Below are 993,040 nucleotides of genomic sequence, written 5' to 3'. Positions count from 1 at the left end.
GCCTGGAGTCTTAGCCACTGGACCACCAGGGAAGTCCCCTAAGCTCTTATTCTGCTGAGCCAAGGAGACAGGACATTTGTCACTGTCACCCTTGAACCTGAAGGACATTGAGGCCCAGAGGGGTTATGTGGCTTGCCTGAGGTCACACAGCTTGTAAGTGGCAGGGCGGGGAAACCAGGTCTACGGGATTCCAAATTCTGTTCCCTGCCAGAGGTGCTGTAGCTGCTGTGCCTGGAGTCGGATTTGTTCTTCCTGAGAGGAAGTGCTTGTGGATGGAGCTGCTGGAGGAGTCCCAGAGCCAGAGCCTGAGCTGGCTGCGGGGACAGTGGGAAGCCGAGAGCCAGGAGTCTGAGTCCCTGGGGGCCCAGATTGACCGGGTCTGCCGGGTCCCGTCCCTTTCTGTTTTTGGAGCCTGGGCATGTGAGGAGCAGGACTGCTTCCTGACGCACAGTATGCTCCATACAGTTGGTTCTGCTTCCCCTGGTGGCTTTGAGAGCTCTTTGCAGAATCCAGTTTGTATAGATGACCCAGGTGGAGTGCACTTCTGGGAGACCCTGGGCGCTCCGGTCCATCCCTGAGCACAAGGCTCCTTGGGGTTTCTCTGTGCACAGGGGCTGTGGAGCCAAAGGCCAGCTGTGTAGGTTTCCCTTAATAGAACGATGCGGGTCTCACCCGCCCTCAGCTCAAAGGTGTGTATCACTTACGCATCACTCACCTGTTCAGTCTGCCAGTCATCACCAGACATTCACTGAGGGTTTATACTGTGACCAGTACTGGGTCGAGGACTAGGCCTGACGCGTGGATAGCCATGGGTCCTGCCCTCAAGAAAGTGGTCCATGTCCTTTATATCATCATAATTACGAGAGAGAGAGAGAGTGTGTGTGTGTTTGTGTACAATGCATGTGTGGGGTGACAGACAAAATATACTCTGTGCTCTGACCTGACTCAGAGGTACACAAAACGTACCTGTTTCTAGAAATCATCTCATTTTCCACTGCAAAACTGGTGGCCGGAAAAATGTATTTTTTAAAAATTTGCCCATTAAACCGAAATCATTCTCTCCAGATTTAAAACAGGCTCTTCTGGATAAAATAGTCCATTAAAGTTCAAACTTCAGACAAGTTTTGTGAGAATTTCAAAAGGCACCTCTTCCTCCAAATAGGTGCAGCTCTGCACCAGGAGAGTGGAGTGTAAGCAAGATTTCACCCCACACTTGCTCCCTCAGCCAGGCCTTCTTGGATGGTGAACAACCTGCACAGCTGTCCATGGCAGACTTGTCAAACTCCCCACTGAAAGTGTCTTGTCTCAAGAGGTCTCCTTTCCCCCTCATCCCTCTTCTTTCCAAGCTGGCTTTTGGGGGGAGGCAGACGTCTTTATGGGGTTGGGGGAGGGACATCCAGGTCCTGTGTTGGACTTTGGATCCTCAGACTAAAAGGCCACTATTAGATGATCCTGGTCCCCTCAGGACTGAATATCCGAAACCAACTCAATCCTGTGTCTGAAGCTAAGTGTGTCTGTGTGCCATACCCTTGCCTGTGACATCTGACCTTTACCATCCCCACCAGGACACAGCAGGTTGTCACCGGCGCCTGAAGTCTCCGCCTTCCCGTCAGCAGAGTAGAAAATCAGAGTGAGTGGACTTGAGGACTCGATGCTGTTTGGTGCCACCGCAGTTAAGTGGGTGGTGGAGCAGCTCCTGCCTTTCCGACCCTCCCAGGCCGGGGGGTGGCCTGTTGCCCTGGGGCAGGCCTCAGGCCCCTGTTCTTGAGCCTCAGCTTTCCTCCCCGACGCCGGGGACGCCGGGGACCGGGCTCGGGTGACTCGGCCGCCTCCCTCCGGTCCACCCGGGCCCTGCGGGTTAGGGCTTCCCCTCCCACCTTCAGCCACCCCCGGGGCCCAGCTCCCACCACTCTTCCAGACAACTCTGGAGAGGCCATGGCCGTAGAAAAGGGAGTTGGCAACAAGAAGTGAGGTCAGAGGGGGCAGAGCCGGAGTTCTGGCACAGATGGGCATCAGTCCTGCTGGTCAGTCTTGGGCAACAGGCTGGCCGCTGCCCACACGAAGCCTCGACCCATGTGGCCCCTGAGGGGTCGGCTGCTCACTGGCTGGTCTTCAGCAGTTTGCACGTGGTGACAGATGACGGTCCCCATCCCCATCCTCACGCTCCGTCTTCTCTCCGGCCCCTCTGCCCACCAATCCAGCCTCCCAGGGGCAGAGTTTGGGGTCAGCCCTGGCCTTGCATTCTGAGGGGGCAAAGCAGGGAGAACCAAGAGTATTCGCTTCCCTAGGGAGGGGGCGCTTCATGGCCACATGCAAACAGCCTCACCTTTCAGTGCAGACCGGCAGGACTTGGTGAGAACAGGCTGCCCGGGGAACCCTTAATCAGGCTTGGAGCTCCACTATGAGGAGCTAAACTCCAACCGCTGGTCACTCCTACCCCCTGCCTCTAAAATCTCCATGTCCCCCACCACGCTCTGCCTCCTACTCCAGGAAGCTACTTGACTCTCTCCCAAATTGGAATCCTAGGTCGGCGCATGTGATGGCAACAGGGAGACTGGGACAGGGAGGCTGGGACGTGTGTATTGCCTTCTGTGCCGGGAGATGGACTCATACTGCGAGAATTTCCCCCAGATACAAAGGCTATTTAAAAGATGGTGGGCAGCTGCGTGTGTGACCTATGCCCACTAGATGGCGACACAGGCATTTCTGGATCCATAGGACTCCTCCAGCTAGACCCACTCCACAGACCCTCCCCTCAGGTATGACAGTGTGAGGGGCTGGCCTGGGGACCCCGTCCTCGGTCTTCCCCTCCCACCCCCGCAGTCCCAGGCCCTCTGGAGGTGCCAACGCACCCAAAGAGGTGGGTGCCTGGGAGCTTGGTGGAGCTCAGAGTCTGTCTGTTCTTGTCGAGGTCCTGAGAGTCAGGTTCGGACAGATCTGGGTTCAAGTTCACATGCTACTGCTTCCTAGATGGAGGGCCAGACCCTAAACACTGGAAAAAGTGTAGTGTCAACACCCCACCCCCAACCCCAAAGTAATTAAAAATAAAAACAATACTAAGTCAATTATACCTCAATAAAACTGAGGGAAAAATGAAAAAAAAAACCAACAACCCCACAATACTAAGTCATAGAATTAGATTTAATATTGTGAAGTGATGCTACACTTGTCTGTGGGCTGATTTCTCTCTCTTGTGCTTCCACGCACAAGTCAGTCAGCCCAGCTGTGTGACCTCAGGCAAGTCACTTAGGCTCTCTGGTCCTCAGTCCTCAGCTGTAAAGGGGAGTTAGTATGAGTTCCTCCCAGGGTTGTTGAAGGACCACATGAGCTGATGGATGTAGAGTATTCAGCTTCAAGCCTGGGTTGCAGTAGTTGTAGTAGAACAGTGGTCCTTTGGGTTGTTACTGATACAGGCTCCTCTGGGCCGTTGGGGTGTGTAACCCATAGCGCAGAAGGCCTGGCTTTGGCTGGTCAGCAGCAGTCGGGGTGATTGGGGGTTCAGCTGATACTTGATTGGAAAAGATGGAGACAGCTTGAGCAAAGTGTCAGACACACGGGCCAGGTGTAGACATGAAGCAGGTGTCAGGAGAGAAGATGGTCCCGGGCTGGGCATCCCCCCAGGTCCCTCATGCACTCCTCATGCCCCTGGAGAGGTGCATGGTTAGCCTCACTTTCGAGGCAGAAGCTCAGATGCTCAGAGACACAGCAGGTGGGGCTGTGAGCCCAGGTGTGGTGGCAGCTTGCTGGTCAGCCCTCTCCTGCCACGTGTGACGCAGATGGGGCTCTTCCTGAGCACCCCTCGCCCACAGTGCTGGCCCTGGGGTCCAGGGATTGTCTGGGCAGGTCCAGGGGGGCTGGTGGAAAGTGAGGCTTTCCCGGGCTGTCCCTATGGCTGTCTGTTGCCTCCAGATGCTCTGCCCTGTTCTGCATGGCTGCCACCCTGGGGACACAGCCTGTGACTTTGACACACACATGCACATCCACACATACCGTCTGGGAGAGCAGGAATTATCTGAGGAGGCAGAGAGCACATGGCCTCCCCAGGAGGTATTGACATGGCCTCCCTGGTCACGGCCAAGTTCAATGCCCGTGTTTTATAGCTTGGGAGCCCGAGGCCAGAGTGGGGAACGAGCCAGATATGAGAGCCAGGGTCGAGCCAGGATTAGAACCTAGGATCCCAGCTCGCAGCTCAACTCTCTCCACAGCGCCCCTGGGCACCCCTGGGAGGGGTCACCATGGTAACAGGGGGCGTCAGGCAGCCCAGGTCATTGGGAGGAATAGGCCAGGGAGCTATCATTTCTTGAGAACCTACTAAGTGACTGGTTTATTGGGGCATTTAACTCATTGGAGTGTAAACATGAAATGGTTTCATTTCTTAAAAAATAAGGAGACAGCATAGCTACAAGCCTCGGAATTTCAACTGCCAGGGATCAAATCCTGGCTTGTGCCTCTTGCTGTGTGACCCTGGGCAAGTTTCTGAGCCTCTCTGCCGCAGCCTCCTCATCTTTGAAATGAAGATAATAATAATATAATGATTAATATAATAACAGTATTATAGGGCTGTTGTGAAGGTTAAGAGAGTTACTAAATCTAAATAAAGCACTATGGGGCTTCCCTGGTGGCGCAGTGGTTAAGAATATGCCTGCCAATGCAGGGGACATGGGTTTGATCCCTGGTCCGGGAAGATCCCACATGCCGGAGCAACTAAGCCCGTGCGCCACAACTACTGAAGCCTACGCGCCTAGACCCCGTGCTCCGCAACAAGAGAAGCCACCGCAATGAGAAGCCCGCGCACCGCAACAAAGAGTAGCTCCCGCTCGCCGCAACTAGAGAAACCCTGCGCGCAGCAATGAAGATCCTACGCAGCCAAAAATAAATAAAATAATATAAATAAATAAATAAATATTTAAAATAAATAAAGCACTAGAACGCTGGCTGGTACACAAGAAGTGGTGTATATGTTAGCTGCTAGCATTGTTATTATTATTGTACTTACTGTATTTTTATTATTCACATAATTGCCCTCAGCTATACCCCGTCCCTCAGTGCCATGTTGGCCTGATTCCGCAGCTTCTGGTCCCTTTCTGTGGGAACCGTCTCATTTCCGTCGTAGGCTCAGGCCTGCATGTTTCCAAATCTCAGTCTTCAGTTCAACTCAGAGCTCCGCCCCTCCCCTCGACCCTGCAAACTGCCTGCAGAGGGGTCCCACATACGTCATGGAGCGGAAGCCAGCCTCACCTGGACCCCACCATGGTTCAGTCTCCACCATGGACTCAGCCGGGAGTCCACACCATGTCTCAGTTCTGTGGTCCCAGGAGTGGTCCTGAGACCTCCTTTCCTCCTCTAATCTGCTGGGGATAAAGAGAGTCCTTTCCCACCCTTCTGAGGGCCACAGAGAAGAAACGCGATTTCCCCTGGTCTCCGGAGGCGCACACCACCACAGGCCCTTCAAGTGGAGATCATTTGTGGGCCAGGAGATCATCTGTGGGCCCCCTACAGGGGGCCTCTCACCTTCAGAAGTCTCTGGGCCAGAAATGCCACCGACGCCAGGTTCCCAAGTGCACCCCCAAACTCCAGGAGCCAAGCCCTGTGCAGTGGAGCCCTACGGGCCCCAGTTCTTCACCCCTCCTATGCCTGCCCTTTGTCTGTGGCTTCCAGCTCCTCCCACTACAGAGGAGTGTAACTTGGGTTTGTCCATGGACTTTCCTTGGCCAGTGAGGTAAAGTAAAAGTGTAACCAAGCAGGACCTATGAGGCCTTCCTAGAATAGACCCCTACCCATGTCCTCTGTCTGCCTTTTGTCTGTAGAAAAACTTTAGTCAAAGAATAAATTTAATCAGAGAAGTGAGAAAATGCAGAAAGAAAGGGAAACGGTCAAGCAAGACAATATAATAATACTTTAGCCATTAAACAAAGTCAAGGACTTTTAGTTCTTCCTCAGGGACTATAGATAATATTCTGAGCCACGTCCTTTGAGCTGTTTTACAGATACTAAAACTCCCACCAGGTGGAAGAAGTTAACTGTATGCTGTCCACAAGCGCGTAGACCCCAGACCAGTTGGAACCAGAAGGTTGATGATGCTGACTCCTGATTACCTCACCGCCAACCAATCAGAAGAACGTCCACGAGCTGACCACACCCTGCTCCTCGAACACTATAAGACTCCTCACTGGGCTTCCCTGGTGGCGCAGTGGTTGAGAATCTGCCTGCCAATGCAGGGGACACGGGTTCGAGCCCTGGTCTGGGAAGATCCCACATGCCGCGGAGCAACTGGGCCCGTGAGCCACAATTACTGAGCCTGCGCGTCTGGAGCCTGTGCTCCGCAATAAGAGAGGCCACGATAGTGAGAGGCCCGCGCACCGCGATGAAGAGGGGCCCCCGCTTGCCACAACTAGAGAAAGCCCTCGCACAGAAACGAAGACCCAACACAGCCATAAATAAATTAATTAATTAATTTAAAAAAAAATTTAAAAAAAAAACAAAAAAAAAACTCCTCACTACCCGCTCTGGGGTGGGGCACACAGTTTTGAGGGCATTAGCCTGCTGGTGGCCTCCTTTGCCTGGCACAGCAGTAAAGCTATTCTTTTCTACTTCACCCAAAACTCTGTCTCCGCGCTTCTATTCGGCACTGGTGAACAGAGGCCGAATTCCGGCAAAAAAAGTGACAGCATGTCAGTTCTGACCTAGACCTTCAGAGGCCTCGTGCTCACTTCCTTGTACCTCTACTATTGTCATGAAAAGAGTAGGCCTGGACCACCCTCCTGATCCCAAGAGGAGGATGAAGGACCCACGGGGAGGAGCCGAGGCCAGCCCAGGTCACCAACACGAGTCAGCTGCAGCCACCTGAGCGAGCCTGCCAAGCTCGGCAGAGCTGCCCTGCAGAGCCCAGCCTCGGTCACCCCCAGACAGGTGAGTAGGCCGAGCTGAGATGAGCAGACCCCAGCCAACCCTCTGACATGAGAGTGAGTTCGGCTGAGATCGTGGAGCTGCCCAGATGACCCAGCTGAGACCAGCTGACCCCAGCTAGCCCCTGGACATGTGAGTAGGCCCAATGGAGATCAGCAGAGCTGTCCTAGCCAGCTCATTCTAGATCATCCAACCCCGGTCACTGCAGATTCCTGAGCTAAATACATGTGTGTTGTTGATGCCACTGAGGTTTTGTGGCTCTTTGTTACACAGTGTTATCTTGGCCTTTAGTTAATTGCTACACACCCCCACCTTCTACCCCACAATGGAGAAGGGCTGAAAATAAGGATTCATTACGCACTTCCGTGGGCCCCGAGGAAGCTCTCTGCCCATGCTTCTCTCCTGTAGGGGCACCAATGTGGGCCTGTGGAGCCCCTACCTCTGCCAGCATCCAGCTGACAAACAAGATGCCTTTCCTTAAAGGCATCCCCAGTCTGTCTATACAATTCTCACAGAGCCTCCTTCTATTTAGAACGTGGGATCCTTGGCAGCTTTGGTCCTTGGCTTCGGACCTTAGCTGCTAAGCACGGACAAAACAGGAAAAAAAGTCTCATTGGGTGGCCTGTTACCTGCATATTATCTGAATTAACGTCCGCAGCACCAGTGAGACTGCCGCCGCTTTACAGATGAGGAAATGGAGGTCAGTATGGTAAATGTAAATCCACCAGAAACTGGAAGAGGCAAGGAAGGATCCTCCCCTGGAGCCCCTTGGAGGGAGCGTGGCCCTGCCAGCACCTTGAGTTCAGAGAGAATACATTTCTGTTGTTTTAAGCCGCCCAGTCCGTGGTACTTTGTTATGCAGCGCCAGGCAGCGGAAATAGTTCTGTAGCGCCAATACCCAGAACAGGGCCTGGAATGTAGCAGAGCAGGGGGCAGCAGGCTTTCCCTGGAAAGGGCCAGAGAGCAAACATTTGAAGCTCTGTGGACTGTGGGCCTTACGTCTCTGTTGCGACAGCCCAGCGCTGCCCTGGAGCCTGCAAGCAGCCACAGATAACACGGAAATGAATGGGCACGGCTACCTTCCAATCAAACACTGTTTGCGGACACTGAAATTTGAATTTCATATAATTTGCGTGTGTCACAAAATATGATTCTTATTTTGATTTTGTTTCGACCATTAAAAAATGTAAAAACTGGGCTTCCCTGGTGGCGCAGTGGTTGAGAGTCTGCCTGCCAGTGCAGGGGACACGGGTTTGAGCCCTGGTCTGGGAAGATCCCACATGCCACGGAGCAACTGGGCCCGTGAGCCACAATTGCTGAGCCTGCGCGTCTGGAGCCTGTGCTCCGCAACAAGAGAGGCCGCGATGGTGAGAGGCCCATGCACCGCGATGAAGAGTGGCCCCCGCTTGCCACAACTAGAGAAAGCCCTCGCACAGAAACGAAGACCCAACACAGCCATAAATAAATAAATAAATAAATAAATAAATAAATAAATAAATAAAAATTTTTAAAAAATGTAAAAACTGTTCTTAGCTTGTGGGCAGAATGCAGCAGGTGGAGGGCTGGATTTGGCCCATGCGCCTTGGTCTGCTGCTTCCTGTAGCAGATGCTCGATGGGGATTTGTTGAAGGATTGGAACATCAGAGACGGCAGCTGGATGCTCTAGTCAAGTAGCCCAGAGACCAAGATGAAACCATTTGCAGACTAAGCGCCTGGAGGATTAAAACAGACTTGGATTCTGGGGCCCTGCAAACTGCTGAAAGCAGAGGCCTCACCCCAGGATCTTCAGCCACAGGGAGGAACGAGGACGTCTGAGGGCTGATTCGGTCACTCAGATGCCTGGCTAGGGAGGTGGTTCCCAAGTCCTCAGTGCTGGTTGGTGCCCTGGTGGCTGGAGCGATGGAGGATGCAGAAGGAGGCAATGACGGCTCCCTACAAAGATCAGATGTTGAGCTGTGGGTTTTGTGACAGTGGATCCCGGGATAACGATCTGGTGGAGCTCTGAGGACAGTGGAACTAAAATTCTAACCCAGTGGTGGCAAACTCCATTGCCTGCTGGGATTAGGCCAGGGATAGGAATGAGCAAAGTAGATCTGATGTAAGACAATAGGGAGTGGTGGGGACTGTGGCAAAGTGGGGAGACTGTCTCCTATCTAAAACAGTTACTCAGTTCCAGCCAGTTCTGCCAGCTGGGAATGCAGGCCCAGTGCTAGCAGACTTTTAGATTGTCCCTAAGAAGTTGGAGAATCCAGTTATTTGTATTTGATCTCCTGATTTAAAATCTTGGCTCACATTAAAAAAAAAAATGTCGTACCAGGAGTTTTCCACAGGTTAAGTGGACACTGTCATACCCATCTTACATTCAGAGGGGCTAAGTTGCTTGACCAGCAACACACATCTATGAGATGGCCAAGCTGGATGTGGGTGACATAATAGTCTTCCAAGTGGGGGCTTTGTGTGGCCCCATTCCCTGAGCAGAGTGGTCCAGAGGGCCCAGGGGGTCTCTCCAGCTAGGAGGTCTGGGTCCCTGATGCCTTCAGTCAGAGGGGGAAGGAGGGGGGTGTTCAGGTTCCTGGAATGACATAGCCACACTTGACCCTGCTTCTTGGTTGATGGAGAAGTGGCTGGGTACACACTCCCGTGTCTGATGGAAGCAGCTGTCGCTCGTGTCTGTGAAGGAGGTAGTTTTCTGCGAAGAAACCTTGGGAAATTGGATGTCGCTGCTGTGCCTGCATTCTTAGGGGCCTGGGAAAGCACTTCGCATGCAATTAGCAGATTAGACAGCCCCTTCTGCCACCCCCCATCTGCCTCTTCCCCTGTCATTTCACAATTCCATCAGGACCGGCGATGGCGGTAGTGGAGAAGGATTTGCTCTTAATGGGTCTGCCCAGAATTGCCTTGTTTTCTTGACGTTGACAAACTATATCCCTTAATAAAAGTTTCATGACTCAGTTTAGTGAGGGAGACATGTAATCCCAGCCCCTCCTGTCCTGATCTCAAAGATTATCCCTGGGCGTAGGTCCCAGGAGCATTCCTGTGTTTGACATGAGCACTGTCTCTAGGGGCATCGCCTGCTGAGTTGCCAGGGCACCCGTGGGCAGAAAGATCCACCCACTGCCTGGGAAGGCCTCTCTGCCATTGCTTCCCTCTGCCCTCTCGTGGTGGTCATTGGCCATTTTGGCCATCCAGAATCTGTTCCCTTGTATCTGCCCTAATCACCTGTGGGGACTGTTTGCAGACCTACCAGCCCTTTGCAATACTCCCTCTCCCTTTAGATCTGGGCAGAAATGCTTAGACCAATAGAATGCATGGAAGTGACTCCATGTGTGTGCCTAGGGCAGAGCTTAGGAGGCTTTGTGGCTTCCACCTGTGCCTTCTAAGACCGCCAAGGCGCACGCAAAACAGGAGCCCCGTCTAGCTGACTGGAGGGGAGGGCTCACGTGATGAACTAAGGCACCCCCACCAAGCATAGTACCAACTTCCAGGTGTACAAGTGAGCTCCTCATTGATCCTATGGCCCAGTCGAGCCATCAGAAGACTGCAGCCCATGAATGGTACCAGGAGAGAGAAGTATAGTTGCCTAGATTCCAACCCACAGGATCATGAGAAATAGTAATTGTTGCTAAGTTTTGCAAGTTGTTAACACAGCAATAGATAATTGTTGTAGCCACCTCTCTCTCAGTCTCATCCATGATGTTTGAGCAGGGACTGACCCCAGATGCAGCTCCAGGGGTGGGTCCTGACTGTCTTAAGCCAGTCGGAGCATCCCGTTCTCTCTGTCTACAGTGAGACGTCAAGAGCCATTTGCTGGGGCTTCTGGGAAAGAGAAACTTCCTCATCATCTAAGAAAGAGCTGGCGTGGTGTGAGAATGTGAGGTCAGGAATCAAGGCAGGTTGGACTTGGCGAGGGAGCTCTGTTGGTCTTGGCTGGCTTGGTCACGTATCTGGGAATCAGTTGGGGGGGCTGTCAATCAAGGTCCCCCTCCTGGGGCCAGCAGCCTAGCCCAGGTGTGTTCTGATCGCGGCGACGACAGAAGTGCAAGTGGGAACTTGCAAGATCTCATGAGGCCTAGACTGAGGACCAAGCCACCAACATCTTGACCTCATGCTCTTGGCAAAGCCGCGTCCAAAGTCAAGAGGCAGGGAAGCAGGCCCCACCCACTGTGGAAGGACAGTCTAAAATGGCAAAGGGTACAGATACAGGATGGATAAAGAATGGGGGCCAAGGATGGGATCTACCTCATTTATTCATCTCAACAGCCTAAATCCACCCCCTGTGTGCCCACCTTTGGCTCACAAACCCCAGCCAAGTTCCTTCCTGGGGCAGCCTCCCCTCAGGGGTGCTGGTCAGGTGGTAGATTTTCTCTTCATGATAAACTTACCCCAACGAGGGGGCTCTCTCCCTTGCACTGGGTTGAACCCAGTGTTTGGTTTTCCTCAATCCTGGGGAGGCAGGAATGGAATACAACCCACTCTTCCTACTTCTGTTTCTCCATGCTTCACTGCCTTCACATATTTTAACAAAACCCTCTTCTAACTCAGTAGAATTCTTTCCTGCTCAAAAACTCTACACAATGTTACATGTCAAATTTATTCCATTAGAAAAACCAAAAAACAAACAAATAAACAAAACCCCCTCCCAACACACAGAACAGAGTTGACCACTCAGAGAGTTGCCAGGTGGAACTTCCAGAAGTGACGGCTGACAGGTCAAGGTATCCTGGGCCACAGGAATGGGAGTCACATACCTGGGGTTGAACTCTAGCTCTGCCATTGACCTTGGGCAGGTCAACTCCTCTTTCAGCCTCAGTTTTCTCATCTATAAAATGGGGATACAAGGGCCCCTGACTCATAGGGCTATTGCAAGGAGAAAATGAGGTCATGCGTATAAAGGTCTGGGTACACCATATGGCACTTAGAAGATGTTCAATAAATCGTCTTTCTCTTTGCTTTACTTGGGAGACTAAACCAATAAAAGGAGTGTCAGGCAGTTGTGTATGTGTGTGTGTGTGTGTGAGCATCTCCACTGTTTAACAGATTGTGTGGTAAAGGTAAGAGGCTCCAGAATATATGTCTTGATCAGAAACCTGAGGAAGATAAGGCAGTGTGAGCACAGGCAAGATTCACCCTTTTTCAGTGAGTTCTGTGCCCCTCACATCCCATCAGAGTGCGGGTGTCCCTTGTGGGCTGTGCCGAAACCACAGGCCTGGACTCAAATCCGCTAGGAGCTCATGGTGTCTCCTGGGTGGTGGGGGGAAGCTCTGATTCCCAAGTTTGAGGGTCCCCATGTTCTCACACTGGCCCCATCAACAGTCTCCCCTTTGCCAGTATCATCTGTCAGAGTCACAACAACGATGTCCTAAATATGCTGTCCAGTTGGCTTCTCATGGTTTTGCCAAGTCCGTGCCATAGTTTCTCCATCTGTCAAAAAGGTCTAGAATCGTACCTGCCTCACAGGGTTGTTCGTGGATATAGTAAGTTAATCCGTCTGAGCCCGCTTACATAGTGCCTGACACAGAGTCCCTATTCTCTATCATCGTATTTATGATTTATATTATTACTACTAAGAACAAGACCTTTGCATATAAGACTCTTCAGTGATACTTTGTTACGAGATGGGGAGGGACCCTGAGTGTGACTTCAAACAGCTGCTGAGCCTGGAGATGAGGCTCATGTATTTAAAGACAAGCGCCCACATTCGCTGACCTCTTCTGGGGTGACACGAGACTGTCGACTATTTATCCCCCTGAAAACAAAGCACCTAATCTGCTCCTCTAAGAGGAAGGTAATTTTTAAACAATGGGAGAGAATGTAACTGCTTTTTTACATCTTTGGAAAGAGAATTTTGAAAGCAGATGTTTGGAAATGTTTCCATTGTTATCAGCTTGTATTGCCAAAAAACTAGGAAAGTATGTTCCCCTTAGAAACTCTCCAAGTCTGCACACTTTAAGAACTTGAAAACGGGGCTTCCCTGGTGGCGCAGTGGTTAGGAATCTGCCTGCTAATGCAGGAGACGCGGGTTCGAGCCCTGCTCTGGGAGGATCCCACATGCCGCGGAGCAGCTGGGCCCGTGCGCCACAACTACTGAGCCTGAGCTGTGGAGCCCGCGAGCCACAACTACTGAGCCCACGTGCCACAACTGCTGAAGCCCGCGTGCCTAGAGCCCGTGCTCCGCGGCAGGAGAGGCCACCGCAATGAGAAGCCTGCGCAACACAGCGAGGAGTGGCCCCCGCTTGCTGCAACTAGAGAAAGCCAGCGCGCAGCAACAAAAGACCCAACTCAGCCAAAAATAAATAGATAAATAAATAAAATTTAAAAAAAAAAAAAAAAAAAAAAAAAAAAAGAACTTGAAAACGGAAGATTCCAACCAATTTCAAAAAGCTTCCAAAAAGAAAACTTTCAGGGGGTTTTGAATCCGTTTGTTAAAAATACATGAATACTAATCTTCTGATTTGTTTGCCGGACTTAGTGATGGATATCTAGAAAGATGAATGTAGATTAGCCAGATTTCACCAAAAAACGGTTCCCTATTTTGAGAATGGGACTAAAATATGAATATTAGTATTTAGAAAGCACAGCCCATGAGGTGCTTCTTTCATTTGGATTTAGAAATCTTTGTATAAATCCAAATGAAAGCGCTGTTTTCAGCTCTAACAGCCAAATCAAGTATGGAAATAACTCTACATAGAACCAGACTCCTGAATCACAACAGCACAGAGTGTTAACCCATGCTTTTCAAAAAATTTAAGAAAGCATATGCAGTTGCATTGCTAGCTGTAAAAATATATTATTAAGAATGTTTAATAAAAAAAAAAAAAGAATGTTTAAAGGAAGGTCAAAAGGTCTATCATACTGTTAGTAAATAAAATAAAAACATTTAAAAGCCGTGTTTATTTAATCTTTATGTCCTCCTTTAAATTTTTTTAGTTTTTATATATGCTTTATACTGCTGGTAATATATTTGTAATTTATAAACTTTTACACCCAGTTGGAGACCTCTGCTCTCAATCACCTAATCGAGTCCCAGGTGTCCCTCGGGTCGCTGTGGAGGCAATTTTAGCTTCTTGGTGGAGGGTGGATGCGGAGAGAGGGGGCTTTCTTCCTGGTCCAGGGAAGCAGAGCCTGCTGCCCCATTCTCAGCCTCTAGGGGGCAGAAGAGGGAAGCAAAAAACAACTTGGGGGGAAAAAGCAGACTCACAAAGCCCAAGAAGGGCTGGTTTCAGGAGACACCTTAGAATGTCTGTTTTCTCCCCGGCCTTCCTCACTGTCCCTCCTCAAGACTGGAGTAAAACAAACCAGCTACAGCCCCTGAGGACTGAGAAAAATCTGAGTGCTGGAAACAAGGAGGGGAGTCAGTGGGCTATGGGGCTTTCACCTGGACACTTGATTTACCTGAAGATGACAGTCAGCCAGGCCCTGGACTCCGGCCCCTGCCCTGCTACTTCTTGAGCCTCAGTTTCTCCAGCTGAGATTAAGAATTCCATAAGGGTTCAGTTACATCCCTTTGGCCAAAGTGCCTGACGTGCCCTCGGTCCTAAATAAACGTTCCCACGCTCTTTCTTGTGATTCATTCATGCTCCATCCCCCTGAGATCGTCCCTGGCCTGTCATCCAGAGGACATCACTGCTGATGGTGGGGACCAGTGTGAGGGCCTCCTGTCCTCCTCCCACTTCTCTCCAGGACTGGCTCACTTCCCTCCTGCCCCGGACGTCAGAGCTAAGGTTCATTTGTTGGTCACCCTATGGCTGTGGTTTCTGAACACATTTTTGAGCAGATGTCCTGCGGTGCACGTGTGCCCTAGCCTTGTTCTCTGTGAATGTGGCCAGATAACAAGCCCAGGCTTCCGTCTCATCACCAGAGCAGGTGTGGACCACAGCATGAGCCTCCTGACACATCTCCAGGACTCCTTACCTCCCAGCCACCCACCCTGCCGGCCCCCTGGGCAACCTTCCAGAAACACAGCCCTGGGTGTGTCATGCTCTAGGCTCCACAGTCATCACTGGATCCTCATCGCTGATGGGGTAAGATCTTAGCTCCTGGGTTGATGTTCAAGGCCGTGGGATAGGAGCTCTCCCCAACCCCCTGCACTCCAAGCCTCTTCTCTCTCCATGCCTCAGTTTCCTCATCTGTCAAATGGAGGCAACTAGCCTCGTGAGGGTTGAGAGTGACAGGGGATGGAAGTCTCCTCCTGTGGTGAGGACGCTCAGCACGTGTTGATGTCCCCTTCCCCTCCCCATTTACAGATGAGAAAACTGAGGCTCTGAGGGGTAGGGGTGGCCCAGATGTGGCAGAGCCAGGATTAAAATTCAGACCTTCCACCCTCGATCCGGGACATCTGCTAACACATCCCAGCTCAACCGTCCCTCCTCAGTGAGGCCCCTGGTTGCTGTCTCCTGCATCCTGTTTTACCATCTGCAATTATTGAATGTATGAGCGGTTTCCTTGCTCATTATTGTCTCCTTTTCTAGAACATAGCCCCATGAAGATACGGACCTGGTTGGTCTTGTTCATTGAAAGCCTAGCACAGAGCCAGGGCCTGTTAAATTCTTCTTGAATAGTTGTTGGAAGAGTTAAGACAGTTTCAAAGAAACTCCAATTGATCACTTGCTAATGAAGTGGGTTCCTTTCTCTTCCAGAGACCCCACACCTTGGGACTTCTTTGATTGCACACAGAGCTCCAGGGTCCCTTCCTCCCCTGGGAACGCTGGCCCCAAGCAGTAGGCAGCCTCATAAACACACCAGCGGCCCGAGGCTTTCACTGAAGCCCTGGAGAGGCATCTGAACCAGGGAGTAAAATGTGTATTAGGCTTAGATACCTTGGGAGTCAATGTTTAAAAAACCTCACCAGTAATTGGAAATTGGCTAATCCCTTGCTATAATTAGGAGGGCCTGGAGGCCGGAGATGCTCTGGTTTCCCAAGCTTTATTTTGAAGGCTTAGAAAACAGGAAGTGACTGGGCTTCCCTGATGCCGCAGTGGTTAAGAATCCGCCTGCCAATGCAGGGGACACGGGTTCGAGCCCTGGTCCGGGAAGATCCCACGTGCTGCAGAGCAACTAAGCCCATGCACAACTACTGAGCCTGCGTTCTAGAGCCCACGAGCCACAGCTACTGAAGCCCGCGTACCTAGAGCCCGTGCTCCACAGCAAGAGAAGCCACCACCATGAGAAGCCCGCACACCGCAACGAAGAGTAGCCCCCACTCACCACAACTAGAGAAAGCCCACACGCAGCAGCGAAGACCCAGCACAGCCAAAAATAAAAACAAATAAATAAATTTAAAAAATAAGAAAAAGAAAACAGGAAGTGACTTAGGAGGTCCAGAAGCTGGGGAGAGTGTTGGCAGCAGCCGACTCTAAGTGGAAAGTGAGATGCATTTGGGTCGTGTCCCTTCAAAGCATATTCATGGTTCCTGAAAAGTATGAATTTCCTTATTAACAGCAACAGTTTTTCTGGTAAATTTTGTTGAATATAAACAAGGGCACAGTTCCCAACTGTATGGCTCAATGAGTTTTCATAAAGTGCACACACCTATGTGACCGGCCCCCAGAAGCCCCACCCCCAGGGGCCCCTTTCAGTCACAGAGACTGTAACCATCACCCTGACTTTCAGCACCACAGACGTGCTAAGTGGTGAGACGTGCTAAGTGGTGTTATCAAAAATGTTTGCGGCCTTGCTTCCAGGTTCTCAAATTTGAATGCCCCCAGGGGCTCCCCACATGTATCCCTAAACGATGGAAGGGCCCAGTGGGACTGTGGTCTCTTGTGATCCGCTTTACGGGGAACTTTGGCAATGGTTGCCGGGCAAAAATGCAGGCCCAGTGTCGGCAGGTAACTTGATCTTGCCAGAGAAGCTGGAAGTCTAGATTTTTGTGTGAAATCATGATTACTGAATGTTGGCAACTCATGAAAATTTAGCACCCTGTGGAGGCCAGTTCCAACCAGGCCAAACAAAACACGCTCATGGGCCAAACTTGGCCTGCAGGCTGCCGGTGGGGGTGACCTTGAGGGACCCCCAGGCCCGTGGGGGAGATGAGCGTGAACACAGACATCACAGCTCAGAGGAGGGGTGATGAAGGGCCAGACGGAGGAGGACAGAGCCAAGGAAGGCTCTGTGGTGCGTGGAGCGACGTGTGACCAGCACTTTGAAGGACGCACAGGATCAGATCATCCAGGCAGAGGGAGGGGGAGGGAGGGAGGTGCGCGAGGCCTGGGGGCCTGTCCCAGCCCACGGTGATCAGGAAGCGGAAGGTGACTTGGTGTGTCGGTGGCATGGGAGGGGCTGAGATGTGCGCAGGGCCAGCCGTACAGGACCTGGAAAGGACTGGACTTTCCAGGACTTTCTAGGACTGGGGCATCTAGACTTTGTCCTGGGGCCGGCAGAGGGCAGTACTTGGAGGAGGTTAAGCAGAGGCATTGGGGGAATTCCCTGGTGGTCCAGTGGTTAGAACTTGGTGCTTTCACTGCGGTGGCCGGGGTTCAATCCCTGGTCGGGTGTCTTGGGAGACAGGAGGCCTTGGCCTCTGACAGTGTCTGAAGAGGAGGGGACAGGGGCTTGGGCCCACCTTTCTGGCCTCCTAAACAAGCTCCCTCCCCACCCCAGCCCCACCCCAGACAAAGACCCTCCTCGACCAAGCCTTAGTCGGGCTCCTCTGAGCCCTCTTCTCAACTAGGCCCTGACCTTGGGCTCTGTCCTTGGCCAGCTGACTCCAGTTTTAGCAAGAATCCCTCATCCTTGAAACCCAATCAAGTTCCTCATTCCCCACTCCAGACAGCTTATCCTCCTGGGCCGCCTTCAGCAGGAATCCTGTCAAGTCACTTTAGCCAGAATCCCCCCAGCCCTGAGGTTTCCTCCGTCCACTGACCCCCCCCACCGCCCCCCGCTCCTTGGCTATAAATCCCCTCTTGTCCCTGTGTTCAGAGTTCAGCCCAATCTCTCTCTCCTGTGGCAAAGCTCCTTTTGCAGTGGTCCCTGAATAAAGGCTGCCTTACTGTCTTAACAAGTGTCATGAATAATTTTTCTTTAACACCTGTCCACACCCAAGGCAACTGTATCATTATTTGAGGATAAAAATACGTATCCTATCCAAGGGGCTCGCTCATGAGTTTGCATTCGGTTCCGGAAGGGTGTGTAGACACATGCAGTGGCTCCCTCTGGTGGCACAATCTCCACCCCCTCGTCCTTATCTTCACTTTGAGTACAAGGTCCAGGGCAACATCAGTTAGAACTTTGGAGCTTCCCCGCGCCCCACCCCCACCTGCTCCGGCTCAGCACAGGGCAGCTCTGTCCTTGCAGGAGCTCCTGCCAAACACCTCAAAGGCGTCTTACACATCCCACCTCAGATCCTGCTGGATCTGCTTTTGAAAACTGACACAGATGCAGAACCTCGCTGCAACCACTCTGGTCTGAGCCGCTGGCATTGCTTGCACGGATTCACTCACTAGCCCCCAGCTGGTCTCTGTTTCCCCCTTCTTAATCCAGCATCTAGAGTGGTCCTGTTACACTCCAAGTCAGATATGTCTCTCCTCTACTCAGAACCTCCCCAGGCTCCCACCCAACTCAGAGTAAATGCCGGAGTCCTTGTAACTCCACACACCATGACCTGTCCCCTCCCCCCATCACCTCTCTACTCTCCCTGCTCACTCATCTCCAGCCACACTGCTTTCTCAGTTATCCCCTACCTCAGGGCCTTTGCACTGGCTGCTCCCTCTTCCTGGAACCTCCTTTCCTGGGATATCTCCGTGGCCTGCTCCCACCCTCCTTCAAGCCTTTGCTCCAATGTCAACTTCCCGGTGAGATCTCCTTGAAGCCCTGATTTAAAATCACAATCTGCTACCCTCACTTCTGTCCTCCTCCCTGCTTTATTGTTCTCCCTGGCTCTTAACACCTGCCGGCTCTACAACGGACTTATTAATGCTGTTCGTGCTCTTTTCTCCCTGGTGCTGAGCATCCGGTGGGCACTCAGAGAGTGGAAGAGTGTCTTAGATGGAAATTTCAAACCCCTCTGTGCTTCCTCTGGGTATTTCTTAAGAGAGTGTGGTCCCTGAGACATATGTCACTTGGGCTCTCCTGGCTTTGAATGTCCAGGACAGGGTTCCCAGCCTGTAGGTCCCTGAGTGCTACACACATGCACATGAACCACCGTCTCAAGCCAACATCTGAGGGACTGGTTTTCAAATGTGTACAGATACTCCTCCGATGAATATTGCACGGCCGTTTAAAAGTGTCACTGAATTCTTTTTAGCTGTTTGGCCATGATGTATTTTCTCCCTCAACCAATACCCTCAATACTGAATGGAGGTCCTCCTCAAAATAGTTGGGAACACCTTGCCTAGGGCCAGAAAAGGGATCTAATAAACAAGTCTGGAGACCCTTGGCCATCTTTCATATGGGTTCCTGCCAGGAACGTTGCCCACAATTATTCTCACCTACCCCCAGGCAAAGTAGCAGCAGCTGCCAGGGAGCACAGGCTCACCCACTAGAGTAAGGCAATTCATAATCCGTTCACCTTGAATTCTGCACGCCCTGCCACTCCACGAGCAGGGGGTTGTTGGAGAAGTTCTCAGCTTGGGCAGAATTCAGATGAGCTCTTGTAATCAACATGCAATTAACTGTTGCACATCCTGGGCATCTGGGCACCCTGTGCTTTGCAGTGTGACGGGGCTTCAGGGGACATGGTTATTTTAGAGCAGAGGTGGGGATGGAGCGTTCATAGTTGGGCAATCCCACCTTGCACAAGAGATCCTGAAAAGGTCTGTGCGAATTTAGTCCTCTGATCTTGGTTCAGATGTTAATAATAATAATAATGGCCAGTGTTTATTGAGCACCTACTATGTGCCAAGTGCTTTTTGCAGGTGTGATCTCATTATGACAGCCCAATATTCCTCCTCCCTTTTATAGATATGGAACTGAGACTCAGAGAGGTTTAGTACAATAACTTGTTCAAAGCCCACAGCTGGTTAAGCCCCAGGGTCGCCTGACCCCAAAGTCAGTATTCTTGACCTTTCTGTTCCCACCTCCCACCTTGGAGATTCTGGGCTGGCAGCCTCTGTAGGGCACCCCTGCCTGATAACTGCAACAACTTTGTGTCTGGTGTGGTACCTCCTTGGGTCATACTGCTAAGGATCTCAGGTGGGTGGGGATGCCTGCATGGGGAAGTCCCATTCGTCATATGCAACACTTGGCATCCTGTGTGGCACACTTCTTTGCTACCCTTCGTGCTGTACCATGCCATGATAAGGAGCCCGGGTGACTGCAGCTTCATCCTGCCAGGGGAGCCTGTCCTGTTGGTTCACACAGCCCAAATCTCCCTGGGAGACCCCCAGGGGAAGCACAAGCCCTTTAGACTCTACAACCCCGCATTTCTGGTGAGGTACCCCTCCTGACAGGTCCTGCAACTCCAGGATCAGTTAATGAGGCATCCTTCTCAGTGGGCCCTGCTGCTTCTTGGGTGTGGGAAGCCCAAAAAACTCAACTCTGCAGCTCAGACTCTTTGGGGCTCCTTCTTGGGGCTCCCTACCGCGCCTCCGGGGGAAGGTGCTGCTGGTCCATGTTCCTCGTGGGGAGCCTCAGCAGGCTCTGCCCTTCTCTCCAGAGGGCGGGACTTCTCTGGCTCCTGCGTGAGATGACCCCTCCCGGCTGGTTTTGTTGCCTCACGTCCCCGGTGGGAAGCCTCTTTTTCCGAGAGCGCCTCCTGGCACTTTCTTTGCTTCTCAGGCTCTCCACTCGGGTGCGGGTCTCTTTAGGGGGCACCCTTCTCTGCCGGGCCCCCGCCAGCGCCCGGCGTGGGGCGCCCCCTCTCCCAGTGAGGGCGGGAGCCGGAACAGTGTCGCCGGCCGCCTGCAGGTGTCTCCCCACGGAGGGGCGCGCGTCCCTGCGCCGTGGCCGCTGCCAGGCGCCAGCGGCTCCTCGCCGAGGTGCACTCGCGCTCCGGACTCCGGGCGCGCAGGAGCCGCTCCGCCGCCGCCCGCCCCGCGCGCCCCCCGCGCCCCCCGCGCGCCGCGCCCCCACCCCGGGGGCGGGGGCATGGGCCAGCGCCGCGTCCGCCGCCGCCCATCGCAGGCGCCCGAGCCCCGGGGCGCGGCGGGCAGCGGCTGCTGACGCGGGGCGCCGGCTGCCAACTTCGCGCGCGGAGCTCCCCGGCGGCGCGGTCCCGGCGGCGCGGGCGGCATGAAGACGAACCGCCGCGGCCGAGCGCTCCTGGCCGTGGCCCTGAACCTGCTGGCGCTGCTCTTCGCCACCACCGCCTTCCTCACCACTCACTGGTGCCAGGGCACGCAGCGGGTGCCCAAGCCGGTCTGCGGCCAGGGCGGGAGCGCCAACTGCCCCAACTCGGGCGCCAACGCCACGGCCAACGGCACCGCCGCCCCCGCCGCCGCCGCCGCCGCCGCGGGGAACGGCCCCCCTGGCGTCGCGCTCTACAGCTGGGAGACGGGAGACGACCGCTTCCTCTTCAGGAATTTCCACACCGGCATCTGGTACTCGTGCGAGGAGGAGCTCGGCGGGCTCGGTGAGTGAGCGGCGGCGCCCCGGGGCTCCGCTCCCGGCTTCCCCGGGCCGCGCGGCCCCGGCGCCCCAGACCCGAACCCGCGCTCCCTCCTCGCGCCCGGGCCGGGGACCCGCGCCACCGCCAGGGCGCCGTGCCCCGCGCTCCGCAGGCTCGGCCGAACGTTCGGGGGCGGGGAGCGCGGTGGGCAGGTCCGGGGGTGTCGAATGATGGCGTTCGGGACGCTCCGCCGTTTCAAGGTTCGGGCAGAGCTCGTGCCCCTTCCGAGCACCAGGCGCCTGTGGGGACGTCGCCGCGCCTTGGAGAGGCGAGTCTCTCGGCACCCACCCCGTTCCTTTCCGAGCCAGAACTCATCTCCATGCTCGCCCCTTCCCCCTCTTCCTTTCGCGGGGCACTGGCTACTCCCATCCATCCCTTCCCGCCTGGGCTGGCGGTGGTGTTGGCGCAGGGACTGTTGTGTCAGCCGCCCCTTCCACCGCAGGTCCACAGAGCCAGAAGCCCAGGCGCTCGTTCTTCCACCCCCATCCCCGGCCCGCACTAAACCGCTCCCGGACCGGGTTTGGGCAGCACGGCAGTGAGGAGTGGGGGCAGTCCGGTGGGTTCCCGGCAGGGAACCCTTCGTGTCCCGGCCCCCGCCCGGGAGAATATGCGGCGGGAGGGAGAGGAGGCCGGCGGGAAAGCGGGACAGCTCGGCGAGGCTCGGGTCAGAATTGGGGCGCGGGGTGGGGGGGACTCTTCAGAAGGCAGATCAAACTGTTCCCTCGGCCTCGCACCCTTTCGTGGACCCGCCGCCGGAGGCAGCCAGGGCCGGAGTAAGTGTCCCCGAGGCAGGCACTGAGGCTAGGGCAGGGCTCAGGGGAAGGCTGCCTGGCAGTGGTTGTACCACATGCTGGGGATGCTGGTCCACACCACCCGGTACCTCCCAGACCATGTTGCTCCGAGTCCAAGTCTGGGGACCCTCTTTGAGTTGAACTGACCTCTTTGCCCAAGGTTAAAACTCCCCGTGCCTGCCTAGCTCTTTGATGTCAGCGTGGGCTATGTGTGTAGTCTCATGTAGACAGGAGTGGGCCACAACCGCTAGTTTGCCCTGAATACGGCGTTGGCCTGACTGGTTTAAAGGACAGAGGGAGGAAGGTGTGAAATAAACCCGGGGAGGCTGCTGACTCTGCCTGGAATGCCCTTCCCCACATCTTCCCTGGCTGGCTCCTCCTCAGCTCCAATGCGACTTCCTGACCCCCCTTCCCAGGCCGGGTGCCTTGGAGAGAAGACCTCCCTATCCCTCTTTGGAGGCAGGGTCTCCCCATCTTTGTATCTCATCACCATTTTTATCTCCCCCATCACACTTGGCACACACCTGAAGTTTTCTGGGGGCATGCCTTCGGTCACCAGCTTCTTGTCCCCCCTACCCATAGGATGTCACTCCATGAGGGCAGGGCCCCAGCCGTCTTGTTCATTGCCATGCCCAGTCTCTGGGTGCTGTCTAGTGCATAGAAGGTCTTCAATACCTATTTGCGGGATAAATGTTGGATGAGGCTTCGGGGCCATGAACCGGAGGTTTCCCGGGGTGCTCCCTGCTCTGTCTTTCCTGTAGGGGTGCCCCACTGAACTTTTCTGGGACCACCTGCTTGATGCTGGCTGTTTGCCAAAGACACTCCGAATAGGGTCCCACCCCTGACCAGTTTCACCCCATCAGACTCACTTCTGGTGTGCACTCAGGACTTGAATTTATTTATTACATCTGGGATGTAATAATAATAATAATAATTTAATGATTTAATAATAATTAACCTTAAAAGACATCTTGGCTAAAATTCCCTGCTTTCCGCTCAGCGCAATCCTCTCCCATGGAGGCCTCGGAATGCCTCGTCCTGGGAAATATCTGCACCGTTTGGGGTAGAGGTCCCCCCACCTCACCTCCGCCTCTCACCAAGTTTCTCCTTTGTGTAAAAACGCAGACTCCCTGCCCTTTCCTTTATGTACACACTTAAATCCAATGCTGTGTCCTGCAGCGGAGTTGCCCTGTCTCTGCCCCATGGAGTGCCTGGGCCCTCACTGGCCAGCTGAGCCTCTCAATTGTTTGAGGTCTCTCCTAGCTTCTTCCTGAAGGTCACGCCCCCCAGCTCTTGCAGTTATTTCCCTGTAGCTCGTCCCTGTAGCTCCTCCAGGGCTTGATACAGGATGTTTAAAACTAAGCATTAAAAAAAGTATTAATTAAAAACAATGCTAGCTCACATTTATTGAGCCCTTCATGTGTACCAGACATTGTTAAAACTTCTCACCGGCCGGATCTTGTTGAATCCTTGTCAGCACCCTTGTGGCAGGCACTTCTATGGTGCCCATTTTTCAGATGAGGAATTTGAAGCTAAGAGAGGTTTTCGTCTGGCCTCACAGCTGATGAGGGGGCCTGAATTGTCTTCATGGGGCACAAAGGGATCACGATGAAATGATCAGGGAAGAGAATGGTGCAGTTGGGGGTCAGAGAAAGGGGTGATCTGGGGGGCTCAGCATAAGACCCTCACCCCCAGTCCTTGGTTAGTAAAAACATGGATGGTTAGTTTGTTGGGTAAATAAACCAAACCCACAGTTTTCTCTTTCCTCTTGATCACTGTTGGCTAGAGATCGCCCCTCCCAGAAAATCACAATTTTCCTCCCTGGGAGCTTGGAAAATAGTTATCAGCCTGTCAGTGCTGGTGAGAAATTTGGGAGGTCTGAGCCAAGCTTTGGATGGTTTCCCCCACTGATCCTACAGTGCCCAAATCCTGCCCCTCCACGGTCACGGTACTGAAAGGGTGTCAGGAGGTACCTGGCCTCAAACTTTTGTTGCTATGACAACCTTTCTTCTGGGTTCTGCGACCATTTTAAAATTTATTTTCTACTTGAAGAGAAAAAAAAAAAAAAAACACCCCAACACCCCTCCCCCCCGAACAAAATCCTGCCCTCCCCGCCAGAACATCAAGGACCAACTTCCTTCCCTCACGCCCATGAAACTACAGGGAAGGCTTTCTTCCTTTCTCTGCATTTTATGTTCACTCCAATGAAAACACCAACCACGAAATCCTAACCTCTCCGTGAGAAGCAGCTGCTAAATGTTCCTTCCTCTCAAACGCCTGTTTGGTAATTTCTTTCTGTGCTCAGAAAAACCTCTCCCCATTCTGGGCAGCCACAGGGAAATCTAATAAACCCTTTTCCCACACGAAAAATCTACAGCTTTCACAAAGAAAACTGCAGCCTGTCCTAAACAGACACAATTTCCCCAGACCCGGCACAAAGGAAGCTTTTCTCCTTCCTCCAAGAAGGAGCATCAGCTCCTTCAACAAACAGAAAGAGAAGTGTGGCCTCGACACAGAATTACCCCAAGCCCTTCACGCAAATTGGGTTTCTCTTCTGGATTAGATGCCCGGAAGGCTCGGGTGGGTGCAGACGCAGGCATCGGGGTTGGAGGGGCAGCAGAGAAAGGCCTGGACGGGTCACGAGTGAAGGTCTGGAGGCGGGCGAGGTGGGGATGGCAGGCAGGTGGCTATGCTGACTGGGAGCGCAGGTGATGTTGGACTTCAGTCTCAGGGAGTGTGTGTTTGAACCTCAGGAAATGGGTGGCTCCGGAGGATTGATGGGGTGGCGGGGTCTAGGAGGGCTTGTGAGGGTGGCTGGAGGGAAGTGGGATTGGGGAGGCCAGAGAGAGGGGAGAGACCAGTCAGGGGGAGGAGGAGCTGGACGTTTGGTGTCCCGACTCTAGACCCACTCTCTCCCCTGCCATGGGTGGGACAGTGCCCACTCTCTCGTGAAGGATGGATGCCACGCGCTGCCTCTTTTTAGCAGTGTGGTTTGGGCGAGGGCCTCAGTTTGCTGCCCTGTAGAATGGGGTCAGGGAGATCAGAGCAACTAGCAGCTGCTCATGGTGCAAGGATTCAGTGAAATAGTGCAGGGAAGTGCAGGGCACCTGTTAGATGTGTGAGTGCACCGGGTCACCTCTGTGATGCCACCTGTCTGAGCCACCCACGTCTCTCCTGTGGACTTCTGCAGCAGCCTCCCCGCTTCCACCATTGCCCCCACCCCTGCCAGTCCCCTGTCCACCCTACATCTGAGTAATCATCAGATCCTGTCTCTCCTTTGCACAGCCCGCCTCTGACAACTGCCCCCCCACAACTTAGAGTCAAAGCCACACCCTCCCCAAAGCTTGAGGCCCTGCGTGAAGGTGGCCCTCAGCCCCTCCCCGGCTACATGGCCTCTCTGCCTCTCTGGGGTCCTCTCCTTCTCCCGCCTGGTCACTGGCTTCTGCCACACTGACTCCTGACACCAGGCACACTCTGCCTCAGTGCCTTTGCACTGCCTTTCCCTCTGCCTGGAATGCTCTTCCCCCAGTTGGCCACAAGACTGTTTCCGGAAACTTCTTGAAGTCAGCTCTTTCCCAGCACCCCATTCAATATTGATCTCCCCACACTTTTGCTGCTTGATTTTTTTGCAAGCATTTGCCACCATTGACTTTTCCTCAACGTTCCTTGTTTGTTTTGTGTGTGGTCCACCAGCTCCGTGAAGGTGGAGGTTGAGTTTATCTGTGTTGTTTCACGGCTGGCTCCCCAGTGCTCAGGACACTGGCAGCAGTAGGTGTTCAGTCAGCATTTGTGGGTTAGATGTTGGTTGTTATGTCTGTTGTTCTTTGTGTCCAGTTCTCTGCCAGGCTCTAAGTGTCTTCTTATGCTGCAGGGAAGCAGGGGGCCCGGCCGGGGACCCCTCCCCTTCCGCTGAGGCTTCTGCTACATCTACCCCTCCTTACAAACACACACACACACACACACACACACATGCACGCATGAGTGTGGGGTGGGCCCATAGCCGCTCAGGAGAAGACCCCTGCCACCCCCATGCCTTTCTTGCTTCCCCTTCGTTTCTACAGAAAACCCCAGCTCTTCTGTCCGTCCCTTATATCATGCTGCTACATTTCCACAAGTATGAGGACGCATGTGATGTCCCCAACCTGGGGACTTCCGGAACTTGGGAATACGTTGGTGTAATATTAGACAGGCCAGGAGCAGCTGATACATGAAGAGGTGGACTTTGAAGAGCATGGCTTGAGCCCCCAAAAGTGTTACTTCCTTTTGTTTCCATAACAGCCCTATGAGGTAGGTGCCATGGTTACACCCGATGAGGAAACCAAGGCACAGAGAGGTGAAGTGACTTGTTCAAGGTCACACAGCTTCCAAGTGGCAGAGTTGTGATATGCAGAAGGCTCCAGAGCCTGGCTCTTGCCTGCAGTGCTGTGCTGCACCCCGTCCCCCCAACCCAGTTCATGCAGCCTCCCCAGGCACCTCCAGGAGGCCTCACTGAGAAGGGCGCTGCACCAGGTGTCATGAACCCCGGGTTCAAGTCCAGCCTCCAGTGCCAACTTGCTGAGTGACTTTAAACAAGTCACACTCCCTCCCTCTGTGGGCTTTTCTTTCCTTATGTGTACAATGAGGGTTTGGTTTTGTTTTTCGTCTGGGTGATGGAGGCGGCAGAGCACCCCATGACCACAGGCCTTGTGGTCAGACAGTTCAGGCTCCAGCCCCCATGCCACCACTCCCCTGCTGTGTGACCTCTGGCAGGGGCTTGCCCTCTCTGGGCCTCAGTTTCCTTGGCTGGGACAAGAGGACGATGATATCTGCCTCATGATAGTGTCCTTGGAGTTAAAGCAGATAACGTGGATGCTTGGCTGGTACACAGCAATCACTCAATAATGGAGCTTTTGGTGATCTGACCTCGTGTCAGAGGCTGCAGACCCATGGCCATCGGGTCAGATCCAAACTGTCCATCTGTTTTGTTTGGCCCTGCAGTGTCTTCAGCATCTTTGAATAAGTTGCCAATATTTGAAAATTGAGACACTTCACAGAAACATCTGGATTTATGGCTTTTCTCAAAAACCTGGCAGATCCATCAGCGCTGGGCCCAGGTTCCTGTGGGAGTGGCAGCTGCCCCTTCTGGGAGTCCATCGCCCGCCCCTCCTCACTATTGAGGTAACTTTGCCACCTTCCAGGCGCTCAGGACCCAAGCCTTGGGGTCCTCCTTGGAGCCTCTTGCTCTCACATCCCACGTCTCATCCATGGGTGAATCCTGCCAGCTCTTCAGTCAGAATCCAGCCCCTGCCTGATCATGTTCCTCCAGCTCTGCCCTGGCCGGGCCCCTGGTGCCCCTCCCCTGGACTAGGGCAGTGGCCCCTCCCTGGGCTCCCTGCTCCTGCCCTTGGCCCCCACCATCTGCTCTCCACCCAGCAGCCAGAGGAATCCTGTTAAATCCGAGTCAGGTCACTTCCCTCCACTGCTCAGGGCCCTCCTGTGCATCCCATCTCGCTCAGTTACAGCCAAACATCCTCCAAAGCCTGTGGGCCCTTTGAAATTTGCCCCTATTGCCTCTCTGACCATCTCTCCCCGCAACTGCTCTGCTCCAGCCATACCAGCCTCCTTGCTGGTCCTTGAACAGGCCAAGACCCTCCTGCCTCAGGGCCTTTGCACTTGCTGTTCCTTCTGTGTGGGAACTCTTCTCCCAGATGTCTGCCAGGCTCCCTCCCTTCTCAGGCAGGTCTCTGCACAAATGTCCTCTTCTCAGTGAGACCTTCCCAGACCACACGATGTATATCAGTGACCTCACCACCCCCAACCACTTCTCCCTCCCTCCTTATTCCCCCATCACTCTGATTATTGTCTTACCCACTACATAGCACACTCATATATCTTCTTTCTTTCATTAAAAAATTTTTTTAAAATTTTTATTGGAGTATAGTTGATTTACAATGTTGTGCTAGTTTCTGCTGTACAGCAAAGTGAATCAGTTATACGTATACATATATCCCCTCTTTTTTAGCTTCTTTTCCCATATAGGTCATTACAGAGTATTGAGTAGAGTTCTTGTGCTAAACCATAGGTCCTTATTAGTTATCTATTTTATATGTAGTAGTGTGTATATGTCAATCCCAATCTCCCAATTTATCCCTCCCCCCCTTTCCCCCTTGGTAACCATAAGTTTGTTTTCTATATCTGTGACTCTATTTCTGTTTTTCACTTGTCTTCTTTATTATGTCTCTGCCCTGCATGGATGCTAGCTCCATGGTGGCAGGACTTGGTCCATTTCACGTACTGCCATATCCCAGAAACTAGACGAGCTGGCATTGAGTGAGGGTTTGGTGAATATGTGTTGAAAGCATTTGGGATTCTAGGACCTTCTCAGGACTTGTGTGTGCTGTGAGAGGCCCCAAGCTCTGTGCCCATCATTCCCATGGACTTGTCAGATGTCTTTCTTCCCTCTTCCCTCCCCTGTTCTGCTCCCAAGAAGAGGTATGTAGTGGACTGCTGTGAAGGGCTGAGGGGGTTCACTGTGGTCATCCTCCCTGTTTAAATCCTGGTGTACCAGACTCAGACCATCTTGCAGGGATGCCGTGACCTCGGGCCTCTGCCTCGGGCCTCTGTGCTGCCTGTGGGACCATCCGTGGCGGTTAAGCTCTTCTGGTCCCAAGTGACAGAAGCAGACTCAGGCCCACTTAAGGATAAAGGGGAGTTTTTAAGAAGGATGCTGCTGCTGCCTGCAGAATCCAGGCAAAGGCCTCGGAGGTCAGAGCCAGGACCTCCTGGGCTCCTGGAGGCCAGAGTGGACGAGTCCTCCCTCAGGTCTAGAGCCACCAACTAAAATCCTACAGGGGCCAGATTGGAAACCAAAGAGAGTAAACATACAGGGAATGGAGGGGACTGTGGGGAACTGGGAGCGTCTGCCTGGCCTAAAGCGGTAGCTACTGTTCAGTTCCAGGTGACCATTCTCATTGGGGAAGGGGAGACCACGTGGTGCTAAGTTGTCCACTTTGTCAACACTCCAGGTTTTTATACCAAACCTCTTATTTTTAGTAAGAATTGATACCTGCCACTTTTATTTGTTTTATTCTTTCTCTGTTAGGAAAACATTAACAGGAGATGGATATTTATTCATTCATTTGTTTATTTATTTATTTAAACATCTTTATTGGAGTATAATTGCTTTACAGTGGTGTGTTAGTTTCTGCTTTATAACAAAGTGAATCAGTTATACATATACATATGTCCCCATATCTCTTCCCTCTTGTGTCTCCCTCCCTCCCACCCTCCTTATCCCACCCCTCTAGGTGGTCACAAAGCACAGAGCTGATCTCCCTGTGCTATGCGGTTGCTTCCCACTGGCTATCTATTTTACGTTTGGTAGTGTATATATGTCCATGCCACTCTCTCACTTTGTCACATCTTACCCTTCCCCCTTCCCATATCCTCAGGTCCATTCTCTAGTAGGTCTGTGTCTCTATTCCCGTCTTGCCACTAGGTTCTTCATGATCTTTTTTTTTTTTTCCCTTAGATTCCATATATACGCGTCAGCATATGGTATTTGTTTTTCTCTTTCTGACTTACTTCACTCTGTATGACAGACTCTAGGTCCATCCACCTCACTACAAATAACTGTTTCGTTTCTTTTTATGGCTGAGTAATATTCCATTGTATATATGTGCCACATCTTCTTTATCCATTCATCTGTCGATGGACACTTAGGTTGCTTCTTTGTCCTGGCTATTGTAAATAGAGCTGCAATGAACATTGGGGTGCATGTGTCTTTTTGAATTATGGTTTTCTCAGGGTATATGCCCAGTAGTGGGATTGCTGGGTCATATGGTAATTCTATTTTTAGTTTTTTAAGGAACCTCCATGCTGTTCGCCATAGTGGCTGTATTAATTTACATTCCCACCAACAGTGCAGGAGGGTTCCCTTTTCTCCACACCCTCTCCAGCATTTATTGTTTCTAGATTTTTTGATGATGGCCATTCTGACTGGTGTGAGGTGATACCACTCTGTGGTTTTGATCTGCATTTCTCTAATGATTAGTGATGTTGAGCATCCTTTCATGTGTTTGTTAGCAATCTGTATGTTTTCTTTGGAGAAATGTCTATGTAGGTCTTCCGCCCATTTTTGGATTGGGTTGTTTGTTTTTTTGATATTGAGCTGCATGAGCTGCTCGTACATTTTGGAGATTAATCCTTTATCAGTTGCTTCGTTTGCAGGTATTTTCTCCCATTCTGAGGGTTGTTTCTTCGTCTTAAAACTATGGTATTTTATTAGTCATTCACAGCCTAAGTAAACTCAGTACGTGGGAGGCAGCTTCTCCACAAGTCAACTGGATCTGTACCCTTGTCGCCTCTGGGACACACTAGTGGAGCCTCCCCTCCCCTCTGTCCTGTTTGTTCCCCCTTCTCTCTGGGCCTCTGTCCACCCTGCTTTCTCTCTCTGAGGGTGCAGCTCTGGAAGAACTCCCGTCCATCCCTCCCATGCTCTCGGCTGCTGGCTTTGTCCCCTGCTGCCCCACTCTGCCGAACCCCACCTCAGGAGAAATCTGGGTGGCCCTGGAAGAGGCGCAGAGGGAGGGAGACCCTCCCCAGACACAGTCGGGGTGGGAGAGGGTGGACACAAGTCTCAGTGTCTCCACTCAGTTGATACCTCTGCTTGGAGGTCTAACCAGCATTTCCAGTGAACAAGCCCTCAACCCGCCGCCTGTTCTTCTGCCCTCACCAGCTGGGGTAGGCTAGGTCACTCTGCCCTGATCATCTGCAAATCTGGGAGCGTTCAAACAACCCTGGGGGCTCTGTTCCCTGCTGTCCCCATCAGGGACTCAGGTAAAAGAGCCTCTGTCTCCGGGTTCCTTGGCTGTAGAAGCAGGAAAGGGGGATGAGTTTCTGCCCAGAAGTGGCTCATGCCATTTGGCTTGCATTTCATTGGCCAAGGCAAGTCACATGGCCATAGCTAATCTCCTCGGGGGCTGGAGTGTTGCTATCCTACCAGGTGCCTAGAAAGCGGAGGACTGGGAAGATTGGTGACACCATGAAAGGCTACCTCACCCTCACCTGCCCCTCTCAGCTCCATCTCAAGAAACAATAAAGGACAATGCCATCTTTCCCAGGCAAAACCTTGGAGTCGTCTTTAACTCCTCTCTCTGTCTCCCTGTCTGTCTCTCTCTCTCTCTCTCTGTCTCTCTCTGTCTCTCTCTCTCACACACACATACACACACACACACACACACACACTCCACCGCTACCACCACCACCACCACCATTCAATCCATCAGCAAATCCTGTTGGCTTCTTTTAAAAATACCTCCAGAGTCCAACTGTTTCTCCCTGTCTCCTCTGGCACCCTGGTCTGAGCGAGCACCATCTCTTACCTGGACGACTCCAGCCCCGCCTCACTGGTCCTCCTGCCTCACGTGTCCCCACAGTCTGCCGAGGGATCCTACTACACATCAGACCTCATTCCTCTGCTTAAGCCCTCCAGTGGCTCCCATCTCACTTGGGTGTAGCCAGAGTCCTCCCAGTGGCTGCAAGATGTAACTTGTCCCTGATGTCCATCTGCCTCGTCTCTCACTACATACTTTCTTGTTTCCTCAGCTCCAGCCCCGCTATCCTCTGGGCTTTTGCACAGATGCCCCAGGCATGTTCCTGCCTCAGGGCCTTTGCACTTGCAGTTCCCTCAGCCTGAACGCTCTTCCCTGAGATTTCTGCCCCCTCACTTTAATAAAATGCCTCCTTTCGTTCGAGATCTTTTCTGGTCACCCTATTTAAAATTGCGAACCCAGCACACCCTCTTCCACCACTCAGCTTAATTTTTTTTTCATAACACTTTTCCCTTGTGACATTCTCCCTTGTGACATTCTATCAGTCCCTGGACCTACCTCAATGCCCCAGGGATCTGCAAGCCACACTCTGAGAACCACTAGCTGCTTAACTCTGTTTTATGGCCAAGGACACTCAGGTCTCTGCGGGGGAGCAGACCTCCTGTAAACCACACCTGTCACTAGCAGAGCTGGTGCTGGGTCCTGGACTGCATCCCCCTCAGCCCCGGCTTCTAGTTGCTGGTCCTCGATTATCTCTTGAAGATCCACAGACCTTGACCTCCAGTTTCCTGACTTTTGCTCTATTTGTCAGAAGAGCTGTTGTTTAAAAAATGGCACTCCCCGGCCTCCCCAAAGCCACATTTCCTGGGACTGGTGGGAAGTTGGAAAACTTCAAATTTTTATTCATTCTTTCATTCATGTTCATGAATACCTACTATGTTCTAGGTTTTGTTTAGGTGCAGAGATTATGGCAGGAAACAAGACATGAAGCTTTTAATCTCATGGAGCTTACATTCTAGAGCAGGGAAAGAGACAGTAAGAGGTTGTTTATATATTTGTGCATTTAACCTACATTTACTGAGTCCCTGTTGAGGCCACTGTGGCTTCAGTGGTGAACAAAACAGACAAAGGCTCTGACTTCATGGAGCTTACGTTCTAGAGGGGACAGACAATGAGAATAGTTTTATCGCTCATCGTGGCTTATGCAGCACCAGATTCCCTGGGACTCAGGGGTCAGGGAAGCAGTTGGACCCCCTGAGGGCTAACAGGCCACTCACTGCTTCCATGTGTGTTCTTAATTGCATAAGCCAGTCACATCTCTGTGACTTTTCAAGCCTGCTTTTTTTTTTTTTTTTTTTTTTTAATTTATTTTATTTATGGCTGTGTTGGGTCTTCGTTTCTGTGCGAGGGCTTTCTCCAGTTGTGGCAAGCGGGGGCCACTCTTCATCGCGGTGCGCGGGCCTCTCGCTATCGCGGCCTCTCCTGTTGCGGAGCACAGGCTCCAGACGCGCAGGCTCAGCAATTGTGGCTCACGGGCCCAGCCGCTCCGCGGCATGTGGGATCTTCCCAGACCAGGGCTCGAACCCGTGTCCCCTGCATTGGCAGGCGGATTCTCAACCACTGCGCCACCAGGGAAGCCCTTTTTTTTTTTTTTTTTAATTGAAGTGTAGTTGATTTACAATGTTGTAGTGGTTTCTGGTGTACAGCAACATGACTCAGATATATATATATATATATAAAATATATTTTATATATATAATATATATATAAATATTTTTTCTTTTTCAGATTCTTTTCCATTATAGGTTATTACAAGATATTGAATATAGTTCCCTGTGCTGTACAGTAGGTCCTTGTTGTTTATTATATTTTATTTTTTAATCTGTGGTAGAGTCAGAATACTCACTGTCTTTAATGGAGTTTTTTAAATTGAAGTATAGTTGATTTACAATATCGTGTTAGTTTCAGTTTCAGGTGTACCACACAGTTATGTGTGTGTGTGTGTGTGTGTGTGTGTGTGTGTATTCTTTTTCAGACTCCTTTCCCTTATAGGTTATTACAAAATATTGAGTATAGTTCCTTGTGCTATATAGTAGGTCCTTGTTGGTTATCTATTTTATATATAGTGGTGTGTATCTGTGAATCCCAAACTCCTGATTTATCTCTTCCTGCCTTTCCCCATAATTTAAGTTTGTTTTCTATGCCTGTGAGTCTGTTTCTGTTTGGTAAATAAGTTCATTTGTATCATTTTCTTTTAGATTCCACATATAGGTGATATCATATGATATTTGTTTTTCTCTGTCTGACTTACTTCACTTAGTATGACAATCTCTGGGTCCATCCAGTTGCTGCAAATGGCATGATTTCATTCTTCTTTATGGCTGAGTAGTATTCCACTGTGTATACGTACCACATCTTCTTTATCCATTCATCTGTCAGTGGACATTTAGGTTGCTCCTCAAGCCTTTTCTTCATTCCCCCTCTAATGGTGTTGGAGTAGCGTTTTGAGACCTGTGGTCATCTTCCCATATATGAACCCTCACCTGCTGGCCCAGTTGTCCTGACCCTTGAAGTATTTTCCAGGATAGTTTTTTCCATCTTGAAAGATTGGTCCTCCTTTGTAATAAGAGGTTATTTGGAAGGATTTTCTGGAAGCTATCCTCTTGTCTTCTTTGGTTTTCATTCATTCAGACATGTTTTTTGAGCACCTACTCTGTGCTGGGTCCTTTCCTCTATACCAGGAATACTTGGTGAACTCGATGAATGAGGTCCCTGCTCACAAGGAGCTCACATTCCAGTGGAGAGAGAGAAAATAAATAAGTTAAAAAGGGGTAAAGCAATAGTTTCATTTATTATCAATCAATATAGACCTAAGTGCTATGAAGCAGGGTCATGAGGTAGCACGTGAGGGTGGAGTTCTTGATGGGGTGTCGGGGAAGCTTCTTTGAAGGGGTGACATTTGAACTGAGACCTGAATGACTAGAATAAGGTGGCCACTCAGAGTTCTGGTGCGGGGGAGGGCATTCTAGGCAGAATAAGTTCATCCGTTTTCTACTTCTTGAGTCAATTTTTAGTGGATTGTGTTTTCTCTGAAAATAATTTATTCATCAAGAGATTCGAACTTATTTGCATAAAATTTAGCAAAGTATTTTCTTATGATTAGAAGAAAAAGTCTCTCTTTGATGAGTTTCCTCTTTGTACTCCTAGTCCTGTGTATTTTTTTCTCTTTCTCTTGATTTACCTTGCTGAGATCTGCTGAGAGTGATATGGGTCCTGGTGAAAATTGCTTCTCAGACCTTCCAGAAAGAGCAGACTGGCTTGAAATCTTTACATGGGATCTGAACTGAGATGTCATATCCTCGGGTTGGAGGCTCTGGTAATTTGTTCCAGCTTCCTCCCTTGTTTTTGGTCCAGGTCTTGCCAGCTAGGCTGTTTTATTGCCCTCCCCCACTTTTTTTTTTTCCCCAAAGAATCCGTACTCTTGTATTTATAAATTCTGTTTGTTCAAATTTCCTAATGCATCATGAAATTTCTTTTGGCTTACTTTTCTGAGGTTTGTTTTGTTAGTGTTTTCAAGTATTTGAGTTGAAAACTTTGTTTCCATAGTTAAAAAAAAAAGAATGTGTTTAATGCTATGAGTTTGCCTATGAGCACCACTTTGGTCATATCTTGTGAGTTTTAAAATGCATGGGACTTCCCTGACGGTCCAGCAGTTAAGCTTCCGCGCTCCCAATGCAGGGGACATAGGTCTGATCCTTGGTTGGGGAGCTAAGATCCAACATGCTGCATGGCCAAAAAAAAAAAAAAAAAATGCAGTGCCTTTTTCAAAATTGTTTTCTAAAAATTCTGTAATTACAATTTTGTTTCTAGCAGTTCTGAAATTTCAGTTTTGTTTCTTCATTGATCCAAGAATAATTTAGTGGAGCATTAAACATTTCTTGGTGCTTTGCCTTATTTGCTTAAATTTTTGTCATTAATTTCTAGTTTTACTGAATGTTGGAGGAGGTGGCCTGTGAGGTTCTACTTCATACTTTTTCTGGTAAAAGTTTTACTTGAAAAAGCAGGTAATTTCCCTGTATGTAAGGGAAGGCAGCTTTACAGAATTTAGAATTTCAAGGATCATTTTGTTATTTATTTCTCTTTGCTTTCTTGATCTGTCAAAAGCTGGATGAGGTAGGTCAAAGTCTTTCTCTTCAATAGAATTCTTTCCATTTTTATTTGTGTTTCTGATAGTTTTTGTTTTTATAAAGTTTGATTCTTTGTTATTCATCACAAAAAGATTTGTGACAGTTATATTTTCACTGTGGAATTGTGGATTTTATCTTTTGTCAAGATAAAATGACTATTTTCCCCTAGTGAATGCTTTTTGCCTTGGCTTCTATTTTTTCATATTTTAATATTGCTATCCCAGTTTTCTTTTATTTGTGTCCTCTTGCTGTATCTCTTTCTAGCCTTGTTATTTTAACTTTTTCATGTCTTTCTGTTAGGCGCATATCTGGTAAGAACAGCATAGTTAGATTCTGTCTTTTGGTACATCCTAGGGGTCTTAACCAAATGACATTTATTTCTACAGTCAATAAATTTGATCTCACCTCTCTCTTTTTGTTGAATGCTTCAATTCTTTATTCCTTTTTCTTTAAACGTTTTCTTTGTTTTTATCCTTTGGTATGTGGATTCGGTTTTGTTTCTTTTTTCTTTACTAATGATTTAAAAAGTATACACATTGCTGTTAATTCTGTTTTTAAAACTTGGGTTTCTATTTCTCTAATATCTTCCATGGTAGGATGAGATTAGTTGCTCTTGATTTCTGCTTTTTGCTCATATTTGTAATAATAATTGTAGCTTGATCCCTTGTGTAACTGGTTTCAGTACTAATTGCAAGTCCCTTTAGTTCATTTTCCCGCACATTTTATTCATATCTTGGTTGGCTTTGAACACTAGATACGATGGTGTATGTTCTTGCCACCAGCTGTGCGCTGGATCCCATGCTAGATGCTGAGATGCAATGGAGATGAGGCCAACGAGGTAGGTTCCTGCCCTCCTGGAACTTCTAGTTGTGTATATGTGTGTGCACACGTGTGTGTGCTCATGTGCTCATGTGTATGTAAACAATACACAAGGAAGCAAACCCATCTCCCTCTGAGGAGGGGCATCTAAGTGAGACTTGAAGAGTGAGGAATAGTTGGCCCTGAGCAGGCAGAGGCAACAGCCGTGCAGAGCCTTTGCAGAGGGGGACAGAGCTTGGTGAGTGGGAAGAATGGAGAGAAGATGGATGTGGCTGGAGGGTAGTGAGCTAGGGAGAGTGGTGTGGGGCGAAGTGGGAGAGGGAGCAGAGACGAGATGAGAGCTTTGTAGGCATGGAGGGCTGTGCTTTATCCCCAGTGCACATGATCTACTTCTTAGCTCTTGTTTATTTAAGAACAGCTCTTTGTGACCTTTGGCTATGAATGACAACACCATGGCTGGGTATAGAAGCCACAGGTTTAAACCTTTGCCCTCAGCATCCTGTGGGCATCGCTCCATGTTTTCTGGCATCTAGCGTTGAGGAAGAGATGCCTGAAGTCAGCCTAATTTTTCTCCTTTGTAGGCAACTTGTTTTGTTTTTTCCTTAATTCTTGTATGATTTTTTCCCCCATTCATCCTCAAAATAGAATTTCATCACAGAATAAATAAATCTCTTTTTAACTGGCCAGGTACCTGCTGCGATCAGCTTAGGAAAGCTTAATTGTATTATATTTTCAACTATTTCTACTATTCCATTTGTCCTGGGCTCTTCCTCAGAAACACCCACCTCTTATTTATGGGATTGCTTTCTGTTCCCTGACCTCTATGGCTATTATTGTCTGTCACATAATCTTAATGTTCTTTTTGGCTCATTATTTTGGAATTTTTCCTGTTTGGTATTCTCTGAGCTTCCTGGATCTGTGGTTTGGTGTCTGATGTTAATTTGGGAAATACATATATATATAAAATATATATATTCTTTTTCATATTCTTTGCCATTATGGTTTATTATAAGATATTGAGTATAGTTCCCTGTGCTATACAGTAGGACCTAGTTGTTTATCTATTTTATATATAGTAGTCTGTATCTGCTAATCCCAAACTCCTAATTTATCCCTCCCCCACTTTCCCCTTTGGTAACCATAAATTTGTTTTCTATGTCTGTGAGTCTGTTTCTATTTTGTAAATAAGTTCATTTGTATCATATTTTAGATTCCACATATAAGTGATATCATATGATATTTGTCTTTGTCTGACTTACTTCACTTAGTATGATAATCTCTAGGTCCATCCATGTTGCTGCAAATGGCATTATTTCATTCTTTTTTATGGCTGAGTAGTACTCCATTGTATATGTGTACCACATCTTCTTTATCTAGTCATCTGTCAATAGACATTTAGGTTGCTTCCATGTCCTGGCTATTGTAAATAGTGCTGCCCTGAACATTGGGGTACATGTATCTTTTCTTTCTAAAGTTTTTTTTGATCTGGACTATTTTTAAAGTCTTTGTTGAATTTGTTACAATATTGCTTCTGTTTTTTATGTTTTGGTTTTTTGGCCAGAGGCCTGGAGGATCTTGGCTCCTTGACCAGGGATCAAACCCACACCCCCTGCACTGGAAGGCAAAGTCTTAACCATTGGACCACCAGGGAAGTCCCACAGGGGTGCATGTATCTTTTCAAATTAGAGTTTTCTCTGGATATATGCCCAGGAGTGGTATTGCTGGATCATATGTTAACTGTACCTTGTAATTTTTTTCTTAATAGCTGGACATGATGTGCTGGGTAAAAGGAACTGCTGTAAATAGCCTTTAGTAATGTGGTGGTGAGGTGTGGGGCAGGGCAAGTGTCCTATCGTCCTGTGACTTAGGTCTCAGCCTTTTAGTGAGCCTGTGCCCCTGGGCTGTGAGTTTCCCAAGTGCTTCTCAGTCCCCTATCCTGTTAGGTGGCATAGGATGGCTGGAGTTGGGTATTTCCCTTCCCCCAGGTCAGTTAGGCTCTGATAACACCCCAGTAGGTTAGGCTCTGGTTAACTAGTTTGTCCTGAGGGCAGGCCTTGTTAAGAACAGAATGCTCTGATGAATTTCAAAATGGTTCCTTTTCCTCCTCCTGTCCTGAAGCATGAGGGGATTTTTCTCTGCTATTCACTGTGAGGACCTGGTCGAGCTTCTGGAGGTAAAATCACAAAAGTGTGAGGACCCCTGATGACGGAGTCCCCCCGGGAGTTTTCATCTCTCAGACTTGTCCACACTGAGCCTCCAGCAATTCGTCAATTACAGTTCAGGATGCATTAAGCTGGTGCTGGTTGCCACAGTGGTTTCTGCTGCAGTACATTGTATTGCTCTGAATCCACCTGAGTCTCCAATTTTGTGGGCAGCCGTTTGCCCTGTGCCCTCACTTCTCTTAGGGCTCTAAGAAGAGTTGTTGATTTTTCAGTTTGTTCAGCTTTTTTACTTGTTCTTTGGATGGATTGGTGACTTCCAAGCCTCTTACATGCTGGTCCAGAAACCAGAAGTCCTGTCTCATTCTTTTGTATGCCAAAGTAGTTTAGAAAGTTTGTTCTCCAGCTTTTGGAATCTCTGAATGCTCAAGAGAGTGGATTCCAGACCCTATATCCTTGATGCTTTTTTCCTCTAGTGATCACGGTTAGACCATGCTTGGGCAGCTCTGAGGGTGCCTTGGTCTAGTCTGAGAGGTCCCCTTGCTTCCTCTTCCCTGTGCCCAGACTGATTCTGTTGGGACCTCGAAGGGTGTGAAATGTGGCGTATCCACCAAAGCAAGAGGAGGCTCCAGGCCCTAGTTTCAATTCCAGCTGGGAGGAGCAGAGACACAAAAGAAGATTCTCTCTGCCCTTGAGCTGTGCCTCCTTGTGTCCCTAACTCATATCAAAACATCTCTTCTTGGGCAGTGGTGTAATTTTCTGGAGCTCAGTGTCACTGACACGCTGCCATGTCGATTCCATTTTCTGTAGGGTTGAGTCTGCTTTTTACTGCTTCAGATGTGTATTTGGACTCTGTTTTTTGCATCTTTAGTTCCTTATAGTCCTTTCTTTCACTTAGACTGCCTTCCTGGAGGCTCTTCTCAACTAAATCTGTTGTCTTGGTCTCCAATCTGTTGAGTCTCAGTTATAGAGTTTATATTTTCTCAGGGACACAAACAAATGCTTTCATGAATTATCTTGGAATAAGTACATTTCAAAGATGTGCTTCTGTTCCTCTTTTTAGGTTGTAGAATTATCCCCAATGCCCTATTTGTCATTGTTTTCCTCATCTTTGGGTCTGGAAAGGTCTCTCCAGGCCTAATGTTTACTCTAAAATGGGATGTGTGGATTCTCTTCCATCTGTCTCACGTTTTACCTGGCTGCTGTTAGATTCTTCCTCATGTATCTTAAGCGGTACCTATGGTTGGCATTTATATCCTTAAGCCGATTTCTGTTTTTTTCAGAATTTATTTACATTTTGTGACTCAGCTTGCTGGAGGTGGGACCTCCCTTTCTTCCTCCTGGTGGTTTGAGTATGGAAAGGAGGAATGACCTTCTTGTTCTATGCAGTGCTTTCTAGTTCTTTTCTTAACAGAAATGGCTGATGTAAAACTCCAATTCCCACAGCACGCCATTCCTACATTTCTTCTTGTCTTTGCCCCATTTTACTTCAACTCAAGATGCAATGCACTGTTGCTCCTCCGTTCAGACCCTCGCCATGTGCCCTCACTGGGCATCACAGATACCAGATGGATGGAGGCCGGGGACTGAACAGTCCCGTGGGTCCTGGGCTACAGAGGGTGGGCACCACCTCTACCAGACCTAGTGATGTCACTGCACTAGGGCGGTGGGACCCCTTTGGTCTTCCTTCTTGGCTGCAAAGATAAGTCGACTAATAGAAATTCCTTCTTGGTCTGGCAGAGATCATTGACTATAAGCCCAATTTCTAGTCCCCTTGTAATATTTCACTACTTCATGTGTCTCCCTGAGCATTTTGATTGAAAGATGGGTAAAAGGGGCAAGTCATACATCCCTGGTGTGCCACCAGTCTTAACCCAGAAGCCCTGCACCCTCTGTTGAGTGTAGGTTTTGATAAAGAGGAGGGGAAACTTGATCTCTATTGGATTTAGAATAAGAAGATGTGAATTGGAATTGTGGCTCAGTTATTCATTCATTTACTCTCTCGTTCATTCCACGACCATTTATTAAGCGCTGAATTATTAAGCTCATATTATGTCAGGTGCTTACCTGATAGGTACTAGAGATAAAAGACGGCTAGCATTGGGTCTTTGTCCTCTGAGGAATTCTTTCATTACCAGCTCTGTGTGATCTTGAATAAATGACTTGACTTAATGGTACCTCATTTTACCCATCACTAAAATGGCCATAAAAAACCCAAACATCTGGAGGGTTGTTGTGAGGTCGAGAGGACGCAGGCAAGGAGTGCTCTCCCACAGCACTCGGCATAGGCAGGTATGTGCACATTTGCTACTTTCAAGTCTGAATAAAGCACTTGGAATTTAAAGCACTTGGAGGGCCTGGGATGGGAATACTGTTGAGAAAAGAGAGTTTGGGTAGATCTTAACTGGTTCCAAGGAATGCCTGGGAAGCCAGTCGGCACTGCTCTGCCTGGGGGGTGGGAGGCCCTGGAGCTACCTGCAAACCCCCCACCTGCCTGAGTGTCCAGAGGGGCCAGAGCTCAGCGGAGAGAAGGTTCTCAGTTCTGGGGCTGTGAGACTGTCTTCATCTCCTGGGTCTTACCCAGCAAAAGGGGTCTCTTCTTAGGTTGCTGGAAAGGCATCTATCCTTGAAATTTCATTCATTCATTTATTAGAAAACATTTTGAGTGCATGCTGCTTTTTTTTCTTTTTCTTTTTCTTTTTTTGGCCATGCTTCGTGGCTTGCAGGATCTTAGTTCCCCAACCAGGGCTTGAACCCTTAGCCCTTGGCAGTGAAAGTGCGGAGTCCTAACCACTGAACCGCTAGGGAATTCCCTGAGTGCGTGCTGTATGCCAAACGCTGTGTGTGTGTGTTTTGTTTTGTGTTTGTTGGGATTTCGTGGGGGTAACGAGGAGGAGACAGTGGTGAAAAAGGTCTCTACTCTTATGAACTTTTAAATCTCTTTAAGGGGAGGGATGAGGCAACAAATGAGTAAATAAGATGGTTTCAGAGAGTGAGAATTACAATGAAAGAAGGAAAAAAATAGTGATGGACTGGAGGGTAACTGAAGAGCTACTTTAGCTCGGGTCATCAGGGCAGGGAGGCCTCTCTGGGGAGATGATGTTTTTCTTAAGACCTGAATGTCAAAAAGGAGCCTCCCAGTGAAGATCTGGGGAAAGCAGAACAGGCAGAGGGAACAGCAAGTGCAAAGGGCCTGAGGTGGGAGCAAGGAACTGAAAAAGGTGGGTATGGCTGGGGGTCCAGTTAGGAGGCAGTTACAGTGGTCCACGCAAAATGGTAGATTGAGCTGGGGTGGGGGGCCTGGAGGAGGGGTGGGTGAGTGTGGGAATTGTTTTGCAGGAAGAAACATCAGGACTTGATGTTGAGGCTCACAAAGGGAGGAGGAGAGTCAGGGATGAGCCCTAGGATGTTGGCCTGACAAACAGGTGGTGCCATTTCCTGAGACGGAGGAAAAGGAGGGGGAACACGTTTAGGGATAAAATCAGGAATTTTGTTTTTTGTCATATTAAGGTCTAGATACTCATGTTGACATCTGACCTGCTGAGGACCAAGGACGGAAATCCAAACTGTTGTGTGTGTGCGTGTGTGTGTGTGTGTGTGTGTGTGTGTGTGTGTGGTGTGTATGCGTGGGTGTGTTCTGCTTCTGCTGAGGGTTTCTCAACCTTGGCACTGTTGACATTTTGGACTGGATCATTCTTTGTTGTGGGGGACTGTTTTTGCCTTGTACAGTATTTAGAAGCCTCATTGGCCTCTACCAACTAGATGCCAGTGGTACCCATCCCAGTTGTGACAATCAGAACGTCTCCAGGCACTGCCAAATGTCCCCTGGGGGACAAAATCGCTTCTGGTTGAGAACCAACATGAAACCTTCTCAGGGACGTTTGCCGTTGTCATAGGAAGAAATGGAAAATACACAGTACAAGTGCTAGCACCACCCTCTCCCTTACCCGTGGTCAACATCCTTAATTGATCACACTACTTTTTTCCTACAAATCTCGATACCGCCTCAGAATCCTTCTTAATACAGCTGACCAGTAGCTCTTATCCATGACTGGGATTGGTAATGAGGGGAAACCCATTTATTCTCCTTACTCTGGGGTTAAAAGGAAAAAAAAAAAAAAACCTAGAATGCTCTCTGTGGCCCACACAGTGATTTACAGTAAAATCCTAGACAGCAGCCTTTATCCATCTGTGCCTCAGTGTCCCTCCAAGTCAGATGAAAGCAATTCTAACTGCTTTCTATGGATCTGACAGAGCCTTAAGTGGGAGGATCAATGAGATAATCTTGGTAACTCAATTTGAGTTTTTGGAGGCGGGCAGAATATTACAGAAATGTGCAGTGGGATCATTATCTCATGGGGTGCTGTGAAGGTGAACCTGTAAATGATTAGAAAACATTTAGCTGTTATCAAGTGCCATATTTAATAATGGGAATAATGAAAAAGGAAGGCTCTCAGGAGCGGGCGGGCAGGTTGGAAGGCCCTGCAATTGGCTGTCTCAGGCTGTTGCCAGGAGGAGGAGTGGCAATGCTCAAGGCTACGGTAATCTGTGTGGTGTATGATGTTTTGTTCAGGTTCCGTGTAACCATGGAGACAGACATTTCCCCCCCCCTTCTTTCCGTGGAGCTGATTCCACACTCCTGCACATATGTACTCACCGCACACGCACGTTCCCTCTTCCCTCTACCCAGACTCCTTCTGGCTTGGGCAGAAGTGAGGAGTCAGAGGACACCCTAGAGAGGGACAGCACTGTGGAATCCGGACGCCAGGGCTGTGGGTTCAAGTGCTGGCACTGCCCCTTCCTGACATGTGACTGTGGATAAGTGGCTCAGCCTCTGGGAGCCTCCGTCTCCTCATCTGTGAGATGAAGATAAAGTACTCCCCCCTCCCCACAAAGTTATGAGAGGATCAAACTCCATCTCCAGTGGGGGAGAACCCTGTGAACTCTCAAAAAGTCTTAGAGTGTGGCCTCACTTGCTGTATTGTTAATATGGACCTCAGGAACCCAGAATGATAGGAATCTAAATCCTTGATTAAAAAAACACAAACAAATGAACACACTCAACAAAACCAAGCCTGTGGTTCGTGCTGTCCTCTCGCCAAAGGTCAACGTGTGGCCTCACTGTGTTTTATTTATGTGTTTGGTAAGAACCCTTGAGAATGAGACTACCCAAGAACTAGACCATGACTCTGGCAGCCGGCAGCTTGGAGCCGTGCTGCTGCCAGGTTGGGCAGCCTGCCTGGGCGCGTCTCAGCTCTAGCCTTACTGCATGTGTAACCACACGTTATGTAGCTTCTCTGTGCCTCAGCGCCTCAGCTGTAAAGTGGGATAATAATAGTACCTACCGCAGAGTTGTTGTGAAGATTAAATGGATTGAGATTTGTAAAGCTTTTAGGACCGTGTCTGGCTGTGTAAGTGTTCGTTAAGTCAGTGAACTTAACGGGACTTCCCTGGTGGCGCAGTGGTTAGGAATCCTCTTGCCAATGCAGGGGACACAGGTTCGAGCCCTGGTCCAGGAAGATCCCACATGCCGCAGAGCAACTAAGCCCGTGCGCCACAACTACTGAGCCTGCGCTCTAGAGTCCGCGAGCCACAACTACTGAGCCCACGTGCCACAACGACTGAAGCCCACGCACCTAGAGCCCGTGCTCCCCCGCTCGCTGCAACTAGAGAAAGCCCGTGGGCAGCAACGAAGACCCAATGCAGCCAAAAATAAATAAATAAATAAACTAATTTAAAAAAAAGTCAATGAACTTAACAAGCCTGATATGATATCCAGTTTCTGTAGAGCTTGCTGCAAAGCCATGGCAAGATGGGGAGAAGTGGATCAGTTGTGCGTGCGGGTGTCTGGGCGTCCAGACCATTGGACCAGGGGTTTAGAAGTGGTGGTGAGGATCTGTTCTTGGTGCTGTGTGGACACATTTAATCCATGACCTGCGAGAGGGATTGGGGGCACTCTGACCAACCGTGTGTCTGTCAGACAGTAAGGGGAGGGTTCACGGTACAGAGAGATGGGGAGAGGATGGCGGTGGCTGCATCCCACTAGGGGACATATTAGATGGAAAAAGGTAATGTGAGGCACTCAGGTCCAGAGAGCAAATGACAGGATCTAATGCGCAAGTCCGGCAACATATGAGAGACTCAGCAAGGCTTTGGTTAACTGTGAATTTGGTATAAGAACAGGGCCTGGCACATCATATATATATATATATATATAGTACTATATATAGGTATATACTATATACCTATATATATATACACATACATATATATACTATATATATATAGTACCTATATATAGTGTGTGTGCATATATATATATATATATATATACACACTATTGTTATCTTTGCTGCTGCTGCTATTATTGCTACTGTGATTTTTTGCCAACAGTGAAAAATGGTTTCCCAAAACCAGAATGTGACCTTGGGTTACATCACTAGAAATATTATATATAGCATGAGGGAGGTGTGGCCCCTCTCTTCTCCGCTATAGTGGAGGCACACCCAAAGCATTTGGCCTTAAGAGGGACATTAATGAACTATATCATGGGTCTTCTGGAGAGGAACCAGGAGGGTGACTTCTTCACAGGGAAGTGGAGGCTGTGTCTTGTTCATCTATTAATGGCTTGCAGTTCTAAGAATTAAGAAAGATACAAAGAGAAATTCTGCCCTCATGGAGTGTACACTCTTCTAGGGAGTATAAACCAGGCCCGTGATTCTCATACACAATGGGAAATGCAATGAACACTGTGTGTGTTGGGCGGAGGGTTTCAACTGTGGGGAAAGGCATTTTAAGCCAAGGAAAGAGAAACAGGGAAAGGGGAGTGGTCTGGGGGCATCTGGGAGCTGTCTTGAAATGTCTCAAGGGCTTCTGTGGTGAAGAGAGCCCTGACTTGTCCTAGGAGACCCCAGAGTCACCATCAGAGGGAGACTGTGCTGACAAAAGCTAATGGAAGGAGGCTTAGCTCAGACCAGCCTGGGCTGCTCGGCTACTGCCTTAGAAGCCAGCTCTGAAATGAGGACTTGATTTGTGTGCCTGCAGTTTATTTGGGAGGGGGTTCCAGAAGTCCTGGTGAAGAGGGGGTGTCATGAGACGGGGTAGGGAGGGCAGCTGGTACAGTGCGTGTTCCAGTGCGGAACCCCACGGGGGACTCTGGGGGACAGCTTGAGACGCGGGGGAGTCAGGCATGTGCCCCACCAACTGCCATGGGCTGTCGGCTGAGGGCGTCGCTGACTTCTTCCCCGCTCTGGGTGCTGGCTGAGCATGTGCTGGGGCCAGAGGAAGCACCGGGGGGTGGTGAGTGCCAGGGCACAGGGGCGGTGTTGGGAGCTGGCAGTGAGCCTCCTGAATGGGGTTAGGGAAGTAGTGCCTGGATGACTGCTGGTGAGGAGTTGGGCTGAGTCTGCCCTGGGCGATGTGGAATCTTGAAGGCATTTAGTCCGTGTTGCCCACTTGAGAGATGCTGTAATCCCAGCTCTTTATCCCACAGGTGATTGGGGGAGTTTGGAGGTGGGTGGACGTGGAGGAAGAATAGCTTTTAAGGCTGGTTTTCTTTTTCCTAACCCACCATTGCGGCCTCACTGTCAGGCTAATTCCAAACACGGGAGCCCACTCAGATGCTCAGTTGTTGGTCAGAAGTGCCCAGTTTGCTGACCCAAACGACTCCTACACTGATTAACGGTGTTTTCCCAAAGGAGTGTGGCTGGGTGGCACCGAGATGGCCCAGTGAACCAGGGGACCAGGCTGTCATCCCAGCTTTCTTGTTGATGAGCTGTGAGACTTCAGACAGGTCACGTCCCCTTAGGTGGAAGGAGCTCAGATTTCCCATCTGAAAAATGAGAGTTGGATGAGGAAATCTCGAATTCTAGAGCTGACATTTCCAGTCCCTGGAAAATCTTGAATAAGACATTAAAGCAATTTATTATTTGAGCTGCCATTAAACTACAAAGACCCTGTGTGGAAATCGGGGCTATTATCATGGTGTGTGGCGAAGTGCTTCCTAATATTTTATGAATTAATCGTGGCCCCATTAGAGCCCCCCTGTGAAGGGGCACCCGTGTGCTATAAAACTGGACCTGTATGTATGTGGGGGTGAGTGGATGATAAATAATTACTGTCACTGAGACGGGCTACTGAAAAGCTGGCAGTTGGGGTTCCCACGAGAGAAGGATCCTCACCTATTTTATTTAAATTAAAAAGGCACCATAGAAACCCATTTAGGGCTTCCCTGGTGGCGCAGTGGTTGAGAATCTGCCTGCTAATGCAGGGGACACGGGTTCGAGCCCTGGTCTGGGAAGATCCCACATGCCGCGGAGCAACTAGGCCTGTGAGCCACAACTACTGAGCCTGCGCGTCTGGAGCCTGTGCTCCGCAACAAGAGAGGCCGCGATAGTGAGAGGCCCACGCACCGCGATGAAGAGTGGCCCCCGCTCGCCGCAACTAGAGAAAGCCCTCACAGAAACGAAGACCCAACACAGCCAAAAATTAATTAATTAATTAATTAAAAGAAAAGACTTTATTTTAAAAAAAAAGAATGTGCTCAGCAGCAGATCACTGAATGAATGAATGAATGAATCCCGAACAAAAATGCAACCCAAGACTTTGATCTCATCAGCCCTTGACCTCATCCAGCCTACCAAATTCTGAGAGTCAAGGCAGAAGGCCAGAGGTCCCCATCATCCCTTCTCCTGACATCAGTTTAGGGTCCAGTCCAAGTGGTGGACCTAGGAGAGAAGGAAGGCACTTCCTTCCAGAACCAGTCCTCAGCACCCACTGGCCTGGACGAGGGGCCACCAGGGCAGCTCCTCCCCAAGGCTGGCCCAGGACCACTCAGGGCAAGGGAGGAGGTCCTTCCCCGCACCCATTCTATCCCAAACTCCAAGTTCCATAGAAGCGCAACCTTCCGGAAATAGCCTGAAATAGACACACAATTCTGTCGCAGTTTCTCCATTAAAAAAAAAAAAAAAAAAAAAAACCCATTTAATATACATCTTCTTTAAAAAATAGAGCTGTTGGGACTTCCCTGGTGGTCCAGTGGTTAAGAATCTGCCTTCTGATGCAGGGGACGCGGGTTTGATCCCTGGTCGGGGAACTAAGATCCCACATGCCGCGGGGCAACTAAGCCCGCACGCCGCAACTACTGAGCCCGTGCGCCGCAACTAGAGAGCCCACCCACCACAACAAAAGATCCTGCATGCCGCAAGGAAGATCCAGCGTGCTGCAACTAAGACCTGATGCAGCCAAATAATAGAATAAAAAAATATATAGCTGTAATTAGTGTATATAAAGGAGGGGAGAGAGTTTACGTGCTAGGCACTCTCCCATTTTACAGTTGGGGAAACTGGCAGTCAGAGAAGTTCAGAAATTTGCCTAGTATAGGGGTTCTCGGCTGCGGGTGGGGGCTGCTACTGGCATCCAGTGGGTCAGGGCCAGGGATGCTGCTAAACATCCTACAGTGCACGGGACAGTCCTGACAACAGAGAATTATCTAGCACCATATGTCAACAGTGCGGAGGCTATGAGACCCTGGCCTGCTATCACCCTGCTAAGATCTCCTGGAGTCCTAACCCTGCCTTTGTTGCCATGCCAGTCCTGTGTGGGCACCCTGTGAGCCTCAGTTTCTGATCTCGAAGATGGGCCCATGCTTAGAGCTGAGATGTTACCAATGTTTTCTGTGTTGCACACGCCCTGGAGAAAGTGATGAAAGCTATGGGCCTTCTCTCTTCAACAATTCGACAGTATTTTCCCTTTTCAGTATACTCTTTTAGAGTCTGCTTTTCCATTATTGTCATAAATGTTTCTCCACATTTCTGCAGTCTTTTTAAAATTTTATTTTATTTTATTATTATTATTATTTTTTGGTTTTTTTTTTTGGCTGCGTTGGGTCTCTGTCGCTGCGCGCGGGCTCTCTCTAGGTGCGGCGAGCAGGGGCCACTCTCCGCCGCAGTGCGTGGGCCTCTCACTGCGGTGGCCTCTCCCGCTGCAGAGCACGGGCTCTAGGCACATGGGCTTCAGCAGTTGTGGCTAGCGGGCTCTAGAGCACAGGCTCAGTAGCTGTGGCATACGGGCTCAGTCGCTCCTCGGCATGTGGGATCCTCCCAGACCAGGGCTCGAACCCGTGTCCCCTGCACCGGCAGGCGGACTCTCAACCACTGCGCCACCAGGGAAGCCCCTGCAGTCTTAATAATGATCATTATTAAGTGCTTCATACTACTCCGTCCTATTCACAAGGCAGTATTTCCTGTGTCCTTCCTGTGTTGCTGGGCATTTATTTTATTTTTAGTTTTTGGATTCCTTGTAGTTTAACACCACAATGATTGTTTTCTTGAATAGAACATTTTTGTTTGTGGAATTATTTCCTTAGGACAATTTCCCAAGAGTATTTCTCTCTCTCTCCCTCTCCCTGTTTTCTTTTTCTCCTCTCTCCCTCCCTTCTTTCCTTCCTTATTTTATTTGATTTAATGAAACATTCTGGAATAATAATATATGCACATGATTTAAAATTCAAAGGCATTAAACAATGCACAGTAAAAAGTCTCCTTGTTCCCAGCCACCCACTTCCTCTCCCAGGGGTGACCTCTGGTAGCACTTTTCAAGTATTTGTCTATATTCATGTCTTATAAATGGTGTCACGCTCTGCCCACTGTTCTGCTTGTGGGCTTGTGTGGGAGTAGATCTCCTTTGGACCGGAGGGGAGGCAGAGAAGGCCTCTCTAAGGAGGTGACATTTGAGTGGAAGCCTAGAAGATGGTAAGAATGGAAGGAAGAGTGGTATAGGAAAAAGAGGCAGCAAGTGCAAAGGCCCTGGGGTAGGAATGGGCTGGCAGATTGCAAGGCCTCGAAGGAGGTCAGTGGGGCTGTTGCGGAACAGGAAAGGTCAAATTGCTTGGGAGGGAACTGGTCATACAGAGCATTGTTGGCGGTGGTATAAAATTTGGTCTTTATGCTAAATACACTGGGATGCCTTTGAGGGCTTTTAAGCAGAGAGGTGAAAGGATATGATTTGCATTGAACAAAAGAGCATTTTGACTGATGAGTGGAGAATATTGGCTAGAGGCAGGAATAGGAGGCTTAACAGGTGATGGGCCAGGTGAGAGATGCTGGTGGCTTGGCCTCGGGGGGAGGTGGAGAGGACTGGATGGATTCAGGATATAGCTTGATGATACAGCCAACAGGATCAACTGACAAATTGGAGGTGGAGTGAGGGAAAGGAGGCACTGAGGACAACTCCTAGACTTATTGTTCTACACACATGATTGTGTCCACTATTGGGATGGAGAAGATTGAAGTGGGAACAGATTTTTGTTTTTATTATTTATTATTAATTTATTTAGCAGGAGGGGAGGGAATCTTGAGTTCAGACTGGCCGTGTTAAGTTTATTGTGTCTGTGTGACAGCGCAGAGGCCATGTCAAGTAGAGCGGGCATGGTAGGGGTGATGGGGTGAGGAAGGGAGATGGCGGGGAGGATGGGTTGAGGTTACCCAGGAGGGCTTAGTGCATACATCAGTGTAGGAATCTGTTCGTTTCACCCTAACTATACCAGATCTGCATGTTATCATTCATGTTTTTTATTTTGTAACTTGCTAATTTTCCAAAGCAAACGTGGCCTGTAGTGAATTTAAAGACATCGGTTGGCTGCTTGTATTTGGATTTTAGGAACTCTCTTACTTGTTTCAGTAGCTTTACCTAATCTAGGGGAGAATCAAATCTGCCGGATACCCAAATCAAGAAAACAAGCCTTTCTGGGTTTCTCATTGAGTTCATGCATCTCCAGACATTTCCACCCTGAAAGCCAGGGGTGCTCATTGGAGAGGAACCTTCCGGTATAGAGCTGGAGCTGTCTCTCCTCTTCCCTGTGTATCTTGAAAACCCAAGAGACGCGGCTCCCTGCTGATCTTGACATAATACATTCTCGTTGCTTTTTCATTATAAATCCTAATTTTCTCTATTTCTAGATTATTTTCCTTTCCAGCAGGGTTGTAATTCCTCTCAAGGCTCAAAAAGCCCCAGGATGCATTTTTTCCCCCTGTGACGTCAAGGCTCTCCTTGGAGGGGCTGCTGATGGAAATTGGCACGGAGTTCACCTTCTGTGCTCTGCACATCCAGAAAGCGAGTCTCGTATTTATGTTAACATTTATGTAAGGTAGCATTAACCGATTCATCAGGCAGCTATTTATAGAGCACCATCCGCGTGCTGGGGTCACAACTGTGCTTATCTCTCAGGTCACATCAGCTTGCTACAAAGAATCTGGGATCTTAAAGTAGGCAGGAAATTAAGGTCACCCCTCTGGTGAAGCCTCTTATGAATGGACAAATGGACACATCCATTTGGAACCTAGAGGGGCCTCATGTTCTTGGACACCTTGCTTTGGGAAAGTTAATGGATGAGCTCAAGCAATAATGTTCATACTAATGAACAACTACAGCATGGCCTATGCACAGTTACCATAAAGGGCAGGGCTGAATCCCATCCCTTTCCCAGTCCTGAGTTCCTGGTATGGGAATTGAGATACAAAAATGAATAAGGCAACTTGTTTGGCCACAAGTGACAGAACTCAAACTGGTTTAAGCAAAAAGACTTTGGGAAAAAGAGGTTTAAGCAAACAAAATTTTATTGGCTCACACAAAGGAAAAGTATGGCTTCAGGCTCAGTTAGATCCAGGTGCTCATATGATGTCAATGGGATTCAGTGTCTCTCTTTCTCTCCACTTCCCTTTGTTTCTCCTTCTGTTTCTGTTTTTTTTTTTTCCTCTCCATTTCAGAATTCTTCTTTTTTTTTTTGTTGGATTCACTCTATGGTAGCCCCCAACGGATCCGTGTTTTTTTTTTTTTTTTTTTAAACTATGAAACTCTTTTTTTTTTTTTTTTTTAATTTTTATTTATTTATTTATTTAATTTATTTATGGCTGTGTTGGGTCTTCGTTTCTGTGCCAGGGCTCTCTCCAGTTGCGGCAAGCGGGGGCCACTCTTCATCGCGGTGCGCGGGCCTCTCACTATCGCGGCCTCTCTTGTTGCGGAGCACAGGCTCCAGACGCGCAGGCTCAGCAATTGTGGCTCACGGGCCTAGTTGCTCCACGGCATGTGGGATCTTCCCAGACCAGGGCTCGAACCCGTGTCCCCTGCATTGGCAGGCAGATTCTCAACCACTGCGCCACCAGGGAAGCCCCGGATCCGTGTTTTTATTCCCCCCAGTTTAGCACCAGTAAACCTCCCAGGCAGGGCTCGTTAGCCAGGTTTGGGTCACTTGACATCACTAACCCTGCCATTGTGAGGAATGTGGCCCTGATAGTCTAGGCCTGGGTCACCTGCTCACCACTGGAGTGAGGGGTGGAGTCAGCCCCAACAGAATCTCACACACTGAGGGTGGTGGTGCCCCAAGGAGAGTCAAGATGCCGCTACCAGAGTTATGGTGCTGGGCCAGCAGAACCACAGACAAGCACCTTGCTACATCTTTCTTCAAAGAGCTTCTCCATGCCTCTGTGTCTTTCGCAAGCACTTCCCTTCTGAAATGGCCCCCACCCGGTCCTCCTGGAAAAGTCCTTCCTCCTCTTGCTTCGAGGTTGTGCAAGCGAGGCTCCCTCCATCTGTGACCTGGTGTGCCTCATCTCGCCCTGTACTCTGTCCCCCCAGCTCGCAGAGAAGTGCGGAGTCATCTCTCCGCCCACACTCTGTCATAATTACCTGTTCACCAGTGAAAGTGCGGTATGCATGAGGGGGGCCCCGGTGCAGTCAAGCCACTGTGAGTCATCTAGGGGTCACCCACACGTCCTTTGAGCCTAATTCAAAGTCAGTGCTGCTTCCCTGATGAAGCTTCCTTGGCCCCTGTAGGTGGGGTTAGCTGCTCCCGCTTTGTGCCCCCATCACTGAGGTATTGAGAGGGGCTGGGAATTAGACTGCACCAGGTTACTACCTGCTGGTCCCACCTCTGGCTCAAGGAGGGCCCCAGAGACCTACAGTGAGGCAGACAAATACTGAGACTAACCCATCATAGGTAGGCTGCCTGGAGGACAGGCCACTCCAGGTAACTGAGAATTCTGGTGAGAGGCCAGAGCTCTTGGTCCCAACCATTCTTGAAAATCCATTTGAGATAAATCAGTGCCCCTTGGGGCTGGGCTGTGCTGAACTGCACAATGGATGCCTTTTGGGGACCTTTCACCTTGACCAACCTTACCTGCAGCCTCTTGAACACAAGCCTTCCTTGCATTGGTCTGGGAGCGTAGCTGGCGTAGGAGACTGGGGAGAAGGCAGACTCGCAGAGGGCATACTCCGGAAGTTATTTTAAAAAGTACATTTTAGGGAGCAACCAAATGGTGCCAGGCCAGGTGTGTGAGTCCGTCAGTCCTTCCATGCCCAAGCTGGAAACCAGCCCCGGAGGCCGCCCGGCACTTAAAAAAAAAGTACATTTTAATTTGAACTTTTTTTTCACAACCCACATTCTCTGCCAAATTCTCCCTCAGGACAGCACAACCAATACACACACACACACACACACACACACACACACACGTGCTCCCTGTGCCTTGAGGGTTTTGGGTATTGGGATCTAGCACCAGAGTAAGATTCTGACCCAGCCAAGAGTTGCATCCTAAAATTTCAGTTTCATCACCCATCCCTCCTCCATCCATTTATCCATCCGTTATACATCCATCACTCATAAATACATCACCCACTCATCCACCATCCATCCATTCATCCATCCATCTTTCATCCATCTACTATACATCCATCACCCATCAATCCTTCATCCTTCCATCTGTCCATCACTACCCATCCATTCATCCATCCACAATCCATCTATCCATCATCCATCCCTTCATCCGTCCATCCATGCCCCCATACTCCCACACATCCTGTTCTCCATTTATCCATAATCCATCCATATAACAAATATTTGTTGCTGTCTCTGCTGTTCTGGGCACTGCCTTAGGCAGTGGATTCCCCAGATGGGTAAGAAGATCCCTGCCCTGAGAGAGCAAGAGACAGATACAAAAAAAAAGAAAATTCAAAAAATTACAGGTGCTCCCATCTCACCCTAGCGTCAGCCATTTACTTTGTGCTGATGATTCCTACATGTAAATAATACACTTGTACTCAAATAATAAAAATGGCATCAGTTCATGTTTATTCAGTTCTTTACACGGTGCTTTCTCATGTATGGCCTCGTTTGTTTCTTAGGACCATTCTTTGGGGGTAGGTATTGTTATGTCTGTTTCTCAGATGAGGAAACTTGAGGCCCAGAGAGGGCAGGGAACTGCCCAAGGACCCTCACCTTGGTACTCAGATACGGGCCTTTGGCTTCTGATCGCCGGCTGTGAGTCAAGGCACTTTCTGCAGCTCCACTCACTGCGGGCTGAGAATCTGTCCACCAGCTGATGCAGGCTGTATGATGTCTGGTGGTGTCACAGAAGGCTGCTGGTCCCCCAGTGCCCTGCCATCCATCACCCTCTGAAACTTACCTGGGCTGGGAATGAGAGCCTGGCAGACTGGGGGTCACTACCACAGGCTCCGAGAGCTCCCTGAAGCCGAGGCCTCCCCTCTATAACTACTGCCTTTCTGGCTACCAGGAGCCATAGTACCTCTAGAGAGAGGGAATTCCTGCATCTTCTGGAGGCATATAGCATAGAGGTTAAGCATAGGGCCTATTAGATAGTAATAAATCCTCTTTAGATAGTATGGTCGGCTTTGAGCCTTAGGCTGGCTGTCTCTGCGCAAGTACTAGAGAGGCATTAAAGACACATCAGCACTAAGCTGGGACTTCCTCCTTGGTATTGATAGAAGGACAGGAGGAGCATTGAAAAGGGAATAATTTTCTTTCTCTGAGAGTTAGAAGCTTGGGCTCTGAGGCAAAACCGCCTGGGATGTATATTCCTGGGCATGCAATGAGTGCTAGAGCTTATTAATATTAGTCTTGTCATGACCATGGACAGAGTTTAAAAGCCACAGACAGCATAATGTGGTGGTAAAGAGTTTACATTCTGGAATCCTCTAGGCTGATGTTCCATTCCTGGCTTTGTCACCTTTGCCACTTTGCAGGGTGAGCCTCAGTTTACTCACCTGCAGGATCAGGATGAAAATAATAATAAAAAAAAAATAGTTAACACTAGGGACTGTTTGCTACGTGCCTGGCACTGTTGTAGGCAATCCACATCTAATAACTCACTTGGCCTTCACAGCCCTTCGAGGTAGGGATGACCATCATCCCCATTGGACAGATAAGGAAACTGAGGCATCAAGAAGTGCATACCTTGCCCAAAGCCCTACAGCCAGTACTTGGTGAAGGTGGGACTCAAGCCCAGGCCGTCTGGCTCCTGAGTTCCTCATGGGCTTACTTAGAAAGGTCAGTGAGATGACACATGTATATCAGCTGAATGCCTGGCACATAGTAGGGCAAAATAAATGGAGGTGATACTGCTGCTGATGACATTACTTGAGACTCTTTCCACTTCTGATGATGGAAACCCTGCTAGCTTAAGCAAAGTGAAGAAATTTACTTGCTCTTATAAGTGACAAAGTCATCAGGTTCAACCTGATGGGACCCGGGGTCCCCCAAAATCATAAAAGGCTCTTCCATTTCTTAGATGACTCTATATTGGTTACATCCAATACGTTAGCCACTAGCGACCTATGGCTATAAGATTGAAATGAAAAATGAATTAAAATAAAATAAAATTTAAATTAAACCCAAAAGAAAATGTAAACTTCAGTACCTCATCTGCACCAGCCACAGTCACATGTGGGCAGCGCAGAACATTTCCACCATTGCTGCCATATTGTACTGTGCTGCTCTCTGTGGAGATTGGTGTGGACACTTGTAAGCCCTGCACTCACACCCTACCTGCTTAGCAACCCCAGAGGGAAGAGAACATCTTTCCTGGTAGCCCTGGCAGAAAGGTCTCAGGGAGAGCTCTCATTGGCCTGTTTACAACACATTTCCATTCCTCAACCAATCATCGTGGCCTGGGGGTGTGAATGGGATACTCCGATTGGCTGGCCTAATTCCTCTGCCTACCCAGTGGTGGGGATGATTAGGTCTGCTCACACCACATGGAATATGTTTCCGGAGTGGAGGAGAGGGGAAGCTGGAGAGTGAAAAAATAACATACTGTGCTCCATAGTATTATTTATTCACAATTATTCATTTCCTCTCCACCATTACCATGTGTCCCTGGAGGCCCTGTGTACTTCCTACCACCGTTGACTTTGGAATGGTCATGTGACTTGCTCTGACCATTGAAATGTGAGCTGATGTGGTGTTTGCCATATCCAAGCATGGCAAGCCTCTGCCCTCCTTTAGCTTCAGACCCCTGTCATGAGAACACAGAGCCCCAGAGAGTGGCTGTTTCTTCTCCCTGGTCCCAGAGAGAGGACACGCAGAGCCCAGTGCAGCCAAGCCCAGCTGAGCCCAGCTGAGCCTGCTTGAGCTGTGGCCAACCTGCTGCCCTTGTGTAACAAGCATAAGAAATAAATGTTTGGTACTGAAAGCAGCTGAGATTTTAGGACTCTTCATCATTGCAGCAGAAGCTGCCTCATACACATCCTGATCCTCTTCCTTCTGTCCCATCCTGCTTCCTGCTCTCATCCACTTTGGGATCTGAAGCCCGTGGCAGCATCAGACTCCAGTGAGGACCAAACTCAGGCCAGGGCAGAAGGGGCTCCTCTCCTGATTTCTCTTGAGCTTGCTGCCATTCACTCAGTCAGAACCACTTACTGAGCTCCTGCCATATGCCGGGGGCTGGAATTGCAAGATCTTAACAAGATTCAGTCCCTGCCCTCCAGATGCGCACAACTGGAAGGGAGAGTGATTGGCAAGCAAGTGACGAAGGTGCAGCAGGACCAGGGAGGGCTCTGGTAGACCCAGGCCCAAGACGACCTGGGAGCTTGGCTTGGTTGAACACGGGGCTGGCCTTGGACCTGGAGCACCGTGTTTGTCTGATCAATTCCTTTAAAAATGACCCTGGACTAGAAGTGTGGTCCTACAAGCACAGGTGGTCCAGCGAGACTGAAGGCCTCTAGAGATCCTCTCTCTGTGGCAAGGAGCATCCTTCCCCAGCTCATTATCCTCCGCGCAGGGCCGGCCATGGTATGTCTCTGCCTTGGCTGTGGGTCACATTTTACTCTGTTGTAGCCCTTGGGGCCATCAGAATGACAGGCACATCACGCCTAACTGTCAGCGCTCTCCTGTCCTAACACACTATTCTCTGACTTCAGACCTCACTGGTCCTAATTATAAAAGGACAGGCAAGGATGGGGGTCCCCGCTCTTTCATAGGGTCCTAGAGGAAGGCCAGGCGCTCGCTCTCTCTCTCTCTCTCAGTCACTTATTCATTAATTTATCAGACAGATAGATAACCAATTATGTCCAGTTGGGGGGTGGCGGTTCCAGGGAGAATAAGACCCAGTTAGTCCTTCTAGCCCGGGACAGGTGTGCGAGGGCCTGGGGGAGCCAGGGTGGTGGCATTTGAGCTGGGTCTAGGAGGATGGGTGAGATTGACAAAGCAGAGAGCATTTTAGGCAGAAAGAAAAGCACAAAGACATGGAGGTTGGGGCGGTCCTTTAGAGGTGGGGCTCCAGTCCTCCCAAGCCCTCCCCTCCTGGGAGTTCCCGTATGGGGAGTGTCAAGCTCTCCTATCACCTTGGCTTCTCGCCTACTTCCCTGCTGATGTGGCTCGCCAGCAGCTCCACGGCAGGCACAGGACACAGCAACTCCTGGTTCATTTGCACTTACTGGAACTCCAGCTCTTCTTACATGGGCTGCTGGGGGAACACGACTCATTCCGCTCAGTCCTGCAAGGTTTGCTTTCAGGACCCTTGCATGGGGACTTTCTCTTGGTCCTAGGAGAGGAGGTCTTGTTACAGACACCGTCAGAATGGCCTGAGCCCCCAAGTGGGGAATCAGGTTGCTGTGATCCTAACACTCCTATTTATCAAGCACCTGCTATGTGCCCAGCACTTTCAGGGCTGTTGCAGCACACGGCAGGCTCTGGCAAAATTGAGAAAGCCTCCTGCTCGGGCATGGAGGATGGGTTTGACTGAAGTCCCACTCACAGCCTCAGGTACATGTCCTTGTTTGTGCACAACCTGAACAACTGTGCTTAGCAGCCCTGGGCCCTGTCTAGTCACTATCTCATTTAATCCTCATAATAGTGCTAGGAGGTCGTACGTGCTGTTTTCATTCCTATTTTACAGTCAAGGAAGCTGAGTCTTTGAGAGCTTCAGGAACTTGTTTAAGGTCACTTAGTCAGCAAGTGTGGGAGTCTCTTCACGCCCAGGCATCTCTGACTGCAGGTCCTGTCCTCTCTGCCACTCTTCACCATCTCCTGCTGCCAGCTGCGCAGGCCTCCAGTCTGATGGGCTCTTAGCTGATTTTCCAATAATTCTCCCTTGCTGCTCTGGGGCCTGTTATCATTTATTATTGCGTTTTGTAGCTTCATAGATTGTTTTATTTTTTACTCCCAGTGGCTTGTTGCTCGGGAGCAGCTGAGAACCTCGTGTTCCCATGCTCTAAATGCATCGTGTCAGATGCAAGTGTATCTAATTTACTATCAGAGTTGGCGGTGGCACCTTGTCAATTCCATTTCGAGCTCATTTCCTCCCCGATGATTTCCACGCAGGTGGTGGTCTACCTGCCAGCCCCTGGGCCAGGCTCCACATGCATCACACCTGGTTGTGACCTTGGGGACATCAGGTTGCCTTTAGCCCCTCGGTAGGGGGTATCCATGGCATATCTCAAGAGCACCTGTTCTTTAAGGATCAAAACTCCACATCTTGGCAAGAGCTTGGGTTTGGAGGCGAAAGATCTGAATTCAAGTCCTTGTGTTGCAACTTCCTTGCTGTGTGGTCTCAGGCAAATCACTTAAGTTCTCTGAGCCTCTGTTTCTTCATCTGTGAAATGGACAATTAGGAGGCACTATTTTCCTTCCCCGAAATGGCCAAAAAATGGAGCATTTTGAGGATATCATGAGTTGGTAAGGATGAAGGAACATGGGAATCCTCACATGATGCTGGGGGGAGATGAACCAGTACAACCACGATGAACATTATTTTGGCAACGTTTATTAAAACTATCAATGTTCTTACCTTTTGCCACAGCAATTCCAACTGCTGGGGTCATCCCTAAGGAAATGCACATGTCCACAAAGATGTTCACTGCAGTCTTGTTCAAATTTGAAACAAACCAAATATTCATCAGTAGGGAATGGCTAAGTGAAATTGTGGAATATCCACTCTGTAGTATATACTGCAGCTGTTAAAAAGAATGAAGTAAATTTTCAGGTGACAAATGGATAGACTTATTGGTGAGTGAACAGAAGCAGTGTTTAGAAAGATAGAATGAGAAATTTGCTATAAAACAGAAGTAGAGAACACATAGTTTCTTAAACTAAGCCTTTTAAAACTGTGAATTGTACTTACAGAAAGGTACACAAAACGAAAACGCCCAGTTTAATAATTTATCACAAAGCCGACCCTGTGGAACCACCTCGGAGGTCAAAATAGAACCTTGCCACCACCCCAGAAACTCCTCTCTCACCTCTGCAATGACCCCCACCTTTACCTTGAGAAGTACCCACTGCCCTGGCATTTCTGGTGGTCACTGCCTTGATTCACTTGATAATTTGGCCACCTAAGCCTACAACCCTAAACACCATAGTATAATTTTGCCTATGTTTTGTATTTACGTTAAAGGAGTCACACAGTGGATTCTGTTGTGACTGGTGTCCTGCTCAACATTATTTCGTGAGACTTCACTCCATAGTTGTTCTGCTGTGTAGTTTTTGGGGGACATAAACATGAATATAAATGACTAGAAAAAAAGATCTGGAAAGGTACCCACCAAACTGATGATGCCAGTTTGGGAGAGGGACCTGGATGTAGGAATGGGAGTGCTCTGAGGAGATTTAGGAATCTTACCTTCTAATTGAATTTTATTTGAAGGAGGAATGCATTGATGCATTACTTGGCTAATTACATTTTAATAGAAAGAATAAAATGGAGAGAATATTACATGTTTGCCAGAGTGGTTGGGAGAGTGAAATGAATTAATATAGGTAACACTGGGAACACAGAGCAGGAACTCAGAGAAAGGGAGGTGGATACAGTTAAACACAAGCTGGATCTCTTTTGGAAACAGCCAGAGGGGTGGTATAGTGGAGTGGTTAGATGCAGGGGCTCAAGATGGCATGGGTTTAAATCCTGGCTCCACTACTTGTCAGTTAAAATAAATATACAGAAGTTTATTTAACTTCTGTCTCCCTCCCTGAGTTTTACCACCTGTAACAGTTATCTATTGCTGCCTAACAAATCACCTCCAAAATCTAGTGGCTTAAAATAACAATAATTGCAAACTATCTCTCTTGGATTCTATGGGTTAGGAATCTGGGAGCAGTTTCGTGGGTGGTTCTGAGTGGGGGTTTCTCATGAGATTGCAGTAGACGAAGGTTGGGGCTGAAGTCATCTGAGGCTTTCTTGGGGCTGGAGAGTTGGCCTGCAAGGTGGCTCACTGTCTTGTTGCCAGGCTGGCACTGGCCAGTGGGTTCCTTTCCACATGCATCTCGCCATGGGGCTGCTTGAGAGCCCTCACAACATGGCAGCTGGCTTCCCCCAGAGCAACCAGTCCAGAAACCAAGTCAGAAGTTGCAGTGCCTTTTGTGACCTGGCCTTGGATGTCACACACTGCCACTTCTGTAGTAGTCCATTATCCCTGGTTCATGCACAAGGGTGTGTAGAGCAGGAGGTAAGGCTCCCTGGAGTCATGTAGGGGCTGGTTACCACATCCCATCTGAAATAGGGATAGTAGTACCCACCTTCTAGGGTTTTTGTGAGGATTAAGTGAATTAATCTGGGTAAAAGCACTTAGAACAATGGCTGACACGATAAGCTTCATAGGAGCCCTAGTTGTCATTATTATTTCAGAAATGCTGCCAAATGCATCACCTTCATGAATTTTTCTGGGCTTCATTTTATTTCCTAATTTTGTAACTGTAAGTCGGTGCTCAGGTTTTCTGGAATGACACACCATGTAACAATAGTCACGAAGAGCTGTGCTTTGGAGTAACCGCCAGAGCAGCATTTGAGCCAGTGCGCGGAGATGGCACCCCACGTAGCCATTTTGCATGTCAGCTTCACTGCATGGACTGATGCCCAGCAAGATGGTAGGGCTGATTTTCATCTCTTTGGGAACAAGCATTGAGTCTGACTTCAATCATTTACCGCATTAATGCCCCAGAGCGAATGAAGGCATTGATGTGAGAGTAGACTTGTTACTTTCACCACAGAACAGGAAACTTGACTGTCTTCAGTGCTTTAGTTCAAGGATCCAAAACTCAAGTGTAAGACCAGACAGGTAACCCAAACTTGGGAAGTGGCCAAGGGCAATAAGAACCATGTGAGCGTGATGATAAACAGCAGTCAACCCCTGGCCTCAGTGTTGGAGAAACAATAGGGAGCGGTGGGGACTGTGGCAGACAGGACAACAGATGCCCTGTCTCCAGGGCCGTTGTATTTCAGGTGCCAGACAGTCATTGTCTGCAGGACTGTAGGCCAGCACTGCCTGGATTTCTGCTCCCCGCCTCAGTGCTTTGCTGCCATGGCCTACCACCGTAGTGAACTTTTGGGGCCTCAAAGCTCAAGTTTCCAGTTGATTTGCAACCAGTGGGTAAAGTGGCTAGTGGCCTCCCCTGACTAGCTTCTCCCTTTTCTATAGGGTCTGGCATTGGGGTCATCACCATCATACACCAGAGTTCCAAATGACCAGATCATGACAGCAGGAGGACGTGCTGACTTACTTCATCATCTGATAGCAACTGTTAATTGATTGACAAAGTGAGGTTTATCACTCTGAGCTGGGGTGGGGGCTGGAGAGCAAACGCATTTCAGAGCACCCCCCTCCCAAGAATCTCATGGAGGAAACAGACACATCTCAACTGTTCGTTTTGGGGCTGTGTGGTATCCACTCCAGTTTCCACGTGAGGCATGGTTTATTTGACAGATCTGAAGGCATCAGTGGTGGGACAGATGTACTTCATTTGCCTAGAGGTGGGGGTGGGTTGGGACAGGCATTATGGTTTCCTGCCCAGTGGGCATTCCCTCTCCTTCCTTGTCTATCTGACAGGGAGGCTGAAAAGGGCAGATATTTACCCAGCCTCCCTTGTGGCTAACAGTGTTTAAATGACCCAGTTCTGGCCAGTGAGATGTAAGTGGAACTCTGCTGGGACTTTTTGGGAAATATTTTCCCCTTGATGAAAGGATGTGGGCATATGAGGGAAGTCTTCCTCACTATCCTGGCTCCTTCCCTACTTTCTACTTCTGGAAGTGGTTGGGTGAAGATGTGATGTCTGGAGCTGCAGCAGCCATCTTGTGCCTCTAGGAGAATTTCAGAGAAATGCATCACTCAGCTACTTGATCAACCCTTAACCACCAACCTTCTTGTCATGGGAGATCATTGAATGCCTTTATTATTTAGGCCACTTCTAGTGGAGTTTTTGATTTCAACCGAAAGCTGCATTCCTAATATTATAGGGAGTGCTTGAGCATGTTATCTGAGGCTATGGAGAATTGGCTACCCCTTAAACATCCACAGGGTCTTGAATTTGCTCTATCCTACCCCTAGGCCATTTTCTTTCTTTCTTTTTTTACTTCTAAACCTAAAAAATTAAATTGTGAAATATATCATTTATGCAAAAGAGTGTTTAAAACATAAGTCTAACGAATAATAATAAAAATACCCATATACTTACCACCTAAGTTAAGAATTAGAACATTACCAAACCTTAGATACTCCCTGTGTGTCCCTCTCCATCACACCCTAATTCTCCCCAAAGCTCACTACTATCCTTAACTTGATGCTAATCATTTTCTGCTGTTCTTTATAGTTGTTTCACCCATGTGTCCACAAACATATGATGTTTAATGATGCCTATCCTTGAACTGTATATAAATGGAAGCATTTGGGATGCTTGCTGTTCTGTCGCCATTGCCAACAAGGCTGCTCTGGACATTCTTGTCCATGTCTCAGGGTGCACACGGGCAAGAGTCACTCTGGGGCATATGCTTTTGAGTGGAGTTGCTGGGTCGTAGGAATGCACATGCTACCTTGGTTAGGTAATGCCAAATGCTTTTCCAAAGTGGCTGCACCCATTTATACTCCCCCAGCAGTGGCTGAATGCTCGTGTTGCTTACACCCTCACAGACATTCGGTCCTGGGCACGTTCTCTTCTGAATGGCCCTGTGGCCAAGCAGAGTTGACCTTTGATCTTTAAAGGTGCTCTGCCCCATTTGCCATTAAATATCAGCTTTCATACTTCTTTAAGTGATCACCTCCAAGTGATTTTGGGTGCCTTAAGGCCATTGCTTCACTCATGGCTTTATCTCTGGGTTCTGCTGATTTTAGAGTTCACAGTGAGGGTAAAACTGATTTGACATCCTCAGTCATCAAAACTGCCTCTGGTTCAATTTCCCCACACATCTGCAGGAACTTCTCTTCAAGGTCAGCATCCAATTTCTCCCTTGGTTCTCACTATGTATTTTGAATAATCAACTCTGCAGGTGGAGGCACATTCTAGGATTCTCAGGCGTGCGTGCTGTAGGGAGGTGAGGACATGGGGCAGGCAAGGAGATTTGAAAGGACTCGAGAGGGCCCTCCCTGGCTCTCATTACCAACTTGGGCAGGTCCCCTACCCTCTCTGAGACTCAGAGTTCTCTTCTATTAAAATGGGGATGATAATATAGGATTACTGGGCTTCCCTGGTGGCGCAGTGGTTGAGAATCTGCCTGCCAATGCAGGGGACACGGGTTCAAGCCCTGGTTTGGGAAGATCCCACATGCCGCGGAGCAACTAGGCCCGTGAGCCACAATTACTGAGCCTGCGCGTCTGGAGCCTGTGCTCTGCAACAAGAGAGGCCGCGATAGTGAGAGGCCCGCGCACCGCGATGAGGAGTGGCCCCCACTTGCCGCAACTAGAGAAAGCCCTCGCACAGAAACGAAGACCCAACACAGCCCAAAATAAATAAATAAAAAAAATTAAAAAAAATATATATATAGGCTTACTGTGGAGAGAGGGGGTGTATAAGTCCTTTAGCACGATGCCAGCGTCCAGTAAGTGCTCCATGAATGTTAGCAGCCACTATTGGTCGTAGTTCTCATCTAGAGTGGTGCGGTGTGCTTGAGAAAAGTTCCAGGTGTCACTGCTCTCTTGCCATAAATGCGCTCCTGTGAGACATTGTGATCTGTATAATTGTGCACTAATAAGAACAGGGCCAACGAGAAAAAAAGAGTTCGGGTAGATTGCTCAGAATCTACCAGAGCACCACAAAATCAATACCAATTCTAATAAACACTTGAGCACGTGCAGACTCCCAGGGGCATTTGAGCCCAGCTGCACACTCATTCACACGTTTCGGCCTTAAACCCTGAGGCTCCCTTTGCCTCCTGAGAGGGAGGTCCTGGGGGGCAGTGGCTTCTAATCGGGACTAAAAATATGATTGAAAGGATAGCCTTCGTCATTAATCCATTGTCTCAGGAGAGGTAGTAGGAATGACTTTATAGCTTCTTCATCTCAACTTGCCATGTCCCCACATTGCTTAATCCCGTGACAGCATGGAGGTCCTTGGAGCCACTGATCCAGCTACTACTTATAACAAGCGAAGGCACTTCTACAGAATTCTAGTCTTTTCCTTAAGTTCTTTAAATCCTGCTATAGATATTTTTTAAAATTGTGCTTGTTCCGGACTATTTAAAAATACTAGCGTGCTGGGGAAAATCATGTATGGGCACAATTTCCCTGTTATTTCAACATCCTTTCCCTATTTACCAATCACAGATGAAGTACCCTTGTTAAAGGAACCTGCCTTATAGCAGAAGAGACTGTGTCCTCGGAGGGTCTTTCCAGCTGCGATGTTCTAGAACAGGGGGTTGGCAAACTACAGCCTGGGGGCCAAATCCAGCCCACTGCCTGTTTTTATTTTTTGTTTTTTAATTTAAATTAAAATTTTAATTTTTAATTGTAAAAAACCATAATATAAAATTTACCATCTCAGCCATTTTTTGGCCGTGCGGCATGCGGGATCTTAGTTCCCTCACCAGGGATTGAACCCATGCCCCCTGCAGTGGAAGCGTGGAGTCTTAACCGCTGGACTGCCAGGGAAGTCCCACGTCAGCCAGTTTTAATGTACAGTTCAGTAGTCATAAGTATATCCACGTTGTTGTGCCCACTGCTTGTTTTTGTAAATAAAGTTGTATTGGAACACAGTCATACCTATTCGTTTTATGTATCTCGTGTGGCTGCTTTTTTGCTACAACATCAGAGTTGGGTAATTGTGACAGGGACCAGATGGCCCAAAAAACCTAAAATATTTACTCTCTGGCTCTTTACAGAAAAGGTATTCTGACCTCTGTTCTAGAATTATGAAAATGGTCAACTTCCTAGGTCCATGGCCTCTTCCTGCTCTGAGGTCCCAGGACCCCATCCCTTTCCCAGAAGCCAGCTGCAGTTGTGATAAAGGTCTGCAGCTGTAACAAAGAGGCTCTACCATACAGTGAGTACAAGTTCGCCATTGCCAGCTGGGCTGCCTCAGTTCCTCCCTGATGGCCGAGGACAGATCAGATGTGAGGAGTCCCTAATTGAAGCAGCTGGGATTCATCTGGCCACCTTTTCCGTGGGTGGGCTTCCCTCTCTGAGTCACCATCCATCCTGTACCACAGGAGACAAGGGACCCATCCTGCCTTTGACGGGATGTTGCCCAGGCCTTCCCTGATTAGCCATGGCCTGGCCCTATGAGGTCACATTTCCTCGCTCCTGGCCCAGGCAGAGAGGGTGAACTCCCTGCCTCTGAGACTTCTGTCTCTGGGAAACCACTAAGCTCAGACTTGACTAACTGGAAACTGATTCCTGACCTCCCTGTACCGGAACCCCTGAGTCCCACACTCTGAGGACCAGTAGTTACACCAAGGCCTTCTTCCAGAGCTCACGTCCTGGCTGGGCAGGGTAGGACAAGCACATTTCCAATTTGCTTTAGAAATACAGGAAAGTTTTATTATAGTGTGATAGGTATTCATCGTCAAAAGATACAATAGCCCAGTAAAACAGAGAAGTGAAAATTAAGAAAATCCCTCTTCTTCCCTTGTGCTGCGGCCCCACTCCTCAGTTTAGCCTGTATTTTCCCCATTATTTTCTCTCCATCTACAACCACATTCTTCTGTAGAGCAATGGAAACATGGATGTATGCACTTTGCCTTCTTCTCGTAACAACAGAACTCAGGCATTTCCCCATGTCTGCACATATGGATCTGCCTCATTGTCTTTATTAGCTGTTTAGTATTGCCACAATGGATACACACTTATTTATCTGGAATACAGACTTCCTGAAAGCCTAGTGCAAATGCCATCTTCCTCCAGGAAGTCTTCCTTGATTCCTGCAGTACAAAATGGCCACTTCCTGCTCCAAACTCCTAGAACCATGTCTCTTATTCAGGTGCTGTATTAGTCAGGGTAAGGCTATGCTGCCGTAACAAAGAGACCCCCCCCATACAGAGGCTTATGGAACCGAGAGGCTGTTTCTCTCTTAGGTAATAGTCTCGGTTGGTGGAGCAGCTCTGCCTCTGCCGGTCATTTCAGGAACTTGGTTCCGTGCAAGTCATCACTCTGCCAACACTTAGGGCACCCAGTTGTCTGCATGGTTGAAACTGGGCCACCCAGGAAGCTGGGAAAGAGTGTGGAGGAGGCCTGCCTGGCGTCTTCATCCCTGACCTGGAGTGTGGACTCACAAGCCTTTGGCAAGAGCTTTGCGTGGCCATGCCTGCTGCCCAGGAGGCCTGCGTGGCGTCAGTACCACGGAAGAAAGGAAACAGGTTTTGGTGGACAATGGCTAGTCTCTGCCACAAGCCTTGAGCCTTAACCTCATGTTTGGGGTCCCCTATTCGTGCTTCCTGGCTTTGGGAGTGGCAAGGCTGAGGACATGACCCAGGACTGATCCATGTCTGCATCTTCCTTCAGTCCCACGCAGCACCTGGTGTGTGATTGGTGCTTGGCAAACACGCAGCCAGTGCGTGGTAACGTGTTAGTCATTGAAACAGAGGATGGTGGCCTCTGAACAGAATCTTTCACTTGTTTAGCAGATACCTGTCAATGTTTGCTACGTGCCAAGCGCGATCTGGGCCCTGGAGACGCAAAGACACGGCTGCTCTGCTCTCAAACATCATTATCATTACCCTGTTGGGTTCCTGGAAAAGGACGTTCTCTTCCTGCCTCAGGGCCTTTGTATATACTCTTCCTTCTTTCTGGGACTGCCTTCCCTGCAGCTCTCCTCACTGGCCTAGCCAGCCCCTACTTTACGTCTCTTCATAAATGCCACCTCCTCAAGGAAACCTTCTCTGACCCCCTCCCCCAGACTAGGTTGGATCCCCCCGTTTTTCCACACATGGTACTTTTCCTGTGTAAATTTAATCACAACTGCACTGAGGTAACTTCTGTTGTATAAGATTTCTTTCAAGGCAGTCCTTACCGTGCGTTTGTAAGCTTCACGATGACAGGTGCATTTTTGTATGCTCAGCACTTAGCAGGACACCTGGCACGATAGATATTCTGTCTCTACTTGTTTAATCGGTATTCTCACCAGTTCACCGATGAGGAAATTGAGGCTTAGAGAGGCTGAGTAACTAACCAGCCCTAAGATCACACAGCTTGTGAGTTTGGGCACTGAGATTTCAGTCTGTCTGCCTCCAGAGCCCTGGCTTTCACAGCTTGATGCAATTAGAATGCCACATGATGTAATAGGGTATTAATAGGGTATGTTTAAGGGGTGGTGGGAGGGCAGAGGAGGGCATGACTGACTCAGCCTGGGGGAGAGGATGGCTGCCTGGAGGAGGCGGTGACCTTGAAGGCTTAGAAACTGGGGGTAGTTTGGAGTAGCTATCGCGACTGCGTGGGAGTCTAAAAGATGGAACCAAATGTAGGGCTGGTTGTGCAGGCCCTGCTTTGGGGTTCCAAGGAGTTTGGACTTAGCCGAGCTGATGGGAACTCTCAGAGGTTCGTAAACAGAGGAGCCACATGAGCCCATAGGGTCCGTTTAGAACATCACTTCAGGTCAGGGCTGCAGACTGGCCCTGGCTGGCTGACAGAGCTGGCTGGGCTCACTTAGCCTCCTACAGCGGAATTTGGGGCCAACTGTATTAGTTAGGATTTTAAGTCTGACCGCTGAGCCAAACACCCCAAAATAACAGCAGCTTACATGTGATCGAAGCTTTTTTTCCTCTCTCACATAAGAGCCTGAACTAGTCAGGCATCTCAGCTCCACACTGGGGACCCAGGATACTTCTAGATTGTCACTGTGGCATCCCCAAATACTGCCCTCGTCCACATGGTCCGAGATAGACCACGGTCATGGCCAGATTCCAGCCGCCAGAGGAGGAGAGGGTGGATATTGGGGCTGAATAAGAGTCTCTTTCACTTCAAACTGGAAAGATCAGGAGATTTCACGGAAGCATCAGGGTTCAGGCTCTTGGACAACAGGAAGACTCCAGCAGTGGTGGGTCACACAGGGCCACACAGACATGAGTTGAATAGCATCCACCCTTTTGGACAGGGCCTGTACTCTCAGTTCTCCACAGTCCCCACCACTCCCTTTTGTATCCCTGACTGTTTGTTGGTGTCAGCCATCTTACATCTGCTCCTTCACTCACCTGCGTCACCCACCTGGTCCCTGAGGCATGTGAGTTCCTTGCCCTGGGAGCTGGCTTTCCCCGGGGGTCCCCACGCAGGGGTGAGAGTGGCTGGCCCAGCAGAGCCCCCTCCTCAGCCCTGCCCTCAGAGGCTCCCAGACCTGCTTTCCCATCCCCGAAAGGGCTGAGGCTGGCATAGCAGGAGCCTTTTGGCCTGGGATGCTGTTCAGACTTCCAGCCAGAGGCAATTGTGGGCCGTTAGGCTGCATATGGATTTTGCAGTCGAGGCCCCATGGAAGCTCTAGATTATATTCTTTCCACTCTTGCTGGTGGACCAGTTGCCAAGGAATGACTTCCTGTGTCGGGATGTTTGCCGCCATCCATCGGTATCCACGATTCCTGACACCGACGCCTCCGTAGCTGGGACTATCAGGCAGGAGGGGGATGAATAGGTCTCCTTTTAGGGATGAATGTTGATGAAGATACTCAGGTGGAGCTGGAGAGCAGAGAAACTTGCCTCCCAGGGGCTGCAGGACTCCTGGAGACCAAAGGTCCCTGTGGGCAGGAAAGGGCATTGCCACCTCAAGGTCAACTAGCACTCCACAGTGTGGAGAAGGCTCTCCCATACCAGTAGGAGGAGTCTGGTCTAATGTGCTCTTCCTGAGCGCCATCTCTCAGCTGGGACCTCTGTCCCCCTGGAGAACCAGGTCCATCTGGCGCAATTCTCCACAAAGCATACGGTCCCTGGGGCCCACCCCCTACCATTTCCAAGTTCCCAGAGGCCCCCTGTGCATTCAGGGTCTGGGTTTCCCACAGCTGACTCCCCTAATGAATGGGGTTAGCTCCAAGATAAGATGCTGTCCTTTCCTTGGTTTCCATGGTGACAAACCCCTCTTCAGAGAGTGAGAGCGTTGGGGGATTTAGCTGACTTTACTGAAGATCCGTGGGAGGCTACAGCGCACAGTGTGGAGCTTCTGGCATCTGACGGGCCCCTCCTTCCCCCTGGGTTTCCCAAGATGTACCTGATGCCTCTCCCCTGAAGCCTTCCCCGTTGGAGCCAACATACAACCTTGTGTGTGCACGTGTGGTGGGACACTTACCTTGTACTCCAGCACTCATCCAAACATTTTGCTCAACAAAGTCATTTCTATCCCCCAGAGGGATTCTGGTACTGGCAGACTGGTACTGGTCGTGCTGCTCACAGCTGTGAGGTTGGCTGAAGTAAGTCATCACCCCCATTTTACAGATGAGGAGACCGAGACTCAGAGAGGTACAGTGAATCTCTCAGGGTGACCCAGCTGGATGAGGTGCGCCCTGGGACACAGTTCTAGGCCCACTGACTCCCAAGTCCAGCGCCCTTTCTGGGGCACCTCTGCCTTTCCAAAACCTCTTTGCTGGAGCGTGGTGCTGAGTTTGCTTCCATTGTGAGCCTTTCTGGTATGAGCAGAGATGTGGGTAACGGCAAAGCATTCGTTTACTCATTCAACCAACATATGATGTGCCCACGCTCTGTGCCAGGAACTGTATTAGGGAATTAGTGGTGAATAAGACAGAGGGGACCCGCTGCCCTCACGGAGCTGAGAGTCCGTGGAGACAGACGATGAGCACACACAGCACAGGAACAAAGGCGTCTGTTCCCACAGTCAGGTTTGAGTGCTGATGAGCCACGTCCGGCAGGGTCAAGGGGGCAGGGGCAGAGTGCTCTCTTATAATGGGGGTGAGGCCTTTGAGAGTGCAAACCCCACAGATACCAGGGGGAAGAGGGCAAGCAGGTGCAAAAGTCTGAGCCTGGATGGTGTGGGTAGCAGCACAGAAGCCACAGGGTTTGGAGTACAGTGAGTGAGGAGGTGGGGGAGGGGCCAGCTGTGACAAATTGCCACAAATGTAGTGGCTTAAAACAACACAGATTTATTATTTTACAGTTTTGGAGGTCAGAAGTCTTGTACAATCTCACCCCCTTAAACTCAAGGTGTTGGCAGGCTGTATTTCTTTCTGGAGGCCCTAGTGTAGGCTCTGTTTCTGCTTATTTTGATTGTTGGAAGAATTCAGTTTCTCAAGGTTGTAGGACTGAGGTCCCCATGTTCCTGCTGGCTGTAAATCGATGACTGTTCTCAGCTTCTATAGGTCACCGTGTTCTTGGCTTGTGACCCCTTCCTCCATCTTCAGAGCCAGCAATGGTGACTGAGTCCTTTCACAGCGGGGAAAGGTTCTCTGCTTTTAAAGACTCGTGTGATTACATTGGGTTCACTTAGATAATCCTGGATAATCTCCCCATTTCAAGATATGCAATTAATTACGTCTGCAAAGTCCCTTTTGTCGTGGAAAGTAATATACTTACAGGTTTTGAGGATTAGAGCATGGACATCTTTGGGGGCCATTATCCTGCCTAACACACCAAATAATGATAATAAAGATTGTAATGTGTCTCACACTTAATAAGCATTTACAGCTTGCCAGGTTTTATGTTTAGAAACTCACGAATCCTCAGAATGATCCTCTGAGGAAGGTAGATGAGAAAATGGAGGCACAGAGAGGTTAAGTGATGTTATGGGTTGAATTGTGTCCTCCCAGAATTCATATGTTGAAGTCCTAAACGCCCCAGTACCTCCGAATGTGATAGGAGGTTGGAGATAGGATCTTACAGAGATAATCAAGTTAAAATGAGGCCATTAAGGTGGGCCTTAATCCAGCATGACTGGTGTCCTTATAAAATGGGGAAGTTTGGAGATGCACACGCATACGTGGAGAACGCCATGTGAACGTGAAGACAGCCATTTATGAACCAAGGAGTGAGGCCCGGAACAGATTCTTCACTCACAGCCTCAGAAGGAATCATTCTTGCCAATGCCTTGATCTTGAACTTATAGCCTCCAGAACTGTGAGGCAATAGATTCTTGTTGTTTAAGCTGCCCAGTTATTGGTACCAACAAACTAATACAAGTGACTTGTCATTGGTTGTGGTGCCTGGATTTGAACCCAGGCAGCTCTCCCTCTTTGACTCTCCAGTGGTTTTTCTCCTTGCTTCTGTCTCCATCTCTCTCTCTCCCTTTGGTTTCTCTGGCTCTGCTTACTCTGTCCTGATCTTTCTCTCTTCTGTCTTTTTCTCACTCACTGTTCCTCTGTCTCCTCACTGCTAACCCTCCTTAATCCATCTCTCTGCCTCCCTCCTTCCCTCCTCTCCTCCTGGCCCTGCAGATGAGAGAGGACCCCTCCCAGGTCCCCCATCCCCCTCCAGCCACCGTTCCTCCCAGAGCGGCCCTCTGTATTGCACCGCTGACTAATCAAGGCCCAGACATGCCCGGGTCCCAGGGTGGCTGCACTGTCTCAGCTTGGGGCCCTGATGGCAGCAGCACTGAGCTGACAATGGAGATACCTCCCTACCTGGGAGAGGAGGCACCTGAGCCACAGAGGAGCCAAGCTGAGCCCCCCGCTTTCTCTGTGCTCCCCGTGGGCTCTGTCCTTTCTCCTTGAAACTGCCTTGCACACATGAGCCTCTGGCAGAGTGGCTGTCAGCCCCACCAGGCCTGGCTGGCGCTTCACACCAGCCATACGCACCAGCAGCTGTTCTGGCAATCACCCGGACCCTGCCGCACTGACTCTTGTTTGTCTGCACCTGATTTCTGGTTCCAGGGTCTGCAGAGTAGCCTTTCTCCCTGTCAGACCCCAGCCTCAATCTTTAGGATTTGGCCTGTCCCCTCTGTTGCCCCTGCTTCTGGAGTCCCCTGATTCTCTGAGTGTGAAGCTCTCCCACTTCCTAAGCCCCAGGGAACTTCGGTGGTCTGGCCAGCCCACGGTCTCCTGCAGAGTTGGGGGTGGGGACTGAGATGGAGACTGGAAATGCAGGAAGTCATCAAAGGCTGCCGAGAGGGAATTCTGGGGAACCACCAAGCAGAGGGCACTTGGAGGTGTCTGCCCAGCCCTCGTCTCCGGGAGCTTCCCCACCTACAGTTGCGGCCACTGCCGGCAGCCATGTTTTCCTGGGCAGCCTCGCCCTTGCCGGGGGCTGTGCTGATTGGCCACTGGGTTGGACACGTGGTCTGAGCTGGGCCAATCAGCCTCAGTCTCCTGGGCATTTGGAGGACTGGTCAGACTCTGTAGGGCTGGATGCAGAGCAGGGGCCAGAGCACGTGCTTTGGGCCTGTGGTCTGCGGAGCAGAGAGGGGTTGAGAAGAGAGACCCCGGAGCTGAGATGGCCAGAGAAAGGCTGCCCTGGCTCCCGATGGCCCCCAGCTCCGTGCAGTCCCTGCATCTGGGTTCAGCAAAATACTATTGTAGCCTTTCAAGTTAACAAGCTTCCGTGCTTAAGCTTGTGAGCTGGTTCAGTCTTTTGTAACTACACAGCCTCCAGATAGAGCTTTTTAAAAATGCAAATCAGATCACAGCACTCTGCTGCTTGGATTCCTCCAGTGACTTCCCAGAGCCCCAGCATAGCTCCTCAGCCTAACCCCAGCCCGAGGGCCGCAAGACCCAGCCCTGCTGACTCCTGCTTCTGTTCACCCGGGACTCACTCAGTCCCAGGCCCTCCAGACTCTTGGCTGCTCCTGCAGCCCTCCAAGCGCATTCCTGCCCCAGGGCCTTTGCACTTGATGAGCTTCTCTGGGATGCTTTCCCACTGGACCCTCACATGGCTGGCTTGTCTTCATCAGGTTGCAGCTGGACTATTCTTTCATTAGAGAGGAGGAGATCACTCTGTCAAAGAAGTCTCACCCACCCCAGTCGTTCCGTCCTGTTTTGTTGTATTCAGAGTGTATATCACCATCTATTATTTACTTATTTGTTTACTTATTTACTGTCTGTCTTCTCTGCTGGAATGAAATGTCTTGTTTACTGCTGACTCCTCAGTGCTTTGAATAGTGCCTGACACATCGTAGGGGCTTGTTGATTGAATGCAAGAAAATGGTAAAAGGACTGAGGGTTAGATCAGCTGGAGCTTGGCTGGGGTTGCTGGGAGAAAGGTAAAGGACCCATTTCGTTCTCCTCACATAGGACCCCCCACCTCTTGCCCATTGGCTGCTCTGACCCAGTAGATGATGGTTCTAAAGGTTCCCAAGCAGTGGGTGGAGACTGGGCTGCCAGGCGGCATGGAGGTGGTGAGTGCAGCAGAGGTGGCCCAGTTGTACCTGCACTGACCTTGGGTCCCCTACTGGGCTGACGTGCACTCTGTCTCCTGGGCCAGTGTCTGTTCTTTCTCTTGTGGGCCCTGGAGACGATCTCCTCAAGTGGGTCCCCTGTGTTTCCTAGAGTCCTTCAGTAGGGGACCATGGTTCAGATTCTCTAGGAACAGGGGCCTTGGCCTGGGGAAGGGCCTTGTGTCAGAAAACAAGCCCCTTCTTGGGTCAGCTGGCAAAGGAGATGATTTCATGCGAGGGTGAGTTGCCTTCCATCTGTCTCTCTCTGCTTTGTTTTTAAAAAGTTCATTGCATTTATTAGATAAGCCATTACACATTGATCCCTCGACATATTTCATGATGTAAAGAGACAGCCCCTGCCATCAAGCTGTGCGCCGTAGCTGACAACACGCTCACAGCTCACACAAGTGCACGTGCTGTTGTGAAGCGTGCAGACATCACAGGCTGGTGGGAGCAGCCTTGAGGATGGGAGATCCAGTCTGGTACCGGCCATAGCTCCCTTCTCCTTTCTGTGAAAATGATTGTAAACATCGAATTACCTGTGTGATTGGGGAAGAGGTAGCATGAGCAGATGAGTCCAGTGTCTGAGTTGCCTCCTTGCCAAACAGAAATGGCTGACCAGGAACTCCTCTTGGTGGCTAAGCGTTTGGCAAACTTTCTTTTCCTTTCTTCCCTGCTGATGGAAGTGCTAATGAGTGGTGCCAGGCCCACAGGGAGGGGGGAAGCTAGAAGCCCGAGGAATCCACTCCCTGAATAATCAGCCCTGAATAATTGCGAATTGACTTATAATTGCAGTTGTGTCAGCTGAGATGCTGATGCTAAAAGACAAGGAACAGGCAGGCTAGAATGATAGGATCTGGAGAGAGGATGCAGGATCTGGGATTGATGCACGGCAAAGCAACTTGGGGCCGGGGTTAGGGGAAATCTTTTTGTTACAATTTTAAACTGCAAGGGCAAAGGGCTAACGCCGTGGGGGAAGGTTACAGGGAGGAGGAGAGGAGAAACATATACAGGAAGGAGCGATGTTTCTTTGCAGACAGTAAACAACTGCCAAATAAACGCCAGAAATGACACTCAAAGAGAACGTCTGTGGGAAGCTTACAGAGCTGCTTGTCCTGAAAGAGTTGTTGGTTTTGTTCAAGCATCATCTGATGCTCTCTTAAAAAAATAGATTTTGTTTCCCCTCTTGCAACAGTCTGGAGGGGAAAATCAAGCACAAAACATCTGCCTCGTGTCATCATTCAGATGCTTATGAATAAACTGACACTGGAGGGGTAAGGAAATAGATGGTGGAACTGGACCCGGCCAACTCCCGATTATCTCTGTGTGGATTATCCGATATGGGCATTGTCCAGAGGAAATGTCCATTCCAGGGTGGGATCCTTCCTGCCACTCAGCAAGGTCCCAGGCAGGCCTTTGCCCTCTGTGGTGGCCTATGAGCAAGCAGTGGTTAAGAGTGTGGTCTGTGCAGGCAGACAGACCTGGGGTTGAATTGGTCTCCTCCACACACTAGCTGCAGGGTCTTGGGCCATGTCTCCATTCCTCTGATCCTCTGTTTCTCCAGCGGTAAGATGAGGCAGGTAATAATTGTGGCAGTGACTGCTATGCTTATCAGTATCCATGAGCTCCTCTGCATTTCCCAGCCTCCTTTGCAGTTGGATTGGCCATGTGACTGGTGTGGCCAGTGAGGTATGAAAGGAAGTGACATATGTTCTCTTTGGGCTAAGGTGGATAAGTATCCAGTGTGCTCTCCCCATGCTTTCTCTCCCTCGTCGGTGGTACAGCTGCACCATGGAAGGAGCCGGGGTCCTTGAGTCACCTCGTGGATGGGAGTCATGCAGGAGAGACATCTGAGAAATAAGCCTTTAGGATTTTGAGGTGTTTGTAACAGCAGCTAGTATTCATTACCCAGCTACTGTAGTAGTCCTTTGAGAGTTATTGTGGAAAAAATAATGAGGGAGGCAGAGCTTATGAAAAGCTTAGCCAAGTGCCTGGAATATAGAAAAAGTTCAATAAATATTGGGTTTTCTTATTAATTTATTTACGCAGCAAATATTTATTGAGCTCCTATCATATGCCAGGCACGTGGATTGACAATAACAACAACAATATACCTGTAACAACAACAGACACATAAAATCATATTTGGATTACAAATTATATAAATATCAATAAGTATATGTATGTATATATATATACACACACATATATACATATATACATATATATACACATATATACATACATATATGTATTGTACATATATATACATAATATATGTATTTTATATGTATATTTATATATATTTTTCAGGCCACAGTAAAATAGAAAGGATTAAGTCATTCATCCCTTCAGTGTTTGCTAACCCTACTGTGTGCCAGGCATCATGCTGAATGGTGGGGATGTGTGGTTGAATAAGTGTTCACTCTTAAGTTGCTTGCTGGCTACTGAGAGATGCACATATAGGCAAATAATTCAAATGCCAAGTGACAAGTGTCATACAGAAGGATCTTTCCAAAGTGCCAGCAGTGTCCCTAATTCTGCTTGGGGGAATCAGGGAGAGCTTCACAGAGGAGGGGGCTATGGAGTTCAGCCTTGAAGGTTTGAGTAGGAGTCTGGCAAGTGAGAAAGAGCATTTCAGGCAGAGGGATGGATACGAGATCTTGGGTTTGATGAGATGTGACCAGTGCCTTGGTGGCTGGAGTCCAGAGTAGCCACGGTGGGCAGAACCATATCCCCTCCCCAAGAGGTCGGCATCAGACTCTCCATAACCCGTGAATATGTTGCCTTAATGGTGAAAGAGACTTCTTCAGATGTGATTAAGTTCAGGATTTTGAGTTGGGGAGGCGATCCTGAATCTTCCAGATGGGCCCAGTCTAATCACGTGAGTCCTTAAAAGAGGAGAACCTTTCCAGTTGTAGTCAGACAGGGAGCTGTGTCTATGGAAGAGGAGAGATTCAACACGGCTGACTCTGCAGATGGAGGAAGGGACCGAGAGTCAAGGAGTGTGAGAAGCTAGAAAAGGCAAGGCTAGGGAATTGTCCACAGAGCCTCCACAGAGGAGCACAGCCCTGCCAGCACCATGATTTTAGCCCAGTGGGACTCATGTTGGAATTCTGACCTATAGAATTATAAGGTAAAAATTTTGTATTGTTTAAGTCTTTAAGTTTGTGGTAACTTGTTATAGCAGCCATAGGAAACTGATACAGTATCTGAGGGAGAAGATTGAGACCACACTGGATAAAAGAAGGGGCAGATAGAATTGTTTAGATTTATTCTGTAAGAGCAGTGGGTCTCAAACTTCAGCGGGGTATCCACTTTTTCATGGAATATTGACATTCTGTGCTCTGTATTAATATTAATTAATATTAATAGTCTGTGTTAATATTCTGAGAGGGAAAGAGCTACCTGTTTGTTTTAATGGGCGTGAATAATCCATAAATTGAATGTATATTTCTTATTTAATTCATGGGAATTTAGATTATTTCCAGTCCTTTGTTATTAAAATAATGATGCAACAAATTATCTTGACCTTGTGTTATTTTGCACACGTGTGAGTATGTCTGTAAGGTGAATTCCAAGAAACGAAATTGTTGGGTCACAGAGAATATGCATCTTTGGGAGTCTGCATTTTTTTTTTTTTTTTTTTTTTTTTGGCTGTGTTGGGTCTTTGTTGCTGTGCGAGGGCTTTCTCTAGTTGCGGCGAGTGGGGGCCACTCTTCATCGCAGTGCGCGGGCCTCTCACTATTGTGGCCTCTCTTGTTGCAGAGCACAGGCTCCAGACGCGCAGGCTCAGTAGTTGTGGCTCACGGGCCTAGTTGCTCCGCGGCATGTGGGATCTTCCCAGACCAGGGCTCGAACCTGTGTCCCCTGCATTAGCAGGCAGATTCTCAACCACTGCGCCACCAGGGAAGCCCCCATGCATTTTTAATAAATGTCTGAGGGCACGATGATTCTGGTGAGAACTGAAATTAAGTGGAGGCTCCTGAACAGAATTTCAGATCTGGGCTCCATAAACATCCCTGTGGCTGACAGTGTGGAGGCAGGGAGGCCGGAGGAGAGGCTGAGGCAATGGACCTTGAGAGAGATGAGTGTGTGTGTGTGAGAGAGAGAGAGAGAGAGAGAGAGAGAGAGAGAGAAGTTTAGGACTGACCTGGCATGGGTGAGTGTAAGTTGATTTTCTTGTTTTGTTTGTTTATCAACTTGGGGAATTCATAGGACATGAGAGGCTCTTTCTCAGTGACCCTGGGTCAGAGAGCCATATTGGGGTCCCTGGGGACAAGTGAGTCCATGTGTTCACATGTCAGGCCTGAATTCTAATCTCCTTTCCCTTCTGCCCGGTCATTTGACTCTGGGTATGTGGTTACCTTTGTGATTTGGGGGGGTGGGGAGGGGAGGAAAAAAATGTGTGCTTGCAGCCTTTAAACAAGGTGTTTCCAGTATTAGACCCCACCTGAGAAACATGAGAGCACCAGCATTCCTACTGCTCTGACCTCCTGATTTTTGATGTTTGTATGAGTTTTACAAAGTCAGGGTTGCATTACAGCATCTGGCTTGTAAGCCCCTGATATCTACAATAGTTTCATTTTGTTTGTGTGTTCACATAGATTCCTTCCTCATCTTGGTGATTTTACTATGAATTCTCCATTCTTGAGTTGATTTTGGTTCATCCCCGGGGGAGCTGGATTTCAGTGTCAACTAGCTATTCCAGGAATGGTTCACGGACTCTATATTCTCCAATTGCCTTTGTGTCTGAGGACGTCTGCCCGCTGCCTTTGTAGCTGAACGTGCAGCTCACTTGCCATTTATCTTCCTGCTGCATCCCCTGAGGAGAATCCCGTGCCTTGGGTTCTTCCATTCATCCTGAGGATGGGTTGGGTGCCAGCGCTGCTTGGGCAGCCTGGGGACCCCCCGAGCATGGGGACATTGTGGGAAGATCAGAGAGTGCTATGATTTGGAGTGAGGAACTTTGACCGCCAATTTCAGGGCGGCTCAACAGAAGATTACTTCTCTTTTATCCTATGTTTGGTGTATTTATTACTCTAAAAATATCCATGGCTGCTGTGTACAGCCACACACGCTGTGCACTGCATGACTCCAGGGAATCTCATTTGTATAAACCACGATGTGGACCGTGCTTCCAGCATTGTGCAGGGTGGTGACCCTGCAACCTCTTAGCCTGGAGTGGGCCTAGAAGCACAGAATGCTTTTATCCCAGTGTTTGCCAAACTTCAGTTATTCTTATAACACCTTTATGAATTTGTTCTTAGTCACATCCTCCTGTTCTACTATGAATTTTTTTTTTTTGCTCTATATTGGCTCATATTTTCCTTACATAAATGAAGGGGAGCTTTCAATTCCAACTGGAAATAGAAAATCAGTGCGGCTTGCCAAAAATAGAAGAAATGTATACACGTGCATATGTGTATGCATACAAGACAACAATCTATCAAATTCTAACTGGATATTTTTGCCTTTTCTCCTTTTTCAAAAGAGAAGATTAGCAAGTGTTAGAGCCATGTTAAGGACAGGCTAGCGCAAAACTGAAATGTTTTTCCTGGAAGTCATCTTGCAGGGTTGGAAGGGAATTGGGAAGGGAAATTGTTTACCCATGATGTGATTCAGTGTAATTTAGTGCCACATCCCCCATCATAAACCACCTGTGGGACACGTGAGGAAGCACTGGCTCAGTCTGATACCCCACTGGCTACTTGAATCTCTTGGCAACATCTCCACGTGGGAATCCAACCCTTTCTTACATCCTCTCAGCAATGGGAAGTTTGTTTTTGTTCTTGTTTTGGCCGTGCCGTGGCTTGCAGGATCTTAGTTCCCCAACCAGGGATCGAACCCGGGCCCCCTGCAGTGGAAGCGCAGAGTCCTAACCACTGGACCGCCAGGAAATTCCCTCACCACTGGGAAGTTTAATGCCACCTTGGAGGGGCCTTTTTTATGGCTGGACTCTTCTTTGGTTGTGCCAGGTAGAGAGCTGCTCCTTGGGCCCACAGGGTTTAATTCTGCTCCCTGGAGTCAAGCAGAAAAAAAACAACAACAAATGCTTCCTACAAGTTCCATCCCTCCAAACATGATTAAAAACGAAGCTTCTGGAATTGGAGTGTCCTGGGTGGAATCCTGGATCCACCACTTACTATCTCTGTGCCTTTGGGTAAGATACTTAACCTCACTGGGCCTCAGTTTATTCATCTGATAAATGGGAACAGCAATAGTGTCTCCTTCCTATGGTTGTTATGAGAATTAAAGAAGGTGGTGCATATGGAGATTTAGAACAGTTTCTGGCACCTAGTAAGTGCTCAGTAAGTGTTGGCTACTGTTATTTTCTGTAGCCACAGACTGTGGGGCCCCTGTCCTCCCATCCCTTCTTCTGGATTAGAAGGCAGAGGACTTGGGTTCCAGCTTCAGCTCAATATCTGCCTGGTGATGAGGTCGTAAGCAACTTACGAGCCCTACCTGGGCCTTGGTTTCCACGTCCGGAAGCTGAGGGTGGTGGGATTCATGGTCCCCAAGTCCCCCCTCCCATCTCCAGCCGGGGTGGAGACTTCTGTGTTGAGGAAGGAGAGAAGCAAAATGGGAACACAGATGATTGTGGGCCATAATGTCCCTGTGTCAGCCAGAGTGTGCCCCCCAAAAACTACCCATACCTTCTCCCTCCTTAATTTCTCTCAGGACATTCTTTTGAGGAGTGACAATGCATGAAGGATTCCTGATAGTATCAAAAAAAGGGTGAAAATAAGACTGAGGTATCAGGAAAAGCAGCTTTGCTTTGCTTTAACTAAACCCAACATAAGGGATGACATAAAAAAAAAATCACAATATCCTTTATGTATCAAGCTCCCTTGAAAGATGACAATAATAATAATTGTGAACACTTGCTGAGTTCTTGTCATGCACCAGCTGTCTCACATGTATGGTCTCATTTGATCCCCAACTATGTATAAGGCAACAACAACTGCTGTAACAAATAAACCCCTGAGATGGCAGGGGATTAACACAGTAGCTCATGTAACACTTCGGTACAGGTGATGCTCGTGGGTGGCAGCTCTCCTCCACACAGTGATTTGGGGACCCAGCAACTTCCATATTGTGCCTCTACCACTTCCTAGGACCTCGGAGGCCTCTGCATCTGGGCGGAAGAGGAAAGACAAGGCACTTCTACTTCATAAAAGCCCACCCCAGGAAGTGCCACACATCACTCACACTCACATTTTATAGGCAAGAACCAGTCACATGACCCCAGCAGGATGTAGGGGGTGCTGGGAAATATTGTGCCTGGTGGGGCAGCCACTTTCTAGCAATAACTCCACACTACAGAAGGAGTAGCACATTTTTTGGTGGATAGCTAGGTAATTCTGTCACAGCCTATGTGGTGGAGAAGACAATTATACCCATTTTACAGATGAGGAAACTAAGACCCAGAGAGTCTGGCCTGGGTCCCAGAGTTTGTAAGTGGCAGAGGCTTTGTGAGTTCAAAGCTCTTACATTTAACCACTATGGTGTTAATTGTAAATAAGCATTTAGGTTCCTCTGGCTGTAAAATTCTTCAGAACAAATTATTCCCTTCAGTTTACCCAGAATGCCCCCAAATGCCCAAGCAAGGTACGTCTGGAGGCCATGGTGATGCAGTCATGATGCCAGGCAGGATTTTAGTTTCCAGTGTTTCATCCACTTGGAGAAATGATTATCTCCAGAAAGTTGACCCATATTTTGAACTTCTGCCAGAAATCAAGGCCTGGTACCATCTGTAAGAGATAAATAAATCAAAATATCATCAGCAGATAAGTGTGTGCCATCTGCTGCCCTGTCAGTTGAACTGGCAGAGGCCTCCGGAGAATTCCAAGGAAGTGCTTGCCAAGGCTCTGCCGCCAGCCTGGATAGCGCGAGGAGAAGCTTCATGCAAGATCTGCTGGCATTTTTCTTTACTCCCCGCTCCCGGTGCTGAATTCCTTGAATCCAGCCCAGTGAAGGTGTGTGGATTTTCACCCTTGCCAAACAGTTAAAATTGTTTCTTTTGGCCACATTTGTTGGGGGCCAGGACTGTTCTCCTCTGCCCTCCCAGCAAGTTGAAAACTCCTACTATAGAGAAAACTAGCCATGCACCTGCCCAGAGGTTGGGCTCCGTGGAATCTGGGTCTCAGAACCAGAGTCAAAAGCAGAACCAGCCATGTTTGGGCATCTGGCTGGACATCTCGAAATGCAGCCACATCCTGATGGATGCTGATTTCTCCTGCCACATGCGGAGTCCTCTTGGAGGGCATCTGAGACTTCCCTTAGAAAGAATAGATTTTTCTAGAACCTGCTTACTCTCCTAAGAGGCAGCACAGGGTAGTGGCCAAATGCAAAGGCTCTGTGGCGGGTTGTCTCCATTTGAATCCAGGCTCCACCATTGGCTGTGCGACCTTAGACAAGTTACTCAGTCTATATCTGTGCCTCAGTTTCTTCATCTGTAAAATGGGGGTGGTAGTTTGTAAAGCATGTTGGGCCTAGCCCCTCACCATGGGGCTCCCTCTGGGTGCCCTCTCCCTACCTTACAAGCCACAGAAGCCTCAACTCCACCATCAGATGGGTTGTGAAATTAAGTCACGAACCTCAGACCCATGATCTGGGGACCCAGCCAAGGACACTGGGCTCCCCAGTGCCCCTTCCTCTTGCTGCCCGTCTTCCCGCTGCCAACCAGATCTGGCTCCTGCGTGTTCATGCCGAGGGCAGCTTGGCTGACCCTCAGCACTCCTCACCCTTTTGCCAGCCTTGGGCATCTGCCTCTGGCCACCTCCCTAGATTCTGCCCGTGGCCCTGCCAGGCTCCCCCCACCTGCTCCCGCTGAAGTGGCACAATTACAGCCTCCTGCTTCTGGCTCGGGAAGACGTCCAGGCTCTCCTTAGGAGGAGCGCAGTGTGACTCTAACTTAGGATCCAGGGATGGAATCAAAAATAGCGCTTATTTACGGAGCTGAGCACGGGGCAGGCATTTTCTCACACTCCCTTCCGTTTTCATCCTTTTTTGCAAGCCTGGAGGGCAGAACTGAAATGACTTTCATTTGGCACCCGAGGAAAAGGCTCAGATTTGTGAAGCCACTTCCTGAGGTCACGGGGCCAGGGGGAGGCAGAGGAGGGGTTTGAACGCACGTCTTGTGGCTTCTGAGCCCAGACACCTCCGTTTGCCTTCAGAGCACCCCCTTTTGAGGAGGGAGCCCAAGAGCTGTGATGAATGACGGGCTGGGGATGTGGGTGTCAGCACATCAAGCTGATCCCTCGCAGGTGTTGCCTGATTTAAATCCTAACTGAAGACGTCTTGCTTTATACCCGTTACCTCATTTAGCCCTCAAGCAACCTCGTGAGGCTGGGATCATCATCCTTTACTGGCCAAAAAACCCAACCAAACGAATAAAAACGATGGTTCCCCCAGAGTTCTACGGCTAGCAGGTGGCAGAGCTGGGATTTGGCTTCAGGTCCGTGTGAAATCAGAGCCCAGGCTTTTCACCAGGGAGCATAGCCTGCCTGGCTCCCATGGACCCCAGGCTACCCGCCTTCCTTGGCCTCCACCACGAGTTTCTTTCTCAAGTAGATCGGACCTGGAGGAGGGACCTCGGGGTGAGATTCCTGGAATGAGGTGTGAGTGGTGAGCCAGAAAGGAGGCAGCTGTGACCTTCCCATTGTCTCTGGTGTGGATTCCTAGAAGCCTGGATTCCGCCGAGGGCCTTGCCAGGTGTTCCCCTTGGTGGTGGGATTGGAGCGCAGGCTGCCAAGCTGAAGATGCTGTGTTGAGGGCAATTTCTGAGCCCCCTCACCCTTAGCTCGGCCAGGTCCCGCAGACAGTGGGTCAAAAGGAGTCAGCAGCTAGGGCAGGTCAGGACCTCTTGGGTTGCATGTTTTGTTCCCGTGGTGCTAAAAGTTAGCAGCCCCATAGGGTGATGCCAGAGTGTCTAAGAAGAAATGACCTTCCATTTGTCTTTTCTGAGCAAGGGAGCAAACCCTTCAAAGAGGCATTTAGATTCAAACCTCTGGGATTTGTTTCAAGATAACCCCACTAGTGGTGGGCTGCTGGGTGCGGAGAGACAAGGTAAGTTTCCAAGCTGGGCTGCGGACATGGGACTCTTCATACTGGTCTCTCTGCTTTTGTAAAAGATGGGAACTTCCCGTAATAAAATGTTAAAAAAAGAAAAAGATATTTCAGAGACAGTGTTGATTTGCTGGAGTCTAAACAAGCTGGTCTGGTCATGGAATGTCCTGAGTCCCTGTCCCCCTCTGGACAAGTCAGTCCCTTGCATGATGGAAAGAGCTTTGGAAAGACACAGACCTGGGTCCAGCTCCTGGTTCTGCTACTTCTTGGCTGTGTAACCTTGGGTAGGTCGCTTTGCCTGTGCGAGCCTCAGTTTCCTCATCTGTAAAGTGGGGATGGATATTGACCTCATACAGTTGTGATGTGTGCCATGCTCTTAGCATGGTGCTTGCCCTGGATTCTCCTTGGGTCATTGGATCCTGGATCTTAGGCAACATGACAAACTCAAGCTTCCACCTGATGGTGGGTAGATCTGCTATTAATCAGCCCAAAGGGGGCCAAAACGGGCCAAGCTGTGCCCAAGGTAGAAAGTGACCGTATCATGGGAGATATGATAAAACACTGGGAATTCAGAGCGGGGAGATATCTCTTCGGGGTGGGGCAGGTGGTTGGTGAACAAGACAGGCTTCACGGTGGGGGAGCTGGTGGGTTTGAAGGCTGGGGCTGTGTCAGACATGGGGAAATGGAGGGAGAGAAGACGTCGAGATTGAGAGGTAGGAAAAGGTAGGCTGTAAATCTGAATCAGCAGGCGCAAAGCAGCAGAAAAGGAGGTGAAAGGCGACCATCAAAGGCATCACGCCCAGGCTGATCTCCGGGCTCCTCTGCGTCGTGGCAGACGTGAGGCTAGGCGTGGCTGCTCTTCCCTGGGTAGTGAAGACCCCCCCCACACTTTCTGTTTGCCTCTTCCCTCTCAGATGGGCCCCGAGACGCTCCGGAGCTCAACTTTCATTCTCACCTCTGCCTGCAGGTGTGTTGGCCATACCTGTAGGGTTCTGCAGAGTGGCCCCCCTTTGGTGTAATCCTTAATAAAGGCAATCTGTGAAATGCTCTTCATTTACTCGTTCCACCATCATGTCCGAAGCACCTGTTAGTGTCCCAGGCTTTGAGGACACAGCAGCGAATGAGACACCTGATCACAGAGCTTCCGTTTGTCTCAGAGATGCTGTCTGGGCACTGTTTACGTATTTATTTTTAATTTTTCAATTGATGTATAGTTGATTTACAATGTTGTGTTAATTTCTGCCGTACAGCAAGATGATTCAGTTATACATATATACACGTTCTTTTTTAATATTCTTTTCCGTTATGGTTTATCATAGGATATTGGATACAGTTCTCTGCGCTATACAGTAGGACCTTGTTGTTTATCCATCCTGTATATAAAAGCTTACATCTGCTAACCCCAACCTTCCACTCCATCCCTCCCCCAACCCCCTCCCCCTTGGCAACCACCAGTCTGTTCTCTATGTCCATGAGTGTTGTTTCTGTTTCATAGATAGGTTCATTTGTGTCATATTTTAGATTACACATATAAGTGATATCACATGGTATTTGTCTTTCTCTTTCTGACTTACTTCACTTAGTATGATAATCTCTAGTTGCATCCGTGTTGCTACAAATGGCATTATTTTATTCTTTTTTATGGCTGAGTAGTATTCATTGTATATATGCACCACATCTTCTCTATCCATTCATCTGTCGATGGACATTTAGGTTGTTTCCATGCCTTGGCTATTGTGAATAGTGCTACTATAAATATAGGGGTGCATGTATCTTTTTGAATTAGAGTTTTGTCTGGCTATATGCATCTGGGCACTGTTTAGATGAGCTGGGGAACGCCCTCTTTTGGTGCAAGGATTCCAAGTGGTCTATACATACACTTTAATATTAGAACAGCAGCTCCGCAAGGGTGGGCACTTGCCTTCTGGTTCACTGTTGCACCCCCAGCACCTTGAATGGTGCCTGGCGTGTAGGTGCTCAATAAATGTTCATTGAATATAAGTGCGTGAATACTAAACACTGATATTGGGAACCAAAGAGAAGTATATTTTTAGGGATCAAAATTAATTCAAACATGGGACTTCCCTGGTGGTCCAGTGGTTAAGAATCTTCCTTCCAATGCAGGGGACTCGGGTTTGATCCCTGTTTGGGGAACTAAGATTCCACATGCCGTGGAGGAACTAAGATTCCACATGCCATGGGGCAGCTAAGCCTGCACGCTGCAACTGCTGAGCCCACGCACCCTGGAGCCCCTGTGCTACAACTACAGAGCCCACGCGCTCTGGAGCCTGTGCACCACAACTAGAGAGAAGCTCGTGCGCCAAAACGAAAGATCCCGCGTGCCGCAACTAAGACCGGATGCAGCCAAAAATAAACAAATAAATAAATATTAAAAAAAATTAATTCAAACATCCCCAAATATCACTGCTTGACGTGATTTGGATTCCTCGGATTCAGAGAGAGAGAGCGAGAATCTCATCTTCACTGTTGCATCACTGTGTGCAGCCTCCAGCCTGGTCCAGAATGTGGTCAAGCCCACAGCCTATGCATACCTACATTAAATACAACCCACAACAGAGGAGAAGTCCGCACACATCCTGTAGAGGACACATAATAAACACGTGAACAAATGCATACACAAGATCATTTCAGATAGTAATCGTGGTAAGACTATGAAAGAGACAAGCATGCAGGGTGAGAGGATGAGAGTGATGGGTGAGGAGGGGTGAGGGCCACCTGGGGTAGGGTGGCATGCTGGTGGTTCGCCGTTCACCCCTCCACGTCTGTCCACTGCCCCCTGAGCCTTGGGAGACTGCCCTGTGCAGATGCAATGGCCCGGACTCCTGCGTCCTCTGGTTTCTTATTGGTTCTGGCCAGTGGGAGGCATAGGAAGGAAATCAGAGGGCGGAAAGGGAGAAAGGTCGGGGTGTTTCCCCCTCCCCTGCCTCGTTCTTGGCCTGTTGAGGTTTTGACAGTGACTGCATTCCTCTAAGGACTGGTTCTAAAGTGTGGTCCCCAGACTAACAGCAACAGCAACCCCTGAGAATTTGTTAGAAATGCAGATTCTCAGGCCCTGCCCCAGAATTTCTGATTTTGATGCTTGCTTCGGTGCAGCTAAGCTCCGAGGGGCAGTTCCTCCTCTGTGGCATCATCTCTCACAGCCTCCTTTCCCTCCGCAGCTCCTTCAGGCTGGAGGAGGTGAGGGCTCCCCACTGTTGCTCACCCCTCGCCCCTGTCCACACGTCTATGAATAGGCCCTTCACTCAGCAGTCTTCGGTGAGCCCTTTCCAGGGTGCCATCTGTTTCCTGCCGGGATCCTGACTGGTCCAGATGGCCAGGATGTTAATTCATATTCCTTTAGACAGGGCACACCTCCTCCAGGTTACCCAGCCCCCACAGGCTTCCCCAGTCATTGCTGGGTGTTGAGATCTCACGTATTGGCCACGCTTGCATTGGGCACTGGGTTCCAAGTCCCATCTGTTGACTGCGGACCTCGGAGCAAGATGCAGTGATGAGGAACCTTGTGCAGGATGTTTCCCTTTGAGGCTATGGTGGGTCTGAATCGGCACGCCCCCTTCTTACGGGCAAGGTACTTCCCATTAGTTTATTCCTCTGGTCTAATGGGACTGAACGTCCGTTCTCTGGGATAGTGAGAAATTCAGACCTCACATAATGAAGGTTCCCTCACAGCCCTGGGGTGATGTGAAGTTTTCAGAACTTTTGGGAGAACCTCTGGTCTTCTCCTGCCCCTCTTCTCCCCATTGCTGATGGTCTCCTGGGCCCATGGGGGCCCTGAGACCCTCACTGGGGTACAGGATTTTTGTTAAACCTGTGACCTCTGACCCCAAAGTCCAGCTTTCCCAGGCTGTTTTCCTAGAAGGTCCTGACATCTCCGTAGGGGGCTGTGGCGGTCCTGTAGCTCATGGACCCCCAAAAACTTCTCCCCAGGGGTCTGCTGGCTCTATCCTCCTCCTGCACAAATTCCCTCCTCTGCCCCTCCCTGAAGTGGGGCAGCGTTACCCTCCAGGGGGCCTCTGGGAACACAGTGGATCTTTAGGGAACTCTCCTTCCCGGGGAGGAGAGGCTGACACCCATTCACCCTCTTGATCTTGGTAGCGCATTTTGGGTCAGAGGGAATCAGAGTGGGAGGGAGTGATGGGAGAAAGGGCATCTTCACGGGGCAAAAATGAGGCAGTCACCAGGCAATGTCCAATGGTTAGGGGGAGACAACGGAAGGTGCAGGGCCGTAGGGGAACCCATGTATCCCTGCAGCTGCCACTTGGCTGGACTCCTGCCTGCTGAGCTGTCCTAGCTGTGTCACCTGGTGGTTGGCACCAACCCCTACAGATCCACCCTGTAATAAGCACTACAGAAACACTAGCATTAGTGATTTTCACTTTTTATAGGTAGGGAAACTGAGGCACCAAAAGGCTAATGTTGATGTTACATATCTAGTAGGTGGTGGAGTCAGGCTGAACCCACGCAGGTCTGGCTCTAGAGCCACATACCACCACCCCCATGGTGGTCCATGCACCAGTCTTGTCTCTCTTCCCATGATGTTCCATGTTTCCTCTGACCCCTGTGTGGCAGGTGATGATTATGATGGTGATGAGAGCCACCATCTCCTAAGTTCCCACTCTGTTCCAGGCATCCTGTCTAAGTTCTTTGCCCATGTTGAGTATAACACCCCTGTAGGTGCTGTGCCTATTTTACAGACGAGGAACTCAAGGTCCAGAAAGACTGTGAACTCACATGACAGGAAGTGACAGAGCCAGGATCTGAACCCACCTCTGCTGATTCCAGAGCTCAGGTCTTGGCCACTCTGCTATCCTGCCCCATAAACACTGTTGCTGGAAGGAGTGTCCTGTGCGATAGCACCAGCTGTCACTAAAATGACTTACTATTGCTTTTCTAATGTTGAAAATAGTTGTTTTTACAAATCAGATTGGAATGTGAATCTCACCCTGGCTGTGACTGGAATCACCTGGGGGCTTTGAAAACCCACTGATGTTTAGGCCTCCTGCCAACCAGTTAAACCAGAATGTCTGTGTGTGGGGCCTGGGCTTCCCAGGGCTGAGAACCACTTACGTTGGATGACCTTTAAGATTCTTTCCAGGGACTTCCCTGGTGGCGCAGTGATTAAGAATCCGCCTGCTAATGCAGGGGACATAGGTTCGAGCCCTGGTCTGGGAAGATCCCACATGCCACAGAGCAACTAGGCCTGTATGCCACAACTACTGAGCCTGTGCTCTAGAGCCTGCGAGCCACAACTAGTGAGCCTGTGTGCCCCAACTATTGGAAACAGCGTGCCTAGAGCCCGTGCTCCACAACAAAGAGAAGCCACCGCAATGAAAAGCCTGCGCACTGCAACGAAGAGTAGCCCCCACTTGCCACAATTAGAGAAAGCCTGCATGGAGCAGCGAAGACCCAACGCAGCCAAAAATAAATAAATAAATTTATTTAAAAAAAAAAAAAAAGATTCTTTCCAGCTTTCTAGTTCCACGGTGCAAGGAAGGTATGCTGCCATCAGGTGGCGGTAACAGGCCACAGCTCCATGATCTAATTGACAAGTTTTGGTCTGAAGAGATAAGTGCACTTTTCTTCAGTTTTATACCCAAATGAAATCCCTTGTTGAACATACAAATATAATAATAACTTATAAAGATGTTAAAGTTTTAAGGGCCACTTCTAAAAGCAATTAGCCAATATGGTACACTTTGATATCTTTCTCACAAATGGTTAGCTAACCTTTATCATGGAACTAAGGGTCTGGAGCCAAGAATCTCTTCTGTGTTTGGATTTTAGTTATTAGACTTGGTGACCATTGAAATATCCAGTTGTCCTTATGTCATTACTATGATTTTTCCTTAAACCTCAGCTTTGCCCTGCACAGGCAGTGTGGGCCAAGTTTGACCATCTCTGCTCAGACATCTTCTATTCGGTCTTGTCCATGTAGCAGAAATAGAAGCGTGAGAGGCATTTTATTTAGTCCCTGGTGGATTTTCCCTATCTGCATGGAGGTATGTTCTCAGAGAGTTACTTTTAGGACCTAGTAGCTCTGCACAGTGGGAATGGCTAGCTGCAAATGGGAATAGATAGCTGGAAAAACTTTAGGGCATAGAGTTTGGAGTCTATGGACTGGGTTGAGTCCATCACTGACTGGCTATGTGGTCTTGGGCAAGTCACTGAAAGCTCAGAGCCTCAGTTTGCTTGTCTCTAAAATGGGGACTCTCAGAACTACATTGTAGGTTGTTGTGGAATTAAAGAGAAAGTAAACACACTTTTACAATAAAACTACTCAACAAACTAGAAATAGAAGAGAACTTCCCCAACCCGATAAAGAGTATCTATGAAAAAGAGTACAGTTAACACCATACTTGTGGTACAAGAATGAATTCTTTCTCTTTCATATCAGGAACAAGACAAGGATGCCTGCTCTTGCCACTTCTATTCAACATTATACTGGAGGTTTTGGCCAGAGCAATTAGACAAGAAAAAGAAATAAATGACATCGAGATTAAAAGGAAAAAGTGAAACTATATCTATTTGTAAATTACATGATCTTGTATATAGTAAATCCTAAGAATCCACTAATAACTATCAGAACTAATAAATGAATTCAGCAGGATTTCAGGGTACAAGGTCAGAGCAAAAGCCCATAAAATGTTTTAATTTCTTTCAGAATCAGAAGAAAAAAAACCTTTTAGGTGAAGAAAAATTTTAATATATAATGTTAATATATTAATCTTTAACCAATGCATTTGTAAAATATAATTTTTAATTTAATTTGTTTTTATTGAGGAAGAGACCCCAAAGGCAAAAGAGCCTAGGGTCCACAAAAGTCTTAATGGGGCCCTGGCTGCTGGTCTGAATTTGGCCATTAAAATTTTCCCTCTCTAGCTCTGAGAAAACAATATAACATAAAGAAAGTTTAAGATGATGCATTCAAAATCCATCTATCCTTAGCACACTACCTATTCTCATTTTTAAAAATCCTCTCTTCTGGTTCTTGGCTGTCAGCAAACATCTCTTTATAACCTCAGTACCACTGACTTGCTGTGTGGTCCTGGCTGATCACTCAGTGGCCCTGAGCCTTTTCTATAAAGGAAGGAGAGGGTCCTACATCTCAGTATAGAGCCTGGGGAGGAAGCAAGCACGATGGAATCACAGGAGCGGCATCCATCCACCTGTGGCCTCATGATTCTTTGGAAGGGGTGACGTATATAAGAGAGGAATCCACTCCTTAACTCAGCACTTAAGACCCTTCGTGATCTGGCTCCAGCCTTCCTTCTCAGCCTCATCTTTCACCACTCCCTGATATCTGCCTTTGCATTTATATGGGGCTGGAAGGAGGTTCAGGAGCCCAAATGGGCTTCAAGGGACTTTCTTAGAGGAAAACTTAGGAAGCTTCAAGCAGACAAAAGAATTGAGAATGCTGGAAGCTTCCAGATTCTTTTCATTCCCCAAGCTACATTGACTCCATTTGGACTCAAAGTCTATCTCCTTGTTGGGCTCAGCAGTGAAATCTATCTCTTGCTGCTATGCTCAGCAGTAAAATCCTTGACCTAGGAGTTGCAAGCTCACCCTAAATGTCAGCGAATCTAGTTTCTCAGGGACCAGTGAGGTCTAAGGTCTAGGGGTAAAGCAACAGGGTGTGGTGGGGACTGTGGCAAAGTATAGAGCACGTGTCCCATCTGAGAAAGGACCTTAAGGCTGGGTCACATCTTGCTCTCACTGCGTCCTTGATGGCCAGCATAGGGCCTGGCATCAAGGAGGCTGGGAGGAAAGACTGAAGAGTTGAAGTTTCTTATAGGCATAAAGTTTGGGTGGAAGGCATTCGTTTGTTCATTCATTCACTTACTCATTCATATACCCCTTCAACAAATATTTATTGAGCACTCTCTATGTACCAGGCACTGTTCTAGGTGCTAGGGGTCCAGCGGGAAGAGAGATGGGGAGAGTCAGGGAAAAGGTGTTTGGAATATTAAATAGACTAGTTAGGAAAGGCCTCCCTGAGAAGGTAAAACTTGGGGAAGGTGATAAAGGAGAGGAAGGATAAACCATTCAGCCATCTGGGGGAGGAATGATCAAGGGAGAAGTAACAGCACGTGCAAAGGTCCTGAGGCAGGAATGTGGCTGGCACATTTAAGGATCAGCAAGGAGGCCAGTGTGGCTGGAGTGGAGTGAGTGAGGGGCAAGCCAGTAGGAGATGAGGTCAGGGAGGTGATGGGGGCACAGATCACACAGGGCCTTATAGGCCATGGTAAGGACTTAGGTTCTGACTCTGAGTGAATTGAGAACCATGGGAAAGTTCTGAGAGGAGACGTAATCCATCTTAGGTTATAACAGGACCCTTCTGGTGACTGTGTGGATAAGAGCAGAAACAGGGAGACCCATGCAGAGGCTACTGCAGTAATCCAGGGGGAGATGATGGGGCTGGGACCAGAGGAGGTGGTGAAAAGTAGTTGGATTCTAAGTATATTGGGAAGCTGGAGCTACAGATCAGATGGGGAGGTGTGAGAGAAAGAGAGAAACAAAGGATGACATCAAGGTTCTGGCCTGAGCATCTGGGAGGGTGGAGGTACCATTTTCTGAGCTGGGGATGAATTGAAGATGTGGTACCTGCCTTCACGGGGCTTCCAGCTTGTGAACCATCCATCTGAGAATCACACACAAAATGATAAGAGTTATAAGGTGACTAGCTGCCCCCTAGGAGAAGGCCATGGTGCCATGAGAGCTTCTAATAGGGATGAAGTGTGTTCCCAGTCGGGGGGTGGGGGGAGGGAACACGAAGAGTATAGGAGCTGAGAGGAGGGGAGGGAAGGAGGGGCGGGGAGGGGGTGTGGATGGAGAGGCCAGTGGAGGCCAGTCCTGGATCCATGTGAAGGAATTTGGGCTTTATTTTGGGATAAAGTGTTTTGAGCAGGAGTGTGTGTACTTGTGTGTGTGCATGTGATGTAATCAGAGCTGCGTGGTTTGAAAATATCCCTCCAGCTGCAGTGTGGAGAGTGGATCCGACAGAGTCCAGAGTAGAGGTCCAGTGAGCCCAGTGACGGCTTCTGCCCTTGTCCTGCTGGGCCTGGACGGGGTGGAGTCCGTGGAAAGGGCAGGAGGGCTTTGAGGAGGTGGGAGTGACAGGGCTGGTTGGATGGGACTGGGAGGTGACGGAAGGAGGCATCACGGGGACTTGCGGCTTCGCCATCCACATTCCTCAGGACGTTGGCTTTCTGGGAATTAGGGTTAGAGAAAGATGCTGCTCGGGTTAGAGATGTTTGGGCCCCCCTACCCCCAGATCCGTACAGGGCTCGTGGGAGGGGGAGAGGCGAAAGCCTGAAGCCCTCACTTCCTTTCATATTCTGAAAACCTTTCTTTCTTTTTTTTTTCAAAGGTGAAAAATGCCGCAGCTTCATTGACCTGGCCCCAGCATCAGAGAAAGGTAGGTGTGGCCCCAGCTCAGGTGTGCCAACCTTGCCCACTCCAGGGACACTTCCCGAAGCCCTGGGTGATCCTGTCCTTCAGCATCCCTGGGTGATGGTGCCCCAGGGGCCAGAATCCTGTTGCAAAGCTCTGAGTTCCTTGAGCGGTTAGTGCAGGGGGAGAGGCAGGTGGAGGGACATCATCCTGCCCTCCCCCGTTCCCCCCCCCGCCCCCCAAGTGGGATGATTCTGAGAGTCATTACACTTCCCTTACTTCCAGTGCGTGCTGGGACTTTGGGGGAGGTAGGATGGGTGTGCGGAAGTTGGGACCAGGCAAGACCAGTGTTGGCATTGCTTCCAAGTGTAGGATTTGACCTTGGGGGAGGGAAGCCAGACGTTCTGTCTCTGTCGTCTCACAGGTGTGGGGAGGTCCAGCCTGATCGGACACTGCCATTCAGAAAGGACCCGTTGGTGTGCAGGGCTTGACAGCAGAGATTCTGAGCCCAGTGGTGCTCAGATATGTTGATTAGGAGCGGGCTGCAGCTTGTGTAGGGGGCAGAGCAGTCAGGATTAGGTTTCGCTGCAAGTAATGGCGACCCCAAATAACTGGCTTCAGTGGAAAAATGTATTTATTCCTTTTAAAAGTTTCAAATCCGGGGTGGCTCTGCTCCGTGCAGTCTTCAGCATCCCGGCCCCGGGGGACTCTCTCCATCATCCCTGTGGCCTTTGTCCTCATGGACTAACAGGATGGCTAGAGCTACAGCTGTCACATCTGCACTCCAGGCAACAGGATAGAGGAAAGGCAAAGAAGAAAGGGCAAAGGTTGCATGTCAACAGTAAGGTTCCCGGAAGTTGCCCCATGACACGGGCTTATATCCCCTTGGCCAGAACTTGATCACAGCTGCAAGGGAGGCTGGGAAATGAGGTCTTTATCCTGGCAACCATGTGCTCAGCTGAAAGGCAGGGGTTTTATCATTATGGAAGAACAGGAGAATGGATACTGGAGGATGCGCTGCCACAGGAGCGTAGGGCATGGCCACCTCCCTACTTCCCTACCCTGCCACCAAGGAGGACCCTTGCCAAGAGAGAACAGGTGTGCAGGTCTCTTCAGACAGCCTGGAGATTAGGAGAGGGCTCTGGTCCTGGGAGTCGGGGTGGGGAAACTGAGACAAGAGTTCAGCCCTAAACTGTCCCGACGTGGGGGGCCTTGGTGGGCCGAGGCTCAGGGGAAATTCTTAAATCCAGGATGTGCGGTCACCCACGCCCCCTGCTGGTGGGGCTGAGTTTGCAGTTCCCCTGCAGTGTCAGGAGGTTCAAGGGCCTGAAGTGCCCCGTCTCTGACCTGTCCAGCGTGTTGGGAGAGGCGGGACAGGCAAGGGGGCTGCGTGTCTTTGAGGCTGGTGACGTTCCTGTCTCACAGATGCTGTCCCCTTGAAGAGCTCCAGCCAAGTGGCAGCTGGTGAGACTGAGGGGCATGTGACAGGGAGCCCATAGTGCTCTCGGGTCCAGGAAGAGGCTGGGCTCCCCCTCTGAGCAAGCTTTTGGCAGTGGGAGCTACCTCCTCTGTTTCCTCTGCTTCCCAGGGACGATACCCTGTTTAGTGGCTACTTGTGGCCATCCCTGAAGTTTCGAGCTGAGCAACTTGGGCCACAGCTGCCAAACTGAGTTCCTCAGAAAATACTACAGCTGCTAATAAACGGCTGATACTTACTGAGCAGGTACGACGTGTTAGGCACTGGGCCAAACACTTTAAATGTATCAACTGAGAAACCTCCCCACAACCTTGCTAAGAAGGGGCTGACCTTCTCACCCCACTTGACAGATGAGAAAACTGAGCCCTAGAGACATTAAGCCACTCACGTCTCACATCTCATAAGGAGCAGAGCCCATGCTCTGTACCCCTCCGTTGTACTGCATCTGAGAAGGCAATACCTGTAGGCAACCTCTACGTTGCTCATCCCATAATCCCCAAGGCCTTGGAGTTCCTGGGTCACCTCTGCTCCAAATCTGGCTTCCAGGAAGCTGGGCCCGTGTGTGCACATGTAAATGTGTGTGCATGTCTGGTTGAGGGCGAGGGTATGCATGCATGGGCAGGTGCTCCTGTGAGAGTGTGCACATGGGTCTCATGTGTGTGCCTGCATGCACACTCGTGGGTGAGTGTGGGCACGGAGGCATGTACACATGTGTGCACATATGAGCGTGTGGATATGTGTACATGCGTGTGTGTGTCCACATACAGTGGCACGTGGGTTGCTCGTGCCTCTTGCTAGTGGCTTATTCCTGCCTCGTGTATGAGGACCGAGGCCGCAGAGGGGTTGTATCTTTGTGTTTTACTGGCCTCGTGACTTTACTTTCAGGGATTGGTGGCCACGCCAAAGACCTGGCTGTGTGTATAAAAATGTTTATAAGAAGCCTGAGTGGGCTGGCTTTGCAGACCAGTGTTCATGGACTCACTGCCTCTCAAGCACTTAGGCTCACCTTTGGGGCTGGCGGGATTTGGTCAGGCAGCTCTGTGGCCTGTTCCCGAACCTCCCGGGAGGCCCAGCCCTCCCAGGGGCACCTGCAGGAGCCTGGTGTCCCCGGACCCCTCCGTGTGCTCGCCGAGTCCTCTCCACACTGTCTGTTTCACAGATGAGGAGCCCAGGCTGCAGAGAGAGGGGGACTGGTTCAGGGTCACACAGGGAGCCCGGGCCGATGTTGGAGGCCAGGCGTGTTCTCTCCCAAAGAACACTCTTCTCCCAGATTCTGGTGGCACCCGGTCCCGCTGTGACTTCCTTCCTGCTCTGCAAAATCCGATCATAATAATTAGTGTTAGGTGACACTAACACAAACTGGCTTTCATGCGGTGCTTACCACGTGCCAGGCGCTGTTCTGAGAACTTTATACCTGGTGGCTCATTTAATCCCCATTTTACAGATGAGGAGACTGAGGCCTAGAGAGTTAATTGACTTGCCCAAAGTCACACAGTTAGGATGCTGGGATTTAAAACTGAGCTGTCTGGCTCTTAAATGCTTGGTTCTTCTGCTGAAAAGCTAGGCCTTCCGAGCCTCTGTGTGTGTGTGTGTGTGTGTGTGTGTGTGTGTGTGTGTGTGTGTGTGTGTGTGTGTGTGTGTGAGTAATTGAGGCCCTTCTGAAATGGGCCCCGTCTTTGCCATTTTCTCCAATACCCTCTGTCCTTTCCTCCCTACCCTCTCCCCTGGCAAAATATGTGTCTGTCATCAGTGTTTTTACCATGGCATATTTTTGTTAGTTCTCCTGATCATTCTAGCTTTGTGCTTCACGTGGGAAATATCTTTTCATTTTAAACTAGCCTAAGCCACAACCATTTTTCATCTAGATTCCTGCCACAGTCTCTTAACTGGTTATGTCCTTCCATTTTTGACCCCTGCTTCACTGGTAGCCAGAATGATCCTTTTAAAGCATAAATCATCTCCTGTGGCTCCCTGTTTAAAACCCTCCCTTGGCTCCCATCTCGTTCAGAGTAAAAGTCATTGTCCTCATCTTGGCCTGTAAGGTCTGGGGGATCTGGCCCTGTACATCCGGGACCTCATCTCCTGTAATCTCCCCTCCCTCGCCATACTTCAGGTCTCCAAAATCTTTACTGTTCCTTGAGTCAGCCAAGCTGGTGTGTGCCTTGGCACTTGCTGTTTCCTGCTCCTGGAACACTGTTCTCTCAGCTCTCTGCACAGCTGGTCCCTTCTCATCACTCAAACGTCACATCTTCAGGGCAGCCTTCCTCGAACATCCTTAGAGCAGCCCTTCCTCCTGCCAAGTCCTTCTCTACTCTCTTCAATGTTTAGTTGTCTTTACATCACATATGAAATGTACTCAGTGCTTCTTTGATTAACAATGGTCTCCCCTAAAAGACGGTCAGCTCCATGAGGGCAGGGATTTTTGTCTTGTTTGTGACTCACTGTATCCCCAAGGCCCAAAGCAATGCCTGGCACTGTTGAATTAATGAAAAATGAACATTGATTTTTAACTGTTTACACTCTTGTTATAAAAATTATAACAATGTTTAAATGTGTAAATGAGAAACGAAAGTCTCTTATAAGCCCACCCTTAGATATTCACTGGTAATGGTTTGGTTTATTAGTCCCTGAAGAAAGTTAGAAGGATGAAAGATAGATAGGTAGATAGATAAATACACACACATACGTATATACACATATATACTTATACACCTGTATAAAATCATAGATTGCTTTTTATATCAATACATAGAACTCACTCATCTTTTGGAACAACTGTATAATAGCCCATCACATAGAGACAATTTATTTAACCAAGCCCTATCACTGGACATTCAGATTATGTCCCCAGTACACATTGAGAATCTTGTATCACAGCTGAATAATAGTAACCAGTACACATATCTTTCTCCCTCACAAGAATGGGGCCCTCCGAGCAGTGGTTTCTTATTTACCTCTGGGCCTCCAGGGCCCAGCCCAGCACTGGAGCCCTACTGGCAGAGCAGAGTAATAAGTTCTGTGACAAAGATCTGCCCAGCAGGCCATGAGAGGCAGAGGAGGAGGAATGGATTAAAGACGCTTGAGCAGTCTGTGAAGATAAAATGTGCAAATGCAGATAAACAGCAATGTCTGTGTATTGTGAACTTGATACTGAAAATGCAGAGGAAAAGCTTTTTATGCTTCCTAATCTTCCTCTTCAAAGTTTCCCTTGTCTCTCCAAATCTCAACCTCTTATCCCCTGGGGCCAGATTCTCCTACCAAATAATTGTGACCAACTGGATACTTTTCAAACCTAGTGTATTGGTCAGCAATAGTCACTATAATGCTGTGTAACAAGCCATCCCCAAACTCAGTGGCACCCGGCATGTGTTTTTTTGCTTGCATGTCTGGGGGTTGACTTAGGTTTAGCTGATGTAGGCTGTCTTGGTTCCAGGCTGCAGACTGGGCTCAAGTCCGCTCCATGTGTATTCTTTTTGGGGGCCAAATAGAGGGGACAGAAATGCAAGGTGGCTAACTGAACAAGTACATTTAAAAAAAAAAAATTATTCATTTATTTTTTTTTGGCTGAACTGTGTGGCATGCAGGATCTTAGTACCCCGACCAGAGATTGCACCCATGCCCCCTGCCGTGGAAGCGTGGAGTCTTAACCACTGGACTGCCGGGGGAGTCCCATGCACAAGCACATTTAAAACCTTTGCTTACATCCTATCTGCTAACATCCTATTGGCTAAAGCAAGTCATGGGGTTGCATCCAACATCAATGGGGCAAGAAATACACGACCCACGTGGAGGGTGGAGTGGGAATGAATATTTGCTGAGTGATAGTCTAATCTGCCACCCCTGGGCCTCACCACAGGCCTTAAGGATGATTGGCAGCTGGCTGTGCTGGAACTGGCCCAGCTGGATTTCTGGGTGTATGTGCTTAATTTGCTTATCAAGGTCTTCTCTGGTCATTGTCATCCCAAAGTGACTTATTTATTTTTCCAAAAGTAACCAAAATATTTGAGGGAGGTAATTCGTTCCTTCCCCAAACAATCAATTGAGCAGCCTCTGTGTGCCAGCCATCTGCACCCATGCCTTCCAATTCAACACATATTTCCTGAGCACCTGCTATGATCCAAGTTCTGGGCTAGGTATGGGGGGCAACGCAAGGACGAATGAGGTGAAGGTCCCTGCCCTACAGGAGTGGGAGAGAGCTACGGAAATGGTTATCAGGCATCGTGGGAGGGCTCCAGCCGAGGAACAAGGAGGCCACCCTCCAGTGCAAAAGGCTGGGGACGTGATGGCTGCCACCTCCGATCCTGCCGTGGGGCGGGGGTGGGGGGGTCCATGAGGATTTTTGGGTTTTCTGCCCTTTGTTATGTTAACTGGACCCCCCCAGTAAAGACCTGTCCCAAGTCATTTGTCAAGGTGTGGTATGGGGAAAATTCCCAGTTTCTAAATCCCGGGTTGGAGCTTCCCCTCACAGGTGGATGGGTTCTCACTGTGAATGAATGAATGAAGAATGAAGGAAGGAAGGAAGGAGGGAAGGAATTGAACTCGTCCTGATTCATATTTGCCAACAGGGCTGTACTGGTAAATCACTGTGATTCCTCAATGCCCATCAACACACACTGTGGAGTACTGTGCAGTCTCCAACTTCTCTCAGCGGTATGGATGTTGGGCAAATGAAGCCAGATTTAAAAGAATACACAGTATGTGATTCCATTTGTATAAAACTGGAAATCAGGCAAAACGGATCTGTGCCGTCAGAAGTCAGGACAGGGGTTACCCTTGAAGAGCGAGTGTGACTGAAAGAGAGCCAGTGCAGGGCTCTGGCAGCTGGCGATGTTACGTTTCTTAAGCCGGGTGCTAGTTACACGATGTGTTCAGTTCATGAAAGTTCATCAAGCTGTACGTTTGTGATCAATGCCCTTTTCTGTATATGTGATACTTCCATAAAAAGTAAGACAAAAATTTCCCACACTGAATTCTAAATTATCTTTCTAAACTGGAAATCCAGCTCCATCAGCCTCCTGCTTAAAAGCCTTTCCTGGCTCCTAAACATACACCATGTAACACGGCACTCGTGGCCCTTCGTGATCTAGTGTGTGTCTGCCTTTTCCACTCCACCTCCTGTAATCCCTCATGTGGACCTTGTGCTCCAGCCCCGCCTCCTTACTTGCATACATTTCCCCCCCAAACTCTCCATCATATCTCATGCCTCTGTGCCTTTGCATATTCTCTTCCCTCTGCCTGACCTGCCTTTACCACCTCTTGTTTGCCATGAAAACTTCTGTTTATCCTTCAAAACCCAGTTAAGACATGACCTCTTCTGAAAAGGCACCTCGGACCCCAGAAGTACTCACGGTGACTGGTCCTATTAGCACCCATCACACAGCCTTGAGATGATCTCCTCCACCAGACTGGACACTCCCTGAGGACAGGCACTGGATCTTGTCTTTCCAGTGGCTCCCGTGCCCCAGATGGGGTTGGCACACAACAAGAATTTAATAAAGTTTTGTTGAATGAAGGAAAGAAGGAAAGAAGGAAGGAAGGAACAGGGGTCATGTTATAGATACTGGGTATCCCATTTGGGTTTGGAAATCTGGATCCCGACTCTGGAAGCCGTGGTCTCCTCTGTCCCGCCTGGGCTGAGCTGTGTTTTAAGCCATCCCGGCTCCCTGCCCCTCTTTCTCAGGGAGCTGGGATTTTGGGCAGCTACCAGCTGGCAATTTTTGTGAAACAATCTCCTAAGCTTGTAGGTTTCATTTGTTTAATATTTCAGGGATATGCAACAGTGTGGTGGCTCCGTGGCCACAATCCCTAGTCTTGCGTGAGTCATTTCTCAACTGAGTTCCTATAATAGTCTCTTGTTGGTTCCCTCAACCTCTCTGTTCTCCGTCTGAAATCGATTTACAATTCTGCTGCTCACTTAATTTATTTAGTGCATTTTATTGATTTATGTCATAGAACTGAAAGGTGCATAGATCAGAACATGCCGAACAGGGAAGGGAGAGGGGAACCAGCTTCCACAGCTGCCCAGACTCTGACATCGAGCTGCAAGCAGGTCAGCCTGCTGGCTGCAGCCTGAACACACCGAGTCACTGGTGCATCCTTGTGCCTGTGCATTAATCCTGGGTGATCCTTTCGCCCTGGCTGCTTGGGGAACTCACTGTCACCTTCACCTGCCAACCCAAAGGTCCTGCCTCTGCGAAGTCCTCTCTGGCCCCCAGGCTGAGTTAGTTATGCCCGCTCTGGGCTCCCAAGTCACCGAGTACATGCCTGTGGTCCAGGGCCTGACAAAAAGGGAACTCTGATTCTTTCATCCCAACAAGACAGACAATTCAGGACACAAAGAGGCAAGAGACTGGCCTGAGTGGTCCACACGTCCATTTTTCCCGCTCACCTGCCATTCCCAGACAACACTGAGCTAGTTTTTGCAGCCCTCTGACCGTGGGTGGGAACCATCGTTTGTCTGAATGGCCCTGGTCCTTCTGTGGAGACAGCAGAGCTCTGGAATCCTCCGACAGAAGGAGATCATTTCCTGGCCATTCTCAATAAACTCACAGCACAGCCACCTCACCTGGAGCCATTTCATTCTCGGAAGCAGGGCAGGCTGCAGCCTTGTTTTCGGGGAAGGGCTGCAGGGACCTTTGTCCACCTTCCCTCAGGCTAGTGGGCAGCATCCCTCGGTGCCAGGCTGTGTGCCAGGAGCTGGGTCAGTGAGGAGGATGCCTCACAGCTTCCGATCTTGAGGCGCCTTCTAGTGGGGGAGACACACAAGGAGGTGGAGAGTCACGTCTGTGAATCAGGGACCCATGGGGGAGCCCAGAGGCCTGTGGAAGGAAAGATGGCAGTATAGGAAGGCTGTGTGGAGGGTTCCATGTGGGGAGGGTCCTGAAGGATGAGTGGCATTCCTTCTACTGCATAAGGGGGACGGCGGTGGGGGGGTGTCATTCCTGGTAGAATGAATGACATGTGCAAAGACGTGAGACCCAGTATCCTTGTGCCAGGCACGTGACAGAGGTGCAATAGACACTTGCTGAATGACTGAAGAGCGGAAGGAAGGTGTAGCCCCGAGAGGTTAACTGCCTTGCTCAAAGTCACACAGCAAATTTAGGTTAGAGTCAGGCTCACCTGCCAGGATCCTGAGGGCTTTTAATCAGCATCCCGCCCACCCTGCCAACACCACCCATCGTTTCTCATCTCACCTTTCCTTCCCACCCATCCCTCCAGCCTCATTTTCTCTAGCTTCACACATGGTCCTCCCACCTCCCTCATTCTGAAGTGCTGGTTCTGCCACTTTAGTTCTGAAATTCTGGATTCCTCTAATTACGTGCTCTTATTAAAAGTGATTAAACCCCCGTGCCGGTGGAGGACTGCTCCCGGAGATCACAACATCCAATAATTGCTTTAGTTGCTCTAATTCCAATTATTCAAGATTATCTTTCCAGGTAATTAGGTGTCTGGGTAGTCTCGCCTGTTCGCTCTCTCAGAGAGTGTCATATTAACCCCAAACGGTGACCAGCTTTCATGTTTCATAATTGGAAACAGTTTCTCCATGGTGAGAAGACTCTGTTAAGTGTAAACAGTGGTAATTAACATTTCGAAATGACTCTTCTGTCTTATCATACTTTGGTGTGAGAAATTACCTCGGATGCTTAAATCCAGCTCTTTGCCCCTCTGAGCAGAGGTTTCAGCAGCATTGGGGAAATAGGGCTTGCTGAACTGCACGGGGGCGGAGGAATTTGAAGGATGGCTCCTTTGCACATTCTAGGAAAGTCTTTGCATGGGCTGGTTTCCTTCTGGATCTCTGCCTGGATGGGAGGCCTTGGGATGGAATTTGCCATAAGACCCTTCCATTTGGCCCAGGCTTTGCATTCACACAGGGCCTTCACTTTAGACAAATGATGAGTCCTTCAAATGAAGTTATACAATCAAGGCCACCAGGTACAGTTGTGTAGGTTACCCACTGTGCAACTCTGGGGGTCATGATTCATCTACGTGAGTGGCATTGGGTTGGGCAGTGCACATCCTGTACGGCTGTAGGCAGGGGCCGGGGATACACAGACTGGGTTAAAAGAAGACAACATTCAACATACAAGTCTATACCTGCACCTCATTGCTGAACCGCACTGCCTGTGATGAGCAGGGAATTTATAACCCTATTTTGTCATGTTTCTTTTTTTTTTTTTTAATTTTATTTATTTATTTATTTTTGGCTGTGTTGGGTCTTTGTTTCTGTGCGTGGGCTTTTCTCTAGTTGCGGCGAGCGGGGGCCACTCTTCATTGCGGTGCGCGGGCCTCTCACTGTCGCGGCCTCTCGTTGCGGAGCACAGGCTCCAGACGCGCAGGCTCAGTAGTTGTGGCTCACGGGCCCAGTTGCTCCGCGGCATGTGGGATCTTCCCAGACCAGGGCTCAAACCCGTGTCCCCTGCATTGGCAGGCAGATTCTCAACCACTGCGCCACCAGGGAGGCCGTCATGTTTCTTTTTTAATTGATATAATTTCATTTATATAATATACAAAGAGTGAAAAGTACAGAGTTTAAATGTACAGTTCAGTGAGTTTCAAGAAATGCATACATCCATGTCTCCCACATGCTTGCCAAGATGTAGAACCAGGGCCAGCTTCGTGGGCACGTGACCTTATAGTCGCATAGGGTTCCGTGCACGGAAGGGCCCTCCATTTGGTTTAATGCTATACTGTAACTGTCTTGAAATTCTTTTTTTTGGAGTTTCTGAAGCAGGGTTTATTTATTTATTTATATTTTGGCCACGCCACACAGCTTGCAGGATCTTAGTTCCCTGACCAGGGATCAAACCCACACCCTCAGCAGTGAAAGAGCGGAGTCCCAACCACGGGACCACCAGGGAATTCCCTCTGAAGCAGGGTTTAAATAGACTTTACTGTTACAAGGGAGGCCCTACGGAGCAGGGCCTTCTAAATGGATACATGTGGTCCCAGGATGTCAACAACATGGAGAAATGAAGAGGTCATGATTGCAGAAGAGGTCACTGTAACTGAAGGACATGATCCCGGGAGGCCAGCCAGGAATGCAGCAGACATAGTCAGGACAGGCCGGGGTGGTCAGGTCACAGGGTGAGGGAGAGGACAGCTCCTGTCTCTCCCGCTTCTTGTAGTTCTCCGGGTGTGACAGGACCCAGCCCGACGGCAGGAGGAAACACAGGAAGCAGGAGGTGAGCCCAATGGCGATGTCCATGGTTCCGAGCTGCTCCCGCGGCGGCTTGGGATGGATCTGGGCCCGCGGCACGGGGAGCCGCCGGGCCGGGCCTGTCAGGCCCCTCAGCGGCAGTGGAGTCAGCACAGACGTGACCGCACGGAGTAGACTGCAGGTAGCAGGCAGCCGGAACCCAAGGCCGTGAAGTCAAAATCTGTCTTGAAATTCTTAATAATTTTTTCAACAAGAGGCCCTGAATTTTCTTTTTTTAAAAAATTTAATTAATTAATTAATTTATTTATTTATTTGGCTGCGTGGGGTCTTCGTTGCTGTGCACAGGCTTTCTCTAGTTGCGGCGAGCAGGGGCTACTCTTCGTTGCGGTGCGCGGGCTTCTCATTGCAGTGGCTTTTCTTGTTGCGGAGCATGGGCTCTAGGCGCGTGAGCTTCATTAGTTGTGGCTCGGGGGCTCTAGAGCGCAGGCTCAGTAGTTGTGGCGCACGGGCTTAGTTGCTCTGCGGCATGTGGGATTTTCCCGGAGCAGGGCTCGAACCCGTGTCTCTTGCATGGGCGGGCAGATTCTTAACCACTGTGCCACCAGGGAAGTCCCCTGAATTTTCATTTTGCACTGCCTTCCCGATTTGGGCTGTATACTGCACCCCCATATTCTTATTCACTTACTATTTCTCTTTACATTGATTCACTTACAAAGTCGAATTATTTTCTCCCCATCCTGAGCAAATGAGATCTGTCAATTCACGGTTTTTGTGTGCCATGTTATTTTTTTCCGAGGTGCTTTAAAATAAATAATAATAATACCAAAAACTTATTTCTGTTTTGCCAATGTGTCAGACCCAGCTGATTCCCCCAACAACTCAGTGAATTTGTGCTGTCGTTAAACTATGTGATGGGTGGGGAAACTGAGGCCCAGAGAGGTTAAGTTAACTTGCCCAAGGCCATATGGGTTGCGATGGTGGAGCTGGGTTGGAACCTGGGCAGGTGGGCTGCAGAGTCCTTGTGCTTTACCATTCCACTTGCTGCCTTGATGCGAGCTATTAAAATAGAAAAAGAATCCCCACGGCTAGGGAAGGACTAAAATCTAATGAAAGGAAAGGATGAGGTAAGTGTTGTCTGGTTGGGGCTGGGAGGGAGAAAGGGCCGTCATACCGCATGGGGTGACACTTGTCATGCTCCAAAGCCCTTATGACTCATGCATCTAATGCTGCTTCCTTCTTGTTACCTCCTGTTCCAAGACAGGAGTGTAACCATCACACATGGGCTGTCAGGTGGGAAGGCCTCAGAGAGCTGGTCTCACCTGCTCCATTTTGCAGATAAGAAAACTGAGGCCCTGAGATAAAACTCTTCGTGGCTGCCATGGCCTGAGCGCAGGTAGACCTCAGAGATATTGCGGGTTCAGTTCCAGGCCACCGCAATGAAGCAAATATCGCAATAAAGCAAGCTACACCAATTGTTTGGTTTCCCAGTGCATAGAAAAGTTATGTTTACACAATACTGTAGTCTATGAAGTGTGCAACAGCATTATGTCTAAAATACAATGTGCATACCTTAATTAAAAATACTTTATTGCTAAAAAATGCTAACCATCGTCTGACAATGCAAGATTGCCACAAATCTTCAGTTTGTAAGAAAAAGCAGTATCTTCAAAATGCAATAACAAGGTGTGCCTGTATAATGAGTGTACAAATGGCATACAAATCCCTAAGAAGTGGAGTCCCCACTCTGGGGCAGCCTCCCCCAGCCCAGCCCTGGCAATACTTCGAACACTTATTGAGCACCTGCTGCATACCAGTCCCTTTCAGACATATTATCCCATTTAATCCTCTCAATAGCCCACAAAGTGGGTTTACTGTTATCCCCCTTTTCAGATCAGGAAGCTGAGGCTCAGGCTAAGACACTTGCTCCCGGTCCAGGGAGGGGCAGAGCTGGGATTTAATCACAGAGCTGAGTGCAGTGTTAATGCAGAGCATGGGCTCTGGATTCAAGTTGTGACTCTACCTCATTAGCTGTGGGACCTCAGGCATGCTTCTCATCCTCTTTATGGCTCACTTTCTTCATCTGAAAAATGGGGATAAATAGCATCCACTTTGTGGAATTCTTCCGAGAATCAAATGGAATAATCCACGCGAGGGGTTAGCACAGGGTCTGTCTCAATCAACACTAGCTTGAATGAATATTCCAGCATATTTCCGCCATCTCCTCAGTTCGGCCCAACCAGCTGGAAAGCTAACTTGGAAAGAACTCAAATTTGTGTTTACTTCTACTCAACTAACCTTCATTGAATCATGCACAGAATTCCATTCCCTGCTAAATACTTTCACATCTCTTGGTTCATTTAATTCTTTTGACAGCTCTTTGAGGAGGTGCTATTATCTCTGGTTTACACCCAAGGAAACAGACTCAGGGAAGTTGAGCTACTTGCCTGAGGTCACACAGCAAAGCACTGTATCCCATCAGTCACGTGCTATTTCTGCCACACCTCACAGGTCTTTCCACCCTGCCTGGGGCCTCCTGGCCCCTCTTCCACTCCTTGGGCCCAGGAAATTCTTTGGTTGGCTTTGCTGCGTGTTCTGACCCAGCCAGGTGGCCCCATTGGCTCACAGCTGTCAGGGGCTGCGTGGAGCAGAGGGAGGTGGCAGCTAAGGGGACCCATGGCTGCTCCTGCTCCTGGCACCCTCTGCTCCTCACGCATCACATCTGCTGGCTCCTGCAGACTCGTCATTTGCAACCATCTGCCGGGCTCCCTGGAGGCGCTAAGTCTGTGATGTGACACAGAATCCCCCAAACCCACTGCCTTTAGCCTGTGTGAGGAGCAGAGGGGTTTAAGCCCCTGAGACCTTATCTATATCTTGAACCCACTAGGAACAATGGACTTAAGTTAGAGGCCCTTTCAGGCCCTGGAGGGCTGAAGCCCCTGCCCTGGTTTGCTACCCAGGAATTTGCTCCTGCAGACCTCGTGCCGGTTCTGGAGCCAGCCTGACTCCCACGGGCTCTGCTTCGCTTAGGCTTTCCCCTGAAATTTCATTTTAGTTTAAAAAGTCCTGTGTCTCTTGGCAGGGATGCCCTGGTCCCCTGCTCGTCCACAGAATCTCTGGCCTCGTGGGCTTCTGGTATTCAGCGTGTGTTTTGCCAAAGGCAGAGGAAAGCCCAGTGTGTGTGTGTGTGTGTGTGTGTGTGTGTGTGTGCACGCGTGCGCGCGTGCACTTGTTCCGGAGACACGAGGAAGGAAAGTGGTTTCTCCGAAGCTGGTGTCTGTCTGTTGGTCTCATCACACACTCCCGTTCCCTGGCCCATCTCTGGTGGTGAGGGCAGAGGCTGTTGGTTTTATTCATTAGTTAAAAATTTTTTTGATTGGGGGGTAACAGCTTTTTTGAGATATAATTCACTTACCATATGTTTGTCCCCTTAAAGTTCAGTGGTTTTTAGTGTATTCACAGAGCTGTGCAATCATCACCACTATGAATTATAGAATATTTTCATCACCCTGAAAAGAAACACTGTTTCCTTTAGCCATCATCCCTCAATCCACCAGATCCCACAGACTCACACAACCAACGATCTCCTTTCTGTCATTGTAGATTTGTCAATTCTGGACATATATGAACAGAATCATATAATATGAGGATTTTTGTGCCTGACTTCTTTTAATAAGCATAATGTCTTAAAGGTTCGTTCATATTGTAGCATGTATCAGTACTTCATTTCTTTTTATTGCCAAATAATATTTCATTGTGTAGATATTTATCAACCCTTTTTAAAATTGGGAAATACAGCACGATTCCAAAAAGTACATGAAATATATAGCTTAACAAATAGTTGAAAGCAAAAACTTTATTACTACTGAGGTCAAAGAAGAAGATCATTGCCAGCATGCCATGTGCCCCTTCCTGAGCACTACCAGCTCCTGTCCCCAGAAGAGAGTAGTCACTGCCTTGCTTAGCTGTACATCAGGGGCTGGCAAAGCATGGCCCGCTACTTGTTTTTGTAAATAAAGTTTTCCTGGAACACTGCTACGCTCATTCCCTTATGTATATCCCTGGCTGCTTCCATGTTACAATGACAGAGTTGAACGGTTGTAGCAGAGATGGTATGGCCTGAAAAACATAAGCTATTTCCTCCCTGGCTCTTTACAGAAAAGGTTAGCTGACCCTGCTTCATAGTTTACCATCAAGTATGCAAACTTAAACACAATAGATTTGCTTGTTTTTGAACTTTCTACATAAATGTGATCCAATGATGGACCTTTTTTGTGTCTGGCTTCTTTTGCTTAACATTATGTTGATCATTATTGTAGTTCATTTGGGCTGCTAAAAACAACAGAAATTTATTTCTCACAGTTTTGGAGGCTGGAAGTCCAAGACCAAGGCATCGCCAGATTCAGTGTCTGGTGGGAACCTGTTCCTTGGTTCACAGATGCCTGTCTTCTTGCTGTGTTCTCACAGGGCACAAGGGGTGAGGGAGCTCTTTGGGGTCTCTTTTATAAGTTATTAATCCCTTTCATGAGGGGTCCACCTTCATGATCTAATCACCCCCAAATGCCCCACCTCCAACCATCACATTGGGAGTTAGAATTTCAACATATGAATCTGTGCGTGTGTAGGGGACACAAACATTCAGTCTATAGCAATCACGTAGCTGTGGTTTGTTCATTTTTATTGCTGTGTAATATTCCATTGTGTGACTCTACGACCTTCTGTTTGTTCGTTTTACTCTCAGTGGATATTTGGGACATTTTCAGTTTTTATTGTGAATAATGCTGTTAGTTCTTCAAGTGTGGTACCCGGCCCAGCAGCATCAGCATCACCTGGGAGCCTATTAGAGCTGTAAATTCTCAAGCCCCACCCCAGACCTCCTGAACAAGAAACTCTGGGTTGGGGCTGGCAGTCTGTGTTTAACAAGCCCTTTGGGTGATTCTGATGCATCCTCCAGTTTGAGAATCGCTGCTGTAGTGTTTACCTAGACATAGAATTACTGGGTCAACTCTGTATATCTTTAATTTTACTAGTCGTCTTGTTTTCCAAAGCGGGCGTACCAATTTATGCTCCCAGGCACGTGGTATGAGAATTCCCATTGTTCTATTCTCGACAATGATTCGCTTTATCAGATTTTTAAAATTTGCCAAATGGATGGATGAGAAATGGTATCTTATTGTGGTTTTCAATTTGCATTTCCTTGGTTATTAAAGGGGTTGAGCATCTCCTCATGTTTATGGTTATTTGGGTTTTCTCTTGCATGAAGTGCCTGTTCACATCTTTTGCCTATTAGATTGTCTTTTACTTATTGCTTTATAAGGGTTTTTTTTTTTTTTTTTTTTACATATTATAACCCTTCGTTGCTTATAGGTATTACACATTCCTTTTGTCACTCTGTGGGCTTGCTTTTTCACAGATGTCTTTTGATGAATATAAATTCTTAATTTTGAAAATTGTGATAAAACATCCATAACATAAAATTTACCATTTTAACTGTACAGTTCAGTGGCATTAAGTACATTCACATTGTTATGCAACCATCACCACCATCCATCTCCATACCGTTTTTATCCTCCCAAACTGAAACTCAGTATCCGTTAAACATTAATTCCCATTCCCCCCTCCCAATCATCATTCTCCTTCTTGTCTCTATGAATAAGACTGCTCAAGGTACCTCATATAAGTGGAATATGCAATATTTGTCCTTCTGTGCCTGTCTTATTTCACTTAGCATAATGTCTTTGAGGTTCATCTAGGTACCTCACTGTGGATGTGTCAGAAACAAAATGTTTTGGTGTGGTCTGGTATATATACTATATTTTGTTTATCCATCGGTTGACGGACGTTTGGGTTGTTTGTACCTTTTGACTATTGTGAATAATACTGCTGTGAACATTGGTGTACTGACATCCATTCAGATCCCTGCTTTCACTTCTTCCACCCAGAAATGGAATTGCTGGATCATATGGTAATTCTATGTTTAATTTTTTGAGGAACCACCATACTGTTTTCCATAACAGCTGCACCATTTTACATTCACAATGCACAAGGGTTCCAATTTCTCAATGTCCTCACCAACGCTTGTTATTTTCTGTTTTGATAACAGCCATCCTAATGGATGTGAGGTGGTCTCTCACTGTGGTTTTGATTTGACTGGTGATGTTGAGCATCTTCTTGTGCTTTTTGGCCATTTGTGTATCTCCTTTGGAGAATGTCTATTCAGGTCCTTTGCCCATTTATGAATTGGGTTGTTTGTTTTTTGTTGTTGAGTTGTAGGAGTTCTGTATATATTCTGAATATCATTCTTTACCAGATATATGCTAGGCAAGTATTTTCTCCCATTTTGTGGGTTGCCTTTTCATTCTGTTGATAGTGTCCTCTGATGCACAAAAGCTTTCAAGTTTGATGAAGTCCAATTTATTTGCTTTTTCTTTTGTTGTCTGTGTTTTTGTTGTTGTACCCAAGAGATTATTGCCAAATACAATGTCATGAAGTTTCCCCGTTTCCTTCTAAGAGCATGAACACACACCAAAAACTTATTCATCCATCCATCCATCCATCCAATAATTTTGATTCTCCAGCTGCATGCACATCCTTCTGGCCTCATGAAAAACACTCCAAGGCTGTCCCAGGCCCATTTGTCTGGAAAACCTTAGCAAACATTCATTTGTTCCTGCGCTGTACTGGGTGCAGGAGAACTCTTGAGTCTTGCTACTCTCCTCGTCTTCCTTGGGAGATTGGGTGATTTCTGCTTTAAGATTTCCTAGTCTGTTATTCTCTCCCTGGCAGGATGGTGTGTGCATGTGTGTGTGCGCGCACACGTGTGTGTGTGTGCACGCACGCGTGCGCGTTGGCAGAGGGTGCAGGGGCCCCCTTCAGTGATCCACTCCAGCATCTGTGCTTTCTTGCTTCCCTTGAATTAGCAACACTAGCTGCTGTAACAAAGAAACCTCCAAATCTTAGTCGCCCTCTGTGATAAGAGTTGGTTTTCCCATCATGGGAGGTCCTGTGCAGGTGATCCCATGGCCGACCCCCTTCCTCCTGCTCATCCAGAGCTCCAGGCTCCTTTCCCTGCAGGCTTTGGAGTCTTCTCCATCCAGCCAGAAGTTGGGGAAAGAGGATGGTGTGGGAGGTCCCTATGGGCCAGGCTGGGCTGGGAAGTGGCTCCTTTCATTTCCACCCACATTCCTTTGGCTGGAACTCAGTCTCATGGCTGTACTCAACTACAAAGGCTATAGGGAAATGTAGCTTATTTGTGTGCCCACGAGGAAAAGGAAATGGGCTTTGGTGACACATGGAAGTCTCTGCCATACCCTCTGTCTTCCCTTTCTCTGTCCCCCAGGCCAGGGGAGCTATATTAAGTGTGGGATGTCGGGGGGAGAAGGGGCAGGAGAGGGGAGGTAGCCCAGACCTTCTTCTCTTTTTCTAAATACAGTATTTACAGTAAAAGTTGTGGCTTTTAAACTTAAAAGTCCAGGATTTTGCAGCTCAGAAGCCTTGCTCTTGTGTCCTGAGACCTGGCCCTGCTTTCCCCTGGACCCCCTCCCCTGCAGCAGTGGATACAGGTGGGGAAGGACAAAGGGTTCAGGAAGGCTGTGGGAAACCTTACCTAATGTCTCAAAAAATTATCCTGCTACTGTTAACTCAAGAATCCAGTTGTGTGTCTGCCACCCTTTAGTTTGCAGATACTAGTTTCTTGCACTTTTTAAAAGCAAAATGCCCATTACCTGCTTTCAGGTGCTTGATTCCTCACTGGTTCCACAGGATTCCCCCCTGCACAGCAACAAAGGGCCACCAATCCCAGGTGGGGGTCCCTGCACCCTGGACTGTGTTTATTTGCGTTGGGGGCTGATTCAGAAAGCGCAGAACTTCACTTCCCTTTGGACTTTGGCTCTACCTTGCCAGTACTCACTCTGCCCTTTTCACTTTAACTTATCCTCTTTCGTGCCACAGAAGTCAGAAATAAAGCAGAATTTGGGGAGTTCCGATCGCTTCCTGTCATGCTTTGACATCGGACTGTTGGCCCTGAGCAGCCTGTTTGTTCCTGCCCAGTTGTTCTTGTTCTGAACGGAACTGCAGAGCTCATTTTTGCTCTCACCAGCAGTTTTCACCAGCTCAGTCCCTGGTGGTGGGCGCCTGCCCATCCCGACAGGATCCTGACACCCTGCCTACAGGGCCTTCGAGATTTCCTTCCCCATTAGGGCATCTGCTCCCATCCCTGCTGGACTCCAGCCCGTGTCGAGGCATGTTTGCCTCGATGGAAGCCTTTGGGGAGCATAAAGTTTGGACTCTCAGAAGGTCAGTGGTCATCCTGCATGGCGCTGTGCTCTCTCAGGAGACCATCTCCCTTGTTGACAGGGGGATCTGAAATGGGCAGTCTACCTCTAGATCATTCTCCTAGTGAGACAGACCCAGGCAATCGCTCAGTGCTCCCAAAATCCTTGGCACCATTGTTGGACCGGGGACTGGTGGGAGGTTCTAGAAAAGAAGGAAGATTGGCTGCAAGAGCCAGAAGCCTGCTCAGACCAGCTTAACTACAAAGGCGGTTTTGACAGGACAACCCCACAAAGTCCGGATGAGAAGTATTTAAAGACCAAAACTTAGGACATGAGAAGGGGACTGACCAGGAGTCTTACTTCTCTTCCTCTGTACATCTGTTTCTTTTCTTGTGGCCTCTCCTGCGTGATGACCGTAGCCCTATAGTAGTCTACTAACCTTCCATCTGTTAACTAAATCTCTAGGTCCCACTTTCAAATACTTGAGGACAGAGAATCTGATTGGTCCAGCTTGGAGCTGGGAACAACTCAGATTGGGTGAGCTGAAGCAGGGGGCGGGATCACCCAGGACGCCCCAGGGTTGTGGTCAGTTTCAATAAGAAGGTGATGTGGTCAGGGAGGAGATGATTGACAGGGCTACTGTGGCGGGGGGATGGGGAGTGAACCATTGTTTGGTTTAGGAGAAAGAGGAGGACTTTGAACCAGAGAAACCCAAGATCTGGGTTCAAATCCCAGCTCTGATTTGCATGCCAGGTGACCTCACCAACTCTGAACCTCAGTTGCCTTATTTGTAAAATGGTCAGGATCATCCCTCAGTTAAGAGTATTGTGAATATTAGCACCTCCTTTTCCCTTGCCTGGGTTGTGATGGCACTGGGCATGTGAAATCCTTAGTGTCCTGGGCAGGCTGGGTGAAGGTCAGGTGGGGTCCTGAGCGGGTGGGGTTGACCCTAGGGTCCTGAGATTGAGGGGTCTTAGATTATGGCACAGTGTGGGTCCCAGAGCTAGGCCTGACCATGCTTGGGGTAGGGATCAGATTATCAGGTAGGGGTTACTGAGCGGTACCATCTTGATGCACCTTGCTGGCTTAATGGTTAAGGTAGGGAAAGGCATTCCAAGTGGGAGGATCAGCAGGGGCAAATTCAAGGAGATCGGATGCCCGTGGCCTGTTCTGTCTGCAGCAGCTACTGGCTTTAGCGGGACACTGATGAGTGGGGAGCAGTGAGGAGCCAGGCTAGAGGGGTCAGCCGGGCTGGGTCGCAACAAGCTTCAAATGTCATGTCAAGAAGCTTGGTCTCTATCCTGGAGGCCACCAGAGGGTCAGCAACAGGATCAACAGTGGCAGATCCGACCTGAACTCTGGAAACTGATTCATAGCTACCCCTAGGCAGAGGGGTGGCATTGGTTGCAAGCAGCAGCCCCTAGAACTCTGGGGGAGCTTGGGGAGGGCCTGAGAGGGGGGTCTGTCTCTCAGATGTGGCTGAGAGACTGGCACTGAGTTAGCTGTCAGGTGAGATTCTGACTACATGTCCTACGGATTCAGAAAGAGCCCAGAATCAGAGCCTGTGTCATAGACTTCAGGTGTCATTGGGAATAAAGGCCCAACTAAAGCCCCCATTGCTGACTCTGAAGCCCTCCTTTCCTCCAATACGGTGTGAAGAGATGAGGAGGTGTGGCCAAGGCCGCTTTTGGAGGACCTGTGGGCGGAGTCTTTCTCAGCCATCCTGGCTGCCCTTCCCTGGGGCAGGGGGCACTGTTTGCTGATGAGAGTGGGGGGATCTCTTCCTGCACCCTATTTGCACCAGCACTTCCCACATGGGCATCTTCCCAGCTTGCGATCTCACCTCAATGTTCTCTCCTCGGAGAAGGCTTGCCCTGCCAGCCTGTCTGAAATGGACACCCCCATCTCTAATCACTCTGATTTACCCCTTCTGCAAATCCCTAAAATGATCTTGTCGGATGCGTTTACTTGTTTTCTGTCTTGTTTCCAAAACACCTTGAGCTACACGAGGGCACAGCCTAGCCTGCCTCATTCAGCGCTGAATCCCAGCATGGTGCTTGGCGCCCAGCAGGAGCTCAGCCAACATCAAAGGTACATTTTGGAGGCTCTGCTGAGCCAGGCGTTGTGCACAGAGCATCTCACTGAATTCTCCTAACAGCCCCATGGGATAGGGGCGATTCTTGTCCCCATTCTATACATGGGAAAACTGAGGCTCAGAGAGGCTGAGCACACTGCTTACACACACACAGCTGCAAAGTGACAGCATCGGGGTTCAACCCGGGGCCGCCTGGACTCCAGAACCGGCTCTGTGGTGGTTTCCGAGCCATTTGCTCTGGGTTTCCTCTACTTTTTGGTCTCTTCCGAATCTAGTTTCCTTGGAAATAAAATTCATAGCTCACTTAAGTCCTTCCCTCTCTGCACCTCAAGGGCATTCCATCCTGAGGTTTATTTAGAGTTAAATAAGCTGAAGAGGGAGGGGCCCTTACAAATGGACCGGTAACCTGCTGGGCACAGAAGGCTGCCCTGCCTTCCTGGCTTCCCCTCTGCTGTCTCATTATTTCCCGTGGAGTTCTCATCAACATCCCTTTACGACCGAAGTTGACAAATAAACTGGCTGAGACGGTCAGAACGATTTAATTTAGTTTAACTCTGGCCCTTCCCCCTCCTGCACTCATGCCAACGGAAGGACCTCTGAGGCGGGGTTCAAAATAGGGCCTTCACCTCCAGCAGATCTGGGGCCAAGCAGGGCCAGCACCCAGGGGACCTTGGACTTGCTTCTGAACCTCTCTGAGACCTGCAAGGTAAAGGTGACAAAGACCCTCCCTCCAGGCACTTGAGTTTTGCATTCTGACAAAATCGTGTGAACCTTTCTTCTGGAAGGGAGGTTCTGGGGTTCCGGGAGTCAAAAAGGCTTCAGATTTTTGATCTTAGCCATTGGTTCAACGGGTATTTATTGGGCACCAACTGTGGACCCCACCCTCCCAGGGTTATTTTAGGTCCCTGCCCTCCTGGGCTTGACTTTGTTGAGGCAGAAACTCAGGGGAAGAGAGTGAGCCCTTGTTACTGCTCTGACCAAGGCAGTGACCATCAGTGGTCCGTGCGAGTACACGACTGATTGATTGATTTCTCTTTATCCCCCGTACCCTCCTCCCATTCCCCTCTCTTCCATACTGGCAACCCTCAGTTCTGTTTCAAGTATTTATGTTTGTATATATTCTTGCACATGTGTCATTTTTTTGCATCCTTTAAATTTATATAAATAGTACGCGTACTACTATTTCTGCAGTAAGGCTGTACTATAACAAATCACCCCAAAACTCAATGGCTTACAAAAACAAGCTTTATTTTTCTTGCTCGTGGGTCTGAGGGTTGCGTGGTGACTGCTGTGGGTTGTGGGCTGACTGGGCTTGGTTCCAGGCTGTGCCTTGGATTCAGGTCTGCCCTGGGCGTATCCTGTCATGTTGGGGCCGGCATCTACCCGGAGGATATTCTCATGGCGAAGGGATGAGAGAAATCTGTGATGCCAGACATAGAGAACAGACTTGTGGTTGCCATGGGGGAGGGTGGGTAGGGGAGGGAAGGAATGGGAGTTTGGGATTAGTAGAGGCAAACTATCATATATAGGATGGATAAACAACAAGGTCCTACTGTATAGCGCAGGGAACTATATTCAGTATCCTGTGACAAACCATAATGGAAAAGAATATGAACAAGAATATACACATAGGCTTCCCTGGTGGCGCAGTGGTTGAGAGTCCGCCTGCCAATGCAGGGGACACGGGTTTGAGCCCTGGTCTGGGAGGATCCCACATGCCGCGGAGCAACTGGGCCCGTGAGCCACAACTACTGAGCCTGCGCGTCTGGAGCCTGTGCTCCGCAACAAGAGAGGCCGCGATAGTGAGAGGCCTGAGCAACGCGATGAAGAGTGGCCCCCGCTTGCCACAACTAGAGAAAGCCCTCGCACAGAAACGAAGACCCAACGCAGCCATAAATAAATAAATAAATAAATAAAAATTAAAAAAAAAAAAAAGAATATACACATATATGTATAGCTGAGTCACTTAGCTGTACAGAAGAAATTAACACAACATTGTAAATCAACTATACTTCCATACAATTAAATAAATAAATAATTAATAAATAAATAAATGAATGAAAGTCCCATTCACGCATGAAAAACATCAAGAACAAAAAGGAAATCCTAAAAAAAGAAAAGAAAAGAATCTGTGGTGCCTTTTTAAGTCTTGGCTAGGGAATGGTGCGTGGCCACTTCTGTCCATATCCCAGTGGACAAATCAAGTCACACAGCCAGGCCCAAAGCTAGTAGGGTGGGCAAGTATCTTCTGCCCCAAGAAGGAGGGGTGTGACTGTTTGCTGAACAGTAATGCCGTTGATCGCAGTATCTGTTTTAGGTCTCACTTTGTTTCTTAAGTTTCCATTAAGCACTACGTGTTTAAGCTCCGTCCATGTGGCTGTGTGCACACCTAGTCCAACACCTGTGCCTGATAGGCCAGGTTGAGCATCTCCTCTGTGTGCTATTTGTTCTCCTAGAGATGGACACCAAGGTTGTTTCTCACTCTCTGTCACCACAAACGATGCTGCAAAGAACATCCTTGAGTCTGCCCTGTGAGGACGTCCTTGAGGTGTACACCCAGGAGCAGAATTACGGGGTCGTAGGGTAGGATACACTGTTACTTTGCAACATTAACACCAGTGCCGCTGGAGGGTCCCACACCCTCCACATTCGGACCACCCGGACTCACATCCGGGTATCAGCCAGCTTTCTAATGTTCACCTGTCTAATCAGTAGAAAGCCTAAAGTCATGTCTCCTTGCCTTAATTTGCATTTCACTGATTAGTAATGCGTCTGAGTGTCTCTTCACATGCCCCTCAGGTTTGAGTTTCCGCTTCTGGAAACTGCCTCTTCACATCCTTCGCACTGTGTGCTTCCTACCAGGAGAGAGAGGTTGGGAGGTGGGGGGGGCTGGGAAGGGGGCTGGGCGGGGGGTAGCGGTGTGCAGGCCACCCATTTGGACGTGTTGGGCTGAGGTCAGAGCAGGGCATCCATGTGGCTGAGTCCTCAGTGGGCACAGGCAGGAGATTTCACCTGGAAAAAGTCCAGGCTCATCTGCTTCGTCCCGGTGGCATTAATTATTTAACCTTTATTAGCACCTCTGAGATAGGAAACCTGTTGTCCCTTCATTGGCCCCATGAAGAACCTGAATGAAGAAGCAGATGTCACATTATTTGCTGTATTGTGAGTGACCTCAGAGGCACCCCCAAACCCTTCTTTCTCAGGTTGCTATGGAAATCAAGAAAAGAGCATTTCTGAACCACGTCAGTCGAGGACCTACTATGTGCTGGGGGCTGAAAGATAATGATATCACCTCAGGAATGATACTAGGACCTTGTGAAGACTGAACTCGTTCATTTAGTCAACAAACATGGATTGAGCACCTACTATGTGCACAGCGTATGCTAGGCCCTGGGATACAGCAGTGAATAAAAGGAAAACAATTCTACCTTCCTGCAGCTCGCCTTCCAGTGGGGAGTCAGATAAGAAGTGAGTGTGGATCTTGTAGAGTATTTAGGTGGTTGGTGTTAAGTGCTAAGGAGGGAAGCGGGGCAGGGTGAATGCACTTGTAAACAGGGCCGGAGGAAGGCTCCTTTGAACAAAGACCCACAGGGGATGAGGGGGTCGACCACGTGGGGTCAGCGAGGCATTACAAAAAGGCACTAAGAGTGGCTCCTGACACCTAGTAGGCCCTCTGTACAACGACTGTAGTTTATACATGAAGAAGCGGAGGTTCAGGGGGCTCTTGTGACTTGTCCAGAGGAGCTCCTCTTGCCCACAGGAGCAGGCTGGGACTAAGGTGAAGGGCCTTGGGTACAAAATATAAGGAGACCCTCACTCTCGGAGGCATGCAAGTCCCAGCCCTGGTCAAGAGGCGAAGCTGGGCTCAAACCTGCTCTCTAACACGCGGCATGGGGCACTCAGTAAGTGCTGCACATGTGCGGATGGCCGGCTATGCAGGGCTTGGCTACTGCTTCATCACAGAGAGTCTTTTCTGGGGTGTGATCTGGGCTGTAGGGGACCCATAAGAGCAGGAAGGATGAGCGTGTGAAAGAAGAGAACAGAGAGCTGGGACCCTGCCCACCCATTCCTCATTCTCTCACTCTGAGCTGGGTGCCCTGGGCATGTGGAATGGAATCTGGCCCACAGCCTCACCTCACCTCACCAAGCTCACCATGGAGCGGGCAGACTAATCCCAACTCCAGCCATCAAGACTTTTAAAAACCATACAAGACAGAAACACAACTCAGGCAGGCTGAAAGGGAAAAGGAAATTCATGGGCCCAAGTAACTGGAAACAACCTTCAGGCATGGCTGGATCCAGGACTCACACTACATCTCTGGAATCTATCTTCTTTTCAGCTGTTGGCTTTACAGTTCCTCTGTTATGGCTTCATTATCTGGCTGACTCTTTCCAGGAGGTGGCCCAGTGACTGCTGGAGCGTCCATACATAGCAATCCCAGAGGAAAGGCAGCTTTTCTTTCTCAGCAGTACCCACAAAAGCCCCAGGCTGATTCTCAGTGGGATGACTTGAGCTACTTGCCCTTCCTGAATCAATCACTGTCATTAGGGAGATGGAAAACTCTGATTGGCCAGGTTTGGGTCATGTGACTATCCCGGGGCCAGCAGTGAGACTGTCCCAAACCAAGGGATGAGAGTGGAGGAGGGGTAAGGAAAACCAGGCAGCTGTTACCAGAAGAAGGGAGGATGGACTGGGTGACTCCACTATGATTTTACCCTCTGTCACCTTCAAGGAGCCATTTAACCTCTTGTGCAGCGGTTCTCAAGTCTGGCAGCAGGTTAAAACCACCTGGGTAGATTTTAAGAAATACAGGTACCTGGGCCCTACCTGGATAGACACAGGTCTGAGGTAGGACCCCAGCCCCATTATTTTTTAAGTGCTCCTCTGGCAGGCAGAGCTGAGAATCACTTTCCTGGGTTCCCACTCCTTAATTCACTCCACGTATTATCATTCTGTGATTAGGAAAGATTTTTTCAGTCTCCCAGTTCAGAAGGAAGAAAGTTAAAAGGGACAGAAATCCATAAGCAGACTCTAAACCCCTTAGCCAGTCTCTGGCTTATATTAAACTGAGCTCCAGGCCAGTGTCCGGGTCTCCAGGGATGGAGGTCATCAGGGTGAGTTTCATCAGAGTGTGGCTTCTGATGGGCATCAAAGCCACCGAGGTTAAAGTCCTACTGCCCGGGCCGCGGGCCACTCTGAGGACCCTCTGAGCCAGGCCTTTGTTGTGCCCTCCAGCACCAGCCAAGTGGCAGCAGGAAGATCCAGGTCAGCTGAACAGAATCCAATTTGATGCCTCTCCCTGGTGCGCAGTAGGCCTGACACATGGAGCCCTGGTCTTTGTTTTGTTTCCTCTCCACTCACAAGGGTTTTATTTTCCTTAGAACTGAGCTCGGGGGTGAAGAGGCTGGGAAAGACTGAGTCAAACACTGAATCAGAGTCTCCCTCGGGGCGGCAGCTTCACAGATGTTATTTTTTACCATGATGTGAGGAGATGGGCAGGGTTGGGTAGGGAGAAAGTTCTGGAGTCAGATGGACCGGGGCTGGAATCTACCCTCTGGGATTCGCTTCTCTTTGTGATCTTGATCCTGGTTTGAGACTCAGTTTCCCCATCTGTCAAGTGGGGCTAATAGGAATTCCCACCTGATAGGGTTTTTGTGAGAATGAAGCCAGGCAGTGCACGTGAAGTCCGCGGGCCTGGCACACTCTGGCTGCAATGGTGATCCTCACCCACAGAATAAGTATTATTGTGTGTCTACTTTCTCAGGAACTGTGAGGGGTGCTTGGGGAAACCCTCTGCCCCCATGGAGCTTATAGTCTAGTGGAGGAGACAAACATGAATAAGATTATGATTTATGCATTGAAGCAATTATGATGAGGCACTGATTCTCCACTGTGGCTGTACCTGGGGAGATTTTCCCTATACTGGGAAGTCAGGGAGGGTATCCTGGAGGAGGTGACAGGTGGGCTGAAGGATGGGTGTGAGCCAACTAAGGCAGGAGCTTGGTGGGAGTGAAGGTGAGGTAGAATGCTCGAGACGGGGGAGCATGGGCAAAGGCCCTGTGGCATGAAGGAAGTTGGCATTGGGGAGGGGGTCTGAGAAAAGGCCAGTGTGGCTGGAGCACAGAGAGGATGAGTGTGGAGACATGGGAGGGGCCAGACTGCACAAGGCCTTGAAGTCCATGGTGAGGAGTCTTTCCTCCATCTGAACAGTAAGGGAAGCCTTTGAAGGATCCTGGTGGGAGGTGACAAGGTCAGATTTGCATTTTCAAAAGATCCCTCTGGCTGCTGTGTGGAGGGTGGATTGAAGGGGGATCTAAGTGGACATGGGAGACCCATCAGGAGGTTACTATAGTCATCTGGGTGAGCAAAGATGGAGGGTTGGATGAGGGAGTGGCTCAATGTAGAGGTCAGGGGCTTGGGTTTGACATCAGTCTCTGACATGTTTCTTAACCCTTCTGAGCCTCAGATTCCTCATCTGAAAAGGGAGGATAGTAGTAATAGCCACTTCACTGGATTGTCATGATCATTAAATGGGAGATAATGACCTGCCTCCATAGTGGACACTTCACTGAGGTCAACCTTCTGTGCTACCCTCTCACTCTTCAGTTGTCACCCAGATGGCACGTCTTCCAGCTCGTTGCTTCTCCACTGGGATTCCTTGTCAATGCATCTTATCAGCTTGTCTTGTACTCATCTGCATCCCCCACTAGACTGAACACGAGCTCTGCAAAGGCAGGGACCGTCACTGCTTGGATCATGGCTCTCTTTCTATGATTCTTTTTCATGGTTCTTTTTCTGTGCCTGGCACATAGCATGCACTTAATGTTTGTGGATAAATGAATGAATGCCAAGAAGGAACAAATACATGGATAACTCCTCCCGCATTTTACGGAGCCAGGACTGAGTCCAGACTGACCTATGGTCAGGGTTGTGGAACCCTTCGGTGATGGCGTCCCACGCTTACAATCTAACGTCCAGGGCCTTTCCTTGGAGAAGATGGAACCATAATTGTAGATTAGGCTTTGTCATTCCTTTTCTCCATCTTGTATTCGTGAAGCCCGTTTTATTGAAATCCAATGAGAAACCCCACTTCAATTAATGCAGAAAAACTTTCACGGAGGATGCCTCTGGAACTTTAACAACACACACCATTTCATTCAGCTAATTTTTCCCCTTCCTCTCCAATGTTGGCATAAATGCATTTTTGTTTGGACTTCCTGGGCTGCTCTCTGCTGTCGCCATTTGAGGTGCTGGCACATAGCCTGGAAATCTAGGACCCTATGCATGCCGCAGGTGGGGTAGTATTCTTTATTTTTGCTTCTTTACTGGCTTAGTTAACGATGCCATCATTCATCTCATCACCCCCTGCCCCTTGGCCCCTGTCCTAACATGAAAGCACCGCTGCTTCTCTGGATCCCACCTCCCTGGATGGGTAGACTCTCTCACCTCCTTCCCATGAGCGCTGCCCTGGGGTGAGCCTATGGTATTACCCTTAGACGACTGTGCCTTGTTCCTAACCGGTCTCCCTTCACCCACCTCTCTCCTGCCCTGCATCCTGTATCTATGCCCAGGTTTTTCCCCCCAAAGTTCAGCTTTTCTGTGTTTTTATTTTCTCTGAAAACTTCAGTGGCTTCCCATGGCCCCAAATTCCGAGTCCAGCCTTCTTCAACTAGCATTTAAACATTTCTTCCAATTTGACCTCAGTGTAGCCTTACATTCCACCCCTCCTCACTTCTAGCAGCCAACATCCCAATTTCCTTGGGACATTCATTCTTCCTGGAAAATGCCCCACAGTTTACTGCACCTCTGACTCTACTCATGCTGGAACTTCAGCCTGAAATGTTGGCTCCTCCCACACTGTTGACGTTTACACATCCTCCAAAGCCCAGATCAAATGTCACCTCCTTTAAGCATTTTAATCCCTTTATTCAGACTTAATTGCTTCTGCAAGTTGGATGTAAGTGAAACGTCCAAACAAGGAACAAGGCAGATACGTTAACTATCTCCCCACTATCTGTCCGCCCTACCTTTCTTCTTCCAAAGGAATTGGTTTCTGTTCAGCTATCCACGTGTATCCACTTTTGGGGAACGTAACCCTATATCCGCAGCTTAGGAATGAATCCCAATTGGTCTAAATCAACAAGGTTGTCCTGTCCCCTTGGCAGTGATTGGCTTAGAAGTAGGTGTGTGACCCCGTTCTGCTGGGAGACAGTGGAAAGCTTTTCCTACTCTTAAGAAGAGACATAAGAATCAGTCCCTTCTTCCACTTCAGCCCGGATCGCTGCAGTCGTATTATGATCGTAAGGGTCTTAGGACAATCCATCATCCATCACCTGCAGATGGCAGAGCCCAAATATAGAAAGGATTTTGTGATGATACTGTTGAGCTGCCAAATTAATCAACCCCAGAGATGCTTTCCTTCCAAGGTTTCATTTATGTGAGATAAGAAAATCCCTTATTGTTTAAGGTAGTTGAATCAGGGCTTCTTGTTACTTGCAGCCTAAAGCACCCTAGCAGATATAAGGGCAACAGCTAAGTCAATCCGGGTCTATCTACTCATTGGAGTATTATACAGCCATTAAAAAAGGAACTCTAAGGTTGTGTAGTCACATGAAACAATGCTGATAACATTATTTATGCCCAGAAATCAAGACACAAAAGTGTAGGTCCAGCATGATATAAAAATGTATGCAAATGAAAAAAAGATCAGAAGAAAAGAATTTAAACAATGATGATAGCTGTTAGGGTAGTGAATCTGTTCATTTCTACCCCCACTTCCTGCTACCTTTAGTAATGTGTACACACACACACGCACATATACATTATACTAAGTATACTGTATAAAGTATAGTATATAGTGTACTATAATGACATATAATATTGATTACATAGTTCAATAAGTATATATGGTATATACTAAGTATATATGATATATATAATGATACATATTTGTGTATGTATAGGTGTATATTCATACATATATATAATTTTGCTCCTACAGATTAAACACTTTATAAATATAAATATTATATTCATAAATTTAAACATTAAACATTAACACACTGCGTTAATCCTCACAAACCCTCTGAGGAATGTACTATTATTCCTATTTAATAATACTTTGAGGAGATTGAGGCCCAGAGAGGTTAGGTAACTTGCATAAGGGCACAAAGCTAGTATGTGGGGGGAGCAAAGATTTGAACACAGATAGCTGGGCTCCAGAGTTTGTGCCTTTATTTTTTTTCTTTTTACTGTGCTGCATGGGCGGGGGATCTTAGTTCCCCACCCAGGGATTGAACCTGGCCACGGCAGGGATAGCGCCGTCCTAACCACTGGACTGCCAGGGAACTCCCCAGAGTTCATGCTCTTAATCATCATGGTACACTCCTTGTGAGTGTCCCTGAAAAAATGGCTTCCACAATACTCTTTGTAGTTGGTCTTCTGGAACTTTCCTGAAGCATGCCGTGTACCATGGATTTCTGGTGAGGTCTCCCCCTTTGCAGTAGGGCAGGGCATTGACAGAGTGTATCAGGGGTGTAGAAATGAGAGGTGGTCCTCATCCTGGGGGTGTCTAGAGCCTCTTGGGAGCACAGGGACAGAGGCAGAAGCTCAGCAACAGTTGCCCAGATGGCCGTGGTGTGCTGAATACCACATAGAGCCTGACCCTAGCCAGGGGCAGCAGAGCAAAGCTTGATGATCATGTCCAGCCCATCTCCCAGCACCAGGCTTTACCCAGCCAGTAAATACTGGTCCAATTTGTCAAATCTATATATGCAAATAGTATGTTTAAATGGTGATATGTTGAATCAGTTGTGGAGAATGAGGGGGGATGGGGAGGTTCAGGAGCATCAGCATGGGGTGCCTCCACTTGTCTGTGTTTGGGGAGAAGGCTGTTGTGTAGGATTGAGTGCCATCCACCTTTGGACTCCGAACCCTGGTGTAAATGGTGCTGGGGAGCTGTCCGGTGGGCAGTGCTGAAGGCTTGGGTCATGAGAGAAAGCAGAATGCCGAGTGAACAAAGGAAAGGAGATAGGGAGGGAGTCACAGAGACTGGGAATCAGGTCAGCATCTGCATCAAAGAGTCCCATCTTCCCCTAGAGGTGATTGGTAGCATTGATCGGGGCCAATCTATTGTAATCGAGTAGGGAAACTTGTTAGGTTTAGTAGTAAGTATATAAAGTGTATTTGGTTATAGGTATGTGAAGGAAAAAATTATAATTATATGGCCGTGTGTGTTGGAAAATGTTTTATAGGCCTGTTTTGTTGGGAGAAATAGAATATATTGGATCAATGGAAATAGACAACTATCTTGTGCAGCAGGATACTTGGAGACACAGGCGTGATAAAGAGGGGAAAACTGCAGTTTTGACATTCTTGTGGCCACAAGAGAGATGGAGGAACTAGAGTAGTGCAGAGGAGAGAGAAATAAGTCATTTTCAGGGTGAAAAGGATGAGTGATGGATAAAGGAGATGTGTACAGGCATGGTCACAACAAGGGTAAATAAATGTAAAGTTGATAAATTTGTTTATTATGTTTGCTCCTCAGCACAGCTGATTGATTAGAGGACATGGTCGATGGAGGGAAGGCTGGAGATACTCTTCTGGTGGTCTTTAGGGGGTTGGCTTGAGTTATTATATAGATACTGTGACATCCTGATGCCTTGGTTTCCCTCCCTGTCTCTTGCTGCTGCCAAAAAAAATGGGTGACAGGTACGATCAAGGTAGAGTCCTCATCTTAGGAGGCGGCCAAGTCTAAGTCTAAGACACAGTCTAAGACACATCACCAAAACAGAAACTTGGAAAAGAAATCAAGGCAGAGATCTGGTTATACACAGAGCAGAATCCAAGCTATCAAGCCAGTTCCTCAACTTGCAGGAAGCTCAAGTGTATGAATTGGGGCAAAACTGAGAAGGCTTGTGAAGGATGTGTAGGGGTTTTGAAGGAAAGATGAGGGAGACCGAAAGCTAGGTAGGGAGAATGTGCCTTGTTTAGTCTTGCTTGGGGAATGGTGGGAAATTCATGTTACTGGGGTTCATGGTGATTGTGTTGCGAGAGATAAGCCCAGAAAAGTTAGTAGGAGCAAGAGTATAAAAGAATATGCCAGATGAAAGGCTATGGACTTTAAATAGTGGAGAGTGATATTCAAAATCTTTTAATAACACTCAGGCACCAACCATAAGTACAGACGCTGGCCATGGTGCTGGAGAAAGTCTTGGAAGGGAAAACTAAGGGTCTTGGAGAGGGGTGAGGACAGTGCATGTATGTTGGAGGGACACTGGAGACAGGGAGGTGGTGCTCAAGATAGCAACTATTTACCTGTATGAACTGATATGAAAGTATTTCAGTATTTGAACCATCAGAATGGCTGTACTGGTGCATATCAGCTGACCAGCAGACCTGAGTTGGGAGCAAGGGAATGATACAATTGGATTTATGCTTTAAAAAGTGGCTCTGGTCACAGCAAATGTTTGTTCACCAGGTGGATTGATGGGTAATAGAATTTTAGAATGGGTAGGGATCTGGGCTGATTTCTTTCCACCTGACAGAATATAAAAGTTTCCAGTCCTTCTCAGCCTGGGCCTGGCCAGAAATCACCTGCTTCCATCTGGCCCCTCATTCCCTGTGACTAAACGTATCCCCAGCTCCCCACATTGTCTGCTCTTGACCACTGCAGCCCAAGCTGCCTCTGTCCCTGGCTGTCTGTCTCTGCTCAGCCCTGTCTGGACATGCCTGCTGTGCCTTGCTCTTCTCTCCCCTCACCAGCAAGAGAATCGGCAATCTTCTGGGATTTAATTACAGGTTCCCTGAGGGCTTTTCAGCCCATCACAAGGCTCCTGCAGGCTGTCACTGGGAGGGTGACAGGAACATGCGGTGATGAACAGCGGCTTCCCGGCATGGTGGCTGTACCCAGTGGCTGGCCCACGCTCCTTGGGCCGCTCTGTGTTTTCCCGAGCAAAACATGTCTCATTCCCATTTTGCGAGATCAGTTAGCAAGCAGGGAAAACGCTTGCAAGCAGAAGAGATGATAAAAGAGAGAGAGCCATGCAGCCAGGGCGGAGGACAGAAAGCACAGCAGTTCCCCTGGAGGTGGTACGTGCTCCCAAGGACTTCTGGAAACTCTTTAGATCTGTTAAATAATGACTTAGTAATTCTGCTCACTTTAATTACGTCAGCCTGGTGTGCTGACAGCTCAGGTCCAGGGGGGATCTTTTTGGCCTTAGGCAGCCACTCTAGAGTCCAAGAAAGTTGGTAGACTAGGGACAGCAAATACACAGCAGGCATGCCATTGTTTCCCACTCCTCCGCCCACAGCAGACATTGCTAATTGATCATGGCACCAGTAAGCCTGAATGTTACAGGAGCGTGGATGTGAATGTTGGCTGTTCAGGGCTTGGGGGTATCTTAAAATAAGACAATGAGAGATCTTTTTTTTTTTTTTTGGTCCTTTTGAAGTACAATGGTCATGTCAGGCCTCAGCAGGCCTCAGAGAAAGACATTCTGATCATGGCTAAAGAGGTCCCTTCCCTGCTGTCAAGATTCCCCAGTATTTCACCAATGCAGCCCTCTCTGAATATGCCATCTGCATGGAGTAGGATGGACCCTCATCGGGAGAGATAGGATAAATCCATTTACCTTTGCACTCTTTGTTCTTGGTCCTGGGAAAATAAGCATCCAAACCTCCTGTCTCTCAGGTTTCTCCTTCCAGGTGAAAACCAAATGATATGGACTCTACATTACCAGCTAGAGTGTCTGTGGAGCCCTTCCTCCCTTCCTTTGCCGGTGTGCTGTAATTTCCTCATGGGCAACCACCTCTCCATCGCTGTCAGTCTGCGTGATCAGGATGAGGCTGACTACTCTCCAGGGATTCAGGATCCAGGCCTGGCCAGTCAGCTTTCCATCTTCTTGGCTGCCACAGTGGGTTCTGGAGTCTAATAGGCGAATGAGACTCAGGCTTAGGGGTTTTGCTGCACTTAGTGGAAAAGTGGAGCTCTCCTTCTGTGGGGTTTGTGGGCTAAGCTGGTGGGATGTTAGGCTGGAGCTGCTGGTGAAGGTCTTTGTCTCCCCTTGCGGAAACCTTTCAAAGGCACTGAGGAGTGTCTGAGCTTGGTATTTTTTTTTTTTTTAAAAACATCTTTATTGAAGTATAATTGCTTTACAATGGTGTGTTAGTTTCTGCTTTATAACACAGTGAATCAGTTATACATATACATATGTTCCCATATCTCTTCCCTCTTGCATCTCCCTCCCTCCCACCCTCCCTATCCCACCCCTCTAGGTGGTCACAAAGCACCGAGCTGATCTCCCTGTGCTATGCGGCTGCTTCCCACTAGCTATCTATTTTACATTTGGTAGTGTATATATGTCCATGACACTCTCTCACCCTGTCACATCTCACCCTTCCCCCTCCCCATATCCTCAAGTCCATTCTCTAGTAGGTCTGTGTCTTTATTCCCGTCTTGCCACTAGGTTCTTCATGACCTTTTTTTTTTTTTTCTTAGATTCCATATGTATGTGTTAGCATACTGTATTTGTTTTTCTCTTTCTGACCTACTTCACTCTGTATGACAGACTCTAACTCCATCCACCTCATTACAAATACCTCCATTTCATTTCTTTTTATGGCTGAGTAATATTCCATTGTATATATGTGCCACATCTTCTTTATCCATTCATCCGATGATGGACACTTAGGTTGCTTCCATGTCCTGGCTATTGTAAATAGAGCTGCAATGAACATTTTGGTACATGACTCTTTTTGAATTATGGTTTTCTCAGGGTGTATGCCCAGTAGTGGGAATGCTGGGTCATATGGTAGTTCTATTTGTAGTTTTTTAAGGAACCTCCATACTGTTCTCCATAGTGGCTGTATCAATTTACATTCCCACCAACAGTGCAAGAGTGTTCCCTTTTGAGGAACAAAAAGACAGGATGTCCGGGGCTGGAGGGTGAGGGGAGATTTGTAAGAGGTGAAGTCAGAGAGAAAGGCAGGAGCCAGCCTATGCAAAACCTTGAAGGCTATGGTAGGGAATTTGGAGTTTATTCTAACAGTAGTGGGAAGCTATCACCACTTTGGGCATCTCCACACCCTCAAACCTTCTTTGCTCCTGACTCATCCCTTCATATGAGTCATCTTGGATATTACCAGGATTAATTAGGAGTTAGAGGACTAGGGGCGTCCCCAGGCTCTGCTGATGACTTGCTCAGTGAAATGGGCCAGTTGCACCCTTCTCTGGGCCTGTTTCCACTCTGGCTCATGATGGAATTGGACTAGTTCAAGGATAACAAAAAGATTTCATCTTTCATCCCTTCTCTGTTCGCTTGGTAGTGTTTGCCTGGACAGCTATGGAGAGAAGGATTGTGAGTATCACCCAGGCTCTATGGGAGAGTGCCATGACCCATTAGCAATGTCTGCCGTGGGTAAAGAAAAAAGGAGTGGTGAATCATTCATCTCAAGACCACATGCTCCCGGAGGTGTCTTCTATAGCATTTTATGGGACTTTAAGTCAGACGTATCAGCAGCTTGGAGCACCAGACCAGGAATAAAAATGTCTAGCAAGTTAGGAAACTTACACAGGGCTTCCCACTTTACAAAGAGTTTCCATGGCCATTTTCTCATTCGAACCTAACAATCTATTATGTTTGTCTCACACCCGGCATCCCTCCTTCTGGTAACCATACTCTGGTTTTTTTCTTGGGCACCAGTCCCTTCCTGTGCTCAGTCTGTGTGCTTTGGGGCTGAGGATAGGATACGAGAACCAGGCCTCTACCATGATAGTCACCTCATCATGGCAATGGGTCAAGTGGTGGACCCATGACCACACAGAAGTTATGAGATGTAGTGAAATATGTGCTGCAACCCCTGGGGAAGGCTACTGTGCCCGTGGATTTGAAGGTGTTAGGATATAGGCCTAGGTGTGCTGGGGCTGTTTCCCATGTTCTTAAGAGCTCATTTTGCACCTCTTCTCAACTTGACATTCAGTGATGTCACACTGGTAGCTCGAAGTCAGCCACAGTGGAAGTATTTGCCACAAATCAGGGACGTTCTTTTCCCTGAGAGCTGACTTGCCAGCACTCCGCTGGCCTGGGGGCTGCCAGAAGCTTTCGAGCTACTGCAAAGAGCCAGAGACCCAAGCCACAACGTGGGAGGTGGAGCCAAAAGAGAGAGAACCGAGTCCTGAATCCAGTTGAGCCTGAAGCTACACCTGCCTTTATATTTTTCAGCTGATAAATGATTCTTCTGTTTAAGCCTATTTGGGTTGTATTTTCTGTCTCTTTCAACTAAAAGAAGACTGCTATAAATTTTATATTTCAATATGCAAAAAACAGATGGTTTAGTATTCATCTCTTCAAAACTTTGTGAATAGTTCTCCGCTGCCTTGGGAGGAATGTTCATGTTCTCACCCAGCATCCAAGATTTCCCATAGTCTGGCTCCACTCTCTCTCTCTGGCTTCAGATTAAGGTATCCTGTGTGCTAGGTTAATTGGACTTTCAAACTGCCCTCAACCGTCTCCTCCTTTCCTGCCTCTGTGCCTTTGCTCATTCTGTTCCCTCTGCTTGGAACATCCTCTCTTTCTCTTCACATCTACACTCCTGTCACTGTTTAAGGTCCAGCAGCTCTCCACCCCTAGGCTCCCCCAGGTTTCACCTGCCCCTCTCTATCAGCACGTTCTAGATTGTAGAGTCCTGATGCTAAGGCTCGCTGCCTCTTCTGGATATGAACCCTTTGATGTGAGGTTCATCTTTGAACCCTTCCAAATACTTGTTATACTGCCTTGCACAAAACAAGCCACCAGGAAGTACTTGTTAAGCCAACAAATCCATTCTTAACTCATCAACCAGAGTGATCTGCAGTGTAAATCAAATTAGACTACACCCTTACTTAAAACCCTCTGAGGTTCCAGCCACACTGGCCTTCTGTTACAGGAACAAAGCACTAAGCAACATTATTCCCACCACAGGGCCTTTGCACTTGCTGTGTGTGGATTTCTCTTCATCCAGCTCTTCACTTAGTTGACTCCTTTCCATCACTCAGAGTTTAGCTCAAATGTCACCTCCTCATAGACACTTTCCCTGGACACTTTTAACTACTGTAGCCCCTTAGACACTTATTTTGCATTAAACAATTTTATTTTTTTCTTTAATAATTATGAATGCTTAAATAGCACTTGTAATGTGCTATCCTAAGCACTTAAAAATATATTAACCTTATTGTGGTAATCATTTCACAATATATACATATATCAAATCATCACATTGTATATCTTAAACTTACACAATGTTATATGTCAATAAATATTATTATTATATATCTCAATAAAGCTTGGGGAAGAAAAGAAATATATTGATTCATTTAGTCTTCAACAACAATTCCCAGAGAGAAGTGCCATGATAGCCTCCATTTACTGATAAGAATGAGTGTCTTAAGCTAGGTTCCCTAGAAACACAGCCTAAGATGTGTATTCTGGTGCCCAAGGTTTTTGAGAGAGGCATTTTCAGGAGAAGGGGTGTGAAGGAAGCAAGATGCTGCAGAGAAGGGCTAAGCGAGGATGTGGCCTCTGAGAGACTGGCTTCAATCTGATCCCGCGGGGAGTTTTGGAGCATGAATTGCACCGCAGAGCTGGTCCCACCTTCAGACAAAGGGGGCGGGCCTTTTCCCCTCATTGGCTGCCTCAAGAATTAGAGGGAATGAACATGACCTTCCAGGTGAGGTTGCTGTAAATCGGCCAAGGACATCTGCAAAAGGGGGCAACGTGAAGCCACGTGAACATTTAGTGGTCCACAGTCAGGGCAGCCAGGGATGTGGGCAGAGCACAGGTAGCATTCACTACAAAGAGCTTCAATGACTTGCCCAATGTCCCTACCTAGCAAGTGTCAGAGCCAGGATTTGAACCCAGGCCTTCTGGCTCCAGAGTCTGTACCTTCAGCCACTCTGCTCTGGCTGGCACTGTCTGAAATGATCTCATTTACTTCTTTTTTTTAATTTTTAATTAAAAAAAATTTTATTTATTGAACTATAGTTGATTTACAATATTGTGTTAGTTTCAGGTGTACAGCTACAGATTCTTTTCCATTATAGGTTATTACAAGATTCATTGACTTCTTAAAGCTTGTTTATTTTCAGTCTCCTCAAGGGAGCCGACTCATCGTTTCGAAAGAAACAGCTACATCCCCAGTGCTTTGAACAGTGCCTGGCACATAGAAGGTGCTCAGGAAATGTTCCTGGTGTGAACGAGGACTGGTGGGGCCATGAGCCCAGGAAGCCAGTTGACTCTCCCCTGTGGTTTGTCTGCTCACTACCGTGCCCTGTATGCCCGATCTTTATTTACGGCCCCAAAAGGCCTCCTGCTGTTCATGGATTTCTTTGCTTTCAAATATTTTTTTCCTAACTGAAATAGGAGTCTGGCAAACGCTCCCTAAATCACCAGACTTCCTGGGCAGCAGGTCACGTGTTCAGACCCCATCCCATCCCTCCCTCCCTACTTCCTGTTTTGGAAACCAAATTTGGATGTGCTTGTGTGTGTGCATGCGTGTGCACACACATCCTCTGGGGGAGAGGATCACCCCATCACTCAGCTCGGATCTGCCTCAGCTCCGATCAATACCTGCGTAGTAGCGGCTCAGTTCTGTCTGCAGTCAAGAGCCATTTGCTCCTTTTTTGGTCGCAGGTATGTTCTCATCAAAGCCCATTTGTGATCAGTCCTTCGACAAATGATATGGAAACAGTCATCACAGGGCTGCAAAGCTGAGCCAGAAGAGTGCCTCCTGCCACTTTGCTGGGGCCCCTTCCAGAAGCTTGTTATTTTTTACTTAAGTGTGGGTGTAGCCAGGGGCGATCTTCAAAAATTTAGCAGCTGGTAGGATGCAGGACTGACCTATCAGCCTGATTATATCCTCTTTTCCCCATTTATATATTATTATTTTTAATTATAATAGCTCTAGGACAGAGGATGCAGGCCATTTGTGCTAGATGCTTCCAAAGCATCATCTCCTTTCATCCTCCTAAAACAACTCTGCAAGGTATTGTCTCCACTTTGTAGATGAGGAAACTGAGGCTCTGAAAGACAGCCATTTTTCCATTCCTTATGATATTCACACTTCATAGCTAGAGAATATTCCATCCAATAATGTACCAAGTTCCTATAATGATTCTCCTACTGCCAGCCCATTCATCTTGTTTCCAGTCTCTTTGCTGGTATAAATAATGCAGCCATGACAGTCTCCATATCATTAAGAATTCCTTGAAGAATTCATTTTGGATGACTATATATTTCATATTGTCAACAAAAATGTGTGTACAAGGATACTAATTGCATCATTACTTATAATAGCAAAAATTGAATGTAATTAAGCCACACAGAAAAATGCTTCTAAGATGATATTGAGTGAAAGCAGCAGGGTACAAAATTGCATAATCAGCGTGCTGCTGGTTATGGGGGGGTGGGGGGATGAACAGATGCATAAAAAAAAGGAAGGAAATACCTCCCAATTTTCCTAATGGTTATTGCTGGGTGCTGACCTTATATGGAAAACTGCTATTTTTTTCATGTTGCCATATTTTTCAAATTCTTCACAATGAGCATGTATCACTTCTAAATTAAAAAAATAAGTATAAACATTTAAAATAATTAGTTTAGTGTGTGAGTTTGGCTCAAGGCTGTAGCCTAGGGTTCAGCAAACTTTTTTTGCAAAGTGGCCACATAGCAAATATCTGGATAGTAAACATTGGCTTTGTGGGTCTGTGGTCTCCGTTGCAGTTAGTCAACCTTGCCATTGTAGTGTGAAAGCAGCCACAGACAACTCATAAACAAATGGACATGGCTGTGTTCCAATAAAACTTTATTTGTAAAAACAAGATGTAAGCCACACTATGGACCATAGTTTGCCAACCCTCCTTGCTCTAGCCTTCCCTAGTTATTGTTTTCCTTTTTTTAGTCTTTTTTTAGCCATACCGTGTGGCATGTGGGATCTTAGTTCCCCGATGACCCGTGCCCCCTGCAGTGGAAGCATGGAGTCTTAACCACTGGACCACCAGGGAAGTCCCTGTTTTCCTTGTTAAAAACACCTGATTTCATTAAATATTGGAATAGATACAAAAGAATATTCATGAAAATAAGTTCAAAGTACCAGTAATAAAAATGCAGTGAGGGACTTCCCTGGTGGTCCAGTGGCTGGGCCTGGACCCCAGGCAGGCTGGGAGCTTGGGTGCCAGATAGTGGGACAGTGGTGGCTGTCAGACCCTTGTAGGATTTGTAGGAGCTAACCAAGCCTCAGCCTGAACCTCCACAGTAGGTAGTCAGCAGTTTGTAGCTTGAATTCAAAGCTGGCAAGTGAATCATTTGTTTATTTGACAAATATTGAATGTCTACTCTGTGTTAGGCACTGGTCAAGATGGCAAGGGTTCAGTGGTGTAAAAAGGGACAAAAATCCCTGCCTCCATGGAGCTTACCCTCTTGAAGAGAGAAACAAACATTCAAAAAGTAAGTCATCAGTTACATGGTTTTCTTAGGTGGTGATAAGTGTGGAGAAAAAGGAGGGAACGGGGAGCGTTTCAGACCTCACTGAGAAGGTGACATCTGAGCAAAGATCAGAGGGAGGTGAGGGAACAAGCCATGAGGATATCTGGCGGGGGGGAGTTGGGGGGAGAATGTGCTAAGCATCAGGAACAGCAGGTGCAAAGGCCCTGAGGCAGGAGAATGCCCAGTATGTTCAAAGAACAGCCAAGCAGCAAAGAGACCATTGTGCCTGGAGTAAAGAGAGAACAGAGGAGAGTTAGGGAGGTGAGGCTAGAGAGGAAAGGGGCCAGACTGTGCTGGGCTGTGCAAACGGCAGGCTTGATTCTGGCTGCCAAGAAACTCTGAGAGAGTCCAATCAGGCTGGTGGGGGTGGCAGGGTCTGGCAGCTGCTGGGGAGGAAGTGGTCGGTATCAAAAGAGACTGTTGGGGCCCCAGCCCTTGCCTGGGGTTCTGCGCAGGGAACTGGAGTGTTTGGTGGAGACAGAGGCAAGCTCCCACTGTGTAAGGCAGGTTGACAAGGTGTGTGTACCTGTATGTGTGTTTGGGCATCTCTGGTGGGAAGACTGGGGATCATTAGTATTCATTTCCTAGTCTGGGGCAACAAGACTAATGCCAGAACTCACAGGCTGGTGGGGCTCAGGTAGGGGTGAGGTTGAGTCTGGAGGAGGTGCCAGGGCGGCCAGGCTGAGCCCAGAACAGGGCAGTAGCCATAGGTTGAAGTGGTGCTGGGGTGCCCTCTCCACCTCTTGGATCCTGTCTTCCGTGAGAGCCCGTCAGCCTAGAAAGCTCCATGGCACCAGGCAGCCTATTCAAATCCCAGCTCTGAGATTTACTAGCTGTGTGACCTTGAGCAAGTCAATGAACCTTCTGTGCCTCAGTTTCCTTGACTGTAAAATGGGGATAATCATAGTCATACCTCAGAGAGGTTTCTGCAAAGATTAAATATGCTGAAATAAGTCAGTTGATTAGAACAGCACCAGTAATATAGCAAATGCTTTACAATATTAGCTGTTATTATTACTTATACCAAAGAGAACCATTCACTTTTCTTGGATATCACAACATGTATCTTTGTCCCAAATATGGACAGGACAGGAGGGGCATGTACGTCACTTAATTGCTCTGTGATCATGGGCAAGTTATGTTGCTTCTCTGCATCTTGGTTTTCTTAGCAATGAAATGGGACTGTTAATGCCCTCTTCAGAGAATCAGCAGTGCCAGCTCATCCAGAGCTGGGTCATGGGGGGTGTTGGGTCGCTTTACCTTTTCTATCTTTCTATGGTCCAGGCCACAGGCAGGTGGTGGTGAACAAGGTGTGGCTCCTGACTTCTAGAGCCCAAATGCCTTCATGCCTTGATGAGGGAGCCAGATAATTGCACTGTGGTGTGATAAGCACCATGGTAACAAGAATAACAGCTAGGTATATGGTGCACTGAAATCTGTGCTCCTGTGGGTTATCTATGAGGCGGGTGCTGTTATCATCATCTCGTTTTTCAGGTGAGGAAGCCGAGGTTTAGTAAGGTGACATGATGGGTCCAAAGCCCCCAGAGCTAGTGAGTGGTGGCACCAGGACTTGACCCACACTGTCTGACTCCAGCCTGTTTTAACAGAGGGCTGTTGCAGGGGCACAAAGAAATGAACTGTCTTGGGGTGGGACAGGAGGAGGAAGTTCCTGAAGGTCTTCATTGGATGAGACACTTGAGCTGAGTATTGAAGGATGTGTAGGAGTTGGCCAGGCAGATCGGAGCGGGGACGGGGAGGTCTTCCAGGCAGATGGAAGAGCCCTTGCAAAGGCTGGAGGTGTCTGGGGGACTTGGAAGATGTGTCAGTGATCTCTTGCCGAAGTAATGACATGTGAGTTACGTGTCGTATGTGTCAGTTACCTCTTGCCACGGGCATGACCTTGTGGCAATAATAGAGGTGCAAGCAACAGGGCACACCTATGCTTGTGTCTCATCCACTCGAACCCCATTGGCCAAAGCAAGTCACGCGGTGGAGCCCAAAGTCCCAGCAGGGGGGTAGCGCAGAGGACACAGACCCAAGGAGGGGTGAAGAACTGGGGCCATGTCTGCCATCTATCGCACAGGGAGTTTGGGGGATTGGAGAGCTGGAGTGTAGCTGCAGATGAGGCAGCAGAGGTCGTCTGTCTTGTCTTGGGGACAAGTTTGTGGAGAATGACTGGAGGGGCCGACAGGAAGTGGGGAGGCGGCTGCCGCAGCCACGGGAAAGGACACAGGCTCGGACCACGGCAAGAGCGGTGGGGATGGAAGAGATTGATTATGCTACTTTTGTCCTATAAAAACCCAGGCAGTCAGGCTGAGGTACTCGGTCTGTTACACAGATGTCACAGATGGCCCGGGGCTATAATTGGCCTTGGCCTCTGCAGAAAGGTTAATTGCTCAGATCACACAGTCTGAAGCTTCTCTACTGGCAGAACAGCTCCCCAGTTAGGGACTCAGAGCTACTGAGCTTTCGGTCTTCTCTGGTCACTTGGCCAGGGCTGTGGAGGGCAGTGGAGGGGCAGAGAGGCCACAGGCCCTGCTGGGGGCTGCGGGGAGCTCACAGCCTGAAGGGACACTGGCCAATAAGCAAACATTCCGGGGGCTGTGACAGGCATTCTTACAGGGCCAGTGAAGGCTGAAGGCTGTTTTGCTTGCAAGAGACAGACGACTCATTGCAACAGGCTTGAGCCAAAGGAAGAATTTGCCGGCCTAGGTAACCCAGCAGTCGGGTAGATCTTCAAAATGCACAGCTGGGTCCACTAGGGAGCAGCTTCTGTCTCTCAGCTTGGTGTTCCTGTCAGCTTCATTCTCAAGTGGGTTATGTAGTGGCAGAGATGCCCCGGACAGCTCCAGCTTTCCATCTTCCCCAGTTTAGCAACCCACCATGGAAGAGGAACACCTTCTTCCCGAATGTTTCAGCAAAGCTCTGGGCTGACTCTGATTGGCTCAGCTTTGAGTCATGTGCCCATCCCTGAACCAATCACTGTGGCCTGAGTCCCAGCCCCACTGGAACTGGGAGGGGGGGTGTCTGTCCCACCCATTCCAGGGACTGGAGTGGGGAGCGGTGGTCCCTGGAGGGAAAAGCAGATTCTATTCCCAAAAGGGATGCTGGGCTGGCCAAGGGCACAGGAGCGGGAGAGGTGGTGGAAACGGGGTGGGGTTGGGGGAGGGGGATGGGCGTGGGGGTCAGTACCTACCACGAGTCCCACAAGTCATGTCACAGAGGAAGGGCCCTTAGGAACTGTTGAGTCCAACTGCCCATTTCACAGATGAGGAGACTGAGCCAAGGATATGATCATTTCAAATGGGAAGGCTGCTAGGAAGATGAACAAGATGTTAGAGTGGGGAGGGTTTGGGGAGAGGAAGGTTGGATTGGTGGAGAGACTGGGACCTTTCTGGATCCTGTGTGAAGAGATGACATCTGAGCTGAGAGACCTGAATGGAGAAAAGGAGTCAGCCACGTGAGGATACGGGGAAAGAACATTCCAGAAGGAACAGCTAGGTGCAGAGGGCCCCAGGCTGAAGCAGACTTGGTCTACACACCAACATCTCAACCTGTGGTCTCCCACACTCCCTGTAAGCAGGGGTGAGGGCTACAGAGGTCACATGCCAGCTTTTCTATGCATTTCCTCAAAAGTGATGCATGTTTCTGCTCAGAGCACAGTGGCCAGGACAAGTCACACAGCCCTTCCTATCTGCAAGGGGTCTGGAACACCGGGGATCACATGGCTATTGAGTAAGAAGTGTTCCTGCAAGGGAAACCCACTTTCCCTTAACATCTCTGGCCAGAAACTCTTACCTGAAAAACCTTTGCTCAATATGCTGGTTAGAAGTGCTATTTCATGGATGTTTTCATTTAAATTTTACTACTAATGAGGTTGAATCTATTTTTCCATAGAATTTTAACTACATTCATTTCTTCTTTTGTGAATGATCTGAAAACCTAACCTTTTGGGCCTCTTTAAAATCTGCCCCCGCCCGCCTTTTTTTTTAAAGCCTGAAATATGAGGCATTTGGAAGCTGTGATCTCAAAGGCCCCGTCCAGCTTGCATATTCTCTTGGATTCTCTGATCTTTAAAAATACCAAAGGAAATGCCATTTATATTGGCAAAAGCTTTGTGGGTGCCTCCCAGATGAGAGAATAAAGCCCTGAAGTTGGTAAGTTTAGGTATTTTTAGAATCTCTGCTAGAGTGATAAAACTAGGATCCTTTTGACCAAGGTGGTGACGGCGGGGTGGGGGGGGTGGGGGGGTGGAGGGAGGGTGCAAGAGAAAAGATGCTGTCTGGCTCCAGGGTAATAAAATAGAGATTCCAAGTGCAAGGGAGACTCAGGCGGAATCATGCATTACTCCGCCAACCCCCGCCATGATGAATGTCCTACTCAGATAGAAGAAGCCCTTCCTTTGTGCTAGAATAGCCCTTCTCACACCCTTGCAGATAAGTCCTAAAAGATTTCTGCCCACAAGCATTTTTTTTTTCCCTTATTCCGTGCATGCCTTAAAGGTGTTGACATGAACTTGACTAGCATTTTCCCCTTTGTGTGGTCTAGTCTAGCATTGTAGGAGTTAAAGACATGTCTGTTAAGAATCAGAAGTCCTGGATTGGAGTCCAGTGTGCTGCTGTGTGACCTTGTTCAATTATTCTTCCCTCTCTGGGGTGAATTTTTACCATCTGAGTAATGAAGTGGAGAGGACTCAGTTATGATTGGGTTTTGAGTTCTGTGAAGGATGCACACTAGTGTTCTAGGACCCCGCCACCGCTCATCTGTGTTTGACTCACGTGGTGTTTGGAAATGTTAGAATTTGTTGCTGGTGTTTCAGGATGGGGAGATTTCACATTAAAAAATCAGGATTCCTGGCTTTTGAAAAGTTGGAAGATCTGGCAACCCTGGTTACACCCTCCCACCAGATGGCTGAGTTGAGCCAGCCTCTCCTTTTACCTGGGGTAGGGCCCTCCAGGTGGCTGCAGTTGCCACCCTGTTGCCCTCTTGTCTTCCTGACATGGAAGCCGGGTGTCAGTTCCATTTATTATTGTGCTTGTGCCTTTACTTAAGGAAGAAAGTAAGACATTTCTTGCACCCATGTTTTCTGCCAAAGGTAGGGAAAAGCATGTGCGAAGGCCCTGAGGTAGGAATGAGTTTTGTGCATTTGGCTCAAGGAGGAAGGGAGATCAGGCCCGACAAGGGGGGCAAGGGCCAGATTATTTAGGGTCCTGGAAGGAACTTGGATTTTATTTTGAGTGTGATGGGAAAACATTGGAGCATTGGAGGGCTTAAAAGAATGAGATTCCATTTACATTCTAGAAAGATCCCTGTGGCTGCTGAATGGTGATAAGTACTAGAGAAAAAAATAAAATGGGGAAGGGGCCAGGGAATATTGGGGAGGGGTGTTGACAGTTTTAAACAGTGGGATCAGGGAAGACCTCACTAAGAAATAACATTTGGGCAAAACTTAGGGGAGGGGAGGGAGATCCAGGGGAAGGGAAAGACAAGTGCAAAGGCCCTGAGGCGGGTGTGTGCCTGATGTATTTAAGGACCAGCAACGAGGCCAGTAGGAGTAGAAGGAAGTGAGCAAGGGGGAGGAGGGTAGGAAATGGGGTCAGGAGGTGTGGGGGAGTTAAAGGCTACTGTACTGCTGCCCCCGACAGGCGACAGGCAACAGGCAAGTGAATGCTGAGCCCACTGGAGGATCTCGGACTGGCTTCATGGAGGACCTCGGAGGGTCTGTGTCTTGGCTGGGCCCTCCTGGGGCCAGGACTTCCAAATGGGAGCTTGGGGAGGAGGGTGGAGCTGCAGTCTGTCCACTGAGCCCCGGACTCCTGGCCTGCTCTGCAGGGGTTGGTGCCCTGGAGGCTCATTCCAGCTTTGAGGCTGTTCTCTGTCCACAGCCCCCAGGATGAAGTCTCAGCAGCTGAAGTCCCCTCCCCCCCGCACTACGAATAGGCTCCATCTGTGACCCTCAGCCGGCCGTGATGGAGTTGGGGGAACAAGGGTTGATGGTGTCAGGTGGGAGTTTGGCGGCCACCTCAGGTACTTGTCCTAGTGGGACATGCATCAGATTAACTCGCCCTGGAGTCCTCAGGGGTGAGCCCTGTGGCTGCCTTGGTCACACTATCCACCACTGCCTTCTGGATACCCAGAGTGGTCTCCCCACAGGTCAGCATCGACTCCTCCCTGCCCTCTCTGCGTGGCACCAGCATGAACTTTTGGACACTAGATCCCCGTTGCCCTCGAGATAAAGTGGCCTCCTCTGCCCAGCCCCAGCCCTTTACCTCTCGGCCTCTGCGGTCCAGCCACACCTGAGGTTCCCTGTGGTCCTAACTCCTGCTCCTCCCGGCCTTTGCCCTTCCCGGTCCCCTCTCGTCCTTCAAGTCCCATTGGAGGCAGCGTCTCCTCCAGAAACTCTTGGGACTTCCCAGCCTGGCCACAGCCCCTGCTTACAGGCTCATGCGTGGACCAGCCGTGCTTAGCTGGTCTTTCTCCTCATCTCTCTGGTGTGTCCTGAGAGTGGCCTTTCATCCTGACATTCCAGCTCCATCACAGCGCCGGCACATTTAGGAAATAAAAGATTGCACTTGCTGGGCGCTCACTGTGTACCAGGCTCTATTTCCACATAGGTCATTGAATCCCTTCTACAACCCTCGAAATGGGCATTGTAGGCATTCCATTTTACAGATAAGGAAACTGAGGCCCAGCAGGATGTAAATAACTTGCCCCAAATCACACAGCTGGTACGTGGAGGAGGTGGGATTTGAATCCACTCTGTCAGGGCTCCCAAGAGCCCCGCTCTTTTCCCCTGGACTCCTGGACTGCTCTGGCGGGATTGTCCCTCCTCCCCTGAAATTGAATGAATGACTCAGGCACCCACCCAGGCCAGATGACCAAACCTCCAAACTGGCTGCCTCCCCTTCTCTCTCCCTCTGCACTGAAGCTTGAGCAAACCTCCCCCGGGCCGGCCGGTTCTCATCATCAAAACCCAGTGGGTCTGCACCGCCAGCCTCACCGCCCACTCCTTCCCTAGCCCCTCAAGTCAGATTCCCCTTGGCATCGTCCCCTCTGAAGACTCTGCCTCTCTCCCCGCAGATGTCACTAGAGGGGCTCAAATCTCCAAAGCCCATGGCCTTTTTCTCATCTCCTGGTCCTCGTTTTTTCCTGACCTTTGGGTGGCATTCACAGCAGCAGCTGCCTCATCCTTGAAGCAGTTTCTTCCCTTGGCTTCTTTGCAGCTGAGGGAGTCTGGCCGTCTCCTCCTTTTCCTCTTGGCTTGTGTCCTTTCTTAATTATTTATTTAACAACTTTTTACTTAGTGTCTCCCGGGCCAGTGCCAGATACTGTTCTAGGAGACAGCGCTGAACGGTCTGACAAAATCCCTGCCCGTGTGGAACTTTCACTGTGAATGGAGAACAGACCACACATGTTAGCCAAGAGAAGACACCATTTCAAATAATGAAAAATAAAACAGGGTGAAGGATAGAAAGTGACTGTGTGTGTTGGGTGTGTGGCTCATTTAGATGGAGTGGTCTGTGGCGTCTGATCTGGGAAGCAGTCAACCAAGCAGCGCTGGGGGATGAGCATTCTAGACAGAGGGCACAGCAAGTGCAAAGGCCCTGAGGTGGCTGGAGCACGGTGGGTGAGGAGGCATCAAAGGGTAGGCAGAGGCTTGACAATCTGGGGGCGGGGCTTGAAAGCTGGGCAGGAAGTTGGGGTTTATTCCAAGTGCAGTGGGAAATCTCCAGAAGGTTGCAACGAAGAAAGAGACTTCATGGTATTTGTGCTTTTGAAAGACGCCTCTTTCTCAAAATATGGCCTATGCATCAGAAGGACCTGGGGTGCTTTTCACAATGCAGAGCCCAGCCTCTTCCTCGTCTCTGCAGCATCAGCTTCCCTAGGGCCAGCCTGGGAATTGCATTTTAGCAAGCACTTACATATTTGAGAACAACTGCTTCAGGCAGAAATGCTTAACCTGGAAATTCCCAAGGGGTCAGTGGTCAGAATTCAGGGGATCCCAGAACTTGGGTGGCAAAATATTACATCTTTACTCTCACTAGCTTCTAACTGGCAGTTAAGCATTCCTTTCCATGATATGTGGAGTCCTAGCCCCACCTGGGACTTTGTCGCCAGTTGGAATCACAGATTTCATAACACGTTACAGGGTTTGCAGAGGTCTTGAAAATATCACTTTCTTCCTTGCTCCTTCAAAGTTACCGAAGTTATTAGACTTGCACTAGATCTTGTTATTCTGTGCATTAATAAAAAAGCACGTAGTTTAATATTATACATTTGATTTTTAAAAATGTCTTGATAACCCCATTTCAATATAATTGGTTTCCTTTGCAACCCTGTATGTTTGTTTTATTTTAAAACATTTTTCAGAGAAAACTGTTAGGCTTCATCAGATGCCATAGGGGTCCATGGCCCAGAAGAGGGGCAGAGCCCCTGCAGAGAGCTGGAAGGGGGCTCAGACAGAGCTGGGCACCACTCATGACTCCTCCCCTTGCCAATGCTGTGGGGCCTTGGGCAAATCACTCTCCTTCTCTCTGCCTCAGTGTCCTCATTTGTAAGATGGAGCCTGTATCAGCTGTTTTGAATGCTTGTTGGAAGGGACCAGGCAGGCCACCCAGAGGTTATCAGGAAGTGCCCTTTTTTCCACTGGCTCACCAGACCTTGAGGCCAGCTGGGCTTGGTAGGCAGGGGGATCTGGGCTGGCTGGCCTTTGAATCCCAGTTCTGTCACTTATTAGCTATGTTCCTGGGCTCGGTAGTTAAGCTCTCTGTGCCCAGTTTCCTCTCATCTATAACTCAGAGAAAATAATAGCACCCAAGTCATAGGGTTGTTGTGGGTTGAAATGAGCTTCTCTTTGCCAAGGCCCCAGCATGGTGCTTTGCCCTCCTTAGGTGATGTATAACGTGGTTGTCATTATTGGGTGTATCTCAGCCCTCAGGTTAAATTTGGGGTTCCCAGAGGGCTGGATCCAAGTCTGTTCCCCTCTGCATTCCCCATAGTGCCCTCTGCAGAGTCTGGGTTTGGGAAATTTGTTCAGTGCGGAGACTATGGTTTTTCAGGTGAGTTTAAGGGAAGAGGGACACTCTAGAGGTCAGGATTGGGGAGGGCAAGTCAGAATGCCCTTGATTGAGCAAGGGGGCCACAGGGAGGCCAAAGGCAGAGGGCTAGACTGTGCTTCTTCTTGACATCCTGGGCAAATGTTGAATCCAGATCACCCGGTTGACAGTACCTCCCCACTACCCACTCGGCCTGGCTCTGTCAGGCTTGAGACAGATGAAGTTTTTCTTCTTCTTTCCAAGTCTCAATGTTCTCATCTGTTAAATGGGGATAGCTGGCATATATTGAGGCCTATCATGAGCTGAGCCTGGATTATGCCTCTTTACATGTCTCATTTAATTCTTACAACCACCCTCTGAGGCGGAGGAGGAAACAGGCTCAGAGAGGTGAAGTAACTTGCCCAAGGCCACACAGCAAGTGATGAGATTAGCAGAGATGAGATTTGCCTGTAGGTGGTCTGGCTCCCCAGGCCATGCCCTTAACCATTGGGCACACTACCATCTCACAGCAGATAACCGTTTCCTTCTTTCCCCGCCTCTGCAGTGACCAGCCCCATTCTTTGTTCACTGTGAACGCTTTGTTCACACTTTGAAGCTGTGTTCTTCAGGGTACTACTCCTCCCACCTGGCAGCAGGTGGCAGCTGGAGTAGGAACCAGCTGGTGTCTGGGAGGCCCTTCTGATGCAGTACCTTTCCCAGCATCCCCTGCCGACCTCCTCCCCCAGCCCTGCCCATCTCTGTCCCCTGGCTGCACACCGCCTGGCATTCCCCACCCCCCAACGGCTTTCTCCCAGCTCTCATTGTAAAAGAACCTGCCTGCACTCGGGGGTGATTCCCTGGGCTGTAGCCCTCAGCCTCCAGGGCAGGAAATTATAGGGAAGGGTGAGGACTCTGGCAAACTAGAGAGAAACTGCCTGCAGGGAGCGACCACCACCGGGCTCCAGCCATCGTCTTCCTGTAGGAAGGTGGCCCTGGTCAACCAGATTTCCAAAAGAATCTAGATTTTCATGTGATTTTCCCATTTTTCAAATTCATTTTTCTAATTCAAAATTTTAAAAATACCACATATAACAAGAGAGGGAGAGACAGAAAGACAGAATGACAGAGACAGAGAGACAGAGACAGAAAGACAGAAAGAAAAAGAAAGAGAAGGAACCAGACCAAAACAAAACACCAACCCAGGAAACACAGCAAAAAAATCTCAAAAACTTGTCTTCAAGCCAGTTTGCAACTTCTGACCTACCTCGTCCTACTTCCTTTGCCTACATAGAAACCCCATTTTAGAGATGGGGAAGGGGGAGGCCCAGAGCGATGAGAGGACTTGCTCAAGTGATGGGAGGTCCGGGTGGGATGTAGTGGCCAGTACTCAACCTCGCACTTCTAAGTTCTTCCCACCACGCTCCCCCTCCCAGCCTCCTCCCCAGGCCCCGGCTTGTGTGAGCCAGAGATTATTTTCAAGGCCAGCTTCTGGGTCCTAAAGAGAGAGAAAAATCATTGTAGCCTGATGCTGAAGGCCAAGGTCACCATGACACATCTCAAATGCTCAGTGACTGTCCCAGGGTTCCAGCAGAGGCATTTATAAGGGCATGTCTGCCAGAGTCATTTCTAAATTGACAGGAACTGGAACCTTGTGGAACTCTGGGGGCAACAAGACATTGTCAAAATCCATTCCAGTGATAAACTCGTTTATCAATTGTGAGCTCAGAGGAGAACGACTCATTTCTCCGGGCCCAGCCTGTCAGCTTGATACACAACATTTACTGAGGACCTACAATGTGCCAGGAACTGGACTGTTGGGGGGTGGGGGCGGGTTTGCAGCCACAATCTCATTTAACTTGCCCAGAAAATGTGTGAGATTGTTGGTGTTGACTCCATTTTATAGCCAAAGAGACTGAGGCTCAGAGAAGTTAGGTAAGGGTCCAAGGTCAAGTCCAGACCTGCTTGACCCCAAGTCCAGGCTCTCTCCATCTCAGCGAGGCATCTACCTGGAAGTGATGGAGAAGCTTTCTTGTTTGCTGAGGTCTGTCTGGGGGCCGCAGTGGGGGCTAGGGTAGTCAGGAGAGGCTTCCTGGAAGAGGTGATCTTGAACAAAGAAAGAAGATGTATTAGTTTCTTATTGCTATAGTAACAAGTTAGCACAAACTTTAATGGCTTAAAATAACATCGATTTATTCTTTTTCATTTTTATTTATTTATTTTTTGATGTGGACCATTTTTAAAGTCATTATTGAATTTGCCACAATATTGCTTCTGTTTTATGTTTTGTTTTTTTGGCCATGAGGCATGTGGGATCTTAGCTCCTCGACCAGGGATTGAAACCGCACTCCCTGCATTGGAAGGCGAAGTCTTAACCACTCGACCTCCAGAGAAGTCCCTGGATTTATTATCTTAAAGTTCTGGGGATCAGAATTCTGAAATGAGCCTTATGGGGCTAAAATCAAAGTGTCGTCATCCCTTTCTGGAGGCTCCAGGGGAGAACCTGTTTCCTTGCGTTTTCCAGTTTCTAGAGGCTGCCTGCATTCCTTGGCTCGTGGCCCCATATCACTCCAACCTCTGCTTCTATTGTCACATCTCCTTTTCTTGACTCAGTCCCTCTTGCTTCCCTCTTATAAGGACTCTTGTGATTACATTGGGCCCATCCAATTAATCCAGGATAATGTCCCCATCTCAAGATCATAATCACGTCTGCAAAGTCCCTTCTGCCGTATAAGGTAACATACTCATAGGTTCTGGAGATTAGGGCGTGGATATCTTTGCCGTTATTCAGCTGACCCCAGAGGAGGACAACACTCCAAGGGCCAGGGCCATGCTGGAGGCACAGGAGGGCATGGAATGTTCAGCAAGCAGCCAGTGCTGAGGTGGGCAGGGCTACTTAGGACCTGCTTGTCAAGGATGCGGGTCCCATATTAAAACATATGAACTTCATCCTCTAGAGCAGTGCTCCTCACACTTGAACGTGTGTTCGGGTCAGCTGGGGATCTGGTTAAAATGTAGACCTTGAGTCAGTAGGTCTGCTTTGAGTAGAGAGGCTCTAAAAAAGGACAGTTCTGGAAAAGATGGTGACTGACACAGAAAACAGCCCCAGCCAGGCCCTGTGTTTCCAGAGCAACGCGCTGATGGGCGTTTGAATGGCATTCCGTTCCCAGGCGCTCTGTTACCCAATGTTTTTTGCACGTCCACGAGAGCAGCCACCTAGGGTCTCCACCATGACCTCCAGTCAAAGCCTAAAAGGTTCTATCTGACTCATGAAAGGAAGATTCCCAGTGTCGTGACCTCGGGCCACTCACCGGCCCTCTCAGGCCTTCATGGACAGGATGTAGGGCTGGGGTGGGCAACATGATGCTTGGAAATAGCGTTCAGACCCATGCTCTTGGCTCCGTTAAATCAATCTGGGCATATTTTTAGAGCTGAATGCCTTTCCTTTGAACCTGACTCTTGGAAAATTGGTACCCTCATGTGTGGGGTAGCATGGTGTTTGCTAGAACCCCCCATCCCTGAGGAAGTTGGATAACTGTGACTTTGTATTTCACTCCCGCATGTAAATATCAGGGAGGACCATACAGGGTCTCAAAATGTTGCATCGCTGCGGAGTGTCAGGGATAGAAATGACCTTAGACAGCATTGTATGGGGGGCTGTAAACCCAAATGCTCACGAGTGCTAGGAAGGAACCATGAAGGGGTGAAGGGCGCTGGCTGGGGTCTGGGCTGCCCTGTTTGAGGGGGGCCGCCCCAGCTCAGCCTCACAGTCATCATTGTATGGGGATGCGGGTCTTATATTGCTGCATCCACCCATTTTGCAAACAAATCCAGAAATCTGGATTTTTATGCGAAGTCTCCTATTTTTAAATGTTGATAATGAATTCAGATATTTTTAAAATCCTGTGTGGGCCAAACAAGACAATTTTGCGGACTGGCTTCGGCCTGTTGGCAGCTTGTTTGAGAATCCACTTGTTTTACCAGGAGGGAAACTGAGGCCCCTGGAGACACGGGGCCCCTTCCAGAGGTCCCCCGGCATCAGGGCTGGAACTCGGGGCTACAGACGTGCGATGCGGCCACCATGTTCAAGGCAGCCCCTTTCCCCTAAAATCTCAATCCCAGTGCCTGTGATAGAGTCACCCCAATCATGCAACATCGAGCAGCCTGGGAGGTGGCAAAGCCACCCCTACCCCAATCTGCCCCCAACGTGCTTTGTGACAGGGGCACATCCTAACTCCTCTCTGGACTAACTTCTCATCTGCAGATGGAGGGCTGGGGTCTCGGTGACCCCCAAAGTCCCTCTCCACGGTTCTTCGAGGCCTCTGGCTTTCTATTCCCATCCCCTGTGCATCTCTGCCTCTGAGCTTCCAGTATTGACATTTCGCAAGCAGCAGCTATCATGGAGCTGTTTCCAGCCTCAGAGGTCCCGGCCCATGCCATTTACATGATTTAACATGCTGGGTTTCAGGGGGCGTGTCACCGAGCACACAGCCAGCGGCCACTGCACCACGACTTATTGATTTGACGTATTAAACTGATGGATTTGGGGAGGAAAAATGTTTTCTCTTAAAATGCCATTGCATCTTGGGATTTCATATGATTTTACCACAGTCCCCCTGTGCACCGCCCCCCCCACCCCCCGCCATAAGAGTTTTATTTGTCCGGTGGCTGAGATGCAATTGTTCCAGGCTGCCTACTCCTTGGCTACGTCCCATGGGAATAACAACGATGACAACAATAATAGTGACAGTAACTAACACTTATGTTAACACTTGCTATGTGCCAGGCACTGCCCTTAGCACTTATCAATTAACTTGCTTTATCCTCACAACAGTCCATAAGTGGGTACTAGATCGATCCCCAATTTATAAGCGAGAAAACAGGTACAGTGTGTGATACCACTTGCTCAGTCTCCCAGCTAGTAACTGTCAGAGCTAGTGTCAATCTAGGTGGCCTGGCCCACGTCTGGCTCTTCACCCCTATGCCTCACTGCCTCTTGTAATTATTGTAATTGCTAATAATTATACTAATTAGGAAGTGATAGTAATACTTAGCTCTCTTGAATACTTTCCAAGTGTCAGGCTTGTGTGACTTAAAGATGTCATCTCATTTAATGCTCACAAGTCTATCATGCCCATTTTTCAATTGAGGAAACAGAGGGCAAAAGGTTAAGGCCCCCAGCCAAGGTCACACATCCAAGACGGTTCCCGCCTGTGACTCTCCCCTCAGCCAACGAGCTGGCCCTGGAAAGTGTCTTAGCAAGGGAGGGATTCCCGGGCAAAAGGGAAATGGTTCTTGCAAACCCATCAATTGCATCAGTGGAGGGTCAGAGCTGGCGTCATGAAGATGTTTTTTAAAAAGGCAAAAAGTGCAGCTAACAGGATTAGCTGTCACCCCACAGGCCACGCACCTGATGAGAAATCATTTCATTTCTTCTGCCCTGGGAGGTCACCAGTTCTCAGCTGCAAATTGAGCCATTAGCAGCAAGTTTCAGAGACTTGAAGCAATCATCTCTGTGATTATTGAGCCTTTCCGGGTGTCACCAAGGCTCCCCGCTGGTCCTGCCCAGAGGCTGCCAGTCCACTGTCCTTCCCAGCTTCCTTTATTCACACGTGCATGCGTTCCATAACACTAATAGTGGGCATTGATTTTAGACCAGACACTACGCGATGATTCCCGATTGTTTCATTATTCCCATTATACCTTCTCTCTGTTGGCCAGACACCAACACCTACGGTCTAGCATTTATTGACTCAATCCCCTCCCCCGCACAAGTCGACTCTCTTTTTCCTACATACATTTGAAAGGGGACTTCAGATCAGTGATGCTCAAATTTGAATGTGCATCAGCATCACCTGGAGGGCCCACTAAGACACAGATGGGGGACTTCCCTGGTGGTGCAGTGGTTAAGAAACTGCCTGCCAATGCAGGGGACACGGGTTCGATCCCTGGTCCGGGAAGATCCCACATACCGCGGAGCATCTAAGCCCGTGCGCCACAACTACTGAGCCTGCGCTCTAGAGCCCACGAGCCACAACTACTGGGCCCACGTGCCACAACTACTGAAGCCTGCGTGCCTAGAGCCCGTGCTCTGCAACAAGAGAAGCCACCACAATGAGAAGCCTGCGCGCTGCAACTAGAGAAAGCCCACGCACAGCAACAAAGACCCAAAGCAGCCAAAAATAAATAAATAAATAAATATATTAAAAAAAAAAAAAAAAAGACACAGATGGGTTCTACTCTCAGAGTTCCTGGATTCAGTAAGGCCCAAGAATTTGCATCACAAGTTCCCAAGTGCTGCTGCTGCTGCTATTCGGGGCCTACTCTGGGACCACTGGCTAAGATCACTCCTCTAATTGGATTCCTTGCCATAAAAAATGATGTGCCAGGGAGGCTCTCTGCGGGAAACAGAATCTCCCAAATGGTTCAAATGAAGGCACTTGAATGAAAGAACTCCTAACAGAGGCATGGAAAGGGTTAAGAGAATCTGAGGCCCCCAAGGGCTGATGACAGAGGGGAGCCGTTACCAGCCTTGGACAGGAAGGAGAAAAGGGCAAGAACGGTGTTCTGGGGTCTGTAAGAATAGCAGCCGTGACAACGGAGCTGTAGTCATGGGCAAGAGGATGAAGCTGATGCCAGAGAAGTGGACAGAGAGAGAGAGGGAGCAGGGCAGAAGCACGCTGACCTCTCTCCTCCCATGTGCCAATTTCCAGCTGGTGCCCCCCCTTGCTGACTCAGAGGGCCAGGGAGCCTGGGGATGCCCTTCTAAGGAGTCAGTCCCCTGGGGCCCAGAGTAGGGCAGAGAGGGGTGGAGAGCTGTGGCCTGGGAGGGGAGGGAGAGGATGGGGGTGATGGAGAGTCCCCAGCACAGAAGGCAACTGTCAAAATGTTCTGCAAGTCTGCTTAGGAACTGCCGAAGATCTGAGCCCTCTCGTTGTTTTAAACAATTAACAAGTGTTAGGAAAGTGTTAAGGACATATTATCGCCAAGCGAGACTCTTTTGATCGGGCTGATAAGAATTTTAAAAATAATGGAAAAGCGATAGCGTTTTCACTCTTTGATGGAGACAATTTAATGTTGTGGTTCTTCACACTTAACACCATCTCTCCCCTGGTGGTGGTGTTATTGAGTCCACGCTTGTACTGCTCATGCATGGCAGGACAATAGATAGAGTTGCTGGGGCAAGGAATAGCGACTTTATTCCGAAAGCCAGCAGACTGAGAAGATGGTGGACTCGTGTCCCAAAGGACCATCTTCCCCCCAAGTTAGAATTCAAGCTACTTTTATACTGAAAGGGGAGGGGGTGTGGTTTGTTGTTGCAAACTTCTTGCTAGGGGAATCCTTTGTTCTTGCAACTGTCCAGGTCAGGTCAGATGTTCTTGTAAACCTCCAACAAGACAAATGTTCTTCTTTGTTCTGCAACTTTTTATCTCTACATGAATGGATAAGTGTTACACCTATAAAGGTCAGAACCTTGAGAATGGGCCATCCTGTGTATTTCAGGCTATAGGCGATATTCTTAACTTGTAGCAAAAGCAATAGAGTATAAAGGTTAAAGGAAAAGAAACCAATCCAGTATGGAGTCAGATTTGTTCTTCCCTATTACAGTGGGAAACACACATATAATTTGTACTTATTCATCAGCTCACATCAGGCATTGGTTGAGGGCTGCTGCAGAGGTGCAGGGCAGGCTGGTGTCAGTCTCCCAGCAGGTGGGGAGTAGGCTCTGGTGACCAGGGCAACCCCTGGGGCAGAGAGGTGCTGGCAGGTGGCAGGTGCGTTGAAGTGCTGTCGGCAGGGATGGGTGGGACACCCACAGTGTCACTACACCTTCACAGCCCCTCCCCACCCCTCCCCTTGAGTATTAATGTTCCTGTGGATTCTACTTCTTACCCTTTTCTCTTTTGCTCTAAATGCTTTTTTGGGGCATCCATCTCTTTAAGAATCACAGCAAACATTTAGTGAGAGCCCATGTCTTGCCACTGTCCCCACATCCCTGTCTGAGCTCCAGCTGCCTCCTGCACATCCCCACTGGAGGTCCTGCAGCTGCTGCAGACTCTGCACGTGTAGGAGTGGCCTCACCACCTTCCTGCCTTAGCACCATTCTCACTGAGGAACGATGACTGTCTGCTCAGATGCCTGCGCTGGAGATATGGCCCCACTCTGGACTCCTCCCTCGCCTTTGCCATCGCATTCATGGGTCAGCAGGCCACGGAGCCCAGCCCTCTGGAGTCATCAAGCTCCCCACTTGTCCTCACTCCCCATCATTGCCACGGCCCAGGCCACCACCATCTCTTCATGGAGCGCGGCCCAAACCTCCAGCGGGTCTTCCAGCCAGCCCCCTTCCAGAGCAAGCCTCCCTGCATGTCTTTCCCTTGCTAAGCCCTTTAGGACTGCACCTGCCTCTGCAGCATGGGTCAAACCCATCTTTTCCAGCCTGGTTCCCAGTGTTACCAACCGGGGTTCTTGGCCTCCTTAATCAATAGAAATTGATAAGAGGCCAGACAAGAAATTCAGGCAAGGCTTTACCGGGATCCCTGCTACAGCAAGAGGGAGCGTAAACAAGCAACAGTTAGTTTCCCTTGCTCGCTGGCTCCCGGAGTGGGGGTGGGGTGGGGGTGGGGCCAGCTGGTTCCTTATATGGGGTGAGGGTAGGGGCGGGTCCAGGGGTCGGGCCAGAGGCGTGGCTTAGGTGGTCTGCCCACCCCCTTGGTGGTGCTGTGTGCAGGGGCATGCGCAGTACTGTGCTTTGGCTCCTGGCTCTTCAGAAGTAGCAGTTGGGGTTTTTGTCTCTTCGTATCTTGTTGTCCATAATCATAATTTGCCCCAACTGCCAATGCGCACAATTATTTTTAGTCCTTTATAGTTTCTTTGTGTTTTGTTGCTTGAAGAGGTTTTGTCCAGGTACGAGCATTGCAGCAAAGGGTCCCAGGTCCCAGGTCCCAGCCTGAGTCACCAGCATCCTCAAGAGCCATCTGCTCTTCCCTGCGACCTCCTTCCCCACCACACCTGGTGGCCAGCTGGGCTCAGGATCACTGAGAACCCCCTCCCCCACCATAATCCCACTCCGTGGCCATCGTCTTGCGAGAATTCTGATGCAGAAATTCTTTGGGATGCTGGAGTGCATGCAGATGAGAGCCATCGCCAGGGAACCCAACTCACCCGATATGACTTCAAAGTGGCCATTCTATCCTGATAGGTTACAACCTCCCCACCCATGATGGTTTCTGGAGTCAGAGAGGCCTGAGTTTGAACCCAGATTGACTATATCACTCACCGTCCCGCTGTGTAGACCAGTGGTTTAATCCCTCCGAACCTCAGTTTGCCCATCTGTGATATGGGTGCTGCATTGCTGCCTTGCAAAGCTGTCAGGAAGATTGAGGGAGATCATGCACGTGAATGCTGGTGTTTGAGGCCAGAGTCCCTAGAAACAGACTCTGGGCTGAGGATCCATGTGCAAGTCATTTATAAAGGAAATGCCCCAGAGGAGAATGGTAAGGGAATTGGGGGGAGCAGAACGGGGAAGGGAGGAAGGCAAGTGAGGGGGTGATGTCAGGCCAGGGCCCAGAGAGGGCAGCTTCAGTTTTGGCCCCGAGGGAGCTTTGCAGTGTGGGTCACCACCCAGGGTGGTCTCCACCAGAGCCATGGGGCAGGACTACCCCAGTCGGCCACTGGTTGACGACAGAACAGAGAGGAAAATATAAGCTTCCAGGCACTTTCTGAATGAATATGGGCAAGATGTAGTCCAGTTTCCCAAAGACAATCCTGCAAAGACAGAAACACTAAAAAGAGGTGCAAGGACATTGGGTAGAACATTAACATTGTCCAGTATGACTTGGCACGTGATAAACGCCTAATATCCCTTGGCCCTTACTGTGACATTGTTGCTGCTGTTAGCATAACCTCAGCAACAATTCCGCTTCTTACTATAGTTATTAATTTCCTTGGCTGGGGTGGGCTGTAACTTGCAGACAGATGCTGTGAGCCTAGTTGTTGCAAATTCACCCTGTTGAGGCTCCGCCCACCCGCAGGGCAACGGCAGCTGGAGGTGAAGGCTGCTGGGAGGGAGAGCAGGCCTCCCCGAGGGCAGCCGCCCCCCTGCATGGCCCAGCTCACCCTGCACCTCCTGCCTTCCTCCTCGCTGCCCGGTGGGCCTGGGGCCAGCGAAGGGCCTCAGAGGCTGCGAGTGTACGGTGCCAGGGGATGTTTTAACAACATGCAGGCTGCCAAGAGCACGTTATTCTCTCACAGAAATCCAAGGGATTGCCCAGGAGAAGCGATATTTCTGTAGCAAAAAAAAAAAAAAAAAAGAAAAGAAAAGAAAAAAGTTCTTCAAAGCCCTGAAAGCCCCGTTGCATTAGGAATGATAGTGGGTGTTTGAGAATCTGGATCCTTCATCACGGAACAGACAGGGGCTCAGACATTGCTGTTTGTTTGCTTCCTTCACTGAATGGTGTATATCGGGTGTCCCTAGGGCACTAAGGTGGAAGGAACAACTTGTGCAAAGGCAGAGAGGTAGGGAAGGACAGCTTCCGAGAAAAGAAAAACTGAAGATCCGGACTGTTGGTTGTAAGAGACAGAAGTTCTACCCCAAACCGGCTTAGGCAAAGACAAGGATCTCTTGGTTCATATGATTGAAAGAACAGATGACTGGCAGCTTTAGGCGTGGCTGGATCTGGGGGCTCAATGTCACAGGACACGGTCTTCCTCCATCTCTTGGTGCCGCCTTCCTTGGCCTTGGCTCTGCCCTCAGGAAGGCCCTTGCTACTTGATGCAGTCACTTCCATCCTTCCATCTTCCCAGCCTCAAACCCAGTGGAAAAAAGGAATTTTCTTTCCCAGTAGTTTCAGCAAAAGTCCTGTGCCTGACTCATTGAACTGATTTGCGTCATGGGTCCATCTCCGGCTGGCCAGGCCTGGTCCCTCCATTGTCCCTTCTCAAAACCCATGGTTAGTGTGGCTTGGAAGGTAAGTCACATGATGTGCTCCATCTCCTAGTCGCCACCCTTTTTCTCAGAAGTCGTGTCTGCTCCCACAGTGTCATTTCTCCCTCTTGACTGTCTCTAGCCTTGACCTCACTCAAGGACCCCTCGGCTCCATTTCCAGTCCCCACCGTGTTCCTCCCATCCAGCAATGGTAATGATGCACATGAACTGAGCTCTTCTATATGCTAAGCACAAGCTCATTACATTGCTGTGTGAATCCTCGCAGCACCACAGTACTATGAGATAGGAGTTATTATTATCCCCATTTTATAGGTTAAGAAACTGAGGCACAGAGAGGTTCATTCCTGAACCAATGACTAGAGTCAGAAGGACACGGAGTTCTGATTGGACAGATACGAGTCATGGAGCCAGGGTGTGAATCTGATGCAACTAAACTGCACAGACTGAGAGGGGAAAGGGGTTCTTCAAATAAAAAGCATGTAGGAAGAAGGAAGAATAATGTAGGATGGGAGAAGTAGAAGATGCCCCCTAAATTAGGTGGCAAATGATGGTAACCCAATTTGGACCAATTTGGGGGAAGAGGGAGCTGTGCTATCTTAGGGAATAAAAAGAAGGTTTGGATAGCCAAAACACTGGCAGGATGGGGTGCAGCTGGCCTTCAGGAACAGCTGGAACCAGTCGCTCATACTGACAGAGTGCCTGGACTCCCATCTGGGCCTCTCTTCCTGTCTACTTCAGTCGGTTCCAAGCACAGATTACTGGAGAAGGGCCTTGACTGGCCAATTCTAGGTCACGTGATCACATTGGATCAATTAGCTGTGCCCAGTGGGGTGGGACCACAGCAGAACATGGCAGCTCCCAAGAGAACCACAAGGTTGAAGCTGTGGGAATAGCAGTGGTGGTTTCTAGAAAAAAGTGGAGTAGGGAACAGGGTAAATAAAAATGTAGGTGTACCTTGAGGGCAAGCATGATGTGTGTAAGAGTTGGGATGCTTATAGCTGCAGGTAACAGACAACATCATACTGGCCAGCTTAGCCACAGGGAAGCTCTCGGGGCTGGTGGTTGCGTGACCCAGTGAGGTCATCTTTGCATTGCTCTGCTCAGCAACCAGTGTCAGCTTCATTCTAAGGCAGGTGCTCTCTGGGCCATGAGATGGCTCCCAGTGGCAGTCATGTAACAGATGAGAAGAGAAAGAGAGCCTCCCATCCAGCCACAGGATGGAAGTTCTTCCCTCCGATCTGAATGGACCCGCTTATTGGTCACATGCCTCCCTGGACCAGTAACTGTCATCCTGAGAGTGCCACGCTCCGGCTGACTTAGGCTGGGGTTCCTGAGGCAGTCCTGGTGAGGAGGATGGCTGGCCAGGATCGCCTTACCTAATCAGGACCCACCCTAGAACCGAGGTCTTCTCTAAAACGACTTGATCCCCCAACCCAAGGGTGTGGGGTGGAACGAACCCAGGGAGAGTCCGCCCTGTGCGTGCCCATCTCACGACCTCCCTGCCTCCTCCGTGCAGGGGTCCTGTGGCTGTCGGTCGTCTCCGAGGTGCTCTACATCCTCCTGCTGGTGGTTGGTTTCAGCCTCATGTGTCTCGAGCTCTTCCACTCCAGCAATGTCATCGACGGGCTCAAGCTCAATGCCTTTGCGGCCGTCTTCACGGTGCTCTCAGGTAAGGCAGAGGGCCTCGGGCAGTGGGGCAAGAACACACCGGAACCAACCCTGTGCCCAGAGCAGAGGGGAATGCGGGAGCTGGAGCCACCCTCGGGCGAAGTCCTGATTGGTCCACCTAGGTGACCGTGGGCCAATCACTTCTCTTCTCTGAAGCTCAGTGTTACAATTTGTAAAGTAGGATTTGTCTGCTCCCCTATTCTCTGATTCAGCATGTGTTTACTGACTGTCTCGTGTGCCAGGTCATGTGTTTAATAAGTATGGGGTTATAGTAATGAACGGAAACAGACAATTCCAGTGCTTCATGGAGCTTAACACACGTGGGAGAGAGAGATGGGTTTGCTGGAGATGTATTCAGGAGATGAACGCCACATGGCGGGTGATGGATTGGATTTGTGGCTCGAGGGAAAGGGAGATGGTCGTGAAAATGGGCGGACGGTGGTGTCTTTCACAGGGATATGAAAGGGCAGCCTGCTGGGGGTGGTGGGCACATCACTCATCTGCTTTATCTTATTTGCCCTTGAGACCTCCATGGGGAGATGGCCAGCAGGAAGCTGGATGAACAAACACATTTGGAATCTCAGTGGTGAGGGTGGGGTGAACAGAGATTGTGGACAAAGGCCAAGGATTTTGAGGGTTTTAGGAAAAATTGGATGATCGGTGGCGGCAGCATGACTCAGGGAGGTGGAGACGGAAGGCTCCAAGCAAAGGTCATTGGATTAGGTGGCCAGGTGCCCCGAATAGCCTCAGCAGACCTGGGTCATGAGGGGTTAAGCCAGGAGTTTGCCGGAAGGGAGTCAAAGGAGCCTGTAAACCATAACTTCAGGAAGCCTGACAGAGCAGTGGCTTGGCTGTGTACGACATCTGTTCCTAAAAAGCCAAATGTAAACTGAATTTCTATAAATCTAATCGTATTCTTCATGCACTGGAAGAACTCTCTATTTAATGAAACCGAAACGATGAGCCTTTTGGTAAAGGGAAATAATCGCCCCCTAATTGAGGTATGTGTATATAACAGAAGGCTCTCCCAAAGAATAGAGAGCGGAATTCAAGAAATTATAGCATGCTGCATAGATCAAAACATGCGCATTGTCATTCCCAGGATGTGGGAAATCTAACCAGAATAGTAAAGGGAAGAAAAGAAAAACAGTGCGATCCTCACAGCACAGTGTCGATTTTGGTCGCCCTCCCCTTCCCCCGTGACCCTGTTTTCAGCTATTCCAGATCGAGAGATGGGTTATTCTTTGTTTGCTGTTATTAAATGCGTTTATTATGCCTGAAATCAGTTTTTTTTTTTTTCATGTTGTATTCATTTACTCAACCGACACTCACTGAAGGCCTCCTGGGCTCCGGGGTCGGTACTAGGTTTGGGGGAGTCAAAGAAAAAAAATGACTCAGTCCTGGCCTCCTGAAGTTTGCCATCTTGTAGCGACACAGACTCGTCAAACCCTTGTAACGTGGCAAGTTGACCTTCATGAACTGGGTGTGGTGAGCCCTGCAAGGGGGCACCTACATTTGCCCAGGGGGTGCCGATGGGTGGGGTGGGGCCTGAGGAAGCAATCATTAGAGCTGAGACTTGGAAAAAAACTTGAAGAGTTTGCCTTGATGGACAACTCGGGGAGGGCATTTTGGGTGGAGGGAACAGCATAGGAAAAAGCTTAGTGAGGTGGCATATTCTGGAAACTTCACGTAGTTCAAAATAATGGGAACGTGAAAAGTCAGGCGAGTAGGAGTGTTGAGAGATGAGGCTGGAGAGCTGGGTAGGGGTCTTGGTACTTTGCAATGGTCTGTAGATTTTATCATGCAGGCAGTAGGGAGCCATCGAAGAATCCAGAGCAAAGGGTGATGCGGTCAGGTTTGCATTTGGGGATGAGGGTTCAGGGTGCAGCACGGGAGGAGTGGAGCCAGAAGGGAGGTGAGGAGGCCGGCCAGGAGGTGAGAAAGGGTGAGGCCCCAACCCCATGCAGTGGCTGTGGGGATAGGAGATGCAGGCACAGTGCCTGCAGACTGATTAGGAGAGGTGGGCGGGAATGAGTGGGTATGGAAACACCGAGACTCTAGGTCAGAGGTTCCTAGTGTGGAGTCCACAGAATTCAGGGAGTCCATGAACCTGGATGGGGGAGAAGTTACATCTTTATTTCTCTAACTTGTAACTGACATTTAGAATATCTTTCAAATACGAACGGAGGTAATGCATCACAGTCGTGGGCGGCACCTGTGACGCAGTCACCAGTAGGAACCACGTTTTTCATATGCACATATCTTGAAATGCACTCCTTCAAAAGGGCAGTACTTCTGAGAGCTTCCGCTGAATCTTATCTAACATGCTAATGAAGAGGCACGTACATTACTATACAACACATTTGTTTGAATATTTTGCTAATTGTATTTCAGTATAACTGGTTTCTTCTATAATCCTTTTATTTTATTTTATGGAGCTGAAAACATTATTCTGGGGAGGGACCCCTAGGTCCAGATGGCCAGACCCCTGATCTGGGCTGGCATTTGGCCAGGATGGGATGGTACCACCAAGATGGGGAAGGTGGGGAAAGAGCAGGTGGGGTAGATGATGGGTCCCTTTCGAACAAGTCGGGTGTGAGGTGCTGCGGGGTGTCCAGGCTCCTCTCCTTGTCAGTGGTTTCATCTCTCCTTTTCTTTCTCTCTACCAAGCATCAAAGAATCCCCTCCATTATCCCAAGCATCCAGCCCTCCCCTCAACCTGCTTACTCCTGTCACAAAACAAAAGCTGGTGGCCAGCCCAAGGCAGCTGTCTCTGGTTCTTCAAGCCTCTCTCGTGGGGAAGCGGGTAGGGCGTTCATTCCCCCTACCTCAAAGGGCTTATCAAAGTTTTCACCCCTCAAAAAACCCCAGGTTCCTTCTAGCGGGGAGTCCCACTGCTAAAGAAAATAAGATCATCTCCGTAATTTCAGGCAGACAAACAATGCACGGCTCAGGGAGGTTAACTGACTTGCCCAAGGTCACACAGCTGGTCAGTTGCGGAGCTGGGGTTAAACCCGGCTCCTGCTGGCTTCAAAGCCCTCTGCTGTTTTCTCAGGATCGTACTGCAGGAGTGACCGGGCGGGCGGGCAGGGAGGGAGAAGACTTTTAAGTCCTCAGAAAACAGTAACTGAGAAGGATGTAGCAGCCAGATGATGTGATAAGCCAGCGGTGGAGAGAAAGGATTCTGTATTCATGCCTGGGAGAAACATGAGACCAGGAGAGAGCCGAGCCCCTGACTTGCCTGGCCTGGAGGAACCAGGAAGCTGGCCTTTCAGGAGCCGCTTGAGAACAAGGCAGCTGGGGGTGGGGGAGCAGCTGGGGAGGGTGTGTTTGGGGAGGGTGAGAAGCTTGGAGGAGGCGGGTGGGCTTCTGGTTTGTTGCTGTGGGAGGGGAAGGAGTGGGCGAGCAGGGTGGGGGAGAGCCCATCGACTGAGTCCATGTGGGGAGAGGGTTGGGCTCTGCTGCTGCCAGGGCTGTGATGCTGCCGGACCAGCTCACGCCGAGGGGTCCTCAGCCCAAGGTCAACGCCTTCTAGGGTAGCGGAGAAAGCAGAGGCAGGGCAGCCCCTACGGGAGCCAATTATTATAATTAATTATTATAATGAGCCAGTGGGTTAGGATTAATCGTAATTGCCAACACGGACTGAGATGCCATGCTGCACCAGCACTGGGCTGAGCCTGCTGCACGTGTTAATATCTTCATTCCTCAGTGTCCTTGTGGGAGGGACATTACGTCCATTCCACAGATGGGAAAACTGACTTGCCAGCAGTCACATAGCTAGCCAGTGGTTGAACCCAGAGCCTGCCACATGGAGTGCTTTGAGCAGGGCTTGGCCCCCAGGGCTTCAGGTTGTCACTGTTGTTATTATTATTCCTAGATGTCCCTGAATAAACTGAAGGGCAGATCAGGGCCCCAGGGACCAGCCCTGTCACAGTGAGGCTGGGGTGAGGGATTTGGACTCTATAGCCGAGGGAGAAGGGGTGGTGGGGCAGGGCCAGCAGGGCTATGTTCCCAATTCTGGCAGGAGGGTGGTTGTACATGTTGTTGGTCCGCTGGTCCAGAGCCTAGAGCTCCCGGTGCTTCTAGGGACCCACAAAGTGCTTTAATTTTGACTGCTTTTAAAATCAGAAGAAAAACATAGAATAATAATGAAGGCATAAGAATGAATCTAGACTGGACTGGTGTTTTTTATACCACTGCCATCATAAAATGTAATTTTTAATATTTCTTTTATGGAGGAACGGGCCCATGAAGTCAAAAGTGCCTGGGGCCCTTGAAAGTCATAATGTGGTCCTGCGCTGGGCCACGGCTTTTCTCCGTCCCTCAGGCCTGAGCAAGACTAATTCCAGACGGGGGTGCGGCTCCAGCTGCCAGGGTCCCCCCCGCCCACACTGTCCTGTGGCTTTAGCAGAGGTGCTGGAGAAGATGGGGCTCCCTGTGCCACTGTCTCTTCCCCCAGCGGCCAGGGTCTTGTATCTTGGAGGGGATGTGAAAGCAGGCTGGAAGATGTCTGTTCTTCCCCAGTTTCTCCGAAAAATGAGGCTGATCTACTTAGGAAGAAAAGAAGGTCATTTGGAGAACTCCTGAATGGTCAGGCTAACACAGGTGGGCTTTTAGTAAAAACTGCACTGGAATGAAGAGGAGAACGTCTGTTTCCAGGAAAAAATCAGACCTCATGGAGAAGTCAGCAAGAGTCTATTTTGTTAAGTATCGAGAAAAGGAAATTTTGCGATAAAACGAAAAATGACCAAGGATGAGGTAGCTCTTTGAATCCGGGAAACTAGAACCTTATCTTTTATGTAATCTTGGCATATTTGGCTTCATCATAAAGCGTATATTTCACTGCACAGTACACCGCTCTTAATCTTGTATTTAATTTCTTAACCTTGTATACATAATGTGTGATTTGAAAATTTTTATTTTAATTTTCTTTTTTAAAAATACAGAATATCTTAAACTTGAAAGGCAATTGAATGGAGTATGATGGGACTGGAGATGTTTTGATGCTTTTGTGACCAAAAAATACAGGGCTAGTGGAAACTTAGGTTAGGAATTCAAGTTAGAATCTTGTATGTTTTTCTTTGAAGGAATTCTAATCTCATGCATTCAGAATGACTTCTAAGAATGCTGATTGAGAAGCATTAAAGTCTTAACCATTACATACACTTTAAAAAAATTTCAGGGGCTATTTTCAAGGTGAGGTAGGAGTTGAAGGGCAAGCCTGCGAGGTGGACACCTACCCGTGGGTTTTGGATAGACCTTTGGGGATCCGGAGGCCTGGGGCCTGAGGGACAAAGCAGGCAAACCCCACTGCGCTGCAGACACCCGTGGGACCACCAGAATCCTCAGGAACCAAGCTGTGAGGCATGCAAAGTGCTACCTGCTCCTCTGGACCCACCTCCAGCCCCATGAGCCATGAAGCCTGTGAGTTCCAGGAAGGCAATTTTATAGAGCCATTGGCCCTACGACCTGGTCTGAGGCTGCCTTCTGTGAGCGAATGTAAGCTGGTTAACCCATCGGGTTTGCCTTTCACTGGCTGCCAGGAAGCTTAGATCTGTTTGTTTTATGTTCAGTCATAGCAGCTCCCCCCAAGCGAGGTTGCCTGTGGTCTTGAATTCCTCCCCAGTCCACCCTTCACTTCATTCCTTGGCTCTTCCTTAGAGCTTACTCTTGGTGTGATGATCTGTAACTTCCTACTGTAAACTGCCATTGTATTTTAGGGTGAGTTTCCTGAGACACTAATTCCACTAGCTACCCTGCCACCTTGGGCCTGTGCTAAAAAGAATCTCCTGCCCATAGCTGCCTCTGTTCAGTTCTTCTGCCCTGGCCAGACCGGGTCTCTTGCTCATAACTGAGAGAGCAAGTACTTTTGTGTATTTTTGTGTCTAAAAGTGCAGAGGGTCTAAATCAGAGAAATGAGTTTTCAATATCGTTAAAAGATTCTTTTGCTTGCAAGTGACAAGAACCCAATCAAATTAGCTAAAGGAAGAAGTTGGTGGGGGGCGTGACTGAACTCTGTTGATTCATGTAATTGAAAAGTACAGGGTGGTTACACTTCAGGCGTGGCTGCATCCAGGCGATCATGTCATCAGGAATCTAGCTGTATCTCCAAACTCTGACTTCTTTTAGCTTCTGTCTCAGTCAGGCCCATCCTTGTGGAGAGTGGATAGTCACAAGCAGCTCCAGCCTTACCTAAGATTCCAGAGGCAGAGAGGACTCCTTTCAAGTACCTCCTGCAAAACTCCAAGGAGGACTATGATAAGACCAGCTAGGTTCCTAGACTGATTCCTGAGCCAGTCACCACGCCAGAGGATGAAATACTGTGATTAGCCGGGCCTGGGTCTCTAAGCACACCTGTGGCGTGGGCTTAGCCATGGACCAAGCAGGATTACTATGCAATGGTGGACAAGTGGTTGCCCAAAGGCATCGTTGACTGGAAGTCCCAGTGGTTGGGAATTGGTTGGCTTGTCAAGTTGGGAGATTATCAGGAGGTCAGCGGTGGAGCTAAAGGACTCAAGAGCCCCAGGAATGGTAGAGGTCTTCATTTGGGTTCCTCCAAAGCAGACCCTAAGGTGAAGATATGGGTGCAAGTAGTTTACTTGGGAAGTGATCCCAGGAAGTATGGTCGGACAGTGGATTTGTAAGACAAGAAGGCAGGAGGGCCAATAAAGGGAATGTTGGTAGGCGGGTGACCACTGGGGGCAACTGGGTTTCCCTCCTGCTGGGGACCCTCTGAGAGACTGTGTAGGACACCCAAGGGGTGAGAAAGCAGTGGAATTTATTCACCATCTCTCATCCATCACTGGTTTAGGGGGCACTCCTGAGTCAGTAACTCCCCCAGCATTTCTAGCCTTCGCCACCTAAGATGGAAAGTGTTTGAGGAAGGAAGCCACCAACATGCACTAGAGCTGCCAACTAAAGCTGCAGGTGACCTCTGGTGCCGGCCAGTGTGGGTATGGGTGAGGACAAACCAAGGCAAAGGGTGTTGTTCTGACATTAACTTGTGCCCTGCAATACAATTCTGACGCTATTTGCCATCAGATGCCACGGTCCCCAGCAAGACTGCCCCACTGCAGGTGCCACCTGTAAGTTCAGGGGGTCCCCGGGCTACCCTCACCTCTAACCAACTGGCTTCAAATCAGCTTTCTCATGACCCTCTTAAGTTTGATAATTCATTAGGACTACTCACAGAACTCAGCAAAGCACTATACTTACGGTTACAGTATCGTCATAAAGGATACAAATCAGGACCAGCCAAAGGAAGAGACACCCAACGAGGTCTGGGAGCTAAACCAAGGACAAGGTGAGGTTTTGTCCTCTAAGGCTAACCTGGCCTGTGTGATTCTCATACCCTGAATCCAGGCATGCAAGGAACACTGCATTTCTTTCATTTCTGGAAAAGAACTTCATTTTGATTCTGTGCTCCCATCCTCCTGGGCTGGTAGAAGATTTATTGTCAGAATTTTGAGGGGCTTACTCCCTACTGCCTTTGCCTGGGGCTGTGCTGCAATTGTCTGGTCTTATGCAGTGTCAGACAAAGAGGGGGTGGGGTTTAATCTTTGTCATTATCATCTTCATCATACAGCTGAGTCCCTGATCTGAAACCCTTGGGGCTAGAAGTGTTCCAGAATTTGGAACTTTTCAGATTTGGGCAGGTAACGTAATGCATAAACCATCCATTACATAACACCCCAGTAGGGGCTGGGGCAGCACTGTGTAAGCAAACACAGTGAAACCCGTGAATATTCATTCTAGGGGGGATAAATAAAGACGGTCAATAGCCTCACGTCCATTCAGGTCAGGTTTTGGTGCTAAACGAGTTCAGGCCAAGTCAGATTTTGTGGCCAGATGAATTATGAAGAAGCTTTTGGATTTCAGAACTTCTGGGAATTTGAAATTGCAGATAAGAAATTATGGGCTCAATAGCTTCCATTTATTGAGCATTTATTATGCCAGACACTGTTCTAAACATATTCCCTCTGTTGAACCCTACGATGGTAGGTGCTATTATTATTCCCATTTTACAGTTGAGAAAACTGAGGCACAGAGTTAGTATGTGGCGATTCTGGCTTCAGAGCCCATGTGCTTTACTGTTACATGGGTCCATGTAGGTTGCCACTGAGCCTTCTCTAGTGCCCTGTTCACAGGGTCCCTTCCAGTCCCCAGAGCTCTTTGCTTCTAGGGCCAGATGGGAGGTGGGAGAAGGGGGCTGGTGACCTCAGTGCCTGTGGTGGCATCACTCCTGATCAGAGGTCTCAAGTGCAGTGCCTACAGGGACCATGTAGGTGACATAAGTGAGTCAAGCTGTCCAGATGTAACACAGCAGTGGATGTGGGGATGGCGGCAAACTTGGGAGTGCACGCCCCATCAGCACCCCATTGCTGCCGTGGGGGAAGATGCACGGCATTCAAGGAAAGCCCAAAGCTGGTTTTTTTATAGGAAAATCTCCTGATTTTTAATTCAAAATGTTTTTTAAACAGCTTTATTGGGATAGAATTTACATATCGTAAAGTTCACCCATGTAAAGTGTATAGTTTAAAGGCTTTTAGTAACCGTCGCAGAATCTAATTTTAAAATCTTTTCATCACCCCAGAAAGAAACCCCATACCCGCTAGCAGTCACTCCCTATTTTCCACCAACCCCCACCCCATCTTTAGGCAACCACTGATCTACTTTCTATCTCCATGGATTTGCCGATTCTAGACATTTTATATAAATGGGGTCATACACTATATGGTTTTTTATGACTGGCTTCTTTGACTTAGCGTGATGTTTTCAAGGTTCATCCAAGTTGTAAGATGTATCACCACTACATTCCGTTTTATTGCCGAATAATATTCCATGGCACAAATACACCACATCTTATTTCTCTGTTTGTCAGTTGATGGACATGTGTGTTGTTTTCCACTTTTTGGCTAGTACGAATAATGCCTCTGTGAACATTCATGTCCAGGTGTTTGTGTGGACATATGTTTTCCTAGGAGAGGAATTGTTGGGTTACCTAGTAACCCTAGGTTTAACTTTTTAATTCAAAATGTTTTAAAACATTGTATTAGCCAACAAAACATCACTGCAGACCCTCAGCATCCTCTCCCGCCCCAGACAAGGACAATCCAACCCTTTTTCTTTTGTTTTTTTTTGGGGGGGGCTGTGTTGGGTCTTCGTTGCTGTGCACGGGCTTTCTCTAGTTGTGGCGAGCAGGGGCTACTCTTCATTGTGGAGCACGGGCTCTAGGCGCGTGGGCTTCAGTAGTTGTGGCTCGCGGGCTCTAGCGCACAGGCTCAGTAGTTGTGGCCCACGGGCTTAGTTGCTCTGTGGCATGTGGGATCTTCCCAGACCAGGGATCGAATCCCGTGTCCCCTGCATTGGCAGGTGGATTCTTAACCACTGCGCCACCAAGGAAGTCCCCAACCCTTTTTTTGTCCTAAGGACTAGAAGACAGCTCACTCTTTCTCTCCCTGACTCAGAGGTCCCTGTCCTAATCTCCTTGGTAAATTAAGGCTTCTAAAGATGAAAGCCAGGAGGGAAGGATTTTGCAGATGGGTTTCCCCTCTTTGCTGCAAAACCTCTAGGACGAAGAAGTCCAGAGCCTCTTACTGTTTGAAGCGAAAGGAAACGGGGGGAAAATACAGGGGAAAAAAGCATGAATTACCATCTAAAAATATTCCGCCACAGCTATTTGCCAAATGGTCATTTTGCATACTTAGCAACTGACCTCAAGTTGATACTCATCAAGTGTACGGCTCTCCGTGTGATAACGTTCCAGCTCCTTTAGAGTTTTAAATATAGAAGGCTTTTTTCTCACTTCGCCTCATTGGACATTTTAGGGGATTTTTTTTTTACAAAGTCTGTTTTTGTCATTTCTAGTTGGTATTTGTCAAATGTTACTTTTGTAAACAAAATCTAAACTCCATCCCAAGACCACAAAATGTGGCCTTTGCCGTCCTCTCTAACTTCATCTCCTACAATCAGCCCCTCCTTGCTGGTCTTCACGCTCTCTGAGCTTGGTCCTGCCCAGGCCCGTGGTCCCCTCCGTGGGGCTGCCTTCCCCACATGAGCCTGGCTCACTTCCTCCTTCAGCCAGCTGTCACTCAAATGGCATCTCCTTAGGAGCTCTTTCCTTTCCCCCAGTCGTTTCCATCCCCTCCTGCTTGTTTTTCTTTCCTTTTTAAAAATATTTCTTTATTTCTTTATTTTGGTTGTGCCGGGTCTTAATTGCGGCATGCAGACTTCTTAGTTGCGGCATGCAGACTTCGTAGTTACAGCATGCATGCAGGCTTCTTAGTTGCAGCATTCGGACTTCTTAGTTGCGGCATGTGGACTCAGTTGCAGCATGCACGCGGGGTCTGGTTCCCCGACCAGGGATCGAATCCTGACCCCCTTGCGTTGGGAGCGGGGAGTCTTACCCACTGGACCACCAGGGAAATCCCCTGCTTGTTTTTCTTAATGGCACATACTGCTTTCTGAGCATCACCTAAAACATGGTGGGCACTCAATGAATATCTGTTGAATGGATAAGAGAACTTACATACTAATTTGCTTGCTTGTCTGCCACCCCATCTCTGCTCCTCAGACCAGGTTTTCTCAACGGTGGCACACTCTTTGCTGGATCGTTCTTTATTGTGGGGGGAGAGAGGCTGTCCTGTGCGTGGTAGGGTGATGAGGAGCCTCCCTGGCCTCTACCCACCAGATGCCAGAGGTGCCCCACCCAAGTCGTGGCAACCAAAAATGTCTCCAGACATTGCCAAATGTCCCTTGGGAGGCAAAAATCACTCCTGCTTGAGAACCACTGCCCTGGACAGTGGGGTCCCTGAGAGCCGCGGCTGTCTTCTTCGCTGCTGTATCCCCAGGGCCTGGCCCTCAGAAAATTCTCCTTGAATGTAGAAGTGCACCGTAGAGGCGACACGCGGGGGCCAGACCCCTCACACTGGGGTTGCTAGCGTTTGAGCTTTGGGGTTTGCAACTCGCCCCAATAGGACAAGCAGGGACTCTGAAACCAGACAGATCAGATCAAACCATAGTTGGGTCCCGTTGAAACTGCGTGGTCTGCCAACTTACTTACAGCATCTTGTAGCATCTGCACAAGATGGGTTTGAGTGATGAAATGACATCCCCTGAACCACATGAAGAGCCAGTGCAGCGGGTAGACACGCAGCACGTTCTCGGTCTTGTTTGTTGAAGAGTTGGGGTGAGAACAGTGACACCGATGGGATCGGGTACAAGGCTCTACACTTCTGCGTAGGCGACCGTGTGTCCAGGTGTGCCCAGGACAGTCCCAGCGGCATTATTAACAGGGCCCCTTTCACTCCCAGAAGCGCCCTGGTTCGGGTGATAAACTGTCTGCTCACCCACTTTTGGGGGCTCTGCTCTTGCCTTATTCTCTGAGTTTCTTCTTAAAAGAATCCACATCTTCCCCTCCTCTTTCCTAAGGCAGAAATCACCCACCCCAGTGCCAGCCCTTTCCGGCTGTCACTCCTTTGAATTGTTCCTTTTCTCCTAGTCCAGTGCTTGGTCTATTTCCGCTCTGTTTCTCTCGGCTTGCTGGAACAATGGGGCTTCTTTTTAAAAAAAAATTTTTTTTTTGACTCTGAGTTGCTGACTTTCATCTGGACTTTGTTTTTCTTGTGGTTGTTGACAGCTGGGCAGCAGGGAGGGAGGCCAGGCAGGGTGGGGACTGTTTGGAGCTGGGGGATGGGGCTGTGCCAGCAGCCTCTCGCCGGGTGTAAGTGTTAGTTCCACCCTGGGGCTGACAGACACTTAGAGAAAGACTCTCTTAGCCTTAAAGGATGGGTGGAAAGGTGTGAAAACCCTTGCCGGGGAGGAAGCAGGATGACAGATGCAGAGGCCGGAGGGACACACGGCATCCATCCTTCATTTCTCCTTCCTTCTTCCCTTCCTTCCACAAAGAGTCTTAGAGCGTTTCCTCTGTACCAGGTACCAGGAAAACAACCAGGCAAGCTGTCTGCCCTCGGGGGCTTGTGTCTAGTGGGGGAAGCAGTGAACTAGTGAGCAGTTGGGACTGTGATATGAAGAGACAGTCCCAAGGCTAGAGACCACGCGCTGCTGGGGGCTCAGGGGCCCGTCCAGAGGCCCTAAGGATGGGAGGAGTTAGCTGGGTGGGGAGGCAGCGGGGGTGGAGGGGGTGAGAGAGAGTGCTCCAGGCAAGGGGGCAGCAAATGCAAAGGCCCCATCCAGGCGGGATGTCAGAGGATCTGTGAGAAGGTGGCCATGGGAGGAGACTGGGAAACAAGGGAGCGCTGGGGACGAGATGCAGAGGCGGATGGTGCAGGGCTTGAGTTTTCCTAGCAGAACAACACGGAGGAAGCCAGGCATCAGGGGTTTTCAGTAAGGAAGTTTCAGGGAAGGTGACTCCCTGGAGTTGCTGGACATGGGTGCGCTGGGCAAGGGTGGGGAAGTGGAAACTTGGGTCTGATTGTGACTGGCTGTGGATGCCGGGCCAGGAAATGTGGGCCTTGCCGGAGTGGGGGTGTAGTTGGGGACCTCTGAGGCTTTAAGCAAAGAAGTGGTAAGGTCAGGGGCGAGTTCTAGAAATACGGTTCTTGGGGTAGAGAGAGGGGTGGGCACAGATCCAGGAGCCCGGCTAGGAGGCTATGTGGGTGTCTGGCCACAAGGAGATGGTGGCAGTGGGAACAGAGAGGGATGGGGATGGATTTGAGAGAAGAAGGATTGGCAGGACCTGGAGGGCAGGGGTGGGAGTTGTTGATGTGCCCGGGTTGTGACTATGATGGGGACGTGGGGAGTCATGCCCTGAGGTCAGGAAGGCAGAGGGGTGCATTCTGGGTGTGTGAGGGCTGAGACGGGTCCTCTCATGGGAAATACTTGCTCATCATGTCTCAGTCTGTCCAGGGCTAGGAGGGAGGGGGCGGGGAAGAGAGGAGAGTAGAAGGTCCCTGATAAGGAAAGAGATGGAGCAGGAGACTGGGGGAGGCAGAGGGAGATGGACAGACCCACTAGGATGGAGGGGGACACACACACAGGGAGAAAGAGACAGGCAAGGGGGTGGGGGGAAGGAGGGAAGAGACACAGCAAGAAAACGGTGGCAAAGACACTAATTTTTACTGAGCCCCTACTGTGTGCTAGACCCATGATCAAAGTTAATCCTACGATTAACCCCCTCTCCAACTCAAAGACCTTGGGGACCCTCTACTGTTGAATAAAGTCTGGAATACAGTTCTGTGTGTGTGTGTGTGTGTGTGTGTGTGTGTGTGTGTGTATCTTAATGAATTACAACAGTAGAATTCCGAGAATAGCGATAGCAATTATTGGTTCATTCATTCATTCAACCAATGTTTATTGAGCTCCTACATATAAGACATTGTTCTAGAACAGGGTCAACAAACTCTTTCTATAAAAAGCCAGAGAGTAAATATTTTAGGCTTTGCAGGCCATTGGGTCTTCCATCAGAGTCACTCAACACTGCTGTTGAAAGCAGCCGTAGACAATATGTAAATGATGGGCACGGTCATCTTCCAAAACAACTTTAAGAATGGCAGTTCCTAAAAAAATTTTAAATAGACCTACCATATGATCCAGTAATTTCACTTCTGGGTAATTCTTGGAAGGAAGCGAAATCACTGTCTTGAGAGATATCTGCATTCCCGTGTGCATTGCAACATTATTTACAATAACCAAGACATGGAAACAACCGAAGTGTCCATCGATGGATGAATGGATAAAGAAAAATGTGAGATATATACAAACACACACACACACACACACACACACAGTGGAATATTATTCAGCCATAAAAAGAAGGAAATTCTGCCATTTGTGACAGCATGGCTAGACCTGGAGGGCATTATGCTAAGTGAAATAAGTCAGACAGAGAAAGACAAATACTGTATGATCTCACTTATATGTGGAATCAAAAAAAAAAGAAAAGTAGAACTCATAGATGCAGGGAACAGGTTGGTAGTTGCCAGAGTAGGCAGGTTGGGTTGGGTAAGATGGGTGAAAGTGGTCAAAAGGACAAACTTCCAGTTATAAGACAAATAAGTCCTGGGGTTGTTAATATACAGCATGGTGACTGAAATTAATGATATGGTATCATATATTTGAAAGTTACTAAGAGAGTAGATCATAAAAATTCTCATCATAAGAAAAAATCATAGCTATGTGAGGTGATGGATTTTAACTAAACTTATTGTGGTAATCATTTTGCAATACAGATCTTCCTCAACTTGTGAGGGGGTTATGTCTTGATAAACCCATTGTTTTAAGTTGAAAATGTCATAAGTTGAAAATACATTTAATACACCTAACCATCAAAGCTGAGCCTGGCTTGCCTTAAACATGCTCAGAACACTTACATTGGCCGGCGGTTGGGCAAAATTATCTAACACAAAGCCTATTTCATAATAAGGTGTTGAATATTTCATGTAATTTATTGAATATTGTACTGAAGGTGAAAACCAGAATGGTTGTCTGGGTAGAGAATGGTTGTAAGTGTATCGGTTGTTTACCCTCGTGATTGCATGGCTGCCTGGGAGCTGAGGTGGCCACCGCTGCCCAGCATCACGAAAGAAGCACGTATCACTAGCCTGGGAAAAGAGGAAATTCAGAATTCTGAGTGCCTATCACTTTCACAACACCGTGAAGTTGAAAAATCATAGATTGGGGACCATCTATACATACATCATCACGTGATTTGATATAGCAAATCACCAGTTACCTCAAACGAATACAATGTTATCTGTCAATTATATCTCAGTACAACTAGGAGGAAAAGAACTTTGTTTACAAAAACAGACTACCAGCCACGTTTGGTGGGTGGGCCATAGTTTGCCAACCCCTGCTCTAGATCTAGGAAATACAACAGGGATCAAAACAGACAAAATCACTGTTCTTGTGGAGTGTACAATCTGGTGGAGGAGATGGACATATAATTAGATAAACAAAGATAATATGATGATATAATGTCAGGTAATGATACATGCTTTGACAAAAATAAAGTAAGGGGATAGAGAGTGGTGGAAGGAGGGGCTATTGTAGACAGGGTGGTCAGGAAAGGCCTCCCAGCAGAGGTATTGTACATTTCAGTAGAAACTTGGAAGAAGTGAGGGAGTTGTGGGACTATCTGGGGGAGGGCATTTCAGAGTGAGGGGACAGTAAGTACAAATGCCCTGGGGTAGCAGTGTGTCTGGTGTTTCCTGAGGAATGGAAGCCACCTGTCTGGGGTGGCATGAGCAAGGTGGAGAGTGTTAGAAGGTCAAGAAGGACCAGGAAGACTGGGGGTTAGATTGTGGAGTCCTTGTCGGCCGCTTTATCCTTGATGAGGACTTTGGCTTTGACCCCAAGGAGGCGGAGAGCCATTGGAGCGTTCTGATCAGAGAAGCACGATCTGATCTATTCTTAGAGGGACCACAGTGGCTGCTTTGTTGAGAAGGGCAGAAGCAGGGAGACCAGTGAGGAGGCTACCATGACGGTCCAGGTGAGAGATGTGGGTGCTTAGATTTGGGGGGGCAGTGGTGGAAGCGTGAGAGGTGGTTGGCTTCTGGATGTGTTTCAGAGGTAGAAACAACAGGCTGCACTGATGGATCAGATGTAGGGGAGATGGAGATGGACATTAAGAGAGAGATTTAGAGAGAGAGGGATTTGAGCCACTGAAAGGATGGAGTCTCCTTCAGTCAGGTTGGGCAGACTGGGTGAGTGGAACATTTGGAGGGATCAGGAGTTTAGATCTGGGGCATGCTAACTTGAGATGCCCGTTAAATGCTGCAGGTGAGTAAGATGCAACCCCTGCCTCCAGGGAACTCAGAGTCTAGCCTGGAGAAACCATCCAGGACATACCTTAGTGACAATCTGATGTGTTAAAGATGCCATAGAAGGGTGAACACAGCATTGCAGGCCACCTGGAGCACCTGGAAAGGTGAAGGAGCCTTCACAGAGGTGACAAGTTGAATGCTCTTTGAAGGAAGATCAGGTAAAGGATCGGGGGAAGGCATTTCAGGCAGAAGGAACAGCAGGTGTGAAGGCAAGGAGGCATGGCAGAGCTTGGAGAGTGCAGGTGAACCTGTAGTTTCCTGCAGCTGCAACGTGAGTGGTGGGCGTGGGCACTGTGGGTTGAGATGAGGTTTGAGAGGCGGCCATGCTGGGCAGTTCAGACTCTCCCCCGGAGGCAGTGGGGAGCCAGTGATGGTTCTAGATCAGAGGAGTGAGATGGTCAAAGTGCCTTTTTGGAAGGTCTGCTCTGCCAGTCAGGAGGCCTCCCTCTGACTCACAGGTGGAAGGCCAAGATGTGCAGCCAGGACAGCGTTTCTCAACCTTACGTTCATTCTTGTTCCACGTTTTACACTTTCTTTTCCTAACTGCCCCTCCCTTCATGAAATCTTAACTCCACAGATACACTATGTATCTGTTTACACACATGATGTACATCTGTGCTTTCTACACAGTTAGATTTTTTTTTTCTTGCGTGTGCTAGGATGACAGTGACCTTTTAGGCTGAGCACTTTCACGTAGAGCCTGCCTGAAGGTGAGTTAAACCATGGCCCTGGGACCTGGGGGCCTGGCATCTACCCTCCTCTCTAACCGACTTGTTGGCTGTGGGTCTTTGCTGACTTGCTTAGACTTTCTGTGCAATTTAATTTCCTTCACAGAGTACCTGCTATGCCCTGTGCCTATGCTGGACCCAGGACTGCAGGCCTGATTGGGGCCTGGCCCCCGATTTCTATGAGCTTATGGCCTGGGGGTGGCAGAGGGAGGAGACAGGCATTGTCCAAGGCTGACAATGATGGGATGCCAGGGTGTCAAAGTCCTGGGGTGACACAGAAAGGCTGAGACTGCAGAAAGGTTGGGTTCCCGGTGAGAACTCTAGTTTTTTGTTTTTAAATAAAAGTCCAGTTATCAAGAAAGGTGATCACCCCGTACATTGTTGGTGGGAATGTAAAATGGTACAGCCACTCTGGAAAATAGTTCAGCAGTTATTTTCAAAAGTAAAGATGGATTGACCGTAAGACTTACCAGGAGACCCAGGAATTGCACTCTTGGGCATTGATCCCAGAGAAAAGAAGATTTATTTTCACACAGGAACTTGTACAAGAGTGTTCATAGCAGCCTTATCTGTAATAGCCCCGAACTGGAAACTAACCAAATGTCCTTCAGTGAGTGAGTAAATAAACAAATTGCAGCACATCCATCCCACGGAACATTACTCAGCAAAAAAAAAAAAAAAAAAGAACCACTGCTGATACACACAATAGTTTGGATGGACCTCAAGGAAATTGTGCTGAGTCAATAAGGCCAATCTCAAAAAGATACATATTGCATGATTCCATTTATGTAACAAATGTATCTCCAGAGATGGAGAACAGATTAGTGGTTATCAGGGATTAGGGATGGAGGGCAGATGGGTGTGTCTAGTAAGAGGCAATGTGACCGGTGTCTAGTGATGGTGCAGTTAAATATCTTGATTGTGGTGTTTATGCCAGGCTACACAAGTGAACACACACACACACACACACACACACTTACGGGTGCATGCAGAACTAGTGAAACCTGAGTCAACGATGGATTGTGCCATGGTCAGTTTTTTGGCTTTGATATTGTACCCTAGGACCATGCAAGGTGGGTAAGTGTTAACACTGGGGGAAGGGTGCACGAGACGTCCTTGTACATTTCTTTGCAACTTCCTGTGACTCTATGATTATCTCAGAATAAGAAGTTTAAAAAAAAATTCCAGTAAGGGTTACAAGGTGGCTTACAGATGATATGGTTGGAAACCTCCCCTTCTTATGTCCCCTACACTTTGTGGTCTGCATCACCTGTTGCCTTGCTCTCGCCTGTCCGTGGCAGGTCCCAGGAGATCAGAAACACACCTGGGACGTTCCTGAGTCAGGAGCCCCATCAGAGCAGCCAGTGCCAAACTCAGCAGGACTGGGAGACCCAGAACTGGCTGTTCCTCTCTTCCCTGCCTTTGCTTGGGCTCTTTACTTGTCCAGGCTGCCTTTCTCCTTCCCCGCCTCCCCCTGCCCCCTCTTGGTGAACACATGCCGATCTTTCCTGACCCAGCTCGAAGCTCACTTCCCCTTCCAAGCCTTTCCCCAAGCCCAGGTAAAACTGACCCCTTCTCTCCCTCCGGTCCTTTCCAGGGGTTGAAAATGTAAATGCCTTGAGTGGCCTGGAAGGAAAAGTGGATGCATGAGTGGGTGGGAATATTACAGGGTTGGCAAAGGCAGCGGACAGGGAGACGGTGGCCCCCTGGGCACCTTGTAGCCTGTGAGGCTCGGCCACCACAGGTCCTCACTAAACAGCATGGCTCTGATCAGCTCCAGCTGAGGGTCACCGAGGGGAAATGTGGACCCAATGTTGCCACAGTTTCTGATTTTTACCAGAGAAGGCCAAACTCCCATATTTTAATGGAAATCCTCCAGATGTTTAAATGTTGGCCAAAAAAAATTCATCATTTTTTACAGCTCTAGCCAACATCTGCAGGTTGGATTCAGCTCATGGGCTGCCAGTTTTCGACCGTGGTTGTATGTATTTCTATTTTGGTATTTGTAATCATTGATTTTCCTTCACTATTTATGTTGTCCTCCTCATTAGCCTTGGGGGAATGGTCATGCCGTAGTCACAGCTGTATCCCCAGTGGCTGATCCAATGCTTTGCATATAGAGAATGCTTCACCAATGTTAGTTGAATGAATGAGTTGGAGTGTTAGAAGCAAGTCAGGGACCTGCAGAGGGGTCTGAAGATTCTAGAAGGGAGCCAGGACCTGTCAGCTGGGGGGCAGCCAGTGTGTCTTCAGGAGGTAGGGCTGAGGGCGCAGACTGTGTCTGTCCTTGACCTTGCTGAGGCTGGTCGCGGTGATTGAAATTCTGCCACATCCTTTGCATGCTTTTGGAAGCGAGGACTCGGGGAATGTGCAGCCCACTGGGCCTTTCATACGAATGAGGCTGGCCCCAGGCACAGAACCAGGCAGCAACTGGGCTTTGGGGGGCATAGGAGGAAGCAAGAATTTTAATAAGTTTAATAAAAATTGGAAGTAAAACCCACAGTCCTGGAACTGCTTGGTTCTAGTGGTTTTAACCTACTTAGCAGAGTGGGTGTAGCAACGGATGCCAGGGGCTCAGGGGCCTGGTCTCTGGGGAAACATGAGGGGGGCCAGGCAGTGGCCCAGGGGAAGCTGGACCCTGAGGGACGTGGCCGGGAAATGGAGGTTGTGCATATCATCCTTTATATCTGAACTGTGACTAAAGCAGTAATGTTAAGACAGCCTAGGAAAAACATCAGTTTCCTAACATTAACAATAGGAATGGTTCATAAAACCCTGCAGCTCTATCCTGATGCTGCATGGCGCTTATCTTGTGTGGTCCTAAATGGATTCGTGTAAAATAGTTCTACTTCCTCAAAAGGTACCACTGACCATGTTGCAGATGCTGCAGTTGCCCTTCAAACCAGATGTGTATTTAACTCTGTGTTGTATACCTTCTGGTTCCTTTAGCCAAGATGCCTAGTCCATAGTCCAACTTGTTTTTTCTCCAATTAATCACATCCTGGGATTGATTATAAATCCAGTATTGCATGTCTTGTGCATAACTGTTGTAAAGAATCTTATTTTATGTACTATATGGATGAGAATAGTGTACGTTGCCATGTAATGTAAAAAAGAAAAATCGACATAAATAACGCAGACAACTAAGTGTTATACCAACTAAAACAATAAATAAACCTTGAACAGTGAAACAAAACAAAACAAAACACAACACCCCTCACTTGCCTCTGCTCCTCCATGGCTCGCAGACACAGCTGACTCCCCGTGGCCTGAGGGTCCCCCCAGCCCTAATGTCTACTCTCAGCACCCGGGGAGCCCCAGTGGGGGCACCTGCCTGAGTCCCAGGCCTTCCTTGGAAGAGGGGCTGCAAAACCCAGTCCCGTCCGAGGGAGGAGCAGAGGAGAAAAGCTGAAGGTCTTAGGCACAGGGGCACCAGGGCTGATAAGAGCAAAGGCAGTGGTGTCCGGCCCCCCCGCAGTGATGCTCGAGCGACACATCCTGTCCTCCAAGAGCGCCCCAGGCAATCCCAGCCTCTCACCCCGAGGGAGCTCTTAGCGCCGCCGGAGGGTGACTGGGGCAGCCCCTCGACATCCAGCTCCGGGCTCGTTGCACTGTCTCCCTCCAGCTCTGTCCTCCCATCACCCTGGCCGTGTGTGGCCGGGTCCCAGTCTTGAAGGCTCCCATCTTAGCTCCTGTCCCAGGACAGAAGTGGGCCCACTGGGGCTTGCAGTCCATTGGCATCTGGGCCCCTCTGAGTCCCCCTGAGCCAGGTCAGCAAGGGGGCCCGCGGAGAGACCCCCAGAGCCAGCATCACTCACGAAGGAGGAGGGGCTGATGGTGCTCTGCCCCTGCCTCCTCACAGCTCGTAACCCCACCTCCCTGCCGCCATGGAGATGAGGCTCCTGCCCTCCTGGCCTCCTGGACTGAGGACAGCTGGCTTCCTTCCCATCTCCAGGCCTCTGTGCTTGCCCTCTTCTTCGCCTGGGCCTCTCTTCCCCAAATCTTCAAAAAATTCAGGTCTTGGTTTAAATGTCACCTTCCTACACATGCCTGCCCTGACTTCCTTGACCAGACTAACTACCCAATCTCTGTTTTCCTCATGCCCCCTCTTTTCCTTCACAGCATTTACTAAACTCTGAATTTTATTTTATTTTAATTTATTTGTTTTAATTAGTTTTTTTATTTGGCTGCGTTGGGTCTTAGTTGTGGCACGCGGAAGCTTTGTTGCGGCGTGCGTGATCTTTCGTTGTAGCGAGCGGGCTCTTCGCTGTAGCTCGTGGGTTTCTCTCGAGTTGTGGTGCGCAGGGTCCAGAGCACACGGGCTCAGTAGTTGCGGCGTGCAGGCTCTCTAGTTGTGGCACACGGACTCAGTAGTTGCAGCGCAGGCTTAGTTGCCCCTTGGCGTGTGGGATCTTAGTTCCCCGACCAGGGATCGAACCCGCGTCCCCTGCATTGGAAGGCAGATTCTTAACCACTGGACCACCAGGGAAATCCCCTAAACTCTAAATTTTAGATATGCTTCTGTGTTTATTTTCTATCTTCCTTCATAAGACTATCAGCTCCATGAGGGCAGGGACCTTGCTTGTCTTACATACTCCTTTATATGCTGAACCATGAAGAGAGCCCGGTACAGAGTAAGTACCTAATAAATATGTGTTGACTGAATGAATGGATGGAAAGGGCTATGATGGAATGGTAAAATGTCTGGACTTGGAGTTGGGCAGACCTGGACTCAAACACACTCCTTTCATGCTGTGCTTTGCTGGGTGGATTGCTCTACCTCTCTGAGCTTCACTTTCTCATTTGTTAAATAGGGTGTCACCAAACCTAGCCTTCTTGGGATGAGGCAAGGATTATATGAGATATGGGACAGTTGAGTGCTTTACAAACTGTAGAGTCCCCAGGGAAGGGAAGGGCTGTGCAGAGGTTTTGTTCTCTAGAGGTTCTGCAGTAAGGCATCTCATTTTCCTAGTGCACGGGCAGCTTCCCAGGCAATGAAACTAATTGGATGGTATCATAGCTTCGCTGCGGGGAAGTTGGAAGCTCAGAGCACTTAAGATCTCACCGGCCAGAAGAGTCGGATTTGCATTTCAGCTAATGTGACGGAGGCATGGAAGGGTAGCCCTGGGAGGAATGTTCTCGAGGCTGCTTATGAAGGTCTTCGCTCACTCTGTGCTGAGGTGGAAAGAGTCAGCGGGCAGGGGGTGAGGTGTGGGCCTGAAACTTCAGCCCCAAACCCACCCCAGGTTTCTCTGTGAAGGCCAGGGTCCCTCATGGGCCAAGTGGGAGCGGAAGTGGAGGCCCACTGCATGAGACCTGAGTACAGTGACTATTCCTGCTTATAACTTGGGCTCATGTAACTAGATATTCCTGGGATAATGAGAAAGTGAGAGAGAGAGAGAGAGAGAGAGTGCCAGACACAGAATGAGAGTCAAAGGCAGAAATAGAAGAAAGAGGGAGACAGAGCCAGAGGTAGAAAGAGAAAAAAGCCAAAAGGAGGGGGTCTGCCTAGCGGCCCCTATGAACACGTACCCCAGAAGGACAGTGAGATGGGATTGTCCAGCGTGCTGGCCCTGCCTCCATTGATTCAGGGCTCCCAATGCCTTTCATAACGCGAGCATCTTGCCTCAAAGAGTGTGCTTCTGGTGTTTAAAGATTCTTATCTTTCGTACCACTTGGGCCCCCAAAGTTTAGCCAATTCCTTCTTCTGGTGCCCAACCCAAGAGAGAAAATCTGTTGCTAGGCAGGAGGAAAGCTGGCCTTGAACTCCAGAGGGAAAGGGTGTGCTCTCCAGGATGGCATGCCCTGGGGGATTCCCAAGCATCTCACACACACACACACACACACACACACACACACACACACACACACACACCAGCCTTCAGCTCCCTTGGGTGCCACACGCCCCACTCTCACCTGACTCAGCATTTCTCAGCCTGGGCATTCTTCCTCCACCACTATAGCCACATCCATATGCCATTATTTACTTAGCATTTTTTACCTCTTAATCACTCACTTGTTTTGAAATTTAAATTTATCCAGCAAGGAAGCTTCAGATCACTTTTGGAAATAAAAAGCCAATATCCCTTGCAGTAAATAGAAGGGAATTGTAAATCTGTAAAAATAAAAACATTACCATTGTAAAGACGTTTATGTAGCATTTAAAACGGTGGTCTCACCCGGGGGTGATTTTGCACTCTCAGCTCCCTCCCCACCCCCGGGGCCATTTGGTAACATCTGGAGACATTTTGACTATTTATTTATTTATTTATTTGGCTGTGCCGGGTCTTAGTTGTGGCATGCGGGCTTCTTATTTGCGGCATGCGGACTTCTTAGTTGCAGCATGCGTGTGAGATCTAGTTCCCTGATCAGGGATCGAATCCAGGCCCCGTGCATTGGGAGCGTGGAGTCTTAGCCATTGGACCACCAGGGAAGTCCCAACATCTGGAGACGTTTTGGGTTGTCACAACTAGGGGAGCCGGGAGGTGAATGCTCCTGGCATGTAATGAGTAAATAACCTGCCATGCACAGGGCAGCTCACCCCCGCAGCTAAGGGTTATCTGGCCCCAGATGCCAATAGTGCTGAGGCTTAGAACTCCTGATCTAGAATAAGCTTGAGCACCCCAGGGAGGTATGCCCCATACTTGGGCAGCTCTGACCTGGTTAACTGCGTCTCATCCTTCAGGCTCAGCTGGAACACCCGCCCCAGGGATGCCTTCCCTGACCCCCGGAACAGAGGACTCCAGATGTCAGGTCCTATGGCCCCTGACCCTCCCACCTCCTAACTCTCTGACCCTTGGCAGTTGTTTTCTGCTTGTGTCTGTCTCCCCAACTAGACCTTCAAGCAGGCAGGGGCCACGTCTGTCTCATTTATCTCTTTCTCCAGCCCCTAGCACAGTGCTTGCTCATAGTAGGGGCTCCATTGTTACGTGCGGAAAGAAGGAAAGAAGCAATGAAGCAAGGAAGGAAAGAAGGAAGGTTTGGGCAAAAAAAAAGATGTGGATTCTGTTCCCGGATTCCCCACTGTCGGTCAGGCACGTAACCTCTCCTTGGTGAACTTTTTTTTTTCTCACTTGTGAGATGGACACCGTAAGGGGAGTCTGTCCCCATCAGAGAAACAGCAGGTGTAAAAGTCCTTGGCAGAGGGAAAGCCCTCGGTAAAGGTTAGGGGCATCCATAGGTAGAAGGGGGATCGCTGGAGAGATTGGGGCTCATTCTCTCATTCATTTATCTACCACCATTGTCAAGAGCCTGTATTCCTCTTGTCCCAGGGTAAGTTTTAGTTACATCCCCTTTCATCTCAAAGGTGTCCTGGCTTGGGCACTCAGTGATACGGTCCCTCTCACTCTCAGCCACTGTATCTAGTAGGGCAGTGGAGAGGTGAGCAGTAATTAAGGCTCAAGAGGGCCGTCTGCCCTGGCTGTCATCTCCTCCACCCTATCATCTGATCTCCTCCACCCTGTCATCTGATCTCCTCCACCCTGTCATCTGATCACCTCCACCCTGTCATCTGATCTCCTCCACCCTGTAATCTGATCCTTGCTCCCACTGCTGCGGACCCTGCACTAAGCGCTCAGGGATCCTCAGGGATCTCCGTTTAGCAGCAGGGCCTAGAGGCTGCAGGTGGGGCTGGCTGGGAGCCTCTCAGAAGGTGCCACATGGCAGACATGTGGCTGGGAACATCATGCCCAGGTGAAGCCGAATCCGGCCTCTGTACCCCAACACCAGATTAAATCTCGGAGACAGTTTGGGGTGAAGTAGAAAAGAATAACTTTGCTGCTTTGTTAGGCAAAGGGGGCCACAGCAGGCTAAGGCCCTCAAAACTGTGTGTCCCGACCTGGAGGGGGTAGTGAGGAGTTTTACAGTAATGGTTCAAAGAGGGTGTGGTCAGCTCATGGACATTCTTCTGATTGGTTAGCGGTGAGGTAACCGGGAGTCAGCCTCATCAACCTTCTGGTTGCAACCAGTCTGGGGTCTACATGCTTGTGGGCAGCGTACAGTTAACTTCTCCCACCTGGTGGGAGGTTTAGTATCTGCAAAACAGCTCAAAGATATTCTTATGCGTATCCCTTAAGGGGGAACCGGGACCCTGCCCCAAGGCTGCACTATTGTTTCTTGACTGTTCCTCCCTTGTCTCCCCATCCGCTCCCTTCCCGATTTAGCAACTGTTTGAACCTACCCTTTGGAACTGAGGGAAGGTCATAGAGGCTGAATGAAGCCTATTTCCTGTAATCAAGAAATGGGGGACCCAGAAAGGCTTTTGTGTCCAGGAGCCCCACAGGGCCCTGCTCAGTTTCGCAGGGTCAGGGCTGTTCCCCACAGAGGCAGCCCAAGTCCAAGGCTTGGGTGGAATGTCAAGACCCCGTGCCGTGGCGCGTGGATTTCCGGGGTGGAGACATGGGAGAGGGGCAGGACGGTGACTTGGGTGTGCGTATCTGTGAAGGGGGCCTCCGGCCTCTGCCTGGGTGTCTGTGTGAGGTTCCCAGCGTGCTTTACTCAGTCCCGCCCAAGCACGGGCTGGGGGACGTTCTCCTCTTCCTCGCACCATCATCCTCTAGGCCAGAGGGCCGACCCTCCATCCTGGGGGGCTTCGGGGCATCCAGGGCTGTCACAGTGGGGTTGTCCACGCGAAGAGTCACACGGGAGTCGAGGGCCGGGACCCAGGCAGACAGCAGTCGTTCTGAACAGGAGGTACTGGCCCTGTCTGTGAGCACGTGGCCAGACTCCCAGGATGTTCCCGGTCCACTCAGATGGGGACAGGGCCCTTCGTGGAGGCCACTTCACTCCCATGTGTTCCCGGGAATAAAGAGGAGGCTGGGTCCCCTCGGGGGCTGCCCTGCTCACGCCTGCATCGTTGCATCCATTCTCTCCTGGGACCCGCTATCCTCTCCTCCTCCTCCTCTTCCTCCCACTTCCCCCAGGCGGGCAACTTTACCTGGTCTCCAGGTGGAGGGGAGGAGGAAATGGCGCTGCTTGATCATATATTCTTCCAAACCTTTTCTTCGAGCACCTGCATGTAGGCTTTTGAAATCCCCAAAGCCAGGGGTTTGATTCTTGTTTTCTCAGTCCTCTGTGATAGCCAAGGCCATCGAAGTCTTATATCTAGTTACCCTAATGAAGGAGGGTATGGGGACATACCCACTAATATAAAAAAATCATCCACCACCAAGTTGCCCCGGGCCACCCCAAGATTCACTGGGAACTGGGGGCGTGGCCTCAGGACTCATTCTAGACGCCCGCCCCCCGGGTGAGAGGGCTGTCTTAGCCCATTCATCGTCCCAGGGCTGGATGGGGGTAGCCGGGTGGACGAGGATGGTGAGGGTTCAGTAAACCTTGGTCCCTCATTGAATGCCACCTCTGATTTGGGCCACTTCACCTGAAAAGGCAAATAGAGAAATGGGCAGAATCCAATCAGGAGTGGTGCTGATAACTCAAGGGGCCCAGAAGGAGACCTTTGAAGCCAGGGCAGAGTAATTGGAATGATCTAGTGCCGAGAAGACAGAGTTGAGGGGTGACTCGGTAATTGCCAAGCTCGGGGAAGGTTCTTCTCAGGAAGATGCCAACCAGCTCACTCCCCAGCCCCCTTGTCCTCAGAGGGCAGAGCAAGAAATTAGCTTCAATTGGCGCTGGAAAGATTTAGGTTACGTGTAAGGAAGAACTTTTTAAACCCTGAAATATGCTACCAAGAGAGGCTGCGGATTCTCTGGAGAGTATCTAAAAATAGCCTGTTCTTTAAAAATAGATCTGGGCAAGCTTTAAACAGCATTAGCTTAGCTTCTTGGGGATGGTTTTATGTGCAGGCGTCTGCAGCGGTGTGGGGTCCTCTCCTGGGCCAAAGGGCAGAAGGGAGAGTCAGCCTTTAGCCCCTGTCGGGGCAGACATCTGGATGGATGTTTGAGATTTGCATAGGTAAGGGATTTCTTTTTCCATCTGCCCCCAGTTGATTGGTGTCATGAAATACCAGCCCTTAGGATCTCAGAGTTTTCTTTCTGTGGGAGGATGTTATAGGGCTGATGTTAATTGGGTCAGTCCCACCAGCTTCTCCCAGTCCGTCCCCATTCCTGAGTCAGGGCTCTCCAGTGCCCTGAGGCCTTGCTGGGAATCCATCCATCTCAGCGGTGCCAGACGTGACTCCCTCCAGCCACCTGCTCGCCCACCTCTTAATCTCAGCACCCTTGGCCTGGCCTCGACCTCTCACTGCAGCTGCCCCTCCCGGACCTCCCTGCTCCCACCTTCCTGCCAGTCCGTCCTCCACCAGCAGGAAGAGAGGGCTTTAAAAAAAGGCCGCCTGGTTCTCGCCCCCGAACTTACAATTATGCAATTCCTGCCCATTGCCCTCAGGAGAAAGCCTGAACTCCCAGGATGGCTTCAGAATTTTCCGTGCAGCCTCTTGTTTACCCTTCCAGCAGCCGCTCTCGCCACCCACATGCCCTACCTCACGGCCCATTACGGCCCCACCAAACCCCTTTGCCTGTGGGCTCTGCTAGAGCTGCTCCACTGCCTGGTCCGCCCTCCTGCTCCCGCTCAGCTTGGATGTCACCCCCTCTCGACGCCTTTCCTGACCTCCCCACCTAAACCTGGCCTAGGAGCCCGGCTAGGGTTCCCGCAGGCCCCTGGCCTCCCCCGTTGGCTGCCCTGCCACACAGTCGTCCCCAGTTTTCTGTCTCTCACCTCCCTGAGAGCATTGAAAGCCAGGTCTCTCATTCCCAGGCATATTCCCCCAGCTAGAAGGAGGCCTGGTACACAGCAGGTGCTCAGTACGTGCTCAGCGACTAAAAGTCAGGCTGCCCTAGCAGGGGTTTCCCTTTGCTACCTTTGTGCCCCACCTCATCTGGTTTCAGCTTCCTCCAGGTCCCCACCGGCCCCTCTGTCTTACGTCCCTGACATGACATGCATGGGATGTTGGCAAATCCAGGCCAGTGCCCACGTACACGGAATGTTTGTTTAGACATGAACGCTCCCCGAGTGTTCTGAGTAATAACTTCTTGAACAGCATCTTTAATGATAAACTCTATTATAAATTAATTCATCAGCTGATTCCTCTGCCATCTCAATTAAATGGAGCATGCCACTAACATAGTACATACAAACCCTGCAAAAGAGAAGAGAAGTGGGGCTGGAGGCAAGAGGAGTTCTGGAACTCAGTTGGGCCTCATTGCTCCGTATCCCTATCTGGGGGGAGGCACCATGGCTTGGCCCTCCTGTGTGTCCTCCAGACCCAGGAGGCACCACTCTGCACGGCCAGGCCGGCTCCTCTCCCCTCACCCGAATCCCTTGGCCATGCCGCCCGGTCTCACTTTAAATTCCTGAGCTCAGGCCTCACGCACAGCAGCACTGCCCCGCCGGCCACACGCACTGCCTCGGTTTTTCTGTGCTTTCCCACGCTCTGAAAGGACCATTCCACACCATCTCCTGGTTCCTCAAAACTCCTACATCCGCCGTCTCGCTCTCAGCTGGTGGCCTGGCCTCCTCGGGGAGAGGGACAGGCAAAGCCGCCCCGGTACTGGGATCTTCACTCGCACGCCCTGCTTCCCGTTCCCTTGGGCCAAGCATCCCTGCTCTCATCTAAAGCCAGCTCCTCCGTCTTCCAGAACCTTCTCTCTCCCTTGCTTCTACAATTGCTGTCTGGCTCCTCCGCACCCTCAGGCTCCCCCTGTCTACTCGAGCACTCTGGGTAAGTGCAGGAGCGTCCTATATCTCCCCTCTTCAGGATCCCTCCCTGAACCCCAAGCCTGCTCCAGCTATCACCGCATTTTTCTGCTTCTCCATGCAGCAAGTTTGGACGTCTTCTCTCTAACTGTTTGGCTGTTTTCTGTCCTCTGCTCAGCGTGTTCCATGGAGCATCTGTCCCCCATGGCCTCCATGTTGGCAAATCCAGCAGTCACTTCCCTGTCCTCATCTCTGATCTAACAAACCACTTGCTCCCCCGCGATATGCATCCTTCTCCGCGATATGTGTCCTCCTCCGCGATATGCGTCCTCCTCCTCGATATGCGTCCTCCGCCGCGATATGCGTCCTCCGCGATATGCATCCTTCTCCTCGATGTGCTTCCTTCTCCGCGATGTGCGTCCTTCTCCTCGATATGCGTCCTCCTCCGCGATGTGCGTCCTCCTCCTCGATATGCGTCCTCCTCCGCGATATGCATCCTTCTCCTGACCTTGGCAGTGCCGCGCTCTGGTTTTCCTCCTGCTGCCTGGGCCTCTGGGCCTCATCCTCCTCTGCTGGCTCCGCCTATTCTGCTCAGCACTGGATGTTGGCTCCATCCCGGCCCCTCTCTTCTCTCCCTACAGGCCTCTTCTAGGCCCATGTCCGTACGCCAATGACTCACGCATTTAAATCTCCAGCTCTGACTGTCCCCTGGTCCCCAAACTTGTACACCCAAGTGCTGGTGTGTTGTCTCAGCTTGGGTATAAAATAGGCATTTCAAATTAATGTAGCCCACATGGGGTTTGACCCACCCAGACCACTTCCTCCGTCTTCTTCATCTTCATGAGTGGCACCATCGTCCGCCCAATAGCCCAAACGCAAACCCCAAGGTCATCCCAATCTCTGGGTAGCCCTGGTCCCTCACACCCAGCCCACCAGCAGGTTCTGTGGACTCCACCTTCGAAACCTGCCCCAGAGCTGGCAACAACTTTAGACCAAGCAGCAACAGCTCGGCCTGGGCGCCCTTCTTTACCCCAGCTTCCACCATCTGTCTTCACACAGTAATCAGAATGATCTGAAAACATAAATTAGGCCCCTGCTTCAGCCCTCTACTATGGTTTCCCATAGTACTTAGAAGAAAGCCAGATCCCTCACTGTGACCTACAAGGTCCTGGATGAGCTGGTCCTCAACTGCCTTCCTGACCCGTCTCTACCCCGCCCCCCGCCCCGCCCCTTTCCCACTCTGCCGAACCTTCTCTCCCCTTCCCCCTAAGGTCAGGCTCTGGTTGCCTTCAAGCCTTTGCCCCAGCCGGTCACTCCTTCTGTCTGGAATGCTCTTTCCCAGACCTCTCTGTGGCTGCCTCCAGTTCCCCATTCAAACCTCTGTTTAAGTGTCACCTCCTCCGAGAGGCCCTCCATGACCTCCATGACCGCCCACTCTGAAGTGAGCCCCAGGCATTTGCCCTATTTTATTTTCATCACCACACTTTTCACTGCCTGACTTTTTCTTGTTAATCAATGTGCTCATTGTCTGGATCTGTCCACTGGAACCTGAGACCTCTGAGAGCAGACCCCTCCCCCGCCCCCAGGAACAGTGCCTGGCATGTGAAAAGCAGCGATAAATATTCATTGAATGAATGAATGAATGAATGAATGATAAATAAACAAATGATGAGTCTGACATTTGTTCCTGTACAGAGACAATTTGCTCTCCAGAGTTTTCAGATTTGGCCCTGTCCTAGCTCATTCCCATATCCCAGACCCTGGACCTTTACAGCAGGCAGTGCAGCTCTCCCAAGCACCTTGCAATCAGCATTGAATGGAACGAACCATCTATTCATTTAACGAACACGTATGGAACACTTACTGTGCCAGACCCTGGGCTCCGTGCTAGGGATTCAGTGGAGAGAAAACAGACCTGGTCCCTGGACTAGTGTGCGGTCAAGCAGGCCTACACAGTGAGTCTCAAACATACATTCATTCATTCATTCATGAAACACTTACGTAGGGCTTATTATCTGCCAAGCACTATTCTAAGTGCTTTACAGTATAAGCCACTTAATCCTCATATCAATCTATGAGGTAAGCATTATTATTATCCCCATATTACAGGTGAGGAAACTGAGGCACAGACGGGCAAGGTAATCTACCCAAGGTCATATAGCTTGTAAGAGACAGAGCTGGAAACCAGACCCTCTCTTTCCCTTTGTTTCACCCCTGCTTTACTGTGGGCTCACCTTTTGACTCTCCTGACTTTGGCTCTTAATTCTGGCCCCGACACCAGCCCCTCCGGCCTTGACAACAGATTTCGGCTTCCTCAGTCTGACCAGCGGAGGGCAGGCCTGGGAGTCATGGCAGCTCTTTTTGCCTTGGGTTCTGGGTGGCATCGCACCCAGCCCAGCTCTGAGCTCTCAGCCAGCATCCCCCACCGGTCAGTGCTCTCCAAGGTCCCGCAGGGGCAGGGAGGAGCCATGCCTGCCTCACCACAGGGGCTGAGAATCCCATTTATGGTGTCAGGAGTTGGGAGGTTCCAGAAACCACAGGATGAGAGATTTACAGCTGTGAGTTTCGTGGTGTAAGTCCATGCCAGGAAGCAGCAGAAGCAGCACAGAAAGCTGCCTTCGTTCAGTTGCCACTGATTTAGGAGGTGCCATAACTCAGCAGAAAGTCACTCTTTAATTCAGAGTGAGCTGGAAACAATTCCTTCTGCTGAGGATTGTTACAGCAGATGCTACTGGTGGTGGACCTCACTTTACAGAACAAACATGCTTCCAGAAACTTGATTGAGGGCTCTATTTTTTAAGCAGAATCGTTAGAATGCAATAAGAAAATCTCACCAGCCTATCTTTGAATGATTTGTAATTTTCATTTATTGAATTTTCTTAAAGCATGGCCTTTCATAATTGGGAATAAATGGGATTCAATTGAGAAATCAATGCATTTCTAAACTAACAATTTGGAAAATTAATTATTCTGCCAACAGGCTGGGTCCAGCTTCTGGGTCTGGTTGGTAGTTTTTGTATTAAAATACTGTTCTGTCCCCACTGTCCTAGTACATGGAGCAGTTGTTCTCATGAACGTTTTCCTTCTTCAATGGATGTTCTCTGGAATTACCTATGTCTACTGTTATCCCCACTTTATAGATGAGGGAACCAAGGCACTGACAGGTCAGATAACTTGAATAGCATCTGGACAGACATGGTGAGGAAGAAGCTGAACGTTACAACAGCTGAGTGTTTGGAGAGCAAGTCCAGCCTTCAGAAAGGGACCTGGGCAGTGGGTGGGGTTGGGGGGTGGGGCTAAAGAAGGGGTCCTGCCCCACAGAGGGAGCAAGGTTCTGGGTAGGGTAGCACTTCTAGAGGGAATGAGCAATGGGCCGAAAGGAGGAGACACCTGTCCTTCCAGCTAACAGACTCCACCGTAAGTTACAATGATTAAAAAAAACAGGGGGCGGCAATTCCCTGGAGGCCCAGTGGTTAGGACTCCGAGCTTCCACTGCTGGGGGCCTGGGTTCGATCCCTGGTCAGGGAACTAGGATCCCACAAACCATGCGGCACAGCAAAACAAAAAAATAGTGTGGCATTGTCACAGGAACAGAGAGAGATCCATGGCACAGAATGAGAATTAGGAATAGACTCATGTAATGTGAGGCTTGGAATGTGGTATAAACGTGTTATCAAAAATCATTGGGGAAAGAACGGTCCCTTCTATACGGGTTCAGAGCAATTAATGACTCATTAAAAAAAAAATTAAGTTAGATCCTTACTTCACACCATTCACCAAGATAAATTCCAGATGAATTAACATAAATATCTATAAGTATATTAGAAAAAATATAGGATAATGTGTTTATGGTGTTGGTTTTCCTAAAGTAGACACAGGAAGCAAAAACCAAAAAGCAAACGACTGCTAAATTTGACTGTATTAAATATCAAAATGGGGCTTCCCTGGTGGCACAGTGGTTGAGAATCTGCCTGCCAATGCAGGGGACACGGGTTTGAGCCCTGGTCTGGGAAGATCCCACATGTCGCGGAGCAACTAGGCCCGTGCACCACAACTACTGAGCCTGCGCGTCTGGAGCCTGTGCTCTGCAACAAGAGAGGCCGCGATAGTGAGAGGCCCACGCACCGCGATGAAGAGTGGCCCCCGCTTGCCACAACTGGAGAAAGCCCTCGCACAGAAACGAAGACCAACACAGCCATAAATAAATAAATAAATAAAAATTAAAAAAAAAAATCAAAATGTATGACAAAAGCAGTTTTGTTCATAATTGCTAAAACTTGGACGCAACCAAGATGTCCTTCAATAAGTGATGCATCCATATGGTGGAATATTATGTAGCAATAAAAGGAAAAGAACAAACAAGCCATGAAAAGATAGGGGAGAACCTTAAATCCATATTGCTGAGTGAGAGAAGCCAATCTGAAAAGGCTACATACTGTGTGATTCCAACTACATGACATTCTGAAAGCACCCCAACTATGGAGACAGTAAAAAATCAGTGGTTACCAGGGGTTCAGAAGGAGTGGGGAGGGAGGGATGAAGAGGTGGAGCACAGGGGGTTTTTAGGGCCATAACTATTGGACACAGTAATGGTGGATACATGTCACTATGCATTTGTCAAAATCCATAGACTGTACAACACAGAGAGTGAACCCTAATGTAAACTATGGATTTCATTAATAATAATATATCACTGTTGGCTCATCAACTGTAACAAATATACACTCTGTTGAAAGATATTAATCATGGGAGAAACTGTGAAGGCAGAGAGAGGGGGCATTTGGGAGCTCTGGAACTCTCTGTATTTTCTGCTTAATTTTCTGTAAACCTAAAACTGTTCTAAAAAATAAAATCTATTAGTTAAAAAAAAAGTGCTTTTTCCCTTGTGCTGTACAGGGGGAAGGACAAGCAGTAAGCTATTTGGAGTCTATACAATAGACAGGTTTAGTATCCAGAATACATAAAGAATTTCTATCAATTGATAAGGAGAAAGATTTTTAATAAAAGGAAATTGACAAAGGAAACAGTCAAGCACAGTCATAGAAGAAGAAATTAAAATGGTTAATAAATAACATGAAAAATGCCCAAGCTCACTAGTAATGAGGGAAATTATAAAACTTAAAACAATGTTGAGGTGTCACTTTTTACCATGCAATGGGCAAAATTGTTAATGTTTTATAATATCAAGTATCAGTGAGGATTTGGGTGAGGACTGTCACAAAGCTGGCGGAAGTACGACACGGTACCTCTGCTCAGGAGAGCAGTTCACTGACACTGATTAAAATTTAAAATGCACACACTTTACGACCTGGCAATTCCTCTTGTTGTTCACGCTGGAGACGTACTTGCTTGTCCGCACAAAGAGACTTGTAGAAACGTGTTCATTGCAGCATTGCTTAGAGAGCAAAAAGCTGGAAATAACTTAAATACCATCAACTGATTGGATAAATAAAACATGGTGTAGCATTATCAGGGAATCTTATGCATCAGTTCCAAAGAATAAGGTACGTCTGTTATGTACCTCTTCACCAGTTCACCAGGAATTGTGTCAAGTAAAGATAAATAAGATACCCACGTGGCTCAGCCCTTGTCTCCTTCTAACAAACTGAGCCAAGGCAGAGGGGACCTGAGAGGCTTCTAGCATACCTGCCGGGGTATGACTGAGGATGGGGTCTAAGCCTGGCAGAGACAGCTGGGGAAGGCTGAGCCTTTAGGGGATCTTCAGGGGCCTCAGCACCTGTCACAGTCACCCTCTCCCTGGATTTCCTGACTCAGGTGCTCCCCGCCAGCCCTGGAGAGCAGCTCTCATCTGAGACCAGAGGTCCATGAGGGGCTGGCCCCGGCCCAGAGATACAGGCAACCAGCGCTGAGTCCTCTGTCTCCGTGGGGCCTGGGGTCAGGTGACTGGAAGGTGACAGGTGTGCTGGATCCTGCTGGCTCAGCTCCCGAGGCCCAACTGTGCACATCTCTTCTCTACTCCGCTTTCAGTGACATTACACAGGTAGCTTGAAATTGGCCATGGTGGGATTATTCACACCATGGAAATTGGCAAACGCTACAAGTCATAGCTTTTTCTCTCTCTCTCTCTCTTTGGGGAACCTGGTGTTAAACATTTACCTTCACACCATGACAACACAGGATGTCCCCCTTTGCCCTCACACCTGCCCGCAAGGCTGGGTTTCAGGACTCGGTACCTCACTGCCTCTTTACTTCTGTCTTTTCTTATCTCTACCCCTTCTCTCCTTATCTCCATCTCTTCTCTCGTCTCCACAGGGGAAAGGGTGACTGGGGCAACAAGGGGAGGACAGACGCATTCTAAGCAGCGTGGGAAGAGCCCTGGCTTTAAGGACATTTGGATCTGGGCCCCTGTCACAACTAAGCCATCTACTCCCTTTGTGACCTGGGACAGACTTGACCACTCTGAGCTTCTGTTTTCTCACCTGTAAAATGGGAATAATCATATTCAGGACTACTATATACAGCCTTGGAGGTGTGGTTCTGCTTCAACTCCAGGGAGTGATGTGCGCATAGACTGTGATGTGAATGGAGCCGTATGGAGATGCGCAGCGGGCAGCCTGAACAGCGGTACATGGCCCACATCATCATACTTACTTCAGAGGGTTGTCATGAAGATTAAAAGATAATACTGTAATGGAGGTGAACGATTCTGACAGAGGGCCTGGCACACAGTAGGTGCACATGCATTGTTGGTTTCCTTCCTTCCTCTTGTCTCCTATCTCTTCCCTCCTCATCAATACTGTATCACTCCATCTGAAAATTAGGTCCACGCCCGTTAACCCACAAAGGCTCCAGATGCCATAGTCCACACGAGCAGTGTCCCCAGGTTCATAATAATCCTGGTAACTGTAACGACTGCATGCCCGCTAGGCAGCAGACGTGGAGGCTGCCTCGCTTCGTTTCCGCCACTTTTCACCTTGTCATAATCCTCATCTTAGGGTTGAAAGACTTGAAGCTCAGAAGAGCGAGGTGCCTCGCCCAGGGCCGCGCAGTGGAAACGTGGTGGGAAAGGATTCCCGCTCAGATCCCTTGGAATCAGAGTTCTCCCAGCCAGTGGGCTTCAAGATTTTTGACATGACCATGGAAAAACATTTCATATTACAATCGCTATACACACGCACGTGCGTGCACGCGTGGACGCGCACATGTATACAACTGAAAAGTTTCACAAAACAATATTTACTTCTGCTACATTTGATGGTATCAGATATCTATTCCATTCCACTCTTGTTTATTTTTTTAAATTTTTTAAAATTAATTAATTAATTAATTTATTTTTGGCTGTGTTGGGTCTTCGCTGCTGTGCGCGGGCTTTCTCTAGTTGCGGGCTTCTCATTGCGGTGGCTTCTCTTGTTGCAGAACACAGGCTCTAGGCACGTGACGCACGGCATGTGGGATCTTCCTGGACCAGGGCTCAAACCGGTGTCCCCTGCATTGGCAGGCAGTTTCTTTTTTTTTTTTTAAAGATTTATTGATTGATTGATTGATTGATTGATTGCTATGTTGGGTCTTCGTTTCTGTTCTAGGGCTCTCTCTAGTTGCGGCAAGCGGGGGCCACTCTTCATCGCGGTGCACGGGCCTCTCACTATCGTGGCCTCTCTTGTTGCGGAGCACAGGCTCCAGATGCGCAGGCTCAGTAGTTGTGGCTCACGGGCCTAGTCGCTCCGCGGCACGTGGGATCTTCCCAGACCAGGGCGCGAACCCGTGTCCCCTGTATTAGCAGGCAGATTCTCAACCACTGCGCCACCAGGGAAGTCCATGTTTGTTTGTTTTAAATGCTGGTTGCAATCCATGCAATCCATGAAGTTGATTTCACAATCCACTGGTCTAGTGAGTCAAGACCTGCAGTTTGATAAACATTCTCTAAGCAACTTCTCCCAAATGACCTTCTAACACAGGTATCAGCAAACTCTGGCCCACAGGCTAAATCCAGCCCAACGCCTGCTTTTGTAAATAAAGTCTGATTGGTACACGGCCACGCTCATCCCTTTATGTACTGTCTACGGCTTCTTTGTGCTGCCACAGTAGAGTTGAAACCCACAAAGCCTAAAATATTTACTTATCTGGTCCCTAACAGAAAAACTTTGCCCATCCAGAAGCAGATCTGACTCTGTGTCTCCCTTGTTTACATTTCTCCAGGGTCTCCCTTTGCCCTTGGGCTCAACTCAAGCTCCTTGGCAGGCTTAGAAAACCACCGCCCTCTGGTCTTCTGTGTTTCAGTCCTGCTGACTGTCCTTCCCTGGGGGTCCATGCTCTCCCCAGCGCTAACAGGCCCCTGCTGGGTAGACAAAGCCCCACCTTGCTTCCTGACACCTTGTCCTGCTCCCCCCTCACAGGCCTCCTGGGAATGGTAGCCCACATGATGTACACGCAGGTGTTCCAGGTCACCGTGAGCCTCGGCCCTGAAGACTGGAGGCCCCATTCCTGGGACTACGGGTGGTCCTTCTGGTAAGTGGCTTTTGACTTTCAGACACCAGAGCCCCGAGGCATGCTGGAACTTCAGTAGCTCAACCCAGTTGGGAAACAGAGGAAGGTGGGGCGTCGGGGGGAAGCCCAGAGTCCAAAGATGCTTTGAGATCCTAGAGCTGAGGTTGACGAACTATGGCCTCTGGGCCAAATCCAGCCCATCACCTGTTTTTATGTACCCCTCAAGCTAAGGATAGTTTTTACATTTTTAAATGCTTGAACAGATAAATCAAAAGAAGAAAAATATTTGGGGACATGCGAAAATTATGGGAAATTCAGATTTCAGTGTCCGTAAAGTTTTCTCGGGACATAGCCAGGCTTATCGTTTACATATTGTCTACAGCTGCTTTCACGCTACAATGGCAGAGCTGAGTGGTTGTGACAGAGGCTGAATGGCCCACTAAGCCTAAAATATTTACTGTCTGGCCCTTTAGAGATAAAGTTGGCCAGCCTCTGCCTTAGAGGCTGCTCTGGAAGGTGGGATGGAAGCTGTCGAGAGCCTAGTGAAGGGCTCTGGCTACAGGGAGCAGGGGCCAGCACCTCAGAGCATGGTGTGCAAAAGAAAGGCAGAATCCGTCAAGGTTCTTTGGCTTGTGAGTGATAAGAGTCCCAAGCTTAAGTAAACAAGAGGTGTGTATTAGTTCATGGAACTGAAAAACCCAGTTGGCTCAGCTGGGGGTGGGGGCATGGATTGTAACAGAAAAACCCACCCACCTCAGTCCAATCAATAAGGAAATACCTTGGTTCCTGTAAATGGAAAGTGCAGCTTGGCATGGACTTCAGGGAACGTTTGATCCAGAGTTTCTCATGTCATCAGGGCTGAGTTTTTTTCCTCTGTGGTCACCTGAGCATTGCCCACTCCCCATGTTAACTCTGTCTCTGGGTGGGCTTCCCTCCTAGTGGTGAGAAAGCTTCTTTGAAGCTGGTGCTTCTTCCTTCACATACAGGGGGAGAAAGAGCTCTTTCCCTAACATTCACTAAAGTCCCAAGCCTCCCTCTGATGAGCCCAACTTAAGTCATTTTCTCTCTTCTGAAACGTCACCATGGCTGGGGGAGAGTCATGAGCACATTGGCTCAGCTGGACCTTTCCTCTGGAACGAGGAATGAGTCCAAAACTCTCAAATGGTAAGTGGGTGGAATGGATGCTGGGCGAGCTACCACAATGTCTGCTTCAGGCACAGCTGGATCCAGGTGGTCAGGTGATTGATCAGGAACTCAGTCATTCTCTCCCCACTTCTGACTCCATTCTCTTTGTGGTGGCTTTATTCATAAGCAGCTTTTCCCCAGGTGGTAGCAAATTTGGTCACCAAGCCCAGTTCTAGGCTTACATGTTACAAATGTAGCAATACCAGCAGAGAGATGGGGCCTCTTTCCAATATCGCCAGGCAAAATCTTGGTTATGACTTTCACTGGGTTAGCTTAAGTCATGTGACCATACTGCAACCAATGATTTAGACCCTGAGGAGACTCAGCTGCTCTAATTGTCTGGCCTAAGTCATGTGGTGCAGAGGGTGGGGTTGCCCCATCCAAACTCTTGGACAGGAAGATGGAGGAGAGGTCCTCTAATGGAAAACTGGGGGTGGGGCAAGGGCGGAGTGAGGTGTTCTCAAAAGGAGGAATGTGCAGTGGAAAGACAGTGACCACAGGTGTCTGTTACGCAGGGCATCCAGGTCCGGTTCTGGTGCCTAGGCGCATTTATCCACTCAGTCATTGAACACGTATTAACCGAGTGAGCACTTATTTGGGGGCAGCTGGTGCTGGGGCTCCTAGGTGCTGGGGGTACAGCAGTGGCTGAGACAGTGTGGTAACAGGGGATTAAGACAATGGACAAGCAGTACTTTGAGCCATGCTACGATGTGGGTGGTTGGCTGGTGGGGGGGTGGGGAGTCACAGACAGCCACGGAAGCACAGAGAAGGGGTCACTGACCCAGCTTCCCCTGGGGAGGGTCCTTGGGGGAGAATTTGGTCAGGCAAGCTGGTGGAGGAGGGAATAAGATAGCGTGTTGGGCAGGGGAATGGCAGGTGCAAAGACTTGCCAGTGAGAGGGCTTCTTGGGGGGAAGGTGGTCAGAATGGAGCAAGAAAGGCTTTGATTGTGACCAGTGGGGACTCCTGCTGTTTTTCTGCCCCTTCCCACTCTCTGCTTGGCTCCGCCCCCTTAAAGCTAAAGGCATGTGCCCTAAAGGGACCTGGACCCATCAACACAGACCCTGATCCCTTTAAGTAGAACAGTCGTGGGGAAACCTCACAACAGTGCTATGAGGTAGGTGGTTCATGGAGGGGAAACTGAGGCACAGAGAACTTAGGTAACCTGTCCAGGGTCATCCAGCTTGTGAGCAGCGGAGCTGGGATTTGAACCCAAGCAGTCTGGCTCTGGAGCCCATGCTCTCAACCTCTATATTCTGCCTCTCGGAGGGGATGGGCTAATAGTAAGACAGTTCATGTGTGTTTAGCACATGGCACATGTAAATGCTCAGGGAACACTAGTTCTTCTAATATTATCGTTACTGACATGAAATTTAACACGCACAATAACCCCCTGTTGCATATGTAGACACTGAGGCTCAGAAAGTTTGGGTCACTTGCCCAGGATTCCGAACCCCCTCCCCCCACATGCCTGTCTTTCCAGCAGCCCCTGGCTCTCCACCTGGCCTGGAGCCCAGGCTGCTGGTCTCCCACGGAAACCTTTCTTCCCCTGAAAGCCAGGCCTCCTGCCTGCTCCTCAGCTCCCCCCGGACCAGCCTCTCAAGGGGCACCCAATTCCCATTTGACTTATTTAAGGCCGGTGCCCAGTGTGCGGCCCCTATTAGGTCTGATCCATTTCTCCTTGTCACTGAGGCCCGCAAGATGGATCAGCCCCATTTGTCATCCCTCGCGTCTGGGGGCCTTGCCAGGGCTGTGCAGCGTCATCTCTCTTGTTTAATATGTGTGCGGCCATTTGTCAAAATTCTGCCCCCAGCCCCCAACCAGGGAGGAGGCCAGCTCCACGGCAAGACAGCACCAGCCTCTGTCTCCTGGCCCAGCAGGAGAGGAAGAATGGGCTGCAGGGGCTTGTCGGCTGGGGCTTCTGAGGAGCTCAACGGATGTTGGGGACCAGCTTTCGAGAGCCACACCTGCACGGGAAGGCGAAGTTTCCACGATTAGGGGTCCACCAGCCTGGGTTCAAACCTCACGCTGCCGGGCACTTCCGGCCACTGTGAGCAGCATAAAGGGGTGGTTGAGGGGCGGCCTCTGGAATCAGACAGCTTGGGAGCAGATCCTGACCCTGACCTTCACCAACTGTGGGCCTGGCCAAGTCACTTACCCTCCCTGCGCCTCAGTATCCTCAGCTGTAAAATGGGGACAGCCTGAGTTTCCACGTCATGGGGCTCTTGTGAGTGATGTTCTAGTTCTCTGTTGATTTATCAAACGTCATCAGAAAATTTAGTGGCTCAAAATAAAAAATGTCTTATTATCTCTTATGGTTCAGCGGGTTGACCCAACTCAGCTGGGTGGTCCTGGTTCGGGCTCTTCCACGATGTTTCAGTCAGATGCTGTCTGGGGCCAGTCCTCTGGGGCCCCGCTGGGCTAGGCATCCAGGGTGGCCGCTCACAATGTTGGCAGTCAGTGCTGGCTGGCACTGGGAACTCGGCTGTCAGCGAGACTGGCTTCTCAGCCACGGTGGTTGGGTCCCTGGAGAGTGTCCCAAGAGATCCAAGTGGAAGCTGCAAGTTTATTTCATGACCCTGCCTCAGAAGCCACGCAGTGTCACGTCTGCTGCATTCTGATGGTCAAGAGCAAGTAATGGGGCCAGAGTCAAGGAGAAAGTGCTGCACAAAGCATGAACCCCAGGAGGTGTGTCTCAGGGGTGGGGGGCATCTTTGGAGACTGTGTGAAATAACGCACATGAGGCACTTAGCACAGAGAATGTGCTCGATGCGTTTTGCTATTAAAGGCAAGCGACCCATCCTCTCCGAGTCTCAGCTTCTTCATCTCTGGAGTAGGGATCACAGTAATGCAGGTCTAATGGGGTTATTGTGAGGGCCATGTGACACCAGCTCTTAAAGTGTGTATACACAGTAACTGCTCCGTTAAGTGGCAGTGATTATAAATGGTGATAATGACATTGGGCCTTTGGTAATGCCACTGTCACTTTTTGAGAGACATGTGACCCAAATGTCCAAGAGGATGACATCCGGTGGGCATGCAGGCAGCCCCTTGCGCTCCGTTCTCCCCAGTCTCCCCCGACTTGCTGCTTACGCTTGTTTTCAGGACTTTAGTGTTTCCTTGAGATCCAGCCCTGGCTGCACCCTCCCCTCACGCCCAGACTCCCCTCCGTGGGCCCCCACTAAGCTGCGGAACCCCATCCCTGCCCTGCACCCCGGTCCCTCCAGCTCTCCTGCCTGCTCCTTTTTTTCAGCTCTTTGTCTTAACTCTCTCCAGGTCCTCCTATGACAGTGCCAAGGCAAGACCCTGGGGGGTGGGGGGCACGGGGACACAGCAGATGCTTGGTGTGGGGAAGGGGTGGATGAGACCAAGGTTGGTCAGCGCCTCCTTTGTACCAGGCACAGCAGGAGGCACTTTACAAGCCCTGAGCTTTCCGGTCCTGCCATTGACTCCCACTCGGAGGGGTTGCCATGCATATTTGAGGGATGAGGACACAGGCTCAGAAAGGGCAAAGGCCCAAGTCACACAGTTAGCTTCAGAGGCTCCAAATTACATGAAGTCCAGGGCTGGACCCAGCCTGTAGATATTTTGTTTGACCTGCCACAGTGGTTTTATTTTTTTTTAATTTGCATTTATTTCTATCATTCAAATTCGTAAAAAACTTTACATAAAAATCCAGGTTTCTGGCTTCTCTTGACTGTTGGAAGATATGTCTGTGTCTAGCCTGCATTGCTGCATGGCAGCAGGCAGCTTCAGCTGAGTAGAGGCTGCCCCCTTTAGATGAGGCACCTGCTCTCTACTTTACCCCAGTCCCCACTGCTCGCTATTGCCTTCCCTTTCCTTACAATTTCCTCACTTAGTCATTTGTCTGACCCTGCAGGAATTGGAGTTTGTGACCCCAGTTGGAATGTCAACATGTCAGTTTTCCTGGTGATGGTGGGAGAATGGAAAGCTAGTCACTTTCTACTTCCGTTTTGCATTTGATCAAAATGGAGAGGGGTGGATAAAGAGGCCCTCCTACCCTAGCACACGTGGTGAAACCCCAATCCTGAGCATTCACGTGACAGAATGAGGGTAGTAGAACATCATGGAGTTGTAGTTTACAAAAGCTGGACACCCAGAGAGGTTAAGTAGTTTGTCCCAGGTCACGCAGCAAGAGAGTAGCAAGTTAGGCCAGGTCCCAGGAGGGTGGTGCCTCTCTGTTTGCATCTGTGTGTCATGTGGTGGCCTCACCACTGTCCTCCTTTCTTCCCCTCCCCTCCTCTTCAGTCTACATGACCCTGTGGAAACAGCAGGCTAGCCCTTTCCCTCTCTGGGGATCCCAGGCTGCCCTGCCCTCTCTGCAGGGTCGAGCTGGCATTTCAGCAAGTTGATCCCTTGCAGTGGGAGGAGGGGGATTCTGGAAGAGCCTTGGCTGCAAAGAACCACTGGACAGGGTGTTTGCTGGTGTTACCGAGAGGCTGTGTGGTCAGCAGGAATCTCTTGCTCTTACTCATCCCCCCCTCCCCAGGCAGGTGGCACTGGCCTCCTTTTCTCTAAGACCAGGGCAGGGAGAGAGCACTGTGGTGCCCAAGGGTGCCCTGCTGCCATGGATGGACCAGCTGGGCCCCCAGAACCTGCTGTCATCATCTCCTGGCCCCTTCAGTTCACAGGCACTGAGGATGGCCTACATTAGGAGCATCTGCGCCATGTCCTGCCCCACACAGTGACTCTATGCCCATCTGGCCTGCAGGTGGACGGGGGCTGTCTCCCTCAGTGACCAGGTACAATCTTTCCATCGAGCAGGGCCTGGGGTGGATTTCAAGGTGGCATCCATGCATCTCTGAATCTGGTCCCCTAGCATCCCCCGACCCACCCCTATAGCTCCCAGAAGACAGAGAGTTAGCTGACAGCCACCCCCTGCCCCTCCCCCATCCGTGTCACAGTGTCCACTCTGTCCTCGTCTCCAAAAACCAGGCCAACCACCCACGTACCTCACTGTACCAGTCCAGCCATGTAAGCTGCAAACACCAGCGGGCGTTCCAGACTCGAAGTTTTCAATCTGTGCCCTGCATGGGGGCCTGAGAGCTGGGGGTTTTGGGGAGCAGGGAAGTTGAAGACTCACAGATGCACCCCTGAACCCCTCACCCACATCAAAACCAGAACAGTTTTTTTTCTATCTGTTTTTATTTTATCTGTATTTATTCATTCTACAAATATTTATTGAGCACCTACTATGTGCCAGGCACTGTTTCAGGTGCTAAGGATATAGCAGTGAACGAAATAAAGCTCCTGTTTTCATAAAGCTGACATTCTGGAGTGTGGGGGAAGACAATCCGAAAACAAATAATAAGGACTTGCACTTCTGGGAAGATGGAGCAGACACACTTCTCCCTACCCTCCTGCTAAGTACAACTGAAATCCCGGACATTATACATAAAACAAACATAATAAGCCTCTGAGAGGTGGAGGGAAGACAGTAGGCTGGCTAAGGACCCAAGGGATAACACACTGATGAGTACTTTTTGTCTCCTACATCCCAGATGTGGAGCTGAAGAAATCAGCAACTCAGAAATGCCAAAAGGCACCGACCCCCATGCCCCCCTACAAAAACGCCTCTAAAAGTCTGCTTTCTAGTCAAAGAACCAGAAAAGGGCCAGCCTACCAAGACAGAAAACTTTCAGCAATAACTGCTCTACCCAGTCACCCATCACAGGAAAAAAACAAAAACGAAACAAAAAAATCCCAAAACAACAACAACAACAAAACCGCCCTGTGGCTCTACCCCACTCACGCCAAGTTTAGATCTCATGTCATCAGGCTATAATGAGGCACTCAACTGCACGCCCACGTCCTGCCGAGCTGGTACCAGAGTAGGGAGCTGTGACTTGCGCCCTGCTTGACGGTAATATGCCCCACCCACCCCTGAGTGTCAGTGGAGGTCACCTGGAGAGCCTGGACTCCCACCCCCAGTAGGCACTAACAAGTAAGAACCCTCCCTATCCCTGCTGGAGTGGTGTCAGAGGAGAAATAGTGGAGAGTCAGGATTTTCACCACTGCCCAGTGGTGATGAAGTCATCCCCCTCCCTGTGGTGTCAGTGGAGGCAAACTGGGGAGGAGTAACGAGGCACTTCTGCCCCTCCCAACCAGAGTTGTATCTGCAAAGGCCTAAGGGGGTCAGAACTCCCACCCCTGCCCAACAGTAACCAGGAACCTTTCCATCTTGAGTGTCAGTGGTGGCCCAGTGGGAAACCTGGACTTCTACTCCTACCTGGCATTAACAAGGCAGTGTTCCCCCTTCCTGTGTCAGAACAGTGTCAGAGGAAGTCAGCTAAAGCAGAAGGTTTAAACAAGATCCAGAGTCTCGTAAAAAAATACCCCAAATGTCAAGTTTGCAACTAAAAATCACTCACCATATCAAGACCTGGGAAGATCTCAACTTGAAAGTAAAAAGACGAGATCCCAATACTGAGATAACAGAGATGTTAGAATTATCTGAGAAAGATTCTAAAGCAATCATGAAAATGCTTCAACAAGCAATTACAAACACCCTTGAAACAAATGAAAAAAATAGAAAGTCTCAGGAAAGAAATAAGTCTCAGGAAAGAACTAGAAAATATGAAAAAGAAACAAGCGGACATTTTAGAACTGAAAAATACAATAACTGAAATAAAAACTTCAGTGAGTGGGCTCAACAGCAGAATGGAGAGGACAGAGGAAAGAATCAGTGAACTTGAAGACAGAAGTCACCTGATCTGAACAACAGAGAGAAAATAGACTTTAAAAAAATGAACAGAGCCTCAAGGACCTCTGGGACTATAACAAAAATCTAACATTGGAGTGCCAGAAGGGGAGAGGAAAGAGGGTGCCGAAAAAATACTCAGAAAATAATGGCTGAAAAGTTTCCCAGTTTTGTAAAAGATATAAACCTACAGAGTCAAGCTGAGTGGATACCCAAACAGGATAAACCCAAAGAAATCCACACTATGATACATCTGTGTTTTAAAAAAACCTAAAGTCAAAGAAAAACAAATTGAAAGCAGCAAGAGAGAAACAATACCTTAACTGTAGGGAAAACCAATTTAAACAGGGAATTTTGCATCAGAAACCATGGGGCTAGAAGGAAGTGACATGACATTTCAACTCCTGAAAGAAAAGAATTCAGAATTCCATTCCTAGCAAAAATATCCTTTAGGAAAGGAAAGGGGGGATCAAGACATTCTCAGATGACGGAAAACTAAGAAAATTTGTTGTCAGCAGACCTATCCTAAAAGAATGGCCAAAGGAGTTCTCTAAACAGGAAAAAAAAAAAAAAAATTAAAGAAGGCATCTTGGAATGTTAGGAATGAAGAAAGAACATTTTTACTTTTCCCCTTGAGTTTTCTGAATCATGCATGATGATTGAAGCAAAAATTATAACATGGTCTGATGTGGTTCTAAATTACTCAGAGGAAATATTTAAGGCGATTATATTATTAATGGCAGAAGATTAAGGGACATAAAGTGAAAACCACATAATCATATCAATCAATGCAGAAAAAAGTTTGATAAAATTCAACATCCATTCGTGATTTTTTAAAAAAACTTGCAGAAAGCTAGGAATAGAGAGAAACTTCCTCAACTTGATAAAGAGCATCTACAAATACCTACAGCTAACATTATACTTAATGGTGAAAGATTGAATGCTTTCTCCCTAAGACTGGGAACACCACTCTTACTCAACATAGTGCTGGAAGTTCTTGCCAGTGCAGTAAGGCACAAAAAGTAAATAAAAGGCATAGAGACTGGAAAGGAAGAAATAAACTACACCTATTTGCAGATGACATGATTGTCTCTGTAGAAAAATCTAAGAAATCTACCCCCTCCAAAATGCCTAGACCTAATAAATGAGTTCAGTATGGTTTCAGGATACAAGATAAAAATACAAAAAATCAATTATATTTCTATAAGCTAGAAAAAACAGTTGGGCAACAAAACTAAAAAACACAATACCATGTACACTTCAAAAAGTGAAATAGTCATAAATCTAACAAAACAGCTACTTGACTTGCTTGTTGAAAACCAGAAAATGCTAATGAAAGAAATAAAAGAAGATCTAAATAAATGGAGAGATACACCATGTTCATGGTAAAGATGTTGATTCTCCTCAAGTTGGTATAGAGGTTTAATGCAATTCTCATTAAAATCTCAGCAACATTTCTTGTAGGTTTAGACAAGATTATTCTAAAACTTATTAGGAAAGGTAAAGGAACTAGAGTAGCTAAAACAATTTGGAGAAAGAAGAATAAAGCGGGACAGATCAGGCTACCCAGTTTCAAGACTTACTATATAGCTACAGTAATCCAGACTGTGTAGTACTGGTGGAAGGATAGGCCTACAGATCAATGGAACAGAACAAAGAACCCAGAAATAGACCCACACCAATGTGCCCAACTGATTTTTGACAAAGGTGTAAATCCATTCAGTGGAACAGGGAATAACTTTTTCAACAAATGAACAAACAAACAAAACCCAATCTTGACCTAAATTACTACTTTATATAAAAAGTAACTCTAAATGGATCACTGTCCTCAATATAAAATGTAAAACTATAAAATTTTTAGAAAAAAATTAGAAGAAAATCTTTGGGATTTAGACCTGGCAAAGAGTTCTTAGACTTGGCATAAAAAGCGTCAAAGGAAAAATTGATAAAATGGATTTCATCAAAATTAAACACTTTTGGGACTTCCCTGGTGGCGCAGTGGTTAAGAATCCCCCTGCCAATGCAGGGACATGGGTTCGAGCCCTGGTCTGGGAAGATCCCACATGCGGCGGAGCAACTAAGCCCGTGTGCCACAACGACTGAGCCTGCGCTCTAGAGCCCACAAGCCACGGCTACTGAGCCCGTGTGCTGCAACTGCTGAAGCCGGCACGCCATGGAGCCCGTGCTCCGAAACAAGAGAAGCCACCGCGATGAGAAGTCCAAGCACTGCAACGAAGAGTAGCCCCCGCTCACCGCAACTAGAGAAAGCCCGCGCGCAGCAACGAAGACCCAACACAGCCAAAAATTAAATTAATTAATTAATTTAAAAAAATTAAACACTTCTGCTGTGCGAGAAACCTTGTTAAGAGGTTGAAAAGATAAGCTACAGACTGATAGAAACTATTGGAAACCACATATTTGACAAAGAACTAATATCTAAGATATATAAAAACTCTCAAAACTCAATAGTAAATAACAACAATAGCAAAACAATCCAATTAGAAAGTGGGCAGGACTTCCCTGGTGGCGCAGTGGTTGGGAGTCCGCCTGCAAATGCAGAGGACGCGGGTTTGAGCCCTGGTCCGGGAGGATCCCACATGCCGCGGAGCGGCTAGGCCTGCACGCCACAACTGAGCCTGCGCTCTAGAGCCCGCGAGCCACAACTACTGTGCCCGCGTGCCACAACTACTAAATCCCACGCACCTAGAGCCCGTGCTCCGCAACAAGAGAATCCACCACAGTAAGAAGCCCACGCACTGCAATGAAGAGTAGCCCCTGCTTGCTGCAACTGGAGAAAGCCTGTGCACAGCAACTAAGACCCAACGCAACCAAAAATAAATAAATAAATTTATAAAAAAAAAGAAAGTGGGCAAAAAACGTGAACAGCAATTTTACCGAAGAGGATACACAGATGGCAAATAAGCAAGTGAAAAGATGTTCAACACCATTAGCCATTAGGGAAATGCAAATGAAAGCCACAATGAGATATTTCTACATGTCTCTCAGAATAGCTAAAATTAATAAATAGTGACAATGCCAAAAGCTGGTGAGGGTGTGGAGCAACTCATACATTGCCCTAGGAATGCGATTCAGCAATATAAAGGAACAAATGCTTGATACACACAACTTGGATGAATCTCCAGAGAACTATGCTAAGCAAAAAAACGCCAACCCCAAACATACATACTGGGTGATCCCATTAATACAACATTCTTGAAATGACAGGATTATATGGATGAAGAACTGATGAGTGGTTGCCAGAGGTTGGGAGCCATGTGGGTATGCCTATAAAAATGGCAACAGGAGGGGTCACTGTGGTGATGGATGGAAATGTTTTGTATCTTGACTGTATCAGTGTCAATATCCCGGTTGTTACTATATTTGCAAGATGTTACCATTGGGGGAAACTGGGTAAAGAGTACACAGGGATCTCTCTGAATCACTTCCTACAACTGCATGTGAATCTGTAATGATCTCAAAATAAAATGTTTAATTTAAAAACAAAGAATAAAAAAATAATAGATAAAAAGACACAAGAGAAGTACAGGGTGTTATGAGGACTGCGGTGAAATTAAACAGGCGTATGTGGTAGAATGTGAGGCTCCATCTTGGTTGGGTCATCGGGGTTGAGAGTTAGACCTGTTCGGAGTAAAGATCCCTGGTTGTAAAGACTAGAAAATCACTTCAAAAGGAACTTATGCAAAAGAAGGGAATTTATAGAAAGTAATTGTATAAAAACTTTTGTTGCCAGTGAAAGAAACCCAATTCAAACTGGCTTGAGGGGGGGAAAATATCCAAAACAGGAATTTGGGCTCCTATAATTGGAAGTCCAGGAGTAATGGCTTCAACTCAGGGATCTAGCTCCTTTTTGTGGCTCTGCTTCCTTTTGAGTCAGGTTCATTCTCAGGGTTGGGGGGGGCGGTCAAATGGGCTCCAGAAGCTCCTGGCTCAAATCCCACCAGCTTGGCACCCCAGAAAAAAGATGAGCCCTGTTTCCCAACAGCTTCAGCAAAAGTCCTGGGAATGAGTCTCGATAGCCTAATTAGGGTGTCACATGTCCATCCCTGCACCAATTACTGTGGCCAGATGGAAGTCTCTCACTGGCCAGGCCTAGGTCATGTGTACACCCCTAAAGTTTGGGGGTGAGGCCAACCCCCCATGAACCACACGGCCCAAGAGGAGGGGAGTAGTGGTCCCTTTACAGAATGGGTGCTGGTCAGGCCAAACCAACAGACGTGTACTCGTGGAATCCCAGAAAAAGCCTGCTTCTTCATTCTCTGTCCTCATGTTCTGAATTTCCATCACTCTAGTTCAAACAGACATCCCAGATTGAGCTAGACTCTTCAGTTTCATTGTTCGGAAGAGAGAACAATGTATCTGACTGGACCAGCTTTGGCCAGATGTTCGGTCCTCCTCCAATCATCTGTGAACAGTAGGGTGGGGTCACCTACTGGGCCCTTTGATTGACAAGGCAGTTCTTAGAGGGGCCAGACTGACACCCTGCAGCTGTCTATTATAGATACTCAGAGTTTCTAGAGGATCTAAATTAGTTTCTTATGAAAAAACAGGGGACTCTCCTAAAGGGTTTTTTTTTTTTTTTTTAAATTATTTATTTATTTATTTATTTTTGTTTGTGTTGGGTCTTCGTTTCTGTGCGAGGGCTTTCTCTGGTTGCGGCAAGCGGGGGCCACGCTTCATCGCGGTGTGCGGGCCTCTCACTGTCGTGGCCTCTCTTGTTGCGGAGCACAGGCTCCAGATGCGCAGGCTCAGTAGTTGTGGCTCACGGGCCTAGTTGCTCCGCGGCATGTGGGATCTTCCCAGACCAGGGCTCGAACCCGTGTCCCCTGCATTGGCAGGCAGATTCTCAACCACTGCACCACCAGGGAAGCCCTCCTAAAGGGTTTTGTGATAAGGGATAGATGATGAATGGGGATCCCTGGGAGAAAGGCGGAATCCTCAGATTTCCCCTTGCTTTCCTTCCGGGTGCTCTGAGGCTGACACAGAGAAGAGCAGTGGGTATGGGAGGCGGGCTGCACTGACCTTGAGGAATGCAGGGGCGGTGACGTTGAGAGACCCAGTGGGTGGCTGGTGGAAGGGGAGGCTGGAGGCCCTGAGACAGTGCAGCGTTGGCAGCAACAAAACTGAGCCCCTGATGTGGAGGAAACCAGTTATCAAGACAGAGACTGGGGGACTTCTCTGGTGGCGCAGTGGTTGAGAATCCGCCTGCCAATGCAGGGGACACGGGTTCGAGCCCTGGCCCGGGAGGATACCACATGCCGCGGAGCAGCTAGGCCCGCATGCCACAACTACTGAAGCCTGCATACCTAGAGCCCGTGCTCCACAACAAGAGAGGTCACCACAGTGAGAAGCCCACACACCGCAGCGAAGAGTGGCCCCCGCTCGCCGCAACTAGAGAAAGCCCGTGCACAGTAACGAAGACCCAATGCAACCATAAATAAATAAATAAATAAAAATTAAAAATTAAAAAAAAAAAAGAGACTGGGCAACAGGTACCTGGGAACCAGACCGGGTGCAACTGGAGCAAAGCGGGTACCCCACTTCTGGTTCTACATGTTACTGCACGGTCTTGATCAGAGGAAGCAGGCAGGAGGCCATTTCTAGAGTGGGCGCTGGAGCAGAGAAGACCAGCATCCTGGCCAGCTGACTCTCCTAGCTCCACGCCCCCCTTCCCTTCTCTCCAGATGCAGACAGGACAGATTCTCCAGCTCTGGTTGACATCCACATCAGGTGAGCGCAGCCAGGAGTCCCCAGCTGTGCACAGAGGAAGTGTGAGCAGAGAGCCTTAATCTAACAGAGAAAGAGCCTGGAAACCAAGTCAGCTAGATTGGGAGATTGGGACTGACATATATACACCAATATGTATAAAATAGATAACTAATGAGAACCTGCTGTGTAGCCCAGGGAACTCTACTCAGTGCTCTGTGGGGACCTAAACGGGAAGGAAAGCCAAAAAAGAGGGGGTATATGTATACATACAGCTGATTCACTTCGCTGTACATCAGAAACTAACACAACATTGTAAAGCAACTATACCCCAATTTAAAAAAAAAAAAAAAGAAGTGGGTAGTAAGGATGTTGATAATAGTGATGGCAGTAACGAGGGCAAACCTTTCTTGAGTGCCTACTATTTCCAGGCACTGTTCTAAGATATTTTTAATGGGTCGTTTCCTTTAATCTTTGCAACAGGCCTGTGACATGGTACTCTATGAGGCAGAGAGGCGAAACACCTTTGCCAAGGTCACTCGTGAACAAGGGTAATTTAGCTCTCATGGAAAATCAGCTACTAGGGTATCTGACCCCCCCTCTACTTTTCCATCATCAACTCAACTAACCTCCTCACACCCCCTCACTTGGCACCCCAAACCTCCTACAGTTTGTGGAGGGCTTCCTACTGCCTCCTGTCTCCACGCCTTTACACATGCTCTTCCCTCTTCCTGGAATGCTGTTCCCCCTAGTAAACTCTCACTCATCCTCCAAGACCGACTGCAAGCGTTGTTGTATTCTGGTCACTTTCCCTGATGCCAACCTGTGGATGGAATGACTCGCTCTCTTCTTGCCTCCCAGTAATGAACTCTGTGGTGTCTGCATCACAATGTACAGATAATGCTGTCTCCCAGGCCAGACCACGGGTGGGGCAGGGATCAATTCTTACTCTTCTCTGCGGCGGCACATGCTCAGGTCTGGATATCTGGTGGGTGTGGTTTTCTGTCCCCTGCCCACCCTCACCGTGGCACCTCTCTCCTCGTCTCTTGGCAGCCTGGCGTGGGGCTCCTTTACCTGCTGCATGGCAGCCTCTGTCACCACGCTCAACTCCTACACCAAGACGGTCATTGAGTTCCGGCACAAGCGCAAGGTCTTTGAGCAGGGCTACCGGGAGGAGCCGACCTTCATAGACCCTGAGGCCATCAAGTACTTCCGGGAGAGGTCAGTGCACATGGGGTCACCTCTGGCCACCACTGGGAATCAGAAGCCCGAGGCCCGGCCTCAGTGGCCACAGGGTGCCAGTCAAAACTAGAGTGATCTGACGGAAGTGTTCTGGGGGGTTGTGGGTTGGAAGGGGCAGGCTGGGTGAGGCAGAGTTTGGACCCCACTATGTTGGAATTTCTGGGACATTTTAATGTTTTATGGGTCATGAGGTTGCCTTAGGCTTATGTGAATAGAGCCTGAGAAACCAAGAAGGGAATCAAGTTTGAGTGTTTGCCCTTTGGCCCCATGCTTCTTAGAACCAAGATAGGGTCACAGAGAGGCAGAACCAAGGTTTCCTTCTTGGGCTCTGTCACAGCACTGAGTGAAAAAAAGACTCAGCGGTGGGATCGGTGACGGTTGCTAGAGGAGGAGGGCTTCTCAAGGTCAGGGACCACATCTGATCACCTGAGTCCTTAGAGTCCAGCTGGGAATAGAGAAGGTGACAATAAATAGTGGGTGGATGTATGTATGTATGGATGGTTGGGTGCGTGGATGGATGGATGGACGGTTGAGTGGATGGACAGATGTATGTATGGTTGGGTGGGCGGGTATATGGACGAATTGATGGATGGATGGATGGATGGATGGATGGATGGATGGATGGATGATGGATGAATGGATGCTGGATGGATGGATGGATGGATGGATGGATGGATGGATGGATGATGGATGAGTGGAAGGACGAGCAGATGGTTATCATATTTCCTGGGACCATCTCCTAAATAATCTACCTGTACCCAAATCTTTATCACAGCTTACTTTTGGGGAGCTGATTGGACATGCCATAATGCCTTTTGGTGGCAGGGAACTGAAAGGTTCTCAGGACTGATGACAGAGTCTGAGGAGGAAAAGGGGGAAGGAGACTGTGGAGCTGGGTAGCGTTGAGGAGTTGGACTCTCCGTGGGGCACATGGAAGGGTTTAAGCCAAGAAGTTGCACGGTGGGGAAGGGTGGGGGCCACACCGGAACCTCCCTCTGACTGCTGCAGACCCCATCATCTCTCCCTTGCCCCATGAGCCTCCTTTCTATCTCTTGAACACTACAAGCTCATCCCCACCTCAGGGCCTTTGCACCTGCTGTGCCCCCTGCCTGGAATCCTCACCTGGCTGGCTCACTCAGGTCTTGGCTCAGATGTCACCTATTCAGTGAAGCCTTCCTTAATCACTTCATCTAAATTTGTACACCCCCATACACCCTGTCCTAGACACTCTTTATCATTGCTATTTTTTCATAGCACCTACACAACCTGACATTATTTTATTTGTTTATCTGTTTGATAGTTTGTAGACCGTGAGCTCCATGATGGAAGGGCTCTTCTGACTTCTTCCCCAGTGTATTCTGAGCACCGAGGACTGGGTCAGGCACCTAATAGGTGCTCATTTAACATTTTTTTAGTTAGTTTGGGGGGTGTGTGTGTGTGTGCGCATGTGTGTGTGTGATTGGCTGAATAACTTCTCTTTGGAGACCTCAGCCCTGACTGCCTCATCCACTTTCAGCTCAAGCCCCACCATCCCAGCAATGTTCAGCATCCCAGCGCCCCTTCATCAAAGTCCCAGGTCAGTTGTCCAGTCCTGGGCCTGTCACGTGTGGTCAGGGAGGTCAGGCCAGCCTGGCACACAGGCCCGCCTTGCCCATGGCTGTGGACAGAGCACGTCCACTAGGAAGGTGGTGATGACTGGCAGAGCACGGGACCCATAGTAGGTGCTCAGGAAATGTTTACAGCAGCTACATGAGCAGCCTGGTGTCTAAAGCTGCTCCATTAACACCGCATCCGCTGTTACCTGGGCTGTGGGAAAGCCCGGGGCATCCATGGGCACCCTCGTTTTGCTGAGGCAGAAGACAGGACCTCTTTGTACCTCATCAGCAAGAAGCTGCTGTTCGCTGGTCCTGAACAGCTCAGGCCCCAACGACGTGGGAGAAGATAAATGCTTCCCAGCATATGTGCAGAATATCACTTTACACGTTCATAACTTGAACATTATGCAGAGGTTCATCAAATTTTATTTCCCTTCCTCTCCAAGGAGAACGTTTCAGCTTAGCTGGGCTGTTCATTTTTTTTTTCTTTTTTTTTTTTTTTGTGCCTTCTCTGCAAAGAGCTCAGAGCACACAGACAGATGTCTACAAAGGTCTGTGGGGACCCAGCAGCAGGGCTGAACTCCTGCAGTGGCTGGAGTCCCCGAAACCATAGCCAGGGACGTGAGGGAAGAGATCCTTGAGCCCCCCTGCCCACGTTTCTTACTCCTTGGGGATCAGGGCGTGCTGTGGAGAGAATAGGGGTTTGAGGGCCCCACTGACCTGAATTTTCCAGTTCTGTCGCCTCACTGCTATGTGACTTGGGGCAAGTCACTGAGCCCCTCTGGGTCGATTTCTGCTGACCTACAGTAGGAGAACCCAGAGCTCTCGTCATCTTGGGAAGGCTCAAATTGGACCCAGGTCATGTGGTAAGCACAGTGCGTGGCACATGGAGGGCATTTCATGTGTCCCTTCTGCGACCGATGCAAAGTACAAAGCTTGGGACTGACTAGCTTGGGATGGAGGTGAAGACACAGTTGTGGATATTGGGAATCTAATAAGCACGTTAATAACCACAGCAAACAGGTGGGTGAGGTGCGAGGTGGGCTGTGAATACGGAAGAGGGGTGTGGGATAAGACCTGCCCTTGGAGAGGGTGCAGGTTTTCCCAGGTGCGCCCCCCCGCCCCCGCCCTTGCCATTCCTATCAGCGGGAGAGGCACCCCTGACTGAGGACAAGACGGTGCCCTGTGGAGGCTGATGGAGCCGGAGGGCCCGAACTGCCACCCACCCCACTGCACCCCATCCCTGTCTTGCTGGATTTTTCTCTGCAGGAGCCAGTTGTGAGTCTGAAGAGTGATTGGGCAGATTCTGAACCGTTTTCAGAGGTTTTGAAATGTAGTGGTGTGTGGAAGAAAGGCATGGGTGTGTGTGTGTGTGTGTGTGTGTGTGTGTGTGTGTGTGTATGCATGTGCAGGGGCCAGTGTGCCCCCGTATGTTGGGCTTGTGGGGGTGGGCGAGTCTGCTAACTCTGAACCGCCTTGCCTGTCCCAGCTCTGAGAAACGTCTGGCATTAAACCCCCCCAGCCTCACCCTGCCTGTCGTCCCCAAGGAGGGCGTCTTAATCGGGCCTCCCAGGGGAGGGTCGGAAGCTGCAGGACGAAAGGTAAATATCTGCACATCGGGGCTTTCTTGAATGCTTGATGTTCAGATCTCGTTTAACAATGCGGGGAAGGAAATGAAACCCTGTTGGATTGGACTCCAGGGGGAATTCAACTGAGCCAGCATCTCGCTCCCGGGGAAGCCGCCGTGGGTGGGTGGGAGCAAAGGGCCAGGGCCTCCAGGGAGAAGCGCAGCTGCCCTCCCCAGGGTCAGATCCCCCCATCACATGCCCTTGCTCCAAGGCATGAGGCGCCTGTCCCAGTCTCTGAACTTGTGCGTGCACTTTATCTGCCTCCGCGCCAGAGCAGTGAGCTTTCTTGGCTTCCGCTCTGTCCCTGACACCTAGAACCACAGATGCTCAACAAGTTATTAACTATCCGTAGTAATTATATTGTTCATTATAGTGGTGCAGTCCCCCCTGTTGCAAGCACTGTTCGCGGGCCTTACCTGTACACTCTCACTTAACCCTGTGGAAGCCACGAGGAAATAGACCAGGGCTGGAATGAGCTCTGCAGTTTATTAGCTGTGAGTCCTCAGGTGAGTCACTCACCTCAGAGCCCTCCAGCCTCTTCCATCGCCTGCCGGCCCCCCAGCTCTGGTCTAGGGAGTGCAGCAAATGACCCTGGGTGCCGCGATGGGGTCTCCTGGAGGTCACTCCAGGTGGAGGGCTGGGCACCCCGGGGAAGGCAGAGGCTAGAGAAGCCTTCACAGACGAGACCCTCAAGCCAGGTTTTTAAAGGTACGCACAGCGCTCGTGGCCAGACGGGCAGTGGGTGGGAGAAGGCGTTCCCAGGCACAGGCAACAGGGCGAGCAAAGGCCAGGACGGGCAACACACAAGGGTAGTTAGGAAAATCTAAGCAGTTTGGTGTGGTCTGAGAGTAGGGTGTGGGTGGGAGTTCAGCCTGGCTTTCTCATCTCTCGTCCTTCCACAGCATTTGGGGCGGGGGGCTGGCGCAGTAGCGGACTGGATGTTACTGGGATGAGAAGGCGGCGTGGGGACCGTCCCCAAGCCTCCTTCCTGGGCGCCAGGCCTCACGGGGCTCTGGGCAGACGCAGAGCAGCTGCACCCCAACCTGGGGGCGATTGGCCTGGACATAAATCGCTCTGGCATAGTGGAGGACCACCCCCTCTTTACCCATCCCCGTGACTGGAGCAGAAAGGGCCTTAAGGACCCCACCCCCCACTGGCTCTGCTCTCTCTCCTGTCTGTTGTAGGGAAACCTTTGGAAGGGCTGGTCTTCACCTCCTCACCTCCCCTCATGGCTCGACCCACTGCAAGCTGCCCTCCACCCCTGACTCTGCTGAACCAGCTCCCAGAGGCCTAGATGATGTGCACACACCCTCCCCCCAGTTCCCACCAGCCACGCTTCTGGGCTCCAGGCAGCCCCTCCCACCCCCTCCTCCTTGTTCTGTTAAATGGAGATGCTCCTGAGGTCAGTTCTGGGCCCTTCCTCGACATTAGCCTCAGCGGCCTCACGTGCGCCAGGACTCCTGAGTTCTTAGTCCCCTCCTGACCCCCAGCCCCGTATCCAGCCGCCTCCCTGGTGTTTCCACTCAATCCTCAAAGGCTTCAAAACTCAACATGGCCAGTGCCCACTCATGATGGTCTCCCCCAAACCTGGTCCTGTTTCCACGTTCCTCTCCAGGGTGGTCCTGCTTGTGCAAGCAGACACCTGCACATCATGTCAGGACACCCCAAATCCAGTGCTTTTCCCCTACGGGTGGGTCACTTCTCTTTGTCTTCACTCCCGTCTTCCTCGTCCAGGGCGGCAGCTCTCACCTCCTACGTGGAGGTGAGATGTAAATCCCACATCTGTCCTCCCCCAGCAGCCAAAGCCTCTTCACTATGCTAATGTGATCAGGGTGCCTCTACCCTCATCTTTCTGCTAAAACACTGCAGTGCCTTCCCACAGCCCCAGGACAAAGGCCCAGCTCCCCGCCATAACTTATGAGCGCCTCCCTGCGGACCCGGGCCCCTTCCCCTGCACACAGCTGCCCCTCCCCTGGAAGTTCCCCAGACAGAGTCGTTCTGCTTCCATGTAGCCTCAGGATGGCTGTCCTCTCTATCGGGGTGCCCCCCATTCTTTGCCTTGTTGATTCTGGGCCTGCAGATCTTACCTCAAGCATCGATTCTTTTTTTTCTTTTTTTTAGAATCAATTTTACTTATTTTTGGTTGCGTTGGGTCTTCGTTGCTGCACACAGGCTTTCTCTAGTTGCGGCGAGCGGGGGCTACTCTTCGTTGCGGTGCGCAGGCTTCTCATGCGGTGGCTTCTCTTGTTGTGGAGCATGGTCTCTAGGTGCGCAGGCTTCAGTAGTTGTGGCACGCGGCCTCAGTAGTTGTGGCTCACGGGCTTAGTTGCTCTGCAGCATGTGGGCTCTTCCTGGACCAAGGCTCGAACCCATGTCCCCTGCATTGGCAGGCGGATTCTTAACCACTGCGCCACCAGGGAAGTCCTCAAGCATCGATTCTGAACTGGACTGAATTCCCCCGCCCGTCCTCTCTCAGCACTGGCCACGGATGCAAGTTCCACGGGGCAGGGATGCAGGTCCACTCCTTTATTCCCAAATAGGGGATGGATGGAGAGGGTGACAGAGAGCAGAGAGGAAGGAGCCTTGTGAGGAGGTCACTGGTCAGTTGGCCAAGGTGACCTTTGTCCTCTAGGAGCTGCCAGTGGTCTTGCTTGCATGACCTTTCCCACACTGCTGCTGCCATGCTGGACAGCACCCTGCTCAGGTGCGCTCACCTCTGCTCACCTGGTCTTTTGACTTTTGAGATAAGTCAGGTGTAGAGGTTTTCATGTTGTCAGGGGCCTTTGGAACTGTTGAAGGCGGGCACGGGGTGCGGGGGTAGGGGCTCCACTAATGCTAGTGATTGTTCTTCTGAGTAATAATTTCTAGCCCATGCTGTTCCCAAAATAATCTCAAGGTGCTAATATCTAGAGGTCTCTTTTTAAAGCCCAGTAGAGAAACAGGAGGTAGAACTGTCAACCACACACAAAGATCAGGGGAGGGCGTTGGCACCGTGGCTATTTCTCTTCCCTGTATTTTCCAGCTGTTCTGTATCATGATGATCTTACTCACAAAATGTCAAAAGAGAAAAAAAAAAGAATCTTTTAAAAAACCCATTCATTTCCCCCGTCTTGGAATGGCACTTCTGCTGGGATGTTATAGAATCTTAATCTCCTACCTGTGGTCATTTATTTGCCAAATTTTCTTTTAATTTCATCCTCCATTCCATCGTCAGTGCATCATTTAAAAATCATTGTGTTCTTTCTCCTCTGTGACTGTTTCTTAGACATTTAACCTCTGAGACGTGCTTGATCACAGCTCCCTCTTACCTGTCTGTTTCCACTCTCGCTGCCTGAATATTACTTCTCAGGGATGCCTCGCACCTCTCGCGAGGTGCCCAGAAATTGGAGATGGCGCCATGGAAATTTCACGGCCCTCCCAAGATTAGCTCGATGACCAACACTGTGTGAAAGGAAAGCAAAAAGAACAGAGTGGTCCTTGAACTGGAAATGACCCTGCAGGACAGCTGCTCCCTGACCTCCATGTTTTCTCCAAATATCAGCCCAGTGGAGGCGGGAGGGCTCCGGGTGCCCTCCTTCCCCCCGTCACTACTGCGGGCTCTTCGGTGAAGCTTATTTGCAGCTGGGACTGTGGGGAGGGCACTGGAGGCCTGGGCCCACTGGATGACCGCCCAGGACGTAGAGGGTGACGGGGCTGACACTTTGCGGAGCCTCACAAGTGCCCAGAGCCCAGGGTCCAGTGCCTATTTCCTCAGATGTGATCTGGGGCCCAACAGCATTGGCCCCACCTGGAAACCTGTTAGAATGCAGGCCTTGCCCCAGACCCACTGCCCCAGACCCACTGAACCAGAATCTGCATTTTAAAAAGCTCCTCGGGTGATCTGTGGGCACCGACACATTTGGGAAACGTCGGGCTAGAGGACAGAGCAGATGCAGCCCGAGTACGGGTCAGGAGGTGGACATGGCCAGTACAGGCCAGTGGATAAAGAAGGGTTCTACACCTCAGTGCTACTCAAAGTGTGGTCCCTGGACCGGGGCCCATTTGCAAACGTCCATGATGATATAAGGAGAGGAACTGAGACACGTGTTTGGAAACTTTCATAGTGAGTTGATATCGCTGGTACGCCCAAGCTTACCTTTTGTGTGTGTGTGTGTGTGTGTGTGTGTGTGTTTCATTTTCTAGCAACTCATTTTTATTGTATTTTATTAAAAATTTGGTCCGAGGTAGATTGAAAATTAAGGGGGAAAAACCTAGTCCTTTATCAGATGGTTTGAGAAGCACACCACGTAGACTGCCACATTATACGAGGAAGTGACTGGAGATTTGGGAAACAAGCCAGCCTGGGGCAGCAAGAAAGGGTTTGGCTTTGAGGATGGCACAGAGAGGGCCACGGCAGCTGGAGAGCGTGCTGGGAGCTGTGTGCTGGGGAGGCCTGGGGCTCCCGCCACAACAGAGGTAAGACCCGGTAGACCCCTTGCCAGTGCCCCAGCTGCTGTGGCCACACTTGGCTCTGGAATTAGATGGGCAGGTGCCAGGGGTCTCCCTGTAAGACAAGACATTGGTTCAAACCATCAAATCCTTGGAGCCTCCCTGCTCCATCGCTTGCGTCCTTCTCTTCTCTCAAAAAGAGCAAATGCCCAGGCTCAACCCGATTCCAGATGTTGTGGGTCATTGGAGCAGTGACTCTGTGACAGTGTGGTCACACCCCTCACTGCCATTTGCACACCTGCTGGCTGTTTGGGAGAGCCCGAGTTGGATGGTGCCCAGCCCCACTTTCCACTGGGACCTCATAGTGTAGGTGTACCCATGGTGAGTCTGACAGAGCATACCTTGCCAGCCGGGAATCTGCAGGGCACAATGGAAACAGGCTTGGGCCTGTTTCCTGATAAACCTGAGCTCAAATCCCTGCCCTGCCACCAGGCAGCTGCCGGGGTGGAGCTGGCCCATGAGAGCAGGGTGTACAGATGCCTCCCTGGTGCCGCGTTCAGTGACATCACACCTTCAGTGATGTCCAGAGGTGTTTGACACTTTGAAGCCTTTTCCCTGCTTCAGATCAGCTGTGCTGGGAGTATTCACCCCACAGAGGTCCACAAACACCACAAAGCAGAGCATATTCTATTGTAGAGCTGGTTGTTGATCTTTACCAGCACATCACTAGACTTCGGGCAAGTTACAAAGTTTTCACATCTGTAAAATGGGGATGACGGTAACGATGATGACGATGGTAGTGCCTCTGTGGTTGGGATACAGGTGTGAATCAGTGTAAATATACCCCAAATAATGAGGATTTAAACAATGTACAAGTTTATTTCTCTCTCCCGTGAAAGTCTGAGCAGTTACCTCTGTTTTTGTCGCCTTTCCCTAGGGCTCATTCACCTTTCTGCACATCACAGCATCGGCTCACTCAGCCTCTGCTCTGACTCTCCTTGTCCCCAGTTTGGGGAGACTCTTCTCTTCTGGGGCATAAGGCTGTGCTGTGACTCCCTGTGGTTCCCTCTGCCCTGAACCCAGAGGTGTTTCATACTTTGAAGACTTTTCTCTGCTTCTTGGAAAACATCCCTTTCCTGACGCAATGAGGTCAAAATGATGGAATGAAAGGAAGGGGTGTACGTGGGGTTTTTTGAGGGGGAGCATTGGTTAATATGTTAAAATAATAACCTTCTGCATCAGGAGCTGGGAGGTGGAGTCACAGAGTGACGGACCGCAAAGGCCCCAGCGATGAGGATAATAACAGTTGTGACAGTAGCAAGTGCAGGCAGTGCTGTAAGAACGCGAAACACATGGAGCTAGAGCATGTATTATTCACTGAATCCTTATGACAACCCTAAGAGTGGGTACCTTATTATGCCCATTTATCAGATGAGGAAATCGAGGCTTAGGGATAACAGGGACGTGTCCAGACTCAGAGAGCTAGTACATGGTGGAGCCACCGCTCCACCCCCTCACAGAGGAGACGCTGAGACCCGGAGAGGAAGGTGACACAGCAGGTGTGTGGAGGGCCTGAGGGGCCCTGGGACCCACCCGCTGCCCCTTCTGAGCACTGCTTCACCCCAAGCCTCCCCCGCTAACCCTTCAAGGCACTTATTTAGATTCGTGGGTCACCCCTCACACCACCATCAAAAAAAAAAAAAAAAATAGCCTGTCTTCAGAAAGCACATAATATTTCCTGCAGGAAGTACTTCAAATTAAAGAAGATAGTCATCTAGTGACATTTGAGTATTTCCTTTTCTTTCAATACAAAGCTCAGCCTCCCTGGATGAACCTGGGCTGCCTCCCCCGTGGTCTGCTCTTAGCCTTGGCTGCTTTTCCTCAATTCCCTGCCTCCCTACCTACCCCACTCTCCCTTCCCTCCCTTCTGACATTCTTTGGGATACTTTGTGCCATCGCTGTGCTAGACCCTGAGACTACAAGTGGAGAAGGAGATAAACTCCATCCTTCTTCTCTCTGAGTTTAAAATGTTTGCGGGAGACCAACGATTAAACAGATTGAAAACCAGTAGTAGTGCAACTCTGTTCTGAGCCCTCCCTCTGTGCCAGGTCCTGGGCTTCTGACCTCACAACAACCAGTGGGGCGGTGGTAGCTGTCTGACGGTCATTCCTACCACCACTGTCCTGCCCGTGGCCACGTAGAAAACTCCGGATCACAGAGATTCAGAGCGGGTGAGCTGTCCATTCACAGCAGAGCTGGGCTCGGCCACGATCCCGCCTCACTGCAGGGCCCAAGGTCTCAGCTGTGCCCAAAGCATCCTCTTGTCCTCACGTGTTTTCTGCCAGGAAGCACGAGGGTAGGGGGACGAAGGGTCACAGGCGTTGCCACTCACCAGACAGCTGCCAGGACCCTGCAGACCGTTTATTTTCATTGGCGAAGCTGGTGGAGAGGGCTGCATGTGTGCAAGGAACCAGCTCTTTCCAGAACGGCCACACAGCACAGCAGAAAGACAGGGAGACCTGGGCTGGATCCCAGCTCCCTCTCTGAGAGGCGAGCGCGTCCTGTGGCTTTCAAGATGCAGCTCCAGCATCGCTTCCTCCTGTGAAGCCTCTGCTGGTCCCGACACAAGTGAATCTCAACCCTGGCTGTACACTGTGATCGCCGGGCAACTTGAAACTCCCCTGGTGACTTCAGGGGGCCTCCACATGGAGAACCACTGGCTAGACCAGAGGTTAACATACTGTCTCCCGGAAGCCAAGTCCAGCCCACCGCCTGCTGTACATAATCGTCTATTAAACAATGTGCCCGTTTGTTTGCATATTGTCTGCGGCTGCTTTCCAGCTGCAAGGGCAGTTGAATAGTTGTGACAGAGATCATGTGGTACGCAAAGGCTCACATATTTACCATCTAGACCTTTAGAGAAAAAGTTTGCCAACCCCTGGTCTAGACAGACAGTCACCCTTATTCAGCCTTCGTAATGTCCTTCTAGCTTAAAACTTAGTACATGAAGTTGTGCTTATTGGTTCATGTGTATAGCACGTGTGAGCATCTCAAGGGTGGGGACTTCGAGCTGTCTCTGTGGCCCCCAGCGCAGCAGGTGCCCACTAACTGGCAGGTGTTCTTATATGTTGACTATTGAACTTTGGGCTTCTTAGCAGCAAGGTGACCAGGGATGGGGCTTACCAGGCCAGGTGGGGCTGTTCTCTCCTAAAGCATCAGCTCCTTTGCTCACTGGCCCCTCTCCCCAGGGCAGGGCTCCCAGCAGAGCCTAAGGAGGTGCCCAGCACAAGGCCTGGAGGAAGATGATCTCAGGATAAGAAGCTATGAGAACTGGGAGCCTGGAGTAGATCGAGGAATGGGTTCAAGGTTAAGGCTGTGAAATGCAGGAGGATGTGGGAGGCTCAGTACTTGGCCGGGCTGGTATCTATTGACCCAGAGGTTCTAGCCGTGGCCGGGCAGGTGGTCTCCGGGATGAAATGGGCTCGGTTATCTGCTGCAGCCTCCTATCCAGTGTTTAAATCCAGTTGCACCTTCTTATTTTTATTTTTTAAAGTAAATTTATTTATGTATTTATTTTTGGCTGCATTGGGTCTTCAGTGCTGCATGCAGGCTTTCTCTCTAGTTGCGGTGAGCGGGGGCTACTCTTCGTTGCGGTGCGCGGGCTTCTCATTGCGGTGGCTTCTCTTGATGCAGAGCACGGGCTCTAGGTGCTCGGGCTTCAGTAGTTGTGGCATGTGGGCTCAGTAGTTGTGGCTCACGGGCTTAGTTGCTCCACAGCATGTGGGATCTTCCCGGACCAGGGCTCGAACCCGTGTCCCCTGCATTGGCAGGTGGATTCTTAACCACTGCGCCACCAGGGAAGTCCCCAGTTGCACCTTCTTGACTGGGCATTCTCCCGCCTCTAGCACCTCTGCAGAGGGGAAACTCATCCCCTTGCTAGATACACATGCACCATTACTTGGAAGAGTGAAAAAACTGGAAAACACTGAAATGTCTATCAGTAGGTTATTGAATATTCATTATTCTTTCATGTACAACTATGAGGAAAGATGAGTGGGACTTATGTGTACTGATATAAAAACACATTGGAACTTTAAGGGTAAGTTAAAAAATCAGATTACAAAAAATCTGTTTAATTTGAGGCTATTTATGTAAAAAAAGTATTAATTCTGAAACCCTAAACTGCTATCAGTGGTCATCTCCCTTCATGGAGGTTTAATTATAGGGGGACTTCTGCTCTGTCTATAGGGTTGGAATTTTTTAAACAAGCCTGTGCTATAAGGAAACTAACAAGGATGTTTCCACTAAAAAACAAAAAAACAAAAAACAAAAAACCAACCAACCAAACAAACAAAAAATACATCTTCCCTTATACTGAACCTCCCTTGAACCTTCCTATAGCGTCAGTTATCTAAAGGATATCTGCCTTCATATAGCATCTACACTCAGGCCTTTGTTCCGCCATCTGGGGCTTCCTAGGCCACAGAAGGTCCTTGTTAATAAGATCTGTGTTCAGAGTTTGTCTCCTGGGAAGCACAGGCCTAGCCCCTGGTACAGACATTATCGTAGGCTATCCTGAAGTGTGTTATTTAATGCATGGCATTTTCTAACTCGTGTGCATGCTTGACTTCCTACTTGACTAGAAGCTCTTTGAGGGCAGAGACTTATGAAGTAGACATTTCCACCCTCTACAGCATCTGGTACAAACTACACAGAGCAGGGCCTCAGGAAATCCCTGCTGAATGCGTGGATGAACAATGTTAGGAGACCCAAATTATCACTGCAGGAGTATTTCTTTCCCTTCTACTGGGGACACTTCTGGCATTGCTTGCTTGTCAGTCACCGCCTGCCCCCACGTCTCCTCTAGCCCCAAGCTTCTGGACACAGCTCTGCAACTAGGAATAAGAGGTGATGGGAAGAGTCAGAAAACAGGGGTGGGGCATTTGCTCTGGAAAGAATTGAGACATCCTTGCGTGAGAGAAAAGAGGAGAGCAGTGGAAAGAAGAGGAGGGTGGGGAAAAGGGAAGACACCATGCTGGGGGCACTGGAGAGAGTGTGGGGAGGCACTGAAAGTGAGATGTGAGACGAGAGAGGTTCTAGGACAGCTGCAAGGCAAGTAAAAGCAGAGCAAGGAATAGAGGACCGATGTCAAGGTGCAGGGCCACAGATAAGGAATTGGGGGTGCTTTCAGTGTTCTTTAGGACATACAGTAATGGTTGGAATTGTTTCTACTTTGGAGGCCTAGGTTATGTTTGTCTAAAGGTGAGGCACATGTGGACTGGACCTCGTGGAGCTCTGGAATGTATTTGGGTTACACGTGGATGAGTGCCATGTGGGACTATGGCCCTGCCCATTCTCTGGCTCAGTCATTGGTGGGATGGGGGTGAGGGTCTAGGTCCGGAGCTGTGTTGGAGAATCTGCAGCTGCTTTCACTCTGACCCTTCCTCTGCCCTGTGCTTTTCATCGCATCCCCGGCCAGGCCGGTAGAGACAGCTCCCTCTGGAACTGCAGTGATCTTGAGATGCCAGAGGAGAAATTCTCACAGGTGTTGGTGGGAAAGAGCACTGTGGCAGAGGTCAGAAGACCAGGGCTTTGCTTCCATGTAGAAATGTCTTTAGGGAATGTTTTGATTTAGTTAAAGAAAGTGACACAGCTAATAGAAGTCCTTTGCCCCCAAATCAGAAAATAGGGGTAAGTTCAAAAAGAAGGTTCTAGATTTAATCCGCTATATTCTCATTATCTGGGGTTAATCACCACTAACCCTTTGGTATATGTTCTGGCAAGTAATGTTTTGTGCATATTAGTGTGTAAGTTTTAAGCAAATCAAACTGTACACATTCTCGTGTCATATGCTGTTTGCACGTGATTGAACATCTTTTTGTGAGAGCACGTAGGTTTACATCCCTAGTCTGCCTCTAATTTATCAGTTGCATGGCACCTGATTGGTCACATCACCTTTCAATGCCTCAGTTTCTTCATCAATAAAATGGAAAGATAACGATGCCCATCTCACAGGGCCGTGGGAAGGATCCCGTGGGACGATGGTGCCAAGTCGCTTTGCAAAATGTTCTCCAGAGGGGCGGGGCTGCACTTTTCCGGGTCCCGGGTCTCTGCCAGCTCAGCCTGCTTTTTCTTACACCGGCTTTTGGCTTCTTTTCTTTCCAGGATAGAGAAGGGGGATGGGAACGAGGAGGAGGACCTTCGCTTGGATTGCCGCCACGAGAGATACCCTGCCCGTAAGTGGCCTCACCTGCAGGAGCCAGTGCTGCAGATTCGTGAGCCGTCTGAGAAGAGAGGACCCTGGAGATGGGCCGAGCCAACTTCTCCCTGCCCCCCTGCATTCTCCCCCAGACACACACTGCAGATGGCGAAACTGAGGCTGGGGTCTTAGCAGAGCAAGTCTTCCGCACACAGCAGCCATGGCCCTTGCAATGGGGTCGGAATGCTAAGAAAGCGAGAGGGACATGGGGGTGCCTTAAAGACAGGCAGGTGAACCACAGCTCCATCCAGGCCGGGGTTAGCCATTGGCTGGAAGGGACAACAGCTCCGGGGCAGAACTAGCCAAGTCAGGGAGGTGATAGCTCACAAGATCTGTTTGAGCAGCGGATACTTGCGGCAGCTCAGAATGCACTGACTTCCTATGCCTCACTGTGGGGGTCAGAATCTAGGGCTCCTATTCAGAAAACAAATGTCTGGACCAGAAAGCAAAGGGGAGGTCAAAGGAGAGAAAGACCTTGCTCTGGACTAAAAAGAAAGGAGCTGAGACGAGAGTTAAAGTGGCAGAATCTCATCCGAGCCTGCTGAATGCCCACCCCGTGCTCCCTGCCCACCCCACTCTGTACTAAGGGCTTTTTATGCCTGATCTCCTGTTCTTGCTGACCGCCAACCCCTACAGCCAGGATTACTAACCACACTTTGCAGAAATGAGGGCTCAGAGAGGTGGAGCAGCTTGCCTAAGGTCACACAGCTTAGCTAGTCAGTGGCAGAGCCGTTAGAGCAGGTGCTGTCTGTGCCCTGCCTGTATCTCTCAGACCTTTTAGGAAGCTACGGTGCCTCCCAGCTGCCAGTATCTGCATCTCTGTGCCTGGGGGCTTGCCCCACCTCCACCCACAGAAGGCAGGAAGTACCAGGGAAGCTGGCATATAGATACCCCAGCTCCCTTGCCCCTTGAGTGGTATCGCCCCGAGGTGTGTGATTTGCAGGATTAGCCAGGTTTACCAAGTCTAGCAGCTGCCTGGGTTGGCCGCCTTCCCTCCCCTGGGCCACGTCCCCCCTCTGTCAAGTTTCCCTGCATCTTTGTAGTGTCACCCGTTTGCTCCAATTCCTATCTCAGGGTTTGCTTCTGGGGAATCTGAACTAAGACAGCAGAGATTTAAACTCAGGTTTGTCTGCCCCCAACCCCTGGGATCCTAGTAACGGAGTGAGAAATGGCTCTGCTGAGAGCAGAAGATGGAGGTGGGTGAAGGAGCCTGGGAGGAGGCCCAGCTGGAGAGGAGGAGAGGGTCTGGTCTTCACGGTGAGGGAAGAGGCTCCTGTAGGAGACACCAGCCCAGGAAGATGTCCAGAATGCTAACTGCCTGCCCGAGGAACTGGGGTGGATGCTGGGCCCACAGACTGTGGTTTCATGGCAGGTGTCAGGGTGGGGGGCTTCCTGGAGGAAGGGGTCAGGAGCCAGGGCATGGGGGAGGCTGGGGAGTGCCTGCCTCAGGGATAACAGAAGAGAGCAGGAATCCACCAGAGGGGTTCAGGAACACAGGCTGAGAGCCCAGGCACGTTCCAGAGTGCCACTGACTCCCCTGCTTGGGCCGGAGCCCCCTGAGGCCCCTGCAGAGTGGGCAGGAAGCCCTGGGTGGAAAGAGGTCGTGGGGCTTGTCTTGGGGGCAGCTAGGGAGCTGGGAGGAGGAAAGGCCAGATCCCTGAGGGCTGAGGATGGAAGAAAGAATCCAGAGAGCAAATCTGGCCCTGAAAGCGAGCCGTGGGATGGAAAGTGAGGACAGCCAGCGTCGGGGGAGCCGCAGAAGCCCTCCACCCCCAACGCAGCCCCTCACCTTTGTCCTGGCATCCACTTCACCTCCCAAGCATCAGATGCATTCCCCAGGTCAACAGCCTGCAGAGAATTCCATCTTTCGTGCCCTCAGCAAATACTGAGCTGTGCAGACCCTCCGTGCTGGCACTGGAGATGCAGCCGGGAGCCAGAGCAGGCAAAGGTCCTGCCTTGTGGGGTGGGAGTCTAGAGGGAGAGAGAATCAAGAAAGAAGTGAACTCAGAAACAAACATGGTGATCTCAAGTGCTAAGGAACGTGATGATAAAGAGGGATCGGGGGAGGCCTCTTCAGAGCCATCTCTTTGAGGAGCCGCTGGAGCTGGGGCCTAAGGAGATAGAGGGAGTCAGCCAAACAAAGAGCCTTCCAGGCAGAGGGGCCTGCAGGTGCCAAGTCTCCAAAGCAGCCAGCACTGGAGGCCACGTGGCTGGAGCAGGGAAGGCGGTGGGGGGTGGGGATTGGGATGGGGGAGATGGGGCTGGGGTGCCCAGGAGGCAGGACCATGGGAAGGAGCTGGCTCTGCAGTAGGGGGCAGGGGGCATTTTGAGCGCAGAAGAGACTTGCCCAGATTATTTATCTGTATCTGTATCTATATCTGTATCTATATCTGTGTCTACATCATCTTTATCTATATCCACATCTATCCATCCCTCCTTCCATCCACCTGCAATGTGGGAAAAGGATGGGAGGGGAGGAAGAGTAGAGGCCAGCAGACCAGCTTAGATGCCGTCCCCTCATCGCCCGGAGTGACGGTGGCCTGACCTGTGGCAACAGAGATAAAAGTGGGAGGATTCAAGAATTTTTTGCTGGAAGAGTCATCTGAGTGCTTTGTTTGTGCTCCTCTGGAAGCAGATCCTGGGATAAGGATCCAACAGCAAGTACCTTATTGGGGTGATCCCAGAAACTACAGATAGGTGCCAGGGAGGCAGACTAAGCAGGGAAAGGCAGACGGCAGGTGGAAGCCACGTTCCAGGCTGGTTTTCACTGTAGGCCCTGCTGGGTGACTTGGGGAGCCAGTGCAGAGCACACGGTCTGAGTTATCCCCCGAGACATGACAGTAGCTCTCCTCAGGCGTCGTTCGAAGGCTGCTGGGCTAGGGTGGGGTGCATGAATTCTCCTGGGGCGGGTGGGGGAAGCTCTGGCGCCGTAGGAGGTCAGCAGCCTGCTCCACTGGGAGGGAGGGCGCACCCACAGCATCAGCTTGTCTGACTTGAGGTGAGGGATGCAGGCGGCCAGGAACCTAAGATCTGCACAGAACTTTCAGGCCAGCAATCAAGGGCCAGATGTCACCCACTGATGGACCTGGAGAGGACGAGTTTGAGGGGCGTGTAGGGTTGAGAACAGAGATAGTTGAAGCTGGGGGACTTCTGAGACCGTCGAGGGAGATTGTGTGGGGTGGGGAGAGATGGGGAAGCCACGAGGTCCTAACAAACACCCTGGGGCTCAAAGAGAAGCATGGAAGCCGGTGGGGAAGGGGCTGTGGCTCCCACAGGTTTTCCAAGTCCCAGCCTCTCGGGGAAGAAAGGAACCGCAGAGTCCCCAGCACCTCTGCCAGGTGTGCCTTTCGTCAGGTAGGCGAGTTATCCGGATGACTGTCTTTCCCCGGGGACCAGCGGAGGCGCTGGGGACTCAGAGTCACAACAGTGAGGAAGAGATAGACCCCCATCTGCTGTCGGAGCTGAGCGGGGAGGCCCCCGCATGTGGGCTGGGCACACCCCATCTGCCAGACCCCAGGCAGCGTTTGGGGATGCGGGGCCCAGCCACGTGTGGACTGGGTCCTCACATGGTTCATGGGCTGGAGATCAGCCTCATCAGACCGTCTAGGGAAATGACACCATCTCCAGAATGCGGCCTCTTAGCTGCTAGTGGGATTCTGGCCAAGAAAATGTTTTGGAAAGGCCTGGACAAGTTTTGCTATATTTCTCTACTGAGCAACTGCTCAGATCTGGTTGGTGGACTGACTTGCCAGCGGGACGCACGGGGGAGGAGGAGTGCCAGGGAGCCTGCATTATTAAGCACTTACTGTGTGCAGGTCCCGCTAAGCACTTCACAGCCGTCTCATCTAATGGCTGGCACAGCCCTGGGAAGGAGGGTTGATCGTTGTTATTGTGTAGATTGACAGGCTGAGGCTCTGAGACGCAGATTGACTTTGTTGAGATCTCTGGTCCCCCGGGCAGTACAACTCAGCTTGGCGTGTAGATCTATCCCCTTATCCTGGGAACCAGGCCGTTCCTGCTCTGGCCCCCAAACTCTCCACCTCATTTCTTCCCACTCTCCCCTCCCTCATTCTGCTCCAGCCACCCTGGCCTTTCTCTTTCTTGAACATACAGAACTCATTCACTCCACAGGATCTTTGCACATGCTCTTCTCTCCACCTGAAATGCTCTCCTTCTAAATCTTTGCATGGCTGGCTTTGTCTTCTCTTTTTTTTTTTTAATTAATTAATTAATTTTTGGCTGTGTTGGGTCTTTGTTGCTGTGCACGGGCTTTAGTTGTGGCGAGCGGGGGCTACTCTTCGTGGTGGTGCGCGGGCTTCTCATTGTGGTGGCTTCTCTTGTTGCGGAGCACGGGCTCTAGGCGCACGGGCTTCAGTAGTTGTGGCTCGCGGGCTCTAGAGCGCAGGCTCAGTAGTTGTGGCGCACGGGCTTAGTTGCTCTGTGGCATGTGGGATCTTCCCGGACCAGGGCTCGAACCCGCGTCCCCTGCATTGGCAGGCGGATTCTCAACCACTGCGCCACCAGGGAAGTCCCTTGTCTCCTCTTTAAGGCCACTTCCTCAGAGAAGCTCCCCTGACCTGCACCAGCTTCCCCAGTCGACCTCATATCACTGTGTTTTCTTTTCTTCATCATATCTGTACCTCTCTGAAATTATACTTACATACCTGGTTTTTGTTTTGTTGCCTTTCTCCACTGGGTTCCATGAGATTAGGCACGCTGTCTTTTGTTTTGTTCACGCCCGTATCCTGAGAGCCTAAAACAGTGGGTGGCACACAGTAGGTGCTGAATTGCCTCTCTAAACCTCTCATTTTCTCCCACCATATCCCACCCGAGAAGCCACTTTTACATAAACAGTTACATGAACTTTTGGTTATCTTAACTGTTCCAAAAGTTGCTATTTTTTCTTGGGCTACTGTGATATAGATTCTGCCACATTTTTTTTTTTTTTTCTTCTTCCTGAGGAAAGAGTTTGCCTTTGAAACCTGCCTTTGGGGCTTTGCAGTGCCACCAGCTAGCTCGGGGGCACATCAGATGTGACATTTGATGGAGGTAGTGCTGCCATATGGTCCAGGTGTCTGCATCTTCCTTTTAGGGACAACTGGGGTTCGCAGCTGATTGCAGCTGTCCAGTTCAATGCCCGAGACAAGCTTTTGATTTTGCCAGGTGTGTCCGTGAGGCTGGGCTGAGTGAGAGGCTGTCACTCGCCAGGTACAGAGGTGGCTTCTGGGAGCTCCGTCTAGACGAGTCTCTGCCGCTGCTGCCCTCAAAATAGCAGAGGGAATTTCAAGGAAGACTTTTCTGGGCTCAGAGCAACTTGGCATTTTTATTAGATCAAAATCAAATCCAATATAGCACTGCTTGAGTCTGCTTCCTTTATTAAAATGGAAACAGACGATATTTCTGAAATAAATATCAATGCCAACTTGCTGGGCACACAGACAGCCACGCAGCTTGGCGATATCCGAGACCCTGGCACTGGGGTAGAGAGAGCCGAGCCAATGTCAGCGTCAGAATCCCCTGGAGGGCTCCCGGAAACACAGATTGCCCGGTCCCAGCCCAGAGTTTCTGGCTGAGGAGATCAGGGTGGGGCCTGGGGTTCTGCATTTCCAGAGACGCCGCTTCTGCTACTCCACAGACCAAATTCTGAACTGCACTTGGCCCTGGGCTGCTGCCAGGAGGGAGTCTGCATTTTGTCACCTGTTTGGGCTCTTCAGCAACTTCTGGATGGAAACTGCTGCCTCTAGGGCCGATTCTCTTCCCATCCATCTTCCTAAGACACAAAATCATGTCTTCTCCACCCCCTCCCAGCCCCAAACCTTCCTGTGAGAGCATCCCTGGTGGGTGTCAGGTCCTGTGCCGGCCCCTCCTGGACCTTCCCCGGGAAGCCTTCTCCGGCCATCCCATTCGTGCTTCAGCTTTCTTTCAGTCAGTCATCACTCTTGGAATCCTCCTTTGCTTAACTCTCTCCCCACTGGAATGGAAATGTCATGAAGACCAGGACCTTGTCACCACATTTGTGTGGCAGCCCCAGTGCCTAGCACAGGGTTGGTCCTCAGTACCTTTCCAGTGAATGGTTGAGCTCACTTTGTCTTCATGGGGTAGTTGCTCTGAGGACTATTTCCATTTTACAGGTGAAGTTCCTTGGATTCCGAGCAACAATGTCATTTTTCTTGGCTCAGAAGTCTGGGCGACTCTAAGCTCAAGCTGTGTCATTGTTCTTTATGCCCATTTTTGCCCAAGGCAGTGTTTCTGCAATCATCCCCGATCCTAAGAAACACTTGGGGACAGTTGTTAAAATACAGATTTCCCTGGAGATTCCAATTCCTTGGTTTGGGGCAGGCCAGGAATTGGCTTCAGGTAAGTCTGATGATACAGCAGAAACCCCAGGTGCAGGATAAACCCTGTACCCCCAGGGGCCTGCCGGGCCATTTACACCTGGCACCCAGCGTCTTTGCAACTGCAGCCTTCCACTCCTGACCCCTCCAGCCCCGTGTACTGGGCTTTCCAGCCTCACAGACCATCTTGCTTTCCTCCAACCACCAACATCATGAGGTTTTTCACACCTCCTGTAAACCTCATTTACCTGCCAAGAACCTATTTCACACCCTGTTCCTTCTGCCTGAAATGACCTGCTCCCTGCCTCCGTTTGGCAAAAAACAAAACAAAACAAAACAAACCCTACCAGTGGAATTGTGAGCTTCACCGTGCTTTACAAGTCTAGCTCAGGTGTCTAGCAATAGTAATCAGTCCCCTCTCCAGCCCCTAGCAGAGGTGGTGTGTTCACCTCTGCATTTCCCTTCCCTGGTGCTCGAGTAGATGAGGGAGAATTTTATAGTGGTTACAAGTCCAGCCTGTGGAGTGAGGCTGCCTAGGTTCAAATCCCAGCAGTAAGACCCTGGACAAGTCACTTAACCTGTCTGAGCCTGAGTTTCCTCATCTGTGAAATGGGCATAGTAATGGCACCTAACTCCCATTTCTGAGGATTAAATGAGCCAGTGAACACGAGGCACAGTGAATGGCTCCTGACACAGTGAGAGCTGGAGGCATGTTTGCTCTTGTCATCTCTTCCCCTCACTAGACTGTGAGCACCCAGAGGACAGGTCTGCATCTGACTCCTGTCCGCAGACCCAGCACCCAGATGGAGGCGGACACACAGTAGGTGCTCAACAAATGAGGAAATGAAGGAATCAGTGGCTCTGGGGAGACGTGGCAGGTTCAGTGGACTCAGCCTGATCCCGAGTGTGGGAAAGGGATGGAGAGAATGTTATGGCCCAGGGAGGAGTCCCCAGCAGATGGACTCTAGTGAAGAGAGGGATGAGACCCCCATTCGATCTCCTAGGACAACCCATCCCCAAGGTAAACCAGAAAACCCAACCTTCCCCTCCACATGGATCCCACACAAATCCTTCCCAAATCCTCCATCGTATTCATTCACCAAATCTACGCTCTCAGCACTGTGTGTGGAATTGTGCTGGGTGCCGAGGACACAGCGACGAATAAAAGCAGAGCTAGTCTGTGTCCTCATGTTACATACAGCCTAGAAGAGGAAAACGGGAGGAAACAAGTAAACAGATATTACCAAATATGATGGAGTGTCTGCAGCGCCCTCAGCATGCAGATTTACAGAGCACGGTTGACTTGGAGAAGCAGTCAGGGCGGCAATGGAAGAGGAATGATGGTGTCACTAGCTGGAAGGGTCTCCAAAGCCAGACATCTCAGTGCCAACCTTGATTCATCTCCCCATCTCTCCCCACATCCCAAGTCTTTCTAGAGGTAAGAGTTCAAGGTTGGGCAGCCAGACAGTAGGCTCTGGATGGGCCCATGAGTCCTGGAGAGAGTTCTTCAGTGCCTTGGACAGCGGGTGGAGAGGGTCCATATGGCTCTTCTGTGATAGGCTGAGCTCCTATGGGGTCAAGGACGGCAATACCAGCCACCTGCCCACCCTCACTAATTCCTCTACTGGCTTTGGAGCACCTTGGACAAGTCACTTCCCCTGTGATCGCCCCCATTTCCCTGTCTGCACATTTGTGATGCCGCTCTTGGTCTTGAAGGACCCTTCCAACCCAATGAATCCATTTTGGAACAGTGGATGTGATTTCACACAATCCAGCAGAGCTAAGAGCTGATCTCCCGGGATCTTGGTGCCTTGGAGAGAGTTCGAGACAGTGATTTCCCACTGAGGGATTGAGATGTTAGGACTGGAAGAGGCTGAATGTTAAAAAACTTCATGTTTGATATTTGGACCAAAAATGGAAGATAAATCACATCTTCTGAGAATCTCCTATGGGCTGAATACTCTGCTAAGCCTGGGAGGTTCCAAGGGAATTTGAAGCACAGTACTTGCTGCCAACCCTCTGAGTGAGACCTTGGATAGATCTCTTCCCACCTCTGGGCCTTGGCCACCTCATCTGTGAAGCGAGGTGGTTGAACCCAAACCCCCTCTATACTGGCATTTTAAAATTTTCACATCTCTCTGAGGTCACATAATGAAAGGCTTCTAGCAGGGGGCCTGCAGGGTCTGCTGACTCCTTTGTAACTAACATCCATTTGTGGGCCCAGAGAGGTGAAGTTACTTGTCAAAAGTCACACAGCTTTAAAAAAGAATAGGTTCACTCAGCTTGTCAGTGGTGGAGCCCTGGATTTGAACCTTTGACTATCAGACTCCAAGTACAGTTCCCCGCCCTGAGTCTGTACCCAAAGGAGGAGAGGCTGAGCAAAGAGACTCTCAAATGTACAGAATCTCAGGGAAGGTGGGCCGAGAACATGCCTCCAGCTCAGGGATCACTCCTTCTCCTCCTGCATGGTTTCTTCATTTGTTATAAAAAGTCAGCTCAGGACGTGCTCTGTGCCCAGCCAGGTGCTGGGGGCTGCGGGCTCCGGGATGAAGCAGACCCAGTCCCTGATGGCACTGAGTCCCCAGGTTAGTTGGAGAGACCCCGACAGCACAAAGGGACATGCACAGGGAGAGAAGGACGTGCAGCTTGCCGTGTGGGCACAGAGGCCCATGGAATGCTTCCCAGAGGAGGGCGCATTCAAGTGAGGAGTGGGAGACTCAATGGCCAGAGGACAGCAGGGAAGGGTGCCCCGGCCGAGGGACCAGAATGTGTGAAGCCACAGACTGGAGTCATGGGACAAAGACGCCAGCCGGGAAGTAGTCAGAGGTCAGAAATGGCCTCCTGTGGGCTGAGTCCAGCCTGAGAGATGCTGTTTGGCCCACAGACGGTTTTAAATGCTTTAAAAGCCTTAGTTGTCATCATTCAAAAGCCAGGAGATTTGATTTCAAAATTCCGATTTTCAGTTTCTCTGATCATTTTGGGAGATCAGAGCCCACATTCCCCACGGCAACAGTTGACCAAAGCTAAGGAAAGGCTGCTTCTGGCCACTTCACCCAGTTATGTCATTTGCTTGGGCCAGTAGACATTTTGAGGTGGGATTCTCTGATTTATAGCATAAGCTTTTTTTTTTTTTCCTGGCTGGTGACTGGCCCCAAAGTAAAGGAACCAGGAGAAGGGAAGTGAGTGGGGAGTCGTGGTGGGTTGGTGGGGTGTATGATGAGGACAGGGCCCGCTCACTGTAAATGGCTCTGGGCCCCAAGCCCCTCCTGGGAGGCTAGAGAAGGGAGGAGGGCCCCAGTCATCAGCGAATTGACCTGATTTTGACTCACAGAAGGATAAGGATCACGGCCCTTCTTTTTCCTTAAAATCACATGATCACTTTCTCTCTGTTCCAACAAACTCTCCAGGGTTCTGCCTGTTGGCAACGGTAAGCAGGTACAATCATTTCTAAACACTCATTTAGAAAAACAATCAAGGCTTTCTGTGCACCAAATATTTGCTTTTAGATTTTAAAAAAAATCCCAACACCTATATCTTGGCAGCAGGCACTTCCAAAGAATGCAACTGTTTCAGTGACTGGGGCCAAAACAAATGTTTTTCCTGAGGCCAAACGATTCCAGAATGTTTGGCAAATGTATCCCACCCCTTTTTAAAATATAGTAAAGTTAGCAAAGCACCAACATTAAAGAATATTAAAAACAGAAGAAACGCCAAAGGAAAAAAAAATCACGCGTGCACACTCCCCACCATTGGTACAACCATCCTCATCTTTGCCTGTTCCCTTCCAGCCTTTGTTATGAGGAAGAATCTCCCAATAGTCAGAGCTACTTTGGGGGTGGAGGAAGAGTGATGAGCTGTCTGTCCTTGGAGGAGTGCAAGCAGCCGCTTGGCTTCCGCAGGAATTCCCACCTCAAGGGGCTTGCTGTGAAGGATGTCTGACCCTAAAGGATGAGAAGTATATCTGAGCATCCTTTAGAGCTCGGAGGGGGAAACAAACCAGCAGAGAACACATTTCTTTTAATGCTGAAGTTTTCGAATCAGGAAGAAATTAGTTCAGCCCAGCAGGCTTGTAGCTGTGAATCCTAAGGCAGCTGCTTATGTTGGCTGAGTCTCAGTTTCCTCATCTGTAAAATGGGCTCAGGCTTGCGAGGACAGAACCTAGCAGGGTGTGTAGACTATAAGCACTCTGTCACTGTTAGTTTTCCCCCTTGCCCTTTGAGCCAGTCCCACCCACCATGCCACGCAGTCTCTCCTCCCTGTGTTCCCCTTTGTTCTTATCTTTCTGGCTCCATTGATTCACCATGGAATGTTCTCCAGGGGTTGAGCCATTTCTCTCCTGGGCTCACAGTCTAATGCTGGTGGGGGGGGGGGGGGGTGCTGGCAGAGCATCACTTGGAGTGGATGCTCCAAGAGAGGGAGACCCCTGAGGCTGGAGAGAGGATGTCCAGAGGGCTTCCTGTAGGAGGAGAAACTTGAGCTGGGCTTTGAGTGTTCAATTCAGCAGTAGGTACAAGGGCATTTTAGGCAGGTCCCAGCTTGGAGATGGAAATGGGTCTGGTGTGTTAGGAAGACATGAAGGAGGTGCTTGGGTGAAGGCAGGGGAGCAAGCTTCCGAAAATCAAGAAAAACAGAAGAGTGAGCATGTTGGATCAGTCGAGCCTCCCAGCCCCTGTGCTTTCCCAGGCCGTCAATAGCAGAGGGCTGTAGTGGGAGGCGGTAGAGTCTCTGCCCCATGTCTCGGCCCAGGGAGCTGCTGAGGGCCAGCTTTGGGACGTCCACGTACTTGCTCGCTGGCCTGAGGTCAAGTACAATTGGGGCCCAGGAGTCATCTACACTGTTCTCCTTCTAACCCTTCCACAGCTCCTCGAGCACGTAGGAGCACACAGCGGAGCCCAGGGAAGCCTGACGGGGTGGGTGGCTGGGGGGCAGGTGAGGGTGTGGGTAGGTGAAGGGGGGGATGGAAAGTTGGTGGGTGGATGGCTTGGGTGGGTGAATGTCAGGGCAGGTGGGTGTGCAGGGTTGGTGGTGGGGCAGTGTGGGATTGTTGGATGGGTATGTTGGTGAGTTAAGGGGTAGAGACTTGATGAGTTAGTGGATGTGTTGGCAGGTTGGGAAGCAGATGAGTAACCAGGTGAGTTGGAGAGTGGCTGGGTGGCTGGATGGGTGGATGCTTCAGGTTATGGGTAGATGTGTGTGGGGGAAGCCAGGCTGGTGGGAGTATTATGGGGTGCTGGGAGGCTGGATGAGTCAATGGTGGGCGTATGGTGTGTTGAGAGGTGGGAGATGCTTGAGTGGGTTCTAGGGCTGTGTGGGCTCGTGGGGGGATCGTGTGTGAGTGGATGGTGGATATCTTGGTGGGTTGGTGAGTGGATGGCAGCGGATACTGGCAGGTGGATGTCTAGGTGTTGGTGGACCGGTGGGCAGATGGGTGGGTGATGGGGGCGTGGCAGAGGTGGAGAGCTGGGTGGGCGGATGGTGATACAGTGAGTGGGACAGTGGGTAGAGAGCTGGGTGCAGCTTGATAGATGGCTGGGTGGGGAGCTGGCGGGGGTCGGTGGGCAGATGGGGTGGGGATGGAGGAAGGCAGCCGTTGGCACTGACCACGCCGTCTCTCGGCAGGATACCAGCCACACATGGGAGATTCCTGGCCCCGGAGCTCTGCACAGGAGGTGCCGGAGCTGAACCGCCAGTGCTGGGTCCTGGGGCACTGGGTGTGACAGCGACCAACCTGGCTCCAGGCCTCGGGCCGTCATCGGCACCAGCCCCCTGCTGCAAGACCACTGGTCTGGCGCCTTTGGAAACCTGGCCTGTGTGGGACACATGTGGCCTGCCCTGCCCGCCGCTGCCTGGGTCTCAGGGTCCTGGAAACGGGGCCAGGGCAGCCGGAGGGACTGCACAGAGCTGCACAGCGTGACTCTGGGACAGCAACTCTTAACTCTCGCCACCGCCACCTGCAGAGCCCTGCTGGGTGCAGCTGGGATGCCGGGAAAGACACGGACCTCGGCCACTGAAAACCTGGGACCCACGAGCCAGCGGGGAAGTTCAGCAGGTCCCCTGTGTGCGGAGCCCTGCGGGGGGGCAGGGAATGGGTGGGGCTTCCTGGAGGAGGGGCCGTGGCACTGGCACCAGGGGGATCACACAGCAGGCACACAGCAAGGGCTCAATAAATGCTTGTTGAATCTGTTTCCTTGCCGTGTGTGGAGGCCAGTTGCTCTCTGGGCTGTGGCTGCCCCCTCATGGCCCCCCCCCATCAGGTCCCTAAGGAACCTGAAGATGAGACAGCCCTGAGTGTGCTGGTCAGGGCCAGACACTGAAGCATGGGCGGGTGGGGCACAGGGGGGAACCTGGAGCTGAGGCTAGGTCTGGGGGGCGGGGTCAGGATGGGGCCAGGCTGGCAGGCTGCCTTGGATTCCAGAGGGTGGGCGAGCTGGGGGCCGGGCAGGTGGGAAATTTGGCTGGACAAGAGACAGGCCCTCAAACCCAGGCGCTAAGCTACCCTGCCTCCCACAGGGACCCTTTACCCTGTGTCTAGAGCCACACATACATCGAATCTCAAGGCTTAGGTGACTGGGGAAACATTCCTATTGTGAAGACAAGGGAACCTGGGGTCACAGAGATGACATAACTTGCCCAAGATCACAGAGCTAGCAAACGGCAGATGAGGGTTTGAACCAGGACTCCTGACTCCAAGAGGCTTCATCCCTTCCCAGAAGGATTTCTAGAGCTTTCCCTCAGGTAGAGAATGTTTTTCATTCTTTCATAAACCCATCATCCAACCATCCATCATGCATTTTCCATCCATCTTCCATCCATCCATCCACCTATCCAGCCAGCCAGCCACCCATCCATTCATCCATTATCCACCCATCAGTGGTCTTTCTTCCTTGTATCAGACATCCATCCGTCATCCTTTCATGCATCACCCATCCTCATTATTCAACCATCCATCCATCTGTGTATCCATCTATCCAATGATATAATTCATTGTGCCCCTACTATGTGCCAAACACTGTGGTAGGCACCTGAGACAGGATACTGAACCATCCAGAGAGGGCGTCTGTCCTCACAGAGCTCACAGATGGGCAGGACACATAACTAGACAGATGATCATATAGGACAGTGTGTGAAGTGCTCTGGGACCAGGCAGCCTGGATTCAGATCCCCGCTCCTCCACTTGAGACCTTGGGCAAGTTACCTGACCTCTCTGTGCCTCAACCCCATGGGCACATGGGGCTCACCAGCACACCTACCTCTTAAAACTATTCTGAGGGTTAAAGGAGGGAATGTATGCGAAGCATTTAGAACAGAGCCTGGCACACAAACGCTCTGTCGGTGTTTGCTGTTACCTCAATGAGGGGAACTGAGGGGGGGAAGCTGCAGGAGCCCAAAGGCAGCACCTGCTTGTTGGGGGTGGTGGGAGTGGTGGTCAGGGGAGGCTCCTGTGGGAAAATGACATTTAAGCTGAGACATGAAGTTGTCTAGATGTCGGGCAGGCAAAAATGTAGAGGGGAAGAAAGTTGGGAACATGATAGGAACTTTAAGATAGTCTAGATGGCAGGTGCGGAGAGAAGGGAGAGCAGCGGAGGTGGTGAGAAATCTGGCAGCAGAGGTCGGTGGGGCCAGAGGGACTCTGAAGCCTCTTTGGGACGGAGCAGCGGGGGATGCTTTCAGCAGAGTGGGAAGCGCCCAGCTGTGCATTCCAGGAAGGTCCCCGCAGCTCTGGACAGAGAACAGATGCGAGAGGATGGCTCCCTTCCTCATCCTCACCACACCTGAAGGGAGAGAAGCGGGTGGGCTGCTTCAGCACGGAGGCCCTGGGATGGGACAGTGAGAGCAGATTCAGGAGCTAGTCAGCAGGGAGAACAGGCCGAGGCGGGGGGAGGGGAGGGGAAAGTCAGCGATGACTCTCAGGTTATGGGCTGCGGGAGGCGGGGGCAGGGTCAGATGTCTTGAGTCTCAGTGCCTGGGGGACACCCAGGTGGAGGTGTGTGCTATTCATTCATTCATTCATGCAGCTGTTAAGTCAGTGATTCATTCATCCAGTGAATATTGCAGACCTACCGTGAGGGGTGGGAGCTGGGTCTGGGAGACAGACTGGCACCCAAATAAAAAGGCTTTGAATGTCAGGACAAGAGGGTCAGGCTTTGGCCTCTGGGCGAGAAGAAAGTACAGCAGCAGTATGAGGCTGGGCAGGGGCGCGTCCAAAGGGAAATCTGGCCCAGGGCCCCTTGGAGCTCTCTATTCTCACCCAGGATCCTTTCAAAGTTACAAGTGGACCACAGAGGTCCGGGAGATGATTTTCATTGACACATGGGAAAAATTCTAACCTATTTTAACAGTTGTGTTTATGTAAATGTGTATTAGGAAAAAAATGTGTAACGGGCACATTAGTGCCATGATTTCACAGACGTTATTGCTTAAGATGAAACCAAAATAGGCATTTAAGTTAAAAGAAAAAAGTTGGCTTAAAGAAAAATATTAAATAAATAATCGTGGAAGTGGTATGTGATTATGGTACGCGGACGGCTCAAGCGAGGGCCATTCTTACCCTTTGCTCAGGCCAGAGAGGGACGGGGAGGAGGGAGGAGGCCCATGGGACCACTCAGGCTTCAAGTCCTTTCGGGCACCTGCTGGGCGGCGGGGAGAAGTAGCTGTCTTCCAGTCTCACAGGTTGCAGCAAGAAGGCTGCAGGTTAGATTAAAGAAAGCACTTCCAGGCAGGCCAGGTGAATGATCCCAATGAGTCCCTACTGAGAGTTACTGGAAGGGTTGTCTTCATGCAGGGAACAAATGTCACACTGTCTGTCTGAACCTGGGAGGAGGAAGGACCACCTGGTTTGAAAGCAGGGGTCCTGAGTGAGCACACAGAGGCTTGGATGGGGAGGCAAAGGCGGCCTCCTCCCGCCCCGGCAGACAACTTTCCCAGCTCCATCCCCTGCAGTGAGCAGACATGGATAGAATGACCATCCGTCTGTCCATGGATAGAATGGCTGTTGACCTTGGATGTTGACCTTGACCCCCATAGGTTGGCCTGACCCACAGCCCAGAGTAGTTATTATGCAGCCTGTTCTGCCCTGGGCACCTGCTCCCAGCCTCCCTGTAGCCACACACCCTGGGCTTGTGTGCACACGCCAACCTCGACATTGTATAAGCTTGAGTTAGCAATTTGTACGTGCACAGCTGCTAACCCACCCTTGCCTGTGTGCTGCCGCTGGCCCTGAGCACGCGCTCATGTGGGCACGTGCTGGCCCTGGACCCGTGACTGCACATGCCCCGTGCCCTGAAATGAGGCTCTGCCCTTTTGTTTGCTCACATCACCCCCTTTCTCCCCAGGTGCCCTTGGGGCCATGGTCCTTGCCCTGCCCGGGGGCTAACGGGCAGGTCCAGGCCTCTGGAGGTCACTGGGCTGACTGCCCTCTTCGGCTGGTGGCTGTGATGAGCCGTCCTCCCCGCCGCCAGCGCCAAAGCCGGCCCATCCTGGCCACACACTCCCTCAGGTAATGGAAGCGTCAACTTGATTCATGGCCATTCGTCCGCGGCAGCCAGGCCTGAGGACAAGGCTCGCCGGGAGGCTCATCTCTGGGAAGAGCCGCTGCTTCCAAGGTGCCGACTCCTTGTTTGGGAGGAAGTGGGGACAGAGGAAAGCAGCTGGGGCTGCAGAGTTAGTTCAGATCCTGAGACCACCGCTGACCTGCATTGGGCCTCATTCGTCGATAACTATTTGCCGAGGGGCTTCCGTGTGCCAGGCGCTGAGTGTGCACTGGAGCTGCCACGGTGAGTCAGAAAGACACTGACTCTATCCTCATAGAAAGGATATTCCAGGGCGGAGACAGAGATGACTTTAATAATTCTAACAAAAATATCAGTTCAGCTTCTGGGAAGCGCTGTGTAGGCGAACCACGGAAAGACCGGATTTAAACTGCAGGGGTGAGGGCGGGCCTCTCAGAGGAAGGGCCATGGCAACAGGGATTGAAGGATGAGGAAGGAGGCAACGAGGCAGTGTGGGCAGAAGTCACAGCATGTGCAAAGGCCCTGGGGTCGACACGAATGCCGTGTGGTTGTGTGTGACACCGGGACAGTGTGCCTGGAGCTCCAGGCGAGGGCATGAGGCCTGCTACTGAGCAGGCGTCTGGGGTCAGAGTGTGTGGGGCCTTGTGGATTATGGCAAGTTTGGCCTTCACCTGGAAGGCTGCAGGGGACCTCTGATAGGAGGGTTTTAAGAGATGGACACATCAGCTCTGCGTTTTGGGAAGTTCACCCAGGTCTGGGAGATGGGGTGCAGGGCAGAGGCAGGGTGACCAGAGAGGAGCTGCTGCAGGTCCTGGAGGGAGATGGGGAGGAGCGAGGGGCGCCTGGACTGGGCTGGCCTTTCTCGGAGCCTCCCTTTGGGGCTTTGATACTGTGCAGGCAGGGATGCTGTAGGCCACATGAGGCCTTCGTGGAAACCAGGAAAGAGTGTCCTCTGAATGGACGACTTAGAAAAGCTCCCGTCCCCAAGCCACGAGAGATGGGGCCCTGGAGCACATAGCCTGGGAGGCCTGGAGTTTAGCTCCTCTCACCCCTCACCCCTCACCCAGGGCTTCTGGGCAGTGAACAAATTACACCGCTGCACTGGTGGACAGCCCCGCCGTGGGACCGAAGATAAACTCAGCCCAGCCAGACCACCAGTCATGAGGAAAAACCAGTCTCCTCCGCGCGGGGATTTACTGCATAGACAGACAGGAAATCACGGCCCGGGACCTCTTCCCTGTGCCCGCACAGCCCGGCCCACCATTCCCTGGAAATTGCTTTTCGGGCCACATTTCACCCCGGACGGACGCTGTCTGAGCCTCTGCCTTTGGGGAGGCCGGTGGCTGGGGGATGGCCAGAGGCCTGGCAGGGGAGCAGGCAGCTGCCAGGACTGGCCAGGACATTGGGGAGGGAGGGGCCCTGGGACTCGGGGGGCGGGGAGCGGGAAGGGGCCTCTGCCTGGGAGAAGTTCCAGGGCATGAAGCCGAGATGGTGAGTCAGTGCACCAAGCCCCCTTCCCTGGACCCTGCTGACCCTCCCCCAGAACTTCCAGGGTGAGTGGGTGGGTGTCAGGGGTGGGAGGTGCAGGCAGGGTGGGTTAGAGAGAGGAGGCGAGGGAGGGGCTCAGAGCAGGGACAAGAGCTGGTGGGGGAGGGGAGACAGCACTCACTCTCTGAGGCCGGTGCCCTTTGAGGACCGACCAGCTGAGGCTGGAGGGCATCCCGGAAGTTCAGGTGGGCGGAGCGGGAGCGAGCGCCGTGCTGCTCTGGTGAGGAGCCTCAGCCCAGAGCTGGGCAGCCCTGGGGTCCCATCTCAGCCCCCAGGCCACTCTCTTACTGTGAAAGCCTCAGTTTGCACACCTGTAAAGTGAGGGCAATCATAGAGCTTAGCCAGCGTGCCCTCCCTCCCAGGAGATGCCCCAAGGGCACGCAGAGCGACTCCATGGAGCAGGCATGGCTGGCACCCTGCGACCTGGGTAAGGAAGCTGAGGAGGCACGGGGCATAACGTCACTCGAGAAGGTCGCACAGCTAGGAGGTGGTGGGGCCCACCCTTGAGCCCTGGCTGGCTGGCCCCAGGGCCGTTGCTCCCATCATCAACACGCTGGGGAAAGGGTACCCTCGAGGTCTCGGTGTCTAACAGTGATACGCACCTTCAGTGACGAAACCCACAGAGCATCCAGCTTGGTATGGGCTCCGTATGCATTGGCTGTTATTATTTTTGTTGTTATTATCACAGAATGTGACTACCGAAGGCTGTCCCTTCGGCAGGGGCTGAGTGGAGCAGTTTCCCAGAGGCTGGGAACCTGGAAGTGGTGTCGCGAATGCCGCGTAGAGGTCCAGGGACATGCCTGACCGCCAGCCCCATGGCACACTGGGACACACAACCCATTGGTCAGACGCCTCGCCTGCTTCCCCTGGCCCCCTGGCCTGGGCCTGTTGCCTGACTGGATGTTTGAAGCTTGAGTCCCAGGATGCCAGGAGAGCTCTCTGCGTGCCTAGGAGGCTGAGCCCCACCCCTGCTGGGCCCTATAGCACTGTCACCCCGTCCCCTCCTGCTCCTCCACATAATCAACCTGTCTCTGTCTCAGGGGTGCAAAGTCGGATGCCTGTAGAATTGTGATGTCGAGGCCAGTGAGGCAAAAGGGGCTGGTGGGGACTGCAGTGATCCGGGGAGGACCTGCCGGGCTCAGGGCCAGCTCTGGCTTTGGGGACCATCTGGTAATGTGGGATGAGAGATGCCAGAGCTTCCAGTTTTTCCAGAGAAGCAGGGAATTGCCAGACCAGGGCAGCCAACCAACCCCGAGGAGGCTGAGCCTCCAGACTGTGAGCTGCCGTTTCACTCAGAGGCCAGGGGGTGCCTGGAGCCTCGGGAAAGGACCATCCTGGCTCCAGGTGGGGTGGGAGGTGAGGCCTGCGGAGGGACCCAGGGCGTCCCAGCAAACATGTCTGGGCATGGGGCAGCTGTCACCTGTCTGGCTATAGAAACAGCCTTGGCAGGCTCTGCGGGACCCTCTGGGCCCTTCTGAGGTCATGGTGCCAGTGTTGGAACTGTCTGGAGCCAGACAGACAGACAGAAGCCGGTCCTTCCCACTGAAGAGCAGAGAAGGCAGGTCCCCAGGGCACGCAGGCCTGCGGGGAGGCTCCCCTGGGGGGCTGTGCCTGCTCTGCCTTAACCCTCTTGTCAGCTGTGGCCAAGATTCATTCCCAGCAGACCATGCCTGGGTGCCAACGAGCCCCTGCGTGGTCTGTGTGCCAACTGACAGCTATGGTTTGGGGCTGATTTACACCCCTGTGTTTTCAGGGTTGGGGTGAGATGCAGGGAACAGGGAGCGGGATGTGGAGAGAGAGGGAGGCCTCTGTTCTCCAGGAGGGCTGGGGCTGGGGACTGCAGCTCCAGTTGGCATAGGTTACCCCACTGACCCCTGCCTTTCTGCCCCTGGGGATTGAGGGGCGGGGCTGAGGTCTCAGGAATAATCCCCTCCCTCCCTTTACCTCCCTGGAGAGGCAAGAAGGGCTGAGGGGGTGGAACCAGCCCTGGGCACTCATGGAACCAGGGATCAGGGACTGAAACCTCCCGGGGGCCAGGAAGGGAGGGGGGCTGATGTTCAGGCTGAGCTGGGGTGGGAGCCGGGGTGGACGGTCGGCTTCACAGGACTTGTAACCGGATTTATTTGGCTCACTCAATGTTTACTTAACTTAAACAACAATTTAGAGGCAACATTTAAAAGTCAGATTTCAGATTAAAAATAATTAAAACACCTGGATTCCTGGCTTCCCTTAAAACCCCTGAAGATCTGGCCTTTCGGGCCCCTGGGTGCTGAGCTGCAGCTGCCCCCTAGAAGGGGCCCGTGCTGCCCTGTTGACCAGGTCCTTGAAGGCCAGCTTTGCTCCCCGACGTTGCTTGCCTGGCTCCTGAGCAACAGGGACCCAGGCCCAGGGCCCTGGCTGGTGGCAGGAGAGGCTTAGAAGTTGGGATGCCCAGCCGGCCTCACAGCCCACAGCTGGAATGCGGGAAGGGCTGGCCTGCGTTTAGGGTCTCCAGGGCTGGCGCAGAGACACAAGCCCTGGCAGCACCAGGGTGGCTGGCAGAGCAGGGCCCTTCTGTCTTCACAGGAACTCAGAGGGGAGCAGGGGCCGGGGCAGGCCCCCTAGAGGCCCTGCCATTTTCCCTGCATTCGGGCAGGACAGAGGCCCTCTCCCCTCTCGCTGGTTCAGTGGAGGGAGGTGGGGTCTCCAGAGGGCCCTCTTACCTAGTGCCAATGCAATTGCTGGCAACCGAGCTGCAGTCTAGACCCCTGGCCCCTTCAACTGAACCTTCTTCCCACTCAAGGGCTGCTTTATCCAGATGCCAACGCTCACCCCTAAAGGATGCAGGGGCGTGGGGAACCGCAGGAGGAGCCAGCAATCCAGCATCTGGGGGCTGGGCTTTCAGAATCCACACATGCTGAAGGGAAACCCCTGGGCCCAGGGAATTTCACCCCGTCTCAGCTCTCCCTTGGTTATCTCAGGATTTGTGTATTGACTAATAGCTCTCCAAGCTGTGTGTCTTGGGCAAGTTACTCAACCTCTCTGTGCCCTGGTTCCCTTGTCTGTAAAAGGAGGCTCATAATCATACCTACCCTACAGGGCTGCATGCGGATGAAATGAGTTAGTTCCAGGCAGGTAATAACCACTATAAATGTACGGGCTTCTATTACCTGGCCAGGACCACGACCCCATTTGCAGGTGGGAAAAGGGAACAGCCAGCCTCCAGCGGACTCTGACTCAGTTCTTGGCGGCAGCACAGGCTCCCTCTGTCTGAGCCCAAATCCAGTGCATCAGACCATATTCTTAACAACATCTTTTATTGATTTTGCAAGAGAAAAAAATAGAGAGTTAATGCCTGTACAGCTTTTTTTCCCCCGAAATTGCATGGTACATACAATTATTCTAAACATCAACTGAGGTTCCGGGAGCAAGAGTGTGCGGTGTTCGTGCAATCTCCCGGACACGTCTGACCTGTACACGTGCCTCGGCGGGGATGGAAGGCTGGGCTCCCTTGAAAGCCACGGCACTGGTTTTTGTCACTAAAAGCTGGTCAGGTCTCCTGGGAGCCCCGAGGCCCCGGAGGCACTTGCCACATCTGGGATGTGAGCAGGGCAGCCGGGGGCTAGCAAGCTACAGAAATGATGGATCTTCTCCGGGAGAAACAATTCCTTATCTTCACATCAGCCCCACGCTCCAAATGAGAAGCTCATTTGCATAGCTGCTCAGCTGAAGCTGCAAAGCTCATAAAGTATTTGCTGGGGCTTTTGGTTGCATAGGAACTACTTTGAGTACAGTAACGCGGCAGGGCTGGGCCGGGCGCCAGGAAAACAACGGATTAATATTTGGAACAAGAAATTACCCACCACTGGGAAACCAATTAGGTCCCTGATCCGAGCTTGTTACACAGGTGGAAATAGATGCGTTTTGGGCTTCACGCAGCTGGGGATGCAACCCTATTTCCAACTTGCTGGGAAGCTGCTCGATGAGGGAGCAGGGGTGGGGACCCCCGGCACCAAGAACCTCACTGCCTGATGCCCAGGACACGGGGTCAAGGACAGATGGAAAGGGAGACAGCAAGCGCGAAAAGCCTGGATCAGACCGAGGGCAGGGACAGGCGGGGAGTGAGGGCCCCGCCCCCTCCAGGCTAGTTCCAGCGGAAGGGGGCGGGGCCTCTGGGGCCCGAGGGTGGGGCCGTGGCCCGAGGGTGGGGCCGTGGCCCGAGGGTGGGGCCGTGGCACCGGTCCTCTGTCTCCGGGCCCTGCATCCAGAAGGCATCTGGGTGGGTCCTACTGGCCCTCTGGGGTATGACGCTGCCCACCTGTCCTATCTGGGCCAGGCAGCTCCTCAGGGACAAGGCCCCGCAGGCCAGGGTGGGGCCGGCTCTAGGCCTCGGGTGGGTTCAGCTCCCTCCGTTGCTCAGCAGGACACATGCCCTTGGCAGATCCCTTCTTGGGCTTGACCAGAGGACAGAGGCCCTGCAGGACCAGCTCCCCTCAGGGGATCCCTCCTTCTCAGCTGGGCCTGGGCGGGACCCAGGATGGGTGAAGGGGTGGTAGCAGTCCAGGCTAGACATCTAGGGGGGTCCAGGGGAAAGTCCCACCTGCTCAGCTGGCTCCGCAGCCCCCAGATGAGGCGGGGATGTGGTGGGGGTGGGAGCTGCTGGCCCCTCAGCGGGGGCCTCGGAAGGCAGGACCCCACGCCTGTCGGTGTTGGTGTCTGACGCCTGGCCTCCTTTGCCCGCTCAGCCATACTCCAGGCCCTGGCACAGCTGGCCATGGTACCGTCCTGCCTGGAGTCAGGCTGAACCCGCGGATCCCACGACAGGCCTCAGCGGACTCGGGCCCTGCTTTGCTGGATCTCACGGTAGAGCCACGGAGCCAGGGGACCCCGGGCTCCCTGCAGCTGGGCCCAGGACCGCGGGGGACAGTGGAAGGCCACACCACACCCCTTCTTCCACCTGCCCAGAACTCCTGTATTTCCCAGGGCCGTTCACCCCTTGAGTCCCTTCTCTCCAGCGGGCTCCCTCCACGCTGCAGCTCCCTTCCAGCTCTTGGGGTCCGGGGTCTGGGCTGGCCCACACAGAGGCCTGAGGGCGGGGGACATGGGTGCTGAGTGGGGGCCGGGTGACGGAGCCCCACCCCGGCTGAGAGGACCAGCTCCCCCTCCTTCAGCGGTCAGCACCGCCAGCGTCTCGCTGTCTCCTTCTCGCTGATGCAGGTTTTGGGGCGTAAGGCTGTCGAGGGAGAGCACAGAGGGAGCAGTGTCACCCAGCCACCATCCTCGAGGGCTGCCCCATACCCTTGGGGTGAAATCCAGGCTGACTGGGGTTGCCATTCACGGCCCCTGGAGACCGGGCCTCCGCCCCCAGCAGCCTCGAGCTCGGAGCAGGCTCCGCCACGCTGTTCCCTCTGCCTGACCGACCCTGAGCACCTTTCAGGATCCAGCTCGAGCATCCCTCCTCTGGGAAGCCCTCGCCCTGCGCATCCTCTCCTGGTTTCCCGCGGCCCAGGGCAACCCTTTCAATATAGCGCTTCTGCCCTTCATGGCCCTTTTCCCTCTGTACATGCAAGGCTTGGCTTCTGGGAAGCGCACCACATTGCTCCCGGGGTTCTGCCCCCATCAGCCCCCCCGCAGCCCCCTGGGGAAGGCTCCTGGGTGGAGGAGAGGGGTCTGAGGGCTGGCAGGGGCGAGAGACGGTGTGTGATGCTGCCAGCTCCTTCTCTGTTCCCACCAGACTCCTGAAGGCGGGTGGGAGGGGTGCTCTGGGCAGAGAAGGAAACTGACCTGGGTCAGCTGCATTCTGCTTCCTTTTCGAGTTGGTAACGATTTGGTTTTCATTCATCATCTGCACGTCCTGATCCTCCACCTGGTTACTGCGGGGAGGGAAAAGCCAGAAGGTTCCATCAGGCTCCAGGCCGCGTGTCCCTGCCATCCTTCCTCGTTAGGGCCGGCAGGGGAGGGGAGCACGGAGCCGGCTCAGGGCGCACCTGATGGCGGTGTGCTTCTCCTGGTGACAGATGTCCGTGTCCTCGGTGAAGAGGATGGTGTGGTAGGGTACTGTGGGCTCGCACGTGGGCAGGATGCCCCTGACCAGGTGGCCCACCATGGCCAGGATCCCATTGTACACGAGCAAGTCATCCACCAGGAGCTGGACAGACAGAGGAAGGCCTGTGTGGCGTGTGGTCCATCATCCCCCTCGTCCTTCCCACGTGTGACCTCGGGCAAAGTGCATCACTGCTCAGAGCCTCGCCTACTGGGTGCGCGGCCTCAAATCTTCAGGACGACCAGGAAAGGCACCTGGATTAGCCCCACATTGCAGATGGGGAAGCTGAGGCTCAAAGGGCTAAAATCTTTCGCCCATGTGGCAGGGCTGGGAGGCAAACTCGGGTCTCTGGTCCCCCAGGGCCCTAGCTCTCCCTACCCCAGAGTCGCCTCCGGCAGGAAGAGCTCCCTACACCAGTAGGATTCGAGAAGAAAAGATGAAAGAAAAGCCACTCTGTTTTTTTCGGGGTGATGATTCAAATCACTTGGAGGTTTTGAATTCACGGCTGGATGGCAAATCTCCCTGCCTCTGAGGACCAGGCACTTGTGTCTAAGGTTGCGGCCGAGAGAAGTAAATCAAACTGCGACAAATGATAATTGCCGGCAGCCTAATTACCAACGAGCATAATTATCTCCAAAAACTCAGCCAGTAAGTACTTACGCCAAACTCCTTCACCCCTCGATGGGGTGTTTTCGCGTAATTCCACAGTTTGATCATTGACACCGTGGTAGGCCGATCGAAAATCACATAAACCCGGTTCACCTGTCAGAGAGAAGAACTAATTAAAACAGGCATGTTTGGGAACAGAGGCACTGGGTGGGCCGGGGCGCGAGGGCGGTGGGTGCCCGAGGCAGTGCCGGCCCAGGTGAGCCGCCTGGGCTGCTCGGGACCGCTGTGCGTGGGGTTCCCGCCGCCTTTCTTCTCCTTGCAGCCCATCTTGAGTCAGGTCACGTGTGGCTGCGTTTGCAACAAACCGCTGAGCTGGCTGTTGAAAGGCCTGTTTTCCGGGCCTGGCATGGCCGTCATTCAAATGCCCGTGGAGAACTGGGTGCGCCCTTCCCTTCCCTCCAGGTCAGGTCCAGAAACACAGTCTGGGGCTCCAGGGGCCAAGGGAACGGTCCCCAGCTCCAGAGTCAAGAGGCACGACCTCCGAGCAATCAGCATAGCCTTGACCCCTGTTTGTCCTTTCTCCAAGTCATAAATGAAAAGCACAGCTGAGTGGCCCTGAAGGCACTGCTGGGTGATTTTCAGCGGAGATCTCTGAACCTCTGCTGGGGGAGGGGGAGGGAGGTGTCCCAATCTGTGGCAGATCAGCTAGTAAAGTGGGACCCAACAGCCTCCACCAGTTCCTCACCCCCAACAAAGACTCGCAAATATTAGGGGGCCCCTTGCAAGACAGAATAAAGCAGTAAGAATTCAGTGTTGGCCACAGGCTGCAGACTTCGTTTTGTCCCAGCCCTGGGTCTCAGCCCCAAGAGGACGTAGGGGGATGTGGAAAGGGTCTGCCTTCTGCTTGTACCGTGGAAATAATAAAGGTCTAGAGGAGGGTCCTCAAACTCAGTTGCCCACAGCGTTCAACTGGATACAAATGTTTGAGTCCAGCTAGAAGAGGGAGAGACGGAGAAACTGCTCTACACCCAAAGGCCTTCATGTGAAAGACGTTGGCAAATGCCTGCTGGCCAAGATCAAGATGGCAGCAGGCTGGACTGGCCAGGGGGCCACCAGTTTGCAGCCCCAGGTCGGAGGGCTGATAGATCTATGTGGTTCCCCTTTGCAGTGGTGGGGCTGAGAGGTTTGGCCTCTTCTCAAGGGAGGCTGATGGACCATTGAAGGGGTGCTGCCCCTTCCTGTGAGGGTTTTGAGAGGAAAATGTACCCCTTATCTTCCCACCCAGTGGTCACAGGACTAGATGCCCAGCCCCTGCTGCACATCTACCCAGGCATCTGGCCCCGTGACTGAGAGGCTAGGGGGTGCCACCCAACCCGTCCCATCTCCTGGTCTCTCACCTCCCTCTCTACCACTATCGACCAGGCCCAGGCGGGCAAAGGCCCACCCCTAGGTTCGCCATCAGGCCTTGGAGCAAAGAGACAGGCAGGACCAACTGCAGAGTCTGAGACCTGGGAGACTGAGTCAGTTGGTTGGAAGAGCTTACCAGGCAGGTCTGAGGCCAGAGAGAGGGCAAGGTTGGGGTCAAGTGCCCAGCGACATAAAAAGGGAGCAGAAACAGTGAATGTGGAGAGGCTGGGGCTGGGAAGAAGAGGACAGAGTGGACTCTTCAGAGAGAGGCAGGGGCAGAAAAGAGAACCAGAGAGGGATGTCTTGCAGGGATCGACAGATGCCCAAGCCCCCAGGACCGCTGCACTGGGCTCCTGGCCTCAGAGTCCAATGTGGCCCTTCATCTCCCTGGTGTCCCCTTATAATATGCACCCTCAGAGCAAAGGGAAAGAACTCTGGCCAGGAAGAGCCAACCCGTCAGATGTGTTAGCAAAGACCCGAGCCTTCCTGGCGGCCCCTGGGCATTTTGACTTGTTCGAGGTTAACCTGGAAGAAAGATGTGTCACTGAGGCCAGGGACAGAAAGCCCCCCCATCCACCCGAGGGCTGAGAGCCTCCGGAACCCACCAGGCCAGGCAGGATGGGAGCCAGCCACATGTGTCTGCCGTCATTGGTGTCGTTCACTTGGTCGATGAGCTTGTCGGGGGTCCGGACGTCCCCACACACGCCCTCCAGAGAGTTGACGCTGTCGGGGAAGGCGGCGATATCTGTGGGCGCCTCTAAGCTCTCATAACCCAAAGCGGAGTGCTCAGCACCGCGCACCGTGGGCCACTCTTGCGGCCGCCAGCCTCCATCACGCTGACGGCGCGGCTCAGGGGACGCCAGGGCGGGCGCGCCTGGCGGGCAGAGCCGCCATCTGCTGCTCTGGGCAGCCAGAGAAGTGACAGCCAAATTAGACATGCTCTGGGGAAAATGAAAGCAAGGAGGCTGAGGGGAATCGGGGTGAGGGTGGAGGCGTGGCCAGTTTCAAGGAAAGGGGAGGAAAGCAGGCAGAGAGCAGGCTGAAAAAGATGGGTTTCATGGACGTGCTGGAGGCGGGAAGAAAAACTGTTGCTGTCTCGTTGGAGAGTGGAGGGCAGACTCTGAGAAGGTTTTCCTTTGCGAGGGGATGGACGGGGTCCTGGCTGGATTCTGCCTTGGCATGTGACCACCCTACCGAGACTGGGAGGATGTGGGGGGCGGAGCCTGACTCAGCTATTGCTACTCAACGGATGGGCATTAATGCGGACGGAGAGGACATGGTCCCAGCTCTGGCTCTGCCATCCTGACCTGTGAGATCTTGGGCAAGTCATGGGCTATCTCTGGGCTTGTTTCCTCATCTGTAAAATGGGAATAAACATCTCTATGTCCCAGAATTGATGAAGACTTATACATCTAAGGAATCACGAATAACGATCAAAACCACCAAGAATCACTTATCCCAGGTGAGGAGCATGGTGCCATGCCACCAGGGCAAAGCAGAAAAGGATCCAATCAGAACCCAGGGACCCCAAAGAGATGCAAGGGAGGCTTTCGGGTTTGACCTGCTCTGGTAGTTCCCTAACTGGTGCGCCAGGGATCACAGATCAAGAGCCCAGAGGGGTCAGGCAGGTTATATCAAAGGGAAGCAGGACAGCTCAGTGGTCAAGAGCATGGTCTTTGGAGCCAGACTCCCAGCTCACTGGCTGTGTGACCTTGGGTAAGTTACTCAACCTCTCTGTGCCTCACTTCACAAGATTGTTGTGAGGGCAAATGAGGTACATGGGACAAGCCCTGGCACCGAGTGAGCCCTTGGTGAATATTAACACTATGTTTCTGGGGCCTGGGAAGTATCAGTGGAGGTAGAGGACTGGGATCAAGCAGGTGGATGCGCTTGGGGAGAAAGGGCAGCAGACACTCAGGTCCAGCCATCGTCACTATGCAGGACTGTGGCCTCGCACTGCCAACTTCTCAAGAGAAGCTGAAGTTTGGGTTGTCATCTGAAACCTCCTGATTTTTAAAAAATATTAGCGACTAACTCAAAACATTTAAAAACTCACTGGGCTAACAGTTTGCTAATTCTGGTGTCGGCATTCTGTGAGCAAAGGGCTCCATGGTCAATAAATTCAGGACACACTGGGTTGAACACAATAGAACAGGTTTCTCCCTACAGGCCTTGTCAGAGCCTTTACAACTCCAAAGTGTCTGTGCTTCTCCAAGAGGGGGCTGCAGTTGGTAGCCTCTCCCAAATTCCTGGACCACAGGACTCTTTGTTTTATGGATGTCTTGGCAGGTGTGCCTGGGAGCTTCTCTCTGCTTTGCAAGGGTCACATCTGACTGTAAGCAGAGCCCAGTGGCATTTTTAATTTCCAGGTCTGGTTCCTAAAGGGACATTTCTCTCTACATTCGAGGATTCTGCTTCTTCCCCCGACCCTCCCATGCTCCCTGCAGTCTGGGTGGAGCCCCCCTTCTGCCTAGAAAGGATACTGTTTTCCGACAGAGGGATTTTTTCTCCCCGTTCGTCATACAGCTCCAGGCTGGTAAGACCGATGTAATAGGGGTCACCCCAGCTGGTCAGGAGCTGAAACTGGAAAATGACTGGAGCATGTTATTAAGGAAAAACAGGCTTAATTTTCTGGAGAACAGAGGAAAACAATTACAAAGATAAAAGGGATATGTATTTATATATATATATGTTTATAGAGATGAACGAGAGAAAAAAATGATTTCTTTTTCCTTTGAGACTGAAGTCAATCAAAATGTATGTGGCATGAAATTTTCTTTAATTTAAACTGTGTATGAATGTGTGTATGTGTGTTTTAAGAATTCAGAAGCTTTCTCCAGGCCCCAGGAGGTAGGAGGACAGGCGGGGAGGGTGCACTCCAGGGAGCTGGCAGGATGGGGACGCATCTGTCACAAACTCAGTATTTAGAGCTGAACAGTGACCAGGCCTCAAACTACCTCCTGCCTCAGTTTCCCTGGCTGTAAAATGACACGAACAGAGTGCCTGTTCCCTGCTCCACCCGTTTCAAGTGTGCAGGGCGTGAACGGGGACGGGGGACGCGGGAGCATCACAGCATTGGGGGGATGGGCCCTGGCAGGGTGACCCCCCCCAACTCCCGCATTGCTGACTGCGCCTCACACAGACAACCGAGCATCCAGCCCTTCCTCAGCTCTGTCCCCCACTGGCTCCCAGCATCCCCAGGAGCAGGCAGGCCGGGAAGCCTGAGAAGTGGTAGGGTGGTCCCCAGGCGATAAAGCCGGAGGGAGAACAGGCTAGTGAGAGAGCCAGGCTGTCTGTGTTCACTAACCTGGTCCTACCCCTTCCCGGCTAGGTGGCCTGGCAAGTTAGTTAACCTCTCTGTGCCTCAGTTTTCTCAGCTGTGAAATGGGGATGCAGTACCCACCTCACGGGGCTAACACAGGAGGTTCATACAGGCGACCTACTGCAAACAGTGCTGGGTGGCAGAAAGGGTCCAGCACATTTGAGCTATGATTCCTTCTCTCTTCACCTCCTCCCTGCCTGGTTCCAAGGAGAGCCCCCAGCCCAGTCCCGGGGTCGGTTCCAGCTTCTCTGGCCCCCCCCCAGCTACAGTCCTTGGTGCTGCCTCCTGAACCTCAGCCCACCAGGGGGGCGGGGCCTGGAACTCCTCGGTCCCAGCAGCACCCAGTGTTCCCAAGGACCCGGGAGCTCTCCCATCCTCCCCTTAGTTTCCCTGCATGGGCTCCAGCTGCCTTGGCTGTGGTCTGGCTGAAACCCCAGGGCAGCAGCTGAGGCCCAGACCCCACCTCAGGGCCCGTGAGGAGGCCACAAGGGCCTCGCCCTCTCCCTGGGCTCTGGGCATAGAGCCAGTGCCTGGGATGCGAGGCGGGTGGAGGAGGGAGGATACAGCCACAGGGCATCAGGGGCGCCTCATAGTCCATGCTCGCCCGCTCCAGGCTCGTTGTGTCCAGTCTGAAAAAACACAGAACAGCACCAGGAAGCAGAGAATTGCAGTGGCCCGAGTCGCTGGTCAGTGATCCCCCGGGGAGGCAGTGGGGGAAGGACAGACAAGCTTCTGGAGTTCCCATCTACTGGGGGAGGCTCGTCACCTCGGGTTTGACTCGCATTCCTCAAAACAACCCTGGGAGGTGGGTACTGTCACATCCCTGGGTTGTGGGTGAGGAAAGTGGAGCACAGGGAAGTGAAGTCACTTGCTCAAGGTCACACAGTTGGGCGGTGGCAGAAGTGGGATGTGACCTGAGGTTGTCTGGTTCCAGGGTCCACACTCTTAATCACCCCACCCGACTTCAGCCCCTTCATGAACAAGGTAAGTCCACACTGTTCTGAGAGCTGAGTGAGACCCACGAAGGGCCGATGGGGTGGAGTGCTGGGAGGGGGCAGGCTACCCCAGGCGGTAATCAGGGAAGTGATGTCTGAGCTAAGGAGGAGGCAGCCATGGGAAGAGTCAGAGCTGAGCCTTCCAAGCCGAAGAGCACCCAGAACAAAGGCCCTGAGGTGGGACGGGGCTGGACAGTTGATGTTTGTCCCAGAAAGCAGCCAGATGGGCTGAAGTGTGGGGTGGGATGGGAGGCGGGCAGGGAGAGGAGGCAGGGAGGTGGGGAGAGCCCTGAAGTCTTTGCTTCATGATCTTGAGCAAGCGGCTTCACTCGCCTGGGCCTCAGTTCCCACATCTGTGAAATGGGCCTAACAATCCCTGCTTCAAAGGGTAGTTGGAAGGATTCCCTGAAGGATGACTACAAAGCATCTGGCTCACAGCAGGCACATGGGAGGGAGCCTCTCTCCTCCTCCAGACTCCTCCCCGCGGAGCTTCTCTCCCTGGTCCACGGCCAGTGCCCTCCAGCCCTGGCCTGGTTTTATTCAGTTTCAAGGGCAGTGTTATAATTAAGTGACTATTTTTCCCAGTATCTGGCCCAAGGAGTGATCCCAGCTACAGTGGAGGGAAACTCATTTTGTTTTGAGAGCTTGGCCTCTGGTACTTGGACATCAGGGGGTTTAAATGAATAAACTTAACGTGGCATTTACAAATTGTTATGAACTTAATGGCAGCTGAGACGGGCCAAGCAATCCCAGTGAATCCATGAAATGTTAGGCTCTATTTTTCTCTTTGAATCTTTCTAAATCAGGAATACAGAAACAAGAGGAGGAAGGCCCTTCCCCGAATTGGCCAGCAGGCATTTCTGGAATCTAGGCAGGCTTGAGCCTCTCTTCCCAGCAGGAAGCACAACGAAGCATTTAAAACCTCAAGCACTCCAGACTGTGAGAAACCCAAACATCCCCAGACAAGGTGGGTACATCCCCCAGGCTTCCAGAGAGGCTTGGCTAAGCTTTAGAAAACAGCCAAGTTGAAAAGCAATGTGTTTGATCATCATTTCAAAACCCTTCAGGTACACGTTTCAGAGCACGACGCAAAGCCAGCGCCCTTGGGCCGGGGGGGACCGTTCATGGAGCCGCTCCCCTCACCTCTGGGCTGGTGGGGGCAGCGGGCAGGGCTGCAGGTAGTCCACAAAGAGGATTTCTTGAGCAAAATCAAAGTGGCAGTTGCCCGGCCCCTTCCGGATGAGGAAGCCCTCAGGAGGGGAGACGCACAGGCCATCCAGGGAGACGTGGACGACTTTGGCCTAGCAAACAAAAGAAATAACAAGCCTGAAAAGCAGGAGCCAGCGTGAGGAGGGCGGTGAGCGCTGGCGCGGCTGGTGCTGCCGGCAGCTGTTATGTATGACTGGGGGCCTTCACAGAGCCCCCAGGCCTTTCTCCCAGACCAGAACCACTTGGCCGGGGTCCCCTTTCCAGTGCCATCCCTACTCTGTGCTGGGCGCTGGACGGATAGCAGGGGAGCAGGCAGGTGAGGCCCCAGCCACGGTGGACACGTGCAGACCTTCCCCGGTCTACTCGGCTGCAGTGGCCTGAGCAGGTATGACATGGTGGTCAAGGGCATGGACTCAGCTGCTCTGAGATCCACCACGAGTAGCTGGGCAAGTTACTTGACCTCCCTGCCTCAATTTCCTCATCTGTTAAATGGGCTCAACGAGGAGCTGACTTATATAAAGTCTCCAGAACAGAACAGTGCCTTGCGCAAAATACACACTGCACCAGTGTTAGCCTAGACTGATCCTTCTCCAAACCCTGGCTCATACCTCACCTCCTCTCCTAGCACCTTCCCCTGCGACAGAAATGGGCCCCTTCCTGATATTCTTTCTCACAGCCCTTGGCTTGTCCTTTTAAGGGCATGTACTCCCTAGCTGCGTCCTCCGTGGTTTCGGGGTCTCCCCTGATGGCAGAGACCCCAGCTGGATTATCTCTACATCCGCCTCTAGGCCTGGCACACAGTATGAATTTGCTGAATTGATTGGATCTGGGCCACCATGGCCCCCTGTTATAGGCCAGATTTTGCCAGCCGGATGGCCAGGATCTGCCAGTAAATGTCAAAGCCTAATGGCAGGATCTGAGGTGGCTCAGCTCTGTTCCCCCGGGGAACGAGGGTGGTAGGTGAGCAGAAAGGGGGCTAAGCCAGTACCCTCTCCGACTCCACATTTTGGAATCAGGGCTCCTTGGCGCCTCACTCCACCTTCATGGTTGGCAGCCCAGCCAGCTGCTGACCAAACTGGTGGTGTTTCACCCCGGGAGACACAGAGGGCTTCTCCGTGAGGAAAGGAAGGGGCCCTGTCCTGGGTCTCATGGATAACAATGTACCCTGGGGCTCTTCACCCTTCAGCATTTAGGGAGCCCCCGTAACTCAGTCAGTCAGTCACAGGGTGCATAAACCTAAAAGGTGTAGAGGGGCTGGAAATGGCGACCCCAAAGCTGTCACTACACCTCCACTCTGCTTTCCTCAAGCCTAATTCCTGCCTGGGCCCTAGGGCTGGACCTGTGACTCAGGCCTGGCCAAACAGAGAACTGTCACCCACTGGCCATGTGGTGGGTTCGGGGCGATGGAACTCGACCAGGACAATCAGCGTGGCTCTTGGGGTTCTGCTGGCTTGCTCTGCTAGACCTGGAGCATGCAGGATGCAAGCCCAGAGCGGCCAGCGTTGGCCCAGAGGAGACAGCCACCTGAAGTGAAGCTGGCAACAGAGCAAAGCAGAGGTCCAGGAAGTCCCTGTCCCTCTTCTAGGGCCACCACCACCTACTGGGAGCATCTGTGACTTCCCCAGACCCCGGTTCATTGCCTCAGACGGGGCTTTTATTATCACCTCCATCTTATAGCTAAGGAAACCAGAGTTCAGAGAGGCTAAGCAATTTGCCCAAGGACACACTGGAGGGGTGTGAAGCCCACCTCCTGGAGTGCCAGGCCTGCCTCTAACCTCATGCCAGGGGCTCAGAGCCAGGGTGCCCAGTGGTGCCTTGTGGGGTAGGCATCTGATGCACTTCCCTGGGGAGGGAGGGGCCAGAGTTCCCATTACTCTGCGCCCTGGGATTGCCCTCTCAGATGGCGCTCAGCCCCCCTCCCATGGTGGCCATTCATCACTGGCACCAAGGCTGGTGGGGGCCCGACCTGGGAAGCAGGGGCTCTGGGTCCAACGTTCCCAGGCGGTAAATCCAGGTCGTGGAAGCTCAACTGGAAAGAGGGATTCACTCAAGGGAAGGGAAAGGCCCAGAGGCACGAGTTGAGGCAAAAGAATGTTTCTTTAACGCCAATATAGCTGACATTTTATTCGCGCTCGACCCAAGAGCCTGCTTACAAAGACACCAGGGCGGCCTGGGGAGGGTTTGTAAACTGCACGCTCAGAGGAGCCGCCGGGGGCGGGCTGAGGGCTGCTCGCTCCGCTGTGATAAACCACCAGTCTTAAGTCCCTGGACGTATTGAGGACCCAGACCTGGGCTCACAGCACCCTCACAGGCCGGGTCCTGGCTTTGTCAACTTCCGTGGGCCAGAGGCAGGTATCCTCCTCCTCCTCCTCCTTTTACAGATGAGGACACTGAGGTCCAGGGAAGGCGGGCCACTTGCCAAAGGTCACACAGCTGGTAAGGGTCCGAGGGGGGATTCAGACACAGAGCCTTGTGCATTTAGGGCCCCAACTGCATTGCTATATTTTAGGTGACCTTGTCATCATCACTTCCATGTAGTGGGAGGGGACAAATGTCTCATGGTTCATGGTCACACGGGTCAGAAAATCCCATGAAAAGGGGGCACTTCTGATGCTCTTTTCCACATGCCAACAGAGGCCCCTGCTTTTTCACACCCAGAAGGAGAAGAACATAGAGTGGAAATTAAGAGTGTAGGCTCCAAGCTCAGCAGACGTGGACTGGGCCTCTAGCTGTGTGACCTGAGACGAGTGACTGGACCTCTCTGAACCTCAGATTTCAATACCCTGAAAGATGGGGGTAATAACACCTGCCTCCCAGAGGCTGGGATGCGGGTCCAATGAAATGACAAAGGCGTGAGAAGCCCTCAGCCCGGGCCTGGCCCCCAAAGCGCTCAGTGAACAGCAGGGCTGCAACCGACCACTGTGAGTTGGGGGCTGGGCCTGCTGAGGACCCCTGAACCCCCAGAAGAGACAAGGCGCTGCAGTTCTCCGAGTCTGCCCTGGCCTCTTTAGCCTGCATTTGCTGTTTGCAGAAGAAGGAAAAGGCAGCAGCTCTCTCTCCCTGGCTGTAACCTCCCGCAGCTTCATCTGGAAAGTTCCGAAGGATTTATGCTCCTCTCTGGCAGCCACGCCAGCCATTCATCAAGGCGCTGTTTCCCTGACAGTGGACTGAGCGCGGCTGCTGTTGCCCGGCTTACCCCTCGGTAGGTGTCCTCGGGAGATTTATTGTAGTTCCAGAAGCGCAGGCCTGCGATGCTTTCGGCTCTGTCGAGGTGGATCGTGACCACGTGGTCCAGCCCCGGCGAGAAGGGGACCAGCCACATGTGCTCATCCTCCATCGTGATGTTGGCTCCGTCGATTAACCTGCACTCAGTGGGGAAGGAGCGGAGAGATGGGGGCAGCCCGGTCTGCTGGGAGAACTCACAGTGTAGGGTCTACACCCACCCCTCTCCCCATGGCAGCCCCTGCCTGGCACGAGCCTGGCTGGATCCGGCTCATTAAGGGGAGGTGAGACTAATTAAAGCAACGGTGAGGAGCCATCTCTCATCTGTGAAGTTAGACAGAACAGGAAAACAAGGGGAAAAATAACAGTCTGTGCTGTTAAAGGTACAGTGAAGCAATCATCAAGGTTTTTAAAACGGGGATGGGGGTGTGTGCTATTTTTTAGGACCCTTTAACCCAGAGATCCCATTTCTAGAATTTATTCCCCCTAAGAAAAATTTATTCAACATGTCAAAAAGCTATCTGCACCAAGATACTACTTACATTAGCAACAAACAAGCAAACCCTAAAAGGTCTCAAAATAGGGAAAAGTTCAGTAAATCTGTACGGTAGTTAAAATGACAATCACAAGGATGACGCAGTGACGGGAAAAGGCAGGCTATGGGACGGCAGGGGCACTGATTTTAATGCTGTAAAATGAGGACAAGGGCCAGGAGAGATTATGCAAAAGTGAAAGATATATTTCTGTCAGAGGGGATGGGGGGGGGTGACTATTTCTATTTTCCCAAATTTCTATAAAGTGATGTATTGACTCCATGGTACATTTTGAAAGAATTCTATCCCTTCTTTCTTGTGCTGGGGGAGAAAGATACTAAAGCACCAGGGTGAACTTGGCAGCTCCTGGCGTGGGACAAGTACAAGAAGGGGCAGGTGCCTCCTGGGGGAGATGGTCTGGCCTGTAGTCACCCAGCCTGGGTCTCCCAGGGCAGCCCGCCACCGCTGGGAGGGGGCCCCCAGCACCCTCATGTTCTAAAAGAGCTTGTCACCACACTGCAGTCCCATCCTGGCCAGTTTCTGGTTCTCCTGCTTGAGACATCCTGCCTCATCCTTCCCAACTCTGCCCAGCACACCTCAGCCCAGACCCCAGCCCTGATCTCACTACCACTGAGAGGCCTGGCCCTGGAGATAGGGGCCCAACTCTCAGCCTCTTGGGCGACCCCCTCCCCTCACCCTCCCATTTTCCTGGTGGCTTTGAAGCTGCTGCCCTGGGAGGGACACAGGCTGCTGCCACACTTCCTAAATTTTTTTTTTTTTAAACATTCTATTGATTTATTTTGGTGGCGCAGCACGTGGGATCTTAGTTTCCAGACCAGGGATCGAATCCATGCCCCCTGCATTGGGAGCACGGATTCTTAACCACTGGACTGCCAGGGAAGGCCCCACGTTTCCTAGATTTTAAAATAAACTTTATGTTTTTCCTCTTACATTTTGAAGTTTTGGACTTGGAATAAATCTTACAATCGAAGTGTTCATCCAAGGAGGTAATGTTTCTTTTTTTCTCTAAAAGGCTGTTATTAAATTGATGGATGCTGTGTCTTACAATTGCTGGCATCTTAAAACTGAGGAAATTCAGCAATTTAACCCTGGGGTGTTTGTGGAATTAAGCTGACTGAGGTCTAAAGCTAGAGAACCTTCTGTTTCCTCCCCAAAGCAATTACCTCTCTGTCCTAGATATGGTGCCACCTCCAAAGCAAAACTACTGCCCAATTCTGAGAGTGGAGAGAACCGATGAAGCGTTTATAGCTGACAGTGAAGAGAGGTCCCTATAGACACCCTCAAGAATATCTAAATGATACTTCCTAGCTCTGTCCACAAAAAAAGCCTAGAAACAAGGATTGACCCAGAAGCAATGAGCATCCCTAGAGGCTAGATTATGGTCTCTAAATACCATTTCCCACTAGAAGGAACCTGGGCTTCTTGGAGAAATAGCTGATTCCATGCCTGGGACAATACACATAAAAGAGGAACCTGGACTACCTTGTCACATCAGAAAGCAAGGCAGCTATCAGAGACTACTATTTTACAAAAGGATTTGGGAGGTCCCAATGTCCAAAGAGGGATCAATTTGAGCATCAATTGGATAAAAACCGTAATAGATTGAAACCCTTCAAACACAGTAGGTTTAAATCCATGAGTTTATGGTAGTCAAAAGCAAACAAATGTTTTAAAGGATGCTAGAGAAACAATTTGCTCTTTTGAAAACTGAAAAATAAAGGGAAAGAATCAAACATTTAGGTTGTCTTTCCTGTTTGAATCGTACCTCAAAGTAACCAAATAATTGAGGGAAATTTCCCCTTTATTGACAAAAAAAAGAATGATAGGATCAGTGTATCACTGTTTCACAACCCCTAATAGAGTAATAGATCTAACCACTACGTATTGGCTGCCAACATCACAGAAAGCCTGACAACCAGATATTCCATGAGTCCTGAAGGGAATACACAGTGACATCCACGCCCTGATGGTTATGTCTTGCCCTAACGGTCAAACCTCAATCTGATCAGGCCTCTAGATCTGGTGAACAATTTACAAGAAATACAGGGGCCTGAAGAACAGGCTAAACGATCCCATAGCGATGCAGCCAGTAAAATCCAGACTCAACAGGGCAAAAACCCTGGTTTCTTCAACAGATAATGTATAAGGAAAAAAAGAAGAAAGATGGAAGGGAACCTAGAGATTATGAGAGGCTTAAGAGACATATCAACCTACAAAGGAACTTACTTACAAAACAGAAATAGACTCACAGTCATAGAAAACAAACTTACGGTTACCAAAGTGGAAAGAGGTGGGGGAGGGATAAATTAGGAGTTTGGGATTAAAATGTACACACTACTATATATAAAATAGACAACCAACAAGGACCCACTGTGTAGCACAGGGAACTCTACTCAATATTTTGTAATAACCTGTAATGGAAAAGAATCTAAAAAAGGAACATGAATATATAGATATATATATCTGAATCACTTTGCTGCTTACCCTAAACTAACACAACATTGTAAATCAACTATATTTCAATAAAAAATTTTTTTAAAATAAATAAATAAAATTTTAAAATTAAAAAAAAAAAATTATTTTTTGGCCGCGCCACTCGGTTTGCGGGATCCCAGTTCCCCGACTAGGGATCGAACCCGGGCCCTCTGCAGTGGAATTGTGGAGTCCTAACCACTGGACTGCCAGGGAATTCCCCCCAAATTTTTTTAAAACGAGGCATAACGACCAATCACAATGTATGGACCTTACCTGGATGTCAATTCAAGGAACAAACTGTTATAAAAGGGGGAAAAAGATGGTCAGGGAAATAGAAACATGCTGGATATCTAGTAATTTAAGAAATGACTGTTAGTTATTTAGGTGGAATAATGGTACTCAGATTATGTTTAAGTCCTTATTGTTTAGAGCTACATACTGAAATATGTAGAGATGAAATACTATCAGACCTGGGATTTGCTGCAACACAATCTGGGTAGAGGGTGGGTGCGGATGAACAAGCAGGGCCAGCCATGAGCTGATCACCTTTCCAATCGGCAGCGGGGACCACAGTGTGCAGGAGTGTGACTCGCCAAGATGGCCCGCGAGCAGGCAATGACAGCAGGCTGTGAGGGCCGCGGCTAAGGGGCACCTTAGAGGAAAGCAGGTAGGAGCCCACCATGGACCCCGCACATGCTCTGGGCCAGGGAGGGGCGCAGCTGTGATGTGGCAATCCCCCTCCCGCCCTCCAGACATGGGAATTATTGTCCCCATTCTACTGATAAGGAAACTGAGGCATAACTTAGTGGTTAAATGTATGGGTGTTGGTCTCCCATGGACCCGTGTTCAAATCATGACTCTGCCGCTCAACTAGTGTGGGTGACAATTTTAACCTCTCTGTACCTCAGTTTCTTCATCTGTAGAGTGGGGGCCTCTTTGGGCTGTTTGAGGTTTAAATGAACGAATATCTGCAACCTGCTTAGCATGGTCCAGTGTCTGGCATTAATAAATGCTCAAAAAATGGCAGTTATAATTTCCGTTATTATTATTATTATCATGTCTATTATTATTGGAGAGGTTAAGAAACTAGCTGGTAAGGGTCAGAGACAGGATTTGAACTCTCATCCCTCTGACTCCCCTAGACTCTTCTTGTTTGCACCAGCTGTCCTGATTCAGGGGGGCCGAGTGCCAGTCTGCAGGTTCTGGGGCCCCGTGGATCAATGCTATATTCAGGCTTGTGTTCTCTTATTGACTTGACCCAACCTGGGCTTATGAGTCTGACAAATGCAGAGGAAAGTGCAGCTGTAGCCACCTGTGGAGACTTCCTCAGCCATCACCTCTGACCTCGGGGAGGGGAAAGCTTTCAGCCCCCGAGAGGTGGGGTCCCTCACGCCTAAACACCGAGCTAAAGGCTTACCAAGCAGCCACCATGTGCGAGGCCCATGCTAAGCACCGTGAAGAAAACACAAAGCACACCTGGGTCTGGAAGCAGGAGAGCCTGGCTTCCAATCCTGCCTACCTCTTGCAGTTGTGTGGCCCTTTCCTGGGCCTCAGTTTCCCTTGAGTATAAAATGGGCAGACCCCAGACCTCACGGGGTGGCTGGGAGAAGGTGGAATAGGAGATGCCGGCTGATGGTTGAGTCTGAAACCTACGATACAGATCAGGTCCCCGAACCCCTGCTGTCATGAGCTTTGTGCTTCTTACAGACACTCACTTGTCCAGGGTCCGAGAGTCGTTGGTGTACTCAGGAAGGTCATTTAAGTCTCTGGGGGAGGCAGAGATCTGGTGCAGGTTGATGGGCAGTGCCTGGCCGTCCTTGCCCACCACTTCCAGGCCTGTGAGCCCCAGGTAATGCAGGTCTCCCCAGGAGGCGGTGAAATTCAGCTGGAGGCCTGCAGCAGGAAGAAAAGTGTCCCGTGAACATCAGAGGTTCCAGAGGAGGTACCCAAGATGGAGAGAGGAAGAGGAGTGATCTTCAGCCTCTGCATTCTACCAACTGGAAAGCCCAGACTTTAATGAGAGGGCCTTCAGAGTGGGCTCTGCACCTTTCCTCTCGGTGGCCCTTGGGCCTGGGTCACCACTGATGCTCAGGAAATGTCTGCAGGATGAGTGCGCCGGTGTGGTTTAAACTTGCACACAGCCCTGAGTCTTTTCTCCACTTATCAATCACGTTGCCCACCCCATGCTTAACACCTTAGCGTGGCTTCCCATGCTGCTTGGCCAGCAGGCTTCGTCATCTGCCTTCTGCCTACTTCTCTAACCTCATCTTGCACCCAAAATCCCTTGCTCCACTCAGACTGTCTTTCAATCCTTCAATATTCACATTCCCCTCTCCCACCACAGGGCCTTTGCACATGCTGTTCTCTCCCTCCTGAACTCACACGGCCTAGGCTAACTTGTGCTCATCCTTCAGACCCCAGCTACTTCCTCAGGGAAGCCCTCCCAACTTCTTTGACCACATCAAGCCTCCACTCACAGCCTGCCATGTCACTGTGAACTTCCCCTTACATGCTCTGGTCACCACTGTGATCTTGTGATCGTTTGGTAAATACCCATCTGCCCTGAGGGCAGAAATCCCATCTGTTTTGCTAGCTCACTGTGCCCCCAGAGCTTGGCACAGTACCTGCCACACAGTAGGAGCTCAGTACAGATGGAATGATTAAACAAGTAACTAAATAGAGGAGGCTGCAGCAGTGAGCCACAGCGTCGGAAATGGACATTTTATGCAAATTGGCTGCTACCATGAGGATTCAAGGTAAAGGATTCAAGGTAAAGGAAGTGACCCATGGTGACACTCCCATGCTCTTGCCCTTGTTCCACCCCTTCTCCATCAGGGAGCATTTGGGAGTGAACTTCTGGGCAAAACTGCCCAGGTGAGTCATTCATTTGCCCAGAAAGTGCAAAGCCGATGAATCTATCCAATATCTGGCTGGAGTTTCTCTTTCCTGAATGGTCTCCCGTTACAGCAGGACCAGGACCAAGCCCCATGAACTCTTCTACCCTTGGAGAACTGGGGGCCTACTTTAGCACTCTTTTGGGTGGCTGTGTTCCAAAGAGTCACACTCGTTGCCACTTTCACAGAATGCCAGCACCGTAGCACTGGAGGAAGGAAGCCTGGATTCACGCAGCTCCACCCATTTCAGCTCAGGGAGGTTGCAGACGTCCTTGCGGCTGGAAGGAAGGCCAAGCCACGTGACCTCCCTGGAGCGCGGCTTCCTCTCCTACACCCCTGTCGTTTCCAACATACATTTTGTAACTTGGTCTCAGATCCCTCCCCTCTGCCCTCCATGGTGCCAAGGTAACTCTGAGAATCTTGGGGGCACATGAAACAGATGTGTGACCAGCGTGGTCCTGGGCACATCATAGCTTCTCACAGCACCAGAAGCCTGCAAAATGGCCACAAGTTCCTCCCACCGAGTCCTTGCCTCTTTGCAATGTGATTTTGCCGCTTCTCCCATCCAGAAGTGGAGTCTATTTCTTCACTTCCTGAATCTGGGCCATGTGATTTGCTTTGGCCAATGGGACAGAAGCAAAAGTGAAGCACGCAGAGGCTGTAAAGCGCACGTATACAGGGGTTTGGCCTCTCTTTCCACACCTGGAGTCTTGCCATGTGAAGGAGACAGGCTAGCCTCCCAATTGCAGGCCATGTGGGTGAAGACATCCTAGGTCATTCAGCTGCCAGCCCATCTGCCAGCTGACTAGACACATGAGCAGGGCCAGCAGAGGCCAACCCGGCTCAGATGCAAAGGAATGCCCAGCCAAGCCACTGAATTATGATAAACCACAATTAATGGTGGTTATATTAAGCTGCTAAATTTGGGGTTGGTTTGTTTCACAGCAGAAGCTAACTGATGCATTCCTTCTCATGACGAGTCTATGTTCAATTGTCATCTCCTCAGAGAGGCCCTGCCAGCCACCTGAACTCAAATAGCACCCTCTCCCATCACTCTCAAAACCCTTCCGCTGCTTTATTTTTTGTCACCTGACAAGATGTTCTACATTGATTTGCTTATTTGTTTTCATCAGTCTTTCCCACTAAGATGGAAGTTCCCTGAGGGCAGGGGCTCTGTTAGCTGTGTTCGCTGTTAGCTGTGTTCGCTGTTATCTCCAGAGCCTAGAATAGTGCCTGAAAGCAGATGGTCCATTAAGGCTTTTTTTAAAAAAATAAATGATTGATTGAAGAGTATGTGTTTAGTAGATACGTGTAGGTAAATGAATCAAAATACAATCATTTGAGTTTCACCAAAATCACAGTCAACGGTAAACATATTGCTACTATGGTACCAAGCCCTGTTCTTGGCACTGGAGATTCAGGGGTAAATACATAGCAAAATCTCTCTAGGAGCTTCCACTGCAGTGAAGACAGACAATGAACACACACCAAAAAAATAATCTGATAGTTCCATAGAGTGATGAATACCATGAAAAAAATGAAAGAGATAAGACAGGGACTAACTAAGCAGGAATAGGGCTGGCCACGGAGGGCCTTTCTGAGGAGGTGACATTTGAGCTGAGAGCTGGGTGATAAGAAGGAGGCCGCCATTCTGTAGCATTTCTGGAAGAACATTCTAGGCTGAGAGGGCAGGAAGGGCAAAGGCCCTGGGATGGGAACATATTTGATCTGTGGTTGGAACCAAGTGACTGAGGTAGAAGGTGGAGGAAAACGAGGTCAGAAGGTTAGGTGGAGGCCAGATCACGTCACAAGTCTGGACTTTCTTCTCTGCAGTGGGCAGCCAGGGAGGCTTAGATGTGGAAGCCGAGAAGTGACATGATCGGACCTGTGTCTTGGAAAGCGCACTGGGGTTGGACTCCATAGGGAGGCCAGGCAGGAGGCAATTGGGATACCTGTGGCCGGGACAAAGGCGGTAGTGGTGAAAACGGGGGCAAAGTGGGCAGGTTCAGGACCTGTTTTGGAGACAGCCTTGCCAGGGCTCTCAATGGCCTGTATGGAATTAACGAAGAGAGAAAATGTTTCTGACCCAAGGGACAGAGTAGCTGTGGGTACCATTCCTGAGATGGAGAAGGCCTGGAGGTGGAGGTGGGAGTGGATTTAGATCAGGGGGATCCCTGTGAGGGAGAAATGCCACCTCCCCCTCGAAACAAGAGGCAGCACCCCAGACGCTCCCAAGCCTGCCACCCCTTTGTCTGCCTGGCAAGATGCACTATGATGCCATCTAATCGAGTCTGCTCTGAAAGTGATGGCTCTCCTTTTTGAGCTGATATCTGTGTTCCATATTCATTTTCCTCTGGTGTATCAATTAGTATTTATATAAATGGAAATTAATTTTGTTATTTCTCTCCCATGTTTCAACTCTCTCAGCTCCTTTCCTATTCATCACCGCTGATATTTGCAAAACTTCCAAAATTAGTGTCATCTGCAAATTAGCAAGTTATATATCCCCGTTCAAAACATTAATAGGATTGGCTGTATTCACCAACCCCAACGCATCCTCTCTGGGTCACTTTATCAAAGCTCTCTTCATTTGCACAGGCTGGGAAAGTAGGGTTAGGATTTGGGATACAATGAGGAAAAAGCCAAAGGTTCAGAGAAGAGAGATTCGGAAATCACAGGCCTCAAAACGGGCAGAGGGTCCTTGATCAGGAGGTTCTTCTGCCTTCCTGCTGAGTAGAGACGCAGAGAAATTACACTTTCCTTGCAGCAAGAAGGTCTGGGAGCGCTACTCCAGGGCAAAACTCCCAAAGGCACTGAAATAACATTTCTGAGAAAGGTCAGAAGCCGGTTCAGTGGGACAGACATTTACAGACAGCATCTTTGGGGAAATCATCAGATGCAGCATCTTTGGGGAAATCATCAGATGAAGAGGACACTGGCTGCTTCTGGCCTTCCTTCTTTCCTTCCTTCCTTCCTTCCTTCCTCCCTCCCTCCCTTCCTCTGGTTATGGCACTCTAACCTCCTCTGAAGCACTGTATGGGAGGCTGACTCCTCACCCTTGGCTCCAAAGATGGGCTTCTGACCCAGGCCGGTCCAATCTGTGTTTTCCATCACAACCCCCCTCCCTCCCCGCCAAGGTGAGTCATGGTGATTATTAGTTAAGGATGGGCACGTGACCCGAGCCAGGTGAGGAGACAATTCTGGGACAACTGTTGGACTTATTGGGAAACAGAAGTTCTTTTACCTGGGATTACCAGGTAGAGCTTCTAGGAGCTCCCATGTGGACAGAGTCTGAATGGGAGACGGACAAGAGAGTGAGAAACAGGGCAGAGAGGTGCAAGGAGATGCCAAGGCTTGATGACGTCATTTTCACACCTGGATCCAGCAGTACGGGAAACTAGCAACGCCTGATCTTTTCAGTTGCATAAACTAAGGAATTCTCTTTTTTGCTTAACTCAATTGGAATTCAAGTTCCATTGTTCCCCCCCCCGGACCCCGCCCCCCAGGATCCTGACCAACCTAGGGGAGTCCAGACTGAACAAGAAATGACTGCTGTCTTCCAGGACCTTACAGCTCTGTGGGGATGCTGACTCTTCCCAAAGACCTCTGAGGTCAGGCAGCCTCTCAGGGAGTGTGTTGAGTGGTGAGGACCTGGGCTTTGAATTCAGATATGCTTGGTCCCGTTCTTGGCCTTGTACTAGCTGTGTGACTTTGGGTGGCTTTCTCAATTTCTCGGAGCCTCAGTTTCCTAATCTAATCTGAAAAATGGGGAGAATAAGAGCTGTGAGTGAGATAAGGGAGGGAAAGCCCCAGCACAGTGCCTGAATGGGATACACAACCAAGCCTCAAACCAGGCTCTTGACTACATTAGGTTGGCTTTTAAATTACTCGGTTGTCCCAAAGTCCCAAAGTAATTGAGAGAGAGTTCTGGAAAGTAAGGGGCTGTGAGATTCAAAGGAAGACTTCGTCTTTTCGAAGAGATAATTTGTCCTCGTGGAGTGAGGGAGGGAGAGCTGAATTCTCAGTGGGCACCGTGGGGAAGGCTTCTGGGGATGGGATGGGATTACAGCAAGGCCTTAAGAAGGCGGAGTGGAGGACAGTGTGGGGCACCGCCCAGATCCCACCTCCCATCCCCAGGGCTGAAGGGCTCATCCCTCCAGTGGCTGGGAGTGCTGACGGCTGACAGCTCACAGCTGAGTCCCCCCACTTGTGACTAACCTTGGCTTTGCCCCTCCCCAGCCCATATCCAGTGACATGTTAACACAGGAGTGTAAAGGCCCAGCCCCCTTACTCAACTCAGGGACAACTTTCAGGGGACTTTGCAGCTCCCTGTGGAGCTGGCAGAGGCCTTGGTGTGCCTGCCCCGCGGCCCAGTTCTCCCTCTGCCCAGCCCTGCTTCCTGCCCTCCCCCAAGAGCATGCCCCAGTCAACTCCATCTCAGAGGCTGCTTCTTGGGAACCCAATCGACAGTCGATATCCTTTCAATGGGCAGGGATGGAGAGCGAGGGAACAGAAGCCCGCAGGGGGAGGCCGGGGCGGGGAGGAGCGGAGCAAGGAGGGGGCTAAACTCTGACACATTCCGGCTTCGCCTTCGTTCTGGAGATGACGGTGGGGATGTGGGGAGGGGGCGTGACAATGGCACGTCTCTTCTTTTCAGAAGATAACTGGAGGCAGATGACAGGCACAAGGGGGCAAGAAAGAGCAGGAGGGGGACTTCCCTGGTGGCGCAGTGGTTAAGAATCCGCCTGACAATGCAGGGGACACGGGTTCGAGCCCTGGTCCGGGAAGATCCCACATGCCGCGGAGCAACTAAGCCCGTGCGCCACAACTACTGAAGCCCGCGTGCCTAGAGCACGTGCTCCGCAACAAGAGAAGCCACCGCAGTAAGAAGCCCGCGCACCGCAACGAAGAGTAGCCCCTGCTCGCTGCAACTAGAGAAAGCCTGCACACAGCAAAGAAGACCCAACGCAGCCAAAAATTTTAAAATTTAGAAATTAAAAAAAAAAGAAAGAGCAGGAGGGAAGGCCGCAGCGAGCAAGCCCGCAGAGCCCTGTGAACAGGGAACCGGTGGGAGAGCTCACAGCGCTACGCTGGGCCTGAGGGGTCCCTGGGATGCAGGCAGAGGTGCTGGTGGGAAGTACGCGGAGTGCGAGAGGAACTGGCTGGAAGGGCACACAGGCAGAGGAGACAGAAGAACAGACAGCGAAACCCAGACGGGATCTGCTCAGAGGCCACCAACCAGCAGCCGGCTGGCCGAACACACGTGTTTTGTTTGGCTCATAGGGCGTTTTAAAATACTGTAAAATTAGTCACCAACATTGAAAAATCTGGAGATTTCATGTAAAAATCCAGATTTCTGACTTCTCAGAAGACCTGGCACCTGGGCTGGTACTCCTGCTGCCCCACCCCACCTAGCGCCAGGAAGATGCAGACTTTCTCTGCCGCAGCACCTGCTCTGTGGTCCAGTTTGAAGGGGCAACTCAAACCCCTGACTGACAGATGCCCAGGTCTCTCTGGCTCTTATGTCTTCTTGCTCTATAACTTCTGGGCTCTAACTGCCGCCTCCTGGGTCAGGGCTGCAGCTAACACGTAAGACGTCTGCGTGTGAAATGCAGAAGTGCCCCTCTGGGAGGGCACACTGCCAGGAGGACCCCTCCTCTGAAGGGATGCAGCCCTGCCCGGGCCAGTGTCGCCAGTGCAGGCTGGTTTCAGCCCTGACTTATCCCAGGGCCTGGTGTCTCTGTGCCAAGGTACAACCTGCCCAACTGTCCCGGGAAACCCTGCCCCAAGTGGCCATGACTCCCTCCCCACCCCCGACCCGTGAAGGTCCTCCTTCCCCTGACACTGCCCCCAGAGAGGGTACTCACAGATGCCGTGGTAGATGCCCGGCTCTGGCGTGGTGACTTCAGGGACAGTGGGGCTGGGGGGCAGCTCTGGCTCAGGGATCTGCACACAGGTTGGAGAGAAGCAGAGGGAAAGGGGGTGACTTTAGTGATACCCACGCAGCTCACTGGACATCTTCCCAGCTAGATGCCTACTCTGTGCCCCAGGTAAGCCCCAGGTAAGTCCCGTTGTCTTTTCTGGTGTTTTTTGCCCTGGTGGGAGCTCCATGACTGGTAATATGGGCAGGCCCAGAAACCCTGAGTGCATCTGAGTCCTTGCTGGAAGTTCTTACTGTAGGGGAGGAGTTTGACACTAACCAGCTCAGGTGATTAGATTTTCTGGGACAGGGAAGGGCCCTATCTAGTTTATCTAGTGAACTAGAGGAAGGGGGGAGGGAGAGAGATCGGGAGGGAGGGATGGAGGGAAGGAGAAGAAAGAATTCAAACGTAGAGAGTGGTTCTCAACCCTGGGGCCTGTGCATCTGCATTTTTAAAACCTCCTCTGTGATTCCCATGGGCAGGCAGATAAAGAACCCTTCGTCTACAGACACGGTGGGCTGCCACACCCTGCTTCTTGGGTCTCTATGTAAACTCTTTTCATTAGATCTCTGCACCGTAATTCAGGGTAGAAGTGCCTGTACTACTTCACAGACAGGAACGCTGAGATGCAAAAAGAGATGAAGTCGCTTGTCTGGATCTTAGAGTTTTTAGTGGGGATGGTGTTTCGGTACCCAGTGACACCCTGATGACCCCTCAGTCCAGCCCCTAGGGACAGCCCCTCCAGGCCCCTGCCCGGCTATGGGGAGGAGGGAGAGGAAGCCTGTCTGCCAGAAGGTAACCCCTGACGCTGAGTGGCCTGCCGGAAAGCTGCTGCCCTGGAACCCACGTGCCTTCTGCTGCGTTCCCTGGCGCCCTGCCCTCCCTGAGCCTCCTGCCACGCCCCCTGGTGGATGCACCGACCAGGACACCTAGGCGGGCGTGGGGCGGCTCCAGCCCAGCCACCTGCTAGGGGTGTGACACTGACGTGGCCTCCCTGAGCTCGAGGTCCTATCTCTAAGGCAGAGAGAGTGACCCCTCCCTGCCCCTCCCAGGACTAGATCCTATCAGAGTTCCTGAGCAGGGACTTTGTCATTTGGAAAATGTTGGGGGAATGAAAGACCTCAAGGCCATCTCCCAGCTGGAGGCCTGCGCAGCAAAGCCAGACCACGGACATGTTTTGTGCCGCGCAGAAGGGCTGAAAACATCATGGATTAGTTGCCAACATTTCTTAATGGGGAGATTTTTACATAACAATCCAGATTTCTGGCTTTCTTTGAAAAAATCAGGACAACCACCAACAATGAGCTAGACTGTCTGAGTGGGCGGGGCAGGGGCATGTCACTGCACCGCCTTGGTCATGACCTTCTTGTGGCCGAACCTTTTGTCCGTGGTTCCTGGTTCTTTCCACTCTTCCCCCCACCCTCTTTAACCGTCTCCTCTTTCTCCTGTGGCCTCAGGAACATCCCCGGAGACCCTGGTGTCTCTTCACCTTGATTACCCGTCTTTGACTTGGGCTGACCCTTGCCCTGAAGGTCATCTTTCATTTTTGATAATTTGTCCATTAAAAGCACAGACTTTGGAGTCCTACATTCAAGTTCTAGCCTTGTTACTTTCCCAAGATATGCCCTTGGGCGAGGCCCTTAGCCTGTCTGAGCCTTGGTTTCCTAAACGGGGATATGAATCATCTCTACCCCAAGGGCTGTCAGGAGGGTTAAACACGGTAACAAGGTGCTTCCACAACTGGATCACGGTATGTGCCCAAGAAGTGATTGCCAGGATCATCATTCTTTTCATTCTCAAGTCCGCCTATTAAAAGCATTTCTAGCCCTTCCATCAAAAACAACAGTGAGTGATCAAAACGCAACCCAAAGCAAAAATTCCCCTGAGACTGCCAACCTCTAAATTACAGAAATGACACAGAACTGATTTCCCCTAGCTCTGATTAAAATTTGAATACTTCCTTCACTTTGGTTTAGAAAAAAATAAAAAATAATTAGAGAATGAAATATGACCTACAGAACAAAAATGAAGCAGAAAAAATGGGAAATGTCAAAACGGGAGCACCAGCAGCTTAAAGGAGATCCATCTTCATTCCTCCTGGTATACTCCGAGTCAGGAGAAGAAACCTCTCTGGGGTGCCCACCCGCCTCCAGTCCTACCCGGTCATCAGCCCATGAGCCAGCCTGGGTGTAGGGCCTCTCCTCCCACTGGCCGTCGGCCGTGCTGGGCCTCCTCAGCGCCTGCTCGCACTGCAGGCTGCACGGGCTCTCCACGTCCAAGTCAAACGTCTCATCAGAACAGAAGATGGCCTCAAGAATGTCCTCATCGGTTGTGAATAAGATCGTGTCTCCAAAGTGCTCTGGAGCTGACAGGGGTACCAGGAAGACAGAAGAGTCAGGTCACCCCATGTCCCAGTGATGTGCAGACCAGGAACCTAAACCCATCAATCTTTGGGCTAGAAAGTCCCAAACCACTAACAGGTCTTGATTTGTGTAACTGAGCCTTATTCTTCTTTACGTATTTGCAACTGGAATTCACGGACCATAAGAACCACATAGATTTAATGAAGGCACCTAATCTAATGAGAATCACTGTGGTCTGTCATGAAATAAGGGATGTTTCTTAGGCGCGGGTGAGGCACGGTAGCTGATGCGGTTGGTGCCCCATCCAGATCCTTTGCCGATCCTTATAGGGGGCCTTCCTGGAAGGGTGTGGGAGTTACGTCCCAACCAGGGGAGTCTGAGGGTTCCAAAGCCCTGCTGCTTTGCCTTAAGGCAGGACAGACCCTGCAATTTACACTCCAGAGCTCCCCTTGGGATCAGGCTGAGGCTGGGCTTCCCCTGAAATGACATCCTTGCCTAGCTTCTCCCCTGACCCTTCCAGATCCTACACCCCTCCCTGCCCTACAGGGTCTCCTGAGAGCACTCCCTCCATAACTCACTTGCACTCATCAGGCTCAGGCCCTAGGAAGCTAAGTAAGGCTGGTACCCAGGGGAGGCGTTTCAATGAGGTCAGCTCTTTCACACCCAGCAGCAAAAGACGAGGAGCGGGCCAGCTCTTGGAAAGGAGAGAGACCTGTCTGTCACTGGCTAGCCACTAAGTTTAGTTTTTCCTCAGAGCCTCAGCGAGTAGCAGGTAGGGGCTTTGAGGGCATTCTTACAGACATACTGTACCTCCCGTCAGGGTTCCTGAGGCCTTGGCGATTTCTCCCTTAAAGATGCACTGTGTATCTAACAGCATCGTGATGTCCTTCACACCCCGGAAGGAATGTATCCGCGATTTATTGTAGTTCCAGATCCTGATCAGGGCGACTTGGCAAGGCTGCAGGAAGTCGATGGAGATGGAGTGGGACTTGCCCGGGGTGAAGGGGGCCAGCCAGACATGCATGTCGTCCTGGGTCCTATTCACCCCGTCGATAAGGTTGGTGACCACACGGGGGTCTTTCCCATAGGCCGGTAAGATATTGATGTCCGGGGGGTCAGCTTGAATGTTCGCAATTCGCACCGGCTCTCCCTTGGAACTGAATATTTCTATCCCGTTCAGGCCCACGTAGTGCCTGTCCCCCCACGTGGACTTGATGTCCACGACCAAGTGCTGTCCATAAGGCAAGACGGGGATTTTAAAGTCACCCCCGTCATCTATCTCTAGGGAGCCATGGTCCTGTCCTTTCATGGGCTCCGGCTTCTCCTCCTTCCAGGGGTGCGGCTGGTCGCTGTGCCGGCTGCTCTTCTGCTGCTGCAGGAACTCATCCAGGATGTCGCCTTGGAACTCCACGTTGGAGATGCGTCCCCAGTGGGAGTGGTCAAAGACGGTGAGGGAGTTCCACGATTCACGTAAGGTGTGTTCCTGCTCGCTGTGCCACTGGGGCCGCAGTGGCGTCCGGGTGGACCAGGCATCTTCTGGAAGGAAGGACACAGGAGAGGCGAAGCCCCATTAGTGGCGTGTGTGGAAGTGGGGACCCTTAGAGATCGTTTCACCCAGTGGCTCTCAGCTGGGTGGGGGTCACCCTCAGGGGGAAATTCTAGAAACCAGTGGGTGGTTCGACGCTCTTGGCCATCTCAGTGCCTATTGGCCCTGCTGGCACTTGAAGGGTGGGACCAGGGATGCGACTGTCCCTCACTGCCGGGGATGGTTCCAGGCACAGAGTACGCTCTCTTGTCTCAGGCACCATTCAGGTCGGTAAAATAATTGTTTATGGTCACCCGAGTCTGGAACCTAGTTGTTTTACAAAGAGCAAAGTGTTTCTCGATGTACTTTGAATTTTCTAAGAATGCGACCACCATGCAAATGAAGGGGACACTCTCTGCTTGTGTGAGAACCTTTTCAGAAACTCACACGACCCAGGGCGATGCCGCGGCCTGCGGAGTCTGAGTCAGCAGCCCCAGGGTCTGCTCTGACGGCCGTCACAGCCACGTGACTCTAACGGGGTGTTTCAAAGACTGCCTAATAGCAGGCGGAAGGCTTGTGAAAGAATGTTACATGGGAAAAAAAAGAGCCAGATAGGCCATTTTAGATGCGGCCTCTCGTAGTGTGGGCGGCATGTCCCGACGTGTTAATATCATCGTGTCTGCGTGGTGAGTAGGAAAGACTTGTACTTTCCTCTTTGACACCTTATCTTCTAAGTTCCCTATGTGTATTATTTTTATAATCAGGGACACATTCTATTAAAAAACCAAACAACTCAGGTACATTACAAGGCAAGGAATTTACTTCTACTTGTGGTTAAATTGGCTCCAAGAGCCGAAGCTGCGTCTGGGGCATGCGGAGAACATGGGCCTGGCCCTCAGAGGCATGGCTCTGAAGGCGCTGCTCTCCTCCCTGTAGAATATTAAAGTCCTGGCATGTGCATCTAAGCAGCGGCCGGTCCTCACGGCCACACCATGGCTAACTGCCATCTAAGGGTGTCATTCTGGAAAAACAGCAGCTGATGACACTGACATTCTGTTTTTCCTTCTTTCATATCGTGCTGCGTCCTGCACTCCATTTTCTGCCTGTCTCCTCGGGGGCCTGGTCCCATCAATTATCTCCTCTCTCCAGAATCTTCAATCACTCCTTCCCCACTGGCATCTTCCTCTCTCTCTGCCTGCAGACATGCATAAATCTCTCCTACCTGAAAGAAAAAGGAAGCTGACCTGATCTTGGGGCTCCCTCCCACCACCGTCCTATTTTCTCCCTCCTTTCACCAAAGACACTGCATCCTCATCACCACTGCCCTCTCTCAACCCCCTGAAACTTGGCTCCTGTGTGCAGACTTGTTGTTTTGCCCACCCAGACTCCACTTCTTCTTCTCCTAGGAACAAGATTCTGATTTTCCCCATCTTCAGTCCACGCAGATTAGGCAAACACTGACAGCATCCTTCCAAGCTGGGCTCATGAAAGGAACTACAGGGAGAGAGAGGGGCTCTCTTTAAATTGGCACTGCTGAGCTGGTAGGATGGAGGGGTGGAGTTGTTGGTGGCCATTTGCTACACCGTGTGGGGGGAGCCTGGCTGAGAATGAAGCCAACCTGGGGAACGTGAGCTGAGAGATGGAGAGTCCTGATGACAATCATTTGAGCCCCTGGATCCAGCTGCGCCTGAAGTCAAACCCTTTGTGGTTTTCTGTTCCTGGCATCCATAAGAGTCCTCTAATTCCCACAACCCTCCACTGAAGTGACTTTCTCCAAGTACACAATGACTCCAAGTACACAACCTTTTCTCAGTCCTCCTTCCCTGCTTGACATCCCAGGCAAAGCTCCTCCACTCAGCAGTGCCCCCTCCACCAGCTTAGGAGACATCATCCCTCCCTGGTTCCCCACTTCCCCGGCCAACAGCTCCTCTCTTTGTGTCATGGCGCCCTCCACTCCTCCCTGCACTCGAAGTCTGGTTGCGCCCAAACCCCTCAGCTCCATGCCGTCCTCTCCCAACACTGCCCTCACCCAGCTCCTGGCTCCCATGCAGGCCCTGCTCACTGACATCAGCCAAGTTCTGGCCTCTCTTCCTGGGGTACCATCTTCCAATTCCAAAGACCCCTTGGACGGTCCAGACATGTCCACTCTGTCACTTCAAACTCCGGGTACCTAAAATGGAGTTTGTCATCAACCCCTCTAATTGGCATTATCTCTACTATATTGAGAATAAAGAAAATCTAACTCCTCACTGTGCCCCTAGGGCCCTGAGTGTGGGCCCCCAACTCCCAGCTGACTTCTCCAGCCCAGCCTCACAGCCTTCTCTCCATGAGCATCCCACTCCAGCCACGCCAGCCTTTCATTCCATGGACACAAGTCTCTCCTCGCCTCAGAGTCTTTGCCCTTACTGTGCCCTCTGCCAGGAACGCTCTTCCCCCAGAGCCCCACTTCGCTGGCTCTTCTTGACACCCTCCTTCTTGGAGAGGCCTTTTCTGCCCTGTTCCCTGCTGCATCCCAGGGCCTGGCACAGAACCTGGTGCCTGGAAGTGCTCAATAAGTGTGTGCCAGTAAAGGAACGGGTGGTTGGCGCCACCATCACGTACCCCCTGTGCTCTGGGCTGGAAGCCGAGGGACTCCCCCTCCACCTGTCAGTTCTCCTGCACCTCCTGTCCTCTCCCCTCCTTCTCAGCTGTCATTAACAAGACCCCAGGAGTTCCTTCCATCCTTTCTTCCGGGCATGAGGCTTAACATCTGGCAGAAGGAACTTCCCATATGGAGCGTCATGACCTCAGTTTACTGTGATTTGATTTCCACTGACTGAAGTGAATGGGCTGGGTTGGTCTGCAAGGGCAACCGAGGAGAAAGCACCAAAAGTCACGTGTCAGGGACTCAGCCTGCCTTTCTCTGCCGGGGTGTGCAAGAAAGGCAGGACTTGGCTTTCGTCCTGCATCTGCTTTCTGACCTATTCTCCCCGAGATGTACGTACGCCCTGGGTTTTAAAAGCAGAGAGGTATAGACTTTGTCTTGGACCTCTCAGATGAAACAGCAGGCTGGGGCCCACGTTTCCCTCTGTCACACATGACTCATTAGTCTTTGGGAGTTGGGCAACTGCTGGGATCGGTGCTTTGTCTTGTCTGTCAACATTCCTGCCAACAGATCTGAACCGACAACAGAAAGCTATTGCTTTAATCTGCAGTCCGTATGGTCTGGGAGGGACCAGTATGAGATGATGGGATTAAAGGTTCAAAACTACTCTGGTGGAGATTAATATGAACTGCAAAGTTCTGAATTTCAGTTTATAAAAATCACTGGCACCACTATGAGGTAGGCATTAATTGCTATTAAAATGGGAAGTGAAAAAGCATGTAGTGAGATGCAACAGAATCACGTTTATTCTAGGTGAACAGCCCTTTAGCCATAGCTGATTGGACTAGGAGTGGACACCTGACCCATGACAGCCAATCAGCTTCTGCCCTGAGACTCTGGAATTGCATTCTGGGGCTAGAGCTGGGAAATTGTCACTTTTGGACTGTGAAGCCATTTCCTGCCATGTGCACAGAGGAGGGGTGAGGAAGAGTGGACCTGCAAAGAAGCAGAGGCAGGGCCCAGCAGCCCTGGAGAGTCAGGGAGAAGCTTCCTCGGTGCCTACTGGCTTTCTGGTTCCTCCTTCAAATCCCATGTGATGCTTCCTGCCTTTGGGGGTCCAGGAGCTTCTCAAATAACACCCCTTTTTACTGCTCAAACTGGGCCAGTGAGATTTCATTCACCTGAAGCTAACTGACCCCTGATAAAGACACTTCCAAAATGCAGATGTCATTACAATGAGATACTTTGTTTAACAAAAGGATTTCCAGGCTCTATATTATGGTAACAGCACGATTCCAGTCCCAGGGAGGATCGTGGGCATTCATTCTACAAGCACTGTTGGAGGGCTTGGCCCCCACCTTTCCTGAAGGGCATGGCTATGGGATTTGGCTCTATGTAATGGGTAATTTAAAATTTCTAAGCAACTTTCCTTTTTAGCACGACCAGCTTAACAAGCATGAAATCTCAGGGGCTCAGTTCTTAATGTGTGTTGAGCTAAGCAGTGAAATGCCTGGAAGGAAATTAAAGCGAGACAAAGTCTTCTGAACATGGACAAGTTAGAAAAATGCCCATCACCTCATAACTCCCAGAGGTTCTTTGGGTCTGTTTACCAGGAAGGTTTGGAATTGCCTAGCTCTTCTGGGGCAGGTGGCTGATGACAGCTGGGGAAACAGGGCACTGTAGGGTAGTAGTTCGAAGCACGGATGCTGGAGCAGGACTGCCTGGGTTCAAATCCTGCTCTAACCCTTATTGGCTGTGTGACCTGAGGAAGTTACTTAAACCTCACATTTTCTTTTCTTTTCTCTTTTTTAATCATATAACTTTCAGGTGTAATGCATTGTCGTTCAACATCTGTATACACTACAAAGTGATCACCACCATAAATCTAGCTCCTATCCATCACCATACAGTTGACCTCCTTCATCCATTTCACCCACACCACAACTGCCTTCTCCTCTGGTAGCCACTAATCTGCTCTCCATATCTATAAATTTGTCTTTGTTTTATTTTGTTTGTTTTGTTTATTAGATTCCACATATTAGTGAAGTCATCAGTATTTGTCTTTCTCTGTCTGACTTATTTTACTTAGCATAATACCCTCAAGGTCCACCCATATTGTTGCAAATGGCAGGATTTCATTCTTTTTTATGGCTGAGAAGTATGACATTGTACGTATATTATTCCATGTACATATATACTATATATATATGTATATATATACCACATCTTTTTTATTCATTCATCAGTGGACACTTAGGTTTTTTCCATATCTTGTCTCTTGTAAATAATGCTGCAATGAACATGGGGGTGCATATATCTTTTCAAATTAGTATTTTCATGTTCTTCAGATAAATACCCGGAAGTGGTATAGCTGGGTCATATAGCAGTTCTATTCTTAATATTTTGAGATATCTCCATATTGTTTTCCATAGTGGCTGCACCAATTTACAATCTCGCCAACAGTGTACAAGCATTCCCTTTTCTCCACATCCTCTCCAACATTTATTATTTCTTGTCTTGTTAATAGTAGCCATTCTAACAGGTGTGATGGGACATTGCCTTGTGGTTTTGATTTGCATCTCCCTGATAATTAGTGATATTGAACATCTTTTCTTGTGCTTGTCGGCCATCTGTATGTCTTCTTTGGAAAAATGTCTATTCAGACCCTCTTCCCACTTTTAAATCTGTTTGTTTGTTTTTTGTTGTTGAGTTGTATGAGTTCTTTATATATTTTGGATATTAACCCCTTAAAAGATATATGATTTGCAAATATCTTCTCCCATTCGGTAGGTTGCCTTTTCATTTTGAGGATGGTTTCCTTTACTGTACATAACCTTTTCTGTTTGATGTAGTCCCATTTATTTATTTATGCTTTTGTTTCTCTTGCCTTTGGAGTCAGATCCACAAAAACATTTCTAAGGCTGATGTCAATAAGGTTACTGCCTATGTTTTCTTCTAGGAATTTTATGGTTTCAGGTCTTATATTCAAGTCTTTAATCCATTTTGAGTTAATTTTTGTGTATGGTGTAAGATAGTGGTCTAGTTCCATCCTTTTGCATGTGGCTGTCCAGTTTTCCCAACACAATTTATTGAAGAGACTGTCCTTTCTCCATTCTATGTCTTTGCTCCTTTGTCATTGATTAATAGTCCATATGTGCATGGGTTTATTTCTGGGCTCTCAATTCTATTCCATTGATCTGTGTGTCTCTTTTTGTGCCAGTATCATACTGTTTTGATCACTATAGTTTTGTAGTATAATTTAAAATCAGGGAGCATGATACCTCCAGCTTTGTTCTTCTTTCTCAAGATGCTTTTGGCTATTTGGGATCTTTTGTGGTTCTATATACATTTTAGAATTATTTGTTCTAGTTCTGTGAAATACACCACTGGAATTTTGATAAAGATTGCATTATATCTATAGATTGCTTTAGTAGTATGGTATGGACATTTTAACAATATTAATTCTTCCAATCCATGAGCAAGGAATATCTTTCATTTTGTGTGTGTGTGTCTTCTTTAATTTCTTTCATCAGTGTCTTATAGCTTTCAGTGTACAAGTCTTTAACCTCCTTCGTTAAATTTATTCCTAGGTATTGTTTCTTTTTGATGCAATTGTAAATGGGATTGTTTTCTTTACTTCTCTTTCTGATAGTTCATTATTAGTGTATAGAAATGCCACATATTTCTGTATATTGATTTTGTATCCTGCAGTTTTACTGAATTCATTTATTAGTTATAACAGTTTTTTGATGGAGTCTTTACGGTTTTCTATATATAGTATCATGTCACCTGCAAATAGTGAGTTTTATTTCTTCCATTCTGATTTGGATGATTTTTATTTCTTTTTCTTGCCGAATTGCTGTGGCTAGGACTTCCAATGTTGAATGAAAGTGGTGAGAGTGTGCATCCTTGTCTTGTTCCTGATCTCTTAGAGGAAACCCTTTCAGCTTTTCACCATTGAGTATGATGTTAGCTGTGAGTTTGTCACATATGGTCTTTATTATGTTGAGGTATGTTCCCTCTATACCAACGATGTTGAGAATTTTTATCATAAGTAAATGTCGAACTTTGTCAAAAGCATTTTTAAAATCTATTGAGATAATCATATGATTTGTATTCTTCAATTTTGTTGTATCATGTTGATTGATTTGTGGATATTGAACCATCTTTGCATCCCTGGAATAAATCCCACTTATTCATGGTGTATGAGACTTTTAATGTATTGTTGGATTAGGTTTGCTCATATTTTGTTGAGAATTTCTGCATGTATGTTCATCAGTGATATTGGCCTGTAATTTTTTTTTTTTTTTTTTGTGATGTCCTTGTCCAGTTTTGGTATCAGGGTAATGCTGGCTTCATAAAATATGTTTGGAAGGTTTCCCTCCTCTTCAATATTTTGGAAGCGTTTGAAAAGACTAGGTATTAAATCTTCTTTGAGCGTTTTGTAGAATTCACCAGTGAAGCCATCTGGTCCTGGACTTTTGTTGGTTGGAAGATTTTTGATTATTTTTTCAATCTGCTTACTAGTAATTGGTCTATTTAAATTTTCTATTTCTTCATGATTCAGTCTTAGAAGATTGTTTGTTTCTAGGAATTTATCCATTTCTTCTAGGTTGCCCAATTTATTGGCATATAATTGTTCATAGTAGTCTCTTACGATCCTTTGTATTTGTGTGGTATTAGTTGTAACTTCTCTTTCATTTCTGATTTTATTTATTTGAGCCCTCTCTCTTTTTCTCTTGGTTAGTCTAGCTAAAGGTTTGTCAACTACATTTATCTTTTCAAAGAATCAGCTCTTAGTTTCACTGATTTTTTTCTATTTTATTTTAGTCTCTACTTCATTTATTTCTGCTCTGATCTTTATTATTTCCTTCATCTACTAATTCTGGGCTTCATTTGTTCTTCTTTTTCTAGTTCCTTTAGGTGTTAAGTTAGATTGTTTATTGGGAATTTTTCTTATTTCTTGAGGTAGGTCTGTATTGCTATGAACTTCCCTCTCAGAACCACTTTTGCTGTATCCCACAGATTTTGGTATGTTGTATTTCTGTTTTCATTTGTCTCCAGGTATTTTTTGTTTCTCCTTGATTTCTTCAATGCCTCCCCCCCGCAGTTGTTTTGTAGCATGTTGTTTAATCTTCATGTTTTTGTGGTTTTTCCCATTTTTTTCTTGTGATTGATTTCTAGTTTCATACCATTGTAGTTGGAGAAGATTCTTGATATGATTTAAATCTTCTTGAATTTATTGAGACTTGTTTTGTGACCTAACATGTCATCTATCCTGGAGAATGTTCCATGTGCACTTGAGAAGAATGTATGTTCTGCTGCTTTTGAATGGAATATTTGGTATATATCTGTTAATCCCATCTGTTATAATGTGTTGCTTAAGTCTGATGTTTCCTTATCAATTTTCTGTCTGGATGATTTATCCATTGAGGTAAGTAGGGTGTTAAAGTCCCCTACTATTACTGTATTGCTTTCAATTTCTCTAAGTCCATCAATATTTGCTTTATATATTTCGGTGCTCCTATGTTGGGTGCACATACATTTATAAATGTTATAACTTCTTGTTGCATCGACTCCTTTATCATTATGTAATGCCCTTCTTTGTCTTTTATTATAGTCTTGTTTTAAAGTCTATTTTGTCTGATATAAGAATAGCTACTCCAGCTTTCTTTTCATTTCACTTGCATGGAATATCTTTTTCTATCCCTTCAGTGTGTGTCCTTACTTCTGAAATGAGCTTCTTGTAGGCAGCATATAGATGAGTGTTTTTTTCTTTTAATCCATTAAGCCACTCTCTGTCTTTTGATTGGCGAATTTAGCCCATTTAAAGTAATTATTGGTAAGTATGTAATTACTGCCATTTTGTGAATTGTTTTCTGGCTGTTTTTGTAGTTCTTCTCTGTTCCTTTCTTTTTCTTTTCTCATTTCCCTTATGTTTTGGTGGCTTTCTTTAGTGCTATATTTAGATTCCTTTCTCATTTTCTTTTGTGTATTTACTGTTGAGTTTTTTCCTTGTGGTTACCATGAGGATCACATATGCCATCCTAGGTAAGCTGCAGTCTGTTTTAAGTTGGTAGCAACTTAAATTTGAACACATTCCAAAGCTTTGTCTTTCTACTCCCCCTCCACACATTTTATACTTTGATGACAAGTACTACATCTTTTTATTTTATGTATCCCTTAACAAACTATTGTAATTTTAGTTAATTTTTAACATTTTTGCCCTTTAACCTTCAAGCTTGCTTTATAATTGATTTTTTTTTTATATAATTGATTTTTTAAAAATAAATAAATAAATTTATTTATTTATTTATTTATGGCTGTGTTGGGTCTTCGTTGCTGCGCGCAGGCTTTCTCTAGTTGTGGTGAGCGGGGGCTACTCTTTGTTGCGGTGCATGGGCTTCCCATTGTGGTGACTTCTCTTTGTTGTGGATCACGGGCCCTAGAGCGCGTAGGCTTCAGTAGTTGTGGCACGTGGGTTCAGTAGTTATGGCTCACAGGCTCTAGAGCACAGGCTCAGTAGTTGTGCACAGACTTAGTTGCTCCACGGCATGTGGGATCTTCCTGGATCAGGGCTTGAACCCGTGTCCCCTGCATTGGCAGGCGGATTCTTAACCACTGCACCACCAGGGAAGTCGTGCTTTATAACTGATTGATCCACTACTTTTATTATATATTTACCTTTGCCAGTAAGACTTTTACATTTGTATGTTTTCATATTATTAATTAGTGTCATTTATTTTCAGTTTAAAGGAGTCACTTTAACATTTCTTGTAGGGCCAGTTTAGTGGTGATAAACTCCTTCAGCTTTTGCTTACCTGGGAAACTCTTAATCTCTCCTTCAATTCTGAATGATAAACTCGCTGGGCAGAGAATTCTCACTGGAAGTTTTTTTCTTTCAGCACTTGGAATATGTCATGCCATTCCCTTCTGGCCTGTAAAGTTTATGCTGAAAAAAATCTGCTGACAGCCTTAAAGGGATTTCCTTGTATGTCACAAGTTGTTTTTCTCTTGCTGCTTTTAGGATTCTCTTTTTATCCTTAACTTTTACCATTTTAATTATAATGTGTCTTGGTGGGTGTCTCTTTGGGTTCATCTTATTCAGAACTCTCTGGGCTTCCTGGATGTCTGTTTCCTTCCCCAGGGAAAATTTCAGCCACTATTCCTTCAAATAATTTTTCTTGCCCTTCCTCTCTTCTCCTTCTGGGAGCCTATAATATGAATGTTATTCTGCTTGATGTCCCAAAGGTCCCTTAAAATATCTTTATTTTTTTAAAATTCTTTTTTCATTATGCTGCTCTGTCTGGGTGAGTTCCATTGCTTTGTCTTCCAGCTTGCTGATTTGTTTTCCTACCTCATCCAATCTGCTGTTGAACCCCTCTAGTGTATTTCTCAGTTCAGTTATAATTTGTGTGATACTTTCTTATATTTTCTATCTCTTTGTTGTTCTCACCATGTTTGTCCATTCTTCTCCCAAGTTCTATGAGCATCATTTGACCATTATTTTGAGCTTTTTATCAGGTAGATTGATTATCTCTGTTTTGTTTAGTTCTTTTTCTGTGGTTCTGTCTTGTTCTTTCGATAGGAATATATTCCTCTGTTTCCTCATTTTGCCTACTTTTCTGTGTTTGTTTCTATATATTAAGTAAATCGGCTACCTCTCTTGGTCTTGAAGGAGTGGCCTTATGTAAGAGACGTCCTGTGGGGCTCAGAAATGCAATCATGCCTGGCCACCAGAGCCAGGTCCTCAACAGTGTCCCCTTATGGGTTGCGTGCACCCTCTTGTGGCAGGGTCATGGATGCTGCTGCCATGCATTGGTGGGCAGGGCTGGCCCCTGGAAAGACTGCAATGCTGGCCACAATGGCTGATGGGTTCTAGTGGGCAGGGTTATCACATAGTCAGCTGTGAGGCCTGGCTGAGGTGCAGGGGTGGGTGGGGCTCTAAGTGGGGTGTGCCGACTGGTGCTAACAGACTAGAGGGAGAATTCCAAAATGGCACCCACCAGCATTGGAATCAGCAAGGTAGCCTGAGACTGGAAAAATGGCTCCCTCCAGTTTCTCAGTCCCCAGAGAGCATCCCAACTCATTCCTGCCTCTCCAGCAGATGCTTCAAGATTAGCAGGTGGGTCCCATCCACCTATGGCTCATGCACTTTTCAGTCTGGTGTTTTTGTGCTGGTTTTCAGGTGGAGTGAGTGTGAGTGTGAGTGTGCCCTTTAAAAGCTAGCTTTCCATTCTCTGCAGTTCTTTAGTTTTGAGTGTATTCCCCATTGGTTTTCAAAGCCAGATGTTTTGGGGTCTCATCTCTCTTGTGCAGGATCTAAGGACTGGGGTGCCTGATGTGAAGCTCAAATCCTTCAATCCCCAGGGACAGTAACTGTACCTGTGTAATCCCTCCAATCTGTGGACTGTCACACCTGGGGTGTGGTTTTTCTCCTTGATGAGATCATCTCTCTGCCTCTCTTATCTGCCTTGATGCTGCCCTTTTACCCTTTCTTGTGGAGACTCTGTTCATCCAGTTTTCAGGTCCTTTTCAGAGGGAATTAGTCTACACGTAGCTGTAGTTTTGTTGTGTCCATGAGAGGAGCTGAGTTCAGGATCTTCCTATGCCACCATCCTGAACCTCCCATCTCACCCTGCTTTCTTACCTCACATTTTCTTTATCTGTAAAATGGGACTGGTATGAGGATTAAATGAACCCGTTTGAGTAACATGCCCAAATGACAGCCTGGCTTAGTGCAAACATGCCATGCATCTAACCATTGCAGTTCCTTCTTTCCATGATTCCTCTCACACTGCAGAAGACCCACCATGAGTCAGGCACCTGGGTCCTGGGAACCCCAACACAAATAAGACGCAGTCCCTGCCCCCAAAGAGCTTCTCGGTTCTGTTCTCCCACTCTGCTCTCCTCCCTGATACCCAGTCTCAGGGTTGTCTTGGTGGGGGTGGGCAGCAGAATCTGTAAGGCTGGGGAGCCAGAAGGGGAGGCTCTGCCTGGGAGAAGGGAGCCAGGCGCTCACCATGGAAAGGCACTCAAGAGTCTGAGGGACTTGCTCTGCCCTAAGTAACATCAAGGGTCTGAAAGAGGCCACAAACTCTTCACATTTCTATGTGTAGACTCTGGCTAAATGCAGGCCTTTGGGGTCTGTCCAGTAGACAGTAATAGTGCAGATGCTAATGTAATTCACTAAAAATATATACATTGGCTTCACATACAGATACACCAAGAGGCAGAGTCACAGAATGGGGATGACGATGATGATGATGATGATGATGATGATGACAATAATAATAATAAATAGCAGCAGCTAACGTCTATTGGGTGCTCTTATGTCCCAGGCACAGTGCCAAATGCTGCACATGTAGATCTCATTTGATCCTCCCAGCCCCTCGTGAGTTGGATATTACTGGTGTCCTTATATAAACGAGGAAACTGAGGCTCAGGGGGATTTCAGAACTTGCTCACAGTGTGGGTTGGCAGTGGGGAACCAGGATACATGCCCAGTCAGTTTGACTCCAGGGCTTCTGCTCCTGTGGGGTAGGGGGTGGGGATAAACTCAGAGGATCTAGAGATGAGCCCTGCCTTGGTAGGTCCAGGAGCTCTGTGGACAATAAAGGATGTAGAAGCTAGTGTTGAAATAGTGGCCACCACTTCTGCAGCACTTTCCACATGCCAGGCTCTGGTCAATATTTTGAAGCTATCATCTCATTCATTTTTCACAACACTGTGGGGCGTGGGGGTTCATTCCCATTTCACAGATGAAGATGCTGAGGCTCAGAAAGTGGAAATGCCCAGCTCTATAGGACCCAGTCTAGAGCTCCCAGACCTATAAGTAGCAGAGCTTGAATTCATATGATTTGACTCCTTGTTGCTATGCTACACTCCATCCCAGTAGCCAAATCTGAGGGCAAATATTCAGTAACCCAGCCGTTGGCACCTCCTTTCGGATCTCTTAGAGATAATCTACTGCAAAGTTCACAAAGCAGGTGAATCCTGCTAGCAGATGTATATATATATTTTTTGACCCACACAGTGGTTTAAAAATAATCTCCATCAGTTGCCCATGTTGAAAAACAAGAATATTCTACAATTTTGATTTCTCTTGATAAAAGGAAAAGGGAGATCTGGCATAGTGGTCTTGTATTCCTGAATGCCATAGTCCTCACCATTCCCTATAGTCCTTCCAACCCCCAGGCAAGAATTGATTGCTATTTTTCAGCACACTTGTATTATTTTTCTAATGGTATGGTTAAGAAAAAGTGAAGTTCTTAGAGACCAACGTCTCCATCAGAGGTGGGATAACAGTGTAGATTGGAAAAGCCATGTTGTGCAAGAAAAATGGACAAAGGAACGTATCTTGGAGGTAATGACAAATATATCTATGAGCTTAACATGCAAAGTGTGCCTTGCCCATTTCACTCACTGCTGCCATCCCTGTGGCCCCTGAGACAGGGAATTTGTGACCCTTAGTTGAGAAGAACCCACTTGCTTTGCAGATGAGGAAACTGAGGTCCAGGGAGCAAAATGGCTTCATGCCAATCAGTGGTCCTGGCTCAGGTGACATGGCCCCGAGTCAGACTGCCTCCCAAGCTTACCTCTGCTGTCTGGCTGGCCATCACCATGACTGTTGCTGAGGGCGTCCTTCCTCAGGCCCCTCCTCCCACTAGCAGGGTGCTCCCTGTGGGAGGGTTGGTTAAAGATGTTGAAGTCATCACCGCAGACTCTGGGGGTCGCCCTCTGAGCTCGCTCACTGGCGATGACATTCCAGCTGCTTGCCCGCCCTTGCTCACGTCTGGGGCCTTTATCTCCGGCCTCGGTCTCTCCAGGCCCCGCACGGATGATATCCTCTGATGGAAGCCTGCCTCTCCAGTCCAGCGGCTTCTCCGGACTCAGCCAGAGGGGTTTTGACTTAGGGCCTCCCTGCTTCCTGCCTTTCCCTGCGGGAGAAGGTTGTAACCAGGATGGGGTTTTCCCTGGAGGCTCAGAGACTTTTCTGCCCATAAGGTTTTCCAGCTGTTGGATCAGCGAGAGCTCCTGGTCAAGAGGAGGAGGGCATTCGGCGGGGGAGGAGTGGGGAGGGACACTGGGCGTGCCACCCGGCGAGGATGGTGCGGCTAAAAAGCTGCACTCTTCCTCTAACTTGGACAAATTGTCCTTCATGCAGTCAGGAGAATTCATCCTTCCACCAAATAAATTTCCTTGTGAAGAAACCTTCACATCCGCTGCTGCTCCAGCTGGCTGCGAGTAACTGACGCCGCGCTCCTCGTCCCCATCGGTGCTGTTCCTCTCGCGGGCACCTTTGCTTTCTTCCGAGGGGGCAGCAACGCTGTTTTCCATTCTCTCAGTTTGCAGGCCCACCAGGATGCTCTGTGGGGCCTCGTCACCTCCTTTGTCTAAGTTGCCATCAAAGATGAGTTTTTTGTTGACATAAAGCTTCACGTTTTTGGCCCCAATGTCAAGATCCTGAAAACACAAAATTTCACAAAATGAAGATGCGTGGCATCGGACTGATGTATCAGATTTTGAAAGGAGCAGATGAAAAAGACAAATGTGGGACGCTGGAAACGTGAGCTTTCTGAGACTACAGCACTGGGGCTGTTAAATCAGACTCTTTTTCATTTCTGCGCAAAGGGTTACATATGTTATAAATCAAAGGACTTTCACAAAGAGGCGGCCTCCATCGCCGTCTTCGTCATCATTACCTCCTGCTGGGACACATGTAACAGCCTGCTAATTGGTCTCCCTGCTTCCTGTCTCTTGCTCCTCCGACCTCAGCTTCACATTGCCACCCACGTTAGTTTTCTACAAGAGCAGATCTGGCCCAGTCACATCCCTTTGTGAAATTCTTCATGTTTTTTTCACTGCCTATAGCAGGGTTCTTTAAAGTATGGTTCCTGGGCCTCCTGCGTCAGAAAAGCTTGGCAGGCACATAAAATGCAGATGCCCTAGGTTCCATGGGTGCCATATTTTGGGGGCCCTGAGAGCAGAGCCTGAGACAAGGATTTGAGTGCAGGGAGCTTATCAGCAGGTGCTCCTAAGAGGGAGAGTCAGGTAGGGCAGGTGAAAACCCAAAAAGGTTTGGGGCTGGTCACTGCTGTGGGGAACTGGGGCTCCATCCAGCTGGGACACTGTGAGGGACCAGCAGAATGCATCCCAGAAGTGTCCCTCCAAAGGCGGGAGGCTGGGTGTTTATCCACTGACTCCCTTCCCTGCTGTTGATGGCTGCCCCTGGGGACACTGACTCCCCGCCATGACCACAGGCTAAGCCCTCTAGAGGCTTCGGCAAAAGGACCCAAGCAGAAGGGCTTAGAGCCTGGAAGCGCTGGAAGTGGTGCCCAGTCAGCACTCCCGGGACTGTCCCAACGCAGCTGTGGCCACAAGTGGAGGGGAGCCCAGAGGATGCGGTGTGGGCGCTGCACTTGTGTGGGGAACACCAGGCCCATGAGATGAATTCCGAACCCCTCAGCATGACGTACAGTAACCTTCACAAAAGGGTCCCTGCTAGCCTTCTGTCTCCTCCTCTCCCAGCACATGTGCCCCATATCAGGCAGGTGTTCAACGCTTCTTGGGTCATGCTTAAAATTAGGGGGCTTCCCTGGTGGCGCAGTGGTTGAGAATCTGCCTGCCAATGCAGGGGACACGGGTTCGAGCCCTGGTCTGGGAAGATCCCACATGCCACGGAGCAACTAAGCCCGAGCACCACAACTACTGAGCCCGCATGCCACAACTACTGAAGCCTGTGTGCCTAGAGCCTGTGCTCTGCAACAAGAGAAGCCACTGTAATGAGAAGGCCTTGCACCACAATGAAGAGTAGCCCCCACTCGCTGCAACTAGAGAAAGCCCGTGCACAGCAAAGAAGACCCAACTCAGCCAAAAAAAAAAAGAAAAAAAAGAAAAGAAAAAAAAAATCAAATAACACCTCCTCCTGCTACTGCCTTATTTGGCCATACCTCTTTACACAAAAACATTTTTAATAAACAGCTTTCTCGAGGAATATAATACATACCTCATATAGTAAACTGTACATGTTTAAAGCATACAACTTAATGGATAAAGAAGATGTGGTATATATATATATATATATATATATATATATATATATATATATATATACACAATGGATATTACTCAGCCATAAAAAAGGCATGAAATAATGCCATTTGCAGCAACATGGATGGACCTAGAGATGATCATACTAAGTCAAGTAAGACAGAGAAAGACAAATATCATGTGATATTGCTTATATGTGGAATCTAAAAAAAAGATACAAATGAATTTATTTACAAAACAGAAATAGACCCACATTCATAGAAAATAAATTTATGGTTACCAAAGGGGAAAGGGAGGGATAAATTAGGAGCTTGGGATTAGCAGATACACACTCCTAAGTATAAAATAGATAACCAACAAGGATCTACTTATAGCACAGGGAACTATATTCAATATTTTGTGATAACCTCTAAGTGAAAAGAATCTGCAAAGGATATATATATACACACACACACATATATATAACTATATATAACTGAATCACTGTGCTATACACCTGAAACTAACACAACATTGTACATCAACTATACTTCAATAAAAAACAATAAAGCATGCTGCTTGGTAAGTTCTAACACATGTACACCCATGATCAAGGTAATGAACACACCTATCACCCACGAGGTTTCCTTGTACACCTATGTAATCCCTGCCGCCCTATCTTCTTCCCCCACCCCGAGCCAACCACCCATCAGCCTTCTGTCACTATAGATTACTTTGCATTTTCTAGAATTTTTCTATAAAAGGCATCACACGCTATGAACTCTTTGGGGCCTGGCTTCTTTCACTCAGCATAATAACTCTGAGATTCATCCATGTTGTGTAAATGAGTAGTTTTATTCCTTCTTATTGCTGGGGTGCCCCACAATCTGTTTGTCCACCTTTACAGCAAACTCTAAGAGTCACAGTCACAGCTGTGTCTCCTGCCCGCTAGCCTTTGCCTGCTCCTCTACACGAACCCACCCTGCCAAGGGTGCCAGAAACTGGGTCACAGAACTTCCCTGTTTGCCTGGACGATTCTGTTTATTCCTGTTGCCCTAGTCTATCACTCATAGAGCCTTCTTTTCACTCTCAAGGGTGCCCTGGTTTGGACAATCAGTTTTAGGGTCCAGCAGGGGATCAGACCCACTGGGAAGTTCTCCGTCCTCAGGTAGGCTGTCCTCCTGCCCCCCTGCTCTCACCACAGCCCAGGCTCCCCGCTGTTGCTCCTCTTCAGCTGAGCCTTGACCGGTTGGGCTGGTCCCCGGCCTCCCGATTTTCCTGCACCCTCTCACTAGGGGGTCCCACTCAGGCCCAGGGCCCTAACTATCATTCTCTCATTGGTGACTCCTGACTATTTATTTTATTATTGAAGTATAGGTGATTTACTATGTTGTTTCAGTTTCAGATGTACAGCAAAGTGATTCCGTTTTATATATGTGTGTATATATATATTCTTTTCCACATTCTTTTTTTTTTTTTTTTTTTTTTTTTACTAAATTTATTTATTTATTTATTTATTTTTATCTGTGTTGGGTCTTCGTTTCTGTGTGAGGGCTTTCTCTAGTTGTGGGGAGCGGGGGCCACTCTTCATTGCGGTGCGCGGGCCGCTCACTATCGCGGCCTCTCTTGTTGCGGAGCACAGGCTCCAGACGCGCAGGCTCAGTAGTCGTGGCTCACGGGCCCAGTTGCTCCACGGCATGTGGGATCTTCCCAGAGCAGGGCTCGAACCCGTGTTCCGTGCATTACAGGCAGATTCTCAACCACTGCGCCACCAGGGAAGCCCTCCACATTCTTTTCCATTACGGTTTTTTTTTTTAATAAATTTTATTTATTTATTTATACTTCTGGCTGCATTGGGTCTTTGTTGCTGTGCATGGGCTTTCTCTAGTTGTGGCGAGCGGGGGCTACTCTTTGTTGTGGTGCACGGGCCTCTCATTGCGGTGGCTTCTCTTTGTTGCAGAGCACGGGCTCTAGGTGCACGGGCTTCAGTAGTTGTGGCTCACGGTCTCTAGAATGCAGGCTCAGTAGTTGGGGCGCACGGGCTTAGTTGCTCCGTGGCATGTGGGATCTTCCAGGACCAGGGATCGAACCCGTGTCCCCTGCAATGGCAGGCGGATTCTTAACCACTGCGTCACCAGGGAAGTCCCTTCCATTATGTTTTACTGCAAGATATTGAATATAGTTCTTTGTGCTATATAGTAGGTCTTTGTTGTTTATCTATTTTATATATAGTAGTTTGTATCTGCTAATCCCCAACTCCTAATTTATTCTTCCCCACCCCCTTTCCCCCTTGGTAACCATAAGTTTGTTTTCTATGTCTGTGAGTCTGTTTCTATTTTGTGAATAAGTTCATTTGTATCATTTTTTAGATTCCACATATAAGTGATAGATGATATTTGTCTTTCTCTGATTTACTTCACTTAGTATGATAATCTGTAGGTCCATCCATGTTGCTGCAAATGGCATTATTTCATCCTTTTTTATGGCTGAGTAGTATTCCATTGTGTATATGTACCACATCTTCTTTATCCATTTGTTTGCCAGTGGACATTTAGGTTGCTTCCATGTCTTGGCTATTGTGAATAGTGCCAATGAACACTGGATTCCTGACTATTTTAATCTCCAATCCTGACCTCTCCATCCAGCCCACAGTGACCACATGACCTCTCTTCTTGGATATCTACCAGGCATCTCAACCTTAACAGGCCCCAAACAGAATGATCAACCCACTCTTCCCAAACCTTGTCTTCTTTCATCTCAAAAGTGGTTCCGCCGTTCAACCAGCTGCCCCAAACCTAGGAGTCCTTGAGTCTTTTTGCTGTCTCACTCACACATCCAATCCATCAGAAGCCCTGCAGCTCTACCTCCAAAACCCCTCCAGAATCTGACCTCTTCTCCCTGAATGGCGGCCGCCTCCTAGCCCGGGCCACAGTCATCTCTCCTGGAGACAACAACCGTATCCTCCTAAGCGCTCTCTGCATTTCCACTCTGCACCGTCACCCACCCACCCCCACCCCACCCCGGCACACACACTTCATTTCCAGCCGCCAGTCTTTCTCAAAAAACGACTTAAATCAGGGAATTTCCTGGCGGTCCAGTGGTTAGGACTCTGCGCTTCCACAGCAGAGGGCCCGGGTTCAATCCCTGGTAGGGGAACTGGGATCCCACAAGCCGCACGGTGCTGCCAGAAAAAACCAAACCAAACCAAAACAACTTAAATCAGATCACGGCAGCCCCCTGCTGAAAACCACCCAATGACTTCCTACTATGTGGGAATAAATTCCAGCTCCTTTCAGTGGTCAATGTGGCCTGCGTGATCTGGTCCTGTGATGACCTCTCTCTTCCTTCCCCTTCTGCTTCCAACACACTGCTCTGCTTGCTGCTCTGTGATCCCAGGGAGCTCCTGCCCACCTTGGGACCTGGGCACCTGCCTGGAATGTTCTGCTCCGGAAACCTGCAAGGCTGGCACCTCCTTGTCTTCAGAGAGACGTGGCTGTTCTCCCTAGAGCAGCCCCCGGCCCATCCTGTCACCTCTCTAGCCCATGGCCCTGTTTCCTTTCCTTCTGGTCTCTGAAATGGTCTTGTTTATCAGCTTTCTAACTTATTTATTGTCTCCCCCACTCAAAGTTAAGCTCCAAGACAGCAGAGACCCGACTAATCTCGTCCAAGGGCCCGGCAAGTGCCTGGCACATAGCTGCTGCTCAGTAATCCCTTTGGAATTATAAGTGAATAAACACAGGTATTTTTCTCCCTGGGCAACACTGCTCTCTAACAATCTTCAGAGAACAAACCTGATCAGAAAAATGGTAGCCTGTTGATTTCAACCCCAGACCATCTTCCATCTTGCTTTGGCTTCTGATCCGCTCTTGGGATACAAGATCTGAGATCCCAGAGGTGTCCATCTATACTTATTTCCCGCTGCCTTAGCCCTCCTGAAAGCCAGGCAACGAAGCTCTAACTAACTTCCTAGTTCACTAAGTTATTGCTACGAAGGTTTCCATAGCAATTTAGGATGAGCAACGTCAAGCCCGTGTTACACCACAGGAACCCAGCTTCAATAGTCCAATTGCAGGATGGCAGGCTACTATTTGCCGCCTGTCAGAAAAGTCGATTCTCAAAGCCCTCTTTTACACATTTATACAGATGTGTTCTCTGTTTAGAGGAGGCGCAGAGCAAGTGTGTGATGTGAATTAATCAGGAAATAGCTATTTGTGAAGGACAGCCTGGGCAGCTTTCAATGACTAGTTCCGCAAAATTACCGCCGTGGAAACATCTGGTGAGACAGACACGCTCTCACCGAGAGAGGCAGTGGGTGGGGAGGAGACCTTTCAGTCCGCACAGTCATCAGATGGGCATCCCGGCTTCCGTAAGGAGATGCCTGGTTTCCACAATGGGCTTCTGGACCGTCCGTGAACGGTCTAGAGCCCCGTCTGACCTCAGCTCTCTCCAAGAAGCCTGGCTGAGTGGGGACAGAGAGAGGGGAGCAGGCTGGGGTGCTATTAGAGGGGTGTGACCTCTAATGCCCCTAGGATCAGGCAGGTAGGAGAGAGAAGAGGGTTAGGGTGGAAACCACAGGGAGTGGCGGGGGTCATGGGGAGCTGAGAGGTTCATGCCCCCTACCTGATGGTGTTTAAAGTTTCCAACACTCTGCAGACCAAACAAACCGTATCTGTGGGTGGATTTGGTCCAAGCATCACCAGGGTGGGATCCCTGGTGGGGAACAGTAGGGAGTCACTTCTCTGGGGATTCCATGTGTTAAAAAAAAAAAAAAAAAGGCTGCATGCATTGTCCCATGCTGTCTTTGGAACAACTCCCCAAGGTCTTGGGCATTAGGGCCCATCTGACAGATGAAGAAACTGAACCTCAGCCTTCCCTGAGGTCACACAGCTGGTGCACAGGGAGCCACTCTGGCTGGCACCCTGAGGTCCTACTGCCACCTCCCTTTGGGTCAAGCCAGACCTGGAGAGGGCCTCCGTCTTGGCCGTGCTAGCCTGGCCACCTGCTCTGGGTGGAACCCTGAGTCCCCACTTCTATTTCTTAATTAGTCCCCATGGACCAACTATCTCGTACTCCCATCCTAGCTCTCTCCTCACTCCCTAGAGGCAGTCCCTATGGGCACTGGTGGGGAGCATGTGTATGTATGCTTGTGTCCTTCCAGGCTTTTCCTATGTATTTACGTACATATTGATGCAACTGCCATCACACCTCAAGAGTGTGGTCCAAAGCTATGTGAGACACGTGTGTGCTCCGTGGAGAAGAAGGGGTTGAGATTTAGCAGATCTGTACTACTTGGCATCCCTCTGTAAAGCTCTGCATGAGGGGTGCCTTTGGGAATAGATCCAAGGGAAAATCCTTTCACTCCTAAACAACCAGCCTGCTTCCTCCTTTCCAACAAGAGGGCTCTAGTCCTGGCTGTTTCCTCCTTTGCCTCAGCTTCCAAGAAGTCCAGGTGAAACTCCATCTGCTGACGACCTTACCCTTGAGAACCATTTGTGTGTGTGTGTGTGTGTGTGTGGGTACTTGCTTCCTTGGCGCTCATATTTTCTTCCTCGTTTAACTAGAGTTATTGCTATGCCTTTTGTTGATGCTGTCTCAAACCCCTTTTGCAGTGGATTTTCAAAAGGACACTTTGAAACTCTGTGGGTGCCACGTAGTCAATGGGAGCACCTTCTCTAGTCCAAAGAAGGACTTTATCCTTCTTTCCAGTTGACGAGAACCAATCATGTTGAGACTGTAATGCATTTTAACACAACATTAATATTATTTTGATCTAAGTAATTGAATTGACTCGATAAGGCCACTTTCCTCCCTGGTCCTGGGGTCAAATAACATGTCTCTTCCAACGAGCACATGAATTGCTCAGCAAAGATCGATGGCGGCCCGGCTCCATCATGACAACAACCCAAGCACAGGCGGGGGCTCTTGTGCTCACAAAACACTTTCCCTAGAGACAAACAACCGCCCTCAGCACAGGCGAAAAAGCCTGAAGGAAATGATCTGGAGCAAAGCATTGGCTAAGCCTACGTGCTGGATGCCAGGGAGGGTCCATTAAAGCAAACCCTTCCTCGGTGTGGGTGACAACTGGAGTCGAAGCAGCTGTGTGTCGCTGGACCTCATTCATGCACAGCCCGAGGGGGCCCGCACTCTAGGGGTTCTGTCACCTGCTGGGCACCCACGCTGGCTCCACTGCACGGGGAGAACATGGGCTGCCGTCCCTTACTGCTCTCTTTGCCGGGAAGTGCTGGGTCCACAACAGGAGGGGCCGAGGGGTTGTGGGCTGATTGGGAGGCTTATCAGGCACGGGGGACTTTGGGGAGTGAGCTGCGGCTGCCCAGAGAGCTGCCATGTAGGCTTCGGGACCTGGCTCAGGAGCTGACGACCCCTCCGGGAAGCCCTTGGCCCTCCCGATCTGCCCCTCCCGATGTGCCTCTCCCCGCCTCCTCAGGTTGAGTCGAGGGTCCTCCTCTAGGCTCTCACAGCTGGGCTTGCGACTGGACCCTTGCGCCTACTACCTCGTGGCCCCATGTGCTCACCTGTCTTCAGCCGGATGGAGACCTTCAAGGATGGGGAACAGGCCTATTGCCATCTATCTTGAGGCCTGGCTCTGGGAACTAAACCTGCTCTTTCCACCTGAACTTGAATGCTTTATGGAGAGGAGATCTCAATGACCTTTCATATGTACCTTGGGAGGAAGAGCAATGAAAACCCTTCTTTGTGATGTAGCCACTTGAAGAAGATGGTGGGGACATGTGACATTTAACAAGCTACATTTAACCTATTACATGCCAGGCTGGGGGCCAATGACTCTGACCTCCCGGCGTCACAGACTCAGAGGACAAAGGATGGGGATGGGACCTGACAGACGGGGTCACTAACTGGAGGACCTACAGCTGAATCTGGGCTGGTTTGGCCCATAGAGCAGTTAAAAATTTCAGAACCAGCTGATAATATCTAAAAACTGAGAGCTTTCACATGACAATGTGCATTTTTGGCCTCTCTTGAAAATTTAGGCCATCTGGCAGGAGGGCGCCAGGGCAGAGTGATGGCTGCTCTAGGCAGGGCCCGGCTTGCCAGTGACCACAACTACTCTCTACTGAAAGGCAGGACCAGGTGGTGGGCACCAGATTGCCTGGTAGTCATGTGACTACCAGCAAGTTCTTTTGCTTTTCTGTGCCTCAGCTTCCCCATCTGTAGGATGGAGCTGATCACCATAGTACCAATCTCATAGGACTGCTGTACGGAATAAACGAGCTCATACGTGTAAAGTGCTTTGAATGCTGACTGGCACATAATACACACTCAAGAAACGCAAGCCGCCATCATTGTCTTGTACCCCATCTACTGCCTGGATGGAAGTACCCACTGAGGCTGGCTGCTCGGGGCTAGCGTGGCTGGAGACTCCCTGCTCCCCTAAGTCCTGGTGCAGCAGTTCCCTGTTCCTGGCAGAGGCTGGCAGCAGGCACAGGAGAACCCCATCCACTCCAGAGTGGGACCTAGCATTACTCCTGCTGACTTAGGTCAAGATTCCCCTCACGTTGGGATTGACATATACACACTACTATATACAAAACAGACAACCAACAAGGACCTTCTGTATAGCACAGGGAACTCGACTCAGTATTTTGTAATAACCTATAAGGGAAAAGAATCTGAAAAGGAATATATATATATGTGTGTATATATGTACACACATAACATATATATGCATACATATATATAACTGAATCACTATGCTGTACACCAGAAACTAACACGATATTGTAAATCAACTATATTTCAATAAAAAAATAAATTAAAAAAAAAAAAAGGGCTTCCCTGGTGGCGCAGTGGTTGAGAATCTGCCTGCTAATGCAGGGGACACGGGTTCGCGCCCTGGTCTGGGAAGATCCCACGTGCCGCGGAGCGACTAGGCCCGTGAGCCACAACTACTGAGCCTGCGCGTCTGGAGCCTGTGCCCCGCAACGGGAGGGGCCGCGATAGTGAGAGGCCCGCGCACCGCGATGAAGAGTGGCCCCCGCTTGCCGCAACTAGAGAAAGCCCTCGCACGAACCGAAGACCCAACACAGCCAAAAATAAATAAATAAGGTAGCTATAAAAAAAAAAATTAAAATTAATTAAAAAAAAAAAAAAAAAAAAAGATTCCCCTCGATCTGGGCTCAGGCACCCGCAGGCAATTCTCGCAATTTTATTCAACCCAACACATACCACGTGGGGGCCTTTCAGGATCCTGGCCTGTGTGAGACACAAAAGATGAGAGCAAGGCTCCTCTCCTTAAGGAGTTCACAAAAGTATGAATAATTAGGTGTCACAGACTCAAATGCTTGCAGCACCACAGACGTGAGCGGCACGGGGACGCTGGTGAGCTGGGGAACGCACACCTGCAAGTCCAGAGGCTGCAGGGGCCACTGGGCTCCAGCCGGTGGACGCCACAGAGGGAATATAGCCGGCTCATCAAAAGCCAACTTTCCATTGTTGTCAAATGTTTCACAAGCTGTACAACATCGTGAGTGCCAAACGGAATACGCCTGCAGGATAGATTTGGCCGGGGGCACCCGTTTGGGACACCAAAGGCTCAGGAAACTGAGGGATACCCTAGGGAAGTACATGACTTGGTGCCCGGAAGGGGTGGCTGAGACCACCAGAAGGGGCCTGGGGCAGGCTAAGGGTGTGCAGGAGGCTGGTGGGTGAAGCAGAACCTTGATGTTTCCAAAGGCAGGGTTTGTAATGAGACCGGCTAGGCATTCCAGGTGCTGGAAAGGGCAGGAGCAAAGGCACAGAAGAGAGGAGTTTCCTAGGGACCAGAGGGGATGAAAGTTGCATAAGGATGGAAGAGCCAGAGAGCCAGTTTTGGGGTCTGAGAATGGGGAAGGTCACCAGTGCACACGCACGCAGGGCCCGGGCAAGCATGGCAAATGGGAGAGGTGGTGTGGTGTCAGGACAACTGTGTCACTGTGTCGGGGACACAAGTAGGAGTGGTGGGGACTGCGGCGCCGTGACTCAGCTCCGCCAAAGCTTCCAGGAGTGGATGTGACCTCGTGTCGCCGGATCGTCTAGTTTCTCAATAAAAGTCAAAAATCCCTATTTTGCACGGAATCCCTTCCAATTTTTAAATGTTGGCAATTAATTAAAGAACTTTGAAAACACGCTGTGAGCCAGCTGCAATCTGTGAGCTGCCTTTGGTGAGTCGGGGCACAGCCTCTTCCCAGGATGCCCCGGCAGCACGAGCTGGCCGGGGACTGCGGCCTCTCCCCTGAGGCATTCTGCAGTGGCGAGGCCCTCGGCTCATCTCCCGCCACTGTCCCAGCCCCACTGAACTGTGGTTTGCCGTTATCCCCCTGGGCCCTCCTGCCTGGGTGAGAGCTCGCAGGGGCAGACAGCGTGTCTGATTCCCGGCCCCAGCAAAACGCCTGAGTGTGGGGCGATCGATATGGCTCTGCTGATGAGACGGAGGGACTGAGCATATGAGTGAGCGGAGCGGGGATGTGGAGGGGGCAGCGGGCAGCAGGGGAAGGAGGAGCTGGACTTGGAAGGAGACAGGTTTTGGGCAGTGGAAATGGTAGGACTTAGAAATGACTGGCAGTGAGGGGCAAAGGGCGGAGTGGAGGATTCAAAGGTGGGAGTCGGGCGCTGCTGCAGACAGTAAAAGGAAGCGGAGCCGGGACCGGGGCAGAGGGGCCTGGGTGTGGGGATACCAAGCTGGGGTCTCGGTGCAAGGCTGGGGGGGAAATGCCGAAGAAAAGTATCTCGTGGCTGGGAGTGAAGCTTGGTTCAGAAATTAAGCCTTGGGGAAGGTTTAACGAATAAATTCAACAGCATGTGATTTCTGCATTCTTAGAGGAAAAGAAAAAGGACCTAGTTTGGGTATCGTTTTCTACTTTTCCTGGTGATGGTCCCTTCTTTTGGAGACAGCACCTCAATTTTCCATTGGGAATCCACCCTTCCCTCGACCTGACTTCATGTGGATAATGTGGGCCTCACCCCAGGTTGCAACCCAGGCCTGGCCACTGGGCCCTCAGTCTGGGACTTTCTTGAGGAGAGTCTCTTTCTGCAAGGAGTGCTGAAATCAAGAGCGATGTCATCAGGGACCACCACCTGGAACCTGAGGATGATGCCAACACAGAGGAAAGCAGAGATATGTGATGGAGGGAGGCAGATTCCTGATGACATCATGTGAACTCCTGGATCCTGCCATGCCTGAAGCCAGCAAACTCATACTCTCCTGTAACATGAGCCAAAGAACACTTTTTTGTCCTTAAGCCGGATTTAATTGGGTTTTCTTGTCCTTTGTTACCAAGAGAATCCTGGCTGATAACACTAGCGCTGGGACTGAGAACTTTAATCAACAGATTCAGCTACTAAATCAGTCCTGGCCAAGGCAGGCAGGAGATGGGGAGCCCTACCCGCTAGGGGGTCTGGGATTTATCTTGCTGTCCTAGGCTGGCCCCTGCACATGGGTGAGCAGTTCTCCCTACTTTGACATCTGTCTGGTCCCAGATGCAGCCTGTCCCCTGGTCTGTACAGAACAGGACATGGGCCTCAGCTTCTACCCTGGTTCTCCATCTGTGCTCTCATCCCTGGTGGGAGTACAGTATGGATCTGAATTCCAACCTTCTGGTTGCACCCTGAATACCTCGTTGGGCCCCCTCTCTCAAGGCAGAATTCTCTGCTCACTTCTCCTTCCCCTGCTGGCTGGGGGTCTGCTTCAGACCTGAGCCTCCTGGGACTCTCAAGATGACCACACCTGTATCTTCCCGAGTATGGACTCTGCACATAGATTTCAGATCCTGCAGCCCACCTACAAGAGAGCACCCTCTGGTGACAGGCAACGGCCTAGACCAAGCCTGAGGTCAACACCTGAGGAAGGCTCTCGTGCACCTGGGTTAGTGCCTTTCCCACCAGCTGCCCTGTTAAGATGCCATCATGATCTCCAGGCCCAAGGGTGCACAGACCCCACCATACGGCAGAGCCATCAGGCTACACTGACTTAGCTGCCCAAATGAAGGTCACATCTTTGACTTCAAAGCCATTGCCATGTTTGGCCTCGGTTTGTATCTTGATCCAAACAAATCAACTATTAAAAAAAATAATTTGGGGGCAATCAAGGATATTTGAATATGGACTGGGTATTAGAGCATAATAATTAATTATTGTCAGGTATGATAGTGGTATTGGGATTATATAAAAACAAACTCCTTATCTGTTAGAGATGCATACAAAAAATTTATGAGTGAAATGATATGATAGCTACAATTATTTTTAAATGTTAGGGGAAGAGATGGAACAAAAATGGCAGAATGTAGATAATTAATGAAGCTGGTGAAAGGTACATAGGTCATTATTGAACTAATCTCTTCACTTGCATTCATTTGAAAATCCACCCCCCAAACCCTGCCAAAAAAAGAGGCCTTTCTGAAAATAGAAATATTGCCCTGGGATGAATTGAGTCTACCCATGGTGCACTCCAGAAGCACTGTGACCCTCATCCAAGCCACCAAGCTAGACTACGCTAAGAGCCTCCTCTTGGGGCTCCCTCTTCCCTCTGATCCCTTCTCCAAACAGCAGCCTGAGTGATCTTTTAAATTCCTCAGTCAGATTGTATCACCCTTTGCCCAAAACCCTCCAATAATGATACTAAGAGCTGACCTTTGTATAGTGCTCACAAAGGCCAGGAGTCATTCTGAGCATTTCATACGTATTAACCAAACAATAATCACCCCATTTTCCAGATGAGGAAACTGAGGCATAGAGGCGTAGAGTAACACGCCCAAGGTCACATGGCTAGGAAGAGGAGGAGCCAGGGTTTGCCCCAGCTGGGCTGGCTCTGACCATCTCCCTATTCTGCCTCCAAACCAGTAAGGCCCACATGACCTGGTTCCCACTTACCCTTGGGACCTCCCCTTACCCTCTCCTCTGTTCACCAGCTCAGTCTCTGCCTAAACTGGTTGTTCCTGCCTTTGCTCTTGCTGTGCCCCCTGCTGGGAATTCTCTTCCCACTGATGTTAGCACGGCTGCTCCTTCTCAACATCCAGGTCGGGGAAGGCCTTTGATCACCTGTCCAGAGCAGCCCTGCCTCTTTCTCCGCCTGCCTCTCTCCCGTTGCCTGATTTTATCGTCTTCAGAACACTTAGCATTACCTGAAATGACACTATTCAGTTGTACCCTTTTTTTTTTTGTCCCTTCCTCATGAGAAGGGACAGGGCTGTATGAACAGGACCTTGTCTATTTGTTCAACATGGTTCCCTGAGCACCAAGACCCTTATGGTCCAATATGTAGTCACCAGCCACATGTGGACAATTACATTAATATTAAAATGAAATAAATTGTAAAATGCAGTCTCTCAGTTACAGGAGCCACAATTCAAGTTCTCAGTGGCCACCTGGGGCTAGTGGCTGCTGCCCTAGACAAGGCAGATAGAGCATGTTAATATCATCAGAAATTCTACTGGGCAGTCCTGGCCTGGATCACCATGACAAGTCACAGAAATATACCACTGGAGTTTGGGATTGACATGTACACACTGCTATTTTTAAAATGGATAACCAACAAGGACCTGCTGTAGAGCACAGGGAACTCTGCTCGATATTACGTAACAACCTAAATGGGAAAAGAATTTGAAAAAGAATAGTTATATGTATATGTATAACTGAATCACTTTGCTGTATACCTGAAACTATCACAACGTTGTTAATCAACTATACTCCAATATAAAATAAAAAGTTAAAAAAAAAGAAAAGAAATACACCACTGGGGAAATCTAACATTAATTAATTAATTAATTAATTCAGAAACTACTTAGTGAGCACCATGTCCATGCATAAACTATATCACTGGGTCCTGCCTCACTTGCTGTCGTGACCAGGCTGGAGGTGGCGTCCGCATGGTGATGCTGCAGGTGAAAATGGTGATGGAATGGCGCCACGGAGATGATGAATGTGCTTAGTATAAACGAAAACAGATGGGCCGTGGCGAGCAGCTGAAAGCCCACTTTTTGGATAGGTTATTACATCCTAGAGGAGGGAGATCACTGATTCCTTTCTCCTAGCAGATGTCGCTCTGCAGGGGAAGCAATGCCGAGAAAAACCGCAGGAAAACCCACAGCCCCCATGTTCCCTTCCCACCTCGGTCCCTTACTCCTCACTAGCTGGGCCAGTCATCTAATCTGGGGAAACATCACAAAATGTGACAAACATATTATCGCGTCCACCTCCTGAGCCCAAGACAGGCATCGCTGATCAATCACACACCCTTTCCTGGATGAACCAGAAGGAAAGTTCTAAATCCTTCTCAAGACAGCACTCCAGGCAGCCATTTCCAAGCAGAGTTGGCAAAAGAGACGCAGCTATCTGTCCCGTAGGATCTTTTTATCCTAAGCCCCAGCTTCTTTATCTACAACGTGGGGCCCGACAACATCCACCTTGCAGGATGGTTGGGGGGTTAATTGAGATGATTCATTTGTTCAGTTATTTGTTCAGGCATCAGATGTTTACGGAGCGCTCAGTGGGGGCTTCACGCCTGCCGGATGCATGCAGCGCTGGGTAAACGGCGGCTGTCATGAGTACCCACACCTGCGGGCCGCCCTGTGTGCCTGCGTGGACGGATGCTAGCCTCCGTGTCCCTACCCTGCCCGCAAGTCCTCTCCTCCGGGCCGGCTCACGCTTACCGCATCACCTAACGAGGGGGAAGGAACCCATCCAAGTTAGCCCGAGGATTAAACGGGCAGCAGATTTTCCAATAAGAGACTTCCATTCTTCTAGCACCTTCTTTTCTTATGCTCTAAATAAGCCTTGGTTGGATCAGCGCCTCACATTGAACTTTGCTTCCTTGAATTCCCAGACACAAAACACTGTCTTAACAAGCCGTGTCTACTGGGCTGAGCTATATTTCCTATAAACTCTCATTTTATCTCCTCTAAAACACACAGTAATAGCATTCTCTGGAGAATATTAAATGAAACCAACCTGCAGCTGCATTTGTTTGCGCTTTCTGTCCCCGGAAAATTCTGTCAACAGATAGGTGTGCGTGACGTAAGTGGTGGCCCTGCCGGGGACTGCGGCCCTCCACACGCTCCTCTGTGTAGAAGCACCTCAAGTCTCTAATCCCCGCAGCCGGCTGCTCCCCAAAACGCCCGCAACAGCAATGACGCCCTGATGTCCTGCTCCTTTTCTGTTCTCAGCACACAGGGGAGGCCGAGCGCAGGTTAAAGAAGAAAGGCAGGCCTCAGCCAACAGGGACGAAGCTTATCTGCTTTGTAATCCAGCACATAAAATCTGCTTTTCTTGGCCTGAGCGATATAGTTGTTGACAGGGCCGAGCTACAGGGCACGGGCTTGGGTAGCCAGCACTGTTTCACTAACCATTACAGAAGATGCTGGTGACCGCCTGCCAGGAAGTGCCGGGAGAACTGGAGAAGGAGAGGACCCAGCCCTAGATGCCGGGAACGCGCTGCAGCTACATGGGGCTTGGGCTGCATCCGGGGCCTAGAGGACAGCCCCTCCGCACACCCTGGGCAGGGGAGGCTGACACGCCCACAGGAACTTTCTCATTTGTTCCAATAGTTTGGACTTTTTCTCAAATTTAAACTTTAGGCATTTGTTTGAAAAAAAAATCAAAACACAGAAATCAGAGAAAGCTTTTTGTTACTTCTCTGGGGCAGCATCGTGTGTGAACAGAGCCGGCTGGGAACGCGTCTGCCATGTTAGCCTCCAGATCCCCAGAGCCTAGCAGATGGCTATTCGGGAGCTGGAGGGACGGCTGGGTGAGTGGGTGGGTGGAGAACCAGCCAGAAGAGGTACAGGAGGGGAGGACGGCAAGGTGGGAGGAGGCACGGAGTCTCCTGGTTGAGCCCCAGTTGGCCTCTAACCTGCGGTATGACCTTGGGCAAGCATCCTAACCCCTCCTACTCTCAGTCTCTCATCTGGATCTCAAGAAGGATGAGACAATTGCTTATGGGCTCTTCGGGGAATGAACTCATTCATTCAATCGACAACCTTGTATTTCTACTTGGAACAGAGCAGTGGTGGAGACGACTCAGGCCCTGCTCCCAAGAAGCCCACAGTGTGATGGGGGGACAAGTGTCCATCCTGGTACAGGGGTGATAGAACCAGTTCATGAGGTCCAGAAGTGCACAAGGGTCAGGGGGTCAGGCGAGCATCCTGGAGAAAGGGATGTCTGGGTTTCCCAGGAATACGAGGCAGAGGCAAGCATTCTGAGTTGAGCGAGATGGGAGGGGCCTGGGACTAAAGGTGCGCCTACCAGGGAGGGCGGTGGAGAGCCACGAGCAGCTGGCACTTTGGAGGGTGGCGTGGTCAAGGGGCGGGTGCCAAGAAGGAGGCAGGCTTGATGCACAGGGATTAGGGAGGGGCCCTCTGTCCTGGATTCTCTGGATCAAGGGGAGCCTTTGAGGGCTTGAAACAGTAGAGTCGTGATCAGACCTCCCAGTGGCTACTGGAGACAGACTGGAGGCTTGGGCCTGGGGTCAGAGAGAGCGATTAGGAAGCTGTACTCTTCTACAACCCCAGGCCTTTGCCCGCGAAGCTCCCTCCACCTGGAGAGGCTTTCCCTTTTCTGTCCGGCTCAGTGCTTCTCCTTCCACTAGAGCTCAGGTATGCGCTCTTTCAACTACCTTCCCTGACCTCTCCCAGCCTGAGGCGTGCTCCCTCCTCCGGGCTCCAGGGGCCGCAGACTGGGAAAGGCTAGCTCCAGCCCAAAGATGAGTTTGGTTTGAACTGTATGGTGGCTTCAAAAGAAGTGAAATTAGCTACTGACATTTGCAAACAGAAAAGCTCATCTCAAAATCCAGATTCCCAGCTCTCTGGGAAAGTTCAGAAGATCTAGCAGTGCTGGCTGGCATTGCTCCATATCAGCCATTAGTTAAAGCTGAAAAATGCCCTGCCCTTTACCTGGGCCATGTGCTTGCCAGTCTGCCACGTTCCCCACCAGGCCCTAGCGTCTCTCTCTAACAATATTGAGGCCGAGGATTGGTTCCCATTTATCATCTCGCTTGTACTATTGCTTCCCTTATAGCAGATTAGAAAGGAAAGTAGAACAAGTTTTGCTCCCTTTTCTATCATAAGAGGGGAAACCAAGATAGGCTGAGGGAGTCCTGTCCCTCCTTGCTCACTGCGTTCCCTGCTGAGTCCCTGGGGCTTCTGTTTGAAACCCTTGGCTCTCCAGGTTCAGCTTTATCAAGGCCTTCATCACACTGCCTCATACTTCCACATTTACTTGTCTGCCAGCTTTTAGACAAGGAGTACCTCCAAGGCATGGACTGTGTCTTTACCTCAGCGTCCTCAGAATTGATCATGAAGCCTGATGGTACCTAGGATGTGCTCAATAATCAAGGTTGAATGGAGGAATAAGTGCAAGTGAATATGTGAAAAACAACCCGGAGAAGAAAGCAAGGATGAGGGCCTGGGTAGTGGTGTGAGGGTAGGAAGGAGGGGAGGGGTTCTGAAACCAGAGGGGCTGACGAGCCCAGAGGTTAAGAGCTTGGCTGTTTAGAGTGGGGTGCACACACCAGGAGCGCTGGTACACGCGGGAGCTGGTGAGACGTGCAGAATCTTGGGCCCCGCCCTAGACCCGCTGGATTAGAACCCGCTTTTCATCAGGATCCCAGGCAAGCTGCTGCGGATACGGTCTGAGAAGCGCTGGCTAAGCCAATGGGCCTGGAGTCTGACTGCAGGGAATCAAATTCTCACTCTGACGCTCACTGGCTGTGTGACTTGGGCCACATTACATAACCTCTCTGTGCGTCTGTTTCCTTATCTGTTAAAACTGCGCCTCGGTTCTTATTTCTCCAGTTCCCCCAAAAGGTGACCTGATTCTACTTCCCAAACCTTCAGCGGAGGCTCTGTTCCTGGGGGCTCTGACAACGCGAAGTGAAAGCCCCCAGCAGGCGCTTGCTACACCCAGGAGGAAGGGCAACGGGGCCTCCTGGTCCCCATTTTGCAACTTCGGGAATCAGGCTATGGGAAAGCACTAAGTGCTTCCATCAGCCAAATGCCCAGCCAGGAACCGGAGCCCGTTACTTACGCCGTCAGCCGTGCAGTAATTCCAAACCTTGATCTTGGTTAGATCAAAGTCACGCAGCTGTCTCGTGTTGCGGATAACAAAAAAGAGCTGGAGCGGTGGGTGGAAGGGGCACGTCCACAAGGAAGGGTCTTTCTTGCCCTGAAACGCCAGCAAGAGAAGGAAGTGGTTATTGTTAGCACAATTCTGCCTTACCCCAAAGTAAGCGGGCAGTGACCATGGAAACCCGGGGAGGATGAAGGTGGGAAGCCACCCACCTTCTCTACTTCATCCTGGGTGGGGTCTTAGATCTCACCCCATCTGGACCGTATTTTGGAGCAGGCTACTGACCCTCGTCCCCGGCACAAAGCTGCCACACGCGCCCCTCTGCCCCTGCCATCCAGACCACATTTAAAATGCAGCGGGCTTTATTTTAATCAACCTAATCGGCTTTGTTGGGGAGAGAGACTGGAGGAGAAGGACGGGAAAAGAGCCATGACTTGCGCTATTTGATTAACCTGGCAAACAGAGCCTTTGATTTTCTTTTGCAAAACCCTGTAGAATTTTAAAAATTTAAAAATAGAAAAGAAAGAAACTGGCTCAGGCGTTTGTTGGGACGGGGCCATGGCACTGAGCCTTAGGATTTATTCTGTTCCCTTTCAGGGTTTCCAAGCCGTGGGACCCCTGTGTGCAGTTTCCGCCTGCCAGCGAGGCTGCCAAGGCCATTCTCAAGGCCAAAGAGGCAGAGGAGCAGGGGAGCCTTGCTGTCATTTTCATTTGCACCAACAAAATTTCGTATCATGAGTGCTTGGGATGCAGATGGGAAAAAGTGAAATCAGGGGACTTTTCTCAGCCCTGGTCACCTCCTCTCTTGTCCCTTTGGGTACCTCTTCTGCTCTCTGTCTGGACAAAACGCACAGTTGTTCCCAAATATGTCCATGCTGGCTCGGCCTCTGTGCCTTTGCACAGGCTGGGCCTCTGCGTGCAGTACTCTCCTGCCCTTCTCTCCCTGGGAACTTCAGCTCAGATGTGCTGTCTCCCCCATTGTCACCCCTTCCCTTGACACAATCACTCCCTTCTCCAGGTGCCCACGGCTCCTTGCAACACCTGAGGTTATAATTTACTCAGTGTCCCACAAGTACCTGTCTTCACGTCTATGTCACCCCCCTCGCCAACACACGCATGCGCGCGCACACACACATACACATACACGCACACTCAGCTGCGAGCTCTTCTAATTCAATCCAGAACCCTTAGCGTTCAGCACAGTTCCTTGGCACCTGGTAAATGACAAAAAAATCTTGGAATTGAATTTTTTGAACAATCGTTCAATGAAGAAATGAAGAAATGAACAGATAAGTGAAATGTACCTTCCTAATATCTGTCCTCTCACTGAAACTTTAAAGAAGAGACTAAACTGATCTGGCCGGCAGAGCTATTTTGTCTAGCTCATGAAGTGTTTTTTTTTTTAAAGGCAAATTCGTTGCCAAGACTTAACGATGGAAGATATCCCCTCCCCCTCAGAGCTAGATGTCTGGCTTGTCTACAGACTTAGGAGACGCGGCAACACGGGGTCCCTGACAGCCGTTGGCTGGAGCTGAGTACACTGTTCTGGCGGCCAGGGCGGGTGCTCTCCGGTGCCCCAGTCTTCACCATTCCCTACTGTTCTACACCCACCTCACCTCCCTGGTTATGCTTCCGCCCGGCCCCTGCAGGCCTGAGTTTAGGGTCCCTGCTTAGGGGCTGAACAGTCACAAGTCCCATCTGCCAATAAGCAACCTGTACCTCTGACACTGGCTGAAGTTGTTCCTTTTATCTAAAAGGAGCATCGCCCCGTATTTGAGAGCGTCTGCATGGGCTCCCAGCCCCAGGACCGTGCCTGCCTCTGGGGTCTGCTGGCCCCCAGGAGACGTGAGGCTCAGGCTCCAGCTGCGCGGAGGACAGAGGTGGCTTGTCCCAGTGACAACGGTGCCTTTCAGGAGGGAGGAGGCTGCTTTGTTAAGGGGGAGAGACGAGCTCAAGGGGTTCTGACTTATTCTGGCAAGTTTCTCAAGCTCTGCGAGAACTTTTAGTGCTCTGGGCAGCTGCGAGGGGTCAAAGATAGCACATCTCAAATCCAGCAGGGGAGTCTCATTCCTTCTCTTCATTGGAGCCTAAAATGGGTCGCTGAGGCTGCTTGACAAAGGCAGAGACTGAAGGCTGACCTTAGACACAAGCGAGGGGACTGTGATTGATTTCCCATCATATTTCCGTCAGCGGGAGGGATAACGGGAGGGCTAAGTGGGAGTCGTGGTGTTCAAAGTCAGAGAACATTAACCTGCGGGTAAGTCGGCCTCATTAGCAACTGGGCCTTCTGATGTTTCCTTTCCACAGACAGAGTCCCCGAGAGGAAGGCTGCCGGGGAGCTGCCGAGGGCTGACCCAAGGCACGCTGGGCAAACCTCCAGATGCCTGGCCAGCAGGAGAGCGTCTGCTGCACCTGCCCATCGCAGGTGGTAATCAAGATGGCAGAACAAGAATCAGGGCACCTGGGCACCGCCGTTATCTCACTGGGTTCTCTCCGAGCCCTGGAAGGTGAGTACTGCAGTAACACCCGTGTCACCGAAGGAAGACCAGAGTCCAGCAAAGGTGTGGTTTGCCCAAGTGATGGAGTGAGGATTTAAACCTAGGTTTTTAATTCATTCATTCATTCATTCATTCATTCATTCATTCATTCATTCTGTGTTGGTTTGGATTCCCCCAGGAGCAGACCCTGAGGCAAGGCAAGTGTAAAGAGTTGATTTAGACAGTGAAGGAAACACCAGTTGGAGGGTGGGGAAGTGAGAGGGGGAGAGGTATTCCATAAAGAGTGTGTTACCAGGCTAGGCAGTTATGTTAGGAGTTAGAAAGTTACCTCCTGAGAGGGGCCTTCTTCTCTGACCATCCATTCTAAATTAGTCCTTCCATTGGCCATTAATAATTCTCTCATATTTTCTTCATTGAATTTATTCCCCCACCCCCAGCCCCGCTTGATTTTTTTTTTTTCTTGGCAATGCTACTTGTTTGCCTCCCCTCCTGGCACAGAGCTGGGATCTGCTGGGCCAGGCTCCCCCCGCACTCGGTATTTGTTGAGCAAGTGGGTAGCAGATGCCGTTGGCGCCTCCCCCAGTCCCCTGCCCTTCCCACTTTGGTCCCTGCTGGCTGTTCTTCCCACTGCCAGCACACACATTTCTCCGACGGAGGATCTGTTTTCTGGCCTCCAGGGCCCACTTTGCCTCCCCTGCAGCAGGCCCAAACTGGCGGGGAACTGAGCCCCCAGGAGCAGCCCTGAACCTACACTGATGGGAACTGGGGTGTGGATACCCCAGCTCCCTTGTCCCGGAAGTGGAGTCACCCTGAGGTGTGTTCCACACTGGCTCCCAGGTTCCCTGGTGGCGTGGAGCTACTTTGGCCATATTTTCACTGGGTTGTTTGTCTTTTTGTTGTTGAGTCTGAGTCCTTTTCTTCATATATTCTGGATACAAGACCCTTATCAGATACATGATTTGCAAATATTTTCTCCTTTTTTGTAGGTTATCTTTTTACTTTCTTGATAATGTTCTTTGAAGCAAAAATGTTTAAAAATTTTTGTTTGTTTAAAAATTTTGATGAGGTCTGATTTACCTGTTTTTTTCTTTTGTTGTTTATGCTTTGGATGTCATATCTAAAACTCCACTGAAAAATTCCAGGCTATGAAGATTTACACCTATGTTTTCTTCTAAGAGTTTTATAGCCTTAACACTATAAAAGTTTCAAGGTATTTGATCCATTGAGTTAGTTTTTGTAAATGGTGTGTAAGACTCCAATTTCATTCTTTTGCATGTGGAAATCCAGTTGTTCCAATACCATTTGTTGAAAAGAAACTATTCTTTCCTCATCAAATGGTATTGGCATCCTTGTTAAAAATCAATTGACTATAGATGTAAGAATCTATTTCTGGACTCTCAATTCCATTCCATTGATCTATATGTCTATCCTTACGCCAGAACCACACAGTCTTAATTACTGTGGCTTGGTAGTAAGTTTTGAAACTGGACTCACTCAAAGTGTGAGTCCTCCAACTTTGTTGTTTTCCAACATTGTTTTGGCTCTTCTGGGTTCTCTGAACTTCCATTATACACTTTAGAACCAGCTTGTCAATTTCCACAAAAAAGGCAGTAGGATTACATTGAATCTGTAGATAATTTGGGAGCACTGCCATATCAATGGTATTAAGTCTTCCAATCCATGAACACAGATATCTTTTCATCTTTCATTATTTAGGTCTTCTTTAATTTCTGTCAACAATATTTTGTACTTTTCAGTGTACAAGTCTTTCACTTATTTGGTGAAGTCTATTCTTAAGTATTTTATTCTTAAATAGCATCAAACTATTATAAATGGAAATTTTCTTAATTTCCTTTTCAGATGGTTCATTGCTAGTGTATAGGAATACTACTGATTTCTGTATGTTAATCTTTTATTCTCTAAGCTTGCTGAACTCGATGTTAGCTTTACCAGTAACTTCTGTGAATTCTTTAAGATTTTCTGTATATAAGATCGTATCACCTACAAATATAGTTTATTTCTTCCTTTCCAACCTCTTATTTCATTTTCTAGCTTAACTTCCTTGGGTAGAATCTCCAGCACAACATTGAATAGAAGTGATGAAAGCAGGCGTCCTTGTCCCATTCCTGGTCTTAGAGGGAAAGCTTTCAGTCTTCCACCATTCAGTATGATGTTAGCTGTGGGTTTTCATAGATGTCCTTTATCAGACTGAGGATGTTTCCTTCTATTCTTGGTTTGTTGATGTATTATCATGAAAGAATGTTGAATTTTATCAAATGCCTTTTCTGTGTCTATTAAGACGTCATATGGTTATTTCCTCCTTTATTCTATTAATATGTTGTATCCTGTTGATTAATTTCCATATGTTGGACAACTTTGCATTCCTGGAATAAACTCCACTAGGTCTTGATATATAAATCTTTTTATAAACTGCTAGATTTGGTTTGTTAATGTTTTGTTGAGGATTTTTACATCTATATTCATAAGGGATACTGGTCTGTAGTTTTCTTGTGATGGCTTTTTCTGGTTTTGGTATCAGGGTAATACTGGCCTCAGAGAATGAGTTGGGAAGTGTTCTCTCTTCTTCTATATTTTAGAACAGTTTGTGAAGGCTTGGTGCTAATTCTTTAAATATTTGGTAAGATTCACCAGTGAAGCCATCTGGTCCCGGGCTTTTCTTTGTGGGAAGTTTTTTATTGATTACTAATTCAATCTCTTTTCTTGCTATAGGTCTATTCAGATTTTCTATTTCTTCTTGATTCAGTTTTGGTAATTTGTGTCTTTCTAGGAATTTGTCCATTTCATCTAGGATATCTAATTTGTTGGCATAAAATTGTTCATGATATTCCCTTGTAATCCTTTTTATTTCTATTAGTTTGGTAGTGATGGCCCCTTTTTCATTCCTGATTTTAGTAATTTGAATATTTCCCCCTTTTTTTTTCTTGCTCAGTCTAGCTAAAGGTTTGTTCATTTTGTTGATTCTTCCCAAAAAACAACTTTTGGCTTTGTTGATTTTTCTCTATTGTTCTTCTCTTTTCTGCACTGTTTTTTTAAAAAACAATTTCCTGTGAGTCTATAATTATTTATTTTTAAAAGTTCAAAAATGTATTGCTCTATGTGCTACGGATATAGTGTGAATAGCACAGACAAGAACTTACAGGTTGATGGGAGGAGACAGATCAGAAACAAGTGAACAAAATCACTTTTGATAGTGGGAAGTGGTCTGAAGAAAATGAAAAAAGCTGATGTGATAGAGACTGGCGTAGGGAGGGAACAGGACTCCTCCAGCTTGGAGAGTCCGGGAAGGTCTTGCTGAGAAAGTGATACCTGGGCTGAAATCTGAGTGACGAGAAAGGAAGGAGCCACATGAACATATGGAGGAGGGATGCTCTGGGCAGAGGGGGCGGCAAGTGCCGAACCCACAGGTGAGAACGAGCTTGGCAGCTCAGAGGAGCAGCAGGGAGCCCTGGTATGTGAGGCAGGCAGAGAGGGAGCTGGAGGTCGGTTCACAGACAGCCTCCGGGGCCACAGAGAGGCATACAATTTTCCCCAGAAAGTCACGGCAGGGGTTTTAAGCAGGGGAGGGCTGCAAGCTGACATTTGTTAAAGATCCCTTCGAATACAGAGTGGAAAATGGAGTGGATGGGGTCAAGAATGGAAGAAAGGGATGAGAGAGGAGACCACTTAATAGTTCCAGTGAGAGGGAGCAGCTGATCAGACTTGGGAAGAACCAGTGGAAATGCAGAGAAGGGGCCAGATCCAGGCTCCATGTTGGAGGTGGAATCAATAGGACTTCCTGATGTGTTGGAAGGGGAAGGGGCGTGGCGCCACCAAGGAAGACTCTTAAGTGGTGGGCTTGGCAGCTGGGCGGACGGGGATGCCATTTACTGAGCTGGAGGAGGAAGAGATGTGGGCGTGGGCCAGGGAATCAACACTCAGGTTTCAGGTCTCTGAAGCCTGAGATGTTGAGCGGAGGCTGACATTCAAGTCAGGAACTCGGAAGCAGGCAGGGCTGGGCATATAAACTTGTAGTCAACTTGAAGCCATGGGCCTGGGGGATGGCGATGAGAGAGATGGGGTGGGCAGGGCAGGAAGGAGGGTTTGCACTGAACACGGGGCACTCATACAGCCCCCCATACGCCCCCCATTCACCTCCATTGAAGCAACTTCTCTTTCAAACCCAGACTCTGCTTTCAGGTATCTTCTCCTCAGCTTTCAGCCGAGCCCCATCACTCCACAGCAGTGTGGCCTGGACGAGTCACTCATCTTCCCTGAGACTTGGTTTTCTCGTTTATCAGATGGGGAAAGTCATCCCGAGGTTCATGTGAGGATTCAGTGAGGGATGCCCGAGACCCCAGTGAAACTGAATGGTTCTGAGAGGCAGTGTGTCCTGGTGGCCCCAGGCGCGGTTCACAGGGCGGCTATCAGAGAGACCCCAGGCCAGGGCAGCAGGGGGAATCCAGCCCACCCACAGCTGGGCCCAGAGATCTAGCAGCCCAGGGTGAGACAGCTGCCTCAGGGCCCAAAATTTAAAAAAAACAAAAAAACCCCAAAAACACGAAACCCACAAAAACCCCGGGCCAAAGTCCTCACTGCTATCACATGGCAATGCTCATCAGCCTCTGCTAAACAGAGAAAAGGGGAGAGCGATCAACAGAATTTGTCCCCATTAAATCCAGTGATGCTTTTTATCGCCCCTGGTATGCTCTGTTCTGTACAGTAGGCTTCCAAAAATGCCACTGCTTTGTGCACAAGGGGGACGGGAGAGGTTTAGCAAGGGCTGGTCCAAGCCTCAGCAGCACGCACGGGAGCCTACAGACTTGAAGCAGGGAGCAGAGCAGGGAATGCAAGGCCAGAGTGTGCAAGCGGCCATGACCTGTTTCCTTCAAGGTCCCAGAGCTGCTGATCTTTAAGTGGGCTCAGAAAACACCCAGTCCAACCCTATGGACAGGCTGCGTTTCCTGGCTATCTCACATCTACCCTGCCTTTCTTTCAGTAACAACCACAGATTTCTTCAGCGAAAATTCCCTCCCTGCCCCACTGGGGCATCTTAGTGGAACTGGCACCAAGGTGCCCGGCCCTCCTAGCCAGGTTGGTCCATCAGCCTTCCTTTCCTGGACTGGATATCTCCAGCAGAATGACAAGATGACAAACCAACTAACTAACCAATCAACCAACAAACACTGCACCCTCCCCCACCCCCAAAAAGAAGACCAAACTCTCGGTATTCATGCGTCCCAGGATGCTACCCAGAACCCCAAGTTGCTCACGGGGCCTGTCCTCTTTTGGCCTGGGTGACAGTGAATACGCCAGCTACTCAAAAGACTTGCAACAAATTTCTTTTCAAAAATTGGCTAAAGAGAGCCAGACTCAGTTTCTTTTGCTGGCAAAATAAGAATCATACGAATTATCCAGGCCCTCCACTCCCATTCTACAGGGGGCAGAAAAAAATGACTCTCAGAGAAGGCGGGTAAGATGCCCAAGGCTAGAGAGTCAAGACCAGAACTTGGGTCTCTAGAGCTGGGGATTTCAAAGCCCTCCTTTCTTGCTTCTTTTTCTTTAAATGGTAATAATATTTACTTCATAGTGGTATTACTACGACGACGACGAGTAACAACGGAAACAGGAATAGCTGATGTTTTGGAGCCCTTTCGAAGAGTGAGGATCATATTTACATGTGATCCTTAAAACATGGTATCAAGGTAAGTACTATTATTATCCCCATTTTACAGATGAGGAAATCAAAGTAGATGTTAGGTGAGTTGCCCACGATCATGAAGCTGTAAGTGATTAAGCTTTGAACCCAGGCCTTTCTGCTTCTCCAGCCTGTACACTGTTTCGTTTAAATAAGATTATACACACAACACACTTAGCGTGGTGCCGGGCACAAAGCAAGAACTGAACATGTGGCAATTGTCTTCATTTTCAATACCTTTAAAAAAATTAATAATTTGTTCTTTGGAATAGCAAATACATGTACGTCGCAGGAAATTTAAAAAGTGCAAAAAAGCATCCAAGGGAAAGTCTTCCTATTGCCCCTGTCCCTTGCTCAGCCAGTTCCGTGGCCCAGAGGCAACCTCTATTCCCCATATCTCGGGCCCCTCCCAGAGGTCACGGTGACTGATGCTGAAGCAACATAGCACCGTAAAGATGTCAGTGCTGGGCGGTCTGTCTAGTCTCCTGTGTCCAGCTTGCAAGTGGCAGGAAGAGAAAATGCCAGTGCTTTTCTTTTTTTAACTTTCAGATATTTAAAAGAAAGTGATGTTCCACGTTTGCTGGGTGCGTACTCCATGCCCCAGGGAAGCAGGACCCTGAGACGGTGCATGGGCCCTGGGCCAGGCTGCAGGGGGTGCATTTGCACCGCCCCCCTCCCCCCTCCCTGACCTTCCAGCTGTGTGACCTTGGCCAGGTCAATGCCCTTGTCCAAGCCTTAGCTTCTTCATCTACAAAATGTGGGTGTTGTCTTCAATGACCCCTGAGGTCCCGTGTTTGGTGGTTACTGTGGGAAACTGCAATGTAGATAAAGGGGGTGAACCGGCTCCGCTTTGTCCCCTCAACCCCCATAAGAACCCTCTACAGAGCAGGGATCTGGGCAAGAGCTCAGGCCCGGGGGTGCGGTTGGAGGCCTCTCCCTCCGTCTCCTCCCCACCCTGCCCAAATGAATGGCTGTGGACGATTACATCATCCTTCCCCTTGCTGCACCCACACCCTTATCGTGGGCTTATCGTGGGCAGAAAAAATGCATCAAAACATTCGGCCAAGACTCACACAAGGGCGCCTCCACTTACAGCCAAGTTCTTGCTGACCAGGTGGCCCAGCTCCCCGGGCGTGTCCGAGTTCCGGACAGCCACATCACAAGGTGACACATAAAGCTTTGTGTTGTTCCGGTCGAAGAACTCCACTTCTGTGAGACCCACCCACGACGCGCTGCCCCAGTTGGACAGGATTTCCATGGTCACGTAGATGGCATCTTTGATCTCTTCTGCTTTCGGTCCCGATTTGTCCTTAGCGAGGAGAAAAGTAATGCCAAAGGATGGAAACACAACAGGTGGAATCCAGCTCTACCACTAAATGACAAGGTATTTAATTGTTCAGTGCCCGGGTTTCCCCCTCTGTACCATGAGGATAAGAAGAGCACCCATTACAGATGGTTATCATGGAGATTAAATGAGCTCATGTTTGTAAGGCATTTCAAACATAGTTACTAGAGGAATTTCCTGGCGGTCCAGTGGTTAGGACTCCACTTTCGCTGCCGGGGCCCAGGTTCCATCCCTGGTCGGGGAACTAAGATCCCGCAAGCCATGCAGTACGGCCAAAAAAAAAAGTTACTATGAACCCTGGCACTTAGTATTTTCTGTAAGAGTCTGTAAATAACAAAGAATGTTTAAAAGGCATCAGATTCTGCCTGAACACGTACTTTTCTCATCCACTACCAAGGGTTCATGTCCTATAGGCATGTCACAACTTATGCTGAATTGGGCTGGTGTTATGGGCTAAATTGTGTCCGCCACACACAAATTCAGATACTGAAGCCCAAACCCTAGTACCTCAGAAGATGACTCTGTTTGGAGACAGGGCCTTTAAAGAGGTAATTAAGTTAAAATGAGGCTGTTAGGGTGGGCCTAATCCATTCTGACTGATGTCCTTACAAGTAGAGGACATTTGGACACCACCACCACCTCCGTGGGCTGTGGATTATTTACCCAGTTTGACAGTCACACACCCCCAGGACCAGAGAGACACCAGGGATGGGCAGGCACGAAGCAAAGGCCATGTGGGGACTCAGTGAGAAGGTGGAGAAACCCAGCCTGCCAACACCTGGATCTTGCATTCGCTTCCAGAACTGTGAGAAAAGAAGTCTCTGTTGTTTAAGCCACCCAGTCTGTGGTACTTGGTAGTGGTAGCCTAGCAGATGGCCTGTCTAACACAGTAGATAACACAGGGCCCTGGACAAGTCAGTTGACATCCCCCTGCCTGGTTGGGGACCAGGAGATGACACCATAGATCTGACAATCCTGTCCCGGAGATTAAGCGGGATACGCACCCGGAGAAGACCCGGTCAGCAGTCCTGGCCTGCGTGCGCTCTGTAAGTGGCCATTTCTGCCCATTTCTCTCCTCCATGGATTTTAATGCCTGCCTCCTTCGCGGGTAGGTTGTCTGGTCTGAGAGGTCGTGAATGCCATCAATCAATGGCCATACCGCGGAATGACTTCCCGAGGCCCCTTCGGGCTCTGATTGCAGTGCTGGTCGCCACGGATCAGCCGCTCAGAAAATGGTACCTTCCCCGCTTGCACATGCCCTCTCTTAATTAACACCGTAATCTGAGATGGTTCTGTGAGCAGGAAGCTGAGCAAATGAACAGCAACTGTTCCCTACTTATTTTTTTAATTAATAGCCAGTGAGACGTGCTAGCGCTCTCAGCATGTGTTTGGATGAGCCTTGATTGTCAGGCGATGGGATGGGGACACGGAGGGAGGGAAGTCAGCTGTCAGCCCCCGGAAGGAAGGCAGGGGCTGTGTTTATTAGCAGACCCCATGGCTTCCTCCTTCTCTGCCGCGGGGCCTTGTGGGCCCAGGCCAAGCCCTCTGCTACCCTGGGCCTGAGTCCCAGGCGGGCAGGATGGTGATAAAACTCAACTGGCCCGGCTCAAGGCTCGGGGATCGGGAGGTTAATGAACTTGTGCTTGGGAGGCGCGTTCCGCTGCCAGGTGCGCCCCGTGGGAGGCGTGAGGATGCGGCGCTGGTCACCGTGGTTGTTGGCCGTTGGGAGGAGGCCAGATGGGAGGCGAGCTGCCTCGAGGAGGGGCTGCTGGATCTCACGCACAGTGCAATCTAAGATGTGCAAATTCCTGCAGCGGGGTTTCTAAATGAAGAAGCTGAAGGGTCTATTAACTAAGGAAGTGTCACAACTTGTAAGAGTTGCAACCTGACGGCCACCCCTGCTCGATTTAGGATCGAGGGGTCTGAGGCAAACACTGGCTGGCAAGCTTCTGGTCCCTGGCATTCACTGCCCCGCTCTCAACAAGACCACCTGCTTTTCCTTTGGTGAAGCTGTCCCTTCTCTTTTCTCAGCCATGAGGTATGGGGGATGGACACTTTCCTACCCCAAGGAGGAGATGAACTGGTCCAATTGATCAGTGTGTCCTGTCACCCGGGCCACCTGGAGGGAATGGCTCAGTGATGGGCACGTGACCCAATTTCAGATCTGTGTGTGGAGAAACTGCTCTTTTCTCCTGACTGTGGGGTCTGAGGGTATAAGGGCAAGAGGTGGGAATCACTCTAGCTATTGAGGGATCACAGGGAGACAGCAGAGCTGGGACTGGGCACTGAGGTGGGGCTGAGGCTCAAGATGCAGCTGACACGGTACAGACATAGTGTGAGCTTCTGGATCAAGTCCTACTTGATCCCGACTACGGCATTCATTACAAAGAAATGTGTCATTCTTCTTCTCTTTGTTTTATAAGTCAGTTTGCCCTGGGTTTTCTGTCTCCTATAATATAAGGAGACTTGATCCATCCAGGCTCTTTTTAATGTGGCTGAGGTTTCACCACACTTAGGATCCTCATAGCTAAGAAAGCAACTATGCCATACAGGGGGAAACAAAGCTTTGCTTTCCCTAGATTTTTCTAGACGGCATATTTCCTGATTCCTCCTTGCCTTGTGCCAGGCACCGAGCCGTCTGCCCTCACAGACCTTTCCTCTTCCAGCCGCACAGTGGCCCCCGTGGGCTGTGGATTATTTACCTAGTTTGACAGTCACACACCCCCAGGACCAGACAGCTTAAGAGGCTTATCTAAGGTCACATGACCTCTAAATGATGGTGCCAGACTCCAAGCCAGAACTCCAGTCTGGCCTGGAGCAGGGCTCTTTCTGCTGTCATGTGAGCTTTACGTGTGACTTTGGGAGGGCTTCCTGTTAAGTCCCCATTGGCCAATCACAAGATGGGTGACCACGGAACCAAATAGTTATAAGAAAGGCTTGGGTAGAGGAAGACGTGAGAGGATGTGCTGGACACACACCTTTTGACCCAAAAGAGAAAAGCATCACCTGTTATCCCTCCACCCTGATGCTACCTTGTCCTTTCACCGTTCATGTCTCAGCTCCATCGACCCGCTCACAGCCATATCCTTGCCCAGTCGCTGAAATCATTTTGGACTCGATGAAGATGAACATCACTTTTAGCAGCTAACTTTATATCCTTAACATTTTCTATCCGTATAATCTCCATAATGAAAATTTCCATCCTTTTACACGACTGCATTGTGCCGATGTATCATACCTTCCTGATTAACTCTACTATCGTGAGACATTTATGTTATTTCTGTGTTTTTTTCTCTCACCTTTCCCTACTTCCAATAATTGTGCAATAGACATTTTTGCACCTATAGTTTTTTATTCCTGTTGAGTGATTTCTTCAGGGTAAGGAAGTGGGATCGTCGGGCTGGAAGACATAAGTATTTCTAAGGCTCTTCCTAAGAGCCTTTCAGCTTTTCAAAAGCTTTCCACCCATTTCTATTGCTGCCGGCAGGGTAAGACTGCCAGTTTTACTGTAACCTTGCCAGTGCCAGAGGTTATCATAAAAAATAATTTGTTAACTGAGATTTGTTAACATCAAATGGGATGTTAAGGTTGCTCTAATTTGTATTTCTTGATTACAAGTGATGCTGGATATTTTTCTATGGGCTTACAGGCTATTTATATTTCCTCTTGTGTGGACAGGCTTCTGTCTGCTGAAACTTCATGCTCCATTACATGGATGTCTATGTGCTGGGGAGGAGGGGGGATGGAGACTGGGGCAGAAAGATGCTAAGTTTACCACTGTCAGAGCAGCTCCCACCGAACAGAAATGATTGTACCGAGGGGCCCTTCCTCCCTCAGCCTTCAGGCAAGACATGGATGCCCTCCGAAACCCTCACAGGTCAAGGTTCTCACCTCTGGGTCCAGAACTTGCTCCTCAGTGGGTGAAACAACCTGGCTGAGTTGGGCGGAGTCACTTTCGATGGCCTGGAGGACTTTCAGAACCTTCTGCTGTTGTCTGAAATTGATTTTGTTTTAGCAAACAGGTATTGATAGTAATGATACACAATAGAGAATGTTCCCATCAAGGGTACCGGGCTTACTTTTCTATTTCAGAGAGAAGTAACAATTTGAGACGAAAATACTCACACCCCGCAGACAGATCAAAGGCGCACACCAGCTGGTTTTCTCCCTTTATAAATAATTGTACAATTAGCGATGAAAGAAGGGCCAAGTAAGAGAAACTGCTTGGGGCCAGATGGCCAGTTGATCTCCTTAAGCTGACTGCTAGGCTGTAAGAGTCTAGAGCCGGTGTCTACACAGTACATACAGGCTGCAGGTCAAATGCAGCCCGAAGCCTGTTTCTGTGTGGCCTGCAAGCTAAGAATGGTTTTTACGTTGTTAAAGGGTTGTTAAAACAAACAAACAAAAAGTGAAAAGTCTGAAGTATTTGCTATCTGGCCCTTTACTGAAAAAGTTTGCCAGCTCCTGATCTAGTGACCTGCCTTGCATCTCTAGTTTCTGAGGACACAGCATTCCAAACCTAGCAGAGAGTTGTCTGCAAACACACCCTACTTGTGCTGTTTAAGGCTGAGAACTCCCAAGACCCTGAAGCACAAAGGATCTTGATGATGAAGAAAGAAGCATTTGGTGATGTGTGTGCTGCTTGTAATGTATCCTGTATCTGTATCTGATGTAACATATCCTCAAGGCCCAGCCCTTTCACTCTCGGAGGAAACTTCAAGTTCTTATCTATGGCCACAATGGTCCACAGCATGGTTTCCAATCTGGGGTCTGCAGACTCCTGGAGGAGTGGCTAGCACTGCCTTTAGCCTATTCAGAGTTTTTCTACAAATTATCAAAGGCAAACACCCTCTGGATGGACACAGATCTGGAGAGTACATAGATTGGCCAGGAAATTCCTCCTTTGTGCAGAGAAAAAGCCCCCACGCCTTTCGGGGCTGATGCAGCCTCAGGCCAGAGCCTCAGCTTAGCGACCACTGTGCAGGCTGGACTTCAGCTGCTCTCACCGCTCAGCCAGGCATGGGCACTGCACAGACTACCACGCGCCCAGCTCCACACAGCGGCCCGGGGAGCATGGTGGGGTTCAAATGCATGCTTGAAGCTATTGGCTTGGCATGGTGCATCTTTCTGAAGATCAGTGTTGCCTGATGACTACAGGAAAGCCTTTATTTTGACAGTAAAACTTGACAGTGCCAATCACTGATGCAATGTGTGAACGGAAGAGAATGCCGCATTTGAACAAACTCTGAATAGAGAAAAGAAGGTTCAAAGGACACTGCCTTGGGTCACTGTCTGCCGCGTGGGCTGCTTCCGTGGAAACCTTTGAGGAGACTGAAGTTTTACACGGGCTGAACAGAACTGAACAAGCCAAGAGACATGTGGCTGAAAGAAATCAAGTCAATTTCAGGCTTTTGGGTTGGAGGGAGGGTGAGGGGGGATGCAGTCTAAGGGAGCCGTTTTAAATGGTCTGGAATCATAATGCAAAGAAAAACCTCAGTTAATAAGATCCTCGTGGCTGGATGGCTACGGGTTGCTGTGTTTGTTTTGAAGCTGCCCCATAAGTACCTGCTCCCCAGAAGGCTGATTCTGTTGATGGCTTCACTGACGGCTCTGGCTCCCCCTGCTGCCCTGGACTGCTCCTGTGCGCTGGTCGCTGTGCTGGTTGCCGCGGTGATGGAGGGCAGCTGAGGGAGGATGGAAAAGCTTATGACACAGATGTCCGAGGCGACCCTCCTGGCCCAAGACACAGCACAGCCACGGTCAAAGGGACACACTTCGCAGGCCATCAGTCTCGTTGCAGGAAACTGGGAACAGGAATGAGGGTGAAAGCGACTACCTGGGGCTGATTAGATCTAGAATCCCCTCACACGGTCTTTGCAAAAAAGGTGGGATCTCAGTTTCTTATGATCTGGGAGGTCCCAGGAAATGGTCTGCTTCAATGAGCCATTGAAAAATTTCTCTCATCAAAACCTTTCCCCACCTCCAGTGAACCTCTGTTCTGTTTGCTACAAAGTAATGGGACTCCGTGGAGAATTCCAGTAACATTAGACCCTTTGATTCTTAATCCTCCAAGCCTTTTCCCCTTCTTTTCCATTTATCATCTAAACTAGAAATGTGCTCTGCTCTTTATCTGCAAATAATTGTAGTCATTGGAAGCTCCGTGAATCAGAGGTCAGGTCATCCAGAAATCCTGGACCGCAGGGTGGGCAGAGTGGCAAACCTGTCAGAAATACTGGCCGGCAACGGTTTAAGATGACTGGGAAGTAATAGAAAAAGCAGGAGCGATGCCAAAAGAAAACCACTGCGTTGCTCTGGGGTGCTGCCCTGCCCGGCACTCTGTCTCATGAGCCTTCTCTCCAATTCCCTACTGTCTACCCCTTATCTTCCCCTGTCCTCTTCTCCTCCACGACTCTCCCACTCCTGGGACAGGCCAGGCTCATTCCCACTTCAAAGCTTTTCCCCTGTTCCTTCGACTTGGAATGCTGTTCCTTTGTTGGCTGGCTCCTTTTTTTTTTTTGGCTCCTTCTTACTAGACAGGGCTCAGCCTAAATGGGACACCTTCCAAGGGGCCTCCTTGGGTCCCCCTGTGGGAGGTAGCCACCATCCTATACCCTGTCACTCTCTCACCCATTAGCACCTTGTATTGCCACCTCTCTCTGAAGTCACCTTGGTTATATACGGTTTTACTCGTATATACTCGAATCTTGTCTGAAAGCTCCCTGAGGCCAGGGGCTACTCTGGTCTGACTCGGCCACCTCTGTATTCTGAGGACACAGCATAGACTTGTGCACAATCTAACAAAGACGTTCCCAGGTGTTTTATTAATTCACGACCATACATCCTGGGGCCATCTTTGCTGAGATTGGCCTAACTGACCTAGGTAGATGTAGATATAAATTGATTTATTTAGGATACTGAGACCCTTTTCTGTGTTATCTTGTCAGGAAATGGAAACGTAACAAGGGACTGGAATCAGCAGGCCTGGGTGAGTTCTGGCTTCCACTCGTAACCTTGGGCAACACGCTTCAGCACGCGTCTCCCCATCTGGGAGATGGGCAGAATGCTGGCGTGCTCAGGGAGCACGGTGAGGCCCTGCTGGGACCGTGTGGGGAAGGCCCTCTGGAGACCGTTGGCTGCTGTGGGAATGGGGCTCTGCTGTCCCTCTCTGGCCTTCACTGACCTCAGGGGTCTCCTCCTTCAGCAGACAGGTCCATGACTCTGCTGGTGGTCTCTCTGTGCCCTGGAAGGATGGAATCACATGATCTGAGGTCAGAATAAAGCCATACACTTCACACTCTTCACTGATAGAGGTACAGACCGTCTTGAGGTCATAGACACAAATGTCAGGGGCAAAGGGCCGAGCACCAGGAAAACAGACTACAGATGCTGCTTGATGATCGCCCCAAAGAGCAGCTTGCCAACAGGGCCTGGGGGGCAACTAGCGGTGTGGACGGGGCCCTAGGCTTTCAGGCAGGCAGACCTCAGCCACTTCCACAGACATACCATGAGAGAGCCACCCTGATTCCCTGGGTGCCATCAGCCGTATCTATAAAACAGTGTGATGAAACCAGCCCTGCCTGTTTCAGGGCTACTGTGAACATCAAGTTAAGGTAAAGGATTTCAACAGGTGAGTCAGGGAACATGCTTCTGAGAAAGGATGTAGACATTGAGGGATGTCCAAGGCCTCCAGCTCCCCAGAGACCCCCGCTCCACCCCACCATCCATCCTCCTGTTTGCTGCTCAAAGCCGAAGGCTGCGGGCACCAACTCAAACACCTGTAGGGCCAGAGGGGTTTCCTGAGAAGGTGAAGCAGGCCAGGAGCAGGACATTAAGGAGTGGTGAGGACTGCGGAGGCCAGAAGGGCTCATGCTCTGGGGAAGGGGGTCTTTCCAGAGAAGCCAGAGCTGGTTATTTGCGCCATTCTGTCTCGGACCCAACAATGTGCAACTCTAGTTGAAGGTATTCAGTGTTTGTAAGGAAATCAGCAAGAACTGGAGGCATATTAGCGTCCAACTTAGGCTTAGGAAACAAAAGATGGAAAGGAGGTGGAGGAAATGGGGACTTCGACAGGTCAGTAAGCAGCTGTGCATCAGACAGTGGATGTGCTGATTGGTCTAAGGTCAGGGATGCCTCCACTGCTCTCTCTCCTCACCATGTGCCCTTTGCAAGCACCGCTCAGACACTGCCTGGTCCCTGAGTAGCCCAAGTCCTTCTCCATCCTTTCCCTCTGCCTGGGAACGCACCTGTGGTGGGCTGGCGGGGGGCTCAGCCTTTCTGCTGAGGATCGCCCTCTGCAGGGCCTCGTTCTCCACCTGGATGGCTCTGAGCACGGCTGAGGCGTCCTCCTCTCGGTCCTCCGCCTTGCGCACGAGTTTTCGGGTTGCTGATAGGGGTCTCTCTCGGCGGCTTCCAGGTCCTGGGGGCAGAAAACAGGGGGTGAGCCTTTAGACTGCATTCTTGGAGGGCAGCTCCAAATCGATTAGACTCAAATTGAGGAACATTCTATAAAAACAACTGGCCCATACTCTCCAAAAATGTCAAGGTCAAAAAAGACAAAGATAGCCTGGAGAGCTGCTCTAGATGAAAGCAGATGGGGCAGACATGGCAGCTGAATGCAACGGTGATCCCGAGGCTGGATCCTGGTTGGCAAATATCCCTGTAAAGAACATTATTGTAGCAAGTGGAGAAATCCGAGTAGAGTCTGTGACTTGGATAATAGTATTGTATTAATGCTAAATATCCTGAATTTCATACGTAAGTGCACTGTGGCAATGTAAAATGAATGCCCTTGTTCTTAGGAGATACATACTGCAGTGTTCAGGGTAAAGTGGGATGCTGTCTACAATTTAATCTCAAATGATTTAAAAATACACACACGCAGAGCAAATATAAAGCAACTGCAGCAAAATGTTAACAACTGGTGAACCTGGGGGAATGGGAGTGTCATTTGTACGATCCTTGCAACTTGCCTTTACATCTAAAATTGAAATAAAAAGTTAAAAAGTTAGCCCTCTAACAAAGTGCCTATAAGGATTAATACCTGACATTGTGAAGAAGGATGGGTATTTGGGAATATTTTTGCTTTGTTTCATATTTGCATGGGTAATAAGAGTTACAAAGAAATTACTCCTCAACTGAAGAAAAAAAGTATTGCAAAGCTGTAGTCGATTCTGGAAGTTCTAATGAGTGGAACACTGATTTTATAATATGCAAAAATATTTGCAATATATGAAAAAGTACCCAACAAGACTGGTTGGAAAAAAATACATTATAGTACGTTTACCCAATGGAATACTACACATCTGTAAAAAGAAAGGCATTCTAAAATATCTATAGATAAATATGGTGATCTGAATTTGCTTCATAATCACCTGGGGTGTGGGTGTGGGTGCAGATGAAATTGGCCATCAATTGACCATTGCCAAGGTCGGGTAATGAACATGGGGGGTTATGATAACATCCTCTCAATTACTTATGTTTGGATTCTTTCTCTGTTAAAAAAAAAAAAAATCTCCATTTAAAAATAGAACTGCTCAAAATGTTTCCATTGGGATGTTTAAAGAGGCTTTAACCTACTGAATTTCATCCCCTCGGCAAATATTTATTGAGTGCCACTCTGCCAGGCTCTGTTCTTAGCACTGGGGACACAGCAGCGACCACACAGATCAAGACCCTCGCCCTTGTAGAGAGAGGCAATAGGTAGAGAAACAATAAATACTCTAGGGTGTTCCATGTCAGAAAATGATATGGAAAAACAAGAAAAGCAGAGCAGGGTAACAGAGATGGGGCGAGCAGGGTGGCAGGGTTGGCCTCACGGAGCGTTGGGGAAGTGTGGTCCAGGAACCAGTGCGAAGTGAGAGGCCTGAGAAGGGGTGGGGAGGGCCAAGGCAGGGCCTTGGAGGACACTGTAAGGCCATTACTCCGAGAGAAATGGGGAGCCACTGAAGGCTTGAGAGCAGGGGACCTGATTTGACTTAGGTGCTGAGTGGAGAACAGAATGAAGGGAGGTGAGGGGGAAAGCAGAGAGGCCAGTTAGGGCTCCTGCAGCTGTCCAGTGGAGGGGGGACGCAGAGTGTGGTCAGTTTCTGCGTGTATGTTGCAGACAGAGTCAACAGGATTTCCTGACAGAGTAGATGTGGCTGGTGCAGAAAGAGAGGAGTCAAGAGTGATGCCAAGGTTCTGGCCTGAGGAAACAGAGGATGAGGCTGCTTTCAGTTGAGCTGGGGAGGGCTGTCAGCAGAGCAGGTTTGGAAGCGAAGAGCGGGGGCAGCTTGGAGCCCAGAGATGCGATTTTGGCATCAGGGTGGAGCTGTCGAGTTGGGCTGTACACACACACGAGTGTGGAGTTTGGGAGGGTGGTCTGGGCTGGAGATGTGAATTCAACATAGGCAACTGGGTTGCATCATTTAACAATAGTATCAAAGACTGACATTAACGCTGGCCTATAACTAACTAACTGGGAATTGATAGCTCTGACTTCTCTGGGGAGATATAGATATAGATATAGATATATAGATATAGATAGCCTGGTACAAAGGCTTGTTAAAAACCAGCAACCTGGGCTTACCTGGTAGCACAGTGGTTGAGAGTCCACCTGCCAATGCAGGGGACACGGGTTCGAGCCCTGGCCCGGGAAGATCCCACGTGCCACGGAGTAACTAAGCCCGTGAGCCACAACTACCGAGTCTGCGCTCTAGTGCCCGTGAGCCACAACTACTGAGCCCATGCGCCTAGAGCCCGTGCTCTGCAACAAGAGAAGCCACCGCAATGAGAAGCCCACGCACCGCAACGAAGAGCAGCCCCCGCTCGCCACAACTAGAGAAAGCCTGTGCGCAGCAACGAAGATCCAATGCAGCCAATAAATAAATACATAAATAAAATTTGAAAACAAACAAACAAAAAAACCCCAGCAACCTTCCATCCTCATGACCTCAGTTAACAGGCACCGTTGATTATTAGAGATTTAGTTGGAGCCCTTTATCCTCCTGCTGTGTTGTTAGAATTTGCATCTGAATGAGACTTCAAGTAGCAACACCAAGAATGGCTTTGGCAGGAGAGGGAGTATAGCCAGGTACTGGGTTGATGGAAAAGCTAAGCTAAAATGAGGGGACACCAATTTCTTCCAGGCATCCAGGAGAGGGGCTTTGGATGTGAATAACCAGGGACCGGGCAGGCACTCTGAGTGAGTGAGACTGAACTCGGGGTGGGGGTCGGGGAGATGGGAGGCAGCTGAGCCACTGCCCAGCTCCAGCCAATGCCTGCCAGGCAGAGCTGTGCTTCTAGTGTTGCCAGGTTTTCCTCCAAGAAAAGTTAGAATCTGAAGTTTATGTGAAATCCCCCTGAATTTATTTGTTCATAAAGTATTTCAGTTTTTAGGAAACATGAAAGCCAACAGAACCCAAGGGCTGGTCTAATACAGGCCACGGCAAGTCCAAGCTGCTCCTCCAGGAAAGTCAAGGGCACCCAAAGGAAGCCTTGCATGCCTTCGGATGGCTGGCTGGCCTGGGCGATAACGGCAGTGGGTCATTCTCTGACTTTGATGGACTCTTGCTGTGGCTCCAGCACTGCTCCTGGGGACACAGAGTAAGGCACTGCTGGCAATGTGACCTGGGGATTCTGTTCTCCCCAGTCAAGGCTGCTTTAACTCTGTTTTCCTTTCTTATCAGCTACTCGGCCTGCTCTGCAACTCGAGGGATGAGAAGGTGAGAGCTGGAAGGAGCTGATGGAGGTGGGGATTCTCATTGCTATGGAAACACTGTGGGTCCAAGGGGTGTGGTGAGGCCACTGGGATCTTCCTCACGCAGGTCCCTGAAGCAGCTGGGAGGACAGGAAAAGAGAGTGAAAGAAAAGAAGGGGCCTTGAGCCCCTCTGGAGCTGGAACTGAGGAATCCTGAAGCACCAACACATCCTCACCCCAAGGGGAGCTGAAGCAGAACTGGGTTCCCTGCAAGGCACAGGCATTAATGACACAGGGCCTCGACTGTCACTACACTGTGGGATAAGATGCTGCTCTGGGTGCCAGGGTACAGACGTGGGTGGGAAAGGCATGTCCCTGTCCTCACAGACCTCACAGTCATGGGGCAGAGACAGACACGGATCAGGCACACAGGACACGCCAGCAGCAGGTGATGAGTGCTGGGGAGAAAAGTCAAGTGGGATAAAAGCTAGAGATGACAGGAGGGGGAAGGACACTATTTCAGACACTCAGTCAGGGAAGGTGACACCTGAGCAGAGACCTGAAGGCGGTGAGCCTTGTGAATACCCATATGCGGAGGCTGTTCCAGGCCAAGGGAGCAGCAGGTGTCAAGGCCCTGTGGTGGGCGGAGCTTGGCACAGGGGGGCTGGCCTCGGGGAGCGAGGGGAAGACTGGGGGGCAGCGGGGGGGGGGGTAGACAGGTCTCATGGGACTCTGAGGCCAAGTAAGCCCCAGAGGCCTCCTGCTACTCCAGGAGGCCACGCCCACCTTGTTTGCTGCTATGTCCTGGCTCCCGGCATTATGATCGTTGTCAAATGAATGGATGGAAAATGATTTCAATTCCGAACCTTGTCAATCTCAGTATTTGCGAATATCATTAAAACATATCATCTCCTCCTCCATCTGCAGTAAAGCAGAGCTGAGAAATTCAAGGCCCCTTCAGAACCTACAGAAGACCCTATAAATAAGGGCCAAGGATCTTGTGTACAGCTAAACAAACGCGCCAGCACTCTGACACTGGGGGTGCGAACCCCAGCATCAGTGCGAGGCTCGGGCAACGCCAGGATAAGCAGAACCTGAGATTCGTAAGCTCCTTCTGCATTTCCTGCCTAGAGCACTTATAAAGTCAGTTGAAAGAGAGCCCCTGCGTGGTGACCCTTGCCTATTTATTGCCCCTATGTGGGCGAGAGCCCCGTCCGCTTGTGCCTCAGTGGTCTGGGGCTATGGCGGAGCATCGCGCCCAACATAACCATCTGTTCTTGGCCACTACAACCCTACGATCACCTCTTCTGGGAAAAGGATAATCAGGAAGGCATTTTCTTCCAGCGGGGTTCAGCTTTGTCTGCACAAACCCGTCTGCCCTGAGCGCCTTTCATCTGGGAGGGAATGCTCCTGCAACAACACGATCGCTGGGTCCTGCCTGTGCCCTTTGAGTCCTATTAGGCTAAGAAGATGCTTTTAAAAATTATATCAGCCTTTCTCTGAGTGAAGGTCAATGCCACAGCTCCAGCACCAGAGCTCTCCCCACCCACGGCTTCCCAGAAACGCGTGTACACAGTGCCCGTGTCCTCCTGAATCACATCCTCGCTGCCCGGCTGTGTAGACTGTGTGTTTCCTCATTGCACACGAGGTCACTGCCTTTTGATTCCATTGGAAGTTCTCCTTGCTCGCTTGGGGGAGCTGTTTCTGCACTGGCCTGAGCACCACGTGAGGGTGGATTTATTCTCATCACAGATCTGGAGAACGGTGGATTTATTCACACAATAAATCGGTGCCACCAGCAAAAGCCAAATGGCACATTTTAATTTATCCCAAGCTGCTCTTTTCTGGTTGAAAACCACTCCTCTACTGTTAACTTCACTTTCTCTTTGCTTCACTAGAACTTGGCTTTCATCTCTCTTGCAGGGAAACAAAAGAGCGTATCAATTCAGGAGATTTACCAGGAATGCAGCACATGTCACAAAGAAGACGTGAGGACAAGGGGGCTGTCCGGTCAGCTCACCAGCCAGGCGGCTTCTTCCCACTCGCCAGCTATGACTCGAAAAGCTCAAAGTCAGAGTCTCAGCAAAATGACCCCTTCCCACATGCAAGGGCCCTTTGAGATCACCTGGGAATCCACTGAAAAGGCAAACATTACATCTGAGAATCACAAGGGTCTAATGTAGAGCTCATAGGCCGGCAGCCCAAAGGCTGAAGCCAGCCTGCAGATTGCGTTGTGTGACTTTTTTTAAAAATTGGAAACACATGCTAAGTTAAAAAAAAAAAAAAAGAAGAGGAAATCCACCTGAAAATCGGGATTCCTGGTGTCTCTTGAAAAGTCCTATGATCCAACGTGGCAATTGTGAGCTGGGGAGCAGCGCCTGCTATAGACGGGGCATCAGTGGTGGTCACGTGCCTGTCAGCCCGGAAACTGTGCACGATTTGTGTGGTGAAAGGTCCAGGGTAACAGCTGGCTTAGCCGTGTTTTGTCCTGAGCTGCACACACTCCCTCTAAAATCCAACCAGGAGGGGGAAGGGGGCTGCCCGCTGGGACAAGAGCTTACATCTGAGTATTCCAGAGCCTCTGTGCATTTTAAGTTGGCTCAGCCTCAGCAGGCTACACGCTTCCCACAGCGTAGGAGACTGCGACAAATGGCCACAAATGCCTCCCACCTGCAATGTGCCACATCGCCCTGTGACGCTGCAGCATCTCCCATCAAGAGGTGGGTTGAATCTGTTTCTCTAGCTGGGCATGGCCTGGTGACTTCCTTTGGCCAACAGGTCCTTAGCAGTCACGACCAAGCGGAGCCTAACTTACGAAAGCACTGCTGGGGTGTGTCCTCTCGGGCTGCCTGGAGACCACCAGGCGCTGGATAATGAGACCACGTGGAGCAGAGACGAGGTGTCCCAGCTGAGGCCCTTGGGCCAGCGGGACCGCCAGATGCTGTGAGGGTGGCCGTGCGAGACCAGCCAGCCAGGCACCCACTATGGAACTGGCCAGCCCCCCCCCCCCGCAGATAATAAAAGCATTGTTGCTTGCAGCCACTGCAGTGTGGAAGGGATTGTTAGGCAGCAAGAGATAGTTGATACACCTGGCTTGTCCAGGCCTGTGCTCTTCTCATCTCTGAAGCTTATTTGGGGGCCTCTCCACAGGCAGATGCTGTCTGTAACCCTTAATACTCATTCTTCCGCTGCTGTCTCTTCGTGAGCCCAGGAATGCACGTGATTTTTAATGATTTTTCAAGGAAGGCAGTCAGCCCCCATCTCCCCACCCCTGACTAAATGACTTTACTCTTTCCTCGCATATTACAGTCCTTTGCTCTGCACCCGGCCCCTGAAGAATTTGTAGCAAAGTGTCCTGTGTGGTTAATCTTTGTAAGAAATGAGCAGCAGTTGCTTTCATCCTCCCAGCAGCAGTGACCTTCACGGCATCCATGTTTTCCTTCAGGGAACCACCTCGTCTCCATCTTCTCAGTCTACATGCTTTGGATGGATCTGGATCTGCCCCCACTCCTGGCCCTGCCTGGGCCCTTGAGAGAACAGGTGCTCTCCCTGACTACAGAGACTGGAGATCGGTTCAGGGTAGAGCTGGTTCTTGGACTCTGCTGGAACTATTTGGAGAGGAGCAGTCCCTTTCCCCTGGGGTTGCTAAGTCAGTAAATGCGAGCCTGGAGCCACCAGGGACCATCTCCGGACCATGCCTGAGGCTACAGATGTGGTTCTCAAAGTGTGGTCCCTGGAGCAGCAACATCAGTATCACCTAGGAACTTGTTAGGAATTAAAACACTTAGGCTCCACCCTAGACGCACTGAATTAAAAACTGGGCAGGATCCAACAATCTGGTTTTAATTTGCTTGGCCAATAATTCTGATGCATGTTCAAGTTTGAGACCCACTGGACTCAAAAAGTAGAGCCAAGTGATGAAGAAACAGTTCCTGGTGATAGCATCATCTGAGTACCTGGATCCCACCATGCCTGAGGGCAAATCTATAGTCCTGGACTTTTCAGGTCTCTGAGCAATACATCTTCCTGTGTTGCTTCAGCCAGTTTGGATTTCTGACACTTGCTATTAATAATGAACACTGACATATGTTATGAGACTCTGGACTTTGGCAGAATGGTCTTCCTGCTGCAGGTTTTCTTGACAGAAATGCTAACTGCGCTAACTGCAGGGCTGTTAGGGTCTTCTAATTCACTCATGCTGAGGGGTGTTACTTTATTTCTGTGGTTGGCAGCTTGTCTGGGAAAAGTGGTTCAGATATATAACTTCCCTAGAGCACTCTGACAACTTGGACAGTAAACTTTCTGCATTAAAGACTGACGTTCTTTCACCTTCAACAAGACAACAGGTCTCTGGAAGTTTCCTGGAAGGCTTATTGATAGAGACCAAAGTAACCCAGGGCATGAGGCCCTTTCATTAGAACAAGGGACAATTATAGTGATAGAGAGGAATTAAGCTCTTGTGGAGTTGCATCATATGTACATTTAATTGACATAAATTCAATTTTATGACCTTGGCCAAGGATAAAGGAGCAAGGAGAGAAATAACTCTTTTAAGAGGGCAGGCAATAGGTTACACTTATGGTAATGGCAGGCTATCTAATCCAGAGCAACCTATCCCTGGAGCACAACTAGAAAACCCGGACCAAATAGTAGTATAAAAATCTGTTTATAAAAAGAAATCTGTTTGAAGGCATGGAGAGTGAACAGGGCTGTGAAGGGTTACAGGCAGGAGAATAGAAACCTAGAGAGGTGACCCCAGCGCCTGGGAAGTGTTTCCCCTCAAGGTGCTGCTGATTCTAAGAGCTGTTGCAAGGCTGAGAAACTGAAGAGAGCTGGTGACAGACTCAGGGCTACAGTCTGAGAGTCAGGGTGACCTAGAAAGAGCCAGGCGTGAAGGGCACAGAAAGGTTAACAATGTAGGCAAATCTAAATTACTATTGACTATTTTAATAATAATAATAATAATAATGATGATGTCTGGTGAGGTTTAATATCTACAGAGAATTAAAATGCATGACAATAATAGCATTTAATTTTGGATGGGAGTAAATGGAGTTACAGAGTTGTAAGGTCTCCACTGAATGAGAAGCGGTAAACTTGCTAATTTAAAGTAGACTCTAATAAGTCAAGAATACATGTTGCAATCTCTGGTAATGACTAAAGACTAGTAAAAGAATGTATAACTAACAAGCTAATAGAGAAGAAAAAAGAGGGATAATGTAATCAGTTCAGAATAGGGCAAGAAAGGAGAGAAAAAGGAACATAAAACAGGCGGAACAAATAAAAAGCAAACAATAAAATGGTAGATTTAAACTCAAATATATCTGCAATTACATTAAACGTAAATGGACTAAATGTGCCCATTAAAACACATAGATTGTTAGAGGATAAAAATAAAAACCAATTACATGGGGTTTACAAGAGACAAACCCCAATGTAAGGATGCAGACTGTTTGAAATGAAAGGATGAAAAAGGATACGCTACATAAACACTAACCAAAAGAAAGCTGGTCAACTTTAAGACAAAAGCATTATTAGAGTGAAAGAGACAACACATGGTGATAAAAGGTTCAGTTCACCAGGAAGATATAAAAAGGCTGATTTTGTATGCCCCCCAGAAAGACGTCCCCCCCACAGACAGAAAGTAAAGCATCTAAGCAGTCCAGATTTTGCCTGGACAAGTGAGAGCTGGTTTGAGTCTTCTGTCCTTTCAGCAAGTCTCAGGGTCCTGTGCCTCTGGAGGTACGAATATCTCAGTGACCTCAGCATAATGCCAGTGCTTAAAATCACGTTTTCCCTACAACCAGACCCTAAACAAGGCCAACTGCTTCATCTGGAGCTTGACCAAGAAGCTGTGATTGTCCCCACCCTGAAGGAGCAATGACTCTTGGGCTTAAGGAGAGGTGATACGGCTGTATGGGGTTTTCTAGATGGAGCCACATACGCTGCACTTGATCATCAGTCTGAGGGATTTTCAAGGGTAGCTTTAACCACTTGCACTTTTTTTTGACCTTTAGAACCTCATCCCCGTGGGACATGTGGCTCCAATGTCATCCCATTTCAGTATGAGAGTGGTGACAATGCCATGGTTTTCAACTTTCCTTTTTTTCAAATTTGGCCTATGTAGGAGCCATGTATACTTAATAGATAAAGGCTGACCTCCAAACCTGTTCAAAATGAGGATTCCACCACCTCAAACAGTGCCCTCTTTAAGGGAATCAATGGGACAAACTAAGAACCAAGTGCCAGGGACAGCTGGTAATCTGATTTTTACCAGATGGACCCAGTGACATGTGCTGTTTATGTGAATGCATTGCTTCCTTGCCATGGTGGTCCAGAAACTCAGAGTCATGAGTGTGACCCCCTGAGGCATTCATCTGTTCACCCCTTGGCGTCAACTTATTGTTCCTACTCTTGTTTTCCCTTTACCTTCATTTCCTTACGTATTTGTTAAAGTCTTCTTGCACTACAAAATTTGTTAGAACATGTCAGAACTTCTTGGAGAAAGGCAGATTATAAATAATTAATGAAGCTTGACTTCTCAAAATGCTGTACATGAAGGTGTGTGTTACAGTTGACTTGTTGAAGTCTTAACCTCCTAGCACCTGTGAATGTGACCTTATTTGGAAATAGGGTCTTTGCTGATGATCGAGTTAAGATAAGGTCATTAGGGTGGGCCTCAATCCAATATGACTGGTACCCTTATAAAAAGGGGAAACTTGGATCCAGAGACAGATGTGCATACAGGAAAGCACCAGGTGAAGGTTGGAGTTATGTTGCCACAAGGCAAGGAAATACCAGAAGCTAGGAGAGAAGCCTGGTGCAGATTCACCCCTAGTGCCTTCAGAAGGAACATGGCCCTGCTGACACCTTGATCTTGGACTTCCCAGCCTCCAGAAATGTGACACAATAACTTTCTATTGTTTAAGCCAATCAGATTGTGGTACTTTGTTACAGCAGCCCTGGGAAATGAATACAGTATTTGAAATGATTTTAGTTGATACATGGTTTAACTTTAAAAATGTTAACAGTTATATATTTATATTAATGAACATTAGAAAAAACAGAATAAGTGACTCCAACCTGTGGATTTTAGGCACGTCATTGCTTAGAACTAGACTGATGTGGGTATGTCGCAAGCAAATAGCAGTTTAGTTGACACACGAGGGGCCATGCAGTGGAGTGATTAAGAACAGATACTCTGCAGCCAGGTTTTAAACACTGGCTTTACCACTTACTGGCTGTGTGACCTTGGACAGAGTCCTCAACCTCTCTGTGCCTTGGTTTCCTCTGTATAATAGTGTTGATAATAGCAGTACCTACTACACGGGGTTGTCTGGGTGATTAAATGCAAGATTAACACGTGTGCTACAAAACACCACCTGGGAGCTGGTTCAGTGCTTTGTAAGTGCTGGTTCTTCATTTTATTACCCAGAAACGAAAATATTTAGTGATCATGGCCTGCACATGAAGGAGGGAGATCCCAGTGAGCCCAGTAGGATGGCTGGGAAGGGTGCTTGACCGCCACTGTGCTGCTCCCACTCTACCAGGGGCTCTGGAAGGTTCCTGCACAGTGGCACTCTACCCTTGGTTTCATTTCTTTTAACAACTTGTCTTGGAGGAATTTTCTAAAAAGCCATTTTTAAATTTTTCACATAGAGTGAACATCAGCAGTACAGACTGGAGTCCTGTCAACTCGAGCAGTGGTCAGTGGAGCCAGTCCAGGCGTAGAAGAAACAATGGCTCAGGGCTTGCCCTCCACACTCTCCACCAGCTGACCCTGAGCAAGCACTTGCTCTGAGCCAGGCGCTCCTCTAAGCAGTCTATCCATCCAGTCCTTTAATCCTTATACTGACCCTCAGAGGAGAGTCTTACTCTTATCCCTGTTTGGCAGATGGGAGAGTGAGTCCCAGAGAGGTTAAGTAACCTGCCCAAGGTCACAGAGCTGGTAGGTGGACGGGCAGGATTTGTACCAGGTGGTCAGGCTGCAGAGTCTGCCAGGCCTATTTTCTGCCAGGGTTGCTAGGCTGGTGGGCTGTCAGCCCAGAGCTGCTGGTGGGCTGTCTCACCACCCTAAGAGCCTTTCTGAGAATGCAAGGCATAAAGGAGAAGCTGAGCCAAGAGGTGTGGAGAGGCAGACTGCTGACATACTTTAATTACTGGGGTCTGGCTGTGCCCAAAGATCACACCACCTTTGAAAGTTCATTTACACAGGTTGATGTAGATGCTTTTCCTTCAATCCACTCTTTTTATCACTTGCTATCTAAAATGCTTTGCCTTGTATTAGTACAGTCTTTCCCCCCCATCAGTTTGGGGCTTGATAAGGGTTAATCAGGGAATGCCTGGGTGCCCCCTTAGCCAGACCTCCACCTGCAGCTCTGCCTCAGGGCTCCACCGGCACCCAGAGCCTCCTCAGCCAGAGCACTGGAGGGTCAACACCACCAGGCACAGCCCGAAACCCAGGACCGAAGGGAGGGCCCCTCATCCACCCCTGGGTGGGAGCAGGCTTCTGCTCGGCACCGCCCCCTGAGCTCCCCAGCCAGGTGGAGCTCCACCTGCCCAGTGAACTTGCTTGGTGATGAAGCCAGTTTTGGCTCCTCCCCTTTCCTGTCCCCTTCCAGGGACCACCTCCCAACTAGATTACTTGTTCTGGAATCCTCATCTCAGAGTCTGGTTCTGGGGAATCCAAACCAAGACAATATTTACACAGCAGGGAGCAAACGCTCAGTAAGTGGAAGGACTGTTATCACTTCCTCCGCCTCCTTCCATCTGCCCTGAGCTGCTGGGAAAAGAGCTTCAAGCCTCAGGCCTCATGCATGGAGTGCACTGGTCCAGATCTGGGAACGGTGACTGTTTGGAGTAGGGGTTGCTTCCTGCCGCCAGGTCCCCTGGCCCGTCCCTGCAGGAAACAGTCCCTCCAGCTCCTTAGTAAACGTGGATGGAATGTCATGGCCACAGAGGTCACTTGTCTAACAAGGCTGGCTGGCTGGGGCTGGATTTTGCCCTAGGCACCCCACAGTTCCAAATTCTTAGGACACCAGGATGCCTTGAGCTCCTTGAGGTTCTCTGGATCACAGAACTCAGAAGCAAGTTGCCCTCACAGAGTCACTCCAGCCACTAGTTTGGATCCACAGCATCAGACTGAGATGTTTCATCTGCAGCCTCAGTGTGTGCAGTCTGCTGGGTAAGGACACAGCAGTGGAGTCACTCCACCAGGGTTTGAGGCCTACATCTGCTGCTTTCTAGCTGTGTGAATCACCTGCTCTGTGCCTCAGTTACTCATCTGAGAAATGGGCACAATCGGAGAACCCACCTCAGAGCCTGGTGATAAGGATTATAATTTACCTACACATATAAATTACATATATAATTTACTTATACAGTAAGTCCCTTACATACGAATGAGTTCTGTTCCGAGAGTGGGTTCGTAAGTCCAATTCATTTATAAGTCCAACAGAGTTAGCCTAGATACCCAACTAACACAATCAGCTATATAGTGTTGTACTGTAATAGGTTTATAATACTTTTCACACAAATAATACATTAAAAACCCACAAAAAATAAAGAAAACATTTTTAGGGGACTTCCCTGGCAGTCCAGTGGTTAAGACTCTGTGCTCCCAATGAAGGGGTTGTGGGTTCAATCCCTGGTTGGGGAATTAAGATCCCACATGCCGTGCACAGTGTGGCCAAAAAAACCCAAACAAACAAACAAAACAACCAAACATTTTAAATCTTACAGTACAGTACCTTGAAAAGTACAGCAGTACAGTACAACAGCTGGCATACAGGGGCTGGCATTGAGTGAGCAGGCAAGAAGAATTACTGACTGGAGGAGGGAGAGGAGGTGGGAGACGGTAGAGCTGAAGGATCGTCAGCAATAGGAGATGGAGGGCAAGCTGTAATTTCACTGAAGCCTGACATTGATGGAATGCATGTTCACATCTTTGAAAGTTTGCAACTTGAAGGTTCATATGTAGGGGACTTACTGCATATAGATGAGTAAATTTCATATAGAATTTATATATATATATAAGTAAACTATATAATGTATATAAGTAAATGATAAGTAAACACATAGTAAATTGTAATAAATAAAAGCTTACAGTGGTGGCTGGCTCATGGTAAGTACTCAATCAATGGACCCCCTCATTTCATTAGAAGGGCGGCACACGGACCTTTCACCATAAACTTCTTTGTACCTTTAGAATGTAGTATCATCTGCATGTATTGTTACCCATATAAAGTAAGCAAATTCATTTAAAAGTAAAAACAAAAATAAAACAAATTTTCAGTTATAACCACATCTTGGTTGTAGACCCAGAAAGTAACTGTGACGGTTAATTTTAGGTGTCCACTCAACTAGGCCATGGGGAGCCCAGCTATTTGGTCAAACATTATTCTGGATGTTTCTGAGAGGGTGTTTGGGGGTGAGATTAACATGTTAATTGATAGAAGAAAACAGGCTGCCCTCCATAGTGTGGGTGGGCCTCATCCAATCAGTGGAAGGCCTGAATAAAACAAAAAAGCTGATCCTCCCACAAATAAGAGAGAATCCTCCAGCAGACTGCCTCCGGATTTCATCTGCAACACTGGCCCTTCCTGCCTGATGGCCTTCGAACTGGAACACTGACTTTTCCCGGGTCTCCAGCCTGCTGACCCATCGTATAGATTGGACTTGTCAGCCTCCATAATTGCATGAGCCAATTCCTTACAACAAATTTCTCTCTGGGGGAGGGATGGACTGGGAGTTTGGGGTTAGCAGATGAAAACCATGACATACAGAATGGATGGACAACAAGGTCCTACTGGATAGCACAGGGAACTATATTCAATACCCTGGGATAAACCATACTGGAAAAGAATATATAAAAGAATGTATGTATGTGTATAACTGAGTCATTTTGCTGTGCAGCAGAAATTAACACAACATTGTAAATCAACTATACTTCAATAAAAAAAAATTAAAAAAAATAAATTTCTCCACCTCTCTCTCTCTATATATATATGTATGTATATATATAGGCATATGTATATACACACACATCCTATTGGCTCTGTTTCTCTGAAGACCTTGACCAATAATACATTTGCTGAAGGTCAGCTCAGGCCTCGGGGAGGAGGGTGAAGAAGCAAGGACTCCTCCATCACGGCACCCCACTGACCCAAAGCCCAGTCCCAACTGCTCGGGGGTGGGCACGGAACTCTTACTTGAGCATGCCCTCTCCTGGTCTGGGAACACGGTCAGGGACTGGGGACTCAGGTTTGGTTCAGGTTTGCTGGGAATGAAGACCTCAGCGTTGTCCTTCCGCTTAGCAGACAAATTCCTTTCCTTTTTATTACCTGTAAAAACACAATAGTTTATATGTCAAACACTGAGTACAGGCAGAGTTGGGAAATTCTGCTCCAGCATCGTTTATTTGTGCGTTCACTTATTCATTCAACAAATATTGATGGAATCCCTGTTCTGGGCCAGGCACCATGCTAGTTTCAGATTTGTTGCAGACAACAAAACAAGTTTGCCGACAGCCGTTATGTGCCAAGTACCACATTTTGATAAATAAGTGAATTCTTCTAGGACACACACAGGTTTTCAGGTTTTAACATTTCTGATTAGGGACAAGTCTTATAAACAATGGGGTACTGGGTTTAATTGGCAGCAAGATACAGAAAATAATGATGTAACCAAGGATATGCAAGAGCAGGAAAAGTATAGTAGAACATGTTTGCTGCCCTCGAGGCACATTCGCGCCAAGGAAAAGGATGGCTGAATGGATAAGAGAGCAGGGCTGGCACAGAAGAAAGGATCCAGTACCAGGGTCACAGAGGATGGGGCTGGCAGGTGTGTAGTCGACAGTGAAGAGAACCCTTACAGATGACCAGGGTGTCTCCAGGGCACAGAACTGGGGGGCATTCAGACACAGGGAACAGTGTGTGTGAAGGCTTGAGAGCTGACATGCATTTGGCAGGTGAGTGGCTAGGGTCTGGGCTGGCGAGAGGAGCCAGACAGTGAAGGGCCCACGGGCCATGATTTATAGTCAGTGTTTCCCAAAGTGGGGTGCCTGGACCACTGGTTGGGCGTTGGGGGTGATGACTGGGACTTCCCTCGTGGCGCAGTGGATAAGCATCCACCTGCCAAAGCAGGGCACATGGGTTTGATCCCTGCTCCGGGAAGATCCCACATGCCGCGGAGCAACTAAGCCCGTGCGCCACAACTACTGAGCCTGCACGCCACAACTACTGAGCCCATGTGCCACAACTACTGAAGGCCACATGCCTAGAGCCCGTGCTCTGCAACAAGAGAAGCCACTGCAATGAGAAGCCCGCACACTGCAACGAAGAGTAGCCCCCACTCGCTGCAACTAGAGAAAGCCCGCATGCAGCAATGAAGACCCAACGCTGCCAAAAATAAATAAAATTTAAAAAAAGAAAGCAATTATCTATCTTAATGTGTATGGGAAAAAAATAAGCAACCAGGGTATCAAACCTTGATTTCGTGTATATTATTGTGTGGAACAATCCTAGAATTATGAAAGAAAAGAAAGAAGGAGTGAGGAAGGACGGGGTGAGGGGGTGGAGAGAAAAGGAAAGGAGGAAAGAAGAAAGGTGACTGGTTTAAATAACAGCTAAAAAATAGTATGAGCGGTCTGTGAATTTGGCAAAAAAAAAAAAAATTGTGAAGAAGGTTTGCAAATGGCACAAGTCTGGGTAAAGTGGCTCCAGGCAGGAAAGCAGCCCAGGGGGCAGCGAGACAGGTGGCTAAATGGAATAAAGAGAAAAAGCAGGGAGAAGAGTTAGGTCCCTGGACTTGGGAACCTCCAGCCTGGGAAGGCAGAAAACCTCGGAAGTATCTGCTCAAATTCAGAGGAAATCCTGGGGCCTGTGGTGGCCCAAAGGAGGGAAGTCCCAGAATCAAGGGCGCTATGGGATTCTTGGGAGCTCAGGGTAGATGTTGGGGATGAGTGTGGCGTCTGTCCGACTTGCACTAACCTCTCTGCCATCCCCCCTTGACTTTGCAAAGGACACGTGTTTCTCTACACTTTCTCAAGTGGCTGCTCCCTGGTTGGCCTGACATCCAGGGCCCAAGGGCAGACCTGTGTGTGAGCGAGAAGCCACCATGTCCAATGGGACAAGACAAAGAATGGAGAGGGGCCAATGCCCAAACGGAGATTGGCCGTCTAAGCGCTGAAAATATGCTGATGATGGTAAGAACGACAGCCAGCATGTATTCAGTTCAGCCTCCTGAGTGCCCAGGCACTGGGGCAAGTCCTTGGCACACACTGTCTCATGTGTTTCCCCAGCCATCCTAGTGGGTGGAGGGTAGGTAGAATAATGGACCTCAAAAATGGCCACAACCTGGGCTTCCCTGGTGGCGCAGCGGTTGGGAGTCTGCCTGCTAATGCAGGGGACACGGGTTCGAGCCCTGGTCTGGGAAGATCCCACATGCCACAGAGCAGCTGGGCCCGTGAGCCACAATTACTGAGCCTGCGCGTCTGGAGCCTGTGCTCTGCAACAAGAGAGGCTGCGATGGTGAGAGGCCCACGCACCGCGATGAAGAGTGGCCCCCGCTTGCCACAACTAGAGAAAGCCCTCGCACAGAAACGAAGACCCAACACAGCCATAAATAAATAAATAAATAAATAAAAACAGAGCAGCCCTAAACTTAAAAAAAAAAAAAAAAAAAAATGGCCACATCGTAATTCCCAGAAGCTGTGCATGTGTTAGGCTACAAGGCAAAGGGGAATTAACTGTGCTCATCAGCTGACCTTAAACTAGGGAGGTTATTTTGGATTATTCCGCTGGACCCAATGTAATCACAAGGGTTCTTAAAAGTGGAAGAGGGACAGAGTTTCAGTATGGGATGATGAAAAACTTCTGGTGATAGATAGTGGTGATGGTTACACGACAATGTGAGTGTACTTCGTGACACCAAATTGTGCTCTTAAAAATGGTGAAGACCGTAAATTCTATGTTATGTATATTTTGCCACAATAAAACACATGTGCATGTGCCGCACACAGGTGGAAAAGTGCTGCAGAAGAGCAAGATCAAAGGGAGATGTCACTATAGAAGAAAAGCACAGAGAGATGCAATGTTGCCAGCTTGGAAGGCGGCCAGGAGCCAAGGTGTGTGACAGCCTCTAGAAGCTGGAAAAGACAAGGAAACACATTTTCCCCTAGAGCTTCCATAAGGAACACAGCCTTGCTGACACTGTGATTTTAGCTCAGTGAGACTCAACGTCAAACTTCTGACCCACAGAACTATAAGATAATAAGTTGGTATTGTTTTAAGCCACCAAGTTTGGGCTAATTTGTTATAGCAGCAGTAGAAAACTAATACGTACTATTGCAGGGTAAGGCTCTGAGGTTCAAGTCGTTTGTCCAACATCACGGAGCTAGGAAGTGAGGGAGTCAGGATTTGACCCGGCCTGCCTGGCTCAGAGCCCTGCCCTTCACCCCTTTACTCCCTGTCTCCTGGCTCCGTCCTCTCCTTAAGACTGCCCTCCAGCAACTCTGGTGGAGGTCTGCCTCGGCCATCAAAAGTCTATACAAGGGGGCTTCCCTGGTGGCGCAGTGGTTGAGAGACTGCCTGCCAATGCAGGGGACACGGGTTCGAGCCCTGGTCTGGGAAGATCCCACATGCCGCGGAGCAACTAGGCCCGTGAGCCACAACTACTGAGCCTGCGCGTCTGGAGCCTGTGCTCCGCAACAAGAGAGGCCGCCACAGTGAGAGGCCCGCGCACCGCGATGAAGAGTGGCCCCTGCTCGCCGCAACTGGAGAAAGCCCTCACGTAGAAACGAAGACCCAACTCAGCAAAAATAAATTAATTAATTAATTAATTAAAACAGAAACACAGAAACACTTAAAAAAAAAAAAAAAGTCTATACAAGGATATTTCTTAGGGCACCAAAGGACCCAGACGCTTGGTGCGATCCTAAAACCATCAGGTCTTCATGGAAAGTGGCCTGGGTTCACTCATTTTGTACCACCCTCCCCCCACCCTTGGCCCCGACTCACTCGGCTGCAGCCATACTGGCCCTTTCTCTGTACTTGGGTACACCAAGCTCTTTCCCTCTCCAAGCCCTTTGTGCTTGCTGATCCCTGGACCTGGAATGCTGTTGCCATGGCTGCTTTCTCTTCCTCATTCCCATCCCAGCTTAAACATCACCTCCTCTGAGAAGGCTTTTCTGACCATCCCAGCTACCAGCATCCTTCGCTGACCCCCATCGCCCAACCAGTGTCCTGTTTTACAATCTTCACAACTTTCAAGACCATCAGGGTACCATTCTCTCCTCCTCCCTGAATTCCTAACCCATGACCCAGCCCTCCCCTTTCCAATTAATAGAAAAATACCTTCTGCCTTTCTCTGTGCCGCGCATTCACTGCCCCTTGCTCACAAGGAGGACAAACGGGATGGGAGAGGGTGGGGGCAGGGAGCCATCGGGGCTCAGCCCAGGCCCTCCTTCTTCCCTCTTCTGTGGGCTGGGGGGGGGGGGGGGGGGTGCCGTCAGGTCACATGGGCCCCTTCCACCATGCTGATGCCATCAGCGGTCCAGCTCTGCCAACATCTGCGGTCAGGGGTCAGTGTACTGCAGAGGGGCAGTACTTTCAGTTGGAGAGGTAATCATTTGCTCACCTTCCATCCATGATCATTTCTCATTTGTTTCACAAATTAGAAGGGAAAGCAGAGCGGGGTGGGGTTACTTACTGGCTCCTCAAAGCCCAATTATCACTTTGTAACTTCATCTGGTTTATTTATTTAGCCTAAAGATTAAGAGCGCAGGCTCTGGGCTCAGACTGCTGCAGATTCAATTCCATTCTGCCCCTTCCTAGCTGTGTGACCTTGGGCAAGTTATTTGACCTCTCTGTGCTTCAGTTTCCCCTCTGTAAAACAAGTACAACGACAGGACTTTCCTCGGGGTTGAGATTTAATGTGCGGGTGAGGATTTAATGCGGGACTATATGTAAAGCCCTTGGAATAGCTCTTGGCTCATATTAATAACAACTCAGTAAGTGTTGGCAATTATTATTTATGTAGTTATGTGCTTATTGTCTGTTTTCCCTGCTAGGATTAAATGACGTAGAATGAGCGGGCCCATCTTGTCCCAGCACAGGGCCTGGGGCATGATGCGTGCCCAGTGCATGAATGAACTGCCCAGAACCAAGCACATCTTTTCAGGTTACTGCTGACTGTTCTTGAGTAAACACTCAGGATTATCTCAGAACTCCAATCCCATGCTGGGGTCTGGGGAGACCTTGTAACAGGCCCCTCAGCCTCCTTCTTGCTCCCCTTGGTGGGAGCCTGTCTCCTGCTGGGGCTGAGAAGCCAGCCAGGGGCTGCAGATGAAAGGGGCAGCTGAGAGCGGCGGTAGGGGGCGTTCGTGCCGCCCTCATGTACTGCAGACTGGGCACCCGCCGCCTGCAGCAGACATCACCAGGGTCAACTCGGGGCCTGCCGAGCAATCTAATTGTTAAAAAATGTAAAATGGCAAGAAAGTGAAGTTCTCTCCTTCAGCTTTATGCCCAGTATCACTCTTAAACTGCCTGGGGTTCAATTGCTCCCCTTCTGTGGCCTGGTCCTCCACACCCGGAAGAGACTGTCATACCCACTCCCACCTCCGTCCCCGCCACACCCCCGTTTCCAGGGCAGGGGCCCAGTCAACCCCCTCACAGCACTTCCCTTCCCCTTGGAGGAAACACAATCCACAGCAGTGATGCAGCCCCAGTGGGTCTCAGTCAGAAGGGTATGTTCATTGCCGTGACCACCAGACGCTTTAGCAGGTGGGCATAGTCCTTCATTTATTTTAAAGGTTTCCCGAATGGCTTGAATGTGCCAGGTGAAGGCTGCAAGCTGGGGATGCAACAGAGGGGAAGAGCTGGCCTGTGCCCTGGCAGAGCTCACAGGCCGGAGGGAGAGAAAGGCAACTGCGGGCATTGAGGCTAGTGCCATGATGACGCTACAGGAGCAAAGCAGGCACCGACCTAGCTGGCCAGGCTGGGAGTGCCAAGAAGGCTTCCTGGAGGAAGCAGCCTCTGAGCTGAGTCTCGAGGAAGAAGCAGGGAGCCAGGTTTCATGGGTCAGAGTGGAGAGGAAAGGAAATGTGGTGATCTAGGTGGAGGGAACAGCCCAGCAAGGAGGTGAGAGCATGTCGGAGGGACAAATGTTCTCTTCGCTGGAGACGTCAACTGTGGGGTGTAGATTTTCCAGAGCTGCCTATTATTATGTCCCCCCAAGACTCATAGGTTCAAGTCCTAACCCCCAGTACCTCAGAATGTGGCTGTATTTGGAGATAGGGTCACTAGAGAGGTAGTTAAGGTAAAATGAGGCCTTTAGAGTGGGCGTTAAGCCAACATGACTGGTGTCCTTATAAGAAGAGGAGATTAGGACACAGGGACACACAGAGGGAAGACCATGTGAGGACACAGGGAGAAGGTAGCCGTCTGCAAGCCAAGGAGAGAGGCCTCAGAAGACACCAAGCTTGCCAAAGCCCTGATCTTGGACTTCTAGCCTCCAGAACTGTGAAAAAAATTACATTTCTGTGGCTGTTGATGCCACCCCTGGTCTGTGTACTTTGTTACGGCAGCCTGGGCAGACGAATATACTCACTGCCTGATTTCAAACATTCCCTCATTTCTCTTTCCTTAGGTTCACTCGTGCTTCCCCATTGGTTGGTCTTGGTATTTGGTTCAGGAAATACGGCACCTCCAGCTTTGGGGAGAATGCCCTAACCGTAACCCTCCCTGCCACCCACCAATTGTTCTGTTGACTCTACCTTCTAGGGTGATTTCTGAAAAACCCTCTCCAGTGGACAATTGCTGTTGGTGCCTAGCTGCTTTCCTTCTCCTTCAGATTCACCTTAATTTTCCTTTGGAAACTACTATCTCCGTCCATGTGGTTTGGGTGGCGATAACCACACCCCCAGTCCTGTTGGTCAGACCTGGCCAATCAGAGCCACAGTGACTAGTTCAGAGATGTGACCCCACGTGGGTTCGAGAGCCAAGTCTGGGACTTTTGCTGGAGCTTTTAGGAAGAGAAATCCACTTTCTGATGGAGTTACAAAGCCAGTGTCTCAATTCTGTGTCTATATGTGGAAAGCCCACGTGAGAATGGTGCCAAGACAAAAGAAGGAAGAGAGAAGAGGGAGAAAAGGAAGAAGGGAAGGGGAGGGGAGGGGAACAGAAATGAGTCCTATTGCAGCCCTGGACTCCTTAGTTATCCAAGTCAATAAATAGTCCCTTTTGCTCAAGTCAGTTTCACTAGCCAGTTGCCGCATAGATGCTGGTAAACTTCCTACAATGCACAGGACAGCCCCCTACAACTATCTGCCAGACATTTACCATCTGGAATTTCAGGGTCATCTGTAAGCTTTTGGGAGCCTTCACCTCTTGCAATCAGCAGAGACCTGACTGATATATACCCCGGCCTGTGAGATGGTCTACCCAAAGCTGAATTCAAAGTACCACTGGAAATTTAAGTCCTATTATTAGATCCAGAGACATCAAAGGCAAAGAAATGCCGCATAAGACAGAGCTTACTTTTGGAAGCTGGGTTAAATTCCAGCACTACGAGGGTGTCTGGGCCCTGGGGAGGGCGTCCTTCTGTCCCCTGGTCCTCGGAAACATCCTTCTGCACTGAGTCCCCACTGGGAAGAAGGGAGTCATCTCTAGGACGGCCCAGCAGCACCTGGTCCTCAGACTCCGGCTCAGAGAGTACATCTTCTTCGATAGAGTCATACTCATCACTGGAACCATCCTCTTCTTTCCTTTGTAGATTGACACTAAGTTCCAGGCTTTTTCTTAGCTCCTGCCAAAAGTCAAGAAGAGAAGTGAAAACTGAAATATGTTCCTTTGAGGAAAAACTCTTTTGAAAATAGATCATTAGAATCAAAGAACTATTCCCATGAAACTAACATTTACCAAAACCATCTCAACCCATGTGTTATCCTCGCTTTGAGGATGAGAAAACAAAGGGGCAGGGACAAGTGAGAAACTCTCCTCTGGATGGAGCAGAGTTTAGTTTTATAGTATTAATTGTGGTTTCCTGTAGCTGCTTGCAAATTTTTTCATACGTCTTCTGTCTCTAAGAGACTGTAGATTTACAATCTTAAGACCAAGCATTAAGCTATTCTTACAGTGATCAGAAAATTTATCACTGAAGCCAGGATATTTTGAATTTATTTATTTATTTATTTATTTATTTTTGGCTGCATTGGGTCTTTGTTTCTGCGCGCGGGCTTTTCTCTAGTCATGGAAAGTGGAGAGAGGCGGCTACTCTTTGTTGTGGTGTGTGGGCTTCTCATTGCGGTGGCTTCTCTTGTTGCGGAGCACAGGCTCTAGGCACGCGGGCTCCAGTAGTTGTGGCTCACGGGCTCAGCAGTTGTGACTCGCGGGCTCTAGAGCACAGGCTCAGTAGTTGTGGCGCACGGGCTTAGCTGCTCCACGGCATGTGGGATCTTCCCGGACCAGGGCTCAAACTCGTGTCCCCTGCGTTGGCAGGTGGATTCTTAACCACTGCACCACCAGGGAAGTCCCCAGGATACTTTGGAAGGGGAATAAAGGCACTACTACATTTACACTGGGACGAAAGTGTACACTGGACTTTCTGGGGAAACCAGTATGTTTGGTTAGCCTAGCTATGCTATCCCTGTAGCCCTTGTAGTAACTAACATAGTTGTGAGAGCATGAGAAGCAATCAAGTTTACGGTTGACCATAAACTTAATAGTTGTGTGGTAGGCTGAGTAATGATTCCCCAAAGATGTCCAAGTCCTTATTCCTGGATCCACTGAATTAGTGAGGGCTCATGTACAAGTGAGACGCACCACATAGAAAACTTTGATCATCTTAGAGAAATCATCCTAAAAAGCCCAGTGATAGAAATATGGACATCAAAGGTGCTGCTGGTGAGGGCTCAGGAAATAAGGAACATGTTATTGGGAACTAGAGGACAGAAAATCCTGTTATGTGGCAGCAGAATCTTAGCCAAACTGTGTCCTACAGTTATACGGTAAGAGGAACTTGTAAATGATGAACTTGGATATTTAGCTCAAGAGAGTTCCAAGCAAAGTATTAAAGATACAGTCTGGTTCCTTCTTGCTGCTTAGAGTAAAATGCTAGAGGAAAGGGACAGACTGAGAGAACCGTTAAGTACAAAGAACTGGGAGTTGATGATTTGGGAAGCTCTCAGCCTACTGCAAAAGATGCTAAAAAAAAAAAAAAAAAGCATGAAAAAGCCAGGAAAGTGTGCTCTGGAGAAAAAAACGAAGGGTGTGGCTGGACAACCTTTTGCCAAAACCTCAGAAGGATCTACAGTTTAGAGCAGCGGTCCCCAACCCCTGGTCCATGGACCAGTACCGGTCCGCGGCCTGTTAGGTGAGGTGAGCAGCGGAGGTGAGCAGCAGGCCGGCGAGTGAAGCTTCATCTGCCACTCCCCATCGCTCACATGACTGCGTGAACCATCACCCCAACCCTGTCCGTGGAAAAATTGTCTTCCACGAAACCGGTCCCTGGTGCCAAAAAGGTTGGGGACCGCTGGTTTAGAGTATTCAATCACACTGAGGGCTCTTTGAAGAGATTAGACATGTGACTCATGAATCCCCTTAGACATCTCAGCAGAAGCCAGGAATAGAGATGGGATTATCCAGGAGAGATTTGTGGAGGAGCCTCTTGTCTAATGGAGTGAATCCTAGAGACATACAGAGGAGACTCACATGGTTTTTGAGACTGTTATACCAGCAGAAACACTGCCAGCTTGGACTCCGTGGGAGAGAGAAAGGACAAAATTAAAGAAAGCTGACAGGCTCCCAAAATTCTACAGGCAGGAAACAGGTTAATAAAACTACGTAGGTGCAAACACATGCTACCCTTCATGAAAGAGGAAGAATGACTCCCAGGGTGGAGCCATGGGCCCAGAGGGTGGAACCCTGAGTCACAGAGAATTATTCCTGTGCCTTGAAACCTAATGGAGTTTGCCCAGTTGGATTTCAAACTTGCTTGGGTTTGGTGACTCCTTTTTCCCTTTAATTTTCTGTCTATTGTAATGGGAATGTCTATAACTGTTATCCTGTGCCTGACCCACCACTGTATTTGGGAGCAGATAACTTGTTTTCTAGTTTTAAAAGTTCACAGAGGGAGAGAAATTTTGCCCTAAGATGAGTAATACCCATAGACTCACCCCTACCTAATTTAGATATAGATAATGAGCTTCGGGAGTTTTGAGCAGATGAGACTTAAATGATATTTTGCACTTAAGTTGCTACTGTAAGGGGTTGAGACTTTTGGGAAACTTGGGATGGGATGGAAGTATTTTGCATGTGAGGAGGACATGAATCTTTGGGGGCCCGAGAGCAGACTGCTGTGGGCCCCAAAGATGTCCATGTTCTAATCACCTTGGATGGTGAATATTAAATGGCAAAGGGACCTTGCAGATGTGATTAATGATCTTGAGATGGGGGATATTATCTTGGATACCTAGAGGGGCCTATGTGATTAATGATCTTGAGATGGGGGATATTATCTTGGATATCTAGAGGGGCCTATGTAATCACAAGGGTCCTTCTAAGAGGGAGGCAGGAAGATCAGCATCAGAAAGACAAGATATAAGGGTGGAAGCAGAGGTTAGGGAGGAGAGAAGATGCTACCCTGCTGGCCTTGAAGGAGGAAAGGGCACAAGCCAAGGAATGTAGGTGGCCTCTAGAAGTTGGAAAAGGCAAGGAAACGGATTCTCCTCTAGAGCCTCTAGAAGGAACACAGGTCTGCTGACATCTTGATTTTAGACCAATGAAACTGAATTTGGATTTCTGAGCTCTAGAACTGTAAGATAAACCACTAAGTTTGTGGTAAGTTGTCATGGCAGCAATAAGAAACTTTTTTTTGTTTTTAGACATGCTTCACAGCTTGTGGGATCTTAGTTCCCTGACCAGGGATTGAACCCAGGCCCCTGGCAGTGCAAGCACTGAGGCTTAACCATTGGACCACCAGGGAATTCCCCAGGAAACTAATATAGCTATCTATCTTTTATAGCTCTCTCCCTCCCACCCTGCCCAATATCAAGTATCAGTGATATTTATTGAGCAAATAGAACACTGCCTGGCACATAGTAGATGTTTGACAAATATGTGCTGAGTGACGAATTTATGTCAGTGACTGGGTAGAAGCTGTAAGCAGGGGTGGAGAGCACCCACCTGCCTTGGCGGTGGCATTAGTGATGTGACTCTTAGAAAGTTACTTAACTTCTCTGATCTGCATTTTGCCATCCATAAAAATGGGTTAACAAATCCCAACCTCACCGAATTGTTTTATTAAAGTAGTGGTGTGAACTGGGGATGATTTTGGACATTTGGCAATTATTTGGAGATGTATTTGGTCAGAACTGGGGGAAAGGAGTGCTAGCAGCATCTGGTAGGTGGAGGCCAGGCATGCTGCTAAACATCCTAGAATGTACAGGACAGTTCCCACAACAAAGAATTATCTGGGCAAATGTCAATAGTGGTGTGAGTGAAAAACCCTACATTAAAGTGAGCACATATTCACCAATGGCATTTCAAAAGATCATAGCAAGGTCTTCTAGTTGAGTGTATTGACATGATCCACGCAACCTTCACGGAAGCCAGACTGAAGTCATGGCTCATGTCTTCACAGTCTGACTGTGGTCAGCAGTTGGAGGGCGAACAGATTTACTGCTCCTCCGTGGGGAAACATGAGTTCCTGGGTGGCCTGCTGTTTAACAGCAACTGCAGTGACGGTAAAGCTAGTAATCCTTTACAGCGGAATAATGTTCTGTACTTTACAAAACATTTTCAACTCCCTCCCTCATTTGATCCTCACAATAACCCTGCAAGATAGATGGGTGGAGTGAAACTTGCTTTGATGATAACGTGAACTCCTGTTACAGCAGGATAAGCAGTTGGTTCCGGTTCTTGGTCCACCCCACCCATCTCAGATGGGGTCATCTTCAGTTCTCTGTTCTGCAGGGGTGGAAGCAAGGCTAGGTGAGAAAACAGTGGGCAAACCCGGTATTCTCACCCAGTCACGGTGGAAAAAAATGATTAAATGGATGCCAGCTAAACTGGGAGATTCCCAGATGGAAGACTGCTGTGACTGTCCAGGAAATCTTGGTCAGTCCCAGGGCCCAGAATCCTCCCCACTGATGTCTAAGGCCGAGTGGAGCTACCACCCACTGCCAGTTCCAGGAAATAGCTGGATGGGGCATTAGGATTCTAGAACCCACGGTCAGCTGAGCAGGTTCCTTCCAGCCTCTTCATTACCTTCACCTTGTGGTAGCCCCATATTTTAAGTGACTGAATTTCTGGAGTCCCCACAAGTCGGAGGACTGAGGCCTAGAGCCTTTAAGCTGGTCCGACCCGTCACAATGATTAAGTGGCAGAGTCGTGACGTGTGCCCTCAGCCACAGCTCCCTGCTCCTTCTAGACTCTCCAAGTGTAAAACAGACTCATTTTTGTGGTCCAACCAATGGGGAAGAAGATGCGGCAACTATTTTCATTCATTTATTCACACACGCAGGTGTGCTACAGGCGCTTCGTTGAGGGCTGAGGTCATGGTGGGGAGTAAGATGGCGAAGCCTCGGGCAATCAGTGCATAAAGAAAAAGAATCAGGGGCATTTCAGATGTGGCCAGGACTGGGAAGGAAAGAGCCTGCCTGGATGACGGAACCAAGAGTGAGTGGGCTGAGGGCAGCCCTGTTGAAAGCTGGTCAGGGAATGCTGGGTGGTAAAGAAACGCCCAGTGAATGTCTGGGGCACAAGGTGTGTCAGGAGGAACAGCAGAGGCAAAAGCCTGGAGGCAGCAATGGCTGGAGGGCAGCGGGTACCAAACACACTGGGAGGGGAGGGCGGGGAGCAGGAAGGGGGTCACAGGGGCAGTGCCTTGTAGGCCTCAGAGCAGAGTCTGGATTTTCTTTGATGTACCATGAGAGGTCACGAAGGGTGCTAAGCAGAAATACAACATTATCTGATTTCTGTTTTTAAAGATCACTATGGGGCCTCCCTGGTGGCGCAGTGGTTGAGAATCTGCCTGCCAATGCAGGGGACACGGGTTCGAGCCCTGGTCTGGGAAGATCCCACATGCCGCGGAGCAACTAGGCCCGTAAGCCACAATTACTGAGCCTGCGCGTCTGGAGCCTGTGCTCCGCAACAAGAGAGGCCGCGATGGTGAGAGGCCCACGCACCGCAATGAAGAGTGGCCCCCGCTTGCCGCAAATAGAGAAAGCCCTTGCACAGAAACAAAGACCCAACACAGCAATCAATCAATCAATCAATATTTTAAAAAAATAAAATAAAATAAAGATCACTATGGCTCTTGGATACCAAGTGGATTTTGAGAGGCGGGGCCAGGATGGAAACAGGACAGACAGCAGACAGCTGCACCTGCGGTAGCAGGTAAAGAGGAAGGTGGAAGCAGAGGTGGGGACAAGAGATGCATTTTGAGATGTATTTTGGAGGCCAAGATGACAGAAATGGCTGACTAGAAATTAATAATGTGCATACCCTTCACCCCAGCCCTTCTAGGAATTTACCCTTCATTCTTAAGTATGCAAAGATCGTTGAGGCATCATTTATAAAAGAGAATGACCTGCATGTTCATTAGTAAGAGATGGGTTAAATTACTAATAGAGCAGGCGTTGACGGAGCCCCAGGCAACCCTTACAGAGAATGAGGTAGGTCTCATGCACTTATTCAGAAAGACAACAAGATATATGCTTAAGTAAAGAGACGCATGTTGGAAAATGTACATATAGTATAAATCTGATTTTTTTTTAAATTATTATATTAGTATGTATACATATAGGCATACAAAAAGTCTGGAAACATCGAACTCTTAACAATATTCTCTCTGGGGTGGCATGATGGGGACTTTGTTTTCTGCTTTGTTTTACTTAATTTTTTATTATAAGCATGTTTTCAATTTTATAAATAGAAAAAAATCAGGTATTTACATTTATGTTTAAATCCTTACTCCTGAAAATAAATAAATTCCATATAGGAGTGGTAGCAACAGTGGTGTGGAGGACCCTGAACGGCCAGTTGTCTGATGGTCACTGATCTCTAGCCCTGGAACCAAAAGAGGGAGATGATGGAGCCGCGTCTAACTTACTGTATCTACTCAAGGGGTCCAGATTTAAAAGTAACAAGCCACCAATCTCAACAGGGAGACATTCCGGTAATATAAATAAGTCCTTCTCAGAAGGACTTCTCAGAAGAAGAAGTCCATAAGTCCTTCTCAGAAAAAACCTCCAGAGGACAAAATCCAAACAATGAAAAGTAAAATCAAAAAAAAGAACACAGACCAGGAGACCCTATGATAAAAGGTCTAATGGTGAACACCGAAGACGCTTAGCGACTAAAGAAATACAAGAGACCCTCGAACAACACGGGGACTGGGGCCCTGCCCCCCATGCAGTCGAAGATCCATGTACTCCTGTCTCTGCCTCAAAAGCAAAGGAACTGATAAATGGCTCACGCAAGGGCAGGAAGCTGAAGCAGTCTGGAGAGAAGAGGACTCACACCCTAGTTCTTTTGATTTCGCATATTGTGATCTCTAACCGAACACAAACTTTCCCCCATACTTAAAGATCTGTAAAATGAAAATACATGAACTATATTTACTGACAAAAACCCCGCGTACAAGTGGACCCATGCAGTTCAAACCCGTGTTATTTAAGGGTCAACTGTATTAGACAATTGTGCGTATCTGGGTTATGGACCAAAATGTAATGTTCTAAACCTAAGCTCTTAGCTAAGCTCACAAAAGCCAGAAGAGGGCAGGCAGTGTGGGTGCACCCTGGCCTCATTTTCCATAGCAGATTAGTCAATTCATAGCCATCTTAAATGGAAACAACAGGGTTTTAAAAAATGGCAACTCCGACCTCTTAATATTTTGTTCATAATTTATTAAACGGACGGGATGTTTTAAGAAATCTCTCTTGTGATAAAGAAATCTGAATTTCAATAATTCTGTTTCAATTTGGTTTTGCTTCTGGCAAATTAATGCAAATTTAAATGCCATAATTGTATTTACTATAAATATATATATAAAAGAAGCCTAGATTCTGCATTACTGCTATCTTGTTCACAGAGGAAAATAATACATTTGCTTACACTGGGTGAGCACACTTTAAGAACCTAGGCCCTTATAATGCCCACGTGATCTAAAACCATCTGTTCCAGGGGCAAAGGGGAGATGAACTAAGTAGCCACATTCCCTCGAGAAAGCTGTTCAAATCCTTTCCACCTGGAAAGATGAGGACCTTGGGTTGGTCGCTTTGAAAGCCAACCTGCCGATACTTCAAAGGGATACCCTGCTAGGGCATCTACCAGTTGCTTTGAAGCTGTCATCCAGAAAAAGCTCTGTGAAAACTTACTTTATAGCTTCGCTTTAAAACCCTGTTATATGCAATTTCAATGCTCAGCCCTTAAAATGTTCAGTTCAAGCCCTTTCAACAGAAAGCCTTCTTCATGAAGGCCAGGCTGCAAATACCACAGGTGGGGAGCAGATGATGGGACTGTATACAAATTGGCCTTCTTGCTAGAGAGCCAGGGAGGAGGCAAGGGAAGGAAGGATGCTGGACCAGTGACTAAAACGCAGCTGAGGTGTCATGGTCAGTGGATTAGTGCCGTACATGCCTGATCTTCCTCTTTTCTGCTGGGCTAGGAAAAGAGCAAAACCGGGTCACCATAGCACATGAAATGTCTGCAACAATAGCAACCACAACTGTAATATCAACAATGGCAGCAGCTGCCGATTACAAAGCTTTTGTTACATATGAGGCACCAGGCTATCCCCTCTACACACCTCATCTCCCTGCAGCCTCCCACCACCCCTGTGTGTAGGTATCCTTATCTTATAGGTTCAGGGCACTTAAATGGCAGCCCCAACTCATGTGGCTAGCAAGGGCAGAGCCAGGGTTTGGATGAAGGACTGTCTGACTCCAAAGTCCAGGTTTATCATTCCATGCCCACGTTTATTCCCTGCCTGGCATCAATGCATTGGAAGCCATTGGTCTCTAGAGTGAGATGAAAGTCAGGTGCTCTGTGATCACCCATTGGCTTACACGAAATTGATGACACCTGCCCGTAAGAGCTTTCGACACAAAGCTGCCATGAGGCCACTAAATGTGTTAAAGCATGTGTTCGGTGTTAGTGGATGAAGCATTAAACCTCTAACTCCACTTAGAAAAGGGAACAGCTTGGTCTAAGTTCTGGGTGTGGGTTCCAGGCCCGACTCCAGCCGTCCTGTGTCCCCAGGCAAGTCTCTGAGCCTCAAGCGCCCCCCTCTCATGTGGGAAAATGTTCCCTGACAACCTGACAAGTTTGTGGAAGGGATGCAATGAGATAATAGCTATGAATTAGTGTTTCGTAATTGCTCTAACAGAGGTCTAGTTTTTACAGAAAATTTAACATTGAGATGACAGCATATTCTTTTCTATCTCTCAGACCCTATTGACACTGCCTACAAGAGTATCAGATGTTTAGCCCATGAAGCCACACTGGATACTTTGAGTCCTCAAGAGGAAACAGCAGTCTCTGCGGTAGAGGTCATGGACAGGCAGCGAACCCCCAATGATGTCCTCATTTGATTGGCAATTTTATAAAAGTGGGATTTGCATGCACTGTTAGTTGCAATAATTCCCACCAACTCCTATTGCCTTATATGAGCCATTTTACATGTATTAAACTGCCTGACCTAGAAATGATTTTTACCCTGCAATGAGGGGTTAATTAACTAATCTGTCCTTCTTTTCATTCATTCATTTATTGTTGAATATATGTGTCCCCATAAGCAGGTCTGATTGCTAAGTGCTAGGGATAGAGTGATGAGTAAGACAGAGTCCCTGTTCTCATGGAATTTATAATCTGGCAACAAAGACAGCCATTCCATAAGAAATTACAAATATAACGAGTGTCAAGAACCCACATCTGAGGCTTACCAGTCCACACCTCAAGCCTGGTGGCATCTAGATCACAAACTTCCCAGAATAAAGTGACTTGAACTCTAACTATAGGGTCCACGCTGTGTATTTTTAAATCACATTTCCCTACATCAATTCTGATGGAACTGTGGCTAGGAAAGTATGAGTTTTATCTGAGCTTCAAGTACCTGTGCGATGTTTTTGGTTTTCTGCTACTTTCTTACTGCCCCCTTTCAACCTTGGATTTTCTTTCACTGATTTTCATTCAAAGCCAAATTTATTTATGAAGCCCCCTAGAGTTCAGTCTCAAATGTCCATTATCATGAAGAAAAAAGCCATCCTTGTCTTAAGGAGTGGAGTGATATAAGAGAAAGAGCACAGACTCAGGAAGCAGAAAGGTACCATTTCCTGGCTATGAGGCCCTGGGCAAACCCTGTGGCATCAGTGTGCTGTGGCTGCCTCACCTGAGCCTGTCCAGAGCAGGGGTGGGAGGGTGGCTGAAAGATCAAGAGAAGGAAATCGGATAGGGATGGCAGGATAGAGACCAAACAACACAGAATGCTGCTGGATCACTAGAAATTTTGAGGAATTCCTGAAAGGCAAGAAAGCAGAGATCACATCTATGAAGCAGTAAAAGCAGAGGAAACTATGGACCAAAACAAGGGCAGTAAAATTTTCCATACAAGGAATTCTGTGTGTGTGTGTGTGTGTGTGTGTGTGTGTGTGTGTAGCTGAGTCCAGAGTCAAGGTGGAGTGAGAGGAAGCCCTGGGGCATTCACTGGGGGCTGCTTTTAGGGCTGCTGGCCCCTCCCCAGCTGTATTAAGTGCACACAGGCTGATGCTTGGATGTGGGCAATGCTCCAGGAGGTCGTTTTCCCCGAAGTAGACTAGGAGTTCCCATACCTGGAAGAGGAGCTAAGGCACACAGCCTCCAGGAGCATGCTGTGCCCCAACCAACATCAAGGTCAGGTTATATTAAATAGAACAGGCAGAAGAAGTAGGATTCTCAAATACAAAGATGAGCAGACAACTGAGAATGACCAAACATTTGGGAAAACCAAAACTCTGAAGATTGGCACAAAATTTAATTAACAAAAGAACAAACACCCAATGAAAGAGAGTTAATAGAATAAGCAGAGGAAGACTTTAGAATCCTGAAAATTAATATCCCTGGAGAGATTTAAGAGGACATTTCAGCCATGAAAAAGAAACAGCTAGAGATCTCAAGTTTTAATTTTATCATTAACATTTTGAAAAAGATAAACTAAGTACAGAAAGAGCTAGAAGGTGACAAGTTAAATGTGCTAGAAATTCAAGCCAAACAATTTCACATTCGACACAGTATAAAAAGACAAAAAGGGGTTTCCCTGGTGGCGCAGTGGTTGAGAATCCGCCTGCCAATGCAGGGGACACGGGTTCGAGCCCTGGTCTGGGAAGATCCCACATGCCGCGGAGCGGCTGGGCCCGTGAGCCACAACTACTGAGCCTGCGCATCTGGAGCCTGTGCTCCGCAACAAGAGAGGCCGCGATAGTGAGAGGCCCGCGCACCACGATGAAGAGTGGCCCCCACTTGCTACAGCTAGAGAAAACCCTCACACAGAAACGAAGACCCAACACAGCCATAAAAAAATAAATAAAAATTAAAATGGAGATTTCTTTAAAAAAAAAAAAAAAAAGACAAAAAGAAAAATATGAAAGAAAAATTAAGAGACTTGAAGATCTGGGCCAACATTTGTCCAAAAGAAGATCCAGAGGATAGAACAGAAACAATGGAAAATAATAACAACAATAATAAATGAACATTTTCCAATGCTAAAGAAAGACATAAGCCTTTAGACTGAAAAGGCCCACCTAGCACTTTAAATGGGACAAAGAGAATGATACTGATATATTCATATGGATTAAACAACCTGTCAGAAAACATCTTGACTCTATATGTATACAATGACAGATTTGAAATGTATAAAGCAAAAACAGAGAAATATAAGGGAATATTGATAAGTTCACAGAAATCACCCAGATTAAACAGACAAAAATTAATTAGGGCTCTATTGCAGTGGTTTGCTAATGAGCATAAGAATTTTCTGGGAGTCCTATTAAAAATGCAGATTCTGAGCACTCCATGCCCCCTGTAAACCCAGCTCTATATCTTTGAACGGGGTATGAGAATTTACGTTTTTAATAAGAAGCCAAAGTGATTCTGATATAGGTGGTCTGGGACTATACTGGGACATACATAATTGCCTGGTTAAATAACATAATTAATAGCTTGCTTTAATAGATATACTGAGAACTTTATACCAAAAAGAGAATGATTATTCTTTTGAAATACCATAGAGCATTCATAAAAATTATCTGGTAGACCACAAAGTCTCAAAAACTTCCAAAACAACAGAAATCAAACAGACCAATCTCTAACCATAATGTAGTAAAATTAGAAATTAACACAGAAAGCTAGACAAAAACTCTCTACTTAGAACATTTGTAAAACTCTTCTAAATAAAGAGAAAAAAATCCCTAAAATCACAAACCAAAAGAAGTAAATGACAATGAAAACATTACATACATGCAAAATTTGTGAGATAAGGACAGAGCAGTATTCAGAGGAAAATTTATAGGCTTAAAATTGCTGTATTAGAAAACAAGACTGAAAATAAGGTAATTAAGCGTTTAAAGTAAGAAGCCAGGTTATGGGATGGTGGTGGGGGGAGAATCAAAGCAATAAATTAAACCAAAAAGTTTACGGAAGGAATCAAGATAAAAGCAGAAATGAACTGAAATAGAAAACAGTAAATGAATGAGTGAATGAATGACAAAATAAATAAAGTATGCATGCTCAATAGAACTGAAAGCTGGGCCTGGTTTGTCTGGGTGGTAGAGAGAGCTTTTCCTATTTTACTCAGTTTACTTCTTAATTGTTTGAATCTTTTCTAATGAGAAATCACTCATGTATTAGATGTTATATAAAACGACAAAATAATGTGAAAATACCTAAGAAATTCTAAGTAGACTATAAATGCAAGAAATAAAAAAGATTATTTATTCCGGTATTGATTCAGAGATCATTTAAAATTTTCATTAAGATTGAAAAGGATGCTTTAGGAAGTCAAATACCATCCAGTATCTTCACTTACAGGAATGCTCTATTAGGTGAAAGGATTACTACATCTCTCAGTTCTGGACCTGTATTTTATGGGTATTTAGTGCTTGTTCAGCATCATTCCACACAAATCATTCAAGCTCATCACTGAATTATTCCTGCTCAGCTGGCTTTGTGCTGTCTGACCTACCTGCTCAAGGGCTTTCCTAATGTCATTAGCCAGGTGGTCCTTCGGTCTGAGCTATCCAGCTGGGCATCTCTGGGTACATTCAGGACGCCATGCCCCTGATGGCTCTGGGTACCAGAGGGGCTAACTCAAGTGTCACTGGAAAGGAAAAAACCTCTTCCTCTTCTCTTGTCAGGAGCAACAAAGCTTTCATTGTCTAAATCAAAAGTTGCAAGCTGGTGGTCTGAAGACCAAATCTGGCCAGCAGGCACATTTTGTTTGGTTCATAGAAAATCGTGAATTAGTTACCAATATAAAAAAAATGGGAGAAATCGAACACAGACAAGCCCAGATACTTGGCTTCTCTTGAAATTAGAAAGCCTGGCGCCACCGGGCCCCTATGACAGTCAGCTGAGCTGTGTAGAGACTGTTCCCTACATCCCCTCTACTTTCTACCATGCCCTGACACCCAGGCCAAGTGCCATCCTTGGTACCTCCCCCCACCCCCCTCACTAATGTCACTTAAAATATTCATTTTAATTAGCACCCTCTGCCAGAAATCCCAATATTTCAGAATCCAAGCTACATCTCCCAAACTGACACTTCTACCCCAAGTAGCACAGAAATTCTTTGTCGGATTATGTGTCCTGATTCATAGTTTGGAAAATACTGTCATCATAATTATAACTTAGCGATGTGATAACTGAACTCAGCTATGTGTGGGCTGGCCAGGGTGCCTAATCAACATCTCTGCCACACTAGCTCATTGATTCAATCAATCAACTACCCAATTCACTTGCTTAACAAAGATTTGCAAACTAACTCTACGCCAGGCACTTTTCTAGGGACCAGAGACACGGCAGGCAAGAGATGGCACACGTCTATGCCATCATGAAGCTTAGATCTGGGATGGGGGGGAAGGGTGTTTCAAGCCCTAAATATGTAACTTGCAAACAGCCTCCAGAAATGGTCCTTGATGAGTGGAGGGCTCCATGAACTACCACGTGTCCTCTGTTCCTGTGGATTTTACGATATGGGAACACCTATAAACTCCCCCTAGGATGTGTGATTTCAGAGCTGACAGGCACAGGACATATCTAATCCATCCCTTTTTGTTGTAGGGGAGGAAATGGGGCTCCAAAAGAGTGTGACTTAGCCAAGTCCCCACAGAGTTTATAGAAAAGCTCAAACTACCCTCTCCAGACTTGCCGAGTCACAGTCACTGGTTCTTTTTCCTCCCTAAAACAGGAGCCACAAGCTCCCTACATCTTCAGAAAATGTAATGTCGTGTGAAACAGCAATGGGAGACACAGTGTCAGACAACACGGAGAGGTGAGGACTAAGGCAGAGTGAAGGGTGCGTGCTCAGAATAAAAGTTTTCTAAGTCAAAATATTGGTTTGGCCAAAAAGTTCGTTCGGATTTTTTCCAGTTTGGCCAACCCCCTAAAACAGCAACAATAATGATTATAGCACAACACCAGACCAGCCAATGAAACACGCCCATGAGCTGAAGCTGGCCCTTGAGGTCACGGGTCCAAACCCTCCCCTTTGCATATATCCTCTTCCATTTATCACTATATTTCTACCCTTATCTTGAATTTAAGCATAACTTTTTCAAGTCGTAACTAATAATAAATCCTCTCTTACCTGCCCCTATTTTTTCTGAATTTTTTTCCCTCAAGTTTGAGACCTATTTTGAATGTGCGACATATTTTGAATGTGACCGAAGTGAGAAAGCCAAGTATGAAGGGTGCATATTCATTTTCTTAATACAATAATGCCTTAATAATATAAAACGAATTTTCTATTTATCTAAAATTCACCCCTTTAGTCAAAAACCTAAATAAAATAATTTAAAATGAAAGTATTTCTAAAATAGATAAGACTTCCTTGTCTTCTTAAAAGAGTATGTATATTAAACATAATTTAGTCTTTTCTTAATACGAATAATCAATATTCTGGATAGAAATTGATCTATAATACAGGAGATATTGCCAGGAGCTATTATGCTTTTGTATCTTTCATTTATTAAGTGACATCCTCTCCTACCCGAGTTTCCAGAAGTACAGGATATGGCTTGAAGACAAGGGAAGAGCCCCCTCTCATCCCTTTCTGGCTTTTGTGAACCTCTGGATTTTTGTTGTTATTTTATTTTGCTTTTTACTTTACAGTTACCTTAATTTTATCTGACATATGAGATTTTGACTTCCAATTTTAACATTTCTTTCTTTTATAGTCCCCAAATCAAAGCCACAAAGTCCAAATGATCTCGAAAACTTTCCTTCCATTTGAGAGAGACTCTAATCTTCAGACCTTCTGATTCAGAATCCCCAGGAGTTCATCTGTTTAAAACTGTGCTGCCTCCTGTAAACAACTCTCTTAGCATGAAAATTAGACCTAAAATATGCATTTAAAAAATATCGTGGGACTTCCCTGGTGGTCCACTGGTTAAGACTCCACGCTCCCAATGCAGGGGACTCGGGGTTCAATCCCTGGTCAGGGAACTAGAGCCCGCAAGATACAACTAAAGATCCCACATGCCACAACAAAGATCTCGCGTACCACAATTAAGACCCAGCACGGGCAAAAAAAAAAAAAAAAAAAAAAAAATATATATATATATATATATCTCCTTAGTGATTCTTTTTGTTGTTGTTGTTGTTATTTACTTTTCCCTTTTATTTTTTTTTAAACATCTTTATTGGAGTATAATTTCTTTACAATGGTATGTTAGTTTCTGCTTTATAACAAAGTGAATCAGCTATACGTATACATATATCCCCGTATCTCCTCCCTCTTACGTCTCCCTCCTACCCTCCCTATCCCACCCCTCTAGGTGGTCACAAAGCACCGAGCTGATCTCCCTGTGCTATGTGGTTGCTTCCCACTAGCTATCTATTTTACGTTTGGTAGTGTATATATGTCCATGCCACTCTCTCACTTTGTCCCAGCTTACCCTTCCCCCTCCCCATGTCCTCAGGTCCATTCTCTACGTCTGCATCTTTATCTCTGTCCTGCCCCTAGGTTCTTCAGAACCTTTTTTTTTTTTTTTTTTAGATTCCATATATATGTGTTAGCATACGGTATTTGTTTCTCTCTTTCTGACTTACTTCACTCTGTATGACAGACTCTAGGTCCATCCACCTCACTACAAATAACTCAATTTCATTTCTTTTTATGGCTGAGTAATATTCCACTGTATATATATATGTGCCACATCTTCTTTATCCATTCATCTGTCGATGGACCTTAGTGATTCTTGTGTATATCAAATTTTAAGATCCATGGCTCTATCTTTTCCTTATAACGGTGGTTCTCAAACATTGCTGCAAATTACAGTCACATGGGGCACTGAAACAGAGGAACCATGTCTGAGTCTGAATCCAGAATCAGAATCAAAACCTCTGGATGATATGACCTGGACATTTGTGTTTCTTTTATTTAGTTAGCTTTTTACTTTTTGTTTTGAGCTAACTGTAGACAATACAGAGCCATCCCATGTACCCTTCATCCAGTCTCCCCCATGGTAACATCCCGTATAACAACAGCACAATAGCACAGTCCAGAAACTGACATCAATACAATCCTACTAAGCTTTTTAAACTAGGTCTCTTTTTTTTTTTTACTTTTTTCTATTTCTTCCTTTGCTGATGCTTAGCTCTACTGAAGCAGCTTATCTCCTCCTTAATGTACTAGCTTCTTAAAAACTTGGTTTGAAAAAATGTAAAACCCATAGAAAATTTATCAGCATAGTATAATAGAAGGGTATAATGAATGCCCAAATACCCATCACCTATATTCACCAATTCTTCACCAATTCTCAGAAACATGAGAACAGGGACCTTTTCTTATATAACCACAGTATAATTACCGAATTCAGGAAATTTAACATCAATACAGTATTATTTTCTAATATAATATGACTTTCAAATTTCATTAATTTCTCCAAACAGTACCGACAGGTGGGTGAGCCGTCATGGACCACAGCAGAGTCCACATGTGGCAGCCCTGCTGGTGGCACACGGGTTAAGACAGGTCTTTAGTTGTTATATGTGTCAGCAAGTAACAATGACTTCAAAACACTGAATTGTAATTGTGGCCAAATATCCAATTCACGCCACTCCAGGATCTACACAATGGAAAGAAAAACTCAGAGAAGGTATTCCAGAAGATGCCGGAGTGGGCCAATCTTCTTCCCATCACCTGTCATGCTCTCAGGGACTGAAAAGATAACTAAACGCAGAAAATACCACTCATTGGGAACAGGCCAGGACTGGAACATTCCAGATCAACTATCTCATCCTGGATATAATTAATATATACTTTCAAGGAATATAATGAATATATGCAATTTTCAGTCTGGATGGTTATATACTTACCTATTCACAGCACTAATCTCTGGGGCAGTGGGATTATGAGAGGGCTTTTATTTTCTTTGTTATCATTTGAATTTTTAACATTGATCATGCATTGTCAGGAAAAAAAGGATACCTTAATAATAGAAAAAAATGTGTACTTTCATTCCTGGTCCTTAAATGGAGCTGAAAGCATTTAAATGGAGCCTTATTATCCATTGCAACACATACACTAAGGCAAGCCAACATAACCAAGACCTGGCACTTAGGCAGAACTCTCTGGAAAGAAAGAGGTGTCCTCCTTTCCCTGGAGTTGTTAAGCTACAGTGGCTTACAAAACCCTACGATGGCTTCTCCTCTGACTCAAAGTAGAATCCCTCACCTCTAGCGCAGCCCTCAAAGCCCGATGCCATCTAAGCCTTGGCTATGTCTCTGGCCTCACCCCCTCTTCCTCGTCCCCTTGCTCACTCACCTCCAGCCACACCGGCCTCCCTGCTGTCCTCCCTCCTCGGGGCCTCTACACCTGCTGCTCCTTGTGTGTGGAAGCTCTTCTCTACCTACTCACTCCCTGGCTTCCTTGAGGGCCCTGCTCACACAGCACCTCATCAAGGGTAAGCCCCGTCCTCCCATATCACACGGCAGCCTCTGCCCACATTCTCTAGCCCCTTACTCTGCCCTAGTTCTCTTACAAGCCCGATCACCTGCTGGCATATTATGTACTTGTCTGTTTTAGCTTCAGCGTCTAGATGGTGCCTGGGACATGGTGGGGACTGTGGTACATGCAGCACACACTTGTCTAAGGAGACAGCTACCCCTCAGCTCCACTCGCGGCTGTCATTTAAGAATGTAATTCCTAAATCTTTCGACTTTTCAAAAGAAACCCCCAATTCAGATTTTGACATGAACTCTCCTGATTCTTAAATGTCAGCTAGTAATTCACATCTTTTAAAAAGGCACAGTCAACGGGGGTGAAGGCCAACAGAACATGCCTGCATATGCTGGTCTGTGAACTCAGAGTGCCAAGAAATTGAAGTTCACTAAGGATCTGATGGAAGGCAAAAAGGCTGGTGTGTTTCAACAGTGAAGGTCAGATTAAAAGTACACATGCAGACAGCAATTCCTTTTGCTCCATTTCAGACTGCACTTGCAAACAGTGTGAGGGGGGCTGAGTATATTTAGCCAGGCATTATTTTTCCTTCTCTGTCAGATTGCATCTCTTAAGGCTTCTGCCTTTGACGAAAACTGGCATGGCCATTTCACTCTTTCACTTAGCAGGAAAATAACTCCAAGGGGAAATTGACTGTGAAGGCTTACGGAGTGCCCCCTCAAGATGGGGAGAAAAAGGGAAGGAAGACATACAATCAGGCACTCACGGTGGAGAAAATTAAGTGTGGGTGAGCAGGGAGATGCTGATTCAGAGCACGCTCACACAGGAATGCTAATGGAGCTTAATAGCTTGTGAGGGACAGGCTGCGTGGTGTTGCAGGGAGCTTGGAAGCTTGCAAAAGAAGGAATACTGTATATGTTCAATTAACAGGGGGTACCAAATGGCCAAAGGAGGAGAGGACGAGCATGCCTCTTGCTTGAAGGGCATGCATGCGTTCTGAGACAGGGGACGGGGCTAGCGTTGCAACAGACTGAACTTGGCTTCAAACCAGCCTCCCTAAGGGAAGCTGAGGGCTGTTTGCACAGACTGATCCTGAGCAGAGAACCTTTTGGCTGATTCAAAAGCATGTGTGTGTCTGTGTGTGTGTGTCTGTCTGTGTGTCTGGGTTGTGTGGGAGGTGGGTGTTGAGGGCAATAAAGTCCACGATTTTGCCCACTGTAAAAATCCCATTCCTATGGACTGTTTTTAAGGAAACAAGGTCTTTGGGTCCTTCCATAGAAAAGGACTTTTTTTTCCAGGAAGACAAAAATTTGCAATTAACTTTCAGATTTTTTGCAGCCAGAATGTGAAACAGTTACTAAGTGAGTGATCCCCTGCTCCTTAAATTGTCCTTCCTTTACAAGCAAAGAAGGAAACACCAACATGCAATGGTGATCAGAGGAATGTTTCCTGGGTGACATTCCCATCTCCTTTTTGAGTCATTTTCATTTCAGAAAAGCAGGTTTTTGGTACAGAAGGCGCATGCGGAAGGAAGTCTGTCCTCCTGGTGAGGCTCTGGAATCTGCAGCCCGGGTCCACGGCTGAACAATCTCATTCTGGCAAACGGGGCAGGACTGGCTTAGCAACTTGACTCTGCCTCCTCTCTAAAATTTAGCTCGTATATAACCATGGAGATAATTTACACACTCATTCTAATCATAAAAGCGATGCCCTTGAAATAAAATTCAACTCTCCATCCCCACCCCTGCCTGGTGTGCCCCTCTGCCCCACCAACCTCATCACCTTCTAACTCCCCTTGGCTCACATCATGTCTACATCATGTGCCCTTGAACAAGCCCAGCCTCAGGTCATCCGTGCTTGCTGTTCCCTCCGCCTGGAATGCTTTTCCCATTGCTGGCTCCAAAGCCGGCTCCTTCTTATCCATCAAGTTTCAGCTGAAACATCATACCTGAGAGAGACGCTCCTTCCCTCTCTACCGTCTAATGTTCCCTCTCTCCCATGCTGTCTGATCTCCTGGCTGTCCCATCTCCCCTTTCTGTCTTTTTTTCCCTAGAACATATCAATACCTGAAATCGCATTATTTATTTCTTTGTTTTATTCTTTATTGTCTGTCTCTCCCTCGGGAACGTGAGTTGCTTAAGAATAGGCCCCTTGTCAGTTTTGTTCATTTCTGCATCTCTGGTGCCTAGGACAGAGCCCGATGCTCAAAAGTCGGTACCCAACAAATGCTTGTTGAATGGGAGGCTGGGGTTTACTGTTGCAATTCCAAGGATTTCAGAAATGAAATGACAATTTGAGGAAGGGGAGTGAAACACCCCATGGTCAACCCTGTGAGTTGCTACACGGCCAGGGACTCTGAGCTACAGCTACACAGGGCCTCTGGGTGTTTCCATGTGTGGTTTCTGGTGCCGTGGCAGGAGGGGGAGGGGGCGCGGATATTCAAAATATTTAACAACAGGTTTAGGCATACAGGTGTGGACAGGCTGAGTATCAGCTCGGCTTACCTACCCTTACCTCCCTGGCCCCCACACTCTTACCCAGCTTTTAGGAACCAGGTAAATGTCACTCCCTCCAGGAAGCCTTCCTAGATACTCTCCCTCCCGGTCCTGCTATGCCCTGCCCCACCTCTCAGCTCCCTCTTGCGGTAAAAAGATTATATGCTTTTGCCTCTTTTGGGTCAGACACCAGCCTTGCTGACCTTTGGACACCGGGTCCCTAGCAGAGCGTCTAGCACAAGATTTGTCTGCTTGTTAAAGTGCGGGAAATAAATGCAAGAGTGAAGGAAGGCAAGGGCTCGCAAAGGAAGGAATAAGTAACTGTTAGAAAGCGCCCCTGAGAGCCGCTATAGCCCCGAGCTGAGGCCAGTCCTACCTGTGGACGATCCCCAGAAGCAGCCTCTGCCTTGACAGTCACACCCCCACGTGGCTCACAATCTTCAGAATAGTCCAGAGGAGGCTCGATGTGGAGCCGCGGGCCAGCTTCCGTTCTGATCTGCACAGATTTCTATACACAAAAAGTCAGACCGTTTCAGATACGGTGAAACGAACCTCTTGTTTCCTCCGAGGGGCAAGCACTCCAGGGGTTCGCTGCACATGACAGCAGTCAGGTCGGGGTGCACCTGGCCCGGCGCCATCCCAGGAAGGCCAGCTGGATGGGTCACGCCACTTCCACTCAAGTCTTTACTGGTTCTTACTGCCCAAAGAGTGTTCAGTAGAATTTTTCAGTAATTTTTTTGGTTTGAAATAACTTATTGGTAGAACTTCCCCAAATGGGCTTTGTGATCTAAATAAGTTTAGGAAAGCCCGGGTTTTGGGCCAGGACTTCTCAGGGCCTTTAATGGCCCCCTCACCCCCTCCTCCACACACACTGTGGATATCCTAAAACAGAATACAGATGGAACATACCCCAAACTTTTGGGGCCATGGAAACTGAGCGGTGGGGCCTCTTCCTCCTAGCACTCCCTGGATCATTCTTTAGGAAACCCATCCTTTGGCCTGGCGTGGCAGCCCACAGGCTGTCCCTGGAATGTCCGTCTCCCCTTTCTCTCTTGTACTGCGTCTCCGGATGTGCAAGTGGTGCTCCCAGCATCCCCTGCGGCTGGGAGGGAGCAGGTGAACACGTTCTGGCCCGTGATGTGTGGGTGGGTGAGAGGGGCATGTACACCTTTGAGGTTGTGCCTGGAAAGGAAAGGGGAGAGCCCCCCCTTGCCCTGCCCCTCTTCCTGCCGACTGGAATGAGGAGGTGGCAGCAAGCTGCTGAGGACTGCGGGGAGGGGGCGACAGCTGGAGGATGCTGAAGTGACAAAAGAGGTTGTACTGGGGTTCCCCCGTGAACTCTCGGAGCAAGGTGACTGCCCACCGCTAACCTGTGTCAGAGACATCAACTTTCATGTTGTTTAAGCCAGTATTTGGATCTCCTTGCTTTAGGAGCCAGACCTGTACCCTAAATGGTGTATACCTGGCATGTGAAGGTCTCTACAACACGGCCCCAACCGATCTTTCCCGCATTGGTTCCCACACATACATTCACACACCTGACACCTGGGCCAAGCAAAATTGCTTCCTGTACCCCGAGTATCTGCAGCTTTGTCAGCCCAGCATCCATTCCCCAGCCTGCAGGAAAGGTCTCCCTCATTTTCCTCCAGGCCCCATTTCCCTCCCCGACTCAGTCCACATGTGGCCCAAGGGAGGGTGGGAATGTGACTCAGGTCTGGCCAATCAGCCACTCCATCCCTCACAATACGCCTGGCCAGTGGTTCAGGGACGGGAATGGACCTACGGCAGCCAATGACAGTAGCCCCAGGACTCCTGCTACAGCTGTGGGAGGAGGTGCTCTCTTCCTACAGGGGTGCTAAGCTACAGGGAGGCACCCCAGGAGCTGCTGGGGACCATCGTGCCCCTTCCACAGAGATAAAGAGAGCTGAGAGTGAAGCAGAGTCCTGGTGGATTTGTTCAGAACCCCTGGATCCAGCCATGCCTGAAGGAAGACATCGCTGAAGCTTCCTCTCTTTTGCTTAAGCCAACGCGAATAGGATTTATGTTGTTTGTGACAGAGTCCTGACTCTCGCCTGGGCCCCAAAATCTCCCACCTCTGTGCCTTTGCTCATGCTGTTCTCCCGATCTTAAGGCCATTCTTTCAAATCTTCTCCAAGTATCCAAGTCGTATCTAAACTTTGGAGACACTCCCTGACCGCCCAATAGCTATCCATGGCCCTCTCCATCCTGACTTAATGGAACTCTGATTCTATCGAGTTGGCATTGTGCCCCTTTAAGATGGTCATGTTGCTGGAGGCCCTTGCAGCTGGGAAGGCATGTGAGGCTGATGTGAGTGGCTGGAGGAGCCGCCGAGGAAGCCACTGTTTCCCTGCTAATCAAGACTCACTCAGGGGGGCTTCCCTGGTGGCGCAGTGGTTAAGAATCCGCCTACCGTGCTTCCCTGGTGGCGCAGTGGTTGAGAATCTGCCTGCCAGTGCAGGGGACACGGGTTCAAGCCCGGGTCTGGGAAGATCCCATATGCCACGGAGCAACTAGGCCCATGAGCCACAATTACTGAGCCTGCGCATTCTGGAGCCTGTGCTCTGCAACAAGAGAGGCCGCGATAATGAGAGGCCTGCGCACCGCGATGAAGAGTGGCCCCCGCTTGCCGCAACTAGAGAAAGCCCTCGCACAGAAACGAAGACCCAACACACCCATAAATAATAAATAAATTTTAAAAAAAAAGTAGAGGAATTTAAAAACAAAAACTCCTAAAGAAACTCAACATTTAAAAAAAAAAAAAAAAAAAAAAGAATCCGCCTACCAATGCAGGGAACATGGGTTCAAACCCTGGTCTGGGAAGATCCCACATGCCTCAGAGCAGCTAGGCCCGTGTGCCACAACTACTGAGCCTGCGCTCCAGAACCCACGAGCCACAACTACTGAGCCCATGTATCATAACTACTGAAGCCCGTGTGCCTAGAACCCGTCCTCCGCAACAAGAGAAGCCACCGCAATGAGAAGCCCGCGCACCGCAACGAAGAGTAGCCCCCGCTCGCTGCAACTAGAGAAAGCCTGTGCACAGCGACGAAGACCCAACACAGCCACAAAAAAAAAAAAAAGACTCACTCAGGGACACAGGATTTTTGCCCTTTATCCTTCTACCCTTCTTCCTGATGGAATGTGGATGGAACATTTGGGAGCAGGGTAGCCACCTTGTGAGAATAAGAAAGCAAGCCACATGCTAAGGATGGCAAAACCGAAGGAGCCTGGGTCCCTGGGGCATCATCCACCCGTCCTAGCAGCCTGGCTGCCGCCAAATGCCTTGTTCGTGTCAGAGGAGGAACAACAAGAGTCTTTAAGCCCCAGTGGTTCAGCGTCCATTACGTGCAGCTGCGCTGAACCCACCCTAGTGGATAACCCTCCTTTGGGCGCTTGTCACTCTCTGTGGCTGTTTTGGAGTTGCTCACATGTGGTTTAGGGCCTGGGTTCTAAATTCAGGCAGACGGGTTCGATCCCTGGCACTCTGATGATTATTCCCTGTGCAGCCCTGGGCAAGTCATGGACCCTCGCTGAGCACCGGTTTCCACGTCTGTCAGAGTGGCACTAATGCCATCTTCCTCGCAGAACCGCCATGAGGATGACTCGTGGTGATGGGCTGAGCCCTTGGCGAGGGGCTGTGATGAGCAGTGCGGTGGGGCTGCACCATTCACCTTAGGTGGCATCAAGTCTACACAGGGGGCCAGACCTCCCCCCAAGGGTATGTTTCATCCACCATGGGCCCAGGACCAAACTGCCTGGGCAGTCAAGCAAAGAAACTGCCAACGGTCCAGCATTGGCTGTGCTAGACTTGGTGAGCAAGGCTGGGGCCAGTGTGAGGCGAGCCAGGTGCCCAGGGAGCAACACCTAAGGAGGTGTTCCCTAGGGGTGAGGCCACGCACATGCACAAATCCGAGAGCCAGGGCCTCCTTCAGCGTCACTCTGAGAGTCAGAAGAGGTCCACCAAGCCATGTGGACTGGACCTACTTCCCAGCCGAGGGACAGTCAAGGGTGATTTAGAGCTTGCATTTCCCCTGATGCCCCAGCGTAAGAACCCTCCACCCCTGGGGTGAGATTCAGCTTCCCCACAAGCTTAGTGAAACGAGCTATTATTATATCTAGAGGATGAGGATGGTGAGCCTTGTTGACCTGCGGGACTCTCGCTGGTTAGGACGGAAGTTCTTTCTCATCGCGTCCACGCCGCCCGCGCTCCCACCCCACCCCCTGCCATCACCTGGGGCACCAAGTCACTTAATGCAGAGCGGGTGCCACTCCAAGAGCTTCAGGGGCATTTGCTCATTTAGTCCTCACAGCCATCCCAGGGGGAGACCGGGGCACAAGGGTGTAAGCCACGTGGCCAAGGTCACACAGCTAGGAAGCCACAGACCTGGATCTGAACCCCAGCAGCGTGGCTCCAGAGGCCTTACTCGAAAACAGGGATGGGCCAGTTTCCTGTAAAGAATAAATATTTTAAGGCTTTGCCAGCCCTGTGGTCTCTGCTACAATAGTCAACTGTTCCACTGTAGCTCAGAGCAGCCCTTGACGATGCCTACATAAATGGGCATGGCTGTGTCCCCAGAACACTTGATTTACAGAAACAGGCTGTGGCCGAATTTGGCCCCGGGGCTGTAGTTTGCTGACTGACCCCAGTCCTGCACCTCGATGCTGTATTGCCCCCAACAGGCAAGTGAAGAAGAAATGTATCCAGCCTGGGCTACAGTGGCCTTTGGGGAGAACAAGGAGGGATTCAAGAATTTCCTGACACTATTTAACACTAAAGGGGCAGGGGATGGGCTCTAGATCATTCCAGGAAAAGGCCTTGGAGAGAGAGTGTAAGAGGCAGAAAAAGGCAGGTAGGGAGCCCCCCATCGGAGAACCGGGAGGCAGAGGTGCACGAGGAAGGGACCCTGGGACACTTTTCCTTCCACGGGCGATCCGTCTTGTGGCGGTTTGCCAGACTCCAAGTGTGCCTTGCTCTTTCTGGAACTGCACCTTCCACCCGTCTTCCTTTTGGCCGTTGGCCTCGCTGCCCTAGGGCTCTGGCCTCCCGTGTGGTGTCACTGCCTCCCAGGCTTTGTCAATTCGCTCTCAGAGCGTTTGTTGGCGCCAGCAGTGGGCACCACGAGGAGGGCGGGCACCACGGAATCCACAGACCTGGGCCTTTCCAGGCCAGGAGGCTCCTGGGGGCTTTCCCGCCTTGGACCAGGATGAAGCTGTGAAGGCTTTGAAGGTCATGGCTAGGATGGGTGTTCCACAGTGTGCTCCTCCCTCCTCCCGGGAACCACTCAGTAACGTTCAAATGTTGGGAAGAAACAGTCCAAGAGCGGAGGAGGGAAGGAGGAGGGGCAACAGAGCGAGGACCACTGGGCACGGGGCCCAGGCCTGGGGCGCAGCCTGGCTCCTCCGTGGGTTTCTGTTCCTTTCTCTGGAAAGGGAGGGCTGGGACGAGGATCCAGGGACCAGCAGCATTGGCTTCTCCTAGGAATTTGTGAGAAATGCAAGGTTTCAAGACCCACCTCAGATGCAGGAATCAGAAGGTGCATTTTGCCAAGAACCCGGGTGATTTATATGCACATTAAAGTTGGCGAGGTGTGAGATCAGGAGGTCTGTGAGGTTTTGTGGTGGGCACTGTTGCTTCTGTCTGTCCAGCATGCATTCCCCTGTCTTCTGGTAAAAGTACCTTGGTTTTCTTTTGGGAAATCCTCCCTTTCCCCACTCCCAACCCAAGCATTCATGTGGAACTGCATCCAGGGGTGGGTAGAGCACATGACCAAGGCCTGGTCACTCTGAGCATTAGATCCTGCTGGCCCACGGTGTCTGGGTGATTGGTTTAGGGAAGCCAAAGAGATGTAACAGCAGGTGAAAGAATGTAAGTTGGGAGCTGCTGGTGGCCATCTTGGTTCACCCAGGGCAACATGGAAAAAAGCAGAGTTGAGTGACGGTGAATGAGCCCTGCTACATTGTCTGAGCACCTGGATCCAGCCATACCTGAAGTGGGAATTCCCACTGGCAAGTAAGAGAGTTGTGTTTAATGCAGCTCTACTGGTCTGATCTTAATTATAAATATGAGAAGGCACTCCAGCGTTGAAGGAGAAGAGTCCATGTGTGTCTCTCTGTTCTGCAGCTTTTCCATCCTCCCTCCAAGGAGCTTAGCACAACTGCTCACCTCACCAAGATATCAGGAGACAGGTTTGCAATAGGCATTAAGGAACAATCAGCAAGTCCTTACCGAGTGCTAACTGCATACTAGGCTCTGGAAACATGTCAAGATATAAAGAAAATTTAAAACCAATGTCGGGCCTCAAGGAACCCACCCAGCACACATAACGGAAAATGTGTTTATGAAGCAACATGTGACAAAATTAATGTGGTCCAGAAGGAGTGTCTAAACACTGAGTGGGTGCTGGAGAGGGAAATAAATAGTCTCTCCATCTGGCCGGCTCTCCCGCCCCAGCCCCAGGGAGCTGCCTCTACCCCCACCGGGAGGAGATGGCAAGCAGCCCCGCCCATACGAGGACACCCACCTGCTGCTGAGGAGCGCGAGGTGGCAGGTTCCAACCCAGTCCCCGGGCTCGCCCGCCCGCTCCCTGTCTCCCACCTTCACGCCCTTGCGAAGATGATGCCCAAGCTTCTGGCCGGCTCCCCGCTCGGCGCACCGCTTTACCCGGAGTGGGTGTTTCTAAGCGGCTGCTCTTTCCTGCCTACTTGCAAGCGCCCAGACCTGGTACTCCCTTGCAGTATCGACCATATACTGGAACAGGGTTTAAAAGCCCTCATGCCTAAACACCCATGTTCCAGTTTGCCAGCCCAAGGCCAGCTTGTTCTGTACTCAGCCGCACTCAGCCCAGTGTCGTGCTCAGAGTTTTTTGTGTGTATTGCCTCCCTTCTTAGCAAAGTATTCCAAGAGGTGTGCATTAACGCTTATTATCAGTTAGAAAAAAAGAGCAAGGCTGGGGGCTGCCCCGGATGGTTGCACAGGTTGTGCAGTATGTAAATGGCTCCCTCTAGAGGTGGGAGAGCTCTGAAGATACTGACAGAGCCAGCTTTGGGTTGGGGTGGGGAATAAATAGACCTTATTTGATATGTTCTTCCCGGATCTGTCTGATCTCTTACAAATAACAGCATTCGCGTTCTGAGAGTCTGTGTCAAGCAAGGTCACTGTAAAGGCTGATGCTTTGTGGGTTGTTTCATTTATTGTCCTCACTGCAGGGGTTTTCAAAACTCAGGAAAAAAGAAAAAAAAGAAAAAAGAAAACAAAGGGAAGGGCCCCACACGCTTCACGTTTTCACTTATGAGCTTTCCTGGAGGTGTTTAAGCTGCCTGGCCCCCAACAGGAAAGCGGATATGGCGGCAGAGCGAGGACAAAGCCTTTGCTTTAATGACTGCAATGAACTTGCTTTCCAGGCCTTTAAGGAAAGCCCACCCCACAGTAAATTGCTGGAAGGCCAATCCCTTCACTACCAATTTAACGCTGAGAGCCGACAACGTTCATCAAAGCTGACAGCATTTTGGTAAACGACGGCTCTGTTGATTAGGCCTCTGTCCACCCAAGTATTACAAGGCTGAGGAAACCATAAATCTTAACCCACTGATAGCAGCAGAAAGATCTAAGGCCGAGAAGCAGCGGGGGAAAAGGACAGCACCAACAAGAGCCATTTATCACCACCAGCCCGATCCACAGTGTGGGCGGCCGCACGGAAGCCCAGCCCAGTGCCGCCAACCTCCTCCCTGGCTCCCCCAGCACTGGAGAGTCAGGGAAGGGTTTTACGGGTGGAGCGGTCAGCATCTCGGCCAGCATTTGGATGACTCTCTGACCTTCTGGCCCAGGTATCCTTGGGCCCGTGCACCTGCGGCAGCCCCTTCCATCAGGGCAGCTCCACCCAAAAGTGCTTCCTAGTTGGTGGGCAAGACCCTAAGCTGGCAACTCCATTCTACTGGAAGAGGCATTGGGCTTGGTCAGTGGAAAGGTTACGTGGGACTCAAGAGAGTTTAGGGGGCCGCTCAGAGAAACCGGCAAGGTGACAAGTCGGAGGGGGCGGGGATGCGACAGGGAGGAAGTGGTGCTGGCTGGGGGCTGGCTGTGACCGCTGTGTCCCCTGCTGACCCGGACACGGCCCGTGTGAATACACCCAGTGACTGTGTGGCCCCACCTGTCCCTCCTGCTGGGCACAGCACACAAGAGGACTGGGGCAGGGCTGTGGTCCCTCTCCTGATGGGGTGGCTTTTGAGAACTGGCCACCAGTGGCCATTGGAGATTCTGCTGCCTTGACCACTCTGCCTGACCTTGGCCGCCTCCAAGGGCAATGGTACCCATCCGAAAGGATGGAGATAGAGAGACCACCTTCCTCTCTATCCTTCGCACCCCCAAATCTGTCTCCATGTACTTTCCACCATGGAGACATTTTCTACTTTACTCCACTTCTTGGGGCCAAAGGAAGCCAATCCATTCCCTCTTCCTCTTGACAATAACAGTGCAGCTGGCAAATCGAGTCTATTTACTGTCCTGCCTACAGCCTCCTCAACGAGAAGGTGGGGACCCAGTCCCTGCTCAGGGAACAGCTCTAGGGCAGGCAGGCTTTGAATCGTCTGACCTGGTCCCCACCTCCAGTCTCGGCCAACTGAGGCCTGAGTGGGCGCCTCGTCAGGCTGACCGGCAGGCCAGGCCGTGACTCGAGTAACAAAGACGAGCTGAGAGACTCAGAAGGTCTCTCTCTTGGAAAATTTCACCAAACGAATACTGAGGGAGAGAAAAACTGTGACCTGGAGAAAGCTGAAGTGAGAAGGGGAAGCTGGGGGAAGGAAGCAGGTGCAAGGGTGGGGCTGGGGAAGCCTGGGAGAGAGAAAAGGCCCGTTAGGCTTACGGGAAGCCCTGCTTCAAAGCCCCCCAGCTGGTCCTTCTGTGCAACCGCTGCGGATGTTTCCAAAACAGAAGCCCAACACACAACTCTCCTGCTGAAAACCCTCCGGGGGAGTCCTCACATGTAAGATGAAATGCAAGCTCCTTTCTGGGGTCTTCTAGACCCTCTGGCCTATGAGTCCCGACCCGCACACCAGAGCTGGCCTAGCCTGCCTCACTTACTGCTCTGACCCCAGCACCTGCAAGTGTCCAGTAGATGGTCCCGAATGAATGAAGGACTGAACGAGTGAAGGAACCCTCTGGAGTGAAGAGCCGCCCTCGGCATCTGCCTGCCTCTCAGCTGATTACAACGGTCACTACCGTTTACTGTCGGCTTCCTCTGTGCCAGGCACTGGTTGGCGCGTTCTACAAACACTGGTTCGCTCACTCAGTCCTCAGCAACTAGCCGCTGAGGAGGGTACCATCACCAGCCCCACTTACAGATGAGAAGACAAGCCACTTACCCAGGGCCGTACAGCCAGCAACTGGTAGAGCTGAGGCTTTGAACCCAGGCCGCTGGGTTCCTGAGTCTGCGCTCTTAACCATCTGGACTTGTCTGTCACCTGCCGCCAGGTGCTCCTACCTGAGGAAGCCGACCGCCCCTGCTGATGGACCGCCCGTGACATATACTATACACACATTCCTTCCCAGCAGCCCTGGGAGGCTTTATGGATGGTGAGCCCAAAGCTCAGAGAGGTCACAAGGCTGGCTCCAGGGCACACAGCTAGTAAGCTGTTTGTCTGACTCCAAAGACCATTCCCTTCTACTCCCCAGGGGCCCAGGTTCAAACGCCCCAGTGAGCCAGGTGGGGAACGGCAAAGGGGGAAGCTGCTGGGTATAAGAGAAACAGCAGCCAGAGCATGATGACAAACTGCAACTACCGCTCGGCCTCGGCGCTAGGGCTCTAAAGGGAGTGCTGGGGACCACGGCAAACAGGAGGGCTGTTCGCTGTCTAAACTGGGAACCCCCACTCAGCTGCCACTGATGGCTGCCTTATGGGCGGCCGCCCAGCATGGGGGCCAGATCTTCCCGTTTCCCTAGGCAAGGAGGAATCGAACTTTTAAAAAAATGTGTAAAATCTTTTGAATTTAAATGTTAGCAAGTGATAAAGTCTTTTTTAAACTGTGTGAGTCCAAAAACCATTATCTGGGGGGCCAGTTCAGCCCACAGGCTTCAAGCTGTTGACTTTCAGAGTCTACCGGGCTAGCCCTCCGTATGTTGGAGAGCAGCTGTGGCACCTTCCTCCCAGGATAAGCAGTGCCCATGTCTTCACAGTCGGATCTTCCAGGGCAGGAACTGAGCCTGAGTTTTGTTTTTTAACCCCAGAGCCTTGCAGAGTGCCTGGCCCGTGGTAATACATGTTCGTTAACTTAAAGGACGACTTCTCTCATGACATGGCTCCCAGCCCACTCACCACTTCCGAAGGTTCCCGGGTTTGTCTCCATCTCTGAGGGGTGGTCCCCAAAGGACTGTGCGGGGGTGGAACAGAGTCGACGCGAAGCTGGGGGGGCGGCTCCCCAGCACCCATTCCGCTCTCCTCCAAGGGTGCCTCTCTGCTCAGAAGAGGCTGGAAAGCCAGACACTGCGTTTCGCAGCCTCCCTCCCAGCTGGGGTCTGGATGTGACGTGGGTGCAGCAGATCAGATGGCCTCATGGAAGGCAGGGACAGCAGAAGCGAGGTGGAAAGGAGGGGACACACGCTGGCTGTTCCTGTGCTAAGCATGTGGCAGAGGCCATGAGTGCTTTCATCCATGTCCCACCCTGGCCGGATGAGCTGTGAGCCAGGCCTTTCTTCACAGTGTCGCTCTAGCAGACACAGCATCACTCTGAGGCCAGTGGTTGTGGCACTGGCTTCCTGATTCCTGGATCACAGCTCAGGTGACACATTCCTGAGGCTGATCCCCACCTTCCCTCCTGTGTCCTAGGCAGCAGCTTTCCTGGCAGGTCCGCGTTACGATGCTGGGTACCATTCCTGGAGGCCTGGCTCGGAGCCCATCCTCTCGCCGGATGTAAGCACCCAGTTCCCTGCCTTCCATTCATTTATGCTTCAGATAGCCTGAGAGGTCTCTGTTGTTAGGCACTGACTGACCCCTGACGGATTCGGTACAGAAGGCCAATTACAGCCTTCGTGGCATCAGGAAGCCAGGAAATTAGCCACGATTAGGCCCTGTGAAGTGTGGGACCACAGGGAGAGACTGGGGAGGGATGCTAATTAATCTTAGGCCAAGTCTTTAAATTGCACAGACTCTGGGGTCAGCCATTAAGTCACAGTCTAAGATGCAAATATGGCTCCTGATAATAGAAGGCACTCAAAACAGCTAGGAGAACTCTCTGAAGTGAGAAGTGGAGAAAGGCCTCATTAGTGGGAAATTAACATTCATTGCTGGGGACAAAAGGAAGCCTCCAGGCTGTGTGCCCTGAAGGCCTTGCTCATCAGCATCGAGATGAGGCCTGGGAGTTAGCTGGCAGGAACACCCCTCCCCGTTTCATCAGAGACCCACAAACATCCCTGCAGAGAAGTGAGGACCACTGGGTTTGGAGTCACAGGTCCAGGGTGCAAACCTCAGCCTACGTCCTCCCTTAGTATCTATGGGAGCAAGTCACCTTATTACCTCTCTGTTCTCTGGGCCTCAATTTCTTCAGTGGCACAATGAGGATACTTATGTACCTCCAGGGTTATTGCAAAGATGGCGGATAAAGAGTAGGAAAGTATTTACCCTAGACCCATACGTATGTGTGCAGTGTGAAATGTTATAAAGCAGTACTTCCCAATCTTGGTGAACAAAGGATTAACATATATATACATATATATATGTACACATACACACACACATATATACATATATATATATACATATACTTATATGTATGTATATGTTGCTTAAGCCTCATCTCAGACCAAGTGAGCCAGAACCTCTGAGGGTGGGGCCTGAGAATCCCAGGTGATTCGAATGTGCAGTGGGGGTCCCACTGGTCCCAAGTAAGGCTGAGTAACTGCAAGGGAAGGTGTCAGGACTATATGAGCAAGAACGCCGAGCTTGGAGCCACAGATCTAGATTTGAATCTTGATTCTGCCACTTCCTAGTGGTTGACCTTGGAAACCTCACTTAACTTTTCTGAGCTCTCGTGTCCTCAGCATCCTTAAAAGAGGAAGGACTTTGGAATTTATCCTATAGGTCTGCTGTGAGGGTAAAGGAGAGGAGTCACGTGGGAGCTTAGCTCACGCCTGGTACTGGCAGGTGCTCAAAAAAGCAAACTGCCAGATCAGCAGCATCGGAAGCAATCCGAAGAGGCATCCTAGGTCTGTGGGGCAGGGGTTTTGTCTTATCCACCCACTGCATCCATGGCATCTAGGACCACGCCTGGCACATCACAGGTGCTCAATAAAAAACAGCTGTACGAATACACCATCATGACAGGGCTGTGAGTTTGACCTGTGATGCTCCTGAGTGGGACTGGGGTGGCCCCAGCCAGAAGGGAGGATCATGCCACAGCGTGGGCTGGAGGGTCCCCAGGGCTCCTCTGCTCTCCAGAGGCCAGTGCCACAGGCGGAGAGGGCACCATGGCAGTGCCCAGCCAGACCCACCCCCTGCCCGTGGGGATTCCAAATGCTCTGATTATGTTTCTGTTCTCACAATAACCCTGCTGCTTATTCTAAAGTGTGAGCTGGGGCCACCGCCTTGTCTCTGCCCAGGGTTTCCACACCTGGTGCCATCCTCGGCGCTGGACTTTGCTGGGGGCTGTCCGTGAATTGCGTCTTAAAGTTTCTTCAGCTTCTCGAAACAGGGTTTTTCGTCCGCAATCTGCACCAGAGATGAGGGAAAGAGACTTGGTGAGGCCCCGATGACGAGCCCACACTGATGGTGCTTTTGTAACTTACATCTACAATGCCCGTCAGGGTGCCCAGAGTCTTGTGTGTGAAGCAATACACTTTTGTAGCACTGTTTGTAGCCAAAAGGCATCAGAAACCAAGCTAAATGCCCAACAAAAAGGGATGGGGTATCAGTCACAGCACCTCTGTGCTATGGAACAGTAGGTATGTTCCTGAATTGGGCAGGTCTACGTACAAAAGGAGCAATCTCTAAGATACAGAAGCAGGGTACATAGGACAGGGCGCACAACAGACCAGCATTAGTATAAAAGAGGGGTGAGGGGAGAGAGATATGTTGAATGAGTAAATATACTGCTGGGGGCCCAAGTACAGAGACTCTTGTTATCTGCACCTCCCTGAAACCTGGACCAGGAAAGGCCGGCTTCTCCTAACTAGCAGGTCAGCCAGACTCCTCCCCCATGAAAGCTAGGAGAGTCCATCCCATTTCCCTCTTTGCCCTGGGGGCTAGGAAACTCATGCTAAACTCTAAGCAGAAATGCAGTGGCTCTCCTAGGGGAAGATTTGAAGACACTACTTTCTCCTTTTATCCCCTTGTTGTTGTATTGACTTTTACTGTCTATTAATAGCTTGGGATCTTACCATACCTGTGAGGCAATGAATTAGAACACAAGTCAAGATTATTGTGTGCTGGACACTTTACACTTCTTATGTTGTTTAATCTTCCTGGGAAGCCTGAGAGGTGGGCATAATTATTCCCATTTTACAGAAGAGGAAACTGAGGGTCAGAGAGGACCCAACTGCCAGAGGTCTCAAAGCTAGAAAGTGGCAGAACAGGGTTCGAACCCAACCCTGCCTTGTTCCAAGTCCTCTTCTTGTAACCCAGTAGCACACTGTCCTCTTAGACAAAGTGACCCGCCTTGAAGGGCACTCTGGCACTCATTAGCCCCATTTTAAAGATGAGAAAACAAAGTCGCAGAGAGACAAAAATGGCTTCCCCAAAGCAACACAGCCAAACTGGTATCTGACTCCTATGCACTGCCATTTCATTCATTCAGCCACCACCAAATCATTTTCGGTGCCTATATGGGGCCAGCCACTGGGTCGGGTGCCTTCTAGGCCACTTCCCAGATTTTATTTCATGTGTCCTTTATTATAGGACACCTGAAATCCACTTAAAGTCTGCAGAGTATGTTTTAACTAAATTCAGACATGAACAGTGGAATCAATTATCACAGGGGTTAGGTACTGAAGTTAAGACATAGTGAGTGAAAATCAAGTATAATCAAAATTATCCTTGACATTTCCTTAAACGACTGGCACATGAGACCTAGGAAATGTAAAAGCCAGGAATTGACTGCTCTGGCCACCTTTGCCCTGGGGGAGTGGAGGCCGAGACTAGTTTAAAAAGAAGTGGAAAAGGATTTCTCTCTCTCTCTCTCTCTCTCTCTCTCACACACACACACTTTCATGTTCTTTCTTTCTGGCCAAGTGGGTAGAGTTAACTTGTATAGGTTAACCAATTTCTGTGCATGGGGTGTGGCTCCATTGTCCCTAATTTGTCCGCAGAGCTGTTGCTGGCCTGTGCTCACCGTGAGTCCCCTCGGCGTGGGAGACACTTCTGGAGAAGCTGGAGTGGACGGCTTTCCGAGGGGATGTCTTCAGTTCAGAATTGGCCCCGTTGACGTAGACAGAGAACCCGTGTTCCAGGTGCTCCAGCCTCAATTGCATGGGGTCCTTGGCTCTCAAATGCTTTAACATCCTGGAAGAGAAACGATTGCTGGCTTCTCATTCTAGGAGCCTGGGCCACCGCCCACCCCCACGCGGGGAGGGACCTGCTGCTCTGACAGCCAAGCGTCTCTAATCAGAGGCCGGGTGGCGGGTGCCCAGCTGTTCATCCATAAACAGCCCTGAGAGGCCCATTACACACATGCAGGAGCAGCGACGGGGAGGCTGTTCCGGACCCTGCAGGGGTGTTTCTGCTTGTCATTCTGAGGCTCAGACATACGTTAGCAAAACCTTGGACACCCAGCCTCGCCCCAAGGTGGCTGAGACAAAACAGGCGCGTGTGCACGCTGCTACACACAGCCCGGATCTCCAGGGATGATCCCAATTTCACGCATCTCTACTTTGCGTGGATAGCAACACTTTGTTCCACGTGTAACAAAACGCGGTCTAAGCCTTTGTGAGAGAGATTGCACGGAACACATACACACATCAGGAAACGGCTGTCATCAGGCCAGGTGGACTGATTTTTGGCTTCAGGAAATAAATGTGTTCTCAAACACTCACCCCCTGATATCCCAAATGTCATTATTTTATGTTCTGATGCAGTTTAAAAATACACCAGTGCAGGCTTTGCTCAAGATTAATGATGTGATGATCACACCCTTTGGCTAAAAGGGTCTTGGCGTGAGCACGGCCGGGTCCGTTGTTCAGCTTTCTCTAAAGCCCAACCTCGCACCTTGGCTTGGTCCTTTTTTCCCCAGACCTGATGTTCACTGCCATAAACGGTGTGCAGTGTACTCTTCGGAATTGCTCCCGTGTGACGCCAAACCCTTCAGCGCCTTTACAGACACTTTTAGGCACCCCGCACAAACCAGAGTTATTTCCGCACAAGAAGAAATACAACCAACCAACCATCGTGGCAATAAATGTGCATCCTTTTCAGTGATTAAGTAAGTTCCCACCAAATTAGCAAAATGTAAATTTTAAAAAATAATAGTAATGGTAATCACATAAAGGGTAGAAGGCCAAACCCGGTTCTAGATGCTTTGCATACAGTCAGTTCTCATTATTCACAATAGTTATGTTCTATAAAGTTGCCTCAAACACTGAATTAGTGAATACTGAACCACTCTTCCTAGGGGAAAATACAGGATTTGGTTCCTGTGAGCCTCTGGTCACAACATTTTCATCAGCCGATCAATACAAAACCTTGCTTTATGTGTGTTTCCTGTTTGAAGGCGCCTTATTTAATATATACTTAATACAATAACACTGAACTCATGCCAGCAGCACTTCAACTCATGAGTGAAGGAAGCTTATCTAACACGTGTATTTTCTCCGTAAGGGACATCATAGCCTTCTTGGGCTTAGAAATAAATGCGAGACACCACTTCACCCCTATGCCAGGGGGCCAGTTTAAACAGCAAAGTCATCAATGAAAAGCACAAAAATATAAAAAACACGGTGAAATGGAGCAGGACCCTATGGTCTTTGCACCCCAGGTCCTCAGCCTGCCTTTTGTCTGTGGAAAAACTTTAGCCAAAGAATAAATTTCATCAGAGAAGTGAGAAAATGCAGAAACAAAGGAAAACAGTCCAACAAGACCTTTAGTTCCTTCTCAAGGGCTATAGGTAATATTCTGAGCCATATCCCATGAGCTGTCTTGTAGATACTGAAAGCCCCACTAGGTGGAAGAAGTTAACTACCTGATGACCAGACTGTAGCCATGACATAAGCTCCCACAATTCCAAGAACTGGCCTCAAGGAAATGGGAACAAATCGACCCTGGAACTGAAGATTAACTGTACTTAAAACAATCAAATGATGCTGGTCAGACCACCGCAGGACCAATTTCAAGATGGCTGTCAAGAGTTGACTGTGCTGTTTCTGTATGTAGCCCCCTTCCTTTGTCTATAAAAGCTCTTGCCCACTGATTGTCAGTGTGGGGGGAGTTGGCCTTTGGTCAGAAGTCCACCCTCCCCTCTGGTTGCCGGCATCTGAAATAAAGCAAACTTTCCTTTCCACCAACCTGGCATCTTTATTGGCTTTTGAGTGGTGAGCAGCTGGACCCCACTTTCGGTTACAACAGCACTAAGTAAAATGTGAAAAGGACACTTTACAGTGTAAGATCTGAAACAAGAAGGCAGAGTGTTCCCTTGTTCCACCTTAGCTGGGAACGTGTGTGCTGGGCAACTACAATTCTTTTGCCATCTGCATGTGTCTTTGAGTGACCACAAAAGCACTGCAAGTATTGATTTGGAGGTTACAAATAAATTTTAGTGAGTGGGTAAATTTGCAAATATGGAATCTGTGAATAATAAGGACTGACTGTATTAAGACTTTAATCTTTACAACAACCCTGTGGGTAATTACTTTTCTTAACCTCATTGAATAGATAAAGAAACTGGAGCACAGAGAGGTTAAGTAACTTGCCTAAGGTCACACAGCTAGTATGGCATCAGGGTTAGGATGCAAATTGAAGCAATGTGGCTCCAGAGTCTTCACCACAACAAAGGCGACTTATAAAGCTAGCAAGCTGAAACTGGCAAACTTAGACATTGCTGGAAACTCAGAGGACCTTCTCAGAAGTAATATGAAAATACAGAAAATGCCATTTGCTTGGTCTTCGCCCAGTGAGCAAATTGTTTCCGATCAGGAACAATGGTCAGCATTCAGTCATAACAAAACCATGAAAGCAACTCGAATGTCCAGCACTAGGGAAGTGGAAGCCGGGATCTCATGCAGCTGTTAAAATTATGAAGAGTCTATGGAAACATAGGGGCTTATTTGTGATCTGTTCAGTGGGGAGTGAAAAAGGCAGGATAAAAATGGTATATATGTGATAAGTGCAAAGTTGGAAAAAAGTGTGTTTGTGGACCCAGAGTGGAGGGTGATAAATGTGAAAATTAAATCAGCTGTTGAGGGAGGGTGGTGGTAGTACTGGTGATTTCTTTGTTTGCTTTTTAAATGTTTCTTTAACGGTTGATACATCCATCTTGCCAATCATGGCAGGAACATTTATTACAGACTGCTTATCTCTTGCCAGCCTCGGAAGCCTGGGAGATGCCTGATAGTTGGGCAACAGCATAAAACAGAAGGAAAACACAAGTAACTAAGAGACAATTTCCAAACACGGCAGTAGCTGCATTCTCTGGAGCAGACAATCAAAGGGTGCAGTGGGTACCAGCAGTCCCCGGGGAGGGAGAACAGGGAGCCCAGGGAGGCGCGGCACGCAGAAAATCTGACCACCTAGCCAGGGAGTGCCTGCCTCAACTTCCTTCCGGAGACCGCCCTGTCTCCTGATGCTACCTTAATGGTCACGGTGGCATCCCGTTACCCAGGCTCTGTGGCTGGCACTCCACAGAGGTCTCTCTTTAAGCAGAGTGATTTATGAAAATGTGGATTTATGAAACTGATAAATGGGGAGATAATTATTCAGACTGTGAAAGGAATCACTAAAGGAACTCCCCTGCTGCAGCTGAGCACATCAGCAGTACACACGTGGCATCAAAGAAAAGTGGGTGTTTTTTAACAGATAGCTTATTTTGCATAAAAAGCTGCCCTTAGTGTCGGGGATTCAGAAAAATCAGATTAAGTCCCTGCCCTTTCGGAGATGGAGCCCCCAGCCACCTGCTGCCCTGTCACTCTCTATTCCCTTACGGATTCTGTTGGTTTCAGAGCACGTGTCTCCCTGCCTCATGCTATGGAACAGTATCTGTGTGCCTGTTTATTCTCCCTTCCTGCCCCCTGGGTGTGGGGTCCGTGACGAGTGTGAGGAACGGTGAGGAATACTCTCAATATTTCTGGAACTCAGGGTCCAGCAGGAGAGAGAAGGCATGCACGCGCACCCTAATACAGCTACCGTGTATCTAACCACGTCACGGCATCATTTCCGCTTATCTCGTAATGACCTTTGGGGTCACTTGTACAGAGAGCTCTTTTGTTCAGAAGAGGAAGTGGAGGCGCTGTGAGTTAGAGCACAGGGTGTCACGTGAGGGACTGTGACCGGGGACATGAGACGCTTGACGGCTGGGCAGTCAGGGCACAAGCAGGGGTCCAGGTGGTGAGAGGACTTAGCTGAGCTCAAAGGGCAGGTGGCGTGTTGTTCATGGGCCTAATTGTGACCGGGTTTATTGACTGAACCATCTCGGTCTCTAAGTGCCACAGTTACTGTGTGACTGTGGGCTGGCCACGTGCCTCCTCTGGACCTCATTTACCCCCAGGGTCAACTGAGGGGTTCTCTAAGGGTCAGGCATTCAAGGATTATCTGGACATCATTTGAGAAGGCATGTTTATCATTAAAATGATGATGATGATGACGATGATGACGATGATGATGATGATGGAGAAAGTATACTTGGATGGGTGGGCTTACTGTGGACCGCCAAGCACCTTGTCCTGCTTAATCCTTCACTGGCCCAGGGATTAAGTTCCTACCATTGATCTGTTTTATAGATGAATTTGCCCAAGGTCAGAGAGCCGAGGAAGCAGCCAGGATTTAAATTCCAGTCCATGAGGCTCCAGAGCCCGTCTCCCAGCCACATCATTGTGCCATTGCTTGTCTCCTCACCAGGCATCATGCCGCAGGGGCTCCAAGAAAGGAGAGTTCAGAGGAGAAGCAGTGGCTCCCAGGTGGGGGCTTCTTGGAGGTGGTGGCATTTGAGTGCAGCCTTGAAGGATGGAGAGGAGGAAGGCAGTGGTGCAAAGAGCCTGCCATTCCTCCCAGAACCTGGTGGCCCACAGGCTCTGTAATTTGTCTTCTAGGATGTCACCACCCCCCCATCCATGTGGGTGGAGGACAGAGCTCTGTACTGGAGGCTCTGCCATTTCCCAGCTTTCGTGACCTTGGGCAAGTCCCTACACCTCCCGGGGCCTGTTTCCTCTTCTGTAAAATGAGACCAGGAATGCCTATGGCTCATGAGGATGGAAGGTGATACCAGATGAATCTCCAGCTCAGACACCGGCCTGTGCAAGGCTCGCCCTGGGTGCTGGTTCTCCCCTTTCTTCTTTCTGCCTGAATCTCCTCTTGGGGCAGTGGGTTCACCTCTCATATGGGTACGTTTTCCTGTAAGTTTCCCTCAAACAACCTTTTTCAAAAAGCAAATACCATTGCTGGATTCTTAGATCTTAGATCTGCCACCATCTAGCGCGTATATTACTGCCCCTCTTGGCCATTAGCTCTTAACTGTTCCTCATATCTCAGCCCTTTGATGATTCTGGTTGCGTTTTCATGAGTCCTGTTGGCCATGATTACATCTTTCCTGAAGCTGAGCGACTAGAATCACTAAGCATCCTCTGGGCGAGGGTTGTACGGGGGTGAACCAGGGCTGCCACACCTTCCCCACTCTCCCCGGTCCTCTCCTGGAGCATGTGATCACTTTCTGTGCTTCTGGCATAGTCACAGGTGGCCCTGTGCAAGCAAGTGAGCTGCTGCCTGGGGAGTTCCTTGAGGGCCAGGGCTGTGTGGTGGGCACCTGTTCTTTTTGCCTGTCCAGCAACTCTCCCCCATCTTCCAAACACAGCCCCTCAGGTTCCCCTTGGGAACTGCTCCACTCCTCCTCTTACTCCACGTGGTTTGGGTGAGACTCACACCATCGCCCAGGAGTGGCCAGGCAGACCCTGCCACCCCCACCAGGCACAGGGCGGCGACTGGCTCAGGGATGGGAATGGGGCCCCAGCCAGACCAACGGGGGCCCTCCACAGCACTTTTGCTGGAACTATTAGGAAAGATGTATTCTCTTCCCCTCGAGGTGGGATGTAAGTGTGGGGTTTCCAGTGGCTGCCTTGACTTCCGTGAGGGAAGTACCTGCCTGAGATGATTCCAACATGAGAAAACAGAACTGAGAGATGGAGAGTGACTGATTTCAGTGACCCAGTTTGAGTGCCTGGATCCAACTATGCCTGAAGCCAGTGTATCATCCTGGATTTGTTAATTTCACAAGTCAATACGTTTCGTTGTTTAAAGTCATTTACCTTGGGTTCCTGTCCCTTCAAGCAAAGGAGCACTAAATAATACAGTCTGTGTCTCCCTCATTGCAATGTTCTCCTTCATACCAGTGGTAATGCTAGGCACTGAGAAGGTACTCAGTGGAATCCTGCTGAATGAATAGAAGAATAATGTCACCAGCATCTTGTGGGCAGCTGTGTTCTGGGCAGATGTCTAAGAACTCAGCCCAGTGATTGCACACCCCCTTCTTGGGTCACAAGGCAACGCAGATAAGCAGCCCGGGTTTTCACCTTCCTCTATGCCCAATATAAACTTCAGAGGCTGGTTTTCTACCCAGTCTTGTAACTACATTTCCAAGTCAATTTCAGTTTATTCCCATAAAACTCCTCCGTAGTGAACTTAGAGCCATTGGCAACCCTGGCAGGTTTCTCTCCTTTTGATTATTGATGACAATGTCAAACAAAACATAAATAAGAAAGCACGGCCCAGCTCCACCACTTCCTGGCTGCATGACCGTAGGCAAATTGCTTGCTGTCCTGGTCTCCGCTTCCTTATCTGTAAAATGGGTGCAATAACTGTACCGGCTTCATCAGGTCGTGTGTGGATAAAACGAAATGATGGGGTTGAGGTGTGTGCCACACAGCTGGCACTCCAGCAAAGGTGCCTTTTCAGGCTTCATCTGATGACAGCTCAGGGGCACTCCTACTTTGCAGGTCTCCATTTGGAGGTGTTCTAGCTCTACTTTCTAATTTCCTGTCATCAAGCCAGCTCCCTCTTGGTGACAACACATCCCCCAAATTTTATGGCAGCTCCATGGTGACATATTTTTTAATGGCCTTTGTGTTGCAACCTCGTCTCTGGATCTGTTCAGCTATGTTACTGGTCGGTGCCCTTTGATCACGCACATATTGATCTCTCGATTAATGAGAAGCAATTTGCTCATAAGGAACTATGACACTCTCCTCCCAGACAAGTCACATGCATATGATTCAGTGATCGCTCAGGTGTTCAGTGGCACCATCCAGCCTGCCGGAAACTGAATAAAAACATTCTGTTCCTGGCATTAATGATGATAAAAACCCACATAGGTCTAATCAGCACAAGCCTGGGTTTGAGGCTGCCCCTGGGACAGAGAGAGATGAGTGCAGAGCAGCTGGGCACATGGGATGTTGCCTGGCAGTTCTGGCTGGTCCTGGAGAGTTGATCTATTCAGAAGTTCTCTACTGGGGGCGGGACCGCCTTGCAAGGAGGCATCTGGAATGCGGCCAGGTATTGTTGTCATAGATACTGGGGGTCTTAGTGGAATTAAGTAAAGGGGTGAGTAGGCAGGGATGCTAAACTCCTACAACACATGGGACAATCCCGCACCATAAAAACTTGCCCCATGCGACATGCCACCGGAGCCCCAGTTGACAAGCACCGGGAATCCAGCCCATCAGACAAGGGCTGAATTCACATTCAGAATAACAACCCGCAGACTCTCTTAACCTACAAGACCCCAAGCCCAGACCACAACACAAAGCCCCACATTAGTACCCCCGTCCTTCCCCCACCTGCAGATCTGTTTGGGGGGCCTGCGGTATTCCTCTGTTTGTTTTGTGCTTTGATTTGAATTCATTACCAACATTTTAAAACTCAGGAGATTTCACCACACAAATCCAGATTTCCAGCTTCTCTGGCCACCTTGGAGGATATGCACCCCTTGGCCCGTGAGAGTTCCAGGTGCCCACTGTCCCCACTGAGCCAGCTTCACTCCCTGCCTGGCCCCTCCTAGCATCGGAGTTTGCAAACCCAGCTTTCTGTAAGGTTCCAGGCCTGAAGACAAACCACAGTGAACTGCAAATGAACTTGCGCAGCCCTGCAAAGGCACAGAGGACACGATATCCACTCTCTTTCAAACCAGACCACAAGCCTTGACCCCAGTCACTACACATGGCATGGCTGCAGGCTTTTGTAAGAACCAGCACTCCAGAGTCAAAATCAGGACTGACTTAACTTTAAATGACATCAACCAACTTCAAACACAAGTGTAAAAGGACTCCTCCTTTACACAACAAGGCATGATTACAGGCTCAGATTTCCAGGGACCTTCAAAGCCTGTGAGATCACAGGCTGGCCTATTCAGGTGACTAATGCACAGGCCCTGCCAAATTCTAGCTTTTCATAACAAACCCAGCTTCTCCCAGAACCGAAGCAGGGAAGCGAGAGGCGGCTCTGACACGTCAAACAGTTTGCTACAGCTCAATCAAAAGATGCAATTAAATCAGTGAATGGAGAAATAGGAACTGGGATGGCAGATATTATTCCAAGCTTCTGAGTGGAGGGTGACTGCACCCCATTCCTGTGTGAAGGAGCCTGCATGCTGTTAATAAATCTAAATAGGATTTTGATTTGGTTAATATTAAGGGCAGCCGTTGAGCGGCTTCATCTTACCGGTTCCTCTGCTGGAGCAATATTAAATACTCATCGTGTTTCTCATCAAAGTCTGTCACCATGTCCTTAGTGTAACCCTGAAATGAAGAAACAGAGCGGTGTGATATCGAAATGCAGGGAAGCTTTACTGAAGCCTGGGTACAGCACACACCACACAGGAGGCCGAGAGGCAGAGAGGCTGACCTTGACGAAGGCCCAGCTCCCTGGGCGCATCACCCTGGTGACCCAGAGCCCCAGAGACCTTCTGATGGCCCACTGGGTCTTGAACATACACAACTAACAATCTACGAAAAGGAGAAGGTCGATTCCCCAGCCTTGCCACTGTTCTTTCCTCCCATGTCCTATAAAATCAAGGACTCTGGGAAGACTTGGGCTTTACTGTTTTCTCCACGCTCATGATTTTGTGATCTCAGTTGTCCCAACCAGATGGAACCCAGATCAGTTGTTTAAGAGGGGAAGCTCATCTTTCTCTTGCCACTGTAAGAAAAACGCATGCTTATTATAAACAACTCAGTCATTACAAAAATATATGACCCCCAGGGCTTCCCTGGTGGCGCAGCGGTTGAGAATCTGTCTGCCAATGCAGGGGACACGGGTTCGAGCCCTGGTCTGGGAAGATCCCACATGCCGCGGAGCAACTAGGCCCGTGAGCCACAACTACTGAGCCTGTGCGTCTGGAGCCTGTGCTCCGCAACAAGAGAGGCCGCGACAGTGAGAGGCCCGCGCACCGCGATGAAGAAGTGGCCCCCGCTTGCTGCAACTAGAGAAAGCCCTCACACAGAAACGAAGACCCAACACAGCCAAAAATAAATAAAAATTAAAAAAAAAAAAAAAAATATATATATATATATATATGACCCCTAGAGTGAAGGCTCCTTTAAAGCAGACATTTGTGGTTTCCTGCTTCCTCTTCCGGCCACAGAACTCTGAATTTCTTTGGGGGAACCATTCAGCCCCCTTTTTTCAGTTCACTGGCTTCCTTAGACACCCATGAAAGTTCCTTTGGTCTCCTCTTGGGTCACATGACCTTGGCCTTGGTCTCAATCATCAATATAGTACTTCCCTCAGCCACAACGATTCACTAGTCTAGGGATGAGCCATGGCCTGAGCACAGCCCTTGAAAGTCAGCCCTGGGACTTTGCTAATACTCCTGGGGAAAAAGCTGTTCTCTTTCCACTGGCGTGCTAAAGTGATGAGATGCAGGCCTGGAATTGCCTGAGAATGAAGTCAAGAAAGAAGACAGCAGATCCCAGAGATGGAGAGAGAGAGATTCCCAACGACATAATTTGAGCCCCTGGATCCACCCATGCCTGAAGAAGTACTGGAACAACTTAGTTATTTCTTTAAAGTTTCAGCTGAGCTTCTGCCCTTTGTAGCCAAAAGAATTATAAGTCATATACCGTAACCTGAACATTAGAGATAACCCCTATTAGAATTTGTTACAGCTTTATGGAGGGATAATAAATGTATAATAAACTATACATATTAAAAGCAACATGTATATACCAGTAAAACCCCCATTACAATCTGATACATATTTCTCTAGATGTTTTTCTTTGTTTACAATATACATATATTCATATTTATAAATACACAAACACACACATTCTTTTAAACAAAAGTAGGATTATACTGTAAACAATGCTTTGTAATTTTCTATGTTTCTTAACTAACTTTTTGCCAAGGAATGGATTAAAGGGACAATATCAGCTTCATTCTAGTCACAAGTCACAGGGATTAAGTGTTAAATGGCAAGTAAGACATTTGTAAGAGAAACACAGTTTGTGTGAAAATCCTAACGATTATCATGGGAAGAAGAAAAAAAAAGAATCTCCATCATTCTCTTCTTAGCGCCTCAAAATCTGGCCTTAACCCCAATTATCTACCAGAACTCTCCCCAAGGGTGACTCATAACCTCCTTAAGCAAATATAATAGCTCTTCCCAACTTCATCCTTTTCGACTGCTCCGGGCCATGGGGAGCTGCTCCCACCCACCCGTCCCCAAATTCCCCTCCTGTAGCTTCTGCGGTTCTGGATGAGCCTCCCTTCCCTCCTGCGCCTTCTCTGGCTGCCCTTCCTCCTTGGCCTTGGACGTGATGGTCACTGTCTCTCCATCTCACCCCTCTGGGTCTCTCTCCCTCTGGCTTCTCTTCTTCCGATACAAGGAAATGGGTCCCCTGGATGGGGGAGCCAGAGAGTCACTGCTAGCCCAGGGCTGACAGCCCAGTCCCCTGCTCTCCCCTTTTCCTATAGGACTCCAGCTTGTGGCCGTCTGCTTCCCTCTTTCCCTGTCACCCCCACTTTTCCTCCCGGGCTCCCCTCTCTCTGGGCCACCTGGGGACAGGATGCTGTACTCCCATCTTCTCTCACCCTGATGTCTCTGAAGCCTCTGGATTTTCCTGGGGTTTTCCAGCTTAGCTAATCTGGCCAATCAGGAAGTGGGGAATAATAAGAAAGGGTGATATTATGAAATCATAAGAAATTTAAACAAACTAGCAATAGGTGTTCCTATTCCTATTTCCCTGGCTTCCTGAGATGCCCAGAGATGCTCCCTTGTCCTCCTCGGGACTGAGCCCTGCCTCACCTTGGCTGTGAGAAAAGCACTGCGACCTCCGCCCTCTGGACAGCTGGTTGGTTGCGGGACACTGGGTCTGGAGAGGATTCTCAGTTCCTTCCATAACAAAATGTGTACGACGCGGACAGCTGACGCAGCAATTCCATATACATGATTCTCCTTTGATCTTTGCAGCAGCCCTTGAAGTGGTTATTATTACCCCATTTAAGATACAAGGAAACCCATCCCATGCATCTTCCCGGAATACGGATCCTACTCCATGGCAATTTACATAACCATTTTGAGATATTAAAATGACCACTGATATATTATGGTATGGAATGAAAGAGTCAATGACATTTTTAGATGAAATATGAGACTTCAGAGAAATCTCAGCTTGGGGTGGGCTGTCCTGGGCTTTTACCTCAAACCCTCCGGGAATACATTTATTCGCCTCTGCCAGGAGGGAGATGTCATAGGAAAGATTTGAAGAGCTCAGGCATAGATCCAGCCAAACTTCTCACCAGCCCCGTGCTTCTCAAATGCTGATGTGAACACAAATCACCTGGGGATTGTGCTGAAATGCAGGTTCTGGTTCAGTAGGACTGGGAAGGGTCCCAAACCGACACGTCTAACAAGCTCCCAGGCAATGCCCGTGGGCCACACTTAGTCAGCAAGGCCCTAGACCAGCCCAGCTTATTCCCCACTATTCACAATACGCCCACCTCTAATCAGATCAGCACTGAACTTGAGCTGCGAAGAATGTGAGCTTTGGAGTCCAGGCCTGGCTCCAAGTCACAACAGTGCTATTTGTTGCCTTATCTATCAAATGGAGGTAATAATAGTACCTGTCTGGTTGGATTTGTCTTTCCCTCACAGGGTCAAAGGTGGGTTGGATGCAATAACAATAAAAAAGCCACAGCACAGTACCTGGCACTTGGGTAGTTCTCAATGAACGTTAGTTACATTTGCATTTATGGAGTTCTATTATTTAACTAGTACTATCCTGGCCCCTCCCCACTCCCAGCCAGCTCATTGCTATCCTGATGCCTTAATCATTCGATTCCCTTTCCCTCCAACCTCCACCCAAATCCTCTCCGAGGCCCAGCTCGGCTCCCCAATTCTCCACGAAGCCTTGCCCTACCATTCTCATCCCCGCTCACTTCAGCTCATTCTGAAACCCTGCAATTAGTATTAAATTATATACAATACAGGGTGAAATCATATATAATTAAGTGCTACATTGTAAGCCTTTAACTATATCTATTGCTCACTCATTATCTAGGGATTTGGAGACCTGGAGGTGAGTCCTGAACTCTGCTACTTACCTTCTCTGAGCCTCAGTTTCCTCATCTGTAAAAAGGGAATAGTAATAAGGTCTACCTCGCAGGGCTGCTCTAAGGATTAACTAGGAGAAAAGTAGAAGTAATTTAGGATCCGTTTCTTTCTTCTTCTTATTGATTCCCCAGCTGGATTATAAATTCCTGGAGCACAGAACTGGGGAAGGAGGGGACCATCATGTGGGAAGCCTGGAGTCCTGGGCCCGGGTCTCAGCTTCAACAACATCCAGCTCCGTGATAACTGCTAAGGCTGACCAAGTACCCACCTGGTCAACCCTCACCCTGGTCAGACATCAGACACGACCTCTCCCCAGCACGGCATATTTCACTTTGCTGAGGCTTTATTTCTCAGGCTATAAAGCGGAGGCATTAATTAATATTTAAGGCATCCCACAAAGGTGGGAGAAGCTTAGAAAGCGCCAGGTTTATCATCACTGTGTTTCAGCAAACACTGATCAAGTGTTTACTGTGTGGCTGTTTACCTGTGCAATGAGGGTTTAACAAAAAACTGACCCAGCGTGCATTCAGATTCCAACGTGCTTGTAGACAGTACCCAACCACGGGCCAGGGGCCGATCTGCACAACTCTGCCCCCATTCCTGTTGTGTGCGGTGTGAATGGCACTCCCTGCTTTCATGTACCCAGTCAAGCAACACACACTGGCCAGGAGTCCCTAATATGGGGGATGGCCCACAGGGGGCTCTGGGGACACCGATTCAATTGAATGCACAAGGGTACTATTCTGGGAAGAGAGTCCATAACTTTCATCAGATTACCAAGGGCGTCTGAGGCCAAAAAAAAGAGACAAGTGGGGGCTTCCCTGGTGGCGCAGTGGTTGAGAATCTGCCTGCCAATGCAGGGGACACGGGTTCGAGCCCTGGTCTGGGAAGATCCCACATGCCGCGGAGCAACTAGGCCCGTGAGCCACAACTACTGAGCCTGCGCGTCTGGAGCCTGTGCTCCGCAACAAGAGAGGCCACGATAGTGAGAGGCCTGCGCACTGCGATGAAGAGTGGCCCCCACTTGCCACAACTAGAGGAAGCCCTCGCACAGAAACGAAGACCCAACACAGCCAAAATAAATAAATAAATAAATAAATAATAATTAAAGGTGCTAATAATTAAAAAAAAAAAAGAGAGACAAGTGATTATAGCAAAATGTATAAAATGTGATGCCAAGGATCTGAAGGAGGGAACAGGGAAGGCTCCTGAGGGCACGGCCAGGCCCAAATCCTTGGGAATCATCTTCGAAGCGTAACTCACTAACTCACTCTCCCACTCCACGTCCAATCCATCAGCTCCATGTGAAAAATACCATGTATCCAAAATCTGACCACTTCTCCCTACTTCCCCGCTACCACACTGGTTCAGGACCCTTCACTGGCCTCCTGCTCCCGCCCTCACCCCTGCAGTCCGTTCTCCTTTCTACAGCCGCGGGTCCTGATGAAAGGGAAGTCGAATCATGTCACTTCTCTGCTCTGGACTCTGCACGGGTCCCAGCGGCCACCAGGCCCTGCCCACTGGGCCTCCATCCACGTCTCTGACCACCTCCCACTGCTCCACCCTCCTCCTCATCACTCCAGTACCCACAACACCCAGCATGTGCCCACCTCAGGGCCTCAGACCCACCATTCCTTCCCCCAGGTTAATACCCAGATTCCTCACCTCCTCAAGGCTTGTCTTAGATCTTACCTTCTCGGGGAGGTCCCCCCCAGCCATCTTATTTAAAATTGCAAGCTGTGCGTGCACCTGTGCACAGGCACGCACGCACACACACACACACACACACACATACACACACACACACTCCCAACTGCTCACTAATAATCTCTACTTTATCTTACTCATCAAGCCTTTTATTTATTGGGCCATCCCCTGCACTAGAATGGAAATTTCATGAAGGCAGGGACTGTGTCTGTTTTGATCACTTGCATATGCCAAGCCCCTAGGACATTGTCTGGCACACAATGGGCCCTAAATGAATAAATAAGGAGACATTTGAGCTGAGATTTGAAAGTTGAAAGGTTTGCTGGGCAATAAGAGAAAGGCATTCCAGGCAGCAGGAGCAACACAGGCAAAGGTTTGGGGGCCTGAAAAAGCCTGAAACGTTCATGGATTGGCCAGAAGTTGGGTTTAACTAGAGTGATGGGTGCCGGGGAGGCATGAGTTAAGTACGGGAAAAGGTTTAAGGAATTTGGACGTGATGCGAAAGCAAAGTCCCACTGCCATTACTGTTATCCTTATCATCTTTATCCCTAATGCTGGCCCCAGAGATGGTGTAGAATTTTATCAATGGCCATATTATTAATTCTCTCTGGGGAAAAAGAAATGGAATTGGAGAGAAACGCCAAGAATCAGTTATGCTTAAAGGAACTCGACAGAGTCTATATTTCAGGGATCACGTATTCCTCTGAGGCCAGAATATTGGAATTCTCCTAAACAGGGTTGATTTAGTGAGTGCCAGAGCCTGAGCCGCATTAACGAGCAGCTTAGAGCGTAGGGTTGGTTTCCAGGGTTGGAAGACATTGAGGACCTGACTTTGTAGGTGTCAAGTCCCAGCAGAGAAGAACAATAACTTGGAATGGTTTAATAATGAGCTGTGAACACACTGTGCCGGGGGCACCACAGAGTTCTCGGAGCACTTCCGCACACCTGTACTCCACCTGCCCTGCCCCTCTCCCTCCCCCAAATGCCACATCTTAACTGAGGGATGATTTATGAGCGACAAGCGAGGTTACTGGAGCCCAGTCTTCGGGCCGCTTTAATGACCATTTATGATGCTCTCTGCGGCGCTTATTGTGGGTGTCTGCAATAATGCTATGCCCTGGGGTCATTATACCCATTTTGCAGAGGAGGAAACTGAGGCTTTGAAAGCTGAAGCGAATTGCCCAAAGGCCATGTCCAAGTGGAGATAGTGGACATTTGTTGTTTCTGTCGGTTTAGCATCGATTCATTTTCTTCTAGTTACATCGTCTTGGTTTTCCTTTGGGAAACCACCTCTCCTCCACTCTCAATCCATGTGGTATGGGTGGAAATAACACTGCTGGCACTTCAAGGGCGAGCACATGACAGAGGCCTGGCCACTCAAGGCCAGGTTAGTCTGGCTAGTCCGTTTCCCTGGCCATGTGACTGGATTAGGACTAGGCATGTGCCCAAAGCCAGGCCAACAGACTCAACCCAGGGATTGGCTGAATCTGCTGGAAAAGTCCCTCTTCCTCTTCCCCTGGAATTATTAGCTGATGTGAGCCGAGAGCTACAAGGGCCACCAAAAGGAAGAAGTTATTTTTTATCAACTGATTAGGTTCACTATTATGAATGTCCTTCTATGTTCCATGAAGAGATCTGTCCAAGAGTGACACCAACATAGAGGGAGCAGAATTGAGGACACAGAGAGACAGACCAGATAGAAAGTAGAACTTCTTAACCGTGTTCAACCCCCATAACCAGCCCCACGTGGAGCCAGCACTATCTTGGGCTTTTAAGTCACAAGAGCTAATACATTCCTTTCTTTACTCAAGCCACTTTGAATTGTGTGTCTGTGTGTGTGTGTGTGACTCGCACTTGAGTGAGTTCTCGGTGGTACAGTGGAAGAACTAATACTCAGAGGTGTCTGAATCTGAAGTCTCTGCCATGTCCTACGGCCAGAGGAGCATTTAGTAGAGGATTAAAATAATTCCTTAATGAATATTCTCAACGATGGCCCTAAGCCCACAGAAAGCGACGATCCAAATGTATCTCACAGTACAAAACTCCTACTCTTCCTTCAAAACCCACCCTAGTGATCTCCCAGTGATTCTGTTCTTTGTGTCCCAGTGCTGTATAGTAAGTCCTTAATGCATATTAGTTGAATGAAAAGGTATAGTTCTGAGTTTGTTTTTTGCAGCTTTTGCTGACATATCAGATGTACTCCCATACTCAAAACAAGAACAATAAATACTCCGCATTCGGGACTTGCCTGGTGGTCCGGTGGTAAAGAATCCGCCTTCCGATGCAGGGGACGTGGGTTCGATTCCTGGTTGGGGAACTAAGATCCCACATGCCGCGGGGCAAATAAGCCTGCATGCCACAACTACTGAGCCCACGTGCCTCAACTAGAGAGAAAAAAAACCCACACGCCACAACTAGAGAGAAGCCCGCGCTACAATGAAAGATCCCAAGTGCCTCAACTAAGACCTGACGCAGCCAAATATAAAAATAAAATAAATAAAAATAAAGTAAATAAATATTAAAAAAAAAAAAATACTCCGCATTCAGTATGCTTACATTGCGAGACCTAAAGCAATGGCTGAGACTGCCTCCTAGAGGTGGATCAAAACAACCCAAACACTGAAGCAAAGGTTGGAGTGTCGCATGCCCTGGGTAGATGTGCCAATAAAATCACATGCTATTTGCATACCAGGTGGATAATCCAAAGAAGACTTTGGGTTATTTCTCAAATACCTATGCACCATTATTTACTGCAACCAATGTACACCTTGAGATTTTATTCTTAGTTTCAGGTTTGTAGAATATTGACGCAGATCCAGAATCTAGGGCTTCCTCCTGGTCTCCAGGACACGGTACGCTGTATCTTTATGAAAATGTTTTTCTTCCACAGCTATCTAAAAAATCATTTTCAATACATTGCCACTAGAAAATAATTAACGTTTCTTTGTATTCTCAGAAAAGTTTCCTTGTAAGATGGCAATGTGTATTATAAACTATCTTTTAGGCTGGCAAATATAGATTTTTCTTTTTTTAATCTTGAATGAGCTTGCTTCAAAAAGGAAACTTTATATTAACGCCATAAATGGAAAATCATTATCGCTTGCCATAAACAGAAGGCAAACAGAAATACAGCCCTACTGAAATAGCACGTTTACATGCCACCTGCAGTGTTGTGCAAGTGTGCAAACCACATACTGGGAAGCTCGGTGCCCGAAATTCCACATCCACACAACCTCGAGAGGCGGGAGGCGCTGACCTCACTTCCCCAATTCATCTGTTCACTCAATATTTATTGAACACCCCTTCTGGACACACAGTGGGCACATCAAAGTCTCCACTATCACGGAGTTCACATTCTAGCGAGAGGAGACAAGTGATTAAAAGAAAAAAAAAAGTAAATATATAGTATGTCAAATGATGCTTGGTGCTACAGAAAATAGGAGGTAGAGAAAAACAGGGAGTGGGGAGAGAGGTGTTATTTTAGCCAGGGGGTCAGAGAAGGCCTCTGGTGAAATGACATTTGAGCAGAGACTGAAGGAAGTGGAGGAGAGGAACCTCTGTGGGAATCTGGACAAAGGGGGTTTCCAGGTGGCAGGAACAGCAAGTGCAAAGGCCCCGAGATGGGGGCAGAGGCCATGGTGAGGACTCTGGTCTTACTGTGAGGTGACCAGGAGGCTAGTGGAGGGTTTTGAGCAGACCTGCCATGGGCTGAGGCTGTCCCCACCGTCCACCCTGAGGAGCACTCGAGAGGGGACGCAGGCCTGCAGGGCCCACTGGAAGCCCGGTAGCGTAAACAGCCTCTGACTGCTAAGGAGGGAACAAGGCACGCCTGCTCCTGAACTCGCAGACTGGTGCTAAACTGATTTAGGGCGGCTGTTACCTGTCAGAGCCTCTAATCCCACAGCACCCGTCACTTGGCCTGATGAGGAGAGAGGCGGCCTGGGTGGAACTTTCCCTCCAGTCTCCGCCTCCACCATCTGATTTGCAACCGAGAATTTTTCCTTCTAATGGAGTGAACCTCTCACAGAGCGCATCCATCACCAGGACCTTACCTATCACCTCCTGCCCAGCAAGCTGGGCTGCTTGAGCGGACGCTTTCCTCCCAGGGCTGCCCCCCCCGCCCCCTGAAAGGGGAGCACTCAGGCCCCCTCCCCATTGATTCAACAAAGACTCCTTAAGCTTCTCCTATGGGTTGGGTGCTGTGCTAAGGGCCCGAGACAGAGATGGATGTAATCTGGCTCCACGACCCTCCTGACCTCACTCCCACCTCCCGCACCCCCCTCAGCCCAGTGGCTCTTCAGGCTGTTTCTCAGAGAGGCCCCTTCCTCCTCAGGGCCGAGGCACTTGCTCTTCCCCCTGCCTGGATGGCTTCCTGTTGTTCACGGGCATGTGTGGCCCTTCTTGGGGCCTCTTCTGACTGTCCCCGGCCTTCTCAGCCTCCTCGACGTGGCAGTACGTCCCTCTTTGGAAGTATCTCTGTTTTTTGTTTTTGGTTCCCCTGCTGGGATGCCAGACCCATGAGGGCAGGGCCAGCGTATCTGTGGAAAGGAAGGGATGAGGAGGAAAAGAAAGAGAGGGAGGCAGGAAGACAAGGTCCCTGTCCTCAAGGAAATTAGAGGAGCAGCAAAGACACTGCTCTGAGGCCATGGAGTAGGTGCTGTGCCGGGGGCGGTGGGTGGAGAGGACGGGTCCTTGGCATTGCTCCGGGGCTGGGCAGGCTCTACAGAGGAGAGGACGAGTGCCGACTGTGAGGAGCTCAGAGGTGGATGGGGCGGGCAGAGGAGGGACGGGAAGGGCATCCGGGCAGGAACAGTGTGTGCAAAGGCCCAGTGCCAGGAGACCCTGGGAGCTCATCTCGGGGCTGGGATGGAGAGTGGTCAGAGCATGTTGGTTGATCGCAGGGGAGAGCCCTGGCTTCCAACATTCCAGCCAGCTTAAAGCCCGACGAGGGGCAAAGCCTGTTTGTGCCAATGACAGGTGCTGAGTGGTGGGGAAAGCCAGGAAGGGACTGAAACGTTCTGCTCAAGTCTAGGGCGGTGCAGTGGGGCTCAGGGTCCCCATTTTGATGCTGTCTCACACACTAGTCAAGATTTCTGCCGTGTGAGATCCTGGAGATCCAGGAATGTAAAGGAGACGGCTCGCCCCCATCTCCTCCCTGATCACGTGGGGCTGTGATCCTTTCCTCCTTCCCTCCGTCTCCCCTTTCCCCCGTTTAGGTTGACTGAGCACCTCCTATTCCACACGGGGACAAGTTCCCTTGCCTTAGGGAATGGACCGTCTAGGGAGGGAGGCCAACTTTAAGCAAACAACCCCACCACCAAAGTACATCGTCAGCCATTTCTGGAGGTAGGTGCGTGGTGCCTTGAGAGGTTTTCAATGGGAAACACGACTGTGGCAGGGAGGTGAGGTGACGCTCTGTGGAAGGGTGACAACAACCGCGATGTGAAGGACGAACAAGTTAACTTAGGGGCGCAGAGGGGGGTGTGCTCTCAGCAAAATGAACGCACGTGTGAAGGCCACGTGGTGAGAGGGAGCAGAGAGTAAGAGTGAGACAAGCTGGGATGTGGGACCCTTTGCTGCAGTGCTGCAGTGCTTGCACCTGGACAAACGTCTCCTCAAGCTACAAATTACAAAGAAACTATAAGGGACTAAAAATAACTGCGTGCATGTGCAGTTGGGGCAAATTATAGACAAAAAGATACAGAAAGACCAAAAAAAAACCCAACTGCCACTTCTGAAGGGCCGGGAGCAAAAGCAGGGTACTGCGCATGCCCCCTGCACACACCACCACCTAAGGGGCGGGCAGACCCCCTAAGCCACGCCTCCGACCCCACCCCTGGACACACCCCCACCCTCACCCCATATAGGGTGCCGGCTCCCCACCCCACCTCGGGGAGCAAGTAAGGGGACCTGTTACTTGTTCTTGCTCCTTCGGCGGCTGCAGGGGCCTCAGTAAAGCCTTGCCTGAATTTCTTGTCTGGCCTCTAGTCAATTTCTATTGCTTGGGGAAGGCCAAGAACCCTGGTCGCTATCAAGAGGGACAAGGAATGACAGAGGGGCTGGAGCCGAGGGGCAGGGGAGCAGGGGTTGACTCGGGACTCAGCGGGCAAGACCACCATGTGGGCCACAGCAGGGAGTTTTTCCCTTAAGCCCAGACCAATGGGAAGCCACGTGGGGTTACTGGGGTAGAGGGTGGAAGCTGGAGTGAGAGGCAGCTGGGAGTGGGAGCTGTGGGTGTTCGGACAAGAGGTGTCAGCCACATGGAGGAAGCAGGGAGAACATGTTTCCAAGGTGAGGGCACAGGACCTGGTGATGGGCTGGAAAAAGGAGGCGAGGAAGAACGAAGTACTGAGGATGATTGTGCAGCTTCTGGCCCGGGTAACTGGAGGGACAGTGGTGCCATTCTCGGAGAGGTCAAGGCTGGAGGAGGGGCGGGGCTGAGTGTGGTCTGGAGCAGTCGTGTGGATACTCTGAGGCACCCAAGAGGCGCAGTTCGTGGACTGGCGGTTGGAATGTATAGGTTTGGGGTTCAAGGTTTCATGGCACAGTTAAGATGCCCCTTCCTCCCTGCTCACCCCCATCCCAGGCTGGGTTACACCCTCCCTCAGCTGTGCTCCTGAAGCATCTTCACAGACTGTTCTCTGTCGGGACACTGATGAAAGCCACCATGGACATGGGCCTAGGTGTGCATAGTGGACGCTGTGCTACGGGCCCAGATCACCCACTCACACCCCAGCTGCTGGGAGCTGTGTCCCTTCCCAGAGAGAAGCCTGTCTTGCCCCAGGTTATGTCTGATCTCTGATACTGATTAATGACAAGGGTACAAAGACCCAGGCTCCTTGCCTCAACTGGGAACATCTCTGAAGGGCCACCCATCCCCACAGCTCCCTGTGGGATCAGCAAGGCCGGCATCACAGTTCAGCTCCTCCCTCTGTCCAATCCTGCTTCCCTCATCCTCACGGGTATTGTTCCTGAGATCCCTCCCCAATCAGCCTCCTGCATGCACATCTCCATCCCACAGTCTGCTTCCTGGGGACCTACGGCAGTTACTTGACCATGAAGTCCCAGGGCAGGGCTGAATCTTGTTACATCAAAGGCCATTGGTAAACGCAAACTGAATTGAATGGACAGTCCCGACTCAGCCAGGACTTCCCACAACGGTCCTGAATTCAAACAGGACAGACCCAAGTCCCCCAAAAATGAATTCCTCGGACCACGGGGCCCAATATTTAATTCTGAAACATGGTTGCCATGAAGGTGTGTGATATAGGTCCTCAATTTCCAGGTCTTAGTTCAACAGCTCAACAGCCAAGTTGGGTGGTCAGGACTCGGCTGTGAAACCAGGCACCTGGGTAAGAATCCCATCAGGCTCTTTTGAGTGGGAAAAGATACTTGTTCCTAAGTTTCCTCAGCTGTCAAACTGGGATGCCGTCCTAGCGGTGTTGTTCATAATAGCCCCAAAAGTGGAAGCAACCCAACTGTCCATCAGTGGATGAATGGATAAACAGGCTGTGGCATATCCATACAATGGAATATCATCTGGTCACAGAAAGGAATGAAGCACAGGCACATGTGACCACATGGATGACCCTGAGAACATTATGCTAAGTGCAAGAAGCCAGACATAAAAGGCTACATTTTGTATGATTCCATATACATGAAAGGTCCAAAATAGGCAAATCCACAGAGACACAAAGTATCAGTAGATCAGTGGTTGCCAGGGAATGGGGGAAAGAGGAATTGGGAGTGACTGCTAACAGGTACAGGGTTTCTATATGGGGTGATCTAAATGTTTTGGAACTAAATAGCAGTGATGGTTGCATAGCTTTGCGAATATCACTGAATTGTACACTTTTTTTTTTATTTGCTGCGCCGTAAGGCATGCGGATCTTAATTCCTCGATCAGGGATTGAACCTGTGCCACCTGCAGTGGAGGTGCGGCGTCTTAACCACTGGACCGCCAGGGAAGTCCCGGAATTGTACACTTTAAAACGGTGAATTTTGTGTTACATAAATTGTATCTCAATAAAAAAAGGCAAAAAAAAAAGTGGGATGACGATTAAAAGCCTCCACCTTATAAACACAAAATATTTAGAATATTGCCTGGTGTGTAATACATGCTCGATAAACGTTAGCAATGAAGATGATGCTGATGAGAAATAATTCGAAGTTTCTAATTACGATGGCACAAAATCTGAACTTGGAGTTGACCCTAGACCCAGTTCCCTGAGCTAACCCTAAAGGCATTTTATACCACAAAGTTAACACCCGCCTGAAATTCATGCAAAGAAAAGATGACGTAACTTCTCAAAGGCTGCAACTTTCCTTTTCCCGTGTAGGAAGGGGAGAGCAGCTGGGTGTAGGATTCGGTCTGCCTCAGGAGTGGGACTGCAATCACACCCTCGGAACAGGCGCCAAGCTGGTGACAAACACAACCTTGGTCATGCACCAACCCTTGAATGTGCCGTCGAGGGTGGCAGGCAAAGGATGCTCTCAGGCTGGGGTCAGGACAAGGGGCCCACTGATGGAGGAGTTGGTCTGCTCTAATAAAAATAGCATTTTTATAATGTCTTGATTGGTGTGTTTGTCAAAAGGGGATGACTTCAAGCTGGTGAGGAGGGCTAGGAATAGAAACTGGCTGACAGGGAAGAAGCCAGGCGTGCAGGCTGCGGGAGAGATGGTATTTCATTTGTGCTAATCTATTTTCAGGAGGAAAGGAAGGGATTGGGAGCATCTCTCCCAGCCCCTAAAGTAGCCTGTATCCTCCCTGAATGTGGGTTCTTAAAGAGCAGAACAGCAGCCCACAAATTCCCTTCTCAGCTTCCTGCTCGCTCCTTCCAACCCACAGCCTGCCACTGTGCTTTGCACGACAGTACAGATCCCTGTGGCCTCCCTCATGAAAAACCTGCCACAGCTGGCGAGTAAGGTGACAGAGGCACTTCAGGGGGCAATGGCAGTCTCCGCTAAACAAGACAAAACAAAACCCTGAATAGCTTCGGTCTACTCAGACCCAGACATTTCACTCCTTGGAATCTACCAGAAAGACTCACACAGGTGCCGGAGGAGGAATGTACAAAATGCTAATGCCCTCCATCTGGAAAATGACTAAATAACCCACAGTCTGTCCATAACATACCGTAACAAGTTTAGAAAAATCTGGGTTTGTTTGTAACACCGAGGATGGATCTTGGAGACATAGTTCAGAGAAGAGAGGCAAATGACAAGTTACAAAAGCACAAATGACACGTTCATTATGACACCGTTTTGTTAAAATACATACACTCCCCAAATACCACATATATTTTATGGATACACTCGACTATGTGGATGTGCAGAGAAAGGTCTGGAAGGATGCATGCCAAGCTTGTGACAACAATTAGTCCAGGAGGGGAAGGCTGGGATTAGGGAGGGTTGGGAATTGGCAGAAGGGACTCAAGGCTTATCTAGAGGGTGAAAAATATTTTCTTAAGGAAGCTGTTTTCTTGTATTACTTGCCTAACTAATGACCTCCATCCACCCACTTCCCTTCTCCAAAAAGTAAGAAAAAAAAAAAAAAAATCAATGGTTCCACATTCCAGACAGATGCAGCCTGACATGACTTTTCCCCAGAATTCCAGATTCCCATACCCAGCTGCGGGTTCAATCGAGGTCTTGTCAGGGTTTAAGCTGAATTCCTGATCTTCCCCCTAAAACCCGCCTCCACTCTCGTGCCCATCTTAGGAGATGACCAATCTCTCTGGTTTTCAGACCAAAACTTAAAGTCCTTCTTGACTCCTCTCTCTCTTCCCCACCCATATCCTGTCCAACCACAGATCCAAGCGACTCCATCTTCACGATGCTTGGGACCTGGCGCCTTCTCTGCTCCTCCACTGCTGCCCCTGCAAGTCTGAGCCACCGTCACCTCCACAGAGTTTCTGCAACAGCCCCGACAGGTCTCCCCATCTGCCCTTCCCCACTGTCTGTTCTCCACATACAGCCAGGGAGCATATCCTGCTAAAATCGGGTCCTGGCCCTCTTTCACTGAAAATGTTCCCATGACTCCCCTCTCACTCAGACGAAAGCCCAAGTCCTTACTAACGGCCACAAGGCCCTCCACGACCTGGCCTTTGCCCCTCTCCTCGCCTCCCACCACCCTGCCCCTCATTCCCCCAATTCGGCCTCCACCCTCAGGCCTCTCGTCTTTGCTGTCTTCTCTGCCCAAAGCTCTCCCCTCTCACCTCCTTTGGTCTCTGCCTGAGGACCTATGTAACAAAACAAGCCGCCTAGCAGCCCCCATCCCGCTTCCCTGCTTTATTTGTTTCCCTGCTACCCTTTATATTTCACTCATTTATTTGCTTGGTGTCTGCCTCTAACCACTGGAACACAAGGGTGTGGATTTGTGTCTGTTTTGTTCACCGAGAAATCTACAAGCCCCAGGGCAGTGCCTGGCACACAGCAGGTACTTGACAAATATTTGCTAAGTGGACGCATGAACTGATTGCTCTATGCTGGCCATATGTGGTTTACACGTATTACCTCACTAAATCACCACCACAACAACTAACAAAGTAGGTAGTATTACCTCCATTTTACAGTTATGGAAACTGAGGCACAGAGAGTCACCAGTGAAAAAGTGGCAGAGCTGGAATCTGAACCTAGCTTTACTGGGCTCCAAAGTCTGTGCTTATCCTCTTAAGTATCAGGTCCCTCATCAAAGTTGTGTGTGAGTCCTGTGACGGCCAGCACTGAGGCATCTGCCGAGTCACCAAAGAAACAAGCAAACCAACCAACCAACCAAGGGTCTCAGAGCCCTGATCTGGGACATGGTGAGGCATTAGGTGGGTGCCTGAGCTGTCCCGCTAGAGACACAGGCCAGCCTTCAACAGCACCACCACAGGAGCTGCCCTGGGGCCACGTGCCCGGTGTAAGGAACAGAGCATCAACAATACAAGCTTCAGCATCAGATAAACCAGGATTAAGTCTTGATTCCTCTAGTTACTTGCCATGTGACTCTGGGCCTCCCTTTCATTTGTAAAATGTACAAATGTCATGGGGCAGGACTCTAAGTGTCGCCTGCCCCATGGCCACCAGGTCATAGCACTGAGACTCCTGGAGGTGATGTGCAGGCAGTGTGATCCCACCACTGCCCAGGAGCAGGCACCTGACCCAAGCAGAGCCAGTAATCCTGGGGAATTGGGACTAACAGGCTCAGGGAAGATCTGGCTGTGTTCTCAAAAGGGGGAACACGAACTCAGAGTTGCTGGCGGGATTATTTTCTGCCAGGTGAAGCTGAGAAACAGAGAAAGCTGGTTTGTACCAAGTGAGAAGAAGGACACAGATACTGACAGATGTAAAGATAAGAGCCATAGAGAGAGGATTTTCTAGGACCTTAGGGGCCCCAGGCATTGGTTCACCATTTTTGACACCGTTTTTGCCATCGTGCCACCCAGATGCATCCCTGCCCTTGGCTTCTGGGAAGCACCTGCCCTTTAGAGCTTTGTAATGAAGTAACATAGTTTAAAAAAATAAACTCTATCTTTAGCAGAACAGGGACTAAGTCCTAAGTAATACAAATACTTACCTTATAGACTTGTTATAAGAAATAAAGATAATATATGAAAAATGCTTACCTCAGTGCCTGGCCTGTAAATAACACCCAATACATGGTTGCTAATATTATTATTATAATCAAGCCACAAGGACAGAGTATTACAGGAACTGGACAAATTAATCATCTTGCCCAGTCATCTAAATTACTCTTCCCCTGAGGGGTGGCATGCCATGGGGTTCTGTCCTTGGTCGTATCCCAGGCCGTAATTTTATCAATGGCCAGATCTGGCTGTTGAAGGCTGTTTATTAAGTCTGCAGATGATATTCAGATGGGCAGCACACAGAGTAAACTGGATGACGGAATCTGGGTTCAGATCAATTTCTACGGGCTAGAGATGGATCAAGAAAAGGTTGATAAAATGCGTCATGGCCAAGGTAAAGGTCCTATACAAGGAGAGGCACTGGAAAAGTCTGCTTGAGAAAAGTTCACGAGACAAAGGCAGGGCTTTTAGCTAATGTGTTCAGTATGAGCTAACGGGGTGATGTGGCTGCCAAAAACTGCCACCACCACAGCAAGCATGACGAGTGTGTTAGAAATTTTGTCAGGATCAGAGAGAAGAAGGGAACTAACACGTTTCAGCACCTACTGTGTACCAGGCCCCACCTTAAACACTTGACACACTATTGCAATTGATACTTTCATTAACCTATGAGGGGGTGTTATAATCATTATTCCCATGTGACAGGTGAGGAAACTGAGGCTTAGAGAAGTGAAGGGACTTGACCAATGTATTGATAGTAGAGACCAGAGTTAGTATTGGAACCCAGTCCTTATTAGAAAGTACACTCCATCTCCACAGTCTACACTGATCTGTTCATAGTTGGAATATTCAGTTTGGTTCTGACACAGTGTATTTTTAGAGAAAGATGAACTTGTCCAGATGAAGGTGACCAGGAAGATGAAAACTCTAATGAGAAGTCACCTTGAGACTGAATCAAGTTGGGAAGACCAAGAGCAAATACACACATCAGCCTCTCCCACCCAAGTCCACAGAAATGACACCATTTAAAATTCATAAGAGCACAGGAAGATATGGAGGGGTGCTACTGGCAGCTTTAAAATGTTGAGAAACTCCTGAGAAATGGATGGCAGACAGAACTGGATTAATGAAAAGAAGCACAGGCCAAATCCGAAGCTAGAAAGGACTGCTGGGATAGGGGAAGGTGGTCTTAGGCTGCTCCAAACCTAGAGGCAACACATTCTCCAGGGAGAGGAGGGGGCCTAAGGTCAAAGGTCAAACAGACTGATTAAGAATGCCTGTGCGGATGCTAGGAAGTGGCCCTTCAATCCACCCAGCTTGTAGGAGCTGTGACTGTGGGTCTCTGCGACAGAAAGGCAGGACGTGTCCAGAAGGAAAAGGAAGATTCTGTGCTCAGAAGACAAACTATTAGCATCACACTTCTTGTGGCAATTTCCACCCCTCTGTCCACAATCACTGGCGGCAAATTCGAGTAAAAAGAAATAGCATCCACAGAGAAGAAAACAGGGGATCAGATTACATAGAAGAGCACATATTCACAAATCACCAAACATTCCAGGAAAACTCACACCATGAAAGAGAAGAGCCAACTCAACAAACGGAACTAACAACCAAAGAAACAGAGATAACGATGCAAGCAGAGATATTAAAAATACATTTAATATTCTTAGAGAGATAAGAGAGGACATTGACTCCATCAAACAAGAGCAACCTACTATGCAAAAGAATTAGAAATTATTGGCTTCCCTCGTGGCGCAGTGGTTGAGAATCTGCCTGCTAATGCAGGGGACACAGGCTCGAGCCCTGGTCTGGGAAGATCCCACATGCCACGGAGCGGCTGGGCCCGTGAGCCACAACTACTGAGCCTGCGCGTCTGGAGCCTGTGCCCCGCAATGGGAGGGGCCGCGATAGTGAAAGGCCCACGCACCGCGATGAAGAGTGGTCCCCGCACCGCGATGAAGAGTGGCCCCCACTTGCCGCAACTAGAGAAAGCCCTCGCACGAACCGAAGACCCAGCACAGCCAAAAATAAAAAATAAATAAATAAATAAAAATTAAAAAAAAAAAAAGAATTAGAAATTATGAATAAAATATTTAATCATCAAAATAAAAAAAAAATCAAAAGACAATGAAGAACAGAATAGATACAGTTATAGAGAAAATTACTGAGCTGGAAGATCAGACAGAGGTATTTCCCCCCAAAACACAGGAATAACACAAAGAGTACTGGCAAAAACAGCATAGGCTGTTAATATCCACTATTAGCAAGGTCTTAGAGAGTCCAGCATTCTCAAATATTTTTAGCAGGAGTATAAATTATTAGATTTTTCTTATGAGACTATTTCTAGATTTCTTGCCACATGAGCCAAACAAATCCCTGTTGTTAAGCCAAGGGTCAGCAAATTATACCCCACAGGGAAAATCTGTCCCACTGCCTATTTTTGTCAATAAAGTTTTACTGGAACACAGACACACTCATTAATTGACATATTGACTATGGCTGTTTTCATACTACAATGACAGAGTTGAGTAGCTGTGACAGAGACAGTGTGGCCTTTTACATAAAAAATTTGCTGATCCCTGGTTTAGGCCATTGTTAGTTGGGTTTCCTGTTCTTTGCAGCCAAATGCACTCCCAACTGAAACAATGACTAGAATTGTATAAATAGAAAAAAGCCCAGAAAGATGAACATCCTACTGATAATAGGTTGTTTCTAGAAAGGGGAATTAAGTTGGGGTATGTTTGAGAGCAAAGTTTATTTAATGAGCAAACTTGAAATTTTAAAAATAATGACAACTAAATTATTTTAAAAATTTGCAATTTAATTTTTCTAATGAAAGAATAACTGAAGGTTTAATAACACAGTGGTAAAGAGTGAATTACTGATACATTTAAAAACATGGATGAATCTCACAGATATGTTTAACAAAAACAAAAAACAAAAAGACAAAAAAAGTGCTTACTCTGTGAATCCATTTATATGAAGTTCAAATACAGGCAAAACTAATCTATGCTATTAGAGCCAAGATAGTGGTTACTCTTGGAGAGGTGTAGTAACTGGGAGGTGGCATGAAGATGTCTCCTGCGTTGCTAGGAATGTTCCATATTTTGATGTGGGTAGTGCTAACACAGGAGTATTCATACATGAAAATTCACAAAACTGTATGCCAAAGATTATCCCCTTTATTGTATATGTTATACCTCAATAAATAAAAAAAAAAACTGATAAAGAATAATAGAAGGTAGGCATTTCTAATTGTCTCTTACTATGATCCTAATCCTGAAATATATATAGTTGCATAGGGAAAAGCTAGAAGGGAAAAAAAAAAAAAAGTAAGAGTAATTATATAGGTGGTAGGATAAGGACTAATTTTTGTAGCTTTCTGCTTCTATCTATACAATCAGCATGCATCAGTTCTTGAATCAGAAAGAGATTTAAAATGTCTAATGCTGGCCCCACTGAGGTAAATGCCTACAAATGTGAACTATACTGACCCTGCCTGCCCCAGCTACCCCAGCTGATGGAACATTCTATGAAGGGGACCCAGTGGTGGGACTTGAATAACAATAGCATACATTTAAACAGCACTTACAGGTATGGTCCTAAATACTTCATGTGTATTATTTAATTCTCTCAACAACCCCATGAGGTGGCACTATGCTTTCAGTTCCATTCTGCAGACAGAAACTGAAGCACAGAGAGGTTATGTAAAGTGTCAAAGACCACACAGTGAATTAAGAGATAGAACCAGGATGCAAACCCAAGCAGTCCGACCTGGACCCCTTCCCTGCCCTTGACCAGTCTTGCCATTCTGTCCCTCACGTGCCAAGCCATCTCCCAGGGCATCAACAGAGCATGAGCAGCCCAAAGAAAATTTTTTGAAAGAGTTTAGGCTTCTATATTAAAAACATAAAGGCAGGACTTCCCTGGTGGCTCAGTGATTAAGAATCCGCCTGCCATGGCAGGAGACACTGGTTCAAGGCCTGGTCCGGGAAGATTCCACATACTGCGAGCAACTAAGCCTGTGCACCACAACTACTGAGCCCGCGCGCCTAGAGCCCGTGCTCCGCAACAAGAGAAGCCACTGCAATGAGAAGCTCGCGCACCTCAACGAAGAGTAGCCCCCCCTCACCGCAGCTAGAGAAAGCCCGCACGCAGCAACGAAGACCCAACGCAGCCAAAAAAACACCAAAACCAAAACCAAAAAACAATAAAAGGGCATCAAAGTAGTCATCCTGGGAAAAGAAATGGAGAACTTTGTTGAACTTTCCTACACTTATTTCACAGTTTTTGTTTTGAAATACGTAGTGGGGGGCGGGGAGGGGCACATAATCTCTTCACTGGCCTCTAATGGGAATCTAGCCATCATTAACAGCGTTTAGCTGGAAGTCAGTGTCAGACTATCTCAGCTCATCAGGTGAGGAAACCGAGGCTTCCATTTATCTGGCAGTCACTGCCCCAGCCTCCCATTCACCCGTCCAGCTCTATGGTCCCAGGAGCCTGGGGTCCTCCAGTCTAGCTCTGAACCGGCAGCAGGGCCCTTGGGGAGGAGAGGGGAGAGGCAGGGGCGTCCTGAGAGGGGCTGGGCGTCCCGTGTTTATCTCCCTCAACCTCACTGAGCCTCAGACACCTGAGGAGGAAGGACTGATAACGCCCATTTTACAGCTAAAGAAACTGAGTCTGGGAAGGGTGAAGAAACGTGCCTAAGCTCCCCCAGCTGCCTCCACTTTGCCACGTGCACAGAACGTGCAGGATCATCTGGGCCCAGTGCTTGCTGTGGTAACTGGGGCAGGTGGCCTCCTTGCTCTGAGCCGACATTCCTCACGTGCGAGATGAGGATACTATCGCTTACCTCACCGAGTACTGTGATCATGGACGTGAAAGCAATTCCTTTTTCTTTTAATAAATGTATTTTATTTATTTATTTTTGGCTGCAATGGGTCTTTGTTGCTGTGCGCGGGCTTTCTCTAGTTGCGGGGAGCAGGGGCTACTCTTCGCTGCGGTGCATGGACTTCTCATTGCAGTGGCTTCCCTTGTTGTGGAGCACAGGCTCTAGGTGCACGGGCTTCAGTAGTTGTGGCACACAGGTTCAGTAGTTGTGGCTCACGGACTCTAGAGCGCGGGCTCAGCAGTTGTGGCGCAAGGGCTGAGCTGCTCCGCGGCATGTGGGATCTTCCCAGACCAGGGCTTGAACCCGTGTCCCCTGCACTGGCAGGCGGATTCTTAACCACTGCGCCACTAGGGAAGCCCGAAAGCAATTCTTAACAACTGCGCTATTTGTCCGCTTTACCACACCCACTACACAGTGGCCAGGTGATGGACAGCGGCTTGGCTTTGCCTGCCCACCAGCCTTTCCCATTTCTTCTGGTAACTGGATCTTGATGGTACTTTGGGAAAACACCCCTTCCTTACCATGTGCTTAACGTGCGGACTCTCTTTTGCTGAAATTGCTGAGAGAATTGTAATAATGACAGGAAAAAAGTAAGAGAAGAGGAAGAAGCCTCTGTCACTCACTCACTTACTACATGTCAGGCACCGTTCAGAGTATCCCTGACAACCGGCAGAGGTAGGTGTTGCTCTCATCTCCATTCTACATATGAAGAAACCAAGGCTCAGAGGCAGATAAGCACTTGGGTCAGTGATGAGTCAGGATTTGACCCCAGGCTATCTGGCTCCAGTGCCTGTGTGGTTCCCCCCACCGCACCCCTGCACCCGTGAGCTATCCAGCATCTATGCAGTCGGCCTGGTGCTTCCAGTGGCCAGTTTACACTGAGCAGGACCAGAAGCTGGAGAATGGCCACGTCTTAGAAGAAGGCAGGGTCAGAAGGACTGAGCCAGAGCACCTGGATCCAGCCATTCCTGACGTGGTCCACCCCTGAACTTTACAGCTAGGTGAGGCAACGGATTCCCTTTTTTGCTGACGCTGGTTTGAGGAAGGCTTCTATCACTTGAACAGAGCCTAAGAGACACAGCTTGTGAACCCTAATGAAGTTGAAGTTCACAGGACCATCGGCTCTTATCAGACCCAGAGTAGTCACAGAGGAAATGGAGGCCCAGAGCGGGGAGAGTGAGTGTGCCTACTGTCAGCCACGGTGACTCAGGACTGGAGCCCAGGTGCCCTGACACTCTTACAGCCCTCGTTCTGCTCCTCCAGAGGTGTCCCCAGACTGAGGAACAATTCTACGGGCGCATTTTCACCCAGGACACATACCTTTCATCAGTAATTTGCAGGAACCTTCTTCCTTTAGATAGTATCATTCTTTTTTCTAATCATATTCTGTATTCTATAAAGTGATCTGGGGGGGCGGTGGAGAGGTGAAGGGAGACTCAGGGCAATTTCATGCCTAAGATCTGAGGATACAGGAAACTTTGATGATGCTCTGGTGAAGGGCACAATGCTTATCCAAAACCGACTCAGGAGGAAGAGGCTGTCAACATTATCTCCTTCTGGTCACAAATTGCAGCTCTCTGATGGGTTTTTTTCCCCCGAGTTTAATCTTCTGCCGGAAGCTCAGCTGATACCAGGAAGGTTTCAGACATGTCAGTCTCCTCCCTGGCATTTTATCAGAAATTGATTCTCTTTGCTTTTCGAAGCTCAAGTCTTGGCCTTGCTGTTGTTCAACTTGGGTTACGGGCACGGCATCTGTATACACGTTTCCTGCAGCTCCCAGCCTGATTGCAGGGGTCTGGGAGTAGGTGGTGATTCAAGGGCAAGGTAATTCTCACAGGAGGGATTATGTGCTGTTCCATTACACCGAAGGGGTGAGGAACAATGGCCCAATCCGTGTCCTGCTTTTTCTTAGAAAGAGTTCTCATCCCCTTCCGACTCGGAAGGGATTAACAAGCCATTTTGCCCTCAATATAATACTAATTATAATATCAGTCCTAAATTATAATACTCAACACTCATCAAGTTCCTAGTAAGTGCCAGGCACTGTTCAAGGTACTTTACACGCATCAGCTCATTGAATCCTTACCTCACCCCTAGGCTGCAGCTTCTATATTACCCCTACTCTTTTTTTTCTTAATTTTTCTTTTATTATTTATTTATTTATTTTTGGCTGTGTTGGGTCTTCGTTGCTGCGTGCGGGCTTTCTCCAGTTGTGGCGACCGGGGGCTACTCTTCACTGCAGTGCACGGACTTTTCATTGCGGTGGCTCCTCTTGCTGCAGAGCCTGGGCTCTCGGCGTGTGGGCTTCAGTAGTTGTGGCCCATGGGCTTAGTTACTCCGCGGCATGTGGGATCTTCCTGGACCAGGGCTCGAACCCGTGTCCCCTGCATTGGCAGGTGGATTTTTAACCACTGCGCCACCAGGGATTCCCTATATTATCCCTACTCTTTAGAAGAGGAAGTCAAGTCACAGACAGGTTAGGTATCTTGCCCGAGTGATGGCACGAGCCTAGGAATCCAGACTGTTTGGTTCCAGGGCTCACTTGGCTACGCTGCTTCAAACCCTGCCATGTGACTGCCCTGCCCTGCAGAAATCAGAAGCTGTTCATGTCACCAGGGCCCCCACTTGTCCAAGTTCTCAAAGCAATGGAGACCAAGAGCAAAAGAAGCAAAAAAACTGACAACAGTAACTTCACAACTGGGAACACATTTGGCAGTTGGACGTAAAATGGATTTAGTTCTTCTCTGCCCAGAAATGTGAACTTTTTCCAGGAAAAGTGCAGATTTGGAATGTCGGCTGTCACATCAGACAGGCTCTTGTAATGCAGCACCATCAGCTTACATTGTCTTTTTTTCTCTCCCTTCCTTTTTTAAAATTTTTTTTTTTTTTAGCATTTTAAACAAAGCAGTGGAGATCTGTAAATATGCAAGGGGCAGCTCCTGATTCTCCCAGGAGACTGAAGCTGCAAGAACACTGAGAACTGAAATGAGGAAAGGGGAGGGTCTCCAGGCTAGTGGGGTCCGAAGCTTACAAGAAGAGTCACCAGTCCCATTGGCCTCCTGCAATTGGCCAAGACAGGTGCTTGGAGTTGAGGGCCCATGAGAGATGGCATTCAGAAATCGAGGTGCTGGACATGTCCCCAAGTCCTTCTCAGGACAATGCCCTGCTCCCACTCCCTGCTGAGGAAAGCGGGCTGGGGAACTACAGCAGAGGCCACTGAGTGTGGGTGCCCCAGCCAACGGTAGCCACACTTGAATCTGGCCAGAATGCTACCAGGTGTCTTGGAACAAAAAACTCTGCCCCTCTCGTGCACTACTACAAAACAAATCAGAAACGCTCATCTAAAAAAGCATATCCCCTGTGATCCCTTAATTCTATTTGCAAGAATTAACCTTTGGCTATTCCTGCCCAAGTGCACCGAGATGCCTGCTCTAGAATATTCTTTCCAGTACTCTTATAGTAGCAGAAGACTATTGATAGCCTAGATTAGTCATTAACCGGGAACTACTCATGTATTTATGGACAGGTCCACGATCCTTTATATGTCATTTTTTTAGAAGCAAAACCAGATTTGAACTGACATGAAATTTAAAGTCTTGATTTACCCCACATAGTATGAATATTCTTATTTTCCTACAGATATATTAACATATTTGATTATAGAGTGCTGACCCAGGCCATACTGGGATGGTATTACTTTCTAAATTCTAAAAAAATGAAACACATTTGGCCCCAAAGATTTCATATAAAGGATTGTGTTTCTGTGGATTCACAGTGGAGTACTAGGTAGCCATAAAAAAGAATGGATGAGGGACTTCCCTAGTGGTCCAGCAGTTAAGATTCCATACTCCCAATGCAGGGGGCCCGGGTTCAATCCCTGGTTGGGGAACTAGATCCTGCCTGCCACAACTAAGACCCGGCGCAGCCAAATAAATTAAAAAAAAAAAAAAAAAAAAAAGAATGGATGAGATTTGTACTATAGAATGTTCTCTAAGACATGTTGTTAAGTGAAAAGAAAAATCCAGAACAATGTGTATTGCATGCTATCATTGTGTTAAAAGGCAGGGGGTAGAGGTAAGGGCAGAGGGGATAGATAGAATATTTCTGGAAGGACACAAGAAATTGATTTCAATGGTTGTCTCTTGGGCGGGCAACCGGGGGGCTAATGTCAAGAGTACTGTACCCCCTCAATGCCCTTTAGCATCGATTAGCCAGGTTGATCAGACGCTCTCTCTGGCCTCTGAGCTGAAAGAAGGAACGAACAGCTGGGAGAGAGGAGCATAAAGACGACAACGAGGTACAGGGAGGGACCAGAGGGGAGCAGAGGCGTGTCCGTGGCAGCACACGGAGAGGTTGTTGGGATAGCCCCATCCCTGGAGGCACCCTGGATCCTGGCTTCCCTCCTTTGCTGTGTTCCCCTGAGAACCCAGTCTCCTCCTTTGCTTGGCAAGATGAAAGGCCTCTCTAGTCCTTGCACCACAAGGCTCTGCTTAATAGCAGGAAGTGTTCGCATGTGTGCACGTGCACGTGTGCACGCTTATGCGTGCGTGCAAAGGGAAGGCTTAACATCTTCTAGGTGGTTGAGTTAAATGACTTTTGCAGTCCTTTAAAAAGTGAGCTCAACAGAGGAGTGTGCCATCAGGAGCATTTTGCAGAATCTCCTATCAGCTGCACAAGGAGGCAGTCCATGATCACAGAAGGCCTTCAAAGTGGTATACAGTGGAGGCCCCAGAGCTAGCCTGCCTGGGGCTCACTTGCCTGGGGGCGCACAGCCAGAAGCCTGGACGGCTGGAATCAGCCTAAAGTGCAGCTGGAGCAAGGGAGACCCCTTCAGTACTAAGTGAAATTGTGCTGCCTTTTCCGTCCAAGGCCGTGACTGTCTCTCTGCTAAATTCTAGACACTCTAAGGAATGATTACAATTATGTAGCAACTAACATTTACGGAATGTTTACTATGTGCTATGCTAGGCAATTTATTACTGCCTTGACCCTGTATACTGAGTCTCCAAGGTGGGAATTACCAAATCAGGTGTGAGGGGTCAAGAGACTCGTCCAAGGTCACCTGACAAGGATTTGAGACAGAAGTCCATTGTGGGCACTAATTCAGAGAGTTGCCTGGGGCCTGCGTGCCTCTGTGCAGTAGGAGAACATGTCCCCAGCGCCATGTCTGTGAGCCCCAAGGTGCCATGGCCATCAGTGTGGACCCTAGTGAGCGGGGGGTGATGAATAAAGATTTCTTCCTCCACTGTGGTTTCCTGGTTTTTGTTTTTTTTAACACTGTATGATAAATTTACTTTCTAATGATTTTTGAGTAAACTACAATGACCATGATTTCAAAACCATTAATAATTCATGATCAAGGGCCATAAACACTATATAATCTCCACAGGCAGTGAATTCTTGCTAGAGAAGAAGTGGAGAATACTTTTACCAGCTACCTCAAAAGTATCTACTGACTTCAAGCCAACCATCAAAGATACATTTTTTCAGAAATGACTAACCCTTCCAAAGCCTCGGTTAAAGCCGCCTCTTCCAGGAAGTCTTCTCTCTCTCCTCCAGCACCTGCTGGGGCTTTAACTGGGTCTCCTCTGTGCTGGCTGTCATTCTCTGCTATGATCTGTGCCTGTCTGTGTCTGTGACAGGGCTTGAGAACCGAAGCATCCTTGGTGCAGGGCAGGCATGCAGTGCGTGGGGAAGCACTGAGAACCAGGGGTTACTTAATAACCCGTAAAACGCTGGTTCTCATCCATGGCTGCACATCGGAACCACTTGGGAGGATTAAAAAATTCTGATGCCTGGGTCACACCCCCAGACATTCTGATTTAACTGGTTTGGAAAGAGGCCTGGACATGGGGGTATTTAACAGCTCCCAGGTGATTCTAACGTGCTGCAACATTTGTGAACCGCTGACATCAAGCACCCAGCACAGGGCCTGGCATCATGTGGGTGCTAATACCTGCTTGCTGTTGAGCGGGTGGGGGGTCGGGGGGGACAGGGAGGGTCCCATCAAAAGGGGGACATGTCCTCATCAAAAGCCATTGCCCACTGTTGCCTTATAGGAATAAGGAAGGACTCAGTGTTGTCATTCTCCATTTTTTCAGAGAAGCAAGAAGTCTGCATTTTTATGTGAAATCTCCTAATTTTTGAATGCAGCTGCCTAATTTTTAACAACTGTAGTAGGGTATGGGCCAAATAAAACACATCTTTGGGCTGAATGTGGCCTGGCAAGCTCACTGAGAACAGCTTCCCATCCTCCCTTTGCTGTGCTGGCCCACGACCATGCAGGATGGTACCCAATCTCCACCCAGGATGGAAACTGCACATCCACCCGCCAAGGTGTGAGCTGGCCCGTTACCCTACCTCCGAAGGAACATGATGAGTGTCCTTGTCTGTTTGTTCTAACCAGCTTGTCTTTTCCTTGCCTTTCATAAGGACAAAGCTTCCTCTATACCTGGCATCCTGTGTAAGCACAGAGTATCAGGAAGTGCAGATTTCACAGACGACGGGGGGAAGGATGTGGAAAGAGGAGGTGGGTGGAAAGGCATATTATAATATATCAGGATGAGCATCCTGGCAGCTTGCTATTAGTTTCTTTCTCTTGTTTTTCTAACCAAGCAAAAGCCTTGTTAAGAAAGCACTCTTTTTCAGAGGGCCTGAAACCATTTTAAATATCTTTCAGGGTTAAACTCGGATGTTGTGATAAACAACCCCACTCTCCCTTTTCCCTCATTCAAGCATTTTTCAGAAGAGTGATCTGAAATGCTCTCGGGCGACTGGCATGATGGGAGTAGCTGGGAAAGCGGCAATTAGGGGAGTCCTGTTGCCAAGGAGAGAGATGAGGGGAGGGAAAAAGTATCTCTGCTAGTTACCGGCTGCCCTGCTCCATCATTTTTCCAGAGAATTTCTTAATGTGGATAAATCGGATGCTGTCATTCTGCAACCAAAGGCCTCAGGTTTAAACAATTCATTCCTGGCCTAGGGGGACTGGTCCCCACTCTTGGTTACTTTTTTTTAATAAATTTAAGTTTTAAAAAATTTTTATTTATTTTTGGCTACGTTGGGTCTTTGTTGCTGCGGGCGGTCTTCCTCTAGTTGTGGCGAGCGGGGGCTACTCTTCGTTGTTGTGCATGGGCTTCTCATTGGGATGGCTTCTCTTGTTGCGGAGCACGGGCTCTAGGCACATGGGCTTCAGTAGTCGTGGCACGCAGGCTCTAGAGCGCAGGCTCAGTAGTTGTGGCACACAGGCTTAGTTGCTCCACGGCATGTGGGATCTTCCCGGACCAGGGCTCAAACCCGTGTCCCCTGCATTGGCAGGCGGATTCTTAACCACTGTGCAACCAGGGAAGTCCCACCTCTCTGCGTTTGACCATGCTATTTACTTGGCCTGGAAAACTACTCACCCTCAAGAGTTGGTCTTTACATCCGCTTTTCTGCAAAGCCTTTCTTGATACCACTGGCAGAGGCAGGTGACCCTTTTTCCGTATTGAAATCCCACTCTTGGCCTTCTCTCCCTGTACTGGCACTTTCACACTGTATTGTAATGATCTCATCGCACATCCCTTCCAACTACGCTGCGCACACCCTGAGTCAAGGACTGTCTCTCATCCATCCCTTAGTCCCAGCCCTGGGGCCCAGCACGGCGCAGGTGGGCTCAGTGTGGTAAATTTCAAAAATTTCAAGAGTGGTAAATTTCAAGAATGTGGTAAATTTCAATATTTTGTAGCTCTTCCCATTAAGAGGTGAGGCCTATTCCCCCACCCCTTGAACCTGAATTATTGACCTTGTGATTTGCTTTAAAGAACAGAAAGTGGCAGAAGTGACACCATGCCAGTGCTGAGCCTAGAGTTCAGGAGTTCCTGCGTCTTCCAATCTCATGCTCTTGAACCCCTGAGCCCCCATGTGAACAAACCTGGCTGGCTTGCTAGAGGATGGGAGAACATTGGAGGAGAACTAAAGCACCCTAACTGATGTTCAGGCAGCCCCAGGGCAACACCCCTGTTAACTGCAGATGCGTAAGTGAGCCCAGCTGAAGTCAGCAGAGCCTGGCCCATCAGCAGAACTGTCTGGGGAAGCTAAGCCCAGATGGCTGACCCTTGGAATCATGAACTAAATCTGTGGTTGTTTTGAGTCACTAAAATCTGGGTGACTTGTTACACAGCCAAAGCTAACTGATACATTCAGTAAGAGATTATTACTATAAGTGACACTGGGTTGATAACTCCAGTTGAGAATGAGAGAAAAGAATAAGAGATCCAGGGATACTTAATCACCAGCCCACTCCCTCAGGTCTCTTTAAATAGAGTTGCCTCCCACCTGCCCTCCCCAGTGACTCATTTACCTCCTTTTTCTCCCGAGAGCAGGACCGGCTTCTCTCAGCCTTCTGCAGAGTCTGACCTGTAGCAGTTCAAAAGCAGAAACAGAGATTAAGGCTGTTTTAAAACAGCTAGTTTATCACCACAAAAGCTTTTTATTTGCAAACCGAATAGATGGGACCAATCACAATCAAGTGATTTTAAGAAAATGTAGCCTATTATGATAATGGGAAAATGGCATACTCTTGAAATAGACCAACGGCAATGAAATGGTAATTCACACACTCATATTATTTGACTATAATGAACAAAGCCTCCACTCTTTAATCTGGAACATTATCTGCACTCTGCAAGGGCTGACAGACTAGTTTTTCCCAGTCAAATTACATTTTTATTAAATTGGAGTTATATAAAATGCCTTCCACTGTGCACATACACATAACCTTTGATGAGTGTGTGCCAATACGCTGCACCAAACCCCCAAACTCGCCACATAGGTGCTGGTGCAGATGTGAATTAGCAGTAATCACCTGCATTTCACATAATGGGGCAATTTCAGAGAGAATTGTTGCTTTTCTCGGAAAACTAGAAAACTAACATTGAAGTTATGCATACATTTCACAGATCGACATCAGAATGTTTAAATACGCTGTTCCAAGTGCAGTTTTTACAACTTCGATGGAAGTGTCCATTATAAAAGGAATCCTTGATGGGAAATTAATGGATCGCCTTGGTTTTAAAACATAAGATGCGAGTCTCACTGCACGTTGTCAGTGTGTCTCCCAAATCGTCCAGCTTCACTCTCGGGTGGCTATTTTTTAGAGTGCCACAACCATATGTCCCATTAGCCAGGAGCACTCTGAAGGCAGGAACAAAAAGGCTTAGTGATGACTTATTGAGAGGCGAGAGATGGGGACCGAATTTGAGAGGAAAGACGTTTGCCTTTGGATGTGGTCACTTGCAGTGGGTCCACACGTGAGGGGGATGCAGAGGGGCTCACAGCCAGTGATAAAGCTCAGGTCAAGGGATGATGCTCTTTCCAAAAAAGTGAGAATAAGGGAAAGAGCAAAGGTCCAAAGATGAACTTCTGGCACTGGCCAAACTCTGGGCCAATACATAAGAGGATGTAGAAAAGAGGCAGCTATTTATAGGAGACCCCGGGTTGTACAGTATCATGGTATGGTAGACATCTTTGAGGGTATCTGCTCAGCTCATAATGACACCCTAGACTGCTCCCTTCTCTCTTTTCTTCCTCCCCAGCCCCACGGTGGGGTCCTGTGGCAGCCACGACTGTACATGACCCCATACCCTGAATTTCATATGCTGCACTGGGTATGGGCCCTTGACGCAGTTGCAGCCAATCAGAATCCCAGCCTCTAACACTGAAATTGATTCTGAGAGAGAGAGAGGACAGGAGGGCCGGAGCAGGGCTCCCTCCATGTGTGAGCAGCCGCCAGCCACTGGCCTTGGGGACAGACTAACACAGAATGCCAAGACAGAATGAACAGATCTGAAACCAACTGCATGCTTGCCTTGGTGTTCCACAGACACCCACTTAGATTAGGTTCTCTGTGTGTTTGTGTTTGTTGCCTTTTTTTTTTTTTTTTTTTTTTTTTTTGCCTTAAGACAAAGAAGCTAGGGTTTAAAGATGAAAAAGAGCCCAGGAAAAGATACCACTGTGATGGGGGATGTCGATAGTGGGGGAGGATTTACATATGTGGACAGGGGGTATACGAGAACTCTCTGTACTTTCCACTCAATTTCGCTATGAATCTAAATCTGCTCCATAAAATAAAGTTTATTAACTAAAAAAAAAAAAAAAAAAAAAAGCCCGGGATTTAGGGATCAGGTGATCCGGGTTGTTATGTCAATTTTATCCTGACCTCCTGATCCCTGATGCTCTAGGGCAGGAGCTTGGGTGGACAGCTCCCCCAAACCCTTATCCACACCTGCTCTGGCTGTCAGTCAAGGCCTCAGGGTAGGCCCTAAGGTCGACCAGAGAGGATGACACACCAGGTAGTAGGCCACGCAATGCAGAGCCAGGAGCTGGGAGGTGGGTCTGGAGCTGGAAGGGCACAGAGCAGACTGGAGGGCAGGAATGCTGTGCTGACAGGCCAGGGTGTTCTAGCAGCAGAACTAGTGTTGAGGCAAGTAAGACGTCAGCAGAGCCAAGAAAAGCCCAGAGCAAGGGTAGGGAGCAGGAGGGAAACAGTGCTAGTTCGGGGGTGAACATGGCAGACCCCAGAGTCTGGCTGAGGCCCTTCCTGTTCTGGTCAGACACATGCCTGGGGATCCAGTCCAGTGGATCGCTGACCAGTTATGAGATCTTAGATAACTCACAAGATCCAACAGGTTCTCTATGGGCCATATTTTCTTCCTATTTTTTTAAAATGAGGATTAGACTGAATCACCTCTGGGTTTGCTTTCCATCTCGAAAGTTCTTTTATACCAATAAAGAACAGTAAAAAAAAAAAGATTCAGGTGAGCCATAAAAAGAAAATATTAATACAAAGAACAGAGAGCTTAACCACTGAAATTTGCAAGCAAATCTCTCTACTGGAGTTAATTAGAAGCTCCTTTATTCATTAAATTGGAAAATAATTTGCTTATTTTCTAATGAAGATAATTCACTCTAATTATGCACATTTGTTATTGAATGCCTCTGTCCTCACCCCACTGAGCCCCTCTCTCCTCCAGGTAGCTCGATGTGGAGACGACGATGACTCCTCCCCAAGGACAGAAGGAACAGGTTACACTGTGCCTGTCTACTGCACTTAGCTTCTCTGAGTAGCTAGCTTCCTACCTAGATCTCATTTTATCCTCACAACGACTTAGGGAGGGGTAAGAAGGTGACATTAATATCAATATATGCTGCTTGCAAAATTAAGGGGGTGTTCCTCTGCATTTTGCAAGGTGACCTGCCAGCTTCAGCCAGGAAACAATAAATAAGGTCAAATGTAAATACCACGTGTACACCTCACTTTAGAAAACAGATGTGTGCCTAGGGAAAAGAAAAAGTGACTGCATTGAATTGTTGTAAATATAATACCAGTCTCCCACTTAGGATTTCGGAGAGATTTTATCTGCACTTAGGATTAATTTTCAGTGGTTAGAAGATTCTGACACTTTAGTTTTACTTTGCTCTGGCTGCAGATAATAATATTCATCACTACCATTTAGAGGGAAGTTGTGTCTTCCTTGGATGTTAGCTTCTGAAGTCCTCAGGCACGGGAAACTCAGTGTCAAAATTCCCCTTGAAAAAGAGCCTTAAACCTCCTGTAAAGTACAGCCTCCAGGACACAGATTTTATATCCACTGTTGTTGACTAATGTGCATGTGTAATATTTGGTGCATTTGGAAATGCATGGTACATGGTAAAATACATATGCAAAATATAATTTTATCGTATTTCTAATTAAGCTATCGATATTGTAATTATTCCCTCTGTTTTTTATCTTGGGGTAGGAGGAGAGGGCAGCGGTGGGGGGCGGGGGGGGATGGTGGCAAGAACCAGGCACTGAGTTCCTGAAGCTTAAATGCTTAGTTGATATAGCTCCACTGTACCGGACACCTGCTATGGTCCAGGTTCTATGCACGGGCTTCATCTCCTGCATCCTCACAGATACTCCTTTAGATCAGGGGTCAATAAACTTTTTCTGTAAAAGCCCAGAGAGTAAATATTTTTTTAGTTTATAGACCATAAAGTCATGAGGTTATAAGGTCTCTGGTGCAACTACTCAACTCTGCCATTAGAGCATGAAAACAGCCATAGACAATATGTAAACAAATGGGTGTGGCTGTGTTCCAATAAAACTTTATTCACAAAAACAGGCAGCAAGCCAGATATGGCGCCCAGGCTGTAGTTTGCTGACTCTTGTTTTAGGTGGACAGAGCTATTCCCATTGGAACAAACCAATGAAGAAATGAGAAACAAACTGAGGGTGAGTGATTGAGCCGCTTGCTCAAGGCCAGAGAAGGGTAGCTTGAAGGTGGTCAGGCTCAGTGTGCTCCCAATGGCCATCATCACCAGCACCAGCACCAGCACCAGCATCACTATCACCACCATCATTATCATCATCATCATTACCACATGAGCTCACCTTATCAGGGTTTCTTATGTGCCAGGCCCTGAACTCCAGGCTACGTACATGAATCAACTCATGTACTCTTTATAGCTACTTTATGAAATAGGTACTATTATTATCCCACTTGTCCAAGGTGGGCATGGAGACCCAAAGAGGTTAGGAAACTTGCCTAATATCACACAGCTAGTGAGTATAGGAGCCTGGATTTGAATCTGGGTAGTTTGGCTCCAGAGCCTGCACTCCTAACCACTAGACTACACTGCCCCTCGGTCAGGTTGAAGACAAGTCTGAGAAGGCCAGCATGTGTTAGGGAGGGAGTCTGACTTAAGGATTTCTTTCTGTGATGCAGCTATTTAATGTACTTTGGACTCCTAGAGTAATTAATAAGGGGATTAGAACAAAATGATTCCCCAAGGGTCAAGGAAGATGGAGTTCCCCATTAGCCAGAAAACTGCCATTAAATGCCAAATGTGGAAAGGCGGGTTGGCATTAGACACTCACTCCCATCCACTCAGGTACAATGCTCAGCCTTGGCAAGCAGGGTTGGGCTTTGGAGAATAAAGGCGACTCAATGGAAATCCAAGACCATGCAGGGACCTCCCCATCAAAAAGGAGTTTTAAATGAAGAACTTGTTTCTCCCAACTGGGGTGATGGTGCTTCTACTACGTTACTAAAACGAACTTATTTCTTCTGCGGTCCAAATATAAGGGCTCACCCTGTTCTCATTTTATATATCTATGTAATTTAATTCAAATGGCAAATATCCCAGAGATGCCACTTAATCTTACCCATTGGATTGGCAAAAATCCAGAGGTTTGACAATATACTGTTGGCAAGATCTGGGAAGCAGGCATTTTCGAGCACTGCTGGGAGAAATATAAAATGATACAGGCTCTGTGGAGGGGATTTTGGCAATATCTTCAAAAAGGCTTTTGGCAGTATCCCTTTAAGCTAGCAATATCACTTCTAGGAATCTACCAGGAAGAAATACCTCCACAAACAGGAAACAAATGCATGCACAAGGTATTCACTGCATCATAATTTGCAATGGAAAATATTAGAAGTGACCTATAAGTCTATCACAGTGGGGACTGGCTGAATAAATATGGTGGATCCACACAATGGAATGGAATACTGGGTGAAAGAATGGCAAGCTGATAATATGACCATATGTTAAATGAACTCAAGGGGGAGAAAGTTGACGTAGTATGCAATTTTTTCCTCTATGAAAGAGGGAAAATAAGAATATATGCTCCTGGGACTTCCCTGGTGGCACAGTGGTTAAGAATCCGCCTGCCAATGCAGGGGTCATGGGTTCGATCCCTGGTCCGGGAAGATCCCACATGCCACACAGCAACTAAGCCCATGCGCCACAACTACTGAGCCTGCGCTCTAGAGTCTGTGAGCCACAACTACTGAGCCCGTGCACCTAGAGCCCATGCTCCGCAACAAGAGAAGCCACCGCAATGAGAAGCCCGCGCACCACAACAAAGAGTAGCCCCTGCTCGCCGCAACTTAGAGAAAGCCTGCGTGCAGCAACAAAGACCAGATGCAATCAAAAATAAATAAATAAAATAAATTTTAAAAAAAACAAAAAACACCTATAAAAACAGATTTCTCTAAAAAAAAATGGTACAAATGAACTTATAAAAAAAAAAAAGAATATATGCTCATATTGGTTCTGTTTGTACACCTGGAAGGCACATGCACAAGAGCAACTTCTCAATGTAAACTTTTTATATTGTTTTTATTTTTGAATGATTTAGTTGGAACTATTTCCTACTCAAGAAACTAAAATAAACTTAAAACATTAAATGTCCAAAAGGGCTGGTTCAGATTTTTAAAAAATATAGTGAGAAACGCTGTGGACACTCCCACCTAAGGTCCAAGGGTGTGGTCTGCCGGAGGGAGACAAGAGTAGCCTCCATGGACCTCAGGACCCCGAAGCTTGCTCGAAAGGACACAGTATTTTCGGAGGAAAAGCTGCCTTCTTTTAAGAGATCAGTCTGTAATGTGTGAGAGTTAAGAATGAAATGATGACAAAATATGGTTTCTGGACATTGGAACAACAGTTTCTGAGCTAAGCCAGTAGGCTGGTGGTGACCTGCTCGTTTACTTGAGGGCTAAGTTTTTTTCTTTATGAAACGGCTAGACAAGATGAGAAAGGAAAAAGAGAAAAAGAAAAAAGGAAAGGAAGATTGAGACCTGTCCAGATGGCTTGTCTGGAACACTCGTGGTTTCCTAGTGCTTACTGGGCATGGTCAGGTTCCTCCCCAGGTGATAGTTCTTGGGATTCCCTCACTAGCACATGCAACAACAAAGCCGTGAGGCTCAGAGGAGCAGAGTAACTTGCCCAAGGTCACAGAGCAACGAAGAGAAAGAACTGGGGTTAAGAACCCATCAGCTGGCTGCTAATCCCGTGTTCACTACACCCTGCAGCCTGCCTGCCTGCACGCCCTCTTCACCTCCAGGAATGCCAGAGCTCCAGCCCCACTGGCCTTTCTACGCCACCCCACACCCACCTTCAGCCCCATCCCAGCCTCCTGAACCTACAGCCTCTGCAGAGACACGTGTGGCAGGGTGGGGACAGGGCAGTCTGGCAAGCACCTGCTCAGCCTAAAGAGGAATCACTATTTGTCTCCGGCTGCAGGTTTCCAGGCAGGAACGTGGGCTCAGTTTTGTTGGGTGAGATTTTTCCAGAGAAGTCCAGTTGTATGAGAAAGCTTCTAATCTTTAAATGTTGACAAGTAATTAAAATTTTTTTAGAGCTCTGGACAGGCCCAACAAAAGAGGCCTCTAGTTTCCAACCTAGTAGACAACTAGGCAGAAGATGGGAAAATCTCCCACTCCTCCCGTTATTTCCTTATCTCAATGCCACGGACCCTTTTTGGGGAGGGGGAAGGGAGACCTCTTTAAGGAAATATCATTAGAACAGAAATCTATTAGACAAAGAGCATGACTGTTTGGGAGCCAAGTAAACAAACATTGGCTCTGAGACACATTTTGCTCTTCAAATACTCCATGTGCACCTCCAGGCTGGTTCTGGGCCTTTAAGTTACATTCTGTCTTCTGAAAGCCCGAAACAATATCCCTGTCACTCTTCCTTTGCATTTTCTGTATAACTCAAATTCCCAGGGCCCAGTTTACTGCCAAATTACCTGAGATAAGCAAGTCATGCTAAGATTCTCTTTTCCTGTCCAAACCTAAACAGCAGCTGGCAGCTAGAAATGGTTATTTATAACCTGCACACCGTTCCGCGCATTTGCTTGGTTTAGAAATGCTTAGCCGTGCATTCTTCAGCCAGCTTCATAATCACATGAGAACCTGGGGACAATGCTGTGCGGTGGCCGAGAGGCTAGGCTCTGGGTCAGCCTGCCTCGCTCAGCCACTCATTACCTGTTTGGGAACCCTAAGAGTTCCAATTCCATTTTTAGGGTTAAGATGGTACATGTGAAACACTTAGAACACTGCCCTGCACATAGTAGGTACTTAGCAGTTAGCAGTTTCCTTCCGCAGAAACAGCTGTTTGTGGATCTGAGGGAGTCCCGTTGAACTCTGCTGCCCAAACATATCCTGAATCTGCTCCTTCCTCTCAATCATCCCTTTGTGTGCCCTGTCATCTCTCCAATAGCCACCTGGTAGGTCTCCACCCTCCACTATTGCTGGCTTTTCCCACTGCAGCCATCTAAAAATAAGGCCATAAGTCCAAGTGATAACACTTGCCTGCCTGACCGTCCTCTGGTGTATTTCACTTCGTACATTTCCCTCTTCCCTCCCTCACATTCACACCTCTGCAGCCCCCAGTCTTTCTCCTGCTCCTTGGACTCAGGATCCATTCCTGCCTCAGAGCCTTTGTCCTCATCCCCCTAGGTCTTCTCATGCTGGCTCCTTCTCATCAATCAGATCTCAGCTTAAAGGGACCCACTTGCTCAGAGTGGACTAGCCCCCAATCCTCCCTACTTTAATCTTCTGCATAGCACTTATCTGATCTTTATTTGCTGATGTGGTCTGCCTGCCTCACTAGATATCAGCTTTGTGAAATCAGAGGTTTCCTGTCTGGTTTTTTATCACTGAATTTCCCACACCTGGAACAGTGCCTGAAATGGAGTAGGCGTCGGTAGGCATTTCTGAAATCAATGAATGAGTGAATGACTAAATTTCTGAATGGACAATGCTGGAAGGGCAGGAGGCATGATTATGAACTGCTGTAAAGACTTCATCTTCTCTTGCAATGTGCTTTCCTGACCCTTTCCCCCTGCTCTTTCTGGGATGGTGAAATGAAATATGACAAAGTAAGTTTAATACACCATTGGAGCGCACAGCAACGAAGACCCAACGTAGCCAAAAAGAAATTAAATTAAAAAAAAAATACACCATTGGAGATAATTGGAAAATATTGATTTTTTTCATTTGAAATAGTGAAGATAAGTAAATGCCACACATCTGTAATCTAATCAGTGGTCTACGTGATGACACGCTTCCCAGGCTAAAATGGACTTTGGTCTACCTCTGTATCCATCATACAAGCTCCCAAACGCACTCCCATTCCAAACCCCACCCAGCCCCCTCCTCCCATCCCAGCTCCCCATAGAATACAAGTGAGGACACTGACTACATTTGTGAAAATATGTGTATGTGTGTGGATATCCAAATTCAAGTATCTTTTGAGTATTTTCATTCCCCCCCCACAAAAAATGATCAGCCAAACAATCTTGGAAAACATGAGGCTGGTTCATGAGATCCCCAGAATCCTAAGGAAAAACATGCATTTGTTCCTCTGATAGCTAACTGTTACCGAGAGCCTATTAAGTGCTGGGCCCCATTCTAAGGGCTTTAGATAGATGAATCCACTTGGTTCTCAGAGCAGCCCTATGAGAAGGTCCTATTGTTACTGAGTCCAAGCTCGCTCTGCTCGCCGCATGACAGGCCAATAAGTTGGAGACGAGGTGTTGAGGCAAAAGGGGTATGACTTTATAAGGAAAGCCAGCAGACCAAGAAAATGGCAGACTAATGTCTCAAAATAACCATCTTATGGGGTCTGGATGCCAGTTCCTTTTATAGAATCAGAGAGGGAAGTAAAGTAAAAAGGCATAATAGAGAGGGAGAGGTGGTGAGGAAGTAAAGTAAAAAGGGCCATCAGGGGGCTTCCCTGGTGGCGCAGTGGTTGAGAATCTGCCTGCCAATGCAGGGGACACGGGTTCGAGCCCTGATCTGGGAAGATCCCACATGCCGCGGAGCAACTAGGCCCGTGAGCCACAACTACTGAGCCTGCGCGTCTGGAGCCTGTGCTCCGCAACAAGAGAGGCCGCGACAGTGAGAGGCCTGCGCACCGCGATGAAGAGTGGCCCCCGCTTGCCGCAACTAGAGAAAGCCCTCGCACAGAAACGAAGACCCAACACAGCCATAAATAAATAAATAAATAAATAAATAAATAAATTTTTAAAAAATTAAAAAAAAAAAGGGCCATCAGTTTTGCAAAACATCTCCTGGAATGGCCAGCCTTGGTGAGGGGACGTGTTAATTTCAGCCATTTACAGGTGGGCAGGGTCAGATTGTCTCCCTGTGAGCTGAACAAAGGCACTTCAGTTCAACATTCAGGCAGAAGGGCAGGGTTCCCTGAGTCAGGCCATTATGTACGATTATAATAACAAAAGCAATGAAAAGCAAAGGTTAAAGTCAAAGAAACAGATCCAACATGGAGTCCGATTTAGCTCTTCCCTGTTACATTCTATTAATCTCCGTTTTACAATTTAAGAGTCCAGGTACTGAGATGAAGTAACTAACACCTCAGGTGAGCATCAACAGGAAGAGAGGGAGAGGAGAGTCTAAATTCTTGGCCCTGGTTTTCACAGTTCCACTCTGCAGGCTTAAAATGAAATCTCCGTCCCAGTGGAGGCAGGAGGCAGAACTTCTGCCGCGCAGGCTCATTACGAGAAAGGCTTTGCGGTGTGGGTAGGGGCGCCGGACTGAAAGCGATCTGAGCCTTGTTCACCTACTCTTGGGCTGCCCATCGGGGGCTCTTAACTACACCCCGTGCCTCAGCCTTCACGTCTGATACGTGACAGTGATCAGACTACGTCCCAAGTCACTTGCTGGCCGAACCCAGCCCATATACATTTGTCTGGTCTCCAAACTGTTGAAAAAAAATTTTTTTTTTTTCCAGCCAACATTTAAAGCTTGGGAGATGTCACATTTAAAAATCCTGAGTTCTGGATTCTTTTGAAAAACTGAAAAATCTGTCAACACAGGACCTGCGTTCCTGTCTAGCAGCCATTGTCGGGAGCTGAGGGCAATGCCCACCAGATGGCATGGTGCCCTCCCATCCCTCCCCGTTCCCCAGTTGTCTCCCAACCACAGAGGTCAAGTCCAAGTTGCCGTTTATCAGCAGGTCTGAGAGGTTTTTCCCTAGAGTAAAGATGCAAGTGAAGGTTCATGTGTCCACGTCTACAGCAAGAGTGAATCATCATCATTATCAAAAGTACTTAAAACGTGTACTTCTCAAGTGCCAACCCCTGATCTAAGGGCTTGGCAGCTACTAATGTATTTAATTCTCACAACAACCCTAGGAGGTGAATACATTTATTATCTCTATTGTATAGATGACAGAGAGATGGAGGAAGACACGCGCTTCAAGATATTAGTAGAGGGACTTCCCTGGTGGCACAGTGGTTAAGAATCTGCCTGCCAATGCAGGGGACAGGGGTTTGATCCCTGGTCCGGGAAGACCCCACATGCCACGGAGCAACTAAGCCCGTGCACCACCACTACTGAGCCTGCATGCTACAACTACTGAAGCCCATGCGCCCTAGAGCCGGTGCTCTGCAACAAGAGAAGCCACCACAATGAGAAGCCCGCACAACGCAATGAAGAGTAGCCCCCGCTCGCTGCAACTAGAGAAAGCCCGCACCCAACAATGAAGATCCAACACAGCCAAAAATAAATAAATTAATTAATTAAAAAAAATTAGCAGACAACAGATTTCTTTAGGAAATTCCCAGATATGCAAAGTGTATTTAGGTGTTGAAAAAACCCGACGCAAATCAGCATAAGGAAATAAACCCTGGCCACTGCCGCCATTATATTACCTGCCTGGTCCCTGCAGACTTCTAAACTCATGACCTCTCTACAGGATCCTCAGTGTTCTGAGACATATCAGCATTCCCCAGATGGGATCCTGGACTAGATCTGTCAAGTGTCTTCCAGCTCTAACCTTCTGTGATTTTATGTTGGTTCATACAATGTATCTAATTAGTTTGGGACCCTTTGTAGTGGAAACACACACACACAATGCATTGCAAGTTCACTTAGAGTTTAGAAAAGTGTTGTAGTCCCTGCAAGGGACCTGTGGTTGGTGACTAGACATCTGTGATATTCCAACTTCCTGCCAGGTGCTGCATTCACCTGTAACTTTCCTATCCCCTAAGGACATAAGTCAGCAGCTGTGTCTGGAGAATCCATCAGCTAAGGGTGGTCAAGGTATAATAGCATCGGACTCCAAAATGAGTCGGGAGGTAGGAGTGACAGTGACTTTACTGGGATAGGGAATGGGGGAGCATAAGAATGCCAACTGAGGACTTCCCTGGTGGTGCAGTGGTTAAGAATCCGCCTGCCAATGCAGGGGACACGGGTTCGAGCCCTGGTCCGGGACGGTCCCACATGCCGTGGAGCAACTAAGCCCGTGCGCCACAACTACTGAGCCTGCGCTCTGGAGCCTGCGAGCCACAACTACTGAGCCTGTGCACTGCAACTACTGAGCCCACGCGCCACAACTACTGAAGCCCATGTGCCTAGAGCCCATGCTCCGCAACAAGAGAAGGCATCACAATGAGAAGCCCGCGCACCACAACAAAGAGTAGCCCCCGCTTGCCGCAACTAGAGAAAGCCCGTGCACTGCAACGAAGACACAACGCAGCCACAAATAAAAATAAATAAAATAAATTTAAAAAAGAATGCCAACTGAAAAGTTGAGGAAGAACAAAATAAAACTAGAGGCTCTGGGGTATAGTAAAGGTAGCTAGGCTAGAGTATATTATTAGGACTGCATTGAATTGCTGCAAAGGATAGAGTCTGGAGGAACCATACTTGTCCACCAGAGAAAGAGAAACCAGCTGAGGTCTCTGGAACTTGGCCTGGAGGCTTGTCTACAAGGGCTTTTTCTCTGCTTAATGGAGACCAGCCAACAATTCACTAAGGAACAAATGGATTCATCTCTTTCCTGGTTACAATGTCAACCCAGCAAACACTCATGGGCATCTGCCTGTGCCAGTCCTTGGGCCAAGTGTTGGGCATGCAAAGGAACAAGAATGGGTCTCTACCCACAGAGAAGGAGAAAGGCATGGAGCCCAGTACCTGTGCTACAGCACCATGCCTGAGAGGCCACAGGATTCCACCACGTGGGAGGAATTAAGACTGCAGGTGACGTTACTCACTGTAATCTACAGTGTGAAAGTGACATGAAAGAAGGGCACAGTGGGCAGGGAGCACAGCAAAGCAAGGCAGGGAGGTGGGAAAGGATACGGGGTGCTCAAGAGACGGCCAGCTTTCTGAGGTGGCTTGGCTAGGGGCTGAAATCACAGATGCCTGTAGGGTCAGGCCAATATTCTCAATGCAAGAAGTAAACACTTGATGACTGGCACCACCAGCCAGAAGACTGAGTCAAACTGTTATCACATGCCCAAGGTCAAGGGGGTGGCCACTGGGGCTGTGTAGGAAGGCAGGTCTACACAGCCCCAGGGCTAAAGCTCCCTTTTATCAAGAGACTGAAATGTCCAGGTTTTTATGGGAAATTATTATTTTTAAATGTGGGAAAACACATCTATGGACCCAGTTCAGCCCAGTATAAAACCTCTGGGCATGAGTGGCTGGGTGAGTGTCTAAAGATGAAGAGGGAGACCAACCGAGGGATAGGGGAAAGGAGGGGGGGACTGCTTCCCCAGGGAAATTCTCCGATTAAAGGTGCTATGTCCACAGGGCAACTGTTAAGGTTACAAGGGTCAGGCTGTTCAAAACCCCATGGGGTGGACTTCCCTGGTGGTCCAGTGGTTAAGACTTTGCCTCCCAATGCAGGGGGTGAGGTTCCATCCCTGTTTGGGGAGCTAAGATCCCACATGCCTAGCGGCCAAAAAACCAAAACATGAAAGAGAAGCAATATTGTAACAAATTCAATAAAGACTTTAAAAATAGTCCACATGAAAAAAATCTTAAAAAAACAAAACAAAACCCATGGAGCACCAGTAGTCAGTCCAGTGGTATTAACGGATGCTTTCTTTCTTATTCCTACATAAAGTGCTCTGTGAACAGCTCCAAGCTCCTCCTTCCAACCAACCATGTTGCTCCTCGTAAGCCCCTCCTATGTGGACACAGAGGAGCAGCCACAGGGTCAGATCCAGGAGGGAGCCAAGAAAGTAGTCGAGGACAGTGTCTTTTAAACCAGCCTAACGGGCAAGCCTCACCCGCAGACTCACTCCCCAGGTGTGAGAACCTAGCCACACACTGGCAGGGATAGGGCTGGGCTGGGTCTTTGATGACACACTAGAGTGTAGACTTTATTCAGCTGAGTCCTGGTTCTGCCACCAACTAGCTGTGTGGTATAAAAGGAGCACAATTACAGCATCGTATTGAGCTGTCTGAAGGACCAAACTGGGTCTTCTACAGCAGAAGTTGGCAAAATTCTCCTGTGAAGGGCCAGACAGTAAATATTTTTGGCTTTGGGGGCCATCTGTTCCCTGTCACAGTGAGTCAGCTCTGCCACTGAAACATGAAAACAGCCATAGACTGTTGGTGTGCATTTGTATGCAAATAGGTGTGGTTGTGTTCCAATAAAACTTTATTTACAAAAGCCAGCAGTGGACCAGAGTGCTTTGGGTGTGGGGAAGACCTTTACAAATGTTATCTTCCGGGGACCCACATGTTGGACTATAGTTATCTGTTTATGTCTGGCTTTCTCACTCGACTATGAAGTTCTTCAGTGAAGAGAATATATCCTCCCCCACTTTTTTTTTTCCAGATTAAAACTAAAAGAGGGGCTTCCCTGGTGGCACAGTGGTTGAGAATCTGCCTGCCAATGCAGGGGACACGGGTTCAAGCCCTGGTCTGGGAAGATCCCACATGCCGCGGAGCGACTAGGCCCGTGAGCCACAATTGCTGAGCCTGCGCGTCTGGAGCCTGTGCTCTGCGACAAGAGAGGCCGCGATAGTGAGAGGCCCGCGCACCGCGATGAAGAGTGGCCCCCACTTGCCGCAACTAGAGAAAGCCCTTGCACAGAAACGAAGACCCAACACAGCCATAAATAAATAAATAAATAAATAAACTACACTTCTAAAAAAACAACTAAAAGAACAAGTAAAGCACAGTATGGCACACAATGAAGTACGTAGAGGTTTTCAAAATTGTCCCAGTTAATACTAGAGCAGGACTGTAACTTCAAATGCCTACAGAGGGGACTTCCCTGGTGGTCCAGTGGCTAAGACTCCACGCTCCCAACACAGAGGGCCTGGGTTCAATTCCTGGTCAGGGCACTAGATCCTACAGGCCACAACTAAGAGTTCGCATGCCACAACTGAAGATCCCCTCACGCAACAATGAAGATCCCGCATGCCGCAACTAAACCCGGCACAGCCACATAGATAGATAGATAAATAAATAAATATTAAAAAAAAAAAAAGCCTACAGGGTCCCAGGCAGGTACCAGAGGCAATGAGGGAAGCCAGGCAGGTACCAGAGGCAATAAGGGAAGCCAGCCAGGTAGAGGCTGTGATGGATTGGAAAGGGCACCTCCTTTCTAGGGGGCAGTCTCCACTTAGCTCCAGCTGAGGGAACTCTTGCCATGCAGAATTTCAATTCAGTGTTAACTTTATTGCTTTTTATTGAGATTGATAAATCAACTTTACTGATATTTTAAAGAAAACACCATAATCAGAGATTTATGAGAAATCTCCCAATTTTTCAATGTTGACAACTAATTCAAAAAATTAAAAAACATTATGGGCCAAATAAATATGCCTGTGGGCTGACTCAGCCCAAGACTCTCAGTGTGCAACCTCTGATATAAAGACTTCATTTTTAAATTTGCTACATTTCTATTTTTTAGGGTTAAAAAAATAACTTACATGCTTTTGAAAAATCAACTTTAAAGAAAATTTGGAGAAGACTACAGTAAACTCCCATCTACTCTTCACCTGGATTCAGTCAAATTCATCTTGATATCTCTGGATCCCAGCGCACAGAAGGAGCTGAATGTGGTAACTGAAGGAATGCCCCCAAGAAAAATAAGCAAAACAGAGTGTGCCAAGTTCCTGCTAGCTAAAACGACAGGATGGAATGAATGCTGAGGAACAGCAAGGGAAAAGAAATCAATCAGATAAAAGGATGGAAGCAAAGGAGGAAGAACCAACACAGAGACTACATGGACCACATGTTTATTTTGCCTGCTGAATGCTTTCTATGTTTTATTTTATTGTTATTTTTTTTGCTTGGTTTATTTTAAGTAGGAAGAGAAACAGACAAATCACCAGGAGCCCAGGTAAACACCACACAAGAACAGAAAAGATCAGACACGGTGACTGGACTTTCAGCAAAACCTAAGTAATTCAACCGTCACCCATTTTGCAGTTTGGGATTATTTAGACAAGCTAGGCTAAATTTCATCTTGGCATTATTAATTCTTTGAGAAAGTCTGCTAGGCAAATGAACAGTATAAACAGGGGAGACGTCGAATACTTGCTCTGTGGGGAACCAAAGCAAATGCCTAGCTTTACAATCCTTTCTAATTATCTCCATGTGCTGAACTTTTGTCTAATTATTATGTTCCTGGAAAGCTGAGTAGAATTTTTTTTTTCTCGGCCATCTCATATTTTAAAAGCAATGGGGGAAATTCGACTTTGACATAAAGGTGAACTTTTACCTAGGCAGGAGACTCACACATTGCCAATTTACTTTCATGTAAATAAACCATGTCAAACACTGGGTTTTCTTTTAAACAAAGAGTGAGCTAATTACAAAGATTATTATCTGTTAGAGAGCTTCACCATATTCCCTCCTTCCTCTTCTGTCAGCAATGCGGAAGAAGTCTGCACATTGGCAGGTAATGACAGCATCAGCTACCACACAGGTGTGCTTTTTATACGCCAGACTTGGTGTTAAGTGCGTTCATGCATAGTCTCATTGAATTCACAATAATAGATTCACCAACGGACGGGCACACAAAACGAGGTAAGCTTCATCATCATCTCCACTTTATTGACAGGAAAACTGAGGCTCAGAGAGGTCAGAGTACACCGCTGGGATTCAATTCCAGGGCTATTTGGTCTGTAAAACCTATGAGTATTACACCACGCTGCATCGCAGAGCCAGATAGAACCTGCCGAAAGTCAAACCCAATGGGACAGAAAAAATGCTGTGAAAAGCTATGCTGACTAGGACAGGAAGAATAAACCAAACTACAATCCAGTTTGGGGATACTTAGCAGACATTTAAGCTTTTGTGGGTTTAGGAAGTAAACATCTTTCTAACAAGGCTGGACTTGGCTTATCTATCTAGTTGGCTAGAATCAAAATTCATCACGGTATGCCTCACGTTACCCAATAGATATATGCCTGGAAAATTGTGCAGAGATCAAAGTTCTAAAAATTGCAAAGGAAAAAGGGATCCTTTGAATGCTAAATCTAATCTTAGGGCAAACACTTTCTTAGAACAAATTTTTCCTTTTTGTAACCAATCTGAAAATGGACAAGTTCCTCCACTGGGCCATAATAATGCTCAGGAGCACTGAGATGATAACAGAACTGACTGAATAGACTTCTTGAAAATGGTCTATAGCAATGTTTCTCAAAGTGTGTTCCACAGATCCTGGGAGGAAGAGGGGTTCCCAAAGACAAGTGTTATCTTCATCATAATTCTAAGACTTTTTCACTGTGTTGGTATTTGCACTGATGATGCAAAAGCAACAGTAGGTAAAACTGCTGATAGCTTGAGTGGCTACAGGGCAGTGGCACCAAACTGTATCAGTAGTCATTATACTCTTTAGTGCCATGTGCTGACGATAAAACAAACAAAAAAACATTTTCACTTAAGAATGTCCTGATGAAACAGTAAAAATTAATTTTATTAAACCTGAACCCATGAGAACACATCTTTTAAATATTCTGTGTGAAAAAATGCAAAGTACACATAAAGCACTTCTGCTATAAGCCAAAGTACAACAGTTGATCCTAGAAAACACTTGTGTGTTTAAGTTGCCAGCTGAAGTAGCCACATATTGTATCAAATGTCATGTTTACTTGAATGAACAACTAGTAGACAAATTATAGTTATTCAGACTTGAGTATCTGGCAGACATTTTCTTAAATACAAAAGTGAGCATGTCACTTCAAGGAAACAAGTGATGGTATTTATTGCCAATGATAAAATTCAAGCTTTCAAGTGAAAACAAGTAGGAAACTTGTTTCCAGTACTTTGAGTTTAATAGCTTCCCAACACTTAAACTCTTTTTTTAAAAAAAGGGATACTAAAGAATGTGATTTTTTGATATTGTGTAATGACATGCCATTTAATATTGTATTTCCAATGTCAACATTTAGAAGATCTGCATAACTCAGTGAACCTTCCAAATGACCAATGCCTAATGTTACGGAATCATACATGGGTAAAATATGCAATCAAAGGGCAAGATAGACCAATGGGCTTTAACAGAGTACAAACAAAAGTTCACCAGTATGGTTTCAGATGCCACACTGTGACTAACCTTTGAGAAATTACCACTTGCTAAGTTTCGGAATACTATCAAAGAAGAATGTTTACAGCTATCTGAAAAGACAATTAAAATACTCCCTGTTCAAAAAAAAATGTCTGTGTGAGGCCCCATTTTCTTCAAATATATCAGCCAAAATAACAACACAACAGTTTGGTTGCTGAAGCAGAAACGAGTCTAGCTATTTCCTATTAAACCAGATATTAAAGAGATTTAATCATTGTAAAGCAATTATACTCCAATAAAGATGTTAAAAAATAAAAAATTAAAAAATTTTAAAAAATTTTTTAAAAAAAGAAGAGATTTAAGAAACTCTAAAACAATATCATGCTTCCTACTAACCTTTCTGGTGGGAAATATAGCCACTTTTCAATAAAAAGTATTATTTATGTTCAGAAGTAATGCATTTATTATTGCTTTTAAATGAGTTGATAAATGACAAATGTCTTAAGATTTTCTTGGCTTTGATTTCTGATATGGTAAATATCATAGATATAATACACACAAAGCTCTCTTGAGGTAAGAGCATAAAGGCATCCTGAGACCAGAAAGATTTGAGTACTGTTGTTCTATAGCAACATTACACTGACCTTTCCACTGGGCAAACTGGTGAATGACATTTTATACTACCTCTGAAGTACAAAGGGCAAAGATGTCTTTTACGCACATAACAGATTGTTCAATTAAAATTCTTTTCCACACTGTGTTAAGCAGATATCACAAAGGAACAACATTTCCCAGAAGTTAGGGGCAGTGGTATAATGAGAAAAATTATGTGGATTCTGGCCGATTCTTCCCATTTATAAAATGAGATATCAGGGTAGCCTATTTTTAGAATCATAGAATTCTATGATTCTTGTTGGGGATCCCTAAATGATGGCCCACAGGCTGCATCTGGCCTTCAGACTGATTGGCCATTGTGGCATTTTGAGAAGCACCCCAGGAAACTAATTGGTTGGAGCTGAGTGAGAAGCTTCCCTTTCAGAAAAGAAATTGACTTTTAATCAGAAAAGAAATTGACTTTTAATCACAGCCCAATCCAGCCCACCAGACTTGCCCCTGCAAATATCTGCATTTGCAACTTCTGGAATGAAGGGCTTCTAAAATCCCTTTCAAATCTCAGACTCCCTAATTCAGCTCCAGAGACAGTGTCCGGGTTCCTTACTCACTCTGCCACTTGATGACTTTGATTTGGGGCAAGATACTTCACTTCTCTGAGCCTCAGTGTTCTCATTTGTAAAATGGGATAACACTGACCTCAAAAGACTGTTATGAAGCTTACCGAGTTGCTTGACAGCATTTAGAGTTCCTGGCACTGAACAGTATCATTAACATCAAAGCACAGAAAGAGAGTCTCCCCCTCATCCCCCTTACCAAGTCCCATTTCCCAGTAGCTGATGACTGCATTCCCCACGATGATGCTTACTTCCAAACCAACTCCTGTATTCCACAGTTCCACGCCCCAGGACACACAAGAACGCCCCCCCCCCACCTCTATTTGTCTTTCTCACCCTAAACCCTGATAAATGGAATATTGCCTGCCATATCAGTAAACAAAGGATGTCACAGTCATCAGCAATTGCAGCCCTTGAACAGGAGCCAGTGAGCCCTGAGGGAACTCATGAAGAAAAAGAATACCTGCCATTTAGCAGCCATCAGACTGCAGCCACTCCCTACATACTGAACCCAAATAGCTGAGGTGCATATCAAAGGAATGATTTCAGTGAGCCCAGACTCTTGTATCTTCCCTTACATAGAAAAGCGCTAAATTCCTTAACTTGGGATATCTGGTTTTCTTTAATTAACAATAATCTTTTGACGTTCAGACTACCTGCCCTTTGTTGCAAAACTCCTATATATCCGGGCTCCCCCCACTTGCCTCCTCTGAGCAGTTCTCTCAGGATTACTTGAGATGCTGCCTAGCGGGGCTGAAGTTCTAAAAAACTCCCACCAAATGAAACATAACTCTCAACTTTTAGGTTGTGAATAATTTTTCAGTCGACAACCTTTTCTCTGATGCCCTGGCCAGTACGGGGTTCCAACACAACCACAGGCAACATAGTGACCAAATCACTGACCACTCCCCCCAGCCTCCTCTTCCCATCCCGGACCACTAAGGCTCCCTTTCCCTCAGACGGAGACCACCTTGGGTCAGGCAGTGGTGGTCCAGGGGTCTGTGGCCTAGGGCTCTGCCCGGGGCGGGGGGGCCCTCATGAGGGATGGGAGAGTAACTGCCCGACCTCCCGGGGGGGCCCCATGGACACTCACCGTCCATCCCTAGAGGCGGCGGTTCCGGGTGCTCGAACCGGAAGCGGCCTCTACACTGTTTGCAGTTCCCCTGGTTACTGCGGGGTTCCGGACCAATGGCAATGGAGTTCCACGGAATGAACCCTCCCCCAAAGGGAGTGACAGCACGACCATGCTCTGGAACTCCTCCTCCGGTCCCCGGATCCGCCCCGCCTCCCTGGCTGCCGGTCGTTGTGCGCAGGCGCTCTGGAGCAGGGCCCTTGGCGGCGTGGTGCGCAGGCGCCCCGGGTGCTGCCAACTGAAGTAGCAATGGACGCGCTGGAGTCGTTGTTGGACGAGGTGGCCCTGGAGGGGCTTGATGGCTTGTGTCTTCCCGCGCTTTGGAGCCGTCTGGAGACGCGAGTGCCGCCCTTCCCGCTGCCTCTGGAGCCCTACACGCAGGAGTTTCTGTGGCGGGCCCTTGCTACGCACCCGGGCATCAGCTTCTACGAGGAGCCTCGGGAGAGACCGGATCTCCAGCTCCAAGACCGGTCAGCGGCCTGGCTCTGCGGGCGGGCGGGGGCAGAGACCCGGGTCTGATGGAGCTGCGAGGGGGCCAGGTTCTTACGGGAGGGGAGAAAAAGGAGTGGAGCGGAAGAAAGACCCGGAGTCTGATGGAGGCGCAGAGAAAGGCTGATTTGGGGTCCCTCAGGCCTGGCAGGACCCAGGCGTCTGATGGAGTTGGGGGGGGGGTCATCTGGTTATGTTCCATTATGTTCGTGTGTGTTTGGGGTGGTGGTGAGCAGGACTGGGAGGATATTCTTTGGGTTTCAAAGAGTATTTCCTCTGAAGTGGAGCTTAGGATTGGAGCAGGAAGGCTGTTCAGATCAAGACTGGAGACAGTTGAGTTCCACAGAACAGAGCATTCATTCAGTGCTGGATTAGAGAGCCTAAGGCAACTAGAGATCTTCACGACGGCAAGCTTAGCAACAACAAGAACAATAATAATAGCTAACATTTATTTAGTGCTCGTTATGGCCTCGTACTATTCTAAGATCTTGTTCCTGGAGACTGAACCCACTTCATTCTCTCACAGTGACACTATGAGGGAAGGTGCTCTTATCTTCCCCATTTTTTTTTTTTTTTTTGGCTGTGCCACGGGGCTTGCGGGATCTCAGTTCCCCATTCAGCACCGAGTCCTCACCACTGGACTGCCAGGGAATTCCCAGTTATCTTCCCCATTTTGCAGAGAAGGAAACTGAGTGATAGAGAGAGATTAAGTAGCCCGTCCAAAGTTATGGATATTGTAAGTGACTGAGTATTGACTCAACCCAGGCCGTCTGTCTCCCAAGTCTGTGCTCTTAAGCCATATTGTGAGGGTCGGGAGAGGTTCCCAGAGGTAATACTGTCTAAAACAAGACTTAAAGGTTGGATTTAGGTAGCCAGTTGGCAGAGTATTCCAAAGGAAGAGAAGTACGTTAAGTTTGGTTGAAGTGTAGAACTGGAGATAGTGAATGAGGAATGATAGTTGACATTTACATATATGCTTATTGTAAGCAGGAACTGTTCTAAGATCCTTACGTATAGCAAGTTATTTAATTTTTGCAACAACTTTAGGAGCTGGATATTCTATCCCCATTTTCTTGAAGAGAAAATTGAGATGCAGAGAGGGTCATCAACCCAGAATCTGAACCCAGACTGGGAGAAAGTGGTACCAAGGAGGGGAAGGAGGGACTTTATTGGAGGTGGGGAGTGGCAGTCATAACTTGAGTTTTGATCTCATCAAATCTGAGGCGTAAACAGCTGAAGGCAGGATTAATGTTTGGGGGAAAAACAGGACCGAGGATTTGATGGTGAGAATTGTTAACATGCAAGTGATAATTGAAACCATAAAAATGGATGGAAGTACGAGAGGGATAACTAAAGACATGTGGAAAGGTAACATCTTAAAGTAGGGAAGCCTTGAGTCCTTAAGTCCAAACTTGATGGTTTGGAGACCAGGCACTGGATTGGGGGGAAAACAAAAAGGCCATGACTTGGGCCAGGAAGGTGGTTCTGGTTTCAGCATTCAGCATCCAGGGTGGATTCAGAGGCTCCTAGAAAAGTCTCTTGTCTGGGATAGAGAGGCAGGGACGCTGCTTGTTAAGATGACCTGCGTTTGCAAGGCGGGTGCGACGAGGTAATCGCACTCCCTCTCTCCGACCTCTGCCAGAGGTTGTCGGAAGAACACGCCAAACGTGTCATTTCTGAGGCTCAGCTGTGGTTTGATATCTGTGATCTCCCCCTTAGGTATGAAGAAATTGATTTGGAAACTGGCATTTTGGAGTCCAGGAGGGACCCGGTCCCTTTGGAGGATGTCTACCCCATTCATATGATCTTGGAGAATAAAGACGGCATCCAGGGCTCATGCCAGTACTTTAAGGAGAGGAAAAACATTACCAGTGACATCAGGACCAAGATGTTACAGCCCCGCTGTACGATGGTGGAAGCCTTTGGCAGGTAACTGATTTGCATCATGGGAAACTTGTGGGCATCATCCTGCTTTAAGTTGGGGGTGTGGTCAGAACGCCACAACGGGCGTGCCACCCTCGTGCCCATCAGGGTGCGTCGGCCCTGCCCCAAGCCAGTCCTCGGCCTTTACCACTCCCCTCCTCTTGGGGCTAGTTTTGCTGGGGGCGGGGGTGGGGCGCTGCCTTTCTCTTCCCTTTGTGTCCACAGGCCTGGCCCTTTGGGCAGGACAGGCAGCTGTCATTTGGATGGGTGCCTTTCGCTCTCTTGTCCAGGCTGCGTCCTCTGCTGCCCAGCCATACTTCTGTGAGTCTTCAGTCAGGGTCCCAATTTCCCAGACTGCCTCAAGCCCCTCGCCCCATCCCCACCTCCCTTCCTACTGGACGGAACAGGGAGAAGCTTCCGGTGTGAACTCTCCTAGTTGCCACCTTCTTCCTCAGCTTGCAGACTTGCCCATATTTCTCTCCCCCTCCCTCACCTCAGGGGAGACGGGAAACCGGGCCCTGCCTCGGGCAGTCATCTGGATGCTTCTGTTCCTCCGTTTCTCCCCTCTACCTCGTGCTCTTTCCTACCTCTGTCAGCTAGCTCCTCTTTCTCCTTTATTTTCAGCTTTTGCCTGTTGACCAGTACTTTCTCGTCAGCCCATTACCATGGCTCGTTCATCTTAAAACAAGACCTCTTGGCCTTGGATCCCCTGTAGCTGTGATTCTGTTGCTGCAGCCATGCTTCTTGGAAGAAACAGCTATACTCATTCTTTCTCCCTCTTGACCTCCCCTCCCCTCCTCTGGCTCTGGAGCTTTGCAACTTCTGTTTCCTGACCCTCCCTCACCCAGCTTCCTGCCAGCTCAGGAAGAGCCCTCCCTGGTGACCGCACACAGGCTCTCTTCACACACATAGGCCTGAATGGGGGCTCCTCGTACATGTCATTTCATGACCTTGACACACAGTTATCGAATCCCAGAGTAAGTGTTCCTTTTCTTGTCTTTCTCTTCAGTAGACTCTGAGCTCCGTGAAGGCAGATGCCATTTTTATTTATCTTGGCATCTCCGGTACTTTGCGTGGCGCTTAATCAGTGTTGGATAACCTATGTGATGACCAGGGTCAGCAAATTGGGCCTCGGGCAGGAGTCCTAGAGTCAGCTACTGGGAGATGTTGGAGTTCTGATGGGACAGGGGAGTAAACCACCCTGAACACATTCTTAAAGCAGCAAATCAGCTCCCCTGTTTTCAAACTTTTCTCAACTGACCTCTTCCAATTTAACTCAATGAGCCTGTTTCGAGACAGAGAACACAGGTCCTAAGTTTGTGACACGCAGACACAGAAAAGTAGACTTTCTGTCCGTCACGTGTATGCACAGCCTCACATTCTGTTTGAAGATGGACCATACAGAGCCTGTGACTATGCGGAAGACTAATTATGGGTCACAGGCAATGTGAAGGAAGCTGCAGTTAAAGGAAACCGTTGACAACCTCCTCTTTTTCCTTTTTGCCCGTTCAGTGGGAGCAATGAAGTCATCTGGTATTGGGCAGCAAGGGGGGCAAGAGGAGGAACTGTCAGACTGAGCGATGTGACTGAAGACAGGCCTTGCGATCAGGCATCTGTAAACCACAGGCTGGGGGCAGTAGATGGTGGCTCTAGGTGGGAGGGGTTGGGAGCCCGTGGGCTCTAATATGGACCCTTGGTGACTCATTCCCCTGGGAGAGGGAGCTCCTCCAACTGGTGCGTCTCAATGCCAAGGAGTGAGTGGGGATGGCTTCTCTGCCAGCGCACCCTTGTGGGATCTCTGGCAGGGCTAGGACCTGAGACAGTCTGCCCAAGATGGCCATTTAAGTCAGCAGGCAAGGCGCCAGGGTGGAGTCTCCATCTTCAGCGCCGTAGACTGTTCGACCTCAGCAGAGAAGTCAGTTTTTCCAGCTGCGACATCTCGAAGCACCTGGCTGGGAAGTGTTCTTGGCCTCTTTTTCAGGCATTATTTTTCGCACACCAAGACAGTAGGAGGAACTAATGATTTGTCCCAAGTCTGGTCTCCAACAGGCTGCAGGTCCACTGATGACACAGGGCACTGTTTTTGATTCTGAAGTTTGTTTTATCCATCCAGTTCAGGAGACGAGTTTGTTCACTTATTGGATATTTACAGAGACCCTGCTGTGCACCAGACCATTCTAGGCCCTGAGGATGTCTTGGGGACCCTGATGACAACCTGCCCCCTCTTATGGCGCTTATTGCAGAAATGTGTACCCAAAAAAGCGGCCATTTCTGAGAGTGCCAGGTGCTGTGAAGAGTCTGGAAATGGTCAGAGGCGAGGGATAGACTCTGGTTAGCATTTTCAGGAAGACCTGGGGTGTTGGTATCTGAGCAGTGGCCTGAATGATGAGAATCAGTGGCCTGAAGATGTGAGGGTACAGCAGCTGGGCAGAGGACCAGCGGGACTGTTGTGGATGCAGGGCAGGGCCGTGGGGGTGTATAGGACGGGCCAGGCCCTGGTGGGGAGTCAGGGGTATGGCCTGAGGGCCTGGCCGGATGGGGAGGGCTCTGAGCAAGGAACTGGTGAGACTGGCTCTGTTCCCCCTGAACGCTCTGTGGTTCTAGGATGGAAACCTCCTTAACTGGGGTATTGTGAACCTCCAAGAAGAAGCAGGAAATGATGGTTCACTAAGGTTCTGCTTTTTTATATTTCGATATTCTTAAAAATCAATTACAGTTATTTCTTCCTGCGGTGGCTTCTGATTTGCAGGTGGGGGAAGAAACTGATCATCGTTGCCTCCCAAGACATGCGGTACCGGGCCTTGATCGGCTTGGAGGGTGACCCCGACTTGAAGCTCCCCGACTTCTCCTACTGCATTTTGGAGCGATTAGGCCGGTCCCGGTGGCAAGGAGAGCTCCAACGAGACCTCCACAGCACTGCTTTCAAGTGAGGGGATGCTTTGCTTCTCTGCTGTAAATGCTGGGGCTCCCTGATCATTGGGCCCTGCCACCTGGGCAGTCCCCACATCCATGGTGATTGGAAGCACGATGCTTTCTCATTGAAGAGACCCTGGAAAAAAAGACCAAAAAAAGGGGACTCCCTGGCAGTCCAGTGGTTTAGACTCTGCCTTTCCATTGCAGGGGGGCATGGGTTTGATCCCTGGTCTGGGGAACTAAGATCCTGCATGCCTCATGGTGCGGCTGAAAAAAGAAAAAAAAAGAAAGAGAGACCCTGGGGTGACCATAGAATTTATTGTCCAAACCAGACATTTTGAGAGTGGAAGGTGGAGATGACCAGAAGGGACGCCAAGGCAATGGGCATAAACTGAGACCACCTGGCAAGCCAGAATGCATGGCAACCCTGGTTATTGGCCGCTATATGATTAGAGACCCATGTCTGATCAGCTCCTTGCTAATATAACCCTCACTGTCTCCCACGCCAGCCATCTTTTCCCACTCCGTTTCCCCTATCCTCTACCCCCATCTCCCCATCCACCTCTCTTGGGGGTCTGGGGTGTGCCTTAGGCTGAGGCACGGCTGTTCTTTCCAAGGCCATTGTCACATAGCAACTGTTCTCTTAGGTTGGCTGGATAGGAGGTGTGTGTCTCTGGTGTTCATGTCCTCCACACTGTGGGGTGAAAGCAACCAACAAAGCAAAATGACCGCCCACTCTCTTCCTCTCCTCCAGGGTTGATGCTGGGAAGCTCCACTATCATAGGAAAATTTTGAACAAAAATGGGCTCATTACGATGCAGTCACATGTGATCCGATTACCCACCGGAGCCCAGCAGCACTCAATCCTCCTCCTCCTGAATCGGTTTCACATGGACAGGTACAGTGTGAGACACCAGAATGCTCCCTTACCTCTGTCCTTCAGCCATGTGTATTATACCTTTAAAAATCCTAGAGGCCAAATCAGAATATGACTAGCTTTTAAAAAAAGATATTTAGGGGCTTCCCTCGTGGCGCAGTGGTTGAGAATCTGCCTGCCAATGCAGGGGACACGGGTTCGAGCCCTGGTCTGGGAAGACCCCACATGCCGCGGAGCAACTAGACCCGTGAGGCACAATTACTGAGCCTGCGCGCCTGGAGCCTGTGCTCCGCAACAAGAGAGGACGCAATGGTGAGAGGCCTGCGCACCGTGATGAAGAGTGGCCCCCACTTGCCGCAACTAGAGAAAGCCCTTGCACAGAAACGAAGACCCAACACAGCCATAAATAAATAAATAAATAAATAACCCCCCCCCAAAAAAAAGATATTTACCACCTATTTTGGATTATGAGAATAAGTCTTGCTTATTTAGAAAATCTGGAAATTATATAGAAAAGAAGGGCAAAAAATACCTATCACCCCACAGCCCAGCAATAGGAACTATTAACATTTTGGTGAAATTTGGGAGTGTAAAAATAAAAGTAAATAAGTCAAATTTGATTTGTTATGGTGACAGAGTTCTGTGGGTAGAAGAGAGAACAATGGACTAAGTCAAGATCCGTATTTAAATCTTTGCTCCTGATTCGGGCACGATCACTTGACCTATCTGAACCACTGTTTCCTTTTCTGTAGAATGGCCATGACACAGCTTGGTACTAGTTCATACGCAGTGAATATCTGTGCCTTCATCTATTCTTTCATTCGTTGAAAGGCAGTAAAAATGGAGAAGTGGGCGTCTCTGGATCCCATATATATGCCCTCCCTGCTGCTAAACCTGTGGGCAGTTAAAGCCAAGTTCACCTTTCCCAGCTGCATGACAATACCTTCCTCTCCGCCCCTCCTCCAACACCCCCCCACCCACACACAGCTGGGGAGCCCTTGGCTCCTTTAATAGCTTCCTTTGGCATCCATTAGCTTGTAAGCATTTATTATGACATCCACTTCACAATAAAAATGCAAAGGAAGGGAAAGTCAGTCAAGCCAGCGAAGTGAGGTAGAAACCAGGGCTTCAGAATCAGAGAGGTGTCCTGATTACTGCAGAGGGCACTGTATTTCGAGGAAGAAGACCTGGGTTCACATTTTGTGCCTGAATTTTAGAAAAGCTTAACTTCTTTATGAAATAATTCCTATCCTTTCTTACCAAGTGATTTATAAGGAAATATGTTGGTGCTTCCTAAACTTTAAGGTATTGTCAACTCAAAAAATATTCACAATCTAAAAGTTGAGAGTTATGTTTTATTCGGTGGGAATTTTTAGGACTTCAAGCCCAGAGCAGGTAATCTGAACGTCAAAAGATAATTGTTAAAGAAAACCAAGTTAAGGAATTTAGCGCTTTTCTGTGTATGGCAAGGTGCAAGAGTCTGGACTCACTGAAATCATTCCTTTGATATGCACCTCAGCTATTTGGGGCCAGTATCCTGTGTTTTCACATCCTGAGTTTCCTCAGGGCCCACCATGGGGAGTGGCTGCAGTCTGATGGCTGCTAGATGACAGGTATTCTTTCCTGAGTTTCCTCAGGGCTCACCAGCTCACCTTGGAGGGCTGCAATTGCTGATGACTGTGACATCCTTTGTTTACTGATATGGCAGGCAGTATTCCATTTATCAGTATGATCAAAAGATGTAAGGCATTTTAAAGAATCATTTCATGACAGTTTTAGCCACAGAGGCTAGTCTGTACACTGCCACTAGTTCGGTGACCTTGGCCGTGAGACTGAACCACTCAGAGCCCCAGTCTTTCCAGCTGTAAAGGACAAGGAGTTGGGCTGGATGTTCTCTGAGACCTAAGACCACAAGGTTCTGTAGTTTGATATGTTGTCATTTAAATCTTGTCATCTTTAAAAAAGAGGCAGTCTTTAGCAATAGGTGTGGAAAAAAATGAAGTGTTTTATGTTTCTCACAGGAGGAGCAAGTACGACATCCTTATGGAGAAGCTTTCGGCTGTGCTGAGCACACGGAGTAACCGGACAGAGACACTGGGAAAGCTGAGGGAGGAGCTGGTGAGCTGCCCCTGCCCGTGTGGGGGGCTGGATCCGTTTGTGACGCCGTGGGGAGCATCGTCAAGTGTAGATTTCAGCGCGTTGCAGTTGAAAACCCTGTCATGGACTTGACCATCCCTAGCTGTTACCGAGTCCAAGCTCGTTCTGTCCGCCGCACGACAGGCCAGTAAATCGGGAGACGAGGTGTTGAGGCAAGGGATAATGACTTTATTCGGAAAGTCGGCAGACCGAGAAGATGCGGACTAGGGTCCCCAAAAACCTTCCTATCCAGGTCTGGAGGCCAGTTTTTTTTATAGAACAGAGCGGGGTAGGAGGTGAGGAAGTAAAGTAAAATGGCCATTAGTTTTGCCTGGCTTGGCCAGCATCCGGGAGGGGATATGTTAATTTCTTCTTCTCAGCAGCCATTCACCGGTGGGCAGGGTCAGATTGTCTCCCTGTGAGCTGAACAAAGGCACTTTAGTTCAACTTTCAGGCAGAGGGGCAGGGTTCCCTGAGGCAGGTCATTATGTATGATTATAATAACAAAAGCAACGGAAAGCAAAGGTTAAAGTCAAACAGATCAACATGGAGTCAAAATTGGCCCTTCCCTGTTACATAGCCATGAAACCAGCAGAACTTTCCTTTGCTTTACAGAATGAAAAAGGGCTCAGTCTTTAATTTAAGTCCTTCCTGCTCTTGGGTGGCCTCCAGTTTTCCCGGGGATTTGCGCCAAGTCCTGCTATAAAAGTTCCTGTGGAATGGTGAATCTGGGCATTTACATTTACTTTCGTAATCAAGCTTGTAATTTTGTTCCCAGTGGTTTTATGCTGAAATAACAGAGTGACTACTGAGAAGGAGTGACAACACAGGGAGAAAAGCAGTTATGGACCTGCTTCATCTTTGGGTCCAGGAACAGAGGCAGTGATGAAGTGAGAGTGGGAGGAAGAAAGCACAGGGGTGATGCCGCTTCCGGTCTGATTTGAGCCCTCTTCGGTAGAAGTTAGGAAAGAGCCAACACTGGAAACGGGAGGAAAGTAAAACTGCCCTGTAGGTTAAACAGTACGATTTGAAGTCAAGATTTGGGGTGATAGTAATTAGTCCCCAGAGGAGCATGGCTTGGAGTCTGGTTGTAGAGTCCAGGAAGATCCTTCTTGCTCCTCGCCTTGTGCTGCCCCCGGGGGGGGGGGGCTCTGCTCTCGGATTTCACTGCGCTGAGGGAAGGGCTCTCTCCCTTCCTGCTAAATGCACTGTATGCCCAAGCCTCTTTAAAGCAGAGGTTATAAACCAAAGCTTGTGGGTCAGATTCGGCCTGCACATTGTTAAAAAGAACTTTGACCTAGCATCTTTTAAAAATTGAGATTTTGCCTCACAATCTAGGTTACCATCTTCCCTTGAAATATCGGAGGCTCTGGCCAGCCTGGGCCCGTGGTCTCTTGTGATAGCAGTTATCTGGAGCTGGCTGTGTGCTGGCCGCCCACCCCAGGCCCCTTACCTCCTGTCAGCTCTCAGACGCCCAGGCAGTGCCATTTGTCACTCCATGAGCACTGCTGTTCAGGAGGAGAGAAATATTTCTCAGTGTCTGAGTGTCTGTCAAAAGTGGGGAATAAAAGGTAGACTGATAAGGCCTCTTCCTGAGAGGCCCTAGTCAAGATGAAGGAAACTCCTGCAAGCTCAAATATCTGCCTGCTTTGTTCTTTATATTGTTCGTCCAGCCCATGCAGACACTGAAGATTGAAACCCTCTGCCCTGCTGAGTCACTCAAGGGTAGAGAAACTGAGCAGTCTCAGGTCAATGCTGTGGACGATCTAAGTGACAAGATTTGACTGATACAGGACACTGTTTATTTTATTTATTTATTCATGCGACAGATACTTTAGTGAGTGTCTGTTTGGAGTCAGAACTGTGTTTCGCACCACCATGGCAAAAATTAACCAGGATGACAGTCTTACGATGTCGCAGAGCAGTCTAATTGGAGGGGCTGACGTGTGACCACACACTCAGGCCAGACTGCTCCTTGGAAGGATGTGTTTGAGTTGCGTGAAAGGAGAGATGGGAAAAGCTTTGTAGAGCCAGTTCCAGTTGAGCTGGGCTTTGAAGATGAAGTCAGCATCATCCGACAGAGGAGAGACCATCTTCCAGGCAGAGGAGACGGGCGGGAGCAAAGGCGTGGAGCTGTGGGAGGTGATGGGGTGTTTCCGAGGTTGGCAGTGACACAGGGGGCAGCAAGGCGGCAGCGTGCCCGGCGGGAGTAGTAAGAGACATGGCTGGAAAGGAAAGTTGGAGCCAGATAAGGAAGGTCTCAATTGCCAGGCTGAGGACTTGGGTTTCAGCCTTTAGCCTGGTAAACTGCAGTTTGAGTGTTTGGGAAATGAACTGATGGATGGGGAGGAGATTGGAGGCAGGGAGGGGAGGTGAGTGCTGTGGCCTCAGGTAGGGTGGGTGACAGCTTGAATTGTTGGTGACATTTGGGGGGTGGCACTAGCAGGACTTGGTGAGTGACTGAAGCCGGGGTGTGGGTGTCGGGTGTGGGGAGGAACAAAGGAGAAGGACTCTGTTGTCCAGCGTGAGTGGCAGCCCCTCCCTGGAGTGGACCAGAGCTGGAGGGCGGGCTCCTGAGGGCAGGGACCGCGCCTGCCACCCCCCACCATGAGGGATGGCCTGGCCCACGGAGACGCTGAGCCCAGATTTGTTGAACGAGTGTACAATGAAAGTAGAGAGTTCAGAAAGAGGAATGAGTTTGCCTGAGATTGAGGCACATGGCAAATTTGATTTTAGGATTTATTGAGTATGAAGATCTTCTGGGACTTTGACTTGGTGATGTTTAGTCAGCAGCTGGAAATAGGGGTCAGAGAAGGCTGAGCAGGATTTAGTGAATAATTAACCTCTGGATGAGGTGGACGCCGTGAATATGGATGCTGTCTTTTGGGGGGAGTGGGGAAGGCCACTTTCTTTAACTGGGCAGATCGTGCGAGTCCTCAACGGTGGCCCCCCCGTAAGGGAAGGACCGTGTCATCCTCCATCCTCTGGGCAGATGATGTGAGTCCTTGATGGCAGCCCCCCATAGGATGGTCCAGGGCTCAGGGCCATATGTTGAGGGCTAGGCTTTGATGGATGCGTCTCCGTAGGGTCTTTCCATGACGCTGGGGGCACGGCTGGATTAACAAGAGGTGCCGTTTACCAGCCAGCAGGTTAAATGAGCCATATGTGAGTTGTCTGTATTTCTTTGATAACAGTATGTTCTGCCGCCCAGCAGTTAGCGTACTGGCTCCTCCGAGAGGTGATCACACGTACGTGGGTGGTGGCAGCAGCCCTCAGACGTATGCTGCCTCTCGCCCCCCGAGTGTAAGAGGAGACCTGGGAGGCGCCATGAGCCACTCTCAGTCGCAAGTGCCTCCTGCTTTTCAGGTGGTAACCTGCCTGTCGTCCAGAGGTGGCAAAATCAGATGCTAGTAGTGGCCAGGAGGGTGGTACGGATTAGTGAAACAGGCCAAGTGTAAAATAAGTTTTTGAGGGAGTTCCCTGGTGGTTTAGTGGTTAGGATTCAGCGCTTTCACTGCTGTGGCCCAGGTTCAATCCCTGGTTGGGGAACTGAGATCCTGCAAGCCACGTGGCGTGGGCAAAAAAAAAAAAAAAAAAAAATTTTTTTTATATCAATATGGATTCAAGAATTATTCAACTTTCCTCTTAACTATCATGAGAGAAAAGCAGCACAAAAATGGTGATAAACAGGAACTGACCTTCGGCCTCACCGTGTAAGGGGTCTGATGGGCAGAGAAGGCCAGGGCGTCCGGGTCGGGCGTGCCTGTCTGGAGGGAGCAGCTGGTCCTCACCTCCCGCTGGCTGATGCGGGGAGGAACCACAGGCCTAGGATTTGTTGCCAGATCCTGTTTTTCAAGAGAAGCCAGAACCTGGTTTTTTTAACATGAACTCTCTCACTTTTCAATGTTGGCAAGTAAATTACTTTTTTCAAAAAAAACGTGTAGATGTAAAAACACGGCCTGCACTGGAGGCTGCTCGTTGGTAACCTCGACAGTTAGGGGAGCTTTGGGTCATTTTGGTTGTGTTGCCTCCTCGCAGAAATGTGAGTGATGGGGTGGAGGTACTCGGCCTCATTTTGTTGAAACTTCACAGATAGACTAAATTTTTTTTAAAGTTCTTAAATTTAATCTTTTCTCTTCCACTGCCTGTGAGAGGTGTGTGTATGTATGTATATATCTATTAATAATTAATAATACACTTACTTGTTTAAAAAAACCAAAACAATATGAAAAGGTATACAGTGAAAATTTTCTAGTGCTGCCCCCATCTGCCTCATTCTCACCCCTTTCAGGTGCATCCTTTCAGGATCTTTGTAGGGAAATCTCTTTCCCCACTCATAATCAAAAGGATGGTTTATATGCTGCTGCAGACTCATTTTGTTCCCTGGACAAGGTAGCTTGGCAGTATTTTCTCATTAGTGCCTCCAGTGTTTCCTCATTCAAGATCATCAGTTAACTCAGGTCCCCACTTGTTCGTTTACATGACCCTCGAATAGTTTCAAACACCTTGCTCTACCTAACAGCAGCATTTCAATTTTGCAGGGGCTGTGCGAGAGGACATTTAAGCGTCTGTACCAGTACATGCTGAACGCGGGGCTGGCCAAGGTGGTGCCTCTTCCCTTACAAGAGATCCACCCTGAACGTGGACCTTGCAAGACCAAGAAAGGTAAAGGCAGTCTCGGTTCCTCCCCGGGCTGCACGGACAGTTTTCACTTCTCCCCTCTAAGTGCCAGCCCGTCCCTCTTACCACGTTCTGCCCTGAGGTAGGATGATTTCACGTTATTTTTTCAACTCTGTTCCTCAGCGCCTGGCTCAGGACCTCCTATATAAAAAGCGCTCAGGAAACGTTTGCTGAATGAAACCCATTCTGACTCCCAGCAAACATCTCTATATGGATGTCCCTCCAACATCTCCCATTCCTGGTGTCCAGAAACCAAAATTTATCTCTTCCTTCTTATGCTAAGCCAGTATTTTTTAAGTACCTGATCTGTGTGTTGCATGATTGCATTTTCTAGCCCTGCAAAGTAGGTGGTATCATTACCATTTTACAGGTAAGAAAATTAAAGTTAAGAGATGCTAAGTAACTTACATGAGGTTAAGCAATCAGGAAGTGGTGGAGGTGGGATTTGAACCTTCTAAGAAAGTTAAACTAGGGACAATAGACTCTGAAACTTTAAAAACCTTCCTTAGTCCTTTATTTTTCTCAGTTCTTGATTTTTATCCCATGCTGTTTAACCCCTCCTGATTAACCAAAGTTGTTTAAAAATCTTAGGGTCAGAGCTTTCAGTAAAAGATGACAGAAGGAATAGATGTGTTTTTCTGCACTCTTCCAACTCCTTCCTAGTGATGATAGGCTATAAAAGGAATAAACCTGCAAGTACAAAGAGAATAGGACAGGAAGTGACGGCAGGGAGAGTTGTCTACATTTTTGTGCTCAAAGGCAGATGTACAAATGGTAACTGACCGAGCAGACTGGGAAAGCTGAATGCTTGTGCGGGGCAGTAGCCAAGAGTGGACACCTCAAACCTGAAATAAACCAGGGACCTCTGAAAGCACCAGTTTGGATGGGGCTAGAGACAAGAGGATTGGTTTATAGTCTGTGAAGAGCCATTGCACCCCCAGGTCCCCTCCCCTACTTGGCATAGCCAGGTAACAAGCCCTTTCCCACAAAGACAGAGGTCTGGACTTCGTGGCTTAGTCTTTCCTCATTAGTACCTCCAGTGATTCCTCATTCCTTGGACTTAACCTCAAGAGAAGATGCACTGGAGACTTTTGAGACTCTCAGACATGAGATGCAGCTGTGGACAGGGTCCAGTGCTGATAACAGGCGGTCTGAGATAACCTCTATACACAATGAGGTAGGAGTCTTCACTGCCTTTCCCCCTGTGGCTCCTAAAACACTGGCAGCCAGGCTTACAGTCCCTCAGGCCAGAGGCTGGAGGCTTCTTTTCTGCAGAAACTGACCAGTCCAAGAGAAAAGTCTTCTAGATCCTGAAATTTAGGGGTTTCCTAGCAAAATAGCCGGCCTCTGCCTGCTCACGCTTCATGGAAGCTCACACAATGGCAGCCTCTCCCTTTCTCTTCCCGACCCTGCAAAACACAGGACTTTTAATGTACAGCAGTATTTTAATGAAGCATTTTAACGTTTCACCAAGCATTTGAGAACTCTAACATGAATGTAAGAGAAACAAACTAACTTAGGAAATAGAAACAAAGTGAGGAGCAGAAAAAAAGGAAAGGAGAGAGAAGGAAGGTACTGCATCCATGAAACCAGAGCAAGAGGCTATAAAGGAGGGACATGCAGAAAATAAAAAAGAGCTCTTGGAAGTAAAAGAAATATGACTATTGCAATAAAAGATTTGGTGGAAGGGAAGATAGTGAGATAAAGTTGAGAAAATCTGTAAAGAACAGAAACTCAAAAGGGATGGAAATAGGAGAGCTTAAGTTGAAAATAAGAAGCTGAGCCTAAAAGATCCAATGTCCACACAGTAGGAGTTCAAGTTCATAGTAGGGGGAGGGAGTGTGTGTGCAGGGGAGGAGATGACGGGAAATGACACGGAATTTTCCCAGATCTGAAGGATGTTAAGTCCTAGATCAAAAGACCTAGCAGATGTCTAGCATGATGAACATAAAGAAACCCACACCAGGATCCAACAGCCTGAGACTTCAGAAGTCTGGGGCCTGAAGAGCCTCCAGAGAGGAGACATCAGACTTCCCAGTAGTAACGGAAGCTAGAGAGCTTGGAGCAACACCATCAACTTTCTGAAGGGGATGGACTTTCACCCTGGAATCTTCCAATCAGTGAGGTGTGAGAATAAGGACCTCACACATTTTCATACATGCGGATTAGAAACAATTCATCTCTAATCTCCCAAGTTCCCTTTTAGGAAGCTACAGGAGGATGTACACCACCAAATGACAGGCTAAGCCAAGAGACAGGAAAGCATGGGGTCCAGGAAGAGGGGGGACAATGGAAAGCCTGGAGAGATGATGAAGGGAAATCATGATGACAGACGTGGGGGGGTGGGGGACGGAAGTCCATGCAAAGGATCAGTTGCCTAGTGCCTGTGAATGTGTGAAGGGAAATTTGTATGCTAGCAGAGAGTCTCAGTGTGAATTCGATATGGGTACAGAGAAAACCAAGCAAATGGAAAAAAGTTATGAACGCCAAGTAAAACTAAAAGGTGTGTAATTTTTTAAAACTTAAGGCCTGTGTGCTTGACTATGTGGGCATAGCAAGTAACCTGTGGAGACTGGCCTCACTAACAGCTCCAGAGAATGTTTGCTGGATGAGGACAGACCACAGCGTCCCCAATACTTGGCTTGGTGCCTGCAGGAGGGAGGTGGTATGCTTGCTGAGTGACCGAGCTGCCAGTCTGAGGGAGCTGTGTCTCTTCCTTTGCTTCCTCATTTAGTTAATGGAATCACTGCCCCCCCTGTCTGACTTCCCTGTGTCTAAGTCTTTTGGAGGAGATGGTAACACACAGATATTACCACACAACAGGTGTATAAAAGGCAGGAGCCCCTGGAGGTAGGAAAGCCCCCCAAGAGCAGACTTCATCTTTGAGTGTCTTAAGTGCTGAGTAGATGTGTGACTGGTTGAATGACTGGAGTTCCTCAGGGGAAGGGGTGGGGAGCATCAGCCTTTAAGTGGACAGGAAACCAGAAAGTTGTGCTGGGTCCTGAGGCAGGGAAGAAAAGGCTTCAGGAACTGAGAGGTGTGCTGGGGATTCCCACCTAACATTTGGCTTGGAAATATGATTATCTGAATGCTTAAAATATCATGACCTGTGGATCTAATAAGCATTCTTATTTCCTGACCTATTGAAAGAAAGGCATTAAAAATAAGCAGATGAGTAATTTTTTTAGAGTAAAGAGAAATTAAGAGAGAAATAGCCTTAAATAACTTTTTTTGCTGGGCTTCTCCATGGCTTGAGGTCCTTGGAAATTCAAAGTAGCCCCTTGAGACTATCACACCTGAATGGACTTTTGATGTAAGACAGCCTGGGTTAGAATTCTTTTTTATATATATATAAATTTATTTATTTATTTATTTATTTATTTATGGCTGTGTTGGGTCTTCATTTCTGTGCAAAGGCTTTCTCCAGTTGCGGCAAGCGGGGGCCACTCTTCATCGCGGTGCGCGGGTCTCTCACTGTCGCAGCCTCTCCCGTTGTGGAGCACAGGCTCCAGACGCGCAGGCTCAGTAGTTGTGGCTCGCGGGCCTAGCCGCTCCACGGCATGTGGGATCTTCCCGGACCAGGGCACGAACCCGTGTCCCCTGCATTGGCAGGCGGATTCCTAACCACTGCACCACCAGGGAAGCCCCTGGGTTAGAATTCTTGTCCTGTCACTTCCTGTTGGGGAGTCCTTCATCAAATTTTGACCTCTCTCTGCCTCAGCTTCCTCATCAGGATTATCTGGCATAATAATATATATCTTTCCAGAGTGTCGTGGAGCTTACAGGCGACAGTGTACACAGAGCAGGGCCTTTGGGCCACATCTGGCAGTGTATTTTGTTGGCCTCATGGTGTTTGTTTTAATTGTAGTTGTTGGCATTTAAAAATCAGAAATTTCACCTACAAAGTCAGCCTTTCAACTTTTCTGTAAAAATAAAACGAGGCAACGTTGAACTGCATTTCTTTAATAGCAATTGGTGAGGCAGAGAGGTGTGCCACCCCCTGTTGAGGGAACCCACCTTCCCCCATTCACCTTCCCCATTTATTCAGCTGCTGTTTAACCCACAGCTGGCTTCAGTCTGGGTATGTCGTCTGCCTAACCCTTGAAGGGGTGTCCTCATCACACCATGAGTGGTCCTAGTTTTCTGGAGGCCCAGTGCTGGGAAGAAGGATCAGCACGGCTCAGAGACTGGGCACTAAGGGTGTCAGTGGTGAGATTAAGAGGGCAAATACCTACGACGATGAGATGACAGCATTTTTAGATTGTCACGCACACGCGCAGTGAGCCCATTCCTGACCGTTCAGGAGGCTCATCTCATCCCCGCGTGGTCTTGTCACCACCTCTCAGCTGTTTAGGCTCATGGACAGGCCTGCCACGCTGTGTCTCAGCTATTTATCTGTGTGACTTATTCCCAACTAAGCCACCCTCCTTGAGGGTGGCGGCCGCACCCCTCACATACTTTCTGTCCTTAATGTCTGTGCATTGTCTGCTGAGAGCAGAGTAGGTGCTAAGTAAATGTTTAGCCAATTTAATTTAATTAGGTGCCCCTTCAGTGACTTTCCTCGCGCAGGAGACAAGGGATGAATGCACAGCTTTTTAGTCTTTTCTTGCCTTGAGCTGTGTCTTCCCAGTTTGCAAAATTAACATAAAACCTTCCCTCCAAGCTCTTATGGAGTAGACAAGACTTAAATAATAAATAAAGATGACGTATTGCTTCATGTAAATTTACAGGTGCGCCTGGATATATATGAGTGTTTCTAAAAGGCCATAAACAAAGAGTTTGGATTTCGGGCATATTTCAAATGTGTTACAGAAAGCTGCAGTGATCTGTTTTGCAAAAGGCAAAAATATCTTGGTAATGAAAACAGTCACCTAAACTGATGTGTTTTGCAAATTTGGATTATTTTCTTCAAGTGTTTAGCAGTCATTCTGTGTTTGTTAAATTGTGCTGAGGACAGAAAGGAAGAGAAATAGAAGTTAACTTTGTAATCCCTCAGAAAAGGATCACAGTCGGAAGACAGAAGTTGTGCTCCCTGGGGCTAATGACTGAGACAGGCATTTAAGCGGGTTTCCCAGGTTCAGTGGCAAGGTGAGTCCAGCTGTGAAGAGGATGGGGTGGTTCTAGTGTCTGTACCTCCCTGCTTATGGTGTGTACTCTTCCCCCAAGCTGTTGCCCTGTGACTTTTCAAAAATAAACAAGTTCAACAAGGTAGCAGGACAAGATCAATATACAAAAATCAGTTATATTTCTTTACCCTTGTAATGAACAGTCCAAAAATGAAATTAAGAAAACAATTCTGTTCACAATAGTATCAAAAAGAATAAAATACTTAGGAATAAATTTAACAAAACAAGTACAAAACATATACTCTGAAAACTACAAAATATTGACAGAGACTTAAGATCTAAGTAATTGGGAAAATATCCCCTGTTCATAGGTCAGAAGACTTAACATTGTTAAGATGTCAGTACTCCCCAAACTGATCTTCAGATTCCACGCAATTCCTATAAGAATCCCAGCTGATTTCTTTGTGGAAATCAATAAACTAATTCTAAAAGTCATATGGAATTAGAGGGTATGTAGAAAGCTAAAACAATCCTGAAAAAGAAGAATCCAGTAAGAGGACTCACACATTGTAATTTCAAAACTTACTACAAAGCAACAGTAATCCTGACAGCATGGTACTGGCACAAGGATAGAATTAGAGACTGATGGAATAGAATTGAGAGTCCAGAAATAAACCCACACATCTGTGGTCAACTGACTTTTCAGCCAGGATGCCGTGATCATTCAATGGAGAAAGAAGCCAATCACAAAAGGCCATGACTATGGGATTCCATTTAGAGGTGAGTCCAGAATAGGACAGTAGATTAGTGAGTGCTTAGGGCTGGGCTGGGGGCACAGAGGGGTGATAGCTAAAGCATTTGAGGTGACGAAAATGTTCTAGAACTGACTTGTGATGGGTGCACATACCTGTGAATATACTAAAAAACCACTGACTTGTATAGTTTAAACAGGTGAATTGTGTGGTGTATGAATTATATCTCAATAAAGCTGTTAAAATTACAATAAAATTGAAAACCAAATCCAACAAACACTTAAAACAGGGTACAGCAAACTAAATTATGGTCATTAAAATGGCAGAAGGGGACATTTAAAATGTTACAGTAGGATTAAAGTATAGAAGCTAAGAAAAAAGAGACATGAGCCATACTAAGAAGGATTAAAATACAATAAAATAAATATAAAGGTTTAAAAGAGCTTTGAAACCAGAAAACCAGAATTAAAAAGAATGAAGATCAGAAACACAGGATAAAGGGCGAGCATAAACATGAAAAGAATAGAAGATTGTCAGGAAAGTTTAAAGCCTAGAAAATGAATGGTGCTCGAGGGGAAAACAGGTCAAACAGTTAAAAATAGCGAGATTTCTCTAAGTTAAAAGTGACAAGATTGATTAAAGGACTCTAGCTAAAATATGAAGATAATTACTCTCAATAATTAAGATGAATAAAATAGACCTTTTAATATGGCAAAAACTATTAAAGGCAGGAACTTAAAAGAGTAGAGAAAGGGGTAGAATCCTCAGTGGCATAAATTCTGGGCCTTGGGTGACTTCACTGGGGTTGAGGGGGCACAGGCACCTGGAGGGTGCCCTTGTGGGAAAACAGTCCTTTCCTCTGTGTGCCCCCCAGGAGGGAACGCGGGCTCAAGCCTGCTGGCCGCTCCATCGACCCCCCTGAGCAGGAAGATGGGCCTGGTCTGTGGGGTGGAAGGAGCAGGCTGGCAACGGGGGGAAGGGCGGTGAGGTCTGGGGCAGAATTCTGGAGAATGAGACGGGGACAGACAACAGCAGGTGTGCCTCGGAGGTGAGGGACTGGCGACATTGTCCTTTGAGAACTTTCTGTGGTATGATTGAGGGATGAGAAGGGAAGGCTCCCCATGCTTGGAAGAGCCCGAAGGCAAGTGCTGGGACCTGTGAGCACAGGGCTGGCCTACAGGTGAGCAGCCTGGCCACAGAGAGGTTCAGGGGGCCAGTAAAGTGACTGAGAGGTGTCTGTGTGGCCAGTAAAGTGACTGAGAGGTGTCTGCGTGGTGAGGTTTCATTCTTGAACAGCGCCCAGCTTGGAGTCCTAGAGAAAGTTCTGCCTGTCGGTCACGCTCTAAGAGCTTTGGGGACCTAAGTGATCCGTCCAGAGGGTCCGGGAGGTGGTACTCGCACCAGATATTGAAGGATGACTGAACCTCTAGACCGAAGCCGTTCCCACAGTTTCCTAAACCTGTGTGAGCCCTCGTGTGTGCTACTGTCAGGACCCGCGCTGCCTTGCACAGTTAGCCAGAGAGACCTCTGACTCTGATGGCTTGTCTTAGGGCGTGAAAAAGAAGAAGGGGCTAGGGGAGATTCCGCACTTTGTTAGCCATTTTGTGCCTTGGGGGCGCGGGGTGGAAGAACCGTGGAGGGACACTGAGCCAAGTGTTAGTTCTTTGACTCTGATCCCTTTATCACCCCATCTTCTCAGTGCTACTCTTCACTGATAAGCAACTAAAGCACAGATCACTTGCCTAAGGTCACAGAGCTGGGACGTGCTGGTAGGGGAGTGAGCACAGAAAAGTGTGGCTCTGAAGGTGAAGGTGAAGGTGAAGGTGGCCTGGGTGGCCGGGGGCAGGAGACCCCTCCATCAGCCCTTCTTCCACACCCACCGGTATCTTCCCGTCATGCCTGCAGAATGAAAAATAAAACCTCTGCTCGGCTAGAGACCATCTGCAATCATCTGCAATCTCCTCTTCGTTCTCATCCTCACTCCTGCCTCTCCCACCAGCACCCCTTCCCAAACGGCCAGTCCTTTTCCACCTCTGCCTTTGCTGGTGCCCTTCCATCTGCATAGAATGCCTGTCCTCTTCTGCCAAGACAGTTTCTTCCGGATCCTTTAATATCCCACCCAAATGGCCCCTCCTCTCTCCCTTCCCCTGCGTAGTCTTTTTGTTTGCCAGCTCTGTGGGTTTTGGAAGCAGAGCCCTGAGCGCATTGTAGCCGATTTCTCTGTAGCCATCCAGCTGGATAGTGTACCCTGAGCACTTAACTCATTCACTCCCTTAGTCCTTACTCCCAGGTTAGTCTAGACACGTTGTAGAATTATCCCCGCCTTGTAGATGAGAAGCCTGAGGCTTAGGTTCACAGCTCGCTCATGGTAGAGCCGGAGTTCACGCCCGGGCCTGTGTGAAGCCTAATCACCCTGTCCGAGGCTCCCTGGCCTCTCTCTCAGGCACAGCCCTTTGCAGGGGTGGGAACCCTGTCTTGTCCTTCTTTATGTGTTCTAGGCCCATCACAGAATAAATGCTGTGAAATTGAATGAAAGGCCCCAAGCAGCCTCCTGACATTTTCAACACCGGTGACTCCGTCTGACACTGGAGCCCCCAAGCTCTGTTTTTGCGAGGTTGTGGTGGTGATAACAGTAATGATAAAGCAGTAGCAAGCACTGTCCCGAGCACTCTGTGAGGAAGATGCTATTCTTGTCCCCATTTCATAGCTGAGCAGCCTGAGGCACAGGGCTGTGGGATCACTCAGCCACGCTGATGCAGCCGGTAAGAGGCAGAGGCAGGTTCTCACCAGACAGACTGACTCCAGAGCCCTTACTTTTCACCCGCTCCATCGCCCTGGGTGGGGGCTGCAGCACCCCCTCCGTCCTTCTGGGTGCTGCCCTGAATGCTGACCTTCCATCTCTGGTTAGGCCTCTCTGCCGGTACCCAAGGCAGTCACCTCCTTAGAATGTCCCATGGGCTTGCTTATAGTTTCAGTTTCCCAGACTATCTGAATGACTGACCAGCCCAGCCCCATTCAGGGGTGTGTGTGTGTGTGTGTGTGTGTGTGTGTGTGTGTGTGCGCGCGCGCTGGTGGAGTGAAGGGGGTAACACTCTGAATTTACATAACTTCTGCTTGGCTTACTAGTAGGACTGTCCCTTTGTCTGTGACCCTTTAAGAGGAAGTCTGTCCTGGGGCTCATTTGTTGCTTTTTTTCCCTCCCTGGTTGATCACAGTTGAGGGTACCACTCTGCTAGGAGGCGGATGAGATGTTTCATTGGGAATGTGAGACACACGGGCTGTTGGTTCTACGTCACAGCCGCTCTGGCTTTTCCTTTACAAGGAACAGTGCTTTCTGGTAGAAATGTGAAATTCAGGCCCAACCATGTGGCCTAGTGTGGAAGGAAGGCCACTTGCTGGGTCCAAGGCCACTTAGATCACTTGAGCCCTCTGAGCTTCAGTTTCCTATTTCTTAAAACGGTGATAATAACTTGCAGAATTCACACGATGGTTAAGTAAAATAGCCTGTGAAAGGACCTAACACAGTGCCTGGCCCATCCCAGGTACTCAGTTAAGATTCTGTCCTTCCTTTCTTCCTTTTTGGAACTTCAGGATGTCTAAATTAAGGCACTTTTCATGCTAAGGTGGAGCCCTTCCTGGATCATTGACACAGAAGAACTGCGTGGTTCCTTTGTGTGGAAATGCTGACCTTAGTGCACGCCGCATGTTTTTGTGCGTGTAAAATGCCTAAAACTTTGTGTGTTTGAGAGCACGAGCAGTGATCTGGCCGGTTGTATTTCTCCTCCCTTTTGTTCCTGGAAAGAAAACCCTGCACCCAGGGGTCAGGGGCCGTCATCAACGGGACCGCGACTCCTCCAGGGCAGTTGCAGGTAACCGAGGTGGCAGCTCAGATGGAGTGACAGGCCACGTTCACCTGCGTGAGTCTGCTGGCCAGTCTCACTCTAGCCCCTTCTGCTTTGACTTCAGCTGCCTTGTGCTCTGGAACAATATCCTCAAAAATAGCAAGTAAGAGGGACTTACTTCCCTGGTGGTCCAGTGGTTAAGACTCCACGCTCCCACTGCAGGGGGCCCGGGTTTGATCCCTGGTTGGGGAACTATGATCCTGCAAGCTGAGTAGCACAGCAAAAAAAAAAAAAAAAAAAAAAAAAGGCAGGTATGAGCTGAAGGGATTTTAATAAAAATAGAAATTCTGAGTCTGGAAAAAACTCTAGAACTATGGGAAATGCATAAAGATCTGGTGAAATGAATTCCAAGTGGTCCCTTGGACCATGAAGCTCAGACTGCACTGTGCCCCATCCTTTACCTGCTTTTTCTCCTGCCTCTTTCCCCCAGCCCCACGAGGCTGACATTCTTTCTCATCAGCCCTGGTTTGCGGGCGAGTCAGTGGAGGCTGAGGGAGGTCGACCAGCTTGCCCAGGTTCCCACACCAGCTCGGGCAGAAGAGTCTAGATTCTTAACCACTGTGCAGGCTCGCTCTCTCTCACGCAAGGTTTTCCAAAGGAAAGATGCAAATGACATGGCCTGAGGAAAGGGAAACGTTGCCGCCATCAGTGTGTTGAGAAAGACGAGCGACAGATGCAGCGTGGGTGAATGACCAGGGCTTACCTCTCTGACGGATACAGAAACAAGTGCAGTTGGGATTCAGGGCAGAGAAATCAGCTGTGCTCAGGGACAGGCAGAGCTGCAGACCCTGTGGCCCCAGACCTCTCCAGGCGCCATCTGGATGAGTCATAGCAGCCTCCTGCCCAGCCCAGCCTCAGATGCTGGAGCTCACCCCTTGAGATGTGTTGGGACTCCCCCTCCCCCCACTGGGCCGATGCTCCTTGTTGGTCCTGGGCTCACAGTTCCTGGCGTGACCACAGGGAGCAGCCTGGTCCTCCTGTGTCACCCTCAGCCTCCCCCAGCCAGCGGCCTGCCTGTCTAGGCGCCTTCCTGAACCCCATGCTCAGAACCAGAGCAGGGGAGAGTTCCCATGGGACCCAGGAGCCAGGTCACCCCGACCGTGGGCCAGTTGTGGGGCTTTCCTACCTGGCAGGAAGGTGCTAGGTGCCGGTGATGCCATTAAGAGCAACTGCTGTGTTAGTTGAGAGTCAGACAGCCTGGGTCACATCCTAGCTCTGCCACTTCACAGCTCCGTCGCTTTGAGCAAGTCACTTAACTTTTCTGTGCCTCAGCTTCCGCGTCTGTACAGTGCAGCTTACAGGGGCCTGCCAGCCTCAGATCACGAGATTTGATGGGTTAATGTATGTAACGCTCACAACGCAGTGCCTGGCCCACGGCTCCATGCCAGCCTCTGTACAGACGTTGTCTCGGGTCTCGCTGACGCTCACCCGTGAGGCGGAGAACATCATCTCATTTCACTGAGTGGGGAACAGAGCTACAGCAAGTCATCGCCCCAAAGTTACAGAGCTGAGCTTGAAACCCACATGTGCCTGACCCGGGAGCCCGTTTATCCCCACTCTCCTCTGGGCATCCTTCCGTCCTGGCTGTCAGCAGAGGACGCAGCTGTGCCATCAGGAGAAGGCTGTGACGGGGGATGCAGGTGAGAACAGCTGCTGCCTCGGCGTGAGGAGCAGGCTGATGGCTGAGGGCGTTTTCCTCTGTTGCCTTAGAGTCCACGAGTGTACTAGTAACGCTTTTCCTCTTCCACTTAGCTTACTTTGAGGGCTGTTCTGTGTATCTTTTCTTGGCTAATTAGCCCCTTAAGGAAGTCATAAAAGTGTGGGAAAAAAATCACACTGGGCTCTTGCCTGAGAGCGAGTCCGTCTGCCTCCATAAATGCTGCATTGTGTCACCCCTCACGCGGGCTGGCCCTTGCCCCGGGTCCCCCGCTGTTCTCAGTCACATGGGCATCTTTGAATCAGGGGCCGTATGGCATCAAAGGTTTAGGGCTTGGGCTTCGAGGCTGGACTGCCCAGTAAATCCCAGCTCCTCACTCGCTAAGGGATGGGAGTTTGGGCAAATCCCTTGGCTCCTCACGTTCTCAGGCATGACACAGGGATGGTAGCCCACCTCCTACGGCTGTGATGAGGACTAACCCATATAACCCGCCGGGAGAGCTTAGATCAGTGTCCGGGACCTGGCAGGCGTCCGAGGAGTGGTGGTGGTTTTATTGTTAGGAGCAGGAGGTGGCTCTGTGAGTACCAGCTTAGGGGTGAGAGGGGGGCTGAGGGGCTTGGCAGTAGCTCAAGGTAGAGGACAGAGAGGAAGACCAGGTGGCGAGTGGCTTGGCGGCCAGTGTTCTGCCCACGTGCTGGGGGTGCTGGCCACGGGGAGGACCCAGTCCCGGGCCCCGGAGCCTTGAAATAGTTCTCACCCATTCAGATGGCCCAGGAGTCCCCTCGTTCCCAGGTCTTCCCTCTTGGGAGGGGGAGGCCAGGAGCGAAGCACGAAGCTTTGGAAGCAGGAAGGGAGGACCTGGCAGGCGCAGAGGGAGCCAGGGGCAGGGAGGCTGTGCCAGACGCGGCTTCGCGGGCTTCATGTTTCTTCTCATGAAAAGTCGAGAACTGGGGGATTTTCTCTCACTGGCAGGAGTGGAGGGGAATCAGCTGGTGCCCGAGCCCTGCCGAGGGTGCCCGCACGCCTGCTGACCTTTGGCCCCAGGCCAGCCCTCCCGGAGGGTTCTGGTGGGTCAGCCTCTGTGGACCTGACTCTGAGGGTAAAGTCTCTGATGTCAGAGTTCAGGCCCCTGAGATGCTTTACTGTTTGTGAACTTCACCTGCAAACCACGTGCTGTGTCCCCCACCTACAGAGAATCCCCTGCCCGAGTTGGGGTGATTGGACTTGATCTGCTCAGACGTCAGTCTGTGCTGCCCTGGTGTGGGTGTTCCACACACCTTTCACAGCAAGGCCCTCAGTGGCACAGCTCCTGCTTAGGAGGCACTGGGTTGCAGAGACCAGCTTCACTGCCACCGCTCCTTGCCCTGGTACCCGAGGATTCTGCACCTCGGTGTGCTGATGGACGCTGGTGGAGAAGCTGCTGATAGCCCAGCTGTAACAATTACTACAAATACAGTGACTTAACACAACACAAACTCATTATTTTATCGTTCTGAGGGTTGGAAGTCTGTCATTGGACTAAAATCGAGGTTTCGGCAGGGCCGTGCTCCTTCTGGAGGCTCTAGGAAAGAATCCATTTCCTGGCCTTTTCCAGTTTCTAGACTCTGCTTGCATTCCTTGGCTCGTGGTCCCTTCCATCTTCAAAGCCAGCAGCGTAGCATCTTCCAATCTCTCACTCTGATCCTCCTGCCTCCCTCTTACAAGGACTCTGTGATGTTATCCTGGTCCCAGCCAGATATTCCAGGATAATCTCAAAATACTTGACCACCAGCACGACGACAAAAAGCCTTAGCTTAATCATGCCTGCAAGTCCCTTCTGCCACGGCAGGTAACATATTCATAGGTTCCAGGGATGAAAGCGTGGACATCCTTGAGGGGCTGTTATTCTGCCTCCCTGCTGTCAGTATCATAGGACATCGTAGTGTAGAACCATCTCTTCCATATCAGAGACTGGCACCTGCCTGAGTCACTTAGCCCCTGTCACAGGCTACTGAGAGTTTGGGCAAGTTAGTTAACGCGTCTGTACCTCAGTTTCTTCATCTGTATGCCTCCTAGGGTTGTCAGGATCAAAGGAGTTAGCACACGTAGTGTCGAGATGTTTTTCCTTTTCCTTGTACCTCTCGTGTTATAGCCATAGGCGTGAGCTTGTTATTTTCCCCACATGGTGCTTCCGTAGGTTGAGTTCCGGTGCCTTGTGATTGTCTGAAGGCAGGCACTCGCCTGCAGAGTGTGGTGACTTGTCCGTGTCCTGCCCCTAGTCCTGGTCGTCATTTATATTGTTCACAGAAGCTGGGTCTTTAAAGAGTTCTGTTTGGACCTCTTACTATTGGCAGTTTTGCCTCTTTTTGAGTTATTCCTTGGAGTAAATTCCTACCCTTGGAATCATGGAGTTAAAGGTCTCTCGAAATGCTCTGGAAAGGTCGTAGAATTTGTTCACACTGCTGCCATACCTTAGTGGCAACGGGTATTGGCTTAAAAGGGAGCAGATTGTATTCATCCTTTCAGCAATACCGCCCATGTGCCTGCTGTGTGCCACGCACTATCTGGGGGAGCAGGGGGTGGTGATGGGAAAAGACAGGCACGTTTCCTGTAGTCATGGAGCTTGTCTGAAGCAGAGGCTGCTGTTTATTTAACAGGCCCCTCATGATTCCTTTCATTTGCATTTCTTTGTTCACTAATAATATGTTTTTTGTTTTTAAAGCAGTTTTATGGAGTCAGTATTCAGGTCTCGTGCCCCAAGGTGTGCAGTGTAAAATGTCCCAGACTCGATGCCCTGTGCGGCGTTTCTCGGGGCCTCTGGGTCTGCTGAAGCCGCCTCCCCAGGGCCACACTGATTTGTCATCATGGAACCGTGTGCCTGTGTTCCCAGGGACCGACGTCATGGTGCGCTGCCTCAGGCTGCTGAAGGAGTTCAAGCGGAAGGTCGAAGACCAGGATGATGACGAGGACGAGGAGGCCATTTCCAAGGCCGTGCCACCGGTGGACATCGTGTACGAGCGGGACATGCTCACACAGACCTACGAGCTCAGTAAGTCCCGTTCTCCTACCTGCATATACACAGGGTTTCCGAGCTGTGAGTCGAGGTATGTTTTGGTCACATGTTGAAAGAGGGCCCTGCTCTCGAGAATGTCACGCAGCGGGAAGCCCCCCGGTCCCCTTGAGGGTTTAGGCTTTGGGGTCAGATTTGAGTTTGAGTCCTTGCTCTGCCCCTTGTCCGCCAGCTGGAGACTTTAGCAAGGTCTCCGAGCCTCAGTTCCCTCATCTGTAAAATGGGGATATCTCCCCTAGCACGTAAGAGGACTGAATAAGTAGGATTAAAACATCTGGTGTAGTGCCTGGTACATAGAAAGCACTAAAAAAATTACCTATTAATATTACTACTCAAAGATTTGAGAGTCACCTAACAACTTCTAAAATGGGTCTGGAATCATTGCAGCCTGGGGATTGTTGTGATGAAGGGGGAAGAAACATGTCTCTGTCCATTCCTCCCCCTTCCCCTAAATCCCCTAAAATCTATGTAAGACAGCAGTGACCCAGTGCCATAGATGGTGTGGCCGCAGGTCGCTGTGGAGCGGAGGATGTCTAGAGTAGAAGGGGAGGGGCTGCAGGAGATCTGGTTCAGCCAGCAGGTACGAAAGCACCTGGCAAATCAGCACAGCCTTTAGGAAAGGCTGTTTGGCTGTTTCCATCAACTCTTCAACATCTCTCAGGATCTGTTCCTCAGAACACAGTTTGAGAAATGCTGTCCATAACCCTTTCATCCCCGCTTTTAGCATGTTACTAGTTTAACATAGGAACACATTCTAGTCACCTCTTTCCATTCTGCTGTTTATTTTTATGCATGGACAATACAGCAAAACTGCCTTTATCCAGATCGGTTTTGTCTGGCGGCCTCAAGTGTATGCCACATCAGGAAATAAAGGGGAAGCTCTTTCTGAATGGTCCAAGAGTGTTGCCCCGAAGTCTGCCCTGTAGTATTTTACTGGAGGGACTCCCGCCCACCGCCACCCCGCCAGGCTCCTTCCTGGAGTTCCCACCCCCTGAGCAGTCGAGTAAATTTGAAAGGGCTCATTGGAGGAAGATGCAGTAATAGCACAGCGTGTAGCAGGGCAGGAGCTGACACACCAGACAGAGCAAGTAATAGAGCACAGTTGCCTACTGGTCATTTATTACAGGAGCAAATAGCATTATTTCCTTCTGTGGCCCCTGCTGGCTGGCAGCTGTTACGGAATAAGGCAATCATCGGTGTCTGTAGTGCCTCTGAGCCTACCGAGAAGGATGGGCAGACGTTCTTCCATAAAAATTCCTTCGGTGCTTTTTAAAAGGCTCAGTTTAACTTAGCTGAGAAAGTTCGTTCGTGTGAAAGCACACACTTCCTGCTGCAGGATAAAACAGCGTCCCTGGAACTCGGTGGATCGGGCGTCGATTGCTTGACATACAGCTTTGACGTGGAAGAGTCAGATAGTGAGCGCTTAAAAATGAGCAATGAGTCGGAGCATTCAGAGTCTTGGGAGGGGAGGGTGGGAGGAGGCAGGTGTCTTATTCTGTTTGTCGGTTTCCCCGCATTGAAATGTCTGGGAACGGACCTGACTTGTGCAGAACGGCTCCATGGCGGAGGCTGGGGTTCAAGTGTATTGTTTCACATAGTTGAGCGTCGAGGCACGAAAGGCATTTCCCAAGCTGAAATCCGAGTGGCTATGAACGTGGGAAAACTGGAAGCCAGAATGCTGTGCCGTCTCCTTCAGAGATTCAAAGTGGTCAAGGTAACAGCGTGAGTTCATTGTCTTCGGATGTGCACACAGCGTGGTTCTGAAGGGCTGTCTCAGACGTCGGGAGCCCAGGTCGGCCTTCCGTCTCGGTCAAGGAGGCAGATGGCTGCCAGGGAGGGCGGGAGTGCTGAACGCAGCCCACAAGTGTGCCCCACCCCACCCCCACTGTGGGTTTTGTTGGTTTTCGCTTTTTGAAAATTGAATGAGTTGTCAGCTTTGAAAAGTCAGCAGGAGATGCTGCAGCCCGGGGAGCAGGCCCCCCACTCCCGCGTGGGGCATCAGCTGAGGTGGCGCCTCCGATGGCGCCCAGACACAAAGCGGGCACCCCCCAGGCCTCAGTCCCAGCTGGCCCTCCCTCTCATTTACGTTCCTTGCCTGGGTCCTGGGGACCCCGAGTCGGCCAACTGTGTCTGGTGTCCCCTTTCGGGACCCAGACCTGCTATCTCAGCCCATTATGCTTCGCTCCCTTCTTGCCAACTTTCTGGCCATTTTGCTGGAAGGCAGTATTATAGTTGAGCTAATGATTGTGGAGCACTTAGCACTGTCCTTGGCGTGTGGTTGGTACGTGGAAGGTGTTACTCTTTCTGCCATTAAGGGCAGAAAGCCCCTTTCCCCTGTTGTAGGAGACCGAAGGGAGTAGCTGAGTGACAGCTTCACCACCACTCCCCACGGCAGTGGCCGAACGGAGCTGGTGACCTCAAGGCCCTGACTCCGAGTGTGTGACAACAGTTAGGAACCGTCGAATTCCGCTTATTGACCGTTTCTCCTAGGCCTCGTCCTGTGCCAGGCCCCGGGGGTTTGCGGAAGGCCAAGTTAGGGCCCTGCCCAGCGGGGAGCTCACAGTCTCCTAGAGCAGACACACAGTCGGGATTGCTTCCTGTGGAAGCAGAACCTGAGGGACGGCGAGACGGGAGGACCCACGAGGGGCTGAGCTGGGGCCCAGGCGTGAGGTGGAGGAGACGTGGGGGAATGTGGGGATGACAAGGAAACAGACACCACAGAAGCCCGGTCACCCGAACGCCTGGGTGTCCCGGCGTCCTCTGCAGTGTCTTAGACACATCTCGTCCCCTCCAGGGCTTCATGGAGGACGAAGGACGGCAGCGAACCACCAAGTACATCTCCTGCGTGTTTGCGGAGGAGAGCGACCTGAGCCGGCAGTACGAGAGGGAGAAGGCGCGGAGCGAGCTGCTGACCACCGTGAGCCTGGCCGCGGTGCAGGAGGAGTCCCTGCTGCCCGAGGGCGAGGACGCTTTCCTCTCCGAGTCGGACAGCGAGGAGGAGGGCAGCGGCTGCAGGAGGAGAGGCAGAGGATCACAGCGGGACTCGAAGTCCTTCTCGAACGGCGGTCTCAGGACTCAGCCTCACCACACCACCCCGACCAAGGGTAGGGGCGTGCTCGGGGCGGGGGGTAGGGGGGTGGGCAGGGGGGTGCGCGCCCTCAGTCTGAGCTGCTGCCTGTCCTGCCTGGCTCTGGGGATGTTCAGTCCAGCAGACACCTGAGGATGGCCTTGGTGCTGCCCCCTAACTAGGGACTTGTTGGTGTCACGTGCATCACATAATCATAAGCTTAGGAGGTGCTTGTGTGGTCTGTCTCCAGGCTGCTGGCAAGTCATTTCTCCTTGGCAGATGTTTTGTTTGTTTTGCTTTTATTTGGTTGCGCCGGGGCTCCGTTTAGTTGCGGCTCGTGGGCTCCTTAGTTGCGGCATGCATGTGGTATCTAATTCCCTGACCAGTGATCGAACCTGGGCCCCCTGCATTGGGAGCGCAGAGTCTTAACCACTGGACCGCCAGGGAAGTCCCCTTGGCGGATGTTTTGTTTGTTATGTGTTGACTCTTAAAGGGATGGAATTCCCTAAACTTCCTCTATCCCTTTCCCTCCAACAACCTATGTGAGAAGCCCTTGGGGTTTTAGTTTAGTTATGGAAGACTTTTCTCAAAACACGTGGAGGGTGGTGCTGATGACAGATTTGCACGTCGGGGGTGGGGGTCGGAGTCCGGAGGGTGCGGCTCGCTGCTTGCTGGTCCACTTCCCTCGTCTTAAACTGACCACATGGACTCCTTTGGCCTGTGCGGCTCTGGTCCGGCAGCTGAGCAGAAGTGCCCCTCTCGCTTTCCCCTTGCTGTGGCCGCGGTTCATCCGTTCTGCGCCTGTCCTCCACTGCAGCGGGGTGGAAAGTCATCAGCCTTCACCCGTTGAAGAAGCATTCGTCCTCCTCCGTGGGAGCGGCTGAGAGAGCCGGCCAGAGCTCCTTCGGGGGGGACAACCTCCTGGACACCAGCAGCTCCGCAGACCCCGGCGTGTCCTTGGGCTCCCACTGCATGGAGAGTCACAGCGGCGACATCGCCGTGATCGAAGAGGTCAGGCTTGAAAACCCAAAGGTGAGTGCCCACGGGGGAGGGCGTTTCCTCTAGGGAGGAGCCTGTGGCAGGTGGACGTCAGCCTTGGCTTTTCTGTGCTTAAGAATCACAACAACAACAACAAAATGAATAATAGTAAAAGTGCCACATGCTCAGGCAGTGTAGGTGGGGGGGCCTCTACGGGAGGAATGCAATGCTCGTTGATACACCACCTTCACGCAGCCCGCCTTTAGCAGAAATCACCTGCATGTTATTTACAGGGTTTTAAAATTTCCAACAACGTACTCTTTCTACTTAAATTTATTTTGAAGGAAAAATGTGTATGGCTACTTTAAATCAGTGGTTCTCACTCTGGGCCGATTTTGCCCCCCGGGGGACATTTGGCAATGTCTGGAGACATTTCTCGTTGTCACATCGGGGAGAGGGTGCTAATGGCATCTCGTAGGCAGAGGCCAGGGATGCTGTTAAATGTCCTGGACTATGCAGGGCAAACCACAGCAGCGTCATCCAGCCCGAAGTGTCAGCAGTGCTGAGGTTGAAAAACCCCGCTTTAGATGAGAAGCCAGTATCATTTGCCATAAAAAGAAGGTGATCGTAAAATAGATCTGATAAAAACAAAACTTTCTTAGTCCATTCTGGTCAGATAGTGTTGTACTTCACAGTGTTAAAGACAGTAGAATCAAACCAATACTTTATCCTCAGTGTAATTAGAAGGATTAAAAGGCAGTTGACACAGGAATGCCTTTGTCATTATGTGATTCAGTTCACTCAGTGCTGTCCTTGGTCGCTGGAAGGTGCCTCAGATACGGCCAGTGGTGCCTCAGTTGCCCAGCACAGAACAGACTTGGGATCGGGGTGGCCTTTGTTGCTGTTGCTGCTGTTTGGTTCAGGCTTCACAGCAGCCCTGTAAGATGAAAGCCAGCTCTGGTCAGGAGGAGGCGAGCAGAGCCTCTGGGGACTGAGGGACTTGCCTGCTCAGTTAATGACAAAATGGAGAGTGGAACCTGTGGGTGTGGAGCTCCCACCCTGCCCTGCTTCTCCGTTTCCGGTGTGGAAGCCTGAGCTTGGGTTCTGTCCCTACAGCAGGAGTGATGGGGCATGGGGTGGGGGAGAGTTTCTGTGGAATTTTCTAGAACCTTCTAGCTGTATCCTGTCATTGGATGCCATGACTCTTTATCAAGGCATGATTGGTCTTGTCTCCACCTGAAGCACCTGCCGTCCTGGCCCTGCCACCCCCTTTGCACCTCCTCCTCAGGTCCACGTGTCCCCGGCAGCACACTCCCTCCAGGCCCTGCCAATCCTGCTGCTAGCTTCCTAGCTCAGCTCTTTCTCTTCCTCTTAGAAATCTGTCCCCAGAGTAATGGCAGAACCTTGTCCTTCTTTTTGCCCACTTGCTGAGAAGAGGGGCGTGAACTGTCCTGTCTGGAGGTCCCTTGGTGAAGCATGTGTTCACTTTGTAGCAGCACCGTGGGAAGCAGGCAGATTTTCTCACGTGGTTCTCCTCCAAAATGTTTGCTTTGAAACGCAAGAGAGAAGCAAAGTCTTTCTGCCACTCTTGGGCCCCTTCTTGGATCTGTGACTCTTTCACCCCTCGAGCCCCGCCCCCTTCAGGAAAGAACCGAGCCTCTTCCAGAGCACCGGTGCCAGCGGGGAAGTGATGGGACCCCGGCCCAAGGCGCCTCCTCAAGTGTGTTCTCGTTCTCTCGAAGCACTTCTCCAAGCGAGGAGGGCGTCCAGCAAAACAGGCCATGGGACCGCCAAGTGGCGCTGAATTATGCTGAGTGATTTGCCAGGAGTTTGTTAGGGTTGGGATTTCCTTTCCCTTCAGGGTGCACCTTTGGGCTTCAGCGTCTTTGATCCAAAGGCAGATGGAACAAGTTCAGATTCTAAGTTCCTGGAAGCTAAAAGGAACCACGAAGAGAAAAGTGGGCGTCGCAGCAGGGGTGGGGGAGGGCACCCGTCCGCTCTTTTCTCCGTCATTCACTCGCCACTCATCCTGATCCACTCGGAAGCCTGCCTCTGCATCTTCCTTATGTTCCCAGAGAGGCTGCCCGTGGCTTCCCTGAGGCGGAGGCAGAAGCCTGTCCTGGCGCACATTCACGCCCTGGGACCTGGCTTGGTGGTTTCACCTCACTGAGCCCTGGTTTCCTCTTCCGTAAAATGGGGACCATAATAATGAGGTGGTTGAGAGTTCTGGATGAAGAAGCCCCGTAGAGTGATGGCAGGGAGTCGGCCCTGAGTCTGTCCATTTCCTTCCTTCCACTGCGGAAGAACCAAGTAAAGATTGAGTGAATGCGGTCCCCTTCCCCGGGAAGGGCTGGAGTAGATGCCTCTGCTTTCTGTTCTGAAACCAGCTGATCTTCATAAAGTTCTGGGATCCTCTGCTGGCAGATGTCTGTGCTGTTACAAAGCACTGAAATAGTGGAGTAGTGGGATCCTATGGGGGCAGTAATCCTCTTGACTTTTCTTCTTGAAATATGGTGTAGAAATTCCGTAAAGAGGGAAAGCATACCGGCAGGAGTGGTGTCTGGCCCCCAAACCTTGCTGAGTCCATAGTTTTCTCATGCTTTTGGTCCCTGTTCTAGGAGAGTAGCAGTTCCCAGAAGACTGGGAAGCACGGCCCAGGCCAAGACAAACCCCATGAGACTTACCGACTGCTGAAACGCAGGAATCTGATCATAGAGGCTGTCACCAACCTCCGCTTAATCGAGAGCTTATTCACGTAAGGAGTAGTCTGTCTGTCTGTCTTGCATTAATAGTAAATCCCACATCAATCAGTCATCGCCATCCACAGAAACGACTTAGAGGCATTTGCATCTCTCTTCTGCTGTATAGATTCTCATAGGAGCCCTTTGTGGTAGAAAGGATTTGCAGTCTGTTTGTGTGATTTGAAAAGTGTAGACATTGAGAAATATCCATACACTTGACAGGGAGAGAATGATGGAGCAGGAAACAGAGGTCATGGGGAAAGTGCATTTGCCTTGTTCCTTCCTTAGGAATTTGGTGCTCAGGAAGGGGTGAGAGGAAACGGAGGCAGGTAATAGCATCAGCTTAGAAACATTGTTATTAGTTCTCCAGGGAGCCTTTTGTTCATTACAAAATCCTTTATGAAAACAAAAACAAAAGGGACATGAATGGCTAAAGAAGATGTGGCACATATATACAATGGAATATTACTCAGCCATAAAAAGAAACAAAATTGAGTTATTTGTAGTGAGATGGATGGACCTAGAGTCTGTCATACAGAGTGAAGTAAGTCAGAAAGAGAAAAACAAATACTGTATGCTAACACATATATATGGAATCTAAAAAAAAAAAAAAAATGGGGCTGAAGAACCTAGGGGCAAGACAGGAATAAAGAGGAAGACATAGAAAATGGACTTGAGGACATGGGGTGGGAGGGCGAAGCTGGAGCGAAGTGAGAGTAGCATCGGCTTATATACACTACTGAATGTAAAATAGTTGGCTGGTGGGAAGCAGCCGCATAGCACAGGGAGATGGACTTGGTGCTTTGCGATGACCTAGAGGGGTGGGATAGGGAGGGTGGGAGGGAGGCTCAAGAGGGAGGGGATATGGGGATACATGTATACATACAGCTGATTCGCTTTGTTGTGCAACAGAAACTAACACAGTATTGTGAAGCAATTGTACTCCAATAAAGATCTGTTTAAAAAAAAAAGGGACACATGTGGAGCTTCTGTGTCCAGGGTGCAGTGGGGGCTCTGCTCCCTAGTTTGGTCCTTTTAACCCACTGTTACCACCACGTCCTGGGAGGCATCCTTGGGCTTCTGGGCAGCCAAGGTCAAAGCCACTCGATTGGAAGGAGCCTTACCCTTGAGTCAAGGATGTGAGTTCTCTAACTAGGGGATGGGGAGACCGCCTGTGGATACTGCTGCCTGGGTCTCCTCTTCTGTGCAGGTGAGATGGAACTAGGTGCTCCTAATATCCCTTCTGGGCCTGCCATTCTGTGAGTCGTGATATAGAAACATCACCATAGTGACTCAGTAACATCTAGAGAGAAGATACGTGAGGAGAGGAGTCAAAAGAGCTTCAGATCTGAGGGTGTCAACAGTGGTAAACTGGAACATTCCTTAGCTGGATGTTGAATTAGCATGGAGACTCATTGAAGACAGATTTCCATCACGGAGCTCAGTTTCCCCACCATCGTTGTCACGAATCATGTAATCTCTTTAGTTCCTGGTGAAAGGCTCTGAACGTGAAGCTGCTGTGCATGGTGGCTTGTCTTTAGCTAACTCATTTATCACAAAGGGAGGTGATCTTTGCTATCTTAAGAAGTCATCCTTTCAGTGGTGAAACACCCTTTAATTCTCCCCTACTTTCTGCCGGATCCCATTAGGCAGGTGTTGGTTGCCTGGGTTTAGAAAGGCCTTCCATGTTGAGACTGGGAATATTAACGGCTTATTTTGTGATGCTGCAGGATTCAGAAGATGATCATGGATCAGGAGAAGCAAGAAGGTGTGTCCACCAAGTGCTGCAAGAAGTCCATCGTTCGCTTGGTGCGGAACCTGTCCGAGGAAGGCCTCCTGAGGCTGTATCGGACGACAGTCATTCAAGACGGCATCAAGAAGAAGGTAACCACGCAGACCGCCGCGCGTGCTGGGTGTTTTCTTACCCAGCTTCCCACATCCTTGTCCCTCAGTTGTTCCTTTGTTGCCGATAGTTCAGAATTTCCCATTATGCCTCCTCACTGGGGCAACAGGGATTATCTCCACTTCCTGTGGAAGCTGGAAACAGAAAAGAGGAATAACCTGCTTGGATTGTAGAGCAGCCTGTGCAGCCCAAGGCAGGTGTCCTGCCCCACAGCCAGCCTCGAAGGAGAGGATGGAAAGGGAGGCATATCCAGGTTCAGCTGACTAGTACTGGGAGAAATTAAGCAACATTTAGAAGGTGGAAAATTTAGGGCTTCCCTGGTGGCACAGTGGTTAAGAATCCACCTGCCAATGCAGGGGACACGGGTTCGAACCCTGGTCCGGGAAGATCCCACGTGCCGTGGAGCAACTAAGCCCGTGCGGCACAACTACTGAGCCTGCGCTCTAGAGCCCACAAGCCATAACTACTGAGCCCGCATGCCACAACTACTGAAGCCCACGCGCCCAGAGCCTGTGCTCCGCAACAAGAGAAGCCACCGCAATGAGAAGCCCATGCACCACAACAAAGAGTAGCCCCCGCTCGCCACAACCAGAGAAAGCTCGAGCACAGCAACGAAGACCCAATGCAGCCCAAAATAAATAAATAAATAAATTTATTTTAAAAAAAAAAAGGAAGGTGGAAAATTTAGACTAAGCAGCAAGAACATTAGCTACAGAAATCTGCAGAAACATATCCCAGAGGAAATGATGTCAGCGACTCAATTAGCATGCACTGCCGGGTCGTCCAACGGGGACAGTGGATCTCTTCTTTCCCAATTTATCTGTTTCTGTAAAGTTTAAAGTTTGGGCCATTCCCATAGCAACTGCAGCTCAGTGGCTTTGCACATATTCTAAGGCATAAATTTTTCAGGGTCAGAGTCATTTGAGATACCCGGCTGGGCGTTGGGACCAAAGGGAATGGTGCTGCGGAATAGGCATTTGTAATTTCCTGCCCTTCTTTCTGACTACGTTTTAAATCTCTGCCTTAAGAAAGCTCTGCTTTGATGTTTTGTTTTCTTAATAATCTGGCAAGGTAATTTCTGGTCTTTTTTACTTTATCTTATTTTCTTGAGACCTTTGAAATTTGAGAAACAGAGAGCAGTACCAGAAAATGACTTAAAAAACTCTGTTTCTACCATTCCAAGTTGGGCAGCTCATCAGTTTTTATATCTGCTGTGAGTCCCCTTGACATCGCCCCTCTCCCTTCCCCAGGCTGCCTGCCTCTCGTCCCCCTGAGCATGGCAGGAGGGCCTGGTGCTGACCTCTCTCACTGGGGGACAGCAGCCCAGCTGGTCAGCAGCAATGCCTCTGATTTCTGCTGGTCTTCACGGAGCAGGTCTTTCCAATGTGCAGCCTCCTCAGGCAGTAACTGAGAGCAGGGAAATGAAATCCACCCCCAGCCTAGGAGTGGAGAGAGACTGTGTTTATATAGACATATGGACATCTGCCGTGTCCCCCATGCCTATTTGGTCCCATATCCATCGGTGGTACCAGAGGGAGTGGGCAAGAGGTGGGGATGAGGAGTGAGTGTCCCAGGTGAACACTGAGGATCGATCAGTGTCCCAGTACTGGGGGCCTCTTGCCAGGGGGTTACCACTGTAGTAGCCCATTTGCCAGCTGGAAAGGCCGCCGTATTGTACATCTGCCTCCAGGGTAAGCTTCAGTTTCTCGGCAGCACTTTCTCTGGCACCCAGAGCATGTGCTGCTGGTTGGCTCGCGCCGATCTGCTGGAGCCACGCTGGCTGGAGTTGCTGTGTCCGGCACCTGCCTTTTGCCTTTGCTCCTGCATCCTGCCCTGTCCATCGGACTTTTGGGAAGTTGGCCCGGCCATTTGGCTGCGGAAAGTGGGGAACTAGGAATGCTTTGTATTTGCACCTGGCTTATAGATTCTCTGAGGTGTTGCCTAACTGTATCTCATTTGAACCTCACAAAACCACGAAAACAGTTGGCAGGGCAGCGGGGAAGGGCCTCCATTTCCCAAGTGAGGAGCAGAAGAGATGGAGCCACGTGTGGCCTTTGGAATCCCTGTCCAGGCGTGGCCACCTGTCCCCTGTGACCCACCCTCTTCAGGCCACTTTGGGCACGAAGCCTGCTGGCCAGAGTTACTTGTTTAGAAAACCTTACCTTGCTGTCTCCTGGGGCCCAGGCCTCACACTCCCATCTGCTGCTCAGCCCCACCGAGTTATGGCCATTTGTGAGTCTAGTTATCACTCGAGAAATGATAACCACCTTACTGTTAAGCCTCAGTACCTTGGAAAAGCTAAAACAACAAAGGCAGCCCTAAATCCTCTGTCACTTTGTTTAGAGGCACAGCTGGCAGGAGTCCCCCGATGGCACTCTCAGCAAGGGGAGATTAATGAAAGCCGCTTACCTCTTCCAGATGGAAGCCCTCAGGATTCCCGAGCAACTGTGGGAAATGCTCAGCTAGCAGGATGGGGTGTCGGGAGCAGCCCCCCAGGTAGCAGCCAGGACCAGTGGGCCATGGCAGCCCAGCTGGGGGGCTGCAGGGCAGACCGCTTGATTTCCAGGGCAGAATTCCTAACCAGTCAGAGCAGCACATTACGGATGGCGGAGCTTTCTGGCTTGGGCACTTGAGGGATTTTGATGCCAGAAACTGTAAGGGCAAACTGTTTAGCATTTTACGTCCCGTTTCATAACTGCCTTTTGGAAATGTCAATGACAGCAGGTATAACCAGGGTTCCACCAGGGAACCGAGCTGTGGAACTAAGTCTCCCCTGGCACCTCCCCTGCCCTTTGGGACCCCCCCGACCTCTCTCCGCAGGTGGATCTGGTGGTGCACCCGTCCATGGACCAGAACGACCCTCTCGTGAGAAGTGCTATCGAGCAGGTTCGTTTCCGGATGTCCAATTCAAGCACAGCCAACAGGCAAGTGGCAGCTCCCATGGGAATTCACAGTGACGCTCCCTGGGTTTGTGTTCCAACCTGAAGCAGTTTCCACAAAAGCCCTTTATTCATACTTTTGTGAAATCAGTGAAGTCACTGGTTTGGGGTTTATGGTTCATGATCCCCTAGTCTCAAAAAGGATCAATTTCTGGATTCTTTAAGAGGAAAAAAATCCTAACATTCTTCTTTTTTTAATTTTTATTTTATATTGGGGCATAGTTGATTAACAATATTGTTAGTTTCAGGTGTACAGTAAAGTGATTCAGTTATACATATGTGTGTGTGTGTATATATATATATATATATAAAGTTATACATGTATCTATTCTTTTTCAAATTCTTTTCCCATTTGGGTTGTTACAGAATAATGAGCAGAGTTCCCCTCTGCTAACATTCTTTAGGAGCAGTTCCACGTGTAGATGTATTTCTACTGTATCTGTGGGAAGGAAGGTGATCTCCGCGTCTTACTCTTCCGCCATCTTGCCCCCTCCTCCCCCATCTTGCCCCCTCCTCCCCCCTCTGCTAACATTCTTAATTCCATACTCTCTAATGGAGTGTGGACAGAGTGGTCCAAGTCACAGGCCCTATGACATGTGAGACTTGCCTAGTTTATAATATAGCTCAGAATGATTCTGGTTGCCTTTCTGAGGTCTTCTTTCATTTTGTTCATAAGCAACCTAATGGACCGGCAGAAAGCTCGGTGGGAGAACGTTCTCAGTTGGGTTTAAATTAGAGGTAGCGCCTGGGCTCTCAGATGTTGGTTTTTGTGGCCTGCCATGCCTTGGCCACAGGTGCTTTGAATCAGTTACCAATTAATTTCATGTCAAATTCCTGATTTCTGGCATTGATGAAAGTGTCAGAGGACCCAGCACATTGGGCTGCCCTTCTCACGAGGTAGCAGCTGCCCCGTAGGTGGGGGTCCACTGTCCAGGTCACCCCCCAAATGTCCAGTGCCCTGACATGTTTTATCCGTTTGCATCACCTGTTTGGCCCCTACAGGCAGTTGATTTGAAACCCCAGGGCCAAATTCTTGAGGACAGACCCTGTCCTTTCTCAGCCCTTGGTTTTCTAACATCTTATATTTGAACTTCAGGGTTAAAGCGCCCCAGCCTTCAGTGCCTCAAGGGGAAGCTGAAGAAGAAAGTCAAGGAAAAGGAGGCCCAAGAGGATCAGGAGACTCTCAGCTGAATGCTTCCTCTAAACTAGAAAGTGGACGGGTGAAAAAGACTGATGAGAAGATGGGCATAACCCAGCTGAAAAACTATCACCCTGTTGTAGGTAAAAGGCAGCTTCTTGTCAGGGTCTGATTGTGTTTCATTTGGTCTTCTGAGTCACTTGGTGTTGCACATCCAAGCCCTGGGCTGCAGGCAGAGAGTCAGGTCTGAATCAACAGCTGGGGTCATGGGGGGGCTGGTCACGTGCCGGCATCAGTTTTCCTGTCTGTAAAATGGGGGTGATTCTTGCCCGGAGTACCTCACAAGGCTGTTGTGAGGCCCAGGTGAAATTATGCCAGGTCCCACCCTGAGGAATTGTTCACGAAGATTAACTCTTTCTGCTGAATACCCTTGGGCTGGAACATTCTGTAAACCACAGAAAATCTCTGCCTTTCCTGAGCCCACAAGCCTCTGGTAGTTACAGCCACTGATGGCTTTGAGCATTCATCTAATTTTCTGGGATGCAGATCTCGAACAGGGCTGTCTCCCCTCACCCCACACCAAGCTGCTCTGACGTCAGCTTGTGCTGGGCCGGTGCCCACGGCCGGGCCTTCGTAGTTGGGGTGTAGTTGTAGTTGCTGGTCACAACGTGCAGCTGGAGGAGGAGGGCAATGGTGACAGCTCACAGACTTCTGTCAGGCAGAAACGTCCTGGTGGGGGACCCGGCAACCCGGGGGTTCTGAGCAGGAGAGGTCATTTGTGTGACTTCCCTTGCGGAGGGCTCCAGGCACACGGACTTGGCCCAGACTCTTAAGGGGTCACAGTTAGAAAGTACAGATGGAGGGAGAAGCTTGCGCACAAGGCGGCGCAGCGGAGCAGCACGTGCGCCTGAGAGGACAGGAGGCGGCCGAGAGCTCCTCGCACGGTCAAGGCCTGACGGCAGAGGAGGGGCCCCCCAGACCCTTGTCCTCGCCACCCTGTTCTGTGCCTCCCTTGGCTCTCACTTGTCTCCTCTCGCTGCGGAAAGTCAAGGAGCACTTTGTGTCAAAGAAATAAGCCATTTCGAAAAACCTAGATTCTGGGATATTTTGCACAGTCCCCATCAGCCTCAGGTCCTCTTGCTGGGGTCTGTCGTGGTGGCCCCCTGCCCTGTTACACTCTGCCTCACCTCCTGCGCGCTCCTCCTTCCTTGCTCCACCCCGTCACTCGGGCCTCCTGGCCCTTCCTCGAATGTGCCAGGCACACCCCCGTCTCAGGCTTCTTGCATTCGCCCTGGGGGGGCATGTCGCCCAGGTGTCTGCATGGCCCGCTCCCTCACCAACTCGAGGACGTCCCTTAAGGCCTCTCCCCAGTGAGACCTTCCAGGCCTCTGTAGAATTATAGCCCTCCTCTGCCTTCCTTGCTTTATTTTCTGCATCAGCTCTTTCCATTCGATGTACTATCTTAGGTAGTTTGTTGCTGTCTGCCCTTTCCCGCTAGAAAGTAAGTCCCGTGAGGGTGAAAACATTTGCCGTCTCCCTGGCCCCTGGGATACAGTGGCACTCAATAGTTTTTGAATGAATTGAACTCACTTAAATCTGGGATTTTCAAGCATCGCCCTCCTTTCTTGCCCCAGTTCCTGGACTTGGGCGTTCTCTAGGGTTTCTGCCCAAAATGCCTCGCCTGCGGGTGATCCACATGTTTCTGTGGTACCTGATCTATGGGCACCCTGCCAGCAACACGGTGGAGAAGCCGGGCTTCAGCAGCGAAAGGAGGACGGGGGCCCCATCCTCCTCCGGGAGCAACTTGGAGGCCTCCTTCGATGCCCCACCCAAGGACACCCAAGATGGAGCCACCCGGGAGGGTGAAGTGGAGCTCTCCACAGAGACCGGTGAGATGCCCTGGGCAGGCAGGCCACAGTGGGGTCCAGAGGGGAGTCACGGTGGTTGCTTGTCCTTATGATCTGAACTGGCTGAGTCCCCATGTTGCCCTGATCAAAACGAAGACACAATCCAAACTTCCTGAGCCTCTGGGCTTCCTGCCTGACAAGGAGGGTGTTGCCCTAGTTTGTGGTGAGAGGGAACCAAGACCTACTGGGAGGCGATACCAGCATCATGACCAGGACCCTGTCTCGGGACTGACCCCTGTTTTCCCCTAGTGTACGTGGATGAAGCCTCGTGGACGCGCTACATCCCTCCCGTCCCAATCCACAAGGACTTTGGCTTCGGCTGGGCTCTGGTCAGCGACATTCTTCTCTGCCTGCCCCTCTCCATCTTCACCCAGATTGTGCAAGTCAGCTACAAGGTACTGATGACTCCCAGGCTTTCTCAGGGGCTGGTCCCTCAGCTCCATACCAGAGGGCCTACACTCACCTGGTCAAGGGAAAATACTTGCAGTTGCCTGGCTGGCTGGCTGGGTGGGTGGCTCGCCAGATAGATAGATAGATATAGATAGATAGATAGAGTGGCTCGCTAGATAGATAGATAGATAGATAGAAAGAAAGGCAGACAGAATAGATTGGGTGGGTGGATGGATGGATAGATGGTGGGTCAAGGGAAATATTTCAAAGACTTGTTCTTCTAGATCAGTCAAAAGACAGACAATTATGGTATAGCAATAAAATATATTTTTACAAATTTGGTAAATACAGAAAAAGGAAAAAATAGAAATTACCATAGAAATGCTGTAACTTCATCACTCAGAGGTATCACTGCTAGTGTTTTTGGTGCATTTTCTTCTAGTCTTTTTCTTCCTATGCCATGTTTGTATGTAATGCATGTATATATATATATGAGGTCTTCCTTTTTAAAAAAAAATTTGAGACCATACTGTATTTACTCTTTTATTATCTGTTCTTTCCACTGAACAATGTATTGTATTTTCCACTTCATTGCCTTAACTTGATATTAAGTAAATCCGTAGTATTCCTTCTTATGCACGTACCCTAATTTATTTAACCAATACTCTATTTTTGGACATTTAAGCTCCAGTTTCTTGGTGGTGTAAGTGACATGTTGATGAATACCTTTTGGTAGACGTATTTGTGGGCAGCTCCAAAATTTTTCATCTTAGGTTAAGGATAGAAGTAGAATCACTGGCTTTAAAGGCAATAAGCATCCTTCATCTTTTTAAAACTTTTTCAGTATGAATAAATATATTCCCCTATTGTCCCCCAGAAATGTTTTAGCACTTTGCATGCCCACCAGCAGTGAGTGAAGCCACCTGTTTACTGTACCCAGCAGTGTGGCAGATGGGTTGGAGGGGAGGGGCGTCAGGACTGAGAGATGTGGGAGGTTTGGAGGGACAGGCAAGAGGGGGTGCTGTCCCCATGGGACGGAAGGCCAGATTCAGCGAGACCACAGCCTGGAAAGTAGTGGTGTTTTTTTCACAATTCTTGCAATTCACCCTGCCCTTGAGGGTGAGCTGAACCTGAAAATCACCTCTCAGGTGGACAACCTCGAGGAGTTTCTGAACGACCCTCTGAAGAAGCACACGCTGATCCGCTTTCTCCCCAGGCCCATCCGGCAACAGCTTCTGTACAAGAGGTGAGGTCCCTGCAGCTGACTCAGGGCGGCCGAGGGTCCTGGTAGGCCCCTTGGAGTTGGGCTTCTGAGTAATCGTTGATCAGGAAGAGGAAAGGTTTCTGCCTGCCAGGTTGTAGCGACCCAAGGTCATTAATTCAGCCACCTGTGCCTTCTACATAAAGCACAGAGGCAAATGCAGTGTGGGCTGGGACATTTTAGTACTTGCTTTCAAGGTTCTTTTAAAGTAAAATCTGCTGATAAAGACTGCAGGTAATGAGGTGGGTCTTTCCTTTTGTTACTTTTACTTTCGAACTCAAGCCCCCCAAGTAGGATCAATGCCCCGTTGCCCTGCTTGGTGTTGGGATGGGGGTTCTGGGTCTCAGCACAGTTCAGGCCCGAGGCCCGTCCTCGAGGTCCCACAGGTCGAAGAGCGGAGAAGAAGCAAGTCACATCCCTCACCCCCATGCAGACCCCCTGACGGCAGCTGAGAACCCGCCACCCTCCTGTGTTTTCCAGACGTTACATTTTCTCGGTGGTGGAGAACCTTCAGAAGCTGTGCTACATGGGGCTGCTCCAGTTCGGGCCCACAGAGAAGTTTCAGGATAAAGATCAGGTAACGGCCTCCAGGCCCAGATGAAGGTGGTCCTGACTGCTAAGCACAGTTTCCAGACACCTCACCGATGCTGAGGCTGAGGCTCTCCCCTCACCCCATCCAGTGTCTCCCTCGTAGGTCTTTATCTTCTTGAAGAAGAACGTGGTCATCGTGGACACCACCACCTGTGACCCCCATTACAACCTGGCCCACAGCAGCCGGCCCTTCGAGAGGCGTCTCTACGTCCTGAACTCAATGCAGGACGTGGAGAACTATTGGTTCGATCTGCAGTGCGTCTGCCTCAACACCCCACTAGGTACCATCCGTCTTTACTGGACTCGCCGTTTTCCCTCCTTTCTGTGGGATAGCCGGGAGTTAAAGCTAGAAGAGACTAGAAGCCGTCTGCTGGTTTTCCGACTGTCCCCCGGAGGCCTGGAGTGTCCTGGAAGCTCCCTTAGAAAGGACAGTGGTGGGCCTCACCTGGGAGGGCCACTAGCCCTCCACCCCATTGAGCCCACGCAGCTTCGCTTTTGTCTTTATTCATTTGCTCCTTCTGTAGGTATTTATTGAACACCTTGTGTGTGTCTTTTCCTACGCCCAATAACACAGCAACAGGACTTAGGCTGTCTTGGCGAAGACACAGCACACAGAGATCCAGAGTGTGATAAGAGCTGGGGAGGAAACACACCGGGTGATGAATCGAGGGTGTTTTACTGGGCTGGTCAGGAGCAGCCTTTCTGAGGAGGAGACTTTGAGCTGAGTTCTAAAGGATGAGGCCGAGCCAGCCGTGACCAGAGCTGAGGAGGAGCATCCCAGGCAGGTGCAACGGCCCCGAGTGTTGATGGAGAAACAGAAGAGGCCGGTGTGCGTGGGAGGGGAGTGGCAGCTGATGAGATGGAGAAGCAGGCAGGAAGCAGACTCTGGGGCCTTGCAGGACACAGGAAGAGTTTAGGTTTGTTCTGAGAGCAGCGAGAAGCCATTGGAGGTTGTAAGCCAAGATCTCAGGTCTTTCAAAGTTGCCCTGGCTGCTGGATGGAGAACAGACTGAGAGGCACCAGAGTAGAAGCAGGGAGACCAGCTGGGGGCTGTGATTCGGGTCCAGGAGAGGTCCGCTGATAGTGATAGTGAAGGACAGAGGACAGGTTGGGAGGTCTTTAGGAGGAGGAACTGACCAGACTGTCCAGTGGGTCGGATGACTTGGGCTTTGAGTTAAGCCTTGGCTTGTGTTTTCTTCTCTCTCTGGAACATCCCGACCTATGTTCACCTTGCAGATGGCCACACCTACTTCAAGCATTCTCTCTCCGAGAAAGCCTTTCCAGCATCTTTACTGTCATCTGCTGTCATTCTGGGAATTCCTTGAGCACAGGAAATTTGTCTTGTATCCCCAGCATGTCTCAAAGTGCCTGGTACATAGGTGACATCCCGTAAATGTTTATGGAATGAATGGAGGGTTTGTAGAAGGCGTTAGAACCTCCAGTCTTGTGCTCTTTCCTCTAAGCCAGTTTTCATCAGTTCCTTTTTTGCCACCTGTCCCAGGAGGAAAAGGATGCCACATTCCATTTGCACCTGGGAGAGGACTCCCTCTCTTCCTTCTGTCACAGAGCTGGAAGATCAAGGTTACACTTTGATTTTTGCAAAGCAGGAGCCACATGTTTATTGGGTAGAACTGTTTAATGCCAATAGGCTAATGAGCACTTGTATAGATCCTTTAATGGATCCAGACAAATTTTAGAAACAGTGTTTTGTAGAATCCTCTGGCATCAGCAGTGAGCTAGGCTTTTACCAGGGCAGATTTTAAAGTGCCCTAATTCCCCTGCATTTTATACCTAGATAAAAATTTGCGAACCAGTATGTTATTTGCACCAAAGTTTCTCAGGCTTGACAACTGGTGAATTTCCATCCCTTCCCACGTTCGTGAGCCAAAATGTGGGAGGCTTATTGAGTCCGTTAATCAGGCATTGATTGTCCCTTCATTCAACAAACATTTGAGGGGGTTCTGCCCCATCAATAATAAGACATGAGCATCCTTTAAAGTGGGACTCCCAGAGCATGAGTGCACACAGGCAGCACCTGGGGAACCCGCTGAAATGCGGATTACTGGGCACGGTCCAGGGATTTGGATTCAGCAGCCCTGGGGAGGGCCTGAATCTGCGTCTCCCACAGGCAGCTTGGTGGTGCAAGGCGAAGCATCGCCTGAAGTCCTCTTAGGTTCAAGGTCCATTCAAATGCATGACCTTGGGTAAGCTCTTTGTAACCTCCTGAGCCTCAGTTTCTTCATTTCTAATCTGGGAACACCACCACTGCCTTGTGGGGCTGAGGTGAAGCTTGAACCAGATGTCTCACGTAAAGCTCCAGCTGGGAGGTGCAGGGCATGGGCTCTCCCCACCGCCCCTCGCCACCACCCAGGCCAGTCTCCCGCTGACCATGTTAGGAGAGGCTCTTCTGTAGTCTGCAAATTATCATAGCCTTCCCTGGCCTGACGCAAGCAACGGTTTTAGTCGTATTTTATATTTCCTTGCAAGAGATGCTTTATGGTGGAATCACTGAATGTAATTTCCCAACTAAATTAATGCACCTCTGGGGCACTCAGGAAACGTCTGGCTGCTCCTGGAGCCCAGTGGGCCCAGGGAGACTGTGACGCTGCCTCGCACTGTCTGTCTAGACCCCCACCAGCCCGACCCTGGCAGCCACCACCGTGTGCAGCCGTTTTCACTCGTCGCTTCCTCTGTGCGGCGCACAACTCCCCGGGGCATCCCCCTGGAAGGAAGAGGGCGTGGGGTTGCTCTGGTTGCCTGCTCGCCTCGCCTCCTTAATAGAGTACAGGCTGCACGCAGGCCCTTTTCTCAGGGTCACGACCAGCTTTAGCTCGCTGCCTTCTGCATTTTGTGCATTTTGTGCAAAGAGGTCCCCCAGTTTCAGACCCTCTGCCCTGGTGGGGAGCCTGGCCACAGACAGGGAATCCAGTCTTCTCTCGCCACCCCTCGGCGGGCCGTGGCCGGCAGGCCGCGGCAGGAAGGTGTCCTCAGCGGGGCTTGTGTCTGGTTTCCTAGGCGTGGTGCGCTGCCCGCGCGTCCGGAAGAGCAGCGGCCCCGATCAGGGCAGCGATGAGGAGGGCAGTCTGCAGAAGGAGCAGGAGAGCGCCATGGACAAGCACACCCTGGAGCGCAAGGGTGCCATGATGGAGTACACCGCGTGCGTCCCCGCCCCGCCCCGCCCCGCGCTGCCCCGCCTGCGGAGCCGCGGGCGTCCTGCTCCTGCAGACTCGGGCCCGCCCCCCACCGGCCTTCCCCGTCAGGCCCGGAAGCCTGAGCCTCTGGTGCCGAGGCTGCAAGTTGGTGGCCGTGGCTCACATCTGGCCCCAGCCATGCTGTAGTTAGCTCACCTATGGTCAAGAAATAAAAAGAACCAGTAACCAGAGTGCAGAAATTGGGAATTTTACCTAACAGTCTGGGTTTTTGACAAGCCCTTAACTTCCACCTGCCAGGTGTTTTTCTGGGAAGGTAACACTTATAATAAATGCCCCCTACCCACTCCATGAGCTCTCTTTTCAGTTCCCAAGGAGGGCTTGTTTTCTGTTTATTTCCATCTCCTAGGGGCAGCCGTGAGGTCGTGGATGAAGGCTTTATCCCCGGAGATGGGCTGGGAGCCGCTGGGCTCGATTCCAGTTTCTACGGACACCTAAAGCGAAACTGGATCTGGACCAGCTACATCATCGACAAGGCCAAAAAGGTGGGCTTTCAGGACGTGGGCAGCCATCCCCGGGCCCCCACCCGGGGGGCTGCCGTTGCTACTCACCTGCCTCTCCCTTTCCTGGCTCACAGTTTTTGAACTGGCCAAACGAAAATTGACCAGAGACACAAATAATTACTTCCATATATACTAAAGGTATGTCAGGCCCCTTAAATATCTGCCTGGCCTTTTTTTTTTTCCCCAATGGATTCTAATTTATTCCGCGATGTGGACAAGTATTCCTTTTTAAAAGAAAGAACAGAAAGTCTGTAAGACAGAGGTCACACGGGGAGGGGGTATGTGTGTGATAGGAGAGTGGCGGTCCCCACACAGTCTCTTCGTCAGAGACTCGTACACCTGAGCGCTGTGGCTGCCCTGGGCTCCCCGGGGTCCATGAAAGCTCACGCTTTATCCGGTGCCATCCTCGTCTTTTAGGAGACCACCGCGTCGGAGAACGGGCTCACGGTGAGGCTGCAGACGTTCCTGTCCAAGCGCCCGTTGCCTCTTGGCGCTGGAGGTACGTGGGCCAGGAGTTCAGCAGAAATAGACGTGGGACCGTCTCGGGCCGACACGATCGCTGCGCGTTGGCTTTGGCTTCTGGCCTTTGCAGAGGTCATTGTGCAGCGCCGGTGTCCTGTGCTTATTTCCAGGCAGTGGCAGGTTGACTGTCTGGGGAGAAGCACGAGCTGGATCGGGGCTCTGTGCCGACAGGGAAGAGCACTTTGAGGTTGACCGAGAGCCCACGCTGGACCGGAACCAGAAAGTGAGGGGTGGGAAAAGCCAGAAGCGCAAGCGGCTGAAGAAGGACCCTGGGAAGAAGATCAAGAGAAAGAAAAAAGGTTTCGTGGTGCTCGTTCGTGTGTGCCAGGCTTGCCTTTGCATGCACGGTCTGGCTGGGGATGGACAGCAGCCTCCCCGCAGCCCAGCCTGAGCTCTGCCTTCAGACTCGGGTTCCGCCTCTTTCCATTTGCAGCACTAACTCTGCGTGATAATGTTTTATTTTCCACACGCGGCCTGCTGGCCGAGAGGGCCTCGAACTGACTCTGCGCTTCCCCCTGCTTTCTCTGTCTCTGCATTGTGTAGAGCCTTTTCACTTAGTAACTCCCTCAGTTCAAATTTCTAATTTCTTCTCAACTGGGAAAAAAAAACCTCGGCAAAAAATCCATAGCAAAGTCCTCATCACAACCAGCCCAAATCCTATTATTCTTTTGGTTTGCTTTTTAATATCTGCATCTGTGCTAATCAGGGCAAAGTTTAAAGTTACGTTGTGTTTTTAAATCAGAGGCAACATGGGCGTCACTTAAGCCCGCAGGATCTCTCCAGATCTCGTGAACCCCTCGTGTGCGGTGCCTTGTAGATTGCCCTTTCGGAGTCTTCATTTGGGCGGTATTTACAGTGAAGGAGGGTAGCGAGAAGACCAGTGTCCAGGTTTTAGGCCACTTTCATATCACCTCGGTGGTGTGTGTGTTTTCACAGTGATCTGATGGCTATAGCTATTCCAGCTGAGAACAGAATATTTGAACAGGAACCTGTTTGTAGTGGTTCATTCGGCTGGTGCTCACAACAAATAACCTCGCGTCAGCTGAAACAGCCTCCTCTGTTTAGCCTGTCCAGATACGCGTAAGATCAATTGGCTCGCAAAGACCTGAATGCATTACAAGGCAAAATTCGGTGGTGGTGTCGATTTGAATCTAAATGCTCTTGCCCACTTTTCTCCTGCCCTCATTTGGAAGACACTCACTAAACAAACAGTCTTTTGGAATTGGCGGTAGCATATGGCAGCATATGGCGTCTGCCTGTGAGACTGCCACCAGCGTCTCCCCGAGGGGAAGAAACTTTGGGAAACCCAGTGGTTGAGAGCTCAGGGTTCCACTCCTGTCTGCTGCTTACTAGGCTCTGACTTTGGGCAAGGTGCTGTATCTCTCTGTGTTTCAGATTCCTCAGCTGCCAAATGGGGATAATAATTGTATCCTTCTCATAGGGTTGTTGCCAAGTATTATTTTTAATTATAAGTGAATATGTGTAAAAAGCTTAAGGCAGTGTTTGGCACCTAGTAAACATTCCATAATGTTAGTGATTGTTATTGTTTAGGTAGTAGCTACTTTGTGCCAGGTGCTGCGCGAGGTGTTTTATACCCAGCCTCGTTCACTCCTCAAGGCAGCCCCGTAGGGTGGGCCTTGTCCCCACGCTGCGCCAGAGTTTGCACAGCATCTCTGAGGTCGCAGAGCAGGGGATGGTGGGGACCCACTTATCCAGAGAGCGCACCCCAAGCAGGCTCCCTCGGCTTCTGTGCCAGGTGCTTTCAAAGGGCTCGGTGCCTCCAAGGGAAGGATCAGAGATGGGCAGATAACTAACAAGAGGCTGCATCCGGCTGCCCAGCCCGTCGCCGTGAAGTGTGACCAAAGAGAAATGATGAAAGGGCTAAAGAAAGTCCGCCAGGATGGGCTGAGTCTTTTGTGATTCGTTTACGTGACTCCCCGCACGATGAGATTCTGATAACCAGTACCTTGGTGCAGTCTGACCTGCTGGGTAGGGACCCTTCCCCTCTCCACAGTGACAGCTCCAGACTGGTTATTAGAGGCCCCCTCTCCTCTTCCCCTCTTAGAAGAGCTCCCGGAAGAAAAAAGCAAAAGGCTGCGTTACCATGACGAGGCCGACCAGAGCGCCCTGCAGAGGATGACCCGGCTGCGTGTCACCTGGTCCATGCAGGAGGACGGGCTGCTCGTGCTCTGCCGGATTGCCAGCAACGTCCTCAACACCAAGGTTCACGGCCCGGCGCCCCCGCCCCCTCCCAGCCTCGGGCCCGCTGATTTGCGAGTCCCTCTCATCGTGGGACCCACATAGGGAGGCTCGTGCCTGGGACCTCTCATCCATCCCATCTACTCCACTTGGCCACTGGGAGAAGCATTTCGCAGAATCCTAGCAATGGATACCACGCTCGTTTTCTTTTTTTTAAATTTTATTGGGATGTAGTTGATTTACAATGTTGTGTTAGTGTCAGGTGTACAGCAGAATTAATCTGTTACACATATACATATATCCACTCTTTTTTAGGTTCTTTTCCCACGTAGGTCATTACAGAGCACTGATAGAGTTCCCTGTGCTAGACAGCAGGTTCTCTGAGTTATCCGCGCGCCCGCCATGCTTATTTTTGCACATCTGTTTCCTGGCTTCGGCTCGCGCGTCTATGTCTTTGCCTGGCTGCAGGCCACACGGCTGAGAGCTGTGATCTCCCTCTCTCTTCACCAGGAATCTGACCCTTCCCTGCTCCCCGCCTCCCACCCTCATCTGCCTGGAAGACTCCTATTTATCTTTCAGTAACTGCTTATCATCTCTGGAAAGGCTTCACTGATCCTGCCAAAGGGAAGCAGTTACTGCGCTCTCGCTCTGCCCCTTGGACGCGTACATTTCACGCTGCTCCTTTGGCTTCTGGCGCCTCTTGGCCCACTGGAGTGGCTGCTTCTAGAGGCAGAGGGACTCCTTACTTGTTTTTTGTAGCTGCAGCCCCTCGCGTGGTGCCTCCCGCACAGTAATCACTCTGTCCGTGCGAACCAAGTCAGCGTGGGACGGTGGATGTCCCCGGGTTCACTCCCCGCCTCCCATGCCATGCCGAGGCGAATGTCCCCTCAGGCTGGTTCACAGAAGCCACCCGGAGCGTGGGCTCTGCCAGTGTCCCGTCCAGGGCCCCTTCCAGGCAGTAATACCGCCAGGCAGAGTAGGTGAGGCGGCTTCATAGGAGCCCCGTTTGTGTTTCCTGTTCTCAGCCATACCAGCCAAGAGAAACCCCCTGACAGGTCTGATGCTCGCTGCCTGCAAGCTCATTAAATCCCTTTTCTTGATCATTGCCCCAGATTTCCTTATCCCTCCACCCCTTCCTCAATTCCCACCCAATCCCTTCTGCCAGGAGGAACCCGAAGGCGTGTTGCTGTCCCTAGTACCTGGCCTTGTCTCATCACAGCACTGATGGGAGAGGCCTCTCCCCTCCCCCCTGGCCCTCCACGCAGCCAGAGGAGCCAGGAGAGCCTTGCACGGACCCTCCACTCACTCGCTTCAACTTACACCAGATTCCTGGGCCCACTCGTGCTGGGGCGCTAAGAAAATTACCCTGTCATCAAGCCCCTTCCTTACCTGGGCTGTGCCTTCCCGCATGTGTTCACTGAGAGGGTCTCCTGAGTCTGTGACTCAGCACGTTCTGTTTCCACTAGCGTAACCACAGGCGCCGTACACAAGAGCGTTCTTGAGCGTACATGATGGGTACTTAAACCTCTAAAACCGTCTAATGAAATGCATCTTCTATACTCCTGACCTCCTGTGACGCATTGCCGTCCAGTCAGTATTACCCAAGCACCCTCCGAGCACCTCTGCTAGTCACCAAAAGATACTTTTCCCACTGGACCTGGAGGATTTGTCTTATTCCTCTCTGCCCAGCACCCACTCAGGGCCAGGTGCGTGGTCAGTGCCCAGTAAATGTGACTGAATAAATGCGTGAGGTGACAGTTTTGCGTGTCTGCTGAGGAAAGAGGCTCCACAGAGCGTATTCCCCCCTCCTTTACGTTAGTGACCCATAACGTGGGCTCCGAGGGTACTGATTTTGTGTCTTGGCTTGTGTTTGATCCAGGTGAAGGGCCCGTTTGTCCCCTGGCAGGTCGTGCGGGACATTTTGCACTCAACCTTGGAAGAGTCTTTGGATAAAACATCCCATTCGGTCGGACGAAGAGCTCGCTACATAGTCAAAAACCCACAAGCCTACCTGAACTATAAGTAAGCCTCCTTTGAACTTCCATGACTCCAAGACGAGGGTATCCCAATGCTTCTAGTTCATTCTTTACTCTTCTTTCATCCCATTTGCTTAAGAGTCGGCTGTAAAATCCAGATAGATAAAATCTGAGTCGTCCAGTAGCACATCAGTAGTCTGTTGGAGACTGTTGGTGAGATTGTCCTTGATTTTGGGGGGCTGGGTGTGATTCTGGGCACTTTCACATTCAAGGTGTTATTTACACTTTAGAACAGCCTTGTGAGGCAGGTGCTGCTCTCCTTTGTTACAGGTGAAGAAACAGGCTAAACAGGCTAGGTGACAGCGCTGAGTGTTACCTCTTCACCTCACCTGAGTAGCATGTGGTGAAAGCAGAGGCCTCCGCCCATTTCCACTAGGGTTTCAGCACTCCAGAGCAGCTTTTGATGTCTCCGTGTTAGTGGCCCATCACATAGCTCACTCCAGAAAGAAGCTAGACAGGAACGGGATCACTGGACCAAAAGCACTCGGCCATTTCCTCAGCAGAGCCGGGCGTTCCCTTAAGACGTGAGGGCACGGCAGCTGGCCAGGAGCTGCAAAGCCTCCCCCATCGTCAGTTGCTGGGGAGGCTGCCCCGCCGTCCGTGTCTGTCGGGGCCAGGGTGTAAAGCCGTCGCCAGCCCCGTCAGACTCCTGCAGCTCCCTCCTTCCAGCGGCGTGGGCTCGAGTGGGGAAGCCCGGCGGGGGGTGTGGGAAGGTACCCGAGTGTTGCAGCCGGCACGAGGGTGGGGCCGGAAAGCGGAGCTGCTTCCACCAGCTGATGTTCGGGCCACGGGTCAGTGGGAGAGCGTGGCTCCGGGTTGATTCCGAGCCCTGGGCTGCCTGCAGTCAGCCAGATTGCCAGGGAAGCAGCCCAGCCCTGGACTGGGGAGGAGACTCAGCCCTCTGCCCAGGCTTCTCAGTCTCGGCGCTGCTGACATGTGGGGCGGCTCGTTCTCTGTTGTGGGGCGTCCTGGGCACTGTGGGGTGTTTAGCAGCCTCCCTGCCTCCGCCCCCCCACTGCCCCACCAACTGTGACAATCAAAAATGTCTTCACACGCCCCCCGGTCGGGGGGCAGATCGCCCCAACGAGAACCACTGGGTTAGACACACCAAGGGGCCTTCCTGTGTGAAGCCACTTCCCCAGTGCGTGGAAGACTCTTAGAATGTTCGTTCTATCTGAAAGGGCTCTGATCACCTGGTCCAAAGTCCTCCTTTTTGCAGAGTGGAAACAGGCCCAGAGAGAGCGTGCAAGTTGGCTGGGGTGACAGTGAGCTGGCAGTGAAGTGAGATCTGGAACTCGGGTTTCCTGGCGCCTGCCTGACGCTCTTCCTCTTGTCCCGCAGCAGCCGGGGAAGGGGGACGTGAGGGGGCTGCAGGGTGCGCAGGCCCAGGTCTCCGTCCACTGCAGCTCAGAGCTGTGGGACCTGGGACGGGGCATTTATCCCCTTAGGGGCTGTTTCCCCACCTGTGAGCAGGACGATACCAATAGTAACCACACCTGTCCCACCTGCCCTGGCCCTTGGCTTCTGTGTGACCTCGGGGGCAGGGGCGGACCCTACACCTCACTGAGCTGTGAAGTGGAATGACAGTCTCTACCTTGCAAGCTCTTTATGAAGGAGCAGCTCCAGCTTTCAAAGTGTGCAGCTCCTAGGAACCCAGCAAACGCTGGTTGTCTTTCCCTCCATTTCCCTTTGGGCAGGTCAGGCTCTTTTGATGCCTGGAGGTGTGAAGATGTGTGCAGTGGACAGAGTGCTGGAGGAGGCCGGAGCTCTTAATACCAAACACCAGGGACTGTTTTTAAACTTACGATCCTCTTTGACATAGGTCTCTCCTGTGGTCCTGGCCAAATCCCCGTGAGGGCAGGCGGGTGGAGGCTACTGTTCTCAGTTTGCACGTGGAGGACAGAAGCTCAGAGAAGTCGAGATGTGAAGCGTGAGCACTTAACAGGCCGACCCCAAATCCTTCATTTTCAAAAGCTATAATCACCCAGCAGGCACATAAGCAGATCATACTTCATGTTTACCCAAGGCCAGAACTGTTAGGACAGAAATCTTCCGGTGGTTCTGAACGTGGGCATCGTTACATTGCCCAGACTTCACTGTGGCCTGCTCTCTCCACAGGGTTTGCCTCGCCGAGGTGTACCAGGATAAGGCACTTGTTGGAGATTTCATGAATCGAAAATGCGACTACGGAGACCCAAAGGTGGGCCCCGCGCGGTGGTCAGGCTCAGCCAGCCCTGAGGCAGGGATCTCTAGGTTCTAGTCTGGTCCTCTGGGTCCCACGGTGCCTCTGCCAGCCTTGCAAACATGGGCTTTTCCCCTGCTCATTTGGGAAATTGACTTGTCAGTTCTTTGGCCGTGGCCCTCACTTGATCTGGGTCCAGCATCAGTTTTAAAGATGATTAGAATTTGCCATGTCTCTTTGCAACGCTGCTGTGTCTTGGGTCTATTTTATTAAGAAAATAGGGTTGCTCTTCAGAAATTACAAACAGCTAGACTTCTGGAAAGCTCGTGGATAGGCCATGAGTTTTTTGTTTTTTGGTTTTTGTTTTAATTTTATTTTAAATTTTATTTTTATTTTTGGTTGCGTTGGGTCTTCGTTGCTGTGCACGGGCTTTCTCTAGTTGCGGTGAGCGGGGGCCACTCTTCGTTGTGGTGCGCGGGCTTCTTCTCATTGTGGTGGCTTCTCTTGTTGCGGAGCATGGGCTCTAGGCGCGCGGGCTTCAGTAGTTGTGGCATGCGGGCTCAGCAGTTGTGGCTCGCGGCCTCTAGAGCGCAGGCTCAGTAGTTGTGGCTCGCGGGCTCTAGAGCGCAGGCTCAGTAGTTGTGGCTCACGGGCTTAGTTGCTCCGCGGCATGTGGGATCTTCCCGGACCAGGGCTCGAACCCTTGTCCCCTGCATTGGCAGGCAGACTCTTAACCACTGTGCCACCAGGGAAGCCCAGCCATGAGTTTTCTGTGGGCGGGGCCAGGACGGTGATTGACAAGGAAGGAAGCTGTCTTTCCAGACCCAGGCTTCTCTGTTCTGTGGCTCAGAGTCTGCTCACCCCTCACTCATTGAGCTCACACCGGACTCCGCTGCGTGTATGTCCGGCCTTGTGCCAGGCGAGGCCAGTTGAAATGGAGCCACAGGGCAGTGGGACGGGCAGAGAAGTAAATGCGCACCGCAGAACAGTGCAGCCACCCTGAGAGAGGAAAGCACAGGCCACTGAGGTCTCAGAGGGAGAATTAGGAGTGCTTTTGATGCAGGTGACGGAAAAAAAAACATAACGGGCTTAAGGCTTTTTTTTTCCCCATGTGCCAAGCAGCCCGGAAGTAGGCCGTCCTATGCAGGTGCAGCAAAGCAGAGATGTCCTCAGGGTCCCAGGTTTATCCTGTCACTCTGTCCCCATTCCTGGTGGTCAGCTTTCCATCCTCACGCTGGTCACCTCATGGCTGCCAGGTAACTGCTGGAGCTCAGTCCTCACAACAGAATCCCAGGGCAAGAAGAAGTGGGGAGAGGGCCCTTGTATCAGGGAGGGGACAGCCTTTCCCAGGAGATCCATCCTGACTCACCTTGGGAAGCTGGGCAGTCTGTCTCCCCACACCAAATTGGGGCTGGCTCCACTGCTAAGAAAGAACGGAATGAAGGAAGTAGGCGACCAACGGCATCTACTACAGAGGGCTTTTCAAATGTGTCAGCACTGAGCCCAGACTGCAGAGATGAGGAACCAGCCGAGGAAAGGCAGAGGAGGAAGGAAGGCAAGGTGCCCCATGGGAGGACGGCAGCGAGAGGCGTCAGGGAGGAGTGTGAACTTGTCCTGTAGCGCTGGACACCGGGTGACAGGGTGACGAGGTCGGTTTGCTGGCCATACCATGGAGGATGAGTTGGAGGTGTGAGCCTGGGGGTGGCGAGGCAGTGAGGGACCACGCTGTGATCCAGGTCTGCACTGGGATGGTCGCAGGTTGGGTACAGAGGAGGAGGGGTCTGGTTTGGGGTTCACGGTTGAGCGTGGCGGTGGAGGCCGACTTGCACAGGTGAGTCACAGAGGAACAGACCTGGGGGGAGGGAGGCGACGAGGGGACACAGGCCTGCTGATTGGAGGAGACTGCACAGGACACGTTCGGGGCTCCCATCTGGGGCTCGGGGGAGAGTGCTGGCGGCGCAGGTGTAAGGCTCTCTCCATCTCCGAGTGAAGTGGCGAGCATCTGTCACCTTCCCGGGGGGGCTGGGGAGGCAGGAGGGCACAGGAGACAGTGTTTCTGTCATTGTCTCTGGGAGGTCGCTGCCGAGGGAGTTTGCTACAAGATTTTCCCTCAATGTGTCTTAGTGAAACCTCCATTCAGGGAGAAAAAGGGCTTAACATCTCATTCTCTCATGTTGAAAGGTTTGTGCCAGCGAGTTTAAAGAATTTGTGGAGAAGCTTAAAGAGAAGTTCAGTTCAGCCCTAAAGAATCCTAACCTTGAAATCCCAGACACACTCAAGGAGCTGTTTGCCAGGTAAGGTTCCCTTGGGAAGGTTCTGTGTGAACCTTGGGGCAAGAGGAAAAGTCACCGGCCAGGACCGCCACGGGTGTGTCCCCCACCAGCAGTTCCACTTGACCTTGCAGCGAACCCTGCACTACCCTTGACTCTGGACGCCCTCGTCTCCTCTCATGGGCGACTTGAAAATGGGGAGGCACTGCCATCCCTCGCGCCCCACCAAGCACTCCCTTCCATTCCATGGAGGCCCTGCTCTGACTTAATTCTGGCCTACTCAGGTATTTGAGTCCTTTTGCTGTGATGGCTCATTTTAAGCACGAGGAAACTCTGAGATGTACTTAACTTCCCAAGGTCACAGTGCTAGTGAGCCCCAGGCCGGGATTTGAACTTAGGTAGGTCTGACCCCAGAGCCCCTGCTCTTTCCGGCTCAACCACTGGGCATCTGGAAAAGAACATACTTGGGTTTGAGCCCAGACCTGTGAAACTTGAAAATCTTGAGTGCTGTGAACCAGACCTATTTCCGCTGCTTGATCCAAATGTGAATCCCTTCTCTTCACCGTCCTCATCAGGATAGTCCCTCTCGCCACTGTATTTCCACATTTCTTCCATCCATCAGGTCCCACTGTGAACTGTGTGGTACCTTTTCAGTGAGCCGTCTGCATTTCCGTTGGGGATCTCGTCCTTTCATTCACCCAACAAATAGTTTATGTCGTGCCCACTGTGTGCCAGGGCCAAGGAGCGATCTGTAGCCGTTTACAGATTTTGCCTTCGCCACAAACTCCTCCCCAGAACCCGCAAGTGGCATGGTTGTTCTCTTCAGTCTTGAAGATGTTTCAAGTGGCCTGTTTACCTATATATAATTTCTCTTCCCACATATTTTCAATAAATGTGTGGGGCAACTTTTAGTTATAAAAGAAGAAGTTTAAGAGTTTTAAATAAGAGTTCATGACCCATCTAGAGGAGAGAAAAAAGTTCCAGCTGTAACAGTTTACCACTGAATTTGATCTTGAGCATTCTGGCAGGCAAAGCAAAAAAGAAGACGGTTCCAAATATTTTCTTGTTTGACCAAAATCAGGTCACGTTTTTCTGAAAAGGTGCTTTGTCTTGTTCCTAAATTTTAGGAAGAATTGACGATTGCAAAGATGAGTTTTGACTTTAGTTTTGTAGAAACCAAAGAAATGTCTCAAATAGATGGCCGTGTTTTTTTGTAGAGTTCTACAATTTACTTCTATATTTATTTGCTTGGTATGAACACAATAAAACAATATTACTTGGAGCTCAGAAAAGTAGGTCAGGGGTTAACCTATAATGCCATCACCTAATACAGCTATGCCCTGTGGAGTGTTTTCTCCCCACCTTCTTCCTTATGCTTGTTTTTCATCATGGTGAGCCCACAGCTGTCTGTCCTCCAGTAACACCTAACAGTCGCTCCCTGTGAGTTAACATCTCCTTGTAGCCTCAAAATGGTCAGTGAACGAACATTCCTCATTTCCTCAACCCTCATTCTTGCAACACACTCAATTCGATGGGCAGAACGTGGTGTTTTCTCATTTTAATTTACACGTACGTGTTTCAATTTTAGGGACTTTACTATTTTTTCCACCACGTTAGCCAATCAGTAACCACCTCCCACGAGCATCACCTTGGCTATGGGAGGTCAGCTGGGCTCCGTTCACAAGTTCTTCTGTTTCCTATGCAGATACCGAGTTTTGATGATTGGAGATGAAAAAGATCAAGTCAGGAAAGAGGATGAACTTAATAGGCAAGTACTGACAGACCCAGTGCCTTTTCCTCGGCTGCTTGATTGGGTTGTCTGCAACCTAGCACAGGGTCATCTAGGGCTGAATCTAGCCTGGCGCCGATTTCTGGAAAGAAAGTGTTATTGGAACACAGCCACACCCATTGCACGTGTAGCCTGCACTGCTTTGACGCTCTGACGGCAGGGTTGGGTGGCTGCAACAGAGACCATTGGGCCCAAAGAGACTAAATTATTTATTATTAGGCCCTGTGCGGGGAGCGTGTGCTGACCCCTCACCCCGCCTGTCCCTGGCCCAGCCTGAGGACGGGTTGGGGAAGGGGTTTGAACTCCTAGCCCGTGAACTTCCCAAGCAAAAACTCCCTTGGGACTTCCCTGGTGGTCCAGAGGCTAAGACTTCACACTTCCACTTCACGGGGCACCGGTTTGATCCCTGGTCGGGAAACTAAGATCTCACATGCTACGCAGCGCGGCGAAAAGTAAAAAAAAAAAAAAAGAAAGAAGCCTCAGCCTTTTCTTTCCATCTTGGATAATCAATATTCAGTTTGATTTTTAGCTCTGTATTCAATGAAAAGCCTATTCTCATTGGAGAAACAGTTGTTTAAAATTAGACAAAAAGAAAATCTAAGCACTAACCACATGAGTTAGTTGTCATGAAAACCCGTTTCCAGGTTATGTCACCCCTTACCCACCAGACTGAAACTTTTTCCCTGTGAAAATGGACCAATCAGTAAGGCATAAAAACCATCATTTCTTTTGTTTTGGTTTATGACTAGTTTGGACATTCGTATCACTTTTGTGAGATTGAAAACTTTTTTGAGACCGAATCTACCCAAGATGCGCGGTGCCCTGCGGCCTGTGGGCTCACGTGGCCCTGTTGCCCCGTCTCTTTCAGCGTGGATGACATCCACTTCCTGGTGCTCCAGAACCTGATCCAGAGCACACTGGCCCTCTCGGACAGCCAGATGGAGATCTACCAGTCATTTCAGGTGGGTGTCGGGGACGCAACGTCAGCTTCACAGCAGTGCTCTGGAAACCGGGGCCTTTCCCAGGCCGGGCCCTGTGAGGTTTCCACCCCTTCACTTCTTCACTGCAGGGCCTCAGAGGACCTGATTGCCCCTGAGACTCTAGCCCTCACTCTGTTCATCTTTTTTTTTTTTTTTTTTGGCCGCACTGCGCTGCTTTTGGGATCTTAGTTCCCCAACCAGGGATTGAACCCAGGCCACAGCAGTGAGAGTACCGAGTCCTAACCCCTGGACCGCCAGGGAACTCCCCCGTTCATCTTTGAAGTATGGGCACAGGATCTGGTGACCTCCAAAATCCCTCCCAGCGCTGAGGTTTTGAGTCTGATGTTGAAGGCAGAAAATTAGGCAGAAGAGGAAATGAGCCTCTCAAAAGAGCTGAGAAAGTAATTGGACTACATGGCATATCTTTTCCAATTATAACGGACAGATGTCAACATATTTTGATCGCTAGATATCGCCCAGTGGGAAAGCTGCCTTTCTGCAGGCGTTGAGTCATATATCTCCTGAGAACTTACTAGAACTGTAATGCTGCTTTATCGTGGCCGAATGAGGATGAACGAGAAAGGCGGATCTCATTCAGCCCCGCGCTGAGCCTGGGAAGTGCTCTTTTACAAGTGTGAAAACTTGAGGTTCAGAGAAGTTAAAAAGCCCATGCCCAAGATCCCAGAGCTCATCCATCTAACCTGAGTCTGTGTGGCTCCAAGCCCCCAGCAGAGGGGCCCTCTCCCCGAGCCCGTGCTTCCCTTGTTTCTAAGGATTGCAAAAGTGTGTTCCAAGCAGAGCCTGTCTACTTTTGTATTTAGTCTCTAAACCCTAAACTCAGCTCTTCAAGCCGGTTTGGGACATGCGGGGGAAAAAAAGTAAGAAAACAAAAGGCTGGTGTTATTTCTCATCCCACTGATCTATTCAGACGGGTGCTGTCCCACACTTTGTGGGGATGCCTCAGAGTCAACTGGAGAGCTCTTGTGGCACGTGGGCCCCAAGCCCCACCCCACAGTGTGCAGTCAGGAGTGGAGGGGGCAGAGCCCTGACGAGCTGTCCTGCCCAGCCGGGGTTAGAGCTAGCAGGACCTCGAGGGGGTCAGTCCAAGCCCCCGTCACACGAGAAAGCCCAGCCCCCAAGTTATGGCAAGAGCCTGGTCCCTGTGTCCCAGCCGGGGCCGTGGCCTCATTTTTCCTTCCTCCAGCTCCATTTCCAGGTGGGGTCTGAGCGGTAGGGATGGTGCCAAGGGGCTGTCACTCTCCCTGACCACCCAGGGTGTGGGAAGTCGCATGAGGGAGAGCACCTGAGCCCAAGGAGGACACAGGGCCCTTCTTCAGGGACCCCCTCCCCTTGGCAGCAAGGAGTGGGAGGTCATTAGGGATGAAGTCAGGGAATTCCCTGGTGGTCCAGTGTTTAGGACTCCACGCTTTCACTGCCGAGGGCCCGGGTTCCATCCCTGGTCAGGGAACTAAAATCTCACAAGCCACGTGGCGTGCCCCGCCGACCTCCAAAAAAAAAAAAGAAAAGGGATGAGGTCAGAGGCCACCCAGGATCCTACCAGGCTCCCTGCAGCCCCGAGCTTCCGGGAAGTGTGCTGCAGGAAGGTGGACGTCACAGGCACCCCAGATGGCGGTAGTTCACTGTGTCTGTGACAGCCCAGCCTCTTGGGAGTCTGACGGGCTGTGCCACACTCCCCACTCACTGTGCGTGGTCTGTGCGCTCCTGTTCCACGCCAGCGGCCGTCTGGGGGGTGTGCCCATCCTCGTCGTCACGGGGAAGAGACGAGCAGAAGGTGCAGGTGCTTCACAGGAAGCTGGATTCAGCTTCCACTTGCGCTTGGGGGGAGGCAGCGATGACCTAGCGGCTGCTCCCTGCTTCTTCCCTCCGCCCCGCTCAGTCTGTCCCCGTCAGGCTGCTCGTCCGTGCACCAGGACTGACGTAGAGGTGGTACCTGGAGAAGTCGAGGGCACTGTGCGCACCTCGGACTGACGGGGCCCAGTGTGTGCCCAGACCCCCCTCTGTCTCCGGGAGAGCCAACCCCATGCTGCCCCAGCACCCCAACTGACCACCACTTGACTCCCAATCCCCTGGCCACTGGCTCGAGGACGACACCTCGTCCTCTTCCTGGTCCCGCCCCTCCCAGCAGCGTGGCCTCGGAAGATCCCTCGAAGTCCGTGAGCCTTAGTCTCCTGTCACCCTCGGGTCCCGGGGTCAGTGCAGCAGAGAACTTTCTAAGCCAGGATTCTCAGACCATGCCTGCAGGTGTTCTTGGCCAGTGCTTTGAACTTTCCTGGAGGCTGGTGTGTACTTGACTTTTGCTGTCAGTTGATTGAACCAGCGCTGTTCGGAAAACTGGAATGACGGGACTGCCGGTCCCGCAGTCCTTTGAGCTGCCCCTCCTCTGGGCGGGATCCGCATCTGCGAGCCAGGGAGCCATGGCGGCGTGGCCCACGGGCGGAGCCTCTGCACCTAGTACCCAACACCGCCCTCCATGTGTGCCCCATGCTGGGTGCCAGGCGCCTGCTGGGGCAGCAGTAAGAGTCGAATCTGTGTTCTTATGGAAGAGAGTGACAGTGAATCAACAAATGAGATCACTTCAGGTAGACACAGTTACTACGGAGAAAAGGAAACAGGTTAATGTAATAGAGCTGACTGCAGAGGAGCAGGACGGAGGAGGATTTGGCCTTTGAGGGGAAGTGTGTGAGCTGAGAGCCGAATGTTAGGGAGTCAGCCACGCGGGGACTGGGGGAGTGTGCTGTCCCAGAAATGGGAGCGGGAAGTGCAAAGGCCCTGAGGCGGGAGTGCCTTGGCTGTTTCAAGAAACGTAAGGAGGCCGGTGAGGCTGGAGGGTAGTGAGCAAGGGCTGCACTTACTGTAGGAGTCGAGGCCAGGGTGGTGGGCCAGGTCCCACTCACGGGGCTCTCGTCAAGCCTAGGACTTCCGCCTGCAGACAGAAGCCATTGGGGCTCTCGAGGCGGGGGAGGAACGCGTGGTCTGATTTAGGCATCGAAGGGCTACTTCGGCTGCTGTGCAGAGTGGTCGGGCTGGGGGCAGGGGGCAGGAAGCAGCAAGAACGGCTGGCAGGAGGCCACGGGGAGAAACGATGGTGGCATGGCCCAGATGGTGGCAGTGTAGATGGCACCGACCAGATGCGTCTGGGAACGTTTTTTGGGGGTAGAGCCCAGCAGACATGCTGCTGGGTTAGGTAGGGGTAAGGGATACAGTGGTATCAGGGGTGATTCTGCGTCAGCTCCCAGCGTCTTTGCGGCCAGAGAGATAGGCGTGGGGCGCAGCCTGCCTCTCCCTGCAGTTGCCTGTCCTCTGTCCTCTCTGAGGTGACGTGAAGCTGGGTGCAGGCCGACCGGCGGGACGTGGGCTTCCTCCGGGCTCTCCCCCACCGCCAGCCGCTTCCTCCGTCGATGATCAGCTGTGGCTTCTCTGCATCCACGTCTGGGCATTCCCCCCGCCGGCTGGAGAGCCCTGTTCACGCACGGCCTGCTGTGTTACAGACATTCCGCCTCTACCGGGAGTATAAGGACCACATCCTGGTGAAGGCCTTTGTGGAGTACCAGAAGAGGAGCTTGGTCAACCGGCGCCGGGTCAACCACATGCTGGGCCCCAAGAAAAACCGCGCCCTGCCCTTCGCGCCCATGTCCTACCAGTTGTCCCAGACCTACCACAGGTGAGCACGGGGAGGGCGGGGCCTGTCTGCGGAGAGGAGCACGGGTGAGCGGAAGTGACGGGCGTCCCTCTTCATCAGAGAGCAGGGCGGCCTGGGCCTCTCGCGGCCTCGTGTGCGAGACGCAGCCTCTAGGACCAAGTTTCTCATCAGTGTCTGTCCTCCCTTCAATGGGAATAAGGTTAATGCTTGCTGTATTTTGTGTTGGGGTGTTTCATCAATTTTGTAGGTAGTTTGTTTCCCTTTTTCCCATCAAATTGGGTAAAATGAGTTTCTAATAATTAGACCAGCTGAAAGTGCACCCTCCCGGTTGGGCATAACCTCGGTCCTAATCTTCACGGCTCCGAGCTGTACCAGGCCGCCTGCCTTGCAGGCTCACACACTTCATTTGGAAGCCATCATGTACTTTCTGTTTTTTTAAGTTGCTCTTTTTTTTTTTTAATTAATTAATTAATTAATTAATTAATTAATTTATTTATTTATTTATTTATTTATTTATGGCTGCGTTGGGTCTTTGTTGCTGCATGCGGGCTTCTCATTGCGGTGGCTTCTCTTGTTGGGGAGCACGGGCTCTAGGCACGTGGGCTTCAGTAGTTGTGGCACGCGGGCTCAGTAGTTGTGGCTTGCGGGCTGTAGAGCGCAGGCTCGGTAGTTGTGGCGCACGGGCTTAGTTGCTCCGTGGCATGTGGGAGCTTCCCGGACCAGGGCTCGAACCCGTGTCCCCTGCATTGGCAGGCGGATTCTTAACCACTGCGCCACCAGGGAAGCCCCATCATGTACTTTTTAGACCCAGTTTGCGGCACGTCAGCAAGAGGTTGTTACAGGGTCTGGAAAGTCACCCCTCTGGACAGAGGCGAGGGCTTGACTGCAGGCTCCAAGTGGAGACTGTGAGATTGAACACACGCATGTCCCCTCCCCTCTGTAGGGGTTCAGGACTTGCCTTGTGTAAAGATGATTACAAAAAGCACATTCATCTTCCCCAATTTGGTACCACGAGGCCTAGGGTATTGGGTTAGATGAAAAGGTGCAGCACCTTCATTCTAGATGGAAAACAGGGCTTCCAGGGAGAAGCCGGTGTGTTTAGTGTTGACGGCAAGATTTGAAGTGCCCTCAGCCCATCCGCACCAAGGCCTCCAGCATCCCGTCCTCAGAAAGGCCCTTCCCTTCTCTTTCTGTGTAGGATTTTCACGTGGCGCTTTCCGAGTACCATCTGCACAGAATCATTCCAGTTCTTCGACAGAATCCGGGCTGCCGGCAAGTTGGACCAGCCTGATAATTTTTCCTTCAAAGACCAGGACAATAACGACTCCACGAGCGACCTGGTGGCATTTTCTTTGGACGGCCCTGGAGGACACTGTGTGGCCGTCCTGACCCTTTTCTCTTTGGGCCTTGTTTCCATGGACGTCAGGATCCCAGAGCAGATCGTTGTGGTGGACAGTTCAATGGTGGAGAACGAGGTCATGAAGAGGTAAGAGCCGGGGCAGCCGCTGGGGTGCTGCTCCGAGCACCGTCGGGGGCTTTGGGCACCATCACTTCTTCTCAGGCTGTGGCATCTGCAATTTTATTTCCTCAGTCATCTGGTTTTTATTTTCAACGAACACGTGCTGCGTTTCTCTGCGTCGTGCTTGGCATTGTGTGGGTATTTGCCGCACAAAGACAGCAGGGCCTCGGCAGTGCCTTCCGGGAGCTCCCAGGTTGGGGCGTCACGGGTCTGTGAACCAGGGATTCCAGTACGGTGTCCAGTGCAGCACCTCCTGCTGGTGCCTCTGGGCGCCGGGGGAGCCAGAGGAGGGGGTGACTGGGCCGCGCCAAAGAGAAGGACCCAGAACAGTGTGGCACGGAGGGTCGGGTAGGCAGAGCAGGGGGATCGTTAAAGGTTCCTTGAGGCCGTAATAGCTGAATTGGGATTTAATGGAAAAGCAGGCATTTTTGGACAGACTAGGAAGGGTTTCCAGGCGGAAGGGACAGCCCTTGCAGAGACACAGGTATAGGGACGGGGGCGGGGGCGGGGTATGGAAGGTGGACGAGGGGGGTGAATCTGGAGCGCAGCCTGTGCTGACCTGACCTCACAGCCGGATGCCAGGGCCGCGTCTGTGGTCAGAGCGCCGCTCTCTGACGGGGCGGCCAGACCAGCAGAAGGCTGGGCTGCGCTCCGTCGTCCAGGTCCGTTTTCTGCTCCTAGCCTGGGAAAGGACGGCACCTTGGAAGAGGACGAGGACGAAGAGGAAGACCTGGACGAGGGCTCGGGGGCCAAGCGCCGGAGCATCGAGGTGAAAGCCCGCCAGGCGTCCCACACCAACTACCTGCTGATGAAGGGCTGCTGCGCCCCCGGCATCGTCAGCAACCGCAACCTCAACCCCAGCGACAGCATCGTGGTGAACTCCTGCCGGGTCAGGCTCCGGCTGCGCTGCACCCCGAAGCCCACTGGGCTCGGGCCCGCCGGTGAGTACCCCCCCAGCTGCCCCGTGGCCCAGACCTGGGGCTCATGGCCAGGCTCCCAGTGCCACGTGCAGCAGCCACCGCTGACGGAGCCAAAGCGGAAAACGAAGGAAAGGCCCTCCTCTCCGTAGCAGCCGGCCCGGGGGGTGCGCGTCCTGAGTTGCCCACTCACCTGGGGAGCCCTGGGCCGTGCCCGCTGTGTGGTTAGCGCCCACCATGGTCTTTTTGCCTGCGTGTTGCCTTCTGACCTCTTGCTGTGAGAGATGAGTATTCTGCTTATATTCATTATCTCTTACCTCCTTTACTTCCAGTTTTTACACTTTTCTGAGTTCTTCTATTGATTGCCTTTGAGACGATAATGACTTGCTTAAACCTCCATTTCCTGCACCCTTAATTTCTGGCAGTCTCTCCTCCCTCCACATAAAACGAGAATATTAGGGCCTCGTCCCTGCACTTCTCTTCCCCCTTCCTACCCCTTTCCCGCTCTGTCTGACTTGCCTTTATTTTCGCATGTTGAGGTGTTTACCTTCACAACCACAGTCAGTATTCTGTGCTGTTTCAGGAGCTTGGCCCAGGCAAAAATGTGATGACCTGTATAGCCTGTGGTCTGAGCAGAGACACCTTGTACAGGAAGCACCAGAAACCAGCCGTGGCTGGTGTGAACAAAAGTCGGGACTTATGGAGGGGTCCCGGCGTATCTCACGGGGTCTGCGGAGCCGTGGACGTGGGAGCATCAGGAAGGGTGGGGCCTGGGCAGCCTGAGTGGAGGACCACCCCGCTCCCTCCAGAGCTCCAGGGTTCTGGTTCTCAGACCTTAGCCCCACCTTTGTGCCCTTCCCTGTGAGTCTTGAACAAGAGAATCATACTGGCCCTGGGGATCCAGTGGGCTGCAGTCAAGGGCCCAGGGCGGCATGTACCAGGAACCCGACTGCCAGGGGCCCAACCGTGTCCACCCAGAAGGCAACCCCTGGACATTTGGGGAGCAGTGAGTCGGTGTTGGAGCATGACCTGCCTCGGCATCGCTTGTACACTGGTCTGGGGAGGGGAGGGGCTTCTCAGTGCTGATTCTGGTCCTCCTGGTCTCCACAGTCACTTCCCTGGAAGAGCTGATGGTGGGAACCTCCTGCCTCCCTGACACATTCACCAGGCTGATAAACAGCCAGGAGGACACTTGCAGCTTGGAAGAGTTCGCCCACCAGGTGGCGCTATCCGGGTACAGACCCGGAGACGTGTTGGCCGCCCTGGAGGTCCAGGGGGCCATCGCTGCGGCCGGCTGCTTTGGGGTGGACAGGGCGGAGCTGAGCCGAAGGTTCTCGGCCTTGGCGAGGGCGGACGGGGAGCGCTCCCGGACCTTCGCAGACTACGTCCAGGTGAGCTGCGCTCTCAGGTGGCCTGTGGTGGCCAAGCCAGAAGTAGCAGCTCACGGGCCAGACGCACGCTGTGGGTGGGCTTGGCTTGGGGCATGTAGTGGAATTTTTTCAAAAGCTGGATTAGTTGTCAACATTGAAGACAGGAGATCCTGCCTGAAATTTTGCCAGCTTCTCCTGAGCGTTAGAAGGTCTGGCCACTCTGGGCCCTGTTTCTTCAGCACAGCTGGCCGAGCCTCCCCAAGCCATGGGCCTTGTCCTCCCCAGCTCTCTGCTGTCTCCAGATACCCTGCACCTGGTCCACAGTACTCACCGCTTCATTAGCGCGAGTCTGCGTGCCGGACGCGCAGTGAGGCCCGACAAGCCGAAACGTCGGAGTTTGGAGGGGGGAAAGGTTTACTGCAGGGCCCTGCAAGGAGACAGGTGGCTCATGCCCCAAAAAGCCCCGAGCTCCCTGAAAAGTTTCAGCAAAACATTTTTAAAGGCCAGGCGAGGGAGGGGTGTTGCAGGGTACGTGATCAGCTCGTGTACAGTTCTCTGATTGGCTGATGGCGAGGGAACAGGTTGGTGTCACAGGGGTTAACATTGTCAGTCCTTAGGTGCCAGTAGGTCTGGGGACTGCAAATTTAAATTTCTTCCATTTGATGGGGTGGGGGTGGGGTTCGCATCTGTAAAACAACTCAGGAAAGTGCACCAGATACTGTTACCTGGGTACTTCAGAGAGGAGCTAAAGCAGAGGGTATGGGGGAAAGGCCTGCCCCGCAAAGGCCCCATAGGGTCCTGCTTGGTTACAGCTTTACCTGCCCAGACCCATTTTCATCAGTGACCCTTGAACCCAAAGAATGTGAGAAGAGTTGGACCTTTTAGATCAAGTGCCCCAGGACCTGGCTTGCCCTCCCGCGTGTCAGTTGTTATCGATGTTGTGTGTTACTGATGTTGCGGAGGTGCCTGCCTTGCATGTGTTCCTGGGGCGGGGGGGTGGGGGGGGAAAGTCGATACTTGTCATTATCAAAGGAGTTCTTACCCATGCAGGAAATACAAGAGGGCTGTTGAGTACCTTTCACTTGGTGTTGGATTGTTCTTAAAACTCATGGTGCCTCTGGGGCCCTGGGAGGGAGGGTGAGGATTTTCCCCAGACAGCGGATCCCACTGGCTGCCGAGAGGCGAGGGGCAGGCAGCTCCCTCTGTTCCCTGGTGCCCAGCACAGGGCCCTAGTGGCGCATGCGCAGCTGACCCTCCGCAGACCCGCATGTTGTGGGTGTGAGTCCTGCGTCCAGGCTGTGAACAGGGGCAAACTCCTTGAATCTTGACTTGTGGGTTTTTTAATATAAAAGAAAAAGATGTTGGTGAATCCCTGTGTGCTGCCCAGAGTTGGTGCAGCTCGTAGATAAGAACAAGGACGTGGGAAGAGGGCGTGGTGAACGAGGGAAGGAGTCACTGTCCTTCACTTGGGAATAATTATGGCTTTTGCAGAAGAACTTGGTAACCCTCGGGGTGTTAAGCGTAGGAGGAGCTGGCCAGGCAGAAGGAGACTAGTAAGGTCACATCAGCTTTGAGGGCGCAGGCGGAGCCACCTGTCCTGAAGGAGCTGGGCTGGCCACTTGCTCAGGACGCTTAAACACCTCAGGCAGGGGAAGGGGACCCCGATGACCCTGGGGATCCCTACGGATGCCGAGTGTCTCCTGCTTTTCCTAGGACCTCTTAGAGCAACAGCAGGTGCTGGAAGTCGGCGGCAACACCGCTCGCCTGGTGTCCGTGGCCTCTGCCGAGCCCTGGCTCCTGCACTCGGTGCGGCTAAAAGACAAAGAGGAGGGCACTGACCCTCAAAGAGAAGATCCCCAGGCCAGACCCCCCGAGGGGCCTTCCAGCGAGGACGACCCCTCTGAGAGGCAGGCACCACCTTCTCAGGGCCCCCTGAGCGCCAAGAGGCGTGCCAGCTGGGCCAGTGCAGATATGGACAGCCAGGGCGGGGGGGCCGACCCCGAGAGTGCCCCGGAGCCCCCCACAAAGAGGCCCACACTCCAGGACGTGCGTTTGGCCCCCAGCCCGGGGCCCAGAGCAGAAGAGCCAGAAACCCAGGTGCCTGCCCTGCCCACAGCTCCTGAGGACACAGGCGTAAGGGAGCCTCCCCCCAGAGCATCGGAAGCCAGGCAGGAGGACCAAGAGGGTGTCGGGGTACCCAGCTCCCCAGGCCAAGAGCAGCTGAGCTGTCAGGCCCAGCTTCCGGAGGGCCCTGAAGACCCCAGAGGTACCAAACCCTGTCCCCCACCCCACCTTCCCCTACCCGCCCATTCTGTGTCACGGGGCCTGATGGGGAACCTGCTGCAGCCACAAAAGGGGACTTTACATCAGCTTTTCACGGCCTCGACTTCGAGGGGGAGGCTCTTGCCTGTTGACACTCGTATTTCCACTAGAGGGCAGAGGCCTCAGACGCTCCTAAGCCGACCTGTGAATCGCGAGGATGCGGCGCTCTCTTGGTTCTGGAAAGAGGTGTTTCCTGAAGCATCCCTGTCAGGAAGCAGAAAGGGGGGGGGTCTGGCCTCCCCAGGGGCCTGGCAGGGGCCCCGTTTCCCTCTCCCCTGCTGTAACCCTCTGGGATGTTTTTGCCCAAGGCTTTCACACCCCCAGCTCTGTGGTCGGGGCTCCAGGTGCGCGCCGCTCCCCGGCACACTTGCACCCCGCCGTCTGTCCCGTGTTGTCCTGGGCGCACAGGCTTTGCCCCCCACGCCCCGCCGCCCCGGGAAGAAGGCTCTGAGGAGTGGGATTGCTGTTGCTTTGTTCACTGCTTTATCCCCAGACCCAGAAGGACTTGCGGAATGAATGGGGGAGGGAGAGATGGGCCTCACCTTCTTCAGTCTCCCACACCCCTTCTCTCTTGTCAGGTTTGGCGGACAGTTCTGTGGCCGGGGGCCTCTCCCAGGCAGCGTGGGAAAGGTGAGTGTGCTTCAGACTCAGGTGGCCTGGGCCGGGGGGAGCGGTGAGGGCCTTGGGTGTTGTCCCCAGGGTCCAAGATTAGTTATTACGTGAAGGTCTTTCACAAAGATCTGTCTGGCACAGGGGTCCCGGACACGGGAGGGACTGTTGGTCCCGCTCACGGGGGGACCAGGCAGGTGCTCCTTGCACGTGGTGGACGAGGGCCAGCAGTGCTGACTGCTGTAGCGCCCGGTCCGTCGGGAACAGTGGGTGTCACAGAAGCCTTTCTGGCGAGGGGGCGCCTGCCCCAGTGTGTACATCACCCTCGGCTTGGCGGGGCCGTGCTCTCCCAGCTCAGGTGTAGCCCCCCGCCAGGGCCCAGTCATGCGGTCCGAGCCAAGCGTCCAGCTACCCTGGGGCCTGTCCCACGCCAGGACCCTGTGTGTCAGACCAGTCACTGGTTAAGCTTTTAGCAGAAACCTTCTAAGGAAAGTGTGTCTGGAACTCCCGTATACAGCACAGAAGTAGAACTTTTTTGAGTATAGACCTGAGAGCTTGGTCAGAAGGGGAGGCAGCCAGTGGCCCGGGTCCCAGATGGAGCTGGAAAATCCAGAGGTCCTAGCTCTTCCCTCCCCCCATCCCCCCACCTCCACCAGTGTGCGGTGATGTGGGTCCGGTGCTCGTGGGCCATGGGGCTGGGACCCCGTCTGTCCAGGTGGGAGGGGAGCGGGAGGTGGAAGAGCAAGAGGGAGACGGTCCCCAGCCCTGAGTCCCAGGCCAGGCGCCAGACCTCCCCGAGCCTTGGTGTCCCGTCCCCGGAGCTGGGACCACGCGGGAGTGGCTGTCTCCCCTTGCCCACCGAGCCTGAGGCCCGTGTGCCCACCCCGCAGGGACTGTGAGAGCGTCCGCTTCATCGCGCGCCCGTGGCGCATCGTGGACGGCCGCCTGAACGCGCCCGTGGTCAAGGGCATGATGGAGGGCGTGCTGCACCACGTCATGGCCAGGCCCGGCGTGCCCGAGAGCTGCCTGCTGCGGCACTACGAGGGCGTCCTGCAGCCCCTCGCCGTGCTCGAGCTGCTCCAGGTGTGGCTGGGCTCGGGGAGGGTCCTCACTGGGTCCCCGTCCCCCGCTGCGGCTCCCTCTTCCTGGGTCTGGGCTTGAGTCTCAGAGGGCCAGGGGTGGTGGGCGCACTGGCCGAGCTCTAGGGTGTGGCCGCCACGTACAGGCTCAGCCCGCGAGGGGGCACTGGCCTCCTGGCAGAGAGCCAGGCTCCTCAGAAGAGCCTCAGGCCCCAGGTGTCCCCCGCACTGCTTACTCCCCCACCCCCCGTCAGCCCCGCTGCCCTCCGAGGCCGCGGCGCTGGCCGAGCCCCACGCCCGCTTCTGTCCTCCTGCCTCTGGCCTCTGTGCCCTTTAGCGCTGCTGGCGCCCAGCCTCCCACATCCCCCACCCCTGCCCTGGGTTCGTGTCCCCAGGCCGTCCCTCACAGCACCCTTCCCCAGCCCCGAGCTGCTGCCCAGGCCTACATGTCGGCGTTGCCGGGGTCTTGCCTCTGACCCTTGCTCTAGACCAGGGCTCAGAGGCTCACAGGCCCACAGGGACAGGTGAGTAGTGAGTGGCAAGCCCCCGTGGGTGGCAGGGAGAGCTGGAGACGTGCTCGCGGCCTCCTGAGGGCAGCTCGGCCTGATGGCCGCCGTGCGCTCCGGCCCTGTGTGCCCTGGGCCTCCAGCTCCTCAACAGAAGTGGAAACGGGAAGTTCAGTGTGGAACTCCCTGCACTTTACAGCAGGTCTGGGCCAAACAGAACCCCAGCTGGAAGCTGGCCTGCAACCCCTGCTCAACACAGGGCCGCTGTGCAGATGCTGGTCACGCGCTTCTCTCTCTTGCCCTGGGCTTTTGCCTAAACCCCCCTGGTCAATCCCTACTCGTCTCTCAAGGCCAGGTTCAGGTGTTTGTTCTGGGAGCAGCTCTGGGCACAGAGGACGTGGTCCTCGAATGCCTCTGTGAACCGGTCTGTCTGTGTCGTCTGCAGGGCCTGGAATCCCTTGGCTGCGTTCAAAAGCGCCTGCTGAGAAAGCTCCCGGCCGTCTCGCTCTTCTCTAAGCCGGCGGGCGGAGAGGCAGAGACGCCCTCCAGCCCGGGCGGGAGCCCCATGGTCTTCTACGAGCCCACGCTGGACTGCACGCTCCGCCTGGGCCGCGCCTTCCCCCATGAGGCCAACTGGAACAAGTGGGTCCACTTCTGAGCCTCTTGTCCCACAGCCGGCCCTGAGGAGAGGGTGTTCTCTCCTGGGGGGCCCACGTGTGCGGTGCAGCCTGGCGAGGTCGGGGCACAGGGGGCCCTGCGTCCCGCCCGCTGCACGGGGACACTGTGTGCCCAGCCTGCGGCCCCGCCTGTGGTTCCCGGCCTGGAACTCTGGAAGGAAGGCCGACCGCCCGCCTGCCCCCAGGCCCTTCCGGGGCTGCCCTAAGGACTGTGCTTCGTCAGCCCGGGGCCTGGGGGAGAGCTTGGAGACACTGGTCCCGCCTGCTCTCCTCCTCGTGTTCCCAATCTCTCTGGAACCTGGGTTGTGGGGAGCGTCCTCCAAGGGCTTCCGAGGCGAGGCTGCCCAGGCCCCGAGCCTTCCGTACGGACATCCACTGGCCAGTGAGGGGTCAGGAGCTGGGGGCCGCGGGGGTCTGCCCCATCCACGCAGGCCTCGCGTTCCAGATTCCAGCCACCCCGCCGCGGAGGACTCTCCCTGCTCCCTGGAAAGCCCTTGTGGCCTGAGGGCCAGGGCCTCTTGGGGACGTGTCACGGAGCGGGGCTGGGTGCCCCACTGCCGAGGGCCCGGCAGAGACGTGCTCCTCTCCAGGCAGCACCCCTGACCTCTGGGCTGGGGCTGAGCCTGCGACCCGCCTGCAGGCCTCCTGCCACCTAGGAACGGGGAGTCCTGGCAGGTTTGGGGTTTGTTTTGTTCTTTCAACCTCTTTCCTTATTAAGAAAAAAAAAAATCCCCTGGCATGTATTTATATATTTTTTAATTAAAGTGAAGTAAAATGCAATTTGTCGTGTGTGTCTCCTAAAGAATCTTTGATCCCCTGGGGGCTCCTTGTTTTTCAACCTCGGAACAGCCGGGAATAGATGTTGCCCGTAAAACCAAGCAGGCGGGGCGCTGGGTGCAGCCTGACCGCCTGCGGCTGCCTTGGAAGCCCATCCTCCCACTCAGCTGGGCCCGTGCCTGTCCCTTGACAGGCGTCTGGCAGCACCCAATCCGGGGCAGGCCTGTGCCCAATCGGCGTGGCCCACGATGCCAGCAGGCCGCAGAGGTCTCAGGCCTGGGACATGGATTTGGCCTGTGGCTGTTCTCTTTAGCCCACATTTCTTTTTCTGTTGTTTTTTTAGTTACCAACATTTTTTAAAAATCAGAGTTTTCACATTTTTAAAAAATCCAGATCTCTTATCTTCTCTTGAAAGATGAGATACCTGGTAACACTGCATGTGATGGTCACAAGTACAGGACATGCCCCCCTGGTCACCGCCGCCCCACCCCCAGGCCCGGTCTCAGGTCCATTGCAGCTCCTCTCACTCACAACCTGCAGCTCCTGACCTGGCCCAGCTGGCGGTCCTGTGTTTCCATCCTCCCTCTGCCAGGGACCTGGTCCCCGGGCCAGACTCCAGAGTGACGGGGCAGTGGGTAGGGTCTTGAGGGTGAACCCTAGCACAGCCAAGACCTGGCCAAGTCTTAGCATCATTTTTTTCTTCTTTTTTCATTTTTACTCAAGTGTGAAAAACTAGCATTTGGGGGGATTTTCTGAGATCAAGTTGAATAGTGGATGTGATCTGCTTTGTAAACATGCTGATTATGTGGGAATGCCTTGTGTGGCAGGAGCAAGGTAGGGTTGGGATCAAGTCTTTTTGTTTTTTAATTGAAGGATAGTTGATTGACAGTGCTGTGCCAATCTCTGCTGTACAGCAAAGAGTCTCAGTTACACACATAGACATTCTTTTTTTTATATTCTTTTCCATTAAGGTTTATCCCAGGAGATTGGCTAGAGTTCCCTATGCTTTGTAGTAGGACTTTGTTGTTGGGATCCAGTCTTGATGTTCAGGTCTCAGGGCCTTGGTTTTCTCATCTGAGAAATGGGGATAGAATATCCCCCTCACAGGAGGGCCAGAGGAGCTGAAGAACACCAAGGGCAAGCGCAGCTCAGCCAAGTCTGTTTCCTTTCCTGTTTCCCCAGTTGAGGGACAGTTTGGGCACGTGTATGGGAGATGGGACATAGGGATGTGGGGTTAGCTCTTGATGCTGAAATCTCAGCCTCTGCACCGGTGCCAAATTGAATCTCGGGACAGAGTTTTGGGGGAAGCAGAAAAGAACAGCTTTATTGCTTTGCCAGGCAAAGGGGGACACACCAGGCTCCTTCCCTGAAAAACTGTATGATTTCCCAACCCGGGAGGATTTGATGAGGAGTTTTATAGCAATGGTTCAAGGGTGGGATTGCTGATAAGATTAGGGTGTGTGCAAGGCTTGCACTCCTCTAATCTGGTCTCAGGTAATCTTGTTGATGAGCTTCTCTGGTAAGAAAAATGCTGACATCTTCCATTTGTTGGGTTTTAATTCTATAATAAATAGCTTAAAGACACTGATACATGTATCCCCTGAGGTGGAACCAGGACGCTGCCCCCAGGCTGCACTACTGTTTCTTGGCTGCCCCTCCCTTGTCTTTGCATCCGTTTCCTTCCCGGATTAGCGACTGTTCCAATCTGCCCTTTGGAACTCAGGGAAGGTCATGGAGGCTGGAGTCTGTTCCCTACAAGAAACGGGGGACAGGGGACTTCCTTACCTGGCGGTCCACTGGTTAAGACTCTGTCCTCCCACCGTAGGGGGTGCGCGTTCAATCCCTGGTCGGGGAACTAAGATCCCACATGCCGCAGGGCGCGGCCAAAAAAAAGACAAAAAAAGCGGGGAACAGAAAAGCTTCCGTGCCCAGGAGCCCCGCAGGGTCCTGCTCGGTTTCATTACTCCTTTTTACTTACATAAACCATGAGTTAATCCATTCTCTTTAAACACTTAAAACATTACAGATATGACTTAAGCCTCCAGGCTGCTTTCTCCTTCAGGCCTTTTCTCTTCATTTACATACCTTTTATGCTCCCCTACCCCCGAGAAAACAGAGACCTGCGATGACATTTTACATATTGACACAGCTCCGGCTGTTCACCCTGAAGTGTCCCTGGCACATCTGTATCAGCACGTAGAGAGCTACATGCTATGTAATCTCTATGGTAGGAGTCCTGGCACTGAGGTCCTGATTTTATTCCCTCTTCACTGAAATTGCTTCCTGGTTTCCCCCATTGAGCATCCTCTCGGCTGCCTTCTCAGGATCCGCCTCCCTTCTTCCTGGAGCTCAATCAGATCTCATTCAGTCTGCTGCTGCCGCCAGCCTCCTCCCACGTCCCCTCCCTTCCCTTGCAGCCTCGTTTCGCCCAAGGCCACCCAGGACCCTGGGCTGAGAGTGAGCTCTGTCCTCTGACTACCTGACTACCCATCCTTCCCTTGGGCCCTTGACCCACTTATGCCGGGGACTTTCCAGATGTGCACGTGCATATATGTGTTGTGTGTGTGAAGTATGTGTGTATGTGTATATATGTACATGTGTGTGTGCGCACACACATGTGATCTCCCTGCTTAGTGTGGTCTCACTGCCCACACCGCCCACTGCCCAATGCAGGTCCACCCACCCAAGGAGTAGAATTCAGTCCTTGTTGAATTTTAAAAAGAACCTACTAAAAATAATTAATTATTAATTAATTAATTAATAAAAAAGAACATACTGTGGTTACCAAAGGGGAGAGGAGAGGGGGAGGGACAAATTGGGAGGTTAGGATTAACACATACAAACAACTATACATAAGACAGGTAAGCAACAAGGATTTACTGTGTGGCATAGGGAATTAAACCCAATATCTTGTAATAACCTATATGGAATACGGAAAGAAAAAAAAAAGATACACACACGCAAAAACCCCAAAAAACGAATCACTAGGCTATACACCTGAAACTAACACAATATTGTAAACCAGCTATACTTCAATTTAAAAAAAAGAACCTACCCGTTCACCTTGTGTCCTCATCGCCACATTCCCACCGCATGGAGTTTCTGTGACAGTTGTGAAGCCACCTGACAGCGCTGGCAGATGCTAGTGGAGCCCCTGGACCGCAGCGTGGGGAGGGCACCGCCTTCAGCCGGCTCCTCAGCCAAGTTCCAGTGGTCACCAGCAGGTGGCAGCAGCAGCCCAACATCTCCGTTTCCTGCTGGTTCATCTGGGTCTCCAGATGTCTGTAGCTCGCTGTCTATCCACGTTTAAGGTTGAGATCAACAAAAGCTTGCTGGGGTTGGGGGGACTTGGCCACAGAGATGATGATAAAGTGACAACATTTTCTGAGCACTTGCAATGTGCCACGCTGCTCGCCACACTTCACACATATTAACTCTTGGTCTCACAACAGACCTAAGAAAGTATGTCCAATTAATATACCCATTTCATGTATGAGGAAACCAAGGCACAGGAAGTAAAATAATTCCTGCAGGTTGGAAGCTAGTAAGTGGATCTACTGGCTTCCCAACTCAGGCCATCCAGCCTCAAAGCTCTCCCCCTTGACACTTCTTTTTAGGGATGGGGTTTGCTTTGGGGTGGGCAGCCAGCATGATGCTGAGAGACCCACAAAATGGCAGAATGCAAAATTTCTTTTCTGGGAACATCACTTTTTAAGAGAAAACCCCTCACGCCTGTTGCCACTATAGATGAAGGAAGATCCCCAGCTGCTCCACAGTGTGAGCAGCGGGGGGAGGGGGGGTGTCTCTTGCTCCATTCACAGACTTCAAGGAGGCCCCTATTTTCACTTTCATGTCCCATTCTGGGCCATTTCCAAGTCCAAGGGCAAGTGGGTCCCTCCTGGTTTCAGTCCCCTCCCTCCTCTCTGCCCGCTTCTTTGTCAGTCACAACTCTGCCTTTGATTGATTGATTCATTCGTTCAGTATTTGCTGAGCACCTGCTATGTGCTATGTGCCAGGCACTATGCTAGGCTCTGAGACCGAGTAGTGGATAAAACAGACAAAATCCCTGTGCTAGTGGGACAGACAGTAAATATGATAAGCAAGTAAAAGACATATGTTAAAAGCACAATAAATGTTATGGAAAATAATAAATCTAGGTCTGTGGGGTGCTGCAGTTTTGAGTAAGGAGACTAGGGTGGGTCCCATTGTGAAGGTGACATTTGAGCAAAGACTTGACTCTGCTTGTTTTCCATTCATGTGTTGATGCTTCTTGACTGCAGGTGACCCCCTGTCCCATCCCCTTCATTGTGGAGAGTTTATACGCCTTTCTCCTTTGCTCTTGGTGTCATGATCTCCCCGGAGGGGAAGTACATGCGCTCACTCTGCCATCACCCACAGAAGGCCCGTTCTGGGTTTTGTTTTTGTTTTTGTTTTTTTTTGGCCGTGCAACGCGGCATATGAGATCTTAGTTCCCTGATCAGGGATCAAGCCCGCACCCACTGCAGTGGAAGCGTGGAGTCTTAACCACTGGACCGCCAGGGAAGTCCCCTATTCTGGGTTTTGATGGTGCATCTGGGGGGACCACAGCTGGGGCGGGCTGTGACGGGCTATCCTGCATGCAGTGCCAGCAGCAGCCCAGGCAAACCGAGTCCCCAGATGGGTGGGAGGAGGGGGGAAGAGGCTCTCCCTCCAACAAGAGGCCAAAAAGGAGCTGAGGATGCAGAGTGGAGAGCACGGACTCCGGGTGACTGGGCGAGTCACTGCCCCTCTGGGCCTCTGTTTCCCCAGCAGTAAAATGAAGGGCTGGGTCCAATTTGCACTCTCTCCCTCCTTCCCAAAGTAGATGGTCCGGGACATCCAGAGAGCATCCGAGGCTGAGACCTTGCAGTAACTGATGGGGAAATGTCTGGATGCTAGAGTTCTTGGGTTCTTTAAATCCTAGCACAGGGCAATGTCAGCTTCAGGGTATTTCTCTGGGAAGGAGACTGGAGAAGGGCTGGGACCACAGCACTTTCCTCATCTGACCCAGAGGCCAGCTGAAGGTGATGGCAGAGAAGCACATACACATTTAATGTCCCTGTCCTCATCCTCCCTTTTCATCCCCAGAGTCAGCCGAGAGGCTGATTCCTGCCCCACATTACAAAAGAGGAAACAGGTTCAGAGACAGCGAGCGACTTGCCCAAGGTCATTCATGATACATGATGGAGCCTGGTCCTCAGGCCCCTTTGAATGTGGTCCTTCCTTGGGATGGGAGGACAGTCCTCACTACAGGGATGAGATGAGAATACTGTCCAATACAAGTGACAGAAACCCATCCCAAACGTGCTTAAGCAAAAAAAAGGAAGCTTACAGCTCATTGATTCAGTCAGGATAGGCTGGGTTATGCTGTGCTAACAATCAGCCCCCAAATCTTAGCAGATTAGAATAAAAGGTTTATTTCTTGCTCACAATACGTGTCCATCACAGGTGAACTAGAAGTTCTGCTCCACATCTCCCCACTCGAGGCCCCGGGCTGATGGAGAAGCCACCATCTCACACATCACTGGTCACTGTGGCACAGAGGAACACTCTGAAGGGCATCACGACTGTCAGTTCAATGCTCTGGTCCAGAAGTGAGACTTGCCACTTCTGCTCACCACTCATTGGCCAATCCTGGTCATGTGGTGCCATCTGACCACAAGGCGGGGCAGAAGGCCAAGAGCTGGAAATACTTGGTGAACAGTATGACTTCCATACTCATCTACCTCAAAAGTCCAGGGGGAATGTAGTTTCAGGCATGGCTGGATCCAGGAGCTTAAGAGGATATTACCAGGAGTATATGCCCACTTCCCAGCTCTGGTTTCCAGTGTGTTGGCCTCATATTAGGTGAGCTGCTTCTTCCTGGTGCCCCCCTCCCCGGTCCCACCACCCAGCAGCTCCAGGCTCAGTCTAGCCCTACAGCTGAGCAGTCCCAGCAGGAAAAGCGTATGGACCAGCTTGGTCACATGTCTGACCCTGAACTGGCCCTGAGGCCAGGAGGATAGAATGCTCTCTTGGCCAGGCCTGGGTGACTCCCAGAGCTGGGGTCAGCTACCCCAACGATGCTGTGAGGGCAGAAGCACAGGCACCCACAGGTGTTTGCTGAGAGCTTCTTCGCCCCTGACCTAGGTGCCTTCCAGCGGAGCGAGGTGAGGATAGCTGGACTTGGGATCAGGAGCCCAGAGTTCAAGTTCTGACTCTGACATTTAATTCAGTGTGTGACCTCAGGCAAGTCAGCGGCCCCTTCTGCACCTTCATTTGTCAGATGGATATCCTGCCCCTCGGAGCCTGCAGATGGAAGAGGGCTGGGTCAGGAGCCCTGCCTCTGAAGACAGGGTCATTAGCAATTCTGGCCTGGACTCTGGGTGACAGGGAACTGCCTTCCCCACCCCCATGTGTTCAGGGCTGGGTCACACCTCCAGGACTTTGCTCAAGCTCTTCCCTCTGCCTGAGTAGCTGGTGTCCCTAACAACTCCTATTCACTTTTCAAAGCCCAACGAATACCACCTCCTCCCTGAAGCCCCCCGGGGCCTTCCTGCTGCCTGTCTTGGCTCCCACCCGTGGTGTGCCGGGGCTGCCTCCTACCAGCTAGGAGAGTTGATTGTAAACATCTCTTCCAACCGCATGTTTAAAGTCCTCAAGTTGGTAGCTTGAAATTGACCGTGGTGAAAGTGTTTACACCATGGAAATAAGCAAACACTGCAAATCAGGCTTTACTGGAGGCCCACTAGGTGCCTGATGGGGGTGTAAAGCAGTGAACAAAAGAGGCAAAGTTGTTGCCTTCGTGGAGCTTAGGTTTGATATTTCATCCTTGTCTCTAGCAACTGTTTATCTCCATCCACCTATCCAACTGCTCTTCCTTCAAGCCTTTACCATGAGCTGGGTCCCCTTCAAAGACAGAGCTGTTGAGGAACCACATCTGGCCCAGGCCAGAGCCCCATCCCCCCGCCCCCCGGCCTGGCATCAGCCAGTGTCCCAGGTGTCCCCTTCCCCTACTCCCCGGCCCAGAGCTGTGTGTGCTGGAGAGAGAGCTGAGCTGCTTCCACGGGGAGCCTGGGGCTCACGGGGTGCCTGGAACCTGTGGCCTCCGTGAGGGTGTGAAAACCACAGCACACCTTGACCCAAGCATCTCCAGGGTGACGGTGGGGGATGGTGAGGGCTGCTCACACCTGCGGGAGCTGTGGTTTCGCACTTGGGCTCCCATCCGAGCCTCACACCTTGATCCCAGGTTAACAGTATCACTATTAAGACCATCAATGTTGTAGAACTTTCAGAACCAAGGAATCCCATGTTCTCTCAGTGACTTCTTCCAATCATCCCCTTTTACAGAAGAGTCACAGAGAAACTATCAGCAGGATCGACAGCTCAGCCCTCGTCCAAAAGCAGAGACAAGCCAGAGCTTCGGGCATTGGCCGGCATGCAGCCTGGCCTTTGGGGAGGACCACAGGCCAGGCAGGTCCAGGCCAGGGTAGGGATTCCCCTCAGGGCTCTGAGAGCCGGTGGCTGAATCAGACTCTGCTATTTTAACCCTGCTTCGTGGCCTCGAAAAGGCTGCCTCTAAAGGTGAGCACCCTTAGGAGGAAAACGATCTCTTTTCTTTCTTTCTTTTTTTAAAGTATGAGTTGTATGCAATATGCAGCACCAATATGGAGCTCCTGTCCAAAGCTGAGGTTCAATAAGGTGCCTTCAAAACGTCACAAAGAAGTATTTTCTTAGCATCTTAAATTCACATTTCAGCCGTTTCTCCGACAAATCATCAAAAAGAACTTGACTTCCTCCAATTCCCCAGGACAAGCAAGTAAGACGCCAGGGGATCAGGACCACCGTGTCATTACTGCCGAGTCCGGCCTGCGGCCCTCCCCAACGTGAGTGCCAAGGGGAGCGTCCTCTCGCTGTCTCCCAGCACCTGCATGTACTCAGTAAATGTGCTCCGTAAATATTTCTGGGGTGCATAAAGGGAACAACAAAATGGGCAGCAGGAGCCAGAAAAAGAAATCTTGGTTGGTGAGGGGCTGATTCTAAGAAACTAAGCTGATTTTAAACCCGGAATCCCCCAAGTGCCCCTCTGCAGGGTGGGACAGCCCGCAGGTACCTGGGCTGTGTCTGGTTTCTCACTCCCACCCACCTCCAGCACAAGCCTTGGTCCTGGCCGCAGAAGGAAGGAAGCTGACGTTTATTGAGAGTCTGGGCTGCACACTGTACGTGGGCGACCTCTCCAATTTCTCCCCAGGGTAGGTCAGGCCGCCCCCATTATTAAGACAGGAAACTCCAGCCCAGAGAGGGGAAGTGACTCACCCAAGAAGGCACAGCCAGGAGGTGTCAGAGTCAGGATTCAGAGCCAGGTCCACCGGCTCCCCCCAAAATCTTCCCACCCCCGGGGTCACTGTGGGCTCGCTTGGTCCCCTTCCCCTCCCCCTGAAAGGCGGTAAGGAACAGTTTGGACTTTATGTGGCTCTGCAGGCAGGACCTGGGGGGCTGGGCTTGGTGTCTGTCCCAGGCAGTGCCCTGGTCCCAGCAGGCCCAGTGGGCAGCACTGGACCAGCCTCTCGGCACGTGACCCGGGGGTCACCCACGTGCCTCGGAGGGAGGGAGACTGTCATCACGTGCCCACAGACACGCGTGCCGCTCACATTCGCGCACACAGGAAGCTCACGCCGGCACAGACACACGAGTGGCATTGGGAATATGGCAGAACCACGGGCGAGCTCCGTGTCCACAGGCACGCAGGCTACTCACACGCGCAGCCACGCCAGTGGGCACCTGAGCCCCAGACACGCGCTGTAAACACCAGGCTCAGGGGTCCCATCTGGGAGACCGAGGGCTGCAGGCCTCTTTACACCTCAGCCCAGGTGACCCCGTCCGTGGCTCGTGGCTCAGTGGCATGGCCGGCTCTGGACGGCCAGGCAGCCTCACTAGCTGACCTGGGGCCCAGGCCCTGCAGGTGGAGGGGCCGTGACCACCCACTGGCGGAGGTAGCTCCTGGGGGGCCCTTCGTCCCTGGGGCTACTGAAGTCATGCTCCACGGGGCTGCCGCAGTCAGAGTCCGCGAAGCCGCTGTCAAACGTGTCCATGTCCAGGCCAGCTGGGGGCGAACCTGCCTCGCTGTCCGACACCCCTCGGGGCGACTCGCCATCCCAGGGCGGCCCGGGGGCCCAACCCTCTTCGTCCTTGAGGTGCAGCTTTATCCTGTCAAGGAGGCTGCCCAGGGGGCCCCCCGGCCCGGCAGGGCCACTGGCTGAGACGAAGCCACAGGATAGGACGGTGGCCCCCGTGCCCAGGAGCGAGTCCTCCGTGCCCGGGCCAGGCTCCAGGCCGGTGTCCAGGTTCAGGGCTGGGTAGCCGTCATCCCCGCAGGTGCAAGGCCAGGCGCACAGCCCCTCTGCGTCCACCACGGTCACCGTGTCGATGGATAGCAGGCCGTACGGCCGGTCCCTCTCCTGGCTGTGAGCTGAGCTGCCCAAGCTGCCGGCGGTGGAGCGGGCTGGGCCCCAGGAGCCCGGCTCAAGCACCCCGTCGGCTTCCACCAGGTCTGGGGGCTCCGGCAGCTCTGTGGGCACCAGCCCCTTGGCTGCAGTCTGCGGTGGGCACTGGCTGTGCATCTCCAGGGACAAGGGCACCCCTGGGCTCCAGGATCTCAGCTCCAGGCTGGAGGCAGTGAAGGGGGTGCCCACCCATTTCTGCGAGAGAGAAGAGGAGGGAGAGTCATGGATGGGATGGGGGACAAGGGGCGGCAGGGGAGCATGTCAACAGACAGACACAGAGACCAGACAGACAGCAAGAGAGAAAGAGACAAAGACTCCAGAAGATAAAGAGAGAGATGGGGGTGGGGGGAGATGAGCACCGTGCTGTGTCCCTGTCGAGGGACAGTCCCTGCCGCTGTCCCGGCCTCCCTGGGCCTCAGTCTCCCTGCCTGTAGCAGGGAGCCACGGCCCTCAGCAGCCTGCAAGCGCAGACAATCCGCTGCGCAGTGGCCTGGGGTCTGTATGGGTGTGGGTCCAAGATTCCCGAGCTGTGGGGACGAGGGGCAGGAGGCCCTGAGAGCTGAGTGACAGAGCCCCCACCAGGCCTTCTGTTTTATGTCCTCGGGGAGATTTCTTGAAACCATGCATTCTTCTGTTTGTGTCCTCATCAGAGTGGACACATGACCAGGGAAGAAGCCCCAATTCTTCTGGTCACGGCTGTGTCCCCAGAGGCTCACACAGTGCCTGGCGCACAGTAGGCACCCAATAAATGTATATTAACTAAATGAATGAATGGAGTGAATCAAGGACCAGCCACTCAGAATAGATAAGGGCTGTGGGGTGACAATGGACTGAGGCAGCCGTCCCTAAACTTTAAGGATCCCCCTGCCCTCACCTGCCAGGGGTCCCACTCATGACACAAGGTCTCCATCCAGTTGGCAGAGAAAATCCCTGAGAACCAAAATCTCCCAGTTTTGAGCCTACTCCATCAGAAAGCTCCTCTCAGAACCCTGCTGAGGCCGCCACCACTGATTTGAAGTCACTTCTCAGCTGTGTGGCCTTGAGCCAGTTACTTACCCTCTCTGTGCCTCAGTTTCTGCATCTGTAAAATGGGCCTGCTAATAGTCCCCACTCCACAGGGTGGTTGTGGGGATTAAATGATAAATTAAATAACATCTGTGGCGCTCCTAGCAGAGTGCCTGGTGCACAGCAAGTGCTGTATGAGTATTGGTAAAACAAACACAAAATAGATGTGATATTTGAGCTTCAGGGAAAGTGCAGAGAAAAGAGGAAAGAGTCTATCCAATGTGGGCTGCAGCCTAGGCTCCTCCCCTGCCCGGCTCTGAGCCTCGGTCTCCTCGGTCTCCTCGTGGTTCCCCCGGGATGGTGGAGCACCCCCCCTCCCCACCTGCAGGGGCTGCTAAGAGGATGAAAGGGTGGAGGTGAGACAGCGCTCAGTGAGCGCCAGGCAGACAGCAAGTCGCACTTCCTGACTTCCAGGCTCTGCTGGAGCAGGTGGGTCACCACATCCTCTCTGCGGTGACTGCCGCCACCGGGTGGGTGGTGGTAAATAGGCACAGAGAACCCAAGGGCGATGGCGCTGGTAGCAGGGGTTGGGGCCTGGATGGGGCTGGTGTATTTTGCAGGCAGTGCCATATCCTTCCCAGAAGCTGCTCCCTCCCCACCTCCACAGCAAGGGCTTCTACCAAAGGACCAGGAGACCACTTTGTGGCTCAAGGGACCACCCGGCTCACCCTCTCTCCCAGTTTGGCTCCTCGGGCTGGGAAATGCTGCAGGATCTTGTTTAATTCTTAGGCCAACTCTGCCCCACTGGAAGTATTTCCTGCACTTTGCATGTGCAGAGACTGAAGCCTGGTTCCCGGCGGGGTCGGGGATCTGGGTGCCCCAGGCCTACAGGGTGGGGTTGGTGGTCTAGGTGTGTGGGTGGAAGCAAGCTCCCAGAGGGTGAGAGGCTCCCAGGGGCTCAGCACGTGGTGGGGACACTCACCTTGAAGTCTCCGCTGTGGCCCATGTACAGGGGCTGGAAGAAGGGCTCTGGGCTGGGCACCTGCACCCACACCTTTTTCCATAGCCTGGGAGGGCAGAGACGAGGTGAGCCCCCCCGCATCTCCCAGAGGGCAGCCGGGCCTCCCGCTCAGATGCTCCCCAAATGTGTCCTGCGGGAGGCTCAGAGCCTCCAAGACACACCCAGGCCCCTCCCTTCCGCCCCTCTGCCCCAGGCCTCAGTTTTCACATCTGTAAAATGGGGCAGCGAGTCTCCTGAAGGTGCTCCGAGTTTAAGGGCTTGGCTGCCTATTCTCTGCTGAGCCAGTGCTGGCCCCTGAGCCTTGACTTCCTCCTCCACCACCAGGGATGAGCCAACAGCCAATTCCGTGGGGCTGTAGGGAGGGGTCAGGAAGCGTAGGCACAGCACCAGGCACCCCAGCACCCAGAGACTGGCCTGCAACACCCTCTGTGATTCGCAGGCTTCTCTGCGTTGAACAGGGTATGCAGGGCCCCCGCCCAGCGTCTGCCACGTAGCAAGGGCTCAGCCTCAGCCAGCAGCACGCACGAAGGCCAGGGGAGCTTAGGTTTTATCAATGTTTTTAATCAGCCTCAGCCTTTCTCTCGATGGCCAGAAACCCAATACATAAAGAGATAAAAGCAAAACCTCTGGTTTTGAAGCAGGATTGTCGGGCGGGTTATCCTACCAGCCCTTCACTCCCACCTGGCGGGCCCTGCCTGACCCTCAGGACTCAAAGCTTAAAATTCACTGGACAAGATCACAGCTGAGGTCACTGTTATGAGCACAGGTAGACATTCCTTCTCCTCCACTTCACTGCTGTGTGACTTTGGGCAAGTTCCTAGACAGCTCTGTGCCTCAGTTTCCCCATTTGTCAAATGGAAGTAAATGCCATGTATCAAGCGCATATGGCTGCTGTGAGGGTTAAGCATGTGCTCTACACAGTGCCCAGTAAACGGTTTATTATCACCATCACTGTCATTACTATTGTCGTGGTGACAGGTGTGTCCCCCAGTCCTGGCCCAGGCTGACCCCCTCCCTGCCACCCTGTTCCCTGGCCTCACCTCCAAGGCAGGTGGATCTTCAGGCCTAAGAAGACAAGGATGGGGCATACGAGGACCAGGATGGGAAGCAGTTGAGGGTACAAGTCTCCCTTTATCTCTGGGAAGGAAGAAAACTCTGGGTGAAATTGACCAACCTCTACGAGAGGCCACCCAGGCTGGCTGTGGAGGGCAGTGGGTCTGGGCTGGAGTGGAAGGGGGTGGGAAGGCTGCTGGTGCCTCGCAGTGGGATGGACCTGGCTTCAACTCCTGCTCCCACCCCCACCCTAGGCAAGTGATTTCATCTCTCTGAACCTCAGTTTTCTCATCTGCAAAATGGGGATAATAATTCCCACTTCACAGATACATTAGGAGGATCAAAGGCCCTGCCAGGAGAAGCACCTGGCACCCAATGCAGGGCCTGGCAAGCAGGGGCCCCAGAAATGCTGTGGAACAGCTACAAGGGGTTGCATGACTGAGTGGGTACCTTCCAGCCGTGCTGAAAATCTCAGGGCTCAGGGCTGCTGCACTAGGACAAGATTTAGTACAAGGAGTGGGTGTCCATCCCTGCTTCACATCTTACCTTCTGGCTGGGTGTGAAAGACGACTGGGTCACTCCACTCGCTCCAGGTCCCCTGGAAGGAGGAGCCAGGCTGGGGCCCTGCCCGCACCTGCAGCTCGTAGCTTGAGCCTTTGTGGAACTCCAAGGGGAGGAGAGAGACGCTTCTCGAATCCACTGAGATCAGCTTTTTCCCTGGACTCTGCCAACACAGGGAAAGGATGCACTGGGTTAGGACCACCCAGGCCAGCCCCCGCCTCCAGCAGAACCACCCTTTACCAGCCCCCAGGAAAGGGGTGGAGCTTCTCCTGGCAAGTCTCTGCCCCCTCCACAAGAATCAGTGTGAGTTCTGGCCACTCCAGTGTGGGCAGCACAGAGCCATGGGCGCTGCCCCGGCCTTGCCTGTGATACAGTGCTTTGTTCGGTTTCTCTCTGATCCCAGCTCAGTCACTCACAGCCCCACAGGGGACCCTTCCTGCTGGGCCTGGGAATGTCCCAGGAACAGCAGTGGTCATTCCTGGGAATGTTTAGCTGGCAGCATTCCAGACTTTGGACACTTCTGTAATTCTTCAACAGTGGGTATTTTCAATAGTGGGCATTTCTGGGCGTCTTTAACTACAGGCATCTTAGCAATGGGTACCTCTGGAAGTCTTCCACTGGGGACCGTCTAAACTATGGCATTTATGAAAATCTTAAACTGAGACCATTCTAAATGGATAATTAGAACACTTCAGCTGTGACTGTTCTAAATAGTGGGCCATTCTGGAACTCTCCAACATTCTAAACAAAGAATGCCTCTAGAAGCCTTCACATTTGAAACAACGGTCCCTTTGACACTGAACTTTCTTGGTTATTGATACTTCTGGAACTCTCCAACTATGGCCATTCTAAGCAAAGCGGGAAGGTTCCGGACTGCCCCATTTCTGAAACTTCTTCTACTGTGACGGTACTAGACTTGAGATAGAACCAGGGACAGTGCAGATCCCTTCCTCCTTGGCACACCGATAGAGGGGGAAACAGGGACAGGAAGGAATGAATTTTAAGGGGTCTCCTACCCCAGGGAGAAATGAGGCAAGGGCAGCACGGAGTGAGAGAGCGCAAGGGAGAGCGTCCATCCCTGGCGAGTCCCTGGTTTCCACTCTGGACTGTGAATTACAAGCTCACCTGTGTCTGCCCCTCCCCCCAACCCGGATGCTCAGCACTGCCCCTCCCCCTCCCCACCCCCACCTCGCCCCAATCCTCTGAGGGTCTCACCAGAGCCAAGGGGTCTCCAAGCTTCCTGTACCGCAGCTCATACTGAAGTTTGCCCTTCAGCGCGTAGAAATTGTAATTGGAGCTCCAGGAGATGTTATATTGTCCGGAGAAGGTCACGGTCACGTTGAAAGGGGGAGATGGCTTGACTTAGAGGAAAAAGTCAGAAAGATAAAATGGGATGAGATTTTGCAGCAGTTGAGAATGATGTGGTGATGTGAATAGATGCTCTCCTTGATGAGATCAAGACTAATGACCCTGAATCACTTGGGGTAAAGCATTCCCTGTCTCTGGGCCTTAGTTTACTCATCTGAGAAATGAGAGATTTAGATGAGTCTAAAGGGTGGGTGCTACGACTCAGGGGGGCAAGAATGCAGACCGGCGTGGCTGGGGGGAAAAAAACCAACGAGACCCACTCATTCTCCATTTCTGTTCTAAATGATGGCATCATTTTCTTTTAACTCTAGCTTTCTTGAGAAGTCAAAAGACTGTAATTAGCATCATGCTAATTAATTAGCACTAATTATGCTAATGATGGAAGTTACCACCTCTGAGTGCCTGCCGGGCTGCTCTACAACGAGCATTTTGACGCCCGCAGGGGTCCTGGGAATTCGATGTGACTGTTGGCATCTCCCAGACATCTTCTGGAAAGTGCGGGAGCAGAGATTTGGGCCACAACACCACGCCCTCCTGGGCTCTGTGATCCGGCTTGCCATATGCCCCTGTCTTGGGGATCTTAGCTCCTTGGGACAGGGGTTTTGTTCTCCAGGTCAGTGCTGTGTCCGCAGCTCCTAGGACAGAGCCGGCACACAGCAGGCCCTCAAGAGATACTTGTTAAACCAACAAATGAACCTTCCAGGGATTCCAGAAAGGAACTCTGAGGCTTCGGACGACTCAGCACCAAGGCCTGCGATGGGAGAAGGTGAGTGTTCGGGAGGCTGCGGCGAGGGCTTTATTGTCATTGCTATTCCAGCCATGGGTCCTTTGGGACTGGAATAACTGCTAAGCCCTCTCTTCTTTTCCCCAGGCCGACGGAGACCTGGTTTTCCACTTCCCTGTACGTCCTGGGCTGGGTGGTGAGGACCAGAGCTGGGGATCAGGGATGGGGTCAAGGACGGGGGCCCAGAGCCCAGGAGGGGGAAGGGAGTAGAACACTGCCCCCTGCCAAATCTGGGCACAGGCCTGGCTTCAGGCCCTGGCAGGGAGGAGGAGAGGGAGGGGGCCAGAGAGAAATGGGACTTGGAGCCACCCTGTGAGGTGGAGGGGCCGTGAAGCGGTTCCTTCTCCTCTGAAGGGGTAGGAGGAGGCTTGCTGTCTGCCCAGCTCACTCAGAGGGGTAAGAGGGCGCCCCTGCTCCGTGAACTCGCCATGCCTGGATCTGCATGGCTGAGTGAGCGTGTGCGTATGTGTGCATATGGGCGTGTGTGAGAGAGCGTGGGCCTGTGGCCGGGCTGGCTAGGCCGAGGGCTGCTGGGACACCCGTGCATTTGTCCAAGGCTGTATTTATGAGTGTGTGTGTGAGAGACTCTGGGTGTGTCTGCGTGTGTGTGAATCTTCATTCACACCTTGTGCGGTGCGACGCCCACTCAGCGAAGTGGTGCAAACCTGGACCCCCTCCAGGTGACAGACACCCTCTCACCCCCCTGCCCCACCACTGGGAACCTAGGGCCAAAATCCCCCAGAGATTCCTCGCAGAGGCTGGGCCTTCCCGAGGAGGGCAGGACTCTCTTAGTAGTCTGCGTTTGCATGCCTCTGAGCACGGGCTTCTCACCCCCTCCGTGGAAATCCCACTTTGGACACACACACACACACACACACACACACACACTAAAAGTTGCCTCCTGGACCCGCCCTGGTTCTGGACCCACAGAGACAACTGCTTCCACCAGCCAGGCCCACCCCTGCTCCTGGACTCCTCCCTACCCCCAGCCTGGAGGGAAATTCCAGGCCTCACTGGAGCTAATGAATGGGAGAAAACTCAGGAAGGTTTTTCTCTTGGGACTCAATGTCCCCACTTGCCTCATAATGTAGACAGAATCCCTAAGAGTCAGGGTTAAAAGGGCCCTCACTCTACAAATAGGGAACCGGTCCAAGTTCACAGATAGGCAGGGGCTGAGCCAGAACTGAAGGCCAAGATCCTGGGTCCCAGTCCAGCTCCTTTGCACACAGCTGCTGCCTCTCTTTCGTTAAAGCTCAAACCTAGTTATCAACCCATCACACCTTAGTAAACATCAGTGCATCTACAGAGCAGAACTCCAAGGGGAGGTAAGGACATAGGACAGGTCAGCTATGATGGTGGGGGAAGGGGAGCCGTCTCAGGGACCATGTGTCCTCCTCAGCTCTGGGGTCCAAGGGATACTCACTGCTTTTAGCCAGGATGAAGCTGCCGCACTCCTGGGAGTGGTTGCCGGTCTGGTCTGTCATGTTGACACTGAAAACGTCGTCGGCCATGAATTGGAACACATCCATGTGGCACGTGTACTCCGCATGCGTGGCGTTGCGGGTGGACCAGCAGAGGCTGCAGGAGGTGACCTCGTCCTCCAGTTCTCCATATGAGTCTTGCCTTCAAGGACAGAGCAGCTGGTTATGGCTGGAAGGCAGCGGGGCTCAGGGCACAGGGCCAGGACCCAAGCCCAGAATCTTGGGGCTGGGAGGGAGTTGAGGTGGCGCCGGAGGTCACCTGGTCCAACTACCCCTTTCCCCGGGAAGATACTCCTCCCCTGAAGCAGCCCTGATGGATGGTGTCCAGGCGTGGCTTGTATGCCTCCAAGGGACTGGGAACTCACTACCTCATTTAAGGACAGCAGCTCTTAACTTTGGAAATTTGGGCCATTCTTGCCTGGACTGAGCCTAAATCTGTCCCTGTCATTTCCATCAGCTGTATCACTGTCCTACAGAAAGGGTGCTAAGCATTTCAGTTCTCCTTCCTGCCCTCTTCTGTCCAACATCTGCTGAATACCTAATAAGTGCTTGTGCTCAGGGCCAAGATAAGAGCCAAATGAACTTCATCCCCTGCTTTGGGTGAACTACCAGGGAGGCTATTGGTATAAGGGTGGGGGGAAATGCTCTGGCTTTTTAACTGCCAGTGGGCAGAAACAGTGGGTTTTGAAGTATGTATAGGAGTTCACCAGATATTTATTTCCCTACCTACATCTTCAGGCTGTGAACATGACCACCCTTGAGGGCTAATATGGATGTGTGGACTCAGTTCTTTGCTAAATATTTGCTGGAATAGAAACTTCTGCTGAATAAAGGGTCTCTAAACCTCTTGCACAGCAGCCAGGAGGATCTTTAAAAACTCCCTGTCATCCCCATGCCTAAAACCCTCGGTGGCTTCTCATCACCCACACAATAAAAGCTGGCCCTTGCTTACCTCTCATCTCCTTTGCTTGTTATTCTCTCTCACACTGGGTCACTCTGCTCTGGCCCCACTGACCTCCTCGCACTTCCTCAGACTCATTAGTCTCTCCCTACCTCAGGATCTTTGCACTTTCAGTGCCCTCTGCCTGGACTGCCCTTTCCCCAGCTCACTGGCTGCCTCCTTCTCACCCAGAGAGGCCTGCCCCGACCACCCTGGCTAAAGCAGACCTTCCCCCCATGCCACTTGCTTTCTCAGAAAGCATCCTGTTGGTTGTTTACGTGTTTCTTGTCTATCTCCCCAGCCACTCCCCGCCTGCAGTGAATCAGCTCCGGGACCAGCTGGGACCTTGTTGGTCTTAGGCTCTACTGGGCCCCCAGTGCCTGCAAGTGTCTGGCAAGAGCTTAATAAATATGTTCTGAAGAAGTAAGTGAATGAACGAATGAATTGGTGATGACAGAATGAAAGCCAGCTGTTCTTTATCCTGAGCAGCACATTGACAAAGACTCTCCTTGAGCAGGCTCAATTCAGGCTCCTCGGAACTCTCTCCTCAACCAGGCCCTGACTTTGGGACTTCCACGCTCGTCTCTGCATTGTCTAATTTTAGCAAGAATCCTGCTAAGTCATTTTAGCCAGAGTCTTCCATCCTTGATATCTGATCGAATTCCTCATCCTCCACCACCCCCGGGTGATGTAGGCTCACCCTGGGCTGCCATTAGCAAGAATCCTGTTAAGTCAGTTTAGCTGGAACCCCCCTTACCCTGATGTTTCCTCTTAGTATTTTTCCATCCATTGACCTGCTCCTTGGCTATAAATTCCTAATTTTCCTTGTTGTATTCGAGTTGAGCCCAAGCTCTCTTCCCCACGCCAAAACCCCACGCAGCGGTCGTCCCTACACCGATCATGATGGTCTTTTTTTTTTTTTTAAAGAATCCCTTATATATTCTTTTTTAAAAAAATAAATTTATTTACTTATTTATTTTTGCCTGCGTTGGGTCTTCGTTTCTGCGTGCGGGCTTTCTCTAGTTGCGGCGAGAGGGGGCTCTCTTCATTGCGGTGTGCAGGCTTCTCATTGCAGTGGCTTCTCTTGTTGCGGAGCATGGGCTCTAGGTGCGTAGGCTTCAGTAGTTGTGGCACGTGGGCTCAGTAGTTGTGGCTTACGGGCTCTAGAGCGCAGGTTCAGTAGTTGTGGCACACGGGCTTAGTTGCTCCACGGCATGCGGGATCTTCCAGGACTAGTGCTCGAAACTGTGTCCCCTGCATTGGCAGGCGGATTCTTAACCACTGCGCCACCAGGGAAGCCCGATCATTATGGTCTTGAATAAAGTCTGCCTTACCATTCTTTAACAAGTGCAGGGGCTTCCCTGGTGGCGCAGTGGTTAGGAATCCGCCTGCCAATGCAGGGGACACGGGTTCGTGCCCCGCTCCGGGAAGATCCCACATGCCGCGGAGCGGCTAGGCCCGTGAGCCACAACTACTGAGCCTGCGCGTCTGGAGCCTGTGCTCCGCAACCGGAGAGGCCGCGACAGTGAGAGGCCCGCGCACCGCGATGAAGAGTAGCCCCCGCTCTCCGCAACTGGAGAAAGCCCTTGCGCAGAAACGAAGACCCAACACAGCCAAAAATAAATAAATAAATAAATAAATTTATTTAAAAAAAAAAACAAGTGCAATGAAAAATTTTTCTTTAACAATAGGGACCCATGAATCTTGGAGTCAGACTGCCTGTGTTTGAATCTCACCTCCACCATTCACTGGCTGTGTGACCTTGGGCAAACTGCATAACCTCTCTGAACCCTAGTGTCCTCGTTTGTTAAACGGGAGTAATAATTGTGAGGATGGGAATTGATGGTTCATGTGAAGTGTAGCAGGATGCCGGGCATGTATTCAGTGTTCAAAAAAATCATGTGGCAGTCTGGTCATCCTGGGGTCTCAAAACCACAGTCTGGCCTGTGTGGGCAAGAGAGTATGGTCTTTGGAGCCCTGCTCACTGGACAAGTCTCGTGAGTCCTGCATGGGCATCTGTAAGATAGGCACAGTGATTCCCAGCTCTCAGTCCCAGATCACGGTCAGTGATTCTCAGCTCATGGTGAAACCAAATGCTGTTGGTGAAAGTGCTGAGAGAGCCCCCAGAAGTGGCAGCCATTATTTTTATTGCTAAACTACCTGCCAGGCACACAGTAGGTCCAACTCAGTCTGTGGCCTCTGGCAGTCCTGCCTCACCCCAGCCCTGCAGGGCTACCCTGAATAGCATCCCTGAGGCTGGCAAGGCCTGGCCACTTACCAGGTGAGGGTGAGCGTGCCAGGGTGCGGGGCCCATGTCTCCAGGATGCAGGTGACCGTCTGGATGTAATCGGTGTAGCAGACGAGGTCTGAGCAGCCGCAGGCTGGAGGGTCAAGGGAGACAGAAACCTTGGTGTTGGGGGGGGCCGGTCGGGGGCAGCAGAGCTCATCACCCCCTCAGCCCCTTGAGGGCTGGAGGATGAGGGGAAGCAGGGGTCCCAGGGCCAGGATGAATATGACAACCCTAGGGCCACTAAGATAAAGTCCTGGAGCAAGGGGGTCCTTGCCACTTAAGAATTCTATTTTTGAGCCCCCAAAGTTGCGAGGTTGGCTATGGAGACAAGACTCTCTTAACGATAAACATCATAAACTAAGCGGGTCCCCACCCAGCGCCCTCCCCACAAGCCCTGTGTCCAGACACCAGGTCAGCAGCCCTCCTGGCCGGCCTCCCTCTCAAGGTGGTGTGTCCTGAACTCCCCGGTTGCCGGGGGAACCTGCACATCCCGCGAGAGGGATTCATGTGGTCAGTGAGAGACCACATGCTCCCTCTGTTCCCCGCAGCTGGTCCAAGACAGGACACGGACCTCGGTGACCTGGCAGTGCTTCGAGGGAGCGAGAAGCCTTCAGAAAACTGAGAAGCCCTTGGATACTTTTGCCAAGATGTCTGTATTATCCTACTGCCCAAACCATCGCCACCAGCACCAACCAAGTGACACAGGTATGGTCCCCCTCAGGCAATTTTATTGGAAGATTGGATACTCTCCCAACTCCAACATTAATTGCTTTACTTTGTGCTAAAAATGTTCGACAAAATCCAGTTAATAAGTTTTAGTTTAGCTTTGTTTTGTAAGATCAAGTGCCAACGCTGCTCTTCCCCCTGCCTCCACCCCCCACTATTTACCAGAAATTTGTTCCCCTTTTAAATGGATTCGTTCTTAGTGGCTTTTTCCTATTTTTCCTTGACTAATGAAGATCCAGGGGGTAGCAGTACATTCCTCCTGGGTCTCCATCTAGGTCAGAAGCTGGATTTGCAGTCAAGAACACTGTCACTGGAAACATCCTTTATTTCTACTCCCATCACATTTTACAAATGAGAACACTGAAGCTCTGAGACTGGGCTACACCTCTTGTCTCGCTCTTGGTCTGGGCTCATGAGACCCAGGAAAGGCAAAATCTAATCTGTGCTGGTTCTTCACATCCACACACATGGCAGACACCGCTCATCGATCATGGCACTCACTCCCTTGGGTGTGGCCTCAGAATCCTTCTCAACACAGTTGAGTGGCTCCAGACAGCCACTACCAAGGGATCTGAGATGTGGAAATGAATCCTGTTCTAGGAGGAAGTTTCCCTCGGGGAGGGGCACAGGGCCTGTCGGTGGACACAGAGCGGCCAGTTCAGATACTCTGTGGAGAAAAGAGGACTGATTCTGGCAGGACCAAAACCCACGTGGCTGTGTCCTCTCTGAGTTCATCGTAGCCTAGCTGTTCTCTTTCAGGGCTCCAGAACTCGGAGAGGAGCTGCCTTTCCTAGGTAGACTCAAGGCCACCAAGGGACAGGGTTTGTCCCAAACTTGTAATGAAACATTGGGGAGGGGACAGTAGTCCCTGAACTAGTGTGGAGGTGGCATCAGGGACCAGAGGGAGTAAAAACCCTGTCACCGGTCACTACCCTGAGCCCTGGGCAGAGAGCCCCCGGGCCACCCCCCACCCCGCCCAGGGTTATCACAGCGTGTGGGAGGCAGTGGGAGCCATGAAAAGTGCACACATGACTCACGACTGCTCTGAGTCCCTATTTGTAAGCTGGAGACACTGGCCCCTCGGAGGGGGTGGGGAGGTATTTAGATGATATCACGCCGGTGCAGCCCACGCTGCCTGCACGTGGCACTCACCCAATAAAAGCAGTTAAGACCACGGGAATCAGGCAGATTTGGGAACCCATCCCAGCTCTGCCACTGCCCGGCTGTGTGGCCGTGGACCTGCCTCTCACCCTCTCTGAGCCTCACAGGCTGTCGGGAGAAGGGAATGAGGATGCTTGGCCCCTGGGACACAGCAGGGGCTTGTTATTTGTGCCCACGGGGTGGGGAGAGGCAGCGGGTGACCCAAAGGCCCTTAAAGGCTAGGACAGGATGCTGACCACTCAGAAAGGGAAAATAAAGGAGCCTGATATCTGTTTCCTGATGGAGCTATTTGAGGCTTTGGGTCTTCCGGTAAAAACCGGAATGAAATGCCTATGAGTCAGCACAGTGGCGGCTGAGGGCACCCCTGCCCCCAGGCCAGCTCCCATTCGAGCCTGTGTGCTGCGTCCCGCCTCCTCTGGGAAGGCTTCCTGGATCTCTCAGCCCTGACTGCGCCCCCAAGTCTAACACCTGGCCTTTCCCTGCTCGGGTCTCAAACATCTCTCCCTCTGACTGCAACATCTTCTGGTCCTCCGGGGCTTCCTTCTGAGGCTTTGGCTACTTTTGTCTCCACAGCCACTCCCCCACCCAGGGAATATCTGTGCTGGCAGTGGATCCAGTGATTGTTGAGAAACATCTCCTAGGAGATGAGGAGAAACTGAGGTTAGACCACAGGCAGGACTTCCTCACTCTGAGAATTGGGAGCCAGCCAAGGCAGAGAGAAGGATGAAGTCTCTCATCCTTCCGCCCCCCTTCCCCGGCCAGTGAGACGTGGAGGCCAGGACAGTGGGCTGGGCCATGTGGGACTCACTTCTGGACAGTGGAGCTCTCTGGTGGGATGGGCTCTGGCTAATGCAGAGATGGCTACTGGACTTGTGTCGGCCGCAAGTGGACAGATGCCACAGACTCTGACCCCGTGGCCTCTACCCCGCCCTGGAGCCCACAAGGTCAGCCCGGCCGCTCTCCACCCACACACCACGGGGCAACTACTTACCCCCCTGGAGCATCAGCAGGAGCAAAGGGGCAGCCCAGCCGCAGAGCATGCTGCCTGCCAGAGCCTGGAAGAGACACACAGGGAGAAGGTGGGCCTGGGGCCTGGGGACCAAAGGACCTTGAACATCCTGCCTCTGGTCCCCATCCCTCCTTTGGAAGACTTGCCTCAGTTTCTTGGATTTGTTTCTGAGAAACAAGAGTTTGAGGAGCCCGTGGCTGCCCCCAAGGATTCCTGTCCCTTAGAAGTGGCTTCTTTGCCCCTTGGATCCCTCCCCACGTCTCCCCACTTCTGCCTGGGCCCCCAGCACCATCACAAATGAGAGGGGGATGTAAAGGGGGAAGAGCTCACTGCTGGTCCACGCCTGCTAAGCCTGTTGATGTAGCACGATGTGTGCACGTTTATCCATCTAGATAAGAAAGAGGGAGGCAGGGAGGGGAAAGTGGCTTGGAAAGTGGTATTTGAGGAGCAGCGATCTTGAGTCCTCCTTCTTACGAAACCCCCATGTTGATGTTAGCCCAATTAATTGGCTTCTTAATGAGTAACAAATCCAAGATTAGCCCACAAAGGAGACAGTTACTGCATACCTAAGATAAGCTTAGCCCAATAGTGAGGGTTCTGACCCAAATACAGAGCTCCCCTGGGTTAGCCCACCAGCAAGCACGGGGGAACCCAGCTTGACCACACGAAGGTGCCCTGGACACCCTGATCTGCATGAGATGGAGAAGAGACCTCTTTGGAGACCAGAGTCAGCCTGTCCAGGAAGAGCGGACTTTGGTACCTTGGGCAGAAGAACAACCCACCAGGCTGGCAATGCCAGGCTCTTGCTGGCACTTTGTCCATTGCATCCCCAGCTCTGTGTCTACTTGGGGAGGTACCAGCCAGAAGCCAGTGGGTCCCAAGAACCCTACCCAGATAGATCCCATGGACAGGGGTGTAGCTGGAACAGGAGCCCAGAGGGCTGACCCGTGCAGGGACCAAGTCACACACATGGCTTCTTCCGGACACCATCCCTGAACCTGGGTTCCCCCAGAGCCTACTCTGGCCCTGCCAGGAGCTTCCTCTGAGCTCCCTAACAAGTCACCAGGCAGGCAGTGGTGCAGGGCACGGAGAGGTTCAGCTGTGTGGCTCTCGGCTGGTCGCTTCCCCTCTCTGAGCCTTAGAAGTAAAGATGGTAAAGCCTGCTTCCAGGATTCTTGTGAGGATTCAAAGACTCCATTTATAGAATCACTGGGCCCCTGGCATAGCCCCTGACACATAAACACTCAAGAAACAGTGATGGATACAGGCTTTTAAAGCACCAGAATGGATGGACTTCCTGAGTGATCTAGCCAAGAGGTCCCCAAATGTCTCATTTTCCAAAAGTTGGCCATATTTGTAGATCATGTGTACTATTATTTATTTAATGTATTTTCTATAAACAAACCCTATTAAAAATTTAACTCCAACTTCAAGCTAAGCAATAATGCACATAGTTGTGTATTTTTTCCCCATAGTTGTGTATCATTCCCCAGTCAATGACTGTAAAGCATTTGAAACAGCGCCTGGCATATAGCAGGTGTTATATAACTGTTTCTTAAACAAAACAATCAACTTACCGTAAAACAAAATGCAGTGAAATGTAAAAACTAAATACAAGGAAAACAAAAGACAATAATTGAATTTTAGTCAGATACTATTCCCTGCTTAAGACTCTGATGGGGCTTCCCTGGTGGCTCAGTGGTTAAGAATCCGCCTGCCAATGCAGGGGACACTGGTTCAAGCCCTGGTTCGGGAAGATCCCACGTGCTGCGGAGCAACTAAGCCCGTGGGCCACAACTACTGAGCCTGCGCTCTAGAGCCCGAGAGCCACAACTACTGAGCCCACATGCCACAACTACTGAAGCCTGTGCGCCTAGAGCCTGTGCTCCGCAACAAGAGAAGCCACTGCAATGAGAAGCCCGCGCGCTGCAACGAAGACCCAATGCAGCCAAAAATAAATAAATAAAATAAATAAATTTATTTAAAATAAAAAGACTCTGATGAGTTGGAGATCTAGTTTGCCTTTGTTTAAAAAGGGAGATTAAAGAGTATTAGAGAGGTGTTGAAGACATACTAGCATCAAGCTGAGATTCTCACCCCCTCCCTCATCAGAGGATAGAAAGAAATTTGAAAAAGGTCTCACTCTCTCACTAGGGGGTCCAGGGATATTTAACACCATCTAAAGCAAGCCACTCAATTCTGGGAAACATCAGCCTTGAATGATGACGTCTTCTCCTGTTTCCACAGCACCAAGTAGGAACGCCTCCCGGTCCTACTGCCCTCCCTGCCCTGAATCCACCCCTTATGGGGCTTCCCACTCAGCCGACTCCTGAGGGCAACAGCAACTTACTCCCCAGATGTACCCAGACCAGCAGGTGTGCTTCCTGAGTGAAGGACAGAGGGTGCCCTGCAGCCTCCTACAGAGGAGTGAAGAACACCTGGCTTGGAGTCTGCCAGGTGCCAGCTGTGCGACCTTGGGCAAGTTCCTGACCTCTCTGATTCTCTGTTTTCTTATCTTTGTTGTAGGCACTAAATGCATCATTGCCTGTGAAGCACTCCAGTGCAGTCCTGGATGGGATGGCGCCCTAAATTGGTGCTTAGCCACCAGGCTCCAGTGCCTAGAAATGACTTCTGAGGTTGTGGTCCTTCAGACTAAAAGTTGGCCAAATTTCAGGAGAGTCTGGGGATGTGGAGAAGACTGGGGGGAGGAAGTCAAATGGAAGCAGGTGCTATGGAGAACACAAAGTGCTTAACTTCACAGTCAACAGGGAAATGCAAATGAAAACCACAATAACATGCCATTTAAATTTTATCAGATTAGTAAAAACTAAAAGTCTGACAACATCACGTGTTGCTGAGGACACAACGTAATGGGAACTCTCATTTACAGCTAGTGGATATGTAAATTAATACAACTAGTCTGGAAAATAGTTTGGCATGGTCTAATAAACCTGAACAAGTGTTTGCCCTAAGACCCAGCAATTCCACTGTGAGGTATCCTACCAAGGAAACACTGGCACATGTGTACAAGAAACATAGGCAGAAATGTTTATAGTGGCATTGATTTTAATATTGAAAAACTAGAAACAACCTAAATATCCATAAGCAAGAGAATGGAAAGATAAACTATGGTGTAATCACTCAATGTGAAAATGAATCATAGCTTCACACAACAAAGCAAATGACTCTTACAGAAAAAAACCAACAACAACAACCAAAAAACCAACCAAAAACCCACAAAGCAAATGACTCTTTCTGAAGCAAAAGAAAAATTAGAAGAGAACAGAGGCATAATAACAACATCTGTGTCACACTTAACACCATGTAAAGCAGGTCTATATATTGTTTGGGTGAATATACATGTGTCCTGAATATACAGAGAAATCCAAGGGAATGAAAAACATCAAATCTTGAATAGCGTAGACAAGGGGGGGATGTGATGAGGTGAGGGTCTCCGGGGGTCTCAACAGTTTGGTAAAACTGAGTGAAGCTACCATGGGTGTTGATTATGTTTTTCTTTACACCTTTTTGTATGTCCAAACTATTTCATAACATTTTAAATGTAAGTGAATCTTGGATTTATAAAATAAAATGTGAAGGGGGACTTTCACTTCTGGCCATGATGGAGCTGGTATCTGAGTAACCCTCTCACTAAGAACAACTACAAGAGGAGAAAAAAAACCGCTAGAAAGCATGAGAAAGCAACCAAGTTAGATAGTACTTGAGAGGCCAGGGTGCCAGAGAGAAGGAAAATGTGTTGAAATTCTGCATGCAATGTCCCCTCAAATAATCTGCCAAGTCATTGCAAATGAGTTACATTCCAGGAAACCTAGCAGAAAGCATCTGGTAACAGGCTAAAAGGCTAAGAAGAGATTTTGTCAGTTTCACAATGCTAAGGAAAGAATCAGAGTCTAAGAAAAACGGGCCCTGATAAATACCCAGTTACTCAGGAAAGGCTATGCCTTGGGAATAAGAAAAATCACAAATAGTTCAGTCTTCACTGCATCAAGATGATCTGCCTATATGCTATATGTCTGCTAGAAAAAAAAATTAAAACCTATCTGGAAAAACTTAGCTTCATCTAAAGCCTCCATACTTTTCATACACAATGTCCAGCATTGAATTAAATTGATAAGACAAACCAGAAAACAGTACCAAATGACCAAAAGCCAAGAGGATAAAACCAAAACAAAACCAGAAACAGACCGATAAGTGATTCAGAAAATGGCCTTATGAGACAGGATTTAAAATAACTATGATCAGTACGTTCAAGAATTCCACCAGAATTACGGCATCTATTTAAAAGTAGAAACTCTAGAGCTGAAAAATGCAATAATTGAAATGTATAAGAACTTAATAGATGGATAAAGGAACAGATTAGAAAATCAGAAGATAGGATTGGTGAACTGAAAGACTGGTAGAAAATGAACAGATTGAAGCATGCAGAGAAAAAAATGTTTAAAAATACAGAAAAGAGCAAAAGAGACACATGAGACATTGTGCAAAGGTCTAACATAAATGTATTTGGAGTCAAGAAAAAGAAGAGAGAGAATAACTCAGAAGCAATAATAGAGATACTGGTTAAGAATTTTTCAAAACTAACAGGAAACTTTAAGCTACAGATTCTACTGTACTGGCTTATTTACAGACATATAGATCAATGGAATAAAACTGAGAGTCCAGAAAAAAGGTCATACATTTACATTCAATTGATGTTTGACAAGGGTGCCAAGACAACTCACTGGGGGAAAAGAATAGTCTTTAAAATAAATGGGGGGACCTCCCTGGTGGCACAGTGGTTAAGAATCAGCCTGCCAATGCAGGGGACACGGGTTCAATCCCTGGTCCGGGAAGATCCCACATGCCACAGAGCAACTGTGTGCCACAATTGCTGAGCCTGCACTCTAGAGCCCACGCGCCACAACTGCTGAAGCCTGTGCGCCACAACTACTGAGTCCACACGCCGCAACTACTGAGCCCACATGCTGCAACTACTGAAGCCCGCACGCCTAGAGTATGTGCTCAAGAGAAGCCACCGCAGTGAAAAACCTGCGCACCACAACAAAGAGTAGCCCCCACTCGCCGCAACTAGAGAAAGTCTGCGCACAGCAATGAAGACCCAACGCAGCCAAAAGTAAAATAAAATAATTTTAAAATTAAAATAAATAAATAAAATAAAATAAATGGTGCTCATACAACTGGGTATCCACATGAAATAGAATGAAACTGGACTCTTATTTCACACCATATACAAAAATCAACTCAAAATGGATCAAAGGCCCAGTATGAAGAGGAAGAACTATTAAACTCTTAAAATAAAATACAGGTGTAAATCTTCAGAACCTTGTATTAGACAGTAGTTTCTTAGACATGAAACTAAAAGCACAAGCAACCAAAGGAAAACAGATATATTGAACTATTTCAAATTTTAAAACTTTCGTGCTTCAAAAGACACTATCAAGAAAGTGAAAAGACAATATACAGAATGGGAAAAATATTTGCAAACCATATATTTGTTAGTGTTCAGAATACATAAAGAACCCTCAAGATCTAAAAGACAACCCAATTTTAAACTGTGCAAAAGATCTGAATAGACATTTTTCCAATGAGATATACTAGTGACCAATAAACACATGAAAAGATGCTTATCATCATTAGTCATTAGGGAAATGCAAATAAGGACCACGGAGTGATACCACCTCACACCCACTAGATGGCTATTTTTAAAAATGGAAAATAAAAAATGTGGGTGAGGATATAAGGGTGGAACCCTTATACATTGCTGATGGGAATGTAAAATGGTGCAGCCACTATGCAAAGCAGTTTTACAGTTTCTCAAAAAGTTAATATAGTGTTACCACGTGACCAAGCAATTTGACTCCTAGGTATATAGCGAAAAGAATTGAAAACATATGTTCACAAAAAAACCCTTCTACACAAATGTTCATAGCAGCATTACTTATAATAACCCTAAACTGGAAGCAACTCAGATGTTCATTAACTGATGAATAGACAAGCAAAATGTAGACTATGCATACAATGGAATATTATTCCACCATAAAAATGAATCAATTACTGATACATGTTGCAACACGGATGAACCTTGAAAATTTATCCAAAGTAAAGAAGCCAGACACAAAAAGGCACATATCATATGATTCTATTTATATGAAGTGTCCAGAATAGGCAAATCCATAGACAGGTAGTAGATTAGTTGTTGTCAAGGGCTAGAGCTTTGGAGGGAGGGGGAATAGGGAGTGACTGCTAATGGGTATAGGATGTTTTTGGAGCAATAAAAATGGTCTGTAGTTAGATAGTAGTGATGATTGCACAAATTTATAAGTATACTAAAAACTACTTAATTGTGTACCTCAAAAGAGTGAATTTTATGGTATGTGAATTGGATCTTAATTACAAATTTTTTTAAATGAAGGCAAAATAAATCTTTATTTTTTATACCAAAAAAAAAAAAAAGCTGAGAGAATTTGTCACCTGTAGACCTGCATCAAAAGACATATTAAAGTGAATTTTGGGGGCAAAAGGAAAATAATCTCAGATGGGAAGCAATTTACTGTAGGAAGGAATGAAGAGCAATAGAATATTATAAATACTATTGATTGCTGAAAATAATAATGATAATATCTTATGAAGTTTAAACAATATGCAGAATTAAAATACATTACCATGATACCCCAAAGATAAGAAGGGGTGAATAAAGTTAAAGGTCACTGTATTGTCTGGGAAGTGATAAAAATACTAATATAAAGGTAGACTCCAAAAAAAAAAATCAATTACGCATGCTGTAATCTCTAAGAAAAACACTAAAAGAGTTACAAAAGAAAATATAACAAACTAATAGACAGGAAACATAGATTAATAATTTTTAAAACTTTATTCATCTAAAAAAATGGGACAAAGAAGAAAAAGGAACAAAGGATAGGACAAAAGGAAAACAAATAATAAGAAGTTACACTTAATCCCAAACACCTCAGTATTTTTATTAAGTGTATGAACTAATCACTGAAATTAAAGACGTAACCTTGAAACCAACACTTTGCATTAAAATAAAGTGAAATTATAGTTTAATCTCTCTCATAAATATACTTACAAAAATTCTAAGCAAAATATTAACAAATCAAATCTGATGATATATACAAAAGTAAATTATACATCCTTATCACATGAGGTTTATTCCAAGAATACAAGGGTAGTTTGACATTTGAAAGTCAGTCATCTATTTCACCACATAAACAGAATAAAGAAGAAATTTTATACGATAATTTAATAATTTTTATTATGACATTTAATAATTTACAACACTCATTCATGATTTTTAAAACACTCTCAGGAAACCAGGAATAGAAGGAACACTCTTAATCTGATAAGGAGCACACATGCGTGTGCACATGCACACACACACACTATATACAACTAACATCCCTAATCATCAGATATTGAACACTTTATCCTCTAGGGCAGGACAAAGGTAAGAATGTCTTGTACTGGAGGTCCTAGTCAATGCAATAAGGCAAGAAAAATAAATAAATTTATAAATATTAGAAAACTATAAGGATTGGAATGATATTACCTTAAAAAGTCCAGATACTTAACAGATAAACTGTTAGATAATAACTGTTAAACAAGGGCACTGAATTTGAGACTAATATAAAAAATATATTTCTGAAGATCAACAAAGTTGACAAACCTTTAGCTAGACTAAGAAAGAGAAGATTCAAATAACTAAAATCAGAAAAGAAAGATGAGACATTACAACTGATGCCACAGAAGTAAAATTGATTATAAGATACAACTATGAATAATCATACAGCAACAAATTCGATAATGTAGAAGAAATGGATAAATTCCTAAAAACCTGCCAAGACTGAATTATGAAGAAATAAGTAGGCTCTAAGTAGGCTGCAAAAGCAGCAAAAGCAAAGATAGGGAAGTGGGACTACATCATAGTAAAAAGCTTCTGCACTGCAAAGAAAACCATCAACAACATGAAAAGGTAACCTATTGAGTGGGAGAAAATATTTGAAAATTATATATCAGATAAGGCACTAATATGCCAAATATATAAAGAGCTCATACAATCTGATTTAAAAATGAGCAGAAGATCTGAATAGACATTTTTCCAAGGAGAACATACAGATGGACAATAGGTACATGAAAAAAATGCTCAGCGTCATTAATCATCAGGGAAATGCAAATCAAAATCACAATGAGATTTCACCTGACACCTGTTAGAATGGCTATTATCAAAAAGACAAGAAATAACTAGTATTGGTGAGGATATGAAGAAAAGGGACCACTTGTGCACTGTTGGTGGAAATGTATTTGGTGCAGCCACTATGGAAAACAGTATGGAGGTCCCCCCAAAAATTAAAAGTAGAACTACCACATGATCCAGCAATTCCACTTCTGGGTATATACCCAAAGGAAATGAAATCAGTATCTCGAAAAGATATCTGCACCCCTATGTTCATTACAGTATTATTTACAACAATCAAGATATGGAAACAACCTAAGTGTCCTTCAATAGATGAATGGATGAAGATGATGTGGAATATACATACAATGGAATATTATTCAGCCATGAAAAATAATGAAATCTTGCCATTTACAACAACATGGATGAACTTCGAGGGTATTATGCTAAGTGAAATAAGCCAGACAGAGAAAGATAAACACTGTATGATCTCTCTTATATGTAGAATCCAAAAATAATAATAATAAATAAGTTCATAGATACAGAGAACAGGTTGATGGTTGCCAGAAGAAAGGAGTGGGAGGTGGGAGGAATAGGTGAAGGGGGTCAAAAGGTAAAAAAAAAAAATGTGGTGCATTATTGAGCAAAAACAACAACAAAAAAGCAGCAAAAAAAAATTTTTTGTAATGTATGTACTTGCAATGCATAAGCTCAGAGGGTCTTGTTCAGTGTAGTTAAATTTCATGAACAGACTATTACTCCATAAATTATAATGCTACACCAACATTGAGTATTGCATTTATTCTAGCTTTGCCTCTGTCTTTTTGTTCAAAGAGTATGTCAAAAGTACACAAAAACATGTTTTCAGCAATTTTATAAAGACTGAATAATGCTGCAGAAACTAAAATATATTGCAACTTGAATACAATGCATTTTCTCTAAAAGCAATGACACAGCTTATTAAAATACTCATTTTGAACTTTATATCACCATCACTGAAACTAGGGAGAATTTTAAATCATAAAATAAACTGTCAATTATAGAGAGGATATTAATTTTACATAGCAATGTATGATTTTGATAAATTTACCTTTACAAAGTAGAATGTACATTAAGTAACTTTGTAGAAATCAACTGATAACATGATTCAGTATCAACATTCATATGCTAATTTTGACCTCTATTTTAAGAGCCAACTTTGTTTCATTTTAAGAAGTCATAAGCCACACTGCAAAATTTATGTACTATTTTCCTTATTTAAAAAAATTTTTTAAGTATGGAGAAGTAGAATATGTGGTAAACAAATCACGCCTCTCGTGTCCTGGTATCTTCCCAGATAGCTTATCAAAAGGGAAATAAATACTTGCACAATTACCTTGTGCATTAAGTCTAAAATCTATAAAAATATGCATCAGGCAATAACAGATTAATATACTGAGGTGTCAGATAAATTGCCAAATGTTGATGAAGATAGCTTGATTGATGGAGTAAACTACCTTCATTAAATTGGGGTATGTTTTATTGTTCTGAAAAAAGGAGACAATAATAGGTCACACTGTAATTCCATTTTTTTTCTCCAGTGGAAGTACCTTTTGAATTCAGAAAATTTTTGACTTTTATAAAAGACACAAACAAAAAGACAAATTGAAAAAAAAGAATGGAAAAGAAACTGAAATGAGAGATTATATCTATATCTGTTATAGTTTCTTTCATATAATTATATATTTTATATAACTGTATATAAATATATAATATGTTAAACTATGTATATAATTATATACAACATATATAGAGAGAACTCCTACAAAACAATTATAAATAAATAACCCAGAACTCAATTTTTTTTTCAATGGACAAAAAGCTTAAACAGACACTTCCTAAAGCAGGACATCCAAACAGCCAACAAGCATGTTAAAAAGGCTTAAAATCGTTACTTATCAAAGAAGTGCAAATTTATATCCCAATATGATAGCACTACACATCAGCCCAGAATGACTAAAGTGAAAAAAACAAAACAAAACAATTCCAAGTGCTAAAAAGGATATGAACAAATCAAAACTCTCAATCTCTACTCAAGTTTCTCTGAGGAGTGTAAATTGGTACAACCACTTTGGAAAACTTCTGCTGAACAGGAGACCCAACAATTCCATTTCTAGATTATGCACCAAAGAGCAAAATGTACATGTACACAAGCAGACATGTACCAGAGTGCTCACAGCAGCATTATTTACCTCCCCAAACTGGAAAGAACCCAAGTTCTTGGTTCCCCTGTATCTCCTTTCCCTCACTGATGATTCAGGAATGGGACTCGTTCAGATCCTTAAGTCGGTCACCATTTCCAATGTGACCCAGGTGGGGACTGGGGCTTGAAAGTGAACGGTGAGGGGTGTGGTAAAAGTAAAATGGCCCGTTTTCCACAGGGACCAAGAAGACATGAGGTTGTTGAAGAGGGACTCCCCAGCAGTGCCAGAAACAAGACCCAACAGGTCACCAGAAGGGGAAGTGTCAAGACTGAGGGACTTCCCGAGAGGGAACACAGAAGAAAGGGCTCCTAGTTTATCCCTGGTCTCCAAGGACTTCTGCTCACCTGCCCTCCTCCTGGCTTCCTCCCTGACCTCCCTGCCTCCAGCTGTGGCCCCTCCAGCCCAGTCCTCACTCCAGCTATGTCTCTCCATGGCTCCCCACTGCCCTTCAGAGAAAGCCCCAAATTCCTTAGCCCAGCATTCAAAACATGTCAGGATCTGCCCCCCAACATTCCCTTTGCCCCTAGTCTTCATCCCGGACTCCAGGTGCTCCAGATCCCCGACATCTGGACATCTTCACAACATCCCCATTCGTCTGGTTCTCACACCTTCGCACGTGCTGTTTCAGCCACCGGAACTCTCTGCTCCCCCTGGCTGTCTATCAGCTTCCTACTCAGGCTTCAAAAGCCAGTTCAAATGTCGTCTCCTTTGTAAATCTTTGACCTCTCCAAGGCATGAGTCACTCCTTCCTCTGGGGTCCATCCTTCCACCAGAGCACATTGCTCATGGTGTTTTTGGCAACATTCTGAGCAATTTCTAGGTGGGAACCACGTGTTGCTTGGTTACTGCTGAATGGCAGTGGCTAACCAGTGCCTGACAGACAGTAGGTGCTCAAAGCATTCGTTACATGAGTGACGAAACGCAAGAAGATGCTTTCTATCATAATGGATTTTGAAGCTTACCCTCAATGTAGAAACTCATGTAGACTGTACACTCCACAAAGATAAATCTTATTCTTTTTGACTCTTGTTTCTTAAATTCAGTGCATTGAGGATCTTTATGCACTTGATAAGGATAAAAGCTCCAGAACTCCAACATTTTCCCCCCACCTCAGGGCCTGTGCACATGCCACTCCTTCTACCTAGAACACTTTTCCCCCCTGCTTCTTTGCTTTCTTATCCTCAGGTTTCAGCTACAATGTTGCCTCCTTAAAGAGGCAACCAGTCTCTGTCTGAAATGCGTCTCCCCTGCAGTTCTGGGTGCCACACACCCCTTTGTTTGTCTCCTTCTTGGCAACTGTAATATTAGCATTCATTTAGCAAATGTTCCTGGTTTTGTGTTTATGACCTGTCTCTATCCTGAAGCACAGGCTCCCAGAAGTTGGGAAATTTACCTATTTTGTTCACACGGCATCCCTAGTGCGGAGAACGGGGCATGGAACATAACAGATACTTAACAAGGAGCTGAAGAACCGTGAATGAGTGACAGAGGCTACAAATTGCTGTGTCCAGTCCTACAAGGAGCAGGCCCCAAGGCAGCCCCCAAGAGGTCTTGGTTTCTCCATCCACTTTGTCACTGTCCTCAGGAGCTTCCCCCCACCCGGGGCAACACCCTCAACTCCCAGGGTCTGAGTGACCGTGACCGTTGTCATCAGATTAGCAGCAAGAAATTGTCATAGAGGGACGTTGGGTTGCCCAGGGTCACACAGCGAGTTCTTAAAGCGGAGCTCTCAGGCTAGGGAAGAACCAGCCTTGTGGCCCTGGATCCAGAAGGAGGCTCTGCCTCTAACTCATAGTGGGACCTTGGGCTCTTCTTTTCTCTGGGCCTCAGTTTCCTCATCTGTAGAATGGGGGCAGTGGCCCTGGCCTGGCTGAGGGAGCGTAAGGCGGGTGCTGGGCATTCTGTAGGTGTGTGAGTATTGCAAGTTGCTTTTTACATAGTTTGGGGAGGGGGACGGTGGCAAAGGGTGGGTTGGGGGTGTCTGAGGACAGGTGTGCCAAGACCCTGTGATGACGGCTTCGTCAGTAGGAGCTGAACATGAGGGGAAAGGCCTTCCCAGCCTGTCCCACCTCTGAGCCTGTGGAATCTTTTAGTCCGTCTCTCTCTCCCAGCCGGGCCATGAATCCCCGTCCACGCAGCCTCTCCAAGCCTGACTGGCCTTTCCCTACGGGAACTTCTCCAGCCTGTGCAACCTCTCCCAGCTGAGGCGCATGCCCCACTCCCAGCAAACTCTTCCTGCCTGTGCCATCTCTATTTGCCCTTCACTGTGCTAGGCAACCCCACCCAGACTGTGCAACCTCCCTGGGCTCCCGTAGCCACACCTCACCCCAGTCCCATTTCCCCGCCCCCTGACCAGGAGGGGCTGGCTGTAAGGCAGAGAAAAAAGGATGCTTTGAACCAGGGCTGCTTGGGCTGGCGACCTGCCCTTTATCCCATCCTTGCCCAGCACGCCCCCATCAGCCTGCCCTGGCCCTGGCCCAGGTAGACTGGGGGTTACTGGTTCATACTGGAGAAAGCCTGCAGGCCCTCGTCCCAGGCTACATCATCAAGCCCTCTTGGCAGATGAGGAAACAGAGGCCCAGAGAGGCCCAGAGCCTTGCCCAGGTCACAGAGCGAGAAGCGGCCAGGGCCTGAGCAGGGAGCCAGGCTGGTGCATTTGCCCCACCTCACTCAGGACGATATGAGTGGCCAGATCCTTCCCGGGGGCTGTGAGGACCCGCAGGCCAGGGCCCTTTTGCAGGTGGCCTGGCCATCGGGGGCCCTCAGAGGGACCTCTGCTCACACCCCGGGGAATACTGTCAGGTTGTTTCAGAAGTTCCAAGTTTACTCAGAGCTCTCATTTGAGCTGTCGTAAAAAGTCCCTTTGGCCGGGCGCCAGGGCGAGAAGTGGGGGCAGTGCCACCTGTGAGCCACGAAGCTGGGGGCTCCTCTCAGCCCCCCTTCCCCTGCCCCTGGGGGCTGGGGTGCTGCAGAAGGCACGGAAGGGAGGAGCGGGGGAGGAAGGGGCTGTGATGGGGGGGAAGACCCGCCCCCCCGAGGAAGTGTTTGTTCCCTTGTCTTCACAGCTTTCTTCCCTCTGCTTGTACATGACTCCCTGGGTGACCCTAGGAAACCCCCAGCCCTCTCAGAGCCTCAGCTTCCCCATCTGAGAAAGGGGGGAGTAGAATCATCATAGAATGATCATTTATTGAGGGCTGAGTATAAGCCAGAAGCTACACCAAGTGTTCTGGGTAATAACAAGACAATTATTACCAATGATATTTAAAGTAAAACATAGTAGCTGCTATTTCTCGTGAGCCACTGCTAAGCTCTTTCCCCTCAAACTGCCACTGGCTCTGTCTTGTGTACCACCGAATCCCCAGGACCTAGGACAGTGCTCAATAAATACACATTGAATAAAACCTCACAGCAAACCGAGATAGGCATCCTTATTTCCATATAACAGATAAGGAAACCAAAGGTTCAGAGAGGTTAAGTGACTCACTGCAGGTCACACAGGTACTAAGTGATGGAGATGGTACTCGAACCTGGGTCTGACTGTTTTCAGAGCCCCAAATCACAATCGGTAGTGTGGTGATGAGCCAGATCCAGGGCTCCCCAGCTGACTGTGGAGGCCTCCCAGCTGTGTGGAGAAGTTGAGCCATCATTCTGGCCTGCCAGGGTTCTGAAGGCACTGGCTCCCCTCGCTGGGAGGAAGGATGCCCTTTCTTCCTTCCTTCCTTTCATTCATTTATTTATCAGGCCCCAGGGTGGTCCTGATGCTGTGGAGAAGCTGGTCCCTCCCAAAGCTTCTGGTTGCCTGCTTTACTCTCTCAAACTGGCCCCCTCCTCCAGCAAGCCCCCTTCCTCTGCCTATAAGCCCCTTTGGGCTCCAGTCCCCACCTCCAACCCCTTTCTCTTCCTCGATGGGCAGGTGGGAGCCTGCAGCACCTGGGGCACATCCTTTGTCTTGCTCACCTGCCTCTCCTGGCCCGGGGTCTTGGCCACATCCTAACATAAGGGCTCTTAGTTTCCTCCACTGCGGGGATGTGAGTATCCAGACTCCCTGCCAGGTGTGGGGCGGGCAAGACTAGGGCTTCTGCTGACCCCACCATGGGGAACAGGTGATCGGGGCTCCCCCTCTGGGGTCTGCCCAGCCCCCTTGATCCAGTGCCCCTCTCAGAAGGTGCCCTAGGACTATGACTCTTGCTTTTTTGTCATCCTGTCCAGCAGGTTGTCACCCTGGGGTTCCAAACCCAGCTCTGCGTCTTATGGTCACAGCTGACCTGGGGCAAGCTTCTCCTCACTGAGGGGCAGTCTCCTCATCTGTGAAATGGGCTGAATGAGGCCACCAGCCTCACCTGGTGTTGTGGAGATGATGGGAGAGCTTCACGCGCCTGTTGCATGCTGAGCGCTGGCCCCGGGAGGACCAGAACCCAGGCGGCTGAGGGAGGTGGGACTGACTGCACGTTCCCGAGTGTGTCCCTGCACCTTCCATGGCTCTTGGACACCGGCCTTTCTCCTCCACAGGCTCCAGCCTCCTCATGATGCAAATTCCCTTCCTGGGCAGGCCTCCAGCCAGCAGCTTTGATATTTTCATTCCCTCGAATCCTCACAACCAGCCCTACAAGGACGGAGCTGCCATTCTCCCCATTTCACAGATGAGAAAACCAAGGCTCCGCAAGGCTAGAAGAAGCAGAGAAACTTGCCCAAGTTCACCCAGCCAGGAAGCCGCATGGCTGGATTTTGAACCCACCAGGTTTTCCCCACTCTACCATGTGCTTCTGAAACCCCCACACTTTCCCCCAGGGGAAAGCAGATGTCCTCCCCGGAGCAGCCCCTGACTTTTTAATGTCCCCCCTGCCCTGGGTCCTCTGCATCCTAAGTTCCCCTCCAGGCGTTTACTCACCTGCTCCTCTGCCAGGAGTGTGTCTGCCTGTTTCTTCCTTCCGCCTTTTTTCCCCAAGTCAAAATTCAACCCATCCTTCAAGGCTCAGCCTCCCCGAGTCTCCTCATTCCCCTCTCCTCCGCACACACAGAACCGACTTGCCTCTCAGCATCGGCGCATCCGCCGTGTTTTCATGAGAAAGATGAGGAGACAGCACGTGGAGGGCAGGACCAGCCTCCAAGTCACCTGCCGACCCTGCTACATACTGGCTGAGTCACCTTGGGAAAATCACTCTACCTCTCAGAACCTGTATTTATCTGTGAAATGGGCACACCAACCCATCTTAAAGGATTTAGATGAAATAAAGGAGATAAAACACAGAACCTGGTACAAAGTCGATGCCTCTCCCCTTCCCCAAACAGACCCCGTCACACTCATGTCCACCCCTGCCCGGCTCAGCTGCCCAGAACCATGGTGACTGTCACATCATGTTCAGTCTGGAACCAGCTTTCCCTCCCCAGCCCCTGCCTTTTGGAGGCTGGTTTCCACAACCTCAGGGGGTCATCTCAGCCATGCCTCTGCCTCTATGTCCCTGGGGCCTCTTGCAGACCCACAGAGAGGGACACCAGGCATCCTGAGCTGGGCTGAACTGTCCCCAGGTGTGATGAGGGCACAGGACCCCTGCACGTCTTCCTGGGCAGATAAGGTACCTCCTCCCCTACCCCACCCCCCCCCTCCAGAGCGGTAGCTAGAGGTAAGTTACCTGCTGTCCTACTTCTTTCTCAGAAATCCATTCTCTCTGTGCTTCCGGCAATCCGGTGGGCTCCCAGGGCTTGGCGTGAGGGATGGGGGTCTGGGAGAACAGGCAGGGGACTGGGGTGGGAAGCTGTAACCTGCCCCAAGTCACCTACCAGACAGCACAAGACCTGTCACCCAGACGGACGGCAGCTGGGCTCCGGGCAGGCGGGCCACGCAGAGGCAAAGGCAACCATCAGTCACGTCCCAAAGAGGTCACACATGGACAGAAGACAGAGGTTGTTGGGCAGGGACCGATCAGCTGCACCGACGATGGACCGACAGCAGCCAAGGGCTGGCCCGCCAGTCAGACAGGAGAAGTCAAGCAAAGAGATAGCTGGCCACCCAGGCAGACAGACAGACAGCCAGGCAGACGGGCAGGCAGGCAGACAGACAGACAGCCGGGTGGCTGTCAGTCACGCGCAGGGAGAAGCAGGCAGACAGTCGGACCCCGAGCTCTTCGGTCACTCAGCAGAGAGACGCCAGTGGGTCCGCCAGAGGCGGTGCCTGCCATCCCAGCCCCACCGCGTGCTCAGGGTGGGGAGGAAGCGGAGGATGTGGTGAGCCGCTCCCCAGGCCCCGCCCACAGAGCAGCCGGCTCCTCCCCCAGGGAGTGAGAAAGAGGTGGGAGGGGGCCCGGCCCCAGGGCAAGGCCCACTGCTCACCAAAGGTCGCCCGCTAGGAAGACATTTGGGGCCACCGGCGTGACGTTTGCCTCCTGCGGACGGGTGACAAGACCCCCACAGGCCTCACAGTCTTGACCTTTAAGGAGGGCAGGGGGGCGGTGAGCCGCCGCTTCTCGCAGCTGCGGAAACTGAAGCTCCGAGGGTGAGGAGGTGGCATAGCGAGACCCGAGAGGTCCCCAGGGGTCTCAGCTCAGAGAGAAGCATGAGAGCCCAGAGACCTGCCCAAGGTCCCATGGAGAGGCAATGGCCCCTCTTCTGGAGTTTGCACGCTGGCCGGCTTCACTCCTGCACGCTGCCTGCGTGGCCCAGCAGAGGTCTGAGTTCGGGACTCCCTCCCAGACTCTCTGAGGCTTTTTCCTTTGAATCCGGCTTCCTGCTGCAATGCTGCGGGGAGCAGGATGCTGTCTCCGTGCCTTTGAGAAGACAATCCCTTGGGCATGTCACATCACCCCTCTGAATGCCTCGCTTTGCCCATCTGTCAAATGGGGAGACCTAGCCATTTAACACATGGGAACTCATGAAGAAAATAGAGAACAGAAATTCTCAAGAGAATTCTTGTCTTGCTGACAAGCCAAGGGCCCGTGAGAGGGTCAGATGTCTCTTGCAGACATTTATGAAACCTGGGGGCAAAATTCAGCAAGTTCACACCCAGCAGCCTCAAAAAGCTGGTGCTATCACAACCACTACTATTAGTATCTTGCATTTTTTAGGCACTAGGTGATGTCATTTATTCTACAAACGCTGTGAGGCAAATAAGATTATGCCTATTTATTTTACAGTGGGAGAAACCAAGGCTCAGAGGGGTGACATGTCACACTAGCAAAGAAGTGTCAGAGCTGGGATTTGAACCTGGGTGGATCAGATTCCTAAGGCTGTGGAAATGGGCCCAAACATTTCATCCTTGAAATGTTACCAGGGTGGATGGGGGCTGTTTTGTGCTGTTTTAATGACACAGGTTGGCTCAAACATACATTCCATCTCTCCCCACCTGACTCATTTTGGGGAAACAATTTGCAGCTAAGCCACGTGACCGCTCCAGAGAAAAAGAGAAAGCATCTTGTTATTTATTCTTTTTTTTTTTTTTTTTCTAGCTGTTTCTGAGGAACTTGGTACAAATTCCCCTGTGGCCCATTCAAAAGAAGTTTGCCCTAAAGAGATTCTCTTCCTCACAACCAAAATAACTTGTATTCTCTGGAGCACGTTTCTTGAGAGGAAGCCAGCTTTTCTTTGTCTTTCTCTTGATCTTCAGGGTGAGTTTTCTGATACCATGGATGAAAGATCAAGAGAAGGAGTAGTTAAAAAAAAAAAAAAAGAGCTAATATTTGCTGAAGGCTGATTCTGTGCCAGGGTTTTAAGGACTTTAAAGGTGTATCACCTCACTTAAACCTCAGAATAACATGAGAAGGTAGTTATTATTACCATCATGGACATCATCCCTATTTTACAGATAAGGAAACCAAGGCTCAGAGAGGTTAAGTGACTTGTCCAAGGTCACACAGCTGATGCTGGCAGAGATGAGATTTTAATTCAGTCATTCGGGCTCCTGAGCTTACATTCTTGATCACGCACTACACTGCTTCTGGATGTATGTTAACCCAGGGATATTCAATCCCTCTTCCCATCCTCCCTCCCAGCTGCCTGCTTTCTTCCCTCCCATTCTTCTCTCTACCCACCCATTCACCCACCCACCCCCTCTTCCATTCTTCTACCCACCCACGCACCCAACCCATTCTCTCCTTCCGGCCTCCTACCCGCCAACACTGAACATGCCCTTGGCTAGGTAGTGGGGATATTCTCCAGAAATACACAAGAGTGGTGGCCCTCATGGAGCCTGTATTCTGGTGGGGAGGGACAGACAAAAAGAAGTAATGGACAAACTAAATGCAAATTATACTGTCATAGAAAACCGATGAGAGGTCTAGGTAGTGACACAGAGGGGGCACCCTGGATGGTAAGAAATACCCCAGCCACAGGGGAATCATTTTAGGCAAAAGGACCTGCAGGTGCAAAGGCACTGAGGTGGGAGGGAGTGTGGCTCGCTCCAGGAACTTGGGAACAGTGTGGGGAATAGAGTGAGCAAGCAAAGGAATGCTAGGAGACGGAGTCATGGAAGTCCCACATCCTGCACACCACCTGGGACCTTGCAGGATGGGGTGAAGAAGGTAGATTTGGCTCCAAGGGAAATTGGATGTCATCTGAGGCTTCATCAGAGGAGTGGCTTAATCCAATTTACATTTTCAAAAGAGTGCTCCAGCCATGATTTAGGGAGTGGGTAAGATGCAGCAGTGGCAACTTAACCCTTTGTGTTTAAAAAGTAGATGCTTTTGGAGATGGAAAGTTAACAGCTGCCATGTCCTCTGGGGTGAAACTGAGTCCCCTTAGAAATAGATCTGTGTTGAGGGAGGGGTCCCTTAAGGGACCCCTCTGGGTCAGTTCCTGTCTCATGAATGTGGCCCAGGAGGTCTCAGAAGAGGGTGAAATAAGATCTCTCAACACCCTCCCAACACCCCTGCGTATTTAAAGCTGGTCAGCGGGGAGGAAGTGGTTAAATTTGCATTTCAGCCAAGGGGACTACTGGGAAAAAAATAATTGACACAGCCCCTCCTTCAACCCATTTCCTCTTTTTATTTTGACAGTTTTATTGAGGTATAATTTACACAGCATAAAATTCACCCATTTTAAGTGTACAATTCAATGATTTTTAGTAAGTTTATTGAGCTTTGCAACCATCACCGCTATCTAATTTTTTGAACATTTCCAAAAAGGTCCCTTTTTCCTGTTTGCAGTCAATCCCATTCCCACCCCCAGCCCCAGTAATCTCCTTTCTGTCTCTACTGATTTTCCATTTTCTTTTCTGGATATTCGGTATAAATTGAATCATGCATGTGGTCTTTTGTGTCTGCTTTCTTTTCTTTTGCATAACGTGTGTGAGTTTCTTCTGTGTGGTAGCATGTACTTCATTCATTTTTATGCCCGAGTAATACTCCATCACACAGATATGCTACATTTGGTTTATCCATTCATCAGCTGATGGAAGTTGGATTGTGTTCACCTGATCTTTATTACGAATAATACGGCTATGAACATTTCCAAGCAAATCTATATGCAGACCTGCATTTCAAATCTTGCGGATATACACCCACGAGTGGATTGCTGGGTCATTCTATGTTTAACTTACTGAAGAGCTGACAAACGGATTTCCACAGCAGCCACACCATTTTACATGCCCACCAGCAATCTATGAGAACTCCAATTTCTCCACATCATTGCCAACGCTTACTATTTTCCTTTTTTTTATTTTACTAGAGCCATCTTAGTGGGTATAAAGTGGTATCTCATTGTGGTTTTGCTTTGCATTTCCCTACTGGTTAATGATGTTGAACATATTTTCGTGTGCTTGGTAGTCATTTATACACCTTCTTTGGAGAAATGTCTATTCAAGTCCTTTGCCTGTTTTTAACTTGGGCTGTACTATAGACTGTCTGTTCCCCCCCCAAAATCACATGTGGAAATCCTACCCCTCAAATGTAACGGTATTAGAAGGTGGGGCCTCTGAGAGATGATTAGGTCATGAGGGCAGAGCCTTCATGAATGCAAATAGTGCCCTTATGAACAAGACACTAGAAAGATAAGTTAGTCCTTCTGCTGTGTGAGGACACAACAGTCTATAAACAAGGAAGCGGGCTCTATCGAATCTGCTGGCACCTTGATGTTGGACTTCCCAGTCTCCAGAATTGTGAGAAGTAAATTCTGTTGTTAATAAGCCACCTAGTCTACTGGATTTTGTTATAGCAGCCCAAACAGACTAAGACAGATTGTTTGTCATTTTGCTGTTGAGTTGTAAGAGTTCTTTATATATTCTGGATACTAGACCCTTAGCAGATATATGATTTGCAAATATTTTCTCCCATTCTGTGGTCATCTTTTCACTTTCTTATAGTTTTTAATGTTTATGAAGTACAATTTTTCTCTTTTGTTCTTTTGTTGCCCATGCTTTTGGTGTCATGTCTAAGAATCTATCACCAAATCTAAGGACATGAAGATTTACCCTTATACCTTCCTCTAAGAGTTTTATTTTGTTAGCTCTTATATTTAAGTCTCTAATCCATTTTATATTGATTTTTGTATATGATGTAAGGGTCCATGTATGTAGATATCCAGTTGTCCCAGCACCTGCTTGTTGAAGAGACTATTCTTTCCCCATTGAATTGTCTTGGCATCCTTGTCAAAAGTCACTGTCCGTACATGCATGAATTTATTTCTAGACTCTTGATTCAATTCCACTGATCTCTATTTCTATCCTTATGCCAGTATTACACTGTTTTAATTACTGTAGATTTGTAGTAAGTTCTGAAGTTGGGAGTTTGAGTCCTCCAACTTTGTTGTTCTTTTTAAAGATTGTTTTGGCTATTCTGGGTCCTATGCAATTTCATATGAATTTTAGGATCAACTTTTCCATTTCTGAAAGAACAAAAGGTTATTGGGATTTTGACAGGGATTGCACTGAATCTAGATGTTGTTTTGAGGAAAAGTGCCATCCTAACAATGTTAATTCTTTCATTACATGAACATGGGATGCTTTTTCATTTACTTAGATCTTTAATTTCTTTCAGCAATGTTTTGTAGTTTCCAGTGTATAAGTCTTTCACCTCCTTGGTTAAATCTATTCCTAAGTATATTATTATTTTTGATACTATTATATATGGAATTGTTTTCTTGATTTCCTTTTTGGATTGTTCATTGTTAGTGTATATAAACACAGCTAACTTTTATGTTAATCTTGTACCCTGCCATTTTGCTTAATTTATTAGCTCTAATAATTTTTTTGTGAATTCTTAAGGATTTTGTAGCTATAGTATTATGTCATCTACAAATAGTGGTATTTTACCTCTTCCTTTCCAGTTTCTTTTATTTCTTTTTCTTGCTGAATTGCTCTGGCAAAAACCTTCAGTGCAATGTTGAATAGCAGTGGTGACAGCAGGCATCCTTCTTTCTGATCTTAGGGGAAAAGCTTTTGGTGTATCATTCATCATGTGTGATGTTAACTGTGGGTTTTTCACATATGGCCTTTATGACGTTGAGGGACTTCCATTCTATTCCTAGTTTGCTAAGTGATTTTTATCATGAAAGGGTATTGAATTTTACCAAATGCTTCTTTTTTTTTGCATCAGTTGAGATGATCATGTGGGTTTTCCTTCATTTTATTAATGTGGTGTACTACATTGATTAATTTTATGTTGAACCACCCTTGAATTCCTGGGAAAACCCTACTTGGTCATGGTGTATAATCCTCTTAACATGCGATAGGATTCAGTTTGCTGGTATTTTGTTGAAGATTTTACATCTGTATTCATAAAGGATATTGGCACATAATGTAGTTTTCTTTTCTTCTGCTGCTTTTATCTGGCTTTGGTATTATAGAATGACTTAGGAAGTATTTCCTCCTCTTCTATTTTGTGGAAGAGTTTGAGAAAAAGTTATCAGTGAAGCATTTCTGACTCTGGACTTTTCTTTGTTAAGAGGTTTTTGATTATTGATTCAACTATTTTTTTCTTATATATCTGTTTAGATTTTCTTTTTTTTTTTTTTTTTGAGTCAGTTTTGGTAATTTATGTCTTTTTAGGAGTCTTTCCATTTCTAAATGGATAATTAGGTTATCTAATTTTTGCCATACAATTTTTATTCTCTTATAATCTTTTTTCTGTAAGGTTGGTAATAATGGCCTCATTTCCATTTCTAATTTTAGTCTGTTGCATCTTCTCTTTTTTGCTTAGTTCAGCTAAAGGTGTGTCAATTTTGTTGATCTTTTCAAAGAAACAACTCTCGGTTTTGTTGATCCTCTTCACTGTTTTTCTATACTTTGTTTCATTTGTCTCCACTTTAATCTTTTTTATTTCCTTCCTCTGCCAGTTTTGGGTTTAATTTGCTCTTCTTTTTCTAGTTCCTTAAGGTGTACAGTTAGGTTACCGATTTGTAGTAACAGATGGTGGAGGCCATTCAGATATTCTCTCTGGCCCTTTCCCTTCTCTCCTTCTGGGACTCTTATAAATCGTATGTTGTTATACTAATGGGGCCCCACAAGTCCGTCAGGCTCTGTTCATTTTTCTTCACTCTCTTTTTCCTTTATGCACCTCAAACTGGATAATTTCAATTTGCCTATCTTCAAGTCACTGATTCTTTGTTCTGCCTGCTGCAAATCTGATGTTGAACCCCTCTGGTAAATTTCTCATTTCAGTGTTTACTTTTTAGCTCCAGAATTTCTATTTGGTTCCTTTGTGTAATTTCTTTTTATTAATATTTTCTATTTGTTCATACATCATTCTGGTTTCCCTTAGTTCTTCATCCATGGTTTCCTTTAGCATTTTGTGCATATTTAAGATACCAGATTTAAAATCTTTAACTAGTAAGTCCAATGTCTGGATTTCCTCAGGGACAGTTTCTGTCAATTGCTTTTTTTGTTTGTTTTTTCCTTGTGAATGGGCCACGCTTTCCTATGTCTTTTATGCCTTATTGTTATTCTTATTGTTGAAAACTGGACATCTTGAACATTGTAATGTGATAACTCTGGAAATTAGATTCTCCCCTGCCCCTCTGCCCCAACAGGGTTTGCTTTTGTTGTTTGTTTTGGCGACAGCCATCCATTTGTTTAGTGACTTTTCCGATCTATTTTTGCAAATACTGTATTATTCCTTGTTGTTGTATATTCACTGAAGTCTCCATTCCATTATCTTGGCAGGCAGCCAGTGATCTGATAGGATTTCCTTAAATACCTGGAGCCAAAATGAATAAGGCACACAGAACAAAAAATACTTTCTTAGTCTTTAGAGACTGGCTCTGAGCTGGGACACTTCTTCAGTGCTTAGCCAGGCTGACTATAACTGCATTTTAGCTTTCATCTTAGCTTTTCACCTGCTTGTGAAGAACCCAAAGATCAGCCAGAGGTGCAAACCTAGGGTCTTCTCAGATCTTTCTTGTGCATGCATTCAGCCCTGGACATATGCATTGCATTCCAGATTCCCTGGTATATGTGGAAGCCTTTCAATGCCTTTGTATTTTCCTCTCCAGCCTCCTCCTTCCCAGGCTTTTTGGTCTGTCTGTGCTTGCTCTGTCCATCACCCCTTGCCCCAGTTGGGCAGTATATGTCTTTAAATTATTTCAACAGACACTACCTAGGAAGCAGTTCCAGTCTTGAAAGAGTTTCAAAGGGGGGCAAAATGAAGGCAAATGCCCAAGCCAATCCCTCAGGAAGCTACCAGACAGATCAAAAGGTACAACAATTCTTTGAGAACAAAGTCTGTATTGCCCTTTCCTGTTCTAGCAAATCACACCCAAAATGCTGACTACTGTTCCCACACCCGCCCCACTGAGCTGGGGAATAAGAAATAGTAAGCAGATAAGCAAAAATGCCACAACACATTCTTAGCAAACACTTTCTTCATCAAGGAGGCCCCCTAGTTGCTTTACAGTTTTGATTAGATTCCAGGAAAAAAAGTTGATTCTGACAGTTTTTGCCAGCTTAATGCTTGTGTCAGTGGAAAGACTGATCCTTGAAATTCTCTACATTTTAAAGCTTATTAAAGTGCAATTCACCAAATTTTTTTTTCCTTCTGTGGATTGCATTTTTGGTGCATGTCTAAGAGTAACGTGCCTAGCCCAAGGTAACAAAAATTCTCCTTATGTTTTCTTCTAAAAGTTTCATTGTTTTAGTTCTTATGTTTAGTACCATGGTTCATTTTGAGTTAATGTTTGTGTATAGTGTGAGGTAATCTAAATTTATCTTTTTGCATGTGAATATCCATAACATATTATGGATATTATGTTTAAAAGATTATCTTTTCCCCCTGGAATTACCTTGGCACCTATTTTGAAAATTAATTAACTATAAATGTATGGGTTTATTTTTGTACTCTCTATTCTGTTCCATTGCTTTATGTCTATCTGTGTGTCAGTACCACACTGTCTGGATTACAGTAGCTTTGTAGCAAGTTTTGAAATTGGGACGTGAAAGTCATGCAACGTTATTTTGCTTTTTCAGAATTGTTTTGCCTATTCTGGTTCCTTTGGATTTCTGTATAAATTTTAGGATTAGCTTGTTAATTTCTGCAAAAATATCTGCTGGGATTTTGACAAGGATTGTGTCGAATCTATAGATCAATTGGGGGAGATGTGCCATCTTAAAGATATTGTGTCTTCCAATCTATGCCCACGAACTAGCTCTCCATTTATTTAGATCTTTTAAAATCTCTCTCAGGCACCTCCTTCCGCATCCATTTCCTTTTGAGGCCCAACATTGTAGGGCTCCTTTGATGGACCAAATGGTCCGCTGAGGACTCTAGCCAAGGAAGGGCAGGAGGTGTTACACTGAGAACTCACCATAGCAGAAGGTAACATCTAGAGGGTGGAGGCAGGAGGGCTGGGTTGTACACACATGTGGCTGAGACTTGGAACCATCTTTTCATTCTGTTACGCTGATACAGTGGATTTATTTCAAGAACAGTGGCTGAATATAAAGGAAAAACTAATAAACGGTGCCCTCAGTTACGAGTAACACAGAAGGGAAATGATTATCCTGCTTTCAAGACTCACCTTGGTGTGTTTGAGGCCGTGGACCAAACAGGACTCTCATTCAAGCAGATGATAATAACGTCTTAGAATTTTCTCAATCTCGTCCTCAAATTAGTCTCCCTGGTGGGCTGATCAGATTGCCCAGCCATTGAGCACATTATTGCTGTTTGAGGCAGGAAGGATGTCTTGGTTGGGTTCCCCCAGAAGCAATTTCTTTTATAAAAATTGATTAATTAATTAGTTAATTTATTTATTTATTTATTTTTGGCTGCATTGGGTCTTCTTTGCTGCACGCAGGCTTTCTCTAGATGCGGCGAGCGGGGGCTACTCTTCGTTGTGGTGCGCAGGCTTCTCATTGCGGTGGCTTCTCTTGTTGCAGAGCCAGAAGCAATTTCTAAGACAAGGATTCAAGTGCACATGATGGATTTGGGAGGTGATCCCAGAAAACATTTGCAGGCGAGTCAGCAAGTGAGGCACGACAGGGCAGGAGGCCAATAGGGAGCTCTAAGAGCAGGTTAGTGCTGTGGCAACTGGAACTTAATCCAGTTAATTTCCCCAACTTGTCCCAGATGAGGAGCAAGGAAGCCGGGGTATTTCTTCACTAGAACCCCATCTGTCATTAGTAGAGGGCTGCTTCCAGGGGCACTTCAGCTGCCCTCCTGTGTGTACCTGCAGCCAAAAATATGCCTTCGGGCTACTAGTTGCCAGTATTTGCAATAAAAATGCCTCCGTGTGTAGAGCTGAGAGGATGAGGGTGAGGCTCCAACGCTGGCTACAGGGCAAATGGCAGCAACTGCTAATTGCCTCCCAGCTTCCTTCCTGCCCTTCTTCCTCATATTAGAACCACAGTGTAGAGAGATTGGTTGAAGATGGCGGAGTAGAAGGACGTGCGCTCATCCCTCTTGCGAGAGCACCGGAATCACAACTGACTGCTGAACAATCATCGACGGGAAGACACTGGAACTCACCAAAAAAGATACCCCACATCCAAAGACAAAGGAGAAGCCGCAATGAGACGGTAGGAGGGGCGCAATCACAATAAAATCAAATCCCATAACTGCTGGGGTGGTTACTCACAAACTGGAGAACACTTACACCACAGAAGTCCACCCACTGGAGTGAAGGTTCTGAGCCCCACGTCAGGCTTCCCAACCTGGGGGTCCGGCAACGGGAGGAGGAATTCCTAGAGAATCAGACTTTGAAGGCTAGTGGGATTTGATTGCAGGACTTCGACAGGACTGGGAGAAACAGACACTCCACCCTTGGAGGGCACACACAAAGTAGTGTGCGCATCAGGACCCAGGGGAAGGAGAGTGACCCCAGGGGAGACTGAACCAGACTTACCTGCTAGTGTTGGAGGGTCTCCTGCAGAGGCAGGGAGTGGCTGTGGCTCACCGTGGGGACAAGGACACTGGCAGCAGAAGTTCTGGGAAGTACTCCTTGGCGTGAGCCCTCGCAGAGTCTGCCATTAGCCCCACCAAAGAGCCAGGTAGGCTCCAGTGCTGGGTTGCCTCAGGCCAAACAACCAACAGGGAGGGAACCCAGCCCCACCCATCAGCAGTCAAGGGGATTAAAGTTTTACTGAGCTCTGCCCACCAGAGCAACACCCAGCTCTACCCACCACCAGTCCCTCCCATCAGGAAGCTTGCACAGCCTCTTAGATAGCCTCATCCACCAGAGAGCAGACAGCAGAAGCAAGAAAAACTGCAATTCTGCAGCCTGTGGAAGGAAAACCACATTCACAGAAAGATAGACAAAATGAAAAGGCAGAGGACTTTGTACCAGATGAAGGAAAAAGATAAAACCCCAGAAAAACAACTAAATGAGGTGGAGATAGGCAACCTTCCAGAAAAAGAATTCAGAGTAATGATAGTGAAGATGGCCCAGGACCTCGGAAAAAGAATGGAGGCAAAGATCGAGAAGATGCAAGAAATGTTTAACAAAGACCTAGAAGAATTAAAGAACAAACAAACAGAGATGAACAATACAATAATTGAAATGAAAACTGCACTAGAAGGAATCAATAGCAGAATAACTGAGGCAGAAGAACGGATAAGTGACCTGGAAGACAGAATGGTGGAATTCACTGCTGCAGAACAGAATAAAGAAAAAAGAATGAAAAGAAATGAAGACAGCCTAAGAGACCTCTGGGACTACATTAAATGCAACAACATTCACATTATAGGGGTCCCAGAAGGAGAAGAGAGAGAGAAAGGACCCAAGAAAATATTTGAAGAGATTATAGTTGAAAACTTCCCTAACATGGGAAAGGAAATAACCACCCAAGTCCAGGAAGCACAGAGAGTCCCAGGCAGGATAAACCCTAGGAGAAATACGCCAAGACACAAAGTAATCAAATTGACAAAAATGAAAGACAAAGAAAAATTATTGAAAGTAACAAGGGAAAAATGACAAATAACATACAAGGGAACGCCCATAAGGTTAAGAGCTGATTTCTCAACAGAAACTCTACAAGCCAGAAGGGAGTGGCATGATATATTTAAAGTGATGAAAGGGAAGAACCTACAACCAAGATTACTCTACCCAGCAAGGATCTCATTCAGCTTCGATGGAGAAATCAAAAGCTTTACAAACAAGCAAAAGCTAAGAGAATTCAGCACCACCAAACCAGCTCTACAACAAATGCTAAAGGAACTTCTCTAAGTGGGAAACACAAGAGAAGAAAAGGACCTACAAAAACAAACCCAAAACGATTAAGAAAATGGTAATAGGAACACACATATTGATAATTACCTTAAATGTGAATGGATTAAATGCTCCAACCAAAAGACACAGGCTCACTGAATGGATACAAAAACAAGACCCATATATATGCTGTCTACAAGAGACCCACTTCAGACCTAGGGACACATACAGACTGAAAGTTAAGGGGTGGAAAAAGATATTCCATGCAAATGGAAATCAAAAGAAAGCTGGAGTAGCAATACTCATATCAGATAAAATAGACTTTAAAATAAAGAATGTTACAAGAGACAAGGAAGGACACTACATAATGATCAAGGGATCAATCCAAGAAGAAGATATAACAATTGTAAATATATATGCACCCAACATAGGAGCACCTCAATACATAAGGAAACTGCTAACAGCTATAAAAGAGGAAATCGACAGTGACACAATAATAGTGGGGGACTTTAACACCTCACTTACACCAATGGACAGATCATCCAGACAGAAAATTAATAAGGAAACACAAGCTTTAAATGACACAATAGACCAGATAGATTTAATTGATATTTATAGGACATTCCATCCAAACACAGCAGATTACACTCTCTTCTCAAGTGCACATGGAACATTCTCCAGGATAGATCACATCTTGGGTCACATATCAAGCCTTGGTAAATTAAGAAAATTGAAATCATATCAAGCATCTTTTCTGACCACAATGCTATGAGATTAGAAATCAATTAAAAGGAAAAAAACGTAAAAAACACAAACACATGGAGGCTAAACAATACACTACTAAATAACCAAGAGATCACTGAAGAAATCAAAGAGGAAATTAAAAAATACCTAGAGACAAATTACAATGAAAACACGACTATCCAAAACCTATGGGATGCAGCAAAAGCAGTTCTAAGAGGGAAGTTTATAGCAATACAAGCCTACCTCAAGAAACAAGAAAAATCTCAAATAAACAATCTAACCTTATACCTAAAGGAACTAGAGAAAGAACAACAAACAAAACGCAAAGTTAGTAGAAGGAAAGAAATCATAAAGATCAGAGCAGAAATAAATGAAATAGAAGCAAAGAAAACAATAGCAAAGATCAATAAAACTAAAAACTGGTTCTTTGAGAAGATAAACAAAATTGATAAACCATTAGCCAGACTCATTAAGAAAAAGAGGGAGAGGACTCAAATCAATAAAATTAGAAATGAAAAAGGAGAAGTTACAACAGACACTGCAGAAACACAAAGCATCATAAGAAACTACTACAAGCAACTCTATGACAATAAAATGGACAACCTGGAAGAAATGGACAAATTCTTAGAAAGGTATAACCTTCCAAGACTGAACCAGGAAGAAACAGAAAATATGAACAGACCAATCACAAGTAATGAAGTTGAAACTGTGATTAAAAATCTTCCAACAGACAAAAGTCGAGGACCAGATGGCTTCACAGGTGAACTCTATCAAACATTTAGAGAAGAGCTAACACCCATCCTTCTCAAACTCTTCCAAAAAATTGCAGAGGAAGGAACACTCCCAAACTCATTCTATGAGGCCACCATCACCCTGATACCAAAACCAGACAAAGATACCACAAAAAAAAGAAAATTACAGCAAGAGGGAAGAGATATGGGAACATATGTATATGTATAACTGATTTACTTTGTTATAAAGCAGAAACTAACACACCATTGTAAAGCAATTATACTCCAATAAAGATGTTTAAAAAAAAAAAAAGAAAATTACAGACCAATATCACTGATGAATATAGATGCAAAAATCCTTGACAAAATACTAGCAAACAAAATCCAACAACACAGTAAAAGGATCGTACAACATGATCAAGTGGGATTTATCCCAGGGATGCAAGGATTCTTCAATATACGCAAAGCAATCAATGTGATACACCATATTAACAAACTGAAGAATAAAAACCATATGATCATCTCAATAGATGCAGAAAAAGCTTTTGACAAAATTCAACACCCACTTATGATAAAAACTCTCCAGAGAGCGGGCACAGAGGGAACCTACCTCAACATAATAAAGGCCATATACGACAAACCCACAGCAAACATCATTCTCAATGGTGAAAAACTGAAAGCATTTCCTCTAAGACCAGGAACAAGACAAGGATGTCCACTCTCGCCACTGTTATTCAGCATAGTTTTGGAAGTCCTAGCCATGGCAATCAGAGAAGAAAAAGAAGTAAAAGGAATACAAATTGGAAAAGAAGAAGTAAAATTGTCACTGTTTGCAGATGACATGATACTATACACAGAGAATCCTAAAGATGCCACCAGGAAACTACTAGAGCTAATCAATGAATTTGGTAAAGTTGCAGGATACAAAATTAATGCACAGAAATCTCTTGTATCCCTATACACTAACAATGAAAGATCGGAAAGAGAAATTAAGGAAACAATCCCATTCACCATTGCAACAAAGTAAGATAGAAGAAGCCTTGGTGCCCGGGTGATTTTGTGGGGCACCACTCAGCCCTGGACATCTCTGTCCATGTAAGAAAAAAAACCACTCATTTAAGCCGCTATCAACTTGAGTTCCTGTTGCATGCAACCGAACCTGTATTTGAACTAATACAGGTACAGATTTGCATACAGATGTTGATGTAGACGTAGCGGTAGATATAGATGCAGATAGAATCCTGACTGATGGATAGATGCCCATCAGGGGCTTGTTATGGAGGAAAAAAGATAAAACTGACACTGGCAACGAACAGTCTCTCATATCCTAGAAAATAAACTAAACAAATTTTATTACTCGGGGCATGTTACTAACAACATTATTCCAGTTGCAGTGGTAGAAAACCAAACCAAGCAAGCTTAGCAAACCTGGGAATGTATTGCAGCAGGTGGGCAAAGCTCAGAAAGGGATTCTCTCCTGCTGCAGTTGGGCTTTCTCTGTGTAGCATCTGGAGACCCCGAACTCCCAACTCACCAGCTCTGCAGTCAGAGTGGAAAGGAATAGTTCCCATGGACTCCAGCCAGAAAAACCCCAGGGAATTATTTGCATTGGCTTGGACTGAATTACAAGCCAATCTCTGTGCCAGTCTGGGGTCAAGGATGCCTCAGCTTGAGTAACCTGGCCATACCTGCACGAGTCACTGTGACCAGGAGGAGGGAGGCTCTGATTGGGTCACTGCCAACCCATAGCTGTGGTTATCACAAAAAGAAGGGGGTGCGGGTACAGAGTCATGTTACACAAAGACAATAGCCATCACATATACTAATATTATTGCTAAGGACTGACCTGCATTCCCCCCAACCCCGCCCACCAGTTCATATGTTGAAACCCTTATCCCCAATGTTATACTGTCTGGAGACAGAGCCTTTAGGAGGTAATTCAAGTTAAATGAAGTCATAAGGGTGAAGCCTGAATCCGATAAGGCTGTAGCTTTATAAGAAGAGGAAGAGACACCAGAGCACACACTCTCTCTCTCTCTCTTTCTCTGCCTCCCCAACATTCGTGAAGACTCAGCAAGAAGATGGCCGTCTGCAAGCCAGGAAAAGAGCCCTCACCAGAACCCGACCATGCTGACTTCCTGGCTCAGACTTGATCTCAGACTTCCAGCCTCCAGAACAGTGAGAAAATAAATTTCTGTTGTTTAAGCGCCCGCTGCCCACCCCCGACCCCATCTATGGTATTTTGTTATGGCAGCCTGAACCGACTAAGACATATTTCTCTGTATTAGTCAAGGTTCTCCAGAGAAACAGAACCCTGACTAATACAATTATTAATAACAAAATTGTTTACACTTTTAAGGAACTTACCATCTAATAGGCCCTGTGCTAAGTTATCACTTTATTTATTGATTTATTTATTTTATTTTTGGCTGCGTTGGGTCTTCATTGCTGCGCGCGGGCTTTCTCAAGTTGCGGTGAGCGGGGGCCACTCTTCGTTGCGGTGCGTGGGCTTCTCATTGCCGTGGCTTCTCTTGTTGCGGAGCATGGGCTCTAGGCGCGCGGGCTTCGGTAGTTGTGGCTCGTGGGCTTAGTTGCTCCGTGGCATGTGGGATCTTCCTGGACCAGGGCTCGAACCCGTGTCCCCTGCATTGGCAGGTGGATTCTTAACCACTGTGCCACCAGGGAAGTCCCTAAGTTATCACTTTTAATATCCGCATTTTAGACTCAGGGAAATGAAGGTGCAGGAGATTAAGCACCTTGCCCAGGATCATAGGGCTAGTAAGTGGTCAAGTCAGGATTTGAACCTGGACAGTCTAGCTCCAAGTGTTAACAGGGCTATATCTAGGTGGTGGGAATTTTTATTTTTAATTTTTTGTATTTTTCTGTATTGAATTTTTTTTTTGGCTGTGCCATGCGGCATGCGGGATCTTAGTTCCCCAACCAGGGATTGAACCCATGCTCCCTGCAGTGGAAGCATGGAGTCCTAACCACTGGACCACCAGAGAATTCCCTGTATTGATTTTTAAAGTGATACATTGCTTCTGGAATCTGAGGAAAATAATAAAGCTATTTCCATTTTTCAAATTAAAAATGGAAGGTCACGGGGGCTTCCCTGGTGGCGCAGTGGTCGAGAATCCGCCTACCAATGCAGGGGACACGGGTTCAAGCCCTGGTCTGGGAAGATCCCACATGCCGCGGAGCAACTAAGCCCGTGAGCCACAACTACTGAGCCTGCGCATCTGGAGCCTGTGCTCCGCAACGGGAGAGGCCGCGATAGTGAAGAGGCCCGCGCACCGCGATGAAGAGTGGCCCCCACTCGCCGCAACTAGAGAAAGCCCTCGCACAGAAACGAAGACCCAACACAGCTATAAATAAATAAATAAATAAATAATTAAAAAAAAAAAAAAAAAAGGAAGGTCACAAAGCACCTGCATGCTGGAGAGAGGGCACAGCAAGAGGGAAGGCATTAAAAATTTATAGAGATGTGAGTAGTGGTCCTTCCAAAGACACTGACCGAGGATGAGTGTTATGTCCTTTACTTCAAGTCAACTAGTCAGTTTCACACGTGTGAGGATTAGAACCACTGAAGCAACATGCGCTTGGGGGTTTTTCCCAACGTCGAGAGTATGTCACGGCCAAGAGAAACTTGAGGCACCCTGAGGCTGCCTTAAGAGAGGTGTGGTGCCCAGAAGAAGGGAGGTGAGCCTCACTGCAGTGGCCACACCTGCAGCCTATGTCTAGTTCTGGCCCTTCATTTTAAGAACATTGGTGAACTGGAGTACATTCAGAAGAGGCAACCAAAAAGGTGGGAGGGGTGTGAAGAGGGTCTGAAAACCACCAGAGAGCAGAGGTATTTAGCTTGAAGAAGAGAAGATTCAGGATGGGGGATGTGATAGCTGACCTTTAGGTCCAGACCAGTGCAGGCAGAGCTGCCTAATTACAGTAGAAGGTGAACTTCCTGTCCCTGGTGGTATGCAAACCAAGGCTTGGCCACCTGTTGATGTGGGTGTATGGTCAGATTGATTGCATGTGTGGTTGGACCACAGGGCTAATAAAGCCTCCTTTCATGCTGAGTGTCTGTGCGGCTCTGATTTTTGGAAAGATGTGGGAGGGCTTATCCTGGAAGGAGAGTGTTCTGGACTGAATGTTCACGTCCCCGTGAAATTCACATGTTGTAGCCCTAACCCTCCGTGTGACTGTATATGGAGATGGGGCTGCTAAGGAAGTCATTAAGGATTGGATTGGTGTCCTTACAAGAAGAGGCACCAGGGAGCTCGCTCTCTCTCCCCCTCTCCATGGGCACTAAGGAAAGGCCATGTGAGGATGCAGCAAGAGAGCAGCTGTCCAAGAGAGGAAGCGGGTTCTCACCAGGAACTGAATCAGTCAGCACCTTGATCTTGGACTTTCCTGCCTCCAGAACCGTGAGAAATAAATCTGTTGTTTAAGCCCCTTCGTCTGTGGTATTTGTTGTAGCAGCCGGAGCTGATTAAGACAGAGAGTTACTGCAGCAGCTACACTAATAAGGTTGAGGAGGAGTTGCCCATCTCCTTCCTCCCCTGTAGCTTCCGATTTTTCTCAGTTAATACAACAGAGCTTCCCTCGCTGTCGATGGTCTCAAGTCCAGTGGGAAAGGGACACGCAGGACTAAAAGTAAAGCACTTGGGGTGGTGGCATTCGGTGAGTATAAGACTGACTTAAATAGTTGTTGTTAGTAGTAACACTATTTAGGAGTAGTGCCTTTTTACTTTTTCTTTTTCTTTTTTAGCTTTCTGGTACTAGCTTATTCCTCTCCTGGTAACTGTGTCCTGATTTTTTCTGTCTCTCTCCCCAGGGGAGCACATGACCCTGTCCTAAGCCAATGTACTCTATTCTCCAGGCCATATTAATTAATCCAGTGAGAGTGTGTGACCCAGTCAGAACCAATGAGACTCCATGAAACTTTTGATGAGACAATTAGGGCAAAGACTCCAGATTTGGAGCAGAGAGGATGAGCTATCTGCAGTAGCTGCAGTAGCTGCAGATAGCTCATGGCCACAATGAGAGAACTTGCAACAGAATGGAGTCAACATACAGGAAATGACCCAAGAGATAAACTGAGTCGTCAGGAATCAGAACACCTGGATCCAGCTGTGCCTGAAAGTCAGACATCTTAGTGAAATGAGACAGTAAGTTCCCTTTTGCTTTCAGCCAAAGGAATCAATTTTCTTTCACTTGAAACTGAAAGAGTCTTGACAGATACATTACTGTGTGCCCTAAAAGTGCTACAATGATCATCTGTATAAAGTGCCATGGGAACAGAAAAGAGGCAACTACTAATTACATGCCTGGGCTGGGGTGGAGGGACTGTCCAGGGAAGGCTTCTCAGAGGAGGGGCCACTTGAACTGGACTCGGAAGAGCAGTTCACTATGTTGAAAAGATAGGAGAGGCCATTCCAAAGGTTTTCAAAAATGTGGATGGGGAAACAAAGAAATACACCTCTAAATTACCTAAGGGACAATGAGAAAAATCACAGTGGAAAATTAGAAAGCATTTTGAACTGAACGATACAAAAAGTACATATCAAAACTTGTGGGTTGCAGCTAAAACAATACCGAGAGGGAAATTTGTAGCCTTAAAAATTCATAAATTAGAAAAGAAGAAAAGCTAAAAAGGAATGTTTCAAACATCCCTCTCAAGAATTTGGAAAAAGAGCAGCAAGATAAATGCAGAAGAAAATAAGAGAAGGAAAATAGTCAAGAACAGACTGAAAGAGGAAGGAAGTGTGCCCTGGAGATGAGCAACAAAGCCCCAAGCAGAGACACAGGGTATCTGGGGAATGAGGGCCCTGGTGTGGATGGACAAGAGGGAAGTGGTGAGGCCATTGACTGGAGGGGAAGATGGTACCCAGAGCCATAGAAGGTCCTCAGCAGGGTAGTGGGCTGGGGACACATCGGGCCCTTGGAGACCGTCTGCACATGAGAGGCCTAGGCCCAGATGCCTGGGCTGATTGAAAAGGAGAAGAAAAGCCACAAGGGTGTCGAGTTCAGTTCCACAGAGGAACCAGCCTCTGTCACCACAGCTGCCTGCTGCTAACTGCCACCCTAGCACAGGCTCACTTCTCATTCAGGGAGGGGCTCCCAAATCCCTCAGGCGGTCTCTTAGGGGCGCTGGAAGGATGGGGGAGCAAGGTCTCTCCAGCTCGGTGCTGTGGACATTTGGGCTGGATGATTCTTTGCTGTGGGGCTGTCCTCTGCATCGAGCGATGTTCAGCAGCATCCTGGGCTCCTAGATGCCAGCAGTAGCAACCAGAAGTGTCACTCGACATTGCCAAGTAGCCCCTGGAGAGGACCCCTGATTTGGTGTTGTAGTGGGAGGGGTGTTGGACCCACAGTCCTACTGATGACATCTCAGGTGAACCTCAACCCTGAGGGCCGCGTGAGCCTGGGCGGGCCTCCTTCTTTTGAGCCTCTACACCCCCAGCTGCAGATGGGGTGATAACGAGGATGCAGTGAGGTCACCACGCCTGGCCAAGTAGGGGCTCAACAGACAGCAGGGGTTACGATTATGCTTCTCGGTGATAATTATTCCACCCGCTCCAGGCTGAAGGGGGTGAAGTGCAAGTGTGCCTGGGTCCCCAGCACGGCCTCAGCCCAGGGTCATCCTTGCCTTCTCGCTTTCTCTCCTCACCCTGAACCCACGTGTCAGGAAGTCTTGCCGGTCTACCCTCAAAACACACCCAGACTCCACGGTCAGCACCTGCCCTGAGCCACCAACATCCCTCACCTGGATGATTATAGCAGGCTGCTCATTGCTCTTCCCGCTTGTGCCTTCGGACCTCCCCCACCCGAAACATCCTGTCCTCCTCCCTGCAGAGTGGTCATTTAAAACAAAAATCTGGGGGCTTCCCTGGTGGCGCAGTGGTTAAGAATCCGCCTGCCAATGCAGTGGGACACGGGTTCGAGGCCTGGTCCGGGAAGATCCCACATGCCGCAGAGCAACTTAGCCTGTGCGCCACAACTACTGAGCCTGTGCTCTAGAGCCCGCGAGCCACAACTACTGAGCCCGCGTGCCACAACTACTGAAGCCCACGTGCCTAGAGCCCGTGCTCCGCAACAAGAGAAGCCACCGCAATGAGAAGCCTGCGCACCGCAATGAAGAGTAGCCCCCGCTCGCCGCAACTAAAAGCAAAGCCCGCGCGCAGCAACGAGGACCCAATGCAGCCAAAAATAAATAAATTTATAAAAATAAATAAAACAAAAATCTGATCTCGTCACTTCCATGTTGGGGAAGTGTTTGGGGAAGGCCCCCCAAAGCCTTCTTGTCATTTGTAGAATAAACCCAAAGTTCTGGGACTTCCCTGGCAGTCCAGTGGTTAAGACTCTGCGCTTCCAATGCGGAGGGTGCGGATTCGATCCCTGGTGGGGGAACTAGGATCCCTCATGCCGCACGGTGCGGCCAAAACAAACAAACAAATAAAAAACCCGAAGTCCTTAGGGTACCAGCAAGGCCCTCCGTGGCTGGTCCCCACCGCCAGTGAATTCATCTCCTCGCCCCCTCGCTCTCTGCTCCGGACACGCTGGCCTCCCTGCTGTTCCTCGATCACAGCGTTCCCTTCTCAGGGCCTTTGCCCAGGCTGCCGCTCCGCCCAGAACATTCTCCCTCTCCCACCTCCAGATGCGTGCGTGGCCCATTCCTTTACTCCCGTCAAGCCAGTGTTCAAACGCCCCCGCCCCTCAGCGAGGCTTTCCCTGGCCTCCCCCGACAGCAGCTCTCTGCCCTTCTTTCCCTCACCTCCCTGGCCTGTTCACTGCCACCCGACCTCACTCAGTGTGTTCATGCCCATCTCCTGGCTGTCTGTCCCCACAGTAGACACGCAACTTCATTAGGGCCGTGATTTGTTCTGTTCACTGCACAGCCCCCCACCCTCAGAGCAGTGCCTGGCGCGTAGTAGGTGCTCATGAAATATTTGTCGAGTGATTGCATGGGTATTTCAAGGCCCTTCTTTCCACCATCAGCCTCATTCCACCCCCACTTTGGACTCATCCCAGGAAATAGGCACCCCTGCCATCCCCAAGTCAGGATGGCCTACAGATGACAAGGCCCTTTCAGCCTCAAACACCACGTGTGGCTCCCAGGGCTCTGCTTTCCCCTCCGGCTTCACCTACCACCTCACTCACCTCACACTGTGTGCTCCAGCCAGGTCGGGCTGTTCCTCCAGGTCTTTGCCTGTGCTGTATCCTCCACCAGACGCCCTCTCGCCCTTGCCATCTCCTGGTAAACTGGTTCTCATCCTTCAGGTTTCATTGGAGATGTCACCTCCTACAGGAAGCTTTCCTTGATGCCCCAAGACTGGGTGAGTCATCCCTCCTCTGGGCCCATGCTTCCCTCATCGTGCTGTGAACCACACTGCATTATTGGGGCTTTTCTATGTGACTGCGAGTTCCACGTGGGCAGGAACCGGTCTTGGATCCCCCAGGGCCTAGAATCTTTTGGGACTCAAGAAATGTGATTCGAGTGAATCAGTGGATGAATGAACACTCCGGATTAGCCTCGGAGGTCACTTCCTGTCCTCCAGCCCCTCCCAGGGCCTGGGCAGGAGTGACGGAAAGTCCTCATCCTCCTTAATCACGCTGATCGGTTGACAGTCTCCTCTGATGTCTTCCGAGGTACAAAGTTCCCCTCCTGAGCATGATTACTCTTTTTAGACCCCTGAAAGTCACCTGGTTCTTTCCATTTTAGGGCATTAGTGGAAGATTCCGGCCCAATGGACCTCTAATGGGCACACCCAGAGCCACTCCCAATGGAATCACCGTGAGCACATCCTAGGACCACTTTTTCTCAGAGTGAGCTCCTCACCCATCGTTTCATATCTTTCTCCCCAGAGCCCAGTGAGCTGGCCGGGCAAAGACTGATCTCTCCAGGCTGGGAGGATGGAGTCAGGTGACCAAGGAAAGACCAAGTTCTGCTCCGCGAGTGGGGAGGAAGGATGGCTGAGGGGAGGGGCTGCGATGCTGAGTCCAGTTTCCCCCCACCTCCACCCTGCTCCAATCATCTTAGACCGAAGCCTGATTATTTCCCTGTAACCCACATGCAAATCCTGGTGCCCAGCAGAGAGGGTCCTTATCTCTCTATGGCTGAGGTGGGGGCAGGCTGGGGACACAGATGTGCTCATAGAGCCATGTGTAACACACCACTTAAAACAGTAGCAGGTGGCATGATTGGGACTCGCTAATGGCATTAGTGGAAGATTCCCGCCCAATGGACCTCTCATGGGCACGCCCAGAGCCACTCCTAATGGAATCAGTGCCAAGGGCTAGTATCTTATTTAGTCCCCCAAATGGCTCCAGGAGGCAGCTGCTATTATCACCCCTCTCACAGATAAAGAAACTGAGGCACAAAGAGTTTAAGTAACTCGTCCACGGTTGCTCAGATGGACGAGCTATGAAATGAAAGAGGAATTTGAGCCTGGACAGTTTGCTAACCACCGCCCCATCACCTTTCTCACAAAAGTCCATGCACGCCCCCGTGTGTACATCTGAACAGCTCTCACATACACACACGTGCACATGAAATCACACCCCTGCTCACGCACCCATGCGCACGTGCAACCCGAGCTCTCAGAGATAGATTCCCAGCTATCGGGAGATGCATCACTCGTGGTCACGTGGGCCAGTGAGGACTCAGCCCCCTCTCTCACGCTCCCTCTTCAGGCACATTCACACACAGGCGTGCACATCCCTGTTCACGCAGCTGCACAGAAAGCACACAACACCCCCATCCACTCATGTTCACCCGTGTGCAGGTACACACACAGTCACGTGAGCACAGGCACATATATGTGTACACGTGCACAACTGCATAAGAGCAAATATTTATTGAGCATCTACTATGTGCCAGACACTGTGCTGGGGACATAGCGGTGACAAAAACAGAGTTCCCGCCTTCCCAACGTGTGTAATGGACGGGGTGGGGGGGATGGTGGCACGCGCATGTGTAGACATGCACTCACCATGGTCAAATCAGACAGGTCCTGGTTACTGAGTATTCACTCTGCAGAGCTGAGCCCTCCCATGCATCTGGGGCTGTGAGTACTGTTCCCCACATGTGCACACAGGAGTAGACCCTCTCCCTCTCTGCTGGAGCCACAGGGCACAACCTGGGTCTTGGCAGGAGGTGGGTTGTGCAGGGGACAGAGACCAGCATTATTTCCAGCACCCTTTGTGGTCGGAAGATCCCCAAGCCTCTGTCAACCCGCCTGAAACCAGACCATGATCCAAGTGACAAATCCACATGCATTTGCTGACGTACACAACCCCACGTGTGTGTGCGCACACGTGTGTCAGCCTCCAGGGCCTCCCACCCCACCAAGAGCCGCTGCCCCAAAGCCCCCAACCTCCTCCTCTTCCCCCATCTTGCACCGGAGGGAGCCGTGGCCCCGAGACACCTGGGTCTTCCAAGAGGCTGCGCACGCAGGGAGGAAGGGCTGCAATGACTCTGCTTCCAGGCAGCTGTGGTGAGTTTCTGCAAAGACTCCCTTCCTCAAAGAGGCTCCTCTTTACTGAAAGTTCAGGCTGCCGTGGTTTCCCCACATTCACATGGGGAAAAGGTCAAATTCACAAAAATATTTACCAAGAACTGTCAATCAACAAGCATTTACTGACAGCAGCAGCTTGCAGGCTGGGCTGGGTGCAGCAGGGAAAGAGGAGGAGGAAGAAGCAGAGGTCTCGTCCTTCAAAGGTCAGGGGCCACGAGGGAGCCATGGTTAGCCGTGGGGGGAGGGGAGGAGGGGGTCCAGGCAGAGGGAGCTGCATGCGCAAAATCTGGTTGTGGGAAAGCATGTCCCGGTCAGACTGAAACAAGGGTTCTGTGGTCCCCCCAAATAACAATGGGAGGTGTGCTGGTCAGCCGTCAAAAAGCAAACAACGAAAACCTGGTATGTGGTGTTTGCTGCTTTCCATGTTGTAAATACTCCCACCCTGGCCACTTTCAAGCTACCAATATGATGTCACAGAATGCAGGGCTGAGTAAAAATGACACAGCTGCTCTCTGGAGCTGGTGCAAACCAGCCTTAGGATGCCCACTGGTCCACAGCCTTCTCTTCCCAGGGACACATGGAGGATGCAGCCAGGGCCTTGGTGCCCAGGGCAGGGCGAGAGTCTCAGTTAGAAGGGCTCAGGGATGAGAACAAAATCACCTGTTTATCCTTCGATGCATATTCTGATATGTCCTTTCATGAACTCAGCACCCGCCCCATGCTGGACAACGGGCACCCCAAGATGTCTCAGATCATCCCTACCTGTGCTGATGGGGAAGCACAGTGTGAGGAGCCCCGAGGAGAGGCACCTAACCAAGGTCTGGGGAGCCAGAGGACTTCCTGGAGGTGGGGGCATCTAAGCGGAAAGGTAACGGAGTAAGGCAGTGAGGAAGGGGTAGAAAAGAGTATTTCCAAGAAGAGGAAACAGCATGTGCAATGACTTAGCGACCTCATGCACTTCTTGGTTAATCCAGAAAAAGTATCCTCTTTAATAGACTTCTTAAATGAGCCAGAGCTCATCTAAATGCTACGCAAATCTTCACTCATTTAATCCTCAGATGACCCTAGGACATACTTAGTATTTTTAGCCCCATTGTACAGATGGGACAACTGAGATGAGAGAAGTTCAGTCAACATGCCCGTGATGGCTGGTTTGCTCTGCCTCCCCACTATGCTGCCTCTAAGCATCTGAAGTGGGTGTGGCTTGGGAAAACTTTAGGGGGTACCCAGACATGACAACCAACTGTAACTTTAGTTTGGGGTTTAATTAATTGTCAGAGTATGGGAAGTGATCAGTTCAGCTAAAGCATACCACCCCCACCTGCCCTTCACACACAAACAAGGTAAGAGTGTTGTCTATTGTGGAACTGTTTACCAAGGATGTCCAGCAGTCAGTCAACAAACCTTTTCTGGCATCTTCATGTCTTGGCCCAGCCCAGGGCTGGGATGTTTGGACTGAGCCCTTGTTCACTTTTTGTTTTAATATTTTATTTATTCATTTTCACTGAACACTTTGTCTGAACCTGGCCCTGGGCTGGGGGCTAGGAGACACAGAAGAAATATAGTTTCTGCCCTCAAGGCAGTCTAGTCAGAGAAATAGGAGTAGTAATTTTCTGTATGTTCAAAATATTCCATTGTTAAAAACAGAAAATAAAACTGACAATCATAAGTGATAATAAAGGGATGTGTCTAAAAGAGAGAACAATTCTGCCTTGTGTTTAGTGAAAGGTTCTGGGGAAATGCCCACTGTAACTGGGTCTTAAAAGATGACGTTTCATCAGTGGTCACCAGGGGATGGGCGGAGGGCAAATTGGGAGTGACTGCTAATGACTTGGGGTTTTTTTGCGAGGAGGTGTGTGGTGGGTGATGGAATTAGATAGCAGTGATGGATTCAACATTGTGAATATACTACAACCCAGTAAATTGTATATTTTTAAGTAATTAAAATGGAGAATTTAAAAAAAAAATGGAGAATTTTATGCTATGTGAATTCTATCTAAAAAAACAAAACAAAACAAAACAAAACAAGAAAATGCTGTTTCAAGCAGGAGCCTTGTGGTTGCAAGTGACAGAACTAGCTTTTTAAAATGGGTTTACCGGCTCATAAAAAGATTTTTTTTGAGTTGAAGAATATAGTTTCAGGCAGGGATGGATCAAATAATGTCTTCAGAGTGGAGGGCTCCACCTCTGGGATCTGCTTTCTTTTGTATTGGCTTTACCTTAAGCAGCTGTTCCCCCTGCCCCCTCCCCACCCAAAGATAAAGGTTCTCAGAAGTCCAGGCTTATAACCTACCAGTTTAGGAAGCACAGAGGAAAAAACAGATCTTTTTTCTAATGGTCTCAGTGATCATATCAGGAAAGGCTCTCATTGGTCAGTTTTAATCACATGCCCATCCCTGAACCAACCACTATACAGATTGGGGAAGGAACACTCTGATTGGCCAAGCCTATGTGTCCTATTGGAAGGCTGAGAGTGAGATCAGTTCCTTGGAAACAACATGAACTAAGAGTAGGGAGAGATTGTCCCCAAGGAAGACCAGGTCCTGTTAATAGAAGAAGGAGGAGTAGATGCTGGGCAGACAGAAGCAGAATCCCTCTGTATGAGGATGGAGAGGTGTCTGATGGAGACGTGGGGGAGGGCACACTTGGTAGGGGGAAGGGCATGAGCAAAGGCTTGGGGTTTTCGAATACATAGTGTGGTCTGGGTACAGTGGCCAGGTCATGGTGTCTAGAGGTTCCCAGGTACGATTCTGACACCAATTCTAATATGTGTGTGTGTGCTCTTCCACACCACCAAGCAATTAACTCAATTCTGTCACTATCTACCCAAAGATAGCATCAGATCCCACAGGCTGAGGGCTCAGTCCTACAAGACTGTCCCCCACCCCCTACTTCAGACACCAATTGGAAGTCCAGGCTGTCCCCTGTGCTTCTGATCAACTTGCAGTAGAGTGGAGGTTCCGACAAGCCCCTAGTCAGGTTTGATTAATTTGCTAGTGCAGCTCACATGGCTGAGAGAAACATTTTATTTACTAGATTCTCATTTATTAGGAAGGGATTTAACTCAGGAACAGCCAGATGGAAGAGATGCATTAGGGCAAGGTATGGGGAAAGGGCACAGAGCTTCCAGGTCATCTCCAGAACTAGCCAATCTCCCAGCACCTCCAAATGTTCACCAAACCAGAAGCCCCCAAACCCTGTCCCTTTGAGTTTCTGTGGCAGCCTCATCATATAGGCTCGAATGATCATATCATTGGCCACTGGTGATTGAACGCAGTCTCCAGCCCCTCTCCCTTCCCAGGAGGTTGAAGGGAGGGACAGTCAGTTCCCCTCTAATCACAAGGTTGGTTCCCCTGGCAACCAGCCTCCATCCTTAGGTGACCTAGGGGCTTCCCAAAGGGCACCTCATTAACATAACAAAAGACATTTAATGCTCTTGTCACTTAGGAAATTCTGAGGGTTTTAGGAGCTCTGTGCCAGGAACAGGGACGAAGACCAAATATATATTTCTTATTATAAGTCATTGTATCACACAAGGTCACGTGTCTGGGGAGTAGTATGGGCTGAAGGAATGAGAAGGAAGGAGCCAGGAACCAGGCTGCAAAGGGTTTGGGCTCTGGTCTGTAGACCCACGTCTTCCAAACTTTTGTCCCTCATCCACACTACCACAATTTATTTCTTCCAGATTTACATGTTTGTCCATCACTTTTAAATAATTAATTAATTAATTAATTAATTTTTGGCTGCATTGGGTCTTGGTTGCTGCGCGCAGGCTTTCTCTAGTTGCGGTGAGTGGGGGCTACTCTTCGTCGCGGAGCGCAGACTCTAGGCGCATGGGCTTCAGTAGTTGTGGCAATGTGGGCTCAGTAGTTGTGGCTCGTGGGCTCTAGAGCGCAGGCTCAGTAGTTGTGGCCCATGGGCTTAGTTGCTCCACGGCACGTGGGATCCTCCCGGACCAGGGCTCAAACCCGTGTCCCCTGCATTGGCAGGCGGATTCTTAACCAGTGTACTGCCAGGGAAGCCCTCCATCACTTTTAAACTTTTTCTTCATGTTGACTTACTTGTTTTATTTAAAGAATTTTATTTTTAGAAGACACATTGTCATCATCACAAACGGAAAATCAGCCTTCCTTATCATAAACAGAAATGAACTATGAAAACAAAAACAATGACACCAAAAACGAATTATGGAATTCTAGCTAGATACTGTAGCCTGTGGAAGGCTAGTCTGATGAAGAGAAAGAGAATTGAAAAAGGGATCACTTTCTCGGTTTGATGTCCTTTTACCCCACACCCATGTGCCACTTCAAATCATCTTAGGGACCCCAGGGGTTTGTGGCCCCCACCTGGATTACCCCAGGGGTATGTGTACCACACTTCTGGCTAATGCAAGCCAGGAGGTGCTGTGAGCAGGAAAGAGGCACAGAAAAATAGCTCAGGTCGTGATGGGGAGAGCGTTAGAGAAGATGCTATTTGCATAATTCCAGGTGATACAAATGAGGAGGCCGACTTGGCCAAAGAGAGTTGCTGGAGAGATGGGGTGCTAGGAACAGAGTGCCAGCGCCTGAATCTCGGTAGAGAGGGAGGAGGGGGCTGTCTGGAGTAATGCTCACTCTTTAGATCTAGCAGTTGAGACCAGGACCCGGAAGGAGACGGTGTGGGGAGGATAATGAAGAACCCAGCTGAGGATACACTGAGTCTGAGATGTGGGCACATCCATGTGGAGATCCATTCATTTGTTCAGAGTATTTCTTGAGCACCTACTATGTACCACACTCTGTTCTAAGGCCCCAGGGTACAGCAGTGGACCAACCAACCCAAAATCTCTGTCCCCGTGAAGGCTGCCTTCTAGTGGGAGAGGCATGGGAGACCTGATGAGAAATCAAGGACAATATTTCATACGATATATCATAACTGATGTCACATTAGATAGCGATGTTTACTACAGGGGACATAGCGGGGTGGGAGATGTGGAAATTGAGATACACCCAATAGCAGTTGGCTATATGGGTCTGGAGTTTAGGGGAGAGATCTGGGCTGGGGAGACATATTTAGAAGGCATCATTCATTCATTCATTCATGCACTGAACAAATGCTTCTTGAGCACACTCTGTGTGCCAAGCACTATGCTGGACGCTGGGCAATACCGTCCCTACCCCATGAAACTCTAGTCTAGATTTAGTAAAGGTTGTGGTTGGCTACAATCTGTATGGACACAGATAAGATTCCACGTGGGGTGTGTGTGTGTGTGTGTTTTGTGTGTGTGTGTGTGGCCCAGGACAGGCCCTGAGGACTCCCAACATTTCAGGGAGGGCAGAGGAGACCTGGGAAGGGAGCCTGTCCAGGAGCAAACAGCCTGTAGCAAGAAAACCAAGAAGGGCAGAGCCTCAAGAACAAGGGAGAGGCTGGTGCCGGAGGACGCTAGGGACTGAAACAGGCCTGGACCTGGCAGCTGGTGTCCATGAAAGCAGGCTCCTGGCAGAAGTGCTTCTGCACAGAGAGGGCTGAGGAGTGGGTGTGCTCTGAGGAAGTGGAGACAGAGAGAGGAGACTGCTTTCGAGAACTGTGTCTGGGGAGGGAAAGAGAGACAGAGACAGAGACAGACAGAGACAGAGAGGTAGAGACAGAGAGACAGAGACAGAGAAACAGAGAGACAGAGGCAGAGACAGATAGAGACAGAGACAGAGAGACAGAGAGAGGGAAAGTCGGAGGCTGGTGGAGGGAAGCTTTGGTTGTCTGCAGATGGAAGGGACCAGAACGTGGTGGTGGGAAGAAGCCTACACAGGGAAAAATCTGAAAACACAGGGGAGTGATGGTGTTTGGAGGTGGAGGGCTCAACCTTGGAGAGAAAGAATGACTCCATGTCAGGAATGGCTACGGAATTTGAGGGGCTCAGGGCAAAATGAAAACGCAGGGCTTCTTCTTCAAAAAGTACTAAGAATTCAAGATGGTGACTCTTGGTACCTGGATGGGGAGCAGGCAAGAGGCCCGCTTCGGCTGAGCTGCAGCCTCTGGCCACGCGGCAGACACGCCTGGGGTGGGAATGGTCACCGCCATACTGTTCACCAAGATCCTGTGAGGTGAGCAACTGACCTCCACCCTCCCTTGTGCCTTCCTTGTGTCCAGCCCCCTCCAGTGGACACTGGATGCAGATGGGAAGGGGGAGGCCAAGTAGTATCTAGAGGGCCTGGGGGTGCAGGGGCAGGTGGCTATGACCCTCTCCCAGGGGGGCGGGCAGATGGCTGGAGGTGGGAGTTTTGAGCAGAGACTCCAAGCCCTTGGCGCATGCTTCACTGTCCCGTGGGACTTCCCTTACAAAGCACAGATTCAAAGGTAAAATTATTAAGAATTTCAGGAAGGGGACCTCAGAGCATCAAATTCCAAGCACAGGGCCCTGCAGCACTAGTGCCCTGGTGGCCTGTCCATGAAGTTCAGCCCTGCCCCACGTTCACTTTAACAAGAAATGATGGATGTGATGGAGGTAGGGAGCAGGCAGAGATCTGACAGAACCCTCTGGAAGTGGAGATTGAGTGGCAAAAAATGATGGAGAGGATGGTGATGGGTGAAGGGCTTGAGGAAAAGAAGGCTGGGATGTGTCCAGATGAATGAGGAGTATCTGTGGATTAGTTTCCTATTGCTGCTGTAATAAATGCTACAAATCCAGTGGCTTGAAATACAAAAATGTATTATCTTATAGTTCTAGGGTCAGAGGTCTGAAACTGGTCTCACTGAGCTAAATATCAAGGTGTCAGCAGGGCTGCATTCCTTCTGGAGACGCAAAAGGAGAGTCTGTTCCTAGACTTTCCCAGCTTCTAGTGGTTGCCTGCATTCCTTGGCTCCTGTCCCCTTCGTCCATCTTCAAAGCCAGCAGCGTAGCATCTTCAATTCTCTCTCTGACTCTAACCCTCCTACGTCCTTCTTTCACTTATAAAGACTCTTGCGATTATGTCAGTCCATCCACGTAATCCAGGATAATCTCCCATCTCAAGGTCAGTTAATTAGCAATGGAGATTCCACCTGCAACCTTGATTCTCCCTTGCAATGTAATAGGTCCACAGTTTCTAGAGATTAGGACGTGAACATCTTTAGGGGGTCCATTATTCTACCAACTACAGTCTTCAAGGCTGCTTTATGGCTTTAAAGCTGCTTTATGGCTTTTCTTGCTTAAACCAAGAAAATCTACATGGTTTAAACAAAAGCATGTTTATGGTTTATTTCAGAATCCAGAGGTCGATTTGATCACTGGATGATATAATCAAGGACCCAGGCCCTTTTTTTCTCTCACTCTGCCCCATTCAGAGCACTATCTTTCTTCTCCTAGCTTGTCCCCTCATGATCACAAGATGGCTTCCAAACCACCAGACATCACATCCAAAGCAGAACAGAAGGTGGCAAAGGGGCCTTCCTTAACACTGCTCTCTTTGATTAGAAAGGAGAACTGCGAGCTTTCTCTGTGGTCCCATGGCATAGAGGAAGGACAGACCAGATATGTTGACCAACTCAAGCCGAATTTACCAGCTGGAAATCAGGAAATGCCATTTCCCAGATGGGGTGGGGTGTCCGTGTATAAGAGTGAGGGGTCCAAGTGGCCAGAGTCAGAGATCAGTCTACGGTTGGGGTCAAAGATTATTCTGTTGCCAGGGCTAGGGGTCAGCAGGTGGCTGGGGTCGGTGTGCAGCTAGGCTCATGAATAGGTCCACAGCATGGGTCAGGAATCAGTCTACAGCTGGGTCAGAGGTCATTCTGTAGTTGGAGTCAAGTATCAAACTGGAGCTGGGATCAGAAGTTTGTTTAGTGTTTCTCTCTCTCTGCATCTTGGTCTCTCTTATTTTGTTCTCCTTCTCTGGAAAGACCTGTCTTATATAATATATATGAATATATGATGAGAAATGCATGATAGAAACCTCTGCAAATATACAAACACTGACTCTGCACATGGACCATGTCTAGAAGTGATGTGGACACATACAAACACAGTTGGTGGGGTGATGCCATCGGGACCATTTCTGTGTCGGATTTCTATTGGTCCAGTCTGTCCTTTTTAAAATAAAGTAACATTAAATTTAGAATATTATTATCTCCTTTAATTATGTTTTATGACACCCACAGACCCATTCAGTATAATAACAATAAATGCTAGGAAACGCTCAGACAGCATTAACTATGTACAGGCACCATTCTGAGCCTTATGTGTATTAACATATTTAATTCTAACAACAGCTCCATGAGGTCAGTACTATTATTATTCCCATTTTACAGAAGAGGAAGGAAGCACAGAGGGGTTCCATGACTGGCCCTGAGCCACACAGCTGGTCCTTGGAGCACCCTGAGTTCTGAATGTATGTCAAGCCCTTTGCCAGGTGCTGGAGGGGATGGAGGAGAAAGGCAGGGATGAAAGAGAGGAGAGGTTGGGAGGGTGGAGATAACCCAGGCCTAGTTTTCTGGGCTTTCTGGGCATGGCACCTCCATGGCACCTCCACAGGCATAGGTGCATAGGCACCTCCAGGGGCAGGCGCTGGGCAAGAGTGAGCCACTAGGGGGCAGCAGGGACCAATAAGCGGGTCTCTAGCCAATCTGATCTCCACTGGCCAGGCGTCCTCAACTCATTAATAAAGCTGGAAAAAGGTGGGATTTTGAGGAAGAACTGGCACTGTCCTGCTGCTGTCAGGAAGCTCAGGCCAGTTCATCACAAGAGCAGCTGGGCATCGCCTGGCCTTCACCCATCAAGACATCTTCTCCTCACCCCACCACTGTGGGCTGCAGGGTGCTTCTCTTATCCATCTTTGATGGGGAGGAAACTGAGACCCAGAGTGGTCAACGCTTTGCCCACAGTCACACGGCTCCGAATTGGCAAAGGCAGGTTCAAACCGAGGCAGGATGAGTGCAGAGCCCTTGCTTCTCGGAGTCTCAGTGTTCTCACCTGTAAAAGCAGTATAAGAATCTAGGCAAATGGCAGACAAGAGTGGTTAGGAGTCAGGGTACATCATGGAAAAGTCTCGCACAGAGGTCTCTGGCTGCTGTGAGGATCCAGTGAGGTCATGCCTCCCTTGCAGCGGGGGCTCAGAAACTTCTTGCTGTTAGTGTTGTTGTTTTTTTAATCAATAACTTTCGTGGTAAAATAATGTCAGAAAGGTTATTCAACAGGATGTTAACGGAGATACACCTTCAAAAACATATACATTTTGGGACCGCCCACGAGATGCCAGGTGCTGGGGCTGGGGACAGGATTTCCGGTGGTTTTCACTTTCCTATTTATACGTTTAGGTTTTCCCTGAATCGGAGAAGGCTGGCACGTGCCGATTTAGTAATCAGAAAAAAGCGTTAAGTAGGGGTTTTGTTTAAAAAAAAAAAAAAACTAAAGCGGAAACGACCCCCCCATCCTGCCACCCCCACCTCCTGGAAAAATCTTTGTAAAATCGAGGCGGTGGGTGTGCGGGGCTGGGGCGGGGGGACCCCGAATTCAATGCCTCTGGAGGTCTCCTGGGTTCTGCTGAGACCTTCCAGTCTCCGGCCGCGCCCAGCCCCCTTTGGTGCTGCTACCCTGGGGCACCCCTCCTGCTCTCCATACCTCTGGTCCAGACCGGCGAGGGGCGCTGGGAAACTCACGCGGCCAGCATCTTGCTCCGCCCACACCTGCCGCCTACTTCCTACTTGGTGGGGCGGTCCCCCGCTGGTCCCACCCGATCCATTAGACCCCGCCCCTCAGTAGCTCTGGGGCAAACGTTTGATGCAATCTGTCCCTCCTCTCTCCTTTCATCTCTTCGGACCCTATCCTCGCTCCTCCACGCTGAGGCAACTGCTAAAGTTGTACCTTGGACTATAATGATCTAGCCCTGTCCTCCTGTCCAATAATGTAATCACTAGCCACTTAGGGCTATTTAAATTGGGGCGGGGCTGTTTAAATTTAAATGTTAATTCAATAAAATTAAAAAATCAGTTCCTCAGTCACACTAACCATATTTCAAGTGTGTAATAGCCACACATGGCTAGTGCCACTGTATTGGACAACGTGAAAGCTTTCCATCACAACAAAAATTTCTGTTGGATAGCGTTATTCTGGACACTCATTTGCCTTGCTGTAAATCCCTTCCTAATGTAACAGAGCAGGTCCTTCTGGGGCCTTCTGGGGACAGACCCCTCCCCCATATCCTCTGCTGTAGCTCCTCTCTGAAGTATTGATATCTAGATAATAGCATCTGATGCACATTTCCTCAGTTGTTTTTACAGATGCTAAAACCACCACTAAATGGAAGAAATTAACTGCTTGATACTGATGAGCCCCAGACCTACTGGCGCCTAAGAATTGATACCTCACCATCAACCAATCAGAAAACTGTGCACGAGCTGATCACACACCCTGTGACCCCCCCACCCCCTCACCTGGCCTTTAAAAATGCTTTGCTGAAACCCTCTGGGGAGTTCGGGGTTGAGTGCAAGCCATCCGCTCACCTTGCATGGCCCTGCAATAAACCTTTCTCTGCTCCAAACTCCTACATTTTGGTTTGTTGGTCTCACTGTGTGTCCGGCACATGAACTTGCGTTTGGTAACACTAAGATTGTTCCTTGAGCCAATGTTCTCTCTTTTTCTGATTCCCTCCCTAAAAATCTAAAATAAAACTTTGATCCACTTTCATAATTTGAGAAATTTATTTATTTTTTAACAATTGCTGTCAGGGAGTAATTATATTTGAATGAAGGAGTGACTCGCTAGGCTTAGTCTGGCGAAGCCCTGACCTCGAAGGAGTAGGCAGAAGCCAGAGAGCATGGGGGACTGAGGGGGGCATGAGCTGGGGATCTCCCATGTCAAGATCAACCAATGGCAGTGGGAGTCATCAGGGGCTTACCAGGAAGATTTGGAGTGTCTACTGAAAGAAAACAAAAAAAACCAAAAAAAACGCACACCGTACAAGTTGAGAATTATGTTTTATTCAGGGACATTACTGAGAACTATATAGCCCAGGATACAGCCTCTCAGATAGCTCTGAGGAACTGTTCCAAAGAGGTAAGAGAGCAGCCTGGATATATGAGTTTTTGCTGAAACAAAACAAAACATGTAGTAGAACATCGAAAGATTATTGCTAATCACAAGAAAAAGCACACATCTCAAGTTAATGATTTTAGTGCTTTTCTGTGTTTGGGGAAGTGCGAGAGTCTGGGCTTATTGAAATTACTCCTTTGATATGCATCTTAACTGTCTAGGGCTGGTATCCTGTTTTTCTCCCAAATTCCCTTCGGGGCTCCCTGTCCTGGGGAAGCTGCAGTGGCTGAAGGCTTGATGGTGAGCAATATTTTTGTTTACCAGAATGGCAGACACCATTCTTTGTTGACTGAAACAGCAGGCAACATTTTGTTTGTTTGTTTTTGGTCCACGGGAGGAAGCCCAGAGCAGTGGCTGAGGCTGAGAATTCTAGATTTCTAAGCTGGTTGTACCTTTTCACTCTTGTTACCTGTGCCCCTGCCAGGCTGGAGTAAACCCAGGAGATGATGAAGATGATGATAATGTAGACCATCTTCAGGACAACCCTCCAATGCAGATTTTATTATCCGTCTTATTTTACAAACGAAAAAAATGAAGGCACAGGCAGGACAAAGGAGACAGAGAGAGCAGAGATGGGGGCTGGGACTTCACACCCCGAAGACCCTTGGGTTCCCTGCCTAATTCGGAGACTAGTGCCTGGGAGGTCAAGATCAGATTTTAAGGGGATTTTTAAAAGTCTTTTATCAAAGAAATTCCCAAGGAAGACCCTGGCGGCCAGTCACTCCCCTGTGCTAATCAACACATTTCTGGTGGGATTCACTTCACTCCTGAGTGAGAAGAGCAGCTAGGAGGATGTTAAGCACCCCGTCTCTGTTATCAGAAGGAACCTTAGTCCTCCACTTTTGCGAGGTGAGAGGGAGTCCTATTGGAGGAGCAGCTCCAGTGCCTCCACTTCCTCTCCTGGGCTCCTGCTTATGGATGGATTACGTTTGGGACTGGAGAGATTGAAGAGAGATGGGTGTCTACTGGACCATGTTTCTCAGTGGGTGGGGCTAATGTGCATTTAAGCCAAAATATAAATTCTTCACTCCAGTCCCCCATCCTGCCTGACCTTATCTCTCACCACTGTCCCTGGCTCACTGCACTGTAGCTGATCTTTCTTACTGGGAACTCGCCAAACTCCTCGTGCCTCAGGGCCTTTGCCCTTGCTCTGTCCTCTGCCTGGAATGCTCTTCCTCCAGTCCATCCTGGTTCTTCTAGTCACTGAAGGCTCAGCTCAAATGTCACCTCCTTAAAGACCTCTCCACTAAACCCCCCATCTCAGACTCCTATTTTTTCCTTTTGTCTTTTACATTTCTGTCTCCCCCACTGAACTGTAAGATCCAAGAGGGAAGGGACTTTGTGTCGCTCACAGTTTCCTCACATCTAGCACAGTGGTTGGCCCATAGTAGGTTCTCAGTACACATCGGTGGGATGTGTGGCTTTCCTGCTCTCTCTGCTTCCTCCTTCCCTGTGTTAAGATGCAGAAGGAGGTTGAGGAAGCCAGAACGGTGACCTCTCTCCAGCTTCCCTGAACCTGGGAGGGTGGGTTGAAATCCGGATAAGAGATGGGAGGTGTCTCTGCCTAGTTCTCCATTCTAGTTTCCCAAAGCCCAACGGATTCTGTAGTATGAGCCTCAGCTGACAAGTTGGGTGTCTTCCTCCTAAGATCCTGGGGATAGAATAAGTCAGTCTCAATTCTGTTGGACTTGCAATCCAACCAGCTCTCCAGCACTCACCCAAATATATTTTCTCTGTTGGCTGCTTAGTTTTTTTAGTTTTTATTTTATTTTTGGCCACCCCGCGAGGCTTGAGGGATCTTAGTTCCCCAACCAGGTATTGAACCTGGGCCACGGCAGTGAAAGCACCCAGTCCTATCCACTGGACACCAGGGAATTCCCTGGCTGCTTAGTTTTAAAATTTGATTTTCTGAGATGACCCGCAGGCTAATCAGAGCTGACAATCGAGTCGGTGCCATGCTGTACATGAGATGGCACACCGTGGTGGCTGGGAACTCTGCAATCAGACCTGGATTCAAATCCTGGCTCCCGGACTTCCCAGTTGTGTGGCCCTAAGCTAAACCTCAACCTCTCTGGGCCTGCTCCCTTATCTGTAAAACTGGGATAATAACCTGCTCGCTAGAGCTGTGACACAGTGTATGACACCAAACAAATTGCTTGGTCCTAACTAATTATTTTTATTTCAAATTATTATATTTTATTACAAAGAGCTCTTGAAGACAAAAGGTCCAGAGGGCTAGTTCAGGTTCTGCCACAGTTCAGGTTCTGCCACTGTGTGACGTTGGGCAAGTCCCTTTTCCTCTCTAGAGCAGTTTCCCTGATCTGCAAACCGTGGGTGTGGGGTGGTGACTCAGGCAGCTAAAGGGATAGACTTGGGCTCAGCACCAAGGAGGCAGTTCTCACAAACATCAGGCTGCATGTGAAGTAGTGAGCTCCCCATCACCTCTGTAATGTATTACATAGAATGCCAGAGCAGGAAGGAACCTCAAACAGCCGAGCCCTTCATTCTGCAAGCGTGGCAGTCAGGGCGGCTACTCAGACACAGTGATTGCAGACAAAGGAGCGTAAGATCCCCTGCCTGCCTGTCTGAGGCCCACTCCATACACCCACCGCCCAGATGTCAAGCACGGATCACCTACAGAGAGCCTGAGCAATGGCTCAGCTACGGGTCTGCCACTAGCTGTGTGACCTTGGCAAAGTAGCAGCTGCCATCACAGCCCTGTCCACATCTTCACGTGCCCAAAGCTGCTCAAACACGGCTCCCCCCCCCCCCCCCGCAACTCTCAATCTGAGGAATTTTTCCTGGAGCAGCTGGAAGTGCTGGGGAGTTGCCCCTGGCAGCAGCCCTCCACCAATGACAGATGGGAGTTGGTGGACAAACAGCCCGCTCCCCACCTCTAGGCATGCGCTGTGCCTGGCCTGCCCAAGCTCCCCGGCGGGGTGAAGCATCTGTTGCCCGTGCTGGCACTCTGTGTGATAACACCTTTTATTGCCTCCTGCCCTTCCCTGCCTCCTTTCCCCACTCTCCAAGCAGGGCTTCCTGGGATCGCCACCTATCTCAACAAACTGCAATTGAATCCTGGTCTCAGGGAAACCCAAGCAGACAGGAAGTTACTTAACCTCTTGAGTTGGTCTCAGTACCTCTGGATGGGAGGATTGTATGAGTTAATAGAGATAAAGCACTCGAAACAGTGCCTGGCAGTATGTTTGTTTAATAAATGGGGTGGGGAGGGTGGGGAAGGAGGTAAAGAACCTTTATTTATACAAAACTCCATCCCCTCCCATTCTACCCTCCTCAGCAAACACAAACACCAGGTGATGAAACAATTTTTGAGATACACACAAAGAAGCATTACTCAACCTGAGGTCGGGCCGAGGTGCAGGCGATATGCCTGGTGTCGGCATCTCGGACGCCCAGCTCGCTGGATCAGGAGACCTGAGCCACTCCCTCTGAACCACCGATGCCGGCAACGGCATGCATGGGGGTACACACCGGCCCCAAGGTCACCAGGCATGCTTGTTCTGGGGATCCAGTGCTTAACAGGAACCCCCACCCTTACAGCTGTGTGGGAAGCTGGCAGCAAGCTGTCACTGCTCGGTAATCACAATTTTTCGTGTCCTCGTTAACCCCACTTGACTAAGCGCCCCTCCGCAGCTCAGACTCTGCTGCCAGTGTCAACCTCTGTTAAATGAACAGGCGTCTCTGGGCAAACGACCACCCTTTCTGGACCTCAGTTTCCCAAGGCCTCCCAAGTCATTCTCCCATTGGCTTGGTTAGCTTCTAGGCTCAGCCTCCAGTCCAGTGAGATGGTGGCAGCTGACCCCAGGCCTGGGCAAGACATGGGTAACAGAGCAGCTCGGTGGACAAAACACGCCTTGAGCGTGACAGGGATAGTCCACTGGGGCAGCTGTGGACCCATGAAATGACCGACAGCTCATTCACAAGCCAAGGTGCCCGGGAACCTCCTGATCCCTGCAGGTGCCTGCTGTGGGTACAGCTGCCTGGCACCCTCCACTCCCATGGGACGTGGCGAGCCCGGGCCAACGTTGGGAGCCGGGGGCGTCCGGCCTCCGTAACCCCAGTGTTGGACGATTTCACAACTTCACACCAGGGTTCTCTGAGTCTTTCGGAACACTGCCAGCCTGGCTGCCTTCTGGAGGGAGGCGCTTCGCAGTCACGGGTAAGGCCCAGTCCTCACCTGCAGACTTCAGCAAGAAGCAGGCACGCACCTAGGAAGCGTCCGTGCACGTGGGCCCTGGGGAGAGCATGGCCACCACCGTGGAGGTCTGGCTTGAGCTCTGAGCATTGTTGGGGGCAGTTTGGAAGAACAGGGGGGACTTACCCTCCTCTGAGACACCCAAGGGTGCTAGGGAGGCCGGGGAGAGGCTGGCCTCCAGTGGAGCCCCACCCAGCTGGGCGTCCAGGGCCCTCAGGGGGCTCACCGGGGGTGAGGACCCATCCCCACGGCAGCAGCCACAGCAGGGGCTGGCCTCGACGTGGGCCTTGCCACGTTCCTCCTGGCCGTGGCATTGCTTCAGGTGGCCACACAGGTGGCAGGTGAGGGCTGAGTACACAATGCCATTGCCCAGGTCATCCTCGAGGGGGTCTGTGGCCGGCTCCGGGGACAGCGGGGGCTTCTGGCTATCTTCTCCCTTGACCACTGGCTCCAAACCAGGGCACTCTGGGGTGCTGCCTGGGAGGAGTGAGTCGTGAGGGCTGTGAGGGGGCTCCACGTCCAGTCCAAAGGTGAACAGGGGGACGGGGACTGGGGCAGGGGCTCCGGGGCAGCCAGGAGTGAGGCTCTGGAAGGGCTTGTAGCCCCCCTCCCCACTGCTGGGCTCAACCCCAGAGGTCCCCGGGCAGCTAGCGCTGCCAGCAAGCAAGCTGGAGAAGGCCTTGTAGCCAGCCTCTCCACAAGGGCCAAAGCCCTCCAGCCCGCTGTCCTGGGCACCGCCCTGCTTCACCGCCTGCACAAACTCCCGGTAGCCACTGCTGGGGGCCGAGGCAGGGCCCGGGGCCGCCCTGCACTGGAGGACGCTCTGGCGCAGGATCTGCTCCCACGTTTCTGGCTCAGGCTGGAGTGCGGCGGGCGGTGCAGATTGCTGGGGGGCGGCGGGGATGCCGGGGTCCACTTCCCCCAGGTGTTCGGCCAGCTGTGGGTCTGAGTCAAGCTCTCCAGGGCCTGAGGACTGGCTCAGGAAGGTGCTGAAGCTGCGGCAAGTGGGGTAGTCTGCGATGACGCCGGGCATCTCTGGGAAAGCCAGCCTGGCTGGGCTCTGGGTCGGAGGACTTGACTCTGGGTTCAAAGGCTCCTTGTCCTCAGACGATGTCTCCTGGGGCCCCACACTTGGGAACGTGGCCCAGGGCCTCTGAGCACTTGGATTTTCTAAAGGTGGAAGAAGGCAGGACTCCTCCAAGCCCTGTGGGCTAAAGCCCCCATCCTCACCCCCGAGTAGGTCTAGGAACAGGCTCTCTGTCAGCCGGGCTGCGATGCCCTCCCTGCCCTCCTGGAAGCTGCCCCCGCTGCTGTCAGGTGATGGGCAGAAGCTCCCTTTATCTTCCTCCACTTCCTCTTCTTCATTCTCCACTGGGGCCTCAAACAGCTCCACGCACCGAACCAAGCTGATGCTCTCTGGCCAGAGGATTGTCTTGTTGACCTCCATGGGGTGCCATGCTACTTTTCCAGGACACTGGAAAGGCTCATTTCTAGCAGGCTTGGAGGAATCTTCATCCCTTTCCATGCCATGCTCCAGTAAACAGGGCAGAAGCTTGGCAAGACAAGTCTTCCAGTGTCTACAAAAGCAAAGTTTGATCAGGGTTCAGTTTCTCCACTTGAAAAAACTCCTATTCATCCTTCAAAGCCCAGCTCAAAATCACCCTGGACTGATGTTGAGACAGGCTGGGACCCAGGACCCTTTGCTGTAGTGCTACAATGCTTGCACCTGGACAAACCTCACCTCCAGCAACAAAATACAAAGAAACTATATGGGACTAAAAATAACTGCCTGCAAGCACAGTTGGGGCAAATTATGTACAAAAGATACAGAAAGACCAAAAAATGCAACTGCCACTTCTGAAGAGCCAGGAGCAAAACCAGGGTGTAAGGAGCAAAACCAGGGTACTGCGCATGCTCCCTGCACTCAACACCACCAGAGGGGTGGGCAGACCACCTAAGCCACCCCTCCAGCCCAATCCCTGGACATACCCATACCCTCACTCCACATAAGGAACCTGCTCGCCCCCCTCGGGGAGCGGGCAAGAGAACCTGCTACGTGTTCTCCAACACCCCCCAGCCCCTCACCCACGCCACCCCGCCCCATTGCAGCAGGGGCCCCAGTAAAGCCTTGCCTGAATTTCTTGTCTGGCGTCTAGTCAATTTCTCTTGACTAGGGAAGGCCGAGAACCCTGGTGGGTATCAATGTCTATCTGTTGCAAACACACTTCCAGACTTTATAATCAATAATCTATCAGTCTACCCTCACTACTAGATTGGGAACTCCTTGAAGGCAGGGCCTGTGTCTTACTTTGGGATTTCTGGAGCCTGGCATATAATACAAACTCAATCTATTGAATAAGGAGAAGTCTTTGTCAGGGATGATGGTATTTAAAATACCTATCAGGGGTAGGATAGGTAGGGTGGGAGGGAGGCACAAGAGGGAGCGGATAGGGGGATATATATGTATACATATAGCTGATTCACTTTGTTATACAGCAGAAACTGATACAACGTTGTAAAGCAATTATATTCCAATAAAGACGTTAAAAAATAAATAAAAATAAAATACCTATCAACACCATAGCATAAGTAAGGGCCAATTAGAATGGCTGGGGAGTCCTAGGGCTGGGGCAGCATCCTGGAGTCCCCTGCTGTGCTAGGTATAAACCCTTCAGTTACTGGATTGTGGGTAGGTTCAGGGGGCCCTGAGAGAGGGGCTAAGGAGGCCAGGAAGATGGTGGCATACTCAAGGGTCCAGGATAGTGGTATCTGCCCACCAGTATGCCACTATGTCAACATTTTAACAAGTGGTACAGCTACCCTGCTTGTTACCCCCATCAGGCTTGCTCAGGACAGACTGGGCATCCCAAGGGGGTTCAGTATGTACCTGACCCCCAGTGAAACTCAGAGGGCTCAGCCAGCAGCTGACCTACGCAGACCACCCCGTCCCCCTGCCATCCCTTGAAGTACAGTGTCACAGGACAAGTGCTGAACACAAAGGAAGATAAGGCAGACTCTCAAGATGGGGCCCACCACCCCAATTCCATCCTCTTCCAAATCCACATAGGCTATGACCCAAGTTCATATACATACGGGCACTTGGCTGGTTCCTGGCCTTGGGACCGCTTCCCCCACAGTGACACCTAAAACATAGAGACAGCCAGTGACACAGAGCGGAGAGGCCTGCCGGCCCAGCCTAGCGTCCAGCAATGCTCAGCACGTGTTTGCCGTGAGAAGACTTTGAGTCTTGACATCACACAGGTCTGAGGTCTGATCAGGTCACTTCCCCTCTCTGAGCCTCAGTTTTCTGAGAATTAAGGAGGCTGCACTATTAAGTTGCTGTGGCTGATGGCAAAAATGGCCACAGTCTCTGAAGCTCCTCCCATCCCTGAATCTGGCCTGGCTGTGTGACTGACTTGCTTTGACCAATAGAATGTGGTAGAAGTGATACTGCGCCAACTGGGTCAGCCTGCTGAAGGATGACAGACACATACATGGCTCAGTAACCTCCATGGCCCCAGATGTGTCAGCCACCTGCCAGACCTGTGAGTGAGGCCACTGGTACAGGCCCAGCCAAACCCAGGATCCTTCCACCCCCACTGCTGAGCAGAGCCCAACTACAGACTTGCAGAAGCAAGAGCTACATAAGTGGCTATTGTTTTAACTTGCTAAATTTTGGGATGATTTGTTACACAGCAAAATCTAACTGATACATAAACGACACTATGTGCAGGATGCTGTAATATACACTTCATGTGGATTGTCTCAGTGAATTCCAACACCAGCCCTGTTATAACCACTGCTATAACCCACACAAGGAAACTGAGGCTCAGAGAAGTTAAGCAACTTGTTAAGTCTAACCTGCAGGTAAGTGGCAGAGCCAGGGTTCAAAGCCAGTACCACTGGACTCCAGAGCCTGCTACAGGGTCCCTGGAGAATTGAGGACACTCAGACCTTCTGTTCTAGACGGGGCCTGTATCCCCCCTCCCCCTGTCCTAGAGAACCCTGATGGCACTAAGGCAAACCCCACCTGGCCATCGCACTGGGGAAGCTGACCCCACCCGTAGCTCAGGGGTGGCCACCTGGTTGGTCTCAAGTATTCCCACTCCTTACAAGCGAGTGGTTTAGGAAAGAGGCTGTGATGTAATTCAAGCCAATGAGAATGGAGAGATTTGCTAGTGCTTTGGGGGGGCAGTTTCCTGCTCCTAAGAGGAATATACAGAAAGCCTGTCCCCTTCTCCCTCTCCTTTTGGCCTCCTGCTCTGGTACAGGTACCTTGCCAAGAGATGACATGCCGATGACCTCAGGGATCCTCTCCTCCCAAGGGAGGGAAAAAGAACCAACCCCAGAGGAACCCCTGTCCCCCACTCAGGCTGAAAGAACAGTCATGGAAGCCAAAGGGAAGGGAGTGAAAGCCTCTAGCTGCTGACTCAACCTACCCTGAAACCTTCCTGACTTCCCATGTGCAACCCCAAAAGCCAAGCAATATCCTGAACATCCCAGACGCCTTGAGTTGTATTTCCCGATACACGCAGCGCACAGCATCCTTCCCAGCCCCCTCTCCTACCTGAGAATCCTGGATGACAACAGCCACGAGGGGGCTGTGGGCTGGGTTGGGAATTTGGTCCCACCATTCTTTCTTAATCCTGAAAAAGAAAAGGACAAGATGTTGGTCCCTCTATCACTAACAGGTTGACGTTCCTCCCATAAAAATTATCATAGTCACCAAGACTTATCAGGGGTCAGAGATCATGTCGATAGGTTTTCTGGCTGTCTCACCTTCACTCCGTGAAACAGGTTCTACTGCTAACCCCACTCTACCGATGAGGAGACTGAGGCCCAGGGAGGTGAAGTGACAGCCGGTGGGCAGAACAGCTGGGTTTGGGCTCCAGCATCCTGTTACCCAGAGTGGAGTTCCTAATGTGGCCGCCTCTGTCCCAGAGGGAACAAGTTCCAGGGAATCAGGAGACACTCAAGCTGCAGAGAGAGAATGCTGGGTTTCCCCTTCAACAACCTTTACTCTGGAGCAGCTGAGGATAAGGTGCTGGGGAGAGGCCTGGGATGGCCTGAGAGGCTGAGGGGTTCCTTCTCCCTTCCTGGGTCAGCCTGGAGCCACGGAGCATCAGTGCTGGGAGGGAAGGTCCTCAGACACCTCCTGGATTAGCCTCCACCCACTCCACTCAGTCAGTTAACACACATTTATTGAGTACCTACTATGTACCACTCACTGTGCCAGGCCTCGGGGACACACAGTGAACAAGACAGGCAAAAACCCTGCAGAAATGATTATGTGACATCATTCATTCCTGGCGATAAGTGCCAGGAATAAAAATAAAGAAGATAAGGGACTAGAGAGGAATAGTGTGATCCAGGAAGGCCTCCCTGAGGAGGTGACTTCTGAGAGGCAACTGTAGGTGGAGGAGGAGTCGGTCTCGGTGATGCCTGGAAAGCCCTTTTTCCAGGCAGAGAGCACAGCGAGTGCAAAGGCTCCAAGGGAAGATCTTGCTTGGGGCGTTCAAAGAACAGCAAGGAGGTTGGAGCACTGGAACACAGTGAGTAGGGGTGGGGAAGACAGACGATGGGGAAACTGAGGCTCAGAGAAGGGGAAAGACCAGCCCAGGGGGGCTCAGAGGCATCAGCAACAGACGTGGAGAGGGGACCTTGCATTCCCTGCACACCTACTGTGTGCCCAGAAGAGTGCAGACACTTGCTCACATCAATCCTCAACCATCGCCATCCTTAAGTGGTCAACTCGGGCCCGCTCATCCCATTTAAGAGATGGGAGGACTGAGGCCCTGAGACTCCATGATTCCAAGGGCTCAAGCTCACTGGAAACAAGGCTCCTTCTGCCCCCCTACATCGAGTGATCGGGGAGTCCCTTAGGACTCTTAGGACTGATGAAATAGGGACCCAAGGCTGAACAGAGGTTCAGAAACTTGGTCACACAGCTACCAAGCACCAAGGCCAGGATCTGAACCCAGGTCTCCTGACTCTGCAGGGCAATCATCTAGAATTCCTCTGTCTATTGCCACGTGCCTTCAAGTGTCTGGGCCATACCCTGGGCGTGACCCATCTCGCTTCTGCCAAAGGAAGGCCCTGCCCCCAGCTCCTGCCCTGGCCAGCTCCTTTCCCCTAGTCAGGTCTCAGCTCAAACATCACCTCGTCAGAGGGGCCCGCACTGGCCTCCCCATCCAAAACAGCCCCTGGAGCATTTCACCCCCTTGCCCTGGCATATTTCCTTCAGCGCAAGGATCACTATGGAAAACAGCCATGGTTACTTGGTGGCCTGGCATCTTGTGCCTCCCCAAGGACACAGGGTCCCTGTCGGTCTCAGTGCCTCGCACACAGTAGCTGCTCAGTAAATATCTATCGTTGAATGAAAGGGCTGCAAGCTGACAGATGAGGGGAAATTCCCACCCACTCCACACCACAGGGGGCTGGCCTGGCGGCCTCCTGCACAGCTCAGGACTCACTTGATGATGCTGACATAGCAGGACAGGCAGACAGCCAGGATGACGACGCAGGAGATGCTGACGCCCAGTGGGAGGCGCTGCTCCAAGGTCGCCTCGTAGTCTGGAAGTGGAGGGAAGCCGTGAGCTTGCATCGCGCTGCGTTCAGCCTGGTCTCCATTTCCCAGGGCGGGAGACCGAGGCCTCGTGAAAGCATCCTCCAAGACTCTGCGTGAGCTGGCTTCTGCATCCCCTCCTACTCCCCTCTCCTGCACATTGAGCCCTCGCCACATCGGCCTCCTTGCTGTCCTCTGTTCCTCCAAAGCTCGGGGCCACCTCAGGATCTTGAACTTGCTGCTTTCTCTCTTTTGAAGCAGTGAGGTCAAGGGCAGAGGCTCTGGAGCCGGACGGCCCCAGTTCGAAGCCTGACTCTGTCATATACTAGCTGGCGACCCAGGACAAGCCCCTCACTCACTCTGTACCTCGGTTTCCTCTCTGTGCAATGGGGTTAATAACTACTTAACTCATAGGGTTGTTGTGAGGATTGTACGATTTAATATACACTTGAAGCAGTGCCCGCACATCCATTCACACAGCTGGCCCCCTCTCCTTGCTCACTGTCAGGTTCCAAAAGTTCTCCCTCACACCCTCTCTACTGTTGCCTCCTCCCATCCTTTTCCCCTGCTTTATTTCCTTCCCAGAATTATTGTCCTCGGGATCTAGATCTCATTTATATTTTTGTTTACTTGTTTATTTTCTGTCTCCCCCTCTAGAATGTCAGTTCCACAAGAACAGGGATTTTTGCCTATTTTGTTCACCACTGGGCCAGCACGTAGTAGGAGCTCAAGAAATATCTGTGGAAATAATGAGTGTCCAGCACATGGTATCTGTCCCATACAAGTTATTTCCCTTCCCTTCTCCAGGTTAAAGGAAGAATCAAATCAATTAAAAAAATTTTTCCCAAGCACTTACTGTGTGCCTGGCACCATGCTGGGCAATGGAGATATAGACACAGAGCGGATACTACCCATAGAGCTCACAGCCCGGAGTGGGAGACAGGTGGTCAAGAGGTATCCATGGAACAGGATGAGCGATGCTGAGAGGGGCGTGTGGTGGGTTGGGTTGGGGTACCTGCCGATCACCACTGTGCCCAGCATTTCGAAGAATCCTTCCTTCATTGAATGTTCACAACAGCCCTTCCTTCTCCCCATTGTACGGATGATGCCCGAGGCAGCCTCCACCACGCAACAGCTATCTCTCCTTCTTCTTTGCTAGGCTGCAAGGTGCCCACCCTGAGGTTTGAGCCAATCATGGGTCAAAACTAGTCCCCTTTCCAGATATTTGAGTTCCCAGCCTCCCTTGCCGTTGGGAGAGGCCACGTGACAGTCCTGAACAATGAAAGGCAAGGGAAAGTCCACCAGGACTGGAAAGGTTTTTGTTTCATGATAAAAGATGCACGGGATGCACTCCTTGTGGCAGCTTTCCATTTCCTTTGGGTCTTGGGCATGAGGGTGTGTGCAGCAGACAACTTGGGGCCATGAGGTGACAAGGGTAAGGATAAAATGCTACCATGCTAGGGATGGCAGAGGGAAAGAAGACAAGACTCTGGGGTGACATAACTGAGCGGCTGTATGAACCAGGAAGGTCCACTGGCAAGACTTCATTTTAAGGGAATTCCCTGGCAGCGGTCCAGTGATTAGGACTCTGCACTTCCACTGCAGGGGGCATGGGTTCGATCCCTGGTGGGGGAATTAAGATCCCACATGCTGTGCGGCCAAAAAAAAAAAAAAGACTTCATTTTATGTAAGATAATTCAATATTCTTTTGCAAAAGTGTGATAAAGTCGCAAAGAGTTGTTTGGAGGACGCAGCTACCAGGTGAGGGACTACATTTCCCAGAATCCCTTACAGCTATGTGTGGCCATGTGACCAGCTCCACCAATAGAGCTTGAGAGGAAGGGATGTGTGTCACTTCTGGGCTAATAAGGCTTTTAAGAAGCAGGTGTGGTCTCCCCGCTCTCATTCCCTTTCGGCTGGCTGGATGCAGATGATGGCAGGTCCATAGAGCAGGGATTCTTAACTTGGGGTCCACAGACCTCCAACATGGTTGCTGTTAGGATTTAGGGGTCTGGGAACTTGGATGGGAAAGAAATGATATCTTTATTTTCACTAACTTCTGAAACCTGGCATTTCCCCCCATTAGGAATAGAGGGAGCAAACCACAGTAATAGCAGCATCAGTCACTTAGCCCCCATCAGAAGTCACAGCTATTCTCAAATCACCTGACAGCTGCAGTAGCAGGAAATACCATTTATGCTCATCTACTGTGAAATTACAGTATTTATGAGAACTACCATTAGATCCTGCTTTTAATGTGTTATTAAAGAAGCATATATTCCTAGATAACAAATATATTCTAAAATCTTTTTATAATCGCATTTCAATAAAATTAGGTTTCCCTTGAAGGCCTATGTATTTTATTTTATACGTTTAAAAATATTATTCTGGCTCATGGTTGCCAAGGGGGGAAGGTGGGGAGGAGGGATGAATTGGGAGTTTGGGACTGGCATATACACACTACTATATATAAAATAGATAATCAACAAGGACCTACTGTACAGCACAGGGAACTCTACTCAATACTCTGTAATAACCTACATGGGAAAAGAATCCGAAAAAGAATAGATACATGAATATGTATAACTAAATCACTCTGCTGGACACCTGAAACTAACACAACGTTGTGAATCAACTATACTCTAAAATAAAATTAAAAATTAAAAAAAATAAAGATAAAAATATTATTCTGAGATGAGGTCCACAGGCTTCACCAGACTGCCAAAAGGGTCCATGATACAGAAAGGCTGAGAATCTCTGTCCTAGAGAATGATGGAGCCACAGGGAGGAAAACCACCCACCAATCAGCAAAGTTCATGTTGAACTGTTATGTGAGCAAGAAATATATTTCTACAGTGTTAAGCCACAGAACTTGTGGGTTTGTTACTGTAACTTACCCTACCCTGACCAGTACACCACATCAGTTGGTAATTCTGTCACTGCAGTTAGAGCATCCTGTGATATGGAAACCAGATGTTTGGCTGGGGGAAGTCTCTGGCCACAGAATGAAAGTGGGGAACAGAGACGCTAACTGCTGGGAATTCCCTGGTGGCCTAGTGGTTAGGATTCCGGGCTTTCACTGCCATGGCGCAGGTTCAATCCCTGGTTCCCGGTTCGGGGAACTGAGCTCCTGCAAGCCACACGGCGCGGCTGACTGCTCAGGACTCCCAGCAGGATACTCACAGTTAAGCCACTTGACACTGGGGCTCCACTCACTCCAGGTGCTGTTGTAGCTCTGAGCCCAGGCCTTCACCTGTGCGCTGTAGGAAGCTCCAGACTTTAGGGTGCTGGCTGCGAAGCGGAGGGTGGGCCCCATGTAGGTCACGTTATAGATTCTGAACTGGTAGAGGAAAGGGAGCCATTAGTGCACCAACTCTGGGGGAGGGGAGTACCAGCTCCCACCCGGGCTGCTGTCCTTAGCTGACCCCACAAAGTTTAAGAGCCACCAGCCTGGGTATTTGGTTATTCCTCCAATTTCAGGCCCTTGTTTGTCACTTCCACAACTGTGACCAGAATCGAGCAAGATGGGTCAGGGAATCAGCCCTTATCCTGACCCTCACTCCCACCCTGATTAGCCATTTTGACGTTACTGGGGCAAGTCGATGAACCTTTCTGAGTTTTAGTTTCCTCATCTGTAAAATGAAGGTAAGAGTTCCTACTGCCACTTTCTGGCTGTGTGACCTTAGATAAGTGACATAACCTCTCTGGACCTTGATGTCTTCTTCTGCAACATGGCGATAATAAAAGTGCCTACTTCCCAGGGTTGCTGTGAGGATTAAGTGGGTTAACACAGGTAAGCACTTCGGACAGGGCCAGGCATGCGGGGAGCACGAGAGTGATCTTTCTGAGGCACAGACGGGGTCACCGCGTCCCTCTCTCTCCTTCAAGGGCCCTCTAGAGGCTCCACGGTCAAGCCCAAACACAATGGCCCATCATCTCAGTCCCGCCCAACCTAGCCCCAATTGGGAAGGAAGGTCCAAGATCCGTTGTTAAGTGAAAAAGGTAACATGAAGATTAGTATGTGTTGTCTGTTGCCTTTCATGTTAAAAACATAAAGGGAGAAGCCATAGTGATGGTGGCAGACAGACTCATATGGCCCCATGACCTCACCTTGTATCACGCCCTTGTGTAATCCCCTCTCCTTGCCTAAAGGGGCGGGGGGACCTATGACTTGTTCCTAACCAACAGAATACGGTGAAGGTGATGGATACATAGGGAGTACATGGATGTGATTCCATTATGCAAGACCGTAGCTCCAACTTGCTGGGAGACTCTCTCCCCCTTGCTGGCTTTGAAAAGGCCACAAGGGAAGGAACTGAGGGCGGCCTCCCGACAAAGGTCAGCAAGAACCCGATGCTCTCAGTTCAAAGCCCACAAGAAACTGGATGCTGCCAACATCACAGGAGGTTGGAAGCAATCCCCTGGCCAACCCCTGTGTGTGCAGCCTTGTGAGACCCCAAGCAGAGGACCCAGCTAAGCCGTGCCCAGACTCCAGACCCCCAGAAACTCTGGGGCAATAAATATGTGCTGTTTAAAGCAGTTCTGTTTGCAGTAATATTATCATGTAATAATAGAAAATTCATGGTGATGAAGGAACACACACACATTTGCTCGTATAGGCATAAACCCTCTCTAGAAAGACACACACGCCTCCACACCCTCTGCCTGCTCTAGCCTGGCCTTCCCCTCCTGGCAAGAGACGGGAGCAGTGGTCAACCTCTGGGAGAGGTACTGGAGGTTGGGGTTAGGAGAGAAACATATTTCCTTTCTAAGTCCTTTGGTAGCATTTGAATTTTTTACTTCATGTAAATATTACTTTTATTTTTAAGACTTTAAAAAAATAAAAAATGAAGGAAAATTTGGGTTCAGGATGGATTCTGACAGCAAGACAGTGGCCTGAATCCTCTGCCTGGGCTTCTTCCCCTGTGGGGGGGTCCATCCCTTCGCAGCCCCCCCCACCAATCCCCTGCAGCCCCTTCCCAGCTCCTGGCAAACTGCTCCTGCTGGCAGGTTGGAAGCACTTGGGGGAAACGGTCTGGTGTAAAGTGAGCCGAGGGGAGGTTTTGCACAACAAGGATGCAAAGTCCTAACAGCTTGCTGGAGAAACTGGAGGGCAGCTGGAACTTTCCAGGGAAGCTGGGGACAGGGTGGGAGTGGCAGGAGGAGACCAAGGCAGGGAGAGAAGGACACTCTTACTGTCAGTGTTCCTTTCTTTCTAAATCGCAGTAAACAGGAAGCAGCAGCTGGATCTGGTTCACTGAAGGAATCACACACCTTAGAGAGGAGTAGGGAATTGGGAAATGGTTTACTAAGAAACAAAAAAGAAATTGAGCTTCTGAGGAACTACTTGTGGTTGGTGTGTTTTTTAACAAAAAGGCCAGGTGTTCGGGAGACCATTCTGAGAGAAAGATCCGGAAGAAGAGAACAGCACAGGTCCTGCAGTCCAAATCCTGGCTTCAAATCCCAGCTTGGCCATTTCCAGCTGTGGGACACTGGGCGAGTCATTCCACCTCTCCAAACCTCAGTGTCCTGGTCACTAAAATGGATAGACAAACACCTTCCCACCTGCAGGGCTTTCCCAGTCATTGGTGATAATACACGTTGAGCCTGGCACATAGTAAGCACCCGAGACATTATCATGAACATGGCATTCATGGCCCTCAGTAAGCTTGTGGCCTCATTTTCTGCCTTTTCACTGTACACACTCCCACAGCCCCATAATCCTCAGATACACCATGAATTTTCATGCCTCCAAGCCTTGGCTCATGTAGTTCCCTCTGCCTGGCCTACCCTTCCCTAGCTAGAGAACTCCTATACATCCTTCACTGCCCAAGCCAAAATTCTACCTCCATTACAGAACCTTGTCCAGAAATCACCCAGGACAATGGGCATCTCCATCTCCCAAATTCCACAGCGAGTTTCTAATATTTTTAGAATTGATCCCACCAGTCTGAGCCACAGGTGGTGTCTGCAATACTGCAGCAAACACAGCTGGGCACCCACCCAGCATCTACACAATTGGGGTCAGGTACCCAAAGCTCAGGGCAGGTAAACCTCTGTCTCCAGTTCCAGGGTTAATTCTCATTGGTCTAAACCAATCACGGCTATTTCATTCCCTAGCCTGTGACTGGTTAGAGAGGAGCATGTGACTCTCTCTGGCCAATGACTAACGAGGGGAATTCTTCAGGCCCGGTTCTGTCCCTGGGAAGGGAGAGATGGGGGAAGCGTGTCTCAGTAGATTCTGCCCCACCAGCAAGAGAAGCTGGACCTGGAATTCTGAGGCCTGGGGCAGCCCTGAGCACCTACATGACCATTAAGCCATAGCCCAGGCACACCGACCAATTCTGTCTGCTGGCTGGAGTCTGGTGCCGGGTCCTAAACCCAGCTGTGTTTCAGCCAGCCCAGTCTGTGTTTCCTCTTCCCCAGAACCTCCTTTGGGGAGCCACCCCTCCCTCATTTTCAGCCCGTCTGGTTTGGGTGAGGCTGACCTGACCTGCTCCAGAGGTGGGCATGTGACTCGGCCCCGGCCAATGAGAACACTGCACCAGCACCCCGTCGCCTGCCCACAGCCCGCGACAGGTTCAGAGAGTGGCATGTGATCCCAGGCAGGTAACTGATCATTGGCCCCAGGACTTTTACTGGGACTATCTGGAGAGAACTTTTCCCACTGCGGTTTTAAGATACAGGCCTGGAGCTGCTAGTAGACATATTGGCAGCTACATGAGGGAAGAGCCTGCCTAAAAATGAAGCCAACACAGAATAAAGCAGGACCAAAGGATGGAGATTCCTGGAACCTGGATCCAGCCATGATAAGCAAATAAATGATATTCCTTTGGACTCGATAGGTCATACCCTTCTCTCCCCTCCAGCCTATCCCTGCACAGGCCCAGGAATGGGAAGGGGATTTACTGACAAAACTGAACCTGCGTCTTTCCTCAGCGTCTGTGCCAACCACCTCTTCTCGATTGCTCTGAGAGCCCAGCTGCCCCATTCCTGCTCCTACCCCACATCCTGGCCCAGTGCCAAGGAGGAAAACCACACCTGAGAGATGTAAATCAACACCTGCCACCCCCGCCCCCCCCCCCCCACCCCGGCTTGGCCAGGAAGAGAAGAAGCAGGGACAGAAGCTGATGTGACAGCTCAAGATGTCAGGGGCCTGCTCCCCGGCAGCCGAAGCCAGGCCAGCCTGGACACGAAGGCATGGCTCCCAGCAGCCAGCAGCCCCTCAACGGTTACAGGCCAGGGCGCGGGAGGGAGAGTCAGATGGGATTTCCAAGGCCTGTGGCACTCAGGAGAAAAGGAGGATGACGTTTATGACAGGGGAGCCTGTCTGTGTCGTACATTTCCTGCTCTCCACAGCCCTAGGGGATGGGTACTCTTGTTATCGCCATGTTACAGATGGGGAAACTGAGGCACGGGGAGGTTGAGCAAAAAACTCAAGATCATGCAGCAAGTGGCAGGGCAGGTACTGGAACCCAGCTCTGTGGGACTCTGGGGCCCCTGGTATTCAGATGTCATCCCTGCAATGGGAATATTTGAGGGGAAAACATGGGTGGCTGGAAATGGCCTCCACTCCCAGTTGCACCTAAAATAGAGGCGGGCCAAGCCATCCACTGTGTAGCCCCTGTGATTATTTACTTGATCGTTTCCTACAAATCAGCTCTCCCTATTTAAAAAATGTCAATACGTTCGTTTTTTTAAAAAGGAACATCATAAAATAAAATAATAAAATAGAATAGAATAAAATAAAATAAAATGGCACCTCACTGCCACTGTTATGACTGGAAAGCAAGTATGAAATGCTGTAAGCATCTCATGAAGTAAATGCAATCAGAACCACGTAACGGCATTAAATTTCGGCCGAACTTGTTTTCTGGGGGAAGGCTCTGAGCCTGCAGCCTCTTCTCTCTGTTAAAGAGAAGGATTAGTAAACCAATCAGCTCAGCTGAGACGCCTCCCTTGACAGTCAGGGTCGGGCAGGAGCGGGCGTGGAGTGACCGTCTCACCCTGGGATTCGCTCATTTAAGTGTGTTTGGAGGTACCACCTAAAATCCCAAGTGTCCCGCCCCCTGGGAAACAAATGTGGTCCAGAGCCCTTCTTTATAGATGAGGAACAGTGCCCAGAAATAAACTCCCCTGTCTGCACGCTGGGAATCAGGGGCCTGGAGGGGTGGAGGGCCCGGTCCCGGCACAGAGCCAGAGGAGAAGCTGGGGGTCCAGATCCCCAGGGTTTGCTGTCCAGTCGCGGGTCACTTTCCCCACCTCCCACCCCAGAGCCTGAGTCTCGACCCGTCTGAGTCTCAAGAGGTCACAGAGAGACCCCACAGGGCGCCCACTCACATCCGTGGGGTCGTTCTCATTTGAGATGTTGACCAGGTAGGTGAGCTCGGAGTATAGGTGATTCTCAGGAGGGTACGGGTTGTTCCACGTCAGCAGCCACGTGCGGGAGGTGTTGGGGTGAACAGTGAGGTTTCTGGGCGCCAGGGGTTTCACTGCGGAGAAGTGGTGCCTGGTGAGGGGCTGGGCTGGGCGTCAGGAGGGGGCCCGGCCCGGCCTGCAGACCATTTAGATTTTCAGTCAACACCACCTCCATAATACGTTGATGGGATACCACACAGATTTCGTCATAATGGAGAATTAAAACCCTGATACCGATTCTCATGTTGCTAAAATCCTACTTAGCACTTTAGGGGTTGTTAAGTACATTTCCACAGTGAGTGCAAAATGGATACACAAAGTAACCCAAACTTTGGCCTTTCTACCTTCATCCTTCACTCTACTGGCCACCTCTGTGCTCTGTATTATTATGTACTAAGTATATTTTTCTTTATTTTGATTCATGTGTTTTAAAACTTAGTCTCTTTTAAAGCAATCATATCCATGAGATCACAGGTATATAATGAGCATTAAAATCAACACACACTTATAAAAATTCTTTTAATTCATGGATCCGTTCATGGGACGATTTAAATCACCTCCCCCCAACACCCTCCAACTCCGGGTATGAGTAAGCCCTTCCGGAGTTGCTGATGGAGTGGTGACTACTGTGAGCTCTGTGAGAATACTGCCTCTGCTGCTGAGGAGCTGTGTGACCTGAGGGCAGGTTACTTGCCTTCTCTGAACTATGTATGGTTTTTTTCAATTGCAAAATAGGGATAATAACTGTCTTTTGGAAACTGAGGCTCAGAGAGGTAACATGACTTGCCCAAGATCATACAGCAATAAGTGGTGTTTTAAACTCCTGTCACTACACCCCAGCAAGCTCTTGGGGAATTCCTGCGGGAATTCTGGGTACCAGGATAGACTGGTCTAGCCTCCCATGGTCTAGACTGTCTGAAGAAGAAGCAACAGCTGAACAGTTGACAGAGGGTGGAAGGACGGTTCCCAGTTCAGTTTCTGATCTGCAGCAAGCATGCCTTCCACCAAATACGCCTCATTCAGCACCCTGATCTGGGCACTTAAACACAGGGGGTTGAAATATCTGAACCGAAGGGGTCCTGACGTACTGCTGAGCCCAACCCCATTTCAAAGATGGGAGGACCGAGGCCCAGAAAGGGGCAACAACCCCATCAGGGGTTGGAGGCTGCTTGAATGGCCCCCTCCCCCAAATGGAGCCTGCCTCCCTTGCCCGGCACCTGGCCGCTGTGGGAACAACTGCGGCCCCGCCCTATGCCACCCCACCGTGCCCCGCCCTGCTCACCATGCTCACTGGGCTTGAAGGAGCTCTTCCTCAGCCGCTGCTCCCCAGCCCACAGGTCCAGCTGGTAGGTGTCCGCACTGACCACGTTATCCATATGCATATGGCACACGCACACCGCGCCAGCTCTGTTCTCGGGGACACACATTTGGTTTCTGCAGACACAGATGTTGCATTAGGCTGGTCATGTGACCCACGGGCATCCCAGGACACACCTCAAGGAACCACAGGCCCTTCCAGCTTCCTGGTCACCCTGCCTCAAGAACCAGATCTGGGAACTTGGGAGCAGAGTGGCCAGGATGCAATGGGGACAGGGGCCTGGGACCACCTCCTGGCTGGCCACAGCCCATCACCACACCCACCATGGACTCTTATCCGCCCCTGGCCCCAGCCTTGGACCCTGAAAGCCAGCAAAAGGGAAGAACCCACGGCATGAAAGAATTTGTAACAACGTATGTGTCTGTCCCAGCATCCCTCTGGTAGCACAGTTTAGCCCAGTACAGCGGACTGTGGCTTGGCAGGCACATACCCTGTGCCCCACAGCCTAATCCTAATGTGTCACCCAAAACAGCCAACCCCATGTCTCATGGACTAGGCCAGGGGTCAGCAAACGTCTTCTGTAATGGGCCAGATAGTAAATATTTGGGGCTTTGAGGGCCATACCCTTGCTGTTCCAACTATACAGCTCTGCTGATACGGCACAAAAAAGCCCCAGCGGTAGACAATACGTAAACAAATAGGCATGGCTGTGTGTCAATAAAACTTTATTTACAAAAACAGGTGGTAGGCCAGATGTGGCCCATGGGCCATAGTTTGCAGATCCCTGGTCTAGGCCAATGTATCACATACAGAAGCACAGCTGGTCCACCTTAGTATATTGTGGAATAACAGCTCTGTCAGTGTAGCCCACATCAGGTGTGCTGTATATCCCACTGTGCTCCATAACTGTGTGCCTTGTGTACTGGGTCATGTCCTGGGGCACCACCTATACCAGTGGTTACCCCTGTGTACCATGGATTATCCCAGTGGACCACCTGGAAAAACATATCCCAAGTTCCATGGTCCACCAACCATCGCTGTGAACTCCACTGCTAACACTGTACCCCCAAACAATGGTCTAGCCCAGAGGTTCTCAAAGTGTGGTCTGGGATTCCACCGGGTCAAACTGGTTTCACAGTAATACTCCGACATTAGTTGCCATTTCCACTCTCCTTCTCTCACAAGTGTACAGTGGACTTTTCCAGAGGGTACACGATGTGTGATAATGCCGTTGCTCCGACAGCCTGTTGAATGTGAACTTGTGGGCTGTTGTGATTTAAAATTTCTGTTTTAATTTCTAATAGGGGAAATATTGATAGATGTAAGCTACCCAGACTAAAGCTTTGGGGGTCCTCACTAATTCTTTTCTTTCTTTCTTTCTTTGGTTGCACCGGGTCTTAGTTGCAGCATGCAGGATCTTTAGTTGCACCATGCGAACTCTTAGTTGCGGCATGTGGGATCTGGTTCCCTGACCAGGGATAGAACCTGGGCCCCCTGCACTGGGAGTATGGACTCTTAGCCACTGGACCACCAGGGAAGTTCCTGGTCCTCACTAATTCTTAAGCACGCAAGAGAGTCCTAGGACGAAAAAGCTTGAGAACTGCTGGTCTAGTCCAGGATTCCACCACATCCACATGCCACGTGCCTCGGTGACACTGAGCTTGGAGCACCGTGATGCACTCGCTGTGTCTTACACATGCTGCACCCCAGAGCACCTCACCTCTACCATGCCCAGTAAGCCCCCGTGAACCGCATTTAGCACACGCACTCCGGGGTACCACGTGGGCCAGGTGAACTCCGAGGCAAACCTTCCCCAACTCCCAGTTCCAGCCCAGGCTTACTCAAAGGAGAAAAATTCCAGCTGGTAGAACAGGCGGAGCTCGGCTCTGCAGTTGGTGGGCCGGGCCATCTCCCACTCACAGGTGGAGATGTTGATGTAGTCGGAGAAGCACGTGGGCCCCTGCAGGACCCTCACACTCCCTGGGGAGACACAGGAGACGTCTGAGCAGCTAGAGCCTGACGACCAAGAGGGATGAGTTGGAAACCAGCCCAAACAGGACCAAGGGGCCCATCACAAAACAACGAAACCACTGTCCAAGGCACGGTCCTCACCATGCAGGGGCCAGGAATGGGGCTCTGTGAGCTTCCCAGCTGGCACTGGGGTGATGCCTGCAGCTGAAGAAATACCCTTGGGTACAGGGTCCATCAGTGGAGACAGACCAAATGCACCTTTATAGTATGCAAATGCAACTACCTGCCCTTGGCCGAATTAAAGGAAAAATATGCCAGTCTAAGGGTAGCTATCCCACCATCACAGGCATCTGTCCCACGGCGTAAGCCTGGTGCATAAACAGTCAATACTGTAAAGGTTTGCTGAATGAAGGAAGGAATGAGTGAATGAGAGGTGGTGACTTACCAGAGCCTGCCGCCCACATCAGGATCAGACAGCCCACGGAAAACTCGAGCCCAGAGTGAAGCCACGCCATTGGGAGATCCTACAGCGCCTGCTGGGAGCAAGTGAGCCCGTTAGCTCTGATTCATGATTCCCACGGTCCCCATCATCCCGAGCGCAGCTTTCAGAGCTCACCTCCAGATACAGCCCTCCCCGTCCGCCGCACGCCCCCTCCACCCGGCCCCGCCTCCCTCTCCACCAGGCCTGCACCTGCCCCCCTGCACACCTTTACTTCCTGTTGCTCTTCAAACATACCACGAATTCACTCTCACCCCCATGCCTTTCCTCTCCCTGTCCTTCTCATTGATTCTCTCAGTCTCTGTCTCTGTCTTCTCTCTCATTTATTCATTTTATTCATCCATCTATTCATAATGAATAAATGGGCCCTTAATACTCCAGTGTTTATTAAGAAAAACAAGGACAGTCGCCGACATAACTACAATACAACCATCAAAATCAGGAAATTAACACGGATGCATTACTGCCAGCTAATGCACAGACCCTATTTCCATTTTGCTAATTGCCACAGCAATGCTCTTTATAAGTCCAGGATCTAGTCCAGAATCATGCGTTGCATCTGATGATCATGCCATCCTAGTGCCCAGGTCTTGGCTTCTAAATACTATTCTCGACTGACAGGAACCAGGGCTCCTCGGAGAAACAGCTGACTCCAGGAGAAGGGAAAGTACAAGAAAAGCCTGGAATTCTTCTTGTGCCAGAAAGTAAGGAAGTGCTCCACGAATGATGGGGACCTCTTGAAAAGACATAGGAGCCAGACAGAATGGACGCCCACCGGCCAAAATGGGCACAATTAGAGCCTCACAATGAATATTATAGTAACCAACTGTAACCCTTAGAGTTAAAATAGGGGTGCAGGAGTCTACGGTGATAAAGATGAGTAAGTGGGGGGAAGGGACAGCTCTATTTCACCACAGCAGGCTCCAAGTATCTCCCCACAAACTCATATTAATTAACTTTACATAATTCATATACAATACTTGATATATGTAATTGTATAGAACCTTATATACAGAAACCTGGCAGATACCACCTTAACCAAATGGTCAGTGTTGACATGGCCAGGAATGGGACAAACCAAGGTCATGAGCTTTCTGAAAACAATGCCCTTGGAAGAACACAGCATCACTTCCCTGGGGTCCCTGCCCCCAGTGCACAAATCGCATGGAAACATCAGACAAGCCTACACTGAGGGGCAGTCTATGCAGGAAGCGGCCTGTACTCTTCAAAAAGTGCCCTGGGGGCAAAAGGCAAGGAGAATGGGAGATGTTCTCCTTTCAATTGTGTGTCTGTCATCCCGAGAGCCTGTGTTTGTCTTGTGCACGGCCAATCTCCTAGTACCTACGGCAATGCCTGGCACACAGCACGTGCTCAGGCAAGTCTGTCGAATAAATTCACTTTGGACATGATGTGGGGCCACTGATGGGCTCAGCACAGGGCTGGAAAGCTCTCCCTAGGGGGAGACTTGGTATCCACTCAAAGCCTCAACTGGCCTTCCTGGCAGAGCCACAGTGAAGACCAAGGAAGGAGGGGTGGGAGTGGGGTTTGGAAAACAGTTATGCTGGTTTCCTCTGCCAAGTCCCAGCAACCTTCCTTCTTGTGAGTTCACAGACATCCACAGCATCCTGTGGCAGAGACGGCAAAGGGGTCACTCTAGCCCCAATTTTGAATAAAGAGAAACAGAGAGGTCAAGACGTGTGTCCAAGGTCACACAGCAGAAAGGCTACCGTGGTAAAGTCCTTTAAAAAGGTGTGGGGGAGTGAAGCAACCCCCTCAGGGTAGACTATATCATGACATCTACAGCAGTCAGGGTGTTATCTTTGATGTGTTTCGGAGGGCACATCCAGACGTACGCATGTGCACACACACACACACACACGCACACTGACTGCTTTCACAGGGATGGCAGGTGCTGCGTCTCAGGAGAAACTGCGGCACAGATGTGGTGGTGACAAGGCCTCTCTGAACATCACAGGGAACGAAGGACGAACGTGCAGAGAAGCAGAGGAATTAAAAAGAAAAATTACCAAATGATCAGGGTGTAAGGCACATGGCAAAAGGAAATAATTTCAAGTCCACACCCTCGACTGTGGGATTCCTGACGTGTAGGGGTTGGGAGGAGTCTCGGGCCCAAGTGGCAACCTGAACAGGGGTGCCTGCCGAGATACCATCTCTGACATGTTGCCATCCAGTTTCTGCTTGTCCTCTTTCCATGGGTGGGGTGGTCACCCCCAGGTCATTTTTGAGCAGAGCCTGACTATTGGAAACAGCTTCCTTGTGCTGAACCAAGCATTTGTGTAAACAAAATCCTGCTTATCAAGTACTCACATGTGCTTGACCCTTTGCCGTGTGCACTAGAGTTATTACCTTATTGACTCTGCCCAAGAACCCTGCAAGACGGGTTGTTATTTCCGCTTTCTTCCTAAGGGAACCGAGGCCAGAGAGATCAAATAACTTGCCCATCGGGTCCCACAGCTGGCGAGAGGGCAGGGCCAGAGTCAGAATCCAGGTCTGCTGGCTTCTGAGCCCAAGGTACCTTCCAATATACCAACTCCTTCAGTTTCTCCTACAACCACAGACTGAACCCAACAAGGTGGAATGAAATGGGCCAGGAAGAGTTGGTCAACCTGCTTCCTTCTAAACATTTTACACCGATTAATTCAATAATCAAAACAGCTCTTGTAGCTAAAGCCATATCAACAGAGACATGAGCGCCAAGACCAGGGAGGCGATAGTACCCAATCGTAACTGTGCATCCCTTTGGAAGAAATCTTGCTGATTTCAAGCTTGTCAAGAGGATGACAACTAATGCAGAGAAGGCCTGAAAATCCCAGAGGGGCTAGAAGGCCTTTCCCTAAACGGCTCTGCTCTCCTATTTCCTGCAGCCTCCTCATGCACTCAACAAACATAAAATATTTACCAAAATATTTAAACATGCCAAGTTTCTTTCTAAACATTTTACATACAATAATTCAATATTTAAAACAGCCCTAATGAAGTAGCTACTAGTACTTTTTCCCATTTTTAGAGGAGGAAACCAAGGCTCAGGAAAGTTAAGTGACTTGTCTGAGGTTACAGAGAGGTGATAGTCCTAGGATTTGAACAGGGGCAGTCAGACTCCAGAGCCTTGGCTCCTAACCACTATCTGTGTTTAGACCCCAGAGTTCTCCATGTTTTGGAGGTCCCTGACCCATCTGAACCTCCGATGCAAACTCCAAGCTCTCTTTCCAGAAAAGTGCACACATTTAATTTTGCATTCCGTCTTAGTGGTTCACACAGCGGTTACTTGAGCTTACTGAAGCCCAAGTAAGGACTCCAGGTCAAAGCCCCACCCGCTCCCCAGGCAATGAGCAGTTTTTGAGGGTCTTTGAATAGGGTCGTGGCAAGATTTTTCCAAGACCCAGTCTGGGGCTGGGGAGAACGCTGAAATGAGGGGGAGCCGGCGGGGTGGGGGGCAGTTATCAGTTGCTGCAAACGCGAGTCTCTTCTCCACGCTGAAACCAGAGTCATTTTCAAATTGGAAACCAGGCCATGATCTGTCCGTTCACTTCACTGGCCTCTGGCTCCTGAAAGATGTCTTCACCCCCGTGGCGGGGGGTGGGGGGGGGCACAGAGCCCCAGGGGTCCACAGCCCATCCAAGAGCAGCATCTCAGAATCAAATCCAAGCCCCGGAATGAAAGCAGCCAAAGCAGCCAAAGCAGCCAATCGAAAAGGCTACATGCTGTTTGATTCCCTTTATGTAACATTCTTGAAATGACCAAACTATGGAAATGGTGAATAGATTCGTGGTTGCCGCATAGGTTGGGGGGGGGGCAGCAGGGAGGGAGGGAGGTATGGCTATAAAAGGGCAACACGGGGATCCTTGTGATGGTAGGACTGTTCTGTATCTCACTGCAGTGGTGGAGACAAAAACTGTGCACGTGATAAAGTTAAATTAATAAGAAGCAAGCTAACAAAACGAATAAAAATAACATGTGTGTGCATGCGCAAACACGCAAATACACACGCAAACGAGTACCAGTAAAATGGAGGCAATCTGAGGAAGATCAGTGGTTTCCATCAATGTCAATACCTTGGTTGTGATACTGAACTATAGTTTTGTGAGATGTTACCCTTGGGGGAAACAGAGTAGAGGGGATCTCTCTGTATTATTTCTTACAACTGCGTGGATTAATCCTTACAACAATTACCACAAAATAAGAAGTTTAAGAAAATGCAAAAAAAAAAACAACACCAACCCAAACCACTCAAGCCCCTCTGATGATCTGGCCCCCAGAGACCCCACTACCATCCCCTCCTATTCCTGCTCCCTCCCCCTCAAGCCTTCTGTCCCACTGGCCTTCTGACACACCCCTGTCCCTTTCCTCCCTCGCACCCTTTACACCCAGAAACACCATCCAGCGAGGGCACCCTCTGTTACTTCTCATCACAGCACCCTGTTTATTTCTGTCATATACTTATCACCATCTCTAATCATATCTCTGTGGTTATATATGTGAATGTTTATTTTATTTCAGTAGGTAGATGGCAAAGATAGAAAGATTTGACTGCAAAAATGTTTTGAACTTCCCCAGATCAAAACACACCATAAAGAAAAAAAGCAAGCAAGCAAAAGATTAGCAAAAAGTGGCAATCTACATTACAGAAAGTGAAGGGCCTTAACATATAAAGTGGTCTGACAAATCAGTACGACAAAACATTCCTTTAAGTAAAATAGCCATGGTCATTGCTTTGTCCCGTGTCTAAACAGTGCCTGACATGTACACAGTATGTGCTCATGAAACATCTATTAAATGAATGATTGGTTAAAATTCAACAACAATGAATACAATAATCTGTTTTTAAACACGGAGTATGTACCAAGCCTTTGTCCCTAATAACTGCCATGCATATACAGTACTTATTACGTGCCAGGCATGGTTCTAAGTGCTTATAATATATTAAGCATCTCACAACTTTATGAAGTAGATGCCATTAAAATCCCCATTTTAGGGCTTGCCTGGTGGCGCAGTGGTTAAGAATCCGCCTGCCAATGCAGGGGACACGGGTTCCGAGCCTCTGGCCCGGGAAGATCACACATGCTGCGGAGCAACTCGGCCCGTGCGCCACAACTACTGAGCCTGCGCTCTGGAGCCCGTGATCCACAACAAGAGAAGCCACCGCAATGGGAAGGCCGCGCACCGCAACGAAGAGTGGCCCCCGCTCGCCGCAACTAGAGAAAGCCCGCGCACAGCAACGAAGACCCAACGCAGCCAAAAATAAAAAATTAATTTTAAAAAAAAATCCTCATTTTAATGATGAGGAGACGAAGGCAGGGAGAGGTCAGAGCACTCGTTTGCGGTCACAGAGCTGGGATTTGAACCCAGGCAATCTCCCGCCAGAATCCACGCACCACTGCTTCTCAGAATGTCATCCCTGCAGCCCTGGCATGTGGTGTTATTAGTCTGATTGGCCAAAGAGGAAACTTGAGGCCTACAGAGGGCAAGTGACAAAGCCAAATTCATGGAGTTAGGAAGCAGCAGAGTGGGTGAAAGCCTGACCAAGAAAAGAGCAGAAGTTCCCAGAGTGGGAAAACACTCCTGCTGGCCGGGAAACACAATTAACTCACTCTTTTTATCTGGGGGGAGATGAGTGGCGAGTCTTGAAATGTCAGAAGCCAGCAGCAGTACAGAAGCGACGCAGCAGGGCTCTTCCTGAACCCAGTTGGTGTGCAGGCCTCCTGCTCCTCTTCCCTCTCTAGGCTGCAAACCGACGTGGAGCGGGTGGGAGGTTGGATCGGCAGACAGGATGCAGCCGGTCCTGTGACAAGAGGCATGTGGATAGGAAACCCGGGACAGCAGGCGCTGCGGGTGACCTCCCTCCAGAGCCGCTGACCCCTGAAACGCCACAATCTTAAGCTGGCCTGAAGCTTCTGCTGAGCTGGTCTGGCAGGGGGGCAGGGATACACTTCTCCATGGGGCAGCAGCCTTCCCAGAACTGCTGCCCAGCTAGGGTTCCCAGAACCGAAAGCCACGTCACCAGCCCCACCCAGGACGGTGAGGAAGGCCGTCCAGGGCCCCAAAATGGCCTGGGCTCTGCCTGCCTGCCCCACCCCCAGCCCAGAGAGTGGAGGGGAGGGGCGGCAGCAGCAAGAACCAGCCACCTCAGCCAAAGAGCCCACCAGGCTCCCCCCGTGCCTACTGTGTGCTCCTGGTCCTCACCCCCTCGCTTGTGCCCCATGTATTCTTGCTGCAGGTGTTTCCTCAGCACCTACTATGTGCCAGCTACTACAGATGTGAAAAAGGCCATTCATTCATTCATTCGTGCCTTTTTACCTTCTTTCCCTTAACAAATATTGGAGTGAGGAGAGAAGTTACTGGAGGATTTGGGGCACAGAGGTGAGACTTCAAAGGCTCCCTCTGGCCTCTGGGGTCAAGGGCAGAAGCAGGGACCCATGAGGAGGCCACTGGACTAGCCCAGGCACCAGGTGCCAGGTGCACCAGGGTTGTAGGGAAGAAGAGGTAAGAACGGGTTAAATTCTAGATCTGTTGTGAAGGTAGAGTCAACAGGCTTTGCTGACAGAATGGAGTTCGGGGGCTGGGTCAGAGAAAAGGGGACAAGTAGGGGTCAAGAATGACTCAGAGGCTTTCGGCCGGAGCCACTGAAAGGATGGAGGTGCCACCCACCAAGATGGAGTGGGCTGTGGGAAGGGCCAGTGTGAGGTCAGGCATCATCAGATACGTAGGAGGCTGTGAGCACAGAGCTGTCAGTGAGGAGGGGCAAGGAAGGGCCAGCTGGTCCTACAGGGTCAGTGGGGGGCCAGGGGGCAGGTAAATGAACAAGAATCCTCCAGGGGAGGGACGGCGGCATGCGGAGAGGAAGGAAGAATGTCCCCCAGAAGGCATGGTGGGCTCTGTGAGGGCAGGGGATGTGCTCCATCTTCTGGAAGCAGAACGCCTAGCCCGTGCCCAGCACAGAGCAGGTACTCAATAAATGAGCATGTGTACTTTACTTTATTCTGACTTTTACACTTATACGGTGCTTCCTCCGTGCCAGGCACTGTTCTAGGATGCTTTAAGACCCCGTATGAGATGAGTACAATTATTAAACCCATTTTACAGATTCTGAAGGATCCTAAGATAGGGAGGGCGTGGCCCACTTCCCATCCTACAAGTCAGGCCCTTGGCTGCAGCAAGGGGTAGCGGTCATAGCGGATGAGAGCAGTGCAATCAGAAAGGCCAGAGGACAACACTGTCTACCAGGGATGGTAAGCGATTCAGACTCCATCCTCAGGGCAGTAGGGAGCCACTGAAGGCTATTGAGCAGGAGAGGAGCTGCTTTCCAGAAAGCCCACTCTGACCTGCGTGTGGAGAACGAGTGCAGGAGCAGCTGACAGAAGAGGCGGTGCCGCTCGAGCTGCAGAGGAGAAGGCAGGCTCTAGCTCTGTTTGGGAGGTGGACGTGGCAGAACTTGGTGACGACTGGTGGCTGGGAGCTGGGAGCAGGGAGGTGGCCTTGGGCTGGAGCATGGGCGGATGGGTGGTGGCGGGTGCCGGGAAGAGGAGTGGTCTTGCTGCGGAAGACCACGCACTTCACCATACTGTGGACCTGGTGAGTCCAAGTAGGCGATGGGCCCGAAAAGGCATCCAGGAGGCAGTATGTCCTAGCGGCCTGGTGCTCAGGAGGAAGGCTCACGCTGGAGACCGGTTTGCAGGTCATCAGCTGTGGCTGAAGCCCACAGGGGCTGTGCAGAGTGAGAGACACAGCCTTGTCTGAGAGGGGAGGGAGGGGGCTGGAGACCGTGAACCTCCTTCGTGGGATTCGGATGGGCCAGAGCCCCGAGGGGGTGCACCATCTCGGGGACAGGCTGGCATCCTGGGCTAACAGCCACCTTAATGGCAATGTGGACGCTCACGTTGGCTGCGGACACATGAAGTCCAAGCGTCCACGGGAGGGGCAGCCGGGTGACTCCATCTAGGATCCTGGAAGCCACGCCCATCCTCAGAAGGTACCAGTGCCCCCGGGGAGGAGGCTGTGCCTGAGGACCTGAGTGCAGACGCCACCTGCTCAGGACCAGCAGCCAAGCCTCCATCACTCTGCAAGCCCTTCTGCTTTATTTCTCTTCCTGGCACTTACTCCTCACAGCCTAGCACACGCGCACGTGTCCTGTGCACAGTCCAAATCCCCCAGAGAACACCAGCTCCTACAGGCTGCACCCACCGGGTTCACTGCTATAGCCCTACAGCCTAGCACAGTGCCTGGCACACAGTGCGGGGGGGGTCCATAGATATTTGCTGAATGGAAGAATAAATGAACGAACTCCCCCTGGCTGTGTGCAGTGAGGCCTGGCCAGCCATCCCTGATGGAGGCAGGGATACAGCTCCCAGAGCTGGCATTTTCTGCCTCTTACTGCTGGATAAACACTGACCAATTCTGGCTCAGAGTCTCCTTATATACCCCAAGGCAGGCACCACACCGATCTTGGCCACCCCAAGAGGGGAGGGGGGAGCTGATCTCCAGAGAGCTGGTAATTGGGGCATTACCCTGATTACTGCTCATTGTCCTGATACACAGATACAAGATGTCTCGGTCCCAAGATGCTGATTAGATTTTGGCTGTCTTAGTGACAGTCACGGCTCCCGGTTCACCTTCTTCCTGAGGTCACCAGAAGTCACCATGATTGCCCCCAATTCCTTGAGTCTTTAGAGACCATGTCCTGGGCCCTTCTGCCCATAGATTCCACCCTTCCCCAACTGAGGAACATGGACGGTGCAATTATTATCATTCCCTTTGTAGACATGGGGAAACTGAGGCCCAGAGAGGTCCAGGAACCTGCCTAAGGATGCACAGCTAGTAAGAGGTGGGCCTGGGAATTGAACCCAGATCTTTTGGTTCTGGAGTAACAGTACAGCATCTGGCAAGGAGGAAGCAGCCGTAAATTCACTCCTTTTATACACCTCTCTGTTTGCTCCTCCCAGCAAGCCCCGTGTAGAAGATGTGGTTAAACATTACCTGCACAGAGGAGGAAATTGAGGCTCAGGGGAATTCAGAAATAGTCCCAAGGTAACAGGGCAGGAAGTGATGAACTAGAACTTGGCCTCCACCACCGACCACTGTTTGCCCGGTCCTCACAGGGAGCATGTCTCAACAGGGACCAGGACTTTGGCCCCTGGGCAAACGCAAAGCAGTAGCATGTCAGCACAGATAAGAGCTCCCTGTTCATGGTCTGTCTGCAGACAGGCAGGGGTTGGGATGGGGCTCTCCCTCGAGTTCTTTCTGTTGTCTCATCCTTTATCATTCTTGGCATGGTCAGGGACACACAGATGTGTGGGGACACCCACATGGGCAGAGACCCCAGAGCATGTAAGATGCGGAAGCGTAACTCTGAGCCTAAGCGCGTGGCCTCTGCGCTGACTGGCTGGGAGATCTTGGCACACTGTGGTCCTCTCAGAGCCTCGGTCTCCTTATCTGTGAAATGAGAGCTGAACCACTTGCCTCCTGGGGCGGTTGAGGGGAGGCAAAGAGACCATGGCTGGCATAGCTGGGCAGAAGAGGCTTAGGGCAGTGCTGATGGAGCAGGCAGCAAAAGCTCGTCTCCAAACGCCAAGTACAGACCCTGAGTACATGACAGCTGCCATGACAGCACAGACGGGTCTCAGAGTACAAGCTGAGTATAGGAAGCTGGGCTTGAAAGGGCAATACTCATTCCATTTATATAAAGTCCAAAAGGATACAAACCAATCTTGGGGTTAGTGGTCAGGAAAGTGTCCTGGGGGAGGGTGGGACGGGAGAGAATCTTCTGGGGGGCTAGTCATGCTTTGTTTCCTGATCAGGTTATACACGCTTGTGTTTACTTTGTGAAGCTGGGCACTTGTCTGCATGCACATTGCAATAAAAAGAAAAAGAAAAAAACGATGGGTGAGAGGGAAGCGAATAGAGCGGAAGGTGCACGAGGCTATCGGGGTTTGTCAGCGAAGGTCTCAGAACAGCCAGTTCTCAGGGCTGGTGGATCCCCAAAGACCCTGGAGTCCAAGCCAGCTAACACTTCACGTCCCCCTAGGCCTTTGCCACGGGGCCATCAACCTTCTAGTTGCCTGCTTCCAGCAATGGAGCGCTCACTCCCTCCGGGGGCAGTTCCCAGCTCCCAGCCACCTCTCACGGCCACGGAGGGTCATCTCCCCTAACGTCAACTCAAATATCTAAGAGAACGCAGATGCATGTCCTCAGTGAGTAGAGAGGGGGCAGGTGGCGAGCACATGTCCAGTTCCTAACAGGCACCCGCCACTCTGCTTTGCACCATGTAAATGAAGGCCTAGGGGTCGCTAGGGTGCTCGATCTTTCACAAGAAGCTGGAAATCCAGATTTGTATGTATATTACCCTGGTTTTTAAATGCTCAATTTTTAAAAAGCCACACCCCACATTTGTGGTCCCTCTGTGCCTTACAACCACCAGGTGATGTCCTCCTGGGTGAGTGGGTGTCCTGAGACACCAGAAGACCCCCAATAAGAGGAAAGGAGCAACAGGTGAGACCCACCCCCCGCACCTTCCCTAAGCTCCCTAAGCTCCGGCACCCCCAAACGTTCCCTTCCTTCTGTCCCTGCGGGATGCGGCTGTTACGGTGCTGAGAAGCATCGTTTTGTCAGTGAGGAGTTCCAAAATTTTGCAAAAGCCCCACTGCTTTCCTCCTCGGGGTGGGTGGACGAGGGGATCAAAGAACAGTCCTTCCACCCTCCCAGCCCTGCCCCACCCTCCCCATATGTGCCCAGACTCCCCACTTCCCTTGGGCTGTTTCCTCTGCCTCTCAGTGCCCTCCTCCTACGCCACCCTCTCAGGATGTTCCTGGTCAAACGCTACTCTTTCCTCCTCCCACTTCCCAGCTCTGCCTGTCCTGCTGTCCAGACATCCTTTCCCGCTGTCCAGACATCCTTTCCGTTCCCATAAAGAGTGAGCCGTGCGCGTCATTTTGCCCCATTTCCAGACTGTAAGTCCTCCAGGCCAGGGACTGTGTCTCATGCACGTCTCCTTGCGAACGCAGAGGCGGCCAGCCAATGATGGCGAAACTGAAGTCGTTGGCTGCCTCATTGCTGGATGTGTTCCTTCCTCCAGGCCTTTGTACATGCCATTCTCACTGCCTGGAATGCCGGCCAATGTTTACACCCAACGACTAATATGAGTACAGGGATGTTTACAATGCCTTTCATATTCACTACGTGTTGTTATTTTCACAAAAACCCTAGAGAGGGGCAAAGCGAGTCATAGCCCCATGTTACGGTTTAGGAAATTGAGGCCCAAAGAGGGAAAATGACTTGCCCAAGATCACTGAGCAAGTGGGTTGCAGAGCTGAGACTAAAATGCAAGTTTCTTTTTTGTTTTTTTTTAAACTCATGTGGCTACCAGACTGGAGTCAAAGAAAAGTCCTTCGACTTTAGAGGGGAAGAAAAGAAAATAAAAGAATTGGAAAATTAGTCAAGAAAAATGCAAATAAAGATAACAGGTATAGGAATACTAATACTGAATAAAATGGAATTTAAGGCATCAAAGTATTAAAAGAAAGGTAGCTGTTTTATACTGATAAAAGGAGCAGCTCACCAAGAAGGTATAAAAATCATGAACCCTCTTCTATTCGTATCGTATATTCTGTTTATAAGCACCTAACAACATACCTTCAAAAATGAAGCAAAAAACTGAGAGAAGGCCAGAGAAAACTGAACAGATCCTCTGTCATAGTGGGAGATAAATCAGGTAGAGAAAACTACATAAAAACAGAGAAAATATAAATGATATAATTAGTAAGGGTGAACAAAATATATTTCCAGAACTTTAACCCAACAAAAACACACATCCTTTCAAATACAAGAGGAACAAACAGAAAAAAAATGGACCAGAAAATCCTACAGAGATGATCTCGACAAATTCTCCATCACTGATATCATAGAATCTACAGATATTGACCATTATGCAATACATTCAGAAATCAACAATCAAAAAATAACTTGAAAAATTCCATCCACCTTAAAAATATTATAATGCACATAACACTTTTAAGCAAAAGGGAAATTATAAACTAAAGTAGTTAGTAGTGAATGACACTGTGTAACAAGACCTGTGGAATGAAGCCATAGCAGTACTCAGAGAAAAAACTATAGCCTGCAGTTGATTTACTAGAAAACAAGAAAGACTGAGAACGATTGTTAGCCTCAAACAAGGAACCTCAGAATGGAAGAAACCTTAATTGACAGCAGCTCGTGTAGACGAGAGAATTGGAGGGTTTAGCTGACAAGTTCAATACCAGCCCCAACTGGGGTGTGGCCACTACAAAGTATGATTGCAGGTGGTATCAACAGAGGTATGGGCTCCAGATCCAAGGAGGTGACAGCCTCCCTCCTCTCTGACTGGGCAGGCTTTGGGGGAGGCAATGGTTTTTATGTGGGACTCTGACCAATTGGATCATGTCCAAAGCCAGACTGAAGAGGAAGAATGACTGAATGAATTATGGCTGTGTCATCTGAATAAGAGAATCACTGCGCTGGGATGGAGGAGAATGCTTACTACCTCCAAGGGGTAGAACCAAAGCCAGAAAGCAAAAGCTGCTGGAAAGCTAATTTGGCTAAATCCCAGGAAAGATATTCTCCCAGTAAGAGCTGTCCAACAGTAGAAATCTGGTTTCTAGAAGGCCTACTCCCCAGAAGCAAGACTGTTGGGAAGCTGAGGGTCTGCGGGCTTGGAGGGCTGCCCCCGCAGAGATCTGGCGTCCCTCCTCTCTGGAGAAGTTCCTCTTTTAAAAAGACAAAACACTCTCCTGGCTGCTTCAGGAAACCCTCAGGCCTTCCGCAGTTCTCCAAAACAGCTCTTGGTGACTGTGCTCCCTTATTTCTAACCTAGAAACCTACTTCTTTTAAACTCTGCTCCTTGGGCTGGATGGCTCAGAATAGTAGTTAAATGCATAGGCTCCCAGCCCTGGATTTGAATCCAGATTCTGCCCCTTCCAAGTTGCATCACCGGGTAAGTCTCTTCCCTGAGCCTCAGTTTCCTCCCCAGGGAAATGGGGAGGCACCCACGCATCTACCTGCCTCCACGACCCTCAGCCCCACCACGCCCCCTCTGCTTTAGGGTGTCTGCCATGCTGGGAAGATGCTCCTCGGTAAAGCAATCTGTAAAATGATCTGGGCAATGATCGGATCACCTGTGATGTTGGTCCTGGCCTGACCACGTGCACAGGGTTGCTGGGCAGATCGATGGGAGGTGAGCACCGACAGTAGACAGCGACAGGTGGGCCTTTAGCGCTTGAATACAGTTTCCATGATGTGTTTAAACACAGTGGTAAAGACTGAGGACCCTGGAGCTGCCGGGTTCACAGCTATGTGACCCCGGACAAGTTACTAAAGCTTCTGTGCCTGTTTTTTTCATCTGTAAAATCTGGATAAGAGCAGTTCCTACCTCGTACAGTTACTGTACAAGTTGACTGAGACAATGCAGGTCTCTGGCTCCTATTGGCTTTCCTGACCTCTCTCCCCGGGCCCCTTCAACTTGCTTCAACTCCATCCAACCACATCAGCTTCCTTGTTGTGAGTCAAACACACCTCAGGGCCTTTGCACTTGCTGTTCCCTCCGCTGGGATCACTCTTTCCCCAGATATCCACGTGTCTTTCTATGTCAGGTCTTAGCTCAAAAGTCACCTCCACCACCAGACGGTCAGCTCCATGAGGGCCCTTGTTGCTGCATCAGTCACTGCTGTGTCCCCAGCCCCAGCACGCTTGCTGAGTTGAGTGTAAGCAGCGAGCCCCATGCTGGCACTCAAGACACGTGCATGCCTGTCACTTTTAGCTTTGCAAACTGGCTCTGCAGGCCGGAGGCTGTTAGTCCCTTCACAGTCCTGTTGCTTAGAACACCTCCTTCCTCTCAGGAAATCTGTTCCACCAAACCCTTGAGGGCCAAGCTTCTCTTCCCCTCACCAGGACCCACCTCCTGCCTCTCTCCCTGGAGGGAGGGGGAGGGGGGACTCGGATGCCAGCCCAGATGGTGAGCAACCCCAGCGAGTCGCAGCTCCCAGGCCTGCTTTGTTGAAGACTTGGATTTCTTAAGTGACGTCGAGAAGATGAGGAGGCCCGAGGGGGCCCCAAGAATGAAAATGAGTCAGTCGGAGGCAAACCCGAAACCTCAGAGGCACCACCACTTCTTGGAAAGGCGAAGATGTGTGCATTTAGACAGAACTGTGCACGCAGAGCGGGGGCAAGCAGCAGGCCCGGAAATGGGGCCAGTCGGGCGGACGAGACCTTTTCTAGCATCCTCTCTGGTTCCCTCCACCTGGCCCGCTCCTCCAGGGCCTCTGCCCCTTGTCCTTCTAAATGTCCCTCCTCGGAGAGGCTCCCCCGACTCCACCCCCACACTGCTTCCAAGCACTGTCACTATGTGACACGATACTGTAGGTGCCTGTCTTCCTGTGTGAGATCCTGGGGGCCAGGTGTGTTTCTGAATTTAGAATTACTCAGATTAGAGGAAGGTAATCTTGTATAAAATACCACCCATCAAAACTACCCCTGTCCCCCACGGGGCCCGAGGAGCACCTTGTGATCAATCACATGAATATCTCTGCAGCAAGACACACGAGCCTTCACACCAAGGAGAATAAATAAAGCCTCCAAAGAGCCTCGCATTTAGTTCATGTCAGGTCTTGCTTCCACTTGAGTGATGAGAACGCTTCCGGTTTTCAGAGCTTGTGGATTTCGAATGCTAGATAAGGAGTATAGATCTGTGTACGTTTGTTTGTGTACTGCCTGTTTTCAGAGCTAGAAGTCTAACTCCAGGAGAGCAAGGACTTTGTCCAGTGCTCTATTAGTAGCACCTGGCACCTTGCCTGGCACACAAGTGCCCAATAAATATCCAAAGAAGAAATGAATGAGGAAGCCAGGCGCTGGATGTGAAGAAGTGACTCTGTCCTAATCGGGGAGAGAAACAGCAATCACGGAGCTGTGGGCAAGGTAACTCCAAAAATCATCTCACGAATACCGCCCCCTCCCCACCTCCAAACACCCATTTTACTGACAAGCAAACTGAGGCTCAGGGAGGTTAAGCAACTTCCTCCAGATCCCACAGACAGGAAGAACAGCAAGCTCACATTTGAACCTGGGGCCCCTGTCTTCAAGCCTGTGACCTTCTCTCTGCCTCAGGCTCAGAGAAGCAGAATGACTTGGCTGGAAGCAAAGCAACAGGGGTTACGGCCCATCAGATGCAGGGTCCCCCGGTCTCTCTAGGACTCTCAGCCTCCACTGGGGTTCTCCCATCCACATTCTTGCAAGGGCAAATTCGTACAACATCTAGGCAAGCCGTCGGCCTCTCTTCTAGCCGAGCCAAGGGAAATCTGGTCAAACAAGACTGGCATGTCTCCACGGTCCTGAGGAATGCTCCAAAAGATGTCCCTCTTGGCCACCCCAGCAAAGTGGCACAGTGGGAAAGGACAGAGGTTGGGAAGGAAAGCAGGTTTGAATCCCTCCATCTGTCACTCTTAGATGTGCTCTTAGATGTACGACCTTAGGCAAGGCCACCACGCACATCTCTGAGTCTTGGTTTCCTCACCTGCAAAATGGGCAGATTAAAGGCCATCCAATGGGGTTCATTTATTTACTTAACAAATATATAGTGCTTACTCTACACTGGGCGCTGTTCTGTATGCTTGACACTTATGAATTCAGTTCATCGTCACTACAAACGGTATAAAGTAGACACTATAATTTCACAAATGGGGAAACTGAAGTCTTGAGAACTTGGCTCCATAAGAAATGGCAGAGCCAGCATTTGAACCTGTGCGATCTGGATCCAGAGTCCATGCTCTTAACCTCCAAGCTATACTTCTTGACAGGTAACAACAGACATGAATACTGACTGTGCATGCGTTGTGTTGGAAATTGTGCTAAGGAGCTTATAAAACATGATGTCATTAGCACTCATAGAAGCTCAATTTTACAAACGTGAGGAAACTAAGCACCCAGGGGGCCTCTGTCCCTGCCCCACTCCCAGGTGCCATCAAGGGCAGTGGACATTTGATCCCAAACTCTCTCTTCCATCCGGGGGTAGGGATGGGGGATAGGGGGATAGAGAGAAGGGGGTCCAGGAAAGGGTCTCTCTTCTCATTTCCTTCATACTTCATTTCAGCTCCTCTTCTGAATCTGAACACCAGGAAATTGTGAATGCCTTCGGGGACAGCGTTCCTGCCCCTGCCTCGGCTTTCTGCAACCCTGAGCTTTTGCTGTACAAAACACATCAGTTACTGAGTCACTGCCCAGAATTTGGAAATCCTCAGGTCATCCCAGACCTGCTGGTAACTGGGTGTGTTGTAACCAGGGTGACTGGTTAGTGATTTTCCCTCCCTGTGGCCTTCCCCCAGCCTCCCTCTAGATTTAGCTCCAGAGGTCCATGGCGGGGCCCAGGAATCTGTATCGTGATTCTTATGGTTCAGGCAAAGGTAAAATACACTGGCCTACACTCCTCCGCATGGCATTCAAGGCCTTTCACAACACGCCCCACCTTTCCATCCATCACTGGCTTCTCCCCCACTCCCTGAACGACCTCCTAGCCTTTATCCATGCTGTTCCCACTGCTCAGCATGCTGTTCCCTCTCATTCTGCACCTACCGAGCTCCTCTCCTCCTCTCCCAGGGCTGGCTCAGAGGTCCCTGCTCCATGAAGTCTGTCCCATTGACCCATGAAGGTTGATCACCCCCTACCTGTGCTTCCTCCCTTCCTCATAGCTCTCCCCAACCGCCCCCCGAGAGGGAGCTCCTTGAGGGCAAACACCAGTGCCCTGAACAGCACTCAGGCAGTGCCCAGTGAGTGCTAATGAGTGAATGAATGGCTGGGGTAGGTCACCTCCCTTTCTATACCTCAGCATCCTCATCTGTACTCATGGTGGGGCTAGCTGAGTTCAAGTGGCCTTTGTAGGACTCTGGAAACCGCTGACTGTGGGGGACACCTGGACAAACCCCTGACTGTGGGGGACACCTGGACAAAAGTAAACCTGAGCCTCAGTTTTCCCACTGGACTTAAGGATTTTAATAAAGGCACTGTTGTCCCAGCAAATGCCTGGTGCTCCTAAAAGGCCACCCATAGGGGAGGAGTTGCAGGGGGGCGGGGGTCATACTTCGCCGCAGAGGGCAAAGGCTGGCATTCAAGCAGGGTAAGTGCTGGCCTGGGGGTGATGTGTGGATCCCAGCAGCAGGCACCAAGTGTGCTGGTTCCCAGACTCTCCTGATTATAAGAAACATAGAATTTGTTCAAGAGAAGAAGGAGAAGGAGAAGGAGGGGAAAAAGGAGAAGGAGAAGGAGAGGAAGGAGGAGGAGGAGGAGGAGGGAGGAGGAGGAGGAGGAGGGAGGAGAAGGAGAAGAAGAATCTAGATTCCTGTGTTTACTGAATCTGAATCTCACCAAAAAGAGCCTGAGAAGCTGCATCTTAATCGAATCCCCTGGAGAATTTGTTTATGGGGTAGTTTGACAAATATTGTTGACATGTGGAAGGCAGTGGGCTCTGGTGCCAGAATGAGTGCGTTGGAATCCTGCTCTGCACTTTCTTTGTGGGCATCACCTTGGGCAAGTCATTTAAGCTGCCTGTGCCTCAGCAGTTCTCATCTGCAAAATGGCCACAATACACACAAAGCACCGACCAGAAAGGTTATTTTGAACTTTAACTCAGAATACTTTCAGTGCTCAGGGCAGGCCCGTACAACACAAGTCCCAGCAAATGATCGCTATTATTGGGCCCATCAATATTCACATAAGGAGAGCAGAGGTCGAAAGGGCCTTGTTTCACCAGATTCCTCGATCCAAATCCTCACCGACTTCCTGTGCGCGGGGTGGGGGGTGACTGCCCAGAGAAGACGGGGGAGGTTGGTGGCCCAAGACCTGCCTCCCCCCATGCTCACGACGTTCCCAAGCCCCTCCAAGAGGCCGCCCCTCTGACGTGTCGCGGATGGGGCGAGTTTGGGGCGTGCGGGTGTCTGAGCACCAGCACTCGCCTCCCCAGCCCCGCTTCAGGTGCGCTGGGCGGAAGGGACGGAGCCGCCGCTGCCCCTCGCGCGAAGAGGAGCCGGCAGGTGAGCAATCCCCACTGGGGATCGGGAAATCCCGGGGTCCCAGCCTCCTGGCGCCCCGCCGGCGGCCCCAGCGCTCTGTGGACCGCCGCCGCGTGCCCGGGCCGATCCCCCAGCCTCCCACCCGTGCGCGGGCCCCGGGTCCTACCTGCGCGCTCCGGGTCCAGTCGCCGCGCCAGCGCCGGAGCGGCAAGTGGGAGACACTCCGGGCGGCTGTCCCAGCCCTGGCTGCACCAGGCGGGGCTTTCCTAGGCCCCCTGCCAAGCCCGCCCAGCTTCCTGCGCCCCGCCCCGCTCCCCGCCCATTGGCCTGCGCCGCCCCGCCCCGCCCCGCTCCGCTCACCCCGCGCTCCCCCCGCGCTCCCCCCGCGCTCCCCCCGCGCTCCCCGGGGCGCCCTCCCGGCAGGGGCGCCGACGGTCACAGCTGCGTCACTATCCCGGTCCCCTCCGTCCCCGCAGTCCGAGGGGCTGCCGATCTCTCCCGGAGGCGATCCCAGCGCCCGGGCCCCATGGCCACTGGAGGTCACACCCCAGCGGGGAGAACTCCGCAGGGCTTCCCCTAGCTCTCAGAATAAAATCCCAGCTCCGGATGGAGCCTCCGGATTTGGCACCAGCTGGTCCCACCGCCCCTGCCCCTGCCTTTCCTGCTGAGGCCCCTCTCTGCCTCTCTAGGCACAGGGGGCAGGTCCGTTAAGGGTTGGGGGGCTGGGCATCTTTAATCCTGCTCCCCTTCCTGACAGCCCAACTTCTGCTGAATGCGGATGTGTGTTCTTCTCTTCAGCAAATGTTTTCTGAGCGCCTACGATATGCCGGGCTCCAGAAAAATTTAGACAGTAAAACAACTCTTCAATCAACAGTTAGTACCATCTGGCAGACCCCTTTCTAAGGCCATGCATATATTAACTGACAACTACCCTGTGAGGGAGCTATACTACTGTCCGCCAGTTTGCAGATGGGGAAACAGGCACAGAGCCTCTGAGGGGAAACTTGCTCAGAGTCATGCAGCTGGTGTGGGATTCCAACCCACGCTCCATGGACCACTAATCACTGCACACCATAAAAGCCCTGATGGAGCCCAGAAGCTGGGAGAAACAGTAAATGAATAAAGTATTTCAGGTAACAAGAGATACCAAGAAGAGAGTAAAACAGAGAGAGACCTAACTCCTCCTGGAGGAGGAAACATTTGAGCTTCTAGCCTGAAGGGGATGGGGGCAAGACTAGTTTAGAAAGTGAGAACAGTAAGTGCAAAGGCCCTGGGGTGGGAACCAATTTAGCACGTTGGAGGAATTGCCTGAAGGCCAGGTTGGCTGGAGAGCCTTGAGGAGGGGAGAGGGGAAGAAGGTCAGGTAGGAGGTGTGCAGACCCAGGCTGGATAGTGCTGAGGTCCCCTCCTAAACATGAAATCTTCCTTTGCCCCGTCTTTGTGTCTCTGAGTTTGTGTCAAGTTTTATCTGGAGACAGTGGAAGTCTCACTTTGGGAATGTGTGGCCTGGGCTGTCTGCCCTCCTGGCCTCCCAAACTGGGCTCCCACCCTGTTTTCTGCATCTTTAAGTCATCCTTCACTCTTCCCTCACTTCCACCTGACTGACTGCGTCTGCGTACTAACCCCACTGCTTACTATGGACTCTGGGTGAAGTGGCTTGTGCACAGTGCGTGCCTCAGCTCCCACATCTGCAAAGTGGGGACGATCACAGGCCCCACCTCATAGGGTCTGAAATACATGTGATGAGATCCATGAAAAGTTCTTGGAGCAACACCTGGCACATAGTAGGCACTCAATAAATGTTCACTGTTGTTCTGATCAGAAGGAAGATGAGAAGCCAATTCAGAGCCTGCTTCCTCCACCTGTTTGCTTGGTTGTGAAATGGGGGTAAAAACAGCACTGAAAAGACAGGAAAGGATGGGGCAGATGTGGTTGGATGTGAAAACATTTGGGAAATCTGGAGAAAGGGAATATGGGAATTCTTTGTACTTGCCACTTTTTTGTAAGTCTGAAATTATGTCAATATAAAGAGTTAACGACCCAACACAGCCAAAAATTAAAAAAAAAAAAAAGAGTTAACGAAAATAGGACATTGTCCTGAAGCCTTAGAAGGATAATAAATGTAAAGTTTGCCATCTCACATATAGTTGCACTATTTGGATTCCTGCCTGAGCTGTCCAAACTTTGTCAGTGGCTGCTCTGTGTCAGGCCTTGGAGGGGGGGGGTTTGGAGGCCCCAAAGCAATAAAAACTCAGGCCCTCAACACAGGCGGTTGCCAAGTTTGGCCTCAGTACGAGCTCAGCTCACATTACATTACTTGTTTTTAATCCTGTCTTTCAGGTTTAAATTTTTTTTTTTAATTTTAGAACAGTTGTAGATTTTACAGAAAAATTGATAGTACAGAGAGCTCTTATATTACCCCCTCCCCTGTGCATAATTTCCCCTATTAGTAACATCTTGCATTAATACAGTACATTTGTAACAGTTAGTGAACCGGTATTTATTTATACATTATTGTTAACTGAAGTCTGCTCTTTACATTAAGGTTAACGCTCGCTTCCTTCTGAGATGTTCTGTGGGTTTCGACAAATGCATAATGACATCTACCCACCAGTACAGCAACATAAAGAAGAGTTTCACCTTCCTGAAAATCCCCTAGGCTTCACCTCCTCCTCCTCCTCCCCATGAACCTTGGAAGCCACTGATCTTTTTACTGTCCCTATAGTTTTGCTTTTTCCAGAATGCCATATAGTTGGAATCTGACAGTATATAGCCTCTTAAGACTGGCTTCTTTCACTTAGTAATATGCATCTAAGGTCCCCCCATGTCTTTTCATGGCTTGATACCTCATTTCTTTTTAGCACTGAATAATATTCCATTGTCTGGCTGTACCACTGCTTATTTAGCCATTCACCTACCGAAGGACTCCTTGATTGCTTTCAGTTTTTGACAAGTATGAATAAAGCTGCTATATAAACACTTGTGTGCAGGTTTTTATGTGGACATGTTTTCAACTCCTTTGGGTAAATACCGAGTGTGATTGCTAAGATCATATGGTAAGAATACATTTAGTTTTGTAAGAAACTGCCAAACTCTTCCAAAATGGCTGTGCCATTTTGCATTTCCACCAGCAGTGAATGAGTGTCCCTGTTGCTCTGCATTCCTGCCAGCACTCGGTGTCGTCAGTTTTTGGGATCTTAGCCAGTCTAGTAGATGTGTAATGGTATCTCATGGTTGTTTTCATCTGCAAGTTCCTTAAAGATATATTATGTTGAGCATATTTTCACGTGCTTATTTGCCATCTGTGTATCTTCTTTTTCATCTGCCAAGATCTTTTGCCCATTTTTAAATAGGGTTGTTTGTTTTCTTAGAGTTGAGTTTTTAAAAATTCTTTGTATATTTTGGATATAAGTCCTTTATTGGACATGTGTTTTGCAAAGATTTTCTCCAAGCTTTGGCTTATCTTTTCATTCTCTTAACAGTGTTTTTTTGTAAAGTGGAATTTTTGACTTTAAATGAAGTCCGACTTATTAAGTTTTTTCTTTCGTGGATCATGCTCTTGGTGTTGTTATCTAAAAACTGATTGCCAAACCTAGATCCTAGATTTTCTTCTATGTTATATTCTAGAAGTTTTATAGTTTTGCATTGTACATTCAGGTTTATGATCCATTTTGCATTATTTTTTGTGAAAGGTAGAAGGTCTATGTATAGAATCCCTTCCTTCCTTCCTTCCTTCCTTCCTCCCTCCCTCCTCTCTCTCTCTTTCTTCCTTCCTTCCTTCCTTTCTTCCTTTCTTTCTTCCTTCTTTCCTTCCTCCCTCCCTCCCACCCTCCCTCCCTCTCTCCCTTTCTTTCTCTCTTTCTTTCTTTCTGTTGTCTGCCTGTCTGTCTGTCTCTTGTCTCTTTCTCTCTCGCTCTCTCAGCTCACACTTGGGATCCTTGAGCTGACATGTGAGACGTCCAGCTACCCTGAAGCCACAGTCCTGGAGAGAGAACATGGAGAGAACACAGAGAGACAGAGAGAAAGGCCGGAGGAACCCCAGCTGTACGGGACTTCCCAGCCCAGGCCCAGATGTGAGCAAGCGAGCCCTCAGATGTTTCCAGCTCCCATTCCTGAGCCATCCCAGCTGACACCAGGAGGAACAGACATGAGCCGAGCCCACTGAACCCTGACCAAATTGCAAAGTCACCAGCAAAATGAATGTTGCTAATGAATGTTGTTTCAATCTGATGCCAAGTAGCACAGAGACAAACTGTCCCCAAATGAGCCCGGCCAGGTTGCAGATTCATGAGCTAAATAAATGCCACAAAGTTTGGGGATAGTTTGTTTTGCAGCCATTGTACCTTGACCTGCTGCAGACCTACAATACTCACCTCTCATGTTCTTCCTTGCCAACAGAGCCCAGACTTCATCAGGGCAGCGGTGTACCCTCCCTGAGGCAATGGAACATGATTTGTTTCAGCCAATCATGACAGTCCCGTTCCAGCTTTCCTAGCCTCCCTTGTCCTATGGGTGGCTGAATGACCCAGTTCTGCCAACTAAACACACATGGAAGTCTGCATGTGGGGGAGTGCTTCTGGGGCAGTGTTAGTATTCCTGATAGAAGGGGTCTTGCGGCTGTGAACACAGGCCATTCTACCGCCAGGAGGGAAGGCCAAGACAACAGCAGTGTGGGAGTCCTGATGTCTGCGGACTATGGACGCAACTCCAGCAAGAGCCAATATCTGGAATTCTTGTAAGGTGAAAAGAATTTTCCAGACATGGGAGCCCTGACATCTTTGAACAGCTGAACCCCAGCAGCTGTGGTCTACCTACAGACACCATTTCTCCACAGGAGAAATTTTGACTTTTTGTCATTTTGCAGTTTTTAACAGAGCAGATCCAGGGGGTTTATTTCAAGAGTTGGAGCCATCTGGGGCCTCCAAGCTGGCCTGGCTCACCTGGTTTTGGCGGGTGAGGACAAAGTGATTGATAACAACCCTGAACCAAGCTCTGTGGACATAACCAGCAGACTGTGTCAAGGGGGCTGAGGGTTGATCCCTTTTGCTACCACCCTTGGGGCAGAATGACATCCAATCAAACCTCAGGTAGCGCAGGTTCGATAAACAGGCTTTCTTCTAAAAGAAAGGAATGATGATCGTGGTGATGGTGATGATGATGGTGGTGATGATGATGACAATGATGGTGCTGGTGGGGATAATCATGGTGGTGGAGGTGGGGATGATGACGTTAATGGTGATGGTGGCGATGGTGATGATGATGGTGGTGATGATGATGACAATGATGGTGCTGGTGGGGATAATCATGGTGGTGGAGGTGGGGATGACGACATTAATGATGATGGTGGCGATGTTGATGATGATGGTGGTGATGATGATGACAATGATGGTGCTGGTGGGGATTCATGGTGGTGGAGGTGGGGATGACGACGTTAATGATGATGGTGGTGATGCTGATGATGATGGTGGTGATGATGATGACAGTGATGGTGCTGGCGGGGATAATCATGGTGGTGGAGGTGGGGATGATGACGTTGATGATGGTGGTGATGGTGATGATGATGGTGGTGATGATGATGACAATGATGGTGCTGGTGGGGATAATCATGGTGGTGGAGGTGGGGATGATGACGTTAATGGTGATGGTGGTGATGGTGATGATGATGGTGGTGATGATGATGACAATGATGGTGCTGGTGGGGATAATCATGGTGGTGGAGGTGGGGATGACGACATTAATGATGATGGTGGCGATGATGATGATGGTGGTGATGATGATGACAATGATGGTGCTGGTGGGGATTCATGGTGGTGGAGGTGGGGATGACGACATTAATGATGATGGTGGTGATGCTGATGATGATGGTGGTGATGATGATGACAGTGATGGTGCTGGCGGGGATAATCATGGTGGTGGAGGTGGGGATGATGACGTTGATGATGGTGGTGATGGTGATGATGATGGTGGTGATGATGATGACAATGATGGTGCTGGTGGGGATAATCATGGTGGTGGAGGTGGGGATGACGACGTTAATGATGATGGTGGTGATGATGATGATGGTGGTGATGATGATGACGATGATGGTGCTGGTGGGGATAATCATGGTGGTGGAGGTGGGAATGATGATGTTAATGATGATGATGGTGATGATGATGATGATAGTGGTGGGGGTGTTGAAGTTGATGATGATGATAGGGATGATGATGATGATAAGGATGGTGGTGGTGATGGTGGTAGTGATGAGAGGATGATATTAAGAGCTGACATTTATGTAGTAGTGTGGCACTATGTACCAGACTCTGTTGTAGGCTCTTGTCATATATTAATTAATCCTTACAAAAACTCTTGGAATTAGGTACTATGATTAGGTCCATTTACAGTTGAGGAAAAGACACAGAGAGGGTAAGATACTTGCTCAAGATCACATAGCTGGTGAGTACTGAGTGAGCACACTTCCTCAGGAGAGAGAAACTCCTCTCAGGAACCTAACTGACATTGTAACACTGTGCTTGTTGCAATATGCATGATTTGCCATCTGGGAGGAATGTATACAGAGCTTAGTGTTTCTGGCTGAAGACCAGTACACTCCTGCCTGCTTACTTCACTGATTTCCTGGGACAAAGGAAAAAAAGTCCTGAATTATACTGTCTCCAGGGCTGCCTTCCTCCAGGCCACCACGGACTCAGCTGTCAGAATTCACAAAGTTAAATCTCTCTCTCTTTTGGTTGAGAATCTCCCTGTGACTCCTCATTGCTTAATGGTTAAACCAGAGTTTCTCAACATTGGCGCTATTGACATTTTGAGCTGGATAAGTCTTTGTTGTGGGGAGGTGTCCCATGCATTGTGAGATGTTTAGCAACATCCTTGGCCTCTACCCACTAGATTCCAGAAGCCTCCTGCCTGTTGTAGCAACCAAAATGTCTCCAGACTTTGCCAAATGCAAAGTGGGGTGGGAAGTGGTGGTGGCCCCAGGTATGGAACCACTGGGTTAAAGGAAACAGGTTTCCAACCTTTAAAAGGTAATTTGACCACAGGGCTCTCAGGGGAGCCTCCCATCAGACAGCGGGCTTCCCAAGGGTGAAGACCCAGCCTTACTTGGCTTATTTCTCTTCCCCTGAGGTTGATCTGTAGCTCAGAGCAAAGAGGACTCAAGAGATAGGAGTCAAATTGAGTACAACCAGATTGTGATAAGGGGTAAAAGGATACAAACAGGAAGCGTGGGGACTACCAAGGAGGGAGGCATCCGAAATGGGTCCTGAGTGCATCTCTGAAGAGGAGTGAGTTGCAGTGGAAGGTAGGGCAGCATTCTGAAGGAGACAAGAGGGAAGATGGGCATCCAGGCAGAGAAAGCAGCACGAGCAAGGGGTGGAGGTGTACAAGTATATCTCAGGGAGTGCCGGGCTGGGGCCAGCAATGCAGCTTGGGGCCATATTACAAAATGTCTTGAACACCAGCTTCAGGTGATGTGGAGCGTCAAAGGATTCCAAACCAAGGCAAGAGAGGTTCAACCGTGGGTTACAGAACAATCCCTCTGGCAGTTGCATGGATGGCGAATCTGAGGGAGACACAGCTGGTGACCAGCTGGGGTGTTGCAATAATCCACATGAGAGCTGAGGCCCAGCAGAGGGTAGAGCAAGAGGCAGAAGGATTCTAGGCATGGCAAGAGGCAGTGTCTTCCTGTTTCATTGTGGATAAATTCTAATCCTTTCCAAGAGTGAAAAGGCAAATATAAAATTTCCGGCCCATAGTAAATGATTAATAATATGAGCTTTCCCTTCTCCATCTCTGTTCCCTGGGCTGGCTGTGCTCTTCTTCCATTCCTCAGCCTGCAGAAACCACCGTCTTTTTTGAAGGCCTGACATCTCCTCAGTGGAGAAGTCTTGAGCTTCCCAGACAGGGTACCTCCTCTGTATGCCTATGGCCACCTACCCAATGTCCTTGTTTAGGAGTTTTGGGCACCTTGTGATTTTGTGCTTGTTTTCTCTATTAGACGTGAGCTCTTTGCGGGCTGTGACTCTGTCTGTCTTGTTCATTTACTCTGTGAACCAATATTTATTGAGCACCTACTATGTGCCAGGCACTGTGCTATGTACTGGGATACAGCTACCACCAACAGTCTTGTATTTCCAGCACTCACAGAGCGCCCGATGAGTGAGTGAGTGAATGAATGAATGAAGGCGTGGACAATGGGATGGTTGAGGTGGGCGAGACCTACAGAGCTTTGGTGAGTCACCCTTGACTGCCCAGCAGGAAGTGACCAAGGAGGAGCTGAAGCCCAGACAGTTAAAGAACGTGGAAACCAGCTCTCGGCACACTGGGGCTCCACATCCAATGCTTTCCTGTGATGTTTCTGTGTTCCCTGAGTGGCCTCACATGGCGGCAGGACTACCACCTGTCAGTTGGCATGGCTCTGCCCTCTTCAGCTAGTTGGCCGAAGCTGCAGGAACTGTGGCTTTATTTGTAATGGATATTAGTGGTCTGTCGCCCACACATAATTGTCCCCTTGTTGCCAGGCAACAAGCCCTGTTTGTTTTTTTTTTTAATCTTTACTGGAGTATAATTGCTTTACAATGGTGTGTTAGTTTCTGTTGTATAACAAAGTGAATCAGCTATACATATACATATACCCCCATATCTCTTCCCTCTTGCGTCTCCCTCCCAACCTCCCTATCCCACCCCTCTAGGTGGACACAAAGCACTGAGCTGATCTCCCTGTGCTATGCGGCTGCTTCCCACTAGCTACCTGTTTTACATTTGGTAGTGTATATATGTCCATGCCACTCTCTCACTTCGTCCCAGCTTACCCTTCCCCCTCCCCGTGTCCTCAAGGCCATTCTCTACGTCTGCGTCTTCATTCCTGTCCTGCCCCTAGGTTCTTTAGAACATTATTTTTTTTTTAGATTCCATATATATGTGTTAGCATAGATTCCATATATATGTGTTAGCATATATAGCATTCCATATATATGTGTTAGCATAGATTCCATATATATGTGTTAGCATATATAGCATTCCATATATATGTGTTAGCATAGATTCCATATATATGTGTTAGCATATATAGCATTCCATATATATGTGTTAGCATAGATTCCATATATATGTGTTAGCATATATAGCATTCCATATATATGTGTTAGCATAGATTCCATATATATGTGTTAGCATATATAGCATTCCATATATATGTGTTAGCATAGATTCCATATATATGTGTTAGCATATATAGCATTCCATATATATGTGTTAGCATATATAGCATTCCATATATATGTGTTAGCATTTCTCTTTCTGACTTACTTCACTCTGTATGACAGTCTCTAGGTCCATCCACCTCACTACAAATAAATCAATTTAGTTTATTTTTATGGCTGAGTAATATTCCATTGTATACATGCGCCACATTTTCTTTATCCACTCATCTGTCGATGGACACTTATGTTTCTTCCATGTCCTGGCTATTGTAAATAGAGCTGCAATGAACATTGTAGTACATGACTCTTTTTGAATTATGATTTTCTCAGGGTATATGCCCAGTAGTGGGATTGCTGGGTCACATGGTAGTTCTATTTTTAGTTTTTTAAGGAACCTCCATAGTCAAGCCCTGTTTTAAATCTCTGGGGATCTACTCCCCTCCCCCAACTTTCCATCCATAAACCTGCATGGGCTCCATGCCCAGCCTAGGGTTGGAATGCGTGGCCCAGGCTATTCCACTGGCCACGTGGCCACAGGGCCACAAAGCTTGGCAGGGCAAGCATGTGACCTAAGTACCCTAAGCTAGTCCAATCAGGGTGAACCTCAAGACTTTTTGTGGGACTGCTGGGACAAGAGCACTTATACCCTTTTGCACTGGAGCTGAGTGTGGAAGGTATGGGATTTTAACTTCATTGTTGTTGGATGCCATCTTATAACCACCAAGAGAGGGCTTTTCTGTTTATGGACACCCACAGAAAGCAGTCAAGAGATGGAGAACGAGAGAGTGAAATTAGGTCCCAATGAAACTGTCAGAACTCCTGGATCCAGCCGTGCCTGAAGCTAGCAAGATCTTACCCTGGACATTTTGGTTTTTTCCTCAAGCCAGTTTGTTAGCTTTCCATTCTTAACATTTGCTGTGCTGAACCGAGTGCTCAACCTGTGTGCGGAAATATTTGTAGTGGTTAGTCTCCAGTGGAAGGGAGCAGGAATGTGCCATGGCAAAGCTGTCAGTAGGGTGGCACCCCACTCCTGCCCTCCAGCTGTTTTGCAAGAAGGAGTCAGTGGAGCACCAGATTCTTCGAACAAGGGACAAGCCAACATGTGCCCTGCCTTCCTAGAGTACATTTCCTAAACGGAGTGGCCTCCTGGTTCCAGACTTTACTCCTGGGTGTTCTTGCAGCATCTGCACAATCAGTGCTGTTTGTCCTTAGTGACATCTTTTGCTGGTCCTTTAGTGCCATCTGTGTCTTTGGTCTTTAACTCAGCTTACCTCTGGCTGGGTCTTTTCTCTTCTCCTTCGGACACTCAGACATACCTCTTGGGAAATGTCATTTTTCCAGACTGGACTCATTTCCATTTCTTGGAAACTTGCCATGTGCCCAGTGCCATATAATCAATTGTCCCATTTAATCTTCAAACAACACTGTGCATTCCCATTTTATAGATGAAGATGTTGAAGCTCAGAGAGATTAAGTAACTTTCCCAAGATCTCACAGCTAGCAAGTGGTAAAAATGCACAATACCCAATATCTCTCCTACTCCATAGCCTGTTCCCTTGACCACTCTGCTATACTTCCTCTCTGGGATTCTATCTGGGAGGTATATCTGTGGGCTTCTTTGCCTTGAGGGTAAGACCCAGACCAAAATGAGCCAATGACTCTCCTGACTATGACCATCTCTCCATGCACATGTGCATTCACACCCTACACACCTGCTCCCATATCCACAGTCACAGAATTAGCGTTACTTTGGAAGATGTGGGGCCATTCTGGGACAAAGGCCACAAAGATAAGGCTATGATGTCATCTTCATAAAGACAGTTGTTTGCCTCAGCATGTCCGGAAGGAATTTACAAGGATGAAAGGACTAGTATGGGGCATGGAGAGAAGAAAGTTGAAAGGCTAAAGTCTCAGGGCGATTGAAGGAGGTTATAAAAAATGATGGTTAAGAAATCAGAGATATACAGGACAATAAAATATGCAGGAATGGGGCCTTCGGAAAAACCAGGCTGGTTTATTTAAAACCCTGTCACCCAGAACCCTGGGGTTTATTCATTCATTCAGTGAATATTTATTGATGCCTATTATATGTCATCACATCCTGGGAGCTAGGGACTGCAAAGGTGAATAAGACATGGTCCCTGTCCCCAAGGAGCTCATGATCAGCTGGAGGAAAGCATGACCAAGTAATTAGGGTACAATGTTATACCAGTCCTGAGAGGGAAGCATGAAAACAGAAGTTTTCTGGAAGAAGGGCCAAACTTGGAACATCTGATGGATGAGGAGGCGTTCTCCAGTTTGAGCGTGAGTGGGACGAGGTGGGGAGAGTGACCCAGGGGAAGAAACAGAATTTGCAAAGGTATTAAGAGGAGACCAATTACTGGGGTAATTGATATGAGATCAAAAAAGCTGAGGGGACAGGGAGAGTGACAAGACAGGTAGAAAAGAAACACAGCGTTCTGGTCCAGGAGAATTGTAGCTTTTAAATCTTTTTGATTACAACCCACAGTAAGAAATGCATTTTCTATTCTGGCCCGGTACAATCACACACACACATGCACATGCACACGTGTGTGCATGCATGTGTGAAACAAAGATCAACAAAGCAATATTTCGCACTGCAACTTGCCATTCATTCTGATATGTTGTATTCTGTTCTATTTTGTTTTTCAAATATTGGTCAGGGGTGAAATAAGCTTATCACAAAATAGTGCACATCGTATGATTTCATTTATATGCAATTCTGTAACAGACACAAATAATCTAATCTACAGTGGTATAAATTAGGTCAGTGGCTGTCTGGGCTGCAGATGGGGTGGGGCAAGATTAAAAGCAAAGAAGTGAAAGAGAGCTTTCTTAGGAGATGAAAATATTCTGCATCTTGATTAGGGTGGTGCTTACATGGACACATGCATTTGTCAAAAATAAATACATAAAAATAAATGCATGGGAGGGAACTTTCCGGGGTGGTATTGGTGTTCTATATCTTGATAAGGAATTTGCATTGCACAGGTGAATGCATTTGTCAAAACTCATCAAGTGGTACACTTAAGATTTGTGTATTTCATTGTATGTACATTTTATAACAAAAGGAAAAAAATTGTGGGCAAGTAGTGAACTGTAGTTGATGATATGCATGCTGAAGCGTTAGGAGAAAGTATTCTGGTGTCGGCAACTCACTTTTTGAAATGCATCAAAAAATAAAATAGATTGGTGGATGGATAGAGGAATGGAAAGATTTACAGATATGTGATAAAGCAAATATAAAAAACTGTTAACACATGTCAAGACAATTCAACGAGGAAAGGCCAGCCTTTTCAATAAATGGTGCTGGAATAACTGGATATTTACCTGCAAAAGAATGAAGTTGGAGACTTCCCTGATGGTCCAGCGCGTGAGGCTCCACTCTCCCAACGTGGGAGGCCTGGGTTAGGTCCCTGGTCGGGGAGCTGGATCCCACATGCATGCTGTGACTGGGAGTTCGCATGCCGCAACTAAAAAGAGTCCGAATGCCACAACTAAAGACTCTGCATGCCGCAACTAAGAAGTCCGCATGACTCAACTGAGGGATCCTGCATGCCGTGACAGGGATCCCGAGTGCTGCAGCTGAGACCCAGTGCAGCCTAAACAAACAAACAAACAAACAAACAAATAAATAAATATTTTTTAAAAAACCCAAAAAACAAAAGAATGAAGTTGGATCCTTACCTCACATCATATGCAAAAATTAACTCAAAATGGATCTAAGACCTAAATGGAAGAGTTAAACTATAAAACTCTTAGAAGAATACATGGATGTAAATTTTCCTGACCTTGGATTAGGCAATGATTTCTGAGCTATGACACAAAAAACAGAATCAACAAAAGAAAAAAGAATAAGTAAATTTGACATCATCAAATTTAAAAGCTTTGGGGCTTTAAAGGACATCATTAAGAAAGTGAAAAGATAATCCCCAGAATTGAAGAAAATTTTTGAAAATCATATATCCGATAAGAGACTTGTATCTAGAATATGTAAACAACAACAAAAACTTGCACACAATGGCATTATGCATAATCCCCAAAAGGTGGAAACAACACAAATGTTCATCCACTAAGAGTGGATAAATAAAATGTGCCATATTCATACGAGGGAATATTATTTGGGAATAAAAAGAAATGAAGTACTGTTACAAGCTACAACATGGATAAACCTTGAAAACATTGTGCCAAGTGAAAGAAGCCATCTGTGAAGGGTCACATGTTGTGTGATTCTATTTAGTATATACGGAAGATCCATAATAGACAAATCTAAAGATCCAGAAAGTAGATTATGTTGCCCAGGGTTGGAGGTGGGGATGAGACAGCAGGAGACTGATGGTTAAGGAGTGCAGGGTTTCTTCTTGGGGTAATGAAAAGGTTCTAAAATTGACTGTGGTGATGGTTTGCACAAATCTGTGAATATAGTAAAGCGATTAAATTATACACTTTAAATGGCTGAATTGTATGGTTTATGGATTTTATCTCAATAAAGCTGTTTAAAAATGTTAATGTAGACAAAAATGAAACAATTGATAAATTGCACTTCACCAAAATTAAACACTTCTGCTCTTCAAAAGATACTACTAAGGAAATAAAGAGGCAAGCCACAGATGGTAAGAAAATATTTGCAAACTATGTATCTAATAAAGGACTTGTATCTATAATATAAAGAACTCTAAAATGCAATAAAAAACAACTCAATTCTTAAAAATGGGCAAAAGACTTGAACAGACATTTTACCAATAAATATAGACATATAGCAAATAAACATGTGAAAAGATGCTCAGCATCATGTCATTAGGGATTTAGAAACGAAAATCACAATGAGATACCTCAACACACATACTAGAATGGCTCATATTTTTATATTAAAAATTTTTTTAATATATCGCAATTCCAAGTGATAGTGAGGATTGAAATAACAGGAATTCTCACACCTTCTGGTGGGAATGCAAAATGATATAGTCATTTGGAAAACAGCTGGGCAGTTTCTTATAAAGTAAAACATGTTCTACTATACGACCCACTTTTCCACTCTGAGGTATTTATCCTGGAGAAATGAAAACTCAGGTTCACACAGCAATCTGCCTGCAAATGTTTACAGTGACTTTATTCGTAACTGCCAAAAACTAGATGTCCCCCAGCTGGTGAATGAATAAATGAACCTCAGTACATGCATATGATGGAATGCTATTCAACAATAAAAAGGAAGAATCTTCTGGTACACACAACACTCTGGAAAAATCTCCAAAGCACTATGTGTTATGAAAGAAGCCAGACTGAAAATGCTACCTACTGTATGACTCTGTTTATATGACAGACTCGAGGGAGAAAAACTAGACCAGTGATTGCCAGGGACGCGATGGGAAGCTGGGTCACTGCAAAGGGGCAGGGGAGAATTTTTGGGATTGAAGGCACTGCTCTGAATCGTGATTGTGGTAGTAGCTGCTTGACTGTATCTGTCAAAACTCACAGAACTGTGCACTAAAGTAGGTGAATCTTACTCTAAGTAAATAATACCTTAATCTAAAATTTTTAAAAATATATATTAAAGGTAGAATCTAGATGGTGGGAATATGTGTATTCATATCTTCTTGGTATGTTTGAATAAGTTCAGAATCAGATGTTTGGCAAAAACATCAAAAAGATATTAAGCGATTGATAAAAATAAATAAATGTACGCATGACCAAAACAAACAATTAATTACATAAAAAATAGTGAGTCATTTCACCCTTCATATCTTAAGTAATAAATGTAATAATTAAAGCATTAGAAGTCATGACCCACTAAATTGATTTTATAAGCTACTGATGGGTCGTGACCTGCAGTTTGAAAAACACTGCTGCAGACCAGGTTAAGGTACTTAGAGTTTAGCCTGAGAGAGCCTGGGGAGATTGGGGCCTCCAGAAGTGAGCAGAGCTGGGTGGGTTCTCCACTCTGGGACCAGGGCCAGTTGGAGGTCCTGGGCAGTAGCTGGAGCCTGTGCTCAGCTCAGAGGGAAATGGCTGCCTGCTGTCCCCAGGGAAGCTGGACCATGGACAGAATCCTGTCTCCTGCATCAGAGAGCCAGCTTGAGGTGGCAACAGAAGGCAGTCAGCGTTCTCGAAGTCATCTGTGTGGGTGAAAACCACAAGGCTCTCATCCACCATCTGGACTGGATCGGACCTTGGATTTGCACTCGACTCTGGATGGGAAAAAGTTCTCCCATTCTGACAGAGATTAGCTTTCTCACCAGCCTCGTCACTGGGCATACAGGGTCAGGCTTAATTTAATTTATTAGTAAAATCATGTTTCCTAACTTCAAGACAGTTGTGGTCAAGGAAAAATGTATCTCTATTATATCTGATTTTGATATTGGAGTTACAGTTAATTTCAACTTGTAGAGGGGTTCATGCATAAAAAAAAATGTTCTTCTACTTAAAAGTGCAAGTTTGGAAACCCTCATTCAAAGTCATTTCTGCAATTTTAAGAGCTGGGCTTACCTACCCATGGTCTTGGAGCTCAAGATAAAACCCTGGTGTCTTCTTTCTCAGAGTCATCACCTGAGCTCTGCGCCATTTGCCCAACGCTCAGAATATTCACAGTCCCAAAGAGGAGCAATGCCTTTCATACCTCTTTGCCTTTGCATAGAATTTTTTCCCTCTCTTGTTCCCCTGGTGAAACTCCTATTTGTCCTTCAGTACCCTGCACCTCTTCTGTGGCGATTTTTCTGGATTCCTTCTCCTACAGCAGAGGCAGTGATTCCTTTTTTGGCATTTCCATCTATCTGCGCGTGCAGCTGTAAAGTAAAGCTGGCTCTCTCTTTGGATGAACAAAACGCCACAGGAATTTGTTGTTCCAAATAAAGTTGTCTGCTGCCAAGACCTCATGCCCCAGAGTATAACAAATTACTCTAAGTAGTTGCTTAGACTCTCCCAGCCTCCAGGTTGAGACAGAGGGTGGAGGCATGTATGCAGTGTAGACACTTACAGAGAACCCTCTGGGCTCTGATCTACAAAAGGCACCACAGAGAGGCTATTGTCCAATCCTGCCAGGCCCTGGAAGGTGGGTGTCCTCCCAGGTCCCTCCCAGCTGGGGCACGAGTGTCTGGCAGTGGCTGGGTGAAGCTTCCCCTCATAGCATCATGTAGTCATTCAAACTGGGATCCTGTCACCTCCCTGGGCACCATGAGGCAGCATGGCATTGTCACACAATCCCAAAATGCCCGCACCCCCGCCTCCCAGTTTGAGGAACTCGCTGCTTCTGCCCATCTCCCCCAAGCTCTTCCCTCTGTTCCCTTCTTCCCTGGGAGTTTTCACTGGAAACACAGCATGGTCTTGCTTGCCTAGGGGAGGGGGCAAGGGATACCGAGGCCAGACAGTTTCTTACTAACTGTTACACATCTATCAGCACCTACCTCACCACGTTACAGTGATTTATTTCCTGGCCTGGACATTCCTCTGAACTGTGAGTCTTCTGAGGTCAAGAACAGTCTCACTGACCTTGGTCTCCAAATGTTCAAGAGTGGGCTTTCTAATTGTGCCACTGAGGCAAGTTTTTTAAACTTCTCTGAGCCTCAGTAAAATGGGACCAATCTCATAGTAGTTTGGTTGGTATGAACAAAGGTAATGCATATTAATTCCTTAGAACAGTGCCTGTCGTGTACCAATAACTCAATTAATATTACCTGCTATTATTACTTGTTATTCTTATTATTGTTACTTGTTGTGGATGTTTGGTTGCCTACCCAACAGTCATTCCCAGCTTCTTTTTTTCCACATTAGAGACTGAAAGTGCAAAGTACTCATCTTCCCAGACTTGCTTGCAGCTGGGGCAGGCGCCTGTGCCCCAATCTTGGGCAACAGGACTTGAACAAAAGTGTGCAAGAGGCTTCTGGGAAAGATTTTCCTCTCTGATAAATAGACAGAGAGATAGAGACCTTGGACACTATCATAGAGAGAGGTGATGCTTGGAGCTGTGGCAGCCATCTTGTGACCATGAGGGCAGAGGTAAGGATAAAAGTCAACATGCTGAAAATGTCAGAGCAGAAAGATGCAAGGGTCAGGGGCCTTGATGACGTTTTTTAAAAAATTTATTTATTTATTTATTTATTTATTTTTGGCTGAGTTGGGTCTTCGTTGCTGTGCATGGGCTTTCTCTATTTGCGGTGAGCTGGGGCTACTCTTGGTTGCGGTGCATGGGCTTCTCATTGCAGTGGCTTCTCTTGTTGCGGGGCATGGGCTCTAGGTGCGGGGGCTTCAGTAGTTGTGGCTCGCGGGCTCTAGAGCGCAGGCTCAGTAGTTGTGGCTCATGGGCTTAGTTGCTCCATGGCATGTGGGATCTTCCCAGACCAGGAATTGAACCCGTCTCCCCTGCATTGGCAGGCGGATTCTTAACCACTGCGCCACCAGGGAAGCCCCATGACATTGTTGAGTTGCTGCCCCAACCTTGGAACTTCCTATCTTAGAACACTTTGTTAGATTGGATCTGAAATGTCCTTATTATGAGGGCTACTTTGAGTTGGGGATTCTGGTATTAGCAGCTGAAAGTATTCCATTGAATATGTTTCTTTTTTGTTTTTTACATTTATTTTTTATTTATTTATTTTTGGCTGTGTTGGGTCTTCGTTACTGTGCACGGGCTTTCTCTAGCTGCAGTGAGCGGGGACTACTCTTTGTTGCGGTGTGCGGGCTTCTCACTGCGGTGGCTTCTCTTGTTGCGGAGCTCGGGCTCTAGGCGCGCGGGCTTCAGTAGTTGTGGCACGCGGGCTCAGTAGTTGTGGTGCACGGGCTTAGCTGCTCTGCGGCATGTGGGATCTTCCCAGACCAGGGCTCGAACCCGTGTCCCCTGCATTGGCAGGCGGATTCTTAACCACTGCACCACCAGGGAAGCCCCATTGAATATGTTATTACAGAAATTTATGCTCAGTAACTGTTGAAAGGAAGTGACAGTGCCAGGATGGAAATCCTGGACTCCTGGGGCCCTGGTAAGTGGCCTTTCAATGAACACCCCCTACTCTCCAGCCTCCACTTCCCCACCCAGATTCACATTAGCACAAGAGCTGACTGCCAACCGAGGTCATAGATGGGTAATGCTTCTTGGTCCACTAGTACGTGTGTTGGCCTCATGGGCAGTTCTACAGTGTGTCCATAGGAGAGTGGGTGAACGCACAGCAAAAGAAAATACAGAAGGAAGGGAGGAATCACTCACAAGTGAATAATCCAGATTCCTCGGGCTTGGTTTGTGCTCAATCGGATCACACAGCCTTGTTCATTTAATCTGGGGGCGTCCCATAATCAGAATTGTAACATGGGGGTCAGCCTGTCATGGGCTGGCAAAGAAACCATTACCTATCATCACCTTGTTATGACAGTATTTCTAACTTAGTTTCCGAACGTTATTCATTTTATTGTATTGGAAACTTTGTCTCTTTTTTGCTGAGAAAAAGGGTCGGTGGGGAGACAGGGGTTATGTTTCTCTTGTTTCTGGTTAATTTTGTGGCTAGAAAAAATTTCGTGGGAAAGACAAATGCACAACCTATTTACACCACAACAACTACCGGTCCCATGGTGATGCAGGATGTTACAGCAATAACTGGTGTGTGCCTTGTACAGGTTCATCAACACCTAACACTTGGTGTGGGAGTCCCATAGGTCAAAAACTAGCTAAAATATTTGAGGAGGGGTGGGATCATACATTTTAAGGATGTGATAGGTCTCCTGTAGTTAAGAAATATCATTTCTGTGGCAGCACTTGTCTCCCGCACTTTCTTGAGCTGCCGTGTTCTCTCCTTATGTCACCACAGTTCTGTGTATGTGACCGTATTTCAACTCCACACTTACACAACTTTCTAGGGTCAACAATGGCAGCTTCAACACAAAGGCCTTCTTTTTCCAGGTCCCACGCAGTCTCCCCCACCTCTGCAGCTGCCCATTCTTCCTCAAATGTTCTCCTGTGTTGATTTATAAGATTCCACACAGACTCTCTAATCACCTTTTTCTCTTTCCTTTCATCCTGCCCTCTAAATGGGATCATTCACCACGTCCTCTTCTTTTTCCTCTAGCACTCTCCTTGTTCAGCTCATTTACAAACTTACTTTTCCCTTATCAGATACGTGCCTGTGATCAAAGCTTCAAGGATGCATAAGGATGTAAAGTCAGTGAATGTTTTCCCCTGGATCTACTCCCCCACCCCTGACCCTCCCAATCCCTCTTCCCAGAAGGAAGCTCTATGAGTATTGAGATGTGCATTCTTGTATAAACAGAGACATAATTTGATAGTGTGGTTTTGACCACAGCTCTATGTTGATAATTCTCTGTCTCTACATCTGGCCCTGCCTGTCCTCCATGTCCCAGTGTTTCACGACCCCCATCTTGTGTGCGTTTCCCCTGTTGCTATCTCTCAGACCTCTCAAACTCCATGCCTAAGACCAACTCATCATCTTTCTCCAGCTTTACTTCTCCTTCTGTGTTCTCAGCCTCAGTTAATGGTGTCGCCATCCAACTAAGCAAGCTGGAAATGATGTCGCCATCTTTGACCTCCCCCTGTCTGTCGGTCTCTCTCTTTCCCCTTCTCTCTCATGAAAGACAGCCGTAAGCCACCATGGTCTGCCCACTCCACTCCTGGATTCATTTTCACATCTGCCCTATTTCCCTCTCCCTGCTGCTTCTGCCCTGGTCCAGGCCCTAACTCCCTCTCATGTGAACTAAAGCAACAAATTGCTTTTTGTTGCTGGTGGTAGCCCCTGTATTATAGCCTACCCAGCACCCCTTCTTCTCTCTCACTTCATTCAAGCTGCCATGGCCCATGCCTAAAGAATGAATCATGATTGACTGAAGCCAGAAACAGCAGTCTTAATCCTCTTTGACAGATTCTCACTTTCCTGGTCTCCTGTGCACCAAGAGGTGGTGATATGATTCAGTTTTGACCAATAAGACATACAGGGGAAACCTGGAAAGAGGCCCATGAAGAGAAGGACCTCTGCTCGCCCCGCCCCCTCTCCCCAGCCAGCACCATCATTTTCATTTATGTTTTATTTTTGATTATTTTATTTTATTTTATTTTATTTTTTATTTATTTATTTATTTTTTTTAAACATCTTTATTGAAGTATAATTGCCTTACAATAGTGTGTTAGCTTCTGCTTTATAACAAAGTGAATGAGTTATACATATACAATATGTTCCCATTTCTCTTCCCTCTTGCATCTCCCTCCCTCCCACCCTCCCCATCCCACCCCTCTAGGTGGTCACAAAGCACCGAGCTGATCTCCCTGTGCTATGATTATTTTATTTAATTTAATATTTTTGGCCATGCCATGTGGCTTGTGGGATCTTAGTTCCCCGACCAGGGATTGAACCCGGGCCCACAGCAGTGAAAGCGCTGAGTCCTAACCACTGAACCGCCAGGGAATTCCCTTATTTATGTTTTAGAAGTTTAAACTCTTTAGGCTGACATTTGATGCCTAGACAACCTCACTCTGCACTTATCTTTCTTGCAATGTTACCCACTTCTCACCACATACCTTATGCTGGAGGCTGGGAGTAAGAAGGCCAAGAGTAGGTATGTCCTCCATGGTAGCTGGTCTCCAAAGATGGCCCCCAATGGAGCCTATCTCCCAGGATCCACAATCTTGTGCAGCCCCCTCCCACTCTGAATCTGCACAGGTCCTGTCAAATACTTTAATTCTTCGATAGCAGAGGGCCTGATGCTATGTCAGTCTGGGTCAGGACGACCCAGCAGATTCCACTGTTACATCCTCAGTAGCCCTAAGCCACCGGATAAGCAATCCAACCGCACTGAGACCACTGCGCCTGAGGCAGTGTAAGTGAACCCCAGGAAAGGCCATGTGGAGGAGAGCTGAGAATCTCAGTCAACACAGAAGACCAAGGCGCCCAACTCGTGTTGGAGGGTGAGCCATTCCCACCAGGCCCCACCCGCTTGTGTCCCCTGAACTGACAGCCAGTGGAGCAAAGACAAGCTGGCAAGATGGGGTGAAAAAGTAACTGAAACTCACTTCTTCTAGTCAGAATCAACTAGTCTCCTCTTTCTTGCAGATGATACTACTCCTGCATCCACACTTTGCCTAGATTAGGTTTCCTCCTCATCACGTTTATCCCATCCTCAAGGCTCATCTTGAATGTCACCTCTTTAAAACCTTCTCGATTATGTCAACCCTGAATACTTGGGTATTTGGATCAGCTCTGGAGCAGGTGTGTGTTTTTGCCCACCTGCATGCACCCTCCCTTTCTATTGTAACAGCGCACCAATTTTGTTTGGACGGATGATCCCTCCTTCCTTTTTGGTGAAACTGTCAATCAAGTTGTCCACTCATCTCTGCCTTGGGTGGGACATAAAACCTGACTGGGGCCAATCAGCTGCTCTCTCCCTCCGGTACAAATCCTGAGATGGGTGACATGAAACCCCAAAGGGATGGCAGCCTGACTGCATCCTCATAGCTTCTGCCAGCTGGGTCCCCCAAGCTGCTCTCATCCCTGTTCAGTGCAAGAGTTGATTCTTCAGCTTTTTCTTTGAGTCTCTGAACCCACTTGTAGCAGAGACAGTAAGATCACCAATTATTCCATTTTCCCCTTACATTTTCCAGTCCCTTGCAGTTAGGGCAGACCCTGTGACTAGTTCTGACAGATGACAGTAGAGTAGAAATGACATGTCACTTTCAGGCTGAGGCAGTAAAAAACCCCTGTGCAAATCTCTAGTCTCTAGAGACCCCTGCATGATTACCGAGGAGGCTACGTGTTTCAGGTGATGTGGCTACAGGATCGTGGAGCCTCTGTTAATCTGAGGCCCTGAGTGAGTGCAGAGAAGAACCTCTGCTGACACACAAGGGCTATGTAGCATGACCTAGAAATAATGATTTGGGGGATGTTTGTTACAGCACCATAGCCTAGCCTATCCTGAGTAATATACACCCAATAACCTTACAACAATTTTTTTTATTTTGCTTAAGTTCCCAGAGTCAGTTTCTTATGGCTAAAATAGCTTAACTGATAAACTCTACAGCACTTAGCAGTTCCTTCTTTGATTATACTTACTAATGTGCATCTATCTTATTTTTTTAATCAGCTATATATTTTTTAATCAACCTGACTAGGGACTACCAAGATTTCATCTTTGCATGCTACCACACTGCCGTACACTTATAAAGCTCTCAACAATATTTGTTAGGATGAATGCAAAAGTTGAATGAAAATGAAAAATGTGATGAGTCAACTAGATACATTCTTTTCAGTCTTGGCTTCCAAATGTATTTTCAAGTGAGTTTTAATTAAGAGATTAAAAATATGATTTTACCTCTATTTTTGTGATGATGGTGGCAATATATATGTATGTATATGTTTTCAATCATATTATAATTGATTCATAACTTCAAAAATTTATTAAATGCTAAAGAACAAAATACTTTTGAAACATCAGAACAAAAATAATATTCACTAAGCTCTTAATTCATGACAGATACTATATGTAGGGTTTTTAGTTTTTCATCTCCCCATCCCACCCCTTCCCCAATCCTGATGTTTAACATTGTACTGTGGACAAAGAGAGAAGCAGCAATTTGGAAATATTTATCTATCATTCCCAAAGGAATTAATAATTTTCAAATCAGAATAAAAGTGTCCCAAGAAGTTGCTGAACCCATGAGGAAGAACCATGGAGAAGAAGGAATTCTCCACTTTCCTTCCTTTTAAAAGAAACACATGTAAAGTGAAAATGATTTACAACCTGTTCCCAGTGAGAAAGAGAGAGAGAAGAGAGAGAAAATGCTTTTGGTGGAATAACCTGTAAGAGCATGCGCCATGGGACGTGTGAATAAATTTAAGTGTTTTCTAAATCAGTCCTGCTCCAACTTTGACGTGCTTGCGATTCAGCTGGGGATCTTGTTAAAATGCAGATTCTGCTCCAGTAGGTCAGGGTGGGGCCTCAGACTCATCCTGTGAGATGTCCCACAAGCTCCCAGGTGATGCTGACGCGCTAGTTCATGGACCACCTTGGAAGAGCAAATGTAGAATGTTCCTTATGTGATCAGAACCGTCACTGCAATTCAAGAGCTCTTAAAAGGCCTACTTGAGACCACACTGAATTTGGAGTTTTGATCAGCTTGCCCTGAATTCAACCTTTGATAAGTTTTCTTTTTAAGTCAGTTAGGAAATCACTATGACCTTGAATCTTATCTGAAAATCACTTCTCTCGTAATTTCACTCTTTAGAAAATAGTTGAGAGCACAGACACAGGCAAAACAGAGGCCTGAGAAAATAGGTGTATCTAATTCTTTTTTTTTTTTTTTTTTTTAAGAAATTCACGTTCTTTTATTTATTTATTTATTTATTTATTTATTTATGACTGTGTCGGGTCTTAGCCTCTGTGCGAGAGCTCTCTCCAGCTGCGGCAAGTGGGGACCACTCTTCATCGCGGTGCGCGGGCCTCTCACCATCGCGGCCTCTCTTGCTGCGGAGCACAGGCTCCAGACGCGCAGGCTCAGCAATTGTGGCTCACGGGCCCAGCCGCTCCGCGGCACGCGGGATCCTCCCAGACCAGGGCTCGAACCCGTGTCCCCTGCACCGGCAGGCAGACTCTCAACCACTGCGCCACCAGGGAAGCCCCGGTGTATCTAATTCTAAATGTGTTCATTTTACTAATATTTAGCTTTATTATTATTATTTGCCACTTTTCCAACATTTATTTGCTCAGGCCAGGGGACGTTAAAAGAAGGCAGTTACAAGAAGAGATTAGGACTGCTGGTAGCTTGACAGAGGGAAGAAGATGGAAATACTGTAAAAAGCTGATGCTACAGTTACAAACTTGGGGTATTTCATGCAAAGGCAAGAAGCCCTAGAAGTAGTAATTGTCCTCAAAGACCTCCCTGTACTCATCAAGAAAAGTCATTATTGGCTTAAAACAGCAGATAAGTATTTTAGAATTATTAATACAGAAAATAGAAAACTTTTAAAATGTTAGTGTGTAAAGGGATAATCTAGTTGTATGGAAAATTCCTTTCTGTATAACAAATCTTGGATGATGCTAGATAAATATGGCTGTAACTATATCCCAATTTTTATATTTCAATTTCATTATATCTAAAATCTTCATGATCACAGACTCTATTTTGAAAAATAATATTTCTCATGAATATAAGACATGCTTTTCGAGAAAAGTTGGAAAATATAAGAAAGTGACATGAAAGAAAATTTACCTGTAATCCCCCCAATGAGGGATATCCATCGATAATATTTTAGTATATATTCTTCTAGTTCTCTAGTTTTCTCTTTCTCTGAAAATATTCTGCATTATGGTTTTTTTCTGACCTCAAGTATTCTTTGAAAACATGATTTTCAGGCTGCATAATGTTCTGCAGAATTTTAACTTATGCCAACCATTCTCCTTTTTAATTATATGGAGACATTTAAATTGTTGCCATTTTCCTCTGATGGAATTAAGGCTCTGATGTACTTCTTTGTACATTAACCTTTGTGTGAGTCTTTGATTATGTCCTCAGATTTCTAGAAGTGGACTTATGAGGTCAAAGAACATGATATGTCTAGGCTCGTCATGGGCACAGCCAAATTGCCCTTTATGAAGACTGAACAGTCTACACTGCCCTGCAGCATGCACATTTCTCAGTCCACTGTTGGACTCTAAATAGGGATCGTTTTTAAAGCTGACCTTTGGGGGCTGTCTCCATCCTTCTAAGATAAGGGATGAGTAGAGGGGAATCACTTTCCCTTTCTGCTCCACAAATTCATACCCATTTCCTCCACCGGATCAAACTTCAAATGTAATGAATCCCCAAATTATGTGAGTAATAGATGCTAAAGAGGACTGTCATGAAAAAATGAAAAGGGTTTAACCTTTCTACTTTCTTCTCCATTTATTGCCATGTACTTTAAAAAATTAAAATGTGGTTTTCATTCTTTTTCTTATTTTCACTCTTCCTATTAGAAATTAAAAATAAATACAGAAAAGTGAAAGAGAAAAAAATGACAGTCATCCATTTTCCCACCATCCAACATTAACCACTGTTAAGATTTTGGCACATTTACCTCTATCCCCTTTTTTAAAGGGGATGTTTGGAAAATTATACAAACTCTATATGAATATGTGGTTTTACTATTTTAAGATTATCATATTACAGATAAACCTCAAGACTTCTTTATTTTCTACCTCATCCCACACCCCTTCCCCCTTCCTAGAGGCCCTCTAGTTACAGTTTTGTGACAATATTTCCAATCCTTAAAAAGAAAATACTTTTATATGCATATATTTATCTATTGGAAATATAAACTATTCCCGTTATGCATTTCATCAATTTTGCATAAATGGTAATCCTGTTGCATCCTTTTGTATCTTGCTTTTTTCCCACTCCATTCTATGCTTTTAAGATTCATCCGCGCAAATACTTGTGAGTCAATTCATCCTTTTTAATGTTACACAATTATCTATTGCACGTGAATATTTTGCTTTTTCATTTCCCTATTAAAGATGTTTTCTTCTTTTCCCTCTATTGCCAACACTGTGGCAGCAAACCTCCTCAAGAGCACAAGGGAAGTTTTCTCCAGTTAATTTCCTAGAAGTGGAGCTGATAGATGAGCTTTTTCTATTTCAGTAACACCAAATTGCTCTCCAGAGCAGCTATAATATTTACAACTCCACCATATACGTACCAGAATACTGGTCTCCTCTCACCCTTGGCAACGTTTTGTCATTCTTATGGGGGAAAATCGGTATCTCTTTGTTTTTATTTCCAAGTAATAATAAGGTTGAACATCTTTCTACACATTTTGCAGCCATTTGAATTTCCTCTTCTGGAAGATACACTGGGAGACTCAGTTTTTGCAACCATGTTTGTAATATAGATGGAGCTGACATTTTCTTTAACTCTGCTGTTCTCATTTTGGTATCAAGTTTAGACTAGCCTCATAGAATGTGTTGGATCGACTACTCTATCTTGTTCACATTCCAGGGCAGTTTGTGTAATACAGTTTTGTTCTGTTTTTTGTTTTTCTCATTTTTTGTGTATCACTCCAGTAAAACTATTTCGGTCTAGGCATTTTGGCAGTTGGAGCCAGTCTTCTATACTACCTTTTCAAGTTCATTGATGATTGTTCATCTACTTCTCTTCTTTTTGGACCAAGTTTTGTAATTTGTATTTTTGTCAAAAATTACCCCTTTTATCTAGGTTTTCAAATGTATTGGCATAAAGTTGTTCATTGTGTTCTCTGATGTTTTCTAACATTTTTACTCTATCTGGTGTCTCCTCTGCCATTTATAACATTGCCTATGTGTATCATTTTCTTGATCAGTCTTATTAGGAGTTTGTCTATTTTATTTGTCTTTAACAGAACATCGGGTTTTGGTTTCCATAATCAACTTCATTTTGCTTTTAAAGAATTGCTTTCCCTTTTGTTGTCTCTTTGGTTTTTATTTTTCTACCTCTTAAATGCAACACTTAAATTTTGTTTTCTTTCTTTGTAATAAGTACCCTTAAAGCTATAAATCCCTCCTCTAATTGTTGTTTTAGTTAGATCCCACAAGTTTTATGTCTCACAAGTTTTATGTCAGGCTTTTATTGTCATTCATTTCTAAATATTTTATAATTTTTTTATTGGTTTTCTTTTCAAGCCTTGTGTATTCTTCAGTTACCAAATGTATGTTCTTTTTCTTTCTTTTTTAAAAATTAATTAATTAATTTAAATTTTTGGCTGCATTGGGTCTTCATTGCTGCGCGCAGGCTTTCTCTAGTTGAAGAGAGAGGGGGCTACTCTTCATTGCGGTGTGCGGGCTTCTCATTGCGGTGGCTTCTCTTGTTGCGGAGCACGGGCTCTAGGCGCATGGGCTTCAGTAGTTGTGGCACGCAGGCTCAGTAGTTGTGGCTCGTGGGCTCTAGAGTGCAGGCTCAGTAGTTGTGGCGCATGGGCTTAGTTGCTCTGCAGCATGTGTGATCTTCCGGACCAGGGCTCGAACCCATGTCCCCTGCATTGGCAGGCAGATTCTCAACCACTGCGCCACCAGGGAAGCCCTGGCAGGCGGATTCTTAGCCACCAGGGAAGTCCCTGTTGTTTTTCCTTTAAAAATGTATTATAAAATCTTTCAAAATACAAAAAGATATTTAAAAATAATTAATACCCAGCTTAAGAAATAAAACTCAAATGTATGCTGATAATTTTCAATTTTACTTTTCATAAGTAAAAGATGCACGTGATAAAAAACAAATCACTTTGTCTTGCTGATCCCCTCCTGAGAAGCAACTGCAGTTACTAATTTAAGGTGTATTCTTGTGAGTTGAATAGGTTTCTTTTTGGCTCTCTTTTTGTTTTTGATTTTTAATTTTACTTTGTTGCGGTTTGTGAATACAGTCTGTAGATTCTTTGGAATTTAAGCTTCCTTTGTGGGCCAGTGCATAGTCAATTTCTATAAATGTTTCAACTGTGTTTGACACGAACAGGTGTGCTAATGTTCTTTGTCTAAAATACAAAACTGTTCTCATCACTTCCTCTCTGATAGCTTCTGTGGTCCTCGGGTTAAAGACCCACTGCCTTAGCCTATGATTTGGCCCCAACCTTCCTCTTTAGCCAAGCCCTCAGTCACCTCCCTTTGATACAACACATTTACAGACATGTAGCTCTTGTACCTTTTAGGGTCAACTTTCAGAAGCAATGCTTGAACTGTCAGAGTTGTCCTGTAGCAGACAGTCCAATGCCTGACAACACAAAGGTCCTATTAGATACTCAATGAGTCAGCCATAGAATGGGCTGTCTTCTGAGGATGGAGTTATGCTGAGACAGGACAGTCACCCAGTGGTGGGTTACTCACTCCCTCATCATGAACGCTAATCCTTACTCACTACTTGCTCCTCCTGAACCCAACCTGCCTCACTGAGGTCTCTGGTTGCAGTACCCTCCATGTCAATTTCTCAGCACTTTCCCTCCTCCCTCCTTCTGCCTGCCCATCATGGTGGATCACTTCAAAGGCCCTCCCACCAATGCTCTCCAGTTGCTTTGCCTTCTAGAGTCAGTGGCATATGCCCAACCAAGACCCACCCCAGGATGAATCCACACTGAGCTTTTGCTCTGAGGCCCCTGACACATGAACGGGAGATTGTGTGTGTGTGTGTGGGGAGGGGAATCGGGTAAGCGACTGTCCTGTCTACACATTTAAGGTTTCAACCTTTGCTGGAACCTCACTTTTGCATTCCCTTCGGCCTCTGTTCCAAACCTTTTGACTCCCCTCAAGTCCCCTAGCATCTCCCCAGCCCCTTTATTCAGCAGAATGATAGTTTGCTAATTTATGGAGAAAATAGAATACATCAGGGGTGAGCCTTTATTTAAACATTTTCACTTCCTTTCCTTCTGTTTCAGAGTGTCTCTCTTCCTCCTTAGGGTAAAAGTAATCCTGTCTCCGTATGTCCTTGACTCCATCCTCTCTTGTCTCCCCTGTTTTTATTCTACTTTTTCCCTCTGCTCCTGTGTCTCCCCTTCCCAAACCATCCTTCCCAAAAGTAGTCAGCACCCCCGACCTCAGCTTCCCTGCATCCACTCCTATTGGAGGCCAGCCTAGCTTCTTCCCCTCTCTATGGGCTCTAACTGGCCATCAGACTCTAAACTCGGGTCACATCTTTCTTGCCCTCTCCAGAGCGCTGAAGATCCCGACCACTCCCTGCTTCTCAAAACTCTCTCCTACCTATTTTGCCCCTGATACCACTCTGTCTTGAATCTCTTTCTTGTCTTTCTACCTTCTTTCTTGTCCCTTTGATCCTGAAATGTCCCCAGCGTTTTCTACTCATGGTCCTCAGTTTTTATTTCTCCACACACACCAGGAAAGCACACAATTCATTACGAAGGGGTGTAGTCTCTACCAAGCTCCGAACAAGCACTGCCATGGGAGAATGCTGGCTGACTGTCACTACATTGCCCCATTTTTCAAGAGCTGTCAGATACCCTAGGGTTTTACGTGAAATGCCTCAACTTTAAATATAGATTATGAATTGAAAGTTTGCCAAAACTGTGCAGAGTAAATAAAACATGGATGGTCTCATTAGGGCTGTTCTTTTCTTATTCGACTGCCCCTAGGACAATTTATAAGGTACTTTATTAGTAATGGAAGTTCACATTTATTGAGGATTTACTATGTGCCAGACACACCTCTGAGTGGTTTGCATGTATTAACTCATTCAATCTTCACAACAATCCTATCAACAAAGTGCTATTATTATCCTGCTTTATAGAGGGAGCAAACTGAGGCAGAGAGCTTCAGTACTTTGCCCTGGGTCTCAGAGATTTTGAGTTTAAGAACCAGGTTTCAAATCCAGACAGTCCAGCTCCAGAGCTCAAGTTTTTAACCACAGTACTCTGCTGGTTTCCTCCCGCAGTAGATGAGAAAACTGAGGACCAGAGAGATTGAGAAGTTGTCCAAGACCACAGGAGTGGTAACCGGCCAAGTAGGGACTTGAAGATATCATCACAGGGATAGACACTTGCACTTTCTACTGGTCTATAATTAGTTACCTGTTACCTGTTGCCCCTCCTAGACTGCACGACCAGCTCTCAGAGCAGGGACTGGAATACAAACGTTTGTAAAATGAGTGCCCTGGAGACGCAAAACAGTCTGTTCACCTCTGTTAATAACTTCATTTACTTCTCACAACAGTGCCCAGGTAGGACAGTAGCTAACATTTAATTAGCACTTCCATGTGCCGTTATCTCTTAAAACCTCACAAACACACTATTTCATAGGGACTATTATTATCCCTACTAGACAGAAGAAGAACCTGAGGCTCAGTGCAGCTCCGTGACTTGCCCGAGATCTGGCAACTAGTAATCGACAGAGTCAGGATTCTAGCGCGCGCTATGAGACAACAGAGGCCTCTTTCTTGACCATGAGGCCACACTGTAAGTTCTACAGATGGGAAAACTGAGGCCCGGGACAGGGCACTAACTTGTCCTGGGAATGGGAATCGCGCCCATTGAGGAGGGCACACTGCACTCTTGCTCTTCCCCCTCTTGGGCCGCGCGGTACCACTGCGGAGCGGGAGGCGGAGAACGAGAAGCGGAAGCCCTTTCCCATAAGGTACCGAGAGCCGCTTAGATGCGCTAACTCCCGCCCTAACTGACGGATCCCGCGACTCCAAGGCAACGGCGCGGGCTGGAGAACAGGAAGTGAGTCACCCGGTGGGAGGGACAAATCTGCTACAATCACCAGTGGGAGCGCCGCGTCCGCGTTCGCCCCGCCCCGAGGGAGGGGCCGAGCCCGCCTTTTTGCCTTCGCCGCCGGCAGTGTGGGCTGCGCTTGGGCGCTGCGGTGGGTAATGGGGGCGCGGGGGCGCGAGGCTGACAGGGAAGGAAGAGGGCCGCTCAGGAAGGCGAGGGGCGGACGGCCGGTGGGGGTCAGGCCCCGGGGGTCGGTCCGCGTGCTGTGCCGCAGTGTGGCTCCGGGGCCCGGGGGCTGGGGCTTCTCAATTCCTGATGGGGAAACTGAGGCCCCGAGAGGGGCGGCAGAGCTAGGTAGACCGGAAGCTAGTCCATCACACGCAGACAGACATTTTAAAAACGTAATATTAGGTGAAAAAATACTTTAAATCATAATATTAGTTGAAAAAGCAAAATACAAAATTCTGTCTAAACTGAATACGTAAAATAGGGCCTTCACTGACCACCCTCTTAGTCTCGCCGGCCTCTGTGCTTCCCCTCTATTTTGGGTACAGAACTTCTTACTTTGTACATATCCACAGCCCCTTATTTTAAAGCCCTGAGGCTGGATGTGTTCAGAATCCCGAATTTCTCGGATTTTCGAAAGGTAATATGGAGCATATATTATATGTTCTGTCGTATCTTCAACGGGGTCTGGGGCAATGTCTTGTGATCAAATACATTACTTTTCTCACAGCTAAATATGTGCGTATTTACGCGAAGGGGGTAAACATCAACCATAAATAGTCTCACCTTAGGTCAGATCAGGTTTTCAAACTTAGAAGATTAGTTTTGAGAACTTTCGAGATTTGAGAATTGCAGATAAGGGACCTGGATCATAATTTTATCGTTCACTCATATTTCTCACTAATTCGGACTGAGGCTGCCACAGTTCCTCACCCTGCTTTTTGTATGGTCACTTCCCTGTCTCCATTACTAACGCTGTGTCGCCTTGTGCCCTCTCAGCCTCAGTTTCCTCATCTGTAAAATGGGGTCAGTAATGCTTTCCTCATAAGGCTCTGGGGAGGATGAAATGAGACTGTGAATGTGAAACATTAATACTGTGTCTAGCACTTGGCACAGACAGTTATGTTTGAGATTTGCTTATTCCACAAACATTTCTATTTTTAAATTATTTGAATGGTGATACACCCTCCTTTCATAGAGACAACTGACTTCTCTGCATAAACAAGCCTATATGAATCTTTCATCCTCATTTTCCCACCCCTTTTCCCCAAATTATAGCATTGTATACTGTTCTATACCTCCTTCTTATTAACATTTATTTTGGCTGTTCCTTAACATACTTATATAATTTTCTTTTTTTTTTTATTAAGATAAGTTACCCACCTATAAAAATGTGTGATATAAGTTTGAAGAACAAAAGCACAGTGAACACCCATCCACACACCACCAAGTTAAGAAATAGTACATTGTCATATCCTCAAAGCCTCCACTGAATCCTTTTCTTCCCTCCCTAAAGATAACTACTGCCCTAAATATTGTGTTATCATTCCCTTGTTTTTCCTTGTACTTTTTAGTATCTATGTATCTCTCATGAATGCAGTGTACGGTTTTGCTAGTTTTTAGATTTTATATAAATGGGATCCGAATATATATTTTGTGTGACTTGATTTTTGCACATAACATTACATTTATGAGATGCATCCATGTTACTATGAGTAGCTCTACTTCATTGCTGTTTTGAATTCCATGGTATGATTATAAAGTTTTTATGTAGGTGTTCTTCAGTTGATTGGCACTTATACTGTTGCCAGATTTTTGCTATTACATCATGCTTCATAAACATACTTCCTGGGGTGAATGTGGAAGTTTCTGTAAGGTATATACCTAATAGTAGATTTCTGGGGATATCAGATTTTTAGTGATATCAAATCAATGTCTGAAGTGGTTATAAGGGCTTATACTCTACCAGCAGTGGATGAAAGTTTCAGCCTCAGCCATTCTTAAGAATTTATGCCTTTCTGGTGACAGGTAAGACATAATCACTATGGTTTTAATACTCATTTGCCTGATGACATTGAACATTTCTTTATGTATTTATTAGTCATTTGTGCGTTCTCTTCATAAATTTTCTCTTGCTCATTTTTCTCTTACATTGCCTTCCCCTTACTGATTTGTAAGATTTCTTTATATAGTCTGAATCTTTTGTGTGTGGCTTAAATGTGTTTCAGATACCTTCCAGTTTGAGCTTGTCTTTTGTCTCTCTGTCTCTCTCTGTCTCTGTCTCTCTCTCCCCCACTTTCTGTATTTTTGATGAACAGAGGATCTTAATTTTAACAAAATCGGATTTATCAGTATATTCTTTTATGGTTTGTACTTTTCATATCTTTTAAAGAAATTCTGCTTTCCCTACCTTTGGGTCATAAAGATATACTCCTATATTGTTGTCTAAAAGTTTTATTGTGTTTCCTTTCTTATGACCTTAATCCTCAAGAATTGAGTTTTGTGCATAATGTGAAGTAAGGGTCTATTTTATTTTTTTTCACATATGAATAATGGGTTGTTCTGGCACCTTTCATTGAAAAGTCTGCTTTGATCTGGAGTTCCATTTCTTCAACATATCAAGTATCCATATATGTATACATTTCTATTTCTTAGTTGTCTGTTCTGTTCCATTGGCCTTATTTGTCTATTTCTGTACCATTATCACCCTTTATTCATTACTCTACCTGTATAATAAGTCGTGGTACCTGGTAGGACAAGTCCTCCTGCCTTTATCTTCTCTAACAATGTCTTTGCTGCTTTGCCTTTACATTTTCTATGTAAATTTTAGAACCATCTTGTCAAATCACACACAGACATGTACACAAAGCCTGTGAGGATTTTGATTGGAATTGTATTGATTCAATTGCATTGGATCAATTTGGATCTTAAAGTGATTGCTTTGAACATTTCATCCTTAAGTGTTATGTGTGCTGTGGGTTTTTGTAGAAGTTTCCTTCTATTCCAAGTTTGTTAAAGAGTTTTTAGTATGAACAAATGTTGAATTTTATCAACTATATTTTCTGCATCTATTAAAATGATTGTATGCTTTTTCTCCTTTCTATTAATGTGGTGGCTCACACTGATTGGTTTTTCTCTCCTGCCGCAGCTTTATTGAGATATTATTGACATATGACATTTTTTTTTTAAACATCTTTATTGGAGTGTAATTGCTTTACAATGGTTAGTTTCTGCTTTATAACAAAGTGAATCAGTTATACATATACATATATCCCCATATCCCCTCCCTCTTGCGTCTCCCTCCCTCCCACCCTCCCCATCTCACCCATCTAGGTGGTCACAAAGCACCGAGCTGATCTCCCTGTGCTATGCGGCTGCTTCCCACTAGCTATCTGTTTTACATTTGGTAGTGTATATATGTCCATGCCACTCTCTCACTTCGTCCCAGCTTACCCTTCCCCCTCCCCGTGTCCTCAAGTCCATTCTCTAGTAGGTCTGCGTCTTTATTCCCGTCTTGCCCCTAGGTTTCTTCATGACCATTTTTTTTGTTTGTTTTTTAGATTCCATATATATGTGTTAGCATACGGTATTTGTTTTTCTCTTTCTGACTTACTTCACTCTGTATGATAGACTCTAGGTCCATCCACCTCACTGCAAATAACTCAATTTCTTTTTTTTTTATGACATATGACATTTGATGGACTTTCAGATGTTTAACCATTGCTGGGATAAACCACACAATATATCGTCCTTTTTACATTGCTAGATTCGGTGTGTTAACATTTTGCTATGTTCATGAAAGATAATGGATTTTCATTTTACCTTCTTTTGAAGTCTTTGTTAGGTTTCAGTGCCCAACTTATGTCAGCCTCATCAGATGCTTTGGGGATGGTTTGTTCTTTTTCTGGCTCTGGGATAGTTTATGTAACATTTGAAATGATTTGTTTCTAGAATGTTTGGTAGGATTTCTTGATAAATCCATTGGGACCTGAAGTGTTCTTTGTGGGAAGATAAATTTCCCATAAAATGTCTTTAATGGTTATGAAATTGTGTAGGTTTTTAAATTATCTTTAGTCAGTTTTGAATGAATTTCCTATGACTTTGTACACATTTAAAATACAGATTATTTTAAGTTGTCTATAATATCTTTTTAAAATGTTTGTGTCTGCAATTAGTTTCCCTTTTTCATTCCAAATATTATTTATTTATAAGTTTTCTCTCTCTTGGAAAATCTTGTCAGAGGTTTGTCACTTTTATTAAGTGTTTTCAAAGAATAATTTTGGTTTTATTGATCTTTTCAGATATGCACTTATTTTCTATTTCATTAATTTCTGGTCTTTATTATTTTCTTTCTTTAACGTTCTTGGATTTAGTTTGCTGTTATTATTTTTATAGCTTCTTCAGATGAATGTCTAACTCACTAATTTTCACACCCCCCTCCCAAAAAATATATATATATAAACATTTAAGGCTATTAATTTCTCTCTACTGTTTTAGTTGCCTCCCACCAATTTCTATGTGTCATATTTTATTTTCAGTGCAAAATATTTTCTGATTTCCATTAACAATTCATCTTTGATAAAGGATTATTTAGGAGTGTGTTTCTTAAATTTTAAACAGTTTTTCTACTTTTCTTTCTGTTTCTGGTTCCCACCTTTATTGCATTGCAGTCAGAGAACATGTTCTGTATGAGACCAGTCTTTTACAGTTTGCTAAGACTTACTTTCTGACCCATATGCGGCAATTTGCAAAACTGTTCCAGGTATGCTTGAAGATTGTGTATTCTGTGGCTGTTGAGTACAATGTTTTATGCATGTCCATCACATTAAGCTTTTTGTTGTGTTTTACAAATCTTCTCTATACACACATTTTTTTGTTCATTTATCAATGATGGAGAGGGATATGTTAGAATCTCCCACTATGGTTATGGATTTGTATGTTTATTTTCGTAGGTCTGTTAACTGTTTTGAGGTTCTGTTATTATGTGCTTAAATATTTAAAATTGTTATGGCTTCTTTGGAACTGAACCTTTTTATCATTTTATGGGGACCATCCTTATCTCTAGTAATGCTTTCTGCCTTAAAGTCTATTTTGTGTCATATTAATATAGCCACACCAGCTCTCTTTTGGTTAGTTCACAGAGTGTATATTCCTATGCTTTTACTGTAAATTTTTTGGCATTCTTATGTTTTAGAAGTAACTGCTATGTCATATAGCTAGATTTTATTAATTATTCAATTTGACAAGTTTTTGATCTGGTTTAACAGCCTGGCTCTATCATCTACTTAAAGACCCTTAGTTTGGAAAGCATGAATCTCCAGAGTTTCTAGGATAAAAGTCCAAATTCCTCAGCCCAGCATATTCTGTTCTTGTGTCTGGAACAATCACTGGCAAATAAGGGGTACTCAATACCTAAAACTAGAATGGATGAATGAAGGTACCTGATCCTAGTGATAGGAAGTAGACGTGGCAGGACTTGGGGGCTGGCTGGATCTCGTCAGCCTCAGAGGAGAGCAGGATCAGGGTTTGATGCTCAGGTCTGTGGTGTCTGTATGTCTGCATGGACTGTACCACCCAAACCAGATGATTCTTGGAGAGGACTCGCGGGGAGGAAGGGGTCGAGGAAGGAGAAGATGAGTCTGGTTTGGGATTGGTTGAGGTTGAGATGCTGGTGAGATATTCTCGAGGAGAGCTAGCAGGCAGTCAGAGAAGCTGGTCATGAGATGGTGCCTCTTCCCAGCTCTGAGGCCCAGCTGATGATGCCGTTTAAAAAGAACAAGAACTAGCCTTCTTGCGTATCTCCTAGTGCTAGTTCTTGGCAAACCCTTGGTAGTCATATCTCATTTAAACTGCATCTTATTCTTTAAAGATCGTATTATCCCCATTTTATAGAAGAAAAGACTGAGATTAAGCATATTAGCTAAAAATGTGTCTGTGTTATATTTGCCTAAGGTAACAGCGACTTTCTTATAAGATCATGGCATCACCTGAAGTGGATGTTAAAACCTCAGAATTTCAAGCCCCTCTGCAGTCAGAACCTCCAGAAAAGACCTGGGGATCTGCATTTTTAATACACAGGTTGATTCTTAAGATCAGGTGGGTCTGGCAGGCACAGGTCTCAAAGCCACCTGTCTAGTTCTCACCCTGAGGTCTTAGCCGCTGCACTGCACCACCTCTCTGTGGCAGGGGCAGGCTTTTTGATCAGGGCTTGTGCAGTCCTTTTATCAGCTCTGATCTTTGTGGTTTGTGGAAAGATAGCATTTTAGTAGAGAGCAGGAGATTTTGAAAAACACCCTGCAGTCCTAGCATGACAGTTGTTTTATTAGTGGTTTGGGAAAGGGGAAGGAAACTAGCATTTATTAAGTGTTTACTAGTAGTTCTCTAAGCAGTGAAAGTTATTCTGATTTTATAGTGAGAAATGGGGCCTCAGTTAAATTTATCCCAGGCCATAGATCTGGTAGGAGGCTGAGCCAAGTTTCAGACCCAGAAGTGTCTACTAGTAAAAATAGCTAACATTTTTTTTTAGTGTCTAGTCTGTTACCATGCTCTTATATGTATTTTTTTATTGAGGTATAGTTGATATACAATATTATATAAGTTTCAGGTGTACAACAGAGTGATTCACAATTTTTAAAGGTTATACTCCATTTATAGTTGTTATAGGCTTTTATGTGTATTTACTCATTTAATCCTCATAGTAATTCTAGGGAAGACGTTTCTATCACTATTCTCACTTAACAGATCAGAAACTGAAGCACGTGGAGGTTAAGTGTCCCCGTTTCACACACCTCCGTGGTGGAGCCGCCTGTGAATCCAGGCTTTCTGGCTGCTTCCAGAGTCCACACTTCTCACCACTGCCCAGTACTAATTTGCCTCACCCCTGACTCGTGTCCTTTTCGTCTTTGTACTATTCATCGTGATGAACTAGATTTTAAAAACCATAACACACTTTTATCTGTTAATGTAAATTGGAACGGACCGTGGAACGTTGCTTTTGGTGTGCTCAGACATGACTGGATTGCCTTTGCTTCTTTTTTCAGTTCCCCCATCCATGCAGGGCAGCACGAGGAGAATGGGCGTCATGACTGATGTCCACCGGCGATTCCTCCAGCTGCTGATGACTCACGGCGTGCTGGAGGAGTGGGACGTCCAGCGCTTGCAGAAGCACTGCTATAAGGTCCATGACCGTGAGTATCGTTTCCCTGTTCCCAGGCTGCTCTGCCACCATGTGATCAGGGGCTAGTGACACTGGACTAATACCATGTACCCAGTCAACCGATATTGCTGACCTGGGCGTTCAAGTCTCTCACCATCTCGTGCCAGCCCACCTTTCTCATCTCATCTTCAACTTTTTATTTTTTTTAAAGTAAATCTGACATTGAGCCCAGTGGCTAAGAACTTGGACTCTGAAGCTGGATAGTCATGGTTCACACCAAAGCTCTAGCACCTTCTCCAGTCCAAGTTGCATCATCTCTATAATGAGGATAATTATCTGTACTTCACACCTGGGGTGATTCAGAGGATTAAGAGACATAATACATACAAAACACCTGGCACGGAAGGCGCTGCATTGGCTATTGATAGGAAGAGGGCACCTTAGCACAGGGGTGAAGGGCACAGCCTTGGACTTGGCCAAATTGGTGAAGTGCCATCCCTGCCCTGTGCCAGCTGTGGGCATTGGGAGCATCTTCTCAGTGGGTTGTTGGGAGGGGTAAATAAGATAACACATGCAGAGCACTTAGAGACAGGACCTGGTTTCAATAACTGGAGGTAGCGGTAGAAGCAAGAGGATCCATTCTGATAGATCAGTGAAATCAATATTGGTAGATCTTATTGAGTGAGTGTCAGTATGGGTAGATCTTGTTGAGTGAAAAAGAAAGTTGATAAATTATACCTGTTGTATGATGTCATTGTGCTAAGTGTTTTTGTAAAACTTCACGATCTTTATTGTTCATGAATACATACATCTGTGTGTAAAAATATAAAAGTGGATTCTAGAAGGATGTGCAGTACGCCGTAAGGTGCTTGCCTTTGGGGAGAGGAGGAGTGGGATCGTTTTGTCAGTAGAAATCAAAGGATACTTCATCGTTACCCTGTTTTGTTCTTTTATTTAAAAAAAGACTTAAACATGGCATTGTCAGCATAGTCTAATGGTTGTCCTTCTGATTGATTAACAGGAATTTAAGTATTTGTTTTTTATTCTATGTTTTTGTCTTTCTGTATTTTTAATTTTCAAAAGAAGTAGTCAGCTAAGTCGAGAGGCGTGGGGAAAGGTGTGGGAGGGGCCCTGGGTGCACTGGTGAAGGGACCCAAGACGAGGTGCCACATTTCGAGAACTGCAGTCTGTGGCCTGACAGAGGCAGAAGCCAGATCCCTAGGAGCTGAGGGGGGAAGGGCAGTAAGAGGGGAGACAGTGAGTAGAGAAGCAGTACCTTCCTGATGTGTAGAAGAAGGAAGACTTAAGAGGGTGGCATTTAGAGAAGAGGCAGGGTTTGAAGCGGCTGCTCCAGTGAGGTGTTCACGGGAAATTCTGGGAGCTGGATGGTGCACATCAACAAATGAAAAGCTTGGAGGGGCCCTACGGTAAGGAATCCTTTTAAACTCTGTTTAATCTTCCGTGTCCAAACTTAACTGACCTACAAACCTTGGGAAACTCTGGACAAGAACATATGCCGTGTGGGAAGAGAACAGATTCTTGTGGTACGTAGGTTTACAGGTTATGAAGAACTCATAACTGTACACCATAGTAATGGGTTTTGTTTTTTTTTTTTTAATTTAATTCTGTGGACATTGCAGACTTCTAGAAGGATTTGAAGCAGGAGAGTGACATAATTATTGCTGTGTTTGAGACTCTCCTTCTGGTGAAAATATGTTTGCTCGAATTGCCTGTACTGTGGTGGATCCGGGTCTTTGGTGAGAGCCTCCTTTATGGAAGGGGAATATTACATCTGTCAAGCTACCTTCTCTTGCTGTTTAAAAAACACAGCAGGACTTTAAACCTGGCCCTCAATGTCCTTTAGTGATGGGCAGAATTATGCTTTTCTTAATTTTACCTATGTGACAGTTCCTTTTCCCTTTTAGTTTCTCATCTAAGTCTTTGAGTGTGAGCTTCATTGTTGACGGGGAAGTTTCAGAGCTCACTGCAAGAAGCTATATGATGCCTAAGTACTTAGAATGAAAGTGTTTTTGCCTTTATTTGACCTTTAAAGTTGTCATGATCTAATTTAGGAAAGTCCTGTAAAATGTATCTAGGAATTGATTTATTCTTCACACTTTATGTACCATTTCTGGGCATCAATATATGGTTATGGCTAGGGTAGTCAGGATAGAACTATCGGTGTTTTCTCCCATCCTTCATTAAAAAAAAAAAGAGAGAGAGAAAAGCTTGTTTCCAAGTGTTAATGTTATTTGAGGGATTTTTAAACTGAGGGATGATGGAATGAAATTATCTAAAATTAAGTAAAAACTTGAAAGACTAATATTATTAATCTCCTATCTTTTGAAGAGATTCCTAGGAAATTCCCCTTTTACCAACTAGAAAAATATTTAGGTTCTCAGAGAATGATGAAACAAAGGAGTATTTGAAACTGCAAGTTTCAGTTTCCCAGAGCATTTGTCCCTTTTATCAAAGCACTTCCTATTCTGGGCTCTTGCTTGGGCTGTCCTTTTACTGTCATTAGGGGAAGACCAACTCCCCACATCTCCTGGCTAGTGAAGAATTTTGATTTTTTTCCTGATGTCCTGGTATAAAGCCTTGGCCTTTCTTCCTGGCATTGGAGCACCTTAGATTTTGAACCAGGGCTTGTGTACAAGCATGTGGCCATCCAGCACCATTTCCTGAGACTCTCCAGTGGGCCAGGCCTCTGTGCAAGGACTGATGACACAGATAAACTTTTGCTTCGCCTTGGGTTTCGTGAGTCAGACATGGAATCAGACACGGAATCAGACGATTCCAGTATGAGCCCCCTTGATGGCAGTAGGTACAGGAGGCCTGGGGAGTGGTGGTTAAGAAGACTTGGATTTGAGGATTTCCACTTTAGACCAAGATGGAGTAACAGGGACTGATTTACCTTCCTGTCTGAAACAATCAAAAGATGGACAAAAACATGCAACACTGGACATTAGTCAGTGAAGGACCGTGATCTCTTGAGAGGTTTTTCCCTCTTGACACCAAATATGCATTTTTTTCCCAGCACTACCTCCCCAGTTCTCTGGACACCAACTTGGGTGTCCAAGAACTCAATTCAGTTCTGACACTACCTACCTGGAGTTAGAGTCAGATCCCACCAGTGAGGGGCTTAGTCCCACGAGACTGCCCCTACTTACGATGCCAGTCTCAAGTCCTGGGCCACCCATACTTCTGACTGGCTATAAGTCAGGGTTCTCATGATGCCCTCCTCAGGTTCAATACATTGGTAGAATGGCTCACGGAACTCAGGAAGACACTTTACTTGCATTTGCTGGTTTACTATAAAGGATACAACTCAAGAACAGCCATATGGATAAGATGCATAGGGCAGGCTGCTGGGGGCAGGGGTGGTTTGGAGCCTCCGTGCCCTCTCTGGGTGCTCTACCCTCCTAGCAGCTGGATGTGTTCACCATCCTGGAAGCTCTCCAGATCTCAACATTTAGGGATTTTTTTAATGGAGGTTTTATCACGTAGTCATGATTGATTAAATCACTGGCTGTTGGTGATTAGCTTAATCTCCTCTGCCCAGAGTTGTGGGATGGGGCCGAAAGTTCGAGGCATGTAATCAAGGCTTGGTCTTTCTGGCAACCAGCCCCCATCCTGAAGTTATTTAGGGACCTGCCAAGAGTCATCTCATTAGAACAAAAGACATGCCTATCACCTTATCACTCAGGAAATTCCAAGTGTTTTAGGAGCTCTGTGCCAGGAACCAGGGACAAAGAACAAGTATCTTTCTTTCTTTTTTTTTTTAAAACATCTTTATTGGAGCATAATTGCTTTACATGGTGTGTTAATTTCTGCTTTATACAAAGTGAATCAGTTATACGTATACATATGTCCCCATATCTCTTCCCTCTTGCATCTCCCTCCCTCCCACCCGCAAGTATCTTTCTTATACCACAGGGAGAATTGGGGTGCGCACTACAATTGCCTCCGGTCACTGCTGTGAGATCACTTTCAGGCCATGGCACAGGGGAAACCAGGCAGAGCTAGACAGACTCTCAGAGTTGAGGAGATGGAGCTGAGAGTTCAAGGAGATGAAAGCAGCTAGGGTTTGTAGGACAGAACTGTACTGGAGAAGAGAGATGCACAGAGAGAAAAGTAGAGATCTATAGAGTACCCCTCCACCCCCATCAAGGATCCAGCTGAGAACTGATCAGCAAGGGAACTACCTGAGGCTAAGGAAAGAACCAGTTGAAAGAAAGAGTTAGGGAAACAATGTGGCATGTTCACACGGGGCTGGGAATAGTGCCTATTCCAGGCCCAAATGGCTTCCCTGGTGAATTCTACCAAACATTCAAGGAAGAAGTAATTACCAGTTCCACCCTTACTCTTCCAGAACATTGAAGAGAAGAGAACACTCCCAACTCATTCTATTAGGCTTGTGTTATCCTGATACTAAAACCAGACAAAGACATTGCAAGGAGAGAAGACTAAAGACCAGGATCCCTCATGAACGTAGATGCTAAAATGCTAAACACAATTTTTGCCAATCTCATTCAGTAATATATAAAAAGGATGATGTAATATGACCAAGTGGGGTTTACCCCAAGAATGCAGGGTTGGTTTAGCATTTGAAAATCAATCCATGTAATTCACCACATTAACAAACTAAAAAAGCAAAACCATATGATCATCTCAGTAGGTGCAGAAGAAGCATTTGACAAAATCCAACATCTACCCAGGCATGATGAAGCAGAAGTTTTTTTTTTTTTTTTTTTTTTTAAATTCATTATTTATTTATTTGTTTATTTATTTTTGGCTGCATTGGGTCTTCGATGTTGGGTCTTCATGGCTGCGCACAAGCTTTCTCTAGTTGGGGCGAGCGGGGGCTACTCTTTGTTGTGGTGCGCGGGCTTCTCATTGCAGTGGCTTCTCTTGTTGCAGAGCTTGGGCTCTAGGCGTGCAGGCTTCAGTAGTTGTGGCACGCGGGCTCAGTAGTTGTGGCTCGCGGGCTCTAGAGCGCAGGCTCAGTAGTTGTGGCGCACGGGCTTAGCTGCTTCGCAGCATGTGGGATCTTCCCGGATCAGGGCTTGAGCACGTGTGCCCTGCATTGGCAGGCGGATTCTCAACCACTGTGCCACCAGGGAAGTCCCGAAGCAGAAGTTTCTTACAGAAAGCTAAAGAGATCCTCAGGAACAGTGTGTAAACAAGATAAACAGGACCTCAGGCCTTAGAGCAGGAGAGAGGAATCAACAACTGTCTGCACAGAGTTGAAAAATCCAACATCTATTTCTCATTAAAAAAAAAAAAAGAAAACCCTCAGCAAGTAGGAAAAGAAGGGAACTTCCTTAACCCAATAAAGGGGATCTATGTAAAACTACAGCTAACATATTTAATTGTGAGAGACTGAATACTTTTCCCCTAATATCAGGAGCAAGACAGGAATGTCCATTCTCATCATTTCTGTTCACCGTTGTACTCGAGGTTCTAGCCAGTGCACCCAGGCAAGGGAAAAAAAAAAAATCCACATTGGAAAGGAAGACGTAAAAGTGTGTATTCACAGACATGATCATCGTAGAAAATGTGATGGAATCTTTGAAAAAGCTACTAGAACTAATAAGTGGGTTTAGTAAAGTTGCAGGATACAAGATCAATATACAAAAATCCGTTGCATTTCTGTGTGTTAGCAGTGAATCATCAGAAACTGAAAAATTTTTTAAAAGCACCATTTATAATAGCATCAAAAATATGAAGTACTTAGGAATAAATCTGACAAAAATTTGTAAGGCCTGTAAACTGAAAACCACAAAATATTGCTGAGAGAAATTAAGGGAGATCTAAATAGATGGAGAGACATGCCATGTTCATGGGCTGGAAAATTCAGTATTGCTAAGATATCAGTTCTCCCCCAAATGATATATAGATTCAACTCAATTTCAGTCAAATTGAAACCGCTAGGTGGCGTTTCGGGGGGGGGCTCCGAGGAGCTCCGGTTCTTTATGTCTCAGTGCAGAAAGAATTCAGTGAGAGGCAAAGTGATAAGAAGTGATTTATTAGAATAGGACGCTTGTGAGGTTACAAGTAGCGGACGGGCAAGAGGGTGCCGTCCGCTGAGAACTTAGTGGGCCACAGTTTTATAATCAAAGGAAAAGTGGGGAGGGGGAAAAGGCCACCCTCTTCCTCATTCTAGAGTTGACGTCAGGCTTCCCTCATCAGCTCCTCCTCCAGGTTGGCCAGGGGAGTTTTCTTGTCCCTACTTGGTCAAGCCAGGACTGTCGTGGCACTATGGAAATGAGCAAAAAGGCGGTAACATATGCTAAAACTGGTAAATCATCTCAGGTTTTGGTATAATGTCACCTTTTCCTTATATTTTTGTTTTTAGTACATGCAGAGGAGCGTGTCCTAGGAATCATTAACTTACTGAGTCAGGATATGCGTTAGGCTGTGGGTCTCATGCCACCATTGTTTTACTGTTTTGGGGTGTGTCTCATACTTCTGTTGCATGGTTCTGTTGCTAAGCAAGTCTGCTTTCTTGAGTCATCATTAACTAACAGAGGTCGCTGATACTTTTTTCTTTACTTACAATCCCCTAGCGGGATTAACTATTTAATTACAGTAAGTCCCCTACATACAAACAAGTTTTGTTCCAAGAGCGCATTCTTAAGTCCAGTTTGTTCGTAAGTCCAGCAAAGTTAGCCTAGGTACCCCAACTAACACAATCGGCTATATAGTACTGTACTGTAATAGGTTAGTAATACTTTTCACAAAAATAATACATAAAAAACAAACAAAAAATAAAGAAAACATTTATAATCTTACAGTATAATACCTTGAAAAGTACAGCAGTACAGTACAACAGCTGGCATACAGGGGCTGGTATCAAGTGAACAGGCAAGAAGAGTTACTGACTGGAGGCGGGAGAGGAGGTGGAAGATGGTAGAGCTGAAGGATCCTCAGCAATAGGAGATGGAGGGCAAGCTGCAATTTCACTCACGCATGACGTTGATGGCACAGGTTCTGGTTCCTTGCTGGGTTCAATTCTATCTACCCTCTTGAAAAACCGATCCGGTGATGTCTGGGTAGTAGGTCCTTTTTTCTTGTCATAGATGACACGGTAGCACTGGATTGCATTCTGAACGGCTGCTGAACCTTTGTGTACCGTGCTGCGTTTGGGTCCTGTGCCTCAAAAACTAACAGTGCTTCCTCAGATAAAAAAAATCCCCTTGTCATTTCCTGTGTCGTGAATCTCTTCAATTCTTCAGTTACTTCTTCCTCTTGTCTCTCTTCGTCCTTTCTCTGGGCACGTTCGCATCTTTGGAAGTTCGCAACTTGATGGTTTGTATGTAGGGGACTTACTATACCTACTTTGTCCCTTTACTCTGTCCCTATCAAAATCCCAGCAAGGTTTTTTGTAGAAATTGACAAGCTGATTCCAAAATTCACATGGAAATGCAAAGAACCAAGAAGAGCCAAAACTATTTTGAAGAGGGAATCAAACTTGGAGGATTAACTCTGATAAATAAGGTTAATTAAGATTACCTGATTTTAAGACTTATTATATAGCTGCCATATCAAGGCAGTGTAGTATTGGCATAAAGAAAGATATACAGGTCAATGGAATAGAATAGAGAGTCTAGGAATAGACCCACACATAGATGGACAGCTGATTGTTGACGGACACGCGAAGTCAACTCAGCGAAGATAGTCTTTTCAAAAAATGATGCTGAAATAATTGGATATCCATATTCAGAAAAATGAACCCGAGCCATACTTTGCACCCTATACAAAAGTTAACTCAAGATGAATCATATACCTAAACATAAAAGCTAAAACTGTCACACTTCTAGAAGAAAATATAGGAAGAAACCTTTGTGACCTTGGGTTAGGCAAAGATTTCTTGGATATGATCCATAAGAGAACGAATCAATAATTGCACTTCAAAATTTTAAAATTCTGCTCTTTAAAATATACCACTTAGAGAATGAAAAGACAAGCCAAATACTGGGAGAAAATATTTGCAAATCACATATCTGATCAAGGATTTGTATCCAGAACATATAGAGGACTCAAAAAACTCGACAATCAGAAAACATACAACCCAATTAAAAAAGAGACAAAAGACTTGAACAGACACTTCACCAAAGAAGTTATGTGGATGGCAGATGAGCACATGAAAAGATGCTCAGCCTGTCATTAGACCTTAGGGAAATGCAAACTAAAACCACAATGAGAGACTACTACACACCTATCAGAATGGCTACAATTTAAAAGACTGTGTGTATCATGTGTTGGCGAGACAGTGGAAGAACTAACTGGAGCTCTCATCTGCCGTTGGGTGTAAAATGATATAGCCATTTTGAAAAACAGTGTGGCAGGTTCTTGACACAGCCGTTTCTCGCTCATGTACTTGTTTTTAGACTCAAGAGAAGCGAAGATACATGTCCACAGAAAGGCTTGCACGTAAGTCTTCAGAGTAGGTTTACTTGTAATGGCCCCAAACTGAAAAAATCCTACTTGTTCCATCAACAGGCGAACTGATAAGTAGACTGTGGTGTTATCCATCTGATGGGCTACTACTTAGCAATAAAAAGGAATGAACCATTGCTACCTGCTACAATATGAATGAATCTCAAAATGGTCATGTCCAGTGGAGAAGCCAAACAAAGGAAAGTATATACTGTATGAACCCATATATAAACAATTCTAGACAATGCATATATGGCTATAGTGACAGAAAGTAGTTCAGTGGTTGCCTGGGGATGGTATAGTGGAGAGTTGTGAGGGGTGGGAGAGAGGGATTACACAGAGACATGAGGAGACTTTTGGGGAGTGATGGATATGCTTATTATCTTGACTGTGGTGATGGTTTCAAGAGTGTATACGTGTTGGGACTTCCCTGGTGGCGCGGTGGTTAAGAACCTGCCTGCCAATGCAGAGGACACGGGTTTGAGCCCTGGTCCGGGAAGATGCCACATGCTGCAGAGCAACTAAGCCCGTGTGCCACAGCTACTGAAGTCCGTGCACCTAGAGCCCGTGCTCTGCAACAAGAGAAGCCACAGCAATGAGAAGCCTGTGCACTGCAACAAAGACCCAATGCAGCCAAAAATAAATAAATAAATTTATAAAAAAATAAATAAAAACAAGCAAGAAAAATTAAAAAAAAAAGAGTGTACACGTGTATCACAACTTACTAAATTGTACCCTTTAAAAATTGTATGTCAATTATATCTCAAGAAAGCTGTTTAAAAAAAATCTGCATTTAAACCTACTTCGCTACTTGGTAGCTGTGTAACCTTGATCGTCACTAAACCCCAGAGCTTCATGAATATAATGTGTGGCATGTGCTCCGTGGCCTGTAAGTGCCATGTAGAGGGATAAACAGGTTTCCAAAATGCAGCTCATTCTCTTGGTCTCATAAGGCCCTGTGTTATCTGTGTGGGACTCTAAGGAAATAGATGCAGCATTCAGGAAAAGTATCCTTTCTGTATCCAGGGCTTACCTGGAGAGGCCCCCTTCTTGAAGTCTGACTCCCAAGAGAGTTGGCAAGTAGTTACGGAAAGTTTCATTAGTTCAATTTTCTAAAAACAAAACAAACATGGAAGCCTGAATTTTGAAGCCTTCGAAGGAGGCCCAGGTCCCCTTGGGAAGTTGGTATTCCTGATGATGTTGTTGGGGAATGGTGTTGCCCAGCTTGGGGCTTGAGGGGGCCCTGAACCTGAACCTGACTCTGGGTTGGAATGTGTGTCATTGATCATGTGGCTTTACTGGGCAGGAGCAGAAGGTTGCCACAGCCCACAGTTTCATGGCAACGAGTCTCTCAGAGTTATTCGCCTTGTTAAACTATTTTGGGGCTGGTCTTTCTGGTTCTGTTTGGTTGAACAAGTTAGGTTTTAGGGGATCATTGGGCCCAGCCTCCTCGTCTTACAAAGCAGGAAGCAGAAACCCCTGGGAGTCTGTCTGGTGTGCTGTGTAGCCCCTTCTCACACAATGGCTCTGGGCCCCAGCACTGCCCAGTGCTGCCTTCTGAGTCAGTGCCCGATTCTTTGAGGGCCTGCCTTGCCTGAAGCTCCTAGGGTTGCTTTTTAAATTTATTTTTTTATTTTGAAATAGTTCCAAACTCACAGGAGAGTTGTAAGAATAGTACAAAGAACTTTTTCCCTCCTGAATCATTTGGGAGTAGGTTACCAATTTGAAATTCCATCACTCCTACATTCTTTAGGGTGTGTTTCCTTCTAGCAAAGACATTCTCCTGAATAACCGCAGGATAACCATTAAAATCTGATGTTAACATTGATCCATCACTATGATCTAGTCCACAGACCCCATTGGGGTTTCTCCAGTTGTCCCAATATTGTCTTTTTTAGCAAAGGATCCACCCCAGAGTCATGTGTCACATTTAGTTGTCACATACAATTTGTCCTCAGGACAAATTAGGTAGAATACCTGAAATCTTAGATTAAAAAATTAAGACTTAACATAATTTCAGTGAGCATAATAAGTGATATGACGTTCAGGCAAAATACCAGTGAACTGAAGTGCATGTACCAAAAATAGATTAGGGAACACAGTGTCAGAGGACCATTATGGATGATAGATATTTTCCGTTTTTGTCAAACCTCTCATCTGCCCTCATCCTAGCTTTGTTTTTCTCATGCGGGTTTACATGACCGCATCTGCGCTGTTGTCTCTGCAGGCCTCGGGGCTCAGACTCATCGCTGGGTGGCACGTGTCAGTGGTGAGGCGGTGGTGCTGTCCGCCTTTCAGTTCAGTACTCCATCCTGTATCTGCAGTCGCGTTTATACGCACCTTCTCTTTCCACGGCGGACTCAGCGATGATTAGACGCTGGCTCCAAATAAGTTTTCCTCCTGCTTTTAATGATTTCATTGTACATTTCTCCCCTTTGGCCGTGATGAACAGTTAATAAGCTTACCGCTGTCTTTCTGCTTGCCTTTCCAGTTAATCAAAGCCCGCTTGCCTTTCCAGTTAATCAAGGGGGATTAGGCTTGTGACCGTAACTGAAAAGTGGCATAAAATTAGCATGAAAAGTAACATCTCAAACGCAACTTGATGAATATTTCAACATACAGAATTTCATAACAGGCAGTTGTGATGTGCTCAGACCAGAGTCTTTGGGTTCTGGAAGCTCTGCAGCCACGAGGAAACAAACTCTTGTGGCTTTCACATCTCTGGCTCTTGAAGGACTCACTGTGTCCAAGTTCCAGCCGGCCCTTGATGACTGTGTGGCGCAGGAACCCGGCGGGGAGATGGCCCCCAGCAGCCCTTCCAGGCCAGTGTGGGTTTGCTGAGCCGGGGCCTCTGTGTGCTCCACGCTCTCCCAAAGTGTGGGCTTCATTTGCTCCAGGAAGTGTTTTATACTGGATCCCAACCACGAGGGAGGGTGTGTGGGTGTGTGGGAGCACTGGGAGTGGATTCTTCAGCAGGATTACCACACACACCACTGGCAGCAATAGGGAAGCCATTTCTTGAAGACACAGGTTCAAATCAGGGACTTGGGAAAGTTTGTTTTTTTCACTTTCTCAGTCTCCGCTTTCTGTTTTATAGAGGAGATCTTACCTACCTCATGGAAAAGTCATGAGTGTTAAACAGGGAACTTAGGTGAAGCGCCTGGCACAGAGTACTTCCTGCTCCACGTCCAGCGCATGCGCCTTGCTGCCCCTGCCTTCCTGCGTGTCCCGCCCCCTACCATCTACTCTCAGATCCCGGGGCTGGGGTTGGGGGTGGGAACTCACCTCAGAAGATCCAGGATGTTGGTAGGTAGGGTGAAAGGAATTGTTATGTAGACCATAGGCTGCGTTCCTCACGCTGGGATTTTCTCAGAAATCCTCGTGGAAGGAGATCACGAGTGCAGGTGCTGAGTGGGGGTGTGAGTGACAGGAAGGCCAGCGCGACCGAGAGTAGAGCGATGGAGGCACACGGGAGCCACTGGTGGCTTCCAGGTTGGTGGTGGTGGTGCGGGTTATCTGGCTTCACCCTGGCTGCGTGTGGAGGACGGGTGGGGGGCTAGGGTGGACGCTGGGAGGCTGGAGAAGGCTGTGTCACACTCCAGGGGCAAGGTGCTGCGGACTCAGAGGGGGGCTGCAGTGAACCGGACGAAAGTGGCCAGCGTCATCTTTCTGATGGCACCACAGGCCTGCTCGTGCCTTTCAGCCACCTTCCTCACCCGTGCCGGGAACAGGGTGCTGAACCAAGTCCCACGTGTACAGAGTGTGGACGTAAGTGAAGACCACTCAGATGAGAACAGGCAAGGGCTGTTTATTCAGAGCTTGCTCTAGCAGGGGGACTTGTGTTTTGGAGACTTGCTGGCAGGCAGAGGAGTGGGAAAGCTGTCTAGAGGAACAAAGGGAAGGCTTCAGCTGTGCCCTGATTGGAGGCCGTCGGCTCGGGAAGCTGGAGGCGGGCAGTCTAGAAGCAGGACAGGCTGTGATTGGTTGGGGGAGCACACTGGCTTTCTCTGGTTGGTCCTAAGTTGGAAGCAGGGACAAAAATTAGGGAAGCTGTCAGTTATTAATCAAGACCTGGTCATTTTTTTTAATATAGATTATTTTATTTTATTATTTATTTTTGGCTGCATTGGGTCTTCATTGCTGCGCGCGGGCTTTCTCTAGTTGCGGTGAGCGGGGGCTACTCTTCATTGCGGTGCATGGGCTTCTCATTGCAGTGACTTCTCTTGTTGTGGAGCACAGGCTCTAGGCGCGTGGGCTTCAGTAGTTGCGGCACTCGGGCTCAGTAGTAGTGGCTCGCGGGCTCGAGTGCAGGCTCAGTAGTTGTGGCTCAAGGGCTTAGTTGCTCCGCGGCGTGTGGGATCTTCCAGGACCAGGGCTCGAACCCGTGTCCCCTGCATTGGCAGGTGGATTCTTAACCACTGCACCACCAGGGAAGCCCAAGACCTGGTCGTTTTGAGCCAATTATTACAGAGGTTATGGCTGGCTTCCTGAGCTGGTTGCTAGAGATAGTGGTCTGACCTCCTACACGTCTAACTTATAGGTAGCAGGCTGGCTTCCTGGGCTGGTTACTCTAGGTGGTGGGTTGGTTCCCTGGGCTGGTTGCTGCAGATTGTGGATCAGAGCCCTGTTTCTATAACGTTTATTGTCCGTTTGTATATTCAGTCTCTCAGAAGAAGGTGTGTGACACAGTCTGTTCCTTTGAGTTGTTTGCAGTCCAGCTTCTGAGAAACCACAACTGCTTATCCGGTGGGTCAGGGGACGGAGTGGCCTCTGCAGTCACCATGTCTCTTTATGGCAGGGCTCCAGCCCACACCAGAATTTGAAAACTGTTGGAGTGTCATTGGGATCTAGCTTACAGTCAGAGCCCTGAGCTAATCTCCGTTGTCACAAGACACTACCATTTTTCTCTTTTTTGATTCAGAGTCCTGGGGGTTAAGGCATCAAGTTATGTTGTTGAGCGTCGAAATATTTTTTTAACCTTTTATTATGGAGAAAGAAAGGTAGAGAGAATAATACAACGCAGCCTCATGTACACATCACCCAGTTAAAATGATAACTCATGACTAATCTTGTTTTATCTGTGCTCCTAATTACTTATCCCCATATCATTTTGACATAATTCTCAGACCTCATTGCATATCTGAGTAAGAATTTTTTTTTTAAATGAATGCTCAGGTCCTTTTGTCACTGTGCCAGACTGAAGGCCAGATGTTTGTTTTCTGGCCTGGACTTTGTCACTTACCGGCCCTGTGGTCTTGGGTAAGTCCTTACGCTCTCTGACCCTTGGTTTCCTCTTTTGGAAAACAGACTGTACCACATACTGGCTCCCCTTGGCGGTCGTTCGTGAGGGTCTGATGAGATCCTGAGGGAGCAGAACTTTAGCACGTGGTGATGTGATGTACGGATGGAGAGAACGCTTTGTCTAATCTGTCTGCTGCGTAAAAGGCTGCTCTCCTTCTGTCTCTGCTCTTCCCAGCACTGTTCACTAACCGCACTGTGGAGGTGCCATTGTCAGCTCCCGTCTTTCCACTCACATGCCTGAGTGTCGAGGGGATCATCTTCCCCAGGCAACTGAGGTGAAAGCCCTAGGCTGGGACGCGACCCCTCACACACCTCTCTGGCCCAGTGTGCCTGCCTGCCAGCCTCTCCCAGCCCAGGGGTCTGCTCTCGGGCCTGATGTGCCCTAGTGCCCATGTCTGGTCCAGGGCCTGGGCTGCCCCGTCCTCAGCGCTCAGGAGGACCACCCAGCTGGCCCCATCAGATGAGAGAGCTCTCATGGGGCATGTTGGCCCGTAAGTGGTTTGGTCCCCTGGGGTCTTATTTTTTGCTATTATTTCCTCTGCCTAAAATAGTATTTCCTCTGCCTAAAAGTTTTCTATCTGTGGTGCCTGGTTTGGAACAAAACCATCTGTTGTTCAGAAGTTAGGGCAGCAGACTTCCTGCTGCCCAAGTATGCAGTGAACCCTGGGTTCCAGTAGGCTTCTGGGAAGCAGAGACTCTGATTAACAAGAAGAGGTTTGTTGGTTAAATTAAAATTTATTTTAAAAGAAGAGGAGGTAACAGTGGTGGCCAGAAAAAACGACCTCTCAAAATGAATTGAACCAGCTCTCACTCCTCAGAGAAGTGTCCCGTTTGCTCAGTGCTACCCCAGCCAGGCCACTGCCCTGAGTCCCATTTTTTAATTGCCCCAACAGAAGGGCATTTCCTGCTGAAGAAAGAGCTATTCTGTCCTGAGTCCTTGGCCTTTAGTTTAGCTCCTCCCGCAGCAGCGCGTGTGACCCTGGCCAAGTAGTCAGGGCTGGAGGGATGATGGATGTCGGCCAGGCACAGCCCTGTACGTGGCCTCGGGGCACAGCCCTCTGGCGTCAGCACCGCCTCTGGCGTCTTTCCCAGGCACTGCTCAGACACTTTCTGTCTTTCTGTATTGGCCGAGTCCCTCTTTGTGACCCTGAAGGCACAGTGCCAAGTTCTAGAGGAATGTAGATGTGACCTTGGTGGGGTCTGGGGTAGGGAACGTTCCCAGAGGACGCTTGCTCTGCTCCACAGAGGCTGTGTGGCTTCTGGCGCAGGAGCTTGGCCTGGGCTCCATTTGCAGCTCTGGGCGAGTTGTTTAACCTCTGGTATGTAAGGGCGATGATAACAGCTGACCTCGTGGGGTTAGTGCTCTTGCAGCGACGCAGTGAGCCAAGCTGATGAGCAGTGCCCAGCGCGTACTAAGCTGACAACAGCCCCACATTTACGGGCCTGTTGTTCTCAGCCCAGCAGAAGCAACCTCACCACAGCGCATAAGAAAGGCACAGCTCCAGCCTGCTTCATGGAGAGAGAGCACGGGTGGCACCGCAGATCTACAGACCCTTGCTTGCCTCAGCCGTGGTGCTGACTGTCCTGGTTAGGGTGTCTCTTTGCTCTCTGAGAAGAGGCAGCTGTGGTAGGTCCAGGGCCTTGTTCCTTACCTCTTATAGCTCATCCCATGTTGCTGACTGCTGGTCATTGGTGTGGAGGGCCCCAGCCTCTGATCCAGTTCTACCTGCAAAAACTTGGTATTTTGATACTTACCTGAAGCGTATCTTTTTTTCTCAATTGGTTCGGGATCTGAAGGGAGGAGCAGTGTTATTCGTTAGTTCTCTAAAGTCCCTCGAAGTGGTAGAACCAAGACTGGAAATAGTTGCCTCAAAATCATGTGATATGGTCTTTATCTCACGCACGGTATCGCGACTGTGGACTCATAGGATATTGGGGCCAAATGGATCCTCGGACACTGCTTTAGGCCCAGTGTGTTCCTACAGATTTGCCAACTGTAGCTTTTCCACCATGGGCTCCAGGAAGAGGGGAGGGAGAGGGGGCAGAGCAGTGAAAATTAGCTGGTTTGAAGACTTGATTTTGGGAAGCACTGATCTGGTGTTACCTTGCCACTTAACGGGCATGTCAGGGATCTTGGTAGCAAGCAAGAGTTCCCAATTCTGGCCAACCTGAAAAGGAACGTGTTGGGAGGCTGTTGGGAAAGGAACACACGGGACTGACCGCTGGCTGGTGGCCAGACTGGGGAAGGGGCCAGAGCCCCAGGGCACCAGGCACAGGAAAGCACAGCAGCACCTCTCGGCCAAAGCCCCCTCCCCCTCCCCCTGCAGCGACTGGGCTGGAACCACCTCCCGCCATCCCTTTGTCCCTTGCTCAGATTGAGAGGGTGTCTGACAGGCTGAGCACGGGTTCTGGCCCAGTGTTGGCTGACCTGGGACCTGGCCTCTGCAGGTTCCTGCTCTCTGGTTTTCTGCATATGGGATTTGTTTTCCCACCAGAATCACACAGATGGGGGAAAGAAAGACTCTTTGGTAGAGTCTATTTAGGGAGTGGGGCAGCCAGATTTGGTAGCTGGAACAAAGTGTGATGGGGAAGGAAGTGCTTGAGGACCGTGGGAGGACAGAGACAGCGCGGGTCCCTGAGCCTCTGGTCAGGGCCGGCCAGCACAGGAAGGGGCGTGGCCGGACGCCAGCCGGTCGGGAGCCTGGCTGGTTGGAGCGGGGGTGGTGGAGAGAGGGTCGCAGGAAGTGTTCTCGTCGCGTGTGAGGTTGGACGTGAGGTGGCCGGTGGCCTTCAGGGATGAGAGAAAGGGAGAGGCTGGCCTGGGGGCCCACAGAGGGGCGGGGCGGGACTGGGCCGGCCCTGCTGCTGCCTCTGTGGCCCCAAGAAGTCCAGTTAGGGCGGGCGTGTGGCTGAACAGGAGAGCAGCTTCTTCCCAGGTGATGGTGCAGCGCAGGGCATCCGTGGGCAGCACGGGCAGGTCCGCCCAGGGGAGGGCTGTGGCCGAGCCCCTGACAGGGCCACTGTGCGCTGGAGCCCACGGGGGCCCCTGAGCAGGCGGCCAGCTGCTGCAAGGTCAGTGGTAGGAAGGGCTTTTTTTCCCTTAAAGTGAAAGCATTCATGTTTCTGAAAAGTGAGGCTGGACAGCAAACTGGAGGTGGTGGGAGAGGGGAAAGCGCAGGGCGGCTATTAGCTCATCTCCGTGCGGACGAGGAAAGTCCGAGGTAGCAGAATGCTTTTGATCTGCCCCCAGAGTACATTTTTCTGAACGACACCCAGGAGAGGCCTTTTCAGTGGAAAATGTGAATTGTCGCTTTCAGAGGGAGGTGGGACTTGCCACTGTGTCACCTGGGGTGGACGGGCTGGCTCCCGAGGCAGAGATCCTGTCAGTGGGCGGGAGGCGGTTCTTGGTGCCCGGGGGCCCCGCGCCTGACTCTCCCACGGTCGAGTCGGGTGCTTGGCGGGGCCGAAGGGTGTCCAGCAAGCCGGGCGCGGGGCTCGTCCGTGGAAACTGGCCCCACACACCGGGGCGAGATGCTTTGCGTGGTGTGGGAGCGGAGGAAAGCACCGGAGCACTTCGTGCCAGCGCAGCAGAGAACAGCTCGCGGAAGAAAGTGCCCTGCGAGCTGGCTTTCGTAACTAGTCGACGGGAGTGAGGAGGAGGGCGTGTGAGCAGGGGCACGGAGGCAGGAAATGTGACCGTATTTCACTCCTCTGATCACACTTTTTCAGCAGCTGTGGCCAAATTTCATCATCACGCTACCGTTACGATTTTTGCCACGTCCATGTACCATCTGTTTATTAATACGAATTTTTTCTTTAAATTGCTTTCTTTGTCGTCATTTTTTGTTTTTCTTTTTGGTCGCGCCACATGGCTTGAGGGATCTTAATTCCCTGACCAGGGACTGAACCCGGGCCACGGCAGTGAAAGCTCGGAGTCCTGACCACTGGACTGCCAGGGAATTCCCTAAATTGCTTTTTTTTTTTTTTTTCTTTAACTTAAGCAACTTTACTTGTAAAGGAAGATTAGATCCCGCCTGTGATTCACCTATTAGTATTTCTGTCCGGGTCTTTGTCATTAGCTTCTCTGGGCCTCCTCAGCAGATGCCGTGCCTGTGTCACAGCTGTCGCCTTTACATGGCTGCGACCTCCATTGCCACCAGCGTGATCTTTTATTTTTTTAAACTTTCATAATATTTAGCTATACAAGGAGCTTACAAGTACCTTTCTAAGAAGCCAAACAGATAAAGTTCAAGTGCCCTGGGATGACCCCCTCATTTTAGTTCCCTTCCTAGCAATGGCCTTGTTCATCAGTTTGGTGGGTAACCTTCCTGGCCTTTTTCCTGCATATATTGGTGGTTTTATTATTGTTTTTAACATAATATTATATTGTCTGTTTTCCTGCTATTTTTTTCTTACAGTGATTTTTCTAAGGCACAAATCTTTTGAAATTAATTATTTTAATAAGTGAAAACAGTAATACATACGCTTGGTTTAAAAAAGTCTCACAGTACAACAGGGTGATTCCAGGACCCAAGGCTCACCATGTCTCTCCTCTGCTTCCAGCTCTGAGAGGCTCCCATGTCCCACAGGAGGAAGGGCACACGCCCCGCCCCCCCCCCCCCCAGCCCATGGGGCCCTGGGCCATCTGGCTCCTGCTTCCTGCTGCTGCCAACGCAGCCCTCCCAGCCGTCCTTCCTTCCCCTGCCAGTCTGCTGTCCATCCACCCCAGCCCCCTGCAGTGCTCCCCGGGCCCTGTCCGTACCCCCTCCTCTGACAGGCTGATGGCCCCGGAGAGGGTGCTGCTGCCTTGTGCGTCACCAGGGGCAGCACGGGGCGGCTGGCATACAGGTCAGGGGCTGTGGCCGTGCCGTCAGGGCTCCCCGCTGCTCGCCGTGCCTGGCGGTGTAACGCTGGGTGAGTGAGCCCCCCTCTGCAGGCAGGATGGGTTCATTACTGCGTGAAGAGCGCTCAGATCAGGGCCTTCCCCGGGCTGGGTGCTCCGTGTGAGCTGTTGTGTGAGCTGTTGTTCTTACCTTGTGGTCGTTACTCTTCACTGTCGCAGCCCCGGGCCAGCACAGGCGTGTCAGTGTTCGATGTGTGTTTGGATGTCGAATAAAGGGAGGAAAGACAGAGGTGGACCTGACGTGTGCGTGAGGACAGGCGGGGGCAGAGGCTCTACGGAGGAGTCAGGCTGTGATGCCCACTGCACTGAAGTGCTGAGTGGGGACGGTGACCGGGCGGCAGGGAACTGGGGCTGGGGAGGAGGCTGAGGGCTGCCAGCCAAGACAGGAAGACCTCGGCAGGCTCAGACACCATTTCCCAGGCCTTTCTACTTCACAGCGCTGTCTCTTTGCTCCAGGAAGAAAGAAGCCGCAGGCGTTGGCACTCACCCAACAGGGCCAGGGCCTTCGCCCATTTCTGGCTTTGCTGTCTCGTGTTCAGGATGATGGCGGGATTGAAACAAGCTGCACTTTTTTTGATGGAGCACCCTCCCCCTTTTTGGCTTTTGCCTGTTTATTTCCAGGCAATGCTACTGTAGAAAAGCTGGAGGACTTCATCAACAACATTAACAGTGTCTTGGAGTCTTTGTACATCGAGATAAAGAAAGGCGTCACGGAAGATGACGGGAGACCCATTTACGCGCTGGTGAGTGCAGACAGAGCCCCCTGGTGGATGTGTGAGGGACTGCAGTGGAGACAGCCCCGTGCCCTCCTTACTGGGGCGAATGCAGGTGCACCCGCCTCACCAAGGGCTTGGAGGGAGAAAGGGATAAAATGCCTTTTCATTTAGAACAAGACATAGAAGCTGGGAAAAGAAACAACGTGCGTGGCCGCTAAGGACTGGGACATATTTGGGGCCTCCTGTTTTCAGGTTTTCCCTCCCAGCTAGGGAAGGAGGTGAAATACAAACCCCCATCCTTGGCTCGGGAACCACCTTAGGCCGTCAAAGGAGATCAGGCTCCTACCCACCGGGCCCACACAGAAAGGGGCTCTAGCCCAGGGTTTCCCAAACGTTGTTCCATGGAAGAAAGGGTCATGGAGTCAAATAACATGGAAATGCTGGGTCAAATCGGTAAATCAGATTTATTTACTGCCAGACTTCCCAGTGCCTTTTGCATTTGAAGCTCCATTAGCACGCAGACAAGTTTCCTGAATTTATCTGAGTTTGGAAGATACCACACAATCTTGGGAATTCTAAAATCTCTGAAAATTAGACATACTGACTGAGCTACAGGTTTAAGCCTGTAACATAAGACCGGTTACAAATTTATTCCTGTGGCCCACAGTGCCGGGACACAGGTGCTCTATGACTTGGCAAGGCAGGGAGGGAGGCGGGGAGGGAGAGAGCGCCAACAAGTGAATTAACTGACAAGTGAAGGGCACAACCTGACCCTCACGCTGACTTATTTTTTAGGTGAATCTTGCAACAACTTCAATTTCTAAAATGGCTTCAGATTTTGCAGAGAATGAGCTGGATCTGTTTAGAAAGGCTGTAAGTACAGTAGCTCCCATTGCCCAGCAGCTGGGCTTCTTGTGGGAATTCCTGTCTTTCACTGGAAATGGAAACTGCAATCTTAGAGGGTCACCACTGCTGCCTGAGAAAGCCCTTTGCAGAGGGATGTCACCGAGCACCTCGCCCAGAATTCATAGCTGCCAGGTGATTGCTGGGGAGGTCGCCACGGCTGCCTAGGAAAGAAAGGCTGGTCCAGGTTTGACCCCAGCTGGTTGAGCAACACTGGGCCTCCTGGGTGTGTGAGGCAGGTGAGCAGGTGTCAGTGCCTGGTACCGCGGCAGCATCGCCCGGGAGCTTGCTAGAAAGGCCGAATCCCAGTCCCCACCCAGACTGCATTCTAAGAAGGTGCCCCCGATCCGTTTGCACAGGCACATTTGTGAAGCGCTGCTCTGCCTGCCCGGCTTTGGAGCCGCTCACCGGGCTGAGTGCCTGGTCAAGACAGTGCTTCTCAGCTCTGGCTGCACCGTAGTAACTGGGGAGGTAAAAACAACGCAGACATTCTGGCCTCAGGTCAGGTCTGTCGAGTCCAAGTCTCTGAGGACCGAGTCCTGGAATCTTTCCTTTCTAAGCCTCCTCTGGGGACGATCAGCAGCCGAGGTTGAGAATTGGGCTCTAAGATGCCGGACACACCTGTGTGTTCAGGAACCTGTCTTCCCAGTGGCTGTGCCCTGCTGTGGGCAGAAGTGTTGGGGCAGTTGGCCGGCCAGCCTCTCCCGGCCCTGCGCCCCCCGTGCCTCTGCACCTCCCGAGCGTGCTCGCTCGCTGCCCACCCTGCTCTCCTGCCCTTCCCGACTCCAGCCTGCCGCTCAGGCCGGCCCGCCTTTGAGTAGGAGGGGTGCCGCCCCCTTTCCTTATTCATTCGTTCCTCAGCTTCTCCACCTTCAGGGAGGTGAAGAGACCCTTCTTGATTTGGGGGGCATTAAGGTCATTCATTTGGGATGGTGTTACAGGAGAGACTTTTGGGTCAAAACTGTTCATGGCTTTGGATGCATATTATTAAGTTATTTTCCTGAAGAGTCCTGCAGTTCTGCCTGTGATATGCATAGTTTCACTGCACCCCTGCCAGAATTGGTATTATTGCTTGAAAGTTGTTTTTGCCAATTTAATAGATGAATGTGGTTATCTGTTTCTTCCAGTTGGAACTGATTATTGACTCAGAAACTGGCTTTGCATCTTCCACAAATATTTTGAACCTGGTTGATCAGCTTAAAGGCAAGAAGATGAGGAAGAAGGAAGCCGAGCATGTGCTGCAGAAGTTCGTACAAAACAAATGGCTGATTGAGGTACTTCGTGCCGTGGGTTTTCCAGCTTGGCTCACTTTTTAGAATGCATCACAGTTTTTCCTCCAAAACCATATTGTATCTAATGGATGTCTGTTGAGCCAGGCCCGTTCGGGTCCCTTCTCTGCTTTGAGGCCCACAGTGACCCTGCAAGGACGACTGGAACCTCCTGTTCATTCATGTGACCTGGGGGAGCCCCAGCTGGAAGTGGGGGAGCCCCAGCTGGAAGTGGCAGAGCCGTGGGCCCCAGACTCTGCTCCCCAGGCAGGTCATGTAGTATGGCGGGCAGGAGCACGGCGCTAGCGTCAGCCCTGGGCCTGAACCCTGGTGCAGGTGCCCCCGTGTTCCTGTGAGAGGGGGGTGATAGCGTGCACCTCCGGGTGTGTGAGGCGCGGGGCGAGCCGGTGTGTGTCGGGTCCCAGCGCTGGGCCCCCACAGGAGTCACCGTCCCCGTCGTGGTTATCGCTGTCAGTGTCGTATTATCCAGGGCCAGCGCTGTTGGGTTCTTTCACTTAGATGGTGGCCCTTAAAGAGCAAAGAGGACGTGTAGACAAGCGTTTGGAGAGGGGCTGTAGGAATCTGTGAGAGGTTTAAGTTTCTCGACGCCCTGTGTCTAATTCTGTTGGCTGGAGCAGTCAGATGTTTCAGTTCTTTTTCCACAAATGCACCACCGTTTCCAAGAAACCCGAGTCAGACAGGCTCAGCGCTGCCTCGTGCACCACAGCCCTGCCCCTTGGGGGCCAGTGTCTGGGCAGGACGTGCTGAGATAGTCCCTCAGCTTCCTCATTTGGCGGTCAGCCCCTTGGCTGGAGGCCGCTGCTGTGGTGACGTGATGCTTCACTTCCTTTTGGGGTGGAGCTCACCTCTGGAGTCCTGGCGACAGTGTTCTGAGTTACTGATCCCAGAGGGTGAGCGGGCCCTGGTAGTCTGACCAGAAACATTCAGTGCCTGAGGTACTCGCCTGATGGGAGGAAATGTCTGAAGAGGCCACAGCGGCGAGGGCAGGGGAGCTGCTAGTGGGTGCCAGCATCTCTGGGTGTGTCTGCGCAGCATGTGCTTGGGTCCTCCCAGCCCCCCTGTGAGGGCGGGGAGCCCCTTAGCTATGTTTTGTAGCTGAGCCCACTGCAGCTCCGTGATCTGGGTGAAGTCCCACACCCGGCAAGAGGCAGAGCATGTTCAGGCCCCAGCTTGGGTGACTGCAGGTCCCCATCAATTGCTTTGTCACAGTTTTTCTTCCTCTCTGGGGTGGATTTGGCAATATGGAATGTTCTCGGGCAGCTCGGGTCGTAACTGACCATGCTCTGTCCTCGGGCCAGGCTTTCTAAGGGCGGGGACTGTTATTTCATCGTTGTACTTCATCACTCCTGGAGGTACTACTTCCTGAACGGTGACTGGGTGGGTAGAGGAAGTTCCAGAGGAACAGCATTTATCTCAAGCTTACCCCCAAAATAATACAAGAAATCCTCGTAGATTAGGAAATACCAGTATTCATACGGGACCTTGTTGATACGAACACCCGTCATATCCCCCGAAGCTCACCCTCCGCTGCCCAGGCGCAGCCTCTGTGCCCGGCTTTGGGCCCCAGGGTGGTCGTGTGTGTCTAGCACATGCAGGTGCTGTCCCACCACAGTGCAGGGCTGTGTGCCCGACTTTATCGGGACTGATGCTTTGCTGCCCAGAGCAGGGACGACAGAAGGAAAGAACGCCTCTGGGATCCACTGGACTTGCCTTGGGCCCTGCCTCCCATGCTCTCTGCTTCTTCCTCAGTGAAGTGGAGACGCTGGTGCGTCCTCCCAGGGCTGGGGGTTCCCTGAGCACTGGCCTCTGCAGCCCCGAGGGCCTCCAGGGAGCCCCCTTGCTGCCTGACCCCTCCGGCCTCGTGTGGACAAAGGAACAGACCCGGGAGGAGGTGGGGGGCATGGTGGTGAGACACCCCCAGGGTCCTCCTCCGGCCTTGCCTGTACCTCTGGCGGTGGCTTCTCGCCTCTGAGCCTGTTTCCTGTCTGAAGGGTGAGGACGGTGGTGGCGCGCAGGTGTTTTTGTCACGAGGGCAGGGTGCTTTCTGAAGTGGTCAGCATGGCGTGGCCGTGAGTTCTGTGGCACTTGCGAGGAACAGCTGAGGGGCTGCCAGGTGAGTGCTGGCCAGTCCCCCGACCAGCCTTCCTGGGGCAGCACCTTGACCGGAGGGACCATGTCTGAGTCTCATCCTCAGCCTCTCAGAAACGGGACTTTCCTCAGAAGCCATGCTGTGGGAGAATGTCACCTGGTGGCACTTTGTTACGAAAGTACCTGGAGAGCCCTGCCTGGTACCCTGCGCAAGGCTCCGCCCTGGCCTTGCACAGGGTACGGAGGTGCTGAGGCACCTGTGCAGCCCCTCAGGGGGCCCTGGCGTGGAGGGTGGTCAGGGTCAGCAGGCGAGGCCCCAAGATATGGAGGCGGCCTCGGAGAAGGCGTGGATCCTTGGAGCTTGGGTGTCTGCTGGCAGCTGCGTCTCTGCGCACCCTCGGCACCAGTCCCCGCTGCAAGAGCCCAGCTCAAAGGATGGCTGTGAGGCCTGGGAGGTCACTTGGGTTTGGGTCTTCCTTGGAGATCCAGGGCAGGCCGCCTGTCCCGGTGACGGGGCCCCGAGGATGAGTGGGGTCATGAACAGTAAGCACCGGGCAGTTTCAGGCAGCTAGAAGACGTTTAGTAACTGCAACTCGAGCCTGACTCTGAACTTGAACTTGCTCACCCCAGCTTTGGGCATTCCTCCTTGGGATCGATGCAAGGGCCACAGCGCTAACAGAGCAACCTGCCCTCTGCAGAGGAAGTGACACTCAGCTGAGGGCTAGATAGCAGGCACCTGGACTGGGGGTGGGGACCATGGTCCAGGGCAGAAGGAGCAGCCTGTGCCTGAGTGGGCATGGTGGGCGCAAGGAGCTACGGCTGGGTGCTCTGGAAGAGGGGACGAGGTGAGCCTGGAGGTGGGCAGGAAGGGGTTCGGTTCTTCAGCCTAAGAAGGGCAGAGCATCACAGGGCTGGGCCCCGCAGAGCTCAGGTCGCTGGAGAGGCTTGCAGAGGAGCAAGGGTGGGCCCAGAGGGCGGTTAGGAGGGTGAGGGTGGCCGTGGAGGTGGAGCGTTGTTACAAACTTGGGAGCTTTTGAGAAGGTAGCAGCCACAGGACCCAGGACAGCCTGGGAGGCCGCCCTCCCGTGCCCAGCACCTGCGGGGCGCAGAGCTCCCGTCCGCTTCCTGGCTGGCCAGTGCCTCGTGCTGGGCCTCCGTCCACTTGTGACAGTCCTCGGGCTGCATCCTGCCTGCCCGCCCTGCTCCCGCAGTCGGCGCTCCTGCTGACTCTGCACCCATTTGCCATGTCTCCCTCTGGCTGGTCACCCACCTGCCACTGGAGGCCCAGAGTGAATGCACTTCCTGGCTGGGTTACGGTGGGGAGGGGGTGTGAAGTGGGAGAAACGGGCCCCGCTTGTTGCAGGCGTCAGGTGGAGAAGAGCAGAGACGCGAAGGGGCGCTGGGCTGACCTAGCAGCCGCAGGTTCCGGTAGCGGCTTCTCCTGCAAGGCCTGCGACGTCGGCCTGCCCCAGCTGCCCACCGGCCCTTCAGTGCCCTTTGCCCAGGAGCCCCACCGGCAGCTCCTCCTCCCCCAGCGCGGGCAGCGGAGGGGAACGAACATGGTTAAGAGGTTCACCTCCCGCTTCACTAGTCGGTTTTCATGAATAAACGTCCGTGGGCCTCTGTGACCCCTGCCTCTGCCCTGTGAGCTGGCCGTAGGGCAGTTACCACAGCCAGGTTTTCTGTACATCCTGGCTTTCCACCGTGTCTGGTTGGGGGAACTGGGAGGCCCCACCAGCCATGCCACCCAGCCATGCTGGGGGCCTCCCTGGACCGTCTCTAGCGTTGTCTGTAAAGTGGCACGGCTGGAAGTGATCACGGATGGTCCCCTCGGAGGCTCCAGGCAGCAGGGCTGGGGGCACTTGCTGTGCTGCTCCCTGGGGGTGGGGCTGGGGGGCGCTGGGGAGGAGAGGAGGAAGTGGGCGCTTGGGTAGGGGGTGGAGTTCATGCCGTGGGATCACTGCCTCCCTTTCACAGCCTCTGTCCTCATCTGGGGGCTGGGCAGGCCTCACACGTGGGGCTGCCGTGCAAGATCCGTGATCCTGTCTGTGAAGGCACAAGGAAGGCGCTAAGAAGATGCGGGGGCGGGGGTCCTTGCCTCGGTTTCCTTTTAGGTCTTACCTAAGTTTTCCCCACTAGAGGCTCTGCAAGAGGCCGGCGTGGATGCCTGTTGACCGGGGTTGGTGAAAGCCTGTGCGGCGAGGGGCGTGTGGACCTCTCCCCGTTTCTGGGCCTCGGGCCATGGGAGCAGAGATACAGGGTGGGAAGAGGGCCAGGTGTGCCAGTTTCATAAAAGATGCCACTTCCTGTTGTGTCCCTGCAGAAGGAAGGGGAGTTCACGCTGCACGGCCGGGCCATCCTGGAGATGGAGCAGTACATCCGGGAGACGTACCCCGATGCTGTGAAGGTCTGCACCATCTGCCACAGCCTCCTCATCCAGGTACCGCAGGGCCGGGGGCGGGCACTTTCTAGAACTCTCACTCTGGGCCCCAGGCCTTCCTCGAGCGTGAGCAGAAGGTGGGCGTCTCCTCAGAAGTGTCCGAGCATGAGTGAGCGCACGGAGGCCCGCCTCTCCTCCCTGGGCCCTCTGTTCTCGTCCCAGCGCTCTTTCTACTTTTCTTCCAGATAAGGCTCTCAGAGGTCTTCTGTGTGGTCCATATTATCTCGGCAGCTGTGTGGTGAACACCTTTCTGTCTCAACCATGGTTTCCCCGTCATCTGTTTTCCCCTGTGTACTTTGTAGGGCTGCAGAGCAGAGCAGCTGGACCGGTGCTGGGTGTTTATGTTTCCTTTTTATCTCTTTGCGATCGTCACCTACACCGGGATAGGCCTCTTTGCACGTCCATCCTTGGGCACCTGGTTGTTTTCTTGGGTTGAATTCCTGGGAGTGGAATTCCTGGAACAGAGTGCACACACGACTGTTGAAAGCTTTGCTCCACGTTGCGGAAGTGCCTTCTGAAAAGTGGCCGTCCTCACGCCCACTGCAGGACCCACACGTGCTGGGAGCCTGGCACTCGGCCTTGCTGCTCCAAGGGCCTGGCCCGCCGCCCCTGCTGCCGCGCTCTGGCCTTTGGAGTCTTGAGCTTCTTCCCCATGTGCTCATTCGTCAGATTCTTTACTAAAACCCACTGCACTAAGTTAGACTTACGGGTTGTTCTTATTATTAATCTGGGGCCTGGAAGACAAGAATACTGAGCCTGCGGGACGTTTTCCTTGCAGTTTCCTGAAGGTTTATGAACATGGCGGGTTCCACGCCGTGGCTCCAAGGCCATCACCTTTCTCATTTCAGGGTCAAAGCTGCGAGACCTGTGGAATCAGGATGCACTTGCCTTGTGTGGCCAAGTACTTCCAGTCCAACTCGGAGCCGCGCTGTCCCCATTGCAACGACTACTGGCCCCACGAGATACCAGGTTCGTGTCCCCAAGCTGCTATCTCCTCCTGGCCTCCAGGCGGCTGGGCTGGCAGGGCTGTGAGCGTGCCCAAGTTCTGGTGCCTGGCCCTGAGGGACCACGGGGGGCAGGGAGACGGGGTGCTCCAACAAAGCCGCCACGTGCGCACAGGACCTGAGCCGCACACGCTGAAGCAGCTCTGAGTAAGCGGAGGCCAGCTTGCTTGCCCTGTTCCACAGGGCTCCCTAGACCCTGGTAGACGTCCTGAGGCATGTGAGGGTCTGGTGTAGACGAGGCGCTCTCCCCGGCAGCTGTCTCGGGAGGGGAGGTATAAGCGGTGTCCCCAGCTCCCTCTGTTTATCTGTCAACTGGAGCTAATTCTGCCTTCCTGGGGAGTAGAATGTCCCGTAGGACAGAGTCCTTGGCGCACAGACGTGGCTGTGGATGGCAGCCGGCCGCACCGTTCACAGTATTTTGTGGCTTTTCTGCGTACAGAAGTCTTTGACCCCGAGAAGGAGAGGGAGGCCGGCATCTCCAAATCGAACAAAAGGTCCTCGCGATCCAGGCAGCACTAGCCGGCCGCCGCCTTCAGGGGAGTGCCCGGCGTGCCCCGTTTGGAAGAGAGGCATCAGTTTCGTGTTTCACGTGAATCACCTCTATCTTTTACGTTCACTTCTGAACAGGTTTGGAATAAACTTGCTAAGCAGCCACCTCGGCCTCGTCTGTGGTCGTGTGCCCCTCTTTCCTGGGGCTCACTGAGAGTTGGGAGCCCCTCAGCTTGGGCTCCGGAGCGGAGTGAGGCTGGCAGAGCTCCTCCCACCCGGCACCGTCCGAGGCCACTTGCTCAGGGCGGCTTTGCCTTCGGTCCCCAGCTGTGGTCACCCGTCCCACCCACACTGGCTGGCCTGACTTGGGCTTGTGGGGGCCTTGGCCCCCTGGGCTGCACCCTCCTTGGCCCAAGATGCACCGGCCTGAACAGCATCGCCCACCGGCTCCAGGCTTCTCCCGCAGAGTCACCTTCCCACCGTGCCAGGCGGCCTGGTGCGCCCCTGCTGACTGCCCTTGCCCGCAGGCCTGGGCCACGCGATGGGGCCCCGTGTACCTCAGCCCCTCTCCCCTCTTACTTTCCAGGGCACGGCATTTCTTTCTGTCCCTGAATGAACCATCGTGTTCCTCACTGCCAGGCCTCTGCACACACGTCTCCCCCGCCTGCCTGCCCTCCCCTCGTGTGTCCCGCCCTTGTCGGCAACACCTGTCCACCCTTTCGATCTTGGTTAGGCTGTCACCACCTCCACTCCAGTCCCCCACCTCCCCGCATGTCTCTGACCATCACACTTGCCACACTATTTTAACTCCCTGTCTCGCCTCCCTTCCGCCCCAGAATCAATCAGGACCCCTTCAGTCATGACAGCAAACCCAACTCAGAGTGGCTTAAACAAGGAAGGACTTGGCCAGAGGGGGGTCCTTTAGGAGAGGCTTGACTTAGTGGTTCTAGTGTTGTCACCAAGCATCCATATTTCTGTCTCTGCCCTGTTATCATGAGTGTTGGCCTCACGCTGGTGCCTAAAAACATGGTCTTCCAGCAAATCCAGCCTCTTTCTTCAGGGTAGCAAAATGGCTGCCATACTTGCAGGCCTCGCTCACCCAGGCCCCGCCATCAGGAGGAAGAGGGCGGGTCTCATTTAGTGGCTCCCCCATCCCAGCAAACATCCAGTCTGGATACCTGTGGGGGAGGGTGGGATAGTCCAATCGGCACTCTCGGCCTGGGCCACCTGTGAGCCGTGAGTGGGGCAGCCGCTCCCGAGCCACGTGGGTGGGTGAGGAGGTTCTCTAAGCAAACTGAACACGGTATCACCAGGGAGAGAGGGAATGAACGTGGGCGCCCAAAGGGCGGGGCGGCCTCCACCCGTGCAGGCAAGGACGCTCTGCCCGATTCACCTGCATCAACCGGCTGTGGAGCAGGACCCAGGTCCGGCCTGGGCCCTGAGGCCCACCCCCAGGCAGCGAGAGGCGTTCAGCTGTGAGCCAGCCCGGCCCCTGGCCCAGCCTTCTGAAGGCAAATACAAGCCTTGGTGAAGCCCTGTGGGGGCCCCGACTGGCGGGTGGGCGGGTGCAGCTGTGTGCCAGGCACGCCACCAAAACCAGCCCCAGCCAGCTTACCCAGAAAAGGGGTTTCTTGGGAGGGTCTGAGGAAGCTTGCTGACAGCAAGGCAGGAGAACCGGTCTAGAAAACATGGACCCTGGACTCGGGGATTCCGGCGGGTAAGACCCGTTCCCCGGTCACGGTGGGGACTGCTGCCGCTGCACAGCAGCTCCAGCTGTTCTGTTCGTCCTCCCAACGCGCCCTCAAGATGCAGGTGCAGGAAGGGCTCCGGGTTGACACACCCTCCAAGGCTGCACTCCCGGGAGGAAGGGGATCCTCCACAATGCTGTTCCGGACAAGGGGGAACGGAGGCCAGGGGCCAAAAGCAGAGCAGCACGTCGTGGCCTTCCTGCCTGTCTGGGCGGGTGGCTGGGCGGTCAAGGCCAGGCAGGGTCACACCACGCAGGTGGCAAGGAAGCTCTGAGCACCTGATGCTGGGACACTGCCCTCCTGCTGCCAGTCTCCCCTGCGGTGACGCCAGCATGAACTTCCTGAGGACCCCTTGGCATGGCCCAACCAAAGCCCTAACCCCAAGTTCCAGAGCGCTTGCCTGGCACTCAAGGCCTTTGTGGTCCGGCCCTGCCCGCCCCCGGGCACAGCCTGTCTCCCACCGCTCTGCCCTCCCACTGGTGCCCCAAGTGTGTCACTCCAGGAATTACTGGACCGGGGACACTCACCGCTCTTCCGGCCTCCGGTCTCCCCCTTCTGGGCTCTTCTCACAGGGCAGCGTGATCAGCCCTCGTCTCTCCTGGCTTAGCACCTTCATCCCTCCCCCTGCTGCCACAGTCCTGGCCCTGCCAACCCCAGCTGCCCTCCCGCTTCCCTCAGCGCCCTCAGCTCGCGCTGCGCCGGCCCCGTCCTCCCTCCCAAGGCCGCGGCTTTCCTGCCTTGGGCTGCTGCACCTGCTGCTCGGAGCACCTTCCTCAAGTCTCTGTGTCAGTTCTGGATTCCAGGTCCTTCACGCTTCTACTCAGACATCAGCTATTAAAGTCATGTCCCCAGCCCCTCCCCCGTGGCCACATTCCACCGTCACCCTGTTCTCTTGCCTTCACAGCACTTATCGCTACCCGCACTACTTATTTTATTGTCCGTCTCCTCTCGGGATCCCCCAAGAGCACGAAACACAAGGAGGGCAGGGCGCCCATCCTGCTCGATGCCGCGCCCTGCCTGGCACAGGACGCGGGTGTCGAGCAGCCCTCTCTGCAGCTCCGGTGGGTGGGTGCCTGCACCTCCCCTTGGCCCTACGAGCAGCTGGTCGACACCTTTCTTCTAAGCCGCCTTCGGTCCACACCCCTCAGAGCGGAAGCCAGCCCTCCAGCCGGGATACTAGCAACACGGGAGCCTTGCCCGGAGAGCAGATGAAGATTTCATCTTCCCATCTGACAAGGGACACCTGCTCGAGGCGGCCAGGCCTCAATATGTTTTAATGAACGCTTCCTCTAGTCCCTAGCTTCAGAACCACGGCATTACAGATGAACCGCTCTTCGTCATCAGCGGCTCGGCAGGAGTGGGGCCTGCCAGCTGGGATGGATGGGCTCCTAAGGCTGGGCCACAGTGGGAGCTGGAGCCGGGGAAGGAGTGGGGGTTATGCAGGCAGCCCTGGAGTTACGGCTCGTCTGCAGCCCGTCTGCTCACTGACGGCGAGCCTGTGGGCATGGTGGCATCCCCATTTTATGCCTGACTGCCTTCAGCGGCGTTGATATCTGCTATAAGTTCTTCATATGAAAAATGAGGCGAATAGCTATCAATAATGCTGGGTAGGGGAATAAACGACCTCACAAGCAATTGCTCACAGAGCCCTCGATTCCTTTCTAAACAGCTCTCGTATTCGCCCGGCCTCCACGCCCGGCCCTGGCCTGGGCTCACCCACGGCATCAGACCCACAGCCTCCCTGCAGCTTTGACCATCAGCCCCTCCTCTTCCCTGCCGAGAATCAAACATATATTCTGATGATCTCTCTGCTCAAAACTCTGAAGCCCCAAGACCTACATGATAAGGTTCAAATTCCTTGGCCTGGTTACAGAGGACATTAGTAGCTAGTTTCAGCTGCCCATCAATGCTTCCCACCCCGCTTCTCACAGTAACTCGGGGGGGGGGGGGCGCCTGTGAGCCAGGCCCCGCCAATCAGAGCAGCCACTCCCTGCCCCACGGCATCGCCCCAGAACGGGCAAAGGTCCCAGGCCCAATGGTCAGAACCTTCCCTGAGGTTTCTGAGCTGTGGGCTGAGGTGCTGGGATCTGGAGTTGACCTGCTGGGGCCATCTTCTCCCCCGGGGAGAAGGCTAGCTACAAGAGGGAAGAGACTGAAGTCAGGTCAGACCAGCAGACATGAGGTGACCACGGAGGGAGAGAGGCCTGGCAGGTAGAGGCGTGGCCCTGGGCCTCCTCCACAGCTGTTCCTGCAGGTCTGTGACACCCCTGCCCCCAGCATCCTTACCTGGTCAAAATTCAAACAGAACCACCCGTGTTTTATACAAACAAAACAAATGTGTTTATGGAAAGTCTGAAGCCTGGGTCTCTCCTAGCCTAAAACCCTCTTCCAGAGAGGAGTGACCCCTGGGCGATGGAGACAGCAAGGGGCAGGAGGGGGCCTGCCAGGTGGTTCTGTTTCTTGACTGGGGGACTGGTTGCTGGGAGGGTGTGGAGTGGAAAATTCGCCAAGCTAGCGGGTCTGTGCACTTCTCTGAAGTAACCAAGACAGAAACTGCCCCAGGCTCCCCACTGCCCAGCAGAGGCCTGAGCTGAGCAAGCCAATAAGAACCCACCCCCGTGACCAGGCCACGGCCACCCCACTCCAGAGCCTGCGGGCCACGGCTGTCCTGACAGGCCAGTATTTACAACAGTAATAATCACGAAGACTGGGGACAGCCGCTGAGGTTTGTAGCGCAGCTCTGCCTACACCGCATCCCTAGAGCCCTCTGTGGTGAGGACTAGCGCTGCCCTATTTTCCAGATGGAGACACACAGTGCAGTTTCTTGCCCCAAATCACACAGCAATTAAGCGACAGGGCCAGGCTGGAATCCAGGCAGCCAACCTCAGAGCCCAGGAGCTTCTGTGCGGGTTGTGGGCCTGGAATGTCCCTCTGGGGTCCCACCCGCCTCCCTCCACTGCCCACACTGGCCTGGGCACCCCTCGCCCTGCGTGTGCCCAGCGAGGGAGTCCTCAGGCGCAGGCCGGGCCGGGCACAGGGCGGAGGACGTGTGACCACGAGTGCGTCTGCTTGCCGGGCACCCTCCTCTCGGGCTACGACCACCAGAAGCTGACCGAGAAGCTCAAGTCCAGAGCCCGCACGTAATGCCAGTACTTCACCGGGATGAAGAGGATCTCTCCCGGAGACAGGATGCAGGACAGGAATGGGGCCTCGGCAAACCTGGGGAACCTCTCCACGTCGGGATTCTCCACGTCAACCTGAGGAAAGCGAAGGAAGTCACTGGCCTGCTCTCAGAGACAGGGTGTGGAGGAGGGGAAACGGCGGGTCACACCGGTCCCCCAGGCCTACCTGGCTCGTGTTGTGAAGAAGGTGCGTGTCATGAGGATACAGGGCCTCTGACTCCTGCGGGGAGTACAGCCGGATGTACTTCCTGCCCATCACCTGCACGGAAGAGAGCCGCCCTCCTCAGCAGATGCCCGGCCGCCCCGGCCGCCCCGCGCCCGGCGCACACGCCAGGTGAGGAGCAACTGCCTTCGCTACCGTTGCTAACAGGCCTCGACCATGGCGCCGCTGTCTCAGTGCCGCACGTGTTATTAACTCTAAGCCTCAGCAGAGCCCTCCGAGGTGGTTTATCCTCTCCCCCCCATTTTACAGGTGAGGAAATGGAGGCACAGAGAGGTTAAGTGAATGGCCCACGTTCACAAGGCTGAGAGGCGGTCTGGCTCCCGGCCTCTCTGCTGCCTCTGGGGACTGGTCCCCGGGCTGGAAGAACACTCTCCCTCGTCAAACCTCTCTGCCTACGACGGAAGGTGGTTTTATAACAGGTGCCCCTCCCCTTACAACACACAGGCACGTGCGTGCGCTGCTCTGTCTGGGTCTCAGTAAAACCACCCACTGGCTGAGCAGCTTCCCCGTATTTGGAGAGAGGATTCTGGCAGGAGAAGCTGGCCTGGTCCCGATGGACGGCAGGGGAGAGGCAGCCGTCGGGGCACTTGCTCCGTCCTGAGATGGCGCCCCGGCCCTGCTCTGCCCTCAGGAGGTGTCCGGGAACCCAGGCGATGCAGGAGCCATGGCTGGAAGCCGCCCCGACCAGGCAGAGGGCCCCACCCTGAGGCGGGGTACCTTTTGTTTCTCTGTTTTCACTTCTGTCCACGTCCCTGTCAGTGGTTCATCTCTTTAGTGTTTAAATGTGGACAATGCGGCCAGGCCGCGTGTGGCTGGGCCAGGAGGAGGGGGAAGGCCGATGTTCTGAGCAGCTCCAACCTGGGTTAGGAAGTTCTGCTGGGGGTCCTGGTGAAGCGGGGAGACGGTGCCTTGGGGACCGAACCAGGCGTTGATGGTGATCTCCTCTTCCTCCCCGGCGCCCAGGCAGCAGTAATCGGGGATGCTGATGTCCTGCTTCAGCTCCGGGATCTGTAGGGCCAGAGCAGACGCGGGGGGTTAAGACCAGGCCTGTGGGACACAGCAGCCTAGAAGTCCACTGACTCTCCCGGAAGGCCGATACACACTGTCTTCTTGTGTAATAATATGACTGTAGCCATATTTTACTGTATAGGAGTTTAAAAATCAATTTTAGAAAGTAAATATATAATTGCTAGGGAAGGGTTATAATTTTATTTTCAGATTTCTTTCCATGTCATATGCATTTTAGCTTGGTTTCCTTTTCTTAAAAACCTGATACCACTGCTTTGTACCTAAAAATAAACCAGCTTGCAATTTTCTAATTTTAGAACATCAAATTAAAGAAAAACAAAAAGAAAATGGGACTGAGTAGTTAATGAAATCTCTGAAAGGGAAGATTTTCCAAACTTTACTAATGGTAAAGCAATCACAATTGGTACATTTAAGATAAGTTACTTAATACAAAGATGGGGAGTAAAATGGGAAACATTTGAACTGTGGTAAAGGAAGGTTAATGTAGAGAGTGCATACAAAATAATAAGGAAAAATAATAAGGATCCCAATACATAAGGTATACAAATAAGAAAAGGACAAAAACCAGATCATACATAAAGATAAATTAGATATAAAGAAGGGTTTCAGTCTCATTAGCAATAAACATTGCCACCATTTCCCACTGATCAAATTAGCAGAAGCTGAAAAAGTGGTAACACTCAGTGGTGGTGAGGATGTGGTAAAGGGGGCACCCTCACGCCAGGCTGCTGGTGGCATCAAGCGATGTGGTCAGGACTTCCCTGCTGGCACAGTGGTTAAGAATCTGCCTGCCAATGCAGGGGACACGGGTTCGAGCCCTGGTCCGGAAAGAATCCCACATGCTGCGGAGCAACTAAGCCCGTGCGCCACAACTACTGAGCCTGCGCTATAGAGCCCGCGAGCCACAACTACTGAAGCCCGTGTGCCTAGAGCCCGTGCTCTGCCACAAGAGAAGCCACTGCAATGAGAAGCCTGTGCACCACAGAAAAGAGTAGCCCCCGCTCACCACAACTAGAGAAAGCCCACGGGCAGCAACGAAGACTCAATGCAGAAAGAAAGAAAGGAAGGGAGGGAGGGAGAGAGAGAGAGAAAGAAAGAAAGAAATTGGGTGAAAAAAAAAAATTGGTTTAAAAAAAAGAAAGCGATGTGGTCAAGTGTGGAAGTCTTAAAACCATTCATGGACTTTGACCCAGGTGAAAGTGAGCTTGTGCTGCTCCTTTGTGTGGCGGCGTCAGAGGCCTCCGGGAGGCTGTGAAGTTAGGGCTCCCGGGGAAGGACGAGGGCTGTACGAGGAGGTGCGGTCAGCTGACCTGCCCCGGCACCGTCAGTGACCATCTCTAATGAGATGGACAGGTTCTTCCTCGATTTACGATGGGGTTGTGTCCCGATAAACCCATCGTAATTTGAAAATATCGAAAGCTGAAAACACGTTTGGTACACCTAATCTGCCGAACATCATTGCTGAGCCTGGCTTGCCTTAAACGTGCTCAGAACACTTACATTAGCCTACAACTGGGCAAAATCATTGAACACAAACTCTATTTTATGGTGAAGTGTTGACTACCTCACCCAATTTATTGGATACCGTACTGAAAGCAAAAAACAGAATGTTATCTGGGTACAGAGTGGCTGTGACCGTATCCATCGTCTCCCCTCATGATCGTGTGACGAACTGGGAGACCCAGCCCAGCATCACGAGAGAGTATCGTAAACACACCACTAGCCCAGGAAAAAAGCCAGATTCAAAATTCAAAGTACAGTTTCTACTGAACGCATATCACTTCGGCACCACCATAAGGTTGAAGAATCCTAAGTTGGGGACCACCTTATACTTTAAAACGGCAAGTACCGTGAGTCCCCTCACGTTTTCTTATGCCCCACACCTCCTCACTTCCCGACCAGACCCGCAGAAGGCAGCTCCAGGGCTCCACTCCCAGGGCCCGTGAGGAATCCAGCCGCCCCGAGGGAGGGGCTGGAGCTGCCTTCTGCGGGTCTGGTCGGGAAGTGGCTTCAGCCAGGGTGAGTGGTTTCTTCACTCTGAGACTCCGGTTCTTTCCAAATGGGGCCAGTCCACACAGCCCTGCCGAGCCCCCAGCCCCCAAGACTGCCTGCTCCGCCGGCAAATGCTCGGAGGCTTTGGGAAGTTAAATAGAAACTTAACTTTGGTTCCCAAAAGGTTGCAAAGGGGACCCACTATGCTAGTTTACTCAGGTATTTTCAGACTGAGCTCTCGGGGCTGAAGGGACACCTGCAGGTGGACTGGCCATTACTTTAGTGCAACAATCGCAGGGGGCGGCTGGAAAGTTCTCCCTGCGGGGAGCCTGGGCTGTTCCGTACTTTTAGAGTCTGTCTCCAACAGCCCATGTAGAAATGCGGAAATGCTGCTGTGTCCACTGCTTTGGGCTGACAGAGAAGTTCACAGTCTGAGGTGCCCTGTCCTGTGGGGCTCCCCAGCGAGGGGCGAGACGCCAAAGGCCTCTGGGAACTGCCTGCGTCTCCCCTGCCAGGCTCGCTGTCACACCACACGGTTTCTGGCTGGGATTACGCCAGCCTCCAGCCCTGGGGGATGCTGAGAAGCTGCCTGGTTCCTGGTGACATCATCAGGTTTCCTGAGAGGTGACTGGTTGACCAGACGGTGTCATCAGAGCCACTGGCCAAGGATTCAGAGACGCCAAGAGGAGAAACCATCTTAGACGTGACTGATAACTTGAAGGCAGACCAAGCACAGTGGCCAAAATCTTCTGAAACACAGGGTCGCTGGGAGGGGAGTCAGTAAGAGGTTTTGGGTGGGGCGACCCTGAGCTTCGTGCAGGCAGAGAAGGCCCCAGAAGCCACACAGAGGCTGGCAGGCCAGGCGGTCCCTCTGCGCTGCATGATGGCCCCAGGGCTCTGGCAATCCCCAAGGTAGTCTGACAGCAGAGGAGAAAACCCACTTCTGGGGTCCCAAGACAAAACGCCTTCAAAGTCTTCGATTGTCATAAAAATAATCATGTACTTTGCCTTCTACTTCTAAATGTGCTTCCTCGTGTTCTAGTAAAATGGCAATTGGCTGCTCCAAGACAGGGAGCCAAGATGACCTGTGGCTTCCAGGGGCCCTGGGAGGCCGAGCCCCAGTATGACGGAGGCCAGGGGATAGGACAGGCCGGTCTCTTGAGATCACGTGGTAGGGGCCTGATCAACCTGAATCCCCCTTTTCTTCACTTAGCAAGAGAGGACAGGACTCAGGACCTACGAGTCCTCACATGGGGAAGCCTGGGCAAGAGAACACAGCCCACGTGGCCCCATCACCTCCTGCCCCCCTGTAACTTTGGACCTGCAGCTCCCGGAGGCTGGCACAGCCCCAACTGGGGCCCCCTGGTCAGGACAGGGACCCCAGCTTCCCACTGGCTGTGGTCCTGACCCCGAATGACCCAGGTCTTCCCTGTTCAGGGCACAGACGCAGCCCCTGACCTCGCCTCCCGCCCAGCACTGCCCCCTCTGGGCAGCTGTGGCATCAGGCCTGGCCAAGACCACATCTGCCAAGTCCCCCCCGATGCCTCAGCTCCACCTAACGAGTGGTTCCGGGTCCCAAACCTAGGAGTCTTCCTGGGCTGCTCCCTTTCCCTCGGTCTCTGCACACCCACCACGTCAGGTGCCGGCAGCTTACACACATCCTAACCCCATCTCTCCACGCGCGGCGTCAGCTCTCCCTGGACCGCTGCAGCAGCCTTCTAGCGGTCTCCCTGCTTCCACACCTGTCACTTCATCTCCTCCCCAGACAGTGCCGCAGCCATCCTGGAAACACTTCCCTTCACATTAAGAAAACCATCCTTCCTCCAGCCCTGATCTCCCTCTCAGGCCCCATCTGCCACTTCCCTCCCCTTCATGCGCTCGGCTCCGGCCACGCTGAACTCTCCTGCCCCTTGAAGGTGAAAGTTCACATCTGCTGCTCTCCCAGCTGGCACGGCGCTTGTCATGTCCTTTTAGACACAAGAAGAAAATAAAATGGCAAGTTGATGACGGGGATAAAATACCCACAATGCTTACGGTTGACAACTAGCTTGCATCCAGAACATATATAAAGGATTCCTAAAATTCAAAATAAGAAGACCAACAACCCAATAAAAAAAAAATGGGCAAAATATTTGCCATGTGGCTGGGTACCTACTGCTCATCTTTTGGGCTGCTGCTGAGACATTACCTCCCCAAGACCCCTTCCCTGACCATCGGATGGAAAGGGCACTTGCCCTGCCCAGCCTCCTTTGTAGGGTACATTTTTCCTTTCCTTCAAGGCGCTCATTACCCTCAGATACACGTGTTTTTCAGGTCCACGGGGCAGGAGAGCAACTGTCTCCTTTGTCCCGGCGTCCCCAGGGCAGGGTTCAGTGCCGGTGCACAGGGGCCTACAAAGCAGCCGTCTCCCGCCAGACATCAGGGTCACAGCCCCGGCCACCCCCCAAGTACAGAGTGAAGAGGAGAGCGGGCGATGAGGCAAGGGGTGGACGGAAAGCCCAACTGTCCGGTCATTCCCCAGGGTGAGCCCTCCTCTGAGCGTTTCAGCATCCTAACCAGACGGCTTTGAAAGCACAGGATGCAACCTGATTCACGCTACACTTCACTTTGTTCCGTTTTGTTTGCATTTAAAAACAAAGTCTCTGTTCTTCTCATTACGAGGACTGTACGTACTCATTATAGATGATTTGGAAACCGCAGAAAAGAGAGGGAGGAACCCCCTCGCCCTCTCACCCCCCGCAGACAATCCCTGTTCACCTTCTGCGGCCTTTCTGCCTGTCCTTTGCCAACTCAGCTGCGGCCATCCTGCACATCACTGCACAGCCCCATTTCCTCACTCCCCACGAGCCAGACGGTCCCGGTTCCCGCCGCTTCCCCAGCTCTGCATTTGGTGGCTACGGGCCCCACCTCACGCAGGTCTGGGTGACAGGTGATGCTGGTGCCATTGATCTGGGTGCGGCTCAGGATGGACCCTGCACTCTAAAAGCCAGGATGCTGGCGCTGTCTGGGCCACACCTGGACAGTCTCAGGGGAGGATGTGTGACGGAGAGAGAGCTAGTGCAGCCTGCCACTGTCCCTCTTCTTCCCCTGGGCGCTCTCCGTGCATCCCCCGGCTCCCATGTTGGATTCTCCTGGAAATACCACCTCGGAGTGGGAACCCTCCGGCTCACAAATGTCCTAGGGCTCCTCGCTGTCTTGGCCTGGCCTTCAAGGCCCTCCCAGCTTGGCCCCAGCCCCCCGTCTTCGGCTTCCTGCTCTGCTTTTCTGACCAAACCCTCTCACGCCGGTGGACGCGCCCAGCACGGGGATTCGTTCTGCTCTCCGACCCCGGCTCACGAGGCGCCTCTCCCTGGGACTGGCCTCGGCCTTGAGCCCTGCTCCTCCCCTCAGCTCCAGCCCACGGCCCCCTCCTCTTTCAGTCTCCACCAGTTCGTCCTGAGGGTCTTCCATCCAGCCGGTCAGGGTAGCCAGAGGAGTGGAACCCGGGCCCTGCCCCAGCGCACAGGCCCAGGTGCGGGGAGCCTGCCTCGTAAGCAGACGATTGAGGGGTGGTTAGGGCGGCTCCAGGCCCTGCCCAGGGGACCCTGTGAGTCAAGGTCGGCGGCAACTTGCTCATTCTGGGTCAGGTCAGAGCCTGCCACCCTCACCTGGGGGACCTGTTCCTCAGTTCCAACCACACCCGGGCTTCAGGCTCCATCCCCCGGGGGCCAGCCTAGGGCCTGCTCTGCTCCCCTGCTGCCCGCTGGCGAGTAGGGCATGGGCAGAGGCACAGGGGGCCTCCCTGCTCACCGCAGGGGGCAGTACCACTGGGGAGCAAACGAGGCTGCGACCCCTTTCCAACCCTCTGGGGCCAGCGCCAAGGAAGGGAGGTGGGAGAGGGTGAGAGGGTGAAGGGTAGAGGGGCTCGGACTTACCTGGTCAAAGAGCTGGTGCTGAGCAAGGTACCCGATGTCCTTCGGCTACTCCATGGGAGAAAAACCAGAGGCGACACAGAAAAGCCCCGTTAGTCGCGGGACACCTCCTCAGAGCTGCCCGTTTGGCTGGCTCTCAGCCCCCTGCCCTAGGCGTCACCTGCAGGGCCCTCCTCTCCGGCCTGCTTGGTCCCCCTCCTCTGACCCGGGGGCGAATGTGATCCCTCACCAGCCAGCAGGACTGGGCTGATGGGGGGACTGAGGATCCGGCCCTGCCTCTGCCCTGAGTAAGTCACCCTGAGCCCCGGGGCTCAGTTTCCTCAAATGAAACATGAAGGGGCTGTACACACATAAGGATTTTTTAAAAATAAAAACGGAATCATACAATATGTATTACTGTGAAGTCTGCTTTTTTCATTTAATGATATATCATGACTACCTCTTCAGGTCAATACAGGCATACGTGACTCATTCTTTTGATGGATGCATGTTTTATAGACAGGATGCATCATTATTCATTCAACCATCCCCCTGCTGGTGGACATTAAGGTGGTTCTGCCGCGGTGTTTCAATAAACAGCCGAATGCTCTGGTCCTTATGTTTACATGCTTCCAAAAGGAGAACAATGCAGTCAGGGAGTACGTGGATTTTAAACCTCAATAGCTTCTGCCACCTTGTTTTCCCAAATGTTACATCATTTACACTCTCACCAGCAGTTAACGTGAGAGTCCGCTTTCCTACATCTGCCTGCACTGGAGATGATCATTTTGTGAAAATTTCTACCAATCAGATAAGTGAAAAGATCAGTGCTTTACAAACTGCGCTCCCCGACGCTCAGGGGTTCTTTGAAGATGCCCGAGGGCCTCTGCAAGGGTCAGATGGGGGCGGGGCAGATGGGACGCTGGGCACCACTGACCCCAACTGCGGCCAGAGTGGCCAACAGGTATCAGGAAGACGAAGACACCCAGGGCCCTCACAGTTAAGAAATGACAAAATGGTGCAGCTGCTTTGGAAGACAATCTGGCAGCTCCTCAAAAGGTTACACACAGAGTTACCATCTGACCCAGCAATTCCACTCCTCATATACACCTAAGAGAAATGGAATCACATGTCCGCACAAAAATGTGTACGTGAATGCTCACAGCAGCATTTTTCATACTAGCCAAAAAGTGGACACAACCCAAATGGCCGTCCACTGAGGAATGGACAAACAAGATGCGGTCTATCCATCAAAGGGATAGTATTCGGCCATACAAAGGCACGGAGGACTGGTACGTGCTACGACAGAGATGAACCCTGAAAACATTATGCTAAATAGAAGAAGCCAGACAGAGGTTGTCACATATTATATGATTCCAATTATGTGAAATGTCCAGAACTGGCAAATCCATAGAAACGGAAAGCAGATTCGTGGTTGCCTGGGGATGGGGGGAAGGGGAAGGGGATATGGGAAGTGACTACTAATGGGTATGGGGTTTCTTTGGGCTGACGAGAATGTTCTAGAATTAGATAGTGGTGATGGTTGCACAATCTTGTGAATATACCAAAACCCACTAAATTGTAACCAAAAAAAACCAACCAAACAAAAAAAACCTCCAAAGCACAAAGGGCCTGAAGTGGGAACCTTATATCCAGCCTGCCTTTCTCATGCTGGCCAGCCTTCTGACCACAGGCCCTTAAAGAATGGTTTCTTGACTCCTCCAAAACCTCCCCTGGCGACACATGGAAGTTATTTGCCCAAATGTAACGCGTTCCCTCCCTCCTAAGTATTAGGGGGCAGGAGTCAAACGACACACCTCATTCGCGATGTACTTGCTGATGAACTCACTGACAGTCATGAGCGTCTGGGACCACTCCTCGTCCGTGTACCTGGAACCGACCTCTACCGGGACGGTGCGGCAGCCGGCGGTTTCTTGGATGTACTCCAGACTATTCGGGAAACAGGGATCGGCACTGCCATCGTATGCTAACACCCGCCGGGTGCCCTGCTAAACGTGCTACGCTGGTCTCCTTTCATTGGCACAAACGCTCACGAGGAGGAGGAAGACCCCACTTCACTGCTGAGGAGACACAGGTGCAAGAGAGGCGAGGTCACTTGCCCACCTGGCACTGGGCAGCTTTGCAGATACAACCAATGAATCTGGTTCTTGCTGGGCGGCTCTATTTCCCTGCTTGCCTAGAGCCTTTCAACCTCTCTCTTTGCTCACCCTGTCACAAGCAGAGAGATCTTCTTTGGGCCAGTGGCGGGCAGTGCAGGGTGGTGAGGGGCCTGGGTCCTCAGCTCCGGTGGCCTGGTGCCGAGTCCAGCCCTGCCTGTCACCCACCAGGGGACCTGTGGCAAGTCCCTTCGCCTCTCTGAGCCCTTGTTCCCCGTTTGCAAACTGTGGGTGATGACACTGCCCGTCACACAGGAACCAGGGAGGGGACAGTGAGGGAAGACATGGCACGTGCCCGCCTTGCGTGGTCAAGCACACAAGTCTCAGCGGGAACCACTCCCTCCGCAAAACCACTGCCACAGACAGGCTGGCTCCATCCACCTGCCTGCGACACGCCTCCTCATTTCAAAATTAGGCACGGCTGTGGCATCATGGCGACTGTCCAGCTGCCTGATCTGACCTCTCCACCATGAATCTGAGGAGGGACTGGAAACAGACATGAGGAGAGAATAAACACAGGAGCCCTTGGAGCCCACGCAGAGCAGGTGGGGCTGTCTTGGGTTCTTATTTCTACTCTCAAGGCTCAGGGACCCCTAAGAAACTCCACAGAATTCCTGAGATCCTGCAAAACTGCATAATGGACTTAACATTGGACTTCCACGACGCACTCCTTAAAAACTGCTTAGGGCCGGCAAGCTGTAGAAGGTAAGAATCTTATAACCTCTGGCATCGCTTCAGAGCGCTGTGCCTTTAATGCGTGTTTAACCCCTCGGCCGTCCATCTCGCTTCACTGCCAGTGAAGTGTCTGGGGGGCTGTATTCACTTGGGGATGATGGGAGGAGGAATTTGGGGGTCTCTGGGGCTGCTAAATTGGGAAGAGGAACCGTACCGCCCTCAGCAGACGCCCACCTCCACTTCTTCATGCACGGCCAGTGGTCGGCCACACCTTCCAAGATCACAGGCCTCCCTGGATCCAAAAAGTGCTTCCTGAAATGCTGGAGGGATGGACAGTGAAGCCGGGGCACCGTTCTTTCTGACGTCATATCTGGAATCGGAACGTGGTCATTCCTTGCTTTCTGTTCAAAATTAAGACAAAACAAGATGGCAACAACTGCAGAAAGGCCAAAATTCGAGGCATTCCACTAGGAATTTGCATCAATGGTAGTAAGACAGCTGAGGTGTCATTAGTAACAATAAGAAGTTAATATTTATTGTCAGTTTTACTGCTGCTACTGTTACTACTGACGTTTCACGACATCAACATGTTTTTTTCTCTACCGGTTCATTTAAAATATTTGTTTAATTATAAAACTAATATACTGCTTTCATAGAGGAAAACTTAACTATCCCAAACTCCACCATCTAACATACAAGGATTCTTCTCATTACTGTATGTTCCTTTCCCATTTTGTTCACACATATACATCTCTGATCCACTCTAAGATTCACAATGAATAAGCAACTCTGCCTCTTCTGTCCAATCATTTCTCTAAAGTAGTTTCCATGCTGCCACCCAGCCCTTGCAATGTCTTGAGTGGCTGCCTCATCATTTACTTAACCACCTCCCAGCTGAGGGGCCTGAACAAGTTACTGTCTCTGAGCCCGTTTCCCCATGTGTTAAACCCCGCTGGGTGACGAGACCCCATATGTAAAGCACCCAGCACTGCCGCCGGGCACCTGTAGGCTCCCTCTGCTGGACCCCAAGCCCGTGCTCAACATTCACGCAGTGGCGGCAGCGACAGCTAACATTCTTCCCTGCAGGCGATGCGCGAGGCCTTGTATTTGCCTGTTCTTTTCTCGCTGTCCCCAAAGTAGACTTTTACTTCCCTGTACTCCCTTGTCAAACAGGCCTTCCCTGACCACCCTGTCTGAAGCAGCCTCCCCACCTTTCTCACCACCTGGGAGAAGACATTCTTTTACAGTCTCACTAGAATGTCAGCTTGAGGACGGGGTCTGGACCACGCCCTTGGTTCCCGGCGCATCTGGGCCACCGCTGGGGCTCAATAAGGCTGCTGAGCAAAGCCCTTCCTACAGGCAGGGGAACGGACGTGGCACAGAGCAGCCAAGACACTGCCTGAGGCTTAGGCAGCGGGTGGTGGCACAGGAATGTGAACCCAGGCAGCTGCCTTCAGAGCCTGAGCTCCCACCCCTTTAACCATATGCACTGCCCCAGACCGCGAACACCACCCTGGCCATGAAGCCACCGCCATATCCCTTGGGACAGCCCTGGCCTGGGCAAGGGTGGGTGCAACCCCTGGGCCCAAGGGGACAGATATTTGTCCCTTGATCTGCATGTCTGCCTGACCCTCTGAAAGGTCCACCAACACCCCATGACCTTGGCCCTGTGGCACCCTTGGCAACACTGGGTGTTGTATAAAATCTCATTTGATAATTTCAGAGCCAAGAATGGCTGCTTTTTTTGTTTGTATGTTTAAACCAGAGGTGAGGTTGAACATTTCCCACATGTTTGTTTAACAGATCTGTTTCCTCCTTGTGAACAGTCTGTTCGTGTGTCTGCTCTCTACCTCCTGGGGCCCAGTTTTTTCTTTTTTCTTTTCCCCTGTTGATTTGTATAATTCTTATACAATAAAGATATCTCCTCTGTGACAGCTTTGCTACAAATTTCTCTTCCCTGTTTATAGGCTCACTTTTTATTTCAGTTACATGCATGGTGTGTTTATGACATCCATTTGCATTATTCTTATAGAAAAATAATACTCACTGTAGGGAATTCTGAAAACAAGAAAATATTTAGAAAAATGTCGAAAACACCCCATAACTCCCTTACCCAGTGTCCAGTACAGTCTCGGTCTTTTTTTTCTGGGGGTCAGCACTCTGCTATTTTAACAGATAAGGAAACTGAGGCTCAGAGGAGGTGACTGACTTGCCCAGAGGTACTGTGAGTGGGTCTGCGTGTCAGTGCTGGGATGTGAAGCCTGAAGAAACCACCCTCAGTATCTGTGGGGTATTCTCTGGCACATGCACTTAAATACCAGTGAGGACACGGTCAAGTATCTAAAGGGCAGGACCAGTCAGTCACGTGAGTTGTAGTATCTCATCCAAACTCAGCAGCACAAAGACAGACGCAGACAGGAAAGTGGGTGACACTTCAACCAAGGGGCCAGGAAGAAGCTGAAAGAGAAGGGCTCCCGCTGGCTGCAAGGCTCGGCCACACAATCCCTCTGAGCCATTTCTCTCAGGAACCACAAAGCTTTTACCCTCCTGCTCTCCCCAAGGGGCACTGCTTTTGCACAAACTGAGAAAAAAAAAAAAAATTGAGACAAGAGGCTGCTCCATTTCCAAATCAATGGAGATGCCATTTTTCAACCAGAGGGGTCAGCATGCCAGGGGCTTCACCCCAGGGGAGAGCTGACCGTGACTTCTAGGAAAACAGGGCTGATGGATTTTGCTGGGTGTGGTCAGTGGCGGTTGCCCACCCCCCTCCCCCCCCACCGCCCCCGGATACCTTTAAGCCGAGCGGCTCCTGGCTCGGGCCGGGGGCGGGCCTTTTTCCAGAGAGCAGGTGCTTCTGGAGGACGGCAGTGACTTTAAGGAGGATGTCCCCGAGGATGGCCGCCCCCATCAGCAGGCCCATGTCGCAGGCTTTCAGGGCGGCGGCCACGGAGGCAGCGTCCCCAGGCGGCGCGCACAGACACACGGCTTTCAGGAGGCAGCTGAAGGCGTACACCCGCCGCCAGTCCTTCTCCACGTGCTGCCAGGGCCCTGTGTTCAGCTTCTCCCAGGAGTAGTCGAGCAGCACCTCGCAGGTCTGCAGACACTCTCGCCTCCTGTCCCCGTAGAAGAGCTCGGCGGCTTCCTGCAGCAGCAGCACCACGCTGCCCTCCACCTTCTCTCCCAGCTCCAGCTTCAGCTCCTCTTTCGTGCGGGGCAGGAGTGCCCAGAGGGCCTCCCAGAGCGCGCCTGGCCCCGCCATCGGCCCAGCCGGCTCAGTCCGATGAGTGCTGGGGGGAAAAATAAGTTACAGCAAAACACCACGTTGTATGTGTACATGTTTACAGTTCTACATTTTCATAAAATAAGACTGGGGGAAAACAAGCTAGATCTGTGATGACATCCAGCGGCCAAAATGTCAACAAATGAAATTTTAAATATATATAAACTATTTTCCTAAAAAAAGAGAGAGACCGAGAGAGAGACAGCACGCACAGACCTGGTCCCCTACAGGTTCCCAAGGCTTCCGGACTTGTCCCATGTAACACACATCTCATCTGCACTGATTCTTCAACAATGGTCTTCTCCGCCCTGTGAGGGCAGGGTCCCTATCTGTCTGGTGTCACCACTGCATCTTCAGGGCCTGGCATAACACTAGGCACACAGTGGGCACCGGACCTGTATTTGTTCAGAGAGTAACATGTATTGTTCTTGTCTGGAATGCCTCCAACACCCCTCTTCTCTGGCAACTCCTATCCAGCCTTTAAGGCCCATCTTAAATGATCCCCTATGTGAAGCCTGCCAAGATTCTCCGACAGTGTTTTGGGTTTGAACAGCCCTTGAGCTTCTTGCAGAGTCAAGCTCATAGTTGGCACTCAATTACTACTGAAGGAATGAGATCTTAACGTCTCTGGAGGAAACCTGGAAATACGTAAATCCTATACAAAAAGGTTTATCACAGTTGGTGTCTTTAGTGACTTTAGCCTGGACATTATATATAGATGGCAAGCCAGTCTCTAGGAATAAGTACTAATACGTGAATAGGTTCTACTGCTCACAACTTATGGTGATTTATTTGCACTACAATGTTGTAGGTATTATACTAACAGCTGCTATATGCCTCATCTCATTTGATACTAAGAAATAGGGACCATCATGCTTTTTGCAGAGACTGCTCTATGCTGGGGGTCAACAAACTTTATCTGTAAAGGGTGAGATATCAAATATTTTAGGCTTTGCAGGCCATACAGTCACTGCTGGTACTACTCTGTCACTGTAGTGTGAAAGCAGCTTTATACAGCATGTAAACAAATGGGCACGGTGTGTCCCAATAAAACTTTATCTACAAAAACAAACTCGTGCTTTAAGCTCACCAAAGCCCATTCCATCTTCTTCCGGGGCACACAGTTAGACTCCATTTCTCATTTGCAATTAGATGTGACCACGGCACCGTGTTCCAGCTAATGAATGGAAGTGATGTATGCCCCTTCCAGGCCTGGTCCATAAACACTTCCTATGTGATCCTCCACACTTTCCCTATCCACTGGCTGGAAGCAAAAGACTCTGAGGCCTTAGGGGATGGCAGAGCCATAAGATAGCCCCCCAACTAGGAATATCCATGCTGGAATGCTTCGGGAGCAAAAAATAAACTTGTATTGTGTTTAGCCACTACAGTGTTGATGATGCTTGCTGTAGCAGTTATCCTGCCCTGAATGAAGCAATAACTTCCTTCTACTATTGAGGAAACAGATGGCAGAGAACGTAGTAGAGGGTATTTGTTGAGTTCTGGTGGCTCAGAATCCTTTTCTCTTTCTTGACAACATACTTCCATCTCCTTTTGAGAAATTCCATCATACCCACTGAGATCAGTCTGGTGGGATGTTGCCAAGGGGTGGGTATGTGACCCAAGCTAGACAATGAGTTGCCTCCTTTGAATTTGAACTTTAAGCAGGTCAACTTGACCAGAGATAGCTGACATTTCAATTTTGTCCTAGTGGCAGTTTCTGGACCAGACTATTCTTGCTAGGGTCTCACAATTATTGTCCGCAATTCCTAGGATGCAGAACCACTTTAGTTCTTGTCTTTTCCAAGCCCAGTTCTCCAGCTTTCCATCGATTCTGTGGGCCCCACAGTCTCCCAAGAAATTTCCTCTTGCTTATGTCAACCAGGGTTTCTGTGGTTAATAATAAAAGAACCTTATTTGACCCTTAAAAGTAACTGACACTCAAGAGCCACTGGTGGATGGTGAAGGCAAGAACGAAGACATGCCTGTGATAAAGCCCCATTACATGCTCCACTTCTTGTGAGGGAAGAAAGTCACCCTAAGGTGCAAGAGAGCCCAATGATCCCTGCTTGCTGTTATGAACACTCTTATCTAACCCCCTTAAGTATGGGCAGGACCTGTAATTTGAGTGGTAGGCAGAATAATGTCCTCCAAAGACGTCCACATCCTAATCCCCAGAACCTGTGAGTATGTTACCTAACATGGCAAAAGGGACTTTGCAGCTGTGATGAAGAATAAGGGCTGTGAGATAGGATTATACTGGATTACCTGGCTGGCCCCAACCTAACACAGGAGTCCTTGAAAGGATCTTTCCTGGCTAAAGTCAGAGTCAGAGGGAGACGTGATTACAGAATTGTTAGAGAATGCAATGTTGCCAGCTCTGAAGATGGAGGAACGGGGTCCCAAACCAAGGAATGTGGGTGGTCTCTAGAAGCTGGAAAAGGCAAGGAAATGGATTCTCCCCTAGAGCTTCCAGAAGGGAATGCAGCCCTGCTGAGACCTTGATTTTAGTTCCATGTTTAACTTCTAACTTATAGAACTGTAAGCTAGTAAATTTTTATTGTTTTAAGCCATCACGTTTGTGATAATTTGTTATATCAGCAATAGAAAACTATTATTACTTGCCTATTATAACCAACAGCTGTGTAGGTTTGGTATGTGTAGCTATTTACTTTTTGGTCTAAGATGGCAAAAGTGACGAGATGCCACTTCTGGGATCAGGTCACATAAGACTGGAACTTCCATCTTGCTGCCAGTCTCTCTCTACTGCCTTCTTGGTTTGCACGCATCGATTAAGCAAGTGGCCCTGTTGCTTGGAGGGGCCCATGTGGCAAAGAACTGAGGGTGGCTTAGAGTCAACAGCAAGCTAGGAACTGAGGGCCTCAGTCCAGCAGCCCTCCAGGAACTGAATTTTGCCAACAACCACAGGCACTTAGATCCTTGTCCAGTTGAGCCTTCAGATGAGAGCTCAGCCCTGACACCATAACTGGAGCCTTGTGAGAGACCCTGATGTAGATGACCCAGCTAAACCCTGTACAGACGCCCAACCCACAGAAACAGAGATAATACGTGTGTGTTGTTCTACAGTCACTAAATTTATGGTGATGTGTTACGCAGCAATAGATAATAAACACTCCTACCAGATTTCCTGGACACGCTGGGACTCCATCTATAACTCACACCAAAGAACAGGAGGAGAAAGCATGGTTCCCTTTAGCTCTAATGTGTGTGAAGACGTTAGCAGTAGGTAGAGAAACAAAGACGTGTGAAGGATGCTAGAGATATGGTCCCTGAGGGTGCGTCGGACAAGCCATTCCCATTGCTGGGCCCCATTTCAGCTCACTCCGCACCAGTTCAGGAATATTCAGTATTCAGCAGACAGAATACTTGCCTCATTTCACCCCCAGAAAGACCCTACAAAGCTGATAAAGTACTTACAAAGCGTTTGCTGTAAAGCCAGGAATGCTCCAAGCACTTTATATACACTTCTAATTCTTACAGAAACTTTAGGTATTATCATCTCCATCTTACAGATAAGGAAGCTGAAGCAGAGAAGTTAAATGATGTCCCAAAGCAATTCAGCTAGTAAGAGGTGGAGCAGAAATTTAAAACTCTAGCAGTCTAGCTCACAAATCCATGATCTTATAAATGAGGGACCAGAGCCACAAGATCACAAGCCAGCACACGATGAAGCTGCACATCCGGGTTAACTCTCAAGAAAACTCTGAGGAAGGAATTATTATTCTCCCCATTCTACAGATGAGAAAATCCTATCACTTCACATAACAAAAGGGTGTACATTTCTCGCTTGTTACTATTTTTGAGGTGCCTCTTCCTGGGCCTGTCCTAAAGTAAGTGCAGTAATTCAGAGTTTTTCTCAGTTCTGCAGTCTATCCCCAGCACCGCTTTCTAATTGTATTTGTTCCTCACCATACTGTGAAGCCGACAGGGGTGTATGTGATCATTTCCCTTGCAACCCCACCCTCCTATTTTGCTGATGAGAAAACTAAAGTCCAGAAAAAATGAAGTGACTTGACCAAAACACACCACCACAGTCAATCACTTGTGCAGAGACAGAACTTAGATTATGCTCAACCTCAGGGCCCTTTCGTATGTGCCATGTCAATGCTCCATGTTTTCTGGGTTTTTTTTTTTTTTTTTTTGCTGTGCCATGCGGTTTGTGGGATCTTAGTTCCCAGAACAGGGATCAAAACCGGGGCCCTGCAGTGAAAGCGCGGAGTTCTAACCACTGGACTGCCAGGGAAATCCCAAGGCTCCACGTTTTATGTACATTATCTAACGTATCCCTCACAATTCTACAGTGTGAGGTTTTACAGATGAATGAAGTGAGAGTTGGGAGATTAAGCAATTTGTCCAAAACTTCACAGTAAGTGGCAGTGTCCACTCAGACACTCTTCATGTTCGGGCATGAGGACTGCATCAGCTTTTGGAGCTTTGGATCCCAGCTCAGTCCCTGGTTCACAACGGATATCCTTCCCAGCTGGCTTACTGCATGACAGGACTCAGAGAGCCTGAGTTGCCTGGCCCAAGCCCGCCAGGATGACTTCTATCTCCAGCCTCCCAGAAGATTCATCAATGTCTTGTGTTGGTCTCGTTAAGAGCTTCACAGTGTAGGGCTTCCCTGGTGGCGCAGTGGTTAAGAATCCGCCTGCCATGCAGGGGACACGGGTTTGAGCCCTGCTCTAGGAAGATCCCACATGCTGCGGGGTAACAAAGCCCATGCGCCACAACTACTGAGCCTGCGCTCTAGAGCCCACGAGCCACAACCACTGAGCCCACGTGCTGCATCTTCTGAAGCCCGCGTGCCTAGAGCCTGGGCTCTGCAACGAGAAGCCCACGCACCGCAACAAAGAGTAGCCTCCGCTCGCCACAACTAGAGAATGCCTGCGTGCAGCAACGAAGACCCAACACAGCCAAAAATAATAAATAAATAAATATATAAAAAAATACCATACTAATATCAATAAAAATAATAATATATTAGAAAAAAAAGAGCTTCACAGTGCAGCCTTCCAGCATGGTCTTATCCACTAGCCACACGCAAAACAGCACGTGGACCCACGAGCTGGCCTTCCTGGGTGGCCTCAATGCTCATCCCCTGAGTGTCGCACATGAGTCTCATAAAGCAATTTTGAAAAATCTCACCTTGAGCGTGCGAAAGGCCTCAGAGGCCTCATATTCTGGCTTCTCACAAAGTTCTACAAAAAGGCCTCCCAGAAGATGACTTATTTGCCTTAATATAAAAATGGCTTCTGCTGGGGCCTATGTACCAACTTTGTAAATTGGTCTCTTAGTGGCCTTAGAAAATAGCCTCCTGGAGGGTTTCAAATGGGCTATAAACCAGTTCCCTGGGATGCAGATTTTAACCTTTGTAAATTGGCCTCCCAGGGTGACCTTACAAAATAGTCGCTTGCAAAGCTCGCAAAGGCCTTACAAAGCCAGCTTCTAAGGTGGCCTCCCGTGGTGTTTTGCAAAATGACCTCCCAAGGTGGTCTCGTGTTTGGTTTTCATAAACCGGCCTCTAAGGAGGCTGCGGTGCTGCTTCGCCAGGTGGCTGTGGGGAGGGCCTCAGGTTGACGGCCGTGTGCACCAGCCTTCTGGGAGAGAGGGCCTCGAGCCGGCTGTACAGAGCAGCCTCTCCGTGGCCACATAAAATAGCCTGAGTAATTTGTTTTGAATCCAGAGCTCCTCAGTGAACGCCTTACAACAAAGCCTTCAGAGAGACTTATGCTGACGCTGCACGACACAGCCTTTCAGAGGTGGGCGCTTCGGGACGGCTGTGAGTTCATTTTCAAAATGGTTTTCCAGGTTGCCTCTGTGTTAGCCACCTGAAACGGCCCTGCGCATCTCATGACTGATCTTAAACACTGGCCTCCCAGGCGGCCTTACAATAGCAGCCTGTAGCAGCCTGGTGAGGGGCCGCGCTGGCCACCATCCGTCTGAGAAGTCTCATGTATGGCTTCGTTCCATCGGCCTCCCAGGATCTTCCATGATTTGGCCTTTTCAATAGTTGCCGTATCGAACGGCCTTCCGAGGAGGAGCCGCATCGTATTACAGAAAAGTCTTCCAAAGTGGCCTCATGACCTGTTTTAAAGACTGGCTTCATTACATATTGGGCCCTTGTCTGAGGGCCAGGTGAAGCCTGGACTTCGTCTTAGTTGTACAAACCTATCTTCCATGATCCCTGTTAGCCATCTGAAATGGCCTTATAAGAGCAAGGTCCTTCCCCGGCTGGGTGAAACACCTTCTTGTCAGCTGTGTGAAACAATCTTCCAGAGGCGCTGGCCTCATGTGGGCTGTAAGCAGCAGCCTTAAAACAACCAGTTGACACGGCCTTCCACTGAAGGTCAGGTAGAGGCTACATTACGCTGCCTTTCTCAATGGCCTCACGTCCAGGCTTTACAAATCAGGCTTCCAGCATTCCCCACGCATTAGTCTGATAGAAAGGTTTCTTGACGATTGTATCAAGCAATTTTCTGGAGGAAGGTATCAGCCTGAGTAGCCTCATGGCCTGGCTTTACTGATTTGCTTCCCAGAGTTCCTCACTGAATTGCCTTTTTTTCTAAAAGGTTGTATTAAACGAACGAGGCTTCCAGATGAGGGAATCAAGGGTAAACTGTGTGAACAGTCTTTCAGAGTGGGACTGCAAACTGGCCTTTACATTGGCTTCCCAGGGCTCCACATAAAAGGGATAAGCAAGTTGCATAAACAGCCTTCTGGTAGGTATAGGTGGATTAACTACAGAATTTATCATACAAACCAGGATGCTATATATAAGCCTTTTATTTATTTAGCTTGGTAAAATATACATTTTTCCTTTGCAAAATTTTTTATTCTCATCATTTTCTCCAATTTTTTTTTTCACTGTTTGGAACTGCCATTTCTGCACGTAGGAATTTCATCTTACACAAGTTGAATACTGCAAGTGCTGATAGTACCTTTCAAGGACAAGTCACAACCTGGCATTATTCCAGGCACATTGAGACCCATGGTCCCCATAATCACAGGCCATATGAAAAAGCCTAAGTGGCCTTGTATCCTCACTTTAAAGTCAGCCTCCTAGGGGTATACAGGTATTGGCCTTAAAAGACTTCTTGTTGGTTACATAAGGCTTTTTTTTGAAGGGGGTGAGGGTAGAGGTGAATTGCCTTTTATAAAAGGTTGTATTAAATGAACAAACCTTCCAGAGGAAGGTCTTGTGTCCTGGCTTTGTAAACTGACCTTCCAGAGTGCCCCCTGTCTGTACTGGTCTCATGACATGAGACAGCTTTCACAGGAAGCTCAGGTACAGCCTGCATAGAATTGCTCTTCTCAGTGTACTGTCTTGGCTTCTTGCGTAAAGGACTGTTTGTTGGCATAGGAAATAATCTTGAAAAGGGGGTCAGACCAAGGTTGTATGAGCTAACCTCTCAAGAGTGGCTTTTGTCTTGGCTTTATAAACCAGCCTAATGTGAACTTCATAAACGGCTTCTTGCTGGTCATGTTAAACACCAAGGAGCCAAGTACAGGCTGTATACAACAGCCCGACTCAGGTCCTGACTTCGTGAATTCACCATCCAGATAGAGGGTATTATGTAAGCTGGCCTTTGGTTGGCTATTAGTTAACAGCCCAAGGGGGTTCATGACGTTTATAAAATAAAGCCTTCTAGGAAGCCACCGCAGTCATCCCAGAATTCTCTTAAGTTATCTTTAAAACTCTAAAGCGCCTCCCAGAATACATCGGCCTCAATCTGGCTTTCTGGGACCAGGCTGCCCACTCTTGTAACGAGCAGACGGTATCGGGCTGGGCCGTCGGTGTGGCCCCAACACCTGCCCACCTCCTGCCCCTGGATTTACTCCAACCTTGTTGAGCACGGTGACCCATCTTCGCTCAGAGTTAACCCCTATCGAGTTAGACACCCCCGTCCTCCAGGCGGCCACATGCACAGGGCCCACCGGGTCCCCCAGGACGAGCGGGCTGGGCGGGCTCTACGTAACCCACCAACCCTCCACCCCGAGGTCTCACACCTTTTCCCTCCCCGGCGCCTCCCCCGGGGCTTCATTTCCCTTGGTCCACATTTGGGGCCCGATGGTTTAAGCGTGCCCAGTCGGCCTAGCTCCAGACCGACAAACGGCGACTGGCCCGGGAGGGTCAGCCGGCAACCACCTGCCGCTACAAACACGGCGGAAATCGGAAGCCTCGTAAGTGCATTAGAGTCGCATCAACGCGACACCAAGAACCGCGCAGGGACACGACCGCCTGGTCTCACACATGCGCAAAAAGAAATGACTGGCGTAAGAAGTGCACCACGCACGCGCAGGGCCTTCCTCCTACCCGTGGAGGCGCTGGAGTTGACCGGCTAAACTGCGTTCTCAGCGCGCATGCGCTACCCCCGGTTCTTCCCCCCCCCCCCCCCACCCCCACCGACCCCCCCCCCGCCCCCACCCCACCCCCCCCCGCCCCCCCCCCCGCCAACAGCCGGCTCAGTTTCGCTGCTTTGAAGGGCCGCCCTGGGCTTTCCAAAGCGCACGCGCGAGACCGTCCTTTCCTGCTTCGCCCCTTCACGCTACGCCTGCGCAGTCCTCCCCTCTCAGCCCGGCCTCCCCGCTTCTAAGGAGCCAGAGCTGCACGCCCTCTCGAGTTGCTCAAACTCACCTGTCTCGAGTTTGGACAGTGTCGAGTCGTCGGAGGCCGGCGACGACTCTTCCTTCTGGACTGAATACTCCGGCTGTCTCCGAGTAGTCAGAGGCTTGCCCGAGGAGTATCGATCACCAAGGCGTGCCTAGAGGAACGCCGAGTGATCGATGCCGTGGCCCCGCCCCGCCCCGCCCCGTTTAAAAGCTGGAGGGTGGAGCGACAGCCTAGGCTTGGGCTTTTGCCTCAGTTTCTCTTACCAAGTGGGTAACGCGCGCGATTGCCTCTGTAACGATAACTTCGTGTACAAGGCAGCTTCACATCTACCATTTTATCTAATCGTACAACTAGGATTATTCTGTTTTACAGAGCGGTAAATCGAGGCTCAGTGAGATAAAGTGGTCAAATCCTCGTACTTTCGGAAAGTCGCAGATCCTGACTTTTCGAAGTTCACCCCCAAGTGCTGCACCCACGGCCTGTGGGAGTGAGGAGGACTCAGGGTTTCAGTACGGGGTGGCAGGCGAGGGGTCAGAGCCCTTACTTCTACCACTGCTAACTTGATGCTGAGTGGTGTGGGCATCACTGGGGGTTTCGGTTTTGAGCAAACTCCCCGTGGTCTCCAAGGACTGGGCCCTTTGAAGCATTGAACAGAGGCGATAGAAAGTTCTGCTCGTACTGCGTTTGGAATCCAAGTGGAAATAGGAAGGAAATTTATTTACTGGTGTTAAAGAAGAATTTATTTGTGACATTTGTTAAAGACGGTAAGGCAGACTTTATTCACTGGGACTGCTGCGATGGGAGGGGCAGAAGTGTTGTGACAGGGGAGAGAGATGGGGCACAGCTCTGAATACAGCAAGGACAAGTGGAGATTGATAGCCAAGGAACAGGGTCTGGGTCAGTGGATGGAAACTTATTAAGAGGAAACATAATGGGTAAGGGGAATTCTGGCTAAACCAAGGTCCCAGGTTTTTTGCTGATGGCAGGCGAGGGTGATAAGATATCAAGGGTAGAGGATAAGGATTTTGATCAGATATGAAGGGTAGGGGATTTTTGCTAAACTGACCCAGCAGAATTCTTGCTAAAACTAGACAAAGCAGATCAAAGACAGAGCCCAAGGGCAAGGTGTAGTTACAAAGAGGTCTCAGAAGAGTCTGACCAGAGTTAAGTTGAGGAGAGAGTCTTTGTCACTGGTTACCAGAGATGTGTCAGGCATTGTCTGGGCCCCCTAGACTCCTCCAAATCATGTAATTCTCTTCACAAGCCTGTGAGGTGGAGATTATCATGTCTTATTTACAGTCAAGGAAACTGGGGGAATTCCCTGATGGTCCAGGGGTTAGGACTCTGTGCTTTTACTGCTGAGGGTCCAGGTTCAATCCCTGGTTGGGGAACTAAGATCCTGCAAGCTGCGTGGTGTAGCCAAAAAAAAAAAAAGAAAAAAAGTAACTGTACTGTCAGGGAGACTGAAGCTTGCTCAAGGCCAATTCAGCTGATCAGTGGATCTTGGGTACTGTGCTAGCACCAAAGAAAACACACTGAATCAACTTACCCAGCCCTCACAGATCTCACGGGTAAGTGAGATTCACAAATATTTATTGAGCATTTACTATGCACCGAGCACTTCCAAGGTACTTTTAAAATATTAAAATTGTAGATAGTACTATCATAATTATCATCCCCAGTTGGGTGATGACAGCGTTGAATTTTACCTCAGCCCTGTGCTCCTGGGAAACAGTGAAGGTTAAAGGAAGACCCCTTACCCTTTTTTGTTCTGGAAGGGTACATGCTGCAATGAACCACCATTCCTCCTGTGACTTAGGGGGACTCATGGATGCCCACTTTGTTTACCTATGACAAGGCCAGCCACAGACCCTCCAAATCCCTGTTCTTTGCCTCAAAAGTAACTAGCTGAACTGCTTGTCTCCACCAATCATTCTGAGCAAAATTCCTGTGTGGATAAAAAAAGTGTTGCCCGCCATCAAGCCATCAGCTACTGTAGCCACCCCTACCGGTGCACCCTGAGGAGAATTCAGGATGGAGAAAAACAGGATACTGGCCCTCGATAGTTAAGATGCATATCAAAAGAATCATTTTAATGAGCCCAGACTCTTGCATCTTCCCAAACATAGAAAAGCAGTGAAATCATTAACTTGAGATGTCTGATATTTGTGATTAGCAGTAATCTTTTGCTGTTTGACTACGTAGGTTTTGTTTGTTTGCAAAAACTCCTATGTATCTAGGCTACTCCCTTACTTCTTTGGAACAGTTCCTATCTGAGAGTCTGTATGCTGGGCTAGAGTCCTCAGTAATGACCCCGAATAAAACATAGCTCTCAGTGTTTAGGTTGTGCATTTTTTTTCGGTTGACACTTTTTTTTTTTGGCTTACAGGATCTTAAGTGCCCCAACCAGGGATTGAACCCGCACCCTCAGCAGCGAAAGCATGGAGTCCTAACCACTGGACCGCCAGGGAATTCCCTATTGACACTTGTTGACTAAACTTTGGTTAAATTCTCTCCTTCCTCCAGGCCCCTGAACTTTGGCCCACTCTCAGCCTGAGCCTGCAGACAGCCCCTCCTGAGAATAGAGGGGCCTCAGGATAAAGCTCTCCCTGACCTCCTGTCCCACCATGCCTCCCTTTCATCCAACCTCCCAGTTCCTTCTTGCCTCGTTTTCTCCTCTTATAAAAGGAAAATTCTTTTGCCTAACCCTTGAGATGCTTGCAGAACTATGGTCACAGCACTGTCTCTGTTACAATAGCCCCTTTCCCCCTTTGCAATCATCCTTTCAAATCAAAGTCTCCCCTTACTAAGTCCAATTTTGTTTTTTTATTTGACAGTGAATGGGCAGAGACTACAGTGGGTGGGGGGGCACTTGGCCTCTAAGAGCCCAGACAGGCCCCACTGCAAGGACCAAAGGAGATTCGAAACCAGGACCCCCTGATTCTAGAAGGACACTCTGATTCGCTTCCACAATCAGGAAAGGGGTTCTGGCCTTTAACATTGAGTGTGAAGTGCTGCCAGCCAGGCAGAGAGAAACAGCCCTTTTGCCAGCTCATTTGTGTTTTCAAAACTGGCTGGTTGAGATGAAATACAGGCACAGATGAAATGTTTTTAGAAAAGAAAAGAACGGCAATCTTTCACCATGGGGTTTCACTTCCTGTAGTCTCCTTGCCAATCCACCCCACCTCCCCTCACTCCCCGCCGTCAAGCTGACAGACCCATCTGAGTGCTGCAAGAGGCACTGAGCAAACAAAAGGAGTCATTTACGTCTGTGTTTGTGATTTTTCTCCATTTGATCAGCAGCCTGTAACTTTAATATATCCAAGTGTGCTGGGAATGTTTGCGGCTTAATTACCACATGTATTTAAAATACACACATACAAACAAAACTCCAAACTGGAAAACAACATTTAGCGTGGCAACGGAAGAGATGTTTAATTTACTCCAATTGTTTAAAGATGATGTGAAAACCTCCCACATACTGGCTTTTCCACTGATTGGTTGAGTGACCTAGGGCTGGTCAATTACCTATTCTGTGCCTTCCTTCCACTTTGGTATGTTATCTTCACTGCCTCAGTTAGTGAGTCTAAGATGATCTTAAAAGTCTGGGCAGGAAAAAACATGGTGTTTTGTTGAGTGGACTCCACCGGCGTGGAGGCAAAAATTCTCTGACGTCAAGTCAGACAGACGGACACGTATTGCCTCTTGGAGCCCTAGCGTTCTCCTCCAGGAAATGGGTATGAGAACCTACATCCCAAAGTGGTGGTGAGTATTAATAAGACAGCTGTACATCTCAAACTATACCTTCTAGTCTCTTGTTTGTCCCAGAATCCATACATTCCAACCTCCCATTTGCCTACTGGTCCAGGCCCCATTTCCTGTTCCTTGTTTCTGGCAGGCTGGTGACTACTTTGACCGATGGAATATGGCAGGAGTGACGCTATGGGACTTCTGGGGCTGGGTTTTAGAAAATAATTCAGCTTCTGCTTTGTTCCCTGGAACTCTCAGGAGCCTGGAGCACCCATGTAAGAGGTCTGACCCCCCTGAAGCCCAGGTACCAGGCACTTGAGTGAATGAGCCTTCAGAAGATTCCACCCCCAACCATACAAGTCTTCCCAGCTGAACCCTGGATGTGATGGAGCAGAGACAAGCTGCCTCTGCCATGCCATTTCCCACCCCATCGAATCTGCAAGCACGATATAATGGTTATTACATGTATGAGCTTTAGAGTAGCTCAGGATTAAATAAAGGGAAGGGGAGTAACTCAGATACCTTCCATGCAGAGGGAGTGTTCCAGGAAGAGAAAACAGCCTGTCTGCGGGGGGGCAGGGCAGGAGAGACCATAGGGGTGATTTAGAGCAAAGATCTCCAAAGTATGGGCGTTCCCACTGGTGATACAAGGGCTGCCTGGGGAGGCATTTTCTCCCACGCCCGGGAACGTTGAAGTGTCATTGTGGCATTCATTTCATCAGGAATAGCCGCCCAGTTTGCACACGTATAGGCAATAACATCTTGGTCACAACCGCCACCTGCTCTACAGCGATTACATGATGACATAGTCTGCAAGAGGCATCCTGACTTCAGACGTTAAATGTGAAAAAGAATATGCATCTTAGAATAGATAAAGAGGGGTAAGAAAATAGTACGAACGTCAGGGGTTGGCAGAATATGGGAAAACTGGCAAAGGGCTTTCGCGAATGGGAGCCTCTTGGGAAGAACTCACGATGCGCGGCTTGGGTGAGCATGTGGCAGGGGGCCGGGGACATGGTGGGGTGGTGGCCCTTTCTGGCCATCCTTGCATTCAGCTCTGTAGTCAGTACCCGCCGGAACCAGGTCTTGCTGCCTCCAGGCCCAGCCCCCGGCTTTTTACATCTCCAGTACCCCAGTTATCCATCCAGTAACCTCAAGAGGCCTGGGATCTTGCTGCTGTGTCTTCCTCTAGCAATTTCAGTGCAGACTGAAAACAGGGGTGGGGTGGGGTGGGGAAGAAGCTTGAGCTTCTGGGCCGTCTTCTTTTTGGGGGGAGCGCTGCACCGCGGGGCATGTGGGATCTTAGTTCCCCGACCAGGGGTTGAACCCACGCCCCCTGCATTGGAAGCATAGAGTCTTAACCACCGGATCACCAGGGAAGTCTCTGGGCTGTCTTGAGAGGGAAGAGCCTGGGCTCTGCGCCTCACAGAATGTTGTAGTCGCCACCGCCAAGACGTCTCGGCCTGGCTGCCCCTTTGCCCTGCTGTCCCCCAGCTGCAGGAGGCTTCTGGAAGCTGCGCCCAGCCTGGTGTGATGACGCCTGTGAGGGTGAAGCAGAAGGAAGAGTCCGGATGTCCTGTCCTCGCCCTGTGTCCATTCCCGTGTCCATGGGGAGAGGCCATCATCAGCGAGCAGAGAGGGGGCAAATATGGACAAAGAGCTTAGTTGATTTTCCCCAGGGGGACTGGAAGGGCCATTCATCATCATCATCATCATGAGGATTGTGATTACCATTGTTTTCAACAGTGGAAATAGTTCCCATTTCTAGAGCATTTACCAGGAGCTGAGTGCTTTGTATACACATCGTCACCTTTTATCTTTACTTGTGGCTCTGGAGACATTGATACTAAAACTCCATTTTATTTTTTTAATTAATTAATCAATTTAGCTAGTGGCCACGCCACGTGGCTTCAGGGATCTTAGTTCCCCGACCAGGAATCAAACTTGTGCTCCCTGCAGGGGAAGCTCGGACTCCTGACCACTGGACTGCCAGGGAATTCCCTAAAACTCCATTTTAAAGATGAGAAAAGGGAAGCTTGAGGCAGTAACCCTCCCAAGGTCGCACGATTGCTGGGGCACAGTTGTGCCCCAATCCTCTAGTCCTGGCTGGTTACAGAAACTGCAGGAAGACACTTTAATCGCTCAGAGCCTCGCGTTCTTTAAAGAATCAGACGAAAGCTTGGGTACCCCAGACCTTCAGAAGGCTTACATCTAGTGAAGGAGCTGGAGAAGCTTGGGGTGAAAGTGATCAGTGATGCCCATCAGGGCAATTCCACGAATATTTTCCTGAGTCCTCTGATAAGCCAGGCACTGTTAGACTCTGGCAGGGGTGGTGGGGATGAAGCTACAAAGATGAAAAAGGCATATTTTATGTCCTTGGGAACTTAGACATTAATAGGGAGAATAAAAATAAGGATATGGGCTTCCCTGGTGGCGCAGTGGTTGAGAGTCTGCCTGCTAATGCAGGGGACACGGGTTCGAGCCCTGGTCTGGGAAGATCCCACATGCCGCAGAACAGCTGGGCCCGTGAGCCACAATTACTGACTGAGCCTGCGCATCTGGAGCCTGTGCTCCGCAACGAAAGGCCACGATAGTGAGGCCCACGCACTGCGATGAAGAGTGGCCCCCACTTGCCACAGCTGGGGGAAGCCCTCGCACAGAAACGAAGACCCAACACAGCCAAAAATAAATAAATAAATAAATAAATAATAATTAAAAAAAAAAAAAAGAACTTTGTAAGGTAGCAATTTCTGTCTAAAAAAAAAAAATGTGAAATCTGTAACCTATTTAAAAAAAAAAAATAAGGATAAACCCTAGTACATATCATCATCATTGATTTGTATCAGACATTTTGGTTATAAATTATAGAAATGCAACTCAAATGGTCACATTTATTGAATCACATGACAGATAATCCCAGGGATTGATTTGGCTTCAGGCAAGGCTGGACCTAGGTGCTCAGATGGTGTTGCATCATCTTTTGGCCTCTCTTTTTTCCTCTGAACTGGTTGGTTTTATTTCCAGGCAGACTCTCTTCTTATGGTGGCCCCTGGCAGTTCCAACTTTACATCCTAGTATTAGCAACTCCAGGGGAAATAGAGTGCTTTTTCCTAAGAGTTGTAGCAAAAGTCCTGGAGAAGACTCCCATTGGTCTGGCTTGTATCCCTATGCATATGCCTGAGCCAATCACCGTGTAAAGTCGTTGTGATACTGTGATTGGCCATGGTTAGGTATGAGTTCCCCTTTAATTGAGAGTGGAGGTTGAGCAGTTCTGCTCTCAAAAATTGGGGTGCTGTTACTGGAAGAAGGGGAGCAGATGCTGGGCAGGCAAAACCCATGCATAACACAACCTCAGAGGTAGAAATGGCCTTGGTGTGCCTTATCCAATACCCTCACTTTATAGATGGGAAAACTGGGAGACCCTTCAAATCCCATCTCTGCCACTGGGCAGGCTCTGAGAAATCTCTTTACCTCCCTGTGCCTCAGTTTCCTCATCTCTAAATGGCTAGAATAATGACATCATAGGGTTAATTGGAGGGACTTCCCTGGCAGTCCAGTGGTTAAGACTCCGAGCTCCCACTGCAGGCACAGGTTTGATCCCTGGTTGGGGAACAAAGACCCCGCATGCTGCGTGGCATTGCCATTATATATATATATGTATGTATATATACGTATATGTATATATATGGGGTTAATTGGAAGGATCAATTCATATGACTGCTGTAACACATTTAGAACAGCGTAACATTGGGTGCTCAATAAATGCTTGTTCTTTCTCCTCTTTGCTCACATCCCCAGGATCCCCCAGAGTCATTCACTCTCTTCTCTGTGTCTCTGAAATACTGCATCCATCCCTTTGCTCAAATCCAGTATTGTCATCATTTGTTCTTACTCTCTCATGGAGCTCAGTTTCTTCCTCTGGAATGTGAGTTCTTCAAGAGCGGGGACCAGGTCTTGTGAATCGCTGTTTCCACTGCCCAGCACCTAGCAAAGGTCAATACATATGCGTAAAAAATCAATCAGTCAATCAACCAACCAATCACCAAAGTTGGTTTTGCAGACCAGTGGTTCCATTTATCTAATGCTGCCTAACAAACCACCACAATTGACTTAGAACAACATTTATTTTGTGCCCAAATCTACAATTTGAGCTGGGCATGGTGGGGACAGCTTGCCTATGTTCCACTTGGTGGCAGCTGGGGCAGCTAGAAGGCCAGGGACTGGAGACATCTGAAAGGCTGCTCACCGACACATCTGGTCCCTGGGCTGGGAGGATTCAGGCAGCTGCTACACAGTCTCTGCAACCGGATGGTGTCAGGGCCATGGACTTCTCCATGTCAGTGCAGGACACCTAAGTTGTATGACCCAAGAAAAAGAGTACCAGAAGGAAGCTGTATCACTTAAAAAAAAATCAACAGTTTTAGAAGAGCTCTAGATTTACAGAAAAATTGCCAAGATAATATAGACAGTTTCCATGTACCCAACACCCAGTTTCTCCTATTCTCTTAGGTTAGTGTTGTACATGTATCACAATTAATGAACCGATATTGATACATTTATATAATTAAAGCTCATACTTTATTCAGATTTCCTTAGTTTTTACCGAATATCCTTTTTCTGTCCTAGGATTCCATCTAGGATACGACATTACATTTAGTCTCCTTAGTGCCCTGGGGCTGTGACAGTTTCTTATACTTTCCTTGTTTTTGATGACCTTGGCAATTTTGAGTCCCTCAACTGGGATCTCTCGGATGTTTTTGTCATGGTTAGGCTGGGGTTATGGGTTTGGGGGGAGAAAACCACATTGGTGAAATGCCCTTCTTATCACATTATACCAAGGGTACATACCGTCAGCATGACTGATCACTGTTGATGTTAATTTTGATCATGTGGCTGAAGTGGTGATTATTAGTTTTCTCCACTGTAAAATTACTCTTTCCCCCCTTTTTCATACTGTATTTTTGGGATGGAAGTCACTAAGTATGCACAGCCCACACTTAAGGAGTGGGGAATTGGACTCCACCTTCTTGAGGGCAGAGTATCTAACATAAATTATTTGAGATTCTTCTGCATGGGAGATTTGTCGTTTCCCATATTTATTTATGTATGCAATCATTTATTTATATCAGTATTGACTCACGCTTATTTATTTTGTGCTGGGGTATGTTCTTTTTTTGTTGCTTGAATTGTTCTAGCTTTGGCCATTGGAAGCTGTTTCAGGTTGACTCTTGTGTCCCTTTCATTCCCCTCCTCGTGCCTGTGTGAGCGCACGCACTTCCTTACCTTTAGGCACTACAAGATGCTCCAGGCTTATCATGTTTATTTCCTGCCTTTGTCTAGAATCAGCCGTTTCTCCAAGGAGCCCTGGTTCCTTTTATTGGAGAATAGTACTAGAAACCAAGATCTGGGTGTTAGGTGGGCTTATTGCTACTGGGGTGTATCGCCTTTTTAAACATAGCCTCCGAAGTCATGGATTTCTCTTCTGTCATAATCACAGCCTTGCTCAGAAACAAGGGGAGAGAACACAGATATCCCACTTGTTGGTTGAAGGTCTGTTATTGTCACATCGTAAGAGCTTATGAGACGGGATATACTGGTGCCATCGTTTTTGGAAAACACCATCTGTCACGACAGTGATTCTGTTACACACCCAAGGATTCTTATTTGATTTAAAACATCTTTCACCCCGGTTTGGTTTCTATTTTGCTTCAAAGAAACTCTTTCCATGGTGTGGTTTTTCTTGACAATGGTTTTAGTTGATAGAGGGATGTACATTAAATAACATTGAGCCACATTGTGAGACAATCACTGCCTTCTCATACTCTCCTAGTCCTTTTGTTGGGGTCAAGGAGAAAGTCTCAGTTTGGTGCTACAAATGTAGCACTTCTAACACTTGCATTTCTAACACTTGCTCATTTCTTTTCTTTTTTGATGTTCTGGCTCAGAGCGTTCTTACAACACAGACTTCTAGGTAGAATTTAAGCGTATTTATTTATTTTACTTTGGCAGTTACTCTTTGCAGCAGAGACAGTCACTGCTTACCAGTCTGCATGTGCCACCCTCCTCCCCCACACCCCCATGTCTTAGTTCCCTGCACTTTGGCCGGGCCTTGTGACTCTCTGTGGCTAATGGGCTGTGTGTGGAAGATTTAAAAGCCTGTGAGCGACCCTTCTGTTCTCTCATCGCCTCTTCGAAGATGGCATTGCTTCCTCTGCCTGACACTCGTTGACTGAGTAAAGCGGGCCTCCTGCCAACTCACTCTGGAGATGCAACATGTGTCATGTGAAACTTTGCTCTTGGGATCAATTGTTATTGCTGCATCGCCTAACCTTTCCAGACTAATAAGCCTTAAATAGAGTGAGTAATGCTGGATTTTCATTTACATAATGATGCAAAATTTACCAAAATAAAAAGTGAATTTGTTCAAAGAAAAATAAGTGAATCATTTGCTAGATGATACCCAGATATGGTGAAAATCCTCAGGGCAAGGATTCAAATGAGTAGCATTTGGGGAAATACTGCCATTGTTTTCTCATCTTGCTCTCTGCATGGGACCTCTGACCTTTATTGGGACTGGCCAGAAAAAATAAACCTCTGTTAATTCCCATTTGTTCCCTGTATGTCCTAGGGCTTAAGCAACAATCACTAAAATCTCTTCATTAAAACTGATTAGTCAGAGATTACATGAAAAGATCTGAATTTTCAATTTCGTTTTAGAGCCAAATACCTTGCCTAGTGTGTTCCCCAGACACTAATCAAGGGTATAAACCTGGTGAGAGGGAGCTTTTCAAGTCTTTCTGTTCATGGGGTGCTCTTTAAAGGCAGAAAAAAATGCAAACTGACTCAGAATGAGAGACCACCCAAACAGTGCTGCCGAGAGGGGAAGGATGGAGCTCGTTCCAGCTCCGTGCCACCAGCAGCCAGCCATGTGCTGATTAGAGAGTAATTGGGTCTTGGCACAGTGATTTGCATGTTGGAAACTGCTAAAATATTCAAGTACTTGACTGTGTCTCTTCCAATTAGATGTAATAAATGCAGATTTGGGTGGCCATATGTTTTATTTTGATGTAATGATTTTAACCTTTATGGAGTGTGTGTGTGCCTCTGTGTGTGTGTGTGTGTGTGTGTGTTTCTCTAGGGCTGCCTGATTTGAGATAAGCTGGTATTTTAAGATGCAATGTGATTCGCTTATTAGAGACCCCTTCTTGGGATTGTAAGAACAGGTAGTATCAGCCTGTTCAAACTAGAAAGTTTGAATCCTTCTGCTTTTATTTATTCCCTCCCTCCCTCCCTTCCTTCCTTCCTTTCTCCCTTCCTCCCTTTGATTAATCTCTCTAAGCCTCAGTTTCCTCATCTGTAAAATAGGGATAATAACAATACTTATGAGAATTTTTATGAGGAATAAAAAATATCTTTCCTGCAGATGAGACATATAGTACAGTGTTTGGCACATAAAAAGTGTTCAATAAATGATAGCCATTATTATTTATTTTTTAAAATAAATTTATTTATTTATGTTTGGCTGCATTGGGTCTTCATTGCTGTGTGCAGGCTTTCTCTAGTTGTGGTGAGCGGGGGCTACTCTTTATTGCGGTGCGCGGGCTTCTCATTGCGGTGGCTTCTCTTGTTGCAGAGCACGGGCTCTAGGCACACGGGCTTCAGTAGTTGTGGCACGTGGGCTCAGTAGTTGTGGCTCACGGGCTCTAGAGCACAGGCTCAGTAGTTGTGGCACACGGGCTTAGTTGCTCTGCGGCATGTGGGATCTTCCTGGACCAGGGCTCAAACCCGTGTCCCCTGCATTGGCAGGTGGATTCTTAACCACTGCGCCACCAGGGAAGCCCCCATTATTATTGTTATTATCAGCTGTGTGTCTCTTAGCAGGTTACTTAACCTTTCTGAACCTCAGTTTCTCCATTCATTACTCCAGATTGCTGTGATGTCTGAAGGAGATAATTAGATATTTTTATTATGTGCTCAGTGAATGAATGAAGGAAGGAAGGAATTTTGGGCCTCATGTATTAGTCAGAGTAGGACCCCAACAGTAACAAACTACCCCAACATTTTGGCCAGACACAATAAGTTTATTTCTCCCTCTCACTGCATCCCAGAGTAGAGGCACAAGGAGGCTCTGCTCCATGCAGTCATTCGGGGACCCACAGTCCTTCCAGCTGAGGCTCTACCCTCTTCAGGGGCCTCAAAGTCCTCCTCCTTCCATCCATGGATGGGAAAGATGGTGGCAGATCTCATGTGGGAGATTTTTATGGGCCAGGCCTGACAACGGTCACTTCTGTTCTGCTTCCAGTGGCCTCTCAGTACAAAGCTGGCCACAAGGAAGGGTGGGAGATGGTCTAGCTATGTGCCCAGGACAGCAAAGAGGATGACACCTCACCCTGGATTAAAGTTCCTAGAGACCACAAAGTGAGGACCGCCAACTGTGTCTGGGACTCACAAAGTAATAACAAATGATCTGACTTGATGTCACAACAGGTTGAACAGGCAGGGGAAGGTTGGAAGGAGGGGAAAGGAGAGAACCACATTCAGAACAACGATGCAGCCCTGCATCTCTTCTATGGCTCTGAGTCCCGCATGTTGGAGCTGTAAACTGTGTCCATACCCCCTCATCCCTCCTTCCGTCCTTGGTCATCTCCTCCTTGGGAATCCATTAGCAAGCTCCGTCATTGTTTTTCTGATTTCATTAAAAATGCCACCAAGACACATGCTCTGCAATCTGCCACTTCAGTCCTAAGTGGGGCATTTTTGCTAGATGGATTGATTTTTTAAATGACAGCATCTGTTTGCTTGTACACATTTATTTATAATTCTTCCCTTGGCAATTAGAGCGGGGGAACCGGTGAGCGGTAACCAGCTGTGTGAATTAGCGGGAAGGCAGGCAGTGATTTGATCTGTGAAGGAGTACCAAAGCCCTGGACAGAAGCAATAAAAATGGAACAGATGCCTTGAAATACACCATCCCGGGGAGGGACTTGTAAATCACGTACGCTGCTGGCCCCAGAGATGGCAGCTGAGCTGGAAAAGCCCATGAGAGTAGGGGGCTCTGTCTGGCCTTCCCTGGGACTCAAGGGGGTTGATGGGTATATGGGGGAGGGTAGCAGAGTAGCTGAGGGGAGTGGACCTCGGCAAGTTGGACCCTCTGCTGAGTTCCCATTTCACTCAGGGGAAAACCCAAAGTCCTTACCATGGTCCACAGGACCCTGCTGATGTGGCCCTACTCTCTCTCTCTCACTCCTACCTGCCTCACTTGGTCTGTTCCAGCCACTCTGGCTCCTTGCTGCTTCTAGAACATTCCAGGTGCTCCCTGTCCTCAGGGCCTCTGAGGCTCCAGCTTCCCCTGCCTGGAGCTCTCCTCCTCCATCTCCAATCTCCAGGGCTCTCTGCTTTCGCATCTGTGCTCCAATGTCCCTTCTCAGAACCTACTAGTTAACACTGCAGCTCTAGCCTTCCTCTCCTCTCTCCCCTGGTTTGACTTTCTCCCCAGCACTCACAGCTTTTCTAATGTGACATGCATTTTAAATAACCGTTTATTTTCTGTCTGCTCCGTAGAAGCTTCACAATGGCAGGGACCTGGCCTGTCTTGTTTCCTGCTGAACTGTGCTTGGCACATAGTAGGTGCTCAGAAAATATTTTCGACTCAATGAAAGGATTTACTTTGGAGGGACACATTGCCCTTTTTACTCTCCTCCTCTGCAATTTCAGGGGGAGGTGTCACAGAAAGCCCAGGTCACCTAGGGTGGCGCCCTGGGGACACCAACCCTGTAGCTCCCCAGGGCCTAGCCCAGAGCTTGGCACACAGTAGGTGTTCAATAAATTGTTGTTCTATAAATAGTTATTGAGAGATGACTGAATGGCCCAGGTTGATACTCATCAATGCTCAGGGCAAAAACCAAAGCATCATCCAGATTCTTTCTTTTATTTTATTGTTGTTGCTGTTGTTATTTTTTGTTATTATTATTTTATTGCTTTGCCCAGCACCAGAGAGTCTGACCAGCAGCACCTCTGAAATACACCTTTCCTGCAAGCACCAGTCTCCTGATCCTCCCTGAGTGCCGTGGCCTGGGCCACGATCACCTCCCACCCAGGGAACCCATCCCCGCTGCTACTCTTGCGCCCCCTCCTGTTTGTTCTCCAAACAGCAGCCAGAGTGAGTTCATAAAACTGTCAATCAGATCTCACCCTTTGCAGGCTCGCCACCCTCCAAAAGGGGCTAATACCGAAATCCAAGCTGCGGCCACCGTGGTCCTGCACACGTGTCTGGTTCTTCTGCCCTCCCTCACGGCGAGGCCACGCTTGCCCCCTGGCTTCTTTTGAATATCCCTCAGAACCTTTGTACTTGCTGTTCCCTCTTCCTGGAATGCCTTCTCTCTGGTTGGTTCCATGCCGCCGGCTCCTTTATCCTTCAGGTTTCAGCTCAAATGTCACCTCCTCGGAGAGGCCTTCCGGGACTACCCCATCTCAACCAGTAACCCAACCCTTCCCCCTGCCTCACGGGGAGGAATGGCCTGAATCCCTTCGGGTCCCAGGGACTTCGGTCCTCTCTGCTCCGTCCCCTCCCCCCACCTCCTCCCATCTGCTTTTGTACACGAAGTGGCATCCTATTTTGATCTATTACTTTATCTTTTTTGTTGTTCCACCTGCCTCCAGTTTCCCCTTTCCCTTCTCATCAAAGCAGGCAGCTGTTGCCTCAGGGGAGGGACACAGAAGAAGGGGAGGAAGAAATAGCCCACAGGTCTTTCTTGGCTTTTCTTCTCTTTCAGGAGAATTTACAGCGCTCTCGGAGGAACTAAGAGGCTGCTGGGGATTTGAGGCACCGCGGAACCGTCTTGGAATAACGGTGGGGAGAACGGACCCCCTCCCCAGGCTGCAGAGAGACTTCCCTTGGCTGAGGCAGGGGAGGGGTGAGAGGCGAAGGGCTGGGGCCTGAGCACCTCCCCCGCCAGGTCCCGGAGAGGAGACGCTGCCTCTAAGGCCGGAGACGTCAGCCTCAGCTCAGCCTCCCCTTGGGTTGAATCCTGCCCACAACTATGCTTGGTTTGGCCCATGGATGCTCTTAATTTTTTTTTTTTTTTTTAGTTATTTGTCCATAAGAGATTGGCTATTTCAAAATTCTCTTGAAAATTCGGGTTCAGATTTGCAGTTTCTCGTGAAAAAGAGATCCAGTAGCCCTGGACCTGTGCTCCTGTGAGGCCGCCCCTCCCCACCGGTGGGCCTGACACCAACTTGCTGCTTCCCGAAGACCCCACCTCTTGCCGCTGCGTCACAGCCAGTCCACTTGGCTTCTTTCAATGACTAGTCTGGTCCCTGTGGGCATCTGAGTTCTCAGGCTCCGGATGATGGTGCCAGAGACAGCTTAAGCGAAGTTTCTGGGGCATGTTCTGGAAGCAGCAGAGAGTTTCTGCTTCTGAAGGGGTTGTGTGGTCAGGAAGGATGGAAACCCACGTGGAGAGTGACTACCAAAACTGACTATATATAACATCTTGGCACCGTGGAGCCCAAGAGCCGAGGCCCAGTCCCAGAAGGGAGGGGGAAAATCAAGTAGACTGAAGTTTATCCTCTTATGCTGGCACGGCAAAATGGAGGGCAAGCGTCAGGGATTCAATGGGTTACAGAAGAATTGAAAAAACGAACATATTTCTTGAGCAACCGCGTTTGTGGATGAGATGCAGGGCTGCTGTCACCCTCCTTCAGGCTCCAGATTATCCCCCCTTCTATGACATTGACTTTCAATCAGAATGGACCAGTTCTTATCTCCTCCTTACTTAAGGAGTGAAGGGGTCCAGGGTCTCTAATTGGGAGAAAGCCTTTAGGGCTGGGCTGGAGTTGACCTTGAGACCCTTTTAGGGAGTTGTCATGCCAGCTGGGCAGGCAGGTCTAGAAGAGTAGGAAAGGCCTGATTCATTTCATGCATCTTGGCTGAGGAGCCACAGGGAAGAGCCACGCCGGGTCTTCATCAGCCTGCTCCCCGGCCCTGGATTTTTCTCTCCCTCATCTGCTCTGCTGAGACTGGCAGGTGCCAAGACTTACAAATAGTCCCAACCCCTACTTCCACGTAGAGCAGCAAAGCATCATAATTTCTGGGTCATGACCAAGTGGAACAACTTTCCGCCAGCTAAGGTGACACGCGGCAGTTGGCATTTGAACAAGCTGCTTCGCAGGACCAGCAAGAGACAGTAAGTGCCACCTCGGGGCTATCACTCTGAGAGAGAGAGGAATAGCTACAAGCTTGTGACTTTGGTTATTCAATTGGTATTTCCCTCGAGGTGAAGGGAGGGGTAGGTTATTTATTTAACAGGGCACTTGTTAAGTGCCAGGCACAGCACCCTTTACGTACTGCTTCTCACAGTGCTTTGCAAATGTCAACTCAGTTAAATCCCCACCACAACCCTATGTATGAGGTTGGAACTATTGTCATCCTCGTTTCACAATGGGGAAACTGAGGCACAAACCTCTAAGTAAATTGCTCAAGGTCCCACAGCTGGTGAGTGACAGAGCTGGGATGCGGTGGCCTGGCTTTAACATCTGTGCTCCTAACCACTGTCCTGTGCTTAGGGTGACCAGCTGTCTGGGTTTTCCGGGAACCGAGGTCTGTCCCAGGATGGATGTGGGACTTTGAGCGCTAAACTTAGGACAGTCCTGGGCAAAATGGGACAGTTGGTCATCCTAGCTAGGCTGCTTCTCGAAGATGGAAGGTGTTTGATGGTGAAGATGGAAGCCCCCTTCTCACCAACCCCTATTTATAGGTTTTCCCCAGTCTTGTAAGTAAAATATGCCAGGCGCTGTGTTGGAGGGTAGAAAGGGCAAACATGGCCCTGTATTCCTGGAGCTGACACTCCTCTGGGAGAATTGTGACAATGACACAAATAATATATTGGATACTTTCAGATTGTGATGGTGCTTTGAAGGGAATGGAGTGAGAGACAGACATCTTTAGATAGAAGAGTTAGGGAGGGCATCCCTGAGCAGGTGGCCTTGGAAGTACAGGTATCCCCCATTTTTTGAAAGTTTGCTTTATGCCACTTTGCTCTTATGAAAGACCTATATTAGTACCTCTTTTTTGCGAACCGACAAAAATCCAAGGAGGGCTTTCTCTTTTATGAAAAAAGGTGAAAAGAGAAAATAGCATTCAGTGTTTGCTTTGCAGTGAGCCATTATACAGTCATGGAGCACTGCCAAGCTCCTTCCTGGAAACCATACTCAGCATCTCATATCAAGCCACCATAGCTCTGAACTGGGCCTGTGAGCATCTGTGCTTTGCCTTGTTTATTTTGTGCATCCGTGAGCAAGTTGTGTCCTAAGGCAATTGCTTCTTTGCTTTATGCCATTTCGGCTTACAAAAGGTTTCATAGGAATGCTCTACTTTCGGATAGCAGGGGAATCCTGTAACAAGACGTGGCTACCCAGGGGAAGAATGATCCTGTCAGAGGGGATAGCAAGTGCAAAGGCCCTGAGGTAGGAACAGGCTTGGCTTGCTGAAGGAGTGGCAAAAGCTTGGGGAACAGCCGGCAGTGGGTAAGAGATGAGCATGAGACATGGCTGTTGGTGATGAGGAATCTGGATAACATATTAACAACAGGCAGCCACTGGGGGATGTTAAGCAGAGAAGTAACTGGATTTGAGCTGCATTTTGCAGTAGTGGCTCTGGCTGCTGTATGGAGAAAGGACAGAGAGGGATTCGAGGGGAAGCAGGGAAGCGCATTAGGAGGACATTTGTCTCCCCAGTCCAGGCAGAGGTGAAGATGGCATGGACTAAGGTGGAAGCAATGGAGTCGGAGTGAAATGGGTGGATTCGGGAACTATTTTAGGCATGGAGAGATGGTATTTGCCATGGTTAAGAAGCGGAGTTGGAGGGTAAAGACAGGCCCCCACCCCTACTGTTGGCAGGACCGGGGCAAGAGCACAAATGGGGACCCCCATACATGTCTAATATTTAGAAGTCAAGCTAACACCATTATTAAGTGAAATATATCCTGATCTCCAGTCCTGGGAAACACTTTCTCTGTAGGCACCTGGAAGCCAAGTTTACATTAGGACTTCTGCGACTTCTTGGGGTTCTGTGCCAGAATGTGGTGGCCATGGGAGACAGCGGCAGTGACCTCCAAGGTGTGGGGTCCTTCCTTGCTGGGATATAGAAAGGGAAACATCAGCGATGATGCCTGGGGTTTTGGCTTGAGCAAATCTTAGTCCAAATTCATCCTCCACTGTGGCAGATTTTTACTTATACTCCCGTCCCCCAAGGCTGAGTTCCTTACTTCTTTTTCTTCTCCTTCAAGACTGCTTTTGGAAGTTTCATGCAGACAGGCCTCTTCTACTGACTGTGACCTCAGCCAGTTTCTAGCCCTCTTCGAGCCTCAGTATACTCAGCTGTATATTGGGACCACTGATACCTTCTTGCTACCTACCTGCCACTTAGTGAGTGAGAGGATGCATGTAAAGTGTGTGTGGCAGAGACAGCTGTACATCCACCAAAATCCCTTTCTTTTTTCCTCTGGGCACGTAGCCTTTATTTCCTAGTCCCACTTGCTGTTGAATGTGGCCATGTGATTGCGTTCTGGCCAGTGGAATGTGGGCATAAGTGATGTCCTTACTTCCAAGCCAGGACTATTATAACCTCCCCCCTCAAGATCTTTCTTACTCTTCCCCTGTCTGCTGGCTGGGTGTGAAGCTCCAGTGGAAGGCTCTGATACCTTAGAATAGGGGTTGGCAAACGAAGTCCCATGAGTTAGATCTCACGTGCTGCCTGTTTTTGTAAATAAAGTTTTATTGGAACACAGCCATGTCCATTCATTTATGTATCGTCTATTGCTGTGCATATGTGCTCTAATGGCAGAGTTAAGTAATCGTGATACTCTATGACTCACAAAGCCAAAAGTATTTACTGTCTAGCCCTTTATAGAAAAGTTTGCTGACCCTTGCCCTAGAAGATGGCAGAGCCACAAGATAGGAGGAGCTAGGATCCCTGAGTAACCACATACAAGGCCTCGTGCCTGCCAGAAGTTGCCATGTTGGACTGATTCTCAATGAGCAAGAAATAACTGTTTATTGTGTAGACCTCTAATATTTTGTGGATTGTTTGTTACAACATCTGGAATTACTTATCCTAACTAGTACAGTGCTTGGTACACAGAAAGCAAACAACAAATGATATCTTCCTCCCATTCTCCATCGTTTTACAACTCTCCATATACTATTGTATTTGGAATAGCTCAGAAAAATGAGTTGGGCTTCCTTTAGGCCTTCTTTCACCTCTGAGCCTTTGCACAAGCTGGTCCTAACCCTTCTGCCAAGAACATTCTTTCCCCATTTCTTCACCTCACCGTCTCCTACGAATCTTTCAGGCCCTGAGGTAGCACCACTGCTTCCAGGCACCATCCCTTCCTCCTGTGCCCCCCAGGACTCTGTCGGGTGCCTCTGTTATATGCTCCTAAAAAACCTTAGAGAAACAGGATGGCAGAGTGGTTATGAGCTGAGCTCGGGTTCGGCCGCTGGGCTTCAGGTCCTGGCCTGCCACTTAAAGCCATAAGACTCTGGGCAAGTGGCTTAACCTGTCTGTGTCTCAATTTCCTTATCTGTAACATGGAAATAATATGATCTATCTCATCTTGTTGTTGTGGGAATTAAATGAAGTAAAGTGCTTAGAAAAACATTTGCTACCTTGCCGGGGCTGAGTGCGTGTTAGATGATGTTATTACCACCATTCTTATTGCTGCTTCTACCCGAGCAAGGATCCCACACTCCTCCTGTGATAACGCTTTTCCATGGAACTCTGAGATAACTTGATGGTTAGCAGGCTCTTAAAACATTGTGATTGGATGAATGAGGGAAATGGCGGCTGGTGCCCAGTCCTCTGGGGCTTGGCAGGTAGGTTTTTCAGGCAAAGCTGCGCTGGGCGGTGCCTGGGAGAGGGTGAGGGGCTAAGTGTAGCCGTGTGGCCTGAGCAAGGGCAGCGTGTGGTCAGAGGAGATGGGCTGTAAGCCATGGAACACAGCTGTTAAGGCTCTTTGTTGTATGACCACAGAAGCTGCTCCAGCAATCTTAAGTTGAAGAGGAATAACAAATGACTTAATAGAGCACAGAGTTTCCAGAGGGCTACCATCAGACTTGAAGGCTATGCAGACAGGAGGAACACTTAAATTACACCACCAGGCTGCTCTGATGGAGACCCTATCCCTGCCATCCCCAGCCAGAAGCCACCCGGTCATACAGGGGTCCCGCTCTAACTTCTGCATTGCTGCTCCGAAAGCAGGATGTCTCTCCTGTGTGTTTCCACGGACAGAGGGCACTGGAGAGCGCACAGAGTCTGTGAGAGAGCTTCTTGATGCCAATCTCCCTGCCCCAAAGAATCCTGGGGACCTGACCCTTTATTGAAGCCCCTTCTATTTGTCTAACAGCAGTGGTGGATAACAATACTGATAACTGACGTTATTGAATTCCCACGGGGCACCAAACAGTGAGTCATGTGTTTACAGCATTGTCTCCCATCATCTTCACAACAATCCTGGGAGATAGGTGCTGTTATGAGCTTCATTTTACATATGAAGAGCCCGAGGCTCAGAGAGGTTAAGTAACGGATCCAAGGTCACACAGCACAATCGAGAATTCAAATCCAAGTGAAATCCAGAGCCCAGATTCTTGACTGCCACATCATCTTGCTGTCTTTACTCTCCTGGAAACCTACTTGGTGATTTAGACAATGGAGGGAGGGCATCTATGCATTTATGAAACCTGGTCTGGGCCAATTTCCCCCTAGGAAGGGATTTCCGCAGGGCCTGTGTTGAGGTTGTACATTGCCGCTGAAGTGGTGGTGGTGGGAGGGGTCCCTAGCCTGGGGGACAATGAGCCTTTTGACCTCCAGCGACCAAAGGGAATGGAACTAAGCTCCTGTCAGCAAGGCTGATGACATCAATGCCCCAGGATACTTTTTCCCTTTTCTCCCTTCTCCATCCTCCTTTATCTTCCTTCACTTATCATTGTCACAACCTCCATCACCACCACCATCTTATTATAACCATCCCTGTTCACCATGCTCCACCGCTCTCACCACCGGCCGGCCCACTGTCCTTGTTACATTATGACCATAGCGATGACCATCACCCATGGCATTATCACCATCTCCAACCATCTATCAACCCCTCCAACCATCACCAAACTATCAGTGCTACCATGTCTGCCATCAATATGACACCTTCATCACCATTGCTATCACCATTATTAATCCCACCAACACTGCCCCCATCACCATCCTTATACTGTGAGCCTATTCGCCATTAGCATTCACCACCATCCACCACTGTCACTACCACTTGACTCTCCTTGTCACCAAATCACTGCCACCACCACCACTGCTTTCACTGTCACCATCACTCGTATTTTCATCACCACCAACACAATGCAGTACAAGACACAGATACTTTATGAATCTCTCCTGTATTTTAAGTTTGTGTTAAATGCCAAGGGGTAAACCTGACTAAGAAGGGGACGGTGACTCATGTCCACCATCATTATCAGCATTAGTTTTTAGTGGAACCTCATTAATGCCATATTAACCTCTATCCCTGGCTAAACAGTTGCTTTGAACAGAACAGCATCTTGTAAAATTTGTGCGCTCACCCGATACCAGAACATGTCCCAGAGCCCAGCTCCCACTCCCCCTCCTGCTGGCCCCCAGCCCAGTCCAACCCATGGATTTCTTGTTGGCTTTGCTTGGGGGTCATCAGATAGGACCCTTCCCCCGCCCTCCATCCTTTTCCAGGCCTCTTCATGCCTGTCTGACTGCTTTAATACTGGACTTTAATGCTTCTCAGCCTCAATATGGTGATATAATTATTACCACATGTTATGTGGGTTTTATAAGCTTGAATTAAATGTCACTTGGCTGAAAGCAGAAGATGGGAGAAATCTGGTTTCCATCACCAAGTTCGTGTGAGGCTGCTGGAAGGCTGTTGTCTTTTGGAGACTGTGTGGGGATTCTGAGGAAAATGATCTTTCCTCTGAACAAGCCACGGAGAGGGAAGAGGCGCCTGCAGGCCTTATTTTGGCCCTAAGTGACCAGTCAGAAGGAGGTAGATTTCAATCCATTTCAAGAGTCTGTGGTTGATGGGTTGGATATGCTTCATGGACTCTTCTTGGTCCTCTGCACCCTCACCCACCCCATCATTCCACCGCATTGTACTCTGATACTACTTCCCAGCTGTGTGACTGTGGGCAACTAATTTGACTTTTTTTGTGCTTCAGTTTCCCCAACTGTAAAATTGGGATAATAATACATCTACTTGCAATGAAGGTTTTATGAGATCACCCACCTAAATCCAACACAAAGAATTGATCCATAGTCATGGTCATGGTAATAGTAATTGTACTGGCACTGACACTCATGCTACTAATTATAACAATAACTAGTGGGTTTAGGGGCTGATGACTCAATAGCCCTGTGGCCATTCTAAACAGCTTGAGTGAGTTAAAAATGGTCATTTCCACTGTTTCTGTGGTTCTCACAGGCAGGCAGCTGCTTTTCTTGAAGGGGGCTTGGAAGAGGCAGTGCAGAGATTTGGGTTTGATTCCTGGTTCTGCTACTTACTAGCTGTGTGACCTTGGGCAAGTCCCTTAACCTCTCTGTGCCTCAGAAGTTGTAAAATGGGGATGATCAAATGACAGCCTCATAGAGCTGTGGTGTTGATGAAATACCCAAGTGCTTGGCACAAGGTCAGTGTGTGATTAGTGTTTTTTGTTGTTATTATTGTTAATCAGTCAACCAAACAAATGTGTCCCTGTTTCCAGTGGTTTCTAAGTGGATTCAGGCATGTTGAAATGTGCCAGGAACGCTGGTGGGGGTGGGTCCCCCATTTGTGTTTACATGAGGCCTGAGACATCTGGAGAGCAAATCCCCCTCCTCGGGAGCAGCAAGAAGCAGGGCCTGCACTAGGGCGAGGCAAAGGCGGCACCCACGGCATCCAGTTTAAGGAGACCCTCACTCCCAGGTGCTGGTCCCACACTTCCACGAGCCTGAGCGTTAGCGCCTCCTTAAATTTTGCATCCTGAGCCCTATACTTGTCTCACCCCTCCTGATCCTGGTAAGAAGCCAGACTGGTCCAGCTGCTCCAGTGGTCAGAGCAAGGCCAGGATGCTGAGCCCAGAGTTTCATCATCAGATCTTGTAGCAGCTGCTAACAAGAGCAAAAAAAAAAAAAGAGAGAGAGACATTACTACAGTGATGTAGTGGACATTTGTCTTGCTCTGTGATTTCTTTTGAACACCTTTGGGAAATTGTCTTTCTTCGTAGCCCTGCCTCCTCAAGATAGAAGTCAAGGGGTGCCATCTGGCAGCCCCCCTTGCAACCTGGGTGTGGACCATGGTCTCAGGATAGCGGGAGGAAGGTCCTGGCAGGGGTGCCATGGGTCCAGCTCCAGCAGCATGAGGGGTCTCTGTAGGGTCTTTGCTAAAATCTCTTTGCAGTGTCATCTGAGGACTCCCCCTGGCTTGGTGGGCTTAATTCTCTAGCTTTTCTGGAGACTCAGTGAATGTTGCTGATAAATGTCTTTATTTCCTCAACCAACTAGAGTGGAGCCTGTTGCAGGCACCCAAAAGCCCTGACGGTACAGAACTTCATGGAAGTCGTGGGCTGGAAAGGCCTGGAGCTGGGAAGAGGGCAGGCATCAACGTGCTTTTTCTTGTGCCTCTCCTCTCTGTTTCTCTCTGGTCCCGAGCACGGATGAGGTTTCTCAGATTTTTCATTCATTTTTGCAAGTTCCAGACCTCACAGAAAATAGACCCAATGTCTCTTGGTCTCAGCACTGAATTTTTGGGAGAAATTCATCTGATTGGCCCAGCTTGGGTCAGCTACCCTGTCCCGTTGCTGTGTCCAGGGAGTGGGGTTACACGGAACAAACGCTCTTGCTGGACCCGCTCCCTTTGGCAGCTCTCGGGAAGGAGACTTTGTTGGGAGCTGTGTACGTATCCCCAAGGATCTAACTGTAGTCAAGAAGTTTCTATGGCTGGAGCGAAAGAGGCCACTGAGACTTTTTGGGGGCCCCGCCCTGTGGGGTTGGAGATGGCTGTAACTCAAAACAGAAAGCTCTTTCATTCTGGAACACACTGGGGCCCAAGGGGCTCAGACGGGAGGCTGCTGTAACAGTGAACTAACAAAAAAATCCATTTGCCTCCCCTGCTTCCCCCTCCCCGCCACAGGGCACAGAGCAGTGACATCTGGAGGGCTGGGGATGGTGGGGACATTGGTGCCTGGCAAGGCAGCAGCTAGGCTGGGCTCAGATCTATTTGTGAGTGTCTTGGGTAATCCCATAAATACTGCTGGTGGAAAAACAGGACTCTGGAGGCCAAAATTCTTGTCAAAGCAGGTAAATCCGAGTCATTGCCATTAATAAGGCAGGTGGGCCTGGGGACCCCCAGGTTAGACGGTCATTAGCTCAGCACCTGCCACGTGCCAGGCATGGAAGGGAGATGCCTGCGATCCCAGGCACCAGCACCCCTCCCCACTCCGTGCAGCCATTTCTCTTTATGTGCAGAAATATATGCAGAATTCAAAGTGAGGGGAACGGAGGACCTTGGGTTGGTTTTACAGAAACAAAGTGAGATGTAATGTTTCATAGAATCTAGACTTTCTGGGGGAGAAAATACAACACTGTTATGAAGAAGAGGCTTAACTTGTGGGAGCTCATAACACGCCCATATGGAGACGTCCCGTCCCTATGTGAATCCATACAGGTGTGACGAGCAGCACCCGCCCCTTTCCCTTCCCACCTGGGGTCCTACCTGCTGGAATGGGAGAGTGTGGAGATGTCTCCTCACAGCAGCTGCCCCAGCCTTGTCTTCTGTCCTATTCTCTGCCTGCCAGGCCCCCTCTTCTGTCTCTGGGTCTCCAAGTCAACAGCTGCTTTCTCCTGCCTCTGAATGTTTAACTCAGCTGAGCCTTTTCCCTGCCTTTGTTCAACTGGAACATTCCTATCATTCTTCCAGACCCCTCCTCAAACTTCCTCTCTGCACGAGACACTGTGGGTTGCCTTCCCAACATCCACTCCCCCTTCTGATAACAGAACTCATATATATATATATCAATAAGGTGCTCCCGACCTCCCTTGCAGGAGGCCAGTCCTGTGACGCAGGCATTGCTCCCCTCTCCAGTGTTGACCACAGAAGCATGATCACAATCTCAGTGACGTCCCCTGCAGATCCGTAGTTGCGATGTGATGGTGTCTGGCCAGGATCTGGGATCCTCCAACACCCTGCCTCTCAACCGGCAGATGGAATGATGATTTTGGAATCAGACAACCTGCTTTCAAATGTGGCTTCTGCATAACATAATCGTTGGGTGACCTTGGGCTGAGCCTCAGTTTCCTCTTCTTGCACTGGGAACAATGCTGGCTTCTCAGGCTGTTGGGAGGGCTGGTCCAGCGTGTAAACTCCACGAAGATGATACGCCCACATTATAGGATGGGCACGCAGTAGGTGCTTAACATATTGGGATTGAGTGGATGAGAGGGCAGGTCTCAGCAGAATGACTGGTCAGGAAATCTTATCTAAAAAGCTGAATGGCCACGCAGGCCACCGCTGGGCTACAGGTTCCTGTGGGGGACACGGGAGGGGTGGGGGAGGGGAAGAAAGGGTTAAGTGTTGGGGTCCCTCCCCCAGCATTAGAGCAGATCGGCTCTGGTCAGATTTATGCAAGGGATTCATTCCTGAAGCCATGCATTATTCAAGACTAAATTTCCCAGAGGGATAAATGCAAAGCAAGATCTGCATTATTTCAAAATCTGAACATACGGCAAGTCTTTATTAATATTTTTAAATCGCCCGTTTTCCAAGTCACATAATGCAAATATGCATAAGATGGGACGTGCTGTTTCAGGGTTCTGGACAAGATTCAGTGGGCAGGAAGTTTTCTGAGGGTTAAACAGTTGATACCCTATTCCTGGCCTCCCAAATGTGTGGGCGGGGGGGCTGTAACTGGAGGGGAGGCTAATCACAATCATTTGATATTAAAAGCCATTAAAGTACCGACGTCAAAGAATGATTAACTTCAACAAAATTAGAGCTGATTCAAAGTGATTCCTAGGGAGCAGTGTGAATTGCTGAAAAATTAATTGGTGTCTTTTTTCCTCAGCTGCTTTAGGTTCATCAGAAAGGAATGAGAGGAATGTTTCTTCCCATTTCCCCAGGACCCGCTGCAAAATCAGAGGTTCCACACCCCCTGAGAGCAGAAGTGCAGAAGGCAGAGCTGGCTGGAAACACAGATTCCTGGGCCCCAGTTCTGGGGTGGGCCCAGGACTCCGCATTTTTCACAGGCACTTCAGGAGACTCTGATGTGGGTAGTAAGAACCCTGGGTGTCTGAGGCTCCCTGGAGTGGAATTTAGCTGGCTCATGTGGGATGCAGAGGTGCAAGGGGCTGGTGCTTGGAGGAGAAAGAGGTATTTTGGCCTCGGGGACTGGGTGAGAAGACGCTGAGTTTCTGAAGGTGGCGGCCCTTGCAGAGGGCCCTCCAGGTGGTAGGTCCTCGGTGGGGTGGCTCCATGAGGGCTGTGGAAGCTGGACTCTCAGTCCTGCAATCTTGGGAATGTGGTCCCTGGGGCCCGAAACAGGCCTGCATCAGTGAAGAGAGCCCTTGATGGGCATCTGTCACCCATCCCAAAGAGCAGTTGTTGGCGGGGGCATAGTGCATGACGGTGACAACGTCAGTAGCAAACATTTCAATCGTTCACTAGTGCCAGGTCTCATTGTATTAAATACACTAAGTTATAGGTCTCATTATTACTCCCATTTTACAGATGAGGACACTGAGGCACAACTTGCCCAAGGTCACACAGCCAGTGAAAGGGAGGACTGGGATTTAAATAGAGGCAGTAAGTCATTGAGTCTATTCTTAGTCCCTGTGCTGTACAGCCACAAGCAGTAACTGAGGGAATGATGATCACAAGAGCTGAAAACTGAATCCTTTCTAATTATTTTGGATCAAACCTTGGAATCCTTGTATGATCCACAGAAAGGAGAAGACTCCAGAAATTGACTACTATTGAATTTATTATCTAACTAATGGGGGTCTGACTTGATTCAGAAATCTAAAGAAATGGGACATATCTTCTATTTCAGGAGTTATAGAACAGTTCATACCTATGGCCCCAATAAGAATGTCACAGTCATGTGCTTGCCTTTTTGATATGCTTGCTTTCTTAAGTTTTTGAATAGCTTCTATATTGTGTTTACATAGTTCAAAATCAAAGTAATATAAAAAGATACTTACAAAAAAGTATCACTCTTTCTTGTCTCTGTTCATTGTATTTTCTCTCTCCTTAGATGGCCACATTTATTATTTTTGTGTGTCTTTCCCTAGCACTTCTTTTTTTTTTAAATTTTTTTCTATTTCTTTATTTTATTTATTTATTCTTTGAGGCTGTATTGGATCTTCGTTGCTGTGAGCGCGCTTTCTCTAGTTGTGGCGGTGGGGGTTACTCTTCGTTGTGGTGCACGGGCTTCTCATTGCAGTGGCTTCTCTTGTTGCGGAGCACAGGCTCTAGGTACGTGGGCTTCAGTAGTTACAGCACACGGGCTCAGTAGTTGTGGTTCGTGGGCTCTAGAGTGCAGCCTCAGTAGTTGTGGCACATGGGCTTAGTTGCTCCGTGGCATGTAGGATCTTCCCGGACCAGGGCACGAACCCGTGTCCCCTGTATTGGCAAGCAGATTCTTAACCACTGCGCCACCAGGGAAGCCCCCCTAGCACTTCCTTATGCAAATACAAGCAATTGTGTGTGTGTGTCTCATTCCTTTATTACACAAAAGGTAGCAAACTATATATACTGTTTTATATCTTGCTTTTTTCCACTTACCAGTATATTCTGAAGCTCTTTTGATAGAGACAGCTTCCTTATTATTATTATATATTTTTACAGCTGCATAGTGGGGTGTGCTGGAATCAGTAAAACTGATTGTTAAACTGTCAGAAATTTTGTGAGCTGGTTGTCGCCATATTGGTAGCTTGAAATGGGCCTTGGAGGAAGTATTTGCTCAACAGAAGTGGGAAACCTCTACCAATCAGGGCTTCCCCTCTCAGAGGACTGGATGTTACGAACATGTATGGTACTCCACCCATTGGATGGCTGTACTAAGGCTTAGTTAACTAGTCTCCTATAGATGGATACTTGAGTTATGTCAAATATTAAAAAAAAAAAAATGGTGCTTCACTGAATCACAGCTCTCTGTCCAGAGAGGGAAAGAACGGGGATATTGTGGCAGCCACGAGATGGAAATTGTACATAAGCCCCACCCTTTCCACTCAGTGTGATCTTGGACCAGCTGCATCAGGGTGTCCAGGAGCTGGTTAGAAATGCTGACTCTCAGGCCCTGCCCCAGAACTCCTGAGTCAGGGTCTGCAGTTTAACAAAAAGCCCAGGTGGTTCACAGGCACCCAAATGTTTGAGAAGCTTCCCTGGAAAATCTTTCTATGCCACAGCCCAAGGGGCTTGTGGGAGCCCCTGGGAGCCTCAACTAACCCATCTCCATCCTAAACGTAGGAAGCATCAGCCGCTCTTTCTTTAAGGTCTTACATCACTCAGGTGAGGAGAGACCACCTTAAGGCACAGTAGGGGCAAAAGGAAGCATCTGCCCGAGTGCTTCTGTAGAAGTGGTCTGTATGACCCACCAGGCCATCCCAGGGTGGCCATCCTTAAAAAGACAGAGGAGACCCCAGGTTACCTCTTACCACGCCAGCCCTGGGACCAGTACTTTCAAGAGTAAGAATTGAGAGAAGATGGAGAAGGAGGTGTGTGCGTGCACGTGCCTGTGTGTGTGATGTGGGGCCTTGGCCTGATACATTAATGGGAGGAGGGAGAGGAAAGGGGACCCTTGAGAGCCCCCTTGTGGCCGATGCAAGTGGTGAATGAACCCGGGTGCCCAGGCTGGGTGCTAACAAGGAAAGGAAGAGTAAATAATTGCCGGGTAGTAGGTGGACTACAGATTTGGAGAAAGAGACCACTGCCTGCACACACACACACGTGTGCACACCTGCTACAAGGGACCGATTTCTTTAGCCAAGGCTGCACGAGGCGGTCCGCAGAGTGGGGGCATCTTCTCTTGATTTCTCATGCCCTCCCCTGGTTCCCTCCATGGGACCAGTTCCTGTGTCCCTCTCCACACAGGATGGTTCCTTTAAGGGCTGAGGAGGCAGCAGAGTTCTGCTGTGATGCAGACCTTCCATGGCTGGACCGACAGCTGGGGAGAAATCCCCCAACCACCTGGGCACCCTGTTAAAGGGCTGTGTACACCTTCAGGCTCTGGCTTTGAGCCAGGCTCACTGGCAGTGAGGCCGCATCCTCACCCAGGGGCAGAAAGCAGAGCCAGGGCTCAGGCTCTCCTGAACCGTGTGTCCACCTCCACCTGCCCAGGATGCAGGGGGTCCACCCCTCTGCAGTAATAGTGGTTCCCATGTATTGAGAGCTTAGTAGGTGCCAGGAACTGCCCTCACTTGATCTGATTTAACTCTCACAACAAACCGGTCTACTGTGTGTACTGAATACTCAGTAAATACTGGTTGAATGAACGGATTAGCCCTTTGCATTGGATCTTATTATTCCCCTGGTGGCTCTCTGACTTTGTTTCCTACCACTCCCCTGCTCACTCTGTTCCAGACACACTGGCCTCCTTCCTGCCTCAGGGCCTTTGCATTTTTGTTCCTCTGCCCAGATGCTCTTCACCCAATATCCATGTGGCTGGCTCCCTGCCCTCCTTCAGGCTTTACTCCAATTGCTCCATCTCAGCGGGGCCGTCCCCCAAACACCTTATTTAAAATTACAACACCACCTCCCTCCTTCCCCTACCTTATTTTCCCCCAAACATGAATTTACCTTCTCCCAGTCTATACATATTGCTTCCTGATTGTGTTCATTGTTTGTCTGGTCCACTAGGATCTACATTCCTTCAGGCAGGGATTTCTGTCCGACTGGTTCATTGCTGTGTCCCAGGTACCAGCTCAGACTAGGTGCCCAATACATATTTACTGACTGTATGAAAGAATGGATGAGTTCCCTTCTTACAGAGGAGGAACTTGAGGCTTTGGAAAATGAGCTGATCACTGTCCAAGTCCACACGGCAAGTAGGTGGCAGAAGTGGGATTCAAGTCCAGGCTGGCTCCAAATTGGAATGTAGGGCTTGATCCCGGAGGAAGTGCTGGACGGGTCTTTTTTTTTAATATATTTTCTTAACCATATTTGCTTATTTATTTATTTTTATTTTATTGCTGTGTTGGGTCTTTGTTTCTGTGCGAGGGCTTTCTCTAGTTGCGGCAAGTGGGGGCCACTCTTTATCGCGGTGCGCGGGCCTCTCACTATCATGGCCTCTCTTGTTGCGGAGCACAGGCTCCAGACGCGCAGGCTCAGTAATTGTGGCTCACGGGCCTAGTTGCTCCACGGCATGTGGGATCTTCCCAGACCAGGGCTCGAACCCGTGTCCCCTGCATTAGCAGGCAGATTCTCAACCACTGCGCCACCAGGGAAGCCCCCACGGACGGGTCTTTTTAGGTGGGTTATGAGGCAAGTTGAGGTGTAGGGGAGGAAGAAAATACTTTCTTCCTCTACCCATCTTAGATTCATTGTCTGGGGCCCTGTGAATTAGACCCACAAGAGATAAACAAACAGAAGTTTATTAACATGTATGTCTAGCATACTCATGGGAGTATCCAGTGTTGGGCTTACATAGCATCTTAACAAAGGCACAATATAGTGCTAGAGTGACATGAGAAGGAAAAGGACTTTGAGTTTCTAGGGCAGCAAACTGTGGGAAGGTAACTCTATGGGGAAACTAATGGAAGATGAGAGCTAGTTAGTAAGGTTTGTTGTGTAGATTCCTCTAGTGTCATCTCCATGCTGATAAGATTCTAGAGTTGTCTCCAGTGATTAACTTCTCTCCTTCCCGGTAGAGAGGAGGGACACCTTTACAGATTTATGTCCTGCTTTTTAGGCAAATAGGAGAAGGATGGAGAGATTTTCTTGTATCTTTTTTTTTTTTTTCAGTTGCCTTCAGCTCAAAAGAATTCTTATGCCAAAATGGCATATTTTGGGGTGGCATATTCTGCCACCCTTCAGAGGCAAAGGGTTTTAGTGGCTGAATGTTGCAACTTGCATACAAGCAAGTTCAAAGAAGCTCCAGCCAGCCTGCCAGGTAACAGCAGGTAGCCTCAGGTGGCTGCAGGTAATGAGAAGATGCTTTGGGATGGAGGCCTGCCCTGTACATTATCTATGCTGTTATTTTGCTTCAAGGGACAATTGGTCCCTAATAGCAGATGTGCACGTGTCTGTGTGTGTGTGTGCGTGTGCGTGTTAGCCAGTTTGTGGGGATGTCTGCATATACAGCCACCTGTCTGAGAACCCCTTCCCATGTGGACCCTGTGGGCTGTACAAAGGAACCCTGGGAGTGAGCTCCGGGCTTTGTCCACACCAGGGCAATTATGTGGGTAATTGTGCCAGTGTGCCCATTAGCTGACATAATCAGGGAGTGAATTAACTTCAGCTTTTCTGGCTGTATTTTAAAGGCATTATTTAAATGCTCTTTTTTTTTGAGCCTATGCACTCTTCAGAAATTAAATTTAGACTGTGATTTTATTACCCTTTTTATTTAATTTATCCAAACGGTTGCATTCAAGCTGTGAACCAGCTGTTGACTTTGAAAAAACATTGTTCAATTTGAAGGGAGCATTTTAAAACTTAATGTAATGGCTGTAAGTAATCACTACAGCAATTACAAACCCCAGCACTGTGCGTCATAAGGGGCACAGGGGGTTTGGAAGAATGCTCAGGTGGGCAGAGGGATGGCTGGGGCAAGAGGCAGGGATGCAGATTTGGGGGAGGGGGAGGTGGGAGGGTGGTACGCAGGGACCTGCAGACCACACAAGCCTGCCTCTCCTCCCTGGGCTAGCTGGGGCCTGGGCACGTGGATCTGCTCAGCCCCTCGCTCCTGCTGGCCTCTCCCCAGCCACTTCATCCCAACTGAGGGACGTGTGTGCTCTGTCCCCTGCTCCTTGCCAAGGACAGAGGAATATACGAGGTTCTGAGGTCGGACGGAGTTCAGGGGCTCAACCTGGACATAACCTTTTCGTTAGTTCCTTTCTGCCTTTCTATTTATTCATCTACTCATTTATTCAATCACTGTGGGAGGTTGCAACAAAAACGGGCACAAATTTTTCCTATCCCTGTATCCAGTCCCTTTGTGACGCACTTCTTTCACTAAGAAGTGAAGTCTACTCCAAATCGCGGATTTGAGTTTAGTTATGGGATGGCCTTTGGCCAATGGGATGTTAGCAAATGCGGTGCCAGCTGATGTTAGTCCCCTCGTGCTGCCCTGAGACTCCACGTGGAACAGCCCGGGCTAGCCTCCTGGATGAGCAGAGACGACGTGGAACACGGCTGAGCCGCCCAGCTGATGGTAACCAGCCTGCTAACACGTGGGTGAACCCCCTTCGACCACCCAGCTCCAATGAGCCAGCCCAGCAAATCTACTGAATCCATGAGCTAAATACAGTGACTGTTGTTTTGAGCCACTACATTTAGGGGTGGTTCTCTATGCAGTAAACGTAAACCGAAACAATCACTCAGCAATCATTTCACTGGTGCCTAATCTTTGCCAGGCATTGCACGCAGCCATGGGGATGTATAGCCCGGTGGTGGGCGTGAGATTTGGCCAATCAGAACACGCCATTCCTCTGATCGCAGCTTCCTATTGGCCGGTTACCTCTTGCCTGGGGTGGGCCATCCGACTCTCTTGCTCTGCCCTGCCCTGCAGACCGCAAGGTCTCTGCGTTCCAGACTTAGCTCCAAGTCTCTCCTTAGCGCCACCCTCAGATGGGCAGTGGTCACTGCCAGTAAAGCTTAGTGGTTGAGGGCGTCAGACTAACAGGAGGTTCAAGTCCTAACTTCTCTATTAACCACCATCTACTGTCATGAGCTGGATGGTAGAGTCAGACTGTCTGGATTCCATTCCCACCTCTGTGACATTAGGTCACAGACACAACCTCACTGAACCCTAGGTTCTCTAACTGCAAAATGAGAGATGATACTACTCCATTCATAGGGCTGTTGTGAGGATCAAAAGAGATAGAACCTGCCACATAATAAACACTCCAGGAGAGACTTCCTACCATCACTCTCTGAGTCTCAGGTTCTCCATCTTTGAAATGGGCAGACATCACGTTACCTATTGCTAACAACCACCTGAGGATGGTGTAAGGATGAGAAATGATGCATGCATTTCAAGGACTTACCACTGGGGCTCACACATGGAATGTGCCCTATAAATGGCAAATATCATTGTTTTTTGCTATTAGTTATTATCAACCAAGCAAGGGGGAAAGCTCTGGGCTGAGGCTGGCTTTCTACCTCCTAGCAACAAGCACTCTGGGTGATTTAGGTAGCTGTCTTCTGTCCTCCCAGGACATATGTCTTTGCTGGAGTGACAATGTGGCCAAACTGACTTACCATGTATGTGGGTTATGATCTTTCCTTCTCTGGCCTCAGTTTCCTTATATTTAAATCGGAGGATTTCAGAAAGGCAAATGGTTTTAAATTATGTGCTGCCTATGACCGATTGGTAATGTCTGTCTGGAACCATGAATGGAGATCTCACCACATCCAGGCTTATCAGGAAGAAGTGTCATGATGGATTAGTGATGTCTGCAATGTATGTGAGGTGGGAGGATGGAGTGTATCTGCTGACCTAGACTAGTAGTCTCTTAGGCGTCTCTTGGGAGTACTAAGATTCAGTCACTGTGCAGATTTCTGACCTGACAAGTCTATATATCAACTTTCATGTTGTGGGTGCTTCAGAGTGGAGCTCGGGGTGGGGAATGAATATTACTCATCTTCATATTCTCAGGACCTAGCGAGGCGTTTCACTCCTCAAATGGCCTGGAGGAAAGACCATAGACTCTGTGGTCAGAGAAACCTGGCGTTCTATCCCAGAGCTGCTATTTCCCAGCCGTGTGTCTGTGCAGTGGTAATCACCAGTGCTGTTTGTCAAGGATTCTGGAGCTCCCATTTTGGGGGAACTAGATAGTATGGTTGTAGGATCATGTGATTAGCTCTGACCAATGGGTTGTGAGCAGAAGTGAGATCCCTCAGAAACGTTTCTTTCCTTCTTCCATGATGACCAACAAAAATGTTCCAGATGTGCTGAGCCATCAACCTGGACCCCAGAGTGAAGGCTGGTCTCCCTGGGAAGCTGAGTCTGAGACGGAGATTAGCACACATGCAGTTTACCAGGTGATGCTCCTGGGATCCACACTCATGGATGAAGGGAGGAGAGCAAGAGCGCTGAAGCTGGGGTGGTCCTTCAGAGATGTCCCAAGTTGGGGCAATGGTCTGAGCTTTTATACCTTCATATCAATCACTCATTGAATGTAAGTTACCCCCAGGAACTTTTGTCTTTCCTGGTCATAAAATATTTATAAAGGTATACTTTGGGGAATATAGTGAATATAAAATTTAGGATCACAATATGAAGCGATTTCAATCCTCTCAAAAAGTCAGCCTGGTCCTCAATGCTCTGCAGATGTAAAGCCACTGGGGAGACTCACTGAAAGCAGTTAGACTAGTACAGAGGAGGCTTTTCATGAACATTTATAACTAGATCATCTGAATACCTCTTTTAAGTGCAAAATCACACCACATTACACTAATGCAGCAACCATGCATTCATACTGTTTTCATTCGTAGTCAAATTGCATAGAACAACAGAAAAAAGCACAATGGAGCTCACAAAATGGGCTAAAAAATGAACCTGTCCTTGCAAAACACACACCAGGAGGGGAATGTAACCTTGGATGAGATGGAGCTCTTCAGCTGAGAGCAATTCCTGCAGAGGGATCACAGCTGCGGGCTGAGGACAGCGCTTCCAGCAGCTGGAGAACAGCAGTGGTGTGCTGGAGCCAGCTTCTTTTTTTGGGGGGAGCGCCACATGGCATGTGGAATCTTAGTTCCCCCACCAGGGATTGACCCCGTGCCCCCTGCAATGGAAGCGTGGAGTTCTAACCACAGGACCACCAGGGAATCCCCAAGGGACCAGCTTCTAGCAGCCTGTGAGAACCGATTATTAAATGTTCAGGAATTTGGCGAGCCAGTTGTTAAACATAGTCACCATTAAAAATTAAATTACATAAATGTATACATACATTTTATTAAAAACAAAGGTAATAAATACTCAAAACTCATCACTTCCTAATTGTTTTACTACATTTTATTTTACCTAAGCTCTTGAGCTGATTTACATCATTGTATGGTGGAAATACTACACAGTGTGTGCTATCACACAACTCCAGCTCTGCATTCAGTGACCTCAGCAGCTTGAAATCCATCCTAGTCGGGAGTATTTATACCACAGAAATTGGCAAATGCTACAAATCAGGGCTTTATCCTTTGTTTGGTTGATTGTCTAGACTGGAGAAAGTGATGGAAAAAAGGCAGACTAAACTAAATGTCACTGGTAGCTGTTACATTGTGAATAGTAAAAAAAAAAGTCAAATAATAGTTGAATTGCAACTATAGGTGGCTGTGGATGTATGAGTTCGATAAAGATCAATAAAAGCATTCTGTGAGAATTATTGAGCTATATGGAATTTACAATAAAAAATATTACATATTTTATTATCATATATAAACAGTACACTATACATTCTTCATATCAGCAAAATTTGTAATAAATGTGTGTATTTATATTTTTTCTCCCAGAGAATTATTATTAAACATTTACCAACACACCGCTGGGGACTAGGTCCTTCATCCTCTAAGGGGCTATCTTGGGGATGAAGCACGGTGTCCATGAAAGAAGGCGACATGGACCAGAGTCGCTGCCATGCCTTGTTGGACATGCAGCTTGAGAAAGAGCTAGTTTACTGCTCTCTGATGTTTTATGACTGGGATTTTGGGGATTGTTTTTTACACAGCATGACCTAGCCTACACTGACTGATATACTTGGGTAAGGCACTTAATTCTCTGGGCTGTAGTTTAGTTTCTTCACAATAATACCTCTTTGTAGGATTTCAGAGAGAACCAGAGGTGAGGTCTGTATTACCTTTGCCATCCAGTAGGCACTTCTGGATAATGCTTTTTATTGATAGTAGTGTCTTCATAAATGATTATTTATCTGATTTAAAATGTGCTTGAGCCAATTCATACAAGTCATCTTTGGATAGGTGGGACGAGGGCACAGCTTTCTGTCTCTCTGCTTCTCTTAGTATCTGTCTCCATCCTCTCGACCCCTCTTGGTGTCCTTCTCTGCATTTGTGTCTGGCTCCATCACCATCTAGGGGACAGAACCAAAGGCCACCAGTCCCAGCTGGGAAGGCGGCACTTCAGGGGTCCAGGAGTGTTAACTGCCCAGTAACTGTTGCTGCAGCTGCTTTGTCCCCAGGTCTTCTGAGTGGAGTAAAATGCCACCCCAAGAAACAGTGGCAGAGGAGGGCCAGCCATAAAGATTAATGTCCTGAAATAGCTTGGAGGCAGTGGCGGTCGGCAGGAAGAACAACTGTAACATAAAATAAAAACGGATGGATTGATCACTACAAAGCCTGGCTGGACCTCACATAGCCTCCAGCAGCTAAGGCAGAGGAGGGGGTGGAGCGTAGACCTCAGCCCAGAACCCCTGGGGGGCAGCCTGGCTCCCTGGGTAATTCTACTGTGCGGCCAGGATTGAGGACTTCTGATTCTGAGGCCAACTTCACACCAAGCAATTATTGAACACCAGCTGGGTGTCCTACAATTCAACTCAATTCTGACACTATCTACCTGGAGATAGCATCAGATCCCACAGGGGGAGGGTTCAGTCCTACAAGATGCCCCACCGCAGACACCAATCGCAATCCAGGTTGTCACCTGTGCTTCTGACTGGTCATAAGCCAGAGGTTCCCAAGACCCCCTCCTTAGGTTTGATTAATTTGCTGGACCTCTTACAGAACTCAGAGAAACATTTTACGTATTATATTGCTGGTTTATTGTAAAAGGATGTAACTCAACAACAGCCAGATGGAAGAGATGCGCAGGGCAAATCATGGGGAAGGGGCTGCAGAACTTCCATGCTTTCTGAACGCACCACTCTCTCCAAATCTCCGTGTGTTCACCAACCCGGAAGCTCTCCGAATCCAGTCTTTTTGGGTTTTTATGGAGGCTTCACTATGTAAGCATGATTGATTAAATCATTGGCTATTGGGGACTGATCCAACTTCCAGCCCCTCTCCCTTCCCCGAAGGTCAGGAGGTGGGACTGAACGGTCCAACCCTCCAATCACGAGGTTGGTTCTCCTGACAACCAGCCCCCATTCTTGGGTGCTCTTCATTATCTCATTAACATAAACTCAGGTGTGGTCAAAAGGGGTTTGTTATAAATATCAAGATACTTTTATTGCTTTTATCACCTAGGAAATTCCAAGGGTTTTAGGAGCTCTGTGCCAGAAACAGGGACAAAAGTCAAATATATATATCTCTTATTATAAATCACAATATCACAGGATTCCTAATCATTTTAGATGGTACACGGATCGCCTTTGAACTGCACTGGATTGTTCAACAGGAATAACATGTCTCAGAGGCGATTGTGAGGATTAAATGTGATGCATTTAATAACTTATTAAAGGTCCGTCAGACGGGGACTCATTAAATAAATTGTGGTTATCCATAGCTATTTATAATTACGAGACAGATGTACACATGTTGTTATGGCATATTCTCCAATAAATATTAAGAGGAAAAAGCAAGATGGTGCGAGTCTTGATGGTGTGTCTCCCTCTGGAGGGGGGAGGAGAAGCTGGGGCAGCTGGTTGCTTGTATATTCGTGACTCTCTCTAGAAGGGATACCCCTGAAACCGTTCCAGTGATCACCTGTGGGGACTGAAAAATGGGAACTGGTTGACTGAATTAGGTGGGAAAATTACCTTTTGACTCTGTGCCCTCTGATACTGCTTCAACTGATTACCATTTATATCTCGTACTTCTCCCTTTATTTGTTAATAGCAGAGAAAAAAAAAAAATCCCTGGGAGATTTGGATACCTGACCAGGTTTTGGAACCACCACCACCGTCCAAGACACCAGCCCAGTCAAGTGCAATGTCAGTATTGAGTCTGTGAAGATCCCAGGTGACCTAGAAGTTATTTATGAGGTAGTGGGGCTGGGTCCCCGTAAGAGGACCCCAAACCACTATGGAGAGGAATGACACGGATAAACGGCAGAGGTCAAGGCTTTCAGAGAGATTGGTTGCACACCAGAAGGACAAAAGGAACCTGACAATGCAAGTGTCGAATTTTTCGGGCTCATTCTGCATGGCAAGGACTGCAGTGGGTTGTTAAGACACAGGAGACTTGAGAGTTTCCCTACTGAGTTCTGCCTTGTTTTTTTCCAATTCTGTCAACTATTAGGTCTCCCCAGTGTTATCATTGGGCCCCCGAGACCCTAATGTGTCAGAACTCCCCTTCACAGACCCTACAGCTGTGCGGATGCGGATCCAGGTGGGTCCCTTGGTGCCCAGAGGCCCCTGGTATTTGGGTGCCCTGATCTTAGGCCAGCTGCGGTGGCAGTGGAGTTGGGATTGCTTGAGGCCAGGGGCTCGGGGACAGTTATGTCTTCATGACCCCTTTTATGGGCCAGGCTCTGCTCCCCTTGACTCCTTCGTCCTGACTTTGGGGGTCAGTCTTTCCATCTTCCTGTCCTGATCCTTCCTGAGACTCCATTCCTTCAGAAAGCCCTTTCCCCATTCTCCAAGGGAGTTGCATCTGAGAACTTCCACGTTGCCTCACTCAAGACAGCCTCCTGAACCTCTGGGAGAAATGGTGCAGAAGATTCAGAATTGGCATTCAGGCCCCAGGACATTGGGCCAAAACCTGCCCTCAAGAATTAAGGTTGTTAGTTCCCTGGTGGCCAAGTGGTTAGGATTCTGGGCTTTCAGTGCTGTGGCCTGGGTTCAATTCCTGGTTGGGGGAACTGAGATCTCACAAGCCATGTGGCATGGCCAAAAGAAAAAAAAAAGGCATTTACATAAGCAACAAGGTCCTACTGTATAGCACAGGGAACTATATTCAATATCCTGTGATAAACCATAATGAAAAAGAATGTATATATATGTATAACTGAGTCACTTTGCTGTACAGCAGTAATTAATACAACATTGTAAATCAACTATACTTCAATTAAAGGAAAAGAATCAGGGAAGTGTTCTGGGGGACAGTGAAACTATCTGGCCTTGTCTTGTGTACATAGCTGGGTAGGGCATCGTGTTCTGTGTTGGGGAGTTTGCCTGTCTTGTCAAAGGCACCTGGTATGGGTGGTGTCCTCAAGGCATGGCTGACCCCATTTCCTCATCAGGAGAACCTGAGTAACGCCACCACTTACAGAGCTGTGAGTGAAAACGCACAACAGAGCATCTGGCCGCCCATAGATGGTGCGGGCAAGTGCACGTTGCATCTGGATGTGGGCGGGTCCTAGCAGGAGAGGGCGTGTCCCTGAGCTGCAGACCTCGCAGGGACTCCACCCTGGCACACACAGTCTGTTTCTTCTCCAAACATCCTGACCTGGGCAGACGTCTGGGCTGAGGTGGGCCCTGCCGGGATTGGAGAAACAATGACTGAACTCGTGGGGGCTGCAGGGAGAACAACCCTTGCTGGGGACTGGCTGTAGCAGGGTGGGTGCTGGGGACCTGTGTGGGTTCTTGGATAACTGAAACACTTGTGGGCCCTTTGTAGCACCAAACGCCTAGAGAGTCAGCCAGGTGGATCTTTGGAGGCTTAAAAGACAGAGACAATGGACAAACCTTTTGGATGCTGAAGGTCACCGCAACACCACTCAGTCTGATCCCTCCATCTTCCTTTGCCCTTTTCTTCTGGCCACAAATTCTGGACCATCTTCCTTTGGGTATGCAATCTAGGGTCTTGCTGACCTCATGAAAACCCTGTAAGAATTTAAGGAGGCATACAGAAAGCCCTAGAAAAGAAAAACTGGGAGCTAGTCTTGGCCCTTTCCTGGACTCAGTGGTCAGAGTGGGCCACTGATAACTGATTTGCTCCCTTCTGGTTCCTTCAAGCTCCATGACCTTCAGGCCCCCTCAAAACTCATGGGTGTGAATAAATTCCCAAATAGGAAAACCGGCATCCAAACATATCCCCATAATTGTGTAGACCTGATCTAGAAAGATGAGTCTGGAAGAGCTCAGGGCAGAACCTCATTTAATATGGACCCTATAGTTTTACTTTTTCTGAAGTTTTGGAGTCAGGGACAAGTTGAGCAACTTCCCCCAAGCAGCCACAGAGAGAGTAAAATCTCAGTCTCACCCAGCAGGAACCACCTCATTTGCATGCATCATAAACAATTTTTGTGAATTTAATTAATCACAGTTTACATGCTAATAACCCTTGAAATATTTTTATGGGTAAATAATGGATATTCCCTGCTGTGGGGGGAATCGTTGGCTCCAGTGCTCACTTACAGTTTATTTCCCATTGAGTGATCACAGCATGAGAGTGATACCTACCATCGTGATGGGAGAAGAGAGGTGTGATTTTTGTTTCATGGATGAGGCCAAGAGAAGGTAGGATCTTCCCTAGTAGGTGCTTGGTGTCAAGATGGGGCAGCCGGAGGGGCCAATGCTGAATGTGGCCACTTATACTTCTAGGTTTTCTGGTTATAACATCTTGATTATAATTCTATTATAGTCATCATCATCATAATCCCTGCTGCCACTACCACTACCACTATGACCATGATCTCCTCTTTAACCAGTTTTATCACCATCACCTCCATCATCACCATTATCATAAGCACCACCATCACCTCCATCATCACCATTATCACTCCTTAAACCAGTTTTATCAATACCACACCATCACCACTGTCACATCCCCACTTCTATCATCTCCATCATCACTATCATCATCACAGTCACCACCCCATCATCACCAGAGCCTTCAACACCCCCGTCAGTATCAGCATCATTACTACCATAAGCACACCATCTCAACATTCATTACCTTTCTGTACCCTGGGGATGCTATTCCCTCCCTTCCTTGGATCCTGCTTCTCCTCTTTCCCTCTTCACACATCCTCACCCTTCCACATCTAATCAATCACTAAATCTGATTGATTCTCCCTCCTGCATACCTCTTCAAGTTGTGTCCTCATCTTTCCTTATATTTCTTCAGTCTAGGTCCTCATAATTTCTCAGCTGATCTCCTGCAAAAATGGTCTCCCTATTTCTATCCAGTGTAGTGCCAGATTATCTTTCTAATATGGAAATCTGACTTCTGTGATTAAAACTTTTTCTCATTGCCTCACTGTCATCAGCGATACTTCAACTCTACTATATAAACAGTTTTTATGGAGAACATTCTATGGACCCCACACCAACGTGGGGCATAAATAAGAGAGAGTGCTTGTATCTTTCTGATCAATTGCTTCAGCAGCACTCACCTGCCTTGTTGGTAGGACACTTACCACTGTTCTCTTAAGTTTCTTTCCTTGCCTCCACCCCTCCCTGGAGTGCTCTCTGAACCTCAAAGAATTTCTTAGTTCACAAGGGGATCTGTCTTCCTGCAACCCAGACAAAGCAAGAGCAGGAGTCTGGTCGGTCCACTGCTGCAGCTGCTTCTTCTTACCAAAGGGGTCACTGTTGAAGATAAATTCTGCACAGTCTTGTGGATGATTTGTTCTGTGGTTACACTGGGTTTCCGGGTACCTGTCAAGAGAAGGTGTTCTGACTCCTTCAGCGCTATGCTTGGCCAAGGCCCCAGGGGTACATCTCTATGGTCAGTGTTGTCACTTCACATACACAGTCACTCTTTGGGTAAAAGCTGGACCCAGGGGCATTGGTTTGGAGTCAGTTCATAAGTATTACCTCAGGCTTCCCGTCTGACCTAATTACTAGACAATTAGCTATTATTTGACTCATTCAAACCTCAAAGCTCTTGTTACATCTTGAAAGAAGTCCACTTGAAGGGCAACTTGCTTTGTACCTATCCTTATGCTGCAGGCTACCCTCAGTGATGACAAAATGCCTTCTATTCCTAGTCATGCTATCTGTAACTGACAGCTGCTTTAAGTAAAGTTGAGGGAGGAACGCATGGGTTTGATGTTCTTCAGGACGGTCCTATTATCCTCCTGACAGTGGAGCATAGAGTACCCTCCGCAATGCTCACACATCTTTTCTTTCTTTTTTTTTAAATTTATTTTTGGCTGCCTTGGGTCTTTGTTGATGTGGGTGGGCTTCTCATTGTGGTGGCTTCTGTTGTTGCGGAGCACGGGCCCTGGGGCATGTGGGCTTCAGTAGTTGTGGCATGTGGGCTCAGAAGTTGTGGCTCACGGGGTCTAGGTGCATAGACTTCAGTAGCTGTGGTGCATGGGCTTAGCTGCTCTGCGGCATGTGGGATCTTCCCGGACCAGGGATCAAACCCATGTCCCCTGCGTTGGTAGGTGGATTCTTACCCACTGGGCCACCAGGGAAGTCCTGCTCACACATCTTTAAACATGGTCTAGAGATGATGTAGGAAGAGTACAGGATTGGAAACAGACAGAAATCATTCGTATCTGTGGTGGAAATCAGCTGCATTTGCCTGCCCAGCATCCCATTGCTTCTTCAACTCTCACAGAACCTCAATTTTCTTTTCAGGAATCACCCTTCCCCCCACTGTCAGTCCCTGTGGTTTGGGCAAGACTGGTCTTACCTCTGTTCTCAAGGGGTGGGACTCTGACTGAGGCCTGGCCAACCACAGGACTGAAACTCGCCAGCTACAGTGATTGGTTCAGGGATCAGCCATGACTCAGGTAGGACCAATGAAAGCCTGACCTGAGATTTTTGCTAGAACGATGGGAAGAGAAGCACTGCCTTTCTGTTGAGAATGCTAAGCTGGTAGGATATAGGCTTGAAGCTGTTGGGATTCTATCTTAGCCACCAGGTGGAGAAAGCCTGACTGAGAATGAAGTCAACTCTGCAGGGAGCAGAGCCAAGAGATAGAGATGGAGAGATTCTTGAAGACTTGGAGTACCTAGATCTAACTGTACCTGAAGCTAACATTACTGATGGTCTTTTCATGAGCCAGAACATACTCATTTTCTAGTTAGGTCCGTCTGAGTTGGGCTGAGTTTTGGTTACTTGTCATAATATAGCTTACTAATTCATCTCCTGAGAACCAGTTTAAGAGGAGTCTCACTAGTGAAAGACATTAAGACAGACAGGCAAACAGGCAGATAGATGATCTATCATAATTAGAAACTCCTTTTCACCTCTTTACAGGGCAGAGCCGCACCATCCCTCCTTGCTGTTTGCTTTGCTTGTGTCTGATGCAGCCAGGGCAGGGCGCCAGTACCAGGCAGGCTGCAAATATTACAGAACGTCTGGGGAAAACAGTATTGTTCCCAATTTATGTTTTTGCTTCCCCTCCTGTCTCCTGCCTTTTTGCTTTTATTTAGGGCTGTGTTCAATGTTGTAATTATTTTTTAAATTGGTAACGTCTGTGTCTCGGGTGCGTGGCTTCCCTCTGTTGCTGGGCCTGGCACTGTAAATAAACCCTGGTACTTTGGCTGGGAGGCGCCTGCTGAAATATTGCCCTAAATAAATAAAAGGCAAATTAGATATTGGAAAAATAACTTTAAATTACATTTGAATTCTTGAGGAATTACATCTTGCATCTGTGTTTAGGACAAATGAATCCACCATGAATAATATGTCTGGAGTGAGTGCCAATGGAGGATAGCAGTGTGGGGCACTGGGAGGAGGGAGAATAGGATTAGGTCTTTCCGAGGATAGTGAGGCTTAAAAGAGATGGGGCTTCTTAAGGAATGGTCATGGCAATGGGTGTGTGTGCGTATACATCCTAGGAAACCTTGGATATGCCCACTGCATCTTCCAGAGAGGTGGGGCTCCTCCAAAGGAAAGTTGCCAGGTTGGTTAACTGGGTTAATTTCCTTGTGGATGGAAGGGGATGCTGGCATCACTATGTCCCTACTATGTATTGGGTACCTCACAAACATGGAGGCAGTGTAGTCACTAGCTTTGGGGACAGGAACCTGGGTACAGATGCTGGTTTTGTCACTACCACTGTTGACCAGCAGATAGACACTTGACATCAGGAGACTTCAGTCCCCTGGCTTGTTGCTGAGGAACTGGGGGCAGGGAGGGTTATATGTCTTAACAGCAGGGGCTTTGGCACCAATCTGACTTGGGTTCAGTCCCTGTTCTGACACTTCCTAGTGCCTTTGGGCAAGTCACTTACCTCGCCAAACCTGCTTCTTCATCTGTAAAATGGAGTTCATAACAGTAGTAACTTGTCTCTCAGAGTTGCTGGAAGGATTAAGTGTGATAATAAATATTACTTGTTGAGCATAACTTCACTCATAGAATGGTAATATTATTCAATCTTGTTATCTCACAACAGCCTTGTGTAATTAGATGTTAAAACTGAGGTTTCAGTTAGGCACCAAGATAAGACAGATTAGCAATTTCAAAGTGAGATGCCAATTCTCTGTATGCAGACTTTCAAATAAAATAGTTGGAAACATGTACCTCAACTCTCAATCCCCTTTTACCTACTTCAGAAATAGAAAAGAACTGAAAATGAAGAGGAATGCAAACAATTTGTGAGGAAGATATCTTTACAAAAAGCTATCCTGAGAGCCTTATTCTTTCCCTGTCTTAAGGAGTAAAAGATGCCGGTCTCTTCATTGTAAAGCTAGAGATAGGTGTGCGGAGTACAACAGTAAGACTGGTATGCGGAGAGTATTAGTCAGGATAGGACAGTCTTTGATGCAGTAACAAATAAACCCAGAAGTCTCAGTGGCTTAATCAAACTAAGATTTATTTCCTGCTCTGGTTGAAGTCTGATGCTGTTCTCTTCCATCTCATAGCAGTGCTGTCTGGAATACTTGGCCCTCAAGGGAGGAGAGCTAGAGGGTGGAAGCCTCTGAGGTTCTTAACCACCTCAGTCCAGAAGGGACACATGGCAATCCTGTTCACTTCATTGGCCAGAACTTGTCACATGGCTTTAATCCAACTGCAAAGGAGTCTGGGAAACATAGGAACATCTGGATATTTGGTGAGTACTACCATTTCCTAGGAGCTCTTCCTCTAGGAGAGCTTGAAGGGGTTTAGCCTGCACTCCCAGAGTGTTTCAGGGCAAAGGATGTGTGGCTGTTTCCAATGGACTAGCCAAGTGGGGGAGACCTGACATGGGATCATTGTGGGTCCCATCTGACAGGAGCTCCTGGAAGAAGGAGGTGAATGCATTGGGCTGAGGAAAGACCACTTGTGATAAAGATGCATTCACTCAAGTACAGGGAAACTTCAGCTGGTGAGGCTCCAGGAGGGAACCCCAAAGCACTAACAAGTCCCCTATGAAAGCATCAGTATTAGACATCTGCCCAGTCTAGAAGGGGCAAGGCAGCTTGCACAGTAGGGGTTCAAGTAATACCTTTCCTGCTCCCTTACCCTCCTCCCTCTCCGAGCACCAGCCCCAGAAGGGAGAAGTCTCTCCATGTCAGGCGGGGCAGGCAGAGTGGAGGCAGAGAGAAGCCAGTCATGTTCCCTGTCCCAGGGCTAACCTCCACCCAGACGTAGTCTTGACCTGGGAGAACCTCAGGACTTGATGGTTAAACCAAGCTCAGAGTTGGATGAATAATTTGGTCTGGACACTCTACTTATTGAATTGAAACTATTTTATTCTTTCAGCAAATGTTTATTGACCACTGTTCTAGGTGTTGGGTTACATCCATGAACAGAGCAACAATGACTGGTCTTGTGGGGCTGCAAATCTAGTGTTGTTTCCTTGGAGAAGGACAGTCATGGTCACAAGAGCCACGGGACCTGGGGTAGTTTTCAACCAGGCCAGGGGAAGATACCTCCTACTGAATGAAGTTTAAAGCCATGACGACAGCCATTGCACTTGTCAGGAGAGCATTAGTCTCCCAGGTTTACAGATGAGAGAACCGAAATTGCCCGAGGTCACACAGCTAGAAAGTGGCAGAAGCAGAATGTCCAACTCAGGCCTCTCTGACTCCAAAACGCTTCCTCTTTCCATGGTATAACCTAACTACCTCCTGAAGCCTTCTTCCTTTTTCCAGGAGTCTCACTCACCATGCTATAAAAGCTCATCCCACCCTGCCATCCTACAGCCCTTGAAGATGGGTGCAGAGGAAGAGGCAAAATCTGGAAGGTCTAAGACTGCTCTTTCCTTGGAAGCTCAGAGACCCAGAGCTTCCTTTCCCCACCCCCATCATAAACACCTACGACCTGAGGACAGAGGACCACGTGAGTCAACGGAACACAGATAGCCATCTGGGTGACATGTCCTGTGAGGTCCTGTTCCCTCGCCCCATTCTGGACCAGAGGAGCCCATAGCTGGCAGGGGTCATGAGAGGTGCAGGATGGCTGCTTTTTACTCTCCTTACTTAGTGCCTGTCACTGTTCTAAGCACAAGTATTAAATCATTTGACCCTCAGAACAACCCAATGAGGCAGGTCCTATTTCTAAATTGCTTTACAGAAGAAGAAGCTGAAGCACAGAGAGGGGAAGTTACCGGCCTAGGGCTGCATGGCGAGGGAGGGGGCAGAGCTAGGATTCTAAGCTGGACGTCTCCAGCCTCCTAGCCACTCTGCCATCCCACCCCTCTCTGCCTCTGTAAGAGGAGCTGTCGGGTCCAGTCCAAGCCTCTCATTTTTCTGAATTGGAAATGGAGGACCTAAGAGGGGTGACAACCTGCCCAAAGTCTCACAGTCTGCTAGTGTCCTGGCATCCAGTGGGGTCCCTTCCCCGTACCCACTGTGGATCAGGTCAACTTTGGGATTCTGGGGAGGAAGACCAGAAAGTGTTTCTTGGTCAGTTGGTGGCGTTACCGCTGAAAAGTTGTAATTGACCTTGTACCAAGAAGCACATAGAGACAAATACCTCCTAGAATGTGGAGAGGAAGCTTCAGGAGGCTGAACCTAGGGGTGTCTGGCTGGGGAGATCCGGTACCAGATCAGAGCATCAGGGTCCAGTCTGCGGGTGCAAGCAAGAGAGAACGATATATGCAGAAAACACAAGCTCCGTCAGAAGGGTGTGGAACTGCTGAGCCGTCATAGCTGCCTCGGGGGTCTGGGAGGCAGAGCCTGGGCAGCTTCACCATCAGGATGAATTAGCTGTAACCACTTTCCATCCGGTGTCACTTCATTCAAGATTCAAATTCTTGGGAGAGAGAATCTTATTGGATCATTTTAGGTCACATGCTTATCCTTGAGCCAATCACTGTATCCAGGTGGATGGAGCACTCTGACTGGCCAGGCTTGGGTCATGTGCTTATCCCTGGACCAGGGAGGGTCAGGCTCGCCAGAGTCTCATGGAGCAAGACGGGGAGGTTAGTATCCCATCCCTTCCTCAGGGCAGGACTGAGTCAGCTACAGGAACATCACCACAGGACCTTAGTGTGAATTAGAAGAAGGAGATGCCTGTGGGCAGGATCAGCCCTGTGAGCTCAGGGCTTGGTAAGCAGAGCCTGCATGGATGCAGACACTTGCCCTCCAGACCAGTTAAAGCAGATTGCCTAAATATCAGCATCTTTCCTTTCCTTTCCTTTCCTTTCCTTTCCTTTCCTTTCCTTTCCTTTCCTTTCCTTTCCTTTCCTTTCCTTTCCTTTCCTTTCCTTTCCTTTCCTTTCCTTTCTCCCTCCCTCCCTCCTTTCCTCCTTCCCCCCTTCCCCGCTTCCCCCTTTCCCGCCTTTGCCCCCTCCTCCTTTCCTTCCTTCCTTCCTTCCTTCCTTCCTTCCTTCCTTCCTTTCTCTCTTACAATTTAATGCCTTTTACTGTATTCACAGACTTGTGCATCCATCACCACCATCAATTGAAAAGCACTTTCATTACTCCAAGAAGATATCAATGCACCCCTTCACTGTCACTCCCAAATCCCCCCACCTTCCTCCACCCTCCACCCTAGCTGTAGGCAACCAGTAATCTACTTTCTGTCTCTATAGATTTGTCTATTCTGGACATTTCTTATAAATAGAATCATATAATATGTGGTCCTTTGAGACCGGCTTCTTTCACTTAGCATAATGTTTTCAAGGCTTATCCATGTATCAGTACTTCATTTCTTTTTATTGCTGAATAATATTCCATTATATAGATATACCACATTTTATTTATCCATTCATCAGCTGATGGAAATTGGGATTGTTTCCACTTTTTGGCTATTATGAATAATGCCACTATAAATATTCCTGTACAAGGTTTTGTGTGGATCTGTTTTCATTTCTCCTAGGTATATACTAGGAATGGAATTGCTGGGTCACATGATGCCTTTATGTTTAACCTTTTGAGGAACTGCCAGACTGTCTTCCAAAGCAGCTGCACCATTCATACCAGAAGTGCAAGAGGGTTGCTTACACTTTGTTTCACATAACCACCAGAACTTATTATTACCTGTCTTTTTGATTATAGCCTTCCTATCAGGTGTAAAGTGGTATCTTACTGTGGTTTCAATATGAATTTCTCTGATGGATAATGATGTTAAGCAACTTTTCATGTGCTTATTGGCCTTTTGTGTATCTCCTCTGGACAAATATCTACTCAGATTCTTTGCTCATTTAAAAATTGAGTTATGTTTTTATTGTTGAGTTGTAATAATTCTTTATTTAGTCTACATACAAGTCAGACATATAATTTGCAAAACCTTTTTCTCATTCTGTGGGTTGTCTTTTCACTCTTTTGATGATGTCATTTGAAGTACAAAGTTTTTAATTTTGATTAAGTTCAATTCATCTAGTTTTTCTTTTGTTGCTTGTGATTTTGGTGTCATATCTAAGATCCAAACTCAAGGTCACAAAGATTTCATCTTATGTTTTCTTCAAAGAATTTGATAGTTTTACAACAACTATATAGTCTTACATTTGATAGTCTTACGTTTAGGTCTTTGATCCAGTGTGAGTAATTTTTTATGTGGTGTGAGGTAGGGGTTCAACTTCATTTGCTCTTTTACATGTGGATATCTAGTTGTCCCAGCACTATTTGTTGGAAAGACTATTCTTTCTCCCTTGCCAAAAGTCAACTGCCCATGGATATATGGGTGTATTTCTGAACTCCCAATTTTATTCCATTGATATTTATGCCAATACCACACTGTCTCAACTACTGTAGTATTGTAAGTTTTGAAATTGGAAACTGTGAATCCTCCAACTTTCTCTTTTTCTTTCAAGACTGTAAGATTGTATTGCTGATGTTTTGACTTTCCATATGAATTTTAGTATAAGCTTATCAATTTCTAAAGAAGAAGCCAGCTGGGTTATCGATAGGGATTGCATTGAGGCTGTAGATCAGTTTGGGAAGTCTGGCCAAAATGGCAACACTTAATCGTCTGATCAATGAACATGGGATGTCTTTTCATTTATTTAGGTCTTCCTTAATTTCATTCAACAATGTTTTATAATTTTCAGAGTATAGGTTTTACTCTTTTGTTACATCAGTGTTTTTTAAAGCTCCTTTGGTGATCCCAATGTGCAGTCAAACTTGCATAATGATTTCAGTAGCTAACATTCCTTCAGTGCTTTTATTCCAGACTGAGGTTCAGGGAAGTGAAGGGTATAGCAGAACCAGGCTTGAGCCAGATATGTCTGACTCCTGAGTGAGTTAGGCTCTTTTATCAATATCCACCTGCTTCTCAGGAAACACACCTGGGATTGTAACTGAACTACAAGAGATCCGGGGCCCTCAGAGGATTCACAAAAAGGTTTGAGGCTTGGAAAAGATACCCAAGTGCTCCCACTGCCTTCCAGGGTCCCAAGTGGGTGTCCTCCATCTCTTCTTCTAAGTGAACATATACCTCTTGTATTAATTCCATAAATATTTACTGAGTCCCTCCAATGTTCCAGGTGTGGCACTAGGCGCTGGGGCTCCAGCAGTAAACAAAAAGACTGCCTTGTGGAACTAACATTTTTATAGGTGGAAATAGACAAAAACCTAAGCCAGCAAATAAATGAGGGGGCTAATTTTGGACTGGTATAAATCCAGTGAAGGAAATGGATTAGGATGTGTGATATTGTGCTATAATGAGGAATATAAATATATATATATATTTGGTCTTTGTCTTCACTTCCTAGCACAGAGCTCTTAAAATCCTTATAATTTTCTGAGTGATGGGGGGTGATACGTGTATATTTTGTTATAATATTTGGTGTTAGTCCCTGGTTCCTGATTCAAGAGCTTCTAAGACCCTTGGGACTTATGATAAGAGTGTTGTTTTATATGCTAAGAATGACTGGGGGTGGTGGCCTAGATAGCTTCAGAATTGGGGCTGGTTGCCAGAAAGACCAAGGCATGATTAGAGGGTTGGAACTTTGAGCCGCACCCCGTGACCTCTAGGAAGAGGATGGGGCTGGAGATTGAGTGCAGTCACCCAGCGCCAGTGATTTAATCCATCATGCCTGTGTAATGGAACCTTCATAAAAATCCTAATGATGGGGTTTGGAGAGCTTCCAGGCTGGTCACACATCAAGGTGCAGGGGTGGCGATGTGCCTGAAGAGGGCATGGAAGTCCATGGACCACCCCCTCCACCATGCCTTGCCCTGTGCATCTCTTCCATGGGCTGTTCCTGAGTTGTATCCTTTATAATAAACCAGTAATAGTAAGTAAACTGTTTTCCTGAGTTCTGTGAGTAATTTGACAATTAGCCAAACCCAGCGAGGGAGTTGTGGGAACCCCTGACTTACAGCCAGTGTGTCAGGAGTACAGGAAGCCCGTGGCTTGCAGTTGGGGTCTGAAGTGGGGGCTGTCTTGTGGGACAGGACCCTTAACCTGTGGGGTCTGTGCTAACCTTGGGTACTTAGTGTCAGATTGTGTTGAATTGTAGGACACCCGGTTGGTGTGTGGAGAGTTGCAGAATTGATTGTTGGTGTGAAAAAACCCAACATATCTTGGTGTCCAAGGTGTTTGGAGAAAAAAACACTTTAGGGCGTGTGTGATAGGTGGTTAAGAAAAGTCTCCCTGAAGAGTGACATTTGGGCTGAGACCAGCTGTGTGAAGACCTGGAACAGTGTCCCAGGCTGGACGGAATGGCAAATGCAGTGGCACCAAGGAGGTTCCAAGCTTGCTGTGGTGGAGGGACAGAAAGAAGCCAGGTGTGGCCAGAGCATAGTGAAGAGTGAGAAGAGGATGGAGAGCCAGGTAGGGGCTAGATCTTGAGGGTCTTAGCATCGGTTGCTGTCCAGACAGGAAACAGACGGCACACTCAGGGAGGTAAGTGATGAAAGTTTAATGAGGGGACTATTTATGGAGGTTGGGTGGGGTTGAGAGAGACTAATTAGGAGGCATGAAGCACCTGGGCACCAGTAGCAGTGGGGCCCTTGTTGCCACCCTAGTCCTGACGGGGCCAGGGAGGAGCAGTGAGGGGTACCCAGAAATAGTCATGGCTGTAGGAGACCACCAGTGGCTCTCATCAGAGGGACCCAGCCATGCCAACCCACGGCCAAGCAGAGAGAAAGCTGGGAATGATACCCCCTCCCTCCTTCCTGCCCCCATCTCCTGCTGGCACCTCCCCTTGGCTGTCCCCACCAGAAGCCAGAGGGCAAAGGTTGATGTTGACCCTTCAGGTCAGCCTCTGGGTCACTAAACAGTGTGGGGAAGGATGGAGAGTGACCTGGGGACAAACAGAGAAGATCTAGCCCAGTCGTGGAAGGGGTGGTCCAGTGTGCATTTTATTCTGAGTTCAATGAGGGGCCACTGCAGGATCTAAGATGAGGAGTGATCTGATCTGGGATGAACTTGACCTCTCCGGCTGACATCTGGGGAGTGGATTGGGTGGGGAGGGCCAGGGTGGGGAGCACAGTTTGGGAGGCTCTTCTAGTTGTCCAGGTGGCTGATGACAGTAGATTGGACCAGGGACGAAGTGGTGAGGATGTAGAGAAGAGCGTGGGCTCAGGGTTATATTTTGAGGTGAAACCCATGTGGTGGATTGGGCGTGGGGGAGGGGTAAGGCCACATGAGAAAGGAGCGTGAAGAAGAGAATAATGGGCGACTCAATTTCAGCCTCACTTAAAGCTCAGGAAGCTCACAGCTATGTGTGTGTGGAAACATCACCTTCTGGATTTGTTCCCTGTGCCTACCCTCACCGCTTCATAGGGAAAGGGGATTTAGATGACCTCCTTGGGACAGCCCAACGTGGCAGTATCTTCTTAACAAGTGAAGAATTCAGACATCAGAGAGGTTAAGACATCGGCCCAAGATCACACAGCAAGTAGGTGATAGATGGGGATTTGGAGACCCGGGTCTGTCTGATTCAAGAACACCCTGTGCAGAAGGAGTCAGACGGGGTCTCTTGCCTTACACTTTAGCCACAAACCAGAGAGAGGCTGCAAGCCCATCGGCAATGTGTGCACATTGTTAGGGACGCCTGAGGGGATACGTGACCGTCTGCTGTGTGCAGGAATTTGGGCAGAGCAGCAGACCCAGCAGAAGCTTTTTAGTTAGTTTTTTTTTTTTTGTTTCATTATTACAGAATTGAAGAACAAGGAAGGGAACTAACATTTACATGCTCATTCATTTATTTCTTCATTCTTTAATTAAAAAACCTATTCCTGAATTCCAGGCTTCTTGCTGGGCAGGCTTCTTGCATTATTTACTGAATCCCCAAAATGAACCCAGCCAAGGTAGGCCCCCTGCTTCACCCCTGTTTCACAGACCTGAGGAAACGGAGGCTCAGAGAGGGGAAGTGACTCGCTCAAGGTAACACCTCCACCCCCAAAGCATTTCCCACAGAGTGTAAGGCCTGCTGGGTGGCAGAATGTAGGGTGCAGTGGGTAGAAACATGGTGTTGAACCCAGGCTGTCTTCATTCAAATCTTGGCTCTCCTTCTTTAGAGATGTGACCTCAGTTTCCACATCTGTAAAATGGGGTTAGTAATGGTATCTATCTGAAAGGCTATTGCAAGGATTGATGGGGATGAGGCATGCAAATGACTGAGCAGAGCAAGGGCTCAGAGCACTTTGACCGTCACTGGGATCTCCCTTCCCAAAACTAGTGTCAAGTTCAATGCCATGAGGTAAACTCTTCAGCCATCTCTGGGCTCCCTCACTCAGCAAGTACCAGATCAGCTCTGCTCCCTTCCCTGAGGTGCTGCCCGGCACCCGGCCCTGGGGTAAGGGCACAGGGATGGGAGGACAGGCTCTGCCTTCAAGCCATCACGTGGTGGGGGGACAGGTGCAGACACAGGCATGCACCTCAGAATCCAAGAGGTGCAACTGCAAAGCTGGATTCAAACAAGAGTACTGATAGCAGTGCCCCGCCCCCCTCCCCCCAGCCTCTTCCTAGTGCATCACTTGTTTCATTCATTTCTCAGCACTTAGTATCCAAAATCATCTCGTGCATTCCTTGGTTGATTAGTTTGTTTCCTGTCTTTATCATGAAGTACCCCGCCCACCGCTGGCCCCCCCTACTGTCCAGCACTGGGTCTGGCATCTGCAGATGCTCACTAAGTATCAGTTGACTGTATGAACGAGTCGTTGGGTGAAATGAAGCCTCATGTGTCAGTTCTCTGCCTCTGGACACGGTGGAGGAGGCAAGAGACAGGTGGGGAAGAGTTTGTGGCTCAGCCCCTGAGCTCCCTTGTCCCCTGCACACAGCTTGTGTCATCAGGCATGCTGTCAGGGACTACAGCCTCGGGCCACCTTGGGGGCCGGCTGCCAACACTCTCCCACCAGCCCCGGGGACTGTCTGAGGTTAGCTCCTGGTGTTCAAGGGGGAAATTTCAGGTGTGAGGGTGGGATGGAGGGTCTGGGCAGCAGACTGTACACAAGTGGCCTTGCATAAGCCTCTGGAGGTCTCAGTGTATTTGTTGGGTGAGAGGGGTGATAGCATCCATTTTTAGCAGTTGCCGCAGAGCCCTTAAGCCTGTGAGCCCTGGGTGGAACTTCATGGCTTAAAACCCGGGTGTTGCCACTAACTGACTCTGGGCCCTTAACTCCTCCGGGCCTCAGTTTCCTCTCGGCGAAGTGGGGATAAAACCAACCTCATGGCTCCCTGCGTTTAAAATGAGCCCACATATGAAAAATGCCTGGCAAAGAGGAAGCCCTCAGTCAACATTAGCCACGCCCTTTCAAGGGTCCTGGGCTAGTCTTGGCGATTCCACTGACCTCGGCCACCGCCAAGCCTCGGTACTGTTCCTCCGTGGGACCCTCTCTAACTCAGCAGGTTCTCTGCAGAGACTTTCCAAGGTCTAGCAGTGGCCGCTGGGCTGCAGCAAAGAGCTTCCCTCAATGCTTCAAACGTGACTCTTTAAAAACAGGGAAAAACCTTTCCTGGATTGTTGCCTGCTCCAGACACAGTTTAAAACTTAAACCATTTCCTTCTCCCACCCCCCACCTCGTTATCCTTTTTCAGGAGGAGAGAAGAGAAAACCTTTTCAGGAAAAAGCTACGGGAGACGCTTCTCTCTTCCCTCCAGCGGATGTCAGGCCTGGAGATGCTAAAGTTTGCAGCCGGCGCGCTGCTGCCGGAGCGAGGGACTTAGCATTTAGGGCCGGTTGCTAGGGAACGCGGGCGGCTCGGAGGGTCCCTGGGGAGGGTGGTCTTCGCGGCGTCCCGCCGCCGCCCCGCGCTGCAGCGCCCCGTGCCGCCGCTAGGGTGCAGCAGGGCCCTGCGGATGCGCGGCCGCCCGATCGGCGTCACGTATGCAGACCACATCCCGGCAGGGGCGAAGGGATGCAAAAGCCGGCGGCGGGGCGGTGACCCGAGTTGGCTCAGGGCTGCAGGGGCCGGAAGGCGCCGGCCTGAGACCTCGGGCTGCTTCTGGTACCCTGGGATCAGAGGTGGCCCAGGGCAGCGTCTCACTGCCCCTTCTCCCCTTTCATCTGGCCCTGGGTTTCCGCGGGGGATTGCTTCCAGGACCCCCGCGGATACCAAAATCTGCGGATGCTCACTCAAGTCCCTTGTATACAGTGAGGTAATACAGCTGGCCCTCAGTATCCGCTGGTTCAACCAAAATTTGATCCGCGGTTGGTTGAATCCGCGGACGCGGAACCTGCGGATATGGAGGGCCTGACTGTACTTCCTTAATTGACCCATTCTTTCTTCCTTCATTGCTTCAACCCCTGCATACTACTTTTCTTCACTCTCTCCCTTCCCGGCCTTCCTTCTTCCCTTCATTCCTCCCTTCCTTCTTCCATCTCATTCTTTCACCGTCCGCCCACCATCCATTCGTTCTTCTCTCCATCCATTCTTCCATCCATCCATCTTTTCAACTTACTCCCTCCCTCTCTTCTTTCTCACTTCCTTCCTTCCTTCTGGATTCTGCAGTTGGACTACAAATTCCACCTCTGGCCAAACGTGTCTGGGCAAGTTGTCAACGTTTCTGCGTCGCCCCTTCTGTATCTGGGCAGCGAGGACACCAGGACCAGCTTCACGGGCCTGCTGTGAGGATGGAGTGATGGTCCACAGAGGAACCTTGCCCACGGTTTGGCACCTGGTGAGCGCTGGATTCTCGGAGCGTCACCTCCCGTTCCCTCGTTCTCCACTTAGGCTGCTCATTACAATCACCTGGGGAACCTTTTGAATCGATTACCTGGTCTTCTCCAGAAATTCTGGTGGGGCCCCTACACTGGGAATTTTTGACAGCTCTGTAGGCGATTCCAATGGGCTGCTAGGGTGGAAACCAACTGGGAAGACTTTTTGACTGATGCCAGCTAGTGCCAGACTCTGTGCCAGGTGAACCCCCAGGGAGTTGGGTGGGGCGGGGACTTAACTTGCCCTCCCCCCAGTCACCTGTCTCCCTTCCTCCCACTCCCCTAGTATCCCCAGGCCTCCAGCCTCCCTGCAGAGCTCCTCCTTTCTTCAAGGAACAAGTACATTCACATCTCCAGGCCTTTGCATACACAGCTGTCACCCCCCGCACCTGGAAAACACCTTAGCACCTGGGCTGATGCCCCCTTCCCAGCCACACACCCCAGGCTCGCACATCCCCACATCTGCCGTTTCAGTGGCCTGTGTTTCTACCTGTCTTCTCCTGTGTGTGGGAGCTTCTCACGGGTGAGGTCTGGATCTGATTCTTCTCTGAGTGTCCCAGACCTGGCATGGAGTGGGCACTGTTATAGGTTTATTCATGGATGTTTCTGCTGATTGAACTTGGTTTTGATCAAGTCCTATAAGCAGACACATCGCCGTCACCGGCAAATCTGACCTCTCTCCCTGTATCCCCTGTGGTTCTTCTCCTGAGAGGGGGAATAATAAGATCTTTGGGTCCAGGAATATTTATTAAAAGGGAAAACGTCCCACCTCTAGCTTCTCAAAGACTTAAGGTGTAGCCAGAGCTTGTAAGCTTGCCAGACCTTCCCCACTGACATGTGTTGTTAGGCATACATAGGGTTAATTGTTTTCCTAAGGAGTAGTTGTTGACATTTAAAAACTGGCAGATTTCACACCTTCTTGTGAAAAACGGAGAGCTCTGGCAACACCCCCGCCTCCTTCCTGTGGGCTAGAGCAGGACTGACCTTCCATCAGACGGGAGGTGGGATTGGGGGGTGTGTGTGCCCTGCAGTTCTCAAGACTCCAGGTCCAGGTTCCTGCTGTTATTACCTCCGGGCCTCATTCGAGGTAGGGAGCTCTGCTGCCAGTCTTCATTTTATGGATGAGGAAGCAGAGGCCCAGAGAGGCCTGTGCACTTGGCAGGGGTCACAAAGCAAGTGTTTGGAGGCACCAGGGCTGTCAGATAGCAGAGACATAAAGAAGGGGTGATGAGTGATTCTGAGGGTCTCTTCTGGGGAGAAAATCATGAGAAGGACTTGGAGGTGGGATGGGGTGGGGCTGGGACTGTTTCACCTGAGAGAAGAGATGCCTCAGGGGTTGATGTGGGGCAAGCACAGTCGTTTCCAGGTGGGAAGGGTGTTCTGTGTGACTTCAGGAGGTCGCGATACATCGCAGCTGGTATTCACTGAGTGATTACCCTGCATCAGGCAGGACGCAGTGTGTGTGTCTCATGCGTCATCCTTCACCCATGCCACAGGAATAGACACATTCATAACCTTCCTTTCGACACGAAACAAAGGCTCAGAGAGATTTAGCAAATTGCCTAGTATCACTGTGCCGACTTTACTATTGGCGCAAATATTTTGGTCTTTTCTCCTTTCTGCCTACACAGACGAGAACATTTTCCAGTCCCCTACGTTAGGCAGGGCCATAGGACTAGTTCTGGCCATTGAAATGGGGCTGGAAGTGATGGGTGTCACTTCCTGGCTGAAGCAGGGAAATGTCCTTCGGTAATTATGGAGTCTCTCCCTTCCCACCCCCCATCACTCCAGGTGATGGAACCATGTGTTCTAGGCAGTTAGCATGTGGAGGGCAGTTGCCCTGACACGTGGTCCTGACCTTGAGTAGATTTGTGTGAACACAACCCTTTATTGTGTTGAGCCACTGAGATTTGGGGATTGTTTTTTACTGCAGCAGATCATAGCCTACCCTGATTAACACAGGCAGACCTCAAAGATATTGCAGGTTTGATTCCAGACCACTGCAATAAAGTGAAGATGCAATAAAGAAAGTTACAAAAAATTTTTTTGTTTCCCAGTACATATACAAGTGATGTTTCCACTATACTGTAGTCTAAGTGTGCAATAGCATTATGTCTAAAAAATGTACATACCTTAATTAAAAATACTTTTTTGCTAAAAAAAGCTAACCAATCATCTGAGCCTTCAGTGAGTCATAGTAGTAACATCAAAGATCACTGATCACAGATCACCGTAACAAATATAATACTAATGAAAAAGTTAGAAATAGCGCGAGAACTACCAGAATGTGACACAGAGACACGAAGGGAGCAACTGCTGTTAGAAAAATGGTGCTGATAGACTTGCTCGACTCAGGGTTGTCACAAACCTTCAATTTGTAAAGAAACACAATATCTGGGAAGCACAATAAAATGAGGTATACATCACACAGCTAAGAAGTAGAGTGGCTGGGAGTTGAACCCATACCTTTATGATCCCAAACTCTTGTCTATTACATTAGAAGCAGAATCAGGGAAGGTGGGTGCAGATTCCACTGATTCAAAGACATGTGTTTTCTCCTCTCCATGAAAACAGGTTTCATCTTATGAAATGGCATTTCACAATTGTTGTTAGCCTGATGGCAGTGTGATACACTTGTCATTGCCTGGAAACTTTTGGCAAGATTTTTTAAAAAGTGCCAGCATCAAAACTTGAAGAGTGAGTGTCTACTTGAGATAAAATCTCAGGGACAAAGGTGGAACACTCTTTTAAGAAATCTTGCATCACCTAAGCTCTTGATGTCCCAGAAGATGATATTGTGTGAAAAACACAAACATCAATGACTCTGAGTTGAAAAGAGACTCACAAAAGTCAAAATCTGAAGGCAAAGATGTTGTAGGATACCTTGACCAATTTATTTTGCTCATGTTCTCCATTTTTTATATGCACCATAGTGATATATGATAAAAATCTACATTTAAATACGTCTAAGAGATCCCTTTCAATACATATAAAATAAAAATTCTAAGTGATAATAAAGCATTATGTCTTGGTTTAATTGGCAGCGTTTTTTCTTTCTTAGTGGTACATAAAGATGCACCATACAATCAATGGCATCTTAGATTTGTTGAAATATGGTTCCCCTTGATCACAGGAGGCAGAATTTGCTACCACCATTAGCTGCCTGGGTGTGTGTGGGGTGCGGGCGGTGTCTGGACCCCCTGCAGAGCCGGCTAGGGTTGGAGGCGCTGGCACCATCCTGGGGGCTCTGTTCCCGAGGCCCCTTCTCTGCCCGAGGAACCTGGCTTTGACTTTCTTCTCTGCAGATTCTCTTTGCAACAGCTCCTGATTTATGGCTGTTCAGTGGAACTGATAGAGTTCAGGATAAACGGAGGCTCCACAGAGGGGATGAGGAATCCTCGGAATGAAATAAAGAGAAAGAGAGAGAGCTCCCCAGGTCCCTTCCAGGGAAATCAAGTGAAATTTCTGGAAGGAAGACAAAGACAGCTGGCTGTGCTCAGCCCTGTCTGTGGGGCCCGACTCCTCGGGAGGGTGAAAAGAAGAGGGGCAGGATCTACTAGTCCCGGTCCTTCCCCTCCCCCATCCCTGCTCAGTGCTGTCACCGCCCTCATCCCCCTCCCTGACCACATCAGTCAGCGCAGACTGTGTACTGCTACAGTAACAAACATCTCCCATCTCCATCTCAGTGGCTCCGAACCACAGAGGTTTCGTCTTCCTTCATGCTTTGTGTCCCTCATGGGTTTCTCCTCACTCGGGACCTTGGTGGACAGAGCCTCCACCATCTGGGGTGTCCCAAGTTGCCCACTCACAAGTGACATATATCCCTTCCACTGACATATCATGGCCAAAGCAAGTCACACAGCCACAGCCAATGTCAAAGGAAGTGCAATCCTACTACGTAACATAAAGCAGAGAAACTGAACATCTCTGAACAATCCTGGGGACCTTCCCATTGACCACATTCCCATCCCTGACCTTGTCCCCCTTTCTAGCCATGCCCTTGTCTGTAACCACTCTCATCACCAGCCATACTCCACCCCTCAAAGTCTCCACATCCCTGATCATGTCCCCGTGGGTGAGACTGTATTTGTGAGACTGTGTGTCCTGGCATTTGCTTCTGAAAACGCAGAACCGTGTCTGTTCTTCTCCTCTGGTACCTACCCTATCCGCAGTACCACTTACATCCATGGCTGAGAGTCCTGCTGGTCTGGGAGCTCTTTCCACAGGATGGTGGTCATTCATTCTGTGCACTTCCCCCACCCCCATACCCAGCACAGAGCCTGGCACAGAGGAAGTGTGCATTTAGAAGAAGAGTGGGTATTTAAGTGAATGATAGAATGAGTCTTTGGAAGAATGAAGTGCTTCTTACCCCAGGGAGTCCAGACCGCTTGAGCCAGGACCCTAGTCTCTGCCCATTGACTGGCACTGTGAGAAATGCCCAGGAAAGGCGAGTGTGCATGTGTGTGTGTGTGTGTGGGGAGGGGTAGAGGGTGTGTGGAGACCCCTGTACTTCAGACACACCCTCAGAGGCTGTGCTGTGGCTGGGCTGGCAGGAGGTGGGTTGGGGTTGGTGGACCTTCGTGTGTCATCAACACAGCAGTTCAGTCTAGATCAATGGTTGTCAACCTCCCTGCCCCCCTGCCATGACCCACAGGGCAAATGACATCCACAGGAGTATCTTGTTATAGGCACATCTAGCCTATGATCTGAAGCACAGGTAAGACAGCCTCTGGGTTATATGCAGCCCTCAATGACTGGCTGTGAATCCACTGCTTTCTTTCTCTGTGAAAGGAAGCTGATCAGAAAGCAAGTGAGTGAGAGTAATTTTTTACAGTGTTTTTGTCAGGACATTTTTTTGGCTGCAAGTGATACAGAACCAGTTAAAACAGGACTGTGCAAACAAAAGGGAGTTTATTTGCTTATTTATCCAAAAAGTCCAGGGTAATGACTTTAAGCACACCTGCATCCAGGTGCTCAAGTGACGTGGCCAGGTGTCTGTCCACGTGTCTGGATGAGGGCTTTCCATTCAGAAGAACAAACTGACATTTATTGAGCATCTACTTTGCTCTAGGAACTGTGCTAACACTTTGCATCATGTTCTGTCACCTTTACTCCTCACAACCTTGTGAAGTAGGTTCAAGTATTACTTTACGCAGCTGAGAAAACAAAAGCTCAGAGACATTTAGTAACTTGCCCAAGAACACACAGAGAGTAAGTGGCAGATCCAGGATTACATCACTATCTGTCTGACTCTACAGCCTATACTCTTAATCCTTGTCATATTCGTTTTTCCAGCTTGAGATAAATAATCTAAAAGACACTCATGCCAACCACTATATCCCTGACCCTCTCGCTCAGATCCCAGGAGGCAGGTTCCCTGAGGGATAACGTTTCAGGCCTCAGGAACCACAGGTTAAAAGGACTAGAGATGCTAATTTTCTCCTGCATCCACCCGCCTTCTGCAAGAAACTTCCCTCCTCACAGCCCTGGGTCACCTTAAACTGCTGTCATCTATAATAGGTGACTCCACCCTTTCTCTTCCCAGTCATGGCTGATTGGACCAGCAGTGGCCATGTGACCTGAGGACAGCCAGACCATAGGTTGGCTCACCACCTGTCACTTGTGTGGCCTGGATGGGCTTGGCCAATCGGATTCTCTCCTGGAATTTGAACAAGACTCAGAGGGAAATTCCCAGTTGGTAGTGGCAGTTGAACTTGAATGCAAAGTGGATTCCGGGTTGGAGCAGCCATTTTGGACACCTGAGTCATAGAGGAAGTCAGGTAGTGGAGAGAGGAGGTCATGGCAGCTGCGTAAGGAAGAGTAGAGGTTCCACAAAGAAGTGACTTCCCAAAGGTGAGTAGCTTCCAGGTGGGCTGTAGCTCCCTCTCAGCTCTGCTTCCTGATTTCATCCATGGTACCTGCACTTTCCAGAACCCTGGTATGCTTTCCACACCTCCCTGTGGATTTAAGCATTTCCTTTTCTCTTCTTCAGTTTAAAGGTACAGGGAGTTTAGCTGAAATAAATTAGATGGAGTAAAAAGTAAGTCAACAAATATTTATTGAGCTTCAGCTCTGTGTCAGGAACTGTGCCAGGTTCTATGAATGAGATGGGGTCTGTCAGGGGACATGGACCCATTCCTGACTTTAAGTTTTCCTGGGGGCATTGCACATAACCCAGAATCTGTCTTGTCTATGCTCTGATCATAGGCTGGATATATCCCTGACAGGATACTCCTGTGGATGTCATTTGCCCTGTGGGTCATGGTGAGGGCAGGGAGGTTGAGAACCACCGATCTAGACTGAATGGCTATATTGATTTGGTGACCCACTCTCTTGGGCCTTTGTGAGGCAAAGAGGTTGGATCAGATATGTCTGAAGGCCTTTCTAGAGCAATGACGTGGGGAAGAAAGTGGGCTTCCTTTTTTACTCTAAACCCACAATGGCCAAGGCTTTAGCAGAGAAAGAGCCTGGAAGGCGCAGACTGGCCTTAGGGTCCTCATGGGCCTGTCCTATGCTTGTTCCTGCTGTCATCGCCATGCTGGCTCTTGGGGTGTTCAGCCAACCTGAGCACTTTTCTATGTGGATCCAGAAGTAAGTTCGTGGTCTCTCCTGGGTGGAGGGAAACAGATGTGCCACTGGGCTGAGGAGTCTCTCTTCTTCTTTCCTTCATGACTTTTTCTTATTTTCAATTACACACATTAAAATAGTGTATAACTCTACTATATAAAATATAAAATAGATAAGCAACAAGGACCTACTGTATAGCACAAGGAACTCTACTCAATACTCTGTAATAACCTATAAGGGAAAAGAATCTGAAAAAGAGTAGATAAATGTATATGTATAACTGAATCACTTTGCTGTACACCTGAAACTAACACAACATTGTAAATCAACTATACTCCAATACAGAATAAAAATTTAAAAAAGAATAAAAAAATAGTATATAAAGCACACACAGAGTTTAAAAAGTAACTGTAAAATAAAGACCCAGGTTGAGAAGTAGAACATTTCTCGGTACCTCAGAACCTCCTAGGTGCTTTTCCCCAGTGACAATTTCCCTCCCTTTCCAAAAATTGGCACCATCTTGAATTTTGTGCTAAGGTTTAATTCATTCTTACTGCTGTCTGGTATACTGTTGCGTGAATGACTGCAGATCATGTGTCTATTCTGTTGGTGATGGACACATGAATTGTTTCCAGTTTGGGGGGACTAGTTTGGAGGGACATTCCTATTTATGTCGCCTGGCACACTTGTTGAGGGGTTTATCTAAGTATGTGCCTGGGAGCATGACTGCTGGGTCATGGGATTTTCTTATGTAAAACCTGGGAGGTAAATCCAACCTGTTTTCAAAAGTGGTTATACCAAACACCGAACCAAGCGTGTCTGAGGATTCCTGTGATTCCACATCCCTGCTAGCATTTGCGAGTGTTTTACTTTAACAATTTTGCCCATCTGTTTCGTGGGAATTGAAATCTCGTTGTGGTTTTAATTTGCGCTTTTATGATTTGCATCTTTCATTATTTTTTTTTCAATTCAGTAGTTTAGTTTTTTAATGAAGATTTTATGTTTTTAGAGCAGTTTTAGGTTCACAGCAAAATTGAGCGGAAGGTCCAGCGATTTCCCAAAGACCACCCCGCGCCATGCACAGCCTGCCCTGTTATCAACATTGCCCACCACATGGTACATTTGTAACAACTGATGAACCTACGTGGACACATCATTACCAACCAGAGTCTACAGTTTACGTTTCTTGGTTCACTCTTTGTGTTGTACATCCCATGGGTTTGGACTGGGGAATTTTTAAAAAACCCAACTCAGATCCTGTCTCACTTTGCTGAGAAACTTCCACAGGCTTCTCAGTGCACTGGGAATAGGGACATTTCCTGCTCAAGGCCTTGCCCTTTCTGTCTGTGATACTTCCTGGGCCAGAACACTCTCTCCGCAGCTCTTCCCACGACTGCATCCTTTGGTTCGAATGTCGTGTCCTCACAGACGTTCTTCTGATCAAGCCTATCTAAAGGCAGCCAACTCCTCATTCCTTTCTAGTTCTTCTTTGAAAAAATTTTCAGAGCTGAGCCTAATCTGTAAATTTCCTATTTCTTAAATGTGTCTTTCTTCCCCCATTATAAGTCCCCTCCACCACCCGCCATGACCTTGTTCCATACTGGCACATGGTAAGCACTCAACACACATCTGTTGAATGTTGAAATGATACTAGGTTGTACCAAGAGTTTTCTGTGTGTCAGATTTGCATCTTTTAAATTATTTATTTATTAGTTATTGAGGTAACATTAGTTTATAAGATTATATGTTTCACGTGTACAACATTGTATTTCTACTTCCCTGTACAATACAGTGTGTGCACCATCGAAAGTTTTGTTTCCATCTGTCACCATACAGTTAACCCCTTTACCCATTTCACACTCCCCACCCCCACCCCTGCCCTGCTGACCCTTCGCCTCTGGTAACCACTACTCTGTTCTATGTATCTATGTGTTTGTGTGTTTGTTTTTGTTTGGTTGGGTTTAGTTTATTTATTTATTTGTTTATTTTTATATTATTAGTTGTTTGAGTTTCCTTTTCTGGGAAATTCCTGTTCATGTCTTTTTTTTCCCATTTTTTTAGTGGGTTTGGTCTTCTTAACAGTTCATAAGAATTCTTAATACAGTTTGAATGACAATCCTTTGTTGATTTGTTTTGTATGCTGTAACTATCTTCTCTTACATGCATGCATTCTTGAAAAAAATTCAAATATGGCTAATACTAAACTTCCACTTGAAGTGTCCCTCAATGCATCCCCCTTTCTCCCCAGAAGTAACAACTGTTATCATTTAACTGTGTTTTCTTTCAACCCTCTTCTATGTATTTGTGCACATACACATGCACATACATTCCTATAGGAATACATTATTTTCTTCTCTTTGTTCAAATACAAATGAGATTATACTATATGTATTATTCTATAACACTCAATTTCACTTACTATGTCTTGGACATCTTCTGTCTGTGGTCACTGTCTAGATCGCTCTCTTTTTATCTGCTTCATTATATTCCATAATATGATTGTAGTATTTTAATTTAGTCATTCCTATAACTATAGACATTGCGCTGTTTTCAACTGTTTGCTCTTACAAATGATGCGTGCGGTGATCATTCCTATTTTATGCCTCCTTGGGCCCGGATATGAGTATTTCTCTAGGATACTCACTTCTCAGTGGCTAAAATAATATCCTCCTTTCAGATTTTAACAGACACTGTCAGATTGCCCTCCCCAAAGCTACCATTTTTCATTTCTAGCAACAGTACATGAAAGTACCCATTTCCCTACACTGTCACCAGCCCTGGCCACTTTTGATCTAATTTTTTTGTCCCTTTGATAGGTCTGAAAGGGTTTCTCTTTAATTTCCATAGATCTTTGCTGGGCTGAGGATCTTTTTGTGTGTTAGTTGGTCCAAAGTCTTTGTTACGTGTGAGTTGCCTGTTTATATACTTTGTCCATTTTGGGTTGTTTTTCTTTTTTCCCTCTCTTACTTTTTTTTACTTGTCAATGAATTTAAAAAAATTTTTTTAATTGAAGTATAGTTGATTTACAATATCGTGTAAGTTTCAGGTGTACAGCACAGTGATTCAGTTGTACATACATACATATATTATTTATATATATATATTCTTTTTCAGATTCTTTTCCCTTATAGGTTATTATATAATATTGAGTATAGTTCCTGGGCTATGTAGTAGGTCCCTGTCAGTTTTCTATTTCATAGTTTTGCTTTTTCTTGTTGATTGATAGATATGCATTTTTGGACAGTTAAATATGTCAGAAAACATTTCTCTGCCCACTGGAATTTCAGTCCAGTGGAAAACTTTTACTTAGCTTAGTTCAATCTAGCAATTTTCCAAGGGGTCTAGTTCCCGGACCAGATAAGTCTGAGAGCGCTTAGCGAAGTGCGCTACCCCAACCCAGATTCGCAGTGGCTGCCTGGTGAGCATGAGCTGCTGGCAGCTGCGAGGCCGGACCCACACATGCCCAGCTGGCTTCCCCACCTCTCCCTAAACATGGTGGTTGAGTGTCAGATGCCTGGAGTTCAGTTACTGAGCAGGGCGTGCTTGGCATCTGGAGAATCACCACGTATCATGGGCCTACTCTGTCTGAGTCACCATACATACACCTCCCCAATCCCTACAGCTACCCTGAGAGATGCACTCTGTTATCCCTACCATATATAGATGAGGAAACTGAGGCTTAGGGAAGTGAGTTGCAGTGCTTCACAGTAACCATGTGGCGGGGCCAGGATTATTCAAGCGTGGCTTTGACTGACTTGAAATCTCACATTCTTACCCTTGCAACATGGCGCCCCTGTTGAAAGGGTCGGCGGTAGCAGGAGTTGCTGATATTCCTACTGTTATTACTACCACTGCTAATACTACTACTCTTAGGACTACTAGCAGTTCTTCTTCTTCTTCCTACTACTAGTACCATGACTATTATAAATGTATTAATTTGGTAAACTCTTTGAAATTTTATTTTATTGTGATAAGAACACTTAAAGTGAGATCTAGCCTCTTAACAAATTTTAAGTGTACAAGACATCATTGTTGGCTGTAAGTATAACCCTTGGCAAACTGTCCTTCAAAAATGAAGGCCAGATAAAGACTCTACCAGCAACACGATAGCATAAGAAAAAAAGAAACTTGTTAATTTAGTCAGCTCTGTATGTGTCAGGTGCAGTTCTGGCAAACAAAGGAGCTTATGGTTTAGTGGCTGATGATAAAGTCAGTATTTCTTTGAGCTCTGCCTATGTGCAGGCACCATGCTTGGCACTTTAAGGACAGTATTTCATGTAGTTCTTACACACGCCCTGGGAGTTAGGGACTGTTGCTCATCTTCTGGTCTTGGCTCAAATGTCACCTCCTCAGAGAAGCCTTCTCTGACACCTTGTATAAATGAATGCCCCTCCTCTTCATTCCTGTTGTCTTCATCCTCTCACCCTGTGGGTTTCCACTATTGTTCTGGTCACATGTTATCCTCATCTGTGGCTTGATTGTCTGCTCCCCTGCTAGACCAAAAGCGACCTGTGTCTATTGGGTTTACCATTGTGTCACAGACTCCCAGCACAGCATCTGCCACACAGTAGGCAGCCAGTCAATATTTGGAGAATAAATTCCCATTTTGCAGATGGGGAAACTGAGACTCAGAGAGGTGAGCAACTTTCCCAAGGTCGCCCTGCCAGAAGAGGCAGAAGTAGGACTCAAATCCTGGTCCTTCTGACTCCAGGGCCCCAGTTTCCATTCACTGTACTATATAGGAACTCCCTGACTTGGGGGCTGTGTCCTGGCTTTCTGGGATGCCACCGAAGATGTGGTCAGGTCAAAGTGCTGCCTCTTACCTGGCTTTATAAAAGCCAACTACCTGACCACATCTGGCCTCTCACAGCCGGTGTTTTGGGAGTCACTATGGGCTTCAAGAGGCCACTTCCCCAGGTTCAGACTAGCAAGGGTCTGTCTGGGATGATTCCACCAAGTTTGCTGATATGAGAGGACACCACTCACCCTAACTGTCTTAGCCTCTCACGGCCAGAGACAACTTTAGAAAGTAAAGCCTGACTCTTGGCCAGTGAATATCTTAGCAACATCCAGCATCCGACCCATGAGGGTGGATGCCCATGATGCCCTGGTGCTGTTGTGGGCGGGGGAGGAAGGATTTTGCTCTAGACACCCTGACTTCTCTGTTCTTCTGATGAGCCGTGCTCTCTTACCTCAAGGTCATTGCATAGGTTTTGTCCCCACTGTCAGGAACAGCCCTCCACTGCCATTCCCACTTCCTTCACCTGGAAAAATGATCCATAATCATTTACTGGGTCTCAGCTTAATTGTTGCTTCCTTGGAGAAGCCTGCTAGGGCTCTCCAGGTCAGGACTAGGAATGCTCTGATGTGTGTATTCTCATGGTGTCCTGCACTTTCTCTTGGACCTACTAGATTCCAAGAGCAGTAAACCCCTCTTGCTCACCACAGTAGCTGCAGCACCAACTCAGTGTCTGGCATATAGTAGGTGCTCAGTAAACATTGGCTGTGTGAGCATGGGATGTTTCTGTCAGGATGCATCCTTCTAAGCAGAGGTGACCAAGATCCAGTTTGCTTTCTGCTTGTTCTAACTGACGTCTTCAACCACCCTTTTATGGACTGAATTGTGCCCCATACCCAGTTCATATGTTGAAACCCTAACACCCAATGTGACTGTATTTGGAGATTGGGACTTGAAGGAGATAACTAAATTAAATGAGGTCCTAAGGGTGAGGCCCTAATCCCATGGGACTGACATCCTTATAAGAAGAGGAAGGGGCATTAGAGTTCTATCTCTCTTTCTCTGCGTGCCACAGGAGGAAGGTGGCCATCTACAAGCCAGGAAGACAGCTCTCAGCAGAAACCAAAATTTCTGACACCTTGATCTTGGACTTCTACCCTCTAGAACTGTGAGAAAATGCATTTTTGTGTTTAAGCTACCCAGTCCGCGGTATTTTGTTATGGCAGCTGGAGCAGACCCAAGACTGATTATTTCTCTTCAGGAAACCAAGGCAGCTCCCCAACTCCTTGCTCTAGCTCTGTCATCTTGGTTTATCAGAGGCTCTTTCTCAGGGATAGCTGGCCTGGGGCCAGCGACTATGGCCAAGGAGAGCAGAGCCACCAGCAATTCCCACCTCTGGAGCCCTTGCGGTCTGGGAAATGCATTTCCTGTAAACCTCATTAGGGCCAAATACACAGCAATGTGCACTAATATATTTAGCTAACTATTTAATTGGACTATTGGCAACAGTTTCAGAAGAGTCAGATTGAATAACAACAGAGTGTGTCTAACCATCAAGAAAAAATTATAGCGTGTCGGCATGTAGGCACTGCAAGAGCACTGCCAAGTCTATTACCAACGCGGATCTACCCACATCACTTTCTTTAGGTGGGGACCTCGTTTTGATTTTCTGAAAGAAATGCTGCTTTTAATTATGTTCATTTTTAGACCACCACAAAATATCCACAAGAGACCCCAAATACACTAATATTTCTCCCCGTAAACTGCCTCCTTCAGAATTGACTGCCCTGTCCTTTGTAAGGGAGGCTTAGTCCTGTTTGGAAGAACAGTGAGGGAACCATTTTTTGATCCTCTGGACCCTTTCTAGCAGCAGACATAGTAAGGGTCCAAAGTGTGCCCCATGGCACTGGTTAGCTCAGTCCCTGGAAACACCACCTGCACAGCCTTTGGCCAATTGTAGCACATCATACTTGGAGCCACCAGCACAGCCCCAACTCCATATCCAACTAAATACCAAGTCCTGTTGATTCTCCCTCTCTTCGTCGGACCCACTCAGCCAGCCTGATTCAGAACTGCTGTGCTGGACAGTTCCCTGCTCCTGCCCCACATCCTGTGTTCTGTGAGGTCTCTGCTTTGCGTTCTCCAAAGCTGGGCTGGGCAATATGATGGCCACTCCCATATATATGACTATATAAATTTAAGTTCATTAAAATTAAGTAAAATGAAAAATTCAGTTTCTCCGTCGCACCGGCTGCACTTCACGTGCTGAGTGGCCACGTGTGGCTGGCTAGTGGCCACCACGTTGGACAGCGTCCATGTAGAGCATCTCCCTTGTTGCAGAAAGTTCTATTAGACGACGGTGCTTCAAAGCCTCCAAAGGTCACTCGGCTGTGTGTATATACTACTCAGATGTGTGGGGACCCCTGGGGGCCGTCTCCAGCCAATGGGGGATGAGAGTTGGTGGCTAAATTACTCAGGCTCCCTGTCCTCCAGTGGGCCAATTCTGTCTCCAGTGGGCAGTTTACTTGGTTCTTCAGATGGTTCCCAGCGAGACTGAGCTCCAGGTGCCCACAGGGGGAATCTGCTCCTTGGCACACCCTTTATAGGCTCATCTCCTTTTCTTGCCTCCCTTTCCCAGCTTCCTCATGGTGCTTCCTGAGATCATCTCCCAAATAAACCACGTGTATCCAAGTCCATGTCTGTAGTCTGCTTTTAGGGCAGCCCTGACCATGACACCTTGGATTTGTACATTTCTCTCCACTTCCAGTGCATCCGCCTCAGTGCAGACGCCCGTCTCCTTTTATCCGGACGATGGTGACCGCCTCCTTATCAGTCTTCTCGCCTCCCTTCTTACCTTCTAGCAGTTTTCCACACTGAAGCCAGAGGACAAGACAAATAACACAAATATGAATCACCTCACTAACCCCATGTTTCAACCATTTAATAACTCCTTGTTGTGGGCTGAATTACATCCCCTCCCCACAAATGCATGTGTTGAAGTCCTAATCCCCAGTAGCTCAGAATGTGACTGTACTTGGGGATACCATCTTTAAAGAGGTAAAGTTAACATGAGGTCATTGGGAGTGGGCCCTAATCCAGTATGACTGCTGTCTTCAATCAGAAGAGATTAGGACACAGATACACAGAGGAAGGACCACGTGAGGACACAAGGAGAAGAGGGCCATCTACAAACCAAAGAGAGAGGCCTCAGAAGAAACCAACTCTGCTGACACCTTGATATCACATTTCTGAGCCTCAAGAACAGTGAGAACATAAATTTCTGTTGTTTAAGCCACTCAGTCTGTGGCACTTTGTTTTGGTAGTATGAGTTGACTAATACACCCCTCATTGTCCCAAGGACAGGGTCTAGATTCCTTAAAGTGGCTCTGAAGACTGGTATTATCCAGTCCTAATTTACACCCTCAGCCTCTTTCTTCCTAACCCTGAGTAACTGGAGTGTAGGTTAGTTCATCCAAAGCCAAGTCATCAAAAACAATTTGCCCCAAATTAGTCATCCTTCTAATGGTCAATTTGCCAAAATTGTGAGGAAAAGATCTTAAACCGAGTCTAGGTTTAAGACTAGGGCCAGAACTAGGGTGAGGTAGGGGAGTTTAGAGGTTTTTTTTTTTTTCTTGTGGTTAAGAACAATAAGTTAACCTTTTATTTTGAGATAATTGTAGATTCACATGCAGGTGTAAGAAATAGTACAGAGAGGGCCCGTGTATACCCCTTTCCCAGGTTCCTCCAATGGCAATGACTTCCTTAACCACAGTACAAATCACAACCAGAACACTGACATTGCTATGGTCCAGGTACAGAACATTTCCATCACCACAAGGATCTCTTGTATTGCCCTTTCTCTGGCTACCACTAATCTGTTCTTTAGTTCTATAATTTTATCATTTCAAGAATGTTATGTAAATGGAGTCACACAGTATGTAATTTTTGAGATTTTTTTTTTTTCACTTAAGGTAATACTCTGGAGATTCATCCAAATTGTTACATGTATCAATAGTTTATTCCTTTTTGCTGCTGAGTAGTATTCCACCCTATGGATGTACCACAGTTTGTTTATCCATTCACCAATTGAAAGACATCTGGAATGTATCACTATTATGAATAAAGTTGCTATGAACATTTGTATACAGGGTTTTGTGGGAACACACATTTTCATTTCTCTAGGATAAATGCCCAGGAGTATAATTGCTGGGTCATCTGGTAGTCACATGTGTATTTTTATAAGTAATTGTCAAACTGTTTCCCAGAGTGGCTGTACCATTTTACATTTTCACCCACATGTATGAGTGATCCAAATTCTCCACACCCTCACCAGTATTTAGTTTTGTCACTAATTTCTATTTTAGCCATTCAGACAGGTATGTAGTCTTGCGATTTTAATTTGCATTTCCCTAATGGCTAATGATGTTGGAACATCTTTTCGTGTGCTTATTTGCCATCTGTATATCCTCTTTGGTGGAATTTTTGTTTATGTCTTTTGCCCTTTTTCTAATTAGATTGTTTGTTTTCTTATTATTGGATTTGATAATCCTTTACATATTTTAGATACTAGTCCTTTGTTGCATATGTGGTTTGCAAATGTTTTCTCCCAATCTGTAGCTTGTCTTTTCATTGTTTACAGAGTCTTTCACAGAGAAAAGGTTTTTTAATTTTTATGATGTTCAATGTATCACTTTTTTCTTTTTATGCATTGTGCTGTCTTTCCTCTATCATTGTCAATGATCTTGATTTCTGTAGTTATATAATAAGGCTTGAAATTAGGTAGACTTATTCCTCCCACTTCATTCTTCTTTTTCAAAATTGTTTTAATTATTCTAGTTCTTTGTCTTGCCATTTAAATTTTAGCATAATCTTGTCTACATCTACAAAAACTCTTTCTGTGATTTTGATAAGAATTGTGTTAAAACTGAATATCAAATTGGGATGAACTGATATCATTTCTATGTTGAGTTCTTCCAATCTGTGAAAATGGTATTTCGCTCCATTTATTTACATCCTCTTTGATTTCTTTCATCAGCATTTTGTAGTTTTCAGGATAAGAGTCCATACTGTATGTATTTTATTAGATTTACACTTAAGTATTTCATTTGGGGGGGGGGAGAGGGCAATTGAAAATGGTATAGTATCTTAAATTTCAGTGTCTATGTGTTCATTATTAGTATACAGAAATGCTAAACATTTTTGTATGTTTACCTTGTGTCCTGCAAACTTAGCTAACCTTCCTTATTGGCTTAGGAGTTTTTTCTTTTTCTTTCTTCTTCTTTTTTTAAAGATTCCTTGGCATTTTCTGTGTAGATAATCATGTCATCTGCAAATAGGGACTGTTTTATTTCTTCTTTTTGATCTGTATGCATTTTATTTCCTTTTCTTGCTTAATTGCACTTGTTAGAAATTTTAGCACTATGTTGAATAAGAGTGGTGAGAGTGGACATCCTTGACTTTTTCCAGAACTTAGGGAGAAAGTATGAGGTCTTGCATCATTAGGTATAGTATTAGCTATAGTTTTTTTGTAGATGCTCTTTATGAAGTTGAGGAAATTCCCATTTATTTATAGTATTCTCAGAGGTTTTTTTTTCAAATCATGAATGAGTGTTGGATTTTGTCAAATGCTTTTCTTTATCAACTGATATGGCCATGTGATTTCTATTTGTTAGCTTGTTAATACAGATTATGTTGATTGATTTTCAAATATTGAATCAGCCTTGCATCACTTGAATAAACCACACTTGGTCAAGATGTGTCCTTTTTTCTTATATATTGCTGAATTCTATCTGCTGATATGTTATTAAGGGTTTTTGCATCTCTATTCATGAGTAATAGTGATCTGTAGTTTTCTTTCTGTTGTACTGTTTTTGTCTGATATTGGTGTCAATGAAATACTGGCTTCATAAAATGAATTGGAAGTGCCCTCTCTTCTATTTTCTGGAAGAGATTGTGTAGAATTATTATTACTTTTTCTTTAAATACTTGATAAAATTCTCCAGTGAAACCATCTAAGCCTGGAGATTTCTTCTTTTGGGGAATTTTAAAATTATAAATTCACTTTTCTTAGCAGTTCCAGGTCTATTCAAATTACCTATTTCATTTTGAGTGAGTTTGGGTAGTTTGTGTTTTTCAAGAAATTGGTTCATTTTATTTGTTACCAGCTTTCTGCGTGTAGATTGTATGTGTTGTTTGTACTATTCCTTTATTATTATCCTTTTGATGTTTGCAGGGTCTGTAGTGATGTCGCTGTTTTCATTCCTAAATTTGGCAATTTGTATCTTCTCTCTTTTTGTTTTGTCAGTCTTCCTAGAAGTTTACCAATTTTATTGATTTTTTTAAAGAACCAGATTTTTGTTTTATTGATTTTCCCTATTGTTTTTGTTTTCACTTTTGATTTCTGTTTTTATATTTCTTCTGCTTTCTTTGGGTTTATTTTGCTCCTTTTTCTAGGTTCTTAGATCTGAGAGTTTTACTCTTTTTTCATGTAAGTATTTAGTGCTATGAATTCTCTCTCAACATTTCTTTATCTGTGTCCACAAATTTTGTCATACTGTGTTTTCATTTTCATTCAGTTCAATACATTTTTAAATTTCCCTTGAGACTTCCACTTTGACTCATGGATTATTTAAAAGTGCGTTGTTTAGTTTTCAAAAGCTTAGGAATTTTGCTGTTCTACTTCTGTTATTGATTTCTAGTTTGATTCTACTACAGTCAGAGAACACACTCTGTATGACTTAATGCTTTTAAATTTATTGAGGTTTGTTTTGACGCCTAGGATATGATCTATTTGGGTATATGTTCTGTGAGCACTTGAATGTGTATTATGTTGATGTTGGGTGGAGTGTTCTATAAATGTCAACTAAATTCTGCTGGTTGATGATATTGTTGAGTTCTTCTGACTAGAAGAAGACTTTGTTGATTTTCTGAATAGTTGTTTTATCAGTTGTTGAGAGGGGGTGTTGATGTCTCCAATTGTGCTCGTGTATCTATTTCTCCTTTCAATTCTATCAGGTTTTGCTGTATATATTTTGTAGCTCTGTTTGGTGCATACATATTTAGGATTGTTATGTCTTCATGGTAGATTCTTTTATCTTTGTGTGGTGTTCCCTTCTGTCTCTGGTAATTATTTTTGCTCTGAATTATACTTTATCTTGATTTTTTAGTTAAAATTTTCAGGATGCATATATTTCCATTCTTTTATTTTTAACTTACCTATATTGTTATATTTGAAGGGAGTTTCTTGTAGAGAGCATGTAGTTAGGTCACTCTGACAAACTCTGTCTTTTAATTGATGTATTTAGGCTACTTATATTTAATGTAATTACTGCTGTGTTAGGGCTTAAGTTTGTCTTTTTATCTTTTGTTTTCTGTTTGTTCTCTTTTTTCATTTCTCTCTTTTCATTTTCCTGCCTTCCTGTAGGTTACTTGAACAATTTTTAGAATTCTATTTTGATTAATCTATAGTGTTTTTGAGTATGTATCTTTTTTTTAGTGGTTTCTCTGGGTATACATTATCTATATATGTCATTTATTTTACAGTCTACTGGTGTCAATATTTTATCAATTCAAGTGAAATATAGAAAACATATATGTATGTAACATATGTATATGTGTGTTTATATATCCTGTGCTTATCTCTATTTCAAACAAAGGTGACTGTATTGCTGATAGGGTGGTTATGTAGTTGATTCTATATTTCTATGTGTTATAGAAGTTTTTTAAAAAATTAATTAATTAATTAATTTTTGGCTGCATTGGGTCTTTGTTGCTGCACACAGGCTTTCTCTAGTTGTGGCGAGCGGGAGCTACTCTTTGTTGCGGTGCGCTGGCTTCTCATTGCGGTGGCTTCTCTTGTTGCGGAGCAAGGGCTCTAGGTGCGCAGGCTTCAGTAGTTGTGGCTCGTGGGCTCTAGAGCTCAGGCTCAGTAGTTGTGGCGCACAGGCTTAGTTGCTCCATGGCATGTGGTATCTTCCCAGACCAGGGCTCGAACCCGTGTTCCCTGCATTGGCAGGTGGATTCTTAACCACTGTGCCACCAGGGAAGTCCCACAAGTTTTGTTTTTTTATTGAGGAGTTATGTATAGTAAAGGGCACAAATCTTAAATGTTTAGCCTGATGATATTTTTTTAATATAACCACCACCAAGAAAAAGATATAGAATATTTATAACACCCCAGGAGGTTCCCTTGTGCCCTCTTGCAGTTGATACTCCCCAAAGATAACTCATACTATGGTCTCTGTCACCATGGATAAACTTTTTTGTAAACAGAATCCTATAGTATATACTCTTTTGTGTATGGCTTCTTTTGCCAAATGTTATTTCTATGAGATTCATCGATGTTGTTATGTGTGGCAATATTCATTCTTTTTTCACTGCTGTACAATATTCCATCATATGAATGTGCCACAATTTGTCCATTTTACTGTTGGTGGAGATTTTTTTTTTCCAGTTTGGAGTTATGAACATTTTCCAGTTGGAGCTATGGTCACTTTGTACGTTCCTTTTGGTGGAGGTAGCAATCATTTCTCTTGGATGTATACCCAGGAGTGGAATTGCCAGGTCAAAGGGTAGGGATATATTTAGCTTTGGCAGATACTATCAAAAAATCTCCCCAAATGGATGTGCCATTTTACACTCCACTAGCAGTGTATGAGAGCTCCCATTGCTGCAGAGTCTTGTCACCATTTGGTATTGTAAGGCATTAATTTCAGACATTCTGGTGGGGGTGTAGTGGATTCTTAGTTTGGTTTTAAGTTCCCTAATGACAGAGGCCCCAGACTCAATGTTTCTACTAAGCCACACCCTCCCTGCTGGCCACATCTGATTGGCGCAGGATGTATACCTGACAGTATGCAGGGCCAATCAGAATTTGGAATTGAGACATAAGCGGTGCCAGTCAGGCTGCTGAGACCTTGAAAAACGACTTGAAAACCAGGGAGCCGTGCAGTGTTCATCTTTTTTTTTTTTTTTTTAAATTTTATTTATTTATCTATTTATTTATTTATTTTTGGCTGAGTTGGGTCTTTTGTTGCTGCACGCTGGCTTTCTCTAGTTGCGGCAAGCGGGGGCTACTCTTCGTTGTGTTGCGCAGGCTTCTCATTGCGGTGGCTTCTCTTGTTGTGGAGCACGGGCTCTAGGCACGTGGGCTTCAGTAGTTGTGGCACGTGGGCTCAGTAGTTGTGGCTCGTGGGCTCTACAGCTCAGGCTCAGTAGTTGTGGCACACGGGCTTAGTTGCTCTGCGGCATGTGGGATCTTCCCAGAGCAGGGCTCGAACCCGTGTCCCCTGCATTAGCAGGCAGATTCTTAACCACTGTGCCACCAGGGAAGCCCAAGTGTTCATCTTTATCCACAGAAAAGCCAAGACAGCCAGTGTGCAGAGAGAGGAGAGGGAAAGAAATGCAGGAAGGGACAGGAAGTGGAGATGTTGGAGTTCTGGAGAAGAAGCGGACATTGAGAGAAGCAGTGCTTCTGGCCCGTGAGGCTCCGCTAGACCCGGCCCCGGGTCCTGCGTCCTGTGAGAGACCGCCCCGTCCTCAGTAAGCTGTTCCTTTTCTCCCTCACTTCCTCCTTTTGCCTCAATCCCTTTTGAGTGGATTTTTTCCCCTTGCAACTGAAGAGGCTTGAAAAAGAAATATTTTCTCTGTTTCCTTTCTGTCCTTCCCCTTTTCCCTAGCAAGTCTTTTTGAAAATGCTAGCCTCTCGCTCAGCAGAGGGAAAGGGAAAGGGGGGCTGGCATTTGTTGGTCTCTCACTGTGTGTCAGGCTCGCCATGGGCACACGACCCCATGGGGGAGGGACCGGTGTTACCCCATTTCACAGATGTGGCAAACGAGAGGCAGAGAGGATAGGGGTAGTTCAGCTGGGGACGTCATCCCAGGCTGGCCTGGCTTTGCAGCCTGGGTCCTCTCTTCAGCCAGGCTCCAGCACCGCCACCAGGCCCTTTGTCCGTGACTGAGTCTGAGTGTTAAAGGTGGCACACACACACCTTTTGTCACTGCTTTTAGAGTTTGTCTCCTACCCCTCCTCCCACCTGCCACCAACGAAACCTGGGCGGTCTAGGCTGTATTACAGTAAAGGAGAGCAGTCCCTACGGGGACTCCAGAGATCTCCCCAGTTCCACTGTCACACCTCCCAAATTTCATCTCATCCACATCTCCCTTTCATCAGTGCCTTGTTGCAAACGCTCTTTGAAAGTAACATAATTTGCTTCCAGAAACTTCTTTCTTGTATGCGACTAAAATCCCAGTTGACACCATTGTGTCAAGATAGAGAATGTACTGGCCATGGAGTCATATAGACTTGAGTCCTAATCCCGTTCTCCTGAGCTGTGAGCTGTGGAACCACGGGCCTCTCTGAGCCTCAGTTTCTTCATCTGTAAGATGGGGATGAGAAATATTACCCCGTGGAGTTTTTGTAAGACTTAAATAAGTAAAAGTAAAGTGTTTAACCTCCCTCTTGGCACATAAGCGACCAATACATAGTAATTGTTTTTGCTTTTATTGTAGTTTCTTTTGTCCTGGGAGTTCCTGATAACAGGAAACTGTTTAGTACCTGTTCTCTACGTGGGCTTAATGTTCTCCGTCTGGCTGTTGCTGCAACCAAACACCCCCCTGGCCCCCTTGAAATGCCTCATCAGCAAGTCCAGCCTCTCTCTGGGAATTTCAGGGCAGGATCACTAGCTATGAGGCCTTGGCTTGTTGCTAGATGCAGAGAAAACAAATATTGTTTTAGAAACATTAATAATTGAGAGGTTTTTCAGCAGAGAATTGGCCAGCATTAGGGGAATTGAAAATTAAGGCTAAGACACTACCTCAAGCAGATTTCCTGATGAATAATTCATGGAGCCAGTGCCTACGAAGACCTAGAAGAGAAAATACCTTCTGTATTTTCTGTCCTCCCCACCACTGCTACCAGCCCCGTCATCTCGACGTTTTCCTGACCCCTCGGTGGGGGAAGGGGCATTTGAGAAAGTAAATAAGAGCCAAGAACACAGCAGAGTCCTGATTTGAGTTTTCATTGGAGTTTTGCCTGCATGTTGCTGTGTGACCATTGATAAATTCTGTCCCTCTCTGAGTAGAAGTCCTGCCATCTTTGAACTGACTCTGATGCTTTGAAATCCACGTGATGGAAGGGACTTTGAGCACCCACTGAGGCCTCTGTTTCCAGGGAGATCTGTACCCCAAAGCCTTTGTAGGAAGGGGTTTATTCCATTTACACACCTCCCTCTTTTCTTCCTTTGGCACACATTTGAGTGGCTGCTCTGTGCTAAGTGCTGGAGATATTGCCCCCACAGAGGAGAAAACTGCCAAGGAAGTGGACAATTACAACCCAGAAGGACTTGGACAAAGATGGAGCAAAGCAGAAGGTCGTGAGAGTACAGGGAACGGACACCTAAATTCAGCCTGGGGTGAGATCAGGGAAGGTGCAGGGGACACCTGAATTGGGTCCTCTGGAGAGAGTTGGGGAGGAAAAGAAGGGAAGGAGGGTGTTCCAGATTGAGAGAAAATTTGTAAAAATCCCCAGAAGAGAAGGAAAGGTACTTTTGTGGGGACTACATGGGGTCATGGGCTTGTGTGGGAGAGGTTGGAGAAAACGCTGGATCCTGGAAGGCATCAAGGTCAAGTTAAGGCATTTGCATTTGGTCTTTACCCTGAGGGCAAGGGGGAGGCCATTGAAGGTTTAAGCAAGGTGCTGGAAATGGGACTGGATTTGTTATAAAAAAGATCCTGGGACTGCTGGCTGGAGCACTTCGTCGTTCTTGTTTTCTATAGTTAACCCTCAGGGCATTGGTTTAAACCCTTCTCACCCTGGTCAAGCTGATTGCCTGTCATCCTTTGAGGAAAAAAGTCATTCTTTATGTTTCTAAAGTCTGTCCAATCTCAAGCTGCCTTTTTGTTTCTGTTCATCCCTTACATCTGTTCTCGGGGGAGGGGGGGGCGTGGATAGGAGGGAGTTTGTGGGGGGTTCCCAAGAAGGACCTCCACTCACCTCTTTTGCCAACTTGTCAGCTCAAACCGGACACTGCCAAGTTCAGGATAGGAAGCCAGCCAATCTCCAAGGAGAACCGGCTTCATAAACTAGACTTATTAGAGTGGAGGTCACAAACTGGTGACTCCTAGGATAAATCTGGATCTATGGACATGTTTTGCCAGAACAGTGTTTTGTTTGAAAAAAAAAAAGGAGATTCCTCACAAAAAGTCCAGTTTCCAATTTTCTGGAAATAGCAGACTCGAAGATACTGGCACCACCTTCCTGCGAAGCAGCCATTGGCTGGTGCTAAGAGGTAACTTCTCCCGAGACAGGGCTCTGCGGGTCCCAGTTCACCCCAGTCCCGACTATCCCGTTACCTTCCTGTCCCGAGGCTGATGGCAGCGTCTGTCTGTCTGTCATGATCCTTGCACCACATTTTTCTTCTACCAACCAAGGAAGAAAGTGAGCCATTTTTTGATATTACATCTTAATCAAAAACAGAAAAAAAAGTCAAAGGTAGACCTAGAGGGCCATGTATTTCAAGACAAATGGAAGAGCACATATTTCTTGATGGAAATAAAAAATAATTACTTGATACATAAAGCCAAATTTATCTATCTGGGTTGGAAGAGTCCAGCCTAAGATGCTTTGACAAGTAACGGGGACTCATGTGGTCCCTCACTCTTGTCTTGGGCCTGGGCCTGGCACTCGTGGGCTTGTGACCCCTGGTTTGAGCCTCAGAGGACTGATGAGACGTGGTTTCAGAATCCCAAGTGCCAGAACCATCTTTTCCACTGTTCTTCCCAGATCCCTGTGGCCTGGGGCTCCAGGTGGGGGACAGATGGCTCGGGTCTTGCCCACTGCCCAGCCTTCTGTGCAAGCTCAGCCTCTATCTGCGCACGTGTCTCCTTTCGTTTGGGGTGGGGTTGGGAGAATGGTTTCAAGTGCTTTTACAGATATATATAAAAGCCATTGATCTAGCAGAGCCCCGTCATGTAACTCTGGAGTAAACTAAGGCCAGAGAAGGCGACTGACCCACCCGTTGTCACTGCGTGGTCTGAGTAGAAATGGCCCGTCCCTCCCTTGCCTGCCTCCCTGTCTTCCCAGACTGAGTGAGGGCCTCACGCCGCCTCTGGCTCCATCATCTCCTCTGCTGCACTGTCTACCCATCTGCCTCTCCCTCTAGCCCGGGGCTGCAAACTCAACGGCTTACAGGCCATGCAAAAAATAAGTTTGGAGTAGAAGGACCTCCGCTCCAGCTGCTTGTTGCCAGGTGGGAACGTGGCCAGATCTCAGGCAGACGGCCACTTGGATCTTTAAGTGAAATCTGCGTGCTGATGCTTTCTGACTTCTGGCCCAGGAGCAACCTGAAGGCAGAAATGGTCTCATTCTGGTTTGGTTCTCTGACATCTAGCCCAGGGCTCAGCACCTAGTGAATACTGAATGCGTGAATGAGTTGAATTCCGTCTTTCCTCTTCAAGTTCTTATTTCATCATTCAACAGACATTTATCACCATCTGCTCTGTGCCAGGCCCTGAACTAAGGGCTGGGGCTGGAGGTGGGGTGGAGGGTGGGAGGTGGGCAGAAAGACAGGCAAACTAGCAACTAGCGGGACACACCCTGAGCTGGGAGCTGCCTGGGAGGAGAGTCAGGCCAGCCCCAGGGTCTGCTGCAGAAACAGCCACCATTTATTGATGGCCGACCGTGTGCATTGAGAGAGATGTGCTTGACACAGATTACCCTGGAGGTACTATTTCCATCCCATTTTACAGGTGAGAACACTGAGGATTAGAGAGGTTAAATTGCATGTTCCAAGGCACAGAGCTGGTGTGTGGCAGAGCTGAGACTTGTGCCCAGGGGTGCTGAACCCCGTCTGTCCTCTAAGTTGCTGTGAATTCTAGGATTAGAATGAGGCCACTCTGTGCTCATACAGCTGATGTGATACGGAAGTGAAGGATTTTCTTTAGAAAGAAAGGGATTCCAGGCAAGTTTTCGTAAACCACAACTGACAATCCATTGAGGAGAGCAGGTGGTCCTAGGGACTCATATGAGCCCAAGAGGTAAGTCTGTCAACAGTCACTTTTTTGACCTTGCCAGACTTGGTGTGTGCGTGTGTGCGTTCGTGCATGTGTGTGTGTGTGTGTGTGTGTGTGAGAGAGAGAGAGAGACACTTTCAACCTCCATGGCTCTCACTTTTGACCTTTCTTGTTTTAAAAACTAACATTACCGTCGAGGTTTGACGAGTTTCCACTGGCTGGCCTTGCAATGCTCAGATTCAATTTATTCATTCAATAGTATGCATTGAGCACTCACTGTGTGCAAGGCTTGGCTCTAGGTGCTGGGGACACAAAGATGCCCTGACTGTGCAAAGGCTGTTCTGGGCTCTGGAGACCCAGCAAAGAGCAAATTAGAGCCAGTCCCTGTCCTTGTGGAGCTAAAGGCAGATTTAAATCAAAGAATCACACAGGGAAGGGTCAAGTTACAACTTGAATGAAGTGCTGTGACCGGGAGGGGCACGGTGGCCTAAGAGCGTGTATCAGGGGCCAGGGAAGCCTCTGCCAGGGGAGGGACACGTGAGCTGACTCGGAAGGAAGAGTGGGCAGTAACCAAGTGAGGGGCGCAGAGAACATTCTGGGTCCCAGACTTGCTGGTACCGAGGCTCAGGGCGAGGGGGTCTGAGGAAGTGAAGGCACCACAGGGAGGAACAGATGAGGCCAGAATGGTCAGCAGAGGCCAGGCCCGTGGAGGTCACGGGGAGAATTCTATTCTTTATCCTGAGAGCAAGGGGCCAATAGCAGAGCAGTAGCAGTTAGCTTTATCTGTGTAACAAACTAGCCCCAAAGAGAACGGCTTTAAAAACCCACTTTAGCTCAGGAGCCTGTCGGTCAGCAGTTTGGCTTGGCTCAGTGGGTGGTGGTTCTGGTCTGGGTCAGGCTCAGCTGATCTGGGCTGGGCTTGTTCATGTGTCTGTGGTCACTGGTGGGTCACGTGGGGCTGGTTGGTTTATGACGGCCTTGACAGGGATGGCTGGGGGGCCTGGGGATTCTTTCATCATGTAACAGCCTGGCCCAGCTTGATCCTGTGGTAGCTGTGGAGAGTGAAGAGTGTGTGAGCAGAAACTGCAAGGGCCCTGAAGACCTAGACTTGGACCTGCAGAGCATCACTATCTGTCTGTCAGAGAAGATCACAAGATCAACCCAGATTCAGGTGATGGAGAAATAGACTCCTCCTCTTAGTGGGAGGGGTTTGCTAGGTATTGGGGCCATTTTCGCCAGATACCCCAAAGGTCTTAAGTGAAAGGGTGATGTTATTAGAAGGTAAAAAGCGGAGAATTGATCGGGGGCAGTTTGTACCTCAATATCCATTCCTTCCTCCCCTACCAGTAACAGAATGCCAATTTCATTTCTACACATTGCTTCGTAGAATAAAGACCAAATTTCCTCACCTCTCTTATTGCTAGGTATAACCCTGTCGTATGGGACTTTTAGGAAGCCTTTTTTAAACAAGAAGGGCCAAGCTTTTCTTCCCTCCTTCCTCCCCTGCTCTCCTTGATGTTGGATGGAGATGTGTTGGATGGAGATGTGTTGGATGGAGCTTGGGCAGCCATCTTGGACCATGAGCACGAGCGTCTCATCCTAAGGATGGTGGGAATGGAGATCTGGAAGGAGCTGAGCTCCTGACCACTGTGTGGAGCCACCATACCAACCTGACTACCTGCCTGGCATTGCCACTAGTGACTCACAGCTGTCCCTTCTCTGGAGAATTGCCCTTAGTTGGATGGGAGCTATTCCACCAGGGAGGTTATGTTCCCCTCACCCAGGCATGGAGGCATGAAGGGCCCTCCCCCTTTGATCGAAGGTGGGACCAACTGTGAGTTGCAATTGACACTGTAGAACACCCCCCCTTGCCCCCCTCCCACTCCCTCCCCCTCACCGTGAGATCAGCCTGAGGCCGCTCTCCAGCCCCTTCCCTTCCCCAACCTGCTTTCCTCTTCCCTTCTCCTTGGAACAAGAACCCCCAGCTCTGCTTCTAGGGGACCTGACCTTGGACGCCCTACTCCCCCTCCCTGCCCATTAGGAGCCGTGGACTGAGAATCCGGCTTACCCAGCAAGCTCCTGGCTCAGAAAGAACCATACTCACCAGACTCCATCCATTTTACCCACTGGTTTTGGAGTGGGCAGAGGAGGAGAGGTCAGGAGCTTGAATCCAACAGACCAGGCACATCATAGCGTGAAAGATGACCTCCTTCCAGGCAGGGCTGGGGGACGGAGGCCAAGGGAGCACTGGGGAAGAGAGGCCCTGGATTCGGTCAGCATGTGAGGTCCACCAACCTGTCCTGCCTACCCTCTCCAGGCCTGTTTGAAGTCTGAGGGCTGCTGTGGTCTGCTGGACAGACAGCATTTGTAAGCAACTCTCTCCCCAGCCCAGTTAATAATTCAGGAGCCAGCGCCTGCAGCCAACCCATCATTCCAACTCTGTTGCACCCCAAACGCCGAGCTAGTGGACAGGAAAGAAAAAAATCACCGTGCCCACTTGAAAAATGATCCTTACTTCAAGCGCTTGCTGCGTGCCCAGTGCTGGGGTGGGAGGGAGCTGGGCCAACACACATCTGCCGGGCAGACAGTGAGAGAAGGATGGAGCTGTCCTGGGGGCTGGGGCGTGCACAGTAAGCGGTAGTTAACTTTTGGATCCTGAGCTACATTGGTTTTTGGACAGTGGGCTGTAGTCGCTGGAGAACGGGCCTTGGAGGACCCAGCTCTCTTCCTCTGATTCAGCCATGCATCCTTCACTCACTTGCCTGCTCATTCATTCATTCATTCATTCGGCGATCATTGGTGCCGCTGACAGGGATGGGGCCTCGAGGATACAGATGGGGTGGGGCCGGGAATTCCCTGGCGGTCCAGTGGTTAAGACTTGATGCTTTCACTGCCGTGGGCCCGGGTTCGATCCCTGGTCAGGGAACTAAGATCCCACAAGCCACGTGGCACGGCCAAAAAAAAAAAAAAAAAATCAGATGGGGTGGGAGTGGCACCTCCCCTCAGGGAGACAGACACATCCAGTGGGAGGCATTATATTTAGGGGCCTGAGACAAGAAACAGCTGGCTGGGGGCCCTGTGTTTGGTGTGGCCTGTGGCCTGGGTTTGCTGGGGGCCCGATGAGTCCAAAGCACAGAGGGAAGGGTAGAGAGGCCAATGGTTAAGATCATGGACTCTGGAGCCACACTGCCTGTGTTCAAATCCCAGCCCTGCCAACTAACTCACACAGTGTTAGCCTTTCTGTGCCTCAGTTTCCCCATACGTAAAATGGAGTTAATAATGGGAGGCTGAAACAAACTTCCTCATATTGTTAAGATAATGAACAGGGAGCTAGATCATTAAAATGAAAAACCAAAGCTCTAGCAAATACAAAGTTCCGGTAAAGCAAAGCTTCCTTTAGAAAATGAGTTGGCAGTTTCCTACAAAGTGAAGCACGCTTACATGCCACCCAACCATCTTCTCCTAGGTATTCACCCAAGTGAAATGATAAACTTATGTTCGCACAAAATCCGGTACATAAACACTTATTAGCCGATTCATCACCTCCCCAAACGGAAACAAGCAGAATGCTTCTCAACCAGAGGACTGATAAACCATGGACCCTACTCAGGACGAACATAAACGATGTTGGTGGGTCACAAATGCATTAGCTAAGTGAAAGCAGCCAGGCTCAAACTGTGATTCCATGTACGTGACATTCTGGAAAATTGTAGGGACAGAAAACTGGTCAGTGATTGTGGGGGTGGGAGGAGGGACGGATATAAAGGGGCATGAGGGGATTTTGGGGGGGGATGATGGAACTAGTTGGTATTCTGGGGGTGATGGTGGATCACCATGACTGCATGTGTGTGTTTGTCAAAAAGCATACAACTGTACACTAAAAAAGGGTGAATTATATTGTATGGAAATTATACTGCACGCAAATTATGGCAGGCAGAGGGAAGAGTGTGTGCAAAGGCCCAGAGGCTTGAACTCAGGTTTGTGACAGTACCTAGAGCGTTAGGAGGAAGTAGCCGGAGTTGAGGTAGGGAAAACATATTTAGGTCAGTTTGTGAAGAGCCAGGAAGGTCGGGGAGACTGTCCTCCAAAGGGGTGCTCATGGTTGAGGGGAAGGAACCCACCCGTCCAGACACGTGGCACCCTCAAACCCAGAAAAACTCACCCCTCCTCAAACCCATCTGCTGAACCATCTTGACTCCTAAGCAGATGCTCTATTAAGCAGGCTAATTTGTGCCTGTGAGTGAAACAAGGCAGAAACCACTGTGCCCATTTTACAGATGGGCAAGGAAAGGGAAGGGACCAAACAGTGTCTATTACTAGCCAGGTACTTAAAATACGTTTCTGTGTAATCCACATGTAACCATCCTATCCATGTATGAGATAGGGGTGACTGGTCTCATTTTCCATATGAGCAAGCTGAGGCTCAGAAAGTGTGAGGATTTTGCTTAGAAGCAGCAGAGTTGGTAGCTAAGCCCTACTCCTTCCACGGTTCTTCAGTATGATCGTGGCCCACTGTCATAGTAGCCGTGCCAGGAAAGCATACAGACTCACACACACACACACACACACACACACACACAGCCTCTCCAGACACCTTTTATTGTCTTTGGTGCCCCCTCAGCTTTCCTTCTGGTACCCAGTGGATGTCTTCATGACCGTTCTGGCCTCTGTCCCTCCCAGGACACACTCATTCCCCCCATTCCCCCCCGCCACACACAAGTCTATGTGACCAGCCCAGGGGAGTGCTTTATTGTCCTGAGAAGGGGCAGGGCAGAGACCTCAGCCCTCCCACCTACCTAGGGGTCATTCACTAAATGGCCCAGAGCTCACCCATTGCAGCCATTCTCGGCTGGGTTGGTCTCTGTCACCATGGGAAGCACTGTCCCAACCATCTCAACAAAGGATGGTTCCTGGCCTCTCCTCTTGTCTCTCTGCCTCCTCTGAGATCCAACAGAGACACAGATGGACGTCAGGGAGCATTTGCTCCTGGGAAGATCCTGGGCTGAAGCTGTCTGGAAACAGGGTTCAAAATGAAAGTGTAAAGCTTCCCTGGATGATGGTCCTCAGGGATGGGGCTCCATTGATGCAGTCGTCACAGTTGTCCTCTCTAGATGCTCCTGGCTCCTGTGGGCAGCGCGTGTCACAGAGCATGCTTGGGACAGAGCCCCCTGGATAGCGCCAGCTTCAGCTGGCTCTCAACATGGACAGTCCCGTCTGTGTCCCGTCTGTGGTTGGTGGTTGTGTCTTCTGAGCTCATCATGGTTGGTGTCGGTTGTAGATGGTGTTCTCCACTTAGGATGGTTTCATCGTGGAAGCTTCTAACTTCAGATGGTTCTTAATACAGTTGACACTTGCCTTGAAAACAGTTGTCCCCCCTGATGAGTTTATGCACAGGTGATCCCACCAGCGATGGTTCTCAACAGAGATGGTTTTGCCATTGATGGATGCTGTCAGGGACGGCTTGTCACTGGGGTTCACAGGACTGATGTTACTGCCACTGGTGGTCTTAACGCAGGTGGACCCAGCACTGATGGATCTTGATCGTATTCTTCCCAAGAATGGTTTTCAGTGTAGACGGTCTCATCATCGATTGCTGATTCTCGGTGTAGTTGGCTACGTATGACTCTTCTGCTGATGGTTGTTGCTACAGATAGGGCTATCCATCGATGATTTTGACCAAGTGTGTATTTTTTTTTTTTTTTTTTTTTTTTTAATTTTATTTATTTATTATTTATGGCTGCGTTGGGTCTTCGTTTCTGTGCGAGGGCCTTCTCCAGTTGCGGCAAGCGGGGACCACTCTTCATCGCGGTGCGCGGGCCTCTCACTATCGCGGCCTCTCTTGTTGCGGAGCACAGGCTCCAGACGCGCAGGCTCAGTAGTTGTGGCTCACGGGCTTAGTTGCTCCGTGGCATGTGGGATCTTCCCAGACCAGGACTCGAACCCGTGTCCCCTGCATCGGCAGGCAGATTCTCAACCACTGCGCCACCAGGGAAGCCCCCAAGTGTGTACTTTTTAAAGGTCTTTCTTACCTTTGTTGGCAATAACCACTCTGGGTGAAGTCTGGGTTTGCTCTGTCCTCATGTCTGCATTTTTCGAGGTCCTAGTGGCGAATCTTCTCATAAAGGCATGCACATCTGGGCAGGCTGCTCACCCTTGGCGACCTGGTCCCTAGCATTCACATCGCCCCCAGCTTTGTCCCCCGGAAGACTGGTATTGCTCTGCAGCCCGCTTTGCACATCGCCATCCACCCTGATGCTCTGGAAGCTGCTGGCCTGGCTGGAGGGAAGGGCGCCCGTGGAACTGGCCAGCCCGCTGCTCACCTGCTAGTTCAGGGCGCTGCTGCCCAGGCTGATGAGACTGATGTCACTCAAGCTGCTGGCCCTGCTGGCCACGCTGCCGCCCGGCAGGCTGGTCTCACTTTTCCCTTGCAGTCTGCACGGTGCTGTCAGCTTGGCTGGCCAGCCGGCTCTTCAACTGGTTGGGAGAGTAGGTGGCGCAAACCTGGCTGGTCTGGGCGCCGCCTGCCTGGGTGCGGAGGCTTCTGTTCAACCGCACGATTCGACTGCTGCCTCCCAGCAAGCTGACCTCGCTGCTCTCCTCATCCCCCGCGTACCCGCTGCTCAACCGACTGACGTCACTGCATCTCTCCAGGCTGGAGTGCTGCAGGCTCGGCGGCACGTTGCTCTCGCGGCTCCAGGTATTCCCCAGGTCACCACCAGAATCTCTCAGGGGCTCCTGGGTGGCTCCGGTGTCATTGCATGGCCTCGCGGGGGAAGGGGGCTCCAAGCTGGGTGGCTGTAGGCCTGGACCTTGGCCCTGAGCATTCCAGGCAGGAGACTCCCCTTGTCTACCCTGGAGGGAAGCAGGGGGTGGCTGACTTGGCTTCTCCAGGGGGAGGGGTTCCTGGACGCCTCTCAGTGTTGGATGTGGTGTGTCTGGGCAGAGGAGGCTCAATTTATAAGGCTCCCCTTTAAAAGGGAGTGTTCTGATTGGCTGGCTCGGTTCCCATGGTGATGGTGCCTGTGAGGCGGGTGGGTGGGGTGGGAGGGAGAACAATGCTGGGCTGGCACCAAGTGCATTAGCGGCAGTTGGGCAGAAAAAGGGATCACGGCCAGAAGAGGTGAGAACCACTTTCAGAGAGGCCTGTGGCCTCTGCTTTGCCATGTCAGGAGACCTGGCCATGCATCCCAGCCGAGACCCTTCTGAGCTGTGTTTCCTCACATCGCTTCATCTTCTGAGCCGCTTACTCCTCGCTGAGCCACTTGTGAGGACTGCAGAGAATTTCACAGTCAGGAGTCTAACCTCAAGTTTTCCATGGCCCTGCCTGATCGAGCTCCTGCTCTTAGCCCCATCCCACGTCACACCCTACCCCGTCCTTACCTCGGATGCCCAGCCGCACTGGCCACTTTCTTATTCCGAGCCCTTACCTGCCACAGGGCCTTTGCACTGGCAGTTCCCGCCACCTGGAATGCTCTTTCCTCGGTCCCTTCAGGCTTCAGCTCCAGTGTTACTCATTAAGCTTTCCCTGGCCTCCCTAAGAAGATCCCTCTATTATTCTTCATGTCACATCCTAATTTATGGGCCTTGTGGCTTTAATTATGATTTGCGATTATTTTTATGTATTGGTTATTTATTGCTGTTGGTTCCCTCTGCTGCAATGTCAACCTCATGAGGGCAGAGATTTTGATTTCTTATTTTCTGCTCTGCCCCTGATACCCAGCTTAGTGCCTGGCACATAATATAATAGACGCTCATTACGCACTTACTGAATGAGTGAATCGACCACCTTCGGATGTATATTATAACCACGCAGGGAGCTTTTTATGAGCGTTCGGATTTTTGAGGACAATGGCTCTCCCTCGGCTGCTCATCAGGATCACCTGAGATCACCTGGGTCCCACTCCCAGCGGTTCTGATGAATTGGTCTGGGGTGAGACTTTGGCATCAGAATTTTGAAAAGCTCTCCAATGTGATTCCAACGTGCAGTCAGCATTGAGAACTGCTGTGCCGGGAGAGAGGCTTGGCTACCTGTGCTTTTTGTAGGTGATTCTGTGTGCAAATCTGATTAAGTAGTACTGTAAGTGAGAACGCCAAGCGTGGCACTTATTCGTCGATACTTAATAGATGTTCACTGAATGACTGAATTAAGAAATTCATTGACCCCCACCCCCCGCCACAAAGCGTTCATAGGTGGGTTTTAAGGACTCGGGGAATTCATTGAAATTGTGTACAGAATTTGCACTGAGCTACAAGTATGCTTTTTTCTCCCCTAAGGGAGGAGTCACAGCTTTCATCAAATTCTCCAGGGTGTCCGTGATCCTCAAAAGATCAAGAAGCATAAAGACTCAATGCAACTCTTGCCTAACACTCGGGAGAGGGATGGCCCTGGTGCTTAGCCTGACTGTGATGGGTCTGGAGAGGGCTGGCTGGCTCTGTTTGGGATGCAGGGTGAGGGGAGAAGGGAGGCGCTCCTTGGAGAGTGAGCGGCCCCGCCCCTTGGCAGTCAGCAGGGCCAGTCACCACCGTCGTGTTTATTATGAGTTCCTTTCCCGTTGCCCGGGGCCATTCAGTGTCCCTCTGCTGTACACAGAGGCATCTCTTTTGCTTGGGAAATTCTGATCCTTCTGGGGTATGAGGGCATCTCAGGGCTGTCTGACTTCTGGTTCCCACAGTCCTGCATTCCCCACCAGGCACTGGCAGCAAAGGGGCAGAGCCGTGGCTTGGTGGTGATCCAGAGGAAGGGGCGTGGCGGGAGCCAGCTCTTGTAGGAAGCAGGGACAAGGTCTAGCTTTAGGGGCCGGGCAGGAGGGAGGCAGGGGCCGACACCGAGCAGGTGGTCTGGGGCTCGAGACTGTCCCTGTCCCTTCACGAATGCAAAACAGGGCAGGTGCACCGATGCTGGGGATGGACGGTGAGCCTGTTGGGACTCATATTGCCTCCGCTTCCCGTCCCACCTGCCCAGGTACGCTGCACTCCGGGCCTGCGGGCTGTAGAGAGCACACCTGGGGACGTGTCCAGGATAAAGGGCAGAGGGCGCGCCCGTGAGGAGAGGGCTCTTCCTTTCCAGCACAGGTAATGTCGGGATCGGTGCGTGCGGATGCAGCAAGACCACGCGAATGGCCGGGGCTTGACTCAGCACCCTCCTCCTGAAGGTCTCTCCTGGTCACCCTGGGGGTCAGACCAGAGCTGGCTCACCCAGGTGCTGTTTGCTGGCATCCTCCGGGGACGCCGGTGCGCAGGGCTCCAGTGGAGCAGCACCCCCCTGAGCTCGCGGCCCCAGGGCCACGCACATCTGGGGAGAAGCGGGTGGAAGCTGGTTTCTCCACGGGCTCCTTTCTCGTCCTGGCGACCAGGTGCCAGGCTGCCGCTCCGGTTTCCAGCCTCCACTGCTATTTGCCCCCCGGAACCCTTCTCTCACCCAGATGCACGGTCCGGCCTCTTTCTCCAGACTCCCTTTTCCCTCATGTATTTCCGTTTCTTCACACAGCTGAGCGGTACCCCAGGACCTTAGCCTGACTCTGCGTCCCAGCCGAGGCAGTCACGTTATCTGTGTGTCCTGGAGACCAGTGTCTGCCCTTCCCTGGTGTGACAGAGACAAAGCTCTATGTTCACGGAACCATCTCGTTCCTCTCCTGGGACTGTAGGAGAAGTACGTTTCCACCCCCTCGCGTCTAGGTGGGGACCACAGAACACGGGCAGAAGGGTTGGGCAGCGTCCTAGGCCTGGGATATCAGTGTCTCCTGTGCATCCTTGTTTTTCTTCCCTTTCTGCAGGGACCTTGGAAGCCACGCGCTGAAGATGGCCGAGGCCCACGGTGGACGGAGCCTGGGTTCCTGGATGGTCACGCGGAGAAGAACCCCCAGCCTCATCCAATCGCACCTGCGATGTCAGCGAGCAGCAGGCTATGTTTGTACTAAGCCACCGAAACCGGGGGAGGGACGATTATTTGCTGCCACGGCGGAGTCTGCTTTACACACACTGATATATCATGTGCTTGGACGTCGCCGATGTGTTTCACTGGTTTGGCCTTATCCTGAGGGTTTCTGCGGTGGGCTCTGGGGCTGTTTCCCTGCCCTACCATCTCCCCTCAGAATCCCAGCAGCCAAGTCCCCTGATGGGGGAAATACACTTGCTCAGATTTTGAGGATGGGAAAGAAAATCACCAGAGAGAGCTTCGGTAGCTCAGAAAACGGCCCAGCAGCCCCAGGCCTCCAACCCTAATATTTATTAACCTGAATTTACCCTGCAGAAACCCCCGGCTAAGTGAGGCATCAGTTCTCTGATGTGACACAGCATAACCACTCCTAACTCAGGGAGATGTTTTCTGGTTTTCATTCATTCATTCAACAACATTTTCCTGAGCTCATGTTCCTTCTTTCCTTCTACCAGTACGGAGCACATGCTCTGTCTCAGGCAGTGTGTTAGCCCCTGCCCTCACGGATGGACAGAAAGATGTAAACGCATATCTGTTGTGTGATAGGAAAAGTTAGGGGGAGAATAAAGCAGAGCAAAAGGGTAGAGGATGATGGTGCGTGCGTATGTGTGTGTGTGTGTGTGTGTGTGTGTGTGTGTGTGTGTGTGAGACATGTCATGTCTTTAGGCGTGTGGGAACTCACTGTCCCTCAGTGAGTGACCTGACACAGGAAGAGGTCATAGAGGGAGCCACGGGGACACTGGGACCTTGTGGGCCCCGGTTAGGGCTTCAGATTTTACTGTGAGTGAGTTGGGAGCTGTTGGAGACTTTTCAGCAAAGGAGGGACACGCGTGGACTCGAGTTTGAACAGGCCGCAGAGTGGAGAACAGTCTGGAGGGGCAGGCGTGGAGCAGGGAGCGAGTTGGGGCTTGTGTAGTAGTTGAGGGGGCGATGGGGATGGCCTGGACCAGGGAGAGGCAGTGGCGGTGCAGAGCAGTGGTTGGATCCCGGATGTATTTTGGAGGCAGGGCTCAGGATTTGCTGAGGGTTTGGACGTGGGGCTGAGAGGAAGGGCAGGGTCAAGGCCAGCTTGGGGTTCAGGAGCCTCAGTGTCAGAAAACAGGCAAGTCCCTCCTTGTGGACCTCACAGTTGAGAGTGGGAAGACAAGACTAATTTCAGACAGTGAGAAGCACTTTGGAGGAAATGAAACAGGTGATGGAGCAAGTGGGAGGGTAGACAGCACAGTGCAGGGTAAATAGCATGACTGCCCTGTGCCACTGGGGCTCAGGCCAGGGGAGGGGCTTCAGACTCCGAGTGAGCTGCAGTTCCAATCCTGTGTCCCCCATCTGGGGGACGTGCTGTGGCCATCTTAACCGCTGAACCTCAGTTTCCCTACCTGGGAAATGGGGCAGCAGCATCGGTGATACCACTCCCCGAGCCCCGAGGGATGCTCCGCGGACCGACAGGAAGCACCAGGGCAGGAGCTGCCCCTGTGGGCTGCATGGCCTGGCAGTGCTGCCCACCCTCGTGGAACCTCTGCTTTAAGACAGAACACAGGTGCATGCATGAAAAAAATAAGTATGTACACTGGCATATAGGTATATATACGCGAATACATGCATGTATATATGAATACATACATAAGTATATATGTATGTATTTATGCAAATACATATGCAAGTATGTGTGTATATATATGAAAACATAAGTATATATGTGTACACATGTAATATTTATCCATATGCATTGATACATAAGTATATCTACATATATTTGAACACACATATATGTATATATATGATACATAAGTATACCTACATATACATGAACACATACATAAATGTGTGTGTGTATATATACACACACACACACACACACACACACACACACACACACACATATACACACTCTTTTTTAAACTATAAAACCCTCTGGCCCTCAGCACCCCCCGGGGCATCCACTCTCCCCCGAGATTGTCCACATGGAGCACTCTTATCTGAGATCCTCCCCTGCAATCCTCTGATGGAGGCCTTTATCTCTTCCCAGGAGGCCCCATCATCTGGCCCATCTGGATAAGGGCCGGCATTCATTCACTTTGGAGCATCGCTGGGCACCTAGTGTGTGATCACTGGGCAGCGCGATGAGTGCTCCGCTAAGAGCCGGAGTCCAGCGCACACGGGGGAGCACGTGGGGCTCCCTATGCGGGGGCCGAAGCTGTGGAGGGACCGTGTGCGGGCCGAGCCAGACGCTGGCATGAATATCTCACTCAGTCTCTTTTCATCCTCTGTCTGCCCCAAAGCCCAGCTCCTGGCTACCTGACTGGGCTGCCAGGCAGGGCTTGTCGTGGGAGCAGCGAGAGGCATGCCTCTGGGTCAGGAGTGGCGGGTACCTCCCTACTCAGGTGCATTTGGCATCGGAGCTTAAATGGATGGTCTCCGGCGTTGGACCTGGGGCCCTGGCAGCAGGACCTGGGGCTTACATTCTCCCAGGAGCGAGACAAAGAGAACCAGCTCAGCCATGGCCTGGAGTGTGATCTGTCCAGGGAGAAAGGTAATTCTTCCTCCGGGTGGCCCCATGACTGATTTTCTCCCCACTATTTAAATTACTTACGGCATAAGAAAGGAACAATAAAGTGAATATCTGTGTGCTCATCACTCAAGTCAAGAAATAAGACCTTACTGATATAGCCTAAAACCCACTTACCCCTCCCCCTCATGTCTCCCCATGGCAATCCTGAATCTGATGCACATCTTTACACTTGAAGTGTAAAAGGACATATTCCTAAACCAACGTGGAATTGTTCTGCGTGCTGTTAATCTTGATACACGTGGTGTTCTTTATATGTCCTTCTACAACTGGCTTATGTTCCAAGATTTGTGAGATCCGTCTGTCGTTATACAACGGACACGTCTGTCGTGTAGCCCAAGTTCATTTTCACTACGTTAAGAGTATCCTATTGATGAATATCATAACTCATCCATTCTCTTGATGAACAGTTAGGTCACTTTTCTTCTTTTCCCCCTGCAATAAACATTCCTTTAAGTGTCTCTTTCCCGTGACGGTTCCCCTGAGGATTTCTGGGAAGGCTCCTCCCAAACAGACTTCGAAAGCTTCCACTTGTTTTAATAGCACGTAACGTATGGAGCAGCTACTTCTCCCCATCCTTTGGGCCTCCTCTTCTACCGTGAAGTTCAGCTTAGGGATGGGATAAACCACAGGGTTTTCTGTTGCCTCCATTGTTTTGTCATTATTTGATTAACATGGCCATTCCAGAATGTTCGGCTGCAGCTGAAGATGAGGCCACAGAGTTGACCCACTTGGGAGGGGTGAGGGGTGGGTGGCAGCAGGAACTGGGGGGACGCTGGGGCGGCTGAAAGGAGGTGAGCCTTTGTGAAGGCTGAGCACCGCCAGGACGCACCCACTCTTTCTGCTCAGGGCGCGTCACCCGGTTTCCTGTGATGTGGGGCAAAATCATTGTCTCACATTCTTCACTGCGGACTCGGTGTGTGAAGGATGGGGACAGGAAGGGAGGGAGGAGGAGAGGCTGCCTGAGGAGTGGGGAGGGGGCTGAGTATTCCTAGACCCAGCATGGGAACCAGGCGTGTGTTTTGCCACTGCTGCATCCCCAGTGCCTGGAGGAGACTCAAGCGTTCCCTAAAGTTTTGCTGAATGAATAGGTGCAAAGTGCTTAGAGCCACGCTGACACTTGGAAAGCTGAGTAGGTTTAATTCCTCTTATGATTGGGTTTTGGTATAAAGCCTCTTTATCGTCAACATAGGGCAAACCAGACGTTCGCTTTCGGGGTAGATTAGATGAGAAAGCAGAGTGACATCTTACCCAGGTGCTGAGACCTAAAGTCAGGGGGATGTTAAATGCACGCTGGACAGGGTTCTGGCCGGGGGCTGGGTAGGGTGTCAGGGCAGAGGAACCTTGGAGAAAGGTCCTTTGTTATTAAGTTCCAAGTTACAGATGAGAAAACTGAGGCTCAGTGAGCAGAACAAGATTTCCTAAAGCTGCATGGCTTGTAAGCAGCAGAGCTGGGGTTCAACCCCTTCTTCTGACTCCCAGTTCAATCTCACTCTGAGGGACACCTGGGGAATTACAGGTTTGCAGACCAGGACAGAGGTTCTCAGAGAGGTGAAACGGTGCCTGGGCCAGGAGGCAAGTGGGTGGCAGAGTGTAAGGGAGAGGCCACTTGTGTCCCGGAAGGTGGGGGGCCTGGTGAGAGAGGGAGCGGGAGCCGGGCCTGGGGGCCTTCCCTCCCAGGCACGCCGGGTTAAGCTGTGCGACCCCAAGCGCCCTGGGCTCTGGAGCCTTGGTTTCCCCATTTGTAAGGGAACCAATGCTGTCAACCTGCTTCCCTCTCTGGGCTTTTGGGTGCAGGCGGGGAGCTCCCCAGAACTCCCAGAGGAGAAAACATTGCCAGGGGGCAGTTAATCATCACTGGGTCCGTAGACCGGCCCTGGCTGCCTGGCCCGTGGCTTCCTGGTGCCTCCCAGTGCATCCCCGCTGCCAGGCTGCCCTGCCTGCCTGAGCCCAGGGGAGAGAGCGCCAGGGAGGGCAGGGCTGGCCCTGAGTTAGCACAGCAGGGCCGCCTGCGGAATGTGGCCACCGCTGATGGGTGATGGCCTTTTGAGCAAATTATTCCCTCACGTTCACAGAGAGGAGGAATTATTGGCAGAAAATGAGGATATAAAACCCTGTAGGACAGGGAGATCAGCTCGGTGCTTTGTGACCACCTAGAGGGGTGGGATAGGGAGGGTGGGAGGGAGACGCAAGAGGGAGGGGATATGGGGATATATGTGTACATACAGCTGATTCACTTTGTTATACAGCAGAAACTAACACACCATTGTAAAGCAATTATACTCCAATAAAGGTGTTAAAAAAAAAAAACCCTGTGGGAGCTGGGCACCTTTTGGGGCACTGAGCGCCAAGCACTTGGAAGCCGTCCAGCAGACTGGTTCATTTTTAATGATCTAGGACTATAGTTTAATTCTGTTTAATTCAAACGACGTGACATAATATCTTTCATGTGGACTTACAACTGCACGGCGCTGATGCGGCTCCCAGCATTCTCCGGGCAGCACATTCTGTCATTAATGCACATTCCCTCTCTCTGGCCAAATTTAAAGGGAAGGGCTGTAGCCTCGGAAGGGAGAGATCAACAGAGAATAGGTCACATCAGTTATTAAGGAATGAAAATGAAAATGAATTCATTCTTTCCTCCGTTGAATAAGCAGCTGTACTTGGGTCTCTGTGATCCATGAAATAGGCTGTCAGGAAAATAGGAAATGGGCCGCGTTTGAACTTCACTGGTTGATTCTGCCCCGTTGCCTTGGAGACTGGTGTCACTGCCCAGGGCCGGGGCCAGGGGGAGGAGGGGTACCCACATTTATGGGGCACCCACTGTATGCCAGACGATGGGCTTCATCAGTCCTGGGTGGGTGGGGGGGCATCATTATCCCCGTTTTTCGGATGAGTACAGTAAGGCTCAGAAAGGTCCGGGGACTTGCTCCAGGCCACTCGGACGCGGAACCCTGCTGCAGTTTGACGTGTGCAGCATTATGGCTGGGAATTTGGCTTGAAGAACCTCAAAGCCTCAGCCTCCCCTGGGTTCAATGTGAAGTGTCAGCTTTCCACACCATAGAAATACCCACTGCCACTGGATCGTGGTGAGCGGTGAACGAGGGAATGAACTTCATGAGCTTAGCGCAGGGCTCCATGCAGAGTGATTGCTCACAAACGTTACCCTTGTCACGAACTTCCGCCTTTCCATTCCTCAGATGGTAGAGTGTGAGAGTGAAGCCTGGAAAACAAGTGACTTACGTGCCCTAAGACCTAGTTCAGGTGGCTGCTGGGGCTGGGCTCTGTCCCTCGGACTGGGCTGGGGGTCCCTGTTCTTCCTACTCTACCAGGCAGTAGAAAGTCCGGACTGGGGAGGGGGTTTTGAGATGTTTACTATGGAATTTTTCCCTTCTCTGCTTTAGATCTCTCCATAACACCCTCCACCAGCCTTATATATTTGACTTGGTTATTTTGTTCATTGTTTGTCTCACACCCACTTGAACATTTACATGAGGAGGGGTTTTGACCAATTCATCGCTGTATCCCCTGTGCCTAGAACCAGGGCTGGGGCTGGGGTGAGGCAGGAGAGGCAGGTCCTGCAAGGACCGCCTTTGGCTTAGGTCCTTAGATCCTGTCTTTAGTTTAAAATTTGATATTTTGTTCATTATATACCTATTTGCATTAATTTTTTAAAATAAATTTATTTATTTTATTTATTTATTTTTGGCTGCATTGGGTCTTTGTTGCGGTGCGTGGGCTTCTCATTGCGGTGGCTTCTCTTGTTGCGGAGCACAGGCTCTAGGCACGTGGGCTCAGTAACTGTGGCTCACGGGCTCTAGGGCGCAGGCTCAGTAGCTGTGGTGCACGGGCTTAGTTGCTCCGCGGCATGTGGGATCTTCCCAGACCAGGGCTCGAACCCGTGTCCCTTGCATTGGCAGGCGGATTCTTAACCACTGCACCACCAGGGAAGCCCCTGCATTAATTTTTATTTTTAATAATATTGTATTAAAATATTGATTATCTTGATGCCTGAGTTTTTTGGTCCCTCTCTCAAATTTTGCCCCTGAGAGCCTCGCTTGCCTCACCCTAGTCCCAGCTCTGCCCAGAAGGGTGCCTGACACATAGTTAGGTTCAAGAAAGATTTGTAGAATGAATGATGCCCTACCATGTATCCAGGCTCATTTCCTGAGTCCCCAGAGAACATATTGTCTTCCAGTGGGTATTCAAGGGTCTTTGTATCTGAAGGAAGCTGGAACCCCAAACTGAGCTGCTTTTATTTGGCTCCATCATTTGGCGACAGCTGAGTATTTCTGATAGTGGTGAGCTAAAGAAGAAGGGCGTGCCTCTTTCAGGATCTGACAGTGGAACTAACTAGAACTCAGGTCTCTAAAACTGCCTAATGAGGGGATGAAATGCAAGAAATCTACTGGGCTCTGAAAACCTATGCAGAATTTCACACCATCATTAGAGACCGCCCGCACCTTTCCCTCTCCTGGATGTTTCTTGCAATTAAAAGCCACATGGGGTTGTACTGACAGTCGTTAGTGTGATGAGATCTGGCTGTGCAGCGCCACTTGTCCACTTCTTCCACGGCCAGCACACCTGGGCGGAGCCAGATGAGTACAGCTGCGATACCTCTGATGCTCCATTTCAGTGAACTATCAGGTCTTGCCCCTGAAACCAAAGCTGAGGCTTCGTCAAGTTGCATTCTCATAATTAAGGCAGGAGTGAGAAATAACCTCCTGTATCATTTAAAATGGTAAAATTATTGATACCTTTTCCAGCCTCAGCTTTAAATCTCAGCCACCAACGACTCCCCTATTAACAGACCTAATTAAATCCATTTCTCAGGACGTCTTTGGCAAATTCCATTTCAGCAAAACTGTAGGAAGTTAAATTTGATTTGTCTCTGCTCCCCAGAGCTGTCCTGTAAAAATGAGGGCAGCGTGGATCCTCGTCTCTCCACGTCTGATATTTATTAATCCACTCAACAAATATTTATTGAGCACCTACTACGTGCTTTGGCATCAAACTATGGGAGGAGGAGGAAGCAGTGAAAAGACAAGTTCCTATTCCCATGGCCAGAGGGGACTGGGGATCATTCATTCATTCATCCATTCAACGAACATGTATCGAGCCTGCTGTTGGAGTGATGAAAGACCCCCTATGAAAGTCACCACCTATTTGAGGTGGTGAGACAGTTAATAATCAGCGTGGTAAATACCAATGCCCGCAACTCATCCCTGACCACATAAGTCATGATTTCTGGGGGTGGGGTCAAGGCTTCGGTATCTCGTTTTAAAGCTCTCCGGATAATGTCAATATTCAGCCAGTTTAGAGTCACTAGCATGCAAAGTGGTGAGAGGTGTGGCTGGAGATGGGGGCAGGAACTAGGTCATGAAGGGCCCTGGAATCCTGTTAAGGGATCTGGACCTTATCTGAGGGCAGGGAGGGTTTCAAGCAGGAGAAGGAGGGGCTCCTTTGTGTGCTTCAGAAGGAATTACTCTGCCAGTGGTGTAGAGGATGGGTTGGATTGGGATAACTGGAGCCAGAGAAACTGGCAAGGAGGCTACTGCAGAAACCTGGGCCCACGATCGTGATCATGGGGATGGAGAGGACAGAGATTCAGGAGGCCAGATTGACATGACTGGGTGGTGAATCATGCATCCCGACCGAATTAGGGGAAGCAGTTTAAGAGGACTCCAAGTGGGCGGGGTGACTGGGTGGATGGTTATGACATTAACCAGAGAGGGGCGGGGAAAGAATGATTTGGGTTTAGGACATGTTGGAGAGATTTGTTTGGCAGCTGGAGTTGAGACCTGACCCTTGGAATTGTGCTCTGTGTGGGCGGAGCAACTGGAAAGTCTACTGGGACTCAATTGGAAGGTATCATCCAAAGAGAATGTGTAACCTCAGAGTAAGAGGAGAAGGCCAAGGGTGGTGGGGCCTTCAGGAATCTCAGCATTTAAAGGGCAGTTGGAGTTTTGAGGAGCTGAGAAAGAACTTGATGAGGGATGGCAGAGAGGTAGGAGGAAAAGCAGAGAGACAGTGATGTCACGAAGCCGAGGAAGGAAAGAGTTCTGAGAAGAGAGTGGCAACATGTTGAAAGCTGTACAGAGGCCAAATAAAATGGAAGGCCTCTTGCATATTTAGGAAAAAACAGTTTTGATGGGACATTGGGGGTGGTAACCAGACTGCAGTGGGTTGCAGAGTGAATGGAAGAGAGGAGAGTATAGGTGTACGTGCTGGTCCAAGAAAGGGGAGCAATAGATGAGCAGTACCCAGAGGAGATGTTGGATTGGGCAGACACGAGACAGGATTAAGTGCAAGCAGTTTATTTTGGAGGTGATCCCAGGAAACACCAGTAGGGGAGTGAAGAAGTGAGATGTAAAGGTAAGGAAATCAGTAAAGGGTGTGCCAGCAAGCAAGTAACCACTGAGGGAAAATGGAACTTAATCCCATTGGGTAACTAGAGAAGGCAGTACAGAACATGCACCTGAGTTATCGTTCTCAAAAGGCAAGGGAGCTGGGGTATTTATCCACCAATTCCCACAGTCATTGGTTGAGGACTATTCCTCATTGGTTGAGGAAGCATTAATTTCCAGACACTTTTGGCCTGCCGTGTGCATGGGGAGAGTGGGCTCTGGCAGCCAGATAAAGTCCTCAGGCAAAGAGACAAAGGTGGTGTCAGCGGGAAGTTGGATTGGAGTGATGCCAATAGTAAAAACTGAGGGGATAGGATCAGACACCAAGAGCATCTGCTACAGGAGGGATTTAGATTTTTCCAGACTGAAAAGAATCCATCATGATTGAATGGTGAGGATGAATAAGAAGGAGGGGTTGAAAAACAAGTAAGAGGCGATAACTGATGGAGAGTGGTCAAGAAGAGATGGAAGCTACAGAGAGTAATGTAAGGGGAGGGCTTGGTTGCAATGATAGGAGGTTGTGGTTGATAAGTAGGAGCCTGGGATTCAAGTTGAAGCAAAAGTTGGCATATCATAATCATGGGTGTGGGTGGTCGAAGTGGAGGGAAAGTGAGGTCCATTGGAGTTGGAGAGGTTGAAGATGTGGACTGGTTCATTCACATTGGACATCAAAGTCCCCAAGGACTTGGGAGTGGAGAGAAAGACTAATTCAGCTGCCAAAGTTATTACTGACTATTAAAAGCCACCATGTACCCCAGTCCCACTCACAGGGTAGGGTGAACCAAGGGAGTGTGTTGACCACTGGGTCCTGGGCCAGGAAGGAGCCATGTCAGCCAGAAGAACAGATCAGTCTGAAGAGGCATCATCTAACTGGTGAATCTGGCTGGAAGTTTTGGAGGGAAGTTAAGAGGACAGAGCTGAGAAGCTGGTACGAAGAATCTCCAGTCCAAGGGGTAAGTAGGAGGCCTTGGACCAGAGATGGGGTCAGGAACTGGGGAAGCCAAGAACAAGTTGGGAAGCCAAGTTCAAGATTAACCAGGGTGCATGGTGCAGGATGAAGCCTCTGGATAAGGAGAGGAAATAAAGGCTCGTGCTTCTTGGAGGGACACAGGTCAGTAAAGATTGGACAAAAAGTACAGGGTACTGACTCTGCTTAGCTTTCCCTTATTCCCTGAGGCTTTACACCTGCTGAATCCCAGGGCCTCATGGAATCCAGTTAGACAACCACTGATGAAAGGAAGTGAGTTCAACTCTAGGGTCAGATCAACCTGGGTTCAAATCTCTGCTCAGTCTTTTCTAGCTGTGAGTCTCGAACAAGTTTTCACCTCTGAGGGTAGTTGAACCTATATCCTGGGATTGTTTCAAGGAAGAAGTAAGTGTGGTCGAGTGTCATATCTCTGTTCTTGTTGCTCGAAGAATCATACTCGTAACATTGAGATGACAGTAATAATAAGTGCTCATGAAGGAAAGTTACACAGGGCTACAAATGTGTTATACGGGCCCCTGACCTGGTCAGGAGATCAAGGAACGCTTCGCTGAGGAGGTAATGCTTGAGTTAAGATCTGTGGAATGAAAAGGAGTTAGGTAGATAAAAGTAGAAATGGGAACAGTCTAGGAGGAGGAGACAACATGGGCAAAGACCTGCGGTGGGAGGAAGTGTGGCCCATTTTAGTACCTGGTTGCCGTGGAGAGAGTGACGGGGAGCACAGAGGAGCTGCCAGCAGGAGGCAGTGTAGGCAGGGCCCGTTTTCTCATAAGAGCAACCAGCAGTCAGAGTTTCAGCAGGAAGACACCTGGGTCAGTTTGTGGCTGCTGAATAAAGGGGGCACTTCGGGAGGAAGTAGCATAGATCAAGGTGGGGCTGGCGGGGCAGTTGTGAGGTTGCTGCCTTCATCCAGGAAAGGGATAAAATTGGCCTGGAATAGGGTGCTAAAGATGGAGCAAAAGACAAGGGAGTGGATTTGAGGGAGGCTCAGGAGGTAATACACCAGACTCAATAACGGATTAGGTAGGGGTAAGGGATTGTTTACAGGGAGAGGGGTTAAGGATGGTATCCTCATTTCTGGTTGTCCAGTTAGTTGCCAACCTAAGAGTCATGCCTCCCTTTTTTCAATGTCACGACCCCATTTTTGGAGGATCCACGTGCTCAGGCTGGGTTTCTTGCCCAGGCCCAGGTCACAGACCGTGACTAGCTTAAGCCACACATGGCACCTGACCATCCCATTCCCCCGTAGTTACTGACTGAGAGGAAAGCGTGTGCCCAGTGGAGCACAGAGATGGCAAGTGAAGCCATGGGTATGGATGTGATGACTTTGGGAGATTTATAATGAGAGGAGATGAGGGCCTACTTCCAAGTCTTGAGTAACTTCAGTATTTCACGGGCAGGCACTGGGGAATGGCTCTGCAGAAGGAACAGGGAGAAGAAACTGGAGAACCATGTGACTGTGGTGCCATAAAAGCCAAGGGAAGAAAGAGTCTCAGAAAAAGTGAGTGAGCCTGTTTGCAATAGCCAAGACATGGAAGCAACCTAAGTGTCCATCGACAGAGGAATGGATAAAGAAGATGTGGTACATATACACAGTGGAGTATTACTCAGCCATAAAAGGAATGAAATAATGCCATTTGCAGCAACATGGATGGACCTAGAGATTGTCATGCTAAGTGAAGTAAGTCAGACAAAGACAAATATCATAAGCTATCACTGATACGTGAAATGTAAAAGACAGTACAAAGGAACTGATTTACAAAACAGAAACAGACTCACAGACATAGATAACAAACTGATGGTTACCAAAGGGGAAGAGAGGGGAGGGATAAATTGGGGGTAGGGGATTAACAGATGCACACTACCATATATAAAATAGATAAAAAACAAGAATTTACTGTATAGCACAGGGAACTATATTCAATATCTTGTAATAAACTATAATGGAAAAGAATTGAAAAACAAGAATGTATGTATCCGAACATATTTCGGAATCACTTTGCTCTACCCCTGAAACTAACACAATATTGTAAATCAACTATACTTCAATTAAAAAAAAAAGAAAAAGGGAGTGTGCTATAGTGCTGAATATTGCTGCAACATGAGACAAAGGAAGGAGTAAAATTTTTATGATTCTCTTATTTTCCTGATGAGGAATTCAGAGACCAGACATAGTGAATGTTTTTATTATTCATACAGTGAGTTGGTGGCACAGCTTTCTGTGTCAGTTAGCTCATGCTGTGTAAGAAAGAGCTCCAAAAAGGAAGTGACTCAAAACCACAAAGACTTATTATTTCTTATGAGTCTAGAGTTTGGTTGTGTTCTGCTGACCTGGACAAGGCTTGGCTGATCTTGACTGGACCTGTTCATGGTCAGCTGGTAGCTGGTCTAGAAGGGTCTCCGCTGGGACAGGTTATCTGTGTTCCACATGGTCTCATCCCCCAGCAGGCTAGCCCAGTGGTAAGGTCCAGGCAGAGGAAATAGCAGGTGCAAAGGCCCTGAGGTGAGAGCAAGCTTGGATGTTTGAGGAAGAGTAAGGAGGCCAGTGTGGCTGAGACAGCATGCCAGGGGAGGAGCAGTGGAAGATGAGAACAGACAGGTAGAGTGGGTGGTTGGTGGGGGAGAGTACCATGAGCATCTTGTAGATCATGGTAAGGATTTTTGCTTATACTTTTATTATTATTAGACTTATTTTCTTCTGTGTTACCTTGACTGACTCCAGTTTGGATTCCACTCCATGGAAGTGGTTTTGCATTTTATCTGGCCACGTTGATGCGGACTTTGCTTCTCCCCTCCCTGTGCTGACATTTCCTACATCCTGGTCCCACTGAGTGGTGCAAGGCAGGTCAGCGTCACTGGTCCAGAAATCACAAACACTTGCGCCTAAAGCCCCATCCTCCAGGACGGGAGGTTATAGCCCACAGGCCAAATCTGGTCCACTGCCTGTTTTGGTAAATAAACTTTTATTGGAATGGAGCGATGCCCATTCATCTATCTACCGTTTGTGGCCACTTTTATGCTACAACGGCAGAGTTGAGTAGTTGTGACAGAATCTGTATGGCCCACAAAGCCTTAGATATTTATTATCTGATCCTTGAGAGATAAAGTTAAACCTTCTGGAACTTAAGAGGAAATACTTTCAATTCCCTCCTGCTTTGAAGGGTGGGGAAGTTCAGGTCTGTGGATTTGCCTATGGGCAAAGGAGGTGTAAAAGCATGCAAATCCACACTGTGCTCTGATTTCCAGCATCTTGCCCCCTTCATCCCTGCCCACCCTGGGCTGACCTGCAACTCTGCTCCAGGATATAGTGATACTTCTGATGTCTTAGTCCTCTTGGGCTGCTATAACTAAATACCACAGACTGGATGGCTTAAACAACAGTTTTGGAAGCTGGGAAGTCCAAGATCAGGGTGCCAGCATGGTCAGGATCTTGGTGAGGGCTCTTTTCCTGGCTTGCAGATGGCCACCTTCTCACAGTGTCCTCTATGGTGGGGAGAGAGAGAGAGAGAGAGAAAGAGAGAGAAAGAAAAAGAGAGAGAGAGAAAGAGAGAGAAAGAAAGAGAGAGAGAGAGAAAGAGAGAGAGAGGGAGAGCACACTCTTGTCTCTTCCTCTTCTTTTAGGGACAGTAATCTCATCATGGAGGCCCTACCTTCATGACATCATCTAAACCTAATCACCTCCCAAAGGCCCCGCATCCCAATACCATCACATTAGGGGAGGCTTCAACTTATGAACTTTGGGGGAATAATATATTCAGTCTACAACACTTAACATCTCTTATCTTTCTACCTGTGTCCCTCTTAAAGCTAACGAGTGGGGAGCAGGGCAGTGTAGGTGATTGGCAAGAACCCAGTCTCTGGAGTTAGGCATACCTGAGTTCAAGTTCCCTGTAATCTTGGGGGGAATCTCAGAACCTCAGTTTTCTCAGCGAAAAGAGCTAATAATACTTCCCACCTCTTCATGTTGCTGGGAGGACATCGTGAACATCCCCTGTGCAGTGTTTAGCAGTGGTTGGCAAATAGCAAGTGCCCTGTTTTAAATTGTGACTACAAAATGAACGTGAGGAAACTACCTTTCTCTCCTTTCTAGGAAAACAAGAAAACCCTTTGGCAAACAGAGCTGGGGAAATCAGCAAGTCTATATTCAGCCCCCCTCTCAATAATTTCTGCATCTCTGGGCAGGATACCTGATTTCAGAAAAGCAGAAGAAGAGAGAATCAATATCTCCAAGCTTGCAGCCAATAAAATCTCAGAAGTGGCAACTTCATCTTGACTGTGTCTGCCTGAAACACTAACAGTGAGCTCAACACAAGGGTGGTGACGAGTTTGGGGGTGAGGGAGGCTCGTAAAAATGACCGATGTAGATATTAATGATTTAATCTTCTAACGTGGTGTGGTTGCCTCTGAGCTCCCATTCGTCAGCATCCAGGAACCCATTAGGAGGCGGCTAGGTGAAAAGCACCGGGGATGGAGCAGGGATGTGGCAGGAATGAAGATGAATCGCGGAGCACAATATTGATTTGCCTTGCCTGGAACGGCTGCTTTCTGTTTGAAAATATGGAAAGCAAATTAATGAATAAATGAGCCGGCTCGGTGAACTGCGCTCCACTGGGAGCCCTGGTGTTTAAGCCACATATGCCAACAGGCTCTGAGCAAATACAGGGAGAGGCGAGGGCTTACCAAGAGGGGCAGTGTCGCTCAGCCTGCCAGTCTGAGGATCCCACCCAGGAAAGCTTTGGGAAGCAGTGGCAAGTGTCCTCAAGTCAGGCAGATTGTTGATGGAATTTTGGCTCTGCCTCCTGCTAGCTGTGGGGCCCGAAAAATTCATGCAGTGTCTCTGAACTTGAGTTTCTCCATCGGCAGAAAGTGGGCAGAAAGGGATCTATGGGCGGACTCAATTAAATCATGTACGTCTGATACTGGCTCTCCCTCCTATGCTGATATTGGGCACGTTTTCTGACCTCTCTGCACTTCAGATTTCCCTCCTATCACATGGAGATAATAATACCTATTCCTGGGACACAGTGCTAAAAAATGGAAGCTTTTATAGCTACTCGACATTCCACAAACATTGATTAAGCACTTATTTTGTGCCAATTACTATTTTAGGTGCTTAGGGTAGAACTGTGAACAAAACAGAGTAACATCCCTTTGCTCATAGAATTTATTATTATTTTCCCTACGGATGTCCAAACGCTCCAGCACCATTTGTTGAAAGAGTACCCTTCCTCCACTGGGTCGCTTTTTCACCTTTGTCAAAAATCAGTTGTCCGTACTTGGGTGCAGCTATTCCTGGGTTCTCTAGTCTGTTTCCTTGATCTATGTATCTGTCCCTCTGCTAGTAACACACTGTCTTGATTACTGTACCTCTATAGTAAGTCTTAAAAGTGGGTAGTATGATTCCTCCCACTTTATTCTTCTTTTCCAACTTTTTCAAACTCTAGTTCCTTTGCCTTTCAATATACATTTTAAAATAGACTTACCTATATCTTTCAAAAAAAATCTTACTGGGATTCTGATGGGAATTGCAGTAAACCTGTATACCAATCTGGGAAGAATTGACATCTTTACTATGTTGAGTCTTCTAATCCATGAACATGGTACATTTCTCCATTTATTTAGATCTTTGATCTCTTTCATCAACATCTTGTAGTATTCAGCACACAATCCCTGTAATATTTTGCTGGATTTATTCCTAAGCATTTAATTTTTCTGAGCAATTGTAACTGATAAGTAATTCCAGTTTCTACTTGTTCATTGCTAGTATCTAGAAATTGAGTCTTGTATGTTGGTCCTGCATCCTGTGACCTTGCTGAACTCGCTTCTTTCTTCCAGAAGTTTCTGTGTGGGTGGATTCTTTGGAATTTTCTACATAGATAATCATGCCATCTGCAAATAGGAGCAGCTTTAATTCTTCCTTTCTAATCTGAATTTATTGTTATTATATCAGAAGTCCTGCACCCAAATGCCTAAAGGGGCTAGCCTGGTGAGGACTATGGCAAATGGGAGTCCATGCCCCAGTCAAAGGGGGCTCTGTGAGTCCACATCTTCAGACTGTTAACGAATTTTGACATGACGTTTTTTGATATTTAAATGTTGGTAAGTTATTCAAATATTTAAACACTTTTCAGGTCAAACAAAACATACCTGTGGGCTGGACTGAATTTGCACCGGTTTGCAAGCTGGCATGATAGGCATTCCTTAAACAGAAGCATCTGTTCCTGCTGCCTGATGTCTCAAGTGGGCAGGTTCGAGGGATGTGTTGGGAAGCACGTGCTGTTGATTTGCCTCAGATTTCCAGGATGCACGAGAAGGCCTCTGGGGACGAAGGTTCAACTGCATTGGAAAGGTTGTCTCCGGGATTCCCGTGGTTTGGAACCATTGGGCTGGGCACTTCAGCCCTGGGAGGAGACCCCGGGATGTGTGGCTGCAGAGTAATCGGGCTGATGACGTGGTGAGGGTGGAGTCTGGACTGGGAAGGTCAAAAGCTGGGAAAACTACAGAAAGTGTCTGAGTTGTCTGGGTGTAAAATGGGAGAAGTGAGGGCTTCCCTGGTGGCGCAGTGGTTGAGAATCTGCCTGCCAATGCAGGGGACACGGGTTCGAGCCCTGGTCTGGGAAGATCCCACGTGCCGCGGAGCAACTGGGCCTGTGAGCCACAATTACTGAGCCTGCGCGTCTGGAGCCTGTGCTCCGCAACAAGAGAGGCCGCGATAGTGAGAGGCCCGCGCACCGCGATGAAGAGTGGTCCCCACTTGCCACAACTAGAGAAAGCCCTCGCACAGAAATGAAGACCCAACACAGCCATAAATAAATAAATAAATAAATAAATTTTAAAAAAATGGGAGAAGTGGTAGCAGGGAGTGAGTGAGTAAGTAATTAGCATCTGTCATATGCCACATACTGTGCTGGGTGCTTCTCTCCCCTCCCCTCCCCTGCCTTCGTTCCTCCCTCCCTCCCTCCCTTCCTTCCATGCAACATATTCAGGGTCCACTCTGTGCCAGGCACTGTCCTAGGTGCTCACCTTTCACTTATTCCTTACATAGTCCTGTAAGACAGGCATCGTTCCCTCCATTTCACAAACGAGGGAACTAAGATTCAGGGAGGTTAAGTGACTTGCCTTTGACCCCAGGTCTGACTTCAAAGGCCGTGTGCTCTTCATACCACATGCACCCTGATATCACCCCACAGGTCCAACACACACCTCTGGTGTATTCTGACAATCTTTGGTTCCAAGAGCTCCAATTGGGTGGGAGGAATGCAGCAGGAGCAGAATCCCAGTGACCGCTGAATCCATGAATCAGGCAGATCATGACCTGAGTTGTCTGTACAGTGGCATGAGGCATCAGCCATTGGGACCAATAGCCCTGGGAGGATGACCTGGGACCAACAGCCCTCTATAACTCATCTACAAAGAGACAAGAAGGACCAGGCAGCGCCCTAGCATTTTAACAGCATTTATTCTCATTCATGGTGTGATTGGTAGACAGCGAAGGAAGCCTGGGTACAGGGCTCAGAGCGGCTTTGTCCCTGATCCCGGATGAGAGATTTAACTCCAGGACCCACTGGATGGTCTGGGAAGAGCTGCTGGGTTACACTGCACCTTAGTCAGACTTGCCTGAAACAGGCAATACTGGATCTTGGGGATAGCTGGTGGCGCTCAGGACCTGGTACTGAGGATCTCTGGGGAGAGACACACCCTCCTCAGGACCCTACTCCTGTTCTTCTGATTTCAATATGCTTCCCCATGGGTGACTAAGCAAACAGTGGGAATGGAAGGGAGGAAAATGGCTTGAGAAAGAGTCTCTTAGTCAGGACTCTTTGGACTACAAGTCACAGAAACTCTGACTTTAACTTACTTAGGCAAAAAAAAGGGCCAAAAGTTCCAGGGAATAGAGGCTGCCTTCAGGCAGAGCTGGATCTAGAAGCTCAAACAATGGCTTCAGAATATGTCTCCATCTGTCATCTCTGCTTCCCTCTGCATTGGCTTCTTCCTCAGGCTGTCATGGCTTTCAGCAACTCTGGAGTCACATCAGTTTTAATTTCAGTGGTCCTGTGGAAAGAGATGGCCTTCGTCCCTGAGGTTCTGACAAAGGTCTAAGAAATCAAGCCTTACTGGCCTGGCTTTGTTCGTAAGCCTGCCCTCTGAACCAATCACTGACAAGGACAGGTATGGAATGAGCTGACTGGCTGGGCCTGGGTCACATGCCCCCCACTGGATTTAGCGGGGAGGAGTGGGGTCAGCCTCAGTTGAACCACATGCACTGGGAGAGGAGGACGTGTTTCCACAAAGGGAGCTGGGGATGTTGCTCCCTGGGGAAAATACATGCTGGACACAATCTCTTCCCTCTTGGAGTTAATGGGAACGTTATCAAAGTCTGGCTTATAAAGGACTGGGAGTTGATAATGTTCTGTGATCCAGGGCCTTTGTTGCTTGCCCCTTTCCCCTGTACATTCTATTTTATTTGTCATGCTCTCTGCAGACAGGCTTTCTCTGCCTCTCTGCACACATCGCTGTCATACAGATTCCTGTCCCAAATTTCCATGCACGGGATGAGCTCACACTGACGAGTGTTGAGTCCCGATTCCCAAGAGATTTGCAGAGTGTCCGTTGGGGTCTGTCCAGCATCTCTTCACCCTCTTCTAGTGCCAGCGCCTTGATTTTCCTCTGGGGACTGCCTCATCCTTGCCCTGCCACCGAGTCCATGCAGTGGCGGCAGGAATCTTCCCTTCCCCCTACACCTCAGCTCCAGGAATGAGCCTGTGATCCAGGCAGGGTCAATCAGATATTCTACGTCCTGGCCACTGCAGACTTTTTCAGGGATGGTCACATGAGCTAGGTAAGGTCCTCACCTTGGGCTCTTGCTGGGACTTTTGGGAGAGACACATTCTCTTCGTGCTGAGTTGCAAGGGTGGTCGGATATTAGCCTAGACCTGCAAGAGGTCACTCGTGGCACTGAAGAATAAAGCCATCATAGATGGAAGCAGAGTCAAGACAGAGTCTCAGTAATATTTTTTTGAGCATCTGGATCCAGCCAAGCCTGGGGCTTTTCCCTCCTAGGGTTTTTGTTGACGTGAGCTGAGGCACTGCCATTTTGCCCAGGCCAGTCTGAGTTGGAGGTCTACCTTTTGCAATCAAGAGTCCATACGAATGCACAGAGAGGGTCTGATGGCGCCCCTCCAGTTGGCTCATGGGTGTGCACATCAGGTACAATCATGTGGCACAACATGGCTATGGGGGAGGGGCAATTTTCAGGGTGGAGGTTTGTCACCCGGGTCAGGCTTGCTGGATTGGGGGACCGCGGCAGCTACTTAGAGAGAAGCACAGCGGGGTGGACCAGGCCAGGCTTTGGAGAGGCGGGATCCCTGTGGTTACACACTGTCAAGCGTCCTCCAGGCACATGTGACACTCAGCCCAGGGCAGCTAGACTTATTCTAGCTCCGTCCACTGGTGAGATGACACTGCCAATGTGGTCAGACCTGGCTCAGGGCCTCGACTAGGAACGTGCCTGCAGCTTGAGGAGCCGGGGACTGGAAAGGCGTGCCGCAGCCCTAGAATCCGACACCTCCTAGGGGTGCAGTGAGAGGCCCAGACAACACTCGGCAGGTGAGCTGCTGCAGACCACACCCACGCACCACCGTGGACACAGCCGCGCATGGCAGGGGCCCTGGGGCGTTTCTTCAGCCTGAGTGGCACGCGGGTGCTCCCTGGTCTGGCTGCCAGTCTGTGACTGGCCAGCTTCAAGTCCACCCTCAGAGCTCCCCATCACTGGCAAAGAAGTGCCATTAATAGCCTTTTCTTTTTTTTTTTTTTTATAAAATTTATTTATTTTTGGCTGTGTTGGGTCTTTGTTGCAGTGCACGGGCTTTCTCTAGTTGCGGCGAGCGGGGGCTACTCTTTGTTGTCGTGTGCGGGCTGCTCATTGAGGTGGCTTCTCTTGTTGCGGAGCACGGGCTCTAGGCGCCCGGACTCAGTAGTTGTGGCACATGGGCTTAGTTGCTCCGCGGCATGTGGGATCTTCCCAGACCAGGGCTCAAACCTGTGTCCCCTGCATTGGCAGGCAGATTCTTAACCACTGCGCCACCAGCGAAGTCCCATTAATAGCCTTTTCATTCTGTCCCTTCCTCCCTCTGCCTGGGTGTCCATACGGACAATTAGGAAAAGACAATTTAATACTGAAGAAATTAATTGCATTTGCCAAATGGGCTTGAAACAGGCTGTTTCTCGGTCAGCGTAACAGATGACAGTACTCAGAAAATGAACACTGTTGACCGTTGACACAATTGTCTCTGGCTGTGGATCAACTGTGATTTTTTTGGAGAGGTAGGGGGTGGAGAGCAGGGAGTGGAGAGAGACCTTTGCCTCCTTGGCACATGCTCCGTGTGGGTTGCTGTCTCCTAGTTCTATCTTTAGTAAGACTAGCTACTCGCTGTTGAGAGCTTACCATGTGCCTGGTATGCACAATGCATCATTTTTTGGTTTGTTTTAAAAGGAACGCAAGCCTTGTTTGTTTGTTTGTTTATTTATTTATTTATTTATTTATTTTTGGCTGTGTTGGGTCTTCGTTTCTGTGCGAGGGCTTTCTCCAGTTGCGGCGAGCGGGGGCCACTCTTCATCGCGGTGCGCGGGCCTCTCACTACCGCGGCCTCTCTTGTTGTGGAGCAAGGGCTCCAGACGTGCAGGCTCAGTAATTGTGGCTCACGGGCCCAGCTGCTCCGCGGCATGTGGGATCTTCCCGGACCAGGGCTCGAACCTGCGTCCTCTGCCTTGGCAGGCAGACTCTCAACCACTGCGCCACCAGGGAAGCCCAATGCATCATTTTTAATCTTCACAACGTTTGTGTAAGGAAGCTGTTAGCATGTCCATTTCACAGATGGGGAAACTGAGGTGCAGAGATGGAACTTAGCTGAAACCTATGCTTTTTCCTAGCTCCCCACTCGGGAGTATGGATACTCTCAGTCCTTAGAGGTGAATCCTATGTCCCCAAATTGTCCATTAGGTCTGGGGAGGCTAAAGAGTGCAACCAGTTAAGATTCCAGACCCTGGAGTTGCTCATATCTCTCCCATTGCTTCTCATGGCGCTTAGAATAAAATCCAAACTCCTTACCGTGGTCTACAGGACCCTACGTGATCTGGCCCTTGGCTACCTCCAAGACCTCATGTTCTTCCATTGTTCCCCAATACTCTTGCTTAAAAATAGTGGCTGACCTGAGAAAGAGGTGGCCCCAGGAAGGGGAAGGTCATCGTGGGATTTTTCTGAGGAAGAGAAGCTGGTCACTTAGTGAGGTTAAGGCTGTCAGTTTATGATCAATCCATCTTCCATCCCTGAACTAGTTTCTTCACATCTTGCTGTGGGAGAGATATACTCAGAACCCTCAACCCCCTTTATTTCAGTACTCTGGCATCTCTAAGTCCTGCCCCTTACTCCCTTGGCCTGGGTATTCTCCAGGAGGGGGAGCCCAGTGGATCCACTGTCCTGGCAGCGATGGGCAGTATATAGGGATTCAGGGTTGAATAATGGTGTTCCTCTACACCCACTGGTACACCAAAATGAGCCGGGCCCAGAAAGCAGAGAGAGACCCCTTCCCATTCACCTGGGGGTCTCTGGTGCAGGGGGTGGGGGGCATTGTCTTACCCAGGAGGCAGAGTCCTGGATGGGGCCCAGGAGTTCAAGACTCATTTGCTGAATGATCTTGGGCTAGCTATTATCTCTTTGGGGTTCAGTTTCTTCTTCTGTAAAATGGGTACAAGGTGGAGTGAGCTATTCCAGATCAGTGAGCAATAAACCCCTAAGAGAATCTGATTCAAGGTATAAGCTATTGCTCCAGACACGGGCATATGTGCATGTGTGCCTCTGTGAGTCACTGCAACTTTATATATAATTTTAGGAGGTTGTGGGCCTCTTGGATGCTTTTAATGGACTGTGGGTTCAGAAGTTCTGGCCTACATGAAGAACAGCATTGTGACTCTAACTGAACAAAGTATTTGGAGCCAATCTGCATGATATTCAATTTCTCCCCACCACTTGCTAGCTGTGTGACCTTGACCAAGTTACTTAACATCTCTGTGCCTCCATTTCCTCATCTGTGAGAGGGCAGTGATAAGAATACCACCCAGCCCATAGGTTGCTGAAAGGAATAAAGGAGACTTATGTGTACATGGCACATAGCACAATGCTTAGTATATAGTAAGTGCTCACAAATCACATGATCATTCAGATGTGACCATCTAGGACCCAGGAAGCTTCTCTCTTCTTGTTTTCTAGGACCCTTTCAGCTTCTCTCTTCCCGTCTCAAGCCTTGCTGGGGATCTGTTTGTCTCTCCTTGTCTCTTCCTGGTTCTAGGCTGGGGTCTTACAGGGACGATTCCCTTTCCTGACTCTGCCTCCAGGCAGGCACCCCTGCTGCTCCCATAGATGCAGGAGTTGAGTGGATCTGGGAGACAAAGTGAGCTGGTCCCCTGCCTCTGTCCCCCGTGCTTCTCTTCCTGTTTCTCCCTTCCTGCCACTGCCTATCTGCCCGTGGTCTCTGCTGCGGCCTCTGGTCTCAGCCACGTTCTCGCTCACTCCATCTCCATCTAATAATCATCATAGCTGACAGGTGGAGGGTCCACCCCATGTCAGGCCCTGTGCTATGTGCTCTGTATTGTTTATTCTTTAAATCCTCATAACAGCTTTATGAGATAGGTACTGTTTTTTATTCATTCAATAAATCTTTATTAGGCACCTGGTATGATTCCAGACTCTTGTAAGGGCTGGTGTTAGAGGGGTGAGCATATCACACAAACTCTACAGGAGCTGGTCTTCCAGCCTCCGGATGAGGAAACTGAGGTTTAGAAAAGTTGAGTGATGTGTCACTGGTAAGGGGCTGCATCACACCTTGCACGCAAATCTCTCTAAAACTAGACTTTGGGCAAGATCTAAATCACTACATTAGATGTCCTCTCGTAGGGCTCACAGCCTGGTCAGGAACAGAGATAATTCCATACATAAAGTACAGGAGGATCAGTGCTGGCAGAGTGGCCAGAACAATGGCCCCCCAAGTCCACATTCTAGTCCTGGAAGCTGCGAATGTGCTACCTTACATGGCCAGATGGCAGATGCGGTTAAACTAAGGATCTTGAACTGGGAGATGATCCTGGATTATTTGCGTGGGCCCGGTGTCATCACAAGGGTCCTTATTAGAGGGAGGCTGCAGGGTCCAAGTCAGAGTTAGGGAAGGAGATGTGACAACGGAAGTAGGGGTCAGAGGCATACTGGGGGATGCTACACAGCTGTCTTTGAAGATGGAGGAACAGGCCACGAGCCAACGAATGCAGGTGCCTTCTAGAAGCTGAAAAAGGGAAGTCGCTGGAGGAAGCAGATTCTCCCCTTAGAGTCTCTAGAAGAATGCAGGCCTGCTGGTCCCTGGATATTAGCCCACTGAGACCCATGTCAGATGTCTGACCTCCAGAACTGAAGATAATACATTTGCATTGTTTTAAGGCACTCAGTTCGTGGTAAATTGTCACAGCAGCAGCAGGACAGTAACACACGTGGTTGGTTCATCGTGGCAGGCAACCCAAAAAAAGGGGCACTCAGGGGCCCGCTGGCATTTTACTAGAAGCAGCAAGAGGAAGCCAGGAGACAGCTTCCAACACCACCCACCACCAGGTTCATGGGCACACTTCCTGCTTTCCATGTCACCGAAGCCAAGAATGTTGCCGAGCTTGCTGTCACTGTAAAGCAAGATCCCTTCCCAATACGTGCTCGCATTTCCCTTTGATCCCCACCCCTCTGGTGTCCTCACAGTACAGGCTTCAGTAACAGTTTGTCCAAAGTTCAGGCTTTCTCCAACACGTGGCTTAGCATCCATCCCGCCTCTGTCTTTTGCTTCCTTCCAAAGCCTCTCCCACATTTTTCTCTTTCTTCTTTTTTTAAAAATAAATTTATTTATTTATTTATTACTATTATTTTTGGCTGCGTTGGGTCTTCGTTGCTGTGTACGGGCTTTCTCTAGTTACAGCGAGTGGGGGCTACTCTTCGTTGCGGTGCGCGGGCTTCTCATTGCGGTGGCTTCTCTTGTTGCGGAGCATGGGCTCTAGGCGCGTGGGCTTCAGTAGTTGTGGCACATGGGCTCAGTAGTTGTGGCTCGCAGGCTCAGTAGTTGTGGCGCACGGGCTTAGTTGCTCCGCGGCATGTGGGATCTTCCCGGACCAGGGATCGAACCCATGTCCCCTGCATTGGCAGGGAGATTCTTAACCACTACGCCACCAGGGAAGTCCCTCTCTTTCTTTTATTGAGGTATAATTGACATATAACATTATATTACTTTCAGGTGTACCACAGACTGATTCAGTATTTGTATATATTGTGAAAAGATCACCGTAGTGAGTCTGGTTAACACCTGTCACCATACATAGTTATACAATTTTTTTCTTGAGATGAGAACTTTCAAGATCTGTTCTCTTAGTGATTTTCAAATATGCAATGCAGTTTTATTAACTGTCATCATGATTCTGTACATTACATCCCCAGGACTTATTTGTTTGTACCTTTTGAGTCCCCTCACCCATTTTGCCCACCCCCATCCCCTCTGCCTCTGGCAATGACCAATCTGTTCTCTATCTATAAGCTTGATTTTTTTTTTTTTTTAGATTCCATGTATAAGTGAGATCATATGGTATTTGTCTTCCTCTGACTTATCTCCCAGTTACCAAAATCTGTATCAGGTATTAATTCCTGCACAACAAATTACCCCCAAACACGGAGGCTTAAAACAACCAACATTGTCTTAGTTTGTGGGGCGTCTTAGTTTGGCTTAGCTGGGTCCTCCCGCTGAGGGTCTCTCCTGAGGCTGCACCTGAAGGGTCCCCTTCTGAGCTCGCTCCTGTGGCTGTTGGTAGCCTCAGGTCTTCGCTGGCTGTTGGCTGGAGGCCTCAGCTCCTTACTATGTGGAGCTCTCCATAGGGATGCCCTTACCATGGCAACATCCTCTCCCCAGGGCCAGAGCTCCAGAGATGGAAGGCGCAGGCGTTGGCAACCTAATCTCAGTAGCAACACCCACCACCTTTGCCATATCCTATTTGTTCGATCTGGTCACTAGGTCTGGCCCACGCTCAGGATGTCCCATGAAGGCATGAACACAGGTGGTGGGGGTGATTGGGAGCCATCCCAGGGGCTTTTTATCACCAGAGGTGTGCCAAGGTGCCAGGGATCACAAATGAAGGGCTGGGTGGGTGCTGGGTCTATCTGCCTCACATTATACGTCGGGAAACTGAGGCATAGAAAGGCTAAGTGATATGCCCGAGGTCACTCAGGTACTGGCAAGCGGTCTAACCAGGCTTGGGACCAGGCACCTGGCTCCTAAGCCCTCATTCTTAACCCCCAGACTCTCCCCACTCTGTCCCCCTAGGGAACTCTCCTGCCTGCCAGCCTGGTTTGGTTTCATTCTGTTTCCTCTTCTCCTCTTCCTCCACCTCCTCCTCTTAAACATCTGCCTTTCAGCCTGCCTTCCTCACTGTGTTCTCTTTTACTTGTGATGTTGGCCTCTGGTCTGTCAACCTGTCCTGTGTGTGTCTTCCTCTCCTAGTCACTCCTTTGGGCTTCTCCTACTACTTCTCCCTCCGTCTGTCTGTCTGTCTTGGTCTTGCTCTCATCTGTTCTTTGTTTCTATGACTGCCCGTGTCTCTGTGTCTGTGTGTCTGGTGTGTCTGTCTCTGTCTGTCGGCCTTAGATTTTGTCCATGGGTCCCTCTGTCCCTATCTCCCTTTTCCCAGTACTCTCGTGTCTGTCATATATCTTTGTCTCTTTTTGAACCCATTGCTTCTTTTCCCCCTTCCGCCTAGATCCTTCTCTGTTTGTCCCTCTGTACGTGTCGGTGTTTGTCTATCTATATTCTTCTGGACTCTGCCCAGCTCCTTTCCTCTCAGGCCGCAATGAGCTGCTTCTGGTTTTATCCAGTTGCGGGGGGGGGGGGGGTTTTGATTATTTACGACACTATCACATTAATTGTTATCTTTACGATAACATAAAAACAACAGCCTTTGAGCCTCTACCCACTGGCGGGCAGTGCCCACCAACCTCATCCTCCTGCCATGTAGACCGATGGGAGCTCCTGCTTCTATTCATCAGGCTTTGATACTCTTCTCCTTGGAGACTGTCAGCTCCAGTGTTACAATCACAGCAATATTAGAATAACAACTTAAAACCAATCATTTTTATGGGGACACACACAGTATAAAAAGACCTGCCTATCTGAGGACACATATAACATCAGCAGCTATTGCCCCATAAAGCTGTCATTTAGAGAAACATCTCGGGGAGTCCTTGAACACCAAGTTTAACCAGAAAGAGAGAGAGAGAGAGGGAGAGAGAGGGAGAGGGAGGGAGAGAGAGGACTTTGCAAATCATTTTTCTTGGAGGTCTGGGAAGAAAAATGTGAGAGATGGATTCCATAGGGAGCCAATGGATTGAGTTAAATGGCTGAGGCTCAGCCCCAACTGGCACTTGGCATATGTCTCCTGAAATTACAGAGGAGGCTTAGAAAGGGGCATGGGCAAGGGGACCCAGCAGGCATGGCCTAGCTAACTTCCTTCAGTTCCCATTCTAGGTTCAATTTCTCTGAATCAGACCCTTAGATGAAGTTGCATGTGTAAGATTTTTTTTTAAATTAATAAATAAATAAATTAATTTTTGGCTGCACTGGGTCTTCATTGTTACACACGGGCTTTCTCTAGTTGCGGCGAGAGGGGGCTACTCTTTGTTGTGGTGCCCAGGCTTCTCATTGCGGTGGCTTCTCTTGTTGCAGAGCATGGGCTCTAGGCATGTGGGCTTCAGTAGTTGTGGTGCGTGGGCTCAGTAGTTGTGGCTCACAGGCTCTAGACCGCAGGCTCAGTAGTTGTGGCTCGCGGGCTTAGTTGCTCTGCGGCATGTGGGATCTTCCTGGACCAGGGCTCAAACCCATGTCCCCTGCATTGGCAGGCGGATTCTTAACCACTGCGCCACCAGGAAAGTCCCTCATGTGTAAGATTTTTATTAGGAAGCATTCTCCAGGGAAAATCAGTAGGGGAGTGAAGGAGTGAGATGGAAGGGAAGAAAGAAGGCAGGGTTGGTATCAGACAAGGTCCCATGGAGTGAACCTTGGGCTCAGTTCCATGGGGCAGCCCTTGAGGCAGTGTAGGTGACACCTCCTCCCTGGACCAGGCCTGGGGAAAGGCAGCCAGAGGTTAGAGGATGCCATGGGGCAGGGGAAATTAATCCCCAGCTAGTTCTGGCTCCTCATGCACACGGTGAAGTGGCTTCCAGCAGCCTGGAGGCCATCCTCCAGCAAAGAGGTGCAGGTGCTGGCCGTTGGGATGGAGGCACGTTGGGAGCTGGTGTGGATGGTAAAGGGGACCCAAAGGGTGCATATGGAGGACTGACAGCACCTGCCACTGGTCCTGGGCAATGCTTTCACCCAGTGTCAACACCGGGTCTCTGCTGCTTCAACTCCACTTGGGGTTGGGGAAGGGGTAGACAGATCTGGGTTCCCTGGGTTGATGGACCCTTGACTCTGGTCACTGGGGACGAGTTTCTTACCTCCAAAGAGACTGGTTCTTGGTTCCTCCTGAGGCTCCTGGGTGAGTGATGAACTTCTTAAGATGCAAACCCTCAGGAAGAATAATCCGCCAACCAGTACTCGCGATAGGATCAGCTCTTTAGAGATGAAACGCAGCAGGGGTAAGCCTTGAGCTCAAATCAGAAACACCCAACCGGACAGACAATGGAACCAAGAGCCATAATTTAGCAGCAGCTCTTCTAGAAACCAACCAACCAACCAAACCAAAACCTTGACTCCTAATATGGCAGTGGGAGCAGAAGCAGCTCTTTACGGGGTCGGGTTTTTCTACGGTGCTTTTGTGTAAATTAGAGCAAGTGCCCCCTGCTGGGTGGAGGGAGCATTGCAGCGCATGGCTTGGTGCGTCAAAGGCAACTTTCTTAAAAAGATGTCTTTTCGGACAGATTCAGCTACATTCCAGAGCACAGGATTTGAGGAGGGGAGTGAGCCCTCAGTCCTCACTCCCCTCTATGTTGGGTGTCATTGTGCAGTGCGCTCACTCTACAACTAAACTGTACGGGACAGCCCTGAGCTTTTAGATGATGGTGGGCTCAGCACTACAGGCAAGGAAATTGCAGACACTGCACTTCGTGAAGGCTGGGGCTAGGTCAGGATCACCCACCACCGTGTTCCCTCGCACTATATACAGTGCTCGGTACAGGGTAAGCATTTTAAAAAGTTCTTGTTGAAGAAGTGAATTTTAAATGTCATAGTTTGTTTGGCATATCACAGCCAATAAACGTTTGCCAAGTGAACGAATGGCTACACCTGTCAAAAGTCTCGTGTGAACTTCCGCGGCACTATAGGAGGAGAGGCATTACAGCATCCAAGCTTGAGTAAGTCTGCCTGGATTCAAACCTTCCACTTATTGGCTGTGTGATTTTGGGCAGGTTAATTCTACTCCCTGTGCCTCTGTTTCATCATCTGTAAAATGGGGATAATAAGAGGACCTGCTTTCACAGGGTTTTTACGAGGATTAAAAGAGTTAAGGTGACATGCTCAGCACAGTACTCAGCAGATAGTAACTTCTCCACAAAAGTTAGCTATTTATAATTATTATCACCATTGGAGATGACAGCCCCCTGGTGCTCTGTGCTGGCCAGACCTCCTTGGAGAACTGTGTCACCTCTGGGTGTCATATTCTAAAAGAGATAATGACAGCTATCTTGGCTATGAAAGCCCCACAGGAACTTTCCAATAAATAAATGTTGAAGTATATTCCACAAATATTGTTCAGACAAGGAGTAATCTAGTATGGATAAGACGATTTTTAGTAAGCTCTTCATCTATTCTCTTTCCAGTCTATTCATTATGGCATAAACTTTATGCCTTGAAAACTTCACTAAAGAAGCTCCCTTTTACCCCCAAGAGTCCCTCAGTATTTGGAAGGGAGAGACCCACAGGCCCAGGGATGATGGATCTACCAATCGGCATAAAGGCCCACGGATTTACCCAATCGGCACAACCCATTCCTCCAGTGATTGGTTCAGAGGTGGGAACGTGGCCCGTTTGGGGCCAGTGAGGTGAGAGATGATGTTGGTTGGGGGTTTCTGGGCGGAGCTACCTGGAGACACGTGCTCCCACCCCCTCACCCCCTTGTGTGAGGAAGCCCCTGGAAGCACCCGGCAGCCATCTTGTCTCTACCAGGGGATGCAGCCTTGGTTTGGAGCAGCCTCCACTGAAGGCAGGGAGGACAGTTGGTCTCTCTTGAGTGACATTGTTGAGTTCCTGGGTCAACCACCTGTGACGCTGCTCTCCCTCTGGCCCTGTCAGTCCTGTTATTGTCTTATTTCTTAGCTAGTTTGAGTTGGGTGTTCTGTTACCTGCAGGAGGATGGCTCCTAGCTGATGCGCTGGCTATTCTTTCTCCAGAATATTCCTTATGGTGTAAACCTTGAATTCTTCAGGGCCCAGTGTTTTGAAGCTTTAAAGCCTCCTTTCTTGCATCTCATATCTTCCTCTGAATCACCTGTCCCCTGAGTCAATAAAGTGTATGGCTAAACATGGGAGTAGGGGGTGCGGAGGGGGGAGAAAGGGTTCCAGGAAATTGAGGGGGGAAAACATGTGTTGAGATCTCAAAATATTAGCTACCACATTATGTGTGTGCCAGGCACAGCACTAAAAGCTTTATCTGCATGGTTCCATTTAATTTTCCCAACTGCGTGACAAGTTGCTGTGATTATCCCCATTTACAGATGAGGAAACTGAGGCCCTGGATCACTTGCTCAAAGTCACACAGTCTGGCAGGTAACCTTGTTTTGTGTTGAACCAGCTGTACCCCAGCCTGGGAGACAGCACCAGCCAAGAAGCATGCAAGGCACTGAAGACCCACATGGGAACTGCACACAGAGTAATTTTATAGACAATTAAATCTGTAAAGATTGGCCAGTGTGTGTACTTAAAGCTGTGTGCAGAGGTAACTGCCAAGTTTTCTTCCATCTACTGAAGAGCTTTTAAACAAAGGGGGATGGTCTCACTGGGCTGAACACTAAGCAGGGCAATTAGGGCCAGGAGGAGTGGGGCTGGGGGCCAGGAGGTGGCTGGGAGAGGGCACAGGGCTGGGGATGGCCAGCTCTCAGGGGCCTGTGTGGTGGAAGCCGCCTGGGCTTTGCAGTCACACTGACCTGACCAATGCCTCCCTTCCCACGCAGCAGCTCTGTGACTCCAACAAGCTCTGCCCTCTTCTGAGCCTGTCTCTCCATCTGCACGGTGGGGACAAAACATGGACCACCTGGGGCTGCTGCCAGGATTAGATGGGATAATGTCCAAACTCTCCTCATGAGTCATGTACCCCACAGCCTTTATTATCTGGTTTCCCTACCAGCCAAACACCTGGGGGTTGGGAGATCAAGATTGGAGAAAGCTGCCAGAACTGAACTCAATATTCTTAGAGTTTCCGACAAGCCTACAACATCTGGGGCTAATCTTTCCCAACTCTTTGGGTGACCTTTTCTGAGTGGTGTGGTAGAAACAGAATTACTGAAAGTCATCCACTCGCTTGCCAATAGCCTCAGTTACGTAGCGCCCTTGACCTCATGTGCCTATATCAGTTATCTCGTCGTTATAATGCTGCCCCAACATCTGACCCAAAGTCGGTGACTTGCAAACACAACCCTTTATGGTTCTCATGAACCTGTGGGTCAGTTCGGTGATTTGGTGGTTCCAGGCTGGCTTGGCTGCTCAAGCATTTGCAGTCAGCTGGCGGATGAGCAGGGGGCTGGCTGACGCAGGATGGCCTCAGCTAGTAGCCTGGACGTCTTCTCCTGGCAGAAGGAGGGCAACAAGAGAGGAAATTGAAATGTACAAACATTTTAAAAAGCCTCAGCTTTCGTTGTTTGCTGCAATCCCATTGGCCAAAGTATTGATAAGTCCAAAGGTCAATCCTAGAGTCTGGTGGGAGGACACTGACAAAGGGCGTGGATAAAGGGAGGCTGGAATGACGGAGACCATTACAGTAACCAACCTACCACATGCCTCCTGGAAAACCCCAGCGCCCCCCGGGACCTCCAACTTTCCCTCTTATTTGCCACTGAAAAGGCAGTCAGAGAGGAAGCTCACTGAGGCTCTTACAATGGTCCTGCTTCAATTTCATGATCTCCAGCCTCAGTTGCACCCTCTGTGTTTCCTAGAAACCCTTTATCAGCTCTTTAATCTCCCATTCCCGTCACAGATGTAGCTCCCCCCTCAATTCCTACCCCTCCTTCCCCCCTCCCTCTTAGCAAATGATCTTTTATCTCCTTGTTCACAGAGATAATAGAAATTGCCAGAAGAAAGGTCTTTCAACTTCCTACTTCCTTTCGTTCATTTGAACTTATTTATTTTTTTAATCGAGCACCTACTGTGTCCCAGGCACTGCGTTAGCGGCTGATGTTCAGTGAGGGACAGGACAAAATCCTTGGCCCCATGGAGCTTGCATTTGAATGGAGGAAGTCACAATAAACAAGTGAACGAATGAACACGGTGACTTGTGTAGAGATGAGTGCTGGAAAGAACCGAGAAATAGGATAGGCATGCCTGGTGTGTGCCCACACTCGGGACCGATGTAGGGGGACGTGACTGTGAAGGTGAGGCATGAACAGCACAAAAGGGCCAGTCTGAGAAGAGCTGGGCACGAGGCGTTCTGGAGGAGGAAGCGGCGGGCGCCCTGACCCTGAGGCTGGAATAAAGGGGGCCAGCGGGCCTGGAGCCTGGAGCGCGTCCGTAAGGGGAGCTGGGGGAGAAGGGATCAGGGAGGGGAGGGGCAGGGCAGCCTGTGCCTTGGGGGAGGACTCTGGGCTTTCTCCAAGTGCAGTGGGAGGCTGCTGGAGGGTTTTGAGCAGGAAAATCACACGATCTATTTCACACTTTTAAAAGGCCGCTCTGGCTGCCTGGAAAATGTGTTAGCCAGCCCTGTACCCATCCTTTTACCCTTTCTTTCTCTCACTGTCAACGAAGGGTCCTTTGACCTGTCCCCCCACCCCCGCCAACGCTGGATCCGCCCCCTCCTGCCTCCCAGGACTTTGCTCCTGGAGGATCTCTTCTTGGGTCCGTTCGGTCTCTCCCTCCCTCTTGATAAGTGGAATATTTATAAATGGAATATTTCCTCCTATATCAGTAAACAAAGGATGTCACCGTCACCAACGATTGCAGCCCTCCAACGTGAGCCGGTGAGCCCTGAGGAAACTCGGGGCCGAAAAGAATATCTGCGGTTTAGCAGCCTGCAGACTGGCGCCACTCCCTGCGGTGAGCCCTGAGGAAGCTCCGGATGTGAAAATACAGGCCCCAGAGAGCTGAGGTGCATATCAAAGGAATGATTTCGGTGAGCCCAGACTCTGGCATCTTCCCATACTTTGAAAAGCGCTAACTTGTTTTCTTTATTTAACAATAGTCTTTAGACTTCCCCAATTACCTGCTCTTTGTTGCAAAACGCCTGTGTATCCCGGCTCCTCCCCTGGCCTCCTGGGAGCAGTTTCCCAGCGTTATCCGAGACGCTGTCTCCCGGGCTGCAGTCCTCATTTTGCCCCACGTAACACTTAACTCGCAGCTCTCACATTGTGCATATATATATTTTTAAGTCAACACTCTCTACTTGTTCCTCCTCATTAGATTCGAGTGTGCATCTATCTATGTATTATCTCTTTACGTTTAAATATTATGGATTTTTAGACAAATAATATCCTACTGGGGTACTTCAGGGGGATTTCATTATCGGCCCCAATCCCTCACCTCTTCCTACATCCCTGCTCTTTGCCAGGCGCCTTTGAAGCTCCTCACGCTAGGGATGGAGGGTGCGTCTCTGCCCTTTGACCTTGGGACTTGCTTTGGCAGAAGTGACAGCACGCCGATTCTGGAGCACAGATCCTAGAGGAATGGCACGTTCTGCTTGTTCCTTTTGCTCTTCGGCATCACCACGCCCCAGGAGAGAGAGACATGGGGCAGACCCTGCCGATCACCCAGACCCAACCTGCAGCCTGTGCCCAAGCCCAGCCGAGCCCAGCCCGAGATTCCGTGGTCTTTGTTTTTACAGCAGTAGTTGATAGATACAGTGGTATAATCAGAAGGTTCAAAAGTGTGAATCTCTCCCTTGCTCCTGTCGTTACAACCCAGTTTCCCTCCAGGAGACTAACCCAAATTGCTAGTGCCTGTGGGTCACCCCGGAGAATCTTATGCACACGAGCAATTCCATGGGTATGCGGTCTCACTACACACTGTTGGGTGCCTTCCTTTTCTTCACCTTGTATATTTTGGAGATCATTTCATATCAGCACACAAAGATCTTCTTCAGCCCTTTTATCGCTATATGGCATTCCACTGGGTGGCTTTACCATCGTTGATGTAACCAGTCCCCTACTGATGGGCGTATGGGTTGTCTGATCTTTTACAATTTCAGGGGAGGCTGCAGTGCCCGCCTTGGGGCAAACACATCATTTCTCACACATGCTGGGGTATCCATGGCATAAATTCCCAGAAGCAGAATTCCTTGATGCTGGGCACATGCACTTCTAACGTTGCTGGATGGAGCCCCACTGGTCTTCGTAGAAGTTGTCCAGTCCACTCTGGGGCATGCTCAAGTCTTTCCATCTTAAAGAAAAAATCCACAAAGACTCAAACAGTAACAAGAGACCTCAAACTGCCCCATTACCACTTCTTCCTTCAACTTTGCCCTGTCATGTGGGCTCTGCAGCCCCAGCCTTCACCAGCTGTGTGTCCTGGGGCAAGTTACCCAGCCTCATCCCGCCTTACTTTTCTCATCTGTATGTTAGCACAACAATGGTACATGCCTCCAGGCTTGCTGCGAGTAAATTAACTGAATTAAGGAATTAATATAGATCCGCACCTGACACCTTGTATTAGCAAATACATGTAATATAATGATGATGATGATGATAATTCAAATTCCCCTTCTCCATTTGCACTACGTACATGTCCCTTTATGTATGCAACCAATCCCCAAGTCCCAAGTCCACCTACTAAATTTTAATAAATCATTCCACATGTTTCCAATTCCTCAAACATCACCCTCATTCAGATCACAGGGGAATGCTCTTTTGGCTCCACGTTTTGTTCTCTGAGCCCCAAATAGAGCCTGGCACATAGTAGGTGCTCAGTGAGTAATAGAAGAAGAGCGAACGAATAAACAAAAGATCTGCTTTCCAACCCTGCACCTGCTTCCTGCTAGCTGTGTGACCTCTGGCAAGTGAACAAACCTCTCTGATCCTTCACAACAGAGTGAGAGAACAGACATGAAAGCCCTTGCCTTGTCACAGTCGACATTTACTTAATACTGACAACAAGGTGTGTCTGTCCACAGGCTTCTGCCCTTGTTGAGTCTGGTTGCTCAAAACACAAATATTTATCGAGTGCCCTTTGTGTTTCCAGGCACTGGACAAGGCACTGGGGACAGGGCAAACAAGATCCTGCCTCCTTGGCGTCTGCTATTTAGGGTGTGAGCTCTGATTAAACCCGAGGTTGCAAGCCTCCGGGTAACTGCACACAAGTGCTCATTCCGAGGGCAGGAGAGGGAAGCTTCCAGCTCTCTGGGCCATGGCTTTCATGAAAACCTTTCTCTAAAGGCTTCCAGCTTTATCTGCTTTCCCTTCCTTCCTTGCTCCCTTTGTTTTCATTTTCTGAAATGACAAAGCAGTCTGCCTTTTTTCTGTTTATCCTGCCAAAGCCCCTTTGGGTACTAGGAGGCTGGCCTTTGTAGGGGAGGCAGCTTGATTCATTTTTTTCCGGCTAAGCTGGAAGCTTTGGGAACAAGTTCTCTGGAGGAAAGGACGGGGCTTCCAGAGGAAACCTGGGTATGAGCTCGAGTTGGGAAGGGATGCTTAAAAGGGAAAAACCCATCAGGATAGGAAATGAAGTTTGGCTTTGGAAGCTGGGAGACCCCCGTTGCCCAGGGATGGGGGCAGGCAGGTGCCTCTGGGGAAGGCCCAGGGTTGGGGGAGGAGGGTCAGGCTGGAGGCAGTTGACAGTAATGGGGGCTGGTGCCTAGTACCTTTGTGTGGTGCAGAGCTCTGAATGTGCGCCTATCTGGGCACATTCCATGTGTTTTTCCGTGTCTTCAGTGTGTGTTGTGCGGGTATGGCTCTGTGACGCGTTTTCTGAGTGTACGTTTAGTGTGATTTGCATGATATGAACCTGTGTGGCTCCTTTGCCTGCGTGTATGTGGCTCTGATGACTGGATTTCTCACGGATGTCTTCACTCATTCATGCAGTCAGCAATCTGCAGAGCGCCAAAAGCTGCATCAGGGGTCAGGGTGTAAGGGAGGGAGGGAGGAGGGCGAGGGGGACGGAAGGAAGAAGGGAGAAACAGAGAAAATGTATCTGCTGCTCTCCTAGAACCAGAGTAGAGTGGGGAAGACAGACAGAGACCCAGAAGTGACAGGGATAAATGTGATATTGCACTTGGAACGGTGTGATGAAGTGCAGGCACTTGGCACTGGGGGGCACCTAATGCGGGTTCTGTCTGAGCCTGGGAGGTCATGCATGGAGATACAAAGGAGGTGTGGGAGTTATTTCGGAGAAGAGAAGATGGATTTGAGTTATTATTTTTTACTTTTATTTTTGGACCTCAGCTGCACAGAGGTGAATTAACCACACTTCTCGTTTGGTTAGTGGCACGTCAATGGTCCAGGCAATTAATGTTATGTTCATAACATTATGAACATATATATGTTCTCTTTACCTCCATCTCTCCTCCCATTTCATTGTTCCCCCAGAGGCAGCCACTCTAATATATTTTAAGTGAGTTCTTAAATCAGGATGTATTTGGGAGAAATATATGTTGATTTTTAAGTGTGGGTGTTTTTTAATGACAAAAAGAGCATCATGCTATATTTCCCCTCAACACTATGTCTGAGAAATCGCTCCATGTTACTTTTTGCTCATTTGTTTTACTCCATCTGACTCCTTCCTAGTATCCGTTCCCCTAGTGATGGGCACCTAAGTTAGCCCCCATCTCATGTTACCAGGAGCAAGGTGGTGACGAACATTTCCACGTGTGTCCTTGCATGGATCTGGGTAAAAGTCTGTCTTAATATAGGTTCCTTTGAAAGCAGCACCAAAGACAAAGATCTGGGCACTTACTTCCTTTAGGAGGTGATTCTAGGAAGCACAGATGAGGGAGGATGGATTGGAGACACATCAGTCAAGTGTACCTTAGTGAGCTGGTTTCCTACGTGGCCACCCGAGGCTTACCATCCCTGGGACCTCCAAACCACTGGAAGTTGGTTGCTTGGTGGGTCCCCAGAGGGGATAGAAAGGCCCCAGTGGACAGCAGTTTCCCATCCTAGCTTTTGGCCTCTGTCCCTTGCTTCTGTTCTTTCTCCCTTCCTTCTTTCTTTACCTTCATCTTTCTTCTACCAGGTACTATTCTGCACTCCAAGGATACCACAGTCGACACACAGAGGAGGACTGGGCTCTCATGGAGATTAATTTAAGGTCGTTTCAGACTGTAAATGTGCTGTGATGAACATAAGACACGGTAGCAGACCAGAGGGGTCTGGGTGTTGCAATTCAGATGTGCCCATCAAGGACAACCTAGCCTCTCTGAGCAGGTGACGTCTGGATTGAGGTGAGAAGGAACCAGCCATGGAAAGGTCTGGAGGTGGAGCATTCCAGGCTGAGGGAACAGTTAAGTGCAAAGGCCCTGAGGTTGGAACACGCTTGTTCTATTTAAGAAATGACCAGGAGAGGAGGGAGTATGCAGGAGAGTGGGATGAGAGGTCAGAGAGGTGAGCAGCTACCAGATCACACGGGACCTTGTTGTCCACAGTAAGGAGCTGCCAGACAGGACCTCACCTACCTAGATAAACCAGTGATTGTTGGGCTGATTTATTCTTCTGGGAAATTCCATCATTCATCTTAGATACAGAACAAATGGTCTTTAAACCTCACCAAGAACGTCATGGAAGGTTACCCCCAAGAACAAGAAAACCACTGTACAGGGACTCTGTTGTCCCACCTCCCATTAATGCTGGAATCCTGCTATCGCCTCCTTCACAGACGGCCATTCCACCCCTGCTTCTGCATCTATAGTGAGAGAGGAACTCACGCCACACCCATTTCTGTCATTTAGGACGTTTTTTGGTTGTAAAGGGTGGAAAATACACCAAAGCAGCTTAAATATAAAGGGGGTTTGTCAGTTCCTGTAACAGAAGAGACCAGGAGTAACTTCAGGTATGGCTTGATCCAGTTTCCAAATGACGTCATTTGGATTCAGACTCTTCATGGCTGAGTTCTGCTTCCTCTGTGTTGGTTCCACCTTCAGACTGACTTTCTTTTCTCAGAGCAGCATAATACAGCTCTTGCTGCACCAATGATCTGAATGAAAGTCTCGTGCCTGCTCCGGAATGGTTTGGGCCACATGCATGTCCCTGAGCCAATCCCCTTGGTCACCTGATTGATGGGAGCCCTGGGCTCCTTCATTCTCTTACATCTGCTGTTTAGTGAGAGGTTTCTTTTTCCAGTCACCAGGCAGATGTACTTGCTTATACTGTAGCGATGTTAATTTAGGCACAAATGTTATGCTTGAAGCGTGTGCTTGACTCTTAGCAATAATATTTTTGAGAATCAATAAGCTATTGAGGCTGACATTGCAGCTCAGTTGCTCCCTATTCCGACTTCTTTGATATCACCCCAATGTAGGGCCTGGGGTGCCCTGTTACAGCCTCACAAGCATGAACATGTAGGCTTTCCACTTGTATTGCTGGTGTGGGTGGTGGAGCCACAGTTTCTTTTTCTGTAGTATTTGGCTGCAGTAGTGTGGTCATTGTCCTAAAGTTTCCTGTCTTTCCAGGCTGCCTTTTTCCTGGTTCTTTGGCTGGGAGAGATCAGGCTTTTGTTAGTGTTTATTTTTGTTTGTGACGTTTGTTTTTCCAGTTGCTGTTTTCTTCAGTTCCAAGTCTGAGACATAGGAGGCAAAAAGAAAACCCGGGGAACTCAATCTCGTGTTTTTCCTGGGGTCCCAAGTTCCCTGACCAGTCTGTCTTCTTCTCTTCACCTTTCAAAGTCTTCTTAGGTTTGTTTTATGTGTAATTTCCAGGGTTTTTGTTTGTACTTAGTGGAAACGAAAGGGGAAAGTATGTCTAGTACACCTTCCCAGAAGAAGAAATCTAGCTACCATGACTTTGAATATTTGTCCCTTTCTTCTGCCTTCATGTAAGAACTATTCATTGGTCCCAGCCTGACCATTGGAATGATCCCAAACCAGTTCAACCCATCTTCTCCATGACAGCCCTTTGGATATTGGGAGACTGTGGCCATGCCCCATCCTTCTTCTTCAGGCCAGAAACTCTGAGATTTTGTATCAATTGCTCAGAGGTCATCAGTGTTCCAAACCCTGTGTCGTGTAGGTCACCTGATGTTTGTTTGTGAATGTGGAGAGGAAGAACACAGATACTATCTCTGTCTCTTTTTGGTTCTTTCATGTAATTATTCATCTATTATCTGCCCCGTCTCCCTTCTGGCCTCATCTACTCCACTCCTTGAATCGGACTCACTCCATTCCAGCAACACTGACCTTAAACATCCTAAGCACATTTCTACCTCAGGGCCTTTGCACTTGCTGTTGTCTCTGCTTGAAAAGCTCTTTCTGTAGATATTTTTATGACCCCTCCCATCTATCTGCTCAGTTAGGCCATCTTTTTAATAGAGAACTTCTCTGACCACTCTCTATAAAGTAACCCCCTCCCCCAGGAGTCTTCCCCTGCTTTACAGTTCTCCAAACACTTACACTGTTCCCTACAAACTACATGTTTGTTTTCCCCTCCTTTCCCTTCCCCCTCAATTTATATGTTGAAATACTAACCTCTAATGTGATGGTGTTAGTAGATAGCGCCTTTGGGAACTGATTGTTTAGATGAGGTGATGAGGGTGGGGCCCTCACGATGAGATTAGTGCCCATATAAAAAGAGGAGGAGACACAGGATCTCTCTCTCTCTGCTCTCTGCCATATGAGGATACAATGAGAAGATGGTCATCAGGCAGAGGGTTCTCACCAGACACCAGATCTGCCTGTACCTTGATCTTAGACTTCCCAACCACCAAAACTGAGAAACTGGTCCTTTGGGAGAGATCGGTCTGTCGTTTAAGCCACTCACTCTATGGTATTTTGTTATAGTGGCCCAAACAGACTAAGACATCCTTTGATATACTAAGTACTTACTGGTTTGCTTATTTACTGGATTCACTGGAATCGAGAGGGCAGGGACTTTGTTTACAGTGCCTGGAACAGTGCCAGGCTACAGTGCCTGGAACAGTGCTGGGCACATAGTAAACACCCAATCAACATTGCTGAATGGCTGCGTATGTCCTATCAGGCACCGTGCCAGATGCTGGGGATGTGAATGAGAAAGACCCAGTCCCTGCAATTGTAAAACCCACAGGGCTGGAGTGGAAGTTGCGTATGAACCAGCTAATCACATGGATAATTAATTGCATCGAAATGCCGTGAAGGAAAAATACAGGGTGCTGCTAGAAGAGCATCAAATAAGGGGCATCCAGCCAGTTTTGGGGTTTCAGTATAGCCTGCTATGGAAAAATGATAAACAGGAATTAGACTGGTGCATTGATAAGGTTATTGATGTGACCTATTTATACAAATTAAATGTATTTGATTATAAATGCACACTTATACAAATTATTCATCCAGCATTTGCTGAGAACCTACTATATGCCAAGCACTGTCCTAAGCAATAAAGAAGGTAATGAATATCTATTTACTCTGCAGACCAATCCTGTCCCTGAAGCCACCAGCCTGAAATCGACCTTAGCTTTGCCATTTCTGACCTCATAGGCTGAGACTTCTCTGCCTTGTTTCCTCCACTTAAAAAATAACAATAAATAATAGTACCTACCTCCTAATTGAATGAGTTATTTTCATTTTATATATGGAGGGAATAAATAATTTCCTGAGATCCCAGGCACAGGATTCAATCCCTCGTCTGCCTGACGCATGAATTCTCATCCCCACTCAATGCATTATTCCACAGAAACACACCTCACCCCTAATCTATTGCTCTAATATTTATAACAACACAGCCACAATTCATTTTTCTGCTGCTTCAATGAGTCACGTCCTGATACTTTTGATTTCTAAGAGCAAAATGCCACCTCATTTTCTATTATCTGCCTGAGCCCAAGGAGCAATCCCCAGGTCTTCTCTTTGCCTGGGTGGTTTTCTCTTTTCCCTTGCCTTATGGCCCGTGCTGCCTGATATACAGCAAAATGGGTTTGTGATTTAGCGGCAGAAAAGGTTAACTCTAAATAATGATCAGAAAGTTAAAATATAGAGCCAGAATGTTGCTTTAGTTTTTATAGGTTTTAAATAATTTCGCCTCCTTCCCTGAAGGATTTAGCATAATTCAATGAGAAAATTGCATTCGGATCCTGTGGGCTGCTCTGACGTGACTGAATTGCAATGAGCAGAAGAGATGCAAAGTGTCTTTCTGGCAATGAACCTGACAGAGCCATGAGCTTAGGGAGGAATGACCCTGGGGAGTGTCCTGGCTTCCCCAGACTCCTGGGTGTAGTCTTGGGGGCGGGCCAGCTGGCAAGATGGAGCAAAAGATGGCAGTGACAGGTGCTTGTGCTGGGCCAGGAGGAAGACAGACATTGCATCCCTGCAGAAGATTGCCCTGGACCAGGGCAGCCCAGAGAAATTTGATCTTCTCACATCTCCTTTTGTGCTTTGGCTCTGCACTGCCACCTTTGCAAGAGTGGTTAGATCCCATTCCTGCCATTTCCAAATATATGAATTAGGATTGCATCTGGTTGCAATGAACAGGAAACTAACACTGGCTTAAATATATTGGGGTTTGTTTATTTATTTGAAACAAGAAAAACGTATAGGCTCACACTGGTCAGAATGGCCATCATTAAAAAATCTACAAGTAACAAATGCTGGAGAAGGTGTGGAGAAAAGGGAACCCTCCTACGTTGTTGGTGGGAATGTAAACTGGTGCAGCCATGATGGAAAACAGTATGGAGGGTCCTCAAAAAACTAAAAATAGAGTTGCCATATTATCCAGCAATCCCACTCCTGGGCATATATCTGGAGAAAACTCTAATTTGAAAAGATGCATGTACCCCTATGTTCAGTTCATAGCAACACTATTCACAATAGCCAAGACATGGAAACAACCTAAATGTCCATCGACAGATGAATGGATAAAGAAGATGTGGTAGATATATACAATGGAATACTACTCAACCATAAAAAGGAATGAAATAATGCCATTTGTAGCAACATGGATGGACCTGGAGAATATCATACTAAGCGAAGTAAGTCAGAAAGAGAAAAACAAATACCATATGATATTACTTATATGTGGAATCTAAAATATGACGCAAATGAACTTATCTGTGAAACAGAAACAGACTCACAGACATAGAGAACAGTCTTGTGTTGCGGGGAGGGAAGGATTGGGAGTTTGGAATTAGTAGATGCAAACTATTATACATAGAATGGGTAAACAACAAGGTCCTACTGATAGTACAAGGAACTATATTCAATATCCTGTGATAAACCATAATGGAAGAGAATATGAAAAAAAATGTATTTATGTGTATAACTGACTCACTTTGCTGTACAGCAGAAATTAACACAACATTGTAAATAAACTATTCCTCAATAAAATAAATTTAAAAAAAAAAGAAAAGAAAAATGTATAGGTATTCCCAAGTGAGTGCACAGCTCAAAGATGCCATCTGGGACCCAGTTTGCTTTTTGCTTGTCAGCATTATTGTTGTTCAGGTTCTGAGTCACAGGGTTGGTGTGAGCAGTAAACTGAGTTAATATATGTAAAGTCCTTGGTATAGTTCTTGGTACATGGTAAATGCTATCTAAATGCTTTTGTAATCAAGAAGCTTATTTCAGTCTGATATTCCTTTAAATGCTGAATCAGGACTGTTTTTCTGTGTCAATAAATAGAGATCTGCATCATTGTTTTTAATGGATGCGTAATGCTAAGAGCTATCCATTATTGTTGAATGGATCCCCTATTGTTGGATATCTAGGTTGTTTCCAGTTCTATAACTATCCCTGTTCATAAATATTTATACAGCAATCCAATGATTTCCTGTGGAAAAATTCCCAGAAGTGGAATTGCTATAGTAAGTGCTTGCTCTGAGTGTGTGTGTGTGTGTGTGTGTGTGGTATGTATGGTCAGAAGAGGCTGGGGCAGATGTGTAAGTTACTACTCATGGTTCCTCTCCTATTTGACCTATTGGCTCAGTGTTTAGTTTGGGGTCCTAAAGGGCATTGTCTCTGTCCACACAAAGCCTGGCTCTGACTTCATTGCAATCAGGACTGCCAGTGCCTATTGTTAGGTGTTTGGACTCCTCAGAACAGGGTTCAGGCAGCCCCCTCTGCTCCTTGGCCTTTCTTACTCCAGTGGTCCCCAAAGCTGTTTCCTTTAACCAATTCTGAACCAACATGTTCTGAAGCCAGGTGATGTAAATCAGTAGACATATGACATTTTCATAAGATGAACTCTTAAGAATAACAACTGCTAATAGCTACTGAATGCCTGCTACGTGCCAGGCACTCTGCTAAGCACTTTACAGGCATTGGATAATTACAGCACTCTTAAGAGGTAGGTCATATTGTTATTCCCATTTTTCAGCATGATTGAGTGATGTGTTTGGGGTCACAGATTGAATAAGAGATAGATCTGGGAACTTAGAGCTTGGCTTGGCTTTTTTTTTTTTTTAAATTAATTAATTAATTAATTTATTTATTTTTGGCTGTGTTGGGTCTTCGTTTCTGTGCGAGGGCTTTCTCTAGTTGCGGCAAGCGGGGGCCACTCTTCATCGCGGTGCGCGGGCCTCTCACTATCGCGGCCTCTCTTGTTGCGGAGCACAAGCTCCAGACGCGCAGGCTCAGTAATTGCGGCTCAGGGGTTTAGTTGCTCCGCGGCATGTGGGATCTTCCCAGACCAGGGCTCGAACTCGTGTCCCCTGCATTGGCAGGCAGATTCTCAACCACTGCGCCACCAGGGAAGCCCTTGGCTTGGCTTCTTAACCCCATGTCCTCCTGCTGCTGTCCTAGGTGACCATCCAACGCCTGGCCAGACCAAAGACCTCAATCTCCGTTGCCTGACACATTTCCAAAAAGCCTGTGACACACTGGGCACTGTGTGGTAATTCATGTGGATATGCTCTTGCTCCATCCCCAGGGAGTCTGTGTAAGTGACACACTCAAAATGCCACATTTTACTAGATTTTCTAAGGGAGAGATGGGTTTGGGAAGTTTTAATCTCTAACTGAAAGGGATATATTTGGGACATTCACTTATGTCAAATGAAGCCTTTGTGTACTGTGGAAAATAGAAATCCCTGTGACCCAGCTTCACTGCAAGAATCCTTTCCCGTGGATGCGCCTCAGGATCCAACTACTCAGACCCCCAGGGGATTCCCAAGTGGAACCTGGCAATGGCTTGATTTGCTGCAGGCTACACAGTGTTGGTTAACACGGTGATCATAACCGGGGAACTGAAAGGTGGATGTTAATACACGGAGACTCTGCACAACGTAAATCCATTTAAAAAGCAATTCACCTACGGTTAGTGACTAATGATAAAATGATAAGGTGAAGCCGTGGCATGGATAGCCTGTTACCTTGGAGAAATGCGTGTTCTGTTCGCCTTTGCATAGTATGGGATTGTCGCTGGGAAGCAGCTGCTTCATTTTCCTGTCTCCCTTGCTCCCAGGCATGATCACGTGACTGGATTCACCAATGGAATTTGAGCAGACCTAATAACGGTCCCTTTTGGGCTGGGACCTTAAGATGTAGGTTGAGCCTTCTGTTTTACCTTTCTCCATGGCTGGTGGGAACTGGAAGACTCTGAGGACCTAGGGGATGGTGGAGCCATGAAATGGAAGGATCCACGATGGGGAAGGAGCCACAAGGGAGAAGGAGCCTGGGCTGCTGATTCCCTGAATACGGTGTTACCGGTATCCAGGAACACCCACATCAGGCTGTTACATATGGGAGGGAAAAAAAGTTCTGTTAGAGTGAGCTGCTGAAGTTTGGGGGGATTATTTGTTACATCAGCTAGCATTACTCTAAAGGATACGTAAGCCTGTTGGAAAAATTTCTGGAACTGGGTGAGGATGTTTCAAGTGGCAAATGGCAAATGATAAAAATAATGATTTGGAGCTGGCTTTATGGAAGGCCGTTTGCTGGGGCCTCAGAACTAATTCTGGTCCTTAGGGGCTAAGTAGGTTTTGAGCATTCAGTTTCAGTGTGGGGAGAGGGGTTCCCCACACCTTCACCAAGCAATTCTCGGGACACCAGCTGGGTGTTGTACGATTCAACTCAATCCTGACGTTATCTGGCTGGAGGTAGCATCAGAGTCCACAGGTTAAGGGCTCCATCCTACAACACTCCCACTCACCTTCACATGCCCCGACACAGCTATTTCAGATGACTGTCACAAGTCCAGGTGGTTATCAATCAGCTCACAGATTGGAGGTTCCAATAACCTCCTTGGACTTCAGATGCCAATCACAAGTCCATGTTGTTAACCTGTACTTCTGACTCACTGGCTATAAGTCAGAGGTTCCCAGGACCCTCTCCTCCAGTTCAATTGATTTGCTATAGTGGCTTATAGAACTTAGAGAAACATTTTACTTATTAGATTATCGGTTTATTATAAAAGGATATTTTATAACTCAGGAACAGCCAGATGGAAAGATGCTCGGGGCAAGGCATGGGGAAAGGGCGCAGAGCTTCCATGTTCTCTGATCCCACCACTCTCCCCCAATCTCCACGTGTCCATCAACCTGGAAGCTCTCCAAACCTTGACCTTCTTGAGTTTTTATAGAGGCTTCCTTACATAGTCATGATCGATTAAATCTTTGGCCATTAGCGATTGATTCAACCTGCAATCCCTCTCCCCTCCCTGGAGGTCTGGGGGTGGGGCTGAAAGTTCCAACCCTCTAATCACACAGTTGGTTCTCCCGGCAACCAGTCCCCATCCTTAGGAAATGTCTAAAAGTCGCCTCATTAACATAACAAAAGACTCTTTAATGGTGCTCCTCACTTAGGAAATTACAAGGGTGTTAGGAGCTCTGTGTCAGGAACCAGAGGCAGACGCCACCATATATATATATTTTATCTCACAGGGGTCAATCCTTCTTTGGGTGTGAGTCGGGGAGTGTCATATCCAGTAGATGTGGGGTCTCAGTGCAAGTTTCGGAGAAATGATTTCAGGAGGTGCCACAGGGGTGAGTGCAGGTCACAATTTAGAGAATGCAGAGGTCAACCATTATCAGGTCCAAGGAAACAGCAACATTCTGACGTGGAGGACAAAGGCAAGAAGAGCTTCAGAGAAACAAATACAACCCCAGAGCTGAGCAGGACAAAGCCAGAGTGTCCAAGGCGATTAACAGGGACTGAGTGACAAGCATTGAATTAATTTATATTGGCCACCAGCTGTCTGCTGGGCCATGGGAGGCTTGTATTCAACGCCTGGGATGGGAGGGCTGTCAGCCTCTCCTCCGTACATGGATGGGGAATGGGGGAGGGGCTTGGATCCTCCAGGTCGGGATCTGGTGTTACACGGAGCTGGAGAATGAAATGAGAACAGATAGTGGTGGGCCTTAGGGCCAAGCAAACCCTCCACACTGCAGCCTGGGGCTGCAAAGCCTTCTGAGGTGTGCGTACCTCTGCCATTGTTACCTGCCCAGCAGCCATTTCTCCATCTTCTGAAACAGTATCCTGATGTTCCTTTGCGAAATCGTCTTTCTCATTCTAAATTCTATTGGTTCAGGTGGGACTAACGCTACTTTCTTGTCCCAAGAGTTGGTGAATAACCCATACCTGACCAATTGGCACATGCCACCCATGCTGGCTGCAGTGTTTGGTTCAAGGGTGGGCACGTGACCTGAGGCAGGCCAATGGAAGCCACTGCTGAGACTGGTACAGAACCTATTGGAAGAGAGGTTCTCTTCCCATCAGGGTTACTGAGCAGGGAGAAGGAAAGCATGGAGATGCTACTGGGTACATTTACAGGGGAGAAGTTGCCTGAAGGTGACAGCAACACAGAGAGAGACACAGGTTCCTGACACAATCCTTTGGTACCTGGATACAGCCATGCCTGAAGCCAACCTTCAAATTTACCTGAGCCAATACATTTCCCTCACTCAATTAAACCATTTTAAGTTCGTTTCTTTCAAGTATAACTGAAAGAACCCTGGTTGACTTCTGGGTTTCTCCTTCTACCCACTGCCCTCTCGGGGATTACTCTCGGCCTCCTGCCCTCAAAAAAAAAAAAAAAAAAAAAAGGCAAATAAACCTTTATGGGAAAGGCGTCCCTCCATTCATTTTCAAGGTGAGCAAGTGTCCTTGGGTGTGCCCTCCATTCCCCTCCTTTACTTATTCCTTCTTCCTCTCTCCTTGGTGAAGATGGTGGCCTTTGTACCTTTGAGAACCATTTAATCCCTGTTAAATCCCATCGTATATTAGTGATCATACCTGTTACAAGGGGGGTTCTGTGCTCCATGCTCCACATACCACGTCTCACCTAATTCTCACAGTAGTCCTGGGAGGGAGGTTTTCTTATGCCCATTTTACAAATGAGAGGAAGAGACTTGCCCAAGATCCCAGAGTGAGTAGGAGGCAGTGGGTACCAGGTCTGGGGCAGATCACACAGACAGAAGGGCCATGCACTGACCCGGGGTCCCGCCTTCAGGGCAGTTATTTGCAAACGGTGAGCAGGGAGAGAGAGTAGAGAAGGTCCCTCCACGTGCAATTTTCCTCCCCTGGGACCCTGGTAGGGGAGCCTGGAGGTCATTCCCACCCCTGCTGAGCTCTAAGCCCCATCCCCCCACTCCCTCCCCCCCTGCAAACAGGGAGTTCTCGCTGTGAGAAGGCTGCCAAGGGCAGTCACGCATGACTCACCACTGGTCTCCCAGGCTTTCAGGATTGTCCTCTTTAAAAGAAGCCAATTTATTTTTTATTCAAAATCCATATGAAACAATTGAACAATAAAACTGTCAGCTTCACTGTCTCTTTCAGCAGGGAAACACGGTCACCTCCGAAATTAAGCCTCCTCCCGCCTTCCTTCCTCCCTCCTTCTCTCCTTGCCTCCCTTCCACCCTTCCTTCTGTAAATATTTTTTTGAGAACCTACTATGTGCCGGGATTTGTGATAACTTCAGATGTTCCCTTCACATACAGTTGCCTCCTGAGATTTACATTTAAGGCATTTTCTGATTTCCAACCAACCCTGGCTCTCATCCACTACAGGGGTTTCAAGTCAGTAACCTTTAAAAGATGAAGGGTTTAGAGGGCAAACTTGGTTCTGAGACCAGCTCTGTGGTTCATAACCTGGGTGACCTTGGACAGGAACACCCTATCTCTGCTCCTAAACGTCCGCTTTTAGACATTATTATGAATCTTCTTGTGCTGTGTGCCGCCCCGTCTCTGGAACGATCTCTAAGAGGAGGGCTTTGCCTTGATTATCATTCATCACCAGTGCCTAGAGCAGGGTGTCACCAAGTAGGTGCGCAATGCATTTTCGGTGAATGAATGAATGAATATAAGTACGTCTGGGTTGGGATCCTCATTCTGAAAGTCCAGAGACCCTAATCCTAACCCTGCAGGGATGCCCAAATCCAGAGCCACGGGGCTCCATCCCAGGGGCTGAATTCTATCAGCAGTTTTAAATCACTGGGGGGTATAACACCCAGAATGGGAAACTGCCATGAGACTGAGCGGGGCTTGGCTGAGCTTGGGTGGGAGGGGGAAATAGTGGGGATGCTTCTTACATGTCACTGTGGCCCTCCCAGCCCCATCAGCTGGGGCGGGGGCTCTCTCTGGAGAGAAATGCAACCTTTGCAGGTCACATCTTTATGCTGGCCCAAGGCAAGACACGGAACTGCCTTCATCTGAGCTGGGAAACATAAAGCCCCTATGCACCATTGATGAGCTTCTGCCAGCAGCGTTTATGGATACGCTTTATCTCTTGGATGTCATACATTATTGACACTGCCTCCCCCGCCCCTGGACCACTGCTGAAGGGCAAAGCGGGCTCTGGGGTGGGTAGGGAGGCTGATGGCTCCACTGGGAGCCTTGTCTTAATGCTCTGCAATCCACCTGGTCTCAGGGGGGCTCTGGTGGTAACAGCCTGGATTTTTAAAGTCCCAGGGTTCAATTTTGGCTTTATCGCTGCTTATTTCATCCCTCTGGTTCTCTGTTATCTCAACACTACAGAGGGAGGGAATCCCAGGATCCGGGATTGAGGGGAGGATTAGGTGAAAGAACGCACTCAAGGAATTTAACACAGCCCCGCAGTCCAGCACACGATGAGGCCCCAATCAATGGAAGCTGCGTTATCGCAAGAAGGGACTCTTAAAAATAGATACTATGTGCAGGCGAGGGTTGATACGCATGTGAGGGGGCAGCTCCAAGGCAGAGTGGTTAAGACACTGGGCCTGGGTTCAAATCCCAGTTCCACCACATACTAGCTGGGGTGAGCAAATTTCTTAGTTGCTTCGTGCCTCAGTTTCCTCATCTGTAAGATGGGATAACAATAGTGCCTACCTGACTGAGTTGTTTTTGCAATTCAATGAGTTAACTATAGAGAGAGCTCAGAACAGTGCCTTGCATGCACTAAGTAAGGGCCATTGGTGTTATTAAGTTTCTCCCTCTAGCCCTTACATCGGTACTTTATCTGACTCTTTCTTTGGCATGGATACTTTTTTAATATTATAGGACCGATATTTAGCCATGTCTTACCTCCCCACTGTGATGGGGGTTGGGGTGATGGGATCTTCAAAGTCGTTGTGACAGATGATAGTCCTCCAGAGATGTGCACATCCTAACCCTGGGAACCGTGAATATGTGACCTTAAGTGGCAGAAGGGACTTTGTGGGTGAGATTAAGTGAAGGATCTTGAGACGATTATCCTGGATTATCTGGGTGGGCCCGATGTAATCACAAGGGTCCTTATAAGGGGGAGACAGGAGAGAAGGAGTCAGAAAAGGTGATGTGGTGACCAAAGCAGAGGATAGAGAGAGACTTGAAGCTGTTAGGCTGCTGTCCTTGAAGATGAAGGAAGAGGCCATGAGCCAAGGAAAGCAGGCAGCCTGTAGAAGCTGAAAAAGGCAGAGAGACAGATTTTCCTCCTAGAACCTCCCGTGGAAACACAGCCACCATCACTGGAGGACTTCTGACCTCCAGAACTAGAAAATAACAAAATTGTGTTGCTTCAAGCCACTAAGTTTGTGGTAATCGTTACAGCAGGGATAAGACGTGAATATAGTTGTGTAGCAAGAAGGGCGATATACACCCCCTAATCCCTGCAGTGTCAGTGTGATGAAGTTGTGGGGAACCAAGTGGGCCTGAGTCCCTCCCCTGATTCGCTGTGTGAATTGGATGAATTATGAGGCTTCTCTGAGCTCACTTTTCTCATCTGTACAAGGGGAATCATAATAGTTATGGGATGAAAACCCAAGATACTGAAGGTGCAGACTTCTCAAGCGGGGTCTGGCACACAGTAGGTGTTCAGGGGAGAGATGCTCCCTCACCCGCCCCCTTCTTTGGCAGCGTAAATGGAGCTTGTCCCTTCCCTCTGCTCTTTGGTGACCTCCAAGAGTGAGCATGTGGGCAGAAGTTTAGCCTGGGCAGCTGGAGGAGGGAGTGTTGTGTGTGCGGGACCAAGATCCCAGGACCTAGACTCTTATTTGGTGGAAGTGAGCAAACAAAAACTTTTTTCTATTTGACTACTTTCTCCTGGTCTGATTATTTACAGTTCACTCTTGTGTTAAACAGACCCACTCTAGCCTTCATACTGATCCTTCAAGGTCTTTTCACCACGGTCTTAACAATAGTTCTGTCAACATGGTAACTTAAAACTTGTTGGGTAGGTGGCTTGTTTTGGAGAACGTGAATTTATAGAATAACCGACCCCAGACATTTCCCCCAGAAATGTCGCTGATGCTGGCCCCTCAGCACTCATTCATTCGTTCAACAAATATTTATTGAGTACCTACTATGTGCCAGCCACTAGGTGCTAGGGATGTAGGATTTTTTCGGAGCTTAAATTCTGATGGACCGAGACACACAAGCAATAGGCAGAGGTGATTCAACAGATTGGAAAATTTTAGATTTCAGTAAGTGTTATGAAGAAAATAAAACAGGGTGACGTGATAAGCATGCTGGGGGAGAAAGAGCTCTCTGGGGAGGATTTTTGAGCTGGTACCTGCAGGAAGCTGTCCCGAGCTGCGGGCTGTCACAGGCCTAATTAATTCCTGTTGGCGCTGTTGTCAAAGGGCCCCTCCAGTGGGTGAATGGGAATTTGCAGTCTTGCCTCAGCATGCTGGGTCCAATCAGGCTGAACAGGCAGGAGCTATTAGGAGGTTGGGGCAGCCTGAAAACTGCCTCTCCTGGGAGCATCTTGGGACCCGCTGCTGCAGGGCTAGGGCTGGGCGGTGCTCAACCTGGGAGGCCAGGCGGTTTTTCAGGGTCTGCTGCTCATGTAGATGACAAAATGATGCAACCATTCTTTGAGGGAATATTCTTGACCCACAGGGCCTATGTCTTATTTCTGGTGGAGCAGGATTAGGAGGTCCAGGTGACCGAGACCTCACATTCCCAAAAGATTTAACGATCCACCCATCATGGGGGTTACAAACACACGCACTATAGCCAGATGCCCTGAGCTCAAACCCCAGCTCTGCCATTCAGTGGCTGTGTGACCTTGGGCAAGTCATTCAGCCCTTTTCTGCCTCGGTTTTCTCATCTGGAAAATGGGGGTGATGACAGTACCTAAGATTGTTATGAAATTTAAGTACATTACTACTTACAAAGCTCTGTCATGAGCTCTTCCTGACACATAATAAATGCTGGTGTGTAGACACACACTTGTGTACACACACACGTATTTTTTAAAAATCTTAAGTTGAAGTATAGTTGATTTACAATGTTGTGTTAATTTCTGCTGTACAGCAAAGTGATTTAGTTATATGTATATATACATTCTGTTTTCATATTCTTTTCTATTATGGTTTATCATAGGATATTGAATATAGTTCCCTGTGCTATACAGCAGGACCTTGTTGTGTATCCATTCTATATATAATAGCTTACATCTGCTAACCCCAGCATCTCACTCTATTTCTCCCCCCAAGCCCCTCCCCCTTGGCAATCAGAAGTCTGGTCTCCATATCTCTGCATCTGTTTTCATTTCATAGGTAGTTTTATTTGCACACACACGTATTTTTGTTAGAGAAATATAATTTAAATTTCTGACATCACATCCAAAGAAGACTTATATACCATTACATTCAGAGATCGACCAACAGGTTTGAAAAATGTCATTTATTCTCCAACTTTAAATTTATGTCCCATAGCTGGACCTCACTACCCATAGGGAACATGGAATTGATAATATTTTAGAACTCCCATAATTACCTTATGAAAAGTATAATTATATTGCTTTGCCTTTTTTTTTTTCCTGAGGGTGTTAAAATGTTAATATGTTCACTGGAGATGGGCCGTGACTCTTGTGAGATTTTTGGGGGCATCCTTGTACTTTTTTAATATGTCAAGAGCCTCAGAGAATGGCAGGGGCCCCTCCCAGCTTGAGGAGGTGACCGGGAGCTGGGGAGAAGGAAGAGGGGCAGCAGCTGATGAGCCCTTCCCAGCTCCGGCGCGTGGGCGCGACTTCTCTTATTACTCCCACGGGGGGAAGTAATTACTGCAGAACACGGCCGTTCCTTCCGCTGTGCTTTTCAATCTTCAATAATTTCCGCACTTTGTCATGCCACCTGCAGCCCCGTTAGTCATGTCGCTGCCCGAAACGCTGTGTGGCAGAAGCAATTACCGCCAACGTTGTCACACTGTCATGGTGTTTGTTACCCCACCTGTCGCCAGGGCCCACACCAAGCATGTGGCCACCTGCCGTTTCTCACCCTGCCCCCCTCCCCTTGCTCCCTCCCACCTGGAGAAGTGGGACCCAGCCTCCAGGTGCCGGGACGGACGCCGAGGGCAACAGCCCACCTTGCCTGGCTCTGCCTAGCTGCCTGCCTGCTGCCCGCACCCTGAACCAGACTAGCCCAGCCTTGGGGAGATTTGGGGATTTTATGGGCCAGCTTGAGTTTGGGAGTCAGAGAGACTTGGGTTCCCATCTTGGCTCCTCCACTCAGCCTTGAACAAGTTACTCTTTATCCCGTGTCCTCAATTTTCCGTGTCTGTAAAATGGGCTTTGATTTAGAGTGCTTTGGCAAGAACGGGCTGAGATGTGGTTGAGTTCTGTGTGAATGCAGAATTGCTACACAGCCTCTGGCCCTTAGCAGGCGCTCTGTAAATTATCATCATGGGCTGGAGGGGGTGCTGGCATAGATGTGTAGCCCCAGTTTTGAATCTCTAGGGGCTGAGGAACTCTGGCTGCCTTCCCCCAAACATCGCTGTGTTTGCATTCTCTTCATCTGTGTCCGCATCCTTGGACACGGTCTTAGTTTTTCTGGCAGTGTTCGCAATTCTGGTGTGACGTCAGCCTCCCAAATCTAGCCCTGTGACTCTCTGGGCTGGTCCCCATCTGGTCATTAGGCTCCCCCGGGAGCCTTACTGCAGGCTGAGGTCCCTTTGTGGGGCACTGAGTGGGGTCCAGGCACGCAGCGGGGCTGGTCCACTAATCCAAGGGACCCCTCCCTTACCCCGGCTCCTCCTGGGGATAGCAAGTGCGAACATTGCCACCACAGCGGCCAGGAGGCGTGGGGTAGTTGTCCCTCTGTAACCATTCCCTGGTCACCATGACTGTAACCAACCATCACAACATTAATTGTCTCGGTTATATTCTGAGGTACCGGGGGATGGGGTATACGAATTTGGGGGTGGGGGACACAACTCAGCCCGTAACAAGGGTCCATCCTGGGTCATCTCCCCTGACTCCCCTGCAACCCTGGTCCTCGGCTTGTCTTGCAAATGCTATTTAGAAGCAGCTGCAGTGAAATCCACAGGTGGAAGAATGCTGGACACACCAGTTAAATCCCCCAAAAGAAAGGTCTGTAAGGCTTTCGCAGTACCTTCCTGGCATGACCTAACGGGCAGCTCACATGAGCACAGCGGTGGGCACGTGGATACACAGCTCACCTCCCTCTTCTGCGTGTGTTATGGTCGTGGGAGAGCGTTGTGGCTGGAAGGACCTGAGACCTAGTTTAGCACAGGGCTGCTGCTTTGCATGATTCCTGGGGATATCATGCCAAGGGGTCTGGAAGCTTATGGAATGCCAGCCTTTTATTTATTAAGATTTTACAGAGAGTTGCAAAGATGATCCAGAGAGTTCCTGAATACCCTCCATGCAGCTTCTTCTAATGTTAATATCTTACCTAACCGTGGTGCATTTATCAAAACTAAGGAATTAACATGGGTATAAACCATCCACTAAACTGCAGACTTTATTTACGTTTCACCGGTTTCCCCACTAATTTTTTTTTTTTTTTTCTGTTCCAGGATCTAATCCAGAATCCTACTTTGCATTTATCCTTTCACTTGCTAGATTTCAAAACCAAAGTGTGGAGGGGAAGGGCTTAAGTGCCCATGCAAAGAACAAAATCTCTCTGTTTTCCTCCCAGGACTGCACGCTAGAATCCCCTGGGGGCTTTTGCAATGCCATGTTCCTCCACTGAAGCCACTCCATCGATGGGAGGCCACTGGCCACCTGGCTGATGGCCACTGTGTGACTCGTGCACAAATGCAATGATGGGTTCTATCTCCGTGGGGAGCAGGGACCATTCAGGCCGGCTTCGGTTTTCTCGTTTCTGGAATGCAGATGACGATAACTACCTCTGCCATTTATGTCCCTTCACTGCTCTGGGCCTCGGTTTCCTCTGAGATTAAATGGGAGGAAATTCACATTGACTTCCAAAAATGGTTGGAGGGCTTGATGAGTTGTATATGCAAATCAGCCGACATGAAACAATGCTTACTAAGCAATTCTCAGCGGCACACTGGACCGCCTCGGGGACTTCTTAAACTCTGATGCTTGGGTCCCACTTCTGGAGATTCTGATTTTATTGATCGGGGCTGCAGCCTGGGTTTAGGCATTTAAAAAACCCCCTGGGTGATTCTAATGTGAAACCAGGGTTGAGAATCACTGGTTGAAGTATTTCCTCCCAATCCCACCTTCCAAGCTTCAGTGAAGAAGCAAGAATCTGGATTACAATGATCTGGTAGGAGCGGGGGTTGGGTGAGGGATAAAAGCCTATCTTTTCTAAAGATAACACCAACAAGAGCAATGGCTAATGGCTAGCCTCTGTTAGAGCTTACAGGCACAGTGCTAAGTGTTTTCTGTGCATTTTTCTCAAAAGGACCCTACGACCCGGGTCCTATTATCATTGCCATTACACCGGTGAGGAAAATGAGGCTCAGAGAGTTTGAGTTACTTGTCTAAGGTGGCACAGCTACTTATTGTCAGAGCTGGGCTGTCACCCAGGTTGTTTTGATGGTGGAGCCTGTGTTCTTAACCACAGTGCTGTCTTACCTGGAGCAGTGAGGTGGCCTCAGGCTGAAAACCTATGGCTCAGTGGCTTTAAGTATGACAAATGCTAACAGGTACCATTCATTATCCTCCTACCATGTGCCAGGGCTGCCTTCTTTCTCCCAACAGCCTTGAGAAATAGGTACCATTTTCTCCGATCTCCCAGGTGAGAAACAGGTTCCCCCAGGAGATGAAATGGTTCACCTAAGGCTGAACTGGGAGTCGCACTCTTGGCTGCCTGACTCCCGGACCCTGAGGGGACGCTGTCTGCAGGGGAGGGAAGCACAAGAACCCACAGCAAGAAGCAGCAAGAGGGTTAAGTGAGTTTTGAACAGACATAACTGTCTCCCCAATTTCTTCCGTGTGAAGAAAGTGATTGTCAAATTGGTTTCACTTTTAAGTACCCCGTTGAACAATACCTGTTTATCTTAATTGCTCTACAGCTCAGGAGGCATTGCTGGGGAAGCTGAAGAAATACAGCATCTGTTGTTGGCTTCCTGGCTGGACCCTGCTGAGCTCATCAGCGTGGGGTCAGTGGGGGTCTCATCCTTGATGCTCTCCTTTCTGCTCCTCGTCAAAGTGTCTCTGCGACCGGAGAATGGAATTCTCAAATTCCTTGTCACTCTCAGCTGACGCTTTTAACTCACCCCAGCCTCTGACCTCCGCCCATTTCCAAGCTAAACCAGTATCACTGGGGCAGGGGAGAGAAAAGGGAAAACAACAACAATGATGGCAGAGGCAGACAGCTGACCACCGAAGAATTATGTTCCTCTCCCCCCACGGTGTAGAATTGTTGCTGAAAAGGGGCTGCCCATCTGAGGGCTCAACTTCCCAGCCTCTTGTGCATCTAAAGGGGACCATGTGACTAGTCCTGGCCAATGGAATGTGAGCACAAGTGATGCACGTCACTTCCGGATCAAAGTGTGCGCCTTCTCTACTCTTTCTCCGTCAGCCATAGTATGGAGAAGATTCTAAAGGAGGGCAGACCCCCTCTTTTTGAAGCCTGGGTCCCAGAATGACCATGTGGAAGCCTGACTGACCAGGAGTATCACACTGGATGGTCCATGAGTGAGAAAGAAAGTTTTCTTGTGCCAGGTCACTGAGATTTTGGGGGTATATCTATTGTAGCACCTAGCTTTACCTTAACCAGCCCACGTCTTCCCTCTGCCTAGAACTCTTCTTTGTCTTTCCCCAGCCAACTCCAGATCATCCTGCAGCTCTCACCCAGCAGTCACTCTCCTCCAGGAAGTCTTCTCTGATTCCCCAGAGTTGCCTTCCTCTGCATCCTCTGGTTCTTTGGTTACTCATCAGTCTCTCTTATTGACAAGGAACTGTCTGAAGTCCACGTCCATGTTTTTTTATTTACAGTTCTATCTCAGCAGCCAGTACAGTGCCAGGTACATTGCATGGCTCGGTAATATTTGTGGGAAGCACGTCTTATTACTAGTTTGCTCATCCTGCCCCTTGTGCAGAGGATTCACAGGTGATAAAGGTACAGTGTTATTCAGAGTTCTGGCAGGAAATACAAGGCACACTGCAGAAGACAATTGAGGACAGTTTATTGAAGGGGCTATGTAGAGAGGCCTGGGAAAGGATAAGCGCAACCTGCAAGAGCTGGTAGTGTTCTCTGGGACTAGCCACAGTGGGGAGCCGTAACTACCCCTAGACCTGGAAGGTTTACCAGAACCCAGAGGGAGCTGTAGGCAAGGGAGAGGCTCACTCAATGCGGCCAGTGGCTTTAATTAGAAGAAGTGAAGAAGAAATACTCTGCCCTCTGATGGCCTCTGAGCACCTCCCAGCAGCCAAACCAGTCTAAACTATAGAGCGAGGGAGCTAATTGATGCACACCATAGGAGTTAGGCTTCTGACAAACTATAATTCAAAAAGATATGTGCACCCCGATGTTCACAGCAGCATTATTCACAATAGCCAAGACATGGAAACAACCTAATGTCCATTGACAGATGAATGAAGAAGATGTGGTACATATATACAATAGAATACTACTCAGCCATAAAAAGAATGACATAATGCTATTTGCAGCAACATGGAGGCAACTAGAGATGATCATACTAAGTGAATCAAGTCAGACAGAGAAAGACAAATACCATATGATATCACTTATATGTGGAATCTAAAATATGGCACAAATGAACCTATCTACAAAACAGAAGCAGACTCACAGACATAGAGAACAGACTTGTGGTTGCCAAGGGTGGGGGGAGGGAGAGAGAGGGATGGACTCGGGGTTTGGGGTTAGTAGATGTAAACTATTACATTTAGAATGGATAAATAACAAGGTCCTACTGTACAGCGTAGGGAACTATATTCAATATCCTGGGATATTGAGAATACGCATATGTGTATAACTGAGAATACGCATATGTGTATAACTGAGTCACTTTTCTGTATGGCACAAATTAACACAACATTGTAAATCAACTATACTTCAATAAAAAAAATTTCTGGGACTTTATCTCAGAAATCTTTAGAACTACAATGGAATGCTGATTCTACAACAGAAAGAAAAAGTAGTTAGGCTCCTGGGACACAGAGAAGATAGAAATGGGTGGGGTGAATTTTGAGGGACAAACAGAGAACATTGGGCACAAGCCCTGTGACAGTGACCTGCTCCCCCGACACGAGCCTGTGTTCCAGGTGCTGACATGAGCACAGCCCTTGAAGGTGTCATTCTAGGGAGGTACAGACTGGAAGGGCAGCCTGAATCTCAGAGATGCCAGACACAAGAGAAGCACCCCCATTAATAATACAGGCAGACATCACCGACCCCTACTCACACGCCTGGGTCCCAGTGACCTGCCCCCAGCTGGCACCCCCTCCCAGGGTGAGAGCAATGATCAGACATGCTTTATCACTTGTCACTAGTCTAACCTCCTCGCCACCAACTTGCCAGGGACAAGGGAGTGGCATTTATAACACAGTGGATAATTATTCTTCAAATGAATCAAGCTATCAGGGAGCACCCTGGCTGAATAAATCAAAGCAGAATGAGGGCAGATTTCATAGAACTGAGTGGCTACGGGTGCCCTTTGTGATAGATTCGTGCAAGAGGTCTCTTTTGTCACCACCCAGCATTTATAAGTGATGCCTCCCCTCTGTGGCTTTCAGCAATTTCCCATGCCAAATGAAGATAAATGTCAGATGAGCAAACAGCCTTCAAAGTGCTATTGAAAATATTTTGAAAAAGCCACGAAATGCCAGGTCTTTCTTCCTTCCGTAGAGATTCTATTTATCTCCTGAGAAATGTACCCCCTCCGCCCTGAAGAAACTAACTACTACCCAGTGAGGTGGGGAGGTAGCACCCAATTGCTATTTCTAAGGAGTTGGCAATGCCTAAGTGATAATCCCTCTAGCCAGGTGAATTTCCATCTAACTAATGTCAGCTGACCAGGCTCCCAAAAGGATGACATCATTCACTGTTTATTGAGCACCTACTAGGTGCCAGCCATTGTGTTCAGCAGTGGACCAAATGGGCAATATTCTTACTCTCCTACAGCTTAATTTTTTTTAAATTTATTTTTTATTGAAGTATAGTTGATTTACAATGTTGTGTTAATTTCTGCTGTACAGAAAAGTGACTCAGTTATACACATATACACATTCTTTTTTATATTCTTTTCCATTATGGTTTATCCCAGGATATTGAATATAGATCCCTGTGCTATACAGTAGGACCTTATTGCTTATCTATTCCATATGTAATAGTTTGCAGCTACCAACCCCAAACTCCTAGCCCATCCCTCTCCTTCCCCCCACCTTCCCCCTTGGCAACCACAACTCTGTTCTCTATGTCTGTGAGTCTGCTTCTGTTTTGTAGATAGGTTCATTTGTGCCATATTTTAGATTCCACATGTAAGTGATATCTTATGGTATTTGTTTTTCTCTGTCTGACTTACTTCACTTAGTATGATAATCTCTAGTTGCCTCCATGTTGCTGCAAATGGCATTATTTCCTTATTTTTAATGGCTGAGTAGTATTCCATTGTATATATGTAACACATCTTCTTTACCCATTCATCTGTTGATGGACATTTAGGCTGTTTCCATGTCTTGGCTATTGTGAGTTGTGTCATACAGCTTACTTTTTAGTATAGGGTATGTGGGGAGGCAGATAATAAAGAATAGATGTTCTGCCAGAGGGTGATAAGTGCTGTGATAAAAAGTACAGCAGAGCAAGAGCGATGGTGAGGGATAGGGGTTGGAGGGCTACATTAGATGTTGCAGGGAAGGCCTCCTTATAACATTTAGGCAAAGACAAGAAGGGAATGAGGGAACGAACTAAGAAGATATTTGAGGAAGAGAGTTACAGGCAGAGGGATTGGCACGTACAAAGGCCCTGAGCACGGGTGGACCTGGTGTGTTTGAGTGGCAGCAAGAAAGCCAGCATGGCCATAGCGGAGTGAGCGAATGGGAGAGTGGCAGGAGAAAAGGTCAAAGAGGGAGCTGGGGCCTTATCAGGCAGGAAATGTTAGGCTGTGCTAGGACTTCGGATTTTAATTTGAGTGAGGTTGGGAGCCACTGGAGAGTTTTGAGCAGAGGAGCTTCAGGTCTTATTCATGTTATATAATATGATTTCTCTGGCTGCTGTGCTGTCATGGACCGTTGGGGGTCAAGAACGGAGACAGGAATATGGTCCTCTTTTGAGTGAGAGATGACAGTGACTTGGGCCACAGTGTGGTGATAGTGGAGGCGGTCACGGCTGGATCCTGGCTCACAGGTAGAGCTGATGTGATTTGCTCATGAATTGGATGTAGGGTGTGAAAGAACAAGAGGAGGAAAGGATGACTCCAAGATTTTTGGTTTGAGAAACTTCTAGAGTGAAGGTGCCAGTTAATTGGGATGGGAAGACTGAGCAAGAAGTCAAGTTTGGAGATGGAAATAAAGTTTAGTTTGGGACATATTTGGCTTGAGATGCCCACTAAGCAGCCAGCTGGGTGCCAGAGTCTGAGTTCGGTGTAAAGGTTGGGGATGTCAGGTGTACAGTGTAGAAAGCCACTGGGCTGGCTGAGATCATCTAGGGAGCCAGAGGATTTGTTTGGCCAGTTTTATTGAGAATTACTCTACGCCCAGCCTCGTTCCACGTGTTGGGACATAGCTCATGGTCTAGTATGGAAGATGGGCAAGAAACTGGACATTTTCAATCCCGGGTGATGAGTGTTGCTGTGGAGGAAGCACAGGGTGGGAGAAGCACCCAACGTGGTCTTGGAACTCAGACAAGACTTCCTGCAGGAAATGAAATATATGCTGTTACCTAAAACTTACAAGTAGCTAGTACTTGAGTCATGCATTCTAAGTGCCAGGTAGAGTTTCAAGCAGTTGGCACTAGTGGTTCTCAACTTTGCTACATAGTAGTATTGCCTGGAGAGGGTTTAAAAAGCCCGGTGCCTGGGCCTGGCCCCGGGCCAACTAAATCAGAGTCTCTGGGCATGGGATCCAGGTATCAGTATTTAAAAAAAAATGTTCCCAGTGTTTCCAACATGTGGCTAAGTGTGAGAACTATTGCTATTTCTGTATTTATTCATGGAATTCTTGGAATCACAGCCTCATGGGGAAGGTACCACTCTTAGTATTATCATCCCCATTTTACAGATGGGGAAACTAAGGCATATTGAAGTCATACACATACTCAAGGTTATAGAGCTAGTGAGTGACAGGACTGGATACGAAGACTGGATCCTCTACATTCTTTTTTTTTTTTAAATTTATTTTATTTAGGTAAAGTTGATTTACAATGTTGTGTTAATTTCTGCTATACAGCAAAGTGACTCAGTTATAAATACATATACATTCTTTTTCATATTCTTTTCCATTATGGTTTAAAACAGGATATTGAATATAGTTCCATGTGCTATGCAGCTATAGGACCTTGTTGTTTATCCATTCTATATATAATAGTTTGTACCTGCTAATCCCAATGAAACCACAGGTCTCCCCCTTGGCAACCACAGGTCTGTTCTCTATGTCTGTGAGTCTGTTTCTGTTTCACAGGTAAGTTCATTTGTGTCATATTTTAGATTCCACGTATAGGTGATATCATATGGTATTTGTCTTTCTCTTTCTGACTTACTTTGCTTAGTATGATAACCTCTAGGTCCATCCATGTTGCTGCAAATGACATTATTTCATTCTTTTTTTATGGCTGAGTCGTATTTCATTGTATATACGTATACACCACATCTTCTTTATCCATTCATCTGTCGATGGACATTTAGGTTGTTTCCGTGTCTTGGCTATTGTGAATAGTGCTGCTATGAACATAGGGGTACATGCATCTTTTCGAATTAGAGTTTTGTCCAGATGTATGCCCAGGAGTGGGATTGCTGGATCATACGGCAACTCTATTTTTAGTTTGGATCCTCCACATTCTTAAACACTGTCCCATGGAGCCTCCCATGAGGGGCCCGTGTTGGCATTAATCAGGAGAAGGGCACGATAGGAAGGAGTGTGTGCCAAATGGTGGGTTTATGTGGACTTTTTGATGGAACTTTAAGTAGATTAATGCGAGTGTAGAATATGCATATTCATTCATTCATTCATTCAACAAGTATTCTTCCAAGGTTTTTGGATTGAGCATCTTGAGCTGGTTACCTTTACTAGTATGTGATAGGAGTAGTTTTGGCAGAGATTATGAATAAGAACTTCATTTTGGACAGATCATATTGCAGATGCCTCTGAGAACGCCAAGAAATTCCAGTGGGTAACTCGATATTCAAATCTAGAGCTCGGACATGTGTATGCCACCTACAGCCATGGGGTTAATGATGCTGTCCCTGTTCTCATGTCCCCTGCAGACATTTGGCTCCCATGTCAAGGTGGTGTCACCTCAATCTGTGGCATCAGAAGCGAGGTCAAGCATATATAATATCTGACCCTTTCCTTAAATTTCAAGGTTGATCTACCCCATTTTACAGATGTGGAAACTGAGGCTTGGGGAGGAAGGGGCTTGCTCAAGATCACGCAGTGTGTTAGTGGCAGAACCCTCACCTCCCTTCTCTGTGCTTAGGTGATTTCATAGGTCTCTGTGGCAGTGGGGGTAGGCACCAGATCCTAGGCACAGCGGTGGCTCTATCAGGTGGACCTTGCCACTTAAACACAGGCCCTTAGTTTACTGTTTCTCTGCTCCTACATCTTTACACTTCATCCCACTGGTGAGTTTCATAAGCTCTTAGATTTTCAGAATTGGAAGCCCCTGGGGAGGTTAACTTGACCAGGCGTACATAACATGGCACCTGTCCTACCACTGCCCATGCCAGACATCGCCAGTCGATCTCAGAACTCCTGGTTACCAAGTCTTAAAATCACCCTCCACCTAACATTCCAGGTAGTTGAAATTCCAGAGTAGGCAGGTGAGTGAAACCTGGACAGTTGCTTTATGCGTGGAGATTAGGTTCCCAAGCCAGAATGTAAGGAGAAAATAATGGAGAGCTAAAATTTTGGAAAAGTATATCAAATTGCTCATGAAGTACAATGCCTGTTATTTTGTGTACATTGTGTTTTTCCTCAATGAGTACAACTCAGCCAATTTTTCTCCTAACTTTGGTACAGATGATTGTTTCTTTGTTGAGTACTGGATGAAGGAAATGACCGGCAATTAGAAGCCATTCTGTGATTTTTACCTTGAATCACATAAGGAAAAGTCACAGGAATGGTCCTCCACTGTGCCTGCCATCTCTCTTCCAGAACAATCCTGCTCTCTGCCTCTTTCTCTTTGCTTTCAATAATATAAGCTAATGTTAGTAATGCTTACTATGCATCTGATACTCTTCTAAAAGCTTTACATGCATTGATTTTATTTAATGCTTGCAACAATCCTATGAAGTGAGTATTTTTATCAACCCCACTTTTCAGATGAGGAAACTGAAAATCAGAGAGGCTAAGTCATCTCCCCAATGTCACACTATTGGTGAGAGGTAGAGTCAGGATTTGAACCTAGAACTTTTGGTTCCAGAGCCTGAACTCTTTATGCTGCCCTACCTAACCCTAACCCTAACCCTAACCCTAACCCTAATCCTAACCCTAACCCTAACCCTAACCCCTAATCCTAACCCTAACCCTAACCCTAATCCTAACCCTAACCCTAACCCTAATCCTAACTCCAGGCTGAATGGTGGTGCTCATTGCACTGTAAACTAGTGGTGACCTCAGACTGGAACCCATATCTTTTGTCTCCCCTTCTCAGGTTCTTTACGCCTCTCCATATCTTCCTTCTGGCCTGGCTTCCCTACCCTCTCGCTGGGAGCTGCCACACTTGCTGACTGTGGCATTCATCACCTGTTATCCATCCCAGTCTCCAGTGCTTTGGCTAAACATATACTCCAAGACTCCAACCTCATTTCTCCAATCCATTCAGAGCTTTATTGATCTTGCCTGACATTTGCTTCTCTCAGATTCTCAGCCCCATGCAGCTGGACAAATGGCCTTTGCACCTCTGTGTCTCACAGGAGCTGCAGCTGTTTAACCAGCTCAGGGCTCGCACTTAATGGAGAAGGCATGGGGGAGGGGAGGGGATTGCCATGGTGGATGGGAAAGGGGCACTGACCTCCTGGGGACCCCAGAGTTCTCTCCCCAGGGACTCCTAAAAGGCATTGATCTCAGCACTTTATATTTTCAGAGTAGCTCTCTCTGAAGTCCTAGAAGACCCATGCAGTGTACCCGTTATTCAAGGGCTGCAGAAGAAGGGATCAAGACGGGACCTTCATGCCTGTTGGGATGAAGACAGGACAGCAGATTCCCGGGGAACAGTAAGACTGAGATGTGTGTCTAGACTGCCCAGGAGTTGATATTTTTGGGCTGGTATCTCAGTGTTTTTCCTGTACTCTCTGATGAATGTATCCTTGGTTTCCCAAAGCAGGGGATGTGGCAGAAGCTGAAGCATTTTGTGGCCCTGGACGGGTGAATGGCGTCTCACTGCCAAACAGAAAGAAATGGCTGTTCTCATTTAGGTTTTCTGAAGTCAGATCTTTTTATTTTAATTGAAGTATAGTTGATTTACAATGTTGTGTTAGTTTCAGGTGTACAGCACAGTGTTTCAGTTATACACACATACATGCGTATATATGTATATGCATATGTATATAATATATATACATATATATTCTTTTTCAGATTCTTTTCCAATTTAGGTTATTACAAAATACTGAGTATAGTTCCCTGTGCTATACTGTAGGTCCTTGTTGAAGTCAGATCTTTGATAAGGCTTTCTGATTGTTGGCATTCAGGAAACGGATTTGGTTTCTGAGAGATATGGCTTGAAGTAACAGTGGGTGATTGCCTGGCATAAATCAGTTTCTCAATAACAATAGCAGAGAACACTTCCGTAGAATTTTTGATGAGCCACATACAGTTCTAAACATTTAACTCCTCACATTTAACATTAACTTGCCTAATACTTACAGCAACTTCGTGGGGTAGATACCATTATTCCCCCCACTTTACAAATGAGGAAGCAGGAGAATGGATTGTAGCACCCTCACACTCCAGCACCAGGTTCCCGAATTTGCAGTGCTACCCAGACTACCCACAAAGCTCTTCTGCCTGTCGTTGTCTGTCCTGATGGTTGTCACTGTTGTTAACCTGTCACTCACTCACCCGATTTGATGAATTCCTTTCGTTTCATTAGAACCCCTAACCGAGACCCCCCTTCGGGGGGGATATGGCAAAGGAGTAAGAATGTTCTAGAAACAGTTTGTTGTCTGGTTCTGGAGACACATTTAGCCCAGCTCAAGCCCAAGTCTACAGAGGAGAAAAGGCAGATTATGGAACCCATATGCAGATCATTTGTTCCTCTATTCATTTATTTAAGTAAATAAAAATTTTTCCATAAGTATTTGTTGAGCACCTACTATGTGCTTGGCTAACATGACTATTAGCTTAGCCACTCAAAAATATTTGCTCACTCAAGGAGAGAACAGAGCAGAGAGGCAGGGACTCCACAGAAGGGGTGATGTAGCCTCTGACTGCGTCACCAGGGGCCCTGGTCTCCTGGTCTGACACAGCATTTAACTTGTCCAAAGCTGAGACCTATGTCCACGGTCTTTGGCCCATCTCTCTGATCAAAGCCTCTGCTCCATTCAGTCTGTCAGGGACCCAATGTCCACCAGTCCAAGGCTCTGGACTCTTTTGCATTCTCCGCTCAGATGGATGAAAAGAGTGAGAAGATTGTATGGGAGTTTTTGGATCAGGCTGGGAAGTGGCACACAGCAGCACACCCACAGCCCTCGGGCTAAGGGTTTTATCCTAGGAAGACTTTGCCTGGCTACTGGGGAAGGAAGGCTGTCTCCAGGGATTCACACCTAGAACCACTGGTCAGAATTTGGCCACATTGGTGCCTTTATGTGCAAAGGAGGTGGTAAGATTAATGTTTTAGCTGAGCACCTTGCTACCCTGGACAAAATCTGTGCTTGGGATGTATGTGTGTGTGTGTGTGTGTGTGTGTGCGTGTGTATATGTGTGTATGTGTGCATGTGTATGTGTGTGTGTTGGTGTGTATGTGTATATATTGTGTGTATGTGTATATCTGTATGTGTGTGTATGTATAGTATATGTGTGTGTGTGTATGTGTGTGTATGTGTGTGTATGTGTGTGTATGTGTGTGTGTTGGTGTGTATGTGTATATATTGTATGCATATGTGTGTGTATGTGTGCATGCATATGTGTGTGTGTATGTGTGTGTGTATATATTGTGTGTATGTGTATATGTATGTGTGTGTATGTATTTGTGTGTATGTGTATATGTATGTGTGTGTGTATGTGTGTATGTGTGTGTGTATGTGTGTATATGTGTGTGTATGTGTGTGTGTGTGTGTTGGTGTGTGTGTGTATATATTGTGTGTGTGTGTATGTGTATATGTATGTGTGTGTGTGTATGTATTTGTGTGTATGTTTGCGTGTGGTAGGCACCTAGTCACACTCACCACAGCTGCCCAGACAATAAATCAGTGGTGGTTAATGGCACTGGGTTTTGAGTCAGACCCTCTTGGCTTCGAATCTGGACTGTACACCAACCAGCACTATCTACACTGCTTGCTTCGGGGTCAAGGGAAGAGAAGCTCCAGGGAGTGGCCGGATGTGGGTGGCCTGGTCCAGCTGGCCTGTGTCCGAGAGGCCTGAGCGCTGGTCCCCTCTGCTCGGAGGCTGTCCCTCCACCCACTCCTTTGCTAGCATCTCTGCCTGTGGCATTTGTGCTGGGTTTGGGCATCACCCTCGGGGTGGCTCAATGCAAGATTAGTCAGAGCATGTCAGAGTTGCAAACGTAAATGTCTAGGGGTCCAGGCTGATCTTTCAATAAACACAGTGGTGCAGTGGATGGCTGTGACTCAGGCGCCACTGAGGGCGGCTCCAGGGGAAAGCTGGGTATTGCCAGATTTTTGGAAATGTCAGAGAAGCTGCAAGTGAAAACTTTTATGTGCACTTTTTTTGAATGGTAGCAACGAATCATCTAAAACTTACTCAGCAATAACTTGGCCCAAACCAAACATCTCTGCAGGAGGGCGACTTCCCGAGGGCTGGGTCCATCTCTGTATGAGGGAGGGGCCTGGCTGACACAACGACACCCTTCTGGGTGTGCAGGAAAACAGAACTGAATGTTAAATAAGCACCCGCTAATTACCCTGAGAATATTTATTGAGGTTTCCACACATTGTAATAAGAAATTATTGAAACATATATCACCTACCGAGCTGTTAATCATTGGTAAATATATTTTAAAAACAGCAGTCCATTAGTATTTTAATTTAGCCTGTCTGCAGGAGAATTTGTGTTGGATCAGACAAATGTGCTGAGCTTCAGAGCCAAGGGAAAAATTCCTCACCTAGTTAATCTTTATGTTCTCCTCTCAGGGAGGAAATGCCGTCTGCACCAGCAAGAGAAAAACGTTCCCCCGGGTCCGGTATTGATGGAGGAGCTGGTGGGCAAGGCAGGGAGGCTGCAGCTCTGGAGAGAAGGCAGAGTGGGTCGGGGCCAGGGTGCTGGCTATTGGTGACTCCCCTGCCGGTCACTGAAATGCGCAATCGTACAGCTGAAAAAAATGACAACTTATGTATTGAACCTCAATGATCACAACAGACTTTCTTTTCAGCTTGGATGATCTGCTCAGAATTGTTTACTTCCCTTTCCTGTAGGCTTCCTCCCTGTCCAAAGGGTGGGTTCAGATGTCATGCTTCCCATGTGCCACATACACGTGGGGCCAGCCAGAAGGGGACAGACCCAGTGATGGTGAACTGGCCTTTGCCTCGGTGACACCAGACAAGCCTTGTGGACCCCTTTCCCCATCAGCTTACCTGTTCATTCAACAGACACCTATCAAGCACCAATCACGTACCAGGTACCGTTCTGGGCGCTGGAGATACAGGGGTGAACCAGGAAGAGAAGGTTTTACTTTCTGGCGCTTACATCCCAGGTGTGGAAGGCAGACAACGGACCCTTCAACAGTCAGTAAGCAAGTGCGTTTGGGAGCCTGAAGGCACTGTGAGAAAACAGAACAGGGGTGAAGGGGGAGGGTGACCGCCAGAGCGGCGGGGAAGGTGGTGAGGGAATAGCTGAACTCTGACTCAGAGTTCCTATTTTGATTTGATAGGTGAGGGGGAGGGAGAAATGGATGATACCTTTGAAGTTTCAAAAGTGGAGTAGATGGTGAGCTATTCATTCCTCGAGCTTAGGAATTTGAGGGAAGGAGCAGGGTCGCGCAGAGCAGATGCTGACCTAGCTGGGAACATGTTGAATCCGAGGTGTGTGTGTGTCACTCAGGAGACAGGCCTCTGCTGAAATGCCCCCTCCCACTCCCAGCTGTAGCAGACACGTGTGGTGCTCTGAGCCGCATCCCCTCGGCACCTCTGATGTCAGCGCTGGGGGTGTGGCCAGCGTCCTGCCAAGCTTGTGCTGCTGTGTCTCTTCTGTGCCTGCCTCAGTGGGAGGCACGTCAGCTCAAGGCAGCTGCCACCAGGAAGTGGTGGAGGGGAGTTCACATCGCTGGGGAGACCCTCAGTCAAAGGAGGATGAGGGAATTCCCTGGCGGTCCAGTGGTTAGGACTCAGCACTTTCACTGCCATGGTACGGGGTTCAATCCCTGGTAGGGAACTAAGATCACATAAGCTGCCCAGTGTGGCCCAAAACAAACAAACAGACAAACAGACAAACAAAGGAGAACGAGAGGTGGTGGATAAAAGCCTCCAACTTCCCATTCTCTGGGAGGGGGGCAGTTTCAAGGAACATTCTCTGGGGTTCCTCAGAGAATCTCCAGTGGGACTGAGCGTGGGTGCCCACGGCATCACCTGCTATCCAGCGTACATGTCAGTTGGCCTTTCTCTTCACTCTGCCCCCGCTCCCTCACTCCTGCTTTCTCAAAGAAACCTCTCAACCCCCCTGCGCGGAGTCCTTGTCTCAGGATCTGCCTACGGTGGTACCCAAATCTGGACAGACTCTTACCAGCTCCCGAGGGCATGCACATGAGAATGTACACCATGGTGCTGGCTGCCCAGGAAGCAGCAGATTTCCCAGGAAGAATGGGAGGCATGAGAACAGAAGAGGGAACACTGATGCTTAAAAGGCAGGCAGAGGAAGAAGAGTGGTTTTTCCTAAAAACACACAAAATGAACAAATCACCCAAGAGCAAACACCAACAACCAAATACTTAGGGGGGAAGAAAACCAAACCTCATCGGCTTTCTCTTCTTTTCCCTTCTTTCTTATCCTTGTCGTAGCTTCTTAGCCTCTTTGGGCTGTGAGGTCATAAGCAGTTTTCAGAGGAGTTTTTGCATCCCTGGCACAGTCTTATTGGGGATATTTGCTTCTCAGACCCCATTGGTTTGAAACCCAGTAAGATTGCTTTGGGTATGGTGGGTGTGGTGTGAAACCCACTTGGAGCGCCACCTTGATCAGGAAATATCCCTGGCTGATTTCCAGTCAAAGTCATCTCTTCTTCCTCTCAGTTTCTATCTCAATCAGCTCTCACCACAATCATGATGTATAACAAACAGCCTCCAAACTCCGCAGCTCATAAAAATAAGCATTTGTTTCTTGCCCAGGTACTTGCAGGTTAGCGGTGGCAGTCCTGCTCCCCGTGTTTCGGGTTGGAAGGGCAATGGCTGGCTGAGACATGCTTTTCTCGAGAAAGAAGTTGGATGCTCCCAGAGGGCCAGCAGAAATGTGCAGTGTTTCTTAAGGCCTTGACTCTGAATTCACAAACTGTCACTTCCCGTCACGTCTTATTGGGCAAAGCAAGCCACACATCCAAGCCCTTGATATCAGTGTGCAAAGAAGCACATTCTTCTCGTGAGGATGTGCGTGTATGTATGTAAACAGATATTTGCTGAACGTTAATGAACCACAGGTCCTGCAGCACACGATCTAAGCATCTCCTGTGGAGTTTACAACATTCTACTCTCTATTATGTGCATGTCAATCGCACGTATGCTCTATCTCCCACCCACCCTATGAATTTCTTCCGGGCAGTGTTCATTTGCAACCACTTTTGCTACCTCTCCACCCATCAACCTAGAAGGGGGATACGGCACATAGTAATATGTGGTCAGATTCTAGGTATATTTTGAAGGCAGAGCAAACAGGATTTGCTGACAGATTGGGTATGCGCTACGTAAGAGAATGAGGGAGATGGGGATATTGTTTTTGACCTGAGCAATTGAGAAAATTGAGTTGCCCTAGACAGATAGGGTGGAAATTGTGGGAGGAATTGACGCTCAGAAAATGGAAGGTCATGAATATCTATTTTATTGCTTCCAGAAGTGTGGGACGCTCTATATTTATGGGTGGAAGGGACATGATACACAGACCCAAGGACAGTTAACATTGAATCAAAGAGTTAGAAAGCTATTTATCTTTCAATTCTTTATTGACTCTTTTGATTAGTTAAAAAACAGTCTCGGTTTGGTGTTAGTGTGTCTTTAAACACTTGCTGATCTCCCTTTTTGGAAAAGAGACTATGCTGCAGGCTTAGAGACTTGGGCTGGCAACAATATCTAGCTAGATTTAATAATGACATTTTCTTTTCACTGTATTTCTTTTTCTGGATAACTTCTCTGTATGACTATTGATTCTGGTTCATTTACAGTCTAGATATACACTTCCTTTAAAAATGAATTTACTTACATTAAAATGGGAATCAATTTAGCAAAAAAAGGTTTAAGTGAATTTATCCATTTATTAGGAAAATATTTCTTGAGTGTCAACTATTTACCAGACACTGTCTTGGGTGTTGGGAACATAGCAGTGAGTAAAAATAGACAAAACTCTGGAACATGATGGAGCTTTCAGTCTAGCAGTGAAGGCAGAAAACAAAGTAAATAGGTAAAAGGAAGGTATTTGGTAAGTCCTAAAGAATAAGTAAAGCAGAAAAGCTGAATTGGAAGTAATGTACTGGTGGTGGTGCAATTTAAATAGGGAGGGCAGGAAATGCTTCCCGGAGAAGGTGGCATTTGAGGAAAGATCCAAGGAATCTAGCCACACTGGTCTTTGAGAAAGTGTGTTCCTGGCAGAGAGAACAGCAGGGACAAAACTCTGAGGCCAGAGCATGCCTGCCATGGTCCAAGAGGAGCACGGAATCCGTTCTATTTGGAGTGGAGGGAGCTGGGGGAGAGTAGTAGAACGTAAAATCAGAGAGCTAGCAAGGAGGGGGTGGCATCATGCAGGGTCCTGGGGGACATTTCTGGGAATCCAGCTTCTACTTTGAATGTAGTCAGATTCTGGGACTATTTTGAAGGTAGAGCCAGCAGAATTTGCTGACAGATTAGATATGTGCTATGCAAGAGAATGAGGGAGATGGTGTTTTTGATCCAAGCAATTGAGAAAATTGCATTGTGCTCTATACAGATGGGGAAATTGTGGGAGCAGCAGATGGGGGTGCGCATCAGGAGTTCCTCTTTGTCGTGTTGACTTTGAGACGCCTGTTAGACATCCCAGTGGAGTTGTTATGTAGACTCCTGGATATTGAGGTTGGAGTTCATGGGAGAGATCCCAACCAGGGCTTAAACACAGGAACCATCAGCATATACATAGTGTTAGATGAACAGACAAGAGACAGAGGGGGGCATAAAGCTGGGGTCTCTCTTCTTGCCTGCCTGTGGCTAGACCTGCATCTGTAGCTCTTTGCTCTTCTAAGGTCTGGGCCCCAGATATGACAGGCGTAGATGACACAAGGCTATTTTCCTAGTGACTTGGGAAAATATCCCTGTTTCCTGTGGTCCCAGAAAGGGCAAAGAAAATCTGCTTTGAAAACCTGTCACTTCAGCATAATCACTCTGCATACCAAGCTCTGCACGTTAAGCTTTTCAAATTGATCTGTCCTGTCATTTTGACTCCCTAAACCTTGCCTTTTTCTTTACACAGTTCATATTTCCACTGGGAAGCAGTTGTCTGAAGCCTGAACTATATATGTCAAAACATCCTGTTAGGGTTTTCTGAGGTTTCTGATGTTGGGACTCTTCAGGGCATTTGGTTTCCAGATCAGAGAAGGGAAATTTTCTTCCTGTCATTAGGTTATCACCGCAGACCGGGTCTTGACTGCTTCAGGTCTTGGGTCCAAAAACAAATGCCTAAGATCTGTAATGGTTTCTGCTATATGATGTGAAACTGGCTTAGCCTGGAACTTGTGAGGACAATTTAAAATAATAGCGATAACTACCATCGAATGAACACTGATTTTGCCGGGCTCTGATTCGTAGTAGATGCTATCAGTGCCTTGCAGAAACCCTACACTGGCTGCACACCCACTGTCCAGCTGCTAACAGCTCACAGCTGTCCCCTTGGCTGGATAGCTGTCCCACCTCACCTGCCCCTCCCAGCAGCTGATGACCGACTGACCCAGGCTGGCCACCTTGCCTTGATTTGGGACTATCTCTGTGCTCTAGAGCTCCCTGTGGGATCAGGCTGAAGCCAGTCTTGGGATGAGATCACATCCTTGCTTTTCTTTCTTCCCTCATCCTACTCTGCTTCCCTCACTCCCCTTCTCTGGAGAGAGCTCCCCATCTCAGAAGACCATCTCAGGCTCTGTTTCTGGAGAACTCAGCCTAAGACAAGTGTCTGATATATTTCATATCATCTAATCCTCTCAACAACCCTTTGACATAGTATTATTATTTCTTATTTACAGACGTGGCTGTGAAGGCCCAGAGAGGTTAGGGACCAGCCCAGAGTCACGCAGCTGGACAGGTATAAGAGCCAGGGGTCAAATCCAGCAACTGTTCTAAAGCTCATGCTCCTAACATTATGGCGGCATGTCATCTTTCCAAATGGTTGATCTCAGATATTTTGAACATCAAATGTTTTCTTCCTTTCTCTTCTTTGGGGGTCAAAAATGTTAAGCAGTGTTGATTGGAGAGCCAGGGACTAGTTGTCTGTGGTGACAATGGGCAAAGGGATAACGGACAGCTGGGCCCCTGGGGAGGCAAAGAAAAGTCACTGATCAGTGTATGTAGTTATGTTGTACGTATTCTGGCCAGAAAAAGTAGATGGCCTTGGACAACCCAAGAACCACTCCCGATTGGTTTTGGAATATAGTCAGAAATTCCCAGCCGTTTGTAAGTCACTCACCTACTCACTACCGCCTCTCCTAGACTAGACCTCAGGAGACATAAATATTCATCTAGCTTCTGCCACTAATTAGCAGGGTTTTCTTTCGCACGTGTTCTAACCACGCTATGTGAAACAGCGTTCTCATCTATAAAATGGGGGAAATGACTTCTCCTCCGTCTTCTATAAAATCATTGTCTGTGCTTGACAGGCTACAAGTTAATTGCTCTCTGAAAGAGAGGATTATGATTGGTGAGTTTTCTGGGTGAGGGGAGGGTCCAGGTCCCCTTGTATAATTCCCGAAATGTACACTGAGGGCTTCTGCCACCTGGGGGACCAGCCTGTGTCTCAAGATGGAATGAGATGCTAAAATCATTGAAATGAGATGTGACTAGTATAAATGTAGGCTCACGCATTTAGGTTCAAAACATCCGCAACTCACCTGCTGGGTGGGAGAGGGCTGGAGAAAGAACAATGCATGCTTAAAAGGATTTAAGAGGTTTTGACTGAGAGCAAGGTCAATATCAGCCAATAATGATGATGTCATTGTGCTTGTAAGGACATAAATAAGATCCTCACTTGCTTTAAGAGAAGTAGGGGGCTTCCCTGGTGGCGCAGTGGTTAAGAATCCACCTGCTAATGCAGAGGTCACGGGTTTGATCCCTGGTCCGGGAAGATCCCACATGCCATGAAGCCTAGAAAAAAGCCCGCGCGCAGCAACGAAGACCCAATGCAAGCATAAATAAATAATAATTAAAAAAAAAAAAAAGAGAAGTAGGGGATGCATGGCCTCATTCTGCTCTAGGTGGATGAGATTACAGTTGGAGAATAAAATGATAATGACAAGAACTTATATTTATTGACTACATATCATTCCAGGCATTGTGTGTGCTCAGCGCTTCATGTGCATTATCTCCTTTAATTCTCACAACAGCACATGGAGCCCCAAACTGTATTTTTTAAACTCTACATATGGGGACATTGGCGCTTAGATAAGTCACTTACTCAGCTCCCAACAATAAGTAAGTTAATGTCCTTAACCAGGAAGAAATGATTTTCAGTCCAAGGGCCATGCTCCACCTTGAGTTAGGAAATCACGTTTACGAGTCGTGGTCAGATTCAGAAAATACCAGAGTTCATTGCAAGGAGTAAAGAGTGGCTCTGCAAAGCTTTTGATCCAGGAATCCCTGTGTTGTTGCTATGTATGTGCACACGTATACATACATATGTCTGTATTGGTTTGTGATGAAAAATGTATTTCTTACTATAAATTATAGTTTTAAAAGTTTGCACGACACCAGGCTTACACTCTACTCCTTGCTTTGGGTTTCTCACTTTAAGTGACACGGGTGGACATAGAGATGGTCATACTGAGTGAAGTTAGTCACAGAGAAAGACAAATATCATATGATATCGTTTATATGTGGAATCTAAAAAATTGGTACAAATGAACTTATTTACAAAACGGAAACAGAGTCATAGATGTAGAAAACAAACTTATGGTTACCAACGGGGAAGGGGGGAAGGGATAAGTCAGGAGATTGGGATTGACATACATACACTACTATATATAAAATAGATAACTCATAAGAACCTACTGTATAGCACAGGGAACTCTACTCAATACTCTGTAATGACCTACATGGGAAAAGAATCTAAAAAAGAGTGGATATATGTGTATGCATAACTGATTCACTCTGCTGTACTACAGAAACTAGCACAACATTGTAAATCAACTATACTCCAATAAAATTAATTAAAAAATAAATAAAAACTCGCTAAAAAAAAAGAGGGATAGGAGTAACACAAAGCACATCCAGAGGACGGTGAGGAGGACCATGGGAGATGGGGATAGATGACTAGCCCAGGTCCCGGACCTACTCCCTACAAGACTGGAACTTTCTCTTAAGGTTCCATTTCCCAGGCCTGAAGACCATACTCAGCGTCCTTTTTTTCTAATCTTATTTAGTTTTGTTTCTTTCTCTGCAGGGACAGCTGCAGTTACATTCCTCAAAATTTCAAAGGAGTCGAGAGTGACTTTCTAATTTAAGGCTCACGCAAGGAAAGTGGGATAGGCCGGGGGAGCAGAGGTGGCCTGTGTGAACCTCTGCACCGTGGCTTTGGGGTCTGGTCCGCTGGTCTGAGAGGTTAGGCGCTGGTCAGTGCCGGTGACTCCCTTAGGTGTTGGTCATGATCTATCAGGACATTATTTAGGTCAGGGGGAGGAGTGAGAGCAGGGGAAGGCTGGAGGCAGACCCGGCCAGGATGTCAGAGCCAGCCAGAGGTCAAGCGTGGTGGCCTGGGTGTGTCACCATGGACAGTTCCCGCGGGGCAGCCTTCCTCTGGAGTCTGGGATTGCATCTTCATTGCTTCTGAGCCCCACCATGTGTGAAACCTAGTTGATGATGTGACTTCCCTTTATATTTGTCAGGAATTCGTCCTCAACTTTCCAAGAGCCTTTGCCTTGGAAGGCTGTGTCTTTTGACCTGATGTATGTACATAAGACACTGTATAGTTCTTCCTGGGACTCTTTGAGAGGTGAGACAGGGGAACGCTTCTTTCGACTCGGGGGAAGCACATCTCCTGGGAGCTGGTGCGCATCTTTGTGTTTATGCAGCATCAGCTCTGATCAGGCGGTGCTGCGGGAATACATTTCAGCTTTGGAGGCAACCAGAACGTGAGTTCTCTGCGCTCCGGGACCCTGTCTTTCTGTTATTCTTGCCCACTCTGTGCCTGGCACACTGAAGGACTTCAACAAATATTGGTCCAGTGAATAGGTTTCAATATCTACCTTCTTTCATCCTAGCCAAATGGCCTTCAGCAAATTGCTTAACCTTTCTGAGTCTCCATTTCCTCATCTGTATAATGGAGATTTAAAAAAAAAATATATATATATATATATTTTAAATTAATTAATTAATTAATTTATGGCTGTGTTGGGTCTTCGTTTCTGTGAGAGGGCTTTCTCTAGTTGCGGCGAGCGGGGGCCACTCTTCATCGCGGTGCGCAGGCCTCTCACTATCGCGGCCTCTCTTGTTGCGGAGCAAAAGCTCCAGACGCGCAAGCTCAGTAGTTGTGGCTCATGGGCCCAGTTGCTCCGCGGCATGTGGGATCTTCCCAGACCAGGGCTCGAACCCGTGTCCCCTGCATCGGCAGGCAGATTCTCAACCACCGCGCCACCAGGGAAACCCTATAATGGAGATGTTAATATCTAGTCTACAGGGTTGTTGGAGGGATCAGATAGGACGCTGTATTTAAAAGAACTAGACACAAATCAGACACTTAATAAGTCACTGCTTCCTTCCTTCTGAGGAACTGACATTTTTGTCTCCCTCCCCCAAGGTCCTAAAGCTCACCTCTGACTGGAGTGACTTCCTCACCTGAGGCTGGCATTGCTTCTGAGCCTGGAGCTCTACTTTTGGGGACCATATCCTCTAACGGGGGAATAGGTGCAGGCTCATGACTTCTTCTCAAGATGGCAAGGAGAGGTGTGGGAGTCAACGGTTCACCTTTCCCATCTGGCCCAGAGCAGACTGCAAGGCCTGGGCTCTGGCAGACACCCCAGGACTGATGCATGCAGACTAGGGGCAACCTTTTCAAAGCATACACCCCGGGAGGCTGCCAGCAACTTCCAACAAAGATGGCACCACCAGGAGCTTTCCAACTTTAGGCCACTTTCTTTTAAAAATGTATCTTTATTTTAAAAGCCTAAAATAAATATTCTTAATACAAAATAATCTAACAATTCATTAAAGCAAGACGTTAATGAATCTCTCAATCCTGCATGCTAAGGGGAAATGATCCTTAATATTGTGGTACATAGAATGTCAAGCATTTTTTTATGAGTACATTTTATGAGTATATTAAATAAATATATATATTTAATATATATTTACATATATACATTTAAATGTGATCATTATCTTCTGATCTGTAATATGCTGTTTTCATTTACATTTTAGTGTCAGAATAAATGTACTTTGTTCTTTTTTAACATCTGCATAGTATTCCATTATACAGTGTGCCCTTAATTTGATGAACCAGTTGCCCTCTTGATGGTCATTTGGGTTATTTCCAATTATTTTGCTAATGATGAACCTCTTTTTCTACTTAGGATATATACACTTTGAATTTCCCATATAAGATAGGTTTCTATCTCTTGAAAATTATTTGTGTTTGGGAAACAGCTAAGAGTGATTTGTCGACAACTTTGTCATGATTGTTGTCAAAAACATTTATTTGGCAATGAATGTTCCAGACCCCGTGCTCAGTTCTGAGGTTAAAGAGAAGCTCAAGTCCATCCACACACCATTGCGATGAGGGTTTTACGTGATAATGACCATTAGAGAGGGGTGAAACCTCTGCTCTGGGCATCTGATCTGAGCTTTAGGTAATTAGAAGTTGTCCAGGCAAAAAAGAAAGAGAAGGACATTTCAAATATATGAATTAGAGCTGCAAAGTCAGAGAGAAGTGAGAGAGCATGCCATGGTTCAGAACTGGCAAGTCAGAGCTTGGGCCTGAAGCAGAGAGGAGCTTCCGTGCACAGAGGAGAGAGGATCCAGCAGGAAGTTGCCAAGGGCAGCCAGGACCAGACTGCAGACTCTATGCTGAGAAGTCTGAACTTGGAGTGATAACTGAGGTCATGGGCTTCGGAGTCCAGCTGTGCTCTGATCTTCGCCACTGTGGCAGCACCTTCACAGCAGTGCCTTTGGTCCTGGCAAAGAGGACTGCAGAGGGCTGGCTCTGGTTCTCCTCTGACCCTGCCCTCTGTGGGGTGAGGAGGCAGGGGGTCGAGGGGCCATGCCTGCCCAGAACCCACGTTCTCTTGCTCTAGACCATGCAACCTTATGATTCCTGTTCAAACATCCCCTAACCTACTTCGAGGGTCTGCACGAACCACTTTGCTGGGCCCATCCCCCTGAGAATGCATCCTGCTACTGGTGTGAACATTCCCACTTCTGAGCAGTGCCCAAGGTGTGGCAGTTTTCAGGGGATATGGATGAAGTTTTGATGGGCAGGCTGGGGTGTCCACACATGTGTGTGATGAAGCCCCTTGATGTATGGGATGGAGCCAGTATGGAGAGAGAAGGACCCTGGGTTGTGGGCTCACAGCTTCCCCTCGCCAGAGGACTATAAATGTCAAGGGAAGGCTCATTGCTTCAACTGCCTGCTTCTTCGTTACCTCTTCTGTAAGGTGGACTAACAGTAGACTTTATGTCACAGGGATTTTGTGAAGATTAAATAGGGCACCAGATGTACAGTGCTAGCGTAGTGCCTGCCCGGCATTCAGCAAGTGCTCAATAAAGGCTTATTGTAGGCAAAGGGTTCTCTAGGAGGCTTTGCAGCTGGGTGGCATGTTGGATGTGGGATGTTGTGCGGAGATGGACTGGGGGTGGAGAACTAAAGACAGGGAGATCAGTTATGAGCCTAAATGGTATGATATGGAGAGTTGATGGGGAGGCGGATGGAGCCTTGGCAGTGGGGCTGGAGAGAGTCAAGGGATGTTATCAGGCCATCAGCAGTTACTGGAGTTGGGGGTGTACAGTGCCTTTCTGTCGGAGCACTAAAATCAGCATTTGTTCCGTCTGACTCACCGACTTCCAGCACCAGATCGACCTGGGGGGTTTTGCTGAAATGCAGATTCCCAGGTGCCAGTTCAAGCATAATATGTCAGAGTCTCTGGGGCTGGGACCCAGGGGTGCTTATATGCACATCCATTTGTGAATCACTGACACAGAGAGAAATAAAGACAAGCTGGTGACTAAAGATTGTGGATTAAAATCTGGAATGACATTGAAAAAAAGGAGATATTACCTGCCTGGAAGAAAGGAGCTATTACCTAATATAGACCAGTTGTTTTGGAGAAAATGTCTTTCCAAACTTGAGCTGAAGGAGAAAAAGAATCAGGAGGTGTTGGCGACAAAGAGGCTGGAAGCCACGGCTTTGAGGGAGGCTGTGTGTGTGTGTGTGTGTGTGTGTGTGTGTGTGTGTGTGTTTGTATCTAAGAGATTGCAAATCGATATTCCATTTCCCTTGGAGTTTACACAGCTGCCCACAGGGTGATTCCTGACTCAAGGATAAATAGGGCCATATCACTCGGCTGGAGAATAATGAATTTTCTAGATGGGCCACACATCCACACGATGGGCCTTTCAGGAAACAACGTTTGGGGGAGAGCTTGTTCTTGCCTGCAGAGAAGTGCACTCACATACTCCTGTCCCCCTCTGGCCAGTTCTAGGACATGTGTGTCACGTGGGTGAGTGCTTTTGTGCAGGAGAACATAGTGTTTGAGGGAGATCCCCTGCAGTCAGGTCGGGGTTACTGGTATTTGTGGACTGATTTTTCTATCCACTGGACTGATTACCTTGAGGGCAGAGCCATCTTGTATTTGTCTAATCACATCCCCTGTAACCATCAGGATAGGCTAGGTGGTCCTGCACTCACAAGCCACCCTGGACCCTCAGTGGCTTTTGAGGACAAGGGCTGATTTCTTGCTCACACTATGTGTGTGTCCATCACGGGTGAAGCTGGGCTGGGCTCCATGTCCTTCGTGCTCTGGCCTGCAGGCTGATTGATGGAACTTCTGGGCTGTTGCCAGTCGCCAAGGAAGTGGGACGGAAACATGGTGGATTTCACACTGGACCTTAAGGCTTCTGCCTGGAAGTTGCAAGTCACTTCTGCTCACGTTTCACTAGACAAAGGAAGTCACGTGGCTTCATTTAAGTTGAAGGAGTTGGGGAAGTTCAATGTACTTAGTCTTTCGAAGGAGAAAACCAGAAATATTGGTTAATGGCGAGAATGACTGCCACACCACCATGACAAGCTAACTAGGGCTTGGAATAGTATGGGCAAATGAATGAAATGTGCTTGCCTTGAATCCAGAGCTAATAAGAACAAAAAGCACAAGGAGGGGCCTGGCTAGGGTGTCCAGAGCAAATCTTATCTTTGTCTGGGTGTCAGTTCCCATATTTGAACTATAGGACATATTGGCCCTTTAAGTTTTGTTTCCGTCTATAAGCTGGGCAGGCATTTACTGAATGATCTAGCATTTCCAGCTCCATGACTTGAATTCTGAATGCTCTTTAAGTCTTCCAGCGAAGTGTCTAGCAACCCAAGCCAACCACTTGGGGCTGGCTGTCCAAAACCACACCTATGAAGTTGACCATGGACATCCCAGGTGCACACAGCTGGAAAACCTGAGCAGGGAAACGGATTGGCCCTCAGGCCCCAACTGTTTCCACCACAATGTGAAAGCCAGACTAGCAGAGCCATGAGTACGGGCTCTGGGGTCTGATGGCCTGCTCTCAGCTTCGGCGGTTGCTGTGTGGCCTCAGGTAAGTGACATTTCCTCTTTGTCCTTGGTTTCCTTTCTTGCGGGTTTTGGTGAGGATTAGGTGAGTTCACTTGTGTAAAGCCCGTGGCATTGTGCCTGACACACACTGAATGAGGGATGATGGACGCTAAGCTGTGATCCTGAATAATATTATTTGTTCCTTTCCACTAGGATTCCCGTGCTTGTAGCCTGTTTTTCCATCTACAATATAGAGATACAATTAAGACCTCACAGGATGGTTGTGAATCTTCACTGAGACTTGAAATCAGTGGAAATGCTTTATACGATGCTGATTCTTGATCAGTAACCGATAACCAGACATTTCTTCTCCTGATCCCTCAACTCACTCACTGGGTGACCTCAGGCAAATCACTTTATCTGCCTGTGCCTCAATTTCCCCATCTGTAAAGCAGGCATCGATATACCTGCAGTCACATGCAGGGATTCTGAACCTCTGCTTTTAAGTGTGCCTTAGCCCCTTCTCCAGTATTTCTGACCACAGGAGAGGAATAACAAGGGAATATTGCCTTAAGATTCAAAGCTACCAGAACCCTAGAAATACTGCTAAGACCTGATAGCTAGTCAGCATCTCCAGGTCTGCATTAAGCAGTCCTTCTCACCTTTGCCTGAAAGTCAATCCAGCAGTATGCTTGCCTTCCCTGCCTCCAGCCTCCCTCCTTCCAATTTCTTGGCATTACAGACAGAGTGATCTTTCTAAGACATCCACCTGACCAGGTCACTGTCAGCTCAAATCCACCTGACCAGGTCACTGTCAGCTCAAATCCCTCCAACAGTTTCACTCGCCCTCAGGATAAGAGCCAAGCTGTGTAGGATGGTACACAAAGCCCTTCACAAGCAGCCCCTGTAGGATCTCCAGTCTCTTCTCTCCTCCGCACACTTCAGGAAGCTCTGCTCCTGCCGGACTGTACATTGTCATTCTAGCCAGCCTCTGTATTAGTCAGGGGTCTCCAGAGAAACAGAGCCCATAGGATATATCCTATTGGTTCTCCCTCTCTCCAAGCTGGACACCCAGGAAAGCTATGTTCATATATAACCTTATGATGCTATGGGCCCAACCAGGGCTTCTTGAAAATTTAGGTGTCCAAGAGCGAGAGTTAGGAAGAGAGTCATTCTTTGTCTATTCTCCCAGCAGGGTAGCTTCTGTGCCCCTGAGGGCTCAGGGTGACCACCAGTGGGCATTATGGTGCTCAGAAGAGGGCCTGGGAGAAGAGTATTGGTACAGAAAAGGCTCTCATTGGCCAAGGACCTCCCTTGAGGGCTGCTGGGTGGGTGACCTCCTTCTAGAAAATAGGAGAACCTGACAGGCTTGAACCTCTCACCACCACCAAGCCGATAGCTCACTAAATAGCTGCGGCAAAATTTCAGAAGAGTCTGATTGTTCCAGGAGCACTGGATGTGGCCATCTTTACCTAGATGTCATCGCTAGTCATGGCCTCTCCTTGGGGAAAATGTGTGTGTGCGTGTGTGTATGTGTAGTAAAAGAATTACTCTATTAGGAGCTGACTTTGGTGGACAATTTGTGTAGGGCCCCCTGACTATAATTGATGGTAGCGAGTGGTCTCCCCTCAGTTCGTACATCCATCCTCACTTGGATGAGTTTATTGTAAGTTGTGCAAAAGTCATACGTTCCCGGGAGGTTCGTTGGAACGCTCCATTGGTGACGTGGCTGCTGGGGCTTAGACTGTGATGTCTTGGTGATGGCACTGCTGGTGAGTGATGACAGGTTTCCTTCTCCATCCTGAAGGCAGTAGAGATCCCCCCAGGCTGTCGCAGGGTCAGAAGTTGCAGAATCTGGGTTCCAGGGCTTACCCCATTCCTCATTCATTAGTAGGTAGAGAATAGAAGCAGGACCAATGTCGGGGCAAGTGTCAGAATATTTGGTAATTATGAGGGATGTTTCGAATGGAGAAATCAGAGGAAAGACCAAACTCAGTGCTAGATGAGCAGGTAAGGGCTCAGGGCACCAAGAGCTAGGGGAACTTAGGTTCTCTGGGTGGTACAGCTGGAACAGACAGGCTGATTAGGGGAAAAGTAGAATTGGGAGGGATCTCATTCCTTGGGCTGCACTGTTCTATTGGATTCCAGCTAGCATATGCTGAGCTGCACGATAGGCTTTATCTAGAAGAGGCGGAAGAGGTCTGTGTCACTCGAGGTGACATTTTGGGGTTTGGTGACATGTTTCCTCTTTACTCCTTTAGCATTAACCTGCTCAGAAGAGAGGATGCCATCGTGTATCATGAAATGCCCCTCTTGGACAGAATTCTTTCCAAGTCACCTGCCCAGCCCATGTATGATGACCATTGCCTTGTGCATGAGTCCAGCCAGGGAGAGCCATGATTGCTGGTCTTACTTGAAAGCACATGGTCCAGAGAGGCTTATGTAAGAGGCAAATGATTGCAACATGTTGAAAAAGAGTGGCTAGAGAGTGTCTACTCCACTTTAGTCAATTTAAATTTTGCAGGTGAATCCTGTACACGGTTTCACGGTGGATATATTTCTGAAATGCGAATGGACCTGATTTTATCATGTTCTTGCTCCTGAAACTGATGGCTGGCATGGCATAAAAGCAACAATTAAACCATGTGGCCTTATGTAACATGGTTGCTAGTTGAATCTCTTGATGATAAACACCGTGAAAGATGCAAGTGAAATCTTTGATCATAAGACATTAAGATCACCTGGAAACAGCTAGAAACTTTAGTTTCCTGCATGGGTACAAGATACTGCATAGCACAAAATACCAAATTCCACAAGAAGGTGGTGTGGTTTCTGGATGAGAACAGTGAGGACAGCCCCTCTGAACTGAGGGGGGGAAGATGGCAGCAGCTTGATAACTGGTTTAGTCCACTGGGCCCCACAGCAGGCACACACGTGCCCCAAAGTCTCACTAACACAGTTCTGTGACCTTCTTCTCCTGGTCTCCCTATCCTCGCAATTCAAAACCAGCCCATAAAATGGGGGCCATTAGGGTGACACGAGAGGCTGAAATTGGGGTGTGATTATAAAATGTTTCAATGGAAATAAAAAATGATATATTTTATTTTATTAAATTTTAGTTTTTGTTTTTTTAAGCTAGGCTTGAGGCATTGTCTGTCCAAGTCCTGTTACCGAACCAAACTTGGGTCTGCTCGTCCGCATGCAGTGAAGCCAATCTACTGACACCGGGTTGTGGTGAAGGAAAGTGCAGCGTTTATTGCAGGACACCAAGCAAGGAGTCTGGGCAGCTAGTGCTCAAAACACCCGAACCACCCCCCACCCCCCACCATGGGTTTTAGGAAAGCATTTTTAAAGGCCAGGCGAGGGGGGGGGGGCGGGTAGCAGGGTAAGTGCAAAATTCTCTGATTGGTTAATGGTGAGGTAACAGGGTGACAGGGCAGTGTCACAGGGGTTCACGTTATCAATCCTCAGGCTCCAGTAGGTGTGGAGGCTACATGCTCATGGTCATCAAATAGTTAGTGTCTTCCATTTGGTGGGGGTTTTAGCATCTGTAAAAACCACTCAGGCATGTGCACCAGATACTGTTATCTAGGTACTTCAGAGAGGAGCTAAAGCAGAGGACATGGAGGGGAGCGGTCTGCCCCTGGAAGACCCCACAGGGTCCTGCTCAGTTACAATCCCATAGAGCCCGAAGCTGTCATGAAGTCTCTTCACTCCAGCTGTCATGTGCGCAGGTTCACTTCCATTTTCTCTATCTTGTGTTGGGGCAACATGTGGTCACAGCTACTGAGGGGAGAACTTGGTAGTGGTGACAACTTGATGACATGGGAAGTGTCAGGGCCTTTATATTCAAATGCTTATGGGGTCCAGACAGTTAAATGAATGAACTGGGCCAGGCAGGGACTAAGGTATAGGAAAAGGTACTTGGCCTTTGCTACCTGAAGGGGGCAGTACCCCTCAGTTCCTGCCAACTGAGGCCACATAGATGCGCAGGTGGCATGTAGCCAAATCTTTTATTTTAAGGAAATCCAGATTTGTATGTGAAATTCACCAATTCTTATTTTCCAGAAACATCGGCCCTACCAAACAGAACGCACTGTGGGCCAAATGTAGCCCATGATCACTGGTCTTTGCTATCAGATGTTTGTGAACGTACGCTGCTCAACACCTGGCGTGAAGTTAGCCTTCAGCATCCTTGAGCTCTCTGCCTCTCTTCCCTCTCCAGAAAGGTTTTGTATGATAAGGAAGGAAAATAAGATTAAGCCCAAGATGGGTGGAGGTTGTCTGTTTGTTGTCTTAATGGGTTGAGTCTCATCATTAAATTTTCCTGAGCTGATGGCTTTCTGTGGAAGAAATACCAGCCAAGCCCAAACACCCTGAAAGCTCTATTAATCTTTCTGTAACCCCATTAACACTCACTGCGTATTTCCTGTGAAAAAGGATTGGAAATGACCAGAGCCCGCAGCATGGAAATATCTGTCATGTACCCAGCAGCCGGGGAAAGGCCGTGTTGGCACACAATGGGAGGACTGTCGGAATATGCTTCCTTTGGAATTGTTAAAGGAGGGGGGACAGAGAGGGAGAGAAAGAATCACTTGACCCTGGGAATCTTATAACTTGACAGTCATTACAATAGAGTCACCTGTACTTTGCCATCTAGAAATATCTATTACCTTGAACCTGGGGTTAGATGCCTGCTCCCCAGGGGAACTCTGGAAACAGAGATTTATTTGTGCAGCAATAATTGAAGAGCTCATTTGATTCCAGTGTGGCTCTTTCAACCACAGTCAATTTCACGCCCCATCATAAATAATGGAGGTCTCCCAGGCAGCCAGGCAGGGAGGGAGGATCATTCAAATCGCATCAACAGAAAGGGACAGAGCCCCTGTGACAGCATGTTTGGAGAGGGTTTGAGTGGCAGGGTGTGCGTTTTTTTTTTGTTTGTTTGTTTGTTTTTAGCAGAACGTTTTTTTCTCCCCCATAAATGGGAGAGATGTTCAGACATTGCGTTATTAACTGCACGGGGAGCAGCAAGATCGCATCACTGGACTCAACGCTCTGGCAGCTCCTGGGAGGGTATGCTGGAACAGGGCAACTTCTCCAGTCCCCTTAGGCACCAAGCTTGCATCTTAGGGAAGCCCTATTGGTGGAGGAATGAACAAGTGGAGTGTTGTAATTGGCAGAGTTTCAGGATGCTTCAGGTTAAATGCCCTGAGGCGGTGTGAGGGATGGCTGTTTGAAGTCTGAATTGGATGAGAATAGGGAAGAAAGGGTAAAAGAAAATAAAAAAAATCAGTTCTGGCTGCTTTACAGAGATTTTCCATTTCTACTGAAATGAGATGTAGAAATTTTAAAACTTCACATCTCTGGAAGACACTGACTTAAATATACCTCCCAGCCTGGTCCTCTTCCCCTGGCTCACAGATCTCCTGATTCTCTGTCATCTCCCTCCAGCCTCAGGGCCTTTGCATGGGCTACTTCTTTTGCCTCACTCCTCTTCCCTCTCTTCACCTGGTTAAGTCTTACTCAACCTTATGCTTCCAGCTTAAATAAAATTTCCTCAAGGAGATCTTCCAGACCCAGTTGTATGTTCTCATAGCAACCTGTTCCAGTCTTTCAGAGTACTGGTCACAGTTGAAATTAAATAATCATTTGCATAATTGTTTGGTAAATATTCACTTCCCTTTCTAGCCTAAAAACCTGCTTCTTGGGAAGCAGGGCTAGTGTCAGTCTTGTTCAACATTGTATTCCCAGCCCTTAGCACAGCAGTTGGCACACAGGAGACACTCAAGACATGTTGATAGGTGAATGGATGCTTGTCAAGAGAAACCGGAGGATAGCCCCTTGGATCTGCGGCTGTCATGTGCACCTGTGTATTCTTATAACCTGGTGGTCCAGCTGGTCAGGAGAAAGAGGCAATAGGAATCAGTGGGGCTTATTTAGGACAAAAAATTCTGCTTTTGCCTGGCTTCCAGGGTGGTGGCCACCACTTAACAACCAAGGTCCAAAATGGGCTGGGCATTGGGGTAAATCCAGAAAGTGGTACCCAGTTCAGCTGGTGGCAGTACCATCATTCTAGGTGATTGGTCTATTCCGGGCAGACAGATATTCAGACATGGGAGATCAGATTAAGCCACTATAAGGGGAAGGGTAGCAGGGAGGTGGACCTGAGACTACTGGCTTGATTCTAGAGCAGGATTTAAACATCAGAGATATATGGAGGAGGGCATAGGGGTCAATCAGAAGAGCTTAAGATTCTGGGAGCTCAGGGGTATGTGGGGGGTTGTCCCCATCCTGGGGGATGGATTTGGAGCAGCAAGGTTAATTCCAGAACTGCTGATGGAGATGGGATTTCTAGTTTCTACGTCCTGGCTGGGTAGAGCTCAGGGACCAGAGTGAGGGTGTAGAGACTTGGAGGTCTACATGGTTTCCCCTTCCTGCACCAACAGATGCTGATTTTTGTTTGAGTAGCCATACTGTAGTCTCTTCCCCTGGCAGCATGGTGATGCTACACTCCAAGTGTCATGGGGAATCACATGACCCAAGCCTATGCCAGTCCCATTGTCTCAGCGATTGATTCAGGGATGGGCACCAGAGCCAAGTTAGGCCAATCGGAGCCAACAAGAGCTACTGAGGAAATGGATTACACTCTCCCACTGAGTTAAACAGGAAACTAGAGCTTGGGCTGCCATCTTGTCCCAACAGAGAACTGATTAAGAATTTAAGGGGCATCCAAAGCGAGGTGAGGGATGGAAAGGTTAGGGTCCTAGCCATATCATTTGAGCCCCTGCATTTAGTTCTGTCTTAAACCAGCCCAGAAGCCTTAGGTTTTCAAGTTCCATGAGTCGTTAACTCCCCTTTTTGCTAAGGATCCTGTTTGAAAGAGATAAGCATGGATATTTCCCCTATTTGAACCCCTTCCTATCCTCCCCGACTCACAAGAGCTTATAAAAATCTATTTGAACCCCTGCTAATGGTTCTATCAAGCAAGTGAAAGTTCTCGGAGTCATAGGATGTCAAAGCTGTTATCATATCGTCTGCTTTCACAGCTTAACAAATGGGGACATTGAGGCACATAGAGAGATGTCATTTACTTTACTCAATTAGATCTTCACCAAATATTTACCAAGAGTGTATTTGGTGCTGGGCCCTGTGCTGGACAATGGGGGTGCACGACTGAAGAGAATATTATTCCTGCACTCAATAAACTTATAACAGATGGTGGAAATGGCGAGTAAGTCAACAACTGCAAAGAGCTTTGGTATATGATATGACAATGATGTTAATGTTGTAGGAACATCAAGGTGGGGCCCCTCATTCATCCCGGGTCATGGGTTGGTCTCATGTTTGAGCTGATTTTCGGAAGATGATAGGAATTCTCAGGGTGGCCTCAGTGTGTAAGGGCATTCCAGGCAAAGGAAAGAAAAAACACAAAAGCGTGGCGATGAGAGAGCATGACAGGAACCTCTAGGGAATACAAGTAATTTAGTACAACTGGCAGGTAACATGTTGACTGTTGGGGGTGGTGAGACATGAGGCTGGCAGGAAATAGAAGCCCGACCACTGAGGGAATTTAAAGATGGCTGAGAGGTTTGATGTTCTAGGGCCATGAGGAGTCATAGGAGGGATCCAATCATGTAGCAGGTGTGAATCTCAACTCACAAATTCGAATGTGCAAAAAAAATCTAATTCTTTTGTATAACTCAACTTAATTTCTGAATTTGAGCCCTCCCATTTCAACATTAATCCCGATCATTTTGGGAGGGGCGTCCTCTAAAGGAGGTCCCTGAGACGATCTCATGTTCTGGGGTCTTACATGGTGTCAAGGAACTTGGGGAAGTCCATTGGTCTTCAAGCAGCCTGTCCACTGCTTGACCAATCATGAGGATGATGGATGATGAGGTGCCCGCCATCTTTGCGTGAGTGACCCCTGTGTTCTGGCAGCCATCAGTGGCCAAGCTGGGCGTGGGAATATTTTGCAAGCTGTGATTATGGCTCCCTCCAGACATACCATGCAGACCTTTCTTACTTGGATTTTGCTATCAGTCCATTAGTGTTGTCAGGAGGCAGGCTTCAAGTCACACGTGCTCCGGGGTCCACCAATCTCTCTGCTTTCAGTACCGCTCTTTTAAGCTGAGGGAAATGCTTTTCCTTCATAGTTCTCACTTTGCCTTTGCCAGTAAATCCCATTTTCCTAAGGGCTTGGGCTTCTTGGAACGTAGAAGACAGAGGATTGCAGGAAAGTTTTGATTTTGGTCCTGCCACTTCCTGCTTGAATAACGTGGGGAAAAAGAAAGGTGGAAATGTAAAGAGCCAAAACAATTAATATTCCAAAATATTTCTTTTCCAGAGACAATCATATTCAGATATTAAGTAGTTAGTGTGGAGAGTATGTTGGTGGGGGAGAGTTGTGTGGTGGGGAGGCCACTGAGGTCTACACACGGTATCTGAGCAAGGGGATGTGTATCGTGGCCATGGGCAAACTGCTAGAGACCAGGTATTGCTTCTTGAACCTTTACTTGTTCATCTCATTAAATCCCCACAGCAACCTTGCGAGACTGGTATTTTAAACCTCCATTTTACAGATGAGTAAACCGAGTGGTTGGCAGAGTCAGGATTCAAACAGAGGCTTATCAAATGACATGCCTTCCATTGCCCCTTGGAAACCCAAGTCTTGCACCCCTTTCACCCCAGAAGGGATGAGAGATTGCCCAGGCTGGTGGGGAGGAGGGATGGAGACCAGGTTTGTGTTTGTGAACATGGGTGTGTCCATCTACTCACGAAGGCAACCTTTTCTTGACTCAAATGCCAGAAGTCTATACCCTGTTCCCTACCTGAACTCGTTCAACAAGTGAATTCAAATTTATTTATATCTCTGATGAGTTGCTTTGTGCCAGCGTGTACCACCATCAGAGGCAGGGGATAGGTGGTCTCTGAGATGAGATACCTGTGTGTTCTCTTTCCAAGGGGAGAGAAGGGGAAGGTACAGCTAACATCTGTTTTTAGTCATCAAATGCAACAATGGGAAATCTGCTGGGGAGAACTTGGCACCCAGCCTGGAAGGGCACAGATACCCAGAGCAGGGTGACCTCTGGCTTGTCACCCTGTGATTTTCCCCAGCTGCTTCTAACAGCCTGTGTGATATTTGGGTTTTCTGTTTCCTGATCAGTCGCATGGTCTGGTCTCAACAGAGAAGCTGGAGGAATTCCATGTAAACCCGAGTCAGATCTCACTCCTCCTTTTCTCAGAACCCTCAATGGCTCTCCATTTTGCTCATGGTAAAAGCCAAGTCTTTACACTGGCCTGCATGGCCCTGCACAATCCAGCCCCATCTCCTACTGCTTTTCTTTCACTCACTCCATTCCAGCCACGCCTGACGCCCTACTGTCCTTTAAACCTGCTGCAAGCCCTCTACCCAGGCATGGTCCTCTCTGGTCCGTCTACCAGGAATGCTCCCCTTTCATGACTTGCTTCTGCCCCACTTTCAGGTCTTCATCAGGTATCATCTTTGCAGGGAGGCCTTCCCTGACCACCCCCTCTAAAATTGGAACTCCTTCCTCAGCGTGACCTTGAACAGGTCATTTCTCCACTTTGGTCCTCTGTTTCTGAGGCATGGTCTAGTTGCAACCTGTGCTTTGGAATAGTGAGGGTTCCGTAAATGACAGCTATCATTGGCAGCATCCTCACTTAGCAAAGAGGAAGGGAGAGGCCTTCGTCCCCATCAGCAAGTGAAACTGAGCCAAAGCCAGGATGGGTCCCACGTATCCTCTTTCCCGGCTGGGATCTTCCTAATGAATTTTCCTCCTGAAAATTGAGGGAGACCTTGGTGAAGGGAAGTTGGACCAGAAGAGAATAAACTCATTTTGAGCCAGATGTAAGAAACATCCTTGGTTCAGGTAAGTCCAGCATCCCTGACTCTTTGTCTCTTTTCTCCTGTAGCTCTTTCCGCTGAACTTGGCCATGGCACACACCCTCCCCCAACGTTCTCTGTTGGCTCCACCCTTTGGGCAGGATCATCTTCAGGAGTGAGCCTGGTGGAATCCATCACAAGACATCAACTTCTTTAATGATCAGTTACCATGATGACCAGCTGAGCTAAAATAGAACCGCCTCTGGAAGGTTTGCCTCTGCCCATGTTTCCTTTTTGTTCATCACTTTTCAACATGTTAAGGATGTTTTAAACCAAAATACATGAGCACCTCTTTTATCTGCTGAGTATCAATTTTGCTACATTTTTAGGAAAGGTAGGATTATATTAAATCCTTGTGGGTGTCTCTCCTCCCTCCTATTTTATCTGCTTTTGAATACCTTTATTTGTATTTTCAGAATGGCTGAATGGATACAAAAGCACTCTATGGGGGCTAGATTTTTTAAATTGTGGTCAAATATCTATAACATAAAATTTGCCATTCTAATCATTTTTAACTGTGCAGTTCTGTGGCATTAATTATATTCATATTTTTGGGCAACTATCACTAACATCCATCTCCAGAACTTTTTCATCTTTCCCAACTAAAACCCTGTAACCATTAAACATCAGCATGCCCTTACTTTCCTTCCTCTAGCCCCTGGAAACCACCATTCTACTTTCTGTCTCTACGAATGCCATTATTCTAGGAACCTCAGAAAAGAGGAAACACACAATATTTGTCTTTTTGTGATTACTTTATTTCACTCAGCATGATGCCTTCAGAATTCATCCATGTTGTAGCATGTGTCACAACTTCCTTCCTTTTTAAGGCTGACTAATAATCCATTGTATGTATACATCACATTTTGTTTATCCATTCATCTGTTGATGGACACCTTTTGGCTATTGTGAATAATATTGCTATGAACATAGATGTACAAACATCTGTTCAAATTCTTGCTTTCAGTTCTTTTGGGTCCATGCCCAGAAGTAGAATTACTGGATCATCTGGTAATTCTATGTTTAAGTTTTTGAGGAATCACCATTCCGTTTTCCACGGTGGATGCATCATTTTACATGCCCACCAGCAATGTACAAAGCTTTCAGATTTCTCCACATCCTCACCAACACTTGTTATTTTCTGTTTCTTTGATAGTAGCCATGCTAATGGATGTGAGGTGGTATCTTATTTTGGTTTTAATTTACGTTTTCCTAATGATTAATGATGTTGAGCACTTTTTCATGTGCTTATTGATCATTTGTATATCTTCTTTGGAGAATGTCTATTTAAGTCTTTTGTCCAGTTTTTAATTGGGTTGTTTGTTTTTCTGTTGTTGAGTCACAGGAGTTCTTTATATACTCTGGAAGTAGTATTCTCCCATTCCATGGGCTGCCTTTTCATCCTCTTGATAGTGTCCTTTGATGCACAAAATTTATAAATTTTGAGAGTCCAACTTACTTATTTTTTTCTTTTGTTGCTGTGCTTCTGGCGTCATATCCAACAAATAATTGCCATATTTAATGTCATAAAATTTCCCCTTTGTTTTCTTTAGTCTAAGCGTTTTATAGTTTCAACTCTTACATTTAGGTCTTTGACCCATTTGAGTTAATTTTTATATATGATGTAAATAAGGGTTCAACTTTTTTTCCCCCCATATAGCTATCCAGTTTTCCCTTTACCATTTGTTGAAAAGACTCTCCTTTACCCCCCCTTAAATGGTCTCGGCACCCTTGTTGAAATCATTTGATCGTATATGCAAAGGTTTATTTCTGGGCTCTCTATTCTAATCTATTGGTCTATATGTCTGTCTTGTGCAAGTACCACACTCTTTTGATTACCATGGATGTATAGTAAGTTTGAAATCAGGAAGTGTGAGACTTCCAACTCTGTTCTTGTTGTTCAGGATTATTTTGGCTTTTGGGGATCTCTTGAACTTTAGGATGGACTTTTATCTATCTGCAAAAGTGTTGTTGGGATTTTGATAAGAATTGTATTGAATCTGTAGGTTACTTTGGGTATTATTGACATTTTATCAATATTAAGTCTTCCAATCCATAAACATGGGAAGTCTTTCCATTTATTTGTGTCTTCTTTAATTTCCTTCAGCAGTGTTTTGCAGTTTTCAGTGTACCAATCTTTTGCCTTCTTGTTAAGTTTATTCCTAAATATTTTATTCTTTTTGATGATGAAATTGTTTTCTTAATTTCTTTTTCAGATTGCCCATTGTTAGGGTAGAAAAGTCCATCTGACTTTTGTGGGTTGATTTTGTATCCTGCAAATTTGCTGAATTCATTTATTTATTCTAACGGTTTGTGTGTGTGTGTAAAACATTTAGCATTTTCTATATATAACGTCATTCTGTCAGTGAACAGAGATGGTTTTATTTCTTCCTTTCCAGTTTGGATGTATTTTGTTTCTTTTTCTTGCCCTGGCTGGGACTTCTAGTGAGAATTTTTTGAGATGCTGGATATGTTTTGTGCTTTCTAACATGGTAGCCGGTAGTCACATGTGGCTATTGAGTACTTGAAATGTACCTAGTCCATCTGAGGAAGGAGTTGAAGTTTTAAATTTTATTTAATTTTTATTATTGTAAATTTAAAACTAAATAGTTACACATTGGCTATAATAAAAAAATGAACAAGTGTTGGCAAAGATATGAAGGAATTGAAATGCTCATGCATTGCTGGTAAGAATGTAAAATGGTGCAGCCACTTTGGATAACAGTTTGGTAGTCCCTCCAAAAGTTAAACCTAGAAGTACCATATGATCCAGCAATTCCACTCCTAGGTATATACCCAAGAGAATTGAAACCATACATTCACACAAAAACTTGTGCATGAATGTTCACAGTAGCATTATTCACAACAGGCAAAAAATGGAAACAACCCAAATGCCTATCAACTGATAAATGTGGTATATTGAAAATGTGGTATATTCATAAATGGAAATTAACATAAATGGAAATTAATCAGACATGATAAGAATTGAAGTGCTTATACCTGTTACAGTGTGGATGAATCTTGTAAACATTAAGTGAAAGAAGCCAGACATAAAAGGCCACATATTACAGGATGCTGCTATTTGTATGAAATGTCAAGAATAAGCAAACCGTAGAGATGGAAAGAAGATTAGCAGTTGCCAGAAGCTGAGGGAGGAGGGAATGGGTACAGGGTTTCTTTATGGGATGATGAAAATGTTCTGGAAATAGATAGTGGTTATGGTTGCACAGACTTGTGAATATATGAAAACCCAGGGACTTACACATCTTAAAAGGGTGAATTTTACGGCATGTGAATTATATTTCAATTTCAAATATAGTCACATGTGACCGGTGGCTACTGTGTTGGACAGCACAGGTCTAGATCAGTCTTGGGAATCCCTTCCTCTTGCCAGTGAGCAAGGATCCATTCAGGTCGGTGAAAACAATAGGGGAGCGTTTTAATGTTCTTCTTGAGAAAGTCTTCCTCACTCTTAAGAAGGAGACACAGGAAGAGGTACCCCTTTTCCTTTCCCTACATAGTTTTCTTCATTTCCTCCATTTTTTCCCCCACGATGTACTGGATATTGGAACTGCTGACACCATCTTGAGTCCATGAGGAGGGCAGAGCGTAAGGCACACACACGGAGGATGGCAGAGTGGGGAGGATGGAAAACACATGGGTTTTTTTATGGTTTCATTGAGTCTTGGATCATATTAGAGCTGGTGCCCATCCTCCTCCTCATACAACCTTATGAGATTATAAATTGTCTTATTGTTTAAGCCATTTTGAGTCAGTTACTTGCTGCTGAAAACATTACTGATACAGTTATGTTCCCTCACCCCCCTGCTGTTTATCACCATCCTCCTCCTCCTCATTATCACATTGGGTGGTAATTTTTTTTTTTTAATAAATTTATTTATTTATTTATGGCTGTGTTGGGTCTTCGTTTCTGTGCGAGGGCTTCCTCTAGTTGTGGCAAGTGGGGGCCACTCTTCATCGCGGTGCGCGGGCCTCTCACTATCGTGGCCTCTCTTGTTGCGGAGCACAGGCTCCAGACGCGCAGGCTCAGTAGTTGTGGCTCACGGGCCCAGTTGCTCCGCGGCATGTGGGATCTTCCCAGACCAGGGCTCGAACCCGTGTCCCCTGCATTAGCAGGCAGATTCTCAACCACTGCACCACCAGGGAAGCCCTTGGGTGGTAATTTGAGCACAGGTACAGAGATCTTCAAGCCTGTGCTGCTGGGTGCGGAGGAGTTCTCCTTAATGGGGTTCTCTCTCCACGTTAGTCACTGTCAGAGAGAATAGACAAGCTATTAATAAATAGCATTTTCACCATGCTTTACAGCTCTCAAAGGTCCTGCACATCCTTTATCTCAGTTGACCTTCACTACAACCTAGCAAGATGGTCTGGGCTGAGATCCTTACCCCATTTCATGAACAAGAAGAATGAGGTTCCAATGGAAATGACTTGCCCCAGGTCACCCAGGAGGACAAGGAGAGGCAGATATTCAAACCCAGGTCTTCAGACTTCTGTTTTAGTACCCCTAACCACAATGTCCTATTTGGAGCAGACATTGGGTGGTGGTGTTCGATTTTCATTCATTTCTCTACTCATTTCCGGTAGGGAGGACTCTGCAGTCATGATTTAGAAGTGCTAGCTTTCCCACATTTCTTCCTGCCCTGTAACAATTTCATGACTAGTAAGCCTCCTTAGGGCTCAGCCAGACAAAGCACACGTGAACGTTCACATGCCAGAAAGCACACTTAGGGAGCTGAATGTTCATCATCTTGGGTTGTAGGAATCTTGTGTCCTGGCCTCTAAACCCAAGACAATGGGGTGGCTGGGACATCACTAGGTGGATTCCACCACCACCATGATTTTTTGTGGCATTTGGAAGGGCAGAGGGCTGGTTGTGATTAGACTGGTCCAGCGTTGCTCATTAGCCCAGACAAGCAGCAGATGTGAGGAACAGCCCTAAAGGAACGATCATTTCAGTCTGGATCCCAGAGTAACTCTGGCTCTCAAATAAAACCAGGAAAGGAACCCAGTGCCTGCTCAGGTCCTATGCTCTCCCAGCTCAACTGTCTTCAAGTCCTATCTATACTCCTAAAGCCCCCATGAGCCAAAGATGGCCTTACTGTCCTTCTTACTGAGAACATGCAAAACCCCAGACGCCATGCGTCTTCCCAGCTCAAGTCTTTCCTCTGAGAATGTGGTGCAAGATGTCTGGAGGACAGCAACTTCAATCTTGTCACCATCATTGTCACTATCGTCACCAATGTCATCTCCAGAGTGTCATCAGCAGCAATGAGAATATCAAGAACCGACACTTACCAAGCACCCTATGTGCTCAGTGAGTGGCTAGGTACTTGACACACTTTAACTCATTTGACTTCTCACAACAGCACCATGGATAGGTTCTGATGTTATCCCCAATTGACAGAAGAGGAAGCCGAGCACAGAACATTAGGTGGCTTTGTGGAATCACACAGGACTCCTGCCTGGAGTTCATGCAGAAGCCAGGGCCCCTCTGACCCCGAGCCTGAGTTTTATGCTGCCTCTCCAGATGGAAGCAGAAACAGTCACGGATTGATCAATTGATCAGTCAATCAATAGAATCAAAATCCAACCCCTGTGCCACAACATCCCACGTCCCTAAAGCCTATGATCAGGAATGGGAACGTGAAAGAAAAACAGGCTGTATCTGCAGGACAGCATTGAAAAACAGGGGCTGGTTTGTCAACTGGGGTGGACTGACCGTCAAGTGGGATAACAGAATCCAAGGAGGATGGTCCAAAGTGAACACTGGACATTCACCAACCAGGACCAGGGGTGCTCCTCGCCCGGAGGGAGCAGCTGGGGTCAAACCTCCTTTCTCATGGAGCGCGTGGCTTCCTCCTCCTGGAAGGAGAAGCTGCGTGCAAACCCAACTCTCCATGGGTCTTTCCCAGAGAACACCAGAATTCCTGATGCCAGGCCGTGTTTCCCCACTGCCAAGGCTGCTCTCACCCTACGCTGTGAGAAGGGAGAGTAACAGTGGGGGCGGGGTCTTTCCCCAGAACATAGGTCCACAGAGAGGGTCTAGCAGAGCACCTTGGCCTTGGCACACATCTGTCTGAGGACGATGAGAGGCCTGGGGAACCTTGGCCCCTCTTACCGACCCTGGTTTCTAAGTGTCCAATAAAGCCATCCTATGTGACTCTGTGGAATTCCCTGCAGGTCCTGGCACCTGACAGATGGCGACGACAAACGGACCCACCTCACTGACAAGCACTGGCTACATGCCCGGCACATAGTGAGCCCTTACTGTCAAATCGTGCCAGTTGTCAAGGCGTCACTGTGATGGTGATTGTCATCTCCACTGTGAATGTGGCCATCGCCACCAGTCTCAGCCAAACATCGCAACGGCCCTTTCCTTTCCTCTGCTGGAGGGGATCCTGCAGCCCGGAAAGGGGCAGGGGCCCTTTAAGAAACTGGCCCTCCTGCTTCAGTGCTGCATCAAAGAAATGTCAGAGGCTGAGTCTGCTCAGGAATGTAATGCATCCTGTCAATCAGGCGTCAGACCGCAGACCTGCAAGGCCCATTGACGGAGACCCAAGAAGATTTATTTTGTCTCATTTAATTGCCCTTTCTGCTTTGTAAACATAAAGGTTGCAGCTTATGGTCTGACAGCTAGAGTAGCTTTTTTTTCTCGAAAAAAAGATGACATTTGGGCTCTTAGAAATGTTTCCCTCAATCCTGTCTAATAGTCCCTCGCCCCCCACCCTTGCCTGGTACAAGTTCTCTGAGGTTTCTTTAGGAAGACCCCAGCACTGGTGTCAGATGGACCCCCGTGGCCCGTGGCTATTCCTCTCTGGCTTCAGTTTCTTCTTCTGTGAAATGAGGATGGTAATATGTGTTGGGAAAATTCACTGGGGCAGTGCAGTTGGAGTGGCTCAGAGCCAGCACTAGGACGGAGAGCTCTTGGGTTCAAATCCCAGCTCTGCTGCTTGCTAGCTTTGCGACTGAACCTCTCTGTGTCTCAGTTTCCTGCTCTATCAAAAGGGGATGCTTTAGGTGGGGATGCTTTAGGTAATTAGGAGGATTGACTGAGTTAATGTGAGTGAAGCACTTAAAAGAGGGCGTGACCCGTAGTAAGGGCTGCACAACTGGGTTTATTTAAATTAGCAGATGCTCCGTGCTTTGCTCATGCCTGACACCTAATAGGGAGCTTTTATTATTCTCTTCCAGATCAAAGGTTCCAAAGAGACTGCCCAAGCAGTACTTTATTTGCTAGCATTTAGCAATTTGAGGATTTCATGTAAAATGCAGATTTCCAGCTTCTCTTGAGAAGTTGGAGGGTCGCTGGCTTCACCGGACCTGGACCACATTTCTGCCCGGCAACAATTGCTGGGCTGAGGAGTGGCTCCTGCCATGACCATCAGACTCTGTGGGCGTGTGGGTCTCCCACCCTCCAGCCACAGACCCTGGGAGATGTTCTTACACTCAGAGGCTGTGGCCACAGAAACACTTCTGTTTTCCCAAGATGCTCATCCAGGAAATCCATCGTTTTACTCTGGAGTGATTTATTTTAGCCTCAACCGTGAGAAGGCCAGGCCGTGACTGTGGTTTTCTGAACCAACCCCACACTCTTCGGGCCACACAGGACCTACTGATTTCCCCGAAGGACTCAATACCAATTTTTTTTTTTTTTTTAAAGGAAGCAAGTTTTTTTTTTTTTTTAATTTATTTATTTTTTATTTATTTTTATGGCTGTGTTGGGCCTTCATTTCTGTGTGAGGGCTTTCTCTAGTTGTGGCAAGAGGGGGCCACTCTTCATCGCGGTGCGCGGGCCTCTCACTATCGCGGCCTCTCTTGTTGCGGAGCGCAGGCTCCAGACGCGCAGGCTCAGTAATTGTGGCTCACGGGCCCAGTTGCTCCGCGGCATGTGGGATCTTCCCAGACCAGGGCTCGAACCCATGTCCCCTGCATTGGCAGGCAGATTCTCAACCACTGCGCCACCAGGGAAGCCCGGACTCAATACCAATTTTCAGAGAGAAATGTTATAGAGAATTCTCATGTTGCTGCTTTTCGAACGTGCCCAAATGTTAGCCATTTTTACTTCAGTCTAATCACTAATTCACTGCCCTGAATCCCTGTGAATTAGCCTGCCATTACCATGAAAAATATTAAGCAATAAACAGTTGCGATATTTAATGCTCTCTGCAGAGGCTGCCACAGGCCTAGCTGATGCAGACTGTGTTAATGGGGGGGCGACCCAGGCAGCAGGAAGGGATGGGGCTGGCTATGGCACAAGGCAGGCTCTGGGCCCCTCGCAAACAGAATATGCCAGGTTGAAGATGTGTGCACCACATGCGGAGATGTGCGCATGTGGGCATGCCTCCACATGGGCACGTGCACATGCAAACACAAACGTGTGTACATACCTCATGCACGGGTCCACGTGCAAACAGCTGCTAAACATTTATGTATAAGCACACACATTCAAAAGGGGAACACGCCCAGGCAAATGCACACATGTGAAAATTCACACGCATATGCACTCAAACACCCCAAACCCATCCTTGGACTCACACCCAGACCCAAGGACAAAGTCACACGTATACGTACACGCATCCACACACAAGCACACACTTGTCTCCCGGTGCTGAGGATACTGGTTTGTTCTCATCTGATAGCAGAACCCACTTCTTGTCCATTTGGGGTAGAAAATTGGAGAAATGATGACTCTGCTTAGCGATCGCCGACCCTGGTGACAGTGTCACGTGATGGATTTTTAAGGATGCAAGATTTAGCACCATCAGAACAGTGCCGACATAGAACTAGGGGCACAGCTATTTAGGCTGAAAGAATTTGAGCCACCAGTGGAGTTTTTAAGAGTCATTTATGTGACTGGAGACTGGTACAGACTAATGATCTTGCTTCCCTGGGCTCCTACCCAGTAGTGAAGCTCAAAAACTTTCCACAGCTCCGTCTTGCCTTAAGATCCAGTGTAGAGTCATGAACTTTGTATTCACCTTCCTTCACTCTTGGTTCTAACCCATCTTAGCTATTCCTCATTATGCATATGATTTTCCAGCTATTCTGTGCAATCTTCTCATTCTTTAAAACACCTCATTCGTTCATTCCCCCATGTCTTTGACATACTCTGACATCTGCCTGGCAAGCCCTTTTTCTCCTTTCTCATTTTTCAAAGCCCAGCAAAAATGTCACTTCTGGAAAGACTTCCACTTGACTTACCGGGCAAAATCCATTCATTTATTACCAGCCGACTCTGTGTTAGGCAGTGTGGTAGGGATTTAAAGATGGACGTGACATAGTTCAGGTCCACGTGGAATCTCCAGAGTTAGCCTGAGTGGCACTTTCACCATTGTAATGAAGTATTTGCATGTTTGTCTTCTTCCCCAAACAATGAGCTTTTTGAAGTTTAGAGCTGTGCCTTTTGTAACCATACCACGCATCTCTTGTACAGTGCCTTGCTATGTAGCTAGTTAATTGTTTCTCCTCAAGCAAAGGAGGAATCGATTATTGTAAAATACAAATGACAGTAACCTGCAAGGAACTCTAAGTAGACTCTTTGGTGTTAAGTCTTGTAAAGAGGGAGGGTGGAGATGATCTTGTGGATGATTTTAAGGGCTACGCTGTGATTGCTCTGGTTGGTGAGCTAAGAGCAGTCTGCAGAATGTTTACATTCCTGTGACCATCAGGCTTCAGTCAGCCAGCAACACGATTGGGGTCAGCCTGAGGTGCGCAGTGGGAGCAGGGGTGGAGGAAAGTGGATGAAAACTGAGAGCGGTCAGGACAAGGGAGACTGATGGGTGGGGTTAGATAGAGAAGGAGGGTAGGATGGGTTTGGTCTCTGCTTGGATCACTGAATATGCACAGGGATCATCCCTGAGATGGGGAGACAGGAGGACCAGGTTTGGGAAGCAGAGGTTCCTTCTGGGAGGAGGATTCACGTCAAGTGTTTCATTAGGAAGTGATCCCAGAAAAAATTGGTAGAGAAGTAGGAACCTAGGGAAGGGAAGGAGACCAAGCAGTGGGATGATAAGTAGCAAAGTCCAGGGCAACGGTTACTCAGACCCACAGTGGAGCCCTGAAGTTCACGCTTCAGAGGGGTCCCTACCGTGGGCAGGGGACCCGGAGTATTAATACTCCTGCACCTGTCAATCTTTGGTTAAAGAATGCCTTCAGTGGCGACATCAATCCCGGGGCACTTCTGGCCCTGTGCACCTACAGGAAAAGTCTCTCCTGCAGCCTGTGTGCAGCCCTCCAACAAAGCAACGCAGGTGCTGGCTGTTGGGTGTGGAAGCCACAGGAGGATGGCATGCCCAGAAGAACCAGTAAAGGGGTCTAGGGGATGTGGGCAGAGCACTGATGCGGTGAGTGGGCAGTTTAGTTTGGGGCATGCTGAGTTTGGGTTACATGTGTGATAGGTCATCGAAGTGGAGATTCTTATTAGTAAGTTGGATATTCATCCATCCATCCATTCATTCAATCAATATTATAGAGTGTGTACCATGTGCCCAGCCTGTTGTAGGTAACAAGGCTCCGGACAGACAAACCCTCTGTCTCAAGGAAACTCCCACTCCAGCAGCAGAGACAGAATAAACAAGTGAATTTTAATGTCAGGCGGTAATAAATGCTAGGAAGGAAACTAAGGAGACTTGTCTTTAAGGAGGTGATATTTGAGTTGAGGCTTTAATGAAGGGAGGGAACCAGCCCTGCCAACATCTGGGGAAGGAACATTCCAGGCAAAAAGAACTGAGGTGCTTGGAGTGACTGCAGGGCAGCAGGAAGGCCCGTGTGGCAGAGAGGTGAGAGTGAGGTGGGCAGGGGCGTAGGGCCGGGCAGAGACCAGGACGTGGAGCGAGTGCCTTGGTGATGGGTTTTATTCTCAGTGTGATGAGTAGTCATTGATGGTTTTGAGTAAAGGGGTGACAGTGAAGCCGAATCCGGTCTCTGCACCCCGACACCAAATTAAATCTCGGAGACAGAGTTTTGGGTGAAGTAGGAAAGAATAGCTTCATTGCTTTGCCAGGCAAAGGGGGCCACAGCAGGCTAATGCCCTCAAAACTGTGTGTCCTGACCTGGAGGGGGTAGTGAGGAGTTTTATAGTAATGGTTCAAAGAGGGTGTGGTCAGCTCATGGACATTCTTCTGATTGGTTAGCGGTGAGGTAACCGGGAGTCAGCCTCATCAACCTTCTGGTTCCAACTGGTCTGGGGTCTACGTGCTTGTGGACAGCATACAGTTAACTTCTCCCACCTGGTGGGAGGTTCAGTATCTGCAAAACAGCTCAAAGATATTCTTATGTGTATCCCTTAAGGGGGAACCGGGACCCTGCCCCAAGGCTGCACTCTTGTTTCTTGACTGCTTCTCCCTTGTCTCCCATCCCCTCCCTTCCCTGATTAGCAACTATCTGAACCTGCCCTTTGGAACTCAGGGAAGGTCATGGAGGCTGAATGAAGCCTATTACCTGTAACCAAGAAATGGGGGACCCAGAAAGGCTTTTGTGCCCAGCAGCCCCACAGGGTCCTGCTGGTGATTTGGAAGCAGCCGTGGAGGTAATGGGAAGAAGGCAGATTCAGAATAAAGTTTACCTGTGGAGCCAACAGGACTTGCTGTTGTGTTGCACGTGGGGTGTGGAAGGAAGCTAAGGGTTAAGGATGAGTCTTGGCTTTTTCACCTGAATAACCTCGAGTTGAAGGGGCCGTTTACTGAGATGGGGCAACCTGCCAGGGGAGTAGCAGTATGTTTGGGTTCCCCTTTGGTTGTGTTAAATGTGAAGCATCCAGGCAGAGATAAGCAGGTGATTGTATGTAGAAGTCCGGACCTCACAATGGAAGTTAGAATCACCAGCTTGTAGATAACATTTAAAGGCAGAGGACTCGGTGAGATCCCTTTGGGAGCGAGTGTAGCTAGAGAAGCAGTCTGAAAAGCAAATCCTGGCCTTTCTGGTAAGTGCCATTAGGAAGCAGGAGGTAAAGCTAGCAAGAAAGACAAAAATGGGGAGGCTTTGAGAGGCAGGTGGAAAAGCAGAAGACTGATGTCCTGGACGCATATGAAAGAAATATTTTAAGAAGGAGGGAATGTCCGAGGGAGTGTCCAAGGGAGTCAAATCTTTTTTTTTTTTTTTTAACATCTTTATTGGAGTATAATTGCTTTACAATGGTGTGTTAGTTTCTGCTGTACAACAAAGTGAATCGGCTATACATATACATATATCCCCATATCTCCTCCCTCTTGCGTCTCCCTCCCACCCTCCCTACCCCACCCCTCTAGGTGGTCACAAAGCACCGAGCTGATCTCCCTGTGCTATGCGGCTGCTTCCCACTAGCTATCTATTTTACATTTGGTAGTGTATATATGTCCATGCCACTCTCTCACTTCGTCCCAGCTTACCCTTCCCCCTCCCCATGTCCTCAAGTCCATTCTCTACGTCTGTGTCTTTATTCCTGTCCTGCCCTTAGGCTCTTCAGAACCTTTTTTTTTTTTTTTTTAGATTCCATATATATGTGTTAGCATACAGTATTTGTTTTTCTCTTTCTGACTTACTTCACTCTGTATGACAGACTCTAGGTCCATCCGCCTCACTACAAATAACTCAGTTTCGTTTCTTTTTATGGCTGAGTAATATTCCATTGTATATATGTGCCACATCTTCTTTATCCATTCATCTGTTGATGGACACTTCAGTAGCTTCCATGTCCCGGCTATTGTAAATAGAGCTGCAATGAACATTTTGGTACATGACTCTTTTTGAATTCTGGTTTTCTCAGGGTATATGCCCAGTAGTGGGATTGCTGGATCGTATGGTAGTTCTATTTTTAGTTTTTTAAGGAACCTCCATACTGTTCTCCATAGTGGCTGTATCAATTTACATTCCCACCAACAGAGCAAGAGCGTTTCCTTTTCTCCACACCCTCTCTAGCATTTATTGTGTGTAGAGTTTTTGATGATGGCCATTCTGACTGGTGTGAGGTGATACCTCACTGTAGTTTTGATTTGCATTTCTCTAATGACTAGTGATGTTGAGCATCCTTTCATGCGTTTGTTGGCAATCTGTATATCTTCTTTGGAGAAATGTCTATTTAGGTCTTCTGCCCATTTTTGGATTGGGTTGTTTGTTTTTATGATATTGAGCGGCATGAGCTGCTTGTAAATTTTGGAGATTAATCCTTTGTCAGTTGCTTCATTTGCAAATATTTTCTCCCATTCTGAGGGTTGTCTTTTTTTCTTGTTTATGGTTTCCTTTGCTGTGCAAAAGCTTTTAAGTTTCATTAGGTCCCATTTCTTTATTTTTGTTTTTATTTCCATTTCTCTAGGAGGTGGGTCAAAAGGATCTTGCTGTGATTTATGTCATAGAGTGTTCTGCCTATGTTTTTCTCTAAGAGTTTTATAGTGTCTGGCCTTACATTTAGGTCTTTAATACATTTTGAGTTTAGTTTTGTGTATGGTGTTAGGGAGTGTTCTAATTTCATTCATTTACACGTAGCTGTCCAGTTTTCCCAGCACAACTTATTGAAGAGGCTGTCTTTTCTCCATTATATATTCTTGCCTGCTTTATCAAAGATAAGGTGACCATATGTGCGTGGGTTTATCTCTGGGCCTTCTATCCTGTTCCATTGATCTATATTTCTGTTTTTGTGCCAGTACCATACTGTCTTGATTACTGTAGATTTGTAGTATAGTCTGAAGTCAGGGAGCCTGATTCCTCCTGCTCAGTTTTTCTTTCTGAAGATTGCTTTGGCTATTCTGGGTCTTTTGTGTTTCCATACAAATTGTGAAATTTTTTGTTCTAGCTCTGTGAAAAATGCCAGTGGTAGTTTGATAGGGATTGCATTGAATCTGTAGATTGCTTTGGGTAGTATATTCATTTTCACAATGTTGATTCTTCCAATCCAAGAACATTGTATATCTCTCCAATTGTTTTGGGTTTGTTTTTGTAGGTCTTTTCCTTCTCTTGTGTTTCTTTCCTAGAGAAGTTCCTTTAGCATTTGTTGTAAAGCTGGTTTGGTGTTGCTGAATTCTCTTAACTTTTGCTTGTCTGTAAAGGTTTTAATCTCTCTGTCGAATCTGAATGAGACCCTTGCTGGGTAGAGTAATCTTGGTTGTCGGTTTTTCCCTTTCATCACTTTAAATATGTCCTGCCACTCAAGGGAGACAAATCTTGCTCAGCAGTGGAATCAGAAGATGTGGCAAGATGGACAGGTGGGAGAAGCTTGAGATGACTGGACAGGAAGTAGAAGAGAATGAACTTGGAGGTAGAGAGGATGAGAACAGACATCACTTTCAAGGAGTTTTCAGGTAAGAAGCTGAGAACTGCAGTCTAGGGAGTTTCTGTTAACATAAGAGCTATTTCAACTTATTTTATACTGATGAGAATGATCCAGTATGGAGAGTCTGGAACTCAGGGGACAGTTCTGAGCCAGAGATAGAAATTTGAGAAGTATCAGTAAGTTGCTTATAACTCCAAGTAACAGAAAAAATGATCGAAGCTGGAACAAACAATAAGGGGATTTCTTATCTCTTGAAATAGTAATTCCAGAGATAGGGTGGTTTCTAGGGTTGATTGATCCAGCAGCTCAGTGTTGTTGTCACAGACCTAAATTCTTACTGTCTCTCTTCTCTGCTCTCCATTGTTTAGGCTTCATCTTAGGGCTGACGATGGCCACATGGGCCAGGTACTTCCCTATTCATATCCAGCAGAACAGAGAAAAATCTCTATCCCAAGTATCACTACAGCCATTCCCTTTGGTCTGATTGGCCAACTTAGGTCATGCATCCACAGTCACCGTGGGAACATGTGAATTGGTTGGCTGAAAGTGAATTAGACTCCAATCCTGGAGCCAGGAATGAGGTGAGCTTCCCAAGGGTCCCACAAGTTCATGTGGAAAGTGTGAGCTTTTGAACAAAATCTGTCGGGAAGCGGGGAGGGAGGATGTGTTCTGTGGATGCTGGACAAGCAAACACCAATGTCATCTACAGGTAGCATCAAGGTATCAAGAGCAATTAACACTCTTGGAAAGTAGGTGAGATCTCAGGAAATTTTGTAGGCTGAGAAGGGAAGCAGATGTAGTTAGATGAAACTTTCTCATATACAGTCCTATTTTATAGATCTTTGAAATGGGGATACTGATAACTTCTCTACTTACCTTTGTGAGGCACAAGTGGATGAATTCGGGCAAGTTTCATCTTACATCCTCGTTTAGGAGGCTTAGAAAGGGAAGTGTCAGTTCTTTCCACTGTAAGGGGTGGAGCTGGTACTTGGGTTCAAGGAGGATGAGATGTGGGTCATTTCCACTCCACAGAATTTCTGTTGTGGGGCAGTAGGACCAGAGGCCACTTTCTTGGGTACCAAATCAGATTGCTGTATAAACAGGGCAAACTCAGGTGTGACCTATGCTGCAACACCTAGCTGGTTTTGAGAGAAGATGTCTAGGTTAGCCCACCGCCTCTGGGTGAAGCTAGCCTTCCTGATGACCTTTTTCGTTTGGACATAGGGAAGGACATGCCCTAACAATTTATTTGAAGATGGGAGCAGTGGATGCAAGAGAGGTCTCAACCCTTATCTCTGAGGGAGAATTATTTTGGATGAAGACTGATATCTAGTATTGGATCCTCACCACAGCAGAAGGCTCTATGTCCAAGTATGGGCAAGACTGCGTGGGGAAATCTATGGCTTGATTAAAAAACACAGCCACATAAATGGTGGGATCCAACAAGGCAAGGTGTGGGGCCCAGGCTCAGTATATGATTAGTCCATAAGAATTCAGGCTAGGCGTGTAGAAACCTGGAGGCCTTCCCCATGGATATGTGTCTTCTAGTCTCAATGAACAGATCTCTGAACCCAATGTCTGGCAAGAACAATGGCTAGTAAAATTGCTCTTGACCAGTGCTTAAGGCGTCAAAGGAAGACCACCCATACCCAAGGTAGTTTAGTAGAAAGAGTGGAAGTTTTTAAGATAGACCTGGGTTTGGTTCTTGGGTCCACCACTTATTAACTGTGGCTCTGCGTAAGTGACACGGCAGTTCTCAACTACGGTTTCTTCATCAATAAAGTGGGCATCATGTCAAATGTCATCATAGGGATGTTGGGAGGAGTAAATGAGATAATTCAAGTAAAACTTACAGCAAGTTTCAAGCATAGCGTAAGCACTCAATAAACTAGGTGCTATTATGGGGAGGACAGCTCAGTTCTTGAAGCCTTAAATATACTCACCAGTCTACTCAACAGCACTCTGCATAAGAGTATAATAAGAGATGCACTTATTTGCCATCAGAGGACAGGTGGGCAAATATCTAAGTCCTATCTGAAGGAGAATATTGAAGTGTCAAATGTGAGTTTAAAATATGTTTTCAGTCAAGAGGTAGGGGGCAGGGTGGGACACAAAGCTTGTTGGACGGAACAAGCAGGATGGCACTGCTTCACGGCATTGCACAGATCCCTGTGCCTCCATGGATGTTGAGGTGAATGGGAACTAGGCTCTTCCCAACAAAAGGTCGGCCGTTTACTTCACTTAAAGAAAAGAATGAGATTACATCAGCAGCCAAACCGTCACACTGGGAGGCTGATGAAAATAGGGCAGAAAAGTGGTCAAGGGAGTCTCCCTTCTTTGTTCACCTTGTTGGAGGCAATGAATGGCAGCACAGTCTCCCCAGTTCTCTCAACTTCATTACTATTCCAGATGGGATGCTCATGGTCTGATCATGCCAGACCCCTCATTTGCTCGCAATCACAGGCAGGAACAAGCACGAAATCCTTAATCTGACATACAATTTCTTTGTGACCTAGCATTCTCCTTACCTTTCCATTGTTCTTTTGACATTTAAGCTTTGTTCACTCTGCTCCTGCTATGTTGTCCTTCCTTCATTTAGTCTATTGAGCCATTCTCCTTCATACCTCTGGACCTGTGCACTTGGCATTTCTTCAGCCAGAATTACTCTTGCCTAAAGCTCCCACCTGATACCCCCTGCCCCCAGCCTGATCCCCCTTTCCTAGGCCAGCTCCCAGTTGTACTTTAGACTTGGCTTAATGACATAGCCTTAGGGAGGTCTTACCTGATTTTCTAGCTGTTATTATATGTCCCCCTAGCACCTGAAGTTCCTCTAGCACCTATCCAGTTGAAATTCATTACTTATTGGGGTAGTTATTTACTTAGTCTCCCCTCCACCTCTCTCTCACTGGTTTATAAACTCCATAAGATAGACAGTGTATTTATTGAAAAAAATAAAAGGTACACTATGCCAGAGATCTTAAAGAGTAAAACAATGACCAAGGATTGTTGTCTTTCCTCTATCCATAGATACTCATCCATCTTTCCACCCAACTACTCATCCATCTGTCCATCCTTCCATTTATCCATCCATCCATCCATCCATCCATCCATCCACTCTATCTAGTAGTCATTCAGGATGGCAAGCATTCTAAAAATTTACTATGTATCAGGCCCTTGGTAATCACCATGGAGGTTCATTTACACATTCATTGATTCTGCCACTCTTTCAAAATTTATAGGAGATGCACTTATTTGCCATCACAAGACAAGTGAGCAAATATCTAAGTCCTATCTGAAGGAGAATATTGAAGTGTCAAAATGTGAGTTTAAAATATGTTTTCGGTCATGAGGTAGGGGGCAGGGTGGGACACAAAGCTAAAGGGTTGATACGTTAAACCTGTGAAGTTTTAATCAAGGAGAAGAAACTGCTGGCGAAGCATAGGCAGCCTGAACAGCATTAGAGCTGGGTGTATGCAGCTCACTGCAGTGGGCAAGCCAGTTCACCTCCGTGGGCTGGGCCAGGACAGCAGCACTTAACCTTACTCGTGGCCATGTGATGGCAGCAGCTAAGGTCACATTAGTTCCAGCCCTTTGACGACACTTCTGCCTTTGTTTCTTTAACTTGGACTTAAGCCCAAGTCATTTTGGGCTAGAGCCCTGATCTTCTCCAAGGACTCCATTTCCTATATTCCTAAACTCCTCGTGGGGGGAACTGATCCCCCAAAAGTGACTCCCAAGTCTCTAATAGAGTCATAAGACTCTGATCACCTGGACTTCAGCATCACCCTGAGGTCTCCTTCTCCCTGGATGACCCCAGAACATCCTGGATTGAGTGTGAATTCACTCCTAGACCTTGTCCCAACTTGGTCTTTCAGATGGGAAGCTGAACGATGGTTCAACCATTTCAAGTGGTTGGAAATGTTCCAAAAAATTCCTTACTTCACTAAATAATTCCTACGTTGTGGAGTAGTTCAGAGGATTCCATGAATTAACACATGTAAAGGGCTTATAACAGTGCCTGGCATGTTATACCCAATGGTATTACTCTTGCTGTTGCTGTTATTATCAATCTTCCAGGACACAGTGCTGTAAAGCAAAGAGTGCTTACCCCAGAGTCACGAGACCTAATTCTTCCCAGGCCCTGTGATTTGAAGTAAGCCTCTTAATACCCCTGGATCTCAATTTCCCCATTTGAAGTCAACCCAAAGGCCTCTTTAACTATAACTTGCCTTGTTTTATACCGGCTTAATTCGCAAAATACTGGAATGGTGTATCAGTTCACTAATACTCTTACAACAGTAAGTAATTAAAAAACAACAATCAAATCGATCGAAGCAAAAGGGGATTTTTTTTTTTTTTGGTTTACAAAATGATGTCACTAGGACTACATTTCCGTCCTCTTCTTGGCTTTCCTTTTCTCCGTATTGGCTTCCTTCTCAGGCAGGCTCTTCCCAGGTGCTGGCAAGCTTTGGGTTTTCAATCTTCCATCCTAGTAACCACAGGTGGAAGACAGTGTTTTTCTTTCTTTTCTTTTTAAAATTTTTATTTTTTTGAAAAAAATTTCCAGTTTTATTGAGATATAATTGACATACAGACAGTGCCTTTTTTCCCAATCATCTATTAAAAATCCCAGGATTTGCTTCTCCAGGACTCAACTGGGCCATGTGCCCACCCCTGAAACTGTGACCAGGATGAGGGTGGTCCACATTGCATATCAGCCCTTGAAGTTGATGATGGGAGTGGGTGCCATTAGCCTCAGCTGATTGGGAGATGGAAGGGGTGGAGCCCCACCAGCAAACTGGAGTACTGTACCGGAAGAAGGAGGGATGGTTGCAGGGTAGGTAAAACAACAGATGTCCATAAAAAGAGCACGTGAATGAAGCCTGCCCTGCCCTGACTCTGCCCCTGGCCCATCTCTCTGGAACCTTCCCTCATCCCATTCCTTGAATGTGATTTTCTTTTTCTCAACTTTCCTTCTTTTGCCAGAACATCTCTTACCCTTATCTGTTTACTGAGCAATTTTTCACACTTAAGAATTTCGGGGAACTGATGTTCATCACTATAGGAAGAGTTGGTTGTTCTTCTTCTGTGCTCCCATAATGCTGTGCTTTGATGTACAACGTGGAGCCTCTGATGATGTAATGTGACCCCTTATTTCTGTGCCTGTCTCCCCTACTAAATCGTGAGCCTCGGGCACAGTGACTGTTGAGATTTATCTTTGTTACTCTAGCGCTTGGAGTCATTGTGGTGCATAGTAGTCACTTAATAAATGTTTCTTGCATTAAAAGGATTCAATCAAGCTGCAATTTATCTAAGCCTTGCCAGTGTCCCCCCTCGCACATCATTTCCCTGTGTCCTAGAGGAGGACGGGAAGATCAATGCAACAATATTACAAAGGCCTGGGAGAGCAGGGCAGCCAGTGGATACGAGGTTTTGTCATTAGTGGCATATTGCTTATTGAGACCCTGGCACATTGCATCTGCCCGGGGGGTTGGACAAGAGGATTGGAAAGTCGTGATCAGAATGCCAAAGTGGAAACAAGTTCGGTTGGCAAATGCTGAAGACATTGGCTAAAAAGCCCATAATTTACATTGGATTAGCAGGTGAAAGATTATGTGACCATTGTAACAATTCCTTCCTGGCATATGAACATCTCATTTATAAAAATATTGATTCCACTTCTTTGGACAAAATTGATTAATTATATTTTGAGAGAGAAAAATCGTTTCCAGGTCTCTGCAGGGGTTGCCTTGTCTCATCTTGTGGTGTCCTGGTCCCCAGACTGCTGAATAGCCTTATTTTTCAAGACTGCAACTTCTCCCTGCCTGGAAATGGGGGCCCACAGTCTATAAGAAAATAGGAAGAATGTGTCTCTGAGAATTTCTTAGGCCAGCTGTGAAAATAAATAGTCTAAGCATAGAATATCAGAGTCAAAGTCTTAAGAATAGAAAGCATCTTAGCAATGATCTAACTCAGGGGTCCTTGACTTTCAAGTCTTACAACCCATCAATCATTGCATTTTAAGGGAGGATGGGCCAGGAAAGTGGAAAATCCAAAACACATTAAAATTCTACTTTCCTGTCATTAAAAGCCCTGTGTGTGTTCTCTATGGAAAATTAGAACACTATAGAAAAAAGAAGAAAATAAAACATGGTCTTCCATTATCCTGTCACATTAAGAAAATCACTGTTAATATTTTAAAGTATGTATTTTCAGTAATGCTTTTTTTTTTTACAATATTAGAATGATTCTCTACATATTACTTTGTAGCCTGGTCTTTCATTTATTATGAAACATTGTGCTGACTTCTTCTTGCTGTTTGCCTTTTACAACATGATTTTTAATGGATGGATAATATTTTTTCGTATATTTGTATAATAATGTCTTTATTTCTCCATTGTTGGATATTTAATATGCCTCTAGTTTTCTTGTTTTGCTATTAAAAAATCTAATGTAATTAGTATTGTGATATATAAAGCTTGCATAGGTCTCTAGATATTTCCTTAGGCTATGCTTCCTTGAGGGGGAATTGCTGGAGCAAAGCCTGTTCATATTTTCAGGATTTTGATATGTGTTTAGAACTGTCTTCCACAAAGTATGCATCAATTTATACTTCTGCTAATACTTATTTTCTTGTACCCTTGCTGAGGCATGATATTAGCACCATTAAAAAAAAAAAAAGCTGCCAGCTTGATAGCCAAAGAAGTGTCTCATTTTTCATTGCTTCTTTTTATAAATGGCTTTATTGAGATATAATTCACATACCATATAATTCACTCATTTAACATGTACTCTTCAATGTGTTTAGTATATTTGCAAGGTTGTGCAGTCATCACTATAATCTAACTTTAAAACATTTTCGCCCCCTCAAAAACAAACCCTGTACCCATTAGACTCATTCCTTGTTCCCTCTCCTCCTCCCAAGACAAGCACTAATCCATTTTCTGTAACTCTATATTTGACCATTCTAAACATTTCATATAAATTCCATTTCATATATATTCTAGAATCATAGATTATATTGTCTTTTGTGACTGCACTGTTTTTTCACTTAGTATAATGTTTTTAAGGTTCATCTGCATTGTAGCATGTAGCAGTACTCCATTCCTCTTTACGGCTGAATAATATTCTATTCAATGGATATACCACATTTTATTTACCCATTCATTAGTTGATGGACATTTGGGTCGTTTCCACTTTTGGGCTATTATGAATAATGTGCTATGAACATTCATATACAAATTTTTCTGTGGATGTATGTTTTCATTTCTCTTGGGTATAAACCTAGGATTGGAATCACTGGGTCATATGGTAACTACAGATTCAACTTTTTGAAGAACTGCTAGGCTGTTTTCCAAAGCAACTGCACTCTTTTACATCGCTATCAGCAATAAACAAGGGTCCCAATTTCTCCGTATCCTTGCCAACACTTACTGTCTCTTTCTTTTTTTTCAGATTTATTTTTTATTGAGGTAACATTGGTTTATAACATTATATAAGTTTCATGTCTGCCTTTTTGATTACAGTTATCCTCGTGAGTGTGGAATTGTATCTCATCGTGGTTTTGATTTGTATTTACCTGACAGCTAATGACATTGAGCATCTTCTCATGCACTTGGCAGCCATTTGTATAGCTTCTTTGGAGACAGTCTATTCAGATTCTTGTCCATTTTTGAACTGGGTTATTGTCTTTTTATTTTTGAGTTGTATGAATTTTAAATGTTTTGGATAATCATATATATCAGATATATGATGTGTAAATATTTCCACTCAAATTGTGAATTGTCTTTTCACTTTGTTGATGATACCCTTTGCAGCATGAAGTTTTAAATTTTTATGAAGTCCAATTTATCTATTTTTTTCTTTTGCCTATTGTCCTTTTGGTGTCATAGCTAAGAAACCATTGCCTAACCCAAAGTCAGAAAGATTTACTTCCATGTTTCCTTCTAGGAGTTTGATAGAGTTGGATCTTACATTTAGGCCTATTGCATAAAAAAATTAGTATGGAGGTTGCATATTCACATTTTTTCTTTTGTGAATTTTCTGCTTATTTGCCTTGCTCATTTTCCCATTAGGCTGGTTTTTATCTTATTGATTTTCATGACTAATTTATATATTGGTTGTTGGCACTTTGTCTTATTTGCTGCAATTTTATTTTCTGGTTTGTATTTTGCCTCTTAATTTTGCTTGTTGTGTAAAATTACTTTTAAAAATTATTATTTTTTTACCATATAATAAGCAAAGAGACCAGATTCCTTGTTATAAGGATTTAAAAAAAAAAAAAAAAAAGGATTTCCTCCTTAGGCCACATCTGTGACTGAGCTTGTGCCTGCGTCACAGAATTGTGACCCTTCCACCATTTCCTGGTAAAGAATGGGTAATCTCAGATTACAAGCAACTAATAAAAGATGGAAATTTGGAGTTGTGGTCAGGAACATAGACTTTGTCTCAAGGCATAGTTTGGTTCAAATCCTGGTTCCCATATTTACTAGCTGCATGACCTTGGGTAGAGTATTGACCTATTTGAGTTTATTTTCCTCATCTGTAAATTTGGGATGATAATCCCTTATTACAAAGTTATTGTAGAGAGTCACTGAAGGAGTACTTGTGGTACTGACAATGTGACTGATTAGAAATTAAAGACAGTCCCACTGGAAACATCTAGAAATGCTGAAAATAGTTAGTTATACTTTTAAATGAATAAATGAGTTTGCAAAAAATAAAGGGGATCCTTAATTGGCTGAAAACTAGAAGAATAAGCATGTAAGTGGGCAGTGTGCCCATCTTGGGTGGGGTGTCAATCTTAGCAACTTGGGGAGGTGGGTTTTAATATCCAGTGAGGACAAGAGACAAGGTTTTTAGCCACACAAAACCTTGAGGTAGGGTGTTGAAACTGAGACCACACCTATAGTAAAACAGAACCCTTAAAAAGGCTGCATCTTCTGAGAAAGAGTAGACAAGAAAAAAATCCACCTGCCAGTAAAGGGACAAGACAACAAGTTTATCTATTTCCATCTGATGTCTGGGTAGGAAAAGTCCCTGCATGTCTTCAAAACCACAGGCTGGCTGTTCCTCACATACATTTGAGATTCAAATTTATACTGAGAATACTCAAGCTGAGAAAATGAAACAGCAGTCTCAGATTTTTCTTTTCTGGAAGTTTTTACTGACTATGGAAGAAGAGAGAACATTCTCCACTCATTTCTGAGACAAAACATTGACACCAAAAGCTAACAAGGACAGCATAAGAAAGCAAGATTACAGGCCAATCCCATTGGTGAACATAGATGGAAAAACCCCAAAGTTTTATCCAAAAAGAACTCATCAATACATTAAACAGATAATACGTAATGTCTGACTTGGGTTTATTCCAGGGATGTAAGTTTGGATCACATTAAAAAGTCGATTAATGTAATTCATCCCATTAACAGATTAAAGGAGAAATATCTTGTGATAATTTCAGTATATATAGAAAAAACTGATAACATTTCTTAGCAAAAGAAGAATAGAAGGGAATATCTCTTAGACTGATATAAAAATATTCTAAGAAACATTGCATTTAATAGAAAAATTGAAGAAAGCATTCCCTTTAAGATCAGGAACGGGAAAGTAATATCTATTGTCACTACTTGTATTCAACGTTGTACTGGAAGTCCTAGACAGCACAGTAATGTGAGAAAAGAAATAAAAACTATAAAGATAGAGATGAGGAAAAACTCAATATTCCCAAAATGATATGATTATGTAGAAAACACAAAAGAGTCTACAGATAAATTCTTAGAATTAGTAAGAGAATTTAACACAACTCTTGCACAAAAATTTAATCTGTAAAAATAAATGGCATTGGTAGTTACCAGCCATCAATAGGTAGAAACTGTAATAAAATATGTACCATTTATAATAGTACCTATAAAGAAATAGAAATCTAAAGATTTGTAAGAAACCTTTAAGGAGAAAATTATAAAATGTTATTGGAAGATGTTAAAGGAGACATAAAGGGATATTTTATGCTCATGGATAAGAAGACTCAGTTTCACAAAGCTGCCAGTTCTTCCCAAGTTGATCTGAACAGTCAATGCTATTCTCATTAAGAGTCCAACAAGGGCTTCCCTGGTGGCGCAGTGGTTGAGAATCCGCCTGCCAATGCAGGGGACATGGGTTTGAGCCCTGGTCTGGGAAGATCCCACATGCCGCGGAGCAATGGGGCCCGTGAGCCACAACCACTGAGCCTGTGCGTCTGGAGCCTGTGCTCCGCAACAAGAGAGGCCATGACAGTGAAGAGACCCGCGCACCGTGATGAAGAGTGGCCCCTGCTTGCGGCAACTAGAGAAAGCCCTCGCACAGAAACGAAGACCCAACACAGCCACAAATAAATAAATTTATTAAAAAAAAAAAAAAAAGAGCCCAACAGGATTTTTTTTTCTTTGTAGCATTTTATGCTAATACTAAATTTTATGGAAGAGTAAAGGGCTAAGAATAAGATACCCATAAAGGGGAAAAATGAGGGGAAACCTGGCTTACTTCATATTAAGAACTAGTATAAAATTATTGGTTAAAATCATGATAAAGCTGTACTAAGACATTGAAACAATGAGATGGACAAGTCATTGTATCCCTCCCTCACACTATACACAAAAGTAAATTCCAGCTGGATTAAAGATTTAAATGTGAAAGACAAACATAACATCTTTTAGAAGACAATATTGGAGAATATATTTGTGACTATGCATCAGGGAACAATATTTTGAAAACAATATGTGGGAAGTATAAATCATAAAGGGAGAAATGAATACATTTGACTACATAAAAATTCCTGTTAAAAAAACCAACACACAAACAAAGATGAGAGTTAAAATAAAAACCAAAATCTGGCAGAAGATATTTGCAACAACAAGATAGGTAAAAGATTAGTATTAGGCAAAATAAAGAACTACAGGTCAACATGAATAAGACAAATAATCAAACTGAAAAATGGATAATCAACTTATAAAGGCTATCACAGAAGTGGAAATACAAATGTCATTAAACACTGGAGAAGATGGTCAACTTCACTGATATTCTGAGAAATAAAAATTAAAACAACCATAAGATTTCATATCACACTTCCTAATGGGCCAAAAAAAAAAAAAACCCCAGACAATATCAGTTGTTGGTGAGGCCATGATGGCAAATCTTATACGTTTCTGGTGGGAGGATAAATTTATAAATTTATAAGTTCTTTGGAAAACAATTTGGCTTTCTCTGGTAAAGATGATGGGCAGCATGAGTTGCATACAGGAATGTATATAGCAACCCTTTTAAATAACAGCAGAAGGGCTGGGAATACTTATCAGCATTGGAATGGAAACGTACATTTTGGTACATACAGTGAGATTCTAAACAGTAGTGAAAACGGACTACAGCTACAAGTGACAACAAAGACGAATCTCAAAAACATAATAAATTGAGTGAGAAAAGCAAATCGTCAATGAATAATACAGTATGGTTCTATTGACTTAAAGTTCAAAACCCATGAAAAATTAAACAATATATTGTTTATGGATGTAAACATGGTAGAAGTATAAAGATAAACAGCGGAGTGATAAGCACAAATGATAAGCAGGAGAGGGCTGAATCTGAGAGAGAGGAACCTGGCTAAGATCAGGGAGGGACCGACAGAGAGCTTCAAAGATTCTGGCGATGTTCTATTTCTTAAACTGGGTGTTGGGTACATAGGTGTCTGTGGGTTTGCCCATATGTTATAAATAAATATTCATTTGAATCTATTCAGTACTGTATCACAGTGGTCAAGAAACTTTTTCTGTAAAGAGTTTCACAGTAAATATCTTAGGGCTTTGCTGACCATAAAGTCTCTGTTGTAACTACTCAATTCCGCTATTGTCACCTGAAAACAGCCATAGACAATACGTAAATGAATGAGTGTGTCTGAGTTCCAATAAAACTTCATTTAAAAAGCAAGTGGTGGCAGGATTTGGCCCTCAGGCTGTAGTTTGCTGACCTCTATTTTGGAACATTAATTTTAGAAAACACTAAACAAAGGAAATCTTGTGTGCCTCTATTAATACAAAACAAAATATTTTAGAGAGACATTTATTGTTAATGATAAAAGTGTTGATACAGAATGATAGTAGGAGTGACTCATCAGGAAGATATAGCACTTCTGGACTTGTGTAGCTTAAATAGTTAGATTCAAAACATACAAAGTAGGTATTGACAAAATTACAAGGGTAAGTATACAAATCCACAATCAGAATGGGAGAGTTTAATGCAACTCTCTAATTGATAGCTGAAATGACAAAACAGTATAAAGCTATGAAAATTTAAATAACAAAACTAGCCAGTTCTAAGCTAATTGACATGTGTAGGATTTTGCAGGTGATCTTTAGAGAATAAAAAAATTCTTTTCCAAAACTCATGGAATGTTCATAAAAACTATGGTCCAGCCACTTAGTAAATAAATACACACTACATCCTTTAACCACAATACTATAAAATTAAAAATCAAGAAAAAATTATGTATTTTAGAATTTAACAAAATGTGTGTAGATAATTCATGTATCAAAGAAAAAAATCACAATGGAAACTAGATACTATGTATAGCTGAATGACAAATAAAACCTTTCCTATCAAAACTTATGAGATACAGCTAAACAGGGATAAAATTGTGTCTTAAATTCATCTCTTAGAAAAGAAGAACCCCAAACCTAAGCGTGTTTTACCAAACATTTAAGGAATAGACAATCTCTATTGAATGCAAAAAAGAAAAAAAAGGACAGATCTCCAATCCCTTTTATGAGGCTAGTAGAATCTTGAAACCAGTATCATACAAGGATAGTATAGTAAAGAAAAATAATATTCAAATTATACTTATGAACGAAAATCTTAAATGAAATATCAGGAAATAAAACCCAGCAACTTGTATTAGAAATACATCATGACCAAGCAGGGACTATTCCAGCACTGTAAATATAGTTTACCAATTACAAATCTAATTAATATGGTTCACTATAGTAAGAGATTAAAGACAGAAAATCATATGATCCTCTCAATAAATTTGGCAAATGTATTGAATAAAATTTAAGAAATATTCATGATTAAAAAAAAAAAACTTCTGGAAAGTGAGAACAGAAGAAATGTCCTCAACTTGATAAGTAAGTACTGTTACTTTAATGAGAAAAGAGTCTTAAATCCTTAGGTTGAATTAGGAAGTCAACAGCTGTGGTATTTATTCTTTTAGGCTTCTATGCACAATAGAAGAAATACATGCACGAAGAAGAAAATTCTGAAGCCCTTCTGTTGCATCACATCAACTTCCTAAGATTTTCACCTTTCAGTAAACAGAGATGTCAATTAAAATTTTACTACTAGGGCAACAAATTATTAAGCAGGAACATTTGCTTAGAGTTGGAGACATTTTAGGGTTATAGGTCATATTTCACAGGCATGGCAGCGATATCTGATGACTAGGTGACTTAACAGATTCCTTTGTGTGACTATTCTCACATACAGCTTTATAGTCACAGGAAAGAGAACAGGATTATTTATTTACGCACTATTCTCCACACTCAACAGGAGAGTAAGACAGATGAATTTGTTAATATTCTCACTATCTCACTTTTGAAGTAGTTTATGATGCAAGAACACTGTCTGTTTTATTCTGCGGCTCTTTGGGGATTAAAGAAACATTTCCTTCTTCTTCCTGAACTTTCTTTCGATAATGGTTAAAAGTGTTTCAAGGTTAAGCGTGGGAAATCCCTTAGTTTGCACTGAGAGAAAGGAGTACACCAGAAGTACTTAAAATACCCAATAGGAAAAAAGGGGGAGCAGAAAGAATTGTAACAAGAAGAGCATGACTCATCCATTACCTCCCAAAGTTTCCTCCTATCTTCTTTATTATTATTTTTATTATTTTGTGGTAAGAACACAACATAAGATCTACTATCTTAAGCAAATTTTAAGTATACAATACAGTACTGTTAGGTGGTGATGGTTTCACAGGTGTATCCTTATCCTCAAAATTACTGAGTTGTATATATGTACAACTTTTTACATGTCAATCACACCTCAATAAAATGGTTTAAAAAAAAAGAAGGCATGAGATGTAATATTTTTCATCCAAAAGCATCAAGTACCAAAATCCAAGAGCAAACATACATAATGGTGAAATTTAAGCAGCATTTTCTTTAGAGTTGGCAATGGAACAAGTATACCTCCATTTCTGCTTCGATCCCATAGTTTTGCTACTTTAAACAACAGCTTTGTTGAAGCATAATTGATATTTAGTAAATTGCACATAAGATTCGATATATGTGCACACACATGAAATCACCATCACAATCAAGATAATGAACATGTTCATGACCCCTCAAATATTTCCTTGTGCTTTTTGTAATTGCCCCTGCCTGTCCTTGCCTGCCATACATCCCCGTCCCTAGGCAACCACTGATCTGCTTTCTGTTGCTATAGATTGCTGCTCAACTTTAACGAATTCAATACTGATGAAATAATACAATATGTGCCTTTTGTATCTGCCTTCTTTTACTCAAAATAACTGCCTTAAAATCTATCCATGTTGTATCATGCATAAGTAGTTCACTCCTTTTTTATTGCTGGGAAGTATTCCATCCTGGGTATACCACAGTTTGTTTATCCATTCATCTGGATAATCTGTTGAACATTTGTATTGTTCCCAGCTTTGACTATTTCAAATAAAGCTCTTGTGAACCTTTGTATACAAGTCCTGTATACACATGTGCTTTCATTTCTCTTGTATAAATACCTAGGAGTGGTATGGCGGGATAAGTAAGGTGTATGTTTCACTCTTAAGGAACTGCCAGACTGTTTTCCAAAGTGCCTCCTGGAGCCATTTCACATTCCTACATTCCCATTAGTGTATGAAATTTCCAGCTGTACCACACCCTTGGCAACACTTGGTGTGGTTAGTTTTTAAAATTTTAGACATTCTAATAGGTGTGTACTGGTGTTTCATTGGGGTTTCATTTTGTGTTTCTCTAATGACTAATGATGTTGAGCATCTTTTCATGCTTATTTGCCATCTACATCTTCTTGGGTAAAGTATCTGTTCAAATTTTTCATCAAATACTGCTTTCATTTTGTTTTCTTATTATATGTTCTGGATGCAATCTTAAAAAATCAAGTATGTGATTTGCAAATATTTTCTCTGTATTTTGTCTTTTATTCTTTTAATAGTCATTTTAAAAGCTTTATTGAGGTATACTTTATATATCTTGAAATCCACCTATTCTGAGTACAGAATTGAATTATTTTTAGTACATTTACAGAACTGTGTGATAACCATCACCATTCAATTTTAGAATATTTCATCACCAATAAAGATCCCTTCTGCATATTTGCAGACATTCCCTGTTCCCACCTCTAGCTCCAGGTAACCACTAATCTATATTCTGGCTCTTTGGATTTGCCTTTTCTGGACATTTTATATAACTGGAGTCTTACAGTGTGTGGTGTTTGGGTGTGGATTCCTTCATTTAGCATAATGTTTTTGAGGTTCATTTACGTTGTTGCCATGTATCAATAGTTCATTGTTTTTTATTTCTGAATGGTATCCATCAGTTGATGAACATTTGGGCTGTCTCAAGTTTTGGGCTATTATGAATAATGCTGCTATGAGTATTTGGGTTTAAGTGTTTGTCCAGATATAATCTTTTATTTCTCTTGGGTAGATACCTCGGAGTGGAATTATAGCATGCTATGTTAAATTTATGTTTAAATTTTTGAGGATCTGCCAAACTTTTTTTCCCTAAAGTGGCTGCATCATTTTACATGCAATAATTGGGGGTTCCAATTTCTTTATAAGCTTCCAAATAGTTGTATTATCTGTGTTTTTGATGATTTCCATTATAGTGAATGTGAAATCATGTCTCATGGTGCTTTTAATTTGATTTCATTAATTGTTCATTATATTCAACATCTTTTCATGTGTTTATTGGCCAATTGTATATCTTCTGTGGCAAAATGTCTACTCATATATTTCATACGTTTCAATTTCAGCTGCTATTTCTTCAAACATTTTTTATTCTCCATTCTTCCCTTTCAGGTACTCCAATTTCCTGTATATCAGGGAAATTAACATTGTCTTACAGCTCACTGAAGCGCTGTCTATTTTTAAAAAGCTTTGTGTCTTATTGCAGGTAGTTTCTTTTACCATTTCTTCAGTTTCACTAATCTTTTCTTGTGCCATGTCTTTTCTGTTGTTAATCCATCTCATCGAGTGTAATTTGTCATCTCAGACATTTTAGTTTTCATCTCTAGCAGTTGATTTGGTGGTTTCCATTTGTTCCGTGTGCTTAATTAACATCTTCCATGTTTTCTCTAGCTTCTACTTATTAATTCCATCAACTGTATCTGTTCTGCATCACTTTTGATTAATTGATTATTTTCCTTATTATGGGTTGTATTTTCTTGAGTATTTGTATGCTCAATAATTTTTGAGTGCCACTTTTGATTTTGAATTTCACCTTGCTGTGACGAGATATTTTTCTTTCCGATGACTTCTTTGAGCTTTGTTCTTACGTGTAATTACGTTACTTGAAACCTATTTGATCCTTTTGTGTCTTGCATTTAAGCTTTGTTAGGCAGGGCCAGAGCCGCATTTAGGGCTAATTTTGCCCCACCACTGGGACAAAATCCTTCTAGTACTCCATGCAATGCTCTGTGAATTATGCGGCTTTCTGCGGTGGCTGGTGAGGATAGGCATTATTTCCTGGTCTTGTATAGTTCCTGAGTATTATATGTCTTAATCCTTTATGGTGGTTCTTTACTTAACTTTGGGGCGGGGGTGACGGTTTGTCACATTCATGAGCTGATCAGTACTCAGCTGAAGACTCACTGGGGGCCTTCCGCAGATTTCCGAAGATCTCTGAAGAGCCCTGTGAACTCTAGCCACGTTGGCCTTCCTAGTCTCTCAGCTCCATCTTCTTATCTCAGGTCGATCTCATTCTGCCTGGGGTCACCACCCCCTCATGCTGCAGCCTGGAAACTTTCTCCTGGCAGTAAGCTGGGGCAATCCAGATCTTACCTGGTTTGTTTCCTGTCTCTCAGAGATCACTGACCTTCTTTGACTAATTCCAATATCTTGAGAACCATTGTTTCATAAAGTTTTAATTAAAAAAAAATTTATTTATTTATTTATTTATTTATTTATTTATTTATTTATTTATTTTTTAAATTTATTTTTGGCTGTGTTGGGTCTTCATTTCTGTGCGAGGGCTTTCTCTAGTTGCGGCAAGCGGGGGCCACTCTTCATCGCAGTGCGCGGTCCTCCCACTGTTGCGGCCTCTCTTGTTGCGGAGCACAGGCTCCAGACGCGCAGGCTCAGCAGTTGTGGCTCACGGGCCCAGTCGCTCCGCGGCATGTGGGATCCTCCCAGAGCAGGGCTCGAACCCGTGTCCCCTGCACCGGCAGGCAGATTCCCAACCACTGCGCCACCAGGGAAGCCCAAAATTTTTTTTTAAAATAAATTTATTTATTTATTTTGGCTGCGTTGGGTCTTCATTGCTGTGCACAGGCTTCCCCCAGTTGCGGCGAGCGGGGGCCACTCTCCGTTGCGGTGCGCGGGCTTCTCACTGCAGTGGCCTCTTCCGTTGCAGAGCACGGGCTCTAGTCGCACGCGGACTTCAGTAGTTGTGGCTCACGGCTCCAGAGCACAGGCTCAGCAGTCGTGGCGCACGGGCCTAGCCGCTCCGTGGCATGTGGGATCTTCCCGGAACAGGGATCGAACCCGTGTCCCCTGCATTGGCAGGCGGACTCCCAACCACTGCACCACCAGGGAAGTCCCCATAAAGTTTTAAATGACTTTTTTAGATGTTTCAGGTGAGAAGGTAAATCCAATTCCTTAGCTCCATCTTGGCCAGAAAAGGAAGTGCTTCTATTCAGTATTGAACTGAAGGAACAATGATAGTGTAACAAAACACACACACACACATACCTGCACACATACACACAAAGAAATAAAAGGTATAACAGTTGTAAAGAAAGAAATGAGGCTGTCATTACTTGCAGTTAATGTGATTACATAGAAAAATGCTACAGAAAAAAAGGAAAAATGCTACAGAATATAGTCATATTAATAACAAATATGAGTTCAGTGAGTTGCTTAACATACAGAAAAAATCAATATACAGAAAAAAATCAATTGTGTTCTTAAACACCAGTCAGAAACAATTAAAAACAGTAATTAAAAAGATTCAATGTACCATAGCAACAAAACCTATAAATTAATTAGGAGTATATCTAGCAGAGGACAGATGTAAAATTTGTGGAGAAAAATATAATATCCTCCTGAAAAATATATGAGAAGACCTAAAAAAATGGGAAAATCATGCTGTGTTCATGGATCAGAAAATCTCAGTTCAGATGTCAATTCGTCACACATTTAGCTCTAAATTTATGCAATTGATATTTAAATATCCAAATGCTTAATATTAATATTTATTATTTTAGTGGAACTTCACAAGAAGGACCATAAAACTGGTGTGGAAAAGTAAAGGCTAAGACGATCAAGGCAATTTTGAAGGAGAAAAATAAAGAGAAAACATTTCCTTCTTTGACATCAATATTTACTGTGAAGTTGCTATATCAGTAAGTGTCCAGTCAAGAGACAGAAACCAAACCAGTTGTTTTAACAGAGTTTAATATAAAGAACTGTAAACTGGTTATAAAATTGTTGGTTAGGTAAATAAAAGGCAATAAAGGACACAAAGATAGCACAAAGACAGCAGCTACAGGAATTACTTACAACTCTCGGACTAAGGGACAAAGGAAAATGGTTGGAATTATGACTTTTGACTGAATCTCTGTTGGGAAATGGTAAATAAATTATGGTTTATTCACTGTAGGATACGATATCACAGTTTGGATGAATGAATGAGACTCATATGTATCAATATAGATAAATTAAGAAAAATATGTTTGAAGGAAGAGCAAGTTTTAAAGGATACTACATGTAATATTTTAAAACATGCAAAATTTTTAACATATACACATATATGTATATTACACGTATATACATATACATATATAATTTTTTTTAAAATTAATTAATTAATTTATTTTTGGCTGTGTTGGGTCTTCTTTTCTGTGTGAGGGCTTTCTCTAGTTGTGGCAAGCGGGGGCCACTCTTCATCGCGGTGCGCGGGCCTCTCACCATCGCGGCCTCTCTTGTTGCGGAGCACAGGCTCCAGACACGCAGGCTCAGTAGTTGTGGCTCAGGGGCCTAGCTGCTCCGCGGCATGTGGGATCTTCCTCGACCAGGGCTCGAACCCGTGTCCCCTGCATTGGCAGGCAGATTCTCAACCGCTGCGCCACCAGGGAAGCCCTACATATATAATTTAGTTTATGCTTACATAGAAAAATTCAACGAACATTAACATATTTGTGGTTCATTTACAGCAATTCAGTATTAAGGTTACCTCTGAGATAGGACAGAAATAGAGAAAAGAATAAAAGGTATTGATGAGGAGGAGTTTACTAGCGTCTGTAACATTCTGTTTCATTAAAAAGTGTTTTAAAGCAATATGGTGAAATGTTAACATCTGTTTAATCTTAGGGTACATGTGTCTGACACATTATTTTCTGTATGTTTGAAATGTTACAGAACTAGGAAAAGGAAAAGATTAAGTGAGATAATGTACCCAAAGCACCGAGGTGACATGGGGTTATTATCATTGTGATTATTGAACTGACTGCCCCAGGTCATTGATGGACAATCATGGCCGTTGGATCCAGAGGAAGTTGCATGTCACATTTAGTGTTGGTCATGCTGGCTGAAAGAGACAGTATCCTATAGGATTTCAGAAAACTGTCACCCCTAGATCCCTCTGCTACCTGGTAGCACCACTAATTTAGGACAACATTATCAATGCTAAGATGTCATTTTATAGTGGAAACTAAAGCTCAGAGGAGAACAGTTATCGGTGCACAGGAACCCAACCAAATAGTCTTTATTCTGGAGCTGCGGCCACTTTTACTTTTACTTCCCAATTGTCTTTCTGGCCAAGACACAGCATGAAAGATGGAGCTGCTGTTGGAATCAGCCAGATGTGAGTTTGAACCTGAGTTCACGTTGCATAGATCAACCCATTCTTCTTCTTAAAGTCTCAGTTTCCTTAACAACAAAAATATTGGGAAGATAAGAGCGAGTTCAGGGGAATGCTGGGGAGCTCTGTGGGTTAGCACACCGTTAAGTCTCCAGGCTTAGAGAGGTAGTCGCTTCTGGTCCACCACTTTGCCTTCCTTGGTGGAGTGGACAACCCAGTGGATTATCTACTCTCCTTTCTTCACCAGAAGAATCCCAATTTTCTCACTCATTTTCTGTCCTTCAGTCAGCATATATCACTCTGGCTCCAGAACCGAACCTGAGACCCAGAGCTCCAAACTGCACCAATAAATTGGCCCTGGAACTTTGCGGGAGCTATTGGAAAAGAGAAACACTCTTTCCATTAGGGTTGCTGAGCTGGTAGGATGTGAGTCTGGATCTTTTGTTAGCTACCTCACCATCCTGAGAGTAGAATCTGCTAGAGAGTGAAGACAACACAAGAGAAAAAGATGTAAGAGACCAGGAGATAGAATTCTGATGACATTGTTAAAGCTCCTGGATCTAGCCGCACCTGAAACCTGCATGGACCTTTCAGTTACATGAGCTAGTAAGTCCCCCCCAACACACACCACCTTCTCCCTTGCTTCCTTTTTTCTTTGTTTTGTTTTGTTCCCTATAGAACAGCAAGTGATCTAATGTCTTCAAGTTATGCCTCCTGGATAATCTTTTCTGAGGGTCAGCGCCTAACTCTCCAGCTATGACATAAGTCCCTTTCATGCAAAGTATTTAGGGAGACATAGAGCAAATTCTGCTCTGTAACTCTTTCAGCATGTGAAAGCCAGGTGGTGACGCAGCCGCATTAACCCACAATGCAAGCAAGCATCTGCAGAGTCTTCTAGCTTCTTAGATGAGACAGCCTGATGGATAGCAGGACTCCTGGTGTTCTGTTAGCTATTTTGGCAGCTGGAACGCACAGGTAGATAGGAATGACTTGCCCAACTGAACTGTTCCCAGATCCTTTTAGCCATAAGTGCAGATTCCTACAATTTTCAGAGCCAGCTTTATTCCATCCCATCACCTGGCTGGTTCAGGGAAGAGGCAGCTTTTCTACCAGTAGGATTCAGAATTATTCTGCTGTCACAGCCAGGTGACTGTTTCAGAGATGAGCCTTAGGTACGCACAAGCACAGCCTTTCTATGGCGTAGAGTGGTTAAAGTATGGGCTTTGGAGTCAGAAAACCCTGAGGCCCATAATATTCTTTTCACTACATATGAGCCTTGTGATCCTGCCTCTCAAAGCCTTGGTCTCTTTATCTGTAAAATGTGGCAAATAAGAGTATCTACCTCCTGGGGTTGTAGTGAGGGTTAAAGAAAACCACATGGGTAAAGCACTTAGCACATGGCCTGGCATGCCTCAAGCATTACATTAATCATCATTATAATACTGATAATAACTGTCTCACTTTTCTCCACTGTGACTATAGTGCTTCCAATCTGTCTGTTCCCAAAGCTCACAGATAGAACCCTGAAATTATGGAAAGGGCCAGTGGGCTTGTCCTTGGGGGTGGCAGGAGGGGGGAGGGAAGCATATAAGCCCCATTTCAAGCCAAGCTAAGAGGGCGTCTGGGGGGTGCAGCAAATTTCCCCAGGTGAAGGTGAGGGCTGCTCTATGGAAGAGGAGAAGGGATCCCAGGGGCCAAACCAGGGACAGAAGTAACCTCTCAGGATTGGCATTCTGTCCCCATCTAGGTCACAGCAGGCCCAGTGGGCCAATGGCAGCCCTTCTACAGCAGGTCCCTCTGCCAGGACTGTCCATCAAATGCTCTGACAGAGCCCTTTGTTCTTGTCACCAGCAGTCAAATAACCCTGGTGCAGAGGGAGTGAGAGCTGGGTGGCAGCATCAGTTTCCCCAGAAATCCTATCCCGGCTCAGCCCGGCATCGCTTGGTACCCCAGGAGCAGGGGAAGCTGGGTCCTGGTGGTTCAGGGAGCAAAATGGTAGGTCCTGGTTACATGGTGGGTACAAATCTCATCTCATCATCTTAGGAATGTAAGACATAGAGTCTAAACAATTATGTGACAGAGCTTGACTCGGATGGTAGGAACTGAACCTCAGTCAGGTGGACGTCTTTCTTCTCCCAGGGTCTTGCCCAAGTCTGGAGGTGCCCAGATGTCAGCGGGGGTCAGTGGGAGCACGGAGGAGGGAGCATTTGGACTTGGTGCTGTCATCTGTCGGTTGGTTCCCCTGTGCTGTGTGTGGTCCCCTCTGCTCTGGTCTTTGGTCCCTACAGGTTGCTGCTGTGTCTTTTTTCACACCCAGCTTCAAGTCTGCTTTAGCTCACTCCTTTCCATGCCTCCCTTCTCTCCATCCAGCGTGCATGGGAACATTCTGTGGTCTTCATTCTGGGTGGGGTCACAGGGCCTCTTTCACAGACTGCACACAGGTTGTTTTTCTGCTCTCACTCTGGCTTGGTGCAGGGAGATCAGGGGATCCTGCTGTATTCTGGGACTTCCCTCCTGGGATAGAGAGCATGGTTCCTCTCTCCTTTGGGGTCCCCACAGGTATCTTGGGGTTCTGTAATTTTCCCAACCATTACTCTGAACTTGGCCTTGGGGGAAGGGCACATAGCCCCTTCTCATTCACTCACCAAAGTCAAACTCTTTTACCCTCTAATTCTCCTCTCTCTCCCAAGCCTGGCAAATGTTTATCCGGTCTGGGAGTGTGTCTCTTTATACTTTTGAGATGCTTACCTTACTATACGTTCATCTAAGGTCCTTCCACTCTGTGGTCTTTGTGCTCAGATCTGCCAGAGCTCCGACATCCCTCCTCTGAGGCAGGATGTTGGACACCCTCCAGGCTCTGTGAATGGAGGAATCCTCTCTGGGCAGCAGGCATTTCTAGGAATGGAAAAAAAAAAAGGTACACATTAATTAACATATCAAAGCTTTATTCCCCCAGCGCCTGAAAAAGGCTTTGGCACAGCACAGAAGGAACTCCTTACTTCAGCTTCATGCAGATGGTTTTCTTTGGAGATCAGTTCCTGGACCACAGCTTGGATTTCTGGGAGAGGAGGATGGAAAGTTTTACCTCTTTTTAAAAAAATATTTATTTATTTATTTGGCTGCGCCGGGTCTTAGTTGTGGCACGCGGGGTCTTCGTTGCTGCGTGCAGGATTTTCGTTGCTGCGTGCGGGATCTTAATTGCGGCGTGTGGGCTCTTAGGTTGCAGCCTGTGGGATCTAGTTCCCTGACCAGGGATTGAACCCGGGCCCCCTGCATTGGGAGCACGGAGTCTTAACCACTGGACCACCAGGGAAGTCCCGGAAGTTTTTATCTTAAGTGATGTAATTATAATGTTGCATCCCTCAACTCCCTAAGTCGCCTCATGCTCTACCAGAGGGGTGGGCAATACATTAAAAAATTTTTACCCGTGGTAATTAATTAATATTATTTTTTAAATAGGGCAGCGCATTTTTGGAGACACAGTTATGGCCACAAGTCCACTGATGTAGGAAGCCAGAGGCCCACATCCAAAATGTGTTGCTAATTCGCTGGGTGACGTGGGTGCATCTCTCGCTGTCTCTGGGCTTTACTTTCACCCTGAACAAGAGAAGGAGAGTGATAAAAAATCACCCTGTAGGGTTGTGGTGTGGATTAGGTGAGAACTGTGAGCACACCATGAAAAACGTGAAAGAACAGTGAACAGTAACAAAATCTGGGGAGGCAAATGTCGAAGCTGACAGGTAGAAATTACTGCAGGAAAGAAAAACATGTGTTGCTTCCGGTCATTTTCTTGGATAAGGTGAAGGGACAGAGTTGTGAAGTTAGGCTGGCTGGATTTGAATGCTAGACACCACATTTGTGATCTTGGGCAAATTATTTACTTACTTTTGGTATATCGGTTCCCCTACCTAGGAAGTGGCATTTATCATAGGGTCTACTTTCTGGAGTTACCACAAAAAAATCAATGAGATAATTGCATGTTAGTGCTTGGATTCATGCCTGGAACATAGTAAGTGCTCAATAAATATTTATTAGCTGAATATTTATTAGCATTTGGGCATTGAGGGTTCAACCCCTGTGAATGCAGTTTTCTGTATTAAAAACTTTTATCCTTTGGGTAAAGAACCGGATATTTTCTGGCCTTTGATCGTCAGACTGTTTCTCTCTTCAGAATCTGGTTTTCCAGCTCCCTGAATATTAGCCTATTTAAATCCCCGCAGTACTTGGACCTGACACGTGAGGACCACCCCATCTCCCTTCCTCTCTCTTGAGCCACAGCCCCCATTTGTCCCTCTGTGTCCCACTCTGGACCTCAGTCTGCCCTCCCTACCTCTCTGAGGCTCTGTTACTTTCCTCATGTGAGACTTTGCCAGGGAAGGGGCTGCATCGCTGATTTCTTGTGCATCAGTTTCTGAATTTTCTTCCTTGAAAAGGCTAAATTATCTGCTGAGAAGCCCCAGCCATTGGCCGACAACTCCATCCAAAGTGCTAGCGGTTGCCCTCAGTAGTTTAAAAACAACCCTCCCATCTGGCCCTTTCTGTTGAGTACTTGGGGGTGGAGACGGGAAAAGTTTACCAAACCCATTTCCTCTTCCTCCTGGGGACACAGCTGGATCACATGTCCCCTCCTCCCTCGCGTGTGGCCATGTGACTGAGTTCTGCCCGATGAAATGTGAGCAGGGCGGTGGGAGCCACTTCCAGACCAGGTCCACCCCGCCCTCTCCTGAGTGCCTGTCCAGTCTCCTTCCCCTTTTGCCAGCTTGAGACAGATGAGCACGGTGACTGTGGAAGGCAGATCTGGGGATGGCAGAGCAGAAGGAAGCGCGGAAGGAGGCTGAGTTCCTGGACACTCATGAGGGATTGATACACAGCCAGGAACAGCTGCCTTGGACTGAGTATAAATGTCCCTTGTGCTAAGCCACTGATGTCTAAGGGGTGGTTTGTTAGAGTAATCAACCTTAGTCTAAATAATCCACTTGCACCGCCCGAGACCAAGCAGTAATCCACTTTATCTTCAGTAGCCCCTTCAAGGTTCTTCCTCCCCGAGCTCTCTTTCCATATGGCTTCCAAAGCAATAATCCAAATAACAAAGGCTGACCATGGTCACTCAGGTCTCTGCTTGAAGAACCTTCACTGATGCCTGCAAGATAAAGTTCAAGTCTTTTATTAGCTGGCCCTTCCTGCATCTTTTATTTTATCTCTTATTTGTCTCCTCATTGAACCCTGCAAAATCTTAAAAGAAAACAAAAAACAGAGCACACTAAAATATAATTCCCATGCAACAGAGAGCATAGATATTACTTATTGCATAAAGAATTGGATACAGGCAATTACTATGACACAGGCAGGTGAGTTTGGATTTCACTGAGTTTAAGGAACAGTTGTATTTGTAGAGGTCAGCGCGTTCATACACCCAGACCCCGGCTGCCTTTGGGCCCACCTGTTTATAACATTTTCTATTAACAAGTTTTACAAGAGACGGCATATGGAACACATGCAACCATAGTCACACATAAAGACGTCCGTGGGAGTGATACGGAGTGGGTGAGGCTAGTCAGGGCTTACTGCTTTAGAAAAGAATCTTTAGGCATCCTTCTGCTATTTTCCCATTACCTGCCCTCTGCTACAACCATTGCAAACACCCTTCTGTTTGTCAAATGACCCAGTCCTTTTCACGCCATCATGTCTCTGCGTGGGACACTTTCCCTGTCTTATCCTCCAGGAAATGCCCTAGTCATCCTTCAGAGCTCACTGAGGGCTTACTCTTTCTAGCTAAGCTTCTCCAACCTTCTGGCCCCCCTTGCTCCTGAGGCAGGTTAGTCATGAATTCCTCTAACTTAAAGCTCTTGGTGCAAGCTCTCCAGTTAGAACATTGTACGGTAGTTATCTGGTTGTGTACCTGTTTTTCTCACTAGACAATGAGCTGGGAGGAGAAGAGTATTATTGTTTGAATAGCATATTTACGTATACGAAATACATATAAATGAATACGTGTGTTAGTAGCAGGTACTCTACATGCACAGATTGAGTCATAAGTAGGGGGAGGAGGGAGTCTGTATGTCCTCATACAATTCAGCCAAAGTGTTGGCCACAGGCTGGTGATGAGATCACTTATGTTTCCCTCCACCCCTTCTAGGAGGACCATGGATGTGGCATGAAAGAGGAAGAAAATTTATTCTGAGTGATCCCAGAGGTCAGAACTAGGACCAGTAGTTGGAATGATCTGGGGCCTAATATCGGTTCCGTTATAGATGACAATTTCCCCTCTTCACTAAAATACACTAAAAAAAAAAAAAACAAAACGAAGACATGTTTTAAACATCAGAGAAGTTCAGATAATAAAAGACATATACTATGTACCTACCAGCAAGATGCATCAGATGTTGACATTTTGCCATATTTGCTTCAGGCTTCTTTGTTAAAGAAACAAACTCTACAGATAGAGTTAGAGGCCCCTCCCTCACCCCTCCCTTCCCCCCTTCTCAGAGGCCACCACTGCTTTGTGGTTGGTGTGTATCCGTCCCATGCACGTTTTTGTACTTTTATTAGATGCAACATACCTTATTGTTAAATGAATATTTACATATATGAAAGATAGGTAAATGAATATATATGTGTGTATAGTATCATATTGTATGCCCCAATATTGTGTTTTTTTAAGACGTCCATTCAGCTGCATGTAGATCTAAAGAATTTATTTGAATGACTGCAGACTACCACTACTGTACAGATAAACCCTTTGCTGTTTGCCTACTTAGAGATATTCAGTTACATTTTTCACTGTGGTAACCAGTTCTGAAAAGCACATCTTTGTTTATGCTTCATCATGTGCACAAAATAACACATTCTAACCATAGAACTGGCTGCTTCCAGTGGTCAAGGGCTTCCGATCCCTGGAGTTGATCACGGGGAAGCTTATCAAGGAATGTTATAAAGGGGTTTCCTTCACTGGTTTTTAAGTTGAATCTGATGATGTGTAAATTCCCTTCCAACACTGAAGCTGGAGGTTTTCTTGAGTTTGGGAATAAAATATTAAATAAGCATGTCGTGGAGTTTTCTTTAAGTTCTAGGGTCACAAGGCAAGTGCAGTAGAAGCTAATCATGGAACCAATGATTAGAAGGCCCTTTAACAGCCCACCTCTTGGTGGGTGTCTCCATGTTGGAACTGTCATTATTCTAAGCAGTTTTCATTAAGTCATTCAACAAACATTTATTGAGCACTTATTATGTGCCAGGCACTAAGTGTTAGGCGTATGTAGTGAAGAAAACAAGGTCTCTCGTGGAGTTTATGATCGCAGAGAAATATGTAATATAATGTCAGGTGCCTTTATGGGCTGAATTGGGTCCCCCCAAATTTATATTTTGAAGCCCTAAGCCCCAGTACCTCAGAAGAAGACTACATTCAGAGATGCAGTCTTTAAAGTGATTAAGTCAAAATGAGGCCATTGAGGTGGGTCTTAATCCAATCTAACTGGTATCCTCATAAGAATAGGAAATTTGGACACACAAGGAGAGACGAGGGCACATGTGCACAGAGGAAAGGCCACGTGAGGAGGCACCCAGGCCTCAGGAGAAACCAAATCTGCGGACACCTTGTTCTTGAACTTCTAGTCTCCAGAACAGTGAGAGAACAGATTTCTGTTGTTGAAGCCACCCAGTCTGTGGGCTTTTGTTCTGGCAGCCTAAGCAAACAAATACAGCAGTTGCGGAGAAAAATAGAGCAGAAAAAAGAGATGGAAAATGAGGAGGCTGGTATTTTATTAGGGCGGTCAAGAAAGCACTGCCCTGTGAAATATTTCCTTAGATCCTGTGATACTCTGCACTTTACAGATGAGGGAATGTGAGCTCAGAGAGGTTAAGTGACATCCACAAAGCCACACAGCTGGGAAGCAACAGGGATTCAAACCTGTGTCTTTTGATTCCACACTACTCTTGTGTTACACAGTGCTGTGTTGCTCCTGTTTTTTTATTTAGAGGGAAGACTAGCAAAGAGATGATGCTTTACAGTTTATAAATTATTTTCATCCATACTCTCACATTTGATCATCACAGCAAATTTATTTATGTAGGGAGATGATCTCCCTTCCTTCCCCTCTGCTCCCCTGCCCCCTCCTCCTCCTCCTCCTCCTCCTCTTTCTTATCATCTTTGTTTACTGAGGCTCAAAGAAGTTAAATGATTGGTCCAGTCTCACAGCAGCAGAGCTAAAGAGTCAGAGCTAGAACTGAATTCTACTCCATTGATCTTTCCACTTTGTAAGAGAAAGTGTTTCCTCTTCAGACAAAGCCTTGATCAGCTCCTGAAATTTACATTGAGCTACAGCGCTGTATTTACTCTCCTGAGAGACATCCCACCTGGACCCCCGGGTGATCGGCTGGGCCGTCAGCGTCAGCACATTAAGCCCATTTCTCCGAGGCATCAGCCCTTCTAGCTCCCACAGCCCACAGCAAGACCCTGCACGGCCCATCAAGCCTCCCGCCGCAAATCAACCTAACTGTGGAGAGTTAATTCGTCTAACTATAAAGGGCATTCAAGAAGTGTAAAACAAAACTAATTGGTTCTCTTCCATACAAATTTAATCATACCATAAAATGGGATCAATGCAAATAAAAACCATTGAGTAGGTTAAGTGTCGAGGATCCATAAAGGGGGAGAAAACGGTCCGTGCGCATCATCCTAGGAATTGAAATCTGGGCGCGTAGTCACAGGTGCATTAATCATCTCGCACGCTGCCAGAGTTGACAATAGCTGGGCTGTGTTGGAGGGACACTGCAAATGTCCTTCTTTTGTGCCGATTGTGCGGAGGAGATGATTTCCTCATTGATTTGGGGGCGCTGTTGTTATCAGCTGATACATTCTGGATAATATTCCTCGGCTGCCTGTTCCGTGCGTCTGCACGCCACACGTTGCCTGCAGGTGCTGCCCGAACTGTTCTGGCACTGACTGTCCTCATTGTAGATAAAGAGGCTGGGGTTTGTGGAATGTACTTCCTCAAGGGTTAAATAATGCAGAGGGGGAGGGGTGTGGAGACCTCTTTTGTGCACAATTTATTCGGGGAGGGGAAAAAAGCTGGGTAGAATCTGGTGACTTCTAAAACATCAAATCCAATCCTTTGTTTTATTGTTACCCCTTATTGGAGGGGCAAATGAAGGCATTTATACCACTCACCTTTGTTCGTCTATCAGATGGATTCTTGGCTCCTTTCCACCCTAGGTGGAATCACTGGAATTACGTGGAAGCTGAGCCCTGTTCAGACTCTGAGGGGAACCTACCAGGACGGGTCCCTGGGGAAGGGCAGCCCTGCAGCCAGTCTTACTGCCATAGAGTACGCGCTCCAGACTTCTGCCCAGGGAGGTGCCTTTCCTTCTATTTTGCATTCTGACCAAAGCCCTTGCGAAGCTCACACCAAGGCAGACATTCCACTGGAACCAGGACATTGCTACCTGTGAACGCTGAGAACCACCATGACCTGGAATGGACTAAGGCCACATGCCATGTATCTGGACCTCTTTGATGTAGACCTTGTTGTGGTTGTCTGCTGAAGTCAACTTTCTCTTCCTTACCTCTCCTTCCTGCTTCTATTCCCCATTCCCCAAGGTGGCATAAACTGTGAATTGCCACTAAAATCCATTCTCCTCTTCTCCCACCGCCACAGAATCACAGATGGATATGGATGCCCAGCCCGGGACCGCAATTCCAAGCCTCCCTTGTAATTAGGTGTGGCCATGACTGAGCTCTTTTCCAAGGGAAGGTAAACAGCTGTGATGTGAATGGTAAGGATCAGTGAGACCTTGGAAGTGTTTGAGAAGGAAAAGTCACCATCAGCCTGGGTCCCTGAATCTCAGTGTGGAGCAGAACCCCTGCCCGTATGAAATACCTTCCCTAGACTGACCATGTAGGGGAGAAACTTCTATTGTATTAAGGCTATTATATATTTGGGTCTATTTGTTACAGCACATTTGCTACTTCTAACCGATACATTCCATCATGCCTTATCTCTGTAGGCATGTCTAGTGTATATCTTCAGGTCCTATGCAAACTAATTAGACCTACTATCTACTGAGATTTTAGTTCTTTGATCTCATCCATTCTTCACTTTCCCACTCCCAATGGAAATAGTTTTCTTTTTTTTGTTTTTAACTGACTTCAAAATTAATACATGCTTATTGTGAAAACAGTCAGACAATGAAGACTTGCACAAAGATAAAGTTTAACTCACTATTATTACACCATCCAGAGGAAACTACCCTAAATCTTTTTCTTTAAATATACACATCTGCATAAATATTTTTACTGAAGTATAATATACATGAAGAAAAGTTCACATATCATGAATGGACAGCTTGATCAATTTTCATAAGGTGAATATACCCTTGTTACTGGCAAGCATATCAAGAAACAGAACATTCTTACACTCAAGAAATCCTCCTTTTCCCCCATTCCACTTGTTACCCTCAAAGGTAAACATGCTCTTTTTTAAAAACCAAAAATTTGACTAAACATTTTTTGCAAACTGATTTTTAAAAAGTTTTTAACATACCATAAATTTCTTTCCATGTCAGTGTATATAGATGTACATCATAATCATTAAAAATTAATAGTATGCCCTTTAATTAATGTATCATAATTTATCTAATGCTTAATTTATGTTGTGCAGTTTGGTTAAAATGATGCTACAATGAGAATTCTTGTACACATATGTTTCTACATTTTCTTTCCTCCTAAAGATGCAATCATAGAAGTTGACTTTCTGGATCAAAGGTATAAACACTTTAGGTATTTTGAAAACACATTTAAAATTTTCTCAATAGAAATATTGTATCAATCAACGCTCGTATTTTCCCATGTCCTGAAACATACTACACTTACATATCTTCCTCCTCATGTAGCAACATTTATTGGGCTGGAGATGTATTGTTTTTGGCTTCGCAGAACATTTCCACCCTTATTTCCCTTCTTCTGATAGTAGTCCCTAACCCTCCTGGTGACTAGGGTGGTCATGTGACCCAGACCTGACTAGTCATAGCACACTTTTTTTGGAGTATAATTGCTTTACAATGGTGTGTTAGTTTCTGCTGTATGACAAAATGAATCAGCTATACATATACATATATCCCCATATCTCCTCCCTCTTGCATCTCCCTCCCACCCTCCCTATCCCACCCCTCTAGGTGGACACAAAGCACCGAGCTGATCTCCCTGCATAGCATCCTTTGGAATGGGCACATGATCCAAGGAGAGCCAATCAGAGTTCTTCCCTGGGATTTATATACAAACAATGGAAGAGAGACTTTTTTATCTGCCAGTTTTTGTAAACTGGGAGGATGTGAATTTGGGGCTGTCAGTGGCCACCTTCCCCACAATATAGAGAGGTTTTTGTTTCTTTGTTTGTTTTTTGGTTTGTGTTTAGAATGAAACTAGAACTAAACAGAAATAAGACATAGGATTTGAGAAAGTAGGAAAAGAGTGTTTGTATAAGACTGAACTCCTGAGGCTCTGGTTTTGTGGGATTTGATCACAGGCGCTCCTTCCCAGTTTTGTGAGGCAATGAATTACATTTTTGCTTAAGTTATTAATAGTTTAGCTTGGGTTTCTGTTACTTACAACTGCAAGAGCTGTGGCTATTACACATTTCCATAGAAAGATTAGACGCGAAACAGTGAGGAGTAGTTTCTCACATGTGGATACCATTTGGGAAGAAAGATTAATTTAGTCACATCCAGTCTTAAAAAACCAGGGTTAGCCATTAACGAGCCTTCAACTGAGGAGGGAGTCTCTGCCTATATCACCCTAGTGATGATGTCTGAATTTTTTTTGTAAACTGTTATCCAAATGTGAGTGTCTTTAAAGTATTTAGAACTTTGTCAGGAGGCACGATGTGTCAGAATTATGCCAATTTTATAGGAGAGAATACTGTAGCTCCAAGCAGTATTGTTGACTAGTTCAAATGACTTTGAGAATGGATGAATAAGTGCCTGAGTCATTTCTGTATTTCTCAAGCAGAATGTCTTTGGAAGGGTCATCCCAACTGAATGAGCGCTCACATCTGGTTTTGCCTTCTTGTCATCTCAGCAGATAAAGCTATGGATATAGATGCACCTGCAGAGGTTGACATCAGGGGGTCAGGAGGGAGGGGAAGGCCCAGCATATGTGGAGGGCCAGAAGTCTAGGCAAATAGTCTGTGTGTGGTGGTAGTGGTGACGGTGGTTGTGTGTGTGTGCATTTGTGTAGTGATAGTTGGACATCCAGGGATGCATTAGAGAAGCATCCTATCACTGGGAAGCCACTTAGCTGGGAATCCAGGAGAGTTCTGGTCCCCGCTGGGAATCTGGCAGGACAGGGAAGCATCCTTTTTCAGAAGTATTCTGAATAATTAGGGAGGTTTGCTGGGCTGGAGCTGAAGAGTGAGGAAAGGGAAAAGGCAGGTCTGAGTGTTTGGAGGATATATTCCAAAATAGAAGAACAATCTATGACCACATAGGTGACAGCCATCCCATATCAGTTCACAACCTATGACCACATAGGTGACAGCCATCCCATATCAGTTCTGAGACTCAACATCCTGATCTCTAAAATGGGCATCAGAAAACCTACCTCAGTTAATGGCAACTTACCAGTAATGGACTCAGAAACATGGGAGTCAGAACCTCTTCCTGTGGGGAGGGTGCTCTGGGGATGGGAGTAATCACATATTAGCATCAGTGTGGGAGCTAAGGTCTCAGGATTTCTCTCAACAAAACTTGTACACCCCAGGGCCTTTGTACTTGCTATTGCTGTTGCCTGAAACACCCTTCCTCCAACTCCTATTTATCTTTCAGATTTCAGTTTAAGTGCTATTTCCTCTATGAAGGCTTCTGCTCCCCACACTTGCCCCAGACCAGATTAAACTTCTACTAACCCCCAAAGCTTCTATTTTCAGCATGTATCATTGTTCGTTTAATGATCCGCTCCCACAACCATCCTTGGTTAGACCGAAAGTTTGTTGAGCATTATTTATGGCACGTAGTTGGCACTTAAAGTTTGTTGAACAACTGAAGGAATGAAGAGTTTGGGATACCTTCCTGAAGTCCATCAGGGATGGTGACTCCAGGTCAAGTTCAGGTGATGGCATCCTAGAATGATTCGAATTCTTCCAGCCTCAAGATTGGAATTGGGGCTGGGTGAGCTCATAAATGAGGTGTGATATCTGGACTCCTGACCCCCCTCCACAGCTGGGTAGACAGAGACAGACAATGAGGTGCACTAATCTTCTTCCTGGATTCTCTTTCTTCCAGAAGAGTTGAGAAAGTTCACACGCTGGGTCCTTATTGGTCCCCCAAAAGAAGCCCATCTTGTACATCAGTTGGCTCCCCAGCCACTTACCCACTGCCGACTCTTTCTAGTCCTGGGTCTCTGCTTCTGATTCTCTCTTCTGCTTCTGGGAATCTGCTTCACCCTGAGCTGCTGGGGCTCTCTCTGCCTTCTTCCCTATGATTTATCAACACAACACCTCTTGCCATTCTACTCTTTCATTTGTCTGCTTTCAATAATTATTTAAGCTTTATTAGGTATTTATCAGGTAAACTGTCATCTTCTGAAGTTTGGTTATTGTAGCCAGAGGTTGAGAAGGGCAATTTGTATGCATCTCATAGCTCACACGGCAAATCCTCTCTCTGGATTGAAATTATGATATGAACATGATGTTTTATGAGATAATAGAAGAAAGGTTCCAAATTCTGGGGTTTGATATATATTTTTTTCCTCTGAGCTTTCCTGAGAAAGAAATATGTGTAAGCAGCTCAGATGTCTGGGTATTGGCAAGGAGGGTGTGGAAATGGACTCAGTATGGGGAGTCGAGAAGGAGCAGATGAATGGTCCAGCTCAGATGGCCTTTATTTATTTATTTATTTTATTTATTTAATTTTCCAACAGTTTTTAATGAAAATTTTCAAACAGACTGAAAAGAAAAAGGATATATATATATACATATATATATATATATACACATATGTATATATATTTATATTTTTTGGCTGTGTTGGGTCTTCGTTGCTGCACGCGGGCTTTCCCTAGTTGCGGTGAGCAGGGGCTACTCTTTGTTGTGGTGCACGTGTTTTCATTGCAGTGGCTTCTCTTGTTGCAGAGCACAGGCTCTAGGTGTGTGGGCTTCAGTAGTTGTGGCTCGTGGGCTCTAGAGCGCAGGCTCAGTAGTTGTGGTGCACGGGCTTAGCTGCTCTGCGGCATGTGGGATCTTCCCAGACCAGGGCTCGAACCCGTGTCCCCTGCATTGGCAGGTGGATTCTCAACCACCGCGCCACCAGGGAAGTCCAAAAAATAACTTTTCAATGAATACTATATAATTATCACCTGTATTCTACAATCAACATTTTAGAATATTTGTTTTGTCATATTTCTATCATCTATCCATCCATTAATAAATCTTATTTTTGATGCATTTCAAAGTCTATTACAGACATCAGTGTAATTCACCTTTAATTACTTTCGTATACATACCATTAACTAGAGTTTAATATTTGTTTACAGTTCTTTTTTTTGGGTGTTATTTACATATATGAATGCATTGATCTTAAATATACCATTTGATGTGTGTTTTTTTTTAATAGTAATCTTTTATTTATTTATTTTTATATTTATTTTTGGCTGTGTTGGGTCTTCGTTTCTGTGCGAGGGTTTTCTCTAGTTGCGGCAAGCGGGGGCCACTCTTCATCGCGGTGCGCGGGCCTTTTCACTATCGCGGCCTCTCTTGTTGTGGAGCACAGGCTCCAGACGCGCAGGCTCAGTAGTTGTGGCTCACGGGCCTAGTTGCTCTGCGGCATGCGGGATCTTCCCAGACCAGGGCTCGAACCCGCGTCCCCTTCATTAGCAGGCAGATTCTCAACCACTGCGCCACCAGGGAAGCCCCATTTGATGTGTTTTGACAAATGCACACGTCTGTATAACCCAAACCATCACTCCAGAATGTCCCCTCATATCTCTTCCCGTCAATCTCTGCACCATCCCCATTCCCTGCAAAAGGTAAGCAATGTTCTGATTTTTTTTTTTTTTTTACCATAGAATTGTTTGCTAGTTCTAGGATTTTACATGTGGAAGCATAAGCACACAGTACCTACTTTCTTGCATAACGCTTCTCTCACGTAGCATGTTTTAAAGCCTCATCCATGCTGTGTGAGTCAGTAAATTATTCCTTTTGATGGCTGAGTTGTAGTTCATTGAACGGATATCTCAGGTTTTGATTACTCATTCTCCTGCTGATGGGCACCTAGACTGTTTTCAGTTTTGGGAAATTATTAACAAAGCTTATATAAACATTCTATACAATACTTCTTGTGAACATATGCTTTCATTTTGGCTAAACATCCAGGGATGAAATTACTGAGTCATGGGTTAGATGCATGTTTAGTTTTATGAAAGACTGCCAGAACTTTCCAAAGTAATTGTACCTTTTTACATTCCCATCAGCAACATCTGGGAATCCCAGTTCCACATCCTCATCAACAGTGGTGCTGTCAGTCATTTTAATTTTAGCCATTCAGATGGGTGTGCAGTAGTATATCATGTAGTTCTAATTTCATTTCCCGAATGACTAATGAGGTTGAGCATCTTTTTTCATATGATTATTGGCCATTCATTAATCTTCCTTCGTTAAATGTCTGTGCAAATCTTTGCCCATTTTTATTGAATTGTCTGTCTTTTTATTATTGAGTTGCAGGAGTGATGCATATATTCTGGACACTAGTCCTTTGTCAGATATATATTTTGCAGATCTTTTCCTCAATCTGTGGCTTGCCTATTTGCTTTCTCAATAGTGCTTTTTGATGAGCAGAAGTTTTTAATTTTTATGAAGTCTGATTTAACCATGTTTTCGTTTATGGTTATTGTCTTCCTTAATTCTGTCTAGGAAATTCTGGCTACCTCCAAGTCACAGAGATGTTTTCCCAGTTTCTTCTAGAAGCTTCTAGAATTTATGATCCATATCAAATTAATTTTTGTATATGTGTAAGACAAGGGCCTAAATTCGGTTTTCCATGTTAGTATCCAGTTCTTCCAGCGCCGTTTGCTGGAAAGACTTTCCTTTTCTCCATTACAATGACTTGGTGCCTTTGGTGAAAATCAAATGTTTATAGATATATGAGTCTATTTCCAGACTCTCTATTCTGTCTCACAGATCTATTGGGGGATCCTTATGTCAGTTCATACAGTTTGGATTAATGTAGCGTTTATAATAAGTCTTGGAGACAAGTAGCATAAGCCCTCCAACTTTATTCTTTTTTAAAGGGTTGCTTTGGATATTCTAAGTTCTTTGCATTTTCATATAAAATTCAAAATTAGCATGTCAATTTCTTTTGAAAAAATCTGTTGGGATTATGATTGGGATTTCAGTGAATCTAAGGGGAGAATCTAATTTGGGAAGACTTGTCATCAGTTTTGAGTCTTCCAATTCATGAATATGGGCTATCACTCCAGTTATTTAGATCTTCTTCTTTTTTTTTTTTTTTTTTAACAGTTTAACTCATTTATTTCACCATCAGATGGCCTTTAAATTCATGAGGTGGAGTGCAAACCAAGTTAAATACCGCTGGGCTCTCTAGCTCCTTGAACTCTGGTGAAATGGATGATTAATCTGGCTGTAGAGCACCGAAGGGGTTGCAACAGTGTAGGTGAGCAGTAATGTCCTGAACCAGAACAGAGGCAGTGGAATGGATTCAGAGGGCAGAGTGTTTGAAGGGGGGTAAAAACCACAGGGCTGTAGTAGCATAATAGGAGTTGTACAATCCTTTTTATTTCTGTTTCTGGTTGATACAGCAAAGAGAGGTAGATATTTTTATACCATAGTTTTCATAGGCAGAAACCAAAGCTGCAAAAATCACAGATGAGGACATCTATTGTTTTTACTAGACTGGCATCCACTCTACGCACTTTTTGGGCAACTGAAGCCAGGTTTTCTTTTGGGGAAATCACCCATCCTCCATTTTCAGTTCATGAAATTGGGGTAAGATTGATGAATCCTCCAGCTCTAGAAGTGGGCATATGACCAGGTTTGGCTGATGGGTACAGATTAGTCCCCTGACCAGAGTCACTTTTCATGTGTGGAATGGCCCCCTGACCTAGACCAGCGCAATGCCACTAAGTTCTGGAGATTTGCTTAGGAAGATTGTGGGAGAGAAGCTCTTTCTCTGATGGGGCTTGAAGCAGTGAGGTTGTAATATGTGTAAGACTGGGGCTGTTGGGGGCCTCCATGGGGGAGGGGTGCCTAAACTGAAGCCAGTGAAGAGGAAAAGAGAATTAAGAAGAGATGGAGATCTAATGACATCTAGGCCTGGACCTAACCATTCCTCAAGAGCCCACATCTGTACCTTTCAGTTACATGAAACAGAAAGAGCTTATATTGTCGTTATTATTACTGTTATTATTTCCTTATATCATTTTTTTTATTGGAGTATAATTGCTTTACAATGTTGTATTAGTTTCTGCTGCACAGCAAAGTGAATCAGCCATAAGCATACACACATCCTCTCCCTCTTGGACCTTCCCGGCCCCCATCCCACCCAACTAGTCCATCACAGAACACCAAGTTGAGCTCCCTGTGCTATACAGCAGGTTCCAACTAGCTATCTATTTTACACATGGTAATGTATTTATGTCAAATCTAATCTCCCAGTTCATCTCACCCTTCCCTTCCCCCCTGTGTCCACATGTCCATTCTCTACGTCTGCCTTTCTATTCCTGCCTGGCAAATAGGTTCATCTGTACCATTTTTCTAGATTCCACATATATGCGTTAACATACGATACTTGTCTTTCTCTTTCCGACTTACTTCACTCCGTATGACAGACTCTAGGTCCATCCACGTCTCTACAAATGACCCAATTTCATTTATATTTATGGCTGAGTAATATTCCATTATATATATGTACCACATCTTTATCCATTCATCTGTCGATGGATATTTAGGTTGTTTCCATGTCCTGGCTATTGTAAAATAGTGCTGGAATGAACATTGGGGTATATGTGTCTTTTTGAATTATGTCAGAATGGCCATCATCAGAAAATCTACAAACAATAAATGCTGGAGAGGGTGTGGAGAAAAGGGAACCCTCTTGCACTGTTGTTGGGAATGTAAATTGATACAGCCACTATGGAGAACAGTATGGAGGTTCCTTAAAAAACTAAAAACAGAACTACCATATGACCCAGCAATCCCACTACTGGGCATATACCCTGAGAAAACCATAATTCAAAAAGACACATGTACCCCTATATCATTTTGAGTAGTATTTTCTATCACTTAACCAAGAGCCTTGATCAATACAGTCATTCAGCTAGGGCAGTGGGAATGGAGGGAATGGTGACAATGATGATTTGTGGGAGCCTTGAGATCTGAAAGTCTGCACTGTCCCCACTGCGTATGTTGAGGGGGAAACATGGAGAAAAAGATACAACAAAGAACCTCACGCTGATCGCAGAAGTCACCTGGACACCAGGGCTCAAGGCAGGGCACCTGGGACCAAATTCTGGCTCAGCAGCTCATCTCTGAGTGACCTTGACCAAGCCTTCAACCTCCCTGGGCCTCAGAGCCACATCTTTACTTGGGGACATTGATTTATGGTTCTTTTTTTTTTTTTTTTTGGTGAGAATCAGAAATTACAACCATGCTTTGTAACGATAAGGTCTGTGAACATGCTACTGATACCGTTACTACTTTTATTACGACTCCCCATTGCTGGGTATCACAAAGAGGACAAATGCCTACCTGTCCCAGGTATCAAATTCAAGCAGCAGATAGGTTACTAGGATTGATGGTCTTCAGGAATCTTGATGAAGGGAGTACATATCTCTGAGGCAGTGACTATGAGCCTGGAGCCTGGTGTTTGAATGTATGTTAACCCGCTAGGTCCCACTGCAGCTGTGCGTGGTTGATTGACTATCTGCATTTTACCACTTGGGAGATGCAGATCACTATTCAAGACCACACACGGGACCAGGGGCAGACCTGGGTCTAGAGTCGGTTCTGTTGGACTCTATAGATCTCATTTTTCCACTAAGGGGTTCTGCCTCAGGATTCAGAAAAGTAGTAGGAAGTTGACAGAAAGAAGGAAAAAGATCTGGAATGAGAGATTGTCCTAAATCTGGCCTTAATGGAAAAAGACAAAGTATCCTCAGGACATGACTGTGAAATCCTCAAGTGGGTAGAAGGCCTGGTTTGATCAGGTGGCTTGACCTCCGAGAATCTTGACTTTGTTAAAGCCCATTCATTTATTTATTCATTCAATTATTTATGGAACATATATTGAACATCTACTATGTGCAAGACCTTGGACTAAGCTTGTGAAGATGAATTAGTCACTGTCTCTTCCCTCAAGGAACTCCATCTGCTAGGGGATGTATTCCTGCAAATACCTTACTCTAGTACAATGTCATAAGTTCTAAATAGGGCTGTGATCAAGATGTACATCATAGGGACTGAGTAATAGAAACTAATCTGAAATGAGGAAATCTTGAAAAGGTTTTAAACAGGAGGAGGGGCATCTGAGCTGGGTTTTGAAGGATACATAGGAGTTCGTCATATGCACAAGGTGAGGGAATGTGCATACCTGAAAGAGGGAACAGCCTGAGGAAAGGTAGAGAGACACACATGGTTGGAGAATAAGTAGTTGTTGGATCTGGTTGGAGCATGGGAGGTGGGGTGTGCAGGAGATAAGCTTGGAGAATTCGGCAGTAAACACTAAGATAGGGTCTGGATATTATCCTGGGTGTGAGGTGTAGCCTTTGAAGGAGTTTAATCCTGGAAGTGACAAGGATAAATCTGAAATTTGCAAAGCTGGCCCTTGCTGCTCTTGGAGGATGGATTAGAGACTGCCAAGCTTGGGGTAGGGAGGTCACAGAGGGGGCCACTGAACTCAACAAGGGCGGTAACCACATGGACTTGAGTTAGGACTTGAGTTAGTGTTTGAGAAGCTGCTAAATGCAAGATATGAGGTCCAAAGGGCCTTTCACAGCAGACCTCTCTGCTTCTACACTTCCAGTCTCACTACTTTATAACTTCCCTATATCTCTGAATTTCCCAGAGACCATTCTGAAAGGCGTGGTTCCCCTTTCCCCCATTCTTATCTATGGGCCCCTGGAAGGAAGAGGTAGAACATCTAACTGAAGGAGGCTGAGAAGACTGAGAGGGCTCCCTCCTGCAAGAAGGCTGTGAAGATGGGGGCAGCTTCAGTGGACCCAAACTCAAGTCGAGGAAAGGAAATCAAAGACTCTATTATCCTTACCTGCATGGAGAGGTGGAAGAGAAGAGACCAAAGGCCAGATTCCTTCAGCCTTGGAATTCTCTTTGGATTCAAAACAAAACACATGATCAAGCAACATCCAGATAAGACCTCAGACCATCTAGGCCAGGGGTCAGTAAATTATTTTTTCAAGGGCCGGATAGTAAATATTTTAGATGTTGCTGGCCCTAAAGTCTCTGTTGCAATTACTCAGCTCTGCTCTTGCAGCGTGAAAGCAGCCACAGGAGACACATAACTGAATGAGTCGGCTGTGTTCTAATCACACTGCATTTGTAGAAACATGGGGTGGCCCTACAGCTATAGTGTCGTGCCGAGAACGGGAACACTTTGGAGGCTTAGCCCAAGTCATCGTTCTGCCTTAAGCCTGGTGGACTCCATCAAGCCCCAGGGGAACCTCTCGCTCCATGGTTCCCCCTCCCATTAAAGCTGTCCCCAATTTTCCCAACATGTCTACTCCGTTTCTACGGCTGGCCTCAGTCCCTGGTGAGCAAACTCTTCTCTCCATGGGGCGGGGCGGGGGGGGGGTGTTGCTAATATCCTATCTTGCTCCTCAACCATTTGCTTAGAACTTTGGAACCTAGAACCACAGGTTGGGTACTGATTGCCCAACATCAGGTGCCGTATCGTCTGGATCATCCTGAAATCCTGCCTCATCTGAGCAGACCCTCTTGACAGCACCATATGTGCAAACACTACGTGGGACTCTGGTTTCGGCTTTCCATAGGCAGGTCAGGGACCCCAGGTGGATCCTCTTCTGTTCTCCTCTGAGTCTTCCACTTAGAGACCTCTCCCTCCTGTCAGAGGCCAGGCTGCCAGGTTAGGGGCTGGGTTGGGAGTCACCGGTCTGGTAGGAGACTGCGGGTAGGAGAAAGAGCAGATGGGAGGAGAAATCAGGAACTCCTGGTCCAACTGAGGCGTATAAATCGCCTGGCTGCTGTGAAGCGTTTTAAATGTTTTGACAATCCCCAATCCATCAGAGCCTTTAATTGGGTTTTGACTGAGTTGTTCTATATGTAAATACCAGTTACTGGTGGGTTGTTTATAGCCAAACTGTCTGTTTATGCAAATTGTGTTCCAAGATCGCAGTGGTTTCATTGCAGGATAAAAACATTCCCTTTATTTAATGCCAAAATCGCTCCCTCCTTGGGCTGGGGTTTATTTTCCTCTTCGACTTTTAAATACAGCACAGCAATTTGGTGAGCTGGAGGAGGGGGTGCGGCTCCCATCCAGCTGAGGCCACAAGGCCTCCCAGAGAGGCAGGCAGTGAAGCTGGCAAGTTGGCTTTCACAGATTCACAGTGTGCCCTCAGCTCTCTCAGCCCAGCATTCCCCCAAGGTAGATGCAGGCCCTCGTTGCCCCTCGAAGCAGCCGTGTTTGGGCAGTTCTTACGACTGTAAAGCTGTCCTTGATAACGATATGGAATTTGCCCTCTTGAAACTGACCCTCTGTTTTCACCAGTCTCCCAGAATTACCTAACTCCTCATCGCTCACCTGGATGATAGAATAGCCTCTCTCTTCCCTTGAATAATCCCCTCAGAACCCAGAGTGGATTTTTGGGAATACAGATCTCTCCTGTCTCTCTGCCTTTTGCCCTCAAGATAAAACCCGTGGTCTCTCGGATGGTCTATCTGATGCTCTGCGATCAGGACACATCTTTCTTATCCTTGAACCCTAAACTCCAGCTTTACTGAATCGCTTCAAGGCTTTTATCCCTGGCCTCTCAATTGATGTCAAGGAAATAAAATGTCAGACTGGTGCCACAGCACATTTGTTCATCTCAATATTTACCAAGTATACCAAATTTAACCCCGGTGATACAGCAGTGACCAACACAGAGAATGGCTCTGCCCTCATGGAATTTATCTTCTAGTGGAGCTCACGTACAAATTTCTAGCTTCCAATCTCAGCTGGTGAACGCTTCCTCCTGCAGGACCACACTCAACACAAGTTCAAGCCTTTCCTCTTATCAAGCTCACTGCCACCATTTTCCCCTCCCTCTTAGCAAACTAACCATGCTTCTGTTTTGCAAAGAAAATTATAGTCAGGAGGAAAAATTCCCTCGTCATCCTTTTCTTTTCCACCTGAACCCCATGCCTCCTTCCACCTCCCTCCATTTTCATTTCAGAGGGAAAGCAGGAAAGGTGAATCCACCTGTATCCCCGAGACCACATCCTCCCACCCACTCAGGGTTTCTGCTCTGGTGACTGCTGTTCATTTCTCCTACAGGTTTATCTCTGCCTTGTTACTGTTTGCCATCACCATTTCTACATGCTCAGGAACCTCTCCCACTTTAGAATAATAGCTTTATAAGAATACTCTCTCAATGCCATGCTCATAGGTTCTCACACTCAAACAGCAGGAGATTTTGAAAGCAGATGTCTCGGCTACATCACAGAACAATTAACAGAGTCTGCGGTGGTGGTGAGCCCCGGAATCAATATGTTTTGAAACTTCCCCAGGTGATTCTATATCCAGCCAGGGTTGAAAATCACTGCTACTGTCTTATCGCTTCCCTTCCTGCCATAGAAAATCTATTTAAAATTAGCCCAAGATACTGTCTCTGTTTCCCATCCTCTGATTGACTCCTCAATCCAATGCCATCCAGCTTTGTTCTATCAATTTACTAAAATTGCTTTGAAAATTTCACTAATAACGCTCTATATCTAAATCCAGCTGACACTCCACTTGACTCCTGGAGCATTTGATAGCACTGGCTGCGCCTTCCTTCTTGCAATGGCCTCTCTGGCCCCTGTGATACCAGCCTTTGTTGCTTATTCTGTATTTATTCCTTTTCACCCTCTTTTATGGGCTTCCTTCCTTCAGCCACGTTTTTGGATATTGGTGTTCCTAGCATTTCGTTCTCTTTTCTCCCTGGCTGAGTCAATCTATTATTTCCGTCTCTATGATGGTGTTTTCCTAATTTCCATTTCTAGCCCAACTTTTTCAAGCTCCAGATCCTTCTCTTCCACTACCTGTTGAATGTCTCACATGCCTCTTCCTTAAACCAGATTCACCTCTTTTACTCTGCATCTCCTCATATGACCTCATCAGGATACCCAGTCCTGAAATCTAGGGTCAGTTTTGTTTATTTCTCTAACTCTCTTTCACGTGGAATTGGTCACTGGGTTCTGAAAAATTCCACAACCTAAATACTTATTGAGTCTCTCTGCTTCTCTCCCATTCCCCAGATCATATTCACTGTCTTAGCTCAGGTCTTCATTTCTCTCTTAGATCGCTTTCTTAGTCTCACCTCCTTTAAGCCATTCTCCACGCTATCATCACAGTGATTTCTCTATAAAATCTGACCATGCCTTTTCTCCTTAAAGCTGACCTTTCAAAGACTCTCTGTAGCGCAAATATTAAAACCCAAGGTCCTTGAGATGTGTGTGGTTGTTACAGTTGGATAGAAATATGACTTACAGAAAAATGCCAGTAGATGCAGGTGTGGGATGAGTGCTCCTTTAATGTAGGCAAAGAGAAGATTTTCAACACACAGATGGGTAACCAGAGCAGGAGGGTGGAGAGACCAACTTCCCTGACCTTCAGGTGCCATGACTTGAGCTTCAGGTTCCATGAAGGCACTCCACTGCTCCAACAGGTCCTTGAGAAGATCCCTTTTTGCAGTTTTGGTTTGTTTTTATTTCCCTATCAAGTGAAGTCGAGATGCTGGTTATGTGCATGTCTGACCACCAAGTGCCAGTAAAGGATAATAATGCCAACACATTTTGGGGTACTTCTTTCAAGGATGGCAGAATCCAAAGTCGATTTCACACGTTTTCTTCCCCCAGCCCCACTGCCAGGGAGGTCCAGCCTTAATGCCTGTTCAGTCTATTCTGAAACCTGGTTTCTGCCTCTGCTTCTCTCTCCAGCCTCCTTTTCTGCTGTGCCCTACCTCACACCATACGCTCCAGCCACACTGAAGTACCTGCAGGTATATAAATGGGTCATCATTCCTTTGGCATCACTGCATTTGTCTGTATAGCTCCTCATGCATGGAGCCTGGATATTTCCTTCTTGTCCTTCAAGATTCACTCAGCATATATTCAAATTGATGACATTAATTTAAAGATGACAGATGATGTGGAGTCGCTGAAATAGCTTTTCATTGGCAATGTGACTATGGTATTGACAGTTTCAGGGAAAGATCTTTTGAGTGTATTGTCAGTGTTATGATGGAAAAAATCTTTTCAAATTCTGACAACTGCAAAATGTTTTTATCTGCATCACGATAGTTAAGACTATGAACTTGAGAAGCCAACATGAATGGGTTAAAATTCTGTTCCTACCATTTATTAGCTAGGGACTCAGGCAAGTTATTAATATCCCTGTGCCCCCAGCTTCCTTATTTACAAAATGGGATGATAATAGATACATCACAGTGTTGCTATCATGATTAAATTATCTTATAAAAGTAAACTTTTATGAGTGTTTGATGTTTTCATGGGTATTATACAAGAGAGGAAACATCACTTAGCATAAAACGTTTTTTATTAATCCATCTCTTTTTGTACATTTTTCATTAGCCAGGACCACTTAAGGAAACACAACTTTAAACCATATTGATCCTTATACAAGCATAAACTCAGGCATTAAAATTTTATGACAGCACCTCTAGATGAGATGGGCTCATCTCTCAGGGGATCTTGTGTCTTCAATTTTGCCTTGTCTTCACTAGATGGAACTACTATTAGTTGAACCAGCTGGACCTTAAGAGTCAAGAAGTTGAGAAAGCTAAGGTTAATTGAATTTCTCCAAGAAATAATAACCCACAGGCAAGTTTGCTTATTATAAAATGAAATAAACTCCTTCCTTAAAACTTTGCTTAAAAAAGATTCTTTCAGACTTTACTTGTCTATTAATATGTCTTCATTTATCACTAGACTGGGAAGTCCACTAAAGGTAGGAATCATGTGTTTTCATTTCTGTTTCTTTACTACTTAGTAAAAAGCCTGGCAAATCTTTGGTCTCATTAGATATTTGTGGAATGAATGAATACATGAATGAATGAGTGAGTGTCAAATGGACTCTTGTCTAAATCATTCAGGGCTTCAAACTTTGGTCAAGTCAAATTAATTCCAAACACTCTATCTAGAGGTGTAGCAGGAATGCCCATTCTGAAATGGTCACCCCTATTTTGATCTCATCATCTTGGTGGAATTTACTGCTTTCTAACATTGTCTTATTTATTTATGTGCTTATGTGCTATCATTCATCCCCTGTACTAGAATGGAACTCCACAGGGTCAGAATCTTGTTCACACCTGAATCTCTAAGAACTAGCTCAGTGCCTAACACACTGTTGACGCCAGATACATGTTTGTTCAATGAATAAATGGCCTTGCTTTGATAGTGGGCAGCCTGCAGAGGGCCTTGTACAAAACAAATTATGGGGGTGGGGGGAAAGAACGTTCAGGACAAACAGCATGGCTGGGGCTGGGTCAGGGCAGGCTGAGGCATCTTGAGGGGAGAAGACAGATCTTTGTGTGCCCATTCCTTGTTTGAAAATTTTGGAGGAGAAGAGCTGGTAAGCCCATTGAAAAAAGTCTAATGTGTGGGTTGGCCCCCCAGCAGGTACTCATGACATTTGTAGTGCTAATGAAAGAAGGCAAATAATAACAATCACAACAATCATTGAGGCTTACTTTGGTTTACACACTATTTTAAGTACCTTGTTATATTAATCTCTGCTTCTTTGCTTTGACCTTCTAAGGTGCATACCATTATTAAATCCATTTTGCTGATAAGAAAGAGGGGGTACATATGCATGCAATAACTTGTCTAAAGTCACAGAGATAGAAAAGGGCAGGCTTGGACTCCAGTCCCTGTGCCTTTAACCACCATGTTCACCAATAAACCCCACATCATTCTGCCTCCTCCTGTCAGCAACCAACACCCCTACTTTCCCCTTCTGGGCTTGTTTTACTTTACCTGTTACTCATCACACTCCAGCCACCTTATTTGCCTTTTGTGTTTTGAACTCAAGTTTATTCTTGCTTCAAGGTTTTTGAAATTATTATTACATTTGGCTTTAAACTGTGTTGTGTTTGACATGATGATGTTTTTATCATTAAGAGATTCCACATAGAAATCTGAATATCCAGGTTAACTTAAAAAAGAAATCACAGGGACTTCCCTGGTAGCACAGTGGTTAAGAATCCACCTGCCAATGGAGGGGACATGGGTTTGATCCCTGGTCCAGGAAGATCCCACATGCTGTGCAGCAACTAAGCCCATGCACCACAACTACTGAGCCCACGTGTCACAACTACTGAAGACCACACACCTAGAGCCTGTGTTCCACAACAAGAGAAGCCACCACAATGAGAAGTCCGTGCACAACAATGAAGAGTAGCCCCTGCTCGCCGCAACTAGAGAAACCCCGCACACAGCAAAGAAGACCCAACACAGCCAAAAAAAACAAAACAAAAACAAAAACAGAAAAACCCCCAAACAAACAAAAAACCAAAAACACAGTATGTGGCAACACAGACCCTGCATTTCCATATGGCAACAGTTAACTGATACTAGGCCACTTAAGATGAAACAAGCACTTCACTTAACCACAGTTGCCACCCTTCCCCATTGCTTCACCCAGGCTCCTTTGCTAGTTTTTGTTACTTTCCTGACCTCTGTAGGCATCCAGTGCTTTGAGTCCTACTTTACGTCTAGTTCATCTACTGTGTCAGAGAGACCTGAAGATATAGAGAAGACTCTTTCCCAAAGCTGCCAGTTTTACGTAAGATCTCTGATGCATTTCTATGTCCCTTGGGGGCTCAGAGCCAAAAAAAAATATATTATCTTAGAATCTTGTTAACATTCACATTCTACTTCAGTAGGTCTGGGATGAGGCCTGAGGTTCTGCATTTTAAGGAGCTCCATGGTGGTACCAGTGCTGCTGGAAAAACAAAGATTAAAAGAAATGTGATATTTCTTATTTTTAACCCATTTTTAAAAGTTGAAAAAAAATCCTGCTGCTTCTTTTTTTGATTGTGAAATAAATTTTACTAAATAGTTATAATTGCAGACACTCAGAAGTCTCAAGTTAAATGCTGCAAGGACCTGAGAGATTACCTGATGCAACAGAGAAAGGCCCAGAGGCCCAAAGAAGGGATGTGATGTGCTCAAGGCCACACAGGAAGTCAGAGTCAGGCTTCAGACCATGTTCTTTGATTCTCTGCCCACAAATCTCTGTACAGCAGGCTACAGACTGCAGGATCAGAGAGGAAGCTGGGAGCAGTGCATCTGTCCCTGAAGTGGGTGCAAGGCCCCCAGGACGCCTTCATTAACAATGTACAGTAATTCCCCTGTGCCCACCCTTGTATTCATCAGGGGAGCCACAATTATCTTTACGCTCCGCCTGGAGACAAACTGTCCAGGTAGCCTTGTTAAGAAGTTATGGTTAAAAGCTGGACTAAAGCTGTAGGTCATCTATAATCTACTAACTATTTAAGAGTGTATGTCTTAAGGCATCTGAAAATTACAGGGATATTTCATAGTCTCATTTTGGGGCATAGGCATGGTGCTAGCTATGGGTAGATCTGTTTTGCTTGGGAGAAGTCAGGAATGAAGAAAAGCCTGGAAAATCCAACAACTGAAATGCTGAGTGGTGGAGGGCAGTGTTGGGTGGAAATATCTGATAACCCAAGCACTGGTGGTCCTGTAGGAAAGCAAAACTGAGACAGTAGGTGGATTGGAGGTCAGATCTGAGGGTGGAGGCCATGGAGACAAATGATGGGGGTGGTTATTATAGGAGGAATCAGGACAGCCCCAGAGTATATGGGGCACAGGAACTAAAGGGTCTGGGTCAAGCGCCAGGGAAAATGGATTGGCCCCATGATGCTGGTCTTTTTCTTTGCTTTTTAAAAATTTATTGATTTATATAATACCCATATGGTAAAAAACAAAAAACAAAATGAAAAACTCAGGCAACGAAAGTGGTAATACATTGAAAATAATTCTCCCCCAGTGTCTAATCTCCCATTTCCCAGTCTGCCAGCCCCAGAGGCAACAGCTATGTTCTGTTTTTTATGTACCTCTCAAGATATATTACATGTGCACGTTTACTTTTACACCTATGGAAGAATGTTACAAACTTTGCTCTACACCTTTTTTCCTGTGTATCAATATATCATACATCTTGAATATCATTTCGTATCAGTACATATCAATCTCCCTTATTATTTTAACAGCTGCATTGTATTCTATTAAAATATAGCACTGTAATTTATTTAACCTGCCTTCTATAAATGGTTGGCTATGCTATTTGCAGTCTTTTGCTACCACAAACGATTTTGCGAAGAATATCTTTCTACAACTGTCTCTACATCATGCGTGAATATATCTGTAGGATGACTTCTAGAAGTGAAACGACTGGGTCACGTGTGCATCTGTATCACTCATTGTGATAGGTATTGTCAAAATTGCCCTCCAGGGAGATTGCACCACACTTATACTCTCACCAGGCATGTATGCTGGTGAGTTTTCTCACACCCTTGCAAACAATTTATCACCAAATATTTCGGAGGCTTTAAAAATTTGAGGTATGATTCATAAACAGTGATACGCACAGACCTTCACTGTACAGTTTTGACAGTTGCATAAACTCTCACCCCAATCAAGACAAATTCCATCGCTCCAGAAGGTTTTTCTCAGGCCTCTTTATAGCCAATTTTGGCTCCTGCTCCAAGAAGCAACTGCTACTCGGATTTTTACCACCATGGATTTTTGTTTTTGAACTTCATGTAAATACGATGTGTTCTCTTGTGTTTGACTTCTTTTGATTGATTTAAGGTCTGTGAGATTCATACATGCTGTTATCAATGTTTGTCCCTTTTCATTGGTAAATCGTATTCCATTGTGTGGCTATATCAAGATTTGTTTGTCCATTCTCCTCTTGAAGGACATTTGGGTGGTTTTCAGTTTGGGGCTGTGATAAGTAAAGCTATCAATAACATTCTTGAACAACTCTTTGTGTGGACATATGTTTTTGTTTCTCTTGGACACATGTCCAGGAGTAGAATTGCTGCATTATAGTGTAGGTGTATGTTTTATCATGTAAAAGACCACCAGGCTGTTTTCTGAAGTGGCTGAACCATTTTACACTCCCAACAGCAATATGTGGTGTTCTCAGTCTTTTACACAGGGATCATTATATTGGGTGTGAGGTTTTATCTCATTACTTTAATAAGTATTTAATGCATTTCAATGAGTTTTAATGTGTAATTCCCTGATGACTAAAGATATTGAACACCTTTTCATGTGCTAATATGTCATTAATTTATCTTCTTTTGTAATGTCTGTTCAAGTCTTTTGACAATTTTTATTGGGTGGTTTGTCTTTTATTATTGATTTGTAGGAGTTCTTTATGTAATACGGATACTATTTTTTGATCAGATATATATTTTCCCCCACTCTGTGACTCACCTGTTTTTTAATGATATAACTTGATGAGCAAAATTTTAAAATATTGATGAAGTTCCATTTATTTTCTTTTATGGTTAGCCCTTTTTCTTTCCTAAGAAATCTTTACCAAAGCTGTGAAATTGTTCTCCTATATTTTCTTTCAGAAATTTTATAGTTTTAGCTTTTAAGTTTCTATCTATGATCCTTCTTGACTTGATCTTTTGTACATGGTGTGAGATAGAGGTCAAAGTTCATCTTCCCCCATATGTTTATTCAGTTGTTCCAGTGCTATTTGTTAAAAAGCTGTTTCTTTCCCCCACTGAATTGCTTGGGCTCCTTAGTAAAGAAAAACAACAACAACTGACTGTGTAATTATGGGTCTTTTTCTGGATTCTCTCTTCTGTTGCAATGATTCTTATTCTAATGCCATAGTCTCTTGATTACTGTAGCTTTATTATCAGTTTTAAAGTCAGGTTGTGGGGGTCCTCCAACTTTGTTCTTTTTCAAGATTATTTTGCCTATACTAGGTCTTTCATTTATACACAAATTTAAAAATCAGCTCATCAATTTCTACAAATGGGCTGCTGAGATTTTGATTGATTTTGCATCAAATCTATTGATCAATGTACGGAGATCTCATCCTAACAAATTAAGTCCTCCAGTCCACCAGCCTATGAACATAGTATACCTTTCCATTTATTTAGGTTTTGTTTAATTTCACTTAGCAATGTATTGATGTTTTGTAATTTTTTAGCACGCAAAGAGTTCTTGCATAGCATTTATTTATTGTACTTCTACGGTTTTTTAAATAGTTTTCATGCTATTAAATATTTATTTAATTTGCCAATTATTTATTGGTATTATATAGAAATATAATTGATTTTTTAATAGTCAACTTGTATTTAATAATTTTGCTAAATTTTCATATTAGTTCTAGTAGCTTTGGGGGCAGATTCCTTTGGATTTTCTGCATACACAATCATGTCAAATTGAATAAAGGTATCTTTACTTCTTTTCAATTTTTGTATCTTTTATGAGCTTTTGCCAATGTTGAATAGAAATGGTATAAGTGGACATTTGGCTTTTTCCCCCCAGTTTTTTTTGGATATTCACTCAATATCTTTTTTTTTTAGGTTTAATTGACATAAAATTATATTAGTTTCAGGTGTACAACACAATGATTCAGTATTTGTACATACTGCAAAACGATCACCATAATAAGTCTAGTTAACATCTGTCATCATTCATAGTTACATTTTTAAAATCTTTTTAATGCTTTGCATACTTCATCTGCAAGAGGTAGAATCATGTACCAATGACTGGGGTTCTAATACATGTTCTACCTTTTCCTAGATGTAGGTCCTTGAGCAAGTTACCTAATTTCCTTTTCCTTCAGTCTCCTCATCTGTAAACTGGAGGTGATGATAATAGTGCCTAACTCATGGCATTGTTCTGAGAATTAAATAAACTAATGCCTGGAAAACATGTACCACAGAGTCTGATACATACATAGTAAATACTACATAAGTGCTTTAAAAAATACCTCATTTAATTATCTTAATAACCCTGTGATAAATGAATTATCCTCATTTTGTGGACGAAAATTCTGAGGCTTAGTCAAGTTAAGCAATTTTCTGAAGGACACTGTTAGTAAGTAATGTAGAATTTGCATCCGAAAATCATATTCCAGAGATTCTACTTGGAACCAGTACTCTCTACTCCTTGTGAAGTATTTTTATCTCCATTACAGATTTGAGGAAACTAAGGCACAGAGAGAACTGAGTGAGCGATGCAAGGTCCATAAGGGTCTTAGTCAGGATTTTAACCATTCTTCCTTACATCATAGCTTACGCTTTTGACCTTGTTCTACACTCTTCTCCTAATGCTAACCTGCTTCTCAGGGGTTAAAATCTGGCACTGCTCTTTCCAGCTGTGTAACCTCAGACGAGTTACCTCATTTCTTTGAGCTTCCATTTCACCTCTGTAAAATTTTTAAAAAATGGGACAATTAATAATAATAGGAAAATGAAGACCACTCAAGTGAGAACGAACAATCTGTTTACTCAGGACTTGCTGTAACAAGGGAGTCAGTCACCATCCATCACTCATGTTTGGCAGAGACTCAAAGGCTCTCCATGGAGTGAGGGACCATCACAGAGAAATAGGCTTCAGGTGTGCCCTGCTTGGAGGCTGTTGGCATGGGGAGCTGGAGGTGAGCTAATAGGAGCATCTTGTGCTATTGGTTTGGGAAGGGTATGTCTGGCTTTCTCTGGTTGCTCTTGAGTTAGAAGCTGTGGCAAAAAAATAGGGAAATGTGCAGCTGTGAACCAAGTCCTGACCATTCTAGGCTGATCGCCCAGAGGTTGTGAGTCAGAGTTCTGTTGTCCTACGTGGTCTGACCATTGTCTGTTTGTACAGTCAGTCTCTCAATAATAAGTACCTTATTCATCTGTTAAGATGGATTTTAACAGTATAGCGCCTCCCCTATAGCACTAGCTCATAGTAGCGCTCAACAAATATGATTGAATCTGAAGGTGATTTGCCACCTTGGGATGGATTCTCATACTAAGCAAGCAAAGGGGACTTCACCTTCGGATGTGACGATACTCCACAGGATAGTGCGGGGCGAAACTTGCAAGGGAAGAGACGCACCTGGCTCCTGTGGTCCTCCCCAGGGAGACTCGTGGTGTCTCAGGAAGATACAGCCCAGCGAAGTTTTGCCTAAAACTGTAATTCTCAACCCTGGCTGCGTAGTAGAGTCACCCGGGAACTTGTAAAAAATCCTGATGCCTGATTCTGAGTCATTTGCTCTGGAGTGGGTCTTGGGCATGTTTTTAAAATTCTTAAGGATATTCTAATGTACAGCCAGAATTTAGAACTACTCCTAAAACATTAATTCTCCTATTTTTTGCAACAGTCGTCTATTGTACCTATTGCTAGGCTCATAGATAGAAGCTCATTCATTCATTTATTCATTCAGCCATCAGAACATGGTGCCTGCAGGGTGTTTAGACCTGGGCTGGGTTCACTGGGAGCAGTGTTGAGTAGAGAGCTCTTCCTGTTGCATGTACCACATACTGGCTAAGAGCATGCATGCTTCAGGGTCAGACAATCATGGACTCCAATATAAATCTATCTGTTCCCTCTTCAGTGATTTTGGACAAAGTATTCTTGACTCACTTGCTACAATGACCTGGACAAGACCTACACTTCTAGCAGCCTTCATTTTCTCATCTTTAAAATGGGGATATATTGGTTGGGGTTTGGTTAGGAAAACAGAAATCACACTAGGTATTTCAAATGGAGAAGATTTAATACAGAGGATTGGTTATACAGGTGTTAGGAACCTAGAAGAGTGAAAAAGGGGAGGTGAAAGTATCCTAAATATTAGAAATGTAGAAAGAAGTAACTATTCCTTAGTGCTGGGTAGGAGAGGCAAGAGGTGATGCTACAGAATTTAGGTGCTCGTGGGAGAATACCTTGCAGGTGGGCATCTGGATCTTGAAGGGAAGTCCTCCACAGGAGGTTCTCACATCTTAGGGGACACCAGGTGGCTGGTAGTTACACATGTGGGGGCGGTAAGTGACAGCTGCTGGGAGTGGCTAGAGCCTTGACTGTCCTCTGCTGTTGGAGAGATGCTGACAGAAGCTAGAGAGAGCGAGTCCCTTCTCCCCTCCTCCTACCAATCTTTCAGCAATGCCTTCTTCTGGCAAAACCCAAAAGGAAGCCAGGCATCAAGGAGTTCTGGGATATGAAGTGTGCAGACAGCCAGCCCCACAATCTCAGAGTAGAGCAGAGGTTGGCAAAGTACAGCCCACAGGCCAAATTTAGCCTCCTTTCATGTGGCCCACAATTTAAGAATAATTTTACATTTTAAAATGTTGAAAATAATCAAAAGAAGAATAATATTTTTGACATTCGAAAATTATGTAAAATTCAAATTTCAAGTGTCCATGAATTCCAGCCAGGTTCATCGGTTTATGTGTTGCCTATGGTTACTTTTGTGCTACAGTGGCAGTGTTGAGCCTTTGTGACAAATACTTAGGTCCACAAAACCTAAAATATTTACTATTTGGCCGTTTACAGAAAATGTGTACCACCTCCTGCCGTATGGTTTAGAGACTGTTTTGGGGGCTGAGAGATAATAAGTAAGATAATAAATGACCCCTTGCAGAACAAAAATGATGACTGAAGGAGTTAGTATGTGTAAAGAACTTATTAGAGATTTTTAACCTACAGCAAGTACTTAACCCATTATGAGCCTGTACTGTGTGTCAGACACTAGGCTAGGTTTTGGGGTGCCAGAGATGAATAAGGCATAGTTATGACTTCCAGGAGATCCCAGCTTGGTAGTGGTGGAAATTGGGTAAGAAAAAACATCAAAGCAATATAATAAATGCATTATTAATATCCTACTGTTTGCCCTTACTGTTCTGGGCTGCAGGAGAGACGCCACAAAAATAAGGTCTCAGGCATTTCTTGTACTAGAACAGAGGTGTGGTCCCACCATACCCCCCCCCCATATACTGCTAGTGTAAATATTTGCCTTAGGACCTGTCTTTCCTCTAAAATGAGGAGGCCATCTCCATATCTCCAGAGTCTTATCTATTATACAGTTGACAATAGGCACCTGCATATATGTGTGTTGAATGACTGAAAGAACAAATTGGGATTAAGCAATGTTCCATTCAGAAGGCACCTTCTCTTCTAGTCCTGTCTCTTCAAATGGAGAAACTGAGTTTCAAAGAGTTTATGCAGCTCACCCTCTGGGTGGTTGGATTAAGGAAAAACCTGCCTTTTCAGAGCAGGTATAGCCTCATGCCAAGGCACAGGGCTTGATGGGCAGAGCTCAGACCAGAATTTCAGCCCTTGCTCACCCCTCTTCAGCTGGAGGCCTTGTGCAGTACATAACTTGTACAACCTTACAGGGCAGTCCCAACCGGCCTGCATCAGATCTTTCTCCAGTGTCTGTCTCCCTGCACCCATAATCCTCTAGTTTCAATTCCTCTACCTTTTCCAAAACATCCCTTGAGGCGCAGGTGGGTGGGGGAGATGATGTATTTACAGCCTGGTGTTTGAGAAAGATCCCATAGTGAAAGGGATCCTAAATCTTTCTGCAATTGGACCGCACACTAATCACCTCCAGGTCCTGGGGCTGGCAGCTGGCATGGCTCTAAGTAGCCGGTTGTCACGCCCTCGCATACATATTCCTGTTGTCAGAATTAATAAGGTACAATTGCCTGGGGCCTTGTTACCCAAGAATTAAACTTTGGATTCTATCGTGCAACCTCGAGGATGCTTTTCTGGTATCAGATGCGTTTGGCCGTTAAATACTGCTAATATTCATCGCTCCCACATGGGGTGCTTCACATCCCGCTCCATTCAGTGTGATTAAGGAATTAATTGATTTGGATGAGATTGGCACATGCTCATGATAATAAAATGATGAGTCCTTTATGAAGCTGTGCAGATAGTGGGCTTGCTGCTGCCGTCAAGGCTGGTACGTGGGAGCTCATGGGCGTTTGGGACCAAGCCCAGATCACAGTGACACTTGCCTCTGGCCAAAGAAATCTGTAGGTCCTCCAAGAGGCTTCAGAGTCCAGCTCTTCCTCCTTCCAATTCCCTCCCTCTTCCCTTTCTTCCTCCCTCTTTCTCTCTCTCTTCCTTCCTCCTTTCTAATTTATATCTTCCCTTTCCCAAATTTCCACCTAACACGCTCTCTCCTTCCCTCCCTTCTTTCTACTCTTCCCTCCATCCTTTTTACCTCCCTCTCTTCTTCCTTCTCTCCCTTCCCCAAAATCTTATTGAAACACCAATTTTCATTCTCTGCCTTAAATTTCTAGGAATCCCTTAACCTCACATGAGCCTGATCTGCTTTTCTGTTGGGAGAATTTCGTTCCCCAAAACAGAGACCCACTCAAACTGGCCCACCCAAGAAGGGTCCTAATAAGACAAACACATGGAGTTGTAAGGAGACCAGAACCTCTTAATTCTAGAACAGAGCCTCTAACAGGGTCAGGCCTCGTGGATACAGGCCTTGGGTAGGACGGAAGTTCCGGATTTCAGGTGCCTGCAGTTTGTGGTGAAAACCTGTGATAATGTTTACTGATGTTTCCTATGTACCAGGCACTGTGCTAAGTGCTTTATGTGGTTTATAGATCACTGACTCTGATGGGAGAGACAGGGGCTCAGAGAGGTTGCCTGCCTTGCACTATGGAACTCAGCAAGTAAGTGACTGAGTGGGAACTCAAACTCAGGCAGCCTTTCCCACCTGGTATTTGGTCCATGTTCTACGGAGTATGTTAACATTAACCTAACTCATAGACACTCAGCCTACACATGGCTTATCAGGGTGCCATTGGCCCCATGTCAGCCTCGTTACCGTTCAGATCTTCTCCCAGTGTTGGCTGGCAGCCCCTTCCAACCTCCCTTGTCTCCATGTGTGGTCATGTGACTATCTCTCCCTAATGGAATGTGAATAGAAGTGATGTGTGTGAATTCTAGGTCAAGGTGGCTAAGACGTGGATGTGCTTTTCCTCTCTTTTCCCTTCTCTCTGGAGACAGAGGAACTTTGATTCTCCAGGGGCTTGTAGAGGTTAATATGCAAGAAGCTTGGGTCCCTACATCACCACACGGAGGAGTGCACCCCACCCACCAGGATATCTGAAATATCACATGAGCAAAAAATGATCTCCCATTTCATTAAGCCACTGCCATTTTGAATTTACTTGTTACAGCATCTGGAGTTACCTGAACAAATATAGTTTGCAAACCCCACATAGGAAGATAGGATTGTTGGCAAGGGATCTCAAGCAATGCTTTATCCATGACTCGGGACCTCTTGCAGATCAGACAGCAAGGACATTGGCAATGACCATGATGTAACTCATTAGAGGCAGACCTTTGCATTCCGGTCTTCATACACTGCCCTTAATCAAGAGTGATATGAGGCAAAGGAGGGAGATGCAGTTGTGGAGGAGAGGGAATTGCTTTCCTGTGAGAGAAGGGTCACAGCTAGGTTGCCTTAAGGGAAATAAAGTGATATTCTTTTTCTTTCTGACTTTGAGGATGGAAGTGAATACCTATTACACTAAAAAAACAAGCCACGTCATATCACTTCTCTGCTTGAAACCAGTGGCTTCTCAGTTCACTCCTAATAAAAGCCAAAGTCCTTACTTTGGAACATAATCTGTTCCCCTCTCCTCCTACCTCCCATCACTCTCCTTGCTGTTACTTGTACATGTTCCCGTCTCAGGGATTTTGCATTTGTTTCTTCTGCTTAGAATACTTCTCCCGCAGCTATCCTCATGGCTTTCTCTCACCTCCTTTAAGTCTTCTCATGTATCATCTTTCAACACCATCCCTGCCAACTCTATTTGAAATTGTACCTCTTACCCCACCCTACTATTCCCCTAATATGTTATCAAGCTTATTTGTTTATTCATTGTCTCTTCACCAGATTGTGAATTTCATAAGGGGAAGGTTTTTTATTTTTGTTTACTATTGTACACCGGATCCTGGGATAGTGTTTGGAATATCATAGGCACTTCACAAATACTTGTTGTCTAACCACATTCTGTCCTATATTGAGATGTTGTTCAGTGGCATTGCTGTTGACTGTGTTAGTGAACAAATAAATGAATTGATGAATGTATGTATGGGTAGATGGGTGGAAGGATGGATGACTAGTTGGACCAGTTTCCCTATTAATCATCTCACAGTAAAGGTTTGGGCTTGCCCCCATGTCACACCTCATGCATGACACGTGGTAGACCAAAAAAATTGGGTGGATTATTATTGTTTTTGTTTTTAAATTAATAAAATTTATTTTTTAGAGCAATTTTAGTTTCATAGAAAAACTGAGCAGAAAGTACAGAGAGTTCCCACATACCCCGTCTTCACACATTCACAACCTGCTCCAGTATCGATATCCTGCACCACAGTGGTAGCTTTCTTACAGTCAATGAACCTACACTGACACATGGTTATCACCTGAAGTCCATAGCTTACATTAGGGTTTACTCTTGGTGTTGTGCATTCTATGGGTTTGGACAAATGTATAATGACATGTATCCACTATTGTAGTATGACACAGAATAGTTTCACTGCTCTAAAATTTCTGTTTTCTGCTTATTTATTCCTTTCTGTCCCCCTAACCCCTGGCAACCACTGATCCTTTTACTGTCTCCATAGTTTTGTCTTTTTCCAGAATGTCATATAGCTGGAATCATACAGGATGTAGCCTTTTCAGATTGGTTTCTTTTAATTAGTAATATGTATTGAAGTTTCCTCCATGTCTTTCCATGGTTTGATAGCCCATGTCTTTTTAGTGCTAAATAATCCTCATTTTTAAATGTATCACAGTTTATTTATTCACTTACTGAAGGACATTTTGGTTGTTTTGGCAGTTATGAACAAAACTGTACAAACATCTGTGTGAAGATTTTTTTTTTAATTAATATTTTATTTTTTATTTAAAAAATTTTTTTTATTGGAGTATAGTTGCTTTACCATATTTTGTTAGTTTCTACTGTACAGCAAAGTGAGTCAGCAATATGTATACATATATCCCCTCTTTTTTGGATTTCCTTCCCATTTAGGTCACCAGAGCATTGAGTAGAGTTCCCTGTGCTATATAGTAGGTTCTCATTAGTTATCTATTTTATACAAAGTATCAATAGTGTATATATGTCAATCCCAATCTCCCAATTCATCCCCCCACCCCCGCCTTTCCCCCTTGGTATCCATATGTTTGTTCTCTACGTCTGTGTCTCTATTTCTACTTTGTAAATAAGATCGTCTATACCAATTTTTTCAGATTCTATATATATGCGTTAATATATATTTGTTTTTCTCTTTCTGACTTCCTTCACTCTGTATGACAGTCTCTTGGTCCATCCACGTCTGTACAAATGACCCAATTTCGTTCCTTTTTATGGCTGAGTAATATTCCATTGTATATATGTACCACATCTTCTTTATCCATTTGTCTGTTGATGGGCATTTAGGTTGCTTCCATGTCCTGGCTATTGTAATGTGTGAAGATTTTTGTGTGGACATAAACTTTCAACTTTTGGGGTAAATACCAAGTAGTAAAATTGCTGGATTATATGGAAAGAGTATGTTTTATTTTGAAAGAAACTGCCAAACTGTCTTCCAAAGTGGCAACACCATTTTGCATTCTCACCAGCAATGAGAGTTCTTGCTTTTCCACATCCTCACCAGCATTTAGTGTTGCCAGTTTTTTTGGATTTTGGTTATTCTAATAAGTGTGTAGTGACATCTCACTGTTGTTTTAATCTGCAATTCCCTAATGACATATGATGCTGAACATATTTTCATATGCTTACTTGCCATCTGTATATCTTCTTTGGTGAGGTGTTACTTTGGCCTCTTTTTAGATTGGGTTGTCAGTTTTCTTATTGTTGAGTTTCAAGAGTTCTTCATATGTTTTGGATAACAGTCTTTTATTAGATATGTCTTTTGCAAATATTTTTTTCCCCAGTGTATGGCTTGTTTTCTCATTTTCTTGAAATTCTCCTTCACATAACAGAAGTTTTTAGTTTTACCAGGTAAAGGCATAGTCATGATACATGACAGGTTACAGGTACTGGAATTTTAATGAAGTCCAGCTTATCAGTTATTTCTTTCATGATTGTGCATTTGGTGTTTGATCTAAAAAGTCATCACCATACACAAGGTCAATTACGTTTTCTCCTATTGTTATCTTGTAGGAGTTTTATAGTTTTGCACTTTATATTTAGGTCTATGACCCATTTTGAATTAATTTTTGTGAAGTGTGTAAGGTCTACGTTTTGGTCCATTTTGTTGCATGTGGTTGTCCAGTTTTTCCAGCACCTTTGGTGTAAAAGATTATCTTTGCTCCATTATATTGCTTTTGCTTCTTTGTCAAAGATTAGTTGACTGTATTTTTGTGGGTCTATTTCTGGGTTCTCTATTCTGTTTCATTGATTTATTTGTCTATTCTTTCACCAAAAGCACACTGTCTTGATTATTCTAGCTCTATAGTAAGTCTTGAAGTTGGGTAATGTCAGTCTTAATATTATGTTGTTTATTCTGGGTCTTTTGCCTCTTCATATAAATTTTAGAATCAGTTTGTCAATATCCAAAAAATGATGTGCTAGATTTTTGAGTGGGATTGTATCGAGACTGTAAATCATTTGGGAAGGACTGACATCTTGACAATATTGAATCTTCTTAACCATGAACATGAAATATCTATTTATTTAGTTCTTTGATATCTTTCATCAGATCTTCCTCATGTAGAGTTTTTACATATTTTGTTAGACTTACACCTAAGTATTTCATTTCTGGGGGTGCTAATGTAAATGGTGATGCATTTTAAGTTTCAAATTCTGCTTGTTCATTGCTATCATATGGGAAAGTGACTGACTTTTATATATTGACCTTGTATTCTGCAACCTTGCTATAATTTCTTATTAGTTCCAGGAGTTTTTTTTTTAAATTAATTAATTAATTTATTTGGCTACATCAGGTCTTAGCTGTGGCATGCGGGATCTTTGTTGTGGCATGCGGGATCTTTTGTTGTGGCATGCGGGATCTTTTGTTGTGGCACACAGGCTCTTCATTGTGGTGTGTGGGCTTCTCTCTAGTTGTGGCACATGGGCTCTCTAGTTGCAGCATGAGCTCCAGAGTGCACAGGCTCAGTAGTTGTGGTGAGAGGGCTCCAGAGTGCACGAGCTCAGTAGTTGTGGCATGTGGGCTCTAGAGCACGTGGGCTTAGTTGCCCTGTGGCATGTGGGATCTTAGTTCCCTGACCAGGGATTGAATCCATGTCCCCTGCATTGGGAGGCAGATTCTTAACCACTGGCTCCCCAGGGAAGTCCCCAGGAGTTTGTTTTTTTTGTCTATTCTTTTAGATTTTCTACATAGATGATCATGCCATCTATGAACAAAGATAGTTTTATTTCTTCCTTCCCAATCTGTATACCTTTTATTTCGTTTTCTCGTCTTGTTGCATTATCTAGAACTTCTTGTACAATGTTGAAAAGCAGTGGTAAGAAAGAATATACTTGCCTTGCTCCTGATCTTAGTGGGAAAGATTTTCTTAAACAATTTATTTATTTATTAGTTATTTTTGGCTGTGTTGGGTCTTCGTTGTGTGCTGGCTTTCTCTAGTTGCAGTGAGTGGGGGCTACTCTTCGTTGCGGTGTGTGGGCTTCTCATAGCAGTGGCTTCTCTTGTTGCGGAGCATGGGCTCTAGGTGTGCAGGCTTCAGTAGTTGTGGTGCGTGGGCTTAGTTGCTCCGCAGCATGAGGAATCTTCCCGGACCAGGGCTAGAACCCATGTCCCCTGCACTGGCAGGTGGATTCTTAACCACCACGCCACTAGGGAAGTCCATAGTGGGAAAGCTTTGAGCTTCTCACCATTAAGTATAATGTTAGCTGTAAGTTTTTGTTTTTTTTTTTTATACGTTCCTTATCAAGCTGAGGAAGTTCCCCTCTATTCCTAATTTTATGAGAGTTTTTATCATGCATGGATGTTGGATTTTGTCAAATGCATGTACGGCAATGATCATGAAAATTTTTTTCTTTAGCCTGCTGATTTGATGAATTACATTTACTGATTTTTAAATGTTGAACCATCCTTCCATACCTGGGATAAACCCCACTTGGTCATGGTGTATAATTCTTTTAATACAGTGTTGGATTTGATTTGCTCATATTTTGTTGAGGATTTTTGCATCTATGTGTATGAGTGATGTTGGTCTGTAGTTTTCTTTTCTTGTAATGTCTTTGATTTTGGGGGGTAGTAGGGTAATGATAGCCTGATAGAATAAGTTACGAAGTATTCCTTTGGCTTCTATTTTATGGGAGAGATTGTGGAGAATTGGTATAATTTCTTCCTTAAGTGTTTGGAAGAATTCACCAGTGAACCCATCAGGGCCCGGTGCTTTCTGTTTTGGAAGGTTATTAATTATTGACTCAATCTCTTTAATAGATATAAACCTATTCAGATTACCTGTTAATTCTTGTGTATTTTTTGGCAGATTGTGTCTTTCAAGGTACTGGTCCATTTCATCTAGTTTATGAAATATGTGGGCATAGAGTTGTTAATAATATTCCTTAATTATATTTTTAATGTCCATGAGATCTGTGGTGATGTCACCTTTTTCATTTCTGATATTAATAATTTGTGTCTTCCCTGTTTTTTGATTAGTCAGCCTGGTTAAAGGCATATCAATTTTACTGACCTTTTCAAAGGGCCACCTTATGATTTTGTTGATAGTCTCTATTGATTTTCAGTATTCATTTTCAATTCATTTCTGCTCTGATTTTAATTATTTATTTTCTTCTACTTACTCTGAATTTAATTTACTTTTCTTTTTCTAGTGTTCTACAGTAAAAACTTAGATTATTGATTTTAGGTATTTCTCTTTTCTGATATGTTCAATACCATATATTTTTTTTCTAGGCACTACTCTCAGGGCGGTTGCTGCTCCTGGGTTTCTGCTCAGTAAGTTGTGATTCTCTGTATCGGCCTGTCTGTTTTGGGGCCAGCGGTTTTCCCTGTGACCTTGTGTCTCTGAAGAATTTAGGAAGAGTTGCTGATTTCTCAGTTTGTTCAGCTTTTTACTTGTTAGGATTGAGTGGCAATTTCTAAACTCTTTACACACCCAGCTAGAAATCAAAAGTCCATATTTTTGAAAAAAAAAAAAAAAAAGAAGAGGAATAGAATTAGTGACCAGTATTTAAAAATGAAATAATTCCAGTTAATAACATCCTATCATTTTCTGGCTTCTCTAGAATAATTGGACAACACTACCCTTTATTTCTCCCTAGTTTGAGTTGAATAGCAAGTTGAGTTGATGCTTATCTTGGCAGGACATAGGTTCTCCAGTTCTCCATGATCTATTCCCAGCATGGCTCATCCTCTTATTTTTCTTGCCTTAGCCTTGGAGTCATTAGAGTTTGTGATTCTTACTTTAGATTTTGCTCTTCTCCCAGCTCTCCCCTCCCTGACCTGCCTGGGTTTATTGTTTTGTACTTGGTCTCATAATTGACTCCTAGTTCTAAGCCATGTCGTGACAGATGTAGCACTCCCTCTCTCTCTAGTCCAGATCTGGTGTCTTTGATCTCCCTTGTGAAGCTAAAAACAGATCAGACTGTGTTTCTCCAGGCTTATCTCAACTGGGCTGGATGACTGGGCATATCAGAAGGTTCTCACATCAGGGCATCTGCATATTCCTGGCCCCTTTACCTCTCCCCACCTCTCTCCTGAGCAGGGTCCTGGGGTGATGGATGGGGCACCAACAACACATCTAGGGTCCCTATGACTGTAACGATCTGCTGGCTCCCTGCCCCTGCAAACCTCTGACCTGCTCAGCTGCAGCCACTTAGCCCCCAGCAGCAGCCCCATGGTGATTCAGAGCTCGATGCAGACCATACTCAGAGAAGTATCAGGAGGTCTTGGCAAAAAGCCTCTGGCCCCACATGGACAATCCCGGTGGGACTGCATCATAGCACAGAGACTGCTGGTTACTCTGAAATCAGTACTTTCTCTTGGATGTACTTTGGGGGAACACTTGTAGCATCTTGCTGGAGGCTGATGAAAACAAAAGCAAATAAAAACAGGGAGAGATAAATCAGGTGGATGGCTCATCTTCTCCGGTTGGAGGAAAGGAGCACGAGACCCCAGTGTGCTCAGACAGAAAGAGATTAAAAGAGTCAACAGCCTCTCCCCTCCTTTTCCATCATGTAAGGCAGAAATGACAGTTGCTGACTGAATAATGGTGGCTAAACAGGGTAATCCTTGAGAGGGCTGAGGAGGGATTTAATCATTGCCTGCTAGTTCCAGCATTTGAGTAAAAAGGACAGTTACTAATCACCACTTCCTCCACTCCATTTCACTCCTTGTATCATCATTCTTTCTATACAAGTGGTGGAAACTCTAGCCCAAACTGGAAAGAAAATGGTCAGGGAATTTGTCTGGCTTCAGGTATGGCTTGATTCAGATGCTCACATAATGTCACAAGATCTCTCCTCTTTCTTGCTTTTTCTGTTGGATCCATTTTCAGAGTCTCTACCTACATGGTGGCAACATGGCTTGATCCTCCCATCTTTCCAAATTCAAGTCCAGTGAGGAAAAAAAGGGTATCTGCAAAACCAGGTTGATGCGTGCAGTGTTAATCACAGAATAACAATATTTCAGTACAACAGAGGGGCTCTTTGTGATTTATCTTTTACTGCATTTTTATAAAGAGCAATATATTTTCTTATTTCTTTCCCTTGTTACCATAGCAATCTTTCCTAAATTAAATATGTAACAGGGGCTTCCCCAGTGGCACAGTGGTTAAGAATCCACCTGCCAATGCAGGGGACACGGGTTTGAGCCCTGGTCCAGGAAGATCCCACATGCTTTGGAGCAACTAAGCCTGTGCACCACAACTACTGAGCCTGTGCTCTAGAGCCCCGAGCCACCACTACTGAGCCCGTGTGCCACAACTACTGAAGCCCATGCACCTAGAGCCTGTGCTCCGCAACAAGAGAAGCCACCACAATGAGAAGTCCACGCACCGCAATGAAGAGGAGCCCCCGCTCGCCGCAACTAGAGAAAGCCCACACGCAGCAACGAAGACCCAATGCAGCCAAAAATAAATAAAATAAATAAATAAAGTTATTAAAAAAAAAAAGTAACAAATTACAAATATATAGAGGGATTCTCTCTTCCTGTCACCTAACACAGTCCCCAATTCCACTTTGATTAGCCCAAGATGGGGCACATGCCAACCTCTGAATTAATGGCTATAGTTAGGGGGATTTGGTTGGGCTAAATGGCCAGTTCTGGGTCACATGCCTCAGCCCTAGAGTCATGGGCAAGGTCCCACACAAAAGGGAGGAAGGAGTGAATGAACACTGCTATTCCCCAAATGCCCATTCCCTGTGATCTTTCATTCCATTTATCTCCTGCCTGCAAAAACCTTTCTCTCACTAAGGACATCAGCGGTTGTCTTAGTTGGTCTGGGCTGTATAGTAGAATACCATAGACTAGGCAGCTTATAAACAACAGACATTTGTCTCTCACCACTATGGAGGCTGGGAAGTCCAAGATTAAGGTGCCAGAAGATTTGGTGTCTGGTGAGAGCCAACTTCCTGACTCACAGATGGCCACCTTCTCACTATGTCCTCACATGGCAGAAGGGGCAGGGGGTCTCTCTGGAGTCTCTTTTATAAGGGCACTAATCCTATTCATGAGGGCTCCACCCTCATGTCCTAATCACCTCCCAACTGCTCCACTTTCGAGTACTGTTGCATTGGGATTTAGGATTTCAACCTATGAATTTTGAGAGGGCACAAACTTTTAGTCTGTGGCAGTGGCCTCCTGCCTGTGAAGTCCAGTGGATAATTTTCATGCATTATCTTAACGAAATTACCTGCAGAATTGGGCTCTGATTATATTTTAATATTTTCTCCACATTCCAAGGTCTCTCTTTTCATTTTCCTTCCTATTTTACTAACTCCTCTTATTCCCACCAATTAAATATTTGTTGTTATTTCCCCAGGTTTAGTTCATAGCCCTTGTATCAATTAGAAATGCATTCAGCTTTAAGTGACAGATTGCTTGAGGAACAGTGGCTTAAACCATAAGGATACTCATTGTTTCCTTGAAATGACCTTGGGTATCTTAGAGCTACCCAGTGGTGTCATTAAGGACTCGGGCTCTTTCTATGCTTTTTCCTCAACATTTTTAGCTTGTTAGCTTTTCCCCCTATACTTGTCAATCTCATAGTGACAAAATACTCTAGTGATGAGCATTTTATTGAGTTTAAAGCAGGGATAGTGATGAAGAATAATGTCAGCATCTCACTCCGTGAATCTGCCCTTTTACCGGTAGGACAAAACCTTTCCAAAATCCTCCTGGGAAAACTTTCCTTTCACCTTATTGGCCAGAACAGGGTCACATGGCTATCCCTGGCTGCAAAGGTGGCAGGGAAGAGGCTAGTCAGTCAGTGAAGTCTGCCACCCCACACACTGCCCCTGAACAACCCTCTCCATCCCCCAAAGCTTTGGCTGCCATCTTTACACTAATGTTCCCAAATTTCAGTTCAGACCTTTCCTTTGAGATACACACCAGTGGAGGTCAGACCTTTCTACTTGGGTACTTATACGCAAGTCAACATGCTCAGAGCAGAACTCAACAGCGTCCTCAAGTGTGCTCTTCTTCCCATGTTTTCCAGCATGTCACACATTTCTGCCACAAATAAAAACCTAGATGCCATCTTTGAGTCTTTGTCTTGCTCATCCTGCTCTTGCTGTGAGGGATGGAGTCATCTTCCCAGTGTTCACACCCTCCCAGGGTTAAACTCTATATCTGTGCTCTTGGCCACATGACTCTGAGTTCTTCCCAGTAGAGGCAGAACACATTTCCCCACCCCATCCATGTTGGGGGGTGAGAGTGTCGAATGCCCATTCTGGGCCAAGGCTGGACACTCACATGTTCCTGAGTGTTTGCCTTGCTCAGGTGATTGCTACCAAAATCTTGGTCTCTGTACACCAGTGCTGAATCAAAATCATGGAGACAGAGTTTGGGGTGAAGAAGAAAAGAGTAGCTTTATTGCTTTGCCAGGCAAAGGAGGCCACACCAGGCTAATGCCCTCAAGACTGTGTCCTCCCTGAAAGGGTTCAGTGAGTAGAACTTACAGTGGTAGCTCAAAATAGGGTTCTTGATAAGGATCGGGGCAGGTACGGGGTCTGCATTCTTCTCTTCTCATGGAACATTTCAAAGCCATCAAGGCCAGCATCGGGAGGTCCAGAGATGGGCTCTGGTGGTCTTTGGGGTTATTGTACAGTGACCTTCTCTTCCAGAATGAAGAATGCTTCAAAGAAGAGGAATGTTAGGGAATGTTTCAAAGAGGAAAAACACCAGGTGCCTGATATAGCTGTAACTAACAAATGAGTTACTCTAAGCAATTAGGTGCAAAGGAATCATTAACAAAAGAAAGAAAAAAACATATGGAAAGAGGGTGTGCAAGTGAAGCGTAAGGTGATGGAGACCTAGCTAGTCCAGTCAGTTTTAGCTATAACATGATCTGCCATGAGAAGGACGTGCTCCAGGTGCCTACAACCCCTTCTGTCTGGACCCTGAACGAACCCTGGAGCCTGAGCCTTGTGTGAACTGAAGCCGAGTCAGAGCCTGGAGCCAAGTGCAGCCTACTTACAGCTTGCAGCAGAGCACAAGGACAGCCTAGATCAGCCTAGCTGCAGTCCCAGGAGCATGAGAATAAATGCCTTTTGCTGTAAGCTGCTGAGCCTGAGGCTGTTTGTTTTACCGCGTTGTTGGGACAAGAGTTCACTAATACAAATGCAATGATCCAACCCCAGGAACACCTTTTATGTTCATGTTTCATCTGACTGTCCCTCTCCCACTGGTCTGTTCTATCTAACCATCAAGCCCCGACTAAAGTATCAGCTCCTATGATGTCTTGCCTGCCCTCAGGATGCTTATGGTCAAGCAGAAAACACAGATATTGAAGAGCAACTATTCATTCAATGTTGCAAGTGTTTAAAAAGGAAACTATCTGGTGTGAGGTAGCTTGAGCACATAGCAAGGAACCTGCACCTGTTTTGGGATGGGGGTCCTGCATGGCTTCCTGGGAAAGTGGCATTTAAGCAGAGTAGGGACGAGAAATAGGATATGGCCAGAGAAAGTGGGGAGGCAAGAGTACTTCAGGAGGAATAAAGAGTTTGTGTGAGGACCCTCAGGGCAGGGAGTGAGGTTGCCGTGAGAGAAGGGAGGACACCATAAGGTGGAGCCAGATCAGGGGGGGACCCAGGGATCCAACCTTTGTCCTAAAGGCAACCAGAAGGTTTTAGGTGGGGGCATGCTGGAGACTGGGTCATGAAAGGCAGAGCAGGTCTCTCCCTGGGATCCCACAGTAGTTTTAGCTCTGTCATCCCATCTACGTCCCTGCATTGCAGCAGCTCTGTGTTTAAAAGCATGGTCCTTCTTTCGAGACTGTGAATAACTCCGAGAGAAGGATGGGGTGGCCGGTGAGTGTCCCCCACCCCAGATCGCAGGCATGGTGGAAGGAAGAAACAAACACAAGAAATTAATATTTAATAAACACAAGCTTTGTGCCAGGCACTGGGTTGGGTGTTTCACCTGCTTTGGGAGGCAAGAGGGCAGAACTTTGACGAGGGTGGAGGGAGGGAGGGATGAAAGAAGGAAAGGATCCGTCACTCGTTTTCAGATTTACCCTAAGGACAAGATCCAGCCTGCAGCCCAAAAGATTCAGATTAGATTTGAGCAAGACCTGCTCCGTGGAGAATGCGGGATGTTAGACGCTTAAGTGCATTTTCAAGGCTGGAGGAGAGTTTCCTCCTCTGGCAGCTGTAAGAAGTGAGCCCATTTCTCGTGGGGACGGAGTGGTGAAGTGATTGTGCCGAGAAGCAGGGCCCAGGCTGGTGGTCCTGTGGAGTCCTCTCCCATCCCTTTCTGGGTGTGACTCAGATCCCCCCGAAGTAATCTGTCCACAAGTGCTAGGGAGAATCTACTGGGCTATTTGGGGAAGGATGTCTTGCTGAATTCGAGGTAAATAATGGGCATCAGGTGCCACCTGAAGGCCAGGTAAACTTGGGGAAAATTTCTTAACCTCATTTGCAAAATGGGGCTTGAACGCAATGACTCTGTAGCGTTGCTGGAGGGAGAAATATGTCACATGTCTTATGTTCAGTGATGGTTGGGGGTCTTTTCTGTGTCTAGTGACCTCTTTTGGGAATGAGGGCCAGATCCATACCCTTGACCTCTTGACAGTCTCTCTCTCCTATTCCTGCTTTCAGAGAGGAGGGAAGGAGAGAGAGAGAGAGAGAGAGAGAGAGAGATCAAGGGTGCTCTGAGATAATTTAAATTTTTCCCCTTTCCAGAGGGAGAGAGGGAACAGAGCATCTTTTGTTCACCTTCATGCCGCTGAGCTGTGATATAGACTTTCAGAGATATTCATGTTGTGATTTATTCAATTCTTTTCCTCCGCTGATTTTAATTAAGTTCCTGAGCTGTCTCCAAGCCTGGGGAGCGGGAACAAAACATGAAACACTGAGAGCCAAATGCTTTTCCTTTGCAATTGAGTTTTTCCGAGTTCTTAAAGTGCTTCACGGGAGAGATGGAGACAGGCATCCAGAGGCTGAGGCATTTCCTGTGCTCCATCAGTCCCTAAATAATAAACATAAAAATTAAAATCCGGTTAAGAAAAATCACAGAAGTCATTACAGCTTGGTGGCTGATGGGGACTTTGATCAAATCTTTATGCAATTTCACAGTTTCTGGGGGAATTCACTGAGCTGGCATTGATCTTGTTCGTGCCAGATGGATTGTTTTCTCCCAGCAGACACAGTGCGGAGAGCACAGGACCTGCCGCCTCCCAAACCAATTTCATCTTTGGATCTAAGTTCATGTCATGCTTTTTAAGGGCAACGCCATGGCAGCTTCTGGACCAGTTCCTTGGATTCCCATCAGGCACAGCCCACACCGGACCTCCAGCAGGCCTTCCCAGAGATATGGAAAGTCGATGAGGTCCCAGAGCCAGCCTCTGATCCTTGGGCCAGAGGAAAGTCACTCAGTAGCATCTAAAAGCCAGATGGCTGACCACCAGCCTGTGGTCACGATAATGTTGTGGAAATGGTAAGTTTGAAAATGCAAATGCTTTTGGAGCCAGCCTATGACCTAAGAAGAGAAATAGCCCGTGTATGGACTTAGGCAAAATGGTGAACCCAAGCTGGGTCTAAAGTGGGCAGCCCTGGCCAATAGTTATTACGTGGGAATCCTGGCTTGCTGATGTCCAATGTTCTGAATTTTCCAAAAGCCAGAAACAAGGACTTCGAGTAATATGAAAATTTTAAAAAACACCCAAATCTTATATTTAAATATTGAAAACAAATTCCAAAAATTTAAATCACTCTGCTGGTCAAACAACATACATCTGCAGGCTGGAGTTTAGCAGTGGGCACTGGTTTTCAATCCCTGACATGTTGGTGAAGAGTGAATGCTTTGAATCAATGACCAGGCGCCATCACCTACCAGCTGCATGATCTTGGCAAGTATTTTAACTTCCGAGTCTCCATTTATAAAGACAGGACGTATAGCACGGGGGACTCACGATGTAAAGAGCCTGGTGCACAGTATGTAACCAATAAATGCTGTAACGGTTGATGTCATTGTCATTGCTGTCTTCTTCTTTATCATCACCATCATTGTGATATGGTGATTTATAATAAGATATATATATATATATTTGATTACTGTCCCTGTTTCTGGCCAAAGAGCTCCTAAAACTCTTGGAATTTCCTAAGCTATGAGAGCAAGAAAGGTGTCTTTAGTTATGTTAACGAGGTGACTTTTAGGGGTTGATTACTAGTTGAGCCAACCATTCGAGTGGAGGCTTTGAACTTTCAGGCCCATCCTCAAACTCCAGGGAAGGGAGGGGAGGGGCTGGGGATTGAGTTCAACCACCAATGGCCAGTGATTGAATCGATCATGCCCATGTAATGAAGTCATCATAAAACCCAAAAGGACTGGGTTTGGAGACTTTCTGGGTTGGTGAACACATGGAGGTTCAGGGAGAGCGGAGCTCTTGGAGAGGAATGGAAGGTCTGCACCCCTTCTCACATACCCTGCCCTGTGCCTCTCTTCCCCCTGGCTGTTCCTGAGTTAAATGCTTCTATAACTCACTGGTGATCTAATAAGTAAAATGTTTCTCTGAGTTCTGTGAGCCACTCTGGCAAATTGATCAAACCCAAGGAGGGGGCTGTTGGAACCTCTGGATGTATAGTCCGTCACAGTGGTAAGTCAGAAGCCCAGGTGGCAACCTGGACTCCAGATTGGTCTCCAAAGTGGTATATATATGCACAATGGAATACTACCCAGCCATAAAAAAAACGAAATAGTGACATTTGCAGCAACATGGCTGGACTTCGGGATTATCATACTAAGCAAAGTAAGTCAGACAGAGAAAGACAAATATCATATGATATCACTTATATGCGGAATATATCTTGTAATAAACTATAATGGAAAAGAATCTGAAAAAGTATCTATATCTATGTCTATATCTGTATCTGAATCACTTTGCTATACACCAGAAACTAATGCAACTTTGGAAATCAACTACAATTTAAAAAAAAATAAAAGAAATGTGAAAAAAAATCATCATGTTGTACACCTTAATCTTACACAATGTTATATGTGAATCAAATCTCAATAAAGCTGGGAAAAAGAGAAATGTGATGAAACATGCAAGTTTCACATTAGACTTACTGAATCAGGCTCTGGAAATGGGGCCCAGCGATCTGTTTTTGTTTTAAGATAATTCTAAATTCACATAGTTGTAAGGAATAATGCAGAGAAATCTTTTGTATACTTTTCCCAGTTTTACCCCAGTGGTAACATTTAGCAGAACTGTGGGCTGTGCCCCCTCCTTTGGGTGGAACATTGGGTCATTGGGCTGGTTAAGTGGCCTGAAGCTCGGAGGAATGGCCTCAGACCAGTGGGGGAGCCCAGGCAGCAGGGGACCTGGTTTTTAATGAGACGACTCTGGCCCGGGAAGCCCAGCGAGCGGCTCTGTCCCCTGGGCTCTCCACTTAGAGTGTCTTGAATTAATTCTGGGCTGCAACCAGGTACTAGAATTGAATTATTGAGATACTTACTTCTGGACACGGACAGGCAAATCTTGGGTAGCTTGAGCCTTTACGAGAACCCCCCATATTTAATTTTGGGTGTGTGTGTCAGCTCTGTATTTTGTTCTGTTGGGAAGGGGCTAAGGGCTTGCAACGAAGACAGGAAAGATAAGTTTTGTTACAGGGTGGAAGAGATTTCACACGTGGGGCATCCAATCTTTCACTGATTGGAGTACCTTCCACGCCATTGAACTAAGACCACCCGACACAGAAGTCCTTATCATTTCCAGTTCACATTTTGGGAACATGAAAACAGAGACGAGGGTGACTGAGCCAAATTCCCAATTTCTAGGGACGTTAGAAACTAACGTCATGTGACGTCATGTGCCATGTGACCCCCGAAGAGCTAGTGGAAAGCTGAAGTATCAGTTCATCTTAGAAGTCAAATCATTGATCTTCTAGGTCCCCTGGATGGGATCATTTCCTGCAAATAAACCCTGTTAGCACATTTGACAGATACTTGGAATTTACTGGAGTCGTCCCGTTTTCCCACCAAGCCTTGCCCCTCCTCTAAACCAATGTCCTTTCCGAATATCTTATTGTGCTGTGACATTCATCTCTGCCCCCATTTAATAGATAAGGTGACTGGGGTCCAGAGAAGGTGGGTGATGTGCCTGAGCTCACACAGTGGGGAGTGTCACAGCCAGGATTTGAACCTGGGCGGGCAGAACTCTGGAGCACAGTGCTCCCCCGCTACCACGCCGCTCCTCTCCTTGTTAGAAACACAATGTAATTAAGTGCTCGGGGTTTGCCATAATTCAAATACACTACGCAACAACCTACCCAAGACACCCTTCGTAATGGAGCAACGACAGGGGAACTGCCCTCCTGACAGGTGACAGATTCTATCCGTCTGACTCCATCATCACCATTACTCGCGCTGTATCTCGATTATCTCCCCCATAAGACATATTTACAGCAATATTAAAAGGGAGAGGAAGGGATATATTATGTTCCTTATGTACAACATATATTACACGCCCATGCCCATCACAGCCCAGGTGATGCCAGACAAGGCGGGCTGCGGTGATAGGAGCAAAGTCATTCTATCAGTTTCAAACGGGCCAACTACCACCCCATGTGATGGGAGCGAGATCAGCATCATTATCAACACACCCATTTCACAGAGGAGAACACTGAGGCTCAGGGGAGTGAAATGATTTGCCCTAGGTGCCCCCCGTCTTGGACTAGTGGAGGCAGGACTTGGCCCCAGACCTTCTGATTTCATATCCCCCGAGACCCTCATATTACAGATGTCTCTGGGGATGTGTTCATTCATTCCCTCATTCATTGATTCATTTAATACCTACTGAGTGCGCACCTACTTCAGACTAAACGTGAGGTGCTGGGAGGAAATTGTGAAGGAGACCACCTACACTCCCTGCTCTCAGAGAGACCAGAGCAGGGGTCTTGCCCAGGTTGATTTTCCCCAGGCAACATTGCACAGAGTCTAGAGACATTTTCGGTTGTCACAGTGAGACGGATGCTACTGTCATCTCCTGAGTTGATGCCACATAAGCTGCTAAACATCCTACAGTCCACAGGACAGCCCCACAACGAAGAGTTATCCATCCCCAGATGTCAATAGTGCTGATTATTGAGATGCCCTGGCCTAGAGCATATTGAAGAAGACAGAATTAATCAGATTATTCCATTCAGGAGGGTATGGTTACAAACAGAGAAACAAGAACTGTATAAACATCAACAGCCATTGCTTTTACAGCACACACTGCCAGGCTTGGCTCCAAGTGCCTTTTACCTCTACTAACTCATTTAATCCTTAAAACAACTCTGTGGAATTGGTATTATTGTCATCTCCAATTATATACAGGAGGAAACTGAGCTTCAGAGAGGTTAAGTACCTTGTCTAGTGTCACACAGTCAGGGATGGACTGGGACTTGAATCTAGGCTGTTTGACACCAGTTTCCCTGCCTTTGGCCACTACCTTGCACTGCCTCCTTGTGGGACAAAGGAACTTGTCCTGGTTTGGGGTTGAGGGATGCTCTGGGGAGGAAGGGACACATGATGTGAGATTTAAGGAACCCTAGAGCGTAGGGGAGAGAGGGAAGAGCATTCCACTCAGAGGGAACAGCATGGGCAAAAGCCACATGGCAAGAGGCACAGTTGGCAAAACGATTGAAAGTGACTGTGGGGCTTCCCTGGTGGCGCAGTGGTTGAGAATCTGCCTGCCAATGCAGGGGACACGGGTTCGAGCCCTGGTCCGGGAATATCCCACATGCCGCGGAGCAACTGGGCCCATGAGCCACGACTACTGAGCCTGCGCGTCTGGAGCCTGTGCTCCGCAACAAGAGAGGCCGCGATAGTGAGAGGCCCGTGCACCGCGATGAAGAGTGGCCCCCGCTCGCCGCAACTGGAGAAAGCCCTCGCACAGAAACGAAGACCCAACACAGCCAAAATAAATAAATAAATAAATAAATAAATAAACAAACAATCTTATTTAAAAAAAAAAAAGAAAGTGAGTGTGATGGAAGAGCAGAGGTCTGGGGTGGAGATGAAGCTGGAGGGTCCAGCAGGGTCACAGGCTGGGTTTGCAGGGAGGGTGGGTTCTGAGCAGAGCAGTGGCAGGGTCTGACTTGGACTTTGAAGGTCTGCTCTGGCTGCTGTGTGTAGAGGGGGGGCCTGAGTAGAGGAAAGGACAAGAGAGGAGGCAATTGCAATGCTAGGAGACTGGGCTGGCATCACTGGAATGCAGAGAAGTGGGCAGATGTGAAAACTATTTAGGAGGCCAAACTGTCAGGATGTGGTGATGGACGGGGCGCTGGGGCAGGGTGATGGGTAATGCATTGATCGCCACCGCATGCCTGACCTGCCTGTGAATTAACCCAAAGATTGTTGGTGGACAGTCCTGGAGACTGCTGGGAAGGGCTGCTGGCCTTGCCCACCCCTCCTTGAACCTGAAAGCCCCTGTCCCTGCTCATGGTCCCAGCTGCAAAGCCCAGGAGCAATCATCATGTCACCTTGCTCTGTTGACAGTCCTCTGCTTGTGCTTTCAGATGCCTCTAACTCACAGATAATTAATGTCAGCCAGCTGTCACCACACCCTGGCTAATCACAGTGCGTGGGGGTAGGCACACTGGTCGATGAGCGGCCCAGGGATCTGTCAGCCCCAGGAAAGGGCGCGTCGCTTGCCCAGTCACTGGAGAGTGTGCCGTGAATTTAAGCACATGCCTGTTTGCTTGAGGGGCATTGGCAGTCCCCATCCCGTGAGAGGCAGATGCTCAAGGTCATGTCTGCAGGTCCAGGGACCCAGGCTGGGCAAAAGGAGAGGGAATAGGAAGGGAGTTTGCTCCTGACGGGTGTGGACATGGCCCCTCCCCTTTCCTACGTGTAAAGCACACTGGCTTCTATTTCAGACTCAGTGCTGTGCTCAAAATTCAGATAATTAAGTGCGTTTGCACAGCACTGAATTGCTTTCGCAGTCACACAAAGACACCTGTAGCTCCCCAAACACTTCAGCCTTTGCTGAATTTCTTTGCCTTCGTCTGGGCAGTTCCCTGTGCTCGTTGCAGTTTCCTGAGCCCCCAGTTCCCACCCCCACGGGCACATGAGCCATGAAGTTAAACTCGTTGCTCAGCACTCTTTTTCCAAGGGGTTGGTGTCTGCCCCCGTGTGCCAGCAACACATTGTGTAAACTTCTAGGACATTTATTCATTCATTCGTTTGTTTGTTGATTCATTCATTCACCAGATCAGCATTGAGTTCCCATTGAGCACGGCTCTGCGCAAGAAAAAACGGTGATCAACAAGGCGGACACGGTCTGCCCCAGGGCACAGTCTTCAGGGCAAGGTGGCCGCGTTAAGAATGATGCAAAGTGTTGTTAATTACAGTGTCATCAGTTCTTCTTTCCATGTTGCATTTGTGTCTCTGTTTCCAATTCTAGGACTCTTGACTCCATGGGAATCTCTCTGAGGTCAGGGACTGTCTGATTTATGTCTGGGTCTTTGGTGCCCAGCACAGTATATTCACAGTGACTATTTAATGAAAGACAGTGAATGGAGTAAATGAGAGCTGGAGTCACACACCCAGGACAATTAATGCTTCTTCATCCAGAGAGCTGCCTGCCACCCCAGCTTCCCAAGGTACATTGTGACGTGTCAACACAGTCATTTGAAGGAATAGTTGGGCACATCAGATACAGCCTGGGCAGGGGACGGTCCCTCTTTTGGAGGTCTGGTTGCCCAGGCAAAAACTCAGAGACAGCCATCTCAAGCATCTATTATATGTGTAGCACTGTGCCCAGGGCACGAGGGATTGAGGCTTCCCTCTGAAGGGGAGTGGCAGGCTGAACTCTGGGAGACAGGAGGCAGGGCGAGGGCAGCAGAGACCCTCCAGCTGGTCTAGGAAGCTCCAAGGAGCGTTAGCTTCCCTACCAGTGCAGTGGAAGGACACTAGAGGGGAAGAGGCAGTGAGGGAATCAGCTCCCCATCTAGGAAGGTATTCAAGAAGATCGTAGAAGATGCCTTGCCCGAGATGCTGCATTCCCAGTTGGAATAGGCAATCTGAAAGAGCTATTGGGATGGACCAAGTGTGAAACTCAGCAAGCTTCTGCCGTGGGTCTCATAGGGAAGGGGACTTGGGGTGTAGTTAGGAGCCCTTGTCTCAGAATCAAACAGACTTGTGATTAAGTCCTGGCTTTGACCTCTTAATAGTTGTGCAATAGTGAGGAAGTCATTGAACTTCTTTGATCCTTAGTTTTCCCCTTTGTAAAACGGGGGAAATGACACTTACATGATAACACCTGCAAAGTATGGGGTACGGGCTTGACAAACAGGAGCTACCCATGCTATTTGTAAAAGATCAAAGGCCGGTGCAGGGAACTGGACCGGTGCCCAGTGCATGGGGAAGTGGGGTAAGTAAGGCTGCATATGCTGGGTTTGGGGCAGGTGGCACCTGGGGAAAAGCCACAGCAGGAGAGGGGTGCCAGGGCAAGGAGGCCAGTCAACAGAGGGCTGAGGCACCAGGCACCGCCCTGCAGGAGGAAGTGAGTGGGTGAGGGCTGGCTGAGCAGGGCTCCTACTGAAGGACGGCCAAGCTCAGGCTCCAGCTCTCAACTCATCTTGAATCCCCATTAAGGGGATGGCTGCAGGGCCGACATCTGGCTTCTGTTCTCTTCCAGCTCTGGGTGCTTTGTGCTTCTGGGGTCCCAGTTATCGGCAAGAGTGATTCTTACCTGTTCATCTGTTTCACTTCCTCCTTCCCCTCTGGTAGAAGGCTCCTCATTCATTTGCTCCCTTTTTAAGCCAGTCGACAAACCCTTCTGAGAACTGCTTTCTGGCTGGCTTCTAGCCTAGGACTTCTAGCCTAGGTGCTGCAGAAATGCGACAGAGATGGAGCAAACAGAGTCCCTACCCTCAAGAACCTCAAGCCTGGAGGTGGAGGCAGAAATGTGGCCGGGGACTGTCATACATTGTGACAACTGACACGGCAAGTACAGCCACTATAATATAGCTAACACTGCATGTTCATTGCACGTAAGTTACCTTATTGAGTCTTTGCCACTCCCCTTGGGGGGAGGAGTTGGATCTCAGAGAGGCTAGTTCACATTTCCAAGGTCACACAGCCCTTATCAGTCAGGTCTGCCTGACACCAATGTTCATGCTCTTAACCACTATGTTATGCAGCCTCCTTATGTCTCCTAATTCATTCGATAGATGTTTATAAAGCTCCTACTATGTGTTGGGGACCATAGTAAAGGCAGATGCTACAACAGAGAACAAGGCATCTCCTGTTCTGTGCCTATGGGGAGTATACATTCCGACCAGGGTGCTTTGGAGCACAGAGGAACTCTTCTTCTTTGTGACATATTCACAAAGAAGGTGGCATGTGAATTGGGTTCTGAAGCATACACAGGAGTTTTCTTGGCAAAATATGGAAGGATGTGTGTGGGTGTGAGGTTGAAGAAGTCATCCAGGAAGTGGAAATAACAAGGGCAAAGGCCTGGAAATGTGTTCCTAGAATAATGAGAATTCCTCCCTCCCTGCTTCTCTCTTGTCCTTCATCCTTCCTTCCTTCCCTCCTTTTTTCTCTCTTTCCTTCCCTTTTACTTCTGAATGGGTGATACTTTCACATAGTTCAAAAGTTTAAAGGCAAAAAAATGTGTATAGTGAATATCTTCCTCCCTCTCCATCCCAACTTCCACCCATTCATTTTGCACCCTACTCCCTGCCCCATCCCACCCTACTCCCTGCCCCATCCCACCCTACTCCCTGCCCCATCCCACGCTACTCCCTGCCCCATCCCACGCTACTCCCTGCCCCATCCCACCCCCCTGCATATCACCACTTTCTTTTGTCTCCTAAGCATTCTTCCAGAGTAGTTTTATGCAAATGCAAGCAAATATAAATAAGTTTTCTTATCTCCCCCTTTTATTTCCCAGACAACATGCCTACTATTCTGGAGAAAGATGAGAATTTAATGCAGCTGAAGCATACCTTTGGGGGACCTGGGAAGCAGGGAATAGTGCATGGAGATTTGGTTGTGAGGGGCCTTGAATGTCATCCCAAAGACCTTTCGAGTGTGGGCATATTCTAGGCCATTTCTCAGATTTTTCTCCAAGTCATGACACTTTCAAGGAAACTACAAACCCAGCCAGAGTTATCAGGAGCTGTCCGATTGACTTGATTAAAAACAAAACCACAGCCACAATCCGCTCCCACACCCCCCCCAAAAAATTAAGAAAAGTGAAACTCAAGGCAAAGGTAAGCACAATGAATTTGTATCACACCGGGAGCTAACTGCCTCTCTTGTTTTCTCCTTAATTTATTTTCTGGAAAACATTCACTGACTTATAGAATAGTTCCCTTCCCTCTGTCAGCAATCAGCCCTTGGAACCAAATTGCTGGCTAAAAATAATGTATTTTTATTAAAAATCACTTTAAGTTGGTACATATTTCTAAGACAAATTCACATATGGATAACCATCCAGTATTGCTTACTATAGATAAGTGATGAATTATTTTAATCAGAAGTGGATTTAACAGCACTGCAAAAATAAATTTAGGAGATTTTTCACAATCTGGTTGTCTTCTCTGATTCTTCATATTTATATTTAGTATTCAATGAAGACTAATCGTGACTATTGGACATTCAATAAAACTTCCCCAAAGCAGATTCATCTCGCCCATAATAAAGACTGACATTTTCTCCAGTCATTCTGGGAAATGTTTCCAGTCTCTACGTACAAAACTTGATGGGAAAATACATACACAGAGACTTTCCTCCCAAACACCAGCAGTCATCTTTGGCTCTGCAGTAGAGGAGTGCATTGCTGTGTTTAGTCAATCATCATCCAACACCCGCAGATTTGATGCTCACGGTGGCAGCCACTGCGTAGAGGGAGAGAGTACTGAACGATTCAGAAAGGGCTCAGCCCTGCCCTGGCTCCCCGGCCAATTTGACTTGGAGCAAGAAAGACCTTAGTAGCCTCCTACTGTTAACTGGCTATGCTCAAAACTGAACCTTGTTTTATTTCATGTCCCAGAATGAAGCTTCTCTACAACATTTGCAAGCAAAGGCGTAGGACCAGGGATACGGGAAGAGCTGGTCATCATCAGGCAACTGTGTATCAATTAGGGGACTTTTGAGTGTAAGCAACAGAAGCAGATTCAGGCTGCCTTAAGGCATAGATCATGGTACAGAGACATGACATTAAATATCAATGAATAGCTGAGAGTATAATATGGAAATCGCAGTTGGTTCTTGTATGTGGTTAACACTTCTCTAACTTTTCCTCATCTCTCTAATTAACAAGGAGAGTGAATCCCAGGCTTTTTCTGGCAATGATATTGAGCCACAATAACAATTAGTTTTCATTGTATTTACGGCTGCTTTCGGCTGGTGGAAAGTTATACCAGTTTTTCATTTACAGTAGTGATCTCAAGTGTCCTTTAAAAATATATTTATTTGAGATAATGAATGAGTCAAATGAGAGATAACGTATTGTTCCTAATAGAACAGGGAGTAATGGTAAAAACCATGAAAAGTGCAGTCAGTTGAACAAATAGATCTTATTCACGTTGGTTTCTCTAGCAAAGAGGTGACTGAAGGGTTAGACAAGAAAAGGAATCTATTTTGTTCTAAGGATTTCAGGTATCTTACATAAATTAATTGAACTCCAACTTTAGTTTATTCAACAGATGAAGTCAAAATCTCCCCTTGTACATTTCCAAGTTGCTAATGGAAAGGTTGCCTGGGACAGGACCAAGGACAGAGCGCTGTGACCCTCCACTACAGACCTCCCAGTTCCACCCTACTCAATTACTAGCACCTTTGGCCAGGAGGGTGTGACTCGTATGCCTTCTCATTCTAGGGGCTCATGAGAAGAAAGGGTCTTCTTTCCAGGGGTCCAGCCGCCTCTGGAATCTAGTGGACCTGACAGAGCCTTCCACGCCTTCTTTTTCCCGATAAACCGATATCATCAGCTTTTGTTGATCAAGACATTGCTCTGGGTTGATGGGGCTGACATTAGCAGCTGGGATTAATATGTTTTTTTCCCCTTTCCATTTATTTGGAGGATCTCATTAAGGCAGGTTTCCTTCAGGAAATTGATGCTTTAATATTCTGCGTTGTCAGCTGAGGGCCTGAATTTTATTTCTTGAATAACATTTAATTAAACGTGCAGGCTCCCTTTCCCTGACGCATCAGTGATCACAGTACTGGGCCCACCTCCCTTGCTCTTTGGAAAATCAGCAGAAAGCTAGGTTGGGGCGGGGGGGGCAACGTCCTGCTGAACAATAAAGTTCATGGCCTGTACCTCTGCTGAAATTCGTGCCCAGGGTCCTGCTGATGCAGGTTGCTTCAGATGCCTGGACTAAGAAGCAACCACTTTGTAAATGCTGGTTTGTAACCTGCATCCTGTCCAAGAGGTATCCCAGAGGGGGGCTCCCCTAAACCAGGAATCAACAGACTAGGACCTGCTAGCCAAATCAGCCCACAGCCCATTTCTTAAAATAAAGCTTTATTGGAATATAGCCACGCCCATCCATTTATGTATTGTCTGTGGCGGCATTTGTGACAGAACAGAAGAATCCCAGACCCTGTGGCAGGGCAGTAAGGAAGGACCAGAGCATCCTCTGGCCAACCCAGGCTTGTCTTAGGCTGAGTGCTTGCTTTATGTCAAGCATTCAATATACTTCATTTCATCTCAAGCATTCTTTCAACACATACTTATTGAGCGCCTACTTTGTGTCAGACATAGTTCTAGGCACTTAGGATGAGATGCTGAACAAGACAGTGGAGGCCCTGGCTTTATCTGCCACAAGAGAAAGAACAGTAACCAAGTGTCCAAATAAATATATAAGCAAGAGAGTTTTGGATAGCAACATAGATCCTGGAGAATATAAACCAGTGTGAGAAAGCATGATGGTGTGTATGTATGACAGTGTTGAGAGGTGGTCAGGGAGGGCTTCCCTGAGGAGGTGACATTTGAGCTGAGATGTGAATGATGAGTAGGAGCCAGACAGAGAAAGATCTGCAGGGAGAGCAGCCCAGGCTGGGGTGGGGAATCAGCTGGTGCAAAGGCCTGGTGGGAATGGAAAAGAGAAGGAGTGAAGTCAGGGGGGTGGGGAGGGATCCCTGGTGCAGGGACATATGGGGTTATGCTGCCATGCTGCCGAATTTGAACTTTATTATAAGTATAATGGCAAGCCTGGGAATACTGACCTAATTTACTTTTAAAAATTCACTTTACCTTCCATGACATAGCAATGAGATTGGTATTTTTATTATGACACCCTTCCTGTGCTTTTTTTTTTTGCAGTTTATAAAAAGCTCTTTTGTTTTCTCTCAGAAAATCTTGCTCAGGATTGTCAGAAATGTGAGGGTACTTGGCCAGGCTCAGCCTGTTCATAAGTGACAGAGTTGGAGTTTGAACCCAGCTCTGTTTGACACTGAGGCCAGCTCTGTCAGAGCCCTTCTGGGCCAAGGTGCGGGCCTGGTGGGAGAGGACAGAGGCTGCGTCATGCTGGTTTCTGGCAGCTGTGTGGACTCATGGGTGTCTCACATAATTCTGAGTCAGTGTGGTCCAACCCTGTTGGCCTCCTATTCCTGGGCTGGGCACCTCTGAGCAAGTCAAGATATCTGAACCTCAGTTTCTTAAATCTGTAAAATGGGTGGATAAAGGCTCCTACCTGGAAGAGAATGAGATGGATAATGTACCTAGAGGGTCTGAAGCATATATATTTTTAGGGAATATCCATATCATCCTTCCTCCCCTGCCTTGACTGTGGAAGGAGCAAGAGGAGGAGGAGGAGGAGGAGGAGGAGGAAGAGGAGGAGGAAGGGGGGGAGGAAGAGTGGGAGGAAGAGGGGGAGGACCAGGGCAATAACTAGTACCTCAGTACTGAATCCTCAAAGCCCTATAGAGTCGAGGTGGGCAGAAGCCTCTGGGAGGTCTTTCTTGGGCTTGTTAGAGAAGTAACCACTCCCAATTCAACTAGTAAACGAGAATGTGAACGTGATGGGTGGGATTTAGGAAGGGGAGAGAGAAATCTCTTGCCATCTATTCCGCAGATAAGAATACCAAATGCAGACAGGGGAGCCTCCTAGTCAAGTTTTTAAGTCTCCAGTCTCCGGTCTCAGGTCATTTTCACTAAGCTTCAATTTCCGGGCCTGTGAGAGCAGGAGGAAACCGCCTCCAAGGCTTTGGTTCTCCCTTCTGGGTTCATGCATGGAGCATGGAACTAACTCATCAAGGCAGCAGCCTCCCTTATCCCGGCTATACACGTATTCATGAGAACCACCCCGGGATCCTTGGATGTACCTAAGAATGCTCTAGCTTCAGGCCTCACCCTGGGTTGTTGAATCAGAATTTCTGGGGGTGAAGCTCAGGCATTAACATC

At 48.4% G+C, this 993,040-nt stretch overlaps 8 protein-coding genes and 1 non-coding gene across 31 annotated transcripts; 4 read left to right on the top strand and 5 right to left on the bottom strand.

The window, feature by feature from the left end:
• Positions 1-21,004: 21,004 nt before the first annotated feature.
• On the top strand, positions 21,005-233,172 carry GSG1L (GSG1 like). 2 transcript variants are annotated; one of them, XM_036824314.1, is made up of 7 exons: positions 21,005-21,412; positions 92,955-93,002; positions 154,988-155,140; positions 191,656-191,767; positions 206,429-206,596; positions 220,434-220,504; positions 232,482-233,172. In XM_036824314.1, exons 1-7 carry the CDS (start codon positions 21,073-21,075, stop codon positions 232,577-232,579), a joined length of 990 nt encoding a protein of 329 aa, XP_036680209.1. In that variant the 5' UTR covers positions 21,005-21,072; the 3' UTR covers positions 232,580-233,172. The 2 variants fall into 2 exon arrangements, with proteins under 2 accessions (XP_036680209.1, XP_036680210.1); XM_036824315.1 differs by lacking the exon at positions 206,429-206,596.
• Positions 103,408-104,787, bottom strand: LOC118880916 (cytochrome c oxidase subunit 8A, mitochondrial-like). Its single transcript, XM_036825111.1, has 2 exons — positions 104,783-104,787; positions 103,408-103,786 (listed from the first exon to the last, which is right to left on the bottom strand). Exons 1-2 carry the CDS (start codon positions 104,785-104,787, stop codon positions 103,408-103,410), a joined length of 384 nt encoding a protein of 127 aa, XP_036681006.1.
• An 8,059-nt stretch (positions 233,173-241,231) lies between the features above and the next one.
• LOC118881821 (katanin interacting protein) lies at positions 241,232-436,354 on the bottom strand. Of its 2 annotated transcripts, XM_036827080.1 has the most exons (28): positions 436,313-436,354; positions 416,238-416,293; positions 385,840-385,916; positions 377,324-377,493; positions 375,608-375,705; positions 363,366-363,497; positions 342,878-343,145; positions 335,552-335,683; positions 320,908-321,080; positions 319,845-319,904; positions 318,230-318,348; positions 316,556-316,658; positions 312,413-312,628; positions 303,085-303,222; positions 283,620-284,487; positions 269,723-270,448; positions 268,709-268,914; positions 266,496-266,574; positions 259,450-259,627; positions 254,680-254,845; positions 251,418-251,575; positions 249,844-249,908; positions 248,441-248,551; positions 246,563-246,702; positions 244,602-244,703; positions 243,886-244,046; positions 243,683-243,771; positions 241,232-243,131 (listed from the first exon to the last, which is right to left on the bottom strand). In XM_036827080.1, the coding sequence occupies exons 1-28, from the start codon at positions 436,317-436,319 to the stop codon at positions 243,073-243,075; spliced, it is 4,857 nt and encodes a 1,618-aa protein (XP_036682975.1). In that variant the 5' UTR covers positions 436,320-436,354; the 3' UTR covers positions 241,232-243,072. The 2 variants fall into 2 exon arrangements, with proteins under 2 accessions (XP_036682975.1, XP_036682976.1); XM_036827081.1 differs by lacking the exons at positions 375,608-375,705; positions 377,324-377,493; positions 385,840-385,916; positions 416,238-416,293; positions 436,313-436,354 and adding an exon at positions 363,899-364,025.
• A 197-nt stretch (positions 436,355-436,551) lies between these two features.
• Positions 436,552-509,806, top strand: GTF3C1 (general transcription factor IIIC subunit 1). Of its 6 annotated transcripts, XM_036824727.1 has the most exons (37): positions 436,552-436,821; positions 438,560-438,769; positions 441,513-441,689; positions 442,431-442,574; positions 444,575-444,671; positions 449,231-449,354; positions 463,616-463,774; positions 465,394-465,509; positions 466,590-466,899; positions 467,680-467,894; positions 470,459-470,595; positions 472,312-472,465; positions 475,305-475,408; positions 476,520-476,704; positions 478,196-478,450; positions 478,718-478,863; positions 480,007-480,104; positions 480,600-480,696; positions 480,814-480,991; positions 483,726-483,867; positions 484,269-484,404; positions 484,840-484,921; positions 485,055-485,243; positions 487,010-487,167; positions 489,023-489,165; positions 491,298-491,379; positions 493,543-493,655; positions 495,337-495,399; positions 496,289-496,382; positions 499,910-500,082; positions 501,260-501,547; positions 502,262-502,521; positions 503,608-503,888; positions 505,581-506,133; positions 506,768-506,819; positions 507,689-507,881; positions 508,829-509,806. In XM_036824727.1, exons 1-37 carry the CDS (start codon positions 436,601-436,603, stop codon positions 509,039-509,041), a joined length of 6,342 nt encoding a protein of 2,113 aa, XP_036680622.1. In that variant the 5' UTR covers positions 436,552-436,600; the 3' UTR covers positions 509,042-509,806. The 6 variants fall into 6 exon arrangements, 5 of the variants coding, with proteins under 5 accessions (XP_036680622.1, XP_036680623.1, XP_036680624.1 ...); XR_005016389.1 differs by lacking the exons at positions 507,689-507,881; positions 508,829-509,806 and adding an exon at positions 506,300-506,375; XM_036824728.1 differs by lacking the exons at positions 503,608-503,888; positions 505,581-506,133.
• A 5,489-nt stretch (positions 509,807-515,295) lies between these two features.
• Positions 515,296-549,412, bottom strand: IL21R (interleukin 21 receptor). 4 transcript variants are annotated; one of them, XR_005016390.1, is made up of 10 exons: positions 548,822-549,378; positions 532,719-532,782; positions 529,829-529,931; positions 526,553-526,752; positions 524,193-524,338; positions 522,963-523,140; positions 522,404-522,500; positions 521,325-521,409; positions 518,151-519,532; positions 515,296-516,143 (listed from the first exon to the last, which is right to left on the bottom strand). XR_005016390.1 is itself a non-coding variant. In XM_036824732.1 (9 exons), the coding sequence occupies exons 2-9, from the start codon at positions 532,765-532,767 to the stop codon at positions 518,768-518,770; spliced, it is 1,623 nt and encodes a 540-aa protein (XP_036680627.1). In that variant the 5' UTR covers positions 532,768-532,782; positions 548,822-549,412; the 3' UTR covers positions 517,519-518,767. The 4 variants fall into 4 exon arrangements, 3 of the variants coding, with proteins under 3 accessions (XP_036680627.1, XP_036680628.1, XP_036680629.1); XM_036824732.1 differs by lacking the exon at positions 515,296-516,143 and having other exon boundaries at positions 517,519-519,532; positions 548,822-549,412; XM_036824733.1 differs by lacking the exon at positions 515,296-516,143 and having other exon boundaries at positions 517,519-519,532; positions 548,970-549,412.
• Positions 549,413-585,960: 36,548 nt separating this feature from the next.
• IL4R (interleukin 4 receptor) lies at positions 585,961-625,056 on the bottom strand. Of its 10 annotated transcripts, none has more exons than XM_036827250.1 (11): positions 624,972-625,056; positions 612,374-612,564; positions 606,711-606,798; positions 606,136-606,310; positions 604,259-604,410; positions 602,899-603,050; positions 597,742-597,898; positions 594,467-594,566; positions 592,561-592,639; positions 591,087-591,136; positions 585,961-589,570 (listed from the first exon to the last, which is right to left on the bottom strand). In XM_036827250.1, the coding sequence occupies exons 3-11, from the start codon at positions 606,778-606,780 to the stop codon at positions 588,007-588,009; spliced, it is 2,499 nt and encodes an 832-aa protein (XP_036683145.1). In that variant the 5' UTR covers positions 606,781-606,798; positions 612,374-612,564; positions 624,972-625,056; the 3' UTR covers positions 585,961-588,006. The 10 variants fall into 10 exon arrangements, with proteins under 10 accessions (XP_036683145.1, XP_036683150.1, XP_036683147.1 ...); XM_036827246.1 differs by having other exon boundaries at positions 588,007-589,570; positions 606,711-606,801; XM_036827253.1 differs by having other exon boundaries at positions 588,007-589,570; positions 606,136-606,274; positions 606,711-606,801.
• A 30,184-nt stretch (positions 625,057-655,240) lies between these two features.
• On the top strand, positions 655,241-690,062 carry NSMCE1 (NSE1 homolog, SMC5-SMC6 complex component). 4 transcript variants are annotated; one of them, XM_036825172.1, is made up of 8 exons: positions 655,241-655,311; positions 662,207-662,353; positions 681,590-681,711; positions 682,480-682,557; positions 683,715-683,861; positions 688,288-688,404; positions 689,253-689,373; positions 689,848-690,062. In XM_036825172.1, the coding sequence occupies exons 2-8, from the start codon at positions 662,218-662,220 to the stop codon at positions 689,925-689,927; spliced, it is 801 nt and encodes a 266-aa protein (XP_036681067.1). In that variant the 5' UTR covers positions 655,241-655,311; positions 662,207-662,217; the 3' UTR covers positions 689,928-690,062. The 4 variants fall into 4 exon arrangements, with proteins under 4 accessions (XP_036681067.1, XP_036681068.1, XP_036681069.1 ...); XM_036825173.1 differs by lacking the exon at positions 655,241-655,311 and adding an exon at positions 655,787-655,806; XM_036825174.1 differs by lacking the exon at positions 655,241-655,311 and adding an exon at positions 657,176-657,194.
• Positions 690,063-691,919: 1,857 nt separating this feature from the next.
• On the bottom strand, positions 691,920-716,857 carry KDM8 (lysine demethylase 8). Its single transcript, XM_036825169.1, has 8 exons — positions 716,750-716,857; positions 707,605-708,100; positions 705,048-705,214; positions 703,779-703,911; positions 701,986-702,030; positions 695,909-696,058; positions 694,994-695,086; positions 691,920-694,902 (listed from the first exon to the last, which is right to left on the bottom strand). Exons 2-8 carry the CDS (start codon positions 708,070-708,072, stop codon positions 694,738-694,740), a joined length of 1,221 nt encoding a protein of 406 aa, XP_036681064.1. The 5' UTR covers positions 708,073-708,100; positions 716,750-716,857; the 3' UTR covers positions 691,920-694,737.
• Positions 716,858-718,043: 1,186 nt separating this feature from the next.
• TRNAK-UUU lies at positions 718,044-718,116 on the top strand. Its single transcript has one exon. It is a non-coding gene; the product is annotated as a tRNA-Lys (tRNA).
• The last annotated feature ends 274,924 nt before the right edge of the window (positions 718,117-993,040 follow it).

This window comes from Balaenoptera musculus, chromosome 15, assembly GCF_009873245.2.
Source record: "Balaenoptera musculus isolate JJ_BM4_2016_0621 chromosome 15, mBalMus1.pri.v3, whole genome shotgun sequence".
Taxonomy (NCBI): domain Eukaryota; kingdom Metazoa; phylum Chordata; class Mammalia; order Artiodactyla; family Balaenopteridae; genus Balaenoptera; species Balaenoptera musculus.
This window is presented reverse-complemented; position numbering and strand designations above follow the sequence as displayed.

Excerpts from the sequence above, each read along its gene's own strand:
- NSMCE1 (XM_036825170.1), top strand. The coding sequence starts at position 680,694 with ATGGGGCCCTGGGCCATCTGGCTCCTGCTTCCTGCTGCTGCCAACGCA. Across the intron at positions 682,558-683,714 it reads TGGATCTGTTTAGAAAGGCT|TTGGAACTGATTATTGACTC; the intron begins GTAAGTACAGTA and ends TGTTTCTTCCAG. Across the intron at positions 683,862-688,287 it reads AAAACAAATGGCTGATTGAG|AAGGAAGGGGAGTTCACGCT; the intron begins GTACTTCGTGCC and ends GTGTCCCTGCAG.
- GTF3C1 (XM_036824727.1), top strand. The coding sequence starts at position 436,601 with ATGGACGCGCTGGAGTCGTTGTTGGACGAGGTGGCCCTGGAGGGGCTT. Across the intron at positions 484,405-484,839 it reads TCATCGACAAGGCCAAAAAG|GAGACCACCGCGTCGGAGAA; the intron begins GTGGGCTTTCAG and ends CTCGTCTTTTAG. Across the intron at positions 487,168-489,022 it reads GCAACGTCCTCAACACCAAG|GTGAAGGGCCCGTTTGTCCC; the intron begins GTTCACGGCCCG and ends TGTTTGATCCAG.
- GSG1L (XM_036824314.1), top strand. The coding sequence starts at position 21,073 with ATGAAGACGAACCGCCGCGGCCGAGCGCTCCTGGCCGTGGCCCTGAAC. Across the intron at positions 155,141-191,655 it reads CGTCTTCACGGTGCTCTCAG|GCCTCCTGGGAATGGTAGCC; the intron begins GTAAGGCAGAGG and ends CCCCCCTCACAG. Across the intron at positions 191,768-206,428 it reads GACTACGGGTGGTCCTTCTG|CCTGGCGTGGGGCTCCTTTA; the intron begins GTAAGTGGCTTT and ends GTCTCTTGGCAG.
- LOC118881821 (XM_036827080.1), bottom strand. Across the intron at positions 377,494-385,839 it reads TTGCTCCAGCAGAGGAACCG|GATGTTAAAGCATTTGAGAG; the intron begins GTAAGATGAAGC and ends TTTCTCTTCCAG. Across the intron at positions 268,915-269,722 it reads CTCAGGAACCCTGACGGGAG|CTCCAGAGCACTTTGGAGAC; the intron begins GTACAGTATGTC and ends TACCCCTGTCAG.
- IL21R (XM_036824732.1), bottom strand. The coding sequence starts at position 532,767 with ATGCTCTGCGGCTGGGCTGCCCCTTTGCTCCTGCTGATGCTCCAGGGG. Across the intron at positions 522,501-522,962 it reads CTTTCACACCCAGCCAGAAG|AGATAAAGGGAGACTTGTAC; the intron begins GTAAGATGTGAA and ends CTTCCTTCCCAG. Across the intron at positions 519,533-521,324 it reads GCCACAGCGGAGACTTCAAG|AAATGGGTGGGCACCCCCTT; the intron begins GTGAGTGTCCCC and ends TCTCTCTCGCAG.
- KDM8 (XM_036825169.1), bottom strand. The coding sequence starts at position 708,072 with ATGGCGGGGCCAGGCGCGCTCTGGGAGGCCCTCTGGGCACTCCTGCCC. Across the intron at positions 703,912-705,047 it reads CCGTGCATGAAGAAGTGGAG|TCTGGAGTACATCCAAGAAA; the intron begins GTGGGCGTCTGC and ends TTTCCCGAATAG. Across the intron at positions 694,903-694,993 it reads TTCTTCACAACACGAGCCAG|GTTGACGTGGAGAATCCCGA; the intron begins GTAGGCCTGGGG and ends CGCTTTCCTCAG.
- IL4R (XM_036827250.1), bottom strand. The coding sequence starts at position 606,780 with ATGGCGTGGCTTCACTCTGGGCTCGAGTTTTCCGTGGGCTGTCTGATC. Across the intron at positions 603,051-604,258 it reads CTTCAAGCCCAGTGAGCATG|TGAAACCCCTGGCGCCCAGA; the intron begins GTGAGCAGGGCG and ends ACTTCTCCGCAG. Across the intron at positions 592,640-594,466 it reads TGCTATGTCAGCATCATCAA|GATTAAGAAAGAATGGTGGG; the intron begins GTGAGTCCTGAG and ends TTTCTTTTTCAG.